The 981,504-nt window shown below is 44.3% G+C and overlaps 2 protein-coding genes across 2 annotated transcripts; one reads left to right on the top strand and one right to left on the bottom strand.

The window, feature by feature from the left end:
* Positions 1-418,389: 418,389 nt before the first annotated feature.
* LOC143803981 (uncharacterized) lies at positions 418,390-939,525 on the top strand. Its single transcript, XM_077281733.1, has 128 exons — positions 418,390-418,584; positions 419,096-419,215; positions 419,619-419,729; positions 421,815-421,928; positions 423,613-423,729; positions 430,742-430,855; positions 430,935-431,048; positions 432,051-432,173; positions 432,295-432,419; positions 435,685-435,849; positions 436,079-436,252; positions 437,239-437,372; positions 437,911-438,026; positions 440,243-440,467; positions 441,227-441,463; positions 442,314-442,433; positions 442,523-442,737; positions 442,865-442,934; positions 443,464-443,631; positions 443,829-443,942; positions 445,464-445,727; positions 445,979-446,125; positions 446,316-446,497; positions 446,607-446,787; positions 449,062-449,187; positions 450,231-450,356; positions 450,576-450,692; positions 458,761-458,997; positions 459,162-459,284; positions 470,031-470,153; positions 485,951-486,076; positions 488,715-488,951; positions 489,100-489,222; positions 497,396-497,518; positions 498,665-498,901; positions 499,066-499,188; positions 517,087-517,209; positions 519,464-519,589; positions 541,409-541,645; positions 541,810-541,932; positions 543,368-543,490; positions 547,511-547,636; positions 547,836-547,958; positions 576,026-576,262; positions 576,429-576,551; positions 595,786-595,908; positions 599,782-599,907; positions 600,106-600,228; positions 602,641-602,946; positions 603,042-603,164; positions 604,612-604,734; positions 616,748-616,873; positions 617,072-617,194; positions 619,746-619,982; positions 620,149-620,271; positions 626,626-626,748; positions 629,856-629,978; positions 632,627-632,749; positions 663,666-663,791; positions 663,968-664,093; positions 664,232-664,357; positions 665,023-665,148; positions 665,584-665,697; positions 666,539-666,672; positions 666,753-666,917; positions 667,318-667,464; positions 667,568-667,695; positions 677,288-677,370; positions 678,766-678,948; positions 679,507-679,647; positions 679,727-679,855; positions 680,444-680,649; positions 680,980-681,058; positions 683,115-683,291; positions 683,561-683,662; positions 686,411-686,647; positions 703,434-703,574; positions 704,206-704,384; positions 705,794-705,953; positions 706,054-706,152; positions 731,220-731,339; positions 731,768-731,887; positions 733,460-733,579; positions 733,803-733,922; positions 734,550-734,669; positions 736,515-736,634; positions 742,519-742,638; positions 746,930-747,049; positions 753,779-753,898; positions 755,059-755,178; positions 757,323-757,442; positions 757,610-757,729; positions 765,702-765,821; positions 766,046-766,165; positions 766,793-766,912; positions 768,448-768,567; positions 771,242-771,361; positions 778,024-778,143; positions 786,593-786,712; positions 786,880-786,999; positions 789,342-789,461; positions 789,685-789,801; positions 790,423-790,542; positions 815,371-815,490; positions 847,631-847,750; positions 849,945-850,064; positions 856,072-856,191; positions 862,582-862,701; positions 863,426-863,545; positions 863,770-863,886; positions 864,514-864,633; positions 891,518-891,637; positions 892,520-892,639; positions 894,131-894,250; positions 894,468-894,587; positions 901,818-901,937; positions 903,453-903,569; positions 910,303-910,422; positions 912,464-912,583; positions 913,484-913,657; positions 913,876-913,949; positions 917,332-917,405; positions 918,314-918,504; positions 926,993-927,146; positions 934,847-935,029; positions 935,923-935,966; positions 936,082-936,191; positions 938,644-939,525. The coding sequence occupies exons 1-128, from the start codon at positions 418,515-418,517 to the stop codon at positions 938,692-938,694; spliced, it is 17,418 nt and encodes a 5,805-aa protein (XP_077137848.1). The 5' UTR covers positions 418,390-418,514; the 3' UTR covers positions 938,695-939,525.
* LOC143809976 (uncharacterized) lies at positions 503,536-506,243 on the bottom strand. The gene is made up of 2 exons (XM_077292917.1): positions 503,830-506,243; positions 503,536-503,624 (listed from the first exon to the last, which is right to left on the bottom strand). The coding sequence occupies exon 1, from the start codon at positions 506,144-506,146 to the stop codon at positions 504,122-504,124; it is 2,025 nt and encodes a 674-aa protein (XP_077149032.1). The 5' UTR covers positions 506,147-506,243; the 3' UTR covers positions 503,536-503,624; positions 503,830-504,121.
* Positions 939,526-981,504: the final 41,979 nt, after the last annotated feature.

Raw genomic sequence — 981,504 nt, 5'->3', positions numbered from 1 at the left:
AAGTTGTTGTCCAATTTGTCCTGAGTATGCTGGTACCCCATATGTGGGGGTAAACCACTGTTTGGGCGCATGGCTGAGCTCGGAAGGGAAGGAGCGCCGTTTTTGAATGCAGACTTTGATAGAATTGTCTGCTGGCGTTATGTTGCGTTTGCAGACCCCTAATGTACCTAAACAGTAGAAACCCCCCACAAGTGACCCCATTTTGGAAAATAGACCCCCCAAGGAACTTATCTTGATATGTGGTGAGAACTTTGAATGCCCAAGTGCTTCACAGAAGTTTATAATGCAGAGTAGTGAAAATAAAAAATATATTTTTTTCCCACAAAAAAGATTTTTTAGCCCCCAAATTTTTATTTTCACAAGGGTTACAAGAGAAATTGGACCCCAAAAGTTGTTGTCCAATTTGTCCTGAGTATGCTGGTACCCAATATGTGGGGGTAAACCACTGTTTGGGCGCACGGCAGTGCTCGGAAGGGAAGGAGCGCCATTTTGGAATGCAGGCTTTGATAGAATGGTCTGCGGGCGTTATGTTGCGTTTGCAGACCCACTGATGTACCTAAACAGTAGAAACCCCCCACAAGTGACCAAATTTTGGAAACTAGACCCCCTAAGGAACTTATCTAGATATGTGGTGAGAACTTTGAATGCTCAAGTGCTTCACAGAAGTTTATAATGCAGAGTAGTGAAAATAAAAAAAGATTTTTAGCCCCCAAGTTTTTATTTTCACAAGGGTAACAGGAGAAATTGGACCCCAAAAGTTGTTGTCCAATTTATCCCGAGTACGCTGATACCCCATATGTGGGGGTAAACCACTGTTTGGGCGCACGGCAGAGCTCAGAAGGGAGGGAGCACCATTTGACTTTTTTAGCGCAAAATTGTCTGTCGTGTTTGGAGACCCCCTGATGTACCTAAACAGTGGAAACCCCCCAATTCTAACTCCAACCCTAACTCCAACACACCCCTAACCCTAATCTCAACCCGATCCATAATCCTAATCACAACCCTAGCGATAATCACAACCCTAACCCCAAAACAGCCCTAATCTCAACTCTAACCATAACCCTAATCAAAACCCTAAATCCAACACACCCCTAACCCTCTTCTCAACCCTACCCTCAAACCTAACCCTAATCCCAATACACCCCTAACCCTAATCCCAACCCTAATCCCAAACGTAACCCTAATCCCAACCGTAACCCTAATACCAACCCTAATCCAAACCCTAATCCCAACTCTATCCCTAACTTTAGCCCCAACCCTAACCCTAAGGCTACTTTCACACTTGCGTCGTGTGGCATCCGTCACAATCCGTCGTTTTGGACAAAAAAACGGATCCTGCAAATGTGCCCACAGGATGCCTTTTTTGCCCATAGACTTGTATTACCGACGGATGGCCACACGTCGCGTCCATCGTGCACTGGATCCGTTGTGTTTTGGCGGACCGTCGTCACAAAAAAAGTTCAATGTAACCTTTTTTTTTTTGTACGTCGCGTCCGCCATTTCCGCGCATGCGTGGCCGTAACTCTGCCCCCTCCTCCCCAAGACATAGACTGGGCAGCGGATGCGTTGAAAAACTGCATCCACTGCCCACGTTGTGCACAATTTTCACAACGTGCGTCGGTGCGTCGGGCTGACGCATTGCGACCGCCCCGTACCAACGCAAGTGTGAAAGAAGCCTAAGGCTACTTTCACACTAGCGTCATACTCGGCCCATCGCAGTGTGTCGGGCCGACGTACCGACGCTAGCGTTGTAAGCGCCGCACAACGGGTGCAGAGGATGCTGTTTTTTCAACGCATCTGCTGCCCCATTGTGAGGTGCGGGGAGGCGGGGGCGGAGTTCCGGACGCGTCGCACAAAAAGTTACATGTAGCGTTTTTTTGTGCCGACGGTCCGCCAAAGCACGACGCATCCCTCGCACGACGGATGCGACGTGTGGCAATCCGTCGCAATGTGTCGCTAATGCAAGTCAATGGAGAAAAAAACGCATCCTGCAAGCACTTTTGCAGGATGCGTTTTTTCTCCAACGACGCATTGCGATGGAAGCCAAAAAACGCTAGTGTGAAAGTAGCCTAACCCTAGCCCTAACCCTAAATTTAGCCCCAACCCTAGCCCTAGCCCTAGCCGTAACCCTAGCCCTAACCCTAACCCTAATGTTAGCCCCAACTCGTCTCTCCTGCCGGCCGGCGCAGGCGCCCGCCATTTTCTTTGCAGAGGAAGAAGCCGGCCGGCAAGAGGAGACGCAGGAGGACCCGGGGACACCGGGTGAGTATGATAGGGTCCCCGAATCCCCCTATTTCTCTGTCCTCTGATGTGCGATCACATCAGAGGACAGAGAATTACAGATCGTTTTTTTTTTTTGTTGCGACCGCCGGTAAACGGTTAATTACCGGCGATCGCAACTCGGGGGTCGGTAAAAACCCCCCGAATCATGTTCTCTGGGGTCTCGGCTACCCTCGGCAACCGAGACCCCAGAGAAAATCCGACTCTGGGGGGCGCTATTCACTTTTTCCACAGCGTCGTTAATTAACGGCGCTGTGGTTTAAGTACCCTTAGCGGCTGCCGTTAAAAGGCGTATCGGCGGTCGTTAAGGGGTTAATGATCAGGTTAATCTTTTTTTTGTATTGATAGATCGGGCCATTCTGAACTCGCGATACCAAACGTGTGTCTGATTTTTTTTTTTTTTTTTTTTTTTTTTGGAATCGGACAAAAGATTGGTGATCTGAACTTTTATACTTTTTTTTATATTTTTAAAGACTTTTTTTTTTTTTTTTTTTTACTTTTGGTATGCTTCAATAGTCTCCATGGGAGACTAGAAGCTGACATAACTCTATCGGCTCTGCTACATAAAGGCGATGATCAGATCACCTGTATGTAGCAGAATTACTCACTTGTAATGAGTGCCGACCACTAGGCGGCTCTTATAGCAATTCAACCATAGTGATCTCCAGGAGACCTCTAGTTGTCATGGCGACCCACGGTCATGTGACACGAGCGCCGATGGGAGCTGGTAATAATGCGCTTCTTTGACAGCTTTAACATGTTAACAGCCGTGGGTAAATCGCGATTCTACCTGCGGCTGTTAGGGGCACATATCAGCTGATCAGATCAGCTGTCATGTGCCGGAGCACGCACCAAACAGGGGGAGGCGTCCAATAATGGACTATGCCCGTCATTGGACTTTAAGGGGTTAAAGTGGTGACAAAGAAAACACAGAAGGATCTGCAGAGGTATAGCTTCCATATACATTAGACTGTAGTCAGCCAAACCCACTAATTTTTGCGGGACTGACCGACCACGTAATGTACTCTATATGGAGATCTCCCATTGCTCCACAACAATTGAAAAAGAGGTATCTGGCAGTAGCCAACTTGACTCTACTCATTTAAAATGCATGAACCGTCTTCTAAGCATTTGCATGTGGGGCAGTTGGGTCGATAGCTGCCGGCCAAATAAGCATTTGGCTGACCGATATCTAGCTTCTATAGTTCCCCTTAAAGGGAACCTGCCACCAGGCTTTCCTCATACAAAGTACGTCCACCACCATTATGGCTTTTATATAGTATACCGAAATGCTGTAAAAAAAAAAAAAAAGTCCTCACTCTAGTCTGAATATCCCAAAAAAGACCTTTTATTATGCTCACAGATAGGGTGGTCCGGTCCCATGAGCGTCGCTGGTCTTGACTCTGCTCTGCCTATCTTCTTGTGATCGCTGTCCCCCTTTCCTGCTTCATGTGGATGACACATCCTTCGTCATCCACAGTGTCCCCATCACGCTCCACACAGGCACAATTCTCTACCATGTCGAGGGCAGAGCAAATTACTGTCCTGCGCACGTTCTGGCTTTACCTATGGGTCATCAGCTCTCTTTGGCCTTTCCTAGTGATTGCACAGTATAGTACTTTGCTCTGCCCTCTGCAAGACAGAGAGAGGTGCACCTGCGCAGGAGCATGATGAGCGACACTGTGTGGATGACGTAGGACACGAGGAAGAGAAGGAGGACAGCAACCGCAAGAAGAGAGGAGGTGCCAGATCATTACTAGCAATGCCCATCGCACTGGACCTCCCAGCTATCAGTATAATAAAAGGCCCTTATGGTGGAGACCTCACTTTAGATGGGGGGGGGGGGGGACCTGGTGACAGGTTGCGTTTTAATCAGTGCCGTGGCCCTTCATTTTCAGGAATACTTGAGGGCCCAGAGATCAGAGCTTTGAAGAATCATGAAGTGATGGCCTTTCCCAGCAACATTTGAGAATAACCTTTTTAATTTAAAGGCTTTTAGAAGAATACGGCCTGGAGTTCCCGTTTACCTACTTTCAGGCTCTCAGTAAGGCCGTGATCACACATACGTGAGATACGGCCGAGTCTCGCAGGTGAAAACCCAGCTCTGGTGCCGGCACTTGGGAGCGGAGCGTGCAGCTCCATGTGTTGCTGTGCGGCTGCACGCTCCGCTCCGGAGTGCCGGCGCCAGAGGAGGGTTTTCACCTGCGAGACTCGGCCGTATCTCGTGTATGTGTGATCCTGGCCTAATTGTTCTGAAAACATCCTCGGGTACCTGCAACCCATCTAGAGTAGCAGTAAATGGGAGAGGGTTACAGCTTCCCTATTTTTCTCTATTGCCAATAGTGCTTGTGTGAGGAGTGGGATCAGAAGAGAGGAGACATCTGACGGACAGCAGTTTAGACAAAGGTGGGAGCAAACATTGCACCTGGAGGAGAATGCCCACTCATTAGCCCTAAAAGGTTATTTTCTTTAAAACATAACACATAGAAAATACACATGGAAAGCATAATTTCTGTATTTACAGCTGACTAAAAGAATATATAAAGTTGTGTGAAAAAGTGTTTACCCACTTCCTGATTTCCTATTATTTTGCATGTTTGTCACACTTAAATGGTTCAGATCACCAAACAAATTTAGATATTAGACAAAGATAATACAAATAAACACAAAATGCAGTTTTTAAATGAAGGTCTCTATTATTAGGCTGTATGCCCACGTTCAGGAAAAAAGCATACATTAAAGGGAACCTGTCACCACGTTTTTGGAAGATGGGATAAAAATAGCGTTAAATAGGGGCAGAGGTGGGCGTTACATTAGTGTGTTTGTTATGCGTTTATTACCCACCTAAGTTGCCGAAATACCTTTGCAAAGTCTCCGTTTTCGCCTGTCAATCAGGCTGGTCTGGTCAAAAGGGCGTGTTGTCTTCCCCCAGATTTTGCGTAGTTTTCCGTTGGTGGCGTAGTGGTGTTCGCATGCCCAAGGTCCCGAATCCTCTGCCAGGGGATTTAAAAGAGCGCGCTGTTCGTTATTTCATTGGTGATCGGTGGGCGCGGCCATCTTCCTTTGGCCGCGCGTGCGCAGAAGCGGCGCTCTGCTGGCCGCGGCTTCAGGAAAATGGCCGCCGCGATGTCCATCTGCGCACGCGCGGCATTCCGCGGCCATTTTCCTGAAGCCGCGGCCAGCAGAGCGCGCCCACCGATCACCAATGAAATAACGAACAGCGCGCTCTTTTAAATCCCCTGGCAGAGGATTCGGGACCTTGGGCATGCGCACACCACTACGCCACCAACGGAAAACTACGCAAAATCTGGGGGAAGACAACACGCCCTTTTGACCAGACCAGCCTGATTGACAGGCGAAAACGGAGACTTTGCAAAGGTATTTCGGCAACTTAGGTGGGTAATAAACGCATAACAAACACACTAATGTAACGCCCACCTCTGCCCCTATTTAACGCTATTTTTATCCCATCTTCCAAAAACGTGGTGACAGGTTCCCTTTAAGCATCCTATTATTAGAATGCAATCCGCGGTTTTTGTGCACATGTTGCCTTTTTTCCCGCGGCAGAATCGCATTCCGGAAAAAAACGCAGCATGTTCATTCTTTGTGTGGAATCACGGGGATTCCGCACACATAGGAATGCATTGATCCACTTACTTTCCGCATGGGGCTTTGCCCACCATGCGGGAAGTAAGCGGATCATGTGCAGTAGTACCCAGGGTGGAGGAGAGGAGACTCTCCTCCAGGCCCTGGGAACCATATAATTGTTAAAAAAAAGAATTAGAATAAAAAAATTGTGATTTCTTTCTCGCTTCATTGGGGGACACAGGTAACCATGGGTGTATGCTGCTGTCGCTAGGAGGCTGACACTATGCAAATAAGGAAAAAATAACTCCTCCCCAGCAGTATACACCCTCCAACAGGCACAAGTCAACTAAGTTTTTTGCTTAGTGTCTGTAGGAGGCGGACCTGGATCTAACCACCAGATCCGCTTTATTTTCTTTACAGGGTTTTTGTGAATTTATGAATCATTTTCCCTTTCTTTTTCAGACTTATCTCTACGGGTAACAGGGTGCAGATACTCACCCTGTTTTTCCCACATTTAAGCGACCGAGAGAGCAGTGTGGTACTTCCCGCATCTCACACTCTCGGACCCACTGGCAGGACTTTGTCCTCTGTCACCCTTATGGGTGTTTCAGGGTGACTTCTTGGTGGCCAGTCCTCGCCTTTTCCCCTCCTCAGCCCTCGGAAAACGGTGGTCACCGGTGGTGACCTCCCCCCTTCTTGTAAGGGGTTGACACCGTCTTCTGCACCGTCCGGAGACGATGAGGGAAGGAGGATCTCCTCTTCCAGGACCCTCTCTACCTCCCAAGGGCTCCTGACGTGATCCTCAGCTATGAAGAGGGACGGATCTTCAAGCAGGTACAGACCCCCATCCATCGCCCGCCCGCAGCACTCGCCGCTGCAGCATTCACCTACAGCAGCCATAGGACATTTCGCAGCCATTTATTCAAATCTTGCGCCATTTTCTCCTTCGCTGCGCGCGATTCACTGCCTCGTCTCCTCAGCACAGTGTTTTCCGGCAGGCGACGCCTCTTCTCTCTGGCCTAACCAGACTCCGGCTCTTCACAGCACTGGGCACGCCTCCTCCTGGTCCCAGCACTGGCATTGGACACTCTCGGGCGGGACACGCCCCTTCAGGCACTCCAGCCTATTGGGTCGTCAGTTTTGCTTTGCGACCGGCCACGCCCCCTTTTCTGCACGATCGAACTGCGCGCCAATTACAGGAAGCCCGCAGCTATTGCTTCAGGACAGCTTCCCTCACCGTTCGTGTCACGTGGCCACGAGGTCTTCCAGGTGGGGGGCACAGCCTCATGCGCTGCCGCTCATCGCTCAGTGTCTCGGTGCACTCCTCCTCCCCTGGCCTGTACTTCTCCCCTCAGCAGTATCGCCTTCTTGGCATCCTGCTACAGGTGTCACTCAGTCTCTACCTATGCCCAACCCAACAAAGGCCCCCAGCTATATCCCTACGGTGACTCACTAGCTTGTGCCCGCTTTAAGGGAAAGTGGGCTTCAGGCCAGCCATCTCCTTTCTGTCCGTCCTGCAGTCCTTCCACCATGTCTGTCCCTCAGGAAGTCCTTAATACTCTGGATGAGTGCAGTCCTCCTCCCCCGGAGTGGGCTGTTGCCTTGTCTCAGTCAGTCTGACATGACCAAAGTGTCTCAGTCCCTGGTACAAGTCCTGGAACTCATTCCGCTTCTATCTGCTGCCACCAGTGCCCCGAACGCCTCACACCCCGATTCGCTCGCACCTGACCACGACTCACTGGGACAGACTTGAGAAAAGATCCAGGAAGAGGACTCTGTCTAGCTCCTCATCCAGTTCACCGGATCCCACTGTGTCATCCAGAATACCCTACTCTACCCATTCCCCCCTCCTCGAAGGCGGACGTCGGGTCAGATGTAGCTTCTCACTCGGAGTCTGACTTGGATGCAGATCAGACCTCCGGGACGCAGGATATGGTAGATAGCCTTTTTTCGGCTATTATTCAAACCCTTGAACTTAAGGAGGAAGATGCAACTTCTCAGGACGACTCCGTTTCATTCAAACGGGTGAAACTTCCCTCTAGAGTTTTTCCCAATCACAAAGAGTTTGAGAACACCACCTCTAGACACTGGGAACATCCCAGAAAACGTTTTCCTGGAAGAAAACGTCTAGACATCTTATACCCTTTTGATTCAGACCTTGTGAGCAAGTGGTCCGAATCACCTAAAGTAGATCCGCCTGTGTCAAGATTATCCTCACAGACAGTTCCGTCCATTCCTGATGCTGCGTCTCTAAAGGATGCTACAGACAGTCAAATTGAGGCTTTAACCAAATCAGCCTTTGAAGCGTCCGGCGCCTCTCTCTGCCCCAATTTCGCCTCCTCTTGGGTGGCGAAAGCCGTATAGGCCTGGGCCAAGATCCTTCGCAGGGGCATTGTAGCTTCGGCCCCTTCTGACGAGCTAGCGGATTTAGCGGACCACATTAACCACGCAGGGAAATGCCTCTTAAATGCCTCCTCCTGGATGTGGCTGCTTGCTCCGCAAGGGCAAACAGCAACATCATTGCCATTTGCCGAGTCATTTGGCTGAAAGCGTGGAACGCAGACCCCGCTTCTAAAAAATCCCTCACTGTTCTGCCTTTCCAGGGCTCCAGGCTCTTTGGCACAAAGCTGGACCAGATTATGTCGGATGCCACTGGTGGTAAGAGCACTTCTCTACCTCAATCTAAACCTAGGCTCCCCTTCAATAGAAAAGGACCCCAATTCTTTCGCCCCTTTCGGTCCTTCACCTCCTCAGGTGGTTCCTCTCAACAGGACCGTTCTTCTGCCGAAGGGGAATGAAGAAAACCTTCCTTTAGGCCTAATCCTCACTGGAGGGCTAAGAGCTGCTCCTCTAAACCTTCCTGACTCACGGCCGCAGATTTTCTTCAAAATGATGGGTCACCCCCACCTGGAAATCTTTCCAGGGTGGGAGGCAGGCTTCTTCTGTTTACGGAGGCTTGGTTATCGGTGGTCGACGACGCCTGGGTCAGGGAGACCGTTACATATAATAGAATTTTCTTTGCCTCCAGGAAGACTTTTCTTCCTCTCTCGTCCACCCAAGCAGCCCTCCCATGTCCCAGGGCTTCTCCAGGCCATTGCTTCCCTCCTCGTCTCAAGGGTAATCGTCACAGTTCCTTACCGCGAGCGGTTTTCGGGCTTTTACTCAAATCTGTTCGTAGTTGCAAAAAAGGATGGCTCTCTTCGCCCGATTTTGGATTTCAAGCAGTTGAACCGCCACCTTCGGGTTCGACACTTCAAAATGGAGTCACTGCGCTCGGTGATCGCTTCCATGGAACCGGAAGAATATCTGAGCTCTGTGGGCATTCAGGATGCGTACATACTAGTGATGAGCGAATATACTCGTTACTCGAGATTTCTCGAGCATGCTCGGGGGTCCTCCAAGTATTTTTTAGTGCTCAGAGATTGTTTTTCTTGCCGCAGCTGAATGATTTACATCTGTTAGCCAGCCTAAGTAGATGTGGGGGTTGCTAGGGAATCCCCACATGTACTTATGCTGGCTAACATGTAAATCATTCAGCTGTGGCAAGAAAAACTAAATCTCCGAGCACTAAAAAATACATAGAGGACCCCCAATAGTATCTACACATTCCTGTTTATGTACAGCATCAGAGGTTCCTTCGTTTCGCGATCCAGGGGCAACATTACCAGTTCTCAGCTCTCCCGTTCGGCCTGGCATCTGCTCCCAGGGTCTTCACGAAGGTAATGGCAGCAGTCATGACCGTCCTTCGATCAAAGGGGATCCTCATAATCCCCTATCTCGACAACCTCCTGGTCAAGGGTCCGTCTCGCCGGGATTGCAGCCAGAGTCTCCAGATCACTCTGGACACGCTAATCCATCTTGGTTGGATAATGAACGAAGAGAAGTCCACCTTAATTCCGACCCAACGTCTAGAATTCCTGGGCATGGAATTCGACACCATTCAAGCCCAAGTTCCGTTCTCTTCGGCAGGGCATCAAAGCCCTAAAGCGCCCTGTCCCTCTGCCTCTACGGCTCGGTATGAGAGAGGGAAAATGGTCGCTTCCATGGAAGCAGTACCTTATGCTCAGTTCCACTCTCACCCTCTCCAGCTGGCCCTCCTGTCTGCCTGGGACAGGAGCCCACTTTCCCTAGATTGCCCTGTTCTACCTCTCAATGTGAGACAGTCTCTCACTTCGTGGACGCTATCCACCTCCATTCTGTGCTGGAGGTCATTTCTCCCCCTCCGCTGGCAGGTCATTACCACCGGCACCACTCTTCAGGGGTGGGGTGCGGTCTTTCTCCATCTCAGAGCGCACGGCCGCTGGAATGTTCAAGAGACCCTTCTCCCGATCAATCTCCTGGAGATCAGGGCAATGTTCCTGGCAGTCCCTCCTCACGGGAAAACCGGTCCGCATTCAGTCGGACAACGCCACGGCCGTGGCTTACATAAACCACCAGCAAGGGACTCGCAGAAAGCAGGTCATGAGGGAGGTGGCAAAGATCCTACGGTGGGCAGAGAACCATGTTCCCTCCATATCAGCCGTCCACATTCCAGGAGTGGACAATTGGGAAGCAGACTCTCAGCTGTCAGGGGCTCGTGTCAGGCGAGTGGACTCTTCTCCCCGCCGTCTTCAACCAAATGTGTCAGGTGGGGCGTTCCGGATGTCGACCTCATGGCTTCCTGAACAAACCACAAGGTTCCCCAGTACGTATCCAGGTCTCGGGACCCGATGGCCGTCGGCTGCGACGCCCTTGTGATCTCGTGGGCCCGGTTCCAGATGCCTTATCTGTTTCTGCCTCTTCCGTTGATTCCAAGGGTCGTAAAAAAGGTAAAGGCAGAGGGGGTTCCCGTTTTCTTAGCTCGTAGCTCCTGATTGGCCTCGGAGGGCCTGGTATGCGGAGCTAGTGAACATGCTATCGGACTTCCCCTGGAGGCTCCCAAACCGTCTGGATCTTCTATCGCAAGAGCCTCTCTTCCACCCGAATTCTTGGTCTCTGAATTTAATGGTATGGTCGTTAAAGCTGCCGTCTTAAAGGGCGCAGGTTTTTCCCACAGCGCCATACAGACCATGATAAAAGCTAGGAAACCGGCATCTTCATGTATCTATCATAGATGTTGGAAGGCCTTTTTCCGATGGTTCGATGACAACAGTTTGTTCTCTATGGTCTTTTCCCTTCCTTCAGTCCTCGGTTTCCTTCAAACGGGTCTCGATTCGGGCTTTTCTCTGAGTACTATAAAGGGTCAGGTTTCCGCTCTGTCCATCCTCTTCCAGAGAGACCTGGCTTCCCTTCCCCAGGTAAAGACGTTTCTTCAGGGTGTTGCTCACATAGTGCCTCCTTAGCATCCTCCGGTTGAGCCATGGAATCTCGGCCTTGTCCTCAGTGCCCTCCAGCTCCCACCTTTTGAACCAATTCAGGACATTTCCTTTTCCCTTCTTTCGTGGAAAGTGGCTTTCCTGGTCGCCATCACCTTGATTAGGAGAGTCTCCGAATTGGCGGCATTGTCCTGCCGTTCTCCCTTCCTGATTCTACACCAGGATAAAGTGGTCCTTCGGCCCGTTCCTTCCTTTCTACCCAAAGTAGTTTCGGCTTTTCACATCAACGAGGATATCGTCCTTCCTTCCTTGTGCCCTTCCCCGGTTCATCCCTTGGAGAAATCTCTACTCAAACTGGATTTGGTCAGAGCTATTCGAGTCTATCTTTCCAGAACTGCTTCTTTTCACCAGTCCGATCCTCTGTTTGTTGTCTCTGAAGGTCGTCGGAAGGAGCTCCCCGCCTCAAAATCCACAATTGCTCGTTGGATTCGTTCGGCGATTCTGGAGGCATACCGGCTCACTCTACCCGGGCTGTGGGAGCTTCCTGGGCCGTTCATCACCAAGCTTTGGCTTCGCAGGTTTGCAAGGCCGCAAACTGGTCGTCCGTTCACACCTTTGTAAGGTTTTACAAGGTGCATACTCTGACTTCTGCGGATGCATGCCTGGGTTGTAAGATACTGCAGGCCGCGGTTTTCCACCGGCTGACCTAAGTCTCCTTCTCTCTGAATATTTTCCCCACCCGTGGGACTACTTTTGGACGTCCCATGGTTACCTGTGTCCCCCAATGAAGTGAGAAAGAAAGAGGGATTTTTGGTTCTTACCGTAAAATCTTTCTTGGAGCCTCCATTGGGGGACACAGCACCCTCCCTTTATGTTGTACCGTTTTGGCCAATGTGCCGTTGTTGTGGGTTGGTACATAGGTTGAGTTTGTTTATACTTGCTCTTACTACTGCTTTAGCACCAACTGAGTTGACTTGTGCCTGTTGGAGGGTGTATAATGCCGGGGAGGAGTTATTTTTTCCTTATTTGCATAGTGTCAGCCTCCTAGCGACAGCAGCATACACCCATGGTTACCTGTGTCCCCTAATGAAGGCTCCAAGAAAGAGATTTTACGGTAAAAACCAAAAATCCCTCTATTCTCACTTTCCTTCGTCCCCGGCAGTCTTCCCGCTCCTCGCGATACTCCCGGTCCCAATAATGCCTTGCGCCAATGACCTGTGATGACGTAGTGGTCTTGCGAGACCGCTATGTCATCACAGGTCATTCTCACAATGCATTACTGGGAACGGGAGCATTGGGAACGCTGCGGGGGATGCCGGAAGGTAAGAATATCACTATTTTTTATTTATTTTTTATAATTTTTAACATATCTTTTTACTATTGATGCTGCATAGGAAGCATCAATAGTAAAAAGTTGGTCACACTTGTCAAACACTATGTTAGACAAGTGTGACCAACCGGTCAATCAGTTTTCCAAGCGATGCTACAGATCACTTGGAAAATGCTAGCATTCTGCAAGCTAATTACGTTTGTAAAATGCTAGTGTTTAGAGGGGAAAACGCATGCCAATTCCGCATGTTTTTTTCCCGTGGCAGGGAGTTCCGGAATTGCCGCGGCAATTCCAGACGTGTGCGCATAGCCTTAAGGTTAAAAGAAATCCATACCTACAGGGCCCTGTGTGAAAAAGTGATTGCCCCCTAAACGTAATAACTGGTTGGGCCACGCTTAGCAGCAACAACTGTAATCAATCGTTAGCATTAATTGTCAATGAGTCTTTTACAACACTCCGGAGGAATTTTGGCCCACTCATCTTTGCCGAATTGTTGTAATTCAGCCACATTGTAGGGTTTCTGAGCATAAACTGCCTTTTTAAGGTCATACCACAGCATCTCAATTGGATTAAGATCAAGACTTTGACTAGGCTACTCCAAAATCTTGATTTGTTTTTCTTAAGCCATTCAGAGGTGGACTTGCTGGTGTGTTTTGGATCATTGTCCTGCTACATAACCCAAGTGCGCTTCAGCTTGAGGTCCCAGATGACCTGAAATTCTTCTTCAGGATTTTTTGGTAGACAGCAGAATTCCTGGTTCCAGTTAGGAAAGCAAGTCTTCCAGGTCCTGAAGCAGCAAAACAGCCCCAGACCATCACACTACCGCCCCCATATTTTACTGTTGGTATGACGTTCTTTTTCTGAAATGCTGTTTTACGTCTATGCCACATGAAATGGGACATACACCTTCCAAAAGTTCAACTTTTGTCTTGTCAGTACTCTCCCAAAAGTCTTGGGGATCATCAAGATGTTTTATGGCAAAGCTGAGACAAACCTTTTATGTTGCTCAGCAGTGGTTTTTGTCTTGGAACTCTTCCATGCAGGCCATTTTTGCCCAGTCTCTTATAGTGATTTTAACTGAGGCAAGTGAGGCCTGCAGTTCTTCGGATGTTGTTGTGGGATATTTTGTGAACTCTTGGATGAGTCATCATTGAACTCTTGAGATAATTTTAGTCAGCCGGCCAATTCTGGGAAAGTTTACCACTGTTCCATGTTTTTGCCATTTGTAGATCATGTCTCTCACTGTGGTTTGCTGGAGTCCCAAAACTTTAGAAATGGCTTTATAACCTTCCAGACTGATTGATCTCAATTACTTTGTTTCTCATTTGTTCCAGTATTTCTTTGGATTATGGCATGATGTCTAGCTTTTAAGAATCATTTGATCTACATCACTTTGTCAGGCAGGTTCTATTTTAGTGATTTCTTGATTAAGAACAGGTGTGGCACTAATCAGGCCTGAGTGTGGCTAGGGAATTTGTGCGCCGCTTTCCAAAGTTGTGGTAAACCACAGTTAATTTATGTTTTAGATGGGGAAGGGGGGTGCAATCAATTTTTCACACAGGGCGCTGTAGGTTTGGATTTAATTTTCCCTTAATAATAAAGACCTTCATTTAAAAACTCCATTTTGTGTTTACTTGTGTTATCCATGTCTAATATTTAAATTTGTTTGGTGATGTGACACATTTAATTGTGCCAAACATGCAAAAGAATAGGAAATCAGGAAGGGGGAAAATACTTTTTCACACAACTGTATAATAAGAAATGTAAAAAAAGAAATCAAGCTGGCAAAGTTATCTACAGAAAAACAAATTGCCAACATTAAAATAAATCCCCCAAATTTTTATAAATACATCAATGCAAAAAAATAGATGGTATCTGTCCATAAAAGATGACAATAACAAGATAACTACAGAGGATAAAGAAAAGGCTGAGATATTAAACAGGCACTTTTCATCCATGTTCACCAATAAACTGTCTGTTACAGGGATAATTCAAGGCAAAAATAAAAATTCACAACCTAATATAACTAGTTTAGCACAAAAAGTACATCTACGTCTGAGCAATTTAAACTTTGACAAATCCCCTGGCCCAGATGGCATTCATCCACGGATGCTGAGGGAATTAAGCTCAATAATTGACAGACCACTGTATCTCATATTCTTAGACTCTCTTGTAACGGGTGGTGCCACAGGATTGGAGGATGGCTCATAAGATACCAATATTTAAGAAAGGTAAGAAGGTGGATCCAGGCAACTACCGTCCGGTAAGCCTGACATCAGTTGTGTGCAAAATTTTTGAGGGCATTCTAAGAGATGACCTGCCGAAATATATTGTAGATAATATAATAATTGACAAGCAGCATGGATTCATGAAGAATACGTCGTGTCTAACTAACATGTTGGGTTTCTATGAGGAGGTAAGTTCAAATCTGGATGTAGGTAATGCGGCTGATGTGATTTATGGGGACTTTGCAAAGGCATTTGATACAGTTCAACATAACAGACTTATACTTAAGCTACAGAAGCAAGGACTGGGGGAAACTATATGCAGATGAGTAAGGAATTAGCTAAATGACAGGAAACAAAGAGTTGTCATAAATGGTACTTTCTCTAAATGTGATATAGTCAGCAGTGGGGTACCACAGGGATCTGTGCTAGGACAGATTCTTTTTAACCTATTAATGACCTTGTGGATGGGATTGAGAGTAAAGTGTCAGTCTTTACTGATGACACCACACTATGTAGGGTATTAAAATTTGACCTTGATACTACAATATTGCAAAACGATTTGGATAAGATGTCTGAATGGGCAAAAACTTGGCATATGAGATGTAATGTAGATAAATGTAAAGTAATGCACCACCGAGGACGGAGTAATCCTATTGCTCCATATACATTAAATGGGAGTATACGCGGGACTACAGAACAGGAGACGGCCTTGAGAATTCTCGTTACAAGTAAGCTGAGCTGCAGTACTCAGTGTCAAGTAGCAGCTGCAAAAGCAAACAAGATTTTAGGATGTATTAAAAGATAAAATCCCGTGATCCCAACGTATTATTACCACTATTATTAGAATACGGGATCCAGTTTTGGCTCCACATTTTAAAAAGGATATTCAGAAGTTAGAATCAGTTCGAAGACGGGCAACTATATTATTACAAGGGATGGAAGGCCTGTCATATAATGAAAGGTTGGAAATGTTGGGCTTGGTTAGCTTGGAAAAAAGACGCCTCAGAGGAGATAATATGGCGCACGGAGATACCTTGCTTCCCGGGTCCCTCACCGTGTTCCGCCTCTTCCGGGTCCTCAGCCACGCTGGGGATCCTGTTCCCCGCACATGCGCGCTAGGTCGCTTAGGTCGTGGTCACACGCACTCCCGGCATCTTTATGATACCGGGTTGTACTGACCCGGAAGCGATGTCCTGCCTGGGCAGCGGCCTCCAGGTATATCAGGTCGCTTCCTGCTTGAGGAAGCGCCTGATTGTTATTGTGCCTTTCCGTGCTCCCTCCAGATCCACTTTGGTTTCTGTACATCAGATCCCAGTAAGCTTCCAGTGTGTGCGTGCGCTGCTCTCCCTGTGCGTTTCCAGTATGTGCGTGCTCTGCTCCATCCCTGTACGCTTTCAGTGCGTGTGTTCTGCTCAGTCCCTGTACGCTTCCAGTGCGTGTGTGTTCTGCTCAGTCCCTGTACGCTTCCAGTGTGTACGTGCTCAGTCCCTGTACGCTTCCAGTGCATGCTCTGCTCCATCCTTGTACTGTTCCCAGTAGCATAGCTACCGGGGGGGCAGAGGGTGCGAGCGCCCCGGGCCCGGTGCTCAGAGGGGGCCCACTCGGAGCTACGCTACTGTAACTGTATCGGCGCGCACAGCAAGCCGATAGTTACATTCTGCGGCGGAGCAGGGAGAATCGGTATTCCTGCTCTGCCGCCAGGCCGTAATGGTGCCCCTGAGCAGGTGGGGGGGCCCTGGTGCCAGCAGTGGGCCCCCGCCCATCACCACAAGGTCGGCTGTATTGGTATGTAGCCAATACAGATGACCGCATTGATGAGGGAAGGAGCGCGCAGCTCTCCTCCCATCACCCCCTGTCAGCGTCTGAATTTACCGACGCTGACCCTGACAGTGGGCGCGTTGACGTCTCCAACCCGCACCCGCTGTCAGAAGATGAGCGAGAGCTCGGAGCACCGCTGGAACAAGGAGGAAGAGAGGTGAGTATTTATTGTTTTTTTTATGGGGGCTGCCGTATACTACAGGGTCTGCCTATGGGGTTACTGTCTTATACTACAGGGTCTGTCTATAGGGGTACTGTCATACTTACAGGGTCTGCCTATAGGGGTACTGTATTATACTACAGGGTCTGCCTATAGGGGTACTGCCTTGTACTTACAGGGTCTGCCTATGGGGGTACTGTCCTATACTACAGGGTCTGCCTATGGAGGTACTGTCTTATGCTTACAGGGTCTGCCTATGGGCTGCTGCCTTATAATACAGGATCTTCCTATGGGGTGCTGTCTTGCGCTATAGAGCCTGACTATGGGGAATGCATTATACTATGTTGAGGACTATCTGGTGCATTATACTATATGGAGGCCATCGTACAGTGTGGGGATTACAGTGAAGGGGCCATCATACAGTTCTGGAGCCATCAAACAGTTTGGAGGCTACTAAGGGATCAGTATACTGTGTGGGTGCTACCATACAGTGAGGGGGTATTATACTGTGGCATCATGCTGTGTATAGGGGAGCTGTACAGGGGGCAGACTCGGGACATTATTAAATGTAAAGTGGTCTCTTATTGTTATAGGAGAACTCTGGTTACTGTGACTATTAAAGGGGCACACAGGGCAATATTACTTTCTAAGGAGCAAAATGTGGGCTCTGTTTTCTAGGGCACTTGCACCCATCATTAAAGGGAACCTGTCACCACGTTTTTGGAAGATGGGATAAAAATAGCGTTAAATAGGGGCAGAGGTGGGCGTTACATTAGTGTGTGTGTTATGCGTTTATTACCCACCTAAGTTGCCGAAATAACTTTGCAAAGTCTCCGTTTTCGCCTGTCAATCAGGCTGGTCAGGTCACATGGGCGTGGTGTCTTCACCCAGATTTGGCGTAGTTTTCCGTTGGTGGCGTAGTGGTGTGCGCATGCCCAAAGTCCGGAATCCTCTTCCAGGGGATTTAAAATAGCGCGGTGTTCGTTATTGCATTGGTGATCGGTGGGCGCGGCCATCTTCCTTTGGCCGCGCGTGCGCAGAAGCGGCGCTCTGCTGGCCGCGGCTTCAGGAAAATGGCCGCGGGATGCCGCGCGTGCGCAGATGGATATCGCGGCGGCCATTTTCCTGAAGCCGCGGCCAGCAGAGCGCCGCTTCTGCGCACGCGCGGCCAAAGGAAGATGGCCGCGCCCACCGATCACCAATGCAATAACGAACACCGCGCTATTTTAAATCCCCTGGAAGAGGATTCCGGACTTTGGGCATGCGCACACCACTACGCCACCAACGGAAAACTACGCAAAATCTGGGGGAAGACAACGCCCATGCGACCTGACCAGCCTGATTGACAGGCGAAAACGGAGACTTTGCAAAGTTATTTCGGCAACTTAGGTGGGTAATAAACGCATAACACACACACTAATGTAACGCCCACCTCTGCCCCTATTTAACGCTATTTTTATCCCATCTTCCAAAAACGTGGTGACAGGTTCCCTTTAATATATTATAGAGTAATGCTTTAGAATTTAGAGAGCACAGAGAATCACACAGCAGGTGCAGTAATAGGGACATACGGCAGCAGCGGCTCAGTATTGGGGTATCAGGTGCAGTAATAGGGACACATACGGCAGCAGCGTCTCAGTATTGGGTATTAGGGGCAGTAATAGAGACACATACGGCAGCAGCAGCTCAGTATTTGGGGTATCAGCAGGATGAGGAGATCGTGCAGTATGGTAATAGATGGTGATAGGGCTGGAATGTGAGAAGTCAAATGTGTCTTTGTTGTATTCTCTGCAGGTGAGTCGTTGCTGGAAGAAGTTGTCATGTCGATCTGGGCCAGATGGAAAAGACGGGAAAAGTGAACGATTCCATCAGAAAGGACATCAGCGGTAAATCACCATCTGTAACTGTGCTGTGATCACTTATATGTTCTGTAGGGCTGGTATTTACCACTGACCATATGATGGAAATATCTATGTTGGTCTTTATATAGAGATTATCTTCAGTAACAGCGCGGTCATCTGCTGAGGTTCTTGTCCACTATTAGGGTGCGTCACCCAGTTATCAAGGTTACCTGGTTAGGGGCCCACTCAGAAGTTTCGACCCCCCCGAACCAAAACCCTAGCTATGCCTCTGGGTTTACAGTCTGATATTGGGAGGGATGATGGTACACTGCCAGACTGTTCATAGAAGAATAGTGACAATTTATTCAATTAAGGCCGCATTCACATATCTGTGTGTCACAGTCCGAGTACAGACTATCATTCACGAACTGGCCACAGGTCTTTTGAACCAAAATTGACAACCTCATCAGCATATATGAGGCTGTAATGTTCAGGTTAGGAGACCTGCGGCCGGTTGGGGAATAACTATCTGTCCTCAGCCTGTGACACATAGATGTGCTGCTGCTCTCTCTGTTCCTCCGGATGTATGCGATATGTCCAAAGGCAGGTAGAGTGAAGCCACTGCTGACTGGCTACAGGGATCGGGTGACATAACACTGGTACGCAATCCGAGTGCCGACACCGCCGGAACTGGAGGCGAGTACAAGTTTTATTATTTTAAAAGGGGAAAACATTTGGATTGAAAAGAGGTTGTCCAAGTAATAAAGCAAAATTCGACACGACCTGTCAATGTTCAACGATTTGGGTTGAGGACACTTATTGTATGTGGGCTGGTGAATTTTGTGTGCCAGGGCTGCCTTTTGGTCCCAGTCTGGCCCTGAATCAGCCCCATTATCTGAATGCAATGAAGAGTGTGAACTTGTGCTAATTGTGCAGTAACACTTTGTTATCTTTGCTTCGTCCTGTCTTCCAGTACAGGGTTAAAAATGCTCCGACTCCACATCTGGCTTCATTTCTTCATCATAGATGCTGGATCCTGATTCCCCAAATTATCCCACCAACCCAAGATTGAGAAAGAAACACACAAAACACATTTATTGGATGTTAAATTGACCGAATTTTACTACAAATCACATTATCATTATTATTTCATTCAGTGTCTGAAATTTAGAATCAGCCAATTACTATGGAAAAGACACTGAAAATGGCACAACCCCCGACTCACGAAGAATCATCCTTCAGCACGCAGGAGAGAAAAAACCCCCTGTGGTGGAAATCTCTAGGGAACCATGGCTGGAGGACTGCCCTTCCCTCGGGCTTAGAAGGTTAATGCCAACACAAATTGTACATTGTATCATATTTACAGTGAGACATAATATACATCCACCATAGATATGATCGCAGTGACATCATATAGTCACACAGGTTACACATTACGTCACCAGAAAACAGACAGTAATGGTCAAAGCAGGAGCCCTGTGGGCGCCGTATGGAGAGGCCTAATGCGACCTCTCCAGGCCGTACCCATAAAGGTGAAGGCGGCTAGTACCGGATGTGAGGGAGATCTGGCTGCATCATCTGTCACCCCATTGATCGCTAGGGTTAGTTTGATCTGGCTGGCTAGGCGGTATGGCTGATCTGGCTGGTTAGGTGGTATGGCTGATCTGGCTGGCTAGGCGGTATGGCTGATCTGGCTGGCTAGGCGGTATGGTTGATCTGGCTGGCTAGGCGGTATGGTTGATCTGGCTGGCTAGGCCGTGTCCCCTTCCTCCCATTGTGGAGTGATGAAGCTCCAGGTCTCCAGACACATCAAGTGCGTCTCCTCCTACGGCTGAGTGACCTGTGGTTCCGGATTCTTCTCTATCATAGATGCATGTGTTTATGACATCAGCACAGTTGCCATAGTTACCACAGGTGTTTAATGCTGATGCCTCATTGGCTAGAAAGTCCCTCTCAGCGTTCTAAAGAATTAACCCTTGAATGACTGGCATTGTGCCTTTCTCCAGATGCCTGTAAAGTAATCTTGTCACTAGGCAGGATCGAGTTTCCCTAACCAAAGTCTAGTTAGTGGGCGCATTTACAGACGTGATGTGTAACAAGCATAATAATCCCCTTAAGCCCCACTAAATGTATAAATGCATAGAATGAGTACAGAGCAGTCCGATAGAGAATGACTTATATGGAGGTCAATGCAGTTAGATAAAGAAGTAGAAAGCCAAACTGGGGCGAGTGTTTCCCATGACACAATATGGCGTACACTGCAGAGGAATGGCATGCATGGGTGTCATCCACAAAAGAAACCTCTCCTAAAGTCCATGCACAAAAAAGTCCAAGTTGCCATGCTGAAAAATATGAAGACTACAGGCAGGGGCGGGCTGGCAGAGAGGCATTTGCCCCCTGGGCCAGTTAATTAGCAACAGTTCAGGGCCGGCCGCCCTCACTGCAGGCTGAGTCAGGGGCTGACAGGGACGTTGGACTCGAGGCAGGCAGCGTTGCTATGACACCCGGCGGCGCGCTGGGATTGGATAAGCCAGGGTTCAGATAGAGTTCAGAGGTGTGTCATGTACAGCGTGCTAAAGGCCCCGTCTCACTAAGCGATTTACCAACGATCACGACCAGCGATACGACCTGGCCGTGATCGTTGGTAAGTCGTTGTGTGGTCGCTGGGGGGCTGTCACACAGACAGCTCTCTCCAGCGACCAATGATCAGGGGAACGACTTCGGCATCGTTGAAACTGTCTTCAACGATGCCGAAGTCCCCCTGCAGCACCCGGGTAACCAGGGTAAACATCGGGTTACTAAGCGCAGGGCCGCGCTTAGTAACCCGATGTTTACCCTGGTTACCAAAAAAACCAAACAGTACATACTCACTATCTGATGTCCGTCAGGTCCCTTGCCGTCTGCTTCCTGCTCTGACTGAGCCGCCGTACAGCGAGAGCAGAGCGCAGCGGTGACGTCACTGCTGTGCTCTCACTTCTCACTGTACGGCCGGCAGTCAGTGAGAGCAGGAAGCAGCCGGCAAGGGACCTGACGGACATCAGATGGTGAGTATGTACTGTTTTTTTTTTTTTACATTTACGCTGGTAACCAGGGTAAACATCGGGTTACTAAGCGCGGCCCTGCGCTTAGTAACCCGATGTTTACCCCGGTTACCAGTGAAGACATCGCTGGATCGGTGTCACACACACCGATTCAGCGATGTCAGCGGGACCTCAACGACCGAAAAAAGGTCCAGGCCATTCCGACACGACCAGCGATCTCACAGCAGGGGCCTGATCGCTGGTACGTGTCACACATAGCGAGATCGCTATGGAGGTCGCTGTTGCGTCACAAAACTTGTGACTCAGCAGCGATCTCGCTAGCGATCTCGCTATGTGAGACGGGGCCTTAAGTAAGCACGCCTCTGACCTCTGTATGAACCCTCAGAGCGGAGCGCTGTGAAGAGCGGCAGCAGCGCCATTACTGTCTGACAGGCTGGCGGCCACCATTACAGTGTGTGAGAGAGAAGGCGAGTCTCATAGTGCTGTTAGTGGCCATCTGACTCTGCAGCAGTGCTCACGTGACATGGCCTATTCTTCATATTCTCTCATGATATATTCCTCTATTGACAATAGATCAATATTTCTTGAGAATTGTGTATAGCGCACCCCCTGTATATACTGCACCCTGTATATAGTACCTGTAAATAATGCACCCTGTATATACTGCACCCTGTGTATGCTGCACCCTGTATATAGTACCTGTGCATATTGCACCCTGTATATACTGCGCACTGTATATAGTACCTGTATATACTGCACCCTGTATATAGTACCTGTAAATACTGCACCCTGTGTATAATGCACCCTGTATATAGTACCTGTATATGCTGCACCCTGTATATAGTACCTGTATATTACACATAGCAGGTACTAATACATACAGGGTGCAGTATATACAGGGTATAGTATACAAAGTGTATACTGCACCCTGTATATACTGCACCCTGTATATAGTACCTGTATATACTGCACCCTGTGTATAATGCACCCTGTATATAGTACCTGTATATGCTGCACCCTGTATATAGTACCTGTGCATACTGCACCCTGTATATACTGCGCACTGTATGTAGTACCTTTGTTTACTGCACCTTGTATATACTGTACCCATGTATACTGCACCCTGTATATAATACCTGTATATGCTGCACCCTGTATATAGTACCTGTATATATTGCACCCTGTATATACTGTACCCATGTATACTGCACCCTGTATATACTCCACCCTGTATATAGTACCTGTATATTACACATAGCAGGGACTAATATATACAGGGTGCCGTATATACAGGATATAGTATACACAGTGTATACTGCACCCTGTGTTTATTGCACCCTGTATATACTGCGCCCTGTATGTAGTACCTGTGTTTACTGCACCTTGTATATACTAGTACCCATGTATACTGCACCCTGTATATAGTACCTGTATATAGTACCTGTGTATACTGCACCCTGTATATACTTCACCCTGTATGTAGTACCTGTGTTTACTACACCTTGAATATACTTGTACCCATGTATACTGCACCCTGTATATAGTACCTGTATATGCTGCACCCTGTATATAGTACCTGTGTATACTGCACCCTGTATGTAGTACCTGTGTTTACTGCACCTTGTATATACTGTACCCATGTACATTTACTGGGTTACTGGGAGCGGAGTATCTTCCAGGAGAATGAGGTTGCGGGAATCAGTTCAATACATGGATGGAGTCGATATATCGACGACATCCTGTTCGTCTGGGAAGGCCCCATTGTAGATCTGCAAGTATTGATGAGAGAGTTGAATCGCAATAATTTGAACATCAAATTAACTTTCAATTTTGGTAGAAAAGTGGAATTTTTAGATCTTAAGATTGAGGTACTCCAGGATGGTGGGCTTATTACGGATGTGTTTAGAAAACAAACAGCAACCAACACATTATTACATGCCTCTTCTGCCCACCATAGATCGACTATCAAGGGTATCCCTGTAGGGCAATTTCTGAGGGTAAAGCGTATCTGTACGTCCAACGCAGATTTCCATAATCAAGCATCGGATTTGGCCCATCGATTCCTAGATAGGGGATACAGTAAGAGGCAGATCAAGAATGGGTTTAGGTTGGCTCAGCGTTCCAGTAGAAATGAACTTCTATATGGTAATAGGAGGAATCAGAAGGTACTCCAAAAGGCTAATCATGTCCGTTTCATTACGGGTTTCAACAAGCAGTGGTCAGAATTGGTGGGAATTATGCAAAAAAATTGGGGGGTGTTGCAATCTGACCCTATCCTTAGGAAAATCTTGCCTGATAAACCATTGGTGACACCAAGGCGCTCAATGAATTTGAGAGACCTGTTAGTCCATAGTCACTATTCGGCTGTTCCCACTAGACAACTGGATAGGGAAATACATGGGTTTTTCCCATGTAATACGTGTAAAGCTTGCCTGAATCATTTTAAGAGCAAAACTTTTGTGAACCATGATGGATCTAGAATATATGACATACGAAAAAAACTCACTTGTATGTCTAAAGGGGTGGTCTACCACGCTCAATGTCCCTGTAACAAAATATATATAGGGATGACCACCAGGGAACTTAGGATCAGGACCAGGGAACACATAAGAGATATCGAGAAGGCCTTGACTGCCGAAGATGTCAGTGGGCTGAAGACCTTGCCAAGACACTTTAGGCTTTATCATCAGTGTAACCCCAAAGATCTCAAGATCCAGGCCATTGACCAAATTGACCTGGGTTTTAGGGGGGGTAATCTTGGGAGGGTTCTGGCTCAGAAAGAAAGTAGATGGATCTACTTATTAAAGACCATGGTTCCACTAGGCCTTAATGAGACTCCTGGTTTTTCTGCATTTTTATAATTATAACTTAGTCTCCACTTAGATATATATTTTTTCTGCATCCTATTTTAATTGTGTGTGTTTGTGATTTTAACTGGTATTTTTATCTTTTATTAGAGTGGAACCATTGCTTATCCCTCATTGTTTTTCTATGGATATGAACAGGTCCCGCTATACAGAGATCATCGTTATGAATCTATTTATTATCAACTTCTGTTCATTATCTATGTATTTTTGAGGGTGGGTGGTTTCTCTTATGTGTCATTTATATAATTTGTTGTACGGCTAATTTTGTTCATTATGCCGGTATTTTGAGGGATGTATTGTATTCACTGGTCACTATATTTTATATCTAGAAATGGGGTTATTTAATAATGTAGGATCATTTTAGTATTGATTAATATATTTTTATTGTTTTTTCACATGTATACACTGTTATTGTATTAATTATATAGGCTATTTATTATATAATTATTTATTAATATATATTTATTTAATGTATGTATATAGATGTAATGAATTTCCATTTGGCACATTATTATGATATGTTTATTACATATCTGTTTATGAATATGTATTATCTAATGTATGTATATAGAGGTAATGAATTTTCATTTTGCACGTTATTAGGATATATTTTTATTTTTAGTAAATGATACACTGTATTGTTACACATTTTTTATATAATGGCAGGTACATTGGTCCCTTTTGATATCGGTTTCTTCTTTTTTTACAAATATTGAGCATTACCGCTGGTTTTAATTACCTTTTCACAGTCCTTTATGCAGTTCTCCGTGCCCGGTTGGCGCATGCGCAGGTCAGTTGCTTCTTCTGACTTCCTGCTTCGCTCACCATGGTTACGCAGCGCGTCTCACGCCTGCGTTCCAGATGCGATGAGCAGGAAGTCTCTTTTTTCACTTGCGAGGAGGATCATGGACCGGCGCATGCGCAGTGTTACACCGGTAATGCGGACATTGCGAACAGCTGTGGTAGCCAGTATATTTAGTCCGTAGCTGCACCATTTACACATATGCCCCTGGTTGAGGAAGCTACATGGCGAAACGGCGCTGTCGGGGTGTCCGAGGGAGTACATACCAGGTCTGAAGATCACTTGTAAGTAATATGCTGGCATTATTGTTAATTAGGTCCAGGCCCAGTATCGGTATTATCCATATCAAAGCAGTACCTTTTTTATAACTAGGATCCTGACATTGAGCGGTTTCCATTTAGAGTTATGGGTATATATATATATATATAGTATGGTCTGCCTTATTTTTTGCACTGCCACTTTATAAATAGGATCCTGTCATTGAGCAGTTTCCATTTCTTTTTTGGTGGCTTATAGTGAGTGGGCTTACTGGGTGCTTTAACATTGCCAAACTAAAGTATGTGTGTATCTCTACCTTGAATGTTATTTTTTGTACTATCCTCGGATTTTTTGTGATATTCCCTTGTTATTTTAATTCTTGTTTGTGCAATAAAGTAATACATTTTATATCATTCATTTACTTTTGGCTGTTGCCTCTATATCTCCCAGAATGGTTGGGGGGTGTTGATTAGTGACTACAGGTGTGGGGGTGTTGCCTCATAGGTTGGATTTTTGTTATGTATAAGACCCTGTATGTAGTACCTGTGTTTACTACACCTTGAATATACTTGTACCCATGTATACTGCACCCTGTATTTACTGCACCCTGTGTATAGTATCTGTATATTACACGTAGCAGGTACTAATATACACTCACCGGCCACTTTATTAGGTACACCATGCTAGTAACGGGTTGGACCCCTTTTGCCTTCAGAACTGCCTCAATTCTTCGTGGCATAGATTCAACAAGGTGCTGGAAGCATTCCTCAGAGATTTTGGTCCATATTGACATGATGGCATCACACAGTTGCCGCAGATTTGTCGGCTGCACATGCCAAAGATGCTCCATACAAGGCAGGATACAAGGCAGGATGGATCCATGCTTTCATGTTGTTTACGCCAAATTCTGACCCTACCATCCGAATGTTGCAGCAGAAATCGAGACTCATCAGACCAAGCAACGTTTTTCCAATCTTCTACTGTCCAATTTCGATGAGCTTGTACAAATTGTAGCCTCAGTTTCCTGTTCTTAGCTGAAAGGAGTGGTACCCGGTGTGGTCTTCTGCTGCTGTAGCCCATCTGCCTCAAAGTTCGACGCACTGTGCGTTCAGAGATGCTCTTAGGCCTACCTTGGTTGTAACGGGTGGCGATTTGAGTCACTGTTGCCTTTCTATCAGCTCGAACCAGTCTGCCCATTCTCCTCTGACCTCTGGCATCAACAAGGCATTTCCGCCCACAGAACTGCCGCTCACTGGATTTTTTTTCTTTTTCGGACCATTCTCTGTAAACCCTACAGATGGTTGTGCGTGAAAATCCCAGTAGATCAGCAGTTTCTGAAATACTCAGACCAGCCCTTCTGGCACCAACAACCATGCCACGTTCAAAGGCACTCAAATCACATTTCTTCCCCATACTGATGCTCGGTTTGAACTGCAGGAGATTGTCTTGACCATGTCTACATGCCTAAATGCACTGAGTTGCCGCCATGTGATTGGCTGATTAGAAATTAAGTGTTAACAAGAAGTTGGACAGGTGTACCTAATAAAGTGGCCAGTGAGTGTATATACATGGTATAGTATACACAGTGTATACTACACCCTGTATATACTGCACCCTGTATGTAGTACCTGTGTTTACTGCACCTTGTATATACTTGTACCCATGTATACTGCACCCTGTATATAGTACCTGTATATGCTGCACCCTGTATATAGTACCTGTGTATACTGCACCCTGTATGTAGTACCTGTGTTTACTGCACCTTGTATATACTGTACCCATGTATACTGCACCCTGTATATACTCCACCCTGTATATAGTACCTGTATATTACACATAGCAGGTACTAATATATACAGGGTGCAGTATATACAGGGTATAGTATACACAGTGTATACTGCACCCTGTTTTTACTGCACCCTGTATATACTGCGCCCTGTATGTAGTACCTGTGTTTACTGCACCTTGTATATACTTGTACCCATATATACTGCACCCTGTATATAGTACCTGTATATACTGCACCCTGTAGATAGTACCTGTGTATACTGCACCCTGTATATACGGGGTTCTCTGATGCTGGGAGTAAATTAACTTTATTCCATCTGACAGTCTCATTCTTTAAGTTATGTGTTCACTGACTGACAGCAGGTTCTAATGCATAGTTAGCTGTCAGTCAGTGCAGGGGGCACGGTCACAACCACCTCTCCCTATACACAGAGTGATGATTGACCCCACGCCGGCATTACCCACGTGACTGAAAGAGTGAGACTGCCAGATGGAATAAAGTTAATTTCCTCCCAGTCCCAATTTCCTCCCAGTCCCAGCCTCAGAGTTATAGTGTACATAAAGAGGTTATGTGGAGGCTTGTACTGTGTCTGGGTGGCTATGTGGGGACTCAAACTGTTATGTGAGGACTCACACTGAATATAAGGGACTACGTGAGGGCTCATCTAATATATAAAGCTGTGTGTGTGTGTATTTATGTATGTATGTGTGTATGTCCGGGATTGGCATCTGCACCGTCGCAGCTACAGCCACAAAATTTTGCACTGTCACACGTCTGGACACCGAGAGCGTCATAGGCTATGTTGTGAGGTGAAATTTTAACCCCGTGCTTTCCAATTTACAAAACAATTTTGCCCCTATCTCTATAATGGGGAAAAAGTGAAACGAAACGTGTTGGAGGCAAATTGACAGCTGCCAGATATGAACAAGGGGGACTTAAAGAATGAGAGCGATGGCACCAAAGAGTATATACCGTACAGTTGCTAAGGTGGGGCCCTGACATGGGATACTCACCACACACTGGGATATGAACACCCACACAAAATGCGCCACACACTACCACGTGCTTGAACACTGTCATGAATCCACTCCGCTGGCACCAATTTGTCACGATTCACACCGTGACCGTCACCCCTACGTTACGGATCGGGGTGACTTTAGGCCAACAGACGGCTATCACATGTGCAGGGGGGCTTATCTTAGTTATCCCTCCACTGCTACAATGTGATGAAAAAACACAAGACTATTGACTTCTTAGTTTACAGCAGGGGCTTATTTTAGTTATCCCACTGCTCTTCAATATACCACAAACTGCAGGGATTTATGTATATCCCGCTTACAGTTCCACTTGAAACTTGCAGCTCTCTGGTGCCCTCCTTACCCTCAGAGCAGATTAGGTACTGCACCTAGAGTACCTAGTCGCCAGAAAGGCTGCCTGCTATGTACTGGCTATTGGGCACGCTGCAGGGAGGCGAAATAAATACTCCCACTCAGGCAGGAACAATAATTATCAACGCCGCAGTCACTACAACGACACCCAAAGGACCGCACACGGGATGCTGCCACCAGCTTCGATTAAACAGGTCCGAAGCTAACCCAAAACAGTAGCGTAATTCCCTTCAGAAGGCTTAAGGTACGTTTTAGAACAGGAGAACGGAAACTAGTAATTTATATATTTTACTCCGAAAAAGGCAGTGTTTACAAAAGACATATAAAGATGTTACAATATGAGACAATTGAAAATGTACAAGGCAATTACAAAACAAAGGGATTAAATGAGAAAAGGGTACACTCACATGTTCTCAGGACATTGCAGGCAACCAGGCTAGTGGGTGGAGTTCCCATATGTCCCAATGCATCAGGACTGGCAGTCAGGGCTCCTCAGGTAAAAAAAAAAACAAAACAACTAACTGCTGGAAGCCTGGCAGAAACATATAAACCTTAGTAAATTTAACACAAGTTTGTCTAATGCCTGTATCTCTGCTACTGAACATGTCAGAATCATAACACACCCAGCATTCATCTTGTATTAAAGATTTGCTCTCTATAGATACTAAATTCAGGCTAGTAGGGACACTCCGTTCCAGAGAAATCTGTACTTATTTACCTGGTGGAATTAGAAGCTCATGCTTACAGGGGCTGACAGACCCGCCGATGGACATTAGCAATATGTATTTATTATTTTCCTAGCCCCAGTCGTTGGCCCAGAATTTTACAATATTAGGACAAAGGACCTCATGTTTTACAGAACTTCTATACCAGTCCTAGCTAGTACAGATGGGAGGGGGCGAGTAAATTGCTCAGAGCTTGGAATTTATGGCCAGAGCAATAAAACCTTTTCTACACATCCACATCTCAGCAAACACAAACACAGAGAAGGGGTTTTTTTGGCCCACAGCAAAGCTACGAAATCATATTACATTTCATACAATATCGTGACACCTCCCCTTTTTGGTCTGCGCTACGGAGGTAGGACCCCTTGGTATGCCTCCATGTGCACCTCAGTAGGTTCACCCTGGTGGGACAGTCCATCTGCATTTCCATGCTCCCTGCCCGGTTTTGTGTTCAATGGTGAAGTCAAACTGCTGAAGGGCAAGGCTCCAGCGTAGCAACCTGCCGTTTGTTCCACACATGGCGTTTAGCCAGAGCAGAAGGTTGTGGTCAGTGACCACCGTGAAGGCGGGGCCGTACAAGTAGGGCTGCAAGTGCTGCAGGGCCCAGACTATGGCCAGGCACTCCTCAATGGTGTAGTAGGCCACTTCCCTCGGCAAAAGTTTTCGGCTCAGGTACAATACGGGGTGCTCTTGGTCCTCCGAGTCAACCTGGCTGAGCACAGAACCAAGGCCAAACTCACTGGCGTCGGTCTGTACCAAGAACGGTCGACTGCTGTCGACTGCTTTCAACACAGGGGCGTTGCACAGTGCTGTTTTCAATGCCTGGAAGGCCTCCTCACAGCCATCGGTCCAGTTGACAATGTGGGGTAGCTTCTTCCTGGTGAGGTCCGTCAAAGGTTTTGCCAGGCTACTATAGTGCTGTACAAAGCGCCTATAGTACCCTGCAGTGCCCAGGAAGGACATCACCTGTTTCTTGGTCCTGGGAGTGGGCCAGTCCACGATCGCTCCCACTTTCTCAGTCTCTGGCTTTAGGGTGCCTCCACCTACCCGGTGCCCCAGGTAGTGGACCTCCCTCATGCCCATCTGGCATTTTCCCGACTTGATAGTCAGTCCTGCTCGGTGAATTCGCCTGAGCACCTCCTCGAGATGCTGCAGGTGTTCCTTCCAGGAGGGACTGAAGATGGCAATGTCATGCAAGTATGCCACGGCGTACTCCTCCAGTCCCTGAAGCAGGAGGTTGACCATCCTCTGGAAAGTGGCAGGGGCATTCTTCATGCCGAAGGGCATGACCGTGGACTCGTACAGTCCAAAGGTTGTGATAAAGGTGGACTTCTGCACCTCGGGGCTCAGGGGAATCTGCCAGTATCCTCGACTCAGATCCATTATTGTCAGGTATTTTGCGCCAGCTAACTTCTCAAGCAGCTCCTCGATGCGCGGCATTGGGTGCGCGTCAGAGGCTGTAATGGCGTTGAGCCCCCTATAGTCCACGCAGAACCGGGTGGTCCGGTCCTTTTTTGGCACGAGAACTGCGGGTGAGGCCCATGCGCTCTTTGACTGTCGAATCACCCCCAGCTGTAACATCTCATCGATCTCCTGGCGCATAACCTGCTGCACCTGGTCGGAGATTCGATAGGGTGTTCGCCTTCCGGCCTTGGCTTGGGCCAGCATGTCCAGGAGGGTGTCTTCCTCCCCGTCTTCGGGTAAGCTGCAGACCGGTAGGACAAAAGGTTCACATTCGTGATGAGCCTTCATGTTGACGTGAAAGGCCTTTCGCCTACCCCGAGCGTGGTCAAGCATGACCACGTAGGTGACCGGGTTGAGCTGTTGGTAGACGACGTACGGGCCCTCCCAGGCTGCCTGAAGCTTATCCGTTGGCACGGGGACCAGCACCCACACCTTTTGACCCACGTGGTAGGTCCGCTCCCGGGCGTTCTGGTCATACCAGTGCTTCTGGTCAGCCTGAGCCTGCGTCATGTTGTCATGCACCAACTGCGTCAAGGTCTGCATCTTGTCACGGAAGCGCATGACATACTCCACTATGGACACTTCAGAAGGGTTCGGCTCCTCTTCCCAGGATTCCCTTACCAACCCAAGGGGTCCTCGGACTCACCTGCCGTACAGGAGCTCGAAGGGGGAGAACCCCGTCGAGGCCTGCGGAACCTCTCGGTAAGCGAACATCAGGTGTGGGAGGTACCGCTCCCAGTCGCGCCCTTGTGTCTCAACCAGCATGCGTAGCATCTGTTTGAGGGTACCATTGAAGCGTTCACACAAGCCATTGGTCTGTGGGTGGTACGCACTCGATACCAGGTGCTTCACCTGCATTCTCTTACAGAGAGCCTCCATTAGGCGACACATGAATTGGGTCCCTTGATCAGTGAGCATCTCCCTGGGAATTCCTACACGTGAAAAGATAGCCAGCAGGGCATCCGCCACCTTTTCTGCCCTAGTTGACGACAGCGTTACTGCCTCTGGGCACCGGGTGTCACGGGAAGACTAGGTGGGCAAGAGCTAATAACCGGGCCCCTGCAATTTCCTTCAGACTAGGGAAATCCTGACTGACCCTCTACCTAGAGTTTACACTGATGGTGTGCATGTCTAGGCCTCGACCCTCGCCCTGTCTCCTGTTTCAACCCTAGGCTGAAACCACCGCCCTCCACCCAGTGAAAAGATAATACACCAATACCCACAGTTAGCACAGACAAGGATAACGGAAAATATACACCACGCCGCAGTCACTCAGGAATACACTATAAATGCGCAGGGCAAAATAAATACAAATATAGGAAGGAGTAAATAAGACAAAGGGAAATACACCACCAGATACGATACTCCAACTACTAGCTCACCACTCCAGACCGAGATAACCAAGCACTAGACTGAAGCTATAATCGGCGACGCCCAATGTTCAGGAGAACTATTTAAAGGCAGTGGGCATGGCCCAGCTTCCAATCCGATCACCAGGTAAATTAACCCCGGACCAGCTAGATAAAATCTAGCCGACGCCAATGAGCGCATAGTGGACAAAAGCGGAATTACCGCTGTCTGTCGGACGACCTGGTCTGAACAGCGTCCAACATGACAGTACCCCGCCTTCTATGAGGGACCCCAGGGCCCTCACGGCTTATAGGACCCGGCTTGTCCGGATGGCGGCTTTGAAACAATCTGACCAGCCGATCCGCATAAACGTCCGAGGCTGGTACCCAGGACCTCTCCTCAGGCCCATAACCACGCCAGTGTACCAAGTACTGTAAAGTGTGGTCCATTACATGAGTCAACCACCTTGGAGACTTCAAATTCCAGGTTACCATCCACCAAGACTGGAGAAGGCATTGGTGTCGCGTCCACAAGACCCACCACCTTCTTTAACAATGATCTGTGGAACACGTGTATTTTATACACCGTAGGAAGCTCCAACCGGTACGCTACTGGGTTAATGACAGCGGCGACCCTAAATGGACCAATGAACCGTGGACCCAATTTAAGGGATGGTATTTTGAGTCTTATGTTTTTTTGTGGATAACCACACCCAGTCATCCACACTCAGGTCCGGACCTGGCACACGCCTACCGTCAGCCACACGTTTGTACCTAGCACCCACACTCCACAGGCGCTGTTTAACTCTCCTCCAGACAGATAATTGTGCTCCTAACTGGTCTTCCTCCGGGACGCCGGAAGAGCTCCCCTGACTCAAAGTACAAAATTGAGGATGAAGCCCGTAAACACAAAAAAACGGAGACTCCCCAGACGACTCCTGGCAGTGATTATTGATGGCAAACTCAGCCAAAGGAAGGAACTTCAACCACTCCTCCTGGTTATCCAAAACAAAGCAGCGTAAGTACTGTTCCAAATTTTGGTTCATACGCTCGGTCTGACCATTTGACTGAGGATGAAACGCCGAAGAATGAGACAACTTGATCCCCAGCCGTGAACAAAATGCTTTCCAAAATTTTGCCACAAACTGAGACCCCCTATCAGAAACGATGTCAAACGGAACCCCATGAAGTCTGACCACCTCCTGCACAAATACCTGAGCCAGAGTCTTAGCGTTAGGCAACGAAGGCAAAGACACAAAAGACGACATTTTTGAGAATCGATCAACAATCACCAAGATGACAGTGTTCCCAGCTGAGGAGGGCAAGTCAGTGATAAAATCCATGGAGATTTCCGTCCATGGCTTACTGGGTACCTCGAGAGGAAGTAGTGTGCCAACAGGACGGGAGCAGGGTGTCTTAGTCCTAGCGCACGTGGTGCAAGCCGACACGTATGAGACCACGTCCTGTCGGATATTGGGCCACCAAAACAGACGTGACACCAACTCCAAAGTACCCCTAACCCCTGGATGGCCAGCCAGGATGGTATCATGATGCTCCGCCAAAACCTTTAAGCGGAGATGGAAGCGGTACAAACGTTTTGTTGATGAGAAGCTCAGACGGTACCTCCTCCTGGGCCTCGGCAATCTCAGCCTCAACCTCGGTAGTGAGAGCCGAAACCACAACACCCTTTTGGAGGATGGGTACTGGATCTTCCCGAGGCTCTCCCCCCGGAAAACACCTGGACAGGGCTTCCGCCTTAGTGTTTTTAGAACCAGGTCTGTAAGTGACAACAAAGTTGAACCGCGTGAAAAACAATGCCCAGCGAGCCTGCCTGGGAGACAGACGCTTGGCAGACTCCAAATAAAGCAAATTCTTATGGTCGGTAATAACAGTAACCTGATGAATCGACCCCTCCAAGAAGTGTCGCCATTCCTCAAAGGCCAATTTGATTGCCAACAACTCTCTGTTGCCGATATCGTAGTTACGTTCGGCGGGCGACAGTTTCTTGGAAAAGTAGGCGCATGGACGCAAACCGCTCAAGGATGAGCCTTGTGACAGCACCGCCGCCACACCAACCTCAGATGCATCGACTTCCACCACAAAAAGTTTCGATACATCTGGCTGCACAAGAATGGGGGCCGAAACAAACCTGTTCTTAAGAGATTCAAATGCGCACACAGCAGCCTCAGGCCAAACGGAGAAATTGGTACCCTTTTTAGTCATGTCAGTTAGCGATTTAGCAATGATGGAAAAATCCTTGATAAATTTCCTATAGTAGTTAGAAAACCCAAGGAACCGCTGAAGTGCTTTCAGGTTATCAGGCCGTTCCCAATGCAACACCGCTTGCACCTTAGCGGCATCCATTTTAAAACCAGAAGCAGACACACTATAGCCCAAGAAAGGCAACTCCTGTACCGAAAACACACATTTCTCCAGTTTTGCATATAGCTTATTCTCTCTGAGAAGCTGTAACACCTGCCTGACATGATCTAAATGAGTATCCCGGTCGCAAGAATATATGAGGATGTCATCTAGGTACACAATAACGAATTTCCCCAAAACATGCGAGAACACATCATTTATGAAATGCTGAAACACTGCAGGTGCGTTTGTCAACCCAAATGGCATCACCAAATTTTCAAAATGACCCTCAGGGGTATTAAAAGCCGTCTTCCACTCATCACCTTGACGGACTCTTATGAGGTTGTACGCCCCCCTGAGGTCAAGCTTGGTAAACCACTTAGCACCTGCCACCTGGTTGAACAAATCTGGTATCAGTGGCATAGGGTATGGATCACGAACCGTAATCTGGTTCAATTCCCTGAAATCCAAACACGGGCGTAATCCGCCATCTTTCTTCTTCACAAAGAAGAACCCTGCTGCCACAGGTGAGGATGAAGGCCTGATGTGCCCTTTGCTCAAACTTTCAGCAATGTAATCCTTTAGCGCTTGTCTCTCCGGACCGGAGATGTTAAACATCCTTGCTTTAGCCAATTTAGCCCCTGGTTTAAACCTGATAGTACAGTCATAGGAGCGATGTGGTGGCAACTCTGAACAACCCTTCTCAGAGAACACATCCACAAAATCCAGAAGTGACTCAGGAACGCTTGAAGTCACAGCAGCAACACATGTGGCCAAGCAATTCTCCTGACAGAAATCACTCCACTGAATTATGTCCTGAGTTTTCCAGTCAATCACCGGGTTGTGTGTAGACAACCATGGAAAAGCCAGAACCAATTGTGCCGGAAGACTCTTGAGCACCTTACATGTAACCTAAATGAAGAACCCCAATGTGGAGTTTAATCTCAGCCACAAACTCAGTATTCTCCCCTTGTGGGAGAGGAGCAGAATTGATGGTGACCACGCGGATAGGATGAGGCAGTTTTTCGATCCTAAAACCAGCAGTGCGCGCAAACTCCTCATCAATGAGATTTGTGGCAGAACCACTATCCACAAAAGCAGTGATTGGCAGCTCTCTGCCAGCGACAACAACTTTGGCAGGGAGCATGCACTGAGAAACCATCATGGAGGATATACATAAGCTCAGATTGGACTCCTCCACACCCTCTGAGCTTAGAAGTTTTTCCGCCGTTGCGTTTTTCTTTGACAACAGAGGACCGATATTAATAAAATGACCAGTTTTACCACAGAAAAAACAGGCTCCCTGCTTCCTGCGTACAGGAGCACGATGCTTAACATGTGATACCCCTGCGATTTGCATAGGTTCCGTGGGCTCACCTGCAGCAACCTCACGTGAACCTAAACCTCCTCCCACAGGCGGCGTCTCATGCTCCCCCAGACGCAAACGGCGATCAATGCGGACAACAAGACTCATAGCGGAATCTAGTGAAGTAGGAGTCTCGTACATGAGGAGGGCTTTTTTAACCCTATCAGAAACTCCATGAATAAAGTGACTCCGCAGCGGGGAATCATTCCACTGAGTGTCGACCGCCCAGCGGCAAAATTCAGAACAGTAATCCTCTGCAACTCACTCCCCCTGGCGAATAGTCCGTATCTTAGATTCTGCTAGAGCCATTCTGTCAGGTTCATCGTAAATATTTCCAAGAAAGGAAAAAAAACTCTCCACAGAGTCAAATGCAGCAGAATCAGATGGCAAAGAAAACGCCCATGCTTGGGGATCCCCGCTTAATAATGACAACACCAGGCCCACACGCTGAGCCTCATTACCAGAGGAGATCGGACGCATCTGAAAATACAGTTTGCAAGCTTCACGAAAAGTAACAAATTTACTGCGTTCCCCAGCAAATTTTTCAGGCAAAGGAAACTTAGGCTCAGCAACTTTATCTGAAACACCGGCTTGCACATTAGATACTGCTAGTCCCTGTTGCTGCACTGCCCCCCTCAACTCAGTGACCTGTAGGAACAGCGCCCTCAACTGGCGGTTTATGGAAATCATGGGATCCATGAAAATAATGTGGGCCGATTATAATGTCACGGGAAGACTAGGTGGGCAAGAGCTAATAACCCGGGCCCCTGCAATTTCCCTCAGACTAGGGAAATCCTGACTGACCCTCTACCTAGAGTTTACACTGATGGTGTGCATGTCTAGGCCTCGACCCTCGCCCTGTCTCCTGTTTCAACCCTAGGCTGAAACCACCGCCCTCCACCCAGTGAAAAGATAATACACCAATACCCACAGTTAGCACAGACAAGGATAACGGAAAATATACACCACGCCGCAGTCACTCAGGAATACACTATAAATGCGCAGGGCAAAATAAATACAAATATAGGAAGGAGTAAATAAGACAAAGGGAAATACACCACCAGATACGATACTCCAACTACTAGCTCACCACTCCAGACCGAGATAACCAAGCACTAGACTGAAGCTATAATCGGCGACGCCCAATGTTCAGGAGAACTATTTAAAGGCAGTGGGCATGGCCCAGCTTCCAATCCGATCACCAGGTAAATTAACCCCGGACCAGCTAGATAAAATCTAGCCGACGCTAATGAACGCATAGTGGACAAAAGCGGAATTACCGCTGTCTGTCGGACGACCTGGTCTGAACAGCGTCCAAAATGACACCGGGTAGCGTAGTCTACCACAGTAAGGATGTATTGCTTTCCGGAGCTCCTGGGGACGGCCAGCGGGCCCACAATGTCCACCGCGATCCTCTGGAAAGGCTCCTCTATCACTGGCAAAGGGATCAGGGGAGCCTTAAGAGCAGGCCCCGCCTTCCCCACTCTTTGACAGGTGATACAGGAGCGGCAGTAGTTTGACACATCTGTCCCCATCTTAGCCCAATAGAAGTGTTGAGACAGCCGGGCCTTTGTTTTGCTGATCCCCAAGTGTCCAGCTAGCGGGATCTCATGGGCAGTCCGTAACAACTCACCCCGGAATTGCTGCGGGACGACCAGCTACCTTTCCCTCAAACACTCCTTTTGCGATTTTCCGGGTATTGTCTCCCGTTACAACCTTCCTCGTTCCCAGAACACCCTCTCCTTATCAGTCACGGAGGTGGGCGTCTCGGCGAGTTGTCTCAAACTCTCAAGGCTCGCATCTGTGTGCAGAGCGGCCTGAAACTCCTGGCTAGGGGGAGCCAGAAGCGATGTCAGGGTCCCTTCCCCACGGGAACCCTCTAGGACCTGCTCTGGGTCCACCTCTGGTTCAGTCACAATGATGACTGAGGAGGGTACAGAAGGCAGACAGTTATCTGCGTTCCGGGCACTCTTACTACGGGTGACAGCAGCTACGTAGTCTGTCTCCCCGGGGATTTCTACCGACCCATCAGCCGACGCTGCTATGGGCTCTACCTCCCCATCCACCCCCATTACCTCAGGAGCAGTGCTACTTATGGACCAGTTACCTTCCTCGGTGGCACTGGTCAATTGCATGGCATCACCTTCCTCACGGTTCCCATGTATCTCCCCATTTCCTGTAGCACCGACACTTGCCCCTGCTACGGGTTCCGCAGCCGTCTCACTCTGCAGAGCGACGTGGCTGAGCACTCCTATACCTATGGACACATCAACTTTCACAGAAAAATCATTATCAGGTTCAGTTGGCACAGGTACAACATTTTCACCATCACTCCTAGGGAAAAAATGGTTATTAGATGCATCATTATAAGATAAAGCATGGTCAGGTAACACATGCGATTTCCCATCATCATCATCATCATCAGGGTTAACGTTACCCTTATTAGCAGATTGGGGAGGGGTGTCAGGGACATAGTATGCAACCATCCTCCCCAAATCAGTCCCCAACAAAACATCAGTGGGCGAATTATCAGACAGACCCACTTCCTGCACCCCGCTCCCGGCACCCCAATCAATATAAACCCGGGCCATTGGCAAGGGACAGCTGATGCCCCCTATCCCAGTGACAGTTAGGGTTTTCCCCGGAATGATCTCTTCAGGGGCCGCCAGTTCGGGTCAGATGAGGGTTCGTTCAGCCCCGGTGTCCTTGAGGCCTGTAGCAACATGGCCTCACACAGTGACGTGCTATACGTTGTCACACACCCTCCCAGCCACACCACCCACCAAAAGAACTGCTGCATTAGGCCCAGGGGCCTTGGATGGGGGTTTCTTCGGCTTGTCTGGACAGTAGGGACTGATATGACCAGTCCGGTTGCAGATGAAACACTGGCGAGGTTCGGTGGTAGGTCTGGTGCTGTTGGCTACGGGGACAGGACTTCTGGGGAGTTGGCTGGCAGTAGTACCGGCGTTGGTTGCAGGTTTACCCCCTCTCCAGCTGGTGGTGACTGGCTTCTGCACTTCCGATCTACGGTTGGCCTCATAGGCATCTGCAAGCTGCGTTGCTTTCATCACGTCTTTGGGTTCTCTGTCCATCACGAACTGTCGCACCTCAGCTGGGCAAAGATGTAAGAACTGGTCTTTGATCCTCAGGTCTCGCAGCTGTGCAAAGGTGGTCACTAACAGTCCTTGGGTCCACTGGTCAAAGTGGGTCCCCAGTTCATGTGCCACATCACTGTAACTGTCGTGTGGGCCACATTGGAGGTTCCGGAACTTTCTACTGTACACCTCGGGTGTAAGCTGGTACTTGGCTATCAGAGCCTGCTTGATGGCCTCATAGTCACCATTTTGTTCTTGAGGGAGGGCAGCAAACGCCTCCAGAGCTTTGCCTCTCAGCCCTGGGGTCAGGTATCGTGCCCCTTCTTGTGTAGGCAGCTGGTACTGCCTGCAGGCTTTCTCAAAGGCCCGCAGAAAAATATCCAAGTCCCCGTCCTTTTCCATCACAGGAAAGTGCTCGGGCCGGGGCTTTGGTATCTGAGCGCTTCTAGGCTCACGGCTGGACTGGGACGACCCCTGCATTTGCAGTCGGGCTAACTGCAGCTGGTACTCCCACTCCACTTGCTGGGCCTGGGCCTCTCGCTCGGCTCGGGCCTCCCGCTTGGCTCGCTCCTGGTATTGCTGGATCAGCTGCCGACGTCCATCATGGTCATCGGCGGGGAGTAGTTCCAAGACCGCCAGCAGACTGGGGTCCAAACCGCCCTGGTTGCTAGTAGGGCCCGTATTCAGTGGTTGGACCTCTGCTGCTGCAGCACCAGGTTCCCTTGTGCTGGCTTCTGCGGTCTCTGGGCTCTGTGGCCTGGCTTGGTCTGCTTCAAATTGCACCAGTTCAGCGACCATTTGAGCCTTGGTCTTGCCCTGGGAGTTCAGGCCATGGTACGTGCATATCCCAGCAAGAGTGTCCTTCTTCTGCTGGGTGTACCAGGCTTCTCCTTTCGCAGCCATGGTTGCCAAATAAAAGATAGGATAGAAAAACAAAGAGAAAGGGAAGGGATAATTACCAGTACACACAATTGTCTCAGGACTGATAAACACTGAATTCGTTCTCCAAACTTATTTGTGCAGAGTCCTCGCAAGAACTTTGCAAGTTTTTAGTGAGATTGCTCAAACCAAATCACTAAGGGTACCGTCTCACAGTGGCACTTTGGTCGCTACGACGGCACGATCCGTGACGTTCCAGCGATATACATACGATCTCGCTGTGTCTGACACGCAGCAGCGATCAGGGACCCCGCTGAGAATCGTACGTCGTAGCAGATTGTTTGAAACTTTCTTTCGTCGCTGGATCTCCCGCTGTCATCGCGATGTGTTAGCTTGTAACCAGGGTAAACATCGGGTTACTAAGCGCAGGGCCGCGCTTAGTAACCCGATGTTTACCCTGGTTACCATTGTAAATGTAAAAAAACCCAAAAAACTCCATACTCACATTCCGGTGCCTGTCACGTCCCTCGCCGGCGGCTTCCCGCACTGACTGTGTCAGTGTCGGCCGTAAAGCACAGCACAGCGGTGACGTCACCGCTGTGCTCTGCTTTTACTTTACGGCCGGCGCTCACAGTCAGTGCGGGAACTGAAGCCGCCGGCGAGGGACGTGACAGGCACCGGAATGTGAGTATGGAGTTTTTGGGTTTTTTTACATTTACAATGGTAACCAGGGTAAACATCGGGTTACTAAGCGCAGACCTGCGCTTAGTAACCCGATGTTTACCCTGGTTACCCGGGGACTTCGGCATCGTTGGTCGCTGGAGAGCTGTCTGTGTGACAGCTCTCCAGCGACCACACAACGACTTACCAACGATCACGACCAGGTCGTATCGCTGGTTGTGATCGTTGGTAAATCGTTTAGTGTAACGGTACCCTAATGCTCTCAGATCCCACCGCCTTGCCACCAAATTGTCATGAATCCACTCCGCTGGCACCAATTTGTCACGATTCACACCGTGACCGTCACCCCTACGTCACGGATCGGGGTGACTTTAGGCCAACAGACGGCTATCACATGTGCAGGGGGGCTTATCTTAGTTATCCCTCCACTGCTACAATGTGATGAAAAAGCACACACAAGGCTATTGACCTCTTAGTTTACAGCAGGGGCTTATTTTAGTTATCCCACTGCTTTTCAATATACCACGAACTGCAGGGATTTATGTATATCCCGCTTACAGTTCCACTTGAAACTTGCAGCTCTCTGGCGCCCCCCTTACCTTCAGGTCAGATTAGGTACTGCACCTAGAGTACCTAGTCGCCAGAAAGGCTGCCTGCTATGTACTGGCTATTGGGCACGCTGCAGCGAGGCTTAAGGTACGTTTTAGAACAGGAGAACGGAAACTAGTAATTTATATATTTTACTCCGAAAAAGGCAGTGTTTACAAAAGACATATAAAGATGTTACAATATTGGACAATTAAAAATGTACAAGGCAATTACAAAACAAAGGGATTAAATGAGAAAAGGGTACTCACATGTTCTCAGGACACTGCAGGCAACCAGGCTAGTGGGTGGAGTTTCCATATGTCCCAATGCATCAGGACTGGCAGTCAGGGCTCCTCAGGTAAAAAAAAAAAAAAAACAACTAACTGCTGGAAGCCTGGCAGAAACTTATAAACCGCAGCCCGTGACATCACCAACAGGGCTGGCTTCCACAGTCCCTCCTATCTCTTCAGTCTTAGTAAATTTAACACAAGTTTGTCTAATGCCTGTATCTCTGCTACCGAACATGTCAGAATCATAACACACCCAGCATTCATGTTGTATTAAGATTTACTCTCTATAGATACTAAATTCAGGCTAGTAGGGACACTCAGTTCCAGAGAAATCTGTACTTATTCACCTGGTGGAATTAGAAGCTCATGCTTACAGGGGCTGACAGATCCACCGATGGACATTAGCAATATGTATTTATTATTTTCCTAGCCCCAGTCGTTGGCCCAGAATCTTACAATATTAGGACAAAGGACCTCATGTTTTACAGAACTTCTATACCAGTCCTAGCTAGTACAGATGGGAGGGGGCGAGTAAATTGCTCAGAGCTTGGAATTTATGGCCAGAGCAATAAACCCTTTTCTACACATCCACATCTCAGCAAACACAAACACACAGAGAAACTTGCTGCACACAACTTGCTACACTAACCTGTCACATGCAATTCGACACACAAAAAGTCGCTACATGCATGTCGCCACACGCAACTCAACACACACAACTTGACACATGAAACTCGCCCTAAAACACACACAAGTCTGGTATTATCCTTCAAAAATAAAAATCTGATTAATAAGCAGACAAACTACAAGAGCAACAAATATACCATATAGGAAATACAGCAGCTGCCAGTCACATGACCTGTGTATGTGTGAGCTAATATATACTGCCAGGAGGGAGGGCTTCCTGTTGGCTGGGGGTTTATCAGGCTGCCAATTTAGCTTACAAATACTGAGGTAAAAATACTGACCAAATAACGTGTGAACGAGGTCTAATACAGGAGGAGATGACATACAGGTACATACTATATACAGGGGAGATGACACACAGGTATATACTATATACAGGAGCAGATGACACACAGGTATATACTATATACAGGAGGAGATGACTTACAGGTATATACTATATACAGGAAGAGATTACATACAGGTATATACTACATAAAAGAGATGACACATAGGTATATAGAGGAGGAGATGACATAGAGCAGGTATATACTATATACAGGGGAGATGACATACAGGTATATACTATATACAGGAGATGACATACAGGTATATACTATATATAGGAGGAGATGACATACAAGTATATACTATATACAGGAGGAGATGACACAGATATATACTATATACAGGAGGAGATGACATACAGGTACATACTATATACAGGGGAGGTGACACACAGGTATAAACTATATACAGGATCAGATGACACACAGGTATATACTATATACAGGAGATGACTTGCAGGTATATACTATATACAGCAGGAGATGACATAGATGACATACAGGTATATACTATATATAGGAGGAGATGACATACAGGTATATACTATATAAAAGAGATGACACATAGGTATATAGAGGAGGAGATGACATACAGCAGGTATATACTATATACAGGGGAGATGACATACAGGTATATACTATATACAGGAGATGACATACAGGTATATACTATATATAGGAGATGACATACAGGTGTATACTATATACAGTTATAAGAAAAAGTTTGGGCACCCCTATTAATCTTAAGCTTAATGTTTTATAAAAATTGTTTTTTTTTGCAACAGCTATTTCAGTTTCATATATTTAATAACTGTTGGACACAGTAATGTTTCTGCCTTGAAATGAGGTTTATTGTACTAACAGAAAATGTGCAATCTGCATTCAAGCAAAATTTGACAGGTGCATAAGTATGGGCACCTCACCAGAAAAGTGACATTAATATTTAGTAGATCCTCCTTTTGCAAAAATAACAGCCTCTAGTCGCTTCCTGTAGCTTTTAATGAGTTCCTGGATCCTGGATGAAGGTATTTTTGACCATTCCGCTTTACAAAACACTTCCAGTTCAGTTAAGTTTGATGGTCGCCGAGCATGGACAGCCCTCTTCAAATGATCCCACAGATGTTCAATGATATTCAGGTCTGGGGACTGGGATGGCCATTCCAGAACAGTGTAATTGTTCCTCTGCATGAATGCCTGAGTAGATTTGGAGTGGTGTTTTGGATCATTGTCTTGCTGAAAGATCCATCCCCTGCATAACTTCAACTTTGTCACTGATTCATGAACATTGTCAAGAATCTGCTGATACTGGGAGGAATGCATGCGTCCCTCAACTTTAACAAGATTCCCGGTGCCGGCATTGGCCACACAGTCCCAAAGCATGATGGAACCTCTACCAAATATTACTGTGGGTAGCAAGTGTTTTTCTTGGAATGCTGTGTTTTTTTGCCATGCATAACGCCTTTTTGTATGACCAAACAACTCAATCTTGGTTTCATCAGTCCACAGGACCTTCTTCCAAAAATAAATTGGCTTCTCCAAATGTGCTTTTGCATACCTCAGCCGACTCTGTTTGTGGCGTGCTTGCAGAAACGGCTTCTTTCGCATCACTCTCCCATACAGCTTCTCCTTGTGCAAAGTGCGTTGTATAGTTGACTGATGCACAGTGACACCATCTGCAGCAAGTTGATGCTGCAGCTCTCTGGAGGTGGTCTGAGGATTGTCCTTGACTGATCTCACCATTCTTCTCTGCCTTTCTGATGTTTTTCTTGGCCTGCCACTTCTGGCCTTAACAAGAACTGTACCTGTGTTCTTCCATTTCCTTAAAATGTTCCTCACAGTGGAAATTGACAGGTTAAATCTCTTAGACAGCTTTTTGTATCCTTCCCCTGAACAACTATGTTGAATAATCTTTGTTTTCAGATCATTTGACAATTGTTTTGAGGAGCCCATGATGCCACTCTTCAGAGGAGATTCAAACAGGAGGACAACTTGCAAGTGGCCTTTAAGTAGCTTTTCTCATGATTGCATACACCTGGCTATGAAGTTCAAAGCTCAATGAGGTTACAAAACAAAAAAAAAGTGCTTTAGTAATTCCGTAAAAAGTAGGTAGGAGTATTTAAAACAAGAAAATGATAAGGGTGCCCATACTTATGCACCTGTCAAATTTTGTTTGAATGCAGATTGCACATTTTCTGTTAGTACAATAAACTTCATTTCAAGGCAGAAACATTACTGTGTCCAACAGTTATTAGATATATGAAACTGAAATAGCTGTTGCAAAAAAAACTATTTTTATAAAACATTAAGCTTAAGATTAATAGGGGTGCCCAAACTTTTTCATATAACTGTATATAGGTGCTCATACTGTATACAATACACTTTATTGATCCCGAAGGAAATTATGGTATTACAGCAGCATTACAAACAGCATTTCAAACATTACAATATTACAAATAGCATTACATAAAGTAATTACTATATTATATATGTATATAGGGGGACATGTTGGGCTCACAATGTATATAAGGGGCTATGTGACAGCTCATACTGTAGATAGAGAACTTATGTGGAGGCTTATACCTCATTTGGGGGGCTGTTTGTGGACTCATACTGTATATAAGTGAGATGTCAGCATACTTAAAGGCAACCTGTCACCAGGTTATTCCAATATAACCTATGACCTCCAACTTTCAGTCCCATGTGACAGTGTTCTGGAATGCTCTATATATGACGCCTTGTAAGGTAAAAAAAATAGGTTTTGTTATACTCACCTACTGGGCAGTTTGGTCCGATGGACGCCACTGGTCTTGTTCCAGTCCTCCTCTCTTCTTGCGATGACGTTCTCCTTCCCTGCTTTGTTGCGATGATGCATCCTACGTCATCCACATAATGTCCCCCATCGTGCTCTTGCGCAGGCGCACTTCTCTCTGCCCTGCTGAGGGCAGAGCACAGTACTATAATGCGCATGCGCCGGCACTCTTTGGCCTTTGCATGCACATGCGCAGCACTTTGCTCTGCCCTTGACAGGGCAGATAGAAGTGCGCCTGCACAGGAGCGCGATGGGGAGCTCTGTGTGGATGATATAGGACACGTCATACACATGAAGCAGAGCCCCCATATGACCTTTAATTTGATATAATATATGATATTGTTGCTTTATTTTAATATGAATTGTAATTAATATGTTAATAATATTGAGCAGAATGCATTTCAGCCTATTGCTTTGGCCTCAACGAGTCATGGTCTGTCACGTGGCACCTCTGAGAAATTATATTTGCCCATACTATGTGCACAGACATCAGATGTTATATACAGGATAATATGTGACTGGTGTAACGTCTGGTGTCTGTACTCATAGTACAATATACAACAGTCACATATTTTCCAGCACGTACCATCTGATGCCTGTAGTCACAGTGTATCACATACCCATCATATAATCTCCTGTACACTGGATGTGGTATACTGTGTGCACATCTGATGTATATACAGATAATATGTCACTGATATCTCATATACCAGTCACATATCTTGTATCCATATTTCTAAATGTAACCAGGTCTACTACACAGAAAGGATACAACTGTATGTCAATTATATTCTGCTTTAAAGAATCCTCCTATTAATGTTTCCCCCCCTAATTCTCTGTAGAGGCTAGAGTGGTGTCAGTGTGTGATAATGTGTACAAACTATAAAGCGCTGCGGAATATGTTAGCGCTATATAAAAATAAAGATTATTATTATTATTATTAATATACTCACCTAGCAGCATCTTCTCCGGTATCCAGCAGCTTTCTGCTTCTCCTCTGAGTGAAATCTTCACTCTTCAGACTCCGGCTCACACTCTGCTTTATAGGTGCTTCTCACAAAATTAGAATATCATCAAAAAGTTCAGTTATTTCAGTTCTTCAATACAAAAAGTGAAACTCGAACCTTATATAGAGTCATTACAAACAGTGATGTTTTTCAAGTGTTTATTTCTGTTAATGTTGATGATTATGGCTTACAGCCAATGAAAACCCAAAAGTCATTATCTCAGTAAATTAGAATACTTTATAACACCAGCTTGAAAAATGATTTTAAAATCTGAAATGTTGACCTACTGAAATGTATTTTCAGTAAATGCACTCAATACTTGGTCGGGGCTCCTTTGGCATCAATTACTACATCAATGCGGCGTGGTATGGAGGTGATCAGCCTGTGGCACTGCTGAGGTGTTATGGAAGCCCAGGTGGCTTTGATAGCAGCCTTCAGCTCATCTGCATTGTTGTGTCTGGTGTCTCTCATCTTCCTCTTGATAATGCTCCATAGATTCTTTATGGGGTTAAGGTCAGGCGAGTTTAATGATATTCTAATTTAGTGAGAAGCATCTGTATGTGACCTGGAAGTCTCTTTACATTGTAAGTCTATGGATCCTCATTTTGAGCCTTGTTCTCATGCTCCTTAGACTTATATTGTAAAAGCCACTTATGGGTCACAGAGCGCAGTGTGACCTGTAGAGTCTGAATAGGTGACTTAGAAGAGGATCGGCGCTGGATACTGGAGAAGACTGCGATCTGTGAGTATCTTAACACACTGGCACTGCACTAAACTAACATTTACACAAGTGATCGCAAGTATGAGTTTGCATTCTTGCGATGTTCACGAGCCACTAGAGTCTCAAGGATGGGCCGCTGCTAATGGGCCACTGCTATGTGCTTGCCCCCCAGGCTTAAATTTGCCAGCCAGCCCCTGGGTCCGTTCCCAGTGATGCTTTGCCGCAATAACCTGTGATGATGTAGCGGTCTCGCGTGATCCTACGTCATCTGGGGTCAATTCACTATGCTTCACTGGGAATGAAGCTGCAGAGAGAATCCCGAGGAGCTGGAAGTCTGCCGGGGCTGACGGAAGGTGAGAATAGCACGATTTTTTAATTATTTTTAACTTTATATCTTTTTACTATTGATGCTGCATAGGCAACATCAATAGTAAAAAGTTGGTCACACTTGTCAAAACGGGCCCCGGGTCAAATCGCCAGGTGCTGACGCCGGCCCTGGGGCAGGCACACAACAGTGGCCCACAAGTTGTGGTGGCCCGTTTTTAATCAACTTACTGCATGCTGCTGCATAAAACAGCAACCAAGCTTACCAAATTGATACAGAAGCAAAATGGAGCTTAACACATTGATATGGGAACAGAACTGAGCTCAGGACATGTATATGGGAACAGAATCAAGCTTACTACATACACACAGATAGAAGAACAGATTCGGTTATCAGAAACATAAGTTTGTGGCCTGGAAGTTGCATTTTATCCTCAGAATTACTGCCATATTCAAACTGCATATTTTCTGTACTTGTCACGTGACCGCTCCATACATGATGCATACGCAAGTATGAGCCAACCTCTTTTATTTAAATTTCTCTCAGTTGTTACCACAACATTTGCTTGTGATTAGTGATGAGCGAGTATACTCGTTACTCGAGATTTCCCGAGCACGCTCGGGTGTCCTCCAAGTGTTTTTTAGTGCTCGGAGATTTAGTTTTTATCGCCACAGCTGAATGATTTACAGCTACTAGCCAGCATAAGTACATGTAGGGGTTGCATGGTTGCTAGGGAATCCCCACATGTAATAAAGCTGGCTAACAGATGTAAATCATTCAGCTGCGGCGATGAAAACTAAATCTCCGAGCAATAAAAAATACTCGGAGGACACCCGAGTGTGCTCTGGAAATCTCGAGTAACGAGTATACTCGCTCATCACTACTCATGATTAGTTATATGCAAACTGAATAAAGATGTGATGAGCACTGAGAGAGTGAAATCAATGGTATGTGTCATGATCCAGGTCGGAGTTTGCTTTGATTCTCCTACTCCGGCCTGGTCATGGTGGGGTTAACTATTTCTGCCTCTCTTTGATTTGGGAGTGGCTATTTCTTGGTACTCTTGCTGGCAGCTTGTGTCAGTGATAGTTTTGGGCTTGCTGGGACTGCTAAGCTGTGAAACCCCAGTGTTCCTTTTGCCTCTGACCTCCCTTACCTGTACCTGACCTGTTTCCAGTACCTGACCTAGTGTGACTCTGGTGTGTATCCCCTCCGTTTGTGACTCGGCTATAACTCTGACTTCGCCTCCCGTTTTCTTTGCTACCACACGTCTGTCTGGCTTTTTGACCTTTTGGCTTACTCTGACTCCACTCTCTGTCTCACGTCTCTGGTACCTTTGCTCCTGGCTGGTTCTGACTCTCGGCTTGTATTTTGACCACGAGTTTTGTTTTCCCCTTTAAACTATACGCTTACCGACCGTTACTGACTTGGCTCGTTTTGACCACTCTCTGTCGCCATCTGGTGGCGCAGTGCAGCATGCATTGGGCTGCAGTGCGGCAAGTGTGACCTCTATTTCTCTCACCCACTCTCCCTCGTGGAGTCTGCACATACCTGCATTGCTGCAGTGTGACATTATCACTGACCCTGAAACATTTAAGAGATTTCACACTTTTTTTTTTCTTTTTCTCTCTCTGGTCATGGATCCACTGTATTCCTTGGCGGATCAAATAACTAACCTGACACAGATGATGCAGACATTATCCATGGAGCATAGAACCTTGACTACCTCTCAGAAGCAGGTGCAGAGGGAGCTTGCAGAGACAGTTAAGATAGTCCAGGGTGTTTTCTCTTCCTCTGTAAGTAAGGTGAGATGACTGATGTTTCTCTGCACTCTCCTGAACTCTCTGTTAAACTACCTGACACGTTCTCTGGTGAGAAGGAAAAATTCCACGCGTTCAAAGAGAGTTGCAATCTATTATTTTCCCTTAGACCCCAATCTTCAGGGGATGAGAATCAGCGGGTGGGGATAGTTATATCTTTACTTCGGGAGGGTCCGCAGTCGTGGGCATTTTCCTTACCTCCGACTGCCCCTGAAAGAATGTCTGTGAATATGTTGTTTGATGCTCTGGGACTGATATATGACGAACCGGATCGTGTTAGACTGGTAGAGGACACTATTTTGGGGCTCTCTAAGGGTAAGCTCTCAGCCGAGTGGTACTGTTCGGAGTTCCGGCGGTGGTCTTCAGAGGTTTCCTGGAGCAACTCGGCTCAGGTGTTTGTTCCAGAGGGGACTGTCTGAACATTTAAAGGATGCTTTGGCTCTCCATCCTTCCCCCAGTTCCTTGGAAGAGGCCATGACTCAGGCTGTCCTCATGGATCGGAGGTTACAAGAGAGAGGAGTCATGCAGCGGGAGGCTCTTTTCCTTCCTGGTAAGCCAGTCTTTGCCACCTGTTGAGCCCATGGAAGTGGGAACCATAACTCTCAAAGGAGAGGAGACGAGACGTCGGCGACTTGGCAAACTCTGTTTTTACTGCGGAGATCCCGGACATTGGAAAATGGACTGTCCGTCCTGCTTACCGACTAACAAACGACTGAGTCTGGGTGATTGTCGTGATGGTCATCACAGGTACCTTTTTCTTCATTTTCAAAGATACTGTTGAAAGTGGAACTAGCTGTTATGGATTGTGTTTTTGCTACCTCGGCTTTTGTGGACTGCGGGTCCTCCATGAATTTTATAAACTCCAAACTGGTGGCCACTTGTAAGTTAGGGACAGTTAGGCTGGAGACTCCCATTAAACTTGTGGCTATTGACTCTTTTTCCAGGCGCTATAGGCTTGGGCATTATGTGCCCTGGGTAATATGCTATCTCTACAGCTCACACTATCTTGGTGCTATTTTTCTGTATAGTGGCATGTTAGAGAGTTAGTCACATGCTATTGAGGCATTATGCTGATATATTTTTTGCTGCTTGACATTTATGTACCGTTATGTACACACCTGTCGTCTCTACTTGCTAGGCAGGTTTGTGCATGTGTGTCCCTTATCTAGCACTTGCAGTGCAGGGATTTGTATGTCTATGTGGGCTTTATACTCTTGCTATTTTGCATTCACACTATTAGTGGTCTGTTCCCATTTGCAGTACCCAGGGGAGTGCCCAGGTAGCTTGGCCTATTTCTTTCATTCTATGAGCAATTTGGTTCTAGGTAATTACATCATATGTACATGACTCGAGTCCTATGTGGGGTACGGCCGTATTAGGGGCTGTTGTGTATAGCATTTGTATGCTTTTTAAGTGTTTTTATATGTCCATGTGTTTGTTACCCTTGTTTGTATATATATTTCAATAAAGCTGTGTATATATAATTTTTCGCCATTTCCTTGTTGTGGTGATCCCCTTTCTTAGGACCTTGTCTGTTTCACCTTTTGTGTATGCTCATATGTCTCAGGTCCTGGTGGTATCCCATGATCCGTGGTGCCCCCTTTCCATTATATGTATATTGACTCTTCACCTATCACAAAGAATGGGGTTAATTTAATCTCTGAGGAGTTTACCCTCAAGGTGGGGGCCTTACACCAGGAGCGTATGTCATGCTTTGTCCTGGATAATTTCCTGGCTGGACTGGTGTTAGGTTTTCCATGGTTACAACTACATAATCTGGTTATTGACTGGGGGTCCTGGGATATTGTAAAGTGGGGACCTAATTGTTCTAAATATTGCCTTATTTTGGTGTCTGTGTCATCCGTCAGTCTCGAGGATATTCTCGAGTACCTGAGAGACTTTGAGGATGTGTTCTCGGAAAAAGAGTCTGAGGCTTTACCACCACACCGCCCATTTGATTGTACTATAGACCTGGTTTCTAATACTAAATTGCCCAAGGCCCGTTTATACAATCTATCTGGTCCTGAGAGATCTGCCATGAAAGAATACATCCCTGAGAGTCTTCGTAAAGGGCACATTCGCCCCTCTGTATCCCCTGTGGCGGCTGGGTTTCTTTTTTGTTAAAAAAAAAAAAAAAAAAGATGGTGGTCTGCGCCCATGCCTTGATTTCCGAGAGCTAAATAAGATTACTGTGAGGAACACTTATCCTCTCCCGCTTATCCCTGATTTGTATAACCAACTGTCTGGGGCCAAGTAGTTTTCTAAATTAGACCTCCGTGGGGCATACAATCTTATCCGTATACGTGAGGGGGATGAGTGGAAAATTGCTTTTCTCACCTCGGAGGGACTGTTTGAGAATTTGGTTATGCCTTTTGGTCTGAATAATGTGCCAGCAGTTTTCCAGAATTTTATCAATCATGTCTTCTCTGACTTCATTGGGCGCTTTATGGTAGTGCAGCGCCCCAGAGTCCTGGTCGTTGCAGTACGGTGGCTCCGCCACTATGGGGAGCCATGCTGCGTCCGATGGCACTGAAGGAGTTCATCTGATCAGGTATCACAGACACCAATATGTTTCACAGCAGGGCCTCCGGGGGGAGCTAAGGGTTCTATTCATTAGGCCACTCCCCACCATAGTGGGTAAACTGGGGGTCAGGCAGGAAGTTAGATCAGAAAGCTGACTGGATTGGACGAAGCAACACTCAGTGGCAGAGGGTGTTGTGGAGGAAGAGACAGTAGGGTCTCTGCCAGGGGTGGGATCCTGGCAGAGGCTTGGCATTGGAAAGAACGTAACGGGACCGTGCCTGCTCAGAATAGCGGCGGTGCCCTAAGAAAGGACTAGAAGCGAGATAGATTGTGCTGAGTGAGAAACGAGATCAAGCAATAGGAGAATTCCAGTAGGGGTCGTGCTGTAAGACCGGAGCAACACCCTACTGAGGCGCATTACCGGTGGCCGGAACGCCGAGGGAGTATTATAACATTCAGCTTCAAGCAATACTCTAAACAGCGGCAGGACAGTCAGTTTAAGGCGGGCTGTCTAACACATATCACCTATGAAGTCTTGGGAGGCAATTGCGGGAGAGGGGCGTCTCTAGGGTCCCGGAAGAACTCCAGGCCTATCCGACAAACGGGTGCCGTTCCAACTGTAACATCAGGAAGGGACGGAAGATTAGAAGAACATCATTTAATCGAGTTGTGAGGGAACTTAAGAAACAGACACAACAGTTGTGGGGTACTTTCCGTAAGCACAGCAGGGGAGGACTACAACACATAGCGCTAAGAAGGAAGGCACCGATTTCCACCTGTGAAGAGAACTCTGGAAGTGCCATTGGACCGGCCGGACTTGCGCAGCCTGGTGAACCGTATTCTGGACTGAGGACTCAGAGATCTCCAGTAAAGAGGTAAAGAGACTGCAACCTGGTGTCCTCGTTATTTACCGCGACCTGTACCCCACAACTGCACCGTTACAACACCACTTATTGCACCGGACGTCCCCCACTGACAGACAGGGCCACGGACCGGGTCTAGCCACCGTGACAACCCCAGGACTGAGACCTAGAGGCCCGGCTCCGGGTACCCCTCGGCCCTGCGGCGGTGTGGGGGCGCTCCAAAACTTGGCGTCACGAACAGGATCTACTTAAGCCTGAAGAATCAGGTCATGTGTGCCTAGAGACTGTGATTTGTTGTGCTTGAACTGTACTTTATTGCAAAGACTGTGTGCTACCATTGACCAAGAGAAGTTCCCGCCAAAAGCCGCCGCCATTGCTACTTCGGAGAAGAAGGAGGGCGTGCTATGGGAGGAGACTACCAGAATGGCGCGAGAAATGGATACCGCCCCCTGCACTTCTGGCTGCAAGGAGATGACCTGCCCCAAAGCAGAGGACAACCCCCTGATTTGCAACGGCGGGAAGCGGGTGATGGAGAAGCCTGACCTCGGAGAAATGGCGGAGTTAGATGCATGCATTGCCACCGATCAACAGATCATGATGAAGAACAGCGAGTGCCGGAACGGGGAAGGAGCAGTCCCGGCTTACCCTCGTTCACTAGAGGTGGACCCGTGTCCTCTACAGCCGGCAGATCCGAAGCCTTTGGAACAGATAGCGGAGCCGAGTCACCCAATCCTGGCCTCGGAGTCAGCGGAGGAGGAACCACAGCGAGCGGAGCCGCGTCCGAGGACCGCATTGGAGGAGCCGCGGACCGAGCAGCAGCCGACTCCAGCGTTCTTGTCAGCGGACCGATTCGACACCAGTGGAACCACATCAGGCCCAGGTACGACAGATATCCCTGCCCCCACGCTCGGTCCCGCTCCCGCGACCGATCTTCCCCGCAGCAGTAATCATTCGTTCACTATTGAGCGGGTGGTCCTCGGCCCCAGTGCGATCGGGAAGTTGTTACCGCCATTACCAACTAAGTGGGGAGAGCCCATAGAAATGGACCCCGGTGGAGTGATGTTTCGGTGGGATACCCCTTGGGTCGAGCAGGATGGGGTTCCAGTGGATGGTCTCACTATTGCGATACTTACCTGGGACCAGTACAAACAATGCGTGCTCCAGCACTGGGGGCAGCGCAACGAAGTTGAAAAACGGGAATTGCAAAGCAAGAAGTTGATATATGGTGGAATGGATGTGGTAAGACGAGGAATTGTGTCGGCCTTCCACCCCAAGAAAGGATGGGGCTCCATTTGGGAGTCGGGTCTACCTACTGGCATCTTCGTTGCTGGCTACGACGTGGAAACTCCCTGCTGTGATCGAGAAGGCGAGCCACTACGGGAGGGAGATCAGGTGACGTACACCCGTCACCAGAATGCGCAAGGATGGCGTGCCCGGAAGGTACAGCGATGTGAGTCTGAGAGAGTCTCACCTGTGGCCCCAACTACGGTTGGTCCAGAGTTGCCGGATTTTGTTACTGTCTCCACTGTGCGCTTTGTAGTAGCTCCCGAGCTTGCCCGCCGGGTTAATCTTCAAATCCAGACACCGAGTGACCTGGTGGCCCCTGCGGGGCTTGCCGCTGGAATCCGTGCCACCGTGGATGGGGCCCAGGGGCCAAGGCCGCCTGAATAAGGATAAACCTCGGAAACCTGAAAATGTAAATAGTTCTCCTTTTAACTGTTTGTTTACTGTTTGCTGCTAAACCCGTCCAGGGTTAACTTTTTTATGGATCCCTTAGTTGACCCGGGATCCTTATTGTTTGTTTTTCTACAAGTTTTGCACAAGTTTTACAAACTGAGAAATCATGAACAGTGCATGATCCAAACTTTCTTGTAAATAGTTTGCACCTTATTAAAGGCGCTTCCTACTGGTTTTATTTAAAGACTCTTTGCGAAGATACCGTTCTGGAACCTTTGCTGAACAAAGACTGGTAGGCTGAGAAGACGAGCTACCTCAGAAAGACTTGATCCTCTTTTAAAGGGGATGTCCAACAGCGTACTTACGAGAGATACTGTTTTAAGAACAGTAATGCCATGGTAATGTTGGAATGAGAAAAGTTGTATGTGTTTTAACTAGTTAAATGTAAAGAAATACTGATGATGATGCTCTGGAAGAAATGTAACTGTTTTGCATATAGGAAAGTTATGTGTGTTCAATTTGTTTAAAATGTGAAACCTAGATAATGTTCTTTGAAAAAGAAAGATGCAGAAAGCCCGTAGGGGCAGATTTAGAGTTCTGCTTAAGTGAAAGTAAGAAAGTAATAATGAAGGTGAGGATAGAAGGTAAACCCTGAGTCCCCATAGAAAGTTAATAATGTGTTACTAAGGACAGAAAGTGAACCCGTAGGGGTTAGTGAGTGAGTCCTAATAGGAGCCAAGTAGAGCCGGCTCCATGTTCTCTAATTGAAAGGAATGTTATGTCTATACCATGTATAGTAAAGAAAGGCAGTAGGCCCTGGCTGAACGGGGCGGTCCTGTAAAAGAAAAGAGAGGCAGTAGGTCTGGTGCCATAGGGACAGGCGGTCCTGCAGGTTCAAAGTAGGAGAATGAAAAGTTAACTTGCCCTGTAATGTGATTATGGGAAGGCCTTTAGCGAGCTAGGAGTGTATGTTCCTTGAAGGCAATGTTAAATTATTGTTCATTTAATTGCACTTAGTAGAATACCCGGTTGGGTAATGAGAGTTAATTGTAGCCTGTTGCTATGATATTTAATTATGTTTGTAACGTTAAAGTGTCCTCACCTCCCATAAAGGGAAGCCTGTTCAAGTATACTTATTGTTTTGCACTCAACAAAATTGTATGTCTTTTTGCTAACCTGTATTGTTGTTTTCTTCCCAGTCCCAGAGTACTGTGTTTAACCAGGGGGGAGTGCAGCGCCCCAGAGTCCTGGTCGTTGCAGTACGGTGGCTCCGCCACTATGGGGAGCCATGGTGCGTCCGATGGCACTGAAGGAGTTCATCTGATCAGGTATCACAGACACCAATATGTTTCACAGCAGGGCCTCCGGGGGGAGCTAAGGGTTCTATTCATTAGGCCACTCCCCACCATAGTGGGTAAACTGGGGGTCAGGCAGGAAGTTAGATCAGAAAGCTGACTGGATTGGACGAAGCAACACTCAGTGGCAGAGGGTGTTGTGGAGGAAGAGACAGTAGGGTCTCTGCCAGGGGTGGGATCCTGGCAGAGGCTTGGCATTGGAAAGAACGTAACGGGACCGTGCCTGCTCAGAATAGCGGCGGTGCCCTAAGAAAGGACTAGAAGCGAGATAGATTGTGCTGAGTGAGAAACGAGATCAAGCAATAGGAGAATTCCAGTAGGGGTCGTGCTGTAAGACCGGAGCAACACCCTACTGAGGCGCATTACCGGTGGCCGGAACGCCGAGGGAGTATTATAACATTCAGCTTCAAGCAATACTCTAAACAGCGGCAGGACAGTCAGTTTAAGGCGGGCTGTCTAACACATATCACCTATGAAGTCTTGGGAGGCAATTGCGGGAGAGGGGCGTCTCTAGGGTCCCGGAAGAACTCCAGGCCTATCCGACAAACGGGTGCCGTTCCAACTGTAACATCAGGAAGGGACGGAAGATTAGAAGAACATCATTTAATCGAGTTGTGAGGGAACTTAAGAAACAGACACAACAGTTGTGGGGTACTTTCCGTAAGCACAGCAGGGGAGGACTACAACACATAGCGCTAAGAAGGAAGGCACCGATTTCCACCTGTGAAGAGAACTCTGGAAGTGCCATTGGACCGGCCGGACTTGCGCAGCCTGGTGAACCGTATTCTGGACTGAGGACTCAGAGATCTCCAGTAAAGAGGTAAAGAGACTGCAACCTGGTGTCCTCGTTATTTACCGCGACCTGCACCCCACAACTGCACCGTTACAACACCACTTATTGCACCGGACGTCCCCCACTGACAGACAGGGCCACGGACCGGGTCTAGCCACCGTGACAACCCCAGGACTGAGACCTAGAGGCCCGGCTCCGGGTACCCCTCGGCCCTGCGGCGGTGTGGGGGCGCTCCAGTAGTCTCTCGATGATATTCTGGTGTACTCAGTGAATAAGCAGGATCACATAGGTCATCTTCGTGCAGTTCTCCAGAGGCTCTGAGAGAACTGTCTTTTTGCTAAACCTGAGAAATGTTTATTTGTTCAGGAATTATCCTTCCTGGGAATTATCTTGTCTGCTGAGGGGTTCCGTATGGACCCTAGAAAGGTTCAGGCCATTGTTGATTGGGTGCAACCTAAAGATCTTAAGGGTCTCCAGCATTTCTTAGGATTCGCAAATTATCGAAAATTTATAAAGGGGTTTTTGCAGATTGTCAAACCCCTCACAGGGGTACATATACCTTGGCTAAAACCCAATTAACAACGGACAATTTCCAAATCATCAATTCAACTGTGGAAAAAGAATTGGACGTTTGGGTGAAGGATATACAAGATAACCACGCTAGCAAATTAGCAAGAGATCTGAAAGACCTCCAAATGAGTAGAATTAAAGATGGAAAAGACCATCAACAATAGACTGTTCCCGTACCCGGGCTACATCTGTATCATCAATTCCATCACTGAGTGAATACTCTGATGCTTCTTCCTCCTCTTCTACATCTTATAAAGATACATCTAAACGTAAAAGGCATTTACGCAACACACCTTATAGGCGTAACGTTGATCATTCCTCTGATGACGATCGTCTAAAGGTAATTAATCTAAGTACTCACTCTCTTTCCCAGAATGACCTCAAGGTCCTTCACAAAGGCCTTTCCTTTTGTCCTGATTCACAGTTTGATACTTTTTCTGCCATCAAGGACTTGCATATTTTTGCAAGGTCTTTGATGTTTAAGAAATATTTTCATGATGAGGCTTTGTATGAACTGTTTACAACAGATACGGAACAAGAGGCACTACAAATCCTAAATGGGCTAGCTCAAGAACATCTAGTACCTTAAGGAGGTAAGATCCCTCCTTGCATTGCACCACGCTCTAAACAATGTCCTCCCTTCTCCACCTGTTCCAATATTGATGTTTTTTAAAATGGTCAGTGAAGAATTCAAAAAGATTCCCCACCATGTTAGCAATAGCAATTTAAATTTTGAGGAACGGAAAAGTCTTCGGAGATTAAAAAATGTACCTGATGTTGTGATCAAACCCGCTGATAAAGGGGGCAACATCGTGATTTGGCCTACTAGCATGTATGAAGCCGAAGTATACAGACAATTGAAAGATAAAATGTGCTACAAAAAGTTAACTTATAATCCGTTGTCATCCTTCACCTCTGCATTAAATGTTATTTTGAACAGGGCCAATAGTGTGGGCACTATATCTAAAGAATTATGCCAACCACAAAAGATCAAAGAACCATGTATACCCACGTTTTATCTTCTACCAAAAATACGTAAGAACTTTGAGTCACCCCCCGGTAGACCAATTGTCTCCGGCAACCGCAATTTCCTGGAAAATATAGGTAAATTCATTGATTACAAACTACAACCCCTGGTGGAACGCCTCCCCTCGTTCACTCGAGATATGGGTGATTTTCTCAGAACAATTGATGGCTTGCATATTGACGATGGTACCATTCTAGTCACATGTGACGTGGAATCGCTTTATACCAGTATAAAGCATACTGACGGTATACATGCTACAAAATGTTTTCTCACTATGTCTGATAGCTTTGGAATTCAGTCTGACACATAATTTTTTCATTTTTAAAGAGGCCTTCTACCTACAGCTCCAGGGTACAGCAATGGGCACACCATATGCGCCCTCGTACGTAAATCTATTCCTGGGGCTGTGGGAGAGGGACCTTTTTATGTCAGACAATCATCAATTCATGTGCCGTGTCCTATTTTGGACACAGTACATTGATGATATCCTTTTTATTTGGCAGGGAACTGTTGAATCATTGGATTCATTCATTTCCCATTTGAATAATAACAATCTGAACATTCGGTTAACCTATCATCATCATAATTCTTGTATAGAATTTCTGGATATATTTATAAAACATGGTATTGATAACATTCTTCAAACTGACATATACAGGAAACAAACCTCAACTCACTCACTTTTACATGCCTCATCTGCCCATCCTGAGTCTTTAATTAAATCAATTCCAGTGGGCCAATTTTTGAGACTTAGACATTTGTGCTCTACAGACAACGTTTTTAAGATACGTGCAGTTGAATTCAAAACAAGATTTATTGACCGTGGTTATAGTCACTGCAGCATCAAAAAGGCTTATAAAGGAGCCAAACACTCATCCAGAAATGAATTGTTATATTCATCGTCTAAACCATCTAAAACAATGAATGTTTGTTTTATTACAAACGACCATGCTGAGAACCAAAAAATGAGGTATGTTCTTAAAAAAGCGTGGCCCATATTACTTGCAGATGAAGCACTTTCTAAATATCTTCCAAAAGAACCTAGTATCACATTTCGGCAATCAAAAAATATTCAGGATACTCTGGTAAATAGCCATTATCAGAGTAGTTCTAAAACTTTCCTTAACCAACAACAACAAAAGAAAGGATCAGGGGCGTAACAACCGCGGTCGCAGGGGTCGCAGCTGTGACTGGGCCCGGAGTGCTAGGGCCCGCCCAGTCCAGCAAACAAGTAGCACTTGCCGAGAAACTCAGCAGACAAGTCACGCACCCTGCTGTCCATGCCCACAACGGCCAGCTTCTCCACTTCCAGTGGTGTGAGGCGAGTGGACATGTCCGTGAGTGGGGGCGTGTCCGCGAAGGACATGTGACCTAGCGTGTCACTGAAGCTTGACAGAGGGGAAACAACAAACCCGAGGAGCCTGTTATGAACTGGTGGTTTAGGAGCAACATGGGACGTGCTCTGGAGGAGGTGGTACCTGTACTGACCGCAGTTCCTGAGCTTAACTCAACACTTGAAGTAGCCGTGGGATGTTCCTGTCACTCCCTAGACACCTCGTCACAGCCGGAGGACTAACTACCCCTAAAGATAGAAACTGGAAAGCTATCTTGCCTCAGAGAAAATTCCCAAAGGACAGCCCCCCACAAATATTGACTGTGAGTGGAGAGGGAAATGACATACACAGAATGAAACCAGGATGTAGCAAAAGGAGGCCACTCTAGCTAGATAGATAGAACAGGACAGAACACTGTGCGGTCAGTATTAAAAAACTAGAAAAATCCACCACAGAGTTTACAAAAATCTCCACACCTGACTAAAGGTGTGGAGGGTAAATCTGCTTCCCAGAGCTTCCAGCTTAACTGAATAAATCCATACTGACAAGCTGGACTAGAAAAAACATAGAAAGTGCTGAACGATTAAGTCCACAAAAAGTGGACTGCAAAAGAACAAAGCAAGGACTTATCTTTGCTGAACTGGACAGAATATCAGGGAAATCCAAGAGAGATGTGAATCCAACCAGGAACCATTGACAACTGGCACTGGCTGAAGGATAGAGCCAGGATAAATAGCCGAGCCAGAAAGACGATCAGTGGAAGCAGCTGCTGACTACTAAATCCAAGGAGCAGCAGTTCCACTTAAAACCACCGGAGGGAGCCCAAGAGCAGAACTCACAAAAGTGCCACTTACAACCACCGGAGGGAGCCCAAGAGCGGAATTCACAACAGGAGCCTGCAGCAGCTGTCACAGAGTCCGGGTGAGGAGCAAAGGCAGCAGCTGGTGAGCAAGTGCAGTCACGGCTGTAAAGTGCTGATGTGCGGCCAGTGTGTTGCTTACACCTGTCATTCACCTACACACACACACACACCTGTTCTGTGCGCACAGGACCTGTGATGAGGTCACAGGAGGGGAGGAGTCAGGGGTCACATGATCAGTGGCCTCAGTGTATGCAGGACTCTGCTGTGCTGATTGTCATGGAGATGAATGAGGGGAAGTTTGTGTGGGGTCAGGAGGGGTTTACATTGTGAATGTAGCAGAGCCGTGTGTGTACAAGGTGTACAGAGCGGAGCCGTGTATGTGTGTAGTGGAGCAATGTGTACGGAGCGGAGTCAGGTGTGTACGAGGTGTACAAAGCTGAGCCGAGTGTGAAAGAGATGAGCGGAGTCGTGTATGTATGGGGTGTATGGAGTGGTGCTGCGTGTTTACGAGGTGTACGAAGCGGAGCTGTGTGTATATGGAGTGTACGGAGCGGAGCCGCGTGTGTATGGGGTGTACGGAACGGAGCTGTGTGTGAGGTGTACGGAGTGGATCCGCGTGTGTCTGAGGTGTACGGAGCAGATCCACGGGTGTAGGGAGCGGAGCCACGTGTGTACAAGGTGTACGGAGCAGAGCCGTGTGTGTACGGGGTTCACGGGGCGAAGCCGCGTGTGTATGGGCTGTAAATTTCCGAGTCGGGAAGAATGGTACACGGCTGTGGGCAGAGCCCAGCATGTGCACTGTGGGGGAGTAGTGGGTGTGCTCGCCAGTGTCAGAATGTGCAGTGCGTATGCTCCGGAGCCAACCGGTACACCCAATACACCCCCACACTGCACAGGTCCGGAAATGACGCACTGCAGCGTCATACCAGGAAGAAACAGCACACAGATTTCAAACGCTGGGAGTGCGCTTGGAATTAGAGCGAGGAAGAACATAAACACCCAGAGTCTGCACTTCCAAAGACATCGCCCTAATTAGTATAGGGACATGTTAGTTATAAAATCATTTGGAAAGGATCCTTTCAATGTGGTCATTGTGTAGCTTGCCCTAATATTGAAAGAATAGAAACATTCAGTGATTCTTCAGGGTCAAAAAATATTACCATCAGACACTTTATTAACTGCAAAACTAAAGCAATTATTTACTACGCCACATGCCCCTGTCCGAAAATCTATGTAGGCCTCACCACTCGCCAATTCAAAGTGCATGTACGTGAACACGTCAACGCTATAATTTCTGCACAGAATGAGAAGGACCCATCTATTCTTAAAACCATCCCGAAACATTTCAAACAATTCCATAATTGTGATCCGTTGTGTCTAAGAGTTAGAGGCATTGATAAAATCGCACCATCTATACGTGGAGGTAACATCAGCCAGACGTTGGCACAAATGGAAACGAGATGGATATGGGTACTTGATACGATACAACCCCGGGGATTAAATGATATTCGCTTTATTCCTTTTTTGTGATTATTCTCTTCCACCTAGTCATCCTGTTATTTATTTATTTATAATTTTATAACATTATTCTAAGTATTTTAGAATTTTATCTATAGTTTAATATTTATTGTATTACTAGCTGAAGAGCCCGGCGTTGCCTGGGCATAGTAAATATCTGTGGTTAGTTATAGCACCTCACTTCTCTTATTTTCCCATCACGCCTCTCATTTTCCCCATCACATCTTTCATTTTCCCCCTCACATCTCTCATTTTCTCCCTCACACCTCTCATTTTCCCCCTCACTCCTCTCATTCCCCCCTAACACTTGTCATTTCGACCTCACATTTGTCATTTTCCTATCACTCCACTATTTTCCCTCACTCCTCTCATTTTGCACTCACACCTTTTCATTTTCACCTCACACCTCTCATTTTCACCTCAGTATATACATGTTTGTCATCTCCCTTATATATAGTATACACCTGTATGTCATCTCCTGTATATAGTATATACCTGTATGTCATCTCCCCTGTATATAGTATATACCTGCTGTGTGTCATCTCCCCTGTATATAGTATATACCTGTATGTCATCTCCTCCTATATATAGTGTATACCTGTATGTAATCCCCTCCTGTATATAGTATATACCTGTGTGTCATCTCACCTATATATAGTATATATCTGTGTGTCATCTCCTCCTGTATATAGTATATACCTGTATGTCATCTCCTCCTATACATAGCATATACCTGTATGTCATCTCCTCCTGTATATACTATATACCTGTAGGTAATCTGCTCCTGTATATAGTATATACCTGTGTGTCATCTCCTCCTGTATATAGTATATACCTGTATGTCATCTCCTCCTGTATGTAGTATGTACCTGTATGTCATCTCCTCCTCTATATAGTATATACCTGTGTGTCATCTCTCCTGTATATAGTATATATCTGTGTGTCATCTCCTCCTGTATATAGTATATACCTGTGTGTCATCTCCCCTGTAAATAGTATATACCTGTGTGTCATCTCCTCCTGTATATAGTATATATCTGTATGTCATCTCCTCCTGTATTAGACCTCGTTCACACGTTATTTGGTCAGTATTTTTACCTCAGTATTTGTAAGCTAAATTGGCAGCCTGATAAATCCCCAGCCAACAGTAAGCCCACCCCCTGGCAGTATATATTAGCTCACACATACACATAATAGACTGGTCATGTGACTGACAGCTGCCGGATTCCTATATGGTACATTTGTTGCTCTTGTAGTTTGTCTGCTTATTAATCAGATTTCTTATTTTTGAAGGATAATACCAGACTTGTGTGTGTTTTAGGGCGAGTTTCGTGTGTCAAGTTGTGTGTGTTGAGTTGCGTGTGGCGACATGCATGTAGCGACTTTTGTGAGATGAGTTTTGTGTGGCGACATGCGTGTAGCAACTTTTTGTGTGTCGAGTTGCATGTGACAGGTTAGTGTAGCAAGTTGTGTGCAGCAAGTTTTGCGCATGGCGAGTTTTATGTGTGGTGCCTTTTGAGTATGTGCAAGTTTTGTGTGAGGCAACTTTTGCATGTGTTGCAACTTTTGTGCATGTGGCAATTTTTCCGCGTCTGCAAGTTTTGCGTGTGGCGAGTTTTCCATGAGGTGAGTTTTGCACATGTGGCGAGTTTTGCATGTGGAGAGTTTTGCGCGTGGCAAGTTTTGAGCGGCGACTTTTGTGTTTCGATTTTTATGTGGCGAGGTTGGTGTATGTGTGGTGAAATGTGCGCTGAGGGTGGTATATGTGTTCGAGCACGTGGTAGTGTGTGGCGCATTTTGTGTGTGTGTTCATATCCCCGTGGTGGTGTGGTGATTATCCCATGTCGGGGCCCCATCTTAGCAACTGTACAGTATATACTCTTTGGCGCCATCGCTCTCATTCTTTAAGTCCCCCTTGTTCACATCTGGCAGCTGTTAATTTGCCTCCAACACTTTTCCTTTCATTTTTTCCCCATTATGTAGATAGGGGCAAAATTGTTTGGTGAATTGGAAAGCGCGGGGTTAAAATTTCACCTCACAACATAGCCTATGACGCTCTCGGGGTCCAGATGTGTGACTGTGCAAAATTTTGTGGCTGTAGCTGCGACGGGGCACGACAGGGAAGAAAGGAAAATAACCCTACCCCCTACCCATACTTTTGGACCACAAATTTCCAGCTCAGGAGACTGAGGAGCAAACTGCTACGGCAATACGTCCGTCCTCATTGGTGAGACCAAACCAATTTTTATCTTTGAGCATTGGTTCACATGAGCACTTTTTTGTGTTATTGTTTGTGTTTTATGTTGGGCGTCCAGGTTTTAATCAATATATTAAAAGTTACGTTTTATTATTGGGATATCCTCCAAGCTATACTCTGCTGTTAACCCTGAGGGTACTGGAATAGTGTAGATTATCTCACACTATAGCTGATCGTACTGATGTCTAGTACTTGGACCACACCTTCTCAATCCCTATGTTTTCCACTTGTAAAATAATAGCACCTATATTCACCTCCGGTGCCATTCTAGAGGTGTCAGAACTGGCAATCACAATGTCCCGTGATCCCTGTGGCCAATCAACACTTGCTTCACTCTCCCCGCCATCTAGCAAAATACATGCATCTGGAGGAAGTGAAAGAGCTGTAGGAGGAGAGAGTAAAGCCAGATCTGATTGGCCATGTGCCTCTTAATAAATCCAGCACCTCTGACTCCAGCACACCCGCTCATCAAGCCCTTCATGAACAACTCTAATATTTATGAATTAAGGCCAGAGTAGCTACTGTCTGGCCTTGAAGCGGTTGCCCAGTAGTCAGCCAACCTCTTCTAATTCCCTATATTTTCCACCCAGTAAAATAATAACACTAAACCATGTTCACAAGTTCAGTATTTGGCCAGTATTTTACACCAGTATTTGTAAGCCGTAACCAGTGGAACAATGAAGGAAAAGTCTACACTTGACACTGCCTGTGCTGGGTTCACTCCCCTCTCCTTCGTACTTAAATGACAGTCAGAGATGATGAAGGTGCTGAAGCGATTGCTTCCTCCGGATGTCTGATATTTATTCACAGGAGGAAAAAGTGAAGCCATCACTGATAGGCTGCATTGATCTTGTGACATAACAATGTCACATGAACCCCGGGAGAGCCAGTAATGACACCGCTGGAATGGCGCTGGCACCAGAGGTAAGAGTTATTATTTTACTGTGGTGGAAACATAGGGATTGGGAAGGGTTGTCCCAGTAGTCGACAGTTCCAGTAAAGGGAACCTGTCGTGTCAAAAAATGCTATTAACCTTCAGATATGGTGTTAATCTGTCGGATAATAGCATTCTAAAGCTCCACGGCCACCATTCTTAACAGTCCGGCTACCAGGAGGAAATTAACTTTATTCCTCCTGGCGGCTTCTGGCTTTTAGTCATAGAGTTGCGGGTGCAGCAGCTTCAGTCTTTGCTTAATACTTAGTGAGCAGTGGCTGTAACCATGCTGAGTCTGTACTGATGCACTGCTGAGCCGGTTGTCCATCAGTGCCAGTGCATGGTTACAGCCGCCGTGCACTATGTACTGAGCAGTGACTCGAGCCATGCCTCTATGGTTAAAGGCCGGAGGAATACATTTAATTTTCACCTGGTAATCGGACTGTCAGCTACGTAGCTTTAGAACATTATTATCCTACAAATTAACCCCATATCTGCAGGTTAATAGCTTGAATAACTGCAACTGCCTCTCAATGGTTAAAATCTTTATGTAGTTCTTCAAAAAGTGTGGCCTAGACCTAACTGACAATTGGGCATCGCTATTTCCCTTATCAAAGGGGTATACACAGTAGCGTAGCTACCGGGGGCAGAGTGTGCGAGGGGTCCGATGCTCAGAGGGGCCCACTTGGAGCTACGCTACTGTAACTGTGTCGGCGCGCACAGCAAGCCAATAGTTACATTCTGCGGTGGAGCAGGGAGAATCGGTCTCCCTGCTCTGCCACTTGGCCGCAATGGTGACAGCAGGGAGCCCCCTGCCCATCACCGCAAGGTCAACTGTATCGGCATTTAGCCGATACAGCTGACCGCATCGATGAGGAAAGGAGCACGCAGCGCTCCTTCTCCCATCACCCCCCTGTCAGCATCTGACATCACCGATGCGGACCCTGACAGTGGGCGTGGTGACATCACCACCCGGCACCCTCTGTCAGAAGATGAGCGAGAGCTCTGAGCACCGCTGGAACGAGGAGGAAGAGAGGTGAGTATGTATTGTTTTTTTTATGGGGGCTGCCGTATACTACAGGGTCTGCCTATAGGGGTACTGTCTTATACGTACAGGGTCTGCCTATGGGGGTACTGTCTTATACTACAGGGTCTGCCTATGTGGAGCTGCCTTATACAATAGGATCTGCCTATGGGGGTGCTGCCTCATACTACAAGATCTGCCTATGGGGGTGCTGCCTTATACTACAGGATCTGCCTATGGGGTGCTGCCTTATACTACAGGATCTACCTATGGGGTGCTGCCTTATACTACAGGGTCTGCCTATGGGGTGCTGCCTTATACTACAGGGTCTGCCTATGGGGTACTGCCTTGTGCTATAGAGTTTGCCTATGGGGAGTGCATTATACTATGTTGAGGACTATCTGGTGCATTATACTATATGGAAGCCATTGTACAGTGTGGGGATTACAGTGAAAGGGGCCATCATACAATGCTGGAGCTATCAAACAGTTTGGAGGCGACTAAGGGGTCAGTATACTGTGTGGGTGCTACTATACAGTGAGGCGGCATTATACTGTGTATAAGAGAGCATCATATTGTGTATAGGGGAGCTGTACAGGGGGGAGACTAGGGACATTATTAAATGTAAAGTGGTCTCTTATTGTTATAGGAGAACTCAGGTTACTGTGACTATTAAAGGGGCACACAGGGCAATATTACTTTCTAGGGGGCAAAATGTGGGCTCTGTTTTCAAAGGCACTTGCACCCGGCATTACTATATTATAGAGTGGTGCTTTAGAATTTAGAGGGCACAGAGAATCACACAACAGGTGCAGTAATAGGGACACATACGGCAGCAGCGGCTCAGTATTGGGGTATCAGTTGCAGTAATACGGACACATAAGGCAGCAGCGGCTCAGTATTGGGGTATCAGGTGCAGTAATAGGGACACATACGGCAGCAGTGGCTCAGTATTGTGGTATTAGGGGCAGTAATAGGGACACATGCAGCAGCAGCTCAGTATTTGGGGTATCAGCAGGATGAGGAGTTTGAGCAGTATGGTAATAGATGGTGATGGGGCTGTAATGTGAGAAGTGAAATGTGTCTTTGTTGTATTCTCTGCAGGTGAGTCGTTGCTGGAAGAAGTTGTCATGTCGGTCTGGGCCAGATGGAAAAGACGGGAAAAGTGAACGATTCCATCAGAAAGGACATCAGCGGTAAGTCATTATCTATAACTGTGCAGTGATCTCTTATATGTTCTGTACGGCTGGTATTTACCACTGACCATATGGTGGTAATATCTATGTTGGTCTTTATATAGAGATTATCTTCAGTAATAGCGCGGTCATCTGCTGAGGTTCTCCTCCACTATTAGGGTGCTTCACCAAGTTGTAATCAAGGTTACCTGGTTAAGGGCCCACTCAGAAGTTTCGCCCCCCCCCCTGAACCAAAACCCTAGCTACGCCTCTGGGTATACAGTCTGATATTGGGAGGGATGATGGTACACTGCCAGACTGTTCATAGAAGAATAGTGACAATTTATTCAATTAAGGCCGCATTCATGCAGCGCCCCAGAGTCCTGGTCGTTGCAGTACTGATGCTCCGCCGCTAAGGGGGGCTATGGTACGTCTGATGGCACTGAAGGGGTTCACCTGACCAGGTATCACAGACACCAATACACTTCACAGTCTGGCCTCCAGGGGGAGCTAAGGGTGCTATGTATTAGGCCACTCCTCACAGTCTGGTAAAACTGGGGGTTAGACAGGAAGTTAGAGAGAAGCTGACTGGGTTGGAGCCAGGCAACATCCTGTGGCAGAGGGTGTTGCAGGGGAAGATTCAGGGGGGTCACTGTCAGGGGTGGGATCCTGACAGAGGCCTAGCGAACTGAGAGAACGTTACGGGCCGCGCCTGCACGAGATAGCGGCGGTACCCCAAGAAAGGACAAGAAGCGAGGTTTATTGTGCTGAGTGAGAAACGAGATCAACGCAACAAGGAGAAACAGCAGTAGGAGTCGTGCTGTAAGACGAGGCAACATCCTACTGAGGCGCACAGCCGGTGTCCGGAACGCCGAGGAAGTATAGAGCTCCAGGCCTAACTTCAAACCTACGGCAGGACAGTCAGTTATAGGCGGGCTGTCTCACTCAATTCACCTAAGAAGACATAGGGGGCAACAACTGGAGAGGGGCGACACTAGGGTCCCAGAAGAGCTCCGAGCCTACCCGTCATACGGGTGCGTCCTATCCATATGATCTGGGGGACGAAGCAGAACATCATAATCGAGTTGTGAGGGAACTTCAGAAACAGACACAACAGTTGTGGGGACTATCCCGTAAGCACAGCAGGGGAGGACCACAACACACAAGCGCTAGAAGGTAGGCACAGATTTCCACCTGCAAAGGGAACTCTGGAGGTGCCATCGGACCGGTCGGACTTGCGCAGCCTGGTTAACCGTATTCCGGACTGAGGATCCTGAAGCCTTCAGTAAAGAGGTAAAGAGACTGCAGCCTGGTGTCCTTGTTATTTACTGCGACCTGCACCACATCATAACATCATCACCATACCACCCACACCTTTCATTGGGCTCCCCTCAGCAGGGTCACGGACCGGGTCTAGCCACTGTGACAACCCCAGAACAGAGACTCAGAGGCCCGGTACCGGGTTCCCCTCGGCCCTGCGGCAGTGGGGGCGCTACATTCACATATCTGTGTGTCACAGTCAGAGTACAGACTATCATTCACGAACTGGCCACAGGTCGTTTGACCCAAAATTGACAACCTCATCAGCATATAAACCTACAACATAATGCACGACTCAAATAAATATAATAAACGTAATTTTATTAATCATAAAAACATAACACCATACATATACAAGGGAAAACAAAAACAGATGGAAAAAGGTATGAGATGTCACCGGGACTAACCGAGTGTATATAGTTCATAATGGCCCATATGTAAAAGATCTACTGTAGGTATCAATATTGAAAAACTTTTATTCATATACCTAAAAGGGACACTAGAACATGTAAAATCTCTATATTTAAGTACCCAAAGAATAATTAATCTATAACTAATAAGGCAACATGGCTCAAAATAAATATTACCATAAAGGCTAATGTGCAAAAAATGCCATATTGAATAGATTTGATTAAGTCAATAATACCACAAAAATATGCTAATTGTGCAGTAACACTTTGTCATCTTTGCTTCGTCCTGTCTTCCAGCACAGGGTTAAAAATGCTCCGACTCCACATCTGGCTTCATTTCTTGATCATAGATGCTGGATCCTGATTCCCCAAATTATCCCACCAACCCAAGATTGTGAAAGAAACACACAAAACACATTTATTGGATGTTAAATTGACCGAATTTTACTACAAATCACATTATCATTATTATTTCATTCAGTGTCTGAAATTTAGAATCAGCCAATTACTATGGAATCCTAATACTCCACAGAGAACACAGTCAACAAATCCCATAAAACATATATCTTTATTAAATATATATAAAAAAATCAACAATACACAGAATAGATACACAGGGAATAATGGGGCTAGTGGAACAAACCGCATATCCATGCATAATGCACATAGGGCTCTGGGATCACATCACCGCGGCAGCACATAATCTACTAATAGTAGAGACCACACAGTGGATCAACACATATAAAGGAACACACCTATACAGGACAGTCACCATGCAAATAATGCTGATAATGTAGTGCAAGTGCACAAAAGAAAATGGCAACTATCCAATGAATGATAATGTCATAAAGGTGTTACCTGATGTGCACCAGCGGTAACGATCCTAGGCCCACCCCGACGCGAGTTTCGGAGCACCGCGATGCTCCTTCCTCAGGGGGTGTGTAGCGGACAGGCGCCAGCGACATCTTATATGTCACCATACCGGAAATCCCCATAACCACATTGCGCGCCGCCCGCCCGTCCTGCCATCCAAAAGCGCCGCTGCCATCCGGAACCGGAAACACGCGGGCCCCACGTGATCCGGCATCACATGACCGCGGACGCCGGCAAGGACAGGATATGGGCGGGCGCAGCGCAGTGGCAACTAGCAAAAACCATTATTGGAAAGGGCAAAGTGAAGGGCAATGGATAAGGAACAAAAAATAAAAAATAAACAATGACAATACTACCATCCATTCAATAATATATAGAAGGGAGTATATAAATATATAACTCTCATAAATATATACATAAATAAACGATCTTCAAGATCTCCCTGACGTAGTGCTGAAGCCAGCTGACAAGGGTGGCAATGTCGTTGTATGGCCCAAAGTTATGTATGAGAGGGAGGCATTCCGCCAATTGAATAACACTATATGTTATAAAAAGCTTACATATAACCCTCTCTCGGCCTTTAGTGCAAAATTGGAAGCCATTATCAAAAGAGCGTTGGACAACGACATTGTCACTAAGGATCTGGCTTCGGCACTAATGGTCAGGGAACCTACGATCCCTACATTGTACCTCTTACCCAAGATTCATAAGGATGTTAAGTCGCCACCTGGCCGACCAATCGTGTCTGGGAGGGGGAATTTTTTGGAGCAAGTCAACAAGTGGATTGATCATTTTCTTCAACCTCTAGTGCAAAATCTCCCCTCCTTTTTGAAGGACACTGGGGATCTTTTGCGCAAGGTCGACGGCCTGTGCTTAGAGGGTGATACTCTTTTGGCTTCAGTTGATGTGGAGTCCCTTTACACCAACATTCGCCATAGTGATGGGTTACGTGCTGTTCGATTTTTTTCTCGGCACGTCCACACTTACAACATCTATTAGGGACCTCATCCTGGAGCTTCTTGAGTTCACCCTCACACACAATTTTTTTGTGTTTAAGGGATCTTTCTACCTACAGCTCCAGGGCACTGCGATGGGTGCGGCCTTTGCGCTATCCTACGCCAACTTGTTCCTGGGGCTGTGGGAGAGGGATCTCTTCCTGTCAGACAAACAGGGGTCGATAGAGCGCGTCCCTTTTTGGACGCGCTATATCGACGATATCTTCTTTGTCTGGCAGGGCACCGCCGTCGACCTTGCGCAATTTATATCCTCACTGAACAGTAACGATCTTAACATACGTCTCACCCCGGTGTGGGATGCTGAGAGGATCGACTTTCTTGATGTTACGATCTATAAAGATGGATCTGGCTGTATTCAGACAGATATCTTTCGAAAACGTACGGCTACTAACACCTTACTTCACGCTTCATCCTGCCATCCGCGTCATATGGTTCGGGCCATTCTGGTGGGGCAATTTTTGCGCCTGCGCCGGATTTGCTCCGATGACGCTGATTTTGAGGTCAGGGCTAGGGAGTTGAAACAGCGTTTTCGGTCTAGGGGATACAGTGGTCGGAGCATTAAGCAGGCGTACCATCGTGCCAAATTTTCCGACCGTAATAAATTACTGTATGGCCAAGTATCTAGAAAATCTAACACCAACAATGTGGCCAGATTTATCACATCATATAATCCCCAACATGATAGGCTACGCACAGCTATTAAAAATGCCTGGCCCATTTTAAAAGTTTATAAATAACTTATTATGTAGGGATAATATATTCTTATGTATGTAAATTTATGCGATATATCTATATATGTATAGTTTGGACATGATATATAGTTTGGTGGTATTTTGCTGCTTATAGATGTTTCTTTCATGTGTATGTATAATCTTTTTGTGGTATATGTTTGTATTTCTTTTCTTTTTGTTATATTTCGTTTATTTATGTATATATTTATGAGAGTTATATATTTATATACTCCCTTCTATATATTATTGAATGGATGGTAGTATTGTCATTGTTTATTTTTAATTTTTTGCTTTTTGTTCCTTATCCGTTGCCCTTCACTTTGCCCTTTCCAATAATGGTTTTTGCTAGTTGCCACTGCGCTGCGCTCGCCCATATCCTGTCCTTGCCGGCGTCCGCAGTCATGTGATGCCGGATCACATGGGGCCCGCGTGTTTCCGGTTCCGGATGGCAGCGGCGCTTTTGGATGACAGGACGGGCGGGCGGCGCGCAATGTGGTTATGGGGATTTCCGGTATGGCGACATATAAGATGTCGCTGGCGCCTGTCCGCTGCACACCCCCTGAGGAAGGAGCATCGCGGTGCTCCGAAACACGCGTCGGGGTGGGCCTGGGATCGTTACCGCTGGTGCACATCAGGTAACACCTTTATGACATTATCATTCATTGGATAGTTGCCATTTTCTTTTGTGCACTTGCACTACATTATCAGCATTATTTGCATGGTGACTGTCCTGTATAGGTGTGTTCCTATATATGCGTTGATCCACTGTGTGTGGTCTCTACTATTAGTAGATTATGTGCTGCCGCGGTGATGTGATCCCAGAGCCCTATGTGCATTATGCATGGATATGCGGTTTGTTCCACTAGCCCCATTATTCCCTGTGTATCTATTCTGTGTATTGTTGATTTTTTTAATATATATTTAATAAAGATATACGTTTTATGGGATTTGTTGACTGTGTTCTCTGTGGAGTATTAGGATTTCTGCTTTTCAGTTGTCCCTTTATTTAGTCCTAGTATACACACATGGCATATTAATATAGGTATTTTTCTTGGTTATAAATAATATGTGTATCCTATGTGTGTGACATGCATGCCGCAATATTACCATTACCAATTACTATGGAAAAGACACTGAAAATGGCACAACCCCCGACTCACGAAGAATCATCCTTCAGCAGCACGCAGGAGAGAAAAAACCCCCTGTGGTGGAAATCTCTAGGGAACCATGGCTGGAGGATTGCCCTTCCCTCGGGCTTAGAAGGTTAATGCCAACACAAATTGTACATTGTATCATATTTACAGTGAGACATAATATACATCCACCATAGATATGCTCGCAGTGACATCATATAGTCACACAGGTTACACATTACGTCACCAGAAAACAGACAGTAATGGTCAAAGCAGGAGCCCTGTGGGCGCCGTATGGAGAGGCCTAATGCGACCTCTCCAGGCCGTACCCATAAAGGTGAAGGCGGCTAGTACCGGATGTGAGGGAGATCTGGCTGCATCATCTGTCACCCCATTGATTGCTAGGGTTAGTTTGATCTGGCTGGCTAGGCGGTATGGCTGATCTGGCTGGTTAGGTGGTATGGCTGATCTGGCTGGCTAGGCGGTATGGCTGATCTGGCTGGCTAGGCGGTATGGTTGATCTGGCTGGCTAGGCGGTATGGCTGATCTGGCTGGCTAGGCGGTATGGTTGATCTGGCTGGCTAGGCCGTGTCCCCTTCCTCCCATTGTGGAGTGATGAAGCTCCAGGTCTCCAGACACATCAAGTGCGTCTCCTCCTACGGCTGAGTGACCTGTGGTTCCGGATTCTTCTCTATCATAGATGCATGTGTTTATGACATCAGCACAGTTGCCATAGTTACCACAGGTGTTTAATGCTGATGCCTCATTGGCTAGAAAGTCCCTCTCAGCGTTCTAAAGAATTAACCCTTGAATGACTGGAATTGTGCCTTTCTCCAGATGCCTGTAAAGTAATCTTGTCACTAGGCAGGATCGAGTTTCCCTAACCAAAGTCTAGTTAGTGGGCGCATTTACAGACGTGATGTGTAACAAGCATAATAATCCCCTTAAGCCCCACTAAATGTATAAATGCATAGAATGAGTACAGAGCAGTCCGATAGAGAATGACTTATATGGAGGTCAATGCAGTTAGATAAAGAATAAAAACTAAGGAGAACTATAAGTCAAAAGAAAGCCAAAATAGATTTTATATAAATAATCAAAATTTTTTATTGAAAAATTAATTACATAAAAAAGTATATACCATAATCATTACATAAATGTGATGAATCCAAAGGTGCATCAAAATCCAAGGCATATAGAGCACGACACTGCTGACCTGTAACAAGGTGCATCTAACCTATTGCTATCAAATCCAACCACCACTGAATGGGCTGTGACACTGTAATTAGAGTATAATCAGTGAGTTTTCCTGCATACAACTTAGTCACAAGCCCAATAGTAGTCAGATTAAAGGTGCATATTAATAAAAAAGACATAATTACCCATGATGGTACAGCAGAGTCGGCTCCAGTGCCAAGGGGTTACCCCAACGCGCGTTTCGTGTGCTAATAATAGCCTCGCTTCCTCAGGGGGCGCCCCCTTATGTCTTTTTTATTAATATGCACCTTTAATCTGACTACTATTGGGCTTGTGACTAAGTTATATGCAGGAAAACTCACTGATTATACTCTAATTACAGTGTCACAGCCCATTCAGTGGTGGTTGGATTTGATAGCAATAGGTTAGATGCACCTTGTTACAGGTCAGCAGTGTCGTGCTCTATATGCCTTGGATTTTGATGCACCTTTGGATTCATCACATTTATGTAATGATTATGGTATATACTTTTTTATGTAATTAATTTTTCAATAAAAAATTTTGATTATTTATATAAAATCTATTTTGGCTTTCTTTTGACTTATAGTTCTCCTTAGTTTTTATACGTTCAATTTGAGTCGCCATTTTTTTGATATTTTGATCGCTATTTGTACTGATGTTCTGTTGGTATATGCAGTTAGATAAAGAAGTAGAAAGCCAAACTGGGGCGAGTGTTTCCCATGACACAATATGGCGTACACTGCAGAGGAATGGCATGCATGGGTGTCATCCACAAAAGAAACCTCTCCTAAAGTCCATGCACAAAAAAGTCCAAGTTGCCATGCTGAAAAATATGAAGACTACAGGCAGGGGCGGGCTGGCAGAGAGGCATTTGCCCCCTGGGCCAGTTAATTAGCAACAGTTCAGGGCCGGCCGCCCTCACTGCAGGCTGAGTCAGGGGCTGACAGGGACGTTGGACTCGAGGCAGGCAGCGTTGCTATGACACCCGGCGGCGCGCTGGGATTGGATAAGCCAGGGTTCAGATAGAGGTCAGAGGTGTGTCATGTACAGCGTGCTAAGTAAGCACGCCTCTGACCTCTGTATGAACCCTCAGAGCGGAGCGCTGTGAAGAGCGGCAGCGGCGCCATTACTGTCTGACAGGCTGGCGGCCACCATTACAGTGTGTGTGAGAGAGAAGGCCAGTCTCATAGTGCTGTTAGTGGCCATCTGACTCTGCAGCAGTGCTCACGTGACATGGCCTATTCTTCATATTCTCTCATGATATATTGCTTATTGACAATAGATCAATATTTCATGAGAATTGTGTATAGCGCACCCCCTGTATATGGATCGCCCCCAGAGTAGGGCAATGGGGTACTCGAAACCGGGTCCTGCGATTCGGGGGGGTATCACGGTGGCTGACCCGGTCCATGGCCCTCAGGGGCGTCCAGTAAAAGAGTTTATATATGGGCAAGGTGTAGTAAAGAACGAGGAGACAGGTTTGCAGTCTTTTACCTTGTTTACTGAAGACTTCAGATGGTATCCTCAGCCCGGAGCGCCAGTTGACAGGGCAGACAGGGTCCGGTCGGTCTGAAGGCAATTCCAGAGTCCCCCTATCCAGGTGGAAATCAGTAGCCTTCCTACTAGCGCCTGGGTGTTGTAGTACCTCCCTGCTGAGCTTCCCAGTAAGGTCCTCACAACTCTTGTAGATGTTCTTGGTGGTATGTCTTCCTCTCTCTGTCCCCCAGATGGTGTGGATAGGACAACCCGTATGACTGATGGCCTGAGGCTTTTTGTAGGGACCCACCCTAGAGACGCCCCGGCCCCCACAGTTGCCACTGAGTTTTCTTAGGTATTAAGGTCGGACAGCCAACTTGGAATTGACTGTCCTGCCGGTCTCTGGAGCAAGGCTTAGAGACAGTTGCTCCCTCGGTGTTCCTGGCTACTGGCTTCTGCGCCTCAGAAAGGAGCAGCTTGTTCCTGGCTGATCTCCCTCTGATATTCCTCTCCTGTGCTCTGCTTTCCTGCCCACTCTCCGCTGTATGTCCACCTTTTAGTGTCTTTTCCCAGGAGTTGCAGCACGTCATGCCAGCAGAGCTCCTCTCCTTCTCCCTGCCTGACAGGAACTGAACTCCTTTTCCTCCAGATCAGGATGTAAATAGGGGAGCTCACCCTAAACAGGCTTAGAGCTCCCCCTTCTGGTCTGCAGTGTGAACATGTTGCATGTGTGTGATACCTGAATGTGGTTGTCTTTCATTGCCTTCAGACATGACATCACTTCTCCCCTGAAAGGATAATGACATCACTGCGTCGACCAGGACACTGGGGCGCCGCATATATACTGCACCCTGTATATTCTGCACCCTGTATATAGTACCTGCATTTTACACATATCAGGTACTAATATATACTGGGTACAGTATCTACAGGGTATAGTATACACAGTGTGTACTGCACCCTGTATATACTGCGCCCTGTATGTAGAACCTGTGTTTACTGCACCTTGTATATACTTGTACCCATGTATACTGTACCCTGTACATACTGCACCCTATATATAGTACCTGTATATACTGCACCCTGTATATAGTACCTGTATATACTGCACCCTGTATATAGTACCATGTATATACTGCACCCTGTATATAGTACCTATGTATACTGCACCCTGTATATACTGCACCCTGTATATAGTACCTGTGTATACTGCACCCTGTATATAATGCACCCTGTATATAGTACCTGTATATGCTGCACCCTGTATATTGTACCTGTGTATACTGCACCCTATATACTGCACCCTGTATATACTGCACCCTGTATATAGTACCTGTATATACTGCACCCTGTATATACTGTGCCCTGTATGTAGTACCTGTGTTTACTGCACCTTGTATATACTGTACCCATGTATACTGCGCCCTGTATATAGTACCTGTATATTACACATAGCAGGTACTAATATATACAGGGTGCAGTATATACAGGGTATAGTATGCACATTGTATACTGCACCCTATATATACTGCGCCCTGTATGTAGTACCTGTGTTTCCTGCACCTTGTATATACTTGTACCCATGTATACTGCACCCTGTAGATACTGCACCCTGTATATAGTACCTGTAGATACTGCACCCTGTATATATTACCTGTGTATACTGCACCCTGTATATACAGGGTTCTCTGATGCTGGGAGTAAATTAACTTTATTCCATCTGACAGTGACGCTCTTTCAGTCATGTGTTCACTGACTGACAGCAGGTTCTAATGCATAGTTAGCTGTCAGTCTGTGCAGGGGGCACGGTCACAACCTCCTCTCCCTATACACAGAGTGATGATTGACCCCACGCCGGCATTACCCACGTGACTGAAAGAGTGAGACTGCCAGATGGAATAAAGTTAATTTCCTCCCAGTCCCAGCATCAGAGCTATAGTGTACATAGAGAGGTTATATGGAGGCGCGTACTGTGTCTGGGGGACTATGTGGGGACTCATACTGTATATAGGGGGCTATGTGAGGACTCACACTGAATATAAGGGACTATGTGGGGACTCATACTGTATATAGGTGCTCATACTGTATACGATACACTTTATTGATCCCGAGGGAAATTATGTTACATAGTTATTAAGGTTGAAGGAAGACTGTAAGTCCATCTAGTTCAACCCATAGCCTAACCTAACATGCCCTAACATGTTGATCCAGGGGAAGGCAAAAAAACCCCATGTGGCAAAGAGTAACTCCACCATGGGGAAAAAAATTCCTTCCCGACTCCACATACGGCAATCAGACTAGTTCCCTGGATCAACGCCTTATTAAGGAATCTAGTGTATATACCCTGTAACATTATACTTTTCCAGAAAGGTATCCAGTCCCCTCTTAAATTTAATTAATGAATCACTCATTACAACATCATACGGCAGAGAGTTCCATAGTCTCACTGCTCTTACAGTAAAGAATCCGCGTCTGTTATTATGCTTAAACCTTCTTTCCTCCAGACGTAGAGGATGCCCCCTTGTCCCTGTCTCAGGTCTATGATTAAAAAGATCATCAGAAAGGTCTTTGTACTGTCCCCTCATATATTTATACATTAACATAAGATCACCCCTTAGTCTTCGTTTTTCCAAACTAAATAGCCCCAAGTGTAATAACCTATCTTGGTATTGCAGACCCCTCAGTCCTCTAATAACCTTGGTCGCTCTTCTCTGCACCCGCTCCAGTTCAGCTATGTCTTTCTTATACACCGGAGACCAGAACTGTGCATAGTATTCTAAGTGTGGTCGAACTAGTGACTTGTATAGAGGTAAAATTATGTTCTCCTCATGAGCATCTATGCCTCTTTTAATACATCCCATTATTTTATTTGCCTTTGTAGCAGCTGCCTGACACTGGCCACTGAATATGAGTCTGTCATCCACCCATACACCCAGGTCTTTTTCATTGACGGTTTTGCCCAGAGTTTTAGAATTAAGCACATAGTTATACATCTTATTACTTCTACCCAAGTGCATGACCTTACATTTATCCCCATTAAAGCTCATTTGCCATTTATCAGCCCAAGCTTCTAGTTTACATAAATCATCCTGTAATATAAAATTGTCCTCCCCTGTATTGATTACCCTGCAGAGTTTAGTGTCATCTGCAAATATTGAAATTCTACTCTGAATGCCCCCTACAAGGTCATTAATAAATATGTTAAAAAGAAGAGGGCCCAATACTGACCCCTGTGGTACCCCACTGCTAACCGTGACCCAGTCCGAGTGTGCTCCATTAATAACCACCCTTTGTTTCCTATCCCTGAGCCAGCTCTCAACCCACTTACACATATTTTCCCCTATCCCCATTACTCTCATTTTATGTAACAACCTTTTGTGTGGCACCGTATCAAAAGCTTTGGAAAAGTCCATATATACTACGTCCACTGGGTTCCCTTGGTCCAGTCCTGAACTTACCTCTTCATAGAAGCTGATCAAATTAGTCTGACATGAACGGTCCCTAGTAAACCCGTGCTGATACTGGGTCATGAGGTTATTCCTCTTCAGATACTCCAGCATAGCATCCCTTAGAATGCCCTCCAGGATTTTACCCACAGTAGAGGTTAAACTTACTGGCCTATAATTACCGAGTTCAGTTTTTGCCCCTTTTTTGAATATTGGCACCACATTTGCTATACGCCAGTCCTGTGGTACAGACCCTGTTATTATTGAGTCTTTAAAGATTAAAAATAATGGTCTATCAATGACTGTACTTAGTTCCTGCAGTACTCGGGGGTGTATCCCATCCGGGCCCGGAGATTTGTCAATTTTAGTTATTTTTAGACGCCGCTGTACTTCCTGCTGGGTTAAGCAGGTGACATTTAATGGGGAATTTTTATCACTAGTCATTTTGTCTGCCATGGGATTTTCTTTTGTAAATACTGATGAAAAAAAGTCATTTAGCATATTGGCTTTTTCCTCATCCTCATCCACCATTTCACCCAGACTATTTTTAAGGGGGCCAACACTGTCATTTTTTAGTTTCTTACTATTTATATAGTTAAAGAATATTTTGGGATTATTTTTACTCTCTCTGGCAATGAGTCTCTCTGTCTCAATCTTTGCTGCCTTGATTTGCTTTTTACAGAATGTATTTAATTTTCTGTATTTATTTAATGCCTCCTCACTACCTACTTCCTTTAATTCTCTAAATGCTTTCTTTTTGTCCCTTATTGCGCCCCTTACAGCTCTATTTAGCCATATTGGTTTCCTCCTATTTCTAGTATGTTTATTCCCATACGGTATATACTGTGCACAGGTCCTATCCAGGATGCTAATAAATGTCTCCCATTTTCTTTGTGTATTTTTGTGTCTCAGGATATCGTCCCAGTTAATTGCACCAAGATCCTCTCTCATCCGTTGGAAATTTGCCCTCCTGAAGTTTAGTGTCCTTGTAACCCCCCTACTACCCATCTTATTAAAGGTTACATGAAAACTTATTATTTTGTGATCACTATTCCCCAAGTGACCCCCAACCCTTATATTTGATATGCGGTCTGGCCTGTTGGTTAATATTAGGTCTAGCAGTGCCCCCCTCCTTGTTGGGTCCTGAACCAGTTGTGAAAGGTAATTGTCTCTCATAGTTGTCAAAAACCGATTACCTTTGCTGGAACTGCAGGTTTCTGTTCCCCAATCTATTTCAGGGTAGTTGAAGTCCCCCATAATAATGACTTCTCCTTGAGTCGCAGCTTCATCTATTTGCTTTACGAGGATATTCTCCATTGCTTCCATTAGTTTTGGAGATTTATAACAAACCCCTATCAGTAATTTATTATTTTTTCCCCCTCCCCTTATCTCCACCCACAGAGACTCTACATTTTCATTAGATTCACCTATATTATCACGCAGGATGGGTTTTAAGGTCGATTTTACATACAGACACACCCCACCCCCTCGCTTATCTGTACGGTCATTTCTGAAAAGGCTATAGCCCTGCAAGTTAACAGCCCAGTCATGGCTCTCATCCAGCCACGTCTCAGATATCCCCACCATGTCATAATTATGCTCCAACAACATTAGTTCTACTTCATCCATTTTGTTGGCGAGGCTTCTGGCATTAGTAAACATGCACTTGATGTTACTCTCTGTACCTCTATTCTTAAATTACTAACTATTCTAACCCCACCCCCCATGCCACCGCCGCCCCCAACTTCCTTATTTGTGCCCAGGTCTCTATCTGCACTATCTTCCCCTCCTATAAAATGAATACCCTCCCCCCCAATCCCTAGTTTAAACACTCCTCCAACCTTCTAACCATTTTCTCCCCCAGCACAGCTGCACCTTCCCCATTGAGGTGCAGCCCGTCCCTAGCGTAGAGCCTGTAGCCAACTGAGAAGTCGGCCCAGTTCTGCAGGAACCCAAACCCCTCCTTCCTACACCAATTCTTGAGCCACTTATTAACCTCCCTAATCTCCCGTTGCCTCTCTGGCGTGGCACGTGGTACAGGCAGTATTTCGGAAAATACCACGTTGGAGGTCCTTGCTTTCAGCTTGCAGCCTAATTCCCTGAAATCATCTTTAAGGACCTTCCACCTACCTCTAACTTTGTCATTTGTGCCAATGTGCACCATGACCACTGGATCCTCACCAGCCCCTCCCAATAACCTGTCAACCCGATCAGCGATGTGTCGGACTCGAGCGCCAGGTAGGCAGCACACCGTCCGACGATCCCTGTCTTTGTGACAGATTGCCCTATCTGTTCCCCTAATAATTGAATCCCCCACTACCAGCACCTGTCTGGCCTGCCCTGCTCTCCTTTTCCCCTCCTTACTGGAGCAGTCACTCCTCCGGCTTTCAGAGGACATGCCTGGCTGCAGCAGTGCTACCCCTGTACTGGCACCCCCCTCATCTGCCAACTTAGCAAACTTATTGGGGTGTGCCAGATCAGGACTAGCCTCCCTGGCACTCTTCCCTCTACCCCGCCTTCTATCTGTCACCCAGCTAACTGCCACACTGTCCTGCAGCTCCATCCTACCATCCCCCTCCTCATCTATCCCATTGAGCGTCTGCTCTGTGAGCAGAAGACTCCTCTCCATATTGTCTATGGATCTCAGTGTTGCCAGCTGCACATTTAGATCCAGTATCTGGGTTTCCAAATGCACAACGTGCTCACATCTCGCACAGCAGTATGCACCCTCGATCGGCTGGTCAAGGACTGCATACATGTGGCAAGATGTACACTGGATGGCATTAACAATTGTGGAGCACATTTCCTAATGGGGATTGTTATTACATGTTATTACAGCAGCGTTACAAACAGCATTTCAAATATTACAAATAGCATTACATAAAGTAATTACTATATTACATATGTATATAGGGGGACATGTTGGGCTCACACTGTATATAAGGGGCTATGTGACAGCTCATACTGTAGATAGAGAACTTATGTGGAGGCTTATACCTCATTTGGGGGGCTGTGTGTGGACTCATACTGTATATAAGGGAGATGTCAGCATACTTAAAGGCAACCTGTCACCAGGTTATTCCAATATAACCTATGACCTCCAACTTTCAGTCCCATGTGACAGTGTTCTGGAATGCTCTATATATGACGCCTTGTAAGGTAAAAAAAATAGGTTTTGTTATACTCACCTACTGGGCAGTTTGGTCCGATGGACGCTGCTGGTCTTGTTCCAGTCCTCCTCTCTTCTTGCGATGACGTTCTCCTTCCCTGCTTTGTTGCGATGATGCATCCTACGTCATCCACATAATGTCCCCCATCGTGCTCTTGCACAGGCGCACTTCTCTCTGCCCTGCTGAGGGCAGAGCACAGTACTATAATGCGCATGCGCCGGCACTCTTTGGCCTTTGCATGCACATGCGCAGCACTTTGCTCTGCCCTTGACAGGGCAGATAGAAGTGCGCCTGCACAGGAGCGCGATGGGGAGCTCTGTGTGGATGATATAGGACATGTCATACACATGAAGCAGAGCCCACATATGACCTTTAATATATATTATATGATATTGTTGCTTTATTTTAATATGAATTGTAATTAATATGTTAATAATATTGAGCAGAATGAATTTCAGCCTATTGCTTTGGCCTCAACGAGTCATGGTCTGTCACGTGGCACCTCTGAGAAATTATATTTGCCCATACTATGTGCACAGACATCAGATGTTATATACAGGATAATATGTGACTGGTGTAACGTCTGGTGTCTGTACTCATAGTACAATATACAACAGTCACATATTTTCCAGCACGTACCATCTGATGCCTGTAGTCACAGTGTATCACATACCCGTCATATAATCTCCTGTACACTGGATGTGGTATACTGTGTGCACATCTGATGTATATACAGATAATATGTCACTGATATCTCATATACCAGTCACATATCTTGTATCCATATTTCTAAATGTAACCAGGTCTACTACACAGAAAGGATACAACTGTATGTCAATTATATTCTGCTTTAAAGAATCCTCCTATTAATGTTTTTCCCCCTAATTCTGTGTAGAGGCTAGAGTGGTGTCAGTGTGTGATAATGTGTACAAACTGTAAAGCGCTGCGGAATATGTTAGCGCTATATAAAAATAAAGGTTATTATTATTAATATACTCACCTAGCGGCATCTTCTCCAGTATCCAGCAGCTTTCTGCTTCTCCTCTGAGTGACATCTTCGCTCTTCAGACTCCGGCTCACAATATGCTTTATAGGTGCTTCTCACAAAATTAGATTATCATCAAAAAGTTCAGTTAGGCTGGGTTCACATTGCGCTAGTGGCGTCCGTTAGACGGACTATGTTACACCGCGGCATAACGCGGTGTAACGTAGTACGTTAACGCCGCCATTACTTCCCATGTCAGACGCATCGCTAGCGCACGCCCACAATGGGCGTGCGCTAGCCATGTGCCGTCAGTGAGTGACAGACCCTGGAACTTGGTCTGCAGCGTTTCCGGGTCCGTCAGATAGTCTGTCAGATGCTCTATCTGCGCTAGCGGTATGACAAGTCGGCACTTGCGTTAACAGCAGCCCGTTAACTTATATGCTGAACGGGCTGCTGTTAACGCAGTGTGAACCTAGCCTTATTTCAGTTCTTCAAAAGAAAAAGTGAATCTCATATATAGAGTCATTACACACAGAGTGATCTATTTCAAGTGTGTTCTTCAATACAAAAAGTGAAACTCGTACATTATATAGAGTCATTACAAACATAGTGATGTTTTTCAAGTGTTTATTTCTGTTAATGTTGATGATTATGGCTTACAGCCAATGAAAACCCAAAAGTCATTATCTCAGTAAATTAAAATACTTTATAACACCAGCTTGAACAATGATTTTAAAATCTGAAATGTTGGCCTACTGAAATGTATGTTCAGTAAATGCACTCAATGCTTGGTCAGGGCTCCTTTGGCATCAATTACTGCATCAATGCGGCATGGCATGGAGGTGATCAGCCTGTAGCACTGCTGAGATGTTATGGAAGCCCAGGTGGCTTTGATAGCAGCCTTCAGCTCTTCTGCATTGTTGTGTCTGGTGTCTCTCATCTTCCTGTTGATAATGCTTCATAGAGTCTTTATGGGGTTAAGGTCAGGCAAGTTTGATGATATTCTAATTTTGTGAGAAGCACCTGTATGTGACCTGGAAGTCTCTTTACATTGTAAGTCTATGGATCCTCATTTTGAGCCTTGTTCTCATGCTCCATAGACTTATATTGTAAAAGCCACTTATGGGTCACAGAGCGCAGTGTGACCTGTAGAGTCTGAATAGGTGACTTAGAAGAGGATCGGCGCTGGATACTGGAGAAGACTGTGATCTGTGAGTATCTTAACACACTGACACTGCACTAAACTAACATTTACACAAGTGATCGCAAGTATGAGTTTGCATACTTGCGATGTTCACGAGCCCCTAGAGTCTCAAGGATGGGCCGCTGCTAATGGGCCACTGCTATGTGCTTGCCCCCCAGGCTACAATTTGCCAACCAGCCCCTGTGCCTCACTATATTGATGGATGCATTGGGGGTTTCATTGGAAGCACGTCACTCAGAGATTTAGATGGAAACTACAAAGTAAGTGGTCAGCGTAGAGCGACGGATAAATACAATCCAAACGTTATGTAAAATGTTCCCAATAAAAGCTTCCACTCAATCCACAAAAAAAGCAAGTCCCCACTCAGATCTGTCATCTGTTAATGGAAATATAGGGTGCTTCCACATTACTGGTAGCACAAAGACTCTGGAAAAGCGAAATGGCTCCTCACCCGCCAAAAGATATTCAGCAAATTCTCCTCTCCCAAATCCAAATGTCCCCCTCCCTTCTGAGCCCCAGTGTCCCTAAACAACATATAGCGCCCACATGTTTGGCATTTCTGTATTGATGAGAACCCGCCTAATTTACAGGTGCATGTCTGCAGAAGCACGGGCTGGGCATAACGTGCTGGTGACTGCAACGTACTGGTCACTACAACAGCAGTTTGCAATTTTCACTCAGTAACATCCACTGCTGCTTGTTTCTGGAAAACACCCATGGAGTCAAAACCGTCACTACATCTGTAGATAAATTCCCAAAGGGAAAGGTCACTTATGTGCGACACTGCTGTTCTGCCACCTCAGGGGCTCTGTCAATGTAATATGGCACCCTCAAACAAGTGCAGCAAAATCTGCACTGTAATATGGCGCTACTTCCCTTCTGAGCTTTCCACTGCCTCAAAAGTAGTTTTCGACCACATATGGGGTATTGGCGTCCTCAGAATAAATTGCACAACAAATTGTATGGTGCAATTTCTCCGTTTACCCTTATGTAAATGTAAAGTTTGGAGCTAAAAAAAATTAATTTGGGAATAATGTGACTTTTTTTTTTTATTTCCACGGCTTTTTGTTATAACCTTCTGTGAAGCACCTGTAGGTTCAAGGTGCTCAATACACATCTAGATAAGTTCCCTAAGGGGTCTAGTTTCAAAAATGGTGTCACTTGTGCGGGGTTTCCACTGTTTAGGTACATTAAGGGCTCTCCAAACGCGACATGGCAGCCACTAATTATTCCAGCATATTTTACATTCACAAAGTCAAATGGCACTCCTTCCCTTCCGAGCCCTGCCGTGTGCCCAAATAGTAGTATTTTCCCCACATATGGGGTATCGGCATACTCAGGAGAAATTGTGCAACAAATTTTATATTGCAATTTCTACTTTTACCCTTATGTAAATGCAAAATTTGGAGCTGAAAAGATTTATCTGGGAAAAATGTGATTTTTTTATTTTTATTTCCTCAGCTCTACGTTATAAACTTCTGTGAAGCACCTGTGGCTTCAAGGTGCTCAATACACATCTAGATAAGTTCCCTAAGGGGTCTAGTTTCAAAAATGGTGTCACTTGTGGGGAGTTTCCACTGTTTAGGCACATTAGGGGCTCTCCAAACGCGACATGGCAGCCACTAATTATTCCAGCATATTTTACATTCACAAAGTCAAATGGCACTCCTTCCCTTCTGAGCCCTGCCGTATGCCCAAACAGTAGATTTCCCCTACATGTGGGGTATCGGTATGCTCAGGAGAAATTGCACAACAAAATGTATGGTCCATGTTCTCCTGATACCCTTGCAAAAGTAAAATAAATCTATAGGAATTTTTTTGTGAAAGAAAAGTAAATGGTTATTTTTTCCTTCCGCATTCCAAAAATTCCTGTGAAGCACCTGAAGGATTTATAAACTTCTTGAATGTGATATTGAGCACCTTGAGGGGTGCAGTTATTAGAATGGTGTCACTTTTGGACATTTTCTTTCATATAGACCCCTCAAAGTGACTTCAAATGTGAGGTGGACCAAAAGAAAAGATTTTGTAAAATTTGTTGAAAAAATGAAAAATCGCTGGTCAACTTTTAACCCTCATAAATTCCTAACAAAAAAATTTGATTCCAAAATTTTGCTCATGTAAAGTAGACATGTAAAAAGTGTTATCTATTAACTATTTTTGTGTGCTATGACTCTCTGATTTAACCCTCCGTCAGGGGCAACTGATCTGACAGGCGCAGCTCACTTAGTTTCATTTCTCTATTTTCAGTGGTTTGTCTGGGAAACACCATCCTCCCAGTACCTTCCTAACTTTAAAGGCTGTGTGAAACCTGAGAAGCCTCTTGTGCTGCAGAGCTGCAGGAGATCAGATATCCGTGTTTTGGATTCTCCGGCTCATTGCCCCTGAATGCGTCACGCCTTTGACGGTTAGAATTTGCTGTTTTTATTCATCCCAATTGTTTTTTTAGCTTGTTTTATAAATAGCTAGTGCTAAATTTGTGGATTTGTCATAGAAGGTTTTGTTAGAAATAAGAGTGTGCTTCTCAGGCACATTGCGCCCTAACACATATTCTCTCTCTTGCTTTAGCTTTTCTTCTGAAATGGCGAGGAGAATATTTGACTTGTCAAATGCCCTTCATGTTGAGCAAGTGCAAAATATACTGCTTGCTGATGAGACAGACCCCTTACAGCTAGAAGATTTAGGGGAAGAAAGTGACAGAAGATGATGTGGAAGAATGTCCAGATGTGTCTGATACAGATCAAGATGGAGAGAGTGAGGAGGATGCTCAAGACATAGAAACATATTACTTTTCTGGTTAATAAACATTTTTTTTTCCACCTGATTATGTGTATTCTCATTTATTACATTCTTATTAAGGTAACTGATCACTTTTAGAGCATTTACATTTTTTAAAAAGGAAAATATAGCCAATTTTCTAGCCTGTGCCGCACAGGTGCAATGCCCCTAAACTCGTTATGAAACATATTGCCCCTGACGGAGGGTTAAGGACATAAAAATTAATAGTGTGAAAATTGAAAAATTGTCAACATTTTTGCCAAATTTCCATTTTTTCACAAATAAACGCACGTAATATAGAAGAAATTTTACCGCAATCATGACGTAAAAGATGTCACGAGAAAACATTCTCAGAATCACTGGGATCCATTGAAGCGTTCCAGAGTTATGACCTTATAAAGTGACAGTGGTCAGAATTGTAAAAATTGGCCGGCTCAGAAAGGTGAAAACAGGCTAAGTTTACTACAGTAGAATTCCAAGAAAAATGGGAGATTTCTATAGAAAAATTTAAACAGTAATAAGATTCCAAGAACAATGGGAGAGTTCTACAGAGTAATTTAAATAACAATAGCCTTCCGAGAACAATAGAGAGAGATCTACAGAATACTTTAAAAACCAGTAACCTTCTGAGAATAATGGGAGAGTTCTACAGGATTTTTAAGCTGCACTAGAAAGCCGAGAACTATAGGAGGGTGCTATACAGTAATGTAAATAACAATAACATTCTGAAAACACTGGGAGAGTTCTACAGAGTAACTTACATAACAATAACTTTCTGAGAACAAATGGAGAATTCTACAATGTAATTTAAATAATAACATTCCAAGAACAATGGGAGAGTTCTACAAGACTTTTAACCTACAGTACAATTCTGAGAACAATGGGAGAGTTCTACAAAGTAATTTAACTAGCAGTAGCATTCCGAGAACAATAAGAGAATTCTGCAGAGTAATTTAAATCACAATAACATTCCGAGAACAATGGCAGAATTCCACACAGTAATTTAAATAGCAATAACATTCCAAGAGCAATGGAAGAGTTGTAAGGAGTAATTTAAACAACACCAAAATTCCAAGAACAATGGGAGAGTTCTACAGAATAATTTAAATAACAGTTTTATTCTGAGAGCAATGGGGGAGTTCTACACAGTAATTTAACTAACAATAACATTCCAAGTTCAATTTGTCCTTATACAGTGCATTGCAAAAGTATTTAGCTCCAACCATTTACCCTAGCCCAACCCTAACTCTAGCTCTAGCCCTAATCCTAACCCTATCCCCAACTCTAATCCTAGCACAACCCTAAGCCTAGCCCAACCCCAACCTTAGCTCTAGCGCCAACCCTAACCCTAATGGAAAAAATGAATATAAATACAAAAAAACTTTTTTTTATTTTTATTATTTTTACCAAATTAAGGGGGTGATAAAGAGGGGTTTGATTTACTATTTTATTTATTTTGATTGCTGTGCTAGAGTTTATTACAGTGATCAAAATGAACCAATAGGAAAAATTTCCTATCGTTGCCGGGTGTCAACCTACAAATCTCGGTGGGCGCACTGCACGTGTGCCCGCCATTTTCTTCCCGGAAGAAGACGCTGACTGCCAAAGGACAGGACCGAGGGATCCAGGAGGGTCCAGGGACACTGGAGGAGAAAGAGAAATTAAATGGAAAATCAGAATTTCTTTTGAGGTCGTTGTTATTCCATGAATAACGGTGATTGCAACACTGGGGTTGGTAAAAACCGTCCTGAATCATGTTCTCCAGGGTCCGGGAGACCCTGGAGAATTTCCGACGCTGTGGGGTGCTATAACCTTATTTCTCAGCTCCGTTAAAAAGCGACGCTGAGGAATAAGTACGCTAAGGCTACTTTCACATTTCCGTCTTTCCTCTGCCATCGCAATATGTCGATTTTGGAAAATGCAGGATCCTGCAAAAAAAATTGCAGGATCCTGCATTTTCCCATAGACTTGTATTAGCGACGTATCACGACGGATGGACACACGTTTCATCCGTCGTGCACTGGATCCTTTGGAATGTGATGGGCCGTCTTTTGCAAAAAATGTTCAAGGGAACGCTTTTCTGTACGTTGTATCCAGTGTTTCAGACTGCGCATGCCCAGCAGGAAATCTCGCTCTCACTCTCTTCCCTCTCCCAGAATACAGACGGAAATGTGAAAGAATAATCTTCCGTCGGTACGTCGCTTTGTGACGGGCGACTACCGATGCAAATGTGAAAGTAGCCTTAACTGCCGCAGTTAAAAGGCGTATCGGTGGTCATTAAGGGGTTAAATAAATTTAAGGCAATTGATACCTAAAAAGGTGTTAATGCTTATGTAAACAATAAACCAAGAAATAATCTAAAATGCAATGGCCAAAAGTGCTATTACATACATTTTTTAAGAATAAATATGCCAAAAGTCAGTAGATAAATAATTCAATAACTTTTGCTGTTGATTTGGTTAGTCACTAGATGGTGCTGTTCTTAAACAAATCTAAAGTGCCTATGCACTGGTGCCTGTGCACACTAGCTTGGATGTGCTGGTCTTGCTCTCTATTTGTATATAGTCTTTTTCAACATGTGCAGTCCCACTTCCAATAGCCACAGGTGATTTTAAGTAGTTGGCTGGTCCACTCCTGGAGGGACCCAATTACGAAGGACGCCTTGACGTGGCAATTGGGCTCACATATTGGCCAATTTATGCGCGAAGTACCTTCCTTTTTCATTGCAAGTTTTGCAGATAAATATTTCATGTGTACATTATATAGCCCTTTATTCCTATTTGTTATGCCAGTAATGCATTTTCAATGTTCTAAAGTAATTATTCTTGGTAAATAATGGTGCAACCATTATCATTTTTCAACTAATATTGTACTTCATGTTAGTGGTAAAATTTATTCGATATTACTTGTGTTTATTTATGAAAAAAACAGAAATATGGTGAAAATGTTTAAAATTTAGCAATTTTCAAACTTTTAATTTGTATGCCCTTAAATCAGAGAGATGTCACACAAAATAGTTAATAAATAACATTTCCCACATGTCTACTTTACATCAGCACAATTTTGGAAACAATTTTTTTTTGTTAGGAAGTTATAAGGGTTTAAGAAGTTTATTAACCCTTTACGTGCTTCATAGGAACTGGAGCAATGTGGAAGGAAAAAATTAAAAATGTAACTTTATTTTTTACAAACATTTTACTTCAGAACCAATTTTTATTATTTTCACAAGTGTAAAAAGAGAAAATGAACCACAAAATGTGTTTTGCTATTTCTCCTGAATACGCCAATACTCTATATGTGGGGGTAAACTACTGTTTAGGTGCACAGCAGAGCTTGGAAGAGAAGGAGCGCCATTTGACTTTTTCAATGCAGAATTGGCTGGAATTGAGATCAGACGCCATGTCGTGTCTGAGAGCCCCTGATGTGCCTAAACAGTAGAAACCCCCCACAAGTTACACCATTTTGGAAACTAGACCCCTTAAGGAACTTATCTAGATGTGTGGTGAGCACATTGAACCCCCAAGTGCTTCACAGAAGCTTATAACATAGAGCCGTGAAAAAAAAATATTTTTTCCACAAAAATTATGTTTTCGCCCCAAAAGTTTTATTTTCACAAGGGTAACAGGAGAAATTAGAACCCCACAGTTGTTTTGCAGTTTGTCCTGAGTATGCCGATACCCCATATGTGGGGGTAAACCACTGTTTGGGCACACGGCAGAGCTCGGAAGGGAAGGAGCGCCATTTGACTTTTTCAATGCAGAATTGGCTGGAATTGAGATCAGATGCCATGTCTCGTCTGAGAGCCCCTGATGTTCCTAAACAGTGGAAACCCCCACAAGTTACACCATTTTGGAAACTAGACCCCTTAAGGAACTTATCTAGATGTGTGGTGAGCACTTTGAACCCCAAAGTGCTTCACAGAAGTTTATAACGTAGAACCGTGAAAATAAAAAATCTTATTTTTTCCACAAAAATTATCTTTTTGCCCAAAATTTTTATTTTCACAAGGGTAACAGGAGAAATTAGATGACCAAAGTTGTTGTGCAATTTGTCCTGAGTATGCTGATACTTAATATGTAGGGTGTGATGCAGTGACCCCTGTAACAGGTAGGGGGCGCTGCATGGTCTCCCCAGTATACGCACGGAGGCGTATTAAGGCCATAGGAATGCATGGCAATCGCAGGCATGACTGTGGTAATGTGATAAAGTCCGGCAGTATTGTGAATGGCCTATACGTGTGTCGCAGAGGAGAAGACTCTGCGCTGCCAGCCTGAAGCGATGTGGTGTTCTGGTACCTGTAGTCCTATAGTTATAGTGTTGTATGTTTATCATGGGAGGTTGGCAGGGCTAGTTTTGTGAGATGGGCAGGACAAACTAGCCACACACACCCACATTCCCACCCAGGGGAGTGGTTAAAAGGTATATAATGTGACCAGGGTGTGGGTCACATGTTCCTGTGTGGTCTGAGTGTGTAGACCTGTAGGGTACAGGTGCAAGGTCCTGATAGAAACCTCAGTGTTGGGCATGCTAGCCCTGAAGAACACATGGTGGGACTTTGCTACTGGTGGCCTGCGTATTGGACGGTCCCAGCTGGGGATGGACGTCCTGAATAGTACCCAGACTGGCCACCTGTATGATCCTGAGTAACCTGGGTGTTGGGAGGTCCTGGGAGTAGGACCGGATCCCTGAACAGCACGAGGTGAGGACAGGGATCTGCAGAGCCAGTGACAGCTACTGTGTGGGGAAGCTACAGTCCTTCGGTGGGTCTGGACTGATTAATGTGTGCCGACAAGGCAAGTTGCTGATCCCTGTGAGGCAGCTTACCCAAGAGAGAGCACTGGCAAGGATTCAGCAGGTGGAGCAGGAGCTCCCATCAGGTACCTATGCAGACTGTTGGTGCTTGTGATGTTATATGAACTGTGTGGTAACCCATGACAACTGGTCAGGAGAGGACCAGCGTGTTTAGTTGCTGCAAATGGATAACATGTGGCTAATGAGTTAAAGCCATATCATGTACAGTTAAATGGACTATGTGTAAGCCGGTGATGTGTAACATGGCTTACGGAGCGGTTTATGACGCTTAAATAAACCTTATGGACTATTTTTGTGTTTAAAAACTGTGCCCGTGTGCTTGAATCCAGTGCCAAGCGAGTAATCCCCTACCCGTTAGTGAGTGCAATCTTACATATGGTGGAGAATGCGGGCAACGGTCCAGGAGGCACGTTCAGAGTTGTTTGCTGTGGCTCGGCGGGGCCACGAAGATTGTGTCTGGCTGTAACTTGGTGGGGTTACGAAGCTGACAAGCATCTTGCTGTGGATTGACGGGTCCATGAAGGTGTCAAGCGGCTTGCTGTGGATCAGTGGGTCCACGAAGTTTGCAGTGGAGCCGTGCAGAGCCTTGTGGAGCGTAGCTGCAGTTGCAGCAAGAGGTTCCGCAGCAGCCAGCGCTGCAGTGGCAGCAGCAGCGGCTTGTGATCGGCAGCCGGAGGTGCCGGCGTCTGTGGCTGCAGCAGGAGCTGTGGTAATACCAGCAGGAGCTGGTGCTGAAGTGACATATATATAAAAAAAAAAATTTTTTTTTTTTTTGCTCAAGATCGTGCAGACTCTTAAAGGGCCAGTGCAAGCCCAGGGACATAGTGTGTGTACTGTGCGAACTGGTGTTTAAGAGTACCGTGGGAGTCCACGAGGTGTACCCCAGGGAAGGGGTGGTGTCCCTAAAAGGGGTGGTGTCCATAAAAGCGGGTGGTGACCCCAAACAAGGATGGTTGCACAAAAGGGGGCGGAGTCCCAAAAGAGGGTGGTAACCCAAACAGGGATAGTGGCCCAAAAGAGGTGGAATCCCAGGGAATGGTAGTTTCCCAAAACGGGGCAGCGTGTTCTGAAGGGGTGCCGCAGATCAACTGTTGCTTGAGGCAAATGAGTTATGTGTGTCCATTCTGCTATGTGAGCTATCCACCCGGCGAGAGTTTACGGGGTTGTGCCCTGCGGGTGCATGAGATGGAAGTGTGTGGACTGGTCGATTCTAGGAGCCCAGTGACTCTAGTGAGGGTTGCACCCGAGGGGTTTGAAATACCCGATAGGAGGGTCAGTAACCTGCATCCATGGGCACACTAAGGACTATCCAGTGGCCAGAGTGGTCCTCAAGACAGCCAGGGACAGTGCAATACATGATGTCGCCATAGTCTCAAACTTACCCTGTCCGGTGATACTTGGCCGGGACTCGGGGCTGTTCACAGACCTGTGGGAGAGGGGAGCTCATCTACAGCAGGAAAATGAAGGGCTCTCGGCTGGTGGGATTGCATACTTAAAAGTGTTAGCACCTCCGAAAACTGACAGGTCAGACATATTGGTGACAAGAGGTAAAGATGCATCTGCCCAACTAACTGACCTGACGTCACCTGAAGTGTGCCACAATACGACTGGTAGTGGTCTGGTGAATAAAACAAGTGGAGCTGACACCCAGACAGAGAGTGACTTGAGGGTTCACCATGTTGTGGGGTGTGAGACAGACTCTGGGGGTGACTGTGACATGTCATGGCCAGTAACAAGCGCTACAACTGAGTACGATGTCTTGCTGTCAGAAGTATTGACCCAGGGTGAAGTCAGGATGGCGGTGACAGCCATGCCAGAAAATGTGACCTGTTTAAGTGGGGACTGCCGGTTCCAGGAAGACCGATTGGGTGGTGGTGACTCCCATTCAGATGATGACGCCAGTGGAAAAGAGTGCAGTAAGGCTCAATCAGGTACAAATGGCAAGTCTTCCTCCTGTCGCCAGAGACGTAAAAAAGGAAAAGGGGCTGAACCAGTTGCACCTTATGAAGATTTGACGTAAGGTGGTGAAGGCTCCATAGTACCAGATGCAGAAGAGCTGGGGTACTTAGATACCCAAGAGAAATCTAAACCCGTTGATGAAGAAATAGGTAAAACTCTGAAGCGGCAGAGTGTGGGTGAGCAAGCTGGCCCATTTGAAAATATATTTAAAGAAGTTATGGTGCGACACATGCTAGCCAAAAGAGAGCAGGATCACGAAATAGAGCTGATTAAAGACACAGTGAAAGAACATGTCGAATGAGAAAGGGTCCTGAGTAGTGTTGAGCATTCCGATACCGCAAGTATCGGGTATCGGCCGATATTTGCGGTATCGGAATTCCGATACAGAGTTCCGATATTTTTGCGATATCGGGACTCGGGATCGGAATGCATATTCATGTGTAAAATAAAGAATAAAAATAAAAAATAGGGATATACTCCCCCTCTGACGCGCCCTGGTGGTAACTGCTGCAACCGGCAGCCTCCGTTCCTAAGAATGAGCGAGTGAAGGACCTGCGATGATGTCGCGGTCTTGTGATTGGTCGCGTGACCGCTCATGTGACCGCTCACAATCCAATCACAAGCCGCCACGTGATCGAAGGTCCTTCACTCGCTCATTCTTAGGAAAGGAGGCTGCCGGTTAACACCGCTAGGTCCAGGGTCCGCCGGAGGGGTGAGTGTATCCATATTTTTTATTTTTATTCTTTATTTTTTACATGAATATGGATCCCAGGGCCTGAAGGAGAGTTTCCTCTCCTTCAGACCCTGGAAACCATCCAGGATAGCTTCCGATACTTGTGTCCCATTGACTTGTATTGGTATCGGGTATCGGTATCGGCGATATCCGATATTTTTCGGATATCGGCCGATACTATCCGATACCGATACTTTCAAATATCGGAAGGTATCGCTCAACACTAGTCCTGAGACAAGCAGCTGAGCACAGGGTGGATGAGCTGGAGAAGGAAGTCTCTGAGCTCAGAGGTCACCTGTTCACGTGGCAAAGTGAGTATAAGGCCCTAAGGGAAGACATGGAAGTGCTCAGAGAAGCACTAAAAGGCCCTCTACAAGAGAAAGAGGTTGTGGTCACAGACTTACCGTGCCGGTACCAGAGTGGTAACGAGGTGAAGCTGCTAATGCCCATCTTGACCAGAGGTCTGGAAGAGGGTAAAGCTGAAGAAGAGTGTGCGCTAAGAGCAGAACAAGATGGTCACCTGGTGGTGGCAGAGGTCTTGATGAAAAGGGCCATGGTATAGCAGGAGCCGTCTGTCCTTGAATAGAGTGAGACCCTTCTTTTCAAGAGCATAATAGAAGTATCCGAAGACATGCAAGAATTGTGTGCCAGTAAGGGTGTGCATGAGGCCTTTAGAAAGGCAATAGAGGCATGTAGGCGCCTGAGACTCAGCAATTGGTCATACTGTCGACTAAGGAAGTCACAGTGAAGCGGGTGGCTGTCCTGAGGGATATGCACCTACACTGCCTCCGTACAAAACAGAGGATCATTATAAAGAATAATGAAGCCGTTCGACGTTTGGAGCGTGAAAAGAAAGCTCAAAGTCGTCTGGCCTTGGTGGAAGACACAGTCCAAGCGCCCAAAGCTCTGGTGGCGAAAGTCATTGGGAGACTTGGGAGAGTGATGCAGGAGATGGTGGATAAATCCGGTGTGAAGAGACTGAGAATACCGGCTGATGACGAGGTCCAGGTCATGGGTGAAGATGGGATGGTTCGATTCCTTGTTGTCGGATCCAGAGAGAGTCTTGAGAATATCCGCATGCTCCTGGAATATTGCATGGCATACCTAAGGGAGGTAGAGCAGCTGAGACTTGAGAGACTGTAAGTTAATAAACAGCTGCCAGAAAGGCGAAGAAGATGGCGGCCACTTTCGACCCGAAAATCCCCCACAAGTGAAACCATTTTGGAAACTAGACCCCTCAAGGAGCTTATCCAGATGTGTGGTGAGCACTATGAACCCCCAAGTGCTTCACAGAAGTTTATGACACAGAGCTGTGAAAATAAAAAATCATATTTTTTCCACAAAAATTATCTTTTCACCCCCAAATTTTTACTTTCACAAAGGTAACAGGAGAAATTGGACCATAAAAGTTGTTGTGCAATTTATCCCGAGTACTCTGATACCCCATATGTGGGGGGACCACTGTTTGGGTGCATGGCAGAGCTCGGAAGGGAAGGAGTGCCGTTTTGGAATGCAGACTTTGATACAATGGTCTGCGGGCATCACGTTGCATTTGCAGAGCCTCTGATGTGCCTAACCAGTAGAAATCCCCCACAAGTGAAACCATTTTGGAAACTAGACCCCTCAAGGAGCTTATCCAGATGTGTGGTGAGCACTATGAACCCCCAAGTGCTTCACAGAAGTTTATAACGTAGAGCCTTGAAAATAAAACATTGTATTTTTTTCCACAAAAATGTTCTTTTCACCCCCCAATTTTTTTTACTTTAACAAGGGTAACAGGAGAAATTGGACCCCAAAAGTTGTTGTCCAATTTGTCCTGAGTACGCTGATACCCAACTACTGTTTGGGCACACGTCGGGGCTCAAAAGTGAAGTAGTGATGTTTTGGAATTCAGACTTTGATGGAATGGTCTGCGTGCGTCATGTTGCGTTTGCAGAGCCCTTGGTGTGACTAAACAGTAGAAACCCCCCACAAGTGACCCCATTTTGCAAACTAGACCCCCAAGGAACTTATCTAGATGTGTGGTGAGCACTTTCAACCCCCAAGTGTTTCACAGAAGTTTATAACGCAGAGCCGTGAAAATAAAAAATCATTTTTTTCCCATAAAAATGATTTTTTAGCCCCCAATTTTTTTTCCTAAGTGTAACAGGAGAAATTGGACCCCAATTTTTGCTTGGTTCAGATTTATTGATGATATTTTTTTGTCTGGACAGACACCCAGGAGTCATGTGAGAAATTCATCCAAACCCTTAATATCAACTCACTAAATATTTTTCTCACTTACCATATTTCATCTTCCACGCTAGATTTTTTGGACCTCAGGCTCTCTCTCCGGGATGGTCAGCTCGTGACAGATTTATATTGTAAGCCTACAGCATCTAATGGACTACTTGACTTTGGCAGTTTTCATTCTCAACATTTAAAAAGAGGAATACCAGTGGGCCAGTTCTCAAGATTACGCTGTAACTGCACGTGACAAGAGGATTTTCGCGAGCAGACCAAGTCCCTTATGGATCGTTTTAAAGCAAGAGGCTATCCAAGGACTGTTATTTCTCAGGCATTTCAAAAAATGGATGCTACTCCTAAAGAAATGTTGTTAAGACCCTCTCCTAAAGTCCTAGATCAGTGATGGCGAACCTATGACACGCGTGTCAGTGCTGACACGCGTAGTCATTTTCAGTGACACGCCGGCCGCCGGCCGCGGCCCCATAGAAATTGCATCTTTACATTGCATGGCATCTGATCCGATTTTTTATCGGATCGGATGCCATGCAGGAGGTCTGTGGGTCCAAACAACGGAGCTCCGGCACAGAGCGTCTAGGCCTGGGACTTCCGGTAGGCCCAGCGCAGCTCCCGGAAGTCCCAGGCCTCCGCGTGGGTCGGATGCCATGCAGGAGGTCTGTGGGCCCAAACAACAGAGCTCCGGTGCAGAGCGTCTAGGCCTAGGACTTCCGGTAGGCCAGGCGCAGCTCCCGGAAGTCCCAGGCCTCTGCGTCGGAGCTGTGTTGTTTGGGCGGCATTGCGCTGCTCCCTGCTCCCTGCTTCGCCGGCCGGAAAGATCGGACCTACCGGTCCCATGCCTAGAGTCCGCTCTGCGCCCTAGCTCTGTTATTTGGGTGGCATTGCGCTGCTCCGTGCTGCGCCGGCCAGAAGTCCCAGGCTGCACTTCTGAGGCCTGAGGAGATCGCTGTCTGGAGGCCCTGTGATTGCTGTCTGCAGGCCCTGTGATTGCTGTCTGCAGGCCCTGTGACAACTACAGCAACCATCATCCAGTGAACTGTGGGGTGTCATTGGCCATTACTAAGATAAGTGAGGGGGAGGCTGGAAGAGGCCTGTGCTATGGGTGCAGTTTCCCGCCATTAGGAACGCCATCTTGCAGCATAGTACAGACTCCATTTCACCACCATTACTGTTTGTGGTGCATCCTTATTAACCCCTATTTCTGCTAATTGCCTGCAGGGCTAACTATAAATCTTCTCTCATGGAGAAGCCACAAAATAAAAAAACAAAGTTAAGTAAAGGGAGTGGTAGTAGTAGCAGTAGCCGACCCTTTCAAGAGACATGGACTGAGATGTATGGCATTATAGAAAAAAATGGCAGATCATTTTGCGTTCTATGTAGTGAAACGGTAGTAAGCAGAACGTGGAATGTAAATAGACATTTTGAAACTAATCATTCCCAGCTCTTGAAAAAAAGTGAGGATGAAAGGAAGGAATACATTTCCAGGCAGCTACACCTTCATAAGAGCCAATCTAATTCCATCCTTAAATTTGTAAAAAGCTCTACAAATTTAACATCTGCAAGTCTGAGCATTGCTCACTCCATAGCTCAGCATGGAAAAGCACTCAGTGAGGGAGAATTTATTAAAGATACTCTCTTAAGATGTGCACCAGTTCTATTTCATGATATGCAGAATAAAGATGCAATTATTAAGAGAATATCTGAGTTACCACCGCAACAGCTGGACTGCCACAGGTTCGCCATCACAAGAATTCCCCCTCCCCCTCACTTATCTTAGTTCACGGCACCCCACACAAGTTAAATAATAGCAAGACCAACAAAAGAAACCAACTGACAGATGAACAAAGAAGTCACTAAGCAGGTAAGTTAAATAATTATAATTATACATATTTGTTATTTAAACTATACATGTCGTAAAATTATGGTTTTTTATCAAGGTGACACACCACCCAAGTTATGCTCGGTTTTTTGGCGAATTTTGACACACCAAGCTCAAAAGGTTGCCCATCACTGTCCTAGATTCAAGTCTGAGATTTGTGACTACTTTTCATAATCAGTGGTCCAATGTTACTAAATTGTTTTATAAGCATTGGGACATTTTGAAAACAGACTCTAAAGTGGTGGATTTACTGCCTGTACGTCCTCTTTTGACCGCTAGACGGGCTCCTAACCTACGTGATTCTCTCTCCAGTAGCCATTTTGTCAGACCAAAGAATAAACTGGCATCTGGCACGTGCCTCCGAGGTACTTATCCCTGTGGGGATTGTAATGTTTGTGAGTATATACATCGGTCCACCTCTTTTGTCAATCCCGTAGACTCGTCAGAATACCCCCTCAAGGATTACATTAATTGTAAGTCTTCCAATGTGATTTATGCTTTGCTCTTGTATCTGCCCAAAAGTGTATGTAGGACAAAAGTCACAAGAATTACGTAGACGCACACAGCAACATATATCAAATATAAGGCTGGCAAAACAGGACTTAGCCAAGGGGAAGACTTTATCTACGGTGGCTAACCATTTTTTACAAGTCCACTCCAGCAGTCTTCATGGATTTAGAGTAGTGAGGCTACAGAAACTACCTAACAATATGCGGAAAATGGACCGTCAGGGGGAATTACTGAGGGCCGAAGCCAGATGGATATACAATTTGAACTCTCTAGCCCCGAACGGCCTAAATGAAGATTTATTATTTACAGGATTCCTTATGTCGTAAAAAAACTTTTTTTTTTCTTTCCCACTGATTTTTAGTTATTCCTGGGACATTCGTGTATCCAGAGTCAGTTATTTATTTATGTTTTGTTTTTCAATTAGGATGGATTAATATTTTTTAGTTCATTTTTCTATGTTGTATTTGTGATAGGTGATGGAATGTTATTTCTAGTCATTTGGTCACCTATAGCCCTATTTGACTCTTTGTTTCCAGGTGATCCTTAGGGTGGGTATTATATATAAGGGTTCAAATGGTGTTAGTACAATGAGTGAGGGGGTACCATGCTCTTCATTTAATTGTGATGTGAAAGGATTTTCCTATTTTGTTCATCTTTGTGAATGTAGTGGTTCATCATTTGTAGTCCACTCATCAGCGCACTGATAAGGGCTGTTTAGATATATTCCCTTGTTCTTGTGAAACTTTGTGGTGCGCAAGCGCAGTTGGCCGTCAAAGAACCTATAACACAGGTTGACACGCAAGCGGGAGGATGGCTCAGTCTGGTGACGTATCTTCTGACAGACTCCTCCCTTTACTTCCTTCTCTCTTGCGGCGCGCATGCGCAAACAGCTGGTACATCTCCTGGAACGCAGCGGTGACCCGCAGGTAAACTGACGGCCAGACTGAGTGACGGACTTCCTGCTACAGCTCATCATGTGTTTCCGGAACGCTGACACAGGTGTCAGTATATATATATACGACCTGACAGAGTCATCACTATACTTCCCCTGACAAAGCTATATGGCATAGCGATACGCGTAGGGACGTGGCATGTGTAACCTCCAATGGCCTTGGTATGTATAGCAGACCTTTTCTAGCATGTTATTATAGCTCATTATAGCTTACTATAGGGCTAGTAGGGCAATGCTTGTTTATTCAAATAGGATTGTCCTGCTTTAGACACTTGGCAGCAAGAGCCTTGGTTCATTTGTTCCTCTTGGCATCACTGCTTTGTGTTTAATTTGTAGAGAGGAGTTTGTAGAGAGAGTTATCTGCCTTATATTCAAATGCATGTACGGACTACATACATATGTCTATAGTATATTCACATGCAGGATATTTTCATGGCATTACTTTTATCAGCTATTTGTTCACAATGGTATAAATGTTAGATAGATAACAGCAGCATTTTTTGATACTCTGGATACTTTTGATATTTTCCATATTTCAGGAGCTCAAAACTCTCAATCCTATGTGATTACAATAAGTGTCTTTATAGTATGCAGCCCTTATATTGCTGTCCATGCAGGCCATTATTTATATACCATAATATTATCATCATATATTTCTATTTTTGCCTTATTGTTAGTCATGAGTCTGTGTTACTATGTTTTTAAATGTTTTTAATATTTGCACGTATGTTGTCGAATAAAGCAGTTTCTTACACTTTATTTTGTGGTGTGCACCATTATCTGCGTCCTCTTCTTTCTGGTTTCGTGATCATTTCGGGATATTTATGGGTAACACCCCGGTATCATTAATAATTCATTATTAGTGGTGCCCGCTACTTTTTCTATTCTATCACCCAGCCCAAACCCTAACGCTAGCCCAACCCTAACATTAGTCCAACCCTAACTCTGGAAAAATGGAAATAAATACAAATAAATACTTTTTTTTATCCTTTTTCTAATTTAGTTATTTTTACTTAACTAAGAGGGTGTTAAAGGGGGGTCTATCACAGTGATCAAAATGAACCAATAGGAAAAATTTCCTACTGTTGCCAGGTGCCGGCCTGCAGATCTCGGTGAAAGCATTACGCATACGCCCATCATTTTCCCGGAAGAAGAATCCGATGGCCGGGGGACAGGACTGGGGAATATATGAGGTTCCAGAGACACGGGAAGTACCAGGGGGGCTCGGGGGACCCGATTTCTCTCTCCTCTGATATCAGAGAAATGAAAAAAAAAACGAAAGCACAAGTAAAAGATATGGTATGAATATACTAGATTTGGGTAGTAATTCAAGTACCATATATACACCCCTGTATGTGGTGGATAAAATTGCAATCAGCAGAAGTGATTATGTGCAGGTATAAAGATATAGAAAACATAAAGTGCATGTGCAACGATTTTTTGAACACAGCTACTTATGAATCAAGTAACATGGTGTTAGGCGTTGGGATTCTCCCGCTGTGCACGATAGATCCCAAGCATTTTCTGCTTCTGCGGTCTACCATTCAGGTCCAGCCGCTGCAAGTGCTGCTCAGCACAGACGTCAGTCCAAGCATCTTGGTCGGGCTCATGGTATATGTTTGGTTACTGCTGGCTCTCCAGCCAAGTCTTTGGTAACCAGTGATATGCGGGTGCAGCCTTGTGCTCTTGAGTCTAAGTCCAGAGTTTGCCTTACTCAGCATGTCCGTGATGTGGCATCTTCTCATTGGTGGCCAGACGTTCACTACTCTGGTGATGTGACGGCTCCGGATTGGCCCACGGGCGATGTCACGGCCGGCTGGGTGTGAGTGTTTGGGGTGGAGCCTAGGGTAATAAAAGGCTCTCAGCAGTGCACACGGGCACGCTAGTATCATTTATGGTTGGTGTGTGTGGGTGGTTACTCTACCACTCTGTCTGCACGTGTGTGTGTATGTGTGTATATATATATATATATATGTATGTATGTATGTATGTATGTATGTGTCCTTGCTCAGAGGCTGTACACGTTGGCAGGCAGATTGCACACTGATGTAGTTTCGTACCCTTGGCTCAATGCCTGAGTCTCTAGTCTGCATGCTTCGGGTGCTGGTCAGGTACAGGTTCAGTAGTGTCAGGACTAGGGTAACTAGCCGCTTGGCTTAGCATCTGTTTCGTTCATGTGCACGATTGGCACAGTTCAGTTACAGAGAAAGCTTAACCCTTATCCTATACTTCCCTGTTAAGTCAACAGGGTGTTGTACCTAGCATCATGTGAGTTCTTTCTTTTGGCTTAGCATCTGCTTCATTCATGTGTGCGGTTAGCACAGTTTAGTTGCAGAGCAAGCTCTCTCCAAGTGCTATCATTCCTGTGACGTTTAACAGGGTATAATCAAAAAGGAGCAAGTGTATGCAAACAAATTGGGATCACCACAAAATAAGAATTTATACAAAATCCAGCTTTATTCAAGAAACTCCACACAAAGACATAAAAACATATTAAAACAACCCCCTAAAAGTATGACCTGGGGTAATGGGTCCATATAGATCATTGATAGAAATTGTAACATAGCAAATAGCCACTATACAGCCGATATATACATGGAACACAGAACCAAAAATATGCAACACACGGGCATTACATGGTGCGATGTAATAACACAGATGAAGTAATACACCCTTTACTATTCTATGTCCCACAACAAAAAATCTACAGATAGAAAAACCTAAAATACACTTAGGGGCATAGTGAGCACCGTGTGGCTGCCTAGACCCTAGTATTCAGGTCCCATATTAACTCACCCTACCTAACACCTAGGCGGTAATAGGGCTCCTAGCAGCGTTGGTTCAGTGGATATCTGGCAGGCTGTAGCGTAGCTGTGACCCACGCGTATCGACGCCCGTAGCGTCTTCCTCAAGGTCGATATAACAAGTGCGGTACATTTCTTAACTTAAATAGCTACATGATTTCTTTTTACACCTACCAGGTGTGAGCAGCAGTACAGGCAGTATCACTTCATTCCTGGCGTCACCTCTGCGTTCTTAGGAACGGAGGCTGCCGGTTACATCGCTAAGGTCAAGGGTCCGTCGGAGGGGTGAGTATATCCATATTTTTTATTTTAATTCTTTATTTTTTACATGAATATGGATCCCAGGGCCTGAAGAAGAGTCTCCTCTCCTCCAGACCCTGGGAACCATACACTGGGAACTTCCGATTCCGATTTCCGATATCACAAAAATATCGGAACTCGGTATCGGAATTCCGATACAGCAAATATCGGCCGATACCCGATACTTGCGGTATCGGAATGCTCAACACTAGTCCAGAGTATTGTCCATTGGTACACGTGATAGTGATGGTATACTATTTCATGTGACATTCTTTTATGGCCATATTTTTTATGCGTACCTTGCTTTTAAGTCATTTTAAGTATCTAGATCATATCAGAGGAGAGAGAAATTAAATGGAAATTAGAATTTGTTTTTTGCTGTCGCAGTTATTTTGTGAATAATGGTGATCGCAACACTGGGGTAAGTAAAAACCAACCTGAATCATGATCTCCGAGGTCTCGACTCCGGAGAATTTCCGACGCTGTGGGGCGCTATAACCTTATTTCTCAGCACTGTTAAAAAGCAGCACTGAGGAATAAGTACCCTTAACTGCCGTAGTTAAAAGACACATTGGCGGTTGTTAAGAGGTTAAATAAATTTAAGGCAATTGATACCTAAAAAGGTGCTAATGTTTATGCAAATAATAAACCAAGAATTAATCTAAAGTGCAAATACCGAAAGTGCTATTACATAAATTAAATTAAGAATAAATATGTAAAAAGTGAGTAGATAAATAATTCATAACTGTTACTTTGGTGAGTCACTAGATGGTGCTGTTCTTAAACAATTCTAAAGTTCCCATGCATAAGCAGGAAATCACTGTCTAAAATATATGAAGATGTTCGTAGTATAAGTCTGGGAACCTCTACCTGTAACTCTGTGGCTATAGGACATCTCTATTTACAATATATGCTTTTCTATGTCCATAAGATTGCCTCATCTGACAGAGATAGATGAGCTTAGTAAATAACAATAACATTCCAAGAACAATGGGGGAGTTCTACAGAGTAATTTAAATAACAATAACATTACAAAAACAACGGGAGCATTCTACACAATATTTAAACAGCAATAGAAATCCAAGAACAATGGGAGCGTTCTACAAATTAATTTAAACCAGTAACATTCCTAGAACAATGGATGAGTTTTACAGGGTAATTTAAATAACAGTAACATTCTGAGAACAATAGGAGAGTTCTACAGAGTAATTTAGGGTACCGTTACACTAAGTGATTTACCAACGATCACGACCAGCGATACGACCTGGCCGTGATTGTTGGTAAGTCGTTGTGTGGTCGCTGGAGAGCTGTCACACAGACAGCTCTCCAGCGACCAACGATGTCGAAGTCCCCGGGTAACCAGGGTAAACATCGGGTTACAAACGCAGGGCCGCGCTTAGTAACCCGATGTTTACCCTGGATACCATTGTAAATGTAAAAAAAAAAAACCACATACTCACATTCCGGTGCCTGTCACGTCCCCCGGCATCCGCTTCCATGCACTCCTCCTGCATCCTGTGTAAGCGCCGCTGGAAAGCAGAGCGTTGACGTCACCGCTGTGCCCTGCTTTACGGCCGGCCGGCGCTGACACAGGATGCAGGAGGAGTGCAGGGAAGCGGACGCCGGGGGACGCGACAGGCACCGGAATGTGAGTATGTGTTTTTTTTTTTTTACATTTACAATGGTAACCAGGGTAAACATCGGGTTACTAAGCGCGGCCCTGCGCTTAGTAACCCGATGTTTACCCTGGTTACAAGCGAACACATCGCTGGATCGGTGTCACACACACCGATCCAGCGATGACAGCGGGTGATCCAGCGACAAAATAAAGTTTCAAACGATCTGCTATGACGTACGATTCTCAGCGGGGTCCCTGATCGCTGCTGCGTGTCAGACACAGCGAGATCGTATGTATATCGCTGGAACGTCACGGATCGTGCCGTCGTAGCGACCAAAGTGCCACTGTGAGACGGTACCCTTAAAGAACAGTAAAATTCAGAAAACAATGGGAGAGTTTGATAAAGTAATTAAAATAACAATAACATTCAAAGAACAATGGGAGAGTTCTACACAGTAATTTAAATAACAGTAACATTCTGAAAACAATCAGAGATCTACAGGATATTTTAACTACAGTATAATAATTCTGAGAATAATGGGAGAGTTTTACAGAGTAATTTAAATAACCGTAACATTCCAAGAACAGTGGGATAGTTCAACAGAGTAATTTAAATAACAGCAACATTCCGAGAACAATGGGAGAGTTTTACAGAGTAATTTAAATAACAATAACATTCCGATAACAATGGGAGAGTTCTACACAGTAATTTAAGTAACAATAACATTCAAAGAACAATAGTGGAGTTCTGCACAGTAATTAAAATAGTATTAACATTCCGAAAACAATGGGAGAGGTCTATAGAGTAATTTAAATAGTCATAACATTTCAAGAAAATTGGAAAGATCTATAGAGTAATTTAAATAACAAAAACATTCTGAGAACAATGGGAGAGTTCTACAATTTAAATTAAATAACAGTAATATTCCGAGAACAATGGGAGAGTTCTGCAGGACATGTAAGCTACATGTACAGCGGGTGAGTTCTGTAGCGTAGCTTAAATAACAATACCATTCCGAGATAAATTCAATAGTTCTATTGGATTTTTAAACTACATTAAAATTCTGAGAACAATGGGAGAATGCTACAGAATATTTTAAATAAAAATAACATTCCAAGATCAATGGGAGAGTTCTGCAGAGTAATTTAAAAATTCAGAGAACAATGAGTTCTACAGGATATTTAAACTACAGTAGAATTCCGAGAAAAAAGAGGGAGTTCTACTCAGTAATTTCAATAGCAGTAAAATTCTGAGAACAATCAGAGAGTTCTCCAGTGTTAGGGCTAGCGGAACGCATCAAATAATTAGCGAAAAGGAATAAGGTGCGTTCGCAGCCCAGGGTCCACCGTGCAGAGATGGAACCTACTGCTAAGCAATGACAGACTATATGGCGGTACAATGAGGATACACACATGGGTTAACTTCACCCTGTGTGGAAGAAGCGAACCCTGTTGTGTCACAGGGCCGCAGTATCACACGTAACAGAAATAATAATATAGTAGCATGAGAGTGCATGCGGTGCCGCACTGGCAGACGCCTCCAACCACCCAGACTTGGGTTTGGAGAGCGCGGTGATAGCGCACGGCGCCGCACTGGCATTCACAGCAATAGACGCTGTTTGTGTACTTGTGTTGGTAACAAGTCGGGCACTAGATTACAATCATCCTCCTTACCCGAGCATTCAAACACAATGGAGGGGATGTTTAAAGAGCGACTTTCACTCACAACACACACACATAAACAAGTGTATACTAGCACATGGCCGTGCGGCCATGCAAACCTTTTATAGCTGCAGCAAGTTCAGGACCTTCCTAGAGGACCAATGAGAACTGCTACAGTAACTGAGCAACTTCAGGACATTCCTAGAGGACCAATAGGAGCTGCTGCAGTACCTGAGCATGTGACCCCAGACCTCCACTGAGAGGTCTTCCTTTGGGCATGCTCAGATGGGAAAAAGCAGGACTTAGACCCAGAGACATCTGCTCGCCGCTGATCAGTACAGGCCACAATGGCAGAGCCTGGAAAGGCAGCAGTAACCCTTTGCACAGAATCAGACTGAGCGAGACGCTGGGACCTACGTCTCGACTGAGCAGGCTCCACTGCAGCTGATGCAGAATGAGAGACCGCAGCAGACATGGTTTGAGATTCCCCCTGTGCAGCGGCAGGAACTCGACTCCTAACATCCAGGATATTTAAACTATACTAAAATTCCAAGAACACAGTATTTTAAAAAACAGTAACATTCCAACAACAATGGGAAAGTTCTACAGAGTAATTTAATTAACACTAACATTTCAACAATGGGAGAGTTTGACAAAGTCATTAAAAAACAGTAACATTCAGAGAACAATGAGAAAGTTCTACACAGTAATTTAAATATCAGTAACATTCCAGAAACAATGAGAGTTCTATAGGATATTTAAATTACAGTATAATTCTGAAAATAATGGGAGAGTTTTACAGAGTAATTTAAATAACAGTAACATTTCGAGAACAGTGGGAGAGTTCCACAGAATAATTTAAATAAGAGCAACATTCGGAGAACAATGGGAGAGTTTTACACAATAATTTAAGTAACAATAACATTCAGAGAACAATAGGGATTCTACACAGTAATTAAAATAGCATTAACATTCCGATAACAATGGGAGAGGTCTACAGAGTAATTTAACCCCTTCATGACCCAGCCTATTTTGACCTTAATGACCTGGCCATTTTTTGCAATTCTGACCAGTGTCCCTTTATGAGGTAATAACTCAGGAATGCTTCAACGGATCCTAGCGGTTCTGAGATTGTTTTTTCGTGACATATTGGGCTTCATGTTAGTGGTAAATTTAGGTAGATAATTTCTGAGTTTATTTGTGAGAAAAACGGAAATTTGGCGAAAATATTGAAAATTTCGCAATTTTCACATTTTTTATTCTTATTCTGTTAAACCAGAGAGTTATGTGACGCAAAATAGTTAATAAATACCATTTCCACATGTCTACTTTACATCAGCACAATTTTGGAAACAAAATTTTTTTTTGCTAGGAAGTTACAAGGGTTAAAATTTGACCAGTGATTTCTCATTTTTACAACAAAATTTACAAGACCATTTTTTTTAGGGACCACCTCACATTTGAAGTCAGTTTGAGGGTTCTATATGGCTGAAAATACCAAAAAATGACACCATTCTAAAAACTGCACCCCTCAAGGTGCTCAAAACCACATTCAAGAAGTTTATTAACCCTTCAGGTGTTTCACAGCAGCAGAAGCAACATGGAAGGAAAAAATGAACATTTAACTTTTTAGTCACAAAAATGATCTTTTAGCAACAATTTTTTTATTTTCCCAAGGGTAAAAGGAGAAACTGGACCACGAACGTTGTTGTCCAATTTATCCTGAGTACGCTGATACCTCATATGGGGGGTAAACCACTGTTTGGGTGCACGGCAGGGCTCGGAAGGGAAGGAGCGCCATTTGATTTTTTGAATGAAAAATTGGCTCCAATCTTTAGCGGACACCATGTCGCGTTTGGAGAGCCCCCGTGTGCCTAAACATTGGACCTCCCCCACAAGTGACCCCATTTTGGAAACTAGACCCCCCAAGGAACTTATCTAGAAGCATAGTGAGCACTTTAAACCCTCAGGTGCTTCACAAATTGATCCGTAAAAATGAAAAAGCACTTTTTTTCACACAAAAATTTTTTTAGCCTCAATTTTTTCATTTTCACATGGGCAACAGGATAAAATGGATCATAAAATTTGTTGGGCAATTTATCCTGAGTACGCTGATACCTGATATGTCGGGGTAAACCTCTGTTTGGGTGCACGGCAAGGCTCGGAAGGGAAGGCGCGCCATTTGACTTTTTGATTGGAAAATTAGCTCCAATCATTAGCGGACACCATGTCGCGTTTGGAGAGCCCCTGTGTGCCTAAACATTGGAGCTCCCCTACAAGTGACCCCATTTTGGAAACTAGACCCCCAAGGAACTTATCTAGATGCATAGTGAGCACTTTAAACCCCCAGGTGCTTCACAGAAGTTTATAACGCAGAGCCGTGAAAATAAAAAATAATTTTTCTTTCCTCAAAAATGATTTTTAGCCCGGAATTTTTTATTTTCCCAAGGGTAACAGGAGAAATTGGACCACAAATGTTGTTGTACCATTTTTCCTGAATACGATGATACCCCACATGTGGGGGTAAACCACTGTTTGGGCGCACGGCAGGGCTCAGAAAGGAAGGCATGCCATTTGGCTTTTTGAATGGAAAATTAGCTCCAATCATTAGCGGACACCATGTCCCGTTTGGAGAGCCCCTGTGTGCCTAAACATTGGAGCTCCCCCACAAGTGACCCAATTTTGGAAACTAGACCTCCCAAGGAACTAATCTAGATGTGTCGTGAGCACGATGAACCCCCAAGTGCTTCACAGAAGTTTATAACGCAGAGCCATGAAAATAAAAAATAATTTTTCTTTTCTCAAAAATAATTTTTTTAGCCCACAATTTTTTATTTTCCCAAGGGTAACAGGAGAAATTGGACCCCAAAAGTTGTTGTCCAGTTTCTCCTGAGTACGCTGATACCAAATATGTGGGGATAAACCACTGTTTGGGCACACGTCGGGGTTTGGAAGAGAAGTAGTGACGTTTTGAAATGCAGACTTTGATGGAATGCTCTGCGGGCGTCACGTTGCTTTTGCAGAGCCCCTGATGTGCCTAAACAGTAGAAACACTGCTTCATGTGTATGACATGTCCTATATCATCCACACAGAGCTCCCCATCACTCTCCTGTGCAGGCGCACTTCTATCTGCCCTGTCAAGGGCAGAGCAAAGTGCTGCGCATGTGCATGCAAAGGCCAAAGAGTGCCGGCGCATGCGCATTATAGTACTGTGCTCTGCCCTCAGCAGGGCAGAGAGAAGTGCGCCTGTGCAAGAGCACGATGGGGGACATTATGTGGATGACGTAGGATGGATCATCGCAACAAAGCAGGGAAGGAGAACGTCATCGCAAGAAAAGAGGAGGACTGGAACAAGACCAGCGGCGTCCATCGGACCAAACTGCCCAGTAGGTGAGTATAAGAAAAACCTATTTTTTTTACCTTACAGGGCGTCATATATAGAGCATTCCAGAACACTGTCACATGGTACTGAAAGGTGGTGGTCATAGGTTATATTGGAATAACCTGGTGACAGGTTGCCTTTAACCCCTTCACCCCCAAGGGTGGTTTGCACGTTAATGACCAGGCCAATTTTTACAATTCTGACCACTGTCCCTTTATGAGGTTATGAGGTCTGGAACGCTTCAACGGATCTTGGCGATTCTGACATTATTTTCTCGGGACATATTGTACTTCATGTTAGTGGTAAAATTTATTCGATATAACTTGTGTTTATTTGTGAAAAAAATGGAAATTTGGCGAAAATTTAGCAATTTTCCAACTTTGAATTTTTATGCCCTTAAATCACAGAAATATGTCACACAAAATACTTAATAAGTAACATTTCCCACATGTCTACATTACATCAGCACAATTTTGGAACCAAAATTTTTTTTTGTTAGGGAGTTTTAAGGGTTAAATTTGACCAGCAATTTCTCATTTTTACAACAACATTTTTTTTCAGGGACCACATCTCATTTGAAGTCATTTTGAGGGGTCTATTTGATAGAAAATACCCAAGTGTGACACCATTCTAAAAACTGCACCCCTCAAGGTGCTCAAAACCACATTCAATAAATGTATTAACCCTTCAGTTGTTTCACAGGAATTTTTGGAATGTTTAAATAAAAATTAACATTTAAATTTTTTTTACACCTAATTTATTGCAGCTCCAATTTGTTTTATTTTACCAAGAGTAACAGGAGAAAATGGACCCCAAAAGTTGTTGTACAATTTGTTGTGAGTACGCTGATACCCAATATGTGGGGGTAAACCACTGTTTGGGCGCATGGCAGAGCTCGGAAGAAAAGGAGCGCCATTTGACTTTTCAATGCAAAATTGACTGGAATTGAGATGGGACGCCATGTTGCGTTTGGAGAGCCCCTGACGTGCCTAAACATTGAAACCCCCCACAAGTGACACCATTTTGGAAACTAGACCCCCAAAGGAACTTATCTAGATGTGTGGTGAGCACTTTGAACCCCCAAGTGCTTCACAGAAGTTTATAACGCAGAGCTGTGAAAATAATAAATGTGTTTTCTTTCCTCAAAAATATTTTTTTAGCCCAGAATGTTTTAATTTTCCCAAGGGTAACAGGAGAAATTTGACCCCAAGAGTTGTTGTCCAGTTTCTCCTGAGTACACTGATACCCCATATGTGGGAGTAAACCACTGTTTGGGCACATGCCGGGGCTCGGAATGGAAGTAGTGACGTTTTGGAATGCAGACTTTGATGGAATGGTCTGCGGGCATCATGTTATGTTTGCAAAGCCCCTGATGTGCCTAAACAGTAGAAGCCCCCCACAAGTGACCCCATTTTGGAAACTAGACCCCCAAGGAACTTATCTAGATGTGTGGTGAGCACTTTGAACCCCCAAGTGCTTCACAGAAGTTTACAACGCAGAGCCGTGAATATAAAAAATCCTTTTTCTTTCCTCAAAAATGATGTTTTAGCAAGCAATTTTTTTTTTCACATGGGTAACAGGAGAAATTGGACCGCAATAGTTGTTGCCCAGTTTGTGCTGAGTACACTGATACCCCATATGTGGGGGTAAACCACTGCTTGGGCACACGTCGGGGCTCGTAAAGGAAGTAGTGACGTTTTGAAATGCAGACTTTGATGGAATGGTCTGCGGGCGCCACGTTGCGTTTGCGGAGCCCCTGATGTGCCTAAACAGTAGAAACACCCCACAAGTGACCCCATTTTGGAAACTAGACCCCCCCAAGGAACTTATCTAGATGTGTGGTGAGCACTTTGAACCCCCAAGTGCTTCACAGAAGTTTATAACGCAGAGCTGTGAAAATAAAAAATCATTTTACTTTCCTCAAAAATTATGTATTAGCAAGCAGTTTTTTATTTTCGCAAGGGTAACAGGAGAAATTGGACACCAATAGTTGTTGCCCAGTTTGTCCTGAGTGTGCTGGTCCCCCTTATGTGGGGGTAAACCACTGTTTGGGTGCACGTCAGGGCTTGGAAGGGAGGGAGCACCATTTGACTATTTGAACGCAAGATTGGCTGGAATCAATGGTGGCGCCATGTTGCGTTTGGAAACCCCTGATGTGCCTAAACAGTGGAAACCCCTCAATTCTAACTCCAACACTAACCCCAACACACCCCTAACCCTAATCCCAACTCTAGCCATAACCCTAATCACAACCCTGACCCCAACACACTCCTAACCACAACCCTAACCCTAATCCCAACCCTAATCCTAACCCTAATTCCAACCCTAACCCCAACCCTAACCACAACTTTAACCCCAACACACCCCTAACCATAACCCTAACGACAAGCCTATTCTTAACCCTATTTCCAACCCTAGCCCTAATTCCAACCCTAACTCTAATTCCAACTCTAAGGCTATGTGCCTACGTTGCGGATTCGTGTGAGATTTTTCCGCACCATTTTTGAAAAATCCGCAGGTAAAAGGCACTGCGTTTTACCTGCGGATTTACCATGGATTTCCAGTGTTTTTTATGCGGATTTCACCTGCGGATTCCTATTGAGGAACAGGTGTAAAACGCTGCGGAATCCGCACAAAGAATTAACATGCTGTGGAAAATACAATGCAGCATTTCCGCGCGGTATTTTCCGCACCATGGGCACAGCTGATGGTACTGTAAACCTGATGGAACACTGCTACGAATCCACAGCGGCCAATCCGCTGCGGATCCGCAGCCAAATCCGCACCATGTGCACATAGCCTAATTCTAATGCTAACCCTAGTTCTAACACTAACCCTACCCCTAACCCTAACCCTACCCATAACCCTAGCCCTAGTTCTAACCCTAGTGGAAAAAAAAATATTTTCTTTATTTTATTATTGTCCCTACGTATGGGGGTGATAAAGGGGGGGGGTCATTTACTATGTTTTTTATTTTGATCACTGTGATAGGTTATATCACAGTGATCAAAATGTAGCTGGAACGAATCTGCCGGCCGGCAGATTCGGCGGGCGCACTGCGCATGCGCCCGCCATTTTGGAAGATGGCGGCGCCCGTGGATAAGACGGACACCGGGAAGCTCGGTAAGTATGAGGGGGGGGATTGGAGCACGGGGGGGTGATTGGAGCAGGGGGGGTGGGATCAGAGCACAGGGGGAGCGGACAGGAGGACGGGGGAGCGGACAGGACAACTGAGGGGAGCGGAGCACAGGATGGAGGACTGGGGAGGAGATTGGTGGCGGTGGGGGGGTGCAGACCAGTGTTTGTCCAGCCATGGCCGATGATATTACAGCATCGGCCATGGCTGGATTGTAATATTTCACCAGTTTTCATAGTGAAATATTACAATTCGCTCTGATTGGCTGTTTCACTTTCAACAGCCAATCAGAGCGATCGTAGCCATGGGGGGGTGAAGCCACCCCCCCCTGGGCTGACGTACCACTCACTCCCCCTGTCCCTGCAGATCGGGTGAAATTGGAGTTAACCCTTTCACCCGATCTGCAGGGACGCGATCATTCCATGACGCCACATAGGCGTCACAGGTCGGATTGGCACCGACTTTCATGACGCCTACATGGCGTCAAAGGTCGGGAAGGGGTTAAATAACCGCAATATTCCGAAAACAATGTGAGAGTTCTACAGACTAATTTAAATAACCGTAACATTGCAAAAACAAAGGGAGAGTTATGCAGGATATTTAAACTACAGTAGAATTCTGAAAGCAATAGTAGAGTTCAACACAATAATTTAAATAACAATAACATTATGAGAACAATGGGGGAGTTCTACACAGTACTTTAAATAACATTATCATTCCGAGAACAAAAAGAGAATTCTAAACTACAGTAGAATTCTGAGAACAATGGGAGAGTTCTACAAATTAATTAAAATAACAATAAAAATCTGAGAACAATGGGAGAAATCTATAGATTAATTTAAATAATAATAAATTGCTGAGAAAAAAGGGAGAGTTCTACAGTTCTAATTGAAATAACAATAACATTCTTAGAACAGTGGAAGAGTTCTATAGAGTAATTTAAATAATAGTAACATTCTGAGAACAATGGTAGAGCTCTACAAGATTTTTAAACTCCAGCAGTATTCCAAGAAAAATGAGGGTGTGCTTCACAGTAATTTAAATAACAGTAATATTCTGAGATCAAAGGGAGAGTTCTGCATAATATTGTAGCTACAGTAGAATTCCGAGCAAAATGAGAGAGTTCTAATGAGTAATGCTATGTTCACATTAGCGGCGGGCGCCGCAGCGGCGCCGCATGCGCCCCTATATTTAACATGGGGGCGCATGGACATGCGTCGCACTTGCGTTTTGCGCCGCATGCGGCGCTGCAGCGCCCGCGTCCGGGCGCAGAGGACGCAGCAAGTTGCATTTTTGCTGCGTCCAAAATCAATTAAAAAAAGGACGCATGCGGCGCAAAACGCAGCGTTGTGCATGCGTTTTGCTGCGTTTTTGTTTGCGTTGTGCGCTGCGGCGCTGACGCTGCGGCGCACAACGCAAATGTGAACGTACCGTAATTTGAAAAACAATAACATTCCTAGAAGATTGGGAGAGTTCTACAGAGTAATTTAAATAAAAATAAAATTCCAAGAACAATGGGAGACATCTAAAGATTCATTTAAATAATAATTTACTGAGAACAAAGGGAGAGTTCTACACAGTACTTTAAGTAACACTAACATTCTGAGAACAGTGGAAGAGTTCTACAGAGTCATTTAAATTAAAATAACTTTCCGAGAATAATGGAGGAGTTCTAGACAGTAATTTAAATAATAACATTCTGAGAACAATGAGAGAGTTCTACAGGACTGTTAAACTACAGTAGAATTCCATGAACAATGTGAGAGTTCTACAGTGAATTTCAATAACAATAATATTATGAGAACAATGGAGGAGTTCTACACAGTAATTTAAATAACAGTAACAGTAACATTCCGAGATCAAAGGGAGAGTTCTGCATAATATTGTAGCTACCGTAGAATTTCGAGAGCAATGGGAGAGTTCAATTGAGTGTTTTGAATAACAATAACAATAACATTTTGAGAAGAATGGGAGAGTTGTACAGAGTAATTTCAATAACATTCCAAAAACAATGGGAAATATCTACAGAGTAATTTAAATAATACCATTCCGAGAACAATGGGGGAGTTCTACAAAGTCATTTAAAAATCAGCAATATTCCGAGAACAATGGGTGAGTTCTACACAGTAATTTAAATAAAAGTAACATTCCAAGAACAATGAGAGAGTTCTACAGGATTTAGAAACTTCAGTAGAATTCCGAGAACAATGGGTGACTTCTGCAAAGTAATTTAAATAACAATAACATTTCAAGAATAATGGGAGAGTTCTTCAAAGCAATTTAAATACCAGTAACATTCCGAGAAAAATGGGAGAGTTGTGCAAGATATTTAAGCTACAGTAGAATTCCAACAATGAGAGAGTCCTACAAAGTAATTTAAATAACAATAACATTTAGAGTACAATGGGGAAGTTCTACACCATAATTTAAATAATAATAACATTCAGAGAGCAATGGAAGAGTTCTATAAATTAATTTAAATAACAGTAATATTCCAATAACAATGGGAGATTTCTGCAGGACATGTAAGCTACAAGTACAGTGGCTAGTTCTATACAGAGTTCTATAGAGTAATTTAAATAACAATACCATTCCGAGATAAATTCAATACTTCTTTTGGACTTTTAAACTACAGTAAAATTCTTAGAACTATGGGAAAATGCTACAGAATATTTTAAATAAAAATAACATTCTTAGAACAATGGGAGAGTTCTGCAGAGTAATTTAAAAATTCAGAGAGTTCGGCAGGATATTTAAACTTCAGTAGAATTCCGAGAACGAAGTGGGAGTTCTGCACAATAATTTCAATAGCAGTAAAATCCGAAAACAATCAGAGAGTTCTCCAGGATATTTAAACTATAGTAAAATTCCGAGAGCACAGTATTTAAAAAAACAGTAACATTCCAACAACAATGGGAAAGTTATACAGAGTAATTTAAATAACAGTAATATTTCAACAACAATGGGAGAGTCCTACTGAGGAATTTAAATAACAATAATCTTCCGATAACAATGGGAGAGTTCTACAGAGTCATTTAAATAACAATAACATTCTGATAACAATGGGAAAGTTCTACACAATAATTAATCTACAGAAGAATTCCAAGAACAATGGAAGAGATCTACAAAGTAACTTACAAAACAGTAACATTCCAAAAACAATAGGGAAGTTCTACACAATAGTTTAAACAACAGCAACATATCGAAAAGAATAGGAGCTTTCTATAGATTAATGTAAAAAACGTAACATTTTAAGAACAATTTCTGAGATCTATAGTGTAAGGGTACTGTCACACAGTGCCATTTTCATCGCTACGACGGCACGATCCGTGACGTCGCAGCGTCGTATGATTATCGCTCCAGCGTCGTAGACTGCGGTCACACTTTGCAATCACGGCGCTGGAGCGATGCCGAAGTCCCCGGGTAACCAGGGTAAACATCGGGTTACTAAGCGCAGGGCCGTGCTTAGTAACCCGATGTTTACCCTGGTTACCAGCGTAAACATAAAAAAAACAAACAGTACATACTTACATTCCGGTGTCTGTCCCCCGGCGTTCTGCTTCTCTCCACTGTGTAAGCACCATAGCCGGAAAGCAGAGCGGTGACGTCAGACGTCACCGCTGTGCTCGCTTTCCGGCCGGCAGGCGCTCACAGTGCAGAGAAGCTGAGACGCCGGAGGACAGACACCGGAATGTGAGTATGTACTGTTTGTTTTTTTTACGTTTATGCTGGTAACCAGGGTAAACATCGGGTTACTAAGCGCGGCCCTGCGCTTAGTTACCCGATGTTTACCCTGGTTACAAGCGAACATATCGCTGGATCGGTGTCACACACAACGATCCAGCGATATCAGCGGGTGATCAAGCGACGAAAGAAAGTTCCAAACGATCTGCTACGACGTACGATTCTCAGCAGGGTCCCTGATCGCTGCTGCGTGTCAGACACTGCGATATCGTAACGATATCGCTAGAACGTCACGAATCGTACCGTCGCAGCGATGAAAATGGCACTGTGTGACAGTACCCTAACTGAAACAAAAGTAACATTCCAAGAGCAATGGGGGAGTTATACACAGTAATTTAAATAACAGTAACATTCCAAGAACAATGGGAGAGTTCTGAAGGATATTTAAGGTACAGTTGAATTCTGAGAACAATGGAAGTATACTACAGAGCAATTTAAATAACAATAACATTCAGAGAACAATGGGAGAGTTCTACAGGATTTCTAAACTACAGTAGAATTCTGAGAAGAATCTGAGAATTCTACAGAGTAATTTAAATAACAATAACATTCCAAGAACAATTTGGGAGTTTTACACAGTAGAACAATCGGAGAGTTATGCAGGATATGTAATCTATAGTAGAATTCCGAGATCAATGGGAGAGTTCTACAGAGTAATTTAAATAACAGTAACATTGCGAGAACAAGGGAGAGTTATGCAGGATATTTAAACAAAAGTAAAATTCTGAGAACAGTAGGAGAGTTTTTACACAGTAATTTAAATAACAATAGCATTCTAAGAATAATTGGGGAGTTCTACACAGTAAGTTAAATAACATTTACATTCCAAAAACAATGGGAGAGTTCTACAGGATCTTTACACTACAATAGAATTCTGAAAACAATAAGAGTGTTCTACAGAATTAATTTAAATAAAAATAACATTCTGAGACTGATGGGGGAGTTATACACAGTAATTAAAATAACAGTAACATTCCGAGATCAATGGGAGAGTCCTGCATAATATTGTAGCTACAGAAGAATTCCAAGAACAATGGGAGAGTTCTACTGAGAAATTTAAATAACAATAACATTCCGAGAAGAATGGGAGAGCTGAACAGAGAAATTTAAATTTAGATAACAGTAATGTTCCAAAAACAATGGGAGAGTTATGCAGGATATTTAATCCACTTTAGAATTCTGTGAACAGTGGAAGAGTTTTACAAAATAATTTTAATAACAATAACATTCTGAGAACAATGAGGGGTTCTACACAGTAGTTTATCTAACAGTACTATTCCAAGAACAATTGGAGAGTTATGCAGGATATTTAAGCTACAGAAGAATTTAGAGTACAGTAGGAGAGTTCTATACAGTAACTTAAATAGCAATAACGTTCCCAAAACAATGAGAGCGTTCTACAGGATTTTTAAACTACAGTAGAATTCTAAGAACAATGAGATAGTTCTACAGAGTAATTTAAGTAACAATAACATTATGAAAACAGTGCAAGAGTTCTATAGCGTAATTTAAATATCAATAATATTCCGAGAAAAATGGTAGAGCTCTGCAGTATTTTTAAACTACAGTAGTATTCCAAGAACAATGGGAGTGTTCAACACAGTAATATAAATAAGAATAACATTCCGAGAACAAATGTGGAGTTCTATACAGTAATTTAAATAACAATGGGAGAGTTTTACAGAGTAATTTAAATAAAAATAACTTACTGAGAATAAAAGGAAGAGTTCTACAGAGTAATTTAAATAAGTAAAATTTCTAGAAAATTGGGAGAGTTCTACAAAGTAATTTAAATAACAATAACATTCCGAGAACAATGGGAACGTTTTACACAGTAATTTAAATAACTGTTGAGTAATTGAATTAATAGCAACATTACAAGAGCAATGGGAGAGTTTTATAGATAAATTTAAACAACAGTAACATTCCAAAAACAATGGTAGGTTTCTACAGAGTAATTTAAATGAAAGTAACATTCTGAGAACAATGCAAAAGTTCCACAGAGTAATTTACATAATAATAACATTAAGAGAACAATAGGGGAGTTCTACACAGTAATTTAAATAACAACATTTCGAGAACAATGGTAGAGTTCTACAGAGTAAAGGTACCTTCACACTAAACGATATCGCTAGCGATCCGTGACGTTGCAGCGTCCTGGCTAGCGATATCGTTTAGTTTGACACGCAGCAGCGATCAGGATCCTGCTGTGATATCGCTGGTCGTTGAACAAAGTTCAGAACTTTATTTAGTCGTCAGACCGGCGTTTATCGTCGTGTTTGACACCAAAAGCAACGATACCAGCGATGTTTTACACTGGTAACCAGGGTAAACATCGGGTTACTAAGCGCAGGGCCGCGCTTAGTAACCCGATGTTTACCCTGGTTACCAGTGTAAAATGTAAAAAAAACAAACAGTACATACTCACATTCGCGTCCCCCGGCGTCCGCTTCCCACACTGACTGAGCGCCGTAAAGTGAAAGTACAGCACAGCGGTGACATCACCTCTCTGCTGTTAGGGCCGGCGCTCAGTCAGTGCCGGAAGCGGACGCCGGGGGACGCGAATGTAAGTATGTGCTGTTTGTTTTTTTTACATTTTACGCTGGTAACCAGGGTAAACATCGGGTTACTAAGCGCGGCCCTGTGCTTAGCAACCCGATGTTTACCCTGGTTACCCAGGGACCTCGGCATCGTTGGTCGCTGGAGAGCGGTCTGTGTGACAGCTCTCCAGCGACCAAACAGCGACGCTGCAGCGATCGGCATCGTTGTCGCTATCGCTGCAGCGTCGCTTAATGTGAAGGTACCTTAATTTAACCCCTTAATGACTGCCAATACATCTTTTAACTGACCTGAGATATAAGAGAATAGTCTCCCCATACAGGTGACAATCCAGCAGCTGTTGGCTGTACACTATAGCTGACAACTTGCTGCATCAGCCACGATCAGTGTTTGCACTGTCCAAATCTGTTTAACCCCTTAGATGCTGCTGTCAATAGCGACTACATCATTATAAATGGTAAACAGAGTGTGGGGGCTTCCTCTTTATCCAAATTGGTGCCCTCAGATCATGATTTTGTGGTCCTGATGTTTGTCATGGCAATTCACGACCAAATAGTGGCCTTAAGAGTCTGACGGCTGTAGTATTCTGTTCAGAAGTTAGAGGCATTTAGGTGGTAAAAATACACATTTTCATTTCTGTCATACCACTTTGCATTAATTCCTGTAAAGCACCTGAAGGGTTAATAAACTACCTGATAGCAGTTTTCAATATGTCAGGGGGTTCTGTTTTTAAAATGGTATCACGTTTGGGGGTTTCCCAATATATGAGACCCCTAAAGTCACTTCAAACATGGATAAGTCCCTAAAAAGAACATTTTGTAAATTTCCTTGAAAAAATGAAAAATTACTGCTACATTTTTAAACCTTCTAAAATGCTAACAAAATAAAATAACATTTTACAAATGGTGCTGATGTAAAGCCGACATGAGGGAAATGTTATTTATTAATGGTTTGCTGTGGTATGACCATCTGGATTAAAGGGATGATAAGTCCGCAAGGACAGGGTTCTCTCCCCTCTGTACCAGTCTGTCACTGTAAACGTGTTTACTGTAAACTATATCTGTAACTCTGTATGTAACCCCTTTCTCATGTACAGCACCATGGAACTAATGGTGCTATATAAATAAATAATAATAATAATAATAATAATAATAATCATTCACATTTTGAAAATTGCTAATTTTTTTACATTTTTCTCAATTTTTTTATAAATAAACACAAAACATATTGACCTAAATTTACTATTATCATAAAGTATAATGTGTCACGAAAAAACAATCTCAAAATCACTGGGATTTGTTGAAGCGTTGCAGAGTTATTACCACATAAAGTGACACTAGTCAGATTTCAAAAATTTGGCTCCATCACTAAGGGGTTAAATAACAGTAACATTCCAAGAACAATGGACGTTTTCTACAGGACATTTAAACTATGGTAGAATTACGAGAACAATGGCAGAGTTCTATAGAGAAATTTAAATAACAGTAACATTCCGTGAACAATGGGAAAGTTCTACAAAGTAATTTAAATAACATTACTAGAACAATGAGAGAGTTCTACATAGTAATTTAAATAAGCGCAGCATTCCGAGAACAATTACTTTAAATAACTGAACCATTGCAAGAACAATGGGAGAGTTCTAGTAATGAGTAATTTAAAACTACAGTAGAATTCAGAAAACAATGATAGAGTTCTACAGAGTAATTTAAATAATAAAAACATTCTGAGAACAATGGGTAAGTTATACACAGTAATTTAAATAACAGTAAGATTCCAAGAATAATAGCAGAGTTCTACACAGTTATAGCTGTTAGTTATAGCTGTAACACTCCGAGAACAATGAGAGTTCAGCAAGGATTTCAATTTACAGTACAATTCTGATAGCAATGGGAGAGGTCTACAAAGGAATTTACACAACAGTAACATTCTAAGAACAATGGTAACGTTCTACTGAGTAATTTAAATAACAATAACATTTCTAGAACAATGAAAGAGTTCCACAAAGTAATTTAAATAACAGCATTATTCCAAGAACAATGGGAGAATTCTAATGAGTAATTTAAATAACAATACCATACCAGACCTCCGGCTGCTGGAATAACGTGAGATCCCCTGTGATTTGATCAGATCTCATCACGGGGGTGTAATGATTATAAGGGATAACTCAGGAGACTCTTTGCATGGAACAAGACAACTACAGGACACAGTTTTATAAGTGGTAAAGTCTATATTATCACACGGTGATTCAAACAGGTGCAGAGAGAAACTCAAGTACACAACACTTGGTGTAAATATAAACGCAGCTTAACAGTCTATAGGAAACTTCAGAGGAAAGTGCAATCACGCAGGAAGTCTATGAAGCACAATTATTCTTGAGGATACTTGACACGAATAAGTCCTTGGTAGTCCAAACACAGATAGATATGCTTATAAGGCAGTTCAAATAATATCTTAGCACAACCAGGGAGGCTTGGGTAAAAGTCTCAGGTTTAAGCAGAGGAGCAACAGCTTACATGTCCAGCAAATGCAGATGGAAACAAACACAAGCAGCCAGATGGAGGATTACTGGAAACCGATGTATGCAGCAGAAACTCAGAGCTGAGTAGCAGGATCTCCACACAGGTTCACAGGTGCAGGTGCAAAGCCAGGGAGTCGCCAGGGTGGAGCTGGATGCAAGGTAGAATACTCTTGCACAGACTAAAGGCTGGGGTGGAGTTATATAGCAGGAAGACACAGTGCACATGAGACCAAAGACGCCATCTTGGAAAAGGGCAGTAATGCACAAAAGGTAATCAAAATGTTCAGAGTCCTGACAGGGGGTGTCAGAGACGTGAGTATAGCAGGGGTCTCCCTCTGCTATCTTCTAAATGCTGCAATCGCGGCATCTGTAAGATAGAAAAGGGTTAACATCATTGGGACCTGATGTAATCATGTCCTGATGATGTCACCTGTCAGAGCAACCACTCTGCACAGGAACCGCAGCGCTTGCAGGACCCTGGGGGTCCTGAGCGCTGTGAGACCACCCACTGTCATAAACATCAGCGCTGCACAGAGCCCAGCAAGCACTGATGTATATCTACCGTGGGCGGTCGGGAATAGGTTAATCAATAATCTGAAGAATTAACCATCTTGGTAACACTCGGGTAACATTGATATTGTTATGTTTTTACATTCACAACTCTGTTTTTTTAATAAAATTTCATTTTTATATTTCCACAAAGATAACTACATACATTTTATTCATTTCATTTTTATGAAGAGAATATCTATTTTTACATTAATAAATATTTCCTTTTTTCAATAAATATTTCCTTTTTCTTCTGAACATCGGATTATCAGATAGTGGTAATTTCGTTTTGCCTCATAATTAGAGATGAGCGAATTTGCTCGGGTTCCCTCTTATTTGGCAATGTATAGCACTTGCCGAATAAGCTGCAGAGGGAACCCAGCTTCCTGGACCGCGCCGGCCGATCAGCTGATCAGCCGGCGCGATCCAGGAAGCCAGGTTTCCTCTGCAGCTTATTCGGCAAGCACTATAGCTTGTTGAATAAGAGGGAACCTGAGCAAATTCGCTCATCTCTTCTCATGATTATGTTTTTTCTCATTGTTCCTCATCTGGAATGATGCCTCACTTGGATCGCAATTTAGAGCAGGATTACATCCTGTTCTATTTATTTTTTGCCACAGGTTCTGTCCCCATTTATTTATTTTTTCTTCTTCTTTATTCTTTTTTTCTGCAATTGAAACTGTAAAATAGAGAACATTGTGATGAATTTGGAACATCGATGTGGTTTTCATATGTTTATTACATCAATTGTATATTTATTTTATCAACATGTCATGTGTCATACCATGTGTCCTTCTCATGAACTCTGACATTGTTTATCGTGGTTTCTTTGGAGCCGATACTTGAAATTTATCCTGTTTAACCCCTTCATGACCTTGGGATTTTCCGTTTTTCCGTGTTCGTTTTTCACTCCCCTCCTTCCCAGAGCCATAACTTTTTTATTTTTCCATCAATTTGGCCATGTGAGGGCTTATTTTTTGCAGGACGAGTTGTACTTTTGAACGACATCATTGGTTTTACCATGTTGTGTACTAGAAAACAGGAAAAAAATTCCAATTGAAATTGCAAAAAAAGTGCAGTCCCACACTTGTTTTTTGTTTGGCTTTTTTGCTAGGTTCACTAAATACTAAAACCGACCTGCGATCATGATTCTCCAGGTCAGTAAGAGTTCATAGACACCTAACATGACTAGGTTATTTTTTTATCTAAATGGTGAAAAAAAATTCCAAATTTTGCTAAAAAAAAATATATATAAAAAAAGTGCACCATTTTTCGATACTCGTAGCGTCTCCATTTTTCATGATCTAGGGTCGGTTGAGGGCTTATTTTTTGCGTGCCGAGCTGGCGTTTTTAATGATACCATTTTGGTGCAGATATGTTCTTTTGATCGCCCCTTATTGCATTTTAATGCAATATTGTGGCGACAAAAAAAAACGTAATTCTGGCGTTTCGATTTTTTTCTCGCTACGCCATTTAGCGATCAGGTGAATGCTTTTTTTTATAGATAGATCGGGCAATTCTGAACGTGGCAATACCAAATATGTGTAGGTTTGATTTTTTTTTATTGGTTTATTTTGATTGGGGCGAAAGGGGGGTGATTTAAAGTTTTATATTTTTTTTATTTTTTTCACATTTTTTTTTACTTTTTTTTACTTTTGCCATGCTTCTATAGCCTCCATGGAAGGCTAGAAACAGGCACAACGTGATCACCTCTGCTACATAGCAGCGATCTGATGTTCGCTGCTATGTAGCAGAAATGCAGGTGTGCTGTGAGCGCCGACCATAGGGTGGCGCTCACAGCTACCGTGGATCAGTAACCATAGAGGTCTCAAGGACCTCTATGGTTACAATATACAAGCATCGCGACCTCCGATCATGTGACGGGGGTCGGCGATGCACTCATTTCCGGCCGCCCGGCCGGAAGCGCCGGTTAAATGCCGCTGTCTGCGTTTGACAGCGGCATTTAACTAGTTAATAGGCGCGGGCAGATTGCGATTCTGCCCGCGCCTATTATGGGCACATGTCAGCTGTTCAAAACAGCTGACATGTCCCGGCTTTGATGCGGGCTCACCGCCGGAGCCCGCATCAAAGCGGGGCTTCTGATTTCGGACGTACTATCCCGTCCGAGGTCAGAAAGGGTTAAACAACCACCCTTTTCTAACTTTGCATTTTGGTGGTAATTTCCTGAAAAAGGAGCAATTTGACTCCGAAACGCATAGAATAAAACCACCATCTTTTATATTAGTAAGTCAGGACCTACATCTTATTCAGTAGCGTGGATCATGTTCACAATTTTCCATTTCAATGATTTTTAACATGTTCACTTGTTGACCCGTGGAACTGCTGCAGCTGACAACTCCATGATATCTACACGCTTGGTTTAAATGATCATCGGGATAGTACAATCTGATTACATGTTTCAAATGTCCATCAGATAAGACCCTATTTGCACTGATCGGACTTGGACGGAAAGTTAGTTAGTCTGTCAGAGGGACAGAGCACAGTTAGTTGGTGCCAGACAGCAGACTGGAGCAGTCTGAGGCAGAGGGACGTGTGAGGGGCCGTGCAGCCAAGAGGGTGCTGCAGCTCCTGGACAGAGATAACACAGAAAGTCGAACAGATTTGTAGTGAGTGTGCAGGAGAGCGAAGCACAGGCGAGTGACACCTGGGGAGGACTGCTGTGATTGGACTACCTCCCTGTAGAGTGCAGATCCTGGTAGCCGGAAGACCGAGATTGTGAGGTAATCCAAGACTTACATGTAACCTGTCCACCCTAATACCCAGGAGACACAGTGGCGCATAGAGCCCGGGTCATGATAGAGACCCTGTTAAAAGAAAAATGTTCAAGCCACCTGTCGTGCGAGTTAGTGTCCCACCTTTTTGAATGGCAGAGAGAACTATCAGGACCTCGATAAAAGCTACAGGCAGCAAGGGACTACACCACAGCGCTAGTAGGGAGGCTTTCAACTCCACTTGGTAAAGGGGACTCTGAATTCGCTTCCAAGCCGGCTAGACCCTGCCTGTACCTGTGATCTTGAGCCCTGGACTGCAGTTGCCTGAAGCCTTCAGTAAACCAGGTAAAGAGACTACAAACCTGTGTCCTCCATTTATTACCGCACCACCCACCATCTTCATCTACACACTGGGAGCCCTGGGGACCCAACTTCACCTGTGAGAAGTTATACCATCTTAGCTGCCATAACATCACCCCTGAGGACCTTTTTAAGCAGCGACGGTCCCCACTGACCGAATACCACAGGTGGCGTCACGAACACGAACTTTATTCCAAACCCCTTTTAGGACATTCCCTTTTACTTAGTTCGCCACCTCTGTTACATCCCCTTTAAGTACTGGACCTGGTACCGAGTTCCCCACGGCCCTGGTGGGCGACTCATTTACATTTCCAAAAATTATTGGCAGACATTACCAAAGTGGCATCAATGTCACCACAGTAGAAATAGTATAATAGGGAACGACAGGTCTTCTACTACACCCAATCCAACAGATGGACAGCCAACCAGGAGTATTCACATTTCCAAACATTATTGGCAGACACCATCAAAATGGCATCAATTTCACCACAGTAGAAATAGTATAATAGGGACCAACAGGTCTTCCACTACACCAAATACAGCAGATGGACACTCAACCAGGAGTGTTCACATTTTCAAAAATTATTGGCAGACACCACAAAAGTGGCATCAATTCCACCACAGTTTAGATAGTATAATAGGGACTGACAAGTCTTCCACTGCACCCAATCCAACAGATGGACACCCAACCAAGGGTGTTCCCATTTAAACAAATGAGGGCCTTACATCACAGAAGTGATATCAGTTCCGCCACAGTAGAAATATAATAGGGACTGAAAGGTGTGCCACTGCACCCAATCCAGCAGATGGACACTCAACCAGGAATGTTCACATTTAAAAAATGAGGGCCTGACCCCACCAGTGGAATAACTCTCACAAGAATAGAAATAGTATGATTGGAACTGAGACGCTTCCATTACAGCAAACCCAGCAGCTGTAGACCAACCATGATTGTTCACATTTCCACAAATATGTGTTAACATCATCATCAGCAGCCACATCAGGCACAGAATCCACACTAAATATAGCACAGAGTGCAGTTATAGTGCCTTGCGAAAGTATTCGGCTCCCTGGAACTTTTCAACCATTTCCCACATATCATTCTTCAAACATAAAGATACCAAATGTAAATTTTTGATGAAGAATCAACAACAAGTGGAATACAATTGTGAAGTTGAACAAAATTTATTGCTTATTTTATTTTTTTGTGGAAAATTTCAAAAACTGAAAAGTAGGTGTGCAATAAAATTCGGCCCCTTTATCTTAATACTTTGTTGCGCCACCTTTTGCTGCGATTACAGCTGCAAGTCGCTTGGGGTATGTCTCTATCAGTTTTGTACATCGATAGACTAAAATTCTTCCCCATTATTCCTTGGAAAACAGCTCGAGCTCAGTGAGGTTTGATGGAGATCGTTTGTGAACAGCAGTTTTCAGCTCTTTCCACAGATTCTCGATTGGATTGAGGTGTGGACTTTGACTTGGCCATTCTAAACCTGGATATGTTTATTTGTGAACCATTCCATTGTAGATTTTGCTTTATGTTTGGGATCATTGTCTTGTTGGAAGACAAATCTCCGTCCCATTCTCAGGTCTTTTGCAGACTCTAACAGGTTTTCTTCACGAATGGTCCTGTATTTGGCTCCACCCATCTTCCCATCAATTTTAACCATCTTCCCTGTCCCTGCTGAAGAAAAGCCGTCCCAAACCATGATGCTGCCACCACCATGTTTGACAGTTGGATGGTGTGTTCAGGGTGATGAGCTGTGATGTCTTTATGCCAAAAATATCGTTTGGCATTGTTGCCAAAAGTTTGATTTTGGTTTCATCTGACCAGAGCACCTTCTTCCACATGTGTGGTGTGTCTCCCAGGTGGCTTGTTGCAAACTTTAAACAACACTTTTCATGGATATGTTTGAGAAATGGCTTTCTTCTTGCCACTCTTCCATAAAGGCCAGATTTGTGCAGTGTACAACTGATTGTTGTCCTATGGACAGACTGTCCCACCTCAGCTTTAGAACTCTGCAGTTCATCCAGGGTGATCATGGGCCTCTTGGCTGCATCTCTGATCAGTCTTTTTCTTGTTTGAGATGAAAGTTTAGAGGGACGGCCGGGTCTTGGTAGATTTGCAGTGGTATGATACTCCTTCCATTTCAATATGATCACTTGCAAAGTGCTCCTTGGGATGTTTAAAGTTTTGGAAATCATTTTGTATTCAAATCCGGCTTTAAACTTCTCCACAACAGTATCACGGACCTGCCTGTTGTGTTCCTTGTTCTTCATGATGCTCTCTGTGCTTCAAACAGAACCCTGAGACTATCACAGGGCAGGTGCATTTATACAGAGACTTTGTCAGGACTCTGAACATTTTTTATTACCTTTTGTGCATTACTGCCCTTTTCCAAGATGGCGTCTTTGGTCTCATGTGCACTGTGTCTTCCTGCTATAAAACTCCACCCCAGCCTTCAGTCTGTGCTAGAGTATTCTGCCTTGCATCCAGCTCCTGACCTCTGGTGACTCCCTGGTTATATACCTGCTCCTGTGAACCTGTGGGGTTATCCTGCTACTCTGCTCTGAGTTTCTGCTGCATACACCAGTTCCAGTAATCCTCCTTCATCTGCTTCTCGTGTTTACTTCCATCTGCATTTGCTGGACATGTAAGCTGTTGCTGCTCTGCAAGAACCTGAGACTATTACCCAGGCCTCCCTGGTTGAGCTAAGATATTATTTGAACTGCCTTTTAAGCATATCTATCTGTGTTTTTGACTAAGCAAGGACTTATTCATGTCAAGTATCCTCAAGAATAATTGTGCTTCATAGACTTTCTGTGTGATTGCATTTTCCTCTGAAGTTTACTATAGACTGCTAGCTGCATTTAATTTTTACACCAAGTGTTGTGGACTTGAGTTTCTCTCTGCACCTGTTTGAATCACCGTGAGATAATATAGACTTTACCACTTATAAAACTGTGTCCTGTAGTCCTGTAGTTGTCTTGTTCCACGCAAAGAGTCTCCTGAGTTATCCCCTATAATTATTACAGGATACTCTAGCCTAAAAAAAAAGGAGACTGCTGGAACAATGACAGCAGAAAGCAGACTAGAGCAGGTATTTTCCATAATTAGATCACTGCAGAAAGATGTGGAAGGTCTGCAAAAGAAGTTTGGAAGCTTTGAACACAATCAACAAGTGTTTGGACAGACTTTGCAGGACTTAAGCACCCGCATGGCAGCCCAGGAAAACAAACTTGCTGGCATAGAGTCCCAGTATGGACAGGCTTTTCAGGACATAAGGACGCAAATAGCTGCACAAGCGACTTTACCCTCTGGGCAACGGCCACCAGCTAGCCCACCTAAGTTGCCCCCATTCAGATTTAATGGTGATCGTGACAAATTTAATGGCTTTGTGAATCAACGTATGCTATATTTTGATGTGCATGCTGACCATTTTCCTAATGATAGATCCAAAGTATTGTGTGTAATAATGCTGCTGACCGCACGAGCGCTCGCCTGGGCGAATCCGATGATTGAGTCTCGTGACCCACGGTTAAATAACTTGGATGATTTCTTGGCCGCTATGGCATTAATGTTTGATGATTAGTGTTGAGCATTCCGATACTGCAAATATAGGGTATCGGCCGATATTCGCTGTATCGGAATTCCGATACCGAGTTCCGATATTTTTGTGATATCGGAAATAGGAATCCCAGTGTATGGTTCCCAGGGTTTGGAGGAGAGGAGACTCTCCTTCAGGCCCTGGGATCCATATTCATGTAAAAAATAAAGAATAAAAATAAAAAATATGGATATACTCACCCCTCCGACGGACCCTGGACCTTAGCGGTGCAACCGGCAGCCTCCGTTCCTAAGAATGTAGGACCTGCGATGACGTAGCGGTCTTGTGATTGGTCGCGTGACCGCTCATGTGACTGCTCACATGACCGCAACGTCATCAAAGGTCCTTCACTCACTGCATTCTTAGGAATGGAGGCTGCCGGTTGCACCGCTAAGGTCCAGGGCTCGTCCGAGGGTGAGTATATCCATATTTTTTATTTTTATTCTTTACTAGCTGTACTACCCGGCTTCGCCCGGGTTAATGACTGCTGTTAGCAAAATAGAATGTGTTAACAAAAATTTATTCTGCACACAAAAACCACAAAACAAATAGATAGAAATGTAATTATTAAAAGGCAAAAACTAAGCAAATAGAAGCATTTCACAACATATATTAGCTTTGTTATACTGAGAATGTCTTTGTTGCCTATATTAACCAATCAGAGCTCAGGTTAATTAACTGTAGCAAAATAGAAGCTGAGCTGTGATTGGTTGCTATTGGCAGCCTGATAAATCCCCAGCCAACAGGAAGCCCTCCCCCCTGGCAGTATATATTAGCTCACACATACACATAATAGACAGGTCATGTGACTGACAGCTGCCGTATTTCCTATATGGTACATTTGTTGCTCTTGTAGTTTGCTTATTAATCAGATTTTTATTTTTGAAGGACAATACCAGACTTGTGTGTGTTTTAGGGCGAGTTTTATGTGTCAAGTTGTGTGTGTTGAGTTGCGTGTGGCGACATGCATGTAGCGACTTTTGTGAGATGAGTTTTGTGTGGCGACATGCGTGTAGCAACATTTTGTGTGTTGAGTTGCATGTGACAGGTTAGTGTAGCAAGTTGTGTGCAGCAAGATTTGTGCATGGCGAGTTTTGCGCGTGGCGAGTTTTATGTGTGGTGCATTTTGAGTATGTGCAAGTTTTGTGTGAGGCAACTTTTGCATGTGGTGCAACTTTTGTACATGTGGCAATTTTTCTGTGTGTGCAAGTTTTGCATGAGGTGAGTTTTCCATGAGGTGAGTTTTGCACGTGTGGCGAGTTTTGCGTGAGCCTAGTTTTGCATATGGCGAGTTTTGCATGTAGCGAGTTTTGAGTGGTGACTTTTGTGTTTCGACTTTTATGTGGCGAGGTTGGTGTGTGTGTGTGGTGAAATGTGTGCTGAGGGTGGTATATGTGTTCAAGCACGTGGTAGTGTGTGGCGCATTTTGTGTTTGTGTTCATATCCCCGTGTGTGGTGAGTATCCCATGTCGGGGCCCCACCTTAGCAACTGTACGGTATATACTCTTTGTCGCCATCGCTCTCATTCTTTAAGTCCTCATTGTTCACATCTGGCAGCTGTCAATTTTCCTCCAACACTTTTCCCTTCACTTTTTCCCCATTATGTAGATAGGAGCAAAATTGTTTGGTGAATTGGAACGCGCGGGGTTAAAATTTCACCTCACAACATAGCCTATGACGCTCTCGGGGTCCAGACGTGTGACTGTGCAAAATTTTGTGGCTGTAGCTGCGACGGTACAGATGCCAATCCCGGACATACACACATACATACATACACACATTCAGCTTTATATATTAGATATACCTGTATGTAATCTCCTGTATATAGTATATACCTGTGTGTCATCTCACCTATATATAGTATATATCTGTGTGTCATCTCCTGTATATAGTATATACCTGTATGTCATCTCCTCCTATACATAGCATATACCTGTGTCATCTCCTCCTGTATATACTATATACCTGTAGGTAATCTGCTCCTGTATATAGTATATACCTGTGTGTCATCTCCTCCTGTATATAGTATATACCTGTATGTCATCTCCTCCTGTATGTAGTATGTACCTGTATGTCATCTCCTCCTCTATATAGTATATACCTGTGTGTCATCTCTCCTGTATATAGTATATATCTGTGTGTCATCTCCTCCTGTATATAGTATATACCTGTGTGTCATCTCCCCTGTAAATAGTATATACCTGTGTGTCATCTCCTGTATATAGTATATAGCTGTATGCCATCTCCTCCTGTATTAGCCCTCGTTCACACGTTATTTGGTCAGTATTTTTACCTCAGTATTTGTAAGCTAAAATGGCAGCCTGATAAATCCCCAGCCAACAGTAAGCCCACCCCCTGGCAGTATATATTAGCTCACACATACACATAATAGACTGGTCATGTGACTGACAGCTGCCGGATTCCTATATGGTACATTTGTTGCTCTTGTAGTTTGTCTGCTTATTAATCAGATTTTTATTTTTGAAGGATACCAGACTTGTGTGTGTTTTAGGGCGAGTTTCGTGTGTCAAGTTGTGTGTGTTGAGTTGCGTGTGGCGACATGCATGTAGGGACTTTTGTGAGATGAGTTGTGTGTGGCGACATGCGTGTAGCAACTTTTTGTGTGTCGAGTTGCATGTGACAGGTTAGTGTAGCAAGTTGTGTGCAGCAAGTTTTGCGCATGGCGAGTTTTGCGCGTGGCGAGTTTTATGTGTGGTGCCTTTTGAGTATGTGCAAGTTTTGTGTGAGGCAACTTTTGCATGTGTTGCAACTTTTGTGCATGTGGCAATTTTTCTGCGTGTGGCAATTTTTCTGCGTGTGCAAGTTTTGCGTGTGGCGAGTTTTGCACGTGTGGCGAGTTTTGCATGTGGAGAGTTTTGCGCGTGGCGAGTTTTGAGCGGCGACTTTTGTGTTTCTACTTTTATGTGGCGAGGTTGGTGTATGTGTGGTGAAATGTGCACTGAGGGTGGTATATGTGTTCGAGCACGTGGTAGTGTGTGGCGCATTTTGTGTGTGTGTTCATATCCCCGTGGTGGTGTGATTATCCCATGTTGGGGCCCCACCTTAGCAACTGTACAGTATATACTCTTTGGTGCCATCGCTGTCATTCTTTAAGTCCCCCTTGTTCACATCTGGCAGCTGTTAATTTGCCTCCAACACTTTTCCTTTCATTTTTTCCCCATTATGTAGATAGGGGCAAAATTGTTTGGTGACTTGGAAAGCGCGGGGTTAAAATTTCACCTCACAATATAGCTTTGACGCTCTCAGGGTCCAGACGTGTGACTGTGCAAAATTTTGTGCCTGTAGCTGCGACGCCTCCAACACTTTTCCTTTCACTTTTTCCCCATTATGTAGATAGGGGCAAAATTGTTTGGTGAATTGGAAAGCGCGGGGTTAAAATTTCACCTCACAACATAGCCTATGACGCTCTCGGGGTCCAGACGTGTGACTGTGCAAAATTTTGTGGCTGTAGCTGCTACGGTTCAGATGCCAATCCCGGACATACATACATACATACATACATACACACACACACACATTCAGCTTTATATATTAGATATACCTGTATGTAATCTCCTGTATATAGTATATACCTGTGTGTCATCTCACCTATATATAGTATATATGTGTGTCATCTCCTCCTGTATATAGTATATACCTGTATGTCATCTCCTCCTATACATAGCATATACCTGTATGTCATCTCCTCCTGTATATACTATATACTGTACCTGTAGGTAATCTGCTCCTGTATATAGTATATACCTGTGTGTCATCTCATCCTGTATGTAGTATGTTCCTGTATGTCATCTCCTCCTCTATATAGTATATACCTGTGTGTCATCTCTCCTGTATATAGTATATATCTGTGTGTCATCTCCTGTATATAGTATATACCTGTGTGTCATCTCCCCTGTAAATAGTATATACCTGTGTGTCATCTCCTCCTGTATATAGTATATATCTGTATGTCATCTCCTCCTGTATTAGCCCTCGTTCACACGTTATTTGGTCAGTATTTTTACCTCAGTATTTGTAAGCTAAATTGGCAGCCTGATAAATCCCCAGCCAACAGTAAGCCCACCCCCTGGCAGTATATATTAGCTCACACATACACATAATAGACTGGTCATGTGACTGACAGCTGCCGGATTCCTATATGGTACATTTGTTGCTCTTGTAGTTTTTCAGCTTATTAATCGGATTTTTATTTTTGAAGGATAATACCAGACTTGTGTGTGTTTTAGGGCGGGTTTCGTGTGTCAAGTTGTGTGTGTTGAGTTGCGTGTGGCGACATGCATGTAGCGACTTTTGTGAGATGAGTTTTGTGTGGCGACATGCGTGTAGCAACTTTTTGTGTGTCGAGTTGCATGTGACAGGTTAGTGTAGCAAGTTGTGTGCAGCAAGTTTTGCGCATGGCGAGTTTTGCGCGTGGCGAGTTTTATGTGTGGTGCCTTTTGAGTATGTGCAAGTTTTGTGTGAGGCAACTTTTGCATGTGTTGCAACTTTTGTGCATGTGGCAATTTTTCCGCGTGTGCAAGTTTTGCGTGTGGCGAGTTTTCCATGAGGTGAGTTTTGCACGTGTGGCGAGTTTTGCATGTGGAGAGTTTTGCGCGTGGCGAGTTTTGAGCGGCGACTTTTGTGTTTCGACTTTTATGTGGCGAGGTTGGTGTATGTGTGGTGAAATGTGCGCTGAGGGTCGTATATGTGTTCGAGCACGTGGTAGTGTGTGGCGCATTTTGTGTGTGTGTTCATATCCCCGTGGTGGTGTGGTGATTATCTAATGTCGGGGCCCCACCTTAGCAACTGTACAGTATATACTCTTTGGCGCTATCGCTGTCATTCTTTAAGTCCCCTTTGTTCACATCTGGCAGCTGTTAATTTGCCTCCAACACTTTTCCTTTCACTTTTTCCCCATTATGTAGATAGGGGCAAAATTGTTTGGTGAATTGGAAAGAGCGGGGTTAAAATTTCACCTTACAACATAGCTTTGATGCTCTCGGGGTCCAGACGTGTGACTGTGCAAAATTTTGTGCCTGTAGCTGCGACGCCTCCAACACTTTTGCTTTCACTTTTTCCCCATTATGTAGATAGGGGCAAAATTGTTTGGTGAATTGGAAAGCGCGGGGTTAAAATTTCACCTCACAACATAGCCTATGACGCTCTCGGGGTCCAGACGTGTGACTGTGCAAAATGTTGTGCCTGTAGCTGCGACGCATCCAACACTTTTCCTTTCACTTTTTCCCCATTATGTAGATAGGGGCAAAATTGTTTGGTGAATTGGAAAGCGCGGGGTTAAAATTTCACCTCACAACATAGCCTATGACGCTCTCGGGGTCCAGACGTGTGACTGTGCAAAATTTTGTGGCTGTAGCTGCGACGGTTCAGATGCCAATCCCGGACATACATACATACATACACACACACACACATTCAGCTTTATATATTAGATTTTTTACATGAATATGGATCCCAGGGCCTGAAGGAGAGTTTCCTCTCCTTCAGACCCTGGGAACCATCCAGGATACCTTCTGATATTTGTGTCCCATTGACTTGTATTGGTATCGGTTTCGGTATCGGCGATATCCGATATTTTTTGGATATCGGCCGATCCAATCTGATACCGATACTTTCAAATATCGGAAGGTATCGCTCAACACTATTGATGATCCTAATCGAAGTGCAACTGCTGAACCTGCTTTACTGTCTTTACGCCAGGCAAAACGTTCTGTTATTGAGTATGCTACTGAATTCAGGAGATTAGCGGTAGATACCAATTGGGACAGTTATGCACAATTGCCTATTTTTAAAAGGGGTCTGTCTAGTATTGTAAAAGATGAACTAGCTCGCTCTGAATCACCGCAAGAGCTAGAAACATTTATACAGCATTGTGTGCGCATTGACATTCGCCTTACTTGAGCGTAGGCAGGAGAAGTTTGCTGCATATAACCGTATTTCTAACTTTTCCTTTCCTTCCAAAGAGCCTGCAGGTAAAACATCTCAGGAGGTGGAGGAGGTGCCCATGCAAATTGATTTCGTTCAGAGGCGCGAGATCAATGAGTGCCGGGAGTATCGCCTTCGTGAAAGTCTATGTTTCTACTGCGGCCAGTCTGAGCACTTCTTGATCAATTGTCATAAGTGTCCTAGACGGCCTAACAAGGTGCTAGGAGCAGTAGGGGAGTATGACAACTGTGATGATGAATCTGACATCTCTGAATGTAGCCTGCCTTTAAACGCTGTATTCCATTCACTTTCTATGACTTCACCCCCCAAGGAGCTTAAGGAAAAGAACTCTCACTGTTCTCTCCCTATTAAGATCCTGTGTTCAGGACAGTAGATTTCCAGTGCAGCTATGATTGACTCTGGTGCAGGTGGCAATTTCATGGATATCGCATTTGCCAAGGAACATGGTATTGAAATTCAGCAAAGAGCCTCTCCAATTACCATGGAAACAGTGGATGGGTCACCTTTAATCTCTGGGCCTGTGGTTCAGGAGACCGTACCCCTTGAAATTTTGTTGGAGCCTAATCATAAGGAGCAACTTTCTTTCTAGCTAATTTCTTCTCATTTTCCTGTGATTTTAGGCATTCCTTGGTTGCGTTCTCAGAACCCAATAATCAACTGGGAGACCAAGGAGATTATCTTTCCAACAAGGAGCAACTCAGCATTAACAGAAGCTGTCCCTGAGTCCACGGTTACTGAACCACATGTACAGGTATTTTCTATACCTTCAGCATATAAAGAGTTCTCTGACATCTGTGACAAGAAGAATGCAGATCAGCTTCCTCCACACAGGCATTATGACTGTCCCAATGAGTTGCTTCCTGGGGCAGCTATTCCTTTTGGTAATGTACACCCTTTGGGGGCACCTGAGCTTCAAGCCTTAAAGGAGTATATTGATGAAAATCTGGCCAAAGGCTTCATATGTCCTTCTTCCTCACCAGTAGGGGCACCTATCTTTTTTGTAAAGAAGAAGGATGGGACCCTGAGACCCTGTGTTGACTATCAGGAACTCAATAAGGTAACTGTACGAAACTGTTACCCTTTGCCTCTGATTCCCGAATTACTGGAAAGTGTCCACCATGCTAAGGTGTTCTCTAAACTGGATCTTCGTGGGGCTTATAATTTGGTGTGTATTCGTCCAGGGGATGAGTGGAAGACAGCATTCAGATGCCGGTATGGACACTTTGAATCTCTTGTGATGCCCTTCGGGCTTTGTAACGCCCCTGTAATATTTCAACACCTTGCTAATGACATTTTCAGAGATTTGTTGGACCAGTTTGTAGTGATCTATTTGGACGATATACTAATCTTTTCTGACTCTCTACAGGAACATGAAGAACATGTCAAAACTGTTTTAAGACATCTGAAAGAGAACCATCTGTATATTAAGCCGGAGAAATGCGAGTTCCATCATTCTGAGATACAGTTCTTAGGTTATATCATCTCTCCCCAGGGGCTGAACATGGAATCTGGTAAGATTCAGGCTATCCTTGACTGGCCGGTAGCCAGTGGTGTAACTACAAAGTTATGGGCCCCGGTGTGAACTTTCCAATGGGGCCCCCTCACCATGCCAAAATATATAGGTGAATTAGAAATGGCGACACGCACGAACGAACACGATCTGCGTTAGTATACATGCACCATTACAGAATTAGTTGTAGGCTGTGTTCACAAGACTGAAGTTCACTGTCTGTATACAGACCACAACCTCCAGCCTCGTGGAGGGTATCCCGATCCAAACTCACACCCTCATCCTGGACTTCCTCTTCAAGTTCAGTTTGTCCGAAGATGGAGACAGTTACACCAGCGCTGATTGGTGCTGGGCATCTCAACAGCACATCACAGCCCCGAGGGGGTCATAACAGCCACTGTGGGAACTGCACAGGCACAGGAGGTGAGTCTAGGCTTTATTATTTTATTGAGGTGAACATTTAGTTTAACACAAGGTTGTCCTAGTGGGAGACAATCCCTTTAAACATCCAGGCAAAAAAAAAAAACAGAAGTGCACTCACCGGTCTCTTGTGCGAAAGTCCTTTATTTAGAACATATGCGGGCACACTTGGGGAGAGTCTTTTGTCCACATTCTCCCCAAGTGTGCCCACATATGTTCTAAATAAAGGACTTTCGCACAAGAGACCGGTGAGTGCACTTCTGTTTTTTCTTTGCCTGGATTTTTACATTCCACTTTTTATGTGCACCCAGTGTCTAAGGTCAGGCATACATGGCATAACAGCGGCAATCAGTTGTACTATTTATTTGTGGAGGCGGTGACACGTAGGCACATCGGTGCTGTGTATTTTTTCTATATCTCTACAATCCCTTTAAACAGTGGACTTTTTATTAGCCCATGTGGCAACATTTCAGTTTCATATCAGAGAAATGTTCTGTTATTGATCCGAAACGTTGCCACGTTGGGCCAATAAAGAGTCCGACACTTTTATCACAATCAATCAGAGTGCTGTGTGTGTATAAATATATATATATATATATATATATATATATATATATATATATATACAGACCCACACACATACATTATATAAGTGAAACTGTGACTGAGGTATGTACGTTATATAGATTGTACCACTGTGTGTAATATACTGCGACCGCTGTGTATAGCCCATATAGGCCAGCTGCAGTGTGTATGTGTGTGTGTGTGTGTGTGTGTATATAACACATACACACTGCGGCTGGCCTATATGGGCTATACACAGCGGTCGCAGTATATTACACACAGTGGCATAACCTATATAACGTACATACTGCAGTCGCAGTTTCACCTATACAATGTATATAGACTGCTGTACATACATTATATAGGTGATACTGTGATTGCAGTGTATAGTCACACTATATATACACAGCAGTATCACCTATATGACGTATATACACATTAGTCACAGTGTCACCTATATAATGTATATAGACTTCTTTATATACATTATATAGGTGATACGGTGATTATGTACAGCAGTGTCATCTATATATTGTACATACAGCAGTCTATACACAGTGTACAGGTCAAACTGCAAATGCTGCGTATACGTAAAAATATTTCATGCTGGTACTCACCTGAGATGGAGGAGGATGAGGAGGGTCCACTGTTCAGGCAGCATCGGAGGCGCTGAAGACTTGGAGCGGATGCCGGCCGGGGATTAGTGAGGAGAGAGCTGTTCAGAGTGAGGCTCAGGCGTCTGTGCGGTCTTTTCACACTTCTGCACAGGCCCTGGTTTGTACACGGGCTCCTGTTTGCCCGCACTGACCAGGGCTGCAGACACACACCCAAGCACGAACGAGGGCCGCGCTCACAAAGGGCACAGAAATCACAAGGGGCATATAGCTGGGGGGCACAGGTATCACGGGGGAACAGAGATCACAGGGGGCACATAGCTGGGGGGCACAGAGATCATATTGGTGCATACAGCGGGGAGGCAGAGATCATATTGGGGTTCACAGCGTGGGGGCAGAGATCATATTGGGGCACTCAGTGGGGGAACAGAGATCATATTGGTGCACACGGGGGGCACAGATCATATTGGTGAACACAGCGGGGGGCAGAGATCATATTGGGGCACTCAGTGGGGGGCACAGAGATCATATTGGGGCACACAGCGGGGGGGCACAGATCATATTGGTGCATACAGCGGGGCACAGAGATCATATTGGTGCATACTGTGGGGGGCACAGATCATATTGGTGCATACAGTGGGGCACAGAGATCATATTGGTGCATACAGTGGGGGGCACAGATCATATTGGTGCATACAGCGGTCACAGAGATCATATTGGTGCATACAGCGGGGGGCACAGAGATCATATTGGTGCATACAGCGGGGGGCTCAGATCATATTGGTGCATACAGCGGGGCACAGAGATCATATTGGTGCATACAGCGGGGGGCACAGATCATATTGGTGCATACAGCAGGGCACAGAGATCATATTGGTGCATACAGCGGGGGGCACGGATCATATTGGGGCACACAGCGGGCGCATAGATCATATTGGGGCACAGAGCAGGGGCACAGAGATCATATTGGGGCACACAGCAGGGGGGCACAGAGATCATATTGGGGCACCCAGCGTGGGGCTCAGAGATCATATTGGGGCACACAGCGGGGGGGGGGGGCACAGAAATCATATTGGGGCACACAGCGGGGGGGCACAGAGATCATATTGGGGCACTCAGCGTGGGGCACAGGGATCATATTGGGGCACACAGCGGGGGGGCACAGAGATCATATTGGGGCACACAGCGGGGGGGCACAGAGATCATATTGGGGCACACAGCGGGGGACACAGAGATCACATTGGGGGGCACAGATCATATTGGGGCAAACAGAGGGGGGGTGGCACAGAGCTGCGTGACACAGATCACCTGCAGAGAGGCACAGAGCTGGCAGCACAGAGATCGCTCTGGAGTCTGGACTCTGTTGGGCAGCAGCTCCTATTTCTGGAGTCGGGACAGGACAGGAGAGCATTGGGTTGTAACTCCGCCCACCCAGTAACCCCGCCCACACCAATTACATCATTCCTCTGCTGCTGTGCAGGAGAGGCAGCGTTCTGTAATGAACGCTGCTTACCCTGCACTCGGGGGTTAAAGGGTCGGTAGCCGGCACAATACGGCAGGCTGCCCCCGGAGAATTGCGGACCTGCCGGCCGGCCGCATTTAAAGCTACCCACTGATTTAAAGGGCCGGCGGACAATTTTGTAGCTCAGTGCTTAGGGGCCCACCCAGTCGTTGCTGGACTGGGCAGGCCCTAAGCACTCCGGGCCCAGTCGCAGCTGTGACCCCTGCGACCGCAGTAGTTACGCCGCTGCCGGTACCCAAGAATGTTAAGGAGGTCCAACGTTTTATTGGTTTTGCAAATTTCTACAGACGCCTCATTCGAAATTTTTCTGATATTGTCCGTCCCATTACTTCCTTGACAAAGAAGGAAAAGCCCTTTAAGTGGTCATCACAGGCTCAAGAAGCTTTTGATCAGCTTAAGATCTGTTTCACATCAGCACCGCTGTTGATACACCCAAATCCAACACTTTCATTCATTGTGGAGGTGGACGCTTCTGATAATGCTTTGGGGGCTATTCTCTCCCAAAGAACTGGAGAGAAGGGTCTGCTACATCCTTGTGCTTTCTTGTCCCGTAGACTACCCTCAGCAGAGAAGAATTAGGACGTGCGAGACAAGGAATTGCTGGCTATTATTGTGGCTTTCAAAGAATGGAGACATCATCTGCAAGGAGCTGCACAACAGATCATAGTGCTAACTGACCATCGCAATTTAGAGTTCCTTAGATCCGCTAGATGTCTTTCTCCTCGTCAGGCTCGTTGGAACTTATTTTTAAATCAATTTAACTTTGTTATCTCGTACCGTCCAGGTTCTCGTAATGGGAAGGCTGATGCTTTATCCCGAAACCATGCTGCGGATTCCGTACCTGGAGCCCCGTCCAAGACCATTCTATCTGATGCCAATTTCATCGGAGTTATCCACGACCAGGACTTGTGGAAGGAGTGCAGGGAGGCCTATAACGGTGATGTATTTCTGGCCAACCCACCTGTGGATATTAATCTTGTCTTAAAGGGTGGCATGTGGTTCAGAGATCGACTTATCTACGTCCCTGAGGTCATCCGTCTGCAGATCCTCAAGTTGTTACATGACTCCAAGTTGGCTAGTCACAGGGGGGTACAGAAGACACAAGAGTTCCTGAGCCGATTCTTCTGGTGGCCAACTTGCCTGAAGGATACCAAGGACTATGTTCTCTCTTGCGAGGTATGTGCTCGTTACAAAACTCCTCATGTGGCATCTACGGGTCTTCTACAACCATTACCTGTTCCGTCCCACCGTTGGGGGTCTATATCAATGGACTTTATTGTGGAGCTGCCTACATCGGGGGGCATGAATACAATCATGGTGGTAGTGGATCGCCTGACTAAAGCTGCTCATTTTGTTCCATGCACCGGCCTCCCCTCAGCTAAAGATACAGTAAACTTGGATATACAGAATGTCTTTCGGTTGCATGGGGTTCCGGATGAGATCATCTCTGACCGTGGAGTGCAGTTCACTTCAAGATTCTGGAAGGGGTTTTGCTCTGCACTCAATATTAATGTCTGTGTCTCTTCCGCTTATCATCCCCAGACAAATGGTCAGACTGAGCGTACCAACCAGACGCTGGAACAATATCTAAGATGCTATGTCAGCCATCTCCAGGATGATTGGTTGGAGTTGCTGCCGTTAGCCGAATTTTCATATAACAATTCTCAGAGCGCCTCCACTAAATTTACACATTTCTTTGCCAATTTGGGTTATCATCCGTGTATCTTACCTAGGTCTCCAATTAATTCTCCGGTTCCGGCAGTGGAGGAAAGGCTGACTGCGATGAGGCAAAATCTGGAGGTTCTGAAGGAATCCCTGACCACAGCTCAAGAACGTTATAAGAGATCGGCTGATAGATTCCATAAACCTGCACCCATGTTCAAGGTAGAAGATTCCGTGTGGTTAGCAACTAATAATCTGAAGTTAAACATTCCTTCACAAAAACTTGGACAGAAATTCATTGGCCCTTTCAAGATCAACGGTATTGTGAGCTCTGTGGCCTGCCGGCTGAAGCTGCCTAGGACTATGAAGGTACATCCAGTTTTTCATGTATCTTTACTAAAGCCTGTATCTCCTAATACCTTCCAGGGACGTGTTGTGCCACCTCCGCAGCCTGTGGTGATTGATGGGTAAGAACAATTTGTGGTGGAGGAAATTGTTGATTCCAGGATTCGCAGGAATCGGCTCCAATATCTGATAAGATGGCAGGGATATCCTCCTGAGGAAGACTCTTTTGAACCTGTGGAAAACATCAATGCCCAACAGAATATTTCTCGTTTTCATCAGACATTCCCTGAGAAACCAGGTCCAGGATCATCCCGAGGCCGCTTCTAAGGAGGGAGTAATGTCAGGACTCTGAACATTTTTTATTACCTTTTGTGCATTACTGCCCTTTTCCAAGATGGCATCTTTGGTCTCATTGTGCACTGTGTCCTCCTGCTATAAAACTCCACCCCAGCCTTCAGTCTGTGCTAGAGTATTCTGCCTTGCATCCAGCTCCAGACCTCTGGTTACTCCCTGGCTATATACCTGCTCCTGTGAACCTGTGGGGTTATCCTGCTATTCTGCTCTGAGTTCCTGCTGCATACACCAGTTCCAGTAATCCTCCTTCATCTGCTGCTCGTGTTTACTTCCATCTGCATTTGCTGGACATGTAAGCTGTTGCTGCTCTGCAAGAACCTGAGACTATTAACCAGGCCTCCCTGCTTGAGCTAAGATATTATTTGAACTGCCTTATAAGCATATCTATCTGTGTTTTGGACTAAGCATGGACTTATTCGTGTCAAGTATCCTCAAGAATAATTCTGCTTCATAGACTTTCTGCGTGATTGCATTTTCCTCTGAAGTTTCCTATAGACTGCTAGCTGCATTTAATATTTACACCAAGTGTTGTGGACTTGAGTTTCTCTCTGCACCTGTTTGAATCACCGTATGATAATATAGACTTTACCACTTATAAAACTGTGTCCTGTAGTTGTCTTGTTCCACGCAAAGAGTCTCCTGAGTTATCCCCTATAATTATTACAGACTTGATTACACACAGGTGGATTATATTTATCATCATTAGGCATTTAGGACAACATTGGGTCATTCAGAGAACAACAATGTACTTCTGGAGTGAGTTTGCTGCACTGAAAGTAAAGGGGCCGAATAATATTGCATGCCCCACTTTTCAGTTTTTGAATTTCCACAAAAATTTAAAATAAACAATAAATTTCGTTTAACTTCACAATTGTGTTCCACTTGTTGTTGATTCTTCACCAAAAATTTTTGTTTGAAGCACGATATGTGGGAAAAGGTTGAAAAGTTCCAGGGAGCCAAATACTTTCGCATGGCCCTGTACGTGACATTAATGCGTCACACTAAAAAATGCAATATCACCTAGTCTGACTTGCCATGACTTGTTCATCTTGATGAAAGTTAGGTGGTCTACACTTTCAAAGGACAGCCAGCTGCGCTTATCTGTCAGGACACCACCAGCAGCGCTGAAGACATGTTCTGAGAGAAAGCATACATATTAGTCCTTATAACCTAAGCTACATGCTGTAGGTCACACTCCGTATGAAACTATGTATACTCACAAAGGTAAGGTAGGTAAATTTATCAGCCACACTGGACACAAGGTAGCTACACTATCTGACTGATATATAACCCCCTAGCTAACTAGCTAAAATCTTGCTGCTAACAGTGCCTGCATCAGGAGCAAACTCTCTGCGCTGTTACAGTGTCAAAATGGCGCTTAAACAAGATGTCCGCTATTTATGTGGAGAGGGACATGTGATTTCAGAAGCTAATGACAGAAGCCGTTGTGTCAGGACATTGTAGGTGTTTTCTGCACCCTGATTGGCTAGCCGCAATGTGAACATATAAAGTTAGGAAAAATAATTGCTGTTTACAAGAACACCGCGCCTCTGAGCTCTGCAAACCCCCTCCCCTCATCAAACACACGCAAAATGCTCATGATACACCAGCATTATTGTTGCTAAAGTACGAAAATACTTTTGTGGCAACGCAAATATTTTCCCGCACTTTTACCGAATGTTACCGCTTTTTTCCGATTTTATTAAATTGTACTCGTGTTTCCGATCACGAATCCAAATGTGCCATATTCATGCCAAATTTATGTTTGGCAATCGTTTTCCAAACAAATTCGATCATCACTAGTTATAATCATCCACAGCTTTGCAGTGAAGTCAGGAGAGCAGAGAGCAGCCATTAAACATCACACTGGTAACTCCCCCTTCATGTAAAATAATCTCTGGAAGCCAAGTTATGTTCCAGACAACATCCACCCCATAGCTTGGAAGAGGCCATATATAAAGTGATAAAAGGTGATTTATCAGTAACAAGGAATCTGATATGAGTCAGGGAGGACTTTTTCAGCAGTCTCTAATCTCTATGCCCATATTAATAGTTTAGATAGGTCAAATCTGGAGACAGATTCAATTTAAGGGTTATTGAGGTTTAGAAGAGCAAGATCCACAGTCTTGAATAGGCAGTCAAATGAATTGAACGAGACTGCATACATCTAGTAGGAATTTGGCTGTGAGTATGCATATCACGTTCTTTTGGTCAAATGTTCACCAGTTGCCGGCGACGGCATAGAATAATCCTGACAGAGCGTGCTAAACACGATGTAAGGATTCACAAGTCTACAGTCACATACAGTGACTGCAGACTTTCATGCCAAATTTTGACAACCTCTTTAAGCTTGATATTTTTATTGGACAATCACATCTTGTCTCCATCTCTAAAGCTTTGTTATGTGAAACATCTCTTATTATCTGATGAGGTCTGACTACCCTGTGCGTTCCTTAAGTTCTCTCTGACATTTTGTTTTAAGTAGTGCAGGCTGCTGCACATTTTTTCAAAAAATTCCTATGAGTGTCTTTCCACCCGTATCCAGCTAACTTGTGGAAAAACACTACATAGGATAACGTAGAGGAGGGTTTTTGGGCCTTGCAGCGCCGTTTACGGCTGTCTGCACGGTCTCCGTGTGACTGCAGCTCTCTCTGTTGTCATTTCAGCCCCCAAAAAATAAATAATAAAGTTCACCAAACACACCACTTTACATTTGTGTAGGCCACATTAGCTCATATTAAAGTCTAGTCCACACTTTAGAAAATTAGTGTTTCTTATACCTGTTAGGAGCTGTTCAGGAATAAGCACACAAAGCCGTTAGTACTTTTCTGCTTATCTTTATCAGTCAACCAAGATGAAGAAGGCAGGAAGTAAGGCACGTGGGCGTGGGCGCGGAGCAGGGAGAGGACGTGGGGATTCTGTGCCTGCTGCGGGCACCGGTGACTCATCAGCACCCACTTTCAGCAGGGAACAGTCGCTCATGCGCAGCTTTGTCGGAGAGCGCCGTACACCGCTGCTGCGTGAAGACCAAATTGAAGCCGTTGTTGGATGGATGGCAGCTAATGCATCGACTTCAATTAGTGCCACATCCTTTCAGACACAGAGCACTGGAGAGCACCCATCTGTCTCTTCACCACCTGCCAAATTGCCCAGGCAGACAGAGAGCCCAGGACAGGAGCCGTCTCTACTTCTGTTCTCTGAATCTCTTGGCTTGGAAACAGGGGGCCAGCCAAGCAGCATTGGAGAAATGGAAGAAGAGGCAGGGTGCAGTGATGCCCAACCGCTTTTTCTCTCTTCCTCTGAAGAGGCGGGTGGGCCAGTGCCTCCGGTCACCACATCGCAGGACGCATCCGCTGATGACACTCAGGTGCCACTTTCTGGTGCATGCTCTGCTGCTGAGACTACCCAGGAGGAGCAGTTGGTGGCAGAGGGTAGTGTAGATGGTGAGGTCCTTGACCCATCTTGGCGTGAGGGACAGGAAGGTGGTGGGAGCAGCTCTGAGGAAGAGGTTCCCCGAATGGGCCAAAGAGGCAGAGGGAGGGGGAAGACTGCGGATCCTGCAGCCTCCGCTTTTGCACCCGTTCGGAGCATGTCTCTTCCAAAAGCCAAAAAGGGCGCTCCCAAGACTTGCAGTGCCTGGTCCTTTTTTGACACAGTTGCAGATGACATTTGCTATGTCAAATGCAAGGTGTGTCATCACAAAGTTAAAAGAGGTCGAAATGTCAGCAACCTCAATACCTCCAACATGTGGAAACATGTGCGCACCAGGCACGCTGCGGAGTTAGAAAAACACACTGAAGAGCTAGGCCAACCAACAGCAGCAGCTACCACCTCTTCAGCTCGTGTTGCCTCTTCCTCCAGCTCACACGCAGCTGGTTCGGCTTCCTCCCAGGATCGCCGTGGAAGAACCTCTGGCCCTGTTGTCCAGAGACCCACTGTAATTCCACCCGCAGCACCACGTTCCCAGTCATCCACACACTCCCAGCCCAGTCTACAGCCATCGGTAGTACAGGCATGGGAGAAAAGGCGGCCTTTCTCGTCAAACCACCCACGAGCACAGGCTCTGACTGCAGGCATTGCCAAACTTCTGTCACTGGAAATGCTGTCATTCAGGCTGGTGGAGACTGACAGCTTCCGTGACTTGATGTCATTGGCAGTCCCACAGTACAATGTGCCCAGCTGCTTTTACTTCAGCAGGCAAGCTGTCCCTGCCCTGCACAAGCATGTGGAGGGACACATAAAACACGCGCTACTGAACGCCATCAGTAGCAAGGTCCACCTCACCACCGATGCGTGGACCAGTCAACATGGACAGGGGTGATACCTTTCCCTCACTGCCCATTGGGTTAATGTTGTTGAGCCGGGTACAGATCGTGCGAGTGGCGCAGGACGTGTCCTGCCAACTCCAAGGATTGCAGGAATCCATTCTGTACGCATTGACTCCTCCTCACACCAGTTCCTCAGAATCATCGCTGCAGGAGCCATCACAGTCCACCTCCACATGGACCCGTGATGAACGTTTACCTGTTATGACCGACATGAGCACAGCCGTGGCCAAACGTCAACAGGCCGTCTTGAAATTAATTTCTTTGGGGAATCGAAGCCACACAGCGCAGGAGCTCTGGAATGCCATCAAGCAGGAGAGCGATGTGTGGTTTGTGGCAGCGAATCTCCAGCCAGGCATGGTAGTGTGTGATAATGGCCAAAATCTGGTGGCAGCTCTGGGCCTCGGCAACCTCACTCACATCCCATGTCTGGCACATGTGCTCAGTTTGGTTGTGCAGAGTTTTTTGAGGGACTATTCGGATCTTGATGCACTGCTGCACAAGGTCCGCCTAGAGTGTGCTCACTTGCGGCGTTCCAGCACGGCAAAATCGCGCATTGCGGCTCTGCAGCGCCGACACCGCCTGCCGGAACATCGCATCATATGTGACCTACCTACCAGGTGGAATTCCACGTTACATATGTTGGAGCGGTTGTGTGAGCAGCAGCAAGCTTTAATGGAGTACCAGCTGCATCAGGCGCAAAGAAGTCGCACTCCGCGCCGTTCAGACTTCACAACCACAGAGTGGGCCACTATGAATGACGTCTGCCAGGTTTTGCGTCCCTTCGATTATTCCACGCGGATGGCGAGTGCAGATGATGCACTAGTCAGCATGACTGTCCCCCTTATCTGCCTGCTTGAAAAATCACTGCAAGCGCTAAGGGATGATGTTGTGGAAGAGGTGGAGGATGAGGATTCACCATTTCCATCATCTTCTGGACAGTCAGCGCCACGTGGTTCCTCACAAACGCGTAGGCAGGGGACACTTTGTGAGGAGGATGAGGAGGAGTCAATGGAGGAGGAAGACATCCGTCGAGAGGAGGGAGTTACACAATTGTCCAGTACTCAGTGTGTACAGCGAGGGTGGGGTGATGATGAGCGGGCAGAGATCACGCCTCCAGCAGGGGACAGCGTTTCTTGGGCAGTTGGCAGTCTGCAGCACATGGTGGATTACATGCTGCAGTGCCTGAGAAACGACCGCCGCATCGCCCACATTCTCAACATGTCTGATTATTGGGTGTTCACCCTCCTCGATCCTCGCTACCGGGACAACGTAGAAAGCCTCATCACACCGTTGAACCGGGAGCGAAAAATGCGGGAGTACCAAGACACACTGGTGAATTCCATCATCTTCTCCAGTCCAACTGAGAGAAGTGCTGCTAGTGCATTACAAAGCAGCTCAGTGCGTCCAGGCAGTGGAGGAGGCTCTGCACAAAGAGGGAGCAGAAGCAGTGCCTCTGCCCAAGGCAAGACCAGTATGGCCCAACTGTGGCACACTTTTGTGTGCCCGCCACAAAAGTTTACACCATCACAGACGGCTCCAGTCAGCAGGAGGCAACGGTTCCGTCAGATGGTGACAGACTACATGTCTTGCCCTCTTGCTGTACTCCCATACGGCTCTTCCCCTTTCAAGTTTTGGGTCTCAAAGCTGGATACATGGCCAGAGCTAAGCCAGTATGCATTGGAGGTGCTGGCTTGCCCTGCGGCTAGTGTATTATCGGAACGCGTCTTTAGTGCTGCAGGTGGTGTACTAACTGACCGTCGCATGCGACTATCATCCGATAACGTTGACCAGCTTACTTTCCTGAAAATGAACAAGGCTTGGATCTCGCAGGAATTTGCCACTCCTCTTCCTGATTAAATAATTAGGTGACTGTCTACAGTATCCAGGTCTCCTGTTGTGTTCATCTTTCTACCACCTGAACTGAAATTCCTGGGCTCCAACACCACCAGTTGAGGCTCAGAAGTGCCGTCTGCACAGTCAAAACATACGACCCACTGTTATTGGGTGTCAGTAACGTCAGCTGATCCCCAGCTGTGTAGCCGGCAATGTGTCCTGCGACCGCCACGCTGACACAACAACTGAAATGTAAGGGAACCTGTCCCCCCTCCCCAAGGCGTTTGTTACTGAAAGAGCCACCTTGTGCAGCAGTAATGCTGCACAAGGAAAAGTTAGCTATTTTTGTTTAGCTCCTTGCACACGCAGAACTTAACACTTATAAAATGTGTCCACTGATACCGTAAAACCGTCCCGGAGGTGGGACTTTCCTTCGTAATGTGACGCAGCACAGCCGTCATTCTTACCCCCCCGGCGCGGTGCGCCAGCTCCTCAGCGTTGTTTGATTCTGTCTCGAAGCCTGCGCTGTTATGTTATCCCTTGGCCAGGCACACTTAGCGCTGCCCCTCTTCTGACATCATTTGGTGTCAGGCTGACTGCGCCTGTGCGGCCGCGCTGGCCGAGAGCCCGCCTCGCAGTGTCTTCTGATTTAATCCCACTGGGGGCCTGAGATCCATGGACATGCGCAGTGCATATCTGAATCTCCGCCTCTCACTCATCTCCCTCCGCCTTCTTCAGACTGTGCTCCGTCAGCTGATCCCTAATAGCATGCCACGTCCGTGACGCCGCACAGTCTGAAGAAGCCGAAGGGAGGGGAGTGAGAGGCGAGGATATGCACTGCGCATGGCCACGGATCCCAGGCCCGTCGTGGGATTACATTAGATGACACTGCGAGGCGGGCTCTCGGCCAGCGCGGCTGCACAGGCGCAGCCAGCCTGACACCAAATGATGTCAGAAGATGGGCAGCGTTAAGTGTGCCTGGCCAAGGGATAACATAACAGCGCAGGCTCCGGGACGGAATTAAACAACGCTGAGGAGCCGGGGCACGGCGCCAAGGGGGTAGGAATGACGGCTGTGCTGCGTCATATTACGAAGGAAAGTCCCACCTCCGGGACGGTCTCACGGTTTCAGGGGACACATTTTATAAGTGTTTAGTTCTGTGTTTGCAAGGAGCATAATGAAAAGAGCCACCTTTTCCTTTTGCATCCTTTGTGCTGCACAAGCTGGCTCTTTCAGCTACAAACGCCTTGGGGGGGGTTAAAGGTTCCCTTTCGACTTTCTCCAATCAGGCTTCGGCCTACACTGTGTTCCTCTCCTCCTCTTTCTGTCCCTGGGCTCCAACACCGCTAGTTGTTGTCTGGAAGTGCTGTCCGCACAGTCAACAGTCGCTCCTCTGTTATTGGGGTTCAGTAACGTCAGCTGTTCCCCAGCTGTGTGTGTGGCAATCCCTCCTCTCTCCTCCACCTCCTCCTCCTCCTTCTGTCCCTGGGCTCCAACACCGCTAGTTGTTGTCCGGAAGTGCTGTCCGCACAGTCAACAGTCGCTCCTCTGTTATTGGGGTTCAGTAACGTCAGCTGTTCCCCAGCTGTGTGTGTGGCAATCCCTCCTCTCTCCTCCACCTCCTCCTCCTCCTTCTGTCCCTGGGCTCCAACACCGCTAGTTGTTGTCCGGAAGTGCTGTCCGCACAGAGCCAAACACCTCGCCAATGTGTTAGTGGGGTTCAGTAATGCCTGCTGCTCCCCTGCTGTGTATACGGCAACGTGTCATGCGACCGCCACGCAGGCACAACAACTTAAATGTAAGGGAACCTGCCCCCCCCAGGCGTTTGTTACTGAAAGAGCCACCTTGTGCAGCAGTAATGATACAACAGGGAAAAGTGCCTCTTTTCGTGGTGCTCCTTGCATACGCTGAACCGAACACTTCTGAAATGTGTCCCTTCACACCGTTAAACCGTCCGGTCGGAGGGACTTTCCTTTGTCATGTGACGCAGCACAGCCGTCATTCTTACCCCCTTGGCGATGTGCGCCGCCTCCTCAGCGTTGTTTGAATCTGTCCCGGAACCTGCGCTGTTAGGTTAGCCCTTGGCCATGCACACATTTTGCGCTGCCCATCTTCTGACATCATTTGGTGTCAGGCTGGCTGCGCCTGTGCGGCCGCGCTGGACGAGATCCCGCCTCGTAGTGTCTTCTGATTTAATCTCACTGCGGGCCTGTGATCCATGGACATGCGCAGTGTATATCTTAACATCCGCCTCTCACTCATCTCCCTCCGCCTTCTTCAGACTGTGCTCTGTCAGCTGATCCCTAATAGCATGCCACGGCCGTGACGCCGCACAGTCTGAAGAAGCCGAAGGGAGGGGAGTGAGAGGCGAAGATATGCACTGCGCATGCCCATGGATCCCAGGCCCGCAGTGGGATTACATTGGACGACACTGCGAGGTGGGATCTTGGCCAGCGCGGCCGCACAGGCGCAGCCAGCCTGACACCAAATGATGTCAGAAGATGGGCAGCGCAAAATGTGTGCATGGCCAAGGGCTAACCTAACAGCGCAGGCTCCGGGACAGATTCAAACAACGCTGAGGAGGCGGCGCACATCGCCAAGGGGGTAAGAATGATGGCTGTGCTGCGTCACATGACAAAGGAAAGTCCCTCCAACCGGACGGTTTAACGGTGTGAGGTGTTATGACCCCAATGGCGAGGGTCTCAGAGATATCAGCAAGTCTGCGAAGTACAAAAATCCAGCTCATAGGGCAGTGGTAACTGGGTTGACCATATATCTACTCCTAACGCCAACACTAGAAGTAGCCGGGGAACATGCCTACGTTGGTCGCTAGATGTCACGCGCCAGCCGGAGGACTAACTACCCCTAGAAGAGGAAAACAAAGACCTCTCTTGCCTCCAGAGAATAGACCCCAAAAGTAGGATACAAGCCCCCCACAAATAATAACGGTGAGGTAAGAGGAAATGACAAACACAGAGATGAACTAGGTTTAGCAAAGAGAGGCCCGCTTACTAATAGCAGAATGTAGTAAGATAACTTATATGGTCAACAAAAACCCTAACAAAATTCCACACTGGAGATTCAAGAACCCCCGAACCGTCTAACGGCCGGGGGGAGAACTCCAGCCTCCCTAGAGCTTCCAGCAAGGAAAGGATACAGATAATGAACAAGCTGGACAAAAATGCAAACAAAAACAAATAGCAAAAAGCAAGAAAGCGGACTTAGCTTAATCACGCAGGAACCAGGATCAGTAGACAAGAGCACTACAGATTAGCTCTGATATCAACGTTGCCAGGCATTGAACTGAAGGTCCAGGGAGCTTATATAGCAACACCCCTGACCTAACGACCCAGGTGAGCATACAAGGGATGATAGACATACCCAGAGTAAAATCACTAGTAGCCACTAGAGGGAGCCAAAAGGTAAATTCACAACAGTACCCCCCCCTTAGTGAGGGGTCACCGAACCCTCACCAAGACCACCAGGGCGATCAGGATGAGTGGCGTGAAAGGCACGAACTAAATCAGCCGCATGCACATCAGAGGCGACCACCCAGGAATTATCCTCCTGACCATAGCCCTTCCACTTGACCAGGTACTGAAGCCTCCGCCTGGAGAGACGAGAATCTAAGATCTTCTCCACCACGTACTCCAACTCGCCCTCAACCAACACCGGAGCAGGAGGCTCAGCAGAAGGAACCACAGGCACAACGTACCGCCGCAACAAGGACCTATGAAATACGTTGTGAATGGCAAACGACACCGGAAGATCCAGGCGAAAGGACACAGGATTAAGGATCTCCAATATCCTGTAAGGACCAATGAATCGAGGCTTAAATTTGGGAGAGGAGACCTTCATAGGAACAAATCGAGAAGACAGCCATACCAAATCCCCAACTCGAAGTCGGGGACCCACACCGCGGCGGCGGTTGGCAAAACGCTGAGCCTTCTCCTGTGACAACTTCAAGTTGTCCACCACATGATTCCAGATCCGCTGCAACCTATCCACCACAGAATCCACTCCAGGACAGTCAGAAGGCTCCACATGTCCCGAGGAAAAACGAGGATGGAAACCGGAGTTGCAGAAAAATGGCGAAACCAAGGTGGCAGAACTAGCCCGATTATTAAGGGCAAATTCAGCCAACGGCAAGAAGGTCACCCAATCATCCTGATTAGAAGAGACAAAACACCTCAAATACGCCTCCAGAGTCTGATTAGTTCGTTCCGTTTGTCCGTTAGTCTGTGGATGAAAAGCGGAGGAAAACGACAAATCAATGCCCATCCTACCACAAAAGGATCGCCAGAACCTGGAAACAAACTGGGATCCTCTGTCCGACACAATATTCTCAGGAATGCTGTGCAAACGAACCACGTTCTGGAAGAACACAGGAACCAGATCAGAAGAGGAAGGCAGCTTAGGCAAAGGAACCAGATGGACCATCTTGGAGAAACGATCACATATCACCCAGATGACAGACATGCCCTTAGACACCGGAAGATCCGAAATGAAATCCATAGAGATGTGTGTCCAAGGTCTCTTCGGGACAGGCAAGGGCAAGAGCAACCCGCTGGCACGAGAACAGCAAGGCTTAGCTCGAGCACAAGTACCACAGGACTGAACAAATGACCGCACATCCCTTGACAAGGAAGGCCACCAAAAGGACCTGGCCACCAGATCTCTGGTGCCAAAAATTCCCGGGTGCCCTGCCAACACTGAGGAATGAACCTCGGAAATGACTCTGCTGGTCCATTTAGCAGGCCCAAACAATCTGTCAGGTGGACAAGAGTCAGGCCTACCAGCCTGAAATCTCTGCAACACACGTCGCAGATCTGGAGAAATAGCTGACAAGATAACTCCTTCCTTAAGAATACCCTCAGGTTCAGCGACTCCAGGAGCATCAGGCACAAAGCTCCTAGACAGAGCATCGGCCTTCACATTCTTAGAACCTGGTAAATACGAGACCACAAAGTCAAAACGGGAGAAAAACAATGACCAGCGGGCCTGTCTAGGATTCAGGCGTTTAGCAGACTCGAGATACATCAAATTTTTGTGATCAGTCAAGACCACCACACGATGCTTAGCACCCTCGAGCCAATGACGCCACTCCTCAAATGCCCACTTCATGGCCAACAACTCCCGATTGCCCACATCATAATTTCGCTCTGCCGGCGAAAACTTCCTAGAGAAAAAGGCACAAGGTCTCATAGTAGAGCAACCAGGGCCTCTCTGCGACAAAACGGCCCCTGCCCCAATCTCCGAAGCATCCACCTCAACCTGAAAGGGAAGTGAGACGTCAGGCTGGCACAAAACAGGCGCCGAAGTAAACCGGCGTTTCAACTCCTGGAAAGCCTCCACGGCAGCAGGAGCCCAGTTAGCTACATCAGAGCCTTTCTTGGTCATATCCGTCAGCGGTTTAACAACGCTAGAGAAATTTGCGATAAAACGACGGTAGAAGTTAGCAAAACTCAAGAACTTCTGAAGACTCTTAACTGACGAGGGTTGAGTCCAATCATGAATAGCTCGGACCTTGACTGGATCCATCTCCACAGCAGAAGGGGAAAAAATGAACCCCAAAAAGGGAACCTTCTGTACACCAAAGAGACACTTTGAGCCTTTTACAAACAAAGAATTTTCACGCAGAATCTCAAAAACCATCCTGACCTGCTCCACATGCGAGTCCCAATCATCAGAAAAAACCAGAATATCATCCAGATAAACAATCAAAAATTTATCCAGATACTTCCGGAAAATGTCATGCATGAAGGACTGAAAAACTGAAGGTGCATTAGAGAGCCCAAATGGCATCACCAAGTACTCAAAATGACCTTCGGGCGTATTGAATGCGGTTTTCCATTCATCGCCCTGCCTAATGCGCACAAGGTTGTACGCACCACGAAGGTCTATCTTGGTGAACCACTTGGCACCTTTAATCCGGGCAAACAAATCTGACAACAGCGGCAAAGGATACTGAAATTTGACAGTGATCTTATTTAAAAGCCGATAGTCAATACAAGGCCTCAAAGATCCGTCCTTTTTGGCCACAAAAAAGAATCCCGCACCAAGAGGGGAAGAAGAAGGACGGATATGCCCCTTCTCAAGAGACTCCTTGATATATGAACGCATCGCGGTATGTTCAGGTACCGACAGATTAAACAGTCTCCCCTTAGGAAACTTACTGCCAGGAATCAAATCTATTGCACAGTCACATTCCCTATGAGGAGGCAGTGCACTGGACTTAGACTCGCTGAAGACATCCTGATAATCAGACAAATACGCCGGAACTTCCGAAGGCGTAGAAGATGCAATAGACAAGGGCAGGGAATCTCCGTGAATTCCATGGCAGCCCCAGCTTGACACTGACATAGCCTTCCAGTCCAAGACTGGATTATGGGTCTGTAACCATGGCAAACCCAAAACAACCAAATCATGCATTTTATGTAGAACAAGAAAACGTATTACCTCCCGATGTTCGGGAGTCATGCACATGGTAACCTGTGTCCAAAACTGCGGTTTATTTTTTGCCAATGGCGTAGAGTCAATACCCCTAAGAGGGATAGGATTTTCCAATGGCTCAAGCACAAATCCGCAGCGCTTGGCAAATGACAGATCCATAAGGCTCAGGGCAGCATCTGAGTCCACAAACGCCATGACAGGATACGATGACAGTGAGCAAATCAAAGTTACAGATAGAATAAATTTAGGTTGCAAATTACCAATGGCGACCGGACTAACAACCTTAGTAAGACGTTTAGAGCATGCTGAGATAACGTGTAGAATCACCACAGTAGTAACACAAGCCATTCTGGCGTCTATGAATTTTCCGCTCATTTCTAGTCAGGATTCTATCACATTGCATTAAATCAGGTGCCTGTTCAGACAACACCATGAGAGGATTTGCGGTTTTGCGCTCCCGCAAACGCCGGTCGATTTGAATAGCCAGGGCCATAGAATCATTCAGGCCTGTGGGAATGGGAAAACCCACCATCACATTCTTAATGGCTTCAGAAAGGCCATTTCTAAAATTTGCAGCCAATGCACACTCGTTCCACTGGGTCAGCACGGACCATTTCCGAAATTTTTGGCAATACACTTCGGCCTCGTCCTGGCCCTGAGACATCGCCAGCAAGGCTTTTTCTGCCTGAATCTCAAGATTGGGTTCCTCATAAAGCAAACCGAGCGCCAGAAAAAACGCATCAATGTCAGCCAATGCCGGATCTCCTGGCGCCAGCGAGAAGGCCCAATCCTGAGGGTCGCCCCGTAAAAAAGAAATAACAATTTTTACTTGCTGAGCGGAGTCTCCAGATGAACAGGGTCTCAGGGACAAAAACAATTTACAATTATTCCTGAAATTTCTAAATTTAAATCGGTCTCCGGAAAATGGTTCAGGAATCGGTATCTTAGGTTCTGACATAGGATTTCTGATAACATAATCTTGTATGCCCTGCACACGAGCAGCAAGCTGGTCCACACTTGTAATCAAGGTCTGGACATTCATGTCTGCAGCAAACACAAGCCACTCAGAGTTAAAGGGGAAAAGAAAAAAAAAATGAGAGAGAGAAAAAAAAACTCAGAACTTTCTTTCTTATAATCCCGCTTCTGCAATGCATTTAACATTTAATACGGGCCTGGCAAACTGTTATGACCCCAATGGCGAGGGTCTCAGAGATATCAGCAAGTCTGCGAAGTACAAAAATCCAGCTCATAGGGCAGTGGTAACTGGGTTGACCATATATCTACTCCTAACGCCAACACTAGAAGTAGCCGGGGAACATGCCTACGTTGGTCGCTAGATGTCTCGCGCCAGCCGGAGGACTAACTACCCCTAGAAGAGGAAAACAAAGACCTCTCTTGCCTCCAGAGAATAGACCCCAAAAGTAGGATACAAGCCCCCCACAAATAATAACGGTGAGGTAAGAGGAAATGACAAACACAGAGATGAACTAGGTTTAGCAAAGAGAGGCCCGCTTACTAATAGCAGAATGTAGTAAGATAACTTATATGGTCAACAAAAACCCTAACAAAATTCCACACTGGAGATTCAAGAACCCCCGAACCGTCTAACGGCCGGGGAGAGAACTCCAGCCTCCCTAGAGCTTCCAGCAAGGAAAGGATACAGATAATGAACAAGCTGGACAAAAATGCAAACAAAAACAAATAGCAAAAAGCAAGAAAGCGGACTTAGCTTAATCACGCAGGAACCAGGATCAGTAGACAAGAGCACTACAGATTAGCTCTGATATCAACGTTGCCAGGCATTGAACTGAAGGTCCAGGGAGCTTATATAGCAACACCCCTGACCTAACGACCCAGGTGAGCATACAAGGGATGATAGACATACCCAGAGTAAAATCACTAGTAGCCACTAGAGGGAGCCAAAAGGTAAATTCACAACAGTGAGGGGACACATTTCAGAAGTGTCAAGTTCAGCGTTTGCAAGGACCATAATTAAAAGAGCTAAGTTTACCTTTTTCTGCATTAGTGCTGTACAAGATGGCTCTTTCAGCTACAAACGCCTGGGGGGGGGGGTTAAAGGTTCCCTTTCAACTTGCTCCAGTGCAGGCTTCGGCCTACACTCTGCTCCCCCTGCAGAGCCTGGGCTCTAACACCGCCAGTTGGTGCCTGGTACTGCTAGCTGCACAGAGCCAAACACCTCGCCAATGTGTCAGTGGGGTTCAGCACTGCCAGCTGTTCCCCTGCTGTGTAGCCGGCATCGTGTCCTGCAAAAGCCACGCAGACACACGAACTGAAATTAAAGGGAACCTGTCGCCCCTCCCCCAGGTGTTTGTATGTTTTACAGCCACCTTGTACAGCAGTAATGCTGCATGTGTGCAAGGTGGCTCATAAACTTATTCTCCTTGCACACGTAGAACGGAACACGTCTACAATGTGTCCCCTGAGACCATTAAAACATCCCTGAGGTGTGACTTTCCTTTGTAATGACACGCTGCAGCCCCCTTGGTAGCACAGCCCTTCTTCTGACATCATTGTTTGGCTGGCTGCGCCTCTGCGGCCGCCCTGCCCGACACAACGCCCCTCGGTGTCTTATTTATTTTGACTGCGAGGGTGTGATTGACGGGCATGAGCAGTGCATATCTTCGCCAGGCTGTCACTCAGCTCCTTCTGCCTTCTTCAGACTGTGCGGCTTCATGGCCGTGGCATGCGATAAGGGATCAGCTGACGCCGCACAGTCGTCTGTAGCAGGTGTAAGGACCCGAGCGAGAGGCGAACATATGTACTGCGCCAGGCCATGAATCCCAGCCCCGCAGTGTGAAACACTGTAAAGATACTGCGGGGCTGGGATTCATGGGCACCGCGAACCGCACCAGCCGACATGAAATGATGTCAGAAGACGGGCAGCGCATGGCCAAGGGATAACGCAACAACGCAGACTCCTGTACATAAAAATGCGATGCTCAGGAGGCCACGCCAAGCACCAAGGTGGTATTTTTGCCAGCTGTGCTGCGTCTCATTACGAAGGGAACTCCCGCCTCCAAGACAGATTGACTGTATAAGGGCCAAAATGTTGTACGTGTTTCATTCAGCTTGTGCAAGGAACAAAATTAAAAGAGCAACCTTTGACTTGTGCAGCACTACTGCTGCATACGGCGTGGCTCTTCTAGTTTGTAACACCTGAGGGGGGTTAAAGGTTACCTTTAAAATTGTTTCAATTAGGCTTTGGCCTACACTCTGCTCCCCCTGCAGAGCCTGGGCTCTAACACCGCCAGTTGGTGCCCCGAAGTGCTGGCTGCACAGAGAAAAACACCCGCCAATGTGTCAGTGGGGTTCAGCACCACCAGCTGTTCCCCTGCTGTGTAGCCCGCAACGTGTCCTGCAACAGCCACGCAGACACAAAGCTGCCGCCAGTGCAGGCTTCGGCCTGCACTCTGCTCCCTCTCCTCCTGCTGACCCTGGGCTCTAACACTGCCTGTTGGTGCCCAGTACTGCTAGCTGCACAGAGCCAAACACCTCGCCAATGTGTCAGTGGGGTTCAGCACCGCCAGCTGTTCCCCTGCTGTGTAGCCGGCATCGTGTCCTGCAAACGCCACGCAGACACAACAGACCTACAAATGCCTCCAGTGCAGGCTTCGGCCTACACTCTGCTCCCCCTGCTGAGCCTTTGCTCCAACACCGCTAGTTGGGGCTCTAGAAAGACAAGCTTGAATAGGTCCCCATCCTGGTTCCAGCACCGTCAGCTGGTTCCGGGCAGAGCCTTTGGCTTAGGTGCCTCCCTCTGGGTATCCGAGTTCCACCAATGTCAGGTGGTCCTTGGTAGTGCTTTCAGGCACGGGTACCTCCTGCTTAGTAACCGGGTTCCAGTAACGTCAGCTGGTCCTCGGTAGTTCCATTGGCTCTTGGACCTTCGGCTACCCATCCGGGTTCCAGCACCGTCAGCTGGTTCTCGGCAGTGTCTTTTGCTCTTGTACCTTCTGCTCCCCATCCTGGTTCCAGTACCGTCAGCTGGTTCCAGGCAGAGCCTTTGGCTTAGGTGCCTCCCTCTGGGTATCCGAGTTCCACCAACGTCAGGTGGTCCTTGGTAGTGCTTTCAGGCACGGGTACCTCCTGTTTAGTAACCGGGTTCCAGTAACGTCAGCTGGTCCTCGGTAGTTCCATTGGCTCTTGGACCTTCGGCTACCCATCCGGGTTCCAGTACCGTCAGCTGGTTCTCGGCAGTGTGTTTTGCTCTTGTACCTTCTGCTCCCCATCCTGGTTCCAGTACCGTCAGCTGGTTCCGGGCAGAGCCTTTGGCTTAGGTGCCTCCCTCTGGGTATCCGAGTTCCACCAACGTCAGGTGGTCCTTGGTAGTGCTTTCAGGCACGGGTACCTCCTGCTTAGTAACCGGGTTCCAGTAACGTCAGCTGGTCCTCGGTAGTTCCATTGGCTCTTGGACCTTCGGGTAGCCATCCGAGTTCCAGTTCCATCAGCTGTTTCTTGGCATTTTCTCAGCCTTCTTGTACCTTCTGCTGCATTTCCAAGTTCAAGACCCTAAAGACGATGACCCGGAAGACCACCCCTAAGATGACGACGACACCAGAGACGACAACCACTGAGATGACGACGACCCTGGAGACGATGACCCTGAAGACCACCCCGATGACGACGACCCCGGAGACGACGACCCTGGAGACGACGACCCTGGAGACGATGACGACATGGGAGACCGAGAAGCAGAAGAACAAGAGGCTGCAGAACAAAGAGCAGAAGAACATTAAGCATAACACTAAATATCAGAGCAAAAGATATTGCCTGTCACAAATAAGAATATGATGAAGAATGTCACACCCTACAGATGGGTCTATCGGGTGGACCCTCTGGACCGCAAATACAGCGGTTGCTGATACCAGGAAGGGAGAGCCAGACCAAGAAAGCAGGTTAAAAGCTTTATTGTAAAGTAATACAAATACTAGGGGAGACTCCCCAAAGGAGGGCCACAGGACCACAACACCAGGGTGCCTCTAAGGAGTCCAAGGCTTGGAGTGACCCCTATACAGGGATTTCCCCTTGACCACCAATAGAGGGTCCGATGAAGCAGACACCTGTGTTAAACCGACCTAGGAGGCTGGGGAGAAATGAACTGAAAAGACAGGGCAGAACGTGGAACTAGGAAGCAGGCTGAAGACTGCAGGGAACCGTCCAGGATCCAGGACACAGGATGCCGAGAAGGCCAGACACGATCCTAGGGGAAAAAGGAACACAGAGTAAGGCAGGCAAACTGGATTGGTAAGCATAGCAGGACAAGACCTGGAGCAGCAACTTCAGGATAATAGAAGTTGCCCAGGCGGAGTCCAGGAGTGACTGAGATCCTTTTATCCCTCCAGCCTGCAGGTGATAGGCCGGGAGGAGGGGCAGTGAGTAGGAACGGGCTGGCCGTTTAAGAAGCCAGAGAGCTGGCCTGCCCACCCCCTATGCACTCCCTAGGAGAGGGAGAGGAACGAGGAAGTGCAGCAGACATGGGATCAAGGACCCGGGCAGCATGTCTGCAGGGATGGGCCCCGGAGCGCCGGCGGATGACCGGAGCGTGACCCTGCTGGCTCAGGACAGAACCGGAGGAGGTAAGAACAGGCGGGGAAGAGAAAGTAGGTGCCCCGGACCGCGAGGTGGTGACAAAGAAGTTGAATATGAAGAAGAACAATAGTTAAATAAAAAGAATATGAACAATGTAAAAAAAAAAAATTATAGGTAGAAGATGAAGAAGATGAATAAGGTGAAGAAGAAGTTGATGTCAAAGATGCTGATGATGATGAAGAAGAAAGTGTGGGAGAAGTAAGTAAAAAGGGGGTGAAGGGCGTGGAAGTAGTGAAACATCAATATCTGACAAAATTAAAAAAATCTTAACATAGTCAATATCTTTGTAACTCCGAACGTCTTTAAAAAAAATTAAAATTCATGCTATTCTATTTGATTGGACTAAACCTCTATGCCTTTAATGTCTCCGCCACCTCCCCCAATACATCCTACATTATTCTTAGTGGTTTTCCTTCATGTAGAATGAACCTACAAGGAAAGAAAGGGTTTATTTTAATTCCGATATTTTCGTCCCATTGACTTGCATTGGGATCGGGTATCGGTATCGGATTAGATCCGATACTTTGACGGTATCGGCCGATACTTTTCGATACCGATACTTTCCGATATCGGAAGGTATCGCTCAACACTATTGATTAATAACTTAAGGTTTGGGAATTAAGTAACTTGGACAAAGAGACAAAATGTCACTGAACTAAATCTTTCCCCTACCAGCCAAATTACTGTAATTAAACTATACTAAAGTCCGAGGAGAGATTAGTCAAGGGACTTCTAGGAAAAGGTAAATATTTAAGCGCTCTGGCAAGACAGGTTCTGGCCATCTAGGACTGGACAGAGCACATATTTCCTACATTCACAAACTATAGTTTGTCACCAAAAATTCCTGGCTACAAGTTGATGAGAATTGATTTAGATTTTTTTAAGTACGTTCACCAAGCAATCTCTCCACACCTGACTAAAACATTTTGCACATTAAAGTTGCACTGAAAAGAAAAAAAAAATTGCATTAAATGAAGGGACTTATTTGCAACATCTCATCTATTGGGCTATTCTTGCTAAGCCTCACTATCTCCATATAGGTATTTATGGGTCACATAAAGCTAGCAGTGATATGTTAGATCCAGTTTTTCATTTTCTTCATTTAGAGTAACAATGACTCATGTATTGGTATTGGGCGCTTGGAGTTTCCCAGTGCTCCTAATATCAGAACATTTGTCTGAAAACATGACAACAATAGAATGGAAAGACTTGTTCTACCAGCATAATCCACTGTCACATAACAGACAAAGGGCTGAGATGGTGAAATACTAGACACACCTAAGGTCGCCTGCTGCTGTTATCATGAAAGGTGACATTTATGGATGTATTGTGGGAAGGTAGTAACAGTTTCTTGGTTTTTAAAGAAAATAACTATTGTTTAGGCATTTTTCCTTATTTTCAGTAACCTTTTAAATTTAGTTACATTCTCATGTATTTCCTGCTTTGGATTTTCCTCTGTGGATTTTTTATATAGAAAATCTACTGTACATTACAAATTTGAAAAAATGAGCCTTAATTTCACTGGCGTGTATTTGTAGCCATATTCTTTAATACACACTCAACTATTTTTTATATAATGTAAATTTTATATGTAGAGATTTGCGAATTTGATTGGGTCAGGGCTTATTCGGCAAGCTATAGCACTTACTGAATAAGCTGAAGAGGGAACCCAGATACCTGGATCGCTTGCTTTTCAACGGTCTACAGCTTACCCTACATTGTGGACAAATGGACATAATGGCCATCATGTATCTTAATTGTGTAAGGTATCCAGTATAGACATTGAACTTCATGTATAATTTTTTTTGCCATTAAAGATTAACACTATAAACATGAGCCAAAATGTTGGTTTTTAAAGTATTCTGTCTAATTAGTAAAAGTAAAGTAAAAGAATAGAATCTCCATAAGCCGTTTGTGATGCAGACCTTACACATCACAGTTGGAGAAATCTGTGGTGATATTTCCATAGAGAATTTTTTCTGCAAGTTGAGATGAGAATTGGTTAAAAAAGAAACCCTTCCACTTTGCTGCTAACGTAATGCACTTTTGATTTCTCACTTCCAAAGCTGATTATAAAATCCACATGTGAACATTTTCTAACAGTTTTATATGATCTCCAACAACAAAAGAGAAATGAGTCAAATCTGTGAACTCCATACAATCCCACTGAAGATAATCATAAAATGTAGTATGCGTTCTTTGCTATAAATTAAATATATTGTTAGTGAATAGAGCGTTAATAATCTACCAAGTCCAAGTGACTCTATTTTATTTATTTTTCTTCTTTTATCTACAGATTAGAGTTTTATGTATTATCTAGTTAATATAATACATTTCCAATAAGGTGTTAAATCAGTGGTAGTGTACAATAACTTCTTTTTGATTTTTCCATTTGCTGTCAGGTAAAATAGACTTTCTACTCTTAGTCATAAAATGAAATTAGGCTATGGTAATGGAATCCTTGTTAAGCTTTATTTCAAAATGTCAATACAGAATTGAAGTGAACCTATCAGCTGATACATGCTACCCAATCTGAGGGAAGCATGTATCAGGCACTGGCTGTATTATCTCAGCCAACACTTCGGCGTTTCAGAGAAATTCATACTTTAATGGCCGCCGGGGACCGAACCGCACTCTAGACTAGCCAGTCATGCAAATCACTATATGGCTCAGGAATACTTCAAGAAAGCATTGTCTGTGAACAGAGTTTGCAGTGTAACTCACATATACAAGTCAAAGTGGTATTCCCATCTCCAACATCCTATCCCAATATGTAGTAGGCGTAATAATAATAATAGTATTATCACGACCTTCAATGCCATTCACTGTCCCAATAATATGGAGAGAGCAGAGAGATCATGTAACAGATTGCTACTTCTGCCTTAAAACTGTAACAGGATATTCAGCAAAGAACAAGAAATCACTAAAATATCCTATATGCAAATTGCCTCTTCTGAGAAAAAGAGGACTTAACTCTATAGCGCCACCTGTTGGAAGTAGCGATCCTACAAGTCAATATGCAAATTGCCTCTTCTGAGAAAAAGAGGACTTAAACTCTATAGCGCCACCTGTTGGAAGTAGCGATCCTACAAATCATAATCAACCCTCTAATGAGTCGTGCAATGTGACTTAGGATAAAAGCCAAATCAGTATCTCAATTCGAATATCTTAATTTTCCTTCAGCCATAAGACCAGTGCCACACAATGAAAGTCTTCATGTTACAAAGCTGCCTAAAGTATGGACAATGGAGGACGAACCCCTTACTGCCAGCTGACGGAACAGTACGTCAGCTGGCAGTATCCTCTGCTTTGAGGTAGGCTCTGGCGGTGAGCCCAACTCAAAGCCGCGACATGTCAGCTGTTTTTAGCAGCTGACATGTGCCCGCAATAGGCGCAAGCAGAATTGCGATCTGCCTGTGCCTATTAAGTAGTTAAATGCCGCTGTCAATCTCTGACAGCGGGCATTTATATGCATCTCCGGATGCCGGTCCGGAAATATGTGCAGCGACGACCACCATCATGTGATTGGGGGTCATCATTGCGTTGCCATCACAACCAGAGGTCTCCTCGAGACCTCTATGGTTGTTGATGGCCGATTGCTATGAGCACCACCCTGTAGTTCTGCTGCATAGAGGTGATCTCAGCATCACATCTATATAGCAGAGGCGATCATCCTATGGCAGGTTCTAGCCTTCTATGGAGGTTACTGAAGCATGCCAAAAGTAAAAAAAAGTGTTTAAAAATTACAAAAAAATAAAAAAAACATAAAAGTTCAAATCACCCCCCTTTCTCCCCAATCAAAATAAAACAATAAAAAAAAAAAAATCAAACCTACACATATTTAATATTGCCGCATACAGAATCGCCCGATCTATCAATAAAAAGAAAGAATTAACCTGATCGCTAAATGGCGTAGCTTTACAAAAATTAAAACGTCAGAATTACGTTTTTTTGGTTGCCATGACATTGCATTTAAATGCAATAACGGGCAATAAAAAGAACATATCTGCACAAACTTGGTATCATTAAAAACGTCAGCTCATCTCACAAGAGAAAAGCCCTCACACGGCCATATTGATGAAAAAATAAAAAAGTTATGGCTCTGGAAAGAAGGGGAGCAAAAAACAAAAGCGAAAAATCGAAAAAGCTCCGGTCATGAAGAGGTTAAAAAACTTACATGATACAGACTTTTGTTGCATAAATTCGTGTTCAGCATATCAAAATCTATATGATACAATAAGAAGTTTCTCAGGGGACAAGAACTTCCCTGAATGTTGTTGTGCAGTGGGATCTTGGAGATGGGAATACTTCTTGAAAGCTCTATCATTCAATTAGGAAGCCATAATTTATAAAGTAAATCCAGAAATGCTGCTGTCTTCTCTGTTCCGAAGATCATTCAAAATGCACTGCGGCAAAATGGAAAATTGCAAGTTGAATCTGTAAGGTTGGGCCAGGGCGGTAGTCATGGCTGAAGAATTCTGCTCCATGACACCCTGCCCTCCCCTCACATAAACACAGTGTCAATTAGTAACTGTACCTGTGTCTCCAGGTCCAACTCCTTCAGAGTCTCCTCTCTTCTGCAGGGGACTCTCTCCAGACAATTTCACACAAACTGAGGCACAGTCCATTGCAACTTTAACAATAACATCTTTAATGGTTCCTTTACACAGCACATCCCTGTACTTCACAGCTTTTAGCACAGGTTGCACAATACAGCTATCTTCTTCTTTCCCTGCGCTTCTCTCATGGCTACACAGCATGTACCCGGGTCGGACCATCCCAGATGGTCGCACCAGACGTCAGATCATCTGTAAACGAAATCAATTGCCACATAGCGAGTGACCTGCCCTTCTGCACTGCCATAGCTTCTCCTGTGGTACTTCCTAGGGCCTCCAATTCATTACGGGGACCTTCCACCTTTAACGGTAATGTAGCACCAGCCCATGCGACAAGTCGCCACATCATGGAGTCTCCTGCATCCCTGTACTCTCCTGGCCTTTCCTTCAGCTACTGCGCCACACTGCTGTTTCCCACTGTAGCTCTATCTTGCTGCTGTCTTGGCCTGTGGCTATGGATGGATGGGCTCCTGTCTTAAAAACGTTACGGAGCTAACTACCCTGTCAGGGCGCTCCTGCCCAACTTATTCAAATTCTAGATGTTTCCCAGATTAGCGGCCGTTAGCTCCACCCACTTAACTATTTACAAGCAGAGTATCACTCCACCCCATCTAGTGGGTCAACTACAGTACTATGCTTTCCCTAATAAATTCTAGAAACAATACAATATTTAAAAGCATAAATAAGCATTAAATTTACATTAACATATTTTATGGCTTTAGTCAGCCCCCTTACAAATCTACAGTGGGTACGGAAAGTATTCAGACCCCTTTAAATTTTTCACTTTTTTTTTATTGCAGCCATTTAGTAAATTCAAAAAAGTTATTTTTTTTTCTCATTAATGTACACTCTGCAACCCAGAAATGTAGAAATTTTTGCAAATTTATTAAAAAAGAAAAACTGAAATATCACATGGTCATAAGTATTCAGACCCTTTGCTCAGTATTGAGTTGAAGCACCTTTTGAGCTAGTACAGCCATGAGTCTTCTTGGGAATGATGCAACATGTTTTTCACACCTGGATTTGGGGATCCTCTGCCATTCTTCCTTGCAGATCCTTTCCAGTTCCGTCAGGTGGGATGGTGAACATTGGTGGACAGCCATTTTCAGGTCTCTCCAGAGATGCTAAATTGGGTTTAGGTCAGGGCTCTGGCTGGGCCAGTCAAGAAAGGTCACAGAGTTGTTCTGAAGCCACTCCTTCGTTATTTTAGCTGTGTGCTTAGAGTCATTGTCTTGTTGGAAGGTGAACCTTCAGCCGAGTCTGAGGTCCAGAGCACTATGGAAGAGGTTTTCATCCAGGATATCTCTGTACTTGGCCACATTCATGTTTCCTTCAATGACAACCAGTCATCCTGTCCCTGCAGCTGAAAAACACCCCCATAGCATGATGCTGCCACCACCATGTTTCACTGTTGGGATTGTATTGGGCAGGTGATGAGCAGTGACTGGTGTTCTCCCCACATACCGCTTAGAATTATCACCAAAAAGGTCAATCTTCATCTCACAGACCAGAGAATCTTATTTCTCATAGTCTGGGAGTCCTTTATGTGCTTTTTAGCACACTCTATGAAGGCTTTTATATGTGTTGCACTGAGGAGGGGCTTCTGTCAAGCCACTCTCCCATAAAGGCCTGACTGGTGGAGGGCTGCAGTGATAGTTGACTTTGTGGAACTTTCTCCATCTCCCTACTGCATCTCTGGAGCTCAGTCACAGTGATCTTGGGGTTCTTCTTTACATCCCTCACCAAGTCTCTTCTCCCACGATTGCTCAGTTTGGCTGGATGGCCAGGTCTAGGAAGACTTCTGGTGTTCCCAAACTTCTTAAATTTAAAGATTATGGAGGCAACTGTGCTCTTAGGAACCTTGAGTACTGCAGAAATTCTGTTGTAACCGTGGCCAGATCTGTGCCTTGCCACAATTCTGTCTCTGATCTCCTTGGCCAGTTCCTTTGACCTCATGATTCTCATTTGGTCTGACATGCACTGTGAGCTCTGAGGTCTTATATAGACAGTTGTATGCCTTTCTAAATCAAGTCCTATCAGTTTAACTAAGCACAACTGGACTCCAATGAGGGAGTAGAACCATCTCAAGGCAGATAACAAGGAAATGGACAGCATGTGACTTAAATATGAGTGTCTGAGCAAAGGGTCTGAATACTTATGACCATGTGATATTTCAGTTTTTCTTTTTTTAATACATTTGCAAAAGTGTCTACATTTCTGTTTTTTCAGTCAAGATAGGGTGCACTGCAGAGTGAAAAAAATGAACTTTTTTGAATTTACCAAATGACTGCAATGAAACAAAGAGTGAAAAATTTAAAGGGGTCTGAATACTTTCCGTACCCATTGATTCCAGGTCTTGTGGACTCTAGTGGAGAGGGACCATCAAGCTTTTTAATAGAGTACATTTCAAAAGCCTGTGATGGTATCCTGTATTAGTGTCTATAGCAAGAACAGCTTAAACCTCTTAAAAGTCACTGTCAATGCTGAGCATTATATAGAGGTTTTAGAGCAACATATGCTCTCATCCATACCACATTTATTTCAGGGAAGGCCATGCCTATATCAGAAAGACAATCCTAAACCACATAATGCATCCATTACAACTTCATAGGTATGCAGAAGAAGAGTTCGGGTGATGAACTGGCCACCTGAAGTGCAGACCCTTCACCAGCAGAAAATATTTTGCACATTATAAAATGAAAAATAGAAATAGTATATGTAAAAGTGTATTGTAAAAATTTGTTCAAACAAATACTTTAACATTTTTACACTTCTGACATTGTATTACTCATTTGCCCTGGCTCCAGCATCAGTTCACGTGTCTCCCCTCTTTGGAATCTGGTTCTCTCTGCTCTCTTACATGTTGGGTCACTATGGTGACCTGGCGTACACCACTGATGTCATATGACTTGGCCTCTTAAATCCTGCTCAGGCAGTCGAACAAAGCTTAAATATTAATATAGGAATGAAAGATGCTTTCAAGTATGATCTTATTGCAATCCACTTTCCCAACCCAACTCTACTATTACTCAGCTCTGCTACTCAATGGTGCCTGATTGCTGACTTGGCTCTGCTATTCCTGTATTCTTTTGACTCACTCATCTCTGTTACTGACTGCCAACTCAGCTCTTCTATTCTTGTGTGCTGTCTGCACAATTGGTCCTGCTACTTCAAATTACAAGACTGCTTACTGTTTTTACTGTTCCTGGGTGCTGTGTGTGCATTTGGCTCTACTTTTCTAGCTTATCTGTATTCTGTTGATCATTGTACCATCCAGCATTTACACTAGTCTTTGTCCTAGCCTTCTTTTTTTGTACTTGCTGTTCCACACGGCGACTGAATATTCCTGTCCCTGTCTGTGTGGCTCACCTCACCAAGTGGGCGCATAACAGAATACTCAGGCTATGGATATCTAAGGTTCAGAAACATTAATTCTATCATCGTTGGATACAGAAGACTCACAAGGGCTGGTCGCTTAAGTGAGCAAGCAGGAGTTTGTTCAGGCTGTTCGGGATCCAAGAAGTATTGTTTCTCCTTGTGGAGAGTGACATGATAAGCATGTTGAGGTGAGGAGACTTAAAGCCGCAATGCTCCTCTGGGAAATATGCAAATTGTCTCTTCAGAGAGGAAGAGGACTAGAACTCTAGTGCCACCTATTGGAAGTACATGGAGAAACAATACTTCTTGGATCCCGGTCAGATGCCTCTCAATCAGCCAAACCAGATCTCCACTTTGCACTGACGAGGGGCAGTACCCCGAAACACAGTGTCTGCAAATTGAGATTCTGGTTTGGCTATTATCCTAAGTCATGTGACAAGGCTCGTTAAAGGGTCGACATTGACTGTTAGGATTGCTACTTCCAATAGGTGGCACTAGAGTTCTAGTCCTCTTCCTCTCTGAAGAGACAATTTTCAGGCTGTTCGTAACCTCTCATCTGATAGGGATGCACTGCCTCAATAGCCTACTGTTTCACTACTGGCTCTTCAATATCTGCCTTAACCTCCCTCTCTTTTGGGACATTCTTCTTGGGGATCATGCCAGTGCAGCGCCCCAGAGTCCTGGTCGTTGCAGTACTGTCGCTCCGCCACTAAGGGGAGTGATGGTACGTCTGATGGCACTTAAGGAGATCACCTGACCAGGTATCACAGTCACACACTACACTTCACACTCCGGCCACCAGGGGGAGCACTTTGGTAAAACTGGGGGCTGGATAGGAAGTTAGAGAAGAAGATGACTGGGTTTTGCCCAGGCAACACCTAGTGAGAGAAGAGGTTGCTTGGGAAGATTCAGGGGGGTCCCTGTCAGGGGTGGGATCCTGACAGAGGCCTAGCGAAAAGGACAGATCGTTACGGAGCCGCGCCTGCACTTCATTGCGGCGGTATCTTAAAAAAGGATAAGAAGTGAGGTTTATTGTGGAGAAGTGAGAAACGAGATCACAGCACAAAGGCGAAAGAACCAGAAGGAGTCGTGCCCCGAGATTGGCAACATCCTACTGAGGCGCGTAGCCGGTGGCCAGAACGCCGAGGAAGTATTGGGCTCTACGCATTACTTCAAACCAAAGGCAGGGCAGTTAATTATAGGTTGGCTGCCTCACCTAAATCACCTAATGAAGACAACGGAGGCAATTGTGGGAGAGGGGCATCTCTAGGGTCCCTATAAAATAACTCCAGGCCTACCCCGTCATAATGGTGCGTCCTATCCATATCATCTGGGGGACGGAGAGAAAGAACAGAAACATACACGACAGTTGTGAGGACTATCCCGTGGTGCTCAGCAGGGAAGTACTACAACACCCAGGTGCTAGTAGGTAGGCACTGATTTCCACCTGCAAATGGAACTCTGGATGTGCCTTCGGACCGGCCGGTCTCAGCCAGCCCTGTTAGCAGTGGTCTGGATTGCGGATGCCGAAGCCTTCAGTAAAGAGGTAAAGAGACTGCAACCCTGTGTCCTCGTTATTTACTGCGACCTACACCACCGCCTACACCTTTTATTGGGCGCCCCTTAGCAGGACCACGGACCGGGTCAGGCCACCGTGACATCCTCAGAACCGAGAGACCCGGATCCGAGTACCCCGTGGTCCTGCGTCTGGGGGCTGCTCCACCTACATTTCATGTGCCCTTCTTTAGAGAATCCAGGAATCCATGGGTGAATTTTGCTGCTACTATGAGGTTAACACTAAGAACATATTCCCCACGAAAAGAAGTCAGCTTCTTCCTAACAGGATACTGGTACCAAGCTACTCAATTTAGCTTAGTGTCACATAAAAGGTAGACTCAGGTTTGGAATCCAGACCTGTTTCTATGTAAGGATTTTCCTGCATTGCGCAAATATCTCTCTTTTTCCTCTTGTAGATTTGGGTAGGAGAGTGGGAAGGGACATTCTGTCCACTCCACTATGAATGGAGAGGGAATCCGTAGTGCTCTGACAGTCTATATCACCTTTTGTCTAGTTAGCAGGACTATAATACTTGATGCAGTCAGAGATAAAGTAACAAAGATAAAGTACCTGGGATGATGGTCCTTTGTTTTTGACTATTACCTATTTGCCTCCCAGAGTGGGGCTCATTGCCTGGAAAAGAAGATTCAAGGGTCCCAGGACAACAGGTCCAAGCCTCTACAAGACAGTTACAAATGTCAACACAGTTACAAATGCACCTCTCCAGTCCATCCTTAACTCTGCTGTCCAACTAATTAATCTCTCTCCTCGCTACTCCTCCACTTCTCCCCTCTGCAAATCTCTTCACTGGCTCCCATTCCCTCAACGTATCCAGTTCAAATTACTAATACTGACCTATAAAGCCATCCATAACCTGTCTCATCCATATATCTCTGAACTAATCTCCCGATATCTTCCCTCACGTAATATCCAGTCCTCCCAAGACCTCCTTCTCTCCTCCACACTTATTCGCTCCTCACCCAACCGCCCCCAAGACTTCTCCCGAATATCTCCCATCCTCTGGAATTTTTTTCCCCAACATATCCGACTATCAACCACAGTCGGATCCTTCAGACGGAACCTGAAAACCCACCTCTTCAGGAAAGCTTACAGCCTGCACTGACCCTGCTGCCTCCTCACCACTACCGGAGCTACTACTTCACCAATACCGAAGCTGCTGCAACCCCCCCAACCTTCTGTCTCCTTCCCCATCATCCTGTAGAATGTAATCCCACAAGGGCAGGGTCCTCTCCCCTCTGTATCAGTCTGTGATTGTTAGTTTGCTTACTGTAAGCGATATCTGTAATTTGTATGTAACCCTTCTCATGTACAGCACCATGGAATCAATGGTGCTATATAAATAAACAAATAAATAAATAATAATAATAAAAATGTCCATCTTTATGGTCCTGGGTTGGGCTGGCTCCTTCCCCTATGACCTTTGGTGTGGAAAACATTTTGTGCAGAAGGCAATTTGTGTCAGTTCTGGTCTTCAGCTGTGCGCCTCACTCCCTCTGACATTATCTTGGGCCCTCTGTGGCTTGTGAAGCTGAATTATTTACAATTCAGTATCCCTGTTGTGGACTGTGGTGCTCCCGGTTCTCTGGCATCGCTGGGACTAACTTAATCCCTAGCTTTATTTGTGGCCTCAACAACACCTGGCAGGTCACGCCCAACGCTTTTTCTAGCTTATCAGGCTTCAGTCCAGACCATTTGCTTGTTTCCGCTTTTTCATCTTTTCTTCTGTGCACCATCATCTCCCCTCTGCATTGCTCCATAGGATGCATGCTCCCAGGAGAAGCAGCATAGCTTCCCCTGGTTACCTATTTAATTTGTGCCTTATGCAAGATAAAATTTCCATCAAGCTAACTTGTAGCAACCAGCATTGCTTCCATCCACTTGTTGCCTCCACTACTGCCAACTCTGTGACATGCAACAAAAGCACACATCTTCAGCAGTGACTCTATCTCATTTGGTGAATGAACTAACCACGGTGTCACAGACCTTGGCTATCGTCATGAAACATCTGACAATTTCCTCTGCTCTGGAACTCTGACTAGTGCCCAGAGTGAGTCAGACCCCCCAGCTAGGTGAGGTGCAAGCACCACCATCAGTACATGAATGCAGAGCTAGAACCACCCTGAGTACATGAATGCAGCACAAGAACCACAGTCAGTATATAAATAATGCATGAAAACCTTCATCAGTACATAAATACTGCACTATAACAATCATCAATACATGAATGCCGCACAAGAACCACCATCAGTATATGAATGCAGCACCAGAACTAGTGATGAGTGAATTTGTTAAGAAAACGATTGCCATGAGTGAATTTGTTTGGAAAACATATGCCAAACATAAATTTGGCACAAATTTAGCACATTCAGATTCATGATCGGAAACACGAGCAAAATTTTATAAAATCGGGAAAAATCGGTAACATTCGGTAAAAGTGCAGGAAAATATTTGCATTGCCACACAAGTATTTCCAGCACTTTAGCAACAATAATGGTGGTGTATCATGAGCATTTGGCACGCGTTTGATAAGTGGAGGGGGTTTGCAGAGCTCAGAGGCACGGCATTCTTGTAAAGTCATTTTTTCCCTAACTTTATGTCTGCACATTGCTGCTAGCCAATCAGGGTACAGGAAACACCCAGAATGTCCTGACACAACAGCTTGTGTCATTGGCTGCTCAAATCACATGTCTCTCTCCGTTTAAATAGCGGACATCTTGTTTTAGCTCCATTTTGACACTGTAACAGTGCAGAGAGGCTGCTCCTGATGCTGGCACTGTTAACAGCAAGATTTTAGCTAGTTAGTTAGGTGATTGTATATCAGTCAGATAGTGTAGCTAGCTAGTGTCCAGTGTGGCTGTTAAATTTACCTTCCAGCACTTTTTTGGGCCATTACTGAGGTCCACAGACAAAGCCAACAGGGCACATGTCCTACAAGTGTGTTGTGCACTGCTTTTATTGTGCTCCATGCACAAGTACAGCATTCTAAATAATATTTTTTTACTAGCTAAATGTGAAACAGCCTGCTGTATCCAACCTTGTAATTTTGTGGTGGTGATATGAACCTGTCTGTAGACCTAAGGCACATAAAAAAATATAGAATTTTCAGTTAGAAAAAAAGTTAGACAACCTGCCATATCACACTTTGTCATTTTGTTGGGTTGAAATTAAGCTGTAGAGGCCTGATCCAGAGGCCATACAAAATCTTCTGTTCCTAGTGTCATACAGTAGGGGACCTGACTTTAAAATTGTTTGTAGCATAACTTCTTTGTCATACAGGCCTTATCCACACTCAAACGATTCTTTTTTCTGTGACTAACACGATACAGCACGCCATATTTCAACTTGGAATTTACTGTCGCTGAAATTCAACTGTTTACAGAGGTGGTGCAGAGTTTAAAATCTAATTTTTTGCTGCTAATGCTGTGCTCCTACCACACTACAGTATCTGAGAAACATGACTGGGAAAAAGCGAGCCTGTGGTGGAAGGGGAATTAGGCTTGGTATTCAAGGTGTACGTGAGGTGGTATTGTTTGTGAAAGCACTAGTAAAGCAATGTCACGTCCTATCCAAAGACAACTGACAACTTATGCTACTGGACATGCTGCACCACTGCACTTCTTTGGCAGATGCACAGCGGTATGCCTTGTCGATGATGCCCAGAAAGAGCATGTACTCGAGTCGAGGGGATAGCAAGCGCAGCTTCAAGTGGCCTCTCCTCCTCTTCCTCCACATCAGCATCACACCCAGTACAGTCCACTGAGGTGGCACCCAATTTACCCTTGCTTCCCCCTGCATCCCAACTATCTCCCCTCTCAACTGACTGTATGGAATCACAGGTGGGTAAGTGTGAAGAGGTGTTCACACATTCTATGCCATGCTCATCAGGAGTGTACTCAAAAGCTTTGCAGAGTCAAGAGGAGAAAATCTGCACCCATGCGTAAAATTTATTTAGTTTGGATCTGGGGCAGAATGAAGTATGGTTCGAAAAAAATCCTGACCCTCATCATCAGACTGTCAGGACTGTCAGAACATTTTTTATTACCTTAGTGCATTACTGCCCTTTTCCAAGATGGCGTCTTTGGTCTCATGTGCACTGTGTCTTACTGCTATAAAACTCCACCCCAGCCTTCAGTCTGTGCTAGAGTATTCTGCCTTGCATCCAGCTCCTGACCTCTGGTTACTCCCTGGCTATATACCTGCTCCTGTGAACCTGTGGGGTTATCCTGCTACTCTGCTCTGAGTTCCTGCTGCATACACCAGTTCCAGTAATCCTCCTTCATCTGCTGCTCATGTTTACTTCCATCTGCATTTGCTGGACATGTAAGCTGTTGCTGCTCTGCTCAAACCTGAGACTAATAACCAGGCCTCCCTGGTTGAGCTAAAATATTATTTGAACTGCCTTATAAGCATATCTATCTGTGTTTTGGACTAAGCAAGGACTTATTCGTGTTAAGTATCCTCAAGAATAATTGTGCTTCATAGACTTTATGCGTGATTGCATTTCCTCTGAAGTTCCCTATAGACTGCGTTAAATATTTACACCAAGTGTTGTGGACTTGAGTTTCTCTCTGCACCTGTTTGAATCACCGTGTGATAATATAGACTTTACCACTTATAAAACTGTGTCCTGTAGTTGTCTTGTTCCACGCAAAGAGTCTCCTGAGTTATCCCCTATAATTATTACAGGATACTCTAGCCTAAAAAAAAGGAGACTCCTGGAACAATAACTGCAGAAAGCAGACTAGAGCAGGTGTTTTCCATAATTAGATCACTGCAGAAAGATGTGGAAGGTCTGCAAAAGAAGTTTGGATGCTTTGAACACAATCAACAAGTGTTTGGACAGACTTTGCCAGACTTAAGCACCCACATGGCAGCCCAGGAAAACAAACTTGCTGGCATAGAGTCCCAGTATGGACGGGCTTTTCAGGACATAAGCACGCAAATAGCTGCACAAGCGACTTTTCTCTCTGGGCAACCGCCACCAGCTAGCCCACCTAAGTTGCCCCCATTCAGATTTAATGGTGATCGTGACAAATTTCGTGGCTTTTTGAATCAATCTATGCTATATTTTGATGTACATGCTGACCGTTTTCCTAATGATAGATCCAAAGTATTGTGTGTAATAATGCTGCTGACCGCACGAGCGCTCGCCTGGGCGAATCTGATGATTGAGTCTCGTGACCCACGGTTAAATAACTTGGATAATTTCTTGGCCGCTATGGCACTAATGTTTGATGATCCTAATTGCCGTGCAACCGCTGAATCTGCTTTATTGTCTTTACGCCATGCAAAACGTTCTGTTATTGAGTATGCTACTAAATTCAGGAGATTAGCGGTAGATATTAATTGGGACAGTTATGCACAATTGCCTATTTTTAAAAGGGGTCTGTCTAGTATTGTAAAAGATGAACTAGCTCGCTCTGAGTCACCACAAGAGCTAGAGACATTTATACAGCATTGTGTGCGCATTGACATTCGCCTTACTGAGCGTAGGCAGGAGAAGTTTGCTGCATATAACCGTATTTCTAACTTTTCCCTTACTTCCAAAGAGCCTGCAGGTAAAACATCTCGGGAGGTGGAGGGGGTGACCATGCAAATTGATTCCGTTCAGAGGCGCGAGATCAATGAGCGCCGGGAGCACCGCCTTCGTAAAAGTCTATGTTTCTACTGCGGCCAGTCTGACCACTTCTTGACCAATTGTCCTAAGTGTCCTAGACGGCCTAACAAGGTGCTAGCAGCAGTAGGGGAGTATGACAACTGTGATGATGAATTTGACATCTCTGAATGTAGCCTGCCTTTAAACGCTGTATTCCATTCACTTTCTATGACTTCACCCCCCAAGGAGCTTAAGGAAAAGAAGAAGGATGGGACCCTGAGACCCTGTGTTGAAAATCGGGAACTCAATAAGGTAACCGTACGAAACCAATACCCTTTGCCTCTGATTACCGAATTACAGGAAAGAGTCCGCCATGCTAGGGTGTTCTCTAAACTGGATCTTCGTGGGGCTTATAATTTGGTGTGTATTCGTCCAGGGGATGAGTGCAAGACAGCATTCAGATGCCGGTATGGACACTTTGAATCTCTTGTGATGCCCTTCGGGCTTTGTAACGCCCCTGCAACATTTCAATACCTTGCTAAAGACATTTTCAGAGATTTGTTGGACCAGTTTGTAGTGATCTATTTGGACGATATACTAATCTTTTCTGACTCTCTACAGGAACATGAAGAACAAGTCAAAACTGTTTTAAGACGTCTGAAAGAGAACCATCTGTATATTAAGCCAGAGAAATGCGAGTTCCATCGTTCTGAGATACAGTTCTTAGGTTATATCATCTCTCCCCAGGGGCTGAACATGGAATCTGGTAAGATTCAGGCTATCCTTGACTGGCCGGTACCCAAGAACATTAAGGAGGTCCAACGTTTTATTGGTTTTGCAAATTTCTACAGACGCTTCATTCGAAATTTTTCTGATATTGTCTGTCCCATTACTTCCTTGACAAAGAAGGAAAAGCCCTTTAATTGGTCATCACAGGCTCAAGAAGCTTTTGATCGGCTTAAGATCTGTTTCACATCAGCACTGCTGTTGATACACCCAGATCCAACACTTCCTTTCATCGTGGAGGTGGACGCTTCTGATAATGCTTTGGGGGCTATTCTCTCCCAAAGAACTGGAGAGAAGGGTCTGCTACATCCTTGTGCTTTCTTTTCCCGTAGACTAACCTCAGCAGAGAAGAATTACAACGTGGGAGACAAGGAATTGCAGGCTATTATTGTGGCTTTCAAAGAATGGAGGCATCATCTACAAGGAGCTGCACAACAGATCATAGTGCTAACTGACCATCGCAATTTAGAGTTCCTAAGATCCGCTAGATATCTTTCTCCTCGTCAGGCTCGTTGGAACTTATTTTTAAATCAATTTAACTTTGTTATTTCATACCGTCCAGGTTCTCGTAATGGGAAGGCTGATGCTTTATCCCGAATCCATGCTGCGGATTCCGTACCTGGAGCCCCGTCCAAGACCATTCTATCTGATGCCAATTTCATCAGAGTTATCCACGATCAGGACTTGTGGAAGGAGTGCAGGGAGGCCTATGACAGTGATGTATTTCTGGCCAACCCACCTGTGGATATTAATCTTGTCTTTAAGGGTGGCATGTGGTTCAGAGATCGACGTATCTACGTCCCTGAGGTCGTTCAACTGCAGATCCTCAAGTTGGTACATGACTCCAAGTTGGCTGGTCACAGAAGACACAAGAGTTCCTGAGCCGATTCTTCTGGGGGCCAACTTGCCTTAAGGATACCAAGGACTATGTTCTCTCTTGAGAGGTATGTGCTCATTACAAGACTCCTCATGTGGCACCTACGGGTCTTCTACAACCATTACCTGTTCCGTACCGCCCTTGAGGGTCTATATCAATGGACTTTATTGTGGAGCTGCCTACATTGGGGGGGGGGGGCATGAATACAATCATGGTGGTAGTTGATCGCCTGACTAAAGCTGCTCATTATGTTCCGTGCACTGGCTTCCCCTCAGCTAAAGATACAGTGAACTTGGTTATACAGATTGTTTTTTGGTTGCATGGGGTTCCGGATGAGATCATCTCTGACCGTGGAGTGCAGTTCACTTCAAGATTCTGGAAGGGGTTTTGCTCTGCACTCAATATTAATGTCTGTCTCTCTTCCGCTTACCATCCCCAGACAAATGGTCAGACTGAGCGTACCAACCAGACGCTATGTCAGCCATCTCCAGGATGATTGGTTGGAGTTGCTGCCGTTAGTCGAATTTTCATATAACAATTCTCAGAGCACCTCCACTAAATTTACACCTTTCTTTGCCAATTTGGATTATCATCCGTGTATCTTATCTCCAATTAATTCTCCAGTTCCGGCAGTGGAGGAAAGGCTGACTGCGATGAGGCAAAATCTGGAGGTTCTGAAGGAATCCCTGACCACAGCTCAAGAACGTTATAAGAGATCGGCTGATAGATTCCGTAAACCTGAACCCATGTTCAAGGTAGGAGATTCTGGGTGGTTAGCAACTAAGAATCTGAAGTTAAACGTTCCTTCACAAAAACTTGGACAGAAATTCATTGGCTCTTTCAAGACCAACGGTATTGTGAGCTCTGTGGCCTGCCGGCTGAAGCTGCCTAGGACTATAAAGGTACACCCAGTTTTTCATGTATCTTTACTAAAGCCTGTATCTCCTAATACCTTCCAGGGACGTTTTGTGCCACCTCCGCAGCCTGTGGTGATTGATGGGCAAGGACAATTTGTGGTGGAGGAAATTGTTGATTCCAGGATTCACAGGAATCGGCTCCAATATCTGATAAGATGGCAGGGATATCCCCCTGAGGAAGACTCTCGGGAACCTGTGGAAAACATCAATGCCCAACAGAAGATTTCTCATTTTCATCAGAGATTCCCTGAGAAACCAGGTCCAGGATCATCCTGAGGCCGCTTCTAAGGAGGGAGTAATGTCAGGACTCTGAACATTTTTTATTACCTTTGTGCATTACTGCCCTTTTCCAAGATGGCATCTTTGGTCTCATGTGCACTGTCTTCCTGCTATAAAACTCCATCCCAGCCTTCAGTCTGTGCTAGAGTATTCTGCCTTGCATCCAGTTCCTGACCTCTGGTGACTCCCTGGCTATATACCTGCTCCTGTGAACATGTGGGGTTATCCTGCTACTCTGCTCTGAGTTCCTGCTGCATACACCAGTTCCAGTAATCCTCCTTCATCTGCTGCTCGTGTTTACTCGTGTTTACTTCCATCTGCATTTGCTGGACATGTAAGCTGTCGCTGCTCTGCTTAAACCTGAGACTAATAACCAGGCCTCCCTGGTTGAGCTAAGATATTATTTGAACTGCCTTATAAGCATATCTATCTGTGTTTTGGACTAAGCAAGGACTTATTCGTGTCAAGTATCCTCAAGAATAATTGTGCTTCATAGACTTTCTGCGTGATTGCATTTTCCTCTGAAGTTTCATATAGACTGCTAAGCTGCATTTAATATTTACTCAAGTGTTGTGGACTTGAGTTTCTCTCTGCACCTGTTTAAATCACCATGTGATAATATAGACTTTACCACTTATAAAACTGTGTCCTGTAGTTGTCTTGTTCCACGCAAAGAGTCTCCTGAGTTATCCCCTATAATTATTACACAGACATTAACCCCTGGGGGGGAGGTGATCCTGATGAAACTCAGATATCTGAGGATCAAGTGGACTATACTGTGCTGTCAGAGCAAGAAGATCGGGAGGGTGACTGGAGTGGCCAGGAATGTGATAACACAGAGGATGTTGATCCCAGTTGGTGTGAACATAGAGGCACAGCTGAGTAGGTCATCTGAGGACGAAGATGAGTAGGTTACGTTGCGCTGTACGTCGCTGACACGCAGTGACGGAGCCACAACGAGCAATGCATCCTCAGCCACATCAGTGCCTGTCACCAGCAGCTCGGAGGGGTGGCAAGGGTTGCCTAGCCTGGGCCTTTTTTGCCACTGCAAAGGATGAGCCAACTAACGTAATCTGGCAGATTTGCAAAAAAACCTGAAACGATGTGCAATAATTTGAGTTCTACATGTATGAACCTTCATGTGCGCAATCAAAATGCTTTACTGTGGGAATTCCACTGCGCAAACATGCGGACCAGCGGACCTCAACAATCATCATCCACCCTGTCATAGAAAATATTAAAAATCCTTAGGCCCTCATGTTTCCTTCTTCCCCTTTCCTTCTTTTTCTTTTATTTGACAAGACAGGAGCTGTGAGCTGTGTCACACCTGTCTTTATGCAAAATGGCAGTGGCACAGCTATGTGAAGCAGACTGATTAAAGTGCAAGGACTTCTCTTTATGTCCAAGAAACTTCAAAGAAAGTCTATTATGCCCACAGAGAGACAGACAGGAAAAAGTAATTAGGATACAAGTGGATAAAAAGAAGATCTATCACCATTTACAATGAGACCGAGACACCACGTCTCCAAGAGAAAATATGGAATATCGGAATTTCTATCCATCCAATATTAATGATACGTATATTGTCGGCACCGGGATAACTAGGCAATCATACACATTTTTTCCTAATCATAGCCCCCACCAAAAGACCCCAAATCCACAAGAGCCATATAACCACCAGCAGATAAGCTATGTTTAGTATCTAAGCGTAGCTACAATCCTGATAGAAAACATGACATCGGTCTCAAACTTCTGCGGTCATCTTATGAGGAGTTATTACAAAAATTGGGATTGCCTAAAATTATGAAGAGCTGGGTCCGGCCCACAACCGGGACCTTGTGAGGTAATCGTAGAGGGGTGTGTGGGTGGGACTCAGCATCCGATTAAAGATCGATCCCATTTGTCATCAGTGTTCGTGCAAGAGACTTATATGTCATGTACCAATCGAAGTGCTCTCCTTCAGTTAAACTGAATCGTCTCTTTGTCCCCTTTATAAAATGTTTTGTATATATTTCATAAACACTGCCTTCCTTTGGATTAAATATAAAATGTAATAGTTCTGTTCCTTCTGCTCTGTAAATTACGCCCCAAAGCCATTAGCTACCGTTTTAATGGTGTCTAATCAACCAAAACAGATTAGCGGTGGCGATGAATACTCTGGGGTTGTCAGAGGTAGCCGTGATCGTACCAGAGTGTGTATACATATTCCATGTGTTGGAATCCGGAGGTATATATGCTGTACGTTCACACATAATTTTCTGACAGCTGGCCTAGTGGTGTGAACAGGTTGTGAACAGCAATGTGCATGGGATGCACACAAGCAAGGGCATGTGTCATTGGCTGTGTATGTCACATGTCCTTGCCCTATAAGAACCAGCCATTTGCCCCATCGCCACCATTTCCTTACTGCTGCAGCTTAGTGTTAGGCGGCACCGCTGCTGCTGTGGGCGCTATACAGACTAAGAGTGTTTTTTGGAGCTAATTGTCAGAGAGATAGGTTTAGGGAGTCGGGAGGAGTCGGGACTAGTTGTAATATCAGCCCTTTTCAGGGTAGGTTACAGCAGTTCATAGCACTGTTTGCCAGGCAGGTCTGAGCCAGTGCAAGTGTAAAGGTACCTTCACACTAAACAACTTTCCAACGAGAACGACAACAATCCGTGACGTTGCAGCGTCCTGGATAGCGATCTCGTTGAGTTTGACACGCAGCAGCGATCTGATCCAGCTGTAATATCGATGGTCGGAGCTAGAAGTCTGGAACTTTATTTGGTCGCTAGATCGGCATGTATCGTCATGTTTGACAGCAAAAGCAACGATGTCAGCAATGTTTTTACATGGAGCGTGAACGATAAGTGAGTCACTGTTACGTCACTGGATCGCTCCTGCATCGTTCTGGAGTTGCTGTGTTTGACGTCTCTACAGCGACCTAACAGCGGCGCTCCAGCGGTCTAGTTTAGGTCAGATCATTGTCTATATCGCTGGAGCGTTGCTTAGTGTAACGGTACCTTTAGTCACAGCATTTGGTGTAATCTAGCTCAGCCAATCCTTTTGGGCTAGTAGCATTGTCTGATAGTCATCTGAGTAGCCCGCCTGTGAAGCTAGCTACACCGCCTGTGTATCTCAATTTTTACTGAATCTGCCCAGTAAATCGTTTTGAGGTTTTGGGCTTAGTAGCAGTGTCTGCACGTCAGCAGAGTAGCCTGCCTGTGAAGCTAGCTACACCGCCTGTGTATCTCAATTTTTACTGCATCTAACCCAGTAAATCGTTTTGGGTTTTTGGGCTTAGTAGCAGTGTCTGCACGTCAGCAGAGTAGCCCGCCTGTGAAACTAACTACACCGCCTGTGTATCTCAATTTTTACTGCATCTAATCCAGTTAATAGTGTTGGGGTTTTGGGCTTAGTAGCAGTGTCTGCACGTCAGCAGAGTAGCCCGCCTGTGAAGCTAGCTACACCGCCTGTGTATCTCAATTTTTACTGCATCTAACCCAGTAAATCATTTTGGGGTTTTGCGCTTAGTAGCAGTGTCTGCACGTCAGCAGAGTAGCCCGCCTGTGAAGCTAGCTACACCACCTGTGTATCTCAGTTTTTACTGCATCTAACCCAGTAAATCGTTTTTGGGTTTGGGGCTTAGTAGCAGTGTCTGCACGTCAGCAGAGTAGCCCACCTGTGAAGCTAGCTACACCACCTGTGTATCTCAATTTTTACTGCATCTAACCCAGTAAATCGTTTTGGGGTTTTGGGCCTAGGAGCAGTGTCTGCATGTCAGCAGAGTAGCCCGCCTGTGAAACAAACTATACCGCCTGTGTATCTCAATTTTTACTGCATCTAATCCAGTTAATAGTTTTGGGCCTAGGAGCAGTGTCTGCACGTCAGCAGAGTAGCCCGCCTGTGACGCAAACTATACCGCCTGTGTATCTCAATTTTTACTGCATCTAATCCAGTTAATAGTTTTGGGCCTAGGAGCAGTGTCTGCACTGTCCGACGAGCCCTGGTGCAATACGTTATATGACTAGTGTTGAGCATTCCGATACCGCAAGTATCGGGTATCGGCCGATACTTGCGGGTATCGGAATTCCGATACCGAGATCCGATACTTTTGTGGTATCGGGTATCGATATCGAAACAACATTAATGTGTAAAACAAAGAATTAAAATAAAAAATATTGCTATACTCACCTCTCCGACGCAGCCTGGACCTTACCGAGGGAACCGAGAGCCTTCTTTGCTTAAAATGCGCGCTTTTACTTCCTTCCGTGACGTCACGGCTTGTGATTGGTCGCGTGCCGCCCATGTGGCCGCGACGCGACCAATCACAGCAAGCCGTGACGTAATTTTCAGGTCCTCAATGCCTAATTCTAGGCATTAAGGATTTTAAAATTACGTTCCGGCTTGTGATTGGTCGCATCGCGGTCACATGGGCGACGCGACCAATCACAAGCCGTGACGTCACGGGAGGCAGGAAATGCGCGCATTTTTAAAATTACGTCACGGCTTGTGATTGGTTGCGTGCCGCCCATGTGACCGCGACGCGACCAATCACAGCAAGCCGTGACGTAATTTCAGGTCCTGATGCCTATTTCTGCATTCAGGACCTGAAATTACGTCACGGCTTGCTGTGATTGGTCGCGTCGCGGTCACATGGGCGGCACGCAACCAATCACAAGCCGTGACGTAATTTTAAAAATGCGCGCGTTTCCTGCCTCCCGTGACGTCACGGCTTGTGATTGGTCGCGTCGCCCATGTGACCGCGACGCGACCAATCACAAGCCGGAACGTAATTTTAAAATCCTGAATGCCTAGAATTAGGCATTGAGGACCTGAAAATTACGTCACGGCTTGCTGTGATTGGTCGCATCGCGGCCACATGGGCGGCACGCGACCAATCACAAGCCGTGACGTCACGGTAGGAAGTAAAAGCGCGCATTTTAAGCAAAGAAGGCTCCCGGTTCCCTCGGTGAGGTCCAGGCTGCGTCGGAGAGGTGAGTATAGCAATATTTTTTATTTTAATTCTTTATTTTACACATTAATATGGATCCCAGGGCCTGAAGGAGAGTTTCCTCTCCTTCAGACCCTGGGAACCATCAGGAATACCGTCCGATACTTGAGTCCCATTGACTTGTATTGGTATCGGGTATCGGTATCGGATTAGATCCGATACTTTGCCGGTATCGGCCGATACTTTCCGATACCGATACTTTCAAGTATCGGACGGTATCGCTCAACACTAGTTATGACGTATAGCCTGGGCCAACGAGCTCAAGAGGTGGGGCAAATCACGCTGCAGGAGTGGTCTCAGATCAGGGACCTATGCACCCTTCTGCACAGTTTTTAAATAGCAACGAAGATGTTTAGTGCTGACGATGCCATTATCAGCATGACCATTCTGGTGATTTACATGCTGGAGCACACCCTACACAGTGTTCGGAGTCAGGTGGTGGAACAAGATGAGGAGGAGGAACAGGAGGAGTCATATGCGGAAGGGATCATATCTCCAAGGTCAAGAAGGTTGGCAGCACCAAGGCGGCTGGCATTGGAGGCTGGGGGAGAGGGATTACACAGGGCGCATGGTAGCAGCCAAACTGTTGAGGAAGGTGTAGGAGGTGAGGAAGAAGTGGAGGATGAACTGGCGCTGGGCATGGAAGGCTCATCAGATGAGGGAGACCTCGATCAAATTTCTGTTGTGCGAGGTTGGGGGGAGAGGGCAGACGAAGGAAGCATGATTCTCACCTCGCCACCACCAAGACAACAAGGACTTGGTCCTCCTGGATGCGCAAGACACGAGTGCTTTCTTGCTGCAATACCTGCAACATGACCCTCAGATTGTCAGAATCCAAAGTAATGCCGACTACTGGGTTGCCACACTCTTAGATCCCCGGTACAAAAGCAAATTTGGCGAAATAATTCCTGCCATAGAAAGGAATTCACGCATGCAGGAGTATCAGCAGAGACTGTTACAGAATCTAGCATCTGCTTTTCCACAAAACACCAGTGGTGCACTTAGTCAATCTCTGAGTTCTAACTTGCCAACCATGGGACTATCGAGTCATCACTCTAACCGTAACAGTAACATCGTATCTGGTGGTAACAGCAATTTTTTCCAATCGTTTCAAGATTTTTTTAGACCATCCTTTGCAAGGCCACAGGAGACAAGAAGTCTGACGCACAGCCAACGCCTAGAGAGGATGGTACAAGAGTATCTCCAAGTTAACATCGATGCCATGACTGTGGAACTGGATCCTTGCTCATTTTGGGCTTCCAATCTTGAAAAATGGCCTGAGCTCGCCACTCACGCCTTGGAGATCTCGTCGTGCCCCGCAGCCAGCGTTCTCTCTGAACGTGTGTTCAGCGCTGCTGGTGGCGTGCTGACAGATAAGCGCACGCAGCTGTCCAGTGACAATGTAGACAGACTAACATTCATCAAGATGAACAAATCCTGGATCCGCAAGGACTTTTCTACCCCTGTGTCATCTTGGGGAGACTAAAAGCTTGATGATTTTTGAAAATCACCTCACCAACCGTTTTAAAAAACTCTGGCGAAATTGATGCCACCTAAGTGGTGTCTGTGGCCGAATTTTTTTAAAAAATGGAGACTCTTTTATTTAGTCCCCTTGCTGAGTTTTACATGACATTGCCATCATCAATTCCAGGTGGGTGGGGTCGTCTGCAAAGTTGTTTACTCATACTATGGCCTGGGATTCAGAGGTCTGCTCCAAAGCTTCAGTGTCTGCTAGTCAGCAGAGTAGCCCAGCCACCCACCGCCTGTTTACCTAAGTACTATTTTTAACAGCATCTGGCCCAGGAAATCCTTTTGGGCCTAGTAGAATTTAGTGCTGCTCAGCAGCGTACCCCTGTCGGGGTCGTAACGACAAATACCCTTCCTTCACCAGTCATTCCAAATTAAACTATAAGCATGAGCCGAGCATCTGGTACCGGGTAAGAATGACTCAGACAAGGTGCTGATTCAATCTCAATTGAATGCCCGTGCATCTACTCATGTCTGCAATGGTCACAACAACTGGCTTTATTCTAAAATACACAATACTAAAAGGGAATGCAATAGGCGGGGTTTCAGCAGCATACGTCTAGTGCTCAATCTCCTCCTGATTCGTCAGACGTCTCCTGGTGGATTCCTCCTCTTCTTTACTTCTCTAAGTTTCGATTTCCAAAGAAATGAATCTTAACCCTTCGGTCACTAAACTGAAACGAAACTGAACACTGGCTGCCATCTTTAAATACAGTTACATTAGCAAGCAGATAGGAAAAACTTATTGTTTTACAGTATAAGATATAAAAGTACAAAAAGTATATAAGGAAATATATTTTCACCTTGACAATCCCCCCTAAACACTAAGTTTTTCCCTTAAAGAAAGATCCTTCGAGACTGTCCATATGATGGGAAAAGGGGAGGTGGATTTCTTCATCCAGACACCTCAGAAGCTCTCCCCTAGCGAGAGGCCTCCAGGCAGCTGAACCCTTCACTAACCTCACATGGAGTTCTCCCACTGTCCCTAAACTAAATCTCTTAGCATCATCTGAGAATGGGGGGTTCTGTCTACTCTCTTGAGGGGGACATACTTAGGGATCTCCCCTGGATCAGTACCATCGTACTCTGGTGGGTCTACTTCTTGATTGAGGAAGGTGCCAGTCGAAGTTGCTTTGGCAATAACCTTTTTATACAAGGGAATAACACAACAGAGAATTATCGATTCAACTATAAGGAGGGCAATTAGTACCAAACACACTTATTGAAGGAATCCCTTGATCCCACCTAACCAACTGGAGAAGAAAGATGTGTCTACTCCAGCATACATGACACATCGTCTTATTGTCCTAATTTGTTCAACTTCTTTTTGCAACCTTCAGGTCTCTTGGATCTACATTTTTTCCATTCAGGTTTGGCTGTGTATATTTCGTCTCATAAGTCTTTGGTCATACCGTCAATGAATATATTTACCAATACTCTAACATCAAGTGGGTTTATGGGACTGTACTCCATGTCTTCCCATTTCAGCTGTAATCGTCCAAAGTATAGCTCTACACTCTCTCCTTTTGTCACATCTGTAAAAAGTCTTAATTTACGTCCTAGCACGTCACCTGTTTTTGTGCTCACTAACTACCTAGGCCTGCCTAGGTGCACTTATACGTCCATCATATAATCATTATTTGTCTGTAAAATGAGAAAGGTTGGTTCTCAGGGTCAGCCAATTGCTTTTGCGTAGCTAGCTAGTCAGAGGGCCTCCAGGGATAATACTCCTGTATCTGTCTTACCCTACCTGATGTGGTTGGTTCTCTGGTGGTGGGGGCGACATGACATGCTGGTCTACAGCTCCTTCCCAAAAGGATTACTGTCAGCCTACTCCCAAAAGTTAATGTCTCCAGTATCCACCAACCACAATCCTGTGTCAGCTTCTTATGTCACTACATGTGATCTTGTCTGGACAGGATTCAGTGTAATTCTCTTAGGTCGGGTTGCAGCACGGGTCATACAAGTGTTAGCGCCCAAATCCTCAACTATACCCTGGAAGGCATCACAGCTATAATTGACAAATCTTTGTTCACTGTAATGTATATATATACACTCACCGGCCACTTTATTAGGTACACCATGCTAGTAACGGGTTGGACCCCCTTTTGCCTTCAGAACTGCCTCAATTCTTCGTGGCATAGATTCAACAAGGTGCTGGAAGCATTCCTCAGAGATTTTGGTCCATATTGACATGATGGCATCACACAGTTGCCGCAGATTTGTCGGCTGCACATCCCAAAGATGCTCCATACAAGGCAGGATGGATCCATGCTTTCATGTTGTTTACGCCAAATTCTGACCCTACCATCCGAATGTCGCAGCAGAAATCGAGACTCATCAGACCAAGCAACGTTTTTCCAATCTTCTACTGTCCAATTTCGATGAGCTTGTACAAATTGTAGCCTCAGTTTCCTGTTCTTAGCTGAAAGGAGTGGTACCCGGTGTGGTCTTCTGCTGCTGTAGCCCATCTGTCTCAAAGTTCGACGCACTGTGCGTTCAGAGATGCTCTTAGGCCTACCTTGGTTGTAACGGGTGGCGATTTGAGTCACTGTTGCCTTTCTATCAGCTCGAACCAGTCTGCCCATTCTCCTCTGACCTCTGGCATCAACAAGGCATTTCCGCCCACAGAACTGCCGCTCACTGGATTTTTTTTCTTTTTCGGACCATTCTCTGTAAACCCTAGAGATGGTTGTGCGTGAAAATCCCAGTAGATCAGCAGTTTCTGAAATACTCAGACCAGCCCTTCTGGCACCAACAACCATGCCACGTTCAAAGGCACTCAAATCACCTTTCTTCCCCATACTGATGCTCGGTTTGAACTGCAGGAGATTGTCTTGACCATGTCTACATGCCTAAATGCACTGAGTTGCCGCCATGTGATTGGCTGATTAGAAATTAAGTGTTAACAAGAAGTTGGACAGGTGTACCTAATAAAGTGGCCGGTGAGTGTATATATATTTGATCCATTCAACATTTTTATTAATCTGCACCTGTGGGATTATAGAAGCAATGCCAGCATAAATCTGGTTCTGGGCTTTAAACTGGTCAGGCACCCCCCTTGGCACTCCAATGGCATCAATATATACTAGTAGATCTTCTTCATAACTCATGTGGAGCTGATCAAAACTTCTCCTCTTTCTGGTAGGTTCATCAGGTATCTTTAGTGTACATACACTCACCGGCCACTTTATTAGGTACACCTGTCCAACTTCTTGTTAACACTTAATTTCTAATCAGCCAATCACATGGCGGCAACTCAGTGCATTTAGGCATGTAGACATGGTCAAGACAATCTCCTGCAGTTCAAACCGAGCATCAGTATGGGGAAGAAAGGTGATTTGAGTGCCTTTGAACGTGGCATGGTTGTTGGTGCCAGAAGGGCTGGTCTGAGTATTTCAGAAACTGCTGATCTACTGGGATTTTCACGCACAACCATCTCTAGGGTTTACAGAGAATGGTCCGAAAAAGAAAAAAAATCCAGTGAGCGGCAGTTCTGTGGGCAGAAATGCCTTGTTGATGCCAGAGGTCAGAGGAGAATGGGCAGACTGGTTCGAGCTGATAGAAAGGCAACAGTGACTCAAATCGCCACCCGTTACAACCAAGGTAGGCCTAAGAGCATCTCTGAACGCACAGTGCGTCGAACTTTGAGGCAGATGGGCTACAGCAGCAGAAGACCACACCGGGTACCACTCCTTTCAGCTAAGAACAGGAAACTGAGGCTACAATTTGTACAAGCTCATCGAAATTGGACAGTAGAAGATTGGAAAAACGTTGCTTGGTCTGATGAGTCTCGATTTCTGCTGTGACATTCGGATGGTAGGGTCAGAATTTGGCGTAAACAACATGAAAGCATGGATCCATCCTTCCTTGTATGGAGCATCTTTGGGATGTGCAGCCGACAAATCTGCGGCAACTGTGTGATGCCATCATGTCAATATGGACCAAAATCTCTGAGGAATGCTTCCAGCACCTTGTTGAATCTATGCCACGAAGAATTGAGGCAGTTCTGAAGGCAAAAGGGGGTCCAACCCGTTACTAGCATGGTGTACCTAATAAAGTGGCCGGTGAGTGTATATTGTGTATGTTTAATTAGCAAATCAGTATCTAGAGAACTGTTCCCTTTGCAGAAACCTGTCTTGAAGATCCCTACTGGTATACCTGTGGTATCGTGGGAATTATAGCAGGTGTAATTGTCAGCTAATACGGTTACTTCTCTTGGGACCTTTAGTCTAGGTTCCTTATGAAATAGTGGGACATAATCTGGGCAATCAGTGGACTTCAAACCTTTCAACAAATTCATGACACAGGCAGTGGTGTTGTCATCAGGAAAAAGCAGTGCATGTGTGTATAGGTGTGTATTCGCAGCAGCACAAGCAATACATCCTACAGAGATATTCTGGAGTCTTACATTGTATCTCAACCATTCTAACCACAGGTTTTTTCTTGGGGCTGTTTGTGTTTCTATGGAGAAAACCTCTTGCCAACTGAGACCTGGAATGGGGATCACTTCATTAACTACATTTTGCGAACGCTCACCTGGGCTTATTTTAGGTGTACTGGTAACAGGGGCTTTGGTTGGTCTGAAACTAATATCCTGGAGCTGTATATGGCCTAAATTCCCATGGTATCCACTATTAAATACATAATTATAATGCCTTTCCAGTACAAATGTCTGCAGGTCAGCAGATTGGGGGCTTTCAAGATTTAGGAGGAGGGGGTGACAACTTTTACCCCATTTACAGCCCCTAAGTGGTTGCAGAAGGGCTGTTAGATGCATTCTCTCATGAAGACTCCTACCCGTCCCATCCTTGGGAACATGGCTTCACTAGGTTTATATCCCCAATCATCTCCCATATTCCAGGCAGCATCTGTCCAATAATAACGGTTATTGTTGTCATTTCTGGTAACACATATATAAAACTGGATGATTCCCTCTACCACCCGTTCAGTCTCAAGGCACTTGACTACATCACAGAAATCAAATCGCCAGATATTTGCCGGGGCTGTCAGGTTTACCCAGAGAATAGTGGGACCAGAATTCTTATTTACAATAGGGGCCGAAGAGGTAGGGGCGAGGATAGCCCTCAGTTCCAGGATCAAAAACAACAGCAACATTTCCCTTCAGTCACTACTGTGACTAAACACTGGTTCGGTCTCTTTTACAGTGTGAGGCGTGGATCCAGGTGCTCTTTCCTTCAAGTTTTACTGCAGTGGGGGTGACCAGGATCACCGTGTGAGGTCCTTCAAATCTCGGCTGGAGACAATCTCTGCCCACAAACTTTTTCACATACACCAGGTCTCCTGGCACAAAGTCATAGTGTCCAGGAACCTTGTCTGGGTCTGGAAGAGAACTGAAGACAGTTAAATGCACTTTGGCAAGGTGTCCAGGTAAGGCCTGCACATAGCTAGTCAGGTCCTGATACTTGAGCTGCAACTGTTGTGGAAAGAAACATTCAAAATTGGGGCTCCTGCCAAACAGAATCTCATACGGTGACAGTCCTGTATCTTACTGAAAACAAAGCTAGAGGAAGGCATTCTGTCCATGGTTTACCAGTCTCTGTCATTGCCTTCTGGATTTTAAGCTTAAGAGTTCCATTTAGTCTCTCCACTCTTCCACTGCTCTGCGGATGGTATGGAGTATGCAATGCTTGACTTACCCCCAGTGCTGCCATTACCTCTGACATGATCTCTCCAGTAAAATGGGAACTCCGATTGCTTTCAATGACTTCAGGAACTCCATACCTGCATATGATCTCAGCCATCAGTTTCTTCACCGTTATCTTAGCCGTAGCTTTGGCAACTGGGTAGGCTTCTGGCCAACCTGAAAATAAATCAATGCAGACCAACACATACTCATACGTCCCTACCCTAGGCAACTGAATTTAATCAATCTGCAGTCTCTGGAATTGGTTAAAGGGCCGGGGAGTGTGTTTGGATGGAGTTTTCACTGTCCTACCCTGATTATGTGTGGCACATATCATGCAGCTCTGTACCTGCCTTTCTGCGCAGGTGGAAAACCCGGGGGGCTATCCATTGTTTCTGTAGGGTGTCACACATGGCCGTCTTCAAGTGGTGCACATTCCCGTGCAGAACCTGTGCCATCATTGGGTACAGTACCTGTGGCAGGCAGACCTTTTCACCCCTCCCCCATAGTCCAGTGACGGTATCAGAGCAAGCCCCTATCTTTTGCCACCTATTTTTCTCCTCCTTACTTGCCTGTTCTTGTAACCGGGCTAAGATGTCTTTCAACACAAGTGGAGATGGTGGGGTGTCTAGGTGATATACTTTAGAGGCCACAGGAGTGCTTGCTGCTTTCTTGGCAGCCTGGTCTGCCAGTGCGTTACCCTTTGTCCGTCCATCAGTGCCTTTGCTATGTGCCTTTACCTTTATGATGCCTGCTTGGGTGGGAAACTGTAGTGCATTCATAAGTTGCTGGACTGCCTCAGCACGTTTAAAGGGGTGGACATTTGCTGTCAGGAAAGCCCTGGCTCTCCAGATAGGCCCATAATCGTGTGCAATGCCAAAAGCATACCTGGAATCAGTGTAGATATTTACAGTCTTACCTTCTGCTAGTTTGCTCTGCTTCTTGTGCAGACATATGAGCTGGCATTGACTCTGCCTTGATTACCTCATGTTCTGAGACCACAGCATATCCGGTACAGAAGCGTCCTTGATCATCTTGGTAACAGGATCCATCTACAAAAAGCTCAAAATCAGCATTAGAATAGGCACACTAGAGACCAGCCGTTTCCTGAGACATCAATTCCGGACAATCATGTGGTTTGGAAACCTAATCTTGTTCCTCTGGATCCATTCTAGAAAGAAAAAGAGTGTCCTTTTTCATGTCACCTTCATGTCACCTACTCCTCCCCCCTTTGGATCTATAGGAACTAGGAGAAGAGTAGCGGGGTTCAGGACAGTGCACCTTTTCAAAGTCACATTAGTAGACATGAGAATAGCACACTAAAGTCGCAGCTGTCGGGCCATGGACATATGGCCAGATTGTACTTGGTTAAGGATACTATATACATCGTGTGGGGTATGGACCATCAGTGGGTGATCCAAAACAATCTCTGAAGATTTGTGTAGCAACAGCTGGACAGACAACACAGCCCGAACACAGGAGGAACTTCCTCTTGCCACCCTATCCAGGCGGCCGCTGTAATAAGCAACAGATCTCTGTTTGTCTCCATGAAGCTGAGTCAGCACACCTGTAGCATGTCCTGCATAGGTGAGCTCTGTCTGCAAGGCAGTCTGCAATACTGTATGGCAGTGCTCGGGTGTCTTGTAATCAGTATCTAGGGCCTGCAGTGTGTAACACTATATCACAGGGCAAATTCCCTCTTTGGGTGGACATAGCGTCTCCTGGATGCAAGGGGCCATAAGTGGCAAGGTAGGCCTGACACTCTTGGGCTATGACTGGGCCTCCCTTTTTAGCTATCTGTTGGGCCAAACCACCTCTATATGACAGGGTAGAATTAGCTGGGTTCACTATGGCTCCTACCTGGTGGGTAACTATGTCCCCATACCCCTACTGAGAAAAGAACCTGGGAGCCCTGAGGTGTGATGTAATAGCGTGAATGACAGGGGAACCAGATTTCAGATTCCTGGAAAGTCTGGTCTTGTAGGTGTGAAGGTTTCACGGGAAGAGGAGATGTAGGGGCCTTTCCGGGCTGGGGGGGTCTGCCATTTACACCGATTAAAACAAGCTCTTGGTCTGAGAATTGACATGGGGCTGGGGAGGGAGTTAGATTCCTATACAGGGTTAAAGGCGTATTGGAGTGTGAAGCTGGACTTGCATGTACGATAGGAGGGGGCAGAAACTGGAGTCTGTTACATGGAGATAAGAAACACTGATCTCGCAGCTGCAGCGATGGGGGCCAGTGAGCGAACAAGAATTACTACGGTTAGTGATTTAACCCTTGCCTTTCTTGCTGGGCTAAATTCTTTTGAAAACCTTTTACTATTTTCAATGCATCATCCGGAGTGGAAATCTCAATATCGGGTCTACTACAAAAAGGTATGTAGTTAAAACACAGTTATACCATCAATACAGGGAAATACAATCATATATCTTCTCCTCAGTGTATATAATTCACCAATACTTGGTATGCTGTGTAAGTGAGTGACCACCGCCACCTAGTGGAGATAACATTGAGTGACCACCGCCACCTAGTGGAGATAACATTTTGAAAAGGTATGAATGGGCTTTTTGTTACAGTGAAAATCCCAGATCTTCAAACACTACCATAAGACGCCCATAGAACTTCTCGGCAATCCAGTATATATTGCTGCCTTGACTGTAAGGGGCACAGGGTTTACAGTCGGGAGTAGAGGCTTAATTTCCTGGGGAGGGACCATATTATCTAACAGGGAGCCCACCTGTTGATCTTCAATTTGCTATATATCAATCACTCAACTTGATACAGGTAATTACCAATCTTTCAATTACTTACAAGTTTTCCTCTAAGACTAGGCACAGATCTATTTCACTTTCAATTTCATACAGTACTTATTGCTTTAAACACAAATCTCTCAGCGTGTACTAAACCAAGGACAGAGAAAACTTTGGAATGCAATACATGGCCCCCCCTCCCTTTAGCCCACAGCACCGAAGGGAGAAATTGCAAGCAGGTCGCGCAGGGATTCACTCACCCTCCCCTCTCCTACACAGCACTGATAAGAGTTCCATATCTTCTACAAAGTAACAAATTACAGCAGTTTTCAGACTTAATTTCTACAAAACTTTCCTATGATCCTCCGTGGTCTGGGCGGAGCCCCAAAAACGTCCCGTACGCACACACACGACAGGTTTCCACCCAGGTTGGATTCTGCACAACACAAACAGGACACACCCACGCTTCTGGAGAGCTCATCCCGTCGCCATTACAGGGCGCTGGCTGAGACTGCATTTTCATCATCAGTGGCACGGCGGCCATTTTACAATCTGTAAGATCACAGTTCAAAGGCATTTTATAACCAAACACAGGCTCTGTATTCTCTGATCCTCCCTCTCCATCAACCTATTTTCATCCTTTGTTCTTTAAGCCTCGCGCAACTCGCAGATAAGCTTCTTGACTGCCTCTTTCCCTCCCGTGACCATTGTCTTGACTTCCACAGCATCCTCATCTAACTTGTGGGGCACAGACTTCTGCTTTAAGATACGCAGCTTGGCTCCCAGGATACTATGGCCTCCTGCAGTAGGCCACTGGCAGCGATCTTCAACACTGGTGTTCTAAAAACACGGAGCCTCTCGCTCAACGTATTAGAAAAAGAGCCTCGCGCTCAATGTTTCCGTCCCTAACCTGAACAACAGTGATTAATAGACTATCCTGCCACGATATCCCAAACCGTTGGGAGGCGGTCTCCTAGTGAGAGCCCTCCACAAAAATTCTGGTGGTCCCGTACGGAGCGTCTTAATTACCTGTTTCTGGTGGTCCCGTTCCGGGACGTCTTAATTACCTATTTCTGGTGGCTCCGTACAGGGCGTCTTAATTACCTGTTTGTACTCAAAATTCTGGTGGTCCCCCACTCGGGACGTCTTAATTACCTGTTAGTACAATATCACAGAGGCTGCGTCTCCTATCCCTTTCTCTAAGCTGCCCCACAATCTACAACTGGCTCAATTTATCACTCCACTTCACTACTAGACAATAGTCACGGGTAGGGTGGTTGAACGGAGTACAATGACCGGTGGAGGAGGTGTGGTGTACAGAGGACGCACAGGATGCGACGTGTCTCAGTTGCTGGTTCAGAGCGTGGCACAGGATCGCATTCGATCTCACCACTCGACCGGTCACTCCCCAGACCCAAGGAGACCACAGACAAACCAATAACGGCTGAGACACTAGCAAGTGTGACACATACAGTGTATATGTTCGCCACTTACCGTGTGCGGAGGGTGATCAGTCCTCGAGGTCAGCCACTACGGGTATCATCCACAGACATCCAGACATGGGTCCAGAGAATCTTGGATCGCTGGCCATGCCCCACGTTGGGCGCCAAATTGTCGGGGTCATAACGACAAATACCCTTCCTTCACCAGTCATTCCAAATTAAACTATAAGCATGAGCCGAGCATCTGGTACCGGGTAAGAATGACTCAGACAAGGTGCTGATTCAATCTCAATTGAATGCCCGTGCATCTACTCATGTCTGCAACGGTCACAACAACTGGCTTTATTCTAAAATACACAATACTAAAAGGGAATGCAATAGGCGGGGTTTCAGCAGCATACGTCTAGTGCTCAATCTCCTCCTGATTCGTCAGACGTCTCCTGGTGGATTCCTCCTCTTCTTTACTTCTCTAAGTTTCGATTTCCAAAGAAATGAATCTTAACCCTTCGGTCACTAAACTGAAACGAAACTGAACACTGGCTGCCATCTTTAAATACAGTTACATTCGCAAGCAGATAGGAAAAACTTATTGTTTTACAGTATAAGATATAAAAGTACAAAAAGTATATAAGGAAATATATTTTCACCTTGACACCCCACCCATGAAGCAAGCTACACCGCCTGTTTACCTAAGTACTATTTTTAACGGCATCTGGCCCAGGAAATCCTTTTGGGCCTAGTAGAATTTGGTGCTACTCAGCAGCGTACCCCACCCATGAAGCAAGCTACACCGTCTGTTTACCTAACTACTATTTTGTAATGGCATCTAGCCCGGGAAATCCTTTTGGGCCTAGTAGAATTTAGTGCTACTCAGCAGCGTACCCCACGCATGAAGCTAGCTACACCGCCTGTTTACCTAACTACTATTTTGTAACGGCATCTAGCCCGGGAAATTCTTTTGGGCCTAGTAGAATTTAGTGCTACTCAGCAGCATACCCCACCCATGAAGCAAGCTACACCGCCTGTTTACCTAACTACTATTTTGTAATGGCATCTAGCCCAAGAAATCCTTTTGGGCCTAGTAGAATTTAGTGCTACTCAGCAGCGTACCCCACCCATGAAGCAAGCTACACCGCCTGTTTACCTAAGTACTATTTTTAACAGCATCTGGCCCAGGAAATCCTTTTAGGCCTAGTAGAATTTGGTGCTACTCAGCAGCGTACCCCACCCATGAAGCAAGCTACACCGTCTGTTTACCTAACTACTATTTTGTAATGGCATCTAGCCCGGGAAATCCTTTTGGGCCTAGTAGAATTTAGTGCTACTCAGCAGCGTACCTCACCCATGAAGCAAGCTACACCACCTGTTTACCTAAGAACTATTTTTTAATGGCATCTAGCCCAGGAAATTCTTTTGGGCCTAGTAGAATTTGGTGCTACTCAGCAGCGTACCCCACCCATGAAGCAAGCTACACCGTCTGTTTACCTAACTACTATTTTGGGGTGTCCACTCTCCCTCCAGCTCTCTCCTTCTCACAGGTGGTCTACCGCCTGTTTTCATAACTATGGCGAATCTTTTGGGCCCAGGCATAAGAAGTCGTCAAGGTAATGGATAATATGTGCCGCCTTACAAACGTCCATGACGACACATTCGAGGAAGCAACTAAACGCCTCAAATAGTGAGCAGGATATGGAGCACCCCATGGGCAAACAGCGATCTATGTAGTATGCTCCTTCACAGAAGCAGCCTAATAGGAGGACACTATTCGGAGGCACAGGTAGTAACTGGAACGCCCCCTCAATGTCTGTTTTGGCCATTAGGGTGCCCCTTACCAACTTCTTGACCCGCCTGATTGCCTCGTCAAAGGAGGTACAGTACATAGTACTGTACTTGGTTCCACGTTGATGTTGTCGTTTACTCACCTGCCCCTTGGATATGACAAATGGTGGATTAGTCTAAATGTATTGGGTTCATTTTTTGGCACAACTCCCAACGGGGGTACCATTACGTCTTCTAAGGAAACTGTTCTGAATGGACCCGCTGCCAATCTACCTAAAGATATTTAATTTTTTATTTTTTTTGTCAAGACGTCTGGGTGTTGGTAGAGTGAGTTTAAATTTTTACTCCAGCCTTTCTTGATTTTAGAAGGGCATGACATGCCTATATCTGTGTCTCCTCCTCCTTTTACTCCTCCACCTCTTTTCTTTTCGCATGACTATATGTAGTTGTGACTTTTCCATGTGTTTGTTGTGTCTTCTGAGCAGTTTGTCACCCTTTAAGGTGTTTTCTATTTTTTTTCCATGTGTTTGTATGTGTCTGTGTTTCCTGCCATTGGTTTCAATGGGGTTCGACGGTGTTCGTCGAATGTTCGACGAACAGTTCGTCGAACACGTCCCTGTTCGACGAACTGAACCAAACCCAAACACTAGGGAGGTGGCTCATCTCTAGTAATGAGTTGGCATAAAGTGACTGCAGACTTCTGTCCCATCCCAAGCCTGGCAATCCCTTTCTCTGGTCTCTCCTCAGCTATCATTGACTGAACCATGGAGACAGGCTCCCTGGCATTATGACAGTGTTAATATGGCATTGACAGTAAAGCCTGAGAGTTAGACACATGTATTGATAATATCTACTAGTACAGCTGTAGGGGGTATGATATAATATGTTTATACCTTTGCATTTCTCTATCCTTCAGGTGCCGCATGTTATCAGTTCTTGTGTATTGGTTAACATATGATGGTACAGTATATATCTGTATGTCATCTCCTCCTGTATTAGACCTCGTTCACACGTTATTTGGTCAGTATTTTTACCTCAGTATTTGTAAGCTAAATTGGCAGCCTGATAAATCTCCAGCCAACAGTAAGCCCACCCCCTGGCAGTATATATTAGCTCACACATACACATAATAGACTGGTCATGTGACTGACAGCTGCCGGATTCCTATATGGTACATTTGTTGCTCCTGTAGTTTTTCAGCTTATTAAGCATGTGGCAATTTTTCCGCGTGTGCAAGTTATGTGTGTGGCGAGTTTTCCATGAGGTGAGTTTTGGACGTGTGGCGAGTTTTGCATGTGGAGAGTTTTGCGCGTGGCGAGTTTTGAGCGGCGACTTTTGTGTTTCGACTTTTATGTGGCGAGGTTGGTGTATGTGTGGTGAAATGTGCGCTGAGGGTGGTATATGTGTTCGAGCACGTAGTAGTGGCGCATTTTGTGTGTTCATATCCCCGTGGTGGTTTGGTGATTATCCCATGTCGGGGCCCCACCTTAGCAACTGTACGGTATATACTCTTTGGCGCCATCACTCTCATTCTTTAAGTCCCCCTTGTTCACATCTGGCAGCTGTTAATTTGCCTCCAACACTTTTCCTTTCATTTTTTCCCCATTATGTAGATAGGGGCAAAATTGTTTGGTGAATTGGAAAGCGTGGGGTTAAAATTTCACCTCACAACATAGCCTATGACGCTCTCGGGGTCCAGACGTGTGACTGTGCAAAATTTTGTGGCTGTAGCTGCGACGGTTCAGATGCCAATCCCGGACATACATACACACATACACACATACATACACACATTCAGCTTTATATATTAGACTAGCTGTACTACCCGGCTTCGCCCGGGGTAATAACTGCTGTTAGCAAAATAGAATGTGTTAACAAAAATTTATTCTGCACAAAAAAACCACAAAACAAATAGATAGAAATGTAATTATTAAAAGGCAAAAACTAAGCTAATAGAAGCATTTTACAACATATATTTCAACACCATATTCCACACAGATTTAACTAAATTGGCCAAGTAATGTGAAGTAATCTTCTACTACTTATTCGAGAGCCTTTTGATAAACGACATTCTTAGTTTTTCCTTCAGGTGCAAAGACAAACAGATTTTTGGCTGTTCCAACTCTTGAACAGGCCACATAAAGTTGACCATGAGAAAAGCATGGAGATTGTAAATCTAAGCTAGCTGAAGAGCCCGGCGTTGCCTGGGCATAGTAAATATCTGTGGTTAGTTATAGCACCTCACTTCTCTTATTTTCCCATCACGCCTCTCATTTTCCCCATCACATCTTTCATTTTCCCCCTCACATCTCTCATTTTCTCCCTCACACCTCTCATTTTCCTCCTCACTCCTCTTATTTTCCCCCTCACTCCTCTCATTCCCCCCTAACACTTGTCATTTCGACCTCACATCTGTCATTTTCCGATCACTCCACTATTTTCCCTCACTCCTCTCATTTTGCACTCACACCTTTTCATTTTCACCTCACACCTCTCATTTTCACCTCAGTATATACATGTTTGTCATCTCCCTTATATATAGTATACACCTGTATGTCATCTCCTGTATATAGTATATACCTGTATGTCATCTCCCCTGTATATAGTATATACCTGCTGTGTGTCATCTCCCCTGTATATAGTATATACCTGTATGTCATCTCCTCCTATATATAGTATATACCTGTATGTAATCTCCTCCTGTATATAGTATATATCTGTGTGTCATCTCACCTATATATAGTATATATCTGTGTGTCATCTCCTCCTGTATATAGTATATACCTGTATGTCATCTCCTCCTATACATAGCATATACCTGTATGTCATCTCCTCCTGTATATACTATATACCTGTAGGTAATCTGCTCCTGTATATAGTATATACCTATGTGTCATCTCCTTCTGTATATAGTATATACCTGTATGTCATCTCCTGCTGTATGTAGTATGTACCTGTATGTCATCTCCTCCTCTATATAGTATATACCTGTGTGTCATCTCTCCTGTATATAGTATATATCTGTGTGTCATCTCCTCCTGCATATAGTATATACCTGTGTGTCATCTCCCCTGTAAATAGTATATACCTGTGTGTCATCTCCTCCTGTATATAGTATATATCTGTATGTCATCTCCTCCTGTATTAGACCTCGTTCACACGTTATTTGGTCAGTATTTTTACCTCAGTATTTGTAAGCTAAATTGGCAGCCTGATAAATCCCCAGCCAACAGTAAGCCCACCCCCTGGCAGTATATATTAGCTCACACATACACATAATAGACTGGTCATGTGACTGACAGCTGCCGGCTTCCTATATGGTACATTTGTTGCTCTTGTAGTTTGTCAGCTTAGTAATCAGATTTTTATTTTTGAAGGATAATACCAGACTTGTGTGTGTTTTAGGGCGAGTTTCGTGTGTCAAGTTGTGTGTGTTGAGTTGCGTGTGGTGACATGCATGTAGCGACTTTTGTGAGATGAGTTTTGTGTGGCGACATGTGTGTAGCAACTTTTTGTGTGTCGAGTTGCATGTGACAGGTTAGTGTAGCAAGTTGTGTGCAGCAAGTTTTGCGCATGGCGAGTTTTGCGCGTGGCGAGTTTTATGTGTGGTGGCTTTTGAGTATGTGCAAGTTTTGTGTGAGGCAACTTTTGCATGTGTTGCAACTTTTGTGCATGTGGCAATTTTTCCGTGTGTGCAAGTTTTGCGTGTGGCGAGTTTTCCATGAGGTGAGTTTTGCACGTGTGGCAAGTTTTGCATGTGGAGAGTTTTGCGCGTGGCGAGTTTTGAGCGGCGACTTTTGTGTTTCAACTTTTATGTGGCGAGGTTGGTGTATGTGTGGTGAAATGTGCGCTGAGGGTGGTATATGTGTTCGCGCACGTGGTAGTGTGTGGCGCATTTTGTGTGTGTGTGTTCATATCCCTGTGGTGGTGTGGTGATTATCCCATGTCGGGGCCCCACCTTAGCAACTGTACAGTATATACTCTTTGGCGCCATCGCTCTCATTCTTTAAGTCCCCCTTGTTCACATCTGGCAGCTGTTAATTTGCCTCCAACACTTTTCCTTTCATTTTTTCCCCATTATGTAGATAGGGGCAAAATTGTTTGGTGAATTGGAAAGCGCGGGGTTAAAATTTCACCTCACAACATAGCTTTGACGCTCTCAGGGTCCAGACGTGTGACTGCAAAATTTTGTGCCTGTAGCTGCGACGCCTCCAACACTTTTCCTTTCACTTTTTCCCCATTATGTAGATAGGGGCAAAATTGTTTGGTGAATTGGAAAGCGCGGGGTTAAAATTTCACCTCACAACATAGCTTTGACGCTCTCGGGGTCCAGACGTGTGACTGTGCAAAATTTTGTGGCTGTAGCTGCGACGGTTCAGATGCCAATCCCGGACATACATACACACATACACACATACATACACACATTCAGCTTTATATATTAGATATATATATATATATATATATATACATATATATATATATATATATATATATGTAATGTTACTTTGTCTTTCTTATCCTTTAAATTGCTAATTGTATATATTGCTATTTGGTGAGCCTGTTATATAGGGAAAATGTAGTACTGAAGTTTGGCCACTTGATGGAGTACCTTAGAATAGTGGACATAGTAAAAGAAAGGCGTTCCACATAGTTAGGTACTAGTTAATGTAGAAGGGGTCAGCTGCAGCTAAGAGGGGGAACTTCCTCATTGGAGTCAGAAGGGCCTGGGCGCCCAAACAGTCCATACAGGCTTGAGTGCCCAGGACAAAAGCAGCAACCTCGCAATGTTTATTATGAGAGAGGCCCAACCATACACAGCATCGGGCCGGAACAGCAGAAGCCAGTACAGCAGCGGGAAAAGAGAAACAAGACAAAAGCAGTGACAGGACGGGGGGGCACAGATAATTCCATGATGTAGCAGCTTATAGATTGGGCAGATTCCCTCAGTACTGGTGTGAAACGGATGCTGAGGGAACTGTCAGATGCAGTGAGCGTGGAATAGGAGTACGTTGGGTGATCACAAAGCACAGTACCGGAGGGCAGGTCGCTCACCAAGTTGCAACTAGCTTCAGAGACAGAGATTCTCTTGTCTGGGGTGAAACAGGCCAAGGAAGGACTAGCTGTTGCATAGCTGAATGGAGGATTCTGAGGAACCATGCTGTACAGTCCGACCCGGGTGTGTGCTGTGCGACAGAAAGGAAAGTGCAGGGAAAGAAGTAGACATGTTTAATGTGAATTCTACTGATAATGCAGTGAAGAATATGGATGTGCTGAGACACAGTAAAGTTGTTTATTTGAAAGTTGAACAGGACTGTGTCTCAATCTTTATAACACCGACTGAAGGGAGCCTACAGCGAAACAGAGGTGACCCTGACAGCGCAGAAAGTGGAGACACAGGTACGCAAAGTGATTGACAATATTTGCATGTGAGGCCAAGGCACAGATACACCAGAGTGCTGGGCCATGACTACTGCCCTGGTCATGCCCCTTACACAGCTAATTTTGCATGGCACATAATCTACGAGCACAGGCAGATCCGTGGGATGCAAAGATTCTTCATCTAGAAACATTTAAGTCTTTTCTTCTTTCACAACCATTTAGTTTCCTTTCCTCTTATCCTTCGTATAGTTGTTTCGTGTTCCTGTAACTGCTGGCTTGTGAAACTGCAAATAAATCAAGCCTGTTTTTCTTGGTTTATTTTGATGAGTGATTTAACCGTGATGAGATGAAGGTTCAGTAGGTGAAGCAGCTCAAAAATCCATGTAATCTTCAGCTACCTAATGAGTTTGATGAACTGTGATAAAGATAACTTTGACAGACGGTTCTACTGAAATCTGTTCGCATAAAATTTTTGGTAAAATTTCTTCTTATTCTTTCAGGAAGGCTCTTTATTTCTTTATGTTTCAGATCACTAGTACAGTAGCTACTTCCATGATGTAACCAAGTAACAGCAGACTTTTGTTTTTCATATTGTCATAGGGTCACCCAGGCTTCACAGAAATCCATCCGTTTTCTACAGATATAGGAACTTGATATTTAATTCTTTACCAGGCAGCTTATTAAAAAAATCAGAAAGCATAGTTTTCATGGACATATTGTACGTAAAACCATAAAAAACCATTAAAGGGCCAACTCCAACTTAAAGGGGTTGTCAACTGCTATAACAACCACTTGTCATTCTGAATATTTGTGGCAATTAAAATAAAAACACTTATACTCACCTCCTGTGTAATCGCCATTCCAGCAGTGCTGGCACCAATCTTCCTGGGTATCATGTGAGGTTGTTATGTCATGAGTGCCTGTCACCCAATCAGCGCTGGTGTCTCTATTCCTTCCTTCGGATGTATAAGTAATCAAGAGGTAGTGTGAGAGCAATATTGATTATTTGCTCATCTGATGGGGAGGACTCAAACACAGGGTTCACATGATGTAGGAACCTCACATGAGCTCCAGGAGTGCAATTGTCAACACCGCTGGAGCATCGCCGGCATGGGAGGTGAGTATAAAAGCTTTAATTTTAATGGCGACAAACATTCAGATTGAGAAGGGCTTGTCCTAGTAGTGGACAATCCCTTTAACCACTTCAGTGCCCTATTTAAAATACAAACAGTATATTTTCATCTTCCTGACAGGCACAACTCCAGCGCTGATGCTGCTGTTGTTCCTTGTGGGTCACATGACGTTGTGTCATTTGACTGCAGCAGCCAATTAGCAGCTACTGATCAGCTGCAGCCTTTACAATTTCGTCAGAGCAAATGTCTGCTCTAACAGAATATTGGTGAGCATCAAGCAATTAGGCAATGTCACCTGACCCACTACGAGTAGCAGCATCAACATTGCTGGTTGCAGGAGATAAGCGTAGATTGTTTTATTTTCTATGGGACCTTGATGTAATTAAAGGGAATCTGTCAGCAGGATTTTGCTATTTAATCCAACAGAAGAATAATATAAGGCACAAGACACTGATTCCAGTAATGTGTCATTTATTAGGCTGTATTTTGTAATTTTTATACAAACACTGTTTTATCAGCAGAAGATTAACACTGCCGGACTACAGCTCAGGTGCAGAGCAGTCAGGCTAATCTGTGTATCCCCACCCCCACCACAGATTGGCAGCTTGCTCACACTGTAAAGTGTACACAGGCAGCTGCCAGTCAGGGATGTGGGTGGCATATAACAGAGCAAAAGACTTAATTCTGCTACATTTACATCAGACAAAACAGGTATTCTATAGGAAAATATACCAAGCAGTCCATACTTTGATACATCTCTGGAATCAGGTTTTTTTGTCCTATGTAATGCTGTTCTCAGATTACATAGCAAAAACCTACTGACATATTCCCTTTAAGCAGGTATTGTCAAATAATAAACAACCCCTTTAATATTCTAAGTGATACATATTTACAGCCAGTAATTCTAATATTATTAGCAATCACTGTGACCTGTAAAATGATGATAATTGCATTTTTAATCATTTATATGAAGGATTTAAAAATCACTGAATCATTATTTTTTATGAATGTAGGGAAAAAGTGCTTTATTCTTATAGATAGTCTTGAAATCTCGGGACAGTTGACAACTCTGATTTTGATCCATTTCTCTATCTAATGCACACCTTGATATTTTACACACTTGTTTTTAGTAATAATGTTTGACCAAAGTACTACACACAGTTATATAGGTAATATATAACTATAGATATATATAAAAGGGATAACTCTTGTAATATTGGGATTATCTGCCTACTCAAAATACATGAAAACTTGTTGCTTGTCAGTGATAAAATGATTAAAGGTTTACAATTTTTATGGGTATGTCCACAAAGGTTTGTTTTTGCGCAAGGGTAAGACTGTAATGTGCACCATTTTGGGTAGTTTGCTAGGACTGCTCTATGTGTTATCCGCCTGTTTTGTGGGTCAATAAAGTATTGCCACACTGCTTGACTTTTTGACCAAAAAAATAGCTGGAATTGTGAAAGGATGCCATGTCATCTTTGAAGAGCCCCAATGTGCCTAAACAGTGGAAATCCCCCACAAGTAACCCAATTTTCGAAACCCTAAACCCTTCAATGAATGTATCTAGATGTGTGGTGACTGTAACATGAATCCCCAGATTCTTTGCAGAAGTTTATAACCTAAAGCCGTGATAATTAAAAAATAATTTTTAACCACAAAAATGTTCTTTTAGCCCCAAATTTTTATTTTCACATAAGTAAAAGGAAAACAAGTGACCCCCAAATTTGTTCGGCAATTTCTCCTGAGTATGCCAATATCCCACAGGCGGAAGAAACCTACTGTTTGGGCACACAGCAGGGCTTGTAAGGGAAGGAGCACCTTTTGAATTGCTGAACTTAAAAATAGCTGGACTCGAGAGCAGACACCATGTTGCGTTTGAAGATAGGGTCTATCACAGTGATCAAAAGGAACCAATGGGAAAAATGCCTGCTGCTGCTGGGTGCTGGCACACTGCGCATGCGCCGGCCATTTTTTTTCAGAAAGAGGAGGCGAAGGGCCTGGGGACGGAGCAAGAGGGTCCGATGGATGGCAAAGGTACCATGGGAGGTCTTGGGGACATCATTTCTCTGTCCTTTGACATGTATACAGTAAATAAGCATTTTTGATATCACCACATTCATAAAGGTCCAATCTATCAATATATCAGATTCAAGTCCACTAATAGGACAAAAAAAGTAATAAAAAAGTTTTTTTAAAAATGAAAAGATAAAAATATATAAAAATTCAAATGAACCCCATTTTCCCTCCAAAAAACCCCCAAATACATAAAAAAGCATACTTTGCATCATCACATCCATAAAGGTCCAACCATGGAAGTTTTTTGGGAAGTAATGCTCCAACCGAAAACTCACAGTGCCTAGCTACCTATCTTCCTTCTTAACCTTCATTATAGTAAGGCCTTAGGATACCACAGCTCTTACAGGTAGTCAGTAGGTCCCACACAGTTAGATGATTTCAGAAGATGACCTCTTATCACTAGTGTTGAGCGACACCTTCCGATATCGGAAAGTATCGGTATCGGAAAGTATCGGCCGATACCGTCAAAGTATCGGATCTAATCCGATACCGATACCCGATCCCAATGCAAGTCAATGGGACGAAAATATCGGAATTAAAATAAACCCTTTATAAACTTGTAGGTTCATTCAGGAAAACAACTAAGAATAATGTAGGATGTATTGGGGGACGTGGAGGAGACATTAAAGGCACAGAGGTTTAGCCCAATCTAATAGAATAGCAGGATTTTGTTTTGTTTTTTATGACGTTCGGCGTTAGAAAGATTTTGACTGTTAATTTTTTTTTTATTTTGTCAGATATTGATGTTTCACTACTTCCACGCCCTTCACCTTCTTTTTTACTTCTCCCACACTTTCTTCTTCATTATCCTCATAATCAGCTTCTTTGACATCAACTTCTTCACCTTATTCATCTTCTTCTTCATCTTCTACCTATAATTTTTTTGGTTACATTGTTCATATTCTTTTTATTTTACTATTATCTTCATCATATTCTACTTCTTCATCATATTCTTATTTGTGACAGGCATTCCCGTAGTTGTTATCTATAAAAGTTTGAAGATTACACCTTCCGTTCTGCCTGTCACAAAACAGTTACATTTGTCCGCGTTCAGTTTGGCCTGCAGCATCAGGCTTTATCCAGGGGCACCACGAGGAGGAACGGACTCACCCCCATACACTGCTTAGTCTTCTTCTGCTTATAATTTAGATAATATCTTTTGCTCTGATATTTAGTCTTATGCTTAATGTTCTTCTGCTCTTTGTTCTGCAGCCTCTTGTTCTTCTGCTTCTCGGTCTTCCAGGTCGTCGTCGTCTCCAGGGTCGTCGTCTCCGGGGTCGTCGTCATCGGGGTGGTCTTCAGGGTCATCGTCTCCAGGGTCGTCGTCATCACGGTGGTTGTCGTCTCCGGGGTCGTCGTCATCGGGGTGGTCTTCAGGGTCATCGTCTCCAGGGTCGTCGTCATCACGGTGGTTGTCGTCTCTGGTGTCGTCGTCATCTTAGGGGTGGTCTTCCGGGTCATCGTGTTTAGTCTCTTGAACTTGGAAATGTAGCAGAAGGTACAAGAAGGCTGAGAAAATGCCGAGAAACAGCTGATGGAACTGGAACTCGGATGGCTACCCGAAGGTCCAAGAGCCAATGGAACTACCGAGGACCAGCTGACGTTACTGGAACCCGGTTACTAAGCAGGAGGTACCCGTGCCTGAAAGCACTACCAAGGACCACCTGACGTTGGTGGAACTCGGATACCCAGAGGGAGGCACCTAAGCCAAAGGCTCTGCCCGGAACCAACTGACGGTACTGGAACCAGGATGGGGAGCAGAAGGTACAAGAGCAAGTGTCTGCGTGGCTTTTGCAGGACACGATGCCGGCTGCACAGCAGGGGAACAGCTGGCGGTGCTGAACCCCACTGACACATTGGCTGGTGTTTTTCTCTGTGCAGCTAGCAGTACCGGGCCCCAACTGGCGGTGTTAGAGCCCGGGGTCAGCAGGAGGAGGAGAGGGAGCAGAGTGTAGGCCGAAGCCTGCACTGGCGGCAGCTTTGGGTCTGTTGTGTCTGCGTGGCAGTTGCAGGACACGTTGCCGGCTGCACAGCAGGGGAACAGCTGGCGGTGCTGAACCCCACTGACACATTGGCTGGTGTTTTTCTCTGTGCAGCTAGCAGTACCGGGCCCCAACTGGCGGTGTTGGAGCCCGGGCTCTGCAGGGGGAGCAGAGTGTAGGCCGAAGCCTAATTGAACCAATTTCAAAGGTAACCTTTAACCCCCCCTCAGGGGTTACAAAGTAGAAGAGCCACAGCTTAGTGCTGCACAAGTCAAAGGTTGCTCTTTTAATTTTGCTCCTTGCACACGCTGAATGAAACACGTATAACATTTACCCCCTTATACAGTCAAACTGTGTTGGAGGCGCGAGTTCCCTTTGTAATGAGACGCAGCACAGATGTCAAGAATCCCACCTTGGTGCTGGGTGCAGCCTCCTGAGAGTTGTTATTTGCTGTACAGGAGTCTGCGCTGTCGTGTTATCCCCTGGCCTAGCGCTGTTAGCGCTGCCCATCTTCTGCCATCATTTAATGTCGGCCGGTGCGGTTCGCGATGACCATGAATCCCAGCCCCGCAGTGTCTTAACATTGTTAAAACACTGCGGGGCTGGGATTCATGGCCTGGCGCAGCACATATGTTCGCCTCTCACACTCGGGTCCTTACACCCGCTTCAGACTGTGCGGCGTCAGCTGATCCCTTATCGCATGCCACGGCCATGAAGCCGCACAGTCTGAAGAAGGCGGAAGGAGATGAGGGACAGGCGAACTGATGCACTGCTCATGCCCATCAATCACACCCTCGCAGTCCCAAGAAATAAGACACCGAGGGGCGTTGTGTGGGTCAGGGCGGCCGCAGAGGCGCAGGCAGCCAAACAATGATGCCAGAAGACGGGCAGCGCTACCAAGGGGGTTGCAGCGTGTCATTACAAAGGAAAGTCACACCTCCGGGACGGTTAAATGGTCACACAGAGGACACATTTTAGACGTGTTTTCAGTTCCACATGTGCGAGGAGAATACGTTTATGAGCCACCTTGCACACATGCAGCATTACCGCTGTACAAGGTGGCTGTAAAACGTACAAACGCCTGGGGGAGGGGGGACAGGTTCCCTTCAATTTCAGTTCTTGTGTCTGCGTGGCTTTTGCAGGACACGATGCCGGCTGCACAGCAGGGGAACAGCTGGCGGTGCTGAACCCCACTGACACATTGGCTGGTGTTTTTCTCTGTGCAGCTAGCAGTACCGGGCCCCAACTGGCGGTGTTAGAGCCCGGGGTCAGCAGGAGGAGGAGAGGGAGCAGAGTGTAGGCCGAAGCCTGCACTGGCGGCAGCTTTGGGTCTGTTGTGTCTGCGTGGCAGTTGCAGCACACGTTGCCGGCTGCACAGCAGGGGAACAGATGGCGGTGCTGAACCCCACTGACACATTGGCTGGTGTTTTTCTCTGTGCAGCTAGCAGTACCGGGCCCCAACTGGCGGTGTTGGAGCCCGGGCTCTGCAGGGGGAGCAGAGTGTAGGCCGAAGCCTAATTGAACCAATTTCAAAGGTAACCTTTAACCCCCCCCTCAGGGGTTACAAAGTAGAAGAGCCACAGCTTATGCAGCAGTAGTGCTGCACAAGTCAAAGGTTGCTCTTTTAATTTTGCTCCTTGCACACGCTGAATGAAACACGTATAACATTTAGCCCTTTATACAGTCAAACTGTGTTGGAGGTGCGAGTTCCCTTTGTAATGAGACGCAGCACAGATGTCAAGAATCCCACCTTGGTGCTGGGTGCAGCCTCCTGAGCGTTGTTATTTGCTGTACAGGAGTCTGCGCTGTCGTGTTATCCCCTGGCCTAGCGCTGTTAGCGCTGCCCATCTTCTGCCATCATTTAATGTCGGCCGGTGCGGTTCGCGATGACCATGAATCCCAGCCCCGCAGTGTCTTAACATTGTTAAAACACTGCGGGGCTGGGATTCATGGCCTGGCGCAGCACATATGTTCGCCTCTCACACTCGGGTCCTTACACCCGCTTCAGACTGTGCGGCGTCAGCTGATCCCTTATCGCATGCCACGGCCATGAAGCCGCACAGTCTGAAGAAGGCGGAAGGAGATGAGGGACAGGCGAACTGATGCACTGCTCATGCCCATCAATCACACCCTCGCAGTCCCAAGAAATAAGACACCGAGGGGCGTTGTGTGGGTCAGGGCGGCCGCAGAGGCGCAGGCAGCCAAACAATGATGCCAGAAGACGGGCAGCGCTACCAAGGGGGTTGCAGCGTGTCATTACAAAGGAAAGTCACACCTCCGGGACGGTTAAATGGTCACACAGAGGACACATTTTAGACGTGTTTTCAGTTCCACATGTGCGAGGAGAATACGTTTATGAGCCACCTTGCACACATGCAGCATTACCGCTGTACAAGGTGGCTGTAAAACGTACAAACGCCTGGGGGAGGGGGGACAGGTTCCCTTCAATTTCAGTTCTTGTGTCTGCGTGGCTTTTGCAGGACACGATGCCGGCTGCACAGCAGGGGAACAGCTGGCGGTGCTGAACCCCACTGACACATTGGCTGGTGTTTTTCTCTGTGCAGCTAGCAGTACCGGGCCCCAACTGGCGGTGTTAGAGCCCGGGGTCAGCAGGAGGAGGAGAGGGAGCAGAGTGTAGGCCGAAGCCTGCACTGGCGGCAGCTTTGGGTCTGTTGTGTCTGCGTGGCAGTTGCAGGACACGTTGCCGGCTGCACAGCAGGGGAACAGCTGGCGGTGCTGAACCCCACTGACACATTGGCTGGTGTTTTTCTCTGTGCAGCTAGCAGTACCGGGCCCCAACTGGCGGTGTTGGAGCCCGGGCTCTGCAGGGGGAGCAGAGTGTAGGCCGAAGCCTAATTGAACCAATTTCAAAGGTAACCTTTAACCCCCCCTCAGGGGTTACAAAGTAGAAGAGCCACAGCTTATGCAGCAGTAGTGCTGCACAAGTCAAAGGTTGCTCTTTTAATTTTGCTCCTTGCACACGCTGAAAGGAACACGTATAACATTTAGGCCCTTACACAGTCAAACTGATTTTGAGGCGTGAGTTCCCTTCCTAAAGAGACGCAGTACAGCTGGCAAAAATGCCACCTTGGTGCTTTGCGCGGCCTCCTGAGCATCGTTATTTGTTGCACAGGAGTCTGCGCTTTTGTGTTATCCCTTGGCCTTGCATTGTTAGCGCTGCCCATCATCTGACATAATGTTATGTCGGCCGTTGCGGTTTGCGATGACCATGAATCCCAGCCCCCCAGTGTCTTAACATTGTTACAACACTGCGGTGCTGGGATTCATGGCCTGGCGCAGTACATATGTTCGCCTCTCGCTTGGGTTCTTACACCCGCTTCAGACTGTGCGGCGTCAGCTGATCCCTTATCGCATGCCACGGCCATGAAGACGCACAGTCCGAAGAAGGCGGAAGGAGATGAGGGACAGGTGAAGAAATGCACCGTTCATGCCCATCAATCACACCCTCGCAGTCCCAATAAATAAGACACCGAGGGGCGTTGTGTGGGGCAAGGCGGCCGCAGAGGCGCAGGCAGCCAAACAATGATGCCAGAAGACGGGCAGCGCTACCAAGGAGCTTGTTGTGTGTCAATACAAAGGAAAATCACACCTGAGGGACGTTTTAATGGTCGCAGAGGACTCATTTTTAGACATGTTCACTTCAACATGGGCAAGGAGAATAAGTTTCTGAGCCACCTTGCACACATGCAGCATTACTGTCGTACAAGGTGGCTGTAAAACGTAAAATCACCTGGGGAGGGGGGACAGGTTTCCTTCAATTTCAGTTCTTATGCCTGCGTGGCTGTTGCAGGACACGTTGCCGGCTACACAGCAGGGGAACAGTTGGCGGTGCTGAACCCCACTGACACATTGGCTGGTGTTTGGCTCTGTGCAGCTAGCACTTCTGGGCCCCAACTGGCGGTGTTAGAGGCCAGGGTCAGCAGGAGGAGGAGAGGGAGCAGAGTGTAGGCCGAAGCCTGCACTGGAGCAAGTTGAAAGGGAAACTTTAACCCCCCCCCATGCGTTTGTAGCTGAAAGAGCCATCGTGTACAGCACTAATGCTGGAAAAGGTAAACTTAGCTCTTTTAATTATGGTCCTTGCACATGCTGAACCTAACACTTATGAAAAGTGTCCCCTCCTACCGTGATACCGTCCGGTTGGTGGAACTTTCGTTTGTGATGTGACGCAGCACAGCCGTCATTCTTACCCCCTTGGCGCCGTGCGCCGCCTCCTGAGCGTTGTTTGAATCAGTCCCGTAGCCTGCGCTGTTAGGTTAGCCCTTGGCCATGCACACATTTTGCGCTGCCCGTGTTCTGACATCATTTGGTGTCAGACTGGCTGCGCCTGTGCGGCTGCGCTGGCCGAGATCCCGCCTCGCAGTGTCGCCTAATGTAATCCCACCGCGGGCCTGGGATCCGTGGCCATGCGCAGTGCATATCCTCGCCTCTCACTCCCCTCCCTACGGCTTCTTCAGACTGTGCGGTGTCACGGCCGTGGCATGCTATTAGGGACCAGCTGACACCGCACAGTTTGAAGAAGCCGTAGGGAGATGAGTGAGAGGTGGAGGTTCAGATATGCACTGCGCATGTCCATGGATCTCAGGCCCCCAGTGGGATTAAATCAGAAGACAGTACGAGGCGCCAAGGGGGTAAGAATGACGGCTGTGCTGCGTCACATCACAAACGAAAGTTCCACCAACCGGACGGTATCACGGTAGGAGGGTACACTTTTCATAAGTGTTAGGTTCAGCATGTGCAAGGACCACCACGAAAAGAGGCACTTTTTCCCTTTGCATCATTACTGCTGCACAAGGTGGCTCCTTCAGTAACAAACGCCTGGGGGGGGGGGACAGGTTCCCTTAAATTTAACTTGTTGTGCCTGCGTGGCGGTCGCAGTACACGTTGCCGTATACACAGCAGGGGAACAGCTGGCGGTGCTGAACCCCACTAACACATTGGCGAGGTGTTTGGCTCTGTGTGGACAGCACTTCAGGCGCAGCCATCCTGACACCAAATGATGTCAGAAGACGGGCAGCGCTAAGTGTGCCTGGCCAAGGGATAACATAACAGCGCAGGCTCCGGGACGGAATCAAACAACGCTGAGGAGCCGGGGCACGGCGCCAAGGGGGTAGGAATGACGGCTGTGCTGCGTCATATATCGAAGGAAAGTCCCACCTCCGGGACGGTTTTACGGTATCAGTGGACACATTTTATAAGTGTTAAGTTCTGCGTGTGCAAGGAGCTAAACAAAAATAGCTACCTTTTCCTTGTGCAGCATTACTGCTGTACAAGGTGGCTCTTTCAGTAACAAACGCCTTGGGGGGGGGACAGGTTCCCTTACATTTCAGTTGTTGTGTCAGCGTGGCGGTCGCAGGACACATTGCCGGCTACACAGCTGGGGATCAGCTGACGTTACTGAAACCCAATAACACTGGGTCGTATGTTTTGACTGTGCAGACGGCACTTCTGAACCTCAACTGGCGGTGTTGGAGCCCAGGAATTAAAGTTCAGGTGGTAGAAAGATGAACACAACAGGAGACCTGGATACTGTAGACAGTCACCTAATTATTTAATCAGGAAGAGGAGTGGCAAATTCCTGCGAGATCCAGGCCTTGTTCATTTTCAGGAAAGTAAGCCGGTCAACGTTATCGGAGGATAGTCGCATGCGACGGTCAGTTAGTACACCACCTGCAGCACTAAAGACACGTTCCGATAATACACTGGCCGCAGGGCAAGACAGCACCTCCAATGCATACTGGCTTAGCTCTGGCCATGTATCCAGCTTTGAGACCCAAAACTTGAAAGGGGAAGAGCCGTCTGGGAGTACAGCAAGAGGGCAAGACATGTAGTCTGTCACCATCTGACGGAACCGTTGCCTCCTGCTGACTGGAGCCGTCTGTGATGGTGTAGACTTTTGTGGCGGGCACAGAAAACTGTGCCACAGTTGGGCCATACTGGTCTTGCCTTGGGCAGAGGCACTGCTTCTGCTCCCTCTTTGTGCAGAGCCTCCACCACTGCCTGGACGCACTGAGCTGCTTTGGAATGCACTAGCAGCACTTCTCTCAGTTGGAATGGAGAAGATGATGGAATTCACCAGTGTGTCTTGGTACTCCCGCATTTTTCGCTCCCGGTTCAACGGTGTGATGAGGCTTTCTACGTTGTCCCGGTAGCGAGGATCGAGGAGGGTGAACACCCAATAATAAGACATGTTGAGAATGTGGGCGATACGGAGGTCGTTTCTCAGGCACTGCAGCATGTAATCCACCATGTGCTGCAGACTGCCAACTGCCCAAGAAACGCTGTCCCCTGCTGGAGGCGTGATCTCTGCCCGCTCGTCATCACCCCACCCTCGCTGTACACACTGAGTACTGGACAATTGTGTAACTCCCTCCTCTGGACGGATGTCTTCCTCCTCCATTGACTCCTCCTCATCCTCCTCACAAACTGTCCCCTGCCTACGCGTTTGTGAGGAACCACGTGGCGCTGACTGTCCAGAAGATGATGGAAATGCTGAATCCTCATCCTCCACCTCTTCCACAACATCATCCCTTAGCGCTTGCAGTGATTTTTCAAGCAGGCAGATAAGGGGGACAGTCATGCTGACTAGTGCATCATCTGCACTCGCCATCCGCGTGGAATAATCAAAGGGACGCAAAACCTGGCAGACGTCATTCATAGTGGCCCACTCTGTGGTTGTGAAGTCTGTACGGCGCTGACTGCGACTTCTTTGCGCCTGAAGCAGCTGGTACTCCATTACAGCTTGCTGCTGCTCACACAACCGCTCCAACATATGTAACGTGGAATTCCACCTGGTAGGTAGGTCACATATGATGTGATGTTCCGGCAGGCGGTGTCGGCGCTGCAGAGCCACAATGCGCGCTTTTGCCGTGCTGGAAAGCCGCAAGTGAGCACACTCTAGGCGGACCTTGTGCAGCAGTGCATCAAGATCCGGATAGTCCCTCAGAAAACTCTGCACGACCAAATTGAGCACATGTGCCAGACATGGGATGTGAGTGAGGTTGCCGAGGCCCAGAGCTGCCACCAGATTTCGGCCATTATCACACACTACCATGCCTGGCTGGAGATTCGCTGGCACAAACCACACATCGCTCTCCTGCTTGATGGCATTCCAGAGCTCCTGCGCTGTGTGGCTTCGATTCCCCAAATAAATTAATTTCAAGACGGCCTGTTGACGTTTGGCCACGGCTGTGCTCATGTCGGTCGTAACAGGTACACGTTCATCACGGGTCCATGTGGAGGTGGACTGTGACGGCTCCTGCAGCGATGATTCTGAGGAACTGGTGTAGGAGGAGGAGTCAATGCGTACAGAATGGATTCCTGAAATCCTTGGAGTGGGCAGGACACGTCCTGCGCCACTCGCACGGTCTGTACCCGGCTCAACGACATTAACCCAATGGGCAGTGAGGGAAAGGTATCGCCCCTGTCCATGTTGACTGGTCCACGCATCGGTGGTGAGGTGGACCTTGCTACTGACGGCGTTCAGTAGCGCGTGTTTTGTGTGTCCCTCCACATGCTTGTGCAGGGCAGGGACGGCTTGCCTGCTGAAGTAAAAGCGGCTGGGCACATTGTACTGTGGGACTGCCAATGACATCAAGTCACGGAAGCTGTCAGTCTCCACCAGCCTGAATGACAGCATTTCCAGTGACAGAAGTTTGGCAATGCCTGCAGTCAGAACCTGTGCTCGTGGGTGGTTTGACGAGAAAGGCCGCCTTTTCTCCCATGCCTGTACTACCGATGGCTGTAGACTGGGCTGGGAGTGTGAGGATGACTGGGAACGTGGCGCTGCGGGTGGAATTACAGCGGGTCTCTGGACAACAGGGCCAGAGGTTCTTCCACGGCGATCCTGGGAGGAAGCCGAACCAGCTGCGTGTGAGCTGGAGGAAGAGGCAACACGAGCTGAAGAGGTGGTAGCTGCCGCTGTTGGTTGGCCTAGCTCTTCAGTGTGTTTTTCTAACTCCGCCGGGTGCCTGGTGCGCACATGTTTCCACATGTTGGAGGTATTGAGGTTGCTGACATTTTTCCCTCTTTTGACTTTGTAATGACACACCTTGCATTTGACATAGCAAATGTCATCTGCAACTGTGTCAAAAAAGGACCAGGCACTGCAAGTCTTGGGAGCGCCCTTTTTGGCTTTTGGAAGAGACATGCTCCTAACGGGTGCCAAAGCGGAGGCTGCAGGATCCGCAGTCTTCCCCCTCCCTCTCCCTCTTTGGGCCGTACGGGGAATCTCTTCCTCAGAGCTGCTCCCACCACCTTCCTGTCCCTCACGCCAAGATGGGTCAAGGACCTCATCATCTACACTACCCTCTGCCCCCAACTGCTCCTCCTGGGTAGTCTCAGCAGCAGAGCACGCACCAGTAAGTGGCACCTGAGTGTCATCATCAGCTGATGCGGCCTGCGATGTGGTGAATGGAGCCACTGGCCCACCCGCCTCTTCAGAGGAAGAGAGAAAAAGCTGTTGGGCATCACTGCACCCTGCCTCTTCTTCCATTTCTCCAATGCTGCTTGGCTGGACCCCTGTTTCCAAGCCAAGAGATTCAGAGAACAGAAGTAGAGACGGCTCCTGTCCTGGGCTCTCTGTCTGCCTGGGCAATTTGGCAGGTGGTAAAGAGACAGATGGCTGCTCTCCAGTGCTCTGTGTCTGGGAGGATGTGGCACTAATTGAAGTTGATGCATTAGCTGCCATCCATCCGACAACGGCTTCAATTTGTTCTTCACGCAGCAGCGGTGTACGGCGCTCTGCCACAAAGCTGCGCATGAATGACTGTTCCCTTGTGAAAGTGGGTGCTGATGAGTCACTGGTGCCCGCAGCAGGCACAGAATCCCCACGTCCCCTCCCTGCTCCCCGCCCACGCCCACGTGCCTTACTCACTGCCTTCTTCATCTTGGTTGTCTGATAAAGATAAGCAGAAAAGTACTAACGGCTTTGTGTGCTTATTCCTGAACAACTCCTCCTAACAGGTATAGAAACACTAATTTTCTAGTGTGGACTAGACTTTAATATGAGCTAATGTGGCCTACACAAATGTAAAGTGGTGTCACTGGTGTGTTTGGTGAACTTTATTATTTATTTATTTTTTGGGGGCTGAACTGACAACGGATAGAGCTGCAGTCACACGGAGACCGTGCAGACAGCCGTAAACGGCGCTGCAAGGCCCAAAAACCCTCCTCTACGTTATCCTATGTAGTGTTTTTCCACAAATTAGCTGGAGACGGGTGGAAAGACACTAATAGGAATTTTTTGAAAAAATGTGCAGCAGCCTGCACTACTTAAAACAAAATGAAAATTGATTTTGCGGTATGACGCAGTGAAGAACCCTGAGCTGGAGACAACCAGGCTATGGCTGCTCACAGACTACAGGGCGAGCTGCAGTCACACGGAGACCGTGCAGACAGCCGTAAACGGCGCTGCAAGGCCCAAAAACCCTCCTCTACGTTATCCTATATAGTGTTTTTCCACAAATTAGCTGGAGACGGGTGGAACGACACTAATAGGATTTTTTTGAATAAATTAGCAGCAGACTACACTACTTGAAAAAAAAAAAAAAAAAGGACAGTATGAGGCAATGAACCACCCTCCCTGAACTGAATACAACCAGCTATGGATGGCCTATGTGGCTGCACTCAGACTAGAGAGTGGGCTGCACTCACACACACACACACACACAGACCTTGCAGATCGCTGTGAAAACAGCGCTACAAGGCAAAAGCAAGGTGAATAGTAGGTGAACACAGCGGTTGCTAAATTAGCCTTTGGAAAGCACAAAGAAGCAAATCGCTATCTCTAAACTGGCCCTCAGTCAGCAAACAGCGTCCTGTCACTAACTGAATTCACAGCAGAGTGATCGCAAAATGGCGCCAGCGACTTTTAAACTGCATCATGACATCATTTCAACAGCCAATCACAGCCATGCCAGTAGTTTCATGCCCTCCATGCTGAACAGGATGTGCCCACACTTGAAATCATTCTCATTGGCTGAATTTCTGCATTTTGAATCTGGGAACTTCCGATTCCGGTATCCGATACGCGGCAAGTATCGGAATCCCGGTATCGGAATTCCGATACCGCAAGTATCGGCCGATACCCGATACTTGCGGTATCGGAATGCTCAACACTACTTATCACTCTAAAGAATTTCCTACCACTTCACGTATCACTGTGTCACTTACTTTGGTGGGAATTCCACCTCCAATAATATCACGTAGTCAAAACTACTGTATGCTCACGTGAAGTAAGCTACAAGGTTATTCAACAGCAGTGCTTGGTGGGCAAAAGATAAAGCTTTCCTCCAAGAAGACATCTTGGAACACTTCTGTGCCCAGCAAATCTTCTCAGTGACAATTGCATAGTCATCCAATAAAATAAAGACAATTTTGTATGAATAGAAAACATGAAAGGATTTGGAAACAAATGACTGAGTAATCTCTGGGAGGACGTGTTCCGCCAAACTTGTACACAAGGAAGTAATAATCTGCATTTTATTACTCTAGATTAAAGTGGAAATGAACACATCTAGAAACAGATATACGAGGACCCAAGGCTCAAACGGATTTTGCAGCTATGATTTCAGGTGATCAACTGGATCCCAACGCAATGTAGCGGTGTCAATCATGGAACTAGTTGCTCTAATATAGTTTCAGTCGTATTAATTGATAATGTGGTACAATTTTTACGTTATTTTCTCCTCCATAGGTTTAGTTTTGGAGATACCTTCTGTTTTCCTAGGTATCTTCTGTTTCTCAGGGTGAAATAAGAGCTCCTTTCTTTTATCCAACAGGCGTGCAAATAGGATACTTAAGAGTTTTCATTACAGTCACAAGACACACCCTTTTCTGAGTGAAAATGTCCCAGTGGACACATACATTTTGGGAGCCTAAAAATGAAATGAAGATTGATTTACTGAAATTAATTCACTTCTCAGAGCACTTCGGAGATGCGAGAGCTCACTCTTACTTTAGTGTCTGATCACATCCTCTCTCAGTCAGGGAATGTATAATTACAGATGCGACTTCCTGTTGTCTCGTCTGTGGACCCTCTGACACCAGCCAGAGAGGAGTCTGGGAGAAACGTAAAGATAAGTGATGCTCTCTAAACAGCAGTGACGGGAGACTCGGAAATTAGTGCAACAAAATATGAACATATTCTAGGAACTGCCTGGCCATGCATCTGTGATCCAACATGAGATTGTCACCAAGCCAAGCCTCAGGTAAGTCAAGCCATCTCAGCTGAGATGAAACAAATGCTCCGGCTAGGAGTTATTGAGGAGTCCAGGAGTGAGTGGGCTAGCCCCATTCAACTGATTCCGAAGTTGGACAGATTGTTACGATTTTGTAACGACTTCCAAAAATTAAATGAAGTGTCAACATCTGACCTTTATATAATGTCCCTGGTGGATGACCTAATTGAGAGATGGGGCAGACCTAGTAGTTCACCATGCTCGATCTGACCAAGAGTTACTGGCAGTTGGCTCTGACAGATTCAAAGAGAAAAAAGACAGCCTTTATAACGACGTAGGGTCTCTATCACTATGTCGTCTTGCCTTTTGAGTTACATGGGTCCCCCTCCATGTTGCAGAGGCTGATGGCCATAGTGCCAAAACCCCATCCGAAGTATGTGTCAGCGTATTTGTCTGATATTATCATCTTATTCCTGCTTGGCATACCAACTTGTCCCAGATACGAGTGGTAGCTAATTAGCTCAGAGCTACGGACTTGACAGCAAACCCTAAAAAATGTGCATTAGGTATCAAGGAAGCCCGATACTTGGGGTACATGATTGGCTGGGGGGGTTATCAAATCCCAAATAAAAAAAATTGAGGACATTCAAAACTGGCCTTAAAATCTTACTGCAAAACAGGAGCGTACCTTGACATCATTGGTTATTACTGACGGTTTATACCTAATTTTGCCAGGAGATCTGCACCCTTGACAGATATACTAACCCTTTTATCACTTTAGGGTATGTTCCCACAGTCAGTAAACGCTGCGGGTTAGATGCTGCATACATCCGCAGTGTCCAACCCACAGCGGCCAGATGTTGCAGCATAGTGGATTGGATTTCATGAAATCCCACCTCCATTATGTGTCCTGAGAAGCCTCCGGCTGCCCTGCGGAAACGGACATGCGGCACGTCTTTCCAATCCACAGCATGTCAATTTATGTAGCGGAGATGCGCCATGTCTGCTGCATAAATTACCCATTCACTATCATTGGATGTGGTAAACCCACATTATCTTCTTAGTCACATGCGTATTAAGTGCGAAAACGCAGCTTACTTTGCATGTGTATTAATTTAAATAATTTCTTACCTTGATTCAGCCAGAAGTTTGCATACACTGCAGTTCTCGAGATGAGCTGACCTGACCATGAGAACTGCTGTACACGTGGCCGCCGGGGTTATCTCCGGTCACTAGCCAAGTTCTCATGGTCAGCTGACCGAGAGAACTGCAGTGCATGGTCCACGGCAGTCATGAGTTATCTCCGGTGATCATCTCCACTGTACCTGGATGTCTGGCTGGATGGTGGCATAATACCACCGTTCAGCCAAAGGCATCCAGATGTAGCAGAGCTGGACTCGTCGTGGGACAGTATGCATATCTTCTCGGCGGACAGTTAAGGATATTGTTGCTTTTTTATTTTATTTCTCTTACAGGAGATCGAGTACTTCAGTGGAAAGGGAGTTGCAGTAAGTATGGCTTAATTGATAAAATTAAAGGAGTCTGTGTCTTTATTTATATTAAAGGACTTTATTCTGGCTGTGTCTTTATTTACAATACAACTGTAGGATTAGTAATGGATAGGGATCTTATAGACTCCTCTCCATTAAGAAGCCATGGGCTTGATGCCACTGGACAAAACAAAGGTGACATCAATCCCACAAATATTACCCCTCTTGCCACTGCTACAGGGCAAGTGGGGAAGAGCTTGGTAAAGTGCCACAATTGGCGCATCTTTGGATGCGCCAATTGTGGGGTGGTTGTGGGCTGCTATTTTTAGTCTGGTGAGGGCCAAAATCCATGGGCTTTGCCAGCCTGAGAATATCAGGCCGCAACTGTCTGCTTTTTTCTTGGCAGGTTAACAAAAATAGGGGGACTACACGTTATTTTTTTTAGGAGGGGATCACACCATTTTTTCTAATCATCCAAGGTAAGCAGACTGCTGTGACCTGGTATTATCAGGCCGGTAATGTTCATGGGTATTGGATTTTTACCAGCCTGAAATACCAGGCTGCAGCTGTCTGCTTTTTTCTTGGCTGGTCAACAAAAATAGGGGGACCCCACGCTATTTTTTTGGGAGGAGATCCCACTATTTTTGCTAACCATCCAAGGTAAGCAGACTGCTGTGGCCTAGTGTTATAAGGCTGGTAAGGTTCATGGATATTGGATCCTTACTAGCCTGAAATACTAGTACCAATAGTCTGCTTTACTCTGGCTGGTTAACAAATATAGGGGGACCCCACGCTATTTTTTTTTTACAATTATTATTTATTTATTAAAAAGTAGGGACCTCTCTCTCTGCTTTCATCCACTTATTGTGTCATGTGCTTCTAGCTGTGTTACAAAATACAGCATTATTTAAATTAGTACACATGCATAGTAAGCTGCGTTCCCGCACTTAATACGCATGTGACTAGGAAGATAATTCGGTTTTACTGCATCTAATGAAAGTCTATGAGTAATTTACACAGTGGAGACTAAGCATCTCCACTACATAAATTGACATGCTGCAGTCTGGAAAGACGCACCGCATGTTTGTCTCTGCGAGTGAGCCTCAGGCATTGGTGCACGCATAATGGGCATGGGATTTCTTGAAATCCCATCCACTGTGATGTAACAGCTGTACGCAGCATCCAACCCGCAGCGCTTACTGACCGTGGGAACATACCCCAATATATCTGCAAACAGGAAATCACTTTTTTTCCTTCCTAGAAGCCAACTTTCAATTAGCTTTATTTCAAGTGACAAAAAAAAACTGCAAGCAATGAAAAAATGCATAAAAACACGTGCGGAAAAAACGCATGTAAAAAATGCATCAAAAACACAGGTGACTTGCCAGTATCCTCAGATGCAGATTTGGTGCATATTTCACCTGCGTCAAATACCTGAACAAATACTGAGCCATTCCTGCTTGAATGCACATACCCTATGGCTGTTTGCACCTTCATGACCAGACCAATTTTCACAATTCTGACCACTGTCATTTTATAAAGTAATAACTCTGGAACGCTTCAACAGATCCCACTAATTCCAAGACTATTTTTTGTGACTTATTGTACTTCATGATAGTGATACAATTTCTTTGATGTGACTTGCGTTTATTTGTGAAAAAAAATAATATATGGCTACAATTTTGAAAATTTAGGAATTTTCAAACTTTACTTCTTATGACCTTTAATCAGAGAGATACAGTACATCACAAAATAGTTAAGAAATAACATGTACCACATGTCTACTTTACATCAGCAACATTTTTTAAACAATTTCTTTCCTTTGGAAGTCATATGGTTTAAAAGGTGACCAGTGATTTCTAATTTTTCCAACAAAATGTTCAAAACAAGCTCTTTAGGGACCACATGACATTTGAAGTGACTTTGACGGGTCTATATGACAGAAAATACCCAAAAGTAACATCATTCTAAAAACTGCCCTCCTTAAGGTGCTCAAGACCACATTCAAGAAGTTAATTAACCCTCCTTCAGGTGCAGATATTGCAGATATGACATTTAACTGCTAACAAATATATATATATATATATATATATATATATATATATATATATATATATATATATATATATATATATATACAGCTCTGGCAAAAATTAAGAGACCACTGCACAGTTTTATAAAATTCAGCTTCTCTACATGTCTGACAGCCATTCCAGTGTCGGTTGAATTCCAACCAGAGTACACCTCATTCTACTTAGTGTGCATCTGATTAGGTGATCACCTGAACCAAATCTTATTTAACAATAGAAAGTATAAAAAAGCACTGCTGTGGATTTCACAATCCTCTTGCAATAGGACAAGCTGGATAGCAAAACAAGTGCTAGTAATATCCCAAAAGTAATAGGAATGAAAAAATAACTTTTAACCATGCCAAAGGAGTTGAAAAAGAAGTCTTGAGTGACAAATAGAAGGGCTCAATTCTGGCTTTACTAGCAGAGAGACACAGTGAGAGTCATATTGCCTCCTTCCTTAAAATTTCGAAGACGGCAGTCCATTACAACAAGGCCAAGCAGCAGACATTGGGGACAACAAAGTTACAGACCAGCAGAGGGCAAAATCGACTCTCCACTGACTGGGATGACAGTCATCTTATTTGAATGTCACTCAGGAACCGTAGGATGACATCAAGTGACCTACAAAAGAAATGGCAAATGGCAGCTGGAGTGCATGGCAAGAACAGTTCATAACAGGCTCCTAGAGGCAGGACTCAAGTCATATAAAGCTAGAAAAATGCCTTTCTTCAGTGATAAGCAAAGGAGAGCCAGGCTGAAGTTTTCCAAAGACCATAAGGATTAGACCATAGAGAACTGGAGTAAGGTAATCTTCTCTGAAGAGTCTAATTTTCAGCTTTGCCCAACACCTGGTTGTCTAATGGTTAGACGAGACCTGGAGAGGCATACAAGCCACAGTGTCTTGCACCCACTGTGAAATTTGGTGGAGGATCGATGATGATCTGTGGATGCTTCAGCAAGGCTGGAATTGGGCAGGTTGTTCTTTGCGAAGGACGTATGAATCAAGCCGCATACAAGGTTATCCTGGAAAAAACAGGATGTAGCTTTACATGAACACCCGATTCTTAGGGTATGTGCACACGTTGCGGATTTCTTGCAGAAATTTCCTGAAGAAAACCGGAAATTTTCTGCAAGAAATCCGCATTTTTTTTTTTGCGGTTTTTTTCCCTTTTTTTCGCGTTTTTTTAGCATTCTGCAAGCGTAATTAGCTTGCAGAATGCTAAAGTTTTCCAAGCGATCTGTAGCATCGCTTGGAAAACTGACTGACAAGTTGGTCACACTTGTCAAACATACTGTTTGACAAGTGTGACCAACTTTTTACTATAGATGCAGCTTATGCAGCATCTATAGTAAAAGATAGAATGTTTAAAAATAATAAAAAAAATAAAAAAATGCTTATACTAACCCAGACATCTCATCAGCGGCGTCCGGCTCCTCTTCCTATAGCTGGTCTGTGCGCACAGGACCCTCCGTGACGTCACAGTCACGTGAGCGGTCACATGACCGCTCACGACCAATCACAGGACAGTGACGTCATCGGCAAGGTCCTTCGCCGCACATCAGCTACAGGAACCGAAGCGGCAGCATGCAGTGGAGGCGGGAAGACATCGAGGGTGAGTATATCGCTATTTTTTATTTTAATTCTTATTTTTTGACCACTTATATGGTGCCCAGTGCGTGGAGGAGAGTCTCCTCTCCTCCACCCTGGGTACCAACCGCACATAATCTGCTTACTTCCCGCATTGTGTGCACAGCCCCGTGCGGGAAGTAAGCAGATCAATGGACCCCTAGGTGTGCGGAATCCCCTGCAATTCCGCATTTTAATGAACATGTTGCTTTTTTTTCCGCGATGCGATTTTTTCGCGGAAAAAAAGGCTACATTTGCACAAAAAATGCGGAATACACTTAAAATAATGGGAGGCATATGTAAGCGTTTTTTTCGCGTTTTTATCACGTTTTTATAGCGAAAAAACGCGAAAAAAACGCGAAAAATACTTAACGTGTGCACATGGCCTTAAACTATGGCTGGTCCGAACAACAAAAGCAATTGTTACCATCCACCTGTCGTGTCTCCCCTTTTCCCTCATAGTTTGTAAGCATGCCAGCTGGGCCCTCATTCCTCTTGGTATCTGTTTTAATCTGTGTTTATTTTTATGCTGTAATGTCTATATTCTGTACAAGTCCCCTCTATAATGTATATATGTAAAGTGCTGCGGAATATGTTGGCGCTATATAAATAAAAATTATTATTATTATTATTATTATATTATAAACAGTTGACTCCTTCTGCTCAGGCAATGTTCTCCAACTCTGAGGATTGGTTTTTCCAGCAGGACAATGTGCCATGTCACACAGCTAGGTCAATCAAGGTGTGGATGAAGGACCACCACTAGTGTTGAGCGATACCGTCCGATACTTGAAAGTATCGGTATCGGAAAGTATCGGCCGATACCGGCAAAATATCGGATCCAATCCGATACCGATACCCGATACCAATACAAGTCAATGGGACTCATGTATCGGACGGTATTCCTGATGGTTCCCAGGGTCTGAAGGAGAGGAAACTCTCCTTCAGGCCCTGGGAACCATATAAATGTGTAAAAGAAAGAATTAAAATAAAAAATATCGCTATACTCACCTGTCCGACGCAGCCGGGACTTCAGCGAGGGAACCGGCAGCGTTGTTTGTTTAAAATTCGCGCTATTACTTGGTTACGTGAATTCCCGGCTTGTGATTGGTCAGGTCGGCCATGTTGCCGGGACGCGGACCAATCACAGCAAGCCGTGACGAAATTACGTCACGGCTTGCTGTGATTGGTCCGCGTCCCGGCAATATGGCCGCCCTGACCAATCACAAGCCGTGACGTCACGGGAGGCTGGACACGCGCTCACTTTAAAATTGGCGCGTGTCCAGCCTCCCGTGACGTCACGGCTTGTGATTGGTTGCGCCGCGGTCAACCAATCACAAGCCGGGAGGCTGGACGCGCTCATTTTAAAATGGGCGCGTGTCCAGCCTCCCGTGACGTCACGGCTTGTGATTGGTTGCGCCGCGGTCAACCAATCACAAGCCGGGAGGCTGGACGCGCTCATTTTAAAATGGGCGCGTGTCCAGCCTCCCGTGACGTCACGGCTTGTGATTGGTCAGGGCGGCCATATTGCCGGGACGCGGACCAATCACAGCAAGCCGTGACGTAATTTCGTCACGGCTTGCTGTGATTGGTCCGCATCCCGGCAACGTGGCCGACCTGACCAATCACAAGCCGGGAATTCACGTAACCAAGTAATAGCGCGAATTTTAAACAAACAATGCTGCCGGTTCCCTCGCTGAAGTCCCGGCTGCGTCGGAGAGGTGAGTATAGCGATATTTTTTATTTTAATTCTCTCTTTTACACATTTTAACATTAATGTTGTTGCGATACCCGATACCCGATACCACAAGAGTATCGGAATCCCGGTATCGGAATTCCGATACAGCAAGTATCGGCCGATACCCGATACTTGCAGCATCGGAATGCTCAACACTAACCACCACATCAAAACCCTGTCATGGCCAGCCCAATCTCCAGACCTGAACCCCATTGAAAACTTCTGGAATGTAGTCAAGAGGAAGACAGATAGTCACAAGCAATCAAACAAACAAGAACTGCTTATATTTTGGTACGAGGAATGGCATAAGATCACCCAAAAGCAGTGTGAAAGACTAGTGGAAAGCATGCCAAGAAGCATGAAAGCTGTGATTAAAAATCATGGTTATTCCACAAAATATTGATTTCTGAACTGTTCCTGAGTTAAAACATTAGCATTGTTGTTTCTAAATGATTATGAACTTGTTTTTTTTTTTTTTGCATTATTTGAGGTCTGCAAGCAATGCATTTTTTTTGTTATTTTGACCATTTCTTATTTTCAGGAAATAAATACAAAATGTATTGCTTGGAACTTCGGAGACATGTTGTCAGTAGTTTATAGAATAAAAGAACAATTTACATTTTACTCAAAAGTATACCTATAAAAAGAAAAATCAGACAAACTGAAATTTTGCAGTGGTCACTTAAGTTCTTAATTTTTACCCGAGCTGTATATACAGTATAGACCAAAATTTTGGACACACCTTCTCATTTAAAGATTTTTCTGTATTTTCACGACTATGAAAATTGTACATTCACACTGAAGGCATCAAAACTATGAATTAACACATGTGGAATTATATACGTAAGAAAAAAGTGTGAAACAACTAAAATTATGTCTTATATTCTAGGTTCTTCAAAGTAGCCACCTTTTGCTTTAATGACTGCTTTGTACACTCTTGGCATTCTTTTGATGAGCTTCAAGAGGTAGTCACTGGAAATGGTTTTCACTTCACAGGTGTGCCCTGTCAGGTTTAATAAGTGGGATTTCTTGCCTTATAAATGGGGTTGGGACCATCAGTTGTGTTGAGCAGAAGTCTGGTTGATACACAGCTGATAGTCCTACTGAATAGACTGTTAGAATTTGTATTATGGCAAGAAAAAACCAGCTAAGTAAAGAAAAATGAGTGGCCATCATTACTTTAAGAAATGAAGGTCAGTCAGTCCAAAAAATTGGGAAAACTTTGAAAGTGTCCCCAAGTGCAGTAGCAAAAACCATCAAGCGCTACAAAGAAACTGGCTCACATGAGGACCACCCCAGGAAAGGAAGACCAAGAGTCACCTCTGCTTCTGAGGATAAGTTTATCTGAGTCACCAGCCTCAGAAATCGCAGGTTAACAGCAGCTCAGATTAGAGACCAGGTCAATGCCACACAGAGTTCTAGCAGCAGACACATCTCTACAACAACTGTTAAGAGAAGACTTTGTGCAGCAGGCCTTCATGGTAAAATAGCTGCTAGGAAACCACTGCTAAGGACAGGCAAAAAGCAGAAGAGACTTGTTTGGGCTAAAGAACACAAGAAATGGACATTAGACCAGTGGAAATCTGTGCTTTGGTCTGATGAGTCCAAATTTGAGATCTTTGGTTCCAATCCCTTTGGATCCCTTATGGAAGACACATGTGGTGTCGAAACATGTCGTCCATAAGGGATTGAATGTATGCAATATTGTTACTGAAGAAATCTGGAACTTTTTAATGGATAAATAAAAGGTATATTTTACTCTACCATTGGACTGATCGCTGGAGAAACAAAAAGTTTTTTCTTTACATGTGTGGATTTATCCCAATTCGTTTTCTGTGCGAACTGTAACCACAGGTTGGATGTATTCCTGTTTCTTCAAAGCAGTGAGCTGGCTTTGCCAAAAACACACACTCTCTCTGCTACGGCTAGCGGAACACACCGAATAAATAGAGATGTTTTTATTGATATTGGTGCGTTCGCAGCCCGGGGTCCACCGTGCAGGAGTACCTGCTGCTAGCAACGGCGGCACGATATGGCAGTATGAACTACCTCAGTTACTTCACGGAATAGTCGTGAAAGAAAAGCACTGTGCCCTGTTAGGCTTCACAGAGGCACAGGCTAACTGCCCACACAGAGAGCAGTCAGTGGTCACGCATGCACACAAAACTCCTCGCCGGAGGTGCCAGCATTCTAGGGGCTTATTTCGGCCGGGTCCCTGAACACATTCAAACACAAACTCCTCGCCGGAGGTGCCACCTCCCTAGGGGCTTATTTCAGCCGGGTCCCTGAACACATACTCTCGTGACCACACTGGCGCAAAGCACTTAACAAAGAACAATACTAGCGCATGGCCGTGCGGTCATGCGAACCTTAAATAGCTGCAGTACGTACAGGACCTTCCTAGAAGGACCAATGAGAAGCTACACCAGAGCGTGAGCACCTACAGGACCTTCCTGAAGGAGCCAATGACCTTAGCTGCAGTATCAGATCATGTGACCCTCGATCTCCACTGAGAGATCTTACTCTGGGCATGCTCAGAACGAGCAAAGCAGGACTTAGACCCAGAAGCGTCTGCTCGCCGCTGCCCAGCACCGACTTCAATGGCAGAAGCAGGAAAGGCAGCAGTAACTCTTAGCACAGAGTCAGACTGTGTGAGACGCTGGGACCGACGTCTCCGCTGAGCAGGCTCCACTGCTGCAGGAGAAGAATGGGAGACCGCAGCGGAGATTGACCGAGATTCCCCCTGTGCAGAGGAGGGAACTCGACCCCTAACACGCTCTCTCTATATATATAAATATATATATATACTGCTCAAAAAAATAAAAGGAACACTAAAATACCACATCCTAGATATCACTGAATGAAATATTTCAGTTGCAAATCTTTATTCATTGCATAGTGGAATGTGTTGAACAATAAAACATAAAAATAATCAATGTAAATCAAAATGAATATCCCATGGAGGTTTGGATTTGGAATGATACTCAAAATCAAAGTGGAAAATGAAATTACAGGCTGATCCAACTTCAGTGGAAATGCCTCAAGACAAGGAAATTGTGTTCAGTTGTGTGTGTGTTGCCTCCATGTGCCTGTATGACCTCCCTACAATGCCTGGGCATACTCCTGATAAGGCGGTTTATGGTCTCCTGAGGGATCTCCTCCCAGACCTGGACTAAAGCATCCGCCAACTTCTGAACTTCTGGACAGTCTGTGGTGCAATGTGACTTTGGTGGATGGTGCGAGACATGATGTCCCAGATGTATTCAATCAGATTCAGGTCTGGGGAATGGGTGGGCCAGTCCATAGCTTCAATGCCTTCATCTTGCAGGAACTGCTGACACACTCCAGCCACATGAGGTCTGGCATAGTCCAGCATTAGGAGGAACCCAGGGCCAACCGCACCAGCATATGGGGTCTGAGGATCTCATGTCGGTACCTAATGGCAGTCAGGCTATCTCTGTCGAGCACATGGAGGCAGGGCCGGACTGGCCATAGGGCAGTTCTGGCAAATGCCAGAAGGGCCGGTGGCAGTAGTGGGCCGCTTGATCCGTTAATGGTGTCAGGGAAGTCGGTACTATAAATAGTTACAACTTGCGATAAAGGTAAAGGACCTTCGGTGATGTCACTACTCACGAGCATGTGATCAGTCACATGCATGAGTAGGCGGGATTAGAATACCAGCAGCTGGGCTGGAGCCTGGCTGGAGGTCACATGATCAATTCCTGACAGAGAAGAGAACGTTATGTCTGCACTCTGCACTCACTGCAGTGTCTTCTGGGATGAGGCACCGCAGGACAGTGAAAATGTGTGCGGGTGCTGCGGTCACCTGACCAGGATGGGGGTAGGAGAACTCATTAACCCCTGCAGCGCCAGACAGGAGTGTAAGGTGTCACAATAGTGGCTGCAGCAAGACCTAATAGGAGCCACTGAGCCAGCATCGGGTGTGCAGTGCGAGGAGCTGTGGTGGTGAACTACAGCCAGGTACGTACCACGGTACCAGGGACAGGGAGGGAGCCTCTGCATGCCAAGCACAAGCACATTCTATGGGGGCTGCCTGCATTACATTCTATGGGGGCTGTGCTGCATTATATTGTATGGTGGCTGCCTGCATTACATTCTATGGGGGCTGCCTGCATTCCATTCCATGGGCCTGTGCTGCATTATATTCTATGGGGCTGGCTGCATTCCATTCCATGGGCCTGTGCTGCATTATATTCTATGGGGCTGGCTGCATTCCATTCCATGGGCCTGTGCTGCATTATATTCTATGGGGCTGGCTGCATTCCATTCCATGGGCCTGTGCTGCATTATATTCTATGGGCCTGTGCTGCATTCCATTCTATGGGCCTGTGCTGCATTATATTCTATGGGCCTGTGCTGCATTATATTCTATGGGGCTGGCTGCATTCCATTCGCCTGTGCTGCATTATATTCTATGGGGCTGGCTGCATTCCATTCCATGGGCCTGTGCTGCATTATATTCTATGGGCCTGTGCTGCATTATATTGTATGGTGGCTGCCTGCATTCCATTCCATGGGCCTGTGCTGCATTATATTCTATGGGGCTGGCTGCATTCCATTCCATGGGCCTGTGCTGCATTATATTCTATGGGGCTGGCTGCATTCCATTCCATGGGCCTGTGCTGCATTATATTCTATGGGGGCTGCCTGCCTGCATTACATTCTATGGGGGCTGCCTGCCTGCATTACATTCCATGGGCCTGTGCTGCATTATATTCTATGGGGGCTGCCTGCCTGCATTACATTCTATGGGGGCTGCCTGCCTGCATTCCATTCCATGGGCCTGTGCTGCATTATATTATATGGGGCTGGCTGAATTCCATTCCATGGGCCTGTGCGGCATTATATTCTATGGGGCTGGCTGCATTCCATTCTATGGGGCTGTGCTGCATTATATTCTATGGGGCTGTGCTGCATTATATTCTATGGGGCTGGCTGCATTACATTCTATGGGCCTGTGCTGCATTATATTCTATGGGCCTGTCTACATTCCATTCCATGGGCCTGTGCTGCATTATATTCTTTGGGGCTGGCTGCATTCCATTCCATGGGCCTGTGCTGCATTATATTCTATGGGGCTGTGCTGCATTACATTCTATTGGGGCTGTGCTGCATTACATTCTATGGGGGCTGTGCTGCATTACATTCTATGGGGGCTGTGCTGCATTACATTCTATGGGGGCTGGCTGTATTACATTCTAGGGGGGCTGTGCTGCATTACATTCTATGGGGGCTGTGCTGCATTAAATTCTATGGGGCTGGCTGTATTACATTCTATGGGGGCTGTGCTGTATTACATTCTATGGGGCTGGCTGCATTACATTCTATGGGGGATGTGCTGTATTACATTCTATGGGGGCTGTGCTGTATTACATTCTATGGGGGCTGTGCTGTATTACATTCTATGGGGGCTGTGCTGTATTACATTCTATGGGGGCTGTGCTGTATTACATTCTATGGGGGCTGTGCTGTATTATAGTCTATGGGGGCTGTGCTGTATTATAGTCTATGGGGGCTGTGCTGTATTATAGTCTATGGGGGCTGTGCTGTATTACATTCTATGGGGGCTGTGCTGTATTACATTCTATGGGGGCTGTGCTGTATTACATTCTATGGGGGCTGTGCTGTATTATAGTCTATGGGGGCTGTGCAGCATTACATTCTATGGGGCTGTGCTGTATTATAGTCTATGGGGGCTGTGCTGTATTACATTCTATGGGGACTGAGCTGTAATGCTGGATACAGCTGTAATTATATGTTATATAGTCGTGTTACACTCCCCTCGGTTCTTGTAGCCTACAAGTGTACAAAGATATACAGTCACCATGCGACAAATGGGCCTGTGTGACTTCAAATGCCAGGGCTGAATTTTAGTCCCAGTCCGGCCCTGCATGGAGGGCTGTGCGGCCCTCCAAAGAAATGCCACCTCATACCATTACTGACCCACTGCCAAACTGGTCATGCTGAATGATGTTACATGCAGCAGATCACTCTCAACGGCGTCTCCCGACTCTGTCACATCTGTCACATGTGCTCAGTGTGAACCTGCATTCATCCGTGGAGAACACAGGGCGCCAGTAGCGAATTTGCCAATCCTGGTGTTCTGTGGCAAATGCCAAGCATCCTGCACGGTGTTGGCCTGTGAGCACAACCCCCATTTGTGGACATCAGGCACTCAGACCATCCTCATGGAGTTGGTTTCTAAATGTTTGTGCAGACACATGCACATTTGTAGCCTGCTGGAGGTCATTTTTCAGGGCTCTGGCAATACTCCTCCTGTTCCTCCTTGCACAAAGGCTGAGGTAATGGTCCTTCTGCTGGGTTGTTGCCCTCCTACAGCCCCCTTTATGTGTCCTTGTGTACTGGACTGTCTCCTGGTAGCGCCTCCAGCCTCTGGACACTACGCTCACAGACACAGCAAACCTTCTTGCCACAGCTCGCACTGATGTGCCATCCTGGATGAGCTGCACTACCTGAGCCACTTGTGTGGGTTGCAGAGGAGTCCGTATCATGCTACCACGAGTGTGAAAGCACAACCAACATTCAAAAGTGACCAAAACATCAGCCAGAAAGCATTGGTACTGAGACGTGGTCTGAGGTCCCCACCTGCAGAGCCACTCCTTTTTTGAGTGTGTTTTGATAATTGGCAATAATTTCCATCTGTTGTCTATTACATTTGCACAACAGCATGTGAAATTGATTGTCAAACAGTGTTGCTTCCTAAGTGGACAGTTTGATTTCACAGAAGTTTGATTTACTTGGAGTTATAGTCTGTTGTTTAAGTGTTCCCTTTATTTTTTGAGCAGTGTATATATATACAGTATACTTACACAGCCTTCAAATGCAGCTTGTTCCACCTCTTTATTCCATGCTCCACTCTACTCTGGTGGTAGAAAGAGGCACGTTTAACCCCTTAATCCCGTATGACGTACTATACCGTCGAGGTGGGGTGGGCCTTAATTCCCGGTGACGGTATAGTACGTCATACGCGATCGGCCGCGCTCACGGGGGGAGCGCGGCCGATCGCGGCCGGGTGTCGGCTGCATATCGCAGCTGACATCCGGCACTATGTGCCAGGAGCGGTCACGGACCGCCCCCGGCACATTAACCCCCGGCACACCGCGATCAAACATGATCGCGGTGTACCGGCGGTACAGGGAAGCATCGCGCAGGGAGGGGGCTCCCTGCGGGCTTCCCTGAGACGATCGGTACAAGGTGATGTACTCACCTCGTACCGAACGTCTTCTCCCTGCAGGCCCCGGATCCAAAATGGCCGAGGGGCTGTATCCGGGTCCTGCAGGGAGCACTTCCGGGTCGGAGCAGGCTGCAGATGAAAGCTGCAGCCTGCACGGCTGTAAGTGAGATCGGAGATCTCACAGAGTGCTGTGCACACTGTGAGATCAGCGATCTGTAATGTCCCCCCCTGGGACAAAGTAAAAAAGTAAAAAAAAAAATTTCCACATGTGTAAAAAAAAAATAAAAAAATTCCTAAATAAATAATAATAAAAAAAAAAAATATTATTCCCATAAATACATTTCTTTATCTAAAAAAAACAAACAAAAACAATAAAAGTACACATATTTAGTATCGCCGCGTCCGTAACGACCCAACCTATAAAACTGGCCCACTAGTTAACCCCTTCAGTAAACACCGTAAGAAAAAAAAACAAAAAACGAGGCAAAAAACAACGCTTTATTACCATACCGCCGAACAAAAAGTGGAATAACACGCGATCAAAAAGACGGATATAAATAACCATGTTACCGCTGAAAACGTCATCTTGTCCCGCAAAAAACGAGCCGCCATACAGCATCATCAGCAAAAAAATAAAAAAGTTATAGTCCTCAGAATAAAGCGATGCCAAAATAATTATTTTTTCTATAAAATAGTTTTTATCGTATAAAAGCGTCAAAACATAAAAAAATGATATAAATGAGGTATCGCTGTAATCGTACTGACCCGACGAATAAAACTGCTTTATCAATTTTACCAAGCGCAGAACGGTATAAACGCCTCTCCCAAAAGAAATTCATGAATAGCTGGTTTTTGGTTATTCTGCCTCACAAAAATCGGAATAAAAAGTGATAAAAAATGGTCACGTGTCCGAAAATGTTACCAATAAAAACGTCAACTCGTCCCGCAAAAAACAAGACCTCACATGACTCTGTGGACCAAAATGTGGAAAAATTATAGGTCTCAAAATGTGGAGATGCAAAAACTTTTTTGCTATAAAAAGCGTCTTTTAGTCTGGTTTCACACTTGCGTTTTTATCTGCATGCGTTTTTTAAAAAAACCGCATGTGTGAAAAAAATGCATGTAAACGCGGTAAAACGCATGCGTTTTTATAGAAAAACACAAGAAAACAAGAAAAAAACAAAAAACCCTAACCCTACCCCTAACCTGAAATACGTGGCACTGAAATACGTGGCACTGAAATATACGTTTATATACGTATATAAGTGCCACGATATTTCAGTGGCCACGTATTTAAGTGCCACGTATTTAAGTGCCACGTATTTAAGTGCCACGTATTTAAGTGCCACGTATTTAAGTGCCACGTATTTAAGTGCCACGTATTTTTCAGTGCCTGAAATACGTGGCACTGAAATACGTGGCACTGAAATATCGTGGCACTTAAATACGTGGCACTTAAATACGTGGCACTTAAATACGTGGCACTTATATACGTGGCACTTATATACGTGGCACTTATATACGTGGCACTTATATACGTGGCACTTATATACGTGGCACTTATATACGTGGCACTTACATACGTGGCACTTACATACGTGGCACTTACATACGTGGCACTTATATACGTGGCACTTATATACGTGGCACTTATGACTGTCAGAAAATGTTCAGTAAACGGTTAGGGGTGAGGTTAGGGGTAGGGTTTCAGGTAGAATTGGGGAGTTTCCACTGTTCAGGCACATCAGGGGCTCTCCAAATGCGACATGGCGTCCAATCTCAATTCCAGCCAATTCTGCGTTGAAAAAGTAAAACAGTGCTCCTTCCCTTCCGAGCTCTCCCGTGCGTCCAAAAAGGGGTTTACCCCAACATATGGGGTATCAGCGTACTAGGGACAAATTGAACAACAACTTCTGGGGTCCAAGTTCTCTTGTTATCCTTGGGAAAATAAAAATTTGGGGGGCTAAAAATCATTTTTGTGGGAAAAAAAATATGTTTTATTTTCACGGCTCTGCGTTGTAAACTGTAGTGAAACACTTGGGGGTTCAAAGTTCTCACAACACATCTAGATAAGTTCCTTGGGAGGTCTAGTTTCCAATATGGGGTCACTTGTGGGGGGTTTGTACTATTTGGGTACATCAGGGGCTCTGCAAATGCAACGTGACGCCTGCAGACCAATCCATTTAAGTCTGCATTCCAAATGGCGCTCCTTCCCTTCCGAGCTCTGTCATGCGCCCAAACAGTGGTTCCCCCCCCACATAGGGGGTATCAGCGTACTCAGGACAAATTGGACAACAACTTTTAGGGTCCAATTTATCCTGATACCCTTGTGAAAATACAAAACTGGGGGCTAAAAAATCATTTTTGTGAAAAAAAAAATAATTTTTATTTTCACGGCTCTGCGTTATAAACTGTAATGAAACACTTGGGGGTTCAAAGTTCTCACAACACATCTAGATAAGTTCCTTGGGGGGTCTAGTTTCCAATATGGGGTCACTTGTGGGGGGTTTGTACTGTTTGGGTACATCAGGGGCTCTGCAAATGCAACGTGACGCCTGCAGACCAATCCATTTAAGTCTGCATTCCAAATGGCGCTCCTTCCCTTCCGAGCTCTGTCATGCGCCCAAACAGTGGTTCCCCCCCACATAGGGGGTATCAGCGTACTCAGGACAAATTGGACAACAACTTTTAGGGTCCAATTTATCCTGATACCCTTGTGAAAATACAAAACTGGGGGCTAAAAAATCATTTTTGTGAAAAAAAAAATAATTTTTATTTTCACGGCTCTGCGTTATAAACTGTAGTGAAACACTTGGGGGTTCAAAGTTCTCACAACACATCTAGATAAGTTCCTTGGGGGGTCTAGTTTCCAATATGGGGTCACTTGTGGGGGGTTTGTACTGTTTGGGTACATCAGGGGCTCTGCAAATGCAACGTGACGCCTGCAGACCAATCCATTTAAGTCTGCATTCCAAATGGCGCTCCTTCCCTTCCGAGCTCTGTCATGCGCCCAAACAGTGGTTCCCCCCCACATAGGGGGTATCAGCGTACTCAGGACAAATTGGACAACAACTTTTAGGGTCCAATTTATCCTGATACCCTTGTGAAAATACAAAACTGGGGGCTAAATTTCATTTTTGTGAAAAAAAAAAAAAAAAATTATTTTCACGGCTCTGCGTTATAAACTGTAGTGAAACACTTGGGGGTTCAAAGCTCTCAAAACACATCTAGATAAGTTCCTTAGGGGGTCTACTTTCCAAAATGGTGTCACTTGTGGGGGGGTTTAATGTTTAGGCACATCAGGGGCTCTCCAAACGCAACATGGCATCCCATCTTAATTCCAGTCAATTTTGCATTGAAAAGTAAAATAGCGCTTCTTCCCTTCTGAGCTCTGCTATGCGCCCAAACAATGGTTTACACCCACATATGGGGTATCGTCGTACTCAGGACAAATTGCACAACAACTTTTGTGGTCTAATTTCTTCTCTTACCCTTGGGGAAATAAAAAAATGGGGGTGAAAAGATCATTTTTGTGAAAAAATATGATTTTTTATTTTTACGGCTCTGCATTATAAACTTCTGTAAAGCACTTGTTGGGTCAAAGTGCTCACCACACATCTAGATAAGTTCCTTAGGGGGTCTACTTTCCAAAATGGTGTCACTTGTTAGGGGTTTCAATGTTTAGGCACATCAGGGGCTCTCCAAATGCAACATGGCGTCCCATCTCAATTCCAGTCAATTTTGCATTGAAAAGTCAAATGGCGCTCCTTTGCTTCCAAGCTCTGCCCTGCGCCCAAACAATGGTTTACACCCACATATGGGGTATCAGCGTACTCAGGACAAATTGCACAACAATTTTTGGGGTCCAATTTCTTCTCTCACCCTTGGGAAAATAAAAAATTGGGGGTGAAAAGATCATTTTTGTGAAAAAATATGATTTTTTATTTTTACGGCTCTGCATTATAAACTTCTGTAAAGCACTTGTTGGGTCAAAGTGCTCACCACACATCTAGATAAGTTCCTTAGGGGGTCTACTTTCCAAAATGGTGTCACTTGTTAGGGGTTTCAATGTTTAGGCACATCAGGGGCTCTCCAAATGCAACATGGCGTCCCATCTCAATTCCAGTCAATTTTGCATTGAAAAGTCAAATGGCGCTCCTTTGCTTCCAAGCTCTGCCATGCGCCCAAACTGTGGTTTACCCCCACATATGGGGTATCAGCGTACTCAGGACAAATTGTACAACAACTTTTGGGGTCTATTTTCTCCTGTTACCCTTGGTAAAATAAAACAAATTGGAGCTGAAATAAATTTTGTGTGAAAAAAAGTTAAATGTTCATTTTTATTTAAACATTCCAAAAATTCCTGTGAAACACCTGAAGGGTTAATAAACTTCTTGAAAGTGGTTTTGAGTACCTTGAGGGGTGCAGTTTTTAGAATGGTGTCACACTTGGGTATTTTCTATCATATAGACCCGTCAAAATGACTTCAAATGAGATGTGGTCCCTAAAAAAAAATGGTGTTGTAAAAATGAGAAATTGCTGGTCAACTTTTAACCCTTATAACTCCGTCACAAAAAAAAATTTTGGTTCCAAAATTGTGCTGATGTAAAGTAGACATGTGGGAAATGTTATTTATTAAGTATTTTGTGTGACATATGTCTGTGATTTAAGGGCATAAAAATTCAAAGTTGGAAAATTGCGATATTTTCAAAATTTTCGCCAAATATTCGTTTTTTTCACAAATAAACGCAAGTTATATCGAAGAAATTTTACCACTAACATGAAGTACAATATGTCACGAGAAAACAATGTCAGAATCGCCAAGATCCGTTGAAGCGTTCCAGAGTTATAACCTCATAAAGGGACAGTGGTCAGAATTGTAAAAATTGGCCTGGTCATTAACGTGCAAACCACCCTCGGGGCTTAAGGGGTTAAAGGTATAAGCACTGCTGAGGGATTTTCATGGCTGCCAGGTGCCTCAGCAGCACTGTACTTTGAATTAAATCATGGTAAGGTGGTTGTCAAACACATAGTGGATGGGAGATATGTATCACAGAGGTGGATGTCCTCTGTGAAGTAAACCTGAATTACTTCTCTAGTACACATAGTACATAGAGAGGTTAATTGGCCATGACAGGGCCGATTTAACGTGAACAGCTGAAAAGTTGGGTGGGATGACTGCTCACTATATCTCCACCCCGGGTGTGGTTCACATTGTGAAATGGGGCCTGTTTGTCACACACATGGTCTCTGTGTGAGGATGTGCAGACCTCAAGAATTGTGTCCCTTTACTAAAAGACTAAGAAGCTGGACTCAAGTAGATGAACTTGCACTATTGTGTGGACTCTTTAAGTTATGTTTCCTGTCATAAGGTTTATGAGCAGTGAAATAAACCAGCTGTACTTTTAAATAGAAACAGTTCCTGTGATACCTCATCCCACTCCCAAGAGAGTAGCTTTGTTACATCACCTGCAGTCATATAACTTCTTACACAACAGATTGTGATGTAATTTACAGTGCCACTGAGGCACCCGTCAGTCGGGCAGCTCTTAAAAGTAATCAAGAGACTGGCCTGGGAATTATCTGCCATTTGCTCCATGGCCCAGCCCACCCTTGCGTTGATCTTTGAGGCTGTGTGCCCACAATAAGGTTTTGATGAGTCTATGACATTGCATATCCTTGCTGCATCAGCATCTTGCAGTTCCAGCAAATTGGATGGGATTTATAGAAATCTCATGCCCAATGGGCTTTTTTTTACTTAGTGGAACCTGACATGTGGTGCGTGTTTCAAATCCACAACATGTCAAGTTCTCTTATTTGTACGAGTTTTCTGTGCATATTTTGTGCAGATTTTTCCCATAGGCTTACAGTAGATGTGGAAAATCTGCAGCTAAAAATGCACAAGCATTTTTAGTGTGTTTTTTACTGTGTTTCCGCAGCAGAGACACACATAACTGTATCAATAAAGTTTTTTCAAAGCAAAATTCCAAGAAGTATCAAAAACAAAGCATCTTTGTTTATAACATGAAAGATTAACTTGAGACAAAAAGCGCATGTAAAAAATGCACTCAAAAACACATTGAATACAATGCAAGAAACTTAATTTGCCTAATGGTGCAGAAATGGTGGAGAAAATCGGCAACATCAAAATCTTATCAAAAGCTCATTGTGTGAACTTAGCCTTACAAAATTAGTCTTGTAATATGAACTATATGGCCCTCCCTAGGCTTCAAGGTGACTGACTGCAACCCCTACATATACCATAGTAACAGTGTACAGTTATGCTCAAAAGTTTACATACCCCGGCAGAATTTTTGCTTTCTTGGCCTTTTTCAGAGAATATGAATGATAACACCAAAACTTTTTCTCCACTCATGGTTAGTGGTTGGGTAAAGCCATTTATTGTCAAACTACTGTGTTTTCTCTTTATAAATCATAATGACTGTTAGGCAGGGTATTTAGCTATGAGGACACAACTGCTGGTGGTTCTGGGGGACGGGAGACCTGACAGGTTCTCTTTAAGCTACTATTTCTTGCTTCAGATGTTTAAAAGTAAACAAAGCAACCTTTTTCAAAATCAATATAGGAAATAATTAAAATAGTTTGAATTAGTGAACAAGTCAGATGTCTATGAAAGTTACACAATCAAAAATACCATTCCAAGATATTGTTTGATTACACTGGTCATTATTTACTGTGCTCATTATGGGATATTTGTCAGGCTTATATACAAATAGAATATTACATAATTTGCTAAGCCACTTCCTTTTAGTAATTCTTGGTCAAAAACCAAAACTTAGTCATTCAAATTGTCAAACATTGCCATCTATGATGTCCTAATTAGCTCCAGGTGTATCATGTTGTTACAATTTGCAACAATAAAATGTTTTATTTTCCATAATTTTATTGTTCTTTTTTTACCATGATCTAATTCAAAAGCATAATATCATAAAACATCTAGTAGTGTAACGTACTACATGTTTGTATATTTTTTTCTATAGAAATGTCTTAATCTCATATTTGGGGACAATTGTAGCCTTTTATACTACAATACTTTAAGGAATTATTATTTTTACTATTAATTTACTAATAAAATTTTTTTTTATTGGTGATTCTCTTTTTAGAAGCGAGAACAGATTGCAGTTGTGGAAATACATTTTGTCTTGTCTACTTTGGGCACTAAATACTACTGTAAAATGTACTTTTATTACTGTAAGTACATTGTAGTTTTCTGATGTAAAGCTTCTTGTCAAAATATATTTTATCACTGGAATAATAATCTGATACCTTTTTAAGACTTTAAGTCACACACAGCATTTATGAGTGTTTTTTGCTGCATTCTTCTACTCAAAATTTTCTTTACATTAAATAGGTTGTCCACTACTTTAGCATTGATGACCTATCCCAAGGACAGGTCATCAATTTCTGATCGGTTGGGGTCTGACACTCGGCACCACCTCCGATCAACTGTTCTTGGTGTCAGTGACGGTGGGCGACAGCCAGAAGTACTCGCTTGCTGAGCTAGCCATCTTCTGATAGTGGTCACCAGAGGGTACTAAACATATGTCTCCTATTGATTTGAACAGGAGTTGGATGTGTAGCACTCTGTGGCGCTCACTAGCAGAAGACTGAGCAGCGCCACAAGTGAGCAGCGCCACAAGTGAGCACTTCCGGCCGGAAGAGAACAGCTGATCGTTGTGGGTGCCGGGTGTCGGACCTGGACCAATCAGACATTGATAACGTATCCTAAGGATAGGTCATCAATGCTAAAGTATCAATGTTTTGTGCTATTTCTGTTGGCGATTTAGTAGCCTATTGTTCTTTTGAAAATACAGCATGTGTTAGGTTTTTTATACTTCATGGCATAGGTTTCAAGAGTTTTTCTTTCTAGAAAACCTTAAAACACACAAATAAGGTCTCTTTCACACATCAGTTTTTTAGAATCAGTCACAATCCGTCAAAGTGTTGAAAAGATGGATCCTGTGCAGATTGTAAAAAACTGATGCACTGGATCCATTTTTTTGAAGGATTCGTCAAAGCAGCTGCCGCGGGAATTTATAGGAACAGAATTCTGTAAAGAGAGAAAGAGATTCACCGAATGGAAAAATGGGATAAATTAAATGAGTAGAAATTCTTCCAGGCATGCCCCTTTTAAAAAAACGTAATCCGTCGCTGGATTCCATCTTTTGACGGACAGCGACGGATCCTGCGCCCATAGGCTTCCATTATAGCCAACAATGGATGGTGCAGGATCTGTCGCTGTCCGACTTTTCGACGTACCCAAAAAACGTTACTTTGTCTGTTGTCTCCGGCTGACGGACAAAGACTTTATGACGGATCCGTCAAACGGATGAAATGGAAGGCCATCCGTCACAATCTGTCACTAATACAAGTCTATGAGAAAAAAAAATCTAGCAGCAACATTTGCTGGATCCGTTTTTTTCTAAAAACGATGGATTGTGACTGATGGCAAAAAACTGATGTGTGAAAGAGGCATTAAGCACGGCATCTACAGAGTTTTTTATGTATTTTGTTACAAATTTCAATTCAGCTGTTGTAACACCTTTGTAACGCCTGCTGTGGGAGCTACTTATAGATAGACTACTGCTGCTGGTATTCCACACACATTCACACCAGCAGATGTTAATGCTTCTTTTGCTGCATCCCCCTAGACTACAACTCCCAGCAGACTTTTGTTCCTCTTTACATCCTAAAAAAGGAGAGGTAGCAAGGACATGTGTATGATTCTCCATTGTAGACTGGTCAGAGTCTGACACTGGAGAGCAGAGAACAGAGGCACAGAGTGCATGCTGACAGCCCAGCAGCTCAGTGTGAGTGGGGTAAGATAATCCTGGAGCTGAACCACAACTGCAGACTAGGGTTGAGTGAAACGGATCGGACAAATTCAAAAATCGCCGACTTTCGGCAAAGTCGGGTTTCATGGAACCCGACCCGATCCTAGTGTGGGATCGGCCATGAGGTCGCCGATCTGCGCGCAAAAGTCGCGTTTCATATGATGCTTTCAGCGCCATTTTTCAGCCAATGAAGGAGGACACAGAGTGTGGTCAGCGTGATGACATAGGTCTCGGTCTCCACCATCTTAGAGAAGGGCATGACAGTGATTGGCTTGCTTTCTGCGGCGTCACAGGGGCTATAAAGGGGCATGCACGCCGACCGCCATCTTACTTCTGCCGATCTTAGCATAGGGAGAGGTTGCTGCAGCTTCATCAGAAGAAGGGATATAGTTAGGGAGGGAAGATTAACCCCCAAACTGCTTGTGCTGTAGCGATTTCCACTGTCCAACACCAGTCTCCCCCCCAAAAAAAAAGTGAGATTCAAATTCTCACAAAGTGGATATACTTCAGTCCTGTTAGTTTGTCGTATATCAGCCAGCCACTTTCTGCCACTTACATTGTGTTGTTTTATGCACAGGGTCTGAGTTTTGGTTCAGTCTCCCCCCCAAAAAGGGAGATTTAAATTCTCAACAAGTTTATATACACCTTCTACCTTGTTTTACAGTACCATATAACGGTTGTTATTTTTGTTAGATTTTCCAAAAAATGAGGAAGTCTGGTGGAAGAGCCCGTGGGCGGTGGTTGCCAGCTGGTACTGATGGTGGTGGTGGTGCATCTGGTGGTAGTGGCAAAAGCACAATAGCACCTAAGGCTGGAGATGTTGAGCCAGATTTCAAATTATTTTGCCCCATCTTCCCCTGCTGACACGTAGCTTGCCTGAAAAATGTCTTGCTTTTGGCCTCCTCTTACTGACTTCTACAATTCCTCCATTTGCAGCTGCTGAATGTCCACCATAGGCCATTTTTATACCTCCCTAAATGGGCTGATTTCCCCCACAGGGCCGTGGTCACCACCTGGTGCAAGTGCAAGTGCCGTTTGCCTGGACAGGTGGGTGGGCCCACTCTTGCGCGACTGCACTGGCACAGGGTCCCTCATAGTACAATGAAGTGTCTCTGACAGTGGTGGTGCACAACCAACGTCAGACACACCATGGTAATATGAGGGGCCTTGTGCCAGTACCACCGCCCACGAGAGAGTGTCCCCCCCAGCTCAAACAGTGCTCTACCACTTGCAATACTTACCTCTCCCTGCTCCACCACTGTGTAGTCTATGCTGTTGCATCCTTCAATGGCACTGCCAATACAAATTTGTTGAAATGATAGATGATAGTTAAAATATACAGGGGCCCTGGACTCCATTTAGACCAGCTAATACTTTGTGCCTAATACCACTGTCTGCTACTCAGCAGAGGAGCCCACCCCTGTACCTAGCTATGCCACCTGTTTATTTATGAACAATTTTTTGGCAGACATTTAGCCCACTTTATTATTTGGGCCTACGAACTTAGTCTGCTACTCATTACAATTTTCCGACACAGAGCAAAGCAATGTCGCCTGTTTATTTATGAACAATTTTTTGGCAGACATTTAGCCCACTTTATTATTTGGGCCTACTAACTGTGTCTGCCACTCATTACAGTTTTCCTCCACTGAATGGAGCAATGCCGCCTGTTTAGTCCTGTTACCACATTTGAACTGCATTTAGCCTACTTTATTATTTGGGCCTATATCTGTGTTTCCTCCTCATCCTGCCCATTGCCCAGCCACTGCTAGATGAGTCTGCCGTTACATTGACCCAGACCACTACATTTCCCTTGCACTCTACAGAGCCAGAATCTGACCCTGCTGAAAGTTAGGTTCCCCTTCCCGCACACTATACCACCTTACACGGGGACAAAGAGGAAAGTGCAGATGAAAGTGCAGGTTCCTTCATCAGGTGGGGGGGCATACTCGTTGGCGACGTCACTGGCACAGGGCCGCTCATAGTACGCAAAAGTGTCTCTGCCCGTGGGATGCGCCACCCGCTGTCAAACACACCGCCGTACTATGAGGGGCCCTGTGCCAGTGCCGACGAGTGGGCCCCCCTGCTTGCTCAGGATCACAGCACTTGCAAAGTTGAAATACTTACCTCTCCCTGCTACACCGCCGTGACATATTCCGCGTTTCCTGGGCCCACGGAAAACTTGAGCCAGCCCTACCCCCCACAACTTTAGCCAAATGACCCCCAGTTTTCAATGCCTAACTATTATTATAAAGTAAATTAAGATTGACAAGCTTAAGTAATAAGAATTGATGTTTTTGGCATTAAAATGGGCACTGTAGGTGTTTTCCTGTCCTCCACTCACTGCCGAATTTGATTCCCCATTGACTTGCATTGGGTTTCATGTTTCAGTCGGCCCCTGACTTTTCGCAATAATCGGCCGATTTCACCCGACCCGACTTTTGACAAAGTCGGGTTTCGCGAAACCCGACTCGATCCGAAAAAAGTAAAAGTCGCTCAACTCTACTGCAGACCATCCAGGTTACCAGGAGTTGTCCACCACCTCCTAGCTAAACTCAGAAGAGGACATCTATTTCCAGTGTTCCTGGCATCTGGATGTTGCAGCCACAAAATTAATGCTTGTGTAACCTCAGACCTGCTACATCAAAGAGTGGCTTGCTATTGCTGGGACTTATGGTTCCACTGTTGAGGAGTTTATAACATAGCTACTTGCTATGGGAATATTGTTGGCACTTGTGGTTCCACATGCAAGGAGTTTATAAGAAGACCATCCAGGAAAAGGATTTTGTTCTTATAGAGTTGTTGAATGCACCAATGGTTCCTGAAAGCGCGTCAACATCTGTGGCAACCAAGCCCCAATGTTGGACTGTATTACTTACACTGCTGCAGCCATTTGTGGGTAATGTGTTATTAGTTTGGAGTGTGTTTGCTGCTACATAAAGGGGAAGTATGATACTTAAAGCGGTATTCCCATCTCTAAGATCCTATCCCAATATGTAGCAGATGCAATAATAGTAATATTAGCAAATACCTCCAATTAGAAATTAAGTATAGTTTTTCGGATTTTCTATGTCTATTTCCTCATGTGCAGGTGTTGCAGAACCTTAGGTATCCATGGCTATGATCACTGACAAAGTGACAGTTAGCTACTTGCTAGTGGTCATAACCATGGATACCCAAGGTCCTTGTAATACCTGCAAATAAGGAAATACATAGCAAATCAGAAAAACTATACATAATTTCTAAGTGGAGATATTTGCTAATATTATTATTATTACATCTACTACATATTGGGATAGAATCTTGGAGATGGGAATACCCCTTTAACTTTGGTCCAGCAGCCTAGGTCGAATTAGGAAACTTATGGTGTGCAAAGCACATCCTTTACCTTTGAAAGTGCCACATATTTGTTGTTTGTGTGATATCAGTTGTTTGCTGTTCCTTGTTATGGCCTCTGCCTTTAAAACCTTTTATTCCTTGTACAATAAACCTGCTGAGTAGTGTTGAGCATTCCGATACCGCAAGTATCGGGTATCGGCCGATACTTGCGGTATCGGAATTCCGATACCGGGATTCCGATACTTGCCGCGTATCGGATACCGGAATCGGAAGTTCCCAGATTCAAAATGCACAAATTCAGCCAATGAGAATGATTCCAAGTGTGGGCACATCCTGTTCAGCATGGAGGGCATGAAACTACTGGCATGGCTGTGATTGGCTGCTGAAATGATGTCATGATGCAGTTTAAAAGTCGCTGGCGCCATTTTGCGATCACTCTGCTGTGAATTCAGTTAGTGACAGGACGCTGTTTGCTGACTGAGGGCCAGTTTAGAGATAGCGATTTGCTTCTTTGTGCTTTCCAAAGGCTAATTTAGCAACCGCTGTGTTCACCTACTATTCACCTTGCTTTTGCCTTGTAGCGCTGTTTTCACAGCGATCTGCAAGGTCTGTGTGTGTGTGTGTGTGAGTGCAGCCCACTCTCTAGTCTGAGTGCAGCCACATAGGCCATCCATAGCTGGTTGTATTCAGTTCAGGGAGGGTGGTTCATTGCCTCATACTGTCCTTTTTTTTTTTTTTTTCCAAGTAGTGTAGTCTGCTGCTAATTTATTCAAAAAAATCCTATTAGTGTCTTTCCACCCGTCTCCAGCTAATTTGTGGAAAAACACTACATAGGATAACGTAGAGGAGGGTTTTTGGGCCTTGCAGCGCCGTTTACGGCTGTCTGCACGGTCTCCGTGTGACTGCAGCTTGCCCTGTAGTCTGTGAGCAGCCATAGCCTGGTTGTCTCCAGCTCAGGGTTCTTCACTGCGTCATACCGCCAAATCAATTTTCATTTTGTTTTAAGTAGTGCAGGCTGCTGCACATTTTTTCAAAAAATTCCTATTAGTGTCTTTCCACCCGTCTCCAGCTAACTTGTGGAAAAACACTACATAGGATAACGTAGAGGAGGGTTTTTGGGCCTTGCAGCGCCGTTTACGTCTGTCTGCACGGTCTCCGTGTGACTGCAGCTCTATCTGTTGTCAGTTCAGCCCCCAAAAAATAAATAAATAATAAAGTTCACCAAACACACCAGTGACACCACTTTACATTTGTGTAGGCCACATTAGCTCATATTAAAGTCTAGTCCACACTTTAGAAAATTAGTGTTTCTTATACCTGTTAGGAGGAGTTGTTCAGGAATAAGCACACAAATCCGTTAGTACTTTTCTGCTTATCTTTATCAGTCAACCAAGATGAAGAAGGCAGTGAGTAAGGCACGTGGGCGTGGGCGCGGAGCAGGGAGGGGACGTGGGGATTCTGTGCCTGCTGCGGGCACCAGTGACTCATCAGCACCCACTTTCACAAGGGAACAGTCATTCATGCGCAGCTTTGTCGCAGAGCGCCGTACACCGCTGCTGCGTGAAGAACAAATTGAAGCCGTTGTCGGATGGATGGCAGCTAATGCATCAACTTCAATTAGTGCCACATCCTCTCAGACACAGAGCACTGGAGAGCAGCCATCTGTCTCTTCACCACCTGCCAAATTGCCCAGGCAGACAGAGAGCCCAGGACAGGAGCCGTCTCTACTTCTGTTCTCTGAATCTCTTGGCTTGGAAACAGGGGGCCAGCCAAGCAGCATTGGAGAAATGGAAGAAGAGGCAGGGTGCAGTGATGCCCAACAGCTTTTTCTCTCTTCCTCTGAAGAGGCGGGTGGGCCAGTGGCTCCGGTCACCACATCGCAGGCCGCATCAGCTGATGATGACACTCAGGTGCCACTTACTGGTGCGTGCTCTGCTGCTGAGACTACCCAAGAGGAGCAGTTGGGGGCAGAGGGTAGTGTAGATGATGAGGTCCTTGACCCATCTTGGTGTGAGGGACAGGAAGGTGGTGGGAGCAGCTCTGAGGAAGAGATTCCCCGTACGGCCCAAAGAGGGAGAGGGAGGGGGAAGACTGCGGATCCTGCAGCCTCCGCTTTGGCACCCGTTAGGAGCATGTCTCTTCCAAAAGCCAAAAAGGGCGCTCCCAAGACTTGCAGTGCCTGGTCCTTTTTTGACACAGTTGCAGATGACATTTGCTATGTCAAATGCAAGGTGTGTCATCACAAAGTAAAAAGAGGTCGAAATGTCAGCAACCTCAATACCTCCAACATGTGGAAACATGTGCGCATCAGGCACCCGGCGGAGTTAGAAAAACACACTGAAGAGCTAGGCCAACCAACAGCGGCAGCTACCACCTCTTCAGCTCGTGTTGCCTCTTCCTCCAGCTCACACGCAGCTGGTTCGGCTTCCTCCCAGGATCGCCGTGGAAGAACCTCTGGCCCTGTTGTCCAGAGACCCGCTGTAATTCCACCCGCAGCACACTTTCCCAGTCATCCACACACTCCCAGCCCAGTCTACAGCCATCGGTAGTACAGGCATGGGAGAAAAGGCGGCCTTTCTCATCAAACCACCCACGAGCACAGGCTCTGACTGCAGGCATTGCCAAACTTCTGTCACTGGAAATGCTGTCATTCAGGCTGGTGGAGACTGACAGCTTCCGTGACTTGATGTCATTGGCAGTCCCACAGTACAATGTGCCCAGCCGCTTTTACTTCAGCAGGCAAGCCGTCCCTGCCCTGCACAAGCATGTGGAGGGACACATAAAACACGCGCTACTGAACGCCGTCAGTAGCAAGGTCCACCTCACCACCGATGCGTGGACCAGTCAACATGGACAGGGGCGATACCTTTCCCTCACTGCCCATTGGGTTAATGTCGTTGAGCCGGGTACAGACCGTGCGAGTGGCGCAGGACGTGTCCTGCCCACTCCAAGGATTGCAGGAATCCATTCTGTACGCATTGACTCCTCCTCCTACACCAGTTCCTCAGAATCATCGCTGCAGGAGCCGTCACAGTCCACCTCCACATGGACCCGTGATGAACGTGTACCTGTTACGACCGACATGAGCACAGCCGTGGCCAAACGTCAACAGGCCGTCTTGAAATTAATTTATTTGGGGAATCGAAGCCACACAGCGCAGGAGCTCTGGAATGCCATCAAGCAGGAGAGCGATGTGTGGTTTGTGCCAGCGAAACTCCAGCCAGGCATGGTAGTGTGTGATAATGGCCGAAATCTGGTGGCAGCTCTGGGCCTCGGCAACCTCACTCACATCCCATGTCTGGCACATGTGCTCAATTTGGTCGTGCAGAGTTTTCTGAGGGACTATCCGGATCTTGATGCACTGCTGCACAAGGTCCGCCTAGAGTGTGCTCACTTGCGGCGTTCCAGCACGGCAAAAGCGCGCATTGCGGCTCTGCAGCGCCGACACCGCCTGCCGGAACATCGCATCATATGTGACCTACCTACCAGGTGGAATTCCACGTTACATATGTTGGAGCGGTTGTGTGAGCAGCAGCAAGCTGTAATGGAGTACCAGCTGCTTCAGGCGCAAATAAGTCGCAGTCAGCGCCGTACAGACTTCACAACCACAGAGTGGGCCACTATGAATGACGTCTGCCAGGTTTTGCGTCCCTTTGATTATTCCACGCGGATGGCGAGTGCAGATGATGCACTAGTCAGCATGACTGTCCCCCTTATCTGCCTGCTTGAAAAATCACTGCAAGCGCTAAGGGATGATGTTGTGGAAGAGGTGGAGGATGAGGATTCAGCATTTCCATCATCTTCTGGACAGTCAGCGCCACGTGGTTCCTCACAAACGCGTAGGCAGGGGACAGTTTGTGAGGAGGATGAGGAGGAGTCAATGGAGGAGGAAGACATCCGTCCAGAGGAGGGAGTTACACAATTGTCCAGTACTCAGTGTGTACAGCGAGGGTGGGGTGATGACGAGCGGGCAGAGATCACGCCTCCAGCAGGGGACAGCGTTTCTTGGGCAGTTGGCAGTCTGCAGCACATGGTGGATTACATGCTGCAGTGCCTGAGAAACGACCGCCGCATCGCCCACATTCTCAACATGTCTGATTATTGGGTGTTCACCCTCCTCGATCCTCACTACCGGGACAACGTAGAAAGCCTCATCACACCGTTGAACCGGGAGCGAAAAATGCGGGAGTACCAAGACACACTGGTCAATTCCATCATCTTCTCCATTCCAACTGAGAGAAGTGCTGCTAGTGCATTCCAAAGCAGCTCAGTGCATCCAGGCAGTGGTGGAGGCTCTGCACAAAGAGGGAGCAGAAGCAGTGCCTCTGCCCAAGGCAAGACCAGTATGGCCCAACTGTGGCACAGTTTTCTGTGCCCACCACAAAAGTCTACACCATCACAGACGGCTCCAGTCAGCAGGAGGCAACGGTTCCGTCAGATGGTGACAGACTACATGTCTTGCCCTCTTGCTGTACTCCCAGACGGCTCTTCCCCTTTCAAGTTTTGGGTCTCAAAGCTGGATACATGGCCAGAGCTAAGCCAGTATGCATTGGAGGTGCTGTCTTGCCCTGCGGCCAGTGTATTATCGGAACGTGTCTTTAGTGCTGCAGGTGGTGTACTAACTGACCGTCGCATGTGACTATCCTCCGATAACGTTGACCGGCTTACTTTCCTGAAAATGAACAAGGCCTGGATCTCGCAGGAATTTGCCACTCCTCTTCCTGATTAAATAATTAGGTGACTGTCTACAGTATCCAGGTCTCCTGTTGTGTTCATCTTTCTACCACCTGAACTTTAATTCCTGGGCTCCAACACCGCCAGTTGAGGCTCAGAAGTGCCGTCTGCACAGTCAAAACATACGACCCAGTGTTATTGGGTTTCAGTAACGTCAGCTGATCCCCAGCTGTGTAGCCTGCAATGTGTCCTGCGACCGCCACGCTGACACAACAACTGAAATGTAAGGGAACCTGTCCCCCCCCCAAGGCGTTTGTTACTGAAAGAGCCACCTTGTACAGCATTAATGCTGCACAAGGAAAAGGTAGCTATTTTTGTTTAGCTCCTTGCACACGCAGAACTTAACACTTATAAAATGTGTCCACTGATACCGTAAAACCGTCCCGGAGGTGGGACTTTCCTTCGTAATATGACGCAGCACAGCTGTCATTCCTACCCCCTTGGCACCGTGCCTCGGCTCCTCAGCGTTGTTTGATTCCGTCCCGGAGCCTGCGCTGTTATGTTATCCCTTGGCCAGGCACACTTAGCGCTGCCCATCTTCTGACATCATTTGGTGTCAGGATGGCTGCGCCTGTGCGGCCGCGCTGGCCGAGAGCCCGCCTCGCAGTGTCTTCTGATTTAATCCCACTGGGGGCCTGAAATCCATGGACATGCGCAGTGCATATCTGAACCTCCACCTCTCACTCATCTCCCTACGGCTTCTTCAGACTGTGCGGTGTCAGCTGGTCCCTAATAGCATGCCACGGCCGTGACACCGCACAGTCTTAAGAAGCCATAGGGTGGGGAGTGAGAGGCGAGGATATGCACTGCGCATGGCCACGGATCTCAGGCCCGCGGTGGGATTACATTAGACGACACTGCGAGGCGGGCTCTCGGCCAGCGCGGCCGCACAGGCGCAGCCAGCCTGACACCAAATGATGTCAGAAGATGGGCAGCGCTAAGTGTGCCTGGCCAAGGGATAACATAACAGCGCAGGCTCCGGGACGGAATCAAACAACGCTGAGGAGCCGGGGCACGGCGCCAAGGGGGTAGGAATGACGGCTGTGCTGCGTCATATTACGAAGGAAAGTCCCACCTCCAGGACGGTCACACGGTATCAGGGGACACATTTGATAAGTGTTTAGTTCTGTGTTTGCAAGGAGCATCATGAAAAGAGCCACCTTTTCCTTTTGCATCTTTTTTGCTGCACAAGCTGGCTCTTTCAGCTACAAACGCCTTGGGGGGGGGGTTAAAGGTTCCCTTTCGACTTTCTCCAATCAGGCTTCGGCCTACATTGTGTTCCTCTGCTTCTCCTCCTGTCCCTGGGCTCCAACACCGCTAGTTGTTGCCTGGTAGTGCTGTACGCACAGTCAACAGTCCCTCCTCTGTTATTGGGGTTCAGTAACGTCAGCTGTTCCCCTGCTGTGTGTGTGGCAATCCCTCCTACCTCCTCCTACCTCCTCCACCTCCTCCTCCTCCACCTGTCCCTGGGCTCCAACACCGCTAGTTGCCGTCCAGTAGTGCTGTACGCACAGTCAACAGTCCCTCCTCTGTTATTGAGGTTCAGCAACGTCAGCTGTTCCCCTGCTGTGTGTGTGGCAATCCCTCCTACCTCCTCCACCTCCTCCTCCTCCACCTGTCCCTGGGCTCCAACACCGCTAGTTGTTGCCTGGTAGTGCTGTACGCACAGTCAACAGTCCCTCCTCTGTTATTGGGGTTCAGCAACGTCAGCTGTTCCCCTGCTGTGTGTGTGGCAATCCCTCCTACCTCCTCCACCTCCTCCTCCTCCACCTGTCCCTGGGCTCCAACACCACTAGTTGTTGCCTGGTAGTGCTGTACGCACAGTCAACAGTCCCTCCTCTGTTATTGGGGTTCAGTAACGTCAGCTGTTCCCCTGCTGTGTGTGTGGCAATCCCTCCTACCTCCTCCACCTCCTCCTCCTCCACCTGTCCCTGGGCTCCAACACCGCTAGTTGCCGTCCAGTAGTGCTGTACGCACAGTCAACAGTCCCTCCTCTGTTATTGGGGTTCAGTAACGTCAGCTGTTCCCCTGCTGTGTGTGTGGCAATCCCTCCTACCTCCTCCTACCTCCTCCACCTCCTCCTCCTCCACCTGTCCCTGGACTCCAACACCGCTAGTTGCCGTCCAGTAGTGCTGTACGCACAGTCAACAGTCCCTCCTCTGTTATTGGGGTTCAGCAACGTCAGCTGTTCCCCTGCTGTGTGTGTGGCAATCCCTCCTACCTCCTCCACCTCCTCCTCCTCCACCTGTCCCTGGGCTCCAACACCGCTAGTTGTTGCCTGGTAGTGCTGTACGCACAGTCAACAGTCCCTCCTCTGTTATTGGGGTTCAGTAACGTCAGCTGTTCCCCTGCTGTGTGTGTGGCAATCCCTCCTACCTCCTCCACCTCCTCCTCCTCCACCTGTCCCTGGGCTCCAACACCGCTAGTTGCCGTCCAGAAGTGCTGTCCGCACAGTCCCAACAGTCCCTCCTCTGTTATTGGGGTTCAGTAACGTCAGCTGTTCCCCTGCTGTGTGTGTGGCAATCCCTCCTACCTCCTCCACCTCCTCCTCCTCCACCTGTCCCTGGGCTCCAACACCGCTAGTTGTCGTCCAGAAGTGCTGTCCGCACAGTCCCAACAGTCCCTCCTCTGTTATTGGGGTTCAGTAACGTCAGCTGTTCCCCTGCTGTGTGTGTGGCAATCCCTCCTATCTCCTCCACCTCCACCCCACCTCCCCCACCTGTCCCTGGACTCCAACACCGCTAGTTGCCGTCCAGTAGTGCTGTACGCACAGTCAACAGTCCCTCCTCTGTTATTGGGGTTCAGCAACGTCAGCTGTTCCCCTGCTGTGTGTGTGGCAATCCCTCCTACCTCCTCCACCTCCTCCTCCTCCACCTGTCCCTGGGCTCCAACACCGCTAGTTGTTGCCTGGTAGTGCTGTACGCACAGTCAACAGTCCCTCCTCTGTTATTGGGGTTCAGTAACGTCAGCTGTTCCCCTGCTGTGTGTGTGGCAACCCCTCCTACCTCCTCCACCTCCTCCTCCTCCACCTGTCCCTGGGCTCCAACACCGCTAGTTGCCGTCCAGAAGTGCTGTCCGCACAGTCCCAACAGTCCCTCCTCTGTTATTGGGGTTCAGTAACGTCAGCTGTTCCCCTGCTGTGTGTGTGGCAATCCCTCCTACCTCCTCCACCTCCTCCGCCTCCACCTGTCCCTGGGCTCCAACACCGCTAGTTGCCGTCCAGAAGTGCTGTCCGCACAGTCCCAACAGTCCCTGCTCTGTTATTGGGGTTCAGTAACGTCAGCTGTTCCCCTGCTGTGTGTGTGGCAATCCCTCCTACCTCCTCCACCTCCTCCTCCTCCACCTGTCCCTGGGCTCCAACACCGCTAGTTGCCGTCCAGAAGTGCTGTCCGCACAGTCCCAACAGTCCCTCCTCTGTTATTGGGGTTCAGTAACATCAGCTGTTCCCCTGCTGTGTGTGTGGCAATCCCTCCTACCTCCTCCACCTCCTCCTCCTCCACCTGTCCCTGGGCTCCAACACCGCTAGTTGCCGTCCAGAAGTGCTGTCCGCACAGTCCCAACAGTCCCTCCTCTGTTATTGGGGTTCAGTAACGTCAGCTGTTCCCCCTGCTGTGTGTGTGGCAATCCCTCCTACCTCCTCCACCTCCTCCTCCACCACCTGTCCCTGGGCTCCAACACCGCTAGTTGCCGTCCAGAAGTGCTGTCCGCACAGTCCCAACAGTCCCTCCTCTGTTATTGGGGTTCAGTAACGTCAGCTGTTCCCCTGCTGTTTGTGTGGCAATCCCTCCTACCTCCTCCACCTCCTCCTCCACCACCTGTCCCTGGGCTCCAACACCGCTAGTTGCCGTCCAGAAGTGCTGTCCGCACAGTCCCAACAGTCCCTCCTCTGTTATTGGGGTTCAGTAACGTCAGCTGTTCCCCTGCTGTGTGTGTGGCAATCCCTCCTACCTCCTCCTACCTCCTCCACCTCCTCCTCCTCCACCTGTCCCTGGGCTCCAACACCGCTAGTTGCTGTCCAGAAGTGCTGTCCGCACAGAGCCAAACACCTCGCCAATGTGTTAGTGGGGTTCAGCACCGCCAGCTGTTCCCCTGCTGTGTATACGGCAATGTGTACTGCGACCGCCACGCAGGCACAACAAGTTAAATTTAAGGGAACCTGTCCCCCCCCCCCAGGCGTTTGTTACTGAAGGAGCCACCTTGTGCAGCAGTAATGATGCAAAGGGAAAAAGTGCATCTTTTCGTGGTGCTCCTTGCACATGCTGAACCTAACACTTATGAAAAGTGTCCCTTCCTACCGTGATACCGTCCGGTAGGTGGAACTTTCCTTTGTGATGTGACGCAGCACAGCCGTCATTCTTACCCCCTTGGCGCCGTGCGCCGCCTCCTCAGCGTTGTTTGAATCAGTCCCGGAGCCTGCGCTGTTAGGTTAGCCCTTGGCCGTGCACACATTTTGCGCTGCCCGTCTTCTGACATCATTTGGTGTCAGGCTGGCTGCGCCTGTGCGGCCGCGCAGCGCAAAATGTGTGCATGGCCAAGGGCTAACCTAACAGCGCAGGCTCCGGGACTGATTCAAACAACGCTGAGGAGGCGGCGCACGGCGCCAAGGGGGTAAGAATGACGGCTGTGCTGCGTCACATCACAAAGGAAAGTTCCACCTACCGGACGGTATCACGGTAGGAGGGGACACTTTTCATAAGTGTTAGGTTCAGCATGTGCAAGGACCATAATTAAAAGAGCTAAGTTTACCTTTTCCAGCATTAGTGCTGTACACGATGGCTCTTTCAGCTACAAACGCCTGGGGGGGGGGGTTAAAGTTTCCCTTTCAACTTGCTCCAGTGCAGGCTTCGGCCTACACTCTGCTCCCTCTCCTCCTCCTGCTGACCCTGGGCTCTAACACCGCCAGTTGGGGCCCAGATGTGCTAGCTGCACAGAGCCAAACACCAGACAATGTGTCAGTGGGGTTCAGCACCGCCAGCTGTTCCCCTGCTGTGTAGCTGGCAACGTGTCCTGCAACAGCCACGCAGACACAAGAACTGAAATTGAAGGAAACCTGTCCCCCCTCCCCCAGGCGTTTTTACGTTTTACAGCCACCTTGTACGACAGTAATGCTGCATGTGTGCAAGGTGGCTCAGATACTTATTCTCCTTGCCCATGTTGAAGTGAACACGTCTAAAAACGAGTCCTCTGCGACCATTAAAACGTCCCTCAGGTGTGATTTTCCTTTGTATTGACACGCAACAAGCTCCTTGGTAGCGCTGCCCGTCTTCTGGCATCATTGTTTGGCTGCCTGCGCCTCTGCGGCCGCCTTGCCCCACACAACGCCCCTCGGTGTCTTATTTATTGGGACTGCGAGGGTGTGATTGATGGGCATGAACGGTGCATTTCTTCGCCTGTCCCTCATCTCCTTCCGCCTTCTTCGGACTGTGCGTCTTCATGGCCATGGCATGCGATAAGGGATCAGCTGACGCCGCATAGTCTGAAGCGGGTGTAAGAACCCAAGCGAGAGGCGAACATATGTACTGCGCCAGGCCATGAATCCCAGCCCCGCAGTGTTTTAACAATGTTAAGACACTGCGGGGGCTGGGATTCATGGTCATCGCAAACCGCACCGGCCGACATAACATGATGTCAGAGGATGGGCAGCGCTAACAGCGCAAGGCCAAGGGATAACACAAAAGCGCAGACTCCTGTGCAACAAATAACGATGCTCAGGAGGCCGCGCAAAGCACCAAGGTGGCATTTTTGCCAGCTGTACTGCGTCTCTTTACGAAGGGAACTCACGCCTCAAAATCAGTTTGACTGTGTAAGGGCCTAAATGTTATACGTGTTCCTTTCAGCGTGTGCAAGGAGCAAAATTAAAAGAGCAACCTTTGACTTGTGCAGCACTACTGCTGCATAAGCTGTGGCTCTTCTACTTTGTAACCCCTGAGGGGGGGTTAAAGGTTACCTTTGAAATTGGTTCAATTAGGCTTCGGCCTACACTCTGCTCCCCCTGCAGAGCCCGGGCTCCAACACCGCCAGTTGGGGCCCGGTACTGCTAGCTGCACAGAGAAAAACACCAGCCAATGTGTCAGTGGGGTTCAGCACCGCCAGCTGTTCCCCTGCTGTGCAGCCGGCAACGTGTCCTGCAACTGCCACGCAGACACAACAGACCCAAAGCTGCCGCCAGTGCAGGCTTCGGCCTACACTCTGCTCCCTCTCCTCCTCCTGCTGACCCCGGGCTCTAACACCGCCAGTTGGGGCCCGGTACTGCTAGCTGCACAGAGAAAAACACCAGCCAATGTGTCAGTGGGGTTCAGCACCGCCAGCTGTTCCCCTGCTGTGCAGCCGGCATCGTGTCCTGCAAAAGCCACGCAGACACAAGAACTGAAATTGAAGGGAACCTGTCCCCCCTCCCCCAGGCGTTTGTACGTTTTACAGCCACCTTGTACAGCGGTAATGCTGCATGTGTGCAAGGTGGCTCATAAACGTATTCTCCTCGCACATGTGGAACTGAAAACACGTCTAAAATGTGTCCTCTGTGTGACCATTTAACCGTCCCGGTGGTGTGACTTTCCTTTGTAATGACACGCTGCAACCCCCTTGGTAGCGCTGCCCGTCTTCTGGCATCATTGTTTGGCTGCCTGCGCCTCTGCGGCCGCCCTGACCCACACAACGCCCCTCGGTGTCTTATTTCTTGGGACTGCGAGGGTGTGATTGATGGGCATGAGCAGTGCATCAGTTCGCCTGTCCCTCGTCTCCTTCCGCCTTCTTCAGACTGTGCGGCTTCATGGCCGTGGCATGCGATAAGGGATCAGCTGACGCCGCACAGTCTGAAGCGGGTGTAAGGACCCGAGTGTGAGAGGCGAACATATGTGCTGCGCCAGGCCATGAATCCCAGCCCCGCAGTGTTTTAACAATGTTAAGACACTGCGGGGCTGGGATTCATGGTCATCGCGAACCACACCGGCCGACATTAAATGATGTCAGAAGATGGGCAGCGCCAACAGCGCTAGGCCAGGGGATAACACGACAGCGCAGACTCCTGTACAGCAAATAACAACGCTCAGGAGGCTGCACCCAGCACCAAGGTGGGATTCTTGACATCTGTGCTGCGTCTCATTACAAAGGGAACTCGCGCCTCCAACACAGTTTGACTGTATAAAGGGCTAAATGTTATACGTGTTTCATTCAGCGTGTGCAAGGAGCAAAATTAAAAGAGCAACCTTTGACTTGTGCAGCACTACTGCTGCATAAGCTGTGGCTCTTCTACTTTGTAACCCCTGAGGGGGGCTTAAAGGTTACCTTTGAAATTGGTTCAATTAGGCTTCGGCCTACACTCTGCTCCCCCTGCAGAGCCCGGGCTCCAACACCGCCAGTTGGGGCCCGGTACTGCTAGCTGCACAGAGAAAAACACCAGCCAATGTGTCAGTGGGGTTCAGCACCGCCAGCTGTTCCCCTGCTGTGCAGCCGGCAACGTGTCCTGCAACTGCCACGCAGACACAACAGACCCAAAGCTGCCGCCAGTGCAGGCTTCGGCCTACACTCTGCTCCCTCTCCTCCTCCTGCTGACCCCGGGCTCTAACACCGCCAGTTGGGGCCCGGTACTGCTAGCTGCACAGAGAAAAACACCAGCCAATGTGTCAGTGGGGTTCAGCACCGCCAGCTGTTCCCCTGCTGTGCAGCCGGCATCGTGTCCTGCAAAAGCCACGCAGACACAAGAACTGAAATTGAAGGGAACCTGTCCCCCCTCCCCCAGGCGTTTGTACGTTTTACAGCCACCTTGTACAGCGGTAATGCTGCATGTGTGCAAGGTGGCTCATAAACGTATTCTCCTCGCACATGTGGAACTGAAAACACGTCTAAAATGTGTCCTCTGTGTGACCATTTAACCGTCCCGGTGGTGTGACTTTCCTTTGTAATGACACGCTGCAACCCCCTTGGTAGCGCTGCCCGTCTTCTGGCATCATTGTTTGGCTGCCTGCGCCTCTGCGGCCGCCCTGACCCACACAACGCCCCTCGGTGTCTTATTTCTTGGGACTGCGAGGGTGTGATTGATGGGCATGAGCAGTGCATCAGTTCGCCTGTCCCTCATCTCCTTCCGCCTTCTTCAGACTATGCGGCTTCATGGCCGTGGCATGCGATAAGGGATCAGCTGACGCCGCACAGTCTGAAGCGGGTGTAAGGACCCGAGTGTGAGAGGCGAACATATGTGCTGCGCCAGGCCATGAATCCCAGCCCCGCAGGGTTTTAACAATGTTAAGACACTGCGGGGCTGGGATTCATGGTCATCGCGAACCGCACCGGCCGACATTAAATGATGTCAGAAGATGGGCAGCGCCAACAGCGCTAGGCCAGGGGATAACACGACAGCGCAGACTCATGTACAGCAAATAACAACGCTCAGGAGGCTGCACCCAGCACCAAGGTGGGATTCTTGACATCTGTGCTGCGTCTCATTACAAAGGGAACTCGCGCCTCCAACACAGTTTGACTGTATAAAGGGCTAAATGTTATACGTGTTTCATTCAGCGTGTGCAAGGAGCAAAATTAAAAGAGCAACCTTTGACTTGTGCAGCACTACTGCTGCATAAGCTGTGGCTCTTCTACTTTGTAACCCCTGAGGGGGGGTTAAAGGTTACCTTTGAAATTGGTTCAATTAGGCTTCGGCCTACACTCTGCTCCCCCTGCAGAGCCCGGGCTCCAACACCGCCAGTTGGGGCCCGGTACTGCTAGCTGCACAGAGAAAAACACCAGCCAATGTGTCAGTGGGGTTCAGCAACGCCAGCTGTTCCCCTGCTGTGCAGCCGGCAACGTGTCCTGCAACTGCCACGCAGACACAACAGACCCAAAGCTGCCGCCAGTGCAGGCTTCGGCCTACACTCTGCTCCCTCTCCTCCTCCTGCTGACCCCGGGCTCTAACACCGCCAGTTGGGGCCCGGTACTGCTAGCTGCACAGAGAAAAACACCAGCCAATGTGTCAGTGGGGTTCAGCACCACCAGCTGTTCCCCTGCTGTGCAGCCAGCATTGTGTCCTGCAAAAGCCACGCAGACACTTTCTCTTGTACCTTCTGCTCCCCATCCTGTTTCCAGTACCGTCAGCTGGATCCGGGCAGAGCCTTTGGCTTAGGTGCCTCCCTCTGGGTATCCGAGTTCCACCAACGTCAGGTGGTCCTTGGTAGTGCTTTCAGGCACGGGTACCTCCTGCTTAGTAACCGGGTTCCAGTAACGTCAGCTGGTCCTCGGTAGTTCCATTGGCTCTTGGACCTTCGGGTAGCCATCCGAGTTACAGTTCCATCAGCTGGTTCTCGGCATTTTCTCAGCCTTCTTGTACCTTCTGCTACATTTCCAAGTTCAAGAGACTAAACACGATGACCCGGAAGACCACCCCTAAGATGACGACGACACCAGAGACGACAACCACCGTGATGACGACGACCCTGGAGACGATGACCCTGAAGACCACCCCGATGACGACGACCCCGGAGACGACGACCCTGAAGACCACCCCGATGACGACGACCCCAGAGACGACGACCCTGGAGACGACGACGACCTGGAAGACCGAGAAGCAGAAGAACAAGAGGCTGCAGAACAAAGAGCAGAAGAACATTAAGCATAAGACTAAATATCAGAGCAAAAAATATTATCTAAATTATAAGCAGAAGAAGACTAAGCAGTGTATGGGGGTGAGTCCGTTCCTCCTCGTGGTGCCCCTGGATAAAGCCTGATGCTGCAGGCCAAACTGAACGCGGACAAATGTAACTGTTTTGTGACAGGCAGAACGGAAGGTGTAATCTTCAAACTTTTATAGATAACAACTACGGGAATGCCTGTCACAAATAAGAATATGATGAAGAAGTAGAATATGATGAAGATAATAGTAAAATAAAAAGAATATGAACAATGTAACCAAAAAAATAATAGGTAGAAGATGAAGAAGAAGATGAATAAGGTGAAGAAGTTGATGTCAAAGAAGCTGATGATGAAGATAATGAAGAAGAAAGTGTGGGAGAAGTAAAAAAGAAGGTGAAGGGCGTGGAAGTAGTGAAACATCAATATCTGACAAAATAAAAAAAAAATTAACATAGTCAAAATCTTTCTACCGCCGAACGTCATAAAAAAAAATAAAAATCATGCTATTCTATTTGATTGGGCTAAACCTCTGTGCCTTTAATGTCTCCGCCACCTCCCCCAATACATCCTACATTATTCTTAGTTGTTTTCCTTCATGTAGAATTAACCTACAAGGAAAGAAAGGGTTTATTTTAATTCCGATATTTTCGTCCCATTGACTTGCATTGGGATCGGGTATCGGTATCGGATTAGATCCGATACTTTGACGGTATCGGCCGATACTTTCCGATACCGATACTTTCCGATATCGGAAGGTATCGCTCAAGTCAACACTACTGCTGAGTTGTTTTAATCACAACTCTTGTGAGTGTGTATGGAGCATGGACATGGCCTGGGTTTCACATGTCGACCCCTGGCAGAAGAGGAAGACCCTCATGCATTGCCCTAAAGCTTCCAGAAAGATTTGGGTGGAGGCACTGCACCATACTGACATGAGAACTACTGGACACCCTGCCAACGAAGGTGGCTTAAAAGGGGTGTTACACATTAAAGGTGTTTTCTGGGACTTACATATCAATGCCCTATCATTATCTTTATGATAGGTCATGAATATGATGTCAAAGGGGGTGTGACCCCTGCAGGGCTGATGCCCGCACTTGGCGCACCTGGGCAAGTACTAGGGTCCTGAGCAGGCGGGGGGGCACTCGCCATCAGGGACACCAGAGTATAATAGGTGCTCCCTGCTTTCTCAGGGCCCCGGTACTTGCAATACTTACCTCTCCTCTGTTCTCTGTTGCAGTGTCTTCAGCATCTTCTGACTCTATGATGTTTCAGATCGGAGGGCACAATGACATAGTTTGTACCTTCTGCTCTGATTAGTCACAGTGCAAAGAGCCAGAAGATGCCGACGCTGAGGAGATCGGAGCAAAGCAGTGGCTAGTGAGGAGAGGTGAGTATCATTTTTTTTAATGCTTGAAGCAATATATGGGGCCCATCATATACTGAAGCATTATATGGGGCCCATTACATATAAAGCAATATATGGGTCCCATCATATACTGGAGCATTATATGGGGCCCATTACATATAAAGCAATATATGGGCCCATCATATACTGGAATATTATATGAGGCCCATTATATGTGGAACAATATATGGGGCCCATCATATATGGAGCATTATTATTATTATTATTATTTATTTATATAGCACCATTGATTCCATGGTGCTGTACATGAGAAGGGGTTACATACAGATTACAGATATCACTTACAGTAGACAGACTAACAATGACAGACTGGTACAGAGGGGCGAGGACCCTGCCCTTGCGGGCTTACATTCTACAGGATTATGGGGAAGGAGACAGTAGGTTGGGGGTTGCGGGAGCTCCGGTGTTGGTGAGGCGGTAGCTTCGGTAGTGATGAGGAGGCAGCGAGGTCAGTGCAGGCTGTAGGCTTTCCTGAAGAGATGAGTTTTCAGGTTCCGTCTGAAGGATCCGACTGTGGTTGATAGTCGGACGTGTTGGGGCAAAGAATTCCAGAGAATGGGGGATATTCGGGAGAAGTCTTGGAGGCGATTGGATGAGGAGCGAATAAGTGTGGAGGAGAGAAGGAGGTCTTGGGAGGACCAGAGATTACGTGAGGGAAGATATCGGGAGATTAGTTCAGAGATATATGGAGGAGACAGGTTATGGATGGCTTTGTAGGTCAGTATTAGTAATTTGAACTGGATACGCTGAGGGAATGGGAGCCAGTGAAGAGATTTGCAGAGGGGGGAAGCGGAGGAGTAGCGAGGAGAGAGATGGATTAGTCGGGCAGCAGAGTTAAGGATGGACTGGAGAGGTGCAAGGGTGTTAGCAGGGAGGCCACAGAAAAGGATGTTGCAGTAGTCAAGGCGGGAGATGATGAGGGCATGCACAAGCATTTTAGTAGATTGAGGGTTGAGGAAAGGTCGGATTCTGGAGATATTTTTGAGCTGGAGGCGACAGGAGGTGGAAAGAGCTTGGATGTGCGGTTTGAAGGACAGGACATTATATGGGGCCCATTATATATAAAGCAATATATGGGGCCCATCATATACTTGAGCATTATATGGGGCCCTTTATGTATGGAGCAATATATGGGGCCCATCATATATGGAGCATTATATGGGGCCCATTATATATGGAGCAATATATGGGGCCCATCATATACTGAATGGAGCATTATATGGGGCCCATTACATATGGAGCGTTAAACGGGGCTTATTATACTGTATGGAGCAATATATGGGGCTCATTATACTGTATGGAGCAATACATGGGGCTCAATATTCTATATGGAGCAATATATGAGGTCCATTATTCAGTTTGGAGCAATATATGAGGCTCATTGTTAAGGACTGACCTGGATTGGAGTAGTGGTATTGCAACCACTAGGGGCAGCAGCAGCAGGTAGCATAGTGAGGGATACCCAAGGAGTTGGTACACAGGAGCAACGATGTAGTTTAAAGGAGCAACACGAAGTGTAGTGAATGTCTTAAAGAGGCCCACTGTGTCTCTTGCCAGGGGCCCACAAAAACCTGGAGCAGGCCCTGGACACATGGCACCCCCAGAATCAGCTTGAATGGGAGATAAATTGCCTTACTTGGTAGCAGCCACTAAACAATGTGCAATGCGACAGTGTTCCACTCCCTTCATTGTTTTCATCCATGTGCTGTCACAGTTGGTAGAAGGTGTTGGTTGTTGGCTCCTCTCTGCTCTCATATTTATGACCTATCCTATGGATACATTATCAGTATACAAATCCGGACAACCTTGATTTTTCTAGTGTTTATAAACACTTGTAAAAAAAACCTCCATGAAGTTCAAATATTTTTTAAATGGCGTTTTCACATTTGTTTTTGTTGGTGTGTTTTACTTTTGCTTTTCAGCAGTGTAAAATGAAGATGTATGAAAATGGATCGCACATGTATGTCACACGGACATCAATCGGAAGAAAATTGTCTGAGTATTAGAAAAAAAATAGTCCGAGTTTTCATACACTTGTCTACTGCCTCCCTTGTCACAGAACATGTCTGCAGTCCCACTTACTGATCTTTAAAAGTTGCATTGGAGTCAAGGAAAACCTTAGGCCCCTTTCACACATCAGTTTTTTGCCGTCAGTCACAATCCATCGAAATTTGAAAAAAACGAATCCGGAGACTGATGGCGCTGGATCCGTTTTTTTCTCATAGACTTGTATTAGCGATGGATGGCCTCACATTTCATCTGTCGTTCGCCGGATCCATCGAAAATGGTTTGTCCGGCGGCCGGAGACGATGGACAAAGTAATGTTTTTGTGTACGTTGAAAAATCAGACAGCGACGGATCCGTCGCCATCTGTTGTTTGCTCGATTGGAAGTCTATGGGCGCCGGATACGTCAAATGACAGTTTTATTAACTGGGCATGCTCCGATTTATTTTGGATCCAATTAGCTGGATCCGCTAGTCGGATCCGTCAAAAAAATGAATCCGTCGTATCAGTTTTTCACAATCTGCGACGGATCAGTCAAGCCAATGGATTGTGACTGACGACAAAAAACTGATGTGTGAAAGGGGCCTTATGCAGAGGAAGCTGTCAGTCACTGATAAGACCACCCACTTGACCGAAATCATAGATAGGGAAGAGGTTTTAATGATGTTAACACTTTTTCATGGAGACAGGTTATAAATGTCTCCAGGGTGCCGCACACAGGTTTAGTATTGCAATATTACGTGTCATCTCCCTTAGGGTTTGCATACTGTAGTACAGTTAAAGTCATTTTTCTTTGACAGTTTTTACTGCCATCTACTAGATTTCCTGCTGTGTTTGACCCTAGTAAATGGCTGTGTGCAGCTTTCTTGAAAGAACTATTGTTACACACCAGGAAATAAGCCATGACGGCTGTTATTATTATCATTCTGTGCTTTCCACATCTAGAGATGACTGACTGCTTAGGTATTGTATTACTCTTTGCTTAAAGACAACATGACAGGCTTGATAATTTGCCCAGTTTTTGTAGCTGCACACCCTAAGTAAATAAAATACTGTACCTGCAAGACTCAAAATAATGTTCTAAATGCATAATTGTGTGCAGACAAAAGTCAATTACAGTCTCCCCTTAAAGGGAACCTGTCACCCCCAAAATCGAAGATGAGGTAAGCCCACCGGCATCAGGGGCTTATCTACAGCATTCTGTAATGCTGTGGATAAGCCCCCAATGTATCCTGAAAGATGAGAAAAAGAGGTTAGATTATACTCACCCAGGGGCGGTCCCGCTGCGGTCCTGTCCGATGGGTGTCGCGGCCCGGGCCTCCCATCTTCTTACGATGACGTCCTCTTCTTGTCTTCACGCTGCGGCTCCGGCGCAGGCGTACTCTGTCTGCCCTGTTGTACTTATCAGTGCAGATTGACCATTCAGGTGCATGGCAGAGCCTTACAGACCAGATGCGATAAGGGTTGGCCCAGTTAAACATATAGAGATTGTACCACAAGTCAAAGTTAACTTGGACTAATCACACTCGCTGCATAGCTGATCATGTAGTGGATTGCTCTCAGACTCACTAGCATTTAGAACAGAACTTGCTCTGTAAATGTCACCATGGTCCTTTCATGTTTTGAGTTGCTGATGATATATAAAAGTGCGATGCCATACATGGGTCCAATGCTACCACCATCGTAATATGTAAAGAAGCATTTTGACGAATACTGATTGGCATTACAGTTGGCATGGTGAGGTAGATTCTTGAAAGCCTTGATCCAGGTGCGTTCTCATGAAAAGTGGAGAGTTAGTGCTGTTGTAGCAGGACAGTTGAGTTTGGGTGAAGTGGTGTGGCTGAGCTGGAAGTTTGTGGGGAACGGGTGTAGAAGATCTGGCTCAGTTCAGGTTCAGTGATATATGGAATAGCAGAGTTTGAGCTTGCGCAGAGGAAGTAGAGACCGGCAGTGTGAAGCCATGTAATACGCAGATACTGGCTTCACTTGTACTTCACCAGCTCCCTGGCTGCTCAATAGGTCAGAGTGAGGTGCGCCTGCACAGGTATCTGATTGTACTACGCAAGGGTGAAACTTTGATTACTGTGTGGATGATATAGAAATATCATAGACTTATATACGGATAAAAGAGGCAACGTTTGATGGGACGGGTAGCCCTGATCACAATCTGGATTCACTCATTGGACCAAACCACACATTTACATGCAGCGCTGGAAGTGAATAAAATCCTTTTCCAAAGGTATGCGGGGCACTTATGAGGATATAGAAGAGTTATAAACTGTAAAATTATTAGCAGGTTCCCTTTAAAATACAAACTAATAACAAGATATGATGCAGTTACCATCCTACTATGCAACACATAGAAAGTTTTTTGAAAAGCTCCTTTTGCTCAGTATACTGTAAGTTGATAAGTGGTGATATTTTTGTCACTGACACTTTCCCTGAGTCTCTGCTGCTATTTCCAATGTCTGGCATTGTCTACGGCACAGAAGTCATGCCAACTGTTCAGTAGCCAAGAAATGAGCTAGGCTGCCTGCACGGGGCATTTTAATTACACAGGAATGCCCTGCTAGAGCCGTGGAGATCATTGATTGGCTATCAAAGAGGCTTCAGAGCTGCATTCAATGCTGGACACCAGGAGCTTGCCAACAGACCCGGTAAATACAATATGTTTCTGTAATTGAAAGAAAACAACTTCTTTAAATCTGTTTCTGCGTCAAATGCATTTGTTTTACATTTTGCAAGGGATTTTTTTTTCATATGGCAATCTTTATTAAAAATAAAAACAAAAAATGTTGCAATTTTCACACTGGCCACTAGGACATTTTTAGACTTTAACATCTACAGTAATTGTATCTGGAAATGCACATGTACATTAATAGCAATGAACAGACTCAGATAGTATACTTTGCATTGAAGTGTTTAATGAGAATGTGTAAAGATCATTGAGACTAGAGTTGAGCGAATTTGTTCAGATTCACTGCCATTCGTGCCATATTTGTACCTTTTTCGTGTTGAATGTATGTTTGATGATCGTTCCGAACATATTCGGTAATTTCTACTCCCATTGACTCTAATGACGTTTGCCTGTGTTTGATGAATATTGTAAAAACAATATTTATTGCAGATCGTATTCGGAACTGAATCCAAACAAATTCGCTCAACTCTAATTGTGACATCACTTATGGTGATTGGTGGATCTAGGGCTGCCACCAGGAATTTCAGGGCCCCATACTGGCAACATTTTTGGGACCACTTGAGATTCGGCCCAGGCTCCACCCCCAGTTCTGCCTCCACCCTTCAAACCTTCCACAGTTCCACCGCCAACTCTTGGAAAAATTCCACTTCAGCACCATGTCCTCAGTAGAGTTGAGCGACTTTGTTCAGATTCGGTTCTGAATACGATCGACAGTGAATATTGTTTTTACAATATTCATCAAACACAGCATTAGAGTCAATTGGAATAGAAATTGCCGAATATGTTTGGAACCGATCATCAAACATACATTTGGCACGAATAGGGTACAAATATAACGAAGCAAATTCAGATTTGGTGACCGAATCTGAACAAATTCGCTCAACTCTAATCCTCACCAATCACACAGTAACAGTTCCCATCTAACACCATATTACATACATAGTCATCAGCTTTTCTTGTGTCCAAAAAAAATTTAAGCCACCACCATGACAAGTGTTGTGAATTTGGTTTTTGGGCTCCCCCGGTGGTCACTGGTGGTACTGGACTTGTGTGCTTCACTTTCTCTGTTCACCTGTTTCCATCAGGATATGGGAGTATCCTATTTAGCCTTGCTGCTCAGTTATTCTAGTGCCGGCCATCAATGTAACCAGAGCCTTTCTGTTGCATGTTCCTGCTTCTAGACTACTATCAGCTAAGTTGGACTTTTAGTCCTAAGTTTGTTTGCATTTTTGTTCCAGTTCACAGTTATGTTATGTTTCTGTAGCTGGAAGCTCTTGTGGGCCGAAATTACCACTCCGGTGTCATGAGTTGACACATGAGTCTTAAAGTAATTTCTGGATGGTATTTTAATAGGGTTTTCAGCTGACCGTGAAGTTCCCTATTGTATCTTCTTGCTATCTAGTAAGCGGACCTCGCTTTGCTGAACCTACCTTCATACTGCGTATGTCTTTTCCTCTGAACTCACCGTCAATATATGTGGGGGGCTTCTGTCTCCTTTTTGGGGGAATTTCCCTAGAGGTAAGCCAGGTCTGTTTTTTCCTCTATTAGGGTTAGTTAGTTCTCCGGCTGGCGCTGGGCGTCTAGGGATAAAACGTAGGTACGTCACCCGGCCACTGTTAGTTGTGTGATAGGTTTAGCTCACGGTCAGCTCGAGGTTCCATCACCCAAGAGCTAGTCTGTTATTTAAGTTCTCTGACGTTCCCTTGCCATTGGGAACCATGACAGACAAGGTAGACTCTTTTGGCCGAGTCCTACTCTACTCAAACCTATTAAACATTTGTTAAAATATCCAATACTCTTTTTAGATATATTTTATTTATTTTTTAATTTTTAAAATGACAAATAATATCACATACAAGGGACAAAAATACCATCACACAATGACCAGACCACATATTACCACCACATACTGACTGAATAATACCACACACAAGGGACAAATACCACCACATCATGACCAGACCACATATTACCACCACAATCTGACTGAATAATACCACACACAAGGAACAAATACCGCCACACCATGACCATTATTAAAAAAAAAACCACAATGCTAATATTACCGTAAGTGCCATTATACACAGGAGCTCTGTACAGTATGTTCCTCACAGTGGAAATTGACAGGTTAAATCTCTTAGACAGCTTTTTGTATCCTTCCCCTGAACAACTATGTTGAATAATCTTTGTTTTCAGATCATTTGACAGTTGTTTTGAGGAGCCCATGATGCCACTCTTCAGAGGAGATTCAAACAGGAGAACAACTTGCAAGTGGCCACTTTAAGCAGCTTTTCTCATGATTGCATACACCTGGCTATGAAGTTCAAAGCTCAATGAGGTTACAAAACCAAAAAAAAGTGCTTTAGTAAGTCAGTAAAAAATAGGTACGAGTATTTAAAACAAGAAAATGATAAGGGTGCCCATACTTATGCACCTGTCAAATTTTGTTTGAATGCAGATTGCACATTTTCTGTTAGTACAATAAACCTAATTTCAAGGCAGAAACATTACTGTGTCCAACAGTTATTAGATATATGAACCTGAAATAGCTGTTGCAAAAAAAACAATTTTTATAAAACATTAAGCTTAAGATTAATAGGGGTGCCCAAACTTTTTCATATAACTGTAGTGTATAGGTAATACAGGGGTCACCAGTAACATTATACACAGGAGCTCTGTATATAGCATATAGTGTACAGGTAATACAGTGACATTACATAAAGGAGCTCTGTATATACTGTATATGACAGTGATGTCTCTAGTTAAAGTCCTTCATTTTCGCTTTTCTTCATCCAGCTCAGACCACCATCACTTCGATCAACCAGGGCTCGTCTCCGCAGAAAATAACACAGTTATCTAGAGCAGTGCTAGCAGAGCACATTGCTTAATTTTTCAAAATTTCTATACTACACCAGATGAAGAAAAAAAGGTGACCTAGGGCTGCCCTGCACAGTAACAGAATACCCCTATTGAAAACAGTATCTCAAAAATAAAATACATCACTGCAGTAATAATATCCCCCATCATGGCCCCCTTGTGTCTTATTCGTGGCTCTAGTCATATGTTCTCCCATCCTGTCCCATGTGTCTCCATCCTGCCCCATGTGTCTCATGATGCTGCGGCTGCCCCATCTGTCTTCATCCTGCCCCATTTGTCTCCATCCTGACCCATCTGTCCCATGATCCTGCCTAATCCACCCCCTTATTTCAGTAAAAAAAAACACTTTCTCCTTACCTGGCCGCAGTCCAGCAGCATAGTCTCCTACATGCATGTGAAACACGGACTTGCGGCACATGACAGTGTAGTCATACGCCAGTGACGTGCCACTGATGTCAGCGGCCGGCCACACATTCAGTTACTGACCTGGAAGGATTCTCCTGCCCCTGGAGACAAGTGAGCAGAGGGGGGTCTGGTCTGGGTGGATCATGTGTTATCAACTGTATAGAGAGACATGTTAGCTGTCATTGTAATTCTGCCTCTACTGAGAAAGAAACTGCTGAAAACTTTTCCTGAAAAGACAGGAAATATGAGTCCCAGTGGCCAGTTTGAAAATTACAAGATTGCTAAAAAAAAATTCTATTAAAAATTGTGGCTTTATAAAAAGAATCATACAAAACATTGCCATTTTGTAAATAATGCATGAAACACAAAAAAAAAATCAAAAACCTGATTTAAATTATAGGTACATTTCTCATGCTACAAACCCTTTAGTTTAGTTTCCTACTGGAAACTCCTAATGTACCGACATGCAATTTATAAACTTAAAGGATTGTTTTAATGTAGAGGTTATATATACACTCACTGGCCACTTTATTAGGTACACCTGTCCAACTTCTTGTTAACACTTAATTTCTAATCAGCCAATCACATGGCGGCAACTCAGTGCATTTAGGCATGTAGACATGGTCAAGACAATCTCCTGCAGTTCAAACCGAGCATCAGTATGGGGAAGAAAGGTGATTTGAGTGCCTTTGAACGTGGCATGGTTGTTGGTGCCAGAAGGGCTGGTCTGAGTATTTCAGAAACTGCTGATCTACTGGGATTTTCACGCACAACCATCTCTAGGGTTTACAGAGAATGGTCCAAAAAAGAAAAAAAATCCAGTGAGCGGCAGTTCTGTGGGCGGAAATGCCTTGTTGATGCCAGAGGTCAGAGGAGAATGGGCAGACTGGTTCGAGCTGATAGAAAGGCAACAGTGACTCAAATCGCCACCCGTTACAACCAAGGTAGGCCTAAGAGCATCTCTGAACGCACAGTGCGTCGAACTTTGAAGCAGATGGGCTACAGCAGCAGAAGACCACACCGGGTACCACTCCTTTCAGCTAAGAACAGGAAACTGAGGCTACAATTTGTACAAGCTCATCGAAATTGGACAGTAGAAGATTGGAAAAACGTTGCTTGGTCTGATGAGTCTCGATTTCTGCTGCGACATTCGGATGGTAGGGTCAGAATTTGGCGTAAACAACATGAAAGCATGGATCCATCCTGCCTTGTATGGAGCATCTTTGGGATGTGCAGCCGACATCTGCGGCAACTGTGTGATGCCATCATGTAAATATGGACCAAAATCTCTGAGGAATGCTTCCAGCACCTTGTTGAATCTATGCCACGAAGAATTGAGGCAGTTCTGAAGGCAAAAGGGGGTCCAACCCGTTACTAGCATGGTGTACCTAATAAAGTGGCCGGTGAGTGTAGTTCTGCATACCTTTCCTTATTGCTCCATTGCATCTGAAATAAAAAGTGAAACAACTTTACAACTAGACTTTTTTGCCTAGTACTTCTACGTAGATCCATGTATCGCCATGGTCACAGACTACTAGTATTTTTTTCCCTCTCTTCCCCCATTAACAGTTGACTGCAAGAACTGACTAGACATAGTGTTTGTTTGCAGTCTGTAACCATGAAGACCTATGGGACCTGAATATACAAAACTTTTAAGCTTTTTTTTATCACACTTATTTTTAACTTCTTGCAATGCTTTAATGGTTTATTGACAAAAATAACATTAGATTGACAGTAGCCTAAATCATCACTCCTCCTGGTTTAAGAACTTCACATGACCCCTTAATGTATTTATTAATAGTGATTGTGTTTTTCCAAACATTTTTATTCCAAACTATAAAATATACAATTTTTCTACATTTTCTTGAGAACAGAATCTACTTGCAATGTTCTTGCTGCCACCATTACACTCCTTAAGTTCTACATGGCACTAGTCATTGCCTCTCTTGGCTGGTCATTTCTTCTTGCAGGGTCTTTATGCCTTCTGTTTGCCCTTATGATTCTTATGCTGTATTTCCGAACTTCACACTATTGAAGAGAAGTGACATGAACACCAACATCATGTACGTGTAATAGAGTGCAGGGTAGAGTATGTCCCCACGGAACAGACAGACCAACTGTTGAGGGGAATTTATTAACAGGAGTAAAATTCTCCTCGCAGGAAGTAAACAGGGGGTTAATAGAGATAAATCAAACAGTAAACAGTTAAGCGGAATCAACGGGGTTAATGAGTGTTCTTGTAACTTATCAGTCCAGGGAGGTCCTGACTGGAGGGTCCTAATTCCAATGTGGATACAGTCACCAGCAGCACTTGAGATCCAGAAGTCTCTCTTTTGTCTCCTGAGACCTGGAGACTCCGGGGTTAAGTCTTTTCTTCCAGTGAAGCTGAAAGCAGGAAGTAACACAGCCACTCTGCTGCGAGTCTCTATAGCAGGCTGGGGCAGGCTTTCTTCAGTAGCAATGCTACACACACACCGAGCAGTTTACTTGTCGCACTCAGGGGTCCTGGCTTGTCACTGCGGTCACCGAGGCTGCGCGCTCAGGTCACTGTCAGGGGATACGTCTTCTCTGATTATGGAGGCTTCCAAGTCCACACTCTCACATCCAGCCTCCACTACGGCTGGTATCTTAGCCTCAGTGCCCTCACGGGGAGCACTCTCTTTCGGGGAGCGTGGCGCTGCAGCCTGCTCTCTGTCTGGTGCGCTGTCTCCTCTGTCTGGTGCGCTCTGCTCTCCCGCTCTTTTCTGACCACACCTCCCTCTCTTCCTCTCTGCCCCCAGCAGTCACATGGTCTCCTCTGTCCAGGGCAGAAAGTCTTCCCCCCGACAACCCAGATGTCTGACTAAGTGGTTCCAGGTAAGGAGCAGGGAAAGCAACCTCCTTACATACGCCAGCAGGAGGTGGCGCAAACCCATGCAGAAGGTGTAAGTCACCCCCATGCCTCGCTGCCGATCCCCTCAGGCCTCATAACGGCGGTGTGCAGCTCCTACAGCATGGGATTACATGTCAGTCTGCGGTCCGGGCACTCAAGGGTTAACGGGAATGACCTGAGAGCGGTGGAGGGCCACCGCTGGCATGGAGAGAACGTTGCAGTGCTGGCATGGAGGAGACAGGGCACTGCTGGCATGGAGAGGACGGGGCACTGCTGGCATGAAGAGAATGGGGCACTGCTGGCATGGAGAGGATGGGGCACTGCTGGCATGGAGGGGACGGGGCACTGTTGGCATGGAAGGCACTCTCCAGATCAAGTGTTTCCAATTGTATATGGAAGAGGAGTATAAGGTGCTGCCGGAGGAAGCGACTATAAAGGAGAATACCTGTGCTGCAGAAAAATGCTGTGTATAAAGGAGGAGCATGAGGTGCAGGAGGAGGCTATGTGCAAAAAAGGAGCATGAGGTGCAGGAGGAATAAGGCCCCTTAACTGCCTCCGTTATTTGTTATAACAAACCACAGTTAGTTACTATGCCTGGGCAACACCGGGCTCTTCAGCTAGTTGTAAACTAAACTGATATAACTTAATGTCACTTTCACATTGTGTTCTGTGTCCCTGTCGTGGCATATGGAGCACCCGCTAGGACCGTGGGGTACTCGGGCCGGGTCCGGCGATACTTAAAGGGGAAGGTCACGGCAGCAATGACCCAGTCCGTGGCCCTGGGCGTCCAATTAAAGGGGATGAAGTGTAGTGGCAAATAAAGTCTACGGAGAAATGTTAGTGACGCCACCTGTGGTACTCGGCCAGGGATGGCCAATGCTGCTTAAATGTAACCACTGGGGCGGATGGTGTTGCAGAAGAGTTGGTATAGCTCCCCACGGGTAGAGCTTAGTCCCCAGGGCTACTGGTGAAGTTGGTAAGGGATAATAGATGGTGGTATTCAGGACTGAGGGTGCAGGAAATAATTGGAGGATACAGGTACTGCAGTTTCCTTTACCTTTTTCTGGTGAAATTGCAGGTGCAGTCCGGGACACAGGTTGCAGGTGTTGATGGGGTACGGGCATCCAGGGAGCATCTTGGGATCCACGTGCACAGGTTGGTTTGGAATCCTTCCTTTTGGGCTGTGCTCTCTGTCCCTTGCTGCCTGAAGCTTTACACAAGTTCCTCTTAGTGTCTGTTTCTCCTAACCTGTATGGTTGACAGCATGAGCCTTGCATGGGCACTCTCTTCTCACTGGCAGCCCCAGGCTCCTGATTTGCTCTAGTGCCTCCAGGTGTTAGATGGGCCATGAGACCTGCAATCTCCTGCCCTCCGATTTTAGTTGCTGGGCCTTTAGTACCCGTGCCACCACAGGATCCGGTGTCCGGTTTCTTTTGTGCTTAATCCTGGGAAGAGCTCAGTCACAGCTCTACTCCCAGTCTCTCTCCTCACACGCTTCCTCTCTCTTCACTGTCTCACACTGAACTCTAACTCCGCCTCCAGACCAGAATTCATAGGGAAGCTACCCTGAAACTGGGTTTAGAGCTCCCCCTTCTGGCCTGGAGTTAGGAAGGTGTTGTATGTTTGTGTTGCCTGCTAAGTGGATCTCTTCCTACCTTCAGGCATGACATCACCCCCCTGTGAGGAAGGCAATGCCATTGTGGCAACCGGACTCCTGAAGTGCCACACATACGTCTGAAATCCCCCGCAAAACATGGTCCGGATGCATGCGCCGAAGGGGCCATATACTGTATTGGTGACAGAATAGTGAACGTGAGTTCTGTCATGCCTACAAAAGGCAGACACTCAGGCGCAGTCTACTCCATCTGAGTGTCCGCCTAGTGTTCGCTTTGCCGTTACCATTACAGTCTATTGGCCCTGTTGATGCATGTGTCTGGACCTTGTTTTACAGGGGATTTCAAACATATGCCCCAACGGAGACACAGAACACAATGTGAAAGAAGCAACCTTAGGGATACGGGTACTCAAAAAACATGAGAGAGAATTTTTGCTTCATGCATTGCCTGTTTAGCACATGTGCTAATCAAAATGAGGTGTATCAGTTTTGTTTGGAGGTTTTTTTAATGTAAAAGCATGCTGAAAACTCTGTTCACACCATACTTAGGCAAGCAGCGTAAAAAACCCTCAAATATTTCAGCTAGGGCATGTCATAATATCTGATGCCTGTACACAACTAGACTATGAGCTAAAGATTTTATTTTCTATTAATCTAGATTGTTCAAAAATGGGGGATGGAATGTAGTTTAGATATTGGAGAAGACTATGATGCACAAGGCGGAGATAGCATGCCAAATAGCAAAGATAGGTGTGAGCCATTCACATTTTACTGATTCCCTGAATACGTCGTACTGTCACATTGGTATGGAAATATACACAGATGTGTGACTAGATAAGTAAGAAAATAGAATAAATATGGAGTAGTTTGGAATGTTAGATATATGTGCAGCATGCTGGCTTAGTGGTTAACAATGTTGCTTTGCAGCTATGGGCTCAAATCCCATGAAGGACAACATTTGCGAGGAGTTTGTATGTTCTCCACGTGTTTGCATTGGTTTCCTCCGGTTTCCTCCCACATTCCAAACACATGCTGATAGGGGATTTATATTGTGAGCCCCATTGGGGACAGTGATGATGATAACATGTATAATGTATATGCCCCAGTAACTCCTGTGATGTATGTGCCCCTGCATCTCCTGTAATGTAAATGACCTAGCCCCTCCTGTGATGTATATGCTCCTAACATCTCACATATAGCTGTGTGCTGGCTTCTCAGGCTCATTGGTCCCGAACACATCACACTTTATAAGGTTGGTATTTAATGTTTTTAGTCATTACTAGTGTTGAGCGATACCGTCCGATACTTGAAAGTATCGGTATCGGAAAGTATCGGCCGATACCGGCAAAGTATCGGATCTAATCCGATACCGATACCCGATACCAATACAAGTCAATGGGACTCAAGTATCGGACGGTATCCCTGATGGTTCCCAGGGTCTGAAGGAGAGGAAACTCTCCTTCAGGCCCTGGGATCCATGTTAATGTGTAAAAGAAAGAATTAAAATAAAAAATATTGCTATACTCACCTCTCCGACGCAGCCTGGACCTCACCGAGGGAACCGGCAGCGTTCTTTGCTTAAAATGCGCGCGTTTACTTCCTTCCATGACGTCACGGCTTGTGATTGGTTGCGTGCCGCCCATGTGGCCGCGACGCGACCAATCACAGCAAGCCGTGACGTAATTTTCAGGTCCTGAATGCCTAATTCTAGGCATTCAGGATTTTAAAATTACGTTCCGGCTTGTGATTGGTCGCGTCGCGGTCACATGGGCGACGCGACCAATCACAAGCCGTGACGTCACGGGAGGCAGGAAATGCGCGCATTTTAAAATTACGTCACGGCTTGTGATTGGTTGCGTGCTGCCCATGTGACCGCGACGCGACCAATCACAGCAAGCCGTGACATAATTTCAGGTCCTGAATGCAGAATTAGGCATTCAGGACCTTAAATTACGTCACGGCTTGCTGTGATTCATCGCATCGCGGTCACATGGGCGGCACGCAACCAATCACAAGCCGTGACGTAATTTTAAAATGCGCACGTTTCCTGCCTCCCGTGACGTCACGGCTTGTGATTGGTCGCGTCGCCCATGTGACCGCGACGCGACCAATCACAAGCCGGAACGTAATTTTAAAATCCTGAATGCCTAGAATTAGGCATTCAGGACCTGAAAATTACGTCACGGCTTGCTGTGATTGGTCGCGTCGCGGCCACATGGGCGGCACGCAACCAATCACAAGCCGTGACGTCACGGAAGGAAGTAAACGCGCGCATTTTAAGCAAAGAACGCTGCCGGTTCCCTCGGTGAGGTCCAGGCTGCGTTGGAGAGGTGAGTATAGCAATATTTTTTATTTTAATTCTTTCACACATTAATGTTGTTTCGATACCGATACCCGATACCACAAAAGTATCGGATCTCGGTATCGGAATTCCGATACCCGCAAGTATCGGCCGATACCCGATACTTGCGGTATCGGAATGCTCAACACTAGTCATTACTATTGTTTATTTAGCTTGTTTTATGAATGGATAGAGGAAGGTTTGTGGATATCATATTTCATATAAATAAGGCAGATTTTCTTACAAATGAAAGTGTGCTTCTCATGCACATTGTTCCCTAATGCATATTCTCTGTCTTGCTTCAGATTACTTTTATGTTGAGTAAATGGGTTTGTTTTGCACCTGATAATGTGTAGTCTCTTTTATTACATCCTTATGAAGGTCTCTGATCACTTTTAGATCACTGAAATTGGGAAAATTAGATATTCTAGGCATTTTTCTAGCCTGCGCCTGACAGGCACATTGTTCCATTACGAGTTAGTGCGAATATTGTTCCTGATGGAGGGTTAATAAGTGGGATTTCTTGCCTTATAAATGGGGTTGGGACCATCAGTTGTGTTGTGCAGAAGTTTGGTGGATACACAGCTGATAGTGCAACTGAATTGTTGTGAATTCCGTTCTCGGGCTCCCTCCTGTGGTCGTGAATGGTACTTTGGTGAGTTCTGTCCTTGGACACCCTCTGGTGGCTTTGAGTGGAACTGCTGATCTTTGAGGTTGGCTTTCTCAGCTGCCCTCGTTTATTGCTGCTGCTGGCTTCCCTATTTAACTCTGCCCAGGTCGTTAGTTCATGCCAGCTGTCAATGTCTCAGTACTGGTTCAGATCTCTCTTGGATTTCTCAGATGACCTGTCTACTCCAGCAGAAGCTAAGTCCTTGCTAGTCCATTTGCTGTTCATTGGTTTTTGAATATATTTTTCAGTACATGCTATGTTTTTTGTCCAGCTTGCTATTATGATATTTCCTTGCTAGCTGGAAGCTCTGGGGGTGCAGAGGTGGAGGTGTCTATCTAGAGAAGATTCGGCCTCCTTTGCTAAAATCTGTTTCATTCCTGTGTTTGTTACTTCCCTCTTAACTCACAGTCAATATTTGTGGGGGGCTACCTTTACTTTGGGGAATTTCTCTGAGGCAAGGTAGGCTGCTATTTCTATCTTTAGTGGTAGTAAGCTCTTAGGCTGTGAAGAGGCGTCTAGGGAGAGTTAGGTACGCTCCACGGATATTTCTAGTGTGTGATAGGATTAGGGATTGCGGTCAGTAGAGTTACCACTTCCTCAGAGCTTGTCCCAGGTTTTCCATTTTAACCATCAGGTCATTTCGGGTGCTCCTAACCACCAGGTCCATAAAAGTACAGCTGGCCCACAAAGTGTTAATGCATCTCAAAAGAGGGAAAAGAGAAGTTCTGAGTCAATTTTTTTTTCTTTGCAGCTTGTTTTGTCTTTCTTTTCCCCTTAACCTCTGTGTGGTTCAGGACAGGTTTGTCCTCTTGTGTGGATCAACTCGCTGCTAGGGTAGAGAGTATTCAAGATTATGTAGTTCAGAATCCGATGTTAGAGCCTAGAATTCCAATTCCTGATTTGTTTTCTGGGGATAGATCTAAATTTTTGAATTTCAAAAATAATTGCAGACTGTTTCTTGCTCTGAAACTCCGCTTCTCTGGTGACCCCATTCAGCAAGTAAAGATTGTTATTTCTTTGTTGCGTGGAGACCCGCAAGACTGGGCATTCTCCCTTGAGCCAGGAAATCCTGCATAATGTAGATGCATTTTTTCTAGCGCTTGGATTGCTTTATGACTAACCTAATTCTGTGGATCAGGCAGAAAAGATCTTGCTGACTCTATGTCAGGGTCAGGATGAAGCAGAAGTATATTGCCAGAAGTTTAGAAAGTGGTCTGTGCTTACACAATGGAATGAGTGTGCCCTGGCAGTAATTTTCAGAAAGGGTCTTTCTGAAGCCCTTAAAGATGTTATGGTGGGGTTCCCCACGCCTGCTGGTCTGAATGAATCAATGTCGTTGGCCATTCAGATTGATCGGCGTTTGCGCGAGCGCAAAGTTGTGCACCATTTGGTGGTGTCCTCTGAACAGAGACCTGTGCCTATGCAATGTGATAGGACTTTGACCAGAGCTGAACGGCAAGAACACAGACGTCAGAATGGGCTGTGTTTTTACTGATGGTGACTCATCTCATGCTATCTCTGATTGTCCTAAGCGCACTAAGAGGTTCACCAGGTCTGTCACCATTAGTACTGTGCAGCCTAAATTTCTCTTATCTGTTACTCTGATTTGCTCATTGTCGTCCTACTCTGTTATGGCATTTGTGGATTCGGGCGCTGCTCTGAACTTGATGGACTTGGAGTTTGCCAGGCGCTGTGGTTTTTCCTTGGAGCCTTTGCAGAGTCCTATTCCCTTAAGTGGGATTGATGCTACGCCTTTGGCCAAGAATAAACCTCAGTACTGGACTCAGCTGACCATGTGCATGGCTCCCGCACATCAGGAAGATATTCTCTTTTTGGTTTTGCATAATTTGCATGATGTTGTCGTGTTGGGTTTGCCATGGTTACAGGTTCATAATCCAGTACTGGATTGGAAATCAATGTCTGTGTCTAGTTGGGGTTGTCAAGGGATACATGGTGATGTTCCTTTGATGTCAATTTCTTCTTCCACTCCTTCTGAAGTTCCTGAGTTTTTGTCGGATTACCAGGATGTATTTGATGAGCCCAAGTCCAGTGCCTTACCTCCTCATAGGGACTGTGATTGCGCTATTAATTTGATTCCTGGTAGTAAGTTCCCTAAGGGCCGACTGTTTAATTTATCTGTGCCAGAACATGCCGCTATGCGGAGTTATGTAAAGGAGTCCTTGGAGAAAGGGCATATTCGCCCGTCTTCGTCACGGTTGGGAGCAGGGTTCTTTTTTGTGGCCAAGAAGGATGGCTCTCTGAGACCCTGTATAGATTACCGCCTTCTCAATAAAATCACGGTCAAATTTCAGTACCCTTTGCCTCTGTTGTCTGATTTGTTTGCTTGGATTAAGGGGGCTAGTTGGTTTACCAAGATTGACCTTCGAGGGGCGTATAATCTTGTGCGTATTAAACAGGGCGATAAATGGAAAACAGCATTTAATACGCCCGAGGGCCATTTTGAGTACCTGGTGATGCCATTCGGGCTTTCTAATGCTCCATCTGTGTTTCAGTCCTTTATGCACGACATCTTCCGGAAGTATCTGGATAGGTTCATGATTATATATTTGGATGATATTTTGGTCTTTTCGGATGATTGGGAGTCCCATGTGAGGCAGGTCAGGATGGTGTTCCAGGTCCTTCGTGCTAATTTTGTTGTTTGTGAAGGGGTCTAAATGCCTCTTTGGAGTTCAGAAGGTTTCCTTTTTGGGCTTCATTTTTTCCCCTTCTACTATCGAGATGGACCCTGTTAAAGTTCAGGCCATTTATGATTGGACTCAACCTACATCTGTGAAGAGTCTTCAGAAGTTCCTGGGCTTTGCTAATTTTTACTGTCGCTTCATCGCTAATTTTTCTAGTGTGGTTAAGCCTTTGACTGATTTGACGAAGAAAGGCGCTGATGTGGTGAATTGGTTCCCTGCGGCCGTTGAGGCTTTTCAGGAGCTTAAACGTCGTTTTACTTCGGCCCCTGTGTTGCGTCAGCCAGATGTTTTGCTCCCTTTTCAGGTCGAGGTTGATGCTTCTGAGATTGGGGCAGGGGCTGTTTTGTCTCAGAGAAGTTCTGATGGCTCTTTGATGAAGCCGTGTGCTTTACCTTTACTTTGGGGAATTTCTCTGAGGCAAGGTAGGCTGCTATTTCTATCTTTAGGAGTAGTTAGCTCTTAGGCTGTGAAGAGGCGTCTAGGGAGAGTTAGGTACGCTCCTCTGCTATTTCTAGTGTGTGTGATAGGATTAGGGATTGCGGTCAGTAGAGTTACCACTTCCTCAGAGCTTGCCCCAGGTTTTCCATTTTAACCATCAGGTCATTTCGGGTGCTCCTAACCACCAGGTCCATAACACTGAATAGACTGTTAAAATTTGTATTATGGCAAGAAAAAAGCAGCTAAGTAAAAAAAAACGAGTGGCCATAATTACTTTAAGAAATGAAGGTCAGTCAATCTGAAAAATTGGGAAAACTTTGAAAGTGTTCCCAATTTCAGTGGCAAAAACCATCAAGCGCTACAAAGAAACTGGCTCACATGAGGACCGCCCCAGGAAAGGAAGACCAAGAGTCACCTCTGCTTCTGAAGAAAAGTTTATCCGAGTCACCAGCCTCAGAAATCACAGGTTAACAGCAGCTCAGATTAGAGACCAGGTCAATGCCACACAGAGTTCTAGCAGCAGACACATCTCTACAACAACTGTTAAGAGAAAACTTTGTGCAGCAGGGCTTCATGGTAAAATAGCTGCTAGGAAACCACTGCTAAGGACAGGCAACAAGCAGAAGAGACTTGTTTGGGCTAAAGAACACAAGGAATGGACATTAGACCAGTGGAAATCTGTGCTTTGGTCTGATGAGTCCAAATTTGAGATCTTTGGTCCCAACCACCATGTTTTTGTGCGATGCAGAAAAGGTGAGGAGGAGGTGTGATGGTGTGGGGGTGCTTTGCTGGTGACACTGTTGGGGATTTATTCTAAATTGAAGGCACACTGAACCAGCATGGCTACCACAGCATCTTGCAGCGGCATGCTATTCCATCCGATTAGCGTTTAGTTGGACCATCATTTATTTTTCAACAGGACAATGACCCCAAACACACCTCCAGGCTGTGTAAGGCCTATCTGACCAAGAAAAAAAGTGATGGGGTGCTACGCCAGATGACCTGGCCTCCACAGTCACCAGAACTGAACCCAATCGAGATGGTTTGGGGTGAGCTGGACCGCAGAGTGAAGGCAAAAGGGCCAACAAGTGCTAAGCACCTCTGGGAGCTCCTTCAAGATTGTTGGAAGACCATTCCCAGTGACTACCTCTTGAAGCTCATAAAGAGAATGTCAAGAGTGTGCAAAGCCATCATCAAAGCAAAAGGTGACTACTTTGAAGAAACTAGAATATAAGACATAATTTCAGTTGTTTCACACTTTTTTGTTAAGTATATAATTCCACATGTGTTAATTCATAGGTTTGATGCCTTCAGTGTGAATTGTTGTGAACTCTATTTTTGGGCTCCCTCTAGTGGTCACAAGCGGTACTGTGTAGTGTTGTCTTTCTGCAGGTTGGCAGCATCAGCTGGTTCGTTATCCTTGGTTGGTTTCCTATTTAGCTCACCTGGATACTCAGTTCCTTGCCTGCTCTCAATGTATTCAGTGCTCTTCAGATTCCTTGTGACTACCTTGCTCCCAGTCTCTCCAAGACGAGCTAAGTTTTTGTTTGTTCATTTTTTGATTATCAGCATTCATCATGTTTCTTGTCCAGCTTGCTAAAATGTGATTTCCTCGCTTGCTGGTTGCTCTATGGGACTGAGTTTCTCCCCCCACACCGTTAGTTGGTGCGGGGGTTCTTGAAATCTCAGTGTGGATATTTTGTAAGGGTTTTTTACTGACCGCACAGACCCCTTTTCTATTTTCTGCTATCTAGTATTAGTGGGCCTCATTTGCTGAATCTGCTTTCACCCCTGTGTATGTGCCTTCCTCTTACCTCACCGTTATTATTTGTTGGGGGCTTCTATATCTTTGGGGATTATTTCTCTGGAGGCAAGTGAGGTCTTTCTTTCTCTCTAGGGGTAGTTAGTTCCTCAGGCTGGCTCGAGACGTCTAGGATTTTAGACACGTTCACCGGCTACCTTTAGTGTGTTGGATAGGTTCAGATTTGCGGTTAGTCCAGTTTGCCACCTCTATAGAGCTTGTCCCCTATGTTTTGTTACTTAGCTGGAGTATTTTGTGATCCTCAACCACTAAGGATCATAACAGTAGAGCAGGCCAAAAAGTGTTTAATGCATCGCAGAAGTGGCATAAAAAGAAGACCTGAGTACATTTTTTTTTTTTTCCTCCCGCTTTTCCTTTGCTGCAGTCTGTTTAGCTTCTTTCATCCCCTTGAACTCTGAGTGGTTTTGAGCTCAGCTGCAGACATGAATGTTCAGACTCTGGCTTCTAGTGTGGATCATCTTGCTGCACGGGGGCAAAGTATTCAGGATTTTGTTATTCATAGCCAGGGGCGGACTGGGCCGGGTTGCAAAGATGCAAATGCCCCCCGGGCCGCTCCCCCTGCAGCTGATCAGGGCCGGCCGCCTGGTGGTGGCTGTAGAGCTGCACATCAAATTGTGCGCGGCCGTGTGCGCTGCACTGTGAAGCGGCCGGCAGCAGTCACAGTCGGCGCACACGTCCGCGCCGGGTCCAGGAGCCGTGTGCGCGGCTGTCAGCTTGACGGCTGCAAGCTCCTGCTCCCTCCATGATATCTCTCTATGCCTCCGGGTCAGGTGTCGGGCGTGCGCGATGACGTCATCGCGCACGTGCCGACATGTCCCGGCCAGGAGGCTAGCAGAGAGGCGCTGCAGGGGAGCGAGTGGTGATGTAAGTATAAGAAAAACTTTTTTTTTTTTTTAAATTAAATGGTGGGTAACTGCAAATGAAGAAGTGGGGAGGGGTGAAAGGAGGCTTCACATGATGGAATTTTGGGGGTTAAAGGAGGCTGCACATGACGGAATTTGGGGGGGTTAAAGGAGGCTGCACATGATGGAATTTGGGGGGGTTAAAGGAGGCTGCACATGATGGAATTTGGGGGGTTAAAGGAGGCTGCACATGATGGAATTTGGGGGGGTTAAAGGAGGCTGCACATGATGGAATTTGGGGGGTTAAAGGAGGCTGCACATGATGGAATTTGGGGGGTTAAAGGAGGCTGCACATGATGGAATTTGGGGGGATAAAGGAGGCTGCACATGATGGAATTTGGGGGTGTTAAAGGAGGCTGCACATGATGGAGTTTGGGGGATTAAAGGAGGCAGCACATGATGGAACTTGGGGGGTTAAAGGAGGCTGCACATGATGGAATTTGGAGGGGTTAAAGGAGGCTGCACATAATGGAATTTGGGGGGTTAAAGGAGGCTGCACATGACGGAATTTTGGGGGGTTAAAGGAGGCTTCACATGACGGAATTTGGGGGGGTTAAAGGAGGCTGCACATGATGGAATTTGGGGGGTTAAAGGAGGCTGCACATGACGGAATTTGGGGGGTTAAAGGAGGCTGCACATGGTGGAATTTGGGGGGGTTAAAGGAGGCTGCACATGATGGAATTTGGGGGTTAAAGGAGGCTGTACATGATGGAATTTGGGGGGTAAAGGAGGCTGCACATGATGGAATTTGGGGGGTTAAAGGAGGCTGCACATGATGGAATTTGGGGGGATAAAGGAGGCTGCACATGATGGAATTTGGGGGTGTTAAAGGAGGCTGCACATGATGGAGTTTGGGGGATTAAAGGAGGCAGCACATGATGGAACTTGGGGGGTTAAAGGAGGCTGCACATGACGGAATTTGGGGGGTTAAAGGAGGCTGCACATGATGGAATTTTGGGGGTTAAAGGAGGATGCACATGGTGGAATTTGGGGGGATTAAAGGAGGCTGCACATGATGGAATTTGGGGGGGTTAAAGGAGGCTGCACATGATGGAATTTGGGGGGGTTAAAGGAGGCTGCACATGATGGAATTTTGGGGGGTTATAGGAGGCTGCACATGATGGAATTTGGGGTGTTAAATGAGGCTGCACATGACGGAATTTTGGGGGGTTAAAGGAGGCTTCACATGATGGAATTTGGAGGGGTTAAAGGAGGCTGCACATGATGGAATTTGGGGGGTTAAAGGAGGCTGCACATGATGGAATTTGGGGGGGTTAAAGGAGGCTGCACATGATGGAATTTGGGGGGTTAAAGGAGGCTGCACATGATGGAATTTGGGGGGTTAAAAGAGGCTACACATGACGGAATTTGGGGGGTTAAAGGAGGCTGCACATGATGGAATTAGGGGGTTAAAGGAGGCTGCACATGATGGAATTTGGGGGTTAAGGAGGACTGCACATGATGAAGGAGGAGTTGGGCTGCACATGATGAAGTGGGGGAGTTGGGCTGAACATGATGAAGTGGGGGTAAGGAGGACTGCACATGAAGTGGGAGGTAAGGGGGACTGCACATGATGGGGGACTCGTAAGCTTGCAATCTATGAGGTTGCATAATAACCAATTATATATTGATTGTGGGTGGACCTCTGTATTCAGATGTGTAGTGTAGAAGAAAGGGAAAAAGTGGGGAATGTGCTCTGAAAGCGGTGCTCTAGATAACTGTGTTTTTTTTATGCAGAGGCGAGTCCTGGCTGGAAGAAGCGACGGCGGTCTGTGCTGCATGAATGAGAAAAGCAAAGATGAAGGACTTCAGCTAGAGACGTCACTGGTGAGTCAGTGTATTACCTGTGCACTGACACTATACACTGTATACTATATACAGAGCTCCTGTATATAATGTCACTGGCAGTGGTGATCACTGTATTACCTGTACACTGGCACTTTTTACAGAGCTCCTGTGTATAATGTCACTGGTGATCCCTGTATTACCTGTACACTGACACTATATACAGAGCTCCTGTGTATAATGTCACCAGTGATCACTGTGTTACATGTACACTGACAGTAAATACAGAGTTCATGTAAATAGCACTTAGTATTGTGGTTTTTTTTTAATTAATGCATTTACAATTGTATTTATATATTTATATCCTTCAAAGGCCCATACATGTCGTTGCACAGTAGGGGCATTACTACTTTCTGTGGGATTTTGGGGGGTGGGAGTAATCCTAGCAATGACACAATTGATTAAATATTGGGGTCAGTGGTCCACACTGCAGGTGCACACAGAGTGGGGAGTTTTTGTAGGTAGGGAATAGATGGGGACGGCGCTAGAAATGTGAGAAGTCAAATGTGCCTTTATAGTAATCTGTGCAGACGAGTCCTGGCTGGAGAAGTTGTCATGTCGGTCTGGGCCAGATAGAAAAGTGAACGATCTGAATCAGAAAGAACGTCATGTGTAAGTTACTATATACTGTATATAACTGTACTGTAATCACTTGTTCTGCGGAACTGGTATCTACCAATATAAGGTTACTGTTAGGTTGTAATATTGCTCTTTTTAGGTAACTTTTTTTTTTAATTTAGTAGCAGCTAAATGTGATTCAGTCATAGTAAAGTGTGTATGGTGGTATCATTGGTCTTTGTATAGAATGTAGTTTCATATAGAGGTAATGGTGATATTATAATATTATGTATTCGCTGTGTAGTGGTGATAGTAGTAGGTACTGTGTAGCCGTATTGTATGTATGTTTGTAAGTAAGCTCCGTTATGGCACCATATCTAAGCAGTAAACTTGGTTCTAGAACTGTATCAATGTAGTAATCTAGATTATGGTACCGTATGTATGCCATAATCTCGGTTCTGCTCCAGTTTCTATGTAGCAGGCTTGGTTCCATGTAGTAGACTTATTAAACTCGGTTCTGCTCCCTTATTTCTGTAGTAAGCTCGGTTCTGCTCCCATATCTCTATAGTAAGCTCCGTTCTGCTCCCATATCTCTGCAGTAAGCTCGGTTCTGCTCCATTATCTCTGTAGTAAGCTCAGTTCTGCTCCCATATCTCTGCAGTAAGCTCCACTCTGCTCCCATATCTCTGTAGTAAGCTCGGTTCTGCTCCCATATCTCTGTAGTAAGCTCTGTTTTGCTCCCATATCTCTGTAGTAAGCTCTGTTTTGCTCCCATATCTCTGCAGTAAGCTCTGCTCTGCTCCCATATCTCTGTAGAAATTTCTGTTCTGCTCCCATATCTCTGTAGTAAGCTCGGTTCTGCTCCCATACTGCTGTAGTAAGCTCTGTTTTGCACCCATATCTCTGTAGTAAGCTCGGTTCTGCTCCTATATCTCCGGAATAAGCTCGGTTCTGCTCCCATATCTCTGGAGTAAGCTCGTTTCTGCTCCCACATCTCAGTAGTAAGCTCGGTTCTGCTCCCATATCTCTGGAGTAAGCTCGGTTCTGCTCCCATATCTCTGGAGCAAGCTTGGTTCTGCTACCATATCTATGCAGCAAGCTCCGTTCTGTTCCCATATCTATGAACCAGTCTGTTTTTAAAGCCTGTTATCTCTGCTACTTTTATGCAGTGGCCAAAGATTATTAGGGAAAAGTAGGGCCACCGCAACTGAAGGGCCACTGCCTTGTGATTGCCCCCCAGGCTGAAAATTGCCAGCCAGCCCCTGTTCATAGCCCTATGTCTGAACCAAAAATACCCATCCCTGAGTTGTTTTCTGGAGACAGATCTAGGTTTCTAAATTTTAAGAATAATTGTAAGTTATTTCTATCTCTGACACCTCGTTCCTCTGGTGATTCCGCTCAGCAAGTTAAAATTGTTATCTCCTTGTTACGTGGCGACCCTCAAGATTGGGCTTTCTCTCTGGCGCCAGGAGATCCTGCATTGCTTAATGTAGATGCATTTTTTCTGGCTCTTGGACTGCTTTATGAGGAGCCTAATCTTGAGAATCAGGCAGAAAAAGTGTTGCTGGCTGTCTCTCAAGGTCAGGATGAAGCAGAGGTGTATTGTCAAAAATTTCGGAAATGGTCGGTGCTTACTCAATGGAATGAATGTGCCCTGGCTGCAAATTTCAGAGAAGGTCTTTCTGAGGCCGTTAAGAATGTTATGGTGGGGTTTCCCACCCCTACAAGTCTGAGTGATTCTATGGCTTTAGCCATTCAGGTTGATCGGCGTTTGCGGGAGCGCAAATCTGCTCATCCTTTGGCGGTATTTTCTGAACAGAGACCTGAGTCTATGCAATGTGACCGAACTCTGACCAGAATTGAGCGACACAGTCATAGACGTCAAAATGGGTTGTGGTTTTACTGTGGTGATTCTACTCATGTTATCTCAGCATGCTCTAAACGCTTAAAAAAAAATCGCTAAACCTGTCACCATTGGTACTATGCAGCCTAAATTTATTTTGTCTGTTACTTTGATTTGTTCTTTGTCGTCCTACCCGGTTATGGCTTTTGTGGATTCGGGTGCTGCCCTGAATCTGATGGATTTGTCGTTTGCCAGGCACTGTGGTTTTGTCCTGGAGCCTTTGGAATTTCCCATTCCTCTGAGGGGAATTGATGCTACGCCATTGGCTGAGAATAAGCCTCAGTATTGGACGCAAATGACCATGTGCATGACTCCCGTACATCAGGAGGTGATTCGCTTTCTTGTTCTGCATAATTTGCATGATGTTGTCGTTTTGGGTCTGCCATGGCTGCAGGCTCATAATCCAGTTTTAGATTGGAAAGCTATGTCTGTGTCAAGTTGGGGTTGTCAGGGAATTCATGGCGATGCTCCGTTGGTGTCTATTGCTTCTTCCACTCCTTCTGAGGTCCCTGAGTTTTTGTCTGACTACCAGGATGTATTTGATGAGCCCAGGTCCAGTGCCCTGCCCCCTCATAGGGATTGTGACTGTGCTATAAATTTAATTCCTGGTAGTAAATTCCCTAAGGGACGACTTTTTAATCTGTCTATACCAGAGCATGCCGCGATGCAGAGTTATATAAAGGAGTCTTTGGAGAAGGGACATATTCGCCCATCCTCTTCCCCTCTTGGTGCAGGATTTTTTTTGTGGCCAAGAAGGACGGTTCTTTGAGACCTTGTATAGATTATCGTCTTCTGAATAAAATCACAGTCGAATGTCAGTATCCTTTACCACTATTGTCTGATTTGTTTGCTCGGATTAAGGGTGCCAGTTGGTTCACCAAGATAGATCTCCGTGGTGCGTATAACCTTGTGCGCATTAAGCAGGGAGATGAATGGAAAACAGCATTTAATACGCCTGAAGGCCATTTTGAGTACTTGGTGATGCCTTTTGGACTCTCTAATGCTCCTACTGTGTTTCAGTCCTTCATGCATGACATCTTCCGAGAATATCTGGATAAATTTATGATTGTTTATCTGGATGACATTTTGGTCTTTTCTGATGATTGGGAGTCCCATGTGAAGCAGGTCAGGATGGTGTTTCAGGTCCTGTGTGCTAATGCTTTATTTGTGAAGGGCTCAAAATGCCTCTTCGGAGTACAGAAGGTCTCCTTTTTGGGTTTTATTTTTTCTCCTTCTACTGTGGAGATGGACCCAGTCAAGGTCCAGGCTATTCATGACTGGACTCAGCCCACGTCTGTTAAGAGTCTTCAGAAGTTCTTGGGTTTTGCTAATTTTTACCGTCGTTTCATCGCTAATTTTTCTAGCGTGGTTAAACCTTTGACGGATTTGACCAAGAAGGGTTCTGATGTTACTAATTGGTCTCCTACGGCCGTGGAGGCCTTTCGGGAGCTGAAGCACCGGTTTTCTTCAGCTCCAGTCTAATGTCAGCCAGATGTCTCTCTCCCCTTCCAGGTCGAGGTTGATGCTTCTGAGATTGGAGCAGGGGCTGTTTTGTCACAGAGAAGCTCTGATGGCTCTGTGATGAAGCCATGTGCTTTCTTTTCAAGAAAGTTTTCGCCTGCCGAGCGGAATTATGATGTTGGTAATCGGGAGTTGTTGGCTATGAAGTGGGCATTTGAGGAGTGGCGACATTGGCTCGAAGGAGCTAAACATCGCGTGGTGGTCTTGACTGATCACAAAAATCTGATTTACCTTGAATCTGCCAAGCGCCTGAATCCTAGACAGGCTCGTTGGTCGTTGTTTTTCTCCCGTTTCAACTTCGTGGTCTCATACCTGCCTGGTTCTAAGAACGTGAAAGCTGATACACTTTCTAGGAGTTTTGTGCCTGACTCTCCGGGAGTTTCTGAGCCGGCTGGTATTCTCAGAGAGGGAGTGATTTTGTCTGCCATTTCCCCAGATTTGCGACGAGTGCTGCAGAAATTTCAGGCGGATAGACCTGACCGTTGTCCACCAGAGAGACTGTTTGTCCCGGAGAGATGGACCAGCAGAGTTATTTCCGAGGTTCATTCTTCGGTGTTGGCGGGTCATCCTGGGATTTTTGGTACCAGAGATTTGGTGGCTAGGTCCTTCTGGTGGCCTTCCTTGTCGCGGGATGTGCGTTCCTTTGTGCAGTCTTGTGGGATTTGTGCTCGGGCTAAGCCTTGCTGTTCTCGTGCCAGCAGTTTGCTTTTGCCTTTGCCTATTCTGAAAAGGCCTTGGACGCACATTTCCATCGATTTTATTTCGGATCTTCCAGTATCTCAGAAAATGTCTGTCATCTGGGTGGTGTGTGATCGTTTTTCCAAGATGGTCCATTTGGTGCCCTTGCCTAAGTTGCCTTCTTCCTCCGATTTGGTTCCTCTATTTTTTCAGAATGTGGTTCGCTTGCACGGCATTCCTGAAAATATTGTGTCTGATAGAGGATCCCAGTTTGTGTCCAGGTTTTGGCGGACTTTTTGTGCTAAGATGGGCATTGATTTGTCTTTTTCGTCGGCCTTCCATCCTCAGACTAATGGCCAAACCGAGCGAACTAATCAGACGTTGGAAACTTATTTGAGATGTTTTGTTTCTGCTGATCAGGATGATTGGGTGACTTTTTTGCCATTGGCCGAGTTTGCCCTTAATAATCGGGCTAGTTCTGCTACTTTGGTTTCGTCTTTTTTCTGCAATTCTGGTTTCCATCCTCGTTTTTCCTCGGCTCAGGTTGAGCCTTCTGACTGTCCTTGGGTGGAATCTGTGGTGGATAGGTTGCAGCAGATTTGGAACCATGTGGTGGACAATTTGAGGTTGTCACAGGAGAAGGCTCAGCGCTTTGCCAACCGCCGCCGCGGTGTGGGTCCCCGACTTCGTGTTGGGGATTTGGTGTGGCTGTCTTCTCGGTATGTTCCTATGAAGGTCTCCTCTCCTAAATTCAAGCCTCGCTTCATCGGTCCTTATAAGATCTTGGAAATCCTTAACCCGGTGTCTTTTCGTTTGGATCTCCCAGCATCGTTTGCCATTCATAATGTGTTCCATAGGTCTTTGTTGCGGAGGTATGTGGTACCTGTGGTTCCTTCTGTTGAGCCCCCTGCTCCGGTGCTGGTCGAGGGCAAATTGGAGTACATGGTGGAGAAGATTTTGGATTCTCATATCTCTAGACGGAGGCTTCAGTATTTGTTTAAGTGGAAGGGCTATGGTCAGGAGGATAATTCCTGGGTTGTCGCCTCTGATGTTCATGCGGCCGATTTGGTTCATGCCTTCCACGCGGCTCATCCTGATCGCCCTGGGGGTCTTGATGAGGGTTCGGTGACCCCTCCTCAAGGGGGGGTACTGTTGTGAACTCTATTTTTGGGCTCCCTCTAGTGGTCACAAGCGGTACTGTGTAGTGTTGTCTTTCTGCAGGTTGGCAGCATCATCTGGTTCGTTATCCTCGGTTGGTTTCCTATTTAGCTCACCTGGATACTCAGTTCCTTGCCTGCTCTCAATGTATTCAGTGCTCTTCAGATTCCTTGTGACTACCTTGCTCCCAGTCTCTCCAAGACAAGCTAAGTTTTTGTTTGTTTATTTTTTGATTATCAGCATTCATCATGTTTCTTGTCCAGCTTGCTAAAATGTGATTTCCTCGCTTGCTGGTTGCTCTAGGGGACTGAGTTTCTCCCCCCACACCGTTAGTTGGTGCGGGGGTTCTTGAAATCTCAGTGTGGATATTTTGTAAGGGTTTTTTACTGACCGCACAGACCCCTTTTCTATTTTCTGCTATCTAGTATTAGTGGGCCTCATTTGCTGAATCTGCTTTCACCCCTGTGTATGTGCCTTCCTCTTACCTCACCGTTATTATTTGTTGGGGGCTTCTATATCTTTGGGGATTATTTCTCTGGAGGCAAGTGAGGTCTTTCTTTCTCTCTAGGGGTAGTTAGTTCCTCAGGCTGACTCGAGACGTCTAGGATTTTAGACACGTTCACCGGCTACCTTTAGTGTGTTGGATAGGTTTAGATTTGCGGTTAGTCCAGTTTGCCACCTCTCTAGAGCTTGTCCTATGTTTTGTTACTTAGCTGGAGTATTTTGTGGTCCTCAACCACTAAGGATCATAACAGTGAATATACAATTTTCATAGACATGAAAATACAGAAAAATCCTTAAATGAGAAGGTGTGTCCAAACTTTTGATCTGTACTGTATATGCCCCAGCATCTCCTATGTGATATATGTGCTCCAGTCCCAGTGTCACCTGTGTAATGTATATACTCCATCCCCAATGTCTCTTATATGATGCATATGCTGCATCCCCAGTGTCTCCTATTTGATGTATATATTGCAGCCCCAGTGTCTCCTATGTGATGTACTGCATATAGAGCAGTCCCGATGTCTCCTATGTTATGTATATACTGTAGACCCCCCACTGATTGAATTCTAGAAATGTTACATGAGCAGTTGTGAATTGCACACAGGACTGCAGTGTAATATACATTTGTACTCAGAACTTACTGCTGCAAGTTTTTTCAAAATTCATCGCAAATAATCGACTGTGCTCCTGATCTACGCATATCAGGAAAATCAGCTGCAAGTAGTAACATCACCCATACCACCATACATCATTGTACCAAAGAGAAGCAGTTCTAGCCATCACATTAGGGGTGAATTAATAAATTGTTTGACCAAATATAGTAGGATAAATTTCAAGTTGGTAATTTTGTATGGACCCCAAATGATGGTATAAATATTAAAATGGTGCCTGACAGAAGAAAGGTTCCCCACCTCTGGCATAAACTGACATGATGACCAAACATTGATAGAAATATGATCCAGCAACTGCTGAAAATCAGTCAGTTTTTTCAATTAGCAGATAAAATACAGAAGATTAAATGAGATCTATGTTTAAGTTCACATGATTGTATGAAAAATCATCTCAGTCAGAAAAAAGTGGACAATTTTTGATTTGCTTTGTTATCTTTGTGCCATCTGTATTTCCATTTTTTTACATCCTTGTGTTATCTGTTTCTATACATTAATAATTAAAAAATTATACAAAGTTGATTATAATTTCCTATGTTATTAACTGAAATGAAGATATTAAAATCATGGTGTCTGTATGGCATTTTTTTTTTTTTTGCTCAATCAATTAAAAGTATAAAAGAGTCTTATCCTAAACAATATGAGGTGAGGGAAAAACAATATATATCACAGCCCTGTAACATGAAAGTGTATTCTTTAAATTATTTAAATATTATCTTTTGAATGGAAATTAGATTGCAGCAAAAGAAAAGCTCCTGAAAGTAGAAAACAAAGGGTAGGCACTAGGGTTGAGCGAAACGGGTCGTTCATTTTCATAAGTCGCCGACTTTTGGCAAAGTCGGCGTCTCATGAAACCCGACCCGATCCCTGTGCGGGGTCGGCCATGCGGTACGCGATCATGGCGCGAAAGTCGCGTTTCGTATGACGCGATTAGCGCCATTTTTTCAGCCAATGAATGAGCGTGGGCAGAGTGATGACATAGGTGTTAGGGGAGTGAACGCCTATCGTCATGTTATCGCTTGTGCGCAGTAGGGATTTGGAATGGGCAATACGAAATTTTCTGTGCTGAGACGGAGGAGGAGGAGGAGGAAAAAATAAAAAATAAATAAATAATTAAATTCCTTCATTGGGTTTCGTGTTTCGGCCGAAACCCGACTTTTAACGGTGGTCGGCCGATTTCACTCGACTCGACTTTTAAGACAGTCGGGTTTCACAAAACCCGACTCGACCCTAAAAAACTAAAGGTCGCTCAACCCTAGTAGGCACAATTCCGATAACAGACAGCGGCTGGTAAGTATATTACCAGGGGCAGGGAATTTAGAAAAGGGATACCACTCCAGCCCTGAAATAAAGAAAATGTTGGAGTAGTGCTTTAAAAACTTTAGTGCCAAATGAAGAGATATAATAAGTTTCACAATTTAACTGGAAGGAAAAGCCACAAGAATTATTGTTAAATTTTAACTTTTCTTAAATACACAATAAAACTATAAATATGTAAGGGAAAGGGTGTAAAACATTCTTATACGCAGAGTAACATGATATGGTAGCACGTAACAGTGCAGATATGATGAGCTACTATGGGAGGGGGAAGGCATCGGATGGAAGCCATCATGGGGACCGGGTCTGTCAGAAGCATAAAGAGGTTGGAGAATCTGAAAATAAACAGTATATTATAGATCAGGCCTTTCAAACCATTGCAGGTAGCCTCATTAGCTGTGTCAAGCCAAACATACTCATCATTGTTTCTCATCCAATGATTGGCTGCTCATACTCCTGCAATTCGAGCATTTTTAACCTACCCAGTCATAGTGATGAATGTATTTACCTGAAATACCCCTTTAACATCCTGTTTGCCATTAAATGTACCCAGTTAGCCATGATAGACAAACACTAGCCATATCTATTTATTTGATTGTCACACGTGACATATACCTTGGCAAAACAAATAAAATCAGATGAATCCACCACATTCCCTACAGCATAACTTGCTCACTACTTTGCACACTATTACATACCTACACACTGTCTATTATGGTACTTAATACATTAACTAACATTAATGGGACCAACAACAGCCTAGGCAGTTGTGTGTTTAGTTGAAAGATCAGCACTAAGGATGAGCGAACCCAAACTCTAAAGTTCAGGGTCTGTGCCGGACACCTAGTCTCTGGTACAGAATTCCGAACACAGACTTTTCACAGGATGTCTAATGTTCAGGTTCGGATGCCTAATAAAGTTTGCTGAAAGGCTTCAGTGCACCCAATCAACAAGCTTTAAGGCTGTATGCACTTCCGGAGCCATCACAGCCATGGCAATACTTGGCATGGCTGTGATTGGCCTGTGCATCATGTGACCTGCAGTGTATAAATGCCGGATCATGAGTGCTGCTGCCATTCTGATCTGCTTAATGTAGGGATAGGACGTAGCTGGAGTGAGAGATAGTGTGTTAGGTTAGGGCTAGCGGAACGCACCAAATGAATATATGATTTTATTATGATAGATGCGTTCGCAGCCCGAGGTCCACCGTGCAGGAGAACCTGCTGCTAGCAATTAGCGGAACTAAATGACGGTGTTAGCTAACTCCAGGGGCTGACTGGCCCAGGTGGCAAAGAGGCAAATGCCCCCCCGGGCCGCTCCCCCAGCAGCTGTTCAGGGCCGGCTGCCTGGTGGTGGCTACAGCCACACAGCAAATTGTGAGCAGCCATGTCTGCTGTACTGTGACGTGGCTGGCAGCAGACACAGCCGCATCAGTTAGCGCACATGTCTGCGCTGGGGCCAGGAGCTATGCTTGGCTGTCACCTTGACGGCTGCACAGCTACTGCTCCCTTCATGTTCTCTATACTTCAAGGTTAGCTGTTGGACATGCGTGATGGCGTCCTCACGCACACGCCGACATGACCCGGATGCTAGGAGCAGAGAGGCACTGCAGGGGAGCGACTGGTGAGGTAAGTATGAAGAACTTTTTTGTTTTCTTTATAAAATAAATTTAATGGTGGGTAACTGCAAGTTATGAAGTGGGGGTGTAAGGAGGCTGCACATGATGGAATTTGTGGGTTAAAGGAGACTGCACATGATGGAGTGAGGGGGTAAGTGGGGCTGCACATGAAGGTTGAGTGGGGCTGTACATGATGGAGTGGGGCTGCACATCATGAAGGGGAGTGGGGCTGTACATGATAGTTTAGTGGATAAAGGAGACTGCACATGATGAAGTGGGGAGAGTGGGGCTGTACATGATGGAATAGGGCAGCACATGATGATGTGGGGGTAAGGGGGATTGCGCATGATGAAGGGGGAGTGGGGCTGCACATGAAGTGGGGGGTAAGGGGGACTGTACTTGATGAAGTGGGGGGTAAGGGGACTGCACATGATGAAGTGGGTGGTAAGGGGACTGCACATGATGAAGTGGGGGGGTAAGGGGACTGCACATGATGAAGTGGGAGAAGGGGACTGCAGGACTACACATGATAAGTGTGTCTGATGTGGGACTGCTCATGATGAAATGGAAGGGGGATAGGGGGCTGCAAATGATGAAGGGGCACTGCAGATGAAGTGAGGGGGTGATCGGGGACTGCAATGAGTGAAGGGGACTTCAAATTAAAGTGGGGGGACTGCAAAATGATAAATTCAGTGTGAGGGACAGGTGACAGCAATTTAATTGAAGGTGGGGGTGGGGAGAGCAAATGATCAATTGAAGAGGGGGTGGGGAGAGCAAATGATGATCTAGGGGAAGAACAAGTAATGAATTTTAAGGGTGGGGAAGTAAATGATGTATTGAATGTGGGGTAGAGCAGTTGATAATGAATAGAGGGTGAGAGAGAAAGACATGACAATGAATTGGGGTGGGAGAACATGTAACTATAATGAATCGGGGTTAGGGTTAGAGTGGTAGGTACATAGTGGGGGGCGTTGAGGATGAAGTGACTGGTAATGAATTGGGGGAAAGAGTACAGGTGCTAATTAATTTATATATTAAATGGGGAAAGTGGCTATTTATAGTTAGTGGGTGCACAGTGGTGGATTATTATTTATATTTGGAATGGTCAGTTAATAATAATAATTATAATAATTTTATTTCTATAGTGCCAACACTTTACATTTTAGAGGGGACTTGTACAGACAATGGACATTAAGCATAACAATAAACACATAGATCAACAGATACCAAAAGGAATGAGGGCCCTGCTCGCAAGCTTACAATCTATGAGGTTGCATAATAACCAATTATATATTGTTTGTGGGTGCACCTCTGTATTCAGATGTCTAGTGTACACCATGTTCTAAATTATTATGCAAATTGGATTTAAGTGTCAAAGATTTAATTGTTTTTTTTTTCAAATAAACTCGTGGATGGTATTGTGTCTCAGGGCTCAATGGATCACTGAAATCAATCTTAAACACATGTGATCATTAGTTTTCCAGGTGATTCTAATTCTAATTTGCAAGGTGGAAGGCAATATCAATAGCCTAAAATATCAAGAAGTATTAGCTACCGCTTATATTCCAAATCATAAAAGGGGTCAAATTCTGCAGCAGGATGGTGCTCCATCTCATACATCCATCTCTACAACAAAGTTCCTCCAGGCAAAAAAGATCAAGGTGCTCAAGGACTGGCCAGCCCAGTCACCAGACATGAACATCATTGAGCATGTTTGGGGAAGGATGAAAGAGGAAGCTTGGAAGACAAAACCAAAGAATGTAGATGAGCACCACAACTTCATTCATCAATGTTATGCAACATATATTTGTATTTTAAGTTAATTATTTGTCTGTGGGCAACAAAAATTTTGTCTTGCCAAAATCTGACCATTCTGTGTCCATTAACTGATCAATATTTCTGCTTTGATAACAATTTATTTTCTTAACCTAAATCACATTTTGGAGGGGTCCAGCTTTCAAAAGAATAACTTATACAACCAATGGATGAATTTAACATCAGGTTATAAGCTTTTATTTACATAACATGGATAAGCGACATAACTTCTGTCAGGGAGTGTATGGTGGCATCATTGGTCTTTGTATAGAATGTAGTTTCATGTAGAGGTAATGGTGATATTATAATATTATGTATTCTCTGTGTAGTGGTGATAGTACTAGGCACTGTGTAGCTGTATTGTTGTGTGTATGTTTGTAAGTAAGCTCCGTTGTGGCACCATATCTAAGCAATAAGCTTAGTTCTGGTACTCTATCAATGTAGTAATCTAGATTATGGTACTGTATGTATGTCGTAATCTCAGTTCTGCTCCAGTTTCTATGTAGCAGACTTGGTTCCATGTAGTAGACTTATTAAGCTCGGTTCTGCTCCCTTATCTCTGTAGTAAGCTCGGTTCTGCTCCCATATCTCTGCAGTAAGCTCGGTTCTGCTCCCATATCTCTGTAGTAAGCTTGGTTCTGCTCCCTTATCTCTCTAGTAAGCTCGGTTCTGATCCCTTATCTCTGTAGTATGCTAGGTTCTGCTCCCATATCTCTGTAGTAAGTTTGGTTCTGCTCCCATATCTCTGTAGTAAGGTCGATTCTGTTCCCATATCTCTGCAGTAAGCTCGGTTCTGCTCCCATATCTCTGTAGTAAGCTCGGTTCTGCTCCCATATCTCTGTAGTAAGCTCGGTTCTGCTCCCTTATCTCTCTAGTAAGCTCGGTTCTGATCCCTTATCTCTGTAGTATGCTAGGTTCTGCTCCCATATCTCTGTAGTAAGTTTGGTTCTGCTCCCATATCTCTGTAGTAAGGTCGATTCTGTTCCCATATCTCTGCAGTAAGCTCGGTTCTGCTCCCATTTCTCTGCACTAAGCTCGGTTCTGCTCCCATATCTCTGTAGTAAGCTTGGTTCTGCTCCCATATCTTTGCAGTAAGCTCGGTTCTGCGTCCATATCTCTGTAGTAAGCTCGGTTCTGTTCCCATATCTCTGTAGTAAGCTCGTTTCTGCTTCCTTATCTCTGTAGTAAGCTCGGTTCTGTTCCCCTATCTCTGTAGTAAGCTTGGTTCTGCTCCCTTATCTCTGTAGTAAGCTCGTTTCTGCTGCCATATCTCTGTAGTAAGCCCTGTTCTGCTCCCATATCTCTGCAGTAAGCTTGGTTCTGCTCCCATATCTTTGCAGTAAGCTCGGTTCGGCTCCCATATCTCTGAATCTAGTAAGTTCAGTTCTGCTCCCATATCTCTATAATAAGCTTGGTTCTGCTCTCATATCTCTGTAGTAAGCTCTGTTCTGCTCACATATCTCTTTAGTAAGCTCCGTTCTGTTCCCATATCTCTGGAGTAAGCTCGATTCTGCTCCCATATCTATGCAGCAAGCTCCATTCAGTTCCCATATCTGTGTACCAGCCTGTTTTTAAAGTCTGTTATCTCTGCTACTTTAATGCAGTGGCCAGATATAAGCAGGGAAAAGGAGGGCCACCGCAACACGAGGGCCACTACCTTGTGATTGCCCCCCAGGCTGAAAATTGCCAGCCAGCCCCTGTCTGCGGCATCATCAGGTTACTAGGACACCGATGACACATGTTGGAAGGACACTAAGTGCATTACACTTTTTTTATCATGTATGCACTAATGTCTAGATATATGAATGTACTGCAATGCTAGTGAAATTACAGTAGTGTGGAAATGTTAGGCAATGTACATTTGATTGCTAAATTGCCATAATAAAAGAATTCGTATAGTTACAGGTAGCAAATTCTAGTCTGCAGAAAATCCTTTCATGAAAATACAATAAAAGTTATTTTTTAATGCCTAGTCAAAGCAGAATTGGATTCAGTTATTGCACATAAAACTTAATTGGAGATTCTAAAAACCTGGTCAAACAGTGAAAATATAAAGTCTATATGCCCATGTAAAAATGCCAGTTTTGTTCATGTAAAAAAATCATACCGAAAAGCATAATTTCAAAACTTTTTCTATTTTTAATGTAAACTATAATCTGTACAATTCAATTGAAACACAAACTGAAATTTACAGGTACTTCTCACAAAATTAAAATATCATCAAAAAGTTAATTTATTTCAGTTCTTCAATACAAAAAGAGAAAATCATATAATATATAGAGTCATTACAAACAGAGTGATTTATTTCTAGTGTTTATTTCTGTTAATGTTGATGATTATGGCTTACAGTCAATGAAAACCCAAAAGTCATTATCTCAGTAAACTAGAATACTTTATAACACCAGCTTGAAAAATGATTTTAAAATCTGAAATGTTGGCCTACTGAAATGTATGTTCAGTAAATTCACTCAATACTTGGTCGGGGCTCCTTTTGCATCAATTACTGCATCAATGCGGCGTGGCATGGAGGCGATCATTCTGTGGCACTGCTGAGGTGTTATGAAAGCCCAGGTTGCTTTGATAGCATCCTTCAGCTCATCTGCATTGTTGGGTTTGGTGTCTCTCATCTTCCTCTTGACAATGACCCATAGATTCTCTATGGGGTTAAGGTCAGGCGAGTTTGCTGGCCAATCAAGCACAGTGATACTATTGCTTTTAAATCAGGTATTGATACTTTTGGCAGTGTGGACAGGTACCAAGTCCTGCTGGAGAATTAAGTTTCAATCTCTAAAAAGCTTGTAGGCAAATGGAAGCATGAAATGCTCTAAAATTTCCTGGTAGACGGCTGCGCTGGCTTTCGTCTTGATAAAACACAGTGGACCTACACCAGCAAATGACATTGCTCCCCAAACATCACTGATTGTGGAAACTTCACACTAGACCTCAAGCAGCTTGGATTTTGTGCCGCTCCACTCTTCCTCCTGACTCTGGGACCTTGATTTCCAAATTAAATGCAAAACTTTGTTTCATCTGAAAACAACACTTTGGACCACTGAGCAACAGTCCAATTAATTTTATCCTTCACCCAGGTAAGATGCTTCTGGCATTGTCTATTGGTCATGAGTGGCTTGACAAAAGGAATGCGACACTTGTAGTCCATGTCCTGGATAAGTCTGTGTGTGGTGGCTCTTGAAGCAATGACTCCAGCAGAAGTCCACTCCTTGTGAGTCACCCCCCAAATTTTTGACTGGCCTTTTTTTAAGAATGCTTTCAAGGCTGCGGTTATCCTGGTTGTGCACCTTTTTCTACCACACTTTTTCCTTCCACTCAACTTTTTCATTAATATGCTTGGATACAGCATTCTGTGATCAGCCAGCTTCTTAGGCAATGACCTTTTGTGGCTTATTCTCCTTGTGGAGTGTGTCAAAGACTGCCTTCTGGACATCTGTCAAGTCAGCACTCTTCCCCATGATTGTGGAGCCTTCTGAAACAGACAGAGGGACCATTGTAAATGCTTAAGAAGCCTTTGTAGGTGTTTTTTGTTAATTATTCTAATTTACTGAGATAATAATGACTTTAGGGTTTTTATTGGCTGCAAGCCATAATCATCAACATTAACAGAAATAAATACTTGAGATAGATTACTCTGTTTGTAATGACTCTATTTAATATATGAGTTTCACTTTTTGCATGTCTATTTTAGTGAGAAGCACTTGAATATGTATTCGAAAGTGTCATATCTATATGTTTCAATATCTTTCTATTATCACAAATTCTCATGTATTAGATACATACAAAATAAATGGGATCACCACACCAATAGTTTAGGTACAAAAATATAACAAGATTTTTATTAAGACAACACCACACAAAAAACTGTAGTTTAAAAACAAATAAAAGCTCCCATAGACAAAAGTGGGAGATACGGGTCCATACAATACATGAGTTGAATGCTCAAATAAACATTGCATAGTCTACATCAGGTTTGTAAGTGCAACCCTCAGAGTGTGGCCACATGCAAAATGATGCGGGTCAGACAATATAAGCATGCTGTGTCTACAATGACAATTCAGATAAACTTAATATCCCCACATACTAGTAATTGTGTAAGTAGCATACAAATTTATATAGCAATACCCCACACAGAAAATGTCAAAAGGGGGTAATATATATGTACAACAATCTATCAAAGAAGCCGCCCCTCAAGACCTGGTATCTTACCACCACACCATTGGTCTTACATTGCTTTAGTCTGTGTTGTCATGAATTGACTTTTCCTATGGTGTGGTGGTAAGATACCAGGTCTTGAGGGGCGGCTTCTTTGATAGATTGTTGTACATATATATTACCCCCTTTTGACATTTTCTGTGTGGGGTATTGCTATATAAATTTGTATGCTACTTACACAATTACTAGTATGTGGGGATATTAAGTTTATCTGAATTGTCATTGTAGACACAGCATGCTTATATTGTCTGACCCACACCATTTTGCATGTGGCCACACTCTGAGGGTTGCACTTACAAACCTGATGTAGACTATGCAATGTTTATTTGAGCATTCAACTCATGTATTGTATGGACTAGTGTTGAGCGATACCGTCCGATACTTGAAAGTATCGGTATCGGAAAGTATCGGCCGATACCGGCAAAGTATCGGATCTAATCCGATACCGATACCCGATACCAATACAAGTCAATGGGACTCAAGTATCGGACGGTATCCCTGATGGTTCCCAGGGTCTGAAGGAGAGGAAACTCTCCTTCAGGCCCTGGGATCCATATTAATGTGTAAAAGAAAGAATTAAAATAAAAAAATATTGCTATACTCACCTCTCCGACGCAGCCTGGACCTTACCGAGGGAACCGGGAGCCTTCTTTGCTTAAAATGCGCGCGTTTCCTGCCTCCCGTGACGTCACGGCTTGTGATTGGTCGCGTCGCCCATGTGACCGCGACGCGACCAATCACAAGCCGTAACGTAATTTTCAAATCCTGAATGCCTAGAATTAGGCATTCAGGACCTGAAAATTACGTCACGGCTTGCTGTGATTGGTCGCGTCGCGGCCACATGGGCGGCACGCAACCAATCACAAGCCGTGACGTCACGGAAGGCAGGAAACGCGCGCATTTTAAGCAAAGAAGGCTCCCAGTTCCCTCGGTAAGGTCCAGGCTGCGTCGGAGAGGTGAGTATAGCAATATTTTTTTATTTTAATTCTTTCTTTTACACATTTATGTTGTTTCGATACAGATACCCGATACCACAAAAGTATCGGATCTCGGTATCGGAATTCCGATACCCGCAAGTATCGGCCGATACCCGATACTTGCGGTATCGGAATGCTCAACACTAGTATGGACCCATATCTCCCACTTTTGTCTATGGGAGCTTTTAATTGTTTTTAAACTACAGTTTTTTGTGTGGTGTGTCTTAATAAAAATCTTGTTATATTTTTGTACCTAAACTATTGGTGTGGTGATCCCATTTGTTTGATGCATGTACTTTTCTTTGTGTGGTGTTGGTTGATATTGATATGCATCTGGTGATCCCCCTCTCCTTATTTAAGTTGGATGGTGCCCGCTCAACTTATGTTCTTGTAGATATATAGAAAATGGCTAAAATGAAGGTTTTCTTTTTGTCCTTCAGGGTGGTTGCAAATTTAAATCTGCAGAAGCAGAATGGTGAAGTAAAGTAAGTAATGCAGGAGGGCTATGGACACATAGTGTAGGACCTTGGTCACATAACCAAACTGTTGATATGATAATAGAATCGCGTTTATATGACTGTCAGTGCGTCACACCAACTGGTAGTAACTTATGATAACAGAAAAAATGTAAAGTAAAGTTCATATGTGCTAACTGTAGTGACTAATGTTAAAAAAAGAGAAATGTAAAGCTAATTTCCTCCTATGCTGACATACAGTGGGTATGGAAGGTATTCAGACCCCTTTTCATTTTTCACTCTTTGTTTCATTGCAGCCATTTGGTAGATTCAAAAAAGTTCATTTTTTCACATTAATGTACAGTCTACACCCCATCTTGACTGAAAAATTAGAAATGTAGAAATTTTTGCAAATTTAATAAAAAAGAAAAACTAAAATATCACATGGTCATAAGTATTCAGACCCTTTGCTCACACACTCATATTTAAGTCACATGCTGTCCTTTTCCTCCTTGTGATCCTGTTGAGATGGTTCTACTCCCTCATTGGAGTCCATCTGTGTTTAATTAAACTGATAGGACTTGATTTGGAAAGGCACACACCTGTCTATATTAGACTTAATAGCTCACAGTGCATTTCAGACCAATTGAGAATCATAAAAAGGAAAAGGAACTGACCAAGGACCTCAGAGACAGAATTGTGAAAATGCCCAGATCTGTCCAAGGTTGCAACAGAATTTCTGCATTACTCAAGGTTATTAAGAGCACCGTGGCCTCCATAATCCTTAAATGGAAGAAGTTTGGGACCACCAGAGGTCTTCCTCAGGCAAACTGAGCCAAAGCCTTGATGAGAGAGGTAGAGATGAACTCCAAGATCATTGTGGCTGAGCTCCAGAGATGCAGTAGGGAGATAAGAGAAAGCTAAAGAAACTCAACTGTCACTGCAGCCCTCCACCAGTTGGGTCTTTATGGCAGAGTGGCCTGACAGAAGTCTCTCCTCAGTGCATGACATATGAAAGCTTCCATAGAGTTTGCTAAAAAAAACCACAAGAAGAACTCCCAAACTATGAGAAATAAGATTCTCTGGTCTGATGGGTTGAAGATGGACCTTTTGTTGATAATTCTAAGCGGTATGTGTGGAGAAAGCCAGGCACTGCTCATCACCTGCCTAATACAATCCCAACAGTCAAACATAGTGGGGGCAGCATCATTCTATGGGTGTGTTTTTCTGCTGCAGGGACAGGATGACTGGTTGTCATTAAAGGAAACCTGAATGCTTCCAAATACAAAGCTATCCTGGGTGAAAACCTCTTCCAGACTGCTCTGTACCATAAGGTACCGTCACATTAAGCGACGCTGCAGCGATATCGACAACGATGCCCATCGCTGCAGCGTCGCTGTGTGGTCGCTGGAGAGCTGTCACACAGACAGCTCTCCAGCGACCAACGATGCCGAAGTCCCCGGGTAACCAGGGTAAACATCGGGTTACTAAGCGCAGGGCCGCGCTTAGTAACCCGATGTTTACCCTGGTTACCAGTGTAAATGTAAAAAAACCCAAACACTACATACTTACATTGCCGTGTCTGTCGTGTCCCTCGCCTTCAGCTTCCCTGCACTGTGTAAGCGCCGGCCCTAAAGCACAGCGGTGACGTCACCGCTGTGCTTTGCATTACGGCCGGCACTGACACAGTCAGTGCAGGAAGCTCTGAGCAGCAGCGCGGACGCTGGGGGACGTGACAGACATCAGAGGGTGAGTATGTAGTGTTTTTTTTTTACTTTTACAATGGTAACCAGGGTAAATATCGGGTTACTAAGCGCGGCCCTGCGCTTAGTAACCCGATATTTACCCTGGTTACCATTGTAAAACATTGCTGGCATCGTTGCTTTTGCTGTCAAACACGACGATACACGCCGATCTGACGACCAAATAAAGTTCTGGACTTTCAGCAACGACCAGCGATATCACAGCGGGATCCAGATCACTGCTGCGTGTCAAACACAACTATATTGCTATCCAGGACGCTGCAACATCACGGATCGCTATCGTTATCGTTGCAAAGTCGTTTAGTGTGAAGGTACCTTTAGACTTGGCTGAAGGTTCACCTTCCAACAAGACAATGACCCTAAGCACACAGCTAAAATAACAAAGGAGTGGCTTCAGAACAACTCTGTGACCAGTCTTTTTTTCAGTCAAGATGGGGTGCAGAGTGTACATTAATGAGAAAACAAATGAACTTTTTTGAATTTACCAAATGGCTGCAATGAAACAAAGAGTGAAAAATTTAAAGGGGTATGAATACTTTCCGTACCCACTGTATAATTTTGTCATTTCATGAGAATTTAGGTCTCTGCTATCATAAAGATTTTATTTTTTCTCATCAACTAGGCTTGCAATAACAATACCAATACCAGTATTAGACTGTGAGGCTATAGGGCACCAACAACTTTTCCAATAGGGGTCTAATGCTCAGTTACACTGCACAAAAATATAAACACAACAGTTTTGTTTTTGCGAAGTTGCGGGATATTGGCAGGAACTTGAACACACTGTTGTATAGGTAAATCCTTAGCATCCTACACATACTCAATGGGTGACATGTCTGGTGAGTTTTGCAGAACCATTGAAGAGGAGTGGACCAATATTTCACAGGTCACAATCAACAAGCTGATCAACTCCATGTGAAGGAGTTGTGTTGAACTGCGTGAAACAAATGGTGGCTGCACCAGATACTGACTGGTTTTCTAACCTTCCGGAACACCTCAAATACTGTAAAACTGCACATTTTAGAGTGACCTTTTATTGCGGCCAGCCTAGGTCACACTTGTGCAATAATCATGCTGTCCAATCTTTATATGCCTCACCTGTCAGGTGGATGGATTATCTCGGCAAAGGAGAAGTGTTCACTAACACAGATTTGCACAAATTTCTGAACACTATTTGAGAGAAAAAGGCCTTTTGTGTATATTGAAAAAGTCTTAGATCTTTGAGTTCACCTCATGAAAAATGGAAGCCAAAACAAAAGTGTTGGGTTTATATTTTGGTTCAGTGTATATGAAAAAAATGACACTACGTTCATTCCCAAATTTACCTTTATTCGCTTTAATAATAAATTGGGTAGTTTGTTAAATTAATAATTAGATGCTACTTCTACCAACTAGCGGTTATATATAGGGAATGGGCGAGGGACCACTCCTGTACATGGGCTCACCAGGGAATTCACCTGTTCCCCTGTGGGCCAGACCTGGCTGGTACAACAATCCAGAGTCCTGGACCTGGGAATGTGAGTTCTGCAAGAAGATCCCTACATCTGCAAGAATCAGGAGGCAACCTCCACAGTATGATAGGATCTAGGTGGAAGTGCACCAATAGCTTTAGGGCATGTTCCCACGGTCAGTAAATCCTGCAGGTTGGACACTACGTACATCCGCAGCATCCAACCCTCAGCGGTGCGTCTTTCCAGACCGCAGCATGTCTATTTATCTTGTGGAGATGCTCAGTCTCCTCAAGATAAATATCCCCAGTTCAATGTATTGGAAGCAATGATTCTGCATGGTTCAATGAACACATGCGGAATCATGTGTGTTCAAAAGCCGGCAGCGCTTTGGACGTAGCTGCCTAATACTGAACGTGGGGATGTAGCCTTATACACTTGGTGCATAATATAAACCACAATTAGGGACAGAATTGAACAATTTTATATATTATTAATCTTCTGTGTATGCCAAAAGAACTGATAAAAAAATATGTGAATTTTTTTTTCCTACTCTACTCCTGGTAATCTTGAAATAAAGGCAAATTTCATATATTAATTTAATATTACCCCATTATTATGTTTATATCACAGCCACAAATCCAATGACAAATGTACCAATCATGGATCTATTAAAACAGCAAATAACAGTGTTTTAGATCCCTATCATGAGGGTAGTGCATGTTGCATATCAGTAGATATGATGTCGGACCAGGATAGTTAGAGAGAAAAGTGTGCAATTATTCTGCAGATGAAATAAAACTTCACCTGTTTTAATTTTTTTTTCATATGAATACTAAGAACATACTTTCCTAAAGATGCAATTGAAAAGTTGACCATAAAGTAACAATAACAATAATAATAATAATAATAATAATAATAAAAAATAATCCAACAGCAATCTAGAGTAGGAGCAAACATTTACATTTTTTTAAACTGTACATTTTTATTATATTTAGAAAAGTATAAAGTAACCAGCAGGTCAGCAAATCATGCCTAACATAGATTCAATTCATGCTGAGCAAGATAGTGTTTACTATGTGGAACAATGAGATACATTAGTCGGGGAAGTTGGTTCCTAAGATTAGTGAGTCAAATAAACCACTAGGATGGATTAATATGCAAATTGCCTCTTCAGAGAAAAAGAGTACTTAAACTCTATAGCGCCACCTGTTGGAAGTAGCGATCCTACAAGTCACAATCAACCCTTTCATGGGTCGTGCAATATGACTTAGGATAAAAGCCAAATCAGTATCTCAATTCGCAGACACGGTGTTTCGGGCTGTTGGCCCTCGTCAGTGAGAAGCATGAGAACTGATTAGGCTAGGTGAGAGGCTCTGGACTGGGGTCTAAGGGGTAACGTTTCTCCTTATGGAGAGTGACATACCAGCATTGGCTTCCAACAGGTGGCGCTATAGAGTTTAAGTCATCTTTTTCTCTGAAGAGGCAATTTGCATATTAAATTTCCCAGAGGAGCATTGCATGGTGAATAAGCCTCCTTACCTTGACAAGCCAGAGCTGGTATGTCACTCTCCTTAGGATGAATTAAGTAAGACAGAAGTTGCAAACTGTTTGTTCTGGTCTACAGGTGCCACCATCAGTTGTGAGATAGAGATTATCTGTTTGATGTGTTCAAATTGTCCATGTAAGAGACATTAAGGATGGATAAACAGCGAAAGATTCATGGGATCTAAAAATATACTATCTAAATCCAGAGGAAAGTAGGTAAGAATGAACAAGAAGCTCAAAAACAGGCATTTATAACACTAAGTAAGGAGCAGATACAGGTCCTTCTCAAAAAATTAGCATATAGTGTTAAATTTCATTATTTACCATAATGTAATGATTACAATTAAACTTTCATATATTATAGATTCATTATCCACCAACTGAAATTTGTCAGGTCTTTTATTGTTTTAATACTGATGATTTTGGCATACAACTCCTGATAACCCAAAAAACCTGTCTCAATAAATTAGCATATCAAGAAAAGGTTCTCTAAACGACCTATTACCCTAATCTTCTGAATCAACTAATTAACTCTAAACACATGCAAAAGATACCTGAGGCTTTTAAAAACTCCCTGCCTGGTTCATTACTCAAAACCCCCATCATGGGTAAGACTAGCGACCTGACAGATGTCAAGAAGGCCATCATTGACACCCTCAAGCAAGAGGGTAAGACCCAGAAAGAAATTTCTCAACAAATAGGCTGTTCCCAGAGTGCTGTATCAAGGCACCTCAATGGTAAGTCTGTTGGAAGGAAACAATGTGGCAGAAAACGCTGTACAACGAGAAGAGGTGACCGGACCCTGAGGAAGATTGTGGAGAAGGACCGATTCCAGACCTTGGGGAACCTGAGGAAGCAGTGGACTGAGTCTGGTGTGGAAACATCCAGAGCCACCGTGCACAGGCGTGTGCAGGAAATGGGCTACAGGTGCCGCATTCCCCAGGTAAAGCCACTTTTGAACCATAAACAGCGGCAGAAGCGCCTGACCTGGGCTACAGAGAAGCAGCACTGGACTGTTGCTAAGTGGTCCCAAGTACTTTTTTCTGATGAAAGCAAATTTTGCATGTCATTCGGAAATCAAGGTGCCAGAGTCTGGAGGAAGACTGGGGAGAAGGAAATGCCAAAATGCCTGAAGTCCAGTGTCAAGTACCCACAGTCAGTGATGGTGTGGGGTGCCATGTCAGCTGCTGGTGTTGGTCCACTGTGTTTCATCAAGGGCAGGGTCAATGCAGCTAGCTATCAGGAGATTTTGGAGCACTTCATGCTTCCTGGCACCTGCTCACAGTGCCAAAACCACTGGTAAATGGTTTACTGACCATGGTATTACTGTGCTCAATTGGCCTGCCAACTCTCCTGACCTGAACCCCATAGAGAATCTGTGGGATATTGTGAAGAGAAAGTTGAGAGACGCAAGACCCAACACTCTGGATGAGCTTAAGGCCGCTATTGAAGCATCCTGGGCCTCCATAACATCTCAGCAGTGTCACAGGCTGATTGCCTCCATGCCACGCCGCATTGAAGCAGTCATTTCTGCCAAAGGATTCCCGACCAAGTATTGAGTGCATAACTGAACATTATTATTTGATGGTTTTTTTGTTTGTTATTAAAAAACACTTTTATTTGATTGGACGGGTGAAATATGCTAATTTATTGAGACAGGTTTTTTGGGTTATCAGGAGTTGTATGCCAAAATCATCAGTATTAAAACAATAAAAGACCTGACAAATTTCAGTTGGTGGATAATGAATCTATAATATATGAAAGTTTAATTGTAATCATTACATTATGGTAAATAATGAAGTTTAACACTATATGCTAATTTTTTGAGAAGGACCTGTATGTCAGTGTTTGATAGCTTCAGCAAATAGGACTATGAGTTTGACAAGTACTGAAACTTTAGATCTAAATAGCAATAGGGCAAAGGTATGTATGGGCCTCATGTATAGTTAAACTGGATGGCAACTTTTAGGGTACGTGTCCACGTTCAGGAAACGCTGCGTGTTTGACACTGTGTGGGGCTGCAGCGTCAAACACGCAGCGTCCAGATGTTCCAGCATAGTGGAGGGGATTTTATGAAATCCCATGTCCACTATGCGTGGTAACATGCATCCGTCAGCCCTGCGACTCCGGACATGCTGCGCGTCTTTTAAGATCGCAGCATGTCCGTGTTCCTTGCGGCGATGCTGCGCCGCCGCAAGGAATAACACAGGGCCCTATGCGAGGGGTGCGATGATGCCGGATGTGTGCAATGAACACATCCGGCATCATCGCGTCCCAGAAGGGGGCGGGGCTTAGCGCCGAGCGGGTTTGCCGCTCCGACGATACCGCCGGCCATCCTGATCGTGGACACATACCCTTAGTAGGATTATTTGGTATAACCCTGCCGGAAAACAAATGAAAAATGTACATTGTCAAGTAATTTGTCTTTCATGAGACAAGTAGTTATTCCATTTCTTTTCCTCCCTGTGTTTTTTGATAGTCAAAAGGAGAGTACAAAGTAGGCCAGTGCTAACTACATTTAGTAACTTAGGCAATAAATTTTGTTGCTAAATGTGCAAAATGTTTTTGTAATTTTACAAAGTAGAGTGGAATTTTCTGTGATCTATATTGCTTTACACAGATTACATATTAACTCTCAATTATAGAAGATAAAGGTCTATACAAACTTCTGGTAGAATAATTTGTCAAAAACTTCCTTGTTCTCTTCCTCACCCTTTATTTTATATGCAGAACCATGACACAGGATATGTCATAAATGATGTTCTATGTTGTCCCTGACCATAGCTGTGACATTTAAAAAAAAAGTTGAACTCCCTTATAAAGATAAAGAATTTTCTAAATTTAGCTTATTTAAAATTATGTGAAAAACACATTAAAGCTCTTACTGTCATTATGCAAATATGCCGACTCTGTACAGGAGTCGGAGTCGAGTCTGACGTTCTCTTCAGCCCACTGTGCCACTTTCATAACCCCCCGGGAACATACGATGTCAGAGATGCAAATTGTATCTCTTTACTGTAAGATCTCGCAGCTCTGAATAAAAGAAAAGAGCATTTTATATAGTTTTTATATAACATTTATCAATCGTAGGAGCAGAGATGGAGACAAGTCGAACACCCCCTATCTCCAAGGCGCTTGCACCATGTGCTGCTCAGGTGGCTGATGTTGGATGCCGCTGCTGTATAAATTGATAATGGAAATATTTGTATATAATTATTGCACACTGATATCCACTACTAGTATAAATACTATACACAACTTTCTTTTGGTTCCAAAATGTCGTGATAATTAGAGAAGGATCCTGTTGATCTAACATTGTATACTCCCAGTGGGGCTATGGTAGTAGGATTTTGGATCCATGACTCTGGTCAAAATGCTTAAACCAGTCAGGTCATTTGCATAATGCATTTGATTCCATTATTTTAAATATGATAAATTTAGAAAATGTCCTTTATCTTTTTGGGGGCTAAGAGGTTTTTTAAAATGAAACATATGGGTCAAAGAATTGAATAGACTGATGTGCAGGAAATTGCAGCTGCCCTTATTTTATGTCTCACCTGGAAACGTGGATTCTCAAAGCCCTTGGTCCGGATGACCAGTCATTGTGCATGGATGGATGATGCTTGGTGCAACGAGGTGGACAGGCTAGAGAAATGAAAACTGTAACGGCTGGATGGCAACTGAGTATAGGGTAGTAGACCACAGGAAAGCCGGAGGATCAGTGAAGGAAGACTGATGAAACAGATTCGGGAAAATGGAGAAGTAGAATATATTCGTTGATGTAGCAGAGCTGTATAAGTGAGGAAACTCACAGTTATTGATATAACAAAAGACAATTGCACAGTAGAGCTAGGAATGTCAGGACTGGAGACTTACAAGTAATGATGTTGCAGATCCTAATGGCATAGCAGAGCTGGATACATCTGGCAATGCTCAAGAAGCAATATTTCACAGTAGAGTAGCATAGAAAAACAGGGCACGCTTTTGTTGATGTAGAGGAGCCAAGCAGCAGAGCTATATTTATTAGGACTGGGGCATATCAAGGGCAGGGCATTTGACCCAGGAGCAATTGGCATGGGGATGTCATCAGCAGGGCCAGCTCCAGGTTTTCATGGGCCCCGGGCGAAAAAGTCTCAGTGGGCCTCTTTAACACATTCTACAATTCATGATGCACAGATACAGCAGAGAAATATAGGTATAGTACAATGCCAAAGATTACACTTCTTACATTACATGAGTGATGTCTATTGTACATTTTACAATAGCTCAGAAACCGGACAGTATAGTCCTCCATACAGTATTATGGACACCACATAGTGCTCCATACAGAATAATGAGCCCCATATTTTTTTCCATACAGTATTATGGGCACCACATAGTGCTCCAAATAGAATAATGAGCCCAATACATTGCTTCATACAGTACTATGGGCACCACATAGTGCTCCAAACAGAATAAAGAGACCCATATAATGCTCCATACAGTATTATGGGCACCACATAGTGCTCCATACAGTATAATGAGACCCATATAATGCTCCATACAGAATAATGCACCCGATATAATGGTTCATACAGTATAATGATCCACATATATCACTCCATACAGAATAATGAGCTCCATATATTGCTCCATACAGTATTATGGGCACCACGTAGTGCTCCATACAGAATAAATTGACCAATATAATGCTCCATACAGAATAATGGACCCCATATAATGCTCCATGCAGTATAAAGAGTCCCATATATTGCACCACACAGTATATTAGGTTCCATATAATGCTTCGAACAGTATAATGAGCCCCATATAATGCTCCAAAAAGTATATTATGGGCCCCATATAATGCTTCAGTATATGATGGGCCCCATATGTTGCACCAAACAGAATGGGCCCCATATAATGCTCCATGTAAAATGGGCCCAATATAATGTTCCATATATAATGTGCCCCATAAGGCCAGTTTCACATTAGCGTTTTGAAGAGCTGCGGAGGGCTGCGGACTTCCTCCGTGAAGCCCGGCCCTCAGCCGCACCTCTGCCTCTAGCTCCGCCTACTTCTGCATGCAGCCTGCATGCGGCCTGCGTACCTATCTTTAGCATTAGGTACGCAGGTCATGCCGCTGTATGCGGATGCTTCCGCATGCGTCATTTTGACGATACGGCGACCAGCGTAGGATACAGCTTGTAGCAATTTCTTTTTTTCTCCGCATAGTTAAAACAACGCATGTGGAAGCATCCGCATACAGCGGCACGACCTGAGTACCTAATGTTAAAGATAGGTACACAGGCCGCGCGCAGGCTGTATGCAGAAGTAGGTGGAGCTAGCGGCGGAGGTGCGGCCGAGGGCGGGGCTTCACGGAGGAAGTCTGCAGCCCTCCGCAGCTCCTCAAAATGCTAGTGTGAAACTAGCCTAAGATGCTCCATATTTAATGGGCCCCATATGTTGCAACAAATGTAATGGGCCCCGTATGATGCTCCAATATATGGTGGGCCCCATATATGATGTTTCAGTGTATGATGGGCCCCATATAATGCTTCATATATAATGGGCCCCATATATGATGCTCCAGTGTGTGATGGGCCCCATATAATGCTCTGCTCCAGACTCCTCAGCATTGACTTCTTCTGGCTCTCTGCACTGTGACTGTTCAGGCAGATGGTGCACACTAGTGATGTCATCGTGCCCCCTGACTTGAAACGTCACAGTCCAGAGACACGGAAGACACCACAGTGGTGGAACAGGGAAAGGTAAGTTTCGCAAGTGCTGGTGCCCTGAGCAAGCATACGCTGGCACAGGCACTCGCCCGGGTGCACCAGGTGCTGACACTGTCCCTAGCCATCAGGCTGCCTATAGTAGCCCAAAGTGTATCTGAGGCAGCTGCATTTTGCTGCCCCCTAAAGTGGTATTCAGCTGTTCGCTGAGCCAGCTGTCAAACAAATTTAGTATTTACTTGAAATGTTATTATCAATATCATATATAGTTAAAATTGCAAAGTGCTTATAAAAGCAACTAATTTACTTGTTATTAAAACTGAACTCTTTTCCACTAGCTGTTGCATGAAGAAGGCAAAATCTGTTGAAACGGGTAGGCCAGTCCATGGGCTTCCGTATTTTTTGATACCTTGTTTTAATGATGATGGACTAAATGATAAGTTTTATTGGTTTATCTTTGTATGACTGGACTCTTTCTATGTTTGGTATTGAAAAGTATGTAGATTCATGCAAATGCCTTTGCAGGCTGTGAGTCCACAACACACTAGTGATTAACTTATTTTTTACACTGGTTCATCAACGTAAATGGTTAACATTGCAATGTGCTCATAAATAATGCAACTTTGCAATTTACTTGTTTTTAAAAATCAATTCTGTTCTCAAGAAATTTTAATTTTGTTTACTGATCTTTGCCTAGGTTTCCAATAAAGCTGCTCTGGGTAATTGTATCTGGCCAAAGTCAGTGCATTTGTCCTTTACCAATGATGAGGCAAAGCTCCTTCTGCTTTCAGCATCGGACAACACAGAGTTTGGGTGGAAGGTGCTAGCATGCTGCTTGTCCAAAATGACAGTCAAACAAAATGCAGGACCCATTGGTAAGCAGGAAGATAGGCCGTAGGAGAGTGGTGCGCTCCTGCAGAAGAATTTGAGAAACCCCTTTAAAGAGTAGCTGTTATTTGATTATTTTTATATTACCACCAAACATGTCCTGCGGGTCAATGGAGGTTCAGGCCTCAAGACCCCCGCCAATGGCTCAAAAAACTGTATGAAACTCACAGATTGTCATGCAGAAGCTCTGAGCTCCTCCCTGATTGTGCACAGGAGCAGTGTTTAGGCTCAATAACAATCTACGAGTCTGTAGACATGGGAACATTTCTAACTGATGTGTTAATGATTCACAAAGTGCTGATTTTGTAAAAAGTAAATAACCTGATAACAGAAAGGGCTGTCATGTAAGATTTTAGGATCACATTCAGTATACCAGTTTCCAAAAAACACGGAAGCTTGGATCCAACTGTAAAGTTGGGTCCTTTAAAGGGTGCTAAGGCACTATTAAGTTATTTTTTCTGTCATATTTAGTAAGCCATTTTTAGTAAAATCATTAGTATGGTTGGGCAGAATGGTCTCTTTAATCCATAAAAGTTATCTCCAAATATTTCAGTCTGTGAAAAAAATAGTAAAAAATAGTCACAGATCTGTTATCATCTGTTATAACAATTCACATAGATAAACTATGAACGAGCTGTCCACCATCATTTGGTCTTTAAAACTTACTAAAGTTTGACCTGCTTTAGTCTACAAATTAAATTTAAAAGGAATGATTGGATGTTAGAATGTTCAAGAAGGAATCTTATGTAACATATGAAGGGAAATCATTGAATACACAGATATGATTGTCAAGGACGAGGCAACCATAGAACCTAGCTTACTACTTTAACTAACCTGTTTACTGATAGGAAAAAATTGTTTAATATAAAGAAATGTTATTTTATAACACCATGCAGTTTAATGAGTTTTAAAACAATTTATTGATTGACAGAAACAAGATCATTGCAGTACAGTATAACGTCATAAGAATTTACAGTTTTGCTGTGAAAATCACAACTGTATATCCAACACATCACCAGACTACATGCAAGTTAAACACAGTTCTGTAAAGAGGTATATACTAAAAGCATAAAGTTGTTAAATACCACTCTAGGAAAGAAATAAAAACTTTATTATAGTCATTTTGAAAAATAACTCATTCTAAAGATCTGACTTCTAAACTTCTACAGCAAACCAGGATATAAATAGCCAAAAAGGCTTCTAAGTATTATATATTTTTAGAATGTGTCCAAAGGCTTCTAATGACAGGCAAACTTTTGTCTTTGTTTTTAATCTATTTGACTGCTTTGGTCTGGAGCTCTAAATGCATAGGCAAAATCTCATAATACAGTTTTCATGTAGTAGCACTATTCTATATAGACAGTGGTTCAACTAGAGTCTGATGGCACCGTTATAACATTTGGACCTGGGTCTCCACCCGCATGTTGGCCAAATGTATGGTCCCTTGTAGCGTTCTAGATCCTATAAAGACATCCAGATGCTTCTCACAAAATTAAAATATCATCAAAAAGTTTATTTATTTCTGTATTTATTTTCATATATTATATAGAGTCATTATAACAGAGTGATCTATTTCAAGTGTTTATTTCTGTTAATGTTGATGATTATGGCTTACAGCCAATGAAAACCCCAAAGTTATTATCTCAGTAAATTAGAATACTTTATAATAAAATAATTTTGAAATTCTAAATGTTGGCCTACTGAAATGTATGTTCAGTAAATGCATTGAATACTTGGTCGGGACTCCTTTTGCATCAATTACTGCATCAATGCAGTGTGGCATGAAAGCAATCAGCCTGTGGCACTGCTGAGGTGTTATGGAAGCCCAGGTTGCTTTGATAGCAGCCTTCAGCTCATCTGCATTGTTGGGTCTGGTGTCTTTCATCTTCTTCTTGACAATATGGTCAGGTGAGTTTGCTGGCCAATCAAGCACAGTGATACTGTTGTTTTTAAACCAGGTATTGGCACCTGTCCACACAGCCACAAGTACTAAGTCCTGCTGGAGAATGACATTTCCATCTCCAAAAATCTTGTCGGCAGAGGAAAGCATGTAATGCTCTAAAATTTCCTGGTAGATTGCTGCACTGACGTTGGTCTTAATAAAACACAGGGAATCTACACCAGCAAATGACATGGCTCACCAAACCATCACTGATTATGGAGACTTCACATTAGACCTCAAGCAGCTTGGATTATGGGCCTCGTCACTCTTCCTCCAGACTTTCCAAATGAAATGCAAAATTTACTTTCATCTGAAAACAACACCTTGGACCACTGAGCAACAGTCCAGTTCTTTTTCTCCTTGGCCCAGGTAAGGCCCTTATGGCATTGTCTATTGGTCATGAGTGGTTTGACACAAGGAATGTGACACTTGTAGCCCATGTCCTTGATACCTCTGTGTGTGGTGGCTCTTAAAGCAATGACTCCAGCAGCAGTCCTCTCCTTGTGAATCTCCCACAAATTTTTGAATAGACTTTTCTTAACAATCCTTTCAAAGCTGCGGAAATCCCAGTTGCTTGTGCATCTTTTTCTACCACACTTTTTCCTTCCACTCAAATTTCCATTAATATGCTTGGATACAGAACTCTGTGAACAGCCAGTTTCTTTATCAATGACCTTGTTTGTAATGACTCTATATACTATATGAGTTTCACTTTTTGTATTGAAGAACTGAAATAAATTAACTTTTTTATGGTATTTTAATTTGTGAGAAGCACCTGTACTTGTTCACCCCCCATGCAGTAATGTTCTCCATTCTGGCTCCTTGTAATAATCTCCCACATTCTGGATTCCATGCTATAACATTTTCTCCCATCATGGGATCCTTCCTTTGTATAATATTCCCAATCATGACATAATGTCTGTCACACAGGTAGGTAGGCAGCCAGTCAGGAGAATGGTGAATAGCCAGGAAGCCAGTCAGTCACAGGGATGGAGACTAGTCAAGGAGGCAGCCAGTGAGGCAGATGGTGACTAGTCAATGAGACAGGTGTTGACCCACTGTGCCATGGAGCCGGTCTTACCCTAGAGCGGCGCAACTAAGTGGGTACCTGGTCTTCACTTTAGTGTCTGAAGGTGAGGTTAGGCTTGTGCTGTAGGTAGCTGCCAGGTACCACTTGTCATGGTCTGTATTAAGTTTTGTCTAGTGCCTCTGGGGTTAATCCTGGTAGCCTCCCTCTGGCTTTGGGAGGGCTTTGAATAGCTTCCCTTGGGCTGTCCATTTGTCAGTGATACTCCTGCCTTCGGCTGAGTTAGTTGACCCTTGAGTGCTTGTGCCTTGTGCATGCTATCATGTGATCCCCCTGTTTCTGACCTGGTCTGTTCCCATTTTGCTCTTGTCTGCTGATTCTGTCCCATTTGTTGTTCACCTGTATTGATGCCTGCTTTGTTTTGTGACTGCACATTTGCTTGTTCTCCTGGTACCTCCTTTGCTCTTCTGGTATCTGACTCACTGCTTTGACCTGACCATTCTCTTGTCTCTCACTCTGATTCCCTGCTGACCTCTCGGCAATGACCTCCGTTCGCCTGACCTCCCCTCAGCGCTGTCTGTCCCCGCCGCTCTCCAGTATCCCCTCTGGGAGCTCGCTGGGTGGCTCCGCCCTTGACCCTCCCTCAACGGTCATGTGTCGCAGGTCCTGCTCGCTGGTGGTCACGCTCATCCCAGCAAACCCTCCATCCACTAAGAACCAGGTAAACCAGTACCCAGGTGGGACACGTGTACTGATCTGATCTGTGCATCAGTCACTGTGTTCCTGATACCACTCCAGGGAAGTCCTGGTACTGCAGCAACTGACCCCAAAGTGGCAGGGATGCAGGAATGAACTGTGAGAGTCAGGCAGGGCAGGTTCAGGATCAGGTTCAGACAGTTTGGTACTTAACAACTTATTAGCAAGCAAAAACTAACAATGCATTACAGTTGCTCTGGCACCTCCCTGTAGGGGAAAGTGCCTTAAAGACTTAGCACCTGCTAGCTATTATGGCTGGAGACACATGTGGAATGAAAGTGCTACTTCTTTAAGAAGCAGGGAGCATGCGCGCACCCCCAAGAGTGCTGCCTGGATACCTGCTCAGCATGCGCAGGCCCTGGGAGACCGAGGTGGCGCCGGTGTTACAGTACTCCCCTTACACCACCTTTTCATTGAGCCTGTAAGGAATCTCTCCAGAAGACATGGGGTATGAATATTCTCATTGGGCTCCCACAATCTCTCTTTGGGACCGCACCTCAGGAAAAATGTTTTACCTGCACCTGCTTCATGGCTAGGATGCTCTAAATCTTAAAGACATCCTCAGAGCTGACTGGCACAGGAGTAGAACTAGGATCCTTGAAGAAGTGGCTTATAATTACTGACTTGTAGGACACAGCTTTGATCTGCTTGAGGACCTCAAAGGGACCGATAAAGTGAGGACTCAACTTGTACGATGCCATGATAAGACATTTGTATCTTGAACAGAGCCACGCCTAATGTCCTGGCTGAAAATATGATGGCTCAAAGTGTCTTTTGTAATCATGTCTTTTCATCCTGTTTGGAGGAATTCTCCAGAGTGGCTTTTTCATCTCTACAGATCTTGGAGAAATCTTCTGTGCCAGCATAATCTGCAGGAACGGCAGAAGTGGCCAACACTGGAACAGAAATACCAGTCAGGGGACCATAAACAATGAAGAATAGTGATTTCACAGAGGCTTCACTTACATAATTATTATAGGAGAACTTCTCCCAAGATAAAATCTTGACCCAGTCATCATGGAGCACATTTGTGAGATCCTGCAGAAAATCAGACCGAATCTGATTGACTCTCTCCACCTGACTTTTGGACTGAGGGTGGCATGCAGATGAAAAGTCCATGACCACTTTAAAAGTTTACAAGTGGCTCTCCAGAACCTGGATGTGAACAGAATGCCCCTGTTGGACACAATGTGATGTAGGAACCCATGATTGCGAAAGATGTGCTCAATAAACCTTTCAGTAAGCTTGGGAGCAGATGAAAGACCAGTTAATAGAGAAATCTGAACCATCTTTGAGAAGCGATCCACCACCACCCAGATGACGGAGCATCCATAGGACACAGGGAGATCCATAAAAAAGTCCAGGTAGGAGGAATAGGGCTAAGCAACAGCACATGTGAAAAAGACTTGGTATACTAATAGATCATAAACTGAACATGAGTCAACAGTGTGATGCAGCAGCATAAAAAGGCAAATGTAATTCTGAGATGTATGAACAGAAGCATACAGTCTAGATCACGTGAAGTCATTATCCCAATCTACTCCTCTTTGGTCAGACCTCATCTGGAATACTCTGTCCAGTTTTGGGCACCACATTTTAAAAAAGACATCAACAAACTCAAGCAAGTTCAGAGAAGAGAAACCAGAATGGTGACCGGTCTGCAAACCATGTCCTGTGAGGAACGGTTACAGGATTTGGGAATGTTTAGCTTGCAAAAAAGAAGATCAATGATCAATGAGTGGAACAGGCTGCCACGAGAGGTGGTGAGTTCTCCTTCCATGGAAGTCTTCAAACAGAGGCTGGACAGATATCTGTTTGGGATGATTTAGTATATCCTGCTTTGAGCAGGGGGTTGGACCAGATAACCCAGGAGGTCCCTTCCAACTCTACCATTCTTTGATTCTATGACTGTATACCCAAGTGAGTTTACCAGTATGCACCAACTTTGGGAATGTGTAGAAGAGACCTGAGATCAGATTTCGGTCGAGACAAGAACGATTCAAGCAATGTTGAAAGCCAAATATAAAACAAAACAATCAAAATAAAAATTTATAATTTTAGGAGCAAAACAGTAACAATGCAGCTACATGACATGAATCTGCATAAATAATCATATTCTAAATATTTACAAGTCACATTTATGTATGAGATAGCCAAGATGATTGTCTATAAAATAATTGTTGCCTCATGTTCGAACCAGAAGTGGATGGTGAAATATTGAGCCTGAGAGTCAAAAGTTCTAAACATTGTTACTCTTTTGTCATCAGTGTATGTTAGAAGCATTAAATAAATTATGCAATGTAGCATGCCAAATCCTAACATTGTGTAATATACTCACTGTCAAGATTTAGCTTTGCTTGCCGATTCCAGCACTGACCCCATCCTGTGACCAATCAAATGGAATTTTCATACTTAAGGTATGTGCCAACTAGCCTCTTTTCCTACTTCTCTCAGTGAAGCAGTGGCTGTATTTTTTCAATGAACATTAAGAGAATTAAAAAGAGAAGCTAGTTGGTACATGACTATAAGTATACAAATCACATACAGTATGTGCAGTGATGGCTACACAAACTTAAAGGGAACCTTTCACGTGAAAAAGTGTTCTGAACCTGCCAGGTACATTGAGCCTTGCTGCCGGGAGGAAATTAACTTTATTCCTCCCTGCAGCATTCGGGTCTCAGTCACAGGGGTGGTGCTAGTGCAGGTTCAGTCACTGCTCTGTCCATGAAGAGTGATGGCTGTAACCACACCCCTGGCACAGACTGACAGCTGACTCAGCATTAGGCCCGGCTGTAAGTTGATGCTGGGGACGTGGTTACAACTGCCGCTCTTCACGCACAGAAACCTGAATGCTGTGGGAAGGAATAAAGTTAATTTCCTCCTACAGCACTGCTCAAAGTGCAGGCACCTAACAGGTTCAGAATGCTATTAACCTGCAGATTAAACCTATAGCTACAGGTTAATAACATTATTTCACATGACAGGATCCCTTTAAAGAAAATCTGAATTTCACTCCATAATCCATTTACTATATATGCATATGTAGCTCTTTTAAGGACAAGTCGAGTGTGGCGCCCCAGGGTCCTGGTCGTCACAGTGGTATTGCTTTCCTCTCGGGGAGAGTGATGCTACATTCAGGCAAGGAAGGATAACTGCATCCAGGTACCACAAACATGCAACATTTCACACTCCAGGCCACCAGGGGGAGCTTCTGATCCTATTTACTAGGTGACTCCCTATATATAAGGTAGTTTGGAGGGAAAGTCAGTCCTTGAGGGAAGCTGTTCCTGGCAGGAGCGAGTTCCTGTCAGAGAAACAGAGAGGAAGGAAACAGAAAGATGTGCTACAGAGAGATTGCCAGAAGGGAGCTTGTTGTAGAACATCAGCTGAGGCAGAGCTGGTACGATAGGAGAATAACTGAGCAGACGTGGGGGTCTGCAGCTCCTGGCAGCAAGAGGAAACTGAGAAGGAAAGAACATCAGCTCAGAATGTTCCAGACAGTCGTCTGAGGAGGATAGAGGGTTGACAGAGCTGTGCATGCCCTAAGAGCTGCGGCTCCCAGAAAGTTACATTTCAGAGAGCAGAATACACTGCAGTGAGCGTGCAGGAAAGCAAAGCACTGGAGAGGATACCAGAAGGGGACCAGCCTCCTTCTGAGGTGCAGATAACCGGTAGCTAGAACACCGAGGGAGTAAGGACCTCTATGCCTTATTTCAGAGACCAGCAGGACAGCTGAATTCCATGTTCCCTGTCCGACCTAATACCCAGGAGGCACGATGACACCCCACAGAGCCAAGACATCTAAGAGATCCTATAAACAGGCTCAAGTCACCAGTCATACGGGTTATGTCCTATCCTATATGGGTGACAGAGAGAGAGAGAGACACTACATCTGTGATGCCCTTATTTGAAGCTTATGCAGTAAGGGACTACACCACTACAGCGCAAGGGAAGGCTACTGATTTCCACCCGGACAAGGGGAATCTGGACTTGCCTCCGAACCGGCCGGACTCTGCCTGCCCTGTGGTCTGGTGCCCTGGACTGTGGATGCTGAAGTATTCAGTAAAGGTAAAGAGACTGCAACCTTGTGTCCTCGTTCTTGTCTGCGCCTCTCACCATACCACCATCTTCACACTGGGAAGACCTGGGGATATACTTCACCTGTGGGAAGGTATACCATCTAGCTGCCATAACATCACCCCAGCGGACCCCTTAAAGCAGCGTCGGTCGCCCTGACCAAATACCACAGGTGGCGTCATGAACATAAACTTTATCCCTTTAAAGACCTTTCTCTTTTACACGGACGTCCCAGGGCCACGGACCGGGTCAGCCACCGTGACATCCACCTGTGAACCGCAGGACCCGGAACCCAGTTCCTCTTGCCCTGATGGGGCGCTCCACGAGAAATACCATTACATGGATAGTCCATTCCTCTGCTGGCATTTAGTGAAGGGAACCTCTCACTTGATTCATGTGGTCTAATTTGCAAGCAGTGGGAATCAGAGTCTGGCTGCATGATTATAGACAGTGAAATTTTTCTCTGCAACATTTTAGAAAAAGATAAGCCTGGCTGCAAATGTGCAGGTGGGCTCTGATTCATCCCCGTTCAGTTGGGCAGCATGAATTAGCTGACAGGTTTCCTTTAAGGAATTGATGATAATACTTGAATTAAAATCATCAGAGGTCATTTTTTGGCTACTGTTAAAACAATGGCTACTTCACTTCCCTATTGGATATTTTGTCATATACGACTATAAATAGAATTATTTTGGGATTGTTTTACATTGCAAGCGCATTTTTTGGCCACTATACAAAACCTTATCTTGATCAAACTAAACCTTCAGTACGTCTCTGATGTATAAGTCTTTGACGTGAGCCAGTCTGAACCGATGGTTATCAGAACACATAACAGTACAAACAAAAGCCTGAATTTCCAGTTATCATTGTGCTGTTTCTCCCTGCCTGCCAGAGAACCCAGTGTCTTCATGCTTCATTCCAGAATGTTTTGTGCCAAAACGTCTTTTGTGTTCAGATAAACTCCTCTCTTAAGAATGCATCTTAGTTATGTTTAGCATTGAGCTTAAGACAACATTTCTGGAGGGTTAATTTTAGAGTCAACTGCTGTCATATGGTAAATTATTGATGGATGGAACAGCTATGCAATGATGCTATCTAATTTGCAAATTATCTCAACTGAGCAAGATTTATCTGGGCACAGAATTTCAATAGTATTTAAGTAAATGGTACCATATATGCACAATAGATAGTCTCACACACAATAGATTGTTCTACTGGCAGCTATATCTCTTGACTCTTCCGTACATAGGAGATTGCGCTCTGTGGAGCTCTCTTGTATTCTCTTCCAGAGAAGCTGCCAGGCTCCTATGGTTGCTGCTTATCTTACTGAGAACAAAAAGATTGTCGGGGAGAGTTGGAAGGCATCCATGCTAGACTGTCAGCTGACTCAACTGATATGTATGGCAAGGCAGTCTAATGTATACGAGGATCTTAAATGGGTCAAGAGCTGGAATTATTTAAATATATTTATTGCAAAGACCTTAAGATCTTGGAGGTCCTTTTCTTTCCTTATCAACAGAATTAATACTGAGCTACTCATTTTTCTTTACGTTTGGATTAATACCTTGCATAGATGTATTAGTAAAAGAACCACCTCTGGTTCACTGAAGTGCTGCCTACTTTCCATTCTTTGTATTTCTGGGATACTAGGTCTGCTCCATGAGATCTAAACCTGAACATAATGGGCCTCTTTTATCAAAACTTTCTAATGGTAAAACTGTCCTTGCCCATAGCAACCAATCCAAGCTCAGTTTTCATTTTATAAACAGCTCTGGTAAAATGACAGGTTGCTATGGGCAGCAAGGACAGGTTTTCCATTAGAAAGTTTTTAAACATCTGACTTCTTGTGTTACTTTTTTACCTTAAGATGCTACATGCTAAATACCCCTCTCACAGATGCTTCAGCTTTAACTCCAATGATGCATATTAGAGGGAGACCATTTTAGATCACAGCACCTCAACCATGTGGTACTCCTATCCTTCTGCCCTCCGGTCATTGTGGGGACACCAGATAGAAGGGATGAAATTCCATCAACAATATATTGGCTTTCCCTTCCCTTCCCTGAACTCGAAGTCAATTTAATAAAAACAACTTTCATCCCACATCCTTTTCAACAAAATTGCATTATGTGCACCCTACCAACATGTCCTGCAATAAAAGTCTAGCATGATATCCGAAAGGTGCCCTTCTGTGTAGTCTGGTACATTTACAATCAGTTCCAACCTGTGACAGTGCACACTGCTCACTAACCACCTTCCAATACTGCATATTGCTTATTTGATCCAACTGTAGCAATTGCACACTTGTCAAGTCATTTCGTTTATCATGATTGACAAAATTGTGCAGTGCTGGAGTTTGGTCTCAATCTTCTATTAACAATTAGAAACCAAAAGACTGTGCTAGTGTTGCCTGGTAAGCAGAATCGTCTTTTCGGCTACCTATCAATATCCACAATTACACTATACACTTAAAGGGCACCTGTCACCCCGTTTTTTCCGTATGAGATAAAAATACTGTTAAATAGGGCCTGAGCTGTGCATTACAACAGTGTATTTTGTGGACCCCGATTCCCCACCTATGCTGCCAAAATACATTACTAAAGTAGCCGTTTTCGCCTGTCAATCAGGCTGGTCTGGTCAAAAGGGCGTGGTGTCTTCCCCCAGATCTTGCTTAGTTTTCCGTTGGTGGTGTAGTGGTTTGCGCATGCCCAAGGTCCCGAATCCACTGCACAGGGGAGTGAAAAGAGCGCGATGTGCGTTATTTCCCTGTTCATCGGTGGGGGCGGCCATCTTCCTTTGGCCGCGCATGCGCAGATGGAGCGCTCTGCTGCCCGCGGCTTCAGGAAAATGGCCACGGGATGCCGCGCATGCGCAGATGGAGATCGCGGCAGCCATTTTCCTGAAGCAGAATTCGCATCTCGGCTTCAGGAAAATGGCCGCCGCGATCTCCATCTGCGCACGCGCGGCATCCTGCGGCCATTTTCCTGAAGCCGCGGCCAGCAGAGCGCCGCTTCTGCGCACGCGTGGCCAAAGGAAGATGGCCACCCCCACCGATCACCAATGAAATAGCACACATCGCACTGTTTTCACTCCCCTGTGCAGTGGATTCGGGACCTTGGGCATGCGCAAACCACTACGCCACCAACGGAAAACTAAGCAAGATCTGGGGGAAGACACCACGCCCTTTTGACCAGACCAGCCTGATTGACAGGCGAAAACGGCTACTTTGGTAACGTATTTTGGCAGCATAGGTGGGGAATCGGGGTCCACAAAATACACTGTTGTAATGCACAGCTCAGGCCCTATTTAACAGTATTTTTATCTCATATGGAAAAAACGGGGTGACAGGTTCCCTTCAAGCTCAATTGGGACTCACAACACTTCTGCAAAGAAATCCCTTCTGCATGTGGTTTTACTTCCCAGAGACACCAGGAACTTGGTTACCGTAATTCCCTGTTCAAACCGATTACTGCTTCCTGTCAAACAAACCCAATCCTGGATAAGTGCATAGTCCATTTCAGTCATCCCAACTACTGCCAGCAACTTCATTATTACTGTACCATATGGAAGCTTCAATAGTGCCTCCATACGCTAGGAGTGTCCCAGGGCCTGGCATTTTAGATACATATATTTGCTTATAGGGCATAAATGGATAAAACCCTTTTTTTTTCATTTAGCCTGATTATGAAATGTAACATGACACATAATACCTTGTCACACAACACTTGCACCTCCTGACACCTTAGCCCTGAATCTGCCTTCTCAGATGAAGCCGAAACTCACATACTCAAAACACCAATATAAAGGCCAGTAAATACAAGGCAAATCTCATAAATGACAGTGCATGTCTTTGCTAATTGTACTTTAACCCCTTAACGACCACTGATACGCCTTTCAACGGCGGCATTTAAGGGTACTTAAACCACAGCGCCATTAATTAACGGCGCTGTGGAAAAAGTGTATAGCGCCCCTCAGAGTTGGAATTTCTCTGGGGTCTCGGTTGCCGGCGGTAGCCGAGACCCCAGAGAACATGATTCGGGTTGCTTTTTACCAACCCCCTGGTTGCGATCACCAGTAAACCACCATTTACCAACGGCCGCAAAACCCCCCCAAAAAACGCGATTTCCCATTTAATTTCTCTGTCCTCCGATGTGATCGCACATCAGAGGACAGAGAAATGGGGTCCCCGATCGCCCCGATACTCACCCGTCTCCCTCGATGCTCCTCGTGGCTCCCGATGGGTGCCGCCATCTTTTTCTGGGAAAATCTTTGATGTCTCAGCTGCTGGGGGTAGCCGAGACCCCAAAGAACATGATCGGGGTCGGTTTTTACCGATCTCTGTTTTGTGACCGCAAAAATAAAAAAAAGCGGCGTGTCATTCTCTCTCCTCTGATGTGATTGCACATCAGAGGATAGAGAAATAGGGGGATTCGGGGACCCTGTCATACTTACCGGTGTCCCTGGGTCCTCCTGCATCCCCCTCTGGCCGCTGGCTTCTTCCTCCAGGAAGAAAATGGCGGCCCCATGCGCAGTGCGCCCGCCATGATGTGCCGGCTGGCAGAGGAAGATTCTTCCTCTTGTTTTATTTTGTACCACAGTGATCAAAATAAAAAAATAGTAAATAACCCCCCCCTTTATCACCCCTTTAGTTAGGAAAAAATGATAAAATAAAAAATATGTATGTATTTCTATTTTCCAATTAGGGTTAGGGTTAGCGCTAGGGTTAGGGCTAGGGTTAGGGTTAGGGTTGTGGCTAAAGTTAGGGTTAGGGATAGGGTTAGGGTTGGTGCGAAAGTTAGGGTTAGGGTTGGGGCTAAAGTTAGGGTTAGAGTTGGGATTAGGGTTAGGGTTTGGATTAGGGTTAGGGTTGGTATTAGGGTTAACCCCTTTCTGCCAGCTGACGGAATAGTATGTCAGCTGGCAGATCCCCTGCTTTGAGGTGGGCTCCGGCGGTGAGCCCACCTTAAAGCCGCGACATGTCAGCTGTTTTGTACAGCTGACATGTGCGCGCAATGAGCGCGAGTGGAATCGCGATTCACTCACGCCCATTAACTAGTTAAATGCCGCCGTCAGGCGCTGACAGCGGCATTTAACTAGCGCTCCCGGCCGCGCGGCCGGAACTGCTTACACCGCTGACCCCATCACATAATCGGGGGTCAGCGGTGCATTGTCATAACAACCAGAGGTCTCCTTGAGAAGCATGCCAAAATTAAAAAAAGTGTTTAAAAATATAAAGAAAATAAAAAATATATAAAAGTTAAAATCACCCCCCTTTCGCCCCAATCAAAATAAAACAATTAAATTTTTTTTTTTTTTTAAATCAATCATACACATATTTGGTATCGCCGCATTCAGAATCGCCCAATCTATCAATAAAAACAAAGGATTAACTTGACCGCTAAATGGCGTAGCGAGAAAAAAAATCAAAGCCCCAAAATTACCTTTTTTTGGTCGCCACGACATTGCATTAAAGTGTAATAACGGGCGATCAAAAAAAGTATCTGCACCAAAATGGTATCATTAAAAACGCCAACTTGGCACACAAAAAATAAGCCCTCACCTGACCCCAGGTCACGAAAATTGGAGACGCTACGGGTATCGGAAAATCGCGCTTTTTTTTTTAAGCAAACTTTGGAATTTTTTTTCACCACTTAGATAAAAAGTAACCTAGACATGTTAGGTGTCTATGAACTTGTAATCACCTGGATAATCAGAATGGCAGGTCAGTTGTAGCATTCGGTGAACCTAGCAAAAAAGCCAAACAAAAATCAATTTTTTTCCCATTTTCTGTTCCACGGCATGGTAAAACCAATGGTATCGTTCAAAAGTACATCTTGTCCCTCAAAAAATAAGCCCTCACATGGCCATATTGATGGAAAAATAAAAAAGTTATGGCTCTAGGAAGGAGGGGAGCGAAAAACGAAAACGAAAAAACGGAAAAAGCTCCGGGGGTGAAGGGGTTAAGGTTGGCATTAGGGTTACGTATGGGATTACGGTTAGGTATGGGAATAGGGTTAAGGTTAGGTTTTGGATTATGATTAGGGGTGTGTTGGGTTTAAGGATTTGATTAGGGTTGGGGTTGTGATTAGGGTTATGGTTAGGGTTGGGATTAGTGTTAGGAGTGTTTTGGGGTTTGGGTTTTGATTAGGGTTATGGATTGGTTTGGGATTAGTGTTAGGGGTGTGTTGGGGTTACAGTTGGAGTTAGAATTGGGGAGTTTCCACTGTTTAGGTACATCAGTGGTCTCCAAACGCGACAGCCAATTTTTCGTTCAAAAAGTCAATTGGTGCTTGCTCTCTTGTGAGCTCCACCATGTGCCCAAACAGTGGTTTACCCCCACATATGGGGTATCAGCGTACTCAGAACTGATTGGATAACAACTTTTGGGGCCCAGTTTCTCCTGTTACCCTTGCGAAAATAAAAAAAAATTGGGGGCTAAAAAATAATTTTTCTGGGGAAAAAATTATTTTTTATTTTCATGGCTCTGCGTCAAACTTCTGTGAAGCACTTGGCCATTCAAAATGCTCACCACATATCTAGATAAGTACCTTTGAGAAAATAAAAATCATTTTTGTGAAAAAAAAATATATATTTTCACGACACGACTGCATTATAAACTTCTGTGAAGTACTTGGGCGTTCAAAGTGCTCACCACACATCTAGATAAGTTCCTTGGGGGGGTCTAGTTTCCAAAATGGGGTCACTTGTGGGGGGTTTCTACTGTTTAGGTAAATCAGGGGCCCTGCAAATGCAACATAACACCCACAGACCATTCTATCAAAGTCTGCATTCCAAAACGGCGCGCCTTCCCTTCCGAGCTCTGCCATGTACCCAAACAGTGTCCCCCCCACATATGGGGTATCAGCGTACTCAACATAAATTGCACACTAAATTTTGGGGTCCAATTTATCCTGTTACCTTGTGAAAGTAAAAATCTGGGGGTGAAAAGATCATTTTTGTGGAAAAAATATGATTTTTTTATTTTCATGGCTCTACATTATAAACTTCTGTGAAGCAGTTGGGGGTTCATAGTGCTCACCACACATCAAGATAAGCTCTTTGGGGGGTCTAGTTTCCAAAAAGGGGTCACTTGTGGGGGGTTTCTACTGTTTAGGTACATCAGGAGGCAGCATCGGCCCAAGAGATTACGGCGCCCTAGGCAAAACTATTTTGTTGCGCCCCTACTACTTTTAACATACCTCCCAACTTTTGAAGATGGGACAGAGGGACAAAGTTTGTGGTGCGCTGCGTGCGCCGCGGCAAATTTTAGGCCATGCCTCTGACCACACCCATTCATAACTAGCCACACCCATATCCACGTCCCAACCACACCCATTTAGCACTGCTGATCACACTGTTTCATAAAGAATAATTATAAACAAAAAAATATAGCCACACAGTGCTCCATACTGTATAATGGCCACACATGATGCTCCATACTGTATAATGGCCACACATAATGCTCCATACTGTATAATGGCCACACATGATGCTCCATACTGTATAATGACCACACATGATGCTCCATACTGTATATTGGCCGCACATGATACTTCATACCGTATAATGGCCACACACAGCTACTCCTACACACGCGGCTGCGCTCCGTACACATGCGCTCCGCTCCATGCACGTCGTACACACGTGGCTCCGCACCGTACACCTCGTACACATTTAGCTCCGCTCCATACACCTCATACACACACGACTCTGCTCCGTACACCTCATACACACGGCTCCGCTCCTTACACCTCATACACACACGGCTCCGCTCCATACACCTCATACACATTCAGCTCCGCTCCATACACCTTTTGCCTTTTGAAAAGATTTTTTATAATTTTTTCTATTTTTTCTCTGGTGCCCCCTTAGGGTCGGCGCCCTCGGCGGCCGCCTAGTTCGCCTATACGTTCAGGCCGGCATTGTCAGGAGGTCTGCAAATGCAACATGACGCCCACAGACCATTCCATCAAAGTCTGCATTTTAAAACGTCACTACTTCCCTTCTGAGCCCCGATGTGTGCCCAAACAGTGGTCCCCCCCACATATGGGGTATCAGCGTACTCAGGACAAACTGGACAACAAATTTTGAGGTCCAATTTCTCCTGTTACCCTTGAAAAAATAACAAATTGCAAGCTAAAAAATCATTTTTGAGGAAAAAAAAGGATTTTTTATTTTCACGGCCCTGCATTATAAAGTTCTGTGAAGCACTTGGGCATTCAAAATGCTCACCACACATCTAGATAAGTTCCTTGGGGGGGTCTAGTTTCCAAAATGGGGTCACTTGTGGGGGGTTTCTACTGTTTAGGTACATGAGGAGCTCTGCAAATGCAAAATGACGCCCACAGACCATTCCATCAAACTCTGCATTTTAAAACGTCACCACTTCCCTTCCGAGCCCCAATGTGTGCCCAAACAGTGGTCCCCCCCACATATGGGGTATCAGCAGGAGCGGATTATAATGGGGTCAATCTTGGCGGTAGCCCAGGACCCAGTGGTGTGGGGGGGCCCTGGGCTACCGCTCAGATTGCCCGCCGCCATCAGGGCAATACTGCCCTGACTGGCGCATGGGCCCGGTGGGCAGAGGGGGCCCGCATTGGGCCCGACTCATCTGCTCACTGGGCCCCTACCGGCGCTGCGGCAGTTAAACGCTATTGATGTGCAGGCGCGCGCCCGCACATCAATAGTTAACAGCCGCCAGCCAATCAAAGGCTCGCAGCTGACATCAGCCGCAGCGCGCACGGCGTCTGATGTCATTGTCAGTTGCCAGCGAGTGCACGCTTCAGATGCGAGGAGAGAGCTTCACTGAAGGTGCACAGACAGGTGAGGAGAACTCTTTTTCTATTGCGAATGGCAATCCGGGGGGCCTGAGCCAGTATGCTGGACACTGGGGGCAGAGATGCTGGACACACTGGGGGCAATATGCTGGACACACTGTGGCAGATTGCTGGACACACTGGGGGCAATATGCTGGAGACACTGGGGGCAATTTGCTGGACACACTGGGGGCAATATGCTGGACACACTGGGAGCAATATGCTGGACACACTGGGGCAATATGCTGGACACACTGGGGGCAATATGCTGGAGACACTGAGGCAGAATGCTGGACAAACTGGGGGCAATATGCTGGATACACTGGGGGCAATATACTGGACACGCTGGGGGCAATATGCTGGACACACTGGGGGCAATATGCTGGACACACTGGGGGCAATATGCTGGACACACTGGGGGGCAATATGCTGGAGACACTGGGGCAGATTGCTGGACACACTGGGGGCAATATGCTGGACAAACTGGGGGCAATATGCTGGACACACTGGGGGCAATATGCTGGACACACTAGGGGCAATATGCTGGACACACTGGGGGGCAATATGCTGGAGACACTGGGGCAGATTGCTGGACACATTGGGGGCAATATGCTGGACACACTGGGGGCAGGATGCTGGAGATACTGGGGCAGAATGCTGGACAAACTGGGGCAATATGCTGGACACACTGGGGGCAATATGCTGGACACACTGGGGGCAATATGCTGGACACACTGGGGGCAATATGCTGGACACACTGGGGGCAATATGCTGGACACACTGGGGGGCAATATGCTGGAGACACTGGGGCAGATTGCTGGACACACTGGGGGCAATATGCTGGACAAACTGGGGGCAATATGCTGGACACACGGGGGGCAATATGCTGGACACACTGGGGGCAATATGCTGGAGACACTGGGGAAGATTGCTGGACAAACTGGGGGCAATATGCTGGACACACTGGGGGCAATATGCTGGAGACACTGGGGCAGAATGCCTGACACACTGGAGGATATATGCTGGACACTCTGGGGGCAATATGCTGGACACACTGGGAGAAATATGCTGGAGACACTGGGGCAGATTGCTGGACACACTGGGGGCAATATTATTACCATAGGGGCTAATAAGGGATATTATTACTGCAGTGATGTATTTATTTTATTTTTTGAGGACACTGTTTTAAATGGGGGAGCGGTCCTGTTACTGTGTAGAGAGACACTATGTCGCCTCTTTTTCTTCATGTGGTGTAATGTAGAAGTTGGGAAAAATTAAGTAATGTGTTCTGCAAGCGGAGCTCGAGATAACTGTGTTATTTACCGCAGAGACGAGTCCTGGCTGAATGAAGTGATGGCGGTCTGTGCTGGATGAAAGATGAAGGACTTCACCTAGAGACGTCACTGGTGAGTCAGTGTTACCTATACACTGACACTATACACTGTATACTATATACTGAACTGAAGGGTAAATTGACTAGATCAATGGATGTTTGACAGGTTATAGTTTCACACAGCAACTATTTTTCTGGAATAATCTGGTTCAGGTATATGATGACCCCGTCGCATGACCCCATCACATGACCTCGTCACATGACCAGAGGGCCCACATTGTCTGAACAGCCTGGGGCCCTGGCTACACTTAATCCACCCCTGGGTATCAGCGTACTCAGAACAAACTGGACAACAAATTTTGGGGTCCAATTTCTCCTGTTACCTTTGAAAAAATAAAAAATTGAGAGCTAAAAATAATTTTTGAGGAAAAAAAGGATTTTTTATTTTCATGGCTCTATGTTATAAATTTCTGTGAAGCACTTGGGGGTTCAAAGCGCTCACCACACATCTAGAGAAGTTCCTTAATGAGTTTAGTTTCCAAAATGGGGTCACTTGTGGAGGTTTTCCACTGTTTAGGCACATCAGGGGCTCTCCAAACGCGACATGGCGACCGATCTCAATTCCAGCCAATTCTGCATTGAAAAAGTCAAACGTAACTCCTTCTCTTCCAAGCTCTGCCATGCGCCCAAACTGTGGTTTACCCTCACATATGGGGTATTGGCGTAGGCAGGACAAATTGCACAACAACTTTTCAGGTCTAAATTCTCCTGTTACCCTTGTGAAAATAAAGATTTGGTGGCGAAATATAATTTTTGTAGAAAAATTGGGATTTTTTATTTTCAAGGCTCTACGTTATAAACTTCTGTGAAGTATCTGGGGGTTTAAAGTGCTCACCACACATCTAGACAAGTTCCTTAAAGGGTCTAGTTTCCAAAATGGGGTCATTTGTGGGGGGTTTCCACTGTTTAGGCACATCAGGGGCTCTCCAAATGCGACATGGCGTCCGATCTCAATTCCAGCCAATTCTGCATTGAAAAAGTCAAACGGTGCTCCTTCTTTTCCAAGCTCTGCTGTGCGCCCAAACAGTGGTTTACCCCCACATATGGGGTATCGACGTACTGAGGAGAAATTGCACAACAACTGTCATGGTCTAATTTCTCCTGTTACCCTTGAGAAAATAAGAATTTGTGGGTGAAAAAATCATTTTTGTGTAAAAAATGCGATTTTTTTATTTTCACGGCCCTATGTTATAAACTTTTGTGAAGCACTTGAGGGTTCGCAGTGCTCACCACACATCTAGATAAGTTCCTTAAGGGGTTTAGTTTCCAAAATGGTTTCACTTGTGGGGGTTTCCACTGTTTAGGCACATCAGGGGCTCCCCAAACGCGACATGGCGTCCGATCTCAATTCCAGCCAATTCTGCATTGAAAAAGTCAAACGGCGCTCCTTCTCTTCCAAGCCCTGCCGTGTGCCCAAACAGTGGTTTACCCCCACATATGGGATATTGGCGTATTCAGTTGAAATTGCACAACATATTGTGTGGTTCATTTTCTCTTTTTACACTTTTGAAAATAAAAAAAATTGGTTCTGAAGTAAAATGTTAGCAAAGAAAAGTTAAATGTTCATTTTTTCCTTCCACATTGTTTCAGTTGCTGTGAAGCACGTCAAGGGTTAATAAAGTTCTTGAATGTGGTTTTGAGCACCTTGAGGGGTGTAGTTTTTAGAATGGTGTCAAGTTTGGGTATTTTCTGTCATGTACACCCCTCAAAATGACTTTAAATGTGAGATCGTCCCTAAAAAAATGGTTTTGTAAATTTTGTTGTAAAAATGAGAAATCGCTGGTCAACTTTCAACCCTTATAACTTCCTAACAAAAAACAATTTTGGTTCCAAAATTGTCCTGATGTAAAGGTGACATGTGGGAAATGTTATTTATTAACTATTTTGTGTAACATATCTCTCTGATTTAAGGGCATAAAATTCAAAGTTTGAAAAATGCTAACGTTTTAAAATTTTCGCCATATTTCCGTTTGTTCTTAAATAATCGCAAGTAATATCGAAGATATGTTACCAATTAACATGAACAAAGCCAACTCCTATAATTATCCCTAGTACACTGCCATGAAGGAAAATGCAAAACACCAAAAGAAACAACCTTCACACCAAGGCAGAAAAGTAAAATAAAAACAATCTTTATTCCAATATAACACATATATACATTAAAATCAATTGTTGGCAGGTACGGTATTCAAGACACAGGACAGAGGTGGGTAACCCAGAATAAAAACTCCATAATGGATATAGGTAAAATAAATCAGATAAATGCCCATGTGCAGTCACTCATACATATTACACATCATAGCAGTAAATAGCAGCATAAATGATATTGCTACTAAAGGCAAGGTAAGCCAGTAAAGTGCTAATGTGCTAGTGCAGACAAGAAATATACAACACACATGATATCGGCAAGTAGTAACATATATATATTTACCAGTAGGAGCTCCTGGGGACCCACCACACCCGACGCGCGTTTCGCACCGAAATGCTTCGTCTGGGGGTGGTTAGGTGTCCGCCAGCAATGTTATTTATATCTGACTGGCCCAATAGGATTGATATTGTAATTAGGTTGATAAAGAACCGCTGAAAGCGCATGCGCAATAGGACGACCCCTAATCAGCATAAGGCAGATCACATAAAGGATATGCCGGCGCCGGAATACCAGCCAATAAGAGGCGCAGACGTAATAGCGAAAGACCGGATATTATATAGCGCCTAAGCGTCACATCCGGTACGGCGTTATCATAAACAACAACTAAGTTGCGTACCTAGTAACCGGCGCTTAATATGACGTGTGTGGAGGACATCGTGGTATCGCGAGATGTTCCGCGTAGCTTACGGCTGTATACTACCCTAGCAGCCAATGGAAAACAGTGAGTGACGTCTACCAGGAGGCGTAATATACCAACGCGCCATACGGGACCTCTAGTGTCCAGACTCCATAATCATGGGAGAAAACAATGTCCCGTAAGAGTCATGGATACAATAATGTTGTAGCCGCAAGCAGAGTATTAAGAAAACCCGAAAAGTGAATAAAGAAAAAGTGCATAGTGAAAGAGTGCGCAGTGGAAGGAGGACCTATAAGAGGAAAAAATTATTAATTGGACAGACAGCAGAAACAAATAATCGAGGTACCATATATTGTACAAACACATATGATCCTGCGTAAGCACATATACATAGTAACCAAATGTCACCTAAAATATGAAAAAAATATATATAATAACCATATTTTTTATTATTATTAATTAAAAAAACTAAAATACTCATGTGTAGTATATAAGTGTGTAATAACAAGGTGAGACCAAGGATATAAAGATAATAATATATTTAAAAGAACACACTAAAATCGAATATATGAGTAACTGCACATAGTGTACACATAGCATAGTGAAAATGATAAGTCCAATCCATATGTCAGCGGAAGATCCACAGTTGAGGCGCTTGCAAACGTGTGCAACAATCCTGAAGAGCCAGAAAAATTTAAAATTATTTAAAAGGAAATGAGAGACACCAAAAAAACCAAATGACAAAAAACTAAAAACATATATTGATAAAAGAACCTAAAGCTGCATTAGAGATAAAATCAACCTTCATGAGATGACTCGCTACCGCATTAAGTACATGGCTAGAGAATGTATATCATACCCATTTCATCAAAGTGGGCATAAGGACCCCAATGGCCAAGATATGATGGTGCTATTTCGGTAGGAAAGGGGAGAAACTATTATACTCATTGAGGCCCAAAGGTGCAAGGGTGCTGAGCTTATAAATCCACCGGACCTCCTTCTGGGCTAACATCTTCTTCCAATTGCCTCCCCTAAGACCAATAAAAACCCTATCAATGCCCCTAACCTGTAACCCTGTTGCATCGCATCCATGGAGGGCCTTGAAATGACGTGGGATTGGTTTTAATTTAAGATAGTCTGTTTCGGTGACAGCGCCCTCAATGTCTAACACGTGTTCACGTACTCTCCTGCGGAGTTCACGTGTGGTCATACCTATATAAATCAAGCCACATGGACATGTGGCGTGATATATGACTCCCTTGGTGGTACAATTAATGGTATGCGTGATCTGATATACCCTGTCACCTTTGGAATTCAGAAAGTCCCGAGTAGTTACAATGTTACTGCAGGCCACACATTTACCACAGTTGGAGCAACCCCATGCGGGGCCTTTGGCTCCAAAAATATATTTAGGGCCAGATGTCCCGTGGTAACTATGTACCAATTGGTCCCTTAGGTTAGATGCGCGTCTGTAGGTAATTGATGGATAAGGTCTAATACACCTGGCAACTGTCCTATCCGTCATCAATATTGGCCAATATTTGATGATTGCCCTTCTGACCTCCTCGCTTCTGGAGTTGTAATCCAGGATGCAACGTACCTGGTCCTGTTCCTTAGCACTTTTTTGTTTCTGGAGAAGAGTAGTTCTTTGACTATGGTAAGCCCTCTGGTATGACCGGCATATAGACCTTTTTCCATATCCCCGATCCCTAAAGCGTGTCCATAAGTCTTGGGCCTGTCGTTCAAATGATTCATCCTGTGAACAAATCCTCCTGGCACGCAGAAATTGTCCTGTAGGGATATTCCTGATCAGATGGCGTGGATGCTGTGAGGAGGAATGAAGGAGAGAATTAACGGAGGTGGTTTTCCGAAATAAATCTGTGTGAATAGTTCCATTACCCCCCGACTTTTATGGAGATATCCAAGAAGTCAATCTGTTGATTATCACATTTATACGTTAATTTAATATTCCTAGTGTTAAGATTCAACACATTAATGTACTCATCCAGATCTCCCTTGGTTCCCTGCCATACCATCAAAATGTCATCGATGTATCTCCACCATGACACTACGCCCTGACTCAAGGGATGGGGGTTACTCTGAAAGATGTCACGCTCCCATAGTCCTAAAAATAAATTAGCATAAGGGGGCGCACAAGACGCCCCCATTGCTGTGCCTTGTACCTGGAGAAAAAACGAGTCCCGAAAGATAAAGAAATTATGTGTAAGTACGAAATCCAAGGCCCTAATCAGGAAGGAAACCAAGTCCCGATCCAGGTCACTACTGGATAAAAAGAAAGAAGCCGCTTCAAGACCATCCTGGTGTCGAATCGAGGTATATAAAGATTCGACATCACAGGTGACCAACGTCATGTTTTCCTCGAGTTGTAATCCGTCCAATTTTAGTAGGACATCCGTAGTGTCCTTAAGGAAGGACGGTAGTGTTTCCACTAAAGGCTTCAGGTGGAAGTCTATTAGTTTAGATAGTGAATCACATAGACTATCCACCCCAGACACTATGGGCCTACCTGGGGGTGACACTGGATTTTTATGGATCTTCGGTAGAAGATAAATGCATGCAACTGTTGGGTCGTCATTCCAAAGACCATCCCTTTGTTTGGATGATAATACAATTCAATTAACATAAAGTACAATATGTCATGAAAAATCAGTGGGATCCGTTAAAGCGTTCCAGAATTATAACCTCATAAAGTGATAGTGGTCAGAATTGTAAAAATTGGCTCAGTCATTAAGTACCAAATTGGCTCTGTCACTAAGGGGTTAAATCCCACCTTATTTGGACAATTGTTTAGATAATCACTATTTGGGCTCTCTCCCATGAGCATCTGTGGAAAGAGCTGAAATCTGCTGTTCACAAACGATCTCCATCAAACCTCACTGAGCTCGAGCTGTTTGCCAAGGAAAAATGGGCAAGAATTTCAGTCTCTCGATGTACAAAACTGATAGAGACATACCCCAAGCGACTTGCAGCTGTAATCGCAGCAAAAGGTGGCGCAACAAAGTATTAAGTTAAAGGGGCAGAATAATATCGCATGCACCACTTTTCAGTTTTTGATTTTCTACAAAAATTTAAAATAACCAATAAATTTCGTTCAACTTCACAATTGTGTTCCACTTGTTGTTGATTCTAATCTTCACCAAAAATTTACATTTGGTATCTTTATGTTTGAAGCATGATATGTGGGAAAAGGTTGAAAAGTTCCAGGGAGCCGAATGCTTTTGCAAGGCACTGTATACTGTATAACTGATGATGTTATTGAATGTTTTATTAGATAGCACTCGGACCAATGTTTTTCTATGGGGCAGTGCTGATCAGTGTTTTTTGCTCTTATTCGACATGAGAACAGAATCGCAGCTTGCGGTGAGAAATCTTGTTCTCCATCTTCTCCTCATCTGTGCTACAGTTCTCTCATCTGAAAGGATCAGACCAGATTAAGCTGACACTCTGGTCCAACTCAGATCAGAATTTGATTCAGTTGTTTTTATGTTTCATATCTAGTATATTGAGGAAAACAACACAATTCTTTGTGGACAAAGGAATAGCAAACTAATCTGCATAGTCAAAGATTTATGATATCACCTATTATTATGCCATAAATGTTTGATGTACTGATATCCTAAAAAAAAAACATAATTCTGGCTTTTTCATTTTTTTTGTCATTACGACATTTACCAATTGGAATAATTTAGTTTATATTTTGATAGAACTTTTATGAAGTCAGCGTTGCCAAATATGTGAGTTTTTTTTAATTTTTTTAATTGATTTATTATTAATGGGGTAAAAGGGGAGTGATTTCAACTTTTATTTATTTATTTTTTTCTCATATTTTTTCTAACTTTTTAAAATACTTTTTATTATATCTAATAATCCCCTTCCCTTAGGGGACTTCAAACTGCGATTGCCTGATCACTTGTGCTATACATAGCAGTGATTTATTTGTGGTTTGCAAAAGATCATTTCACTAGACGAACAAGCATTTTATTCGTTCATTTGCTTGTTCATTAGGTGTTCGCCAACCATTATACAAGGCAACATAATCGGCAGGCATTTTTAACTACACTCATTCACATTTATTTTGCAGTGTAAATGCAGATGAAGACCTTTTTTTATTTTAAAACAATCCCTTACCTCTGGACACTAGTACTGTATGAAATAATTAACAATGCATTGTCCAAATTGGGCAAAATATCCTGATGATGGCATAGGTGACACATCTTTTAGAAAATCAGGACCTATATTAAACTCTACCCGACCTAGCTATTTTCTGTTTTTTGCGCTTTCACGTTTTCATCCTCTTCTTCCATGAGCCATACCTTTTTTATTTTTTCTTTGACATCGAGATATGAGGGCTTGTTTTTTGCAGGATAAATTGTACTTGGATTTTAACAGACGTGGAAATACCACATATGTATATTTTTTATCGTATGTATTTATTTTTAATGGGGGTGATTTGAACTTTTCTATTTTTTTCGTATTTTTTAAAAACATTTTTTAAGTACCCTTAAAGATAATCTGTCATCATAATTTTGTAATATAAAGACAAGAGTATAATGGCTCTGTAATACAGAGTAAATTGATACCTTTGGTGAAGAAATCCACTTTGCAGTTCTACTTTGCCCCTTCCTGACATTCGCCTTAGGCCGGAGTCACACTAGACCGTAATACGGACGAGTGCAATGCGATAAAAAATCGCATAGCACTCTGCCCAATGTTAATCTATGGGGCAGCTCCTATTATCCATTGTTTTCTCGGCCGTATTCAGGATCCGAGTGAAATCGCAGCATGCTGCTATTGTCAGCGTATCTCGGCCGAGAATCACCAATGCAAGTCTATGGATGCGAGAAAAAATCGGATTACACACGGACCATGCGTGTGAACTGCGAGAAATATGGAAGACTTCTCCAGATGAGAGGAAATTGAATCATCCATTATCAGGAAGCTTTGGCATGCAAATTTCTTGGCCACGCTGTAGAGAAAACCAGGAAGCACGCCTCCACGGAGTGTAGACCAGAATTATGGGACCAACGCGACGCCTATTATGCGGACCGTGCACATTAAAACTCATCATGGAGGTCAATCTGTCGCCACTAGTGTTGAGCGAAACCTTCCGATATCGGAAAGTATCGGTATCGGATTAGATCGGCCGATACCGGCAAAATATCGGATCTCGCCGATACCGATACCCGATACCAATGCAAGTCAATGGGACGAAAATATCGGAATTAAAATAAACCCTTTCTTTCCTTGTAGGTTCATTCTATATGAAGGAAAACAAATAAGAATAATGTAGGATGTATTGGGGGAGGTGGCGGAGACATTAAAGGCATAGAGGTTTAGCCCAATCAAATAGAATATCAGGAATTTTAATTTTTTTTAAGACGTTCGGAGTTACAAAGATATTGACTATGTTAAGATTTTTTTTATTTTGTCAGATATTGATGCTTCACTACTTCCACGCCCTTCACCCTCTTTTTTACTTCTCCCACACTTTCTTCTTTATCATCATCAGCATCTTTGACATCAACTTCTTCTTCACCTTATTCATCTTCTTCTTCATCTTCTACCTATTATTTTTTTTGTTACATTGTTCATATTCTTTTTATTTAACTATTATTCTTCTTCATATTCAACTTCTTCATCATATTCTTATTTGTGACAGGCATTCCCGTAGTTGTTATCTATAAAAGTTTGAAGATTACACCTTCCGTTCTGTCTGTCACAAAAGAGTTACATTTGTCCGCGTTCAGTTTGGCCTGCAGCATCAGGCTTTATCCAGGGGCACCACAAGGAGGAACGGACTCACCCCCATACACTGCTTAGTCTTCTTCTGCTTATAATTTAGATAATATATTTTGCTCTGATATTTAGTGTTATGCTTAATGTTCTTCTGCTCTTTGTTCTGCAGCCTCTTGTTCTTCTGCTTCTCGGTCTCCCATGTCGTCGTTGTCTCCAGGGTCGTCGTCTCCGGGGTCGTCGTCATCGGGGTGGTCTTCAGGGTCATCGTCTCCAGGGTCGTCGTCATCTCAGTGGTTGTCGTCTCTGGTGTCGTAATCATCTTAGGGGTGGTCTTCCGGGTCATCGTCTTTAGGGTCTTAAACTTGGAAATGTAGCAGAAGGTACAAGAAGGCTGAGAAAATGCCGAGAAACAGCTGATGGAACTGTAACTCGGATGGCTACCCGAAGGTCCAAGAGCCAATGGAACTACCGAGGACCAGCTGACATTACTGGAACCCGGTTACTAAGCAGGAGGTACCCGTGCCTGAAAGCACTACCAAGGACCACCTGACGTTGGTGGAACTCAGATACCCAGAAGGAGGCACCTAAGCCAAAGGCTCTGCCCGGAACCAGCTGATGGAACTGGAACCAGGATGGGGAGCAGAAGGTACAAGAGCAAAAGACACTGCCGAGAACCAGCTGACGGTACTGGAACCCGGATGGGTAGCCGAAGGTCCAAGAGCCAATGGAACTACCGAGGACCAGCTGACGTTACTGGAACCCGGTTACTAAGCAGGAGGTACCCATGCCTGAAAGCACTACCAAGGACCACCTGACGTTGGTGGAACTCGGATATCCAGAAGGAGGCACCTAAGCCAAAGGCTCTGCCTGGAACCAGCTGATGGTACTGGAACCAGGATGGGGAGCAGAAGGTACAAGAGCAAAAGACACTGCTGAGAACCAGCTGACGGTACTGGAACCCAGATGGGTAGCCGAAGGTCCAAGAGCCAATGGAACTACCGAGGACCAGCTGATGTTACTGGAACCCGGTTACTAAGCAGGAGGTACCCATGCCTGAAAGCACTACCAAGGACCACCTGACGTTGGTGGAACTCGGATACCCAGAATGAGGCACCTAAGCCAAAGGCTCTACCCGGAACCAGCTGACGGTACTGGAACCAGGATGGGGACCTATTCAAGCTTGTCTTCCTAGAGCCCCAACTAGTGGTGTTGGAGCAAAGGGTCAGCAGGGGGAGCAGAGTGTAGGCCGAAGCCTGCACTGGAGGCATTTGGAGGTCTGTTGTGTCTGCGTGGAGTTTGCAGGACACGATGCCGGCTACACAGCAGGGGAACAGCTGGCGGTGCTGAACCCCACTGACACATTGGCGGGTGTTTTTCTCTGTGCAGCCAGCACTTCCGGGCACCAACTGGCGGTGTTAGAGCCCAGGGTCTGCAGGAGGAGCAGAGGGAGCAGAGTGTGGGCCGAAGCCTGCACTGGCGGCAGCTTTGTGTCTGCTTGGCGTTTGCAGGACACGTTGCCGGCTACACAGCAGGTGAACAGCTGGCGTTGCTGAACCCCACTGACACATTGGCGGGTGTTTTTCTCTGTGCAGCCAGCACTTCCGGGCACCAACTGGCGGTGTTAGAGCCCAGGGTCTGCAGGAGGAGCAGAGTGTAGGCCGAAGCCTAATTGAACCAATTTTAAAGGTAACCTTTAACCCCCCCCTCAGGTGTTACAAACTCGAAGAGCCACACCTTGGGCAGCAGTAGTGCTGCACAAGTCAAAGTTTGCTCTTTTAATTTTGTTCCTTGCACACGCTGAAAGAAACACGTATAACATTTAGCCCCTTATACAGTCAAACTGTCTTGGAGACGGGAGTTCCCTTCGTAATGAGACGCAGCACAGCTGTCAAAAATACCACCTTGGTGCTGGGCGCGGCCTCCTGAGCATCGCATTTTGCTGTACAGGAGTCTGCGCTGTCGTGTTATCCCTTGGCCCTGCGCTGTTAGCGCTGCCCGTCTTCTGACATCATTTAATGTCGGCCGGTGCGGTTCGCGATGCCCATGAATCCCAGCCCCGCAGTGTCTTTTCATTAATTCACACTGCGGGGCTGGGATTCATGGCCTTGCGCAGTCAATATGTTCGCCTCTCACTCGTGTCCTTACAACTGCTTCAGACTTTGCGGCGTCAGCTGATCCCTTATCGCATGCCACGGCCATGAAGCCGTATAGTCTGAAGAAGGCGGAAGGAGATGAGTGACAGGCGAAGATACGCACTGGTCATGCCCATCAATCACACCCTCGCAGTCAAAATAAATAAGACATCGAGGGGCGTTGTGTCGGCCAGGGTGGCCGCAGAGGCGCAGCCAGCCAACCAATGATGTCAGAAGATGGGCAGCGCTACCAAGGGGGTTGCAGCATGTCATTACAAAGGAAAGTCACACCTCAGGGATGGTTTAATGGTGTCAGGGGACACATTTCATACGTGTGTTGAGTTCGACGTGTGCAAGGAGAATAACTTCATGAGCCACCTTGTACAAATGCAGCATTACTGCTGTACAAGGTGGCTGTTATACATGCCAACGCCTGGGGGGGGACAGGTTCCCTTCAATTTCAGTTGTTGTGTCTGCATGGCGTTTGCAGGACACGATGCCGGCTACACAGCAAGGGAACAGCTGGCGTTGCTGGACCCCACTGACACATTGGCGGGTGTTTTTCTCTGTGCAGCCAGCACTTCTGGGCGCCAACTGGTGGTGTTAGAGCCCAGGGTCAGCAGGAGGAGCAGAGGGAGCAGAGTGTAGGCCGAATCCTGCACTGGCGGCAGCTTGGTGTCTGCGTGGCGTTTGCAGGACACGATGCCGGCTACACAGCAGGGGAGCAGCTGGCGTTACTGGACCCTAATAACAGAGGAGGGACTGTTGACTGTGCAGACAACACTTCTGGGCAGCAACTAGCGGTGTTGAAGCCCAGGGAAAGCAGGAGGAGCAGGCTGGAGGTATTGCCGCAACACAGCAGGGGAGCAACTGGCGTTACTGAACCCCAATAACAGAGGAGGGACTGTTGACTGTGCAGACAGCACTTCTGGGCAGCAACTAGCAGTGTTGAAGCCCAGGGACAGCAGGAGGAGCAGAGGAACAGAGTGTAGGCCGAAGCCTGATTGGAGCAAGTTGAAAGGGAACCTTTAACCCCCCCCCAAGTCGTTTGTAGCTGAAAGAGCCATCTTGTGCAGCACTAAGGATGCAAAAGGAAAAGGTGGCTCTATTAATTATGCTCCTTGCAAATGCTGAACTAGACACTTATGAAATGTGTCCCCTCACACCGTAAAACCGTCCTGGAGGTGGGACTTTCCTTTTTAATGTGACGCAGCACAGCCATCATTCCTACCCCCTTGGCGCCGTGCACCGCCTCCTCAGCATTGTTTGATTCTGTCAGGGAGCCTGCGCTGTTATGTTATCCCTTGGCCATGCGCACTTAGCGCTGCCCGTCTTCTGACATCATTTGGTGTCAGGCTGGCTGCGCCTGTCCGGCAGCGCTGCCCGAGATCCCGCCTCGCAGTGTCATCTAATGTAATCCCACTGCGGGCCTGGGATCCATGGGCATGCGCAGTGCATATCCTCGCCTCTCACTCCCCTCCCTCCGGCTTCTTCAGACTGTGCGGCGTCACGGCCGTGGCATGCTATTAGCGATCAGCTGACGGCGCACAGTCTGAAGAAGGTGGAGGGAGATGAGTGACAGCCTGAGGTGAAGATATGCACTGCGCATGCCCATGGATCCCAGGCCCACAGTGTGATTAAATCAAAAGACACTGCGAGGCGGGATCTCGGGCAGCGCGGCCACACAGGCGCAGCCAGCCTGACACCAAATAATGTCAGAAGACGGGCAGCGCTAAGTGTGCCTGGCCAAGAGATAACATAAGCGCACAGGCTCCGTGACAGAATCAAACAACGCTGAGGAGGCGGCGCACGGCGCCAAGGGGGTAGGAATAACATCTGTGCTGCGTCACATTACAAAGGAAAGTCCCACCTCCGGGACAGTTTTACGGTATCAGTGGACACATTTTATAAGTGTTAAGTTCTGCGTGTGCAAGGAGCACAACGAAAATAGGCACCTTTTCCTTGTGCAGCATTACTGCTGCACAAGGTGGCTCTTTCAGTAACTAATGCCTGGGGGGGGAAGGTTCCCTTAAATTTTAGTTGTGCCAGTGTAGCGGTCGCATGACACGTTGCCGGATACACAGCAGGGGAGCAGCAGGCGTTACTGAACCCCACTAACACATTGACGAGGTGTTTGGCTCTGTGCAAACAGCACTTCCGGGCAGCAACCAGCAGTGTTGGAGCCCAGGGACAGCAGGAGGAGCAGAGTGTAGGCCGAAGCCTGCACTGGAGGCATGTAAATGTCTGTTAGTGTGCCAGCGTGGCGGTCTCTTGACACATTGCTGGATACACAGCAGGGAGCAGCTGACGTTACTGAACCCCAATAACATGGCAGCAAGTGTTAACTGTGCAGCCAGCACTTCCAGGCACCAACTGGCGGTGTTAGAGCCCAGGGACAGCAGGAGGAGCAGATTGGAGGTATTGCCGCACACACAGCTGGGGAACAGCTGACGTTACTGAACCCCAATAACAGAGGAGCGACTGTTGACTGTGCGGACAGCACTTCCAGGCACCAACTAGCGGTGTTAGAGCCCAGGGACAGCAGGAGGAGCAGATTGGAGGTATTGCCGCACACACAGCTGGGGAACAGCTGACGTTACTGAACCCCAATAACAGAGGAGCGACTGTTGACTGTGCGGACAGCACTTCCAGGCACCAACTGGTGGTGTTGGAGCCCAGGGACAGCAGGAGGAGCAGATTTGTTTTGCCAGATACACAGCTGGGAATCAGCTGATGTTACTGAAACCCAATAACATGGCACCAAGTGTTAACTATGCAGCCAGCACTTCCAGGCACCAACTAGCAGTGTTAGAGCCCAGGGACAGCAGGAGGAGCAGAGGAACACCGTGTAGGCCGAAGCCTGATTGGAGCAAGTCGAAAGGGAACCTTTAACCCCCCCAAGGTGTTTGTAGCTGAAAGAGCCAGCTTGTGCAGCACAAAGGATGCAAAAGGAAAAGGTGGCTCTTTTCATTATGCTCCTTGCAAACACAGAACTAAACAATTATAAAATGTGTCCCCTGATACCGTGAGACCGTCCCGGAGGTGGGACTTTCCTTCGTAATGGGACGCAGCACAGCCATCATTCCTACCCCCTTGGTGCCGTGCGCCGCCTCCTCAGCGTTGTTTGATTCTGTCCCGGAGCCTGCGCTGTTATGTTATCCCTTGGCCAGGCGCACTTAGCGCTGCCCGTCTTCTGACATCATTTGGTGTCAGGCTGGCTGCGCCTGTGCGGCAGCGCTGCCCGAGATCCCGCCTCGCAGTGTCGTCTAATGTAATCCCACTGCGGGCCTGGGATCCATGAGCATGTGCAGTGCATATCCTCGCCTCTCACTCCCCTCCCTCCGGCTTCTTCAGACTGTGCGGCGTCACGGCCGTGGCATGCTATTAGGGATCAGCTGACGGCGCACAGTCTGAAGAAGGTGGAGGGAGATGAGTGACAGCCTGAGGTGAAGATATGCACTGCGCATGCCCATGGATCCCAGGCCCGCAGTGTGATTAAATCAGAAGACACTGCAAGGTGGGATCTCGGCCAGCGCGGCCGCACAGGCACAGTCAGCCTGACACCTAATGATGTCAGAAGACCTGCAGCGCTAAGTGTGCCTGGCCAAGGGATAACATAACAGCGCAGGCTCCGTGACAGAATCAAACAACGCTGAGGAGGCGGAGTACGGCGCCAAGGGGGTAGGAATGACGGCTGTGCTGCGTCACATTTCGAAGGAAAGTCCCACCTCCGGGACGGTTTTACAGTATCAGTGGACACATTTCATAAGTGTTAAGTACTGCGTGTGCAAGGAGCTAAACAAAAATAGCTACCTTTTCCTTGTGCAGCATTAGTGCTGCACAAAGTGGCTCTTTCAGTAACAAACGCCTGGGGGGGGGACAGGTTCCCTGAAATTTCAGTTGTTGTGTCAGTGTGGCGGTCGCAGGACACATTGCCGGCTACACAGCTGGGGATCAGCTGACGTTACTGACACCCAATAACACTGGGTCGTATGTTTTGACTGTGCAGACGGCACTTCTGAGCCTCAACTGGCGGTGTTGGAGCCCAGGAATTACAGTTCAGGTGGTAGAAAGATGAACACAACCGGAGACCTGGATACTGTAGACAGTCACCCAATTATTTAATCAGGAAGAGGAGTGGCAAATTCCTGCGAGATCCAGGCCTGGTTCATTTTCAGGAAAGTAAGCCGGTCAACGTTATCGGAGGATAGTCGCATGCGACGGTCTGTTAGTACACCACCTGCAGCTCTAAAGACGCGTTCCGATAATACACTAGCCGCAGGGCAAGCCAGCACCTCCAATGCATACTGGCTTAGCTCTGGCCATGTATCCAGCTTAGAGACCCAAAACTTGAAAGGGGAAGAGCCATCTGGGAGTACAGTAAGAGGGCAAGACATGTAGTCTGTCACCATCTGACGGAACCATTGCCTCCTGCTGACTTGAGCCGCCTGTGATGGTGTAGACATTTGTGGCGGGCACACAAAACTGTGCCACAGTTGGGCCATACTGGTCTTGCCTTGGGCAGAGGTAATACTTCTGCTCCCTCTTTGTGCAGAGCCTCCTCCACTGCCTGGATGCACTGAGCTGCTTTGTAAAGCACTAGCAGCACTTCTCTCATTTGGACTGGAGAAGATGATGGAATTCACCATTGTGTCTTGGTACTCCCGCATTTTACGATCCCGGTTCAACGGTGTGATGAGGCTTTGTACATTGTCCCGGTAGTGAGGATCGAGGAGGGTGTACACCCAATAATCAGCCGTGTTGAGAATGTGGGCGATGCGCCGGTCGTTTCTCAGGCACTGCAGCATGTAATCAACCATGTGCTGCAGACTGCTAGATTGCCAACTGGCCAAGAAACGCTGTCCCCAGCTTGAGGCGTGAGCTCTGCCCGCTCTTCATCACCCCACCCTCACTGCACACACTGACTACTGGACAATTGTGTAACTCCCTCCTCTGGATGGATGTCTTCCTCCTCCATTGACTCCTCCTCATCATCCTCACAAAGTGTCCCCTGCCTACGTGTTTGTGAGGAACCACGTGGCGCTGACTGTCCAGAAGCTGATGGAAATGGTGAGTCCTCATCCTCCACCTCTTCCACAACATCATACCTTAGCGCTTGCAGTGTTTGTTGAAGCAGGCAGATAAGGGGGACAGTCATGCTGACTAGTGCATCATCTGCACTCGCCATCCGCGTGGAATAATCGAAGGGACGCAAAACCTGGCAGACATCCTTCATAGTGGCCCACTCTGTGGTTGTGAAGTCTGAACGGTGCGGAGTGCGACTTCTTTGCGCCTGATGCAGCTGGTACTCCATTACTGCTTGCTGCTGCTCACACAACCGCTCCAACATATGTAACGTGGAATTCCACCTGGTAGGTAGGTCACATATGATGCGATGTTCCAGAAGGCGGAATCGGCGCTGCAGAGCTGCAATGCGCGATTTTGCCGTGCTGGAACGCCGCAAGAGAGCACACTCTAGGCGGACCTTGTGCAGCAGTGCATCAAGATCCGGATAGTCCCTCAAAAAACTCTGCATGACCAAGTTGAGCACATGTGCCAGACATGGGATGTGAGTGAGGTTGCCGAGGCCCAGAGCTGCCACCAGATTTCGGCCATTGTCACACACTACCATGCCTGGCTGGAGATTCGCTGGCACAAACCACACATCGCTCTCCTGCTTGATGGCATTCCAGAGCTCCTGCGCTGTGTGGCTTCGATTCCCCAAAGAAATTAATTTCAAGACCGCCTGTTGACGTTTGGCCACGGCTGTGCTCATTTCGGTCGTAACAGGTAAACGTTCATCACGGGTCCATGTGGAGGTGGACTGTGACGGCTCCTGCAGCGATGTTTCTGAGGAACTTGTGTATGAGGAGGAGTCAATGTGTACAGACTGGATTCCTGCAATCCTTGGAGTGGGCAGGACACGTACTGCGCCACTCGCACGATCTGTACCCGGCTCAACAACATTAACCCAATGGGCAGTGAGGGAAAGGTATCGCCCCTGTCCATGGTGACTGGTCCATGCATCAGTGGTGAGGTGGACCTTGCTACTGACGGCGTTCAGTAGCGCGTGTTTTATGTGTCCCTCCACATGCTTGTGCAGGGCAGGGACGGCTTGCCTGCTGAAATAAAAGCGGCTGGGCACATTGTACTGTGGGACTGCCAATGCCATCAAGTCACGGAAGCTGTCAGTCTCCACCAGCCTGAATGACAGCATTTCCAGTGACAGAAGTTTGGCAATGCCTGCATTCAGAGCCTGTGCTCGTGGGTGGTTTGATGAGAATGGCCACCTTTTCTCCCATGCCTGTACTACCGATGGCTGTAGACTGGGCTGGGAGTGTGAGGATGACTGAGAAAGTGGTGCTGCGGGTGGAATTACAGTGGGTCTCTGGAAAACAGTGCCAGAGGTTCTTCCATGGCGATCCTGGGAGGAAGCCGAACCAGCTGTGTGTGAGCTGGAGGAAGAGGCAACACGAGGTTGGCCTAGCTCTTCAGTGTGTTTTTGTAACTCCGCCGAGTGCCTGGTCCGCACATGTTTCCACATATTTGAGGTATTGAGGATGCTGACATTTCTCCCTCTTTTGATTTTCTGATGACACACCATGCATTTGATAAAGCAAATGTCATCTGCAACTGTGTCAAAAAAGGCCCAGGCACTGCAAGTCTTGGGAGTGCCCTTTTTGGCTGTTGGAAGAGGCATGCTCCTAATGGGTGCTGAAGTGGAGACTACAGGCTCCACAGTCTTCCCCCTCCCTCTCCCTCTTTGGCCCGTTCGGGGAATCTCTTCCTCAGAGCTGCTCCCACCACCTTCCTGTCCCTAACGCCACAATGGGTCAAGGACCTCATCATCTACACTACCCTCTGCCACCAACTGCTCCTCCTGGGTAGTCTCAGCAGCACAGCATGCACCAGAAAGTGGCACCTGAGTGTCATCAGCGGATGCGTACTGCGGTGTGGTGACCGGAGGCACTGGCCCACCCGCCTCTTCAGACTCAGAGAGAAAAAGCTGTTGGGCATCACTGCACACTGCCTCTTCTTCCATTTCTCCAATGCTGCTTGGCTGGCCCCCTGTTTCCAAGCCAAGAGATTCAGAGAACAGAAGTAGAGACGGCTCCTGTCCTGGGCTCTCTGACTGCCTGGGCAATTTGGCAGGTGGTGAAGAGACGGGTGCTCTCCAGTGCTCTGTGCCTGAGAGGATGTGGCACTAATTGAAGTCGATGCATTAGCTGCCATCCATCTGACAACGGCTTCAATTTGGTCTTCACGCAGCAGCGGTGTACGCCGCTCTCCGACAAAGATGCGCATGAAGGACTGTTCCCTGCTGAAACTGGGTGATGATGAGTCACCGGTGCCCGCAGCAGGCACAGAATCCCCACGTCCTCTCCCTGCTCCACGCCCACGCCCACGTGCCTTACTCCCTGCCTTCTTCATCTTGGTTGACTGATAAAGATAAGCAGAAAAGTACTAACGGCTTAGTGTGCTTATTCCTGAACAGCTCCTAACAGGTATAAGAAACACTAATTTTCTAAAGTGTGGACTAGACTTTAATATGACCTAATATGGCCTACACAACTGTAAAGTGGTGTGTTTGGTGAACTTTATTATTTATTTATTTTTTGGGGGCTGAACTGACTACAGGGCGAGCTGCACTCACACGGAGACCGTGCAGACAGCCGTAACCGGCGCTGCAAGGCCCAAAAAACCTCCTCTACATTATCCTATGTAGTGTTTTTCCACAATTTAGCTGGATATGGGTGGAAAGCCACTAATAGGAATTATTTGAAAAAATGTGCAGCGGGCTGCACTATTTGCAAAAAAGGACAATGTATTTTACGGTATGAGGCAGTGACGCACCCTGAGCTGGATACAACCGGCTGTGGCTGCACACAGACTACAGAGCGAGCTGCACTCACACGGAGACTGCGCAGACAGCCATATACGGCGCTGCAAGGCCCAAAAAACCTCCTCTACGTTATCCTATGTAGTGTTTTTCCACAATTTAGCTGGATACGGGTGGAAAGCCACTAATAGGAATTATTTGAAAAAATGTGCAGCGGGCTGCACTATTTGCAAAAAAGGACAATGTATTTTACGGTATGAGGCAGTGACGCACCCTGAGCTGGATACAACCGGCTGTGGCTGCACACAGACTACAGGGTGAGCTGCACTTACACGGAGACCGTGCAGACAGCCGTAAACGGCACTGCAAGGCCCAAAAAACCTCCTCTACATTATCCTATGTAGTGTTTTTCCACAATTTAGCTGGATACGGGTGGAAAGCCACTAATAGGAAGTATTTGAAAAAATGTGCAGCGGGCTGCATTATTTGCAAAAAAGGACAATGGAATGGATAGAACAGTATGAGACAGTGAACCACCCTGAGCTGAATACAACCGGCTATGGCTGCACACAGACTAGAGAGTGGGCTGCACTCACACACACACAGAGACCTTGCAGATCGCTGTGAAAACAGCGCTGCAAGGCAAAAGCAAGGTGAACACACAGCGGTTGCTAAATTAGCCTGGGAAAAGCACAAAGAAGCAAATCACTATCTCAACTGGCCCTCAGTCAGAACACAGCATCCTATGCCTAACTGAATTCACAGCAGAGTGAGCCAGAAAGGGCGGCAGCGTTTTTTAAAGTGCATCATGACATCATTTCAGCAGCCAATCACAGCCTTGCCAGTAGTTACATTCCCACCATGCTGAACAGGATGTGCCCACACTTGTAATCATTCCTCATTGGCTGAATTCGTGCTGTTTGAATTCTGGGAACTTCCGATTCCGGTATCCGATATGCGGTAAGTATCGGATCTCGGTATCGGAATTCCGATACCGCAAGTATCGGCCGATACCTGATACTTGCGGTAACGGAATGCTCAACACTAGTCGCCACCTGTTCCCCGATTTTGATGAGCGACCTCATGAGGTGCAACGAGAAATTTGTAAGTGCCATTCTTTTCCAAAATATATTAAAAATTGCCTTCATGAGAAAAATTACCATGAACACATCATATGTGATGTGATTATTAGTGAGGTAACTGTTAACTCTTGTTGGCGCATGTGAAATCAGCAACATAACTCCCAAATATGTGTTAAATTTACTAGCAATAGTCCTTTTATATAGGACAAAGGGACTTTTACATCCCCCTAGGCTACAGGGCCCATGTGCGATTGCAAACCCTGTACCTGTTGGAGTTATGTGCTTGATAGTTAAAAGAATTCTTGTGTTTCTTTGCAGTGAATGATGTCAATAGACGCTGGCGGAGTTGCCATGACCAGTACCGGCGTGAACGCCAACTTTTTGGGCATAGTGGTGATGCAGCCCCCCAAAAAAGAAAATACGTATATTTTGAGCGTCTTAATTTTCTTGCATCGGTGATGGAGCTCAGACATAAGTGCATGCATGTCCAAAAATTTGATACACATGTTATAACCTGAATATTTTTTTACGTAAGTTTTTATTTAATTTTGGATTAACAGAACAGAGTCAAACCTTACTGAAAGGGAGACTGCATCTGACTCTGAGGTGGTGATTGACCCCGTTGGTGAAGGTGCTGAAGTGGCTGGCACATCTGCCCAACCAGCAGCCAGCAACCAACCACCACCACCAACAGCGTCTTCTGCCACACAGGAGGCCAATCCAGAGATGGAGGAAGGGGCCCACAGCAGCAGTCCAACCTTGGCTCTGGATACATCACCACAGCCTTCTACAAGACCACACCGTGGGTGGTGCAGAAGGGTGCCTTCTACCAATGGCATCAGGAGGCAAGTGGAAACAGGGGTGTTGAAATATTTGTCCAGGGCTGCCCATGACGATGGGGAGGAAGTGTACTTCCTCAGTCTTGCCTGCTACTTGCATCCCCTTCCGCGATCGCTCAGTCTGCGGACCAGAGGTTCTATCCATATAGTTATAGCTGTGGAAACACCCCCAAACAACCCTACTTCTGTCTTTAAGTATCTTGAAAGTTGACAAATGTCATCCAGCAACCTTCTTGCAGTGCAAGACATTCTGCAGGGACAAACAGAAACAGTCGCAGCAGCCCCCCGCCACGTATTGCACCACAGCCACAGGCTGCCCAAACCCAACAGCAAACCCAACCAAGGCCAATGTATGAGTATACAGCACCTGCCCAATCTGGACACTTGAACAGACACACGTTTGGAGGCTGGTCCCAATGTGTGTCTGCTCGACATGGCGATATTGGGGGGTATGACCAAATGGCTTAAGCAAGTTTCCAGGAGTTAATGCACTTCTACCCTCAACAACAATTTTTCTCTCAGACAGAGGATCGAGCCTTGCAACAGAATCCTTCATATATATCTGGCATACCACAGGTTGACAGTCAGGTTGGTCAACACCTAGGCCAAGTTCCGCACATGCTGGCCTCCCGCCATCACCACCCCCAACCTACCAGAACCTGTAATTTGGTTTTAAGTGTTATTTGGCTGTCAGTGAAGGTTTTTTGTGTTTAATTTTATTTGTAGCCTTTGTATGTTAAGCTTTAATGTTTGCTCATGTTAATATGCCTAAAATGACATGTGAATATGTTTTGGCCTACTATACTGTATATATGCTTTGACCAGTAAAAACATTTTACAAACAATGAGTGTCATGTATTGTTAGGACAACATACATAATGTGACTACTTAACAAAATAACTATTTTTTATTTAAAAACCATACAACACAATTCAAACAGGAACATTATTATATTTGTTAACTTAGAAGACAAAAAAAAACTATATAGAAACAGCATTGTCTTGCCAGACAGTCGATCCCTCGGGTGTTACAAAATAATTGGTTAACACATCACGAACTTTTAGCCCAGAGGGCTGACGACATGAAGGAAGAACACGTGTAAAACAATATTTGCAGAATCAACTTCATCATCAGAAGATGATGGACAATCATGGTATCTTGTAAAGTTGTGAAGAACAACACATGCTTTTATCACACCATTGACATTGCCTTCACTCAGTTGAATTGGGGACTGCAGCACCCGCCATTTAGCACAGAGAATGCCAAAGGAACACTCTACCAGATGGCGGGCGTGGGAAAGACGCAAATTAAAAATTCGGCGCCGGTAGTCCAGGCCTCTCCGTGATAATTGAAACACCTCATCTGCTACCATGACGTAAGGCATCGCATCCAAATTTGCCCCTGGTATGTTACTTGGGGGTGGGAGATCCAACTCCTAATTGCGCAGCCACCGACCCATAATGGAAGAACTGATGACTCTTGAGTCTCCAGTTCTCCCATTGGCCCCAATATCTACAATTATAAACCTGTAGTGGCTGTCGATCAGGGCCAACAGCACTACAGAGAAAAACTGTTTATAATTGGGAACCCTGAGTTCGGCGGCTTACGCACGCGGATGTGCTTTCTTTCCAGAGCTCCAATACAGTGCGGAAACTGGCACGTGTCCTGAAATCCTTGGGCTATACGTAATCAGTCTGCCATTTTAGGCTCAGGCATCACCTCTTGATGGAGTCTTGTCCAGATTTCCGAGCATTTATCCCGCACAATGCCTGAGATTGTAGATTTGCCAAGTAAAAATTATAAATGCAGTGCCACATATGAAAGGCCAGTGGAAAGGAATCTAAAAGTCAACATAATGATAAAAAAAATCAAAACTGGAACACATACTAGTGTAATCTTGGCAAAAAGTAAGATTATATAACTAAGGAGCCATGTGTAATCAAAAATTAAATACATGCGATGGCTTTGATGTTTTAAAGACTAACATATATTATAAAAGCACAAATGATGTTGAAGCAACATAACAATTAAGGTTTTTAGTTTTTTTTAAAAAAAGGGCTAAGGCCATGAAATAAAAATGCCTGATTTCAACATAGAGGATGAATACATACCGTAACGTAAGGATAAGGCGCTCCTCTGCAGATATAGATTTGCGCATCCTGGTGTCTTTCTTGGTGATCCCTGGCCGCAAAATCTCCAACAAAATGTCAAACTTTGGAATCCTCATCCGACAATAGTTGAAGAACTTGTCCCGATGTGTCCTGAGGGCTGCATACAAACAGTTGAAATGGCCTTTATTGATCCTTTGCTTCAAAAGTGGATGTACCCACATCCGTCTCCACCTCCTCGGATCCGCAATCACTGGGTATGGCTGCCTAAAACGTTGTGACTAGACCCAGTTGTAAAGCACATGCTCTGTAGTGTTAAAAGTAAGTAGATCTGACATGTTGCTCAGAATTTAGAAACACACCAACAGAAGCTGACTCTACTGCATAGACTGGTGGCTGCCACCTGTTTAGGGCCAATAAATAGTGCTCTTGATGATGATTTAAATTACTTTCAGGTTTAAAAAAACGTTATATGTCCATTTTGCAAGCCGGCGAGAAAATCTCGCCATACGGATGCCATACGGATGCCATACGGATGTCACACGGATAGTTTGATGCGAGGAAATCGCATCCCCGTATTGCACACGGATCACTGTTTATTAAACATTTGTGCGATTCTCCTCCGTGTAAAACGGACCGATTTTTTTATATGTTGTGAGTGACTCCGGCCTTACGTGTACTGCTCTGCAGTGCTGCATTTCCGCAAACAGCAGTACAGTTACGGCGCACCGATTGCACTGCCACATGCTGAGCGCCGCGGCAATCCGCTGAGGGAGTCAGCTCTGTGTGAAAGCTGACAACCCGCAGCGATACCCATGATCTTTGCTCAGTAGTGACAGCAGTTTAGATGAGCATTGCACAAGGAATGAGTTTCCAGTGGGCTTACATCAGGACAACGCAATGTGATCGCGTTGTCCTGATGGTCTCTATGGAGACCCCCTGGCTGCAAGGTGGCCCTGGGGTTCTTCAGGGAAGGTGGCTTGTGAGTGCCTGACATGCCTCCTTCCCTGCCTGTCAGATGCTGATGTAATACTCTGCAGTGCAGAGTATCAGATCAGCGATTTGACACCATATAGTGATGTCCCAGGATGGGACAATGTAAAAAGTAAAAAAAAAATCTTAAAAAGTGGAAAAATATATTTTTTTAAATCCCCAAATAAAAAATAGTTTATTTATGTAAAAAAACAAAACAATAAAGGTACACATATTTGGTATCGCCGCATCCATAACGACCTGCTCTATAAAACTGTGAACATAGAGTAATTCCGATTGTCTCAGATGAGGAGATGATGGTGAAAAAAATTTCTTTATCTTCTCCTTTCCGTCAACCTGTGGAAATCAGACTGCATTCATATGACACTCGAGTGCAGTTCGATGGTTTTCTGGGACTCTTTGACTTGTATGGTCGAGTGGAATCAAAATATTGGATGAAATTTGGGTATGCAGTGATGTAGACATGTTGTGCACGTCCCCATAAACTAACAATGGTACGATTGCTAACCAATGGTTTGTCGGATCGCTCTAGGACCAAAAATATGCTCTTATGCACCTGCCCTAATAGTTATGGCACAAAAAAGTAGGTAGTGCCTCAGATGGAACCTTTTATTAACCACTAGATGGTGGCCCATTCTAGCGCATTGGGTATTCTAGAATATGCATGTCCACGTAGTATATTGCACAGCCCACGTAGTATATTGCATAGCCCACGTAGTATATTGCCCAGCCACGTAGTATATTGCCCAGCCACGTAGTATATTGCCCAGTTACGTACTATATTGGCCAGTGACGTAGTATATTGCCCAGCCACATAGTATATTGCCCAGTTACGTAGTATATTGCCCAGTTACGTAGTATATTGCCCAGTGACATAGTATACAGCAGAGAGCACGTAGTATATTGCACAGCGACGTAGTATACAGCACAGAGCCACGTAGTATATTGCCCAGCCAAGTAGTATATTGGCCAGTCACGTAGTATATTGCCCAGCCACGTATGTCACAGGTTAAAAAATAAAAAATAAACATATACTCACCTTCCGAGGGCCCCTTGTAGTTCTGTCGCCTGGGTGCGGTGCAGGCGGCAGCTTCCGGTCCCAGGGTGTGATGATATCGTGGTCACATGAACGTGACGTCATTGCAGGTCCTTCTCGTGCAGGCGCGCAAGACCTGTGATGACGTCGCAGTCACATAACCGTGACGTCATGGCAGGTCCTTCTCGCATACTATCCTTGCCACCGGAACCTGCCGCATGCATGGAGCGGTCACCGGAGCGTCGCGAGGAGCGGGAAAGGCGGCGGAAGGTGAGTATATAATGATTTTTTTAATTATTTTTAACATTAGATGTTTTTACTATTGATGCTGCATAGGCAGCATCAATAGTAAAAACTTGGTCACACAGGGTTAATAGCGGCGGTAACGGAGTGAGTCACCCGCGGCATAACGCGGTCCGTTACCGCTGGCATTAACCCTGTGTGACCAAGTTTTTACTATTGATGCTGCCTATGCATTAACCCTGTGTGAGCGGTGACTGCGGAGAGTATGGAGCGGGTGCCGGGCACTGACTGCAGGGGAGTAGGGAGGGACTAATCGGACTGTGGCCGTCGCTGATTGGTCGCGGCAGCCATGACAGGCAGCTGGCGAGACCAATCAGTGACTTGGATTCCATGAGAGACAGAGGCCGCGACCAATGAATATCCGTGACAGACAGAAAAACAGAAAGACGGAAGTGACCCTTAGACAATTATATAGTAGATGCACTGCATTTTTCAGTGAAGCTACTTTTACACAATATGCTGTGCTGTACTTGTCGTTCTTAACAATGGTTTAGTAATGATTGCAGAAAGATAACCTACAAATATCGAAGCCCCTGTAGGAAAGATTGCCAATGCCGGTTATGCCTGACTCAGGACTGTTATACTAAAGCAAGAAAAAAACAATTTGGACAACAAAAGTATATGCAAATTAATTTTATAGTTGTACATTTTTCTTCAGTAGATTTCAGTCAACTATCCCAGGGCTGATGGATGCACATAATACTGTACATTACTTGTTGGTCAGGAGTAGTGTTGAGCGATACCGTCCGATACTTGAAAGTATCGGTATCGGAAAGTATCGGCCGATACCGGCAAAGTATCGGATCCAATCCGATACCGATACCCGATACCAATACAAGTCAATGGGACTCAAGTATCGGACGGTATTCCTGATGGTTCCCAGGGTCTGAAGGAGAGGAAACTCTCCTTCAGGCCCTGGGATCCATATAAATGTGTAAAAGAAAGAATTAAAATAAAAAATATCGCTATACTCACCTCTCCGACGCAGCCTGGACCTCAGCGAGGGAACCGGCAGCGTTGTTTGTTTAAAATTCGCGCTTTTACTTGGTTACGTGAAGTCCCGGCTTGTGATTGGTCAGGGCGGCCATGTTGCCGGGACGCGGACCAATCACAGCAAGCCGTGACGAAATTACGTCACGGCTTGCTGTGATTGGTCCGCGTCCCGGCAACATGGCCGCCATTAACCAATCACAAGCCGTGACGTCACGGGAGGCTGGACACGCGCGCTTTTTAAAAAGCGCGCGTGTCCAGCCTCCAGTGACATCCCGGCTTATGATTGGTCACGGCGCCATGTTGCCGGGACGCGGACCAATCACAGCAAGCCGTGACGAAATTACGTCACGGCTTGCTGTGATTGGTCCGCGTCCCGGCAACATGGCCGCCATTAACCAATCACAAGCCGTGACGTCACGGGAGGCTGGACACGCGCGCTTTTTAAAATGGGCGCGTGTCCAGCCTCCCGTGACGTCCCGGCTTGTGATTGGTTGCGCCGCGGTCAACCAATCACAAGCCGGGAGGCTGGACACGCGCGCATTTTAAAATTTTAAAATGCGCGCGTGTCCAGCCTCCCGGCTTGTGATTGGTTGATCACGGCGCAACCAATCACAAGCCGGGACGTCACGGGAGGCTGGACACGCGCCCATTTTAAAATGCGCGCGTGTCCAGCCTCCCGTGACGTCACGGCTTGTGATTGGTTGCGTCTCCCATGTGACTGCGACGCAACCAATCACAAAGCCGGGACGTAATTTTAAAATCCTTAAGGACCTGAAATTACGTCACGGCTTGCTGTGATTGGTTGCGTCGCCCATGTGACTGCGACGCAACCAATCACAACGCCGGAACGTAATTTTAAAATCCTGAAGGACCTGAAATTACGTCACGGCTTGCTGTGATTGGTTGCGTCCCGGTCACATGGGCGGCACGCAACCAATCACAAGCCGGGACTCATGTAAAGGAAAGAAAAGCGCGAATTTTAAACAAAGAACGCTGCCGCTTCCCTCGGTAAGGTGCAGGCTGCGTCGGAGAGGTGAGTATAGCAATATTTTTTATTTTAATTCTCTCTTTTACACATTTTTACATTAATGTTGTTTCGATACCGATACCCGATATCACAAAAATATCGGATCTCGGTATCGGAATTCCGATACAGCAAGTATCGGCCGATACCCGATACTTGCAGTATCGGAATGCTCAACACTAGTCAGGAGTAATTTCCATTATAATATAATCTTCTGTACATGCACTAGTTGTCCTATTTGCCATCCTTTGGTGGTTTCCTTTGTGTAATTCTTCCAATTATATGCAATGCTTTTATTATTATTCATTAATAAACAAAAGATCAATTTGTATATACTTATACCAGAAAGTCTAAAGTTGAAGTTATCACACTAGATGAATAATCAAAATTGTAATTAGTGGTTGATTCTTTTAATGACTAACTGAAAGATGGTAACAGATAGCAGCTTTCCGGACTACTCAGGTATCTTCAGAAATAGTTTAACACAAGATCTGAAAAGTCACATATTTATAGACCTCAGGACATAGATAGAATCTTGCAATAATAAGACAAGTGACATGGCATGTGCAGAACTATCAGTATCGGAGTAGCAGAATCAGTTGTGGCAGTAAACACTGATTCATCTAACACAGAATGAAGATATATTTTTCCTGTCACGATAGATGATATTATTAGTGCATTTTGCATATATGTTTATTTTACACTCCCATTAGGTTAGCTTATTTTGCAGCAAAAATTTGGGCCAAAATTTAGATGCACATTTGGTACACATTGTTGCATCTTAAGTAATGTTCCTTTTTCAGAGGAAAGGTCTGACACCTCTCACACAGCCAAACCAGATCTCCGCTTTGCACTGACGAGGGGCAGTTCCCCGAAACACAGTGTCTGCAAATTGAGATTCTGGTTTGGCTATTATCCTAAGTAATGTGACAAGGCTCATTAAAGGGTCAACATTGACTTGTAGGATTGCTACCCTCCAATAGGTGGCACTAGAGTTCTAGCTCTCTTCGTCTCTGAAGAGACAATTTGCATAATTAGCATATTACCCAGAGGAGCATTACGGCTTTAAGTTTCCTCATCTCGGCATACTTAGCATGTCGATATCTGCAAGGAGAAACGATGCAAGGACGCCTCTCACACAGCCAAACCAGATCTCCGCTTTGCACTGACGTGGGGCAGTACCCCGAAACACCATGAAGCATTGTTTTTGGCACATTTAATTCTTAAAGTGAATCTGACAGCTGATACATGCTGCCAAATTCACGGGCAGCTCTTATCAGGCAATAGCTGTACAATCTCATACAGGTAGGTTTGACTATTAAAAGCTGCTGCATTTCAGAGAAAAAACATACTTTAATAGCCGGATAACTAGTCGGACAGGTGGGTCCCTGTGGGTTACTCCCCACATACTGACAGTGCCTGACAGGTCTCTCCCTGCCTGTGTGTACAGAGACCTGTCAGTCCTGGACAGCAGGCGTGGAGTAGCCACAAAGCATCCTCCTGTCCAGGTAGCGTGGCTCAGTCCCAGACTTGCTTCTCTGAGAAATAGCACTGCCAGTGTCTGATATAAGCTTCGTGCCCCTCTGTTCAAGATGGGACTTTACAGAACCATATTTTCAGTTGTTTGGAGCCCCATATTCTGAATCACTCGGGGTCCAAGTGGCCAGACTCTCAGTGATTAGCAAGTTGCACTCTAACCTGTGGATAGGGGGTAACATGTGATTTTGAGAAAAATATTTTTATACCTTCCTTACATAAAACATAACAGTACATCTTACCTTGGGTCTGTAACTATAGAGTGGGTCTGTAACCACAGTGGCTGGTGCTAGGTCTGATTGCTGCTGTTTAAGTATTTACCATATTTTTTGGATTATAAGAAGTGCTTTTATGATCCCCAAAATTATGGGGAAAATGGGTGTGCATCTTATAAATCGAACACTGTTCTTACTGATGTTGCTGGCCCGGAGCTGGGGGTGTTGTGGAGGTGGTGCGGCGGCCCTGCGGTGTGCGGTGGTGGTACGGATGTGAGCGGTGGTCCTGCGGTGGTGGTGCAGTGGCGAGTGGTGGTATACGGTGGTGAGGAGTGGCTCTGCGGTGGCATATGGCGACTGCCATTCTTTTTCTGGGGTCCGGCGTCCGGCTTCTCAGTTGGCGCAGGTGCAGATGGAGGAAAGCCAAGATCTCCATCCTCACCTGCCTCTACGCGATGTCTCCAGGAAAATGACCGCGGATGCAGTGCAGGAGCAGGTGGACTTCTCGGCCCAGCCTTGATGATGTCACCACTGGTCAACGATGCTGCACTCGCAGCAGCTCATTCACCAGTGGTTTTCAGCCTGGACGGTCGCACTGTTTCTCCCCCAGACATGGATTATGGCATGGTACATAACAACGGACAAGTATGGTATATTATTGTTTTTTTATTTTACTTTTATTACAGGAGATCAAGGGCTTCAGTGGAATTAGGTGAGGTTGCAAGTATGGTTTAATTGAGATTATTGAAGGAGTCTGTGCAGAGGTGTATCTAGGTTTTCTGACACTTGGGGCAAGAATTCATTTTGGCACCCCCTCAAGGACATATGCAATTTGCACACTTAGTCATGTACCCACAAGCTCCTCTCCCTAATGCTCTTGGAGCACCCGCTAGGACTGTGGGTTACTGGGGCTGGGTCTGACGGTTCTTCAGGGGGTTGTCATGGCAGCAGTGACCCGGTCCATGGCCTTGGGCATCCAATAAAATGAATTAAAGGGGGAATAAAGTTTATAGTGGATTAGTTCATGACGCCACCCGTGGTGTTCGGCAATAAGGAAATGGACGATGCTGCGGTTCAGGTCCACTGGGGCAGTTGGTGACACAGCAGAGATGTTATAGCTCTCCATGGGTAGAGCTAGACCCCAGGGCAGTTAAAGAGTTAAAGTCAATGGTGGTGAATGCTGTAATGCAGGGTAGGTGATGCAGTAAATAATTCTGAGGATACAGCAAGGTACAGTCTTCACACTTTTACTCACGGTCTTTCAGGTACAATCCCCAGCAGGGTTGCTGTGTCCTCTGGGTCAGTGGTCAAGGCAGCTCTCAGGTAATTTGGAGTACACTTTGCCTGAACCCCCTTATGTTCCTTCTCTGGCCGTCTCACTGCGCTAGCTCCCGCCTCTCCTGCCCTGCACCTCACACACAGTCTCCCAAGCCAGTAGCCTCAGATCCTGTTGGGAGACGTCTGACAGGGTCCCCTTGATCCTATGTGGCTGCCTTTTTGGCGAATGTATGTGGATGTGGCTATGGCACATACAGGTACCACAGCCTCCGGCTTGCTAGCTGAGCCTTGTAGTTCTTCCACTAGTCGGGGGGCCGGTTCCCCCACTGCAACCTGGTCCCTCCACCCGACTACGGTCGGCATGATTCAGGTGCCAAGGGTGGATTCCTCATTTCCCTGGCCCCTAGGACCCCTTCTTTCTCTTCACACTTTTCTCTAGTCTTGGGGCGAGCTCCTCACAGCTCCAGTTCTCTTCACCAACTCTCCACTCTCCCTCTGCTAAACTCCTCCCCTTCTCCACTTTCTCCACCCACACCTTCTACCTAGTCCCTCCCTGACCTGGAGAGGTCTAGTGTTGGGTGCTAGTGTGTGGGTACTGGATAGTGTCCCCTCCTTACCCGAGGACGGAGTACCACACCTCTGGCTGAGGTGCAGTACCTCTGTGGCGACTGGACTCTCAGGGGTGCCACACTCTCAATGGTCAGTGAAAAACTGAGAGAAGCAGGAAGAGAAGCTCATTGTCACAGGACCATAAGTATGAAAATCGCACATGAGTGAAGTGTCCATGTGATGACTACTAGAACCTTCAGAGCTGAATCCTGACATTGTAAACTTCTGAATTCTCACAACTAATGCGGTGCACATTTTTAAGATTCTCTCTTGAGGGTGGACAGTCATGTCAGCACAAGCATGCGATTTGCATACTTCTGACCACATTCCGACTAGACGTGCCCAGCCTCACGCAGTTAATTTTCATTGAGTGAGGCCACAGATGTCTAATCAGCCCATTACTGCATGTATGTATGTAATGGGGTGAAGAGGAAGATGAGCCCAAAGGAGGTTGCTTTCACTGCTCCTTACCTGGAACCACTTAGTCGGACAGCTGAGTTGTTGGGGGGAGGACTTTCTGCCCTGGATAGAGGAGACCATGTGACTGCTGGGGGCAGAGAGGAAGAGAGAGGAGTGTGGTCAGAAAAGAGCGGGAAAGCAGAGCACGCGGGACAGAGGGGACAGCACGCAAGAGAAAGCAGGCTGCAGTGCCGCGCTCCCCATGAGAGAGTGCTCCCCGTGAGGGCACTGAGGCTGAGATACCCACCATAGTGAAGGCTGTATGTGAGGGTGTGGACTCGGAAGCCTCCATAATCAGAGAAGACTTTTCCCCTGACAGTGCAGTGACAGTGACCCGAGGGCGCAGCCCCCAGTGACCACAGTGACAAGCCAAGCCCCTGAGTGTGATAAGTAAACTGCTCAGTGTGTGTGTAGCATTGCTACTGCAGAGAGACCGCCAGCCCAACATACAGAGACTTGTGCAGCAGTGTGACTGGGCTATTTCCTGCTTCCAGTTTCACTCTGAGAAAAAGACTGCAAAGATTTAACCCTGGAGTCTCCAGTTCCCAGGAGACAGAGGAGAGACTTCAAAATCTTCAAGTGCTGCTGGTGACTGTACCCACGTTGGAATAAAGACCCTCCAGTCAGGACCTCGCTGGACTGATAAGTTACAAGAACACTCATTAACCATTTCTATTCCCCTTAACTGTTTCATAGCTTCAGTTAGCTTGCTGTGTATTGTTATACTGTTTGCTTTATCTCTACTAACCCCGTTTTCTCCCTGCGAAGAGAATCTTACTCCTTTTAGTAAATCCCCCTCAACAGTTGGTCTGTCTGTTCCATGGTGACGTACTCAACCCTGCAACCTATTACATGTACATCGCCAACACGAGATAATCCTGACAGCGTGAAGGGCGCGCTGTGAAAATTCAGAAGTCTGCAGTCACAAAGAATAACTGCAGAGTCAGACTCATTACAAACCTGAACATTCCCTTTAATGCTCCTAACATAAATAAAAACTTGAGCATTAGTTAGTATCACAAATAACATTTACATCCAGGTACCTTATAGATGACGTCGTCTCTGGAGTCGTTCTCCTTTCTTTCTTCATCTTGTCCAGACCCCATGATGAGTTTTCTCATCCACAGCTCATCTCTGCAGACTTCCATCTTCTCCGCTCTTTTGCAGAAAATCTCCACATGATACCCTTAAAGATATGTGTCATGATAATGCTCCTGAATAAAAAATTGCCCCTCACTATATTGTCTGCACAAAATATGACCCCCACATTGTTCCTCTTATGATATATGATCTTTACACTGACCTCTCCTTTCCATACCGGCCCCCTCTTCACACTGTCCTCTCATACTGTTTCCCCACTATAGGGCCCAGTATTTATATTATACTCTCTCATCACACTCCCCCCTCCTTGGTATACTGTCACCTTCTGGCTGTGCCTTTACACTGTCCCTCCATGCTACGCCCCCACTACTCAGTTTTTATTCTGTGCCCACTCACTTTTCTCCCCCCATGCTGTCTCCTCACACTACTCCCCTCCCTCCTCATTCTGCCACCTCTCACATACCCCCTGTCTCCTCATATATTTACCCCCTCACTTTCTATACTGCCTGATTAGCTGAATCCCCATACTGTGTCTGCACACATCCCATCACCCTCACTTCCGGTACTCTGTCCACATACATTTTTCACATCGCTACTCACACTGTGTCTGCATACAATCCCCCGTTCCCTACCCATACTGTCTGCACCCATCCCCCATATTGTTTCCTCATATATGCCCCCCATTCCCCCATTCTGTTTCCTCATACATGCCTGTTGTGAACTCTGTTTCCGGGCTCCCTCCTGTGGTCATGAGTGGTACTGTGTGAGTTCTCTCTTTGGGCTCCTCCTGGTGGCTCTTTTTGTTATTTTGCAGGTTTCTGGCAGGATCAGCTGTCTCGTCATCTGCTAGTTAGGTTTCCTATTTAATCCATCTGGTCCTTCATTCCTTGCCTGTTGCCGTTGTATTCAGTGCTATTCTGATTGCTCCTGTCTACATCCGTTATCAGTCTCTCCAAGAGAAGCTAAGTTCTGTTTGCTTATTTTTGCTCATCTGTGTTCAAGATGTTTCCTAGTATATGATTAGTTTTTGTCCAGCTTGCTAATATGTGATTTCCCTGCTTGCTGGTGCTCTGGGGGGCTGAGTTGCTCCCCCCACATCGTTAGTTGGTGTGGGGGTTCTCGCATTCTCTGCGTGGATATTTTTGCATAGGGTTTTTTACTGACCGCACAGATCCCTTGCTATTTTCTGCTATCTAGCGTTAGCGGGCCTCATTTGCTTAACCTGTTTCATCTCTGCATTTGTCTTTTCCTCTTAACTCACCGTTATTATTTGTGGGGGGCATCTATATCTCTGGGGGATTTCTCTGAGGCAAGTGAGGTCTTTACTTTCTCTTTAGGGGTAGTCAGTTTCTCAGGCCGTGAAGAGACGTCTAGGATTTCAGGAAACGTTCCACGGCTGCCTATAGTGTGTGCGGTTAGGATCAGGTTTGCGGTTAGTCCAGTTACCACATCCCCAGAGCTCGTCCTATTATTTTCTACTTAGCTGGTTAGATTTGTGATCCTAAGCCACTAGGATCATAACAGTGCAACAGGCCCAAAGTGTTAAATGCATCGCAAAAGTGGGATAAGAGAAATCCTGAGTTCAATTTTTTTTTCTGCTCTGCAGTCTGTCCTGCTTCTCTCCTCCCCTTAATCTCTGGGTGGCTTTGAGTTCTGCTGCAGACATGGATATTCAGAGTCTGACTTCTAGTGTGGATCATCTTGCTGCAAGGGTGCAAAGCATTCAGGATTTTGTTGTTCACAGTTCTATGTCTGAGCCAAAAGTACCTATTCCTGAGTTTTTTTCTGGAGATAGATCTAGGTTTCTGAATTTTAAGAATAATTGTAAATTATTTCTTTCTTTGAGACCTCGTTCCTCTGGTGATTCCGCTCAGCAAGTTAGAATTGTTATCTCTCTGTTACGCGGCGACCCTCAAGATTGGGCCTTCTCCCTGGCGCCAGGAGATCCTGCATTGCTGAATGTGGATGCGTTTTTTCTGGCGCTTGGATTGCTTTATGAGGAACCTAATCTGGAGAACCAGGCAGAAAAGGCCTTGCTGGCTCTCTCAGGGTCAGGATGAAGCTGAGGTGTATTGTCAAAAATTTCGGAAATGGTCGGTGCTTACTCAATGGAATGAGTGTGCCCTGGCTGCAAATTTCAGAGAAGGTCTTTCTGAAGCCATTAAGAATGTTATGGTGGGGTTCCCCACGCCTGCGAGTCTGAATGAGTCAATGGCTTTGGCCATTCAGATTGATCGGCGTTTGCGGGAGCGCAAACCTGCGCACCATCTGGCGGTGTTTTCTGAACAGAAACCTGAGTCTATGCAATGTGATAGGATTCTGACCAGAATTGAACGGCAAAATCATAGACGTCAGAATGGGTTGTGCTTTTACTGTGGTGATTCAGCTCATGTTATCTCAGCATGCTCTAAGCGCACAAAAAACTTTGCTAGATCTGTCACCATTGGTACTGTACAGCCTAAATTCATTTTGTCTGTTACTTTGATTTGCTCTCTGTCATCCTACTCAGTTATGGCTTTTGTAGATTCAGGTGCCGCCCTGAATCTGATGGATTTGTCATTTGCCAAGCGCTGTGGTTTTAATCTTGAGCCATTACAGTTCCCTATTCCATTGAAGGGAATTGATGCTACACCATTGGCCAAGAATAAACCTCAATACTGGACTCAAGTGACCATGTGTATGACTCCTGCACATCAGGAGGTGATTCGCTTTCTTGTGTTATATAATTTGCATGACGTTGTCATGTTGGGTCTGCCATGGTTGCAGGCTCATAATCCAGTCCTGGATTGGAAAGCTATGTCTGTGTTGAGTTGGGGTTGCCAGGGAATTCATGGCGATGCTCCCTTGGTATCAATTGCTTCCTCTACTCCTTCTGAAGTCCCTGAGTTTTTGTCGGACTACCAGAATGTATTTGATGAGCTCAAATCCAGTGCCCTACCTCCTCATAGGGATTGTGATTGTGCTATAAATTTGATTCCTGGTAGTAAGTTCCCTAAGGGACGACTGTTTAATTTGTCTGTACCAGAGCATGCCGCTATGCGGAGCTATGTAAAGGAGTCTTGTGAGAAGGGACATATTCGCCCCTCCTCGTCCCCTCTTGGTGCGGGATTCTTTTTTGTGGCCAAGAAGGATGCTTCGTTGAGACCCTGTATAGATTATCGCCTTCTAAATAAAATCACGGTCAAATTCCAGTATCCCTTGCCATTGTTGTCTGATCTGTTTGCTCGGATTAGGGGCTCTAGTTGGTTCACCAAGATAGATCTTCGCGGTGCGTATAATCTTGTGCGTATAAAACAGGGCGATGAATGGAAAACAGCATTTAATACGCCCGAAGGCCATTTTGAGTACTTGGTGATGCCTTTTGGACTTTCCAATGCCCCTTCTGTGTTTCAGTCCTTCATGCACGATATCTTCCGAGAATATCTGGATACATTTATGATTGTGTATCTGGATGATATTTTGGTCTTTTCAGATGATTGGGAATCCCATGTGAAGCAGGTCAGGATGGTATTTCAGGTCCTGCGTGCCAATGCCTTGTTTGTGAAGGGTTCCAAATGTCTCTTCGGAGTCCAGAAAGTTTCCTTTTTGGGCTTTATTTTTTCTCCTTCTTCTATTGAGATGGACCCAGTCAAGGTCCAGGCTATTCATGATTGGACTCAACCTACATCTGTTAAGAGTCTTCAGAAGTTCTTGGGTTTTGCTAATTTTTACCGTCGCTTCATTGCTAATTTTTCTGGTGTGGTTAAACCTTTGACGGATTTGACCAAGAAGGGTTCTGATGTGACTAACTGGTCTCCTGCGGCCGTTGAGGCCTTTCAGGAGCTGAAGCGCCGGTTTTCTTCGGCTCCAGTTTTATGTCAGCCAGATGTCTCTCTTCCCTTCCAGGTCGAGGTTGATGCTTCTGAAATTGGAGCAGGGGCTGTTTTGCCACAGAGAAGCTCTGATTGCTCTGTGATGAAGCCATGTGCCTTCTTTTCAAGAAAATTTTCGCCGGCTGAACGAAATTATGATGTTGGTAATCGGGAGTTGTTGGCAATGAAGTGGGCATTTGAGGAGTGGCGACACTGGCTAGAGGGAGCTAAGCATCGTGTGGTGGTCTTGACTGATCATAAAAATTAGATTTATCTTGAGTCGGCCAAGCGGTTGAATCCTAGACAGGCTCGTTGGTCGTTGTTTTTCTCACGTTTCGATTTTGTGGTCTCGTACCTTCCTGGTTCGAAGAACGTGAAGGCTGATGCTTTTTCTAGGAGTTTTGTGCCTGACTCCCCTGGAGTTTCTGAGCCGGTTGGTATCCTCAAAGAGGGGGTAATTGTGTCTGCCATTTCCCCAGATTTGCGACGGGTGTTACAGGAATTTCAGGCGGATAGACCTGACCGTTGTCCATCAGAGAGACTGTTTGTCCCAGATAGATGGACCAGAAGAGTTATTTCCGAGGTCCATTCTTCAGTGTTGGCGGGTCATCCTGGGATTTTTGGTACCAGAGATTTGGTGGCTAGATCCTTCTGGTGGCCTTCCTTGTCGCGGGATGTGCGTTCCTTTGTGCAGTCCTGTGGGATTTGTGCTCGGGCTAAGCCTTGCTGTTCTCGTGCCAGTGGTTTGCTTTTGCCTTTGCCGGTTCCTAAGAGGCCTTGGACGCATATTTCCATGGATTTTATTTTGGATCTTCCGGTCTCTCAGAGAATGTCTGTCATCTGGGTGGTTTGTGATCGTTTTTCTAAAATGGTCCATTTGGTGCCCTTGCCTAAGTTGCCTTCTTCCTCCGATTTGGTTCCGTTATTTTTTCAGAATGTGGTTCGTCTGCACGGCATCCCTGAAAACATTGTGTCTGACAGAGGATCCCAGTTTGTGTCCAGATTTTGGCGGTCCTTTTGTGCTAAGATGGGCATTGATTTGTCTTTTTCGTCGGCCTTCCATCCTCAGAGGAATGGCCAAACTGAGCAAACTAACCAGACCTTGGAAACTTATTTGAGATGTTTTGTTTCTGCTGACCAGGATGATTGGGTGGCTTTTTTGCCATTGGCCGAGTTTGCCCTTAATAATCGGGCTAGTTCGGCTACTTTGGTTTCGCCTTTTTTTTGTAATTCTGGTTTTCATCCTCGTTTTTCCTCGGGTCAGGTTGAGTCTTCTGACTGTCCTGGGGTGGATTCTGTGGTGGATAGGTTGCAGCAGATTTGGAACCATGTGGTGGACAATTTGATGTTGTCACAAGAGAAGGCTCAGCGCTTTGCTAACCGTCGTCGCTGTGTGGGTCCCCGACTTCGTGTGGGGGATTTGGTGTGGTTGTCTTCTCGTTATGTTCCTATGAAGGTTTCTTCTCCTAAGTTTAAACCTCATTTTATCGGTCCTTATAAAATTTTGGAAATCCTCAACCCTGTGTCATTTCGCTTGGACCTCCCGGCATCGTTTACCATCCATAATGTGTTCCATAGGTCTTTGTTGCGGAGGTATGTGGTGCCTGTGGTTCCTTCTGTTGAGCCTCCTGCTCCGGTGCTGGTTGAGGGAGAATTGGAATACGTGGTGGAGAAGATCTTGGATTCTCGTATTTCAAGACGGAGGCTTCAGTATTTGGTTAAGTGGAAGGGCTATTGTCATGATCTCTGCAGGCAGAGATCATAGCAAGCCTATAGAGGGACAAGCTCTCGGAAGATGGAACTATACTGACCATGAACTAAGCCTGCCGCGCAACTAGAAATAGCCAGGTAGCATTTCCTATTTATTGCTAGATGCCCAGCTCTGGCCTAAGACCTAAATAGCTAGCAGAGGGAAATATAAGACCTGGCTCACCTCTAGAGAAATATTCCAAAGAAGACAGTAGCCCCCCACATATAATGACGGTGAGTTCAGATGAAACAACAAACGCAGCAGGAAAATAGTCTTAGCAAATTTGAGGTCCGCTTACTAGATAGCAGAAGACAGATAGTATACTTTCATGGTCAGCAGAAAAACACTAACAAAACACCATCCAGAGATTACCTTAAACTCTGGCATTAACTCATAACGCCAGAGTAGCAATCCCTGATCAACGAGAGCTTTCCAGACACAGTAACAAAACTTCAGCTGTGAACTGGAACAAATAGGCAAAACGAAACATGGACAAAAGTCCAACTTATCTAGTAGTTGTCAGAAGCAGGAACAAGCACTGAGAGGCATCAGATAACATTGTTGACCGGCAAGAAACCACCAGAGAAATGAGCTTAAATAGCGACACCCACTACTGATGGAACCAGGTGAAACAGGAAAGAGGATGACAAGTCCAATTCCACAAGCGGCCACCGGGGGAGCCCAGAATCCAAATTCACAACAGTACCCCCCCCTCAAGGAGGGGGCACCGAACCCTCACCAGATCCACCAGGGCGACCAGGATGAGCCCTATGGAAGGCACGAACAAGATCAGAAGCATGAACATCAGATGCATTGACCCAAGAATTATCCTCCTGGCCGTAACCCTTCCAGTTGACCAGATACTGGAGTCTCCGTCTGGAAACACGAGAGTCCAAAATTTTCTCCACAACGTACTCCAACTCACCCTCAACCAACACCGGAGCAGGAGGCTCAACTGAAGGTACAACAGGTACCTCATACCTGCGCAATAACGACCGATGAAAAACGTTATGAATGGAAAAGGACGCAGGGAGGTCCAAACGGAAAGAAACAGGATTAAGAATCTCCAATATTCTATAAGGGCCGATGAACCGAGGTTTAAACTTAGGAGAAGAGACCCTCATAGGGACAAACGAGAAGACAACCACACCAAATCTCCAACAAAAAGCCGAGAACCAACACGACGATGACGGTTGGCAAAACGCTGAGTCTTCTCCTGGGACAACTTCAAATTGTCCATAACCTGCCCCCAGATGTGATGCAATCTCTCCACCACCGCATCCACTCCAGGACAATCCGAGGATTCCACCTGACCGGAGGAAAATCGAGGGTGAAACCCCGAATTACAGAAAAACGGGGACACCAAGGTGGAAGAGCTGGCCCGATTATTGAGGGCGAACTCTGCCAATGGCAAAAAAGCAACCCAATCATCCTGGTCAGCAGAGACAAAAAACCTCAGATATGTCTCCAGGGTCTGATTAGTCCGCTCGGTCTGGCCATTAGTCTGAGGGTGAAAAGCAGATGAAAAAGACAAATCTATGCCCATCCTAGCACAGAATGCCCGCCAAAATCTAGACACAAACTGGGTACCTCTGTCAGAAACAATATTCTCAGGAATACCGTGCAATCGGACAACATTCTGAAAAAACAGAGGAACCAACTCAGAAGAAGAAGGCAACTTGGGCAGAGGAACCAAATGGACCATTTTAGAGAAACGGTCACAGACCACCCAGATGACAGACATCTTCTGGGAAACAGGCAGATCTGAAATAAAATCCATCGAGATGTGTGTCCAAGGCCTCTTAGGAATAGGCAAGGGCAACAGCAGTCCGCTAGCCCGAGAACTACAAGACTTGGCCCGAGCACAAATGTCACATGACTGCACAAAGACTCGCACATCTCGTGACAGGGAAGGCCACCAGAAGGATCTTGCCACCAAATCCCTGGTACCAAAAATTCCGGGATGACCTGCCAATGCAGAAGAATGTACCTCAGAGATGACTCTACTGGTCCAATCATCCGGAACAAACAGTCTATCAGGCGGACAACGATCCGGTCTATCCGCCTGAAACTCTTGCAAGGACCGCCGCAGATCAGGAGAAACGGCCGACAAAATTACTCCCTCCCTAAGGATACCTGTGGGTTCAGCATTACCAGGAGAGTCCGGGTCAAAACTCCTAGAAAGGGCATCTGCCTTAACATTCTTAGAACCCGGTAGGTATGACACCACAAAATTAAAGCGAGAAAAAAATAAAGACCAGCGCGCCTGTCTAGGATTCAGGCGCCTGGCAGTCTCAAGATAAATCAAATTTTTGTGGTCAGTCAATACCACCACCTGATGCTTAGCCCCCTCTAGCCAATGGCGCCACTCCTCAAACGCCCACTTCATGGCCAAAAGCTCCCTATTCCCAACATCATAATTCCGCTCTGCGGGCGAAAATTTGCGAGAAAAGAAGGCACAAGGCCTAATGACGGAGCAGTCGGAACCTTTCTGCGACAACACTGCCCCAGCTCCGATCTCCGAAGCGTCAACCTCAACCTGAAAAGGCAGATTCACATCAGGCTGACGTAACACAGGGGCAGAGGCAAAACGGTGCTTAAGCTCCTGAAAGGCCTCTACAGCATGAGGGGACCAATTAGCAACATCAGCGCCATGTCTGGTCAAATCAGTCAGTGGTTTAACGACATCCGAAAAACCAGCAATAAATCGGCGGTAAAAGTTGGCAAAGCCCAAAAATCTCTGAAGACCCTTAAGAGAGGAGGGCTGAGTCCAGTCACAAATAGCTTGCACCTTGACGGGATCCATCTCAATGGAAGAGGGAGAAAAAATATACCCCAAAAAGGAAATTTTCTGGACCCCAAAAACGCACTTAGACCCCTTCACACATAAAGAATTAGACCGCAGAACCTGAAAAACTCTCCTGACCTGCTGGACATGAGAGTCCCAGTCATCAGAAAAAATCAGAATATCATCCAGATATATTATCATAAATTTATCCAGAAAATCGCGGAAAATATCATGCATAAAAGACTGGAAAACTGAAGGGGCATTAGAAAGACCAAAAGGCATGACCAAATACTCAAAGTGGCCCTCGGGCGTATTAAATGCGGTCTTCCACTCATCCCCCTGCCTGATCCGCACCAAATTATACGCCCCACGAAGATCAATTTTAGAGAACCACTTAGCACCCTCTATACGAGCAAACAAATCAGTAAGCAATGGCAATGGGTATTGGTACTTAACAGTGATCTTATTCAGAAGCCGATAATCAATACATGGTCTCAAAGAGCCGTCCTTTTTTGAGACAAAGAAAAACCCAGCCCCCAAGGGAGAAGAAGATGGACGAATATGTCCCTTTTCCAAAGACTCCTTTATATATTCCCGCATAGCAGCATGTTCCGGCACAGACAGATTAAACAAACGACCCTTTGGATATTTGCAACCCGGTATCAAATCTATGGCACAATCGCACTCACGGTGCGGAGGTAACGACCCAAGCTTGGGTTCGTCAAAGACGTCTTGATAATCAGAGAGGAACTCAGGGACTTCAGAGGGAATGGACGACGAAATAGAAACCAAAGGTAAGTCCCCATGAATACCCTTACATCCCCAGCTCAACACAGACATTGCTCTCCAGTCCAAGACTGGATTGTGAGACTGCAACCATGGCAATCCCAGTACCAAATCGTCATGTAAATTATACAGCACCAGGAAACGAATAATCTCCTGGTGATCCGGATTGATACGCATGGTTACTTGTGTCCAGTATTGTGGTTTATTATTAGCCAATGGGGTGGAGTCAATCCCCTTCAGAGGAATAAGAGTCTCCAAAGGCTCTAAATCAAAACCACAACGATTGGCAAAGGACCAATCCATGAGACTCAGAGCGGCGCCAGAGTCAACATAGGCGTCCGTGGCAATGGATGACAAAGAGCAAATCAGGGTTACAGACAAAATAAACTTAGACTGAATGGTGCCAATGGAAACAGACTTATCAAGCTTCTTTGTACGCCTAGAGCATGCTGATATAACATGAGTAGAATCCCCACAATAGAAGCACAATCCATTCTTCCGTCTAAAATTCTGTCGCTCGCTCCTGGACAGAATTCTATCACACTGCATACTTTCTGGCGTCTTTTCCATAGACACCGCCAGATGGTGCACCGGTTTGCGCTCCCGCAGACGCCTATCAATCTGAATAGCCATTGTCATGGACTCATTCAGACCTGCAGGCACAGGGAACCCCACCATAACATCCTTAACGGCATCAGAGAGACCTTCTCTGAAAGTTGCCGCCAAGGCGCACTCATTCCACTGAGTAAGCACAGACCATTTACGGAATTTTTGGCAGTAAACCTCAGCTTCGTCTTGCCCCTGAGATAGTGCCATCAAAGTTTTTTCTGCCTGAAGTTCCAAATGAGGTTCCTCATAAAGCAAGCCCAAGGCCAGAAAAAACGCATCCACATCGCGCAACGCAGGATCCCCTGCTAGCAATGAGAAGGCCCAATCTTGAGGGTCACCCCTGAGCAAGGAAATCACAATCCTAACCTGCTGAGCAGGGTCTCCAGCTGAACGAGACTTCAGGGACAAATAAAGCTTACAATTATTTCGGAAATTCTGGAAGCTAGCTCTATTCCCTGTGAAGAACTCCGGCAAAGGAATTCTCGGCTCAGATACTGGAGCATGTACCACAAAATCTTGTAAATTTTGTACTTTCGTGATGAGATTATTCAAACCCGCAGTTACACTCTGAAGATCCATTATTGTCAGGTGCACACAGAGCCATACAGAGATTAGGAGGAGAGAGAGAAAAAAGACTGCAGCAAGGCAAACTGGAGGAAAAAAAAAAAAAATTCCAGCAGACTTCTTATAACTCTCCTTTCTCAACCTGGGTCTTTAACACTTTATGGGCCGGTCAAACTGTCATGATCTCTGCAGGCAGAGATCATAGCAAGCCTATAGAGGGACAAGCTCTCGGAAGATGGAACTAGCCCCCCACATATAATGACGGTGAGTTCAGATGAAACAACAAACGCAGCAGGAAAATAGTCTTAGCAAATTTGAGGTCCGCTTACTAGATAGCAGAAGACAGATAGTATACTTTCATGGTCAGCAGAAAAACACTAACAAAACACCATCCAGAGATTACCTTAAACTCTGGCATTAACTCATAACGCCAGAGTAGCAATCCCTGATCAACGAGAGCTTTCCAGACACAGTAACAAAACTTCAGCTGTGAACTGGAACAAATAGGCAAAACGAAACATGGACAAAAGTCCAACTTATCTAGTAGTTGTCAGAAGCAGGAACAAGCACTGAGAGGCATCAGATAACATTGTTGACCGGCAAGAAACCACCAGAGAAATGAGCTTAAATAGCGACACCCACTACTGATGGAACCAGGTGAAACAGGAAAGAGGATGACAAGTCCAATTCCACAAGCGGCCACCGGGGGAGCCCAGAATCCAAATTCACAACAGGCTATGGTCAGGAGGATAATTCCTGGGTTGTCGCCTCTGATGTTCATGCGGCCGATTTGGTTCGTGCCTTCCATGTGGCTCACCCTGATTGCCCTGGGGGTTCTGGTGAGGGTTCGGTGACCCCTCCTCAAGGGGGGGGTACTGTTGTGAACTCTGTTTCCGGGCTCCCTCCTGTGGTCATGAGTGGTACTGTGTGAGTTCTCTCTTTGGGCTCCTCCTGGTGGCTCTTTTTGTTATTTTGCAGGTTTCTGGCAGGATCAGCTGTCTCGTCATCTGCTAGTTAGGTTTCCTATTTAATCCACCTGGTCCTTCATTCCTTGCCTGTTGCCGTTGTATTCAGTGCTATTCTGATTGCTCCTGTCTACATCCGTTATCAGTCTCTCCAAGAGAAGCTAAGTTCTGTTTGCTTATTTTTGCTCATCTGTGTTCAAGATGTTTCCTAGTATATGATTAGTTTTTGTCCAGCTTGCTAATATGTGATTTCCCTGCTTGCTGGTGCTCTGGGGGGCTGAGTTGCTCCCCCCACATCGTTAGTTGGTGTGGGGGTTCTCGCATTCTCTGCGTGGATATTTTTGCATAGGGTTTTTTACTGACCGCACAGATCCCTTGCTATTTTCTGCTATCTAGCGTTAGCGGGCCTCATTTGCTTAACCTGTTTCATCTCTGCGTTTGTCTTTTCCTCTTAACTCACCGTTATTATTTGTGGGGGGCATCTATATCTCTGGGGGATTTTTCTGAGGCAAGTGAGGTCTTTACTTTCTCTTTAGGGGTAGTAGGTTTCTCAGGCCGTGAAGAGACGTCTAGGATTTCAGGAAACGTTCCACGGCTGCCTATAGTGTGTGCGGTTAGGATCAGGTTTGCGGTTAGTCCAGTTACCACATCCCCAGAGCTCGTCCTATTATTTTCTACTTAGCTGGTTAGATTTGTGATCCTAAGCCACTAGGATCATAACACATGCCCCCATTCCCCAGTACTGTTTCCTCATACATGCCCTCATTGCCCCATACTGTTTCCTCGTACATGCCCCCCATTCCCCAGTACTATTTCCTCACACATGCCCCCATTCCCCTGTACTGTTTCCGCATACATGCCCCCATCTTCCCCTTTACCCTTCATTTTGTGTCCTTAAATCTCCCCCACACATTAAATCCCCTCATCCCCACTACAAATCTCCCTACACACAATAAATAACCCCATCTCCACTCCAAATCTCCCCACACATTAAATCCCCCATCACCACTCCAAATCTCACCTCACACATTAAACACCCCATCTCCACTCCAATTCTCCCCACACACAATAAATCCCCCCATCCCCATTCCAATTCTCCCCACACACATTAAACTCCCCCATCCCCACTCCAATTCTCCCCACACATAATAAATCCCCCTATCCCCATTCAAATTGTCCCCACACATAATAAATCCCCCTATCCCTACTCAAATTCTCACCACACATAATAAATCCCCCCATCCCCACTCAAATTGTCCCCCTCATGCACTTAATCTTTGGCGTCTGCAGCTCCACTTGAGCACTTACCACCCCTCATTGCCCTCCTCCCACTGCATCCCATTATTGTCCTCTACCCCACCCCATCATTGCCCTCTTCACCACCTCCATCATTGCATTCTTCACCACCACTATCATTGCTTTCTCCCCCACCACCTCATATCATTTCCCATTCCACCACCTCCATCATTTCCTCCTCCCTCACCACCCCATCATTGTCATTTACCCCACCACTCCCATCATTGCCCATTCCACCACCTCCATCATTTCCTCCTCCCTCACCACCCCCATTATTGCCCTTTCCACCCCCACCATCATTGTCCTTTCCACGACCACCATAATTGCATTCTCCTCACCACCCCATCATTGTTCTTTCCCCCACCACTTCATCATTGCCCTTTCCACCACCTCCATCATTGCTTTCTCCCCTAACACCCCATCATCATCATTGCCCTCTCCATCACCCCCATCATTGCCCTTTCCACCACCTCCATCACAGTCTTCTCCTCCACCACCCCATCATTGCCTCCTTCCCCACCACTACCATCATTGTCTTTTCCACTACCACCATCATTGCCTTTTTCACCACAGTCATCATTTCCTCCTCCCAACCATCCCCATCATTGTCCTTTCCACTCCCCATTATTGCCCTTTCCACCACCTCCATCATTTCCTCCTCCCCCACCATTATCATTGCATTCTTCCTCACAACCTCCATCATTGCCTTCTCCCTCCACCCCATCATTGCTCATTCCACCACCTCCATCATTGCCTTCTCCCTCCACCCCCATTCTTGCCCATTCCACCACTTCCATCATTTCCTCCTCCCCCACCATCCCCTTCATTGCCTTTTCCATCACCCCATCATTGCCCTCTCCTCCCCTACACACACAGACACACACAACACCATTTACCTTTCTGCACATTCCCCCGCAGTGCTACACATGCACAAACACACAACACGCATACACACACAACACGCGTACACACACACAGCACCTCTCATCTCTCCGCACGCTCTGCCGCAGCATCTCCGTTACCTTCCTCTCTCTGGCACAGCTGACCGCTGAATGATGATGTCATCCAGCGGTGCTGCTGTCTGTGTGAGAGGAAGCGCGGGCAGGAAGCAGGACAGATTGCTGCAGCTCCGCTGCTATTTTCTCTTTTAGGCAGCAGAGCTGCAGGGATCTCTCTCTGCCCACCGCACATGAGGGCAATCTGGCCAGGGGCTAGATTGCCCTCATTATTAGCCACCCAGCAGGGGCCCCCCTTCACCTCTGGACCCCAGACATGCGGTATGTCCACCCATGTCCCTGGGAGCTGGCGCACTTCAGCTCTGTGCCGGCTGTCAGCTTGACAGTCGGCACAGAGAACAGCCGACTATCAGTCCGGGGGGCGGCAGAATTCAGCCTCTGGGGGAGACACTGTGGACCGCCGAATTAAGGGGCCCGACTGCGCCCCGTGACGGCTGCGCCCAGGGCACATGCCCTGGCTGCCCCCTCTAGATATGACTCTGAGTCTGTGTCATTTTTTCAATTAAAGTACTTCTGGCTGTGTCTTTGTTTACAATACAAATATGGGATTAGTATTGGATAGGTATATTCACCAAGGAATATAAAGTGTACAGCCCAGAGAGGCAACAAAAAATATAAAGATAGTGAGGGGAAAAGGCAAGGGTTAACAAAACACTGCTCACAACAACTTTAGAAATAACCACTACTAACCAGGACGTGTCACCATTGCTGGCATTACCTGAACAATGGAGCCAGCTTAATTAGGAAAAGAGCAGATGGGACTGGTTCTCCAGCAGCATGTGATCACAGGCAATCAACAAGCTAAGTCTAGTAAATATTTAACTCCTTCTAACCTGCATATGAGCTGCAGCTCAAAAGGCGATGCAGGAGTAACTCTTTGCTGACCATAGTTATCTATGGAGTCACAAGGATGAGTGTCTGATTCTGTGGAATCCACAGACCATGATGCCACCATGACAGGTGGGGATGTTTGAAAAAACTCCCTTGTGACACTAGTTACGTGGACTCCATAGGAGAACATTTTTTTCTATGTATACTGCAAAACTTTAATCAAAGCGCAGGTTCAAGGCCATTAATGGAAATTAAAAATAAAATGTTTTTAAAACTACAAAAAAAAAAGTTTGAAGGTTAAAAAATTAAATCTTTTAAGCATTGCACAATCCATCAAGATATAAAATGAATTAACATATGAGGTAAACACTATAAAAAGCAAAAATATCTAAACAACAAATTTACCTTTTTTTTGGGTTGCCCCACCTCTCAAAAAAGATCTATGAAAATGTGATGAAAATATTGCACATACCTCAGAATAGTATCAGAAACAACAAGCTCATACACAGCTCCGTCTTTGGAAAAATAAAAAAAAATTATTACTCTAGAAAGAAGAGTAAAACATTAGCCTCAGCACATTTTACAGCATGGTCTGCGAACAAATAAATGAAGAAATCTGAATTGATGAATGGGTAAGAGAAAGATTCTGCATAAAATAATCCATAAAGTATATTGCCCTGTGTCTTACACATCTTCTTAGAAAATTTTTTTATTTCCTACTTTTATTTGTGTGAAAAGGGCAGCGTTGCAAGTGAGTTTATCAGAGGAACAAGTACAATGCCGGTTTCTCCCACAGCGATAAATAGATTATTTTAGGACATTTTCTAGGCTTTTTCCTCTTGACAAATTTTGAGGTTAAGTTTTGCTTTGTCAGTCTATATTTAAAATGAAGAATACACAGAATATTAGCTTGTGGCATCTTTTGAAAGTACTGTCCTATAATATATTCAATATAATGCAAGTCAATGGGGTTTTGCAAAACTCTACTCACTCACTGGCATTTCTGGCATGCTTAAACTGGTTATAGATATGAGATCTCAACTTATCTTTGATTCTGACCAATGTTACTATAGAATGTACCTGTAGAGATTGTCCAAATGCAACAGGATGAATACAGCTGACATTGGACATTAGTTAAAAGCCTCTATAAAAAAAAAAGAACAAAAGAACCATATCTCATTTGTACCACCTAGGAGAGCGAGCCACCCAATAAGTCATTATCAAGTCCTATAATGAGCCCTGTAAGGCTGATGGGTAGTTAGTTCTCCTGGATCATACTTGTGATGTAGTTTCTTTGGTTCTACAAGATAGCTAATTAGTATAATTTTTTTCCCACCTAGTAGTGCTTGTGAGACACCATACTAAGCTCGTCTCTTTAAGGAGAAACAGTATTTTAGATGCCTGCTAAAACAGACAACTCACTGTTTCTCCAGATTGCCAGTCATTTATTGCCGGCTTTCTTCTATGACCATGTCAAATATGGATTAAACATCATAAAATATTTTTATTTTCCTGTTATCACTGCTATCTATGTCCATGGTTATAAATGTCTAAAGTAGTATTATCTCCAACATTACTGATCTGTATAGTGCATTTGTCGCTTAGTTGAAATCTGTTCATGGCTAGCAGTAAAGGGCTGCAAGAAGAGAAGAACCTCAAGTATAACTCCTGAGAACAGTGATTTTTGGCCTTGGGTAAAGAAAAGGATTTGCAGAAGGATACATTAAGTTGTCATAGGGAAGATATATATACAACAAATACACAAATGTCCTTCATTGAAACCAATAATTAAAAAAAGCTTAACATCTGGAAAGTGGAGATCAACATCAATAACTGGAAATACAGATTAATAGGCCACATTTTTTTTTTTTAAGTCTGTGTAGAGCATCCCATTAATTTCTTAATTACTCATATTTATATTTACTAAATGACTAATAATTTTACTTTCATATGCAATAATTGCGAAGCATCAAATGGTTATTGTATAATCAAAAGTCATATGTTCTTGGCTCTGAGGAAGATACCGTAGCAGGCGTCAATGCCTAGACCTGCTTGGATAGTCAACCAGAATAGGACATGCACATAATGTACTGTTTGCTGGGAGACCACACTAACTGGTGAAATCATGACAGCAGCTTGTATTGGTTTCTTCTGCTTTTTCCACATTCTGCCATTACCATTATGTAAGACTGATTTCTTTCTTGGTTTTGTTGTATAGGTAATTCAAATTGAATTGACACCTGATGCATGAAGTATCACCTTGGAAACAGTTTTTTTTCATTTCTACTTTTGAATACAGACTTACAGACATAACATACCATGCTTTCAGGGTCCTGTAAATGAACACATAGGGAAATTGGTGTAAAAAAACAAAACAAAGAAAACAACCATAATTTGCCTTATATGAAAATTTTCCTTTTTCTATAAGCATATTTAAGTCAAGATCCCAATGGAAAATTAGATTGTGAGTATAGATGAGCGATCTCGAACTGTAAGGTTTGAGGTTTGTACTGGACACCTAGTATCCAATACTGAAGAATTCCAAACGCTGACTTCTCCCAGAAGTCCGTTTTAGTGTTTGGAGTTTGGATGGAGAGAAAGCTATTACAGCACCAAAGTTCAGGGTCCCCATTAACTTCGACGGAGCTCGGGTTCAAGTTCAGGTAGAGTTCTGGTACGCAAACCATACTTTGGGCTAAAGTTTGATCAAACCAGATGAATCAGAACATCCACAGGTTGTTGCTCATCCCTAATTGTAAGCCCTTCAGAATGGAAAAAGTGAAACTCATATTATATAGAGTCATTACAAACTGAGTGATCTATTTCAAGTGTTTATTTCTGTTAATGTTGATGATTATGGCTTACAGTCAATGAAAGCCCAAAAGTCATTATCTCAGTAAATTAGAATTCTTTCTAACACCAACTTGAAAAATTATTTTAAAATCTGAACTGTTGGCCTACCGAAATGTATGTTCAGTAAATGCACTCAATACTTGGTCGGTTCCTTTTGCATCAATTAGTGCATCAATGCGGAGTGGCTTGGAGGCGATCAGCCTGTGGCACTGCTGAGGTGTTATTGAAGCCCAGGTTGCTTTGATAGCAGTCTTCAGTTCGTCGGTATTGTTGAGTCTGGTGTCTCTCATCTTCCTTTTTTACAATACCTCATAGATTCTATATGGGGTTAAGGTCAGGCGAGTTTGCTGGCCAATCAAGCACAGTGATACTGTTGTTTTTCAACAAGTTATTGATACTTTTGGCAGTGTGGACAGGTTCCAATTCCTGCTGGAGAGTGAAATTTCCATCTCCTGAAAGCTTGCCGGCAGAGGGAAGCATGAAGTGCTCTAAAATTTCCTGGTAGACGGCTGCACTGACTTTGGTCTTGATAAAACACAGTGAGCCTACACCAGCAGATGACATGGCTCCCCAAACCATCACTGATTGTGGAAACTTCACACTAGACCTCAAGCAGCTTGGATTGTGTGTTAATCCACTCTTCCTCCAGACTCTGGGACCTTGAATTCCAAGGTCTAGTGTGAAGTTTCCACAATGAGTGATGGTTTGGAGAGCCATGTCATCTGCTGGTGTAGGTCCACTGTGTTTTATCAAGACCAAAGTCAGTGCAGCTACATACCAGGAAATTTTAGGGCACTTCATGCTTTCTTCTGCTGACGAGTTTTTTGGAGATCGAAATTTCTTTCTCCAGCAGGACTTGGCACCTGTCTACACTGCCAAAAGTTCCAATACCTGGTTTAAAAACAACAGTATCACTGTGCTTGATTGGCCAGCAAACTCGCCTGACCTTAACCCCATAGAGAATCTATGGGGTATTGTCAAGAGGAAGATGAGAGACACCAGACTCAACAATGCAGATGAGCTGAAGGCTGCTATCAAAGCAACCTGGGCTTCCATAACACCTCAGCAGTGCCACAGGCTGATCGCCTCCATGCCACGCTGCATTGATAAACCCAAACTCTTGATATGTATTGCGATGGAAATAACAAATAAAAATTATAAAACAACAAGTAATGTGTAGTAAATAGGAGGGGACAAAAATGTTAAAGATAAAAAATGCCTTTATTAGTGGTAATTTGGCAAAAGCATTGGCACTATATGCAAAAGGTGCCCGCAAACATTAAAATTACAATAAAAGACAAAAAAATATATAAAATAAATGAAACAGAATAGGAACCACATGAGAATTGCTAGGTATATACTGAATATATTATAAAAATAAATAATTATACATCACAGTAATAGATGAAAGACAGGAAATATGACAACAATCCCACATAATACCAAAATAGTATACCACATAATGGTATGATTGAGGAGTATACTTATGGAATTAATTAACTGACACTGTATATGCAATTATTAGATGTAATATGGCAACTGTTCAAAAACTAATAGGCCAAATTGAAGCTATATATAATCTGTAGATATGTTTAAAATTTAATTATCTGACACCATGTATGCAGTATATGAAAATAATAATAAAACTGCCACTCAAAATCTCATGATCTTATAATCAAAGGGCTATGGAATTAATAAAAAGAGTCAGGGACTAAACTGAAAAAAGTAAGAGAAATTATACACCGGTATGCCCAGCACAAAGGTGGCAGAAAAGGATGTTACCTGTCAGGTGGGGTAGCTGTGGACCCGTTGCACACACCGATGCGCGTTTCAGAAAGTCCTTCATCAGAGAGACTATTATTTTAGATAGATTTCACATACTTATATATTATTGTTATTATTATTTTTTTTTATATATTTAAATCTTTTCTATCATGTCCATTTGTTTTGGTCAAGCTGCATTGATGCAGTAATTGATGCAAAAGGAGCCCGACCAAGTATTGAGTGCATTTACTGAACATACATTTCAGTAGGCCAACATTTCGGATTTTAAAATCATTTTTCACTCTTGTGTTATAGAGTATTCTAATTTACTGAGATAATGACTTTTGTGTTTTCATTGTCTGCAAGCCATAATCATCAACATTAACAGAAATAAACACCTAAATGAGATCACTCTGTTTGTAATGAATCTATATAATATATGAGTTTCCCTTTTTGTATTGAAGAACTGAAATAAATTAACTTTTTGAAGATATTCTAATTTTGTGAGAAGCACCTGTATATGGTTTACCCTTTTTTTTTAGTCTTTTCTGATTTCTATCATCGCATACCCATAGCTAAGAGATTTTACAGGGTTCTGTCCAATATTTTATTGTTATTTGTATATTTATGTATTTCTAAAAATTCTCTGCTTCTATTTTAACATTGTCCTGTATCGTTAAAATAATCCAACCAAACAGGATAGGCAAGTAATCCCTGTGCTAGCCAGCAGTGGAGTTGTTAATAATTGAAAAAAATGCCAATGAAGAGACAGAAGACTGGGAAGTTCCATGTGTGGATGTTCAATAAATAAGAGTTCCTGTTCCCCTCCCCTTATAGAAGGCAGTGTGGTTGGGACAGTCACATACACCTGTTCTTCTGACCGGACAAACATTTCATCACCATGTTCTGACAGTAACAGAAGATCAAGACAAAGATGGGCAAACTAGCTACCTGGATTTATTTGATCGGCTGTATCATATATCTAGGTGGTAAGTGTTTGTATTATTTATATTATCCACAGACTAGATTTATAATTTTGGGATGGTTCTCAATGTGGATTTGTTTAGTCCATTATCAGAATACTTGACATAGGGTTAGGAGCTAATCTGGCAATTTTAGCTTTTCTTTGCATGGATTATATTACTTTAAAATGTAGTTTTCCATATTTACTTCCTGTTACTGTAAATGAACCCTTGTATGTGTGAGCTGAACCCAGAGTATTATTTCTTCAGTGGCTTCATAGCAGTTCTCGCTATCTAATCTTATTCTTCATAAATGATACCTAGTGGTTTATCTCTCTCAGAGGATGCAAGTTATCTGATAGCAATAAGAGATAGGTAATGTCTTACAGGCTATAGAAATGGAAGGATAATATTTTACATCTTGATCTGTGTGATAAAGTTGACCTTGTGTGATTTCTACGATTTGCTTTCAGTTGATTTTTTTTATTGGCAATTACGAAAGAGCCATTTTTTGCCAAGCTGCTAAAAATCACTACTAGTTTTATTTGCGGGACAGAAAAATGTGAAGGAAACCGTATGGTCACCATTACATCTATCACATGGACGTAAGCCAGAATGCAGAGTTGCACTTGTGTCCCGTTAGACAGACATTCATCCAGCAATGTAATCCTGCTGTAAAAAATCTGTTCAGTTAAGGAAATTTAGAAATGAGAATCTCATCCTAATCATCATCAATAGATGAAGAGGATATAACTGAGTTCTACATTCTCAGACAAATCTGGCAGATCTCAAGTTATTTTCTTTTTGTTTATTTCCTTCAACAAGCGTCTATAAGAGTATTTATCTTTGCAATATATATATATATATATACAGGTCCTTCTCAAAAAATTAGCATATAGTGTTAAATTTCATTATTTACCATAATGTAATGATTACAATTAAACTTTCATATATTATAGATTCATTATCCACCAACTGAAATTTGTCAGGTCTTTTATTGTTTTAATACTGATGATTTTGGCCTACAACTCCTGATAACCCAAAAAACCTGTCTCAATAAATTAGCATATTTCAACCGTCCAATCAAATAAAAGTGTTTTTTAATAACAAACAAAAAAACCATCAAATAATAATGTTCAGTTATGCACTCAATACTTGGTCGGGAATCCTTTGGCAGAAATGACTGCTTCAATGCGGCGTGGCATGGAGGCAATCAGCCTGTGACACTGCTGAGATGTTATGGAGGCCCAGGATGCTTCAATAGCGGCCTTAAGCTCATCCAGAGTGTTGGGTCTTGCGTCTCTCAAATTTCTCTTCACAATATCCCACAGATTCTCTATGGGGTTCAGGTCAGGAGAGTTGGCAGGCCAATTGAGCACAGTAATATTATGGTCAGTAAACCATTTACCAGTGGTTTTGGCACTGTGAGCAGGTGCCAGGTCGTGCTGAAAAATGAAATCTTCATCTCCATAAAGCATTTCAGCCGATGGAAGCATGAAGTGCTCCAAAATCTCCTGATAGCTAGCTGCATTGACCCTGCCCTTGATGAAACACAGTGGACCAACACCAGCAGCTGACATGGCACCCCACACCATCACTGACTGTGGGTACTTGACACTGGACTTCAGGCATTTTGGCATTTCCTTCTCCCCAGTCTTCCTCCAGACTCTGGCACCTTGATTTCTGAATGACATGCAAAATTTGCTTTCATCAGAAAAAAGTACTTGGGACCACTTAGCAACAGTCCAGTGCTGCTTCTCTGTAGCCCAGGTCAGGCGCTTCTGCCGCTGTTTATGGTTCAAAAGTGGCTTTACCTGGGGAATGCGGCACCTGTAGCCCATTTCCTGCACACGCCTGTGCACGGTGGCTCTGGATGTTTCCACACCAGACTCAGTCCACTGCTTCCTCAGGTTCCCCAAGGTCTGGAATCGGTCCTTCTCCACAATCTTCCTCAGGGTCCGGTCACCTCTTCTCGTTGTACAGCATTTTCTGCCACATTGTTTCCTTCCAACAGACTTACCATTGAGGTGCCTTGATACAGCACTCTGGGAACAGCCTATTTGTTGAGAAATTTCTTTCTGGGTCTTACCCTCTTGCTTGAGGGTGTCAATGATGGCCTTCTTGACATCTGTCAGGTCGCTAGTCTTACCCATGATGGGGGTTTTGAGTAATGAACCAGGCAGGGAGGTTTTAAAAGCCTCAGGTATCTTTTGCATGTGTTTAGAGTTAATTAGTTGATTCAGAAGATTAGGGTAATAGGTCGTTTAGAGAACCTTTTCTTGATATGCTAATTTATTGAGACAGGTTTTTTGGGTTATCAGGAGTTGTAGGCCAAAATCATCAGTATTAAAACAATAAAAGACCTGACAAATTTCAGTTGGTGGATAATGAATCTATAATATATGAAAGTTTAATTGTAATCATTACATTATGGTAAATAATGAAATTTAACACTATATGCTAATTTTTTGAGAAGGACCTGTATATATATATATATATATATATATATATATATATATATATATATGTATATATATATGTATATACCGTATACATATATATATATATATATATATATATATATATATATATATATATATATATATATACATACACTGTCTCAACAGAAATACTGGTTGCGGGTGTGATCTTGTCCAAATGCAGTAAATGTTGTGCTTTGATTGGAGGGAAGTTATTTCAAATTATTATGTATAAATTTAGGACCTGAATTATTAAGTCCGGTATTCTGCATGCTAGTCTTAGTGAATAAGAACACTAAAGTAAGATGCGCCTAATGAATTAAGAGGCGAAAATCACTTAATGAATTTGACGGAGCTGGCCAGGACTGGCATAAGAATGTTGCAAAATTTGGGAGTAATTTGAGTTGTTCAAAAATGTTGCCACACTTGAACATTTTTGCACCAGAAAACTGGAGAAAACACCCTCATGAATTGGACCTGTAGTACTTATAAGGGTTGCCATTTTCTATAACTCCTTTTTTAGATTTTGGATAACTTGGTTATAGTATGGGCATTAGAAGTCTGATCATTTTTCCCATTCGCATAATGAAGAGCTCATTGGTATCAGTCAGTGTTGGTACATTTTTATGGATGCTAAACAGACCTACACTTGATATCACTTTGGAATCTAGCTAACTGATCAGAGAAAGTTCTTATCTGGAAAACCCTAAGATTATGGTTCTACGTGACAGATTTACATGCTGCATAAAATGCCCCCACTAAGAGTTTTGTAATAATAAAAATAAGGCAAAACCTATAGCTAATAAAACAATGCTATGCCTGCCCTGTTTTCAGTCACACCCTACAGACAGTCCTGTATATCACCTGGATGACATGAAACGTTAATTGTAATGTAGTTTGTAGAATCGTACATACGATGGGACATTTCTCACAATCATTGCTTATTGTATATAATAAACCCTTCATTTCATTGAAACATATTCTTTTCTAGCTTTACTCTAATCCCTTCTTTAAGAAATGTCATCACTTAAGTCTTTTTGCTGTGTGACTGTACATTCCCTTCTAACAGTTGTTTAGATAGTGAATTATTGCATTTAGCTAACGGGCCAGCTTTTCTTGCTTTTGCACCACCTTAGCCCGGGGCAACTCACTGAAATAATGGGAAGTCTGAACAAATAGGAAGATGATGGAGAAAGCGCATGACATTGTGTGCGCAGACAATAGGTGGCTTATTAATATTATTCTTTACATCCCTTATTGTTTGACAGTTTAATCGAACAAGTAGTAGCTCTGATTGTGTAATCGATATAAATCCTCCTACCATAGTGGCATTCTAATTGTTGTCTATTATATTGCCTTTTCTGTTAACCCGCCCTGACATGTGTACATTTAGCTTTTCTTCAGTATCATTCATCTGTTCTTCATATTATAATGTCAAATCTCGGCCTCCATGAACAAATACAGACTTTGTTATATTGGGCTATTACATTCGCAAGTGACTGACCTGCCTACTGCTCGATCGGATATCTATACATGTGGAAATACACAGATCCATGCGGTACAGAGACCTTCCCTCATGGCAACATTAAGACTGTCAGTGGAGTAGTAGATTCCAGCAAGCCACATGTATATAAAGAATCGATTTCAATTTATGCAGATCACTCAATATTTTGTACGATTTCTTGCTTGTTCATGCGTCTGTGCTTTAACCCGTCGTTTGCCATATGCTCCCGCGAGCACCCAGTGCATGTGCCAGATGTGTTTGAATTGCTTGATTCACTACACGGATAACAGATGGGCGTCTTTTTGGCATCAGCCTGGTAAGCGTACATAGGTATACTTTATTTGAACTGCATAAAGTGCAGTTGACCAAGATTACGCAAAATAAAACCATTCTGTATACTGAACAATATCATAAAAAAACAAACAAAAACCCGCCAGACTATTGTTTGACCACTTAATACACACACAGTATACATTGCAGCCTTTGGGAAAATGTCACCTTTGGTGGAAGGCTTAAATGCTGTGAACAGAGCCTTTGCCCATTTTCACCAATAAAGTATCCTTTTCCAGAAAAATGTACTTGTTGCTGAGAATTAGCTATCCTTCAGTGACAGTAGATTTAGCCCGTGTTCCCATTACATTTAAAAACGCTGCAGAGTTGTTCGTGTTTGGTATATTTTTTTCCCTAAAGATTTATCTGGGAAGCTTAAAAATGCACGTAGAAAACACATTTTTTTAGTGCAGAATAGCAGCATTTCTACAGAACAAAAAACATATGAAAATCCACTGCATCACATCTGTATAAAAATGCATAAAAATGGCAAATACAATAGACAGAACAGATTTTTATTGCGTATTAGGCTATGTTCACATGTTGCGTTTTTTAGGCTTTTTTTATGCAGAGTTTAAGCTGCTCTTAAGCTGCTTACAAAAAGCAGCTTTTGCTTAGTTTTTGCTGTGTTTTTGCTACTTTTTTTCACTACCCATTGCTTTCAATTGGTCTAAGATGATGTAAAAACGCTGAAAAAAGTGACATGCTGCATTTTGCAAAAACGCAGCTCTTTGACAAAACAGTCAGGAAAAGCAAAAAACAAGATGTGTGTATGAGATTTCTGAAATCTTATAGACTTTGCTGGTACTGTAAAACACAGCTGAAAATTTACATTAAAAAAGCTGCAAAAAAGTTGCAAAAACACGTGTGAACATAGCCTTATAATAACACCTACAGAAAACATGGAGAGAAATCAAAGGAGAAAAAAATGCAGCGTTTATCAAAATTGGAACATAGATTGGGATAATAGTAAAGATTATGGCTTCTAGGTCACTGTGGGATAGAAGGGCCATTTATTTTACATTTCAATTCTCAGATATAGTATTGACCTTTATAAAACAACTTTAGGCTACAAGCCCACGATCAGAAATAGCTGCGTCCAAACCGCTATGTTCTACATTGCAAGCACAGTGGACGGGAGTTATAGAGATCCCGTGCCCACTGTGCTTCGATTTAACACTGTGTAAACTCACCCATGGTGCAGGTTTATGACCCGTAGGATGTCAATTTCTGTAGCGGATATGCTAGTCTCCACTATGTACAGGTGCATCTCACAAAATTAGAATATCATCAAATATTTAATTTATTTCAGTTCTTCAATACAAAAAGTGAAACTCATATATTAGATGGACTCATTACAAACAGAGCGATGTATTTCAAGTGTTTATTTCTGTTAATGTTGATGATTATGGCTTACAGCCAATGAAAACCCAAAAGTTATTATCTCAGTAAATTAGAATAGTTTATAACACCAACTTGAAAAAACGATTTTAACATCAGAAATGTTGGCCTACTGAAATATATGTTCAGTAAATACACTCAATCCTTGGTCAGGGCTCCTTTTACATCAATGCAGCGTGGCATGAAGGAGATCAGCCTATGGCACTGCTGAGGTTACGGAAGCCCAGGTTGCTTTGATAGCAGCTTTCAGCTGCTCCAAAAAGCTTGTCGGCAGAGGGAACCATGAAGTGCTCTAAAATTTTCTGGTAGATGGCTGCACTGACTTTGATCTTGATAAAACACAGTGGACCTACACCAGCAGATGATATCGCTCCCCAAACCATCACTGATTGTGGAAACTTCACACCAGGCCTTGGAAATCAAGGTCCCAGAGTCTGGAGGAAGAGTGGAGAGGCACACAATCCAAGCTGCTTGAGGTCTAGTGCGAAGCTTCCACAATCAATGATGGTTTGGGGAGCCATGTCATCTGCTGGTATAGGTACACTGTGTTTTATCAAGACCAAAGTCAGTGCAGTCGACAAGCTTTTTAGAGATGGTCATTTCATTCTCCAGCAGGACTTGGCACCTCTCCATACTGCCAAAAGTACCAATACCTGGTTTAAAAACAACAGTATCATTGTGCTTGATTGGCCAGCAAACTCGCCTGACCTTAACCCCATCGAGAATCTATGGGATATTGTCAAGAGGAAGATGAAAGACACCAGACCCAACAATGCAGACGAGCTGAAAGCTGCTATCAAAGCAACCTGGGCTTCCATAAAACCTCAGCAGTGCCACTGACTGATCGCCTCCATGCCACACCACATTACATAGTAACATAGTTATTAAGGTTGAAGGAAGATTTTAAGTCCATCTTGTTCAACCCATAGCCTAACCTAACATGCCCTAACATGTTGATCCAGAGCACTGATGCAGTAATTGATGCAAAAGGAGCCCCGACCAAGTATTGAGTGCATTTACTGAACATACATCTCAGTAGGCCAACATTTCAGATTTGAAAATAATTTTTTCAAGCTGGTGTTATAAAGTATTCTAATTTACTGAGATAATGACTTTTGGGTTTTCATTGGCTGTAAGCCATAATCATGAACATTAATAGAAATAAACACTTGAAATAGATCAGTCTGTTTGTAATGACTCTACGTAATATATGAGTTTCACTTTTTGTATTGAAGAACTGAAATAAATTAACTTTTTGATATTCTAATTTTGTGAGAAGCACCTGTATTTTGACCAATAGAATATCAATACATGCGGTAAATCTGCATGTACTAAAAAACAAGTGCGGTAATTAGAATGCACCGAAAATGCGTTGCGTCCAAAATACTACTATTCCTGATCGTGGGCACGTAGCCTCATAAACCACAAATGAACTATGTACAATATAAAATGTTTATTGCTTTATGCAAACTAAACTAGTGTATTCAGCTCCTTCTTAATAAGTTATCCATAAAAAATATTCCAAAAGATTTCTTTCATTGGCCCTGAAATAGACGGTGATATCAGGGACCCTGCCCTCATATGCCTAATGTCCTATGGTAGAGTACTTTCACTATATTATTTTTGAGAAGGTATTATTATGGCAGGATATAGTTAATAGAAACTAGAGATCCGGCTAAAGTCCCTCATACACATTAGACTAAGGCTGCCGATATTGTTGGGTTTGGGAAACGCTCTAAAGTGTATACATACACTGGTCAACTGTTGTTGGGGTACATGTCGATCGGCATGTCTGATATCGAACTGCCAATCACTCTGAAATAAGCCACTGGCAGAGATGTCTGTCAGCGGCTTTTTTATAGAAAACACAGGAGCACTCAGCTAATTGATTGCTGTCAGCAATCTGATATCTATGGCTGGCTTAAATTGTCCGGTCTAAATCAATCCATCTGTGTGACTGCAGACTTATAAATCCCCCCAGCGCATGCAATGTGCACTGCAGGAATTTGCCAGTTTGCTGAAGTGGGACCGGTGAGCATATATGCATTATACATACTCCCGGCCAGGGCCCGTCTAGTGGGCGTGGCCTTGCTGCATACATTTGTATTGAGCGAGGTTGTGCTCCATCTAGTGACGAGGCCATCTAGTGGGCGTGGCCCTGTTACATACAACTGTATGGAGCAAGGCCGCGCCCACTAAACGGGCCCTGGTCGGGAGTACCCTGGCCGGGAGTATGTATAATGCATAAATACCCGCCTGTCCCAGGTAAAAAAAACGGCGAATCCCCGCAGGGCACAATGAGTGCTCTCGGGGATTAATAAGTCTGACATCACACAGAGTGGCTGCAGAATGGTTAATTTGGAGCGGACAAGAACCTGATCACATTAATGTCATGGCTTTCATTACAAGAAGCTACCATATGCTGAATTAGGCTTTAAATAAAGGCTAATGAATTTTGATTGTCACTCAGCACTCATTTTATTTAACTAGGTTTATTGTCTAGGTTCCATTTGGAGTTTCAATTTTTTGAAGGCAAGAATAAAGATGTGGATTGCATGGTTCTGTCCATCTATAATATAGGGCGACTCCATGGAAACCCTGAGCAGCCACATTAATGCTAGTGTGGACATAACCTAATATGTATCCGTTACATCTCTAGGTTTAAAATATCATCAATATGATATGAATCTATATTGCATGTTAATCTAACATGGGCTATTACAAGATATTAGGATATAGTTCAATAGAATGGAATTTACGGTACTCCATGGTGAGAATTAGTTTCATTTTTATTCTTGCACATTCCACAAATGTTTGAAAATTCCATGCATACCTAATATAAGGTGTGTGCTGTCACACGTCCCTGTGTCAGGCTCTGCTCACTATGTGTCCTGTCAGGGAAATGTCCTGTATGTACCTATTATAACTCCCAATTTATGCTGCGCATTATATAGAGATTCTTTTTAGATTGACTATGTACCGAAAAGCATAGTTATCAATGCTTTCAGCAGAACACAAACGTATGGGAGGCTACTAAATGTTTCCGGAATGTACGCCCAGAGGACACACTCTTTATATGTCTGGACAGTAATTCCTATGGTTACATTCAGTTATGTAGCTGAAACGCCCCAAAAACAAATGCATAAAATGTGGCCACAGGATGTCATATCCCAATATGTAGTAGGTGTAGTAATAATAATATTAATAATATTAGCAAATACCTCCAATTAGAAATGTAGCATAGTTCGTCTGATTTGCTGTCGCTTACGCCATGTGCAGGGCTTTGCAGTAGCTTAGGTGTCCATAGTTATGACCACTAACAATTAACTGTTACTATATAAGTGGTCGTAACCATGGATACCTCAGCTACTGCAATGCTCTGCACATTGGGTAAGCAGCATAGCTAATGAGTAGAACTATACTACATTTCTAATTGGAGGAATTTTCTAATATTATTATTATTACAACTACTACATATTGGGAAAGGATTTTGGACATGGGAATACCCCTTTAAATCCACCAAATTATTACAATATAAAACTGATAAGAACATGGATTAATCATTATTATACAAAAACAGAACCTAAACATTTCCTGCCATAGTGACAATAAAAAGATAATATAATTTTACTGCAGTGATTGAAGGTCATAAACGTAATGGTATGTTGCTGGCTTTTGTGATTTTAAATAGGGTCTAAAACCCATTAGGTGACATGGAATGAGAAGCACAAATACTTAAAACCAGTATTACCTGAAGGACACTAATTCATGTGAAAGTTAAACAGAAACAGTGGCCATTCAGTGTCATTGGAGTGCAGGTAAAATGCAAGGTTTCATCTGTGCACGTGTTGCTAGACAATGCCTTCTCCAAGTATATAGTATAAAGCTTAGGTTTAATTAGGCTACAAAAAGAAGTGGTACATTTCTGCCGAGGAAAACAGTAGCATATATCAAAATCTACATGTGGCAACATGTCTATAGTTTTCTTCCAATTTTGATTTTGAGATTATTACAAGCAGCTAAACAACATTTCCTTCATTTCTACACTTTCTGGTTTAGAAAAAAAAACTGGTGAGCATGCAGCGTGTAAGCGCATGTTCACACTGGCTCTGACCAGGAAAACACAAAGACACAAACATAATAATTAAATATCCTGCACTAAATAAATAAATAGCATAGTGCATGAAAATAATATAGGGTATTCAGTAAACATGTTTTTTTGATAAAAAAAAAAGCGAAAACCATCCCACCACTTCACGGTGACCGTAATTGGGACAGTCCTAACTCTACAATACTACACACTTTCTGGTTGTCCAACTCATTCACGCAGTAGGAAAAAGTACAATTTAATTACACCAGTGCAAAAAAAGGGGTTTAAAAAAAAACCCATTATCAGCATTAGTTTGTTCTGTATTTAACTTTTGTTAATTAAAAAGATAAAAGTTCAGAAAGTTTATTATTAATAATGATTATAATAATTATTATTGTTATATAGCTCAGTTTATATCCATATACAGGAAATAGGAATGTAATTCCCTTTACAGCTCACAGGTCATAATAAAGTAATAACGTTATAAATAAAAAAGTGATGTCTGACAATCCAACGCACTCTTAGGTCTCATTTAGGTGTCAGTATTTTTCACCTATGCCAAAAATGCATCTAAAGTCTTCACTGTTTTGGATCCATGATTCCATGTTATCAGTGTTTTTCACATAAATAAATAAATTACAAAGCTTCACTTGTCCTTTGCAAAGTTAAAGCACCACTCCAGTGTTTTTTTTTTTTTTTTTTACAGCTCTGGAGTGGTGCTTCTACTATAAAATCTCTGCCCCCAGTATTATACTCACCCTCTGGCATCTTCGCCTTTTTTTGGGGCTGTACTTGTCCTGTGGCGCTGTCTTGTGGTTTTGAGGAGCCCATGATGCCACTCTTCAGAGGAGATTCAAACAGGAGAACAACTTGCAAGTGGCCTTTAAGTAGCTTTTCTCATGATTGCATACACCTGGCTATGAAGTTCAAAGCTCAATGAGGTTACAAAACCAAAAAAAGTGCTTTACTAAGTCAGTAAAAAGTAGGTAGGAGTATTTAAAACAAGAAAATGATAAGGGTGCCCATACTTATGCACCTGTCAAATTTTGTTTGACTGCAGATTGCACATTTTCTGTTAGTACAATAAACCTCATTTCAAGGCAGAAACATTACTGTGTCCAACAGTTATTAGATATATGAAACTGAAATAGCTGTTGCCAAAAAAACAATTTTTATAAAACATTAAGCTTAAGATTAATAGGGGTGCCCAAACTTTTTCATATAACTGTATGTAGACACTGCATGCCATGGAAGGATGTTTAGTTCACACAGGCTGTGCACAGCAGCACCAGCAAAATGTGACCTGGCATTGTCATTCCTGGGACACTTTGGAGGCATGGCCGCATTGCTATTTACACAACCCTGTAATGCCGAGCTGTTAGTGTGCCTGGAATGAGGACTAGAGGGATCTGTCCACCATACACTGTGCCAACCCTCACTATAATGCTGTCAGTAGGACCTGTGGAACATTCCCTCCTAGGGGCCTCATCATGGCATTGCTCACATAAGCTTCAGACCAATCACTGCCTAGTGTTGCATCCAAAACAAAAGCAGCGCTCTTTGCTGAAGATGATAGACCTCTATTCAAGCATCCATTGCCATCTTGCTGTGCACTATGATAGCCTCATAGCACAATATTGTGTAAATGCCTTCTGATGGTTTGTGTAGATGAAGTGACCGAGGGCAAGGCCGCCCATGCATATCCATGATCTGGCTCAGCAAAACTTCCACACTCAGATTCCATCTTAACAAACGTATCTTTACTGTTAAACATTTTCTTAACACAGTGGAACACAGTAATAAACAATGCAAAATATACCTATTCACAGAATTAACGTGTAATAACAAGCTTTCCCTCACTTTCCCTATCCACACGTTACCAGTCTCTTTACTCCAGGAGGTTATATTCCCACGTCGCAGGCCTGTCTGTCTCTGCAGGGATTAAACAAAGCTCCGTCTCTCAGGTCCAGACTGTAGTCCTTGGGGTACGGCAGGTAGGGGTGGAATATTCGGCCTCTCAACAGAGGACCCGCTTACAGTTCGTGGGTTCAGGATCTGTGGAGATGTCACCGCTGAGTGAATATTCGGCCTCTCAACAGAGGACCCGCTTACAGTTCGTGGGTTCAGGATCTGTGGAGATGTCACCGCTGAGTGAATATTCGGCCTCTCAACAGAGGACCCGCTTACAATTCGTGGGTTCAGGATCTGGAAGTCAGCTTTCAAGGGAGAGGGATCATCCAGACAATCTGTTATATCGCATTCACAGGAGGGCACCAGCATACACAGACTTCTCTCTGCACAGACAGATTTCCCGGGCTCTTCTTCCTCTCTCCCTCCTTCCTGGTCACATGACATAACAGGGGGGAGCTTAGCCAATACAGTTTGTTTCTCTGTAATCACATTCGGCGTAGGTATAACTTCTGGCCACACGGGGGCAGTGTCTGTCACAGATTCTTCTATGTCAATGATAACAGAACAGTCAGAGCCGGCCAGCTTATTACACGCCCCCCCACTTGAAGGTTGGCAGTCCCTGTCAACGACTGTCTCCAGGGCGGCGATGGCTGTGGAGGTTGTAGGACCCGGCTGTGAAGAGGGCCACACATATTGGTCTCTGTAGGACTGTCCCGGGGGCACTCCTGCGGTGGTCCTCGCTGTCCGCCTAACGGGTGCTAGTCTCTCTCCCCGATCAGTCACTCCACTCTCCACCCCAGTCGGTAAGTCAGTCGAGGAGGTAAGGGGTTCAGACGTGTCAGTCAGGCGAGCCGGGGTAGGTATGTCTTCTACCTCTACATCCCCGGTGTCGGTGTCTCCCACAGTATTAGTGATATCCATCTCTCTAGGTATCACAGGAGGGGAGTCAGGCTGAGAACGACAGGGGCGCAACATGTTGCGGTGCTGTCTTGTCCTAGGTGGAACTCTTCTCTTCCAGCCGTACCATTCCCTCCAGGGGCGTCGTTCCTTCCAGTTAGTAGGACCCTCAGAGGGGTGAGCGGATCTCTGCCACCGCTCTTCTCGGGTAGGGCAATTTCTGGACATGTGTCCCACCTTTCTGCACGTCCAGCACTCACGTCTGCGTCTGTCTGGAGGGCGCTTCAGCCTGTATCGTCGACCTCGGTAGGGGACATCTGTCATCTGCGGTTGCTCTTCACCCCAGGATACGGAGTTACACTCTGGGGCCACCACCGAAACCGCCTTCATGCTGCGTACCTCTCCTTTAACTCTTTCTGGCGGCTTCCGCATGTTATCTTGGGATAGGCCGCTGGTCCCCAGAACGGCAGTAAGGGCTTTCCCCAGACTCTCAATCTCCTCCCAGATTCTTCTTATCAGCCGCTGGTTCTGTTTTTCTACACCCCGTTCTCTGTCCCCCCCTGCTGCTCGAACCTCAGCTGCAGGGGTGTCTAGTTTAACGGCGGCCATTGTGGTGAGACCTGGCGTGGTGGCTCTGCTCGTGGGTGTAGCTGATATTCGGTTCGTCGTGGTAATTGATGGTTTGTTCGTTGAGGACAACGATTCGCCCTATGACGGGGGTCACCACATGACCAACACGGTCCCGCGGGACGGCTAGGTCGTATCCGCTGGTCTCTCTGTCGTTCTAGTATTAACTGTGACACCTGTTGCTGTAAATCTGCTACCATCTGTTTCAGCTCTTCGGTGTCACTGTTGGGCTGTTTACTGTTTAATATGGATCTGCACGCAGCGCTCTGAGTCCCCACATCCATGACGGGTCCCCTAGAACGTTCTATGGCTTCCTGCTGGACTTCAGCGAAGGTGAGAGTCGGCGTCATCCGAATCAAGTCCTGTAGCGTACGGTTAAGATACTGGTCTCTCAGCCCTATAACGAATTGGTCTCTCAGTACCAGGTCACGAGGAGCCATAGTAGCCAGTTGTTCCCCTTTTGCACAGACTTGTTCAAGGAGTACCTGAAGGGCATTTGCATACTGGGGAATGTCTTCCCATTCAAGCTGTGTCCGTCTAAAGAACAGGTATCGCAGTGTTCCCTGGTATGTAGTAGGTCCATAGGTCTTTTCCAGCACCCGCACCAAATCCTCCAACACACGCTGCCCCCTGACCGTCTCCAGTCTGACTGTCGTCCATGCCTCCCCCTCTAGTGTCAGTACCGCCATTTCTGCCAAGGTCTTAGGGTCAATATTATACATTTCTCCCAGTATCTGCACTTGTTCCGCCCACTCTGGTACGGGGTAGTTTCGCCCGCCAAATTTCCTGACCTGGTTTACAATGGACACCGGCGGCGGTTTCTGACTGTATACTGGGCCTGGGTGGGAATCCTGCTGGGCACAGATCCTGCCGACTACGCCAGATGAAGTGACCGAGGGCAAGGCCGCCCATGCATATCCATGATCTGGCTCAGCAAAACTTCCACACTCAGATTCCATCTTAACAAACGTATCTTTACTGTTAAACATTTTCTTAACACAGTGGAACACAGTAATAAACAATGCAAAATATACCTATTCACAGAATTAACGTGTAATAACAAGCTTTCCCTCACTTTCCCTATCCACACGTTACCAGTCTCTTTACTCCAGGAGGTTATATTCCCACGTCGCAGGCCTGTCTGTCTCTGCAGGGATTAAACAAAGCTCCGTCTCTCAGGTCCAGACTGTAGTCCTTGGGGTACGGCAGGTAGGGGTGGAATATTCGGCCTCTCAACAGAGGACCCGCTTACAGTTCGTGGGTTCAGGATCTGTGGAGATGTCACCGCTGAGTGAATATTCGGCCTCTCAACAGAGGACCCGCTTACAATTCGTGGGTTCAGGATCTGGAAGTCAGCTTTCAAGGGAGAGGGATCATCCAGACAATCTGTTATATCGCATTCACAGGAGGGCACCAGCATACACAGACTTCTCTCTGCACAGACAGATTTCCCGGGCTCTTCTTCCTCTCTCCCTCCTTCCTGGTCACATGACATAACAGGGGGGAGCTTAGCCAATACAGTTTGTTTCTCTGTAATCACATTCGGCGTAGGTATAACTTCTGGCCACACGGGGGCAGTGTCTGTCACAGATTCTTCTATGTCAATGATAACAGAACAGTCAGAGCCGGCCAGCTTATTACATAGACACTGTTGCTGAAGACTTGGTATGTGACAAGTGATTTAACTTGCAGTACATAAGGATCAATCAGTGGAACCAGTGGTATAGCCATTTCTTCAAAGTGTCTCAGGGCCATTTTTCAACAGAAAGCCAGGACGCATTTTGCCCATGCTACTGTGAGCAGTTTGTGTGGCCTAAACATTCTAGGATTGTCTACAGGGTCTCCAAATTTGTTTTAAATCGAGAACATTTTGAACGTCATTAATAGACAACTGCAAAGGGGGGGATGCCAGCAGCTGATTTTGATGATTTCCATGCTTAAGTACGCAGAGCGGTCACAGACTTCTACTGATGTCACGTCAGCAGAGCGGCAGTTTCTTTTCCTGTTGACAGGGCAGAACAACTGGTGTCATGCTGATTGACAGATGGCTCTCCGCTGCATAATTGGGGGAAGCCAGCTGTCAATCAGCACAATGGCAGTAGTCCTTCCCTGTCAACAAGAAGAGAAACTGCTGCTGTCTTGATACAGAGTAGGAGCGGTCAATGACCAGCGCAGGGTACAACAGGCAGGTAGTTGTCTCTGTTAGCAGCTAAATACCTGTTAGTCCTAAGGCACTTTTTTTTTAAGTCCCGTCTAGCCCCTTTAATAATCTCACTGATAGCATGCCAAGATGTGTAAGAACATACTGTATATTCTGCATGTGGTGCTCATACTCATTACTGAAAAAATTGAGATGTTTTCAATCTTTTGTTTCCATTTTTTCATAGTTTGTATATCATTAACTTGTCTATTGGTCCTGTGATTTCCATAATTCAATGACTTTTCCTTCTTGATGTTGTATTTTCAGTGTTAAGGAGTGAATTTGATCTACACCATGTATCAAACATAGTTCTGCTTCTTCATCAAACGCATAATTTTTCTAGCAACAATTAGCAATGGAGTAATTTATTCAGCTTTTTATGTTACTCGTTTCTGTTTAAACAGTAGATGGTATCGTTTTGCAAGAGATTTGATTTTTGTAATGGTGTCCTAAAGCTGTCACCTGGAGTTTCAATAGTGACATCTGCTGGCTGAAAGAGCTAATGACAAGATCACTGAAGAAAAAAAGTTCCACGGAAATAAAACCTCAGATAATTGAGATAGACAGCATCAAAGAACAGAAATACTTTTAAAATTAAATATTACTTTTTGCTTTCCAAAAGATCAGTTCAATATTTCAAGCATATAGTTAGTATTAAACACTTTTTTTTATAGGGAAAACATTCATAAAACATTAAAGGTTCTTTTCTTAAAAAAAAACAAAAACATTTAACAGCTATACATTGGGTATCTTATAAACGTAATCTTGCTTTATGCTCCACCTATCACTAGATTAAAGGTAGGAATTTTCATATTAATTCTTCTTTCTCCATGATTACAGAGAGTAGATGTTTGGAGTTTAAAGGGAACTTGTCAGGCGATTCATGCTTTTCAAACCAAAAACAGCTTGAATTGCAGCCAGATATATTATTTCTCTGAAATACTCCAGCATTTCAAAGAAAATATACTTGGAAAACTCTAGAATCGGAGTCCAAACTTTTACCAGCGCTACACCTGTAAATCACCTGCAGTGACGCAGGGAAAAGCCAGTTGAGTGAAACGTGGGCAAGGGATGACCACAGGACGAGGGGTACATCAAGAATCAGCAGACACGCAGAAAGATTAGATAATATAACGTGAATATTTACTAACCATTTTATAAAACAAAAGAAAGAATGGTAGGTAAACAGTGTATAAGTAACAAGTACAATGACAGCAGTTACTCTCAATCACAAGGACTAAGAGTATACGCAGGTACATTTAAACAGAATTAACAGTTATATGAGAGCAAAATGCAGAGTGATTAGGCAAGAGAGTAGTTAAAAGTAGCTAATAGTTTTCGAAGTGTCTCTTACAGATGTGGCCTTTTCTCCTAACTAACTGGACATCTATAAGGCTATTTATACAGCTGTGCTCAAAAGTGTTCATACCTGGCCAGAATTTTTGCTTTCTTGTCCTTTTTACAGAGAATATGAATGATCACACCAAAACTTTTTTTCTCCACTCATGGTTAGTGGTTGGTTGAAGTCATTTATTGTCAAACTAATGTGTGTTCTCTTTTTAAATCATAATGACAACCCAAAACATCCAAATGATCCTGATCAAAAGTTCACATACCCTGGTGATTTTGGCCTGATAAAATGCACAAAAGTTGACACAAATGGGTTTGAATAGCTACAAACATTATCACCTGTGACCTGATTTCTTGTAATCAGTGTGTGCATAAAAGCTGAGTGAGTTTCTGGGATCCAGACAGACTCTTGCATCTTTCATCCAGCCACTGACAATTTCTGGCTTGTGAGTCATGAGGAAAGCAAAAGAATTGTCAATAGATTTATGGGAAAAGGTAGTTGAACTGTATAAAACAGGAAAGGGATACAAAGGAATTGATAATGCTAGTCAGCAGCTTTCAAACTATGATTAACAAATGGAAAATCAGGGGCTCTGAGAAAACAAAACCACGGTCACGTAGACCAACAAAAGTTTTTTCCAGAAACTGCCAGGAAAATTGTTCGGGATGCAAAGAAAAACCCACAAATAACATCAGCTAAAATACTGAACTCTACGAAAACTAGCGGTGTGGCTGTTTCAAGATGCACAATAAGAAGGCACTTGAAGAAAAATGGGCGGCATGGTCGAGTCGCCAGAAGAAAGCCATTACTACGCAAATGCCACAAAGTATCTCGCCTACAATACGCAGAACAGCACAGAGACAAGCCTCAAAATTTCTGGAACAAGATAATTTGGAGCGATGTGACCAAGATTGAACTTTTTGGCCATTTTTGAAAGCTAAATAAAGATCTACTATTGAACAAAAAAAAAGAATTGTGATGTCATTTCTTGTCCAACCTTTTCATTTACATACTCCATTGAAAAATAATGTTTAGATAGATAGATAGATAGATAGATAGATAATAGATAGATGATAGATAGATAGATAGATAGATAGATAGATAATACCAAGCCCGATGTTTAGTAATAAACATAATAAAATGGTACTGTTAAATAAAGACACACACACAAAATTTGTGTTGGCCGGGGTTACACTTGCGAGAAACTAGCACGAGTCTCGCACCTCAATACCTGCCATTGCTGCCGGCACTCAGACCAGAGCGTTCAGCTACATAGAAATACATGCAGCCTCACACTCCAGTCCCGAGTACCAGCGGCAGTGCCGGGTATTGAGGTGCGAGACTCGTGCGAGTTTCCTGCAAGTGTGACCCCGGCCTTAAACGCAATATCTGTTTAATTTTTAAAAGATGGAAAAAAATTACGTGGGCTCCCGTACAATTTTCAAGTCCAGAGTGGGAAAGCCAGTGACTGGGGGCCAATGTTTGTAGCCTGGGAAGGGGTTAATACCCATGGATCTTCCCAGGCTATGAATCTCAGCCCGCAGCTGTATATTTAGCCTTTACTGGCTATTAAAATAGGGGGACCCAGCAAAAAATGACATGGGGTCCCCCTATAATTTATAGCCAGAAAGGCTATGCAGACAGCTGCGGGCTGATATTCATAGCCTAGGAAGGGGCCATGGATAATGGCCCCCTCCTGGCTACAAATACCAGCTCCCAGCAGCTCCAGAAATGGCGCATCTCTAATATGCGCCAATTCCAGCACTTAGCCTCTCTCTTCCCACTGCCCTGTAGAGATGGCATATGGGGAAATAAGGGGTTAATGTTACCTTTGTATTGTAAGGTGACATTAAGCCTGGTTAGAAATGGAGAGGCGTCAATAAGACACCTATCCAGTACTAATCCTATAGTATTGAAAGAGTTAATAAAAAGACACAGCCAGAAAAAAGTATTTTAATATTCTTAAATTCACCATACTTACAACCAATATCTGTCATGTTCAGACCAGGTCGTTCGACAGACAGCGGTAATTCCGCTTTTGACCACTATTTGCTCATTGGCGTCAGCTAGATTCTACCTAGCTGTTCCGGGGTTAATTTACCCGATCCTCGGATTGGAAGCTGGGCCATGCCCATTGCCTTTAAATAGATCTCCTGATCATTGGGCGTCGCCGATTATAGCTTCTGTCTTGTGCGTTGTTATATCGGTCTGGAGTGGAGAGCTGGATGCTGGAGAGTCGTTGCTGGTGGTGTATTTCCCTTTGTCTTATTTACTCCTTCCTATATTTGTGTTTATTTTGCCCTGCACATTTATAGTGTATTCCTGAGTGTCTGCGGCGTGGTATATATTTTCCTTTATCCTTGTCTGTGCTAACTGTGGGTATTGGTGAATTACATCTTCACTGGGTGGTGGGCGGAGGTTTTCAGCCAAGGGTTGGAACAGGAGACAGGGCGAGGGTCGAGGCCTGGACATGCACACCATCAGTGTAAACTCCAGGTAGAGGGTCAGTCAGGATTTCCCTAGTCTGAGGGAAATTGCAGGGGCCCGGGTTATTAGCTCTCGCTCACCTAGTCTCCCCATGACAATATCGATCAACTGCAAAAAATAAAAAATAATAAACCAACCGTATACTCCCTGTCTGACATAATCCAATTAATAACGAGTGTCCCACGATGATCTCCCCTATAGAACAGTGACATCAGGTGATGTCACTGCTCTTTAGGCCTCCTGTGATGCACTGACAGGAGATAATGGCTCCTGCAGTGCATCGTTGAAGAGGTTACTTCATTGTCTCGCGTTACGGCAATGCTGTGTGAGAATTTTCTCACACAGCGTTGCCGGCAAGAAACTGAATTTAAGTGACCTTTCTCCTGGCAGCGGCGGAGGGATATACATCGCGGTTGAATACCCCCGCTGTCTGTTCATCACGGGGCCCCTGTAGAGCATGGACATTGCCTGATGTCACTGTTCTAAATGGGAGATCATCGTGGGACACTCGTTATTAACTGGACTACGGCGGAAAGGTAAGTATAGGTTGTTTATGTTATTTTTATTACAGAAGAATCAAGGGCTTCGGGGACTAGGCAGTTGGTAAGTATGTACTCTATGTTATGTGTTGTATATTATGTGTATGTACTGTATGTTATATGTTGTATTTTCTGTATGCTTTTTTTTACTACTGAACACAGCCATTGTCTGATGAGACTACTTTCCCATCATCTGCAATGCTGTCACTGTGAGCATTCTTTCCGGATGGGAGCAGTAATCCCATCAGACAATGGTTGCTTACACAGACACACGCACACACACAGGGACACATGCACACACACAGGGACACACGTACACACACAGGGACACACACACAGACATATACACGCAGACCTCCGCACACACATACATGCACATAGCTCCTTCCACACTCCGCCCAGAGACTCCCTCCTCCCGATCTACAGCATTTCATCCGCAGCTAAACCGCTGATCTTTTTAACATCTGCTGGTTTGCTGCGGATGTGCCAGACTCAATGGAATTCAATGGGTGCAGAAACGCTGCAGATCCACCAAAAGAAGTGACATGCTGTGGGGAAAAAAAAGAAGCAATTCCGCATGTTTTTTTCTGCAGCATGTGCACAACAAATGTCAATTTCACATAGACTAACATTGGCTGTGCACTACACTGTGGATTTGATGTGAATCCGTGCGGCCAAAAATGCCACGGAAACGCATCAAAATCCGCAACGTGTGCACATAGCCTAAACGTTACATTTGGAGACAGATCAACAAGGCCTATGATGAAAGGAACACCATTCCTACTGTAAAGCTCGGAGGTGGATCGCTAATGTTTTGGGGATGTGTGAGCTACAAAGGCACAGGAAATTTGATCAAAGTTGAAGGAAAGATGAATGCAGCAGGTTATCAGCAAGTACTGGAGGCAAATTTGCACTCTTCAGAGCGGAAGCTGCGCATGGGACGTACTTGGACGTTTCAACATGGTAACGATCCAAAACACAAGGCTAAGCCGACCTGTCATTGGCTACAGCAGAACAAAGTGAAGGTTCTGGAGTGGCCATCTCAGTCTCCTGACCTTAATATCCTTGAGCCACTCTGGAGAGATCTCAGGCACGCAGTTCATGCTAGACAGCCCCGGAATTTACCGGAACTTGAGGCTTTTTGCCAAGAAGAGTGGTGAGCTTTACCATTTGAGAAAATAAAGAACCTCATCCACACCTAGCACAAAAGACTTCAATCTGTCATTGAGGTTAGAGGGGGCAATACACGGTATTAATAAATGGGGTATGTGAGCTTTTGATTAGGATCATTTGGATGTTTTAGCTTGTAATTATGATTTAAAAAGAGAAAATACAGTAGTTTGACAATAAATGGCTTCACCCAACCACTAACCATGAGTGGAGAAAAAATTTTGGTGTTATCATTCATATTCTCTGAAGAAAGGCCAAGAAAGCAAAAATTGTGCCTGGGTATGTAAACTTTTGAGCACATCTGTATATGCGCATATATATTCAGATGTAAAATGGTAACGGTATGTTCTGAAACTGAAGTAGAAGGGTCCTTCCTGAGTCCTAAATAATCAGAAACGCTACCTTGAAGCTCTTAGGTAATGCCGATTTCTCCAACGCAGGACTTCCCTAAGTCAACTGTGATTAACCCTTACATGGGGGCGAAGCCAAACTTTTCTGTTTTTCAGTTATGGTCCCCAGCCGCTTCTTTAAAGTATGTTTTCTTTATACAACCTGAGCGCTTCAGACAGAAACATACCTAGTTTAACAAAAAACAACGGAGTAAGATAGTCCCAAGCAACATAGTAAATAAAATACACAGTTTATTTAGATAATCATCATAAAATCATACAAACATGTATAAATATATGTATGTCTGCTGTACGCAGCATACATCAAACAGGAGTGTACACAATGAAGGACATAGCAGTACAACAGGAAAGAATGTGGCAGGAAAACATCCCTATGGTGTGCACTATGATATACCAATTGTTGGGCTTAAGAGGGCGGTATTAGTAGCTCAAAGAGCATTAGTCAAACACATCAAGCCGTCCCCCATAAATAGCCATACCGCAAATATGCAACCAAGAAAAGTGCACACTTACCCATATATACAAGGGGTACCCCGCCACACGCCACCTGGAGGCCCTGGACGCGCGTTTCGCGTTGAGCTTTGTCCAGGGCCTCCAGGTGGCGTGTGGCGGGGTACCCCTTGTATATATGGGTAAGTGTGCACTTTTCTTGGTTGCATATTTGCGGTATGGCTATTTATGGGGGACGGCTTGATGTGTTTGACTAATGCTCTTTGAGCTACTAATACCGCCCTCTTAAGCCCAGCAATTGGTATATCATAGTGCACACCATAGGGATGTTTTCCTGCCACATTCTTTCCTGTTGTACTGCTATGTCCTTCATTGTGTACACTCCTGTTTGATGTATGCTGCGTACAGCAGACATACATATATTTATACATGTTTGTATGATTTTATGGTGATTATCTAAATAAACTGTGTATTTTATTTACTATGTTGCTTGGGACTATCTTACTCCGTTGTTTTTTGTTATACTACTTTGGGAGTTGTCCTGTTAAGGAGCCCTTGAGGCATCTGGGGAGAGAGTTTCTCTCTCAAACTTACCGTATAGGGGTGTTTTTGGATTACGTTTATATAGAAACATACCTAGTTGCAGTCATTTGGAAAGCATGAATTGAGTAACAGATTCCCTTTAATATGAGTTAAAGGGGCTATACAGGTATTTGTATTTCATAATCTATTTCCAGGATAAGTCACCACCAGGGCCGGACTGGCCATCGGGCACTTCTGGCAAATGCCAGAAGGGCCGGTGCCAGTAGTGGGCCGCTGCACTGTTCCTCCCCCTCCCCCCGCCAGTGCCACCGCCGCCGCATTTAACTATACCGGCGTCTATGACGCCGGTATAGTTCAATGCAATGATGGAGGAGAGAGCGTCTCCTGACGCTCCCTCTCCTATCATTCCCCGCTCTGCCTCTGACAGTACACTGCGGGTGCGCGATGAAGTCATATCATCGCGCACCTGCTGTGTCCTGGGCCGACTGCAGCCGCCGAGACAGGAGCAGGGACGAGCAGCGCGGGCAAAAGGAAAGGTGAGGAGAGTGTTTTTGTTTTTTTTTAACTGGACTGTGGGGCCATTATCGGGGGGGTTGGTGGGGGAGAGATGAGTTGTGGGCTGTGCTGTATATATCGCTGTGTGGGCTGTGCTCTATATACCCCTGTGCGGGCTGTGCTGTATATACCCCTGTGCGGGCTGTGCTGTATATACCCCTGTGCGGGCTGTGCTGTATATACCCCTGTGCGGGCTGTGCTGTATATACCCCTGTGCGGGCTGTGCTGTATATACCCCTGTGCAGGCTGTGCTGTATATACCCCTGGGCGGGCTGTGCTGTATACACCCCTGTGCGGGCTGTGCTGTATATACCCCTGTGCGGGATGTGCTGTATATACCCCTGTGCGGGCTGTGCTGTATATACCCCTGTGCGGGCTGTGCTGTATATACCCCTGTGCAGGCTGTGCTGTATATACCCCTGGGCGGGCTGTGCTGTATACACCCCTGTGCGGGCTGTGCTGTATATACCCCTGTGCGGGATGTGCTGTATATACCCCTGTGCGGGCTGTGCTGTATATACCCCTGTGCGGGCTGTGCTGTATATACCCCTGTGCGGGCTGTGCTCTATATACCCCTGTGCGGCCTGTGCTCTATATACCCCTGTGCGGCCTGTGCTCTATGTACCCCTGTGCGGCCTGTGCTGTATATACCCCTGTGCGGCCTGTGCTGTATATACCCCTGTGCGGGCTGTGCTGTATATACCCCTGTGCGGGCTGTGCTGTATATACCCCTGTGCGGGCTGTGCTGTATATACCCCTGTGCGGGCTGTGCTGTATATACCCCTGTGCGGGCTGTGCTGTATATACCCCTGTGCGGGCTGTGCTGTATATTCCCCTGTGCGGGCTGTGCTGTATATTCCCCTGTGCGGGCTGTGCTCTATATACCCCTGTGCGGGCTGTGCTCTATATACCCCTGTGCGGGCTGTGCTCTATATACCCCTGTGCGGGCTGTGCTCTATATACCCCTGTGCGGGCTGTGCTCTATATACCCCTGTGAGGGCTGTGCTCTATATACCCCTGTGCGGGCTGTGCTCTATATACCCCTGTGCGGGCTGTGCTCTATATAACCCTGTGCGGGCTGTGTTGTATATACCCCTGTGCGGGCTGTGCTCTATATACCCCTGTGCGGGCTGTGCTCTATATATCCCTGTGCGGACTGTGCTCTATATACCCCTGTGCGGCCTGTGCTCTATATACCCCTGTGCGGCCTGTGCTCTATATACCCCTGTGCGGCCTGTGCTGTATATACCCCTGTGCGGCCTGTGCTCTATATACCCCTGTGCGGCCTGTGCTGTATATACCCCTGTGCGGGCTGTGCTCTATATACCCCTGTGCGGGCTGTGCTCTATATACCCCTGTGCGGGCTGTGCTGTATATACCCCTGTGCGGGCTGTGCTGTATATACCCCTGTGCGGGCTGTGCTGTATATACCCCTGTGCGGGCTGTGCTGTATATACCCCTGTGCGGGCTGTGCTCTATATACCCCTGTGCGGGCTGTGCTCTATATACCCCTGTGCGGGCTGTGCTCTATATACCCCTGTGCGGGCTGTGCTCTATATACCCCTGTGCGGGCTGTGCTCTATATACCCCTGTGCGGGCTGTGCTGTATATTCCCCTGTGCGGGCTGTGCTGTATACTACTACGCGGGCTGTGCTGTATACTGTAGCGCCCCCACCGCCGCAGGGCCGAGGGGTACCCGGTACCGGGCCTCTGAGTCTCTGTCCTGGGGTTGTCACGGTGGCTAGACCCGGCCCGTGACCCTGCTGAGGGGCGCCCAGTGAAAGGTGAGGAAGGTGATGATGTTATGGTGCGGTGCAGGTCGCATTAAATAACGAGGACACCAGGTTGCAGTCTCTTTACCTCTTTACTGGAGGCTTCAGGATCCTCAGTCCGGAATACGGTTAACCGGGCTGCACAAGTCCGGCCGGCCCGATGGCACCTCCAGAGTTCCCTTTGCAGGTGGAAATCTGTGCCTACCTTCTAGCGCTTGTGTGTTGTGGTCCTCCCCTGCTGTGCTTACGGGATAGTCCCCACAACTGTTGTGTCTGTTTCTGAAGTTCCCTCACAACTCGATTATGATGTTCTTCTTCGTCCCCCAGATGATATGGCTAGGACGCACCCGTATGACGGGTAGGCTCGGAGCTCTTCCTGGACCCTAGTGTCGCCCCTCTCCTGTTGTTGCCCCCTATGTCTTCTTAGGTGATTTGGGTGAGACAGCCCGCCTATAACTGACTGTCCTGCCGTAGGTTTGAAGTTAGGCCTGGAGCTCTATACTTCCTCGGCGTTCCGGCCACCGGCTGCGCGCCTCAGTAGGATGTTGCCTCGTCTTACAGCACGACTCCTACTGGTGTTTCTCCTTGTTGCGTTGATCTCGTTTCTCACTCAGCACAATAAACCTCGCTTCTTGTCCTTTCTTAGGGTACCGCCGCGATCAAGTGCAGGCACGGCCCCGTAACGTTCTCTCTGTTCGCTAGGTCTCTGTCAGGATCCCACCCCTGACAGGAACCCCCCTGAATCTTCCCCTGCAACACCCTCTGCCACAGGATGTTGCCTGGTTCCAACCCAGTCAGCTTCTCCCTAACTTCCTATCCAACCTCCAGTTTTACCAGATTGTGAGGAGTGGCCTAATACATAGCACCCTTAGCTCCCCCTGGAGGCCAGACTGTGAAGTGTATTGGTGTCTGTGATACCTGGTCAGGTGAACTCCTTCAGTGCCATCAGACGTACCATAGCCCCCCTTAGCGGCGGAGCATCAGTACTGCAACGACCAGGACTCTGGGGCGCTGCATATACTACTACGCGGACTGTGCTATATTATGCAGGCTGTGCTATATTATGCAGGCTGTGCTATATTATGCAGGCTGTGCTATATACTATGCAAGTTGTGCTATATACTATGCGGGCTTTGCTATATACTATAGGGGGTATATTATATTCTATGGGGGAGGCCGTGTTATATACTATGTGGCTGTGTTATATACTATTGCGGGGGTATATTATATTCTGTAGGGGAGGCTGTGTTATATACTATGGGGGTATATTCTATTCTATGGGGGAGACTGTTTTATATACTATGGGGGGCTGCATTATATTCTATGGGGGGCTACATTATATATTATGGGGAGGTGGGCTGTATTATATTCTATGGGGGGCTGTATTAGATTTTATGAGGGACGATTGCATCATACTCTGATGGGGCTGAATTATATTCTATGGGGAGGTGGGCTGTATTCTGTTCTATTCGGGGCTACATTAAATTCTATGGGGGGCTGTATTATATTTATATTCTATGAGGGGCAATTTCATCATACTCTATGGGGGGGCTGCATTATATTCTATGGGGGGGTTACATTATACTCTGGGGTGGCTGCATTATACTCTGTAGGGTGGTGGCTGCATTATACTGTATGTGGGCTGCATTATACTGTATTGAGGACTATGGGGAATACGTTATACTATATGAAGAACTATGGCGTGCATTATACTATGGGAAGTGAATTGTACTACATGGATGACTATAGCGGTGCATTATACTATATGGAGCACTATGAGGAGTGTATTATGCTCTGTGGAGGACTGAGCAGTGTATTTTAATATATGGAGGACTATAGGGAGTGTATTATACTATATGGAGGACTGTGGTGCACATTATAATATATGGAGGACAATGGGGTGTATTTTACTAAACAAGTAAAATGCTGCATATTCAGATGGTTTTTGCTGGAACAAAAATCATTATTCTCAGCAGCACATCGCCAGCGTAAACTGTAGATGTGCTGCTGATAACATGATACTGTATGGTAATCGTTCTGTCCCATCATTCTGTCTCAGACGGTGGAAAGAGGACGGGAAACAAGCGTTGAACAACTTCAGTATGGTCGATCAAACTCATTTAGCGGCCTGAACTCAGCGCATGTAAATACAACCGAAATGCATTTGGGGCCCCATTTTAAACTTTGCCTAGGCGTAGGGCCCCACTTTGCCTAAAACCGGCCCTGCCTACAAGTGTACAAAGATATTATACAGTCACCATGTGACAAGTGGGCCTGTGTAACTTCAAATGCCAGGGCTGAATTTTAGTCCCAGTCCGGCCCTGGTCACCACTACAGATTTGTGGGGGTCCGTCACCTCGTGCAACTACGGATCAGTTGTATTTCAGTTTGGTGGTTGTCAGATATAAACACTTACATTAGAGTGCTGAGTTCACGACATTCAAAGTACAGCAGGCACTGTTGGCACTTTCTGACTTTTGCAGCACAGCTTCTTTTCAAAAGTATAGTAGTGATGCAGTAGCTGATAATGACCACTGCACCTTGAATGGAGCTGTGCTTAGCATACTTTCTTTTGTAGTCACTTCTTAAGGAACACGTGTACTAATATCAGGCGTTTATATTCTTTTATTTGTAGTCACTTTGAGTTGATAACTTCTTTGAAGTCAAACTGTAGTGCAGTGTCTGGCAATAGCCATCAGCAGCCACCTCGGTTTGACTGGATCTGTGCTAAGCAGTTCTTAAAGTGTGTACACATCTGACCACCACCGGAACAAAATACAGCTGATCTGTTGGGGTGCTAGGTGTTGTATTTTCATTGATATGCTATTGATGATCTATCCTGCAGATAGATAATCCAACACCTATGCCTGGACAACCCCTTTAAGATCATACCGTGGTTTGCGCTATAAAATGTGTGTCGAAAACACACTACAACCCTGCTACAGAATAGGATTACATAGAAATGAATGAGCATGAAGTATTTGAGATGTAAGTATATAATTAGAATAAAAAAATAAAAATTGTGCAGATGGAAACATGATTTTAAGACTAACTTTTTGTAATACTTTCATTTGTTTTATTTTCCAACAGGTGTTAAAGCCACTGATACTCCCACAGATATTACTGTTAGTCTGACAGAAGTAACAACAGATGAAAGTATATCATCAACTGATATCAGTGCCACTGCTGCTCCAGAAGTAACTACGGAAGAAAGCATATCATCAGCTGCTCCAGAAGAAACTACAGATGAGGGTATATCAACTTCTAATATCAGTACAAGTGGTACTCCAGAAGTGACTACAGAACAAAGTCTATCAACAGCTGCTCCAGAAGCGACTACAGATGAGGGCATATCAACACCTGACATCAGTACAAGTGGTACTCCAGAAGTGACTACAGAAGAAAATCTATCAACAGCACCCCCAGAAGTGACTACAGATGAGGGTATATCAACACCTGACATCAGTACAAGTGGTACTCCAGAAGTGACTACAGAAGAAAATCTATCAACAGCACCCCCAGAAGTGACTACAGATGAGGGTATATCAACACCTGACATCAGTTCAAGTGGTACTCCAGAAGTGACTACAGAAGAAAGTATATCAACAGTTACTCAGGAAGTGACTACAGATGAGGGTATATCAACACCTGATATCAGTACAAGTAGTACTCCAGAAGTGACTACAGAAGAAAATCTATCAACAGGTCCTCCAGAAGTGACTACAGATGAGGGTATATCAATACCTGATATCAGTTCAAGTGGTACTCCAGAAGTGACTACAGAAGAAAGTATATCAACAGTTACTCAGGAAGTGACTACAGATGAGGGTATATCAACACCTGATATCAGTTCAAGTGGTACTCCAGAAGTGACTACAGAAGAAAGTATATCAACAGTTACTCAGGAAGTGACTACAGATGAGGGTATATCAACACCTGATATCAGTACAAGTAGTACTCCAGAAGTGACTACAGAAGAAAATCTATCAACAGGTCCTCCAGAAGTGACTACAGATGAGAGCATATCAACACCTGACATCAGCACAAGTGGTACTCCAGAAGTGACTACAGAAGAAAATCTATCAACAGCACCCCCAGAAGTGACTACAGATGAGGGTATATCAACACCTGATATCAGTACAAGTAGTACTCCAGAAGTGACTACAGAAGAAAATCTATCAACAGGTCCTCCAGAAGTGACTACAGATGAGGGCATATCAACTCCTGACATCAGTACAAGTGGTACTCCAGAAGTGACTACAGAAGAAAATCTATCAACAGCACCCCCAGAAGTGACTACAGATGAGGGTATATCAACACCTGACATCAGTTCAAGTGGTACTCCAGAAGTGACTACAGAAGAAAGTATATCAACAGTTACTCAGGAAGTGACTACAGATGAGGGTATATCAACACCTGATATCAGTAGAAGTAGTACTCCAGAAGTGACTACAGAAGAAAATCTATCAACAGTTACTCATGAAGTGACTACAGATGAGGGTATATCAATACCTGATATCAGTTCAAGTGGTACTCCAGAAGTGACTACAGAAGAAAGTATATCAACAGTTACTCAGGAAGTGACTACAGATGAGGGTATATCAACACCTGATATCAGTTCAAGTGGTACTCCAGAAGTGACTACAGAAGAAAGTATATCAACAGTTACTCAGGAAGTGACTACAGATGAAGGTATATCAACACCTAATATCAGTACAAGTAGTACTCCAGAAGTGACTACAGAAGAAAATCTATCAACAGGTCCTCCAGAAGTGACTACAGATGAGAGCATATCAACACCTGACATCAGCACAAGTGGTACTCCAGAAGTGACTACAGAAGAAAATCTATCAACAGTTACTCCGGAAGTGACTACAGATGAAAGTTTATCAACGCCTGATATCAGTACAAGTGAGGCTCCAGAAGTGTCTACAGAGGAAAGTGTATCAACAGCTATTCCGGAAGTGACTACAGATGAGGGTATATCAACACCTGAAATCAATAGAAGCAGTACTGCAGAAGTGACTACAGAAGAAAGTGTACCAACAACTGCTCCAGAAGTGACTACAGATGAGGGCATATCAACACTTGACATCAGTACAAGTGGTACTCCAGAAGTGACTACAGAAGAAAGTATATCATCAGTTACTCAGGAAGTGACTACAGATGAGGGTATATCAACACCTGATATCAGTTCAAGTGGTACTCCAGAAGTGACTACAGAAGAAAGTATGTCAACAGTTACTCAGGAAGTGACTACAGATGAGGGTATATCAACACGTGATATCAGTACAAGTGGTACTCCAGAAGTGACTACAGAAGAAAATCTATCAACAGGTCCTCCAGAAGTGACTACAGATGAGGGCATATCACCTGACATCAGTACAAGTGGTACTCCAGAAGTGACTACAGAAAAAAATCTATCAACAGCACCCCCAGAAGTGACTACAGATGAGGGTATATCAACACCTGATATCAGTTCAAGTGGTACTCCAGAAGTGACTACAGAAGAAAGTATATCAACAGTTACTCAGGAAGTGACTACAGATGAGGGTATATCAACACCTGATATCAGTACAAGTAGTACTCCAGAAGTGACTACAGAAGAAAATCTATCAACAGGTCCTCCAGAAGTGACTACAGATGAGGGCATATCAACACCTGACATCAGTACAAGTGGTACTCCAGAAGTGACTACAGAAGAAAATCTATCAACAGCACCCCCAGAAGTGACTACAGATGAGGGTATATCAACACCTGACATCAGTTCAAGTGGTACTCCAGACGTGACTACAGAAGAAAGTATATCAACAGTTACTCAGGAAGTGACTACAGATGAGGGTATATCAACACCTGATATCAGTTCAAGTGGTACTCCAGAAGTGACTACAGAAGAAAATCTGTCAACAGGTCCTCCAGAAGTGACTACAGATGAGGGCATATCACCTGACATCAGTACAAGTGGTACTCCAGAAGTGACTACAGAAAAAAATCTATCAACAGCACCCCCAGAAGTGACTACAGATGAGGGTATATCAACACCTGATATCAGTTCAAGTGGTACTCCAGAAGTGACTACAGAAGAAAGTATATCAACAGTTACTCAGGAAGTGACTACAGATGAGGGTATATCAACACCTGATATCAGTACAAGTAGTACTCCAGAAGTGACTACAGAAGAAAATCTATCAACAGGTCCTCCAGAAGTGACTACAGATGAGGGCATATCAACACCTGACATCAGTACAAGTGGTACTCCAGAAGTGACTACAGAAGAAAATCTATCAACAGCACCCCCAGAAGTGACTACAGATGAGGGTATATCAACACCTGACATCAGTTCAAGTGGTACTCCAGACGTGACTACAGAAGAAAGTATATCAACAGTTACTCAGGAAGTGACTACAGATGAGGGTATATCAACACCTGATATCAGTACAAGTAGTACTCCAGAAGTGACTACAGGAGAAAATCTATCAACAGGTCCTCCAGAAGTGACTACAGATGAGGGTATATCAATACCTGATATCAGTTCAAGTGGTACTCCAGAAGTTACTACAGAAGAAAGTATATCAACAGTTACTCAGGAAGTGACTACAGATGAGGGTATATCAACACCTGATATCAGTTCAAGTGGTACTCCAGAAGTGACTACAGAAGAAAGTATATCAACAGTTACTCAGGAAGTGACTACAGATGAGGGTATATCAACACCTGATATCAGTACAAGTAGTACTCCAGAAGTGACTACAGAAGAAAATCTATCAACAGGTCCTCCAGAAGTGACTACAGATGAGAGCATATCAACACCTGACATCAGCACAAGTGGTACTCCAGAAGTGACTACAGAAGAAAATCTATCAACAGCACCCCCAGAAGTGACTACAGATGAGGGTATATCAACACCTGATATCAGTACAAGTAGTACTCCAGAAGTGACTACAGAAGAAAATCTATCAACAGGTCCTCCAGAAGTGACTACAGATGAGGGCATATCAACACCTGACATCAGTACAAGTGGTACTCCAGAAGTGACTACAGAAGAAAATCTATCAACAGCACCCCCAGAAGTGACTACAGATGAGGGTATATCAACACCTGACATCAGTTCAAGTGGTACTCCAGAAGTGACTACAGAAGAAAGTATATCAACAGTTACTCAGGAAGTGACTACAGATGAGGGTATATCAACACCTGATATCAGTACAAGTAGTACTCCAGAAGTGACTACAGAAGAAAATCTATCAACAGTTACTCATGAAGTGACTACAGATGAGGGTATATCAATACCTGATATCAGTTCAAGTGGTACTCCAGAAGTGACTACAGAAGAAAGTATATCAACAGTTACTCAGGAAGTGACTACAGATGAGGGTATATCAACACCTGATATCAGTTCAAGTGGTACTCCAGAAGTGACTACAGAAGAAAGTATATCAACAGTTACTCAGGAAGTGACTACAGATGAGGGTATATCAACACCTGATATCAGTACAAGTAGTACTCCAGAAGTAACTACAGAAGAAAATCTATCAACAGGTCCTCCAGAAGTGACTACAGATGAGAGCATATCAACACCTGACATCAGCACAAGTGGTACTCCAGAAGTGACTACAGAAGAAAATCTATCAACAGCACCCCCAGAAGTGACTACAGATGAGGGTATATCAACACCTGATATCCGTACAAGTAGTACTCTAGAAGTGACTACAGAAGAAAATCTATCAACAGGTCCTCCAGAAGTGACTACAGATGAGGGCATATCAACACCTGACATCAGTACAAGTGGTACTCCAGAAGTGACTACAGAAGAAAATCTATCAACAGCACCCCCAGAAGTGACTACAGATGAGGGTATATCAACACCTGATATCAGTACAAGTAGTACTCCAGAAGTGACTACAGAAGAAAATCTATCAACAGGTCCTCCAGAAGTGACTACAGATGAGGGCATATCAACACCTGACATCAGTACAAGTGGTACTCCAGAAGTGACTACAGAAGAAAATCTATCAACAGCACCCCCAGAAGTGACTACAGATGAGGGTATATCAACACCTGACACCAGTTCAAGTGGTACTCCAGAAGTGACTACAGAAGAAAGTATATCAACAGTTACTCAGGAAGTGACTACAGATGAGGGTATATCAACACCTGATATCAGTACAAGTAGTACTCCAGAAGTGACTACAGAAGAAAATCTATCAACAGTTACTCATGAAGTGACTACAGATGAGGGTATATCAATACCTGATATCAGTTCAAGTGGTACTCCAGAAGTGACTACAGAAGAAAGTATATCAACAGTTACTCAGGAAGTGACTACAGATGAGGGTATATCAACACCTGATATCAGTACAAGTAGTACTCCAGAAGTGACTACAGAAGAAAATATATCAACAGGTCCTCCAGAAGTGACTACAGATGAGAGCATATCAACACCTGACATCAGCACAAGTGGTACTCCAGAAGTGACTACAGAAGAAAATCTATCAACAGCACCCCCAGAAGTGACTACAGATGAAAGTATATCAACACCTGATATCAGTACAAGTAGTACTCCAGAAGTGACTACAGAAGAAAATCTATCAACAGGTCCTCCAGAAGTGACTACAGATGAGGGCATATCAACACCTGACATCAGTACAAGTGGTACTCCAGAAGTGACTACAGAAGAAAATCTATCAACAGCACCCCCAGAAGTGACTACAGATGAGGGTATATCAACACCTGATATCAGTTCAAGTGGTACTCCAGAAGTGACTACAGAAGAAAGTATGTCAACAGTTACTCATGAAGTGACTACAGATGAGGGTATATCAACACCTGATATCAGTACAAGTGGTACTCCAGAAGTGACTACAGAAGAAAATCTATCAACAGGTCCTCCAGAAGTGACTACAGATGAGGGTATATCAATACCTGATATCAGTTCAAGTGGTACTCCAGAAGTGACTACAGAAGAAAGTATATCAACAGCTCCTCCAGAAGTGACTACAGATGAGGGTATATCAATACCTGATATCAGTTCAAGTGGTACTCCTGAAGTGACTACAAAAGAAAGTCTATCAACAGCTGATCCAGAAGTGACTACAGATGAGGGTATATCAACACCTGAAATCAGTACAAGCAGTACTATAGAAGTGACTACAGAAAAAAGTGTAGCAACAGCTTCTCCGGAAGTGACTACAGATGAGGTCATATCAACACCTGACATCAGTACAAGAGTTACTCTAGAAGTGACTACAGAAGACAATCTATCAACAGCTCCTCCAGAAGTGACTACAGATGAGAGTATATCAACACCTGATACTAGTACAAGTGGTACTCCAGCAGTGACTACAGAAGAACGTTTATCATCAGGCGTTCCAGAAGTGACTACAGATGAAAGTGTATCAACGCCTGATATCAGTACAAGTGAGGCTCCTGAAGTGTCTACAGAAGAAAGTGTATCAACAGCTCCTCCAGAAGTGACTACAGATGAGGGTATATCAACACCTGATATCAGTTCAAGTGGTACTCCTGAAGTGACTACAGAAGAAAGTCTATCAACAGCTGCTCCAGAAGTGACTACACATGAGGATATAGCAGCATCTGACATCAGTACAAGTGTTACTCCAGAAGTTACTACAAAAGAAAATCTATCAACAGCTCCTCCAGAAGTGACTACAGATGAGGGTGTATCAACACCTGATATTAGTACAAGAGGTACTCCAGAAGTGAATACAGAAGAAAGTTTATCATCAGGTGTTCCAGAAGTGACTACAGATGAAAGTGTATCAACCCCTGATATCAGTACAAGTAAGGCTCCAGAAGTGTCTACAGAACAAAGTGTATCAACAGCTCCTCCAGAAGTGACTACAGATGAGGGTATATCAACACCTGATACTAGTACAAGTGGTACTCCAGAAGTGACTACAGAAGAACGTTTATCATCAGGTGTTCCAGAAGTGACTACCGAGGAAAGTATATCAACGCCTGGTATCGTTACAGGTTCTCCTCCAGAAGTGACTACAGATGAAAGTGTATCACCACCTATTATCACCACAAGCAATGCTACAGAAGTGACTACAGATGAAAGTATATCAAAGCCTGATATTGTTATGAGTTCTCCAGAAGTGAATACAGATGAGAGTATATCAACACCTGATATTGTTACAAGTTCTCCTCCAGAAGTGACTTCAGATGAAAGTATATCAACGCCTGATATCGTTACAAGTTCTTCTCCAGAAGTGACTACAGATGAAAGTATATCAACACCTGATATCAGCACAAGTACTGCTCCTGATGTGACCAGAGCTGGAAGTACACCAGTTGTGTCATCAGCTGATATCAGTCCCAGTAGTGCAATACTGGAAACTGACAGCATTACTACTACTATTGAGAATAAATTAAGCACATCAGTAATAATCTCAACTACCCAGATAACAACAGACATTGTACAGGAAGCAAGTACAAATGAGGAAACATCTACACTAGGTACTACTAGCAAATCAACTGAATCATCCTCTACAACTGAAGAAAAGAACACAAATTCAGCGGTATCTAGCACTTCAACAGAAATTACCATAACTCGGAAAGAAACTACTGCAGAAATCTTCAACACCAGTACTGTCCCGCCATCAACCACAACAGAAAACCCAGCTGGAAGTCCAACTTCTGGAATACCTATCATCACCTCACATATTACCAGTACAGCCATATCAAGCACCATAGAACCTACAACTACACAAAGTAAAAGTACAGTCAAGCCAGAAACATCTGTATCATCATCACCGTCCACCTTGTCTGGTGTAAGCACAGGATACCCAACACTATTAACATCTGTGGGCACACTGAATACCACTGTAATATCCTATACACCAGTGACATCATGGACCATGATGTCAACAAGCACACAATATGCAAGCATTTCAACTCCTTTCGAACCACTATCATTTACATCTCCATTGGCAGATTCTACAACCACAATGATAACTACAGCTCGTAAGTATTAAATTTACCTGAGATCCCAGTGCAAAGTAAATATATGACTGGCTTACAAGTGCTACCTAGAAATTAAAGTGTATTTTACATTTTAGTATTTATTTTAAATTTACCTCATAGCAAAATAATTACAATGATATAGTCACATAGTCTAGCATCGCAATGATAAAAATAAAAGATGCTGAAACCTGTGACTCTCTGTTGCAGTTCCTGCATAGCTGGGGAACCACTGGTTGTAAACCATTGTTACATAGTAAAACTTATTCTGGAGCAGATCTATAAAGTCTCATTTTATAGAATAGTCCTTTGTTTGAAAGCAATGCAATTTTACAATTTTGTAAGCTCAGCCATCGGCAAGAACCCTAAACAAAATATGTAATGTCTTATGAGTAGTTTGTATCAGTTATAGTTTTTTAGAAAGTATGCGACACATTTCTAATGTAATTACAATTATGTATATAAACTTAGCTTGGCATTATCAACTGGAATTATCTGCTTGTACAATTAATATTTTCTTCTGATAGCAATTGTCATCTGCAACCTGCCTTGTGAGAATGGCAAATGTTATTTCAAGCCTGGAACTATGACGCCTGTCTGTCTGTGCAACAATGGCTATTTTCCTGATCCTTCACAGTCAGAGAGAATATGTTTAGGTGAGTTTAGACACTTAGTTTTGCACTTCGGTAGGAACAATTAACCATTCAATATAATCTATCAATCTGTTTATCTGTCTTAAAAAAAACCCAGAAAGCTGAAGCAACAAATGCTTAATGCATATACGTTCGTACCAGCCCACAGATTGTAACTCAACAACCACAAGAGACACAAGAAATCCAGAAAAGAGGGCAGCACTCAAAACAGGGTCCATATTAAAAAAATGTTTTATTCGTCCTTGTAAATAAACATTTTTGCTCAAATATAGATAAAGCTTGACAAAAGTTCACATGTATTTGTGCCAAAACGTTGCCACCTGTTCACAAGAGCCATTGAAATACTACTTTTTATAGAACCTGTTTTGAGTATTGCCCACTTTTTTGTATCTATCTATCTATCTATCTATCTATCTATCTATCTATCTATCTATCTATCTATCTATCTATCATCTATCTATCTAGTCTTCGCCATTTAGTGATTCTAGACCAGATCTACTTTCGTGACTTTCAGATATCAATGAATGTGAACAGAAACCCTGTGATCAGTTCTGCTCCAACACTATCGGTGGATATACGTGCTCATGTCAAGATGGTTACACTCCAAATCCAGTCAGCCCTACACAGTGCATCCGTAAGGCTAAACTTTAACTCTAATTTAATAAAGCTTTTTAATGAATCATAGAGCTGTAATCAAAATGACATCAAATCATGAAAGGTTGAATAAGATATATTCAATATAAGGTTATTGCTTTACGATCATAGTAATGCAGATTATTAGTAAGCTGCACCAGTATAGAATATATTTTACCTCTATGCACCCAGACCTCAGTCACAATCCTTTTATATTGTAGAATTTACCACTATTGATTGACAGTAACAGAAAAATCTCCTAACAACAAGGTGTTTTTCCCTGTAGCCCAAATTCAACTGTATACAAGTATCGTGTTCTATATAGTTTATGATCCTGTTTCCATATTCTGTTTCTCGTTCCTCTTATGTCATATGAAATAATCCAATTTATTATTGTTTATTAGAAAATGATTATTGCAAGAATTTGCCTTGTGCCCATGGCCTGTGCAATAATGGACTACATGGATTTACCTGCTCCTGTTTCAGTGGATGGGAGGGACAAACTTGTAACACAGGTAAGAAAAAAGTGTTTCCAAATGGAATAATAAATAATGGTCATGATTAGTGATTTGTTGAAGCTACTTTTTATTTGTCTTGTGGTATTTACCGACTTTTTCATGCGAAATTCGGTGCACATGGTTCATGAATTTAGCGCAAAATAAAAAATGCTATTTATTTTTGTCTTTAGCCGTTTTTTGTGATTTTTCAGCACCAAAAGTTGCAAAAATGTGCCAAATTGAAAACTCCTTCAGAAACCGTACTCTGGGGGAGGGGAAAGGAGTAAGATGCGCCAAAATAATACATCATTTGGTAGAATTTGCATTTCATGAATCTGTCTAAAACATCTGGAAAGGCACAGTTGTTGAGGAAAAATGAAAATAGACTTAAAAATGAGATATAACTTAAAGTGGTACAAAAAGAATAGAGAATAGGGTACAAATATTAAAGCCACTAAAAGAGAGCAAATTACTCCAGAAAAGTGGAGAAAAAGCAGTGATGATTCAGAGCTTATGAATAGTGATGGGTGAACCCAAGGATATTTTGGTGTTGCAGGTTTGGCTGAACATTTTTAAAAAGTTTGGTTCAGGTACCAGAACGGTACCCGAACTCAAACCCGAACCCAGACCCTATTCAAAAGAGTGGAGAGCCCGAACATCTGTTCGTGTTCAGCAGCCTGACCATCCAGTGTTTCCCACGCTGTCATCTGTGTGACAGCGTGAGAAACACTGGCTCTGTTCGGTGGTAACCTTTCAAGTTGCCGGCAGTCAGAGCGTTGCAGTTCCCATGCTGTCGTATAGATGACAGTATGTGAGCCAGCAGCTGTGGCGGTAAAAAATGTTACCGTTGGTCACAGGCGTAGGATGATGAGAGTACACGTCCTCTTGGTATTGCTAATAGCAGCGAGAACAGGCATACAATGATGAGAGTATTAATTAGCCGGCGCCTGTGCAATAAATCAAAAGATTGTGTGGGGTCTCCTCCATTTTTGATAAACAGCACAGGCAAAACTGACAGCTGTGGGCTGCGTTATCTTAGCTGGTTATCAAAATTAGATGGGTCCCCCACACCATTTTTTTTGTCGTTTAAATAAACATTTTACAAAATAACCTAGGGTTCCCCCCAATTTTGACCACCAGCCAACCTAAAGCAAACAGCTGGGGGCTGGTATTCTCAGATTGGGAAGTGGCCATTGATATTGCCCCTCCCTAGTCTAAGAATAGCTGGCAGCAGAAAAGGCCCATCTTTTAAATGTACCAATTCTGGTAAATATATGCAACCCCATAGTCAGATTGTAATAAAGAAGCACAGCCAGAATAAAGTCCTGTATTTGAAACAAAACTCTTTTACCCATTTATTTAAAAAAATTAAGAATGATAAAGCACCATATAATAGATAACAGATAATTCATATGTCCCATGATGCTCTCCAACTCTGCTACATCTGGATTTCATGATTGAGCAGTGGCATGGTGCAACTGCTCAGCAGTGAATCCAAGAGAACTCAGCTGCAGCTCCGAGCAGTGACGTCAATAAGCTGAGAGGAGTTCATAGTCAATGAACTCCAGTGACCTCACTGACATCAGCCTTGGCTGCTAGATAACTTTCTCTAAAACAGTGTGGAGATCCCTCTATTTTTGATAACCAGCCAAGATAATGCTGACAGCTGAGGGCGGCAACGGGATCGGGCATTCAATGATGAGAGTAGTACTCTCGGTTACAGCTGCTGGTTCACATGCTGATATTTGTATGACAGCGTGGGAACTGCAGTGCACTGACCAGCCCTGATGAACTTTCCACCAATCAGAATTGGTATTTCTTGCGCTGTCACACAGATGACAGAGTGGGAAACACCGGATGTTCAGGCTGCCGATCCTGAACAGTAACACAGACTTTAGGGAGAAGTCCGTGTCTGGGGACCAGGCAAGTACACTATGTGTTCAGTACAGACCTCAAACTTTACTGCTCGGGTTCACCCATTCCTACTATTGAATTGGATATAAATTTTATATAGCTGGGCTGTTGGTTACTGGATTGGATTAATACATTATGTGGAATTTTATTATCATGGATTTCAGTCTTTATTTCTATTTTCTTCAATAGATATTAATGAATGTACTAGAAACAACCCCTGTGCTAGAGGCACCTGTATTAACACCGTTGGCTCTTACACATGTCAGTGTATACCCGGATGGACAGGACCGCAGTGTACTATGGGTAAGATGGTGATGATGGTTTTCTTTTTCATGCATATACATGTATCACCAGCTCCTTAAGAGTATGGGCAGCACGGTGGCTTAGTGGTTAGCACTGCAGCCTTGCAGTGCTGGAGTCCTGGGTCCAAATCCCACCAAGGACAACATCTGCAAAGAGTTTGTATGTTCTCGCCGTGTTTGCGTGGGGTTCCTTCGGGCAACTCCGGTTTCCTCCCACATTCCAAACACATACTGATAGGGAATTTAGATTGTGAGCCCCATTGGGGACAGCGATGATAATGTCTGTAAAGAGCTGCGGAATATGTTAGCGCTATATAAAAAAATAAAGACTATTATTATGTGCACACGTTAAGTATTTGGTGAAGAAATTTCTGCCCCATTTCAGCATTTCTTGACAGGACATAGGCTGGGTTCACACTGCGTTAGCAGCAGCCCGTTCAGCACATACGCTAACGGGCTTCTGTTAACGCAAGTGCCGACGATTACATCGCGCTAGCGCAGATAGAGCATCTGCTAGCTCTATCTGCGCTAACAGTGACGGACCCGAAAACACTGCAGCCTGTGTCTCAGGGTCCGTCACTCAATGACGGCACATCCCTAGCGCACGCCCATTGTGGGCATGCACTAGCGATGCGTCCGACATTGCAGTCAATGGCGGCCATAACGGACTACGTTACACTGCGTTTATGCCGCGGTGTAACGTAGTCCGTCTAACGGATACCATTAACCCAATAGGAACCCAGCCGTATGCTATGGTGTTTTTTCTCCTTTTTTTACTTGCGCTTCTGGTGCAGATTTTTGCCCATTCTTTAGTATTGGTGAGATCTGCAGCAAAAACACCAAAAGATTTGACACGTGTGGACTTAAATCTGCATCAAATCTTCAAGTCACAAATAAGCAACGTGTGCATGAGATGTCAGGATTCTCATTCACTTTGCTGGAATAAGGAAACCTTTCAGGTTTTGTGACACATCTGCACTAAAAAATGCAGCAAAAACACAATATGTGCACATAGCCTAATATTAACTTTCATAACCAGTGAACTCCACAGATTATATTACTTCTGAGCAGATTCCATCCCTTGACTAGTAATATTATGGCTAACAGGATCCTAACAGCACCTGGAATATAGAAACCTTTTTGTTAGTAGGAGTAGGAAAAATCTTTTCAGAAATTCTGATGTCCTCATGAACTGCAGTTGAAAAGGAGCATGGTTATTGTTAGAGATGTTTCCCCACTGTCTAACTAAAAGCATAGTACACTGTCCAAATAGCTTTAGGATTTTCTTATTTCCTAACAATTGTGATATTAGTTGCTTAGTGTTAATAAAAAGGAACATAATATTATATAAACTTATGATTTGTTTACCATCTTCCTGAACCGCAATAATATGATAATAGTCATCCTCGGCATGATCAGTAAATGTGTGAAACAGAGAGGAGCCATCAGCAGGTAGCAGTGACACCCCTCACCTCACCCCTGCAGCCAGGATAGTCCTGATAGAGATGTCCATCAAATCCCAGGAAATGACACAACTTGTGAAATGACCTTATTTTGTAATCAAGGTGCAGAAATGGGCAGGTTTATCTAATAAAATGTTGTTGTACAGTAGTCTATGCCGTGATTGTTTTATTATGATGAATACATAAACATTGCTAATAATTGTATTTCTTTTCTTACCACAGATGTGGATGAGTGTTCAGCAAATCCCAATCCGTGTCGAAATGGGTTATGCATTAACACTTTTGGAAGTTATTTCTGTAATTGCTATTCTGGCTACACTGGTGTAAACTGTGCTGTAGGTAAGAAACAGTCTCCTATTAAACTTTTATAACTATACTAGCTGTTTCCAGCCAGCTAACGCTCGGCATGCTCATTGCTATCTAATTAACGCTGTTAGTGATTAAGCTAAAGTAAATAATGACAACATTCAATAGCGCTTACGCAGGTGGTAAATTAACTTAAAATGAAATTAATAACAATAATAATAATTAAAAATCAAAATAATACTAATACATTTTATTCACAGTGTAAAATCAAAAGCAAACTGGATTTGTGTCGTAATATGTGGGGACAGAGCCTCGTGTGGTAATGTGTGGGGATGCAGCCTCATGTGGTAATGTGTGAGGACGGAGCCTCGTGTGGTAATGTGTGGGGACGGAGCCTAGTATGGTAATGTGTGGGGACAGAGCCTTGTGTGGTAATGTGTGGGGACAGAGCCTCGTGTGGTAATGTGTGAGGATGGAGCCTCGTATGGTAATGTGTGGGGACAGAGCCTTGTGTGGTAATGTGTGGGTATGGAGCATGGTAATGTGGGGGGACGGAACCTCGTGTGGTAATGTGTGGGGACAGAGCCTCGTGTGGTAATGTGTGAGGACGGAGCCTCGTAAGGTAATGTGTGGGGACAGAGCCTTGTGTGGTAATGTGTGTGTACGGAGCATGGTAATGTGGTGGGGGGGCGGGATTATGTGTGGTAATGTGGTGGGGGGCGGGATTATGTGTGGTAATGTGGTGGGGGGGCGGGATTATGTGTGGTAATGTGGTGGGGGGTGGGATTATGTGTGGTAATGTGGTGGGGGGCGGATTATGTGTGGTAATGTGGGGGGTGGGATTATGTGTGGAAATGTGGGGGGGCGGGATTGTGTGGTAATGTGGTGGGGGGGCGGGATTATGTGTGGTAATGTGGTGGGGGACAGGATTGTGTGTGGTAATGTGGTGGGGGCGGGAATGTGTGTGGTAATGGGGTGGGGTGGCGGGATTGTGTGTGGTGATGTGGTGGGGGCGGGATTGTGTGTGGTAATGGGGTGGGAGGCAGGATTGTGTGTGGTGATGTGGGGGGGCGGAGCTACTGTGCAGGGGGCGGGATTAGCGAGTAATCACGATGCCTCTTATATATATAGATATGTATAAGATTTGTATTAGGTTATTTAGATATATACACTTTGAGAAATGTACCTAAATCTACATCAAGCTTTCATACAAGTCCTTAAAGTAGATAAACAGAACCAATGAAATCAAATGAGTAAAAAATATTAGACTTTGCCATTTTTTACATAAAGAAAATGGTCCAATATCAAAAGTCAAAAGCATGTGAACCTTTAGGTAATGTTCACATGTTTAGTAGTCAGTGTTTTGCATCAGTATCTGTAAGCCAAAACCAGGAGTGGTTGAAAAATACAGAAGTGGTGACGGGTTTCTAATAATTTTCCTCAGATTGTCTCACTCCTGATTTTGACTTTCAAATACTAAGGTAAAATGCTGACCAAATACTGAACGTGTGAACATGGCCTAAGGATTGAAAGCAAATAATTTAAAGATTACATTACATTCTGCTGTTTTCAATCAATGGGATGACAATCAGTTATAATTGGGCATCTTATTTTATTTAAAGAAGACAGATTTATGAAATCTGATCCTTACATCTTTACACATAATTGTGTAAATGTTTAATGGCACAAACAGAGGAAATTTCTGAGTACCTCAGAAAAAAAGTTGTCGGTCCTCATCAGACTGAGAAAGGTTACAAAACTATTGGTAAAGAGTTTGAACTTCATCAATCCACACTCAAGCAGGTTATATACAAAGAGAGGAAATAAAAGACCATTATTACCCACTCAAGGAGTGGTCGACCAACAAGAGCAAGTCATCTAAGGCCACGTTCACACGTTGAGTAATTGGTGAGTTTTGTACCTTAGTATTTGTAAGCCAAAACCAGGAGTGGGTAAAAAATACAGAAATGGTGATGTGTTTCTATTATACCTTTCCTCTGATTGTTCCACTCCTGGTTTTGGCTTACAATTAGGCCTTTCTCACATTAGTTAATATTAATGCCCTGGAGTCCACCATCAGGAGAACACTGAACAACAATTGTGTGCATGTCAGGATTGCAAGAAGAAAGTCAGTGCTCTCCAAACTTAACATTGTTGCCATCTGCAGTTTACTAAAGACCACCTGGACAAGCCAGAGGGCTACTGGAACAATGTTTTGTGGATGGATGACACCAAAATAGACTTTTTTTGTTTTAACTGGGATACATTATTTTTGGAAAAAGAAAAACACCTCATTACAACATAGAACATCATATAATCTTTAAAACATGATAATAGTATCTTCTTTGGGGACTGTTTTGCTATATCTGGACCAGGATGACTCGTCATCATTGATGGAACAATGAATTCTGAATTATACCAGCAAATTCTAAATTAAAATGTCAGAACATCTCTCCATTAGCTGTATCTCAATAACACTGGTCATGCAGCAAGACAATGACCCAAAGCACACAAGTTGCTCTGTAAAAGAAGAGAAGAATAAACCTATTTTGGTATGGCCAAGTGAAAGTATAGAACATAATCCTATAGAAATGTTGTGGAAGGGCCTTAATGTTTGGGGAAGAAGACACACCAACATAATACAATTAAATCTGCTTTATAAGGAGGAAATTTCTAATGTGTAGGTTTTATAAACAATTATCAGAAGCATTGAGATGGGGTTATTGCTTCACAAGTGGTGGGTCATACAGGCTCGGACTGGCCCATAGGGGCCCCCAACCCCACTGTATGGGCAGCACTTGGCATAATTCCCATGATTCAAACTGTACAGAAAAAAGCAGCATCTCATTATTCATTAACGAAATTGCCTAGTTTATTATTATATAGAGATATAGGTACATTTGTAAAATAGGGTAGTGTATTATTTGTATACAGGTGAAAAGTGCCCCCCCAAGTCAATATTACTGGTGGGCCGACACTGAGGTCATACCAGATACTGATGGCTTCACATACATCATGCAAAAATATGGAAAATTCTAAAGGTTTCTTAAACTTTCAAGCACTACTTTTAATACTGTGAACTGTACAACCTTAATAATGTTGGACTGCAGAATTAACCAAATTATTGTATTAAAGGGAACCTATCACCCCGTTTTTTTCGGTATGAGATAAAAATACTGTTAAATAGGGCCTGAGCTGTGCATTACAATAGTGTAGTTTGTGGACCCCGATTCCCCACCTATGCTGCCGAAATACGTTACCAAAGTAGTCGTTTTCGCCTGTCAATCAGGCTGGTCAGGTCGGATGGGCGTGGTTTCTTCCCCCAGATATTGCGTAGTTTTCCGTTGGTGGCGTAGTGGTGTGCGCATGTCCAAGGTCCCGAATCCTGCACAGGGGTGTAAAAATAGCAGCGATGTCCGTTATTCCATTGGTGATCGGTGGGCGCGGCCATCTTGCTTTGGCCGCGCGTGCGCAGAAGCGGCGCTCTGCTGGCCGCGGCTTCAGGAAAATGGCCGCGGGATTCCGCGCGTGCGCAGATGGATATCGCAGCAGCCATTTTCCTGAAGCCGCGGCCAGCAGAGCGCCGCTTCTGCGCACGCGCGGCCAAAGCAAGATGGCCGCGCCCACCGATCACCAATGGAATAACGGACATCGCTGCTATTTTTACACCCCTGTGCAGGATTCGGGACCTTGGACATGCGCACACCACTACGCCACCAACGGAAAACTACGCAATATCTGGGGGAAGAAACCACGCCCATCCGACCTGACCAGCCTGATTGACAGGCGAAAACGACTACTTTGGTAACGTATTTCGGCAGCATAGGTGGGGAATCGGGGTCCACAAACTACACTATTGTAATGCACAGCTCAGGCCCTATTTAACAGTATTTTTATCTCATACCGAAAAAAACGGGGTGATAGGTTCCCTTTAAGAAGTTTGTTAACGTATGGTGACAACCTGAAATATAATTTTTCTCAATCAATAAACCACTTCTGCTGGCTCCTGAACTCACTATTGACTCAAGAAAAACAACTGAAATGAATTGTGGTCAAAGCTGGATTTCCAGCATAATGAGATGTCAGGTTAAGCAACCTATTATAGTCTATGGAGTCTATGAATTGGGAGTAGGAGGGGATGAGTAGCATTCAGCACTATGAGAGACCAGGCAGACACCTCCTTCAGGGGAGAAATCATAAAGACAAATCGAGTGAACAGTCACATCACATATGCAAATTACACAATGAACAAAATACTAATATATACAAAAAATAACTATAATCTGTATATACAGATGAGAAAACATCACATAATGGCTGGCAATATCGTTATTCCTCACACACACAAACAGCCTATTCTGAGAAGTTACTTGAAATGACAGACATGGCCGATTCTGGCTTTCATGCTGCCTAAACTGAACATTTAATTGGCGCCTCTCCCACGGTGCAATATACACCTGCAGTGAATAAATGTGATTCTCATCGGTTTTCGGGTTTTATTTTTATGACGTTCATTGTGACTGGAATCATGCCAGTTATGAATATTACACTGCAGAATATTATATTTAGTGACCATTGGATCCTTCTATTTTTCCCTCTCATTTGTGTTTTGTCTTGTATTGTTTTGCTCTACCATTTTACCATCTGTTTTTGTGTTTTCTTGACTATTGTAATTTTCTTATATCATTACAAACTTATTGAGTTCATGTTTTGAGCTTATCCTTGTTATATATGTAAGAATATAGCAAACATTTAAAGGGAATCTCTCAGCAGGTTTTTGCTATTTAAAGGGAACCTGTCACCCCCAAAATCGATGGTGAGGTAAGCTCACCATCATCAGGGGCTTATCTACAGCATTCTGGAATGCTGTAGATAAGCCCCTGGTGTTACCTAAAAGAGGAGAAAAAGAGGTTAGATTATACTCACCTGGGAGGGTCCCGCTGCGGTCCGGGTCCGATGGGTGTCTCAGGTCCGGTCCAGCGCCTCCCATCTTCATTCCATGACGTCCTCTTCTGGTCTTCATGCTGTGGCTCCGGCACAGACATACTTTGTCTGCCCTGTTGAGGGCAGAGCAAAGTACTGCAGTGCGCAGGCGCTGGGCCTCTCTGACCTTTCCCGGTGCCTACGCACTGCAGTACTTTGCTCTGCCCTCAACAGGGCAGACAAAGTATGTCTGTGCCGGAGCCGCAGCGTGAAGACCAGAAGAGGATGTCATCTGATGAAGAAAGGAAGTGCCGGACTGGACCTGAGACACCCATCGGACATGGACCACAGCGGGACCGCCCCGGGTGAGTATAATCTAACGTCTTTTTCTCCTCTTTTAGGTAACACCGGGGGCTTATCTACAGCATTATAGAATGCTGTAGATAAGCCCCTGATGATGGTGGGCTTACCTCACTATCGATTTTTGGGGTGACAGGTTCCCTTTAATCTGAGCATAATATAGGGCAAGAATGGCTGATTCCAGGGATGTGTCACTTAATAGGCTGTTTGTTGTAGTGTCAATACAAACATCATTATATCATCTGGAGATTATCACATCTCACATGCTCAGCCCAAAAGTATTAACTCTCTACGTACATCAGAGAAACAGGGCATCTCCTACTGACACCCATGTTGCTCTTGGCTGTGCTTTCTCATGGTTATTCCCTATTTTAATAGGTACTTGTAAGTTGCTTTCAGCCATGTCCTACACATGGCTCCAGTATTGACAATATTCACTGGGGTCCCCACAAGTCTCATTTTTTGACTAATTTCTTTCTTTCTTACATACAAACAAACACCATACACCTCTTTCCCCTGTATCTATTCACATGCTCTATATTGTATTACGTGAATTTCGGGATATAAGGGGCCCTGTGTCTTCCTAACATTGCTGTTTTCTTTACTTATTGAATAAGGATTTTTCCTATTAGTTTATAATTCTATATGGATATTATTGGACATTATTGTCGTGTATCCTCATATGAGGGGGTTTAGGGACATTTATTTCCTGTATAACACATGGAGGCAGTACTGAAAAGAGCTGTAATTTATTAGCATATCATCCCAGTCACTAGGGAATCTATTATTATTATTATTATTGTAGTAAAAAATGGTGTATAATCGCCGCGCTAGCTGAACTGTAGTAGGGACACAGCAAAGGTGAATTGTCCCGAAACTGGATTAGATCAAGTTTGCTACGTACTCACTTGTTTGCATAAGTGGCATAAAAATATGTAGGTCAATCAGGAATTATTTCCGGGCTGGTACAGCTATTGAGAGGGTTAAAAAGTTATACTGTGTTACGCTTGAGGTATTATTTAATTGTGTCAAGTGTGAACAGTATACTATGATCGTAGATATAGAAATGTACTTACTAATGATCACGTTGGTGGTATAGCGTGTATATCGAAACCCGTGCAGGGGATAGTGGATAAGCGGTATAATATTGCTCTGCCGGCTTTGGAAATGCTGTCAATGAGGAAGAATATTGCGGCGTTTTAGCGGTCAAGACAGAAGCCTCAGTTGTGCATAAACCAGAATATCCTAGTAGTGCAGTTGGGTCAATGTAAGATGAGTCAGATTTATGAGTAGACTAATCCGGTGCACATGTGAGAGTAAGTACAGAAGTCCACTTACTTGTGGTACCGTTACGATACTGCGTGCACTGCAGGACTTGGAGGGTTGGTGAGTAGGCAGTTGCTGAGCCGGGGTTCGGCGTTGGAGGGACACTGCTGGTGAGGAGGAGTGTTACCGCTGGAGGCGGCAAGATGAGAAGCCTCTGGAGTGCAGAGGGATGCCAGTAGCCTGCGTGCTCCGGCCATGAGCAACGGTAGGATGCGGCGTACGGGGTGGGCGGAGCTATGTGTGACGTCACAGATAGGCGAGGACGGGAGCTAGGTTGGGACACTACCAACGCGTTTCGAGAGGTGTCTCCTCTCTTCATCAACACAGAACCTATTCTAATCACCAGCAGCTTCTGAACCAGTTCCCCTACCCCATGGTGGTAAGCGCCAGTGCTTTATTTTAGTTCATATTATTATTATTGCATTTTTTCTCACAGATATTAATGAATGCCTGAGTAACCCATGTAGGAACGGAGCCACCTGTAATGATTTACCCAACAGTTTCTCCTGCTCCTGTGTTCCTGGATTCACTGGCAGATTCTGCGAAATAAGTGAGTACCTGACAGACAGAGGGGGATTCCGTAACTGTTATTTCATCTTTATTGATGAAAACTTAATGTTCTCTTGCAGATATTAATGACTGCACCAGGACGTCATGTAGTAATGGAGGAGTCTGTATTGACTTGGTAAATGACTTCATCTGCTCATGTCCTTCTAACTGGAAAGGGAAAACTTGCAGTGAAGGTAATACACTATTATTATTCTTTTATGTTATGGTAAGAGATTAAGACATTTGACTCCTTCCCTTGGTAGCCAATTTGTTTTTTTTTTTGTCTTATTTTTTCTGAACCTTTTTTAAATAACCAAATATGTTAACAAACAGAGTAGGGGAAAATGGTAAAAACTTTCCAAGTGCGGTGAAATATTGAAACCCCACCCCCCACAATTCCACCATTAGTTTTTTGGGTTTTACTATTAGGGGGCTAATTGTGACAAAAATATAACTCAGAAACCATGATTTTCCAAGTCAGTACAATTCAAGAGATAACGAACGTGTCATTTTCTCTTATTGGCTTAAAATACCATTATCATCAAGGGAGCTGTGCAGGGTTTTTTCTTTTGCATGGCGAGCTGGTGTTTTTATTCATATAATTTTGGAGTACATATTATGCTTTTTTTTGCTTATAAGTACATTTTTTGTGCTATTACAGTGTTTTACTGATCAGTTTAATTCATTTTGTATAGAACTTTCTTAGATGCCGTGATACCAAATATGTATATATGTTTATTTTGACATTTCTTTCTTTTTTAACTGGGGAAATGGGGATGGGGAGTTTATTTAATATTTTTTAAAACTTTTTTTTACTTTTTAATTTATTTCTTAGTCCCTTTAGGGGACTGGAATCTGCGATCATTTGATCACTTGTACTATATTCAGCAATACCACAATATTCCTCTATACAGTGAACATCAATGTCTCCTATGATGCCCAGCCAGAGGCATAGGGGCCTGTAGCCAGCTCCCGGTAGTCAAAGCAACCCATCCTTTCCCTGAAATTACATTATAAGGGAGTAGTGTTAGAGGCAGATGCCTTCTATATAATATAGCCAGCATCTGCCCTATATGCAGCGGTTCCTGTTTCTAAGCCAAGGCCCTGACAGGCTCATGACGTATATATCTGTGATGGAGAGTGACATGGGTTAATCTATATTAAATCTCTAATTTATTACTGTCCATGCTTTCCAGATGTGGATGAATGCACAACTGGACGTCAATTGTGCAGCCCTAACGCCATCTGTACTAACACCCCAGGGTCATATTATTGCACTTGTAACTCTGGATATACCGGTGACGGATTTACCTGTAAAGGTATGAAGTGGAATTTTATATTTCCCTATACTCAGCATACTCTTTTTTCCCAGCATAGTTAATCTTAATTTAATACTGATATAAATCTATAATTTACATTATTATATTATCTTTATCACAGAGGTCAGATTGTTTGAATACACAAGTGGAAGAAGAGCTACATTGCGCTATCAAGACTTTGTTTCTCCAATGATTGACATCCCGACAGGTTTTCCATTTGGTGCATCATTTTACAGCACGTTATATGTAAGTTGTAGATTTCCAGCAATTAATGAGTTACACACTACTAGCAAGTAACCAATCATAACTGCAATACAACATCTACAGTTAGGTCCATATATATTTGGACAAAGACAGCATTTTTCTTATTTTGGTTACAGACATTACCACAATGAATTTTAAACAAAACAATTCAGATGCAGTTCAAGTTCAGACTTTCAGCTTTCATTTGAGGGTATCCACATTAAAATTGGATGAAGGGTTTAGGAGTTTCAGCTCCTTAACATGTGCCACCCTGTTTTTAAAGGGACCAAAAGTAATTGGACAGATTCAATAATTTTAAATAAAATGTTCATTTTTAATACTTGGTTGAAAACCCTTTGTTGGCAATGACTGCCTGAAGTCTTGAACTCATGGACATCACCAGACGCTGTGTTTCCTCCTTTTTGATGCTCTGCCAGGCCTTCACTGCGGTGGTTTTCAGTTGCTGTTTGTTTGTGGGCCTTTCTGTCTGAAGTTTAGTCTTTAACAAGTGAAAGACATGATTAATTGGGTTGAGATCAGGTGACTGACTTGGCCATTCAAGAATATTCCACTTCTTTGCTTTAATAAACTCCTGGGTTGCTTTGACTTTATGTTTTGGGTCATTGTCCATCTGTAGTATGAAACGACGACCAATCAGTTTGGCTGCATTTGGCTGGATCTGAGCACACAGTATGTCTCTGAATACCTCAGAATTCATTCGGCTGCTTCTGTCCTGTGACACATCATCAATAAACACTAGTGACCCAGTGCCACTGGCAGCCATGCATGCCCAAGCCATCACACTGCCTCCGCCGTGTTTTACAGATGATGTGGTATGCTTTGGATCATGAGCTGTACCACGCCTTCACCATACTTTTCTCTTTCCATAATTGTGGTAGAGGTTGATCTTGGTTTCATCTGTCCAAACAATGTTCTTCCAGAACTGTGCTGGCTTTTTTAGATGTTTTTTAGCAAAGTCCAGTCTAGCCTTTTTCTTCTTGATGCTTATGAGTGGCTTGCACCGTGCAGTGAACCCTCTGTATTTACTTCCATGCAGTCTTCTCTTTATGGTAGATTTGGATATTGATACGCCGACCTCCTGGAGAGTGTTGGTTACTTGGTTGGCTGTTGTGAAGGGGTTTCTCTTCACCATGGAGATTATTCTGCGATCATCCACCACTGTTGTCTTCCGTGGGCGCCCAGGTCTTTTTGCATTGATGAGTTCACCAGTGCTTTATTTGTTTCTCAGGATGTACCAAACTGTAGATTTTGCCACTCCTAATATTGTAGCAATTTCTCGGATGGGTTTTTTTCTGTTTTCGCAGCTCAAGGATGGCTTGTTTCACCTGCATGGAGAGCTCCTTTGAACGCATGTTTACTTCTCAGCAAAACCTTCCAAATGCCAGCAACACACCTCAAATCAACTCCAGGCCTTTTATCTGCTTAATTAAGAATGACATAACGAAGGGATTGCCCACACCTGTCCATGAAATAGCCTTGGAGACAATTGTCCAATTACTTTTGGTCCCTTTAAAAACAGGGTGGCACATGTTAAGGAGCTGAAACTCCTAAACCCTTCATCCAATTTTAATGTGGATACCCTCAAATGAAAGCTGAAAGTCTGAACTTCAACTGCATCTGAATTGTTTTGTTTAAAATTCATTGTGGTAATGTCTATAACCAAAATTAGAAAAATGTTGTCTCTGTCCAAATATATTTGGACCTAACTGTATCAGATAAACATCTGCATCTAAATATTCTATTGGTAGACCGTGAGTTAGTAGGAGGGTGTCTCATTCTTAAGACCCTAAGTATTAACTTAATCAGAGAGGGGTTTCTTGTAAGCGGTTCTCACTCTGAAGAACCCAGAACATCTTTGTATTAGACGGACAGGTCATTAGACTATTGATGTCTATAGGAACCATGTAAAGCTTCATGAATCATGTAAGGGAGCTGCAACGAAATTAAACAAATCTGAACTCCCCAAAGATTACATCTAATTAAATGGAAGATTTTAGCAGTGGTATGCCCTGTGATCAGATTGTCTTCAAAGGGAGATTTGTAGTTAAAATTCTGCGCTGCTGCTAAGATGAATTTCAGGAGAGTATAGTTGATTCACAATGGTTTTATTCAACGCGTTTCAGGGGTCTCATGCCCCCTTCATCAGGAAATACTGTGTGGTATTTCCTGATGAAGAGGGTATGAGACCCCTGAAACGCGTTGAATAAAACCACTGTGAATCAACTATACTCTCCTGAAATTCATCTCAGCGGCAGCGCAGAATTTTAACTACAAATCTCCCTTTGAAGACATTATTTTCTCTGGTCGGTAAAGACCTTTAGATCTGCAGCAGCCGCTATCTATATGCTCTAATCTCATCCTAACCAGGTGAGCAAATTTGGTGTATATTCTCCTCTGTGTAACGTGGATAAGACCCTATTGCGCTCTTTGTCTCCCCATTGTTTTGCAACTGTGATCAGATTGTCATTAAACCCACACTATTTGTATTATAGTTATACAGTATATTGAATGATATTATTTAAAGGTTTTAATTGTGTGCACTTGCACTGGAAAAATGATGCCAAAACATTTAACAGGATAGAAACAATGACTTAATCAGATCAAAGGGTAACTGATTCACAAGGATGCAAGCAGGGGTATGTCACAAGTGGAGGAAGAAGTAACAGTCACACTGAGGACCTACACGGGGCAAAGACCCCTCTGCCAAATGCAGTAATAGGGGATCATGTTGCACATTTTACTTTGGGGCCCAGTAGTGTTACATTACTCTGTTGTGAAAAACATTTTACTAATCAAGAATCAAACTAGAAATCATTCGATCACTGATGGGTATCTTGGGTAGTTAGAATTATCACTATTTATGTAGATATATAAATTAAAAATGTTTTTAGTACTCTACACGATATTCTACTGTAGTGTATCAAATACAAATATGGATTAATATGGAAAGCTTTTTAAAAGGTTAGACAAAAAGCAATATTGTATTCGGTAATACACAGAATGTGTACCTAGTGCTCTGTATATTACATAGTTGTGCAGTACATGCTGCCAACCTTTATACTTTACATCTCTATTAATGTAGATGCAATGTACCACCCAACCAAGTGCTTTAAAAAATGTGCTTCCTGCGGTTTTTGCCCTGAGCCGTGATGACTCTCTGGTTTTTCATATTACTGACACCTCTTCACTGTTTGCTGTATATCTAAATAGTAATGTGAATTTTTTTCCACTATTTTTATTTCAACAGTTCACAGACAATGGTGTTATAATTTTCAGGCGAAATTTCTATGACCCAGTTTACAACATGAAATACCCTTATAACTTCTATGACTACGATTATTTTACTCCACCAATGATTGCTGTTTTCTGGGCAGATGCCGATTTCTCCAGAATGGGAGAACTTTACTATCAGGTGAGATAGATCTGTGAACGTCCAATTTGAATATGCCAAAAATGAATAGACATAATGCTTTCTTTCAACTAAATAATGTTTCCTCAGTGTCCTAACTAATGTACTGGAATGACAGTGTTCTCTCAAAGAAAAGTAGCTAAAATCTAAGACTATGAACGTCATAAAGTTGTTAGTTATTCAATTTTTCTGACCTTTTTACTCTAAATATTCCTTTTCTTTCTTTCTGCAGACTTATGACTTCCAGGCTTCACCCAATCAAAACCCAGACTTCAAAACTAAACTTGAATCTGAAATAAAGTCATATTTTCCTTCACTTCCTGTGGCTTTTAAAGCTCTCTGGGCCATTAAGATAACGTGGCATCAGGTTCCACCATATCCGGGGTATTTCTTTAATTCCTTTGAGGTGAGATGAGTAGAAACTAAAGCACTTGCTCAGATGTTTCTTGAAATGTTTTCTCAATTACAACAACCCTGTTTCACAGAAAAACAATTTAGACCACAAATATTTTCCATCATCTGGATTAAAGTGGTTTTCCTAGAAAAGTGTGTTATATATTACTAGAATGAAAGTCCTAAACCCCTGATCCTTTGCCACACACCATCCTGCAGTTACTCTACGTCTCATGACCTGATTTCTAGCTGAGACCCAATATATACTGTACAGCAACATCACTCAACGAGTTTCATGTATTAAAGACAGAGAAGGCAGAAGTGACTACGACAAACCTATTTTTAAGCACATCACTTGTGACTGTCATGTTCACATTTATACAGTGGACTCCTGTTGTTGTCATTGCAAAACTGCTATGAGCACCATCCGGTGTTTAGCGCTCATAGCAGATGGGCATTTTTGTTACACATAGTAGGGCTAAAGCCCCGCTATGTGTAACACAAACGATCAGATGATTGCAGCTTCTAGTCTCCTATAGAGGCTATTGAAGCAAATAAAAAGTAAAAAAAAAATAAGTTTTTAAAAATATTAAAAAAATTTAAAAATATAAAAGTTCAAATCACCCCCCTTTTGCCCCATTCAAAATAAAACAATAAAACATACACATATTTGGTATCACTGCATTTAACAAATATATATTGTGAGGTCCTCAACAGATTACACATTCTTGACTGATAACTATTCACACTTGGTGAAAGCTTTGATTTAATAGTAATAATAGCCATTGCTTGGCACTGTAGATTTCAAAGGATTTTCTACTACTATGTTATTGAGGACCATTACTTAGGATATCTCATCAATAACAGTTCAATGAGGGTCCAATACCCAGCACCCCCACCGATTAAGGTCATGGATTTAGTTTATATGGATAAAACCTGGTTTAGGTTATTGAAGATTGTACGCAACTGATCATTCCAACTGTACCATTGTTATTGCAGACAAACACCTACCAAGCTGTGTTAGTCACAGACGGCATCTTCTCTTTCTGCCTGATGCGATATGCAGATGGAGGAATGAACTGGAGTTATAACTCACTTCCCAATTATTACCTGCCGAAAATGGGCTACTTCAGGTATATTGTTTGCGCACTATAGCAGTGTGATACTTAGCAGGGAGAGCTTGGCTTCCAATAGTTTGTATAACGCCAATGTGCACTACTTATCTGCCAGGAACCATTTTACCATTCGTTTAAAAAGGTTTAATCTGTAAAGTAATTTAAAAAGTTTAAACTTTTAGGGGGAGTTGTCTTCTAAATTAACCTAGTGTCACATCTACTTTTATAACAAAGTAATCCAAGAATGGTTGACAAGTTTTAACAAGCTTCTTGGATTTGAGGGAATACCTAGAGAAGTAATCCAATTGCGCTTATTTCTGCATCTGGCTTGAGGACATCCTGACTACAAATATCTGCCAGGGTTTTACAGTATATCAGTATAAAATATTCCCAAAGTTCAATCACTGCTAAAATTGTTGGATCCAATTGTCATTAGATATTAATGTTAAGATAATCCGTTTAGTAGAAACATGGGCTATATAAATTATAATAGTTATATTACTAGGTATTCCACTGCACCATGTGTTTCACTATTGTTTTATTTGGTTTTGATTAGCGGGGAACCTTCATATTCTCCTGCTGTGAATTTCCCATCATATAATGATCCACAAACTAACTCTTGGGATACCTGGAAAATATATAAGCCCGATCAGTACATAGGACAAAATACAAGTGAGTACCGTACATTTTTCAATTAAAAAACAATTTTATCTTTCTCCTTTATAACTGTATATTTTTCCAGAGATCTTTTTCAGGGGTAAGCTTAATGCACATAATTATGTTTAGGATCCATATGGCACACATCTGAAATAAAGCACCTACAAAATTTTATTAACCCAAACTGTACCTCTGTATGATACTGGAGGGGATGTTTTTATGCAGATTCTGTGAGAATCCATAAGAATTAAAGCTTGATATAGTTTACACTCCCTGACAGAAGTTATGTCGCTTATCCATGTTATGTAAATAAAAGCTTACAACCTGACGTTAAATTCATCCATTGGTTGTATAAATTATTCTTTTGAAAGCTGAAACACTCCAAAATGTGGTTTAGGTTAAGAAAATAAATTGTCGTCAATGCAGAAATATTGATCAGTTGATGGACACAGAATGGTCAGATTTTAGCAAGACAAAAGTTTTGTCGCCCACAGAAAGTAATGTGATATTCAAACAAATAATTAGCTTAAAATACAAATATATGTTGCATAACATTGGTGAATGAAGTTTTGGTGCTATTAGGGTCATATTTAATATTTTATGTGACTTCCATGAGCTTGAAGGACTGCATCCATGTGGTTCAACAATGATTCATACAATTTATTAATTAAGTCATCAGGAATAGCAAAGAATGCAGTCTTACATGCCTCCCAGAGTTCATCTAGATTCTTTGGTTTTGTCTTCCAAGCTTCCTCTTTCATCCTACCCCAAACATGCTCAATGATGTTCATGTCTGGTGACTGGACTGGACAGTCCTTGAGCACCTTGATCTTTTTTTCCTGGAGGAACTTTGTTGTAGAGAAGGATGTATGAGATGGAGCACCATCCTGCTGCAGAATTTGACCTCTTTTATGATTTGGAATATAAGAGGTAGCTAATACTTCTTGATATTTTAGGCTATTGATATTGCCTTCTACCTTGCAAATGTTTTGCACATCCCATACTGAATTTAACCCCAGACCATGATCTTTCCACCACCAAATGTAACTGTTTCTGGGTGTATTTTGAATCCATAGGGGCTCCAGTAGGTCTCCTGCAGTATTTGCGGCGGCTGTGGTGTATTTCTACTGAAGATTCATCAGAGAAATCCACCTTCTGCCACTTTTCCAGCGTCCATCTGTTTAGCAGGCTATGGGACTTTGCAAATGCCACATGGTTTTTTATTTGCCTTTTGTTTAGTGCTGGCTTCTGGGCACTGATCTGACCATGGAGGCCATTTTGAGACAGAATCCTACAAACTGATCTAGTTAACACAGGGACTTGACGTGACCAGGCTTTTTGGAGCTCTGCTGCAGTGGAAGAGGGGTGTGCTTTGGATTTTCTAACCAACAAACGTTCCTCCTGAGCAGTTGTCTTGCGGGGTCTGCCAGACCTGAGCTTGCCAAAAACACATCCCCAGTCTCTTCAAATCTTTTTTTAATTCTTTGTACTTGACACTGAGACACATTAAAGGTGCCAGCCACCTCTGCAGTGGATCTGGTCTTCATCCTCTTGATAATCCAGGCTTTGGTCGCAGGGTAGATTTTTGGCATGTTGTCAGAGCTCAAGTTGCAGTTCAAGTGAAGATCTGGGGTGCTGGGCTTCTTTTCATACACACACACTAATTAACCGCTCATTTACTGAGCACAGGTTAGGATGTAAACTAGGATTGGGTGCATTATATGGCCAGGTGACAAAATTTTTGTCTTGCCCAAATCTGACCATTCTGTGTCCATTAACTGATCAATATTTCTGCATTGATGCCAATTTATTTTCCTAACCTAAACCACATTTCGGAGGGTTTCAGCTTTCACAAGAATAATTTATACAACCAATGGATGAAATTAACGTCAAGTTATAAGCTTTTATTTACATAACATGGATAAGCGACATAACTTCTGTCAGGGAGTGTATTATATGATGTGTTAAAGGCTTATTTTTCCTTAGAAGCTTTACTTTTTGGGGCAAATTTGGAGACTAACAGAGGTACCATATGGGGACACACAAAGTCCACTCAGGAGACCGGCGCACACTTCATTGTCATGTTTATGAGGCCTTAGTATAGACACTTCACAACTGCTTTAGAGGATAAATTTACAAAGTATGTGAAATTAAAGCTTCAGTAGATGTCTTGGTGTCTTCATTTATTTCTGTATCTAAAAAAATTTTTCACTCTTTTTATTTTCCAATAGACGGCAAAAAAGGCTATTGGGCTTATCGTCTGGAATATAACACAGCCCAGTCAATGAACTACAGACAGAAATGTTTGAGCTGGTATTATAATGATATTATCTCATATCCATACTGGATGTATTACACAAACCCATGCCCTTGTTCATATTGGCAAGCCATATTTGATCCTTCTTATACACCGGCAAGTCGTCTTTATTCTTATGGCTTTCAACAGAAAAATATAGGTCAGTTCTGATATCATAACATACATTGTTATGCTATATAAGCTTGTAGATGAGAATTTCTTCATGTATTAATTAAAAACCTCAGCTTTTTGAACTTATGATCTGGCCACCTGTTTACGTGAGCCTTGTATGTTTGCCTTCTTAAGTACTACTGTGTCCTTCACATTAAGGAAAAATATTATAAAATGTTATTGCTTCCATAAAATACTCCTTGCCTCTATAAAATGTGCCTGCAAGCTGTAAATATGTATCTAAACTCTATGTTTGAATACTTGCTGAACAGGTGTACAGGAATTGTAATGCTGATAGGTAGAAAAGATGTCTGTTACATTACGTTTATGCTAAAATAAAGCAGTGTAAAATTTAAAAAGGTCCTGTCAGCTATCCTGACATGTCTGCTACTGAAACTAGTGGTATTACTGTACAGTTCTTATAGCAATAAACTATTAACTGCCTTATAGTAATCCAAACTGACAGCGCTGAGAAATCAAAAGATGCTGCAACATACAAATTAGCCTGCAAGTTCGTTGTCAGTGTGTCGGTACACACTCCCAATCTGTTCCACGCTCTCCACGACAATAATGCATTTCCAGCTAAATTTTCTTTCGACATGTGTAAAAATATAGTATTTTCTAAAGCAGACAAATCAGGAAAGGTGGAAGGTTCTCTTTAAAGTAGAAGTGATTGTGAGAAAAATAATCAAAATGTAAATAGCAATCCACGTACTATTAAATTATCTGTTTCATTTTGGTCTCCCAGGTTGGTATAGTTATTACGATACTTACCAGTCCACATTTTCATCATGGTATGGAGGAGGCACAAGATGTTACTACAATTACTGGGGCGGTTTGTCCTATGGTGAGAAAGAAAGATACTTACCAACTCCGTGGGAGTATGAAAACAGTTGGCTGAGATGGTCGAACCCCTACTACTACTATACCACTTATTACAGCTACTTTATGTCAGGAATGGAGAGACAAAGATCCCAGTACAAAGGTATTAATATTGTACTCATTAATGGGAATTAATAAAATCTTTGACTATTATTTATGTCATTTATTATTAGAGATGGGCGAACTCGAGTGGTAAAGTTCAGGGCCCGTACCGGATCTTTTTCTGGAAGTCTGCGTTACTATTCAGGGTCAGCAGCCTGAACAAAGCTTGTTGAAAGGCTGCACCACAGCCAAGCAACAAGATTTTCCTGCATGGGCACTTGATGCCCCATCACAGCCATATTAAGTATTGACATGACTGTGATTGGCAGGTGCACTGTGTAAAAATAAAAAGCAAAAATAAAAAATAGAAGCGCCTTAACATTGTTTTGTTTTAATTATTTAAACAAAAAAAATAAAAAATGGTGTGGGGTCCCCCGATTTTTTTATAACCAGCCAAGCTAAAGCAGACAGCTGGGGGCAGGTATATTCAGGCTGGGAAGGCCCATGAATATTTTGCCCTCCCAGTCTAAAAAAAAGTAGCCTGCAGCCACCCCAGAAAAGACGCATCCATAAGATGCGCCAATTCTAGCGCTTTGCCCAGCTCTTCCCTCTTGCCCTGGTGCATTGGCAAGGGGGGTACTATTTTGGGGTTGATGTCAGCTTTGTTATGTCAGCTGACATAGAGCCCACGGGTCAGTAATGGAGAGGTGTCTAACAGACACAGCCATTACTAATGCAGTAAGTAAAAAAAAAATAAAGAAACACATAGAAAAAAGTCCTTTAATTGAACAAAACACTCCCAAACAAGTCCTTTCTATTTCCCATTTATTAACATAAAAAATAAAAATCAAAGTAATCCTCACCTGTCCGCCGCTAATCCATAATTACTACAATGTATCTTGCCCATACAGAACAAGAAGTTGATCCCTACAATAACTGCTGCTTGTATTCTGGCTCCTCATACCTATGTTCCTTGTACCGGGAGAGAAGACCTTATGATTTCTGCTTTGGATATTTTCCACCACGTTTTGGTAAACTTTACTAACATTAAATATCTGTCAATGAGATTTTTAGCCAAACTATCTGAAAAAATTATTTAACAAATAATGTTCTTTTCCAGGTTGGCTGTTTGGAGATCCACACATCAGTACACTAGATGGAGTAAAATACACTTTCAATGGCTTGGGAGAGTTCATTTTGACCAATGTGAAAGATGAGAACGACACAGTAATTTTCAGGCTCCAGGGCCGTACTTCTAGGGCTAGGAATGGGACAAATGAAACACAGGCAACCAACTTCGTGGGACTGGCTGCGATAATTCAAGAAGAGACAACGGTAAAGATGATAAAAAAACTAAACATCTACAACAATTGTATTTCCCTACACCGATGTACACATGAATTTTAAGAGTGAGTGCAGTTTTGATCTATGCATCTTTTTTGTAATTGCTCTTTTTGTACAGATTGAGTGGATTCTACAGGGGAGTAATTCAACCATTGTGAAACTCAATGGCACAGAATTCACGTTACCAGGTATGTTAACTTTTCACATTATGAATTATATAAATGAAGTTGAACTTTAATTTTTTGTCCAAATAATTTTTTTTTTTTTCATGAATCGAAAAAAAAATATTCTTCTTGTAGGATACACAGTATATTAAATACTACTTTTGATTAAAGGAAACCTGTCATCTGATTCATGATTCCCAAAATGCAGACAGCATGTATCAGAGCCTCACTGCATGACTGCAGTCAGATAAACTTCTCTCTAAAATTCTCCGGCAGTAGTTATAAAAATCAGCCGGACACCATAGCTGGAGATCAGACTGGTCCCACTACAACCTGGCCTTCTTCTCCCTGCTTACCCTGCAGATGATTTACAGGTCCCTTTGCTATGGAAGAGACCTGTCACTTACCTAAAACCCGCACTGGTTGCAATGTAAATCTTTTAAATCAAAATAAAGTGTAAAACATATTGAAGACTACTTAGGGGTGCATTGATGGGTGTCAAATCAATAAAACAGCTGCATAGTTTAATAAATCCTACTTTGATTCTTCCAAGATAACTCTACCTATGTAAGCAAAATCACACTGGAGAAGACAAGCAAAGACGAAATACAAGCCTCGTTCTATGGTGGGATCTCAATCACAGTTTCTGCTAATGAGGGAGCTTTGAGCTTTGTCACAATGTTAGATACTATCTACAAGAACAAAACTGAAGGCCTTTTGGGTAAGAAAATATGTTTGCCTGATCTTTAATTTCCACAGTGAATTACATGACACTGCAGTCTATCAGCCATAGTTTAAATACAAGTATTAATATGAACATTACAATAAAAATCAGTGTGCAGTAAAAATGATAAATTTACCAGATATCTCAAATATAGCATATGTTTTTAGAATAACATTGATACTATTTTGTTCCAGGAATCTTTAATGATGATAAGACAGATGACCTGATGGCTGCTAATGGAACCAAACTGGAATTTAATGGTGTGAACCTTCCGAATGATTCCCTGATATTTGAAGTTGGAATGACATGTAAGTGGTAAATGGTGTCTACTTTGTCATTTCAGATTTGTTTTGTTGTTTTTGTTTTTTAAACAGGTTTTCTAGTCTTTGATTTTGTCTAGCTCTCTTACTCAAGAAGAATAAATGAGCTTTTTAACCCCTTACCGACATCGGACGTACTATTCTGTCCGATGTCGGCTCCCCTACTTTGATGCAGGGCTCCGCGGTGAGCCCGCATCAAAGCCGGGACATGTCAGCTGTTTTGAACAGCTGACATGTGCCCGCAATAGCGGCGGGTGAAATCGCGATTCACCCGCCGCTATTAACTAGTTAAATGCCGCTGTCAAACGCAGACAGTGGCATTTAACTACCGCATCCGGCCGGGCGGCCGGAAATGACGTCATCGCCGACCCCCGTCACATGATCGGGGGTCGGCGATGCATCAGGAAGGTAACCATAGAGGTCCTTGAGACCTCTATGGTTACTGATGCTGGTGTGCTGTGAGCGCCCCCCTGTGGTCGGCGCTCACAGCACACCTGCATTTCTGCTGTATAGCAGCGATCTTATGATCGCTGCTACATAGCAGAGCCGATCGGGTTGTGCCTGCTTCTAGCCTCCCATGGAGGCTATTGAAGCATGACAAAAGTAAAAAAAAAAGTTTAAAAAAATGTGAAAAAAAATAAAAAAAAACATAAAAGTTTAAATCACCCCCCTTTCGCCCCAATCAAAATAAATTAATAAAAAAAAAAATCAAATCTACACATATTTGGTATCGCCGCGTTCAGAATCGCCCGATCTATCAATAAGAAAAAAGCATTAACCTGATCGCTAAACGGCGTAACAAGAAAAAAAATCGAAACGCCAGAATTACGTTTTTTTGGTCGCCGCGACATTGCATTAAAATGCAATAACGGGCGATCAAAAGAACGTATCTGCACCGAATTGGAATAATTAAAAATGTCAGCTCGGCACGCAAAAAATAAGCCCCAACCGACCCCAGATCACGAAAAATGGAGACGCTACGAGTATCGGAAAACGGCGCAATTTTTTTTTTTTTAGCAAAGTTTGGAATTTTTTTTCACCACTTAGGTAAAAAACAACCTAGTCATGTTAGGTGTCTATGAACTCGTAATGACCTGGGGAATCATAATGGCAGGTCAGTTTTAGCATTTAGTGAACGTAGCAAAAAAGCCAAGCAAAAAACAAGTCTGGGATTGCACTTTTTTTTGCAATTTCACCGCACTTGGAATTTGTTTCCCGTTTTCTAGTACACAACATGGTAAAACCAATGATGTTGTTCAAAAGTACAAGTCGTCCTGCAAAAAATAAGCCCTCACATGGCCAAATTGACAGAAAAATAAAAAAGTTATGGCTCTGGGAAGGAGGGGAGCGAAAAATAAAAACGAAAAAACGGAAAAAGCTCCGGGGGTGAAGGGGTTAAATTTCATGTTTTAAAATGAGACCTTCATATTTTACAGAAAAAGGGTGTCCTTGTTAACACTCTAAAACAAAAAATGTTGTGTCTTCTTTATAAATTATTTTGTTTCACAGGGAAAACCTCCCCTTCGGACAGCCTCTTCATCTACAATGAAACCATTGGGGAGTCCTGGGACACCTACAACAATAACACATTTGTGCCACTGTTTTATGATGAGCTGCTTTTGATGACTGACAGCGAAATCATCAAGAAAGCAAATGAGACTTGTCAAGGAAATGATGAGTGCATCTTTGATGTCTTGAGTACTGGAAATGAAGCTTTAGGAAAGGCCACACTTGACAGTATTATATCAGCCAATGAACAAAGCAGCACAATGAGTAAGAAATATACATTATCCTCTTCTCTGTGATTTTCACACTTTCTCAGTATTTTTTAATATTTCTTAGCTTTTTTTCTGTAACTTATCAATGACAGGTAGAACCTGCCAATCTTTCTGACCTTTCTTATCAAGTCATTTCACATTCAACTATTACAATAGTTTAAATAAACAAAGAATCAAAACATTGTAATCCAAAACTATACATTTAGTTAGAGAGATCTGATGAAACAGAACAACTTATCTCTACAGATGAATTTCCTCCAAATGTTACTGGAAATACCACCATTTTCACCAAGCTTATGGAGCCGATTACCATCATCTACACGGCCACTGATCAGAACAATGACACTGTGATCTTCTCTCTGGAGACAAACTCTGCTGATATCAATATAACAGGTGAATATATGTCAAGCAGCCTGATGGTTATGTTTTACAGTGTACATGCTAGGGATATAACTATTACAAATATCCTTGAGTCGATCACATCACTAAGATATAAAGCGTATCCCTCTCATATACTACAAAATGATTTATTTATTCTCCTAGTTTCCAATGTCCTTGACACTTTTTTCTTTTAACTGTGCAGATGATGGAATTTTGGTTTGGTATCCCACCAGTTCAACACCTGTTAACGCCACTATAGTAGCCAATGATTCCAAAGTCGGTACATATTTGGTTCTAACCCTGGTTCTTTGCAATTGTACCAACAATGGCAGCTGTCTCTATGATAGTGCCACCAGCCTAGATAATGGGACCACAACCTTCAAGGTAAACCATCTTACTGATTAACATCAACATATTTTACAATTGAATACATATTTAATGACATCTATACTTTACACAAGTGGGCACATTATCTATGTATATTGTAATGCAGGTCGCCGGGTGTAACTGTTCTGCTGCATGGACCGGAATGTACTGTGAAAATAATTTTGATGCTTGTGCAGAAAACAAATGTTATGTTAATAATACTTGTGAAGATGCAAAAGCACCCAATGAAGGATATACTTGTGGTCCATGTCCTGAATATCTGACTGGAGATGGAGAAACCTGTACAGGTGAGTATTTTAGCTCATTGATTCTGTGTAAAGATATTTTAATGGATCCCTTAGTGAGAATGGGGGACTGTTTAAGCTCCCCCTCAAAGACTACTCCTTTGTGAACACTTAATAATGCACTTGTACTTTTGGGTAGTTGTCTCAAAGAGATTTCAGTGTCTACCTATAGGGTAGTTCATGTTTCGCTGAAATTTGTCATATGCTTTAACGAGCTACAAACTTCCACTTTTTTAAGTACGATGACAACTTGCAGTCTGTTTTTAAAGAAGTTTTAAGAATTACCTGACAAAACTGTAACTGGTTGTTTTCGCTGGACATACGTGTACATATACATACTCAACACATAATAAAATTGTTTAGATGAAAATAGGGATGAGCTGCGATACCAGACACAACCTAATAACAAGGGAGGAATTGATTGTTTGAAACACAACCCTTTATAATAATCCCATACAACCTCTTTAAAGGGATTCTTTCATGGATGATAATAACACTATTAACCTGCGGACATAAGGTTAATCTGCAAGTTTATAACACTATGGAGGTTCCAGGCCTTTCAATCATAAAAACATGCAAACAACAGGTTCAGTCATCGCTCGCAGCACTGTGAGGTGAAGCTGTAATCCTGCCCCTGCACTTTGACTGACAGCAGGCTCTGCACTGATGCACTGTTAAGCAGGCTGTCAGTCAAAGTGCTGGGATGTGTTGAGAGCCCCCGCTCACAGTACACTCAGCAGTGACTAAAGACATGCTGGTACGACTGTATGATTGAAAGCTGAGAGGCTCATATGAGAAATATAATTAATTTTCTTCTGTGTGCTGGATTTTCAGTTCAGGCCAGGCAACACTACAAGGCTTTAAACTTACAGCTTAACCCTATATCTGCGTCCTAGTAGTGTTCTCAGACATGACAGATCCCATTTAAAGAGAAACTATCAGCTCTGAGGAAAATGCAAAAAGTAACAGGAGATGAGAATAAGGTTTTCTCTAAATGCATGTCATTAGCAAATCTGTTGATTTCTTTCAGTATTACAGGGACAAAGGTTTTGGTTTCACTTTTCCACTGTGAGCTCAAAATTGGGTGAGGTTGGTAGGTGAGATGATACAGTATCTGAATGATAAATGGAGCCTTGTGCTTCCATTGTAGGGTTTAGGGTGCAATCATCAATTCGCCTGCTTTGTTATGTCACAAGTCTATTGAATACAATGGGAGAATCTGAGTCTCTTACTATATACTGTGCAGAAACATCAGCAGCCAAACCACCTAGAGAAGGCTGTAAGATTTACCTGCACTGCTGCTCATATTCTCCTCCTCCTCCTGCAGCCGTTCCAAAACATACAGGGATTAATCTGATTTACCCCATATATAACTGTAGTACCATGAGGTGTGTGGAAGTTACCAATCCACCGTGGCAGTGACAAAGAAAAATGTCATGATCACAGGGTGCACTAAATTAACCTCTGATTCCTGGTAGTGTAGTGTAATGCGGTGCACTTCAAATAGTCCAGAAAACAGGGTTGACGCAGGGGCAGTTGTAAGCATTTACTTGCAAGGATACACAAGGCACATGCAACGTATTGGTTACTTTGTGAAGGTTCAGTTTGGTTGCATTAAACACTGTTACTGTAAAGTAAGGTAGTGGTTCTCAGACTAGGCCCTGGTTCAGTTATATAATTGGTGCACTGATTCCTCAGCTCCTCTTATCTTAGCTCCATGCCATCACAACATGTGTGCAGGGCTTCATTCCTCACACACTTCTCTGTCTGCTCCTTCAGGAAAACGTCACATACACTATGACTCCATCCTGTTAGGGGGACAGGTGTACATGTAATGAGCAGATATGGTTTTCATATGCAGTTTGTTTCTGAAAACTTCCTGGCAAACACCATCTCACTTTAACAGTCTATCATATTGTTAACCCAGGATATTAGTGCAAACAGGAGTCTCTGTTACACAACAGCATAAGATATCTGCATCCTGGTGCATAAACTGCATTAACCATTACACACTGCAATAACTGGTCATGTAAAGACATTTGTGTTAAAAGGTAACAGTGACCATTCTGCTGCACTCTGCTTTTGGGTACTATAGAGAGAGAAGAGAAGAGGGGAGAGGGGAGAGGGGAGAGATGCAAGTGCACACTACTTAGTGAGCTTACCAGGTGTGCTATTATTGCCATCTGTAAATGATTGACATATGGTAGAATCATGTTATAATAGGCAAGGAATTTGCAGTTCTTTGTAAAAAATTGAAATATTATGATCTATTTCCAGATATCAATGAATGTTTCCTTAATATATCCGATTGTGAGCAAATTTGTATTAATATTCTGGATGGATACAACTGCAGCTGCGAGGCCGGTTATGAGGTGGATGAGAAGAACAGCTCTATGTGTGTCGGTATGTCCTGTACTCCATTCTGTCATTAAATTAACATCTTTTTATATTATTGTTAATGGTAGTTTGTGCAAGTATATGATTGTACTAATAGCACACAAACAATACACCTCAAAACATTCAGGATACATAACTGTAAATACATGCCAGAACTGATAACATGCAAAGACCATATTCAGGGGAAAAACTCTCTAAGAGCAATATGGTAACCATAAGAAAGAAAAAAGAGCCTACAATTCCCAAGTAGCTACTAATATCAAATAAATAACAAATGCCATGAGAATCTTTTTTAGAAAAATTTATACAAAGCTTTATTAGCACATCAAATACAAAGAACAGGCAAATACGTATACACAATAAAACCCAATAATACTGGACAGGTAGATTAAATGATGATGCATACAAGCAGTGATAGGCTATCCATAACACAGGGGTACTCAACCAATACTATCATATACTAAAGTTAGAAAAATGTACAGGGGCAGGGGCCTGAAGAAGCGGCAGCGAAACACGTGTTGGGGTATCTGTGCAGTCCTTAGTGCTGTCCTATGGGTGAGCATTTACTTTCTCAGCGTCCTTTTTTGCCTCCATACTTGTTTACATGTTACGGTTTGATGTTGTGGTTACTGTATCACATTATATGTACTGAATAAGGGATGGGCTGATTGCTACTATATGGAGCTCACCCACTTGGATACTTTTTTGAGGTTACTCACATGTACATTTTTCTAACTTTAGTATATGATAGTATTGGTTGAGTACCCCTGTGTTATGGATAGCCTATCACTGCTTGTATGCATCATCATTTAATCTACCTGTCCAGTATTATTGGGTTTTATTGTGTATACTTATTAGCCTGGTTTTTGTATTTGATGTGCTAATAAAGCTTTGTATAAATTTTTCTAAAAAAGATTTTCATGGCATTTGTTATTTATTTGATATTAGTAGCTACTTGGGAATTGTAGCCTCTTTTTTCTTTCTTATGGTTACCAGGATACATAACTAACAGAATCCTAGATAATATTATTCTGTTTGCTTTTCTTCAGACATTGATGAGTGTAAGAATGGTGACAACACATGTGCTAACAATACTGACTGTACAAATCTTCCTGGAAATTATAGCTGTGGATGTAAATCTGGATATGATGGAGATCCGTTTGTATTCTGCACAGGTAAACCCTGATGAAAAGTGCAAAAAAAGCTGCTAATTATGTGTCTCAATTACATGAATATCTATCTATCTATCTATCTATCTATCTATCTATCTATCTATCTATCTGTCTGTCTGTCTGTCTGTCTGTCTGTCTGCCTGTCTGTCTGTCCATCTATTTGTCTATCTATCTTTTATTATGCCATATCATCTACTAATTGAATACTTATATCCCCAACAGATGTCGATGAATGCGCCAATGACAATTCCTCCTGTCCCAATCAATCAATCTGTGTTAATACCGATGGATCCTATGACTGTGACTGTCTGCTGGGATACAGGGGAGAAAACTGTTCAGGTAAGGTCTGTACAGTCGAATAAGAGAAGCTGCTATTTCAATGGATTTCCGCACTGGGACTTTATCAGAAGATGTACAGCCTTCTCACCTATCTGTTTTCTGTAATTCGACTTGATGTTCAATTGGAAAATGACAAATTTTCCCACCAAGATAATTGACATTTGATTCTCTAACATATCTGTAGCTTAAACTCTGTTTATTATTAGGGTCCACTGCTACTGAGACTCACCCTTCTTCAGGGTCACTCAACAGAAATTGTTCAGTTTCCCTGAAGTGCCACCAAAAGTGAGAGTGAGCATTACTTACATACAGTAGTTCTCAATGTATAAATGCATAGACACATGGGTTCCTCCAATGTGGGAGACATTGGTTGTAATAATCCTCTCATCAAGTTGGGTCCTAAATGCAGGGACCCTCTTTTAAAATTCAGATTTCCCCACTAGTTTATGAGAAAATTAGTTGTTTAAACCAGACATTAAACTCTTCAGGCTTGTTGGACATAAGACATTGTTTACCTGTTCTTAGTATAAGTCATCAATTTCTGATTGGTGGAAATCTGACACCCCAGCCAATCAGCTGTTATTAGCTCTAAAAGAGATGTAAATATTGAACAGAGTTAAACAGGACAGCCCTTTTCAATGTGTAGCTCATACTGCCAAGAACTGCAGCTCCTATTCTCTTAAATTAGAGCTGATCTGCTGTACCATGCTACACATTGAATGGAGCCGTGCTGTTCAGATCACTTCACTGTTTACATCAGGTCACTACTAGTGATGAGCGAGTGTGCTTGTTACTCAGGTTTTCCAAGCATGCTCGGGTGCTCGAGTATCTTGGGCATGCTCGTATATTAATAATAATAATAATAGTAATAATAATTTTATTTATATAGCGCCAACATATTCCGCAGCGCTTTACAACTTATAGAGGGGACTTGTACAGACAATAGACATTACAGCATAACAGAAATCACAGTTCAAAACAGATACCAGGAGGAATGAGGGCCCTGCTCGCAAGCTTACAAACTATGAGGAAAAGGGGAGACACGAGAGGTGGATGGTAACAATTGCTTTAGTTATTTGGACCAGCCATAGTGTAAGTGCTAAGTATGTAGCAGTACAGACACAGAGGCTATTGACTGCATAAAGTGTATGAGAACATGATGCGAGGAACCGTTTTTTGTTTTTTTGTTTTTTTTATTAGGCCACACAGGGATAGTTAGGTTAATGCATTGAGGCGGTAGGCCAGTCTGAACAAATGCGTTTTTAGGGCACGCTTAAAACTCTGGGGATTGGGGATTAATCATATTAACCTAGGTAGTGCATTCCAAAGAATCGGCGCAGCACGTGTAAAGTCTTGGAGACGGGAATGGGAGGTTCTGATTATTGAGGATGCTAACCTGAGGTCATTAGCGGAGCGGAGGGCACGGGTAGGGTGGTAGACTGAGACCAGAGAGGAGATGTAGGGTGGTGCTGAGCCATGGAGTGCTTTGTGGATGAGGGTAGTAGTTTTGTACTGGATTCTGGAGTGGATGTGTAGCCAGTGTAATGACTGGCACAAGGTAGAGGCATCGGTGTAATGGTTGGTGAGGAATATGATCCTGGCTGCAGCATTCAGGACAGATTGGAGCGGGGAGAGTTTGGTAAGAGGGAGGCTGATTAGTAGAGAGTTACAATAGTCCAGACGAGAATGAATAAGTGAGACAGTAAGAGTTTTTGCAGAGTCGAAAGTAAGAAACGGGCGAATTCTAGAAATATTTTTGAGATGCAGATAAGAAGAGCGAGCTAGTGATCGGATGTGGGGGGTGAATGAAAGCTCGGAATCAAGGATGACCCCAAGGCAGCGGGCATGTTGCTTGGGAGTAATGGTGGAACCGCACACGGAGATGGCAATGTCAAGCAAAGGTAGGTTAGTAGAGGGAGAGAACACGAGGAGTTCAGTTTTTGACAGGTTCAGTTTCAGATAGAGGGAGGACATGATGTTAGAGACAGCGGTAAGACAATCACTGGTGTTTTCTAAGAAGGTCGGAGTGAAAGCAGGAGAAGAGGTGTATAATTGGGTGTCGTCAGCATAGAGATGGTACTGGAAACCAAATCTACTGATTGTTTGTCCAATAGGGGCAGTATACAAAGAGAAGAGGAGGGGGCCTAGGACTGATCCTTGAGGAACCCCAACAGTAAGGGGAACGGGAGAGGAGGAGGAACCAGCAAAACATACAGTGAAGGATCGGTCAGAGAGATAGGAGGAGAACCAAGAGAGAACGGTGTCCTTGATGCCGATGGAGCGGAGCATAGTGAGGAGGAGCTGATGATCCACAGTGTCGAATGCTGCAGAAAGATCCAAGAGAATTAGCATGGAGTAGTGACCATTAGATTTAGCTGTTAGTAGGTCATTAGAGACTTTAGTGAGGGCAGTTTCAGTAGAGTGTAAAGAGCGGAAGCCAGATTGAAGAGGGTCGAGAAGAGAGTTATCTGAGAGATAGCGGGTAAAGGTACCTTCACATTAAGCGACGCTGCAGCGATAGCGACAACGATGCCGATCGCTGCAGCGTCGCTGTTTGGTCGCTCGAGAGCTGTCACACAGACCGCTCTCCAGCGACCAATGATGCCGAGGTCCCCGGGTAACCAGGGTAAACATCGGGTTACTAAGCGCAGGGCCGCGCTTAGTAACCCGATGTTTACCCTGGTTACCAGCGTAAAATGTAAAAAAAACAAACAGTACATACTTACATTCGCGTCCCCCGGCGTTCGCTTCCTGCAGTGACTGAGAGCCGGCCCTAACAGCAGAGCGGTGACGTCACCGCTGTGCTTTCACTTTCACTTTACGGCGCTCAGTCAGTGTGGGAAACGGACGCCGGGGGACGCGAAGGTGAGTATGTAGTTTGTTTTTTTTACATTTTACACTGGTAACCAGGGTAAACATCGGGTTACTAAGCGCGGCCCTGCGCTTAGTAACCCGATGTTTACCCTGGTTACCAGTGTAAAACATCGCTGGCATCGTTGCTTTTGGTGTCAAACACGACGATACACGCCGGTCTCACGACCAAATAAAGTTCTGAACTTTCTTCAACGACCAGCGATATCACAGCAGGATCCTGATCGCTGCTGCGTGTCAAACTAAACGATATCGCTAGCCAGGACGCTGCAACGTCACAGATCACTAGCGATATCGTTTAGTGTGAAGGTAGCTTAAGGCTGGTTTCACACTTGCGTTTTTGTCTGCAGCGTTTTTTGCACAAAAAACGCATGCGTTTTTTTTTCCTATATTTAACATTGAAAACGCATGCGTTTTTTTGCACATGCGTTTGGTCGCGTTTTCAAACGCATGCGTTTTTTGTCTGCATGCGTTCATTTTCAAAAATGCTACCTGCAGTATTTTCTTGCGCGTTTTTTTGCCGTGAAAAAACGCATGCGTTTTTTCACGGCAAAAAAATGCATTGCTGTCTATGTAAACGCATGCGTTTTTAAGCACATGCGTTTGTTTGCGCTAAAAACGCATGCGTTTTTATAGAAAAAAACCAGAAAACACACTAAAAAGCCACCCACCACCATCAAGGTGATAAAGGGATCCAAACCCTAACCCTAACTCTACCCCTAACCTCACCCCTAACCGTTTAATGAACATTTTCTGACAGTCATATTGCCACGTATTTAAGTGCCACGTATCACGTATTTCAGTGCCACGTATGCCACGTGCCACGTATTTAAGTGCCACGTATCACGTATTTCAGTGCCACGTATGCCACGTGCCACGTATATAAGTGCCACGTGCCACGTATATAAGTGCCACGTGCCACGTATGTAAGTGCCACGTGCCACGTATGTAAGTGCCACGTGCCACGTATATAAGTGCCATGTGCCACGTATATAAGTGCCACGTGCCACGTATATAAGTGCCACGTGCCACGTGCCACGTATGTAAGTGCCACATGCCACGTATGTAAGTGCCACGTGCCACGTATATAAGTGCCACGTGCCACGTATATAAGTGCCACGTGTGTAAGTGCCACGTATTTCAGTCACATTTAGGGTTAGGGGTAGGGTTAGGGTTTTCTTGTTTTTTCTGGTGTTTTCTTGTGTTTTCTTGTGTTTTTTTATAAAAACGCATGCGTCTAAAAAACGCATGCGTTTTACCGCGTTTACATGCGTTTTTTCACACATGCGTTTTTTTTAAAAACGCATGCAGATAAAAACGCAAGTGTGAAAGCAGCCTTAGACGGGAGTGGACCAGGCGTTCCAGGAGTTTAGAGATAAAGGGAAGATTAGAGACAGGTCTATAATTAGCAGCAAGTAATGGCTGTATGATGGCATGCTTAAATGAGGAGGGAAAAATACCGGAAGTGAGGGAAAGGTTGAATATTTTTGTTATGTGAGAGGTGACAGCCGGGGAAAGGGACTGGAGGAGATGTGACGGAATGGGGTCACTGGTGCAAGTGGTCGGGCGAGAAGATGCAAGGAGACTGCTTACTTCTTCTGTAGCTGGTTCAAAGTCAGAGAGTGAACTAGATGCAGTGGGGGAGGGAGGACAGTGCCTGGTATGAAGAGATTGGGAGATGATTTCCTGTCGAATGTGGTCGATTTTTTCTTTGAAGTAATTGGCCAGATAGTCAGCGCGGAGATCTGTGGTTGGGGCCTGCTCTCTTGGGTTGAGTAGGGACTGGAAAGTGTCGAAGAGACATTTAGGGTTATTGGACAGTGAGGTGATGAGGGTGTTGAAATAGGTTTGTTTGGAGAGGTGAAGGGCAGAGTTGTATGTTTTTAGCATGAACTTATAATGGATGAAATCTTCGGGTAGATTAGATTTTCTCCACAGACGTTCGGCGCACCTGGAGCACCGCTGCAGGAAACGTGTTTGCAGCGTGTGCCACGGTTGTCGCCGTCTGTGTCGAGTTGCTCTATGTATAGGAGGAGCAGCTTCATCCAGGGCACTTTGCAGGGTTTCATTGTAATGCTTCAGAGCAGAATCAGGACATGAGATAGAGGAGATTGGGGCCAATGAGGACTGCAAGTTCTTCATAAGTTTCTGGGTGTTAATGGCCTGTATGTTTCTATAAGTGTGGAAAGTGGGGGTGACCTGAGCGGGATGGCAGTTCTTGATAGAGAATGAAAGAAGGCTGTGGTCAGAGAGCGGGAGAGGGGAGTTTGTGAAGTCATCCACTGAGCAAAGCCGGGAGAAGACCAAGTCAAGGGAGTTTCCATCTTCATGGGTTGGAGAGTTAGTATGCTGCGAGAGGCCGAAAGAGGAGGTTAGAGATAAAAGGTGAGAAGCACATGGGGAGAGGGGAGAAGCAATGGGGATGTTGAAATCACCCATGATAAGGGTGTGGGTGTCACAGGAGAGAAAGTGTGGAAGCCAGGTGGCAAAATGATCCAGGAACTGATGAGAGGGGCCAGGAGGACGATACACCACCGCCACTCGCATGGAGAAGGGGCGTAGAGTCTGACAGCATGGACCTCAAAGGAAGGGAATACAAGTGAGGGTACTTGGGGGATAACTTGGAAGGTACATTTGGGTGAAAGGAGCAGACTAACGCCTCCACCTGCTCTGTTGTCTGATCTTGGGGTATGAGAAAAGTGTAGTCCACCATATGAGAGAGCAGCAGCAGCGGTGGTGTCTGACTGCTGGATCCAGATTTCAGTAAGTGCCAGGAGATTAAGAGAATTAGAAAGGAAGAAGTAATGAATGAAGGAGAGTTTATTACACACAGAGCGAGAATTCCAAAGAGCACAATTGAAAGAGACAGAAGGCATGCATGGAATATTAATAAGGTTAGAGGGGTTTCTGGGTGTAGCAGTTGGGAGGTTTGACTGGCTATAACATGGGGGGCCGGGGTTTGGAGAAGGAGGATAGAAAGAGTGAGCAGATGGTTAAGTGATTTGTGAGAGCGTCTCTTGTGTTGGATGGTGGGACTAAATGGATCTGCGCTGTTAAGCAATGTTGCATGTTTGGCAGCTGCTAGACAGCCTGAACATATGCAGGGATTTCCTGTTCGTTCAGGAATCCCCACATGTACTCAGGCTGTCTAGCAGCTGCTAATCATGCAGCTGCGGGGACTCAAATATAATATATGAGAATGCCCAAGATACTTGGAGAACAGCCGAGCATGCTTGGAAACTCGAGTAACGAGCACACTCGCTCATCACTAACCACTACTGGAGCCTCTAATTGCAGATCAGTAGAGATGGGTGGACCCCTGGATGTTCGGGTCAGGCGGGTTCGGCCAGTTAGAAAAAAGTTCAAGTTCGGGTACCAGAACAGTACCCAGACCCGAACCCACTTGAATAGGGGGCCCAAACATCCAGTGTTAGTGTCAGCTGTCAGCGTTAGCAAGGCTGATAAGAGTCACGAGGTCCCCATGCTGTTTTTTAAATTATTTAAATAAATAATTTAAGAAAGCTGCTTTTGATCCACAGCAAAATCATTACTGCCAGTCACACAGCCGCGGTTCTCACACTTAAATGACAGTGTGAGCCTGAAGCTGTGATCGGAGGTATAAAGTTTACCTCTGTTCACAAGTGTGGGCTGATGGGACTACTGCTTCCATCAACCTACATCTGCTGCCGCTAATAACAGCGAGAGCAGGCGGCGGCTAATGGGAGAATTCATCAGCCGGCACCTGCGCTCTAACGAAATACTTAAAAAAAAGACCACATGGGTTTTCCTGTATTTTTGATAACCCACCAGACAAAACTCACAGCTGGAGGCTGCAACCCTCAGCTGTCAGCGTTAGCAAGGCTGATAAGAGTCACGAGGTCCCCACGCTGTTTTTTAAATTATTTAAATAAATAATTTAAGAAAACGGCGTAGGGTCACCTTCATTTTTGACAACCAGCCAAACTAAAGCAGACACATGGGGGCTGGTATTCTCAGGCTAGCAAGGGGCCATGAATATTGGCCCCCTCAGCCTAAAAATAGCAGCCTGCAGCCTCCCAGCAAGGGCACATGTATTAGATGCACATATTCTGGTGCTTTGTCCGGCTCTTCCCACTTGCCATGTGATGGTGGCAAGTGGGGTTCATATATGTGGAGTTAATGTTACCTTTATATTGTCCAGTGACATCAAGCTCACGGCTTAGTAGTGGAGAGGCGCCTATAGGATACCCATCCATTACTAATCGTAATATAAATAAACACACACCAATTATAAAGTTCTTTATTTGAAATAAAAACAAAACACCATTTTCCATTTTTATTTAACAATAACAAACACAGTTAGATTCACCTAACGCCCATTCCATTGAAGCTCTCATCTTCTGTAAAAAAAAAGAAAAAAAGAAAAAAAGGAACCATATTCCTCACCTGTCCGTCGTTCTGTCCTATGCTGCAATCCATGTCTGGGTTTCTTTTTATATTTATTAATTTATAGAGCAGGCAGTGGCTGATCAATACTCGGATCAGCCACCGCCTGCTCTTGCTGTTATTAGGGGCAGCAGGCATAGGCTGATGAAAGCAGTGACCAGAGGTTAACTTTTTGCCTCTGATCACAGCTGCGGGCTCATGCTCTCATTTGACAGCGTGGGAACCGTGGCTCTCTGACCGGCGATAATAATTTTATCATCTATCAGAAGCAGTATTTGCCATGCTGTCATGCACGTGACAGTACCACAGACAGCCGATATGTGGGTGGTGGGGGGGGGTGAACCCGAACAGTAACAAGGACTTCCTGGTGAAGTCTGTGTTTGTTGTCCCGAACAGTAGGAGTTCGATACGGACACCAAACTTTACTGTCAGGGTTCGCCTATCTCTACTGAAAAGTGAAGATGCCAGATTTCCATTGTTCTGATACTGATGACCAATATTTAGGTAAGGTAATCACTATTATTGTATATGCGTGGACAACCCCTTTAAGGTTTCTTAACTTCCTTCCATATTTTTGATATTATATTAACTGTGCTTATAATAAAAACAAACTTGGACTTTACATGGTGCAGTTATATTATTGCATCATGTTAGAAGTAGTTACCAGCCTGGGACAACATCTTATAGACTTGATGAAGGTGGCTGCCACCACTAAAACCTGTACAGCTGTTATGGTGCTTTGCTTATCATGTTTTTCCACTCAACATTGCAGATATAGATGAATGCCTGGAAAATGTCACCGCGTGCCCAGACTATTCAAGTTGTACCAACACACCTGGTTCATACAAATGTGAATGTCACCAAGGGTATGGTGGAGAAAACTGCACAGACATTGATGAGTGTACAGCAATGAATGACTGCAGTCTCTGGGCGGACTGTAACAACACTGAAGGCTCCTACATCTGTACATGCAGGGACGGGTACTCTGGTAATGGGACGGAATGTACCGGTGAGTATATATGTTCCTTACCTCACATAATATATACCCAAAAGCACAAGTGTTACAGCTGGGCGCTCTGTACTGAACTTCCTTATTTCCTATATTATTGTATAACATCTAGAATAACCTACTGTATCTATCAGCAAATACATCTTCTTTATATAATTTTGCAGATATTGATGAGTGTTATGAAAATGTCCTTATTTGTGGGGTAAATGCATCCTGTATGAACACGAATGGCAGCTATGAATGCTCTTGTAATCCTGGATTCACTCTTGTAAATGGAACTTGTGAGGGTAAGTACACGGCTGATGTAATATCACATCACATTATAATAAAGTTCTATATCATCAGGGAAACTTAACACACAGCCTAAAGACGGAGAGAAGAAAAAAAGGACAAGTAAGATAATACTGTATAACTTGTGTTTTACATTTTTAACGTGTGTGCCCATAAACAATAATGTTCTAGCCTGTGTACCACATAGCTTTATATAAACAGGTAAGACCAGAATTCCAGGTGAACCTCTACGACTAAAGGTACCGTCACACTAAAGCGACGCTGCAGCGATACAGACAACGATGCCGATCGCTGCAGCGTCGGTTTGGTCGCTGGAGAGCTGTCACACAGACCGCTGTCCAGCGACCAACGATGCCGAGGTCCCCGGGTAACCAGGGTAAACATCGGGTTGCTAAGCGCAGGGCCGCGCTTAGTAACCCGATGTTTACCCTGGTTACCAGTGTAAAATGTAAAAAAACAAACACTACTCAAGGAGAAGTCATTATTATGGGGGACTTCAACTACCCTGAAATAGATTGGGGAACAGAAACCTGCAGTTCCAGTAAAGGTAATCGGATTTTGACAACTATGAGAGACAATTACCTTTCACAACTGGTTCAGGACCCAACAAGAAGGGGGGCACTGCTAGACCTAATATTAACCAACAGGCCAGACCGCATATCAAATATAAGGGTTGGGGGTCACTTGGGGAATAGTGATCACAAAATAATAAGTTTTCATGTCTCCTTTAATAAGATGTGTAGTAGAGGGCTGACAAGGACACTAAACTTCAGGAGGGCAAATTTCCAACGGATGAGAGAGGATCTGGGTGCAATTAACTGGGACGATATCCTGAGACATAAAAGTACACAAAGAAAATGGGAGACATTTATTAGCATCCTGGATAGGACCTGTGCACAGTATATACCGTATGGAAATAAACATACTAGAAATAGGAGGAAACCAATATGGCTAAATAGAGCTGTAAGGGGCGCAATAAGGGACAAAAAGAAAGCTTTTAGAGAATTAAAGGAAGTAGGTAGTGAGGAGGCATTAAATAAATACAAAAAATTAAATAAATTATGTAAAAAGCAAATCAAGGCAGCAAAGATTGAGACAGAGAGACTCATTGCTAGAGAGAGCAAAAATAACCCCAAAATATTCTTTAACTACATAAATAGTAAGAAACTAAAAAATGATAGTGTTGGCCCCCTTAAAAATAGTCTGGGTGAAATGGTGGATGAGGATGAGGAAAAAGCCAATATGCTAAATGACTTTTTTTCATCAGTATTTACAAAAGAAAATCCCATGGCAGCCAATATGACTAGTGATAATAATTCCCAATTTAATGTTACCTGCTTAACCCAGCAGGAAGTACGGCGGCGTCTAAAAATCACAAAAATTGACAAATCTCCGGGCCCGGATGGGATACACCCCCGAGTACTGCAGGAATTAAGTACAGTCATTGATAGACCATTATTTTTAATCTTTAAAGAGTCCATAATAACAGGGTCTGTACCACAGGACTGGTGTATAGCAAATGTGGTGCCAATATTCAAAAAGGGGACAAAAACTGAACTCGGAAATTATAGGCCAGTAAGTTTAACCTCTACTGTGGGTAAAATCCTGGAGGGCATTCTAAGGGATGCTATACTGGAGTATCTGAAGAGGAATAACCTCATGACCCAGTATCAGCACGGGTTTACTAGGGACCGATCATGTCAGACTAATTTGATCAGCTTCTATGAAGAGGTGAGTTCCGGTCTGGACCAAGGGAACCCAGTAGATGTAGTGTATATGGACTTTTCAAAATCTTTTGATACGGTGCCACACAAAAGGTTGATACATAAAATGAGAATAATGGGGATAGGGGAAAATATGTGCAAGTGGGTTGAGAGTTGGCTCAGGGATAGGAAACAAAGGGTGGTTATTAATGGAGCACACTCGGACTGGGTCACGGTTAGTAGTGGGGTACCACAGGGGTCAGTATTGGGCCCTCTTCTTTTTAACATATTTATTAATGACCTTGTAGGGGGCATTCAGAGTAGAATTTCAATATTTGCAGATGACACTAAACTCTGCAGGGTAATCAATACAGGGGAGGACAATTTTATATTACAGGCTGATTTATGTAAACTAGAAGCTTGGGCTGATAAATGGCAAATGAGCTTTAATGGGGATAAATGTAAGGTGGTCATGCACTTGGGTAGAAGTAATAAGATGTATAACTATGTGCTTAATTCTAAAACTCTGGGCAAAACCGTTAATGAAAAAGACCTGGGTGTATGGGTGGATGACAAACTCATATTCAGTGGCCAGTGTCAGGCAGCTGCTACAAAGGCAAATAAAATAATGGGATGCATTAAAAGAGGCATAGATGCTCATGAGGAGAACATAATTTTACCTCTATACAAGTCACTAGTGCGACCACACTTAGAATACTGTGCAGAGTTCTGGTCTCCGGTGTATAAGAAAGACATAGCTGAACTGGAGCGGGTGCAGAGAAGAGCAACCAAGGTTATTAGAGGACTGGGGGTCTGCAATACCAAGATAGGTTATTACACTTGGGGCTATTTAGTTTGGAAAAACGAAGACTAAGGGGTGATCTTATGTTAATGTATAAATATATTTATTAATGACCTTGTAGGGGGCATTCAGAGTAGAATTTCAATATTTGCAGATGACACTAAACTCTGCAGGGTAATCAATACAGGGGAGGACAATTTTATATTACTGGCTGATTTATGTAAACTAGAAGCTTGGGCTGATAAATGGCAAATGAGCTTTAATGGGGATAAATGTAAGGTGGTCATGCACTTGGGTAGAAGTAATAAGATGTATAACTATGTGCTTAATTCTAAAACTCTGGGCAAAACCGTTAATGAAAAAGACCTGGGTGTATGGGTGGATGACAAACTCATATTCAGTGGCCAGTGTCAGGCAGCTGCTACAAAGGCAAATAAAATAATGGGATGCATTAAAAGAGGCATAGATGCTCATGAGGAGAACATAATTTTACCTCTATACAAGTCACTAGTGCGACCACACTTAGAATACTGTGCAGAGTTCTGGTCTCCGGTGTATAAGAAAGACATAGCTGAACTGGAGCGGGTGCAGAGAAGAGCAACCAAGGTTATTAGAGGACTGGGGGTCTGCAATACCAAGATAGGTTATTACACTTGGGGCTATTTAGTTTGGAAAAACGAAGACTAAGGGGTGATCTTATGTTAATGTATAAATATATGAGGGGACAGTACAAAGACCTTTCTGATGATCTTTTTAATCATAGACCGGTGACAGGGACAAGGGGGCATCCTCTACGTCTGGAGGAAAAAAGGTTTAAGCATAATAACAGACGCGGATTCTTTACTGTAAGAGCAGTGAGACTATGGAACTCTCTGCCGTATGATGTTGTAATGAGTGACTCATTGCTTCAATTTAAGAGGGGACTGGATACCTTTCTGGAAAAGTATAATATTACAGGGTATATATATTAGATTCCTTGATAAGGCGTTGATCCAGGGAACTAGTCTGATTGCCGTATGTGGAGTCGGGAAGGAATTTTTTTCCCCATGATGGAGCTTACTCTTACCACATGGGGTTTTTTTTGCCTTCCCCTGGATCAACATGTTAGGGCATGCTAGGCTGTGGGTTGAACTAGATGGACTTAAAGTCTTCCTTCAACCTTAATAACTATGTAACTATGTAAATATGTAACATACTCACCTTCGCGTCCCCTGGCGTCTGCTTCCTGCACTGACTGAGCGCTGGCCCTAACAGCACAGCGGTGACGTCACCGCTGTGCTGTGCTTTCACTTACGGCTGGCGCTCACAGTCAGTGCAGGAGGCGGACGGCGAGGGACGTGTGACAGACATCAGAGGGTGAGTATGTACTGTTTGTTTTTTTACATTTTACACTGGTAACCAGGGTAAACATCGGGTTACTAAGCGCGGCCCTGCGCTTAGTAACCCGATATTTACCCTGGTTACCATTGTAAAACATCGCTGGCATCGCTGCTTTTGCTGTCAAACACAACGATACACGGCGATCTGATGACCAAATAAAGTTCTGAACTTTAATCAACGACCAGCGATATCACAGCAGGATCCTGATCACTGCTGCGTGTCAAACACAACGATATCGCTATTCAGGACGCTGCAACGTCACGGATCGCTAGCGATATCTGTTGTGAATTGACTTTTTGGCTCCCTCTTGTGGTCACTAGTGGTATGACTCTGGGATTGTCTTTCTTCAGTTTGGAACTCACCTGGGTCGTTAGTCCAAGGGTGTCGCTATATTAACTTCCTGGATCCTTAGTCCAGTGCCTGGCATCGTTGTAATCAGATCCTTCTGTTGCTCCTGTCTGCTGGTCCTGGCTCTTGCAAAATTAAGCTAAGTCTTGCTTCTTTGTTTTTTGAGTTATTTGCTTTGCTCCTATTTTTGTCCAGCTTGTACTAAATGTGATTTCTGACCTTGCTGGAAGCTCTAGGGGGCTGGTGTTCTCCCCCCGGCCGTTAGTCGGTTCGGGGGTTCTTGAATATCCAGCGTGGATATTTTAATAGGGTTTTTGCTGACTATATAAGTCATCTTACTATATTCTGCTATTAGCTAGTGGGCCTCTCTTTGCTAAATACCTAGCTCATGCTTATGTTTGTCTTTTCCTCTTACCTCACCGTTATTATTTGTTGGGGGCTTGTATCCAACTTTTGGGGTCTTTTCTCTGGAGGCAAGAAAGGTCTTTCTTTTCCCTTCTAGGGTTAGTTAGTTCTCCGGCTGGCGCGAGACGTCTAGAACCAACGTAGGCACGTTCCCCGGCTGCTTCTATTTGTGGTGCTAGGATTAGATATATGGTCAGCCCAGTTACCACTGCCCTATGAGCTGTTTTTTTGTGTTTGCAGACTTGGTATTATTTCCTGAGACCCTCTGCCATTGGGGTCATAACAGTATGCCAGGCCTACATTGAATGTTTAATGCATTGCAGAAGTGGGATAATAAGAAAGGAAATTCTGAGTTTTTTTTTTTTTTCCTCTCTTCCTCCCCTTTACCTCTGAGTGGCTTGAGCTTGCTGCAGACATGAATATCCAGACCTTGATTACAAGTGTGGACCAGCTTGCTGCTCGTGTGCAAGGCATACAAGATTTTGTTACCAGTAGTCCTATGTCTGAACCTAAAATACCTATTCCTGAACTGTTTTCTGGAGACCGATTTAAGTTTAGGAATTTCAGGGATAATTGTAAATTGTTTCTATCTCTGAGACCCCGTTCATCTGGAGACTCAGCTCAGCAAGTTAAAATTGTTATCTCTTTTTTACGGGGCGACCCTCAGGATTGGGCCTTCTCGCTAGCGCCAGGAGACCCGGCATTGGCAAATATTGATGCGTTTTTTCTGGCGCTCGGATTGCTTTACGAGGAACCCAATCTTGAGGTTCAGGCAGAAAAAGCCTTGCTGGCTATTTCTCAGGGTCAGGATGAAGCTGAAGTGTATTGCCGAAAACTTCGGAAATGGTCCGTGCTTACTCAGTGGAATGAGTGTGCTCTGGCCGCAAACTTCAGAAATGGCCTTTCTGAAGCCATTAAGAATGTGATGGTGGGTTTCTCCATTCCTACAAGTCTGAATGATTCCATGGCGCTGGCTATTCAAATTGACCGGCGTTTGCGGGAGCGCAAAACCGCTAATCCTCTGGTGGTGTTGTCTAAACAAACACCTGATTTGATGCAATGTGATAGAATTCAGACCAGAAATGAGCGGAAAAATCATAGACGTCAGAATGGGTTGTGTTTTTACTGTGGTGATTCTACACATGTTATATCAGCATGCTCTAAACGCCTAACAAGGGTTGTTAGTCCTGTCGCCATTGGTAATTTGCAACCTAAGTTTATTTTGTCTGTAACTTTAATTTGCTCATTGTCCTCTTACCCTGTTATGGCGTTTGTGGATTCAGGTGCTGCCCTGAGTCTTATGGATCTGTCATTTGCCAAGCGCTGTGGTTTTGTTCTTGAGCCGTTGGTTAATCCTATCCCTCTGAGGGGTATTGATGCTACGCCATTGGTGGAAAATAAACCGCAGTTTTGGACACAGGTAACCATGTGCATGACTCCTGAACATCGGGAGGTGATTCGTTTTCTTGTTCTACATAAAATGCATGATTTGGTCGTTTTGGGTTTGCCATGGTTACAGACTCATAATCCAGTCTTGGATTGGAAGGCAATGTCTGTGTCAAGTTGGGGCTGTCAGGGTATTCATGGTGATTCCCCGCCGGTGTCTATTGCTTCCTCTACTCCTTCGGAAGTTCCTGAGTATTTGTATGATTATCAGGATGTGTTCAGCGAGTCCAGGTCCAGTGTTCTGCCTCCTCATAGGGACTGTGACTGTGCCATAGATTTGATCCCAGGTAGCAAATTTCCTAAGGGAAGACTATTTAATCTGTCTGTACCTGAGCATACCGCAAAGCGTTCGTATATCAAGGAATCTCTGGAGAAGGGGCATATCCGTCCTTCCTCTTCCCCTCTTGGTGCGGGATTCTTTTTTGTGGCCAAGAAGGACGGATCTTTGAGACCTTGTATTGACTATCGGCTTTTGAATAAAATCACTGTTAAATTTCAGTATCCTTTGCCTCTGTTGTCAGACTTGTTTGCCTGAATTAAAGGTGCCAAGTGGTTCACCAAGATAGATCTTCGTGGTGCGTACAACCTTGTGCGCATTAAGCGAGGAGATGAATGGAAAACCGCGTTTAATACGCCCGAAGGTCATTTTGAGTACTTGGTGATGCCTTTTGGGCTCTCTAATGCTCCTTCAGTGTTTCAGTCCTTTATGCATGATATTTTCCGGAAGTATCTGGATAAATTTATGATCGTTTATCTGGATGATATTCTGTTTTTTTCTGATGACTGGGACTCGCATGTAGAGCAGGTCAGGATGGTGTTTCAGGTTTTGCGTGAGAATGCTTTATTTGTTAAGGGCTCAAAGTGTCTCTTTGGAGTACAGAAGGTTCCCTTTTTGGGGTTTATTTTTTCCCCTTCTGCGGTGGAGATGGACCCAGTCAAGGTCCGTGCTATTCATGATTGGACTCAACCCACGTCAGTTAAGAGTCTTCAGAAGTTCTTGGGTTTTGCTAACTTCTACCGTCGTTTTATTGCTAATTTTTCTAGCATTGCTAAACCTTTGACAGATATGACCAAGAAAGGTTCTGATGTTGCTAACTGGGCTCCTGCAGCCGTGGAGGCTTTCCAGGAGTTGAAGCGCCGGTTTACTTTGGCGCCTGTTTTGTGCCAGCCTGATGTCTCACTTCCCTTTCAGGTTGATGTGGATGCTTCTGAGATTGGGGCAGGGGCCGTTTTGTCGCAGAGAGGCCCTGGTTGCTCTGTGATGAGACCTTGTGCCTTTTTCTCGAGGAAGTTTTCGCCTGCTGAGCGGAATTATGATATTGGCAATCGGGAGTTGTTGGCCATGAAGTGGGCATTTGAGGAGTGGTGTCATTGGCTCGAGGGTGCTAAGCATCGTGTGGTGGTCTTGACTGATCACAAAAATTTGATGTATCTTGAGTCTGCTAAACGCCTGAATCCTAGACAGGCCCGCTGGTCATTGTTTTTCTCCCATTTTGACTTTGTGGTCTCGTATTTACCAGGTTCAAAGAATGTGAAGGCTGATGCTCTTTCAAGGAGCTTTGTGCCTGACTCTCCGGGTGTCGCAGAACCAGTTGGTATTCTTAAAGAGGGAGTTATCTTGTCAGCCATTTCTCCAGATTTGCGACGTGTGTTGCAGAGATTTCAGGCTGGTAGACCTGACTCTTGTCCACCTGACAGACTGTTTGTTCCTGATAAGTGGACCAGCAGAGTCATTTCCGAGGTTCATTCCTCGGTGTTGGCAGGGCATCCGGGAATTTTTGGCACCAGAGATCTGGTGGCTAGGTCCTTTTGGTGGCCTTCCTTGTCACAGGATGTGCGGTCGTTTGTGCAGTCCTGTGGGACTTGCGCTCAAGCTAAGCCTTGCTGTTCGCGTGCCAGCGGGTTGCTCTTGCCCTTGCCTGTCCCGAAGAGGCCTTGGACACACATTTCCATGGATTTCATTTCAGATCTCCCGGTGTCTCAGGGCATGTCTGTCATCTGGGTGGTATGTGATCGCTTTTCTAAGATGGTCCATTTGGTACCTTTGCCTAAGCTGCCTTCCTCTTCCGATCTGGTTCCTGTGTTCTTTCAGAATGTGGTTCGTTTACACGGCATTCCTGAGAATATTGTGTCTGACAGAGGATCCCAGTTTGTTTCCAGGTTCTGGTGATCCTTTTGTGCTAGGATGGGCATTGAGTTGTCGTTTTCGTCTGCCTTTCATCCTCAGACTAATGGACAAACGGAGCAAACTAATCAGACTCTGGAGGCTTATTTGAGGTGTTTTGTTTCTGCGGATCAGGATGATTGGGTGACCTTCTTGCCATTGGCTGAGTTTGCCCTTAATAATCGGGCTAGTTCCGCTACATTGGTTTCGCTATTTTTCTGCAACTCTGGTTTCCATCCTCGTTTTTCCTCGGGACATGTGGAGCCTTCTGACTGTCCTGGGGTAGATTCTGTGGTGGATAGGTTGCAGCAGATCTGGAATCATGTGGTGGACAACTTAAAGTTGTCACAAGAGAAGGCTCAGCGTTTTGCCAACCGCCGCCGCGGTGTGGGTCCCCGACTTCGTGTTGGGGATTTGGTATGGCTGTCTTCTCGATTTGTTCCTATGAAGGTCTCCTCTCCTAAATTTAAGCCTCGCTTCATCGGTCCTTACAAGATATTGGAAATCCTTAATCCTGTGTCCTTTCGCTTGGATCTTCCGGTGTCGTTTGCCATTCACAACGTGTTCCATAGGTCTTTGTTGCGGCGGTACGTTGTACCTGTGGTTCCTTCTGTTGAGCCTCCTGCTCCGGTGTTGGTTGAGGGCGAGTTGGAGTACGTGGTGGAGAAGATCTTGGATTCTCGTCTCTCCAGGCGGAGGCTTCAGTATCTGGTCAAGTGGAAGGGCTATGGTCAGGAGGATAATTCCTGGGTGGTTGCCTCTGATGTGCATGCGGCCGATTTAGTTCGTGCCTTTCACGCTGCTCATCCTGATCGCCCTGGTGGTCTTGGTGAGGGTTCGGTGATCCCTCCTTAAGGAGGGGGTACTGTTGTGAATTGACTTTTTGGCTCCCTCTTGTGGTCACTAGTGGTATGACTCTGGGATTGTCTTTCTTCAGTTTGGAACTCACCTGGGTCGTTAGTCCAGGGGTGTCGCTATATTAACTTCCTGGATCCTTAGTCCAGTGCCTGGCATCGTTGTAATCAGATCCTTCTGTTGCTCCTGTCTGCTGGTCCTGGCTCTTGCAAAATTAAGCTAAGTCTTGCTTCTTTGTTTTTTGAGTTATTTGCTTTGCTCCTATTTTTGTCCAGCTTGTACTAAATGTGATTTCTGACCTTGCTGGAAGCTCTAGGGGGCTGGTGTTCTCCCCCCGGCCGTTAGTCGGTTCGGGGGTTCTTGAATATCCAGCGTGGATATTTTAATAGGGTTTTTGCTGACTATATAAGTCATCTTACTATATTCTGCTATTAGCTAGTGGGCCTCTCTTTGCTAAATACCTAGCTCATGCTTATGTTTGTCTTTTCCTCTTACCTCACCGTTATTATTTGTTGGGGGCTTGTATCCAACTTTTGGGGTCTTTTCTCTGGAGGCAAGAAAGGTCTTTCTTTTCCCTTCTAGGGTTAGTTAGTTCTCCGGCTGGCGCGAGACATCTAGAACCAACGTAGGCACGTTCCCCGGCTGCTTCTATTTGTGGTGCTAGGATTAGATATATGGTCAGCCCAGTTACCACTGCCCTATGAGCTGGTTTTTTGTGTTTGCAGACTTGGTATTATTTCCTGAGACCCTCTGCCATTGGGGTCATAACAGATATCGTTTAGTGTGACGGTACCTTTATACCATACTAATAATGTAATTAATGATAATCACGGTACAGTAACATACAACTCCCAGTATAACAAAGAGCGAGGCGCTGATGTAAGAAGCTTCTCTAGGACATGTTACATCTGTCACACAGCAAATCCGTCACCTACTGTAGAAATTGTCTAAATAACAATAAATGGTCAGTGGGTTGTTAAGAGTCTCCGATGGACATTCCCATTACTGTAATCATCGTATGTGTGATCTTAGTGTTGGACTATCTGTAAGGGCCCAATACTTTTCTCATACAAATAACTTTTTGAAAATATTTTTTGCTTCTTTCAACACCTTTGTACAGTGTGTATCATGTCTTTATGTGAAGCACTTCATACTGTGTCTGATTTGTTTTGTCCTGGCTCACCCACATCTCCCTGTATGTTTTTAACTTATTTCTGAAAACAATTTTATTTATTTTTATATTGTTGCTCACACACTTGTTTTTTAATGGTATATGTATTGTAACTGTACATGTCATCTGAGCTTCATTTACTTGTATCACTAATGATAACTGTATATGACTTTTTGTGGATTTAGACTAGGAATAGTTTGTGGATGGCTGAGGCAAGAACAAGTCATAATGACCGTTACCATATGAAAATATACTGCAATTTCATAAGAATGGAACAATGCCAAATATTCTGCCGCCTGATACAACCAGTCTGAGCATGTTTTCTGTGCGCACTTCATGTTTTTTTTAATGTTAATTCAACATTTGAATATGTAAAGAATGGAGCACCCAGTTGTGCACAAATGTATTTATAAATCACTGGTAATTTGTCATTATTTCTGGAGATAAACTATATAATTTTTTTTATAGATATTGTAGAATGTGATGATGAAGAGTACTGCACAGGACCAGGAAGATTGTGTATAAATGAAATCGGTAGCTTTAAATGTATCTGTCAGCCGGGGTACACAGAAGACAGTGACAGCTGTGTCGGTAAGTTATGTGTTATGGTTCTCAATGGCAAGAGAACATAGCCCAGCAAACATAAGAACTAGCTCTTGGAAGGATGGAAACTAAACTGACCATGAACTAAACCTGCCGCACAACTAACAGTAGCCGGGTAGCGTTGCCTACGTTTTATCCCTAGACGCCCAGCGCCAGCCGGAGGACTAACTAATCCTGGCAGAGGAAAATATAGTCCTGGCTCACCTCTAGAGAAATTTCCCCGAAAGGCAGACAGAGGCCCCCACATATATTGGCGGTGATTTTAGATGAAAATGACAAACGTAGTATGAAAATAGGTTAAGCAAAATTGAGGTCCACTTACTAGATAGCAGGAAGACAGAAAGGCACTTTCATGGTCAGCTGAAAACCCTATCAAAACACCATCCTGAAATTACTTTAAGACTCTAGTATTACCTCATAACATCAGAGTGGCAATTTCAGATCACAAGAGCTTTCCAGACACAGAAACGAAACAACAGCTGTGAACTGGAACAAAATGCAAAAACAAACGAGGACTAAAGTCCAACTTAGCTGGGAGTTGTCTAGCAGCAGGAACATGCACAGAAAGGCTTCTGATTACAATGTTGACCGGCATGGAAGTGACAGAGGAGCAAGGCTAAATAGCGACTCCCACATCCTGATGGAAACAGGTGAACAGAGGGGATGATGCACACCAGTTCAATTCCACCAGTGGCCACCGGGGGAGCCCAAAATCCAATTTCACAACAGTTATGGTTTCTTCTTGAAGGATCCAAAGACAATGAGACACATTATCAATACGTTCTAATTATAAGACTGTTCGAACTTACATTAGACAGTCTTAAAATGTACCAGATTTATCATAGGGGTTAATTCTGTTTGATAAGTCTGGACTAATTGGTTTAATTTGTGCCAGAAATTTGAGCCAAATTTTGGGTGAAGTTTTTTGCATAATAGACCACGCCTTTTTCTTCTGCCAAGCCATACAGTTTTTCAGTGAGGACATGTCCGCTTGTCAGACAAGGCACATCAATTGTTTTTAAAGACAGCTTTTTAGCTAACATTACACCAGAATAGTGGAGCTCTCATCTTGATAAACATGTCCATATTTGTGTAGATTGACGAAATTGATACAACATAGTAAACACCAATGCATTTTTAGATTACTTAGCTTTAACTACTTCTGGACCGCCCATCCAGGTAGTCCACACTTATCTTGATGTTCTAAAAAGTCAAGGCATGCTAAGTAGCTTGCGTTGGATTGTGCAGCTGTGGGGGCAGGGAGTCGGCTGTCAGACACAGACAACATACAGAGAAGATAAACATGGTTTATTAATATGTTTACCTTCTAGATATCTGTATATAAAGACCCAAACCAGTGCTTGTGTATACAGACTAAGAACCACTGACAGTGCTTCCTCCTCCATGCTTCCTTCTCTGGATCCAGTGGTCAGGTGATTGCTGTTTGTAGGGAGGCAGTATTAGCTTAGGGAAGACCGTAGGGGGTGTTTTCATCTTTCCTTTGAGAGTTGCTGCCTGCTTATGTTTGGTCAGCATCATACATACAGAAGTACATGCCCCAATTAAAACTATCTGATAACACACACTCGGACCAAGTTAACTCATCATGAGCCAAATACATTGATTGCTAATATCTCTGTAATGCAGAGGCAAAATAAATAAAAATAAATAAATAAAACAAGTAAATAAAAAATGTTTTATTCTGCTCTGCAGCCACTATTACATCATATGTCCAGTTCAACATGAAACATTTGGTAAAAGGTCCTTAACAACAATTTTCTGTACAAAGTATTGTGGTGTGGGTATCTCATGCTCATCCTTTCCTGGTAAATTCTCTAAAGCATTTATTTATTTTGCCAGTGTCCAGTCATAACGCTCTTTACTATTAAGCAAATACATTTGTATAATTAACCCCTTCGCGCCGGGTCCCATTTTCGTTTTTGCATTTCTGTTTTTTGTCCCTCTCCTTCCCAGAGCCAACGTTTTTATTTTTCAGTCAATATGGCCATGTAGGGGCTTGTTTTTTGCCTGACCAGTTGTATTTTAGAAAGACACCATTGGTTTTACCATACATATCTTGCACTCAAAAACGGTGACAAAAATTCCAAGTGCGAAGAAATTGCAAAAAAGGTGCGATTTCACACTTGTTTTTTGGATTTTATTTTCAACATGTTCACTAAATGCTAAAACTGACCTCCTGTTATGATTCTCCAAGTCATTCCAAGTTCAAAGACACCAAACATGCATAGGTTTTCCTTTATCTATGTGGAGAAAAGAAATTCCAAACTTTGATAAAAAAAATAAAAATTGCACCAAATTTCAATACCCGTAACATCTCCATTTTTTATGATCTTGGGTTGGGTGATGGCTTATTTTTTGCATGCAGAGCTGAAGTTTTTAATAATGCCATTTTGGTGCAGATACGATCTTTTGATCGCCCTTTATTACATTTTCATGCAATGTCGTGGTGACCAAGAAAAACGTAATTCTTGCATTTTGACTTTTTTTTTCTCACTACGCAATTTACCAATCAGTTTATTCCTTTTTTTATTGATAGATTGGGCGATTCTGAACACGTTGATACCAAATATGTCTATGTTTGATTTTTTTAAATTGTTTTATTTTGAAGGGGCTGATTTAAACTTTTGTATTTATTAAAAATTTTTCTTTACTTTTGGCATGCTGTAATAGTCTCCATGGGAGACTAGAAGCTGCCAGCTGATGGGAGGAAGTAATATAACATTGCTGGATCAGACTAATAACAGGTTGTTGTTTTTTTAAGAATGTAACCATAGAGCTGAATTGGATCTCTACTTAAAATATTGTTGTTGTTTTTTTTTACTGCAGATTACTTAGGCTGGTTTCACACTTGCGTTTTTGTCTGCAGCGTTTTTTGCACAAAAAACGCATGCGTTTTTTTCCCTATATTTAACATTGAAAACGCATGCGTTTTTTGCACATGCGTTTGGTCGCGTTTTCAAACGCATGCGTTTTTTGTCTGCATGCGTTCATTTTCAAAAATGCTACCTGCAGTATTTTCTTGCGCGTTTTTTTGCCGCGAAAAAACGCATGCGTTTTTTCGCGGCAAAAAAAATGCATTGCTGTCTATGTAAACGCATGCGTTTTTAAGCACATGCGTTTGTTTGCGCTAAAAACGCATGCGTTTTTATAGAAAAAAAACAGAAAACACACTGAAAAGCCACCCACCACCATCAAGGTGATAAAGGGATCCAAACCCTAACCCTAACTCTACCCCTAACCTCACCCCTAACCGTTTAATGAACATTTTCTGACAGTCATATTGCCACGTATTTAAGTGCCACGTATCACGTATTTCAGTGCCACGTATGCCACGTGCCACGTATTTAAGTGCCACGTGCCACATATTTAAGTGCCACGTGCCACGTATTAAAGTGCCACGTGCCACGTATTTAAGTGCCACGTATTTAAGTACCACATATTTAAGTGCCACGTGCCACGTATTTAAGTGCCACGTGCCACGTATTAAAGTGCCACGTGCCACGTATTTAAGTGCCACGTATTTAAGTACCACATATTTAAGTGCCACGTGCCACGTATTTAAGTGCCACGTGCCACGTATTTAAGTGCCACGTATTTAAGTACCACATATTTAAGTGCCACGTGCCACGTATTTAAGTGCCATGTGCCACGTATTTAAGTGCCACGTATTTAAGTACCACATATTTAAGTGCCACGTGCCACGTATTTAAGTGCCACGTGCCACGTATTTAAGTGCCACATGCCATGTATTTAAGTGCCACGTGCCACGTATTTAAGTACCACGTATTTCAGTTGCACGTATTTCAGTGCCACGTATTTCAGTCACGTTTAGGGTTAGGGTTAGGGGTAGGGTTAGGGTTTTCTTGTTTTTTCTTGTGTTTTCTTGTGTTTTCTTGTGTTTTTCTATAAAAACGCATGCGTCTAAAAAACGCATGCATTTTACCGCGTTTACATGCGTTTTTCACACATGCGTTTTTTTTAAAAACGCATGCAGATAAAAACGCAAGTGTGAAACCAGCCTAAGGCTACGTTCACATTTGCGGCTAGCGCCGCAGCGTCGGGCGCCGCAGCGGCGCCGCATGCATCATGCGCCCCTATATTTAACATGGGGGCGCATGGACATGCGGTGCACTTGCTTTTTGCGCCGCATGCGTCCCTGCGGCGCCCGCGTCGGGGCGCAGAGGACGCAGCAAGTTGCATTTTTGCTGCGTCCAAAATCAATGGAAAAAAGGACGCATGCGGCGCAAAAAGCAGCGTTGTGCATGTGTTCACATTTGCGCTGTGCGTTGCGGCGGCGACGCTGCGGCGCACACCGCAAATGTGAACGTAGCCTTAGACAGTTACTTATTTTTTTTTTTATCTAACTGATTCCGGACCACGAATAGATTTTATACATCTGTGATCCAAAATGTCACTGCATACTAGCTGGAATTGAGGTTTCAGAGACAGTTGGACACTGTATAGAGAAGGCAAAAATGACTTATTAGTGTCTTTACCTTCCTTATCACTGTGTACACAGTTCTAAATAAGTGCCTTGAATATAGTAATAGGAATTACTGACAGTGCTTCCTTTTCTGAACCCATTCATCATGTGTAGAGAGGGAGCAGTAGCTCCTAGATCCTAGAAGACCCTCTCACCACTCCTATATAACCAGCAGACTGCATTTCCAATGTAAATGGGTTAATATAACAGTCATAGTTACAAGGGAAATAAAAATATATTTAAATTTTGAAATGCTCCCAAAAGGTCTTTGATGACCTTATGAAGGGGCGCAATGTGTGAAATAAATGAAAAAATTTATAAAAATGCGTTTTTAAAGAGTATGCAAAACTTAATAAGTAAGGAAATCAATGCAAAAAACACAATAAATCCAAATTTCTGTTAATAGCCCCCCGCTCCCATTGAAAAAAAGCCAAATCGTATCTGATAAATAAAGATTATTGTCACAGAAAGAGGAACATATTTTTAAATGTATTTTAGTGGTAATAAAAAATAACAAATTGTGAAAAATAAACACATATTTACTATATTACCCCCCCTAATGTTGCCCAGTGTCACCAAAAAAACAATATGAAAGTGACATAAAGATGAAGCCTCAAATATAACAAAAAAAAGATGCAAAAATTATTCAAATATCCTAACAATAGAAGAAAATTAATAGCTCTTTAAACTGCAAAAACCTAAAAGGTGCTTGAAGAAGAATGGGGGTAAGGCTACTTTCACACTAGCGTCGCTTTGAATACGTCGCAATGCGTCGTTTATGAGAAAAAACGCATCCTGCAAAGTTGTCTGCAGGATGCGTTTTTTACCCATAGACTTTCATTAGCGACGCATTGCGACGTATGGCCACACGTCGCAACCGTCGTGCGACGGTTACGTCGTGTTTTGGCGGACCGTCGGCACAAAAAAAGTTACATATAATGTTTTTTTGCACGTCGTGTCCCCCATTTCGACGGCGCATGCGCGGATGAAACTCCGCCCCCTCCTCCCTGGACATTACAATGGGGCAGCGGAAGCGTCGCAAGACTGCTTCCGCTGCCCATGTTGGGCATTACTTTCACAACGCGCGTCGGCACATCGGGCCCCATGCCAACGCTAGTGTGAAAGAAGCATAAATGGCCCGTTGTTGAATTGGGTAAACACAATAAATTAATGCAAAAGTGGTTACAACAGTCTAGATAATCTTTAAGGTTGTATGCACACATGGCAGATTGGTGCATTGCAGCTAGAGAAGGCATGCAAAAATCCATTTTCCTGCAGAGGATAGGACCCCTAAAAGGGGTTGGCTACTGCAGGGAAAACTCCTTTTCAATCACCATATTGCCCCCTTAAAAAAATAATACCATCTATACTCACCTCTGGAAGAAATGGGAGCTGTGGCTTCTCTTTCACTTCCTTCGGATTTCAGATTTGTCTGAAGGAGGGGAGAGCAAAGTGATCGCTAATTGACTGAGGGGATCGTATGACATAACAGTGTCACGAATCCCCAGGAGAGGCTACGTGGACACAGCTGGAATAACACCCACATCGGAGGTGAGTGCAGGTGTTATTATTTTGTATGAGGGAAATAAACCAAGAAAAGGGTTGCTATATTGTGTAACAAAACGACAGCGGAAAAAACATATGCGCAAAAAAATGAATCCAGAGTTGAATATTACTTACTGAAGCGCTAAGATCTCGGTCACCTGGATGGCGCACTCCCAACGCGCATTTTAGCACGCTGCCAAAGAATATTCATAAGTTATATTCAGCTCTGGATTCAATTTTTTGGTTTTGTGCATATGTTTTGTCCTTGGTCGTTTTATTACATGATATGTATACACTGACACCTACTGGTGGTCGTTTGCACTAGCACTTTATTCTTTTTTACACTTTGACATATTATGGTCAGATAATACTGGTTGTACACTTGGAGTAATTTTGTCTCATTATTTTGCATTTTGGTGTTACATGCATATTATTTATTTAGATATTTAACACATATTCGATACATGTGGTTGTATATCAACATTTATTTCCATAACTGGATGTAGCGCTCTTTGTTTTTAATAATAATATACTATTTTTAATATTTGTGCATTGACTTTTTTCTGTCATAATCTACCTGATGTATTAATAAACTTTATGTTATTTGATATTCAATTGTGGTCGGTATTTTTGGGCCATCCTTTCCTTTTTTTTGTAACAGGGAACATGGAGATGAGGATGTCTGAGTAGGACAAGCCATTAATTAGATCCCATTTGTCAAAATGATGAATTGAAAACTGTGCAACAAATGTAACTTATGAGAATATATGCTAAATCAGTGACATGCATACTTTGTACAGAAATGTGTTGTACTGTTGTGAAAGAGAGAGTCATAAACTTATCTGCTTTTACTTTCCGTCCTGTTTTTATCATGTTATCATTAACAGACTATAAATAGTGATATAATATTCAGTGCAATTATGGTAGTGTAGCATGTTAATGTTTACGGTTACAATAAATGATGCTGCAATAACTTAGTTCGGCCACTAGAGGTCACAACTGAACAAGAGAAGAAAGTTCTGGAAACAGGAAGTAGTTGGGAAGGGAACATGTGAGGTAAAATTTTGACAGGGAGTCCTGCCTGAGAGACACGGAAGGATTGGGAGCCAAAAGTGATTCAAATTGGAAGGTGTGATCCAGAGGTAGCTGCTTCCGTGCATAAACTTGGATGTGTGGCCGGTCACTGAATGTTTAGTTAGTTAGGGAGAATTAGATAGGATTCGCAGCATCTCCAACAGCATTCTGTTACTGAGACTACTGATGGACTGATGGAGACTGTGTGAGCTCCTCTATATCGTGACTCTGGTAATAACGTGAGTGCCATAGGAGAGTTCCATGAAATACGACTGGGACTGATCTGAGTCTTCGCCTGCACCTGTGTCAGAGAATGATAGTGGCCTAGGAAGCTAATAAATCTAGCGGCCGGACGTCAGAATAACAATTCCAGATGTTTTTGTTTGAGGATATGCTGTCAGGGCGTCCGCTCTGAGCGCTCACAAAGAGAACAGTGCACTGTGTACATATTGTGTTGGTTCAAGTGAATAGTCGTGTAAATATATATATCAAGGGGAAACCAGGGTACCAGGAAAGTATTGTAATTAAGGCGGGAGGCGGGTGTAAGATTATATACCAGAGGGGACCATGTGTCATGGTCATGATAGAACCCCAGCTAGGCCCTGTTGTACCGGATAAGGGAGGGAGTGGCATAGCTTTGGGGTACTCCTGCTCCTGTCCGTGAAGCTGACACTTGGGATCTCTCAGGCTGCATAATTTGTACTTTGTGGTTTGTGGCTGTTGTGACCCATATTTTATTGAGAAGTATAATCCTGTTATCTTCTTCACAGGTTTTAAAGAGAAGTTAGTTTAATATCATATCATGGTCAGAGTCGCTCATTGCAGCGCCGCATTCCATTCTCAAAAAACAACCGGTTTACCGGTCGATACATTTTGACATAGTCAGCAGGATACGGTGCTTGCTATGGATGATACCAGCAGAGCAGAAGGTGCTCCACGCCTGCTGTAGTTCTTCACCCCCCTTCCCCCATTGCGTCTGGTAGAGATCGGTTAGTGGGTTGCTCTGCCACGAGAGCACTGCTTAATCATCTGGCCAAGTTCAAAGGATACAACTTGCTGTTCAGTGATTGAGTAGGCAGGTTGAAGAACGCCATTGCCTTGTATGGTGTTAGCCCCGACTGCAGTTGGAAGTTGCTCTGAATGCTTTGGAGAGGGACGTCCACAAAGTTGTCTCCTTCAAATCCGAAGATAAGGGGAATACGGTTGACGACATCATTCATATATTGGAAAAAACATTTGATTATGTGGCGGCGGCAGGGCAACTGTGAGTACAATTTTTTGCCCGGACCCAGAAAGATGGGAAAAGCCTGATTCAGTATGCTATAGCATTGGAGTAACTGCACTAGAAGATCAAAAAGAAGTCGCCAGTGACCGTGGATACTGAGGCCGATGTTGACAGCATTCTTCGGGATCAGTTCATTGAGGGGATACGGAGTAAGATGCTAAGTGAAGTGAATTGTTACTGAAGGTGTGGAGTACCCCTGGTGTCACCTATTCTGAAACACAGGAAAAGGCAGTAGCACAGACCTTAGAAGTGAGACCCGCCCTGCAGTGGAGTAACCTGCAGGTGGCTGATACAAGAGAGCCGAGCCGAGATCCTGTCCAGGCACAGCTGGCGGCTTTACAGAAAACCATGGAATGCCTAGCAGAACAGATGCAGCAGATGCGGGTTCGGGAAACGCCTCTGATATACTCGACGCCAACTAACCCCTCAGCTCCTCTGTCTGCGAAATCACCCAATACCCCAGGAAGGACGTCGACTATTTTAAGACCTGAGGCATCCGGAGGTAAGGCAAGAAGACCGGTTCATTGTTGGTGATGCTGAGAACTCAGTCATATGCAGCGAGATTGCCAGAAGAAACAGCCAGCTGAAGTCCCGGCATCTGTAAAAGAGAGGCCCTTGCAGTAGTTGAGCATACAGCAAAGCAGGAACAAAAATCAATGCCCAAAGTCTGTTTCGAAGATCTGATTGCAGCCAGTCCCACTCTGGAGGTGCAGTTTGCAGGACAGAAGGTGGCGTGCTTGGTGGATACTGGATCGGAGGTGATGACGATGCCAATGAAATTTTTCAAGGTGCACTTCGAAGACACTGTCAAACTAGAGTCGGGACATCTGTTAAGGCTGAAGGCTGCTAATAATGAGGAAATTCCAGTGGTGGGCATTGCATGAATGAAGGTACAGCTGTGCAGCCAGGAGTTGGGAACCAAAGGAGTGGTAATCGTGAAGACACAGGCAAGGCCGAACCTCCCGGTGATTCTGGGAATGAATATCCTGAGAGAGCTGGACTCCCTTCTGTTTGAGCACAATGGTCTGAGGTATTGGAAATGGGTAACACCCCACAAAGCCACTCAGAGAGCCCTGCAGCAGGTGGTCCATTTGTGTGGTATTCAGAAGAGTTTGGCAGAAGGAAGAGTGGTGGGAGCAGTGTATGTTCCATGTGGGTCTGCTGTTGTGATCGCTCGGGGTCAAGAGAAACTTGTGTTGATGCTGGTAGGGACACACAGATAACTGAATGGTGTGGAGGTGGTTTTGGAACCGGTGGGTCAATCTGAAGATACGGATAGTCCAATGATAGTCCGAACGTTGGCCATTGTACAAGATGGAAGTGTACCAGTAAGGTGTCTGAACCTGCAAAATTATGAGCTGACTCTGGCGGTGGGCACTACCTGGCTGATGTATATGTGTGTGGTGAAGGAGCCATTCCTAAATGTCAGCTCACACTGAGAGCTGACCGCCAGACCGCCTGGACCCTGTCAATGCAGACAGTAGCAGAAGAGTCCCCCACACCTGCGTGAAATGGCAGGAAGATTATGGAGATTATGGGAGTGGATGAGTCCCAGTTAATATCCGAGCAGGTGCACAGGCTGGAGGCTACACTGTGGGAATATTAGGCTGCTTTCTCCAGGGGTGATGAAGACTTTGGTTGCATGAATGCAATGGAACTCGAGATACCCACGGGAAACACCCCCCCAATTTGGGAGAGATATTGCCAGATCCCACCGAACCTATATCAAGAGGTCAAGGGGATGATAGCGCAAATGCTGGATAATTGGGTGATCTGCCCGAGTCAGAGTCCTTGGGCTGCCCCAGTTGTATTGGTATGGAAGAAGGATGGGTCCATACAGTTTTGTGTTGATTACCGCAAGCTGAATGCACATACTGTATGTGACTCCTACCCGTTACCAAGAATCGAGAAATCACTATCTGCCCTGGGAAAGGCGAAGTCCTTCTCCACACTTGACCTGGCCAGTGGCTACTGGCAGGTGCCCATGGCGGCTCGAGATCGGCAGAAGACAGCATTCATCTTAACGGTGGGCCTGTACAATTTTAACCGAATGCCCTTCGGACTGACTAATGCCCCAGGAATGTTTCAGTGGTTGATGTAGTATCGCTTGGGTGATTACAACGTCGAGTCCATGTTGATCTATGTGGATGATGTCATTATATTCGGAGACTAGTTTGATGATCAGCTGAAAAAGCTCTGGCAAGTGTTGCACCAACTGAGAGACAATCGACTTAAGATCAAGTCCAAAAAGTGTCACCTGTTCTTGATGCAGATCGAGTATCTGGGGCATGTAGTATCAGCTGAGTGTGTGTGTCCAGCAGCGAGTAAAATTGAGGCCATTTAGGAGTGGCCCAGGCCCAAGACCCTGAGGGAGGTGCATGAGTTTCTCGGTTTAGCCAGATACTACCATGGGTTTGTGAAAGACTTTGTTAAAGTGGTTGAGCCACTGAGAGGGATGGTGCAGGGGCCCAGGAACCAGCCTATCTGATGGATGGACCAATAGCAACAGGCATTTGATCGGATCTGAGCCGCCCTTGTGCTGGCACTCTTGATAGCATATGCACACTTTGACCTACATTTCATCCTGTACACTGACGGGAGTCTCGATGGTCTGGGAGCCATGTTAGCCCAAGAACAGGAGGGGCGTGAGAGGGTCATCGCATATGCCAGCCAGTTTCTTCGGGACACCGAGTGAAATCTAGATAATTACAGTTCATTTAAGCTGGAGATGTTGGCCTTGGTGTGAGCCATGACAGAGAAGTTTGCAGAGTATCTGGCTGGTTTGGAGATTCTTGTGATGACAGACAATAATCCACTGGCGCACTTGGAGAAAGCCAAGCTGGGAGCCCTAGAGCAGAGGTGGGTGGCATGGATGTCCAAGTTTAAACACTGGATTTGGTTCCGTTCTGGTAAAGAGAACTCCAATACCGACACATTGTCACAAGTGACTCAAGGCACACCTGCGCATGTGGTGAATGAAGAACTTGAGGATACTGAGATCCCCGATCCGAGGTGATTTCCTGTGTTCGTGGATGTGGCACGTTCAAGTGGGGTGGCAACATGGGTCACCACAATGCTGGGAAAGACTCGTCAGGAGCAGGCCGATCCACAGGGTGTGGGCTCTGAGCTGTTATGAGTAAAGAAATGGCTGAGTCAAAAGTCCTGGCCCAACGGAAAAGCAAGAATTTGGCTGGGCGCAGAAGGGCAGAAACTGCTATAGCAGTGGGATTGATTGGCCATAGCTGAAGGGGTACTCTATCGCTGGATCTACATAGCGGCGGAGCTGGGGTACCATTGGCAGGTGGTAGTCCCAACTTCAGTGGCTCCAGACATTATCTGAGAGGCTCATATGCGGAGTGCACATTTTGGACCATTTTGGACCACATTTTGGACCTGAGAAGACTTATTGGTGGTTGCACCGGTTCGTGTACACAACTGGCTTAGAAGAAGTTGTGAGAGAGGTGTGTGCAAGGCCCTGCGAATTGAATAAGTCCCCAAAACAGTGGGCTCCTGTTCAGACAATTGTGACCTCTGCCCCGTTGGATGTATTAATGGTTTATTATCTGTCAATCGGGTACTCCAGAAGTGGTCATCATTCATGCCTAATCACGACTGATAATTTTGCAAAGTTTGCCGTGGCTGTTCCCGCCAAGGATCAGACTGCTAAGTCTGCAGCAGAGGCGATCTGTAAGCATTTCATCCTGGTTTATGGGTGTCCCCAAAGAGTGCATTCAGATCAAGGTGCCTGCTTTCATGGTCATCTCCTGACTGAGTTGCTGCAAGTCTATGGGATTCAACAATCGCGGACGATGCCCTATCACCCACAGGGAAAAGGGGCTTGCGAGCGATTCAACCAAACGCTGCTCCAGATGCTGAGAAGGCTGGAACAGAGGCAAAAGAAGTGGTTGACTGAGTTTATCTCAGAACTTATGTGGTCTACAACAACAGGGTCCATAGCACCACAAGGTTCATGCCTTACGCGATGTTGTTCAATAGGCCAGAATGAAAATCAAAGAACTTGGTCTGACTGTACCGGATGAGCCAGGGTATCACACAACCAGTGATTGGGTCCAGGATCACCAGCAAAAGTTGCGAGAAATCTAGCGAATAGTGAAAGAACGTGTACAGGATCATCCCCACCGAGATCGTGGACCGGTGCACGTGGATGAGTTCAAGGTGGGTGATAAGGTGCTAGTGCGAGTCATATGTCCAGGAGGGAAGTTGAGTGACAGGTGGGAGGATAAGCCTTATACAGTAGTGGAAAGAGTGTTTCCAGGGGGAGTGTTTCCAGGGGTGCATCGGACCCTGTCGCATGATGCACCGGAATTGGCTATAGCGGTGTATTTCTGACATACCTGTCTGTCTCCCTGAGTCGTCTGATCCACCAAAGGTGGTGCAAGTGAGCAATGTTGAATGTGACTGTTGGGATGACTATGAGAGCGAACTCCCAGAAGTGCAGAGTCTGACAGAGCAAATTCCAGATGTATCAGACAGGGCCTCTAATGTTACTGTTTCACCAGATATAATGAATGTTCCATTGAGTCCGGCAAGTACTGGCTTACGGAGGTTGGAGAGGAGCACAGCTGTTGTTCTCCTGATATGGTATAATCCTGATGAGTATGTGCTGCATGTGAGTTGTGAGAAGCCATTTGTCGGGACGCCAAACTATAAGTGGGGTGGAGTGTAGCATGTTAATGTTTTCTGTTATAATAAATGATGCTGCAATAAATTAGTTTGGCCACTTGAGGTCACCATGGAACAAGAGAAGAAAGGTAAAATGTGAGGTGGTAAAATTTGGACAGGGAGTCCTGACTGAGAGACACGGAAAGATTGGGAACCAAAAGTGATCCACATTGGACAGTGTGATCCAGAGGGAGCTGCTTCCATGAGTAAACTGGGATGTGTGACCAGTCACCAACTGTTTAGTTACTTAGGGGCAGAACGGTGGCTCAGTGGTTAGCGCTGCAGCCTTGCAGCGCTGGAGTCCTGAGTGCAAATCCCACCAAGGACAACATCTACAAGGAGTTTGCATATTCTCCCCGTGTTTGTGTGGGTTTCCTCCGGGTACTCCGGTTTCCTCACACATTCCAAAGACATACTGATAGGGAATTTAGATTGTGAGCCCCATCGGGGACAGTGATGATAATGTGTGCAAACTGTAAAGTGCTGCGGAATATGTTAGTGCTATAAAAAAAATAAAGACTATTATTATTAGGGAGAGTTAGATAGGATTCGCAGCATCTCCAAGAACATTCCTGCTACTGAGACTACTGATGGCCTGATGGAGACTGTGTGAGCTCCTCTATATCGAGACTCTGGTAAAAACTTGAATGCCATAGGAGAGCTCCGTGAAATACTACTGGGACTGATCTGAATCTTCGCCTGCACCTGTATCAGAGAATTTGGTGACCTAGGAAGCTAATTAAATCTAGTGGCCGGACATCAGAATGTTTTTGCTTTTGTTTGAGGATATTCCAGTTCCAGTTGTTTTTGTTTGAGGATATTCTTTCAGGACGTCCGCTCTGATCGCTCACAAAGAGGACAGTGCACTGTGTACATATTGTGCTGGTTCAAATGATTAGTCGTGTAAATATATATATATATACATACAGTATATACACTCACCGGCCACTTTATTAGGTACACCATGCTAGTAACGGGTTGGACCCCTTTTGCCTTCAGAACTGCCTCAATTCTTCGTGGCATAGATTCAACAAGGTGCTGGAAGCATTCCTCAGAGATTTTGGTCCATATTGACATGATGGCATCACACAGTTGCCGCAGATTTGTCGGCTGCACATCCCAAAGATGCTCCATACAAGGCAGGATGGATCCATGCTTTCATGTTGTTTACGCCAAATTCTGACCCTACCATCCGAATGTCGCAGCAGAAATCGAGACTCATCAGACCAAGCAACGTTTTTCCAATCTTCTACTGTCCAATTTCGATGAGCTTGTACAAATTGTAGCCTCAGTTTCCTGTTCTTAGCTTAAAGGAGTGGTACCCGGTGTGGTCTTCTGCTGCTGTAGCCCATCTGCCTCAAAGTTCGACGCACTGTGCGTTCAGAGATGCTCTTAGGCCTACCTTGGTTGTAACGGGTGGCGATTTGAGTCACTGTTGCCTTTCTATCAGCTCGAACCAGTCTGCCCATTCTCCTCTGACCTCTGGCATCAACAAGGCATTTCCGCCCACAGAACTGCCGCTCACTGGATTTTTTTTCTTTTTCGGACCATTCTCTGTAAACCCTAGAGATGGTTGTGCGTGAAAATCCCAGTAGATCAGCAGTTTCTGAAATACTCAGACCAGCCCTTCTGGCACCAACAACCATGCCACGTTCAAAGGCGCTCAAATCACCTTTCTTCCCCATACTGATGCTCGGTTTGAACTGCAGGAGATTGTCTTGACCATGTCTACATGCCTAAATGCACTGAGTTGCCGCCATGTGATTGGCTGATTAGAAATTAAGTGTTAACAAGAAGTTGGACAGGTGTACCTAATAAAGTGGCCGGTGAGTGTATATATATATATATATATATATATATATATATATATATATATAGGAAAACAAGGTACCCGGAATCTATTGTAATTAAGGTGGGAGGCGGGTGTAAGATTAGATATCTGAGAGGGCCACGTGTCACGGTCAAGGTAGAGCCCCAGATAGGCCCTGTACCAAATAAGGGAGTGGCATAGCTTTGGGGTAATCCTGCTCCTGTCCTCAAAGCATGGTGATTTAGGGGGCGAAATGCGTGTCGGGGTTGTTTACTTATGCTGTGGTGGTGTCTCTGTGACTTGGTAAGGTTATATATGCCACTAACAATATATACACATTTTAGTGGCTTACAATGCCAAACTTGCATATATAACATTTTTATTCCACATTTGTGTTTGTACCTCTGAAGACATAGCAATGATTCTTTTTGACATGGGAGATTTATGTAGTGTTTTCCCTATCTGAGGCAGTATCTAATTAAAGGGATACAAACTTGCATAGTAGACCTTACCATAAAGAATTTTCTGAACTGTATCTGAATCTTCTGTAATTGCATATTTCTGCGGAGAGCCACTACTGTGTGTCCTTATTTTGCACTTGTTTGTGTGTGATTAGTATGTAATATTTTAGGTGCTTATAAAGTACATTTTTAAACACTCCTGTGCTCCTCTTATTTTATAATAATTTGTATTTTGAGGTTTATGGCTGTTGTGACCCATATTTTATTGAGAAGTAAAATCCTGTTTTCTTCTTCAGTTATAAAGAGAAATTGGTTTGGTATCATATTGTGGTCAGAATGGTTTATAGCAGCGCCGTATGCCATTCTCTCATAACGACCGGCGTATCGGTCGTTACAGTAATATCTTCATTTGTTTCATTTTAGATATTGATGAGTGCTCTAAATCTGCAATGAATGATTGCTCAGAAAAAGCCATATGCTCTAATGTGGCCGGATCGTTTTATTGCCAATGCTTGGAAAACTACACGGGAGATGGTGTTAACTGTACAGGTAAGCGACTTACAGGTTATGTTTAGTGATGAGCAAGAGTACCTAAGTACATGTGGGGGTTGCCTGGTTGCTAGGGAATCCTTACATGTAATCAAGCTGTCTAGTAACTGTAAATCATTCAGCTGAGGTAATGAAAACTTAATTTCCGAACACTAACAATAACTCGGAGATCATCCGAGCGTGCTTGGGAAAACCCGAGCAACGAGTACACTCGCTCATCACTAGTTATATTTATTTATGGTGATAAAAAGTCGTTCATTTTGTGCCAGTTTATATTTCAGATAAAAACAGTTACCGTTATAGTTCTGAACTAAAAATGAGAATAAGTTTTGCAGAAAAAACTTACAAAATGAAGTGAGAATGTAATGATATTTATATACATGGTGGGCCATTTATATGGATACATCTAAATAAAATTGGAATGGTTGGTGATATCAATTTCCTGTTTGTGGCACATTAGTATATGGGAGGGGGAAAGCTTTTCAAGATGGGTTGTGACCATGGTGGCCATATTGAAGTCGGCCATTTTGTATCCAACTTTATTTTTTTTCAATGGGAATAGGGTCATATGACACATCAAACTTATTGAGAATTTCACAAGAAAAACAATGGTGTGCTTGTGAATTGGTCATCGTGGGTCAGTTGATAGGCCACCAAGGACTCCCGATCTGACCCCCTTACACTTTTATCTCTGGGGTCATTTGAAGGCAATTGTCTATGCTGTAAAGATACGAGATGTGCAGCATCTGAAACAACAGATACTGGAAGCCTGTGCTAGTATTTCTTCTGTGGTGTTGCTATCAGTGTGTCAAGAGTGGGAGAAGAGGGTTGCATTGACAATCCAACACAATGGGCAGGCAGCACTTTGAACACATTTTATAAGTGGTCATAAACTTGCAAATAATTCCTGAAAGAATAAAGTTATGTTAAAACCAAGCACACCATTGTTTTTCTTGTGAAATTCTCAATAAGTTTGATGTGTCACATGACCCTCTTCCCATTCCAAAAAATAAAGTTGGATCCAAAATGGCCACCATGGTCACCACCCATCTTGAAAAGTTTGCCCCCTCCCATATACTAATGTGCCACAAGCAGGAAGTTGATATCACCAACCATTCCCATTTTATTTAGGTGTATCCATGTAAATGGCCCACCCTGTATATTTCTACAGTTGATGAGTGCAAGCTAAATACAACATATTGTGAACATAATTGCCTCCACTCTGCCGGTGGACACATTTGCTCTTGTAACGAAGGCTACAAAGTGAATGAGAGAACAAGTCCAAGTGTGATGGTGCAGTGCAGTTTCTTACACATTTATGTACAGCTTTTGGTAGCAACTTATTAGCTTTTCAAATACAAATGAAAAAAAATAACATAAAGCAATTTATTGTATGCATATTTTAAAATGTATTCATTAATGAAAATAGTTTCATATACTTACAGATATAGATGAATGTACAAATAATTAATTGCTATGTTCTGAATAAGCATTATCCAGTTCTTAATATACTATATAATACATAGATGTGTGGGGTCATCCAAAGTGAGAGACTCTGGTTGTAATTATTCTCTCCTCAGGATCTGTCCTGAATGAAGGGAACCCTCTTGTAATATTCATAATTTCCCACTAGTTTTTGAGAAAATGAGTTTTTCAAACCAGACATTAAACCCTTCGGAGTTGTTGGACTTATGATAATATTGACCTCTTCCTTGGACACACTTTCAGCTGAAGTGTATTACAGCCCAGAGACCCTCCATCTACCTGTGCTGCAATACGCACTGCCAGACACGAGGCCGGCAGCTGATGTTGGTGTGCCAGTCACGACCGGTGGATGCCAGTGACGTCGTGCGCTGTTCGTGTTGGCACGCTGCAGTCAGCATTTGCGAACAGAAGAGGGCTCTGCACATCGTGGGAGCTGGGGAAGATGACAAGAATGTTTTTTTTTAATGTTTTGGAAAAACAGAATATATTTTACAAGGAAAAGCCCAAGGATGAGGGTCATTATATAAGGAAGGGGCCCTGGATGGGGGTCCTTATAGCAGAAAGGGCCCAGGATGGAGGTCATTATGCCAGATTGGGGTCCAGAATTAAGAAAATTATAACAGTAGGGGTCCTAGGATGAGAGACATTATTGCCAGATAGGTGCCAGCATTAAGGACATTATTAAAGGAAGGAGACAGAACTTGGGACATTATTACAGGAAAAGGACAGGAATGGGGACGCTATTACAGGAAAGGGACAGGATGAGGGATATTATTATAGTTGGGGGACAGGATTGGGGACAATATTACAGGAAGGGGCCAGGACGGGGAACATTGTTATAGGAAGGTGCAATGATGGGGTCATTATTAAACGTGTATGTCATTATAGAAATCTAAAATGATAAAAGCCCTTACATCTGACCATCATGGAGGTGGGGCCCAGGTCTAAATTTTTCTGTTGCCCAAAGGACTCTAGTTACGCCAATGTATACTTTCTGTGGTGCTGTAAAGTTATTATACAATTTCATCATGCTGCAAACAACTATCAGCCTGGGACAACTTCTTATGAACTTCATGAAGGTGGCTGCCATTGCTAAAAACTTGCACAGTGGTTATGGCGCTTTGCTTATTAGATTTTTTTTGTAACACTGCAGATATAGATGAATGCCTGGAAAATGAAAACTTGTGCCCACTCCATTCAAATTGCACCAACACACCTGGTTCCTACAAATGTGAATGTCACCAAGGGTATGGTGGAGAAGACTGCACAGACATTGATGAGTGTACAGCAGAGAACGACTGCAGTCTCTGGGCGGACTGTAACAACACTGAAGGCTCCTACATCTGTAAATGCAGGGACGGGTACTCTGGTAATGGGACGGAATGTACCGGTGAGTATATATGTTCCGTACTTCACGTAATAGATATCCAAAAGCACAAGTGTTACAGCTGGATCTTCCTTATTTCATATATTATTATACTACTAGAATAACCTACTGTATCTATCAGCAAATACATCTTATTTACATGATTTTGCAGACATTGATGAGTGTTCTGAAAATGTCCTTATTTGTGGGGTAAATGGATCCTGTACGAACACGAATGGCAGCTATGAATGTTCTTGCGATCCTGGATTCACTCTTCTAAATGGAACTTGTGAGGGTAAGTAAACGGCTGATGTAATATCACATCACATTATAATAAAGTTCTATTCCAGTGGAAAACTTAACCATGTAGTCTAAAGATGGAGAGAAGAAAAAAAGACAAATAAGATTATTTATAACAACATGTGTTTTTAATTTTACATAGTCTGACCACAAACAATAGTGTTCTAGCCTGTGTAGCACCTAGATCTGATATAAATGGGTAAGACCAGATTTCCAGGTGCACTTCTACTACTAATACCATACTAATAATGTAATTAATGATAATCACGGTACAGTAACATACAACTCCCAGTATAACAATGAGAGAGGCGCTGATGTAAGAAGCTTCTCTAGGACATGTTACATCTGTCACACAGCAAATCCGTCACCTACTGTAGAAATTGTCTAAATAACAATAAATGGTCAGTGGGTTGTTAAGAGTCTCCGATGGACACTCCCATTACTGTAATCATCATATGTGTGATTTTGGTGTTGGATTTACCTTGATTTAATGTGATTCTTAGACTATCTGTTGGGAATTTGTAATTTTTCTCATACAATTAACTGTTTTTAAAAGTATTTTTTGCTTCTCTCAACGCCTTTTTATGTATCATGTTTTTATGTGAAGCACTTCATACTCTGATTTGTTAGGACCTGGCTCACCCACCTCTCCCTGTGTAATTTATGTATCTAAATTAATTATGAAGACAATTTTACATATTTTTTTATTATTATTGTTCCGACTCTTACTTACATCACTAATGATTATTGTCCATAACATTTCAGTGCATTTAGACTAAGCCTTGATTGTGCATTGCTCAAAACATAATGATCTTTACTATATGTAAATACACCGACATTATATAAGAATAGAACAATGTCACACATTCTGGTGACTGATGCAGTACATCTGGACATGTGTTCAGTCTGCACTTCATGGTTTCTTTACCTGTAAATTCACCATTTCTATATGCACAGAGCAGCTCACAGTTGTGCACAAATGTACTTATAAGTCATTGGCAACTTGTCATCCTCGCTGGAGATAACAAACTACAGATATATATATATTGTGGTAGACCGGTTTACTCGTCTGCTCACAGAGGTAGACACAGGCACGTTTCTTCTGCTGGTTTATTTAAGATATGGCATAAACCACTGCAGGCTCAATCAAAATAAACACGGCCGTTCTGGCATAACGGCGTAACGGGAAGACAAAAGATGAAGTATAGCACAGTCCATATGCCTGTGGGGATCCGCCGGCTTTGGATACAATAACTGGGTTCAGTACAGTTTAACACAACACACTTCTCTGGAGCTGCCGACTCCAGACACACTGAACACCGAATGACATAGAAGACAGAGTATTTACCTTCTAAACCCCATCCTGGGGAGGAGATATGGTTAACAGCCACCCACCTGCTCTTCAGTTGTTCACTTAAAAGCCTTGCCCTTAAGGCTATGTGCGCACGTTAAGTATTTGCTCTCAGAAATTTCTGCACGGTTTCTGCATCACTTGGCAGGAAAAAACAATGCGGAAAAACGTGCATTTTTGCTGCATTTTTGGTGCGTCTGCTGCGTTTTTACATGCGTCTTTTGTGTGCCTTTTTGCATGCGTTTTTAGACAGCAATGAAGGCTTTATTGAACTAAATAAAGATATTTAAAAAAAAATGCTTGTGATGTAATTTCTTGGTTCAACACCACCTTTTTCATGCTGATGCAGTGTGGCATCAGGGTAATGGGATTAGGGCTTGGTGTCAGCAGCTGTCATTAACATCTAGCTCTAGGCTTACTAATGAAAAGGTGTCAGCCAGACACCCTCATCACTAAACCGATAAGTCAACACAAACACACACAAACACACAAACACATTGTCAACAGCCTATACAGGAGCGTTAACAGAATGAACGTTCATAGGCTGTAACCAGACAGCAACTGTTAATTTTAAAGGAAAAAAAAGAAAAAAATATTGCTTGGGATCCTGCGTAATTTTAATAACTAGCAAAGAAAAAGCTGACAACTGAGGGCTGATGTTAACATTCTAGGAAGGTGCAAATAGCCATAAAGGTTACCAGGCTATTAATGTCAGCTCACAACTGTTTGCATAGCCTTTGCTGGCTAATTTACAGGGGAACCAAGAAAAAAATTGACATAGGGTCCCCATATAAAATCTAACCAGCAAAGGCTAGGCATGGATATTGGCCCCTCTCAAACTATAAACATCAGCTCTCAGCTGCCCAGAAAAGGCAAATCTATAATATGCACCAAATCTGGCACTTAGCCTCGCTCTTCCCAATTGCCCTGTAGCGGTTTGAAGTGGAGTTCATATTTGTGGGGTTGATGTCACTTTTGTATTGTCAGGTGACATCAAGCCCACAGGTTAGTAATGGAGAGGCCTCTATAAGACACCTATCCATTAGTAATCCCATATTGATATTGTCTAAAAAACACACACCCAGAATAAAGTCCTTTATTTAAAATAATGACACAGACTCCTTTAATGAATCTTAATTAAACTATACTTACCAAATGCCTAATCCACCAAAGCCAATGTCTCCTGCAACAAAAATAAAATAATAAACCACAATAATCCTCACCTATCCGCATAGAAGATAATTCATAATGTCCCACCATAATCCTGATCTCTAAGGCTCATTTCACATTTGCGTTGGGCAGAGCTGCGGAGGGCTGCGTACTTCCCCCATTAAGCTCCACCCACTGCCGCACCTCTTCCATTCAGCTCCACCTACGTCTGCATGCGTCCTGCATACCTATCTTTAACATTGGGTATGCAGGCCATGCATATGTATGCAGATGTGTCCGCATGCACCATTTTGATGCTGTGTCGAACTGCATCGAACGCAACATGATGCATTTTGTTGCGGTCGGCACAGAGTCAAAACGACGCATGCAGAAACATCTGCATACATCCCCATGGCCTGCATATCCAATGTTAAAGATAGGTACGAAGGACGCATGCAGATGTAGGCGGAGCTGAATGGAAGAGGTGCAGTAGTGGGCGGGGCTTAACAGAAGAAGTATGCAGCCCTTCACAGCTCTGCCCAACGCAAATGTGAAACCAGCCTAAGGCAGCCGGCGATACACTGACAGGAGGCAATTGCTCCCGCAGTGTATCACTGAGCTGCCTTGAGAGAGGTCCCCAGAGTTCATCAGCTGATCAGCTTCAGTAATCGCCTTTACGGCACCACTGCTGCAAGGGAAAGTTCTAACGCAGCATTGCCGTGAGTGCACAAAAGCTGATCAGCTGATGAACTCTTGTTAACTCTCTCACGGCAGCTCAGTGATACACTGCGGGAGCGATTACTTCCTGTCAGTGTATTGCCGGCTGCCAGGTAGCGCAGTCACATCTCCAGATGTGACTATTCTACACATGAGATCGCCATGGGACACTCTGGATTACGTGGACTATGGCAAACAGGTGAGTATATGTTGGTTTATTATTTTACATTATTTCTAGGAGACGATGGCATCGGGATTTGGCGTTAAGGTGAGCATAATTGTTTTTTATTTATATTTGAATGTGTATGTAATTCTTTTACTTTTTTTCAACTGTGAGCACAGGCGCCAGCAGATGAGACTTTGTCTCCCATCAGCGGCACCTGCTGTCACTGCCCGTTGCGAGCAGTAGTCTCATCAGCCCACATCTGCGGGTCATAGTCACAGCTGCGGGGTCATGCTGACATCTGACAGCATGATCCTGCAGTGCTCTGACCGAGAGTCTGCGGTAGCGTTACCACGTGTCACAGTCACAGCTGTAGGGTTACGCTGACATCTGACAGCATGACCCCGCAGCGCTCTGACCGATGGTGTTACCAGCAGTAGCGTTACCGTCGATAAAAACCACCACAGATGACAGCTTGGGAAACACCATAGGAAGCTGTTAAAACGCAAAACAAAAACAAAGTAAATTCACAGAAAATCTGCAAACATTTTTATACCTACATTTTTGCTGTGGATTTGACTGACTCAATTGAAGTCAGTGGGTGAAAAGCGATGCAGAAACGCTCAAAGAATTGACTTGCTGCAGAAAAAAATCCACTGCAAATACTGAAGGAAATTTACTGATCAAGAGCACAATACCTCAGGATTGTCATTGAATTAGCTGACATAAGGATTCAATAGAGTTTTTGGCACATTTCTGTGTGGAAAAAATGCTGTGAAAACGCATCAACTGTGTGCACGTAGCCAATTAACCCCTCTCAGCACTTAGTGTGCTGGAGCAAACTTACAGGTTTCAAGTCACTGAAGCTAATAGTCTCAGTGAAACATATCTCCCCTCCATTACTTTGCCAATGACTTTGTAACATATCTCCCCCTGGAAGTTTTGGCACCTTCAGTTGTCAAACAGGGAAGTCTAGACAGGCTATTTGCCGTACAGTGTAGCTTCCCGGGCCTGTCCTCCACATGAAAACTAAAGTCCTTGGGCACTAGAATCCACCTAGTCACCCAGTCATTCTTCCCCTTCCTTTACCTCATGCATCTCAGCCGCGCTGACATTAGCCTGAACTTCCGGCCTAACAGGTAGTACCTCAGCATGTCAATTGCTCATTTGATGACCAAGCACCCTTTCTCTACAATGGCATAGTTCTTATTTCAGGATTAGAGTTTCATACTCAGGTATAGGACTACATGTTCATCCCCATCTATTTCCTTGGACAAGACAGCTCCCAATTCGACCTCAGAGGTGTCCATCTGGACCATGAACTCCATCGTGAAGTCAGGTGTGACCAAGACCGGCTGTTTACATGAGGTGAAAATCAACTCCATCTTGGCTTCAGGGGACCATTTGGCCATTGACATCTTCATACTCCTACGATGATCAGCCGGGGGGTGGCTATCATGGCAAATTTAAGGATAAATCACAGATAGTATCATACAGTTCCCAGAAATGCCTTAACCTGCTTTTTATATACCTGTTGCAGCCAATTCTGGATTGCCTCCACCTTCTTCATTTGTGTCATTATTTCACTCCTTTCGATGAAGTAGAATTTCCCCATAGCGCACTTCTCTGAGTTTATGGTAGACCTTGCCTTCCTCAGAGCATCTTGTACCACCTGGACCTTCTGTAGGTGACTTCTCCAATCTGGGCTGAAGATCACAATGTCATCCAGGTAAGCTTCAGCATACTTTCTGTGAGAAGCTAGGATCCGGTCCATGGCCCTCTGGAAGGAAGCTAGGGCTCCTTGCAGCCCGATTGACATCCCGGTATACTGGAAGCAACCGTCAGGTATTGAGAAAACCGTCTTCTCCTTGGCATTTTGGGACAGGAAGATTTGCCAGGACCCTTTCATTAGGTAGAGGGTGATTATATATCTGGCTGACTCTAGCATCTTAATGAGTTCATCAACACAGGACATTGGATATGCATCAAATTTGGATACCTCATTTAGCTTCCTGTAATCATTACAAAAGCGCCATTCTCCATCAGGCTTTGACAACAGGACAATGGGGCTGGACCAGCTGCTCTTTGATTCCTCGATGACTCCCAGGCTCAACATTCTCCTCCCCTCCTTTGAAATCACCTCGCGGCAGGCTTTGGAATCCGATACGGCTTTTGGTTCACCCGCACATGCAGTTCCGTCAGGATTTCATGCTCCACAACTTGGTACATCCTGGCAACTCTGAAAACAGGTCCCGATTCCGCTGCAGCAGTTTTCAGCCCTGTTGCTTCTTGGCCTGTGACAGTATCTTTGCTACTCTGGCATTCTCAACTCTGGCTTCAGGATTGGCCATTAGGCATGTAGCTTCCACTGGTTCCCTGTCTCCTTACAGTTTGAGCAAATTGATGTGGTACACTTGGTACAGCTTTCTTCTCCCTGGCTGTTGGACCTTGTAGTTTACATCACTCAGTTTTTCGACCACCCCGTATGGCCCATGCTACTTGACCCGAAATTTGCTTTCGACCGTGGGCTAAACCAAGGCTTTTGCCAGGGCTAAACTGTCTCAACCTTGCTGCCCAATTATAGCCTCTTGCCTGGGCCTCTTGTACTTGAAGGAGGCTTTCCTTCACAATTGTCTTCAGCTTCACAATCTGGTCCTGCATCTGGGCCACATGCTCAATGATGCTCCAGCGGGGTGTAACCTCTGCTTCCCAGGTCTCCTGGGCAATATCCAGAAGTCCTTGAGGATTCCAACCGTATAGCAGCTTGAATGGTGAGAACCCCGACATTGGAAGGAAGTGGATAAATCTGTCTGTAAAAACTCAGTCAACCATCTGAGCTGGAATGGAGGACTCTGGCTGCAACACTTCTGTACTAGATGTAGTAGGTCTAACATTTGGGAGCGAGGGGGTTTGTCACCACAATACGCCCAGTGGTGAACACAGCCATAGTCATTCCTGAGTGTGCCAATATCTCAGTTTTTAATTTCGCATTCTCCTGTGCATCCTGTAAGGCCAGGTCATATTAAGCTTTTTGGGGTTCACCAGTTAAATAGGGGGCCACTGCTCCTGCGGCAGATTCTCCCGCTCAGCTACCCTTTCGAACACAGTCAAAAATGCCTCAACATCATCACCTGGGGTCATCTTTTGCATGGCTCATCTTACTACCTTAAGGACTTTGTCATCACCTGGAATTGGGGGAGGGGTTCTGGTCTCCCACAAATCGCATCTGCATGCAACTCAATCTGCTGTTGCTGTTGTTGGAGCTGGTCTTGTTGCTGCTGTTTTTGGAGCTGCTGCTGGTGCTGCTGTTGTTGGATCTGTTGCTGCTGCTGCTCTTGCTTGGTCTGTTGCATAAGCAGCTTTCTTGTCTCCTGATGTGCTAGCTGTTGATGCTGCTGTGCTTTCACAAGGTGCTTAATCAGGTTCTCCATGCTGTCTGACTTTGCTACCTGGCTAACTGCCAACTTCACTCAAGACATGCAGGGCATCCACAGTAGACACACGCGCTCCCTGAGGAAGTTGTCCGTACTTTTAGAGCCAACTGTGGTAGACCAGTTCACTCAGCTGATCACAGATGTAGACACAGGCACATGAATACCAAAAGACACTAAGTGTAGTGATTAAGGATAATCACAGTGACCGTTATAGGTCAAGTGCATATAACAATAGGCAGGGACATGCAGGCTAATGGAGTCAATTACCTGGATATTGGTGGTGAAATAGTACCTCACGTTCAAGGCTTTTTTCTTTGGTTTTTATAATAATAATAATTTCCAATGGTCTTCCATTCTTTCCTGTACAACAGATGTTAAAGATGTTTGGTGTATATAATTACCACACTTTTCTTGGGCACTTGTGGTAAACATCTATTGTTGTGTTCAATACGTGTGTTCAATAAATAGTCCACATACTTGCAGGGATCCGACCACTTTGGATGCAACAACCGGGTTCACTACAGTTTCACATAAAACAGTTCACCGCAGAAGCGTCAATGCACCAGATGGGCTAATAAAGTCCCTTTTTTCATTTTATTTTTTAGAGGGTTGCCTGCTTTTCTTACATAATAGATAGATAGATTATAAATACAGTAGATATTGCTCACTATACAGAACACTCACATATCTTATACATAAGACTTATCGACAGCAAATAATATATTACAGATATGACATACACAGTACATTATACTTATGCATGTAGAACAGCAGTGGGAGTCTGTCAGCAACTTTTTTGGCGGGAGCCCTACAGGTGCCCCTCCTTCCTCTCTTTGGTGAAGATGGGAAAAGACAGGACACAGAGCACAGAGGGGGGAGAGTGCCCCGGGAGAGTGACCCCTGCAGTCTTCCTGCTGGAGCCTGTGTAGAGCAAAAGCAGCTGATGAAAATTAATTGCTGTCTCCCCACAGCGCCCCCTTTGGTGTCTATCAGCTGGCACCCCGTGCCACCACACTAGTCGCATATAGCTAACGCCGGCAATGACACCAGCCATAGTTACAAGGGCAATATAAATGTATATAAGTAGTGAAATTACCCCAGAGATTTTGTATTACCTTATGTGTGTGTAAAATGAATGAAAAAGTAATAAAAATAAACAAAACGCACACCACAGTCAATCCAAATCTGTTACTATTTCCGCTCCTGTGAAAAAAAAAATTCAAAAGTGTGTCTGATATATAAAATTAATTGTCAAAGAAAGGAGAATTCTGACTTAAAAATAAAAACGAGTTTTGCAGATGTAATTTTCAAAACATAGTTAGAATGTAATGATCATGTATATGTGTTTTTACAGTTGATGAGTGTATGCTAAATACAACATATTGTGAACACAATTGCCTCAATTCTGCCGGTGGACCCATTTGCACTTGCAACGAGGGCTACAAAGTGAATCAAGAGAACAAGTCCAAGTGTGATGGTACGGTGTACTTTCTTATACATTTACCGTATATACATCTTTGGTATCAACTTAGGTTTTCAGACACACAAATTAAAAAATAACTTAAAACAATTTATTTTACACATTTATTAAAATGTAGGTATTAACTAAAATAGGTTCATATATTTAGTAACCAGACATGAAACACTTCAGGCTTGTTGGACATATAATATTATTGACCTATTCTTAGTATAGGTAAGCAATATTTGATTGATGGATGTCTGACACACTAACTGATCAGCTGTTATTAGGTATGACATGGATGTAATATTGAATGGAGTTAAACAGGACAGCCCTGATCAATGTGTAGTTCACACTACCGAGATCTGCAGATCTCTTAAATGAGAGCTGATCTGCTGTACTTGGAAGCAGCTGCTACACATCGAATGGAGCCGTGATGTTCAGCTCTATTCACTGTTTGCAGGAGGTTACCCTAATGGAGCTGATCAGTGAAGGTGCCAGGTGTCAGATCTCCATTGTTCTTATATTGATGACCTATATTTAGGTTAGGTCATCAATATTATATGCGCGGACAAACCCTGTAATATTTATTAACTTCTCCTCACCATGTATTTTATATTATATTAACTATGTTCATAATAAAAAACATATGTGCAGGGGTGTATTATTCCAGGTTGTGACCGTGATCAGAATTGTGTCTAGGTCAGGAGTCATTATACCAGAAGGGAGTCCAGGATTGGGGAGATTATAACAGAAATAGGCCCAAGAAAGAGGATATTATAACAGGAACAGGACTAGGATGAAATACATTATTACAGGAAGGGGACAGGACTGGGGACATTATTCCAGGAAGATGCAATGATGGGGACATTATTACATGAGTATGTCATTATAGAATCTAGAATGTTACAAAGGCCCTTACATCTGACCAACATGGAGATGGGGGCCCAAGTCCAAATTTTGAAAGGGGCGCATGGGACTCTAGTAAGTCCAATGCATACTTTATGTGGTGCTGTAAAGTTATTATACAATTACATGATGTTACAAACAACTATCAGCCTGAGACAACATCTTATACATATTATGGAGGTGGCCGGCACTATTACAAGCCTGTACAGTGGTTATGGCATTTTGCTTATTAGATTTTTGTTCTCAACACTGCAGATATAGATGAATGCCTGGAAAACGAAAACATGTGCCCACTCCATTCAAATTGTACCAACACACCTGGTTCATACAAATGTGAATGTCACCAAGGGTATGGTGGAGAAGACTGCACAGACATTGATGAGTGTACAGCAATGAATGACTGCAGTCTCTGGGCGGACTGTAACAACACTGAAGGCGCCTACATCTGTACATGCAGGGACGGGTACTCTGGTAATGGGATGGAATGTACCGGTGAGTATATATGTTCCGTACCTCACGTAATAGAGATCCAAAAGCACAAGTGTTACAGCTGGGCGCTCTGTACTGACCTTCCTTATTTCCTATATTATTGTATAACATCTAGAATAACCTACTGTATCTATCAGCAAATGCATCTTCTTTATATATTTTTGCAGATATTGATGAGTGTTCTGAAAATGTCCGTGTTTGTGGGGTAAATGGATCCTGTGTGAACACGAATGGCAGCTATGAATGCTCTTGCGATCCTGGATTCACTCTTGTAAATGGAACTTGTGAGGGTAAGTACACGGCTGATGTAATATCACATCACATTATAATAAAGTACTATATCAGCAGAAAACTTACCATATAGCCTAAACATGGAGAGAAATAAAGAAGGACAAGTAAGATTATGACAACTTGTGTTTTACATATTAAATGGTCCACAAAATATAGTGTTCTAGCCTGGGTAGCACATACAGGTGCATTTCACAAAATTAAAATATCATCAAAAAGGTAATTTATTTCAGTTCTTCAATACAAAAAGTGAAACTCATCATCTAGATAGAGTCATTACAAACAGAGTGATCTATTTCAAATGTTTATTTCTGTTAAAGTTAATTATAATTATGACTTACAGCCAATGAAAACCCAAAAGTCATTATCTCAGTAAATTAGAACACATTATAACACCAGCTTGATAAAATGATTTTAACCCCTTTCTGACATCTGACGTACTATCCCGTCGAGGTGGGGTGGGCCCGTATGACCACCGACGGGATAGTACGTCATACGCGATCGGCCGCGCTCACGGGGGGAGCGCGGCCGATCGCGGCCGGTTGTCAGCTGCATATCGCAGCTGACATCCGGCACTATGTGCCAGGAGCGGTCACGGACCGCCCCCGGCACATTAACCCCCGGCACACTGTGATCAAACATGATCGCGGTGTGCCGGCGGTATAGGGAAGCATCGCGCAGGGAGGGGGCTCCCTGCGGGCTTCCCTGAGACCCCCGGAGCAACGCGATGTGATCGCGTTGCTCCGAGGGTCTCCTACCTCCCTCCTCGCCGCAGGTCCCGGATCCAAGATGGCCGCGGCCTTTCTTGGTCATATCCGTCAAAGGTTTAACAACGCTAGAAAAGTTAGCGATAAAACGACGGTAGAAATTAGCAAACCCCAAGAACTTCTGAAGACTCTTAACAGACGTGGGTTGAGTCCAATCATGAATAGCTCGGACCTTGACTGGGTCCATCTCCACAGCAGAAGGGGAGAAAATAAAACCCAAAAAGGAAACCTTCTGCACTCCAAAGAGACACTTTGAGCCCTTCACAAACAAAGCATTATCACGCAAAACCTGAAACACCATCCTGACCTGCTTTACATGAGAATCCCAATCATCAGAAAAAACCAGAATATCATCCAGATAAACAATCATAAATTTATCTATATACTTCCGGAAGATATCATGCATAAAGGACTGAAACACTGAAGGAGCATTAGAGAGCCCAAAGGGGATCACCAAGTACTCAAAATGACCTTCGGGCGTATTAAATGCAGTTTTCCATTCATCTCCCTGCCTAATGCGCACAAGGTTGTACGCACCACGAAGATCTATCTTGGTGAACCACTTGGCACCCTTAATCCGAGCAAACAAGTCTGACAATAGTGGCAAAGGATACTGAAACTTAACAGTGATTTTATTCAGAAGCCGATAGTCTATACAAGGTCTCAAAGACCCGTCTTTCTTGGCCACAAAAAAGAATCCCGCACCAAGAGGGGAAGAGGATGGCCGAATATGCCCCTTCTCCAAAGACTCCTTGACATAAGAACGCATCGCGGCATGCTCGGGTACAGACAAATTAAATAATCGTCCCTTAGGAAATTTACTGCCAGGAATCAAATCTATAGCGCAGTCACAGTCCCTATGAGGAGGAAGAGCACTGGACCTGGACTCACTGAATACATCCTGATAGTCACACAAATACTCAGGAACTTCTGAAGGAGTAGAAGAAGCAATAGACACCGGCGGAGAATCGCAATGAATTCCCTGACAACCCCAACTCGACACAGACATAGCCTTCCAATCCAAAACTGGATTATGGGTCTGTAACCATGGCAGACCTAAAACGACCAAATCATTCATTTTATGCAGAACAAGAAAACGAATCACCTCCCGATGTTCAGGAGTCATGCACATGGTCACTTGTGTCCAATACTGCGGTTTATTTTCCGCAAGTGGCGTAGCATCAATTCGTCTGAGAGGAATAGGAACTTTTAAAGGCTCCAGGACAAAACCACAGCGCTTGGCAAACGACAAGTCCATAAGACTCAGGGCAGCACCTGAATCCACAAACGCCATAACAGGGTAGGAAGACAATGAGCAAATTAAAGTCACAGACAAAATAAATTTAGGCTGCAAATTACCAATGGTGACAGGACTGACAACCTTGGTTAGGCGTTTAGAGCATGCTGATATAACATGTGTAGAATCACCACAGTAAAAACACAGCCCATTCTGACGTCTATGATTTTGTCGTTCGGTTCTAGTCAGGATTCTATCACATTGCATTGAGACAGGTGTCCGTTCAGACAACACCGCCAGAGGATTAGCGGATTTGCGCTCCCGCAAACGCCGATCAATCTGAATAGCCAACGCCATAGAATCATTCAGACTTGTAGGAATTGTGAAACCCACCATCACATTCTTAATGGCTTCAGAAAGGCCATTTCTGAAATTTGCGGCCAGAGCACATTCATTCCATTGAGTAAGCACGGACCATTTCCGAAATTTTTGGCAATACACTTCAGCTTCATCCTGGCCCTGAGAGATAGCCAGTAGAGCTTTTTCTGCCTGAATTTCAAGATTAGGCTCCTCATAAAGCAATCCGAGCGCCAGAAAAAACGCATCAACATCCGCCAATGCCGGATCTCCTGGCGCCAACGAGAAAGCCCAGTCCTGAGGGTCGCCACGCAAGAAGGAGATAAAAATTTTAACTTGCTGAGCTGAATCTCCAGACGAACGAGGTTTCAAAGATAGAAACAATTTACAATTATTCCTAAAATTCCTAAATTTAAATCGATCTCCAGAGAACAGCTCAGGAATAGGTATCTTAGGCTCTGACATAGGACTACTAACAACAAAATCCTGAATGCCCTGCACACGTGCAGCAAGCTGATCCACACTAGTAATCAAGGTCTGAACATTCATGTCTGCAGCAAAGCTTCAAGCCACTCAGAGAAAAAGGGGAAGGAAGAAAGAGAAGAAAAAAAAAACAAAACTCAGAACTTCTTTTCTTTTAATCCCGCTTCTGAAATGCATTAACTATTCACTTGGTCCTGGCATACTGTTATGATCCCAATGGCAGAGGATCTCAGAGATTACTGCAAAGTCTGCAAACATAAATACCAGCTCATAGGGAAGTGGTAACTAGGCTGACCATATACCTGATCCTAGCACAAACAACTAACAGTAGCCGGGGAACGTGCCTACGTTGATTCTAGACGTCTCGCGCCAGCCGGAGAACTAACTAACCCTGTCAGGGAAAATAAGACCTCTCTTGCCTCCAGAGAAAAGACCCCAAAGTAATAATACAAGCCCCCAACAAATAATAACGGTGAGGTAAGAAGAAAAGACAAACGTAAGAATGAACTAGATTTTAGCAAAGAGAGGCCCACTGACTAATAGCAGAAGATAGTAAGATGACTTATATGGTCAGCAAAAAACCCTGCAAAATATCCACGCTGAATATCCAAGAACCCCCGAACCGACTAACGGTGAGGGGGGAGAATATTAGCCCCCTAGAGCTTCCAGCGATATCAGGAATCACACTTTGTACAAGCTGGACAAAAATATGAACAATGCAAATAAACAAAAATAAGAAAGCAGGACTTAGCTTATCTTGCAAAGAACCAGGACCTGAAGACAGGAGCAAACAGAAATGAACTGATTACAACGATGCCAGGCACTGGACTGAGAATCCAGGAAGTTTAAATAGCAACACCCCAGGCCTAACGAACCAGGTGAGTACCAACCTGGGAAAAGACAATCCAAGTGCCAAACCACTAGAGACCACAAGAGGGAGCCAAGAAGTATAGTTCACAACAGGTTAGGGTTAGGGCTAGGGTTGGGGCTAGGGTTGGGGCTACAGTTAGGGTTGGGGCTAAAGATAGGGTTAGGGTTTGGATTACATTTACGGTTGGGAATAGGGTTGGGTGTGTCTGGGTTAGAGGAGTGGTTAGGGTTACTGTTGGGATTAGGGTAAGGGGTGTGTTTGGATTAGGGTTTCAGTTATAATTGGGGGTTTTCCACTGTTTAGGCAAATCAGGGGCTCTCCAAACGGGACATGGCATCCGATCTGAATTCCAGCCAATTCTACGTTGAAAAAGGAAAACAGTGCTCCTTCCCTTCAGAGCTCTCCCGTGTGCCCAAACATGGGTTTACCCCAACATATGGGGTATCAGCGTACTCAGGACAAATTGGACATCATCTTTTGCGGTCCAATTTCTCCTGCTACCCTTGGGAAAATACAAAACTGGGGGCCAAAAAATAAGTTTTGTGGGAAAAAAAAGATTTTTTATTTTCACGGCTCTGCGTTGTAAACTGTAGTTGTTCTGTCTTCATACACGTTGATACGGTGTGTGATCCGACATACGGCATAAACCACTTCTGTCTCCCAAATAAGCAGACTGTCCTCTGTAGTCTAACTTGTTTATTGGTAAACATGAGCGCGGTAAAACTAGAAGAATACAAACGATATGTATAAGTATTGGGCTAAACAACAACACAACTGCAACTAACAGGGAAACATACAGTATGATGCAACCTCTACATAACTACATACAGCAGGTTCCTGGTAACTACATTTCCTGTGTACTGGCTGCTATACAGTTAATCACACTCTGAACAACACTACATTACAAGAACAGAAGTAATGATCTTACCGGATAAACTTAACAAGGATGGGAAGTAAGTGAGGTAGTTCCAACACAGCTGAATAACACGAGTGAACAGGAAATACAAGAGAAAAGGCTGGGGAATTCCCCAATCCCATGATGCTTTGCTGAAACCCACAATGCAACACTCTATTATTCATGGAAAACACAGGTTATAAATTTATCCACCACTGGGTGGTGCTATAACACAACAAACCCAGAACTATAATAATAGTTAACCTTTTAATGCTTGAAATGAACTCCTGTCCTGTTAGAAGGACAGAACACTCCCCGCTTGGCATCAACCGATGCCACCTACAGGTTCTTTTGGCGAAAACAGTAAGACAAGTTCCGCCACTGGTCTGAGGAATAGTTTGCTTTCCCCAGACTTGCCTACTTTGACCTCGACCTTACGGATCTTCCCATCTTTGCTTGGGAATACTTTAGTGATGAGGCCTAGTGGCCACTCATTTCGGTGTGACTGGCTGTCTTTCATGAGAACGACATCACCGGTTTTGATGTTTGGTTTGTCGGTCTGCCACTTCCTCCTTGGTTGTAAGGTGGAGAGGTACTGCTTCCTCCATCTGTCCCAGAAGGTATTGGAGAGACTTTGGACTTGTCTCCATTGTCGTCTGTAGAGGTCCTTGTTGCTAAATTCTCCAGGTGGAGCGCTGAGAACGCTGGCTTTCTGAGTAAGTAACATGGCAGGAGTGAGAATGGTCGGATCCTCAGAGTCACTAGAAAGTGAAGTCAATGGTCTGGCATTAATGATGGCCGAAACTTCTGCTAGAAATGTGGTCAAACTTTCATGTGTGAGTCTTGCACTACCTGCTTGCAAGAAAATGGAGTCGAGGATTCTGCGTGCTATTCCTATCATCCTCTCCCAGGCACCTCCCATGTGAGAAGAGTGTGGTAGATTGAAAGTCCAGGTACATCCCTGCTCACTCAGATATCTTTCCACACCGGTGGTGTCTAGGTTGGAAGGGATTTGAAGTTCTTTCACTGCTCCTACAAAGTTGGTACCTCTATCGGAGCGTATGTGCTTCACGGGACCTCTGATGGCAATGAAACGTCGGAGTGCATTTATAAATCCTGAAGTGTCCATGGACTCAATTACTTCAATGTGGACTGCTCTAATGGACATACAGGTGAACATAACAGCCCAACGTTTGGCATTGGCCTGGACTCTTCTAGTGTTCCGTGCAACCACAGACCATGGCCCGAATACGTCCAGTCCGACGTTGGTAAAGGGAGGTTCGGTACTAAGTCTGTCTGGTGGGAGATTGGCCATCTTCGGCTTTTGAGTCCCGCCACGGAGTTTGCGACAAATCACGCAATTGTAAATGAGTTTACTCACGCATCGTTTTGCTCCGACTATCCATAGTCCAGCAGTTCGTAGATTTCCTTCAGTAAACAGTCGTCCCTGATGTTTCACCAAGACGTGGTGGTGTTGCACAAGCAGGGTCGTGACATGATGATGTCCAGGAATTATTATAGGGTGTTTCTCCCCAAATTCCACTTCAGCTTCTTGAAGACGACCTCCAATTCTTAACAGCCCATCCTGGTCAATGATTGGATCAAGCTTCTTCAAGACACTATCTCTGGAAACAGGTTGGCTTTTATTGAGGTTATCTATTTCCTTGGCGTAACATTCACGTTGTATGGTACGGATTATAAAGTTCTTGGCATTTTCCATGCTTGGAACGGTAAAAGCAAGCTTGCAGTGGTGCCAACCTTTGCAAGGTTTCTGGATGGCGGGTGACGTTGACTTGTAGGATCGAGCCACATGAATTAAACAAATGAGGGCACGAACAAGTGAGTCCCAAGTTGAGAACCTGTTGAAGCGGTGGGATTTGAGGTGATTGTCTTTAGTCACCGTACGTAGAACGGATACCTGAGGGCGGATTTCTTCATCTGCCTCTGGATCCACCAATTCAAAGATGTTTGACTCGTCCACATATGGCGTCGAACGGTATAAGAATGTAGGGCCGGTGAACCAGGTTGTGTCCTTAAGTTGTCTTGCTTCAACGGATCTGGTTGCGTGGTCCGCCGGATTGTGGTGCGTGGACACATAGTGCCACTGTTTAGGTTCGGTGGATCTCCTGATCCTTAGCACCCGATTGCTGACATAGACATAGAAGCGACGAGTTTCATTACAAATGTACCCCAGCACTACCTTGCTGTCAGTGTAGAACTCAACTTCTTTGATTTCCAGGTCCATTTCTGTTGAGATAAGCTCAGCTAACTCTACTGCCAGCACAGCTGCACAGAGTTCCAGTCTGGGTACTGTGTGTTCACGGAGTGGGGCCAATTTTGTCCGGCTCATAACAAGCCTTACGTGGCATTGTTCATTGATGTCAGTTGTTTTCGAATACGCCACTGCTGCAATTGCCTTGGTAGAAGCATCGCAGAAGACACAAAGCCTTTGCACCTTGATTTCTGATGAAGGCACAGAAGAATATGGTCGTGCCACGTAGAGACTCGACAGGATTTCTAAAGAATTTTTCCATCTTTCCCACAATTCTCTTTTATCGCTGGGAAGCGGATCATCCCAATCGGATGTCTCTTGGGTGAAGTCTCTCAACATCATTTTACCTTGGATAGTTACAGGGGTTACGAATCCCAGGGGATCGTACAAACTGTTCACAACGGACAGGACGCCTCTACGCGTGAAGGGTTTCTCTTCTTCGCTGATCTGGAAGGTGAATGCATCCTTTTTCAAATCCCAGAGTAGACCGAGGCTCCGCTGCATGGGAAGGGAGTCCGTGCTTAAATCCAAGTCTTTTAAATCGGTTGAGTAATCTTGAGAAGGAAAGGCTGCCATTAGTTTCTGGCTGTTGGAAGCAATTTTGTGCAACCTCAAATTGGATGAAGCGAGCATTTCTTGTGCCCTTTTTAGGAGACTGACTGCCGACTCCTCTGTGGGTGTGGATTTCAGGCAGTCATCTACGTAGAAATCCTTTTCCACGAAAGATCTTACATCCGATCCATACTTCGCTTCACCTTCTCTGGCTGAATGTCTAAGGCCATAGATAGCGACAGCAGGGGAAGGGCTGTTCCCGAAGATGTGAACCTTCATACGATATTCCACGATGTCCTTGTAGGGGTCATTATTGCGGTACCAGAAGAACCTCAAGTAGTTTCTGTGTTCTTCTTTAACAAGGAAGCAGTGAAACATCTGTTGTATGTCGGCCATAAATGCTACTGCGTCTTTGCGGAAACGAAGAAGTACTCCCAGAAGTCTGTTGTTGAGGTCTGGACAAGACAGGAAGACGTCGTTTAAAGAAACACCTTCGTATCTGGCACTTGAGTCAAATACCACTCTTATCTGACCTGGTTTCTTCGGATGATACACGCCGAAAATAGGTAAGTACCAACATTCCTCGGAATCTTGAAGTACAGGTGCAATTTCCGCGTGGCCACTCTGGAATATTCTCTCCATGAAGGTAAAGAAGTGTTGTTTTGTTTCTGGTGCCTTCTGCAGTTTGCGCGTAAGGGAAACAAATCGACTGTAGACAAGTTCTCTGTTGTTGGGTAAGCGTTGCCTCTGTGGTTTGAATGGTAAAGGTGCGACCCAACTCTTTGATTCATCTCTTACTATCTCTCGCTCCATGATGTCCAAGAACAGTCTGTCCTCTATGGACATTGCTACCTGGTTGTCTTCTCTTGTCCTGTGGAAAACTGTGCACCCTATATGATCTTGCTCACCGTCGCATGCATGGTCTTCACAGGAAGGATCAGCTAACGGACAAGGTGGAGGGGTGTGGTGTGGCAATTCTTTAATCAGGAAACTACTCTCGCATGGCTGGAAGAGAGATGGGCGTCCATTCTCGAGGGTATTGGTGAGCATGCTGTTGACTGATGTCGGCCTGTGTGCTCCACCCAAACAGACATCTCCCACAATGACCCATCCTAGGTCAAGTCTCTGAGCATATGGGGCGTTTTGTGGGCCATTGATCTGTCCTCTAGCCTTGTGGACCCGTAGTATGTCTCTTCCGAGAAGTAAGACGATAGGAGCTCCTTGGTCGAGCTCTGGTATCAGGTGAGCTATACATCTCAAGTGGGTGTGATGAGCTGCTACCTCTGGTGTAGGTATCTCAGACCTGTTGTCTGGAATCTGGTTGCACTCCAGTATTGATGGCAAGGATAAGCAGGTTTGACCGTCTATAGACTCTACTTTGAATCCAGTTGCTCTCCTCCCCGCCGTCTCGACAGTACCTGCACATGTTTTCAAGGAGTACGGAGAGCCGGGACCAGCAATGTTGAAGGTGTCGAAGAGAAAGGATTTAGCTAGAGACCTGTTGCTCTGATCATCCAAGATTGCATATACCTTGATCGCCTTATCCCGTTGGCTCGCTGGGAAAACTCTGACAAGACAGATCTTTGAGCAGGATCTTCCTGCTACGAGTTCCTTGCAGATCTCTGTGCACCAAGAAGTGACCACTGGGGTGTCCACGTCGGGGTCCGTCTGTTTTTCGGCAGACTCTTCTACTCGTGACGATACCCCTGAGGGTGGTCCAGGATGTAAGGCCGTGTTGTGCTCCACACTACTACATTCTGTGCATTTCACACTGGTCTCACAGTTCTTGGCGAAGTGTGAGGTTGTCGTGCAGCATCTGAAGCATATCTTGTTTTCCTTTAGGAAACTCTTACGGTCTTCTAGAGACTTCTCCCTGAAGGCTCTACATTTTAGGAGAGGATGAGGTTTCTTGTGTAGGGGGCAGTATTTGCTGAGATCCTGCGGTTTGTCCTCTTCTGGAGAGGACTTACTTGCCCTGTAAAGAAAACCTGTGGAGGTAACATTAGTTTTGTGGACTGCCACTGGTGTTTTACTGGGTTTTACACCAGAGGCAGCAGTACATGACATAGTGAAATCGAAACTAGGGTCATTTCTAACTTTAGCCTGCTGGGCAACAAAGTCTACAAACACCCTGAAAGGAGGAAATGGTACCTTATGAGCCTGTTTGTAACGGGACCCGTGACTGACCCACTTTTCTTGTAAGTTGTAAGGGAGCTTTTGGACAATCGGGTTGACACCTCTGGCAGTGTCCAGGAATGCCAACCCTGGTAGATCACCTTCTGCCTGAGCAGCATGTACCTCCATTAACAAGTCGCTCAGTTCCCTGAGCTTTTGGTAACCCTTATTTGCTATCTTGGGGAAATCATCAATTCTTTTATACAAAGCATTTTCTATAGCTTCTATTGACCCATAACATTCTTCAAGTCTCTCCCACACCATACGAAGTCCTGTGTGTGGGTACTTTATGTTAATGTTCCTGATTCTTTTGGCATGTTCAGCTGACTCGCTCCCAAGCCACTTAACCAATAGATCTAACTCTTCACTACTGGAAAGATGCAAGTCTCTGATGGCATTCTGAAAAGAGGCTCGCCATGCTCTGTAGCTTTCAGCTCGATCAGTGAACTTTACAAGTCCCTTGGTCACCAGCTCCCGGCGGGTAAAGAACCTTGCAAAGTTCATAGTGGCTGAGTCTGTGCCGACGTGAGCTGGTGTGCTGTTGTTATGCGGTGTTTGTGGTGCATCCTCATACCTGGTAGGAGCTTCTGGCATAGGAAAGTCTGTATAGACCCGTTCAGTGGCGAAGGGTGTCCCTTTCAGTCTGGGCGGAGGCCGTACCTTCTGTTCCGTAGGACGGTAGTGGGGATCAATGTCGTTTCGCAGTAAACTTTCCTGCTTCCAGTACGGTGTTTGGAGGAAGGATCTCTGGTAATCTGTATAGGCTGGTTGGTGTAACGGATCAGAGTTGTCTTCTACTTGGGGATGTTGATGGACATATTCAGAGACGCGTTGAGCAGGGTCCTGATGATCAAGGTCTGGTCCGCGTATGTCGCTGCCTCGCTCGGATTCAGGAAACTCCACGGCTTCTAAAAACTCAGCTTTAGCTATTGCGGCTGCTGCTTCCTTTTCAGCGGAAAGCCTTTCCAAGGTCGCTCGCAGGCGCGCTGTATCTGCGTCTCTATCGGCTTGCAGGCGGGCTCTTTCTGCGTCTCTATCGGCTTGCAGGCGGGCTCTTTCTGCTTCTTGCTCTGCTTGCAGGCGGGCTCTTTCTGCTTCTTGCTCCACTTGTTTCAACTTTAACTGCATCTCTTGTGCGGCAAAGGAGGATCTTACTTTAGCCGCCTCAGCTTCTGCTCGGGCGAGGGTGACAGACCTTTTCGAGGAAGACTTGCTGGAGCGGCTTGTTTGGGACCTCGTCCTGAGTGAAGATGCTTGACTTGCAGACATTTTATGTCCGTTTGCAGGCTGTAGGACGTCTCAGAGCGGGTAGGGGTGACTTCGGCGTGGACTGAGACGTGTGGTACTTGGTGGGCTGCACTCTCGGTACTTGTGACTGTATGGCGGCTGCTGCGGTATTTGCAGGCAGTGCGGTGTGGTACAAGCGGCTGTGTAGGTGGTATTTGCTATCGCTGGCGTCTAGCCTCCCTTTACTGTAATCCCGGCGCCTAGCTTCCGTTTTATTGGCCTCCGCTGGTATTAAGTCTCCGTTTTACTGTTCTGTCTTCATACACGTTGATACGGTGTGTGATCCGACATACGGCATAAACCACTTCTGTCTCCCAAATAAGCAGACTGTCCTCTGTAGTCTAACTTGTTTATTGGTAAACATGAGCGCGGTAAAACTAGAAGAATACAAACGATATGTATAAGTATTGGGCTAAACAACAACACAACTGCAACTAACAGGGAAACATACAGTATGATGCAACCTCTACATAACTACATACAGCAGGTTCCTGGTAACTACATTTCCTGTGTACTGGCTGCTATACAGTTAATCACACTCTGAACAACACTACATTACAAGAACAGAAGTAATGATCTTACCGGATAAACTTAACAAGGATGGGAAGTAAGTGAGGTAGTTCCAACACAGCTGAATAACACGAGTGAACAGGAAATACAAGAGAAAAGGCTGGGGAATTCCCCAATCCCATGATGCTTTGCTGAAACCCACAATGCAACACTCTATTATTCATGGAAAACACAGGTTATAAATTTATCCACCACTGGGTGGTGCTATAACACAACAAACCCAGAACTATAATAATAGTTAACCTTTTAATGCTTGAAATGAACTCCTGTCCTGTTAGAAGGACAGAACAGTAGTGAAACACTTGGGGGTTCAAAGTTCTCACAACACATCTAGATAAGTTCCTTGGGGGGTCTAGTTTCCAATATGGGGTCACTTGTAGGGGGTTTGTATTGTTTGGGTACATCAGGGGCTCTGCAAATGCAACGTGACGCCTGCAGACCAATCCATTTAAGTCTGCATTCCAAATGGCGCTCCTTCCCTTCCGAGCTCTGTCATGCGCCCAAACAGTGGTTCCCCCCCAACATATAGGGTATCAGCGTACTCAGGACAAATTGGACAACAACTTTTGGGGTCCAATTTATCCTGATACCCTTGTGAAAATACAAAACTGGGGGCTAAAAAATCATTTTTGTGAAAAAAAAAAGAATTTTTATTTTCACGGCTCTGCGTTATAAACTGTAGTGAAACACTTGGGGGTTCAAAGTTCTCACAACACATCTAGATAAGTTCCTTGGGGGGTCTAGTTTCCAATATGGGGTCACTTGTGGGGGGTTTGTACTGTTTGGGTACATCAGGGGCTCTGCAAATGCAACGTGACGCCTGCAGACCAATCCATTTAAGTCTGCATTCCAAATGGCGCTCCTTCCCTTCCGAGCTCTGTCATGCGCCCAAACAGTGGTTCCCCCCCACATATGGGGTATCAGCGTACTCAGGACAAATTGGACAACAACTTTTGGGGTCCAATTTATCCTGATACCCTTGTGAAAATACAAAAACTGGGGGCTAAAAAATCATTTTTGTGAAAAAAAAAGAATTTTTATTTTCACGGCTCTGCGTTATAAACTGTAGTGAAACACTTGGGGGTTCAAAGCTCTCAAGACACATCTAGATATGTTCCTTAGGGGGTATACTTTCCAAAATGGTGTCACTTGTGGGGGGTTTTAATGTTTAGGCACATCAGGGGCTCTCCAAACGCAACATGGCATCCCATCTTAATTCCAGTCAATTTTGCATTGAAAAGTAAAATAGCGCTCCTTCCCTTCCGAGCTCTGCTATGCGCCCAAACAGTGGTTTACCCCCACATATGGGGTATCGTCGTACTCAGGACAAATTGCACAACAACTTTTGTGGTCTAATTTCTTCTCTTACCCTTGGGGAAATAAAAAACTGGGGGCTAAAAAATCATTTTTGTGAAAAAAAAGGAATTTTTATTTTCACGGCTCTGCGTTATAAACTGTAGTGAAACACTTGGGGGTTCAAAGTTCTCACAACACATCTAGATAAGTTCCTTGGGGGGTCTAGTTTCCAATATGAGGTCACTTGTGGGGGGTTTGTACTGTTTGGGTACATCAGGGGCTCTGCAAATGCAACGTGACGCCTGCAGACCAATCCATTTAAGTCTGCATTCCAAATGGCGCTCCTTCCCTTCCGAGCTCTGTCATGCGCCCAAACAGTGGTTCCCCCCCCACATATGGGGTATCAGCGTACTCAGGACAAATTGGACAACAACTTTTGGGGTCCAATTTATCCTGATACCCTTGTGAAAATACAAAAACTGGGGGCTAAAAAATCATTTTTGTGAAAAAAAAAGAATTTTTATTTTCACGGCTCTGCGTTATAAACTGTAGTGAAACACTTGGGGGTTCAAAGCTCTCAAAACACATCTAGATATGTTCCTTAGGGGGTATACTTTCCAAAATGGTGTCACTTGTGGGGGGTTTTAATGTTTAGGCACATCAGGGGCTCTCCAAACGCAACATGGCATCCCATCTTAATTCCAGTCAATTTTGCATTGAAAAGTAAAATAGCGCTCCTTCCCTTCCGAGCTCTGCTATGCGCCCAAACAGTGGTTTACCCCCACATATGGGGTATCGTCGTACTCAGGACAAATTGCACAACAACTTTTGTGGTCTAATTTCTTCTCTTACCCTTGGGGAAATAAAAAACTGGGCGCTAAAAAATCATTTTTGTGAAAAAAAAAGAATTTTTATTTTCACGGCTCTGCGTTATAAACTGTAGTGAAACACTTGGGGGTTCAAAGTTCTCACAACACATCTAGATAAGTTCCTTGGGGGGTCTAGTTTCCAATATGGGGTCACTTGTGGGGGGTTTGTACTGTTTGGGTACATCAGGGGCTCTGCAAATGCAACGTGACGCCTGCAGACCAATCCATTTAAGTCTGCATTCCAAATGGCGCTCCTTCCCTTCCGAGCTCTGTCATGCGCCCAAACAGTGGTTCCCCCCCACATATGGGGTATCAGCGTACTCAGGACAAATTGGACAACAACTTTTGGGGTCCAATTTATCCTGATACCCTTGTGAAAATACAAAAACTGGGGGCTAAAAAATCATTTTTGTGAAAAAAAAAGAATTTTTATTTTCACGGCTCTGCGTTCTAAACTGTAGTGAAACACTTGGGGGTTCAAAGCTCTCAAAACACATCTAGATAAGTTCCTTAGGGGGTATACTTTCCAAAATGGTGTCACTTGTGGGGGGTTTTAATGTTTAGGCACATCAGGGGCTCTCCAAACGCAACATGGCATCCCATCTTAATTCCAGTCAATTTTGCATTGAAAAGTAAAATAGCGCTCCTTCCCTTCCGAGCTCTGCTATTCGCCCAAACAGTGGTTTACCCCCACATATGGGGTATCGTCGTACTCAGGACAAATTGCACAACAACTTTTGTGGTCTAATTTCTTCTCTTACCCTTGGAGAAATAAAAAAATGGGGGCGAAAAGATCATTTTTGTGAAAAAATATGATTTTTTATTTTTACGGCTCTGCATTATAAACTTCTGTGAAGCACTTCTTGGGTCAAAGTGCTCAACACACATCTAGATAAGTTCCTTAAGGGGTCTACTTTCCAAAATGGTGTCACTTGTGGGGGGTTTCAATGTTTAGGCACATCAGGGGCTCTCCAAATGCAACATGGCGTCCCATCTCAATTCCAGTCAATTTTGCATTGAAAAGTCAAATGGCGCGCCTTCCCTTCCGAGCTCTGCCCTGCGCCCAAACAATGGTTTACACCCACATATGGGGTATCAGCGTACTCAGGACAAATTGCACAACAATTTTTGGGGTCCAATTTCTTCTTTTACCCTTGAGAAAATAAAAAATTGGGGGCAAAAAGATCATTTTTGTGAAAAAATATGATTTTTTATTTTTACGGCTCTGCATTATAAACTTCCGTGAAGCACTTGTTGGGTCAAAGTGCTCACCACACATCTAGATAAGATCCTTAGGGGGTCTATTTTCCAAAATGGTGTCACTTGTGGGGGGTTTCAATGTTTAGGCACATCAGGGGCTCTTCAAATGCAACATGGCGTCCCATCTCAATTCCAGTCAATTTTGCATTGAAAAGTCAAATGGCGCTCCTTTCCTTCCGAGCTCTGCCATGCGCCCAAACAGTGGTTTACCCCCACATATGGGGTATCAGCGTACTCAGGACAAATTGTACAAGAAATTTTGGGGTCTATTTTCTCCTGTTACCCTTGGTAAAATAAAACAAATTGGAGCTGAAATAAATTTTTTGTGAAAAAAAAGTTAAATGTTCATTTTTATTTAAACATTCCAAAAATTCCTGTGAAACACCTGAAGGGTTAATAAACTTCTTGAAAGTGGTTTTGAGTACCTTGAGGGGTGCAGTTTTTAGAATGGTGTCACACTTGGGTATTTTCTATCATATAGACCCCTCAAAATGACTTCAAATGAGATGTGGTCCCTTGGAGATGGTGTTGTAAAAATGAGAAATTGCTGGTCAACTTTTAACCCTTATAACTCTGTCACAAAAAAAAATTTTGGTTCCAAAATTGTGCTGATGTAAAGTAGACATATGGGAAATGTTACTTATTAAGTATTTTGCGTGACATATGTCTGTGATTTAAGGGCATAAGTTCAAAGTTGGAAAATTGCGAAATTTTCACCAAATATTCATTTTTTTCACAAATAAACGCAAATTATATCGAAGAAATTTTACCACTATCATGAAGTACAATATGTCATGAGAAAACAATGTCAGAATCGCCAAGATCCGTTGAAGCGTTCCAGAGTTATAACCTCATAAAGGGACAGTGGTCAGAATTGTAAAAATTGGCCCGGTCATTAACGTGCAAACCACCCTTGGGGGTGAAGGGGTTAAAGTCCAAAATGTTGGCCTACTGAAATGTATGTTCAGTAAATGCATTGAATACTTGGTCGAGGCTCCTTTTGCAGCAATTACTGCATCAATGTGGCGTCTTATGGAGACGATCAGCCTGTGGCGCTGCTGCGGTGTTATGGAAGCCCAGGTTGCTTTGATAACAGCCTTCAGCTCGTCTGCATTGTTGGGTCTGGTGTCTCTTATCTTCCTCTTGATAATACCCCATAGATTCTCTATGGGGTTAAGGTCAGGCGAGTTTGCTGGCCAATCAAGCACAGTGATACTGTTGTTTTTAAACCAGGTATTGGTATTTTGGCAGTGTGGACAGGTGCCAAGTCCTGCTGGAGAATTACATTTCCATCTCCAAAAAGCTTGTCGGCAGAGGGAAGCATGAAGTGCTCTATAATTTCCTGGTAAACGGCTGCGCTTACTTTGGCCTTAATAAAACTTAGTGGACCTACACCAGTAGATGATATGGCTTCCCAAACCATCACTGATTGTGGAAACTTCACACTAGACCTTGGAAGTCAAGGTCCAAGAGTCTGGAGGAAGAGTGGAGAGGCACACAATCCAAGTCAGTTCACTCGGCTGCTCACAGAGATAGACACAGGAGTGTTTTTTTTTCTGGTTTATTTAAGATACTGCATAAACAACTGCAGTCGCAAAAAAAATAAACACGGCCTTTCTGGCATAACAACGAGACAATAGATAAAGTATAGCACAGTCCATATGCCTGTGGCGATCTGCTTGCTTTGGATGTAATAACCGTGTTCAGTACGGCTTAGCATAAAACACTTCTCTAGAGCTGCCAGCTAGCTCCAGACAGATCGAAGACAGAATGACTCAGAAGTTTGACTATTTACCTTCTAAACCCACCCTTAGGAGGAAATGTGGTGATCAGTCTCCCTCCCACTCTTCAGCTGTTTACTTAAAAGCCTAGCAATTAAAAATGGCCAAGTAACCCCTCTTCAGCACGTGTGCTGGAGCAAACTTCCAGGTTTTAAATCACTGAAATAGCTGTCACAGACATGGTTTGTGGAACCGCTGTGTCATGGACCGTGTAGAGCCTGGAGGGGCGTGACTATGCAAACACCTGACTGTTCACTAGAGCCTCTGATGGTGATGTTCGACTTGGCTCCTGATGAATGCCAAGTGCCACTCCAGGACAGACCAATGGACGCGCAGCAGCTGGACCCAGACTGGTGGGAGTGGCTGGCAGAGTTTGTATTAGAATGTAGCAGTCAGAGTTCGTACCAGAGTGCAGCAGGCATTGTTTGTATCAGAGTACAGCAGGCAGGATTTGCATCAGAATGTAGCAGGCAAGATTTGTACCACAGTGCAGCAGGCAGGATTTCCATTACAGTGCAGCGGTCAGGATCTGCATCAGAGTGCAGCAGGCAATGTTTGTATCAGAGTGCAGCAGGCAGGATTTGCACCAGAGAACAGCAGGCAGGATTTCCTTCAGAGTGCAGCATGCAGGATTTGCACCAGAGTGCAGCCGGAAGTATTTGCACCAAAGTGCAGCAGGCAGGATTTGCACCAGAGTGCAGCAGGGGCTGGTATATAACCTAACACAACTTAGACTGCAAAACAGGAAAGTTGCTCAGACACCTCCCGAGTGGGGAGGAAGCAATATATACATAATGTCCTACAGCTATTGGCTGGGGATGAAATAGCAAGCGCGTGCGCTGACCTTTAAGAGGGCAGGGGACATGGCCATAGGGCCGGCTGGAAGCATGCAGAGCATGGGGAAGGGAAGAACTGACCACAGCATGGGTGAGTAAAGAGACACGCCAGAGACCCTGCCTGTCAGAGCAGGACTCCGGTGTGGTGCTAACAATAGCCTCAGTGAAACATATCTCCCCTCCATTACTTTGCCAGTGACCTTGTCACAATGTATATATTCTGGCCCCTGAAGCTCTGTGCATTTCACGCTTTCTATAATTCATAATTCACCATGTCTCCATATGAACAGAATGCAGCTCACAGTTGTGCATAAATGGATTTATAAGTCAGTGATAATTTGTCATTCTTTCCGGAGATAACTAGCTACTGTATTTATATCTTTTCTTAATAGATATTGTAGAATGTGATGATGAAGAGTACTGCACAGGAGATGGAAGATTATGTATAAATGAAATTGGTAGCTTTAAATGTATCTGTCAGCCGGGGTACACAGAAGACAGTGACAGCTGTGTCGGTAAGAAATGGATTGTTTTTGCAGGATCCAAAGACAATGGGGCATATTTATTAATAGTATCTAATTCTAAGGCAATGCACACTTACACTAGACAGTCTCAAAGTGCACCATATTTATTATAGAGGTTATTACTGTTTGAAAAGTCTGGGCTAGAACTTTCTAGTCTAAGTATACCCAAATATTTGACTGATATTGTGCCAGAAATTAGACCACAATTAGACCAAGCCTTTTTTTTCTGCCAAACCATGTCACTTTTCAATGACGACATGCCCACTTGTCAGAAAAGGTGCACAAGTTTTAATTAAAGACAACTTTATGGCTCACATTACACCTGAATAGTGGAGTATTTAGCTTTATAAATGTGTCCCAATATACAGTAGTATGTAGATCGAATAGAAATGGAGTTTGACCGAATTGATATAATATAATAAACACCAATGCATCTTTGGATTGTATAGCTTTAAGTACTTCTAAAAAATATTCTATAAAATTAGTGTCCATGCTGTCTACACTTATCTCTCCAATGATATTCTAAAAAGTAGCTTGCATGAGATTGTGCAGCTGTGGAGACAGGGAGCTTGTTATCAGACACAAATAAACTCTGTAGAGAGAATATAAACATGGTTTACTATTATGCTTACCTCCTAGCGCTTACCCAGTGCTTATTTATAGAGACTGGTAAGATATTAAGAATCACTGACAGTTCATCCTTCTCTGGATCCAGCAGTCATGTGATATGGTGGATGTGTGAAGGGAGGCAGTAGAAAATTAGGGAATACACTAGGGGGCATGTTCTTCTTTCATTTGAGAGTTGCTTATGATTAGTCAGCCTCATACAGGGAAAAAAAGTACATGTCCCAGTGAAAATTGTCTGCTAACACCCACTTGGACTAAACAAAGAATAACTCATTAGGGTCCAAATACTTAGATAGCCAATACCTTCACAATGGAAAGGAAAAATTGATAAATAAAAACAAAAATGTTTCATTCTGCTCTGCAGCCACTATTAAATCATGTGTCCAGCAAAATTTCCTTTTTAATATCAATTTTCTGTACAAAGTATTGTGGCATGGCTAGTTATATAGCCATCTTTTCTGGCAAATCCCCGAAAGTTGTTACGTTTAAACTGCATGTTTGAAAAAAAATGTGCCTGTCAGGAACGTGATTAAATAGCCCAGTCTTGACCTCGAAAAACACAATAAATCAATTCAAAAATGCATTCAACAGTCTGCATAATTTTTAAGGTTGTATTCACACAGGGTACTTTGGTGCATTGCAGCTGAACAAGTCTTGCAAAAATCCATTTGCTTGAAGAGGAAAGAACCTTTGGTATGTGCACACATCAGGATTTTATGCAGAAATTTCCTGAACAAAACCGGAGATTTTCTGCATAAAATCCGCACGCGTTTTTCTCTATTTTTTTTGCGCATTTTTTGTGTGGATTTTTTGCGTTTCTTTCCGGAGCTTCCCAATGCATTAAATCGCGGGAAATCCGCGATAAATCCGCAAAATTAATGAACATGCTGCGTATTTTTCCGCAATGCATTTTTATTGCAGAAAAATACGCAGCATGTGCACAAAAATTGCGGAATGCATTCAAAATGATGAGATGCTTAATGTATGCATTTTATTATGCGTTTTTGCCATGAAAAACAGCTGAAAAAATGCATAAAAAGCGCAAAAAATACGGAACGTGTGCACATACCCTTAAAAGATTTTTCCACTACTCAAAGAATAAAAAATACTACAATCTATACTCACATCCGAAGAAGCGGGAGCTTCGGCTGCTCTTTCACTTCCTTCAGATATTTTATTTGTCTGAAGGAGGGATGAGCAATGCTGCCGCTTATTGACTGCAGGGATCGTATTACATAACAACATCACGAGACCCCCAGTAGTGGCGGCACAGACACCGCTAGAATAGCACCCACATCGGACTTGAGTGTAGGTGTTATTATTTTATTTGAAGGAACATGGTGATTGAGAAGAGGTTGTCTGAGTAGGACAATTACTTTAAAAGATCCGATTTATCAAACTGATGAATTCAAAAGTCTGCATCAAATGTAAATTATGTGAATATATCCTATATCAGTGACATGCATACTTTGTACAGAAATGTGTTGTACTGTTGTCATAAACTTATCTGCTTTTACATTCTGTTTTCTTTTTATCATCATGTTATCATTAACAACCTATAAAGAGTCATATAGTATTCAGTGCAATTATGGTAATATCTCCATTTGTTTCATTTTAGATATTGATGAGTGCTCTAATTCTGCATTGAATGATTGCTCAGAAAAAGCCACATGCTTCAACGTGGCTGGTTCTTTTTACTGCCAATGCTTGGAAAACTACACGGGAGATGGTGTTAACTGTTCAGGTAAGCAACTTACAGGTTATATATTTATGGAGAGAAAAAAGTTCATTTTATACCAGTTTATATTTCAGATAAAAACAGTACAAAAAAAAGTTTTGCAGAATCTAATGCTCATGTATATGTATTTTTTATAGCTGATGAGTGCAAGCTAGATACAACATATTGTGAACATAATTGCCTCAATTCTGACGGTGGACCCATTTGCATTTGCAACTAGAGATGTGCAAATATGTTCAAAAAAACTATCAGAAAATTCGGCACAAATATGGCTTTTTCAGATTCATGATCGGAAACACAAGCACATTTAAAAAAAATCAGAAGAATCTGTAACATTCATTAAAAAGTGCGGTAAAATATTTAATTTGCCACTAAAGTGTTTTGAGCACTTTAGCTAGGATAGTGGTGGTGTATGATGAACGTGGGGCACATATTTGATTAGGGTAGGGCGTGGGGAGAGCTCAGAGGCTCGGTGTGCTTGTAAATTGCTTGTTGTTTTTTTTTCTAACTTTGTGTGTGCACATTGCGGCTAGCCAATCAGGGCACAGGAAACATCGACAATGTCCTGACACAACTGCTCGTGTAATTGGCTGCTGAAACACATGTCCCTCTCTATATAAAGACATCTTGTTTTAGCACCATTTTGTAACTAGCACAGCACAGAGAAGCTTCTCCTGATGCTGGGCCTGAGTGGTGATAGATTTTAGCTAGTTAGCTAGGCGTATGTTTCTAAGTCAGATAGTTTAGATAGCTAGTGTCCTTTGTGGCTGTGAAATTGACCTTCCAGCACTTTTTTTGGAGGCCATTACTGCAATCCACAGACAAAGACAACAGGGCACAATTCATAGAAGTGTGTTGTGCACTGCTTCTATTGTGTTCCATCCTCGAGAGGACCATTCTAAATCTTATTTTTTCAGTTACTAAATATGATACAGAATGCCATATCCCACCTTATCATTTAGTGGCAGTAAAATTGTCCTGTGATTTGACCTGTTGCACAATAAAAATAAATATTTTTGGCAGTTGCTAATGTGATTCAGCACACCATATCTCACCTTGTCATTTATAGGCAGTGAAATTCATCTTTCTGCACAGATGTTGCAGAGCAAAAAAAACAATTATTTTTTGTTGCTAAATGTGATGCAGCCTGCCATTTCCCACCTTGTCATTCAGTGGCAGTGAAATTCGGTGGTATGCATTTTTCTGTATCCAAGGCTTATCCACAGTAAAAAATCTAATTTTTTTCTGTTACTACCATGCTACATAAAGGCAACACAAATGAGGTCCAAGTCCATAATGTGTTGGTGGTGGGATAACACTCAAGAAGTGTGCTACAGCATGTAGATGACAATAATCGTGATGCTGATGATGCCATCATCAGTGCTAACTTTTTTCAAAAAAGTGAAGAAGGGTGCAGAGGTCATTCATCTGTGTCTACTCCGAAAATGTAATTTGCACCCCATCTATACTGCATTGGGCCAGACTATGCGTTGGGCCAGGTCTCGGTGCTGCTGCCTCAGTCGCTGCAATATGTGCAGAGTTGAATTCCACGGCTTCGTCACATCGCATATCAGCCATTTAATTGGTAGGCTGAATAGACTTTATACCAACTTAAGTGGAATGGAGGAAGTGAGCATGCAACGACCGTGGTTTCTGCATCAGCGCATTCAGGCTGGGACAGTGGTGAAGGAATTGATGTACCATCAGGTTGAGGATACAAGCCATGCAAGGCTCATGTGTGAGGTTGCCCCGACATAGGGCCGCCACCAGGTGTGCACCGTTATAACACATTACCTTTCCTGGCCCCAGGTTCAGTGGAGACAGCCATTTTTCAAACTTGGCATGGATACAGTCCACAACTCTTGATCTGTATGACTATAATCTCCAAGGCATATTAATTTAAAAACTGCCTGATTGCGGTGTGCCGTGGCTGCGCAATACGGAGATGGGGGGATTCTCTCTGCAGTGTTAGATCATGTGTTGCATTAAGGCAGAGGTTACGGGTGCAGGTGGAGGCCCTAGTGGAGGTGGAGGAGGCAGAAGCACTGGAGTAAGTGTTAGAGGGCCTCCCCCTCACTCAACTTTCCCCTCTCCAGTCCATCCTTAATGCAACAGCCAGGGTCATCTATCTGGCTAATCGGTACTAGGACGCCTCTGCTCCAAGCCAGTCATTGCACTGGCTGCCAATAATTATAGGATCCAATTTAAACTGCTTGCTCCCACCCACAAAGCTCTCCCTAGTGTGGCTCCCCCCAACATCTCCTTCCTCATTTCTGTTTCTCAACCTACCCATTCGTTACATCCACACTAATCTGTACCTCCCACTCCCAGCTCCAAGACTTCTCACGAGTTGTACTAAACCTCTGTAATGCTCTACTCCAAGAAATTAGGACTAAACACAACTTACATGGTTTAAGGTGCTCCCTAAAAACACATCTGCTTAGGGCAGCCTATCACATTCCCTAATCAAAGCCTTTCTAATATATAGTCCATTCTCTACTTCTCTGAACAGAATTTGCCAACAAACTCCACCGCACACTAAAGCACTACAAATATTATCTGGTGACTACCTTATCCAGCCTTTATTTATCCCCTTTATCCCCCATTTACACAAGATGGCTGGACCATCATTGTAGATAAGCACCAGTACTTTGTCACCCCCACCTCATTGCAGATTGTAAGCTGTTACTGGCAGGGTCGTCATTATATTTGCATTAATTATTGTATTATAGCTAACTTTGCTATGATTGTTGTACATGAACTGTTGAATTGTCAAGCGCTGTGGAATATGTTGGCACTATGTAAATAAAGATTAATATTGATATTATTATAAGGCTACGGTCACACTATCAGTATTTGGTCAGTATTTCACATCAGTATTTGTTAGCCAAAACCAGGAGTGGGTCAAAAATACAGACTTGGTGATGTGTTTCTATTATAGCTCTCCCCTCTGTTTGTTCCACTCCTGGTTTTGGCTTACAAATACTGATGTAAAATACTGACCACATACTGATAGTGCGACCTTAGCCTTAGATGCAGAGTTTTGTTCCGCAAGCCCTGCGGATTCCACAACTTGGTGTCTAGTAACACCACTATCTAGCGCTTTAGTTCTCCATCCCCTGGTGTGTAGTAGTTTAATTCTCCAACCCAAGCTGTTTAGTAGTTTAGTTCTCCAACCACTATTGTCTTTTACTTTTAAGTCTCCATCTTCTGGTGTGTATTTTTTTCATTCTCCAACCCTAGCTGTTTAGTAGTTTAGTTCTCGAACCCCTGTTTAGCGCCCTGCAAACCTTGGGGATTCCAAGACTTGTGGAGCAGCCCTTTCTCCGACTGTCCCCACAGCCACCAGAGTCCCCAGTGCCCAGTCAGCAAGATGTAACGCCCCTGTCAATGATTGCTCATCCAGGTGTCAGTGTTCAAATGCACACTGAAGGCAAAAATTTTTTTTCGGGGAATGGGTGATGTCAGCAACATGCTGGTGTAGTGCAGGAATATCTTTCTTAGAGAAGTAATGATGACTGTGCAACTGGTACAAGGGGACTGCGACGGCCATCAGCTTTTGGAAACCATCTGTATTCATAAGGAAGAAAGGCTGCATTTCTGTGGCCAACAGATTAGATTGGCCATCCTATAATCACAAAGATCACAGGCCATGAGTCACCCTAAAACATCCACTTTAATCTTTGGAGCGAAGAGCTTTCAGCTGGCCACTATCGTCCAGACAATTACACGATTGGTCGAGGAACAAACGAGGAGGCTACATGCTGTCCATAATAATTACTTCTCAGAAAACTAATAGTGAATGTATGGCATATCCATTTCCGGATTACAACACATGGAATATGTGTATATACCACTGTATGATCATTACTAACTCCACGCTAACCCCACACTTCTTACTGCCACCACCATCCTATTTTTTGAAAAATAAATAAATACAGGTCCATTGGACGCCATTCTTCCTTGTAGGTTCACACCATCTGGGCCTTCAATCCCCTCTCCCAAAGAGTAGCTGTCATATCCAGTCCTTCAGACTCACCCACCCACTTCCTTGACCAATTTTCTGCCTTGCTGCCACACTTTATGTCCTCAGAATTGCCACCTCTTATCCTGGGAGACTTCAACAGCCCCACCTCCTCAACTGTATTCCAGCTTATATCTCTAGCCACTTCTCCTGGCCTCTCTGTTGTGAATTTGCTTTTTGCTCCCTCTAGTGGTTACTAGTTTTTTGACTCTGGTTTTTCTGTCATTCCTTTTATCCGCACCTGGGTCGTTAGTTAGGGGTGTTGCTATTTAAGCTCCCTGGACCTTCAGTTCTATGCCTGGCAACGTAGTTATCGGAGCTAGTCTGCTGTGCTCTTGTCTACTGATCCTGGTTCCAGTTATATCAGCTAAGTCTGCCTTTTGCTTTAAGCTATTTGTTTTGGTTTTGTATTTTTGTCCAGCTTGTTCCAAATCTATATCCTGACCTTTGCTGGAAGCTCTAGGGGGCTGGTGTTCTCCCCCCGGACCGTTAGACGGTTCGGGGGTTCTTGAATTTCCAGTGTGGATTTTGATAGGGTTTTTGTTGACCATATAAGTTACCTTTCTTTATTCTGCTATCAGTAAGCGGGCCTCTCTGTGCTAAACCTGGTTCATTTCTGTGTTTGTCATTTCCTCTTACCTCACCGTTATTATTTGTGGGGGGCTTCTATCCAGCTTTGGGGTCCCCTTCTCTGGAGGCAAGAAAGGTCTTTGTTTTCCTCTACTAGGGGTAGCTAGATTCTCCGGCTGGCGCGTGTCATCTAGAATCAACGTAGGAATGATCCCCGGCTACTTCTAGTGTTGGCGTTAGGAGTAGATATATGGTCAACCCAGTTACCACTGCCCTATGAGCTGGATTTTTGTATTCTGCAGACTTCCACGTTCCTCTGAGACCCTCGCCATTGGGGTCATAACAGTTTGCCAGGCCAGTATTAAATGTTTAATGCATTGCAGAAGAGGGATTATAAGAAAGAAGATTCTGAGTTTTTTTTTTTTTTTCTTCTTCCCCTTTACCTCAGAGTGGCTATGCTTGCTGCAGACATGAATGTCCAGACCTTGATTACAAGTGTGGACCAGCTGGCTACTCGTGTGCAGGGCATACAAGACTATGTTATCAGAAATCCTAGGTCAGAACCTAAAATACCGATTCCTGAACTGTTTTCCGGAGACAGGTTTAAGTTTAGGAATTTCAGGAATAATTGTAAATTGTTTTTGTCCCTGAGACCCTGTTCATCTGGAGACTCTGCTCAGCAAGTAAAAATTGTTATTTCGTTCTTACGGGGCGACCCTCAGGATTGGGCTTTTTCGCTGGCGCCAGGAGATCCGGCATTGGCTGATATTGATGCGTTTTTTCTGGCGCTCGGTTTACTTTATGAGGAACCCAATCTTGAGATTCAGGCAGAAAAGGCCTTGCTGGCTATGTCTCAGGGGCAGGACGAGGCTGAAGTGTATTGCCAAAAATTTCGGAAATGGTCCGTGCTGACACATTGGAACGAGTGTGCACTGGCCGCTAATTTTAGAAATGGCCTTTCTGAAGCCATTAAGAATGTTATGGTGGGTTTTCCCATTCCCACAGGTCTGAATGATACTATGGCACTGGCTATTCAAATTGACCGGCGGTTGCGGGAGCGCAAAACCGCAAATTCCCTCATGGTGTTGTCTGAACAGACACCTAATTCGGTGCAATGTGATAGAAAAACCGCAAATTCCCTCATGGTGTTGTCTGAACAGACACCTGATTTAATGCAATGTGATAGAATCCTGACTAGAAATGAGCGGAAAATTCATAGACGCCGGAATGGCTTGTGCTACTACTGTGGTGATTCTACACATGTTATCTCAGCATGCTCTAAACGTATAGCTAAGGTTGTTAGTCCTGTCACCGTTGGTAATTTGCAACCTAAATTTATTCTGTCTGTAACTTTGATTTGCTCACTGTCGTCTTATCCTGTCATGGCGTTTGTTGATTCAGGTGCTGCCCTGAGTCTTATGGATCTGTCATTTGCTAAGCGCTGTGGTTTTACTCTTGAACCATTAGAAAATCCTATTCCTCTTAGGGGTATTGATGCTACGCCATTGGCAGCAAATAAACCGCAGTATTGGACACAGGTTACCATGTGCATGACTCCTGAACACCGCGAGGTGATACGTTTCCTGGTTTTACATAAAATGCATGATTTGGTTGTTTTAGGGCTGCCATGGTTACAGACCCATAATCCAGTCCTGGACTGGAAGGATATGTCAGTCTCAAGTTGGGGCTGTCGTGGTATTCATGGGGATTCCCTGCCTGTGTCTATTGCTTCTTCTACGCCTTCGGAAGTTCCTGAGTATTTGTCTGATTATCAGGATGTCTTCAGTGAGTCTGAGTCCAGTGCACTGCCTCCTCATAGGGACTGTGACTGTGCTATAGATTTGATCCCAGGCAGTAAATTTCCTAAGGGAAGACTGTTTAATCTGTCGGTACCTGAACATACCGCTATGCGTTCATATATCAAGGAGTCTCTGGAGAAAGGACATATTCGTCCGTCTTCTTCCCCTCTTGGTGCGGGATTCTTTTTTGTGGCAAAAAAGGACGGATCTTTGAGGCCTTGTATTGATTATCGGCTTTTAAATAAGATCACTGTCAAATTTCAGTATCCTTTACCGCTGTTGTCTGACTTGTTTGCCCGGATTAAAGGTGCCAAGTGGTTCACCAAGATAGACCTTCGTGGTGCGTACAACCTTGTGCGCATTAAGCAAGGTGATGAATGGAAAACCGCATTCAATACGCCCGAAGGTCATTTTGAGTACTTGGTGATGCCTTTTGGGCTCTCCAATGCGCCTTCAGTTTTTCAGTCCTTTATGCATGACATTTTCCGGAAGTATCTGGATAAATTTTTGATTGTTTATCTGGATGATATTTTGGTTTTTTCTGATAATTGGGATTCGCATGTGGAGCAGGTCAGGTTGGTCTTTAAAATTTTGCGTGAAAATTCTTTGTTTGTCAAGGGCTCAAAGTGTCTCTTTGGTGTACAGAAGGTTCCCTTTTTGGGGTTCATTTTTTCCCCTTCTGCTGTGGAGATGGACCCAGTCAAGGTCCGAGCTATTCTTGATTGGACTCAGCCCTCGTCAGTTAAGAGTCTTCAGAAGTTCTTGGGTTTCGCTAACTTCTACCGTCGTTTTATCGCTAATTTTTCTAGCATTGTGAAACCTTTGACGGATATGACCAAGAAGGGCTCCGATGTAGCTAACTGGGCTCCTGCTGCCGTGGAGGCTTTCCAGGAGTTGAAACGCCGGTTTACTTCGGCGCCTGTTTTGTGCCAGCCCGATGTCTCACTTCCCTTTCAGGTTGAGGTGGATGCTTCAGAGATTGGAGCAGGGGCCGTTTTGTCGCAGAGAGGCCCTGGTTGCTCTGTTATGAAACCTTGTGCCTTTTTCTCTAGGAAGTTTTCGCCTGCCGAGCGAAATTATGATGTGGGCAATCGGGAGTTGTTGGCCATGAAATGGGCATTTGAGGAGTGGCGTCATTGGCTCGAGGGTGCTAAGCATCGTGTGGTGGTCTTGACTGATCACAAAAATCTGATGTATCTCGAGTCTGCTAAACGCCTTAATCTGAGACAGGCCCGCTGGTCATTGTTTTTCTCCCGCTTTGATTTTGTTGTCTCGTATTTACCAGGTTCAAAGAATGTGAAGGCCGATGCTCTTTCTAGGAGCTTTGTGCCTGATGCTCCTGAAGTCGCTGATCCTGTTGGTATTCTTAAAGATGGAGTTATCTTGTCAGCTATTTCTCCGGATCTGCGACGTGTGTTGCAGAGATTTCAGGCTGATAGGCCTGAGTCTTGTCCACCTGACAGACTGTTTGTCCCGGATAAGTGGACCAGCAGAGTCATTTCCGAGGTTCATTCCTCGGTGTTGGCAGGTCACCCGGGAATTTTTGGCACCAGAGATCTGGTGGCCAGGTCCTTTTGGTGGCCTTCCTTGTCAAGGGATGTGCGGTCATTTGTGCAGTCCTGTGGGACTTGTGCTCGAGCTAAGCCTTGCTGTTCTCGTGCCAGCGGTTTGCTCTTGCCCTTGCCTGTCTCGAAGAGACCTTGGACACATATCTCCATGGATTTCATTTCTGATCTTCCGCTATCTCAGGGCATGTCCGTTATCTGGGTGATATGTGATCGCTTCTCCAAGATGGTCCATTTGGTTCCTTTGCCTAAGCTGCCTTCCTCTTCCGATCTGGTTCCTGTGTTTTTCCAGAACGTGGTTCGTTTGCACGGCATCCCTGAGAATATTGTGTCAGACAGAGGATCCCAGTTCGTTTCCAGGTTCTGGCGATCCTTTTGTAGTAGGATGGGCATTGATTTGTCGTTTTCGTCTGCTTTCCATCCTCAGACTAATGGACAGACGGAGCGAACCAATCAGACTTTGGAGGCTTATTTGAGGTGTTTTGTCTCTGCTGATCAGGACGACTGGGTGACATTCTTGCCGTTGGCTGAGTTTGCCCTTAACAATCGGGCTAGTTCCGCCACCTTGGTTTCGCCTTTTTTCTGCAACTCTGGTTTCCATCCTCGCTTTTCTTCGGGTCATGTGGAGCCTTCTGACTGTCCTGGGGTGGATTCTGTGGTGGATAGGTTGCAGCGGATCTGGAATCATGTGGTGGACAACTTGAAGTTGTCACAGGAGAGGGCTCAGCGCTTTGCCAACCGCCGCCGCGGTGTGGGTCCCCGACTACGCGTTGGGGATTTGGTATGGCTTTCTTCCCGCTTTGTTCCTATGAAGGTCTCCTCTCCCAAATTTAAACCTCGTTTTATTGGACCTTACAAGATATTGGAAATCCTTAATCCTGTATCTTTTCGTCTGGATCTTCCTGTGTCGTTTGCTATTCACAATGTATTTCATAGGTCCTTGTTGCGGCGTATATTGTGCCTGTAGTTCCTTCTGCTGAGCCTCCTGCTCCGGTGTTGGTTGAGGGCGAGTTGGAGTACGTGGTGGAGAAGATCTTGGATTCTCGCCTCTCCAGGCGGAGGCTTCAGTACCTGGTCAAGTGGAAGGGCTATGGTCAGGAGGATAATTCCTGGGTGGTCGCCTCTGATGTTCATGCGGCCGATTTAGTTCGTGCCTTTCATGCCGCTCATCCTGATCGCCCTGGTGGTCGTGGTGAGGGTTCGGTGACCCCTCACTAAGGGGGGGGTACTGTTGTGAATTTGCTTTTTGCTCCCTCTAGTGGTTACTAGTTTTTTGACTCTGGTTTTTCTGTCATTCCTTTTATCCGCACCTGGGTCGTTAGTTAGGGGTGTTGCTATTTAAGCTCCCTGGACCTTCAGTTCTATGCCTGGCAACGTAGTTATCGGAGCTAGTCTGCTGTGCTCTTGTCTACTGATCCTGGTTCCAGTTATATCAGCTAAGTCTGCCTTTTGCTTTAAGCTATTTGTTTTGGTTTTCAAAAACCCAGACACCTGTATACGGATGACCAGAGAGTACCAGAACAAGGGACTATGTTTTAAAAATAATGTTTTATTCAATATTTACTGACAATACAGATTAAAATACTTAAAATCAATATTTAAATACAGGACAAAAGATGATAGCATATATTATGCCGGCCAATTAAGCTAATACTCCCAATTTCACACTGCTTCTATATAAGGAATAAACTAAAGTGCAAAAATGTGCTAAGGATTCATATATTAAAACCCCAAAGGACACCCTATAATAAATTTTTATAAAATGAAGCTGCAAATGGCAAAAGGGTGTAACAGTGTGCCAATACACACAATTTAGTGCTAAACAGTGGCATACAAAAAGTGCAAAAAGTGTTATGGCCAAGGATCAGCCAATATAAAGCAGCCAAATGTGCAAAATAAGCAAACAACACTAACGCATAATGTGCAAAGAAAGCAAATATAGAGCAGCCAAAATGTGCAAAATAGACAAGGAACGCTATCGCATAATATGCAAAGCGAACCTGGGAGGACTATCAAATTTGTAGGTTGATACCTGATAAATGGCCGTGTCCTGAATCCACGCACCCCAACGCGCGTTTCGGATTCCTTCCTTTGGACGAAGGGGGTTCTTGAATTTCCAGTGTGGATTTTGATAGGGTTTTTGTTGACCATATAAGTTACCTTTCTTTATTCTGCTATCAGTAAGCGGGCCTCTCTGTGCTAAACCTGGTTCATTTCTGTGTTTGTCATTTCCTCTTACCTCACCGTTATTATTTGTGGGGGGCTTCTATCCAGCTTTGGGGTCCCCTTCTCTGGAGGCAAGAAAGGTCTTTGTTTTCCTCTACTAGGGGTAGCTAGATTCTCCGGCTGGCGCGTGTCATCTAGAATCAACGTAGGAATGATCCCCGGCTACTTCTAGTGTTGGCGTTAGGAGTAGATATATGGTCAACCCAGTTACCACTGCCCTATGAGCTGGATTTTTGTATTCTGCAGACTTCCACGTTCCTCTGAGACCCTCGCCATTGGGGTCATAACACTCTCGCAACTTTCAACCTCTGAGACACACAAAGACGGTAACACCCCTGATCTGTTCTTTGTCTAGCTCGGTTCAATCTCCTACCTAGATAATTTACCTCTTACCATGTCTCCCTCATGAAATTAGAAGTATAACCATGGCTTACACATTTTTTTAGTTTCTCCTTAAAATTATACTTGTTTAGGGTGGCTTATCACATTTCCTAATGAAAGTCCTTTTTATTTATAGCCTTTTCTCTACTTCTCTGAGCATAATTCACCATCAAACTCGACCGTACCCAAAAGCCTCATGCAGCCTCGTTTCCTCAAGATGGTTGGACCATCATCATAAATAAGCACCTGTAATTTGTGTCACCCCCCCACCTCATTGTAGATTGTAAGCTCTGAAGAGTAGGGTCATCATTATGTTTGCTTTAATTGTTTGATTTTCATAAATGTAACTTTTGACTGTTTTATATGAACTGCTGACTTGTAAAGCTCTGCGGAATATAAACAAAAGGTTATTATTATTAGTAGATTGAAGATGGTGATGTTCAAGCTCTTAGCTTTGGCATGTGTAGGAGGAAACAATCTTTTACATGAGCACAACTGCACAAACAAGGGCTGGATGCTGTACTTTGGAATAGACTGAACAAGCTGCAGGACTGTAAGAGAGGTGCATATATCAAATAGAGATTAGAGACATCCCTGTACACGTTGGTGAACATTAATCTTGCTTTATTCTGCCTTCTGTGGAGACATTTCGATCTACATGACCTTTATCAAGCACAGCACATATCAAACTAACCCCATTTAAATAGCATGAAAAACCTCTCATCTGAACTACTCATCGGTGCAGATGATTTCCTCCTCTTGACACTGAATCTTTGAAGTGCACTTCCAATACCCATGACATAGAATGTGTGAACAGATTTACAGACTCAGTCATCTGTGGTTCCCTCCAGTCAGTTGGGTGGTTGGAGAGTTGTTGTGACATGGGGTAAAACTAGGGTAATTGGGGTGCCACCTGTTTAGGTGGAGGAAGAGGAGCAGAGGCCACTTGATGCAGCGCTTGCCATTTACTGGAGCACATGCTCTTTCTGTCCCTCATCTACAAAGAGTACCATTGTGCAGCTGCCAAAGAAAGGGAGTGGAGTAGCCCTTCCAGTAACAGAGGGTTGTAAAAATGCTGCACAATCATACCTGTTTCACAACCCTAAACAGTTATTCAGTACTTTCAATTCTCTCATCCATCCACCAACTCCCTCTCCTCTCATCTCAGCTGAAGACTTTGCCTCCTTCTTCAAGCAGAGGCTTGACAATGTAAGGCAGGCTTTGCCTTAAAGTCCCCACAGTCCCTCCACATAAGTACTCAACTCTTCTCCTCCAAAACCAACTTCACCATCACGGAAGATCAACTTTTCTCTGTACTCTCCAAATCACATCTCACCAATAGCAAACTTGACCCAATAACATTCCACCTCATTTCAAACCTTACCACAGTCTTCATCCCAAGTCTAACACACCCCTTCAACCTGTCACTAACAACTGGTGTCTTCCCCTCATGACTCAAGAATACCTCGATACCTCGATCACACCCATCCTAAAAAAGCCCTCCCTTGACCCATCCTCTGTGTCTAGCTATTGCCCCATCTCATTTCTACCTTATGCCTCCAAACTACTAGAACAACACATCCATTTTGAACTGTCTTCCCATTTCACCTTTTGCTCCCTCTTTGACCACTAACAATATGGCTTCCGACTGCACCATTACATTGCAACTGCTCTAACTAAAGTCACCAACGACCTACTAACTGCTAAATCCAAGTGACGCTAGTTTGTCCTCCTCCTTCTCCTGAACCTGGCATCTGCCTTTGACATAGTGAACCATTCCCTCTTACTACAGACTTTCTGATGTATTGCCATTACAGACTTGGCCCTTTGTTGGATCTCCTCGCACCAACAGACAGGACATTCAGTGTCTCCCACTCATACACTACCTCCTCATCTCGCCCCCTATGTGTCAGTGTCCCCTAAGATTCAGTTGTATGCCCGGGCAATATGTTTGGGGAGCGCAAGCTCCCTCCCTTTTAACCCCTTCATGACCCAGCCTATTTTGGCCTTAATGACCTTGCCGTTTTTTGCAATTCTGACCAGTGTCCCTTTATGAGGTAATAACTCAGGAACGCTTCAACAGATCCTAGCGATTCTGAGATTGTTTTTTCGTGACATATTGGTCTTCATGTTAGTGGTAAATTTAGGTCGATAATTTCTGAGTTTATTTGTGAAAAAAACAGAAATTTGGCGAAAATTTTAAAAATTTCACAATTTTCACATTTTGAATTTTTATTCTGTTAAACCAGAGAGTTATGTGACACAAAATAGTTAATAAATAACATTTCCCACATGTCTACTTTACATCAGCACAATTTTGGAAACAATTTTTTTTTTTGCTAGGAAGTTATAAGGGTTAAAATTTGACCAGTGATTTCTCATTTTTACAACAAAATTTACAAAACCATTTTTTTTAGGGACCACCTCACATTTGAAGTCAGTTTCAGGGTTCTATATGGCTGAAAATACCCAAAAGTGACACCATTCTAGAAACTGCACCCCTCAAGGTGCTCAAAACCACATTCAAGAAGTTTATTAACCCTTCAGGTGTTTCACAGCAGCAGAAGCAACATGGAAGTAAAAAATGAACATTTAACTTTTTAGTCACAAATATGATCTTTTAGCAACAATTTTTTTATTTTCCCAAGGGTAAAAGGAGAAACTAGACCACGAACGTTGTTGTTCAATTTATTCTGAGTACGCTGATACCTCATATGTGGGGGTAAACCACTGTTTGGGCAGCCGGCAGGGCTCGGAAGGGAAGGAGCGCCATTTGACTTTTTGAATAAAAAATTGGCTCCAATCTGTAGCGGACACCATGTCGCATTTGGAGAGCCCCCGTGTGCCTAAACATTGGAGCTCCCCCACAAGTGACCCCATTTTGGAAACTAGACCCCCCAAGGAACTTATCTAGAAGCATAGTGAGCACTTTAAACCCCCAGGTGCTTCACAAATTGATCCGTAAAAATGAAAAAGTACTTTTTTTTCACAAAAAAATTATTTTAGCCTCAATTTTTTCATTTTCACATGGGCAACAGGATAAAATGGATCCTAAAATTTGTTGGACAATTTCTCCTGAGTACACCGATACCTGACATGTGGGGGTAAACCACTGTTTGGGCACATGGTAAGGCTCGGAAGGGAAGGAGCACCATTTGACTTTTTGAATGAAAAATTATCTCCATCGCTAGCGGACACCATGTCACGTTTGGAGAGCCCCTGTGTGCCTAAACATTGGAGCTCCCCCACAAGTGACCCCATTTTGGAAACTAGACCCCCCAAGGAACTTATCTAGAAGCATAGTGAGCACTTTAAACCCCCAGGTGCTTCACAAATTGATCCGTAAAAATGAAAAAGTATTTTTCTTTCCTCAAAAAAGATGTTTTAGCAAGCAATTTTTTATTTTCACAAGGGTAACAGGAGAAATTGGGCTGCAATATTTGTTGCACAGTTTGTTGTGAGTATTCTGGTACCCCATATGTGGGGGTAAACCACTGTTTGGGTGCACGTCAGGGCTCGGAAGGGAAGTAGTGACATTTGAAATGCAGACTTTGATGGAATGGTCTGCGGGTATCACGTTGCATTTGCAGAGCCCCTGATGTGCCTAAACAGTAGAAACACCCCACAAGTGACTCCATTTTGGAAACTAGACCCCCCAAGGAACTTATCTAGATGTGTGGTGCGCACTTTCAACCCCCAAGTGCTTCACAGAAGTTTATAACGCAGAGCCGTGAAAATAAAAAATAATTGTTCTTTCCTCAAAAAATTATGTTTTAGCAAGTAATTTTTTATTTTTGCAAGGGTAACAGGAGAAATTGGACCCCAACAGTTGTTGCCCAGTTTGTCCTGAGTACGCTGGTACCCCATATGTTGGGGTAAACCACTGTTTGGGCGCACGTCGGGGCTTGGAGGGAGCACCATTTGACTTTTTGAACGCAAGATTGGCTGGAATCAATGGTGGCGCCATGTTGCGTTTGGAGACCCCTGATGTGCCTAAACAGTGGAAACCCCTCATTTCTAACTTCAACACTAACCCCAACTCACCCCTAATCCTAATCCCAACTGTAGCCATAACCCTAATCACAACCCTAACCCCAACACACCCCTAACCACAACCCTAACCCCAACACACCCGTAATCCTAATTCCAACCCTAACCCTAATCCTAACCCTAACCCTAATCCCAACCCTAACCCTAATCCCAACCCTAACCACAACTGTAACCCCAACACACCCCTAACCCTATCCGTAACCCTAACCACAAGCCTAATCTTAACACTATTTCCAACCCTAGCCCTAATTCCAACCCTAACTCTAATTCCAACCCTAACCCTAAGGCTATGTGCCCACGTTGCGGATTCATGTGAGATTTTTCTGCACGATTTTTGAAAAATCTGCAGGTAAAAGGCACTGCGTTTTACCTGCGGATTTACAGCGGATTTCCAGTGTTTTTTTGTGCGGATTTCACCTGTGGATTCCTATTGAGGAACAGGTGTAAAACGCTGCGGAATCCGCACAAAGAATTGACATGCTGCGGAAAACACAACGCAGCGTTTCTGCACGGAATTTTCCGCACCATGGGCACAGCGGATTTGGTTTTCCATAGGTGTACATGGTACTGTAAACCTGATGGAAAACTGCTACGAATTTGCAGCGGCCAATCCGCTGCGGATCTGCGGCCAATCCGCTGCGGATCCGCGGCAGATCCGCAGCCAAATCCGCACTGTGTGCACATGCCATAACCCTAACCCTACCCCTAACCCTACCCCTAACCCTACCCCTAACCCTAACCCTACCCCTAGTTCTAACCCTAGTTCTAACCCTAACCCTAGTGGAAAAAGAAAAAAAAATATTTTCTTTATTTTATTATTGTCCCTACCTAGGGGGGTGATAAAGGGGGGGTTATTTATTATTTTTTTTATTTCGATCGCTGTGATAGAACCTATCACAGCGATCAAAATGTACTTGCAACGTATCTGCCGGCCGGCAGATTCGGCGGGCGCACTGCGCATGCGCCCGCCATTTTGGAAGATGGTGGCGCCCATGGAGAAGACGGATGCACACCAGGAGCCTCGGTAAGTATAAGGGGGGGGGGAGATCGGGGCACGGGGGGGCGTCGGAGCACGAGGGGGTGGCATAGGTGCACGGGGGGAGCGGACAGGAGGACGTGGGAGCGGAGCACAAGACGGAGGGGAGCAGAGCACAGATCGGTGGCTTGGGGGGGCGATCGGTGGGGTGGGGGGGTCACATAAGTGTTTCCAGCCATGGCCGATGATATTGCAGCATCGGCCATGGCTGGATTGTAATATTTCACCAGTTTTTTAGGTGAAATATTACAAATCGCTCTGATTGGCTGTTTCACTTTCAACAGATAATCAGAGCGATCGTAGCCACGGGGGGGTGAAGCCACCCCCCCTGGGCTGAAGTACCACTCCCCCTGTCCCTGCAGATCGGGTGAAATTGGAGTTAACCCTTTCACCCGCTCGGCAGGGACGCGATCATTCCATGACGCCACATAGGCGTCATGGGTCGGATTGGCACCGACTTTTATGACGCCTACGTGGCGTCAAAGGTCGGGAAGGGGTTAAACAGTTGTCAGATTCCCCAGGTCTGCCCGTCTGCATGTCCACCCTCTACCCGTCTTCTCCTACCTGCCTGTCCTCTTCTGTCCATCAGCTGGTCCAGCCTGCATCTGCCAGGGCTCAGCTGTTTAACATCTGGTCCAGCCCGCACCTACCAGTTCCCATCTGTCTAACATTTCATCCAGCCTGCACCTGCCAGTGCCCATCTGTGTAACACCTGGTCCAGTCCGCACCTGCCATGCCCATCTGTCTAACACCCAGTCCAGTTCACACCTGCCAATGATCTCCTGTTCCTCAGCTGGTCCAGCCAGCACCTGTCAGTGCTCATCTGTTTAAATGCTGGTCCAGATCGCACCTGCCAGTTCCCATCTGTCTTACACCTGGTCCAGCCTGCACCTGCCAGCGCACATCTGTGTAACTCCTGGTCCAGTCCACACCTGCCAGTGGCCATCTGTTTAACACTTGTTCCAGTCTGCACCTTCCAGTGCCCATCTGTCTAACACCCAGTCCAGGCCACACCTGCAGCTGCTCATCTGTGTAATGCCCTGTCCAGTCCACATCTGCCAGTTCCAATTTGTGTAACACCAGATCCAGCCCGCACCTGCCAGTGCTTTTCTGTTCCTCAGCTGGTCCCACCTGCACCCGTGGTTCCAGTGTCCCTACAATGCGTGCCTTCATTCTTCATCCCTCCTTTGGGCTGCACCGGCCTACCCGCTTTAGGGTTTCAGCTGCCATCCTCTGTAGGTTAGCCCTGGAGTAGCACCTGGTGCCACCTCCTTGTCCCTCCTTGGGTTGAAATTTTCACCTGCCACTTATCCAAGGTCGGTTTTGGTAGGCGACACAGTAGTTCCACAATCTTGCCCATTAGTCTCCATCTGTTGGGTTGGCTGTAATGGAAGAGGTGTTGGTCCCCATTATACTAGTTCTACTCTGGTGAAATTGATGCTACTTTGGTAGTGTTTGCCACTAATTTTTGGAAATATGTAGACTTATGGTTGGGTCTTCTTCATGTGTGTTGCCTGTAGCAGTAGGTCTCCGAGACCAGCCGTCCTCCACCTACTTTGACTCAACTTCCCGTGTTACTATCCTTACATTTTTCTGACAATAGTAGTCTATGAAACTGATATTTGTGAAATCAGAGTGTGGCTGTGCATAAAAGCAGGTTAATGCTTCACCTACCCCATTTAATTTGAAGTTCAATTCAAAGCTGTATATGTTGGCCCACACCAAGAAATGCTGAACTCAGCTTTTGGCTTCAGAAGAGAAGAGGGCACTGCACGTTGTGGGAGCTAACGAAAGTGAGAAGAATTGTTTATTTTTTTTAAGTTTTGGAAAACAGAGTGGACATTTTACAAGGAAGGGGTCTAGGATGAGGGTCCTTATAGCAGAAAGGGGCCCAAGATGGAGGTCATTATACCAGACTGGGGTCCAGGAGAGAGAGATTATAACAGGAAGGGTCATCAGATGAGAGACATTATTGCAGAATGGGAGCCAGGATCAAGGGCATTATTACAAGAAGGAGAAAGGACTTGGGACATTATTAAAAGAAAGGGACAGGACTGAAGACATTATTACAGGAAAGGGACAGGACTGAAGATATTATTACAGGAAGGGGACAGGACTGGGGACAATATTACAGGAAACTGCCAGCTGCCAGGACTGGGGACATTAATATAGGAAGGTGCAGTGATGGGGACATTAATACAAGTGTATGTCATTATAGACTCTAGAATGTTACAAAGGCCCTTAACCCCTTTATGCCATCCGATGTACTGTACAATCCATGTGACCTGGGCCTGTCTGACATGGACGGTATAGTACATAATCGCGATTGGTCGTGCACACATGGGGTGCACGGCCAATCGCGGCCGGGTGTCAGCTGATTCTCACAACTGACACCCGGCACTAGGTGCCAGGAGCAGTCATAGACTGCTCCCGGCACTTTAACTCCTGAAATGCTGCAATCGAACACGATCGCAGCATTCCGGGAGCAGGCAGAGGGCTGACAGCTCTTCTGCCTTTGGATTGGAGACCCCGTGGCATGAGGCGGGATCCCGGTTGCTGCCAAGGTAACCCAATGTCATGACGACATCTGGGTCACAAGAGCTAAGAAATTTCCTGTCATACGCAGGTCATGATCTTCAAGTCTCTCAGTATCAGTGCACTGTACTCAGTATAAGTACAGTGCTGACAGCTTCTATAGCATACAGATGCTGCTTAATCTGCATGATATAGAAGCGAACGGCCTGCAAAAAATGATTGTCCCATAGTGGGACAAAGTAAAAAAGTCAGAAAATAGTAAAAAAAAAGTTTTAAATAATTGTAAAAGTATTTAAAAAAAAAAAAAGAAGTAATAATAATAAATTCAATATATATTCTATCACTAAACAAATATTTGAATGAAAAAAAAATCTAAACAATAAAAGTACACATATTTGGTATCGCCGTGACCATGACAACCCGACCTATAAAACTGTCCCACTAGTTAAGCCCTTTAGTGAACACAGGCAAAAAACAATGCTTTATCATCATACCGCCGAACAAAAAGTGGAATAACACTTTATCAAAAAGACGGATATAAATAAACATGGTACCGCTGAGAATGTCTTCTTGTCCTGCAAAATATAAGCCCCATTACAGCTCAATCAGAGGAAATATAAAAAAGTTATAGCTCTCGGAATAAAGCAATACAAAAATTATTATTTTTTAAATAAAATAGTTTTTATTGTATAAAAGTGCCAAAACATAAAAAATGATATAAATGAGTTACTGCTGTAAACATACTAACCCGAAAAATAAAACTTTCTTATCAATTTTACCACACATGAAACGGTATAAACGCCCCCTCAAAAGAAATTCATGAACTGCTGGTTTTTGTTCTTTCTGCCTCTCAAAAATCGGAATAGAAAGCTATAAAAAAAGTCATGGGCCTGAAAATGGTACCAATAAAAAAGTCAACTTGTCCCACAAAAAACAAGACTCTGTGTGCTAAAATATGGAATAATTATAGCTCTCAAAATATGGTGATGCAAAAACTATTTTTTGCAATAAAAAGTGTCTTTTAGTGTGTGACAGCAGCCAAACATAAAAACATGCTATAACGCCTCTTTCACACGTCCTGATATTTCCAGTACCGAAGATGTCAGTGTCCGTGTGTGTAATACTTGTGGCACATGTGTGGCATGAGTGTGCCGCATCAGTACCACAATGATGGGTGCCAGGGAGGAAGCGTTACAGTAAGCGCTGTTCCCCGGCGCTGGGTGCTTAACACGGTTCTCATCATTCTCCCTTGCTCTAACAGCGATCGGCGTGGGTAGGGGAGAATGATGAGAGTTACATTTAAGTAATAAAAGAGACAGCAGGCGGCAGCTAATGGAACTATTACTCCCATCAGCCTACCCCTGCAGGCTGGTAAGGAGCCATGGATATTGACCCCCTGAGCCTAAAACTAGCAGGAAAAGGCACATCTATTAGATGCGCCAATACTGGCACTTTGCCCGGCTCCTCCCACTTGCCCTGTAGCAGTGGCAAGTAGGGTTCATATTTGTGGGGTTGATGTCACCATTGTATGGTCTAGTGACATCAAGTCCACTACCAGTTTACCAGCCTGAGAATGCCAGCCCCCAGCTGTTTGTTTTGTCTGGTTAATTATCAAAATTAGGGGTGGACCCACGCTGTTTTTTTTTAAATTACCATATTTATTTACAGTGCAGAAGCAGCAGATGAATACTCCCATCTGCCGATCCTGCTGTCACTGTTATTAGCAGCAGCAGGGGTCGGCTGATGGGAGTAATAGTCCATCAGCCGCCGCCTGCTGTTTTTTTTATTACTTAAATGTAACTCTCATCATTCTCCCTTGCTTGCGCCGATCGCCGGCAGAGCAGGGGAGAATGATGAGAGCTGTGTCCAGGACCTGGCGCCGGGGAACAGCACTTACTGTAATGCTTCTTCCCCGGCGCCAATGCGTGTCACATGGATGACATCCGTATGTTATGCGTATGCAAGTGTGCTGGATGTTTTGTGGCCCATGCTGACATTAAAAAATGGACATGTCAGCGTGTTTTACCCACGGACACATGGTCCATGGAAACACACTGACATGTGCACAGACCCATTCACTTGAATAGGCAAATAGCGCTCTGTTACTCCCAAGTCTCTCTGCATGGCTAAGTAACACTGTATAGCCACATATTGGGTATTGCCACATTCAGTAGAAATTGTGGGACAAATTTTGTTGCCATTTTTACCCACTTCTTGTGTGAAAATGTAAAATCTTTGACTAAAACAAAATTTTGGTGGTAAAAATGTAGTTGTTTTGTCCTCAATGTCCAATGGTATAAAATTCTGTGCACACCCATGGTGTCAATATGATCACTGCACCCCTAGATGAACTCATTGAGAGGTGTAGTTCGTAAAATGGGGTCACTTATGGGGGTTCTGCTGTTTTGGCACCAAGTGGGACATGGAACCTGCAAACCATAACAGTAAAATCTGGGGCTCCTTGCCTTCTGAGCTCTGCCATGTGCTCAAACAGTGGTTTACCCCCACATATGGGGTATCAGCATACTCAGAACAAATTGCACAATAACTTTTGAGTTTCCATTTCTTCTGTTACCCTTGGTAAAATAAAAAATTGGGGTGAAAATATCATTTTGTGGCAAAATATGATTTTTTATTTTTACTGAACTATGTTATAAACTTCTGTGAAGAACGTGGGGGTTCAAAGTGCTCACCACACATCTAAATAAGTTCCTTAGGGGGTCTAGTTTCCATAATGGTGTCATTTGTGGGGGGTTTCCAATGTTTAAGCACATAAGGGGGTTCCTAAGCATGAAATGGTGTCTGATCTTAATTCCAGCAAATTTTGCGCTGAAAAAGTCAAACGGTGCTCCTTCCCTTCCAAGCTCTGCCATGCACCCAAACAGTGGTTCACCCCCACATATAGGGTATCAGTATACTCAGAACAAGTTGCATAACACCTTTTGGGGTCCAATTTCTCCTGTTACCCTTGGGAAAATAAAAAAATTGAGGCAAAAAGATAATTTCTGTGAAAAAAATATTTTTTATTTTTATGGCTTTTTGGTTCCAAAATTGTGCTGATGTAAAGTAGACATGCAGAAAATGCTAATTATTAAGTATTTTTGTGACATATCTCTGTGATTTAAGGGTAGGAAAATTCAAAGTTGGAAAATTGCAACATTTTCTAAATTTTAGCCAAATCTTTATCACAAATAAACGCTAGTCATATCAAAGAAATTTTACCACTGTCATGAAGTACAATATGTCAAGAGAAAACAGTGTCAGAATCACCGGGATTCATGGAATAGTTCCAGAGTTATTACCTCATAAAGAGACAGTAGTCAAAATTGTAAAAATTGGCCTAGTCATTAACATACAAACCACTCTTTGGGATAAAGAGGATAAATCTGATAAACATGGAGATGAGAGCCTACTTCCAACTTTTTACCGGTGCCCATGATACATTAGTTACACCAATGCATACTTTATGTGGGACTGTAAAGTTAATATACTATTATTATTATACTATTGCATCATGTTGCAAACAACTATCAGCCTGGGACAACATCGTATACACTTCATGAAGGTGGCTGCCACCACTAAGAACCTCCACAGTGGTTATGGCGTTTTGCTTGTAAGATTGTTTTCTTAACACTGCAGATATCAATGAATGCCTGGAAAATGAAAACTTGTGCCCACTCCATTCAAACTGTACCAACACACCTGGTTCATACAAATGTGAATGTCACCAAGGGTATGGTGGAGAAGACTGCACAGACATTGATGAGTGTACAGCAATGAATGACTGCAGTCTCTGGGCGGACTGTAACAACACTGCAGGCTCCTACATCTGTACATGCAGGGACGGGTACTCTGGTAATGGGACGGAATGTACGGGTGAGTATATACGTTCCTTACCTCACATAATATATACCCAAAAGCACAAGTGTTACAGCTGGGCGCTCTGTACTGAACTTCCTTATTTCCTATATTATTGTATAACATCTAGAATAACCTACTGTATCTATCAGCAAATACATCTTCTTTATATAATTTTGCAGATATTGATGAGTGTTCTGAAAATGCCCTTATTTGTGGGGTAAATGCACTCTGTACGAACACGAATGGCAGCTATGAATGTTCTTGTAATACTGGATTCTCTCGTGTAAATGGAACTTGCGAGGGTAAGTACACGGCTGATGTAATATCACATCACATTATAATAAAGTTCTATATCATCAGGAAAACTTACCATATAGCCTAAAGGTGGAAAGAAGAAAAAAGAACAATTAAGATTATGTCAACTTGTGTTTTACATTTTTAAATTGTCTGCGAATAAAAAATATATTAATCTAGTCTGTGTAGAATATAAATCTCACATAAACGGGTATGACCAGAATTCCAGGTGAACCTCTACAATTAATACCATACTAGTAATGTAATTAATGATAATCACGGTACAATTACATACAACTCTCAGTATAACAATGAGCGAGGCGCTGATGTAAGAAGCTTCTCTAGGACATGTTACATCTGTCACACAGCAAATCCGTCACCTACTGTAGAAATTGTCTAAATAACAATAAATGGTCAGTGGGTTGTTAAGAGTCTCTGATGGACATTCCCATTACTGCAATCATCATATGTGTGATCTTGGTGTTGGGTTTACATTGATTCATATGTTCTTGTTCTGTTATCTGTTAGGCATAGTATTACTTGCTTTTTAGCACCTTTTTATGCATCATGTCTTTATATGAAGCACGTCATACTCTGTCTGATTTGTTTGGACCTGGCTCACTCACATTTCCCTGTGCATCTTTGCTTTTAATTTAATTATGATTACAATGAGATGTTTTCATATTATTATTGCTCCCGCACTTGTTTTTTTGTTGGTACATGTAACATAACTGTAAATGTCAGATTTCTTACACTTACATCAGTAATGATAAGTATCCATGACATTTTTGTGCATTTAGACTGGGCCTTGATTGTACAAATCATAAAGGTATGTTTCCACTGTGAGGAAACGCTGCGGATTGGACGCTGTGTACAGCTGCAGCGTCCAATCAGCAGCCGCCAGATGTTACAGCATAGTGGAGGGGATTTTATGAAATATCTCCACTATGCGTACAAAGACACAGGCGGCAGACCTGCTTAACCAGACATGCGGTGCGTCTTTACAGACTGCAGCATGTCTAATTATCTTGCTCAGTCTCCGCAAGATAAATTACACAATCTACGTATAGGATGTGGTGATTCTGCATGTGTTCAATGAACACATGCGAAATCACAGCGCGAGCAAAAGCCGGCAGAGCTTTGGACGGAGCTGCATCCAAAACGCTGCCATTATGGACCGTGAAGACATACCCTTGTGGTATTTACTACATTTAAAGGTCCTCAGTTATTTAAGAATAGAAGAAAAACAATTATATTGCGCCCTGATGCAGCCGATCTGAACATATTTTCAGCGTGCATTTCAAGCTTTCTTTAGTTCACCATTCACCATGTCTCCATATGTACAGAATGCAGCTCACAGTTGTGCATAAATTGATTTATAAGTCAGTGATAATTTGTAATTCTTTCCGGAGATAACTGACTATATATATCTTTTCTTCTTAGATATTGTAGAATGTGATGATGAAGAGTACTGCACAGGAGATGGAAGATTATGTATAAATGAAATTGGTAGCTTTAAATGTATCTGTCAGCCGGGGTACACAGAAGACAATGACAGCTGTGTCGGTAAGAAATGGATTGTTTTTGCAGGATCCAAAGATATTTGGACATATTTATTATTATTCTCTAATTCTAAGGCAATGCACACTTACATTAGACAGTCTTAAATTTGTTATACCAGATTTATTATAGAGGTTATTGCTGTTTGATAAGTCTGGGCTAGGACTATCTAGTCTAAAGGTACCTTCACATGAAGTGACGCTGCAGCGATAGCGACAACAATGCCGATCGCTGCAGTGTCGCTGTTTGATCGCTGGAGAGCTGTCACACAGACCGCTCTCCAGCGACCAACGATGCCGAGGTCCCCGGGTAACCTGGGTAAACATCGGGTTGCTAAGCGCAGGGCCACGCTTAGTAACCCGATGTTTACCCTGGTTACCAGCGTAAAAGTAAAAAAACCAAACAGTACATACTCACCTGCGCATCCCCCAGCGTCTGCTTCCTGACACTGACTGAGCTCCGGCCCTAACAGCACAGCGGTGACGTCACCGCTGTGCTTTCACTTTCACTTTAGGGCCGGCGCTCAGTAAGTGTCAGGAAGCAGACGCTGGGGGACGCGCAGGTGAGTATGTACTGTTTGTTTTTTTTACTTTTACGCTGGTAACCAGGGTAAACATCGGGTTACTAAGCGCGGCCCTGCGCTTGGTAACCCGATGTTTACCCTGGTTACCAGTGTAAAACATCGCTGGTATCGTTGCTTTTGCTTTTAAACACAACGATACATGGCGATCGGACGACCAAATAAAGTTCTGGACTTTATTCAGCGACCAGCGACATCACAGCAGGATCCTGATCGCTGCTGCGTGTCAAACTAAACGATATCGCTAGCGAGGACGCTGCAACGTCACGGATCGCTAGCGATATCGTTACAAAGTCGTTTCGTGTGAAGGTACCTTAAGTCTACCCCAATATTTGACTTAAACAGTCTCAGAGATTAGATCACACATTTTTCTTCTGCAAAACCATGCCACTTTTCAGTGAGGACATGCCCACTTGTCAGACAACGTGAAAAAGTTGTCATTAAAGACAGTTTTATGGCTCACATTACACCAAAATGGTGCAGCACTTAGCTTAAGAAATATGCCCCAATATACAGTATTGTGTAGATCGATTAGAAATGTAGCATCTTCCTCTGGACGGTCATGTTGTTATTGGTTGTAAAAAGCAAGAAATCTTAGACAGCTCTTCTATGCAGCCAGCAAGCCGCATTTCCACTTTAACTGGAGCTAATAAAGCAGCCTTATTTATATGGGAAATAAAAACTAATTTACATATTGAAATGCCCCCAATGTGCTTTTATGACTAAACAGGGGGCACAATGTGTAAATGAAATTAAAAAAATAAAATAAAAATAAGTAAATGAAAAGCATTTAAATATAAATACTGTTGCAAGCCCTACCTCCTGATTAAAAAAACCTGTCTGATATCTAAAAACAATTTTGCAATTAATGAGGAATACGGTGGTTGAAAGTCCGTGCTGGCCAAGGTCCCAAAAATGCGATCACACACAAAAGTGAAGTATGAATGCTTATCTCCTTGGTGGTCCTGCTGCAGCCTTTACATGCTTCTATAGGTGTTGTGACTGTCACAACCCTATCAGGTGGGCATACCTATATCATATACCACTTCGCTATCAGATAAGACCCTATTTGTGCTTCTTGTCTCTCCAACTTTACCATTAATTTTTACTAAAAAACTACACAGAGAGGGGAGCATATTCTTTAAAAGTATTTTTGTAGTATTTTGTGGTCATAACTAGTGATGAGCGAATATACTCGTCACTCGAGATTTCTCGAGCACGCTCGGGGGTCCTCCGAGTATTTTTTAGTGCTCGGAGATTAGTTTTCTTTGCCGCAGCTGAATGATTTACATCTCCTAGCCAACATAAGTACATGTGGGAATTCTCTAGCAACCAGGCAACCCCCACATGTACTCATGCTGGCTAACAGATGTAAATCATTCAGCTGTGGCAAAGAAAACGAAATCTCCGAGCACTAGAAAATACTCGGAGGACACCCGAGCGTGCTCGAGAAATCTCGAGTAACGAGTATATTCGCTCATCACTAGTCATAACATTTTCAAAAAGATGTGAAAAACACAAAAGTATTTCCCATATTTTCCCATCGGAGTTGCCCGATATTACATAAACAAAAGGAAAAAAAAGAGAATAAGACAGTGACATAACAATGAAGCCCCAAGCATCACGGGAAAAAGGATGAAAACATTGTTAAAATTTCAGGACAAGAATAAAGTTCTTTAAACTGTATATTTGAAAAAAAACAAAAATGTGCCTGTCAAGAACGTTGGTAAATGGCCCTGTCTTGACCTTGTAAAAAACATTAAATCAATACAAAAATGGTTACAGCAGTCTACATAATCTTTAAGGTTATATTCACGCAGGGCAATTTGGGGCATTGCAGCTGAATAAGTCTTGCAAAAATCCATTTGATTGCAGGGGAAAAAACTTTCAGAGGGTTTTCCACTACTTAGACAACTCCTCCTCAATCGCCCTGTTTCCCCTTAAAAAATAATACCATCTATACTCACCTCCGGAAGAAGTGAGAGCTGCGACTGGTCTTTCACTTCCTTCAGATATCTGATTTGTCTGAAGGAGGGGAGAGCAAAGTGATCGGTGATTGACTGCAGGGATCATATGACATAACGTCACGCGAGCCCCAGGAGAGGCGGCGCGGACACAGCTGGAATAACACCCGCATCGGAGGTGAGTGTAGGAGTTATTATTTTATAAGGGGGAACATGGTGATTGAGATGAGGTTGTCTGAGTAGCACACGCCATTTAATAGATCCCATTTATCAAAATGATGAATTGAAAACTGTGCAACAAACGTAACTTATGTGAATTTATCCTAAATCAGTGACATGCATACTTTATACAGAAATGTGTTGTAGTGTTGTGAAAGAGAAAGTCATAAACCTAAAACCTACAAGATTTGTTCAAAACTTAGGCAAAGTGATGCAATATTCTTCAAAAATAATACATTTTATTTGTACAATTAGTAAAAAACACACCACCATTAAAAATAGGAGGGAATCAGGAAAAGATTAATATAACAAAAGAAAAATGAACACAAAAACAAATTATAAACAATATGATAATAATTAAATGACCATGTGGTCCAATATATGAAATAAATTACATCTTTTATAAATACATAAGGTATATAGGATAGTGGAACAATCAACCATATACAGCCTAGAACATAATTAAATCATGAAAAAGTGCTTGTGCAACAAATTAAGTAATTATTTATCACCTAAACATGTAAGTGTTGATAATGATCAATATGAGATTTTTTACCAAATGGGACCAATGAAAATAAGCACTTGACCAGGAGGTAGTTTAATATATTACACACAACCCAATAACATGAGGATCGATGGAACCAATGGAGAGTGTAATCTTCTTACATGAAAGGAAAGTGTCATCAGGTATAACAGCAATTATAAGATAGAAGAGGCAGTGGACAATTTATAAGCAAACATAATATACCAGATCCAAGATGGATACATACCAACCAAGTGGAGCACACCACGTCCCTCTATACCACCTCACCATTGGCTGTATTGGATGCCATTTATTTCATATATTGGACCACATGATAATTTACTTATTATCATATTGTTTACAATTTGTTTTTGTGTTAATGTTATGCACATACGTCCCCCTTCCTTTTCTTATTTTTATCTTTTCCTAATTCCTCCATATTTTTTAATGGTGTTGTGTTTTTTACTTATTGTACAAATACAATGTATTATTTTTAAAGAATATTTAATCACTTTGCCTAATTATGAACAAATCGTGTAGGTTTTCAGCTCTCAGGTTCATAGGTATTTATTAGTTTTGTTATTTTTGGTATTTCCTTCTTTGTAGGTTTATAAAGTCATAAACTTTATCTGCTTTTACTTTCTGTCCTGTTTTTATACTCGTGTTATCATTAACAGCCTATAAATGGTGATATAATATTAAGTGCAATTATGGTAATATCTCCATTTGCTTCATTTTAGATATTGATGAGTGCTCTAATTCTGCATTGAACAATTGCTCAGAAAAAGCCAATTGCTCTAACGTGGCCGGATCGTTTTATTGCCAATGCTTTGAAAACTACACGGGAGATGGTGTTAACTGTACAGGTAAGCGACTTACAGGTTATGTTTATTTGTGGTGATAAAAAAGTCGTTCAAGTTAAACCAGTTCATATTTCAGATAAAAACAATAAGAATTAGAAGTTTACATTTCAGATAAAAATGGTAAAAATGAGAATGAGCTTTGTAGAGAGGAGTTACAAAATGTAGTGAGAATGTAATGATTATATGTACTATATTTTTATAGTTGATGAGTGCAAGCTAAATACAACATATTGTGAACATAATTGCCTCAATTCTGCCAGTGGGCCCATTTGCACTTGCAACGAAGGCTACAAAGTGAATGAAGAGAACAAGTCCAAGTGTGATGGTACTGTTGACTTTCTTACACATTTATATAAATCTTTTATTAGCAACTTACCATATTTTTCGGACTATAAGACGCACCCCAAATTTGGGGTGAAAATTGCAGAAAAAAAGATTTTTTATAAGATGGGGGTCCGTCTTATTGTCCGATTTTACAGTATCTTACCTGAGGGCTGGCGGTGGCAGAGCAGGGTCACAGGAGGCATGGTGTCTGCAGAGGTGGGGTGATGTAGTACGGTGTGCACCTGAGCAGGGTCCCTGTTGTGAATTAGACTTTTTGGCTCCCTCTTGTGGTCACTAGTGGTATGACTCTGGGATTGTCTTTTTTCTGTTTGGCACTCACCTGGGTCGTTAGTCCAGGGGTGTCGCTATATTAACTTCCTGGATCCTTAGTCCAGTGCCTGGCATCGTTGTAATCAGATCCTTCTGTTGCTCCTGTCTGCTGGTCCTGGCTTTTGCAAAATTAAGCTAAGTCTTGCTTCTTTGTTTTTTGAGTTACTTGCTTTGCTACTATTTTTGTCCAGCTTGTACTAAATGTGATTTCTGACCTTGCTGGAAGCTCTAGGGGGCTGGTGTTCTCCCCCCGGCCGTTAGACGGTTCGGGGGTTCTTGAATATCCAGCATGGATATTTTGATAGGGTTTTTGCCGACCATATAAGTCATCTTACTATATTCTGCTATTAGCTAGTGGGCCTCTCTTTGCTAAATACCTAGCTCATTCTTATGTTTGTCTTTTCCTCTTACCTCACCGTTATTATTTGTTGGGGGCTTGTATCCAACTTTTGGGGTCTTTTCTCTGGAGGCAAGAAAGGTCTTTCTTTTTCCTTCTAGGGTTAGTTAGTTCTCCGGCTGGCGTGAGACGTCTAGAACCAACGTAGGCACGTTCCCCGGCTACTTATATTTGTGGTGCTAGGATTAGATATATGGTCAGCCCAGTTACCACTGCCCTATGAGCTGGTTTTTTGTGTTTGCAGACTTGGTATTGATTCCTGAGACCCTCTGCCATTGGGGTCATAACAGTATGCCAGGCCAACATTGAATGTTTAATGCATTGCAGAAGTGGGATATAAGAAAGGAAATTCTGAATTTTTTTTTTTTTCCTCTCTTCCTCCCCTTTACCTCTGAGTGGCTTGAGCTTGCTGCAGACATGAATGTCCAGACCTTGATTACAAGTGTGGACCAGCTTGCTGCTCGTGTGCAAAGCATACAAGATTTTGTTACCAGTAGTCCTATGTCTGAACCTAAAATACCTATTCCTGAACTGTTTTCTGGAGACCGATTTAAGTTTAGGAATTTCAGGGATAATTGTAAATTGTTTCTATCTCTGAGACCCTGTTCATCTGGAGACTCAGTTCAGCAAGTTAAAATTGTTATCTCTTTTTTACGGGGCGACCCTCAGGATTGGGCTTTCTCGCTAGCGCCAGGAGATCCGGCATTGGCAAATATTGATGCGTTTTTTCTGGCGCTCGGATTGCTTTACGAGGAACCCAATCTTGAGGTTCAGGCAGAAAAAGCCTTGCTGGCTATTTCTCAGGGTCAGGATGAAGCTGAAGTGTATTGCCGAAAACTTCGGAAATGGTCCGTGCTTACTCAGTGGAATGAGTGTGCTCTGGCCGCAAACTTCAGAAATGGCCTTTCTGAAGCCATTAAGAATGTGATGGTGGGTTTCTCCATTCCTACAAGTCTGAATGATTCCATGGCGCTGGCTATTCAAATTGACCGGCGTTTGCGGGAGCGCAAAACCGCTAATCCTCTGGTGGTATTGTCTAAACAAACACCTGATTTGATGCAATGTGATAGAATTCAGACCAGAAATGAGCGGAAAAATCATAGACGACAGAATGGGTTGTGTTTTTACTGTGGTGATTCTACACATGTTATATCAGCATGCTCTAAACGCCTAACAAGGGTTGTTAGTCCTGTCGCCATTGGTAATTTGCAACCTAAATTTATTTTGTCTGTGACTTTAATTTGCTCATTGTCCTCTTACCCTGTTATGGCGTTTGTGGATTCAGGTGCTGCCCTGAGTCTTATGGATCTGTCATTTGCCAAGCGCTGTGGTTTTGTTCTTGAGCCGTTGGTTAATCCTATCCCTCTGAGGGGTATTGATGCTACGCCATTGGCGGAAAATAAACCGCAGTTTTGGACACAGGTAACCATGTGCATGACTCCTGAACATCGGGAGGTGATTTGTTTTCTTGTTCTGCATAAAATGCATGATTTGGTCGTTTTGGGTTTGCCATGGTTACAGACTCATAATCCAGTCTTGGATTGGAAGGCAATGTCTGTGTCAAGTTGGGGCTGTCAGGGTATTCATGGTGATTCCCCGCCGGTGTCTATTGCTTCCTCTACTCCTTCGGAAGTTCCTGAGTATTTGTCTGATTATCAGGATGTGTTCAGCGAGTCCAGGTCCAGTGTTCTGCCTCCTCATAGGGACTGTGACTGTGCCATAGATTTGATTCCAGGTAGCAAATTTCCTAAGGGAAGACTATTTAATCTGTCTGTACCTGAGCATACCGCAATGCGTTCGTATATCAAGGAATCTCTGGAGAAGGGGCATATCCGTCCTTCCTCTTCCCCTCTTGGTGCAGGATTTTTTTTTGTGGCCAAGAAGGACGGATCTTTGAGACCTTGTATTGACTATCGGCTTTTGAATAAAATCACTGTTAAATTTCAGTATCCTTTGCCTCTGTTGTCAGACTTGTTTGCCCGAATTAAAGGTGCCAAGTGGTTCACCAAGATAGATCTTCGTGGTGCGTACAACCTTGTGCGCATTAAGCGAGGAGATGAATGGAAAACCGCATTTAATACGCCCGAAGGTCATTTTGAGTACTTGGTGATGCCTTTTGGGCTCTCTAATGCTCCTTCAGTGTTTCATGTTATGACCCCAATGGCGAGGGTCTCAGAGGAACGTGGAAGTCTGCAGAATACAAAAAACCAGCTCATAGGGCAGTGGTAACTGGGTTGACCATATATCTACTCCTAACGCCAACACTAGAAGTAGCCGGGGATCATTCCTACGATGATTCTAGAACACACGCTCCAGCCGGAGAATCTAACTACCCCTAGTAGAGGAAAAACAAAGACCTTTCTTGCCTCCAGAGAAGGGGACCCCAAAGCTGGATAGAAGCCCCCCACAAATAATAACGGTGAGGTAAGAGGAAATGACAAACACAGAAATGAACCAGGTTTAGCACAGAGAGGCCCGCTTACTGATAGCAGAATAAAGAAAGGTAACTTATATGGTCAACAAAAACCCTATCAAAATCCACACTGGAAATTCAAGAACCCCCGAACCGTCTAACGGTCCGGGGGGAGAACACCAGCCCCCTAGAGCTTCCAGCAAAGATCAGGATATAGATTTGGAACAAGCTGGACAAAAATACAAAACCAAAACAAATAGCAAAAAGCAAAAAGGCAGACTTAGCTGATATAACTGGAACCAGGATCAGTAGACAAGAGCACAGCAGACTAGCTCTGATAACTACGTTGCCAGGCATTGAACTGAAGGTCCAGGGAGCTTATATAGCAACACCCCTAACTAACGACCCAGGTGCGGATAAAAGGGATGACAGAAAAACCAGAGTCAAAAAACTAGTAACCACTAGAGGGAGCAAAAAGCGAATTCACAACAGTACCCCCCCCTTAGTGAGGGGTCACCGAACCCTCACCACGACCACCAGGGCGATCAGGATGAGCGGCATGAAAGGCACGAACTAAATCGGCCGCATGAACATCAGAGGCGACCACCCAGGAATTATCCTCCTGACCATAGCCCTTCCACTTGCCAAGGTACTGAAGCCTCCGCCTGGAGAGGCGAGAATCCAAGATCTTCTCCACCACGTACTCCAACTCGCCCTCAACCAACACCGGAGCAGGAGGCTCAGCAGAAGGAACTACAGGCACAATGTACCGCCGCAACAAGGACCTATGAAATACATTGTGAATAGCAAACGACACAGGAAGATCCAGACGAAAAGATACAGGATTAAGGATTTCCAATATCTTGTAAGGCCCAATAAAACGAGGTTTAAATTTGGGAGAGGAGACCTTCATAGGAACAAAGCGGGAAGAAAGCCATACCAAATCCCCAACGCGTAGTCGGGGACCCACACCGCGGCGGCGGTTGGCAAAGCGCTGAGCCCTCTCCTGTGACAACTTCAAGTTGTCCACCACATGATTCCAGATCCGCTGCAACCTATCCACCACAGAATCCACCCCAGGACAGTCAGAAGGCTCCACATGACCCGAAGAAAAGCGAGGATGGAAACCAGAGTTGCAGAAAAAAGGCGAAACCAAGGTGGCGGAACTAGCCCGATTATTAAGGGCAAACTCAGCCAACGGCAAGAATGTCACCCAATCGTCCTGATCAGCAGAGACAAAACACCTCAAATAAGCCTCCAAGGTCTGATTGGTTCGCTCCGTCTGTCCATTAGTCTGAGGATGGAAAGCAGACGAAAACGACAAATCAATGCCCATCCTACTACAAAAGGATCGCCAGAACCTGGAAACGAACTGGGATCCTCTGTCTGACACAATATTCTCAGGGATGCTGTGCAAACGAACCACGTTCTGGAAAAACACAGGAACCAGATCGGAAGAGGAAGGCAGCTTAGGCAATGGAACCAAATGGACCATCTTGGAGAAGCGATCACATATCACCCAGATAACGGACATGCCCTGAGATAGCGGAAGATCAGAAATGAAATCCATGGAGATATGTGTCCAAGGTCTCTTCGGGACAGGCAAGGGCAAGAGCAAACCGCTGGCACGAGAACAGCAAGGCTTAGCTCGAGCACAAGTCCCACAGGACTGCACAAATGACCGCACATCCCTTGACAAAGAAGGCCACCAAAAGGACCTGGCCACCAGATCTCTGGTGCCAAAAATTCCCGGGTGACCTGCCAACACCGAGGAATGAACCTCGGAAATGACTCTGCTGGTCCACTTATCCGGGACAAACAGTCTGTCAGGTGGACAAGACTCAGGCCTATCCGCCTGAAATCTCTGCAACACACGTCGCAGATCCGGAGAAATAGCTGACAAGATAACTCCATCTTTAAGAATACCAACAGGATCAGCGACTTCAGGAGCATCAGGCACAAAGCTCCTAGAAAGAGCATCGGCCTTCACATTCTTTGAACCTGGTAAATACGAGACAACAAAATCAAAGCGGGAGAAAAACAATGACCAGCGGGCCTGTCTCGGATTAAGGCGTTTAGCAGACTCGAGATACATCAGATTTTTGTGATCAGTCAAGACCACCACACGATGCTTAGCACCCTCGAGCCAATGACGCCACTCCTCAAATGCCCATTTCATGGCCAACAACTCCCGATTGCCCACATCATAATTTCGCTCGGCAGGCGAAAACTTCCTAGAGAAAAAGGCACAAGGTTTCATAACGGAGCAACCAGGGCCTCTCTGCGACAAAACGGCCCCCGCTCCAATCTCTGAAGCATCCACCTCAACCTGAAAGGGAAGTGAGACATCGGGCTGGCACAAAACAGGCGCCGAAGTAAACCGGCGTTTCAACTCCTGGAAAGCCTCCACGGCAGCAGGAGCCCAGTTGGCTACATCGGAGCCCTTCTTGGTCATATCCGTCAAAGGTTTCACAATGCTAGAAAAATTAGCGATAAAACGACGGTAGAAGTTAGCGAAACCCAAGAATTTCTGAAGACACTTAACTGACGAGGGCTGAGTCCAATCAAGAATAGCTCGGACCTTGACTGAGTCCATCTCCACAGCAGAAGGGGAAAAAATGAACCCCAAAAAGGGAACCTTCAGTACACCAAAGAGACACTTTGAGCCCTTGACAAACAAAGAATTTTCACGCAAAATTTTAAAGACCAACCTGACCTGCTCCACATGTGAATCCCAATTATCAGAAAAAACCAAAATATCATCCAGATAAACAATCAAAAATTTATCCAGATACTTCCGGAAGATGTCATGCATAAAGGACTGAAAAACTGAAGGCGCATTGGAGAGCCTAAAAGGCATCACCAAGTACTCAAAATGACCTTCGGGCGTATTGAATGCGGTTTTCCATTCATCACCTTGCTTAATGCGCACAAGGTTGTACGCACCACGAAGGTCTATCTTGGTGAACCACTTGGCACCCTTAATCCGGGCAAACAAGTCAGACAACAGCGGTAAAGGATACTGAAATTTGACAGTGATCTTATTTAAAAGCCGATAATCAATACAAGGCCTCAAAGATCCGTCCTTTTTTGCCACAAAAAAGAATCCCGCACCAAGAGGGGAAGAAGACGGACGAATATGTCCTTTCTCCAGAGACTCCTTGATATATGAACGCATAGCGGTATGTTCGGGTACCGACAGATTAAACAGTCTTCCCTTAGGAAATTTACTGCCAGGGATCAAATCTATAGCACAGTCACAGTCCCTATGAGGAGGCAGTGCACTGGACTCAGACTCACTGAAGACATCCTGATAATCAGACAAATACTCAGGAACTTCCGAAGGCGTAGAAGAAGCAATAGACACAGGCAGGGAATCCCCATGAATACCACGACAGCCCCAACTTGAGACTGACATAGCCTTCCAGTCCAGGACTGGATTATGGGTCTGTAACCATGGCAGCCCTAAAACAACCAAATCATGCATTTTATGTAAAACCAGGAAACGTATCACCTCGCGGTGTTCAGGAGTCATGCACATGGTAACTTGTGTCCAATACTGCGGTTTATTTGCTGCCAATGGCGTAGCATCAATACCCCTAAGAGGAATAGGATTTTCCAATGGTTCAAGAATAAAACCACAGCGCTTAGCAAATGACAGATCCATAAGACTCAGGGCAGCACCTGAATCTACAAACGCCATGACAGGATAAGACGACAGTGAGCAAATCAAAGTTACAGACAGAATAAATTTAGGTTGCAAATTACCAACGGTGACAGGACTAACAACCTTAGCTATACGTTTAGAGCATGCTGAGATAACATGTGTAGAATCACCACAGTAGTAGCACAAGCCATTCCGGCGTCTATGAATTTTCCGCTCATTTCTAGTCAGGATTCTATCACATTGCATTAAATCAGGTGTCTGTTCAGACAACACCATGAGGGAATTTGCGGTTTTTCTATCACATTGCACCGAATTAGGTGTCTGTTCAGACAACACCATGAGGGAATTTGCGGTTTTGCGCTCCCGCAACCGCCGGTCAATTTGAATAGCCAGTGCCATGGTATCATTCAGACCTGTGGGAATGGGAAAACCCACCATAACATTCTTAATGGCTTCAGAAAGGCCATTTCTAAAATTAGCGGCCAGTGCACACTCGTTCCAATGTGTCAGCACGGACCATTTCCGAAATTTTTGGCAATACACTTCAGCCTCGTCCTGTCCCTGAGACATAGCCAGCAAGGCCTTTTCTGCCTGAATCTCAAGATTGGGTTCCTCATAAAGCAAACCGAGCGCCAGAAAAAACGCATCAATATCAGCCAATGCCGGATCTCCTGGCGCCAGCGAAAAAGCCCAATCCTGAGGGTCGCCCCGTAAGAACGAAATAACAATTTTTACTTGCTGAGCAGAGTCTCCAGATGAACAGGATCTCAGGGACAAAAACAATTTACAATTATTCACGAAATTCCTAAACTTAAACCTGTCTCCGGAAAACAGTTCAGGAATCGGTATTTTAGGTTCTGACCTAGGATTTCTGATAACATAGTCTTGTATGCCCTGCACACGAGTAGCCAGCTGGTCCACACTTGTAATCAAGGTCTGGACATTCATGTCTGCAGCAAGCATAGCCACTCTGAGGTAAAGGGGAAGAAGAAAAAAAAAAAAAAAAAAAAACTCAGAATCTTTTTTCTTATAATCCCTCTTCTGCAATGCATTAAACATTTAATACTGGCCTGGCAAACTGTTATGACCCCAATGGCGAGGGTCTCAGAGGAACGTGGAAGTCTGCAGAATACAAAAAACCAGCTCATAGGGCAGTGGTAACTGGGTTGACCATATATCTACTCCTAACGCCAACACTAGAAGTAGCCGGGGATCATTCCTACGATGATTCTAGAACACACGCTCCAGCCGGAGAATCTAACTACCCCTAGTAGAGGAAAAACAAAGACCTTTCTTGCCTCCAGAGAAGGGACCCCAAAGCTGGATAGAAGCCCCCCACAAATAATAACGGTGAGGTAAGAGGAAATGACAAACACAGAAATGAACCAGGTTTAGCACAGAGAGGCCCGCTTACTGATAGCAGAATAAAGAAAGGTAACTTATATGGTCAACAAAAACCCTATCAAAATCCACACTGGAAATTCAAGAACCCCCGAACCGTCTAACGGTCCGGGGGGAGAACACCAGCCCCCTAGAGCTTCCAGCAAAGATCAGGATATAGATTTGGAACAAGCTGGACAAAAATACAAAACCAAAACAAATAGCAAAAAGCAAAAAGGCAGACTTAGCTGATATAACTGGAACCAGGATCAGTAGACAAGAGCACAGCAGACTAGCTCTGATAACTACGTTGCCAGGCATTGAACTGAAGGTCCAGGGAGCTTATATAGCAACACCCCTAACTAACGACCCAGGTGCGGATAAAAGGGATGACAGAAAAACCAGAGTCAAAAAACTAGTAACCACTAGAGGGAGCAAAAAGCGAATTCACAACAGTTTCAGTCCTTTATGCATGATATTTTCCGGAAGTATCTGGATAGATTTATGATCGTTTATCTGGATGATATTCTGTTTTTTTCTGATGACTGGGACTCGCATGTAGAGCAGGTCAGGATGGTGTTTCAGGTTTTGCGTGAGAATGCTTTATTTGTTAAGGGCTCAAAGTGTCTCTTTGGAGTACAGAAGGTTCCCTTTTTGGGGTTTATTTTTTCCCCTTCTGCGGTGGAGATGGACCCAGTCAAGGTCCGTGCTATTCATGATTGGACTCAACCCACGTCAGTTAAGAGTCTTCAGAAGTTCTTGGGTTTTGCTAACTTCTACCGTCGTTTTATTGCAAATTTTTCTAGCATTGCTAAACCTTTGACGGATATGACCAAGAAAGGTTCTGATGTTGCTAACTGGGCTCCTGCAGCCGTGGAGGCTTTCCAGGAGTTGAAGCGCCGGTTTACTTCGGCGCCTGTTTTGTGCCAGCCTGATGTCTCACTTCCCTTTCAGGTTGAAGTGGATGCTTCTGAGATTGGGGCAGGGGCCGTTTTGTCACAGAGAGGCCCTGGTTGCTCTGTGATGAGACCTTGTGCCTTTTTCTCGAGGAAGTTTTCGCCTGCTGAGCAGAATTATGATGTTGGCAATCGGGAGTTGTTGGCCATGAAGTGGGCATTTGAGGAGTGGCGTCATTGGCTCGAGGGTGCTAAGCATCGTGTGGTGGTCTTGACTGATCACAAAAATCTGATGTATCTCGAGTCTGCTAAACGCCTGAATCCTAGACAGGCCCGCTGGTCATTGTTTTTCTCCCGTTTTGACTTTGTGGTCTCGTATTTACCAGGTTCAAAGAATGTGAAGGCTGATGCTCTTTCAAGGAGCTTTGTGCCTGACTCTCCGGGAGTCACAGAACCAGTTGGTATTCTTAAAGAGGGAGTTATCTTGTCAGCCATTTCTCCGGATTTGCGACGTGTGTTGCAGAGATTTCAGGCTGGTAGACCTGACTCTTGTCCACCTGACAGACTGTTTGTTCCTGATAAGTGGACCAGCAGAGTCATTTCCGAGGTTCATTCCTCGGTGTTGGCAGGGCATCCGGGAATTTTTGGCACCAGAGATCTGGTGGCTAGGTCCTTTTGGTGGCCTTCCTTGTCACGGGATGTGCGGTCGTTTGTGCAGTCCTGTGGGACTTGTGCTCGAGCTAAGCCTTGCTGTTCGCGTGCCAGCGGGTTGCTCTTGCCCTTGCCTGTCCCGAAGAGGCCTTGGACACACATTTCCATGGATTTCATTTCAGATCTCCCGGTGTCTCAGGGCATGTCTGTCATCTGGGTGGTATGTGATCGCTTTTCTAAGATGGTCCATTTGGTACCTTTGCCTAAGCTGCCTTCCTCTTCCGATCTGGTTCCTGTGTTCTTTCAGAATGTGGTTCGTTTACACGGCATTCCTGAGAATATTGTGTCTGACAGAGGATCCCAGTTTGTTTCCAGGTTCTGGCGATCCTTTTGTGCTAGGATGGGCATTGAGTTGTCGTTTTCGTCTGCCTTTCATCCTCAGACTAATGGACAAACGGAGCGAACTAATCAGACTCTGGAGGCTTATTTGAGGTGTTTTGTTTCTGCGGATCAGGATGATTGGGTGACCTTCTTGCCGTTGGCTGAGTTTGCCCTTAATAATCGGGCTAGTTCCGCTACATTGGTTTCGCCATTTTTCTGCAACTCTGGTTTCCATCCTCGTTTTTCCTCGGGACATGTGGAGCCTTCTGACTGTCCTGGGGTAGATTCTGTGGTGGATAGGTTGCAGCAGATCTGGAATCATGTGGTGGACAACTTGAAGTTGTCACAAGAGAAGGCTCAGCGTTTTGCCAACCGCCGCCGCGGTGTGGGTCCCCGACTTCGTGTTGGGGATTTGGTATGGCTGTCTTCTCGATTTGTTCCTATGAAGGTCTCCTCTCCTAAATTTAAGCCTCGCTTCATCGGTCCTTACAAGATATTGGAAATCCTTAATCCTGTGTCCTTTCGCTTGGATCTTCCTGTGTCGTTTGCCATTCACAACGTGTTCCATAGGTCTTTGTTGCGGCGGTACGTTGTACCTGTGGTTCCTTCTGCTGAGCCTCCTGCTCCGGTGTTGGTTGAGGGCGAGTTGGAGTACGTGGTGGAGAAGATCTTGGATTCTTGTCTCTCCAGGCGGAGGCTTCAGTATCTGGTCAAGTGGAAGGGCTATGGTCTGGAGGATAATTCCTGGGTGGTTGCCTCTGATGTGCATGCGGCCGATTTAGTTCGTGCCTGTCACGCTGCTCATCCTGATCGCCCTGGTGGTCTTGGTGAGGGTTCGGTGACCCCTCCTTAAGGGGGGGTACTGTTGTGAATTAGACTTTTTGGCTCCCTCTTGTGGTCACTAGTGGTATGACTCTGGGATTGTCTTTTTTCTGTTTGGCACTCACCTGGGTCGTTAGTCCAGGGGTGTCGCTATATTAACTTCCTGGATCCTTAGTCCAGTGCCTGGCATCGTTGTAATCAGATCCTTCTGTTGCTCCTGTCTGCTGGTCCTGGCTTTTGCAAAATTAAGCTAAGTCTTGCTTCTTTGTTTTTTGAGTTACTTGCTTTGCTACTATTTTTGTCCAGCTTGTACTAAATGTGATTTCTGACCTTGCTGGAAGCTCTAGGGGGCTGGTGTTCTCCCCCCTGCCGTTAGACGGTTCGGGGGTTCTTGAATATCCAGCGTGGATATTTTGATAGGGTTTTTGCCGACCATATAAGTCATCTTACTATATTCTGCTATTAGCTAGTGGGCCTCTCTTTGCTAAATACCTAGCTCATTCTTATGTTTGTCTTTTCCTCTTACCTCACCGTTATTATTTGTTGGGGGCTTGTATCCAACTTTTGGGGTCTTTTCTCTGGAGGCAAGAAAGGTCTTTCTTTTTCCTTCTAGGGTTAGTTAGTTCTCCGGCTGGCGCGAGACGTCTAGAACCAACGTAGGCACGTTCCCCGGCTACTTCTATTTGTGGTGCTAGGATTAGATATATGGTCAGCCCAGTTACCACTGCCCTATGAGCTGGTTTTTTGTGTTTGCAGACTTGGTATTGATTCCTGAGACCCTCTGCCATTGGGGTCATAACAGGTCCCTTCCTGCTTAGGTGGGTGACGCCACGGCCTGGTGTCCATGGGAGGGTTGCAGCAGTGGTGTGGCAATGGCAGAGGTGCGAATAATGAGCGGTATGGCGTGAGCAGGGTCCCTTCCACAGGTGAGGTGACGCAGCGGACCCGGATTAATACAGGCTTACCGGCAGAGGTGCGGCGGCAGCAGAGGTGCGGGGATGAGGAGGGGCAGTGAGCAGTATGGCGTGAGCAGTGTTCCTTTCACAGGTGAGGTGATGCAGCAGCCCGGTAAGCAGCTGAGCTGGGTGAATCATGTTGTTATCAGTGGTGGCGGCCATCTTCCTGAGGTCGCGCGTGCGCAGATGGAGTGCTCTGCTTCCCGGGGCTTCAGGAAAATGGCCGCGGGTGCACAGATGGAGATCGCAGCGACCATTTTCCTGAAACCAAGATCTGAATCTGCTAACTCAGCTGCAGGAAAATGGCCACCGCGATCTCCATCTGCGCTCCCGCGGCCTCCCGCGGCTATTTTTCTGAAGCCCCAGGAAGAAGAGCACTCCATATGCGCACGCGCGGCCTCAGGAAGATGGCCGCCACCACCGATAACAACATGATTCACCTGGCTCTGCTGATTACCTGGCTGCTGCATCACCTCACCTGTGAAAGGGACGCCATACCGCTCACTGCACCTTCTCATCCTCGCACCTCTGCCGCCGCCACCACACCACTGCGGGTAAGCATGCATTACGACTATTAGACGCACCCCCTATTTTCCCCCCTTTTTTGGGGGGGAAAAGTGCGTCTTGTAGTCCGAAAAATACGGTATTAGCTTTTCAGATGCAAATTAAAAAAATAACATAAAACACTTTATTTTATACATTTATTAAGCATTATTTATTAATGAAAATTATATTTACAGATGTTGATGATTGCACAAAAAGATACCGTATTTTTCGGACTACAAGACGCACTTTTTCCCCCCAAAAAGGGGGGAAAATGGGGGGTGCATCTAATAGTCGCAATGCAGGCTTATCGTGGCGGCAGAGGTACGGTGGCAGAGGTGTGGTGGCAGAGGTGCGGCGGCAGACGTGCAGGGATGAGGAGGCGCAGTGAGCGGGGTCCCTTTCCCCCGTGAGGTGATGCAGCAGCCCGGTAAGCAGCAGAGCCGGGGGAATCCTGTTGTTAGCGGTGGTGGCGGCCATCTTCCGGAGGCCGCGCGTGCGCAGATGGAGCGCTCTGCTTCCCGGGGTTTCAGGAAAATGGCCACGGGATGCCGCGCGTGCGCAGATGGGGATCGCGGCGGCCATTTTCCTGAAGTTCGTGGCTTCAGGAAAATGGCCGCCGCAATCTCCATCTGGAACGCGCGGCATCCCGCGGCCATTTTCCTGAAGCCCCGGGAAGCAGAGCGCTTCATCTGCGCACCCGCGGCCTCGGGAAGATGGCCGCCACCACCGCTAACAACAGTATTCACCCGGCTCTGCTGCTTACCGGGCTGCTGCATCACCTCACCGGGGAAAGGGACCCCTCTGACGCCATACATCTCACTGCGCCTCCTCATCCCAGCACCTCCTCATCCCAGGACCTCCTCATCCCAGGACCTCCTCATCCCAGGACCTCCTCATCCCAGCACCTCCTCATCCCAGGCTCATCCCAGGACCTCCTCATCCCAGCACCTCCTCATCCCAGCACCTCCTCATCCCAGCACCTCTGCCGGTAACCACTGCTGCAACCCTCCCATGGACACCAGGCCGTGGCGTTGCCCACCTAAGCAGGAAGGGACCCTGCTCAGGTGCACGCCGTACCGCATCACCCCACCTCTGCCGACACCATGCCTCCTGTGACCCTGCTCTGCCACCGCCAGCCCTCAGGTAAGATACTGTAAATTCGGACAATAAGACGGACCCTGTTGTGAATTCCGTTCTCGGGCTCCCTCCTGTGGTCATGAGCGGTACTGTGTGAGTTTGTTCTAGGGCTCCCTCTGGTGGCCTTTAGCGATATGGCTGGTCTTGGCTGGGCTCTGCTGATTCATTTCCTGCTATACTGGGCCTATTTAATTCACCTGGCCCTTCATTTGTTGCCTGCTGTCGGTGTATTCAGTCCTGTTTCTGAGTTCTCCTGAATATTCCTTGTGACCAGTCTCCTGCTGGAGAAGCTAAGTTTGTTTGCTCATTATTTCCTTGAAAACGTTTCTTAGTATATAATGAGTTCAGTCCAGCTTGCTTTTATGTGATTTTTTGCTGGCTGGTTAGTTCTGGGGTGCAGAGTGCGCCCCTCACATCGTGAGTCGGTGTGGGGGTTCTTGCATTCTCTGCGTGGTTTATTTTTGATAGTTTTTGTACTGACCGCACAGACTCCTATCTATTTTCTGTCTATCTAGTATTAGCGGGCCTCATTTGCTTAACCTGTTTCATTTCTACGTTTGTCTTTTCCCCTTAACTCACCGTTATTATTTGTGGGGGCTATCTATAACTTTGGGGTTATTTCTCTGAGGCAAGTGAGGTCTTTGCTTTCTCTCTAGGGGTAGTAAGTGTCTCAGGCTGTGAACGTGGCGTCTAGGATTTTAGGAACGCTCCACGGCTGCCTTTAGTGTGTGTGGATAGGATCAGAATTGCGGTCAGTATAGCTGCCACATCCCCAGAACTTGTCCTATATTCTGGTCATATGTGTCAGGTCAGTTTTGAGGTCCTACCACCGGACCATAACAGTACAGCAGGCCACAAAGTGTTAATGCAGCAGAAGAGGGAGAAGAGAAATCCTGAAGTCATTTTTTTTTTCTGCACTGTGTTTAGCCTCTCCCCTCCCCTTAATCTTTGGGTGGTTCTGAATTTAGTTGCAGATATGTACATTCAGAGTCTGTCTTCTAGTGTGGATCATCTCACTGCAAGGGTGCAGGGCATTCAGAATTATGTAGTCCGCAGTCCTATGTCAGAGCCTAAAATACCAATTCCTGAACTGTTCTCCGGAGACAGATCTAGGTTTTTGAACTTTAAGAATAATTGTAAGTTATTCCTTTCTCTGAGACCTCGCTCCTCTGGTGATTCTGTTCAGCAAGTTAAAATTATTATCTCTTTGTTACGTGGTGACCCTCAAGATCGGGCATTCTCTCTGGCGCCAGGAGATCCTGCATTGCTAAATGTGGATGCGTTTTTTCTGGCGCTTGGAGTACTTTATGAGGAACCAAATCTGGTAGACCAAGCAGAGAAGGTTTTACTGGCTCTCTCTCAGGGTCAAGATGAAGCAGAGGTTTACTGTCAGAAGTTTAGGAAGTGGTCTGTGCTCACTCAATGGAATGAGTGCGCCCTGGCGGTGATTTTCAGAAAGGGTCTGTCTGAAGCCCTTAAAGATGTTATGGTGGGGTTCCCCACGCCTGTGGGTCTGAATGAGTCAATGTCTTTGGCCATTCAGATTGATCGGCGTTTGCGGGAACGCAAACCGGTGCACCATCTGGCGGAATTTTCTGAGCAGAAACCTGAACCTATGCAATGCGACAGGATTCTGACCAGAGTTGAATGGCAAAACCACAGACGTCAGAATGGGTTGTGGTTTTACTGTGGTGATTCTGCTCATGTTATCTCAGAGTGTTCTAAGCGCACAAAAAGGTTCACCAAGTCTGTCACCATTGGTACTGTACAACCTAAATTCATTTTGTCTGTTACTTTGATTTGCTCTCTGTCATCCTTCTCAGTTATGGCTTTTGTGGATTCAGGTGCCGCCCTGAATTTGATGGATTTGTCATTTGCCAGGCGCTGTGGTTTTATCTTGGAGCCTTTACAATTTCCTATTCCACTAAAGGGAATTGATGCTACGCCATTGGCCAAGAATAAACCTCAACTGGACTCAAGTGACCATGTGCATGGCTCCTGCACATCAGGAGGTGATTCGCTTTCTTGTGCTACATAATTTGCATGATGTTGTCGTGTTGGGTCTGCCATGGTTGCAGGCTCATAATCCAGTCCTGGATTGGAAAGCAATGTCTGTGTCAAGTTGGGGTTGCCAGGGAATTCATGGCGATGCCCCTTTGGTGTCAATTGCTTCTTCTACTCCTTCTGAAGTCCCTGAATTTTTGTCGGACTACCAGGATGTATTTGATGAGCCCAAATCCAGTGCCCTACCTCCTCATAGGGATTGTGACTGTGCCATAAATCTGATTCCTGGTAGTAAGTTCCCTAAGGGACGACTTTTTAATTTATCTGTACCTGAACATGCCGCTATGCGGAGTTATATAAAGGAGTCCTTGGAGAAGGGGCACATTCGCCCGTCCTCGTCCCCTTTGGGTGCAGGGTTCTTTTTTGTGGCCAAGAAGGATGGTTCTCTGAGACCCTGTATAGATTATTGCCTTCTAAATAACATCACGGTCAAGTTTCAGTACCCCTTGCCACTGTTGTCCGATCTGTTTGCCCGGATTAGGGGGGCCAGTTGGTTCACCAAGATAGATCTTCGTGGAGCGTATAATCTTGTGCGCATAAAGCAGGGCGATGAATGGAAAACCGCATTTAATACACCCAAAGGCCATTTTGAGTACCTGGTGATGCCTTTTGGGCTTTCTAATGACCCCTCTGTGTTTCAGTCCTTCATGCACGACATCTTCCAAAAGTATCTGGATAGATTTATGATTGTGTACCTGGATGATATTTTGGTCTTTTCTGATGATTGGGAGTCTCATGTGAAGCAGGTCAGGATGGTATTTCAGGTCCTGCGTGCCAATGCCTTGTTTGTGAAGGGCTCTAAATGTCTCTTCGGAGTCCAGAAGATTTCCTTTTTGGGCTTTATTTTTTCTCCTTCTACTATTGAGATGGATCCAGTCAAGGTCCAGGCTATTCATGACTGGACTCAACCTACATCTGTGAAGAGTCTTCAGAAGTTCTTGGGTTTTGCTAATTTTTACCTTCGCTTCATCACTAATTTTGCTAGCGTGGTTAAGCCTTTGACGGATTTGACCAAGAAGGGTTCTGATGTTACGAATTGGTCTCCTGCGGCCGTGGAGGCCTTTCAGGAGCTGAAACGTCGGTTTTCTTCGGCTCCTGTCTTGCGCCAGCCCGATGTCTCTCTTCCCTTTCAGGTCGAGGTTGATGCTTCTGAGATTGGAGCAGGGGCTGTCTTGTCACAGAGAAGTTCTGATGGCTCTGTGATGAGACCATGTGCTTTCTTTTCAAGAAAGTTTTCGCCTGCCGAGCAGAATTATGATGTTGGTAATTGTGAGTTGTTGGCAATGAAGTGGGCATTTAAGGAGTGGCGACATTGGTTTGAAGGAGCCAAGCATCGTGTGGTGGTCTTGACGGATCACAAGAATTTGACTTATCTCGAGTCTGCCAAACGGTTGAATCCAAGACAGGCTCAATGGTCGCTGTTTTTCTCTCATTTCGATTTCGTGGTTTCTTATCTTCCCGGTTCGAAAAACGTGAAGGCTGATGCCCTTTCTAGGAGTTTTGTGCCTGACTCCCTGGAAGTTTCTGAACCTACTGGTGTCCTCAAAGAGGGGGTGATTTTGTCTGCCATCTCTCCTGATCTGCGACGGGTGTTGCAGGAGTTTCAGGCCAATAGACCTGACCGTTGTCCACCGGAGAGATTGTTTGTCCCGGACAGATGGACCAGTAGAGTTATTTCCGAGGTTCATTCTTCGGTGTTGGCGGGTCATCCTGGGATTTTTGGCACCAGGGATTTGGTGGCGAGGTCCTTTTGGTGGCCTTCCTTGTCGCGGGATGTGCGTTCCTTCTCAGATCAGTTCCTCTCATCTCAGAGGATGTCTGTCATCTGGGTGGTTTGTGATCGTTTTTCTAAAATGGTCCATTTGGTACCCTCACTCCCTGAGGAAGCAACAAGAAACGCGCGTTGGAGTGTGGGATAGCAGTAATACCACGTGGAAAATGAATCCTGGTTAGTATATGGAGCATCTATTATGCACTAGTCACTTTCCTATTAGGGTTTATTACATGTGATGAGGATATGTGCACATTATGGATATAATTTGAGTTGATACTCTTTACTTACTACATATATTCGATTATACTTTCTGGATTCGGGTATATATTTATTAGCACTTTAATTATTTATTAATATTGATAACATTTTATGTATTTAATATGGATTTTCCTATTTAAAATATACTTATCTATTTAAAAACCATGTACTACTATTATGAAATATTCAGATTATGAGTGGTATTCTGTTCCCTTGGGTTTTTAGATTTGTTATATGTTTTTTAATCGTTTGTTGTGTTAGATTGGATTGGTGTTCCTAAATAAAATTATTTATATTTTGAATATTATTGGTTTTTGGTTTATTTATATTTTTTTATTCTTTATATATATGTCTTTTTCAAGTGGTTTCTTTTTTCATTAGTTTAGTTGTCTGCTTGATTTTCATTATGAGTTTGTGATAGGTTCTATCTTTTGCTCCTATTTTTTTTGGTTTAAAGTACATTTGGTACCCTTGCCTAAGCTGCCTTCCTCTTCCGATTTGGTGCCACTGTTTTTTCAGAATGTGGTTCGTTTACATGGTATTCCGGAGAACATTGTGTCTGACAGAGGATCCCAGTTTGTGTCCAGATTTTGGCGGTCCTTTTGTGCTAAGATGGGCATTGAATTGTCTTTTTCGTCGGCCTTCCATCCTCAGACGAATGGCCAAACCGAACGAACTAATCAGACCTTGGAAACTTATTTGAGATGTTTTGTTTCTGCTGATCAGGATGATTGGGTGACTTTTTTGCCATTGGCTGAGTTCGCCCTCAATAATCGGGCTAGTTCTGCTACTTTGGTTTCTCCGTTCTTTTGCAATTCTGGTTTTCATCCTCGTTTTTCCTCGGGTCAGGTTGAGCCCTCTGACTGTCCTGGGGTGGATTCTGTGGTGGATAGGTTGCAGCAGATTTGGAACCACGTAGTGGATAATTTGACGTTATCACAGGAGAAGGCTCAGCGCTTTGCTAACCGCCGTCGCTGTGTGGGTCCCCGACTTCGCGTGGGGGATTTGGTATGGTTGTCTTCTCGTTTTGTTCCGATGAAGGTTTCCTCTCCTAAGTTCAAGCCTCGTTTCATCGGTCCTTATAAGATTTTGGAAATCCTCAACCCTGTGTCATTTCGTTTGGACCTCCCAACATCGTTTGCCATTCATAATGTGTTCCATAGGTCATTGTTGCGGAGATACGTGGTGCCTGTGGTCCCTTCTGTTGATCCTCCTGCTCCGGTCTTGGTTGAGGGGGAGTTGGAGTACGTGGTGGAGAAGATCTTGGATTCTCGTGTTTCGAGATGGAAGCTTCAGTATTTGGTTAAATGGAAGGGCTATGGTCAGGAGGATAATTCCTGGGTTGTCGCCTCCGATGTCCATGCGGCCGATTTGGTTCGTGCCTTTCATTCGGCTCGTCCTGATCGGCCTGGGAGCTCTGGTGAGGGTTCGGTGACCCCTTCTCAAGGGGGGGTACTGTTGTGAATTCCGTTCTCGGGCTCCCTCCTGTGGTCATGAGCGGTACTGTGTGAGTTTGTTCTAGGGCTCCCTCTGGTGGCCTTTAGCAATATGGCTGGTCTTGGCTGGGCTCTGCTGATTCATTTCCTGCTATGCTGGGCCTATTTAATTCACCTGGCCCTTCATTTGTTGCCTGCTGTCGGTGTATTCAGTCCTGTTTCTGAGTTCTCCTGAATATTCCTTGTGACCAGTCTCCTGCTGGAGAAGCTAAGTTTGTTTGCTCATTATTTCCTTGAAAACGTTTCTTAGTATATAATGAGTTCAGTCCAGCTTGCTTTTATGTGATTTTTTGCTGGCTGGTTAGTTCTGGGGTGCAGAGTGCGCCCCTCACATCGTGAGTCGGTGTGGGGGTTCTTGCATTCTCTGCGTGGTTTATTTTTGATAGTTTTTGTACTGACCGCACAGACTCCTATCTATTTTCTGTCTATCTAGTATTAGCGGGCCTCATTTGCTTAACCTGTTTCATTTCTACGTTTGTCTTTTCCCCTTAACTCACCGTTATTATTTGTGGGGGCTATCTATAACTTTGGGGTTATTTCTCTGAGGCAAGTGAGGTCTTTGCTTTCTCTCTAGGGGCAGTCAGTTTCTCAGGCTGTGAACGTGGCGTCTAGGATTTTAGGAACGCTCCACGGCTGCCTTTAGTGTGTGTGGATAGGATCAGAATTGCGGTCAGTATAGCTGCCACATCCCCAGAACTTGTCCTATATTCTGGTCATATGTGTCAGGTCAGTTTTGAGGTCCTACCACCGGACCATTTTAGGACCCCCATCTTATAAAAAATCTTTTTTCCTGCAATTTTCACCCCAAATTTGGGGTGCGCCTTATGGTCCGGTGCGTCTTATAGTCCGAAAAATACGGTAATCACTGTGTTCTGAACAAGCATTACACAGTTCTTAATATACAGGGTGGGCCATTTATATGGATACACCAAAATAAAATGGGAATGGTTGGTGATATCAACTTCCTGTTTGTTGCACATTAGTATATGAAAGGTGGAAAACCTTTCAAGATGGGTGGTGACAGAGGCGTAGCTAGGGTTTCAACTTAAGGGGGGCAAAACATCTGAGTGGGCCCCTAACCAGCTAACCCTGATTACAGCTATGGTTGCGCACTCTATTTGTGAATATAGGGGAACCTCAGAATATGACCCTACTGTTATTGAAAATAAATCTATATACAAAAACGAACATTGACTTTACCGCCATGACCGTATGCAAATTTGATGGTCACAATACTCTGAGTGCCCCTATAACAATAATGCTTAAGTGCCCACTTTGTCCCCTAAGTTCCCCCCATGTACTGCTCCATTATACACTGTATGGTGAGCTTAAAGCTTCCCTATACACAGTCTAAGGCCCACACAGCTCCCCTATACACCGTATGATGTTCCCACTGCTCCCCTTTACACAGTATGATGTTCCCACTGCTCCCCTATAGATAGTTTGAGCCCGATGCTCCCCTATACACAGTATAATGCTGACAGAACTCCACTATAGAAAGTATAATGCCCCCCAGAGCTCCCCTATATACAGTGTAATGGGCCAACAGCTCCCAAATGCACAATATGCCTTCACAGTTCCCTATACACAGTATGATTGGCCTGCAGCTCCTGCCAAACAGTATGATGTCCCCCACAGCTCCCCTGTATACAGTATGATGGGCCCACAGCTTCCTTATACACAGTATGATGGGTCTGCAGCTCCCGTCAAACAATATGATGTCCCTCACAGTTCCCCTGTACACAGTATGATGGGCCCACAGCTTCCTTATACACAGTATGATGGGCCCACAGCTCCTTTATACACAGTATGATGGGCCCACAGCTCCCTTATACACAGTATGATGGGCCCGCAGCTCCCTTATACACAGTAAGATGGGCTCTTAGCTCCCTTATACACAGTATGATGGGCCCGCAGCTTCCTTATATACAGTATGACGGGCCCGCAGCTCCCTTATACACAGTATAATGGGCTTGTAGCTCCCTTATACACAGAATGATTGGCCTGCAGCTCCCGTATACACAGTATGATGGGCCCGCAGCTCCCTTATACACAGTATGATGGGCTCGCAGCTCCAGTGTACACAATATGATTGGCCCGCAGCTTCCTTTTACATAGTATGATTGGCCTGCAGCTCCCGTATACACAGTATGATGGACCCGCAGCTCCCGTATACACAGTATGATGGACCCGCAGCTCCCGTATACACAGTATGATGGACCCGCAGCTCCCTTATACATAGTATGATTGGCCCGCAGCTCCCTTATACACAGTATGATTGGCCTGCAGCTCCCGTATACATAGTATGATTGGCCCGCAGCTCCCTTATACACAGTATGATGGACCCGCAGCTCCCGTATACACAGTATGATGGGCCTGCAGCTCCCGTATACACAGTATGATGGGCCCGCAGCTCCCGTATACACAGTATGATTGACCCGCAGCTACCTTATACACATTATGATGGACCCGCAGCTACCGTATACACAGTATGATGGACCCGCAGCTACCGTATACACAGTATGATGGACCCGCAGCTATCATATACACAGTATGATGGACCCGCAGCTCCCTTATAAATAATATGATTGGCCCGCAGCTCCCGTATACACAGTATGATGGGCCCGCAGCTCCCTTATACACAGTATGATAGGCCCGCAGCTACCGTATACACATTATGATGGACCCGCAGCTACCGTATACACAGTATGATGGACCTGCAGCTGCCGTATACACAGTATGATGGACCCGCAGCTACCGTACACACAGTATGATGGACACGCAGCTACCGTATAAACAGTATGATGAACCCGCAGATACCGTATACACAGTATGATGGACCCGCAGCTCCCTTATACATAGTATGATTGGCCCGCAGCTCCAGTATACACAGTGTGATTGGCCCGCAGCTCCCGTATACATAGTATGATTGGCCCGCAGCTACCGTATACACAGTATGATGGACCCGCAGCTCCCTTATACACAGTATGATGGACCTGCAGCTCCCTTATACATAGTATGATGGACCCGCAGCTCCCGTATACACAGTATGATGGACCCGCAGCTCCCTTATACACAGTATGATGGACCCGCAGCTCCCATGTACACAGTATGATGGGCCCGCAGCTCCCTTATACACAGTATAATGGGCCCGCAGATCCCGTATACACAGTATGATGAGCCCGCAGCTCCCTTATACACAGTATGATGGGCACACAGTTCCCGTATACACAGTATGACTAGCCCGCAGCTCCCGCAGCTCCCGTATATACAGTATGATTGGCCCGCAGCTCCCGTATACACAGTATGATGGGCCCGCAGCTCCCTTATACACAGTATGATAGACCCGCAGCTCCCATATACACAGTATGATGAACTCACAGCTCCCTGTCACGATTTGGATGCCCCGGTCATTTACTCATCCTCCGGCGTATTCACTATTTTGTGGCACTGCTGCAGTGTTGCTGCTCAAACTTGTGAGCGCAGCTTCTGACTGGCCAGAAGTTAGAAGCTATGTCACAAGCACTCAATGTAAGACTATGAGGCTATGTGCACTTGTTGCGGATTCGTGTGTGGATTTACCATGGATTTTTTGTTTTTTGTGCAGATTTCACCTGCGTTTTACCACCTGCGGAATCCTATACAAGAGCAGGTGTAAAACGCTGCGGAATCCGCAAAAAGAATTGACATGCTGTGGAAAATACAATGCAGTGTTTCCGCGTGGTATTTTCCGCACCATGTGCACTGCGGATTTGGTTTTCCATTGGTTTACATGGCACTGTAAACCAGATGGAAAACTGCCGCGAATCCGCAGCGGCTAATCCGCAACGTGTGCACATAGCCTGAGAGTGAGAAAGAGGCCAGAACGAGGCTCCCATAGACTCTCATTGATTAGTGACCTCTGCGTTGCTCCATGAAACACTGGAGCAGCGGACAGGCCACAAACTGCAGGAGACGAGCCGAGTAGAGACAAAAACATATGAAAACGCCGGAAGGTGAGTATCAGACAGGGGGCAGGGGACTTGGATTTTCAGCACCGCTCCAGCAATGAAATAAAAAAAAATGCTGGAGTGGTGCTGTAAATGTGATGCAGCTCTTGGTTACTGTATGTGTGCTCCTTATACTAATACTCATAAAAGACCCAGGTTGTATGTATCAAAACCCCCCCAATCTCCAGCCTCCCCAGACAGCAAATATTACATGATGGAGTACATATAATATCAGGACAAAACATTATAATATTCAGCCCCCAATGACCTGCCTCCCCTTCCCCACTTCAGCCCCAATACCCCCATCAACTCACATCCACCCCCTCAGTGCCCTGTCCCACCTCACCCACCTTCTGCCCTCACAACACCCAAATGGTCTTACATTCACCCCAAGTGTCCTGTCTCCCCTCCCCCACAATAACCCCATAGTCTCACATCCATCCCCCCAGTACCCTGTCCCCCCTCACTCACTTTCAGCCCCCACAATACCCCCATGGTCTCACCATGACATATCTGAATTTAAGTAACCTAATAAGTTCCATCCCCACTTACTGATAAAGTTTGCACTGCAGGCAGGACCAGAAAGTGTAAGTGAAATGCAAAGTGTGGGCACTAGGACCCAGCGTGCCAGAGTCAATCCCAGCGTGCACAGAGTGAAGAAAAACTGCAGCCAGGAAAAGCTTCATCTTCAGGCCAGACAGGCGAAACCATTCACTGCAGGAGGGAAACTGCAGCCGGCCACTGTGCTAGCAGCGTGCAGAGTCTCTGTCAGACGGGAGCAGACATTATACTGCTCCGCTCCTATGCGGTGTTCTGCCTCATCACAGAAGTGGCCCTGGCTCCCGGTGGGCCCCTTCATGTGACAGGGCCCAGGGCGATGGCCCCCTCTGCCCCCCCTAGTAGCTACGCTACTGGGTGGTGACCATGGTGGCCATTTTGAAGTCGGACATTTTGGATCCAACTTTATTTTTTCCAATGGGAAGAGGGTCATGTGACACATCAACCTTATTGAGAATGTCACAAGAAAAACAATGGTGTGCTTGGTTTTAACGTAAATTTATTCTTTCATGAGTTATTTACAAGTTTATGACCATTTATATAATGTGTTCAAAGTGCTGCCCATTAAGTTGGATTGTCAATGCAACTCTCTTCTCCCACTCTTGACACACTGATAGCAACACCGCAGAAGAAATGCTAGCACAGGCTTCCAGTATCCATGGTTTCAGATGCTGCACATCTCGTATATTCACAGCATATACAATTACCTTCAGATACCCCCAGCAGTTGTGCTCATGGATGTAAAATGTTGTGAATGAATGTAATGCAGGGGAATGTCCTGTAGTTACCTTGAGTCGCGGTGATGCGCCCTCTGCTGGATGTCCTCTAATGAACTCGAGCCTGGGAACTTTTCCCATGCTCGAGTTCATATGAGGACATCCAGCAGAGGGTGCATCACCGCGACTCAAGGTAACTACAGGACATTCCCCTGCTTTCCATTCATTCCCCGGGGTTTTACATCCACGAGCACAACTGCATTAGCAAAGCTCCTGGGTGTAAAATGATTTAACCCCTTCAGATGGATTTACATCATGGAACTGACTGAACGACGGAAGGTATGGGATATTGTTGATTTTTTATTTTACCTTTTTTACAGAACGAGGGTCTTCAGGTGGATTACGAGTATAATAAAATATTAAAACACCCTGTGTCTTTATTTCATTAAAATACTTTAAAATAATGTGTGTGTTTTATTAACCATTTCGTACGATTGGATTAATAATGGATAGGTGTCATAATTGATGCCTCTCCATTATTAGTCTGGCTTAATGTCACCTTACAATAGCAAGGTGACATTAACCCTTCATTACCCCATATCCCACCGCTACACGGGAGTGGGAAGAGAGTGGCCAAGTGCCAGAATAGGCACATCTTCCATATGTGCCTTTTCTGGGGTGGCTGGGGGCAGATGTTTTTAGCCAGGGGGCCAATAACCATGGACCCTCTCTAGGCTATTAATATCTGCCCTCAGTCACTGGCTTTACCACTCTGGCGTAAAAAATTGCGCAGGAGCCCACGCCAATTTTTTCTGCCATTTAACCCTTTATTTTACCAGCTACAGCGCCCAAATTTTGCACATACACACTACTAACAGTAGTGTGGAATATGAAGAAAAAAAAAGGGATATGAGATGGTTTACTGTATGTAAACCATGTCTCATATCCTGTCGGGTTTGTGAAGGAGAAATGAAAAGCCGGCAATTGAATTACCGGCTTTTCTGCAATCTCGCGCTGAATTAAATATAAATATACATATATATATATATATATATATATATATATATATATATATATATATATATATATATATATATATATATATATGTGTCTCACTGACACACATATATATATATATATATATATATATATATATATATATACCTATTCTATTTGTACACATTTATTCTACCTATTCTATTCTGTCAGTGTGATTTTACTGTACACCGCACTGAATTACCGGCTTTTCTAGAGAACACCGCTGCGTATTTCTCGCAAGTCACACTGATGGTCCGTGTGTAATCCGTATTTTTCTCACCCCCATAGACTTTCTTTGGTGATTTTTTTTGCGTAATACGGTGACAAACGCAGCATGCTGTGATTTTCTATGGCCGTACAAGACCATATAATACGGATCAGTAAAATACGGCAGATAGGAGCTGGGACATAGAGAATCATTGTACCGTATGCAATCCGTATTTTCTGCACCTCTCATACATCCGTAAAAATCGCTAGTGTGACGCCGGCCTTACTCTGCTGTTCTTTGTGATCACTGAGTGCTGTGTATTCATTCATTCCCCTCCCTTGGCAATGCTACATTGTCTCTTGTTACATATGATATCTATCATTGGTCCTTGGACAGGTGAAGTGTTACTTTCACTTTGTTTCTGCGCTCACCTTAAGCGCTGGTTTGCTGCTTAAATTATTACTCTTATGTACGTGATGCTATTTTAAACTCACTAATTATAATTTTCGTAATTTTAGATCACCACTAACTACCACACATTAATCTTCATATACATATTTATATTTTTTTATGTAAAATAATAAAACATGATTTTATTCCACATTCAATGTAAAGATTCCAATGGATTTTCGATAAGAAAAAGCAGCTTGTTGGTTCCACACGGTAGTTCATCTGTAAGGCATTCACTTCTGAACTTGAGTAACTCCTTTTCTTACAGGTTCTTGTCCATTTAAGTAGAGATCTTTTTTTTTTTATCCTCCTCCTAAATGCTGCAAATTTGGAACTATTGTCTAGAAATATAAAAGATATCATTGTATTTTTTCATTATATATACCTCTCTAATCGTTTGAATTGTTAATTGTGTGTTATCATTGAACTTTGACACTGAGTCATCTGACCTGTTGGCGCCCTTTTTTTTTTTTTTTGGTAATCTAGCAAAACTATTTATACCTGTGATGCCTGTATATTCTGTGTGGTATTTCCTGATGAAGGGGGCATGAGGCCCCTGAAATGCGTTGAATAAAACCACTGTGAATCAACTATACTCTCCTGAAATTCATCTTAGCGGCAGCGCAGAATTTTAACCACAAATTTCCCTTTGAAGACGTCATTCATAGTGAGAAACTCTGGTTGTAATTATACTCTCCACAGGATCTGTCCTGAATGAACGGAACCCTCTTGAAATATTCAGAATTCCCCACTAGTTTATCAGAAAATGAGTATTTCAAACCAGACTGGTAACCATTCAGGGTTGTTAAACACATGATAATATTGACCTCTTCCTTGGACGCACATTCAGCTGAAGTGTATTACATAATAGAGACCCTCCATCTACCTGTGCTTCAATACACACTGCTAGCCACTAGGCCGGCAGCTGATGTTTGTGTGCCAGTCACGAGCGGTGCATGCCAGTGACTTCATGCGCTACCCTTGTTGGCACACTGAAGTCAGCTTTCGGCTACAGAAGAGGGTGCTGCACCTCATAGGAGCTGGGGAAGGTGAGAAGAATTTTTTTCTATGTTTTGCAAAACACAGCTGACATTTTACAAGGATTCCAGGATGAGGGTCATTATATAAGGAAGGGGCCCAGGATGGAGGTCTTTATAGTAGAAAGGGGCAAGGGATGGAGGTCATTATCAGATTGTGGTCAAGGATCAGGGAAATTATAACTAGAGATGAGCAAATTTGCCCGGGAGCCGTCTTATTCATCAAGCTGCAGAGGGAACCTGGCTTCCTGGTTCGCGCTGGCCGACCAGCTGATCGGTGCCGCAGCTGCATGTGTCGCGGCTGTGTCAATGTCACAGCACATGCATGGAGAGCCTGTGTGTTGGGCTTTCCATGAATGTGTCGAGACTGTGACACAGCCGTGACACATGCAGCTGCGGTGCCGATCAGCTGATCGCCCAGTGCGTTCCAGGAAGCCGGGTTCCCTCTGCAGCTTGACAAATAAGAGGGAACCCGAGCAAATTCGCTCATCTCTAATTATACCAGGAAGGGTCTTCGAATGGGAGACATTATTGCAGAATGGGGGCCAGGAACGAGGACATTATTACAAGAAGGAGGGAGGATGGGGGATATTATTATAGGAAGGTGCAATGATGGGGACATTATTGCACATGTGCCATTTTAGAATCTGGAATGTTACAAAGGCCCTTGCATTTGACCTACATGGAGTTGGAGGCACAGGTCTAAATTTGGACTGGGGCCCATGGGACTATAGTTACGCCAATGCATACTTTATTTGGTGCTGAAAAGTTATACTATTACATCAAAACAACTGTCTGCCTGGGACAACATCTTATACACTTCATGAAGGTGGCTGCCATTGCTGAAAACCTCCACAGTGGTTATGCCATTTTGCTTATTAGATTTTTGTACTCAACATTGCAGATATCGATGAATGCCTGGAAAATCTTACTGCATGTCCACTCCGTTCAAATTGTACCAACACACCTGGTTCATACAAATGTGAATGTCACCAAGGGTATGGTGGAGAAAACTGCACAGACATTGATGAGTGTACAGCAATGAATGACTGCAATCTCTGGGCGGACTGTAACAACACTGCAGGCTCCTACATCTGTACATGCAGGGACGGGTACTCTGGTAATGGGACGGAATGTACCGGTGAGTATATATGTTCCTTATATTACATTATAGATATCCAAGCTTCGACAAGTGTTACAGCTGGGCACTCTGTACAAACTTTCCTTATTTCCTATATTATTGTATAACATCTAAAATAACCTACTGTATCTATCAGCAAATACATCTTCTTTATATAATTTTGCAGATATCGATGAGTGTTCTGAAAATGTCCTTATTTGTGGGGTAAATGCACTCTGTACGAACACGAATGGCAGCTATGAATGTTCTTGTAATACTGGATTCTCTCTTGTAAATGGAACTTGCGTGGGTAAGTACACGGCTGATGTAATATCACATCACATTATAATAAAGTTCTATATCATCAGGAAAACTTACCATATAGCCTAAAGGTGGAAAGAAGAAAAAAGGACAATTAAGATTATGTCAACTTGTGTTTTACATTTTTAAATTGTCTGCGAACAAAAAATATATTAATCTAGCCTGTGTAGAATCTAAATCTCACATAAACGGGTATGACCAGAATTCCAGGTGAACCTCTACAATTAATACCATACTAGTAATGTAATTAATGATAATCACGGTACAATTACATACAACTCTCAGTATAACAATGAGAGAGGCGCTGATGTAAGAAGCTTCTCTAGGACATGTTACATCTGTCACACAGCAAATCCGTCACCTACTGTAGAAATTGTCTAAATAACAATAAATGGTCAGTGGGTTGTTAAGAGTCTCCGATGGACATTCCCATTACTGCAATCATCATATGTGTGATCTTGGTGTTGGGTTTACTTTGATTCATATGTTCTTGTTCTGCTATCTGTTAGGCATAGTATTACTTGCTTTTTTAGCACCTTTTTATGCATCATGTCTTTATGTGAAGCACGTCATACTCTGTCTGATTTCTTTGACCTGGCTCACTCACATTTCCCTCTGTATCTTTGTTTTTAATTTAATTGTGAATACAATGAGATGTTTTCATATTATTATTGCTCCCGCACTTGTTTTTTTGTTGGTACATGTAACATAACTGTAAATGTCAGATTTTTTTCACTTACTTACATCAGTAATGATATGTATCCATGACATTTTCTTTCTCGCCTCATTGGAGGACACAGGTAACCATGGGGTGTATGCTGCTGTCACTAGGAGGCTGACACTATGCAAATAAAGAAGAAGTAGCTCCTCCCCGGCAGTATACACCCTCCGACAGGCACCAGGCAACTCAGTTTTTGCTTAGTGTCTGTAGGAGGCGGACCTGTATCTAACACCAGATCCGCATTTTCTTTTACAGGGATTTGTTGTGTGTATTAAGCTTTTCCCCTTTCTTTTTCAGACTCTTTATTCAGGGTAACAGGGTGCAGTTCTTCTCACCCTGTTTTCCCCACTTTGAGCGACCGAGAGGGCAGTGTGGTATCATCCACATCGCACCCTCTCGGACCCGCTGGGCAGGACTTTGTCCTCTGTCACCCTTTCGAGTGTTCAGGGTGACCTTCTTCTCGGTGGCCAGTACTGCCATTTCCCCTCCTTATCCCTCTCCTCGGAGAGGGCTGAGAGGAAGACGGCGGTCACTTCCAGTGACCCTCTCCCCCGGGTTAGGGGTCGACGCCGTCTTCTGCGCCGGAGCTCGTGGCGCGGGAAGGAGGACTTCTTCCAGGACCCTCTACTCTTCCAGGGATCCTGATGCATTACTCATCTCCAGGTAGGGAGACCTTCAAGCAACAGTACGCCCCCCTCTCCCCCCCTGTCTGGCAAGCTATCTCCCTGATCTTACCTGGCTGGATGTGTTATACCCTTTTCAAGGGTCACCTGCTGATAGGAAGGGGGCTGCAGTTTCGGGGACCGGGATGCGCAATCGCCGCGGGTGACGCTGGCATTTCCCTCCTTTTTATTCAAACCTGCGCACCCGCCATTTTTTTCTCTCTCTCCCGGCTTCCTTCTCCTTCATTCGGCGCTTACACACCCTCTTGTGGCGGCCTGCATTATTGCGGCCGGGAGTTCAGCGCTTGGGGGCGTTTCTTATCCATCCCCCCTTTGGCGCTTGTGCATGCCCACAGCGTCACGCTGTCTCCGTGCTCTTTCTGCGTCTTCCTGCTTCCTGTCAGCGTCTGCTCACCGCGTGGGACACAGATTTCTCGGGGGAACACAGGCACAGACTCCTGCGGCTACCGCTGTCACTGTCCTTCAGCAGGCTCAGCTCTACTGCTCTCATGGGCTCTACTCCTCCCGGCAGTATTTCTCCTCTCCTGGACAAGGTAATATCCACCTATGTCCGACTCCACTCCGGCCTTTGCCACTACGGCCATCCATTACGCCTGTGCTCTCTGCAAGAAAAAGTGGGCCTCAGGTCAGCCTTCCCCTTTCTGCCCGTCCTGCGTTCCTCCCACCATGTCAGCTCCCCTGGAAGCTCCTAGGTCCCGGGATGAGTGCACCCCCCCTCCCCCGGAGTGGGCTGTTGCAATGTCTCAATCAGTGTCTGACCTGACTAAGGTGTCTCAGTCCCTGGTCTAGGCACTTGAACGTATCCCGCTTCTCTCTAATGCCACCAGTGCCACGAGCGCCTCACACAGCGATTCGCTCGCACCTGTCCAAGACCCTCACAGAGGCAGACCGGACAAAAGAGACAGAAAAAGGACCTTATCTAGATCCTCCTCCAGTTCCCCGGACCACATCGGGATTCCCCTATCTGCCAGTTCTCCTTCCTCACAGGCGGACCTCGCTTGATCTTAAGGAGGATGAGGCAAGCTCTCAGGATGTCTCCATTGCGTTTAAACGGATTAAACGTCCCTCTAGTGTTTTTCCTAATCACAAGGAGTTTGACAACACTACCTCCACTCACTGGGAAAACCCTGGTAAGCGTTTCCGTGGCAGAAAACGGCTAGACGTCTTATACCTAGTGTTGAGCGATACCGTCCGATACTTGATAGTATCGGCCGATACCCGAAAAGTATCGGATATCGCCGATACCGATACCCGATACCAATACAAGTCAATGGGACACCAAGTATCGGAAGGTATCCTGATGGTTCCCAGGGTCTGAAGGAGAGGAAACTCCCCTTCAGGCCCTGGGATCCATATTAATGTGTAAAATAAAGAATAAAAATAAAAAATATTGATATACTCACCCTCTGACGCGCCCTGGTTGTAACCGCCAGCCTCCGTTCATAAGAATGAGCGCTTGAAAGTCCTTAGATGACGTTGCGGCCTGTGATTGGTCTACTACCACAAAAGTATCAGATCTCGGTATCGGAATTCCGATACAGCAAATATCGGCCAATACCCGATACTTGCGGTATCAGAATGCTCAACACTACTTATACCCCTTTCACTCCGACCTGGTCTCCAAATGGTCCGAGTCTCCTAAGGTCGACCCGCCCGTGTCCAGGCTATCCTCACAGACAGTTATGTCTATCCCACGGTTTTCCTTAAGGACCCCACATACAGACAGATCGAGGATCTAGCAAATTCGGCATTTGAGGCCTCCGGAGCCTCCCTTTGCCCTAGTTTCGCCTCGTCATGTGTAGCCAAGGCTGTATCAGCCTGGGCCAAGACTCTGCACAGAGGCATTTTGGCCTCTGCCCCTGCTGAGGAACTGTCTGATTTGGTGGATCAGATTTCTCTTGCAGGAAAATACCTCATAAATGCCTCCCTTGATGCAGTGGCCTGCCCCACCAGGGCTAATGGCAACATTGTGGACATTCGCCAGATTCTCTGGCTAAAGGCGTGGAACACTGACCCCGCCTCTAAGAAATCGCTCACTGGTCTGCCCTGCGAGGGTTCCAGACTCTTTGGCACGCAGCTAGATCAAATGATATGCTACGGGTGGTAAGAGTCCCTCCTTACCCCAGTCCAAACTGAAACGTCCCTTCAACAGGAGGGGCCCCCAGTCCTTTTGTCCCTTTCAGTCCTTTACCTCCTCAGGAAACCCCAGCCAGGACCGTTCCTCCTCACAAGGGGACCGAAGAAAACCTTTTTTCAGGCCTCCGCCGCACTGGAGAGCTAAGAGCCACCCCGCAAAACCATCTGGATCTCGGGGCCACAGGTTTTCTAATAAATGACGGGTCGCCACCACCTGGAAATCCTTCCAGGGTGGGAGGCCGCCTTCTTCTGTTCTCAGAGGTTTGGCTATCAGTAGTCGACGACGCCTGGGTCAGGGAGATCGTCACGTCAGGCTACAAAATAGAATTTTCTTCGCCCCCACAAAGTCGTTTCCTCCCCTCTCATCCTACCAAACAGCCCTCTCATCTCACAGGACTTCTCCAGGCGTTCAATTCGCTCCTCGCCTCAGGAGTCGTATTGCAGGTGCCTTATCACGAGCGTTTTTCGGGTTTTTACTCAAACCTGTTCGTGGTTCCAAAAAAGGACGGCTCTCTCCGTCCGATTTTGGATCTCAAGCGATTGAACCGCCATCTTCGGATTCGGCACTTCAGAATGGAATCTCTGCACTCGGCGATCGCGTCCATGGAACTGGGAGAGTTTCTGTGCTCAGTGGACATTCGGGATGCGTACCTTCACATTCCGATTTGAGTACAGCATCAGAGGTTCCTCCGGTTCACGATCCAAGAGCATAATTACCAGTTAACGGCCCTCCCTTTCGGGCTGGCGTCTGCTCCCAGGGTTTTTATGAAGGTCATGGCAGCTGTCATGGCCATTCTGCGCTCAAAAGTGATTTTGGTAATCCCATACCTCGACGACCTCTTGATCAAGGGTTCATCCCATCGGGATTTCAGCCAGAGCCTCCAGCTTAGTCTGGACACACTGGTTCGCCTCGGCTGGATAATCAACTACCAGAAGTCTTCTTTGATTCCAACCCAGCGTCTGGAGTTCCTAGGCATGGAATTCGACACCTTTTGGGCTCAGGTCTTCCTCCCCAATGAGAAGTTTCTTTCTCTTCATTGGGGTGTCATAGCACTAAAGGGCCTGAACCCTCTGTCCCTCTGCCTCGCCATGAGGGTTCTGGGGACAATGGTCACTTCTATGGAAGCGGTCCCATATGCTCAGTTCCACTCTCGTCCCCTCCAGCTGGCCCTTCTGTCTGCCTGGGACAGGAACCCGCTTTCCCTGGACCGTCCGTTTCGCCTCTCTTCCAAGGTGAAGCAGTCTTTCTCTTGGTGGACGCTGTCCACTTCCATTCTGCGCGGGAGGTCATTTCTCACTCCCCGCTGGCAGGTGATCACCACCGATGCCAGTCTCCAGGGCTGGGGAGCGGTCTTTCTCCACCTCACAGCCCAGGGCCGCTGGACTGCTCAGGAGGCTTGCCTACCAATCAACCTCTTGGAAATCAGAGCCATCTTCCTAGCCCTCATCCGCTGGGAGTCCCTCCTCTCGGGAAAGCCGGTCCGCATTCAGTCGGACAATGCCACAGCCATGGCATACATAAACCACCAGGGAGGGACTCGCAGCAGTCAAGTCATGACGGAAGTGGCAAAAATTCTCCATTGGGTGGAGGGTCACGTTCCCTCTCTGTCAGCCATCCACATCCCAGGGGTGGACAATTGGGAAGCCGACTTTCTAAGTTGCCAGGGCATCGTGGCGGGCGAGTAATCTCTCCTTCCCGCAATCTTCCGGCAGATTTGCCAGCGGTGGTGCATTCCGGACGTCAACTTAATGGCCTCCCGGGCAAACCACAAGATCCCCCAGTACGTTTCCAGATCTCAGGATTTAATGGCCGTTGGATGCGACGCTCTCGTGATCTCATGGGGCCAGTTCCAGATGCCCTATCTGTTTCCACCCCTCCCCTTGATCCCAAGGGTCGAAAAAAGATCAAGACAGAAGGGGTCTCCGTTCTCTTGGTAGCTACAGATTGGCCTCGCAGGGCCTGGTATGCGGTACTGGTGAACATGCTATCGGACGTTCCGTGGAGGCTTCCGGATCGTCCGGACTTTCTTTCGCAGGGGTCCCTCTTCCACCCGACTTCTCGGTCTCTGAATTTAACGGTATGGTCGTTGAGGCCGCGTTCCTGAAGAACGTGGGTTTTTCTCATAGCGTTATCCAGACTATGATAATAGCGAGAAAACCGGCTTCTTCATAGGACAACAGTCTGTTTCCTATGACTTTTTCCGTTCCTTCCATTCTCAGCTACCTTCAAACGGGTCTAGATTCGGGTCTTTCTCTTAGCACCTTGAAGGGTCAGATCTCTGCACTATCCATTTTTTTCAAAGAGACCTGCCTCCCTTCCTCAGGTGAGGACCTTCATCCAGGGGGTCGCTCATACAGCTCCTCCTTATCGTTCTCCTGTCGAGCCTTGGGATCTCAACCTCGTCTTAGACGCCCTCCAGCGTGTGACCTTTGAACCGATCCAGGACGTTTCCTTCTCACTTCTATCCTGGAAGGTAGCCTTTTTGGTCACCATCACCTCCATTAGAATGGTGTCGGAGCTGGCGGCATTATCCTGTTGTTCTCCCTTTCTAATCCTGCATCAGGACAAAGTGGTTCTTCGTCCGGTTCCTTCCTTCTTACCGAAGGTAGTCTCATCTTTTCACATCAATGAGGACATTGTCCTAACTTCCTTTTGCCCTTCCCCGGTTCATCCCTTGGAGAAATCTCTTCACAAGTTGGATGTGGTCAGGTGTTGTGAACTCTGTTTTCGGGCTCCCTCTTGTGGTCACTGGTGGTATGGTGTGACTTTTGCTTTGGGCTCCCCCTGGTGGCTTTGTTTGTTATCCTGCTGGTCTCTGGCTATCAGCTGGTTCGTTATCCTCTGGGAGGTTCCTATATAGCTCTGTTTTACTTCCACTTGTGGCCGGCTGTCGATGTAATCAGTGCTACTCAGATTCCTTCTGACTACCTTGCTCCCAGTCCATCCAGGATAAGCTAAGTTTTGTTTGCTCATTTTTTGATCAGCAGTGTTTATCATGTTTTCTGTTCCAGCTTGCTAAAATGTAATTCCCTCGCTTGCTGGTTGCTCTAGTGGGCTGAGTTTCTCCCCACACACCGTTAGTTGGTGTGTGGGTTCTTGAAATCTCAGGATGGATATTTTGTAAGGGTTTTTTATTGATCGCATAGACCCCTGCTCTATTTTCTTCTTTCTAGTACTAGTGGGCCTCTTTTGCTGAATCTGATTTCATCCCTATGTATGTGCCTTCTTCTTACTTCACCGTTAATATCTGTTGGGGGCTTCTATATCTTTGGGGATTATTTCTCTGGAGGCAAGCGAGGTCTTTCTTTCTCTTTAGGGGTAGCTAGTTCCTCAGGCTGGCTCGAGACGTCTAAGAATTTTTTAGGCACGTTCACCGGCTACCTCTAGTTGTTTTGGATAGGTTCAGATTTGCGATCAGTCCAGTTACCATCTCCCTAGAGCTCGTCCTTAGTTTAATCACTTGCTGATCTATTTGTGATCCTCCGCCACTTGGGATCATAACAGTACAGCCGGCCAGTAAAGTGTTAATTGCATGGCAGAAGCAATTTTTTGCCATGTGTCTAGCTGCTGTTGCTGCTTCTCTCCTCCTCTTATTCTTGGTGTGGCTCTGAGTTCAACTGCTGACATGGATGTCCAGAGCTTGGCTTCCAGTCTGGATCATCTTGCTGCTAGGGTTCAAAGTATTCAGGATTTTGTTGTTCACAGTCCTATGTCAGAGCCTAGAATACCTATTCCGGAGTTGTTTTCTGGAGATAGATCTAGGTTCCTGAATTTTAGGAACAATTGTAAGTTGTTTCTTTCTTTGAAACCTCGTTCCTCTGGTGATGCCGTTCAGCAAGTTAAGATTATCATTTCCTTTTTGCGTGGTGACCCCCAAGATTGGGCCTTCGCATTGGCGCCAGGGGATCCTGCATTGCTTAGTGTAGATGCGTTTTTTCTAGCCCTTGGATTGCTCTATGAGGAACCTAATCTTGAGAACCAGGCTGAAAAAACGTTATTGGCCCTCTCGCAGGGGCAAGATGAAGCAGAGGTGTACTGCCAGAAATTTCGGAAATGGTCGGTGCTTACTCAGTGGAATGAGTGTGCCCTGGCTGCAAATTTCAGAGAAGGTCTTTCTGAAGCCATTAAGAATGTCATGGTGGGGTTCCCTACGCCTGCAGGTCTGAATGAGTCAATGACTCTGGCCATTCAGATTGATCGGCGTTTGCGGGAGCGCAAACCTGTGCACCATTTGGCGGTGTCTTCTGAACAGACACCTGAATCTATGCAATGTGACAGAATTCTGATCAGAAGTGAACGGCAAAATTATAGATGGCAAAATGGGTTGTGCTTTTACTGTGGTGACTCAGCTCATGTTATCTCAGCATGCTCTAAGCGCAAAAAAAAGGTTGATAAATCTGTCACCATTGGTACTTTACAGCCTAAGTTCATTTTGTCTGTTACCCTGATTTGTTCCCTGTCATCTTACCCGGTTAATGCTTTTGTAGATTCAGGTGCCGCCCTGAGTCTGATGGATTGGTCATTTGCCAGGCGCTGTGGTTTTGATTTGGAGCCTTTAAAATTCCCTATTCCACTAAGGGGAATTGATTCTACACCATTGGCTACGAATAGACCTCAGTACTGGACACAAGTGACCATGTGCATGACTCCTGTTCATCGGGAGGTGATTCGCTTTCTTGTACTGCATAATTTGCATGATTTCGTCGTGTTGGGTCTACCATGGTTGCAGACTCATAATCCAGTCCTGGATTGGAAAGCTATGTCGGTGTCAAGTTGGGGTTGTCAGGGAATTCATGGTGACGCTCCTGTGGTGTCAATTGCTTCGTCCACTCCTTCTGAAGTCCCTACGTTTTTGTCAGACTACCAGGATGTATTTGAGGAGCCCAAACTCAATTCTCTACCTCCTCATAGGGACTGTGATTGTGCTATAAATTTGATTCCTGGTAGTAACTTTCCTAAGGGACGACTTTTCAATTTATCTGTGCCGGAGCATGCTGCCATGCGGAGTTATATAAAGGAGTCTTTAGAGAAGGGACATATTCGCCCGTCCTCATCCCCTCTTGGTGCAGGATTCTTTTTTGTGGCTAAAAAGGATGGTTCCCTGAGACCCTGTATTGATTATCGCCTTTTGAATAAAATCACAGTCAAATTTCAGTATCCTTTGCCATTGTTAACTGATTTGTTTGCTCGCATTAGGGGGTCTAGTTGGTTCACCAAGATAGATCTTCGTGGTGCGTATAACCTTGTGCGTATAAAACAGGGTGATGAATGGAAAACTGCATTTAATACGCCTGAAGGCCATTTTGAGTACTTGGTGATGCCTTTTGGACTTTCTAATGCTCCTTCAGTCTTTCAGTCCTTAATGCATGACATCTTCCGTGAATATCTGGATAAGTTTATGATTGTGTATCTGGATGATATTCTGGTTTTTTTGGATGATTGGGAGTCTCATGTTAAGCAGGTCAGGATGGTCTTTCAGGTCCTACGTGACAATGCTTTATTTGTGAAGGGCTCAAAATGTCTTTTTGGAGTCCAGAAGATTTCTTTTTTGGGTTTCATTTTTTCTCCTTCTACTATTGAGATGGACCCAGTCAAGGTTCAAGCTATTCATGACTGGACGCAGCCTACATCTGTTAAGAGTCTTCAGAAGTTCTTGGGTTTTGCTAATTTTTACCGTCGCTTCATAGCTAATTTTTCTGGTGTTGTTAAGCCTTTGACGGATTTGACCAAGAAAGGTTCTGATGTGACTAATTGGTCTTCTGCGGCTGTGGAGGCCTTTCGGGAGCTGAAGCGTCAGTTTTCTTCGACTCCGGTCTTATGTCAGCCAGATGTCTCACTTCCCTTCCAGGTGGAGGTTGATGCTTCCGAGATTGGAGCGGGGGCTGTTTTGTCGCAGAGAAGCCCCGATGGCTCTGTGATGAAGCCATGTGCTTTCTTTTCAAGAAAGTTTTCGCCTGCCGAGCGGAATTATGATGTCGGTAATCGGGAGCTGTTGGCTATGAAGTGGGCATTTGAGGAGTGGCGACATTGGCTCGAGGGAGCTAAACATCGTGTGGTGGTCTTGACTGACCACAAGAATTTGATTTATCTCGAGTCGGCCAAGCGGCTGAATCCCAGACAGGCTCGTTGGTCGTTGTTTTTCTCTCGTTTTGATTTCTTGGTCTCGTACCTGCCGGGTTCGAAGAATGTGAAAGCTGATGCTCTTTCTAGGAGTTTTGTGCCTGACTCTCCTGGAGATTCAGAGCCGGCTGGTATCCTTAGAGAAGGGGTGATTTTGTCTGCCATCTCCCCAGATTTGCGACGTGTGCTGCAAGAGTTTCAGGCGGATAGACCTGACCGCTGTCCACCGGAGAGACTGTTTGTCCCGGATAGATGGACCAACAGAGTCATCTCCGAGGTTCATTCTTCGGTGTTGGCGGGCCATCCTGGAATATTTGGTACCAGAGACTTGGTGGCCAGGTCTTTTTGGTGGCCTTCCTTGTCACGGGATGTGCGTTCCTTTGTGCAGTCTTGTGGAATTTGTGCTCGGGCGAAGCCTTGCTGTTCTCATGCCAGTGGTTTGCTGTTACCTTTGCCTGTCCCGAAGAGGCCTTGGACGCACATTTCCATGGATTTTATTTCAGATCTCCCTGTCTCTCAGAGAATGTCTGTCATCTGGGTGGTGTGTGATCGTTTTTCTAAGATGGTCCATTTGGTGCCCTTGCCTAAGTTGCCTTCCTCCTCCGAGTTGGTTCCACTGTTTTTTCAAAATGTGGTTCGTTTGCACGGGATTCCTGAGAACATTGTTTCTGACAGAGGATCCCAGTTTGTGTGTAGATTTTGGCGGACCTCTTGTGCTAAGTTGGGCATTGAATTGTCTTTTTCGTCGGCCTTCCATCCTCAGACGAATGGCCAAACCGAGCGAACTAATCAGACTCTGGAGACTTATTTAAGATGTTTGTTTCTGCTGACCAGGACGACTGGGTTACTTTTTTACCGTTGGCCGAGTTTGCCCTTAATAATCGGGCTATTTCTGCTACTTTGGTTTCTCCTTTTTTTTCTAATTCGGGGTTTCATCCTCGTTTTTCCTCGGGTCAGGTGGAGCCTTCTGACTGTCCTGGAGTGGATGTTGTGGTGGATAGGTTGCATCAGATTTGGAATCATGTGGTGGACAATTTGAAGTTGTCACAAGAGAAGGCTCAGCTCTTTGCCAACCGCCGTCGCTGTGTGGGTCCCCGACTTCGCGTTGGGGACTTGGTGTGGTTGTCTTCTCGCTTCGTTCCTATGAAGGTCTCCTCTCCTAAGTTCAAGCCTCGGTTTATCGGTCCTTATAAGATTCTGGAAGTCCTTGGCCCCGTGTCATTCCGTCTGGACCTCCCGGCATCATTTGCTATTCATAATGTGTTCCATCGCTCGTTGTTGCGGAGGTATGTGGTACCTGTGGTTCCTCCGGTTGAGCCTCCTGCCCCAGTGCTTGTTGAGGGAGAATTGGAATACGTGGTGGAGAAGATCTTGGATTCTCGTGTTTCTAGACGGAGGCTCCAGTATTTGGTCAAGTGGAAGGGCTATGGTCAGGAGGATAATTCTTGGGTTGTCGACTCTGATGTTCATGCGGCCGATTTGGTTCGTGCCTTCCATGTGGCTCATCCTGATCGCCCTGGGGGTTTTCATGAGGGTTCCGTGACCCCTCCTTAAGGGGGGGTACTGTTGTGAACTCTGTTTTCGGGCTCCCTCTTGTGGTCACTGGTGGTATGGTGTGACTTTTGCTTTGGGCTCCCCCTGGTGGCTTTGTTTGTTATCCTGCTGGTCTCTGGCTATCAGCTGGTTCGTTATCCTCTGGGAGGTTCCTATATAGCTCTGTTTCACTTACACTTGTTGCCGGCTGTCGATGTAATCAGTGCTACTCAGATTCCTTCTGACTACCTTGCTCCCAGTCCATCCAGGATAAGCTAAGTTTTGTTTGCTCATTTTTTAATCAGCAGTGTTTATCATGTTTTCTGTTCCAGCTTGCTAAAATGTAATTCCCTCGCTTTCTGGTTGCTCTAGTGGGCTGAGTTTCTCCCCACACACCGTTAGTTGGTGTGTGGGTTCTTGAAATCTCAGGATGGATATTTTGTAAGGGTTTTTTATTGATCGCATAGACCCCTGCTCTATTTTCTTCTTTCTAGTACTAGTGGGCCTCTTTTGCTGAATCTGATTTCATCCCTATGTATGTGCCTTCTTCTTACTTCACCATTAATATTTGTTGGGGGCTTCTATATCTTTGGGGATTATTTCTCTGGAGGCAAGCGAGGTCTTTCTTTCTCTTTAGGGGTAGCTAGTTCCTCAGGCTGGCTCGAGACGTCTAAGAATTTTTTAGGCATGTTCACCGGCTACCTCTAGTTGTTTTGGATAGGTTCAGATTTGCGATCAGTCCAGTTACCATCTCCCTAGAGCTCGTCCTTAGTTTAATCACTTGCTGATCTATTTGTGATCCTCCGCCACTTGGGATCATAACAGTCAGGGCTATCCGGATTTACCTCACCAGAACTGCCTCTTTTTGTCAGGCCGATCCTCTGTTTGTCGTCTCGGATGGGCGTCGAAAGGGACTCCCTGCCTCCAAGTCCACAATCGCTTGTTGGATACGTTCGGCGGTTCTGGAGGCATACCGTGTCCAAGACAAACAGCTCCCTTCGGGGGTGAAAGCTCACTCTACCTGGGCTGTGGGAGCTTCCTGGGCAGTTCGTCACCAAGGTTCGGCCTTGCAGGTTTGCAAGGCCGCTATGTGGTCATCCATTCACACATTTGTCAAATTCTACAAGGTGCATACTCAGGCTTCCGCGGACACGAGCCTGGGTAGGTGTCATGGATCCCAATGGCTGGGGATCGCATTGGACAAGCAAAATAACATAAATTATGGACAAGCTCTAGGGTGATGGAACCTGGGCTGACCGCTGCCCTACTCCTGACAAACACAACTAGAAATAGCCAGGGAGCGTGCCTACGTTGATTCTAGACGCCACGCACCAGCCTAAGAGCTAACTAGCACTGCAGAGGAAATAAAGACCTAGCTTGCCTCCAGAGGAATGAACCCCAAAAGGTATAGTTGCCCCCCACATGTATTGACGGTGAAATGAGAGGAAGGCACGCACATAGAGATGAAAATAGATTTAGCAAAATGAGGCCCGCTATAACTAGAAAGCAGAATGATACAAAAGGGGTCTGAGTGGTCAGCAAAAAACCCTAATCAAAAACCATCCTGAGATTACAAGAACCCATGTGCCAACTCATGGCACATGGGGAGAACCTCAGCCCACTAGAGCTACCAGCTAGCATAGAGTCATAATTAGCAAGCTGGACAAAAAAACAAACAACTGAAAAACAGAACTTAGCTTATCCTGAAAAATCTGGGAGCAGGTAGTCAGGAACCAAACTGAGCACATCTGAGTACATTGATAGCCGGCAAGGGAATGACAGGAAAGCCAGGTTAAATAGGAAACACCCAGCCTCTGATGGACAGGTGGAAACCAGAGACCGCAACCCACCAAAGTCACCCAGTACCAGCCGTAACCACCAGAGGGAGCCCAAAAACAGAATCCACAACAGTACCCCCCCCTTGAGGAGGGGTCACCGAACCCTCACGAGAACCCCCAGGGCGATCAGGATGAGCTCTATGGAAGGCGCGGACCAAATCAGTCGCATGAACATCAGAGGCGACCACCCAGGAATTATCCTCCTGACCATAACCCTTCCACTTAACCAAATACTGGAGTTTACATCTGGAAACACGAGAATCCAAGATCTTCTCAACAACATACTCCAATTCTCCCTCCACCAGCACCGGAGCAGGAGGCTCAACCGAAGGAACGACGGGCACCTCATACCTCCGCAATAACGACCGATGGAACACATTATGAATTGCAAACGATGCTGGGAGATCCAAACGAAAAGACACAGGGTTAAGAATCTCCAAGATCTTATAAGGACCGATGAACCGAGGCTTGAACTTAGGAGAAGAGACCTTCATAGGGACAAAACGAGAAGACAACCACACCAAGTCCCCAACAAGAAGTCGGGGACCCACGCGGCGACGGCGATTAGCAAACTGCTGAGTCTTCTCCTGAGACAACTTCAAATTGTCCACCACCTGATTCCAAATCTGATGTAGCCTGTCCACCACCACATCCACTCCAGGACAATCCGAAGTCTCCACCTGACCAGAGGAAAAACGAGGATGAAACCCCGAATTACAAAAGAAAGGAGAGACCAAATTAGCAGAACTAGCCCGATTATTAAGGGCAAATTCGGCCAGTGGCAAAAAGGCAACCCAGTCATCTTGATCAGCAGAAACAAAACACCTTAAATAAGTTTCCAAGGTCTGATTAGTTCGCTCCGTCTGGCCATTCGTCTGAGGATGGAATGCAGACGAGAAAGACAAATCAATGCCCATCTTAGCACAAAACGTCCGCCAAAATCTAGACACAAACTGGGATCCCCTGTCAGAAACGATATTCTCCGGAATCCCATGCAAACGAACCACGTTCTGAAAAAATAAAGGGACCAACTCAGAGGAGGAAGGCAACTTAGGCAAGGGTACCAAATGAACCATCTTAGAAAAGCGGTCACACACAACCCAGATAACGGACATTTTCTGTGAGACAGGGAGATCTGAAATAAAATTCATGGAAATGTGCGTCCAAGGCCTCTTCGGGATAGGCAAGGATAACAACAACCCACTGGCCCGAGAACAGCAAGGCTTAGCCCGAGCACACACTTCACAAGACTGCACAAAGGTGCGCACATCCCTTGACAAGGAAGGCCACCAAAAAGACCTGGCCACCAAGTCTCTAGTACCAAATATTCCAGGATGACCAGCCAACACAGAAGAATGGACCTCGGAGATGACTCTACTGGTCCAATCATCCGGAACAAACAGTCTTTCTGGTGGACAACGATCAGGTTTATCCGCCTGAAACTCCTGCAATGCACGTCGCAAGTCTGGGGAGACGGCGGACAATATTACCCCATCCCTAAGGATACCAGTAGGCCCAGAGTCTCCAGGAGAGTCAGGCACAAAACTCCTGGAAAGAGCATCTGCCTTCACATTCTTTGAACCTGGCAGGTATGAAACCACAAAATTGAAACGAGAAAAAAACAACGACCAACGAGCCTGTCTAGGATTCAGACGCCTGGCAGACTCAAGGTAAATCAGATTTTTGTGATCAGTCAAGACCACCACACGATGTCTAGCACCCTCAAGCCAATGACGCCACTCCTCAAATGCCCACTTCATGGCCAAAAGCTCCCGATTACCCACATCATAATTGCGCTCGGCGGGCGAGAATTTTCTAGAAAAGAACGCACATGGCTTCATCACCGAGCCATTGGAACTTCTCTGTGACAAAACCGCCCCCGCTCCAATCTCGGAAGCATCAACCTCAACCTGAAAAGGAAGTGAAACATCTGGTTGACATAACACAGGAGCAGAAGAAAACCGGCGCTTAAGTTCCTGAAAGGCCTCCACAGCCGTAGGAGACCAATTAGCAACATCAGCACCCTTTTTAGTCAAATCAGTCAAAGGTTTAACAACACTGGAAAAATTAGTAATGAACCGACGATAAAAATTAGCAAAACCCAAGAACTTCTGAAGACTCTTAACAGATGTAGGTTGTGTCCAGTCACAAATCGCCTGAACCTTGACGGGATCCATCTCAATAGTAGAAGGAGAAAAAATGTACCCCAAAAAAGAAATTTTCTGGACTCCGAAGAGACATTTTGAGCCCTTCACAAACAGAGAATTGGCCCGCAGGACTTGAAACACCTTCCTGACCTGTAGAACATGAGACTCCCAGTCATCAGAAAACACCAAAATATCATCCAAATACACAATCATAAACTTATCCAGATATTCACGGAAAATATTGTGCATAAAGGACTGAAAGACTGAAGGAGCATTAGAAAGTCCAAAAGGCATTACCAAATACTCAAAATGGCCCTCAGGTGTATTAAATGCGGTTTTCCACTCATCACCCTGTTTTATCCGCACAAGATTATACGCACCGCAAAGATCTATCTTAGTGAACCACCTAGCCCCCTTAATGCGAGCAAACAAATCAGTCAATAATGGCAATGGATACTGATATTTGACTGTAATCTTATTCAGAAGGCGATAATCTATACAAGGCCTCAGGGAACCATTTTTTTTTGCCACGAAAAAAAAACCTGCTCCCAGAGGGGACGAAGATGGACGAATATGTCCCTTTTCCAAGGACTCCTTAATATAATTCCGCATAGCAGTATGCTCTAGCACTGACAGATTAAATAAACGACCCTTAGGGAACTTACTGCCAGGAATTAATTCTATAGCACAGTCACAATCCCTATGAGGAGGGAGCGAATTGAGCTTAGGCTCCTCAAAAACATCCCGATAGTCAGACAAAAACGCAGGGACCTCAGAAGGAGTAGATGAAGCTATTGAAATCAGAGGTGCAACATCATGAACCCCCTGACATCCCCAGCTTAACACAGACATTGTTTTCCAATCCAGGACTGGATTATGAGTTTGTAACCATGGCAGACCAAGCACTAGTACATCATGTAAATTATACAGTACAAGGAAGCGAATCACCTCCTGATGAACGGGAGTCATGCGCATGGTCACTTGTGTCCAGTACTGCGGTTTATTCATAGCCAATGGTGTAGAGTCAATTCCCTTCAAAGGAATAGGAACTTCCAGAGGCTCCAGACTAAAACCGCAGCGTTTGGCAAATGACCAATCCATAAGACTCAGGGCAGCGCCCGAATCCACATAGGCATCGACGGAAATGGAAGACAGTGAACAAATCAGAGTTACAGACAAAATGAACTTAGACTGCAGAGTACTAATGGCAAAAGATTTATCAACCTTTTTTGTGGGTTTAGAGCATGCTGATATAACATGAGCTGAATCACCACAATAAAAACACAATCCATTTTTCCGCCTATAATTTTGCCGTTCACTTCTGGACTGAATTCTATCACATTGCATAGTCTCAGGTGCCTGTTCAGAAGACACCGCCAACTGGTGCACAGGTTTGCGCTCCCGTAAACGCCGATCAATCTGAATGGCCATAGCCATAGACTCATTCAGACCTGTAGGCGCAGGGAACCCCACCATAATATCCTTAATGGCCTCAGAAAGACCATCTCTGAAGTTTGCAGCCAGGGCGCACTCATTCCACTGAGTAAGCACCGACCATTTCCGAAATTTTTGACAATACACTTTCGCTTCATCATGCCCCTGAGAGAGGGCTAATAAAGCCTTTTCAGCCTGAATCTCCAGGTTAGGTTCCTCATAGAGCAATCCCAGTGCCAGAAAAAACGCATCCACACTGAGCAATGCAGGATCCCCTGGTGCCAATGCAAATGCCCAATTCTGAGGGTCGCCCCGCAGGAAAGATATTACAATCTTAACCTGCTGAGCAGGGTCTCCAGAGGAGCGAGATTTCAAAGAAAGAAACAATTTGCAATTGTTCCTGAAATTCAGGAAGGTAGATCTATCTCCAGAAAAAAACTCTGGAATAGGAATTCTAGGTTCAGACATGGGAGTGTGAACAACAAAATCCTGTATGTTTTGAACTTTTGCAGCAAGATTACTCAGGCTGGAAGCCAAACTCTGGACATCCATGTTAAACAGCTAAGGTCAGAGCCATTCAAGGGTTAAGAGGAGGTAAGAAGCAGCTAGACAGCAATTAAGGGCTAGGCAGCAGAACTCTGAGGGAAAAAAAAAAAAAAAATTTCCCTTAAACACTTCTTTTTCTCCTGCTTCAGCCCAAACAATTAACACTTTGTGGGCCGGCTATACTGTCATGGATCCCAATGGCTGGGGATCGCACTGGACAAGCAAAATAACATAAATAACGGACAAGCTCTAGGGTGATGGAACCTGGGCTGACCGCTGCCCTACTCCTGACAAACACAACTAGAAATAGCCAGGGAGCGTGCCTACGTTGATTCTAGACGCCACGCGCCAGCCTAAGAGCTAACTAGCACTGCAGAGGAAATAAAGACCTAGCTTGCCTCCAGAGGAATGAACCCCAAAAGGTATAGTTGCCTCCCACATGTATTGACGGTGAAATGAGAGGAAGGCACGCACATAGAGATGAAAATAGATTTAGCAAAATGAGGCCCGCTATAACTAGAAAGCAGAATGATACAAAAGGGGTCTGAGCGGTCAGCAAAAAACCCTAATCAAAAACCATCCTGAGATTACAAGAACCCATGTGCCAACTCATGGCACATGGGGAGAACCTCAGCCCACTAGAGCTACCAGCTAGCATAGAGTCATAATTAGCAAGCTGGACAAAAAACCAAACAACTGAAAAACAGAACTTAGCTTATCCTGAGAAATCTGGGAGCAGGTAGTCAGGAACCAAACTGAGCACATCTGAGTACATTGATAGCCGGCAAGGGAATGACAGGAAAGCCAGGTTAAATAGGAAACACCCAGCCTCTGATGGACAGGTGGAAACCAGAGACCGCAACCCACCAAAGTCACCCAGTACCAGCCGTAACCACCAGAGGGAGCCCAAAAACAGAATCCACAACAGGTAGGAGGATACTGCAGGCGGCAGTTTCTCACCGGCCGACCTAACTCCTCTTTTTCTGCAGAATACCCACCCTAGGGACTGCTTTTGGATGTCCCATGGTTACCTGTGTCCCCCAATGAGGCAAGAAAGAAAGAGGGATTTTTGGTTCTTACCAAAAAATCTCTTTCTTGGAGCCTTCATTGGGGGACACAGCACCCTCCTTTGAAGTTGTACCGTGTTGGCTAACGTGCCATTGTTGTGGGTTGGTACATAGGTTGAGTTTTATATTACCTGTTCCTACTATTGCTTTTGCACCAACTGAGTTGCCTGGTGCCTGTCGGAGGGTGTATACTGCCGGGGAGGAGCTACTTCTTCTTTATTTGCATAGTGTCAGCCTCCTAGTGACAGCAGCATACACCCCATGGTTACCTGTGTCCCCCAATGAAGGCTCCAAGAAAGAGATTTTACGGTAAGAACCAAAAATCCCTCTTTTGTGCATTTAGACTGGGCCTTGATTGTACAAATCATAAGGGTATGTTTCCACTGTGAGGAAACGCTGCGGATTGGACGCTGTGTACAGCCGCAGCGTCCAATCAGCAGCCGCCAGATGTTACAGCTTAGAGGATGGGATTTTATGAAATCCCATCTCCACTATGCGTACAAAGACACAGGCAGCAAACCTGCTTAACCAGACATGCGGTGCGTCTTTACAGACGGCAGCATGTCTAATTATCTTGCGGAGACGCTCAGTCTCCGCAAGATAAATTACACAGTCTATGTATAGGATGTGGTGATTCTGCATGTGTTCACTGAAGACATGCAAAATCACAGAGCGAGCAAAAGCCGGCAGAGCTTTGGACGAAGCTGCATCCAAAGCGCTGCCATTATGGACCGTGGAGACATACCCTATTGGTATTTAATACATTTAAAGGTCCTAAGTTATTTAAGAATAGAATAAAATCAATTATTCTGGGCCTTGATGCAGCAGATCTGAACATATTTTCAGCGTGCATTTCAAGCTTTCTTTAGTTCACCATTCACCATGTCTCCATATGTAGAGAATGCAGCTCACAGATGTGCATAAATCGATTTATAAGTCAGTGATAATTTGTCATTCTTTCCGGAGATAACTGACTATATATATCTTTTCTTCTTAGATATTGTAGAATGTGATGATGAAGAGTACTGCACAGGAGATGGAAGATTATGTATAAATGAAATTGGTAGCTTTAAATGTATCTGTCAGCCGGGGTACACAGAAGACAATGACAGCTGTGTCGGTAAGAAATGGATTGATTTTGCAGGATCCAAGGATATTTGGACATATTTATTATTATTCTCTAATTCTAAGGCAATGCACACTTACATTAGACAGTTTTAAATTTGTTATATCAGATTTATTATAGAGGTTATTGCTGTTTGATAAGCCTGGGCTAGGACTATCTAGTCTAAGTCTGTCCCAATATTTGACTGATATTGTGCCAGAAATTAGACCAAGCCTTTTTTCTGCAAAACCATGTCACTTTTCAGTGAGGACATGCCCACTTGTCAGACAATGTGAAAAAGTTGTCATTAAAGACAGTTTTATGGCTCACATTCCAACTAAATGGTGCAGCACTTAGCTTAAGAAAAATGCCCCAATATACAGTATTGTGTAGATCGATTAGAAATGTAGCATCTTCCTCTGGACGGTCATGTTGTTATTGGTTGTAAAAAGCAAGAAATCCTAGACAGCTCTGCTATGCAGCCAGCAAGCCGCATTTCCACTTTAACTGGAGCTAATAAAACAGCCTTAATTACATGAGAAATAGAAACTAATTTACATATTGAAATGCCACCAATGTTCTTTTATGACTATACAGGGGGCACAATGTGTAAATGAAATTAAAAAAATAAAATAAAAATAAGTAAATGAAAAGCATTTAAATATAAATACTGTTACAAGCCCTACCTCCTGATGAAAAAAAAACTGTCTGATATCTAAAAACAATTTTGCAATTAATGAGGAATACGGTGGTTGAAAGTCCGTGCTGGCCAAGGTCCCAAAAATGCGATCACACACAAAAGTGAAGTATGAATGCTTATCTCCTTGGTGGTCCTGCTGCAGCCTTTACATGCTTCTATAGGTGTTGTGACTGTCACAACCCTATCAGGTGGGCATACCTGTATCTTGTACCACTTTGCTATCAGATAAGACCCTATTTGTGCTTCTTGTCTCTCCAACTTTACCGTTTATTTTTACTAAAAAACTGCACAGAGAGGGGAGCATGTTCTTTAAAAGTATTTTTGTAATATTTTGTGGTCATTACTAGTGATGAGCGAATATACTCGTTACTCGAGATTTCTCGAGCATGCTCGGGGGTCCTCCGAGTATTTTTTAGTGCTCGGAGATTAGTTTTCTTTGCCGCAGCTGAATGATTTACATCTCCTAGCCAGCATAAGTACATGTGGGGATTCCCTAGCATCCAGGCAACCCCCACATGTACTCATGCTTGTAAATGTAAATCATTCAGCTGTGGGAAGAAAACTACCATAAATCTCCGAGCACTAAAAAATACTCGGAGAACACCCGAGCGTGCTCAGGAAATCTCGAGTAACGAGTATATTTGCTCATCACTACTCATAACATTTTTAAAAAATGTGAAAAAACAAAAGTATTTCCCATATTTTCCCACTGGGGTTGCTCGATATTACAAAAACAAAAGGAAAAAAAAGAGAATAAGACAGTGACATCACAATGAAGCCCCAAGCATCACGGAAAAAAGGATGAAAACATTGTTAAAATTTCAGGAAAAAAATAAAATTCTTTAAACTGTATGTTTGAAAAAAAAAGAAAAATGTGCCTGTCAAGAACGTTGGTAAATGGCCCTGTCTTGACCTTGTAAAAAACATTAAATCAATGCAAAATTGTTTACAGCAGTCTACATAATCTTTGAGGTTATATTCACACAGGGCAATTTGTGGCATTGCAGCTGAATAAGTCTTGCAAAAATCCATTTGATTGCAGGGGAAAAAACTTTCAAAGGGTTTTCCACTACTTAGACAACTCCTCCTCAATCGCCCTGTTTCCCTTTAAAAAATAATACCATCTATACTCACCTCCAGAAGAAGCGAGAGCTGCGACTGCTCTTTCACTTCCTTCAGATATCTGATTTGTCTGAAGGAGGGGAGAGCTAAGTGATCGGTGATTGACTGCAGGGATCATATGACATAACGTCACGTGAGCCCCAGGAGAGGCGGCGCGGACACAGCTGGAATAACACCCACATCGGAGGTGAGCGTAGGAGTTATTATTTTATAAGGGGGAACATGGTGATTGAGATGAGGTTGTTCGAGTAACACACGCCGTTTAACCTCTTTCTGACCTCGTTTTTTTGGTCGCCGCGACATTGAATTAAAATGTAATAACGGGCGATCAAAAGAACATATCTGCACCAAAATGCTATCATTAAAAACGACAGCTCAGCTCGCAAAAAATAAGCCCTCACCCGACCCCAGATCATGAAAACTGGAGACGCTACAGGTATCGGAAAATGGCACAATTTTTTTTTTTTTTTTTAGCAAAGTTTGGAATTTTTTTTTACCACTTAGCTAAAAAATAACCTAGTCATGTTAGGTGTCTATGAACTCCTAATGACCTGGAGAATCATACTGGCAGGTTAGTTTTAGCATTTAGTGAACCTAGTAAAAAAGCCAATCAAAAAACAAGTGTGGGATTGCACTTTTGTGCAATTTCACCGCACTTGGAATTTTTTTTCCTGTTTTCTAGTACAAGACATGCTAAAACAAATGATGTCGTTCAAAAGTGCAACTCGTCCCGCAAAAAATAAGCCCTCAAATGGCCATATTGACGGAAAAATAAAAAAGTTATGGCTCTGGGAAGAAGGGGAGCCAAAAACGAACACGGAAAAACAGAAAATCCCAAGGTTATGAAGGGGTTAATAGATCCAATTTATCGAAATGATGAATTGAAAACTGTGCATCAAACATAACTTATGTGAATTTATCCTAAATCAGTGACATGCATACTTTGTACAGAAATGTGTTGTACTGTTGTGAAAGAGAAAGTCATAAACTTAAAACCTACAAGATTTGTTCAAAAATTAGGCAAAGTGATGCAATATTCTTTAAAAATAATACATTTTGTTTTTACAATTAGTAAAAAACACACCACCATTAAAAATAGGAGGGAATCAGGAAAAGATTAATATAACAAAAGAAAATTTAACACAAAAACAAATTATAAACAATATGATAATAATTAAATGACCATGTGGTCCAATATATGAAATAAATTACATCTTTTATAAATACATAAGGTATATAAGTTAGTGAAACAATCAACCATATACAGCCTAGAACATAATTAAATCATGAAAAAGTGCTTGTGCAACAAATTAAGTAATTATTTATCACCTAAACATGTAAGTGTTGGTAATAATCAATGGGACCAATGAAAATAAGCACTTGACCAGGAGGTAGTTTAATATATTACACACAACCCAATAACATGAGGATCGATGGAGCCAATGGAGAGTGTAATCTTCTTACATGAAAGGAAAGTGTCATCAGGGATAACAGCAATTATAAGATAGAAGAGGCAGTGGACAATTTATAAGCAAACATAATATACCAGATCCAAGATGGATACATACCAACCAAGTGGAGCACACCATGTCCCTCTATACCACCTCACCATTGGCTGTATTGGATGCCATTTATTTCATATATTGGACCACATGATTATTTACTTATTATCATATTGTTTACAATTTGTTTTTGTGTTCATGTTACGCACATACTGTACATCCCGCTTCCTTTTGTTATTTTAATCTTTTCCTGATTCCTCCATATTTTTTAATGGTGTTGTGTTTATTATTTATTGTACAAATAAAATGTATTATTTTTAAAGAATATTGCATCACTTTGCCTAATTATGAACAAATCTTGTAGGTTTTCAGCTCTCATGTTCATAGGTTTTTATTAGATTTGTTATTGTTGGTAATTACCTTCTTTGTAGGTTTATAAAGTCATAAACTTATCTGCTTTTACTTTCTGTCCTGTTTTTGTCTTCGTGTTATCATTAACAGCCTATAAATGGTGATATAATATTAAGTGCAATTATGGTAATATCTCCATTTGTTTCATTTTAGATATTGATGAGTGCTCTAATTCCGCATTGAACAATTGCTCAGAAAAAGCCAATTGCTCTAACGTGGCCGGATCGTTTTATTGCCAATGCTTTGAAAACTACACGGGAGATGGTGTTAACTGTACAGGTAAGCGACTTACAGGTTATGTTTATTTGTGGTGATAAAAATGTCGTTCAAGTTAAACCAGTTTATATTTTAGATAAAAACAATAAGAATTAGAAGTTTACATTTCAGATAAAAATGGTAAAAATGAGAATGAGCTTTGTAGAGAGGAGTTACAAAATGTAGTGAGAATGTAATGATCATTTATATGTATTTTTATAGTTGATGAGTGCAAGCTAAATCCAACATATTGTGAACATAATTGCCTCAATTCTGCCAGTGGGCCCATTTGCACTTGCAACGAAGGCTACAAAGTGAATGAAGAGAACAAGTCCAAGTGTGATGGTACTGTTGACTTTCTTACACATTTGTATAAATCCTTTGTTAGCAACTTATTAGCTTTTCATATGCAAATTAAGAAAATAACATAAAACACTTTATTTTATACATTTATTAAAATTTATTTATTAATGAAAATTGTATTTACAGATGTTGATGATTGCACAAAAAGATAATCACTGTGTTCTGAACAAGCATTACACAGTTCTGAATATACAGGGTGGGCCATTTATACGGATACACCTAAATAAAATGGGAATGGTTGGTGATATCAACTTCCTTTTTGTTGCACATTAGTATATGAAAGGTGGAAAACTTTTCAAGATGGGTGGTGACCATGGTGGCCATTTTGAAGTCAGACATTTTGGATCCAACTTTATTTTTTCCAATGGGAAGAGGGTCATGTGACACATGAAACTTATTGAGAATTTCACAAGAAAAACAATGGTGTGCTTGGTGTTAACATAACTTTATTCTTTCATGAGTTATTTACAAGTTTATGACCACTTATAAAATGTGTTCAAAGTGCTGCCCATTATGTTGGATTGTCAATGCAACCCTCTTCTCCCACTCTTGACACACTGATAGCAACACCGCAGAAGAAATGCTAGCACAGGCTTCCAGTATGCATGGTTTCAGATGCTGCACATCTCGTATATTTACAGCATAGACAATTACCTTCAGATAACCCCAGCATCTGAAACAACGGATAGTGGAAGCCTTTGCTAGCATTTCTTCTGTGGTGTTGCTATCAGTGTGTCAAGAGTGGGAGAAGAGGGCTGCATTGACAAACCAGCACAATGAGCAGCACTTTGAATACATTTTATGAGTGGTCATAAACTTGTAAATTACTCATGAAAGAATAAAGTTATGTTAAAACCAAGCACTATTTTTTTTCTTGTGAAATTCTCAATAATTTTGATGTTTCACATGACCCTCTTCCCATTGGAAAAATAAAGTTGGATCCAAAATGGCTGACTTCAAAATGGCCACCATGGTCACCATCCATCTTGTAAAATTTCTCCCCTCCCATATACTAATGCACCACAATCAGGAAGTTGATATCACCAAACATTCCCAATTTATTTAGGTGTATCCATATAAATGGCCTATCCTGTACATAGATATGTGTGGTCATTCATAGTGAGAGACTCGGGTCGTAATTATACTCTCCACAGGATCTGTCCTGAATGAACGGAACCCTCTTGAAATATTCAGAATTCCCCACTAGTTTATCAGAAAATGAGTATTTCAAACCAGACTGGTAACCATTCAGGGTTGTTAATCATATGATTATATTGACCTCTTCCTTGGACGCACATTCAGCTGAGGTGTATTACATCATAGAGACCCTCCATCTACCTGTGCTTCAACACACACTGCTAGCCACTAGGCTGGTAGCTGATGTTGGTGTGCCAATCACGAGCGGCGCATGCCAGTGACTTCATGCGCTACCCTTGTTGGCACCCTGAAGTCAGCTTTCGGCTACAGAAGAGGGTGCTGCACCTCATAGGAGCTGGGGAAGGTGAGAAGAATTTTTTTTTAATGTTTTGCAATACACAGCTGACATTTTACAAAGATTCCAGGATCAGGGTCATTATATAAGGAAGGGGCCCAGGATGGAGGTCTTTATAGTAGAAAGGGGCCAGGGATGGAGGTCATTATCAGATTGTGGTCAATGATCAGGGAAATTATAACTAGAGATGAGCAAATTTGCTCGGGTTCCCTCTTATTCATCAAGCTGCAGAGGGAACCTGGCTTCCTGGTTCGCGCTGGCCGACCAGCTGATCGGTGCCGCAGCTGCATGTGTCGCGGCTGTGTCAATGTCACAGCACATGCATGGAGAGCCTGTGTGTTGGGCTTTCCATGAATGTGTCGAGACTGTGACACAGCCGTGACACATGCAGCTGCGGTGCCGATCAGCTGATCGCCCAGCGCGTTCCAAGAAGCCGGGTTCCCTCTGCAGCTTGATGAATAAGAGGGAACCCGAGCAAATTCACTCATCTCTAATTATACCAGGTAGTGTCTTTTGATGAGAGACATTATTGCAGAATGGGGGCCAGGAACGAGGACATTATTACAAGAAGGAGACAGGATGGGGGATATTATTATAGGAAGGTGCAATGATGGGGACATTATTACACATGTGCCATTTTAGAATCTGGAATGTTACAAAGGCCCTTGCATTTGACCTACATGGAGTTGGGGGCACAGGTCCAAATTTGGACTGGGGCCCATGGGACTCTAGTTACGCCAATGCATACTTTATTTGGTGCTGAAAAGTTATACTATTACATCAAAACAACTGTCTGCCTGCGACAACATCTTATACACTTCATGAAGGTGGCTGCCATTGCTGAAAACCTCCACAGTGGTTACGGCATTTTGCTTATTAGATTTTTGTACTTATCATTGCAGATATCAATGAATGCCTGGAAAATCTTACTGCATGTCCACTCCGTTCAAATTGTACCAACACACCTGGTTCATACAAATGTGAATGTCACCAAGGGTATGGTGGAGAAAACTGCACAGACATTGATGAGTGTACAGCAATGAATGACTGCAGTCTCTGGGCGGACTGTAACAACACTGCAGGCTCCTACATCTGTACATGCAGGGACGGGTACTCTGGTAATGGGACGGAATGTACCGGTGAGTATATATGTTCCGTACCTCACGTAATAGATGTCCAAAAGCACAAGTGTTACAGCTGGGCGCTCTGTACAAACCTTCCTTATTTCCTATATTATTGTATAACATCTAGAATAACCTACTGTATCTATCAGCAAATACATCTTCTTTATATAATTTTGCAGATATCGATGAGTGTTCTGAAAATGCCCTTATTTGTGGGGTAAATGCACTCTGTACGAACAGGAATGGCAGCTATGAATGTCCTTGTAATACTGGATTCTCTCTTGTAAATGGAACTTGCGAGGGTAAGTACACGGCTGATGTAATATCACATCACATTATAATAAAGTTCTATATCATCAGGAAAACTTACCATATAGCGTAAAGATGGAGAGAAGAAAAAAGGACAATTAAGATTATGTCAACTTGTGTTTTACATTTTTTAATTGTCTGCGAACAAAAAATATATTAATCTAGCCTGTGTAGAATCTAAATCTCACATAAACGGGTATGACCAGAATTCCAGGTGAACCTCTACAATTAATACCATACTAGTAATGTAATTAATGATAATCACGGTACAATTACATACAACTCTCAGTATAACAATGAGCGAGGCGCTGATGTAAGAAGCTTCTCTAGGACATGTTACATCTGTCACACAGCAAATCCGTCACCTACTGTAGAAATTGTCTAAATAACAATAAATGGTCAGTGGGTTGTTAAGAGTCTCTGATGGACATTCCCATTACTGCAATCATCATATGTGTGATCTTGGTGTTGGGTTTACTTTGATTCATATGTTCTCGTTCTGCTATCTGTTAGGCATAGTATTATTTGCTTCTTTAGCACCTGTTTATGTATCATGTCTTTATGTGAAGCACGTCATACTCTGTCTGATTTGTTTGGACCTGGCTCACTCACATTTCCCTGTGCATCTTTGCTTTTAATTTAATTATGATTACAATGAGATGTTTTCATATTATTATTGCTCCCGCACTTGTTTTTTTGTTGGTACATGTAACATAACTGTAAATGTCAGATTTCTTACACTTACATCAGTAATGATAAGTATCCATGACATTTTTGTGCATTTAGACTGGGCCTTGATTGTTCAAATCATAAAGGTATGTTTCCACTGTGAGGAAACGCTGCGGATTGGACGCTGTGTACAGCCGCAGCGTCCAATCAGCAGCCGCCAGATGTTACAGCATAGTGGAGGGGATTTTATGAAATCCCATCTCCACTATGCGTACAAAGACACAGGCGGCAGACCTGCTTAACCAGACATGCGGTGCGTCTTTACAGACTGCAGCATGTCTAATTATATTGCGAAGATGCTCAGTCTCCGGAAGATAAATTACACAGTCTATGTATAGGATGTGGTGATTCTGCATGTGTTCAATGAAGACATGCGAAATCAAGGCCCGAGCAAAAGCCGGCAGCGCTTTGGACGGAGCTGCATCCAAAGCGCTGCCATTATGGACCGTGGAGACATACCCTTGTGGTATTTACTACATTTAAAGGTCCTCAGTTATTTAAGAATAGAAGAAAATCAATTATTCTGGGCCCCGATGCAGCCGATCTGAACATATTTTCAGCGTGCATTTCAAGCTTTCTTTAGTTCACCATTCACCATGTCTCCACATGTAGAGAATGCAGCTCACAGTTGTGCATAAATCGATTTATAAGTCAGTGATAATTTGTCAATCTTTCCGGAGATAACTGACTATATAAATCTTTTCTTCTTAGATATTGTAGAATGTGATGATGAAGAGTACTGCACAGGAGATGGAAGATTATGTATAAATGAAATTGGTAGCTATAAATGTATCTGTCAGCCGGGGTACACAGAAGACAATGACAGCTGTGTCGGTAAGAAATGGATTGTTTTTGCAGGATCCAAAGATATTTGGACATATTTATTATTATTCTCTAATTCTAAGGCAATGCACACTTACATTAGATAGTCTTAAATTTGTTATACCAGATTTATTATAGAGGTTATTGCTGTTTGATAAGTCTGGGCTAGGACTATCTAGTCTAAGTCTGTCCCAATATTTGACTTAAACAGTATCAGAGATTAGATCACACATTTTTCTTCTGCAAAACCATGCCACTTTTCAGTGAGGACATGCCCACTTGTCAGACAGCGTGAAAAAATTGTCATTAAAGACAGTTTTATGGCTCACATTACACCAGAATAGTGGAGCACTTAGCTTAATAAATGTCCCAATATACAGTATTGTGTAGATCGATTAGAAATGTAGCATCTTCCTCTGGACGGTCATGTTGTTATTGGTTGTAAAAAGCAAGAAATCCTAGACAGCTCTTCTATGCAGCCAGCAAGCTGCATGCCACTTTAACTGGACCTAATAAAACAGCCTTAATTACATGAGAAATAGAAACTTATTTACATATTGAAATGCCCCCAATGTTCTTTTATGACTATACAGGGGGCACAATGTGTAAAATAAATGAAAAAATAAAATAAAAATAAGTAAATGAAAAGCATTTAAATATAAATACTGTTACAAGCCCTACCTCCTGATGAAAAAAAACCTGTCTGATATCTAAAAACAATTTTGCAATTAATGACGAATACGGTGGTTAAAAGTCCGTGCTGGCCAAGGTTCCAAAAATGCGATCACACACAAAAGTGAAGTATGAATGCTTATCTCCTTGGTGGTCCTGCTGCAGCCTTTACATGCTTCTATAGGTGTTGTGACTGTCACAACCCTATCAGGTGGGCATACCTGTATCTTGTACCACTTCGCTATCACATAAGACCCTATTTGTGCTTTTTGTCTCTCCAACTTTACAGTTTATTTTTACTAAAAAACTGCACAGAGAGGGGAGCATGTTCTTTAAAAGTATTTTTGCAGTATTTTGTGGTCATAACTAGGGTTGAGTGACTTTTACTTTTTTAGGATCGAGTCGGGCTTCGTGAAACCCGACTTTCTCAAAAGTCGGATCGTGTGAAATCGGCCGATTAATGTGAAAAGTCGGGGGGCCGACCGAAACACGAAACCCAATGCAAGTCAATGGGGATTTTTTTTCTCTCTCTCTCTCTCTCTCCTCGGACAGTGTAAATCGCTACATTCCTCGGACTGTGTAAATCGCTACATCCAAAACGGTAAAATGGCGTTTATACCCCCACCCCCTGTGATGCCGCAGAAAGCAAGACGAGACCTATGTCATCACGCTGCCCACACTCCTTCATTGGCTGAAAAAATGGCGGTAAAAACGTCATACGAAACGCGACTTTGGCGCGAAGATCGCCGACCGCATGGCCGATCCCACACTAGGATCGGCTCGGGTTTCACGAAACCCGACTTTGCCGAAAGACGGCAACTTATGAAATTGACCGATCCGTTTCGCTCAACCCTAGTCATAACATTTTTAAAAAGATGTGAAAAAACACACAAGTATTTCCCATATTTTCCCACCAGTGTTGCCCGATATTACAAAAACCAAAGAAAAAAAAGAGAATAAAACAGTGACATAACAATGATGCTCCAAGCATCACGAAAAAAGGATGAAAACATTGCTAAAATTTCAGGACAAAAATAAAGTTCTTTAAACTGTATGTTTGAAAAAAAAAATGTGCCCATCAAGAACGTTGGTAAATGGCCCAGTCTTGACCTTGTAAAAAACATGAAATCAATACAAAAATGGTTACAGCAGAGTACATAATCTTTAACCCCTTTCTGACCTTGGATGGGATAGTACGTCCGAGGTCAGAACCCCCGCTTTGATGCAGGGCTCCGACGGTGAGCCCGCATCAAAGCCGGGACATGTCAGCTGTTTTGAACAGCTGACATGTGCCCGCAATAGCGGTGGGTGAAATCGCGATTTACCCGCCGCTATTAACTAGTTAAATACCGCTGTCAAACGCTGACAGCGGCATTTAACCGGCGCTTCAGGCCGGGCGGCCGGAAATGAGCGCAACCCTGACCGCTGTCACATGATCGGGGGTCAGCGATGCTTCTGAATAGTAACCATAGAGGTCCTTGAGACCTCTATGGTTACCGATCCACGGTAGCTGTGAGCGCCACCCTGTGGTCGGCGCTCATAGCATACCTGCATTTCTGCTGCATAGCAGCGATCTGATGATCGCTGCTGTGTAGCAGAGGCAATCGAGTTGTGCCAGCTTCTAGCCTCCTATGGAGGCTATTGAAGCATGGCAAAAGTAAAAAAAAAAAGTTAAAAAAGGTGAAAAAAATAAAAAAATATAAAAGTTTAAATCACCCCCCTTTTGCCCCATTCAAAATAAATCAATAAAAAAATCAAACCTACACATATTTGGTACCGCCGCATTCAGAATCGACCGATCTATCAACAAAAAATGCATTAACCTGATTGCTAAACAGCACAGTGAGAAAAAAATTCGAAACACTAGAATTATTTTTTTCGGTCGCCATGACATTGCATTAAAATGCAATAACGGGCGAACAAAAGAATGTATCTGAACCAAAATGGTATCATTAAAAACGGCAGCTCGGCACGCAAAATATAAGCCCGAACTGACCCCAGATCATGAAAAATGGAGACGCTACGGGTATCAGAAAATGGCGCAATTTTTTTTTTTTTAGCAAAGTTTAGAATTTCTTTTTCACCACTTAGATAAAAAATAACCTAGTCATGTTAGGTGTCTATGAACTCGTAATGACCTGGAGAATCATAATGGCAGGTCAGTTTTAGCATTTAGTGAACCTAGCAAAAAAGCCTAACAAAAAACAAGTGTGGGATTGCACTTTTTTGCAATTTCACCGCACTTGGAATTTTTTTCCCGTTTTCTAGTACACGAAATGTTAAAACCAATGATGTTGTGCAAAAGTACAACTTGTTTCCTCGCATGGCTATATTGATGGAAAAATAAAAAGGTTATGGCTCTGGGAAGGAGGGGAGCGAAAAATGAACATGGAAAAATGGAAAATCCCAAGGTTATGAAGGGGTTAAGGTTGTATTCACACAAGACACTTTGGGGCATTGCAGATGAATAAGTCTTGCAAAAATCCATTTGATGGCAGGGGAAACAAATTTTCAAAGGGTTTTCCACTACTTAGACAACTCCTTCTCAATCGCCCTGTTTCCCCTTTAACCCCTTTCTGTCATTAGACGTACTATTCCGTCCATGTGGGGTGGGCCCTACTTCCCAAGGACGGAATAGTACGTCATACGCGATCGGCCGCGCTCACGGGGGGAGCGCGGCCGATCGCGGCCGGGTGTCAGCTGCATATCGCAGCTGACATCCGGCACTATGTGCCAGGAGCGGTCACGGACCGCCCCCGGCACATTAACCCCCGGCACACCGCGATCAAACATGATCGCGATGTGCCGGCGGTGCAGGGAAGCATCGCGCAGGGAGGGGGCTCCCTGCGGGCTTCCCTGAGCCCCCCGCAGCAACGCGATGTGATCGCGTTGCTGCGAGGGTCTTACCTCCCTCCCTGCCTGCTCCAGACCCGGATCCAAGATGGCCGCGGATCCGGGTCCTGCAGGGAGGGAGGTGGCTTCACAGAAGCCTGCTCAGAGCAGGCACTGTGAAGCAGCCTGCACTTCTCGCAGATCGATGATCTGTCAGAGTGCTATGCAAACTGACAGATCACCGATCTGTATTGTCCCCCCCTGGGGCAAAGTAAAAAAGTAAAAAAAAAAATTTCCAAATGTGTAAAAAAAAAAAAAAAAAAATATTCCAAAATAATGAAAAAAAAATATATATATTATTCCCATAAATACATTTCTTTATCTAAATAAAATAAAAAAAACAATAAAAGTACACATATTTAGTATCGCCGCGTCCGTAACGACCCGACCTATAAAACTGGCCCACTAGTTAACCCCTTCAGTAAACACCGTAAGAAAAAAAAAAAAAAAACGAGGCAAAAAACAACGCTTTATTATCATACCGCCGAACAAAAAGTGGAATAACACGCGATCAAAAAGACTGATATAAATAACCATGGTACCGCTGAAAACGTCATCTTGTCCCGCAAAAAACGAGCCGCCATACAGCATCATCAGCAAAAAAATAAAAAAGTTATAGTCCTGAGAATAAAGCGATACCAAAATAATTATTTTTTCTATAAAATAGTTTTTATCGTATAAAAGCGCCAAAACATTAAAAAAATGATATAAATGAGATATCGCTGTAATCGTACTGACCCGACGAATAAAACTGCTTTATCAATTTTACCAAACGCGGAACGGTATAAACGCCTCCCCAAAAAGAAATTCATGAATAGCTGGTTTTTGATCACTCTGCCTCACAAAAATCGGAATAAAAAGCGATCAAAAAATGTCACGTGTCCGAAAATGTTACCAATAAAAACGTCAACGCATCCCGCAAAAAACAAGATCTCACATGACTCTGTGGACTCAAATATGGAAAAATTACAGCTCTCAAAATGTGGTAACGCAAAAAATATTTTTTGCAATGAAAAGCGTCTTTCAGTGTGTGACGGCTGCCAATCATAAACATCCGCTAAAAAACCCGCTATAAAAGTAAATCAAACCCCCCTTCATCACCCCCTTAGTTAGGGAAAAATAAAAAAAATAAAAAATGTATTTATTTCCATTTTCCCATTAGGCTTAGGGTTAGGGCTAGAGTTAGGACTAGAGTTAGGGCTAGGGTTATTGCTAGGGTTTGGGCTAGGGTTGGGGCTAGGGTTGGGGCTACAGTTAGGGTTGGGGCTAAAGATAGGGTTAGGGTTTGGATTACATTTACGGTTGGGAATAGGGTTGGGTGTGTCTGGGTTAGAGGAGTGGTTAGGGTTAATGTTGGGATTAGGGTAAGGGGTGTGTTTGGATTAGGGTTTCAGTTATAATTGGGGGGTTTCCACTGTTCGGGCACATCAGGGGCTTTCCAAACGGGATATGGCATCCGATCTGAATTCCAGCCAATTCTGCGTTGAAAAAGGAAAACAGTGCTCCTTCCCTTCAGAGCTCTCCCGTGTGCCCAAACAGGGGTTTACCCCAACATATGGGGTATCAGCGTACTCAGGACAAATTGGACATCATCTTTTGGGGTCCAATTTCTCCTGCTACCCTTGGGAAAATACAAAACTGGGGGCCAAAAAATAAGTTTTGTGGGAAAAAAAGGATTTTTTATTTTCACGGCTCTGCGTTGTAAACTGTAGTGAAACACTTGGGGGTTCAAAGTTCTCACAACACATCTAGATAAGTTCCTTAGGGGGTCTAATTTCCGATATGGGGTCACTTGTGGGGGGTTTGTACTGTTTGCGTACATCAGGGGCTCTGCAAATGCAACGTGACGCCTGCAGACCAATCCATTTAAGTCTGCATTCCAAATGGCGCTCCTTCCCTTCCGAGCTCTGTCATGCGCCCAAACAGTGGTTCCCCCCCACATATGGGGTATCAGCATACTCAGGACAAATTAGACAACAACTTTTTGGGTCCAATTTATCCTGATACCCTTGTGAAAATACAAAACTGGGGGCTAAAAAAATCATTTTTGTGAAAAAAAAAAAGAATTTTTATTTTCACGGCTCTGCGTTATAAACTGTAGTGAAACACTTGGGGGTTCAAAGTTCTCACAACACATCTAGATAAGTTCCTTGGGGGGTCTAGTTTCCAATATGGGGTCACTTGTGGGGGGTTTGTACTGTTTGCGTACATCAGGGGCTCTGCAAATGCAACGTGACGCCTGCAGACCAATCCATTTAAGTCTGCATTCCAAATGGCGCTCCTTCCCTTCCGAGCTCTGTCATGCGCCCAAACAGTGGTTCCCCCCCACATATGGGGTATCAGCATACTCAGGACAAATTAGACAACAACTTTTTGGGTCCAATTTATCCTGATACCCTTGTGAAAATACAAAACTGGGGGCTAAAAAAATCATTTTTGTGAAAAAAAAAAAGAATTTTTATTTTCACGGCTCTGCGTTATAAACTGTAGTGAAACACTTGGGGGTTCAAAGTTCTCACAACACATCTAGATAAGTTCCTTGGGGGGTCTAGTTTCCAATATGGGGTCACTTGTGGGGGGTTTGTACTGTTTGGGTACATCAGGGGCTCTGCAAATGCAACGTGACGCCTGCAGACCAATCCATTTAAGTCTGCATTCCAAATGGCGCTCCTTCCCTTCCGAGCTCTGTCATGCGCCCAAACAGTGGTTCCCCCCCACTTATCAGGTATCAGCATACTCAGGACAAATTGGACAACACATTTTGGGGTCCAATTTATCCTGTTACCCTTGTGAAAATACAAAACTGGGGGCTAAAAAATCATTTTTGTGAAAAAAAAAAAGAATTTATTTTCACGGCTCTGCGTTATAAACTGTAGTGAAACACTTGGGGGTTCAAAGTTCTCACAACACATCTAGATAAGTTCCTTGGGGGGTCTAGTTTCCAATATGGGGTCACTTGTGGGGGGTTTGTACTGTTTGGGTACATCAGGGGCTCTGCAAATGCAACGTGACGCCTGCAGACCAATCCATTTAAGTCTGCATTCCAAATGGCGCTCCTTCCCTTCCGAGCTCTGTCATGCGCCCAAACAGTGGTTCCCCCCCACATATCGGGTATCAGCATACTCAGGACAAATTGGACAACAAATTTTGGGGTCCAATTTATCCTGTTACCCTTGTGAAAATACAAAACTGGGGGCTAAAAAATCATTTTTGTGAAAAAAAAAAAGAATTTATTTTCACGGCTCTGCGTTATAAACTGTAGTGAAACACTTGGGGGTTCAAAGCTCTCAAAACACATCTAGATAAGTTCCTTAGGGGGTCTACTTTCCAAAATGGTGTCACTTGTGGGGGTTTTTAATGTTTAGGCACATCAGGGGCTCTGCAAACGCAACATGGCATCCCATCTTAATTCCAGTCAATTTTGCATTGAAAAGTAAAATAGCGCTCCTTCCCTTCCGAGCTCTGCTATGCGCCCAAACAGTGGTTTACCCCCACATATGGGGTATCGTCGTACTCAGGACAAATTGCACAACAACTTTTGTGCTCTAATTTCTTCTCTTACCCTTGGGGAAATAAAAAAATGGGGGCGAAAAGATCATTTTTGTGAAAAAATATGATTTTTTATTTTTACGGCTCTGCATTATAAACTTCTGTGAAGCACTTGTTGGGTCAAAGTGCTCACCACACATCTCGATAAGTTCCTTAGGGGGTCTACTTTCCAAAATGGTGTCACTTGTGGGGGGTTTCAATGTTTAGGCACATCAGGAGCTCTCCAAACGCAACATGACATCCCATCTCAATTCCAGTCAATTTTGCATTGAAAAGTCAAATGGCGCTCCTTCCCTTCCGAGCTCTGCTCTGCGCCCAAACAATGGTTTACACCCACATATGGGGTATCAGCGTACTCAGGACAAATTGCACAACAATTTTTGGGGTCCAATTTCTTCTCTTACCCTTGGGAAAATAAAAAATTGGGGGCGAAAAGATCATTTTTGTGAAAAAATATGATTTTTTATTTTTACGGCTCTGCATTATAAACTTCTGTGAAGCACTTGTTGGGTCAAAGTGCTCACCACACATCTAGATAAGTTCCTTAGGTAGTCTACTTTCCAAAATGGTGTCACTTGTGGGGGGTTTCAATGTTTAGGCACATCAGGGGCTCTCCAAATGCAACATGGCGTCCCATCTCAATTCCTGTCAATTTTGCATTGAAAAGTCAAATGGCGCTCCTTCCCTTCCGAGCTCTGCCCTGCGCCCAAACAATGGTTTACACCCACATATGGGGTATCAGCGTACTCACGACAAATTGCACAACAATTTTTGGGGTCCAATTTCTTCTCTTACCCTTGGTAAAATAAAACAAATTGGATCTGAAATACATTTTGTGTGAAAAAAAGTTAAATGTTCATTTTTATTTAAACATTCCAAAAATTCCTGTGAAACACCTGAAGGGTTAATAAACTTCTTGAAAGTGGTTTTGAGTACCTTGAGGGGTGCAGTTTTTAGAATGGTGTCACACTTGGGTATTTTCTATCATATAGACCCCTCAAAATGACTTCAAATGAGATGTGGTCCCTAAAAAAAAATGGTGTTGTAAAAATGAGAAATTGCTGGTCAACTTTTAACCCTTATAACTCCGTCACAAAAAAAAATTTTGGTTCCAAAATTGTGCTGATGTAAAGTAGACATGTGGTAAATGTTACTTATTAAGTATTTTGCGTGACATATGTCTGTGATTTAAGGGCATAAAAATTAAAAGTTGGAAAATTGCGAAATTTTCAAAATTTTCGCCAAATATTTGTTTTTTTCACAAATAAACGCAACTTATATCGAAGAAATTTTACCACTATCATGAAGTACGATATGTCACGAGAAAACAATGTCAGAATCGCCAAGATCCGTTGAAGCGTTCCAGAGTTATAACCTCATAAAGGGACAGTGGTCAGAATTGTAAAAATTGGCCCGGTCATTAACGTGCAAACCACCCTTGGGGGTGAAGGGGTTAAAATAAATACCATCTATACTCACCTCCGGAAGAAGCGAGAGCTGCGACTGCTCTTTCACTTCCTTCAGATATCTGATTTGTCTGAAGGAGGGGAGAGCAAAGTGATCGGTGATTGACTGCAGGGATCATATGACATAACGTCACGCGAGCCCCAGGAGAGGCGGCGCGGACACAGCTGGAATAACACCCACATCGAAGGTGAGTGTAGGAGTTATTATTTTACAAGGGGGAACATGGTGATTGAGATGAGGTTGTCCGAGTAGCACACACCGTTTAATAGATCCCATTTATCGAAATGATGAATTGAAAACTGTGCAACAAACGTAACTTATGTGAATTTATCCTAAATCAGTGATATGCATACTTTGTACAGAAATTTGTTGTACTGTTGTGAAAGAGAAAGTCATAAACTTAAAACCTACAAGATTTGTTCAAAAATTAGGCAAAGTGATGCAATATTCTTTAACCCCTTAAGCCCCGAGGGTGGTTTGCACATTAATGACCGGGCCAATTTTTACAATTCTGACCACTATCCCTTTATGAGGTTATAACTCTGGAACGCTTTAACGGATCTTGGCGATTCTGACATTGTTTTCTCGTGAGATATTGTACTTCATGTTATTGGTAAAATTTATTCGATATAACTTGCGTTTATTTCTGAAAAAAATGGAAATTTGGTGAAAATTTTGAAAATTTTGCAATTTTCCAACTTTGAATTTTTATGCCCTTAAATCACAGAGCTATGTCACGCAAAATACTTAATAAGTAACATTTCCCACATGTCTACTTTACATCAGCACAATTTTGGAACCAAAATTTTTATTTTGTTAGGGAGTTATAAGGGTTAAAAGTTGACCAGAAATTTCTCATTTTTACAACACCATTTTTTTTTAGGGACCACATCTCATTTGAAGTCATTTTGAGGGGTCTATATGATAGAAAATACCCAAGTGTGACACCATTCTAAAAACTGCACCCCTCAAGGTGCTCAAAACCATATTCAAGAAGTTTATTAACCCTTCAGGTGTTTCACAGGAATTTTTGGAATGTTTAAATAAAAATGAACATTTAACTTTTTTTCACACAAAATTTATTTCAGCTCCAATTTGTTTTATTTTACCAAGGGTAACAGGAGAAAATGGACCCCAAAAGTTGTACAATTTGTCCTGAGTACGCTGATACCCCATATGTGGGGGTAAACCACTGTTTGGGCGTATGGCAGAGCTCGTAATGAAAGGAGCGCCATTTGACTTTTCAATGCAAAATTGACTGGAATTGAGATAGGACGCCATGTTGTGTTTGGAGAGCCCCTGATGTGCCTAAACATTGAAACCCCCCACAAGTGACACCATTTTGGAAAGTAAACCCCTTGAGGAACTTATCTAGATGTGTGGTGAGCACTTTGACCCAACAAGTGCTTCACAGAAGTTTATAATGCAGAGCCGTAAAAATAAAAAATCACATTTTTTCACAAAAATGATCTTTTCGCCCCCAATTTTTTATTTTCCCAAGGGTAAGAGAAGAAATTGGACCTCAAAAATTGTTGTGCAATTTGTCCTGAGTACGCTGATACCCCATATATGGGTGTAAACCATTGTTTGGGCGTATGGCAGAGCTCGGAAGGGAAGGAGCGCCATTTTACTTTTCAATGCAAAATTGACTGGAATTGAGATGGGATGCCATGTTGCGTTTGGAAAGCCCCTGATGTGCCTAAACATTGAAACCCCCCACAAGTGACACCATTTTGGAAAGTAGACCCCCTAAGGAACTTATCTAGATGTGTTTTGAGAGCTTTGAACCCCCAAGTGTTTCACTACAGTTTATAACGCAGAGCCGTGAAAATAAAAAAAAATTTTTTTTCACAAAAATTATTTTTTAGCCCCCAGTTTTGTATTTTCACAAGGGTAACAGGATAAATTGGACCCCAAAACTTGTTTTCCAATTTTTCCTGAGTACGCTGATACCCCATATGTGGGGGGGAACCACTGTTTGGGCACATGGCAGAGCTCGGAATGGAAGGAGCGCCATTTGGAATGCAGACTTAGATGGATTGGTCTGCAGGTGTCACGTTGCATTTGCAGAGCCCCTGATGTACCCAAACAGTACAAACCCCCCACAAGTGACCCCATATTGGAAACTAGACCTCCCAAGGAACTTATCTAGATATGTTGTGAGAACTTTTAACCCCCAAGTGTTTCACTACAGTTTATAACGCAGAGCCGTGAAAATAAAAATTCCTTTTTTTTTCACAAAAATGATTTTTAGCCCCCAGTTTTGTATTTTCACAAGGGTAACAGGATAAATTGGACCCCAAAACTTGTTGTCCAATTTGTCCTGAGTATGCTGATACCACATATGTGGGGGGGAACCACTGTTTGGGTGCATGGCAGAGCTCGGAAGGGAAGGAGCGCCATTTGGAATGCAGACTTAGATGGATTGGTCTGCAGGCGTCACGTTGCTTTTGCAGAGCCCCTGATGTACCCAAACAGTACAAACCCCCCACAAGTGACCCCATATTGGAAACTAGACGTCCCAAGGAACTTATCTAGATGTGTTGTGAGAACTTTGAACCCCCAAGTGTTTCACTACAGTTTACAACGCAGAGCTGTGAAAATAAAAAATCCTTTTTTCCCACAAAAATTATTTTTAGCCCCCCAAATTTTTATTTTCCCAAGGATAACAAGAGAACTTGGACCCCAAAAGTTGTTGTCCAATTTGTCCCGAGTACGCTGTTACCCCATATGTTGGGGTAAACCCCTGTTTAGCACTTGACCAGGAGGTAGTTTAATATATTACACACAACCCAATAACATGAGGATCGATGGAGCCAATGGAGAGTGTAATCTTCTTATATGAAAGGAAAGTGTCATCAGGGATAACAGCAATTATAAGATAGAAGAGGCAGTGGACAATTTATAAGCAAACATAATATACCAGATCCAAGATGGATACATACCAACCAAGTGGAGCACACCATGTCCCCCTATACCAACTCACCATTGGCTGTATTGGAAGTCATTTATTTCATATATTGGACCACATGGTCATTTAATTATTATCATATTGTTTACAATTTGTTTTTGTGTTCATGTTATGCACATACTGTACATCCCGCTTCCTTTTGTTATTTTAATTTTTTCATGATTCCTCCATATTTTTTAATGGTGTTGGTTTTTTTATTTATTGTACAAATAAAATGTATTATTTTTAAATAATATTGCATCACTTTGCCTAATTATGAACAAATCTTGTAGGTTTTCAGCTCTCATGTTCATAGGTTTTTATTAGTTTGGTTATTTTTGGTATTTCCTTCTTTGTAGGTTTATAAAGTCATAAACTTATCTGCTTTTACTTTCTGTCCTGTTTTTTTATCTTAGTGTTATCATTAACAGCCTATAAATGGTGATATAATATTAAGTGCAATTATGTTAATATCTCCATTTTGTTTCATTTTAGATATTGATGAGTGCTCTAATTCCGCATTGAACAATTGCTCAGAAAAAGCCAATTGCTCTAACGTGGCCGGTTCCTTTTATTGCCAATGCTTGGAAAACTACACGGGAGATGGTGTTAACTGTACAGGTAAGCGACTAACAGGTTATATTTATTTGTGGTGATAAAAAAGTCGTTCAAGTTAAACCAATTTATATTTCAGATAAAAACAATAAGAATTAGAAGTTTACATTTAGGATAAAATTTTTAAAAATGAGAATGAGCTTTGTAGAAAGGATTTACAAAATGTAGTGAGAATGTAATGATCATTTATATGTATTTTTACAGCTGATGAGTGCAAGCTAAATACAACATATTGTGAACATAATTGCCTCAATTCTGCCAGTGGGCCCATTTGCACTTGCAACAAAGGCTACAAAGTGAATGAAGAGAACAAGTCCAAGTGTGATGGTACTGTTTACTTTCTTACACATTTGTATAAATCCTTTGTTAGCAACTTATTAGCTTTTCAGATGCAAATTAAAAAAATAACACAAAACACTTTATTATATACATTTATTAAAATGTATTTATTAATGAAAATTGTATTTACAGATATTGATGAATGTGCAAAAAAATAATCACTGTGTTCTGAACAAGCATTACACAGTTCTGAATACACAGGGTGGGCCATTTATATGGATACACCTAAATAAAATGGGAATGGTTGGTGATTAGTGTTGAGCATTCCGATACCGCAAGTATCGGGTATCGACCGATATTCGCAGTATCGGAATTCCGATACCGAGTTCCGATACTTTCAGTATATCGGATACCGGAATCGGAAGTTCCCATAATTCAAAGAGCCAGAATTCAGCCAATGAGGAATCATTAGAAGTGTGGGCACATCCTGTTCTGCATGTTAGGCATGTAACTACTGGCATGGCTGTGATTGGCTGCTGAAATGATGTCATGATGCACTATAAAAGTCGCCGCCGCCATTTTGGGTTCACTCTGCTGTGAATTCAGTTAGGGACAGGACGCTGTGTTCTGACTGAGGGCCAGTTTAGAGATAGCGATTTGCTTCATTGTGCTTTACCCAGGCTAATTTAGCAACCACTGTGTGAGAACCTTGCTTTTGCCTTGCAGAGCTGTTCACGGCTATCTGCTAGGTGTCTGTGTGAGTGCAGCTCACTCTGTAGTCTGGTCTGCAGCCACCGCTGGTTGTAGTCAGCTCAGGGTGCGTCACTGCCTAATACCGTTCCATTGTCCTTTTTTCAATTAGTGCAGCCTGCTGCACATTTTTTCAAATTTATCCTATTAGTGGCTTTCCATCCGTATACTGTACAGTATCCGAAACAATGGATACTGGAAGCTTGTGCTAGCATTTCTTCTGTGGTGTTGCTATCAGTGTGTCAAGAGTGGGAGAAGAGGGTTGCATTGACAATCCAACACAATGAGCAGCACTTTTAACACATCACATTTTATAAGTGGTCATAAACTTGTAAATAACTCATGAAAGAATAAAGTTACGTTAAAACCAAGCACACCTTTGTTTTTCTTGTGAAATTCTCAATAAGTATCATGTATCACATGACCCTCTTCCTATTGGAAAAATAAAGTTGGATCCAAAGTGGCTGACTTCAAAATGGCCGCCATGGTCACCATCCATCTTGAAAAATTTTCCCCATCCCATATACTAATGTGCCACAAACAGGAAGTTGATATCACCAACCATTTCCAATTTATTTAGGTGTATCCATAAAAATGGCCCACCCTGTACATAGATGTAGGTGGTCATTCATAGTGAGAGACTCTGGTTTTAATTATACTCTCCACAGGATCTGTCCTGAATGAAGGGAACCCTCTTGTAATATTCAGAATTCCCTGCAGGGTTGTTAGACTTATGATAATATTGACGCACATTCAGCTGAAGTATATTACATCATAGAGACCCTCCATCTACCTGTGCTTCAATACACACTGCTAGCCACATGGCTGGCAGCTGATGTTGGTGTGCCATACATGAGCGGCGCATGCCAGTGACTTCATGCGCTACCCTTGTTGGCACACTGAAGTCAGCTTTCGGCTACAGGAGAGGGTGCTGCACCTCATAGAAGCTGGGGAAAGTGAGAAGAATTATTTTTTTTAATGGTTTGTAAAACACAGCTGACATTTTACAAGGATTCCAGGATGAGGGTCATTAGGAAGCAGCCCAGAATGGAGGTCTTTATAGCAGAAAGGGGCAAGGGATGGAGGTCATTATCAGATTGTGATCAAGGATCTGGGAGATTATAACTGGAGATGCGCAAATTTGTTCAGGAGCCCTCTTATTCGGCAAGCTGCAGAGGGAACCCGGCTTCCTGGTTCGCGCTGTCCGATCAGCTGATCGGCACCGCAGCTGCATGTGTCACGGCTGTGTCAATGTCACAGCACATGCATGGAGAGCCTGTGTGTTGGGCTTTCCATGAATGTGTCATGACTGTAACACAGCCGCGATGCATGCAGCTGCGGTGCCGATCAGCTGATCGCCCAGCGCATTCCAGGAAGCCGGGTTCCGTCTGCAACTTGACGAATAAGAGGGAACCCGAGCCAATTCGCTCATCTCTAATTATACCAGGAAGGGTCTTCAGATGAGGGACATTATTGCAGAATGGGGGCCAGGAACGAGGACATTATTACAAGAAGGAGGCAGGATGGGGGATATTATTATAGGAAGGTGCAATGATGGGGACATTATTACACATGTGTGCCATTTTAGAATCTAGAATGTTACAAAGGCCCTTGCATTTGACCTACATGGAGCTGAGGGCCGAGGTCCAAATTTTGACTGGGGCCCATGGGACTCTGGTTACGCCAATGCATACTTTATTTGGTGCTGAAAAGTTATACTATTACATCAAAACAACTCTCTGCCCGGGACAACATCTTATACACTTCATGAAGGCGGCTGCTATTGCTGAAAAACCTCCACAGTGGTTATGGCATTTTGCTTATTAGATTTTTGTACTCAACATTGCAGATATCGATGAATGCCTGGAAAATCTTACTGCATGTCCACTCCGTTCAAATTGTACCAACACACCTGGTTCATACAAATGTGAATGTCACCAAGGGTATGGTGGAGAAAACTGCACAGACATTGATGAGTGTACAGCAATGAATGACTGCAGTCTCTGGGCGGACTGTAAGAACACTGAAGGCGCCTACATCTGTACATGCAGGGACGGGTACTCTGGTAATGGGATGGAATGTACTGGTGAGTATATATGTTACTTATATTACATTATAGATATCCAAGCTTCGACAAGTGTTGCAGCTTGACGCTCTGTACAAATCTTCTTTATTTCCTATATTATCGCATAACATCTAGAATAACCTACTGTATCAATCAGGAAATACACTTTCTTTATATATTATTGCAGATATCAATGAGTGTTCTGAAAATGTCCTTATTTGTGGGGTAAATGGATCCTGTACGAACACGAATGGCAGCTATGAATGCACTTGTGATCCTGGATTCACCCTTGTGAATGGAACCTGTGAGGGTAAGTACAGAGCTGATGTAATATCATATCACATTATAATAAAGGTCTATACCAGTGGAAAACTTAACCATGTAGCCCAAAGATGCACTAAAATATTGGTGCTGTATGATGAGCGGGAGGGACGTGTTTGATGAGGGTAGCTGGTGTGGAGGGGTTAAAGGAGCATCTGAAGAGATTACAGGAGTGGCATGCGCTTTTGTTTTTTCCCTTAACTTTTTATGTGTTGATTCTGGCAACCAATCAGGGTGCAGAAACAATCCACAATGTCATGACACAAGGTCGTCTGTGAATGGTTGCCGAAGTCATATATCCCATGCCATATAAAAAGCAAATATCTTGTTTTGCTGGTGCCATTTGCTCAGTGTCACAGTGCAGAGATGTCGATCCTGCTCTACAGCTGGTGCTGCTGAAAGTGAAGTAGTCAGTGAATTAGATAGGATCCTGTCCTGTGTGAAATGAATATACCAACATCTAAGTAGATTGTGCAAATACTGTGTGGCAGTATCCGGAATCCCCATTTGCTACCCCATATCATTTGTGCTAAAATTGTGGTTCAGTGGCAAATCAGAAGGCCAGATTTCCAAGTAAAAATCATTAGGTCTACTATAGTGGTGCAACCACAAGGCCCAATTAGCTACTTTAAATCATTTGTGCTGAAACTGTGTTTCAGTTGCAAATCAGAAGGCCAGATTTCCACTTAAAAATCATTAGGCTGAATATAGTGGTGCAGCCACTAGGCGTAATTAACGACTTCAAATCCTTTGTGCTAAAACTGTATTTTAGTGGCAAATCAAAAGGCCATATTTCCACTTAAAAACCGTTAGGCATAATAGTGTTGTTCAGGCATGCTATCTAAGAAAATAAATAGTGATTGTTCATTTAGTGACAGGTAACTGACACCTGTGGGCCTGAGGTTGGGAAACAGCTGGGTACAAGAGGGGAAGGCAACTTACAACATGAGTGTGAAAAAGTGAGGTCATGGTGGAAGACAGAATAGACTTGGTGTTTGACGTGTACGTGGGTTAGGTGTTATTGTGATTTAAAGCTCAACTGAACAAACACTGTCTCGTCCTATCCAAAGACCACTGACAACATCTGTTACTGGCCGACCTACTTGACTCCCTTTCTTCCTTTCTATACACCTTGCAGAAGAAGCGCAGAAAGAGCATGTGCTCGATTGGATGGCAGGTGGAACATCAAGTGGCCTCTTCTCCTGTTCCTTCACCTTAAAATCACACACAGTACAATCCTCAGAGGTGACACCCCAATCACCCACACATCAAATATTTTCAAAAGCCCAACTGACTGTGGGGAACCACAAATGGGCCATTCTGAAGAGCTGTTCACATATTGTATTCCATGGGCATCAGAGATCTGCTCTGAAGAATCACAGAATCCAGAGGAGGAAAGCATCTGCACTGATGCCCAAAACTTTTTCATGTTGGTTCCGGGGCCGGACAAAGTAGGGTCCAAACAAAATCAAGACCCTCGTCATGAGACGTTAACCACCAAGAGTAGAGGTGATCCTGATGAGACTCAGATATCAGAGGCACACATGGACTGTACTATGGCATTAGGGCAGGAAGAGAAGGAGGGTACCTCTCAAGGTGAGAAGTGTGAGAACAGGGAAGAGGACAACGAGGTTGAATATCCCACTTGGTGTGAACCCAGAGGTACACAGCTGAGTAGCACAGCAGGGGAGGTGGAGGAGGAGGAGGAGGATGATGAGGTTGCATTGCGGCTTCCCACACAAACACGAAGTTATTCAGCCACAACAAGCACTACATTCATATCCCCAACTCTGCCTGTGGCCAGCACAGTTCGCAGGGGCGCCAAGGATTGCCTAGCCTGGGTGTTTTTTGAGACCTCAAAGGATGACCCAACGCATGTTATCTGTCAAATTTGCAGAAAACAACACAGTAGAGGCAAAAATTGCAATAATTTGACAACTACAGTACATGCATAAACCGGCACATGCGTGATCAACATGCCTTAGTGTGGGAATCTCACTGCTCTAAATTGCGAACTAGCATGTCTCACCAACTACCGGCTGTCCCATTAACCCCATCTGCTGCTTGTTCCTCCTACCGTCACCATTCCATGTGTTCACACACTGGTTTCCAGCCATAGAAACTGCAATTGATTATCCACCACAGTCGGGGATAGTGATAGTCGGTCAACTGTTATGGAAGTAGAAATGACTGCTGCTTTTATGTCACCTAACACAACACATCTTTCTCAATCCACCAAAACATCTTCTCCTGCACCTCACTCATAGTCCATAATTTTGTCTTGTTCTACATATTCTGCCCTCTCTCAGCACAGCAGCCAGCTCTCGGTCCTGCAGTTGTGGTCATGTAAAATAATGTTTCCTTCTACACATGGCAAAGCTAAGAGCTTGAACTCCACCATCTCCAATCTGTTGGCCATGGAAATGCTGCTTTTTTGCCTAGTGGATACAGAAGGTTTCTTAAAGTTGATGGTCGTCACAGTCCCCCAGTACCAGCTGCCCAGTCGCCATTACTTCTCTAAGAAAGCTGTACCTGCGTTACACCATCATGTTACCGACAACATCAACCATTCCCTGAAAAAATATATGTCTGCCAGGATGCATTTCACCATTGACACATGGACAAGCAAACATGGGCAGGGGCATTACATCTTGCTGACTGGACACTGGGTGACTCTGTTGGCTGTAGGGGCAGGAGATCAAGGGACTGTTCCACAAGTCTTTGAATCCCCAAGACTTGCGGGACAAACCTCTGTATCTAACAGTTCCTCCACTGCTTCTGCCTCCTCTACCTCCTCTAGGGCCTCCATCAGTGCATCAAACCTCTCCCTTAACAGTGCAGATAGAATCTTCCCCACCTCCGTACTGCACAGCCATGGCTCACTGCAATCAAGCAGTCTTTAAATTAATATGCCTTGGAGATCGCAGTCACACAGATCAAGAGCTGTGAACAGTTATCCAGGCCGAGTTAGAGCAATGGCTTTCTCCAGTAAATCTGGAGCCAGGGAAGGCCATGTGCAATAACAGTGGAAACCTGGTGGCGACCCTACACCATGGCAACCCCACACACGTGCCTAGCATGTCTCACATCTTCAACCTGGTTGTACAGCAATTTCTCTGCCACTATCCCAGCCTGGATGCGCTGCTGCAGAAAGTCACTGTATGCTCACTTCTGCCTATTGCACCATGCAGGTCATCGACTTGCATTGCTTCTGAGGTCTATCGACCTACTGGTTAAGCGCTTGATTAACAATGTTCTGACATGGTGGAATTCCACTCTGCACATGTTGCAGCGGCTGTGGCAGCAGTGATGAGCCCTGGTGCAGTATGTCCTTTTACATAGATTGCGCCAACACAGTCTGGACATGGTGCAAATCACGCTTGCGGAGTGGACACTGGTGAAGGACTTCTGCGCCCTTCTGCACAGTTTTGAAATGGCTACTTAGATGTTTAGTTCTGATGATACCATCATCAGCATCACTATTCCGGTCATCTAAATGCTGGAGCACACTTTGAATAGTCTGTGTGAGGAGGTGATGGACCCAGAGGAAGAGTTTGAAGCAGAGGAGGATGTTGAAAGGATAACAATATCTCAAATTTGCGGACTGTCCTTGCACTGGTGGGTGCCATGGGAGGGTGGCTTACAGCTATCAAGGGGGACTCATGGTACCAGACAAACTGTTAGTGAAGATGCAGGAGCAGAGGAACAAATTGAGGAGGACGAGGTGATGGACGCACAACAGTCAAGAGATGAAGAGGATAATGATATGCTCTCTGTTGTCTGTGGTTGGTGGGAAGAGATGGAGGAAGCATTCTTGAGTATTACTCCCGCCACCAACACAGCATGGACTTGGACCTCATGGAAGCATCCAACACATGAGCGCCTTCTTGCTGCACAAGATGCTGCATCATCTTCAACATGATGCTGTTACTTTTAGGATTAGAAATAGTGCTGACTACTGGTAGCCACTCTCTTAGATCCATGGTACAAGGGTATATTTTGACAGATGCTTTCCCCCCTTGGAAAATGATGCATGTCAATGTTTTGGATTTGCCATCACAAAGGCCCCCTCAATCCAATTGAAAATTTATGGGCAAAGCTGAAAAGGTAGGTGTGAGCAATGTGACCTAAAAAACTGGATCGGTTACTCCAGTTTTGTCAGGAGGAATGGGCCCAAATTCTTACAAACTATTGGGAGAAGCTTGTGGAATGATATCCCAAACATTTGACCCAAGTCATTCAGTTTAAGGGCAATGGTACCAAATACTAATGAAATGTATGTAAACTTTTGAATTTGCAGTAAGTAATAAAAATGCCTTAAAACATTTTCTCTCCTTATTCTGGCATCGGACAAATATTAATAATTATCGTAATCATAATTGACCTAAAACGGGAAAAGTCTATTCTTATTTCATGTCAGATATTGAGAAAAACATACATTATATGTCTTTTTAAATACTGTATGTAAACTTCTAGTTCAACTGTGTATAAATATATATGCCTATATATACATATATATATACACTCACCGGCCACTTTATTAGGTACACCTGTCCAACTTCTTGTTAACACTTAATTTCTAATCAGCCAATCACATGGCGGCAACTCAGTGCATTTAGGCATGTAGACATGGTCAAGACAATCTCCTGCAGTTCAAACCGAGCATCAGTATGGGGAAGAAAGGTGATTTGAGTGCCTTTGAACGTGGCATGGTTGTTGGTGCCAGAAGGGCTGGTCTGAGTATTTCAGAAACTGCTGATCTACTGGGATTTTCACGCACAACCATCTCTAGGGTTTATAGAGAATGGTCCGAAAAAGAAAAAAAATCCAGTGAGCGGCAGTTCTGTGGGCGGAAATGCCTTGTTGATGCCAGAGGTCAGAGGAGAATGGGCAGACTGGTTCGAGCTGATAGAAAGGCAACAGTGACTCAAATCGCCACCCGTTACAACCAAGGTAGGCCTAAGAGCATTTCTGAATGCACAGTGCGTCGAACTTTGAGGCAGATGGGCTACAGCAGCAGAAGACCACACCGGGTACCACTCCTTTCAGCTAAGAACAGGAAACTGAGGCTACAATTTGTACAAGCTCATCGAAATTGGACAGTAGAAGATTGGAAAAACGTTGCTTGGTCTGATGAGTCTCGATTTCTGCTGCGACATTCGGATGGTAGGGTCAGAATTTGGTGTAAACAACATGAAAGCATGGATCCATCCTGCCTTGTATGGAGCATCTTTGGGATGTGCAGCCGACAAATCTGCGGCAACTGTGTGATGCCATCATGTCAATATGGACCAAAATCTCTGAGGAATGCTTCCAGCACCTTGTTGAATCTATGCCACGAAGAATTGAGGCAGTACGGAAGGCAAAAGGGGGTCCAACCCGTTACTAGCATGGTGTACCTAATAAAGTGGCCGGTGAGTGTATATATATATATATATATATATATATATATATATATTTATATATATATATATATATATATATATATATATATATATATATATATATATATATATATATATTTAGAGAAATTGTGGAATGTAACAGTGAATAGTATTGTACAGAGGCAGGAAGATTGTGTGTAAGTGAAATTGGTAGCTTTAAATGTGTTTGACAGCCAAGGTACACAGAAGACAATGACAACTGTATTGGTAAGTTATGGTTTGTTTTTGTAGAAGGACTTAAGCAAACATGCAAAAACTCAAAAACTATGCAATAATAAAAAGTAACCTTTAATTAATCAAAATATCATATTAAATATTAAACACCCTATGGACAAATTATGCAAACAAAGCTGAACTAATATACCTGGCAGGAATACCTGAAATTTGATCACTGCACTATGCCCCACTGGGTATCACCCAGTCTATAGTATGGCAGCCAATAGTAAAAGAAAATATATATGTCAGGTTAACAATTCTAATCATAAAGATACATAATTAGGAGGATAATAAGTCTCCCCTGATGAATCTATTTAGAGGAAACGCGTTGGGAGGATAAAATTAGACATGGTAGGAGTATTGCAAAAGGACCCGCCATGCCATGGTGATAGGGAGCACCAAACAGTACTAGACAACCCTGGATGAGATTGTTCCTTTTCATTTGTCTGCTGAATGGCATTGAATGTCTTGAATTGCTCCCAATAGTGAATATATTTGCATGCTGAATAGCAAATCTCTGTTACTAGCCCCGTTACTGTGAAAAAAACTGCAAAAAAGTGTCCGATATACAAAACTAATTGTCACACAAAGGAGAATTCTGACTTAAAATTAAAAGGAGTTTTTCAGAAAGTGTTTGCAAAATGTAGTCAGAATGTAATGATCATTTATATGTTTTTTTACAGTTGATGAGTGCAAGCTAAATACAACATATTGTGAACATAATTGCCTGAATTCTGCCAGTGGGCCCATTTGCACCTGCAACAAAGGCTACAAAGTGAATGAAGAGAACAGCTCCAAGTGTGATGGTATAGTGTACTTTCTGACATATCTATATGATTTGATAGCAACTTATTAGCTTTTCAGATGCAAATTAAAAAATTCATATAAAGAATGTTATTTATACATTTATTAAAATGTAGGTGTTAATTGAAATAGTTTCATATAATCACATACTGTATATTGATGAATGCACAAATAATTCATCTCTGTGTTCTGAAAAAGCATTGCACAGTTTTGACTATATACATTCATAGATGTGTGGGGTCATCCATAGTGAGAGACTTTGGTTGTAATGATTCTCTCCTCAGTTTGGGTCCTGAAAGAAGGAAACCCTCTTGTAATATTCAGAATTCCCCACTAGTTTATGAGAAATTGAGTTTTTCAAACCAGACATTAAAGCCTTCAGGGATATTGGACATAAATTATTCATCCATTCTTAGTATAGGTCATCAATATCTGATTGATGGGAATCTGACAACCCAACTGATCATCTCTTATTAGCTATGACAGAGACGTAAACATTGAATGGATGTAAACAGGACATCCCTGTTCAATGTGTAGCTCCCATTGCTGAGAACTGCAGATGTCTTAAGTGGGTTGGCTGGTCCAAATCGACAAGTCTGGAGTCAGTTTGTGCTACTGCAGACTTACGAGTGCCACCAGCGCACACTCTGTGCCCTGCGAGTATTTGACTGTTTCTGAATCGGGACTTGAGTTATGCATACTCCCGGCCAGTGGGCACAGCCCGGCTCAATACATTTGTGATGAGGCCGTCTCATGGGCATGGCCACCTATAGGGCGCAGCCTCGCTCCATACAATTGAATAGAGCAAGGCCACGCCCACTGGCAGGAGAATGCAATACAATAACTCCATAAAATAACTCATACATACCCCCCAGTCCCGAGTCTGAAACTGCACAGTCTGTGTGCTGGGGTGAGATTAATAAGTCGATTTGGACCAACAATCCCTTTAAATTAGAGCTAATCTGCTCTACTTGGAAGCAGCTGCTACACATTGAATGGAGCCTGTCATGAATATGATGTATTTGATTCTATATTATCATGCACACTGAGCTCTGCTACATCCATTAGGTTTGTGTAAGACACACGCTGTGGGCTTTTTGACCCCCCCCTCCCAGCTTCTTCTCACTACTACACTCTGTGTAATTCTAAACCACTCATCCCTCCTCCCTCCAGGCAGCTGTGAGACTGGCTGAAAGCAGTTCTACTCGGCCTGTGTTCTCTGTGCTCTATCCTAGAGATATTCAAGATAAAATAACTCGAACCCAAGTAGTGATATAGATGTGAAAGTTACATATTTGGGATGTGCCAGGGTAGGGCAACATGCACAGTGTTTTTCTAAGCTCAGCGCCTAGCAGAAACAAATAAGCAGATTACTACTTAACTGGGTCACACAGCTACCCCATGTGTAGACTTAAATGGAGGCTAACCTCGTGAGAAGACATGTAATACTGTCGTCATCACTCTATGAGGTTTCCAGTGTACGCTATGACGGTTATGAGTTTTAATAAACTTCTGAGTCTCTTTTGGAAAGGGGGGGTGGAGTCCATGGCACAGCCCACTCAGTGATGTCACGACCAGGGGGGTATAAGATAGTGGGACCTCATTTTGCACACGTCTTTGCCCAGGGAGCCACCTAAGAGATGCTCTGTGATGCATTTTGATGTCACCCCTCCCCCACCACATGGCTTGCCATGATCTGAAATGATATGAGAGATCTGTATGTGTATTTTTATCTTTAATCCCTTTCATTTTGTAATCGATCTGTACATACTGTAATTGTCTCATCTTGTAATATCGTTTTTATACCTTTTGTAAACACTGCCTATTTCTTTTTGGAGTAAAAGTTATATTTACTAGCTTCTTCGTCGTTGCTCTAAAACGTGCCTCCAACATCCTCTGAAGTAAATTACGCTACTGATTAGATTGGCTCCTGTCCCACTATTAGTCTTAGTAATGGGAGCTTGTGGCTGCGAAGTATCCTGCGCTTTTGGGGAAACTGTCAGTGATGGAAAGGGGTTTATAAGTGTATTGCCTAGCTGCGACTGGGAATAGTTATATTGCCCTCACTGCAGTGTGTGTTCAATAGCCAGTACATAGCAGGCAGCCTTTCTGGCGACTAATTATGCTAGGTGCAGTTTGCTGACTGACCTGAGGTTAAGGGGGGTGCCAGAGAGCTGCAAGTTCCAAACCGGAACTGGGAAGTGGGATATAAATAAATCCCTGAAGAAAGAACTGGGGCAACCAAACACCTCCGGCTCATGACATATTGGTTGCAGCGGTGAGATGACAACAATATCCCCCCTGTGATTCATGACAGAGCCGTGATGTTCACCTCTGGTCACTGTTTACATCAGGTCACTGCTGGAGCTTCTAACAGCTGATCAGTGAAGGTTCCAGGTGTCAGATCTCCATTGTCCTTATTTTGATAACCTATATTTAGGTTAGATCATCAATATTATATGCGCAAACAACCCCTTTAAGGTTTCTTAACTTCTTCCAATATATTTGATATTATAGTAACTGTGGTCATAATAAAAACATACTAGCAGGGGCTTTGATATCTTCTTACAGCCTTCTACTGCTTTGTGGGCCTCCACCATTTTCATTTTCAGAGTTCTAGGCAGATGCTTAGAAGAACCCATGGCTGCTGTTTTTTGGCACAAGGTTAGAGGAGGCTGGGTTTTTATAAAGCTGGGAAATTTGCATCACCTTGGCTGTCCTAATGATGATAGTGAACAAATCATAACAATAAAAGTCTAATTAAGGTCTGAAACGTTGGTCAAAGTTATCTGAGCACACAAATCTCCAAAACTTTTGCATCAGCACATTTTTCTTTTTGTATTTCTTAAAATATACAAGATGAATATGTATGTATATATGTTTGTGCCTAAAAAACATATTTAGTTGTAGGCCTTTTAGAGATCATTTCATTTTTAACTTGCCTAATTGTTTACAATAACAGTAATTTTGACCAGGGGTGCTCTAACTGTACTAGTGTTACAGCTGGGCGCTCTGTACAAACCTTTCTTATTTCATATATCATCATACAACTTCTAGAATAACCTACTGTATCTATCAGCAAATGCATCTTCTTTATATATTTTTGCAGATATCGATGAGTGTTCTGAAAATGCCCTTATTTGTGGAATAAATGGATCCTGTACGAACATGAATGGCAGCTATGAATGCTCTTGCAATTCTGGATTCACTCATGTCAATGGAACTTGTGAGGGTAAGTACACGGCTGGTGTAATATCACATCACATTATAATAAAGTTCAATATCATCAGGAAAACTTAACCATGTAGCCTAAAGATGTAGAGAAGAAGAAAAAGGACAAAGAAGATTGTGACAACTTGTGTTTCACATTTTTAAATGGTCCGACCACATAAAACATTAATCTAGTCTGTGTAGAACATACCGTACATCTCACATAAATATGTAAGATCAGAATACCAGGTGAACTTCTATAACTAATACCATACCAATAATGTAATTAATGATAATCACGGTACAATTACATACAACTACCAGTATGAAACCACATTCATTCAGTATTTGGTCAGTATTTCACATCAGTATCTGTAAGCCAAAACCAGGAGAGGAACAATCAGAGAAAAAGTATAAGGCTATGTTCACACGCTGCGGGTTTTGCTGCGGACCCGCAGCTGTTTTGCAGCTGTGGGTCCGCATCCTTTTTCCATGTAGGTTACAGTACAATGTAACCTAATGGAAAACAAAACCCGCTGTGCCGACGATCCTTTTTTTCTGTGGAAAATCCGCGCGGATTTTCTGCTGAAAAAAAGAAGGACCATGTCACTTCTTGGTGCAGAATCGCAGCGATTCTGCACCCATAGAAATGCATTGAACCGCTAACTTCCCGCATGGGGCTGTGCCCACGTTGCGGGAAGTTAAGCGGATAATGTGCGGGTGGTACCCTGGGTGGAGGAGAGGAGACTCTCCTCCAGGCCCTGGGAACCATATTTGGGTGTAAAAAAAAAGAATTAAAATAAAAAATCATGCTATACTCACCTCTCTGCGCTGCCCGCGGCGTCCGGTCTCAGTTGCTGTGCCGAACAGGACCTGTGGTGACGTCGCGGTCACATGACCGTGACGTCACGAAGGTCCTTGTCGGCACAGCTGCTTGCAGCGCCGGGGAGATCGCGACGTCAGAGGGTGAGTATAGCCAATTTTTATTATTTTTTACATTACTATTGATGCTGCATATTGCTGCATATGCAGCATCAATAGTACAGCAGTAATCCCGCAGCGGAAACCGCGGAACAAACCGCGATAAATCTGCAGGGATAACCGCAGCGGTTTTGCCCTGCAGATTTTCAATTCCGCTGCGGGATTAACCCGCAGAGGAACCTGCAGCATGTGAACGTGGCCTAATAGAAACACATCACCACTTTTGCATTTCTCTCCCACTCCTGGTTTTGGCTTACAAACAGGGATGAGAGGACCCGTGGAAGTTAGGGTTCATTCCAAATTTCATTTCAGGTACTAGAACTGTACCTGACCTTTAACCAGAACCTGAACACCTTTGAAAACAATCAGGACTTTTGAGCTACAAAATCTCTTTCTCCCTCTCGCTCTCTCTCTCAGCAGTGGACTGACCATTGCAATGGATTTCCGGGAAAACTCTGAAGTCACATTAGCATATGACATCCAATATAAGAGCTCCTGCTCTGCTGCGAGCGTGAGCCTAGTGTCAGTGCTCTGATCTCGCATGAGAGAATCGCAACACAAATAAAGAGGAGACTGAGAAATTAATTTATCACATAGACTTACATGGATGCGTGAGATCCGAATTTGGCATGCAATCGCGATCCAATAGGATCAGGAAAAAAAAATTTCCATTGAAAATAGAAGCATAGGATTAAATTAGTACGAATGCAATGCAATTTTTAATTGGATTACATTTGTCCAATTTAATAGCAAATGGGAGCGAGCCCAAAGTCCGTCTTCAGCGTTTAACACCAGACATTAAACTTCGAGTTTGCTCATCCCTAGTTACAAATACTGATGTAAAATTCTGACCAATTATTGAACTTGTAAACATGGCCTAACACTGAGAGTGTAAGAAGCTTCTCTAAAACTTGTCACATCTGTCACACAGCAAATCAGTCACCTACTGTGGAAATTATCTAAATAACAATAAATGATCAGTGGGTTGTTAAGAGTATTGGATGGTCATTCCCATAATCATGTGTATGATCTTACTATTGGGTTTATTTTAATTTATATGTTCTTGTCGGACTATCTGTTAGGGATAGTTTATTTTTCTCATACAATTAACTTTTTTCTTTTAAAAGTATTTTTTGCTTCTTCAACACCTTTTTATACATGATGTTTTTATGAGAAGTTCTTCATAATCTGTCAGATTTGTTTGGACCTGGCTCACCCACATTTCCCTGTATACCTTTATGTTTTTAGTTTAATTATGAAAACAGTTTGAATTATTTTTATATTATTATTATTATTGCTTCCGCACTTGTTTTTTTGTTGGTACATGTAACATAACTGTAAATGTCAGATTTCTTACACTTACTTACATCAGTAATGATAATAATCCATGACATTTTTGTGCATTTAGACTGAGCCTTGATTGTTGATGGCACAAATCATAATGGTATTTACAAATCATAATTGTATTTACTACATATAAAGGAACTGCAGTTATTTAAGAACAAATTCAATTATTCTGGCCCCTGATGCATGCACTGTGCATTTCAAGCTTTCTTTAGTTCACCATTCACCATGTCTCCATATGTAGAGAATGCAGCTCACAGTTGTGCATAAATGGATTTATAAGTCAGTGATAATTTGTAATTCTTTCCCGAGATAACTGACTATATAAATATCTTTTCTTCTTAGATATTGTAGAATGTGATGATGAAGAGTACTGCACAGGAGATGGAAGATTATGTATAAATGAAATTGGTAGCTTTAAATGTATCTGTCAGCCGGGGTACACAGAAGACAATGACAGCTGTGTCGGTAAGAAATGGATTGTTTTTGCATGATTCAAAGACAATGGGGCATTTTTATTAATGGTGCCTAATTCTAAGGTAGCGCACACTTACACTAGACTAGACAGTCTTAAAATGCACCAGATTTATTATAGAGGTTATTGCGGTTTGATAAGTCTGGGCTAGGACTATCTAGTCTAAGTCTACCCCAATATTTGACTTAAACAGTATCAGAAATTAGGTCACACATTTTTCTTCTGCAAAACCGTGACACTTTTTAGTGAGGACATGCCCACTTGTCAGAAAAGGTGCAAAAGTTTTAATTAAAGACAGTTTTATGGCTCACATTACACCAGAATAGTAGAGCATTTAGCTTAATAAATGTCCCAATATACAGTATACATTAGTATGTAGAAAATTAATGTGCTAGGCAGTCTATACTTATCTCTGCAATGATGTTCTAAAAAGTAGCTTGAAGGAGATTGTGCAGCTGTGGAGACAGGGAGCTTGTTATCAGACACAGTTAAACAACGTAGAGAGACTATAAACATGGTTTATTATTATGCTTACCTCCTAGTGCTTACCCAGTGCTTATTTATAGAGAATGGTAAGATATTAAGAATCACTGACAGTTCTTCCTTCCCCAGATCCAGCATTCATGTGATGAGATCACTGTGTGAAGGGAGGCAGTAGGAACTTAGGGAAGACAGTAGGGACATGTTTTTCTTTACTTTTAAAGGGAACCTGTTAGCAGGATTGTGCACAGTAACCTACAGTGTCAGGTCGGCGCCATTATACTGATTAAAATGATGCCTGGGTTGGTGAAATCCATTGTGTGATTGTTTTTTCATCTTTATTTTCAGTTTTTTAGTTAATGATATGCTCGTTCCTCCGGGGCGGGGCTGGAGTGCGGTCTTCATGTGGTGCACTGATTAGGTGGTCATAACGCAGACAGCTGACAGATCACTGATCCCCTTGTTTGCATAATGAATACCTGCAGATAGTGAAGAAGAAAAAGACCCCTCTGCATAATCACATGTTTAATGTGTAGTTACTACTAGGGTTGAGCGACTTTCATTTTTTTAAGATCGAGTCGGGTTTTGTGAAACCCGACTTTGTCCAGAGTCGAGTCGAGTGCAGTCGGCCGATTATCGCTAAAAGTCGGGGATCGACCGAAACACGAAACCCAATGCAAGTCAATGGGGAAGCATAGTCGGCAGTGAGTGGAGGCCAGGAAAACACCTACAGTGCCCATTTTAATGCCAAAAACATCCATTCTTGTTTCTGAAGCTTGTCAATCTTAATTAACTTTATAATAATAGTTGGGCATAGGAAATTGGGGGTCATTTGGCAAAAGTTGTGGGGGGTAGGGCTGGTTCAAGGCTTTAGTGGGCCCAGGAAACGTGGACTACGTCACGGCGGTGGAGCAGGGAGAGGTAAGTATTTCAACGTTGCAAGTGCTGTGATCCTGAGCAAGCAAGGGGGCACACTTGTTCGCATTGGCACTGGCACAGGGCCCCTCAAAGTACAGCGGTGTGTTTGCACGGCGGGGGCGCCTCCCACCGGCAGCGACACTTTTGCGTACTCTGAGGGGCCCTGTGCCAGTGACGTCGCCAACGAGTATGCCCCCCCACCTGATGAAGGAACCTGCACTTTCATCTGCACCTTCCTCTTTGTCCCTGTGTAAGGTGGTATAACATGCGGGAAGGGGAACCTTACTTTCAGCAGGGTCAGATTCTGGCTGTGTAGAGTGCAAGGGGAACGTAGTGGTCTAGGTCAATGTACCAGCAGACTCATCTAGCAGTGGCTGGGCAATGGGCAGGATGAGGAGGAAACAGATATAGGGCCAAAGAATAAAGTAGGCTAAATGCAGTTCAAAATTGGTAACAGGACAGGACTAAACTGGCGGCATTGCTTTGTTCAGTGGAGTAGCAAACCCAGCAGCAGCAGACACTGTTTTAAGGGCCCAACCACACTAGTAGGCCAAATGCAGTTTAATATCTGATACTATAGGCCCAAAGCCAGAAGGTTGAAGCTCAGCTTTATTCAGTTGAGGGCAAACACCAGGGAGGGGCAGACACCGTTAGTAGGCCGTAACCAAAGTTGAAGGCCAAATGCAGTTTAATATCTGATACTATAGGCCGAAAGCCAGAAGGTTGAAGCTCAGCTTTATTCAGTTGAGGAAAAACACCAGGGAGGGGCAGACACCGTTAGTAGGCCCTAACCACCAATTTTTAAAAACACAGCACTTAATGAGAGCCAGAGGGTTGAAGCTCCGCTTTATTCAGTTGAGGAAAAACACCAGGGAGGGGCAGACACCGTTAGTAGGCCCTAACCACCAATTTTTAAAAACACAGCACTTAATGAGAGCCAGAAGGATGAAGCTCAGCTTTATTCAGTTGAGGACAAACACCAGGCAGGGGCAGACACCGTTAGTAGGCCGTAACCAAAGTTGAAGGCCAAATGCAGTTTAATATCTGATACTATAGGCCGAAAGCCAGAAGGTTGAAGCTCAGCTTTATTCAGTTGAGGAAAAACACCAGGGAGGGGCAGACACCGTTAGTAGGCCCTAACCACCAATTTTTAAAAACACAGCACTTAATGAGAGCCAGAGGGTTGAAGCTCAGCTTTATTCAGTTGAGGAAAAACACCAGGGAGGGGCAGACACCGTTAGTAGGCCCTAACCACCAATTTTTAAAAACACAGCACTTAATGAGAGCCAGAAGGATGAAGCTCAGCTTTATTCCGTTGAGGACAAACACCAGGCAGGGGCAGACACCGTTAGTAGGCCGTAACCAAAGTTGAAGGCCAAATGCAGTTTAATATCTGATACTATAGGCCGAAAGCCAGAAGGTTGAAGCTCAGCTTTATTCAGTTGAGGAAAAACACCAGGGAGGGGCAGACACCGTTAGTAGGCCCTAACCACCAATTTTTAAAAACACAGCACTTAATGAGAGCCAGAAGGATGAAGCTCAGCTTTATTCAGTTGAGGACAAACACCAGGCAGGGGCAGACACCGTTAGTAGGCCGTAACCAAAGTTGAAGGCCAAATGCAGTTTAATATCTGATACTGTAGGCCGAAAGCCAGAAGGTTGAAGCTCAGCTTTATTCAGTTGAGGAAAAACACCAGGGAGGGGCAGACACCGTTAGTAGGCCCTAACCACCAATTTTTAAAAACACAGCAGTTAATGAGAGCCAGAAGGATGATGCTCAGCTTTATTCAGTTGAGGACAAACACCAGGCGGGGCAGACACCGTTAGTAGGCCGTAACCAAAGTTGAAGGCCAAATGCAGTTTAATATCTGATACTATAGGCCGAAAGCCAGAAGGTTGAAGCTCAGCTTTATTCAGTTGAGGAAAAACACCAGGGAGGGGCAGACACCGTTAGTAGGCCCTAACCACCAATTTTTAAAAACACAGCACTTAATGAGAGCCAGAAGGATGATGCTCAGCTTTATTCAGTTGAGGACAAACACCAGGCAGGGGCAGACACCGTTAGTAGGCCGTAACCAAAGTTGAAGGCCAAATGCAGTTTAATATCTGATACTATAGGCCGAAAGCCAGAAGGTTGAAGCTCAGCTTTATTCAGTTGAGGAAAAACACCAGGGAGGGGCAGACTGTTGTGATGCAGTTCGTGGGCTCCCCCGGTGGTCTCTTGTGGTACTGGTGTCCTGCAAGCTTTGCCTTCTCAGTTCACCTGTTCCTATCAGGATGTGAGAGTATCCTATTTAACCTTGCTCCTCAGTCATTCTAATGCTGGCCATCAATGTATCCAGAGTGATTCTGTTGCATGTTCCTGCTCCCAGTTTTCTGCTCAGCTAAGTTGGACACTTTAGTCCTTAAGTCTATTTTTGTATGTTTTGTCCAGTTTGCACTTATGTGAATCTCTGCAGCTGGAAGCTCTTGTTGGGCTGAAATTACCACTCCAGTGGCATGAGTTGTCACATGAGTTAAGGTAATTTCAGGATGGTGTTTTGAAGGGTTTTGCAGCTGACCGCGAAGTCCTCTGTTGTATCTTTCTGCTATTTAGTTAGCGGGCCTCTCTGTGCTAAATCTGCTTTCATACTACGTGTGTCTTTTCATCTGCTCTCACCGTTATTATATGTGGGGGGCTGCTATCTCCTGTGGGGATATTCTCTGGAGGCAAGCCAGGACTGTGTTTTCTTCTACCAGGGGTAGTTAGTTCTCCGGCTGGCGCGCGGCATCTAGAGACAACGCAGGAATGCCCCCTGGCTACTTCTAGTGTGGTGTGTAGGTTTGGCATCGCGGTCAGCTCTAGTTTCCATCACCCGAGAGCTTGTCCGTTTATTCTATGCTTCTGATGTTTCCTTGCCATTGGAAACCATAACAGTATGGCCAGCCCAAATGTTTAATCTATAGGCTGAAGCAGGAGAGAAAAGGAACTGTGTGAAACCTTTTTTTTTTTTTTTTTTTTTCCTTCCTCTGAAGTTGCACTCCAGCTCTAATTGCAGTCTCCTGTTTTCCTCTCCTCTTAACCCCTGAATGGCTCAGACTTTATCTGTTGAAATATGGATCCCCAGAGTCTGGCTACCAATTTGAATAATCTTGCCTCTAAAGTTCAGAATATACAAGATTTTTTGTTACATGCTCCTCGGTCTGAACCTAAAATTCCTATACCGGAGTTTTTTTCTGGAGATCGATCTTGTTTTCTAAATTTTAAATACAATTGTAAATTGTTTCTTTCGCTGAGATCTCATTCTGCTGGAGATCCTGCCCAGCAAGTAAAAATTGTTATTTCTTTACTGCGGGGTGACCCCCAAAATTGGGCATTTTCATTGGCACCAGGGGATCCTGCGTTGCTCAATGTGGATGCGTTTTTTCTGGCTTTGGGGTTGCTTTATGAGGAACCAAATTTGGAGATTCAGGCTGAGAAAGCCCTAATAGCCCTCTCTCAGGGGCAAGATGAAGCCGAAATATATTGCCAAAAATTTCGAAAATGGTCTGTGCTTACTCAGTGGAATGAGTGCGCTCTGGCGGCAATTTTCAGAGAAGGTCTCTCTGATGCTGTAAAAGACGTCATGGTGGGGTTTCCTGCGCCTACTGGTCTGAATGAGTCCATGACAATGGCAATTCAGATTGATCGGCGTTTACGGGAACGCAAACCTGTGCACCAGTTGGCGGTGTCTTCTGAAGAGGCACCACAGAGTATGCAATGTGATAGCTTTCTGTCCAGAAGCGAACGACAGATTTATAGGCGCAAAAATCATTTGTGCTTCTATTGTGGAAATTCTACTCATGTTATATCAGCATGCTCTAAACGAACAAAGAAAGTTGATAAATCCTCTGCTATTGGCACTTTGCAGTCCAAGTTTATTTTGTCTGTAACTCTAATTTGTTCGTTATCTTCTATTGTTGCGGATGCGTATGTGGATTCTGGCGCCGCTTTGAGTCTTATGGATTGGTCCTTTGCCAGGCGCTGTGGGTTTGATCTAGAGCCTCTGGAAGTTCCTATACCTTTAAAGGGTATTGATTCTACACCATTGGCTAGTAATAAACCACAATACTGGACACAAGTGACTATGCGTATGACTCCAGACCATCAAGAGGTGATTCGCTTCCTTGTACTGTATAATCTACATGATGTGTTGGTGCTGGGATTGCCATGGTTGCAAACTCATAACCCAGTCCTTGACTGGAAAACAATGTCTGTACTAAGCTGGGGATGTCAGGGAAATCATGGGGACACATCTTTGGTCTCCATTGCTTCATCTATTCCCTCTGAAATTCCTGAGTTTTTGTCTGATTATCGTGAGGTTTTTGAGGAATCTACTCTTAATTCTCTTCCTCCTCACAGAGATTGCGATTGCGCCATAGATTTGATCCCTGGCAGTAAATTTCCTAAGGGTCGTCTATTCAATCTGTCTGTACCTGAACATGCTGCCATGCGAGAGTATATTAGGGAGTCCTTGGAAAAGGGACATATTCGTCCTTCTTCGTCTCCTCTTGGAGCGGGGTTCTTTTTCGTAGCTAAAAGCGATGGTTCTTTGAGACCTTGTATTGATTATAGACTCTTGAATAAGATCACAGTCAAGTATCAGTATCCTTTGCCATTGCTGACAGATTTATTTGCTCGCATTGAGGGGGCGAAGTGGTTCTCTAAGATTGATCTTCGCGGTGCGTATAATTTGGTGCGAATTAAGCAGGGGGATGAGTGGAAAACCGCATTTAATACGCCCGAGGGCCATTTTGAGTATTTGGTGATGCCTTTTGGTCTGTCAAATGCCCCTTCGGTCTTTCAGTCTTTTATGCACAATATTTTCCGTGAATATCTGGATAAATTTATGATTGTGTATTTGGACGATATCTTGATTTTTTCGGATGACTGGGAATCTCATGTTCAACAAGTTAGGAGGGTTTTTCTGGTTTTGCGGACCAATTCTCTGTTTGTTAAAGGTTCAAAGTGTGTTTTTGGGGTTCAGAAGATTTCTTTTTTGGGGTACATTTTTTCCCCCTCTTCTATTGAGATGGATCCTGTGAAGGTTCGGGCTATTTGTGACTGGATGCAACCGACTTCTCTTAAGGGCCTTCAGAAATTTTTGGGCTTTGCTAACTTTTATCGTCGATTCATAACTGGTTTTTCTAGCGTTGTCAGGCCTTTGACTGATTTGACTAAAAAGGGTGCTGATGTTGCAGATTGGTCTCCTGCTGCTGTGGAGGCCTTTCGGGAGCTTAAGCGCCGTTTTTCTTCTGCTCCGGTGTTGTGCCAGCCTGATGTTTCTCTTCCTTTTCAGGTGGAAGTTGATGCTTCCAAGATCGGAGCGGGGGCGGTTTTGTCACAGAAAAGTTCAGATTGTTCAGTGATGAGACCTTGTGCGTTCTTTTCTCGAAAATTTTCGCCCGCCGAGCGAAATTATGACGTCGGTAATCAGGAGCTTTTGGCGATGAAGTGGGCATTCGAGGAGTGGCGTCATTGGCTTGAGGGTGCTAAACATCAGGTGGTGGTCTTGACTGATCACAAAAATTTGATTTATCTTGAGTCGGCCAGACGTCTGAATCCTAGACAGGCGCGCTGGTCGTTGTTTTTCTCCCGGTTTAATTTTGTGGTTTCGTATCTGCCGGGTACTAAGAATGTGAAGGCGGATGCCCTTTCTAGGAGTTTTGAACCTGATTCCCCTGGTGATTCTAAACCTACGGGTATACTTAAGGATGGGGTGATATTGTCTGCTGTCTTCCCAGACCTGCGACGTGCTTTACAAGAGTTTCAGGCGGATCGGCCTGATCGTTGTCCGCCTGGTAGATTGTTTGTGCCGGATGAGTGGACCAATAGAGTCATCTCGGAGGTTCATTCTTCTGCGTTGGCAGGTCATCCGGGAATTTTTGGTACCAGAGATTTGGTGGCTAGGTCCTTCTGGTGGCCTTCCCTGTCTCGGGACGTGCGTACTTTTGTGCAGTCTTGCGATGTTTGTGCTCGGGCCAAGCCTTGTTGTTCTCGGGCTAGTGGGTTGTTGTTGCCCTTGCCTGTTCCTAAGAGGCCTTGGACACACATCTCTATGGATTTTATTTCTGATCTCCCTGTTTCTCAGAAGATGTCCGTCATTTGGGTGGTGTGTGACCGCTTTTCTAAGATGGTTCATTTGGTGCCCTTGCCCAAGCTGCCTTCCTCATCTGAGTTGGTGCCCCTGTTTTTTCAGAATGTGGTTCGGCTGCATGGTATTCCGGAGAATATCGTTTCCGACAGGGGATCCCAGTTTGTGTCCAGATTTTGGCGGGCGTTTTGTGCCAGGATGGGCATTGATTTGTCTTTTTCGTCTGCATTTCATCCCCAGACAAATGGCCAGACGGAACGTACTAATCAGACCTTGGAGACTTATTTGAGGTGTTTCGTGTCTGCTGATCAGGATGACTGGGTCTCCTTTTTGCCGTTGGCTGAGTTTGCCCTTAATAATCGGGCCAGTTCTGCCACTTTGGTCTCCCCTTTCTTTTGCAATTCAGGGTTCCATCCTCGTTTTTCATCTGGTCAGGTGGAGTCTTCGGATTGTCCTGGAGTGGATACCATGGTGGATAGGTTGCATTGTATTTGGGGGCAGGTGGTGGACAATTTGGAGTTGTCCCAGGAGAAGACTCAACGTTTTGCTAATCGCCATCGTCGTGTTGGTCCTCGTCTTCGTGTTGGGGACTTGGTGTGGTTGTCCTCCCGTTTTGTCCCTATGAGGGTCTCTTCTCCTAAGTTTAAGCCTCGGTTCATCGGTCCTTATAAGATTTTGGAAATTCTTAACCCTGTGTCTTTTTGTTTGGACCTCCCAGCATCCTTTGCTATCCATAATGTCTTCCATCGGTCATTATTGCGGAGGTATGAGGTACCACTTGTGCCTTCTGTTGAGCCTCCTGCTCCTGTGCTGGTTGAGGGTGAATTGGAGTACGTGGTGGAGAAAATCTTGGACTCCCGTGTTTCCAGACGGAGACTTCAATATCTGGTGAAATGGAAGGGCTACGGTCAAGAGGATAATTCTTGGGTTACAGCTTCTGATGTTCATGCTTCTGATTTGGTCCGTGCCTTTCATAGGGCTCATCCAGATCGCCCTGGTGGTTCTTGTGAGGGTTCGGTGCCCCCTCCTTAAGTCTGGGGTACTGTTGTGATTCGGTTCGTGGGCTCCCCCGGTGGTCTCTTGTGGTACTGGTGTCCTGCAAGCTTTGCCTTCTCAGTTCACCTGTTCCTATCAGGATGTGGGAGTATCCTATTTAACCTTGCTCCTCAGTCATTCTAATGCTGGCCATCAATGTATCCAGAGTGATTCTGTTGCATGTTCCTGCTCCCAGTTTTCTGCTCAGCTAAGTTGGACACTTTAGTCCTTAAGTCTATTTTTGTATGTTTTGTCCAGTTTGCACTTATGTGAATCTCTGCAGCTGGAAGCTCTTGTTGGGCTGAAATTACCACTCCAGTGGCATGAGTTGTCACATGAGTTAAGGTAATTTCAGGATGGTGTTTTGAAGGGTTTTGCAGCTGACCGCGAAGTCCTCTGTTGTATCTTTCTGCTATTTAGTTAGCGGGCCTCTCTGTGCTAAATCTGCTTTCATACTACGTGTGTCTTTTCATCTGCTCTCACCGTTATTATATGTGGGGGGCTGCTGTCTCCTGTGGGGACATTCTCTGGAGGCAAGCCAGGACTGTGTTTTCTTCTACCAGGGGTAGTTGGTTCTCCGGCTGGCGCGCGGCATCTAGAGACAACGCAGGAATGCCCCCTGGCTACTTCTAGTGTGGTGTGTAGGTTTGGCATCGCGGTCAGCTCTAGTTTCCATGACCCGAGAGCTTGTCCGTTTATTCTATGCTTCTGATGTTTCCTTGCCATTGGAAACCATAACAGCAGACACCGTTAGTAGGCTCTAACCACCAATTTTTAAAAACAAAGCACTTAATGAGAGCCAGAAGGTTGAAGCTCAGCTTTATTCAGTTGAGGAAAAACACCAGGGAGGGGCAGACACCGTTAGTAGGCCGTAACCAAAGTTGAAGGCCAAATGCAGTTTAATTTCTGATACTATAGGCCGAAAGCCAGAAGGTGGAAGCTCCGATTTAGACAGTGGAGGACAATTTGAATTAGGGACTGCAGACAGACTTAGTAGGCTGTCCCCTGTGGACCATGCATCCAACACATTAACCCATTGCGCCGTAATGGACACATAATCTTCCGTGGCCATGCCTACAGGTCCATGCGTCTGTTGTCAGGTGCACCTTTGTACTCACAGATTGCCAGAGTGCATGGACAATGCGGTCTTCTACATGCTGGTGGAGGGTTGGGATGGCTTTTCTCGCAAAAGAAGTGTCGACTGGTTAGCTTGTAGCGTGGTACAGCGTAGTCCATCATGGCCTTATTAATAGTAAATAAAATTTATAACTAGGCTCTATGAACTTTTAAATAGGTTCCAGGGGTACACGGGCAGCATTGGTGTGGTCAGTGGAGGAGTATTGCAAGTAGGGGCCGCAGACAGGCTCACAAAGGCCTAAAATAACAAACAGTAGGCAGTCATGGCAGTTTGAAATCGGTTACATGGATACACAGGCAGGCACTCCAGGCAGCATTGTGGTCAGTGGAGGAGTATTGCAAGTAGGGGCCGCAGACAGGCTCACAAAGGCCTAACATAACAAACAGTAGGCAGTCATGGCAGTTTGAAATCGGTTACATGGATACACAGGCAGGCACTCCAGGCAGCATTGTGGTCAGTGGAGGAGTATTACAAGTAGGGGCCGCAGACAGGCTCACAAAGGCCTAACATAACAAACAGTAGGCAGTCATGGCAGTTTGAAATCGGTTACATGGATACACAGGCAGGCACTCCAGGCAGCATTGTGGTCAGTGGAGGAGTATTGCAAGTAGGGGCCGCAGACAGGCTCACAAAGGCCTAACATAACAAACAGTAGGCAGTCATGGCAGTTTGAAATCGGTTACATGGATACACAGGCAGGCACTCCAGGCAGCATTGTGGTCAGTGGAGGAGTATTGCAAGTAGGGGCCGCAGACAGGCTCACAAAGGCCTAACATAACAAACAGTAGGCAGTCATGGCAGTTTGAAATCGGTTACATGGATACACAGGCAGGCACTCCAGGCAGCATTGTGGTCAGTGGAGGAGTATTGCAAGTAGGGGCCGCAGACAGGCTCACAAAGGCCTAACATAACAAACAGTAGGCAGTCATGGCAGTTTTACATCGGTTACATGGATACACAGGCAGTCACTCCAGGCAGCATTGTGGTCAGTGGAGGAGTATTGCAAGTAGGGGCCGCAGACAGGCTCACAAAGGCCTAACATAACAAACAGTAGGCAGTCATGGCAGTTTGAAATCGGTTACATGGATACACAGGCAGGCACTCCAGGCAGCATTGTGGTCAGTGGAGGAGTATTGCAAGTAGGGGCCGCAGACAGGCTCACAAAGGCCTAACATAACAAACAGTAGGCAGTCATGGCAGTTTTACATCGGTTACATGGATACACAGGCAGTCACTCCAGGCAGCATTGTGGTCAGTGGAGGAGTATTGCAAGTAGGGGCCGCAGACAGGCTCACAAAGGCCTAACATAACAAACAGTAGGCAGTCATGGCAGTTTGAAATCGGTTACATGGATACACAGGCAGGCACTCCAGGCAGCATTGTGGTCAGTGGAGGAGTATTGCAATTAGGGGCCGCAGACAGGCTCACAAAGGCCTAACATAACAAACAGTAGGCACTCATGGCAGTTTTACATCGGTTACATGGATACACAGGCAGGCACTCCAGGCAGCATTGTGGTCAGTGGAGGAGTATTGCAAGTAGGGGCCGCAGACAGGCTCACAAAAGGCCTAACATAACAAACAGTAGGCAGTCATGGCAGTTTGAAATCGGTTACATGGATACACAGGCAGGCACTCCAGGCAGCATTGTGGTCAGTGGAGGAGTATTGCAAGTAGGGGCCGCAGACAGGCTCACAAAGGCCTAACATAACAAACAGTAGGCAGTCATGGCAGTTTTATATCGGTTACATGGATACACAGGCAGGCAGCATTGTGGTCAGTGGAGGAGTAATGCAAGTATGGAAGGCAGACAGGCTATCAAAGGCCTAAAATAACCAACAATAGGCTCATGGCAGTTTTACATTGGTTACATGGATACACAGGCAGGCAGCATTGTGGTCAGTGGAGGAGTATTGCAAGGAGTGTCTGACACAGTTAGTACTCCAAAAAAATAAATAGATGTGAATGTCTCGCAAAACAACTATAAGCAAAAAAAGGGTGGCATGCTTAGGTACAGGGGTGGGCTCATCTGCAGAGTTTATGACAAAGTAATTTGGCAGTAAATTAGTATTTACTGGTGTCAATATAGGACACTGACCCAGACTACTTTAACTAGCATCATAGATGCAAACAAATTGGTATTGTTTGTCATTGCCAGGCATTGAATGATGTCAGTGCATAGACTAAACATTGGTGGAGCTGTGCGAGATAATTTTGCACGTGGTACAGCACAGTTTTAGCTGGGGGAGGGGGAACTCTCTTTTGGCCGGCGGTACCGCCCCAGGGCCCCTCATGTTACAACGGTGTGTCTGACGTTGGGTGCGCACCACCACCGCCAGAGACACATTGTACTATGAGGGACCCAGTGGCAATGCCGTCGACCAAAAGCGGGCACACCCGCCTCTTCAGACAATCAGCACTGTAACGGGTGCTTGCGCCAAATGACGAGACAACGGCCCCGTGGGGGGATTTTTCCCATTGGGGGAGGTGTAAACATGTCGTATGCTGGACAAACAGCTGCTGCAAATTAACAGATTGGAACACTCAGTAAGACCAGTCCACAAGCAAGACCTTTTTATAGGAAAGCTAGGTGTCAGCCGGGAAAGGTGGGGCAAAATAATTTGAAATCCAGGAGTGGTTCATTTTAATGAAGGTGAGATCATCCACATTTTGGGTAGCCAGACGAGTCCTTTTTTCGGTTAATATTGAACCAGCAGCACTGAATACTCTTTCTGATAGCACACTAGGTGCTGGGCAAGCAAGCTCCTGCAACGCATATTCTGCCAATTCAGGCCAGGTGTCTAATTTTGATGCCCAGTAATCAAATGGGAATGACGGTTGAGGGAGAACATCGATAAGGGAAGAAAAATAGTTAGTAACCATACTGGACAAATGTTGTCTCCTGTCACTTTGAATAGATGCTGCAGTACCTGTCCTGTCTGCGGTCATTGCGAAATCACTCCACAACCTGGTCAGAAAACCCCTCTGTCCAACGCCACTTCTGATCTGTGCACCCCTAACACCTCTGCCATGTAGCCCCCTGCAGCTTGTGTGAGAACCATCACCGGCGCTGTGTGCTGGGAATGCCTGAATCAAACGGTCTACAAGAGTAGCTTGTTTGGTTGCTAAGATTTGTTCGAGGTTCTCATGTGGCATAATATTTTGCAATTTGCCTTTATAGCGAGGGTCAAGGATGCAGGCCAACCAGTAATCGTCATCGCTCATCATTTTAGTAATGCGTGGGTCCTTTTTGAGGATACGTAAGGCATAATCCGCCATGTGGGCCAAAGTTCCTGTTGGCAAATCTGCGGTTGTGCTGGTTTGAGGGGCAGTTACAGGCAAATCTACGTCACTTGTCTCCCTTAAAAAAACAGAACCCGGCCTTGCAACGCCACTAATTTCTGTTGGCCCAGGAGAAGCTTCCTCATTAAAAAAAGTACTCATCCCCATCATCCTCCTCGTCCTCCTCCTCCTCTTCGCCCACTACCGCGTCCTCTACACGGCCCTGACCAGACAATGGCTGACTGTCATCAAGGCTTTCCTCTTCCTCGGATGCAGACGCCTGCTCCTTTATGTGCGTCAAACTTTGCATCAGCAGACGCATTAGGGGGATGCTCATGCTTATTATGGCGTTGTCTGCACTAACCAGCCGTGTGCATTCCTCAAAACACTGAAGGACTTGACACAGGTCTTGTAGCTTCAACCACTGCACACCTGACAACTCCATGTCTGCCATCCAACTGCCTGCCCGTGTATGTGTATCCTCCCACAAAAACATAACAGCACGCCTCTGTTCGCACAGTCTCTGAAGCATGTGCAGTGTGGAGTTCCACCTTGTTGAAATGTCGATGATTAGGCGATGCTGGGGAAGGTTCAAAGACCGCTGATAGTTCTGCATACGGCTGGAGTGTACGGGCGAACGGCGGATATGCGAGCAAAGTCTGCGCACTTTGAGGAGCAGGTCGGGTAACCCAGGATAACTTTTCAGGAAGCACTGCACCACCAGGTTTAAGGTGTGAGCCAGGCAAGGAATGTGTTTCAGTTGGGAAAGGGCTATGGCAGCCATGAAATTCCTTCCGTTATCACTCACTACCTTGCCTGCCTCAAGATGTACAGTGCCCAGCCATGACTGAGTTTCATTCTGCAAGAACTCGGACAGAACTTCCGCGGTGTGTCTGTTGTCACCCAAGCACTTCATTACCAATACAGCCTGCTGACGCTTGCCACTAGCTGTCCCATAATGGCACACCTGGTGTGCAACAGTGGCAGCTGCGGATGGAGTGGATGTGCGACTGGGGTGTGTGGACGAGCTCTCGCTTCTGCATGAGGAGGAGGAAGAGGAGGAGGGGGGGCGAACGCCTACAGCCAACTCTTTCCTTGACCGTGGACTAGGCAAAACTGTCCCAATATTGCTGTCCCCTGTGGACCCTGCATCCACCACATTCACCCAGTATGCCGTGATGGACACGTAACGTCCCTGGCCATGCCTACTGGTCCATGCATCTGTTGTCAGGTGCACCTTTGTAGTCACAGACTGCCTGAGTGCATGGACGATGCGGTCTTTAACATGCTGTTGGAGGGCTGGGATGGCTTTTCTAGAAAAGAAGTGCCGACTGGGTAGCTCGTAGCGTGGTACAGCGTAGTCCATCAGCGCTTTGAAAGCTTCGCTTTCAACTAACCGGTAGGGCATCATCTCTAATGAGATTAGTCTAGCAATGTGGGCGTTCAAACCCTGTGTACGCGGATGCGAGGATGAGTACTTCCTTTTCCTAACAAGAGTCTCATGTAGGGTGAGCTGGACTGGAGAGCTGGAGATCGTGGAACTAGCGGTGGTGCCGGTGGACATGGGTGACTGAGAGAGGGTTGGAGATGGTATTCTTGCCGGTGCCCTACATGCAGTGTTTCCTACTACTAACCTGGTGATTCCCTGACTGCTTTGGCCTGGCAACGAAAGCTGCACAGATACTGCAGGTGGTGTGGGAAATGATCGGCTTACAGGGAGGGAAGGGATGTAGCGTTGCTGACTAGCTTCATTGGCCGAGGGTGCTGCAACCTTTAGGGACGTTTGGTAGTTAGTCCAGGCTTGCAAATGCATGGTGGATAAATGTCTATGCATGCAACTTGTATTTAGACTTTTAAGATTCTGACCTCTGCTTAAGGTAGTTGAACATTTTTGACAGATGACTTTGCGCTGATCATTTGGATGTTGTTTAAAAAAATGCCAGACTGCACTCTTTCTACTATCGGATACCTTTTCAGGCATTGCAGACTGAGCTTCTTTAACCGGATGGCCATGCTGTCCTCCAACTGGTTTTGGTTTTGCCACGCGTTTTTGGCCAGATACGGGCCCGGTAGATGGAACCTGTTGTGATGTTGATGCCTGCTGCGGCTCCTCCTCCTCCGCTTCAGAACTACTGCCGCCTGCACCCTGTTCCCCCAATGGCTGCCAATCGGTGTCCACAACTGGGTCATCTATGACCTCCTCTTCTATGTCGTGGTGCGTCTGTGTCACCGTGTAAGCCGGTGGTATAGCGTCCGTGACGGGGCACCATAGTCTCCGCTGGGTTTGATTCTGCCTCAGTACACTGTCATGAATCCCCAATGGCTAGGGATAACACAGGACAAGCAAAGTATAACAAATATCGGACGAGCTCTAGGGTGATGGAACCTGGGCTGACCGCTGCCCTACGCCTGACAAACGCAACTAGAGATAGCCAGGGAGCGTGCCTACGTTGGTTCTAGACGCCACACACCAGCCTAAGAGCTAACTAGTACTGCAGAGAAAACAAGACCTCACTTGCCTCCAGAGGAATTAACCCCAAAGGTATAGTTGCCCCCCACATGTATTGACGGTGAAATGAGAGGAAGGCACACACATAGAGATGATGTATATAGCTTTAGCAAATAGAGGCCCGCTGAAAACTAGAAAGCAGAATGATACAAAAGGGGACTGAGCGGTCAGCAAAAAACCCTAATCAAAAAAACCATCCTGAGATTACAAGAACCCATGTGCCAACTCATGGCACATGGGGAGAACCTCAGTCCACTAGAGCAACCAGCTAGCATAGAGACATTCTAAGCAAGCTGGACAAAAAAACCAAACAACTGAAAATCAGCACTTAGCTTATCCTGAAAGATCTGGGAGCAGGTAGGCAGGAACCAAACAGAGCACATCTGAACACATTGATAGCCGGCAAGGGAAATGACAGAAAGGCCAGGTAAAATAGGAAACACCCAGCCTCTGATGGACAGGTGGAAACCAAAGGCCGCAACCCACCAAGGTCACCCAGTACCAACAGTAACCACCAGAGGGAGCCCACCAACAGAATCCACAACAGTACCCCCCCCTTGAGGAGGGGTCACCGAACCCTCACGAGAACCCCCAGGGCGATCAGGGTGAGCTCTATGGAAGGCGCGGACCAAATCAGTCGCGTGAACATCGGAGGCGACCACCCAGGAATTATCCTCCTGACCATAACCCTTCCACTTAACCAAATACTGGAGTTTGCGTCTGGAAACACGAGAATCCAAGATCTTTTCAACAACATACTCCAATTCTCCCTCCACCAGCACCGGAGCAGGAGGCTCGACCGAAGGAACAACGGGTACCTCATACCTCCTCAACAACGACCGATGGAACACATTATGAATAGCAAACGATGCTGGGAGATCCAAACGAAAAGATACAGGGTTAAGAATCTCCGAGATCCTATAAGGACCGATGAACCGAGGCTTGAACTTAGGAGAAGAGACCTTCATAGGGACAAAACGAGAAGACAACCACACCAAGTCCCCAACAAAAAGTCGGGGACCCATGCGGCGACGGCGATTAGCAAACTGCTGAGTCTTCTCCTGAGATAACTTCAAATTGTCCACCACCTGATTCCAAATCTGATGTAGCCTGTCCACCACCACGTCCACTCCAGGACAATCCGAAGATTCCCCCTGACCAGAGGAAAAACGAGGATGAAACCCCGAATTACAAAAAAAAGGAGAGACCAAGGTGGCAGAACTAGCCCGATTATTAAGAGCAAATTCGGCCAGTGGCAAAAAAGCAACCCAGTCATCCTGATCAGCAGAAACAAAACACCTCAAATAAGTTTCCAAGGTCTGATTAGTTCGCTCCGTCTGGCCATTCGTCTGAGGATGGAATGCAGACGAGAAAGACAAATCAATGCCCATCTTGGCACAAAACGTCCGCCAAAATCTAGACACAAACTGGGATCCCCTGTCAGAAACGATATTCTCCGGAATCCCATGCAAACGAACCACGTTCTGAAAAAACAAAGGAACCAACTCAGAGGAGGAGGGTAACTTAGGCAAGGGCACCAAATGAACCATCTTAGAAAAGCGGTCACACACAACCCAGATAACGGACATTTTCTGTGAAACCGGGAGATCAGAAATAAAATCCATGGAAATGTGCGTCCAAGGCCTCTTCGGGATGGGCAAAGATAACAACAACCCACTAGCCCGTGAACAGCAAGGCTTAGCTCGAGCACACACTTCACAAGACTGCACAAAGGTACGCACATCCCTAGACAAGGAAGGCCACCAAAAAGACCTGGCCACCAAATCTCTTGTACCAAATATTCCAGGATGACCAGCCAACACAGAAGAATGGACCTCGGAGATGACTCTACTGGTCCAATCATCCGGAACAAACAGTCTTTCTGGTGGACATCGATCCGGTTTATCCACCTGAAACTCCTGCAATGAGCGTCGCAAGTCTGGGGATACGGCGGACAATATTACCCCATCCCTAAGGATACCAGCAGGCCCAGTGTCTCCAGGAGAGTCAGGCACAAAACTCCTGGAAAGAGCATCTGCCTTCACATTCTTAAAACCTGGCAGGTATGAAACCACGAAATTGAAACGAGAAAAAAATAATGACCAACGAGCCTGTCTAGGATTCAAACGCCTGGCAGACTCAAGGTAAATGAGATTCTTGTGATCAGTCAAGACCACCACGCGATGTTTAGCACCCTCAAGCCAATGACGCCACTCCTCAAATGCCCACTTCATGGCCAAAAGCTCCCGATTACCCACATCATAATTGCGCTCGGCGGGCGAGAATTTTCTAGAGAAGAAAGCACATGGCTTCATCACCGAGCCATTAGAACTTCTCTGTGACAAAACCGCCCCCGCTCCAATCTCGGAAGCATCAACCTCCACCTGAAAAGGAAGTGAAACATCTGGTTGACACAACACAGGAGCAGAAGAAAACCGGCGCTTAAGTTCCCGAAAGGCTTCCACGGCCGCAGGAGACCAATCAGCAACATCAGCACCCTTTTTAGTCAAATCAGTCAAAGGTTTAACAATACTGGAAAAATTAGCAATGAACCGACGATAAAAATTAGCAAACCCCAAGAACTTCTGAAGGCTCTTAACAGATGTAGGTTGTGTCCAGTCACAAATAGCCTGAACCTTAACGGGATCCATCTCAATAGTAGAAGGAGAAAAAATGTACCCCAAAAAAGAAATCTTCTGGACTCCGAAGAGACACTTTGAGCCCTTCACAAACAGAGAATTGGCCCGCAAAACCTGAAACACCTTCCTGACCTGTAGAACATGAGACTCCCAGTCATCAGAAAACACCAAAATATCATCCAAATACACAATCATAAACTTATCCAGATATTCACGGAAAATATTGTGCATAAAGGACTGAAAGACTGACGGAGCATTGGAGAGTCCAAAAGGCATTACCAAATACTCAAAATGGCCCTCAGGCGTATTAAATGCGGTTTTCCACTCATCACCCTGTTTTATCCGCACCAGATTATACGCACCACGAAGATCTATTTTAGTGAACCACCTAGCCCCCTTAATGCGAGCAAACAAATCAGTAAATAATGGCACTGGATACTGGTATTTGACTGTAATCTTATTCAGAAGGCGATAATCTATACAAGGCCTCAGGGAACCATCTTTTTTTGCCACGAAAAAAAAACCTGCTCCCAGAGGGGACGAAGATGGACGAATATGTCCCTTTTCCAAGGACTCCTTAATATAATTCCGCATAGCAGTATGCTCTGGCAGTGACAGATTAAATAAACGACCCTTAGGGAACTTACTGCCAGGAATCAATTCTATAGCACAGTCACACTCTCTATGAGGAGGGAGCGAATTGAGCTTAGGCTCCTCAAAAACATCCTTATAATCTGACAAAAACGCAGGGATCTCCGAAGGAGTCGATGAAGCGATAGAAATCGGAGGTGCCTCATCATGAACCCCCTGACATCCCCAGCTTAGCACAGACATTGTTTTCCAGTCCAGGACAGGATTATGAGTTTGTAACCATGGCAGACCAAGCACTAGTACATCATGTAAATTATACAGTACAAGGAAGCGAATCACCTCCTGATGACTGGGAGTCATGCGCATGGTCACTTGTGTCCAATACTGCGGTTTATTCATAGCCAATGGTGTAGAATCAATTCCCTTCAGAGGAATAGGAACTTCCAGAGGCTCTAGACTAAAACCGCAGCGTTTAGCAAATGACCAATCCATAAGACTCAGGGCAGCGCCTGAATCCACATAGGCATCGACGGAAATGGAAGACAGTGAAAAAATCAGAGTCACAGACAAAATGAACTTAGACTGCAGAGTATCAATGGCAAAAGATTTATCAACCCTTTTTGTGCGTTTAGAGCATGCTGATATAACATGAGCTGAATCACCACAATAAAAACACAAACCATTTTTCCGCCTATAATTTTGCCGTTCACTTCTGGACTGAATTCTATCACATTGCATAGTCTCAGGTGCCTGTTCAGAAGACACCGCCAACTGGTGCACGGGTTTGCGCTCCCGTAAACGCCGATCAATCTGAATGGCCATAGCCATAGACTCATTCAGACCTGTAGGCGCAGGGAACCCCACCATAATATCCTTAATGGCCTCAGAAAGACCATTTCTGAAGTTTGCAGCCAGGGCGCACTCATTCCACTGAGTAAGCACCGACCATTTCCGAAATTTCTGACAATATATTTCCGCTTCATCATGCCCCTGAGAGAGGGCTAATAAAGCCTTTTCAGCCTGAATCTCTAGGTTAGGTTCCTCATAGAGCAATCCCAATGCCAGAAAAAACGCATCCACACTGAGCAACGCAGGATCCCCTGGTGCCAATGCAAATGCCCAATTCTGAGGGTCGCCCCGTAGGAACGATATAACAATCTTGACCTGTTGAACAGGGTCTCCAGAGGAGCGAGATTTCAAAGAGAGAAACAATTTACAATTGTTCCTGAAATTCAGGAAGGTAGATCTATCTCCAGAAAAAAACTCTGGAATAGGAATTCTAGGTTCAGACATGGGAGTGTGAACAACGAAATCCTGTATGTTTTGAACCTTTGCCGCGAGATTACTCAGGCTGGAAGCCAAACTCTGGACATTCATGATAAACAGCTAAGATCAGAGCCATTCAAGGGTTAAGAGGAGGTAAGAAGCAGCTAGACAGCAATTAAGGGCTAGGCAGCAAAACTCTGAAGGAAAAAAAAAAAAAAAAAAAATTTCCTTGAACACTTCTTTTCCTCCTGCTTCAGCCCAAACAATTAACACTTTGTGGCCGGCTATACTGTCATGAATCCCCAATGGCTAGGGATAACACAGGACAAGCAAAGTATAACAAATATCGGACGAGCTCTAGGGTGATGGAACCTGGGCTGACTGCTGCCCTACGCCTGACAAACGCAACTAGAGATAGCCAGGGAGCGTGCCTACGTTGGTTCTAGACGCCACACACCAGCCTAAGAGCTAACTAGTACTGCAGAGAAAACAAGACCTCACTTGCCTCCAGAGGAATTAACCCCAAAGGTATAGTTGCCCCCCACATGTATTGACGGTGAAATGAGAGGAAGGCACACACATAGAGATGATGTATATAGCTTTAGCAAATAGAGGCCCGCTGAAAACTAGAAAGCAGAATGATACAAAAGGGGACTGAGCGGTCAGCAAAAAACCCTAATCAAAAAAACCATCCTGAGATTACAAGAACCCATGTGCCAACTCATGGCACATGGGGAGAACCTCAGTCCACTAGAGCAACCAGCTAGCATAGAGACATTCTAAGCAAGCTGGACAAAAAAACCAAACAACTGAAAATCAGCACTTAGCTTATCCTGAAAGATCTGGGAGCAGGTAGGCAGGAACCAAACAGAGCACATCTGAACACATTGATAGCCGGCAAGGGAAATGACAGAAAGGCCAGGTAAAATAGGAAACACCCAGCCTCTGATGGACAGGTGGAAACCAAAGGCCGCAACCCACCAAGGTCACCCAGTACCAGCAGTAACCACCAGAGGGAGCCCACCAACAGAATCCACAACAGTACACTGCGAGGGCAATGTTCTGGTCTGAGTCAAAGGAACAGCATAGTAATCTGGCTGTGGCTGTGCATCTGTGCACTCCATGTCCGATTCAACTTCTAATGGACATGGCCTGTTAACTGTTTCACTGTCTAACCCAGGAACGGTATGTGTAAAGAGCTCCATGGAGTAACCCGTTGTGTCTCCTGACGCATCCTTCTCTCTTGTTCTGGGTGAAGAAGACAAGGAAGCGACTTGTCCCTGACCGGGAGCATCCACTGACGATGCACTGCTCTGACATTTGGCACTTTCCGAGGAGGAGGCGAAAGAGCTAGAGGCAGAGTCAGCAATGAAAGCCAATACTTGTTCCTGCTGCTCCGGCTTCAAAAGTGGTTTTCCTACTCCCAGAAAAGAGAGCGTTCGAGGCCTTGTGTAGCCAGACAAGGAACCTGGCTCAACAACTCGAGACTTAGGTGTTGTACTGCTTTTACCACGACCACCTGATGCTCCACCACCACTACCATCATTACCAGCTGACAATGACCGCCCACGGCCACGACCTCTTCCACTAGACTTCCTCATTGCTTGCAAAACGTAACCAAAGTAACACTATTTGTTACTGTAAAACAACTTATAAGGTGAACTCAAACTTATGTAGGATTTATATATACCTTTATAGGTGCCTGACACTGAAAGGAAAATCAGGCCCAATGTTACACACTAGGTTTTCTGTGGCCCAATAATTTGAGACAGATGGCACATACAGGCCCAGCACTCAAGCAGAAATGCCATTCTTAATCCCCCACTATTTTGTTTTTTTTTCTGTGAGAATTTACCCCCCCCCAAAAAAAAAAAGGACAAGTATTACACAGTGTTTTCGGTGCCACACAATGAGAGAGAGATGCCACACACAGCAATGGCACGGAGTCAGACTTGACAATATTTATCTCCCACTAATTTTTTTTTTGGAAAAGGGAGAATTTAGAAAAAAAAAAAAAAAAAGGACAAGTATTACACAGTGTTTTCGGTGCCACGCAATGAGAGATGCCACACACAGCAATGGCACGGAGGCAGACTTGACAATATTTATCTCCCACTAATTTTTTTTTTGGAAAAGGGAGAATTTAGAAAAAAAAAAAAAAAAAGGACAAGTATTACACAGTGTTTTCAGTGCAACACAATGAGAGAGAGATGCCACACACAGCAATGGCACGGAGTCAGACTTGACAATATTTATCTCCCACTAATTTTTTTTTTGTAAAAGAGAGAATTTAGAAAAAAAAAAAAAAAAGGACAAGTATTACACAGTGTTTTCGGTGCCACACAATGAGAGAGAGATGCCACACACAGCAATGGCACGGAGGCAGACTTGACAATATTTATCTCCCACTAATTTTTTTTTTGGAAAAGGGAGAATTTAGAAAAAAAAAAAAAAAAAGGACAAGTATTACACAGTGTTTTCAGTGGCACACAATGAGAGAGAGATGCCACACACAGCAATGGCACGGAGGCAGACTTGACAATATTTATCTCCCACTAATTTTTTTTTTGGAAAAGGGAGAATTTAGAAAAAAAAAAAAAAAGGACAAGTATTACACAGTGTTTTCGGTGCCACACAATGAGAGAGAGATGCCACACACAGCAATGGCACGGAGGCAGACTTGACAATATTTATCTCCCACTAATTTTTTTTTTGGAAAAGGGAGAATTTAGAAAAAAAAAAAAAAAGGACAAGTATTACACAGTGTTTTCGGTGCCACACAATGAGAGAGAGATGCCACACACAGCAATGGCACGGAGGCAGACTTGCCAATATTTATCTCCCTGCAGTTATCTCAGAAAAGTATGGCAGGCAGCTGTAAAAGGACTGCTGCACACAAAAGTGTGGACAAACACACAAGATAGCTGTGCAGAAAGGAAGGAAAAACAGGATTTGTGCTTTGAAAAAAGCAGTTGGTTTACACAGCGGCGTACACACAAAGCAACGCAGCTATCAGGGAGCCTTCTAGGGCAGCCCAATGAGCTACAGCGCTGAGAAAAAAAAAATGTAGCTTCCACTGTCCTGCAAACAAAAGGGGGTGTTGGACAGTGGAAATCGCTACAGCACAAGTGGTTTGTGGCTTTATGTACCCTGCCTATCACTATCCCTGCTTCCGAAGAAGCTGCAGCAACCTCTCCCTATGCTCAGATCAGCAGCAGTAAGATGGCGGTCGGCGGGAACGCCCCTTTATAGCCCCTGTGACGCCGCAGAAAGCAAGCCAATCACTGCAATGCCCTTCTCTAAGATGGTGGGGACTGAGATCTATGTCATCACGCTGCCCACACTCTACGTCCACCTTCATTGGCTGAGAAATGGCGCTTTTAGCGTCATTGAAACGCGACTTTTGCGCGAAAGTCGCGTACTGCATGGCAGACCCCACACAGGGATCGGCTCGGTTTCATGAGACGCCGACTTTGCCAAAAGTCGGCGACTTATGAAAATGAACGATCCGTTTCGCTCAACCCTAGTTACTACATGTGGTTGAGCTTTCCCTGATGTATATAACAAAAAATAAATAAAAAATTGGGCCCCCCCGTGCCCGTGTACATAGCTGTGATCCGATAGCCGCTATTGCGCAGGTGCTGGCGGCTCCATCTTGCTAGAGAAGAAAAAAATGTCCTCCTCCAAGATGGCGCCATCCACGCCTGTGCAGTAGCAGCTCTCGACGATCGCTGAAAACTGTTACTGTGCAGGCGCGGACAGTGGCATTTTGGAGGAGGAAATTTTAATCAGTATAATAGCGCCAACCTAACACTGTCTGTAGGTTACTGTGCACAATCCTGCTGACAGGTTCAATTTAATTTATAAATAAATAAAAATAGTGGGCACAATGTGTAAAATAAATTACCAAATAATGAAAATTAATAAACACAAAGCATGTAAATATAAATACTGTTACAAGCAGGCTCTTGTTGAAAAAAAAAAAGTCCAATACAAAAGAATGATTGTCATAGAAAGGGGAACATGTCTTTGAAATACATTTTTTTGCGGTCATAAAAAAATTAAAAATGTGAAAAACACACACGTATTTCCCATATTTTGCCACCAGTATTGCCCGATATTACACAATAAAAGAGATTATGACAGTGCCATAAAAATTAAGCCCCAAGCATCACGAAAAAAGGATGAAAAAATTATTAAAATATCGACATAAAGCCTAACAGTTCTTTAAACTGCATGTGTGTAAAAAAATGTGCCTGTCAGGAACGTGGGTAAATGGCCCATGTTATGGTTCTGGTGGTAAGAACACATGAACTGACCTGATAGGTAAACCCAAAAAATAGGACAAGCTCTGGGAATGTGGGAACTTTACTGACCGCAATCCTGATCCTATCAACACACACTATAGGCAGCCGTGGAGCGTTCCTAACTCGGCCTAGACGCCTCTGCACAGCCTGAGAAACTGGCTACCCCTAGAGAGAAACAAAGCCTCACTTGCCTCAGAGAAATTTTCCCCAAAGTGAGAGCAGCCCCCACAAATAATGACGGTGAGTTAAGAGGAAAACACAAACATAGAAATGAAAATAGGTTTTAGCAAATGAGGCCTGCTAATAACTAAATAGTCAGAGGATAGCAAGGAATCTGTGCGGTCAGTATAAAATACTACAAAAATTATCCACGCAGAGAATACAAAAAGACCCCCACACCGACTCACGATGTGAGGGGCGCAACTCCGCACCCCAGAGCTTCCAGCTAGCAATCAAATAGCATATAAGCAAGCTGGACTGAACTCATCATATACTGAGAAACATTTTCAAATAGCAATGAGCAAAAGTAGACTAGCATGAACTTAGCTTCTCCACGAGGAGACAGGTCACAAGGGAAGTCCCAGAGAGATCTGAACCAGTACTGAATACAACGACAGCAGGCAACAAGTAAAGGTCCAGGTGGAGTTAAATAGGCAGCAAGCCAAGCAGAAAACGAGGCAGCTGGAGTCCAGCTACAGACCAGCCGTAACACTCAAAGCCACCATAGGGAGCCCAAGAACAGAACTCACAAAGTACCACTCATGACCACAGGAGGGAGCCCGAGAACGGAATTCACAACAGTACCCCCCCTTGAGGAGGGGTCACCGAACCCTCACCAGAGCCCCCAGGCCGATCAGGACGAGCCAAATGAAAGGCACGAACCAAATCGGCAGCATGGACATCAGAGGCAACAACCCAGGAATTATCCTCCTGACCATAGCCCTTCCATTTAACCAAGTACTGAAGCTTCTGTCTCGAAATACGAGAATCCAAGATCTTCTCCACCACATACTCCAATTCTCCCTCGACCAACACCGGAGCAGGAGGATCAACAGAAGGAACCACAGGCACCACATACCTCTGCAACAATGACCTATGGAACACATTATGAATGGCAAAAGATGCTGGGAGGTCCAAACGAAATGACACAGGATTGAGGATTTCTGAAATCTTATAAGGACCGATGAAATGAGGTTTAAACTTAGGGGAGGAAACCTTCATAGGAACGTAACGAGATGACAACCATACCAAATCCCCCACACGAAGTCGGGGACCCACGCAGCGACGGCGATTAGCAAAGCGCTGAGCCTTCTCCTGTGACAACGTCAAATTGTCCACTACGTGGTTCCAAATCTGCTGCAACCTATCCACCAGAAAATCCACCCCAGGACAGTCAGAAGGCTCAACCTGACCTGAGGAAAAACGAGGATGAAAACCAGAATTACAAAAAAAAGGCGAAACCAAAGTAGCAGAACTAGCCCGATTATTGAGGGCGAACTCAGCCAATGGCAAAAAAGTCACCCAATCATCCTGATCAGCAGAAACAAAACATCTCAGATAAGCTTCCAAGGTCTGATTAGTTCGTTCAGTTTGGCCATTTGTCTGAGGATGGAAGGCCAAATAAAAAGACAAATCAATGCCCATCTTAGCACAAAAGGACCGCCAAAATCTGGACACAAACTGGGATCCTCTGTCAGACACAATGTTCTCCGGAATACCATGCAAACGAACCACATTCTGAAAAAACAGCGGAACCAAATCAGAGGAGGAGGGCAACTTAGGCAAGGGCACCAAATAGACCATTTTAGAAAAACGATCACAAACCACCCAGATGACAGACATCCTCTGAGAGACTGGAAGATCCGAAATAAAATCCATGGAAATATGCGTCCAAGGCCTCTTCGGGACAGGCAAAGGCAAAAGCAATCCACTGGCACGAGAACAGCAAGGCTTGGCCCGAGCACAAATCCCACAGGACTGCACAAAGGAACGCACATCCCGTGACAAGGAAGGCCACCAAAAGGATCTGGCCACCAGATCCCTGGTACCAAAAATCCCAGGATGACCCGCCAACACCGAAGAATGAACCTCGGAAATAACTCTACTGGTCCATCTATCCGGGACAAACAGTCTCTCCGGTGGACAACGGTCAGGTCTATCGGCCTGAAATTCCTGCAGCACCCGCCGCAAATCAGGGGAGATGGCAGACAAAATCACCCCCTCTTTGAGGATACCAGCCGGCTCAGAAACTCCCGGAGAGTCAGGCACAAAACTCCTAGAAAGGGCATCAGCCTTCACATTCTTTGAGCCCGGAAGGTACGAAACCATGAAATCAAAACGGGAGAAAAACAGCGACCAACGAGCTTGTCTAGGATTTAACCACTTAGCAGACTCGAGATAAATCAAATTCTTGTGATCCGTCAAGACCACCACGCGATGCTTGGCTCCCTCAAGCCAATGTCGCCACTCTTCGAATGCCCACTTCATTGCCAACAACTCCCGATTACCAACATCATAATTCCGCTCGGCAGGCGAAAACTTTCTAGAAAAGAAAGCACATGGTCTCATCACCGAGCCATCAGAGCTTCTCTGTGACAAGACAGCCCCTGCTCCAATCTCAGAAGCATCAACCTTGACCTGAAAGGGAAGAGAGACATCAGGCTGACGCAAGACAGGAGCTGAAGAAAACCGACGTTTCAGCTCCTGAAAGGCCTCAACGGCCGCAGAAGACCAATTCGTCACATCAGCACCCTTTCTAGTCAAATCCGTCAAAGGTTTAACCACACTAGAAAAATTAGTGATGAAGCGACGGTATAAATTAGCAAAGCCCAAGAACTTCTGAAGACTCTTCACCGATGTAGGTTGAGTCCAGTCATAGATGGCCTGGACTTTAACTGGATCCATCTCGATAGTAGAAGGGGAAAAAATGAAGCCCAAAAAGGAAACCTTCTGGACTCCAAAGAGACATTTAGAGCCCTTCACAAACAAGGCATTGGCACGCAGGACCTGAAACACCATCCTGACCTGCTTCACATGAGACTCCCAATCATCAGAAAAGACCAAAATATCATCCAGGTACACAATCATAAATCTATCCAGATACTCTCGGAAGATGTCGTGCATGAAGGACTGAAACACGGAAGGGGCATTAGAAAGCCCAAAAAGCATCACCAAGTACTCAAAATGACCTTCGGGCATATTAAATGCTGTTTTCCATTCATCGCCCTGCTTTATACGCACAAGATTATAAGCTCCTCAAAGATCTATCTTGGTGAACCAACTAGCCCCCCTAATCCGAGCAAACAGATCGGACAGCAGAGGCAAAGGGTACTGAAATTTGACCGTGATTTTATTTAGAAGGCGATAATCTATACAGGGTCTCAGAGAACCATCCTTCTTGGCCACAAAAAAGAACCCTGCACCCAAAGGTGACGAGGACGGACGAATATGCCCTTTCTCCAAAGACTCCTTTATATAAGTCCGCATAGCGGTATGTTCTGGTACAGATAAATTAAAAAGTCGACCCTTAGGGAACTTACTACCAGGAATCAAATTTATAGCACAATCACAATCCCTATGAGAAGGTAGGGCGCTGGATTTGGGCTCATCAAATACATCCTGGTAATCCGACAAAAATTCAGGGACTTCAGAAGGAGTAGAAGAAGCAATTGATACCAAAGGAACATCGCCATGTACCCCTTGACAACCCCAACTTGACACAGACATTGCTTTCCAATCCAGGACTGGATTATGAACCTGCAGCCATGGCAGACCCAACACGACAACATCATGCAAATTATGTAACACCAAAAAGCGCATAACCTCCTGATGTGCGGGAGTCATGCACATAGTCACTTGAGTCCAGTACTGAGGCTTATTCTTGGCCAATGGCGTAGCATCAATTCCCTTTAGTGGAATAGAGAATTGCAATGGCTCCAAGATAAAACCACAGCGCCTGGCAAATGACAAATCCATCAAATTCAGGGCAGCGCCTGAATCCACAAAAGCCATAACAGAGTAGGATGACAGAGAGCAAATCAAAGTAACAGACAAAATGAATTTAGGCTGTACAGTACCAATGGTGACAGACTTAGCGAACCTTTTTGTGTGCTTAGAACAGTCAGAGATAACATGAGTGGAGTCACCACAGTAAAAGCACAACCCATTCTGACGTCTGTGATTTTGCCGTTCAATTCTGGTCAGAATCCTGTCACATTGCATAGACTCAGGCTTCTGTTCAGAAAACACCGCCAGATGGTGCACAGGTTTGCGCTCCCGCAAACGCCGATCAATCTGAATGGCCAAAGACATTGACTCATTCAGACCCGCAGGCGTGGGGAACCCCACCATAACATCCTTAAGGGCTTCAGAAAGACCCTTTCTGAAAATCGCTGCCAGGGCACACTCATTCCACTGAGTGAGCACAGACCACTTCCTAAACTTCTGACAGTAAACCTCTGCTTCATCCTGACCCTGAGAGAGAGCCAGCAAAATCTTTTCTGCCTGGTCCACTAGATCAGGTTCCTCATAAAGCAATCCAAGCACCAGAAAAAACGCATCCACATTTAGCAATGCAGGATCTCCTGGCGCCAGGGAGAATGCCCAATCTTGAGGGTCACCACATAACAAAGAAATAATAATTTTAATTTGCTGAGCAGGGTCACCAGAGGAACGAGGTCTCAGAGAAAGAAACAATTTAATAATTTGCAATTATTTTTGAAATTCAAAAACCTAGACCTATCTCCAGAGAACAGCTCAGGAATTGGTATTTTAGGTTCTGACATAGGACTGTGAATTACATAATCCTGAATGCTTTGTATCCTTGTAGCGAGCTGATCCACACAAGAGGACAGACCTTGAATGTCCATATCTGCAGCTGAGTCCTGAACCACCCAGAGATTAAGGGGAGGAGAGAGGCTAAACACACTGCAGAGGAAAAAAAAACCTCAGAGCTTCTCTTATCCCTCTTTTGCGATGCATTAACACTTTACTGGCCTGCTGTACTGTTATGGTTCTGGTGGTAAGAACACATGAACTGACCTGATAGGTAAACCCAAAAAATAGGACAAGCTCTGGGAATGTGGGAACTTTACTGACCGCAATCCTGATCCTATCAACACACACTATAGGCAGCCGTGGAGCGTTCCTAACTCGGCCTAGACGCCTCTGCACAGCCTGAGAAACTGGCTACCCCTAGAGAGAAACAAAGCCTCACTTGCCTCAGAGAAATTTTCCCCAAAGTGAGAGCAGCCCCCACAAATAATGATGGTGAGTTAAGAGGAAAACACAAACATAGAAATGAAAATAGGTTTTAGCAAATGAGGCCCACTAATAACTAAATAGTCAGAGGATAGCAAGGAATCTGTGCGGTCAGTATAAAATACTACAAAAATTATCCACGCAGAGAATACAAAAAGACCCCCACACCGACTCACGATGTGAGGGGCGCAACTCTGCACCCCAGAGCTTCCAGCTAGCAATCAAATAGCATATAAGCAAGCTGGACTGAACTCATCATATACTGAGAAACATTTTCAAATAGCAATGAGCAAAAGTAGACTAGCATGAACTTAGCTTCTCCACGAGGAGACAGGTCACAAGGGAAGTCCCAGAGAGATCTGAACCAGTACTGAATACAACGACAGCAGGCAACAAGTAAAGGTCCAGGTGGAGTTAAATAGGCAGCAAGCCTAGCAGAAAACGAGGCAGCTGGAGTCCAGCTACAGACCAGCCGTAACACTCAAAGCCACCAGAGGGAGCCCAAGAACAGAACTCACAAAGTACCACTCATGACCACAGGAGGGAGCCCGAGAACGGAATTCACAACAAGCCCAGTCTTGAACTTGTAAAACACAATAAATCAGTACAAAAATGGTTACGCAGTCTACATAATCTTTAAGGTTGTACTCACACAGGGCACTTTGGCGCTTTGCAGCTGAATAAGTCTTGCATTTTCTTGCAGAGTAAAGCATCCTTAAAAGGGCAACCCCTTTTCCCCTTAGAAAAGAATAACACCAATACTCACCTATGGTACAGATGACGTTCCAGCGGTGTTGGCGTTGTCTCTCCTGAGGCTTATGTGACATTGTTAGATCACGCGATCCCTGCAGCCAATCACTGGACTCTTCACTTTCTCCTCCTTTGAACTAATCAGACATCTGGCGGAAATGAGAGAGCAGCCACAGCTCTCACTTCCTTCAAATCTCAATTATGTCCAAAGGATTGGATAGTGAAGTGGCCACTGATTTGCCACAGGGATAGTGTGGCCCTGGAAAGCCAGTGCTGACACCGCTGGAACGGCACCTGCATCAGAGGTGGGTGTGCATGTTATTATTTTTTAAGGGGGACACATAGTGATTGAGAAGGTGCTGTCTGAGTAGTGAACAACCCCCTTAATAGAACCGATTGATTGAACTCCTGAATCGAAAATTCAGCAAAAATTTTACTTATGTGAATATATCTGAAAACAGTAAAACGCATAATCTGTAGAGAATGTGTTGTACTGTTGTGAAAGAAAAAGTCATAAACATTTCTAATATTACTTTTTGTCTTGTTTTTATCATCCTGTTTTCATCAAATCAGTAAATCGTGATATAATATTCACTGCAATATCTCCATTTGCTTTATTTTAGATATTGATGAGTGCTCTAATTCTGCATTGAATAATTGTTCAGAAAAAGCCAATTGCTCTAATGTGGCCGGATCGTTTTATTGCCAATGCTTGGAAAACTACATGGGAGATGGTGTTAACTGTACAGGTAAGCGACTTACAGGTTATATTTATTTATGACGATAAAAATGTCGCTCATTTTATTCCAGTTTACATTTCAAATAAAAACAGATTCCGTATTAGTAAAGAAAGTAAAAAGGAATGTGTTTTGCAGAAATAGTATTATGTCATATGTAATTACATAATATATATGTTTTGTTATAGTTGTTGATGAGTGCAAGCTAAATACAACATATTGTGAACACAATTGCCTCAGTTTCACCGGTGGACACATTTGCACTTGCAATGAAGGCTACAAAATGAATGAAGAGAACAGCTCCAAGTGTGATGGTACAGAGTACTTTCTTATACATTTATATACATCTTTTGGCAATAACTTATTAGCTTTTCAGATAAAAATTTAAAAAAATAACAACACAATTTATTTTATACATTGTGTTTAATTCAAATTGTTTCATATATTTCCAGATATTGATGAATGTACAAATAATTCCTCTCTGTGTTCTGAAAATGCCACATGTTTTAACTTACCTGGAAACTACAGATGCGATTGTAAACCTGGGTATGAAGAAGATGACAATGTCAACTGCATTGGTAAGTCAATGACTAAAGCTTCTTTCATGTGTTGAGGTGACATTACTATTTTTTTCAACAATTGCTTTGGTTTTTCCAAAAAAAGACACCATGGCTGCGAACAAAGCCCGATTTCTAAGTTAGCAGTATTAAAGGAGTTGCAGAAGCAGTAGTCACACTTTAGTCTTGACACTTTCTTTGCCCCATAATAGGGGCTCATGCAAATGTCTGTGCAAATCTGTCCCAGCGTGAACCGCTAATGCACGGACTGGCTGGGGGTCTCCCATCCTGATCATGACAGCTTCACGTATTTCTAGGAGGCTGTGATGCTCTGCAGCCAGTCTATACATTGCAGTCCAAGATTGGACCGAAATCTACAGACGTCTGCGTGAGCCCTATGATACCAGTATAATAAATGTCACATGGCAGATGGCGATTTTCTTACAGATTTTATATTGGGGCCTAGTAGATACTAGTTACTCCTTTGTCAATATTAGAGAAAAAAAAACTAAGTGTATATTAATATAAGAAGAGAATTTACAAAAATATCTGGATATAAAGAGAGGCAAAAACACAATATCAATTCTATTTGCATCAATGGGAAAGGAGCTTACCCTACTCAGAACTATATAATTTCATTATGATTCAAATATTATGTTTTACTGATGTTGTTTATCGTCTCTTAGATGTCAATGAATGTGTTAATATTACAAGTCCGTGTGCTGCAAATGCCAATTGCACTAATTTACTTGGAAACTTCTCCTGCCTTTGTATACCTGGATATGAAGGTGATGGAAGACTTGAGTGTACTGGTAAGTACTTGATACTTAAGGGTTTTCCCATCTTCAAGATCCTAACCCAATAAGTAGTAGTTGTAATAATAATAATAATAATAATAATAATAATATTAGCAAATGCTTTCTATTAGAAATCCATGGTTACGACAACTAGCAACTAGCTAACTAACTGTTACTTCATCAGTGGACATAACCATGGATACCTAAGGTCTTACAATGCCTGCACTTGAGGAAAGAGACATAGCAAATCAGAAAAACTGTATTGCATTTTTAATTGGAGGTATTTGCTAATATATTATTATTACACCTGCTACATATTGAGATAGGATCTTGGAGATGGGAATACCCCGTTAACTATTGTCACTCTTACATACCTAAATGTTTGCTGGTTACTGCATCTGTTTACTAATTCTAATGTGACATACTAAAAGGTGTTTCAATTTTTTTTAGCAATAACTACCAGCACAGTTTCCACATGGACAACTCCAAGCAATAATGAAACATATTCTACAATCTCCACTACAATAAGCACAACATCAAGCACCCCTGGAGTTGTCAATGCTTGTAAGTAATGATTATGAAGAAACTGTGCATGTCACTAGTCAATATACCTTTTTGGTTTTTACATTTATTTTGTAAGCTTTTCTTTTCATGTAGAGCAGGATGAGGTTTTCATATGACACAATCTATTACATGCTGTCGCTAAATATATGTATTTTTGCTTAAAGGGTTTGTCCAGTCGTAACAACTTATTATCAACTGTCCTGAGAATAGGTGATAACTTATTAAATGGTGGGGGTCCAACCTCTGTGATTAGCACTGATTGGCTGGAAATGTTTATCATTGTTAGAATGTAGCAGCAATGCTCATGCTCAACCACCTCTCCATTCACTCCTTATGGGGGTAATGAGCATTGCACTTGGCTTTTTTTGGCAGCCCAATAGAGAATGAAGGGGGCGGTGATAGGGCATCAAATCTTCTGTTCCTTTTGCCCTATTGGAGATAAAAATTCTTAAATACTCGGACCATCGGACCACTCTATATAAACTTACAGAAAGAGATGACCTATCTTGGAATTTTATGACAAATCACCAGAATATGCCATAATATCATGACAAATGATTGTCTGATCACTGATTTCCTCATCAACTATAACACTAACTAGTTTTTACTGCATCTGAACCTTTTAGTAAAGTGAAGTATGTATTACATTTTTTCTAGAATTATTAAATACACAAACTGATGTGAAATACACATACAGGCTATGGCTATTTCTTTCGATTTTTCAGATATTTGGTTATAACATTTTTTTGCTTTTTATAGAACAGATAAAAGGAAATAATAAAAAATGATCAGGTTATTATTTTTGAATGATATCATAATAAATGTATTTTTTTCACTGCAGCCATTCCCCTTTTCCCATATGGAACAAATACAAGTGATATTAACTATAACCGAAGAACAACAGACTTTACCTCTCCAGTTTTCCAGCCACAAATAGGATTTCCCTTTGGAAACAGTTTAAGAAACTTTGTCTATGTAAGTATAAATGGCTGGGATCAATGCTTTATCTCAGTTACTAGAGGTGGGAAGTTAACCTTAAGATGTATTTTTTACAGTACACAGACAACGGTCTGATTGTGTTCCCGAGATCCAGAAACAGCGTATTCTCATATACTAACCCACCAGTCAGTGGATTTAATGAAAAATATGATTTGGCCTCAATTGCTGCGTTTTGGAGTGATGCAGACTTGTCTAAAGGCGTCGGAACTACTTACTACCAGGTAGGTTTATGACACTGATTAATTGGTGAAGAGAAGTGAAGAATGTAATCCACATAATGTAGAAATATTAGTGATGAGCGAATATACTCGTTACTCGAGATTTCCTGAGCACGCTCCGGTGTCCTCTGAGTATTTTTTAGTGCTCTGAGTTTTAGTTTTTAGCTCCGCAGCTGAATGATTTACATCTGTTAGCCAGCAAAAGTACATGTGGGGGTTGCTAGGCAATCCTCACATGTACTTATGCTGGCAAACAGATGTAAATCATTCAGCTGCGGCAAGAAAAACTAAATCTCCGAGCATTAAAAAATACTTGGAGGACCCCCGAGCGTGCTTGAGAAATCTTGAGTAACGAGTATATTCGCTCATCACTAATAAATATTTAATAATTGTCCCTTATCAGGAATACACCAACAATGACGGAATTGTGATTCCTGAAGTTGAGAACATCATTAGCAGAAACTTAAAGATTTCATACACAGCTCAGTGGACATTGAAGATCACCTGGGAGAATGTTCCTGCGTATCCAGCAAAGGAAAATGATAACAGGGTGAGAAGAAAAGCCTAATTATAGAACAGAACCTATAAGAACAAACCATTGTGGTGCCCTGTACATTTCTGTATAATAACATTAAGTATTCTTTCATTATAAGACCAACACATACCAGGCTGTGCTGACCACTGATGGATTCCAGGCCTTTGTTCTTGTTCTGTTTAAAGATGGTGGAATGAATTGGGATCAATTAATTCGTTACCCAAGACCTCTAATTGGCTTTTGCAGGTAAGATTACTATTTTTGGCTCTGACTATGTAAATTGTCTCTTCAGAGATGAAAAGGACTTGAACTCTAGTGCCTCCTATTGGTAGTAGCAATCCCTAAAGTCAATATTGATCCTTTAACGATTCTTGCCATATGACTTAAGGTACCTTCACACTAAACGACTTTGCAATGATAACGATAGCGATCCGTGACATTGCAGCGTCCTGGATAGCGATATCGTTGTGTTTGACACGCAGCAGCGATCTGGATCCTGCTGTGATACCGCTGGTCGTTGCTGAAAGTCCAGAACTTTATTTGGTCGTCAGATCGCCGTGTATCGTTGTGTTTGACAGCAAAAGCAACAATGCCAGAGATGTTTTACAATGGTAACCAGGGTAAATATCGGGTTACTAAGCGCAGGGCCGCGCTTAGTAACCCGATATTTACCCTGGTTACCATTGTAAAAGTAAAAAAAAAACACTACATACTCACCCTCTGATGTCTGTCACGTCCTCCGGCGTCCGCGCTGCTGCTCAGAGCTTCCTGCACTGACTGTGTCAGTGCCGGCCGTAAAGCAAAGCACAGCGGTGACGTCACCGCTGTGCTTAGGGCCGGCGCTTACACAGTGCAGGGAAGTTGAAGGCGAGGGACACGACAGACATGGCAATGTAAGTATGTAGTGTTTGGTTTTTTTTACATTTACACTGGTAACCAGGGTAAACATCAGATTACTGAGCGCGGCCCTGCGCTTAGTAACCCGATGTTTACCATGGTTACCCGGGGACTTCGGCAACGTTGGTCGCTGGAGAGCTGTCTGTGTGACAGCTCTCCAGCGACCACACAGCGACGCTGCAGCGATCGCCATCGTTGTCGATATCGCTGCAGCGTCGCTTAGTGTGAAGGTACCTTTAGGTTGATATTGACTTTTAGGGTTGCTACTTGCAATAGGTATCACTAGAGTTCAAGTCTTCTTCATCTCTAAAGAGTCAATTTGCAGATTTAATTTCCCAGAGGAGCATTGTCATGAATCCCCAATGGCTAGGGATAGCACAGGACAAGCAAAGTATATCAAATATCGGACGAGCTCTAGGGTGATGGAACCTGGGCTGACCGCTGCCCTACGCCTGACAAACGCAACTAGAGATAGCCAGGGAGCGTGCCTACGTTGGTTCTAGACGCCACGCACCAGCCTAAGAGCTAACTAGTACTGCAGAGAAAACAAGACCTCACTTGCCTCCAGAGGAATTAACCCCAAAGGTATAGTTGCCCCCCACATGTATTGACGGTGAAATGAGAGGAAAGCACACACATAGAGATGATGTATATAGCTTTAGCAAATAGAGGCCCGCTGAAAACTAGAAAGCAGAATGATACAAAAGGGGACTGAGCGGTCAGCAAAAAACCCTAATCAAAAAAACCATCCTGAGATTACAAGAACCCATGTGCCAACTCATGGCACATGGGGAGAACCTCAGTCCACTAGAGCAACCAGCTAGCATAGAGACATTCTAAGCAAGCTGGACCAAAAACCAAACAACTGAAAATCAGCACTTAGCTTATCCTGAAAGATCTGGGAGCAGGTAGGCAGGAACCAAACAGAGCACATCTGAACACATTGATAGCCGGCAAGGGAAATGACAGAAAGGCCAGGTAAAATAGGAAACACCCAGCCTCTGATGGACAGGTGGAAACCAAAGGCCGCAACCCACCAAAGTCACCCAGTACCAGCAGTAACCACCAGAGGGAGCCCAAAAACAGAATCCACAACAGTACCCCCCCCTTGAGGAGGGGTCACCGAACCCTCACGAGAACCCCCAGGGCGATCAGGGTGAGCTCTATGGAAGGCGCGGACCAAATCAGTCGCGTGAACATTGGAGGCGACCACCCAGGAATTATCCTCCTGACCATAACCCTTCCACTTAACCAAATACTGGAGTTTGCGTCTGGAAACACGAGAATCCAAGACCTTTTCAACAACATACTCCAATTCTCCCTCCACCAGCACCGGAGCAGGAGGCTCGACCGAAGGAACAACGGGCACCTCATACCTCCGCAACAACGACCGATGGAACACATTATGAATAGCAAACGATGCTGGGAGATCCAAACGAAAAGATACAGGGTTAAGAATCTCCGAGATCCTATAAGGACCGATGAACCGAGGCTTGAACTTAGGAGAAGAGACCTTCATAGGGACAAAACAAGAAGACAACCACACCAAGTCCCCAACAAGAAGTCGGGGACCCATGCGTCGACGGCGATTAGCAAACTGCTGAGTCTTCTCCTGAGATAACTTCAAATTGTCCACCACCTGATTCCAAATCTGATGTAGCCTGTCCACCACCACGTCCACTCCAGGACAATCCGAAGATTCCCCCTGACCAGAGGAAAAACGAGGATGAAACCCCGAATTACAAAAAAAAGGAGAGACCAACGTGGCAGAACTAGCCCGATTATTAAGAGCAAATTCGGCCAGTGGCAAAAAAGCAACCCAGTCATCCTGATCAGCAGAAACAAAACACCTCAAATAAGTTTCCAAGGTCTGATTAGTTCACTCCGTCTGGCCATTAGTCTGAGGATGGAATGCAGACGAGAAAGACAAATCAATGCCCATCTTGGCACAAAACGTCCGCCAAAATCTAGACACAAACTGGGATCCCCTGTCAGAAACGATATTCTCCGGAATCCCATGCAAACGAACCACGTTCTGAAAAAACAAAGGAACCAACTCAGAGGAGGAGGGTAACTTAGGCAAGGGCACCAAATGAACCATCTTAGAAAAGCGGTCACACACAACCCAGATAGCGGACATTTTCTGTGAAACCGGGAGATCAGAAATAAAATCCATGGAAATGTGCATCCAAGGCCTCTTCGGGATGGGCAAAGATAACAACAACCCACTAGCCCGTGAACAGCAAGGCTTAGCTCGAGCACACACTTCACAAGACTGCACAAAGGTACGCACATCCCTAGACAAGGAAGGCCACCAAAAAGACCTGGCCACCAAATCTCTTGTACCAAATATTCCAGGATGACCAGCCAACACAGAAGAATGGACCTCGGAGATGACTCTACTAGTCCAATCATCCGGAACAAACAGTCTTTCTGGTGGACATCGATCCGGTTTATCCACCTGAAACTCCTGCAATGCGCGTCGCAAGTCTGGGGATACGGCGGACAAAATTACCCCATCCCTAAGGATACCAGCAGGCCCAGTGTCTCCAGGAGAGTCAGGCACAAAACTCCTGGAAAGAGCATCTGCCTTCACATTCTTTGAACCTGGCAGGTATGAAACCACGAAATTGAAACGAGAAAAAAAATAATGACCAACGAGCCTGTCTAGGATTCAAACGCCTGGCAGACTCAAGGTAAATGAGATTCTTGTGATCAGTCAAGACCACCACGCGATGTTTAGCACCCTCAAGCCAATGACGCCACTCCTCAAATGCCCACTTCATGGCCAAAAGCTCCCGATTACCCACATCATAATTGCGCTCGGCGGGCGAGAATTTTCAAGAGAAGAAAGCACATGGCTTCGTCACCGAGCCATTAGAACTTCTCTGTGACAAAACCGCCCCCGCTCCAATCTCGGAAGCATCAACCTCCACCTGAAAAGGAAGTGAAACATCTGGTTGACACAACACAGGAGCAGAAGAAAACCGGCGCTTAAGTTCCCGAAAGGCCTCCACGGCCGCAGGAGACCAATCAGCAACATCAGCACCCTTTTTAGTCAAATCAGTCAAAGGTTTAACAATACTGGAAAAATTAGCAATGAACCGACGATAAAAATTAGCAAACCCCAAGAACTTCTGAAGGCTCTTAACAGATGTAGGTTGTGTCCAGTCACAAATAGCCTGAACCTTAACGGGATCCATCTCAATAGTAGAAGGAGAAAAAATGTACCCCAAAAAAGAAATCTTCTGGACTCCGAAGAGACACTTTGAGCCCTTCACAAACAGAGAATTGGCCCGCAAAACCTGAAACACCTTCCTGACCTGTAGAACATGAGACTCCCAGTCATCAGAAAACACCAAAATATCATCCAAATACACAATCATAAACTTATCCAGATATTCACGGAAAATATTGTGCATAAAGGACTGAAAGACTGACGGAGCATTGGAGAGTCCAAAAGGCATTACCAAATACTCAAAATGGCCCTCAGGCGTATTAAATGCGGTTTTCCACTCATCACCCTGTTTTATCCGCACCAGATTATACGCACCACGAAGATCTATTTTAGTGAACCACCTAGCCCCCTTAATGCGAGCAAACAAATCAGTAAATAATGGCAATGGATACTGGTATTTGACTGTAATCTTATTCAGAAGGCGATAATCTATACAAGGCCTCAGGGAACCATCTTTTTTTGCCACGAAAAAAAAACCTGCTCCCAGAGGAGACGAAGATGGACGAATATGTCCCTTTTCCAAGGACTCCTTAATATAATTCCGCATAGCAGTATGCTCTGGCAGTGACAGATTAAATAAACGACCCTTAGGGAACTTACTGCCAGGAATCAATTCTATAGCACAGTCACACTCTCTATGAGGAGGGAGCGAATTGAGCTTAGGCTCCTCAAAAACATCCTTATAATCTGACAAAAACGCAGGGATCTCCGAAGGAGTCGATGAAGCGATAGAAATCGGAGGTGCCTCATCATGAACCCCCTGACATCCCCAGCTTAGCACAGACATTGTTTTCCAGTCCAGGACAGGATTATGAGTTTGTAACCATGGCAGACCAAGCACTAGTACATCATGTAAATTATACAGTACAAGGAAGCGAATCACCTCCTGATGAACGGGAGTCATGCGCATGGTCACTTGTGTCCAATACTGCGGTTTATTCATAGCCAATGGTGTAGAATCAATTCCCTTCAGAGGAATAGGAACTTCCAGAGGCTCTAGACTAAAACCGCAGCGTTTAGCAAATGACCAATCCATAAGACTCAGGGCAGCGCCTGAATCCACATAGGCATCGACGGAAATGGAAGACAGTGAAAAAATCAGAGTCACAGACAAAATGAACTTAGACTGCAGAGTATCAATGGCAAAAGATTTATCAACCCTTTTTGTGCGTTTAGAGCATGCTGATATAACATGAGCTGAATCACCACAATAAAAACACAAACCATTTTTCCGCCTATAATTTTGCCGTTCACTTCTGGACTGAATTCTATCACATTGCATAGTCTCAGGTGCCTGTTCAGAAGACACCGCCAACTGGTGCACGGGTTTGCGCTCCCGTAAACGCCAATCAATCTGAATGGCCATAGCCATAGACTCATTCAGACCTGTAGGCGCAGGGAACCCCACCATAATATCCTTAATGGCCTCAGAAAGACCATTTCTGAAGTTTGCAGCCAGGGCGCACTCATTCCACTGAGTAAGCACCGACCATTTCCGAAATTTCTGACAATATATTTCCGCTTCATCATGCCCCTGAGAGAGGGCTAATAAAGCCTTTTCAGCCTGAATCTCTAGGTTAGGTTCCTCATAGAGCAATCCCAATGCCAGAAAAAACGCATCCACACTGAGCAACGCAGGATCCCCTGGTGCCAATGCAAATGCCCAACTCTGAGGGTCGCCCCGTAGGAACGATATAACAATCTTGACCTGTTGAGCAGGGTCTCCAGAGGAGCGAGATTTCAAAGAGAGAAACAATTTACAATTGTTCCTGAAATTCAGGAAGGTAGATCTATCTCCAGAAAAAAACTCTGGAATAGGAATTCTAGGTTCAGACATGGGAGTGTGAACAACGAAATCCTGTATGTTTTGAACCTTTGCCGCAAGATTACTCAGGCTGGAAGCCAAACTCTGGACATCCATGATAAACAGCTAAGATCAGAGCCATTCAAGGGTTAAGAGGAGGTAAGAAGCAGCTAGACAGCAATTAAGGGCTAGGCAGCAAAACTCTGAAGGAAAAAAAAAAAAAATTTTCCTTGAACACTTCTTTTCCTCCTGCTTCAGCCCAAACAATTAACACTTTGTGGGCCGGCTATACTGTCATGAATCCCCAATGGCTAGGGATAGCACAGGACAAGCAAAGTATAACAAATATCGGACGAGCTCTAGGGTGATGGAACCTGGGCTGACCGCTGCCCTACGCCTGACAAACGCAACTAGAGATAGCCAGGGAGCGTGCCTACGTTGGTTCTAGATGCCACGCACCAGCCTAAGAGCTAACTAGTACTGCAGAGAAAACAAGACCTCACTTGCCTCCAGAGGAATTAACCCCAAAGGTATAGTTGCCCCCCACATGTATTGACGGTGAAATGAGAGGAAGGCACACACATAGAGATGATGTTTATAGCTTTAGCAAATAGAGGCCTGCTGAAAACTAGAAAGCAGAATGATACAAAAGGGGACTGAGCGGTCAGCAAAAAACCCTAATCAAAAAAACCATCCTGAGATTACAAGAACCCATGTGCCAACTCATGGCACATGGGGAGAACCTCAGTCCACTAGAGCAACCAGCTAGCATAGAGACATTCTAAGCAAGCTGGACCAAAAACCAAACAACTGAAAATCAGCACTTAGCTTATCCTGAAAGATCTGGGAGCAGGTAGGCAGGAACCAAACAGAGCACATCTGAACACATTGATAGCCGGCAAGGGAAATGACAGAAAGGCCAGGTAAAATAGGAAACACCCAGCCTCTGATGGACAGGTGGAAACCAAAGGCCGCAACCCACCAAAGTCACCCAGTACCAGCAGTAACCACCAGAGGGAGCCCACCAACAGAATCCACAACAGAGCATTGCATGGCTTATAAGCCTCTGTACACTGGCATACCAGACATGTCACTCTACACATGGAGAAACGTTACCCCTTAGATTTTGGCTCAGACTTGAGGTTTCAAAGTGGAATGATCAGACCTCAAGTAATATTAGTAATAGCAAGTGCCTATAAGAATAGTGTGTATATCCTTAGCAGCTAATGGGATTTCATCTGTGATGTGAAATAAGCGTAAAGGCAAGTGTCTGATTACGGTTCTCTGCTACTTGAAATTTTCTTTGTTCATTGTACTTTATATTTAATTAATTAGCCTGGACTACAATCTGATACATTACCGGTGGGTGGTATGACCGTGATCAGACCCAGAGGTGAAGGGGGCCTGCACGTTACCACCTTCAGTTTCAACTGTATTTGCATCCTCTGGACGCTGATACAGATACATATTATAAATGCTTCCCCTCCCCCTCTACTCTGTGTGGCAAAGCTCATATTATCAACCTCCATCCCCTCTGCTATGGTCCTGAGTCTAATATATTCCCAGCCATCAGTATTAAGCATGTAAATGTGGAAATGAAAAATATATTTTTGTACCACGTTTGCCAGTAGATAGTAGAATATTAAAATCTGAGAGTCCTCAGTGGTTGATACATTTTAATGTCTAACTGAAAATATGGTAACAAATACAAGCTACCCATTCTACTCAGGTCTCTTCATCAGACATACAGAATAGCACATAATCTGAAGCATCACATGTTTATACACAACAGGAGATAGAATAGTGCAGTAATATGACAAGTGAGGTGAAGCAGAACTGTCAATGTGGGATGGGAAGAAAACAGCTTTGGCGGAAATATTGGAGTAGTTCATAGACAAGAAGTGTGAAAGTGTTATTGTCCAATGATTGAGGTCTGGTCCAGGGTTGTGATGCCCCCAAAAGGTCTTTCTGAGACCACCAATGTGTTTGTCTTAATCAGTAGGGTTGTAACATATCCAATTGTATATGATGGCCTCACTGTAGATAATAAGGTTTTTTATGTGTTTGAGATGAAAACTGTCTGAGCATTGGTTTCTAAGACAGCAATGGCATACAAGGGTCAGTGTGAATGACACACCTCAGCTATGCTCACAATACATGCATACACTCATATGCTACCTATATACTATACACACACATGCATACACACGAGAAAGCACTCACATAATCACACACACAGCTTTGCTGTATGCACATTGCCTGCTATCACACCTCTGCGATCTACATTTTTCACACACAGCTCTGCTATGCTAAGAGCAGGACATGCAGTCACACCTTGGCTGCCTATATCTTAGGCAAATTTCACTCGTCCAAAATTCACAGTCTCAACCAGCCGCGAGTATCCTTCCCCGAACGCAGCAACGTCATATATGCTCCTATGAAGTATTTGGAATGCTGGGGCAAGGACACTCACAGCGGGTCCAGAAATCACTGTCCAGACTTGGACTATGAATGTTGAATGTGTAAAGGCGTCCTTATCGCTCTGTTGTCTATTTATTGCAAATATGGCTCACACTATGCACACACTGATGACATCTAAGGTAGAAGAAGAGAATACTGTAATCTGTATGTGTCCACAGCACAGCTGTGCTGGCAACATGTAAACAGCAGAGCTATACACTCACCGGCCACTTTATTAGGTACACCATGCTAGTAACGGGTTGGACCCCCTTTTGCCTTCAGAACTGCCTCAATTCTTCGTGGCATAGATTCAACAAGGTGCTGGAAGCATTCCTCAGAGATTTTGGTCCATATTGACATGATGGCATCACACAGTTGCCGCAGATTTGTCGGCTGCACATCCCAAAGATGCTCCATACAAGGCAGGATGGATCCATGCTTTCATGTTGTTTATGCCAAATTCTGACCCTACCATCCGAATGTCGCAGCAGAAATCGAGACTCATCAGACCAAGCAACGTTTTTCCAATCTTCTACTGTCCAATTTCGATGAGCTTGGACAAATTGTAGCCTCAGTTTCCTGTTCTTAGCTGAAAGGAGTGGTACCCGGTGTGGTCTTCTGCTGCTGTAGCCCATCTGCCTCAAAGTTCGACGCACTGTGCGTTTAGAGATGCTCTTAGGCCTACCTTGGTTGTAACGGGTGGCGATTTGAGTCACTGTTGCCTTTCTATCAGCTCGAACCAGTCTGCCCATTCTCCTCTGACCTCTGGCATCAACAAGGCATTTCCGCCCACAGAACTGCCGCTCACTGGATTTTTTTTCTTTTTCGGACCATTCTCTGTAAACCCTAGAGATGGTTGTGCGTGAAAATCCCAGTAGATCAGCAGTTTCTGAAATACTCAGACCAGCCCTTCTGGCACCAACAACCATGCCACGTTCAAAGGCACTCAAATCACCTTTCTTCCCCATACTGATGCTCGGTTTGAACTGCAGGAGATTGTCTTGACCATGTCTACATGCCTAAATGCACTGAGTTGCCGCCATGTGATTGGCTGACTAGAAATTAAGTGTTAACAAGAAGTTGGACAGGTGTACCTAATAAAGTGGCCGGTGAGTGTATGTACATATAAAAATTATTTACCCTGATGCCCATAATATTGTAATAATTCATGGCGATGATAGTTTTCCTTAACTCCCTTAAATCTTCTTTCATATTTTATCAGTTTACCTATAGAAACACATTTTGTTATGCTCTTGCCTTTATGTGGATTCTAGATGGCACATTTAATACTGTTACTGCTCTCAATATAACACTAAATAATCCACAGCTCATAGCTGCCTTTCTATTCCTGGATATAAGGATTTGTTGGATTGCTGATAATTGATTTTTCAAGAACATGATTTGGCAAGAAACTAACAGATTATTTTTTTAATGGTCAGTGGGAACAAGGATACATTTTTCAAGAATGATGACATCGCTGTGAATATACACCGTCCCAACCTCTATATTGGAAACAATGCTGGTATGTGTCTGATTTCTTTATATAAAAAAAATCATACTGGCAAACATTTATAAATGAAGTAAATGAGAGAAGAAAAAGTGGCACTCACCCTTCTGTGCAGTATAAATGTACCGTTACACTAAACGACTTACCAACGATGACAGCGGGTGATCCAGCGACGAAATAAAGTTCTGGACTTCTAGCTCCGACCAGCGGTATCACAGCGGGATCAAGATCGCTGCTGCGTGTCAAACACAACGAGATCGCTATCCAGGACGCTGCAACGTCACGGATCGTCGTCGTTCTCGCTGCAAAGTCGCTTAGTGTGAAGGTACCTTAAGTGTTGTCCTTTATTTGCGATTAGCAGATTAGAGACATTTTCTGCGGCTGCTGGTGAGGAGAGGGGTGCGTTCACTCCCCGCACCCCTCTCCTCACCAGCCGTCGCAGAAAATGTCTGTAATCTGCTAATCGCAAATAAAGGACAACACTTATACTGCACAGAAGGGTGAGTGCCACTTTTTCTTCTCTCATTTACTTCATGGACTTTCTATTTTATAAATTGTGCACCACCCGTGTCAGTAGCTAACCTCTGAACGTCCTGATCTACAAAGGATCGAGTATACCTATATATCTCTATGTGAACTACAGCATTCAGTGCCGTTCACACCCATCTTTCTCTTGAAGCGCTTGGAAACATTTATAAATGCTCGATCTTAAAATAACTTTAGCTAGTTTTTTACTTTTGTTTCTTTTTTATGCAGTTTGCTTTAAGTGAGTCACTTACAACATATTTTCATTTTTTTAAATTACAATTAAAACAGATATTAAAAAATGTATGACAAAAATGTTCACTTGTGCACACTTGTTTTGGGCACCAAAAATGCAACTTTTTAAGTTTTCACTTTGCTCTTGCCACTTTTTTAAAAGTGGACGAGGCTTAACAGCATTAGGCATGGCCTCCCACAGCTTAAAATATTTACTAAAATGTACACCAGAAAATGGTGTAAATTACAGGACAGCCCTTTTCTGGTGTAGATTTGCTCTGAGGAGCACTGATAAGTGTAAATGTCTTAATAAATGGATAAAAATTGCAAGGTGCTTCTAATAACAAAGTAACAAATTCCTCCAATTTCGAAAACCAAAGGGATTTATATTTCAGTAGTTTAGTGTGTGTGGCCTAAAGATAACCAACGGCCACTGAAGCCTATCAGAGGTAGCTGGTTTCCTTGGCAAGGAGCGCATGCGTGCACATTCTTTGCTTTAGAGGGATCGCAAGCCGTGCCCTGAAAAACTGTCAGTATTACTGGAGATAAGGTACAAACTAAAGATTTGTAAATTGCTGACATTTTGCTTGTTCGTTGCTACATTGTTCTAAATCTACTGCTTCTGCATTATTTCCTTTTTTACTTTTGCAGACAGGAGAGGACTCTGGATTTACCAGCTGAATAATTCCACAGTGGAGAACAGTCGTATGAAATGTCTCAACTGGTTCAACAATCAACATGAAAATCCCTCACAGTGGAATTCTGGTTTGCTTTCATGCCCCTGTTTATTCCAGCAGGCGCAGGCTGATTCCCGCTACAGACAAACAAAAGCAGGTAAAGACGCTGAGCCTTATTCCTTATAAATGGGGTTCACCTAAACAGAAATGGGGACATTCATGGTGACTACTGCTAGGCTGTTGTCCATAATTGTGATAATACAGTGCCTATCCCAAATTTTGAGAGGCAGCCCAAGCAAGGAACAATTGAGTCTAGTCTTCCTCAAAGTTTTGTATTAAGCCGAATCTGAGCAGACAGGAGAAATAATGAGAAAAGATTATTAGCATTGCTAATCATAAATGAACTGTTTTGCATTCATTTTGTTATATTCATTTTCTTTGATGTTCTTTTTGTACTTCATCTTCTTATCAGTATTATTGTAATATACAGCTTCTAGCAATGTTCATCTGTTGTGGATTTCACAAAATCTTCATTATTGCCACAAATTATGCACTAAAAAGACAGAAATTAGGTACATTGATCTTTAGCGGACCAAAGGCACATACCAAACCACAGCAGTAATCATCTGCAGATTTCTGTGGCAGCTTATTTTCTATTTGCAATCTATCTGTATTTTGCAATGATTTCTTATATATATATATCTTTTACTTTCAGGAGAGTCAAGCTATATTAAACTTTTCCGCAGCACGTCTCCTAACTGGTATTATGCAGGTGTGAGATGTGTATACTACCGCAAGAATCAGTTCTTGGAGGGTTTCCAGGAACGGACATGGACTTTTCATTCATCGAGCAATAGTGAGTGAGAAGATTTATTATAAAACAACAACACTACTTGTAAGAAAGATGCAATGAAATTAATTTGTTTATTTCCTAGATGTGCAAGATGCAGAACTTCAGGCATACGACTGGTGCTGCAATGATGTAGATGATCTTCAGTTCTGCACTATGTACAAGCAGAAGAGACCACCAATTAAATGTCTAGACTACAGGCCACCAAGGCCAGGTAAATTAGATACAAACCCACGATTAATATAGTCTAATGCAGGGTGGGTAACAAATTTTTCTGAGGAGCCACATGAGGGACCATGACTGTTGTGGAGGGCCGAATCAATAAGCTGAAATTAATTCTACTCAATATTAATATTTAAAATACAAATTTTAATTATTATTTATATTCAGAAATTAATTGTTCAGTTAATATTGATCAGAATTAAGTATGCTGACATCCCCCTATATACCAGATGAGCACCCAGTCATAGACTACTCTAGTGAAATCACCACTTTTGATGCAAACCCAATAACATCACGCTATCACGTGGAAGTGTGGACAGTGGTAGCAGGGAACCTAAGCAATGGCGGTGAGGGTATGATGATGAATGGTAACATTTTACTAATTTATATAGCTTTTTTTTTACTGTTGAATTACAACATTTATTTAACTATCCAGTTTGAAAACATTTAAATACATTTTATTAACCAAAATTGTAAGAATTTTTTAAGAAATAAGGTTTGTGGAGAGGTTTTCATCATTAATAAATGCAACGCTGAAACTACAAAAATATGTATACAGTTTATTAATTCTTTGTTACAGGATGGATGTTTGGAGATCCTCACATTACGACTCTAGATGGGTTATCCTACACATTCAATGGACTTGGAGATTTCCTTCTCCTTAATGCATCGGACTCAGACATCTCTTTAGTTCTACAAGGTCGAACAGTGCAGACTGAACAAGCGAATGCCACCAACTTCCAGGCCTTTGCAGTGCAATACACATCAAGCAATGCTAGTGTTAAAGTGAGTATTAGAGTAATTATGAGAATAAATGTTGGGTAAAATATTAGGTTTTCTAAGGTGTTAAACCATCATGTCTGCCGTCACATTGTGTTTTACTATGTGTCATCTCTTTCTCCTTGTCTTGATGTTGTAATGGTTTTGCTTGTTGACTTCTGTTCACACCTATTGTTGATGTCATCATAGACATTTCACATATCTGTGTGATACATCTCTATTAATGATAGATAAAGCACCATGAAATAAAAACATGAGAATACCAGTACTGTGTTTTGCTCATTGCCATTATTTTAGAGCATAACATCATTTATTTTTCATTTTAACTTCTCATAGGTGGAGTGGTATCTGGGTAATTCGAACAATATAAATGTTTTTCTTGATGGTCAGGATGTGTTATTCAGTTATTCAGAAGGTAAGTAAATATATACTAGGTCTAGGAAATTACTTATTACTTTGCCTTTGCACACACTAGCACCAAATGTAGAAACAGAGGCAGATGTAATTCCTCTTTCATTCGCTCACCTTCTAAGAATTGCACCATGTGAACAGTAGATTTGTGAAAATCAATTGCCCTTAGAAATTAGTGTATCTGTCTCTTCTTGAACCTGCATAGGACAATGCAGACTTAAAAATTGGCATTTTATGATATGATCAAAATGAATAGTTAGCAGTGTTGCAACTTAGAAATTATTGATGACTTAAAGGGATGTCCCATCGTAGACATCAGGTCATACATGTCATAGGTGGACAATCCACGGCTCCCCCCGATTCCAAGCGAGACAGCGACATGAACATTTTTCTCTCATCATTTATGAGTTGAACATATTTGATATTAAATATAGGTTGAACATGAACATATATAGTAAATGGTAAGATGGAAAGCATTTGCATCAATAATTTTTGTGTTGACTATAAAAAGCATTCACTTTTAATTGTAAAATTTTCAATTAGTCACCACATTTACTTATAGTTTCTTACAATGCAGCTTATGGTACAATTCATAAATGTTATTTTAATTGTTCAAGGTAAAAATGGAAAAAGCTTCTTTGAAAAAATAATCAATTCCATCATTAAAAAAATCTTTATTGTTGTTTTCCTAACAGTTGTTTTCATACTCTATAAAAATGATGTGTTTAACCCCTTTCTGCCATCGGACGGAATAGTTCGTCCAATGGCAGAACCTCTGCTTTGATGCAGGCTCCGGCGGTGAGCCCGCATCAAAGCCAAGACATGTCAGCTGTTTTGAACATTAACTATTTTTGAACTATTAACTAGTTAAATGCCGCTGTCAAACTCTGACAGCGGCTTTTAACAAACGCTTCCGGCCATTTGGCCGGAAATGCGTGCACCGCTGACCACCGTTACATGATTGAGGGTCAGTGGTGCATCGACATAGCAACCTGAGGTCTCCTGCAGGCATCTATGGTTGTTGATGCCAGATTGCTGTGAGCACCACCCTGTGGTTGGCGCTCATAACAATGCTGTAATTCAGCTACATACGGGCAATCTGAGCATTGCCCCAATGTAGCAGAGCTGATTCTGCTATGCCAGCTTCTAGCCTCCCATGCAGGCTATTGAAGCATGGCAAAAGTAAAAAAAAAAGTTTTCAAAAATATGAAAAAATAAAAAAAACATAAAAGTTCAGATCACCCCCCTTTCACCCCATTCAAAATAAAATAATAAAAAAATAAAAAATAAACATATTTGGTATTGCCATGTTCAGAATTGCCAGATCTATCAATAAAAAAAAAGAATTAACCCGATCGCTAAACGGCGTAGTGAGAAAAAAATTAAAAACGCCAGAATTAGGATTTTTTTGTCGCCGCTGCATTGCATTAAAATGTAATAACGGGTGATCAAAAGAACAATTTCTGCACCAAAATGGTATCATTAAAAACATCAGCTCGGCACGCAAAAAATATGCCCTCATTCAACCCGAGATCACAAAAATGGAGACGCTACGGATCTTGGAAAATTGTGCAATTTTTTTTTTTTTACCAAAGTTTGGAATTTTTTTTTTACCACAAAGATAAAAAAGAACCTTCACATGTTTGGTGTCTATGAACTCGTAATGACCTGGAGAATCATAATTGCAGGTCAGGTTTTGCATTTAATGAACCTAGCAATAAAGCCAAGCAAAAAACAAGCGTGGGATTGCACTTTTTATGCAATTTCACCGCACCTGGAATTTTTATCCCGTTTTCAAATACACGACATGGTAAAACCAATAGTGTAGTTTAAAAGTATAACTCGCAAAAAATCAGCCCTCACATGGCTATATTGATGGAAAAATAAAAAGTTATGGCTCTGGGAAGGAGGGGAGTGAAAAACGAAAACGCTAAATAAAAAAGCTCCAGTCATTAAGGTCTTAACAAGAAAATAAGTACAGTATAATAAATAAAACGAACGTTTATGGACCAGGAAGCAATAACTTATAATCAATTTTGTAAATTCTCTTTAATTTCTAGATATGGAAGCCTATATAAATGACACCAATTCTGCCGTCTTCTTCAAAAACGATAGTTCAACGATCACTGCAACCTTCCAAGGTTCTCTGTCTGTACAAGTGTCGGCCCAATCTAATATGCTGACTGCTGTAACCAGTCTTCCCAGTAGCTTCTTGAACAATACCAAGGGACTTTTGGGTAAGCGCGTGTCTTTTAGTTCTGTAACATAAGCACTTTTAAATCACAGCTTATTATAAATCTCATTCTTTTCCTCTTCCATATACATATTAGCAAAAATTTCATAACAATTTAATTTTTCAAAAGCTCTAACTCTACTCTCAGCTGCTTCTATCTCAGGCATTAAGTTTCCCCTCTATCAATGATTTTACCCCCTATATTTATCGTGTTTTAATTAAAATGATTGGTCTTGGAAGTCTAGTTAACAATTCTAATGTAACTTTTTGTAGGTACTTGGAATAATGACCAGAGTGATGATTTCTTCTTCAATAATGGCACAAAGCTTCCCATCAACAGCTCAGAAGAAGAGATATTCTACTATGGAAAGGAGTGTAAGTAATGGATTAGAACTAAGTCATTGTGCAGATCTCCATTGTAGGATTACCTGGTAATGTCTGAAAACACAAAAGAAGATTGACAATACAATTCGCAATGTATTCTACCACATAGCCCCAGTGTCTGTCATTCTTAAGCCAATTTACTCTTTTGTAACAGAACACACAAAAAGTATTGTACTGAGGGTATTATGATTTTTCTCTGAATAACATGCAGTAAGAGCTACGATAGATATTTATAACTGGATTGTGCTTTTAAAAACAAACAATTTTCCAATTTACTTCTTAACAGAATTCTTCCATAGGATAAACATAAGGAATGTTAACAAGCTCTTTCTTAGTCAGCTTGTAAGCACTGTGCTGAGACTGGCCGGGATCCTTGAAGCATAGTGTTAAGGCCCCGTCTCACTAAGCGATTTACCAACGATCACGACCAGCGATACGACCTGGCCGTGATCGTTGGTAAGTCGCTGTGTGGTCGCTGGGGAGCTGTCACACAGACCGCTCTCCCCAGCGACCAACGATCAGGGGAACGACTTCGGCATCGTTGAAACTGTCTTCAACGATGCCGAAGTCCCCCTGCAGCACCCGGGTAACCAGGGTAAACATCGGGTTACTAAGCGCAGGGCCGCGCTTAGTAACCCGATGTTTACCCTGGTTACCAAAAAAAACAAACACTACATACTCGCCTTTCGGTGTCCAGGTCCCTTGCCGTCTGCTTCTTGCTCTGACTGAGCCGCCGTACAGTGAGAGCGCAGCGGTGACGTCACTGCTGTGCTCTCACTTCTCACTGTACGGCGGCAGTCAGTGAGAGCAGGAAGCAGACGGCGAGGGACCTGACGGACATCAGAAGGCGAGTATGTACTGTTTGTTTTTTTTTACATTTACGCTGGTAACCAGGGTAAACATCGGGTTACTAAGCGCGGCCCTGCGCTTAGTAACCCGATGTTTACCCTGGTTACCAGTGAAGACATCGCTGGATCGGTGTCACACACACCGATTCAGCAATGTCAGCGGGGCCTCAACGACCAAAAAAAGGTCCAGGCCATTCTGACACGACCAGCGATCTCGCAGCAGGGGCCTGATCGCTGGTACGTGTCACACATAGCGAGATCGCTATGGAGGTCGCTGTTGCGTCACAAAACTTGTGACTCAGCAGCGATCTCGCTAGCGATCTCGCTATGTGAGACGGGGCCTTTAGTCCCAAATAAAGGTCTGCTTAATTTCTGCTGTTCTTCCATTGCTGGGGAAGCAAAGCTATCACATGTAGCTGCTCGCAGTTTGGGCTGGCAGCACAACAATGTTGCTGGTCCAAACTATTAATCAGGAGCGCTTACATCCCAGCAATCAGGAATCCATGAGTTTGGGAAGTGGTGGGTTTCTGCTGAAGAAAATGACCTAAACCCTTTAGGGTATGGGCACACGTTCAGTAATCGGCATCGCTTTGGACTCAGCACATGTCCGCTGCTTCCAAAGCTCTGCCAGCTATTGAACGCAGGTTATTTCGCATGTGTTCATTGAACCGTGCGGAATCACTGCGTCCTATACATGGCATGGGTGAAATTTCTCTTACAGAGGCTCGCGTCTGCTGAAGATAAATAGACTTGCTGCCGTCTGGAGAGACGCGCCACATGTCCGTCTCCATGGGTGAGGTACGGGCGTCAGTGCACTCATACTGTGCATTTGATTTCTTGAAATCCTGTCCATTATGCTGTAACAGCTGGACGCTGTGGATTGGAGACAAGTGCGCAGCGTCCAACCCGTAGTGTTTACTGATTGTGTGCACCTACCCTTACATTTCTACCAAATCATATTGTTAGAACATTATGCTCAATGGGCAATGGGAAATATATCCACTGGTTTCCTGAGCCTGAAAAGTCAGACAAACGTTTGATATATTATGGATTCAAATTATAGTTATGTTATTGAGATGCATTGTTCTTTAAATCTCCTAATGTCTTAAGATTTGAGAAAAAATCAGAAAAAAGTTGCCCAAACAGCGGGCAGCATGAATAAGAGCCTGGCTGCACAATAGATATGTATGTATTCCTCTGGATTGCTTCAAGGTTCAAAACAATCTTAAAACATCTGGCCTCAAACCATAGCAGATGAGATGAGATTGGGCAACTCTAGCTGACTGTTCCCAGCGCTGCAGGTTATCGACAGGTCTCACTGTCATTTGCACAAAAGAAGAAACCTGTCAGTCCCCTGCAGCAATGCTGGGAATAGTCGGCTGGGGGTGAAGCTGGACTAGTCTCATCTCCAGCTATGAATCCCAGCTCAAATGAAAGTTTATATTTCAGATAAATATAAACCTGGATCCAATCATGCAGCAGCCATGGATTTCATCCTTCACGCATGAGTCAGATGACAGGTTCCCTTTAAAATGAGAAGTCTATTGTTTTTCCAGTTAAACTGTCATATAGCTAAAATGTTATTTGTCCTCTTTTATTTGAGAAATACGCCAGCAGGTGGTAACAGAATTAAAAATCAAATTCAGTGATTATAGTAATATCTAGTGTATACTATAAGGCCATGTTCACACGTTCAGTATGTGAACACACTGTAAAATACTGACCAAATACTGAACTTATGAACATGGCCTAAAGCTGTACAGCTGAATCTTTGGCAGAACAGGGATTAGAGCTCTATAATGATCTAGTGTCACAGCTTGTGCAGATTATATTTATATGTTCTGTAAAATGGTGCGAGTTGTATCTTGAGATATATGTCTCTGTCACGCAGGGGAAGTCAACGAAACCAGCTTGTTTAAAGAGCCGTATACACAAGGAAAAGACTCATTCATACCAGTTTTCCTCAGTGATTTGAGAAATCTATATAAAGACCGGTATGCAGAATTGGAGGAGAAGTGTGGTAATAAAACTGAATGTATATATGATGCCCTGGCCACAAATAATACAGAACTCGGCTTAGCTACAATGAAGGTGTCACTACAACTGGAAAAAAACAATATCACTTTAAGTAAGTCTCTTAACCTAAACATTTTTTATTTTGCTTTAGTTTTCATTTTTACTTTCTGCTTTACATCTATTGTTTCACAAGGATTATATAGAATGTACTGCCTTGTTTCATTGTCTTTAAATCACTTATTATAAGAAGCAATGGCCCCTCATTTTCATTATGTAGGTATTTTCATGGGAAGTCAGAAATTATTGTTGGGAGAGAGGCAATGTAAAAATGTAGAGAAGCAATGACCCATATCTTGTTTTTGGAGTTCAGTAATGATGAGCACTGTACCTATGTAATATAGATAATATTTGTAATCTCATACTTAGCACACAGTAGAGATGAGCGGATCTTGTGAAATTCAAATTTGCCATCTTTGCCAGTTTCCCCCCAAAATTCGATTTTCATAAATTTGCACAAATTGAATAATTAAAATGCCCCTAATTACCTAGAAAATATGTGTAAAAAATTGTGATTTTCCCTTGGCGATAATTCAACATGTTTTGAGCTCTGTAATGCAAATAAGGCCGTGCAAATGTCCAAATGATAAGATACCTAAATTGTATAAATAGTCTATAAATTATTCCTTTAGGAGGGCAGATTCATGCATTGCTGTATTTTATAGAAGGGTGGTGCAAAGGGAAGAAGCTGCATCATTTTCTCACAGTTTGGTGCGACAATCATCCATGTTTGAGGGGACTAAAAAGTTTTGCACTTTACTAAATGAAGAAGCTTTTTATATAATTTTAAATTATCTTTTTAATAGAGTGACAAAACTGGTCTAATGAAATGTTTTGAGTGTGAGAAAGTTATGACCTCGTAACCAGAAGTGGAAAAAAAATGATCCTCTTTTTGTAGTCTGCAACTACTTTGCTAATCATAAAATCATTTGGCAACTACAAAGGTTTTTTATCAAGCTGTCCAAAAGTTATCGCCTTATTTCTGGAGTCAAAACAATGTCACTATTTTGAACTTGAAAATGTTGTGGCTTGTTTTCATCAAGCCATAACTAATTTTATTTTTTAGAACTTACTCCTATTTTCAGAGCTGTTTCTAGAAGGTACAAAAACATGAAAGTGCATTTTTCAGCATGAGTAGTGCAATCAATCACTATGAAACACAGTGGGCAGCCAGGAGATGTGGCTGGCATAGTGGCGAAGTGGCTGCTGCAAGAGCAGAATTTTAGAGAGATTAGGTGGGGTAGACCATAAACTACTTGAAAGTTTAAGATCAGCAATGGCCACAGGCACAGCAGTATAGTCTAGCACTGTGATACCCAGTGAGGCCAGTCTCACACGTCCAGATAATTCCGGTACCGGAAAAATCGGTATCGGAGTTATCCGTGTCCGTGTGCTCACATGGCACATCAGTGTGGCACATGTGCGGCAGCCGTGTGCCGCCCGTGTGCCCACTGAGGACCACACAGACCATGCAGGAGACAGCGCTAGAGATAAGCGCTGTCCCCTGCATCTGGTGCTGAAGCCGGAATTAATTCCTTCTTCCCAGCAGCATTCGCTGGAGAGAAGGAATGAAAAATCATTGTTTTTTTATTTTTTTTCTGGATAAAATCAAGTTCCTGGCAACCTCCCCCCTCCCACCCCCTGTGCGCCCGCCTGCTGGAAATAAAATACTCACCCAGCTCCCTCGATGTTTCCTCTCAGCGCGCAGCTTCTTCCTTGATTTTTCATTCCTTCTCTCCAGCGAACGCTGCTGGAAAGAAGAAATGAATGGCGGCTTCAGCACCACAAGCTGGGGAACAGTGCTTACTGTAGCGCTGTCTCCTGCATGGCACACGGATTGCACACGGACAGCATCCGTGTGCGGTACGTGTTTTACATGGACCCATTGTCTTTAATGGGTCTATGTGATCCGTGCGCTCCCACGAACACTGACATGTCTCCGTGTTTTTCAAACGGACACACAGTCCATGAAAACATGCTGACATGTGCAGAGACACATTGATTTTAATGTGTCTATGTGAATCAGTGTCTCCGGTACGTGAGAAAACTGTCACCTCACGTACCGGAGCCACTGACGTGTGAAACAGGCCTGAGTAGCAAGGAGGTGTGTGATTATGCAGTTGCTGTGGCAGGAGCAGCACAGTGGAGAATTACGATTGGGCAGGAAGGGAAATGCTATGGAGTTTAGGGACAGAAATGGCAACCCCAGCAGCAGCAGTACTGTCAAGAACTATGAAACACTGTGGGCTGCCAGGAGATGTGTGGCTAGTGAGGCTGTACAGCAGTGATATAAGATGGACAGACCTTGGAAGTTTAGGGCCAACAATGGCAGCCCTGGCATCAGCAGTACATGACATCATGGATAGAGAGATGTTCGGAAGAGTGTGGTCCATTGATCCTGGTAGCAGCAGAACAGTGTAGATGACAAGCAACAAACAGGCAGACAGATTGTACAGTCACTTTAATCATTGGCATCAGCCAACGGTGCATGAAAATCTGCACTCATCCATGATTGATTCATTTTGGCAAATATTAAGTTTTTCACACTCATAGCGGATAATCTAGTCCACTTTGGTGTGAAAAACCCACCAGCCATGCTGATCACCCTCTTTTACATTACACTGAGGCTGAACATGATTGTATGCTCTTAGTAAACTGAGCCAGCTCTTACGACTGGTCCAATTTGTTGACCCAGAGAGCAAGGGAAGCAGGGCTCTGGATATCTGCTTAAAAAAGGCCAGTCACAATCTAGGAAAGACTGAACCTGCTTATTCAGGAGCTACAACTCTGTTGATGTCTTGTGCATTAATTTTTATATCGGCATATAAACCATCTGGTCCATCATGTCATCTATATTGTAACTGGTTCTGCTGCTGCCTTGATAATAATAATTAGATTTAGAAAATTTTAAACAATTTGGCACTTTTTGATAGTTTTGTGCCTGCGCAGGGACTAAGCACTGACTCTACAGGAAGCATATAGTGGTCAAGTGGTTATATAGGCAGTCCGCAATCGTCCACTGCAGAAAATCTTCGCCAATTAGCCAAGTAGTTTTTCCCTGTTAATACACCAATCCCCCTGTACCAAAAATATCTTAATATTTATGGAAACAAAATGATAATTTTGAATGACACCATTGAATGTACCATATAGCATCCAGGAAAATGGGAAAAAATTCCAAGTGCAGTGAAATTGCAAAAAGTGCAATTCCACAATTGTTTTTTTTTCACTAAATGTTAAAACTGACCCACCATTATGATTCTCCAGGTCATTATGAGTTTGCGGATACCAAAAATGTATAGGTTCTTTTTTATTTAAGTGGTGAAAAAATTTCCAAAATTACCGAAACCCATTGTTTCTCCATTTTTTGGAATCTGTGCCTGAGTGAGGGCTTATTTTTCGTGCACCAAGCTGACATTTTTAATGATACAGTTTTGGGGTAGATATTATGTTTTGATCGCCTTTTATTTTATTGAAATGTTGCAATGACCAAAAAGACAAAATTCTGGTGTTTTTATTCTTTTTCTCGTTAAGCCATTTACTGATCAGATTAATTTACCTTATATCTTGATAGCTCAGGCGTTTAGGAACCCAGCAATACCAAATATGTGTACTTTCTATTTTTTTTTTATTGTTTTATTTTGATTGAGGCAAAAGGGGGTGACCTCAACTTTTGCATTTTTGTAATATTTTTAAAAAACATTATTTTCTACTTTTTACTGACTTCAGTAGTCTCCTTAGGAGACTTGAAGGTGCACTCATCCGATCGCTTGTACTACTTATAGCAAGGCTTCAGCAAAAATCATTATCTCCTATGAATGCTAGCCACGGAGTTGTCATGCCAAACCATCGGCACCCAACTGTCATATGACAGGGGTGCCTATGTGCAGGTCTTATGATGCGCTTCCAGAGCGCTCGAGTTAAATGCTGCTGTTAGTGATTGACAGTGGCATTTTACATGCTATCAATCCATCTGTGGCTTTTACAGGCACTTGACAGCTGATCACATTAGCTGTCACATACCACACTATGTCATTGGTGGTGGAGGGGTTAATGAATTAAAAGAATTTTGGTTTAACAACTTTAAAAACTTTTTTCCCTTTCTCCTCTGCTTTGCAGCATGACTGCTTGAATGGAGAAGTGTTAGCGTTGCAGGGAGTGGAAAAAGTCCTCCTTGTGAGACATATGGTCGACAACTGTTCATTGTGTGAAAGCTACACCAATTAACAAACAAAGATTTTCCTGCTAATATGCCAATTTCATCACCCCAAAAGATTCTGTACAATTCTGCAAAAAAATTAAGATTTTTCTTTTATATTTCACTTATGAAGTTTAAAGAAATTTGGTTGGATAATTTTCAACAAATTTTTCCTTTCTCACAATCCTGATCAGGGTGCAACTGGGAAAATTCAACCCAGACGCAGTCACAATAAATTTTAATTTCACTCAAAATTAGAAAGAAGGTGAGTATCGCAGTGGTATTGTTTCAATAAATTGATGCACGAAATCAGATACATTTTGGTTAAAAAAGGTTGCATTTTGTGCTTAAACTATTTCCATGTAAACTGACGATCGAAGGCATGTTTCTTGGGCATAAAAAATAAGAACTGCAATGGAGGTAGAGGAGGAAGCATATGCAAAGCAGTTGTTGAGGTTGATGATGGTGTTTATGAAAACGACATGACACTACTTGTGAGCGCAGACTAATTACCAATAAGGTGATCAATAGGAGAGGAAGGAGGACAGTATTAACATTGCTCATCTTGATGATCGGTTGGCTTTCTCCAAATGAACAGTTGATGCCATTTTATGTTCTGATGGATTAATGTAGTTACTATTAAGTGTATGTTAGGATGTACCAAACTTATTTTCTAAGAGCATAGCCTGCACGATGCAATAGATTGGTAACATGGAAAAGAATTCCCACACATGAAAAGACTGCACGTACACCTATATACCACATTAGAAAAACTTTCAGGCGCTGTAAAGCCTCCTCCACCAACAGCATGTGTGGCATTACCTGCTCCAGAGTTTACCACAGAAAAAGCTGACTAGGCCCCAGAGGATGTTTTTATTCATGGAGTCTGCACCAGGTATTGCCGAAACCAGCAACCTCCACCTCTGATGACTTAAACTTCTTTTCACACCTGTCTGGCTCCCAAGTTATGTCCAACACAGAATCATCATCTTCATCATCAACCATAATTTGTTGTAAAGTGTGTTTATGTGTGTGAAATTGCCAGCACTCCTTTCTCCTGCTCCTAATTCCCATCCCGAGGTTTGCCTTGGCTCAGAGTGCTACTGCCACGTACAGTTTGGACTGACATTAGAATTGCATTGTCTCCTCTGTCAACATGTCTTCTGAGAACAAAGGCTGACTGTTCATGTTTTTCAAAATGTCAACTAGAACATATTTTTCTGGTGTAGTGTGTTCCTTAGTCCCCAGGGTGTTGTGGGTTAGAGGACTTGAAGCAGAGTAGGAACAGGTGTCCTTGATGGATTGGAAATTGTGCTCTGCACAACATTAACTGTTATGGTGACAGATGAAGTGGATTAAGCAGAATGCTGTCTGTAGCTCATGTTGTTGCTGTCGGAAGCGACACTATCCTGCTGTGATTGAGATGAGTGATGAGACATATACTGCATTACGCCCTCCACTTTCACCTCACTATTGGACTTGCCAGAGTTTGCAAAGGAGGACAAAAGTGACTTGTGTTCAGTACTACTACTCCTGGGATGGTTGCGGTGAGCACTGTCGATCATTCTTATCCATGACATTAGGTTTTTTTTACATTGCCCTGTTATGTCTGTGGCCCTTGCTATGCTTGAGTATAAGTATAATGTTTAACTTGTTTCTAAACTTTGTTAACAAACAATCAATTTTTGGTTTAACATTTTCCCACCCTTGACAAAAAAAGCTTAACCCAAAATAAGGAGGTCATTACATAAGTACACACATAGAAAGTATTTTGCCACAACTGTCAGCAATATTACTGTGGTGCCTTTGATTGTTCAAGGGGTATTCCCATCTCCAATATCCTATCCCAATATGTAGTAGGTGTAATAATATTAATATTAGCAAATGTCTCCAAAAAGAAATGTAGTATACTTTTTCACTATGTCTCTTTCTTCATGTACAGGCATTGCTGGACCTTAGGAATCAATGGATATGACCACTGACATAATGAGTTAGTTAGCTAGTTGCTAGTGGACGTAACCATAAATACCTAAGGTCCTGCAATGCCTGCACATGAGGAAAGAGACACAGCGAATCAAAAAAACTATATTACATTTCTAATTGGAGGTATTTGCTAATATTATTATTATTACACCTGCTACATATTGGATAGGATTTTTGAGATGGGAATACCCCTTTAAATGTGACAAGTCAAACAGTTCCATAACCTTAACCTCTTATTGTTGTTGTTTTTTAAATAATTACATTGAACCAAAGTGGAAGGTAAGTTAATAAAGCCTGATATACTAAGTTGTCAAATTGTAGGTTCACAATCAGTAACACAGATGTGGTAGCAACAGCAGTATGTGGGGTGTACAGTATCTAGAGTAGGCATCTAAACTAGGTATTAAAAAAATAAAGAGATATTTTATATCAAAACTGAAGAAAACAAAGTAGTCCAAAAATAAAATGGTTTCACAAAATCGGATGAGAACAGAAAATGTAGCTAGAAACAGTTGCCACAGTCAATTCCATGCAACTGGCCACTGTACCCAGGAGGCTTGACTACATGTCTAATATTAGATTCATTTGAGTAATGAAAGAGATCTTAAGAAATTATTTCAAACAACGCACATTTTGGTAAGTAAACATTTGTGCTTAAGTTAACCCCTTAATGACCGCCGATATGCATTAAAACAGTGGTCGTTAAGGGTACTTATTCCCTCATTGCCGTTTTAAAACAGTGATGGGGAATAAGGGAATAGCACCTCCCAGAAGCGGCGATTCCTGCAGGTGTCAGCTGTATATGACAGGTGACACCCTGCAGTATTGGTCCTGGACGGTTTTGTGACCGATAGGGACGATTATCCCCTTATACACCGCTGTCAATCGTGACAGTGGTATTTAACCTGTTACAGAGGGGCCACAAGACCCCTTTGTAACCATCGGACCTCTACAATGAGAATCACCCGATGGTTACAATGCTACACTGAGGGTACAATGAAAAAGTGTAAAACAGTGAAGAAAACTAAAAATATGTAAAAAAGTATTTGAACACTCAAAATGCAGCGTTTCTGAAAAAATAATATTAAGCAAAAAAAGTATGCATGATTGGTATCGCCAATTGACCCTCTGGCACGCTATTTACTCCATTTAGGCATAAAAAATAAATAAAATAACCTGCCAAAAATGTTTCCTTTTCATTATACTGACTTAGAATGTGATCAAAAAGACATATGTGAAAAAATGGAACAAATGAAAACGCCAAACCATCTCGCAAAAAAACAAGCCCTAATATGGTTCATTCAGCAAAAAAATAAAAAAGTTACAGTTCTCAGAAGATGATGATGCAAAAACAAATTCATTTTGCTGAAATAATGTTTTTAGTGGGTAAAAATAGCAAAGTATAAAACAAATTAAAATCTGGTATCGCTGTAATCATACGACGTGACAAACAAATCAATAACTAAATTGCTGATTTTTGTTCATTCTGTCTTAAAATTCTGAATTAAAAAGTGCTGAAAAAATAATATGTACCCCAAAATGGTACCAAAAAATCTGCAACTAGTCCCGCAAAAAAATAAGCCCTCATACAGCTCTGTTTGCCAAAAAATAAAAGAGTTACAGCTCTCAGAATATGGCAACAAAGAGACCCTACTTTTAATAAAAAAGCATTTTTACTGTGAGATAGCAGCAAAACCTAAAAAAATATAGAAATCTGATATTGCTGTAATTGTACTGACCTGAGGAATAAATCCGCATTGTCATTTATACCACACGGTGAACCGTGCAAAAATAAGAACTATTATTGTAGTGTGGTTTATTTGTTAACTCTAGCTCCCAAAAATCAGAATAATGCTAAGTTAACATCTATCCTGTGCTTTACCCTGATTGCTTACGTTGGGGTTTCCATGTAAATTCCTAAAACCGTGATTCAGACAAAACCCCTGATGGAACCACTCACTTATGAGGCAGATGGGGTAACTTTGGACTGGTCTGTGTTCCGTCGGTCTCCCATCATTTTAGGCATTTTTTTAGTGATGAGCTAATATACTCATTACTCGAGATGTATTGAGCACGCTCGGGTGTCCTCAGAGTATTTTTTAGTGCTCGGAGATTTAGTTTTCATCGCCGCAGCTGACTGATTTACATCTGTTAGCCAGCATAAGTACATGTGGGGGTTGCCTGGTTGCTAGGGAATCCCCACATGTACTTATGCTGGCTAACAGATGTAAATCATTCAGCTCTGGCAATAAAAACTAAATCTCCGAGCACTAAAAAATACTCGGAGGTCACCCAAGCATGCTCGGGAAATCTCGAGTAACGAGTATATACGCTCGTCACTAATCTTTTTAGCTCACAACTGTGGGTGACCACAAATCTGTCCACACCTAAAAAGATGGATACCACTAGAGCAGGCCCTAAACGGAGTACGAATTGTCTCCCATCTGCCTCATTATGATGGGTGATTCCGTAGGGCGTTTCATCTGAATCACATTTTTGTGGGATTTACACGGACACCCCGAGGTAATTTTTCAACTTAGGATACGAGAATGTGATCCTGCTGAATGATGGAAGGGGTCGAAAAATATTACATACCCCAAAATGTTACCAATAAAAACCCTGTCTTATCCACACAAAACCAGCCCCCACTCAGGTCTGTCATCTGTCACTGGAACTATACGTTACTGGTAGAACAAAAACTCTAAAATCCAGTGAATTCGGTGCTCCAAATCTAAATACCCCCTCCTTCTGAACCCCACCATGCCTAAACCACAGCCACATGTTTGGCATTATTGTAGTGGAAAATGAGCACTTAACAATTTACAGGGTGTCTGTTCCCAAAAGCACAAGCTGGGCACAATGTGTGGAGGCGCTGCAATGTATGGAGGCTTTACACTGTATGGGTACTAGAGTGGCAGATTCGCAATACTGCAGAATAATGTTTGGTGCAGATGTTACAAATTAGTCACTGCAGCCACAGATGAATTGATTGAGAGGTGCAGTTTCTACAATGGGGTAACTTTTTGCTTTTTCTGCACTTGTGGCACCTTTGCGTCTTTGCAAATGTTGCCTGCAAACTATTCTAGCAAAATCTGTGCTCCAAAAGCCAAATACCACTCCTTCCTTCTCAACCGTGATGTGGCCTAACAGTAATTTATGACAACATATGGGGCAGCACCGTATTCGGGAGAAATTGCGCAATAAATAGTGGGGTCTAGTTTCACCTATTAACCCTGTGTACCTGACAATTTGCAGCAAATACAAAAATTACATTTTTACCACTAAAATGTCATATTTACATGTCTCAATGTTATTAAATTCTGTGAGGCACTCAGGAGTTCAAAATACTCACTACACCAATAGATAAATTACTTGAGGGGTCTAGTTTTCAAAATGGGGTCACTTTCGGGGGGTTTCTGCTGCTAACACAAGTCAGGAGCTCTTCAAATGCGACATGGCATTCACAATCTATCCCAGGCAAATAGCACTCTTTCCTTTCCTAGCCCTGCCATGTGCCCAAGCAGACATTTTTGACCAAATGTGGGGTATAATTGCGTTCTGGAAAAGTTGTACAACAAATTATGGGGTCCATTTTTTCCTGGGTAAAATGTGATTTTTTTTATTTTCACAGCTCTACGTTATAAACTTCTGTGACGCCCCTGGGGGCTCCAAGTGCTCACAACACATCTAGATAAGTTCCCTCAGAGGTCTAGTTTCCAAAATGGGGTCACTTGTGGGGGGTTTCTACTGTTTAGGAACGACAGTGGTTATTTAAACGCGACATGGCATCCGCTCTTGATTCCAACCATTTTATGTTCAAAAAGTCAAACGGTTTACCTTCCATTCCGAGCACCCAAATAGTAGTATTCCCCCACATATTGGATATCGGCGTACTAAGTAGAAATTTTACAACAAATTTTGGGCTCCATTTTCTCCTGTTGCGCTTGTGAGAATGAAATATTGGAACTAAAAGTACATTTTTGTGCGTAAAATGTTTTTTTTTATTTTCACAGCTCTATGTTATAAACTTCTGTAAAGCACCTGGGGGTTCAAGGTGCTTACTACACATCTATATACATTGCTTAAACAGTCTAGTTTTCGTATATGGGATCACTTTTGTTTTTTTTTTTACTATTTTTAATGGCACTTTCCCTGACGAAGCTGTCCAGTACAGCGATACGCGTGGGCTGTCCCCCACACCCCTGTCCTTTGGACTGACTTCTTATCATGGCAGTGTGCAGAAGCCCCTTTTCCACCTTTACTATCGCTCAGGTTTCCTGGGTTGTTACCTCCATAAAATGCAACCTTTATAGACTTTTTTACCACATCGGTATAGACATTTTTTTTTAGTGGTATAGTGGTATCTATATTTACATAGTATGGTCTTCATTGGATCCAGTCATAAAACTGACTATACAATGGTGTGAACTATCGCTAGCCAGGGGAGCCCCCTTGTCAATATTATTATATATGGACTATCATTATACATCATTTTTTGACCTTGGCCTCGTATATATGTTTTAAATGCTTTTAATGTTTCTGGTTTTATATGTCCGATATTCCTAATAAAGTTATATGTGTAATATTATTATTGTCAGTGCATTGCATCAGGTGTGCACACCAATTTTTTGTTTTGACTGTTTCTTCTCAATTGGGTTTCTACTATTTAGGCACATCGGGGGCTCTACAAACATGGCATGACATCTGCTCTAGATTTCAGCCATTTTTTGTGTTCAAAAAGTCAAACTGTGTTCCTTCTCTTCTGACCCTGCTTTGAGCCCAAATAGTAGTATTCCCCCACATATGGGGTATCAGCAAACTCAGGAGAAATTGTACAACACTTTTTAGGGTCCAATTTCTCCTGCTACCCTTGTGAAAAAAAACAAATTTGGAGCTAAAGTCAAATTTTTATGAAAAAAGTTAAATGTTCATTATTCATTATACATTGCTTTAGTTCCTGTGAAGCACCTGAAGGGTTAATAAACTTCTTAAATGTGGTGTTGAGCACTTTGAGGATTGCAGTTTTTAGAATGGTCATTTCTAATGTCATGTGGTTCCTAAAAAAATGGTTTTGTAAATTTTGTTGGAAAAATTAGAAATTGCTGATCAACTTTTAACCCTTATAACTTCCTAACCAAAAAATGTTTAAAAAATGATGCAGATGTAAAGTAGACATGTGGCAAATGTTCATTCTTAACTATTTTGTGTAACATAACTTTCTGATTTAAGAGCATAAGAAATAAAAGTTTGAAAATTACGACATTTTCAAAATGTTTGCCAAATTTCCAATATGTTCACAAATAAACGCAAGTCATATCGAACAAATGTTACAAGTATTATGAAGTACAATATGTCATGAAAAAACAGTCTCAGAATCAGTGAGATCACAAATTTGCCCTGGTCACTAAGGTAAAAATTGGCTCGGTCACTAAGGGGTTAGAGGATTATGTTTTTTTCACTTTATAAAAATTAATGAAAAAAAATGCCCACACAACTTTACCAAATAGGATGAGATCATAAAATGTAGGTAGAATCACATCCCAATAGCAAGCATGCGTTTAATATTAGATTACTGGAGCAATGAAACTGGCTTAAAACAAATATTTTACACAACGTGCACAGTTTGGTAGGTAAACACTTTTTGTTTAAGTTTCAGTATTTTAGAGATTTTTTTAAATTGGACATCTCAAAACAGAGGGATGGCACTTTCGTTTAGAGTCAGAAGCAACTCTTAAATTTAGATTTTCAATCTAAATGTAGTACACTACAATCTCATTAGGTCTTTTTCTATCCCTATTGTCATGACCTCGGTTTGGGGATCTCATCTGATAACCTATTGCTGCATGATTGGTTCCTCTGTCTGCTGAACTATTGCTCTATTTCAATGTCCAAATGCTGATGGTTTCAATTGTCTTTGTTTTTCCTTCTTGGTCTGCTCCTCTCCAGGTGTTTCTCATTTTGTCTTTTTGGTTTGCCCTTTCACATTCTGGGTGGGGTTTTATATGTTCACCCTTCACTGCACTTTCTGGCTGGCTATACCCCATGATGGATGTATGTTCAGGAGTTCCAACCCTTCAGCTAATGGGTTTACCTTGTTCGGTAAACTCCAGTTGCATTCCTGCAGTAAGGCTGTTTGCTTTCCTTCCCAGCACTTTTTCCTTTTACCAAAGTTAGGTTTCTGGGTAGTTATACCTTTTACATTGGTTCTCCTTAGTTTTCCCTCTTTACCTTGTAAAAACATGCTTTAGCTTACCACCCTGGGTTTTGCATCTTTCACACTTTCCTCTCCCCTAGTTAGCAGTGTGTTGTTTACTCCCCTCTATTTCCTTGAAAGTTACGAGAAATCCGTTGACGGCCTTTTAGGGAGTTAGGTCTGAGATAGTGTTTTTAGTTGTGTGGCTAGGGTCTTTGCAGTTTGTACAGGGACCAGTTGGAAGTAGGTGTCTCCCTGTGGTTGAACTTCCCTTTGTCCTGTACCCGTGTGGGTACATGTTCATAACACCCATTCTGTGTGGTCTGAGCTCTTATCTCTACACAGTACAGACAGAAAATTATCAATATTGTTGTTTATTATTATTATAGCACCATTTATTCCATGGCGCTTTACATGTAAGGTTGGGTATACATAATAAAAGTAAAGTGCAATAATCTTAAACAACACAAGTCACGACTGGTACAGTAGGAGAGAGGACCATGCCCGCGAGGGGGTCACAATCTACAAGGGATGGGTGAGGATACAATAGGCGAGGGTAGAGCTGGTCGTGCAGCGGTGGTTACTATAGGTTGTAGGCTTGGCAGAAGAGGTAGGTCTTCAGTTTCAATGGTTTCAATGATAGGTGAGAGAGTCTGATATGTTGTGGTAGAGAGTTCCAGAGTAGGGGTGATGCCCAAGAGAAATCTTGTATGCAATTGTGGGAAGAGGAGATAAGGGAGAAGAGAAGGAGATCTTGTGAGGATCAGAGTTTGCATGCAAGTAAGTACTGGGAAATGAGGTCACAGATGCATGGAGGAGACAGGTTGTGGATGGCTTTGTATGTCATGATTAGCATTTTGTACTGGAGTCTCTGGGCAATGGGGAGCCAGTGAATGGATTGACAGAGGAGAGAGGCCGGGGAATAGCAGGGGGACAGGTGGATTAGTCAGGCAGCAGAGTTTAGAATAGATTGGAGGGATGCAAGAGTGTTCGAGGGGAGGCCACAGAGCAGGAGGTTGCAGTAGTCAAGGCGTGAGATGATGAGGGCATGAACCAGGGTTTTTGCAGATTCTTGGTTTAGGAATGCATGAATCCATAATATATTTTTGAGTTGAAGTCAGCAGGAAGTGGAAAGGGCTTGGATATGTGGCTTGAAGGAGAGATCAGTGTCAAGGATTACCCAGAGGCAGCAAGCTTGTGGGACTGGGAAGAGTATGCAGCCATTCACTGTAATGGATAGGTCCGTTGGGGCCATCACGTGAGATGGGGGAAAGATGATGAATTCTGTTTTGTCCATATTAAGTTTTAGAAATCTAGCAGAGAAGAAGGATGAAATAGCAGACAGACATTGAGGGATTCTGGTTAGTAGGGTGGTGATATCTGGTCAAGAGAGGTAGATTTGTGTGTCATCAGCATAGAGGTGATAATGAAAGCTGTGAGATTTTATGAGCTGTCCCAGGCCAAAGGTGTAAATGGAGGAGAGCAGGGGCCCTAGGACTGAACCTTGCAGGACTCCGACAGATAGGGGGCAAGGTGAGGAGGTGGTGTGTGAGTGGGAGATGCTGAATGTCTGGTCTGTTAGGTATGACGAGATCCAAGATAGGGCCAAGTCAGTGATGCCAAGAGATTAGAGGGTCTGTAAAAATAGGGAATGGTCCAATGTGTCAAAGGCAGATGACAGGTCCAGGAGCAGAAGGATAGAGTAGTGTTGCTTGCTCTTGGCGGTAAATAGTTCATTGGTGACCTTAGGTGGGGCAGTTTCAGTGGAGTGGTGTGACCGGAAGCCAGATTGTAAGCGGTCGAAGTGGGAGTAGGAAGAGAGATGGGAGGACAGTTCAAGATGGACGTGTTGTTTCAGGAGTTTTGAGGCATATAGGAGAAGTGATATAGGGTGATAGCTAGATACAGAGGATGGATCAAGACAGGGCTTTTTGAGGATAGGTGTGATTGAGGCATGTTTAAAGCTTGAGGGAAAAACAACAGTTGTTAGTGATAGGTTGAAGAGATGGGTTAGGGTTGGGATTAAGACAGTGGCGAAGTTTGGGATGAAGTGGGATGGGATCAGGTCAAGTGCACAGGTGGTGAGATGCGAACTTGAGAGTAGAGTGGAGAGTCAATCTTCTGTAATGGTGGAGAAGTTGGTTTTGGAGGTGGAGGGTTGGGCAGTTGAGAGAAAGGGCTCCGGGGGTTGTCGACCAAAACTGTCTCTGATGTTATCAATCTTCTGCTTGAAAAATGAGGCAAAGTCTTCAGCTGAGATGAGTGGGGAGGAAGGAGGGGGGCTGAGGGACAGTGGAGAGAATTGACGGTTTTGAATAACTGTTTAGGGTTGTGAGACAGGGAGGATATGAGAGATGAGATGTAGGTTTGTTTAGCTGTGACGAGTGTGGCCTTGAAAGGGACTGTTTGAATGCGATGAGGTGCTCATTGGAGTGGGATCTTTTCCATCTCCACTCAGCCCTAGAAACTCGCCTCAGTTCTTTGGTCAGGCTGGTGTGCCAGGGCTGTCTGTTGATTTTGCGAGCTTTGGTATGTGTGAGAGGGGCAACAAATTCCAAAGCTACAGCTATTGTGGTGTTATATAGAGCGGCAGCGGCATCCGCATTGTGTAGGGAACTTATGCCTGTAAGAGGGAGAAGGGATTCAGAAAGTGAGTGCAGATCAAGGTGATTTAGATTTCTGTGAGGGTGTGCAAGTTTGTGGGTTGGGGTTTGTAGACAAGGAGTGGAGAGGGAAGAGAATGTGAGCAGGTTTTGGGCAGAAAGAGGTGTGAGCTAGAGAGGTTAAATAGGGAGCAGAGGAAGGTGAAGATGAGGTCCAGTGTGTGGCCATCTTTGTGGGTGGCTGCAGAAGACCATTGAGTGAGGCCGAAGGCGGAAGTGAGAGATAGAAGTTTAGTGGCAGCTGCACGAGAAGTGTCAATAGGGATGTTGAAGTCACCCAAGATGATAGTGGGGATGTCAGTGGAGAGGAAATGAAGTAGCCAGGTGGTAAAGTGGTCAAAGAAGGTGGTGGCTGGCCCTGGGTGGCAGTAAATGACAGCCAGTTGGAGGTTGGAGGAGGAGTAGATGTGCACAGAGTGCACCTCAAAGGAGGGGAGGGTAACAGAGGGTGGTAATTGGATTGGGGTGAAGGAGCAGTTATCTGACAGGAGAAAACCAACTCCTCCACCATGCTAGCTGGGGCAGGGTGTGTGGGAAAGGTGGAATCCACCATATGAAAGTTTAACAGGAGAGGCTGTGTCAGAAGGGGTGAGCCAGGTTTTGGTGATGGCAAGGAAGGAAAGTTTTGTAGTAACAAAAAGATCATGGATGTAGGAAAGCTTGTTGCAGACAGAGTGAGCGTTCCACAGAGCTCCTGTTAGTTGGACTGGGGAAGCGGGGGCTGGGCTGGGCGAATGGGTATAAGGTTAGAGAGGTTACAGAAATTTGTGATAGAGCATGGATGAGATGTAGAAATGAATGTGGGGATGTGGTGAGGAGGACCAGGATTTGGAGAAACATCACCAGCAGTGAGAAGAAGCAGAGAAAGTGTTAACAGGTGGGAGCAGGATAAGGCATTAGGTGGCTGTCTGTGTTTGGAGACAGAGGATTGTTTGTTGAGGAACAGTTCAGAGGAGGAGGTGAGATGAATGGGGATGATTGAAGAAGAGATGACAAGTTCCTTACTAGGTGTAGGGATTCGGGGGTTAATAGAAAGTGAAGGAAGGGTGAGAGAAGTGAAGGGTGAGAGTGAAAACAAAAAACCGAAACATTGTTTACAGTGACTGTGTCCAGTTACCTTCAGTTCCCTTTTGGTTCAATTCTGAAATTAATTCTGATCTTCAGACTTGTATGATACACACTTATAGGATGCACACTGCAGAGTTGTGCTATGCAATATATGTGCTACAAAGTGCATTCAGGTGTGAAGCAGAGAGGAATGGTCTCTGTTCATCTTGGTCAGAGAATTAAGAGTGGACCAGATGCATATAATCAAGCCAAAATAAACAAGGTCAAAAATAACACTGGGGTAAGCTGGGGTTAGTTGAAAGACATACCATGTGAATTCTAGCAGCAGAGATAAGAGTCTGTGTGGAAAGCTTTGTGATGTACCTGGCATTCTTTGGCAGGCCCTTATGTTTTATACTGCTAACTGGCTGTGTTACACCATGTGATCAGATTTTTCTAGGACATCATGTGGAAACCAGCTCTTCCCACACTGGACACCATTAGCCTGAATACTGAGCATGCAGCATATGTGAAATGGCTCTGGGAATTTTTTTAAATTGTGTACTGCGACTTTTATCACAGAGTGTTTGTATTCACCTGAAACTGCAGATTTTAGATTTTGACTGGAACTCGATCCGCCCATCTTTAGCACATAGCATTGTTCTGTAGGTTAATATTTTACAACAAAAGATGGTATAGTACATCCTGTAATACAGTAGCAGCTCTGTACATTGCCTCATTCTCCTTGTGTTCTCAGATGCCGCTGTTCCATTAATTACTGGAAATTCGACTATTGAAGCCTTTATATATAGTGCTGTTACAGTACAGTATAACGCCACTGGCACCGGAGTGACTTTCTCTGCGGATCCGGATACAAATAGAGATATAAGTCTGACCGGTGAGTGACAATTCTCATTGCACATCACATGTACGATTCCATATTGCCTTTGGAGGAAAGTCTTCATTAAATTATTAATTTATTTACTGTCAATTTTATCATACATATTCAATTTATGTATACATTATGGTACTTCATATCTTTTAAGGAGTTTGAGCACTTGCAAAATCATTCTGTATTGATCCATTACATCTTTATTAAAAACAAAATACCCCAATTTTTTGGTTCCAGCCCTTATGAAGGCTTATGTGTCTCCATGGTTACAGATTACAAACTAACCCCGTGCATTTATGTTATTCAATTCCCTCTGTTCATTCTTATATTTTTCTTATTTGACTGTAAAATACAGCTACAAAATTTTTTATTCCCCTCTGTAAAAATAATTCTGCGTTGGAGCTGTAAGCAAAAGATGTTAATATTATTCTAAACAAAACTGAAATTGAAAAAATGTATTACCGGAGATACATTGGAGCAATACAAATGGTTCCAAATATGAAAGCAGATTAAAAAAGTAGAGAGAATACCGTAAGTGTAAAACGTGTTAATAAATGGAAAAGTGAATAATCTTTAATTATTGCCACAAATGCAAATTAGCAAACAATAGAAAAATTTACATAATTTTTTTTTAAAGTTAGTGGAAATTTGACCTGGACACCGACAAGCAAGGATGGATTTACCTTCCTTCTTCTAGCAACTGACTCTCAAAACCATTCATCCAATTTGCAGCTGTCCTTTGTTCTTTGTGCCTGTAATGAAAGCTCTCAGTGTGATTATAGTCAACCCTCTAAAGTCAATGGAAGTTCTCCTTTTGTAAGTAGCAGAAAAATGTATGTTTCAGATTATATTTTAACTTCTGTTCATAGACAGTATACACTTATTCTTCCCTGTAATCAGCGACAGAAATCTCTGAAAACAGTATTTGAGGATTCTCTGTAGACCACAGGTTCTGATACAAAAATTGTTAGGATGTGTGCTCGTGATGAGTTTTTGGAGAGTTTTTGAGGCTGCATATTTTCAATGTGTCAAAAACGCAGCATTTTCCAGTGCCAACATATTTGATTGGATTTATCAATAAAATTTGTCAAAGCCAAATACCAAGAAGTATCAAAAACAAAGCAAGTTTAATTACAACATGACATACCAACAAGAGACAAAAAAAAACCTCAGAGTCGAAAAAGTGATAAAAACGCATGTACAAAAACACACTAAAACACAAAGAAAAAACAGATGTAAACTAATTTACTTAATAGGCGCAGAAAATCTGCAACAGCAAAAACTCACCAAACGCTCAATTGAGTAGCCTTAAGTAGCATTAAAGGGGTTGTCTGGTCCAAATTGATGAGTCTACAGTCACTCTGTGTGACTGCGGGGATTTGCCGGTTTTTGAGCCGTGACTGGAGGGTTTATATGAGTTATGTTTGAGCAAGGCCATGCCCTCTAGTCGGCCACTTCCACTAGACAGCCACGTTACTATTCGTGGCATGTCCTCACTGAATACTAGTGTATGGATCAAGGCCACGCCCACTAAACAGGCTCTGGCTGGGAGTATGTATAACTCATACATACCCTCCAGTCGCAGCTCAGAAACCGGCAAAATTCCACGGAGCACAGTGCATGCATTGGGTGGATTCATAAGTCTGTAATCACACAGAGTGACTGCAGACTTATCGATTTGGACCAGACAGCCCCTTTAAGGGTATCTCACAGTACCACATGATGGTGGCTTTACATTTGTGACACTGCTGTCTGAATGACTGATTGCTGTCAGTCGGTCTCTGAAGGTTGTGATTCTGGATGACAATTCTAGATGATAAAACCATGATCAACAACAACCAGCAGATTGATCTCCGGCTTGCTATGTACTGGGCTTCTGATGTTGAGGTGAGGAAGATGTTTGTAGATCGATACCATCCCATATTTGAGTATGATCTCTAAATTGACTTGGGAGCCATCAATAATTTGTAGTGTATGGCAAGATTTAGTGTTTCAATATATGCCGGTAGTTTACAGTAGACCTGAAAGAATATTTAAAAATCTCTGACATCTCCTGGTACGGTAGAAAGAAATAGTACATGGGTGTGTCTTGGGAGTGTGGCTATTAGCGTGGTCAAAATGTATTTATTCATGTAGCAATCAGAGATAACACAATGTAATAGCACAACAAGCTACTAGTGAAATTTTAGGAACTTCTAGTTAATCTTTTCTGGTTTTATTTCCAGATCACAAGCTGCCTTTGCTCTAATAATTACACTGGAGATTTTTGTGAGACTCCTCCTGATCCGTGTGCTGATGGCTGCTTTCCTGGGGTATCCTGTGACACTTCTACTGGTTGTGGAGCCTGTCCTACTGGCTATACTGGGAACGGAGCACATTGTACAGGTACAGAACTTCTGCCGCCCTTTCCTGTGACTTATATGGTAAATTAATCTTAATAGCTCACCAGTGTAATAATCTTTTATTGGCTTGTGTTCATCCACAGATATTGATGAATGTCAAAGTAACTCTACATGTTCACCAGATGCTGTGTGTGAAAATGGGTCAGGAAACTTTACATGTACCTGCAAATATGGATTTACAGGTGAGAAGTTATGCTACCTCTGACAATAGGTTGCCATGACTAAATTAGGTGAGCAATCTTTGGCATGAGACAGCTGCTATGCTTTCCTGGCACACTGGGTAATATGCACATACATTTGTGTATCCATTTGTTAGGTGCGGTGGGTGGGGTATTGACTGCTAAGGTATGACAGTAAGGTGTGCAGAGCATGAAGGCACACTGTGCTACTTTTATGTTTTTCCAAATAATAACATTTTGGGTATAAGTTATATTGATCTGCCTTAAAATAAGTTCTATTTAAAATGATATATTTTATAACAGAACCTAGGGGGCGATTGAACTAGACTGGCTTTTCTCTCACCGGTCTTGATGAGGTGGCATTTTGGAGCGGATGCCTAATGCCTTTTAATGAAACAGGCTAGGCACTGTAATATGCATTAATTAAATCTTGTACCTTGTCTCTTTAAGAAAGATGAGATGTAGAGAATTGTGGGTAGTTACAGAGAGGAGGGGGAGAAGTTACTTTCACTTTGTCATGCATGCAGAGACAAGCTTATGCAACCTGCTAAAGAGAAATAAAGATAATGAAGATTTACTAGTGTGGATTACTTACAAAGTGTGGACATTACAACTGGCGACGAGGATGGGATCGAAAATCTTCTGCTGCAGTGAGTACTAATCCCTATTTTACTGATCCACACGGCTGCACCACTGAAAAACTTCATCATGGCTGAATACTTACACAGTTTCCCACAGTTTGATATGACTGATGTCACTAATCTCTCCCATAACTGGAGAAAATGGTTGAGCAGATTTGAGAACTTTCTAGAAGCCATAGATATAAAAGAGGAGAAAAGAAAGAAAGCATTACTTTTACATTGTGCAGGCACAGGAGTCTATGATATCTACTGCACATTACCTGCATCTGAGACAGATACATACAGCGATTGCAGCAAAGCTCTCACTGATTACTTCAATCCCAAACAAAACATCAGATATGAGAGATACAAATTCAGAATTGCTAAGCAGCTTCCCGAAGAATCCATAGACACCTATGTCACACGACTGAGGGAGCTAGCACATGGATGTGCATTCACAGATATAGATGATGAAATCCTAACTCAGGTAATCGTCACCTGCTCATCTAACAAAATAAGGCGCAAAGCTCTGCAGCAAGATCTCTCTTTACATGAATTACTCAAAATAGCCCGTGCTACGGAAATAGCAGATCATCAGGCTACTACAATGGAGAATGGGGAAAAGTCACAGGTACATAATCTCGTGCATAAAAATACACAAGACAAGCAAACCCCGAAACAGAAAAAATGCTATAGATGTGGACAGGAGTTCCCTCACCGCCTGGACAGATGTCCAGCTATAGGACAGACATGCAATAAGTGTGGAAAAGGGAACCATTTGGCAGCTGTCTGCAGATCAGCACAATACAAGCCTTCTCTGCCTATGACACGGCCTGCAGATGTAAAAATGGTAAATCAGGATACAGAAGAAGCATCTGGAGCAGAAAACTACGTGTTCACCACCTCTGCCACTGGCTCTGTACAGTCCCCCTGTATCACACTCCCAATCTGCGACACCAATATCACGTTTACAATAGATACGGGAGCGTCAGTGGACATCATAGACAGCACTACCTATGAGCAATTGAAGACAAAGCCAGTTTTGCAGCAAGTACATACTAAAATCTTCCCATATGGATCTAAAATACCTCTAACTACCAGAGGGCAGTTTGATGTTGAACTGAGCTATAAAGACAATAAGCAGAAAACTACCTTTCATGCGTTACAAGGATCAGGAGGCTGTCTTCTCAGCTATCACACTGCCTTGAAGCTAGGTCTCATCCAAATTATCCATACCATAACTGATCCTGCGGACATGGATATACAAACCATGGTGAATAATTTTCCCTCCCTATTTAGTGGCTTGGGGAAACTAAAAGACTCTCAAGTACATCTTCATGTGGACGATAGTGTTCGCCCAGTGGCCCAGTCACATAGGCGCATTCCATTTCACCTGAGAAGGAAAGTAGAAAAAGAACTCCAATTCCTCATGGACGAGGACGTTATCGAAACCGTTACTGGGCCCACTCCCTGGGTCTCACCACTGGTGGTAGTTCCTAAACCAAAGGCTCCTGACCAGGTGAGATTGTGTGTTGACATGCGCCTACCCAACACTGCCATTCAGAGAGAAAGACATATCTCACCCACAATTGATGACATCATTCATGTGTTAAATGGAGCGACCGTCTTTTCAAAACTCGATCTCAATAAGGGCTATCACCAGTTAGAGCTGAGTCCAGAATCCAGATATTTGACAACATTTTCCACACATGTGGGCCTCAGAAGATATAAAAGATTGACTTTTGGGGTCTGCTCTGCAGCGGAAATTTTTCAGGATGCAATAAGGGGCGTTATTCAGAACATTCCAAATGCCTTTAATTACAGTGATGACATACTGGTGTTTGGCAAAACTCAAGCTGAACACAATCGTGCTCTATATGCCGTCTTTGAATGCCTCCTCTCTGCTGGACTCACCTTAAACAAGGAAAAATGTGAATTTGATAAAAATTCATTAGAGTTTTACGGTCATATTTTTTCGGCAAAAGGGGTACAACCTGATCCCAAGAAAGTGGAATCCATTAAATCAGCCTCAATTCCACAAGATGCCAGTGAAGTACGCTCGTTTCTTGGAATGGCCAGTTATTGTGCTAGATACATTCCAAACTTCTCAACAATTAACAGTCCATTAAGGGAACTTACAAAACAGAGTTGTGTTTTTCAATGGTCTCCAGACTGTCAAAATGCATTTGAAACAATTAAAACTGAACTTTGCTCAACAACCACAATGGCCTATTTTGATCCAGCTCTCCAAACTGAGCTAATTGTGGACGCCAGTCCCGTGGGGCTGGGTGCCATCTTAGCACAATATAAAGATAACAATCAAAATCCTCAGATTATTTCTTATGCAAGTAAAAGCTTAACAAGCACGGAACGGAAATATTCACAACCTGAAAAAGAAAGCTTGGCAGTTGTCTGGGGATGCGAACATTTTCACTTATTTCTGTATGGAGCTCCCTTCACTGTTGTCACAGATCATCAAGCACTCCTTACGATCTTTGGAAATCCCAGAGCTAAAATGCCTGCACGCATAGAACGGTGGGGTCTACGTCTACAGGACTACAACTACAAAATTGTCCACAAGCCTGGAAAATTCAGCAATCCCGCTGACTATCTGTCAAGACATCCGATGACTGATGATCTACCTGAGCATTCCGCCATTGAAGAATACATATGCTTCATTACAGCCCATGCAGTACCAAAAGCTCTTTCCATTGATCACTTTGTGAACGCCACAACAAGTGACAAGACACTACGTGCTTTAATACAAATCATCCGAAATCGAAGGTGGCATGAAATTCAAAGAGAAAAATTTCCCGATCCTGAGATTGATCTGACAGAATTAAAACTATTCTCAAGTGTACGGTATGAACTATCTGTCACTGAGGAATGCCTCATCCTTCGAGGTACCAAATTGGTTGTACCTAAGACTCTGCGCAGCTTAGTAATACAGATAGCGCATGAAGGTCATCTGGGAATTGTTGGCACAAAGAAATTACTCAGAGAAAAAGTGTGGTTCCCAAACATGGATCAATTGGTGGAAGAGAAGGTTAAACACTGTTCCACCTGCCAAGTTATCACTCCATCATCACAGCTGGAGCCTTTACAAATGTCACCTCTACCCACTGCTGTCTGGGAGGAGGTGGCAGTCGATATATATGGACCGTTACCAAATGGCCAATACATTCTAGTAACAATTGACGAATATTCCAGATACCCTGTCATTTCTTTTATCTCTTCAACATCTGCTACTAGTGTGATACCAGAACTGGATAACATATTTTCAGCATATGGCATTCCAAGAGTGGTCAAAACGGACAATGGACCTCCATTCAATGGACACGTGTTCACACAATTTGCTGAATACTTGGGGTTCAGTCACAGAAAAATCACACCGTGCTGGCCGCAAGCAAATGGAATAGTCGAACGCTTCATGCGCACCATGGGGAAACGAATCAAGGCAGCTAGCCTGGAGCACACCCCACTGAAACAGTCATTGTACAAATTCATGCGCAATTACCGCAATACGCCACATTCTACTACCAATGCTGCTCCAGCGCATCTAATGTTTGGCAGAACTCTGCATATACGAATCCCTGACGTAGTCAGTCGTCCTGTACCAAGTGACTCCTCTGTGCGCTTAGCCGACTCTTCCAACAAACAAACCATGAAACACTATGCAGACAGAAGGCGAAGGGCACAGCCAAATGCTATCAAAAGAGGTGACGTCGTTGTGGTGCGTCAGAGACCAACCAACAAGACTTCAGCTGCATATTGTCCCGCAAAATATAACGTTATTGACAAGAAAGGCAGCATGGTCACGGCTGAGAGGGATGGACACTTCATAACTCGAAACTCTTCACATTTCAAAATTATTCCTCAAAATAATGACAATGGACATTCTCTGGGGGAAGATTCGGCACTCAACAGTGGAGAGAATCACCAGGAGGCAACAAGTTCTTCATTAATGGACACCATCGCTGAGCCCAGACGTTATCCATCAAGAGAGAGAAGGGCTCCATCCAGACTTATTGAAGAAGCGTGACTTCTTTTCTTTAACAGGGCAAAATGGACATACGTTTTCTTGGACATTTTTCTTGTTGCATCATTAGTTCATGTTATTTTATTTTAGTTTTATTCGTTTAAAAAAAAAAAAAAAAAAAAAAAAAAAAGGGGATGTTGTAATATGCATTAATTAAATCTTGTACCTTGTCTCTTTAAGAAAGATGAGATGTAGAGAATTGTGGGTAGTTACAGAGAGGAGGGGGAGAAGTTACTTTCACTTTGTCATGCATGCAGAGACAAGCTTATGCAACCTGCTAAAGAGAAATAAAGATAATGAAGATTTACTAGTGTGGATTACTTACAAAGTGTGGACATTACAGGCACATAGTGGTGTGCGCCAATATGGCCATCTTGCCAGAAATCTTACTCCAGCCAGTTGTGGAGGAAGACTTGTGGCATAACGACTAATTCTGCTCTTCATGAATTTGACATGAAAACTACAGAAGTCACAATTTTTGTGCTTCTTGCAACCTTTTTAGGCTTTTTCATCAGATAATTGGAGGAAAAAGTTTTGATTAATTGCCCCCATAATATTTAGCAGGTATCCAAATTGGTGAACAAAACTGCAAACAGGATAACAAACAGGTAGACAACTGACCCAATGAGGCAACATATTGGTTATCGCTGTAGCCTTGCAGCACTGAGGTCCTGAGGTTAAATCCTTCCAATGACAACATCTGCAATGTTTCTATATATTCTCCCAGTGCTTGTGTGGGTTTCCTCAAACACGCCTGATAAGGAATTTTGATTGTGAGCCACAATGGAGACACAAGTTCTGATTTCTGCAAAGAACTGTGGAATTAATGACATAGTATTGGCAAAAAAAAAAAAAAACAACTAAAAAAAAGTGGGTTATGTAATTTTTTTTTTTATATCACCACACTACAAAAGATGTTGCCAACTGCTCATGTATAATATTATCAGTACATGGTCTGCTACAATTTTAAGAAAATGTTGACATGTAGTGAAGTCTTTACTGCATGGCTGAAGATTAGCAGTGGTAATGAATAATAGTATGATTAGATAGAAAATGAAACATAAACTTTGCTAAACATTGCTCATTGGGAATAAATACATATCATATATATGTTTAAAAAACAACAAAATCCTGCATCGTTTCATGTGTACATAGCTCCAATTTGCAGCAAATCATTCCGTACAGTTTACCAACATACAGTGTTGTGAAAAAGTGTTTGCCCCTTCCTGATTTCTTATTCTTTTGCATGTTTGCCACATGTAAATATTTCAGATCTAACAACAAATTTAAAGATTAGACAAAAATAACACAAGTACACACAAAATGCAGTTTTTAAATTAAGGCTGTTTTTATTATGGAAAAACAAAGCTGTACCTACAGGGAGCTGTTTGAAAAAGTGATTGCCCACCTTAAAACATAAATTAACTGTGGTTTATTATATATTTGGGAACCTGAGATCAATTTCCCTATCCAAGCCCAGGCTTAATTACTGCCACACCTGTTCTCAATCAAGAAATCACTTAAATAGGACCTGCCTGACAAAGTGAAATAGACCAAAAGATCCTCATTTGCAACAGTTAGGCTGCCGTCACACGAGCAGTATTTGGTCAGTATTTTACATCAGTATTTGTAAGCCAAAACCAGGAGTGGAACAAATAGAGGAAAAGTATAACAGAAACATATGCACCACTCCTGCATTTATCACCCACTCCTGGTTTTGGCTTACAAATACTGATGTAAAATACTGACCAAATACTGCTCGTGTGACGGCAGCCTTAAGGTCAGTGTTCATGACTCCACCTTAAGAAAGAGACTGGGCAAAAAAATACCTGCATGGCAGAGTTCCAAGACGAAAACCATAGCTGAGCAATAAGAATATAAAGGCTCGTCTCAGTTTTGCCAGCAAACATCTTGATCATCCTCAAGACTTTTGGAAGAATACTCTGTGGACTGAGACAAAAGTTGAACTTTTTGGAAGGTGTATGTCCCATTCGACATTCGGCATTTCAGAAAAGGAACATCATACCAAAAGTAAAATATGGTGGTGATTGTGTGATGGTCTGGGGCTGTTTTGCTGCTTCAGGACCTGAAAGACTTGCCATGGTAAATGGAACCATGAATTGTACTGTCTACCAAAAAATCCTGAAGGAGAATGTCCGGTCATCTGTTTGAGACCTCAAGCTGAATCACATTTGGGTTATGCAGCAGGGCAATGATCCAAAATACTCCAGCAAGTGCACCTTTGAATGGCTTAAGAAAAACAAATTAAGAACTTAGAGTGGCCTAGTCAAAGTCCTGACCTAAATCCGATTGAGATTGCTGAGGCATTGCCTTAAAAAGGTGGTTCATGCTCTGAAACCCTACAATTTGACCGAATTTCAACAATTCCGCATGCTACAATTCCGTATGCTAAAATTGCTCCAGAGCATTTTAAAAAACATTGCCAGTTATTGCAAACACTTGATTGCAGTTGTTACTGGTAAGGGAGGTCCAACCAGTTATTATGTTTGGAGGGCAATCGCTTTTTCAGACAAGATCCTGTAAGTTTAGGTTTCTTTTTCCCTTAATAACAAAAACCTTCATTTCAAAACTGCATTTTCACCGCAACTCAATGTAAGTACAGATCACTCAGATTTCCTTAATTCCCCGGGGATTACAAACACGAGCGAGTGCTTTAGCGCAGCTCCTGCCTGTAAAATAATTAACCCCTTCAGATGGATTACCTCGTGGGACGTGACGGTTCACCAGAGGGTATGTATCTTGTGCGTTTATTATTTTGCCAAGCGAGGGTTTTCAAATGGATTGAGAGAGCAATAAAATATTAAAACAACCTGTGTGTTTATTTCATTAAAATACTTTTTAATCGTGTGTGTGTGTGTTTTTTAACCTTTTCAAACAATTGGATTAATAATGGATAGGTGTCATAATTGACGCCTCTCCATTATTAATCTGGCTTAATGTCACCTTACAATAGCAAGGTGACATTAACCCTTCATTACCCCGTATCCCACTGCTACACGGGAGTGCGAAGAGAGTGGCCAAGTGCCAGAATAGGCGCATCTTCCAGATGTGCCTTTTCTGGGGTGGCTGGGGGCAGATGTTTTTAGCCACGGGGGGGCCAATAACCATGGACCCTCTCCTGGCTATTAATATCTGCCGTCAGTCACTGGCTTTACCACTCTGGCGGAGAAAATTGCGCGGGAACCCACGCCAATTTTTTCCGCCACTTAACCCTTTATTTTAGCAGCTACAGTGCCCAAATTTTGCACATACACACTACTAACATTAGTAGTGTGGAATATGCAAAAAAAAATGGGATATGAGATGGTTTGCTGTATGTAAACCATGTCTCATATCATGTCGGGTTTGGGAAGGAGAAATGAAAAGCCGGCAATTGAATTACCGGCTTTTCAATAACACCGCTGCGTTTTTCTCGCAAGTCACACTGCTGGTCCGTGTGGAATCCGTATTTTTCTCGCCCCCATAGACTTTCATTGGCGTATTATTTGCGCAATACGCTGACAAACGCAGCATGCTGCAATTTTGTACGGCCGTAGAAAGCCGTATAATACTGAACCGTAATATACGGCTGATAGGAGCAGCCCCATTGAGAATAATTGTGCCGTTTGTTTGGCGAGTTTTACGGACGTATTTTCTGCGCTCTTACGTCCGTAAAACTCGCTAGTGTGACGCTGGCCTTAGGCTTTCCAGGTACCTAGCATGCTCAGACAATACTGTTATTTAAGGTATGGCCGTATATATCATTGTGGGGTCTGTGCCTACATTCAAGCCTAGCATTGTGATATGAATATTGGTATTTGGGCTTTCCAGGCATTGAGCATGCTTAGATTACACTGTTACCCATTATAGTCATGCCTATTTTATAGGGTTTCAATTATGTGTGTATATGTTTGCAGCACATTGTGTGTCATGACATTCTTTTTGTTTTGGTTTAATACTAGGAGATTTGACTTATTTAACCTATGAGCAAGAGACATTTTGTCATTTATATCTGTACAGCCTATTATATTATGCATATTTGCTTATAATTACAACTTTTTTTGGTTGTACTATACTTTATTTGTGATATATAGGGGTGTCGCTTATTGGTCCTATACCTTAGGCCCTTTTAAATGGTTTTATCTGTGTCTGTCTTTTTTGAGGTGTAATAATAAAAGTTTTCTGATTTTGTTTAACCCCTTCATGACCTTGGGATTTTCCGTTTTTCCGTGTTCGTTTTTCACTCCCCTCCTTCCCAGAGCCATAACTTTTTTACTTTTCTGTCAATTTGGCCATGTGAGGGCTTATTTTTTGCAGGACGAGTTGTACTTTTGAACGACATCATTGGTTTTAGCATGTCGTGTACTAGAAAATGGGAAAAAAATTCCAAGTGCGGTAAAATTGCAAAAAAAAGTGCAGTCCCACACTTGTTTTTTGTTTGGCTTTTTTGCTAGGTTCACTAAATGCTAAAACTGACCTGCGATTATGATTCTCCAGGTCAGTACGAGTTCATAGACACCTAACATGACTAGGTTATTTTTTACCTAAGTGGTGAAAAAAAATTCCAAACTTTGCTAAAAAAAAATAAAAAATTGCACCATATTCCGATACTCGTAGAGTCTCCATTTTTCATGTTCTGGGGTCGGTTGAGGGCTTATTTTTTGCGTACCGAGCTGGCGTTTTTAATGATTCTAATTCAGTGCAGATACATTCTTTTGATCACCCGTTATTGCATTTTAATGCACTGTCACGGCGTCAAAAAAAACGTAATTCTGGCGTTTCAAATTTTTTTCTCGCTACGCCGTTTAGCGATCAGGTTAATGCTTTTTTTTAATTGATAGATCTGGTGATTCTGAACGCGGTGATACCAAATATGTGTAGTTTTGATTTTTTATTATTGATTTATTTTGAATGGGGCGAAAGGGGGGTGATTTAAACTTTTACATTTTTTTTAATTTTTCACATTTCTTTTAACTTTTTTTTTACTTTTGCCATGCTTCAATGGGAGGCTAGAAGCAGGCACAGCGCGATCGCCTCTGCTACATAGCAGCGATCTGCTGTTCGCTGCTATGTAGCAGAAAATCAGGTGTGCTGTGAGCGCCGACCACAGGGTGGCTCTCACAGCTGCCGGGGATCAGTAACCATAGAGGTCTCAAGGACCTCTATGGTTACTATTCTGCAGCATCGCCGACCTCCGATCATGTGACGGGGGTCGGCGATGCCATCATTTCCGGCCGCTCGGCCGGATGCGGTAGTTAAATGCCGCTGTCTGCGTTTGACAGCGGCATTTTACTAGTTAATAGGCGCCGGCAGATTGCGATTCTGCCCGCGCCAATTACGGGCACATGTCAGCTGTTCAAAACAGCTGACGTGTCCCGGCTTTGATGCGGGCTCACCGCCGGAGCCCGCATCAAAGCGGGGCTTCTGACCTAGGACGTACTATCCCGTCCGAGGTCAGAAAGGGGTTAATTTTCGGATGTGTATACCATCATTAGTCTAGTCTTTTCTCTTTGTTGCTGTATCTAGGCAGCTTAAATGTGACAAGCATGAAAAAGAATAAGAAATCAGGAAGTGGGCAAATACTTTTTCACACCATTATACATGTTGCTTCTTGGTATGAGCTCTGCAATGTAGGGGAGGCTCTGTTCCTTCCTGCTACATCATCCCTCACCATAGCAGCTCCATTCTACACAGCACCAATGCAGGATTGGCATTATCAGTGCAGTTTATGGTTTGAAAAGGTTGAGGCCCACTTGGGGATGGGTGCCCTAGGCTATTGCCCAGTTTGACACACCAGCCCATCCCTATGTCAAAGCTGGTTCTGGTAATGGGACAGATACTGGGGAAGCTGAGATGAGAAAAATGTTTTTTTTAACCCCTTCAGTGTTGGTTGAATTCCCCAACCAATTCCTGAATTGTGAAACTCTGCCCCAATTAAATTTCCTCAATTCTATCATGAGCTTGTTAGACTGTATGAATCGCTGAGCTCAGTGATTGTCTTCAGCAGTTATTCACACTGTCGACATGATGCAGCCAAAACATTGAGACTGGGGAAGGTTGGTACCTGCTGTGATTGTTATTTTGGGTATTCTGAGGCATTTGGAGTCAACTGTCCTGAAAGTGGACAACCCTTTTAACTCGCAACTCGCTCAGTTTACCATAATGCAGAAGCTGTGACTTGCAGTTTAACACAAAGTGTATTGAGTTTTCAAGCAGCGTGTTGAGTTGTGGTTTTCGGCAGATATTTGTATGAAGACAGTGTATGACTGTTATAACTGTGCTTGAATAGACAGAACAAACTATACTGTTATATACATGAACAATTGTTATTTTAAAGCTACATTGTCGAGTATGTAGTCTATATTATGTACCTGCCCTTAGATGGGTGTATTTAAGGAGTCTGGCAATCTGACATTTCCCTCATGCCAATCTGACATTTCCCTCATGCTTTCATTAAAGGTGTCTGTAGCCTGCCCCTGCCCATAACCAAAAGACCTGTCAAATGCGTTATAATATTATATTTCCTTATGCGAGCTCTATAAGTTAATGTTTACATGCTCCTGTGTATCAATAACTTATTACACCATGTATGTAGATAAAGAAGTTATCATTATCACAACTATAATCACAACTGCAGAATATGTTAGCACTATATAAAAAATAAAGATTATTATTATTATTAACTATCATATCCTTATTTAACTATTAAATCTATTTTATCAAAGGGGTTTTCCACAAATAAAGTACATTTTAATCAATAAATTTTGAATGTGAATTGAATGTGTTAAAAATGTTCCTGTGCTGAGATAATCTTATAAATGTCCCCCTGCTGCGTACTGTGTAATGGCTGTGTCTGACCGTACAGGAATATGGTCAGATCATACCACAGCTCCTGGGCAGGGGAGGAAGTATGTGATTGGAAGTATTTGCTGCATGTTTTATAAAGGGTACCTGTCACTATGCAAATGCAGTCCAATCTGCAGGCAGCATGTCATAGAGCAGGGGGAGCTGAGTAGATTCATATGATTCAGTATGTGCAGTCCATGTTCCTGCACGAAAAGGAAGTGGTGTAGGAAAAAGCAAGTACAATCATTTATAAAAATTAAACAATTTTATCAGGCTTTCACAGACAACAGCGGAAGAAGCAGTGATGTCACACGCAGACCCTGTTCGTGGACCCTGGGGTCCTGCCCACAAAGTTGGGTGCTTTGCTGCCATGTGCCTGATCATGCTGGTGGTGGTGAGGCTGGCAATTTTGCTACCCCTGCTGATGCTGGCATGGCAGGTGGTACAAAAGGTCTTTTTGGGGTTATCAGAGTCTCTAAAAAACAACCAGACTCAGGAAGACTTAACAATGGGACTGGCAACTTCTGTCATGATGGTGTTATGGGGAACAGTTGCCCGCCTTCTGTCTGGAGCCACCACACTGATTCTTCCTGCCTGTAGGGGTGCTGTGCCTCCCTCCCCCGGTGTGCTGCTATCCTCGCTCTGCATACCCTCCTGCCAGCTTGGGTCAGTTTCTATATCATTCACCACCTTGTCCTCCACTTCCACACTCAGATTCTCCTGACTTTCTGGCAATTGTGTCTCATCATTGTCCACCTCTTCTGACACTTTCCCACCGTCACCTGCATGTGACCGTAGCTGCTCAAATATTTGGGCATCGCTACATGCGATCTCCTCTTGCCCTGCTTCAACTGAACCAGGCGAGAGGCCAGAATCTATAAATGGAAAAGTGAACAGCTCTTCGGAGTGTCCAAGTGTGGGATCAGTTGTCTCCGGGCGTTTGGTATGGTGGGAGGAAGGAGGGTCAGGGTGAGGAATATGCGGTCCAGACTTGACCATGTGGAAGACTGGGTGGTGGTGGTGGCAAAGTGACTGGAAGCATTATCCGCTATCCAAACGACAACCTTTTGACACTGCTCTGGGTTCAATACTGGTGTGCTGCTGTGGTCCCCTAGTAATTGGGACAGGAAGGTCAGGCGAGAAGATGTGGGTGTTTGTTGTGGCACAATTTCAGCTTGCCCACTGCCATGCACCATCATGTCCACTTCCCTATCCCTTGCCTTGCCCATTTTAAATGGAGTAAAATATTTTCCACTTTCAGTACAAATGACTGAATTTCCAGCGAACTTATACTGTATGTGATCCGTGTGCGGGAAGACCATAGTTTAAAATATCTGGCCTGTAAGTAACACTTTTTTTTTCCAGTAAAAGGGTGTCAATATCTAGGCTAAGACACAGCAAAAAAATGCAATGGAGCCCTGAAATACCACAATTTTGAGCGCACTGATATGAGGCCGGTGATGGAGATACACCACTTTCAAATATCTGGCCTCTATTTATTTTATTAGCAAACGGGTGTCAATTACTAGGCTAAGACACAGCAAAAAAATGCTATGGAGCCCTGAAATGGCACAATTTTGAGCGCACTGATATGTGAGGCCTGTGACGGAGATACCCCACTTTCAAATATCTGGCCTGTATTTTATTTTTGCATCAAATGGGTGTCAATAGCTAAGCTAAGACACAGCAAAAAAAGGTAAAGGAGGTCTGAAATGGCACAATTTTGAGCGCACTGATATGCGACCCAGTGTAAAATATCTGCCCTGTAGGTAACTATTTTTTTTCCACGAAACTGGTGTCAAAAAATTTTACACTTGTACAGAACTGGCAGAATTTTCTGCTCACTCAGATGTGATTGCTGTGATGGCCAAATCCCTGTTTAAAATAGTTGGATTTTCAGGCTGTACTATGGAAAAGATCTGGCTGTATTCTGCAGTGCCAACAAGCTAATGGGGAAAATAAACCGTGTGCTCTGGATTGCTTTTTTTAGAAAATAATCAGGATTAAGGTTAAAAAATTTTTTTTTCCTTGCCACTGATACCTGAGGCTATGTACACCGATCAAAAAAATAAAGGGAACACTCAAATCCCACATCCTAGATATCACTGAATGAAATATTCCAGTTGTAAATCTTTATTCATTACATAGTGGAATGTGTTGAGAACAATAAAACCTAAAAATGATCAACATAAATCACAACTAATATCCCACCGAGGTCTGGAGTTGGAATAATGATTAAAATCAAAGTGGAAAATGAAGTTACAGGGTGATCCATCTTCAGTGGAAATGCCTCAAGACAAGGAAATGATGCTCAGTAGTGTGTGTGGCCTCCATGTGCCTGTATGACCTCCCTACAACGCCTAGGTATGCTCTTGATGATGACGCGGATGGTCTCCTGAAGGATCTCCTCCCAGATCTGGACTAAAAAATCTGCGAACTCCTGGACAGTCTGTGGTGCAATGTGACATTGGTGGATAGTGCGAGACATGATGTCCCAGATGTTTTCAATCGGATTCAGGTCTGGGGAATGGGCGGGCCAATCCATAGCTTCAATGCCTTCATCTTGCAGGAACTGCTGACACACTCCAGCCACATGAGGTCTGGCATTGTCCTGCATTAAGAGGAACCCAGGACCCATTCCACCAGCATATGGTCTCACAAGGGGTCTGAGGATCTCATCTCGGTACCTAATGGCAGTCAGGATTCGTCTAGTGAGCACATCGAGGGCTGTGCGGCCCTCCAAAGAAATGCCACCCCATACCATTACTGACCCACTGCCAAACCGGTCATGCTGAAGGATGTTTCAGGCAGCAGATCACTCTCCACGGCATCCCCAGACTCTGTCACGTGTCACATGTTCTCAGTTGGAACCTGCTTTCATCTATGACAGGGTGACAGTGGCGAATTTGCCAATCCTGTTGTTCTGTGGCAAATGCCAAGCATCCTGCACGGTGTTGGGCTGTGAACACAACCCCCATCTGTGGACATTGGGCACTCAGACTATCCTCATGGAGTCGGTTTGTAACCGTTTGTGCAGACATATGCACATTTTTGGCCTGCTGGAGGTCATTTTGCAGGGCTCTGGCAGTGCTCCTCCTGTTCCTCCTTGCACAAAGGCTGAGGTAGCGGTCCTGCTGCTTGGTTGCCCTCCTATGGCCCCCTCCATGTATCCAGCCTCTGGACACTATGCTGACAGACACAGCAAACCTTCTTGCCACAGCTCGCATTGGTGTGCCATCCTGGATGGACTGCACTAGCTGAGCCACTTGTGTGGGTTGTAAAGTCCATCTCATGCTACCACAAGTGTGAAAGCACAACAAACATTCAAAAGTGACCAAAAAATATCAGCCAGAAAGTATTGGTACTAAGATGTGGTCTGTGGTCACCACCTGCTGAACCACTCCTTTATTGAGTGTGTCTTGATAATTGCCAATAATTTTCATCTGTTATCTATTCCATTTGCACAACAGCATGTGAAATTGATTGTCAAACAGTGTTGCTTCCTAAGTGGACAGTTTGATTTCACAGAAGTTTGATTTACTTAGAGTAATATTCTGTTGTTTAAGTGTTCCCTTTATTTTTTGAGCAGTGTATATGTGGTAAATATCTGTAATAGGCAGCAACAGACAGTAATGGAATGGTCCCTCTTGCTGCATGCAATGAACTCAGCCACATACACTGCCTGCCTAGCACTGATACCTATATACACTGTAATTAGTCCTCAGAAGGACTGTTGGTTTAGCTGGATTTGTGTATTCTATATGGTATATCCACACTAACTTATAAACCACCAAATCTCTCCCTATCTCAGCAGCAGCTCTCCCTACACTGCCTAAGTCCAGAGCTGACTGGGATGAGCAGGGCGGTGCCTTGCCTGGTCTGATATAGACCTGATGACGCTGTGTGGGCAACCAGTCACTGTAATGCTACATCTACCGTGGCGGCAGCATTAAAGTGCATGGCAGACAATCCCTGCATGTTGATGGGCGCTCTAAAGAGCACCAAACATGCAGGGTGGGGAACCGAGCTGCCACCAAGCAACCCCGGAAATGCTCAGCACTCGCCGAGCATCGAGCACTATAAGCATGCTCGCTCATCACTAATTTTTAAACCTGTATTTTTGCTGCGGATTTGACTGACTCAATTAATCAATGGGTGAAATACTCTAAAAATCCACATGAAAGGAAAAACCACAGCAAAAACGCACCATTTGCACTCAGCCTAACAGTTAGGAGGCGTGTTATGACCCCAATGGCGAGGGTCTCAGAGGAACGTGGAAGTCTGCAGAATACAAAAATCCAGCTCATAGGGCAGTGGTAACTGGGTTGACCATATATCTACTCCTAACGCCAACACTAGCAGTAGCCGGGGATCATTCCTACGTTGATTCTAGATGACACGCGCCAGCCGGAGAATCTAGCTACCCCTAGTAGAGGAAAACAAAGACCTTTCTTGCCTCCAGAGAAGGGGACCCCAAAGCTGGATAGAAGCCCCCCACAAATAATAACGGTGAGGTAAGAGGAAATGACAAACACAGAAATGAACCAGGTTTAGCACAGAGAGGCCCGCTTACTGATAGCAGAATAAAGAAAGGTAACTTATATGGTCAACAAAAACCCTATCAAAATCCACACTGGAAATTCAAGAACCCCCGAACCGTCTAACGGTCCGGGGGGAGAACACCAGCCCCCTAGAGCTTCCAGCAAAGGTCAGGATACAGATTTGGAACAAGCTGGACAAAAATACAAAACCAAAACAAATAGCAAAAAGCAAAAGGCAGACTTAGCTGATATAACTGGAACCAGGATCAGTAGACAAGAGCACAGCAGACTAGCTCTGATAACTACGTTGCCAGGCATAGAACTGAAGGTCCAGGGAGCTTAAAAAGCAACGCCCCTAACTAACGACCCAGGTGCGGATAAAAAGAATGACAGAAAAACCAGAGTCAAAAAACTAGTAACCACTAGAGGGAGCAAAAAGCAAATTCACAACAGTACCCCCCCCTTAGTGAGGGGTCACCGAACCCTCACCACGACCACCAGGGCGATCAGGATGAGCGGCATGAAAGGCACGAACTAAATCGGCCGCATGAACATCAGAGGCGACCACCCAGGAATTATCCTCCTGACCATAGCCCTTCCACTTGACCAGGTACTGAAGCCTCCGCCTGGAGAGGCAAGAATCCAAGATCTTCTCCACCACGTACTCCAACTCGCCCTCAACCAACACCGGAGCAGGAGGCTCAGCAGAAGGAACTACAGGCACAATGTACCGCCGCAACAAGGACCTATGAAATACATTGTGAATAGCAAACGACACAGGAAGATCCAGACGAAAAGATACAGGATTAAGGATTTCCAATATCTTGTAAGGCCCAATAAAACGAGGTTTAAATTTGGGAGAGGAGACCTTCATAGGAACAAAGCGGGAAGAAAGCCATACCAAATCCCCAACGCGTAGTCGGGGACCCACACCGCGGCGGCGGTTGGCAAAGCGCAGAGCCCTCTCCTGTGACAACTTCAAGTTGTCCACCACATGATTCCAGATCCGCTGCAACCTATCCACCACAGAATCCACCCCAGGACAGTCAGAAGGCTCCACATGACCCGAAGAAAAGCGAGGATGGAAACCAGAGTTGCAGAAAAAAGGCGAAACCAAGGTGGCGGAACTAGCCCGATTATTAAGGGCAAACTCAGCCAACGGCAAGAATGTCACCCAATCGTCCTGATCAGCAGAGACAAAACACCTCAAATAAGCCTCCAAAGTCTGATTGGTTCGCTCCGTCTGTCCATTAGTCTGAGGATGGAAAGCAGATGAAAACGACAAATCAATGCCCATCCTACTACAAAAGGATCGCCAGAACCTGGAAACGAACTGGGATCCTCTGTCTGACACAATATTCTCAGGGATGCCGTGCAAACGAACCACGTTCTGGAAAAACACAGGAACCAGATCGGAAGAGGAAGGCAGCTTAGGCAAAGGAACCAAATGGACCATCTTGGAGAAGCGATCACATATCACCCAGATAACGGACATGCCCTGAGATAGCGGAAGATCAGAAATGAAATCCATGGAGATATGTGTCCAAGGTCTCTTCGGGACAGGCAAGGGCAAGAGCAAACCGCTGGCACGAGAACAGCAGGGCTTGGCTCGAGCACAAGTCCCACAGGACTGCACAAATGACCGTACATCCCTTGACAAGGAAGGCCACCAAAAGGACCTGGCCACCAGATCTCTGGTGCCAAAAATTCCCGGGTGACCTGCCAACACCGAGGAATGAACCTCGGAAATGACTCTGCTAGTCCACTTATCCGGGACAAACAGTCTGTCAGGTGGACAAGACTCAGGCCTATCAGCCTGAAATCTCTGCAACACACGTCGCAGATCCGGAGAAATAGCTGACAAGATAACTCCATCTTTAAGAATACCAACAGGATCAGCGACTTCAGGAGCATCAGGCACAAAGCTCCTAGAAAGAGCATCGGCCTTCACATTCTTTGAACCTGGTAAATACGAGACAACAAAATCAAAGCGGGAGAAAAACAATGACCAGCGGGCCTGTCTCGGATTAAGGCGTTTAGCAGACTCGAGATACATCAGATTTTTGTGATCAGTCAAGACCACCACACGATGCTTAGCACCCTCGAGCCAATGACGCCACTCCTCAAATGCCCATTTCATGGCCAACAACTCCCGATTGCCCACATCATAATTTCGCTCGGCAGGCGAAAACTTCCTAGAGAAAAAGGCACAAGGCTTCATAACAGAGCAACCAGGGCCTCTCTGCGACAAAACGGCCCCTGCTCCAATCTCTGAAGCATCCACCTCAACCTGAAAGGGAAGTGAGACATCGGGCTGGCACAAAACAGGCGCCGAAGTAAACCGGCGTTTCAACTCCTGGAAAGCCTCTACGGCAGCAGGAGCCCAGTTAGCTACATCGGAGCCCTTCTTGGTCATATCCGTCAAAGGTTTCACAATGCTAGAAAAGTTAGCGATAAAACGACAGTAGAAGTTAGCGAAACCCAAGAACTTCTGAAGACTCTTAACTGACGAGGGCTGAGTCCAATCAAGAATAGCTCGGACCTTGACTGGGTCCATCTCCACAGCAGAAGGGGAAAAAATGAACCCCAAAAAGGGAACCTTCTGTACACCAAAGAGACATTTTGAGCCCTTGACAAATAACGAATTTTCACGCAAAATTTTAAAGACCAACCTGACCTGCTCCACATGCGAATCCCAATTCTCAGAAAAAACCAAAATATCATCCAGATAAACAATCAAAAATTTATCCAGATACTTCCGGAAAATGTCATGCATAAAGGACTGAAAAACTGAAGGAGCATTGGAGAGCCCAAAAGGCATCACCAAGTACTCAAAATGACCTTCGGGCGTATTGAATGCGGTTTTCCATTCATCACCTTGCTTAATGCGCACAAGGTTGTACGCACCACGAAGGTCTATCTTGGTGAACCACTTGGCACCTTTAATCCGGGCAAACAAGTCAGACAACAGCGGTAAAGGATACTGAAATTTGACAGTGATCTTATTTAAAAGCCGATAATCAATACAAGGCCTCAAAGATCCGTCCTTTTTTGCCACAAAAAAGAATCCCGCACCAAGAGGGGAAGAAGACGGACGAATATGTCCTTTCTCCAGAGACTCCTTGATATATGAACGCATAGCGGTATGTTCAGGTACCGACAGATTAAACAGTCTTCCCTTAGGAAATTTACTGCCTGGGATCAAATCTATAGCACAGTCACAGTCCCTATGAGGAGGCAGTGCACTGGACTCCGACTCACTGAAGACATCCTGATAATCAGACAAATACTCAGGAACTTCCGAAGGCGTAGAAGAAGCAATAGACACAGGCAGGGAATCCCCATGAATACCACGACAGCCCCAACTTGAGACTGACATAGCCTTCCAGTCCAGGACTGGATTATGGGTCTGTAACCATGGCAGCCCCAAAACAACCAAATCATGCATCTTATGTAAAACCAGGAAACGTATCACCTCGCGGTGTTCAGGAGTCATGCACATGGTAACCTGTGTCCAATACTGCGGTTTATTTGCTGCCAATGGCGTAGCATCAATACCCCTAAGAGGAATAAGATTTACTAATGGTTCAAGAATAAAACCACAGCGCTTAGCAAATGACAGATCCATAAGACTCAGGGCAGCACCTGAATCTACAAACGCCATGACAGGATAAGACGACAGTGAGCAAATCAAAGTTACAGACAGAATAAATTTAGGTTGCAAATTACCAACGGTGACAGGACTAACAACCTTAGCTATACGTTTAGAGCATGCTGAGATAACATGTGTAGAATCACCACAGTAGTAGCACAAGCCATTCCGGCGTCTATGAATTTTCCGCTCATTTCTAGTCAGGATTCTATCACATTGCATTAAATCAGGTGTCTGTTCAGACAACACCATGAGGGAATTTGCGGTTTTGCGCTCCCGCAACCGCCGGTCAATTTGAATAGCCAGTGCCATAGTATCATTCAGACCTGTGGGAATGGGAAAACCCACCATAACATTCTTAATGGCTTCAGAAAGGCCATTTCTAAAATTAGCGGCCAGTGCACACTCGTTCCAATGTGTCAGCACGGACCATTTCCGAAATTTTTGGCAATACACTTCAGCCTCGTCCTGCCCCTGAGACATAGCCAGCAAGGCCTTTTCTGCCTGAATCTCAAGATTGGGTTCCTCATAAAGTAAACCGAGCGCCAGAAAAAACGCATCAATATCAGCCAATGCCGGATCTCCTGGCGCCAGCGAAAAAGCCCAATCCTGAGGGTCGCCCCGTAAGAACGAAATAACAATTTTTACTTGCTGAGCAGAGTCTCCAGATGAACAGGGTCTCAGGGACAAAAACAATTTACAATTATTCATGAAATTCCTAAACTTAAACCTGTCTCCGGAAAACAGTTCAGGAATCGGTATTTTAGGTTCTGACCTAGGATTTCTGATAACATAGTCTTGTATGCCCTGCACACGAGTAGCCAGCTGGTCCACACTTGTAATCAAGGTCTGGACATTCATGTCTGCAGCAAGCATAGCCACTCTGAGGTAAAGGGGAAGAAGAAAAAAAAAAAAAAACTCAGAATCTTCTTTCTTATAATCCCTCTTCTGCAATGCATTAAACATTTAATACTGGCCTGGCAAACTGTTGTGACCCCAATGGCGAGGGTCTCAGAGGAACGTGGAAGTCTGCAGAATACAAAAATCCAGCTCATAGGGCAGTGGTAACTGGGTTGACCATATATCTACTCCTAACGCCAACACTAGCAGTAGCCGGGGATCATTCCTACGTTGATTCTAGATGACACGCGCCAGCCGGAGAATCTAGCTACCCCTAGTAGAGGAAAACAAAGACCTTTCTTGCCTCCAGAGAAGGGGACCCCAAAGCTGGATAGAAGCCCCCCACAAATAATAACGGTGAGGTAAGAGGAAATGACAAACACAGAAATGAACCAGGTTTAGCACAGAGAGGCCCGCTTACTGATAGCAGAATAAAGAAAGGTAACTTATATGGTCAACAAAAACCCTATCAAAATCCACACTGGAAATTCAAGAACCCCCGAACCGTCTAACGGTCCGGGGGGAGAACACCAGCCCCCTAGAGCTTCCAGCAAAGGTCAGGATACAGATTTGGAACAAGCTGGACAAAAATACAAAACCAAAACAAATAGCAAAAAGCAAAAGGCAGACTTAGCTGATATAACTGGAACCAGGATCAGTAGACAAGAGCACAGCAGACTAGCTCTGATAACTACGTTGCCAGGCATAGAACTGAAGGTCCAGGGAGCTTAAAAAGCAACGCCCCTAACTAACGACCCAGGTGCGGATAAAAAGAATGACAGAAAAACCAGAGTCAAAAAACTAGTAACCACTAGAGGGAGCAAAAAGCAAATTCACAACAGAGGCGATTGTCCGGTATTCGACAATTCATTTAACTGTTTGGAAAAGTGTAGTTATTGACAAAGTCTGTTAATACTGTAAGTATCCTGACTGAAATGCATATGATCAGGTGTACTTATTAATGGGAGTCAGAAGCAAACAATTGAGCCTAGATGTACATGTTAAACAACACTTTGATATAGTTTTGTGCCATAGAAAGGTTAGATCATGCTCATATAAGTAAGAAAAATAATATCTTGGGTCCTATAAAAAAATTAAACTAATTCTTTCAGAAATAAAGTATTAGCAGTCCACATCAAACTTGGGGTAAATAATCTGTATTTCAGTCTAATTCATACTTCATACGTTAGCCCTAATACAGTGGCAAGTAAAAGTCTGGGCACCCCTGGTCAAAGTTACTGTTATTGTGAACAGTTAAAGAAGTTGAACATGAAATTATCTCTAAAAGGGCTAAAGTTAAAGATGAATCTTTTCCTTTATATTTTAAGCAAAAAAATATATATTTTTCTACATTTTAAAAATTGCAAAATTAAAAATTCTCAAAATTGTTGGAACCCTTGGAGATTTACATGCTCAGATAACCTTGACCAAGGTTTCAGAGCTTAATTTGCCTCTTGGGCTACGTTCCCACGATCTGGAATGAGCAGCGCTTTGGACGCAGTGTATTTTCGTTGCGTCCAAAACGCTGCCTTCTATTGAACGCAGGTAAATCCACATGTGTTTACTGAACAATGCGGATTTACCCCGTTCAATACATTCTGTTGCTTACAATTCTGTTGCGGAGACTAGCGTCTCCGCAAGAGAGATTGACATGCTGCGGTCCTCAAAGATGTGTTGCATGTCAGTTTGCTCTAGTGTTTCTTAGGTGCACTTAGTCACTATTTTCCACCTCTAAAACCTGGGTGCATCTTATAGTCCGGTGCGTCTTATAGTCCGAAAAATACAGTATTTAAGAAATGGCAGTTAACAAGAACTGTAGATAAGGTCTGGAAGACCAAGCAAAATTTCACTGAGAGCTGCTCATAGGATAGCTAGAGAGGTAAATCAGAACCCCTGCTTAACTGCAAAAGACCTTTAAAAAGATTTAGCAGGCTCTGAAGCTGTGGTACATTGTTCTACTGTTCAGAGACACCTACAGAAACATGGCCTTCATGGAAGTCCTGTTCACCGATGAGGTTAAAATAGAACTGTTTGGCCATAATGATCAAAGGCATGTGTGGAGAAAAAAGGGCACAGAATTTCAGGAAAAGAACATCTCGCCAACCATTAAGCATGGGGGTGCATCATACATGCTTTGGGTTTGTGTTTCAGCCAATGGCACGGGTAACATTTTACGGGTAGAGGGAATAATGAATTCAATTAAATTTCAACAAATTCTTTATGCAAATATAACACCATCTGTAAAATCTGAAGTTAAAAAGTGGATGGCTTCTACAAATGTATAATGATTCTAAGCACACATCAAAATCCGCAATAATCTACCTCAAAAGATGCAAATTGAAGGTTTTACAATGGCCCTCACAGTCCCCTGATCTGAGCGCCATTGAAAATCTGTGGCTAGACCTCAAAATAGCAGTGCATGCAAGAAGACCCAGGAATCTCATAGAACTGTAAGAATATTCCAAGGAATAATGGATGAAAATCCCTCAAACAAGAATTGAAAGACTCTTTGCTGGCTACAAAAGTGTTTACAAGTTGTGATACTTTCAAAAGGGGATGCTACTAGGCACTAATGATGCAGGGTTTCTCATTGGACCATTTTCCTTTTTGTAAATGTGATAAATATATATATATATATATATATATATATATATGTATATATATATATATATATATACACTCACCGGCCACTTTATTAGGTACACCTGTCCAACTTCTTGTTAACACTTAATTTCTAATCAGCCAATCACATGGCGGCAACTCAGTGCATTTAGGCATGTAGACATGGTCAAGACAATCTCCTGCAGTATGGGGAAGAAAGGTGATTTGAGTGCCTTTGAACGTGGCATGGTTGTTGGTGCCAGAAGGGCTGGTCTGAGTATTTCAGAAACTGCTGATCTACTGGGATTTTCACGCACAACCATCTCTAGGGTTTACAGAGAATGGTCCGAAAAAGAAAAAAAATCCAGTGAGCGGCAGTTCTGTGGGCGGAAATGCCTTGTTGATGCCAGAGGTCAGAGGAGAATGGGCAGACTGGTTCGAGCTGATAGAAAGGCAACAGTGACTCAAATCGCCACCCGTTACAACCAAGGTAGGCCTAAGAGCATCTCTGAACGCACAGTGCGTCGAACTTTGAGGCAGATGGGCTACAGCAGCAGAAGACCACACCGGGTACCACTCCTTTCAGCTAAGAACAGGAAACTGAGGCTACAATTTGTACAAGCTCATCGAATTTGGACAGCAGAAGATTGGAAAAACGTTGCTTGGTCTGATGAGTCTCGATTTCTGCTGCGACATTCGGATGGTAGGGTCAGAATTTGGCGTAAACAACATGAAAGCATGGATCCATCCTGCCTTGTATGGAGCATCTTTGGGATGTGCAGCCGACAAATCTGCGGCAACTGTGTGATGCCATCATGTCAATATGGACCAAAATCTCTGAGGAATGCTTCCAGCACCTTGTTGAATCTATGCCACGAAGAATTGAGGCAGTTCTGAAGGCAAAAGGGGGTCCAACCCGTTACTAGCATGGTGTACCTAATAAAGTGGCCGGTGAGTGTATATATATATATATATATATATATATATATATATATATATATGTCTTTGCCTAAAATACAAAGGAAAATTTGTCATCTTTAACTTTAGGCCTTTTAGAAATCTATATTTCGTCTTCTTAAGAGGATGTAAAGTTGTAATCTTCTTTAATTCATAGTAGATTGTGACAGGAGAGGGTGAAACTATAAGATGTAATAACAGGAGTATTTCAGAATATATAACTGTACAGTGGATAAGAAACAGTCTGCAATACACATTATAACATAATAATGCAAGTTCATTATTATCTATCTAATACAGCAGACTTTCTTATGAAACACAGGAATGTAACACATATAGAGTGGCTTACCAACTATGCTTGGAGCTGGCTGTTTGCAAGAACGCAAGGTGCAAAACGAGTTATAAGGTGGTTATCATCAGAAGTGTACAGGAAAATGGCTACTGTTCTTTTTACTGTGACTAAAACAAGACCATAATGCACCAGGACTATCCCACAATGATCTAGGAACTTCCCATAATACATAGCAAACTGAAGCTAAAGTGAATACATTAAATCACCAGCAGATGGTGCTGTAACATGACAATATAAAAGTGAACAGAATTCAAAAACCAGGAAAGTACGATGTCGTATCTGTGATAAACATAAAGTGACTAACTTTCTAGAAAGATGAATTCACTGCTAGGACAGAACAAGATAATTTCATCTTCAACTTGCTTAACTGTTCACAATAACAGTAATTTGACCGGGGTGCCCAAACTTTTACATTCCACTGTACATGTTCAATGATTGTGAACGTGTTAGTCAGGACTATGCAAATTAACAAGTTCAATGTTTCGGAAGCATTTTTTTTATTTTCAAATATGCATACATTGTTGTATCCTCTGAAAACTCTTAAACCTTTTATATTAATCAGGTAACGGGACCCACTGTGATGATATTGATGAATGTGAGACCAGTAATATCTGCTCACCTAATGCCACCTGCAATAACACAATAGGAAATTACACCTGTGCCTGTAATGATGGATTCTCAGGTAAGAAAATGAATAATTACATTAAATTATCTCTGTGATATGAAAGTGGCATTGTCCCTATCAGCGGCACTGATATCAGTGAGAGCTTGCAGTAGATTTCCTTTTACTCTTCCCATAAGACGAGAGCTGGTGTCAGAAAACGAAACATTTTATTTCCTGGCACCGCTTGTTGTCACCTCGGCTTTGTGTCCTACTAAATAAAAGGACAGAGACAGAAAGAAGCTCAGAGTCTGAATGTAGATCCTTAGTTTGTCTCTCTGTAGTAAATGAATATATCAGGGAGGATTTTGTACTCCTGAATTCTGTTTTCTTAAAAAATACGTAGCGCCCAGACCGAGTGCTCAATGTAAAGTGCCGTGTAAGTGTGAACCTAGCCTATCTGTGAGGAAATAGCCTCATTTAACTATAAAACCTTTTACATTCATCAGGTAACGGGACTCACTGTGATGATATTGATGAGTGTCAGACCGGTAATATCTGCTCACCTGATGCCACCTGCACTAACACAATAGGGAATTACAGCTGCTTTTGTAAGAATGGATTCTCAGGTGAGTTCTGATTTGCCGTTGATTCCAGCTTACACCATTCTTTAATGGGTTGTTCACCCCTGCACAATCAGTTCTTAACTGCTAAAGAGAGCAAACGTCTGTTCTGATGTAATAAAAAAGGCTGCGGATTTGCTGCAGCGGTCACATGACATAACAATGTCACACGGTCGTCAGGAGATCAATGATCCGAGAAGTGAAGATTAGTGTTGAGCATTCCGATACCGCAAGTATCGGGTATCGGCCGATATTTGCGGTATCGGAATTCCGATACCGAGATCCAATACTTTTGTTGTATCGGGAATCGGTATCGGATCGATATAATGTGTAAAATAAAGAATTAAAATAAAAAATATTGATATACTCACCTCTCCGACGCAGCCTGCACCTTACCGAGGGAACCGGCAGCCTTCTTTGCTTAAAATGCGCACGTTTAGTGCCTTCCGTGACATCACGGCTTCTGATTGGTCGCGTGCCGCCCATGTGACCGCGACGCGACCAATCACAAGCCGTGACGTAATTCTCAGGTCCTAAATGCCTAATTCTAATCAGGCATTCCCCTGATCGTTGGTTGCTGGAGAGAGCTGTCTGTGTGACAGCTCCCCAGCGACCACACAACGACTCACCAACGATCAGGGCCAGGTCGTATCGCTGGTCGTGATCGTTGGTAAATCGTTTAGTGTGAAGGTACCTTTGGTGTACATGTTTAACCACACTTTGATATACTGCTGTGCCGTAGAAAGGTAACATCATGCTCATACTAGAAAGAAAAATAATATACGGTATTAGATCTTATAAAGAACATTTAAATCCTTCTTTCATATATAAAGTACTAACAGTTCATACTTAGGTGAAATAAACTGTAGTTCAGTCTTATCGACACTTCATATTTGACCCATAATTTATGCCAAATTAATATTGGTTGTGACTTGCCAAATAACAACTTATAATATACAGCTCTGGCAAAAATTAAGAGACCACTGCAAAATGTTCAGTTTGTCTGATTTACCTCTTTATAGGTATATTTTTGAGTAAAATGTAAATTGTTCTTTTAGTTTTTAAACTTCTGACAACATGTCTCCGAATTACCAAGCAATACATTTTTCATTTTTTTCTGACAAAGAAAAGTGGTCAAAACAGAAAAAAAACAGTGCTTTCAGACCTCAAATAATGCAAAGAAAACAAGGTCATAATCATTTAGAACCAACAATACTAATGTTTTAATTCCGGAAGAGTTAAGAAATCAATATTTTGTGAAATAACCATAATTTTTAATCACAGCTTTCCTGCGTCTTGGCATGCTTTCCGCCAGTCGTTTACACTGCTTCTGGCACAAACATTTAAGCAGTTCTTCTTTGTTTGTTGGCTTGTGATTATCCATCATCCTCTTGATTACATTCCAGAGGTTTTCAATGGGGTTCAGGTCTGGAGATTGGGCTGCCCATGACAGGGATTTGAAGTGGTGGTCTCTTAATTTTTGCCAGAGCTGTATGTTTTCAGTAGTAAATATTTATTTTCTCATATACGTCTATTGTTAGATCCTCTGATAACTGTGACACATGTTACATTGATCAGGTAACGGGACCCACTGTGAGGATATTGATGAATGTGAGACCAATAATTCTTGCTCACCCAATGCCACCTGTAATAACACAATAGGAAATTACACCTGTGCCTGTAATGTTGGATTCTGGGGTGAGTTCAGACTTATTTTCATTGAATCCTGTTTTTTGCTATACTTTAGTGTAAAGTTCATTATGCTGTGCAGCAGGGATCCCACCAGAAATCTATTCAAGTGTATTTTTGTCAATCTGTAAAATAGAATTTAATAACAATAAAATAATCCTTTATTTTAAGTGCCATAAATATGTTCCTTTCATCATTATACATCATTCATTACATTATGCTCTTTTCCCAGGTGATGGATATGACTGTGAGGCTCTGACACCATGTACAGATGCCAGTAACTGTTCTACTAATGCAACGTGTAGTAATATAGCAGGAGGCCTCTTTTGTACTTGTAATGATGGATACCAAGGTAATCACTTATCACTAGAGATGTCTGTATGTACAACCTTTCTCAGGATGCCATCTGCAGTTAATAGCTCCCCAATATCAATGACAAAACCGTAAGTGACACATACCAGTGCGGACACAGACAGAAAAGGTCCCTGGTCAAGAACAGCATATGGGCCGATTGCCTTCCAACAACTCATCATAGTGCACCCATTTACATGTCTGTGAATGAAGCTGCTTCTGGCTGTGGAGGCGGTAGTGGCCCCTTTACCACTTGGGCCCCTGTGCGGTTGCACCAATAATAAGTCCGTCCCTGATATGTATATTTAGGATTATTTTACACTGACGGACGGGGCTGTAACATTCTGTATATTAATGATGTGCGAGGCTGTCAGACACAATATTTGCATTTTGTATTTTCACAGATTGATTTTACCAGTAGTTTTTTCTTCTTAATGACTAAAATAAGGTGACTTCAATGCAAACTTCTGTAACTTAGCTTTATATTACTGAGAGACTTTGGCTGCAGATTGTCCAACACAATTTAGCACCGTCCAATGATCCTATATTACCATATTGTAAGACAAGTGTGGATGAGCTCTTAATCACAGGCTTCATTAATAAGTCATCATTTCTGTGTTGTGATCAGGTAATGGGTCATATTGTGCTGATATTGATGAATGTGGAGGAAAGAACAACTGTTCATCTGACGCCACCTGTAATAACACAGTGGGAAGTTACATCTGTACATGTAATGCTGGCTACACAGGTAAGGACAATACATCAGCAATATGGGAAAGTAATGGAAGTGACAGGATTATGTTAGTTAAGGCTACACTGGAGAAGATGCAATCAATATTATGTACCTTCTAGAGATGGTGCAAATCAGTTCACAGGACCTGGTTCAGCAGCCAAGTCAGTAATCTGTGGCTGTCGGGCAGGAGACCTGCGAGCACTGCCTCTTACCTTATGGCATCCCAAGCTCCTCTTTTGATTAGATGGTTTGGCCTCACTTCATTATTGTATTTTGACATTGTGCCAGGCCAACTTATAAAAAAGAACAGCTGCAGATGCGGCAGGTAGGAGGCAGTATTCATGGCCTTTCTCTGATGATCCCAAATTTCTGACGTGACCATCGGACCAGGTCTTGTGACTCAATTCGCACCATGTCTAGTATCTTTCCTTAGAGCAGCATATATGAGGACCGGGAAATCTGCTGTTTCCTTCATGATTTCTCTAAATTTACCTTTATTCTTCCTAAAGCAAGAGAACATATCAAAACCTGTTTCATTAGTGATCTCAATGGTTTTCAGTTCCTGAACACATAATGTATGTAGATTAATACATTTTTATTATCACATCTACCTATAATGTTATGTCATTAGTTAAAGAGGACCTTTTCCCCTTTGTACTAGTGGTTGCAGAGCAGATTGTTATTTTTTTTTATTTCACCTTTTCATTGTGATGATATTAGCAATCAACATATTTGGCATGTAGTGAGTTAAGTTTTCTTAATTCGAAAATCGTGTTATCAGAGATTTCACTGGGGGTGTGTACTTCTTACCCATCTATGATTCTGACCAATCATAATTAGGAAGCACTACCGCTGATTTAGATATATTGAAAGCCTGTTCTGCTGTCACAGCAAATGGAATAAAAGTTGCCAGGTTTCCGTGAGAACAACAGACATAAATGTGATTACGGACATCTCTGAGCTGTGAATTCCAGACAGGAAGTTTGGGGATATCAACAGTACAACATAGTTAACAGTGCTATGAGAGGAGGAGAGATCATACAAGGGTTCTTAATGTGACACAGCTAAACTCAGCTGTGCTGCCCCTCCTTCCTCACTGACTGCTATGACTTTATCTGCAATGTGTCAGTCATCTGTGCTCTACTCCCAGCACTTTCTAATCATACACAAGGTTAAAACAGGAGATCAGGGCTGTATGTCATTACATTTGAGATAATGAGCAACATATTTTAAGCTATTGTGGTGTGTGTTCTTTTTCTGAGATGTATTGCTTTCGGCTTATGATTCGGCAATGTACTACATAGGGAAAAAGTACCTGTCCCCTCTGAAAGCTCTGTAAGGCTACGTTCACATTTGCGTTGTGTGCCGCAGCGTCAGCGCCGCAACGCACAACGCAAACAAAAATGCAGCAAAACGCATGCACAACGCTGCGTTTTGCGCCGCATGCGTCCTTTTTTTGATTGATTTTGGACGCAGCAAAAATGCAACTTGCTGCGTCCTCTGCGCCCGGACGCGTGCGCCGCAGTGACGCATTCGGCGCAAAACGCAAGTGCGACGCATGTCCATGCGCCCCCATGTTAAATATAGGGGCGCATGATGCATGCGGCAACGCTGCGGCGCCCGACGCTGCGGCGCAGACCGCAAATGTGAGCGTACACTAATAATGACAACTTGGACTGAATGAAAATGATCTCATTAGATACCAAATCATTTGATAGCTGATATCTGCCCAACAGAGCGGCAAAATAAAATAAACATTTTTAATTTGCTCTGAGGCTACTATTATATTTTGCGTCTAGTTCAACATGACAAAGTTGGCGGAAAGTTCTTTTTAACTGTAAAACCTTTTATATTAATTAGGTGATGGAATCCACTGTGATGACATTGATGAATGTAAGACCAATAATAACTGCTCACATGATGCAATCTGCACTAACACAATAGGAAATTACACCTGTGCCTGTAATGTTGGATTCTCAGGTAAGTCGTCATTTTCCGGGTATTGAAATATAATAATTATAAACAGATAAAGCCATGGTTCTGTTACAAATCTGATATAATAAACTGCAGGTCAGTCTAATCGGCATGTCATACATGATCTCTTATTTGTGTCCAGTCATTAATTAATTCTTGTTTCTGATTTGCACAATAATAACTTGTTGATGTTTCAGGAATAATTTTTCACTTTCACATTTACCTCTGATGTTACAGATGTAGCATACTTTGGCTTAACACATAATTCATTAAATGGGTTGTTCCCTTTCAGTTACATTTCGATAGCAGACGGCAATAGAAGAAAACAAACCGAGCTGAACTCTCCTTCCCTGTGTCCACCAGTGAGTTCCCACCTCTGCTCCCAGTGTCATTGGCTGAAGCAATGAAGTCATGGCTACAGAGCATTTCGGCAGTGTCACAGTGTCTTTGAAGTCGGATGTACCCTTCCAGGCTTCTGAGGCGCACTGTACATGACTGGATGTTCAGAAGATGGCTTCCAGTTATGCGAACTTATGCCTCCGACGCCGGGCTGTGGATGAGCTGGTGATGATGTCCACAAGGATATGATAACATGGAAAGAGGGCTGACTAGTCTGGGGCAACTAACCCCTTATCTACTAGTCAAAGACCTCATTTGGATAGTGAACGGGGACATTGTAATTGCTTTTTCTATACTTTAATATAACTAAATTACGCTATACAGGACTGGTTATTTAGGGAGCTTAACCATACGGAGATGAATGCTGCTGTGTTGGGGGCATGGGGAGCCTGACAGGTTTCCTTTAACATAACAAAGGCCAATAAACATGTCAAGATTGGTGTCAAGTTACAGTTTTTTTTGTATTAAAATAACTTGCTGCATCGTGGTATGTGCTACATCTGTATATCCTCAGTAAAGTGCAATTCATTGTATATTCATCAGGTAACGGGACCCACTGTGAGGATATTGATGAATGTGAGACCAATAATAACTGCTCACCTAATGCAACCTGCGCTAACACAATAGGGAATTACAGCTGTACTTGTAAAGGTACCTTCACATTAAGCGACGCTGCAGCGATACAGACAACGATGCTGATCGCTGCAGCGTCGCTGTTTGGTCGCTGGAGAGCTGTCACACAGACAGCTCTCCAGCGACCAACGATGCCGAAGTCCCCGGGTAACCAGGGTAAACATCGGGTTGCTAAGCGCAGGGCCGCGCTTAGTAACCCGATGTTTACCAGTGTAAAATGTAAAAAAAACAAACACTACATACTCACCTTTGCGTCCCCCGGCGTCCGCTTCCTGCACTGACTGTGAGCGCCGGCCCTAACAGCAGAGCGGTGACGTCACCGCTGTGCTGTGCTTTCACTTTATGGCCGGCGCTCAGTCAGTGCAGGAAGCAGATGCCGGGGGACGTGAAGGTGAGTATGTACTGTTTGTTTTTTTTACATTTTACACTGGTAACCAGGGTAAACATCGGGTTACTAAGCGTGGCCCTGCGCTTAGCAACCCGATGTTTACCCTGGTTACCAGTGTAAAACATCGCTGGCATCGTTGCTTTTGGTGTCAAACACGACGATACACGCCGGTCTGACGACCAAATAAATTTCTGAACTTTCTTCAACGACCAGCGATATCACAGCGGGATCCTGATCGCTGCTGCTTGTCACACTCAACGATATCGCTAGCCAGGACGCTGCAACGTCACGGATCGCTAGCGATATCGTTTAGTGTGACGGTACCTTAAGGATGGATTCTCAGGTAAGAAAATTAATAATTAGGTTAAATTATCTCTTTGATATGAAAGTAGCATTGTCACTATCAGTGGCACTGATATCAGTGAGAGCTTGCAGTAGATTAACCTTTATTCTTCAGACAGAGTGCTCACTATACAGCAGCGTGTAAGTGTGAACCTAGCCTAACTGTAAATACAGTAAATATCCTCAATTAATTGTAAAACCTTTTACATTGATCAGGCAATGGGACCGACTGTGAGGATATTGATGAATGTCTGACTAGTAATGTCTGCTCACCTAATGCAACCTGCACTAACACAATAGGAAATTGCAGCTGTACTTATAATGATGGATTCTCAGTTGATTTCTGATTTGCTGTTGATTCCTTCTTACACCTTTCTTTAATGGGTTGTTCACCCCTGCACAATCAGTTCGTAACTGCTCAAGAGAGAGGACTTCTGTTTTGACAGAATTGTAAACTGCTGATTGGCTGCAGCGGTCTATGACATAACAATGTCGCATGGTCTGAGAGGTGAAGATGTGTTTTTATATTCCATATGGCCCTTTTGTAGCAGTTAAGAAGAGTTCAGTATTGGACAATCCTTGTAACTGTTTGCTAAAGTGCAGTTACTGACACAGTCTGCTGCATAAGTATCCTGACTATAATGCATTCAATGAGGTGTACTTATTAATGGCTGTCAAAAGCAAACAGGAGAGCCTAGGTGTACATGTTAAACAACAATTTGATTTACTGCTGTGCCATAGAAAGGTAACATCATGCTCATATGAAATAGAAAAATAATATCTTAGATCTTAATAAATAAAGTACGAACAGTTGATACTAAGCAACATATTTCAACCCACTAACGACCTGGGGTATTTTTGGTTTTGCATTTTCATTTTTTGCTCCCCTTTTCCCAGAGCTATAACTTTTTTATTTTTTGGTCAAAATGGCCATGTGAGGGCCTGTTTTTTTGCGGGATGAGTTGTACTTTTGAACGACCCCATTGGTTTTACCATGTCTTGTAATAGAAAATTGGAAAAAAATTCCGTGTGTTGAAATTCCAAAAAAAGTGCAATCCCACACTTGTTTTTTGTTTGTTTTGTTTTTTACTAGGTTCACTAAATGCTAAAACTGATCGTACATTCTGATTCCTCAGGTCACTGCGAGTTTATAGACAAAAAAACAAGTCTAGGTAATTTTTCATTTAAAAAAATCCAAAATTTGTAAAAAAAAAACAACAAAAAAGATGCCATTTTCACAAGCACCTTAGCGTTTCCAGTTTTCGGGATCTCGGGCCAGGTGAGGGCTTATTTTTTGTGCACCAAGCTGATGTTTTTATTGATACCATTTTGGTGTGTATACAATCTTTTGATTGTCTGTTATTTCATTTTATTGCAATGTTGACGTGACCAAAAACTGTAATCCTGTCATTTTTATTTTTATTTTTTTTTGCTACACCTGTCACGGTTCCCGGGGAGGATACCTTTATCATCCCCACTAGGGTTGAGCGACTTTTATTTTTTCAGGATCGTGTCGTGTTTCGCGAAACCCGACTTTGTCAAAAGTCGGGTCGGGTGAAATCGGCCGATTATTTAGAAAAGTCTGGGAACACGAAACTCAATGTAAGTCAATGGGAGAGTAAAGTCTCTCTCTCTCTCTCTCTCTCCCCTCCGTCCCTGCAAAGTTTGTGTTTCACTGTGGAAATCGCTATATCCCAAACGTTAAGATGGCGGTTTTACCCCCTGTGACGCCGCACAAAGCAAGCCGGAACCTATGTCATCACGCTGCCCACACTCCTTCATTGGCTGAAAAAATGGTGGGGAAAGCGTCATATGAAAGACGACTTTGGCGCGAAGATCGCCGACCGCATGGCCGATCCCACAGTGGGATCGGGTCGGGTTTCATGAAACCCGACTTTGCTGAAAGTCGGCGACTTTTGAAAATGTCCGATCCGTTTCGCTCAACCCTAATCCCCACCACTCACACCAATTTGTCATGAACTGGGGTTGTTTGGTTGCCCCGTTCTTTTCTGAATAGGATTTATCTATATCCCACTTCCCAGTTCCGGTTTGGAACTTGCAGCTCTCTGGCGCCCCCCTTACCCTCAGGTCTGACAGGGTACTACACCTAGGATAATTAGTCGCCAGAAAGGCTGCCTTACTTTGCACTGGCTAATTGGCACACTGCAGTGAGGGCAATAAAACTACTCCCACTTAGGTGGGAACAATAATTATCAATGCTGTCTGTAGCTACAAAGCTTCCCAAATGCACAGGACAAATCCACTGCCACCAGCTCTGATTTCTTAATTAATAATGGTTCTGAAGCCAACCCAGATTAGTAGCGTAATTCACTTCAGAGGACGTGACACTACGTTATAGAGCAAGGAGAAACAAAACTAGTAATAATTGTATATAAAGTATTTTACTCCAAAAAGGTAGGCAGTGTTTACAGAAGTATAAAAAGGTATTATAAAAGTAGACAAGTATCATATGTACAGTACAATTAATAATAAAATGGGATTAAAGTTGAAAAATACTTACAGTTCGTTCATATCTTTTCATCTCATGGCTGACCATATGCTTTGGGGGATGGGTACACAGCTAGATGCATCAAAGATCTGTCTCGCAGATAGACCCGGGACAAAAGACTCGGGAAGACTGATGTCTCCTTCAGTTATCTCCGTGCCCAAAACCAAGGCTCTCTCCCTGTGGTGACCTCACTCAGAGGCTGAATACTCCCCTTTCTTAGAGTTATGACAAGCCATTTCTTTACATAACTCGCTGTATGAACCCCGGAGACGAACGACGCAATAATCATGATGCTCACCACGTCATGAGGGTTCTTTTAAGTATAAACACGGCATAGATATATGACCCGCTTACGGAGAAATCCGTTCCTTGCATTTCGTTGGCTTAGATTCTAGCAATATCAGTGAGTTATAAATTTCTCGGTGGACATGCGGAATATGTAACTTTTTTATTGCTATCCCTGATCGGTGCCCTTGTACATAACTTTTCAAGAACAAAAGAGTCCCATGCGGTTTGAAATTTGCTGTACCAGTTATGCTGGTATCTGGCAGGAGGGGGGATGAGGGGTTTAGAGACAGGACTGGCTTTCACAGCACAAAGCCATAAAAATTCCTCAGTGGAGCTGGCACTCTGGTCTCACATTACAACTATATAGCAGGGGGAAGGGAGGAAGACATGCTTAGAATTCCAGTCTTGTGCTGGCAGGCAGAGGAAACTGCAGCTGAGAGCCCTGTATGTGTAATTGAAGTAATCAGAACTTCTTCCTATTCCCTGACAAAGCCATTTACTGATTGGATTAATTTTTTTATATTGATAGATCGGGCACGACAATACCAAATATGTGTATATATTTTTCATTGTTTTATTTTGAATGGCGCAAAAGAGGGGGTGATTTGAACTTTTATATATATATATATATATATATATATATATATTTTTATTTTTTTTTTAAATACTTTTTTTTAAACTTTTTAATTTTTTCATTAGTCTCCATGGGAGACTAGAAGCTGCACTTGTCCGATCAACTCTGCTACATAGAGCAAGGCTGCAGTCTATGTAGCAGATATGCTCACTTGCTATGTGGGCCGACCACCAGGCAGGGCTCATAGCGATCCAGCAATGACAACCACAGGGGTCTTCTGCTGACCCCGAATTGTCATGGCAACCCATCGGTGACCCACAGTAATGTGACACGGGCGCCGGTGGAAGAAGGTAATGACGCGCTTCCTGCGTCTGCATATTAAATGCCGCTGTCAGTAGTGAGGCATCCAATGAAGGAGTGTGTCTGTCTTTGGACATTAAGGGGTTAAGCTATTGCAGGGCATATTCTTTTTCTGGGATGTATTGATTTCGGCTCATGATTGGGCAATGTACTATATAAGGAAAAATTACATGTCCCCCACTGAAAGCTCTGTAATTACGACAGCTTGGACTTAATGAAAAAGATCTTATTGGGTGCCAAATCATTTGATTATTAATATCTGCCTAACCGAGCGGCAAAATAAAAAAAAATAAAAAATAATAATTTACTCTGAGGAAACTGTTACATTTTGCATCTAGTTCAACATGACAAAGTTGGCGAAAAGTTCTTTAACTGTAAAACATTTTATATTAATTAGGTGATGGGACCCACTGTGATGACATTGATGAATGTGAGACCAATAATATCTGCTCACTTAATGCAACCTGCACTAACACAATAGGAAATTACACCTGTACTTGTAATGCTGGATTCTCAGGTAAGTCGTCATATTCTGGTTATTGAATTATAATGATTATAAACAGATAAAGTCATGGTCCTATAAGAAAAACAGATGGAATAAACTGTAGCTCAGTCTAATTGACATGTCATACATGATCTCTAATTTGTGTCCAGTCATTAATTAATTCTTGCTTCTGATTTGCACAATAATAAATTGTTGAAATGTTTCAGGAATAATAATAATTTTCACGTTCACATTTACCTCTGATGTTACAGATGTAGCATACTTTAGCTTGGCACATAATGCATTAAATGGGTTGTTCCCTTTCAGTTACTTTTTGATAGCAAATATACAGAAAATAGCCGCACTCAAGTCTTGGAAATGTGAAGATTTTTCTTTTGTTTTTATTCAAGTGTACAGGCACCATCAAGTGATTTTTACATAGACAACAAGTGGTTGCGGACCATAAGATAGGGTGACGTTTCGACCTTGCACGGTCTTTTTCAAACCCCACTGCAATAACAAATACAACGTATAAGTGTGCTGTACATATTTACATGTGCATAAAGAAACATGTAATTCATCAAGACAAAGAAAAACACAAATTTCCTAAATCAGGCTACAAAATGAACATAAAAAAAAAAAAAAAAAAAAAAAAAAAAACTTCATGAAAATTATATACAGGAAATATACACATGTATGCCCACAGTTTGTAACTACGGACACATTTATGTCCAAGGGTAATGAATCATAGCATAGATAAAAGAGAGGGTGGAGATAACCTAAAACCAGGTTCTGTATGGAGACTATTCAAAAGAACATTCCTAAACTGAGAGCACGTATTGGGCTGGAAATAAGCAAAAACAATTAAATGCAGGGAACATCAAACAAGCACCAAAAAGGACAAAGGAAGCCAAAAACGACACTGTACAAGATGCCAAAGTGATATACTGACCTTAAGTACGAGGAATGGTATAGAAGAAAAGGAAATAAGGAGGAGAGTCCCCAAGGACTAGGGAAAAACAGAGAGGAAGCGGTTAAATATATGGTGCATTGAATAACAGGGAAGCAAAGAGTAAACAAGCACAAAGGTGCAGTTTTTACCAGCTCACGGTCGACTCCAGGAGTAAGGTGTCCGTCTTATTGGTGGTGCAGTGGCTGTAGTGAGCGCTGTCAGCGGTTTTAAGTACACCGCTGTTGCGGTCATATCCGGTGTGCTGACGTGCACCTGTGTGGTGATGAGAGTGAGGTCTGCCCCGCAGAGCGGCGTGCGTGTCAGGCTAGCGCATGCGCAGTAATCGCTAGGTTTAGGAGAGAGATATTATGGCAGCGCCTATAATGTAAGAGGGCCTGGAGCATGCTCCAGGCCCTCTTACATTATAGGCGCTGCCATAATATCTCTCTCCTAAACCTAGCGATTACTGCGCATGCGCTAGCCTGACACGCACGCCGCTCTGCGGGGCAGACCTCACTCTCATCACCACACAGGTGCACGTCAGCACACCGGATATGACCGCAACAGCGGTGTACTTAAAACCGCTGACAGCGCTCACTACAGCCACTGCACCACCAATAAGACGGACACCTTACTCCTGGAGTCGACCGTGAGCTGGTAAAAACTGCACCTTTGTGCTTGTTTACTCTTTGCTTCCCTGTTATTCAATGCACCATATATTTAACCGCTTCCTCTCTGTTTTTCCCTAGTCCTTGGGGACTCTCCTCCTTATTTCCTTTTCTTCTATACCATTCCTCGTACTTAAGGTCAGTATATCACTTTGGCATCTTGTACAGTGTCGTTTTTGGCTTCCTTTGTCCTTTTTGGTGCTTGTTTGATGTTCCCTGCATTTAATTGTTTTTGCTTATTTCCAGCCCAATACGTGCTCTCAGTTTAGGAATGTTCTTTTGAATAGTCTCCATACAGAACCTGGTTTTAGGTTATCTCCACCCTCTCTTTTATCTATGCTATGATTCATTACCCTTGGACATAAATGTGTCCGTAGTTACAAACTGTGGGCATACATGTGTATATTTCCTGTATATAATTTTCATGAAGTTTTTTTTTTTTTTTTTTTTTTTTTATGTTCATTTTGTAGCCTGATTTAGGAAATTTGTGTTTTTCTTTGTCTTGATGAATTACATGTTTCTTTATGCACATGTAAATATGTACAGCACACTTATACGTTGTATTTGTTATTGCAGTGGGGTTTGAAAAAGACCGTGCAAGGTCGAAACGTCACCCTATCTTATGGTCCGCAACCACTTGTTGTCTATGTAAAAATCACTTGATGGTGCCTGTACACTTGAATAAAAACAAAAGAAAAATCTTCACATTTCCAAGACTTGAGTGCGGCTATTTTCTGTATATTTGACGTTGGATGTCTAGCCAGCACCTTCTTCATTGAACTCTACAGTGTGCCCATTATATTTTCTTCTGGACACTTTTTGATAGCAGACAGCTATAGAAGAAAACAACCTGAGCTGAACTCTCCTTCCCTGTGTCCACCAGTGAGTTCCCACCTCTGCTCCCAATGTCAGTCATTGGCTGAAGCAATGAAGTCATGGCTACAGAGCAACAGTGAATCAGAGAGCTCAGTGGCTCTGACTGGGGCTTTCTCATGTTCCATTTTTTGTTTTTTATAGTAAACTGTAGTCAACTACAAAATGTATCTGAAAAGTGATGATATCCCCTTTGACAATGGCATGTTATAGAAAGCTGCAACTGGACACTTAAAGGGAACCTCTCAAGTCACCCATGTCCTCCAACTCAACAGCATTCGCCTATGTATGATTAGAACTCCTGTCTATCCAGCCCTGTATAACACAATTCAGTCTCCATTTCCTATGCTAATGAGGGCTTTGACTAGTAGATAGTGTGTTAGTTCTCCAGACTAATCAGCCCTGTTTCCATGTTATGACGCCCCTGTGAGCGTGATAACATAATTTATCAGTGTCATTGCCAGCTCATGGAAAACTCGTGCATGAGCGCTGCTCCCTTCGGCAGTGTCATGTAAGAAGATAGGCCGGACTTGGGGTACCTCTCTTTCATCAGGTTCCGAAACTGTCAGGGCTGTCACCATTGTTTCCAAGGAGAAAGGTTTCCAACCCAGACCGACCTTTGCACTTGAGAGCATGGGCATGACGTTGATAAAAGGCTCTTTGCGTGGGAAAAAAAAGGCAGACTTGGCAGGAAGAAGCGCTAGCCAGGGGTCAGTTCTCCGTTCTCTGAGCATCGTGTGAGGTCCGGCCCACGCTGTAGATTCCCCGTGTCCGGTTACACTGACTGTGGACAAACCTCTGCCGGGTGCCCATTATCCCCTGTGATCGCAAGTTACAGACGCTCCGGGCTGGTGGTTACTCTGTGCATGCCACCTAAGACAGACCAGGTGACTCAGCCAGAACTGTGTCATAGCTCATACTTCCACCGAGCCGAGTCACGCTCCGGCGGTGCAACAGACTGTGCTGCACCCCGTATGACGAACCGTGGATTCAGGACCCCGCTTGGAACAACGAGGATTCATCGTCATCGCCAGGAACCAGACCTCCAGTTTCTACAGGATGAAACCAGAGCCATCACACACCTTTTGAGTAGGCGCCACCATTGGAACTTAAGGCTCTGCAGCCAGGAAGCCGGCAGAGTGATAAGTTAAAACTTTTATGAACAGTTGCTTACTTTGTTACCTCGCCCCTTATTCATATCGTGCTATTATTCACCCTCACACCCTCTACAGAACCCATTACCTCCCTGCGTGGTGTACACCCCTGTTAATAAACCAGGTAACTCTGGCTCTTCCTCCTGTCATTTACTGCATCCCGCTACCTACTCACAGTCACAGGGTCTTTTAAACAGTGTGTACCCTTCCAGGCTTCTGATCCGCTCTGCACATGACTAGAAGTTCAGAAGATGGCTTCCAGTCATACGCACTATGCCTCTGAAGTCGGTCTGTGGATGAGCTGGTGATGATGCCCACAGGGGCGTGATAACATGGAAAGAGGGCTGACTACTCTGGAGCAACTAATGCCCTATGCTAGTCAAAGCCCTCATTAGCATAGGAAATGGGGACATGACAATTGCTTTTTTATGCATTTATCTAACTGAATTACGATATACAAGACTGGTTATTCAGTGAGCTTAACCCTACAGAGGTGAATGCTGCTGCGTTGGGGGCATGGGAGTCCTGACAGGTTTCCTTTAACATAACAAAAACCAATAAACATGTCATGTTTGGTGTCAAGTTACAGTATTTTGTAGTAAAATATCTTGCTGCATCGTGGTATGTGCTACATCTGTATATCCTCAGTAAACTGTGATTAATTATATATTCATCAGGTAACGGGACCCACTGTGATGATATTGATGAATGTGAGACCAATAATATCTGCTTACCTAATGCAACCTGCACTAACACATTAGGAAGTTTCATCTGTACTTGTAATGATGGATTCTCAGGTAAGAAAATGAATATTTACATTAAATTATCACTTTAATATGAAAGTAGCATTGTCACTATCAGCGGCACTGATATTAGTGAGAACTTGCAGTAGATTTCCCTGTATTCTTCCCCTAAGAAAAGATCTGGTGTCAGAAAACGAAACATTTTATTTCCTGGCACCGCTTGTTGTCACCTCGGCTTTGTGTCCTACTAAATAGAAGGTCAGAGACAGAAAGGAACCAAGAGTCCAAATGTAGATCCTTAGTTTGTCTCTCTGTAGTAAATGACTATCAGGGAGGATTTTGTACTCCTGAATTCTGTTTTCTAAAAAAACAGACGTAGCGCCCAGACCGAGTGCTCAATGTAAAGTGCCGTGTAAGTGTGAACCTAGCCTAACTGTGAGGAAATAGCCTCATTTAACTATAAAACCTTTTACATTGATCAGGTAACGGGACCCACTGTGATGATATTGATGAATGTGAGACCGGTAATACCTGCTCACTAGTGTTGAGCGATACCGTCCGATACTTGAAAGTATCGGTATCGGAAAGTATCGGCCGATACCGGCAAAGTATCGGATCCAATCCGATACCGATACCCGATACCCGATACCAATACAAGTCAATGGGACTCATGTATCGGACGGTATCCCTGATGGTTCCCAGGGTCTGAAGGAGAGGAAACTCTCCTTCAGGCCCTGGGATCCATATTAATGTGTAAAATAAAGAATTAAAATAAAAAATATTGCTATACTCACCTCTCCGACGCAGCCTGCACCTTACCGAGGGAAGCGGCAGCGTTCTTTGTTTAAAATTCGCGCTTTTCTTTCCTTTACGTGAAGTCCCGGCTTGTGATTGGTCGCGTGCCGCCCATGTGGCCGGGACGCAACCAATCACAGCAAGCCGTGACGTAATTTCAGGTCCTTCAGGATTTTAAAATTACGTTCCGGCGTTGTGATTGGTTGCGTCGCAGTCACATGGGCGACGCAACCAATCACAGCAAGCCGTGACGTAATTTCAGGTCCTTCAGGATTTTAAAATTACGTCCCGGCTTTGTGATTGGTTGCGTCGCGGTCAACCAATCACAAGCCGGGAGGCTGGACACGCGCGCATTTTAAAATGCGCGCTTTTCCAGCCTCCCGTGACGTCCCGGCTTGTGATTGGTTGCGTCGCGATCAACCAATCAGAAGCCGGGAGGCTGGACACGCGCGCATTTTAAAATGCGCGCTTGTCCAGCCTCCCGTGACGTCCCGGCTTGTGATTGGTTGCTTCGCGGTCAACCAATCACAAGCCGGGAGGCTGGACACGCGCGCATTTTAAAATGCGCAGTCACAGTCACATGGGCGACGCAACCAATCGCAAAGCCGGGACTTCACGTAAGGAAAGAAAAGCGCAAATTTTAAACAAAGAACGCTGCCGCTTCCCTCGGTAAGGTGCAGGCTGCGTCGGAGAGGTGAGTATAGCAATATTTTTTATTTTAATTCTCTCTTTTACACATTTTTACATTAATGTTGTTTCGATACCGATACCCGATACCACAAAAGTATCGGATCTCGGTATCGGAATTCCGATACAGCAAATATCGGCCGATACCCGATACTTGCGGTATCGGAATGCTCAACACTACTGCTCACCTAATGCCACCTGCACTAACACAATAGGGAATTACAGCTGCTCTTGTAAGAATGGATTCTCAGGTGAGTTCTGATTTGCCGTTGATTCCAGCTTACACCTTTCTTTAATGGGTTGTTCACCCCTGCACAATCAGTTCTTAACTGCTAAAGAGAGCAAACGTCTGTTCTCACAGAGTAATAAAGGATTCTGATTGGCTGCAGCTGTCACATGACATAACAATGTCACATGGTCATCAGAAGGTCTATGGTCCGAGAGGTGAAAAATTAGATACGTTTTTATCTATATATATAAGAGGCATCGTGATTACTCGCTAATCCCGCCCTCTGCACAGTAGCTCTGCCCCCACACAGCACCACACATAATCCCACCCCCCACCGCATTATTACACACAATCTCGCCCCACCACATTACCATACACAATCATGCCCCCACCATATTACCACACACAATCCCACCCCCACCACATTACCACACACATTCCTGCCCCCACCATATTACCACACACAACCCCGCCCCCACCACATTACCACACACAATCCTGCCCCCACACATTACCACACACAATCCCGCCCCCCACCACATCACCACACACAATCCTACCCCCACCATATTACCACACACAATCCCGACCCCACCACATTACCACACACAATCCTGCCCCCACCTTATTACCACACACAATCCCGCCTCCACCACATTACCACACAAAATCCAGCCCCCCACCACATTACCACACACAATCCTGCTCCCTCCATATTACCACACACAATCCCGCCCCCAACACATTGCCACACACAATCCTGCCCCCACCACATTACCACACACAATCCTGCTCCCACCATATTACCTCACACAATCCCGCCCCCACCACATTACCACACACAATCCTGCTCCTACCACATTACCACACACAATCCTGCCCCCACCATATTGCCACACACAATCCTGCCCCACACCACATTACCACACATCATCTTGCCCCCCACCACATTACCACTCATAATCTCGTGCCCACCACACTACCACACATAATCCCCCCCACCACATTACCACACATAATCCCGCCCCTACCACATTACCACACATAATCCCACCCCCCACCACATTACCACATATAATCCTGCCCCCTCACCACATTACCACACATAATCCCACCTCCCACCACATTGCCACACACAATCCCATCCCCCACCACATTACCACACACAATCACACCCCCCACCACATTACCACACACAATCCCGCCCCCCCACCACATTACAACACATATTCCTGCCCCCCACCACATTACCACATATAATCCTGCCCCCCACCACATTACCACATATAATCCCGCCCCCCAACACATTACCACACATAATCCCGCCCCCCACCACATTACCACACATAATCCCGCCCCACCACCACATTACCACACATAATCCCGCCCCACCACCACATTACCACACATAATCCCCCCACCACATTACCACACATAATACTGCCCCCCACCACATTACCACACATAATTCCGCCCCCCACCACATTACCACACATAATCCTGCCCCCCACCATATTACCACACATAATCCCGCCCCCCCACATTACCACACGAGGCTCCGTCCCCACACATTACCACATGAGTCTCTGTCCCCACACATTACCATACAAAGTTCCGTCCTCACACATTACCACACGAGGCTCCGTCCTCACACATTACCACATGAGGCTCCATCCCCACACATTACCACATGAGTCTCTGTCCCCACACATTACCATACAAAGTTCCGTCCTCACATATTACCACACGAGGCTCCGTCCTCACACATTACCACATGAGGCTCCATCCCCACACATTACCACACAAGGCTCTGTCCCCACACATTACCACACGAATCCAGTTTGCTTTTGATTTTACACTGTGAATAAAATGTATTAGTATTATTCTGATTTTTAATTATTATTATTGTTATTAACTTCATTTTAAGTTAATTTACCACCTGCGTAAGCGCTATTGAATGTTATCATTATTTACTTTAGTTTAATCACTAGCAGCGTTAATTAGATAGCAATGAGCATGCCGAGCGTTAGCTGGCTGGAAACAGCTAGTATTCCATATGGCCCTTCTGTAGCAGTTAAGAATTGCCCAGTATTGGACAATCCATGTAACTGTTTATGAAAGTGCAGTTACTGATAAAGTCTTCTACAGAAATATCCTGACTATAATGCATACAATGAGGTGTACTTATTAATGGGTGTCAAAAGCAACTAGGTGAGCCTAGGTGTACATTTTAAACAATACTTTGATATACTGCTGTGCTGTAGAAAGATAACATCATGCTCAGATGAGATAGAAAATTAATACAGTATATTAGATCTTATAAAGAAAATTTAACTTCTTCTTCCATAAATAAAGTACTAACAATTCATACTGAGCAACATATTTTAGCAAGTGATGAGCGAGTATACTCGTTGCTCGGGTTTTCCCGAGCACGCTCAGGTGGTCCCTGAGTATTTGTGACTGCTCGGAGATTTAGGTTTTATCTATACAGCTGCATGATTTATGGCTGCTAGACAGGCTGAGTACATGTGGGGGTTACCTGGTTGCTAGGGAATCCCCACATGTATTCAAGCTGCCTAGTAGCCGTAAATCATGCAGCTGCGGTCAACAAAAACAAAATCTCTGAGCACTCACAAATACTCGGAGACCACCCGAGTAGCAAGTATACTCGCGCATCACTAATTTTAACCCCTTAACGACCAGTAGTATTTTTGGTTTTGCATTTTCATTTTTTGCTCCCCTTTGTCCCAGAGCCATAACTTTTTTATTTTTTGGTCAAAATGGCCATGTAAGGGCCTGTTTTTTGCGGGACGAGTTGTACTTTTGAACAACACCATTGATTTTACCATGTCGTGTAATGGAAAGCAGGAAAAAAATTTTCCAAGTGCGGTAAAATTGAAAAAAAGTGCAATCCCACACTTTTTTGTTTGACTTTTTTGCTAGTCTCAATTTTCTGAGCCCTTGGCGTCTCCATTTTTCGTGATCTTAGATTGGTTGAGGTTTTATTTTTTGCTCTCCGATCTGACATATTTATTGATAACATTTTGGTGTATATACGATCTTTTGATAGCCTGTCATTGCATTTTATTGCAATGTTGCAGCGATCAAAAAAAACTAAATCTGGTGTTTTGATATTTTTTTTCTATGTCGTTTATCGATCAGGTTAATTATTTTTGTATATTGATAGATTGGGCGATTCTGAACTCAGCAATGCAAAATATGTGTATATTTGATTTTTTTATTATTTTATTTTGAATGGGGCGAATGGGGGGTGATTTTAACTTTTATATACACTCACCGGCCACTTTATTAGGTACACCTGTCCAACTTCTTGTTAACACTTAATTTCTAATCAGCCAATCACATGGCGGCAACTCAGTGCATTTAGGCATGTAGACATGGTCAAGACAATCTCCTGCAGTTCAAACCGAGCATCAGTATGGGGAAGAAAGGTGATTTGAGTGCCTTTGAACGTGGCATGGTTGTTGGTGCCAGAAGGGCTTGTCTGAGTATTTCAGAAACTGCTGATCTACTGGGATTTTCACGCACAACCATCTCTAGGGTTTACAGAGAATGGTCCGAAAAAGAAAAAAAATCCAGTGAGCGGCAGTTCTGTGGGCGGAAATGCCTTGTTGATGCCAGAGGTCAGAGGAGAATGGGCAGACTGGTTCGAGCTGATAGAAAGGCAACAGTGACTCAAATCGCCACCCGTTACAACCAAGGTAGGCCTAAGAGCATCTCTGAACGCACAGTGCGTCGAACTTTGAGGCAGATGGGCTACAGCAGCAGAAGACCACACCGGGTACCACTCCTTTCAGCTAAGAACAGGAAACTGAGGCTACAATTTGTACAAGCTCATCGAAATTGGACAGTAGAAGATTGGAAAAACGTTGCTTGGTCTGATGAGTCTCGATTTCTGCTGCGACATTCGGATGGTAGGGTCAGAATTTGGCGTAAACAACATGAAAGCATGGATCCATCCTGCCTTGTATGAAGCATCTTTGGGATGTGCAGCCGACAACTGTGTGATGCCATCATGCCAATATGGACCAAAATCTCTGAGGAATGCTTCCAGCACCTTGTTGAATCTATGCCACGAAGAATTGAGGCAGTTCTGAAGGCAAAAGGGGGTCCAACCCGTTACTAGCATGGTGTACCTAATAAAGTGGCCGGTGAATGTATATTTTATTTTTTAATATTTTTACCAACTTTATTTTTTACTTGCTTCAATAGTCTCCACGGGAGACTAGAAGCTGCACTTGTCCGATCGCCTCTGCTACATAGAGCATGGCTGCAGTCCTGCTCTATGTATCAGAAAAGCTCACTTGCTATGAGTGGCGACCACCGGGCGGTGCTCATAGCGATCCAGCAATGACAACCACAGGGGTCTCCTGCTGACCCCAGGTTGTCTTGCCATTGTCAACCCATCGGCGACCCGTGGTTGAGTGACACGGGCGCCGATGGGAGGGGGTAATGATGCGCTTCCTGCGCAAGCATGTTAAATGCATTTGACAGCGGCATTTAACTTGTTAACAGCTGCCGGTGAATCTCGATTCCACCTGCGGTTGTACCGGGCATGTGTCAGCTGATCAGATCAGCTGTCATGTGCTGGAAAAGGTGCGGGCTCATTGCCGAAGCCCGCACTGAACAGGGAGAGGCGTCCAATCAGTTTGCAGGACCTGTTTCAGCAGCCAAGTCAGTAATCTGTGGCTGTCAGGCACGAGACCTGCAAGCTGCCTCTTACCTTATGGCATCCTGAGCTCCTCTTTTGATGGTTTGACCTCCCTTCATTATGTATTGCTTTTGGCTTATGATTGGGCAATGTACTACTTAGGGAAAAATTGCATGTCCCCCACTGACAGCTCTGTAATAACATCAACTTGTACGTAATGAAAATGATCTCATTAGGTGCCAAATTATTTGATTAATATCTGCACAACAAAGTGGCAAAATAAGAAAAATGTAAAAAAAAATAATTTGCAAAGAGGCTACTATTACATTTTGCATCTAGTTCAACATGACAAAGTTGGTAAAAAGTTCTTTTTAACTGTAAAATATTTTATATCAATTAGGTGACGGACTACACTGTGATGATGTTAATGAATGTGAGACCAATAATAACTGCTCACCTAATGCAACCTGCAGTAACACAATAGGAAGTTTCATCTGTGCTTGTAATGATGGATTCTCAGGTAAGAAAATGAATAATTGCATTAAATCTCTTTGATTGTAAGTGGCATTGTCACTATCAGCGGCACTGATATCAGTGAGAGCTTGCAGTAGATTTCCCTTTACTCTTCCCATAAGGGTACCGTCTCACAAAACGATTTACCAATGATCACGACCAGCGATACGACCTGGCCGTGATCGTTGGTAAGTCGTTGTGTGGTCTCTGGGGAGCTGTCACACAGACAGCTCTCCAGCGACCAACGATGCCGAGGTCCCCGGGTAACCAGGGTAAACATCGGGCTACTAAGCGCAGGGCCGCGCTTAGTAACCCGATGTTTACCCTGGTTACCAAAAAAAACAAACAGTACATACTCACATTCCGGTGTCCGTCAGGTCCCTTGCCGTCTGCTTCCTGCACTGACTGACTGCCGGCCGTAAAGTGAAAGCAGAGCACGGCAGTGACGTCACCGCTGTGCTCTGCTTTCACTTTACGGACGGCAGTCAGTCAGTGCGGGAAGCAGACGGCAAGGGACCTGACGGACACCGGAATGTGAGTATGCACTGTTTGTTTTTTTTGGTAACGAGGGTAAACATCGGGTTACTAAGCGCGGCCCTGCGATTAGTAACCCGATGTTTACCCTGGTTACAAGCAAACGCATCGTTGGATCGGTGTCACACACACCGATCCAGCGATGACAGCGGGAGATCCAGCGACGAAAGAAAGTTCCAAACGATGTGCTACGACGTACGATTCTCAGCGGGGTCCCTGATCGCTGCTGCGTGTCAGACACGGCGATATCGTATGGATATCGCTGGAACGTCACGGATCATGCCGTCGTAGCGACAAAAGTGCCACTGTGAGACGGTACCCTAAGACGAAAGCTGGTGTCAGAAAAATAAACATTTTATTTCCTGGCACCGCGTGTTGTCACCTCGGCTTTGTGTCCCACTAAATAGAAGGTCAGAGACAGAAAGGAACTCAGAGTCCAAATGTAGATCCTTAGTTTGTTTCTCTGTAGTAAATGACTATCAGGGAGGATTTTGTACTCCTGAATTCTGTTTTGTAAAAAATAGACGTAGCGCCCAGACCGAGTGCTCAATGTAAAGCACCGTGTAAGTGTGAACCTAGCCTAACTGTGAGGAAATAGCCTCATTTGACTATAAAACCTTTTACATTGATCAGGTAACGGGACCCACTGTGATGATATTGATGAATGTGAGACCGGTAATACCTGCTCACCTAATGCCACCTGTAATAACACAATAGGAAATTACACCTGTGCCTGTAATGTTGGATTCTCAGGTAAGTCGTCATTTTCCGGGTATTGAATTCTAATAATTATAAACAGATAAAGCCTTGGTTCTACTAAAAATCTGATGGAATAAACTGCTGTTCTGGCTTATTGACATGTCATACATGATCTCTTATTTGTCTCCACTTATTAATTAACTCTTGTTTCTGATTTGCACAATAATAAATTGTTGGAATGTTTCAGGAATAATATTACACTTTCACATTTACCTCTGATGTTACAGATGTAGCATACTTTACCTTAACACATACTACATTAAACGGGTTGTCCCCTTTCAGTTACATTTTGATAGCAGACAGCTATAGAAGAAAACAACCTGAGCTGAACTCTCCTTCCCTGTGTCCACCAGTGAGTTCCCACCTCTGCTCCCAGTGTCATTGGCTGAAGCAATGAAGTCATGGCTACAGAGCAACAGCGAATCAGAGAGCTCAGTGGCTCTGACTGGGGCTTTCTCATGTTCCATTTTTGTTTTTTATAGTAAACTGTACTCAACTACAAAATGTAACTGAACAGTGAGGATATCCCCTTTAACAATGGCATGTTATAGAAAGCTGCAACTGGACACTTAAAGGGAAGCTCTCAGGTCACAAATGCCCTCCATCTTGGCAGCATTCACCTATGTATGATTAAACAGCCTGTCTATCCAGCCCTGTATAACATAATTCAATCTCCATTTCCTATGCTAATGAGGGCTTTGACTAGTAGATAGTGTGTTAGTTCTCCAGACTAATCAGCCCTCTTTCCATGTTATGATGTCCCTGTGAGCGTGATAACATAATTTATCAGTGTCATCACCAGCTCATGTAAAACTCGTGCATGAGCGCTGCTCCTTTCGGCAGTGTCATGTAAGAAGATAGACCGGACTGGGGGTACCTCTCTTGCATCAGGTTCCGAAACTGTCGGGGCTGTCACCATTGTTTCCAGGGGGAAAGCTTTCCAACCCGGACCGACCTTTGCACTTGATAGTATGGGGCATAACGTTGATAAAAGGCTCTTTGCGCTGGAAAAAAGGGGCAGACTTGGCAGGAAGAAGCGCTCAGCAGGGGAAGGTCAGTTCTCCGCTCTCTGAGCATCGTGTGAGGTCAGGCCCACACTGTAGACTCCCCACATATGGTTACACTGACTGTGGACAAACCTCTGCCGGGTACCCGTTATCCACCGTGACCGCAAGTTACAGACGCTCCAGGCTGGTGGTTATTGTGTGCATGCCACCTAAGACAGACCAGGTGACTCAGCCAGAACTGTGTCATAGCTCATACCTCCTCCGAGCTGTGTCACGCTCTGGCGGTTTGGCAGACTGTTTTGCACCCCATACGACGAACCGTGGATTCAGGACCCCACTTGGAACAACGAGGATTCTTCGTTATCGCCGGGAACCGGACCTCCAGTTTCTACAGGATGAAACCAGAGCCATCACACGCCAGTTGAGTAGGTGCCACCATTGGAACTTAAGGCTCTGCAGCCAGGAAGCCGGAGGAGTGATAAGTTAAAACTTTTATGAACAGTTGCTTAATTTGTTACCATGCCCCTCATTCATATCGTGCTATTATTCACCCTCATACCCTCTACAGAACCCATTACCTCCCTGCGTGGAGTACACCCCTGTTAATAAACCAGGCAACTCTGGCTCTGACTCCTGTCATTTACTGCATCCCACTACCTGCTCACAGCTACAGGGTCTTTTAAACAGTGTGTACCCTTCCAGGCTTCTGATCCGCACTGCACATAACTAGAAGTTCAGAAGATGGCTTCCAGTCATACGCACTATGCCTCTGAAGTCGGTCTGTGGATGAGCTGGCGATGATGCCCACAGGGGCGTAATAACATGGAAAGAGGGCTGACTACTGTGGGGCAACTAATGCCCTATCTACTAGTCAAAGCCCTCATTAGCATAGGAAATGGGGATATTATAATTGCTTTTTTATGCATTTATCTAACTGAATTACGCTATGCAGGACTGGTTATTCAGTGAGCTTAACCCTACAGAGGTGAATGCTGCTGCGTTGGGGGCATGGGGGACCTGTCATGTTTGGTGTCAAGTTACAGTATTTTGTAGTAAAATATCTTGCTGCATCGTGGTATGTGCTACATCTGTATATCCTCAGTAAACTGTGATTAATTATATATTCATCAGGTAACGGGACCCACTGTGATGATATTGATGAATGTGAGACCAGTAATATCTGCTCATCTGATGCAACCTGCACTAACACAAAAGGAAGTTTCATCTGTACTTGTAATGATGGATTCTCAGGTAAGAAAATTAATAATTACGTTTAATTATCGCTTTGATATGAAAGTGGCATTGTCACTATCAGTGGCACTGATATCAGTGAGAGCTTGCAGTAGCTCTTCCTTTATTCTTCCCATAAGAAAATATAAATAGCCTCAATTAACTGTAAAACTTTTTACATTGATCAGGTAACGGGACCCACTGTGATGATATTGATGAATGTCAGACCGGTAATACCTGCTCACCTGATGCAACCTGCACTAACGATATAGGAAATTACAGCTGCTCTTGTAAGAATGGATTCTCAGGTGAGTTCTTATTGATTTTTGCTTACACCTTTCTTTAATTGGTTGTTCACCCCTGCACAATCAGTTCTAAACTGCTAAAGAGCGCAAACGTCTGTTCTGATGTAATGGTAAAGGATTCTGATTGGCTGCAGTAGTCACATGACAAAACAATGTCACATGGTCATCAGAAGAGCTGTCTTTCGAGAAGTCAAGATGTGTTTTTCTATTTCGCATGGCCCCTCTGTAACAGTTAAGAAGAGTTGTCCAGTAATGGATGAATCATGTAACTGTTTATAAAAGTGCAGTTACTGATAAAGTCTTCTACATAAGTATCCTGACTAAAATGCATACAATGAGGTGTACTTACAATTATATGAAAAAGTTTGGGCACCCCTATTAATCTTAAGCTTAGTGTTCTATAAAAATTGTTTTTTTTTGCAACAGCTATTTCAGTTTCATATATCTAATAACTGTTGGACACATAGGAACATAGTAAGGAAATGGAAGAACACAGGTACAGTTCTTGTTAAGGCCAGAAGTGGCAGGCCAAGAAAAACATCAGAAAGGCAGAGAAGAAGAATGGTGAGATCAGTCAGGGACAATCCTCAGACCATCTCCAGAGAGCTGCAGCATCAACTTGCTGCAGATGGTGTCACTGTGCATCGGTCAACTATACAACGCACTGTGTTTTTTTGCCGCCATGCCTAATGCCTTTTTGTATTACCAAACAGCTCAATCTTGGTTTCATAAGTCCACAGGACCTTCTTCCAAAAAGAAATTGGCTTCTCCAAATGTGCTTTTGCATACCTCAGCCGACTCTGTTTGTGGCATGCTTGCAGAAACGGCTTCTTTCGCATCACTCTCCCATACAGCTTCTTCTTGTGCAAAGTGCGTTGTATAGCACAGTGACACCTGTCATGTTCCCAATGGCAGGGAATTAAACACATAACACGGGCAAAAACAGGACGAGCTCTAGGGTGATGGAACCTGAGCTGACCGCGATCCTGAACCTCAACACTCAACTAACAGCAGCCGGGGAACGTTCCTGGGGGGACTCTAGACGTCTCGCGCCAGCCGGAGATCTAGCTACCCCTATCAGAAGAATCACAGACCTATCTTGCCTCCAGAGAAATATTCCCACAGAAATAGCAGCCCCCCACATATAATGACGGTGAAATGAGAGGAAGGCACAAACGTAGTTATGAAAACAGATTCAGCAAAATGAGGCCCGCTTAAGCTAGATAGCAGAGGATACAAAAGGTGAACTGCGCGGTCAGCTTAAAACCCTTCAAAATACCATCCTGAAATTACTTGAACTCATGTGCCAACTCATGGTACATGAGTGGTAATTTCAGCCCACTAGAGCAACCAGCAGCAGAGAATTACATATCTGCAAGCTGGACTAAAAACATGAAGGCAAACATGAAACAGGGAAATCCAGACTTAGCTTGTCTTGAAGGCCTAGGAGCAGGTAGCAAAGGTAACAGAGACACACTGATACATTGATAGCCGGCAAGGGAATGACAGGAAAGCCAGGTTAAATAGGAAACACGCAGCCTCTGATGGACAGGTGGAAACCAGAGACCGCAACCCACCAAAGTCACCCAGTACCAGTTGTAACCACCAGAGGGAGCCCAAAAACAGAATCCACAACAGTACCCCCCCTTGAGGAGGGGTCACCGAACCCTCACGAGAACCCCCAGGGCGATCAGGATGAGCTCTATGGAAGGCGCGGACCAAATCAGTCGCATGAACATCAGAGGCGACCACCCAGGAATTATCCTCCTGACCATAACCCTTCCACTTAACCAAATACTGGAGTTTACGTCTGGAAACACGAGAATCCAAGATCTTCTCAACAACATACTCCAATTCTCCCTCCACCAGCACCGGAGCAGGAGGCTCAACCGAAGGAACAATGGGTACCTCATACCTCTGTAATAACGACCGATGGAACACATTATGAATAGCAAACGATGCTGGGAGATCCAAACGAAAAGATACAGGGTTAAGAATCTCCAAGATCTTATAAGGACCAATGAACCGAGGCTTGAACTTAGGAGAAGAGACCTTCATAGGGACAAAACGAGAAGACAACCACACCAAGTCCCCAACAAGAAGTCGGGGACCCACGCGGCGACGGCGATTAGCAAACTGCTGAGTCTTCTCCTGAGACAACTTCAAATTGTCCACCACCTGATTCCAAATCTGATGTAGCCTGTCCACCACCACGTCCACTCCAGGACAATCCGAAGGCTCCACCTGACCAGAGGAAAAACGAGGATGAAACCCCGAATTACAATTAATTTGGAGAAACCAAAGTAGCAGAACTAGCCCGATTATTAAGGGCAAATTCGGCCAGTGGCAAAAAGGCAACCCAGTCATCTTGATCAGCAGAAACAAAACACCTTAAATAAGTTTCCAAGGTCTGATTAGTTCGCTCCGTCTGGCCATTCGTCTGAGGATGGAATGCAGACGAGAAAGACAAATCAATGCCCATCTTAGCACAAAACGTCCGCCAAAATCTAGACACAAACTGGGATCCCCTGTCAGAAACGATATTCTCCGGAATCCCATGCAAACGAACCACGTTCTGAAAAAATAAAGGGACCAACTCAGAGGAGGAAGGCAACTTAGGCAAGGGTACCAAATGAACCATCTTAGAAAAGCGGTCACACAGAACCCAGATAACGGACATTTTCTGTGAGACAGGGAGATCTGAAATAAAATCCATGGAAATGTGCGTCCAAGGCCTCTTCGGGATAGGCAAGGATAACAACCACCCACTGGCCCGAGAACAGCAAGGCTTAGCCCGAGCACACACTTCACAAGACTGCACAAAGGTGCGCACATCCCTTGACAAGGAAGGCCACCAAAAAGACCTGGCCACCAAGTCTCTAGTACCAAATATTCCAGGATGACCAGCCAACACAGAAGAATGGACCTCGGAGATGACTCTACTGGTCCAATAATCCGGAACAAACAGTCTTTCTGGTGGACAACGATCAGGTTTATCCGCCTGAAACTCCTGCAATGCACGTCGCAAGTCTGGGGAGACGGCGGACAATATTACCCCATCCCTAAGGATACCAGTAGGCCCAGAGTCTCCAGGAGAGTCAGGCACAAAACTCCTGGAAAGAGCATCTGTCTTCACATTCTTTGAACCTGGCAGGTATGAAACCACAAAATTGAAACGAGAAAAAAACAACGACCAACGAGCCTGTCTAGGATTCAGACGCCTGGCAGACTCAAGGTAAATCAGATTTTTGTGATCAGTCAAGACCACCACACGATGTCTAGCACCCTCAAGCCAATGACGCCACTCCTCAAATGCCCACTTCATGGCCAAAAGCTCCCGATTACCCACATCATAATTGCGCTCGGCGGGCGAGAATTTTCTAGAGAAGAATGCACATGGCTTCATCGCCGAGCCATCGGAACTTCTCTGTGACAAAACCGCCCCCGCTCCAATCTCGGAAGCATCAACCTCAACCTGAAAAGGAAGTGAAACATCTGGTTGACATAACACAGGAGCAGAAGAAAACCGGCGCTTAAGTTCCTGAAAGGCCTCCACAGCCGTAGGAGACCAATTAGCAACATCAGCACCCTTTTTAGTCAAATCAGTCAAAGGTTTAACAACACTGGAAAAAATAGTAATGAACCGACGATAAAAATTTGCAAAACCCAAGAACTTCTGAAGACTCTTAACAGATGTAGGTTGTGTCCAGTCACAAATCGCCTGAACCTTGACGGGATCCATCTCAATAGTAGAAGGAGAAAAAATGTACCCCAAAAAAGAAATCTTCTGGACTCCGAAGAGACATTTTGAGCCCTTCACAAACAGAGAATTGGCCCGCAGGACTTGAAACACCTTCCTGACCTGTAGAACATGAGACTCCCAGTCATCAGAAAACACCAAAATATCATCCAAATACACAATCATAAACTTATCCAGATATTCACGGAAAATATTGTGCATAAAGGACTGAAAGACTGAAGGAGCATTAGAAAGTCCAAAAGGCATTACCAAATACTCAAAATGGCCCTCAGGCGTATTAAATGCGGTTTTCCACTCATCACCCTGCTTTATCCGCACAAGATTATACGCACCGCGAAGATCTATCTTAGTGAACCACCTAGCCCCCTTAATGCGAGCAAACAAATCAGTCAATAATGGCAATGGATACTGATATTTGACTGTAATCTTATTCAGAAGGCGATAATCTATACAAGGCCTCAGGGAACCATCTTTTTTTGCCACGAAAAAAAAAACCTGCTCCCAGAGGGGACGAAGATGGACGAATATGTCCCTTTTCCAAGGACTCCTTAATATAATTCCGCATAGCAGTATGCTCTGGCACTGACAGATTAAATAAACGACCCTTAGGGAACTTACTGCCAGGAATTAATTCTATAGCACAGTCACAATCCCTATGAGGAGGGAGCGAATTGAGCTTAGGCTCCTCAAAAACATCCCGATAGTCAGACAAAAACACAGGGACCTCAGAAGGAGTAGATGAAGCGATTGAAATCAGAGGTGCATCATCATGAACCCCCTGACATCCCCAGCTTAACACAGACATTGTTTTCCAATCCAGGACTGGATTATGAGTTTGTAACCATGGCAGACCAAGCACTAGTACATCATGTAAATTATACAGTACAAGGAAGCGAATCACCTCCTGATGAACGGGAGTCATGCGCATGGTCACTTGTGTCCAGTACTGCGGTTTATTCATAGCCAATGGTGTAGAGTCAATTCCCTTCAAAGGAATAGGAACTTCCAGAGGCTCCAGACTAAAACCGCAGCGTTTGGCAAATGACCAATCCATAAGACTCAGGGCAGCGCCCGAATCCACATAGGCATCGACGGAAATGGATGACAGTGAACAAATCAGAGTTACAGACAAAATGAACTTAGACTGCAGAGTACTAATGGCAAAAGATTTATCAACCTTTTTTGTGCGTTTAGAGCATGCTGATATAACATGAGCTGAATCACCACAATAAAAACACAATCCATTTTTCCGCCTATAATTTTGCCGTTCACTTCTGGACTGAATTCTATCACATTGCATAGTCTCAGGTGCCTGTTCAGAAGACACCGCCAACTGGTGCACAGGTTTGCGCTCCCGTAAACGCCGATCAATCTGAATGGCCATAGCCATAGACTCATTCAGACCTGTAGGCGCAGGGAACCCCACCATAATATCCCTAATGGCCTCAGAAAGACCATCTCTGAAGTTTGCAGCCAGGGCGCACTCATTCCACTGAGTAAGCACCGACCATTTTCGAAATTTTTGACAATATACTTCCGCTTCATCATGCCCCTGAGAGAGGGCTAATAAAGCCTTTTCAGCCTGAATCTCCAGGTTAGGTTCCTCATAGAGCAATCCCAGTGCCAGAAAAAACGCATCCACACTGAGCAATGCAGGATCCCCTGGTGCCAATGCAAATGCCCAATTCTGAGGGTCGCCCCGCAGGAAAGATATAACAATCTTGACCTGCTGAGCAGGGTCTCCAGAGGAGCGAGATTTCAAAGAAAGAAACAATTTGCAATTGTTCCTGAAATTCAGGAAGGTAGATCTATCTCCAGAAAAAAACTCTGGAATAGGAATTCTAGGTTCAGACATAGGAGTGTGAACAACAAAATCCTGTATGTTTTGAACTTTTGCAGCAAGATTATTCAGGCTGGAAGCCAAACTCTGGACATCCATGTTAAACAGCTAAGGTCAGAGCCATTCAAGGGTTAAGAGGAGGTAAGAAGCAGCTAGACAGCAATTAAGGGCTAGGCAGCAAAACTCTGAGGGAAAAAAAAAAAATTCCCTTCAACACTTCTTTTTCTCCTGCTTCAGCCCAAACAATTAACACTTTGTGGGCCGGCTATACTGTCATGTTTCCAATGGCAGGGAATTAAACACATAACATGGGCAAAAACAGGACGAGCTCTAGGGTGATGGAACCTGAGCTGACCGCGATCCTGAACCTCAACACTCAACTAACAGCAGCCGGGGAACGTTCCTGGGGGGACTCTAGACGTCTCGCGCCAGCCGGAGATCTAGCTACCCCTATCAGAAGAATCACAGACCTATCTTGCCTCCAGAGAAATATTCCCACAGAAATAGCAGCCCCCCACATATAATGACGGTGAAATGAGAGGAAGGCACAAACATAGTTATGAAAACAGATTCAGCAAAATGAGGCCCGCTTAAGCTAGATAGCAGAGGATACAAAAGGTGAACTGCGCGGTCAGCTTAAAACCCTTCAAAATACCATCCTGAAATTACTTGAACTCATGTGCCAACTCATGGTACATGAGTGGTAATTTCAGCCCACTAGAGCAACCAGCAGCAGAGAATTACATATCTGCAAGCTGGACTAAAAACATGAAAGCAAACATGAAACAGGGAAATCCAGACTTAGCTTGTCTTGAAGGCCTAGGAGCAGGTAGCAAAGGTAACAGAGACACACTGATACATTGATAGCCGGCAAGGGAATGACAGGAAAGCCAGGTTAAATAGGAAACACCCAGCCTCTCATGGACAGGTGGAAACCAGAGACTGCAACCCACCAAAGTCACCCAGTACCAGTTGTAACCACCAGAGGGAGCCCAAAAACAGAATCCACAACAGACACCATCTGCAGCAAGTTGATGCTGCAGCTCTCTGGAGATGGTGTGAGGATTGTCCCTGACTGATCTCACCATTCTTCTCTGCCTTTCTGATGTTTTTCTTGGCCTGCCACTTCTGGCCTTAAAAAGAACTGTACCTGTGTTCTTCCATTTCCTTACTATGTTCCTCACAGTGGAAATTGACAGGTTAAACCTCTGAGACAGCTTTTTGTATCCTTCCCCTGAACAACTATGTTGAATAATCTTTGTTTTCAGATCATTTGACAGTTGTTTTGAGGAGCCCATGATGCCACTCTTCAGAAGAGATTCACACAGGAGAACAACTTGCAAGTGGCCACTTTAAGTAGCTTTTCTCATGATTGCATACACCTAGCTATGAAGTTCAAAGCTCAATGAGGTTACAAAACCAAAAAAAGTGCTTTAGTAAGTCAGTAAAAAGTAGGTAGGAGTATTTAAAACAAGAAAATGATAAGGGTGCCCATACTTATGCACCTGTGAAATTGTACAATAAACCTCATTTCAAGGCAGAAACATTACTGTGTCCAACAGTTATTAGATATATGAAACTGAAATAGCTGTTGCAAAAAAAACAATTTTTATAAAACATTAAGCTTAAGATTAATAGGGGTGCCCAAACTTTTTCATATAACTGTATTAATGGGTGTCAAAAGCAAAATGGGCCGGACTGCCCATCTGGCAATTCTGGCAAATGCCGAAGGGCCTGTCTGGTCATGGGCCACCTTTTCTGCTATGTTGTTAACAGAATCAGTATTCTCAAGACACCCATACTGTTAAGAGTTATGACAGAGCACAAAGTCCCTGACTCCGTCACTTACCCCAGCAGGCCATGGGTATCCTTAGAAATATTGATCTTGTAGTAAATCTTGCTTTCTTCCATCTGGGGTAATATTAGTAAAATATCCCATCTGGTGCTTGGGGATGGAGACCGCATGGGCCTTTGTGATTTCAAATGCCAGGGCTGAATTTCAGCCTCAGTGCGTACCTGGGTAAGCCTGGGTGTACATGTGAAACAAAACTTTGATATACTGCTGTGCCATAGAAAGGTAACATCATGCTTATATGAAATAAAAAAATAATATATTAGCTCTTATAAAGATAATGTAACTCCTTCTTTCATATATAAAGTATTAACAGTTCAAATTTAGGGGAAATAACCTTTAGTTCAGTCTTATCGGCACTTCATACGCGAACCATAACTTATGCCAAATTATTTTGACCATATTGGTTGTGACTTTCCAAATAACAACTTGCAATATATGTTTTCAGTAGTAAATATTTATTTTTACATATACGTCTATTGTTAGATCCTCTGATAACTGTGACACATGTTACATTGATCAGGTAACGGGACCCACTGTGAGGATATTGATGAATGTGAGACCAATAATTCTTGCTCACCCAATGCCACCTGTAATAACACAATAGGAAATTACACCTGTGCCTGTAATGTTGGATTCTGGGGTGAGTTCAGACTTATTTTCATTGAATCCTGTTTTTTACTATACTTTAGTGTAAAGTTCATTATGCTGTGCAGCAGGGATCCCACCAGAAATCTATTTGATGTGTATTTTTGTCAATCTGTAAAATAGAATTTAATAACAATAAAATAATCCTTTATTTTAAGTTCCATAAATATGTTCCTTTCATCATTATACATCATTCATTACATTATGCTCTTTTCCCAGGTGATGGATATGACTGTGAGGCTCTGACACCATGTACAGATGCCAGTAACTGTTCTACTAATGCAACGTGTAGTAATATAGCAGGAGGCCTCTTTTGTACTTGTAATGATGGATACCAAGGTAATCACTTATCACTAGAGATGTCTGTATGTACAACCTTTCTCAGGATGCCATCTGCAGTTAATAGCTCCCCAATATCAATGACAAAACCGTAAGTGACACATACCAGTGCGGACACAGACAGAAAAGGTCCCTGGTCAAGAACAGCATATGGGCCGATTGCCTTCCAACAACTCATCATAGTGCACCCATTTACATGTCTGTGAATGAAGCTGCTTCTGGCTGTGGAGGCGGTAGTGGCCCCTTTACCACTTGGGCCCCTGTGCGGTTGCACCAATAATAAGTCCGTCCCTGATATGTATATTTAGGATTATTTTACACTGACGGACGGGGCTGTAACATTCTGTATATTAATGATGTGTGAGGCTGTCAGACACAATATTTGCATTTCGTATTTTCATAGATTGATTTTACCAGTAGTTTTTTCTTCTCAATGACTAAAATAAGGTGACTTCGATGCAAACTTCTGTAACTTAGCTTTATATTACTGAGAGACTTTGGCTGCAGATTGTCCAACACAATTTAGCACCGTCCAATGATCCTATATTACCATATTGTAAGACAAGTGTGGATGAGCTCTTAATCACAGACTTCAGTAATAAGTCATCATTTCTGTGTTGTGATCAGGTAATGGGTCATATTGTGCTGATATTGATGAATGTGGAGGAAAGAACAACTGTTCATCTGACGCCAACTGTATCAACACAGTGGGAAGTTATATCTGTACATGTAATGCTGGATTCACAGGTAAGGAGAATACATCAGCTATATGGGAAAGTAATGGAAGTGACAGGATTATGTTAGTTAAGGCCACACCAGAGAAGATGCAATCAATATTATGTACCTTCTAGAGATGGTGCAAATCAGTTCACAGGACCTGTTTCAGCAGCCAAGTCAGTTAGTAATCTGTGGCTGTCAGGCAGGAGACCTGCGAGAGCTGCCTCTTACCTTATAGCATCCCGAGCTCCTCTTTTGATTAGATGGTTTGGCCTCCCTTCATTATTGTGTTTTTACATTGTGCCAGGCCAACTTATAAAAAAGAACAGCTGCAGATGCTGCAGGTAGGAGACAATATTCATGGCTCTTGTCTGACAGTCCCAAATTTCTGATGTGACCATCGGACCAGGTCTTGTGACTCAATTCGCACCATGTCTAGTATCTTTCCTTAGAGCAGCATATATGGGGACTGGGAAATCTGCTGTTTCCTTCATGATTTCTCTAAATTTACCTTTATTCTTCCTAAAGCAAGAGAACATATCAAAACCTGTTTCATTTGTGATCTCAATGGTTTTTCAGTTGAGAGCAAATAATATATGTAGATTAAAACATTTTTATTATCACATCTACCTATAATGTTATGTCATTAATTAAAGAGGACCTTTTACCGATTGTACTAGTGGTTGCAGAGCAGATTGTTATTTTTTTAATTTCACCTCTTCATTGTGATGATATTAGTAATCATCATATTTGGCACCTATTGAGTTAACTTTTATTAATTCCAAAACAGCGTTATCAGAGATTTCACTGGGGGTGTTTACTTCTTACCCATCTATGATTCTAACCAATCATAATTAGGAAGGACTACTGCTGAATAAGATGTATTGAAAGCCTGTTCTGCTGTCACAGCAAATGGAATACAAGTTGCCAGGTTTCCGTGAGAACAACAGACGTAAATGTGATTACGGACATCTCTGAGCTGTGAATTCCAGACAGGAATTTTGGGGATATCAACAGTACAACATAGTTAACAGTGCTATGAGAGGAGGAGAGATCATAGAAGGGTTCCTGATGTGACACTGCTAAACTCAGCTGTGCTGCCCCTCCTTCCTCACTGACTGCTATGACTTTATCTGCAATGTGTCAGTCATCTGTGCTCTACTCCCAGCACTTTCTAATCATACACAAGGTTAAATCAGGAGATCAGGGCTGTATGTCATTACATTTGAGATACTGAGCAGCATATTTTAAGCTATTGTGGTGCGTGTTCTTTTTCTGAGATATATTGCTTTCGGCTTATGATTCGGCAATGTACTACATAGGGAAAAAGTACCTGTCCCCCACTGAAAGCTCTGTAATAATGACAAGTTGGACTTAATGAAAATGATCTCATTGAGTCATTAGACGCCAAATCATTTGATAGCTGATATCTGCAAAAAAGAGCGGCAAAATAAAATAAACATTTTTAATTTGCTCTGAGGCTACTATTACATTTTGCGTCTAGTTCAACATGACAAAGTTGGCGAAAAGTACTTTTTAACTGTAAAACATTTTATAATAATTAGGTGACGGACTCGACTGTGATGATATTGATGAATGTGAGACTAATAATATCTGCTCACCTGATGCGTCCTGCACTAACACAATAGGAAATTACACCTGTGCCTGTAATGTTGGATTCTCAGGTAAGTCGTGATTTTCCGGGTATTGTATTCTAATAATTATAAACAGATAAAGCCATGGTTCTATTACAAATCTGATATAATAAACTGCAGGTCAGTCTAATCGACATGTCATACATGATCTCTTATTTGTTTCCAGTCATTAATTAATTCTTGTTTTTAATTTGCACAATAATAACTTGTTGATGTTTAAGGAATAATTTTTCACTTTCACATTTACCTCTGATGTTACAGATGTAGCATACTTTAGCTTAACACATACTGCATTAAATGGGTTGTTCCCTTTCAGTTACATTTCGATAGCAGACGGTAATAGAAGAAAACAAACCGAGCTGAACTTTCCTTCCCTGTGTCCACCAGTGAGTTCCTACCTCTGCTCCTAGTGCCATTGGCTGAAGCAATGAAGTCATGGCTACAGAGCATTTCGGCAGTGTCACAGTGTCTTTGAAGTCGGATGTACCCTTCCAGGCTTCTGAGGCGCACTGTACATGACTGGATGTTCAGAAGATGGCTTCCAGTTATGCGAACTTATGCCTCCGACGCCGGGCTGTGGATAAGCTGGTGATGATGCCCACAAGGATATGATAACATGGAAAGAGGGCTGACTAGTCTGGGGCAACTAACCCCTTATCTACTAGTCAAAGACCTCATTTGGATAGTGATCGGGGACATTGTAATTGCTTTTTCTATACTTTAATATAACTAAATTACGCTATACAGGACTGGTTATTTAGGGAGCTTAAACATACGGAGATGAATGCTGCTCGTTTGGGGGCATGGGGAGCCTGCCAGGTTACCTTTAACATAACAAAGGCTAATAAACATGTCATGTTTGGTGTCAGGTATGGTGATATGCTACCTGAGTGTGTTGGGGGACACTCGCTTGGCACGGGATTCAAGCACAAAGGCACGATTTTTGCACACAAATCAGTCCATACGGTTTATTGCCTTGTCATAAACCGCACCGTAAATCAGGTTACACATAGTCCATTTAACTTTACATGATATGGCTTTAACTCATTAGCCACATGTTATCCATTTACAGCAACTAATCACGCTGGTCCTCTCCTGACCAGTTGCCGTGGGTTACCACACAGTTCGTAGAACATAACAAGCACCAACAGTCTATGGAGGTACCTTACGGGAGCTCCTGCTCCACCTGCTGATTTCTTGTCAGTCCACTCTTCTGGGAAAAGCTGCCTCATGGGGATCACCAACTTGCCTGGCTGGCACACCTTAGTCAGTCCAGACCCACCAAAGGACGGTAGCTACCCCAACACTGATCGTCCAGGTCCACAGACTCAGAACCACGATCACACTGTGCTCTTCAGGACGTCCATCCCACCTGGAACCATCCAACACAGAGGCATGTGGCCTGTCCAGGTGCTGTTCAGGACATTAGTCCAACACCCCAGGCCACCAGGTCCATGTGACCCACACCCTGGTCACATTATCTAGGTGTAACCACTCCCCTGGGTGGGAGTGTGGGTGTGTGTGTGGGTAGTTTGTCCCACCCATCTCACATAACTAGCCCTGCCAACCTCCCATTATAAACGTACAAAATACTTGTGGGACTATAGGTCCCAGAACACCACATCGTTTCAGGCTGGCAGCGCAGAGTCTCCTCCTCTGTGACACACATATCGGCCATTCACCACAATGCTGGACTTTGTCACGTCATCACATCCATGCATGTAACTGCCATGCATTCTCACAGCCTCAACACGCCTCTGTGCGTATCCTGCAGCACACCCCCTGGCTGTAACGGGGGTCACTGCACCACATAGGTTACAGTTTTTTTGTATTAAAGGGAACCTGTCACCACGTTTTTGGAAGATGGGATAAAAATAGCGTTAAATAGGGGCAGAGATGGGCATTACATTAGTGTGTTTGTTATGCGTTTATTACCCACCTAAGTTGCCGAAATACGTTTGCAAAGTCTCCGTTTTCGCCTGTCAATCAGGCTGGTCTGGTCAAAAGGGCCTCTTGTCTTCTCCCAGATTTTGCGTAGTTTTCCGTTGGTGGCGTAGTGGTGTGCGCATGCCCAAAGTCCCGAATCCTCTGCCAGGGGATTTAAAAGAGCGCGCTGTTTGTTTTCATTGGTGATCGGTGGGCGCGGCCATCTTCCTTTGGCCGCGCGTGCGCAGAAGCGGCGCTCTGCTGGCCGCGGCTTCAGGAAAATGGCCGCGGGATGCCGCGCGTGCGCAGATGGATATCGCGGCGGCCATTTTCCTGAAGCCGCGGCCAGCAGAGCGCCGCTTCTGCGCACGCGCGGCCAAAGGAAGATGGCCACGCCCACCGATCACCAATGAAAACGAACAGCGCGCTCTTTTAAATCCCCTGGCAGAGGATTCGGGACCTTGGGCATGCGCACACCACTACGCCACCAACGGAAAACTACGCAAAATCTGGGGGAAGACAACGCCCTTTTGACCAGACCAGCCTGATTGACAGGCGAAAACGGAGACTTTGCAAACGTATTTCGGCAACTTAGGTGGGTAATAAACGCATAACAAACACACTAATGTAATGCCCACCTCTGCCCCTATTTAACGCTATTTTTATCCCATCTTCCAAAAACGTGGTGACAGGTTCCCTTTAAAATAACTTGCAGCATTGTGGTATGTGCTACATCTGTATATCCTCAGTAAACTGTGATTAATTATATATTCATCAGGTAACGGGACCGACTGTGATGATATTGATGAATGTGAGACCAATAATAACTGCTCACCTAATGCCACCTGCGCTAACACAGTAGGGAATTACAGCTGTACTTGTAAGGATGGATTCTCAGGTAAGAAAATGAATAATTAGATTAAATTATCACTTTGATATGAAAGTAGCATTGTCACTATCAGTGGCACTGATATCAGTGAGAGCTTGCAGTAGATTAACCTTTATTCTTCAGACAGAGTGCTCACTATAAAGCATCGTGTAAGTGTGAACCTAGCCTAAGGGTACCGTCTCACTATACGATTTACCAACGATCACGACCTGCGATACGACCTGGCCGTGATCGTTGGTAAGTCGTTGTGTGGTCGCTGGGGAGCTGTCACACAGACCGCTCTCCAGCGACCAACGATGCCGAGGTTCGCTGGTAACCAGGGTAAACATCGGGTTACTAAGCGCAGGGCCGCGCTTAGTAACCCAATGTTTACCGTGGTTACCAGCGTAAAAGTAAAAAAAAAAAAAACCGTACATACTCACCATCTGATGTCCGTCAGGTCCCTTGCCGTCTACTTCCCGCTCTGACTGAGTGCCGCCGTAAAGTGAAAGCAGATCACAGCTGCGACGTCACCGCTGTGATCTGCTCTCACTTTCCGGCCGGCAGACAGTCAGAGCGGGAAGCAGACTGCAAGGGACCTGACGGACACCGGAATGTATGTACGGTTTTTTTTTTTGTTTACTTTTACGCTGGTAACCACGGTAAACATCGGGTTACTAAGCGCGGCCCTGCGCTTAGTAACCCGATGTTTACCCTGGTTACAAGCAAACGCATCGCTGGATCGCTGTCACACACAACGATCCAGCGATGACAGCGGGAGATCCAGCGACGAAAGAAAGTTTCAAACGATCTGCTACGACGTACGATTCACAGCAGGGTCCCTGATCGCAGTAGCGTGTCAGACACTGCGAGATCGTAACTATATCGCTAGAACGTCACGAATCGTGCCGTCGTAGCGATGAAAATGCCACTGTGTGACGGTACCCTAACTGTAAATACAGTAAATATCCTCAATTGATTGTAAAACCTTTTACATTGATCAGGCAATGGGACCGACTGTGAGGATTTTGAGGATATTGATGAATGTCTGACTAGAAATGTCTGCTCACCTAATGCAACCTGCACTAACACAATAGGAAATTGCAGCTGTACTTGTAATGATGGATTCTCATTTGATTTCTGATTTGCTGTTGATTCCTTCTTACACCTTTCTTTAATGGGTTGTTCACCCCTGCACAATCAGTTCGTAACTGCTAATGAGAGCAGACTTCTGCTTTGACAGAATTGTAAACACTGCTGATTGGCTGCAGTGGTCACATGACATAACAATGTCGCATGGTCCGACAGGTGAAGATGTGTTTTTATATTCCATATTGCCCTTCAGCAGTTAAGAAGAGTTGTTCAGTATTGGACAATCCATGTAACTGTTTGCTAAAGTGCAGTTACTGACAAAGTCTGCTACATAAGTATCCTGACTATAATGCATTCAATGAGGTGTACTTATTAATGGCTGTCAAAAGCAAACAGGTGAGCCTAGGTGTATATGTTAAACAACAATTTGATTTACTGCTGTGCCATAGAAAGGTAACATCATGCTCATGAAATAGAAATATAATATCTTAAATCCTATAAAAAAATGTAATTCCTTCATAAATAAAGTATGAACAGTTGATACTAAGCAACATATTTTAACCCATTAACGACCTGGGGTATTTTTGGTTTTGCATTTTCATTTTTTGCTCCCCTTTTCCCAGAGCTATAAACTTTTTATTTTTTGGTCAAAATGGCCATGTGAGGGCCTGTTTTTTTGTGGGATGAGTTGTATTTTAAATGACCCCATTGGTTTTACCATGTCTTGTAATAGAAAACGGGAAAAAAATTCCAAGTGTGTTGAAATTCCCAAAAAAGTGCAATCTCACACTTGTTTTTTGTTTTGTTTTGTTTTGTTTTTTTAACTAGTTTCTCTAAATGCTAGAACTGATCGTTAGTGTTGAGCATTCCGATACCGCAAGTATCGGGTATCGGCCGATATTTGCTGTATCGGAATTCCGATACCGAGATCCGATATTTTTGTGGTATCGGGTATCGGTATCGAAACAACATTAATGTGTAAAATAAAGAATTAAAATAAAAAATATTGCTATACTCACCCCTCCGACGCAGCCTGGACCTCACCGAGGGAACCGGCAGCGTTGTTTGCTTAAAATTCGCGCGTTTACTTCCTTACGTGAAGTCCCGGCTTGTGATTGGTCGCGTGCCGCCCATGTGGCCGCGACGCGACCAATCACAGCAAGCCGTGACGTAATTTTAGGTCCTTCAGGATTTTAAAATTACGTTCTGGCTTGTGATTGGTCGCGTCGCGGTCACATGGGCGACGCGACCAATCACAAGCCGTGACGTCACGGGAGGCTGGACACGCGCGCATTTTAAAATGCGCGCTTGTCCTGCCTCCCGTGACGTCACGGCTTGTGATTGGTCGCGTCGCCCATGTGACCGCGACGCGACCAATCACAAAGCCGGAACGTAATTTTAAAATCCTGAAGGACCTGAAATTACGTCACGGCTTGCTGTGATTGGTCGCGTCGCGGCCACATGGGCGGCACGCGACCAATCACAAGCCGCGACTTCACGTAAGGAAGTAAACGTGCGAATTTTAAGCAAACAACGCTGCCGGTTCCCTCGGTGAGGTCCAGGCTGCGTCGGAGAGGTGAGTATAGCAATATTTTTTATTTTAATTCTTTATTTTACACATTAATATGGTTCCCAGGGCCTGAAGGAGAGTTTCCTCTCCTTCAGACCCTGGGAACCATCAGGGATACCGTCCGATACATGAGTCCCATTGACTTGTATTGGTATCGGGTATCGGTATCGGATTGGATCCGATACTTTGCCGGTATCGGCCGATACTTTCCGATACCGATACTTTCAAGTATCGGACGGTATCGCTCAACACTACTGATCGTACATTCTGATTCCCCAGGTCACTGCGAGTTTATAGACAAAATAACAAGTCTAGGTCATTTTTCATTTAAGTGGTGAAAAAAAATCCAAAATTTGTAAACGAAAAGTTGCCATTTTCCGGGGCCCTTAGCGTCTCCAGTTTTCGGGATCTAGGGCCAGGTGAGGGCTTATTTTTTGCGCATCGAGCTGATGTTTTTATTGATACCATTTTGGTGTGTATACAATCTTTTGATTGCCTGTTATTTCATTTTATTGCAATGTTGAAGCGACCAAAAACTGTAATCCTGGCATTTTGATTTTTTTTTGCTACACCTGTCACGGTTCCCGGGATACCTTGGATACCTTTATCATCCCCACCACTCACACCAATTTGTCATGAACCGGGGTTGTTTGGTTGCGCCATTCTTTTCTGAAGAGGATTTATCTATATCCCACTTCCCAGTTCTGGTTTGGAACTTGCAGCTCTCTGGCGCCCCCTTACCCTCAGGTCAGGCAGGGTACTGCTCCTAGGATAATCAGTCACCAGAAAGGCTGACTTACTTTGTACTGGCTAATTGGCACACTGCAGCTAGGGTGATATAACTACTCCCACTCAGGTGGGAACAATAATTATCAGCGCTGTCTGTCGCTACAAAGACTCCCAAATGCACAGGACAAATCCGCTGCCTCTTGCTCCGATTTCTTAATTAATAATGGGTCTGGAGCCAACCCAGATTAGTAGCGTAATTCACTTCAGAGGACGTCACAATACGTTACAGAGCATGGAGAAACAAAACTAGTAATTTTATAATATTATATATTTTACTCCAAAAAGGTAGGCAGTGTTTACAGCTGGGACAAAAGACGGGAAGACTGATGTCTCCCTCAGTTATCTCTGTGCCCACAACCAAGACTCTCTCCCTGTGGTGACCTCACTCGCTATACTTAACTCGCTGTATGAACCTCAGAGACGAACGACACAATGATCATGATGCTCACCCAGGGGTGGATTAAGGGTAGTCAGGGCCCCGGGCTGTTCAGACACTGTGGGCTCCCCGGTCATGTGATGGTGTCATGTGACGGGGTCATCATATACCTGTACCAGATTGTTCCAGAAAAATAGTTGCTGTGTGAAACTATAACCTGTCAAAATTCCATTGATCTAGTCAATTTACCCTTCAGTTAGGAAGAAAAAACAAACAAACAAACAAAAAAAACACAATACTATCACCATAAGTGCCATTATACACAGGAGATCTGTACTTAGTATGCAGTGTCTGTGTACAGGTAATACAGTCATCACCAGTGACATTATACACAGGAGCTCTGTATATAGTATACAGTGTATAGTGTCAGTGTATAGGTAGCACACTTACTCACCAGTGCCGTCTCTATGTGAAGTCCTTCATCTTTCATCCAGCACAGACCGCCATCACTTCATCTAGCCAGGACTCGTCTCTGCAGGAAATAACACAGTTATCTTGAGCTCCGCTTGCAGAACACATTACTTATTTTTTCCCAACTTCTACATTACACCACATGAAGAAAAAGAGGCAACATAGTGTCACTCTACACAGTAACAGGACCACCCCCCCATTTAAATCAGTGTCCTCAAAAAATAAAATAAATACATCACTGCAGTAATAATATCCCTTAATTAGCCCCTATGGTAATAATAAAATTCCCCATCCTGGCCCCATGTATCTCATTCCTGGCATCAGCCATATGTTCTCCCATCCTGCCCTCATGAGTATCCATCCTGCCCCATATGATCTCCCCATTCTGCCCCATCAGTCTCCATCGTATCCATCCTGCCCCATGATCTTGCACGATCTGTCTCCAATCCTGCCCCATGTCTTTAATTCTGTCCCATGTCTCCAATCCTGCCCCATCTGTCTCCAGTCCTGCCACCAGTGTGTCCAGCATCTCTGCCCCCATTGTCCAGCATCTCTGCCCCCATTGTCCAGCATCTCTGCCCCCAGTGTCCAGCATCTCTGCCCCCAGTGTCCAGCATCTCTGCCCCCAATGTCCAGCATCTCTTCCCCAATGTCCAGCATCTCTGCCCCCAATGTGTCCAGCATCCTGCCCCGATGAGTCCAGTATTCTGCCCCGATGAGTCCAGTATTCTGCTCCAGTGTGTCCAGCATATTGCCTCCAGTGTGTCCAGCAATCTGCCCCAGTGTCTCCAGCATATTGCCCCCAGTGTGTCCAGCAATCTGCAACAGTGTCTCCAGCATATTGCCTCCCAGTGTGTCCAGCATTCTGCCCAGTGTGTCCAGCATATTGCCCCAGTGTGTCCAGCATATTGCCCCCAGTGTGTCCAGCATATTGCCCCCAGTGTGTCCAGCATATTGCCCCCAGTGTGTCCAGCATTCTGGGCCAGGTCCCCCGGATTGCCATTCGCAACAAAAAAAAACCTAGTTTTCCTCACCTGTCCGTGCTCCTTCGGCGTTGCTCCCTCCAGCAGCATGCACTCGCCGGTGACTGACAATGACATCAGACGCCTTTGACGTGCGCACTGCGGCTGATGTCAGCTGCCAGCCTCTGATTGGCTGGCGGCTGTTGACTATTGACGTGCGGGCCCGTGCCCACATGTCAATAGCGTTAAACTGCCGCAGCGCTGGTAGGGGCCCGATGCGGGCCCCCTCTGCTCGCCGGGCCCATACACCAGTCAGGGCAGTAATGCCCTGATGGCGGCGGTCAATCTGAACGGTTACCCAGGGCACCCCCACATCACTGGGCCCTGGGCTACCGCCCACATTGACCTCATTATAATCCGCCCCTGTGCTCACCACGTCATGGGGGTTCTTTTAAGTATAAACACGGCATAGATGTATGACCCGCTTACGGAGAAATCCATTCCTTGCATTTCGTTGGCTTAGATCCTAGTGATATCAGTGAGTTATAGATTTCTCATTGGACATCCGGAATATGTAACTTTTATATCGCTATCCCTGATCGGTGCCCAAGTACATAACTTTTCAAGAACAAAAGAGTCCCATGCGGTTTGAAATTTGCTGTACCAGTTATGCTGGTATCAGGCGGGAGGGGGGATGAGGGGTTTAGGGAGAGGACTGGCTTTCATAGCACAAAGCCATAAAAATTCCTCAGTGGATAAAGCCATTTACTGATTGGATTAATTTTTTTTTTATATTGATAGATCGGACGATTCTGAACACAATGCCAAATATGTGTATATTTGATTTTTTTTCATTGTTTTATTTTGTATGGCGCGAAAGAGGGGGTGATTTGAACATTTATATGTATGTTTTTTATATATTTTTTTTTTAAATTAAAACTTTTTACTTGCTTCTATAGTCTCCATGGGAGACTAGAAGCTGCACTTGTCCGATCGCCTCTGCTACATAGAGCAGGGCTGCAGTCCTGCTCTATACAGCAGATTTGCTCACTTGCTATGTGCGCCGACCACCAGGCGGGGCTCATAGCCATCAAGCAATGACAACCACAAGGGTCTTCTGCTGACCCCGAGTTGTCATGCCAACCCATCGGTGACCTACAGTCATGTGACATGTGCCGATGGAAGAAGGTACTACATAGGGAAAAATTACATGTCCCTCACTGAATGCTCTGTAATAACGACAACTTGGACTTAATCAAAAAGATCTTATTGGGTGCCAAATTTTTTGATTGTTAATATCTGCCTAACAGAGCGGCAAAATAAAAAAAAAATAAAATTTACTCTGAGGCTACTGTTACATTTTGCATCTAGTTCAACATGACAAAGTTGGTGAAAATTTCTTTTTAACTGTAAAACATTTTATATTAATTAGGTGATGGAATCCACTGTGATGACATTGATGAATGTGAGACCAATAATATCTGCTCACCTGATGCGTCCTGCACTAACACAATAGGGAATTACACCTGTGCCTGTAATGCTGGATTCTCAGGTAAGTCGTCATTTTCCGGTTATTTAATTCTGATAATTATAAACAAATAGAGCCATGGTCCTATTAAAAATCTGATGTAATAAACTGTAGCTCAGTCTAATTGACATGTCATACATGATCTCTAATTTGTGTCCAGTCTTTAATTAGCTCTTGCTTCTGATTTGCACAATAATAAATTGTTGAAATGTTTCAGGAATAATTTTTCACTTTCACATTTACCTCTGATGTTACAGATGTAGCATACTTTAGCTTGGCACATAATGCATTAAATGGGTTGTTCCCTTTCAGTTACATTTTGATAGCAGACGGTTATAGAAGAAAACAACCTGAGCTGAACTCTCCTTCCCTGTGTCCACCAGTGAGTTCCCACATCTGCTCCCAGTGTCATTGGCTAAAGCAATGAAGTCATGGCTACAGAGCATCAGTGAATCAGAGAGCTCAGTGGCTCCGACTGGGGCTTTCTCATGTTCCATTTTTGTTTTTATAGTAAACTGTACTCAACTACAAAATGTAACTGAACAGTGAGGATATCCCCTTTAACAATGGCATGTTATAGAAAGCTGCAACTGGACACTTAAACGGAAGCTCTCAGGTCACAAATGCCCTCCATCTTGGCAGCATTCGCCTATGTATGATTAAAAAGTCTGTCTAACCAGCCCTGTATAACATAATTCAATCTCCATTTCCTATGCTAATGAGGGCTTTGACTAGTAGATAGTGTGTTAGTTCTCCAGACTAATCAGCCCTCTTTCCATGTTATGACGTCCCTGTAAGCGTGATAACATAATTTATCAGTGTCATCGCCAGCTCATGTAAAACTCGTGCATGAGCGCTGCTCCTTTCGGCAGTGTCATGTAAGAAGATAGACCGGACTGGGGGTACCTCTCTTGCATCAGGTTCCGAAACTGTCACCATTGTTTCCAGGGGGAAAGCTTTTCAACCCGGACCGACCTTTGCACTTGACAGTATGGGGCATAACGTTGATAAAAGGCTCTTTGCGCTGGAAAAAAGGGGCAGACTTGGCAGGAAGAAGCGCTCAGCAGGGGAAGGTCAGTTCTCCGCTCTCTGAGCATCGTGTGAGGTCAGGCCCGCACTGTAGACTCCCCACATATGGTTACACTGACTGTGGACAAACCTCTGCCGGGTACCCGTTATCCCCCGTGACCGCAAGTTACAGACGCTCCGGGCTGGTGGTTATTGTGTGCATGCCACCTAAGACAGACCAGGTGACTCAGCCAGAACTGTACAAAAAAGTAACCAACAGCACACAGCTGAAGGCTGCACTGTTATGACCCCAGTGGACAGGGTCTCAGAGGTACGTGTAAGTCTGCGAGATACAAAAATCCAGCTCATAGGGTAGTGGTAACTGGGTTGACCAAATATCTACTCCTAACGCCAACACTAGAAGTAGCCGGGGATCATGCCTACGGTGATCGCTAGATGACTCGCGCCAGCCGGAGAATCTAACTACCCCTAGGAGAAGAAAACAAAGACCTCTCTTGCCTCCAGAGAAAGGGACCCCAAAGCAAGATACAAGCCCCCCACAAATAATAACGGTGAGGTAAGAGGAAATGACAAACATAGAAATGAACCAGGTTCAGCAAAGAGAGGCCAGCTTACTAATAGCAGAATAAAGCAAGATAACTTATTTGGTCAACAAAAACCCTATAAAAATCCACGCTGGAGATTCAAGAACCCCCGAACCGTCTAACGGTCCGGGGGGAGAAAACCAGCCCCCTAGAGCTTCCAGCAAAGGTCAGGATACAGATTAGAACAAGCGGACAAAAATACAAAACAAAACAAAAGCAAAAAGCAAGGAAGAGACTTAGCTTTAACAAGCAGGAACCAGGATCAGTACACAAGAGCACAACAGATTAGCTCTGATTTCAACGATGCCAGGCATTGAACTGAAGGTCCAGAGAGCTTATATAGCAACGCCCCTGAACTAACGGCCCAGGTGAGCATAAAGGAGAAGACAGAAGCTCCAGAGTAAAATCACTAATGACCACTAGAGGGAGCAAAACGCAAATTCACAACAGTACTCCCCCCTTAGTGAGGGGTCACCGAACCCTCACCACGACCACCAGGGCGATCAGGATGAGCGGCGTGAAAGGCACGAACTAAATCGGCCGCATGAACATCAGAGGCGACCACCCAGGAATTATCTTCCTGACCATAGCCCTTCCACTTGACCAGGTACTGAAGCCTCCGCCTGGAGAGACGAGAATCCAAGATCTTCTCCACCATGTACTCCAACTCGCCCTCAACCAACACCGGAGCAGGAGGCTCAGCAGAAGGAACTACAGGCACAACGTACCGCCGCAACAAGGACCTATGAAACACGTTGTGGATAGCAAACGACACAGGAAGATCCAGACGAAAGGATACAGGATTAAGGATTTCCAATATCTTGTAAGGACCAATAAAACGAGGTTTAAATTTGGGAGAGGAAACCTTCATAGGAACAAAGCGGGAAGAAAGCCACACCAAATCCCCAACACGTAGTCGGGGACCCACACCGCGGCGGCGGTTGGCAAAGCGCTGAGCCCTCTCCTGTGACAACTTCAAGTTGTCCACCACAAGATTCCAGATCCGCTGCAACCTATCCACCACAGAATCCACCCCAGGACAGTCAGAAGGTTCCACATGACCCGAAGAAAAACGAGGGTGGAAACCAGAGTTGCAGAAAAACGGCGAAACCAAAGTGGCGGAACTAGCCCGATTATTAAGGGCAAACTCAGCCAACGGCAAGAAGGTCACCCAATCGTCCTGATCAGCAGAGACAAAACACCTCAAATAAGCCTCCAAAGTCTGATTAGTTCGCTCCGTCTGTCCATTAGTCTGAGGATGGAAAGCAGACGAAAACGACAAATCAATGCCCATCCTACTACAAAAGGATCGCCAGAATCTGGAAACGAACTGGGATCCTCTGTCTGACACAATATTCTCAGGGATGCCGTGCAAACGAACCACGTTCTGGAAAAACACAGGAACCAGATCGGAAGAGGAAGGCAGCTTAGGCAAAGGAACCAAATGGACCATCTTGGAGAAGCGATCACATATCACCCAGATTACAGACATGCCTTGAGACACCGGAAGATCAGAAATGAAATCCATGGAGATATGTGTCCAAGGTCTCTTAGGGACAGGCAAGGGCAAGAGCAACCCGCTGGCACGAGAACAGCAAGGCTTAGCTCGAGCACAAGTCCCACAGGACTGTACAAATGACTGCACATCCCTTGACAAGGAAGGCCACCAAAAGGATCTGGCCACCAGATCTCTGGTGCCAAAAATTCCTGGGTGACCTGCCAACACCGAGGAATGAACCTCGGAAATGACTCTGCTGGTCCACTTATCAGGCACAAACAGTCGGTCAGGTGGACAAGAATCAGGCCTATCAGCCTGAAATCTCTGCAACACACGTCGCAGATCTGGAGAAATAGCTGACAAGATAACTCCATCCTTAAGAATACCAACAGGTTCAGCGACTCCAGGAGCATCAGGCACAAAGCTCCTGGAAAGAGCATCGGCCTTCACATTCTTTGAACCTGGTAAATACGAGACAACGAAGTCAAAACGGGAGAAAAACAATGACCAGCGGGCCTGTCTAGGATTCAGGCGTTTAGCAGACTCGAGATACATCAGATTTTTGTGATCAGTCAAGACCACCACACGATGCTTAGCACCCTCGAGCCAATGACGCCACTCCTCAAATGCCCATTTCATGGCCAACAACTCCCGATTGCCCACATCATAATTTCGCTCAGCAGGCGAAAACTTCCTAGAGAAAAAGGCGCAAGGTCTCATAACAGAGCAACCAGGGCCTCTCTGCGACAAAACGGCCCCTGCTCCAATCTCTGAAGCATCCACCTCAACCTGAAAGGGAAGCGAGACATCAGGCTGGCACAAAACAGGCGCCGAAGTAAACCGACGTTTCAACTCCTGGAAAGCCTCCACGGCAGCAGGAGCCCAATTAGCCACATCGGAGCCCTTCTTGGTCATATCCGTCAAAGGTTTCACAATGCTAGAAAAATTAGCGATAAAACGACGGTAGAAGTTAGCGAAACCTAAGAACTTCTGAAGACTCTTAACTGACGAGGGCTGAGTCCAATCAAGAATAGCTCGGACCTTGACTGGGTCCATCTCCACAGCAGAAGGGGAAAAAATGAACCCCAAAAAGGGAACCTTCTGTACACCAAAAAGACACTTTGAGCCCTTGACAAACAAAGAATTTTCACGCAAAATTTTAAAGACCATCCTGACCTGCTCCACATGCGAGACCCAATTATCAGAAAAAAACAGAATATCATCCAGATAAATGATCAAAAATTTATCCAGATAGTTCCGAAAAATGTCATGCATAAAGGACTGAAAAACTGAAGGGGCATTAGAGAGCCCAAAAGGCATCACCAAGTACTCAAAATGACCTTCGGGCGTATTGAATGCGGTTTTCCATTCATCACCTTGCTTAATGCGCACAAGGTTGTACGCACCACGAAGGTCTATCTTGGTGAACCACTTGGCACCTTTAATCCGGGCAAACAAGTCAGACAACAGCGGCAAAGGATACTGAAATTTGACAGTGATCTTATTTAAAAGCCGATAGTCAATACAAGGCCTCAAAGATCCGTCCTTTTTAGCCACAAAAAAGAATCCCGCACCAAGAGGGGAAGAAGACGGACGGATGTGTCCTTTCTCCAGAGACTCCTTGATATATGAACGCATAGCGGTATGTTCAGGTACCGACAGATTAAACAGTCTTCCCTTAGGAAATTTACTGCCTGGGATCAAATCTATTGCACAGTCACATTCCCTATGAGGAGGCAATGCACTGGACCTGGACTCGCTAAAGACATCCTGATAATCAGACAAATACTCCGGAACTTCCAAAGGCGTAGAAGAAGCAATAGACACAGGCAGGGAATCCTCATGAATACCACGACAGCCCCAACTTGACACTGACATAGCCTTCCAGTCCAGGACTGGATTATGGGTCTGTAACCATGGCAGCCCCAAAACAACCACATCATGCATTTTATGCAAAACTAGAAAACGTATCACCTCGCGGTGTTCAGGAGTCATGCACATGGTAACCTGTGTCCAATACTGCGGTTTATTTTCTGCTAATGGCGTAGCATCAATACCCCTAAGAGGTATAGGATTTTCTAATGGTTCAAGAATAAAACCACAGCGCTTAGCAAATGAGAGATCCATAAGACTCAGGGCAGCACCTGAATCAACAAACGCCATGACAGGATAAGATGACAGTGAGCAAATCAAAGTTACAGACAGAATAAACTTAGGATGCAAATTACCAACGGTGACAGGACTAACAACCTTAGTTATACGTTTAGAGCATGCTGAGATAACATGTGTAGAATCACCACAGTAGTAGCACAAGCCATTCCGGCGTCTATCAATTTTCCTCTCATTTCTAGTCAGGATTCTATCACATTGCATCAAATCAGGTGTCCGTTCAGACAACACCATGAGGGAATTTGCGGTTTTTCTATCACATTGCATCAAATCAGGTGTCCGTTCAGACAACACCATGAGGGAATTTGCGGTTTTGCGCTCCCGCAACCGCCGGTCAATTTGAATAGCCAGGGCCATGGTATCATTCAGACCTGTGGGAATAGGAAAACCCACCATAACATTCTTAATGGCTTCGGAAAGGCCATTTCTAAAATTAGCAGCCAGTGCACACTCGTTCCAATGTGTCAGCACGGACCATTTCCGAAATTTTTGGCAATACACTTCAGCCTCGTCCTGGCCCTGAGACATAGCCAGCAAGGCTTTTTCTGCCTGAATCTCAAGATTGGGTTCCTCATAAAGTAAACCGAGCGCCAGAAAAAACGCATCAATATCAGCCAATGCCGGATCTCCTGGCGCCAACGAAAAAGCCCAATCTTGAGGGTCACCCCGTAAGAATGAAATAACAATTTTTACTTGTTGAGCAGAGTCTCCAGACGAACAGGGTCTCAGGGACAAAAACAATTTACAATTATTCCTGAAATTCCTAAACTTAAATCGGTCTCCTGAAAACGGTTCAGGAATCGGTATCTTGGGTTCAGACCTAGGATTTCTGATAACATAATCTTGTATACCCTGCACACGTGCAGCAAGCTGGTCCACACTTGTAATCAAGGTCTGGACATTCATGTCTGCAGCAAGCTTAAGCCACTCTGAGGTAAAGGGGAAAAGAAAAAAAAAAATGAGAGAGGGAAAAAAAAAAAAACTCAAAATTTTCTTTCTTATAATCCCACTTCTGCAATGCATCAAACATTCAATACTGGCCTGGCATACTGTTATGACCCCAGTGGACAGGGTCTCAGAGGTACGTGTAAGTCTGCGAGATACAAAAATCCAGCTCATAGGGTAGTGGTAACTGGGTTGACCAAATATCTACTCCTAACGCCAACACTAGAAGTAGCCGGGGATCATGCCTACGGTGATCGCTAGATGACTCGCGCCAGCCGGAGAATCTAACTACCCCTAGGAGAAGAAAACAAAGACCTCTCTTGCCTCCAGAGAAAGGGACCCCAAAGCAAGATACAAGCCCCCCACAAATAATAACGGTGAGGTAAGAGGAAATGACAAACATAGAAATGAACCAGGTTCAGCAAAGAGAGGCCAGCTTACTAATAGCAGAATAAAGCAAGATAACTTATTTGGTCAACAAAAACCCTATAAAAATCCACGCTGGAGATTCAAGAACCCCCGAACCGTCTAACGGTCCGGGGGGAGAACACCAGCCCCCTAGAGCTTCCAGCAAAGGTCAGGATACAGATTAGAACAAGCGGACAAAAATACAAAACAAAAGCAAAAAGCAAGGAAGAGACTTAGCTTTAACAAGCAGGAACCAGGATCAGTACACAAGAGCACAACAGATTAGCTCTGATTTCAACGATGCCAGGCATTGAACTGAAGGTCCAGAGAGCTTATATAGCAACGCCCCTGAACTAACGGCCCAGGTGAGCATAAAGGAGAAGACAGAAGCTCCAGAGTAAAATCACTAATGACCACTAGAGGGAGCAAAACGCAAATTCACAACACTGCACGCTCCAAAGTCCAGGCATCCAATAGGACCAATACTCACAAAAGAAAAAGATGGAGCAGCATCCATTCCAGGTGAAAAATATTTACAGAAGTCTTTATTCTGCCATCCCAAAATTACAACGTTTCGGCCAAAATGGCCTTTGTCACAGTTTTCTTCAGCCAGAACTGTGTCATAGCTCATACCTCCTCCGAGTTGTGTCACGCTCTGGCGGTGTGGCAGACTGTTTTGCACCCCATACGACGAACCGTGGATTCAGGACCCCGCTTGGAACAACGAGGATTCTTCGTTATCGCCGGTAACCGGACCTCCAGTTTCTACAGGATGAAACCAGAGCCATCACACGCCAGTTGAGTAGGTGCCACCATTGGAACTTAAGGCTCTGCAGCCAGGAAGCCGGAGGAGTGATAAGTTAAAACTTTTATGAACAGTTGCTTAATTTGTTACCATGCCCCTCATTCATATCGTGCTATTATTCACCCTCATACCCTCTACAGAACCCATTACCTCCCTGCGTGGAGTACACCCCTGTTAATAAACCAGGTAACTCTGGCTCTTCCTCCTGTCATTTACTGCATCCCGCTACCTGCTCACAGCTACAGGGTCTTTTAAACAGTGTGTACCCTTCCAGGCTTCTGATCCGCACTGCACATAACTAGAAGTTCAGAAGATGGCTTCCAGTCATACGCACTATGCCTCTGAAGTCGGTCTGTGGATGAGCTGGCGATGATGCCCACAGGGGCGTAATAACATGGAAAGAGGGCTGACTACTGTGGGGCAACTAATGCCCTATCTACTAGTCAAAGCCCTCATTAGCATAGGAAATGGGGATATTATAATTGCTTTTTTATGCATTTATCTAAGGCTAAGTTCACACTAGCGTTGTGCGCCGCTGCGTCGGCGACGCAACGCACAACGCACGCCAAAACGCGGCAAAACGCACGCAAAAACGCTGCGTTTTGCGACGCATGCGTCGTTTTTTGCCGAAAATCGGACGCAAGAAAAATGCAACTTGCTGCGTTTTTTTGGTCCGACGCTTGCGGCAAAAAAGACGCATGTGTGGCACAACGCAACAAAAAAAAACGCATGCGTCCCCCATGTTAAGTATAGGGGGCGCATGACGCATGCGTCGCCGCTGCGTCGCCGACGCAAACCCGACGCACATTAGCTTAACGCTAATGTGAACGTAGCCTAACTGAATTACGCTATGCAGGACTGGTTATTCAGTGAGCTTAACCCTACAGAGGTGAATGCTGCTGCGTTGGGGGCATGGGGGACCTGTCATGTTTGGTGTCAAGTTACAGTATTTTGTAGTAAAATATCTTGCTGCATCGTGGTATGTGCTACATCTGTATATCCTCAGTAAACTGTGATTAATTATATATTCATCAGGTAACGGGACCCACTGTGATGATATTGATGAATGTGAGACCAGTAATATCTGCTCATCTGATGCAACCTGCACTAACACAAAAGGAAGTTTCATCTGTACTTGTAATGATGGATTCTCAGGTAAGAAAATTAATAATTACATTTAATTATCGCTTTGATATGAAAGTGGCATTGTCACTATCAGCGGCACTGATATCAGTGAGAGCTTGCAGTAGCTCTTCCTTTATTCTTCCCATAAGAAAATATAAATAGCCTCAATTAACTGTAAATCCTTTTACATTGATCAGGTAACGGGACCCACTGTGATGATATTGATGAGTGTCAGACCGGTAATACCTGCTCACCTGATGCAACCTGCACTAACAATATAGGAAATTACAGCTGCTCTTGTAAAAATGGATTCTCAGGTGAGTTCTTATTGATTTTTGCTTACACCTTTCTTTAATTGGTTGTTCACCCCTGCACAATCAGTTCTAAACTGCTAAAGAGCGCAAACGTCTGTTCTGATGTAATGGTAAAGGATTCTGATTGGCTGCAGTAGTCACATGACAAAACAATGTCACATGGTCATCAGAAGATCTGTCTTCCGAGAAGTCAAGATGTGTTTTTCTATTTCGTATGGCCCCTCTGTAGCAGTTAAGAAGAGTTGTCCAGTATTGGATGAATCATGTAACTGTTTATAAAAGTGCAGTTACTGATAAAGTCTTCTACATAAGTATCCTGACTAAAATGCATACAATGAGGTGTACTTACAGTTATATGAAAAAGTTTGGGCACCCCTATTAATCTTAAGCTTAGTGTTCTATAAAAATTGTTTTTTTTTTTGTAACAGCTTTTTCAGTTTCATATATCTAATAACTGTTGGACACAGTAATGTTTCTGCCTTGAAATGAGGTTTATTGTACTAACAGAAAATGTGCAATCTGCATTCAAACAAAATTTGACAGGTGCATAAGTATGGGCACCCTTATCATTTTCTTGTTTTAAATACTCCTACCTACTTTTTACTGACTTACTAAAGCACTTTTTTTTGGTTTTGTATCCTCATTGAGATTGAACTTCATAGCTAGGTGTATGCAATCATGAGAAAAGATACTTAAAGTGGCCACTTGCAAGTTGTTCTCCTGTTTGAATCTCCTCTGAAGAGTGGCATCATGGGCTCCTCAAAACAACTGTCAAATGATCTGAAAACAAAGATTATTCAACATAGTTATTCAGGGGAAGGATACAAAAAGCTGTCTCAGAGGTTTAACCTGTCAATTTCCACTGTGAGGAACATAGTAAGGAAATGGAAGAGCACAGGTACAGTTCTTGTTAAGGCCAGAAGTGGCAGGCCAAGAAAAACATCATAAAGGCAGAGAAGAATGGTGAGATCAGTCAGGGACAATCCTCAGACCACCTCCAGAGAGCTGCAGCATCAACTTGCTGCAGATGGTGTCACTGTGCATCGGTCAACTATACAACGCACTGTGTTTTTTTCCGCCATGCATAATGCCTTTTTGTATTACCAAACAGCTCAATCTTGGTTTCATAAGTCCACAGGACCTTCTTCCAAAAAGAAATTGGCTTCTCCAAATGTGCTTTTGCATACCTCAGCCAGCTCTGTTTGTGGCGTGCTTGCAGAAATGGCTTCTTTCGCATCACTCTCCCATACAGCTTCTTCTTGTGCAAAGTGCATTGTATAGTTGACCGATGCACAGTGACACCATCTGCAGCAAGTTGATGCTGCAGCTCTCTGGAGGTGATCTGAGGATTGTCCTTGACTGATCTCACCATTCTTCTTCTCTGCCTTTCTGATGTTTTTCTTGGCCTGCCACTTCTGGCCTTAAAAACAACTGTACCTGTGTTCTTCCATTTCCTTACTATGTTCCTCACAGTGGAAATTGACAGGTTAAACCTCTGAGACAGCTTTTTGTATCCTTCCCCTGAACAATTATGTTGAATAATCTTTGTTTTCAGATCATTTGACAGTTGTTTTGAGGAGCCCATGATGCCACTCTTCAGAGGAGATTCAGTAGGGGTGCCCAAACTTTTTCATATAACTGTATTAATGGGTGTCAAAAGCAAAATGGGCCGGACTGCCCATCTGGCAATTCTGGCAAATGCCGAAGGGCCTGTCTGGTCATGGGCCACCTTTTCTGCTATGTTGTTAACAGAATCAGTATTCTCAAGACACCCATACTGTTAAGAGTTATGACAGAGCACAAAGTCCCTGACTCCGTCACTTACCCCAGCAGGCCATGGGTATCCTTAGAAATATTGATCTTGTAGTAAATCTTGCTTTCTTCCATCTGGGGTAATATTAGTAAAATATCCCATCTGGTGCTTGGGGATGGAGACCGCATGGGCCTTTGTGATTTCAAATGCCAGGGCTGAATTTCAGCTTCAGTGCGTACCTGGGTAAGCCTGGGTGTACATGTGAAACAACACTTTGATATACTGCCATAGAAAGGTAACATCATGCTCATATGAAATAAAAAAAATAATATATTAGCTCTTATAAAGAATATTGAATTCCTTCTTTTATATATAAAGTATTAACAGTTCAAATTTAGGGGAAATAACCTGTAGGTCAGTCTTATCGGCACTTCATACGCGAACCATAACTTATGCCAAAGTAATTTGACCATATTGGTTGTGACTTTCCAAATAACAACTTACAATATATGTTTTCAGTAGTAAATTTTTATTTTCACATATACGTCTATTGTTAGATCCTCTGATAACTGACACATGTTACATTGATCAGGTAACGGGACCCACTGTGAGGATATTGATGAATGTGAGACCAATAATTCTTGCTCACCCAATGCCACCTGTAATAACACAATAGGAAATTACACCTGTGCCTGTAATGTTGGATTCTGGGGTGAGTTCTGACTTATTTTCATTGAATCCTGTTTTTTACTATACTTTAGTGTAAAGTTCATTATGCTGTGCAGCAGGGATCCCACCAGAAATCTATTCAAGTGTATTTTTGTCAATCTGTAAAATATAATTTAATAACAATAAAATAATCCTTTATTTTAAGTGCCATAAATATGTTCCTTTCATCATTATACATCATTCATTACATTATGCTCTTTTCCCAGGTGATGGATATGACTGTGAGGCTCTGACACCATGTACAGATGCCAGTAACTGTTCTACTAATGCAACGTGTAGTAATATAGCAGGAGGCCTTTGTACTTGTAATGATGGATACCAAGGTAATCACTTATCACTAGAGATGTCTGTATGTACAACCTTTCTCAGGATGCCATCTGCAGTTAATAGCTCCCCAATATCAATGACAAAACCGTAAATGACACATACTGGTGCAGACACAGACAGAAAAGGTCCCTGTTCAACATATGGGCCGATTGCCTTCCAACAACTCATCATAGTGCACCCATTTACATGTCTGTGAATGAAGCTGCTTCTGGCTGTGGAGGCGGTAGTGGCCCCTTTACCACTTGGGCCCCTGTGCGGTTGCACCAATAATAAGTCCGTCCCTGATATGTATATTTAGGATTATTTTACACTGATGGACGGGGCTGTAACATTCTGTATATTAATGATGTGTGAGGCTGTCAGACACAATATTTGCATTTTGTATTTTCATAGAATGATTTTACCAGTAGTTTTTTCTTCTTAATGACTAAAATAAGGTGACGTCGATGCAAACTTCTGTAACTTAGCGTTGTGTTACTGAGAGACTTTGGCTGCAGATTGTCCAACACAATTTAGCACCGTCCAATGATCCTTTATTACCATATTGTAAGACAAGTGTGGATGAGCTCTTAATCACAGGCTTCAGTAATAAGTCATCATTTCTGTGTTGTGATCAGGTAATGGGTCATATTGTGCTGATATTGATGAATGTGGAGGAAAGAACAACTGTTCATCTGACGCCAACTGTATCAACACAGTGGGAAGTTATATCTGTACATGTAATGCTGGATTCACAGGTAAGGAGAATACATCAGCAATATGGGAAAGTAATGGAAGTGACAGGATTATGTTAGTTAAGGCTACACTGGAGAAGATGCAATCAATATTATGTACCTTCTAGAGATGGTGCAAATCAGTTCACAGGACCTGGTTCAGCAGCCAAGTCAGTAAGTAATCTGTGGCTGTCAGGCAGGAGACCTGCGAGAGCTGCCTCTTACCTTATGGCATCCCGAGCTCCTCTTTTGGTGAGATGGTTTGGCCTCACTTCATAATTGTGTTTTGACATTGTGCCAGGCCAACTTATAAAAAAGAACAGCTGCTGATGCTGCAGGTAGGAGGCAGTATTTATGGCCTTTGTCTGATGATCCCAAATTTCTGACGTGACTATCGGACCAGGTCATGTGACTCAAGTCACACCATATCTAGTATCTTCCCTTAGAGCAGCAGATATATGGGGACTGGGAAATCTTTATTCTTCCTAAAGCAAGAGAACCTATCAAAACCTGTTTCATTTGTGATCTCAATGGTTTTTCAGTTGAGAGCAAATAATGTATGTAGATTAAAACATTTTTATTATCACATCCACCTATAATGTTATCTCATTAGTTAAAGAGGACCTTTCACCGATTGTACTAGTGGTTGCAGAGAAGATTGTTATTTTTTTTAATTTCACCTCTTCATTGTGATGATATTCGTAATCATCATATTTGGCACCTATTGAGTTAAGTTTTCTTAATTCCAAAATGGCGTTATCAGAGATTTCACTGGGGGTGTTTACTTCTTACCCATCTATGATTCTAACCAATCATAATTAGGAAGGACTACTGCTGAATAAGATGTATTGAAAGCCTGTTCTGCTGTCACAGCAAATGGAATACAAGTTGCCAGGTTTCCGTGAGAACAACAGACGTAAATGTGATTACGGACATCTCTGAGCTGTGAATTCCAGACAGGAAGTTTGGGGATATCAACAGTACAACATAGTTAACAGTGCTATGAGAGGAGGAGAGATCATACAAGGGTTCTTAATGTGACACTGCTAAACTCAGCTGTGCTGCCCCTCCTTCCTCACTGACTGCTATGACTTAATCTGCAATGTGTCAGTCATCTGTGCTCTACTCCCAGCACTTTCTAATCATACACAAGGTTAAATCAGGAGATCAGGGCTGTATGTCATTATAGTGCTTTGGAACAAAGCACTATACTGTTATTCCACCGTGGTAAACTTCTTATTCTTATTATTATTATTCAGTCCGCACGTAATGCGGCCCGAACCGCTAAACTCAGACTCCAGTGAGGTGTCATTTCGAAGCCAGCGTTCCTGAGAGGTGTGCTAAGTATTTTTCGTGTCGATCGGATTTGTAGTTTTGGTGCAATTTGCGTTTGAAAAAAGTGTCTCAATGCATTTCAATAGGGAAATTTTCCAATACGTTTATAATGGGCCTGATTTCTGAGGCAATTTCTAAAAATAACTGCCACCTGGCTGATTACCTCATTGATATGCGCAGTGAGACCCAGTTACTATGCCAACGCCTATAAACTCTACCAGCCCACCAGGTCACAAGTTTTGTCAGATAATATCAGCTCTTAAAGTGACAGTACAGCACAATTACAAAGCACTATCTGTAGTCTTATCATTATTGCCCCGCTCACCAAATCGGACCCAGCCCACCAAATCGGACGAGAGTGCCCCCGCTTGCCAAATCGGACCCAGAGGGCCCCCGCCCGCCAAATCGGACCCAGAGTGGCGCCGCCCGTCAAGTCGGACCCAGAGTGGCGCCGCCTGCCAAATCGGACCCAGAGTGGCGCCGCCCGCCAAATCGGACCCAGAGTGGCGCCGCCCGCCAAATCGGACCCAGAGTGGCGCCGTCCGCCAAATCGGACCCAGAGTGGCGCCGCCTGCCAAATCGGACCCAGAGTGGCGCCGCCCGCCAAATCGGACCCAGAGTGGCGCCGCCCGCCAAATCGGACCCAGAGTGGCGTCGCCCGCCAAATCGGACCCAGAGTGGCGCCGCCCGCCAAATCGGACACAGAGTTGCGCCGCCCGCCAAATCGGACCCAGAGTGACCCGGCCCGCCAAATCGGACCCAGAGTGACCCGGCCCGCCAAATCGGACCCAGAGTGACCCGGCCCGCCAAATCGGACCCAGAGTGACCCGGCCCGCCAAATCGGACCCAGAGTGACCCGGCCCGCCAAATCGGACCCAGAGTGACCCGGCCCACCAAATCGGACCCAGAGTGACCCGGCCCGCCAAATCGGACCCAGAGTGACCCGGCCCACCAAATCGGACCCAGAGTGGCGCCGCCCACCAAGTCGGACCCAGAGTGGCGCCGCCCGCCAAGTCGGACCCAGAGTGGCGCCGCCCGCCAAGTCGGACCCAGAGTGGCGCCGCCCGCCAAGTCGGACCCAGAGTGGCGCCGCCCGCCAAGTCGGACCCAGAGTGGCGCCGCCCGTCAAATCGGACCCAGAGTGACCCGGGCCACCAAATCGGACCCAGAGTGACCCGGGCCACCAAATCGGACCCAGAGTGACCCGGGCCACCAAATCGGACCCAGAGTGACCCGGGCCATCAAATCGGACACAGAGTGACCCGGGCCACCAAATCGGACACAGAGTGACCCGGGCCACCAAATCGGACCCAGAGTGACCCGGGCCACCAAATCGGACCCAGAGTGACCCGGGCCACCAAATCGGACCAAGAGTGACCCGGGCCACCAAATCGGACCCAGAGTGACCCGGGCCACCAAATCGGACCCAGAGTGACCCGGGCCACCAAATCGGACCCAGAGTGACCCGGGCTACCAAATCGGACCCAGAGTGACCCGGGCCACCAAATCGGACCCAGAGTGACCCGGGCCACCAAATCGGACCCAGAGTGACCCGGGCCACCAAATCGGACCCAGAGTGACCCGGGCCACCAAATCGGACCCAGAGTGACCCGGGCCACCAAATCGGACCCAGAGTGACCCGGGCCACCAAATCGGACCCAGAGTGACCCGGGCCACCAAATCGGACCCAGAGTGACCCGGGCCACCAAATCGGACCCAGAGTGACCCGGGCCACCAAATCGGACCCAGAGTGACCCGGGCCACCAAATCGGCCCCAGAGTGACCCGGGCCACCAAATCGGGCCCAGAGTGACCCGGGTTGACCAAATCGGGCCCAGAGTGACCCGGGCCACCAAATCGGGCCCAGAGTGACCCGGGCCACCAAATCGGACCCAGAGTGACCCGGGCCACCAAATCGGACCCAGAGTGACCCGGGCCACCAAATCGGACCCAGAGTGACCCGGGCCACCAAATCGGCCCCAGAGTGACCCGGGCCACCAAATCGGGCCCAGAGTGACCCGGGTTGACCAAATCGGGCCCAGAGTGACCCGGGCCACCAAATCGGGCCCAGAGTGACCCGGGCCACCAAATCGGACCAAGAGTGACCCGGGCCACCAAATGGGACCCAGAGTGACCCGGGCCACCAAATCGGACCCAGAGTGACCCGGGCCACCAAATCGGCCCCAGAGTGACCCGGGCCACCAAATCGGGCCCAGAGTGACCCGGGCCACCAAATCGGGCCCAGAGTGACCCGGGTTGACCAAATCGGGCCCAGAGTGACCCGGGCCACCAAATCGGGCCCAGAGTGACCCGGGCCACCAAATCGGACCAAGAGTGACCCGGCCACCAAATGGGACCCAGAGTGACCCGGGCCACCAAATGGGACCCAGAGTGACCCGGGCCACCAAATGGGACCCAGAGTGACCCGGCCCACCAAATGGGACCCAGAGTGACCCGGCCCACCAAATGGGACCCAGAGTGACCCGGCCCACCAAATGGGACCCAGAGTGACCCGGGCCACCAAATCGGACCCAGAGTGACCCGGGCCACCAAATCGGACCCAGAGTGACCCGGGCCACCAAATCGGACCCAGAGTGACCCGGGCCACCAAATCGGACCCAGAGTGACCCGGGCCACCAAATCGGACCCAGAGTGACCTGGGCCACCAAATCGGACCCAGAGTGACCCGGGCCACCAAATCGGCCCCAGAGTGACCCGGGCCACCAAATCGGCCCCAGAGTGACCCGGGCCACCAAATCGGCCCCAGAGTGACCCGGGCCACCAAATCGGGCCCAGAGTGACCCGGGCCACCAAATCGGGCCCAGAGTGACCCGGGCCACCAAATCGGGCCCAGAGTGACCCGGGTTGACCAAATCGGGCCCAGAGTGACCCGGGCCACCAAATCGGGCCCAGAGTGACCCGGGCCACCAAATCGGACCAAGAGTGACCCGGGCCACCAAATGGGACCCAGAGTGACCCGGGCCACCAAATCGGACCCAGAGTGACCCGGGCCACCAAATCGGCCCCAGAGTGACCCGGGCCACCAAATCGGGCCCAGAGTGACCCGGGTTGACCAAATCGGGCCCAGAGTGACCCGGGCCACCAAATCGGGCCCAGAGTGACCTGGGCCACCAAATCGGACCAAGAGTGACCCGGGCCACCAAATGGGATCCAGAGTGACCCGGGCCACCAAATGGGACCCAGAGTGACCCGGGCCACCAAATGGGACCCAGAGTGACCCGGCCCACCAAATGGGACCCAGAGTGACCCGGCCCACCAAATGGGACCCAGAGTGACCCGGCCCACCAAATGGGACCCAGAGTGACCCGGCCCACCAAATCGGACCCAGAGTGACCCGGCCCACCAAATCGGACCCAGAGTGACCCGGCCCACCAAATCGGACCCAGAGTGACCCGGCCCACCAAGCCTCAACCCTGAGGGGCTACAACTACCAAACCAGCGCCTGAGGGGCACCCAAGTGTGAAAGTCTTGCAGGGGCAGCCCGGGCACCATTCCAAAGCACTATCTGTAGTTCCTTCAGGAAATACCCATCTAGTTACATTTGAGATACTGAGCAACATTTTGTGGTGCGTGTTCTTTTTCTGGATGTATTGCTTTCTGCTTATGATTTGGCAATGTGCTACATAAGGAAAAAGTACCTGTCCCCCACTGAAAGCTCTGTAATAATGCCAACTTGGACTTAATGAAAATGATCTCATTAGATACCAAATCATTTGATAGCTGATATCTGCCCAACAGAGTGGCAAAATAAAATAAACATTTTTAATTTACTCTAAGGTTACTATTACATTTTGCGTCTAGTTCAACATGATAAAGTTGGCGAAAAGTTCTTTTTCACTGTAAAACATTTTATAACTAGATGGGTATTTCCTGAAGGAACTACAGATAGTGCTTTGGAATGGTGCCCAGGCTGCCCCTGCAAGAGTTTTACACTTAGATGCCCCTCAGGACCGATTTGGTGGGCGGGGCACCTCAGGTGCCGATTTGGTGGGCGGGGAACCTCAGGTGCCAATTTGGTGCGCAGGGAACCTCAGGTGCCAATTTGTTGGGCGGGGAACCTCAGGTGCCAATTTGGTGGGTGGGGAACCTCAGGTGCCACTTTAGAGGGCGGGGAACCTCAGGTGTGAATTTAGTGGGTGGGGTCACTCGGGGTCCGATTTTGGGGGCGGGGTCACTCGGGGTCCGATTTGAGGGGCGGGGTCACTCTGGGTCCGATTTGGTGGACAGGGTCACTCTGGGTCCGATTTGGTGGACGGTGTCACTCTGGGTCTGATTTGGTGGGCGGGGACCCTCGGGGTCTGATTTGGTGGGCGGGGACCCTCGGGGTCCGATTTGGGGGGCGGGGCCCCTCGGGGTCTGATTTGGGGGGCGGGGCCCCTTGGGGTCCGATTTGGGGAGCGGGGCCCCTCTGGGTCTGATTTGGGGGGCGGGGCCCCTCTGGGTCTGATTTGGGGGGCGGGGCCACTCGGGGTCCGATTTGGGGGGCAGGGCCACTCGGTGCACTTACTTTTCACACACGGGAACGGGGGTGCACTTACTTTTCACACACGGGACGAGAGGGTGTCATAGTCACTTTATTCTGATGTTTGACTTTGATAAATGATCATGTCCTAAAATGGACACCGTACATTTGCATAGCTGCCATGTTTGGAAGGTCAAGTAGGGGGTAATTGAAACTTCGCCATTATTTCCTATGGGAAATTTTTTTTTTTAAATGCAATTTTTAAAAAAACTACAAATCGGATCGACATGAAAAATACTTAGCACACCTCTCGTGGACGCTGGCTTCTAAATGACGCCTCACTGAAGTCTGTGCGTGCAGCGGTTCGGGACGCATTAATTGCAGAAAAAAGCCTAATAATAAGAAGAAGAATAAGAAGAAGTTAACTGTTATGACCTGGTGGTAAGGTCCACGCTGAGAAGACCTGGAGATTAGGTGCACACTGTAATGACCTGGTGGTTAGGTGCACAGCGAAGTGACCTGGTGGCTAGGTGCACACTGAGATGACCTGGTGGTTAGGTGCACACCGAGATGACCTGGTGGTCAAAACAAAACCAGAGACAAGCTCTGAGGAGGTGGTAACTTAACTGACCGCAATCCCTAATCCTGACACCAACACTAGAAGTAGCCGTGGAGCATTCCTAACTCTCCCTAGACGCCTCTTCACAGCCTAAGAGCTAACTACCCCTAAAGATGAACATAGAAAACTACCTTGCCTCAGAGAAATTCCCCAAAGGAAAGGTAGCCCCCCACATATATTGACTGTGAGTTAAGAGGGAAGTAACAAACGTAGGAATGAAAACAGATTTTAGCAAAGGAGGCCACAACTATACTAGATAGACAAAGAAAAGCAAAGGGAACTGTGCGGTCAGTACAAAAACTAAAAATCCACGCAGAGTATACAAAAAGACCTCCACACCGACTCACGGTGCAGGGGGGGCAACTCTGCACCCCAGAGCTTCCAGCTAGCAAACAAATATCATAGTGGCAAGCTGGACAAGAAAAATAGCAAACACAAAGGAATAACCTCAAATGCAAATGGACACAAAAATCATAAGCAAAAACTTAGCTTCTGCTGGAATGGACAGGCCATCTGAGAAATCCAAGAGAGATCTGAACCAGTCCTGAAACATTGACAGCTGGCATCAACTAACTAGCAAGGCCCAGTTAAATAGAAGACCAGCAGAAACAATGAGTGCTTCCAGCTGAGAAAGCACCATCAAGGAACAGCCGTTCCACTCAAAGCCACCAGAGGGGGCCCAAGAGCAGAAATCACCAAGGTACCATTCATAGCCACAGGAGGGATTCCAAGAACGGAATTCACAACAGTTAACCACGTTCGGATTACAATATAGTGCTTTGTTCCAAAGCACTATAATAATTAGGTGACGGACTCGACTGTTATGTGTTGTGAATTCCGCTCTTGGGCTCGCTCCGGTGGTTGTAAGTGGCACTTTTGTGAATTCTGCTGTTGGGCTCCCTTCGGTGGTTTTAAGTGGAACGGCTGCTCCTTGGATTTAGCAGTCAGCAGCTGTTTCCACTGATCGTCTATTCTGGCTCGGCTATTTAGCCTGGCTCTATCCTTCAGCCATTGCCACTTGTCAATGGTTCCTGGTTGGATTCACATCTCTTCTTGGATTTCCCTGATATTCTGACCAGTTCAGCAAAGATAAGTCCTTGCTTTGTTCTTTTGCAGTCCACATTTTGTGGACTTTATCGTTCAGCACATTCTATGTTTTTTCTAGTCCAGCTTGTCAGTATGGATTTATTCAGTTAAGCTGGAAACTCTGGGAAACAGATTTACCCTCCACACCTTTAGTCAGGTGTGGAGATTTTTGTAAACTCTGTGGTGGATTTTTCTAGCTTTTTAATACTGACCGCACAGTATTCTGTTCTGTTCTATCTATCTAGCTAGACTGGCCTCCTTTGCTACATCTTGGTTTCATTCTGCGTATGTCATTTCCCTCTCCACTCACAGTCAATATTTGAGGGGGGCTGTTCTATCCTTTGGGGATTTTCTCTGAGGCAAGATAGCTTTCCTGTTTCTATCTTTAGGGGTAGTTAGTCCTCGGGCTGTGACGAGGTGTCTAGGGAGTGACAGGAACATCCCACGGCTACTTCTAGTGTTTATTTAAGCTCAGGAACTGCGGTCAGTACAGATACCACCTCCTCCAGAGCACGTCCCATGTCGCTCCTAAACCACCAGATCATAACAGTACAAGTGGCCCAAAATGAATTAAATGCATCTCAAAAGAATGAAAAAAAAGTTCTGAGCCATTTTTTTTGCAGTCTGTTTTGTCTTTTTTTCCTCTTAATCTCTGGGTGGTTCAGGATTTTGGTGCTGGCATGGATGTTCAGGGTTTGTTTTCTCGTATGGATCAACTGGCTGCAAGAGTTCAGAGTATCCAAGATTATGTTGTCCAGACTCTGGCTTTAGAGCCTAGAATTCCTACTCCTGATTTGTTTTTTGGGGACAGATCTAAGTTTTTGAACTTTAAAAATAACTGCAAATTGTTTTTTGCTTTGAAACCCCGTTCCTCTGGTGATCCCATTCAGCAGGTTAAAATTGTCATCTCTCTGCTGCGTGGTGACCCTCAGGACTGGGCATTCTCCCTTGAATCAGGGGATCCCCCCTTGCTTAATGTAGACGCATTTTTTCAAGCGCTCAGATTATTGTATGACGAACCTAATTCTGTGGATCATGCAGAAAAGACCTTGTTGGCCCTGTGTCAGGGTCAGGAAGCGGCAGAATTATACTGCCAGAAATTTAGAAAATGGTCTGTGCTCACTAAATGGAATGAGGAGGCTCCGGCAGCAATTTTCAGAAAGGGTCTTTCTGAAGCCCTTAAAGATGTGATGGTGGGGTTCCCCACGCCTGCTGGTTTGAGCGAATCTATGTCTCTAGCCATTCAGATTGATCGGCGCCTGCACGAGCGCAAAGTTGTGCACCATATGGCAGTATCCTCTGAGCAGAGTCCTGAGCCTATGCAATGTGATAGGATTTTGACTAGAGCAGAACGGCAGGGATTCAGACGCCAGAATAGGCTGTGTTTTTACTGTGGTGATTCTGCTCATGTTATTTCTGATTGCCCTAAGCATACTAAGAGGGTCGCTAGGTCTGTTACCATCAGTACTGTACAGCCTAAATTTCTCTTATCTGTGACCTTGATTTGCTCATTATCGTCCTTTTCTGTCATGAAATTTGTGGATTCAGGCGCGGCCCTGAACTTAATGGACTTGGAATTCGCCAGGCGCTGTGGTTTTTCCTTGCAGCCTTTGCAGAGCCCTATTCCTTTGAGGGGCATTGATGCTACGCCGTTGGCCAAGGATAAACCTCAGTATTGGACTCAGCTGACCATGTACATGGCTCCAGCACATCAGGAAGATTGCCGTTTTCTGGTGTTGCATAATTTGCATGATGTTGTTGTACTGGGTTTTCCATGGTTACAGGTACATAATCCGGTGCTGGATTGGAAATCTATGTCTGTGACTAGTTGGGGTTGTCAAGGGGTACATAGTGACGTTCCTTTGATGTCAATTTCCTCTTCCCCCTCTTCTGAAGTTCCTGAGTTTTTGTCGGATTTCCAGGATGTATTTGATGAGCCCAAGTACAGTTCCCTTCCTCCACATAGGGACTGTGATTGTGCTATTAACTTGATTCCTGGCTGTAAGTTCCCTAAGGGCCAACTTTTCAATCTGTCTGTGCCAGAGCATGCCGCCATGCGGAGTTATGTTAAGGAGTCTTTGGAGAAGGGGCATATTCTGCCGTCTTCGTCACCATTGGGAGCGGGATTCTTTTTTGTTGCCAAGAAGGATGGCTCCTTGAGACCCTGTATTGATTATCGCCTTCTTAATAAGATCACAGTCAAATTCCAATACCCTTTACCTTTGCTTTCTGATTTGTTTGCTCGGATTAAGGGGGCTAGTTGGTTTACTAAGATTGACCTTCGAGGGGCATATAATCTTGTTCGTATTAAACAGGGTGACGAATGGAAAACTGCATTTATTACGCCCGAAGGCCATTTTGAATACCTTGTGATGCCTTTCGGGCTTTCTAATGCTCCTTCTGTATTTCAGTCCTTCATGCATGATATTTTCCGCAATTATCTTGATAAATTCATGATTGTGTATTTGGATGATATTTTGATTTTTTCCGATGATTGGGAGTCTCATGTGAGGCAGGTCAGGATGGTATTCCAGATCCTTCGTGATAATGCTTTATTTGTGAAGGGGTCTAAGTGCCTATTTGGAGTTCAGAAGGTCTCTTTTTTGGGTTTTATTTTTTCTCCCTCGTCTATAGAAATGGATTCTGTTAAGGTCCAAGCCATTCATGACTGGATTCAACCCACATCTGTGAAGAGTCTTCAGAAATTTTTGGGCTTTGCTAAATTTTATCGCCGTTTCATTGCCACCTTTTCCAGTGTGGTTAAACCCCTGACCGATTTGACAAAGAAAGGCGCTGATGTGACGAATTGGTCCTCTGCAGCTGTTGAGGCCTTTCAGGAGATTAAACACCGATTTACTTCTGCCCCTGTGTTGCGTCAGCCGGATGTTTCTCTTCCTTTTCAGGTTGAGGTTGACGCTTCTGAGATTGGGGCAGGGGCCGTTTAGTCTGAGAGGAATTCTGATGGTTCTTTGATGAAACCGTGTGCCTTTTTTTTCCAGAAAATTTTCACCTGCGGAGCGCAATTATGACGTCGGCAATCGGGAGTTGTTGGCTATGAAGTGGGCATTTGAGGAGTGGCGACATTGGCTTGAGGGAGCCAAGCACCGCGTTGTGGTCTTGACGGATCATAAGAATCTGATTTACCTCGAGTCGGCCAAGCGGCTGAACCCTAGACAGGCTCGATGGTCCCTGTTTTTCTCCCGTTTTGATTTTGTGGTCTCGTATCTTCCGGGATCTAAGAATGTTAAGGCTGATACCCTCTCTAGGAGTTTTTTGCCTGATTCTCCTGGAGTCCTTGAGCCGGTTGGCATTCTTAAGGAAGGGGTGTGTCATGATCTCCATGGCCAGAGAACTAGCATAAGCCTCTATAGGAACAAGCTCTTGGACGATGTAACTATACTGACCATGAACTAAACCTACCGCATCATCTAGAAGTAGCCAGGTAGCATGTCCTACTTTTTATCCCTATATGCCCAGCGCCGGCCGGAGAACTAAATAATGCTAGCAGAGGGAAATATAAGACCTGACTCACCTCTAGAGAAATGCCCAAAAAAAAAAGGAGACAGAAGCCCCCCACATATATTGGCGGTGATATGAGATGAAACAACAAACGCAGCAGGAAAATAGTTTTAGCAAATTTGAGGTCCGCTTTCTAGATAGCAGAAGACAGAAAGCATACTTTCATGGTCAGTAGAAAACCCTAACAAAACACATCCAGAAATTACTTTAGGACTCTGGCATTAACTCATAATACCAGAGTGGCAATTCCTGATCAACAAGAGCTTTCCAGACACAGTAACGAAACTGCAGCTGTGAACTGGAACCAAAATACAAAAACAAAACATGGACGAATGTCCAACTTATCTAGTAGATGTCTGGGAGCAGGAACAAGCACAGAGAGGCTTCTGATAACATTGTTGACCGGCAAGCATCTAACAGAGAAGCCAGGTTATATAGCGACACCCAGATCTAATCAGAACAGGTGAACAGGGAAGATGATGTCACAAGTTCAATTCCACCAGTAGCCACCGGGGGAGCCCAGAATCCAAATTCACAACAGTACCCCCCCCTCAAGGAGGGGGCACCGAACCCTCACCAGAACCACCAGGGCGATCAGGATGGGCCCTATGAAAGGCACGAACCAGATCAGAGGCATGAACATCAGATGCAGTGACCCAAGAATTATCCTCCTGGCCATATCCCTTCCACTTGACCAGATACTGGAGTCTCCGTCTGGAAACACGGGAGTCTAGGATTTTTTCCACAACGTACTCCAACTCACCCTCAACCAACACCGGAGCAGGAGGCTCAACGGAAGGCACAACCGGTGCCTCATACCTGCGCAATAACGACCGATGAAAAACGTTATGAATAGAAAAGGATGCAGGGAGGTCCAAACGGAAGGAAACAGGGTTAAGAATCTCCAATATTTTATACGGACCGATGAACCGAGGCTTAAACTTAGGAGATGAGACCCTCATAGGGACAAAACGAGAAGACAACCACACCAAATCTCCAACACAAAGCCGAGGACCAACACGACGGTGACGGTTGGCAAAAAGCTGAGTCTTCTCCTGGGACAACTTTAAATTGTCCATCACCTGCCCCCAGATATGATGCAATCTCTCCACCACCGCATCCACTCCAGGACAATCCGAGGATTCCATCTGACCGGAGGAAAATCGAGGATGGAACCCCGAATTACAGAAAAACGGGGAAACCAAGGTGGCAGAGCTGGCCCGATTATTGAGGGCGAACTCCGCCAATGGCAAAAAAGCAACCCAATCATCCTGGTCAGCAGACACAAAACACCTCAGATATGTCTCCAGGGTCTGATTAGTCCGCTCGGTCTGGCCATTAGTCTGAGGGTGAAAAGCAGACGAAAAAGACAAATCTATGCCCATCCTAGCACAAAATGCCCGCCAAAATCTAGACACAAATTGGGTTCCTCTGTCAGAAACGATATTCTCAGGAATACCATGCAAACGAACAACATTTTGAAAAAACAGGGGCACCAACTCGGAAGAAGAAGGCAATTTGGGCAGGGGAACCAAATGAACCATCTTAGAAAAACGGTCACACACCACCCAGATGACAGACATCTTCTGAGAAACAGGCAGATCTGAAATAAAATCCATCGAGATGTGTGTCCAAGGCCTCTTAGGAATAGGCAAGGGCAACAATAATCCACTAGCCCGAGAACAACAAGGCTTGGCCCGAGCACAAACGTCACAAGACTGCACAAAGCCTCGCACATCTCGTGACAGGGAAGGCCACCAGAAGGATCTTGCCACCAAATCCCTGGTACCAAAAATTCCAGGATGACCTGCCAACGCAGAAGAATGCACCTCAGAGATGACTTTACTGGTCCAATCATCAGGAACAAACAGCCTATCAGGCGGACAACGATCCGGTCTATCCGCCTGAAACTCCTGCAAGGCCCGCCGCAGGTCTGGAGAAACGGCTGACAAGATAACTCCCTCCTTAAGAATACCTGTGGGGTCAGAGTTGCCAGGTGAATCAGGCTCAAAACTCCTAGAAAGGGCATCCGCCTTAACATTCTTAGAACCTGGTAGGTACGATACCACAAAATTAAACCGAGAAAAAAATAATGACCAGCGCGCCTGTCTAGGATTCAGGCGCCTGGCGGTCTCAAGATAAATCAAATTTTTGTGGTCAGTCAATACCACCACCTGATGTCTGGCCCCCTCGAGCCAATGGCGCCACTCCTCAAACGCCCACTTCATGGCCAAAAGCTCCCGATTCCCAACATCATAATTCCGCTCAGCGGGCGAAAATTTACGGGAAAAGAAGGCACAAGGCCTCATCACGGCGCAGTCAGAACTTTTCTGCGACAACACTGCCCCAGCTCCGATCTCAGAAGCGTCGACCTCAACCTGAAAAGGAAGAGTCACATCAGGCTGACGCAACATAGGGGCAGAAGAAAAACAGCGCTTAAGCTCCTGAAAGGCCTCCACAGCATCAGGGGACCAATTAGCAACATCAGCACCCTGTCTAGTCAAATCGGTCAATGGCTTAACGACATCCGAAAAACCAGAAATAAATCGACGATAAAAGTTGGCAAAGCCCAAAAATTTCTGAAGACTTTTAAGAGAAGAGGGCTGCGTCCAATCACAAATAGCTTGAACCTTGACAGGATCCATCTCAATGGAAGAGGGAGAAAAAATATATCCCAAAAAGGAAATTCTCTGAACCCCAAAAACGCACTTAGAACCCTTGACACACAGAGAATTAGACCGCAAAACCTGAAAAACCCTCTTAACTTGCCGGACATGAGAGTCCCAGTCATCCGAAAAAATCAGAATATCATCCAGATACACTATCATAAATTTATCCAAAAAATCGCGGAAAATATCATGCATAAAGGACTGGAAGACTGAAGGGGCATTAGAAAGACCAAAAGGCATCACCAAATACTCAAAGTGGCCCTCGGGCGTATTAAATGCGGTTTTCCACTCATCCCCCTGCCTGATCCGCACCAAATTATACGCCCCACGGAGATCAATCTTAGAGAACCACTTGGCCCCCTTTATGCGAGCAAACAAATCAGTCAGCAACGGCAATGGGTATTGATATTTAACCGTGATTTTATTCAAAAGCCGATAATCAATACATGGTCTCAAAGAGCCGTCTTTTTTTGACACAAAGAAAAAACCGGCTCCTAAGGGAGATGACGATGGACGAATATGTCCCTTTTCCAAGGACTCCTTTATATATTCTCGCATAGCAGTATGTTCAGGCACAGACAGATTAAATAAACGACCCTTTGGGTATTTACTACCCGGAATTAAATCTATAGCACAATCGCACTCACGGTGCGGAGGTAGTGAACCAAGCTTGGGTTCTTCAAAGACGTCACGATAGTCAGACAGGAACTCAGGGATTTCAGAGGGGATAGATGATGAAATGGACACCAAAGGTACATCCCCATGAGCCCCCTTACATCCCCAGCTCAACACAGACATAGCTCTCCAGTCAAGGACTGGGTTGTGAGACTGCAGCCATGGCAATCCCAGCACCAAATCCTCATGTAGATTATACAGCACTAGAAAACGAATAGTCTCCCGGTGATCCGGATTAATACACATAGTCACTTGTGTCCAGTATTGTGGTTTATTATTAGCCAATGGGGTGGAGTCAATCCCCTTCAGAGGAATAAGAGTTTCCAAAGGCTCTAAATCATACCCACAACGATTGGCAAAGGACCAATCCATAAGACTCAAAGCGGCGCCAGAGTCGATATAGGCGTCAGTAGTAATAGATGACAAAGAGCAAATCAGGGTCACAGACAAAATAAATTTAGACTGTAAAGTGCCAATGGAAACAGATTTATCAAGCTTTTTAGTACGTTTAGAGCATGCTGATATAACATGAGTAGAATCCCCACAATAGAAACACAACCCATTTTTCCGTCTAAAATTCTGCCGCTCGCTTCTGGACAGAATTCTATCACACTGCATGCTTTCTGGCGTCTTCTCAGTGGACACCGCCAGATGGTGCACTGGTTTGCGCTCCCGCAGACGCCTATCGATCTGAATGGCCATTGTCATGGACTCATTCAGACCCGCAGGCACAGGGAACCCCACCATAACATCCTTAATGGCATCAGAGAGACCCTCTCTGAAAGTAGCCGCCAAGGCACACTCATTCCACTGAGTAAGCACAGACCATTTACGGAATCTTTGGCAGTAAATTTCAGCTTCATCTTGCCCCTGCGATAGGGACATCAAAGTTTTTTCTGCCTGAAGTTCCAAATGAGGTTCCTCATACAGCAAGCCCAAGGCCAAAAAAAACGCATCCACATTGCGCAACGCAGGATCCCCTGGTGCCAATGCAAAAGCCCAGTCTTGAGGGTCGCCCCGGAGCAAGGAAATCACAATCCCAACCTGCTGTGCAGGGTCTCCAGCAGAACGAGATTTCAGGGACAAAAATAACTTGCAATTATTTCTAAAATTCTGAAACCCAGATCTATTCCCTGAGAAGAATTCCGGCAAAGGAATTCTCGGCTCAGATACCGGAGCATGAATAATAAAATCTTGCAAATTTTGTACTTTCGTGGTGAGATTATTCAAACCTGCAGTTACACTCTGAAGATCCATTATTAACAGGTGAACACAAAGCCATTCAAAGATTATAAGGAGAGAGAAAAAAAAGAAAGACTGCAGCATAGACAGACTGGCAAGTGATCCAATTAAGAGCACAGAAAAAAAAAAAAAAAAAAAAAAAAAAACTCTCAGCAGACTTCTTATTTCTCTCCTTTCTCAGCCAAGGATTTTAACCCTTTAGTGGGCCGGTCAAACTGTCATGATCTCCATGGCCAGAGAACTAGCATAAGCCTCTATAGGAACAAGCTCTTGGACGATGTAACTATACTGACCATGAACTAAACCTACCGCATCATCTAGAAGTAGCCAGGTAGCATGTCCTACTTTTTATCCCTATATGCCCAGCGCCGGCCGGAGAACTAAATAATGCTAGCAGAGGGAAATATAAGACCTGACTCACCTCTAGAGAAATGCCCAAAAAAAAAAGGAGACAGAAGCCCCCCACATATATTGGCGGTGATATGAGATGAAACAACAAACGCAGCAGGAAAATAGTTTTAGCAAATTTGAGGTCCGCTTTCTAGATAGCAGAAGACAGAAAGCATACTTTCATGGTCAGTAGAAAACCCTAACAAAACACATCCAGAAATTACTTTAGGACTCTGGCATTAACTCATAATACCAGAGTGGCAATTCCTGATCAACAAGAGCTTTCCAGACACAGTAACGAAACTGCAGCTGTGAACTGGAACCAAAATACAAAAACAAAACATGGACGAATGTCCAACTTATCTAGTAGATGTCTGGGAGCAGGAACAAGCACAGAGAGGCTTCTGATAACATTGTTGACCGGCAAGCATCTAACAGAGAAGCCAGGTTATATAGCGACACCCAGATCTAATCAGAACAGGTGAACAGGGAAGATGATGTCACAAGTTCAATTCCACCAGTAGCCACCGGGGGAGCCCAGAATCCAAATTCACAACAGGGGTGATTCTTTCGGCCATCTCCCCTGATTTACGGCGGGTGCTTCAGGAATTTCAGGCTGATAAACCTGACCGCTGTCCAGTGGGGAAGCTGTTTGTTCCTGATAGATAGACAAGTAAGGTAATTTCTGAGGTTCATTGTTTGGTGTTGGCTGGTCATCCTGGAATTTTTGGTACAAGAGATTTGGTTGCTAGGTCCTTTTGGTGGCCTTACTTGTCGCGGGATGTGCGTTCTTTTGTGCAGTCCTGTGGGACGTGTGCCCGGGCCAAGCCTTGCTGTTCCCATGCTAGTGGGTTGCTTTTGCCCTTGCCGGTCCCTGAGAGGCCCTGGACGCATATTTCCATGGATTTTATTTCGGATCTTCCTGTTTCCCAGAAGATGTCTGTTATCTGGGTGGTTTGTGACCGGTTCTCTAAAATGGTCCATTTGGTACCTTTGCCTAAATTGCCTTCCTCCTCTGATTTGGTTCCATTGTTTTTTCAGCATGTGATTCATTTGCATGGCATTCCGGAGAATATTGTGTCTGACAGAGGTTCCCAGTTTGTTTCTAGGTTTTGGCGGGCCTTTTGTGCTAGGATGGGCATTGATTTGTCTTTTTCTTCGGCGTTTCATCCTCAGACAAATGGCCAAACTGAGCGAACCAATCAGACCTTGGAAAGCTATTTGAGATGCTTTGTGTCTGCTGATCAGGATGATTGGGTGGCTTTCTTGCCGTTGGCCGAGTTTGCCCTTAATAATCGGGCTAGTTCGGCTACTTTGGTTTCGCCTTTCTTTTGTAATTTTGGTTTTCACCCTCGTTCTTCTTCGGGGCAGGTTGAGCCTTCTGATTGTCATGGTGTGGATTCTGTGATGGACAGGTTGCGGCAGATTTGGACTCATGTGCTAGACAATTTGACGTTGTCTCAGGAAAAGACTCAATGTTTTGCTAACCGCCGTCGGTGTGTTGGTCACCGGCTTCGGGTTGGGGATTTAGTCTGCTTATCTTCTCGTCATGTTCCTTTGAAGGTTTCTTCCCCTAAGTTCAAGCCTCGGTTTATTGGTCCTTGTAAGATTTTTGAGATTATCAATCCGGTATCTTTTCGTTTGGCCCTTCCAGCCTCTTTTGTCATCCATAATGTTTTCCATAGATCTTTGTTGCGGAGATATGTGGTGCCCGTTGTTCCCTCTGTTGATCCTCCTGCCCGGTGTTGGTTGAGGGGGAGTTGGAATATGTGGTTGAGAACATTTTGGATTCTCGTTTTTCGAGGCGGAGGCTTCAGTATCTTGTCAAGTGGAAGGGTTATGGCCAGGAGGATAATTCTTGGGTTGTTGCCTCCGATGTTCATGCCGCCGATTTGGTTCGTGCTTTTCACTTGGCTTGTCCTGATCGGCCTGGGGGCTCTGGTGAGGGTTCGGTGACCCCTCCTCAAGGGGGGGTACTGTTGTGAATTCCGCTCTTGGGCTCCCTCCGGTGGTTGTAAGTGGCACTTTTGTGAATTCTGCTCTTGGGCTCCCTCCGGTGGTTTTAAGTGGAACGGCTGCTCCTTGGATTTAGCAGTCAGCAGCTGCTTCCACTGATCGTCTATTCTGGCTCGGCTATTTAGCCTGGCTCTATCCTTCAGCCATTGCCACTTGTCAATGGTTCCTGGTTGGATTCACATCTCTTCTTGGATTTCCCTGATATTCTGACCAGTTCAGCAAAGATAAGTCCTTGCTTTGTTCTTTTGCAGTCCACATTTTGTGGACTTTATCGTTCAGCACATTCTATGTTTTTTCTAGTCCAGCTTGTCAGTATGGATTTATTCAGTTAAGCTGGAAGCTCTGGGAAACAGATTTACCCTCCACACCTTTAGTCAGGTGTGGAGATTTTTGTAAACTCTGTGGTGGATTTTTCTAGCTTTTTAATACTGACCGCACAGTATTCTGTTCTGTTCTATCTATCTAGCTAGACTGGCCTCCTTTGCTACATCTTGGTTTCATTCTGCGTATGTCATTTCCCTCTCCACTCACAGTCAATATTTGAGGGGGGCTGTTCTATCCTTTGGGGATTTTCTCTGAGGCAAGATAGCTTTCCTGTTTCTATCTTTAGGGGTAGTTAGTCCTCCGGCTGTGACGAGGTGTCTTGGGAGTGACAGGAACATCCCACGGCTACTTCTAGTGTTGTGTTAAGCTCAGGAACTGCGGTCAGTACAGATACCACTTCCTCCAGAGCACGTCCCATGTCGCTCCTAAACCACCAGATCATAACAGTTATGATGTTGATGAATGTGAGACTAATAATATCTGCTCACATGATGCATCCTGCACTAACACAATAGGAAATTACACCTGTACTTGTTATGTTGGATTCTCAGGAAAGTCGTCATTTTCCGGGTATTGAATTCTAATAATTATAAACAGATAAAGCCATGGTTCTATTATAAATCTGACATAATAAACTGCAGGTCAGTCTAGTTGACATGTCATACATGATCTCTTATTTGTTTCCAGTCATTAACCCCTTCCCGACCCATGACGCCACGTAGGCGAAAGTCGGTGCCAATCCGACCTGTGATGCCTATGTGGCGTCATGGAGTGATCGCGTCCCTGCAGATTGGGTGAAAGGGTTAACTCCAATTTCACCCGATCTGCAGGGACAGGGGGAGTGGTACTTCAGCCCAGGGGGGGTGGCTTCACCCCCCCCGTGGCTACGATCGCTCTGATTGGCTGTTGAAAGTGAGACAGCCAATCAGAGCGATTTGTAATATTTCACTATGAAAACTGGTGAAATATTACAATCCAGCCATGGCCGATGCTGTAATATAGGGTTGAGCGAAACGGGTCGTCCATTTTCAGAAGTCGCCGACTTTTGGCAAAGTCGGGTTTCATGAAAACCGACCCCTGTGTGGGGTCGGCCATGAGGTCGGCGATCTTCTGAATCTGGTATCGGAATTCCGATGCCGAGTTCCGATATGTTTGCGATATCGGAAATCGGTATCGGAATCCACATTTAAGTGTAAAATAAAGAATTAAAATAAAAAATATTGATATACTCACCTCTCCGACGCAGCCTGGACCTTACCGCTGGTAACCGGAAGCCTTCTTTGCTTAAAATGAGCGCATTCAGGGCCTTAGATGACGTCACGGCTTGTGATTGGTCGCGGCCGCCCATGTGACCGCCACGCGACCAATCACAAGCCGTGACGTCATCTAAGGCCCTGAATGCGCTCACTCTGAAGAAGGAAGGCTGCCGGAAAGAAGCAGGGCACGTCCGAGGGTGAGTATATACCTAATAGGAATATACTCACCCTCGGCTTCTTTCCGGCAGCCTTCCTTCCTAAGAATGAGCGCGTTCAGGGCCTTAGATGACGTCACGGCTTGTGATTGGTCGCGGCCGCCTATGTGACCGCCACGCGACCAGTCACAAGCCGTGACGTAATTCTCAGGTCCTAAATTCCTAGAATTAGGAATTTAGGACCTGAGAATTACGTCACGGCTTGTGATTGGTCGCGTGGCGGTCACATGGGCGGCCGCGACCAATCACAAGCCGTGACGTCATCTAAGGCCCTGAACGCACTCATTTTAAACAAAGAAGGCTGCCGGTTACCAGCGGTAAGGTCCAGGCTGCGTCGGAGAGGTGAGTATATCAATATTTTTTATTTTAATTCTTTATTTTACACATTAATATGGATCCCAGGGCCTGAAGGAGAGTTTCCTCTCCTTCAGACCCTGGGAACCATAGTATCCCATTGCACTGCATTGGGTTTCGTGTTTCGGCCGACCCTGACCCCAACTTTTTTATAGGATCGGCTGATTTCACTCGACCCGACTTTTGAGAAAGTCGGGTTTCGTAAAACCCGACCCGATCCTATAAAAATAAAAGTCGCTCAACCCTACTGTAATATCATCGGCCATGGCTGGAAACCCTGATCTGTCCCCCCCACCGCCACCGATCGCCTCCCCAGTCCTCCATCCTGTGCTCCGCTCCCCTGCGTCGTCCTGTCCGCTCCCCCCTTTTCCTGTCTGCTCCCCCCATGCTCCGATCCCACCCCCCATGCTCCGATCCCCCCCTCATACTTATCGAGCCTCCCGGTGTCCGTCCGTCTTCTCCACGGGTGCCGCCATCTTTCAAATTGGCGGGCGCATGCGTAGTGCGCCCGCCGAATCTGCCGGCCGGCAGATTCGTTCCAGCTACATTTTGATCACTGTGATAAAACCTATCACAGTGATCAAAATAAAAAAAATAGTAAATGACCCCCCCCTTTATCACCCCCATAGGTAGGGACAATAATAAAATAAAGAAAATATTTTTTTTTTCCACTAGGGTTAGAACTAGGGTTAGAACTAGGGGTAGGGGTAGGGTTAGGGTTAGGGGTAGGGTTAGAACTAGGGTTAGCGTTAGAATTAGGCTATGTGCACACGGTGCGGATTTGGCTACGGATCCGCAGCGGATTGGCCGCTGCGGATTTGTAGCAGTGTTCCATCAGGTTTACAGTACCATGTAAACCTACGGAAAACCAAATCCGCTGTGCCCATGGTGTGGAAAATACCGCACGGAACTGCTGCATTGTATTTTCCGGAGCATATCAATTCTTTGTGCGGATTTTGCAGCGTTTTACACCTGTTCCTCAATAGGAATCCGCAGGTGAAATCCGCATAAAAAACACTGGAAATCCGCATTTTTGAAAAATCCGCAGGTAAAAGGCACTGCGTTTTACGTGCCTTTTACCTGCGGATTTTTCAAGAATGGTGCGGAAAAATCTCACACGAATCCGCAACGTGGGCACATAGCCTTAGGGTTGGAATTAGAGTTAGGGTTGGAATTAGGGCTAGGGTTGGAAATAGGGTTAAGAATAGGCTTGTGGTTAGGGTTATGGTAAGGGTTAGGGGTGTGTTGGGGTTAAAGTTGGGGTTAGGGTTGGGGTTAGGGTTGGGATTAGGGTTAGGGTTGGGATTAGGGTTAGGGTTGTGGTTAGGGGTGTGTTGGGGTTAGGGTTGTGATTAGGGTTATGGCTGGAGTAGGGATTATTGTTAGGGGTGTGATGGGGTTAGTGTTGGAGTTAGAATTGAGGGGTTTCCACTGTTTAGGCACATCAGGGGTCTCCAAACGCAGCATGGCGCCACCATTGATTCCAGCCAATCTTGCGTTCAAAAAGTCAAATGGTGCTCCCTCCCTTCCGAGCCCTGACGTGCGCCCCAAACAATGGTTTACCCCCACATACTCAGGACAAACTGGGCAACAATTATTGGGGTCCAATTTCTCCTGCTACCCTTGCGAAAATAAAAAATTGCTTGCTAAAACATAATTTTAGAGGAATGAAAAATTATTTTTTATTTTCACGGCTCTGAATTATAAACTTCTGTGAAGCACTTGGGGGTTCAAAGTGCTCACCACACATCTGGATAAGTTCCTTGGGGGGTCTAGTTTCCAAAATGGGGTCACTTGTGGGGGGTTTCTACTGTTTAGGCACATCAGGGGCTCTGCAAATGGAATGTGACGCCCGCAGACCACTCCATCAAAGTCTGCATTTCAAAACGTCACTACTTCCCTTCCGAGCCCCGACTTGTGCCCAAACAGTGGTTTACCCCCACATATGGGGTATCAGTGTGCTCAGGAGAAACTGGACAACAACTGTTGGGGTCAAATTTCTCCTGTTACCCTTGGGAAATGTAAAAAATTCTGGGCTAAAGAAATATTTTTGAGGAAAGAAAACACATTTATTATTTTCATGGCTCTGCGTTATAAACTTCTGTGAAGCACTTGGGGGTTCAAAGTGCTCACCACACATCTAGATTAGATCCTTGCTAGGTCTAGTTTCCAAAATGGGGTCACTTGTGGGGGAGCTTTAATGTTTAGGCACACAGGGGCTCTCCAAACGCGACATGGTGTCCGCTAATGATTGGAGCTACAGTCATGGCCAAAAGTATTCACACCCCTGCAATTCTGTCAGATAATACTCAGTTTCTTCCCGAAAATGATTGCAAACACAAATTCTTTGTTATTATTATCATCATTTAATTAGTCTTAAATGAAAAAACACAAAAATAATTGTTCTAAAGCCAAATTGGATATAATTCCACACCAAACATAAAAAACGGGGTGGACAAAAGTATTGGCACTGTTTGAAAAATCATGTGGTGCTTACCTGTGGCACCTAACAGGTGTTGACAATAACTAAATCACACTTGCAGCCAGTTGACATGGATTAAAGTTGACTCAACCTCTGTCCTGTGTCCTTGTGTGTACCACATTGAGCATGGAGAAAAGAAAGTAGACCAAAGAACTGTCTGAAGACTTGAGAAACCAAATTGTGAGGAAGCATGAGCAATCTCAAGGCTACAAGTCCATCTACAAAGACGTATGGCGTGCCTTCCCTTCCGAGCCCTGCCGTGCGCCCAAACAGTGGTTTACCCCCAAATATGGGGAATCATCGTACTCAGGACAAACTGGACAACAGCATTTGGGGTCTAATTTCTCCTGTTACCCTTGAGAAAAAAAATTCCGGGCTAAAAATCATTTTTGAGGAAAGAAAAATTATTTTTTATTTTCACGGCTCTGCATTATAAACTTCTGTGAAGCACCTTGGGGTTTAAAGTGCTCACTATGCTTCTAGATAAGTTCCTTGGGGGGTCTAGTTTCCAAAATGGTCGTCACTTGTGGGGGAGCTCCAATGTTTAGGCACACGGGGGCTCTGCAAACGCAACATGGTGTCCGCTAAAGATTGGAGCCAATTTTTTATTCAAAAAGTCAAATGGCGTTCCTTCCCATCTGAGCTCTGCCGTGCGCCCAAACAGTGGTTTACCCCCACATGTGAGGTATCAGCGTACTCAGGACAAATTGTACAACAACCTTCGTGGTCCAGTTTCTCCTTTTACCCTTGGAAAAATAAAAAAATTGTTGCTAAAATATAATTTTTGTGATTAAAAAGTTAAATGTTCATTTTTTCCTTCCATGTTGCTTCTGCTGTAAAACACCCGAAGGGTTAATAAACTACTTGAATGTGGTTTTGAGCACCTTGAGGGGTGCAGTTTTTAGAATGGTGTCACGTTTGGGTATTTTTTCTCATATAGACCCCTCAAAGTGAGGTGGTCCCTTAAAAAAATGGTTTTGTAAATTTTGTTGTAAAAATTAGAAATCATTGGTCAATCTTTAACCCTTATGACTTCCTAGCAAAAAAAAAATTTGTTTACAAAATTGTGCTGATGTAAAGTAGACATGTGGGAAATGTTATTTATTAACTATTTTGTGTCACATAACTCTCTGGTTTAACGGAATAAAAATTCAAAATTTGAAAATTGCAAAATTTTCAAAATTTTCACCAAATTTCCGATTTTTTCAGAAATAAACGCAAAAATTATCAGCCTAAATTTACCACTAACATGAAGCCCAATATGTCATGAAAAAACAATTTCAGAATCGCTTGGATTTGTTGAAGCATTCCTGAGTTATTACCTCATAAAGGGACACTGGTCAGAATTGCAAAAAATGGCCAGGTCATTAAGGTCAAAATAGGCTGGGTCATGAAGGGGTTAATTAATTCTTGTTTTTAATTTGCACAATAATAACTTGTTGATGTTTCAGGAATAATATTTCACTTTCACATTTACCTCTGATGTTACAGATGTAGCATACTTTAGCTTAACACATACTGCATTAAATGGGTTGTTCCCTTTCAGTTCGATAGCAGACGGCAATAGAAGAAAACAAACCGAGCTGAACTCTCCTTCCCTGTGTCCACCAGTGAGTTCCCACCTCTGCTCCCAGTGTCATTGGCTGAAGCAATGAAGTCATGGCTACAGAGCATTTCGGCAGTGTCACAGTGTCTTTGAAGTCGGATGTACCCTTCCAGGCTTTTGAGGCGCACTGTGCATGACTGGATGTTCAGAAGATGGCTTCCTGTTATTCGAACTTATGCCTCCGACGCCGGGCTGTGGATGAGCTGGTGATGATGTCCACAAGGATATGATAACATGTAAAGAGGCCTGACTAGTCTGGGGCAACTAACCCCTTATCTACTAGTCAAAGACCTCATTTGGATAGTGAACGGGGACATTGTAATTGCTTTTTCTAAGCATTAATATAACTAAATTACGCTATACAGGACTGGTTATTTAGGGAGCTTAACCATACGGAGATGAATGCTGCTGGGTTGGGGGCATGGGGAGCCTGACAGGTTTCCTTTAACATAACAAAGGCTAATAAACATGTCATGTTTGGTGTCAAGTTACAGTTTTTTGTATTAAAATAACTTGCTGCATCGTGGTATGTGCTACATCTGTATATCCTCAGTAAACTGCGATTCATTGTATATTCCTCAGGTAATGGGACCCACTGTGATGATATTGATGAATGTGAGACCAGTAATATCTGCTCACCTAATGCCACCTGCGCTAACACAATAGGGAATTACAGTTGTACTTGTAAGGATGGATTCTCAGGTAAGAAAATAAATAATTACATTAAATTAATACTTTGATATGAAAGTAGCATTGTCACTATCAGTGGCACTGATATCAGTGAGAGCTTGCAGTAGATTAACCTTTATTCTTCAGACGGAGTGCTCACTATACAGCAGCGTGTAAGTGTGAACCTAGCCTAACTGTAAATACAGTAAATATCCTCAATTAATTGTAAAACCTTTTACATTGATCAGGCAATGGGACCGACTGTGAGGATATTGATGAATGTCTGACTAGTAATGTCTGCTCACCTAATGCAACCTGCACTAACACAATAGGAAATTGCAGCTGTACTTATAATGATGGATTCTCAGTTGAACTCCGATTTGCTGTCGATTCCTTCTTACACCTTTCTTTAATGGGTTGTTCACTAGGGTTGAGCGACTTTTACTTTTTCAGGATCGTTTCAGATTTTGTGAAACCCGACATTGTCAAAAGTCGGGTCGGGTGAAATCGGCCGATTATTGCGAAAAGTCGGGGATCCGACCAAAATACGAAACCCAATGCAAGTCAATGGAGAATCAAAGTCGGCAGTGAGTGGAGGACAGGAAAACACCAACAGAGCCCATTTTAATGCCAAAAACATCAATTATTGTTTCTTAAGCTTGTCAATCTTAATTTATAATAATAGTTAGCCATAGAAAATTTGGGGGTCATTTGACAACAGTTGTGGGGGGAGTTGGGCTGGCTCAAGTTTTTCGTGGGCCCAGGAAACGGAGCAGGGAGAGGTAAGTATTTCAACTTTGCAAGTGCTGTGATCCTGAGCAAGCAGGGGGGGCACACTCATTCGCATTGCCACTGGCACAGGGCCCCTCAAAGTACGGCGTTGTGATTGACGGCGGGGGCGCCTCCCACCGGCAGAGACACTTTTGCGTACTATGAGGGGCCCTGTGCCAGTGACGTCGCCAACGAGTATGCCCCCCCACCTGTTGAAGGAACCTGCACTTTCATCTGCACTTTCCTCTTTGTCCCCGTGTAAGGTGGTATAGTATGTGGGAAGGGGAACCAGACTTTCTGCAGGGTCAGATACTGGCTATGTAGAGTACAAGGGGAATGTAGTGGTCTGGGTCAATGTACCGGCAGACTCATCTAGCAGTGGCTGGGCAATGGGCAGGATGAGGAGGAAACACAGATATAGGCCCAAAGAATAAAGTAGGCTAAATGCAGTTCAAAATTGGTAACAGGAGTAAACAGGCCGCACTGCTTTGTTCAGTGGAGGAGAACAGCAAGGAGCGGCAGACACTGTTAGTAGGCCCAACCAAACCAGTAGCCAAATGCAGTTTTAAAATTCCTATAGGCTGAAAGCCTGAAGATTGAAGCTCAGGAGAAAAACACAGGAGAATACCAAGGAGCGGCAGACACCTTTAGTAGGCCCAACCAAACTAGTAGGCCAAATGCACTTTAATATGTGATATCGGCTGCAAATTGAGGCTCTGCTTTGTGCAGTGAAGGACAGCTGTATTGAGTGGCGCAGACAGACACAGGTAGTAGGCTTAAATTAAAAAAGTTGGCTCAATGCAGTTTAAAATTGGTTACAGGGGTACACAGGCAGCATTGTTTTGTTAGGCAGAGGACGATTGCTAGGAGTAAAAATAAAGGGAGAAGCCAGCACTGCTTATGGTCAGAACGCAATACAAATGGTGCACATGCACCTACTGAATTCTAACTGTAGTTCAAATATGAGACATTTAGCAAATAATTGATCAATTCTTTGAGCTACCCCGCCACTTCACGGCAATCTCATAATGGGGCAGTCCTACTCTACGGATTTTATTAACATTGTGCCATTACGGCCTCCTAGATGTATAAAGAGTATAAAAAGAAAGACACTAGGATTGCTAGGAGTGGCGCAGGCAGACTTACTAGGCCTAAAATAAAAAAAGTAGGCTCAATGCAGTTCAAAATGGGTAACGGGTACACAGGCAGCATTGTTTTGGTCAGCGGAGGACGATTAGTAGGAGTGGCGCAGACAGACTTACTAGGCCTAAAATAAAAAAGTTGGCTCAATGCAGTTTAAAATGGGTAACAGGGGTACACAGGCAGCACTGGTTTGGTCAGCGGAGGATGATTGCTAGGAGTGGCGCAGAAAGACTTACTAGGCCTAAAATAAAAAAGTTGGCTCAATGCAGTTCAAAATGGGTAGCAGGTACACAGGCAGCATTGTTTTGGTCAGCGGAGGACGATTAGTAGGAGTGGCGCAGACAGACTTACTAGGCCTAAAATAAAAAAGTTATCTCAATGCAGTTTAAAATGGGTGACAGGGGTACACAGGCAGCAATGGTTTGGTCAGCGGAGGACGATTGCTAGGAGTGGCGCAGACAGACTTACTAGGCCTAAAATAAAAAAGTTGGCTCAATGCAGTTCTAAACTGGTAACAGGAGTAAACTGGTGGCACTGCTTTGTTCGGTGGAGGACAACTGGAATAAGTGGCTGACACAGTACGTTGGCCTAAATAGTAAAGCGGGCTAAATGTCTGCAAAAAAAATGTTCATAAATAAACAGGTGGCAAAGCAACGTACAGGGGTGGGTTCCTCTGCTGAGTACCAGATAGTGGTAGTTTGCGCACAGTATTCACAGGTCAAAATGGAGGGCATGGTCCCTGTATATATTTACTATCATCTCTCAATTTGTATTGGCAGTGCCATTGAAGGATTTACCAGCACCGACTAAACAGCGGTGGAGCACTGTTTGAGCTGGGGGGGGAACACTCTCTCGTGGACGGCGGTACTGGCCCAGGGCCCCTCATATTACGACGGTGTGTCTGACGTTGGGTGTGCACCCCCACTGCCAGAGACACTTAATTGTACTATGAGGGACCCTGTGCCAGTGCCGTCGGCCAAAAGTGGGCACACCCACCTGTCCAGGCAAACGGCACTCGCACGGGTGCTTGCGCCAAGTGGTTACCACAGGCCCGTGTGTTATGGTTTCCAATGGCAAGGAAACATCAGAAGCATGGAATAAACGGACAAGCTCTCGGGTGATGGAAACTAGAGCTGACCGCGATGCTAAACCTACACACCACACTAGAAGTAGCCAGGGGGCATTCCTGCGTTGTCTCTAGATGCCGCGCGCCAGCCGGAGAACTAACTACCCCTGGTAGAAGAAAACACAGTCCTGGCTTGCCTCCAGAGAATGTCCCCACAGGAGATAGCAGCCCCCCACATATAATAACGGTGAGAGCAGATGAAAAGACACACGTAGTATGAAAGCAGATTTAGCACAGAGAGGCCCGCTAACTAAATAGCAGAAAGATACAACAGAGGACTTCGCGGTCAGCTGCAAAACCCTTCAAAACACCATCCTGAAATTACCTTAACTCATGTGACAACTCATGCCACTAGAGTGGTAATTTCAGCCCAACAAGAGCTTCCAGCTGCAGAGATTCACATAAGTGCAAACTGGACAAAACATACAAAAATAGACTTAAGGACTAAAGAGTCCAACTTAGCTGAGCAGAAAACTGGGAGCAGGAACATGCAACAGAATCACTCTGGATACATTGATGGCCAGCATTAGAATGACTGAGGAGCAAGGTTAAATAGGATACTCCCACATCCTGATAGGAACAGGTGAACTGAGAAGACAAAGCTTGCAGGACACCAGTACCACAAGAGACCACCGGGGGAGCCCACGAACCGAATCACAACAGTACCCCCCCCTTAAGGAGGGGGCACCGAACCCTCACAAGAACCACCAGGGCGATCAGGATGAGCCCTATGAAAGGCACGGACCAAATCAGAAGCATGAACATCAGAAGCTGTAACCCAAGAATTATCCTCTTGACCGTAGCCCTTCCATTTCACCAGATATTGAAGTCTCCGTCTGGAAACACGGGAGTCCAAGATTTTCTCCACCACGTACTCCAATTCACCCTCAACCAGCACAGGAGCAGGAGGCTCAACAGAAGGCACAAGTGGTACCTCATACCTCCGCAATAATGACCGATGGAAGACATTATGGATAGCAAAGGATGCTGGGAGGTCCAAACGAAAAGACACAGGGTTAAGAATTTCCAAAATCTTATAAGGACCGATGAACCGAGGCTTAAACTTAGGAGAAGAGACCCTCATAGGGACAAAACGGGAGGACAACCACACCAAGTCCCCAACACGAAGACGAGGACCAACACGACGATGGCAATTAGCAAAACGTTGAGTCTTCTCCTGGGACAACTCCAAATTGTCCACCACCTGCCCCCAAATACGATGCAACCTATCCACCATGGTATCCACTCCAGGACAATCCGAAGACTCCACCTGACCAGATGAAAAACGAGGATGGAACCCTGAATTGCAAAAGAAAGGGGAGACCAAAGTGGCAGAACTGGCCCGATTATTAAGGGCAAACTCAGCCAACGGCAAAAAGGAGACCCAGTCATCCTGATCAGCAGACACGAAACACCTCAAATAAGTCTCCAAGGTCTGATTAGTACGTTCCGTCTGGCCATTTGTCTGGGGATGAAATGCAGATGAAAAAGACAAATCAATGCCCATCCTGGCACAAAACGCCCGCCAAAATCTGGACACAAACTGGGATCCCCTGTCGGAAACGATATTCTCCGGAATACCATGCAGCCGAACCACATTCTGAAAAAACAGGGGCACCAACTCAGATGAGGAAGGCAGCTTGGGCAAGGGCACCAAATGAACCATCTTAGAAAAGCGGTCACACACCACCCAAATGACGGACATCTTCTGAGAAACAGGGAGATCAGAAATAAAATCCATAGAGATGTGTGTCCAAGGCCTCTTAGGAACAGGCAAGGGCAACAACAACCCACTAGCCCGAGAACAACAAGGCTTGGCCTGAGCACAAACATCGCAAGACTGCACAAAAGTACGCACGTCCCGAGACAGGGAAGGCCACCAGAAGGACCTAGCCACCAAATCTCTGGTACCAAAAATTCCCGGATGACCTGCCAACGCAGAAGAATGAACCTCCGAGATGACTCTATTGGTCCACTCATCCGGCACAAACAATCTACCAGGCGGACAACGATCAGGCCGATCCGCCTGAAACTCTTGTAAAGCACGTCGCAGGTCTGGGAAGACAGCAGACAATATCACCCCATCCTTAAGTATACCCGTAGGTTTAGAATCACCAGGGGAATCAGGTTCAAAACTCCTAGAAAGGGCATCCGCCTTCTCAGCCTGAATCTCCAAATTTGGTTCCTCATAAAGCAACCCCAAAGCCAGAAAAAACGCATCCACATTGAGCAACGCAGGATCCCCTGGTGCCAATGAAAATGCCCAATTTTGGGGGTCACCCCGCAGTAAAGAAATAACAATTTTTACTTGCTGGGCAGGATCTCCAGCAGAATGAGATCTCAGCGAAAGAAACAATTTACAATTGTATTTAAAATTTAGAAAACAAGATCGATCTCCAGAAAAAAACTCCGGTATAGGAATTTTAGGTTCAGACCGAGGAGCATGTAACAAAAAATCTTGTATATTCTGAACTTTAGAGGCAAGATTATTCAAATTGGTAGCCAGACTCTGGGGATCCATATTTCAACAGATAAAGTCTGAGCCATTCAGGGGTTAAGAGGAGAGGAAAACAGGAGACTGCAATTAGAGCTGGAGTGCAACTTCAGAGGAAGGGAGGGAAAAAAAAAAAAAAAAAAGGTTTCACACAGTTCCTTTTCTCTCCTGCTTCAGCCTATAGATTAAACATTTGGGCTGGCCATACTGTTATGGTTTCCAATGGCAAGGAAACATCAGAAGCATGGAATAAACGGACAAGCTCTCGGGTGATGGAAACTAGAGCTGACCGCGATGCTAAACCTACACACCACACTAGAAGTAGCCAGGGGGCATTCCTGCGTTGTCTCTAGATGCCGCGCGCCAGCCGGAGAACTAACTACCCCTGGTAGAAGAAAACACAGTCCTGGCTTGCCTCCAGAGAATGTCCCCACAGGAGATAGCAGCCCCCCACATATAATAACGGTGAGAGCAGATGAAAAGACACACGTAGTATGAAAGCAGATTTAGCACAGAGAGGCCCGCTAACTAAATAGCAGAAAGATACAACAGAGGACTTCGCGGTCAGCTGCAAAACCCTTCAAAACACCATCCTGAAATTACCTTAACTCATGTGACAACTCATGCCACTGGAGTGGTAATTTCAGCCCAACAAGAGCTTCCAGCTGCAGAGATTCACATAAGTGCAAACTGGACAAAACATACAAAAATAGACTTAAGGACTAAAGAGTCCAACTTAGCTGAGCAGAAAACTGGGAGCAGGAACATGCAACAGAATCACTCTGGATACATTGATGGCCAGCATTAGAATGACTGAGGAGCAAGGTTAAATAGGATACTCCCACATCCTGATAGGAACAGGTGAACTGAGAAGACAAAGCTTGCAGGACACCAGTACCACAAGAGACCACCGGGGGAGCCCACGAACCGAATCACAACACCCGTGGGGGGAGTCAGCCCATTTAGGGAGGTGTTAAAAATGGCCTATGGTAGACATTCAGCAGCAGCAAATGGAGGAATTGGAGCAGTCAGTAAGAGTAGTCCAAAAGCAAGACCTTTTTAAAGGAAAGCTTCGTGTCAGCAGGGGAAGGTGGGGCAAAAGAATTTGAAATCCACGATTGGTTCATTTTAATGAAGGTTAGATCATCAACATTTTGGGTAGCCAGACGTGTCCTTTTTTTGGTCAGTATTGAACCAGTAGCACTGAAGACTCTTTCTGATAGCACACTGGCAGCAGGGCAAGCGAGCTCCTGTAATGCATATTCTGCCAATTCAGGCCAGGTGTCTAGTTTAGATGCCCAGTAATCAAAGGGGAATGACCTGTGAGGGAGAACATCGATAAGGGAGGAAAAGTAGTTTGTAACCATACTGGACAAATGCTGTCTCCTGTCACTTTGAATCGATGCAGCTGTCCCTGTCGTGTCAGCGGTCATTGAAAAATCACTCCACAACCTCGTCATAAAACCCCTCTGTCCAACGCCACTTCGGATTTCTGCACCGCTAGCACCTCTGCCATGTTGCCCCCTACGGCTCGTGTGAGAACTATCAACGCCGCTGTGTGCTGGGAATGCCAGAACCAAACGGTCTACAAGAGTTGCTTGTTTGGTAGCCAATATTTGCTCTAGGTTCTCATGTGGCATGATATTTTGCAATTTCCCTTTGTAGCATGGATCCAGTAGGCAGGCCAACCAGTAATCGTCATCCGTCATCATTTTGACAATGCGGGGGTCCCTTTTTAGGATACGCAAGGCATACTCAGCCATGTGGGCCAATGTTCCAGGTGTCAATTCACTGCTTCTGCTGGGTTGAGGAGCACTTTCTTGCAAATCTACATCACAAGTGTCCCGCAAGAAACCTGTACCAGACCTTGCAACAGCACCAGTTTCTATTGCCCCCTGAGAAGCTCCCTCCTCCCATACATATTCATCCCCATCATCCTCCTCCTCATCCTCTTCGTCCGCCACCTCGGCCTGGACAGTTCCCTGACCAGACAATGGCTGACTGTCATCAAGGCTTCCCTCCTCCTCGGCTGCAGACGCCTTCTCCTTAATGTGCGTCAAACTTTGCATCAGCAGACGCATAAGTGGGATGCTCATGCTTATGATGGCGTCGTCTGCACTTACCAGCCATGTGCATTCCTCAAAACACTAAAGGACTTGACAGAGGTCTTGTAGCTTCGACCACTGCACACCAGACAACTCCATGTCTGCCATCCAACTGCCTGCCCGTGTATGCGTATCCTCCCACAAATAAATGACAGCACGCCTCTGTTCACACAGCCTCTGAACCATGTGCAGTGTGGAGTTCCACCTTGTTGCAACATCTATAATTAGGCGGTGCTGTGGAAGATTTAGCGATCGCTGATGGTTCAGCATACGGCTGGAGTGTACGGGCGACCGACGGATGTGCGAACAAAGTTTTCGCACCTTCAGGAGCAGGGCTGGTAACTCCGGATAATTTTTCAGGAAGCACTGCACCACTAGGTTCAAAGTGTGAGCCAAGCAAGGTATGTGTTTAAGTTGTGAAAAGGCTATGGCAGCCATAAAATTCCTTCCGTTATCACTGACTACCTTGCCTGCCTCAAGATGTGCACTGCCCAGCCATGACTCACTTTCTTGCTGCAAGAACTCGGCCAGTACTTCCGCGGTGTGTCTGTTGTCGCCCAAACACTTCATTTCCAACACAGCCTGCTGACGCTTACCACTAGCTGTTCCATAATGAGACACCTCGTGTTCAACACTGGCAGCTGCGGATGGAGTTGCCAGGCGACTGCGTTCTGTGGACGAGCTGTCGCTTCTGTAGGAGGAGGAGGGGTGTCGAACGCCTACTGCCAACTGTTTCCTAGACCGTGGGCTAGGCAGAACTGTCCCACTATGGCTGTCCCCTGTGGACCCTGCATCCACCACATTAACCCAGTGCACCGTGATGGACACGTAACATCCCTGGCCATGCCTACTGGTCCATGCATCTGTGGTGAGGTGCACCTTTCCACTGCCTCAGTGCATGGACAATGCGGTCTTTGACATGCTGGTGGAGGGCTGGGATGGCTTTTCTCGCAAAGATGTGGCGACTGGGTAGGTCATAGCGTGGTACTGCATAGGCCATCAGGTCTTTGAAAGCTTTGCTTTCGACCAACCGGTAGGGCATCATCTCGAACGAGATTAATCTGGCAATGTGGGCGTTCAAACACTGTGTATGCGGATGAGAGGATGAGTACTCTCTTTTCCTCACGAGAGTCTCTTCTAGGGTGAGCTGGACAGGAGACCTGCAGATGGTGGAACTAGCGGTGGTGGCGGGGGTGGACATGGCATATTGAGAGACAGTTGGTGATGTTGGCCTACATACAGTGCTTCCTACAAATAACCTTCTGATTCCCTGCCTGCTTTGGCCTTGCGACGATCCCTCCACATTTGCTGCTGGTGGTGTCCGAACCGGTGGGCTTACAGTGAGGGAAGCAGTGTAGTGTTGCTGACTACCTTCATTCTGACCAGGTGCACCAACGGTACAGGACGTTTGGTAATTAGGCCAGGCTTGCAAGTGCATGCTGTTTAAATGTCTACGCATGCACATTGTATTTAAATTTTGAAGAATCTTCCCTCTGCTAAAGGTCTTTGAGCATTTTTTACAGATCACTTTAGACTGATTATTGGGATCTTGGTCAAAAAAATGCCACACTGCACTCTTCCTACTATGGAATTCCTTTTCAGGCATTGCACGCTGTGCAACTTTCAGCGGTTGGCCACGCTGTCCTAAAACTTTTTTTTGTCACACGTTTTGGGGCTGATACGGGCCTGGCTGATGACAGCTGTTGCGATGTAGATTGGTGTTGCTGCGGATAACCCTCCTCCGCTTGTGAGCTAGTGCCAGCGGCACCCTCTTCCCTTAATGGCTGCCAATCTGGGTCAAGAACTGGGTCATCTATCACCTCCTTTTCCACAATGTCATGTGCACCTTCCTCAGTGTTACCGTGTAAGCTGGTGCTATAGCGTTCAGGACAGGGCACCATAGTCTCATCAGGGTCAGATTCTGGCTCAGGAAACTGTGAGGTCAATGTAGCGATCTGAGTCAATGGAACAGCATCATACTGTAATCTAGCTGTGGCTGTGCATCAGTGCACTCCATGTCCGATTCTTCTTGTAATGGGCAGTGTACAATTTGCCTTTCTAACCCTGGCACGGTATGGGTAAAGAGCTCCATGGAGTAACCTGTAGTGTCCAAGTAAAAGAGAAACGTGTTCCAGCTTCTTTGATAAAGTGTAAAACTTTAATCCATCATATAAAATAGTAGAGGACACACTCCTGGGACAATGCCATATCACAAGTGAAGAAAGCTACGCGTTTCGACCATACGGTCTTTGTCACAGCTGATCTGCTCAGCAGTCCATCTGGTATAAGGCCGGCGTCACACTTGGCGTAAGACAATACGCCACGTATTATACGTCCGTACTACGGCCGTAATACGGAGAAATGTTCCCAAAATATTGATCCGTAGTAAGGGTGTGTCAGCGTATTTTGCGCATGGCATCCTCCGTATGTAATCCGTATGGCATCCGTACTGCGAGATTTTCGCGCAGGCTTGCAAAACCGACATCTAATGGATTTATGTGCTCAAATATTCAGGAAAACATATATACAGTATATATATATATATATATATATATATATATATATATATGTCATTGAGACACATATATATATATATTCTGTATTTAGATTTCATTCAGCACGATATCTGTGAACAGCCGGTAATTCAATTGCCGGCTTATCATTTCTCCTGCACAAACCCGACAGGATATGAGACATGGTTTTCATACAGTAAACCATCTCATATCCCCATTTTTTTTGCATATTCCACACTACTAATGTTAGTAGTGTGTATGTGCAAAATTTCAGCGCTGTAGCTGCTAAAATAAAGGGTTAAATGGTGGAAAAAATTGGCGTGGGCTCCCGCGCAATTTTCTCCGCCAGAATGGTAAAGCCAGTGACTGAGGGCAGATATTAATAGCCAGGAGAGGGTCCGTGGTTATTGGCCCCCCTGTGGCTAAAAACATCTGCCCCCAGCCACCCCAGAAAAGGCACATCTGGAAGATGCGCCTATTCTGGCACTTGGCCACTCTCTTCCCACTCCCTGTAGCGGTGGGATATGGGGTAATGAAGGGTTAATGTCACCTTGCTATTGTAAGGTGACATTAAGCCAGATTAATAATGGAGAGGCGTCAATTATGACACCTATCCATTATTAATCCAATTGTTTGAAAGGGTTAAAAAACACACACGATGTTAAAAAGTATTTTAATGAAATAAACACAGCGGTTGTTTTAATAATTTATTGCTCTCTCAATCCATTTGCAGGCCCTCGCTTGGCAAAATAATAAACGCACAAGATACATACCCTCAGCTGAACCGTCACGTCCCACGAGGTAATCCATCTGAAGGGGTTAAAATATTTTACAGGCAGGAGCCCTACTAATGCAGCTGTGTGCTCATGCTTGTAATTCCCCAGCGAATGAATGAAATGTAGGTCATTGACCTACATTTCCTTCAGTCGCGGTGATGCGCCCCCTGGTGGATGTCCTCATATGACCTGGAGCGTGGGAAAAAGTTCCCAGGCTGCAGTTCATGAGAACATCCAGCAGGGGCGCATCACCGCGACTCAATGTAAGTACAGATCCAGCTTTCCTTTCAGCACCCGGGGGATTACAGGCACGAGCGAGTGGTTTATCGCAGCTCGTGCCTGTAATATTAGTTAACCCCTTCAGATGGATTACCTCGTTGGACGTGATAGGACATCAGAAGGTATGTATCTTGTGCGTTTATTATTTTGCCAAGCGAGGGCCTGCAAATGGATTGAGAGCAATAAATTATTAAAACAACCGCTGTGTTTATTTCATTAAAATACTTTTAAATCATGTGTGTGTGTGTGTGTGTGTGTTTTTTAACCCTTTCAAACAATTGGATTAATAATGGATAGGTGTCATAATTGACGCCTCTCCATTATTAATCTGGCTTAATGTCACCTTACAATAGCAAGGTGGCATTAACCCTTCATTACCCCATATCCCACCGCTACAGGGAGTGGGAAGAGAGTGGCCAAGTGCCAGAATAGGCGCATCTTCCAGATGTGCCTTTTCTGGGGTGGCTGGGGGCAGATGTTTTTAGCCACGGGGGGGGGGGGGGCAATAACCATGGACCCTCTCCTGGCTATTAATATCTGCCCTCAGTCACTGGCTTTACCATTCTGGCGGAGAAAATTGCGCGGGAGCCCACGCCAATTTTTTCCGCCATTTAACCCTTTATTTTAGCAGCTACAGCGCTGAAATTTTGCACATACTCACTACTAACATTAGTAGTGTGGAATATGCAAAAAAATGGGGATATGAGATGGTTTACTATATGTAAACCATGTCTCATATCCTGTCGGGTTTGTGCAGGAGAAATGAAAAGCCGGCAATTGAATTACCGACTTTTCACTAACACCGCTGCGTATTTCTCGCAAGTCACACTGCTGGTCCGTGTGGAATCCGTATTTTTCTCGCCCCCATAGACTTTCATTGGCGATTTTTTTGCGCAATACGCTGACAAACGCAGCATGCTGCGATTTTGTATGGCCGTAGAAAGCCGTATATTACGGATCCGTAATATACGGCTGATAGGAGCAGCCCCATTGAGAATAATTGTGCCGTATGTTATGCGAGTTTTACGGACGTAGTTTCTGCGCTCTTACGTCCGTAAAACTCGCATGTGTGATGCCGGCCTAAGAAGGACTGACCTACCAATGGAAAGGTAAAGCAAAAAAAAAAAAAAAAAAGAAAAAAAAAGGAGCTCACCTGACCAACAGTACTTTGAATCACAAACACATATAGATCATTGCCTGATATTCTAAAAAAATATAAACAATATATATATACATATACAATGTTAAGATACAATAAATCCCATGTATACAAAAAAAAAAAAAAAGACAGAAAAAAAGACAGAAAAAACACAAAAAAAGGCTAAAAAACATGCAATATATAAATACATGAATCTATGCCTGCACTGCAATTTACCGTCTAATAGTGAAACATAAGTTCACTTTTTTTATTTAAGCCATGCGGAAATCTAGTACCCAAATTAAACATCCAAAAGCAGCCATCCTAGGCATACAATCAAAGCCATCCCCGTGGGGGAATTTACCAGATTGAAGCGGAATTGCAACAACAATAGTAATTTTAATAATGATTTATTTCAAGCAGGGAATACATTTAGAAAGCGGGGGTATCCCAATTCTTTTTGAAGATCCCACTCTTGCTGTATTGTTAAATAATGGTTGCAACGTTGTAGCAAGAAGGGCACCTACGCTAGGTAACATATTATCCCCTAATTGATTTATGTCCAAACAACCTAATAGCACCTGGCTTAGTTGTACGGGTTGCTATAAATGCAATATCACTAATTGTACTACCTGTAAGCATTTAATAGTTACAAAATTGTTTGGTACTAGGGGTATGGAAAATAAATATAAAATTAAAACTTTTATTAATTGTAACACACGATTTGTAGTATACAAAATAGATTGCATTTCCTGCGACAAATCATACATTGGTTGCACAATCAGAAAACAAAAAAACCGCATCTCTGAACATTTGTATGATATCAAATGTACAACTAACAGCAATCGTTCCGTTTCCTCAGCAGCGAGACATTTCATTGAAATGCATTCACGCAGTACTGATTCCTTAAGAGTAACGGGCATTGAAAAAATAAAAAAAACCTCCGCGGGGAGGAGACATGCATAGGTCTTTACTCACACGGGAAGCCTTTTGGATGTTTAATTTGGGTACTAGATTTCCGCATGGTTTAAATAAAAAAAGTGAACTTATGTTTCACTATTAGAGACGGTAAATTGCAGTGCAGGCATAGATTCATGTATTTATATATTGCATGTTTTTTAGCCCTTTTTTTTGTGTTTTTTCTGTCTTTTTTTTTTTTTGTATATATGGGATTTATTGTATCTTAACATTGTATATGTATATATATATTGTTTATTTTTTTTTAGAATATCTGGCAATGATCTATATGTGTTTGTGATTCAAAGTACTGTTGGTCAGGTGAGCTCCCTTTTTTTTTTTTTTTGCTTTACCTTTCCATTGGTAGGTCAGTCCTTCTTATACCAGATGGAGTGCTGAGCAGATCAGCTGTGACAAAGACCGTATGGTCGAAACGCGTAGCTTTCTTCACTTGTGATATGGCATTGTCCCAGGAGTGTGTCCTCTACTATTTTATATGATGGATTCAAGTTTTACATTTTATCAAAGAAGCTGGAACATTTTTCTCTTTTACTTGGATTTGCATTACGTCGAGTCAGGACGAAGTTCCGTGCCTCTTGCATATATCGGTGAGCTGGCTTTTTTTCTTTCTTTGTACTTAACCTGTAGTGTCGCCTGACGCATCCTTCACTTTTGGTTTGGGAGAAGGACACAAGGAAATGTCTTTTTCCAGACCAGAAGCATCCACTGACGACTGGCTGCTCTTAGATTTTGAACTTTGGGAAGAGGAGGCGAAAGAGCTAGAGGCTGAGTCAGCAAGGAAAGACAAAACTTTTTCCTGCTGCTCCGGCTTTAAAAGCTGTTTTCCTACTCCCAGGTAAGGGAGCCTTCGAGGCCTTGTGTAGCCAGACGATGACGCAGGCTCAACACCTCCAGCCTTAGGTGCTACTGTGCTTTTGCCACTACCACCAGATGCAGCACCACCACCACCATCAGTACTACCTGGCAACCCCCGTCCATGGCCTCTTCCACCAGACTTCCTCATTTTTGGGGGGGAGACACTGAACCACAACTCTGTCCCAGTGGTATAACACAACACTATGAACGTGGCAGAGAGTGGCTGCCTGATATACGATGCACTAGCAGTACTGCAGAATATAAACTGTGTGAGAATTACTATCTCACTTTTGGGGGGAGACACTGAACCACAACTCTGGCCCAGTGGTATAACACAACATTATGAACGTGGCAGAAAGTGGCTGCCTGATGTACGACGCACTAGCAGTACAGCAGAATATAAACTGTGTGAGAATTACTATCTCACTTTTGGGGGGAGACACTGAACCACAACTCTGGCCCTGTGGTATAACACAACACTATGAACGTGGCAGAAAGTGGCTGCCTGATATACGACGCACTAGCAGTACAGCAGAATATAAACTGTGTGAGAATTACTATCTCACTTTTGGGGGGAGACACTGAACCACAACTCTGGCCCAGTGGTATAACACAACACTATGAACGTGGCAGAAAGTGGCTGTAATTATTATAAAAAAATAAATAAATACTGCAATAACAAGCTTCCTACAATGATCTCAGGGCAAGTATGGCAGCAATAAAAAGGACTGCTGAACAAAAAAATTGGTAGACAAATAAACAAGACAGGTAACTGTGCAGAAAGGAGCAACAGGATTTTTGCTTTGAAAAAAGCAGTTGGTTTGCACAGCACCGTGCACACAGCTATGCAGCTGCTGCACTAAAATACGACCTCCACTGCCCCTGCACAAAAAGGTGGTGTGGGACAGTGAAAATCGCTCCAGCACAAGCGGTTTGGGGGTTTATATTTCCTCCCTAACTCTGTCCCTGCTTCTGACTAACTGCAGCAACACCTCTCCCTATGCTACGATCGGCAGAAGTAAGATGGCAGTCGGCGTGCACGCCCCTTTATAGCCCCTGTGACGCCGCAGACAGCAAGCCAATCACTGTCATGCCCTTTTCTAAGATGGTGGAGACCAGGACCTATGTCATCACTGTCATGTCCCACGACTTGGGAAATCATTCAATGTTTTGCATTGTTTGTGTTCCATCCTTTCTTTCTAGGCAGAAGTTTGCCTTTCCCTTTATTTTGTCCCAACTCTCTCACTGTAGTCCTGTGATGTATGTTTGTTCACGCCCTTATTCTCCATTTTGTCATCATCCCCATATCTGTATGCATCCTATTACATGTCCTCTGTTGAATATTCCTTTTTACCTGCTACTTTCATCATAATACAAGAATTTCGGTTAAAGCAATCCTCTTTTCCTGGAGTCTTCTTACATGAGAACGTGGCTGAGTTAAGCTATCTGATAAATCGGTATGAACGTGAGTACAGGTCAATACGGAAGCGCCCAAAAGAATTGGCCTATCCAGGCACCACTGCGTTCTACATATCCATGAGTCAGAATAGTAAAAAGGAATAACCTGCCTTCAGAGACAGTAACTCAAGGTCTGTGCTGAACCTCAGTGGAAAAGGACATTTCCCAGATACACAGTAACCCAGTTCCCAGCCAGACCCCAGCGTGCATAGAAGCACACACTGCAGATAAACAGTGAGAAGTATAACCCTCATCATCCACTCTTCCTGCCTGCAAACAAATCATGTCTGAAGCGAGGTATACAATGTCCCTACCAGACTTACAGACACAGGAAAGAGACCTAGATCCCCATCCACCAGCTAGTGAAAGAGGAAAACGTACAGTTAAACCTACATGGAAAGTCATGGAGAATTTAGAGACTGAAAAAGGTGTTGTATATCGTGATGTGTCTTCACTATGGGAGAAAGTGCTGAGTCACATAGACACTGTATCAAGGCCTGCTTCTCATGAGTTACCACTAGAGGGAGTCCTAGAACAATTATGCACAGCATACCAAAGGTATATGGAGAAGACTGACCAATACATTACTCTCCTGAAAAAACTGAATCTGCCAGAGACTTTAAAAGAATTGCAAAGTTTCCAGCAACTTAATTCTGAAAGGGACTACACCGTACGCGACATTAAGACAAAGATAGAGGCTAAAATTGCACGGACACCAGATGCATCATCTCGCTCATCCAAATCGTCTAAGCACTCAAAACGCTCATCTAGGTCAAGTTCATCAAAATATTCCACTCTCAGCCAGCAGCTTATAAGGGCACGTGCTAAGGCAGAAACGTCTAAGATACAAGCAGCCTTTGCGCAAAGGAGAGCAGATATGGACGCAGCCACAGCACAAAAGAGAGCAGAAATGGATGCAGCACAAAAGAGAGCAGAAATGGATGCAGCACAAAGGAGAGCAGACATGGATGCGGATGCAGCACGCAAGGAAGCTCTGGAGAAGGAATGTGAGCACGCAACAGCCATGGCGGAGTTAAGGATCCTGGAGCGAGCTATCAGTGGAAGTCAAAGAGACAGCATCAGTTTGTGTGAAGTGGAGGCAGAGGACCCTATTGAACGCACAAGAGACTACGTGCTAAGCCAAAATGGCGAACCGCAGATCATCACTAACACTCCTGATGGCGTTCATGCTTCTCCAGGGCACCAGGATGCCTATCCACTTACAGAACCCTACACTCAAGGTCAGTACAATGCTCCCGAACTTGAACTTCCTTCGTATTCCGGTATGCGCCAAGACCCTGCATCTCATCAAACTCCACAGGCTATTATCTACACGCAACCCAATATACCGGCAGGTCATTATACTCTCGACAACCGCATAGTGCCAGCTCCGCATGTAGCAGAGACTATACCCACCAAACCGGTTGCTGGACTAAATGCATATGCCACTCCATACTTACCCACGTTTCAAGGCCAAGACGTCTCCACTCCTATGTACAACACCGCTCAGCCCACATTCGTGCATCCTAAGTCAGAAAGAACAGACATGTCTGACTTCGCAAGGTACATGATTCGCCGCGAACTTACTAAAACCGGTCTCACAAGGTTTGACGACCAACCTGAAAATTACAGAGGTTGGAAAAATGCCTTTAGAACCGTAACTAGTGACCTCGGCATCACTGCTGCCGAAGAGCTGGACCTGCTAATCAGATGGCTAGGACCACAATCCACAGAGCGTGTCAAGAGACTCAGGTCTGTACATATCAGTAATCCAATGGCTGGTCTCATGGCTGCATGGGAAAGACTAGAGAAAAACTTTGGCAGTCCAGAAGCCATAGAGGATGCACTGTTCAAGCGTCTACAGAGTTTTCCAAAGATAGCAAGCAAAGACAGTTCAAAGTTCCTGGAGCTCAGTGACTTGCTGTTAGAGCTCCATCTGGCCAAGGCAGACACCCACCTACCTGGCCTCAGCTATCTGGACACTGCTCGTGGAGTAAATCCCATTATCTCCAAGCTACCGTACAACGTGCAAGAAAGGTGGACTACACTAGGGTCAAAATACAAGAAAGACCATCAAGTGTCATTTCCTCCATTCTCCTACTTCTGTGAGTTTATAAAAGATGTGGCAGAACGCAAGAACGACCCAAGCTTTTCCTACCAAGAATCCAGTGGCCCAGCTTCACCTCCTTCTAAATACGTCAGCGCACGCTCGAACGACAGAAACCGCAGGGGTCCAGTGTCAGTGAAGAAGACGGATATTCTTCCCATACCAACATCAGCCCCAGGCAAGAGTAACAAAAGTGAAAAGATAGAGAACCCAAATCGTGAGTGTCCCATCCACAAGAAGCCACATCCCTTAAAAAAGTGCATCGGCTTCAGGAAGAAACCGCTCCAGGAACGCAAGGAGCTTCTAAAGAGGTTCGGGGTATGCTACAGATGTTGTGCTTCTACTGAACACCTTGCTAAAGACTGTAAAACTACAATTAAGTGCATGGAGTGTGACAGTGAGGACCACGTACAAGCACTCCACCCATTCCGTCCTGACTCTACACTTACTCCTTCCCCCACCACGAGCCATGGCGGGGAGGACGCAGCTCAAACTGCAAGCCATACCACAATATCTTCTTCATGCACAGAAGTCTGCGGAGAAGACCTCTGGGACAAGTCCTGTGCGAAGATTTGCCTGGTGAACGTATATCCCAACGGTCACCCAGAGAAAGCCGTGAAGGTGTACGTCCTTCTGGATGATCAGAGCAACCGATCACTTGCAAGGTCAGAACTCTTTGATATGTTTAACTTAAAGGGAAATGCCTACCCTTACACCTTAGGTACCTGCAGTGGTGTTACAGAGGTTTATGGGAGAAGGGCCAGTGGTCTTACAGCGACATCTCTCGAGAACACCGTCGAGATACCGTTACCTACACTGGTCGAGTGCAACCAGATTCCATCCAATCGAGAAGAGATCCCAACGCCAGAGGCTGCTCTTCATCACCAACATCTCAAGGGGATAGCAAACAAGATACCAGCCCTCAACAACAGTGCAGATATCCTGATTCTGCTTGGCAGAGACATTCTCCGGCTGCACAAGGTGCGTCAGCAAATTAATGGACCACACGATGCACCATTTGCCCAACGCTTAGATCTAGGCTGGGTAATCATAGGCAATGTTTGCATACACAAGATGAAGAGACCCAACAACATCTCCTCTTACAAGACACACATCTTGTCAAATGGTCGCAGCACCCATTTCCAACCATGCCCACATCACTACTGGGTGAAAGAGAAAGTGAGCAACACCAAGTGGCAACAGGAATCCTTCAACAACATGAACACACTCCAGTCCTGGGAAGAAAACCTCGGGTCATCAGTGTTCGATTCCACAAGTAATGACAACAAGTTGGCACCCACAAGGGAAGATAAAGAATTTATAAAGGTTATGGATAAAGAATTTGTTCAAGACGACTCCAACAGTTGGGTAGCTCCTTTACCCTTTCGTTTCCCAAGAGTGAGGTTGCCGAACAACCTGCAGCAAGCAACTGCAAGGTTCTCATCCTTAAAGCGTACCCTAAAGAGGAAACCAGAGATGGAGAAGCATTTCATTGACTTTATGCAGAACATCTTTGACAGAAATCATGCTGAACCTGCGCCACCACTGAGGGAGGGAGAAGAATGTTGGTATCTTCCATCCTTTGGTGTCTATCACCCTCGCAAGCCTAATCAGATCAGAGTGGTGTTTGACTCCAGTGCTCAGTTTGAAGGCCTCTCTCTCAATAACCTGCTCCTAACTGGGCCCAACCTGAACAACAGCCTCCTTGGAGTATTGATCCACTTCAGACAAGAACCTGTTGCCATAATGGCCGACATTCAGCAGATGTTTCATTGCTTCATTGTGAAAGAAGACAACAGAAACTATCTTAGGTTCCTATGGCACAAGGACAACAACGTCAACAATCAGGTCATAGACTACCGGATGAAGGTCCATGTCTTCGGCAACAGTCCCTCACCTGCTGTGGCGATCTATGGACTGAGACGGACAGCCCAGGAAGGTGAGAGAGAGTACGGTTCCGATGCTCGGCAATTTGTAGAGAAGAACTTCTACGTGGACGATGGGCTCAAGTCCTTGCCCACAAGCGAAGATGCAATTGACCTACTCTCCAGGACACAGGAAATGCTATCCACATCAAACCTCAGACTCCACAAGATTATCTCTAACAGTCAAGAGGTAATGAACGCGTTTCCATCTGAGGACCGTGCCTCAAACCTAAAGGACCTCAACTTGGGTTCCGATGTTCCTCCAACACAGCGCAGCCTTGGTCTACTGTGGGATATCAAACGGGACACCTTCACTTTCCAAGTGTCACCCTATGACAAACCCTTTACCAAACGAGGAGTCCTATCTGTCATAAATAGCATCTATGATCCTCTCGGGTTTGTAGCACCCATCACTATTCAAGGCAAGATACTGTTAAGACAGCTTACGGCCGAGAACACGGATTGGGAAACCCCGCTCCCAACTCAGAAACAGCAAAGGTGGGAGGCGTGGAAGAAGTCTCTGAAGTTCTTAGCGCAACTCCAAGTCCCACGTTGTTATTCTCCAAGATCACCTTTGACTGCAATCAGAAGAGAAGTCCATATTTTCTCTGACGCATCTACAGAAGCCATAGCCGCAGTAGCTTATCTGATGACCTTAGGAGCTAACAAGGTACACTGTGGTTTCATCCTGGGTAAAGCCAAATTAACTCCAAAGCCTGCACACTCTGTACCCAGACTCGAGCTTTGCGCTGCGGTATTGGCAGTAGAAATTGCTGAAGTTGTACAAGACGTAATGAACGCGTTTCCATCTGAGGACCACGCCACAAACCTAAAGGACCTCAACTTGGGTTCTGATATTTCTCCAGCCACACTTCTCACACAGAAGATTGGAGCTGCTACAGTTCCACCTGGGAACTTCGATAACAAGGACATTTACAGACGTCAGTGGAGGCAAGTACAACACCTGGCTAACGTGTTTTGGCATCGATGGAAGACCAAATATTTACACTTGCTTCAAAACCGTCACAAATGGCAGACGCCCAGTCCCAATATCCAAGAAGAAGACCTTGTTCTCTTAAAGGACAAAGAGGTTCATCGTAATGACTGGCCAATGGGACTTATCACCAAAGTCCTACCCGGTGAGGACGGAAAGACTCGTAAGGTAGAAGTTAAGGTGACAAAAGGGGGCTCTACCCGAACCTTCTTCCGCCCGGTCACTGAACTCGTGCTGCTTCTACGAAAGGAGGACATCACATGAACTGAACATGCTCCTGGACGTTGTTCACGGCGGGGAGCATTCCTCCTCATTCCCCAGTTTATTGAATGTTGACATTTTCCATTGGATTGAACCCTTAACATTCCCATTGGATTCTGGGTTGGTGGAAGAGTTTGCATGTTTGCGGCTTCCCCAATCTGAAGATGGGTTTTATATACTTGAACTTATCTTTCGGTGTGATCTACGGGTCAACAACAACGAGTTGGACTTAAAAATCTTTTATGTTTATTATTGCATGCATGTTTTCTTCCTCTTGTTTTTTCAGGTTCGAACGACTTCGAAGAATTACGGACATCGTGAAATCCAAGGATTTCAGACGGGGAGTGTCATGTCCCACGACTTGGGAAATCATTCAATGTTTTGCATTGTTTGTGTTCCATCCTTTCTTTCTAGGCAGAAGTTTGCCTTTCCCTTTATTTTGTCCCAACTCTCTCACTGTAGTCCTGTGATGTATGTTTGTTCACGCCCTTATTCTCCATTTTGTCATCATCCCCATATCTGTATGCATCCTATTACATGTCCTCTGTTGAATATTCCTTTTTACCTGCTACTTTCATCATAATACAAGAATTTCGGTTAAAGCAATCCTCTTTTCCTGGAGTCTTCTTACATGAGAACGTGGCTGAGTTAAGCTATCTGATAAATCGGTATGAACGTGAGTACAGGTCAATACGGAAGCGCCCAAAAGAATTGGCCTATCCAGGCACCACTGCGTTCTACATATCCATGAGTCAGAATAATCACGCTGCCCACACTCTGCGTGCACCTTCATTAGCTGAGAAATGGCGCTTTAAGCGTCATATGAAACACGACTTTGGCACGAAGATCGTGTATCGCATGGCCGATCCCACACTAGGATCGGTTCAGGTTTCATGAAACCCGACTTTGCCTAAAAGTCGCCGATTTATGAAAATGACCGATTCGTTTCGCTCAACGCTATTGTTCACCCCTGCACAATCAATTCTTAACTGCTAATGAGAGCAGACTTCTGCTTTGACAGAATTGTAAACACTGCTGATTGGCTGCAGTGGTCACATGACATAACATGTCGCATGGTCCGAGAGGTGAAGATGTGTTTTTATATTACATATTGCCCCTCAGCAGTTGAGAAGAGTTGTTCAGTATTGGACAATCCATGTAACTGTTTGCTACATAAGTATCCTGACTAAAATAAATACAATGAGGTGTACTTATTAATGGGTGTCAAAAGCAAACTGGTGAGCCTAGGTGTACATGTTAAACAACAATTTGATATACTGCTGTGCCATAGAAAGGTAACATCGTGCTCATATGAGATAGAAAAATAATATCTTAGACGTTATAAAAAAAATGTAATTCCTTCATAAAAAAAAAGTACGAACAGTTGATACTAAGCAACAAATTTTAACCCATTAATGACCTGGGTTATTTTTGGTTTTGCATTTTCATTTTTTGCTCCCCTTCTCCCAGAGCTATGACTTTTTTATTTTTTGGTCAAAATGGTCATGTGAGGGCCTGTTTTTTTGCGGGATCAGTTGAACTTTTGAACGACCCCATTGGTTTTACCAAGTCTTGTAATAGAAAACGGGAAAAAAATTCCAAGCGTGTTGAAATTCCAAAAAAAGTGAAATTCCACACTTGTTTTTTGTTTGTTTTGTTTTTTACTAGGTTCACTAAATGCTAAAACTGATCGTACATTCTGATTCCCCAGGTCACTGCGAGTTTATAGACAAAAAAACAAGTCTAGGTCATTTTTCATTTAAGTGGTGAAAAAAAATCCAATATTTTTTTTAAAAAGTTGCCATTTTCCGAGCCCCTTAGCGTCTCCAGTTTTTGGGATCTAGGGCCAGGTCAGGGCTTATTTTTTGCGCATCGAGCTGATGTTTTTATTGATACTATTTTGGTGTGTATACAATCTTTTGATTGCCTGTTATTTCATTTTATTGCAATGTTGAAGCGACCAAAAACTGTAATCCTGGCATTTTGATTTTTTTTCGCTACACCTGTCACGGTTCCCGGGAGGATACCTTGGATACCGCTCACATCAATTTGTCATGAACTGGGGTAGTTTGGTTGCCCCGTTCTTTTCTGAACAAGATTTATCTATATTCCACTTCCTAGTTCCGGTTTGGAACTTGAAGTTCTCTGGTGCCCCCTTACCCTCAGGTCAGACAGGGTACTGCACCTAGGATAATTAGTCACCAGAAAGGCTGCCTTACTTTATACTGGCTAATTGGCACACTGCAGCGAGGGCGATATAACTACTCCCACTCAGGTGGGAACAATAATTATCAACGCTCTCTGTCGCTACAAAGCCTCCCAAACGCACAGGACAAATCTGCTGCCACCAGCTCCGATTTCTTTATTAATAATGGGTCCGGAGCCAACCCAGATTAGTAGCATAATTCACTTCAGAGGATGTGACACTACGTTATAGAGCAAGGAGAAACAAAACTAGTAATTTTATATATTTTATTTCAAAATAAGGTAGGCAGTATTTACAGAAGTATAAAAAGGTATTATAAAAGTAGACAAGTATCTTATGTACAGTACAATTACAAATAAAATGGCATTAAAGTTGAAAAATACTTACAGTTCGTTTATATCATTTCATCTCATGGCTGACCATATGCTTTGGGGGATAGGTACACTGTTGTGAATTCCGTCTGGGCTCCCTCTGGTGGCCTTTAGCGTTATTGCGGGTCTGTAGCAGGGCTCAGCTGCCTCATTTCCTGCTATGACTGGTCCCTATTTAATTCCACCTGGACCTTCACTTGTTGCCTGCTGTCGGTGTATTCAGTCCTGTTTCTTAGTGCTCCTGGATATTCCTGGTGACCTGTCTCCTGCTGGAGAAGCTAAGTTTGCTTGTTCATTTTGCTCATGATTTCCTTGAAAACGTTTCTCAGTATATTATGAGTTCAGTCCAGCTTGCTTTTATGTGATTTTTCGCTTGCTGGTTAGTTCTGGGGTGCAGAGTGCGCCCCTCACATCGTGAGTCGGTGTGGGGGTTCTTGTATTCTCTGCGTGGTTAATTTTTGATAGTTTTGTACTGACCGCACAGACTCCTATCTATTTTCAGTCTATCTAGTGTTAGCGGGCCTCATTTGCTAAACCTGTTTTCATTTCTACATTTGTATTTTCCCCTTAACTCACCGTTATTATTTGTGGGGGGCTATCTAAAACTTTGGGGTTATTTCTCTGAGGCAAGTGAGGTCTTTGCTTTCTCTCTAGGGGTAGTCAGTTTCTCAGGCTGTGAAGAGGCGTCTAGGTTTTTAGGTAACGCTCCACGGCTGCCTTTAGTGTGTGTGGATAGGATCAGGATTGCGGTCAGTATAGCTTCCACATCCCCAGAACTTGTCCTAATATCCTGGTCATATGTGTCAGGTCAGTTTTGAGATCCTACCACCGGATCATAACAGTACAGCAGGCCCACAAAGTGTTAATGCAGCAGAAGAGGGAGAAGAGAAATCCTGAAGTCATTTTTTTTTTTCCTCTGCACTGTGTTTAGCCTCTCTCCTCCCCTTAATCTTTGGGTGGTTCTGAAGTCAGCTGCAGATATGGACATTCAGAGTCTGTCTTCTAGTGTGGATCATCTCACTGCAAGGGTACAGGGCATTCAGGATTATGTAGTCCGCAGTCCTATGTCAGAGCCTAAAATACCAATTCCTGAGCTGTTCTCCGGAGATAGATCTAGGTTTTTGAACTTTAAGAATAATTGTAAGTTATTCCATTCTCTGAGACCTCGCTCCTCTGGTGATTCTGTTCAGCAAGTTAAAATTGTTATTTCTTTGTTACGTGGTGACCCTCAAGATCGGGCATTCTCTCAGGCGCCAGGAGATCCTGCATTGCTAAATGGGGATGCGTTTTTTCTGGCGCTTGGAGTGCTTTATGAGGAACCAAATCTGGTAGATCAAGCAGAGAAGGTTTTGCTGGCTCTCTCTCAGGGTCAGGATGAAGCAGAGGTTTACTGTCAGAGGTTTAGGAAGTGGTCTGTGCTCACTCAATGGAATGAGTGCGCCCTGGCGGCGATTTTCAGAAAGGGTCTTTCTGAAGCCCTTAAAGATGTTATGGTGGGGTTCCCCACGCCTACAGGTCTGAATGAGTCAATGTCTTTGGCCATTCAGATTGATCGGCGTTTGCGAGAGCGCAAACCTGTGCACCATCTGGCGGTATTTTCTGAGCAGAATTTTGAGCCTATGCAATGCGACAGGATTCTGACCGGAATTGAACGGCAAAACCACAGACGTCAAAATGGGTTGTGCTTTTACTGTGGTGATTCTGCTCATGTTATCTCAGAGTGTTCTAAGCGCACAAGAAGGTTCGCCAGGTCTGTCACCATTGGTACTGTACAACCTAAATTCATTTTGTCCGTTACTTTGATTTGCTCTCTGTCATCCTACTCAGTTATGGCTTTTGTGGATTCAGGTGCTGCCCTGAATTTGATGGATTTGTCATTTGCCAGGCGCTGTGGTTTTATCTTGGAGCCTGTACAGTTTCCTATACCACTAAAGGGAATTGATGCTACGCCATTGGCCAAGAATAAACCTCAGTACTGGACTCAAGTGACCATGTGTATGGCTCCTGCACATCAGGAGTTGATTCGCTTTCTTGTGCTACATAATTTGCATGATGTTGTCGTGTTGGGTCTGCCATGGCTGCAGGCTCATAATCCAGTCCTGGATTGGAAAGCAATGTCTGTGTCAAGTTGGGGTTACCAGGGAATTCATGGCGATGCTCCTTTGGTGTCAATTGCTTCTTCTACTCCTTCTGAAGTCCCTGAATTTTTGTCAGACTACCAGGATGTATTTGATGAGCCCAAATCCAGTGCCCTACCTCCTCATAGGGATTGTGATTGTGCTATAAATTTGATTCCTGGTAGTAAGTTCCCTAAGGGACGACTTTTTAATTTATCTGTACCAGAACATGCCGCTATGCGGAGTTATATAAAGGAGTCCTTGGAGAAGGGGAATATTCACCCGTCCTCGTCCCCTTTGGGTGCGGGGTTCTTTTTTGTGGCCAAGAAGGATGGTTCTCTGAGACCCTGTATAGATTATCGCCTTCTAAATAAAATCACGGTCAAATTTCAGTACCCCTTGCCACTGTTGTCCGATCTGTTTGCCCGGATTAGGGGGGCCAGTTGGTTCACCAAGATAGATCTTCGAGGAGCGTATAATCTTGTGCGCATAAAGCAGGGCGATGAATGGAAAACAGCATTTAATACGCCCGAAGGCCATTTTGAGTACTTGGTGATGCCTTTTGGGCTTTCTAATGCCCCCTCTGTGTTTCAGTCCTTCATGCACGACATCTTCCGAGAGTATCTGGATAGATTTATGATTGTGTACCTGGATGATATTTTGGTCTTTTCTGATGATTGGGAATCTCATGTGAAGCAGGTCAGGATGGTATTTCAGGTCCTGCGTGCCAATGCCTTGTTTGTGAAGGGCTCTAAATGTCTCTTCGGTGTCCAGAAGGTTTCCTTTTTGGGCTTTATTTTTTCTCCTTCTACTATTGAGATGGATCCAGTCAAGGTTCAGGCTATTCATGACTGGACTCAACCTACATCTGTGAAGAGTCTTCAGAAGTTCTTGGGTTTTGCTAATTTTTACCGTCGCTTCATCACTAATTTTTCTAGTGTGGTTAAGCCTTTGACGGATTTGACCAAGAAGGGTTCTGATGTGACGAATTTGTCTCCTGCGGCCGTGGAGGCCTTTCAGGAGCTGAAGCGTCGGTTTTCTTCGGCTCCTCTCTTGCGCCAGCCCGATGTGTCTCTTCCCTTTCAGGTCGAGGTTGATGCTTCTGAGATTGGAGCAGGGGCTGTCCTGTCGCAGAAAAGCTCTGATGGCTCTGTGATGAGACCATGTGCTTTCTTTTCTAGAAAGTTTTCGCCTGCCGAGCGGAATTATGATGTTGGTAATCGAGAGTTGTTGGCAATAAAGTGGGCATTTGAGGAGTGGCGACATTGGCTTGAGGGAGCCAAGCATCGTGTGGTGGTCTTGACGGATCACAAGAATTTGACTTATCTCGAGTCTGCCAAACGGTTGAATCCGAGACAGGCTCGATGGTCGCTGTTTTACTCTCGTTTCGATTTCGTGGTTTCATATCTTCCGGGTTCGAAAAACGTGAAGGCTGATGCCCTTTCTAGGAGTTTTGTACCTGACTCCCCGGAAGTTTCTGAACCGACTGGTGTCCTTAAAGAGGGGGTGATTTTGTCTGCCGTCTCTCCTGATCTGCGACGGGTGTTGCAGGAGTTTCAGGCCAATAGACCTGACCGTTGTCCACCGGAGAGACTGTTTGTCCCGGACAGATGGACCAATAGAGTTATTTCCGAGGTTCATTCTTCAGTGTTGGTGGGTCATCCTGGGATTTTTGGTACCAGGGATTTGGTGGCGAGGTCCTTTTGGTGGCCTTCCTTGTCACGGGATGTGCGTTCCTTTGTACAGTCCTGTGGGATTTGTGCTCGGGCCAAGCCTTGCTGTTCTCGTGCCAGTGGATTGCTTTTGCCTTTGCCTGTCCCGAAGAGGCCTTGGACGCATATTTCCATGGATTTTATTTCGGATCTTCCTGTCTCTCAGAGGATGTCTGTCATCTGGGTGGTTTGTGATCGTTTTTCTAAAATGGTCCATTTGGTACCCTTGCCTAAGCTGCCTTCCTCCTCCGATTTGGTACCACTGTTTTTTCAGAATGTGGTTCGTTTACATGGTATTCCGGAGAACATTGTGTCTGACAGAGGATCCCAGTTTGTATCCAGATTTTGGCGGTTTTTTTGTGCTAAGATGGGCATTGAATTGTCTTTTTCGTCGGCCTTCCATCCTCAGACGAATGGCCAAACCGAACGAACTAATCAGACCTTGGAAACTTATTTGAGATGTTTTGTTTCTGCGGATCAGGATGATTGGGTGACTTTTTTGCCATTGGCTGAGTTCGCCCTCAATAATCGGGCTAGTTCTGCTACTTTGGTTTCACCTTTCTTTTGCAATTCTGGTTTTCATCCTCGTTTCTCCTCGGGTCAGGTTGAGCCCTCTGACTGCCCTGGGGTGGATTCTGTGGTGGATAGGTTGCAGCAGATTTGGAACCATGTGGTGGACAATTTGACGTTGTCACAAGAGAAGGCTCAGCTCTTTGCTAACCGCCGTCGCTGTGTGGGTCCCCGGCTTCGTGTGGGGGATTTGGTATGGTTGTCTTCTCGTTATGTTCCGATGAAGGTTTCCTCTCCTAAGTTCAAGCCTCGTTTCATCGGTCCTTATAAGATTTTGGAAATTCTCAACCCTGTGTCATTTCGTTTGGACCTCCCAGCATCGTTTGCCATTCACAATGTGTTCCATAGGTCATTGTTGCAGAGATATGTGGTGCCTGTGGTTCCTTCTGTTGATCCTCCTGCTCCTGTCTTGGTTGAGGGAGAATTGGAGTATGTGGGGGAGAAGATCTTGGATTCTCGTGTTTCGAGACGGAAGCTTCAGTGCTTGGTTAAGTGGAAGGGCTATGGTCAGGAGGATAATTCCTGGGTTGTCGCCTCTGATGTCCATGCGGACGATTTGGTTCATGCCTTTCATTCGGCTCATCCTGATCGGCCGGGGGGCTCTGGTGAGGGTTCGGTGACCCCTCCTCAAGGGGGGGTACTGTTGTGAATTCCATCTGGGCTCCCTCTGGTGGCCTTTAGCGTTATTGCGGGTCTGTAGCAGGGCTCAGCTGCCTCATTTCCTGCTATGACTGGTCCCTATTTAATTCCACCTGGACCTTCACTTGTTGCCTGCTGTCGGTGTATTCAGTCCTGTTTCTTAGTGCTCCTGGATATTCCTGGTGACCTGTCTCCTGCTGGAGAAGCTAAGTTTGCTTGTTCATTTTGCTCATGATTTCCTTGAAAACGTTTCTCAGTATATTATGAGTTCAGTCCAGCTTGCTTTTATGTGATTTTTCGCTTGCTGGTTAGTTCTGGGGTGCAGAGAGCGCCCCTCACATCGTGAGTCGGTGTGGGGGTTCTTGTATTCTCTGCGTGGTTAATTTTTGATAGTTTTGTACTGATCGCACAGTGTTGTGAATTTGGATTCTGGGCTCCCCCGGTGGCTACTGGTGGAATTGAACTGGTGTCTTCATCTTCTCTGTTCACCTGTTCCCATCAAGATGTGGGAGTCGCTATATAACCTTGCTTCTCTGTTAGTTGCTTGCCGGTCAACAATGTTACCAGAAGCCTCTCTGTGCTTGTTCCTGCTCCTAGACAACTACTAGATAAGTTGGACTCTTGTCCATGTTTGTTTTTGCATTTTTGTTCCAGTTCACAGCTGTAGTTTCGTTACTGTGTCTGGAAAGCTCTTGTGAACAGGAATTGCCACTCTGGTGTTATGAGTTAATGCCAGAGTTTTAAAGTAATTTCTGGATGGTGTTTTGATAGGGTTTTCAGCTGACCATGAAAGTGTCCTTTCTGTCTTCTGCTATGTAGTAAGTGGACCTCAAATTTGCTAAACCTATTTTCATACTACGTTTGTTATTTCATCTTAATTCACCGCCAATACATGTGGGGGGCCTCTGTCTCCTTTCGGGGTATTTCTCTAGAGGTGAGCTAGGACTAATATTTTCCTCTGCTAGCTTTATTTAGTCCTCCGGCTGGTGCTGGGCATCTAGAATCAACGTAGGCATGCTACCCGGCCACTGCTAGTTGTGCGTTAGGTTTAGTTCATGGTCAGCTCAGTTCCCATCTTCCAAGAGCTAGTTCCTATATATGCTGATGCTATGTTCTCTTGCCATTGAGATCATGACAGCACAGACTCCTATCTATTTTCAGTCTATCTAGTGTTAGCGGGCCTCATTTGCTAAACCTGTTTTCATTTCTACGTTTGTATTTTCCCCTTAACTCACCGTTATTATTTGTGGGGGGCTATCTAAAACTTTGGGGTTATTTCTCTGAGGCAAGTGAGGTCTTTGCTTTCTCTCTAGGGGTAGTCAGTTTCTCAGGCTGTGAAGAGGCGTCTAGGTTTTTAGGTAACGCTCCACGGCTGCCTTTAGTGTGTGTGGATAGGATCAGGATTGCGGTCAGTATAGCTTCCACATCCCCAGAACTTGTCCTAATATCCTGGCCATATGTGTCAGGTCAGTTTTGAGATCCTACCACCGGATCATAACAGTACACATCTCATTGCATCAAAGATCTGTCTCACAGCTAGACCCGGGACAAAAGACTCGGGAAGACTGATGTCTTCCTCAATTATCTCCATGCACAAAACCAAGGCCCTCTCCCTGTGGTGACCTCACTCAGAGGCTGAATACCCCCCTTTTTTAGTTATGACAAGCCATTTCTATACATAACTCGCTGTATGAACCTCGGAGATGAACTACACAATGATCATGATGCTCACCACGTCATGGGGGTTCTTTTAAAGCGAACCTGTCACCCCCAAAATCGACGGCGAGCTGAGCCCACCGGCATCAGGGGCTTATATACAGCATTCTTGAATGCAGTAGATAAGCCCCCAATGTAACCTAAAAGATGAGAAAAAGAGGTTTGATTATACTCACCTGGGCGGGCGGTCCGATCAGATGGGTGGCGCGGTCCGGTCCGGGCCCCCCATCTTCATAGGATGACGTCCTTATCTGGTCTTCATGCTGCGGCTCCGGCGCAGGCGTACTTTGGCTGCCCTGTTGAGGGCAGAGCAAAGTACTGTAGTGCGCAGGCGCCGGGCCTTTTCCTGGCACCTGCACACTACAGTACTTTGCTCTGCCCTCAACAGGGCAGACAAAGTACACCTGTGCTGGAGCCACAGCATGAAGACCAAAAGAGGACATCATCTGATGAAGACAGAAGGCGCCGGACCAGACCGCGACACCTATCGGACCGGACCGGAACCAGGACCGCCCCTGGTGAGTATAATGTAACCTCTTTTTCTCATCTTTTAGGATACATCATGGGCTTATCTACAGCATTACAGAATGCTGTAGATATGCCCCTGATGCTGGTGGGCTTACCTCACCCTCGATTTTGGGGGTGACAGGTTCCCTTTAAGTATAAACACGGCATAGATATATGACCCGCTTACGGAGAAATCCGTTCCTTGCATTTCGTTGTCTTAGATCCTAGTGATATCAGTGAGTTATAGATTTCTCAGTGGACATCCGGAATATGTAACTTTTATATCTCTATCCCTGATCAGTGCCCTTGTACATAACTTTTCAAGATCAAAAGAGTCCCGTGCTGTTTGAAATTTGCTGTACCAGTTATGCTGGTATCAGGAGGGAGGGGGGATGAGGGGTTTAGAGACAGGACTGGCTTTCATAGCACAAAGTCATAAAAATTCCTCAGTGGAGCTGGCACTTTGGTCTCACATTACAACTATATAGCAGGGGGAAGGGAGGAAGAGATGCTTAGAATTTCAGTCTTGTGCTGGCAGGCAGAGGAAACTGCAGCTGAGAGCCCTGCATGTGTAATTGAAGTAATCAGAACTTCTTCCTATTTCCTGACAAAGCCGTTTACTGATTGGATTAATTTTTTTTGTATTGATGTATCGGGCGATTCTGAACACGACAATACCATATATGTGAATATTTGAGTTTTTTCATTCCTTTATTTTGAATGGCGTGAAAGAGGGGGTGATTTGAACTTTTATATATATATTTTTTATATTTAAAAAAAAAAAATGTAAAACTTTTTACTTGCTTCAATAGTCTCCATGGGAGACTAGAAGCTGCACTTGTCCAATCACCTCTGCTACATAGAGCTTGCTATCTGCGACGACCACCAGGCGGGACTCATAGCGATCCAGCAATGACAACCAAAAGGGTCTTCTGCTGACCCCGAGTTGTCATGCCAACCCATCGGTGACCCACGGTCATGTGACACGGGCGCCGATGGAAGAAGGTAATGAGGCGCTTACTGCGTCTGCATGTTAAATGCCGCTGTCAGTAGTGAGGCGTCCAATGAAGGAGTGTGTCTGTCATTTGACATTAAGGGGTTAAGCTATTGCAGGGCATGTTTTTCTGGGAAGTATTGATTTCGGCTCATGATTGGGCAATGTACTACATGAGGAAAAATTACATGCCCCCCACTGAAAGCTCTGTAATAACAACAACTTGGACTTAATGAAAAAGATCTCATTAGGTGCCAAATTATTTGATTGTTAATATCAGCCTAACCGAGCGGCAAAATACAAAAAAAAAAAAAAATAATAATTTACTCTGAGGCTACTATTACATTTTGCATCTAGTTCAACATGACAAAATTGGCGAAAATTTCTTTTTAACTGTAAAACATTTTATATTAATTAGGTAATGGAATCCACTGTGATGATATTGATGAATGTGAGACCAATAATATCTGCTCACCTAATGCAACCTGCACTAACACAATAGGAAATTACACCTGTGCCTGTAATGCTGGATTCTCAGGTAAGTCGTCATTTTCCAGTTATTAAATTCTAATAATTATAAACAGATAAAGTCATGGTCCTATAAAAAAAATCTGATGTAATAAACTGTAGCTCAGTCTAATTGACATGTCATACATGATCTCTAATTTGTGTCCAGTCATTATTTAATTCTTGCTTCTGATTTGAACAATTATAAAATGTTGAAATGTTTCAGGAATAATTTTTCACTTTCACATTTACCTCTGATGTTACAGATGTAGCATACTTTAGCTTGGCACATAATGCATTAAATGGGTTGTTCCCTTTCAGTTACATTTTGATAGCAGATGACTATAGAAGAAAACAACCTGAGCTGAACTCTCCTTCCCTGTGTCCACCAGTAAGTTCCCACATCTGCTCCCAGTGTCATTGGCTCAAGCAATGAAGTCATGGCTACAGAGCAACAGCGAATCAGAGAGCTCAGTGGCTCCGACTGGGGCTTTCTCATGTTCCATTTTTTTTTTATAGTAAACTGTACTCAACTACAAAATGTAACTGAAAAGTGATGATATCCCCTTTATCAATGGCATGTTATAGAAAGCTGCAACTGGACACTTAAAGGGAACCTCTCAAGTCACTTATGTCCTCCAACTCAACAGCATTCGCCTATGTATGATTAAACCTCCTGTCTAACCAGCCCTGTATAACACAATTCAGTCTCCATTTCCTATGCTAATGAGGGCTTTGACTAGTAGATAGTGTGCTAGTTCTCCAGACTAATCAGCCCTCTTTCCATGTTATGACGTCCCTGTGAGCGTGATAACATAATTTATCAGTGTCATCGCCAGCTCATGTAAAACTCGTGCATGAGCGCTGCTCCTTTTGGCAGTGTCATGTAAGAAGATAGACCGGACTGGGGTACCTCTCTTGCATCAGGTTCCAAAACTGTCGGGGCTGTCACCATTGTTTCCAGGGGGAAACCTTTCCAACCCAGACCGACCTTTGCACTTGACAGTATGGGGCATGACGTTGATAAAAGGCTCTTTGCGCTGGAAAAAAGGGTCAGACTTGGCAGGAAGAAGAGCTCAGCAGGGGAAGGTCAGTTCTCCGCTCTCTGAGCATCGTGTGAGGTCAGACCCGCACTGTAGACTCCCCGCATACGGTAACACTGACTGTGGACAAACCTCTGCCGGGTGCCCGTTATCCCCCATGACCGCAAATTACAGATGCTCCGGGCTGGTGGTTATTGTGTGCATGCCACCTAAGACAGACCAGGTGACTCAGCCAGAACTGTGTCATAGCTCATCGCCGCCATCACCTCCGCCGAGCTGTGTCATACTCCGGCAGTGTAACAGACTGTGCTGCACCCCATATGACGAACCGTGGATTCAGGACCGCGCTTGGAACTACGAGGATTCATCGTCATTGCCGGGAACTGGACCTCCAGTTTCTACAGGATGAAACCAGAGCCATCACGTGCCATTTGAGTAGGCGCCACCATTGGAACTTAAGGCTCTGCAGCCAGAAAGCCGGCAGAGTGATAAGTTAAAACTTTTGTGAACAGTTGCTTACTTTGTTACCATGCCCCTCATTCATATCGTGCTATTATTCACCCTCATACCCTCTACAGAACCCATTACCTCCCTGCGTGGAGTACACCCCTGTTAATAAACCAGGCAACTCTGGCTCTGACTTCTGTCATTAACTGCATCCCACTACCTGCTCACAGCTACAGGGTCTTTTAAACAGTGTGTACCCTTCCAGGCTTCTGATCCGCACTGCACATAACTAGAAGTTCAGAAGATGGCTTCCAGTCATACGCACTATGCCTCTGAAGTCGGACTGTGGATGAGCTTGCGATGACACCCACATGAACGTGATAACATGGAAAGAGGGCTAACTACTCTGGAGCAACTAATGCCCTATCTACTAGTCATAGCCCTCATTAGCATAGGAAATGGGGACATTATAATTGCTTTCTGCATTTATATAACTGAATTACGCTATGCAGGACTGGTTATTCAGGGAGCTTAACTCTACAGAGGTGATTGCTGCTGGGTCGGGGGCATGGGGGAACTGACAGGTTCCCTTTAACATAACAAAGACCTATAAACATGTCATGTTTGGTGTCAACTTACAGTATTTTGTATTAAAATATCTTGCTGCATCGTGATATGTGCTACATCTGTATATCCTTGGTAAACTGTGATTAATTATATATTCATATTCATCAGGTAATGGGACCCACTGTGATGATATTGATGAATGTGAGACCAGTAATGTCTGCTCACCTAATGCCACCTGCACTAACACAATAGGAAATTACACCTGTACTTGTAAGGATGGATTCTCAGGTAAGAAAATGAATAATTACATTAAATTGTCTCTTTGATATGAAAGTCCCTATCAGCGGCACTGATATCAGTGAGAGCTTGCAGTAGATTTCCCTTTATTCTTCCCATAAGATAATGGGTTGTTCACCCCTGCACAATCAGTTCTTAACTGCTAAAGAGAGAAAACATCTGTTCTCACAGAGTAATAAAGGAATCTGATTGGCTGCAGCTGGCACATGACACAACATTGTCACATGGTCATGAGAAGGTCTATGGTCCGAGAGGTGAAGAATAACATGTGTTTTTATATTCCATATGTCCCCTCTGTAGCAGTTAAGAATCGCCCAGTATTGGACAATCCATGTAACTGTTTATAAAAGTGCAGTTACTGATAAAATCTTCAACAGAAATATCCTGACTAAAATGCATACAAAGAGGTGTACTTATTAACCCCTTAATCCCATATGACGTACTATCCCATCGAGGTGACCTGGGACTTAATTCCCAGTGATGGGATAGTACCTCATATGCGATCGGCTGCACTCACGGGGAGAGCGCGGCCGATCGCAGCCAGGTGTCAGCTGACTATCGCAGCTGACATCCGGCAAACATGATCGCAGTGTGTCGGCAGTATAGGGAAGCATCGCGCAGGGAGGGGGCTCCCTGATGCCTCCCTGAGTCCCTAGGAGCAGCGTGATGTGATCGCGTTGCTCCGAGGGTCTCCTAACTTCTCCCTGCAGGCCCCAGATCCGAAATGGCCATGGGACTGCATCCGGGTCCTGCAGGGAGGTGGCTTACCAGCGCCTGCTCAGAGCAAGCGCTGGTAAGCCTGCAGCCCTGCATGTCAGATCGCTGATCTGACACAGTGCTGTGTAAAGTGTCAGATCAGCGATCTGACCCTATAACATGGTGCCCTGTCATGAATCCCCAATGGCTAGGGATAGCACAGGACAAGCAAAGTATAACAAAATATCGGACGAGCTCTAGGGTGATGGAACCTGGGCTGACCGCTGCCCTACGCCTGACAAACGCAACTAGAGATAGCCAGGGAGCGTGCCTACGTTGGTTCTAGACGCCACGCACCAGCCTAAGAGCTAACTAGTACTGCAGAGAAAACAAGACCTCACTTGCCTCCAGAGGAATTAATCCCAAAGGTATAGTTGCCCCCCACATGTATTGACGGTGAAATGAGAGGAAGGCACACACACAGAGATGATGTATATAGCTTTAGCAAATAGAGGCCCGCTAAAAACTAGAAAGCAGAATAATACAAAAGGGGACTGAGCGGTCAGCAAAAAACCCTAATCAAAAAAACCATCCTGAGATTACAAGAACCCATGTGCCAACTCATGGCACATGGGGAGAACCTCAGTCCACTAGAGCAACCAGCTAGCATAGAGACATTCTAAGCAAGCTGGACCAAAAACCAAACAACTGAAAATCAGCACTTAGCTTATCCTGAAAGATCTGGGAGCAGGTAGGCAGGAACCAAACAGAGCACATCTGAACACATTGATAGCCGGCAAGGGAAATGACAGAAAGGCCAGGTAAAATAGGAAACACCCAGCCTCTGATGGACAGGTGGAAACCAAAGGCCGCAACCCACCAAAGTCACCCAGTACCAGCAGTAACCACCAGAGGGAGCCCACCAACAGAATCCACAACAGTGCCCCCCCGGGGCAATGTTGTAAAGTAAAAAAAAAAAATATTCACGTGTTAAAAAAAAAAAAATCCTAATTATTAAAAAAAATATATTGTTCCCATAAATACATTTCTTTATCTAAATAATAAAAAAAACAATAAAAGTACACATATTTAGTATCGCCGTGTCCGTAACGACCCCATCTATAAAACTGTCCTGCTAGTTAACCCCTTCAGTGAACGCGGTAAAAAAAAAGAGGCAAAAAACAACGGTTTATTATCATACCGCCGAACAAAAAGTGGAATAACATGCGATCAAAAAGATGGATATAAATAACCATGGTACCACTGAAAATGTCATCTTGTCCCGCAAAAAACGAGCCACGATACAGCATCATCAGCAAAAAATAAAAAAGTTATAGTCCTCAGAATAAAGCAATGCAAAAATAATTATTTTTTCTATAAAATAGTTTTTATCGTATAAAAGCGCCAAAACATAAAAAAAGATATAAATGAGGTATCTCTGTAATCGTACTGACCCGAACAATAAAACTGCATTATCAATTTTACTAAATGTGGAATGGTATAAACGCCCCCCAAAAAAGAAATTCATGAATAGCTGTTTTTTGGTCATTCTGCCTCACAAAAATCGGAATAAAAAGCGATCAAAAAATGTCATGTGCCCGAAAATGTTACCAATAAAAACGTCAACTCGTCCCGCAAAAAACAAGACCTCATATGACTCTGTGGACCAAAATATGGAAAAATTATAGCTCTCAAAATGTGGAGACGCAAAAACTATTTTTTGCAATAAAAAGCGTCTTTTAGTCTGTGACGGCTGTCAATCATAAAAATCAGCTAAAAAAAAGATATAAAAGTAAATCAAACCCCCCTTCATCACCCCCTTAGTTAGGTAATATAGTAAAATTAAAAAAATGTATTTATTTCCATTTTCCCATTAGGGTTAGGGTTAGGGCTAGGCTAGGGTTAGGGCTAGGGTTAGGGGTAGGGGGGATGGTTAAGGCTAGGGTTAGGGCTGAGATAGGGCTAGGGTTAGGGCTAGGGTTAGTGCTAGGGTTAGGGTTAGGGTTGGGGCTAGGGTTTGGGTTGGGGCTAGGGTTAGGGTTAGGGTTTCAGTTAGAATTGTGGGTTTACACTGTTTAGACACATCAGGGGCTCTCCAAACGCAACATGGCATTCGATCTCAATTCCAGTCAATTCTGCATTGAAAAAGTAAAACAGTGCTCCTTTCCTTCCGAGCTCTCCCGTGCACCCAAACAGTGGTTTACCCCCACATATGGGGTATCAGCGTACTCAGGACAAATTGCTCAACAACTTCTGGGGTCCAATTTCTCCTGTTCCCCTGGGGAAAATAAAAATTGGGGGTGAAAAGTTTATTTTTGTGAAAAAATATGATTTTTTATTTTTACGGCTCTGCATGATACACTTCTGTGAAGCACTTGGTGGGTCAAAGTGCTCACCACACATCTAGATAAGTTCCTTAGGGGGTCTAATTTCCAAAATGGTGTCACTTGTGGGGGGGTTTCAATGTATAGGCACATCAGTGGCTTGCCAAACGCAACATGGCGTCCCATCTCAATTCCTGTCAATTTTGCATTGAAAAGTCAAATAGCGCTCCTTCCCTTCTGAGCTCTGCCATGCGCCCAAACAGTGGTTTACCCCCACATATTTACCCCCACATATGGGGTATAAGCGGAAGCACTTGGTGGGTCAAAGTGCTCACCACACATCTAGATAAGTTCCTTAGGGGGTCTACTTTCTAAAATGGTGTCACTTGTGGGGGGTTTCAATGTTTAGGCACACCAGGGGCTCTCCAAATGCAAAATGGATGCTCTGCCATGCACCCAAACAGTGGTTTACCCCCACACACGGGGTATCGGCGTACTCAGGACAAATTGTACAACAATTTTTGTGGTCCATTTTCTCCTATTTCCCTTGGTAAAATAAATCAAATTGGAGCTGAATTAAATTTTGTGTGAAAAAAAGTTACAGTTATATGAAAAAGTTTGGGCACCCCTATTAATCTTAAGCTGAATGTTTTATAAAAATTGTTTTTTTTGCAACAGCTATTTCAGTTTCATATATCTAATAACTGTTGGACACAGTAATGTTTCTGCCTTGAAATGAGGTTTATTGTACTAACAGAAAATGTGCAATCTCAAACAAAATTTGACAGGTGCATAAGTATGGGCATCCTTATCATTTTCTTGTTTTAAATTTTCCTACCTACTTTTCACTGACTTACTAAAGCACTTTTTTTGGTTTTGTAACCTCATTGAGCTTTGAACTTCATAGCCAGGTGTATGCAATTTTTATTTAAACATTCCAAAAATTCCTGTGAAGCACCAGAAGGGTTAATAAACTTCTTGAATGTGGTTTTGAGCACCTTGAGGGGTGCAGTTTTTAGAATGGTATCACACTTAGTTATTTTCTATCATATAGACCCCTCAAAATGACTTCAAATGAGATATGGTCCCTAAAAAAAATGGTGTTGTAAAAATGAGAAATTGATGGTCAACTTCTAACCCTTATAACTCCCTAACAACAACAAAAAAATGTTGGTTCCAAAATTGTGCTCATGTATCATAGACATGTGGGAAATGTTACTTATTAAGTATTTTGTGTGACTTATCTCTGTGATTTAAAGGCATAAAAATTAAAAGTTGGAAAATTGTGAAATTTTCTAAATTTTCGCCAAATTTCCATTTTTTTCACAAATAAATGTAAGGTTTATCGAAGAAATTTTTACCACTATCATGAAGTACAATATGTCATGAGAAACCATGTCAGAATCACCGGGATCCGTTGAAGCGTTCCAGAGTTATAACCTCATAAAGGGACAGTGGTCAGAATTGTAAAAATTGGCCCTGTCATTAACGTGCAAACCACCCTTGGGACTTAAGGGGTTAATGGGTGTCAAAAGCAAATAGGTGAGCCTAGGTGTACATGTCAAACAATACTTTGATATACTGCTGTGCCATAGAAAGGTAACACCGTGCTCATATGAGATAGAAAAATAATATATTAACTCTTATAAAGAAAATTTAACTTCTTCTTCCATAAATAAAGTACTAACAATTCATACTGAGCAACATATTTTAGCAAATGATGAGCGAGTATACTCGTTGCTCGGGTTTTCCCGAGCACGCTCAGGTGGTCCCTGAGTATTTGTGACTGCTCGGAGATTTAGGTTTTATCTACGCAGCTGCATGATTTATGGCTGCTAGACAGGTTGAGTACATGTGTGGGTTACCTGGTTGCTAGGGAATCCCCACATGTATTCAAGCTGCCTAGTAGCCGTAAATCATGCAGCTGCGGTCAACAAAAACGAAATCTCTGAGCACTCACAAATACTTGGAGACCACCCGAGTAGCAAGTATACTCGCGCATCACTAATTTTAACCCCTTAACGACCAGGGGTATTTTTGGTTTTGCATTTTCATTTTTTGCTCCCCTTCTTCCAAGAGCCATAACTTTTTTATTTATTGGTCAAAATGGCCATGTGAGGGCCTGTTTTTGTGGGACGAGTTTTACTTTTGAACAACACCATTGGTTTTATCATGTTGTGTAATGGAAAGCAGGAAAACAAATTCCAAGTGTGGTAAAATTGAAAAAAAGTGTAATCCCACACTTGTTTTTTGTTTGGCTTTTTTACTAGGTTCACAAAAAGTTTCAATTTTTTGAGCCCTTGGCGTCTCCATTTTTCATGATCTTAGATTGGTTGAGGTTTTATTTTTCTCTCTTTGATCTGACATACTTTATTTATTGATAACATTTTGGTGTGTATACGATCTTTTGAAAGCCTGTCATTGCATTTTATTGCAATGTTGCAGCGATAAAAAAAAAGTAATTCTGGCCTTTTTTTTTTTCTATGCCGTTTAGCAATCAGTTTAATTATTTTTTTTTTAGATTGATAGATTGGGCGATTCTGAACTCAGCAATGCAAAATATGTGTAGATCAGCTGTCGTGTGCCGGAAAAGGTGCGGGCTCATTGCCGAAGCCCGCACTGAGCAGGGAGAGGCGTCCAATGACGGACTCTGTCTGTCATTGGACATTAAGGGGTTAAGCTATTGTGGGGTGTGTTCTTTTCTGGGATGTATTGCTTTTGGCTTATGATTGGGTAATGTACTACATAGGGAAAAAGTACCTGTCCCCCCCTGAATGCTCTGTAATAACGACAACTTGTACGTAATGAAAATGATTTCATTAGGTTCCAAATTTTTTGATTAATATCTGCACAATAAAGTGGCAAAAAAAAAAACATTTTAATTTACTCTGAGGCCACTATTAAATTTTGCATCTAGTTCAACATGAAAAAGTTGGTGAAAAGTTCTTTTTAACTGTAAAATATTTTCTATTAATTAGGTAACGGACTACACTGTGATGATATTGATGAATGTGAGACCAGTAATATCTGCTCACCTAATGCAACCTGCACTAACACAATAGGAAATTACACCTGTACTTGTAATGATGGATTCTCAGGTAAGATCTCATTTTCCGGGTATTTAGTTCTATTAATTATAAACAAATAAAACCATGGAAATCTGATGGAATAAAGTGTATTCAGGCTAACTGACATGTCAAACATGATCTCTAATTTGTGTCCAGTTATTAATCCTTGTTTCTGATTTGCAAAATAATAACTTGTTGATGTTTCAGGAATAGTTGTTCACTTTCACATTTACCTCTGATGTTACTTTGAACCAGTTACTGAAGAAGAAGTAAGCAGGCTCCTAACATCTTCCCGCCCGACCACTTGCACCAGTGACCCCATTCCGTCACATCTCCTCCAGTCCCTTTCCCCGGCTGTCACCTCTCACATAACAAAAATATTCAACCTTTCCCTCACTTCCGGTATTTTTCCCTCCTCATTAAGCATGCCATCATACATCCATTACTTAAAAAACCCTCCCTCGACCAAAACTGTGCCGCTAATTATAGACCTGTCTCTAATCTTCCCTTCATCTCTAAACTCCTGGAACGCCTGGTCCACTCCCATCTTACCCGCTATCTCTCAGATAACTCTCTTCTCGACCCTCTTCAATCTGGCTTCCGCTCTTTACACTCTACTGAAACTGCCCTCACTAAAGTCTCTAATGACTTACTAACAGCTAAATCTAATGGTCACTACTCCATGCTAATTCTCTTGGATCTCTCCGAAGCATTCGACACTGTGGATCATCAGCTCCTCCTCACTATGCTCCGCTCCATCGGCATCAAGGACACCGTTCTCTCTTGGTTCTCCTCCTATCTCTCTGACCGATCCTTCACTGTATGTTTTGCTGGTTCCTCCTCCTCTCACCTTCCCCTTACTGTTGGGGTTCCTCAAGGATCAGTCCTAGGCTCCCTCCTCTTCTTTTTGTATACTGCCCCTATTGGACAAACAATCAGCAGATTTGGGTTCCAGTACCATCTCTATGCTGATGACACCCAATTATACACTTCTTCTCCTGCTTTCACTCCGACCTTCTTAGAAAACACCAGTGATTGTCTTACCGCTGTCTCTAACATCATGTCCTCCCTCTATCTGAAACTGAACCTGTCAAAAACTGAACTCCTCTTGTTCTCTCCCTCTACTAACCTACCTTTGCCTGACATTGCCATCTCCGTGTGCGGTTCCACCATTACTCCAAAGCAACATGCCCGCTGCCTTGGGGTCATCCTTGATTCCGACCTTTCAATCACCCCCCACATCCGATCACTGGCTCGCTCTTCTTATCTGCATCTCAAAAACATTTCTAGAATTCGCCCTTTTCTTTCGCCTTCTTTCTTTCTTTCGACTCTGCAAAAACTCTTACTGTCTCACTTATTCATTCTCATCTGGACTATTGTAACTCTCTACTAATCGGCCTCCCTCTTACCAAACTCTCCCCGCTCCAATCTGTCCTGAATGCTGCTGCCAGGATCATATTCCTCACCAACCGTTACACCGATGCCTCTACCTTGTGCCAGTCATTACACTGGCTACCCATCCACTCCAGAATCCAGTACAAAACTACTACCCTCATCCACAAAGCACTCCATGGCTCAGCACCACCCTACATCTCCTCTCTGGTCTCAGTCTACCACCCTACCCGTGCACTCCACTCCGCTAATGACCTCAGGTTAGCATCCTCAATAATCAGAACCTCCCATTCCCGTCTCCAAGACTTTACACGTGCTGCGCTGATTCTTTGGAATGCACTACCTAGGTTAATACGATTAATCCCCAATCCCCACAGTTTTAATCGTGCCCTAAAAACGCATTTGTTCAGACTGGCCTACCGCCTCAACGCATTAACATAACTATCCCTGTGTGGCCTATTAAAAACAAAAAAAACAAAAAAAAACAAACACATAATCAGGTTCCTTGCATCATGTTCTCATACACTTTATACAGTTAATAGCCCTCTGTGTCTGTACTGCTACATACTTAGGCAGTTAACTGGTTCATGCAGCTTTACATGAACACCCGATCCTTACACTATGGCTGGTCCCAATAACTAAAGCAATTGTCACCATCCACCTCTCGTGTCTCCCCTTTTCCTCATAGGTTGTAAGCTTGCGAGCAGGGCCCTCATTCCTCCTGGTATCTATTTTGAACTGATTTCTGTTATGCTGTAATGTCTATTGTCTGTACAAGTCCCCTCTATAAGTTGTAAAGCGCTGCGGAATATGTTGGCGCTATATAAATAAAAATTATTATTATTATTACAGATGTAGCATTCTTTAGCTTAAGGCTGCCGTCACACTAAGGGTATGTGTCCACGTTCAGGAAACGCTGCGTTTTTGACGCAGTGTTGAGCCGCAGCGTCAAAAACGCAGCGTCCAGATGTTACAGCATAGTGGAGGGGATTTAATGAAATCCCGTCTCCACTGTGCATTAAAAAATGCATGCGTTTTTCCCGCAAAAACGCACATGCATTGCGTTTTTTCAGAACGCAGCATGTTGCTACAATGAGCAAAACACTCAGGAACACCGCAGGTGACCTGCCAGTGACCTCAGGTGCATTTTTGGTCAGGATTTTACCTGCATAAAATCCTGACCAAAGCCTGAAGCAAACCTGACCGTGGACACATACCCTAACAGTATTTGGTCAGTATTTTACATCGGCAGGGGCGTAACGACCGCGGTCGCAGCGGTCGCCATTGCGACCGGGCCCCGCAGGTCAGGGGCCCCGGGCCGGCAGGTCAGGGCAGGGCCGGGCTGGACATCGGGCACTTCTGGCAAATGCCAGAAGAGCCGATGCCAGTAGTGGGCCGCTGCACTGTTCCTCCCCCCCGCCGCCGCCGCCGCCGCCGCATTTAACTATACCGGCGTCTATGACACCGGTATAGTTCAATGCAATGATGGAGGAGAGCGTCACCGGACGCCCCCTCTCCCATCATTCCCCGCTCTGCCTCTGACAGTACACTGCGGGTGCGCGATGACGTCATATCATCGCGCACCTGCAGTGTCCTGGGCAGACTGCAGCCACCAGGAGCAGCGCGGGCAAAAGGAAAGGTGAGGAGAGTTTTTTTTTTTCTTTTTCACCGGACTGTGGGGCCATTATCGGGGGGGGGGGAGATGAGATGCGGGCTGTGCTCTATATACCCCTGTGCTGGCTGTGCTCTATATACCCCTGTGCTGGCTGTGCTGCATATACCCCTGTGCGGGCTCTGCTGTATATATCCCTGTGCGGGCTGTGCTGGATATACCCCTGTGCGGGCTGTGCTGTATATACCCCTGTGCGGGCTGTGCTGTATATACCCCTGTGCGGGCTGTGCTGTATATACCCCTGTGCGGGCTGTGCTGTATATACCCCTGTGCGGGCTGTGCTGTATATACCCCTGTGCGGGCTGTGCTGTATATACCCCTGTGCGGGCTGTGCTGTATATACCCCTGTGCGGGCTGTGCTGTATTTACCCCTGTGCGGGCTGTGCTGTATTTACCCCTGTGCGGGCTGTGCTGTATATACCACTGTGCGGGCTGTGCTGTATATACCACTGTGCGGGCTGTGCTGTACATACCACTGTGCGGGCTGTGCTGTATATACCACTGTGCGGGCTGTGCTGGATATACCACTGTGCGGGCTGTGCTGGATATACCACTGTGCGGGCTGTGCTGGATATACCACTGTGCGGGCTGTGCTGGATATACCACTGTGCGGGCTGTGCTGGATATACCACTGTGCGGGCTGTGCTGGATATACCACTGTGCGGGCTGTGCTGGATATACCACTGTGCGGGCTGTGCTGGCACCCAACACCATGTTGCAGTGCAGGAGATTCCTGCAACAGTCCGAGGCGTATCTAGGGGAAGGGGGTGGGGGGGCGTCACGGAGGTGGGGGGGGGGCCCCATTTGGAAGTTCGCACCGGGGCCCATAACTTTGTAGTTACACCACTGTACATCGGTATCTGTAAGCCAAAACCAGGGGTGGAACAATTAGAGGAAAAGTATAGCAGAAACCTATGCACCACTTCTGCATTTATCACCCACTCCTGGTTTTGGCTTACAGATACTGATGTAAAATACTGACCAAATACTGATAGTGTGACGGCAGCCTAACACATAATGCATTAAATGGGTTGTTCCCTTTCAGTTACATTTCGATAGCAGACAGCAATAGAAGAAAACAAATTGAGCTGAACTCTCCTTCCCTGTGTCCACCTGTGAGTTCCCACATCTGCTCCCAGTGTCATTGGCTGAAGCAATGAAGTCATGGCTACAGAGCATCAGTGAATCAGAGAGCTCAGTGGCTCTGAGTGGGGCGTTCCATTTTGTTTTTTTATAGTAAACTGTAGTCAACTGCAAAATTTAACTGAAAAGTGATGATAACCCCCTTAACTATGGCATGTTATAGAAAGCTGTAACTGGACACTTAAAGGGAACCTGCCTGGTCACCCATGCCCTGCAACTCAGCAGTATTCACCTTTGTATTATTAAAACCCCTGTCTAGCCAGCTCTGTATAACATAATTCAGCCCCCATTTCCTATGCTAATGAGGGCTTTGAGTAGTCAATGGGGCGTTATTTCTTGAAACTAATCCACCCTCTTTCTATGTTATGATGCCTCTAAGGGCGTGACAACATAATTTGATTGAGCAGTGTTATCGCCAGCTCATGTAAAAGTCATGAATGAGCGCCGCTCATTTCGGCAGTGTCACAGTGTCTTTGAAGCCAGATGTACCCTTCCAGGCTTCTGAGGCGCACTGCACAAGACTGGAAGTTCAGAAGATGGCTTCCAATCATGCACACTATGCCTCTGAAGCTGGGATGTGGGTGATCTGGCAATGATGCCCACAGAGAAGTGATAACATGGAAAGAGGGCTGGCTAGTCTGGGGCAACTAATGCCCTATCTACTAGTCAAAGTCCTCATTAGCATAAAAAAGGGGACATTGCAATTGCTTTTTTTCAGCATTTATTTAGCTGAATTACGATATACAGGACTGGTTATTCAGGGAGCTTAACCCTACAGAGGTGAATGCTGCTGGGTTGGGGGCATGGGGGACCTGACAGTTTCCCTTTAACATAAGAAAGGCCAATAAACATGTCAACTTTGGTGTCAAGTTACAGTTTTTTGCATTAAAATATCCTGCTGCATCGTGGTATGTGCTACATCTGTATATCCTCAGTAAACTGCTATTCATTATATATTCATCAGTAGTGTTGAGCGATACCTTCCGATATGCAAAGGTATCGGTATCGGACTGGATCGGCCGATATCCAAAAAATATCGGATATCGCCGATACCGATACCCGATACCAATGCATATCAATGGGACACAAAATAACGGAATGGTTCCCAGGGTCTGAAGGAGAGGAAACTCTCCTTCAGGCCCTGGGATCCATATTCATGTATAAAATAAAGAATAAAAATAAAAAATATTGATATACTCACCCCTCGGACGGCCCCGGCTCTCACTGGTCCAAGCGTCTGCCTCCGTTCCTAAGAATGCGGAGTGAAGGACCTTCGATTACATCGCGGCTTGTGATTGGTCGCATGACCGCTCATGTGACCGCTCATGTGACCGCTCATGCGACCAATCACAAGCCGGGATGTCATCAAAGGTCTTTCACTCCCTGCATTCTTAGGAACGGAGGCACCGCTAAGGTCCAGGGTCTGCCGGAGGGGTGAGTATATCAATATTTTTTATTTTTATTATTTATTTTTTACGTGAATATGGATCCCAGGGCCTGAAGGAGAGTCCTCTCCTCCAGACCCTAGGAACCATACGCACCGCACACTTCCAATTCCGATTTCCGATATCGCAAAAATATCGGAACTCGGTATCGGAATTCCGATACAGCAAATATCGTCCGATACCCGATATTTGCAGTATCGGAATGCTCAACACTATTCATCAGGTAACGGGACCCACTGTGATGATATTGATGAATGTGAGACCAATATTATCTGCTCACCTGATGCAACCTGCACTAACACAATAGGAAGTTTCATCTGTGCTTGTAAAGTTGGATTCTCAGGTAAGAAAATTAATAATTGCATTAAATTATCTCTTTGATATGAAAGTGGCATTGTCACTATCAGCGGCACTGATATCAGTGAGAGCTTGCAGTAGATTTCCTTTATTCTTCCCATAAGACGAGAGATGGTGTCAGAAAATGAAACATTTTATTTCCTGACACCGCGTGTTGTCACCTCGGCTTTGTGTCCCACTAAATAGAAGGACAGAGACAGAAAGAAGCTCAGAGTACAAATGTAGATCTTTAGTTTGCTTCTCTGTAGTAAATGACTATCAGGGAGGATTTTGTACTCCTGAATTCTGTTTTGTAAAAAAAAGACGTACCGCCCAGACCGAGTGCTCAATGTAAAGCGCCGCATAAGTATGAACCTAGCCTAACTGTGAGGAAATAGCCTCAATTACCTGTAAACCTTTTACATTGATCAGGTAACGGGACCCACTGTGATGATATTGATGAATGTGAGACCGGTAATACCTGCTCACCTAATGCCACCTGCAATAACGATATAGGAAATTACAGCTGCTCTTGTAAGAATGGATTCTGGGGTGAGTTCTTATTGATTCCAGCTTACAGCTTTCTTTAATGGGTTGTTCACCCCTGGACAATCAGTTCTTAACTGCTAAAGAGAGCAAACATCAGTTCTGACGTAATGGTAAAGTATTCTGATTGGCTGCAGTAGTCACATGACAAAACAATGTCACATGGTCGTCAGAAGTTCTATGGTCCGAAAAGTGAAGATGTATTTTTATATTCCGTATGGCCCCTATGTAGCAGTTTAGAAGAGTTGTCCAGTATTGGACGATCCATGTAACTGTTTATAAAAGTGCAGTTACTGATAAAGTCTTCTACATAAGTATCCTGACTAAAATGCATACAATGAGGTGTACTTATTAATGAGTGTCAAAAGCAAATAGGTGAGCCTGGGTGTATATGTTTAACCACACTTTGTTATACTGCTGTGCCATAGAAAGGTAAGATTGTGCTCGTATGAGATAGAAAAATAATATATTAGCTCTTATAAAGAAAATGTAACTCCTTCTTTCATATATAAATTACTAACAGTTCAAATTTAGGGGAAATAACCTGTAGTTCAGTCTTATCGGCACTTCAAACATGACCCATAATTTATGCCAAATTATTTTGACCATATTGGCTGTGACTTGCCAATTAACAACTTACAATATATGTTTTCAGTAGTAAATATTTATTTTCACATATACGTCTATTGTTAGATCCTCTGATAACTGTGACACATGTTACATTGATCAGGTAACGGGACCCACTGTGAGGATATTGATGAATGTGAGACCAGTAATTCCTGCTCACCCAATGCCACCTGTAATAACACAATAGGAAATTACACCTGTGCCTGTAATGTTGGATTCTGGGGTGAGTTCTGACTTATTTTCATTGAATCCTGTTTTTTACTATACTTTAGTGTAAAGTTCATTATGCTGTGCAGCAGGGATCCCACCAAAAATCTATTTGATGTGTATTTTTGTCAATCTGTAAAATAGAATTTAATAACAATTAAGTAATCCTTTATTTTAAGTGCCATAAATATGTTCCTTTCATCATTATACATCATTCATTACATTATGCTCTTTTCCCAGGTGATGGATATGACTGTGAGGCTCTGACACCATGTACAGATGCCAGTAACTGTTCTACTAATGCAACGTGTAGTAATATAGCAGGAGGCCTTTGTACTTGTAATGATGGATACCAAGGTAATCACTTATCACTAGAGATGTCTGTATATACAACCTTTCTCAGGATGCCATCTGCAGTTAATAGCTCCCCAATATCAATGACAAAACCGTAAGTGACACATACCGGTGCGGACACAGACAGAAAAGGTCCCTGGTCAAGAACAGCATATGGGCCGATTGCCTTCCAACAACTCATCATAGTGCACCCATTTACATGTCTGTGAATGAAGCTGCTTCTGGCTGTGGAGGCGGTAGTGGCCCCTTTACCACTTGGGCCCCTGTGCGGTTGCACCAATAATAAGTCCGTCCCTGATATGTATATTTAGGATTATTTTACACTGACGGACGGGGCTGTAACATTCTGTATATTAATGATGTGTGAGGCTGTCAGACACAATATTTGCATTTTGTATTTTCATAGAATGATTTTACCAGTAGTTTTTTCTTCTTAATGACTAAAATAAGGTGACTTCGATGCAAACTTCTGTAATTTGGCTTTGTATTACTGAGAGACTTTGGCTGCAGATTGTCCAACACAATTTAGCACCGTCCAATGATCCTATATTACCATATTGTAAGACAAGTGTGGATGAGCTCTTAATCACAGGCTTCAGTAATAAGTCATCATTTCTGTGTTGTGATCAGGTAATGGGTCATATTGTGCTGATATTGATGAATGTAGAAGAGATCACAACTGTTCATCTGTCGCCAACTGTAGCAACACAGTGGGAAGTTACATCTGTACATGTAATGCTGGATACACAGGTAAGGAGAATACATCAGCTATATGGGAAAATAATGGAAGTAACAGGATTATGTTATTTAACCCCTTTCTGTCATTAGACGTACTATCCCGTCGAGGTCGCCTGGGACTTAATTCCCAGGGAGGGGATAGTACATCATAAGCGATCAGCCGCGCTCACATTAACTCCCGAAACACTGCGATCAAACATGATCGCAGCATTCTGGCGGCATAGGGAAGCATTGCGCAGGGAGGGGGCTCGCGTTGTTCCGAGCCTCTCCTCCGTCCTCCTCCCTGCAGGCCCCGGATCCAAGATGGCTGCGGGGGGCCTTCTGGGTCCTGAAGCTAGGTGGCTTGCAAGTGCCTGCTGAGAGCAAGCGCCTGCAAGCCTGCAGCACTACCTGTCAGATTGCTGATCTGACACAGTGCTGTGCAAAGTGTCATGATGTCCTACCCTGGGACAAAGTAAAAAAGTAAAAAAAAAATATTTACATGTAAATAAAAAAAACAAACAATAAAAGTACACATATTTAGTATCACCGCATTCGTAACGACCCAGCCTATAAAACTGTCCCTCTAGTTAACCCCTTCAGTGAACACCATAAAAAAAAACGAGGCAAAAAACAACGCTTTATCATCATACTGCCAAACAAAAAGTGGAATAACACACGATCAAAAAGACGGATATAAATAAAAATGGTACCGCCAAAAACATCATCTTGTCCTGCAAAAAATGAGCTGCCATGCAGCATCATCAGCAAAAAAATAAAAAAGTTATGGCCCTCAGAATAAAGCAATGCAAAAATAATTATTTTTTCTATAAAAAAGTTTTTATTGCATAAAAGCGCCAAAACATAAAAAAATATATAAATGAGGTATCGCTGTAATCGTACTGACCTGAAGAATAAAACTGCTTTATCAATTTTAGCAAACGTGGAACAGTATAAACGCCCCCAAAAGAAATTCACAAATTGCTGGTTTTTGTTCATTCTGGCTAACAAATATCGGAATAAAAAACTACCAAAAAATGTCATGAAGCCGGGGGACTGGGGGAGCATCTGAACAGCGCTGTGCGCATGCCCAGGATTCCCAGCCCCTCACTGTGCATAATGCATAACACAGTGCGGGGAGGGAATTCAGCAACAGGGTGGCCGCACTGCCCGCACAGGCGCAGTCAGGCACCCGGCATCTGAACTATGACGGCCAATGAACACTGCGCCTGCCCCAGGCAGGCACTCACAGCGCAGGCGCCGGATTTAAGAAGAACAGCGCGCAGGGGGCGGCGACCATCGCCCCAGAAGAGATGAGTGACGGCAGTTGGGCGCTTCACAGAGGAGGCTTCGGACCTGCCTCCAGGTACAAAGACAGGTATTTAGGGAAAATTATAAAACGCTTTATTGAGGGAATAACAGAAGCAAAAGCTAAAAGAGCCACCTTGTTAGACTGCAGCATTACTGCTGCACAAGGTGGCTCTTTTAGTTTATAACGGCTGGAGGGGGTGACAGTGGCCCTTTAAATTATAAACTTCTGTGAAGCACTTGGGGTTCAAAGTGCTCACCACACATCTAAATAAGTTCCCTAGATGGTCTACTTTCCAAAATGGTGTCACTTTTGCAGGGTTTCCACTGTTTAGGCACATCAGGGGCTCTCCAAACGTGACATGGCGTCCTATCTCAATTCCAGCCAATTTTGCATTGAAAAGTCAAATGGTGCTCCTTTACTCCCGAACCATGCGCCCCCCAAACAGTGGCTTACCCCCACATATGGGGTATCGGCATACTCAGGACAAATTATACAACAACTTTTGGGGTCCAATTTCTCCTGTTACCCTTGGTTAAATAAAACAGATTGGAGCTGAAGTAAATTTTTTTGTGAAAAAAATTTAAATGTTAATTTTTTTTCAACACTCCAAAAATTCCTGTGAAACACCTGAAGGGTTAATAAACTTCTTGAACGTGGTTTTGAGCACCATGGGGGGTGCAGTTTTTAGAATGGTGTCACACTTGGGTATTGTCTATGATATAGACCCCTCAAAGTGATTTTAAATGTGATGTGGTCCCTAAAAAAAATGGTGTTGTAAAAAAGAGAAATTGCTGGTCAAATTTTAACCCTTATAACTCCCTAACTAAAAAAAAATTTGGTTCCAAAATTGTTGTGTTGTAAAGTAGACATGTGGGAAATGTTACTTATTAAGTATTTTGTGTAACATATCTCTGTGATTTAAAGGCATGAAAATTGAAATTTGGAAAATTGCGAAATTTTCGCCAAATTTCTTTTTTTTTCACAAACAAATACAATGTAGTGTTGAGGAAATTTTACCACTATCATGAAGTGCAATATGTTACGAGAAAACATTGTCAGAATCACCCGGATCTGTTGAAGCATTCCAGACTTATAACCTCATAAATGAACAGTGGTCAGAATTGTAAAAATTGGTCCGTTCATTAACATGCAAACCACACTTGGGGGTTAAGAGGTTAAGGCTACACTGGAGTAAATGCAATCAATATTATGTACCTTCTAGAGATGGTGAAAATCAGTTCGCAAGACCTGGTTCATCAGCCAGGTTAGTAATCTGTGGCTGTCGGGCAGGAGACCTGCGAGCGCTGCCTCTTACCTTATGGCATCCCTAGTTCCTCTTTTGATTAGATGGTTTGGCCTCACTTCATTATTGTGGTTTAACATTGTGCCAGGCCAACTTATAAAAAAGAACAGCTGCAGATGCTGCAGGTAGGATACAGTATTCATGGCCTTTGTCTGATGATCCCAAATTTCTGACCTGACCATCGGACCAGGTCATGTGAGTAAATTCACACCATGTCTAGTATCTTTCCTTAGTGCAGCATATATGGGGACTGGGAAGTCTGCTGTTTCCTTCATGATGTCTGTAGATGTACCTTTATTTTTCCTATAGCAAGAGAACATATCAAAACCTGTTCATTTGTAATCTCAATGTTTTTCAGTTCCTGAACAAATAATGTATGTAGATTAAAACATTTTTATTATAACTAGGGTTGAGCGACTTTTACTTTTTTAGGATCGAGTCGGGTTTCGCGAAACCTGACTTTGTCAAAAGTCGAGTCGAGTAAAATCGGGCAATTATCGCGCAAAGTCGGGATTGACCGAAACACGAAACCCAATGTAAGTCAATGGGGAAGCAAAGTCAGCAGTGAGTGGAGGACAGGAAAACACCTACAGTGCCCATTTTAATGTCAAAAACATCAATTCGTGTGACTTAAGCTTGTGAATCTTAATTTACCTTATAGTAATAGTTAGGCTTTGAAAATTGGGGGTAATTTGGCTAAAGTTGTGGGCGGGGTAGGGCTGGCTCAAGTTTTTCGTGGGCCCAGGAAAGGTGGACTACAACACGGCGGTGGAGCAGGGAGAGGTCAGTATTTCAACTTTGCAAGTGCTGTGATCTTGAGCAAGCAGGGGCGCCCACTGGTTTGCATTGGCACTGGCTCAGGGCCCCTCAAAGTATGGCGTTGTGTTTGACGGCGGGGGGCGCCTCCCACCGGCAGAGACACTTTTGTGTACTATGAGGGGCATTGTGACAGTGACGTCGCCAACGAGTATGCCCTCCCCACCTGATGAAGGAACCTGCACTTTCATCTGCGCCTTCCTCTTTTTCCCCATGTAAGGTGATATAGTATGCGGGAAGGGGAACCTGAATTTCAGCACGGTCAGATTCTGGCTGTGTAGAGTGCAAGGGGAATGTAGTGGTCTGGGTCAATGTACCAGCAGACACATGTAGCAATGGCTGGGCAATGGGAAGGATGAGGAGGAAACAGATATAGGCCCAAATAATAAAGTGGGCTAAGTGCAGTTCAAATTTGGTAACAGGACTAACCAGGCCTCATTGCTTTGTTCAGTGGAGGACAACTGTAATCAGAGGCAGACACAGTTAGTAGGCCCCAAACAAACTAGTAGGCCAAATGCAGTTTAAAATTTTTAAATATAGGCCGAAAGCCTGAAGATTGAAGCTCAGCTTTGTTCAGTGGAGGACAACACCAAGGAGCGGCAGACACCGTTAGTAGGCCCCAACCAAACTAGTATCCCAAATGCAGTTTCATATTAAAAATATAGGCCGAAAGCCTGAAGATTTAAGCCCAGCTTTGTTCAGTGGAGCACAACACCAAGGAGCCGCAGACACCGTTAGTAGGGCCCAAACAAATTTGTAGGCCCAATGCCGTTTTCAAATTCCTATAGGCTGAAAACCTGACAATTGAAGCTCAGCTTTTTTCAGAGGAGGACAGCTGTATTGAGTGGCGCAGACAGACACAGGTAGTAGGCCTTAAATAAAAAAAGTTGGCTCTATGCAGGTTTAAATAGGTTACAGGGGTACACAGGCAGCATTGGTGTGGTCAGCGGAGGACGATTGGAAGGAGGGACCACAGACAGACTTACTAGGCCTAAAATAAAAAAGTAGGCTCTATGCAGGTTTAAATAGGTTACAGGGGTACACAGGCAGCATTGGTGTGGTCAGCGGAGTATGATTGCACCGAGGAGCAGACACAGTTAGTAGGGCCAAAAAAGTAATAGGCAAAATGCAGTTAAAAATAGGTTACAGGAGTACGCGGGCGGCCTAGCTTTGTTCAGTGGAAGACAACTGTAAGGAGTGTCTGACACAGTTAGTAGGCCAAAATAATAAAGTGAGGTTAATGTCTGGCAAAAAAAAAATTACACAAATAAACAGGTGGCATAACTAGGTACAGGGGTGGACTCCTTTGCTGACTTGCAGACAGTGGTAGTTGGAGCAAAGTTTTAACTGGTGTAAATGTAGGACAGGGCCCCTGAATATTTTTACTAGCAACAATCATGTCAACAAATTGGTATTGGCAGTGCCATTGAAGGATTTAACAGCACAGACTAAACAGTGGTGGAGCAGTGAGAGGTAATTTTGCAAGTGGTAGAGCACTGTTTGAGCTGGGGGGGACACTCTCTTGTGGGCGGCGGTACTGGCCCAGGGCCCCTCATGTTACGATGGTGTGTCTGACGTTGGGTGTGCACCACCACCGCCAGAGACACTTCATTTTACTATGAGTGACCCTGTGCCAGTGCTGTCAGCCAAAAGTGGGCACACCCACCTGTTCAGCCAAACGGCACTCGCACAGGTGCTTGCGCCAAGTGGTGACCGTGGCCCCGTGGGGGGAGTCAGCCCATTTAGGGAGGTGTAAAAATTACCTATGGTGGACATACAGCAGCTGCCAATGGAGAAATTGGAGCAGTCAGTAAGACGAGTTCAAAAGCAAGACCTTTTACAGGAAAGCTAGGTGTCAGCAGGGAAAGGTGGGGCAAAATAATTAGAAATCCATGATTGGTTCATTTTAATGAAGGTTAGATGATCAATAGTGTTGAGCATTCCGATACCGCAAGTATCGGGTATCGACCGATATTTGCTGTATCGGAAATCCGATACCGAGTTCCGATATTTTTGTGATATCGGAAATCGGAATCGGAAGTTCCCAGTGTATGGTTCCCAGGGTCTGGAGGAGAGGAGACTCTCCTTCAGGCCCTGGGATCCATATTCATGTAAAAAATAAAGAATGCAAATAAAAAATATGGATATACTCACCCCTCCGGCGGACCCTGGACCTTAGCGGTGTAACCGGCAGCCTCCGTTCCTAAGAATGCAGATAGTTTAGGACCTGCGATGATGTCGTGGCTTGTGATTGGTCGCGTGAGCGGTCACGGGACCAATCACAAGCCGCGACGTCATCAAAGGTCCTTCACTCTGCATTCTTAGGAACGGAGGCTGACGGTTACATCGCTAAGGTCCAGGGTCCGCCGGAGGGGTGAGTATATCCATATTTTTTATTTTTATTCTTTATTTTTTACATGAATATGGATCCCAGGGCCTGAAGGAGAGTTTCCTCTCCTTCAGACCCTGGGAACCATCCAGGATACCTTCCGACATTTGTGTCCCATTGACTTGTATTGGTATCGGGTATCGGTATCGGCGAGATCCGATATTTTGCCGGTATTGGTCGATCCAATCCGATACTGATACTTTCGAATATCGGAAGGTATCGCTCAACACTAATCATCAACATTTTGGGTAGCCAGATGAGCCCTTTTTTCGGTCAGTATTGAACCAGCAGCACTGAATACTCTTTCTGATAGCACACTAGCAGCTGGGCAAGAAAGCTCCTGTAATGCATATTCTGCCAATTCAGGCCACGTGTCTATTTTGGATGCCCAGTATTCAAATGGGAATGACGTGTGAGGGAGAACATCGATAAGGGAGGAAAAATAGTTAGTAACCATACTGGACAAATGTTGTCTCCTGTCACTTTGAATTGATGCTGCAGTACCTGTTGTGTCTGCGGTCATTGCGAAATCACTCCACAACCTGGTCATAAAACCCCTCTGTCCAACGCCACTTCTGATTTGTGCACCTCTAACACCTCTGCCATGTTGCCCCCTGCAGCTCGTGTGAGAACCATCACCGCCGCTTTGTGCTGGGAATGCCTGAACCAAACGGTCTACAAGAGTTGCTTGTTTGGTAGCCAATATTTGCTCAAGGTTCTCATGTGGCATGATATTTTGCAATTTCCCTTTATAGCGTGGATCCAGGAGGCAGGCCAACCAGTAATCGTCATCGGTCATCATTTTGACAATGCGGGGGTCCCTTTTTAGGATGCGCAAGGCGTAATCCGCCATGTGGGCCAATGTTCCAGGTGTCAATTCACTGCTTGTGCTGGGTTGAGGAGCACTTTCTGGCAAATCAACATCACTTATGTCCCTCAAAAACCCTGTACCTGACATCGCAACGCCACCAGTTTCTATTGCCCCCTGAGAAGCTTCCTTCTCCCATAAATATTCATCCCCATCATCTTCTTCGTCCTCCTCCTCTTCGTCCGCCACCTCGTCCAGGAGACTTCCCGGACCAGACAATGGCTGACTGTCATCAAGGCTTCCCTCGTCCTCGGCTGCAGATGCCTGCTCCTTTATGTGCGTCAAACTTTGCATCAGCAGACGCATTAGGCTGATGCTCATGCTTATGATGGCGTCATCTGCACTAACCTGGCGTGTGCATTCCTCAAAACACTGAAGGACTTGACAGAGGTCTTGTAGCTTCGACCACTGCACACCTGACAACTCCATGTCTGCCATCCAACTGCCTGCCTGTGTATGTGTATCCTCCCACAAATACATAACAGCACGCCTCTGTTCGCACAGTCTCTGAAGCATATGCAGTGTGGAGTTCCACCTTGTTGCAACGTCTGTTATGACCCCAATGGCGAGGGTCTCAGAGGAACGTGGAAGTCTGCAGAATACAAAAATCCAGCTCATAGGGCAGTGGTAACTGGGTTGACCATATATCTACTCCTAACGCCAACACTAGAAGTAGCCGGGGATCATTCCTACGATGATTCTAGATGACACGCTCCAGCCGGAGAATCTAACTACCCCTAGTAGAGGAAAACAAAGACCTTTCTTGCCTCCAGAGAAGGGACCCCAAAGCTGGATAGAAGCCCCCCACAAATAATAACGGTGAGGTAAGAGGAAATGACAAACACAGAAATGAACCAGGTTTAGCACAGAGAGGCCCGCTTACTGATAGCAGAATAAAGAAAGGTAACTTATATGGTCAACAAAAACCCTATCAAAATCCACACTGGAAATTCAAGAACCCCCGAACCGTCTAACGGTCCGGGGGGAGAACACCAGCTCCCTAGAGCTTCCAGCAAAGGTCAGGATATAGATTTGGAACAAGCTGGACAAAAATACAAAACCAAAACAAATAGCAAAAAGCAAAAAGCAAACTTAGCTGATATAACCGGAACCAGGATCAGTAGACAAGAGCACAGCAGACTAGCTCTGATAACTACGTTACCAGGCATAGAACTGAAGGTCCAGGGAGCTTATATAGCAACACCCCTAACTAACGACCCAGGTGCGGATAAAAGGAATGACAGAAAAACCAGAGTCAAAAAACTAGTAACCACTAGAGGGAGCAAAAAGCAAATTCACAACAGTACCCCCCCCTTAGTGAGGGGTCACCGAACCCTCACCACGACCACCAGGGCGATCAGGATGAGCGGCATGAAAGGCACGAACTAAATCGGCCGCATGAACATCAGAGGCGACCACCCAGGAATTATCCTCCTGACCATAGCCCTTCCACTTGACCAGGTACTGAAGCCTCCGCCTGGAGAGGCGAGAATCCAAGATCTTCTCCACCACGTACTCCAACTCGCCCTCAACCAACACCGGAGCAGGAGGCTCAGCAGAAGGAACTACAGGCACAATGTACCGTCGCAACAAGGACCTATGAAATACATTGTGAATAGCAAACGACACAGGAAGATCCAGACGAAAAGATACAGGATTAAGGATTTCCAATATCTTGTAAGGCCCAATAAAACGAGGTTTAAATTTGGGAGAGGAGACCTTCATAGGAACAAAGCGGGAAGAAAGCCATACCAAATCCCCAACGCGTAGTCGGGGACCCACACCGCGGCGGCGGTTGGCAAAGCGCTGAGCCTTCTCCTGTGACAACTTCAAGTTGTCCACCACATGACTCCAGATCCGCTGCAACCTATCCACCACAGAATCCACCCCAGGACAGTCAGAAGGCTCCACATGACCCGAAGAAAAGCGAGGATGGAAACCAGAGTTGCAGAAAAAAGGCGAAACCAAGGTGGCGGAACTAGCCCGATTATTAAGGGCAAACTCAGCCAACGGCAAGAATGTCACCCAATCGTCCTGATCAGCAGAGACAAAACACCTCAAATAAGCCTCCAAAGTCTGATTGGTTCGCTCCGTCTGTCCATTAGTCTGAGGATGGAAAGCAGACGAAAACGACAAATCAATGCCCATCCTACTACAAAAGGATCGCCAGAACCTGGAAACGAACTGGGATCCTCTGTCTGACACAATATTCTCAGGGATGCCGTGCAAACGAACCACGTTCTGGAAAAACACAGGAACCAGATCGGAAGAGGAAGGCAGCTTAGGCAAAGGAACCAAATGGACCATCTTGGAGAAGCGATCACATATCACCCAGATAACGGACATGCCCTGAGATAGCGGAAGATCAGAAATGAAATCCATGGAGATATGTGTCCAAGGTCTCTTCGGGACAGGCAAGGGCAAGAGCAAACCGCTGGCACGAGAACAGCAAGGCTTAGCTCGAGCACAAGTCCCACAGGACTGCACAAATGACCGCACATCCCTAGACAAGGAAGGCCACCAAAAGGACCTGGCCACCAGATCTCTGGTGCCAAAAATTCCCGGGTGACCTGCCAACACCGAGGAATGAACCTCAGAAATGACTCTGCTGGTCCACTTATCCGGGACAAACAGTCTGTCAGGTGGACAAGACTCAGGCCTATCAGCCTGAAATCTCTGCAACACACGTCGCAGATCCGGAGAAATAGCTGACAAGATAACTCCATCTTTAAGAATACCAACAGGATCAGCGACTCCAGGAGCATCAGGCACAAAGCTCCTAGAAAGAGCATCGGCCTTCACATTCTTTGAACCTGGTAAATACGAGACAACAAAATCAAAGCGGGAGAAAAACAATGACCAGCGGGCCTGTCTCGGATTAAGGCGTTTAGCAGACTCGAGATACATCAGATTTTTGTGATCAGTCAAGACCACCACACGATGCTTAGCACCCTCGAGCCAATGACGCCACTCCTCAAATGCCCATTTCATGGCCAACAACTCCCGATTGCCCACATCATAATTTCGCTCGGCAGGCGAAAACTTCCTAGAGAAAAAGGCACAAGGTTTCATAACAGAGCAACCAGGGTCTCTCTGCGACAAAACGGCCCCTGCTCCAATCTCTGAAGCATCCACCTCAACCTGAAAGGGAAGTGAGACATCGGGCTGGCACAAAACAGGCGCCGAAGTAAACCGGCGTTTCAACTCCTGGAAAGCCTCCACGGCAGCAGGAGCCCAGTTAGCTACATCGGAGCCCTTCTTGGTCATATCCGTCAAAGGTTTCACAATGCTAGAAAAATTAGCGATAAAACGACGGTAGAAGTTAGCGAAACCCAAGAACTTCTGAAGACTCTTAACTGACGAGGGTTGAGTCCAATCAAGAATAGCTCGGACCTTGACTGGGTCCATCTCCACAGCAGAAGGGGAAAAAATGAACCCCAAAAAGGGAACCTTCTGTACACCAAAGAGACACTTTGAGCCCTTGACAAACAAAGAATTTTCACGCAAAATTTTAAAGACCAACCTGACCTGCTCCACATGCGAATCCCAATCATCAGAAAAAACCAAAATATCATCCAGATAAACAATCAAAAATTTATCCAGATACTTCCGGAAAATGTCATGCATAAAGGACTGAAAAACTGAAGGCGCATTGGAGAGCCCAAAAGGCATCACCAAGTACTCAAAATGACCTTCGGGCGTATTGAATGCGGTTTTCCATTCATCACCTTGCTTAATGCGCACAAGGTTGTACGCACCACGAAGGTCTATCTTGGTGAACCACTTGGCACCTTTAATCCGGGCAAACAAGTCAGACAACAGCGGTAAAGGATACTGAAATTTGACAGTGATCTTATTTAAAAGCCGATAATCAATACAAGGTCTCAAAGATCCGTCCTTTTTTGCCACAAAAAAGAATCCCGCACCAAGAGGGGAAGAAGACGGACGAATATGTCCTTTCTCCAGAGACTCCTTGATATATGAACGCATAGCGGTATGTTCAGGTACCGACAGATTAAACAGTCTTCCCTTAGGAAATTTACTGCCTGGGATCAAATCTATAGCACAGTCACAGTCCCTATGAGGAGGCAGTGCACTGGACTCAGACTCACTGAAGACATCCTGATAATCAGACAAATACTCCGGAACTTCCGAAGGCGTAGAAGAAGCAATAGACACAGGCAGGGAATCCCCATGAATACCACGACAGCCCCAACTTGACACTGACATAGCCTTCCAGTCCAGGACTGGATTATGGGTCTGTAACCATGGCAGCCCTAAAACAACCAAATCATGCATTTTATGTAAAACCAGGAAACGTATCACCTCGCGGTGTTCAGGAGTCATGCACATGGTAACCTGTGTCCAATACTGCGGTTTATTTGCTGCCAATGGCGTAGCATCAATACCCCTAAGAGGAATAGGATTTTCTAATGGTTCAAGAGTAAAACCACAGTGCTTAGCAAATGACAGATCCATAAGACTCAGGGCAGCACCTGAATCTACAAACGCCATGACAGGATAAGACGACAGTGAGCAAATCAAAGTTACAGACAGAATAAATTTAGGTTGCAAATTACCAACGGTGACAGGACTAACAACCTTAGCTATACGTTTAGAGCATGCTGAGATAACGTGTAGAATCACCACAGTAGTAGCACAAGCCATTCCGGCGTCTATGAATTTTCCGCTCATTTCTAGTCAGGATTCTATCACATTGCATTAAATCAGGTGTCTGTTCAGACAACACCATGAGGAAATTTGCGGTTTTTCTATCACATTGCACCGAATTAGGTGTCTGTTCAGACAACACCATGAGGGAATTTGCGGTTTTGCGCTCCCGCAACCGCCGGTCAATTTGAATAGCCAGTGCCATAGTATCATTAAGACCTGTGGGAATGGGAAAACCCACCACAACATTCTTAATGGCTTCAGAAAGGCCATTTCTAAAATTAGCGGCCAGTGCACACTCGTTCCAATGTGTCAGCACGGACCATTTCCGAAATTTTTGGCAATACACTTCAGCCTCGTCCTGCCCCTGAGACATAGCCAGCAAGGCCTTTTCTGCCTGAATCTCAAGATTGGGTTCCTCATAAAGTAAACCGAGCGCCAGAAAAAACGCATCAATATCAGCCAATGCCGGATCTCCTGGCGCCAGCGAAAAAGCCCAATCCTGAGGGTCGCCCCGTAAGAACGAAATAACAATTTTTACTTGCTGAGCAAAGTCTCCAGATGAACAGGGTCTCAGGGACAAAAACAATTTACAATTATTCATGAAATTCCTAAACTTAAACCTGTCTCCGGAAAACAGTTCAGGAATCGGTATTTTAGGTTCTGACCTAGGATTTCTGATAACATAGTCTTGTATGCCCTGCACACGAGTAGCCAGCTGGTCCACACTTGTAATCAAGGTCTGGACATTCATGTCTGCAGCAAGCATAGCCACTCTGAGGTAAAGGGGAAGAAGAAAAAAAAAAACTCAGAATCTTCTTTCTTATAATCCCTCTTCTGCAATGCATTAAACATTTAATACTGGCCTGGCAAACTGTTATGACCCCAATGGCGAGGGTCTCAGAGGAACGTGGAAGTCTGCAGAATACAAAAATCCAGCTCATAGGGCAGTGGTAACTGGGTTGACCATATATCTACTCCTAACGCCAACACTAGAAGTAGCCGGGGATCATTCCTACGATGATTCTAGATGACACGCTCCAGCCGGAGAATCTAACTACCCCTAGTAGAGGAAAACAAAGACCTTTCTTGCCTCCAGAGAAGGGACCCCAAAGCTGGATAGAAGCCCCCCACAAATAATAACGGTGAGGTAAGAGGAAATGACAAACACAGAAATGAACCAGGTTTAGCACAGAGAGGCCCGCTTACTGATAGCAGAATAAAGAAAGGTAACTTATATGGTCAACAAAAACCCTATCAAAATCCACACTGGAAATTCAAGAACCCCCGAACCGTCTAACGATCCGGGGGGAGAACACCAGCTCCCTAGAGCTTCCATCAAAGGTCAGGATATAGATTTGGAACAAGCTGGACAAAAATACAAAACCAAAACAAATAGCAAAAAGCAAAAAGCAAACTTAGCTGATATAACCGGAACCAGGATCAGTAGACAAGAGCACAGCAGACTAGCTCTGATAACTACGTTGCCAGGCATAGAACTGAAGGTCCAGGGAGCTTATATAGCAACACCCCTAACTAACGACCCAGGTGCGGATAAAAGGAATGACAGAAAAACCAGAGTCAAAAAACTAGTAACCACTAGAGGGAGCAAAAAGCAAATTCACAACAAACGTCGATTATTAGGCGGTGCTGGGGAAGCTTCAAAGATCGCTGATGGTTCTGCATATGGCTGGAGTGTACAGGCGAACGGCGGATATGCGAGCAAAGTCTTCGCACCTTCAGGAGCAGGGTGGGTAACCACGGATAACTTTTCAGGAACCACTGCACCACCAGGTTCAAGGTGTGAGCCAGGCAAGGAATGTGTTTCAGTTGTGAAAGGTCTATGGCAGCCATAAAATTCCTTCCGTTATCACTGACTACCTTGCCTGCCTCAAGATGTACACTGCCCAGCCATGACTGAGTTTCTTGCTGCAAGAACTTGGACAGAACTTCCGCGGTGTGTCTGTTGTCGCCCAAACACTTCATTTCCAACACAGCCTGCTGACGCTTACCAATAGCTGTTCCATAATGGGACACCTCGTGTGCAAGACTGGCAGCTGCGGATGGAGTGGTCGTGCGACTGCGGTCTGTGGATGATCTCTCGCTTCTGTTGGGGGACAAGGAGGAGGAGGAGGGGTGGCGAACGCTTACAGCCAACTGTTTCCCAGACCATGGGCTAGGCAGAACTGTCCCACTATGGCTGTCCCTTGCGGACCCTGCATCCACCACATTAACCCAGTGTGCCGTGATGGACACGTAACGTCCCTGGCCATGCCTACTGGTCCATGCATCTGTCGTGAGGTGCACCTTTCTACTGACAGATTGCCTGAGTGCATGGACAATGCAGTCTTTCACATGCTGGTGGAGGGCTGGGATGGCTTTCTTCGCAAAGAAGTGTCGACTGGGTAGGTCATAGCGTGGTACTGCGTAGGCCATCAGGGCTTTGAAAGCTTCGCTTTCAACCAACCGGTAGGGCATCACCTCTAACGAGATTAGTCTAGCAATGTGGGCGTTCTAACCCTGTGTACGTGGATGAGAGGATGAGTACTTTCTTTTCCTAACGAGAGTCTCTTGTAGGGTGAGCTGGACTGGAGAGCTGCATATGGTGGAACTAGCAGGGGTGGTGGTGGACATGGCAGACTGAGAGAGGGTTGGTGATGGTATTCTTGCTGTTGGCCTACATACAGTGTTTCTTACCAAGAACCTGGTGATTCCCTGACTGGTTCGGCCTTGCGACGATACCTCCACATTTGCTGCAGGTGGTGTCGTAACCGGTAGGCTTACAGTGAGGGAAGGAATGTAGCATTGCTGACTAGCTTCATTGTGAGCGGGTGCAACAACGTTACGGGACATTTGGTAGTTTGTCCAGGCTTGCAAGTTCATGGTGTTTAAATGTCTACGCATGCAACTTGTATTTAAATTTTTGACATTCTGACCTCTGCTAAAGGTCCTTGAGCATTTCTTACAGATCACTTTGCACTGATCTTTTGGATCTTGGTTAAAAAATTGCCAGACTGCACTCTTCCTACTATCGAATACTTTTTCAGACATTGCACACTGTGCTACTTTAACCGGATGGCCACGCTGTCCTACAACAGTTTTTGGTTTGGACACACGTTTTTGTCCAGATACGGGCCTGGCAGATGAAAGCTGTTGCGATGTTGATGCCTGCTGCGGCTCCTCCTACTCTGCTTCAGAGCTACTGCCAGCGGCACCCTGTTCCCCCAATGGCTGCCAATCGGGGTCAACAACTGGGTCATCTTTCACCTCCTCTTCTATGTCCTGTGCACCTTCCTCTGTGTCACTGTGTAAGCCGGTGCTATAGCGTTCGGGACTGGGCACCATAGTCTCATCAGGGTCAGATTCTGGCTCAGTACACTGAGAGGGCAATATTGTGATCTGAGTCAATGGAACAGCATAATAATCTAGCTGTGGCTGTGCATCTGTGCACTCCATGTCCGATTCATCTTGTAATGGGCTGTGAACTATTTCCCTTTGTAATCTTGGCACGGTATGTGTAAAGAGCTCCATGGAGTAAAATGTAGCATCACCTGCCACATCCTTCACTTTTGCTTTGGGTGAAGGACAAAAGGAAGCGACTTGATCCTGACCGGGAGCATCCACTGACGACGCGCTGCTTTTAAATTTTGCACTTTCCGAAGAGGATGCGAAAGAGGCAGAGGCAGAGTCAGTAAGGAAAGCCAAAACTTTTTTCTATGAAACAAAAAAGAGAAAAAAAGCCAGCTCACCGATAGATGCAAGAGGCACGGAACTTCGTCCTGACACGACGTAGTAGAATCCCAACAACAAAGAAAAATTGTTCCAGCTTCTTCATAAAATTTGATACTTTAATCCAACATATTAAAATAGAAAAGGACACACTCCTGGGACAATGCCATAGCACATGTGAAGAGAGCTACGCGTTTCGACCTTGCGGTCTTTGTCACAGCTGTGACAAAGACCGCAAGGTCGAAACGTGTAGCTCTCTTCACATGTGCTATGGCATTGTCCCAGGAGTGTGTCCTTTTCTATTTTAATATGTTGGATTAAAACTTTTTTCTGCTGGTCCGGCTTTAAAAGTGGTTTTCCTACTCCCAGAACAGGGAGCCTTCGAGGCCTTGTGTAGCCAGACGATGACGCTGGCTCAACAACTTGAGACTTAGGTGCTATTTTGCTTTTCCCACTACCACCAGATGCTCCTCCACCACCACCACTACCATCATTACCAGCTGGCAATGACCGCCCACGACCACGACCTCTTCCACCAGACTTCCTCATTCTGGGAAAAATGTAACCAAACTAACAACCGTTATATGGTATTGTAAAACCAGGTAGAAGGTGTACGTAAACTTGTTGTGAATTTAAATCTCACTTTACAGGTGTGGGAGAATGCAGAAAAAATCAGGCCCACTGTATTACACTACACAGTTTCAGTGGCAGAAAGTGGCTGACATATGCCACAAACAGGACTGATGCAGGTGCACTGTGTGGCAGTATAAATCTCCCTTTTTATGTGTGGGAGAATGCAGAAAAAATCAGGCCCACTGTGTTACACTACACAGTTTCAGTGGCAGAAAGTGACTGACAGATATGCCACAAACAGGACTGATGCAGATGCTCTGTGTGGCAGTATAAATCTCCCTTTTTATGTGTGGGAGAATGCAGAAAAAATCAGGCCCACTGTATTACACTACACAGTTTCAGTGGCAGAATTTAGCTGACAGATATGCCACAAACAGGACTGACGCAGATGCACTGTGTGGCAGTATAAATCTCCCTTTTTATGTGTGGGAGAATGCAGAAAAAATCAGGCCCACTGTATTACACTACACAGTTTCAGTGGCAGAAAGTGGCTGACAGATATGCCACAAACAGGACTGACGCAGATGCACTGTGTGGCAGTATAAATCTCCCTTTTTATGTGTGGGAGAATGCAGAAAAAAATCAGGCCCACTGTATTACACTACACAGTTTCAGTGGCAGAAAGTGGCTGACACATATGCCACAAACAGGACTGACGCAGATGCACTGTGTGGCAGTATAAGGGTATGTTTCCACTGTCAGGATGGCCGGCGGTATCGCCGCAGCGGCGAAGCCGCTCGGCGCTAAGCCCCGCCCCCTTTCTGGGACGCGATCATGCCGGATGTGTTAACTCTTCACATCCGGGATGATTGCTCTCTCCCATAGGGCCCTGTGATATGCCTTGCGGGGACGGACATGCTGCGATCTGAAAAGACGCGCAGCATGTCCGTAGTCGCAGGGCCGCCGCGTGCGGGTTTCCACGCATAGTGGAGACGGGATTTCATAAAATCTCCTCCACTATGCTGGAACATCTGGACGCTGATATGCCACAAACAGGACTGACGCAGATGCACTTGTGTGGCAGTATAAATCTCCCTTTTTATGTGAGGGAGACAGCAGAAAAAAATCTGTCCCACTGTATTACACAAAACAGTTTCAGTGGCAGACAGTGGCTGGCAGATATATTTAAAAAAAGGGACTGTACTACAATAACAATCTCCCTACAATGATCTCGGTCAGGACAAGTATGGTAGCCAGCAATAAAAAGGACTGCTGCACACAAAAGTGTGGACAAATAAACAAGATAACTGTGCAGAAAGGAAAGAGCAGCAGGATTTTTGCTTTTAAAAAAGCAGTTGGTTTGCACAGCGGCGTACACACAGCAACGCAGCTATCAGGGAGCCTTATAAGCTACAGAGCTAATGCACTGAAATCTAGCCTCCACTGTCCCTGCAAAGAAAAGGTGGTGTTGGACAGTGGAAATCGCTACAGCACAAGTGGTTTTGGGGTTTATATTTCCTACCTAACAATATCCCTGCTTCTGACCAAGCTGCAGCACCCTCTCCCTATGCTACTATCGGCAGAAGTAAGATGGCGGTTGGCGTGCACGCCCCTTTATAGCCCCTGTGACGCCGCAGAAAGCAAGCCAATCACTGTAATGCCCTTCTCTAGTCTACGTTCACATTTGCGGTCTGCGCCACAGCGTCGGGCGCCGCAGCGTCGCCGCATGCGTCATGCGCCCCTATATTTAACATGGGGGCGCATGGACATGCATTGCACTTGCGCTTTGCGACACATGCGTCTCTGCGGCGCACGCGTCCGGGCGCAGAGGACGCAGCAAGTTGCATTTTTGCTGCGTCCAAAATCAACCAAAAAAAGGATGCATGCGTCGCAAAACGCAGCGTTTTGCATGCGTTTTGCTGCGTTGTGCATTGCGTCGCCGACGCTGCGGCGCACAACGCAAATGTGAACGTAGCCTAAAGATGGTGGGGACTGAGACCTATGTCATCGCGCTTCCCACACTCTGCGTCCACCTTCATTGGCTGAGAAATGGCGCTGAACGCGTCATATGAAACGTGACTTTGGCGCGAAGATCGCCGACCGCGTGGCCAATCCCACACTGGGATCGGCTCGGGTTTCACGAAACCCGACTTTGCCAAAAGTCAGTGACTTATGAAATTGTCCGATCCGTTTCGCTCAACCCTAATTATCACATCTACCTATAATGTTATGTCATTAGTTAAAGAGGGCCTTTTACCGATTGTAATAGCGGTTGCAGAGCAGATTGTTGTTTTTTAATTTCACCTCTTCATTGTGATGATATTAGCAATCAACATATTTGACACCTAGTGAGTGTTAGGGTTGGTGGAACGCACAGAGTATATATATATATGTATTATTAAGTGCATTCGCAACCTGGGGTCCACCGTGCTGGAGAAGAACCTGCTGCTGGCAAATGGCGGTGCTATATGGCAGTATAAGCGAACTCTGTTAACTCCACAGAGTCGCTAGGAACAAGATGCTGTGCCCGTTAACCTCACAGAGGTACACAGCTACCAACCAGAGCAAACTGTGGTCATGCAGTCAGAGAAAACAGGCAAACAACTCCTCACCAGAGGTGCCCATATTCTAGTGGTTTATTTCAGCCAAGGGCCTGAATACACTCATACAAACTCCTCACCGGAGGTGCGGGTATTCTAGGGGCTTATTTCAGCCAAACCCTAACCGCATCCAAACATGACCACACTGGCGCTGAGGTCATAGACATTGGTTTGATACTAGCACTTGACCATGCGGCCATGCAAACCTTTAATAGCTGCAGCAACTTCAGGACCTTCCTAGAGGACCAATGGGAGATGCTACAGTATCTGAGCATGTGACCCCCGACCTCCAATGCAGAGGTCTTTTCCTGGGCATGCTCAGAAGGGGAATTAGTCCCAGAGACGTCTGCTCGCCGCTGACCAGTACTGGCTACAAAGGCAGAGCCTGGAAGAACATTAGTAACCAGTTGCCCAGTATCAGCCTGTGTCAGATGCTGGGACTGATGTCTCCGCTGAGCAGGCTCCACTGTGGCTGGAGAAGAATGGGAGACCGCAGCGGAGGTGGTTTGAGATTCCCACCTGTGCAGAGGCGGGAACTCGACACCTAACACTGAGTTAAGGTTTCTTACTTCCAAAACGGCATTATTAGAGATTTCACTAGGGATGTGTACTTCTTACCCATCTATGATTCTAACCAATCATAATTAGGAAGGACTACTGCTGATTAAGATGTATTGAAAGCCTGTTCTGCTCTCACAGCAAATGGAATACAAGTTGCCAGGTTTCCGTGAGAACAACAGATATAAATGTGATTACGGACATCTCTGAGCTTTTTTGGAAGTGCACTGAATAGCAAGGTGGGTTGCTGCTGAGGGGAAAAAAAAAATCTCTTTAAATCTTCAGCTTAGCGAGTGTGAATGAGCTGAGTGTGACTTGAGCGTAAGTGCGAATGGCGGTAAGTGTGTGACTTGTGATTCAGTGACTTTGGATTCAGGGAGTTTCCAAGGGAGGAATTACTGAATTGCTGTCTGTATTTTATTAATACTTTGCATTTATTTTTTATTTAACTTTTCTGTCTGGTGCAATCCCCATTAGGAAATGTGCTCCACTATTGTTAATGCCATCCAGTGTACATCTTGCCACATGAATGCAATCCTTGGGCAGCCGGTCGAGGGTGCATACTGCTGTGCGAGATGTTAGCACGTTGAGCATTTGGAAGCCCAGATTCTGAATCTAAATGTGCAGCTGGCAACACTGAGATCCATTGACAATATGGAAAGGAGTCTTCTGCTCACTGAGCAGACGCTCAATGGGATAGATGGGGGAGATGGTAGGATGGAGCTGCAAGACAGTGAAGCAGCAAGCTGGGTGACAGTTAGGAAGTGGGGTAGAGGAAAGAGTGCCAGGGAGGCTAGTCCTGATCTTGCACACCCCAATAAGTTTGCTAAGTTGGCAGAGGAGGAGGGTGCCAGTACAGGGGTAGCATTGCTGCAGCGAGGCATGTCCTCTGAAAGCCGGAGGAGTGACTGCTACAGTAAGGAGGGAAATAGGAGAGCAGGGCAAGCCAGACAGGTGCTGGTAGTGGGGGACTCAATTATTAGGGGAACAGATAGGGCAATCTGTCACAAAGACAGGGATCGTCGAACGGTGCTGCCTACCTGGCGCTCGAGTCCGACACATCACTGATCGGATTGACAGATTACTGGGAGGGGCTGGTGAGGACCCAGCGGTCATGGTGCACATTGGCACAAATGACACATTTAGAGGTAGGTGCAAGGTCCTTAAAAACGATTTCAGGGAATTAGGCTGCAAGCTGAAAGCTAAGACCTTACAAAGTGGTATTTTCTGAAATACTGCCTGTACCACATGCCACGCCAAAGAGGCAATGAGAGATTATGGAGGTTAATAAGTGGCTCAAGAATTGGTGTAGGAAGGAGGGGTTTGGGTTCCTGCAGAACTGGGCCGACTTCTCAGTTGGCTACAGGTTCTATGCTAGGGACGGGCTGCATCTCAATGGGGAAGGTGCAGCTGTGCTGGGGGAGAAAATGGCTAGAAGGTTGGAGGAGTGTTTAAACTAGGGAATGGGGGGAGGGTATTCATTTTATAGGAGGGGATGATAGTGCAGATAGAGACCTGGGCACAAATAAGGAAGTTGGGGGCGGCGGTGGCATGGGGGGTGGGGTTAGAACAATTAATAATTTAAGAAAGAATAGAGGTACAGAGAGATACATAAAGTGCATGTATATTAATGCCAGAAGCCTCGCCAACAAAATGGACGAATTGGAATTAATGTTGTTGGAGCATAATTATGACATGGTGGGGATATCTGAAACATGGCTGGATGAGAGCCATGACTGGGCTGTTAACTTGCAGGGCTATAGTCTGTTCAGAAATGACCGAATGGATAAGCGAGGGGAGGTGTGTGCCTATATGAAAATCATCCTTAAGACCCATCCTGCATGGTAATATAGGTGAATCTAATTAAAATGCAGAGTCCCTGTGGGTGGAGATAAGGGGAGGAGGAAAAAAATAATAAATTACTGATAGGGGTTAGCTATAAGTCTCCAAAAATAATGGAAGCATCGGAGAATATCTTCATAAAGCAAATAGATGAAGCTGCGACTCAAGGAGAAGTCATTATTATGGGGGACTTCAACTACCCTGAAACAGATTGGGGAACAGAAACCTGCAGTTCCAGCAAAGGTAATCGGTTTTTGACAACTATGAGAGACAATTACCTTTCACAACTGGTTCAGAACCCAACAAGAAGGGGAGCACTGCTAGACCTAATATTAAAGGGAACCTGTCACCCCGTTTTTTCCATATGAGATAAAAATACCGTTAAATAGGGCCTGAGCTGTGCATTACAATAGTGTATTTTGTGGACCCTGATTCCCCACCTATGCTGTCAAAATACGTTACCGAAGTCGCCGTTTTCGCCTGTCAATCAGGCTGGTCTGGTCAAATGGGCGTGGTGACATCGCTGTTCCTTCCCCCAGATCTTGCTTATTTTTCCGTTGGTGGCGTAGTGGTTTGCGCATGCCCAAGGCCCAAATCCACTGCATAGGTGTGTAAAAAGAGCGCGATCTGCGCTATTCCTCTGGTGATCGGTGGGGGCGGCCATCTTCCTGTGGCCACGCGTGCGCAGATGGAGCGCTCTGCTGCCCGGGGCTTCAGGAAAATGGCCGCGGGATGCCGCGTGTGCACAGAAGGAGATCGCGGCGGCCATTTTCCTGAAGCAGAGTTCGCATCTCGGCTTCAGGAAAATGGCCGCCGCAATCTCCATCTGTGCACGCGTGGCATCCCGCGGCCATTTTCCTGAAGCCCCGAGCAGCAGAGCGCTCCATCTGCGCACGCGCGGCCACAGGAAGATGGCCGCCCCCACCGATCACCAGGGAAATAGCGCAGATCGCGCTCTTTTTCCACACCTATGCAGTGGATTCGGGCCTTGGGCATGCTCAAACCACTACGCCACCAACAGAAAAATAAGCAAGATCTGGGTGAAGGAACAGCGATGTCACCACACCCATTTGACCAGACCAGCCTGATTGACAGGCGAAAACGGCGACTTCGGTAACGTATTTTGGGAGCATAGGTGTGGAATCAGGGTCCACAAAATACACGATTGTAATGCACAGCTCAGGCCCTATTTAACGGTATTTTTATCTCATACGGAAAAACTGGGTGACAGGTTCCCTTTAACCAACAGGCCAGAACGCATATCAAATATAAGGGTTGGGGGTAGGGTTGAGCGACTTTCTCAAAAGTCGGGTCGAGTGAAATCGGCCGATCCTATAAAAAAGTCAGGGTCGGGGTCGGCCGAAACGCGAAACCCAATGCAGTGCAATGGGATACTATGGTTCCCAGGGTCTGAAGGAGAGGAAACTCTCCTTCAGGCCCTGGGATCCATATTTACGTGTAAAATAAAGAATTAAAATAAAAAAAATTGATATACTCACCCTCTGACGCGCCCTGGTAGTAACCGGCATCTTCCGTTCCTAAAAATGGCGCTTGAAAGACCTTTCGAATGCTTCACGGCTTGTGATTGGTCGCGGCGGCCCACGTGACCGCTGAGCGACCAATCACAAGCCGGTGACGTAATTCTCAGGTCCTGTTCTGGTTCTCAGGTACATGAGAATTACGTCACGGCTTGTGATTGGTCGCTGAGCGGTCACGTGGGCCGCCGCGACCAATCACAAAGCCGTGACGTCATCGGAAGGTCCTTCACACGTTCATTCTTAAGAAGGAAGGCTGCCGGAAAGAAGCAGGGCGCATACAAGGGTGAGTATATACCTAATAGGAATATACTCACCCTCGACTTCTTTCCGGCAGCCTTCCTTCTTAAGAATGAACGCGTGAAGGACCTTCCGATGACGTCACGGCTTTGTGATTGGTCGCGGCGGCCCACGTGACCGCTCAGCGACCAATCACAAGCCGTGACGTAATTCTCATGTACCTGAGAACCAGAACAGGACCTGAGAATTACGTACCTGGCTTGTGATTGGTCGCTGAGCGGTCACGTGGGCCGCCACGACCAATCACAAGCCGTGAAGCATTCGAAAGGTCTTTCAAGCGCCATTTTTAGGAACGCAAGATGCCGGTTACCAGCGGAGATGTCCAGGCTGCGTCGGAGAGGTGAGTATATCAATATTTTTTATTTTAATTCTTTATTTTACACTTAAATGTGGATTCTGATACCGATTTCCGATATCGCAAACATATCGGAACTCGGTATCGGAGTCCCGATACCAGATTCAGAAGATCGCCGACCTCATGGCCGACCCCACACAGGGGTCGGGTCGGGTTTCATGAAACCCGACTTTGCCAAAAGTCGTCGACTTCTGAAAATGGTCGACCCGTTTCGCTCAACCCTAGTTGGGGGTCACTTGGGGAATAGTGATCACAAAATAATAGGTTTTCATGTATCCTTCAATAAGATGTGTAGTAGAAGGGTTACAAGGACATTCAATTTCAGGAGGGCAAATTTCCAACGGATGAGAGATGATCTTGGTGCAATTAACTGGGACGATATCCTGAGACATAAAAATACACAAAGAGAATGGGAGACGTTTATTAGCATCCTGGATAGGACCTGTGCACAGTATATACCATATGGGAATAAACATACTAGAAATAGAAGTAAACTAATATGGCTAAATAGAGCTGTAAGGGGCGCAATAAGGGAGAAAAAGAAAGCATTTAGAGCAGGGGTGGGCAATTAATTTAGCCATGGGGCTGCATGAGAAATTGGGATGGTTTTAGAGGGCCGGACTAATATAATTAACTAATTTTTACCCAATACTGTAGTATACTGTAGTGGCCCCATATAGTGCTGCACAAACATTATGGCCCCATATAGTGCTGCACAAACATTATGGCCCCCATATAGTGCTGCACAAACATTATGGCCCCATATAGTGCTGCACAAACATTATGGCCCCATATAGTGCTGCACAAACATTATGGCCCCATATAGTGCTGCACAAACATGGCCCCATATAGTGCTGCACAAACATTATGGCCCCATATAGTGCTGCACAAACATTATGGCCCCCATATAGTGCTGCACAAACATTATGGCCCCCATATAGTGCTGCACAAACATTATGGCCCCCATATAGTGTTGCACAAATGTTATGTCCCGGCTGCCCCCCCTGGATACGCCACTGCCAGTCACAGCCCCCCCAGGACCAGTATAGATGGGGAGGCCACCAGTCACAGCCCCCCAGGACCAGTATAGAAGGGGAGGCCGCCAGTCACAGCCCCCCAGGACCAGTATAGAAGGGGAGGCCGCCAGTCACAGCCCCCCAGGACCAGTATAGAAGGGGAGGCCGCCAGTCACAGCCCCCCAGGACCAGTATAGAAGGGGAGGCCTCCAGTCACACAACCTCAGCAGTCAGCCAGAATGCAGGCCGTTGGGTGCAGCCGATCAGGGTGAAGCATGGACGGTGGGTGCAGGGAGGGCGGATACAGCCTCTCTCGGACACTTACCAGTGACCTTGGCGCCGGTCTCATCCGCACGGCCCGCGGGCCGCATCTTGCCCAGGTCTGATTTAGAGAATTAAAGGAAGTAGGTAGTGATGAGGCATTAAATAAATACAGAAAATTAAATAAATTCTTTAAACAGCAAATCAAGGCAGCAAATTTGAGACAGAGAGACTCATTGCTAGAAAGAGTAAAAATAATCCCCAAATATTCTTTAACTACGTAAATAGTAAGAAACTAAAAAATGATAGTGTTGGCCCTCTTAAAAATAGTCTGGGTGAAATGGTGGATGAGGATAAAGAAAAAGCCAATATGCTAAATGACGTTTTTTCATCAGTATTTACACAAGGAAATTCAATGGCAGACAATATGATCAGTGATAACAAAAATTCCCCATTAAATGTCACCTGCTTAACCCAGCAGGAAGTACGGTGGCGTCTAAAAATCACTAAAATTGACAAATCTCCGGCCCCGGATGGAATCCACCCCCGAGTACTGCAGGAATTAACTACAGTCATTGATAGACCATTATTTTTAATCTTTAAAGACTCCATAATAACAGGGTCTGTACCACAGGACTGGCGAATTGCAAATGTGGTGCCAATATTCAGAAAGGGGACAAAAACTGAACTCGGAAATTATAGGCCAGTAAGCTTAACCTCTACTGTCGGTAAAATCCTGGAGAGCATTCTAAGGGATGCTATACTGGAGTATCTGAAGAGGAATAACCTCATGACCCAATATCAACATGGGTTTACTAGGGACTGTTCCTGTCAGACAAATCTGATCAATTTCTATGAAGAGGTAAGTTCTGGACTGGACCAAGGGTGCACAGTGGACATAGTGTATATGGACTTTTCAAAAGCTTTTGATACGGTGCCACACATAAGGTTGATACATAAAATGAAAATAATGGGGATAGGGGAAAATATGTGTAAGTGGGTTAAGAGCTGGCTCAGGGATAGGAAACAAAGGGTGGTTATTAATGGAGCACACTCGGACTGGGTCGCGATTAGCAGTGGGGTACCACAGGGGTCAGTATTGGGCCCTCTTCTTTTAAACATATTTATTACTGACTTTGTAGGGGGCATACAGAGCAGAATTTCAATATTTGCAGATGACACTAAACTCTGTAGGGTAATCAATACAGAGGAGGACAATTTTATATTACAGGATGATTTATGTAAACTAGAAGCTTGAGCTGATAAATGGCAAATGAGCTTTAATGGGGATAAATGTAAGGTCATGCACTTGGGTAGAAGTAATAAGATGTATACTATGTGCTTAATTCTGAAACTCTGGGCAAAACCATCAGTGAAAAACACCTGGGTGTATGGGTGGATGACAAACTCACATTTAGTGGTCAGTGTCAGGCAGCTGCTACAAAGGCAAATAAAATAATGGGATGCATTAAAAGAGGCATAGATGCTCATGAGGAGAACATAATTTTACCTCTATACAAGTCACTAGTTCGACCACACTTAGAATACTGTGTATAGTTCTGGTCTCCGGTGTATAAAAAAGACATAGCTTAACTAGAGCAGGTTCAGAGAAGAGCGACCAAGGTTATTAGAGGACTGGGGGGTCTGCAAGACCAAGACAGGTTATTACACTTGGGGCTATTTAGTTTGGAAAATGAAGGCTAAGGGGTGATCTTATCTTAATGTATAAATATATGAGGGGACAGTACAAAGACCTATCTGATGAACTTTTTAAACATAGACCTGAGACAGATACAAGGTGGAATACTCTACGTCTGGAGGAAAGAAGGTTTAAGCATAACAACAGACACGGGTTCTTTACTGTAAGAGCAGTGAGACTATGGAACTCTGCTGTATGATGTTATAATGAGTGAGTCATTACTTAAATTTAAGAGGAGACTGGATGCCTTTCTTGAAAAGTATAATGTTGCAGGTTATATATATTAGATTCCTTGATAGGGCATTGATCCAGGGAACTAGTCTGATTGCCGTATGTGGAGTCGGGAAGGAATTTTTTTGCCCAGTGTGGAGCTTACTCTTTGCCACGTGTTTTTTTTGCCTTCCTCTGGATCAACATGTTAGGGCACGTTAGGTTAGGCTATGGGTTGAACTAGTTGGACTTAAAGTCTTCCTTCAACCTTAAAAACTATGTTACTACTGTATGTTACTATGTAATTCCAGACAGGAAGTGCGGGGATATCAACAGTACAACATAGTTAACAGTGCTATGAGAGGAGGAGAGATTATAGAAGGGTTTCTAATGTGACACAGCTAAACTCAGCTGTGCTGCCCCTCCTTCCTCACTGACTGCTATGACTTTATCTGCAATGTGTCAGTCATCTGTGCTCTACTCCCAGCACGTTCTAATCATTTACAAGGTTAAATCAGAATATCAGGGCTGTATGTCATTACATTTGAGATACTGAGCAACATATTTTAAGCTATTGTGGGGTGTGTTCTTTTTCTGGGATGTATTGCTTTCGGCTTATGATTGGGCAATGTACTACATAGGAAAATTGTACGTGTCCCCCACTGAAAGCTCTGTAATAATGACAAGTTGGACTTAATGAAAACGATCTCATTAGACGCCAAATCATTTGATAGCTGATATCTGCCCAACAGAGCTGCAAACTAAAAAAATAAAAAAGCATTTAATTTACTCTGAGGCTACTCTTACATTTTGCATCTAGTTCAACATGAAAAATTGAAGAAAAGTTATTTTTAACTGTAAAACATTTTCTATTAATTAGGTGATGGAATCTACTGTGATGATATTGATGAATGTGAGACTAATAATATCTGCTCACCTGATGCGTCCTGCACTAACACAATAGGGAATTACACCTGTGCCTGTAATGTTGGATTCTCAGGTAAGTCGTCATTTTCCGGGTATTGTATTCTAATAATTATAAACAGATAAAGCCATGGTTCTATTAAAAATCTGATGTAATAAACTACAGGTCATTCGAGTCGACATGTCATGCATAATCTCTAATTTGAGTCCAGGCATTAATTAATTTTTGTTTCTGATTTGCACAATAAGAACTTGTTGATGTTTCAGAAGTAATTTTTCACTTTTACATTTACCTCTGATGTTACAGATGTAGCATACTTTACCTTAACACATAATGCATTAAATGGGTTGTTCCCTTTCAGTTACATTTCGATAGCAGACGGCAATAGAAGAAAACAACCTGAGCTGAACTCTCCTTCCCTGTGTCCACCTGTGAGTTCCCACCTCTGCTCCCAACGTCAGTGTCTTTGAAGCTGGATGTATTCTTCCAGGCTTCTGAGGCACACTGCACATGACTGAAAGTTCAGAAGATGGCTTCCGGTCATGCGCACTATGCCTCTGAAGCCGGGATGTGGATGAGCTGGCGATGATGCCCACAGATGCTTAATGACATGGAAAGAGGGCTGACTAGTCTGGGGCAACTATCTCCCTAACTACTAGTCAAAGTGATCATTAGCATAGGAAATGAGGACATTATAATTGCTTTTTTTCAGCATTTATTTAACTGAATTATATATACAGGGCTGGTTATTCAGGGAGCTTAACCCTACAGAGGTGAATGCTGCTGCGTTGGGGGCATGGGGGATCTGACATGTTTCCTTTAGCATAATAAAGGCCAATAAACATGTAAAGTTTGGTGTCAAGTTACAGTATTTTGTACTAAAATATCTTGCTGCATCGTGGTATGTGCTACATCTGTATATCCTCAGTAAACTGCTATTCATTATATATTCATCAGGTAACGGGACCCACTGTGAGGATATTGATGAATGTGAGACCAGTAATATCTGCTCACCTAATGCAACCTGCACTAACACAATAAGAAGTTTCATCTGTACTTGTAATGATGGATTCTCAGGTAAGCAAATGAATATTTACATTAAATTATCTCTTTGTGAGAGATATATTATATTATAATATAATATAAATTATATCAGTGAGAGCATGCATTATCTTTCCCTTTATTCTTCCCATAAGACGAGAGCTGGTGTCAGAAAACGAAACATTTTATTTCCTGGCACCGCTTGTTGTCACCTCGGCTTTGTGTCCCACTAAATAAAAGGACAGAGACAGAAAGAAGCTCAGAGTCCGAATGTAGATCCTTAGTTTGTCTCTCTGTAGTAAATGAATATATCAGGGAGGATTTTGTACTCCTGAATTCTGTTTTCTAAGAAAAGACGTAGCCCCCAGACGGAGTGCTCAATGTAAAGCACCGTGTAAGTGTGAACCTAGCCTATCTGTGAGGAAATAGCCTCATTTAACTGTAAAACCTTTTACAGTGATCAGGTAACGGGACCCACTGTGATGATATGATAGCCTACAACCTGCAGTAACCACCGATCAACCAACCGCTGCACGATCAGCTCTATCCTCACCTACTGTATTCTCACCCATCCCTTGTAGATTGTGAGCCTTCGCGGGCAGGGTCCTCTCTCCTACTGTACCAGTTATGACTTGTATTGTTCAAGATTATTGTACTTGTTTTTATTATGTATACCCCTCCTCACTTGTAAAGCGCCATGGAATAAATGGCGCTATAACAATAAATAATAATAATAATAATGATATTGATGAATGTGAGACCGGTAATATCTGCTCACCTGATGCAACCTGCACTAACACAATAGGGAATTACAGCTGCTCTTGTAATGATGGATTTTCAGGTGAGTTCTGATTTGCCATTGATTCCTTCTTACAGCTTACTTTAATGGGTTGTTCACCCCTGCACAATCAGTTCTTAACTGCTAAAGAGAGCAAACGTCTGTTCTCACAGAGTAATAAAGGATTCTGATTGGCTGCAGCTGTCACATAACAAAACAATGTCATATGTTCATCAGAAGTTCTATGGTTCGAGAGGTGAATATGTGTTTTTATATTCCATATGGCCCCTCTGTAACTGTTTATAAAAGTGCAGTTACTGATAAAGTCTTCTATTATCCTGACTATATCGCATACAATGAGGTGTACTTATTAACTGGTGTCAAAAGCAAATAGGTGAGCCTAGGTGTATATGTTTACCCATACTTTGATATACTGCTGTGCCATAGAAAGGTAACATCATGCTTATATGAGATAGAAAAATAATATATTAGCTCTTATAAAGAAAATTGAAATCCTTCTTTCATAAATAAATTACTAACAGTTCAAATTTAGGGGAAATAACCTGTAGTTCAGTTTTATCGACACTTCAAACATGACCCATAATTTATGCCAAATTAGTTTGACCATATTGGCTGTGACTTGCCAATTAACAACTTACAATATATGTTTTCAGTAGTAAATATTTATTTTCTCATATACGTCTATTGTTATATTCTCTGATAACTGTGACACATGTTACATTGATCAGGTAACGGAACCCACTGTGAGGATATTGATGAATGTGAGACCAGTAATACCTGCTCACCCAATGCCACCTGTAATAACACAATAGGAAATTACACCTGTGCCTGTAATGTTGGATTCTGGGGTGAGTTCTGACTTATTGTCTGTTTTTAACTATATTTTAGTGTAAAGTTCATTATGCTGTGCAGCAGGGATCCCACCAAAAATCTATTCGATGTGTATTTTTGTCAGTCTGTGTAAAATATAATTTAATAACAATAAAATAATCCTTCATTTTAAGTTCCATAAATATGTTCCTTTCATCATCATACATCATTCATTACATTATGCTCTTTTCCTAGGTGATGGATATGACTGTGAGGCTCTGACACCATGTACAGATGCCAGTAACTGTTCTTCTGATGCTATGTGTAGTAACACAACAGGAGGCCTCTTTTGTACTTGTAATGATGGATACCAAGGTAATCACTTATCACTAGAGATTTCTGTATGTACAACCTTTCTCTGGACACCATCTGTAGTTAACCCCTTAATCCCATATGACGTACTATCCCGTCAAGGTGACCTGGGACTTAATTCCCAGTGATGGGATAGTACGTCATATGCGATCGGCTGTCCCACTAGTTAACCCCTTCAGTGAACACCGTAAGAAAGAAAAAAAAAAAAGAGCCTAAAAACAACGCTTTATTATCATACCGCTGAACAAAAAGTGGAATAACACGCGATCAAAAAGATGGATATAAATAACCATGGTACCGCTGAAAATGTCATCTTGTCCCGCAAAAAACAAGCTGCAATACAGCATCATAAAAAAGATAAAAAAGTTATAGTCCTCAGAATAAAGCGATGCCAAAATAATTATTTTTTCTATAAAATAGCTTTCATCGTATAAAAGCGCCAAAACATAAAAAAATGATATAAATGAGATATCGCTGTAATCGTACTGACCCGACGAATAAAACTGCTTTATCAATTTTACCAAACGTGGAACAGTATAAACGCCTCCCCCAAAAGAAATTCATGAATAGCTGGTTTTTGGTCATTCTGCCTCACAAAAATCGGAATAAAAAGCGATCAAAAAATGTCATGTTACCAATAAAAATGTCAACTCATCCCGCAAAAAACAAGACCTCACATGACTCTGTGGACCAAAATATGGAAAAATTATAGGTCTCAAAACGTGGAGACGCAAAAACTATTTTGCTATAAAAAGCGTCTTTTAGTGTGTGACAGCTGCCAATCATAAAAATCCGATATAAAAAAACGCTATAAAAGTAAATCAAAACCCCCTTCATCACCCCCTTAGTTAGGGAAAAATAATAAAATTTAAAAAATGTAGTTATTTCCATTTTCCCATTAGGATTAGGGCTAGGGTTAGGGCTAGGGTTAGGGTTAGGCTTAGGGCTAGGGTTAGGGCTAGGGTTAGAGCTAGGGTTGGAGCTAAAGTTAGGGTTGGGGCTAAAGTTAGGGTTAGGGTTAAGGTTGGGGCTAAAGTTAGGGTTAGGGTTTGGATTGCATTTACGGTTGGGATTAGGGTTAGGGGTGTGTCAGGGTTAGGGGTGTGGTTAGGGTTACCATTGGGATTAGGGTTAGGGGTGTGTTTGGATTAGGGTTTCAGGTAGAATTGGGGAGTTTCCACTGTTCAGGCACATCAGGGGCTCTCCAAACGCGACATGGCGTCCGATCTCAATTCCAGCCAATTTTGCGTTGAAAAAGTAAAACTCCTTCCGTTCTGAGCTCTCCCATGCGCCCAAACAGGGGTTTACCCCAACATATGGGGTATCAGTGTACTCGGGACAAATTGGACAACAACTTTTGGTGTCCAAGTTCTTTTGTTATCCTTGGGAAAATAAAAATTTCGGGGGCTAAAAATCATTTTTGTGGGAACAAAAAGATTTTTTATTTTCACGGCTCTGCGTTGTAAACTGTAGTGAAACACTTGGGGATTCAAAGTTCTCACAACATATCTAGATAAGTTCCTTGGGAGGTCTAGTTTCGAATATGGGGTCACTTGTGGGGGCTTTCTACTGTTTGGGTACATCAGGGGCTCTGCAAATGCAACGGGACGCCTGCAGACCAATCCATCTAAGTCTGCATTCCAAATGGTGCTCCTTCCCTTCTGAGCTCTGCCATGCGCCCAAACAGTGGTTCCCCCCCACATACGGGATATCAGCGTACTCAGGACAAATTGGACAACAACTTTTGGGGTCCAATTTCTCCTGTTACCCTTGGGAAAATACAAAACTGGGGGCTAATATATAATTTTTGTGAAAAAAAAAATATATATTTTCACGTCTCTGCGTTATAAACTGTAGTGAAACACTTGGGGGTTCAAAGCTCTCAAAACACATCTAGATAGGTTCCTTAGGGGGTCTACTTTCCAAAATGGTGTTACTTGGGGGGGGTTTCAATGTTTAGGCACATCAGGGGCTCTCCAAACACAACATGGCGTCCCAACTCAATTCCAGTCATTTTTGCATTGAAAAGTCAAATGGAGCTCCTTTCCTTCCGAGCTCTGCCATGTGCCCAACAATGGTTTACACCCACATATGGGGTATCAGCGTACTCAGGACAAATTTCACAACAATTTTTGTGGTCAAATTTCTTCTCTTACCCTTGGGAAAATAAAAAATTGGGGGCTAAAAGATAATTTTTGTGAAAAAATATGAATTTTTATTTTTACGGCTCAGCATTATAAACTTCTGTGAAGCACTTGGTGGGTCAAAGTGCTCACCACACATCTAGATAAGTTCCTTAGGGGGTCTACTTTTCAAAATGGTGTCACTTGTGGGGAGTTTCAATGTTTACGCACATCAGGGGCTCTCCAAACGCAACATGGCGTCCCATCTCATTTCCAGTCAATTTTGCATTGAAAAGTAAAATGGCGCTCCTTTCCTTCCGAGCTCTGCCATGCGCCCAAACAGTGGTTTACCCCCACATATGGGGTATCAGCGTACTCAGGACAAATTGTTCAACAACTTTTCGGGTTCATTTTCTCCTGTTATCTTTGGTAAAATAAGACAAACTGGAGCTGAAATAAATTTTGTGTAAAAAAAAGTTAAATGTTCATTTTTATTTAAACATTCCAAAAATTCCTATGAAACACCTGAAGGGTTAATAAACTTCTTAAATGTGGTTTTGAGCACCTTGAGGGGTGAAGTTTTTAGAATGGTGTCACACTTGGGTATTTTCTATCATATAGACCCCTCAAAATGGCTTCAAATGAGATGTGGTCCCTAAAAAAAAAATAGTGGTGTAAAAATGAGAAATTGCTGGTCAACTTTTAACCCTTATAACTCCCTAACAAAAAAAAATTTTGGTTCCAAAATTGTGCTGATGTAAAGTAGACATGTGGGAAATGTTACTTATTAAGTATTTTGCGTGACATATCTCTGTGATTTAAGGGCATAAAATTTCAAAGTTGGAAAATTGCGACATTTTCAACATTTTTGCCAAATTTCCATTTTTTTTCACAAATAAACAAGTTATATCAAATAAATTTTACAACTATCATGAAGTACAATATGTCACGAGAAAACACTGTCAGAATTGCCAAGATCCATTGAAGCGTTCCAGAGTTATAACCTCATAAAGGGACAGTGGTCAGAATTGTAAAAATTGGCCCCGTCATTAACATGCAAACCACCCTCGGGGCTTAAGGGGTTAATAGCTCTCAAATAACAATGACAAAACCGTAAATGACACATACCGGTGCGGACACAGACAGAAAAGTTCCCCTGTGCAAGAACAGCATATGGGCCCAGAGGTGTAGCTAGGGTTTTGGTTTGGGGGTGGGGCGAAGCTTCTGAGTGGGCCCCTAACCAGGTAACCTTGATTACAACTGGGTGACGCACCCTGATAGTGGAGGAAAACCTCAGCAGATGACTGTGCTGTTGCTGAAAATAGTCTCTATATAACGACTGACATGAATATTACCGTCATATGGTCAATGGTAAATACCAGCCCTGCAGAACATATAAGAGATCACAGCACAGTTACAGATAATGACTTACTGCTGACTTTTCCCATCTTTTCCATCTGGCCCAGACTACATGACAACTTCTTCCACCCAGGACTCAACTGCAGAGAATACAACAAATTCACGTTTAACTTCTCATATTCCAGCCATCACCATCTATCTCCAACCTGCACAAACTCCTCATCCTGCTGATACCCCAATACTGAGCCGCTGCTGCCGTATGTGTCCCTATTACTGCACCTACTGTGTGGTTCTCTGTGCCTTCAGGCCCACGAGCAGATTCTAAGGGACCGCATTCTTGGGCAGGGAGGCGTATTTTGATTATAACCAGCTCATTAATTTCTTCTTGCTCTGTTAGCACACACATGCAGTGTTCTCTGCTGAACACTGAAGGGCATGCAATGAAAGATTACCTCTTGAAAGCAGTGCCAGAGTCAGGATGAACTTTGTGGGCGGAGTTTGTACGGCACCCGAGGGATTGTATACATATCCAAATGACCCTTGGCAGAAAAAAGATTCCCCACTCCTGTAGTACAGTATAATACACCCCATTAGTCAGCCAGTACAGTATAATGCACCCCCATTAGGCAACCAGTACAGTATAATGCAACCCCATTAGACAGCCTGTATAGTATAATGCACCCTCATTAGGCAGCCTCTACAGTATAATGCTCTCCCATTAGGCAGCCAGTATAATGCAGCCCCATTAGGCAGCTAATACAGTATAATGCACCCCTATTAGGCAGCCAGTATAGTATAATGCACCCCCATTAGGCAGCCAGTATAGTATAATGCACCGCCATTAGGCAACCAGTATAGTATAATGCACCACCATTAGGCAGCCAATACAGTATATTGCACCCCCATTAGGCAGTCAGTAAAATGCAGCACCATTAGGCATCCAGTACAGTATAATACACCCCTATAGGCAGCCTGCATAGTGTAATGCACCCCATTAGGCAGCCAGCACAGTATAATGCACCCCCATTAGGCAGCCAGTACAGTATAATGCACCCGAATTAAGCAGCCTGTATAATATAATGCACCCCTATTAGGCAGTCAGTACAGTATAATGCCGCTGCACTAGGCAGCCAATACAGTATAATGCACCCCCATTAGCTAGCCAGTATAGTATAATGCACCCCCATTAGGCAGCCAGTACAGTATAATGCACCCCCATTAGGCAGCCAGTACAGTATAATGCACCCCCATTAGGCAGCTGGTACAGTATAATGAACTCTCATTAGGCAGCCAGTACAGTATAATGCACCCTCATTAGGAAGCCAGTATAGTATAATGCACCCCCATAGGCAGCCAGTACAGTATAATGCACCTTCATTAGGCAGCCAGTACAGTATAATGCACCCCCATTAGGCAGCCAGTGTAGTATAATGCACCCCCATTAGGCAGCCAGTATAGTATAATGCACCCCCATAAAGCAGCCAGTGTAGTATAATGCACCCTCATTAGGCAGCCAGTATAATGCACCCCCATTAGGCAGCCAGTACAGTATAATGCACCCTCATTAGGCAGACAGTATAATGCAGCCCTATTAGGCAGCCAATATAGTATAATGCACCTCCATTAGGCAGCCAGTACAGTATAATGCACCACCGTTAGGCAGCCAGTACTGTGTAATGTACCCCATAGGCAGCCAGTACTGTATAATGCACCCCCATAGGCAGCAAGTACTGTATAATGCACCCCCATAGGTAGCCAGTACTATATAATGCATCTCCATAGGCAGCCAGTACAGTATATTGCATCCCCATTAGGCAGCCAGTATACTATAATACACCCTCATTAGGCAGCCAGTATAATGCACCCCCATTAGGCAGCCAGTACAGTATAATGCACCCCCATTAGGCAGCCAGCATAATGCACCCCCATTAGGCAGCCAGTACAGTATAATGCACCCTCATTAGGCAGCCAGTATAATGCAGCCCCATTAGGGAGCCAGTACTGTATAATGCACCCCCATTAGGCAGCCAGTACTGTATAATGCACGCCCATAGGCAGCCAGTACTGTATAATGCACACCCATTAGGCAGTCTGTATAGTATAATGCAGCCCCATTAGGCAGCCAGTATAGTATAATGCACCCTCATAGGCAGCCAGTATAGTATAACGCACCCCCATTAGGCAGCTAGTACAGTATAATTCACCCCCATAGGCAGCCAGTACTGTATAATGCACCCCATAGGTAGCCAGTACTGTATAATGCATCCCCATAGGCAGCCAGTACAGTATAATGCACCACATTAGGCAGCCTGTATAGTATAATGCACCCCTATTAGGCAGCCAGTATAGTATAATGCACCCTCATTAGGCAGCCAGTATAATACACCCCCATAAGGCAGCTAGTACAGTATAATGCACCACCATTAGGCAGCCAGCATAATGCACCCCCCATTAGGCAGCCAGTACAGTATAATGCACCCTCATTAGACAGCCAGTATAATGCAGCCCCATTAGGCAGCCAGTACTGTATAATGCTCTCCCATTAGGCAGCCAGTACTGTATAATGCACCCCCATAGGCAGCCAGTACTGTATAATGCATGCCCATAGGCAGCCAGTACTGTATAATGCACCCCCATTAGGCAGTCTGTATGGTATAATGCAGCCCAATTAGGCAGCCAGTATAGTATGATGCACCCCCATAGGCAGCCAGTATAGTATAACGCAGCCCCATTAGGCAGCCAGTATTGTATAATGCACCCCATAGGCTGCCAGTACAGTATAATGCACCCCAATAAAATAAAAAATCCAATACTTACCTCTCTTCCTCCTTGTTCCCGCGGTACTCCAAGCTCCAGCTCATCTCTGGATCGCGGGCGACGAGTACTGACGTCATCACGCCCGCTTCAGTGATGGCATCATTGACGTCAGACACTGACAGGAGGATGATGGGAGAATGAGCGTAATGCTCCTTCTCTCATCATGCGGTCAGCTGCATCTGCATCTAGTCGATACAGCTAACCCTGCAATAACGAGTGGGGGGCCCACTGCTGGCATCGGGCCCCCCACCGCCTGCTTAGGGGCCTCATAGAGGCCACGCTGCAGAGCAGGGAGATCGATTCTCCCTGCTCTGCCACTGAATGTAATTGTATCGGCGTAATGTGCTCACCGATTCAGTTACATATTGTATCTCCAGGTGGACCCCCTCTGAGCATGGGACCCGGGGCCATCACTCCCTCTGCCCCCCCGGTAGCTACGCTACTGTATGGGCTGATTTTACCTTCCAACAACTCATCATAGTGCACCTATTTACATGTCTGTGAATGAAGCTGCTTCTGGCTGTGGAGGCGGTAATGGCCCCTTTACCACTTGGGCCCCTGTGTGGTTGCACAGGTTGCGCCAATAATAAGTCCATCCCTGATATGTATATTTAGGATTATTTTACACTGATGGACGGGGCTGTAACATTCTGTATATTAATGATGTGTGAGGCTGTCAGACACAATAGTTGCATTTCGTATTTTCATAGATTGATTTTACCAGTAGTTTTTTATCTCAATGAGTAAAATAAGGTGACTTCGATGCAAACTTCTGTAATTTGGCTTTATATTACTGATAGACTTTGGCTGTAGATTGTCCAACACAATTTAGCACTGTCCAATGATCCTTTATTAGAAATATTGTAAGAAAAGTGTGGATGAGCTCTTAATCACAGACTTCGTTAATAAGTCATCATTTCTGTGTTGTGATCAGGTAATGGGTCATATTGTGCTGATATTGATGAATGTGGAGGAAAGAACAACTGTTCAGCGGACGCCACCTGTACTAACACAGTGGGAAGTTATATCTGTACATGTAATCCTGGATACACAGGTAAGGACAATACATCAGCAATATGTGAAAGTAATGGAAGTGACAGGATTATGTTAGTTAAGGCTACACTGGAGAAGATGCAATCAATATTATGTACCTTCTAGAGATGGTGTAAATCAGTTCACAGGACCTGTTTCAGCAGTCAGGTCAGTACTAGTGTTGAGCTATACCTTCCGATATTTGAAAGTATCGGTATCGGATTGGATCGGCCGATATCCAAAAAATATCAGATATCGCCGATACCGATACCCGATACCAATACAAGTCAATGGGCCACAAATATCGAAAGTGATAATGGATGGTTCCCAGGGTCTGAAGGAGAGGAAACTCTCCTTCAGGCCCTGGTATCCATATTCATGTAAAAAATAAAGAATAAAAATAAAAAATATGGATATACTCACCCTCGGACGAGCCCTGATTGTCACCGCTGCAAGCGTCTGCCTCCATTCCTAAGAATGCAGAGTGAAGGACCTGCGATGACGTCGCGGTCACGTGAGCGGTCACATGAGCGGTCACGCGACCAACCACAAGCTGCGACGTCATCGCAGGTCCTACACTCACTGCATTCTTAGGAACGGAGGCTGCCGGTTGCACCGCTGCGAGCCAGGGGCCGTCGGAGGGGTGAGTACATCCATATTTTTTATTTTTATTCTTTATTTTTTACATTAATATGGATCCCGATCCCCGATAAAGCAAAAATATCGGAACTCGGTATCGGAATTCCGATACAGCGAATATCGGCCGATACCCGATATTTGCAGTATTGGAATGCTCAACACTAGTCAGTACTCTGTGGCTGTCAGGCAGGAGACCTGCGAGAGCTGCCTCTTACCTTTATGGCATCCCGAGCTCCTCTTTTGGTGAGATGGTTTGGCCTCTCTTCGTTGTTGCGGTTTGACATCACACCAAGCCAGCTAATAAAAAAAAGAAGAGCTGTGGATGCTGCAGGTAGGAGGCAGTTTTCATGGCTTTTGTCATAAATTGCTGATGTCACCATTGGACCAGGTCATGTGAGTTAATTTGCACCATCTCTAGTATCTTCCCTTAAAGCAGTATATATGGAGATTGGGCAATCTTTTCCTTTCAATACATTTTCCTTTGTTCTTTCTGGAACAGAGAACCTGTCAAAACATGTTTCGTTTGTGATCCTGATGTTTTAATATTTTTTATTCCTGTTTTTAATCAGATAATATATGCAGATTGTCATTTTCTTTGTCACATCTACCTGTAATGTTTTATCATTAGTTAGAGGTAGGAATGGAACAATAATGGATGCATGGGTTACAGCCGCACCTAGGCCCTGGTGTCTAGGGGGCCTAAAAGATACTTTTAGCCTATATAAGAAGAGGAATACTATTAAACACCAGTTATAGTTGCAGATCTCATTAGAGATGCTATATTTGATTGCTATTTTTTTATTTTACTCTTAGGCTACTATTACATTGTGTGTCAGGTTCAACATGACAAAGTTAGCAAAAAGTTATTTTTAACTGTAAAACATTTTATATTAATTAGGTGATGGGATCCACTGTGTTGATATTGATGAATGTAAGAATAATATCTGCTCACCTAATGCAACCTGCACTAACACAATAGGAAATTACATCTGCACTTGTAAGAATGGATTCTCAGGTAAGTCCTTATTTTCCAGGTATTTAATTCTAATAATTATAAACAGATAAATTCATGGTTCTATTAAAAATCTAATGGAATGAACTGCAGTTCAGTCTAATCTACATGCCATACATGATCTTTAATTTGTGTCCAGTCAATTAATTCTTGCTTCTGAGTTGCACAATAATAAATTGTTGATATGTTTCAGGAATAATTTTTTGCTTTCACATTTACCTCTGATGGATGTCTTGGATGTTAAAGATGTAGCATTCTTTAGCTTAACACATAATGCATTAAAGGGGTTGTTCCCTTTCAGATAAATTTCGATAGAACATGGCTATAAAAGACAAAAAAAACAAGTTGAACTCTACTTCCCTGTGTCCACCAGTGAGTTCCCACCTCTGCTCCCAGTGTTAGACTTTGGCTATAGAATAGAGATAAGCGAATATTTAAATATTTGGTTTGGCTCACGATCATCGAATTTGCAATATTCGCTGATTCAATAGCCGAATATAGATGAACATGCACAGCAAAAAGCCGGTGTTTCCCATGCTGTGTGACAGCATGGGAAACACCAGCGTGGCGCTTCTCCCATCAGAGCCCTGCTGGGTCACACTGTCAGATGTTGGCATGACCCCGCAGAAATGCGATGACCCGCGGTAAAAAGCTTACCGCAGGTCAGCAGGCTCCAGCTGACGAGATACTACTTCTCCCATCCTAATAACAGTGACAGCAGGTGCTGCTGTTGGGAGAAGTAGTCTCTCGTCAGCCGACACCTTTGGTCAAAGTAAAAAAAAACCTTACCACCGTCAGATCGCGACTGACATCTGACAGCATGACCCCGCAGAGATACTGTGACTTGCAGTGGTGTAAAAAGCTTAACGCTGGTCAGCAGGCACGGCTGATGAGAGACTACTCCTCCCATCAGGCTATGTCTGCTGTCACTGATAACAGTGACAGCAGGATCTGCTGATGGGAGAAGTAGTCTCTCGTCAGCTGGCGCAAAGTTAAAAAAAAGACAAAAAACACATTATACCTACTTACCACCAAATCCCCGATGCCGTCCTTTAAAAAATGTAAAATAAAAAACAAGATATACTCACCTTAATGCTCTGATGCCCATGTGTTCTTTAAAATATCAAAAATAATAAACCACCATATACTCACTTGTCTGCCGTAGTCCATGTTATTCTGAGTGTCCCACAGCGATCTCACTCATAGAACAGTCACATCAATTCCCAGCCGCCGGCGATACACTGACAGGAGGTAATCTCTCCCGCATTGTATCACTGAGCTGCCAAGAGAGAGGTCACATGAGTTCATGATGAACTCTGGTGAACTTTCTCACACAGCAGTGGTATTGCAAGTGAGACGACTGGGGCTCTTCAGCTGATGAACTCGTGTGACCTCTCTCACGGCATCTCAGTGCTATACACTGCAGGAGCAACTATGTGTATCACCAGCTGTCTTTAAGAGCAGTCACATTATTGACTGCTCTCAAAGTCATCAAGATCATCTGGGTACATTGTGGATCATCTTCTCTGTGGACAGGTGTTGAATATTGTGGTTTATTATTTTATTTTTGCTGCAGGAGATGTTGGCGTCAGTGGATTAGGTGTTTGATTCAGATTCAATAAAGGAGTCGCTGTAATCATTTCAAATAAAGGACTTTCTTCTGGGTGTGTGTTTTTTTTATAATACCACTATGGGGTTAGTATTTAGGGCATCTTATACAGTGGGGAAGTACAAGTTCTCCTATTTAAAAAGATGAGAGAGGCCAGCGCCAGGGAACAGCACTTACTGTACCGCTGCTTCCCTGGCACCCACCATGTGGTACTGATGTGGCACACGTGTGCTGCAAGTATTACACACACGGACACTGACATCTCTGATGCCATTTTGATGTTAGCGTGAGCGCATTGGGAAAATCTCTAATGACGCTCGCGCTAGCGTCAGATAGGTTAAGTGAGTTCATGAGTTCGTTGGTTGTGAACTCCCATGACATTTCTGATGGCACCGGGAGCGTGAACACTTTCTCACATTCACGGTGACGTCAGACAGGTCCGACGAGTTCACCGCAAGATACTGGGCAGCAGTAGCAGATGTTGCTCAGCGTATGTGCTGGATGACAGGCTGTATAGTCACATCATGCAGCCATGGAGCCTGCCATCTAGATGTACAGTGGGGAAAAAAAATATTTAGTCAGCAAACCAATTGTGCAAGTTCTCCCACTTAAAAAGATAAGAGAGGCCTGTAATTGACATCATAGGTAGACCATAACTATGAGAGTCAAAATGAGAAAACAAATCCAGAAAATCGCTTTGTCTGATTTGGCAAGATTTATTTTGCAAATTATGGTGGAAATTTAGTATTTGGTCACCTAAAAACATGCAAGATTTCTGGCTTTCACAGATTATGCTGCAACACAGGTACCACGGCTAGCACCTGCCTGCGGAAGGGTTTTTTAATATTAGTATGTATATATAATATTTATTGATGAGCAAATACATTCAGCACTATTTGTTACTCACACGAATAAATAGTACGCTATTCGAGCTATTCGTTACTCTGTGAGTAATTAGCTATGTTTCTGATTCCATAAAGCTCTTTTAAGAGCTATTGAGAGTGAAGATTAGTTCTCTGTTAGGGTTTAGATAGCATAGGGAGAGATTTAATACCAGGGAGAGGAAAAGGCAGCCAGGGTGTTATCTTTGCAAGTACATGATGCAGATCTTTGCTAGGTTGTATGGTGTATAGTGTAGGAACAGAAGCAGGGTTTCATATCCAGTACCCTAATATACAAAACAGCTCTTTTTGAGCCAAATAACAATACTCAGTACCAACATAAACAAAAAATTTTTTTTTGAGCTGCATAATATTTCTGCGTACTAGCATATACTAAACTGCTTTTTTTTTTTACAGCTAAATAATATTCATCAGAGCCAGCATATATAAAACATCTTTTTTTAAACTAATTGCTAAATAATATTCCTTGCCCCTTGGGGAATAGCTAATATTTATCTAGCAGTTGTGCGATTGGCGCAAAACCTGCTAAGATATGCAAATGTCACTATTTAGCAGTAATTTCCCTGAGTCTGCTGCTGGCGTGTGTCATAAAGGTGATATAAAAAATTCTATTGGTTAAATAAATTGCATATATTTATCTGACAGTTGTGCCACTGGTGCAAAGCCTGCAGAGATACTATTTACCAATAATTTTCCTGTTTCTGCTTTTGGCATGTGTCATAAAGAAAATAAATTAAAAAAATATTACTTTGCTATTGGTTAAATAAAGAGCGCATATTTGTATAGCAGTTGTGCGACTGGCGCAAAGCTTGCAGAGATACGCAGATGTGAATATTTACCAGTTCTTTCCCTGAGTCTGCTGATGGCGTGCATCATAAAGATAATATACACTGGGTACGGAAAGTATTCAGACCTCTTTAAATTTTCCACTCTTTTTTTCATTGTAGCCATTTGGTAAATTCATTTTTTTCTCATTAATGTACACTTTGCACCCCATCTTGACTGAAAAAACAGAAATGTAGTAATTTTTGCAAATTTATTAAAAAAGAAAAACTGAAATATCACATGGTTATAAGAATTCAGACCCTTTGCTCAGTATTGAGTAGAAGCACCTCTTCGAGCTAGTACAGCCATGAGTCTTCTTGGGACTGATGCAGCAAGTTTTTCCCACCTGGATTTGGGAATCCTCTGCCATTCTTCCTTGCAGATCCTCTCCAGTTCCATCAGGTTGGATAGTGATCGTTGGTGGACAGCCATTTTTAGGTCTCTCCAGAAATGCTCAATTAAGTTTAGGTCAGGGCTCTGGCTGGGTGTCACGGGGGTACTGAGTAGACTACAGCTGATTACCCGGGCCCCTGCAATATCCCTCAGACTAGGGAAACCCTGTCTGTTCCTCTCCCAGAGTTTACACTGAAGGTGTGCATGACTGGGCCGCCAGGCCTGACCCTGACTCCTGTTTCAGTACTAAGCTGAAACCTCCACCTGCCACCCAGTGATAAAACCTCACACCAACCCCTACAGAAAGCACAGACAGGGAAAACTTAAAACGCACCACGCCGCAGACACACAGGAAAACACTACAATGTGCACAGGGCAAAACAAATACAAATATAGGAAGGAGAAATATGACGAAGGATAATACACCACCAGATACGATATTTCCTCTCCTAGACCACCACTCAAGACCGAGATCACTAGGCACAAGACACAAGCTATAATCGGCGACGCCCAAAGTTCAGCAGAACTATTTAAAGGCAGTGGGTGAGACCCAGCCTCCAATCCGAGTACCAGCTAGATTAACCCCGGACAACCTAGATGAAATCTAGCCGGCGCCACTGAGCGCATAGTGGACGAATCTGGAATTACCGCTGTCTGTCGGACGCCCTAGTGTGAATAGCGTCCGACATGACACTGGGCCAGTCAAGAATGGTTACAGAGTTGTTCTGAGGCCACTCCTTTGTTATTTTAGCCTTATGCTTAGGGTCATTGTTTTGTTGGAAGGTAAACTGTCAGCCAAGTCTGAGGTCCAGAGCGCTCTGGAAGAGGTTTTCACTCAGGATATCTCTGTACTTGGCTACATTCATGTTTCCTTCAATGGCAACCAGTCGTCCTGTCTCTGCAGCTGAAAAAAAACCCAATAGCATGATGCTGCCACCACCATGTTTCACTGTTTTGATTGTATTGGGCAGATGATGATGATTGCCTGGTTTTCTCCACACATCCCACTTAGAATTATCAGCAAAAAGGTCTATCTTCAACTCATCAGACCAGAGAATCTTATTTCTCATAGTCTGTGAGTCCTTCATGTGTTTTGTATCTAACTCTATGTGGGCTTTCATATGTCTTGCACCGAGGAGAGGCTTCCATCTGGCCACTCTACCATAAAGGCCCAACTGGTGGAGGGCTGCAGTGATAGTTGACTTTGTGGAGCTTTCTCCCATCTCCGTACTGCATCTCTGGAGCTCAGCCACAGTGATTTTGGGGTTCTTCTTTACCTCTCACCAAGGCTCTTCTCCCACGATTGCTCAGTTTGGCTGGATGGCCAGGTCTAGGAAGACTTCTTTCATTTAAGGATTGTGGAGTCTACTGTGCTCTTAGGAACCTTGAGTGCTGCATAAATTCTGTTGTAACTTTGGCCAGATCTGTGCCTTGCCACAATTCTGTCTCTGAGCTCATTGGCCACTTTCTTTGACCTCATGATTCTCATTTGGCCCGACATGCACTGTGAGCTGTGAGGTCTTATATAGACAGGTGTGTGCCTTTCCAAATCAAGTCCTGACAGTTTAATTAAACACACCTGGACTCCAATGAAGGAGAAGAACCATCTCAAGGAGGATCACAAGGAAATGGACAGCATGTGACTTAAATATGAGTGTCTGAGCAAAGGGTCTGAATGCCTATGACACTGTGATATTTAATTTTTTGTTTTTATCACATTTGCAAAAATTACTACATTTCTGTTTTTTTTTTCAGTCAAGATAGGGTGCAGAGTGTACACTAATGTGAAAAAATGAACTTTTTTGAATTTACCAAATGGCTTCAATGAATCAAAGAGTTAAAAATTTAAAGGGGTCTGAATACTTTCCATACCCACTGTAAAAGAAAAAAAATTCTCATAGTTCTCATCTTATGGCCTTACCAGTCTGCTGTCCAGGAAGCAGGCACTGATGCTTCATGCCCACAACCTGTGGTTGAACAACCGCAACAGTCAGAAATCACATCCAGTTCATTTTCCCAGTGCAGCATTCAGTTGTCACTGTCCCAGACATGTCACAGGAAGCAGAAATGTCCACCAACCCACTCACGTGGCCAAACGCTAAACAACCACATTGCCAGATTGCTAGCCTGAAAATGTTGCTGATTTGGCTTGTGGGAACTGAGTCTTTCCACGACCTCTTGGCAGTGGCAGCCCCACGGTACTCGATTCTCAGTTGCCACTACTTTTCCGGTGTGCCGTCCCCACATTACATAAGCACTTGTAACACAATATCAGCTGCGTTCTGGCCAATGCAGTCACAGGGAAGGTCCACCTAACCACAGACAAGTTCTTGTGGACAGGGACACTACATTTCCCTTACAGCACCCTGGGTGAACCTGGTGGAGTCTGGGACAGAATCAGAGGCTTACAAAGCACCTCCCTCCCTGCAGGACCCGGATTCCGCGGCCATCTTGGATCCGGGCACCTGCAGCGAGGAGGAGGTAAGAGACCCTCGCAGCAACGCGATCACATCGCGTTGCTCCGGGGGTCTCAGGGAAGCCTGCAGGGAGCCCCCTCCCTGCGCGATGCTTCCCTATACCGCCGGCACACTGCGATCATGTTTGATCGCGATGTGCCGGGGGTTAATGTGCCAGGGGCGGTCCGTGACCGCTCCTGGCACATAGTGCCGAATGTCAGCTGCGATAGTCAGCTGACACCCGGCCGCTATCGGACGCGCTCCCCCCGTGAGCGCCGCCGATCGCGCTGGACATACTATCCCGTCGGTGGTCATACGGGCCCACCCCACCTCGACGGGATAGTACGTCCAATGTCAGAAAGGGATTAATAATGTATGTCACACAGACCCTGTCAGGAATGGATTTAGGAGGTCGGGCAAACTGATGTTTCATTTATCTTTTCTATATTTCACTATCTGATTAGACAATGTATGTACAGTATATGTTCCTTAAAACATCAATCTGTAATTTTATATTTTACATTAACTGTAAAATATTTTATATTACTCAGGCAATGGAATCCAGTGTGATGATATTAATGAATGTGAGACCGACAATACCTGCTCACCTAATGCAACCTGCACTAACACAATAGGAAATTACACCTGTACTTGTAAGAATGGATTCTCAGGTAAAGGAAAATAACTGATCATAATTTATTGTTATGATAGTAAAAATACCATAACTATTTATATAATTGCCTTGTAATGTTTAATTTCCTGTTCTGTCCAGATGTCACTGTATCCCAGAATTCCAAGCGGAGGAAGTTCACCAACCACCATATTGGGACACCCAAGTGATGGGTGTCTCAATATGGAAACTGCTGCTGGTACCAACCTATTGCGCGGTCCCTCCCGCGGAAAACCGTCGCACCACACATACACACACACTCTATACGCTGTACAGAATACATTCACACATTCACAAACTCACACACACTCTCACACTCACGCAGCCTCCTGCATGGTACCACCAGCGGAACACCAATGCGAACACGCCTCCGCCAGGATCAGCCGAATGATTCACTGACTGCCGCCATCTTTGTACAGGAGGAGCTCATGCACAGTTTTAATGTGACCAATTTTATCTGTCTGCACAAAGATTGCGGCTGTCTGATTAGCTGCGCCTGCACGAATTCCACACAGGTGCAGTGAATTATTCGGCTGATCACGGTGGCAGATGTGTGACATGTCTAAAGGCAGAGGAAGCCGGTCACGTGGGGTTTTCCCATGAACGAAAGTTCATTTAAAAAATTGACTGTGTCTGACATCTCCTGCTCAGGGGAGGAAGCAAAAGATAATACTGACATTACAGCAGGGGATCACAGTGGATTCATTTTGTGAGGTAAAATATTTCACTGACTGTTTTTAAAAAATATTTAACCTCTAAATGTATCCTCTGCAATCTCCTGCTGTAATATCAGTATTGTCTTTGAGGGGAGAACACAGCACAGGAAGGAGAGAGACAGGGGAGATAGCACATGGGGTAGACAGGTCAAAGAAGAGCGCACAGACGGGAGAAGTCAGCACATGGGGAAAGACAGAGTGGACAGGTGGGTGAGCACATGGGGAGAGAGATTCTAAACACTGCAAAGCCTGCCCCCTTCGTGACATTACCGTCCTCCCGATGCGATAACATTGGACCTCCATCTAGTAACTCTATATTCCAGGATAAGAACCTGCAAAGAATCATACAGTAGATAGATGCCTCCTGCAGTCTGGTAGTGAGCATACAGCGATTCCTGAGAATACCACAATCTAGAACAAGTTCATCCTCATTATTACTAACACTACACTGATGGGACCAGAAATCTGTACTGTAACAATGGTTCTCATGTAAGAGAATGTAATATTATTAACACTTCAATAATGCAGAATAATGTAGAGTATAACATGCCAAAGAGGAGGGCACTGGATAAATGTACCAATAGTATCATAGGATACATACACTTACAAGTGAGATAATAGTAGACAATATATGGAGACATTATACGTCCATATATCCATGTCTATTTTGTTGTAGCGTTTTTTGCTCTGAGGACCGCTCCGCACACCATACATGTTATTACAGTAATTTACCTTTGTTCTGCAATGTGACGTCAGGCTACTCGTCACGGACAGGTGGACTTGGCTTCAATGTTATGTATCTGAACAAGCCATCACCCTTCTGAAAATAGCATAGCTGGTCAGCAGCAATTTGTGGTACAATTGCACGTTTACTGCATGATTCCTGGCCGTGAGGGAAGAATCGCTAAGTTTATGGGCACATTTATAGTTTCAAGCAATCTGACATTTCTTTTATGACTCATGAACACAGTAGAGGCCTGTACAAGGAGCTCCATTATCCCTGTGATGCTGTAGATGCCCTGTTTGTCTTCTGTTTGTGTCCTTTGGGAAGAAACATTTTTTTCTATGCCTCCATATGAAATTTAAGAAATATGGCAGCCCTGTGATGGCTGTATATAATGTATGAGGCCTTAGACTTTCTGTACAATTTTTTGTCATCTATGAACCAGACAATCTCTGCTATAATAGATTGATTCATTTTATTTGTTCACATCACAGGTAAATGTTCCCATATTCTGTTATTTCAACAGCTGTTCATACAACCATGTTATGTGTACTATGTTATAATATCATTGATGTAACTGTGAAATATTTTATATTGATCAGGTAATGGGACTCACTGTGATGATATTGATGAATGCCAGACCGGTAATATCTGCTCACCTTATGCAACCTGCACTAACACAATAGGAAATTACACCTGTACTTGTAATGATGAGTTCTCAGGTAAATGAATATATTATTTATAGCATATCGGTAACTTGGACTTCAGTCTTATTTTACTACCAGTATGAATTTACTCCAATGCCATTCAAGAGTAATAATTCATTCATTACTGTTCAATCTTTCACATGACTGTGGTTAATCTGCGCAGTCACATCCACACTTACAGAGACCATCGATATACTGAACTAAACATTGCTTTATCCATTGGCTCCATAGGGCTCAATGTACCTGATAGGAAATCCAGTCCTTGATCTTGATTTACAGGTCAATGATGACAACACGCATCTTGTAAAACTTAATAATGTTCCTTCAACTGTCACCTTTTAAACATTTAGGGCCATTGTATAGAAATTAATCTTGAAAAATCCTAACACTAAATTCTGAAATTGAAAATCAAATAACTAGACTTAAAAGGGTTTTCCACAAACAAAGTACACTTTGATTAATAGATCTTGTAATGATATTAATTTCCACATTTAGATGTGTGTAAATAAAATGTTCCTCTGCTGAGATAATCTTATAAGATTATCTCAGCACAGGAAAAAAAACTGAACACATCCAATTGTGGAACCTATTTTTATTCCAAGATCTATAGCTCAAAATGAACTTTGTTCAAGGGAAAACCTCTTTAAGTCTGCGGAAAAATCAAGTGTTTAGTTCTGCTGTAGCGCCTCCACTGGTGAAGTATAGTATTGCACAGTTTTTAGTAAAATTAGTGGTCAGTCTGTGTAATTAGAGAATATCCATGGAGCATTTTGGAGCTGTTCACTCTGATGTATAGAAATTGATTTACTGATGAGAATCTTACATTAGAAAACTTGTGGTATATTATCTTGCTCCTGAATATAAATATAAATATATATATTCCAACATCTGGTCTATTCTAATTACTATTTGCAGGTAATGGCACATACTGTTCATGTGTTAAACCGTGTGACCCAAACTACTGTAGTAATGGTGGGACATGTACAAAGGTTGGTGTGAATTGCAGTCCTCAATGCACATGCCTGCCAGCATTCACTGGTGGAACATGTACAGAAGCAGCAGAGTCCTTCAGTGCAGAACTAAGACCAGGTAAGTCCCTATTCTCAGACTGTAACTAGACTTCTATATTTTTATAAACTATAATTCAGAACATTCAGTTGAGCTAACGGTGATATCATGATGTTAAGTGAACATACTTTACTCATTTACTACATTTAAGGCTAGTGTGTCTCTTCCCTTTACTGCTTTTCTGCAATGACAATTTATATTTCCTATATAATAAAATGCGATGTTTTTCATTTCTTTAGACACAAAGCAGAGATCTGTAATGGTCCATTTATCCTCTAGGAGAAACTTTAGTTATTATGAAGGATATGATCTGGTAGGTGTATTTCTATGTATTACACACAAAGAAAAAGAAAAAGAAAGAATGAAAATAATGTGGTTGAATAAATATGCACCTCGAGATGAAAAGATGATCAAGATGAAAATATTAAAATAGATAAAATGGTGCATATGCAGTGTATATGAAATTCTACACACCCTTTTTAAACTTCCACGTTTTTGGCATGTAAAAAAAATCATAGCAAGAACAATTATATTTTAAATGGTCACCATAATCTATACAAATTCATTGAGAAACAAATTAAAATCTTTCCAGAAGAAAATAAAAAACTAAAATAATCTGGTTGCATAAATATGCACACCCTTAAACTAATACTATATTGATGTATCCTTTGAATTTAAAACAACATTTAGGTTTTTTTATGCAGGAATCTATTAGCATGGCACATCTAGAATTGGCAATCTTTGCCCACTTTTTTTGCAGTAGTGCTCCAAATGTGTCAGATTGCAAGGAAATGTACAGCCCTCTTCAGGTCAAGCCACAGATTTTCAATTGGATTTATGTCTGAGATATGAAGGGTCACTTCAAAACGTTGATCTTCTTTTGGTAAAGCCAATCTTTTGTTGATTTCGAGGTATGCTGAAAGGTGAAATTCCTCATAAGCCTCCTTACCTTGACAAGCCTGCTGGTATGTCACTCTCCATAAGGAGAAACGTTACCCCTTAGACCCCAGTCCAGAGCCTCTCACCTAGCCAAATCAGTTCTCATGCTTCGCACTGACGAGGGCCAACAGCCTGAAACACCGTGTCTGCGAATTGAGATACTGATTTGGCTTTTATCTTAAGTCATATTGCACGACTCGTTAAAGGGTTGATTGTGACTTGTAGGATCGCTACTTCCAATAGGTGGCGCTATAGAGTTAAGTCCTCTTTTTTCCAGCAGAGGCAATTTGCATCATTATGTTAAGAATTTTCTTACTAGATTTTCAAGAAAAATTTACTTATATTTGGAACTGGTCATAATTCATTTTACCTTGACTATAACTCCCATTTCCATATGTTGAAAAACAGTACCAAAGTATAATGCTGCCTCCACCATGCATCACTGCGGGTATGGTGTTCTTTTTTCCATATGTGTTTGGTAGACTTGGTGTAGGTTTTGGAAAAAGCCAGGATTGGGTGGATTGTTTTCTATGAAAAGACCAGGCCAGACACATGAAGAATACAGGAGGCTGTTGCTCATGCGGTACACAACCAGCACTTACCAGAAATTTCTATAGTTCCTTTAATTTTGCTCTGAGCCTCTTGGCAGCCTATCAGCCTTCCTCTTCTTATCTTCTCATTAATTTTTGAGGGATATCCAGTTCTAGGTAATGTCACTTTTGTGCCAAATTTAAACCATTTCTTGATGACTATTTTTCTCAGTGTTTCATGGTTTAATGCCTTGGAAACGTTTTTGTACCCTTATCCCAACTGAAACCTTTTAACAACGAGATCCCTTTGCAGTTTTATAAGCTGTTTCCGGACTATGGCTTTTGTTGTAAAATGCAACTGTGACACTTAGTCACTATTCATGGGCAAGCCATGAGGCAGGGTAGTCAGGAGGTCCAAGGTCAGATTCCACGAGGGCTTGAGTACAAAGGGGTGATACAAAAGCGTGGTCAGGAAACTATCTAGGGTTAAATGCCAGAAGGGTATGTCAAAACCAGAAGGAGAAATCCAAAAGAGTAGTGACAACAAAATTCAGGGTCATCCACAAGATCAGAGTCAGACACAGAGTAAACCACACGTATCAGAAGCAAAACTACAACTGACACAGACTAGCTGGCTAGTAGCTAGTAAATTACCTACCAATGATTAGGGATTAGAGACACCTCAGGAAATGCCTGTAGACTAAAAAAGATTGAGCAGCAGAGCTGTCAATCAAACTGCTGACAACCCAGCAGGCCCCAGGATTAGATTGGATAGCTGGACTGTCACTCACAAAACTGACAGTCCTGCACACTCCAGATCCCATCGGGCAGCTGAGCTGTCATTCACATTGTTCCTTGGCCATGTCAGGAATAACTCACCTTTATTTAACATGAGTATAAATGTGAATGGATAATTCTGAAAACAATCACATCCCCAATTGTAAGTGGGTGTTCAAACTTATTCAACCAGATTACTTTAATTTTGTTTTTCCCTCCCCTCAAAATGATTTCAGTTTGTCTCTGAATGGATTTGTACAGATTATGGGTGGCATGAAAGGTGGAAAAAGTTCTGCTATGGTTTTTTTTTACATGACAAAAAGTTGGCATTTTAACAGGAGTGTGTCTTACTTTTTATTTTTACTGTATATCTTCATGAATGCGGGTTTTACAAGTGTCTATTTAAACTATCTTCATAATAATATTATTTTCGAATTCAGGGGATACATATGCGGACAATATAATAAATTACAGAGTAAAACATATTTCAACAACTCAAGCAAGAGGAGTGGGAGCCCAACTGAAATGCTTACAATCTATGAGATAGACAAATATACTTTTATCAGCCATCTTGTACAGATCTGTTTATCATGTAAATGCTAGATTTCAAGTGTTTAAAATATTTAGAAGGCACCAAATATTACCTACTTCTAAAAGATATGACTGTAATCAACTTCAACTAAATAATTATATATTTTTAAAGACTTGCATTCTGTTTACAGCAGGACCCTACAGGGTTTATTATGGGCTAAATCTGACTCTGATGGGCTTAGTGGCAGAGAAGTGACATATTAAGCAGAAAGGGGTATTCTCAAGTTGCTTCTTATAGCTATGCAGTCTCCTTATAGCCTCAATACTTCCTGGCTTCTGGCAGTGTAGGCTCTCCACTTGAGTGATGTTCTGGGAGTAGTCAGAGCTGTAGTATTAGGAGAGCTATAAAGCTCAGCACAAATTTTGCTGTAACACATTCAGTCCTCACTGATATCACTATATTTACACATAGAACTAACAGGGTATTTGAAGAAGCACACAGCTCAAGACAGTGAGAGCCCAGAGCCATGATTAGGAGATCTGTTAAGAAAGCTGCGGGGCTAGTGATTTTGCTAAATTTATATTGGCAGTTGCTCAGAAACGGAGAGACAGGGTAAGAGATATGAGCAGTTAACTACTATGTTGACTTTAATTGTCTGACAAGACTTAATTGGGATGTTAAGAGTTAACCCCTCTCCTGGAATGTAATTACTATACACTCTCCAGGCTCTGCACAGGTATGAGCTGTACACTATGAAAGATAAAAGCCGTTATTGCAGGAGAATGGCAGCTGACATAATAAGTGGATTGCAAACTTGCTTATGTTGTTTAGCTAAATAAACCAATTTCATACCCTTCATACTTCATGGTTTACCTAATATTAGAACTAAGTGTTTTTTGTTTATTTTACTTATGCAGATTAGTTCCAAACTTCAAGAAGATATGAAAGATTTGTTTGATAATTCTACAAGTAATATGACTAATATACTTTGGTGAGTAACTTTACTTATGCTGTGCCTGTGTGTTCATTCCTAATAAAGGCTCATAGAACCTTTATTATTTTTTTAGAATATACCGGGAGAATGCACTCTTGCCATTAACCAATGCTCTACAAAAATTCAACTTACAGATGTAATATCTGCCAACATTCTTGCTGCAATAATAGCGTAGTGTACTTCCTACAGATGACCAGATCTACCAAGATTTGCATTCCCAAAATTATGTGGATTTTATTCTCTTTAAAATGAATGCTCCCTATTATGCTTTCAGGTCTCTCCAGACCCCAGAGAATAATAAATGTAGACAGTAAAATGAAAAGCAAACAAAACTAATACTCCCTTCACAGCTCACCTGTACTGCTATCCCCACAACTCTCGATCCATTTCTCATCGCCTTTTCCTTTCCAGTTTACCTGCTTGCTTCTCAACTCTCAACTAGGCCTTAAACATCACAGTGCATGCATATAGTGTCATTACTCAGGTGGCAGACATCATAACGCCATGATGTCATGACTTGTGATGGAAAGGCATACAGTAATGTTGAATACCTAGTCAAGGTGGAAGTCTTGGCCTAGGCAGAGCCTGGGTCACATGAACATATAAATCAGAAAAGTGTCTGTGAAAAAAATCATAGAATGCAACTATTTCACTCAGAAATTGGAGGCCCATTCAAGTCTATGGGTGTATTCAACACTTCGGACTGCACTCGTATTTCCACAGACTCACACAATGAAGAAGATAGAGAAATGTTGTTGTCCTTCTTCTCACAGTGTGTTTTGATTCTCTTACCAGAGAGAATCAGATCACATTATGCTGACACTTAATAATAATAACACATCTTGTTATTAGCTTCTCTACTGAATTTCTGTTTTTGAATTTTATATTTTTATGTGTATTTACAGGAACGATGTCAACACGAATATGACAGCAATATTCACCGCAAAATTTAATTATAAGGCAAATATAACTATAGTTTTTTATCTAAATGATAAACTAATAGAAGATCTTATGAAAACTTCATCTCGAAGAAAACGTTCAGAAGTAAATGAAAATGACACAATTTATATTGATTATGTAGACGATGGAGATAGATGTAAGTTTTAATAGTTATCTGTATGCTGTAGGACAAATGTTAATATATTCTAAAATGTCCCCTTTCACTGTTTTATGATACAATCTTTTCTTTGACTAGTAAAGCATGAAATTATAGAGCGTGAGTCATCATACAAGATTATTAAACTAGATAGTAGCGGAGTTATATCAATGTAATTCTGACAATTTTCTGGCTTAAATATATTTATAAAAATGCTGAACATGAATACTATATTTATGTTCATTTGTGTCAGAAAATAAATGCTACGCACCAATATACTAACCTTTACTACAATTTTTCTAAACATGACTAGGTTCACTTGGAATTAATTTGTAGCTGCACCATATTTCCAAACAGACACATTACATTAATTGTTTACCTGTAGATCAGTCTTTCTGAACATGTTCAAGGGCATAGATGGATAGATGCGACTGTTTTTTTGTTGTTGACTATTTAAGCGGAATTGGTTGAAGATTCTTGGTTTTGTGTCCTATAATTGTTGTGGTGCTGCCTCTATTTTCTTTTTTGTGATTAGATAGATAGATAACCACACCTCTGCAACATAAGACATCAGTATTATACATACTCTAGATTTTGAGTTGGGGTCCTTACACTTCAGGTTATGACCCTGAATGTGTTACACATGTTTTTGTTTGAAACACAGTCTAGACAAAATTGGGACATGTCCTGATGACAACAGGTGTTTTCATATATCATATCATCAGTGATTATGAAATGAATATTTTGGCAGTAGACTACAGGGGTGGAACTTGAAGTTTTTGCGCTCCAATTCAAATTCTGTATTTAATATTACCCCCATGTTATGATCCAAGTGGCAAGGATCGCAAGTAGGACTAGCTAAGTAACTAAACAGACTACAAACTCTGGGGAAGTGGTAACTGAATTGACCGCAACCTGATCCTATCCGCACACAACTATAGGTAGCCGTGGAACATTACCTGAAAATCCTAGACGTGTCTTCACGGCCTGAGAAACTGACTATTCCTAGAGGGAACGAAAGTCCTCACTTGCCTCAGTGAAATGACCCCAAAGATATAGAATAGCCCCCCACAAATATTAACGGTGAGTTAAGGGGAAGGCACAAACGCAGAGATGAAATTAGATTTAGCAAATGAGGCCCGCTAACACTAGATAGCAGAAAATAGAAAGGGGGCTGTGCGGTCAATTGAAAACCCTATTCAAAATATCCACGCAGAGATTGCTCGAGCCCCCGCACCAACTAACGGTGCGGGGGAAGCAACTCTGTACCCCAGAGCTAACCAGCAGCAAGAAATCACATATTAGCAAGCTGGACTAAACTCATCATACACAGAAATCATATTGCAGACTGATGAGCAAAAAATAATTAAACAGAACTTAGCTTCTCCTGAAGAGACTGAAACCGAAGATAATCAGAAGCAATCAGAATAGCACTGAATACATTGACAGCCGGCAACAAGTGGAAGTGAAACAGAGCTAAATAGGAAACTCACAAGTGAATAACGAGGCAGCTGATCAGCCACAGACCCGCAGGATAACAAACAAAGCCACCAGGGGGAGCCCAAAACAAAAGTCACACAATACCATCTGTGAACACAAGAGGGAGCCTGAAAACAGAGTTCACAACAGTACCCCCCCCCTTGAGGAGGGGTCACCGAACCCTCATCAAAACCCCTGGGGCGATCAGGGTGAGCCACATGGAAGGCATGAACCAAATCGGCCACATGAACATCAGAGGCGACAACCCAGGAATTATCCTCCTGACCATAGCCCTTCCATTTAACCAAATACTGAAGCCTCCGTCTAGAAATACGAGAATCCAAGATCTTCTCCACCACATATTCCAATTCTCCCTCAACCAGCACAGGGGCAGGAGGCTCAACCGGAGGACCCACAGGCACCACATACCTCCGCAACAACGACCGATGAAACACATTATGAATAGCAAACGATGCTGGGAGGTCCAAACGAAATGACACAGGGTTAAGGACTTCCAAAATCTTATAAGGACCAATAAACCGAGGCTTGAACTTAGGAGAGGAGACCTTCATAGGAACAAAGCGAGAAGACAACCACACCAAGTCCCCAACGCGAAGTCGGGGACCCACACAGCGACGGCGGTTGGCAAAGCGCTGAGCCTTCTCTTGTGACAGCTTCAAATTGTCCACAACATGATTCCAAATCTGATGCAACCTATCCACCACAACATCCACTCCAGGACAGTCAGAAGGCTCCACCTGACCCGAGGAAAAACGAGGATGAAACCCCGAATTACAAAAAAAAGGAGAAACCAAAGTAGCAGAACTAGCCCGATTATTAAGGGCAAACTCAGCCAATGGCAAAAAAGTCACCCAGTCGTCCTGATCAGCAGAAACAAAACATCTCAAATAGTTTTCCAAGGTCTGATTAGTTCGCTCGGTTTGGCCATTCGTCTGAGGATGGAAGGCCGACGAAAAAGACAAATCAATGCCCATCTTAGCGCAAAAGGTCCGCCAAAATCTAGGCACAAACTGGGATCCTCTGTCGGAAACCATATTTTCAGGGATCCCATGCAAACGAACCACATTTTGAAAAAACAGCGGAACCAACTCGGAGGAGGAAGGCAACTTAGGCAAGGGCACCAAATGGACCATCTTAGAAAAATGATCACACACCACCCAGATGACAGACATTCTCTGAGAGACAGGGAGATCCAAAATAAAATCCATGGAAATGTGCGTCCAAGGCCTCTTCGGGACAGGCAAAGGTAACAGCAAACCACTGGCACGAGAACAGCAAGGCTTAGCCCGAGCACAAATTCCACAAGACTGCACAAAGGAACGCACATCCCGCGACAAGGAAGGCCACCAAAAGGACCTGGCCACCAAATCTCTGGTACCAAATATTCCAGGATGGCCCGCCAACACCGAAGAATGAACCTCGGAAATAACTCTGTTGGTCCATCTATCCGGGACAAACAGTCTCTCCGCTCCAATCTCGGAAGCATCAACCTCGACCTGGAAAGGAAGAGAGACATCTGGCTGACATAAGACCGGAGCCGAAGAAAACCGGTGCTTCAGCTCCCGAAAGGCCTCCACAGCCGCAGGAGACCAGTTAGTAACATCAGAACCTTTCTTGGTCAAATCCGTCAAAGGCTTAACAACACCAGAAAAATTAGCGATGAAGCGACGGTAAAAATTAGCAAAACCCAAGAACTTCTGAAGACTCTTAACAGATGTAGGCTGCGTCCAGTCATGAATAGCCTGAACCTTGACTAGGTCCATCTCAATAGTAGAAGGAGAAAAAATGAAACCCAAAAAAGAAACCTTCTGGACTCCAAAAAGACATTTTGAGCCCTTCACAAATAAAGCATTGGCACGCAGGACCTGAAACACCATCCTGACCTGCTTAACATGGGACTCCCAATCATCAGAAAAAAACAGAATATCATCCAGATACACAATCATAAACTTATCCAGGTATTCGCGGAAGATGTCGTGCATAAAGGACTGAAAGACAGAAGGAGCGTTAGAAAGTCCAAAAGGCATCACCAAGTACTCAAAATGGCCTTCGGGCGTATTAAATGCAGTTTTCCATTCATCACCCTGCTTAATACGCAAAAGGTTATACGCACCACGAAGATCTATCTTGGTGAACCAACTAGACCCCATAATGCGAGCAAACAGATCAGATAACAATGGCAAAGGATACTGAAATTTGACCGTGATTTTATTTAGAAGGCGATAATCAATACAAGGTCTCAGAGAACCATCCTTCTTAGCCACAAAAAAGAACCCCGCACCAAGAGGGGAGGAGGAGGGGCGATTAAGTCCTTTCTCCAAAGACTCCTTTATATAACTCCGCATGGCAGCATGCTCCGGCACTGACAAATTGAAAAGTCGTCCCTTGGGAAACTTACTACCAGGAATCAAATTTATAGCACAATCACAATCCATATGAGGAGGTAGAGAAATGAGTTTGGGCTCATCAAATACATCCTGGTAGTCTGACAAAAACGCAGAGACTTCAGAAGGAGTGGATGAAGCAATTGACACCACAGGAGCGTCGCCATGAATTGAATTCCCTGACAACCCCAACTTGACACAGACATTGCTTTCCAATCCAGGACTGGATTATGAGTCTGCAACCATGGCAGACCCAACACGACAACATCATGCAAATTATGCAATACAAGAAAGCGAATCACCTCCTGATGAACAGGAGTCATGCACATGGTCACTTGTGTTCAGTACTGAGGTTTATTCGTAGCCAATGGTGTAGCATCAATTCCCCTTAGTGGAATAGGGAATTTTAAAGGCTCCAAAACAAAACCACAGCGCCTGGCAAATGACAAGTCCATCAGACTCAGGGCAGCACCTGAATCTACAAAAGCCATAACTGGGTAAGATGACAGGGAACAAATCAGGGTAACAGACAAAATGAACTTAGGCTGAAAAGTACCGATGGTGGCAGATTTATCAACCTTTTTTTTTTGCGCTTAGAGCATGCTGAGATAACATGAGCTGAGTCACCACAGTAAAAGCACAACCCATTTTGCCGTCTATAATTTTGCCGTTCACTTCTGGTCAGAATTCTATCACATTGCATAGACTCGGGTGTCTGTTCAGAAGACACCGCCAAATGGTGCGCAGGTTTGCGCTCCCGCAAACGCCGATCAATCTGAATGGCCAGAGTCATTGACTCATTCAGACCTGCAGGCGTAGGGAACCCCACCATGACATTCTTAATGGCCTCAGAAAGACCTTTTCTGAAATTTGCAGCCAGGGCACACTCATTCCACTGAGTAAGCACCGACCATTTCTGAAATTTCTGGCAGTACACCTCTGCTTCATCTTGCCCCTGAGACAGGGCCAACAACGCTTTTTCAGCCTGGTTCTCAAGATTAGGTTCCTCATAGGGCAATCCAAGGGCCAGAAAAAATGCATCCACACTGAGCAATGCAGGATCCCCTGGCGCCAATGCGAAGGCCCAATCTTGAGGGTCACCACGCAAGAAAGAAATTATAATTTTAACTTGCTGAACGGAATCACCAGAGGAACGAGGTTTCAAAGAAAGAAACAATTTACAATTGTTCTTAAAATTCAGGAACCTAGATCTATCTCCAGAAAACAACTCCGGAATAGGTATTCTAGGCTCTGACATAGGACTGTGCACAACAAAATCCTGAATATTTTGTACCCTTGCAGCAAGATGATCTACACTGGAGGTCTAACTCTGAATATCCATATCAGCAGCTGAGTTCAGAGCCACACCAAGATTAAGAGGAGGAGAGAAGCTAGACACACAGCAGCTAAACACACGGCAAAAAAAAAAAAAATTCCTCAAGGCTTCTTTTCTCCTGCTTCTGCCATGCAATTAACGCTTTACGGGCCGGCTGTACTGTTATGATCCAAGTGGCAAGGATCGCAAGTAGGACTAGCTAAGTAACTAAACAGACTACAAACTCTGGGGAAGTGGTAACTCAATTGACCACAACCTGATCCTATCCGCACACAACTATAGGTAGCCGTGGAACGTTACCTGAAAATCCTAGACGTCTCTTCACGGCCTGAGAAACTGACTATTCCTAGAGGGAACGAAAGTCCTCACTTGCCTCAGTGAAATGACCCCAAAGATATAGAATAGCCCCCCACAAATATTAACGGTGAGTTAAGGGGAAGGCACAAACGCAGAGATGAAATTAGATTTAGCAAATGAGGCCCGCTAACACTAGATAGCAGAAAATAGAAAGGGAGCTGTGCGGTCAATTGAAAACCCTATTCAAAATATCCACGCAGAGATTGCTCGAGCCCCCGCACCAACTAACGGTGCGGGGGAAGCAACTCTGTACCCCAGAGCTAACCAGCAGCAAGAAATCACATATTAGCAAGCTGGACTAAACTCATCATACACAGAAATCATATTGCAGACTGATGAGCAAAAAATAATTAAACAGAACTTAGCTTCTCCTGAAGAGACTGAAACCGAAGATAATCAGAAGCAATCAGAATAGCACTGAATACATTGACAGCCGGCAACAAGTGGAAGTGAAACAGAGCTAAATAGGAAACTCCCAAGTAAATAACGAGGCAGCTGATCAGCCACAGACCCGCAGGATAACAAACAAAGCCACCAGGGGGAGCCCAAAACAAAAGTCACACAATACCACCTGTGACCACAAGAGGGAGCCTGAAAACAGAGTTCACAACACCCCATTGATCAAGTGCCATTTATAATACTAGTGTTTTCTTATATGTCTAGGGGGTCTTTGGGTTCCTTAGACACCTGGGCCTATGTTTGCATTCTACTTCTTCACCTCAATGAATACTTCCTGGCCTCTGTTTTGAGCAGAATGATGACTGCATACACAACACCATGAAGATTGACAGCTGCTATCTATTCAACATGCAGTGGGGAAAAAAGTATTTAGTCAGCCACCAATTGTGCAAGTTCTCCCACTTAAAAAGATGAGAGAGGCCTGTGACTGACATCAAAGGTAGACCACAACTATGAAAGTCAAAATGAGAAAACAAATCCAGAAAATCACCTTGTCTGATTTGGCAAGATTTATTTTGCAAAATATGGTGGAGAATAAGCATTTGGTCACCTAAAAACATGCAAGATTTCTGGCTCTCACAGACCTGTAACTTCTTTAAGAGGCTCCTCTGTCCTCCACTAATTACCTGTAGTACTGGCACCTGTTTGAACTTCTTATGTGACTTGTAGGATCGCTACTTCCAACAGGTGGCACTATAGAGTTCAAGTCCTCTTTTCCTCTGAAGAGGCAATTTGCATATTAGTATAAAAGACACCTGTCCATTACCTCAAACAGTCACACTCCAAACTCCACTATGGAGAAGACCAAAGAGCTGTCAAAGGACACCAGAAACAAAATTGTAGCCCTGCATCAGGCTGGGAAGACTGAATCTGCAATAGGCAAGCAGCTTGGTGTGATGAAATCAACTGTGGGAGCAATCAAAAGAAAATGGAAGACATACAAGACCACTGGGAATCTCCCTTGATCTGGGGCTCCACGCAAGATCTCACCCTGTGGGGTCAAAATGATCACAAGAACGTGAGCAAAAATCCCAGAACCACATGGGGGACCTAGTGAATGACCTGCATAGAGCTGGGACCACCATAACAAAGGCTACCATCAGTGACACACTACGCCACCCGGGACTCAGATCCTGCAGTGCCAGACTTGTCCTCCTGCTTAAACCAGTACATGTCCATGCCCATCTAAAGTTTGCCAGAGAGCATTTTGATTATCCAGAAGAGTATTGGGAGAATGTCATATGGTCTGATGAAACCAAAGTATAACTGTTTGATAGAAAACAAAACTCATTGTTTTTGGGGTAGACAGAATGCTGAGTTGCATCCAAGGAACACCATACCTACTCTGAAGCATGGGGGTGGCAACACCATGCCTTGGGGCTGTATCTCTGCAAAGGGACCAGAATGACTGATCCGTGTACATGAAAAAATGAATGGGGCCATGTATCGTGACATTTTGAATGCAAACCTCTATCATAAAAGGGCATTGAAGATGAAACGTGGATGGGTCTTTCATCATGATAATGATCCCAAGCACACCGCCAGGGCAACAAAGGAGTGGCTTCGTAATAAGCATATGAAGCTCCTGGAGTGGCCTAGCCAGTCTCCAGATCTCAACCCCATATAAAACCTTTGGAGGGAGTTGAAAGTTCGTGTTGCCCAGCGACAGGCCCCAAACATCACTGCTCTAGATGAGATCTGCATGGAGGAATGGGCCAACATATCGCCAACAGTGTGGGACAACCTTGTGAAGAATTACAGAAAATGTTTGACCACTGTCATTGCCAACAAAGGATATACAACAAAATATTGAGATTAACTTTTGTTAATGAGCAAATACTTATTTTCCACCATAATTTGCAAAATAAATCTTGCAAAATCAGACAAAGTGATTTTCTGAATTTGTTTTCTCATTTTGACTCTCATAGTTGTGGTCTACCTTTGATGTCAGTTACAGGCCTCTCTCATCTTTGGGAGAAGTGGGAGAACTTGCCCAATTGGTGGTTGACTAAATTCTTTTTTTTCCCCACTGTACTCATAATAAATGCATATACTGTATACTGAAGATGGAGTTGTTGGGTTATTTAATATAAATCCCATACTTAACAATAATACATTATATTTCACTTCACAGTGAGCACCACATATTATCAGGATCTCAGTTGTACATTGCTTTTCATGTCTGTCACTTACATTAGAATAGAAGAACATGCTGCTCCATTATACTCTATATTATACTTATATTATATGATTGCTCTTCAGCGATGCATTATTCATCCATAGCTAGTATAGTACTCATTGCATTGATCTATCCATGCTTTTCCTTGTGGCAAATCAAGTGACAAGCATTAACATGGTCTGATTGGCACCCATACTCCAGAAAAACATCTATAAATCATGTGTATGTGTAATTTGCAGTACTGTAGTATTTGACGTTGTTTTCTTTACTCAGTGAACCTAACGGAACTAGCAAAGTCTGCATACTGTACGTTTGAAGGATATACAGTGGATACTACAACTTTGGAGTGTGTCTCATTATGTGTCAACAATACGTACTGTAAGAACGATGCCGCTTGTCGGCTTGCTAATGGAATTATTAGCTGCAGGTGAGTAGATATGCTATCATCTTAATGAATTTCATGTTGATTTTGTTTTTTTCTAAAGCAAAATAACAAGAACAAATTCAGTTATATAGCAATACAGCATGGTAGCTGCACAGCAATATAACGTCAGTTGTACAATTATGCAAAAGTTTGGAAAACCTAGAGATAAAGAAAAATAGAAATGTGGGAGCAATGTGAGGTATCAGATGGATTGAATGGGACAAGATACTAGTAGAGATAAGCGATCATGCTAAATTTGAATTTGCCTGTTCACGTGGATTTTTCCAGGAAGCTATTTTTGTGAATTGAATGTCTCTTATTATGCCTTGGGGTCTCTCCAGATCCCAGAATATAATTAATGTAAGATGTTATAAATAAAAAAATCCTTATTCTCACCTCACTGCTCACCTCTCCTCACAGACACCTGTTTGGTGATAAGAAGGTGTGACGAGGACCAATTTCGGGCATTAAATCCCTGGGCTTCCTCATGCTAGGCTGGGACATCCGGCTCTGAGGTCCAGGATGGTTCTGTGCAAGGTCGCATAAGGTCCTGTGTAGTGTTGAGCATACCGATACCGCAAGTATCGGGTATCGGCCGATATTTGCGGTATCGGAATTCCGATACCGAGTTCCGATATTTTTGCGATATCGGGAATCGGGATCGGGATCCATATTCATGTGTAAAATAAAGAATAAAAATAAAAAATAGGGATATACTCACCCTCGCACGCGCCCTGGTTGTAACCACTGCAACCGGCAGCCTCCGTTCCTAAGAATGAGCGAGTGAAGGACCTGCGATGACGTCGCGGTCTTGTGATTGGTCGCGTAACCGCTCACGTGACCGCTCACGTGACTGCGATGTCATCAAAGGTCCTTCACTCGCTCATTCTTAGGAACGGAGGCTGCCGGTTGCAGCGGTTACAACCAGGGCGCGTCCGAGGGTGAGTATATCCCTTTTTTTTATTTTTATTCTTTATTTTAGACATGAATATGGATCCCAGGGCCTGAAGGAGAGTTTCCTCTCCTTCAGACCCTGGGAACCATCCAGGATCACTTCCGATATTTGTGTCCCATTGACTTGTATTGGTATCTGGTATCGGCGATATCCGATATTTTTCGGATATCAGCCGATACAATCCGATACCGATACTTTCAAATATCGGAAGGTATCGCTCAACACTAGTCCTGTGCAGAAATGTCTTGGGTCCAGGGATTTCAATCCTCACAGCCATGATAAGATGTCATGAGGACTGCACAGCGGTGAAGATAAGAGGTGAGTAGTAAGGTGAATGTTAGAATTTTGTTTATTTACAGCCTTTTGATGGCCCTTTACACTTCAGAAAAATGATGACAAGCTAATTGCAAAAAATTAGTATTTTGGCAGATTTTTGTAATATGCAAGTAGAATTCAATTCCACTCAAATATTATATTCACTCCTCTCTATTTACTGATAAATGGGTCCCATCATTCCCCTTGAGGGTGTGTATGATTCCTGGTGAGTCACTCCTCCAAACCAATCCTTTTAATATGTTTAATATGTTCTAATTTCTAAATACAGCCCCATCATAGCAAGGCAAAACTGCATAAAATACATAGCTGTAGTAATATTTATCAAAATTGCAGTACTTAACTCCTTCATGCTATAGGATACAGGGAAGTCCTCTTTTATATGAATTTGTAAGGAGCTGGCTCCTGTAACAGCAGCAATTGGAGCCTAGCTGTAAACCCTTTAAATCCTTGACAGCAACATTTAAGATGTGGAGTACAGCGGCAAATTGTTCAATGTATTCATCAGCATCCCCAATACAATTGCTGGTACTGATGGTTTGCTATGGCAAACCATGGCCTGCTACAGGCTCTTATGGCTGGCTGCAATGTCAAAAAATAAAATTCCATTCACACTCTTCTCCCTCCTTTAAGCATAAAGAAATAAAACAATAAACATATTTGGTATCACCGTATGTGTAAGATTCCAATCTGTTAGTTAATTCACCAATATGGTTAAAGCCGTAAAGTAAAAAAAGACTCAAATCACCAGAATGCCGGGGTTTTATTGCTTGCTACTACTCCACCAAATTTGCTATAAGAAACAATTAAAATGTTGTATGCTCCCCAAAATAGTACCAATAAATATGTCAGCTCACAATGCAAAAACAGGCCCTCACACAGCTCAATCGACAGAGAAATGAAAACATTATGAGTCTTAGAAAATGGCGACACCAACCATTTTTTTCTTTTTGTTTTACAAACTGCTAAAAAAAAACACTACTTAAATAAAAGAAAAAAAGAAAATGAAAGTTTTTCACCATAAACAGGCTAACCTGGAGAATCTTGTTGCCAGGTAATTGTTACGCAGATTAATGATGTATAAAAAAAATGAACAATGAAACGAAACAAGAAAAAACATTGCTGGAGTTACATTTTTTTCATTATTTCACCCTACTTGGACATTTTTCTAATTTTCTGCACATTTTATGATCAAATTAATGGTGGAATTCAAAGCTGCATATCATTCCACAAAAAACATGTCAGTAGGAAAAAAGTTATGATTCTTGTAAAATGGTGAAGTCAAAATGAAGAAACAAAAATGGAAATTCTCTTATCTTGAAAGGGTTAAATGAACATTAAAATTGTAGTAAATTCATGTTACATGGTTACATATTTAAAGCAGTTGAAAAAGGTAGATGTTCATCAAGTTCAACCAAGGTATGAAAAAGGACAAAGGGGAGTGGCATGCAGTATGTACAAACACGATGCATGATCCATTTCACCCAAAACAGCTAATCTTTCCCTCTTGATCTTAAATGTTGATCCTCTGGACTAAATATCAATTTTGGCAGCTCTTCCTGTGCTCAGCGGTCATGTGGTACCACTCATTAAGGTAATGAATATGGACGCGACTTCATTCCCATAGGCGTGAAGTGCATATTCATTACTTTAATGAGCGGTACCATGTGGAAGGAGCTGCAGGGCCTGGGACGAAGCAGGGAAGTGCAGAGACTGCACCAGGAGGGTGAATATAATGGGGGAGGGTGAGCCATGCGATATTCACCTGCCCCCATTCCACCGTCGGCCTGTGTCTTTCGCATCCTCTGGCTGTGACGTTCAGGTCAGAGGGCTCCATGATGTGTTTGGTGCGCCCGCCGCCCTCTGCCTGAACAGTCACTGCAGAGAGCCGGAAGACACAGCGGTGCGTGGCTGTGGACCGGGGATAGGTGAATATCGCAGGTGCCAGGGGGCTGAGCCAACGGCGACTCGGCACCTGGCCCCCATAGCGTGCAGGTGTCCCTGCCTGCTCAGTATTTTTTTTTAAATCCCTGCAGCAGCATATTATTCTATGGAGCATCTTATGGGTCCATCAACCTTTATGGAGCAGCATATGGAGCATCTTATGGGGCCATCAACCTTTATGGAGCTGTATAAGGGGCATATTATTCTATGGAGCATCTTATGGGGCTATTATTAACCTTTGTGCAGCTTTATATGGGGCATATTATTTTATGGAGCATCTTATGGGGCCTTCAACCTTTATGGAGCAGCATATGGGGCATATTATTCTATGGAGCATCTTATGGGGCCATTATTATCCTTTGTGCAGCATTATATGGGGCATATTTTTTGTATGGAGCTTCTTATGGGGCCAATTATGAACTTTTTTGAGCATTATATTGGGATTATTTTGAATTGAGCATATTATGGGGCCCATCATGAACTTTATGGAGCATTATATAGGGCTCCTGATTCAATATGGATATTCAAAAACATTTAACCCACTGATGTCTCAATTAATTTAAACTTTTATTGGTATGTATTTTTATTTTTGAAATTTACCAGTAGCTGCTGCATTTCCCACCCTAGGCTTATACTCAAGTCAATAAGTTTTCCCAGTTTTGTAGTGGCAGAATTAGGGGTCTCGGTTTATACTCGGGTCGACTTATACTCGAGTATATACGATAATTCTCAAGTTTTTATTTATGTTAGGAGCATTAAAGGGAATGTCCAGGTTTGTAATGAGTCTGCAGTCATTCTTTGTGACTGCAGACTTTTGAATTCTCACAGTGCGCACTGCACAATGTCAGGATTCTCTCGTGCTGGCGATTTACGTACATGCAGTCATGCGCTGACTAGACATGTGTGGCCTCACTCAATGAAAATGGACTGAGTGAGAGAGAGGTATACAAATCACATGCTTGTGCTGACATGACTGTCCACCGGCAAGAGAGAATTCTAAAAGTGTGCAGTGCATTAGTTGTGAGAATTCAGAAGCTGCGATGTCAGGATTCAGCTCTGTAGGTTCCAGTATTCATCACATGGACACTTCACCCATATGCGATTTTCATACTTGTAGTCCTGTGACAACGAGCTTTTCTTCTGCTTCTCTCAGTTTTTCACTGAATATTGAGAGCATTAGGAAGAGGAGCTTGTGGATACATAACTAAGTGTGCAAATCGCATATGTCCTGGGGGGGGGGGCAGAAAACCTAGATACACCTCTGCCGGTATGCTACTGCGAGCGGTGATTACCGGGTCCGGTGGAGGGATGTCTGTGCACAGTGTAGCACAGGCAGTGAGGCAGTGACTCAGGGTGTGCACAGAGAGAGAATGGAGACCCAGAGACTGCCCATTCCAGTCTACACTGTAGCCTGGAGCCCTCATAATAGTAGGAATATGTCACGTAATAAATTGTTTTCCTAAGGCTTTATAGTGTAGTTTTAGGTCAGAGAGGGATGTTTAGGGATGAGCTAGCAAGGTGCAGGGACAGGTAGTGATGGCTACTTGCGGACATGTGTGGCACTTGCGGTTTTGCACTTGCGGTGAGACAAAAAAACACTGCTGGCTGTGTTTTTTTTTCATTGCTGCTAGTACCACATTTGCCGGATTGCGGCAAAACCGCAAGTGCTGCACATGTCCGCAAGTCCCATAGGAAATGAATGAGGCCGAACGCAGTGTTGCCGTAAGTGATCTGTTTCATGGCAGATGCTTAAAAACTGCTGCAAAAGGCTACTTTCACATTAGCGACTTTTGCCAAAGTCACTGCTGATAGTGTCATACTCACCAATGAGGGAGGCAGCACTAAAAGTGCCTAGGGCAGCAGAAACTCTAAATATAGCCGCTCTGCCTATAGTAAAAAATACTTGTCTCCTCTGGAGACTGAACCTTTCTTTATCCACATGGAGGGAGTGCCCTCTTGTCTTTTTAGGGGGGGTTACATGTAAACGTTTGCCACTCTCAAATTCGGCACGGATGCAGCACATTCAATAAAATTTGTTAAACATTAAAAGATAAGTGCCAAACTAGAGTATCACTATCAAAGCAGGAAAACTATGTGAGGATAGTAATAGTAAGTATAACCAGGAGCGTACAAATAAAATTGATGTACCTCTCCGGCAAAAATTAAGAGACCACCACATCAAAACCCTGTCATGGGCAGCCCAATCTCCAGACCTGAGCCCCACTGAAAACCTCTGGAATGTAATCAAGAGGATGATGGATAATCACGCCATCAAACAAAGAAGAACTGCTTACATTTTTGCGCCAGAAGCAGCGTGAAAGACTGGTGGAAAGCATGCCAAGACGCATGAATGCTGTGATTAAAAATCATGGTTATTCCACAAAATATTGATTTCTGAACTCTTCCTGAGTTAAAACATTAGTATTGTTGGTTCTAAATGATTATGAACTTGTTTTCTTTGTATTAAGGTCTGAAAGCACTGTTTTTTTAAATTTTGACCATTTCTCCTTTTCAGAAAAAACAAAACAAAATTTATTGCTTGGAAATTTGGAGACATGTTGTCAGAAGTTTATAGACTAAAAGAACAATTTACATTTTACTGAAACATATGCAGTACCTATAAAGAAAAATGATCAGAAAACCTGAACATTTTGCTGTGGTCTCTTAGTTTTTGCCAGAGCTGCATATAAGTACATCACATAACACAGCTACAATATACTACAGGACAAGACATAACAGAACAAAACATGAGTACAATGCTACAATCAGTCAACAAGATGACGTAAAATCAGACATAAATCACAAATAAATAAACCAGAAATGTAAACAAAAATGGAGGAAAGTTCTTCACCTACTAAACGGGGAAAAAATTAAAATCAGAATAAAATTAAAGAAACAAAATAATGAAGAAAATAAAACTAAAAGTGGAGAAGCATAATAACCATCACCACATGAATATCCCCCCCTAAAATAATAAGTAGCATAAAATCATGTAAAACCCCTGGCCCAGGTTCATTCATACCACTATATACAAACTCAAACTTCATTCATGATCTCCTATATACACCACAAACATGCCATCCTATATACAATATTATATACAATCATAAACACATAACACTAAACCTAAATATTATACAATGGACGCATCTAACCGCAATCAGAACAAATACTTGCTAACAGGTGCCACTGCCTCACGTTACGGTCACACACCCTTACATCACCTCAATCACACTACAACAAAACCTAAATACAACAGAATATAAATATATACAATAAGAACAAAAGGAACCTGAAGACCTACCTCTTCCTGCAACCTGCAGTAACCACCGACCCACCAAACCGCTATACGATCAGCTCTGCCCTCACCTATTGTTTCCGTATCCATCCATTGTAGACTGTGAGCCCTCGTGGGCAGGATCCTCGCTCCTCCTGTACCAGTCATGACTTGTATTGATTAGGATTATTGTACTTGTTTTTTATTATGTATACCCCTCCTCATATGTAAAGCGCCATGGAATAAATGTTGTAATAATAATAATATATAAGAATATACAAAATTAACAGATTTTTTTAATTACATTTTTTTTTTACTTTTTTTTATATATATATTTCCTATATATATATATATATATATATATATATAAACACACACCTACACTAATTATTCCTCCATCCCTGATGCATCTCTGGCCACAAAGTTCAGGATTCTCCGAGCTAGGATCAGGCCCCAAAGTTTTTCCCCAAGCAGGGCCTGGGCCAGGCCAAATCAGTTTCTTAAGAAGCATAATAATTGAATACCCTGCAGTAAATAAATAAATAGCATAGTGAATGAAAATAATGTAAGGTACTTAGTTAAAAAAAATGCAAAAGCCATCCCACCACTTCACGGTGACCATAATTTGGACAGTCCTAACTCTAATATTAAACTCCTTAACGTTTGCCTAGTGACCTGAATGTGGATAAGGGCTGAGAAGGACTGGGTCCAACTAGTGGACACACAGCCATAGGAAACCACATCAATATAATGTCCAGCTCAAATGAAAGGCAGGCCACACCTTTTATATGCACATGATGCAGACTGAAAAAACCTAAAGGTATGGACTGGGATATAAACTGGTGTGCATGCAGCGTGTAAGTGCATGTTCACACTGTCCATTGAACAGAAAAAATCACAGACAAACATAATAATTGAATACCCTGCAGTAAATAAATAAATAGCATGGTGCATGAAAATAATATTCCGTACTTAGTTAACATGTTTTTGATTAAAAAAAAATGTAAAAGCCATCCCACCAATTTTCCCAATTATGTTTCAAGTATTAGTTCAACTTTCTTGGAAATAGGCTTTAGTCTGAATATATCTGTCTAGAGCAAGACTGCATACATTTTAGGGTGCAGCGAAAATAACTATCCTTCTTTTTGATAATTCTACAATTTTTTCTTTTCTTTTTTTTTGTGTTAATTTCAGTTGTAAACCATTCTCTATCTATACCACATCTGGACCCCAATGTGAACATCTATCCATGAACCTGGGTCCTTTCTTTGGCATATTATTTGGAGCTTTGGCCTTCCTTCTTCTGCTGCTCCTGGGAATCTGGTTTGTAATTCGCTGTTCTCAAAAGAGGAAAGAGACTGACGGATGTGATGATGAGTAAGTGACAACTAGTAGAAACTTTTACTACACACTAGAAAATATGACCTACTGTTATAAGAATAACACTTCATATGAAATATTAAAAAGGTAACCAATTAATAGTGCCAGTGTAGACTAGCACTCCAATTACCTACCATTGCAAAACATAAGGAATGATTTAAAGTGTAAACCTTCCTTTTAATTTTTATTTAATAAATAAATAATACACATAAAAGTAAGTCACTTTGTAATATACATTATCAGAAAAATATACTTCTCTCTCCTCCTGGACTGGTCTTTAATTTTCAAATTTTATGAGTAAATTGTATCGACATAGAATATTAGCACTAGCAATCACCATCTCCTATCTCATAATGTAAATATCTGTCTTCACTGACTATAGATTTTACCTTTGAATTGAAAATTTTGAAAATAAATAATCGTTCCTGGAGGACAAAGAAGCAGAGTTCTCCAATAAGATTTATTACAAAGTTTCGTTAGGTGTTCTATTGATTTATGAAAATAAAAATTAAAATGACGATTACTCGTTAATTCTTGTGCACTGTATTGTAGTGAAGTGGGAGGCAGGTCAATCCTAACAAGGCATGCCCTTTTGATAAATTTGATGTAGACTAAAATAATGTCAAGATAAGCTGTTATGGTTGTTTGGAAAAGCGAAGAGGTGACTTCATAAATTTTGTCAAAAGTGCTCCTAGTGTATGCCATTTGAATACCATTCTGACATGTCTGGTGAATGGGAGCCTGTGGATTAAATCGACACACATGCTGGGTGGTTTCCAGGTTATACACCAAACATAGCTCACAGCACTCGTCCTTTTTAAGTTTGTAATAACTTCTACATGATGTTTTTCATATCATCTAATGCTGGTTTTTTTATTTTTCATGATCAGAATATACCAAACACGATTTAGCTGGAAAACATCTCTATTTCCATGTAAGTGTATTTTCAGTAACCTACTTTCAGTAATCTTAGTTCCTCATTTTATTACATATATTTCAGTCTATTAATATCACACTTGTTAATTATATCATTTTGACCCCTTTTTTAGCCTTTGATCGGCTTGGAGAATCAGAAATTGCAACATCAGATCAAGATGTTAGTGCTCCACATTTGGTCAACTGGAGACCTCACCTCGAAAAAGTCAACAGTTTAGCTGAGGTATGATAACTAATATGTTACATTATCATTATTAAAGTACAGCTTAGGCTGGGTACACATTAGAATTAAGAATTCCATTTTTCTGTTTCATTCACAAACAGTAAAAAGAATTAATGCAGCAGATTCAGCACATGACAGACGCTAGCAGTTCTCGGGCAGGGAGATGCTTGGTGTGCGATGCAAATGGAGGGGTTGAGGGAGCTGATAAAGGGGAGTCCTGATGGTAGGGAGGGGGGAAAATGGTGACCCCTCAAAACTCACCTTATGCTGACACCTGCAATCCCTATCGTCCTATAGGCCCTTCCCCGTCCACCTTCACGTGCCTAAGCCCTGGCTGACCCTAGTTCTTAGCTCTAGATAGTGAGATGGGCATCATGTCACTAATCTTACTCCTACAATAAGACAACACAGGGAAAGGGGTAGACAGGGGAAACACACAACAAATGGAATACAAACAACTTCTCCAAGAGCACAACAGTTATTCCTGGTAACTAAGGCTCAGGATAGATAAACCTATTGCTGGCATAGGAGGAAGCCAGAAGTGAGTTTAAATAGTGAAGGGTGAGTGTACCAATAAGGAGCAGCTGAGACCAAAGACAGATGGAATCTCAGCAGACTTAAACCAAGGACTCTTTCCATACCAAAAGAAAGAGTAAACCCGCACCACTCATGTGAATGGTTGTGTAGGCTCCAAAGAGGACCTGCAATCAACTAATCTCTGTGATCTTCTGATCCCAGGTGCACCACAGGTCCCAGCTTGGTGCGGCACACTCGTGACGTGGTTTTTGTTATTGTATCAAAAATTTTAGTGCGTTTTTGTATATTTTACAGGAAAAAATATTGCATCTTTCTGTGTATAGTCATGTCTAGCGCAATGAATAAAGGGAGAGATAGAAAGAGAGTATATTTCACGTTCACAGGAAACACCCACTAAGGTCTGGCATTGCAGCATCAACTGCAGACATGTCAGAGAAAGCAATACAGAAATTAGTTAACACCATACTGCAGCTGGAACATTCTCTTTGTACTAGAAGTAAACATGAGATTTAAGGTCTAAGGCAGGGATGCACCAGCTTTTTACGCTGTTAAAATGAACTGATCCCAAAGGCTGCAGCCAAACTTAAAATGAAATTACCATCTCTGACATTTATTGTATATTAAAGGTATATGCGCCAATATTCTAACAGGATTTCAACCAATCAGGAAAGTAGTTCTAGTATTCTTTGCTCTATATACTGCGGAAATGAAGAGACCATGAATTTGGCTCTTTTCAATGGGCTTAAGATGACCTGCTAAAATTGAGCTGCTCACATAAAACTACAATGGCTGCAGCTGTACACATGCATGGCCAGCTCTGTATGTCATCTATTCCTTCCTGGTGTCAGGGTAAAAGAACGCCAATTATATAGGGTCTTGATTATTGCTACACAGTGTGCCATTGCTACTTACCTGTTGCTACTTCCGGGTACCACTCCTCTTTGACATGGAAAATGTCAGCACCTAATAGGCACAGACAAAGATGTCTGTGACCAAATAGATTGGGGTTTCACAGAACGACATCACGGTCCACTGTGGGTCCCTGGCCGCAGGTTGTACACTGCTGGTTTAAGACAATGTTTGCCATCAGTACTACTGCAGCTTAAAAGGGTTGTCCAGGCTTGGGGCACAAGTCTGCAGTCACTGTATGTGACTGCAGACTTTTAAATTCTCACAGCGCACAGGTTTTATGCTGTCAGGATTCTACAGCGCCAGCGCTGGGAGAGACAGTAATGTGACTGCAAGTATGCAATTTGCATTCTTCCGACCATTTTCCAACTAGATGTGTCCAACCTCACTCAATTCACTTGTATTGAGTGAGGCAGAACATGTCTAGTCGCCATGTGACCGCATGTATGCAAGGTCGCATACTTAGGCCGGGGTCACAATGCAATGCGAGAAACTCACGTGAGTCTCTCGCATCAATACCCCGCACAGCTGCCGACACTGCGGATCGGAGCATGCAGCTGCATAGAAATACATGCAGCCACATGCTCCGGTCTCCAGTGTCGGTGGCAGTGCTGGGTATTGATGCGAGAGCCTCGCGCTAGTTTCTTGCATTGCACTCGCAAGTGTGACTCCAGCCTTACAGTCAGTCTTCCGGTGCCAGTACTGGAGAATCCTGACAGTTTGTCCACTGTGTTCTATGAGGATTCACAAGTCTGCTATCAAATAGAGAGACTATACACGTGCGCCCCAAGCCTGGACAAGCCCTTTAATTAGGGGTCTGTGGAAAGACCACTTTATGTGCAGGGCCCATCATAGAATACTCTGATCTGCTGGCTGTCTTGTGATACCCTATAAACACTAGAATAGAGGATATTGGGTAAAATGTGCAGGTGTCAGGAACAACTGATCTAAAAAATCTAATATTTGCTAAACTTTTCACTGATCATTCTTTGCTGTTTTCTTCCAGGTCAAAATAAAAAGACCAGAAATCAACAATGACTCGCTCAAGAGAGAATAGAAATCCGAACAAAATGATATATTTCTATGATGTTTTAGTTGAGTATCTAAAATTGAGATATATTTTATTTGCAAAGAACAAAGATTTTATAATGATTGAAAGACATATTTGATTATGAATGTATAAGACACTGAACTCCCTGTATTGGGATTGCACTTTGTAAAATACATTATGATATTTATTAGATATGAACCCTATCCTTAGGGACACAATGCTGCCTTATCAGACCTGTTCATTTGTGTTTTACACTGATAGCAACATTTTTATAGGTAATGAGCATTTACGGTACCTGCTATAACTTTTTTTTATTTTACCCAAATGAAATTGTTTACAAGTCGGCCCTGCAGATTTTTTACCTTACGTCTTATTTTCCTGGACTGTAATGATGGGTTGAAAAATGGGAAGTCACAGCTTTTCTAAATATATAGAATTCAGTCCAGTTGAATTATGTTTAAGAATAAATGTCTCAAAAACTTGAACAAAATTGCAGGGATTTCTCAATATTATCATGTACTGTTTGCCTTGTCTGCCTTCAGTAATACGAAATCTATTTTTGTATCAGATTTTTTATAAGTATTGATTTAAAAAATATTTTATTTCACCTTAATGTTTAATTTATGAAACAATCCAATAGGGCTCATTGTCTAAAATATATAGGAACTGTATAATGATATTGTGATGATAATATAAATTGTTGAATGCATTATTTATATATCTGGCAATTTTAATAAAAAATATGCATATTAATTTGTTTGCCGTGTAAATTATGTTTATACAAAAGCACTGTATACTGTACAAGAAAATGTTTATATTTATGTGTTAGACAAAACTTATATCTGGGTGCACTCCAATAAAAAAAAAAAAAAGAGGATTCATCACTCTACCTAGACTGGTTTAGTTAACGTTAATAGACATGTGAGAAGTAGGATTATGCCTTTTCTACAATCCCAAACTTTTTATGCTTTACTTGGAAACTTCACAGCATAATCCTCAGGCCATCTCCTCCTGTCTGTACCCTATAGCTTGCCATTCACATCAGGCTGTTTTCACATCAGCATTACAGACTCCATTAGGAGCCTCTGTCACAGATTACTGAAAAAATGACAAAGTAGTACATCACTGGCCTGCCATTTTGTCTCATAAAATAACAGACATCATAAAAAAACTATGCTCCATTCCCTGGATGAAAGGGACTTCTGCTAGTTTATCCTTCAGACTTAGGGTATGTCCCCATGGTCAGTAACCGGCAGCGCTTTGGATGCAGCGCTGCCGGCTTTTGAACGCAGGTAAGATTCCACATGTGTTCATTGAACCGTGTGGAATCACCGCGTCCAATACATTGCACTGAAGGTATTTATCTTGCAGAGACTCGCATCTTCCCAAGATAAATAGACATTCTGCAGTCTGGAAAGATGCGCTGCATGTGCGTCTACGCAGAGAAGCCGGAGGCGTCTGTGCATGCCTAGTGGACATGGGATTTCATAAAATCCCATCCACTATGCTGTAACATCTGACCGCTGTGGATGTACACAGCGTCCAATCCGCAGCGTTTACTGACTGTAAGAACATACCCTAATCCATAAAAAATGCACCTATGACCATGAGCCCCATAAATAAGTGAAGATCGGTGTCAAAGAGAAAATAATGCTTTACCAATCATGTCACTAAATATTTTTATTTCAGTGACTATACTGATTATGCATAGGTGAGTTTTTTTTAATTATTTTGTATATGGACATGTGCACATATTCAATATTTACAGCAGATTTTTCTGCTTCAAATACTGGAGTGTTGGAAGGAAAAATGCTGTGTCAAATACATATTTTTTCCTAGTTTTTGCTGCATTTTTTATACGTTTTTTTTCCGCATTCATTTGAATTAGTGAAAAAAACTTGAAGAAAAAAATGTGCCAAAAACACAGCTTGTGAACAAGCCCTAATATTATCTCAACTAACTCATAATGCATAATCCCTATTCCAAGATTTACTGTTTCGTACGTAAGGAACATTTCGAGGCAAATAAACAGGATGTGATGTGATCAGGTTGAACTGAGGTTAAAAAACAGCCCTGCCACATAGACCTCACCAGCCCACATACAGTATAGCCTTTCCCTGATCCCGAAAACAAAGTACAACATTCCCATGGCATTAATTTCTTTGTCATGCCGCCAACCACTCTCCTAATGGGGCAAATCTGAATTGGGAGGTAAGCAGCACTCATGTCGTCATATCTACACATACCTGTTCGGAAGTGTTCACATTAGCAAGGTATAGTTTACCTGTCATTTTCATCAGAATAGGAGATTCCTATTGTTCACATATCCTTGTAAGTGTGTCCAAAAATGACATCCATGACAGACATGACATACCAGCACTACTCACTAGGGTTGAGCGAAACGGGTCGTTCATTTTCAAAAGTCGCCGACTTTTGGCTAAGTCGGCGTCTCATGAAACCCGATCCGACCCCTGTGCTTGTCGGCCATGCGGTACGCGACTTTCGCGCCAAAGTCGCGTTTCAATGACGCGAAAAGCGCCATTTCTCAGCCAATGAAGGTGAACGCAGAGTGTGGGCAGCGTGATGACATAGGTCCTGGTCCCCACCATCTTAGAGAAGGGCATTGCAGTGATTGGCTTGCTGTCTGCGGCGTCACAGGGGCTATAAAGGGGCGTTCCCGCCGACCGCCATCTTACTGCTGCTGATCTGAGCTTAGGGAGAGGTTGCTGCCGCTTCGTCAGAAGCAGGGATAGCGTTAGGCAGGGTCCACTAACCACCAAACCGCTTGTGCTGTAGCGATTTCCACTGTCCAACACCACCTTCGGTGTGCAGGGACAGTGGAAGCTATTTTTTTTTTTTTTTCCCTCAGCGCTGTAGCTCATTGGGCTGCCCTAGAAGGCTCCGTGATAGCTGTATTGCTGTGTGTACGCCACTGTGGAAACCAACTGCTTTTTTCAAAGCACATATCCTCTTGTTCCTTCCTTTCTGCACAGCTATCTTTTTTGTTTGTCCACACTTTTTATTTAATTTGTGCATCAGTCCACTCCTATTGCTGCCTGCCATACCTGGCTTACATTACTGCAGGGAGATAGTAATTGTAGGACAGTCCCTGTTTTTTTTTTTTTTTTTTTTTTTTGTGGAAGATTAAGATTGGCATTTCTGCTACAGTGCCATCCCTGTGTGTGCCATCTCTCACTGAGTGGGCCATAGAAAGCCTATTTATTTTTTTCCTTGATTTGTGTTCTAAAATCTACCTCAACACAAAAACACTACATCAATCAGTGGGAGAAAAATATTGGCCTCAGTCAGGGCTTGTGTGCCACTCCTGTGTGTGCCATCTCTCATTCAGTGGGCCATACAAAGCCTATTTATTTTTTTGTTTTTTTTAATATTATTGGGTTTCTAAAGTCTCCGTGAAAAAAAAAAAATACATAAAAAAACAGTGGGAGAGTAATATTGCCCTTTCAGCTTGTGTGCCAGTCTTGTCTCCTGGGTGTGCCACCTCTCTCTCTCTAATTGTGGGCCATAGAAAGCCTATTTATTTTTTTGCTTTTTTTAATATTATTTGGTTTCTAAAGTCTCCCTGAAAAAAAAAAAATACATAAAAAAACAGTGGGAGAGTAATATTGCCCTTTCAGCTTGTGTGCCAGTCTTGACTCCTGGGTGTGCCACCTCTCTCTCTCTAATTGTGGGCCATAGAAAGCCTATTTATTTTTTTCCTAGATTTGTGTTCTAAAATCTACCTCAACACAAAAACACTACATCAATCAGTGGGAGAAAAATATTGGCCTCAGTCAGGGCTTGTGTGCCACTCCTGTGTGTGCCATCTCTCATTCAGTGGGCCATACAAAGCCTATTTATTTTTTTGTTTTTTTTAATATTATTGGGTTTCTAAAGTCTCCCTGAAAAAAAAAAATACATAAAAAAACAGTGGGAGAGTAATATTGCCCTTTCAGCTTGTGTGCCAGTCTTGACTCCTGGGTGTGCCACCTCTCTCTCTCTAATTGTGGGCCATAGAAAGCCTATTTATTTTTTTGCTTTTTTTAATATTATTGGGTTTCTAAAGTCTCCCTGAAAAAAAAAATACATAAAAAAACAGTGGGAGAGTAATATTGCCCTTTCAGCTTGTGTGCCAGTCTTGACTCCTGGGTGTGCCACCTCTCTCTCTCTAATTGTGGGCCATAGAAAGCCTATTTATTTTTTTGTTTTTTTTAATATTATTGGGTTTCTAAAGTCTCCGTGAAAAAAAAAAAATACATAAAAAAACAGTGGGAGAGTAATATTGCCCTTTCAGCTTGTGTGCCAGTCTTGACTCCTGGGTGTGCCACCTCTCTCTCTCTAATTGTGGGTCATAGAAAGCCTATTTATTTTTTTGTTTTTTTTAATATTATTGGGTTTCTAAAGTCTCCGTGAAAAAAAAAAAAAAACATAAAAAAACAGTGGGAGAGTAATATTGCCCTTTCAGCTTGTGTGCCAGTCTTGACTCCTGGGTGTGCCACCTCTCTCTCTCTAATTGTGGGCCATAGAAAGCCTATTTATTTTTTTGCTTTTTTTAATATTATTTGGTTTCTAAAGTCTCCCTGAAAAAAAAAAAAAACATAAAAAAACAGTGGGAGAGTAATATTGCCCTTTCAGCTTGTGTGCCAGTCTTGACTCCTGGGTGTGCCACCTCTCTCTCTCTAATTGTGGGCCATAGAAAGCCTATTTATTTTTTTCCTAGATTTGTGTTCTAAAATCTACCTCAACACAAAAACACTACATCAATCAGTGGGAGAAAAATATTGGCCTCAGTCAGGGCTTGTGTGCCACTCCTGTGTGTGCCATCTCTCATTCAGTGGGCCATACAAAGCCTATTTATTATTATTTTTTTTTAATATTATTGGGTTTCTAAAGTCTCCGTGAAAAAAAAAAAATACATAAAAAAACAGTGGGAGAGTAATATTGCCCTTTCAGCTTGTGTGCCAGTCTTGACTCCTGGGTGTGCCACCTCTCTCTCTCTAATTGTGGGCCATAGAAAGCCTATTTTTTTTTTTTTTTTTTTTTTAATATTATTGGGTTTCTAAAGTCTCCGTGAAAAAAAAAAAAAAACATAAAAAAACAGTGGGAGAGTAATATTGCCCTTTCAGCTTGTGTGCCAGTCTTGACTCCTGGGTGTGCCACCTCTCTCTCTCTAATTGTGGGCCATAGAAAGGCTATTTTTTTTTTTTTTTTTTTTTATTAGTATTTGGTTTCTAAATTGTCCCTGAAAAAAACATTTTATCTTATTTGGTTTCTAAAGTCTCCCTGAGAAAAAAAAATAAAAATTAGGTGGGAGAATAATATTGACATTAGTGCTTGAGTGACAGTCCTGCGTGTGTGGCATCTCTGTGATTTTGTGCCACAGAAAACAGAGTGTGTAACATTGTGCCTGATTTTCCTTGTGGTCTCACCAACCTGTTAAGGGATATAGAAATCATACTGAAGTTATAGCTCACCGTGTAAGTTGTTTGACAGCAATAAATAAAGTTACTTTGGTTAATTTTTTAAAACAATGAGGAAGTCTGGTGCAAGAGGTCGTGGCCGTGGGCGTTCATTGTCAGCTGGTAATGATGGTAGTGGTAGTGGAGCATCAGGTGGTCGTGGGGATAAAAATATTCCACCTAAGTCTGGAGCTGTGGAGCCAGTTTCGTCGTCTGGCTACACAAGGCCTCGAACGCTCTCTTTTCTGGGAGTAGGAAAAACGCTTTTAAAGCCGGAGCAGCAACATCAAGTTTTGGCTTACATTGCAGACTCAGCCTCTAGCTCTTTTGCCTCCTCTTCTGAAACTGGTAAATGTAAAAGCAGCGCGTCGCTTGTGGATGTTCACGGTCAGTGACAAGTCGCTTCCTTGTCCTCCTCAGCAAAAACTACAACAAGAGAGAAGGATGCAGCAGGCGACACAACGGGTCACTCCATGGAGCTCTTTACACATACCGTCCCTGGCTTAGAAAGTGAAACACTTAACAGGCCATGCCCATTACAAGTAGATTCTGACATGGAGTGCACTGATGCACAGCCACAGCCAGAGTACTATGCTGCTCCTTTGACTCAGACCACCACATTGCCCTCTCAGGGTACAGATCCACAATCAGACCCTGATGAGACTATGTTGCCCCGCCACGAACGCTATACCACAGACCGACACAGTGACACAGACGAAGTTGCACACGAGCTCGAAGAGGAGGTAATAGATGACCCGGTTGTTGACCCCGATTGGCAGCCATTGGGGGAACAGGGTGCAGGCAGCAGTAGTTCAGAAGCGGAGGTGGAGGAGGGGCCGCAGCAGGCATCAACATCGCAACAGGTTCCATCTGCCGGGCCCCTATCTGGCCCAAAACGCGTGTCAAAGCCAAAACCTGTTGGAGCACAGCGTTGCCATCCGGTTAAAGCTCAGTCTGCAATCCCTGAAAAGGGATCCGATGCTAGGAAGAGTGCAGTCTGGCATTTTTTTAAACAACATCCAATTGATCAGCGCAAAGTCATCTGTCAAAAATGTTCTACTAGCTTAAGCAGAGGTCAGAATCTGAAAAGTCTCAATACTAGTTGCATGCATAGACACTTAACCACCATGCATTTTCAAGCCTGGACTAACTACCAAACGTCCCTCAAGGTTGTAGCACCCTCGGCCAATGAAGCTAGTCAGCAACGCAACATCCCTTCCGTCACTGTAAGGCCACCATTTTCCGCACCACCGGCAGTATCTGTGCAGGTTTCTTTGCCAGCCAAAAGCAGTCAGGGTCAGGGAATCACCAGTTTTGTAGGAGGAAATATTGCATCTAGGGCACCGGCGGAAACAATACCGTCTCCAACCGTCTCTCAGTCTGCCATGTCCACCGGCACACCCGCAAGTTCCACGATCTCCATCTCTCCAGTTCAGCTCACACTACATGAGACTCTGGTTAGAAAAAGGAAGTACTTATCCTCGCATCCGCGTACACAGGGTTTTAACGCCCACATAGCTAGACTAATCTCGTTAGAGATGATGCCCTACCGGTTAGTTGAAAACGAAGCTTTCAAAGCCCTGATGGAGTACGCTGAACCACGATACGAGCTACCCAGTCGACACTTTTTTTCCAGAAAAGCCATCCCAGCCCTGCACCAGCATGTTAAACAGCGCATCGTCCATGCACTCAGGCAATCTGTGAGTACAAAGGTGCACCTGACTACAGATGCATGGACCAGTAGGCATGGCCAGGGACGTTATGTGTCCATCACGGCACACTGGGTGAATGTGGTGGATGCAGGGTCCACAGGGGACATCAATTTAGGGACAGTTGTGCCTAGCCCACGGTCTAGGAAACAGTTGGCTGTAGGCGTTCGCACCCCCTCCTCCTCCTCCTCCTCGTCCTCCTGCAGAAGCTACAGCTCTTCCACAGACCGCAGTCGGCCAACCACTCCATCGGCAGATGACACTGTTGCACACCAGTTGTCCCATTATGGGCCAGCTACTGGCAAGCGTCAGCAGGCTGTATTGGCTATGAAGTGTTTGGGCGACAACAGACACACCGCGGAAGTTCTGTCCGAGTTCTTGCAACAAGAAACGCAGTCGTGGCTGGGCACAGTAGATCTTGAGGCAGGCAAGGTAGTTAGTGATAACGGAAGGAATTTCATGGCTGCCATCTCCCTTTCCCAACTGAAACACATTCCTTGCCTGGCTCACACCTTAAACCTGGTGGTGCAGTGCTTATTGAAAACTTATCCTGGGTTCTCCGACCTGCTCCTCAAAGTGCGTGGACTTTGCTCACATATCCGATGTTCGCCTGTACACGCCAGCCGTATGCAGACCTATCAGCGGTCTTTGAACCTTCCCCAGCATCGCCTAATCATAGACGTTGCAACAAGGTGGAACTCAACACTGCACATGCTTCAGAGACTGTGCCAACAGAGGCGGGCTGTTATGTTTTTGTGGGAGGATACACATACACGGGCAGGCAGTAGGATGGCAGACATGGAGTTGTCAGGTGTGCAGTGGTCGAAGATACAAGACATGTGTCAAGTCCTTCAGTGTTTTGAGGAATGCACACGGCTGGTTAGTGCAGACAACGCCGTAATAAGCATGAGCATCCCCCTAATGCGTCTGCTGATGCAAAGTTTGACGCACATAAAGGAGCAGGCGTCTGCACCAGAGGAAGAGGAAAGCCTTGATGACAGTCAGCCATTGTCTGGTCAGGGCAGTGTACAGGACGAGGTAGCGGGCGAAGAGGAGGTGGAGGACGAGGAGGATGATGGGGATGAGTATATTTTTAATGCGGAACCTTTCCCGGGGGCACTGGAAATTGGTTGCGTGTCAAGGCCGGGTTCTGGTTTTTTGAGGGACACAAGTGACGTAGATTTGCCTGCAACTGCCCCTCACCCAATCACAACCGGAGATTTGACAACTGGAACTTTGGCCCACATGGCGGATTATGCCTTACGTATCCTAAAAAGGGACACACGCATTACGAAAATGATGAACGATGACGATTACTGGTTGGCCTGCCTCCTTGATCCACGCTATAAAGGCAAATTGCAAAATATTATGCCACATGAGAACTTGGAACTAATATTAGCAACCAAACAATCAACTCTTGTTGACCGTTTGCTTCAGGCATTCCCAGCACACAGCGCACGTGATCGTTCTCACACGAGCTCAAGGGGGCAACAGACTAGGAGTGTTAGGGGTGCACACATCAGAAGTGGCGTTGGACAGAGGGGTTTTCTGACCAGGTTGTGGAGTGATTTTGCTATGACCGCAGACAGGACAGGTACTGCTGCATCAATTGAAAGTGACAGGAGACAACATTTGTCCAGTATGGTTACTAACTATTTTTCATCCCTTATCGATGTTCTCCCTCAACCGTCATTCCCATTTGATTACTGGGCATCAAAATTAGACACCTGGCCAGAATTGGCAGAATATGCATTGCAGGAGCTTGCTTGCCCGGCAGCAAGTGTCCTATCAGAAAGAGTATTCAGTGCTGCAGGTTCAATATTAACCGAAAAAAGGACTCGTCTGGCTACCCAAAATGTTGACGATCTAACATTCATTAAAATGAACCACAACTGGATTTCGAAATCTTTTGCCCCACCTTGCCCGGCCGACACCTAGCTTTCCTATGAAAAGCTCTTGCCTGTGGACTACTGTGAATTACTTTTCTAATGTCTAATTTGCTGCAGCTGATTGTCCAGCATACGACATGTTTACACCTCCCTAAATGGCCAAACTCCCCACACGGGGCCGTGGTATCGCGACTTGGCGCAAGCACCCGTGAGACTGCTGTTTGTCTGAAGAGGTGGGTGTACTCGCTTTTGGTCGACGGCATTGCTACTGGGTTCCTCATAGTACAATAAAGTGTCTCTGGCGGTGGTGGTGCGCACCCAACGTCAGACACACTGTTGTAACATGAGGGGCCTTGGGCCTGTAACGCCGGCCACAAGAGAGTTCACCCACCCCCAGGTCAAACATTGCTCTACCACTTCCACAGTTATCTCTCACACTCACACGCTGACATCCTTCCATACCTGCCACTGACAATACCATTGTGTTGACATGTATGATGGTACTTAACATAGTCAGGGGCAGTGTCCTCTATTTACCACAGTAAATACTTTGCGCAAAATTAGTAGGTCTGAAACAACGCAGAGGATCCCACCCCTGAACCTAATGATTGCACCCTTTAGTGTTTTTGTTTTGTTTTAATGCGAGACATTCACATTTAGTTGTTGTTTTGGACTACTAACTGGCAGACACTCATTACAATCGGCCTCCGTTGACCAGACCACTGCTGCCCGTGTACCCCTGTAACTAATAATAAAGTGCCTACAGCCAGCCCAATTTAATTATGTTAGGCCTTTGAAGCCTGTCTGCGGTCCCTCCTTCCACTAGGCCTCCACTGACCAGACCACTGCTGCCCGTGTACCCCTGTAACTAATAATAAAGTGCCTACAGCCAGCCCTATTTAATTATGTTAGGCCTTCGAAGCCTGTCTGCGGTCCCTCCTTCCACTAGGCCTCCACTGACCAGACCACTGCTGCCCATGTACCCCTGTAACTAATAATAAAGTGCCTACAGCCAGCCCAATTTAATTATATTAGGCCTTCGAAGCCTGTCTGCGGTCCCTCCTTCCACTAGGCCTCCACTGACCAGACCACTGCTGCCCGTGTACCCCTGTAACTAATAATAAAGTGCCTACAGCCAGCCCAATTTAATTATGTTAGGCCTTTGAAGCCTGTCTGCGGTCCCTCCTTCCACTAGGCCTCCACTGACCAGACCACTGCTGCCCGTGTACCCCTGTAACTAATAATAAAGTGCCTACAGCCAGCCCAATTTAATTATGTTAGGCCTTCGAAGCCTGTCTGCGGTCCCTCCTTCCACTAGGCCTCCACTGACCAGACCACTGCTGCCCGTGTACCCCTGTAACTAATAATAAAGTGCCTACAGCCAGCCCAATTTAATTATGTTAGGCCTTCGAAGCCTGTCTGCGGTCCCTCCTTCCACTAGGCCTCCACTGACCAGACCACTGCTGCCCGTGTACCCCTGTAACTAATAATAAAGTGCCTACAGCCAGCCCAATTTAATTATATTAGGCCTTCGAAGCCTGTCTGCGGTCCCTCCTTCCACTAGGCCTCCACTGACCAGACCACTGCTGCCAGTGTACCCCTGTAACTAATAATAAAGTGCCTACAGCCAGCCCAATTTAATTATGTTAGGCCTTCGAAGCCTTTCTGCGCTCCCTCCTTCCACTAGGCCTCCACTGACCAGACCACTGCTGCCCATGTACCCCTGTAACTAATAATAAAGTGCCTACAGCCAGCCCAATTTAATTATATTAGGCCTTCGAAGCCTGTCTGCGGTCCCTCCTTCCACTAGGCCTCCACTGACCAGACCACTGCTGCCCGTGTACCCCTGTAACTAATAATAAAGTGCCTACAGCCAGCCCAATTTAATTATGTTAGGCCTTCGAAGCCTGTCTGCGGTCCCTCCTTCCACTAGGCCTCCACTGACCAGACCACTGCTGCCCGTGTACCCCTGTAACTAATAATAAAGTGCCTACAGCCAGCCCAATTTAATTATGTTAGGCCTTCGAAGCCTGTCTGCGGTCCCTCCTTCCACTAGGCCTCCACTGACCAGACCACTGCTGCCCGTGTACCCCTGTAACTAATAATAAAGTGCCTACAGCCAGCCCAATTTAATTATGTTAGGCCTTCGAAGCCAGTCTGCGGTCCCTCCTTCCACTAGGCCTCCACTGACCAGACCACTGCTGCCCGTGTACCCCTGTAACTAATAATAAAGTGCCTGCAGCCAGCCCAATTTAATTATGTTAGGCCTTCAAAGCCTTTCTGCGCTCCCTCCTTCCACTAGGCCTCCACTGACCAGACCACTGCTGCCCGTGTACCCCTGTAACTAATAATAAAGTGCCTACAGCCAGCCCAATTTAATTATGTTAGGCCTTCGAAGCCTGTCTGCGGTCCCTCCTTCCACTAGGCCTCCACTGACCAGACCACTGCTGCCCGTGTACCCCTGTAACTAATAATAAAGTGCCTACAGCCAGCCCAATTTAATTATGTTAGGCCTTCGAAGCCTTTCTGCGCTCCCTCCTTCCACTAGGCCTCCACTGACCAGACCACTGCTGCCCGTGTACCCCTGGAACCAATTATAAAGTGCATAGAGCCTATTTTTTAATTTAATTTAATATTAATAAAGCCAGGATGAACTACGATATACCACGCTATGAGCTACCCAGTTGACAATTCTTTTGCGAGAAAAGCCATCCCACCCCTCCACCTGCATGTTAAAGACCGCATTGTCCTTGCATTCTGTCAATTTGTCAGTCCAAAGGTTTACCTGACAACAGACACATGGACCTGTAGGCCTGGCCACGGAAGGTTACGTGTCCTTTGTGGCTCAATGGGTTAATGTATTGGATGCATGGTCCACACAGGGGACAGCCTGCAAAGTCTGTCTGCAGTCCCTAATTCAAGTTGGCCTCAACTGAATAAAGCTGAGCTTCTACCTTCTGGCTCTGATTAACTGCTGTTTTTAAAAAAAATTGGCTTTTCCGTCCATCTAAAGGTGTCTGCCCCTGCCTGGTGTTGTCCTCAACTGAATAAAGCTGAGCTTCAACCTTCTGTTCCAAATTACCATTTTTAAAAATGCAATTGGCTGTTCCGGCCTACTAAAGGGGTCTGCCCCTGCCTGGTGTTGTCCTCAACTCAATAAAGCTGAGCTTCAACCTTCAGTTCCAAACATACAACAAAAAACTGGTACAATACAAAAAGTGGCCTCCAGCTACAAAAACTTTCTCCTACAAGTAGTTAACTGACAGTTTTTTTTCCAGTGAAAACACAGATATGGCATCCAACGAGTGTTGTCCTGTCTCGTCTTCTTTATATTATTGCCAAGAAGCTGCAACTGAATAAAGCTGTGCTTCAACCTTCTGTTCCAAATTACCATTTTTAAAAATGCAATTGGCTGTTCCGGCCTACTAAAGATGTCTGTCTGCCCCTGCCTGGTGTTGTCCTCAACTGAATAAAGCTGAGCTTCAACCTTCAGTTCCAAACATACAACAAAAAACTGGTACAATACAAAAAGTGGCCTCCAGCTACAAAAACTTTCTCCTACAAGTAGTTAACTGACAGTTTTTTTTCCAGTGAAAACACAGATATGGCATCCAACGAGTGTTGTCCTGTCTCGTCTTCTTTATATTATTGCCAAGAAGCTGCAACTGAATAAAGCTGTGCTTCAACCTTCTGTTCCAAATTACCATATTTAAAAATGCAATTGGCTGTTCCGGCCTACTAAAGGTGTCTGTCTGCCCCTGCCTGGTGTTGTCCTCAACTGAATAAAGCTGAGCTTCAACCTTCAGTTCCAAATTACCATTTTTAAAAATGCAATTGGCTGTTCCGGCCTACTAAAGGTGTCTGTCTGCCCCTGCCTGGTGTTGTCCTCAACTGAATAAAGCTGTGCTTCAACCTTCAGTTCCAAACATACAACAAAAAACAGGTACAATACAAAAAGTGGCCTCCAGCTACAAAAACTTTCTCCTACAAGTAGTTAACTGACAGTTTTTTTTCCAGTGAAAACACAGATATGGCATCCAACGAGTGTTGTCCTGTCTCGTCTTCTTTATATTATTGCCAAGAAGCTGCAACTGAATAAAGCTGTGCTTCAACCTTCTGTTCCAAATTACCATTTTTAAAAATGCAATTGGCTGTTCCGGCCTACTAAAGGTGTCTGTCTGCCCCTGCCTGGTGTTGTCCTCAACTGAATAAAGCTGAGCTTCAACCTTCAGTTCCAAATTACCATTTTTAAAAATGCAATTGGCTGTTCTGGCCTACTAAAGGTGTCTGTCTGCCCCTGCCTGGTGTTGTCCTCAACTGAATAAAGCTGTGCTTCAACCTTCAGTTCCAAACATACAACAAAAAACTGGTACAATACAAAAAGTGGCCTCCAGCTACAAAAACTTTCTCCTACAAGTAGTTAACTGACAGTTTTTTTTCCAGTGAAAACACAGATATGGCATCCAACGAGTGTTGTCCTGTCTCGTCTTCTTTATATTATTGCCAAGAAGCTGCAACTGAATAAAGCTGTGCTTCAACCTTCTGTTCCAAATTACCATTTTTAAAAATGCAATTGGCTGTTCCGGCCTACTAAAGGTGTCTGTCTGCCCCTGCCTGGTGTTGTCCTCAACTGAATAAAGCTGAGCTTCAACCTTCAGTTCCAAATTACCATTTTTAAAAATGCAATTGGCTGTTCCGGCCTACTAAAGGTGTCTGTCTGCCCCTGCCTGGTGTTGTCCTCAACTGAATAAAGCTGAGCTTCAACCTTCAGTTCCAAATAACCATTTTTAAAAATGCAATTGGCTGTTCCGGCCTACTAAAGGTGTCTGTCTGCCCCTGCCTGGTGTTGTCCTCAACTGAATAAAGCTGAGCTTCAACCTTCAGTTCCAAATTACCATTTTTAAAAATGCAATTGGCTGTTCCGGCCTACTAAAGGGGTCTGCCCCTGCCTGGTGTTGTCCTCAACTGAATAAAGCTGAGCTTCAACCTTCAGTTCCAAACATACAACAAAAAACTGGTACAATACAAAAAGTGGCCTCCAGCTACAAAAACTTTCTCCTACAAGTAGTTAACTGACAGTTTTTTTTCCAGTGAAAACACAGATATGGCATCCAACGAGTGTTGTCCTGTCTCGTCTTCTTTATATTATTGCCAAGAAGCTGCAACTGAATAAAGCTGTGCTTCAACCTTCTGTTCCAAATTACCATTTTTAAAAATGCAATTGGCTGTTCCGGCCTACTAAAGGGGTCTGCCCCTGCCTGCTGTTGTCCTCAACTGAATAAAGCTGAGCTTCTACCTTCTGCCTCTTATTAACTGCTGTTTTTTAAAAAAAATTGGCTGTTCCAGCCTACTAAAGGTGTCTGTCTGCCCCTGCCTGGTGTTGTCCTCAACTGAACAAAGCTGAGCTTCCACATTCTGGCTTTCGCCCTATACTATCAGATATTAAACTGCATTTGGCCTACTAGTGTGGTTAGGCCCTTGAAACAGTGTCTGCTGCTCTTGGGTTTGCTACTCCACTGAACAAAGCAATGCCGCCTGTTTAGTCCTGTTACCAATTTTGAACTGCATTTAGCCTACTTTATTCTTTGGCCCTATATCTGTTTCCTCCTCATCCTGCCCATTGCCCAGCCACTGCTAGATGAGTCTGCTGGTACATTGACCTAGACCACTACATTCCCCTTATACTCTACACAGCCAGAATCTGACCCTGCTGAAAGTAAGGTTCCCCTTCCCGCATGTTATACCACCTTACACAGGGACAGAGAGGAAGGTGCAGATGAAAGTGCAGGTTCCTTCATCAGGTGGGGGGGCATACTCGTTGGCGACGTCACTGGCACAGGGCCCCTCAGAGTACGCAAAAGTGTCGCTGCTGGTGGGAGGCGCCCCCGCCATGCAAACACACCGCCGTACTTTGAGGGGCCCTGTGCCAGTGCCAATGCGAACGAGTGGGCCCCCCCTGCTTGCTCAGGATCACAGCACTTGCAACGTTGAAATACTTACCTTTCCCTGCAACACCGCCGTGACGTAGTCCGCATTTCCTGGGCCCACGAAAAACTTGAGCCAGCCCTACTCCCCCCACAACTTTTGCCAAATGACCCCCAATTCCCTATGCCCAACTATTATTATAAAGTTAATTAAGATTGACAAGCTTCAGAAACAAGAATGGATGTTTTTGGCATTAAAATGGGCACTGTAGGTGTTTTCCTGGCCTCCACTCACTGCCGACTATGCTTCCCCATTGACTTGCATTGGGTTTCGTGTTTCGGTCGATCCCCGACTTTTAGCGATAATCGGCCGACTGCACTCGACTCGACTCTGGACAAAATCGGGTTTCACAAAACCCGACTCGATCTTAAAAAAATGAAAGTCGCTCAACTCTACTACTCACCTCTCAGTGCAGAAGCAAGAAACCTATGCCTTCTGAAATCCAAATATTAAAGTATGTTTAGAAATCTCAAAGAAATGAATACAGCACAGTCTTATATGGTGTACTGGAGAAGACTTCTGCTTTAGTAGCACGTGTAGGCACTTTTTATAGGGAATCTGTCACCACATTTGACCTATCTAAACTATTAATATGGGCACACAGGTTACAGACTGCTGGAAAAAGTCTTTGGAGCAGACCTCTGAATCCCAGGCCTTAGTATGAGTAAACAACTCTGCAGACGACCCCACCCACCTGTAATTTACGATGGCAACGTCATGTAAAACACAGCTAGGGGACTCCAAAATTAGTCTCCATTTTTTTCCAAAAATTTGGCCACAGACACCACTTAAGTGGCATCAATTTCACCAGAGTTTTTTAAAATGGTTGGTGAGGTGATTTTCAAAAATCATCAAGCTTTTAGTCTCCCCAGGATGACACACAGGGCCGTATTTGCCAGTAGGCACTTGAGGGCATGTGCCCAGGGTGGGACGATGTGGGGGGCGGCACCTGAGCAAGTTTAAAAAAATAATAATTAAAAAAAAAAAAAAATTTAAAGTCTGGGGTCCCCGCCCACCCACCTCAGTCCCGACTGCTGCGGGGGGAGAGGGTCTCGGGCGCAGGGCCACCCGCCATTAGGGCATTACTTGTTAGTGCATCTGGTGCCCAGAAATGGGTGCTGTACCTTTAGGCCGGCCTCACACTCAGTGTATGTAAATACGGTCCGTTTTTTTCGGCCGTAATACGCAGAAAAGTCCCCAAAATAGTGATCCGTATGTCATCCGTAGGCAGGGTGTGTCAGTGTATTTTGCGCATGGCATCCTCCATATGTAATCCGTATGGCATCCGTACTGCGATATTTTCTCGCAGGCTTGCAAAACCGACATCTAATGGATTTATGTGCTCAAATGTTCGTTAAAACATATATACAGTATATATATATATATATATATATATATATATATATATATATGTTATTGAGACACATATATATATATTCTGTATTTATATTTAATTTCTCCTTAAAAAAGCCGACAGGATATGAGACATGGTTTACATACAGTAAACCATCTCATATCCCTTTTTTTTTTGCATATTCCACACTACTAATGTTAGTAGTGTGTATGTGCAAAATTTGGGCACTGTAGCTTGTAAAATAAAGGGTTAAATCGCGGAAAAAATTGGCGTGGGCTCCCGCGCAATTTTCTCCGCCAGAGTGGTAAAGCCAGTGACTGAGGGCAGATATTAATAGTCTAGAGAGGGTCCATGGTTATTGCCCCCCCCCCTGGCTACAAATATCTGCCCCCAGCCACCCCAGAAAAGGCACATCTGGAAGATGCACCTATTCTGGCACTTGGCCACTCTCTTCCCACTCCCGTGTAGCGGTGGGATATGGGGTAATGAAGGGTTAATGTCACCTTGCTATTGTAAGGTGACATTAAGCCAGATTAATAATGGAGAGGTGTCAATTATGACACCTATCCATTATTAATCCAATAGTACTAAATGGTTAATAAAACACACACACATTATTACAAAGTATTTTAATGAAATAAAGACACAGGGTGTTGTAATATTTTATTATTCTCTTAATCCACCTGAAGTCCCTTGTTCTGTAACAAAGTTAAAAAAACAAACAACAATATTCCATACCTTCCATTGTTATGTCCCACGATGTAAATCCATCTGAAGGGGTTAAATCATTTTACAGCCAGGAGCTGTGCTAATGCACTCGCTCGTGCCTGTAAACCCCGGGTACTGAATGGAAAGCTGGGTGATCTGTAGTTACCTTGAGTTGCGGTGAGGCGCCCTCTGCTGGATGTCCTCATATGAACTCGAGCGTGGGAACTTTTCCAAGGCTCCAGTTCATGAGGACATCCAGCAGAGGGTGCATCACCGCAACTCAAGGTAGCTACAGGTCACCCAGCTTTCCTTTCAGTACCCGGGGTTTACAGGCACGAGCGAGTGCATTAGCACAGCTCCTGGCTGTAAAATGATTTAACCCCTTCAGATGGATTTACATCGTGGGACATAACGATGGAAGGTATGGAATATTGTTGTTTGTTTTTTTTACTTTGTTTCAGGACGATGGTCTTCAGGTGGATTAAGAGTCTAATAAAATATTACAACACCCTGTGTCTTTATTTCATTAAAATACTTTGTAATAATGTGTGTGTTTTATTAACCATTTCGTACTATTGGATTAATAATGGATAGGTGTCATAATTGATGCCTCTCCATTATTAATCTGGCTTAATGTCACCTTACAATAGCAAGGTGACATTAACCCTTCATTACCCCATATCCCACCGCTACAGGGGAGTGGGAAGAGAGTGGCCAAGTGCCAGAATAGGCGCATCTTCTAGATGTGCCTTTTCTGGGGTGGCTGGGGGCAGATGTTTGTAGCCAGGGGGGACCAATAACCATGGACCCTCTCTAGGCTATTAATATCTGCCCTCAGTCACTGGCTTTACCACTCTGGCAGAGAAAATTGCGCGGGAGCCCATGCCAATTTTTTCCGCAATTTAACCCTTTATTTTAGCAGCTACAGCGCCCAAATTTTGCACATACACACTACTAACATTAGTAGTGTGGAATATGCAAAAAAAAGGGATATGAGATGGTTTACTGTATGTAAACCATGTCTCATATCCTGTCGGGTTTGTGAAGGAGAAATGAAAAGCCGGCAATTGAATTACTGGCTTTTCTCTCTAACACCGGTGCGTATTTCTCGCAGGTCACACTGCAGGTCCATGTGTAATCCGTATTTTTCTCGCCCCCATAGACTTTCATTGGCAATTTTTTTGCGCAATACGGTGACAAACGCAGCATGCTGCGATTTTGTACGGCTGTACAAGACCGTATAATACGGATCAGTAAAATACGGCTGATAGGAGCTGGGACATAGAGAATCATTGGGCCGTGTGTTATGCGTATTTTATGGACGTAGTTTATGCGCTCATACGTCCGTAAAACTCGCTAGTGTGAGGTCGGCCTTAAGGAGCAGCAGGCCCAAGTGCACGGCATCATGGTCCTGATGCTGGTCATGTGACACGCTGTGCGCTCTTCTTAATGTAGGAGCAGACTGCAGAGCCGCATGTCATGTTTGTGGGAGAAGATACTGAAGTCGGCGGTGAGCAGGGAGAGGAGGCGGGTAGTGTGTGAGGAAGCTGCAGAGAGGAGTGAGGTGAGAGGAGACGGGAGTTTGCTGATGTGAGTGAGGAGAGGGGAGGCTGCTAAGGGGAGGATATGAGAGGCTGCTGAGGAGAGGAGATGAGAGGCTGGTGAGGAGAGGCTGGTGACGAGAAGAGATGAGAGGGGAGGCTGGTGAGGAGATAAGAGGCTGGTGAGGAGATGAGAGGCTGGTGAGGAGAGGGGAGGCTGCTAAGGGGAGGCTATGAGAGGCTGCTGAGGTGAGGAGATGAGAGGCTGCTGAGGAGAGGAGATGAGAGGCTAGTGAGGAGAGGGGAGGCTGCTGAGGAGATGAGAGGGGAGGCTGCTGAGGAGATGAGAGGCTGGTGAGGAGAGGGGAGGCTGCTGAGGAGATTAGAGGCTGGTGAGGAGAGGGGAGGCTGCTGAGGAGATGAGAGGCTGGTGAGGAGAGGGGAGGCTGCTGAGGAGATGAGAGGCTGGTGAGGAGAGGGGAGGCTGGTGAGGAGATGAGAGGCTGATGAGGAGAGGGGAGGCTGCTGAGAAGATGAGAGGCTGGTGAGGAGAGGGGAGGCTGGTGAGGAGAGGGGAGGCTGGTGATGAGAGGCTGCTGAGGAGATGAGAGGCTTGGAAGGAGATGAGAGGCTGGTGAGGAGAGGAGAGGCTGGTGAGGAGATGAGATGAAAGGCTGGTGAGTAGAGGGGAGGCTGCTGAGGAAAGGAGATGCGAGGCTGGTGAGGGGGGGCTGCTGAGGAGAGGAGATGAGAGGCTGGTGAAGGGAGGCTGCTGAGGAAAGGAGATGAGAGGCTGGTGAGGGGAGGCTGCTGTGGAGAGATGAGAGGCTGGTGAGGGGAGGCTGCTGAGGAGAGAAGATGAGAGGCTGGTGAGGGGAGGCTGCTGAGGAGAGGAAATGAGAGGCTGGTGAGGGGAGGCTGCTCAGGAGCAGAGATGAGAGGCTGGTGAGGGGAGGCTGCTGAGGAGAGGAGATGAGAGGCTGGTGAGGTGAGGCTGCTCAGGATAGGAGATTAGAAGCTGGTAAGGGGAGGCTGCTGATGAGGGGAGATGAGAGGCTGGTGAGGAGAGGGGAGGCTGCTGAGGAGAAGCTGCTGAGGAGAGGCTGGTGAGGAGAGGAGATGAGAGGCTGGTGAGGTGAGGAGATGAGGCTGCTGAGGAGAGGAGATGAGAGGCTGCTGAGGGGAGGCTGCTGAGGAGAGGAGATGAGAGGGGAGGCTGCTGAGGAGATGAGAGGCTGGTGAGGAGAGGGGAGGCTGGTGAGGAGATGAGAGGCTGGTGAGGAGAGGGGAGGCTGCTGAGGAGATGAGAGGCTGGTGAGGAGAGGGGAGGCTGCTGAGGAGATGAGAGGCTGGTGAGGAGAGGGGAGGCTGGTGAGGAGATGAGAGGCTGATGAGGAGAGGGGAGGCTGCTGAGAAGATGAGAGGCTGGTGAGGAGAGGGGAGGCTGGTGAGGAGAGGAGAGGCTGGTGATGAGAGGCTGCTGAGGAGATGAGAGGCTTGGAAGGAGATGAGAGGCTGGTGAGGAGAGGAGAGGCTGGTGAGGAGATGAGATGAAAGGCTGGTGAGTAGAGGGGAGGCTGCTGAGGAAAGGAGATGCGAGGCTGGTGAGGGGAGGCTGCTGAGGAGAGGAGATGAGAGGCTGGTGAAGGGAGGCTGCTGAGGAAAGGAGATGAGAGGCTGGTGAGGGGAGGCTGCTGTGGAGAGATGAGAGGCTGGTGAGGGGAGGCTGCTGAGGAGAGAAGATGAGAGGCTGGTGAGGGGAGGCTGCTGAGGAGAGGAAATGAGAGGCTGGTGAGGGGAGGCTGCTCAGGAGCAGAGATGAGAGGCTGGTGAGGGGAGGCTGCTGAGGAGAGGAGATGAGAGGCTGGTGAGGTGAGGCTGCTCAGGATAGGAGATTAGAAGCTGGTAAGGGGAGGCTGCTGATGAGGGGAGATGAGAGGCTGGTGAGGAGAGGGGAGGCTGCTGAGGAGAAGCTGCTGAGGAGAGGCTGGTGAGGAGAGGGGAAGCTGCTGAGGAGAGGCTGGTGAGGAGAGGGGATGCTGCTGAGGAGAGGGGAGGCTGGTGAGGAGAGGGGAGGCTGGTGAGGAGTTGAGAGGCTGGTGAGGAGATGAGAGGCTGGTGAGGAGATGAGAGGCAGGTGAGGAGATGAGAGGCAGGTGAGGAGATGAGAGGCTGGTGAGGAGATGAGAGGCCGGTAAGGAGATGAGAGGCTGGTGAGGAAAGGAGAGGCTGATGAAGAGAGGGGAGGCTGCTGAGAAGAGGAGATGAGAGGCTGCTGAGGAGAGGAGATGAGAGGCTGCTGAGGAGAGGGGAGGCTGCTGAGGTGAGGAGATTGGAGGCTGCTGAGGTGACTGCATCTGGCAGGGGGAGGCTAGGGGAGGCTGCATCCAGCAGGTGGAGGCTGCATCTGGCAGGTGGAGGCTGCTTATGGGAGTGAGGAGAGGCTGCTGAGGGAATTCTGCATCTGGCAGGTGGAGGCTGCTTATGGGAGTGAGGAGAGGCTGCTGAGGGAAGTCGGCGTCCTGCATCCAACAGGGTGAGGCTGAAGAGGGGGGCAGCGATGATGACCATGGCAAGATGACAAGGAACGGCGGCGCCAATTGCGTTTTAAAAGGGTGCCAACCTCTGCGGACAGGTAGGAACAAGAGAAGGTGACAAATAGGGTGATCTCCCTTAATGCTTGACTACTTGCTATTTTTCCTATTATCATATCACTTTTTGAGTTCTCTTATTTTGGGTGTATTTACAGTATATTCTAGAATTTATAGGTTTTTAATGAATACCAGTAAAGAGATTTTTTGGTACTGTGCATAAATATGCAGTTATATACACTGTTTACATTTATTAACCCCTTAACACCAAAAGACGTGCAGTGTCCATCATAGGATGCCTCCTCCTGTCTTGCGCGGGCTTCGGCGATGCGCCCGCACCTTTTTCGGCACATGATAGCTGATAGGGGCATGTGAAAGCTGATCTGATCAACTCTCATGTTCCCCTAACAAAAGCAGGTGGAATCGCCGTCCACCCATGGCTGTTAACATGTTAAATGCCGCTGTCAATTTCTGACAGTGGCATTTAACATGCATACGCCGGATGCGCATAGAAAACCATAACCATCGGCGCCCGTGTCACATGACTGCAGGGCGCAGATAGGTTGGCATGACAATCCGGGGTCTGCAGGAGACCCCTGTGGTTGTTATTGCCGGATAGCTATGATTGCCATCTGACAGCGGCACTTAACGTGCACACTTTGCAAACCACACCCATCGGCGCTCGTGTCACATGACTGTGGGTCGCCAATTGGTTGGCATGACAACCGAGGATCTTCAGCAGACCCCTATGGTTGTCATTGCTCTGCTATGAGCGTCAACCAGTGGTCGGCACTCATAGCAAGTGAGCATTTCTGCTACATAGAGCAAGGCTGTGGCCCTGCTATGTGAAGCAGAGGCGATCGGATGATCGCAGCTTCTAGACTCCCATGGAGACTATTGACGCTAGTAAAAAGTGAAAAAAAAGTTTTTTTAAAAAATATAAAAGTTTAAATCGCCCAACCCCATTCAAAATAAAGCAATAAAATAAAAAATGCACATGATTGGCATTGCCGCGTTCAGAATCGCCCGATCTATCAATACATAAAAATAATTAATCTGATCGGTAAACGGCGTAACGCAAAAAAAAAAAAAAAAAAACGACAGAATTACTTTTTTTGGTCGCTGAAACATTGCATTAAAATGCAATAATGGGAGATAAAATGATCACATCTACACCAAGATGGTATCAATAAAAACGCCAGATCGGCAAAACATAAGCCATCACCCAGGCTCAGATCACAAAAAATGGAAACATTACGAGCCTCAGAAAATGACTTCTTTTTTCTCTTTTGGATTTTTTTTTCACCACATAAATAAAAAATATATACACGTTAGGTGTCTACAAACTCGTAATGACCTGGAGAATCATAATGGCAGGTCAGTTTTAGCATTTGGTGAACATGGTAATGAAAACTACCAAAAGCAATTGTAGAATTCCACTTTTTTTGCAATTTCACTGCAGAATTTGTTTCCCATTTTCCAGTACACTATTTAGTAAAACCAATCCTGTCAATTAAAAGTACAACTTGTCCCTCTGAAAACAAGCCCTCACATGGCCATGTTGATAGAAAAATAAAAAGTAGGTATATATGATTGGGAAACATCTATATTTGGGAAATTTGTCTGGGCTCGCAGTACATGGACTGGCGCTGATCTCCCGGCCCACATCCTCATACATGCTATCAGGCTGCTGAGTTCAGGTCAGGAGACCCACGGCCCATCCATGCACCGCAAACCAAGTGCAGACCGATATCCACCGACAGCTTCCATAAATGTACAGAAAACAGAATACCATAATCTGCAATCAGAAATACAGATTATAAAAAAAGTCACAATCTGGTTTCAATTATTTAAAAAAAATGTATGTGACTCATTCCCTTCAAGGAAAATAAAAATATACCTAAAAAGAGTATTGGGTATTGTAACAAAGGTTTAATAAGCTAGAGTCTACCTTGTCGTGGTGGCTTAAAATTCTTTTGGCCAGAACAAAAGCTGATGGCTATATATGTATGATCTTGGAACTGTTAATGTGTGATTGGTGAGGACGTGGTGCCGAAGTGGAGTGGGCGGTGGGACTGTGGAAGGGGTGGAGGTGGAGCTGGTTGGAGGCGGAGTCTCAAGGGGGCCCAAAAATGTTTACAGTATGGGGCCCTGAAATTCATAGTGGCAGCCCTACACCTCCCTCCCCTCAGTATATATAGGGAGGCTGTGTGGGGCTCATGCAGAGTATATAGGGAGGCTGTGTGGGGCTCATGCAGTATATATAGAGAGGCTGTGTGGGGCTCATGTAGCTTATATAGAGAGGCTGTGTGGGGCTCATGCAGTATATGGGGAGGCTGTGTGGGGCTCATGCTGTCTATGGGGAGGCTGTGTGGGGCTCATGCTGTATATAGGGAGGCTGTGTGGGGCTCATGCAGTATATGGGGAGGCTGTGTGGGGCTCATGCTGTGTATAGGGAGGCTGTGTGGGGCTCATGCAGTATATGGGGAGGCTGTGTGGGGCTCATGTAGTATATGGGGAGGCTGTGTGGGGCTCATGCAGTGTATAGGGATTCTGTGTGGGGCTCATGCAGTAAATAGGGAGGCTGTGTGGGGCTCATGCAGTATATGGGGAGGCTGTGTGGGGCTCATGCAGTATATATAGGGAGGCTGCGTGGAGCTCATGCACTATATGGGGAGGCTGTGTGGGGCTCATGCAGTATATGGGGAGGCTGTGTGGGGCTCATGCTGTATATAGGAAGGCTGTGTGGGGCTCATGCTGTATATAGGGAGGCTGTGCGGGCTCATGCAGTATATAGGGAGGCTGTGTGGGGCTCATGCAGAGTATATAGGTAGGCTGTGTGGGGCTCATGCAGTATATATAGAGAGGCTGTGCGGGGCTCATGTAGCTTATATAGAGAGGCTGTGTGGGGCTCATGTAGCTTATATAGAGAGGCTGTGTGGGGATCATGTAGCTTATATAGAGAGGCTGTGTGGGGCTCATGCAGTAAATGGGGAGGCTGTGTGGGGCTCATGCTGTATATAGGGAGGCTGTGTGGAGCTCATGCAGTATATGGGGAGGCTGTGTGGGGCTCATGCAGTATATGGGGAGGCTGTGCGGGGCTCATGCAGTATATGGGGAGGCTGTGTGGGGCTCATGCTGTATATAGGGAGGCTGTGTGGGTTCATGCAGTATATAGGGAGGTTGTGTGGGGCTCATGCAGTGTATAGGGAGGCTGTGTGGGGCTCATGCAGTATATAGGGAGGCTGTGTGGGGCTCATGCAGTATATAGGGAGGCTGTGTGGGGCTCGTGCTGTACATGGGGAGGCTGTGTGGGGCTCATGCTGTATATGGGGAGGCTGTGGAGGGGTGTAAAGATATATAGGGGGGTGTCAGCATACTTAATTCTGCTCAATATTAAGTGATACAATTAACATTGATTAATATTGAGTAGAATTATTTTCAAGCTATTGGTTTGACCTCCACAACAGTCATGGTCTTTCATGTGGTCCTTCGGGAAAATTAATTGCCCACCCCTGATCTAGAGACATGGAGTGAGAAGCCCACAGATGATAGCAACAGTTTAGTCAGTTCTTTCACTAAATTACCCATACAACTCTTCAAACTATTCTCTCTGAAACGTCAGAGCATTCCAGAGATAAACTTCCCTGTTTGCAGTCTGAGTGATGCTGCCCGTGGTTCCCTTTAAAAATCTGTCAGCCAAACCTTGCAACCATGGGAGAATCAACTGACCATGTACTGTGTATGAGATTCACCCGATTCTCACATGACAACTAATGGAAAGGTTTGCTAAGGCTACTTTCACATCAGCGATTTTCTCCATTCGCGGCAGATACTGCAGTTTTTCCGCATCTGCCGCGTAACGTATCACTTACGGGCCAGCAACTCTGCATTCGGTCTCAATCATTCCCTATGGGAGTTGCGGACATGTGCGGCACTTGAGGTTTTGCACTTGAGGCGAGACAAAAAAACACTGCTAGCAGCATTTTTTTTCCTATTGCTGCAAGTACCGCATTTGCCGGATCGCGGCAAAACCGCAAGTGCCACACTTGTCCACAAGTCCCATAGGAAATGAATGAGGCTGAACGCAGTGTTGCCGTAAGTGATCCAATACAGATGCGGAAAAACTGCCGGATCTGCTGCAAATGACAAAAATCGCTTATGTGAAAGTAGCCTAAGTCACTGCCGATAGTGTCATACTCATCAATGGGGGAGGCAGCACGAAAAGTGCCTAGGGCAGCAGAAACTCTAAATACGGCCCTGATGACACAGGGGTAGAAAAGTCCTTGTGGATCCAGGATTTGTTCATCTTGATGAACATTAGTCTGTCTACATTGTCACTGGACAGCCATGTGCGCTTATCTGTCAGCACACCACCAACGGCGCTGAACACATGTTCAGAGAGAACGCTGGCTGCGGGGCACGACAAGATCTCCAAGACGTGAGTGGCGAGCTCAGGCCATTTTTCAAGATTGGAAGCCCAAAATGAGCAAGGGTCCAGTTCTACAGTCATGGCATTGATGTTAACTTGGAGACACTCCTGTACCATCCTCTCTAGGCATTGGCTATGCGTCAGACTTCTTGTCTCCTGTGGCCTTGCAAAGGATGGTCTAAAAAATCTTGAAACGATTGGAAAAAATTGCTGTTACCACCAGATACGATGTTACTGTTACGGTTTGAGTGATAGTCCCACGGTTGGCAAGTTAGAACTCAGAAATTCACTACATGCACCACTGGTGTTTTGTGGAAAAGCAGATGTAAGATTCTGTAACAGTCTCTGCTGATACTCCTGCATACGTGAATCCCTTTCTATGGCAGGAATTATTTTGGCAAATTTTCTTTTGTACCGAGGATCTAAGAGTGTGGCAACCCAGTAGTCGGCATTACTTTGGATTCTGACAATCCGAGTGTCATGTTGCAGGTAGTGCTGCAAGAAGGCACTCTTGTGTCTTGCGCATCCAGGAGGACCAAGTCCTTGTTGTCTTGGTGGCGGCGAGGTGAGAATCATGCTTCCTTCCTCTGCCCTCTCTCCCCAACCTCGCACAACAGAAATTTGATCAAGGTCTCCCTCATCTGATAAGTCCTCCATGCCCAGCGCCAGTTCATCCTCCACTTCTTCCTCACCTCCTGCACCTTCCTCAACAGTTTAGCTGCTACCATGTGCCCTCGGTAATCTCTCTCCCCCAGCCTCCAATGCCAGCCGCCTTGGTGCTGCCGACCGTCTGGACCTTGGAGATATTATCCCTTCCGCATACGACTCCTCCGGTTCCTCCTCCTCTTGTTCCACCACCTGACTCCTAATACTGTTTAAGGTGTGCTCCAGCATGTAAATCACCAGAATGGTCATGCTGATAATGGCATCGTCAGCACTAAACATCTTCATCGCTATTTCAAAACTGTGCAGAAGGGTGCATAGGTCCCTGATCTGAGACCACTCCTGCAGCATGATTTGCCCCACCTCTGGATCTTGTTGGCCCAGGCTATACGTCATAACGTATTGCACCAGGGCTCGTCGGTGCTGCCACAGTCGCTGGAACATGTGCAGAATTGAATTGAACATGTGCAGAATTGAATTTCACCGTGAGGGCACATCGCATTTCAGCCGGTGAACTGACAGGCCCAACAACTTCTGTAGAGATGTAAGTCGTTGAGCTGCAGGATGCGAACGGCGGAAGTGAGCACACAGCGACCGTGCCATCTGCAGAAGCCCATCTAGTCCAGGATAGTTGGATAAAAATTGCTGGACAACCAGGTTCAAAATGTGAGCCATACAAGGCACATGTGTGACATTGCCCTGGCGAAGGGCAGCACCACGGTTTGCAGCATTGTCGCACATGGCCTTCCCTGGCTGCAGGTTCAGTGGAGACGACCATTGATGGAACTCGGTCTCCAGAGCTGACCACAGCTCTTCAGCTGTGTGACTCACATTTCCCAAACATTTCAATGTAAACACCACCTGATGCCGTTGAGCCCTGGTGACGGCATAGTATGGAGGTGTGCAGGATTCCTTCTGCACAGTTAGAATGTGGGTGGCATTACCAGACAGGTTTTGGGTGCAGGTGGAGGACCGTGAGGAGGTTGAGGAGGCAGAAGCAGTGGAGGAACTTCTAGATACAGAGGATCGATGAGCAACTCGTGGGGACGGCAAGACTTGGACAGTAGCCCCTTCTCCTGATGTCACCATAGTTAGCCAATGCTGGTGTAGCGCAGGCACAGCTTTCTTTGAGATGTAGTGGTGACTGGGAATCTGGTACTGGGGCACTGCGACGGACATAATGTCTCGAAAATCCTCTGTGTCCACCAGGCGGAAAGATAGCATTTCTGTAGCCAACAGCTTGCAGATGGTGAAATTCAACCTCTTAGTTTTGTCATGGCTAGGAGGAAATGGTCTTTTACTTGTCCACATCTGAGGGACTGAGGGCTGTCTGCCGTGCTTAGATGGGGTTGAGTCGTGTTTCCCTGGTAAACTGCTGCTCTGTGAGGAAGGTGCAGGCGGAGATGTTATGTTGCCTTGATGTTGTCTCGATGTCAGAGAGCGCTCAACACCAGCAGGTGTTTCCACTTGCAAATGTCCTGAAGACCTGCCAATCACACTGGCTGTTGCATGTAAAGAGATGGAAGGTCTGCGTCCAAAACCATGTGCGACTGCTGTCCCAGAGGACGCGCGTCGGGGTGCACATTACCTAGCCGCTGGCAGCCTGGGATCATTCCCCTGACTGATTGTAAGTAATCAGCATCCTCATTGCATCTGCACATAGCACTTTCTATTCAATTAGTTTTCTGCTTGTATTTTGCACAAAATGTTCCCCTGGTGGTGATTAATTTGTCGCACATAGCACTTTATTCTGTCACTATTTCACCATGATCTTTTGTGATTTTTTATGAGATTTTTTTGTGTGATTTTTTGAGATTTTTTTATGATATTGATGCATATCTCTTTATATCACTGGCACACATTGTTTTATATATATATATATATATATATATATATATATATATATATATATATATATATATATATATATATATATATATATATATATATAATTTATATATCATTTATTTACCCTTGGTGTGCATATGTGATAGATTGCCATCCTATCCTGTGGCATATTATGAGGATTTGGCTTGCCTTGTGATTTTGCGGCTTGAATTGTGCACATTTTCTTGGATTTATCTATATATTTAATTTTTTTTAAAAATGTTTGTCACTATTGCTATTAAATAAATAAAAATTGATTTTTATATTACCATTATTCCCTGTCACGTTCTCATTGGTTCGGGTCTCTATGTTGGGAGCTTTGTTTTCTTGTCCCAGAGGATGAAGAGGACATGGATGCACTTGATGGGGCAGACGGTGGTTGACCCGGCCCACTAGGCCGCATTATAGCACAGTGAGCTTCCCACTGCAACTTATGCCTCATATCCATGTGACGGTTCATGCATGAAGTACTCAAACTAGTCATTTTTTGGCCTCTACTGAGATTTTGTTGACAAATCTTACAGACAACATGAGTTGGGTCATCCTTTGCAATCTCAAAAAGTGCCCAGGCTATGCAAGGCTTAGAGCCCGTGCGACCTGAAGAGCCACCAAGACTTCTGCTCAGAGGCACAGTGAGGCTGGTTTCACACTTGCGTTTTTATCTGCATGCGTTTTTAAAAAAAACGCATGTGTGAAAAACGCATGTAAACGCGGTAAAACGCATGCGTTTTTAGACGCATGCGTTTTTATAGAAAAACACAAGAAAACACAAGAAAACACAAGAAAAAACAAGAAAACCCTAACCCTACCCCTACCCCTAACCCTAACCCTAAACGTGACTGAAATACGTGGCACTGAAATACGTGCAACTGAAATACGTGGTACTTAAATACGTGGCACTTAAATACGTGGCACTTAAATACGTGGCACGTGGCACTTAAATACGTGGCACGTGGCACTTAAATATGTGGCACGTGGCACTTAAATACGTGGCACGTGGCACTTTAATATGTGGTACTTAAATACGTGGCACTTAAATACGTGGCACGTGGCACTTTAATACGTGGCACGTGGCACTTAAAATACGTGGCACGTGGCATACGTGGCACTGAAATACGTGATACGTGGCACTTAAATACGTGGCAATATGACTGTCAGAAAATGTTCATTAAACGGTTAGGGGTGAGGTTAGGGGTAGAGTTAGGGTTAGGGTTTGGATCCCTTTATCACCTTGATGGTGGTGGGTGGCTTTTCAGTGTGTTTTCTGTTTTTTTTCTATAAAAACGCATGCGTTTTTAGCGCAAACAAACGCATGTGCTTAAAAACGCATGCGTTTACATAGACAGCAATGCATTTTTTTGCCGCGAAAAAACTGCAGAAGAAAATACTGCAGGTAGCATTTTTGAAAATGAACGCATGCAGACAAAAAACGCATGCGTTTGAAAACGCGACCAAACGCATGTGCAAAAAAACGCATGCGTTTTCAATGTTAAATATAGGAAAAAAAACGCATGCGTTTTTTGTGCAAAAAACGCTGCAGACAAAAACGCAAGTGTGAAACCAGCCTTAGGGTTGAGGATGCAGTTGTTGACGTGCTTCCAGTACTCCGTCTCTGTCCAGGAAGGCGCAACCTAACCTCGTCATCAGACTCGTCACTAGCATCCTCCTCCACCTCCTCTGCTGACCTCATGGACTGGCAGACTGTGGGTTGACAGTAAGTGGAGTCTCCAACCTCATCATCATCATCCTGTGTGTTCTCACACCTGTCGTCCTCAGAGCCAACCTCTTCCTGCCTTGACTGAAAAGTCAAGTTTTCGTTCCAATCAGGTATCTCAGTCTCATCATCATCTTCCTCATTGTCTCCACCAACAGGAGTTACAGTTTGGGAACAAGAGTCTACATTATGCTCAGAACCTTCTTCATCTGGGCCTGGATCCGACTCACAAAGATTCTGGGCATCAGTGCAGATCATTTCCTCATCTGGATTCACAGAAGCTCTGGAGCAGACCTCTGATTCCCAGGCTATAGTATGAGTAAACAGCTCTGCAGACTCAACTATCTGTGTTACCCCAAACTCAGACAGGCAGCTGGAGACTTGGGAGCTGTGAGGAAGCAAGTGCGATTGGGGTGACACCTCTGAGGACTGGAGTAGTTGTGATGTTGAAGTTGACATGGAGCAGAGCCCACTTGAACGAGCACTTGATATCCATTCAAGCACCTGCTGTTTTTGTGCCTCATCTGGAATTTTTAGCGATGCTCGTAGCGATGGTCGTAAGAAAGGGATCATATCAGATTGTCCACGAAATGAAGTAGACATCTTACTTTGGCTGGAAGATGGTCTTTCTTCTGCGGATGTTACTGTTGCTTTACCACCTACCCCATGGACACAACCTTTTTTTCCCTTTCCAACACACCTATTCCCCTTTCCACCAGCAGCAGGCCTTTTGCCACTCATTTTGGTGCTTAACTAATTGGCAACTCTGTATCTGTAGTTGTTGGCACAAAAACCGATAGATGAAAACTGAGCAGAACTGAGTGGCCAAACTGTGCTACTAGGCCCAAAAGGATTTACTGGGTTAGATTCAGTAAACATTTAGATACACAGGCGGTGTAGCTAGCTTCACAGTCGGGCTACTCTGCTGACATGCAGACACTGCTACTAAACCCAAAAAGATTTACTGGGTTACATGCAGTAAAAATTTAGATACAAAGGCGGTGTAGCTAGCTTCACAGGCGGGCTACTCTGCTGACTTGCAGACACTGCTACTAAGCCCAAAACGATTTCCTGGGTTAGATGCAGTAAAATTTTAGATACACAGGCGGTGTAGCTAGCTTCACAGTCGGGCTACTCCACTGACATGCAGACACTGCTCCTAGGCCCAAACAATTTACTGGGTTAGATGCAGTAAAAATTTAGATACACAGGTGGTGTAGCTAGCGTCACAGGCGGACTACTCTGCTGACGTGCAGACACTGCTACTAAGCCCAAAACGATTTCCTGGGTTAGATGCAGTAAAAATTTAGATACACAGGCCGTCTAGTTAGCTTCACAGGCGCTAATCCGCTGATGTGCAGACACTGCTCCTAGGCCCAAAACTATTTACTGGGTTAGATGCAGTAAAAATTTTGATACACAGGCAGTGTAGTTAGCTTCACAGGCGGGCTACTCCGCTGACATGCAGACACTGCACCTAGGCCCAAAACTATTTCCTGGTTAGATGCAGTAAAAGTTTAGATGCACAGGCGGTGCAGCTAGCTTCACAGTCAGGCTACTCCGCAGATGTGCAGACACTGCTACTAAGCCCAAAAAGATTTCCTGGGTTAGATGCAGTAAAAATTTAGATACACAGGCGGTGTAGCTAGCTTCACAGTCGGGCTACTCCGCTGACGTGCAGACACTGCTACTAAACCCAAAAAGATTTACTGGGTTGGATGCAGTAAAAATTTAGATACACAGGCGGTGTAGCTAGCTTCAGAGGCGGGCTACTCAGATGACTACCAGACTATGCTACTAGCCCAAAAGGATTGGCTGAGTTAGATTACACCAAATGCTGTGACAAACACTTGCACAGCACTGGCACAGACCTGCCTGGCAAAAAGTGCTAGAAACTTCTGTAACGTACCCTGAAAAGGGCTGATATTACAACTAGTCTTGACTCCCGACTCCCTAAACCTATCTCTCAAAAAATTTGCTCCCAAAAAAGACTCTTAGTCTGTATAGCGCCCACAGCAGCAGCGGTGCTGTCTAACACTAAGCTGCAGCAGTGAGGAAATGGTGGCGACGGGGAAAATGGCTGGTTCTTATAGGGCAAGCACATGTGACATACACAGCCAATGACACATGCCCTTGCTTGTGTGCATCACATGCACATTGCTGTGTGTGTGTCTGCACTGCTGATAGGCTGAGAGACTGCACCGCCCCACTGTAAATGCGGGAAAAAAAAATGGAGATCAACATTATTTCAGCACAGATCTATCCCCCACCCGCTATACACTGAAACAGTCTATTAGCAATGATAAACAGTTTTAATGTGCAAATCAAGTTAGGCTTTTGGTGAATGAACAGTTATCGAACAGAAACTCGAACAGCCGAATTTTAAGCAAATTGTTTGAGTTCGACGAACGACTCGAACACCGCCCAAAACAACTCGAATTTGATATTGGCGAACAGTTCGACTCAAACACTGCTCATCTCTAAGCATTACGGTATGCCCAGCTCATGCTTCTGGAGACACAAAAATGTAAATTATACAGACTCTCATCCCTACAGAAATGCCAAACATGTGAACGCTAAATGTGGTTTGAGCATATACTGTGTGCAGAATTATTAGGCAAGTTGTATTTTGATCACATTATACTTTTTATACATGTTGTCCTACTCCAAGCTGTTCAGGCTTGAGAGCCAACTAAGTAAATCAGGTGATGTGCATCTCTGTAATGAGGAGGGGTGTTGTCTAATGACATCAAAACCCTATATAAGGTGTGCTTAATTATTAGGCAACTTCCTTTCCTTTGGCAAAATGAGTCAGAAGAGAGATTTGACGGGCTCTGAAAAGTCCAAAATTGTGAGATGTCTTGCAGAGGGATGCAGCAGTCTTGAAATTGCCAAAGTTTTGAAGCGTGATCACCGAACAATCAAGCGTTTCATGGCAAATAGCCAACAGCGTCGCAAGAAGCGTGTTGGGCAAAAAAGGTGCAAAATAACTGCCCATGAATTGAGGAAAATCAAGCATGAAGTTGCCAAGATGGCATTTGCCTCCAGTTTTGCCATATTTTGAGCTGCGGTGTTACTGGAGTAAGAAAAAAGCACAAGGTGTGCGATACTCAGGGACGTGGCCAAGGTAAGGAAGGCTGAAAAACGACCACCTTTGAACAAGAAACATAAGATAAAACATCAAGACTGGGACAAGAAATAGCTTAAGACTGACTTTCAAAGGCATTATGGACTGATGAAGTGAGAGTGACTCTTGATGGGCCAGATGGAAGGGCCAGAGGCTGGATCAGTAAACGGCAGAGAGCTCCACTACGACTCAACGCCACAAGGTGGAGGTGGGGTACTGGTATGGGCTGGTATCATCAAAGATGAACTTGTGGGACCTTTTCGGGTTGAGGATGGAGTGAAGCTCAACTCCCAGACCTACTGCCAGTTTCTGGAAGATAACTTCTTCTAGCAGTGGTACAGGAAGAAGTCGGTATCGTTCAAGAAAAACATGATTTCCATGCAGGACAATGCTCCACCATATGCCTCCAACTACTCCACAGCATGGATGGCCTGTAAAGGTCTCAAAGAACAAAAAATAATGACATGGCCCCCTTGTTCACCTGATCTGAACCCCATAAAGAACCTGTGGTCCCTCATAAAATGTGAGATCTACAGGGAGGGAAAACAGTCCACCTCTCGGAACAGTGCCTGGGAGGCTGTGGTGGCAGCTGAACTCAATGTTGATCGTAAACAGATCAAGCAACTGACAGAATCTATGGATGGAAGGCTGCTGAGTGTCATCATAAAGAAAGGTGGCTATATTGGTCACTAATTTTTTGGGGTTTTGTTTTTGCATGTCAGAAATGTTTATTTCTAAATTTTATGCAGCTACTGTATATTGGTTTAGCTGGTGAAAATAAACAAGTGAGATGGGAATATATTTGGTTTTTATTAAGTTGCCTAATAATTCTGCACAGCAATAGTTACCTGCACAAACAGATATCCTCCTACGATAGCCAAATCTAAAAAAAAAAACACTCTAACTTCCAAAAATATTAAGCTTTGATATTTATGAGTCTTTTGGGTTGATTGAGAACATAGTTGTTGATCAATAATAAAAATCATCCTCTAAAATACAACTTGCCTAATAATTCTGCACACAGTGTAGTGTGGTGCTCAGAAGGGAAGGGGCATTTAGATAAGAGGGCACAGAATTCACTGGATTTTTTTTGGAGAGGTGAGTTGCCATAGCGCTTTTTAAGAGTCTTTGTACTCTACCAGCAACATGGAAGCCCCCTATGTTTCCATTGCTAGATGATGGACCTGAGTGGGGGCTGTTTTTGTACATTGAGTGGAAGCTATTATTGGGAACATTTTACATAACATTTAGGATCACATTTATTCGCCGCTCTACGCTAAGCACTTACTTATGGGTTTCCATCTAAATCTCTGAGTGACATGACAGATGAAACCCCAAGGGATTTGTTCACTATAATGAGGCAGCAGAAATACTGTGGACTCCGTCTGTCACTCTGTTCAGCAGTGTCCTACTTTTCAGAAGTGCTCAAAACTGTGGTCAACTGCGCTTTTATGCTTGCCTAAAAAGACAGACACCGCCGGACTACAGGTCAGACAGTGTCCACAGTGCCTCCGTCTGTCTCATTATAGGAGATCTTTTGCTGGGGGTTCCATCTGAAACAAGTATTTTAGAGAATTACATGGAAACCCCGGTGTAAGCACTCAGCACAAAGTGCAGGATAGATGTGGGCCAAGCCATACTGCGATCTCAGGGAGGCAGAATGAACAAATTAACAGCAGGTGAAAAATTGGTTTTATTTATTTTTACGCCATTCCTTATGCATTATAAATGATTAGACAAAGTTATTCTCCTGGTTTGTGCGATTACAGCGATATTTTTATGTTTGGCTGCTGTCACACTAAAAGATGCTTCTTATTGCAAAAACTAGTTTTTTCATCCCCATATTTAGACAATCATAATTTTTCCATATTTTGGCCCAGAGTCATGTGACAGCTTCTTTTTTTGAGGGACAAGTTGATGTTTTTATTGGTACTATTTTCAGTCATAAGACATTTTTTGATGGCTTTCTATTCAGATTTTTGGGAGGCGGAATGAACAAAAACCAGTAATTTAAGAATTTGGGGGGGGGGGGGGTTATATCATTCCACATGTGGTAAAATGACTAAGGCAGATTTTTTTTCTTTGGGTTAGTATGATTACAGTGAGATGTTTTTGGCGCTTTTACACAATAAAAACTATTTTATAGAAAAAAATATTTTTGCATTGCTGTATTCTGAGATCTATAACTTTTTTTTATTTTTTATGGTGTTCACTGAAGGGGTTAATTATTGTAACAGTTTTACCAAATATGTGTACTTTTTTTATTTTACATAAATAAATGTATTTATTGGATTAATATTTTTTCAATTACCTTTTTAAACATTTTTACATTGTCCCAATATGAGACATCATCCTTACCCTGAGATATTGCTAATCTGATACTCTGCAGTGCTTCTGCACTTCAGGGCATTAGAGCAGCATCTGACAGGCTCCTGCTCTTAGCAGGCACTGACAAGCCACCTTCCCTGAAAGACCCCGAGGCCATTTTGCAGCCCAAGGTCACCATGGAGACCATCAGCACAATGAAATCGCATCGCATTGTGACGATCGGAGCAGACAGGGAATTCACTCCCTCTGCGATGCTCCTTGATGTCGTTGTCACTATCAGAGGGGATAAACATCCACGATCTGGGCTGGCACAGATCATGGTCATTGCTGCAGGGTGTCAGCTCTCATATAGTGTTGACACCCGCACCCGATCGCTGCGGTGCTCAGCGTGAGTCCGTGTGATCGAGAAAAGTATATATATGGTGATTTCTGGGAATGCAGCTCTCGCAGCGCCGCATATATACAGCACATGTTGGGACGGGGTTAAAACATGGACGCCCATGGCCTGCTGGGTCTTAATGATAGACTTGATATATCTGTATTTTTATGATTTTATGTTTTTAAATGTATGCTTTTTAAAAGAAACTGTTTATGATTACTGCACATATTGAGTGCAGCAATGGATATCATGTTTCCACCATTAAAATGTAAATGGTATTATGTCACTACATGATTTGGACCCACAAAAGTGCCTTGACAGTGTGAAACGGCCATCATCTAACACAATCTCACCGCTCACTCCCTACCTTCCCTCAAGTTTGTATACCTAATGGATTTAAAGATACGTATTTTTGCAAGAAGTTGGTGAGTGTCATTTTTCCAGTTTTCTATTTGAATGACTGTTTAAGGTGCATTTACCCCAGCTGATAATGAGAAATCAGTTGTTAGGGTACTGTCCCACAGTGGCACTTTTGTCGCTACGACGGTACGATCCGTGACGTTCCAGCGATATCCATACGATATCGCTGTGTCTGACACGCAGCAGCGATCAGGGACCCTGCTGAGAATCGTACGTCGTAGCAGATCGTTTGGAACTTTCTTTCGTCGCTGGATCTCCCGCTGTCATCGTTGGACCGGTGTGTGTGACACCGATCCAACGATGCGTTCGCTTGTAACCAGGGTAAACATTGGGTTACTAAGCGCAGGGCCGCGCTTAGTAACCCGATGTTTACCCTGGTTACCATCGTAAAAGTTAAAAAAAACAAACCGTACATACTCACATTCCGGTGTCCGTCAGGTCCCTTGCAGTCTGCTTCCCGCTCTGACTGACTGCCGGCCGGAATGTAAGAGCAGAGCACAGCGGTGACGTCACCACTGTGATCTGCTTTCACTTTACGGCGGCACTCAGTCAGAGCGGGAAGCAGACGGCAAGGGACCTGACGGACACCGGAATGTGAGTATTTACTGTTTGTTTGTTTTTACTTTTACGATGGTAACCAGGGTAAACATCGGGTTACTAAGCGCGGCCCTGCGCTTAGTAACCCGATGTTTACCCTGGTTACCCGGGGCCTTCGGCATCGTTGGACGCTGGAGAGCGGTCTGTGTGACAGCTCTCCAGCGACCACACAACGACTTTCCAACGATCACGGCCAGGTCGTATCGCTGGTCGTGATCGTTGGAAAGTTGCAGAGTGTGACAGTACCCTTATTAATCACCAACTAGCACTAGTAAAATGTTTGTTCGTTAGGTGAACTGATTTCTAATCTTACTTAAAAGGAGTGTTTCACTCCCAAAATGTTACATTTAACTAGTTAAAACCTTACTTTTTGTAATTTTTTTAAATACTTTTGTTAAACTTTTTTTATTTTAATTACCCTCTTAAACAAAAATAAAAAATAAGTTGCATAACCCTAAAATTCTACATTGTAAAGTAGCTACATGTACGTTCACAAACAGAAATTAACTGCAAGTGTTATGGTTTTGGGATGTGTGTTGTAAGATTGATAAATTCGACAGGTAAAGGTACCGTCACACTAAGCGACGCTGCAGCGATACAGACAACGATGCCGATCGCTGCAGCGTCGCTGTTTGGTCGCTGGAGAGCTGTCACACAGACCACTCTCCAGCGACCAACGATGCCGAGGTCCCTGGGTAACCAGGGTAAACATCGGGTTGCTAAGCGCAGGGCCGCGCTTAGTAACCCGATGTTTACCCTGGTTACCAGTGTAAAATGTAAAAAAACAAACAGTACATACTTACATTCGCGTCCCCCGACGTCCTCTTCCTGCACTCACTGAGCGCCGGCCCTAACAGCAGAGCGGTGACGTCACCGCTGTGCTGTGCTTTCACTTTACGGGCGGCGCTCAGTCAGTGCAGGAAGCGGACGCCGGGGGACTCGAAGGTGAGTATGTACTGTTTGTTTTTTTACGTTTTACACTGGTAACCAGGGTAAACATCGGGTTACTAAGTGCAGCCCTGCGCTTAGTAACCCGATATTTACCCTGGTTACCATTGTAAAACATCGCTGGTATCGTTGCTTTTGCTGTCAAACACAACGATACACGGTGATCTGATGACCAAATAAAGTTCTGAACTTTAATCAACGACCAGTGATATCACAGCAGGATCCTGATCGCTGCTGCGTGTCAAACACAACGATATCGCTAGCCAGGACGCTGCAACGTCACAGATCGCTAGCGATATCGTTTAGTGTGACGGTACCTTAAGGTTGCCGTCACACTAGGGGTATGTGTCCACATTCAGGATTGCTTCAGGATTTGGTCAGGATTTTATGCAGGTAAAATCCTGTCCAAATCTGCACCTGAGGTCACTGGCAGGTCACCTGCGTTGTCCTTGAGTTTTTTCTGCAATGTAAGGACATGCTGAGTTCTTAAAAGACGCACCGCATGTGAGTTTTCTCGGGTGTGCCGCATGCGTCTTTTACTGCATAGTGGAGACAGGATTTCATGAAATCCCCTCCACTATGCTGTAACATCTGGACGCTGCGTTTTTTATGCATGCTGCTCAATGCTGCGTCAAAAACTCAGCATGGGTCAATTCTAATTCTCTAATATATTCAATATCTTTCTATTATCTTTCTATTATCTATCTATCTATCTAATCTATCTATCTATTTATCTAACTATTATCTATCTATCTATCTATCTATCTATCTATCTATCTATCTATCTATCTATCAATCTACTATCTATCTATCTCTGTATATAAGATTGCTTTATTAGTTTTGTAATCTAGCTTTAAATGAATAGATAATTACAGTATGTAATAGCTGATGTTAAAAATGCATTGCATGCGGACTACATATGCATGTCATGGATTGCATACGAATTGCTAGGTGAGAAAAATCGCATTGCACTCACATGACGCTAGCATGACACTTGTCCGACTTTTTAGGAGCAACATCAGAGCTATTTTTAATATGCTGATGTGAGCGTACCCTAAGGCTGCGTTCACATGTTCAGTATTTTAGATCAGTGTTTGTAAGCCAAAACCAGGAGTGGAACAATTAAAGGAAAATTATAATAGCAACACACCACCACTTCTGTATTCTTCACTCAGTACTGGTTTTGGCTTACAAATAATGACCAACTGCAGAATGTGTGAAATGAGGCCTAAATCTGAAAATGCCACTCCCATTTTAAATCTTCACCACAGTCAGATTAGGCTTTTCCTGTCCCTATGTGAATGAGCTAGACACTCTAACCTTCTATTCATATTTCTTTTAATCTCCCTTTCCCCAATATTTGTGATTGACACCATTTTGGATGTCATGAAAGATTGTAACACTTGTCAGTTTTGAAAATACCACTTGGTTTTCTTGAGATACAAGAGGGCTGACTTTAATCAGGTAAAGTGATTCCTTACTTAGTTGTCTCTCAAATTTTCCCCATTGTCAAAAGTATTTGAGGTCTTGTTCCCCCTACCACGAAAAATTCCTCAATATCAACCAATATTTCCCAATATTTTTGTAAGCTCAAGCTTATCTCTTTATTTTCCTTATCAAATGTCCCTTTGAAACATATGGATTTTTTTCATATCTATTTTATATTTTGGAAACAGATCATCATCTTGTTTTTTCTTGAATGCATTTTCAAATGCTGACCTGAAAACCTGGTTATCCTTTTACTCTGTAAAGATGTCTCTACTCTTTTGCCTGAGATAAAGGTACTGACCTTTTAGTATGCCTTGCCTCAGAAAACTTTCCTACCTCAAGGTTGGTCATGATGTTTGTTCTTATTCTGTTGTTGTGGACTTGAGTTATCATTAAATTCTAATAGAAAAACTTGTATTTTGACCATAAATTGCTCAATATCAACTTCACTTATATCTCATAAAATATGGACATCAATTAACTTGAGACATGGACCTATTGATTGGTAGCAAGAGCACATGTCCACAGCAAATTTCCTTATGTGGGAGCACGATGCAGTAATACTTGGATCATGTTAGTTATGGGTACTGTTGAGCGATACCTTCCGATATTTGAAAGTATCGGTATCGGATTGGATCGGCCGATATCCAAAAAATATCGGATATCGCCGATACCGATACCCGATACCAATACAAGTCAATGGGACACAAATATCGGAAGTGATCCTGGATGGTTCCCAGGGTCTGAAGGAGAGGAAACTGGGATCCATATTCATGTAAAAAATAAAGAATAAAAATTAAAAACATGGATATACTCACCCTCGGACGGCCCCTGGCTGTCACCGCTGCAAGCGTCTGCCTCCGTTCCTAAGAATGCAGAGTGAAGGACCTTCGATGACGTCGCGGCTTGTGATTGGTCGCGTGACCGCTCATGTGACCGCTCACGCGACCAATCACAAGCCGTGACATCATTGCAGGTCCTACACTCACTGCATTCTTAGGAACGGAGGCTGCCGGTTGCACAGCTGAGGTCCGGGTCCGTCGGAGGGGTGAGTATATCCATATTTTTTATTTTTATTCTTTATTTTTTACATGAATATGGATCCCAGGGCCTGAAGGAGAGTGGTTTTGTTGTCTGCGGTTTGGCGCGGTAAATGCAACATGTAGTAATTTTAGAGGCATCAATTTGCCACCTAGAAATGTATGCGGTGGTTAGCTCAAAGAATGCGGCAAAAAAACGCATTACTATCTATGGGAATGCATGCATACACATGTCTTTGCGTACGCATGCGTTTGATGCGCTTGCGTACTTCGGACTGCGCATGCCCATTAAAGACACACCCTCCTGGAAATATCAAACGCATGCGCATAAAAAGCGCAAACACATGTAAAAACGCATGCAAACGCTGTGTTTTTTTACCATCATGCGTAAGCTGATGCAGATAAAAAATGCTGCGTTATCAGATGTTTGCATGCGTTTTTGCATGCGTTTGTGGTTGTGGATGATACGCTGCGGATTCTAACGCAAATGTGAAAGTAGCCTAAGAAATTCAACAAGGACCCTGGATACATTGTGTAAAACCTAGGTCACATAACCAAAAGGTAGTTATGATGATTGCATAAAATCAACTGGTTGTTGCTAGTACTAACAGAAAAAATGTAATGTTCATATATGCCCACTGTTAGTGACTAGTCATAAAAGAACAATGTAGAGTTCATTTCCTTCTATGCTGACATAAATAGCTATCATTTCGTGAGAATTTAGGTCCCTGTCACCATAAAGATTAACTCTGTGTTATTAACTAGGTTGATGATACAACAACTAAGAGTTCAGGATCTGGGATTTTTATGACCTCTGCAAGAAGATTCTTACGTCAAAAGGAAACGGGGGGCACACCTCTACAGTATGATAGGATTTGTGTATGAATATGTATGAAATTGAACAACTTTATGACAATTGAACTTCTGCCTATACCACAATTGTGTTACTCTTATGCTAATCTTAAAATATAAGGCAGATTTCACACATGTGTAAATCCTCCCCCACCCATTATCCTATTCATATCACAGCTGTAAATCCTTCTACGAATTGACCAACCATGGATATAATAAAGCCCAAAACAATAGCATTGTGTGGCTCATTCAAGCCAGTAAGTATGGTATCTGTTCTTAATTGTAGGAACCAAAAAACGACCATATTCTGTGGGCTACAAGTACAATAAAACTTCAACTGACTTAAATCGTTTCTTTATTCATATTAATACTAAGAAGTTACATTCCTAAAAGAAGAATTTGTAGGGGTGACCATGTAAAGAAACAATAATAAAAAAAATCCTCTTCTAAAAGTTTGATTAAAGGGGATGTCCACTTTCAGACAATGTTGTGTCGTGGCTGCAGTATATAAAAAAAAATAAACTGTGTACTCACCTTCCCCAGGTCCACCGACAAATCTTTGCCGCTGCTTTCACTTTCTGGTATTGGCTGCACCACCGAAGTCACATCAGCAGTGCAGCTGACAATCAATGAACTCAATGGTTCTACCCGTGCAGACAGGACACCCCCTCAGAGCCACTGAGCTCAATAATTGAATGTTGCATCAAAAGTGGCATCAGCACCACAGCCAATGATAGACTCCAGCAGAAAGGGTAGCCGAGGAAGTGGAGTACAGAGTGGTTGTAATTTTTTAACAAACTGCGGCCAGGACAAAACATTGTCTGAATGTGGACAACCCATTTAAGCTCGATGACATCCTTTTAGAAGGAGTATTTTCTTATAACCCTGCTAGAATAAAAAATGAAAGATTTACTTTCACAAGTAATTTATCATTCTAGAGACAAATACTTATATTGTTCCATTTCATTTTCGCTAAATATTATATGGTAATCTAGATCATTTAGAATAAATAGTTAACCAGAACTGTATATATTTAGTAACTTAGATAATGAACTTTGAAGCTAAATGTGTAAAATCTCTGTAATTTTACAACGTAGAATGGAGTTTTCTGTGATTTATATTGCTTAACACAGATTACATATTAACTCTCAACTATACAAGGTAATAGTCTGGACAAACTGCTGGTAGAATAATTTGTCAAAAACTTCCTTGTTCTGTATCTCACCCTTTATTTTAAATACAAAACTATGATCAATGATGTTTGTCATCAATGGTCCCCTGTCTCGTCCATAAGAACATTTGAAATTCATTTTGCAGTTGTCCAGGAGTTCAGGAGTCGGCGCCGACCTTCTGGTCTGTTCACATCGCAGCTCTCATAAACTCTCCAGGAAGCATACAATGTCAGAGCCACACAATTTATCTGGTTATAGCATGATCTTGCAACTCTGACAAAAAGAAAGGCGCATTAGGTAGAGTATAGTGCATTAAAAAAAAATTTTAATGAACTTTTCCACATATTTTTACGTTATACCCAGGTTTGCCAACTTGATTTTTTTTACATTTTTTTCTGGAATATCAAAAATCTAAAAATCAAGGACAGCAAATATTTTTACAGACTCAGTGGAAATTCATAATAAAACATTATAATCATAAGTGATACATGTCTATAGGCGTAATTCTTATATGTAAACATCAGCTGCATTCA

This window comes from Ranitomeya variabilis, chromosome 2 (genome assembly GCF_051348905.1).
Source record: "Ranitomeya variabilis isolate aRanVar5 chromosome 2, aRanVar5.hap1, whole genome shotgun sequence".
Taxonomy (NCBI): domain Eukaryota; kingdom Metazoa; phylum Chordata; class Amphibia; order Anura; family Dendrobatidae; genus Ranitomeya; species Ranitomeya variabilis.
The sequence above is the reverse complement of the archived record's forward strand: the minus strand, read 5'-3'. Positions and strand labels throughout refer to the sequence as shown.

What these genes read in the sequence shown, in the direction of transcription:
- LOC143803981 (XM_077281733.1), top strand. Translation starts at nt 418,515, where the DNA reads ATGACGCCTGTCTGTCTGTGCAACAATGGCTATTTTCCTGATCCTTCA. An exon ending in CTACAGACAAACAAAAGCAG is followed by an intron (nt 678,949 to 679,506) that starts GTAAAGACGCTG and finishes TTTTACTTTCAG; the next exon opens with GAGAGTCAAGCTATATTAAA. An exon ending in ATTCTACTATGGAAAGGAGT is followed by an intron (nt 683,663 to 686,410) that starts GTAAGTAATGGA and finishes TCTGTCACGCAG; the next exon opens with GGGAAGTCAACGAAACCAGC.
- LOC143809976 (XM_077292917.1), bottom strand. Translation starts at nt 506,146, where the DNA reads ATGAGCCGGACAAAATTGGCCCCACTCCGTGAACACACAGTACCCAGA.